Below are 1,137,008 nucleotides of genomic sequence, written 5' to 3'. Positions count from 1 at the left end.
TGCATGCTCAAAAAGAGAATCCTTGAGCACATTCGTGCTGTTAAGAATCGGGATCTCACATATGCCACCGCAAAACATCTTTTGGTTTGTCAAAATGGAAACTGGCTAAACGTGAGTTTCTTTGCAATAGACGCTATTGAAACAAATGAGAGACTAGGAGATCAAAAGAAGAAATTACGCCAACTGGAATCGAAATATATCATTCGGATGAAAACGAAACAGCCGAGAGGAATGAATTTCGATGAAGAGTCCTCCTTAAGAATAAACAAGGGAATTGGTTGTGTATACAAATTTATACAATTCAAGCTAGAACCAAAATGATAACAGAAAACATCAGAATGAATAGAGTTGATGTTTTGGGAAGGCGTAACCATCCAAAAATAACTTGAACATTTTTTAAAAATGACTGAAATGTAGATTGTGTCACGGGGATGTACAAACAAGTAACGATTGCACCTGTAAATATTTGTGAAAGGGTAGAAATGCACTGAAAACTGGCTATATGTATATAGAATGTCTGCATTGTGGATTAACTGTGTTTAAACATTGAAACTACATGTCCCAGAATTCATGGGCATGACAAACAGGAAATAACAAAAACAGTTGCTGAAGGTATTACTACTAACCGTGACCAAGGCCGCAAGGCTGAAACACGTCGGTGTGCAGACTGGGCTCTGTTTTGAATAAACCTAAAGAAAACTAAAAGTTCCTGAGCGCTGCGGCGTCTTGATATATATATATATATATACACATATACATACATACATACATAAATACATACATACATACATATATACATATATATATCCATCCTACTGGTGGTCGCCAGTAGGTAGTTATAGTTAGGACCTATTATCCATAGGAAATCCGCAACATTCTTTTGGAATAACTTTGGCGCCGGTTGACGAATCTTGGCGAAATTTTCAAAACTGGTGTGGCACTCCGGTCCGCTCTTATCCTGAAAGACTCTGGGTGTTTCGTCAAGTGGGGACTGAGAAAAAAGGGGGGGCCCAAAACGTGTTTTCCTCATGCAATTTTCCATAGGAACCGTTCATCGCAGCTACAGCCCGAACTGCTGAACGGAATTACATACAATTTGGCAAAGAGGTAGCCCTTGGTTCAGGCTCGTGCCTTTTGCTTAAGTGGTGTAAATTTGTTCAGTAGTTGCAAGAAAATCAAAAGTAAAACCACATATATATCTATGACCGCACGGGATCCGCGCACCCTAAGCACACCATCCCGATCACGCGCTGAATGCTAATTGGCTGTCAAGTGGTTGTCAACATTCGAAACCAGGAAGTGTTGGCAGCCATTTGTGCCTCGAAGAAGCGAGGCTGTAGAAGTCAGTGGAACAAGTGTGCAAAACGTATCAAGGGGACAGGGTAGAAATACCCTGACCCTCTAGACCTGCTTAGGGGGTCACACAAGGACCCCCAGGGCACAAAAACATATATATATTTTAAAAACATTCAAAATGCGCGCAGGGTGTGCGGATCCTGCCATGACAAATAAATAAAACAAAGCGCGGGCCTAGTAATTAGCCCTCGGGGGGGCCAAGTCCCTGGAGAAAAATAATTAATTTATGGGGGGCCGAGGGCCCCCCCCCCAGACCCGGGGACCGCCACACCTCAGGGCTACAAAAGAATTGTTTTGGGGTGGCTCAAAGAACCCCCCCCAGCAAAATACATGGGCAGGCGAGCTCAACGGCACCCCCTGCCCCGGGGACCACCACCCTCGGGGCTTTGTGTATTGTGGGAGGGGGGGCCGCGTGGCCCCCCTCCTGGAGCCGTTGTGGGCCCTGGGGATCGCCACCCCCCAGGGCCGTCTCCTACAGTGTCCCGGGTCCCCACCCCCGGGACACTGTAGTTTGCTATGGCATGTTTTTTCTCTTTCAAAAATTCAAACCAAATTGCTTTTCCACACGGGGAGCTGCATCTTAGCAGCTCTCCATGTTGAAAAGCAATGCCGGCTTCCGCAGGAGTCGGGGAGCCGGTGGGACCCAAGGAGAGGTCAGGCCCCGGGGCATGGGGGCCCCGGGGCCATATGTGGCACGGTAGGGAGGCCACGCAGCCCCCCCTCCACCATTTTTTTTTTTTTTTAATGGAAAGGCTGGCCCCGGGGATGGGGGCCATCAATTGGCCTCAGAAGCGGGGCATGCAGCCCCCCTCGAATTAAATTTAAAAAAAGAAAATGGCCATGCCCCGGGGGATGGGGTCACCGGGGCCAATTATGGCTTTGGGAGGGGGGCCACGCAGGCCCAATCTAAATTTGTATTAAAAAAAATATAGGGGTGAAGTCCTGGGGGATGGGGTCCCCAAGGCCAGTAAAATTGGAAAAGGGGGGCAACATAGCCCCCTTCTTTAAAAAAAAAAACTTTAAAAAAAGACCAGCATCGCGCCAGAGGCCCCGCCCCCTACCAGCATCACTCTGCAAACACTCCAGGGGGCTACCTTGCAGAGAGGTGTTCTGAGGCCACGCCCCTTTTTACACCTCTCTGCAACTGAGCTATGTGGTGCTTACTGGAGGTAGCTGGTGGGCTAGTTGCACCCCAGGGACCCTCAGTATTCAAGGGGAGTTAATCCCCCAACTTATAATGCGCCACGGGCGCGTTTGCACAGTGGTGAAGGGAGGGGGCTGGGCCTGAGTTCTCATGTGTGCAAACACACCCTGTGGCAAAGTTTAAGTTGGGGAATTAATTCCTCTTCAATCCTGACGGTCCCTGGGAGCCAACTAGCCCACCAGTTACCTCCAGTAAGCGCCACGGAGTTGCGTTGCAGAGTGTTGTAAAACTCTGAACACCTCTCTGCAACACAGCTCTCTGGCGCATTCTGGAGGGACCTGGTGGGCTAGTTGGCCCCCAGGGAGCCTCAGGATTGAGGAGGAATGAATTCCCCAACTTAAACCCCGCCACAGGGTGTGTTTGCAGACATGTCACCTCAGGCCACACCCCCTTCCTTCACCACTGCGCTAATGTGCCCCGTGGCGTGTTTTAAGTTGGGGGATTAACTCTCTTTCAATACTGAGGGTCCCTGAGGGCTAACTAGCCCAACAGGTATTTCCAGTATGTGTCAAGGAGCTGTGTTGCAGACAGGTGTTCAGAGGCCACGCACCTTTTTACACCTCTCTGGAATGCAGCTCTATGGCGCTTACTGGAGATACCTAGTGGGCTACTTTGACCCTAGGGACCCTTAGGATTCAAGGGGACTTAATCTCACAACTTAGAACGGCCACAGGGCGCGTTTACACAGTGGTGAAGGGAGGGAACGGGGCCTGAGGTGACGTGTGCAAACACGTCCTGTGCGCGTTTTATGTTGGGGAAATAATTCCCCTTCAATCCTTAGGGACCCTGGGGGCCAACTAGCTCACCCGGTGCTTCCAGTAAGCGCCACTGCGCCCGTTGCAGAGAGGTGGTGCAGGCTGTGCCCCTTTTTACACCTCTCTGCAATGGTGCTTACTGGATGTACGTAATGGGCTACTTTGAACCGAGGGACCCGGAGGATTCAAGGGGAGTTAATCTCCCAACTTAAAATGCCCACAGGGAGTGTTTACAAAGTGGGGAGGGGACGGGGCCTGAGGTGACGAGTGCAAACACGCCCTATGGCGCTTTTTAAGTTGGGGAAATAATTCCCATTCAAACCTGAGGGCTCATGGGGGCAACTAGTCCACTAGGTGCTTCCAGTAAGCGCTACTGGGCTGCGTTGCAGAGAGGTGGCCCAGGCCATGCCTATTTTTTCTGCAACGCAGCCTGTGGTGCTAATTAGAGATACCTGATAGGCTAGTTGCACCCAAGGGACACTCAGGATTCAGGGGGACTTTATCCCCCAAATTAAAACGGCCACAGGGCGTGTTTGCACACTTCAGATCAGCCTCCCCCCCCCCCCCCTCACCAGTGTGCAAACGCATCCTGTGGCACGTTAAGAGGTAGGTTTAATCCCCCTGCCCTATTATATACTAGGGGCTTACAGAGGAGGTCATGCTAATAACAGGGGTACAACCAATGTATAGTCTTCCCTAATGTATGTAGGTGTTTTAACTGTATTCTAAGTGTCTTTTAGCTTAGCAGTGGCTCTAGGACTGGGTATTCAGAGTCAGTTACCACCAGTACCCATCTGAAAAAGTTCAGTACAGGATGATTTTGCAACGAAGCCTCTTTCTCCTCCTCGGTTTGTTCTTTCTGCATGTCTTTCTTCTTCCTGCACTTTTCTTCGTCTTCAAGGACTTCTGTTGCTTCTTTCTGCATTGCTTTTTATTCTTTGTGTGTTTTTTCTTCTTTCTTCACATGTCCTACCTCGATAGGCATAGTTAGAAACTAGCATTTAAAAAAGCTTTGAAATTCACTTAAAAAACCATAGGTTTCAGTTACGTTAAAGTTAGAAATAAGCATTTAAAAAACCTTTGAAATTCACTGGAAAAAAACATAGGTTTCAGGCTTGTTCTAGTTAGGAATTAGCATTTAAAAAACCTTGGAAATTCACTGAAAAAACCATAGGTTTCAGGGCTGTTATAATTAGCTGGACATTTCACTCGTACAAAAGTAAATATATTTTTTTTCACCGGGCAGAAGTAAACAATGCTACAGCAGCCGGTCAAAATCTGTAGTCCTGGTCACCCTACTATTTTATCAACTTCAGCAGCATGAAATACCATGAAGGCACATGTTTGGGATATGAGTCCAATCCATAATAAAATAAATAAAAAATTATCACACACTACAGGGCGCATTAGTACACTGTAAAGAAGTGCTTGTTGCCGGCTGTAGGTGTTGAGAAGGAGCGGATTGAATGATGCGATTGTTCCAAAAACCTTCACTTGTCTAACGTGCAGAGGGACGTGAGCTGTTTCTAACTATTTTATGTTGCAGGTACGTGGGCGGAGGGGCATGAAAATGTTGTTTGTGTGTTAGTGACTGAGCACTGTTACAATGCGCTTCGCGCCCAAGCACTATATAAAAAAGAAATGTCCTGTAATTGTTGCAGAAGGTGCATGAGCGCAGTGGTTTGGACCGTGTAGTTACTGACTTTGAAGAGGTGAAGGTGGAAATGGGGTTCCGAGTGTAGGACAGCATATAAAAATATTTGTGTTGTAGGCACGTGCGTATTTTGTTGTTTCTTAAGCTGAGGTCACGTTTGTAATTTTAAAAAAAAGAATCAGTGTCCAGACGGAATTATTTAAAAGCTGCGCATAAATAACGTGCATTTCTGCGTTGGTGGACTGTTAGAGTTGAGTATTTTTAACAGGGTGAATGACATGTGAATGAACCTAATTGTGTGTGAAGGGCACAATACATCAACTGGGAAACTTTCGAAGATTAGCAGAATAACTACAGTAGTAATTTAAGCTAGTGCATAGAAAGACAACGCTACGCAGCAAAGGATAACAGAGCAGGCAGCTAAAACTGCCATTGAAACGCAAATCTTATACTTCGAAACTTGCTCGGAAAATATGCTAACTATCCATGTTTTGCAACGCCCTTCAAACACTTGCCACATTTTGTAATCGCCCTTAAACAAGCTCTCGGCATTGCTGTGGCAGAGGGGGGGGGGGCGCAACCTTTGAAGTCTGATGTGAGGCACAGACAAATGGTGGTGCGTGATGTGCACGCGGGGGGGCGGCAGCCTTTGAAGTCTGATGCGAGGCACAGACAAATGGTGGTATGACGTGGCTGGCGATGGCGTGCACGCGCATACTCACATGAACTGTACGGGATCCGCAAGTTTGGTAGCGTTTTTGAACTGCCTACTATACTCTCGCCTATCTATCCCTGCAGGATAGAATAGTCGAGACCTAAAACTACGCAATAATCTGCCAGATACTTTCCACAAACTTCTGGAGCGATGGCAACTGGACTTAGGGCCTATCGATGATGATGACTGGCAGGCTGCACTGACGTCTCCTCGTGAGGCAGCCATAACACTCCGTCATAGACTCATTCAACTAAAAATCTTACATAGATCTTACTTGACAGGAATAACCTCGGCAAGGATAGGTTCTGGGACAAATACGCTCTGCCTTTGAGGTTGCCAACAAGACGCAACTTTTTACCATATGTTATGTGAGTGCCCAGAGGTAAGGCCTCTATGGGAGGGGGCCACAGAACACATCTTGGAGGCCCTGGGGAAGGAACATACCCTTACACCTCGGTTTGGTCTCTTGAACATATGGGAGTCAACAGTCATTACAGAAATCAAACAACAATTCATGACACTAGGCTACACTTTGGTCAAGAGCGAGATAGCGAGTAAATGGGGGTGGCGGATAGACCCTCACTCCGCACGTGGGTTAGAGAATATGATAAATGCATGATTGCAGAAAAAGAGGTGTTCAAAGCGAGAGGGTGCCCTAAGAAATTAGATAAAAAGTGGGGCAAGTGGAACGCCCATCAAGGTGATTTATGTGTGTCCCCATTAACAGAATTATAACTGGAACGTACAGAAAGGCGACGTCTAAATGCACCCTGATTGCACTGATTGTATTACCCCGAGGACTGTTATATACAATGAAATATTCCAAATATCTTTCAACTTTATACCTAATTTGTTATTGTTCCATCCAATACAAATATATATATATATATTTATTTTTTTAAAGAAAGAAAATGTAGTTTGCAAACACAAAAACAGTGGCCTTTGGCTGAAGGCAAAAGACGCTTAACAGATGTGTGCAATTACAAGCTTGATGTGGTATGTGAATATCTAATCCTGGTGGAATAATTGATTCTCATCTTAACTGAAAACTTCAAAAGGATAATATTGAAAGCAGGACAAAGAAAAAAATGGGGTTATACAAGGCCAACTTGACATTTAGCAATTATTTGTTTTTCAATCTATTAATAGCATATAAAACATAAGTGGCTAGAAGCAGGCATAAGATAGTAGATGCCACTACCACACTGGTGACAAGAAAATGTTGGAAGTTGGTTTTATGCTTGAGAACGACTCCCTGGATGTATATACTTAAAATGGATCTTTTACTTATCTTATAGGAAATACCTTTCTATGACCCTTTTAGATTTTTAGTGGCTGAATGGAAGTGGACATGAGCACGGGAGGTGGATACAGACTATTGCTGCATCGCTGATACCACACTGAATAACCCTAAATTCTCTGGCATCACAAGAGGTCCTTGATACACTGCAATAAAAACATGCGAGACAAATACTAACAAACATGGACACAACAAAACCTGGACTTGGTGACTGAGGGAGGGGGCTGACCAAGGGCTGACACTAGACTTCAAAAAGTTTGACGCGATGGGGCTGGTTGAAGTATGGTGGGCTACCCAACCCAGAACCTTCCATACTTCTATGTGTCTAACTCGTCCCACCCCGTCTAAACTGGATTACTTTCTGAGCCCTGCGACTCGACAAGATAGGAGCCAAACTACTGAATATATGCCATGGAGTATCTCAGATCATTCCTCTGCAGTTCTAATTTTATGGACACAACTGCCCTGGACTAGCACACGGTGGAGACTGGACCTCTGGGAACTTACAGACTGGGATACACAGAAACATGTCCAAAACGTCACTGAATGGTATCTGAAGGACAATAAGGGCACAGTGAATTCAGGAGGGACCCTATGGGAGATGTATAAAAACAGTGGTTAGGGGACACCTAATAGCACCACTTAAGGGGAAAAAGCAGCAGAGGGAGAGAAAACCACTTGATTTAAAGACCGGAACTCTTAAATGTTAATCACAGTATGTACTAGAACAACAAAAGTTACTTACCTGTAAACTGTGGTTCTCCAGTATTGGTGTCTTTCATAGATTCACATGCTTGAATATTCCCCGTCGTCGAAGTGGGAGTCCCACGGTACATAAAATAGCAGTAACATATGCATGTATCAATGAAAATATCATAAATAAAAAAATATACATACATATAATGTAATGTAATAAATTGTAAATTCTAAAAGTACCATAGAACATAATAGGCCCATTGAAAAGCCTAAGGGAGAAGTCACTTTAGTAGCATATTAGTGTCATTATGTGTTGGTCCACATTCCAGCCAATCAGGCTGTAGCCTCCTCTAGAACCTTCTCCTCTGAAGCCCAAGTCCTCAGATTTTCGTAGCACAAAGTAAGTAAAAGTGCCTGAGGAGAAGAGAGCCTCTGAGGGAAGGATGGGAGGGTCGCATGTGAATCTATGAAAGACAACAATACTGGAGAACCACAGTTTACAGGTAAGTAACTTTTGTTCTTCTCCAGTATTAGGGGTGTCTTTCATAGATTCACATGCTTGAATAAGAGTAGAAAGCAGTAAATCATCACAAGTCATAAAGGTGACATACCAAGCAAATAAGGTAAACATATTAGACAATATGCAATAAAAACCAAAACATTATTAGCAAAAAACCTTTATGACTGGAGGCGGGTAGCAACAAAGGCTCACCTTTATTGGAAAAGATTCCGCAGCACCGCTTGACCTACTGCCGCATCCGCGGCGTCTGTTGATTGCAGGCAGTAGTGCTTAGTAAAAGTATGGCTGCTCGATCAAGTAGCAGCTCTGCAGATCTGTCTTAGGGGTACCCCCGCAAAAAGGGCAGCCGAAGTAGACACCGCTCTAGTTGAATGAGCACGAACTGAAGCAGGAAGGGGCTTCCCAGCCCGTTGGTGGCAAAAGGATATGGTAGAGGATATCCACCTGGTTATGGTCTGTTTGGTAACAGGTTGTCCTTTGCAAGTTGGGCCATACGCCACAAACAATTGATCTGACTTTCTGATATTTGCAGTTCGTTGAATGTAGAATTTGAGACAACGTTTCACATCTAATGAATGTAATGACCGCTCAGCTGGAGTTTGCGGAGCAGGAAAGAAAGTTTTCAGGATTACAGGTTCGTTGAGATGAGTCACTGGGAACCTTCGGGATGAATTTAGGATTAGTTCGCAATGTCACAGCCTCATTGGAGAATTGCAGGAAAGGAGGCTGTATGGTAAACGCCTGGATGTCACTGACACGTCTTGAGGATGTCAAGGCGAGCAAGAGAGCAACTTTCCATGTGAGAAATCTTAGATTTGCAGAGTGGATAGGATCAAATGGAGGTAGAAGTAGTTGAGACAAGACCAAATTTAAGCGCCAAGCAGGCAGAGGGCGACGGATAGGTGGAAACATCCTAAAAAGGCCCTTGTAAAATTGCTTAATGATCCTCGAGGAACATAGAGATGTGGAACCATCATGGCGGAAGCGGGAAATCGCCGCCAAGAACACTTTAAGAGTTGAGTGTGACAGTCCTGATCTTGCCAGGGATAAAAAGAAAGGCAAAATTTGTTCAGGTTTTGCAGTCATTGGGTCCACATCTTTAGTGTGGCACCAGACACAGAAACGCTTCCACTTTAATTGGTAGGTTTTTATGGTGGATGGAGCGCGAGCACGTGCTAACACCTCCCTGCAGTCCTTGTCGATATTTAAACGTGCAAATTCGTTGTACTCAGGTTCCAGGCATGGAGTTGGAGGTATGCCGGATCCGGGTGACAGATTTGTCCCTGCTGCATTGTGAGGAGGTGCGGTAGAGGATGAAGCGGTAACGGGTCGGACTGCGAGAAGAGGAGCAGGTCCGTGAACCATGGACGTCTCGGCCATTTGGGTGCAATCAGGATGATGTGACAAGGTTGGAACCTCATCTTGTGTAACAGGCGAGGGATCAGAGGTAGTGGAGGGAAAGCATAGATGAAGTCGTTCGACCAATTGATCGAAAATGCATTTCCGCTCGACTCTCTGTGGGGATGCCAACTTGGCATTTCCTGTTGGCAGCAGTCGCGAAAAGATCCATCTGCGGCTGGCCCCACCGCCGGAAGATGAACTCTACCGTTGGTTGGTTGAGTTCCCACTCGTGATTGTCCGACGATGCCCGGCTGAGTGAGTCCGCCAGAACATTGGCCACACCCGGCACATGAATGGCTGTGAGATGAATTTGACGTTGAATCGCCCAATCCTATATTTCTTGTGCCAGTTGTGAAAGTAGGAGGGACCTCGTGCCGCCCTGCTTGTTGAGGTAGTGCATGCTGGTGGTGTTGTCCGTCCTCACCAGCAAAGTGTGTCCCTGCACTAACCTCTGGAAGGATTTTAAGGCTAAGAAAATCGCCAAGAGTTCCAGGGGATTGATGTGCCAAGTACATTGGGTCGCTGTCCACTTTCCTTTCACAGACATGCCGTCGAGATGCGCTCCCCATCCCTCGAGAGACGCGTCTGTTGTAAGCGTCAGAGTTGGAGGTTCGTCCTGGAATGAACGGCCCGCAGATATGTTTGGAGGGTGAGCCCACCACTCCAGCGCTTTCTGGATGCGAGGTGTTAGAAGGACCTTGTCCTCGAATGACCCTGCTTGTCTAATTCCTCCTGTAGAGCCCTCATGTGCAATCTGCAATTTGGAATAAGTTGGATGCACGAGGAAGCCATGCCAAGGAATGATTTGAACGTTCGGACAGAAACGTACAGTTTTGATTGGAGGAACCGCACCATCTTCACTATGCCGTCCTGTCTTTCCTGGGAAACGAACACTTTCCCCTGACGAGAATCTAGCGAGGCTCCGAGAAAATCTCGCCTTTGCGATGGATGAAAGTGTGACTTCTGACAATTGATTGAAAGCCCCAAGGTTTGGAAGAGGGAGACGCAGACTTGAGTGTGTTGCTCCGTTAGGTGAAAAGTTTTGGCCTTGATGAGGCAGTCGTCCAGGTACGGGTAAAATTGGACACCTTGGAGACGCAGGAAGGCAGCTACCGGGGCTAAGATCTTGGTAAAGACCCTCGGTGCTGATCGAAGGCCGAATGGTAGGACTTTGAATTGGAAGTGCAGCTGTCCGACTGTGAAACGTAGATACTTCCTGTGTCTGGGGTGGATTGGCACATGGAAATATGCGTCTTGGAGGTCGATCGTTGAAAAGAATTCCCCTGGATTGAGATAATTCAGAATTTGAAGCAGAGTTAACATCTGAAAAGTTTTTGAAATGATAAATTTGTTTAGGGCCCGTAAATCTAAAATTGGACGCCATTCCCCCGACTTTTTCTTGACTAAGAAAAATCGGGAATAAAACCCCTTGCCGCGTTGACCTTGCGGCACGACTTCGATGGCTCCTTTTTTGATCATCAATTTCACCTGGGCCAAAAGTTCTTTGAGATGGGGAGAGGGTGGCCCCGAAGGTGGACGAGTGGGAGGGAATTTTGTGAATTCCAGGGTATGTCCTTTGGAGATAACGTCTAGGACCCATTGGTCGGAGGTGATTTCGAACCATTTGCAAAAGTACTTTGAGATGCGACCTCCAAGATTTACAGTCGGCAGAAGAAAGGAACTGAGACTGTCACTGTTTTTTATTGTTTGAGCCACCTCTATATGTTGATTTTCGTTGATATAGTCTGGTGGTGAACTGACGAGTCTGGGATTGGTAGGAACCCCTCTGTCGATTATCGTTATAGGTGTTGTACGAACGATATTGACTTGATCCTCGAAAAGTAGAGGAACCTCCGCCTCTACCCTGTGCCCCCCGAAAGGGCCGCTTCTTGTACTGGAGGGTAGCTAAAGACTTTGCAGTGTCGGTGTCCTTTTTGATCGCCTCAAGGGCATCATCAACATGTTTGCCAAACAATTCTCCGTTGTACGGCAAGTCCAGGGCTCTTGGCTGTACCTCTGGGCGGAATGTGGTAGATTTCAACCAGCCTTGACGCCTCAAGACTGCAGCCCCAGCCAATTGACGAAAACCCGTTGAGGAAATGTCTAGTGCGCAATCAATGATTTCGGATGAAATCAACTCCCCCTCTTGTATAATGGTCTGCGCTTCTGCACGGATGGCATTAGGTAGTTGGGGAATCAGTGCGGCAACCTCGGACCACATCTGGCGGTCGTAACGGCCCAGAATAGCCAAAGTATTAGCCGCCCTCACCGTAGTAGCCGCCATGGTTGTGAATTTCTTTCCTTTAGAATCCAACTTGTGGCCTTCTTGATCAGGAGACGTGAGTGGTGTAGCAGGATTGCGTGATCTTTTCTGTGCTGCCTGAGTTATAACCGAATCTGCTTGTGGTTGTGACACCAAACAGGCCGGGGAAGACGCCGGAGCCTTGTATTTCCTGTCCAATCTGGGCAAAGCTGCAGGTACAGAATTTGGACGTTCCATTAATTTAAGGCCCTCCTGCCAAATATAATCAACGATTGGTATAGTGTGGGATTGCCTTTGTGATAGGTCCTTAAAATCATACAAGAAGCATTCGCTTTCATGTTGTTTTTTGACCGTGAGATGAAAACGTTTTGCAGCACAGATCATCAAATTGTGGAAATTTGTAATGTCCACTGGAGGCGATGCTAGAGGTGGGGTGGGCGGAGTGGAAGGTGTTTGAGCCCTGTAATTGTCCCACTCATTCATATCGACGTCATTGTCGTCGTCATCAGTATTGTGAGGATCAGGATCCTCGTCGCCAGTGTCAGGACGAGTACCACCCGGTGACGCGGGTGAAACTGGTGCGGGTGCCTGAGGAAGTTGAGGTTAAGGCTGTGGAGGAAGTGGTGGTGCTGGAGAGGCAGGTGTAGAAGGAGGAAACCTGCGGTTATAGTCATCCAGCATGTGCTGTAAGTTCATGACCAGAGATAGAGGTATCTGTGTAATTGGTTCCGAAGACACTGGTTCTGATGCATCAACAGGAAATAATTTGTTCCCACCTTCGACGTTATCCACTACATCACCCTCATCACTATACTCCTGGCATTTAATGTGTAAATCAGATGGACTGGATGCCTGTTGAAATAGTTCTTCCACCTCTGAATCGTTTCCGGATTCTTCCTCACCAGACTGGAACAATTGATCTGGGAGATGAGTTCCACTTCTCACTGGACTCAGTTGGATGAGAGGTACTCTCCTCAAAGAAGAAGCAGTAACCACTGTATAGATGGCAGCTGTTTTCGGCAAAGGTTGATGAGACGTCAATGAGCCCGTTGACGTAAATGTGGCAGTGTTAGAATCAACCTGAGGCGTCTGCGTCGTAGCCATAGAGGTAATCGGCGCTGAAATTGAAGGTTTTTTCTTCGTCGACGAAGATTTCTTGTCCGTCGACGGAGCAGTCGACGAGATTGGAGCCTTGATCGTCGACGATGATGTAGACGTCGACGGGATGACAGCCGTCGACGAAGCCATCGACGATGTTAAGATGGTCGACGGAGGCGCCGTCGATGAGACAACCGTCGACGGGCCCGTCGACGAGCTACTTCTAGAAGGCTTGATCTTAGTCGACGGCGTTCGCGTCGACGAAGGAAGCGTCGACGATTACTTCGTCGTCGACGGTTTCGCTTTGACGGTCGTCGACGAGATCTTCACAATAGAAGTGATGGGTCTCACCTTCTGGGCCGCCGTCGACGAGGTGATCGTCGTCGACGTAGCGCTGGTCGACATAGTACATGTCGTCGTCGACGTAGAGATGACAGTCACTGACTTCGTCGTCGCTGAAGATGTCGACGGACGGGTCGACGAGCGCCAATGCCAGATTTTTTAATGGAAGGCAAGGCTTTGGGCGCAGACGTCAGAGAACCAGGTCCCGTAGACGTGTCCTGAAGCAAATCCTGTGGGGAGACAATCCTGGAGGACTCCAACAGTCTACTCTTCTTCAGAAAAGGAGATGGAACTTCAGTCTCAGACCCACGCTTCTGAGAGGATTTAGAAATAACAGATGATAAACTTTCTACGTCAGAAACCACAGACTCTGAAGTCTTCAACTTCTGTAGCCACAGAAGGAGACGGGCCTCTCTATCCCTCAGAGTCTTGGGAGAGAAAGTGCGGCAGTACTTACAGTTTTTCACCTCGTGGTCTGGGTAGAGACAGTAAATGCATTTACTGTGTGGATCCTCGTGGAAAAGGCGCAGTTTACCACAAGAAGGGCAGGCTTTAAATAAAGACTTCTTATTTGAAGACATTTTCTGATGAAAAAACAGTTAGAGTTGAAGAAAACTGAGCAGAGCTCAGGGAGACTCCCTTCCCACGACGTGCGGTAGAAAATCTGAGGACTTGGGCTTCTGAGGAGAAGGTTCTAGAGGAGGCTACAGCCTGATTGGCTGGAATGTGGACCAACACATAATGACACTAATATGCTACTAAAGTGACTTCTCCCTTAGGCTTTTCAATGGGCCTATTATGTTCTATGGTACTTTTAGAACTTACAATTTATTACATTATATGTATGTATATTTTTTATTTATGATATTTTCATGTATACATGCATATGTTACTGCTATTTTATGTACCGTGGGACTCCCACTTCGACGACGGGGAATATTCAAGCATGTGAATCTATGAAAGACACCCTTAATACTGGAGAACTATACCCTACAGTGAGTGGCCAGGAAGCTAGAACAGCTTAGAGGACGACAGGAGACAGAAATGTTATGATCCTAGAATGCCATACAGGGAAATACCAGGCAGGGTATAAGAAAAGGGGAACAAGGCTGGAAAATGGCTAGCCTGACTGGCCAAGAAGGATGAAAGCCAGAGACTGCTACACATGAGGCATACTGAGAATGGCACTAGAGTAAAGACTATGCAAGAAATTGCCCAAGTCTTTTCACAACACCTAGGGAAATTGTTTACATAGACAGGGAGCAGAGAGATATGGATAACTTTATAAAGAATATCCCTAACACCCCAATAGGCAAATTTGCTAGGAAGAGCCTAGAGAAGGATATACGGGAGGAAGAGATCGTGGAGGCCCTGACCCAGCTCAAGATTAGGAAATCCCCAGGCCCCAACGGCTTACCACCTGAGTTCTTTAAATGAGTACAGGCGTGAGTACTACAACCCCTCGGAGATATGCTTTACGAAGGAAGCTAGACCAAGGGAACTCTCTCCAATTATCTCTGACAAGCCCATGTTGTCCTAATACATTAAAAAAAGAAACCTCCAGACGAATGTGAATCTTATAGACCAATATCCCTCTAAAATGTAGAAACAAAGATCCTGGCCAAGGTTTTAGTGAATCGCCTAATGCAACAGATTGATGGACCCGGCTCAATAAGGCTTTACAAGACCCCACCTTTGGTGATTTTTTGGATGCATGGCACAAAGTGAAAAGTACAGGAGCTGGCGCTACTCCTAACACTGGGTGACGAAAAAGCGTTTTGATTCTCTACAGTGGCTGTACCTCAAGGCATTGCTCCAATGGCTTGGCTTCGACCCATCCATCTTGGCCTGAATACAGCTGATATACTAAAACCCAACTGCCCAGATCTAGGTGAATGGTAATATGATAGAAGGTGGAAATGCAGAGCACGGCTTGTCACTTGTGAGGGTATGTACACTCTCTGAAGTATTTAGATTGGGTAGAGGCACCCGGTAGGGATGACTCTGGTCCCCTCTGCACTATATGCTGGCGATAGAGCCACTTGCTAAATGGTTTTGCTGTGGCACATTAATAAGAGGCCTCCATTGGGATTAGGAGAGGGCAAATATAATATCCCTATACGCAGAAGATATCCGGTTGTATCTTGCAGATCGGGCAAACTCTATCCTTAGACTACTTGAGATATTCAGAGTCCTAAAAACATTTGCTGGGGTCCATATAAACTAGACGAAGTCCATAGCATATCCACTAACAGATTAAGGGCCCGATTTAGACGAGAAGTGATTCCTGAATTTAGGATGAGAGGGGTTGTCAATACCTAGGGATATACGTGCCCACATGCAACTTTTCTATGACCGCAACTTGGGGTGAATACGCTTGCATTTCCAGAGAAATGCAGGGCACTGGTGGAAGCTTCCCATATCAATGCTGGGAGGAGCGTCCCACTATAAAATGATATTCAGAAATGTTTATATGTACAGCAAAATTTGCCATTTGACATATCGGACAATACATTTGCACAGGTCGAGGTAGAGTTTTGGGTGTTACTTTATAAAGATGGTAAAACAGAAACGGCCCTCTCCGCTCGGATTAGAAAACTGCCTGAGTGGAGAATTGCAGTGCCAGACTTGAAACATTTCTACTAGGCATCCCAGCTACTGACAGTTAACATCTCGTCATGTGCCAACCAAGGAGAACCGTCCCCGATGGCGGACCAACAAACTATGAATCCATGGGGATATGTAAGGTTTTTATACAGTAGGGGACGATTTTATAAGCCTCCTGCGATCACTGGCAAAGGTCATTTGGATATGGAGAAAGGAACTCCAAAAAGGGGGATGAGAAGGAAAGCAGATGTTAGAATCACCTCTTAGGGAGGCGGCAGACCTAGCAGGTCTGAGACAAGTAAACAGCTATAGATTCTGGGACCTACTAGGCATGTCCAAACTGGGGGACATACGGCCTGCTGGAGAAATAAGGGACGAGTACTAAATGTCCCGAGCGAATTCCACGATACCTGCATATAAGATCTGTTCTGCGACAAATTATAGGTCTGATCCCAGAGTTAGCAGACAAAAACCTGCATGAATACACAGTTCTGGGTGTCCCAATGACTAAACACCCCGTATCATATCTACTCACTGATTCAAAACTATCAAACCCCAGTACTAGGTTTATGGGACAAGTGGTAAATAGACCTGGAAGGATTAGATGATGTGGCCTAGAAGACCGCTGTGAGATACCGCAGGAAAGTCGCAATTTAAGCCGGTTTCCAACTGATAAAGTTGCAACTGCCTCAGGGCATACTTCATAAGGACCATACTATATCCTGGGCTGGGATACAGCGTAAGCTCACACAGGTAGTTGGGGGTGTGGATTCAATTTACCACTCAACTAGTGATGCTGGGAATATGGGGGGATAAAACCCTGGACCGCTACTCCTACTGTGCAATACAGCACTGGCGCGTCATAATGCGATAAGATACCAACAATTGGGCAATGGACACTTAAAATGGTCTGGTGCCAACAGGCTGAAGAACTGGAATACAAAGCTAGAGAATGCCACTCAAAATGTTTTAAGATTTTGGGCCCCTGACAGGGCATGGAAGAAGAAAGCTAGCATGAGGCCCGAATAGAGAGTCCGACTTAAGAGAATATAGTTTCAGACAGGAGGAGGGAATGAGAAAGGAGACCCTTAACTGGAATATGCTGATGGGCCACAGCAGGAGACTATGGACACTGAAAGGGATGCTGAACCATTGAAGTAGACATAGAGACTAGCAAGATACAGATGAGCACTAACAGCTGTAACATTGGGGGACTGGTTACGTTTGTATGTTAGAATGTTCTTTATGCTGTTTTTTTGGTTGGAAAAGCAATAAAAAGATGGTTATGCAGCTCACATTTTGATTTGCGTCCATTTAAAAAAAAAATTTTTAAATCAGTCATCGGGTTAAAATAGAAAATACAGTGGGAGGAAAAAATAAATAACTGATAGCTAGGTGGGGAAAGGTACCATCGTCCAGAGCCTCTGCAAACCAAACTATGGAGAAAAAAATACCTTTGTCCAGCTCCATAAAATAAGTGTTTCAAGTGGAAATTCAATTAATGTTAAATTGTCTCTCCCTTAATGTTTTACCTTTCCAGGTTGGTTAAATGAATAAGATTTAATTAATCAACCTTTAAACAGTGAAAGTCAAGAAAAGGGAATGCATCTTTTACACATTTTTGGCATATGTCATATTTAGCCAGCTACCCTTTGGTTCTCTTCCTTAACTGGGATAAATGAACTACTAATTATGCTGCACTGCTTGCTGAGTAGGGATTTATTTCCATCTGCTTTAAATTCGCATGACCTCAATGTAATGTTAATTTCTCAACCCAGGTGAAAACAGAATTAAAAAAAAAAACAAGTGGTAGTTCAAAAGGGTATGTAAGCACCGGTCTGAAAAAGTTTATCTACCCTAAAATATTTTATTTAAAACGTTTTACTTGCATCTGTGATGTATATGGAATCCACCATTAGCAAAAAGGGCAGATTCAAATTAATTAGTTCAGGGCTCCGAGTATTTCAACAATACACATACTGAGAGAATATTTTGGGTTGTGTCAATTGCTCTAAATGGGTAAAGTCTACTTCAACAAAGTCACGTGGTATCAAAACCTCAGTGCAGGCGTTCAGTGAGAGGATTCTCTGGCACTACAAACACTTAAACCGCATTAGAAGGCTTAAAATAGATGAGAAAAATTAGACATATAGGCATTATTATCACATCTGAAATCCGATCACAAATGGCAGTGACCCCTGGCAGTGCAAAGCAAAAACCAGACTGGGTTCTCACCGCATATTGAAGGTGGCCAAAATGACCTGCTGCCCCCATCTAGCATCGGTCTTGGGTTAAAGTAGCAATTACTTTTTGTTATGTAATTGATTCTATTGTGAGAAATTGGGCTGTTGGTTAATAGGAGTGAAACACTACTCAAGCAACAGCCACAATCTTTTTCTGAGTGAACCATAGAAAGTCACTAAATTACCTGATGATTAACCTCCTGGCAGCTTGGCACAAAAGCAGTTCGGCTTAACTTTGAGACAACAAGTAAAGCATGTATGCAGCACATAAACAGTAATAAAGTGAAAACATCACAGAAGAAACATCCCTCACTAATTTAGAAACATAGTGTAAAATTTAATAAATTGATACCAACATGACATTTCAATCTGTAGAACAGAGACATGCAACTTCAAAGATTTACGGTGAGTACAGCACATAACAGTACAAATTCTTGCGTTAACTGGTCGTCCCAGATCAGGTGAAAGTCGCGAGTTGAGGCCAACCATGATGGAGCGTGTGTCGGATATAGGGAACAGTTTAATGCCGCTGAAAAAGTTACCTTCTAAAGTCCAGCACAAAGAGTTCTGTTCGAGGTGAAGGAAGCCGTGAAGAGCAAGGAGCGTCGAGGATGGTCGTCACTGTAGCGCGAAGAGCAAGTCAAGCCTCACGGACGATTGTTGCTGGTGATTCGCACTGGTAGTTACTACAGGCTTACAATGTTGTAATGTGGAGTGCAGATTTAGCGTTACACTTCAGCAGTGGCTGCTGCGCAAAGTGTGGGGCTTTGCATTGATGATCGGCACAGGTGGCAAGATCTTGCCGCAAACGTGCCTTGTCGCAAAGAGCCCAAAAGTCAGGATTTCTCTTTTCTTGAGCCAGGAGTGCACTCTGATGCCAGGACCTGAGCTAGCAGATGCAGGGAGGAAACTGAAGTTTGTTATGTCCCCATAGCTCAGAATATGATGTTAGGAACTGTCCAGGACAGTGTCTGGGACACAGTCAGATACTTGGGCAAGGACTGGGGATTAGGTAGAAAACGTAAGCAGAAAGAGGAGTACAGAGCTGCCCAGGATCACACAGGAAGTCAGAGGAGAAAAGCGATCCAAATAGGAAGCCTGCACAAAGAAACAAAATATTTAAGACTCAGACAGCATAGGCATTCAAGAGATGATTTAGCATTCAGAATAACTACACCCAGGATGGACGTACAAGACAGATATATATAACAACATTAACAATGTGAGGGTAAAGCACTCGGGAGCTCCATACAGTGAGATTGAAGGTCAGTACGTTCCTCACCCATAAATACTGTTACAGATACGGACTGCAAATATCCACATAGAGATCATACTTGGAAAGGCAGGGTCTGTGGAACTGATACCTTTGGTAACGTTATAAATGTAACTCAAAGATAATAGTTACAGTAGAGATGAACCACCACCTAGGTGGTCAGCTATGCCCACTGATCCTAGCGATCAAACAGGAACACACAAGGCAGTAACAGCAAGGGAGTAGAACAAAATACACAGCCACAATAGACAAGGGGGTAGCAAGGAGAGAAGGGAAACAAGGACACACTTGGCAGAAAGCAAGTACCAAACATACAAGGACATTAGAAGCAAGACAGCAAACTATGAACTGCAAAGAGATAATGGGAAGAAAAGCAGAAACTGGGACAAAGGAAATACAGGAGAGCTGATTCAATGGTGCATTCATTAGTATCAAATCAGGAAACAAGGAATGACTAAGGATCGGGAGTCAAGGTAGCACTGAAGACTGTGCTAATTCAGGAACAAGGAATGCTATAGCTCAGGAACAGGAATAAAGGTAACACTGAAGGCAGTGCCTATTCAGGTGCAAGAAACAGCTATAGATCCGGAACAGGAATCAAGGAAAGATTCAAGGCAGTGCTAGTTTAGGAACAAGGATAGCTATAGCTCAGGAAGAGGATTTAAGGAAACACTGAAGGGAGTGCTAGTTCAGGAACAAGGATAGTTATAGATCAGGATCAGGGATAAAGGAATCAAGTTAACACTGCAGTTCAGGAACGATGGATAGCTAAAGCCCAGGAATCAAGGTATTTGAAAAGCTCAGAAAACAAGGATAAATTCTCATGGAACACAACTACAATGACCAACATTGGACTGAACGAACCTGGGCTTGAAAGAACTAACAGTAATCACATGCATCAGGTGTTAGCAGGTTAGCAGCAGCCAGCCACAGTTGAGATGAATTCCTCCTCCCATCCTTGGCCTGCAGGGGTGGTGACGAAGCAGTGAGCAGGGAACTCCAGGTAATAGAGTTTCAGGCAGGAACAGGCTGGTTCAAGCACGAGCAGGCTGGATTCCACAAAACCCGACATGGATTGAGAATGCATGGCAATTTTCAAGTAGAGTCAAAATCGCTGGAAGTCAGTATATGCATGCAAGGGAGGGCCTGGAAGCTTATTCGAACACTGGAAAGTTCCACGATTCTGCCCACTGGTGATGGGCAAGAGAGTACATGGAGTGAATCCTGACACAAGAGGTCAGGCAGCTGAACATTGGAATAATTTCAGCCTGGGATGAAGGGAGCAGGTACCGTCTTCCTTATCAGCAAGCAAGGAAGGCCTCAAGTAGCAGGGAAGCCAAGTGTCCCTCTTCTGTAGTAGCACACAGGCACAGGAGTGCATGAAGAGTGGTTCTGAAGGGTCCCCTTCTCATACATGGTGCCCACTTTAAAAGTAGGAGAAGCTTTTGGTGTCTGCCCTGGGCCCAGTCAGTTTGGTGCACAATAGGTTAGTATGATGTCCTTTGTGTTTGAGCTGGGCCAGTGCCTTTGAAATGCAAGTGTGGTAGGAAACAGCTCTGCCCATCAACCCCCCCTCTCCTCCCACCCAATTATCAGGATGGCCCGTCCTGCCAGACCCTCTACTTTGATGCTGTCTGGAAGGAATATGTAGTCCCCTCACTCACCCCGGGTAGTCACTATGAATTCTCCTTCCTTCTCCACCATACTGGTAATTCCAGTCCGTAAGTGTTCTGTTGGGTCTTCCTTGATCCGCTTCTAGTTCCTTTCATCTATGAGGAGTCTCAGGCATTCCTTTCGGTATGCCTCTGTGGTTTGTAGGACGATTCCACCGCCCTTATTTGCCGGATGTTTTGTGATATTGGTGTTGTTGGCCAATTCTCTGTTCGCTTCTTGTTCCATCCTAGTGGTGTTGTGAATGTTTTGATAGTTCTAGAATCCATATTGCTTACTTCCTTCAGAACTGCCTTCTCAAAAGCCAGGAGTTCTACCGGTAGGGTAACTGATGGGGACGTGAAGGTTGATTTCTAATATAAACCAGTATCTCCTCTTTGGTTTTCCATTGTCGTTTTTTTTCCAAAGAATATTTGCAGTTTGATGTTTCGTATAAACTCATTCAGCTCACAGCTGAGTAGAAACTTGTCAAAATTCGGTGAAGGTATAAAGCCTAATTCTTTTTCCAAAACAGTTGTGTTGTTGACAATGTAGTTCCTGACAAGTTAACAACTAAACTGGATGGTTGCTGGTTGTCCGGTAGGCCCATACTCCTCGTGTTCCTCCTCGTGGACTCCAGCAGGTGTGACCATAGTACCTGTGGTCCTCTCTTCATTCTTCCCCTTTGTGTCCCTTTTCCTCGTCCTAAAAAAGGAACTGATGATCCTGATTGATCCGGTTGAGGGGCTGACTCCCAGTAGGTATATGGTTGTGGTTGGTAATGTGGGGGGCCATAAAAGAAAGGAGGATCAGGGAACGGTGGTGGTTGGTATGGTTGCCATCCAGAACCCTGTCCTCCTCTATTCCTCATCCTTCCTCTGTGACTGGGGCGGCTCCTTGTGTTATTTCTATGGCCAACACTATTGTCAGAGTTATGGGAGCCTGTGTCAGATCTAGGCCCCAATGATAAATCATGTCACCTAGTGGCAACCCTGGGTGAGTGAGGGGGACTCAAGAAAAGAATTTTCTTTTCTTTGGACAGGGGTCTTGTTTTTTCGCGCATTCAGCGTAATCGCCATTCCCTTGGTTAGGTTTTTGGGATCTGACATTTACAGTTTTTTTGTGAACAACATGTACATTGGAGGGTGAACCGAACCAGTACCTCCATCTCCCGTTTTTGTAATTGTCTGGAAGGAATACACAAAGGACAGCTGTCAATTACACCTAGTCATGTGACCCAGTCAAAAGGCTGCAGGCATCAAATGGTTAAAACACGAAAATGCCAACTTTCTAGAAATTACATTTTCAGAATTGTGACTTAAAATCCAACTTTACCATTACAGAGGGTTTCAAATTACAGTTCCTCAGACATCAAACAGGACATTCTAACCTGCTCCCGATCAAAGGTGAGCATTTATTAAATGCAATTAAGTACCACATTGTTATCCTATGACTGGGGTAGGCCTTGCAGCAGTGAAAAACAAATTTACAAGTTCTTCACTACAGGTCATGTAAATGAAAAAAGTGCATAACAACCTTTTTTAAATACACTCACCCTGCATTATGGACGGTTTAGGGCCTAGAGGTGACATAGGATTTAAAATGAAGTTTTAGGCCTGGCATAAGGTTTATTTTCGCAGGTCGAAGTGGCAGTGTAGAATGGAGCACACAGGCTGCAATAACAGGCCTGAGACATGTTTAAAAAGCTACCTAAGCGGGTGGCTCAATCAGTGCTGCAGCCCACTAGTGGCATTTAATTTACAAGCCCTGGGTACACCTTCTACAAATTATTATGGACTTACAAGTAAATGAAATGTACCCAATTAAGTGTAAGCTAATTTCACCAGGTTTTAAGGGTTGCACAAACGAACAGTGCAGGGAAATACATTGCATGCCTAAAGCCACATTTTTCACCCTGCATTTTTTTTACAACGCATATGTTTAACAACGTATGTCCTTACCATGCGTTGTTTATAGAAACAATGCTTTTGTGGAGACCCCCACACCTTTGTCCTTACCTTAAATGCACAGTAAAGGCGTAGTAAAGACATGTGTTGTAAAAACATACACGTGGTAAAAACATGCATGCTACATAATGTGTGGTAAAGGCAAAATGTGGTAAAAACATTGTTGTAAAGTCAGTTTCCTGTTTTAAGGAGAAAACGCAAACATATTAGCACTGGTTAGAAGTAGGAAAGTGCACAGCATTCTAAAAGCCAACAAAAACGGGTTCAGGAGGGTGAAGGCAAAAAGTATGGGGAGGACCCAGCAGAGGGCCAAGTTCAACATCCATCATGAGGGGAAAAAAGAGTAAAGAAACAGCAACTGAAGGAGCTGCCTAGTGATGAATGTCAAGATCAACAATGTGTTCTTACCTGAAGCCCGCACTGTTTGATTCGCAGAGACATTATGGACCAACTTCCCAGTACCCTACCATATAACCTGTGCGTAGATTCTAACACTAGGAAGATGCAGTAGGGTTCAAGGAGATAGTCCTGGAAATGGATGCATTAATGATCTTAGTTGTTGACCTGCAAGGCAACAAGAAAGCACTATTACGGCTTCTGCCTATTAAACTACAGACCTTTTTCCCTCCCACACTATGGAAAGTTTTTGCTTGTATTGCTGTTAAGTGTCCTACCTGCGATCAACTGTTTGTTTGCAAAGCATCCGTTGATGTGGGTGAGGGGTATCAGCTGTTCTGTCAGTAGTCCTCTTGTAATGTATGTAGACTGCAGCAGTGAGAACAAAACTATAAACAGATTGAAAGAAGAAACAATAACTAACTTGTTTTATACAGGGCTTTGAGTTTTCCTTCTTCCAAATCCCTATAGCTATTTTCACTTATACTTGCACATATGCCATAGTTCCTACAATATTGATTCGCTGGTGAAAACTTCTTTGCAGATATCTAGAAAACAGTGAAGACTAATGTCTTTGCAAACTCTTAAAACACTAAGAAGATATTGCTGATAGTTAACATTCCCATGACTTTGTATGTCTATATATGTCAACAGTCAGGAAACATCTAACCTATGATCCCTTAACTATAGTCATTGTTGCATCACAAAGTTCTTTTAAGAATTCCCAAAAATGTTCCTTAAAAAAAAAATCATATCGTAGCTCTTACTTGCGTTGCGCACCACAAAGTCTTCTCATGTTGTTTTTTCCATAAGATTACGCTTTGAGCAAAGCGTCAGTGGAACGCAGCTGTTGCCTCAGATACGTAACCCGGAGCGTCGTGGAAACAGGCAAGCGTCCTTGGATACATGTGTGCGTCCTCTGAAGATCCGGGCGGCTAAGCACCTTCTGGAAATCGGTGTGACATTATATACTCATGCCATACCCAATATGTCTGCTGCTATGTCACAACGTCTTGCCATGACGTCCCACGCAAGCGCGCAAATGTTTTGCTCTGCTCACATCATCAGACGAAGAGAACAGAAAAGCATGGCCTCTAACAAGTGGCGCTCACAAAAATACTTGAACTGGGGGAACCAAGTGCTTGTTCTAGGAAACGACTCTTGGCTGTATATATCGCTCAGTCCCATAAAATGCCATTTGCTATTTACAGTCTGTATCTGCTTGCATATGATAACGTACCATTGGCCATATCGACATTGTGCCTTTGATTCAATCATTAAATCACAATCGTCACACCACAACATTACACTTATAGATTTGGCAGGGCTGATTCCACGGGGTAGGGACGGGTTTTTATGAAATTAAGGTCCCTCCCGTTATGCATGACAAGTAACAAGCGGAGGGATGTAGGGCGCCATAGGGGAATCATGACTGAGTTTAAAGAAACACCTGCATTTGAAAGGGAGGTCCTAAATGTGTTCAACCACGCATCTCCAGTGCAAGTAAATTAGTGTCTTGCTATTTGATTAACAGCCCCAGAGAATTTTAAATTGGAGGAACATGTCAGAAAGCTGGTGCTTCATGAACCAGGTGGGTCTTCCAAGCAGCAATGGGTCTCAGCCTCAGCCAAAAAACAAAGGGTACCCACAGCATTGCTGGAAACAAAAAACACTGGCATTCCACCCAGGGGTCATACTCCTCAATCTGCTCTGGACATGCAACACCTCCCAAACACCCTGACCAAAACCCAGCCCCCAAAATCTCCTTCTCGTTCATAGCAGCACCACTTGGTCTTAGCAACAGCCGAACAACCGAGTCAATCTTAGCCTAGCAAATAAGATTGACATAATCACAACAAAGAGCCAGAGAGTGAAAGACACACTGCAGCTTACTAAAGTAACACCAACATAATCCATGAAACCAGAGAGTATTGTAAGAGGAGGGGATACACACAATCACATAGACAGATATGATATATATTAAGTTTAAATCTTCCTTAGTAGTAGCAAAAAAGAAAAACAAACCATCAGAGAAAGTAGCCAAGAAAGTGAAGCCAAGTAGAAAGCAGAAAACACAACCCCCCCCCCCCTTATAATCGCCCCTTCAGTAATACCAAATAGTCTCTAGGAAAGATGAAAAGTATTTGCAAAGATTTTCTAGTGCGACAGATCTAATAGCACACTGTTTGCAACTCCTAAAAACTATATATAGCTACTAGTTGGCTGCTGCTTGTTTAGGACATTTCTCAGAACCTCATCCACCTCTCAGAGCAAATTAGAGAATCTGAAATTAAACAATAGCCCACCACAGAGGACTATTATTAAGCATTCTTGAATTGAAATACAATACAAAGGCATAGTGAGACTGGCAGACGATAATCAGTCGCTAGTAATTCCAATGCTGAAACACATGATGGAGGCACGACGACATGTCAGCTCCTAATAGTGGATCCCAAAGATATAGATATCTCTCTCTCACACACACACACACACACACACACACACACACACACGCACACACACACGCACACACACACACACACACACTTACACTTGATCTATTGTTACGGACATTGCTTTCTTTGGATATTTTAAGTTAGCTGAAAATGTTTGTGCTTGCATTTCCTGGAAATTACATGCTAAGCAATATGTGCCTTATTTTGATTTACGTAAGAAAAACTAAATATTTTAAAAAGGATGGAGATGGAAGGTATGGAAAGGGCTTGAGGGGTAAAATGAAAGGTGGCACAACAGCACTTCCACAAATCCCAATTTGTATAACACTTCATCCTTAGATCATGGAATAACTATGTGACTTATACTTGCTGGCTTCACTGCGGAATGAGCAATCCTACTTTCCCTCACATTGCAGAATCCGTTTTTTCTGGGAAATATTGTTACATTTTGCCTTTGAAAATATATTTTTTGCTCAAATTCGTTTTTGGGTGTAAATGTTGCAAAATATTATGTGAATGTTTAAATCTTTTTTGGGGGGGGGGGAGAACAAATGTTGACAAATGTGCAGTTTTAAAACTCCCTTCCTAGTGCAACAAATTGCTTCTTTAATTATTGACCCCTGGTAGCTAAGATGTTTGCCAAGAAAGGCTTCTGGCGGGAGCATTGCAGTTTCCTGAAATGGACATTTGGATGGGTTTACATTGGCTAGCCTCCAGCCTTTGTCATTCCTGGATTGACTTCATACAGTGCCATCTGGTGGTTTAGCACTGAGGCTAGGACTCAGTCACTTCTTGGTTGGCTCTATATTATTCTTCCTAGTGGCTTAGAACTACCTCCAAAGTATAGGATTAAGTCACATATGCGATGACTGTATATAGTATTAGACTGGCACCATTATTGCCATATCTAATCTATACGCTTCCATTACTGCTTGCATGACCATTGGCATAATCACAGCACCACCACTCGTACACTTACTTAACCCCCTGTGTGTGTCGGACGGCCGAGAGCCATCCGATGCCACAGTGCTAGTGAGCGTTGGATGGCTCCTGGGTGTCTGCACACATGGCACTTGAGGTACTGGGTTTTTAAGAACCGGCACAGAACCGGTAACCCAGCGGTGTCAGGGTACACCCAGAGACCTCGGGTTCTTCCTGATCCAGACCACAGAAACTCAGAGTCTTCTAGGTGAAGTCAAAGATTTGTTTATTGGCTGCAACCAAGGTAACAAGTGTCCTAGAAGTACAACACGGGGAAGTATATTCTCAGGAGACTGCTCGAATTTACAAAGTCAGGCTTCTCTCTTTATACAGAATATTCAGCTTCAGGCAAACATTCTTCGAATTTGTAGTATGTCATTTACAGTTATTGGTTTACAAAAGAAAAAAAAGAGTCATGATGACATGTACATATTTCACGTCGTGCTGCCCATAACAAATCACCCGACAAGGCCCAACATTTCATCAGATATCAGTGGACCCCCAATAAAAACAGGCACCTCCCCATCATAAAGTAAGTGAAGCAAAAGAGTAGAGACAGATGTGTGCAAGATACGGCAGGTGTGCGCGCTGAAATGGTTTTATGGCTTGTTGAGCCTTGATGCTATCTTGCTCGGCCACTGGGAGGGGAACTGACCTAACGAGTTCGGCCTGGGGCAATGGTTCCAACTTGCACAGGTCATGGAAAAGTCGATTAAGGAGTATGTGTCCTTGTGGAATTGAATTCAACTGGATTAAGGCCTATGTAAAGGGCAACACATAAATGGAAGCCAAGGGTTCCGAACGCAAATGACGATTTCGAGGTGAAATCGTCACTCGAATATGCTGAAAATATATGTACATGATGTACTCATCATTCTCGGTCTTTTGATACCAAATTCGTCATGTTTCGACGAAGTTTTAATTCTCGAGTCCAGAACGATTACACGAATCCGGATTTTTAGAACCACAATCCCTCCTTTTGCCCTTACATAGGCAATTAATTTATCCTCATGTTAGTCTGAGTCCAGATCTATATTCCTAAAGTCATTGAGATGTTGCTGTAACATCATTCTAGTACTTAGTTCATCTCTTGACACAGGTTTCCTTACACATGATGTAACACAGAGGCTACATATTGCAGGAGCACACTGTATGCATAGACAGAACAGGAAAAGAATGGCTAAGACCATCCCAATGACCATTAGAATTTTCCATCCCCAGGCTGATATCAGTTCCCAGACCCATCCCATCAATGACCAATCTCCTTTATCCACATGAATAGATTCGGAAATCTTATGTAGTTTGGAGATGGCCTGGTACACTATTGGAGCGTTATCAGGGATGAATATACAGCAACTAGATTGGATCAATCTGCATACTCCACCTCGGTCTGCAAGGATGACATCTAAAGCGACCCTGTTCTGAAGGGTCATAAGTCGATCCGACTGGAGCTCAGCAGTCAGGTTACTAAGGGCACCAGCAGTTTCAATCACGGTGGACTCAACTACCCTTGTCAATTGCCTTATGTTCCTGCTGTTAGCCATGGAACCCCAGAACGGCAGAAAACCCTTTGCAAAGTCCCCAAATTCTTGACCTGCAGTGTCTTCTTCACTCAAAACACCTCTAACTATCCTTGTCCGGTGGTAGTCTGCCGCTGCTGTGTAGGTGGGAGGCAACAGGAAGGAAACAAAACATGAGCCCGAAAAGTCAGGGGGCAACCATGTATAGGCTCTATCATGGCAGATGAAATAGGTACCCTTAGCTGCTAAAAACGCAGGGGAGGTCTGAGATCCAAAAACATATGTTTCAGCACAGACACTCTTCCCTAACTGAGCCCTGGGATTCGTGCCATTACCTTGCAGACATAGATGACCCTGATGGGGTACAATCCAAATCTGGGACGACCTCTTAGCTTGCTGTTTCTCACTTAAGGTAGCTCCATATCCAGTCATGTTCCATCCTATGTATAATAGTGTCTCATCTCTAGGGATAGTCTCATAAGAAATACCTTCCTTAATCATGTCAACTATACCTTTGACTAGAGCACTTTTTCTAGGATTGTCTGTTACAGAACGTAGGGGGTAGATTTCGTGTGCATATATGAACATGGTCCTATATGCCCATACAGAACCATTGTGACTAAATGGCAGGACTAAATAGGGGATACCTTTGTCCGTTGTGTGAGGCATAAGACCGCACACCCAACAGTTAGTTGTGTTTATTACAAGTTGGTGCTGGTGTAATAACTGAACAAAGGAGTTATTAACGAACTCCAATCTCCTATTTGATTCGTGGTCAGGCAGAGGGTGGAAAGAATGAGAGGAAATAGTAGGGGGAGGTATAGGTGATGCAGTGGGCGCAAATGTTACATGGAAAGAGAATAAAACATAACTTATCAAAAAGATCATTACGCTGAATAGCATAAAAATACACAATATTATAAAACTTTTCTTTGTCATCGTTTTACACAGTCTGTGCTTAAAGTTCATTGGTTTGGCAGGTCTCTCCACATCGGGAAACTCCATCCTCTCTAAAGTGCTGCCCGCGGTGGGAGGTTGCCTCTGCTAAGGGATGCTTCCGTCAGTCTAGGGCAACTCCCTTGGACCAACCAGAACTACCGACCTAACGTCGTTAGCTGCACCCCAAAGACTTTAATCAACCGCGGCCCTAGCAGCGGAACCCGGATGGCGGTTCGAAAAACAAAAAATGAGCAAGTTTCTTAGATGGGAGAGCTGCACTTTCAAAAATAGTACTTGGGGGAAAAAAAATATCTTTTTATTTGTCCATGGATCTTAGTCTCAAATTGCAAAAGAAATTATTTTATTAGTTCGTTTTTCTCGGTCTCAAATTATACCGTCGTTTCCCAGGTATTGTCTGATCTGGGAACAAAAGGTCAGGCTCTGTAATGTTCACTCGCTTGGATGGTGGCACAGCCTTGTTCAAAATGTTTTCGTTTTCTTGTTCAGTGTCAGTTTCTTTTACATGTGAATCATTAAAAGGGACAGTATTTGGCACGGCATCAGGTTCTGGGTCAGCGACACCCTCCTGAACCCACTGGTCATAGGGCAGAGGTAAGGGTACCCTTTTACAGTGGACTCCGTGGATCCAGGCCTTCTTCCCTTCCACTCGAACTGCCGATCTGGTAGAGAGAAGGACGAGGTATGGTCCCGTCCACCTGGGCTGGTCGTTTTTAGTCCTTTGGAAATTCTTTATCAACACCCAGGATCCAGGGTTTATGGGGTGTCCTGGAGTATCAGAGGCCGGAGGCAGGGAGTCATAGTACCTGTTGATGCAAAACACGCAATTTAGCCGTCAATTCATACAGGTAATCAAGCAAAATAGGGTGTTCTAGCTCGCTGAACTTCGTGGGCCTAGGCACTCCCCATATGTTGGCTGGCCGGCCAAAGACAATTTCATAAGGGCTGAGTTTCACTCGCGAATGCACAGTCATTCTGGTGCATAGGAGTGCTAAGGGTAGAGCGTCAGGCCATTTAAGACCTGTGCTCGCTTGGATCTTGGCCAATTTAAGTTTAAGCGTGCCATTGTAACATTCTACTAATCCAGCTGATTGGGGGTGATTTGCAGCGTGGAACTTTTGCCTAATGCCTAGCCCTTCACACACTCTCTTCATCACACGACCCACAAATTCACTTCCGTTATCAGACCAGACCATTCTAGGCATTCCAAACCTGGGGAAGTACTCTTTCACAAGGGCTTTTGCTGTGGACAAGGCAGTATTGTCTTTCAGGGGATATGCTTCTACCCATTTTGAGAAAGCACAAACAACAACGAGCACGTATTTTAAGTTGTTGCACCTCTCCATGTGTATGAAATCTAGCTGCAAAACCTCGAACGGATACGTAGGAGGTGCAAAATGACCAGCTGGAGTTGGGGTTCCCCTACCAGGATTGTGCTTCAGACATACCATGCAATTCTTGACAACATTCTGTGCACACTTGGGAATCCCTGAATTCTTCCACACTGGGGCCAACAACTCGCAAATCCCTTTCACGCTGATATGAGCCATTCCATGAGCCATTGTAACCACTTGCAAGCACATATGCATCGGGTAACAACCATCTCTGATGCTCTGTCAATTCAATCCAACAACCATTTGCATCCATTCTACCTGTACTCTCTCTCCACGTGCTCAACTCTTTCTCTGTGGCCTCAGCTTGGATGGACTTCACACTCTCTATTGTGTCCTCACATATTCCAACATCACCCGTCCATCTTTCAGGGCCTGCAACATACATTCGGCTCATCACATTCTTTGCTGTCTTTCGCGATCTCATCAGCGAATGCATTTCCACGACCAATATCAGTCACTTTCTTGTGAGCACTGCATTTCACAATCGCCATTTGCAAGGGCAAGGTCAGTGATTCAAGAAGCTCATTTACCAACTGACCATGCTGAATCTTAGCTCCATGCGAAGTCAGGAACCCACGTTCTCTCCACAATCGTCCAAAACTGTGAGCCACTCCAAACGCATACTGACTATCAGTGTAGATAGTCACTTTCATTCCTTTAGACAATACACATGCTCTCGTGAGTGCAACTAATTCTGCAGCTTGAGCTGAACCATGTGGTACTCGTGCAGTTTCAACAACTGTGCGCAAAGTCGTGACAGCATATGCTGCAGTCACGTTACCATTTGAGAGCTTGAAGCATGAACCATCCACCCATAATGTACCATCACATTCAGCAAGAGGAGTGTCAAATAAATCTACTCTCCCTTTTGTCTCTTCCTCTGTTGTGAGAAAACAATTGTGCTGTTCTAAAGCATCTGATTCCTCTGCAATTGGCAACAGCGTAGCTAGATTTAAGGTACTGCACCTTTTTATGTGCACATGGCTCGCTAGCAGTGTCAATTCGTAACTGGACAATCGAGCACTAGTTAAGTGCTGTGTCTTGGTTCTATTTAACAATGTGTCTACTGCATGTGGGACCATCACGATTAGTGTATTATTCATTACTAGACCAGCAGACTGTCGAATAGAGACAGCTGCTGCTGCTGTGGCTCTTAAACAACTTGGCAATGCTTTAGCTACCAGATCCAAAGTTGACGAAAAATAGGCGCATGGGCGCTGCCTACCTCCAAATAACTGAGTCAACACAGACAATGCACAGCCCTTCTCGTGGACATACAATGTGAAAGGCTTACTGTAATTGGGGGTACCTAACACAGGAGCCGAACATAATGCTGTGCGTAATTCGAGAAAACTTTTCTGACACTCTTCAGACGAAGGAATGGGATCGGGTGTACCTTTACACGTTAATGCCACCAAGGGTTTGGCCAATAACGAAAAATTTGGAATCCACTGTCTACAGTACGATGTAATGCCCAAGAAAGCACGCACTTCTCTCTGAGTTCTTGGCACACTCAATTTCGCTATTGCCTGAATTCTTTCTGGGGTCAGTTTCCTTCCCTCCTTCGATAAGAGGTGACCTAGGTAGGTCACTTCTTGTCAGCAATACTGCAGTTTGGAAAGTGACACCTTGTGATGCAGATCACACAGATGACGCAATAATGTCAACGTGGCCTTTTTACAAATTTTCTTAGTATCTGCAGCAATGAGCAAATCATCCACATATTGTACAAGAGTAGCACCTTTAGGTAAAATAATCGTATCAAGCTGTGTTTTTAGCGCTTGACTGTATATTGATGGACTTTCACAGTAGCCCTGAGGAGCGCGTTTAAAGCGGAAACTTCGACCTCCTAAACTGAAGGAAAAAATATCCCTGCTCTCCTCAGCAATTGGGATACTGAAGAAAGCATTCTTCAGGTCAATCACCGAAAACCAAGAGGCAGAGGCTGGAATCATAGTCAATAATGTGGTAATGTCGGGTACAACTGGAAATTGTGGCACAACAATTTTATTCACTTCTCTAAGGTCAATCACGAATCTGTACACGGGTGGCTTAGAAGGGTCAGTTCGTTTTAAAACAGGCAGAACAGGACTATTGCAAACATTGCCTCGTGTTTCTTCAATGACATCCTTTTCAATTAATTCGTAAACGCTCCCTTGCAAAGCTTTTTCACCCTCACTAGAAATTTTGTATTGGGGAATTCGTGGCATTTTAACGTTGGCTTTCAATGTTACAACATATGGTGAAATTTCTAAAAGACCTACATCATTAGGACCAGTGGCCCAAAGAATATCTGGGAGAAACGACAATTCTGCAGGAATTTTATCCCTCGACAAATACATGGGAGAAACCACTTTCTTACCTAAAGTGAGTTGTACTCCTGACGGAGAACAGTACAAAGTCGCATACAATCTTTTTAACAAATCCAATCCTAGCAAGTTTTCACCACAACCTGTTGTCAGAATGAGGGGTGCTTCGAATTCGCAAGGACCAACAGAAAGAGACAAAGGGTCAGAAATCGGATTTCTAACTGGGGCGCCAGAAAAACCTACAGAAACGTTCATTTCGCCAGACAAAGGTGCGCCAGGGAGTTTGGAGTGCATAATAGAACTCTTTGTAGCACTAGTATCCAACAGAAAAGGTTCTGACACACCTGATGTAATCACCTCAACGTAAGGTCCACTCTGATCTACTGGAACTGAAACAACTCCCTCTCTTTGTCTATGGCTGTCCTAGCAATCATTATTCTCCAAATACTCATCTTCTGTATAGTAATCATCAACGTAGTATTGAGCTGTCCTGTCAGATACGTTATTTTGCTGATCAAACCTGTTCATAGAGTTTTGTGGTGGAAAGGGACGTGCGTTCTGAGGGGCGTTTCCACGCCCTCTACCTCTAGGTGCTTGCTGACTGCCACGACCCTTCACACCAGAAACTCCATTTGCACGTTGTAATAGAATAGGACAATTATACTTGAAATGACCTTCTTGTCTGCAATATGAACACTGGTTGGGGCCTACAGGTACACGTGGCTGAGTGTACTCGACTCTTTGCGAGTTCCTCTGATACTGTTGAGGCTGCTGGAAATTATTCTGGTAGTGATTCTGGCTACCATTATTCTGATTACCACCACCACGTGGCGGATAGGCTTGCTGTAGCAGAACCTTCGTTTTTAGTTCTTTAGTTTTCTTTTCTACTCTATCTTTCTCGTCCTTGTCTCTATTTTCGTAATATTGTGCAGTAGCCAATATCTGGGCTGAAGATGAGACTGCCCAAGAACTTTCTGAATCCTTTAATTTTTTACACAATTCTGGAAGCAGATTGTGCACGAACTTATCGACAAACAATCTCTGACCACCTTCTGTGGTCATATCTTGACCGCTGTGGTCAACAAATGTTTCTTCAAACCTGGTGAAGAAATCTGAAACAGTTTCTTCTTTCTTTTGCTTGCATGCAGATAACTTATCCCAATTTACACGTATTGCAGGCATTATCGTTTTCATGTAATCTACTATTTTACCAGGGAGTTCTGCTATCAAAGGCTCAGGCTTAGCACCACCAAGTTGTCGGGCATCTGCAGCAGTAATATTAGCCCATGAGTCACCTAATTCCTGATCATGATCTATATGACGAATTTTACCCCATAAAGGCTGTGGAACAACATCGCAAATAGCATATCAATATCGGCTAAATTCATTATACATGACCCAGCAGTTTGCGACAACTCTTTGTAATACCCTGCAGGATTTTTACGCGGATCAGGTAATGTTTGTTTGAGTGCTAAAACTTCAGCTCGCTTCCATGGGACATGTACCCATACACGCTGGAAATGTGGCAGGATAGGTGGGACAGCAGTCGTGTCACCCTCTCTCCATTGTGGGGGAACTTCTCTCATAGGGTATTGTCGCGCCTTTTTCCTACTAGATGTACTAGGCTCAGATTGTGACCCAGAACTGCTCCCCTTACCGCGATATGATAACATTTCAACTGCTTTCTCCACATCTGGACCTACAATCATACCCTCTCCGAACTTAAACCGTACACGACACATCTCTTGTGGGATGCCTTCCAGATCATTGTCTTCTAAATCCTCACAAAGAAAAACACACATATGTTCGAAAACATCTGTGTCGCTGCTTCCCATTGATGGAAGACTTCCATGACAGACTGTACATCATATTTTACAGTGTCCATGACCCATTTCCGTGCTAAACTATTCAGTGAATCTCTCTTAATAATCAGGCAGTCGACTTCGCAACTGTCTTCTTCCCATGTTAGGGGTCATAGTAGGCGACCCGAAAAGAGGTAAAAGAAGGTTAGTAACAGTGCTGGCCATTTTCTGCCGAATGGAAGGTGAAACTGAAGGAAGAACAGATGGAAAAACGGGGTGAGATAAGGCAGGGGCAGAGATAGCAGAAGAGGTATCAGGGGAAATAGAAGGAGCACTAGGCAAAATCGTAGAGGGAGCATTAGGAGAAGTAGAAGGTACATTAGGCGAAATCGTAGAAAACACAGGTGAAGCAAGTGTGGTTGGTGGGCCTGGAGCAGGCTGCACCATAGGGACAGGAGTCAGCTGGAGAACAGCTGGAGGGTGCTGTGGAAGAACAGGAGGCGTAGTTTGCGCAACTAAAGGTTGCGGGGGTGCCGTGGCATTTTGCGCATAGGGGGGTGGCGAATTTAATAAATGCGACATTAATGGGTCTTTTTCACGCTCTTTTGCTGCCTCTTGCTGAAGAGACGGCAAAACTGGATAACATTTATCTATTGCCATTTTACGTTGCCTGTGCAACTGCTCAATCATCTGCTCTTCTTCATTGTCTTTAAACTGTATAGCAGCTTTCATTACTGAGAGTCCCTCTTCTCTCTTATTTTTCTTAGCTAATTTGATTTCTTTTTGTTTGGCTTCTTTACGCCATAAGCGGAAAGAGTCAAACATTGCCAGCCGGGCTTTCTTTTTAAAGAGTTTAACTTCAAGGTTATCTAGGATTTCGGTATCAAAGCTACCATATTGGGGCCATTTTAAAACACCATCTTTCCTGGTGCATTTAATCCATACTTCGTTGTAGGTGATGGGGCCTACCCCATGTTTCACATATAGCTCGTAAGTTGGAGTTCCAACTGGAGGAACCGGACATGAGTCCTCCAATCGGGAGTCCCTATTATTATAACCAAGACAAAACAAATTTCCAAGTCTAAGACTAGGCATCTTCGCTCTCTAGTCTAGTTCCAAACTTCAAAGGATTATCGATTACGATATTTCTCGTGAATACACGAGTCCTTCGGTTTTGGTGCTTGCAAGTACCAACAAATTATCCCAAAGGATACCCAAGACTAAGACCAACTAAGGACTGGGAGACGCTCCACTTATACTTAACTGAAATATCGATGACGTCACCAGAAGACTCGTCTTAGTGTTTCGCTCTACCAAACTTCAAGGGTCCAAATCAGGGCGATAGCCAGGGCAGCAGTCCTTGTAGCCGTCGGGAAGCGGGGAACCTCGCAGCAAAGACCTTCGGACCACGTCGACATGCAGGGGTCGATGAGGTGGTTTGCCGTCCTCCGGAATTCTCACACGAAGCTCCTCACGATCCTCTGGCTGACTGGTACCACTGGAATCGCCCCAAACGTTGGGCGCCAGCTGAGGTACTGGGTTTTTAAGAACCGGCACAGAACCGGTAACCCAGCGGTGTCAGGGTACACCCAGAGACCTCGGGTTCTTCCTGATCCAGACCACAGAAACTCAGAGTCTTCTAGGTGAAGTCAAAGATTTGTTTATTGGCTGCAACCAAGGTAACAAGTGTCCTAGAAGTACAACACGGGGAAGTATATTCTCAGGAGACTGCTCGAATTTACAAAGTCAGGCTTCTCTCTTTATACAGAATATTCAGCTTCAGGCAAACATTCTTCGAATTTGTAGTATGTCATTTACAGTTATTGGTTTACAAAAGAAAAAAAAGAGTCATGATGACATGTACATATTTCACGTCGTGCTGCCCATAACAAATCACCCGGCAAGGCCCAACATTTCATCAGATATCAGTGGACCCCCAATAAAAACTGGCACCTCCCCATCATAAAGTAAGTGAAGCAAAAGAGTAGAGACAGATGTGAGCAAGATACGGCAGGTGTGTGCGCTGAAATGGTTTTATGGCTTGTTGAGCCTTGATGCTATCTTGCTCGGCCACTGGGAGGGGAACTGACCTAACGAGTTCGGCCTGGGGCAATGGTTCCAACTTGCACAGGTCATGGAAAAGTCGATTAAGGAGTATGTGTCCTTGTGGAATTGAATTCAACTGGATTAAGGCCTATGTAAAGGGCAACACATAAATGGAAGCCAAGGGTTCAGAACGCAAATGACGATTTCGAGGTGAAATCGTCACTCGAATATGCTGAAAATATATGTACATGATGTACTCATCATTCTCGGTCTTTTGATACCAAATTCGTCATGTTTCGACGAAGTTTTAATTCTCGAGTCCAGAACGATTACACGAATCCGGATTTTCAGAACCACACACTTTAATTCCTTCTGGTGCGGGCACCAGAGGGATTTCTTTCAGCCCTTAACAGCCTTGGGAGCTGGGAAAGGGCTTCCACAGCTCACAAGGCTGTTTGGCTTGTTTCAGAAAAATGAAAATCAGCGTGCACGTCGCGCTGACGTAATTTCTCTGAAACTGAAATGAGCCAATAGGCAGCAAAAGTGAAATGAGCCTAAGTGCTCAGGGGGCTATCCTAGCACTCGAGCACGTAGGCAGACAGGAGAGGTATCGTTTGAAAAGGGAGAATCTCCCCTTGCAAATGGTATTCCGCTCTAGTATTCCTGCGTGGGCATCGCCGCAGGAGGGTCATCCCCAAGCAGGGATACACCCACTGGACACCAGGAAGGGGGGGGGGGGGAGCGGCCCCTTGGGCAAAGGCCTTTGCTCCCCTAAACTTGTTTCAGGCATATTCAGTCTTTATGCCCCACCCAGGGGGCAAGTGGGGCTAACAGCTCGCAATCTGCCCACGGGGGGGGACAGAAAGCACACTAGGCAACAGGGATTTATTTTGTAAGCACATTCAGGGGTAGGACTGCCCGAAATGGGCTTGCCAATGTCCCCCATAAAATTCCACAGTCTTTATACCCCGCTGGGGTGTAGAGAGGGGCAAGCAATAGCCCCCAATCTGGCCCCCCCCCCACACCAGAAAGCGCAGTAGGCACCAGTGATTAATTACGAGAGCAATTTTAGGGGTGGGGGCTCATTCTGGGTAGGAAAACGTTGGGGGATACACGCAAGCCACACATCTTTGCATTTCTGACTTCCAAATGTAAGACAATTTGTAAACAGAAGAAAAAAGAAAGTCTCATTCACATGCTTGTATGAGCTCCCATAAATTTGAATTTTCTAATAACCACCGCTTCTAAACGCTATAATTGGTTCCCCTTCAGAAATACATAGGTTTCATTGGTACCTATTTTTCACTCTTTACATTTTACAAAATTGCTATATGCCCGGTACAAAATGAAAAAACAGTTCAAGGCGCAGCTCAGTTATTGGGTTCCTCAGGTTCTTGGTGAACCTACAAGTCCTATATATCCCCACAATCAGAAAGGTTCAATGGATGAAACGGTATATTGCTTTAAAAAAAATCTGTCATACTTAGAAGAACTTACAGGTGAAAACGTTGGCCCTAATGGCTGGGTTTTTTTAAACTCAATTTCAATATTTTTTATTTCCAACTGTTAGTTTCTATTAAATAAAACCTTGAAGGATCTACACAAATGACCCCTTGCTGAATTCAGAAATGTGTCTACTTTTCGGAAATGTATAGCTTTCCAGGATACATTATTGCTTTCACACCTATTTCTACCACTAACTGGAAGGAGGTTGAAAGTACATAAAATAGCAAAAATAGGCTATGTCCCAGTGAAAGGTCAAAACTGTGTAGAAAACTTTGGTTTTCTGACAAAAGTCTGCCTGTCCCTGAAAGTTGAGAAGATGATGATTTCAGCACCACAAACCCTTTGTTGATGCTAATTGCAGGGGAAAAACAGGCGCTTTCTTCTGCAGCACTTTTTTCCCCCGATTTAAAAAAAAAATGTCTTTTGGCTAATTTCTGGGTCCCCTCCAGGGGAATCCACAAACGCTGGGTATCTTTAGAATCCTCAAGGTGCTGGTAAAAAGGACACAAATTTGACGTGGATACCTTATGTGGATAAAAAGTTACAGGGGCCTAAGCGCAAACTTCCCCAAATAGCCAGAAAAAGGCTTAGCACAGGTGTGGAGAAAAGGTCTAGCAGCGAAAGGGTTAAACAACTGTTAACATAACAGATTCCAGAACTATTAATGACATATGGTATGATACACTGCATAACAGGTTGCGAGAACTTTATATTACAGACTCCATGGCAAACTTCTTTGTTGGATGTTAGGAAAGGATTGGTACTGCGGGAAAGAATGTGGGTATGGATGTGAACGTTGGGGGGTATTTTGGGGGAGACGGTTGGCCAGGATCAGCGGTTGAACTGGGAGTAAGCTGGCACCACTATCGATTGAACATATTTTATTACCATAATACACATGCTGTGAGCCCATTCTTAACAATGGTGACGAGGATGGGATGAAGAGCAGTGTAGACCGAGGTTAAAGGTAATAGCGGTGGTGCTGTTGCTCATCCTTGAGTCTTGTGATCGCTCTCCGTGACATGTAGAATTAAGAAGCTACTATTGTTCGAAGCGTTGTGTAGCCAGTGTGGAGAAGGTGCAGGAGCCAGCAGTGGCAGATGATTGGAGGCAGGGCAGAGGAGGAGTTGGGCAGCGCCCTAGAGGTGTGACACAGCTGGATGGATGAGTTGAAGCCGTGGTGTAGCAACGTGGGAGAAGCTGCAGCCGGAGACCAGCCATTGTCATATTCGTTGTTTCTGGGAAATGTGTATCCTTGCGTGCAGTCGGAGACCAACGCTTGTAGTATGCGCTGTTGCCTAGCAACTGGTAGCTTTGCACACTGCAACAGAGAATTAGTGAGTGCAAGCTAGTGATTGGTGGTGATGCGGCGGTCTGGTTGCCGCTATCATCACCAGGTGATTATTTCACCAGAATCTGTTTCCCTTAGGCATCAGTCAGCAAACAAGGTATTCCGCCTAATTTAAAGTTCATAGGAGAATGTTTCAGTCAGATGCTGCAAGGGAAGCCACAATTATTCAGGCTGAGCCGGTGCGGTGATCACCACACCAAGATTACTGATGCATTATTACATAGAAGCTGCGAGGCAAGCCATAGTTATTCAGTCCGATGCTGCAAGGCAAGCCATAATTATGCAGTCTGAACCTGTGCTGTTCCGATGATCAATACACCATTCTTTTATTACATCATAATTATTTTTTTTTCTGGGGAGAAAATGTACTGTTGTCCGGTGATCGTTACACCATTTCTTTAACAACTTTATCCAGAAGTATACTGCATCATCCGGATGACTGGCACATTATTCCTTTAATGCTTACTGTTACATTGTTGTCCTTATTTTTCCAGAAGTTCATGTTCCACACTTGTGATTCTTATTTAAATTGCATTGTTGAGTGAGCACTTTGGAAACATAGCTAGGATACAACTGCCATAGCTAGCATACAACTGCCACTGGTTTTTCTTGCTGATCTTGGAGAACCGCCTACACAATGGAAGCGGTAGCTTGATTTATTTAACACCTTAGGAGCTAGTAAACAAACCTCCCCAGTGCTGCGCTGTCCATTATCCAGTGCTGAACTGGACATCCAGCGGTCGCACGCAGCACTGGGGAGGTAGTGCCCGTGACGACCGTTGGCCGACGGCAGCACCTAAAGGGTTAAAGCTTATGCGGAGGATCTGGAAGATGGTGACTGTACTCCAGAAAGACAACTGTCTTTACTAAGGCACAGATTGGGCGTTATAGGACTAAGGTTGTTCAAGAATTCACCTTCTTTAGAGAAGATGGGGAATGTGGATGTCTACCAATGTGCTGTTAAGCAGCTGCATGAGAGGTATGGTAGAAAGATTAACGTAGTAATGGAGCAATATACGTTTTATTCTAGAGAACAGAAAGAAGAAACAATTGATCAGTACATGGCCGCTTTGCTGGTTGTTAGCTGTGACGTGTGCATTTGAGCGGATAATGCATGATCATGTTCTAAGAGATCAATTATTGATGAAAAACAAACCCAAGAAAATTCAGGAGAAACTATAGTCGCTGGGGGAATTGTCATTAAAAGGCGGCAGTTAAGGTTGCAAGAAGTATTGCAGTAACAGAAAAATATATACATGTGGTGAGATGGGAGAACAAGAATGATGGAGTTGTATGCACTGTTGGTAGTAAAAAAAAAGATAAAGGGAAAAGTTGGGATGTGATGCATGCGAGTGGATTGAATAAGAGTGGATCGAATAACAGTTTTAAAGGAATGTTATAATACAGGTGTGGGTCCAGTAATCATCTGGCTAATTCTATAACATCTCCAGTGGTAAACAAGGTGTGTAGTACTTGATAGAAAAAAGGGACATTTTAGTCTGGTATGTAAGAGTATCAGGGGAAGTTAATTATGTTGCCAAGGATGCTGCTGATGATAGGCCTAGAATGAAAGGTGCAGTTTATGGCATCCAAAATGAGGAGGGTGAGTAAATGGGAGTACGGATGTCCCATAGTTTGCTGAATATCAATGGTGTGTAGGCTGAAGCCATGGAGGATTCATGTGCATGGTACACAATAATGAGCAAGAAACTCTGAGAAGTTGGGGACTGAAAGGGAACTGGCTGCTACGAGTGTAAACCCCTGTAGTTATTCTGGCATAGAATTCTGATGGTGGGGGTTATGAAAGTTGATTTGGAATTTGGTACGAGGAAATGTTCTGGAGAAGTTTATGTGGGGGGAGAAAGGTGACCTGATCCTAGGTTGACCTCACATCATGGCGCTTGATATGAAAGTGGATCATAGTGCAAATCCACATGTGTATTCTGAGAGTGATGAACAAAATATATCCAAAGAGATTAACATGGATTAACAAGGTTGAAAGAAGAATTTCCCAAGTGTGTTTGGATGAAAAGGTTGTGCCTGTAAAGTCAAACATTGAGAAATGTGCCTTTAAATCATAGAATGAAATTGAAGGGCATTCTGCACGATTTCAAAAAGAGAAAAATGTAATTTAACCTATTGAGAGCTCAGACTTGCCATCTCCTGTCGTGATTTCACTCAAACCCAATGGGGATTAAAGACTATAACGTTTTTGTAGGTAGCTACTAGAATAAACAATGAATCTCTGAATACGTACCACTATAATGCATTGATTTGCAATCTTATTCATTCACGGCATACCACCATAACAGAAACCATTGCTGCTACAACAGAACTTTTAAACAAAAGGGGAGCCTATTTTGAGAAGCAGTAACGAGTTATTGAAGGAGTGAAAACAAGGACTTCATTGAGGTGGTGTGGAAGTGGCAACGCAATGGGACTATGAACAATATAGGAAGGACCTCAAATGTGAAAATGGTAAAGAATTGGATTTTCAATACGATTAACTACCTACATTCAGTAGGAACTTTACCAAAGACACTGAGGAAGCAGCATGTAAACGCCACAAAACAAGCGTTGGCTGAAAATATCTTATATTCAAGAATATTTCATTTGTAATTGGAATTCATACAAGTGAATACTTGTGGTGTTGAAAAACTTGTTGTAAAAGTTCTGTTGTAGCAGCAATAGTTCTTGTTGCGTCGGTATGCCGTGAAATAAATGTGATTGCAAATCAATGCATTATTTTGGTATGTATTCAGTGGTTAATTATTTCTCCTAAGTAGCTCCCTCAAAAAATGTTATATTTCTGATTTATCGACTTGGTTGGGCACCAGTCCAGTAGGTGAGCCTGCGCAGGGCCGCCAACATCCTTGCCCAAAATTTGCTAATACTATTGAGATTTAAGACTGTGTGCGGACTTAAGAAATCTTAATGAGGGCATTTGGGTGGATGTGTTTCTGCAAATCCGCAGGAATTAGTATAATTCATTGGCTAGGCTAAAGTATTCATAACAATTGATCTGGCCTGTGCCTATCACCAAATTCAATTGGAATAGGACTCAAGGTATTGCATGGCATTTATAAAACCAGACAGAATGTTCAAGTATTTGGTCTGGCAAGCGCTTCTGCTTTCTTCCAGGGGGAAATGTCTATGATCTTATGGAGGACAGCAAGAGCAAAGGTATTTCAGGGTGACATCTTAATATTTGGGAAGGACTAAAACAAGCATGATGGGAACTTGAGAAAAATGTTATATGCTCATATGCAAAACTGTGTACCTGTAAAGGAAGAGAAATGTGATTTTAGGAAACAGCAGGTGGAATACCTGGGATATGTTATATCAGAGAAAGATATTGGTACAAAAAGTAGCCATGCAGAAGTCTTCGATCATTGCTCTGGAACCCAAATGTAAGAACCCTTGATGTCCTTCCTAGGACAGACAATTTTATTTTTGATTTGTGGAGAACTTTGAAACCAAGGTAGAGAATCTACTGTCATTATTGAAAAATAAATGTTGCATTTTGTTGGGGAGTCAGAAACAAACTGAGGTGTTTGGTGCGATCAAGAACAAAGTATTATGTGCATCATGTTTGAAATCACTTGTGATGGGGTGGACTGCATAATATCAGTGGATGTCAGTGGATGCCAGTACATATGATGTTGGTGCAGTGCTATCGCAAAGCAAGAATGGTACTCAGAGGGTTCTGCATATACATCATGTACTTTGACACAAGCAGAACAGAATTACTCAGTAACAGAAATTGACCTACTGGCTACCACATGGGCTGTACAATGGTACAGAATGTACGTATGGGGAAGAACATTTAAATCTGTACGGACCATAAACCCTTGGTAAATATTTTGCGGCTGGGGTGTGGGCTCACTACATGGTTATCACACTTAGCTTAAAAATTGCAAGTGTACCATTATAATATTGTGTGTGTGCCAGGCAAGGATAGTTGTGTTGCAGATGGGTTTACCATTGGAAACACACAATAGTTGTGAAATGGATGAGTGTGATGTAGCGTTCACTTATGAGGATGTAATGTGAGGGAAGGGTAGAAGGTGGAAAATAGTCTTGCGTTGTCTGAAGTTAAATGGATGCAGGAGATGAAGGATGTGGTATTGGTGGCTATAAGAAATTTGATTTTGAGAGAATGGCCACTGGAGCCTCAATAGCAAGGTGAATGTAGTAAGTTAGTGAAAGTAAAGGAGGATATATCCGTTTGTAATGATGTTATTTTGAAAGGAGATAATATTGTACCTCCTATTGGGATACAAGAGAGTATTGCTGTGAGAAGCTGGCCTGGTATATGATGTCCACTAATGTAAGTGGGCACCTTGCACCAGTCGAGACAACTGTGATTTAAGAGGTCTCAGACCATCTTAGAAAGCTATCCAAGTGGTAGCTGAGGAGAGCAGCCTTCAGGCTTAGTCTTGAAAGAGTGTAAAGCAGCTTGTTTTACCAGAATGTAATCTTATAGTATAGGTTAAATGAAAAGAGAACCACACAGTAGTTCTAAAAATATGTACTTATTATATAACACTATCTAGTACATTACAGCATCTCCCACAGAGATAGACACAAAGCACACAATACTTTAGCATCGAAATCATAGAAAAAAACACTAATACACAGCGGGCGCGGGGGGATGGGAACCAACCATATACTAAGAAAGAGTTATAAGAAACACGACTCTAGTCAGGACAATGTCGAGAGGATGTAGAACTGCTGGGACCCCAATGAACCACCCACAGTGAGTAAATCGGGACCCCACGGAGTGTGTTCCTTACAAGTATATATGCAAGTCGCGGTTGGAATTTTAAAGATTAGAGAGTCTTCCCAGGGGACCCTGAAGAAACCCAGTGGAAGACTGAAGGTTGGAGAGCCACCCCACCCATGGATACCAAAGTACCCCACTTACCTATCCCAGGGAAGCCGGGTGCATAGGTATGAAGTGGTGTTGGAAAACGCAGTCGAACCTAAGGGAGGACTTCAGGAAAGTGCTGCTGCTGGAAGATGAGAAAGTGTCTGTAGGAATCCAAACGTCGATTCGTGTTAAAGAGTACCTGAAAGCAGAGGTGACAGTCTGAGTCAAAGGAGAGTGACCAGAGGCTCAGTAGACAAATTTCCGCCAATGTCGGGTGCTCAGGATAATGGACGGTGAACCGAACTCTGCAGCTGCGAGATCCAGGCGACACTCAGGATGAGCAGGAGTCGGATATGAGCTGTCCCACGAAGTAAGTCGGGTGCTATGGGGTCGGTGTCCGGCGAGAGCACCAACAAGCCGTGGCAAAGGCCACCCACGCAGGAGGTCAAAAAAGCATACTGTACAGACAAGCAAGGTCCAGGAGACTCACTACAGGCAGGGGAGTCAGGGCAGGCCCGAGCAATCAGAGGAGTCCAAGGAAATCAAAGGAGACCCACAAATAAACCCACAGGCCAACGGCACAGGAGTCGCGAGAGGATCTTGAGCAGCTCACCAAAAAAGGCAGGCCACGATGAACGCGATTGCGGTGTGGCCGAAGATTCTAGTCACAAGAGGTGCTCTGGATTGGGGGTACTTGGAGCCCTAAGATCTTCTTGCAAAGATGTCAACAAGCCTTTTCAACTGCTAAGGTGACGCAGTACCCAGGGGTTTAGTTATTGCAACTGCCACTCGAGTTGCTGGCCTCAAACTTTCTAAGAGGGGGAGCAGGCCCCGGGCTGAGGAAAACCACCCCCTGAATTGCAGAGCCCACGGAGTGCGGATGAGCTTGGGATCTGCAGACCGGTCGCCTCGTTGCGGTGCCTGCAAATGCAGGGAAGTGACTGTCACTCCAAGGGAGATTACTTCGGGTGTCCTTGATGCTTCACAGGCCTTGGAAAGTTCCTGGAGGATGCACAGGCACAGACGATGCAGCAGACTAGAAGGGAGATAAAGTCAGGCCCAAACAAAGTCCAGCGTGCCCAGACGGTAGAAGTTCAGTGGTTTCAATTCTGAATCTTGTCCACAACTAATCCAAGGTCCTACAGCCAGGTTAGCCCTAAGTACCCATGGGAGAGGGTTGGAAAGATTCAGGGGACCCTCCCAGGGGAGTGTCCGGACGGGGGGGGGGGGGGAGGTTACTCCCATGTCCTTTGTCCAGTTTCGCACCAGAGCAGGAGTCAACAGCTCCCAGGACTGGTTTGAACTGGACTATGCACAGGGACACCAAATGTGCCCCTCATGCAGATTTTTAGGCGCTTGCAAGTGCACCCACCCAGTCCTAATGCATTAAATCCTGTTGGGAAGGTGATCACACCTCCCTGTGACAGGATGCCTATTGTCCTGCCCTCCCCTGCTTGAGTTTGGCTAGGCAGCAGGGGGGCAGAAATGGGTCTCTGGACGGCAGCAACAATGTTGTGCTGTCCGGAGCTAGAAGGCTGGTACCAGGAACACAGAGCCCCACAAAGGGATTGCCTGGTGTGTGGAATCATACCTCCCACACCAGTTATAAAACACTGTGGCAGCAGTTTTTGAAATGGTCATTACGCTGTCAAGTAATGCCCCTCGATATTAGTATATGGCTGCTTCACTCAACCCGGAAGATTGGACTCAGTAGGCTGCAGGGGTGTCCTGTTCATGCAGGGGCACCCTCTCACTTAGAACCAAGCATCCTGCCCTCAGGATTGTAAAAGCCTGCTACAGGGGTGACTTATCGGTTTTAAGTGCAGTGACCCTTAGATATAGTAAACCTATATCTTTAGTAAGTGGTGCATGCACCAACTTACACAGGCTGCAAAGGCAGGCATGTAGTTCCATTTTGCATGGCCTCTCATGAGTGATATAATACATGCTGCAGCCCATGGGGTTCCTTTGGGGTATCTGTTACCCGGGTACATGGGCACCATATACTACGGACTGACCAGGGTACCCCAGTATCCAATCTGGCGTGTACCTAGGTGCAGATCACAACAGTATAGGGAGAAAGCAGATACACTGGGGTCCTGATTAGCAGGATCCCAGTCAGACTAGTCAAAAACCAGCTTGGCACCAGGTAAAAAGTGGGGGTACACATGCAGAAGGATCCTACCTTCTTACAATTGTCAAATTGTGACATGAAAGCCATGGAGGGATGTTGAGCACAAGACGAAAAATCAAAGAAATGTTTTGGTGGCCAGGTCTGGATGGCATGGTGATGGATGGGTGGGGGGTGTAGTGCATGTAGGTCAAGTGATCAACTGATTAACTGATTAAACCTGTAGTGGTACCTTTACAAACTGTACAATAGCCAGATCGTGGCAGAAATCGGCTATTGATTTCATGGGGCCTTTTGCACATTACCGTCCAAGGAGGCATATGCCATTGTACTCTGACTACAATTCCAAATGGGCGGATGTACGCAAGGGTGGCAATGTTACTGCAGAGGTAGTTATCGATTTCCTGGAAGATGTTTTTTCTAGAGATATTCCAGAAACACTGGTTTCCGATAACTGTGTGCTGCTTATGTCAAGTAAGATGCAGTCTTTTTTTTAAAAGGTGTAACTTCAACCATGTGAGGGTGACTTTATATCATCCAGAAGGAAATGGCGAGGTTGAGCTTTTCAATAGAGTCATTAAGGAAGATATTTAATTGGCATTAAAGTCTAGGTTACCCTTTGAAGAAGGCTCTTAAAAGTAAATTGTTATCATACAGAATTACCCTTCATTCAGTGACTGGAAGAGTGCCATGATAATTGTTAAGGGGAAAGAAAATCTTCCTCAAAACTTGCACCATGTTGGTTGAGGAATAAGAAGGAAGTAAGAGGAAGGTGAGGTTGACCTAGAGATGAGGGAAAAAAGTGGAAGGTTATCAGGCGCAGTTTACGAACAGGATTAACAGTAGGAAAACACCAGATATATCTATTGTTCAGCATGCATGTGTGAGGAAACCTGGCTTTATGGAGAACGGTGTATCTCGTAGACTTGATCCGTTGAGGATTGTGATGGTTTTTGGAGGTGCTGTTAAACTCTAGGATGGAGATGTGGTATTTGCATCATGCGAGTTTATGCAATGGCGTTGGTACAGGGAGTGAACATAAGTGTGGTGCGCATGATGCTGTGAGTGGTTACTTGATAGGGAAAGAGGTGTGTCCAAGGTTTGAACTTAGTTCCAGAGAGTGTGAGATGATTGAGGATGGAGTTTAAGGAGATCCAAAGGTAAATGTGTGTCGGAGTGCAAGGGAGAAAAAGTTAGAGTCATCTTAAAGATTTCATGGTAGGATGAAGTTTCCATTCCTTGTTCATATTCACCTTGATTACTATAATATTCATATTCACTCCTATTTTAATATTGTACATGTATACCTTTTTCTGTCTTTTTCTCCATTTAATTTGCATTCCATTGTACTTTTGTTGTTTTTAGGTTGCGCCAGCCTAGGCAGTGTGCATGCAATGTCTGGAAGATCTGCTGTAATCACTATACGGAATGCAATCCTGCCTGCTGCTTGGGATTGGTTCACTCCTGTGTCCATCTTGCTTGCTGACTTCTCATTGGTAGGTGCTCCCTATACATCACTTCAATAGCACCGCCCAACTACAGTTTACTTATGCTGTGAGAGTTTATATAATATTTTGGGGACTACTACTTTTTTTCTGTTTATGTTACACTTTGGGAGCTTATTTCTCGTACTGTGTGCTGCTCTTTATTTAATCATTACAACGCCCGCTTCACGGGCTGTCCGCGCATAACTTTGATCTACACAGGCACCACGCTTCATTACCGCACCCATGTATATACACATAAATATATATATACACATAAATACACACATATATATATATATACATACACATACACACAGTGAGAAAGGCCAAGCTGTCCGAAACGCGCCGGTGCGACAGACTGGCTCTGTATCAGTAATAAAAGATAACATTGCAAGATTCCAGAGTGCAGCGTCCTTTGTGTGTTGGAATTGAATTGGCCATTGGTTCGGCCCAATGCTTGCACCCGCTGCTGCACGTCCAACAGGCCGCTTTTGCAAAAAATACTCTTTACGGGACAATATCTGCCTAGGAAAATCATAGCATGTTCTTTCCGGCGATCCTTTACTGGCATTTGTACACATTCCCACACAAACATACATACATACATACTCACATAGATACACACAAATACAACTGCTTACTCACAAGTCCTCGCTGAATTCACTGGTAGACATTTGGCATCTGCTGTTGCTTCTCTTCTCCTGCAGTTTTTGTATTATAACGGGTATTGATGGATTGACCATTTGTGGGTTCAGGCCAAAAGCAGCACTCGCTATCTGTTCTTCGAGCTGATATGCAAGCTTAATTCCAGCACAAGGGCCCATTTTGAAAGCTGTAAAGGGACTTGAAGAGAACATGGGAAAACGTAACTGGTAAGGCTGCATCTAAATGACAGCTCATGTTCTGGCCCTATGTTCTTCCCTTTGTACTGATGGAGTCTGTCAATCAATGAGAAGATGGGTACCGGAATGACTTTTCCATTAATATGGAAAATGGTGGCTGCCTTCGCTACAAGATACCAGCTTTTTGATATTGTGATTGATTCAAAGTCTGTGCACGTGAACCGTGTAAATATGCATTCTGATATTAAAAGACAACAACAAGAGGAGAAATCAGTTGTTCTTGTCTGCTAACTACCTCTGGAGATTTTGGCATCACGCACTTTAAACTGTACAACCGATCAAACTTTATTTACTATTCATGTTTAGGTTTCGATATTTGATATAATGCAGACACGATCCGAGGAGTGGTAGAGAGCATTATAGAGATTATTCTCATTTGCTGCAAGAGTATCTCAAACACTGTGTGGGTCTGTGGTGATGTAGGTCCAGTTCAGCTCCGATCACAGAAACCAGGATGTGATAGATGTGTGAGGTGGCAGTTAGGAAAATACAACGGTTGTAATAAAATATGACACTACACATATGTATTTTGCATAAATTGGCACAGTTTAACTATTTCGAGCACAGGCGTAAGAAGGTTTGCAGTGGTTAAAAAGATTTACAGTTAATCTTAGGATTATTTTTGGCTTCTCCCGAAACTAGAATTAGAATCCAAGTTCTTGAGGTAAAGTGTCAGTATCCAACCTCTTGCTTGCATCATGAACTGTGGAGGTATAAGGCTGGATTAAACAAAGGGCACAAAACTGCCTCATAGTTAGACTGCCATTGATTGTTTGCTAAAAGGGCACTAAGATTTCCATCGTATCCACTTTGTGACCAATCACCAACTCGTCACCTCTTCTCCTTTGTAGTGAAAACAAGTATTTGCAATGTAATAGGTCTCACATTTGCAACAGTTTGAGCTATTGTCATTGTAAATAACAAGGCCGTTTATTTATGGGTTCTGGAAACCTGCAAGTGGTGCATAAACACGGATTTTGTACTTCTAGTCCTTGTTTACGAGAAGCAAGGCTAGAAGTAACTGCGCCTCTATTACCACCAGCCTTGCCTCTCCTAACCAAGGATTATAAGTACAAAGTGTGCGTTCACGCACTACTTGCAGGTTTTTAAAACACATAAATAAAAGGCAGTCATTTACAATGACAATAGCTAAAACTCTTGCAAATGCAAGATCTATTGCATTGCCAATGCTCGTTTTTGTTAGGGGGGGTGTGGGATGTTATGAATGGAATGGTACTGTGGTGAGGAATGTGGGCCTGAAATGTGAACATTGGGGGTTTCTTTGGTAGAAAGTTGGCTGGGAGCAGTTGTTGAACTGGGAGAAAGCTGGCACAGCTCTTTACCGACTGAACGTATTTTAGGACAAAGTAATTTACCTCAATCCACATGCTGTGAACCTGTTCTTAACACACTTAAAATGTGCGAAACTGCACAATTAACAGCATGGCAATTTGTACCTCAATTTGCAAGTCAAGTATCTCCATGTTGTTAATATGCGACAGACTAGCATGGTACCAGCCTGCAAAGCACTTCAGCATCCCACCAGGGTAGAATGCGCTATATAAATGCAGATACAATATAAAACAACACAATAAAAACGTTCCAAATGGTGTGATGCATCCCTATAACTGAACACACACAACAGTTCTAACCTCCATTTATAAGGAACTGCCTAACTAATTTGGATGAAATGTCTATTGCTAACTGCATGACTTAATCACTAAAAGTGGGCTTGCTAAGAGTAGCACTATATATCCACAAAGCATTTCAGCACCTCGTCGGGGGTAGTACACATTTTGTTAATACCCATACCATAAGAGGATCGAAATGGTGTCTGCTTTTGTTCAATTAAACATTGCTAGCAGGCGACGAGGGCTAAAACTGTAAGCTATCTCGAAGGCACTAAAGAAATGGAGTAACCTACGCATGTGAGAAAACTATTTTATGTACTACTTCATTTCAGTGATTCTACAAATTGGTTGTAACACTGAGTGACAACAATTACACAGTTTTCTTCTATTGGTCTGGGTGCTGCTGTAGGTTTTTGGAAAAGCTCAAATATGCCCAACATCCACCTGTAAAACCTGCCTACAAGAAGCAGCCGTCTTTAAAATAGGGATTTGAAAGTAAGCCCGAGCACAGCAATACCTGTTCCACAGTTTATTGTGGTTGAAGAACTAGAGAACAGTATGCACAGCTCTTCACCAAGGTAATCCCTTTAAAGAAAAAGAACCACATCAAAGTAACTGATTACGATGGTGCTACTGGAGAGAAGCAAAAATCTAATAATTGAAATTCTCAACGTTATTAAGGGTATCAATGTTGTTTTCCAAGGTCAATACAGCTCACAACTTTTTTTTATAAGTCTTTTATGACCATGATGTTTGGATTCACAACATAGCTCAAACAACAATTAGCTGCCTCACTCTGACCTCCACAGAAGTCACTGATGACTCTCATTAGAATAGAGTCTAGGAATACCACCTTACCTTCTAAGGCCCCTCGCCAGACCAGTAGCTGCCAATCTCATTCTTATTTACAAACTCTTTCCTGCATACATTGGCATTTTTTTGCCTTCTTGTACTGCTTATCTGGCTTTTGTCACTCTGCGGCAAGGGTAAGGCCTGAGACTGTTGACAATTCCTGCTCCTGCAAGGAGTCATCTATTCGCACTACCCAACCACCCTTCCAGTAGCCATGTATGCTCATATTTAGAAATATTTGTGAAACTAGGTTAGAATGTGCCTTTTACTATAGAATCTGATGAGGTCAGAATACCATTACTGCATAGGAGAATTTTGAAATTAGAAGTCGGGTGAACAGTCTTAAAATGCAGTTGTCAGACTGATTTGATGAATTCAAAACACTTAAAGAGGACTTCCGGTAATGTGTGAAGAACCTTAAAAATATCTAAAGGGTGGTCAAAATCCAAAAGGACAGCAAGAAGAAATACTGAATGTACGAAGGTGGAATCTGACTATATGGTTACCCAACTTTTTTCCTGGTGTTTTGCTGGTTTTCCACTTAGCTGGCCTGGGACCCTGCTATTCAGGGCCCCAGACTATCTGCTTTCTCTATAAAAATGGACTCCATGTACTTTAGGTACATACCAGATTGGTTACTGGGTCACTCTTGTGAGCCCCTGTACAGTGTACCGTAGATAACCAGGGCATAGGTGTACCCTAGGCCTACCAGGGGCTGCAGCATGTATTGTGTCACCCCTGGTTTGCCTTCCAAACTGACACCACAGGTCTGTTCACACAGCCTGGGTAAGGTGGTGTAATCACCGCTTACTTAGATATAGTATACCTATATCTACCTTTACATATAGACACATATACACTTATAAGCCACTCCTATGGTAGGCCTCGACAATCCTGGAGGCAGAGTGCTTGGTTTTATGTGAGAGGGTTCCCTAGCTTAAGCTGAGCCCCTCTGCAGCTTTCGGAACCATCTCCTTATAGCTGCTCTATGATATAGCCATACCATATACTCTTAAGTGCATTATAATCCTCGCGCTTAATGCTAACTTATGCTGCTGCCACAGACACGAGTCTGACCTCCTGTTGCTGGACGAAACTCCGGCAGGGGAGGCCTGGAAAATAGGTTTCCTGTCCAGGGAGGTGCTGGCACCTCCCCAGACAGGGGTTTTGTGTATTGGAGAAGGGAGGGCTGCATTCAGTGAATGCATCTAGACACTGCCTGGGGTACACAATGTGCTCCATGCATAGCCTGGTTCAAACCAGTTGCTGGGGAACTCCAGCCCCAGCTCTGGCACGAAACTGGACAAAGGGAAAGGGGTGTAAATACCTCCTTCTCAGGTCCCCCCATAGGAGAGACCTTGTCAGGTAATCCAGCCCCCATCCTTAGTATAAGTATAGGAGCTGTGTCCCCAGGACTTCAGATTTTCCTGGAACGAAAATTTGATACAGAACTCTTGGACCTTCGACATTCTATTCTGACTAGAAGACGGAAGACATCTCCCTTGTGGTTAAGGAGTGACCACCCTGTGCAAGCAGGCACCATCAGCAACTTTGCCGGTCTGCAGTTTCAAGGCTCCCGTCGGAACCCGAAGACTCTGGGACTCAAGAACTGGACTTCCAGACTTCTCTGACCCCGATCCACATCCACAGCAACGCTGAGACCCGTGGCGGACACGAGAGACGTGGGACCGGACATCTTGGACATCCTGCATTCTGCACCTGCACTCCTTTCCTGAAGCCTCAGTAAGTTGTGCATTGGGGTACGAGAAGCCCCAGCCCCGAGCATCATTTGAACCAAAGCTCAGGCCCCCACACTCCAAGAGTGTCCCGTGGGCCCCGCCTTTACATTTGTGCTCGACGCGTCTTCCCGGTTCCTTGCCCGTTGGCTAGTTAGCTCTCTGAAGACGCCATCTTGAATCTAACTTGCGATCCTGGTTTCTCCAGACAGTGTAGAGGAACGTCTGGAGACACCGACGGTCAGAGCGGTGCTCCTCTATACCTGAGCTGCAGCCAGGTGGGGTGAAGCGCCATCCCCACAACGAAGGAGTACTTTCTGTGCTGTAACTCCAGTTCTGTAGAAGGGGTATCTCTGTTATAGTCATAATCTAGTGAATAGTCCCGCCCATGTGCGTGGACCCCGGAGCAATCAAAAATAATCTCTTAAGGTGTCAAAAAATGCAGAACTGCACAGACACCTAAGAGAGAATTTAAAGACAGATAATGCAGCCTATATCCACAGGCTACACTGTCCAGTACTTCAACTAGAAATTCCACCAAAAAATCCACAAACAGCAAAGCCTGTCCAGATTTTCCTTGCTTTAACAGCAAAAACCCCTCTGGAATGATAGAGAGGAAGACATTGACAGACAAGCCCCATAGGCTGCCATTATGTGGCTCAAAACAGGATACTGTGCCTTTAAGAGAACTTTCTAGAACTTCACAGTATCCCAGAATGCACTGCAGGTCCCTTTTACTTTCAGTTCTTTTTGACGGCGTAACACGCCCGACCTGTAGCATTCCTTACATGAATATCTCTTTCCACCTGGGAGGAGGGCGGGCGCTTACGACTATAACAGAGATACCCCTACTACAGAACTGGAGTTACAGGACACAAACTACTCCTTCTGTAGTAGGGGATCTCTGTGTATAGTCATAATCTAGTGAATAGAATGGCAAGCCCATCCCCACACCAAAGTGGCGGTGGAGAAAAGAGAAAATAACACCACTACTGTGCGAACAGATTTCGCAGCGAAGCCTGCCCAACCTGAGCGTCTGCTCTGGCATCAGTGTCCAGGCAGTAATGCTTAGCAAAGGTATGGACCGACTTCCAAGTGGCCGCCTTGCAGATTTCTGCAATTGGAACATTACGGAGCAAAGCAGTCGTGGCAGCTTTGCCCCTGGTGGAATGAGCCTTAGGTTTACCCCCTAAGGTCTTACCAGCTTTTTGGTAACACAACTGTATACAGGACACAATCCACCTAGAAATGGACTGTTTAGAGGTAGCAAGACCTGTCCTGATTGATCCATAATTGATAAACAATTGGTCTGACCTACGAATATCCTTGGTTTTATCCAGATAAAATTTCAACACTCTCCTGACATCTAGGGAATGTAAGGACCTTTCCGCTGGAGAGGAAGGATTCTGAAAAAACGTAGGTAAAGTTATGGTCTGGTTAACATGAAAGTCAGCTATAACTTTAGGAAGAAATTTAGGGTGAGTACGCATAACAACCTTAGCAGCATGAAATACAGTATAAGGTTCTTGGCAACACAACGCCTGAATCTCACTCACCCTGTGGGCCGATGTAATGGCCACGAGGAACGCCGCCTTCCAGGATAGGTGCTGCAACGAAGCCTTATGAATAGGTTCAAAAGGCTCCTTCATCAATCTGGACAGCACCACATTCAATTCCCATGAAGGCGAAGGAAGCCGGACAGGAGGGAACACTTTCTTCAAGCCTTCCAAGAAGTCTTTGATCACAGGGATCTGAAAGAAGGAAGTCTGTGAAGGGCATTTCCTGTAGGCAGTCAAAGCAGCCAGATGAACCTTAATGGAATGAACATTAAGGCCAGACTGCGCCAGATGTAGAAGATATGGAAGGATGACATCCTCCTTACATGTCGTCGGGTCATAGTACTTGGACTTGTACCAGATGCAAAACCTCTTCCACTTGTAAGCATAAGAAGTCCTAGTGGAAGGTCGCTTAGCCTCCTTCAGTATGTCCATGCAATCTTCTGGGAGATTCAGATGGCCATATTGCACTATCTCAGGAGCCATGCCGCCAAACTCAAAGACGAGAGGTTGGGGTGCAACATCTGCCCCCCGAACTTCGGGAGAAGGTCCGGCCTGCACGGCAGCCGCATGTGAGGAAGGAGGGACCGGTGAAGCAGGTCCGTGAACCACCACTGTCTGGGCCATTCCGGGGCAATCAGTATCATCCGCGCCCTGGACTGGGACAGCTTGATGAGCACCGTCGGAATCAGGGGAATGGGTGGAAAAGCGTATAGAAAGCTGTTCGACCGGTTGATCCATAACGCATTCCCCAGCGTCCCCGGCTGGTAGTACCTGGAGGCGAAGTCTCGGCATTTGCTGTTTTAGGCGGTGGCGAACAGATCTACGTCTGGAGTCCACCACCTTGCGAAGACTTCTCCTAGTACTTTGTCGTTTATGACCCATTCGTGGTTTTCCTGAATCAGCCTGCTCAGTGCGTCTGCTTGAGCATTCTGCACACCTGGTAGATGGGTAGCCGTTATAGTCAGTCCTCTGGCTAGAAGCCAGTGCCAGATCGCCTGCGCCTCCTGCGACAGAGTGCGCGATCTCGACCCCCCTGCTCGTTGAGATAATACATCGTGGTCGTATTGTCCGTCTGAACAAGCAAAGAGTCGGTCCGGAACGACGGATGAAAGGCCTTCAGTGCCAAGTGAACAGCTCTGAGTTCCAGGAAATTGATGTGGTACGTGGACTCCGTCGGGGACCACGTCCCTTGAATCTGTAGGTCTCCGGAGTGCGCCCCCCCAGCCGTGGAGCGACGCATACGTCACGATAGTCTGCGTGGGAATGTCCTTGTGGAAGGGAACCCCTCTCAGGAGATTCTCCGCCGAACACCACCACCTCAGAGACTGAAGAGCATGCAGAGACAGTTGTATCCTGTTGTTCCAAGACCCTTTCCTCGGATCCCACTGATCCTCCAAGCACTCCTGCAATGGTCTCATGTGCAGCCGTGCGTGTGGCGTGAGGAAGATACAAGAGGCCATCGATCCCAGTAGAGAAGACACCGTCCTCACTGTTGTAGATGGAGCGGTCATAAAAACCTGCGCCTTCCGAAGGAGTGATAATCGTTGCTCCTCCGAAGGAGACACGCTTGCTGACAGCGTATTGATGGAGGCTCCCAAGTACTGGATGCCCTGGACCGGAGTCGGGACAGACTTGGACATGTTGATGTGCAACCCCAGCTTGTTCAAGAGAACGCACGTCTTCTGGAAGTGCGCTTGAGCTTCCGAGAAGGAGGAGGCCTTGATCAACCAATCGTCCAGGTCCGGGAAGACAAACACCTTGTTCTTCCTTAGGTGTGCGGCTACCACTGCCATGCACTTCGAGAATGTTCTGGGCGCAGACTTCAGTCCGAATGGCAGTACTGTGTACTGATAATGATTGGAGCCGACTTGGAATCGCAGGAACTTCCTGTGCTTGTGTGCAATGGGGACATGGAAGTATGCATCCTGTAAGTCTATGGCACACAGCCAGTCTCCCCGTTGTAGCTGAGGATAAATCTGATGCAACGACAGCATGCGAAACTTCTCTCTGCGAATCCACTTGTTTGCTTGTCGCAAATCCAGAATGGGCCTGAACTTGTTCTTGTCCTTTTTGCGAACCAGGAAGAACCGGGAGTACAGACCTCTTCCTCTTTGAGACAGAGGTACGTCTTCTATCGCCCTTTTTCTTAACAGGATATCGGCCTCCGCCTGGAGCTCGCGCAGCTGAAACTGCGAGCTGACCGGAGGAATTGATGGAGGCGGGCTGGTGAACCGAAGACTGTATCCATTGCAAACAATATTCAGCACCCACTTGTCCAGAGTAATTTTTCTCCACTCTGCCAGAAAAAAATCAAACGCTTCCCCCCACCGGAGTGGGTAACGGATGTAGGGGAAGTAACCACTCAGGGCCTAGACTCAGCTGGGCCCTTGTTCGCCGTAGAGGACTGCTGACCTCCTCTACCCTTCGGGCGCTTCTGGAAGGGCATCCGGAACTGCTGATGTTTTTGCTGCTGCTGTCCCGAAGCCTGTCCTTGCCCTCTGCCCTGCGCCCCAAACCGTCTATGGAACGGGCGATAGGCTCTTTTCTTTGGGCTTCTCCAAGCCCACAGCCGTCAGAGTCTCGGCCTCCGCCTTCATGCGGGCCATCTCATCATCTGCATGTTTCCCGAACAGGGTCTTCCCGAGAAGGGCAGATTAGCCACTCGCTGCTGGGCCTCCGGCTTGAGTGATGTGAGCCTGAGCCAGGCATGACGTCGCTGGTTGATCCCATGACAATACCCATGGGCCGCCAAAAGAGAACCATCAGCGGCCGCGCCGATGACCTGGTTCGAGACCAGCATCCCTTCCTTCTGGATCTCCAGGAAATCTTCCCTCCTATCACGTGGCAGGAGTTCCGCGAACTGCTGGAGGGATTCCCACAGGGCACGATCATAACGCCCTAGCAGAGCCGTATCGCTAGCGGCCTTCATGGACGTAGAGGCCGTCCCACAGGCCTTCCTGCCATTTGAGTCAATCCATCGGCTCTCCTTATCCGGAGGCACGGTAGAAGACGGAGAGGTAGAATGTTGTTTTCTGGCCGCCGTCACTATAACGGAGTCCAGAACAGGGTCAATCCTCAGAAAAGCCGGGTCCGAATCCGGAGCCCTGTAATTCTTTAGAAGACGGGACGGCTTTCGTCGTTGCAGGCGTAAGGAACAGCTCCTCCGCTGGCTCTACCAATCCTGGCACGAGCGGTAGTAGAGGGCGAGACAAATGCTTCTTGTGAAGTGTCTCAAAAATCACGGACATCGTAGGTGTAGGAGCCGTCACCGTGATTCCCAATTTTGCAGCACCCCTCAAGAGAACATCCTGGAACGTGCTGATGTCATCCACAGGAGACACCCTCGTCCCCGGGGAGTCGGATAAGGTCGGGGAGAAGGACCTGGTTCTGGAAGAGTCCGTGCGGGACCGTGATCCGCGCCTCCTGTTGCTCCGTCTTGACCTCGTAGAGGACCTGTGACGACTGCGCGACCTCCCTCTCCGTCCGGCGGGATCGCGACTTTCTTGGCTTCGGTCGCCCTGCCGGTTTCACCGGGACGGGAGACTTTGGCATGGATGGAGCCCTCGGCTGAGGGGTCCCCTTAGGAGGAGTAGGAAATCGTGGCAACGAACCGTTCCTCAGAGGAACCGGAGGAGGCTTGTCAGCCGGCAACTGGGGTTGCGGTTGAGGCTGTGGAGGAGGCGGGAGTGGAAGCGAGGTGGGTTTCCGCGGAGGAAGTCCTCTCGGTAACGGAGGAGGAGGAGGCGGAGTAAATGTCTTTCGGCCTAGCAGGGTATACACAACAGAGTACACGAGCCCGATGAACCGCCCTCCTTACAAGGCTGGGACTTTGGAGATTCTTCCATAGGCACTTGACGCCTGCCAGACTGACTCCTGGTGCCAGAACTCCTTCCGCGCCTTCCCGGCGTCGAATAACGGCGACCAGACGGCGAGCACCGATCCCTCGACGGCGAATGCCTTCACCTCCACGGCGACCTTCTACGCCTCCACGGCGACCTTCTACGATTCGACGTCAAGGATCCCCTCGACGACGACCTTCTCCTCTTCGCCGACGGCGAGCGCCGACGCCGGGCCTCTCGACGTCGAATACTCAACGACGACGCCGACGAAGACATAGTCACTGGAGACTTCGACGGCGGCCTGTTCAGGTCCCTCGACGCCGAAAGTCGACGTCGCCTCGACCCAGAGCCCTGGGGAGACGGGGAACAGACTGCCGTCATCCCTCTCGACGTCGTGGTCGGTGCAATCGACGCCGACGGAGAATGGGGTCGTTTGCTGGTCTTCCTGCCCCTGGAGAGCCCCCCAGAGGCCTCAGCATGGGCAGATGAAGCTCCTCCGGACCCACCTTGTGCCTTCCGTCTTCAAGGCCCTGAAGCCTGATCTTCATCCTATCCCTCAGGGTCCTGCTAGAGAAACCCTGGCAGATGTCACACTCCTCTGGGACATGGGATGAAGGAAGGCAGATGATACACACCTCGTGTGGGTCAGACTTGGCCTTCTTCCTGGAACACTCAGGGCATTTGTCGAATAATGCAGGCATATTCGACAATTAATAGTGCACCCAAAGACAAACAGGAAGAAACAGCAAAGTACTTCAAGAAAAGCACTCAAATAACTTTGAAAAAGTGAAAAATATCACCAATAAACCCTTGAAAAGGGAGAGCTCAATGCTCCAGGGTCCTGCTTGCAGGAGCCGGAAAAAAGAATTGAAAGTAAAAGGGACCTGCAGTGCATTCTGGGGATACTGTGAAGTTCTGGAAAGTTCTCTTAAAGGCACAGTATCCTGTTTTGAGCCACATAATGGCAGCCTATGGGGCTCGTCTGTCCATGTCTTCCTCTCTATCATGCCAGAGGGGTTTTTGCTGTTAAAGCAAGGAAAATCTGGACAGGCTTTGCTGTTTGTGGATTTTTTGGTGGAATTTCTAGTTGAAGCACTGGACAGTGTAGCCTGTGGATATAGGCTGCATTATCTGTCTTTAAATTCTCTCTTAGGTGTCTGTGCAGTTCTGCATTTTTTTACACCTTAAGAGATTCTTTTTGATTGCTCCGGGGTACACGCACATGGGCGGGACTAGTCACTAGATTATGACTATACACAGAGATCCCCTACTACAGAATGGTCTTGTGGTGGAGTATATTACCTTATATCTGCAGGTGATATTTTTTTCAACTTTTTTTCACATTACATAGCAGTAGCAATTAACCATCTGGTCCTGAGGAATGCATTGGCATATTAGCCATCAATGCTGAAACATGTCGACCATTATTGCTTACAGATATTCTGTTAAATCTGTTTCTGCACACAATTTTTAGATTTGGGAGAGCTGATAAAAACATTAAAATTTGCAATTTATACAGCTCTACCCAATTTTAATTCACTTACACTTTTTGCACTGCTTATTCAGTAACCACCATCATTAAGATTCTGCACCATCCACTTAACCACACTATGGCGATATCACAGCCTAGAAAACATCTATAGGCTGTGAACTCTATCTCCTGGGCAAGGAGAGCCTATATGATGTCAAGGGCGGTACAGAACGGCTACTGATGGGAAACATTTTACCCATGCTTTTGAGCCTGAGTTCACTTAGCATTTGTCACACACAGGTGCATGGTTTGGGCTCTCTCACCACAATTAACAACTGGTTACTAATTTAATCTTTGTTTGTCATATCGTGGTCGTAGTTTTGTTCAGTTGAGCGTCACATTTGTTTGACCCCCTAGATATAATTTGTTTTATGTGCTCCAGGCTTGCTCCAGCTTCCCTAAAAAGGAGAAGCGCCACAGACCTTGCTGGTCTGCAACAGAGCCAATCTCGACATCCTGCGTGGGTTGCTGTTGCCAAGGCTTGTTGGGTCCAATCTGAATACTGACACCGCAGTCACCTAGATTCTTTGTGGGACAGCTCGAATCCGGCGCCTGGTCATCGTCGATGCCTCCTGGACCTCGTGGCTGAAGAGATAAACTCACCTTCTTCACCTTCAAGCACGCAACATCGCCTGGTTCCTTCCTGGTCACTGGCTAGTGACCCAGACTCTGTCCCCTCTGCTTTCAGGTTCGTCACATCACCGATCCACCCTTGGATCCACCCTGACACTTTTCCTCTGGTCGCCTGCAGCCCTTCTTAGCAGATCTCCATAGAAAACGACGACGAAACCCGACACCAAAAGGCACCCGGCTTCCCTGGGTGAGGTAACACAAGTACTCCGGTGCTCCCGTGGGTCTTGACTCTTGAAGTGTCCTAGTCTAAAGGGGTTTTGTCGTAGTCCAACCGGACGTGCCCTTAAACAGTAACTTTGTAACTTCTTCGTTTCCCATAAGTCAATGGTAACTCGCGACTGTGTTTAGAGACTGCATGCGTCTCCCGTGGGCCTCCTACTTCCTAACCTTTGGTTGTTTAGTGTAGCCCCAGCGATTCTACAGGCCCTAGGCCTGCTTTCTAACTCTCATGTGGTACTTATACCACTTTCTTAGTATATGGTTTGTGAGGCCCCTAAGGCATTACTATATATTGTGTAACTTATCGTATGCTAATTGAGTAACATGTGATGTACTTTTACCTCTGACCTCATAAAGAGTGCAGAGGGGTTGTGTTTAGAATAAATACATATATATTTGATATATACCTTGTGTGGAGTCCTTTCATTTGGTATTCAAGGGATTATAACTTCTTAAAACAGCTAGCTTTACATGCTCTCTGAAGTCTTAGCCTATTGACTGCTGGTCCATGCTACCACTAGGATAGCTTTCTATAAGGTTCACTTTACAACTACCATCAATAAGGGTTGATTAGAATGGTGCAAGGTGCCCACTAGAACTAGTGCACATCATATGCCAGGCTAACTTCTCACACTGAACACTTGCAGGAAGACTTGGATCAGAAGACCATGGGCTAAAAGCCCCTTGTTCTTTTTCCATATTGAAAGAAGATGTGATGCCTAGTGCCGAGGCCACACTCCATAACACTAACACAGGAACAAAATGCAAAAAAACCTTTCAACTATAAAAAGAAATATGATACTTCAACAAGCAAAACATGAAATTCATTGTATGAATCAACAGTACAGGTAGATAACACTGAATTTAAAAAAAGGTGAAGAGGATCGGATTTATCTCATGCATTGGGAGCAGGAATTTACAAATAATGCTAAGCAGCCAAGAGCACAGGAAGATAGGAGAGGGGCAAATGCCTTGAGCCTCAAACCCAATCATGGAAGTGGCCATATGAACTGCTAATACATAATCACTCGGGCAGTGATTGGCAACATCATGGGAAATTATACTGACCTATACCCGATGGCCAAAAGGAATTCCAATAAGTTACACATAGGACGCTCTAACTTATTAAGATTTAGATTCTGGTAAATGGTTTCTCCCACAGAGTCAAGACTTCACTGAAATAAATGCCTTCTCATGAAATATACTTTTAAGTTTAACTGACAGGCCCTTGACTTTTAGAACAGCACTTTTCAAAGGCTATAAATAACAATACTTACAACAGCACTAATCACAAACAGTAATAAGCAACCATCTACCTTGGAATCAAAACTGTGATATAAAGAATTAGAACACCCCTAATTTCACAGGAAAAGCTCTTTGAGGTACTCCTTTCAAGGTCAAGTATGATCAATTAAGCCACTAGCAATTTTGTTACCTAAAATGAGGAGTCTAAACGATGTAGGTAGGTCCTAACAGTTTCACAACAAGCATAATATATATATATATATATATATATATATATATATATATATATATATATATACATACATACATACAAAATAAAGCAAGCATTCTTCCAACTTTATGTGTAATTGAATAGAGGACTGCACATTCTTGAAATTGATCCTTACCTACCTGGACAGGACACACCTGAGAAAAAGCACAGCACATATACATGGTTTTGCTCTTCGCTCAGATAAAACATGTTACACGACTTTCTGTGAAACACAAAGCTCAAGAGTGCCCACACTGAACATTGGTCCTTTGAAAAGAGGATAGGTTTTTTATGCTTTACACAGTTGGAATACATTATCAAATGCTGTTAAAATGACTGGAAATTATTTTACATATTTATAAAACGTCAATTATTGATAATGGGCAAACAATAACTTATTTGACAGGGAATGCATTAGGATGTTTGAAAAATAAACGAGGAACTGGAAAGTGTTCATGTAGATCTACTGATAAGCATCTTCAGATTGTAATAAAGTACACCAACCAATTCATGAATTTTCTCAATAAATAAGGTGAACACAATTCTATCAAATGAGCATGGTAAGTAAATGATCGGCCTCGCTCAGAGCCTTTCCCAGGTACTGGGAATTTTGTTTAGCTCTTTTATAGAAAAGTCCAAAAAGTGTTCAAACTGAAGCATAACGTATGTACAACTGCTACCTCGCTAAATGCCTGTCAGCTCCAGGACCTTGTCCTCCTGCCAACTTCTGCAGACGAAAGGTGTAGGAAGCTGGCTCTGTATATACTATATCAAAGTAAGGTATAGTGTGCACAGAGTCCAGTGGATCCCCAAAGGCTTACAAAGGTAAAAGTAGATAATACCTTACTCACTATTTGTGGTAGTATCAGAGAGTACTGTTAAGCATTTGTTGTACACACTCAGGCAAAACATGATGTCACACACTCAAAGACTGAACTTCGACCAATTGTTTTGTATACAAATATTTTTTTGTTGCATTTTATTTTTAGAACCAAGCCAGACTTTGTACAGGTAAGTAAAATAGTACTTTTCTGGTTGAATGCAGTTACAGGTAGTTCAAATGTTCAGAAACTGTTGAAATTACTTTTCAGTTACTTTGTGATTACAAGTGTGATATGCCTAGATATCACACTGGGACATTTCCTAGATAAAAGTTAAGTCAGTCCATTTTTGTAAACACAGTTTCTTGCATTTTCATTCAATTCATACTAATTCTAACTTTTTTCACAGAGACACAGTCAAAGCAATCTTATGGGAGGAAATGAAGTTATTGGTTTTAACGCAAGTAATTGGTTGTGGGAGTTGGGTCAAGGATGCAATCAAAGAACACCCCTCAGCGGCACTATGCAGAATGCGGAGGCCCAATGTTATCAAATGGGGATAGGGGGCCTCTGGTTGGTGGCTTCTCAGGGGCATGCCACTTGGATGTGGAAACAAAAATCCTAGAGTTTAGCTCAGGGCAAAGAGGGATCCAAGATAGCACACAAAGTGCACCCACAGAGGTACTGGGGCGGCCAGGTGCAGGGTGCTAATTTTGTTAAAGAGCATTCTATGGGACAGTCGGCTACTCTGAAGTAGAACTTGGGCATATTGACTGCCTGCATATGGCCAACCATCTCATTTCTTTCCTGAAGAAGGAAACACTTCTAATAAGAGAGTCCTGTCAAACCTCAGTACTTCATGTAGAATGGAAGTCAATTTTATTTAGAAACCTTGTGTTGAGCGCAATGGACTTATAAAGATGGTGAGGATGTACCTTTGGCTTAGATGGTGCCAGAAACTTGTGTTTTTAGGTGCATTATTTAAGTATTATTTTAATCTGCCCAGTAAACATGGCTTTTTCTTTTTTTTAGTAAGGGGCTCATTGGACAGTCAAGTTATAGAGCATCATCTTCTACATAATACTGATTATTTGTTTTGAGAACCCCATTCCTTCCTGGAGTAATCCCAGAGTGATTGCCATCATCACTAAGTGCCTAAAGGAAGTTCACTCCCTTTGCTTTCCACTGTGGAGTTAAATACTATGGTAGCACTGACACCCCAGCAGTACCATGCCCATTCAGAGGAAATCCCACTTGATAAAATTATATTTGAATACAAAATGAAAAAAAGAGCACCATTGTATTGATGTGCTATTTTAGGTATGATGAACCTAGCCAAAAGGCAGCAAAGTCTCCAGTAAATGATGAGCTTCTTGAAGTCAATCCTCAAAACTCAAACATTTATAGCTTCATTTGACAGCTACCAAGCAAAGTGGGGGAAAAAGAAAAAGCTACATACCTTCAACTACAGTTCAGGTGTATGAGCTAGCAGTGGGTCGAGCAGTATTGTGTAACCGTTGTAATTAAGACCAGTCTTATTACCACTTCTTTTATCACGTTTAATGCTGTTACTGCTATGGTAGTGGGTACTGTAGCATAGGAATTTATGAAAGACAAAATGTTGGACTTACGCCAACTTCGGTATGCACCCACCTCTAGTCTTCGATTTCTTTATAATCTTTAATGTTTACTTAAAAAATGTAACATAAAAAACTTGCCAACAGTGAAAATATTTAGGACAAACTTAAAAACATTAAAAGTTCATTAAATTATCCAAGTGTGTACTTACAACTTGTGGTGCAATATTAACATTAGACTGTCCAAACGTTTTAGGAAGGAGCTGCTTTCCAATTGCATTTGCCGTAGACGAATGAACAGTTACTAACGATATCCCTAAAATAAAGAATTTTATAAATAATTACCATAAGCTTTTCAACAGTAAAACGTCTGCAAAGTTAAATGCCACATTTTTATGACTCTAAAAATTATGATCTCCTTTACCAAGACAGTTCAAGAGTTAATTGCCACAGTTTAGATTTCCATTATAATAACCTCACCTAGTTTTAACTGCTTCTATGACCAACCCTTTAGCAGGAAATACAAAACGTTATTTTTTATGTTGGTCAGAGGCAGGTTTCGTGATTGCCAAATTTCATTTAATCACCAAAATGAGTAGTAATGAGAAATACTGCGAAGACCTTCTTGAAGGCCACACCATGTCGTTCCTTTCTATGGGTGTATGATGCACGGCTATGATGCATCATTCTACTGTCATATTATTAGCGGTGTATTTATTCTATTTTAGAATCTATAGGTATTTTCCTTTGAATTCTTATTGGGATCCCCTGGGCCCTGATGTACTATGGAAGCTCTGTCTGCTGTTCTTCAAAAAATACTTAAATTTCATATTGTTTGTTCGAGTGTTTTTGGACACTACGCTTCATCTCTGCCATTTCACATTTTACTGTGCAGCATTTGTGGTATAATGTTTCTTAAATAGTCATACTGTAGTGCACTGACTGAGAAGCATCCATTTTTCTATTATATATTTTTATTAGTTTTCAATTAACATCAGGCAAATAACATAGCATTAAAATACCCTGTATAAGACGCTGCCAATTCTCTTGCCGTCTTGTCCCAGTGTCAGCGTCAAAGTCGCTCAAAGACTGCAATGGCATCTACTACAAACTTAGAAGCATCCATGTACTGCAATGGAGTTGTATGGACCCAATATACGTTTCCCTCAGACTTCCCTAAAAGTAGCCACCTATGTTTACTATTACAAATTTCTGGCAGTGTTTCATTGAAAACACTATTTTTTGTGACGTGGGCCAGCAGCAGTGTGAGGGAGGAATGACTTACTGAAGATACCATGCTTGAAAGATGCAGGCCAGCTGTAAATGTTATTATGCAGCGGTGCTGCGGAATTTTATATAAATCGCTGCACCTTCAGTGCAAATCCCACTGGACTGTGAGGGGGGGGTGCCCTCGTTAAAGAGGACTACAATATTATTAGGACGCCTCAATCATATTACACAAGAAGATTTATCCCACAATCCAGCATAGCTGAAGGTGCCTAAATAACCTCTAGCAGCCTGTAAACAAATTCCTCCCCTGCTAGCCCTCCCCTTCGTCCCCTCCCGTCTCCTCCCCTGCCTTCTAACCCCACTCCATTTCAGTCCATTATGTGTTAAAACAATGAAGAATTTTAAAAGGCTGCCTGTTCACAAGAAATTTGCTGCACAATCAGTCTCCATTCACTTTTACATGAAGGAAAACAATTTGAGTTTTTACAGATTTCCAAGACTTGCTTAAAATGAAATTTTATCAGAAGCAAATTTCTTGGCACCTGGAGCAAAATAAAACACTGTCATGTTTAGCTAGGTCGAACTTTCACTATCTTGGTTAGAGCTAAACATTTTTAATCCAAAAATAAAACCCTTCCTCCAGTTCCTTTCCCATTACAGATTTCAGTGACAAACAGTAAAACTGTATTTCTCCTCAGAATCCTCTGGTCAAACATCCCTTCTGTTTAGAAAGTGTGAGCTCAGGGTGTGTCTGCAAAACTGCTGATACTTGCCAGCTGCACAACAACCAGCATTGGCATAGCCAACAGGTCTTGCCTTTGGAGCCTTATAAGTATTTAACCATGCAGCACATTATCCTGGGTGCCTGCTCACATTAATGGCAACCACACAAAGTGGCAATATCAAATAATGAGAGCTTGGGTTCACTGTTACTAAGAGGCAAGAAAGACAAAGCGTGTAGACGCCTTGTCGGGTAGTAAGCGCTATGTAATTCCAGTATAAAACAATAATCAACAAATACACTTTGGATAGCTTTGTTGGTCGTACAACTTTTCAGTTTGTGTTAAAGAACACAAAACGTTGGAATGTGCATGCATTAGGTTTGGAATTACATACTGATGTGTAGTGATATTCTCCAGTTTTAACTTTATTTTGCCAGCTATCCTTTAATGGTATGAAACTACCTCTGGGGTGTGGCAGTCTCCGAACTTGAGACATCAGGTGATCGTCTTCCCAAAATGTGCGGTGGTAAACTGGGACATACCTTCGCCCAAGGTCACACATGGGGTCAGTGTAAATGACTAAGCTTGTGAACTGCTACAGCGTCAGGCCCTCCCATGCCCCCCTCTCAGTGGGACTACAGAAAAACAAACAAGAAAAAAATACATTACGAAACTCACCCACTCCCAAACAAACAAACTGACGCCTATTCCCAGCAATGCTAGGAGAGAGGGTGTGGCATAACACCCAAAGCTGCCGACTTTGAAACGGAGGAACCGGATTGGAGTCTTGGCTTTGGCTCTCCATGTGCCCAACAAAATGAAGAACTGTTATTAAAGATCAATGCTCTCCTCAAGTGTTGTAGTCAAACAAAACAAGCACGGCAAAGCACCGTAATCCTTTCATCAAGCCGGCGCACGGAGTAAAAAAATGAACACTTGTCACTACAATCAAAAAAAACACGAGCTGGGTAGGCAAAAAAAAAGTGCTTACAGAGTATCACAAATAACAGAAAGAGCACATGCAACAGGGGCAGTGCTCATGGGAGGTTACAAAAGTCCAAAAGGAGGGACTACCAAGTGCATTCACCAAACAAAAGCCAGCATTTACGAAGGACAGTAAGAGAAACCAATGAAAAAGATGGGCAGTGCCCAAAACCCATACTGTAGATACAGCATGTCTCGAAGAGAGAGCGTGCATGTGCAGTCTAGTTCAGACCTAAAAAGGATTGGAATGCTAATGAAAAAGGGTTTCACATGCAATTCAAAAACAGGGGTGAACCCAAACACATAAAACTATTAAATAACTACTTGAACAACAAGTGCTAAAAAAAAATGTCCTCACTTCAGAAGCTCAATCCCACTAAAACAGAATTCAAACTATTCAGCAAAATTAACAAGAAGCTGCTAGTCCAAACCTGGTTTATCAACAAACCTGGAAGGATTTATATGCCACCCAATAAGAGGTCATTCGGATTCACCTGTTACACCACCCTCAAGGAACGCATTGCCAAGCTTATGCCTAAACTGAGGAAATTCTAAAAAAATTATAGGAATGCGCTTTTACTAAATGTTCTACACTGCAAAATAAAGCAATAGAGCCTTGTGCTCGTGGCCCGTCTGTTCCCATGGATTTTTACGTTGTCTTACCTTTTCCGCTTTCTTTTTCGGATTCTTAGCCTTTTTCTCAGCGTGGATTTTTTCGGAGTCCCCCTCTAGGACCTCGACATCCGATCCCTTGTGCGTTGACTCCGCTGGTCCTCCTTGTTCCTCGGTGTCGCCGGAGAAACTCATGTCCCTTAGAGAGGTTTTCTTTGCTGTCTGCGACATAGTGGCGTAGTGGGCCTGCCTTTGACTTCGACCTGTTCTTAAGAGTTTTCGGTAGGAACGCTGCGCAGGCCTCTCAGTCCTTGTCCTGGTGGTCTTAGGGCATGCAGAGGTTGCAGATGTCGTGTGGGTCTCTTTGTGCGTACTTGTGGTGGCACTTGGGACAGAACTTGAAGGGGGTATTCTCTATCGCCCCTACTTCGCAATTTGTGGACCAGCGTGGTTCTCTGGTTCTGCCTCTCTCACGGCGTTGATGATCATTGACAACTTATCAGTGATGTCGATTATCGAGGTTCTTCTTCGATCGGCTTCTTTTTCTAAACTTTTCGGGAAAATGAAAAAAATCTTCCGAGCTTCCCATCTTGCTTCCAGACCCAACGATGGAAAAAAGAATCTGTTGATGGCCACCACGTACGTCGACCTCCAGGATACTGTGACGTCACACAGGGGACGCACCTGGCACCAAATGGTGATCGACAGCGACAAAAACCAGAGAAAAAATAAAGACAATTCTGGACCCAACCACTAGATGGAGGAATGATGTACAGCATGTGAATCCAGAAAAGTATTCACACTGCAAAACATTCACAAACTTAGTAAATATCTAAAGATGTTTTTAGCATGTAAAAGATATACACAGAAGTGGCTGTAAGAGGCTCTCACAGTAAAGGTTAGCTCTACTAGACCCATTACCTTTCGGACTTCCTAGTTTTCAGGAAAACAAATTTGTCTTATCTAGAACTGGAATATGACCATGTACAAATTAGGTTGAGTCAAGTCTTTGTATCGTAGGGTGAAACCATCAGATTTAGCTGAAGGGGTACACGGGTGAAGAGGCATCTGATAGAGATGCAAAGTAACAATTGTTTAAGTCATAAGGTGTGTGTGCGTGTTTGTAGCTTCTTTGCTTCAGCGTGGAAAAAACACTCTAGTATCAAAGTCAAATGTTTGCGAAGACTGACTTTCAAAATTCAAGAACAAAACTTGGACTAGCATCGCCTGGTCATCCTCGCAGCACAGGAAGCTGGTCCATAAGGTTATCTCTCCAATTTAGTATGACTCAAAGAAATGAATTGCTAACCACCATGCTACTCGAATGGAAAACTCAACCTCATGGAAAAATATCCCAGAACAGCGGAAACAAAGTGCCAAAGACTTATTTGCTCTTCTAAATGTATGCTTGGCTCCAACGTTCCTCATCAGTCAGAAATGCTAAAAATATTCCGGTCATGTCCAACTTCGGCAACTAAACCTGCTCGGACTGATTTTCCTACTATGCTGCAATAATACCTAGCCCTTCATCCTGTGACATGTTCAACAAGTAATTACCCTGTTGCTCTGTGGGATTCGGAGTACTGTATAAATGCTCTAGATAAGGACAGGTGCACCTCTTGAAAAATCATAAGTCAAATGAGCGCAATCTTCTGATGATGCAGCTCCTAAGCTGATAATGCCTAGTCAATCAAGACCGGAGACTAGATAACTTTGTAGAACCTTCTAGCCCTTACAACGGTGCTGCCAAGATCAGATTGGGAGAAGGAGTAGAGACAGCAACAGATTTAAAATAATGGGCACATGTTAAAGATGCCTGAACTACAGGGTTGGAGCACATTTTTAGACCAAAAGACAAAGCAGGAGTTTCCCTGATTTCGACTAAACATGGAGGGAAATATTTCCTAAATGTAGCCACTCACAGTACAGTGTTAATGTCGATCTTCGCTGCAGTCACCACTCTGATAGCATCTCTAAATCACAAAATGCTTTGCACTGGTATCTGAAGGGCAAATTAATTCTACTTCAAGTAGAAAAATGCTTGCCCATTAAAGTGAGACACTGCGAGTGACAGTGAGCACATAACTTTATGAGGAAGATTACTGGTAGTTAAACAAGATTCATGGGCAGTGCATTTTCCGCTAGGTTGGGCAAGCAGGGATGATGATGTGCTGATGGAACTTCCATTATGTTAAGTAGCAGAATTCTCCAGCGACCCAATTTTTCAACAACAAAAACTCTAAACATCATCCCATGCAGAAGTCTCCACTCTTAACAGTTTTTTACTGCACTCCTTTCCAGAAGAGTAAGCGCTGGTGAAGGATGCTTCACTGATGCTTTATACCACAAAGGAAATAGCCGGATAGAGAGAGCGAGAGAGAGGATTATTTTTGTCCATAACTCTTACTCCCAGGTCAATTTACATACATTCAAAATTGCGTGATGTTCTGCAAAAAGGTGCTCAGTGAGTCATTTTAGCCTTGAGACACCAAATAGTAGGTCCTCTACAGGATGCACGCACACCCACCAAAGTGGCTTTCCTCATCATCTGGGGGTGCTTCACACAGGGTGGGGTGTGCAAGGGAAACAGTCGGAACACCATGGTTTGAACCACGAGCGTTCTGACTATGCAAGCTATACCATGCATGCCATAACCACGTATATGCGTGGTTAAGGCAGTGCACGGTCTAGCTGCAGGAAGACGCTGCGGTGAAGTTAGTGGGGCCGGTTTTTTAAGGGCTGGGAGAGGGTCGGGTATGGGTAGTGGAATGGGTTGGGGTAGTTTAAGGGACAGCGCAGGGTTGTCGGGGTAGTGTTAGGGTGCAGGGTATTAGGCCTCAGGGCAGTGGGAGGGGAATGGGAAGTTGGGTTCGTTTTTAGGGCGGTGGGTCAGGATAGGTTTTAGGGGAGTAGAAGGGGTACTTAAAGGGACAGCGCAGGGGCGGGGGGCAGGTAGTGTAGGGTTTTAGACCTTAGGGCAGTGGGAGGGGGATGGGTAGTTGGGGTAGTTTTTAGGGAAGGGAGGGGGGCGGGTAGGTTTTAGGGCAGTGGAAGGGGCTGGGGTAGTTTAAGGGACAGCTCAGGGGAGAGGGGGTAGGGGTAGTGTAAGCTATGATGCAGGGTTTTAGGCATTAGGGCAGTGGTAGGGAAATGGGTAGGTGGGTTAGAAGCATGCGTGGTAAAACGATTTGTGCTTCTATCAGACAACCTGTGTGCAATACCGAGCAGGCTCCATAAGGAGCACTTTTTCAATATCTTTTAAAGGTACAGAAATCTAAGGGTCTTTTTTAGGGGTACTTTTTGATCTTTTGTGGTATAATTCGTTTTAGTTGAGGTGAAATTAACGGACATGAAAACTATCTGTGGTAAGCCACAGTAGTAGTTTATTATTAACTTTTTGCACTAACCACAGTAAGAATAAAAAAAAGAAACGGGTACTTGCTGGCAACAATCATTACATAAATCCATAGTTATTTAATCTTGGTCAACATGGTTCTTGCCTGGCTACTCTTAGGGCCCAATGGTATTCATCAGGACCTTGTAAAATATGTATTATTCCGGATCTACATAATTATTATTTGCCATTTGTAACGCATGCAGCTACCCATCGGGTTTCCCAGCGCTAAGCACTACAGAGGCATAGCTAAACGACACAATCAGACCAGACATCTATTTAGGACTAAAAGGTATGGACCACATTTATAGGCGTGCATTCATTCTCGTTGTGCGGGTAAGGGGCAAATGAAACCTTAGGTATGTGTTTTTTTGTTTGGACTCTATCCAAGGTAGGTCAGGGCTCCATGGAGTACAAGGACCTGTGTACCCCTCAGTCAAATTTGCGCCTTAACGTCACACCTTTAATTGATGGCTTACTGTCGCCCCACTTCCACCACAAGCTTTGAAACAGGCTTTGAAGTAACATTTATCCAACTGGCCTAAGGCAATGTTACTGTTCTTTTCTCCATTGCAGTTATGTCTTTCACACACACACATATGTTTAGATAGGTGATGAAAGTTACATGCTCAACATAACTATTTCTAACTAGATAAAATGTATAATTCTGCCATGCTTCTAAGGTTGCAGCCCATAAATGGACATGTGTCCGTCCAAACACAGAAATACAATATTTAAGAGGTATATTTGCAATTAACACCAAGCTGTGTACCATATATAAAATAAAATTCAAGCTCCTACCACCAGTAATTGTCAATCACTTATGTTCCAAGAATATGCTAAAATCACAGAAATGACACCATCATTCATTCACAAATAAAGAGCCTCTTCAAATGCTACCAACAGTGACCTGTTGAGTATATGGGTGGACGACTGCAACTAGCGCTGATCTCAATGAGAGTGCCAATATTTATTTTCAAGGGTATCTAATGTTTTTTGGCAGCCAAAGCGCTGTACCACAGAGCCATTGGGAAACCTGTTCTCCACCCAAATCGAGTGTGTTCAAGTTGAACTGCTTTTGTCACAAAAGCTTTTGTCACTTTAGTGCACGTGTGATTTCACAAGGAAACAAATTTGTAGTGTGGATTACAGTGGCTCGAGGGGCCAACTAAGAGCTATTTTCAAACCCGGCAATACTGGTATGCGAGAAAAGGCCTGTGAAGGTCAGGAGTCGTCCGTGGACACTAGCAACATACTACTACTTGATGAAATTAATTTACAAAAGGGACCAGTAAGCTACACGAATCAAAAATATAAACAAAACCAGAACATAGTCAAACACGTCAGAAGGAGGTCAAATTAAAACTGTGGGAGCAAACACACCCAACTTTCCACTACTTCTGCAATACACATGAAATGTATTATCACTGTAGTGCGAATTGTTAATTGTGTGGAGTTGAGCCAGGGCCCGTCTTTAGCATGGGCGAGCTGGGCCCAGGGCATGGAGCTGTGTGCGCTGAGGTTATGTCAACAGCATCGCCCTCATCTTACTACAGCCTTGTCCCTGCCTGTTGGTTTCTGTACGATTTGCCAGTTTAAAGTGGTTTTAGTCCTTCATTATCACACGGCGGGCGATGTTGTTAACGACCCTTTAATCCCCTTCCTTGCCCTCCCTTCACCATCGACCCCTATTGGCACACATCAACAAAACCATCATTTGCGTATGGCAGCTACGCGATCGGTCATTTAGGTGTGCTAGGGGAGGTCCGGGGGTGTCTGTGTTCAGGGACCAGCCCATGCCCATTCAGGTTCTGAGCAGTGAGCACAAAAGGGACCTCCCTTGCTGCGTCATTTAATGTACTACCACCAGCCAGGGCTCCACATTTCTCTCCGCCCACGGCGCTATTTTAGCAAAGGCCGTGAACACACATTCATTTATACGAATTGAGAAATCAGTAATTTCCCAGGCTTGAAGCAGTTAAGTATAGATTACGGAAAGCCAACGTTCCCAAACATAGGTGATCCTATACTGCCATCTAGTGGTTTAGCATGATATATTTACATTTTCAAAGAACTAAAGTGCTGTTACTCGAGGTGAGGATGCCTCTGGCCGGACCGAGTACTTCGCTAGATGCGTAGCTGATGAACAGTCGGGCATCCTGTGAAAAATGATTGAATATAAGGTTCAATGCGAGGACTAAGCATCATCTATCCTCCCTTCAGATCTCAGCAGAATTTCTCATTTGTACTTTTCTAACTTTAACAAAAAGCAAAGGAAAACCATAAACACAGCCCACCAATTCGGTATCTGCCCTTATAAACCTCGCTGTAGACTTCTCTCTTTATTTCTTCGCTCCTACGCGGATAAACTAGGTCACTGCATAGAGTGCTATGTTTGACTCGGTATTTAGATTGTTCTACTGTTACTTGTTCTTGTGGAGCAGATTTGGTGAGAGTCTCTTCACCCTCCCTCCACCGCCTGACAGCGGGTCAGCCAAACCGGGCGATTCGTTCAAAACTCACACCTTTACCCAACACCCTCCTAGCCCCCAATGCGGAATAACGCGTGTTCAATTATTCAGTTGGAGTCGCTTGCAATACAAAACTCGATTAATACATACAGTCAAACGACATGTAAGGGATGCCACAAGCAAGCGAGCGAGGTTTCGCTCCTCTTTCTGTTCTGACACCCACGTCGCAGAGAGAAGGGCAAGGGTGGACACCAGTACTGTTCCAAGGGGATCTCTGCTTGTGCATCACATCATGACCGTGGTCCCAAGCAAACATACCACCACTAGACACCAGGGAGATATTTTTACAGGGTGTGTATGTAAGTGATTGCAGAGGTGGTAGGGTTGAGAAATACCCCCTCCCCCCAGTCCAGGTTTTTTTTTTATTTTGCCCCCTGGTACGTTTATTTTGCCCGCTAAAAGGCGGGAGGGATTTGACATCAGGGGCAAATATACAAATAAACTAGCACTGGCAATGCCAATAGGCCAAGCTTATAAATATACTGTCAAGCCAGACCTAAAAACCATGCAGATTATTCACTGCCTTCCTCCCCATCTGTGCTGCCAACAGATAAACACATAAATTATGAAGTTATCTAAGACACAATTGTAGCATTACAATGTAATTAATGTGTGTGCTCCTGAAAATTCAACCTCAGACTTCTGAATAAATAAACAAAATGATCACAGCTGCGTGGAGGGCAAGCAATTTTTTTGTGAAAATAACATAACGTGTGCCAAATCAGAACATGTATTCCTGGTTCCAAACATGTGGGCGGATCCAAAAACCCTCTCCTGGTGGTTCTTACATAATTGCATGGCAACAGCTGTGCAGTCAAGCCAGAACATAAGTCAGTTCTTAGCTTTGCATCTATGCACAGAGGGAGCCAAAATATTTAATTTCGGCCTATTTGGCTGGTCAAGATTGTTCTCATCATGTCATATTAATACAATTTAAAAAATGCTTCTTTTAATGTGTTACAAATGTTTATAATTTGAAAACCGAATTGGCACATACTTTACATATGAAAGAACACGACTAATGAAAGAGAACGAAGTGTCCTGAATCTTGGTATCAGCTACAATGTAACCACACTCTTATGTTAATAGTTGGAGCAAAATACTACCCACTGTCCCCTTAGTTCAACCCATTACACAGACTAGCCCACTGAAACTTCTTGCCCTACTTGAAATCCCACAGTTGACCATATTCAGAGAATGGAAACAAACCTTCCATATGCCTTCAACAGGTACACAGCAAATGAGAGAGAAGGGTGCAGCTTTCTATCCAATAGAAAGTGTGCTTAGTTAAATGAGCAAAAATAGGCATAATTTGAACTTCTCAGTTTAACGTGATGCAAATCTATCCATGGCAAATCCTCCTTTCGGCTTTCCTTCAAAAGGCCAGATGTGGAGTGTAGACCTTGTCAGTGGTTAGTAGGGCGCAAGTCCTGTGGTCTGTGGTTGGGCCTAAACTCCCTTCCACCAAAGGCATAAAACCATGAAAGTAGGTGCTGCTGCCCTCTGAAACGGTTACGTATCTATAAGAGTAATTTGTAGCTTGAAGAAATTTCTGGATTCACATGCTGTGCATTATTCCACTATATAGTGTTTGAGTTCAGAATGCTCTTTTCTAGTCCTTTGATGTCCTGTCCATCCATTTGTGATGTCAGGAGCGCTCACCCCTCCATTCCCCAAGTCCTTTCGCGTGGTCACCATCTTTACATTCTTTTTTTAGCCATTGGTCCTGGAAGCATAGCATGGAATGCAGAAGGTGTTAGAAGGTGTTTCAAGCTTGCATCAAGGATCATCATGCATACGCTAAGAAACCTCAAGGGCATCTAGAGAGTGCTGAAATCAGGGAAAGAGATTTTCCACTGAGAACAAAACGACTTTATGGAAGATTACAGTCACAAGAAACCAAACAAAAGGGGTTGGAAAACTAACATTGCGGATGGAGCATATCCCCATTAGATTCTGGCCCAATAGCCACCAATAGTACAAACAGAAGGACAGACATAAGGAATGCAAACTTTGTCTGTTGAAGAGCCACAGCTAGGATGAATGCGACCGATTCCACCCCAAGACCCTTTAGACGAGGAAAAAGCTGAGGTGGGCTCACTATGCTATGAAAATTGCAGCAGAAAACATTTCGGAAACACCGTTGTATGTCAAGAGACTAAGAGAACCTTGAGGAAATACTAGGAAGAGAGCTCTGAGGTCAAAGAGGTTGCAGACATTAAAAGACAGACAAAGAAGCATCAGATAAAACATGGTCGCAGTGAGGTGAGACAAAGCTACCACAACACCAAAGAGAAAGGTGACTGAAGGCAAGCATAAGCACAGCACTGTAATCATAAGCAGAGGTCCAAGGACATCAATGGCATCAAAAGCTCAGACCAGCATGAACTCCAAAAGAGTATTGGGAGGACGAGAGGGACATAAAGGCTCAAAAACAAAAGGCTTTGGCAACACAGAGGAAGACGTCAGCACTCATTTTCAAACAAGAGCACTGGACACCATGAAGGAAAAACAGACTTGAAGCCGAAATGGAGGCCCTCTTGAAAAGAAGGAGTCTGATGACTCTCTTAAAGGAAACTGCAACCCACTAAAGCCAGAGAGAGAAAAAAACAGGAGTTGGAGCTGGAACATCCAATGGCACCTGAGCTCCAGGAGGAAGAGGAAATCTCATATGAGGAAGGGGACCCCGAAGAAGCTGCTAAATTCTTGGATGATATAACTATGCTGTACCTCAGGACCATGCGATGAGGCACTGGTTTTTAATAAACTTTCCTCTTGCAAAAATACCGCAGCTTGATGCGTCCATTTAAACATACTCTAGGTTCATCGTCTGTTTGGCTGAAGAGCTTATAAACATTAATAGGCATGGCGGCGACAAAGCTCTGGACTTCTGGGTGAAATCTTTAGTCAGAAGTGTCAGCAAAGAACTACCCCAAACTATTTAGTGGTTGTGTCTGTGAGGTCAATGGAGAACTAGAGTCGTTGAAAATACGTTTGTTTCCTCCTGCTCAATACCCCTGCCTTCCTTTGAGGCTCCAAAGGTGGTTGGTGCAGATTCTTTATCTCTTCCCAATGTAGGGAACCATAGTTGTGAAAATGCAGATGAGCCAATGTGTAGCAGCCTTCTCTACTTTTTTGCCTAATGCCTCAGTTTCTTAGCTTTCCTTATCAGGAGTTGGGCACCACAGGAATCTTACATGAGAGGGATGCATAGGAGCTGGCTGAAATGTTCTTTATACCCATGCATTACCGCTACTGCTCCAGTCGTGGCCACTGTCTTGAAAGTATCAGTTCCACGCTGCAGCAGGGTGTCACATTTTTGATTTGGTCTCCACTAGGAAACAGAAGTCTTTTTCCTCTAACTGTACCACATTATAAATGACCTGCCCTCTTCAGGACAGACTTGTATGAATGCCAATCATTCAGTGCAGATGCATATAAAGATTACTCACTCCACTGGTGGAGAACAAATCCAGTAGTTCTTCCAAACAGTCATTCGCTTTATTTCTGTACGTGTCCTGTGACCCAGAAGGTCTATGCGGACGAAAAGAGGATAATGTCAACACATCAGAAGTACACATTGAGCAGGATGCTGCTCTTCTGCACCTTCACATTTACTGTCACCTTTGAAGGGTAACTTTCACACACTTACAACAAAGTTGTGGCAGATCGTCTAGAGGCGAGCGTTACCACTATCGAACACCAGGTGCAGTGAACTTGTCCAAGCATGCCGAAAAACAAGGATGATTAGACTGCTGCTAAGAGACCACCTTAGAACTGGGAGCAATTGTATGAGGCTTATATAGCATCAGTGTTGCGTAAATGACAGGCCAGGGGCTCTGTGCACTAAGCAGACTTTGCCGTGGGAGCCACAAAAGGAGAATAGACTGGCAGCGGAGCTACAAATGGTAATATCCCATTTGTGAGGACAGGGAGCAGTGAGGGTTGGTGCACGCGTAGATCTCTTGCTGTTACCACTGTGACAAATAAAACAATTAAAGATTAAGGGGCCAGACACTGAACCTACAGAATAAACTTTGAGGTGCTGCCTTCCCGGGGGCAGATTTACCTTGCGCTACCTTAACGGGCGGCATCAATTCTAATAGGGAGGGAAACTGTATGGCCCTTTGCTTGAGAACCATTAGTGGCTGTAGACTACATCAAGAAAAAACTGAGCTGGGGGTACATTACCAGCCGTGTAATCCCAAGTAGAGAGACACACTAAGGAAGAAAGCCTCCTCCTACAATACAATGAATGACACACAGGAGCCTCAAACTCCATGACGGCCTACTGGCCGGCATAACAGTGGCAAGAGAGCATTCAGGCAGCAATTACTCTGAAATACAACAGAGAGAACTAGTAAGAGAATGGGCCTACCAACCCAAAACTGCAGCACAGTCTTAAATCCTGATGGTACACAAGAACTTAAGAACTATACCAGATACACGGGAAGCCAGATACATCAATCCAGACACTAGATCCAAAGATGACTAACCCAAAAAGAAGCAGCCAGCCCAACCCCCTTTCGTCCCCCTCCCCAACTAATCAAAGAAGATTTGAGGTCTGGTCTTTAATATATGTAAGGAAAGCTGACTATCACAATGACAGAACTACAGGTAAGAACAGAAAAGCAGAGCACGTTGCCAGACCTGTCCAAGGACATCAAAGTCATAGGGGACAAAATGAGCAGCAATGAAGATTCAATCAAAGGTAATGTAAACCAATACATAAAAAACTCAAGACTTTCTGAACATTGGTGCGGGAAACTAGAAATAAACGTGAAGATCTAGAGGTTAGACCACGAAGAGATTGCATCTACATTGAAAATGCCAGGTAATCCCTTGGAAGGTATGAGCATAGTTGACTTCTGTGTACGTCTCTTTAAAAATGTGCCAGGTAAGGTGGTTCAAGAGATCAACATTGTACATACACATACATTAGGATCTCTTCACCCAGGATTAGTTCGAAAGATATATTTACAAAAATGAGTTAATGTGAAACTAAAGTGGAAATCCTCAGGGCAGTGCGTCAACATGAAAGTTCAAGAGGTGTCCAACTCACTTCTACCAGGACATTTCTCAGCCCCCCTTCCCCCAGAAAGATGTAAAGCTGTCAAAAATCACGGTTGAACTCAAAAATTAGAAATACAGATCAGATATAGATGGGTGTACCCATTTACTGCAGATGTTGGCGATTCTTGGTGCATGTGTGGGGGGGGGCAGTAGGGGGGAGGGGAGTTGGGGATAGCTGATACAGGTTAGTGGAGTACCGGGGATGCATCTAACATACATTATTTTACCAAAGGAAATTCTATGTTTCTAAGCATATGTTTAGGTTGCTGTTGAGGAGCAGGTGAAAGGTATTGAGTGGGGTGGGGGCGAAAGGTAATGGCTGGACGGAGGGGCAATCTGAACATCCCACTGAGGAGGATGCACAGGACCCCTACCTACTATCAGAAAATTTGAAACACCAAGCCACATGCCAAGATTTCAATACTGCCTTAAAGAAGACCCCAGGACTAAGCTAATATAACAGAATGGTAGGGGTCTCAACTCCCAGATTAAAAGACATGGTGTGGCAAGCGATAACGAAGGAACAACCATAAATAGTATACATTTAGGAATCGCACATGGTCTAAAACAAAAAACAAAAAAAGTTTAGCGGCACAGAAGATCATATCCCACACAATTCCGTGCAATGGCCATGGATAGGAAGGTCTGTAGTGTCCAAAACAATATGGCACATGAGAAGGGAGAAAATCACATTTTAGACAAACTGAACACCATCAGGGTTACAATAATGGTGGTGTAATGCACACCAAACACCCAGTAGAAACCCAATCTCGTTGAAACCAAAACAACAATTTGCAATAAAGCTTACAAAGAGATGCTGTGCGTGGGGGCCTTCAATCTCATCTAAAATCCCAAGCTTGAGAGACACCCAATTACTATATAAAATGGAGGTCGGATGTTTTAGTCCCCCAGAACATACATTTCGGATCTGGGACTAAATAACATTTGGCTTGAAATGCACGAAGAAAGAATTCTCATTTTTCTTCGACAGCCACAGATCAAGTTTTAGGATCGATTTGGCAAGGAGTACGATTACACAACTACACCAAATAGACAAAATAGAGATAGGCCTCAAAGCTGTGACAAATTATGCACACATAATATGGGACTTCACTTCGGGGGAAACATGCAGACAAAATCATGGAGGATTGACCCATCCGCCCTGAATGATATCTTAAATGAATAGGTGAAAAAGGACCAAACACAAGATTGCTATAAATTCAACCAACCAGTAACAGTCCCCTTCGTATTATCTGGAATACCTTTAAGGTGGCGATTAGGGCATGGTAATATCAAACTGAACACACCAGCTCCACTGTTGGGCCCGCAGAAAAACTAAACTGGATGAAGATCTAAAAGCTAAATAACTGAAGTACAGGGAAAAGGGACAAAAATGATGACAAGTTACTGGTGGATAGATTGTGCCACTCTAATGACCACACCAGAACACAAAACATGAGATTGCATAAAGGCTACGTACCGAAAAGCCTAAATGGGACTCTTTACAGACGTCCTATAGAGACCTGAATTGTAGCCAAAACCCGGATATCAACATTTCTGGAAACCATACACTGACTTGGCCCGCCCTTACACAGAAGACAAGAGAGAGGAAGATGTCAGAAGAAGGGGTAAAAAATCATAGTAAATATTCCCAAATAAAGCACCTGGTCCAGCTGAACTCACAAATATATTTTATAAAAGAGTTCACTCACTGCTTGCCCCACATTTAATCTACTGACTTCATGGAAAGGAAGGTATAATTTTAGTACTTTGAGCAAGGAAACCAAACGAGCAATGTGTATTTCTCAATGTGTATTTCAAGATTTAAATGAAGGCCCTGGCCAACAGAATGAAGGGTTGCATGCCTTACCTTGTGGACCCTGACCAATCCATGTTCATAAGAAATAGTCAGACATTTGGTACAACACTGAGAAATCCATTAGGAGGTCCAGTCTTAGTGGGAGCAGTAGAAAGTATTGGGACAGGTGAAGGGGAGCGGAGGGGTGTTTGTGTGTGTTTTCAAAACATAAAACCCCTCCAGCATGTGTTGTAATTAACGGGGATAAAGCTAAGATTTTTTTTGCCTCTTTCGAGGTACGTGACTGGGCTGACCTCTATCCTCACTCCTTTTTAAACTCGTAATCGAACCTCTAACTCAACGGATCAGACATACTCCAGAGGTTTGAGGTATGGATTTCGATATATATCTTTTCGCCAACAATATAGTTTGAGCTAGAGGAGCCCCAAAAAACTGACCCGTGCAGTAGTTTCAATCATACAACGATATGAAGTATCCAGCGTCTGCATTAATTTAGCTAAATCAGAAATATAAAGGGTATTAAAATTAGCCAACAAGTCTGAAGCAGAATCAAAGTCTGGTCATCACGTTAATAGGCAAAGAGGCATAAAAAACAAAGGCATTTGTATAGCTTCAACTCTACAAGATTGCTACATTGTTATCTAACAGAATGTTATAAATAAAAGCAAGCACTACCTTCATAATGCAGTCCCTCGTTCACCTCCTTGATGGGCAGGATGGCAGCAGTGAAAATAAATATCCTTCCGAGACTGCAATACCTTTTTTTTTTTAACCCCAGTCCCTCCACATTTTAATTCTTAGACAACATTTAGGGTAACTAAAAGATGCTTATAACTATTTCATCGGACAAAACTACTAATTTCAAGTAGATTGATACAGAATAGGGGAAAGTCTGTGTAGGGTTGGGCAAGTCTGACATCGAAAGTATTACATACAGCTCAACTCAGTAATGTTTTAGAGTGGTCTCTCCAAGAAACTAAAAATGTTGGACGTTAATGGAACGGGGACACTGCTATGTAGACCCAGTTATGAGGTGATGCTGCTCCCTAGACAAGCTAGGCGAGCAGGATCTTCCAGATTGAACATAAATTGGACCATCTATTGAGGTATGGGACACACTTACCAAGACAGCAGCAGTGGTGGTGAACTAGTCTTCAAAATAAAGTAATTGAGATAGAAGACACTAGTATCCCCAACCTCCGGATGTTACAGCGACTTTCCCCATCACTTTTGTGAACACCCAAAGGGTGTTGGCGAGGCCAAAGGATAACATAGCAAACAAATTCCCCTCGGCCGACCTTAAACTGCAGGTAACATACGTGGGACTTCGGGACATGTATATGAAAATACACCTCCTGCTGATGCAAGAATACCATCTAGTTCCATAAATCCAGAGCAGCCAAGATCTGCACATACTGAATTTGTCCTTCCGCAGAAAGGCGTTTAGAGGTCAAAGGTCCTTTCTTGGCTGGAGGCCTCCATCCTTTTTGGTACAATGAAATAGCAAGCATAACAAACCTCTGACCTTTGCGAATCCAGAACCTGCCTGAAAGCACCTTTGGAGAGGAACACTCGCTCCTCCTGTAACAGAATGGAGAAGTGCTCCTCAAAGTCGGTCAGATGTGGGAGAAAGTTTGGCGTAGCAAAAAGGCGTAGGGCAGGGACAACCCATGCCGAACAATTTGTATGACCTATTCGTCGGATGGGATAGATGGTCACCTTGGAAGGAAATACTGAAAACTGCACCCAAAAGGATGGGTGTGCACCGCGAAGGGACAACTAAAGCAGCTTAATGAATATTGCTGTAGTGGGTAAAGGACTGGGAGGACAGGGACCCTTGCTTGGGGTCAGACTTCGGAATCTGCACCAGATCCTCTTTCGGCACCGGTGGTGCTAGTACTGGTATTGAATGGGAGCAGCCTGGCATAGATCCTGGAGTTGGAGTAAACCTATGTACCAGGGATGGTGCGGGACTCGGAGAAAACCGTAACAGATCCAATGGAGCCTGGAAGGGCTTTGCTGGCGTAAATCCAGCTAGATGCCCCGCCGTTTCCTTGGGGCCCTAAGGCATGCCAGCGGTAGTAGCATGCACACAGAGAATCTATAGCATTGCGTTTTTGAAGCCCTTGATTTGTTGCAGCGCTGCAGATGGCCCAAGAAACTCTGCTCACACCGGGATCAGTTGGGGTATTGGCTCTACGTCCGTGGAACCTTTGGGGACAAACTTACAACATGGGTGTCCACAAAAGACAGTTTGGGATCCACACCAGAAGGAGTGGAAAGAAAGGAACTGATATCAGCATATGTAGCTCCACTCTGTTAATTTCGGGGTGGTACAAAGTCAGCCTGGAGCAGCACGGCAACACCTGTAGTATGAGGGCATTGCTGGATAAAGTTTCCCGATCCAGTCTCTTGCCTGGGCAGTATTCTAAGGTGAGAAATCTGCGGCTAGAAGTAACTATCATAATAATATTTACCTGGTATCAGAGCCCTTGTAAATGTTGAACACGTGTTTCTGAACTGTGATAAGTGTTTGGGGGGGGGGGGGAGGGGTTGGTTTGAGGGATTAGTGGTACTTTTGATGGTCTTGTTTAGAAATCGAAATATACTGCAAAGAGATATTTAGCCATATGTCCAAGTTGGAAGGGTTCCCAGTTATTATGACTAGACTACTCATGATATTGTGCCTCAAGTCATTGCAATGGGAAGGCCTTACAATACGAGACTGGCCAGTTCGATCAAAAATGCTCCTGGCAGCAAACCTGGAAATTGCGGAAAATTGTATGAAATAATTTGAGATCACGCAGTGGTCACGAAGCCTAAGGACACTCAAGGCCATGGAAATGAGAACACATAAGCTATGGTCCTGTACGGCCCAACAACGCTACCATTACCAATACAAGACACCTTGCAGGAAGTCACTGACCTGTTGGATCTCCACACGTGAGAAGCATGTGCCTTGGGCATATTTAAATACAGGAAGCACTATAAAGTAGGCACACGATTTGCGGGGTTGGTGCTTTTCTTCGCCTAGCACACACCTGAGACAAAAGCCCCTGTTGTAAGGTTTCCACACTAATTTCTGCTCTTTCCCTGCTGCTGGGGTGTAACTGCTTATGACTTTCAATTGTTCTTCAGAAACCACACAGGTGGTGTACCATATTAACTGCACACATAGTTTAAAACCTCAACAAGGGTGTATGTCGCCCCCACACAGTTAATGCATTTCTTGAAAGAATAAAATGTTGCTGTCACGTGGCAAATAACAGCATGTGAGACTCAGATTCTGGGGATAGTCATGTGCAAAATAGTTTACCTAAATAACATTTCACATACTTGTATATCCATGTAATTGCTACGTTGAACATATTTCACATACTTGACATAACCACCGGTAAGAAATTGTCACATTGTTTTCCATATGTTAGCTGTGATGTTAAAGGTCCTAATTCCAAAGCTTATTTTAACAGGCTTCATAAATCATCCCTTTATGAAGCGCTATTTAAGTAATACTTCTACATAGTTTTTCACTCAATGGCGGCAATGAATTTGCCTACCATGACCATTCATATTATAGCTTTTTACAATACTTCAATTCAGCAGGATATTCAATTGTATAACAAACTTAAATATTCACAGTGCTACATCTTCCCTTCAAAATGTGAAAAAATGAAAGCCTTTGACACACCAAACATCCATCTCTACACCTATTTCTTACCTTTTCCAGGACTCAAGTTTTGGTCTATAAACACCTTGAGTTCGCCATTTGCTTCAATTAGTCCACCCTATTGGAGAGAATAAGCATGTTCGAAAATGTAACGGTTTGCAACATTGTGGTTCAAAAATAAACAGCACATCATGGCTTCCCCTGGCACAAAACAAACAACAAGTACTTCCACCCTAAAGTTAAAACTGTTGAGCATCATCAACGCACATAAGATGTGAACGAAATAGCAAAGAAGTTTGTGAGAAACTCAGCACAAGAAACAGAGGACAGTAAATATAGCTTGGAAAGGTCTCAGTGAATTACTGCTCTACAACAGGAAAATACACAATACTCTGGAGACAAAACTATCCAACTGCAGCTTGTTTTGAGCCACGGCTTCCCTCGAGATGTGCTGGAAATGACAACAGGAAAAACCAGACAAGACCATGAGTAGACCAGCCGCTATAATGCTTTGTACAGCTTCACAAGGCATGAGTAGTAGGAGTACAAGGCATGAGTATAAAACACATTCCAGGCTGCATTTTATAGGTCACTTGATATATTGATACCATTTATTTTTCTTTCATATTAATTTGCTATGTTAATTAGTGTTTAATGATGCTAATGTCTTTTTGTCCAGCTAAGTAAACGCGAGCTCAAGTTAAATTTACACCTAGCACACAAAATAAACACAATACAAAGGCCACAATGTGAATGTCTAGAGGGAGAAGAGAAAGAAAAAACAAAAGGGATGACAAGTCAAGACTAAAGAGAAAGCAAGGAAGACAAAATGATAAACAGGGTTTACACATAATGCAATGTATACACAACAGCTAGCATTTCTTAGATCTTAGCAAGTCTGCGTGCACCAGCTGATTGACACACATCAATCCGTCCCCACTTTAAATCCACACGCTAAGCAGGAACTGCAATGGTATAACTGTAATTAAGGTGGCAGAAAGATGGTGAAAGTAAGGCCTGCTGCACACAAGGGTGGAAGTATAAAAGGAAAGCATAAGGCGCTTACACAGCAACTTTTCACAAACGATTGTTAGTAATCAAGATCAAAAACTAAATAAGCACTGCGTGCCTATATGTACGAGGGACTCAGATTCAGATAACTTCTTCCTCCAGATGACGAACAATAATAAAGGATCTAAGCCACATACCTCCGACTTCATATCACACATCACTTCGGAGCAATTCCTAACATTGGCGTGACACCGCATGCCGGATAGGTGATCTTGTAGGCTCTTAACACTACTGGGTTCTCAGGCTTCCCAGACAACATCTCTAAACAACTGGCTCTAAGTGACCAATATAAGCGGTCCGCAAGTTTGATAGCAAAAAAAAAAAAAATGCATTAGCAAAACTAATAGGTCTGACCTACATTTAGAGTAATGACCAAAATATTAATAATGCAAGCTGCAGTGGAAAAAAATGTTTTCTGCATGCAATGCAATCATGAGAAACATTTTAAAAAGTGTGAAAATTGGAGGAGCTACGCCAGCAACCAAGATGGCCGCGTAAGCTCCCGGCTCCGCCGACCTCCGCCAGCAGCTCGAATATCCTGCCTTTACTCCTGAACTCACGCCAGACTCTCGTGTTCGTGAAGTTTTTCTGCTTCTACTGGTGCAATCCCGAGTTTTCTACCTTATCGGCTGACGACGATACGCCGTGTTTCCATTTTCTGCCTAACAACGTGTGGAGGCCGGGGACTCGATTTCTAGCCTACCCGGGTCGGAATTGATCAACATCGGCCACGAGACCTGGAATGAGCCCGGTCTTCCGAAGTGTGCCGTGAATTGTTGATTTTTGGTGACGGACCTGTTAACGGACTACACCGTGGACACACCAGCGCGCTACACCGGCTGCAGTGGTCGGGGTCTGGTGCCCGGAGACCTTGATACCCTCTCGGGGTCGACGGGCTGGGGCCCTCGCCAACGGCGAAGGTGTATACTGCACGACGAGGAGCGCCCACTGCTAGACATCGGATTTGCGTGGCCTGTTACCCCGGAGTAGCCGGCCTCCGGGGTGCAAGTCCGGCTCTTACGCCTATTGAGAGGGGATGGGGCGGACGGAAGGCATGCCATCGCTGCAGGCCGTCATGGCCGCTATTGGGGCGCTCCATTCGCACACTATCGCTGTGTTCCGGACACTGATTGTGAAAGTGGACGGTATCCTGGGACCAGAGGATGATTCTTCGTTCAGCTCCCAGCTAGCTACGGTACCATCGGTGCATTGCACGCCTGAGATAGAGGTCCCCGTGCAGATCCCATATTTAATGAGCTTTGGCGGTTCCCAATTAACAACAAGCCAGCCCGTGCTTATCGCCAGCGTTTCCTGCCCGATTCTGCAGACGCCTATTACGTCTATAGCCGGTCTTCAGTGCTGTGACAAGTTCCTCAGTGACTGTTGGAGATACTCGCTGTTCTTGGACACCTTTCCTTGTTCGATTGGTGGACTTTGTGAACTTTTATCCTGTTTTTGATCCTGCAGCACCGACATGAACTTTTGTGAACGCTTCGCCTTTTCCATCAAGATGGCGGCTCGAGTGAGAACGACTCTTATGAAAGACCGTACTGGCCAGGGCTGAACCGCACTGGCCAGGGCTGAACTTGATCGCTTGGACTTGATACAATAGCTTTATGCAAGGTTGGGGTTGTGCCTCTACTGTGACGGGAGTTGGGTGGTTTTTGACTACACTCCCCCGACCGGTTTGTATATTTTACAGCATATTGGTTTTCCTACGTTTCGGGGTGGTCGCTATTGGCGGGGGGTACGGGAGACCGGGAGTGTGTTCGCTTTCTCCTCCTCCACTTTATCATTTTCCCTTCCTTTAGGGTAGTTCTGGGGCGACAGGCACGCTGCTAGTGGGGTTAGGCCGTAGCCATTACAGGGGTGCAGGGTGGGGGGGTTAGTGGAGGTTTTTTTTATTTTACCTTTGGTTTTTTTCTATGGCCCCTTTGCTTTCTCCTTTTTCCTTTCTACGAGAGGTGAGCTGTATATTCTCCACGGATCCTTTATTGTCCGGGTGTCCAAACTGGCTTTAATTATCCTGTATCATTGAGGACGGGGTCTCGCGGGTGGGATGGTTTTGGATCGTACCATAGACTGTCTCTTCCCCTATCTCCAATATCCGTAATCGCGATACGCTATGTGTTCCTTTTATTGATATTTTGTCTGTATTGCTCCCCCGCCTGTCCCTGCTCCGCATTTTACTGTCCGACACCTGATATTTGTACTGCCTCCTCTTGTCTTACTATTAAATAAAAAAATATTTTTTAAAAAAAAGTGTGAAAATTCTGGGTACTTTAGAGATATAAAATAGTCACCTTGCAAGAGAGAGAAGAGAGAGAAAAAAAACAAGAAAACCCAGCTATATGAACCAGGCAATAGAATGAGACGAGAAAGAAATATTCCTCTGGATGGGAGCCACAGAACGCTCTATGTATATCTTAAGTACTTGTTAACAATAGGTCTACAAACATCTATGCTGAAGAGTCGGAAAAAAAAAAAAAAAAGATCTGTTAATCATTTTCTCCAAATTAGAGGAGACTCCCATTCTGAAAACCGTGTACCAAATTCAGAGTGAGGCAAAAGACAAAACCCAGGACTAAAAATCCATTAAATCACCCTAAAAAACGAATTTAGCCAAAATAAAAACACCTACAAGGTTCTCCACCTAGGTCAGTGGTAATATTTTTCAGGTGCAGAGAGACCAGATTAAAATGTTGGTTGGGCATGGAGTTAAAATGGCGCCATAATTGTAGGCACATCTCTGCCCATGCCTACACAAAATCCTAAACTTACTACCATTTTGCTATTCACTGAAGGCACTTAACTCATTTCGGTATTCTCAGAAGTTAGGAGTCCTAACTTAAGGACTTCTGAATGCCTTCTGTGAATACCGAAAGTCTTAAAGTTAAGATTTTTCTCAGTTTAGGAGTCCTACAGTTAGGAGTCATAACTTTACTACTCCTAAACTGAGAAAAATCCTAACTTTAAGACTTTCAGTATTCACAGAAGGTATTTAGGGGTCCTAAAGTTAGGAGTCCTAACTTCTGTGAATGCCAAAATGAGTAAGTGCCTTCTGTGAATACCAAAATGGTAGTAAGTTTAGGCTTTTGTCTTAAGCTAGTTCTGTGAATTTAGCCCATTGTATGGAACTACCCCAGATCCCCTGCAGCGTGTAAAGTAGTGGGAGTGCCAGCCCTGACAAAAAAAGACACTTTGGGGTATTCCAGAGCAAGCTGCTTTGGGGTGTAGTCATGACGACCTCTGAGCCTCGTGCAGAGAGATTTCGGGGGTGAGGTGCATTGGGGGTGGGTCTAGCGCTATGTGGGTAAGTCTAACTCATTTGTTTGCCACTGCAGGGGTGTTCTAGCGAGGGGGGGGTAACATTGTGGTACTGTATGGCACGGTGAAGCCTTTCAACCAGATGGAGGTAAAAATTAACCCCTCCAAGTTCCAGTTCTCGCTAGAGGTTGAGTGGGAGAGTGAAATTAGGCACTTAGACATTGTATGTGTTCTAATGTTGAGGGTTCAGATTATGCAAATTTATTTGGGGGTATGGAGAAGTATATAACACCAAACATGAAGTGGCCTATGTTCCTATGTTGACAGTCCCCAACATACGGTCCTAACTCGCAGGTACATGAAGGTACATATGTCGAGTTGGCCGCCTGCAAATCCCTTAAGCCATAACGGGAGATTTACTAAAGTTCTAAAACTTCTGAGGCCCTAAAAATCCCTCAAAAGGATTAGTGGTGCTCTCCCTGTTGCACAACTCCAGTAGTCCCATTGGTCTATTAGAGAAAAAGCACTTGATTTATTAAAAAAAAAAAAAAAAAAAAAAAGACGGGCCACACTTGAAGAGAAAGTGATTTCCATGATAATTTCACTCCCCCGACAATAAGCGGGGAGTAGTGGTGACACTATAGTCAAGCACCTTTGAGGCTCAGTTAAGGTGATAGTAATTGATTGAAAGGGAAGAATCATTGCTCGAGTCAAAGTGGGAGATCACACTTTCACAATAGTCTGTGAATGTGCCCAATGAGGTTCAAGTATTATTTCTAAGGTTGGCATTGCCTTTGATTTTACAGTCCCTGGAAAAGGATTTAATAATAGGTGGGGACTTCAATGTTGTGATCTCTACTGGGCAGACTGATCAGCCTTGATTATGGAACACACGGAGCTTCTGACTTCTAGGTTGAGAATATTGGACAGGTCTTCCAAGATTACTATGACGAACTGTACTCTGCCCAGATCGTTGAGAATGGAGTAGCCAAAAGGTACTTCTAGGACCTAAATCTCACGTGCCTTACCCAGGCTACTCTGCTAGACAAACCTACTGGGATGGAGACGGTGATCTCAGCCATCTCAAAATTACATTCCTGTAAAGCACATGGAGCTGATGGTTTTATAGGAATGTCACCAAAATAGTGCCTATCCTCGTTCGCCTACAACTCCTTTGGCGACTTTAGCACGCTGGCTGAATTTATGAAAGAGGCTTCCATTATAGTACTGCTAAAACCTGGCAAAAACAGGACTTCAAGTTTGTCCTTTTGACCAATCTCTCAACTTAATATAGATATAAAACTCTTCATGGGGATCCGGACTGGGAGGCTGGAGCCACACATGCAGGTTCTAGTTGATCCAGATCAATCCGGATTCATCCCCGCTAGGGATACCTCAGACGATATACTTAACATAAGCTCCAAAGTGTATATTTAATTGACAGCAAAGAAAAACAATTTAATCCCACCAGCTGACACAGAAATAGTATTCAACAGCGTGCACTGGCCATTCCTTTGGAGAACTTTGGAATCTTATAGTTTTGTTTTCAGGTTCATGACTTGGATGGCTAGCGGGTACTGAATCTCAGCTGTCAGGGTATAAGTCAATAGAGAAGCATCAGACTTATTAAACAGTCAGAGAGGGTTTCATCAGGGTTGTCAGTTGTCACCTTTTTTATTTGCTCTCTATATGAAGCCGTTAGCAAGCAATATCAGGGCCTTGGGAGATGTTGGGAGGGAATCTATATGGGAGGGGAAGAACACAAGATTTGGATGTATGCAGAGGATGTCCTGTTGGTGGGGACTCTTGATACTCTTGTTGCCAATCTGGGAGAAAAATCAATAGATTTGGACTAGCTTTGGGATTTAAAATCAACCTAACAGAATTATCAAATCCTTAATTTAACGTTCCCAGGTGATCAGAAACACTCATTTTTCACTGACCTCGGGAGATCAATACATTATTTTCTTAGGTGTTAAATTATTTCCAACCCTAGACGATATGCAAGGGTGACCTATGAGTCCCTCTCAGGCTCCCTCAAGGCAGACCTTCAGAATTGGCATACAGACAGCTAGTCATGGCTTGAGAGAATTTCAGAGGAAAATGACAGCCGTGGAAAGGCTTTTATATTTAGCACAGATACTCCCTTTTCAGCCTCCAAGGGAAATGCTGAAAGAAATTAATACAAATTAAATAATTTTGTATGGTGAGATAAGAAACCGAGACAATCGGCCAAGACATAGTTTAAATGGTAGAGGATAGAGTGGTGGGTCTCAAGCAAGTGCACAGTTACTTCCATGCAGCCGAACTAAGATACATGGTACACTGGAGTAGAGAAGAAAGGGAAAAATCTTGGTACTTCATGGACCATCAGACAGTTGGAGATCGGATCTGAAAGATTCCTTGGATATTCTGAAAGCATAAACCCTGGGTGTTTGGAGTGGGTGTACTTCTCCACCCATGACTAGGGCCATCTTGGAACTTGGCAGTGACAGTAAAACACCTTTCAACGTATCCTTCACCTCCAATACCATCAATAGGCAACCTGGATTATTCCGCAGGGTTGGATCACAGGCACCTTTTGAAGAGGCATAATATGAGCTGCAAAAGAATAGCAGATCCGTTTGATACTGATGGCCTTAGATCTTTTGAGAAAATCAAGAAAGGCTGTAAAATAAAGGAACTAGAACGCTTACATCACTTGCAAATACAGCACTGGGTCACGCAGCAGGAGATGAAAGATTGCTTTTCGAGATACACGATTCCATACAAGAGACAGCTCCCGTCTAAGACCACTGGCAAACATCATCTAACCAAAGCTAAAGGTTCCTTATGCGGGTCAAACACTACACCAAAACAGGGGGGCGTGGCCATACCAGCCAAGATGGCGGACGTCTCTCGGTGAGGCTCTGGCTGCCGGCCGGCGATCGCAGCCCTCACTGCCCCTTACCTGTGCCCTCCCATGTCCTGAAGGCGATCAACTGAGTCCGCAGGCGGCTGGGGCCACTCCTGGGTGACCGGCGCCTTGACACACGGCGCGGCGCAGCCAGACGCGCTCCGCCCGAGTCCTCTGCGAGCTGCCTCCTCAAAATGGAGGACCCGCGGCGGAGTACCGCGCACCTCTGACGACTCTGGTGACCAGTCCTCGCTGGCTTTGGAGAAGCCGCCGTGCCTCCGGTGGGGTTTGACTGCCCGCTCCCAACAGCCAAGCTGTCGACGTAGCCCCCGCGGTGCCGCGACGAGGCGCTACAACAGCGCGGAGGGATCCCCCCTCTGAGCCGGCCCGATCGCCAGGTGGGGGCGCCCGATCTGCGGCCCACATACACGCGAGGCCTACGCCCGGGCCTCGACTCGGCGCCACATGGGAGATTGAGCTGCAATATCGGATACCGCCGGGAGAGCGGAGAAGTCCGGTAGGCGCCACGCACGCTGGACGGGTGTTCGGTGCCGCGGAAGACACGCACCCTCCATTCCCCAAGTGAGACGGCGATGAAGGCCTGAGCCCGGCGGCCCTGGGACAATCAGTAGGCCGCGGAGCAGGAGACCGGGCTGGGGGAAGACTGGTGGTTACTGCTGTGGCCCCCGCGACGCCCGCATGGCACAGGGCACTGGAGGTTGGAAACACTGTCAGCGACGACCTGGGAGACACGCTTGCAAGGAAGCTGCAGCACACGTAGGCGCCAAGACCATTGGCCCCCCTCGGAGAGGGAGAGTCCGCGGGGGTACGAGACTTACTGTGCGGCACGGATACAGAGCTGTCACCTGGCACTGGGGCCCTGCTGCCACGGTGCCAGAGTCTCACGGGGTGATCCTGCCGGGGGGAGATTGAAGACGCGGGCGCAGGTGCGGCGCACGAGGTGAGAGCACCCACGGAGACACCCAGGGCGCAAACAGAGGGCTCTGACAATCGATAACGCCCGCATCCCCCCCGCGCACGGCTGGTGAGATCCCGACAGCTACTGACGTTCGGCGTGGACTGCAGTCAGGAGGGGTGCCTGGCCGCCTCAGGCCCGGATCCCAACCGCAAAACTCGCCGCCAACCCAGTTGTGGCTGCGAGTCCGGTCCCCTCGCGGGACGAAACCGACAAGCCGCCGCCGCGGCTCTTCCTAACGAGGAGACGGTAGTAGACTACAGGAGACCGCCGGCGAGGCGCGATGCGAGGTCGTTCCCCCAGCATCGGTCGCCCGCAGAAGACGCCCTCCCAGGTCCCAGCCGTCACGAAGCCACGGGACGACCCCACCAGAGAAGAACTATGTCCAGGAAATTGGACCAGGTCTTAGCAGCCATAGAACACTCCAGAGTGGCGATGGAACAAAAGTTTGACAGCCTGGCCACAGACCTCAATCTCCTACGGGATGACCATAGGAAACTTGCTGACAAGGTGCACCAGAGCGCGGCGACGATACAAACCATGGAGCCACAAATCCAACAACATCACCAGACCCTTAAAGACCTCCAGGTCCAGATCCAGACGCTAGAGCATAAGGCAGATGATTTGGAAGGGCGCTCCCGTTGGAGCAACATCCGCATCATGAACTTACCGGAGGGAGTGGAGGGAGCAGACCCGGTCAAGTACATTACAGACTGGATTACAACATTCACGCCCGTCGCGGATCTGACTCCCCACTTCTCCAACGAACAGGCGCATCGAGTGCCAGCGAGAAGATCAAAACCGGGCCTCCCTCCCAGACCCTTCTTACTGAAACTGCTGCACTTTCAGGATCAAGATACCATTCTCCGTGCAACTAGGGTGCAAGTGGAAGACAAACAAGTAATGCTGTTCCCCGATTATTCCCAGGCAGTACAGAGACAGAGAGCCACTTTCCAGGTAGTTAAGCGCACCTTGCGCCAACAGTATGTCCAATATGCCCTTCTGTTTCCGGCCCCTTTTAGGATTATCCACGATGGGAACACACACTTTTTTTCCGACCCGAAAGCAGCGGATGCCTGGATTGAACAACATCTCCCCCGTCGATCCAACACCTCACCCACTCGTAACGGCCCAGCGATGCGCAGCGGGAGACGTCGGCCCCGCAAAATCACCCTGACACAGCTGGAGGTGAGGTCCAGGCCATCCGGAACAGGCTTCCCGGACTTAACTGAAATCATTGCTGAGTGCAAGAAGGCGCTACGGGCGGTGGCTGCCCTGGACGCCGAGAGGAGAGGGTCTGATGCAGAGGGTGCCCCAATCTCTTCAGCTCGGAGGACGAGTGCAGCGACGCACCTGCGTCCCGGGAGGGCTCTGTGTCGCCACCCCATAGTGACTCCCCAGACAGCTGACACCTTGCTGTGATGCAGCGCCGGATAACACGGGACAAACAACGAGGGAGACGAGATCCAGCACCGGAACACGAACTGCAACGGAACTACTATGCCTGCTATGGGCCATGGCACGGTGCCTGCTGGTCGCGCCGCGGAGCTCACGATGACCTGTGACACCTTTCCCCAGCAGCCGTGCGGTCCAGAGGTTCCACCAAACGAGGACACAGTACTGCTGAACGGCGGCGCCCGGAGGAATGCCCCTCCACAAACCCACGATTCTGAACTAGAGTTATCATGCAAACCAGTTTGGACGTGTTGCTTCGCGCAACGGGTCCCTCTTGTTGGGAAAGTTTCCCGCAGTTACAGTTTTTTGTTCCCTTTTACTCCCTTCCTTCTCTATTTATCCCCGAGCGAGCGGGGGCGGTCGGTGGGCGCGTTGTGAGCCCCTTTTTGGGGGTGGGGGGGATGGAGGGGTGGACACACCTGGGGGTGGGACTTGGACCACACGGACTCCACATGACACAAACTATCCAACTCGGATTATAAGTTCCTTACGCTTAACGTCAGGGGCATGCACACGGCCAGTAAACGGTATTCGATCTACGCCTATATCAAACAGCAAGAAGCTCAGGTGGCCCTCCTACAGGAGACACACTTGTCAGCACAGGAAGCGGACCGATTGCGTAAAATATGGCGAGGCAGATCTGCGCCACTGGGTACTCCGCATTCCCCAGAGGTACGCTCATATGGATAAGACCGGGGGTACCCTTCAAGGAACACACCAGGATCATTGACCAAGAGGGGTGCAACGCCATTCTTGTAGGCCAACTTGAGGACCAGCCACTACTTATAGGTTGTGTGTACGCCCCCAACACTGACCAAGAACAATATTGGGACACCCTCACTGGTATTTTGGCCCGCCACACTGGAATACCATGGCTCCTGGGGGGAGGGGGGGGGGGGGGATTACAATTGTGCTCTAGACCTGCACCTGGATAGGTCACATCCCCCGCCACTCCACTCGCCAGCCCACAGACAAACAGCACGTTTCCGCCGGTGGATTGACCACTGGTCCCTAGTGGACGCATGGAGAGCGTTAAACCCAATCGAGCGGCTGTACTCCTTCCATTCCGTCCCACATGACCTTCGAGTGAGGCTAGACAGGTTCCTGTGCACCGCAGACCTGATACCCAAGATAAGACATGCAGATTATATATGGGGCGCGTCCTATCAGATCATGACGCGCACACTGCGATCCTGCGCTGGCGTCCACCTCACCCCCCGGTCCCAACATGGAAACTACCCCAGGAGTGCCTTACTGACCAGGCCTTCCGCCATGCCCACAGCGCATATATCAGGGAACACTTCCAACACAATGCAGGCTTGGCCTCTTCCAGAGCCGTTGAGTGGGATGCATACAAAGTCAGCGCCAGGGGACATTGCATTCAGCAGGTGGTGGGGGTGCGGCGCACTCTAGAGCGAGCACTGGACGAGGCAGAGAGAGCGCTGGCGGATCTCTCCCAGGGCATGGATCAGGGAAGGGCTACCCTAGCGCAACTCTCGGCGGCGAAACACACGCGCAGAGGCCATGAGGGACTTACGCAAATACAACTTCCGCGCCTATGCGACTCGTACGCACAGAGAGGGTAACAGAACGGGCGCACTCTTAGCTTGGCTGCTTAAACAGGATACAACGGCCCACCCCATCACCGAACTTATGGACTCACAAGGTCACCTTCACCACTCCCAACTAGACATTTTACGTATATTCCACGAATATTACGCCATGATATATCGCGCCCCGACACAGACGTCCCCACACGATTTGCCTCAGTTCCTAAGGCCAACACACATGCCGGTAATATCTCAGGCAGACAGGAAAGACTTAGACGGGAAAATCACACCCTCCGATATCAAACACGCCATAAATTCGTTAGCTAAGAAAAAGGCGCCCGGTATGGACGGCTTCCCCCTGGAATACCTCAAAACATTCGCGGCCGAAATAACTACTCACCTGGCGTCCACATATGAGGAAGCCTTATCCACGAGTGTACTGCCGGCCTCGTTCCGCGAATCGCTGATTGTGACGTTCCCAAAGCCGCACAGGGACCCCACACTGCCAGCCTCATATAGACCGATCAAATTACTCAACGCGCACTGTAAGCTCCTGGGGAAAATACTAGCCGACCGCTATAGCCAAATCCTTCCGACACTGGTACATCCCGACCAGTGTGGATTCGTGCCCCGACGCAACACCTCCCATAACTTACGCCGACTGTTTCATATACAATACGAAGTCTGACCGATTCCCACGCGCGGCCTGCCTGATCTTCGATCTGGAAAAGGCGTGTGACACTGACTTGGCCTCACCTATTCGCAGTCCTACGGGGAAACCCAGATAGGCCCCACGCTGCTGGCTTACACCCAACTCCTGTACAGGGATCTTGCCTCCCAAATAAAAGTCGGGAAACTGATATCTGCCTCGTTTCCGGTGGAGAGAGGGACTAGACAGGGGTGCCCTCTCCCCCCTTTTGTTCGCGCTGGTGGTGGAGCCCCTGGCCATTAGGCTGCGTTGGGAAGGGGAAGTGTGGAGCATCCCAATAGCGGACACGACCCACCGTGTCTCTCTATATGCAGACGACCTGCTAGTTTATGTCCGCGATGTGACGGGGGATCTCACTTCGCTCTGGCACGCTCAGCGAGAGTTCGGTGACATGTCGGGTCTACAAGTGAATTGGGGCAAGTCCACTATCTACCCACTCAGCCTGGACCTGGCACCCCATGATTTGCAGGTTGGCGCACACACCCTGAGATGGAGTACAGTGGCTCTCAGATACCTGGGGGTGAGATTGTACCACTCCCCGGAGGACCTTTATGAGGGGAATCACCGGAACGTACTGGCGGGCCTTCGGTTGGTTTCTGGAAAACGCTCCCCCTGGCGCCTATAGGGCGAGTAGCCATCTCTAAAATGATAATGGTACCCAGACTCCTGTATCATTTCACAAACCTACCAGTCGTTCCGCCTCAGTCCTTCTTCCGCGAACTGGACACGCTCCTCACAACACTGATCTGGGGGGACGGACGACACAGAGTTGCTCTACGCACCCTGCAGTTACCCACAGTAAGCGGTGGCCTAGGCGCCCTGTCGTTCGAATCATATTTCCTGGCCGCGCAACTCCAGTGGCTGTCTCACTGGACGGCCGATAGACATATGGGAGAGACAATCACCGATAGTAGAGGGGTACCTCTGCCTGCCATCCGAAGACTACTAATGCCAGCCTCCAGACCAGTCCGTACTCACCCGTTGCAGGTTGCTATAGCCCGCAAATGCATGTTGCGCATCCATATTTATTTATTTGTTGAGTTTATATAGCGCGACAGCTACCCGAAAGGGTTTCCCGGCGCTAGGATAATGCCGCTAACAACAGGTGGGAGGCTGCTCAGCTATTGATTAAAGAGCCAGGTCTTGACGGCCCTTCGAAAGCGAAAGTGACAGACCTCTGCACGAATATCAAGAGGGAGGGAGTTCCAAAGCCTTGGTCCCAGGACAGCGAAGGATCTGCCGCCCATTCTAGAAAGCCTGAACCTGGGGACAGTGAAAAGAATTTGGGAGGAGGAGCGGAGAGAGCAAGGAGGGGAATAACAGTCCACCAAGGTTTGCAGGTAACTGGGGGCCAACTTTCTCCTGATCTTGTGCATATAGCGGAGTGCCTTAAACTTCACTTGTCTGTCCACCCTCAGCCAGTGCAACTCGCGTAGGTGACCAGATATGCGATCAGTTCTGCGGCAGCCGCTGAGCAAGCGTGCTGCAGCATTTTGCACGAGTTGGAGTCGTCGAGTGACCGCCTTGGTCACTCCCAGGTAGAGTATGTTACCGTAATCCAACCGGGAGGTGACCAAGGCGTTCACCACAGACTTCTGAGTGTCACTGGGCAGCATCCATAGGATCTTCTTCAGCCAACGTATGATGGTAAAACAGGTAGAAGAGACCCTATTAGCTTGACAGTGCATCGACAGGTCCCGGTCGATGATCACTCCCAGGTTTCGTACATGCTCCACCGGAGGGGGGAGCCGGCCTAGTTCTAGGGGCCAATGTCTAGGAGTCCAAAGGTCAGGTTTGTGACCAAGGACAAGGACCTCCGTCTTCCCACCATTCAGCCTGAGAAGATGTTGGTTCATCCACTTTGCAATTTCCCCAAGTCCCGACTGAAGGAGGGAAGTAGAGGTCTCGCCTGGGTTAGAAAGAGAGAAGACAACCTGCGAGTCATCGGCGTACGTGTACAAGGTCAGTCCGGCGCTATCTGCAATATGGGCCAGGGGGGTGACGTAAAGATTAAAGAGTAGGGGACTAAGGATAGAACCCTGAGGGACACCGTGGGGTTGGGAATAGATGTTAGAGGTAGCGGTGCAAGAGAAAATGTGAAAAGTGCGATCAGAAAGAAAGGAGGCCAGCCAGTCTAGGGCTAGACCTTCAATGCCCATTGTAGCCAAGGATTCCATAAGAATTTTGTGCGAGATATTACTCGACCTCAGCGCAGCGTTCGATACTATCAGCACGACTGTTTCCTCTTTATCAAGTAGGGAGGGAAGATTTTCCGTAACACCGAGGAGTGTCGTTTATGTCGAAAAGCCAGGATGAAATCCTGACTGTGAGGGATGCAGTAACTCATTAGTGATGACAAACTGGGTTAGATAGTGGTGGATGTGTCGCTCTAGAATTTGAGAATGCTGGCAGTAAGGAAATAGGGCGATAGTTGGAAAGGTCCTCAGGGTCCGCTGTGGGCTTCTTCAGTAATGGCGTGACCATGGCATGCTTCCAACTAGCCAGAACAGTGGCGGTCTTAAGGGAAAGATTTAAGGTAGTGCAAATGGCAGAGAGCTGGGAGGACTCCAGGGAACGGAGCACTGGAATGGGCAGCGGGTCAACGGGGGAGCCAGATTTTACTTTGCCTAGTAGTTCTTGAAAGGCTCCAGGCTGCAGATCGGGCCAGGCCTGTAAGGGAGCAGTGGTAAGGACCGGACGACGATTTGCGCCGCAAGCAATGGTGGACGATGCTAGTTGACCATTACCACTGTTTAAAGTAGAAATATCCTGGTGGATCCTGTCCACTTTGTTAATAAAGAATTGGGCGATGTCGTCACATTTCCTACTGGTTAAAGGGGGAGGCTTTGCTGTCGAGAGGGAGCCAGCAAGGCTTTTGACCAGGCCAAACAAGACTTTAGATTTGTCAATGGCGTCCATTATTGTTTTGGTGACGAAATTGGCCCTGGTCAATGCACAAGCTTTGTGGTAATTTTTTTGCGCTGTTTTATAAATGAGTGCTGCTGGAGCAGAGTAATCTTTGCGCCAGATGCGCTCAAGCTTTTTGCAGTAAGACTTGTCCAATTTCAGTGCCTCTGTGTACCAGGGGGTAGGAGTCTTGTGAGCTGCGACCTTTTTAAGGGAGGCAGGAAGGCAAATGTCAATGGCATTTTGAAGCCAGGAGTTCACCGTTTCCGCCGCTGTTTCAACTTCCAGCAAGGCCATTAGGTCTGTGGGGAAGTGGGCGGCAAGAACTTTATTGAGATAAGTGGTGTCTAATTTTTTCCAGTCCCTCCTGCTAACTACATAAGGGCTCTTGTGCCGACGTAGGACATCCGCAAAAATGACCTTGAAACTGACTTGGTAATGGTGCGACCAAAGAACAGGCAGAGCAGGGGGACAGTGTATATGTGACAGATTGGAAAAGATCGGGTCAAGTAGATGACCACCTTTATGCGTAGAGCCGTGGTTGTGCAATATGATATTCATTGCTCCATAGGCTGTCCAAACGACGACCATTATACTCCCCACTACTCCCTTTGGTGGGCTTCCCCCGGAAGGAGGGCTACCACACCGAGAGGGACTTGCGGATGTGGGCTGACAGTGCGGTGTCCGAGGTGGAGGCCTTGTTCCTCAAGGGACAACTGAAGTCCTTTGAGCAGATGGTCAAGTGGTACGGCCTTCCACAGGGACAATTCTTAACACATAGGCAAATAATAGACAGTAGCCGAGCTTGCTGGGACCTACGTGAGGGAGAACCCCCCACACATCCCGTACTGCACACGATATTGCAGATGGGGACCGGTAGACACCTAGTCACGTGGCACTACAAGGCCATCCGGGAACTCGTCGAAGTTCCCCTGGACAGATTGCGCCAATCCTGGGAGGACGACATAGGGCAGGTCTTCATGACTCGGAGTGGACACGAGCACTAGAATATCCCAAAAAAGTCTCTCGAAACGCCTGCTTTAAAAATATACAGTTCAACATCCTGCATCGTGCTTATCATCCCAGACAAGTTGAGTAAATTTTACCCAGAAACAGAATTCAGATGCCCCTGTTGCCACACATTGAATGCGGACTTTAAACACATGTTTTGGGACTGTCATTCCCTGCAATTATATTGGAGTAGGGTGCACCACACACTACAAGCGTTAGAATAATGACAACATATTGCCACCTGGGAGGCACGCGCCCTGGGCGTTTATAAGAAGAAATCCGAAAAGCTGCAATGGCGATTTGCATCCTTCGCTATTCTTCAGGCCAAACGCTCCATTGCCATGCATTGGAGAGCGCCCACGGGTCCACCAGAGGCGGCCTGGATGGGGGCAGTGAACAAGTGGGGGGCAGCGGAAGAAGAGATCTTGAGAGACGAGGAGGTAAAAGGAACACGCAAACACCCAATCTCTATGGAATGGGCGCACCTGCTGATACAATTTAAACACGAGACCACAGCACAGGATGTCCCGGGGCCAACGCAGTCCCAGCCCTCGCAGCCCACTTAGAGGCCCCAGCCCGCAGGCTCCTCCGCCGCATTTATCACCACCTGTCATGATGGGAGGGTCCTCCTTGGCCCCCTCCCCTGCTCTCCTTCTTCCCCGGTCTTGCTCCCCCACCCCCTCCGCCCTGCTCGCCCCTTGGTGACGCGCGGCACCGGCTCTTGACGGCGGTCGTCTAACTAATGCGTCATCGGTGTGTGCTTCGGCGCTCCTCGCCCCCCCCGGCGCTCGTGGCTTAGGCCCCCTCCTTATCCCGCTTTTCCCCTGGAGGTATCCCCTCCTGTGATTCCCAGTTCAGTTTTAGTCAGTAGGTTGAAGTCCGACATCTCCACAGACATGTTACTGCTTGTACTCATCAAATGGGATTGTACGCCAACAGAAGGGATAGATTCATCCGTCCCCTCCACCTCATCACCCAAGTGCTCAGGTACACTCGGTCATGACACCCTGGGACGGGACAATCCATTAACAAACCCAGGGGACATGCTATGCAATCGCGGTGCTCATGGGACTGGACTTGATCCGTTGTCATTGAATCACGTTTGCAATTGCTATGTACTGCTAGCACATATGTGGTTTGCCTTGTGACTTGGCTTATGAATGCAAAACCCTAATAAAAAGATTTAAACAAAAAAAAACACTACACCAAAACAGGAAGTCAAAAGAGCAGGGAGATGGAACTCGGAAGGCCGCTGACAAACAGAATTGAATGAAATTTACCATGCATCCAAAATGTATGGGGCCAGTTCAGCAGTCAGAGAAACATTAATCAAAGTTAACAGCTACTGGTACTACACCCCTCGCAGAATACAGAAGTCAGGCACTTGCATGAAAGAGAATGTTGGAGGACGTGCAGGAACCCGGGTTCTCTCCGGCACTGCCCCATACTTGAATGATTTGTGGGCTAATTCAACAGCTAATATTGATTCAAAGCTTGACAGATACCTTCTTAGACTCCCAGCATACACTGTCTTAGGCTCTACTGAAAGACAAAGCCACTGAAGTTTCTGAGGGGGCAGTCATATGCTGCTAAACACACTATTCTTGGCCTGCTTTATCGAAATAGGGGATGCGCTGGACATGGAAAAGGTCTCAATCTCCATATCAGGAAAGGGTGACTAATTTGCAGGTGGCCCAAGGCCATGATGGTCTTTACTGGTGCCACGATTTAAAGAAGTCACAAGTCCTGAAAATGTTTGAGTACTTCGTCGCAAGGATTCAGCTTGAATTTGGAGTAGTGCTTGTGTGTTCAGGAGCAAAGTGACCACAAAATAGGACTGCTTGCTGCATGGGGAATAAACGTTTGCGATGTTTGAATATTCAGCTGCGTTTTGTAACTCGTTGATCCCGCTGGATTCACAGTTCTAATATACGGATGCTACTTGTCCTACCAGCAGCAGAACGAAGGCGGGTGGATGAGTGTCTGTTCATAGTCAATAAACAAATGGAATCCTAAAAATGTTTGTTTACAGTTCACTGGGTCCTCATTCATACAAGTTCAAAAAGTGGCAAACGATATTGGTTAAAGTCGTAGTTTAATAAACGGAGAACAGCACCCACAGTTAGATCAAGGGTACCTAAACTTCAAGGGTCGACATCTCTAAAGAACAAATAAATAAAACAAACTAATGTCTGTTTTACACCAGACTATATGAGCTTTAAAACGTAAATATTACAAGTGGGCAGATCATAACTGTACAATCAAAGGCATAAGTTAATAATTGCTTCGCCAATATTACAAAAAGAACACTAAACCATAAATTATACAGAATGCTTTTTCTGCACCCAGAGCAGTCCTATTTATCAGATTTGCCATATATGTCCCTATTGTACCATCTCTCAGTAAAACACATTACCGGATAACACTGTATGGTGCAAGACAAGACTACTTTGCAAAGGAAACCAAACAAATAAAAGCAATGTGGTTTTCTTGCTCCCGCTCTTTGCTCGATTATGCAACATCTGGCCCTGAATAAACTTAATGGCCAATGAAAGACTCGAACCAATAAAATGTTGGAATATTCTGTTAAATACAGTAAAAGAAGGAGGAGGAGCTTCGCGGGCATCCAAGATGGTCGTGTGAGCACAGAGCTCCCCAGACCCGCGCCGCCCTTCACGGATATCCTGAATACATCCTGATTTTAAGGACGGGCTTTTGTTCGCACATCCTCGCTGATCTTCTTATACTTAGAAAAATCGAAATCGGACGCTGGGGTCCACTTTTACATCGCTGCTACTTTTTTGCGGCCCACCCCGAAGCAGACCGGGGGCTCAGTTGCTTGGCAGGCCGGGGAGTAGTTGAACAACAACGGCTGAGGGGGGTCTCCCTCTGGTCGACCCCCTCTTGACTTTCGGTTTCGTTTTCTACTCCCGGCTCGGATTGACGGAAGCGCAGCCCTGATCCGCCTTCGGCTGGCCTGGTGTCTCTCTGCTGTTTAGTTCTGGCCCTGTTGAGTGCCCAAACTCCAACTTTCTCGGTGCCTATGTACATCTGATCTGGTCTTGTTGTCTGTCTGGCCACTCCACGACTGGTCATTTTTACCAGGTCGCGAGGACCCCTTCGGGGTCCCTTCTCCAATATGGCCACCAGACCTGCTCCCGAGAGGCGCAAGATCAACATTATGGACCACTATTCGCAGATCAAGGGGTCCCCTGGCGGTTCTGGTCGCACTTTAGATGATCCTAAGACTGTCTCTTCAGCGCCTTCGGAAATATCCTTGCAGGACGTCATGGGCGCCATTACCAACATGCAGGCCTCTATGGGACAGCAGTACGAGGCCCTTGCCTCTAAGATCGACACGGGCCCGTCAACATCACGCTGATTAGAGCGGATCTGGCGAAGGCCAATGAGCGGGTCAAGTCACTGGATTTGAAGACTTCTAGTCTCACTACGGATGTCACGGAGGCCCAGACTGAGATTGGTAATCTGCGTTCCTCACACGACCTGATGGCTCGTCGTCTCGAGGATTACGAAAACAGAGCCCGCCGCAATAACGTACGTCTTATTGGTGTCCCGGAGAATCCCGAGATGCTGGCGGTTGACCTTTTGGTGGAGGATCTGGTTACGAATTATCTTGCTCCCGCCGGACTTACCAAATTCTTTGCTGTTGAACACGCTCATCGAGTCCCTGGCGGGAAGGCGAAGTCGGGTACTCCCCCGAGACCCATTATTGCCAGGTTATTCCACTTTAGGGATCGAGATGCTATTCTTCAGGCCTCTCGGGATAAGGGCCCCGTGAAATTCGAAAATGCCTCTGTTTCTTTTTATCCTGACTTTTCACCGCTTGTTCAGAGACAAAGACTTGGATTTCAGGGTGTGAAGAGACGATTGCGGGACTTGGGCCTCAAGTACGCCATGTTGTTCCCGACCAGGCTTCGGATTGAATATGGAGAGGTACATTTTTCTTTGATCGCCCGGAAAATGTTAGTGACTGGCTTGACTCCCTGCCTAGAAGAGACGAACGTACTCTGCACCCCGGAGGCGCCGACGGGGGCACGCCAGAGTGAAGGTTGCCCCGTGGATCCTGGCGCCTGAACTTTTCTACTTTTTCGGCGGAGTCTGGGCTTTGGTCTTCTTTTTTAAGCCTAGATTAGCCTGGGGGTGGCGGGGGGCAAATGGGGACTCTTCCTCCTCCTGGGTTCTTTGCGTAGCTTAGTTTAATAATGGGGCGACAGGCACACTGCAAGTTAGGGTGGCTTATGAGTCGTACGCAGGGGTGCAGGGTGGGGGGTGTTGTAACATGTTCAAGTTGGGGGTGGGGGTGTATGTGTTTCCTTTTATTCACGAGGCATCGTATAGTTTTCTTCCTTTGCTCTGATCATTGGGCCCAGTGTGGGTGTTGCTCTGCCTACTTCTCGGGGATGGGGGTGGCGAGTTGAGACTGCTATCCTGGAATGTCAATGGATTGGGTGACAGAATTAAGCGTGGGATTGTGTTGCGGTTCCTTAGGCGTCATTCTCCCGACATTGTTCTCCTACAGGAGACGCATCGAATAGTGTCAGGCTATGAACAGGCGCGGATATCGTCTGGTGGCCCACGCTGGGTTTACTTCTGGTTCCAGGGGGGCCAGTATTCTTATCCGGTCCTCTCTCCCTTTCGAAGTTGATGAAGTAAGGCTTGATGACAGGGGGCGCTATGCGGCGCTCACTGGTAGATGGGAGGGGGTAGACATTGTCCATACTCTCAGTGTATGTCCCCCCGGGCCTACAGACCTTGACCTACGCCGATCTCTGCAGGGTCCTTTTGGAACTTCCTGAGGGCCTTATGATCATGGGTGGGGATTTTAATTCGGTTGTCTCCGGCACCTCTGATCGCCATCCTCCCAGGGATTTGCCCAGGGCTAAAATGTGGCTGAGTGATTTGCTTGACACCTTCGGGCTGGTAGACGGCTGGAGATTACTGCACCCCACACAACTACAGTACACTTTCCACTCTGGGGCACATGGTAGTCTTTCAAGATTGGATTACTTCTTAATGCCATCGGTCCAATCCATTAGAGAGATTCGTCAGCTCCCTAGGGGTATTTCCGATCACTCCCCCTTGTGGCTTAGTTATGAGGTCGGGGCCCTATCAACCCCTGGTACTTCCGCAATCCTAAAACCCGCTCTGAACTTGTGAAAGCTATTGAACATTATTTTGATGAAAATGTGGGGTCTGTTTCTTCTGCTGTTTCATTGTGGGAGGCTTTCAAGACAGTTGTACGTGGGCAGTCCCTGTCCTTGATTGCCGCTGCTAAGAAGGCTGCAAATGTGGAGGTGGTGCGATTGGAATCTGAGATAACCGCACTTGAGGACGATCTTCAGACAAGCGTCTCCAGTGTAAAGTTGCATTCCCTTGCCCTGAAACAAGCTGATTACAGGGCTCTTGTGACTGATGCGGCGAGAATGATGTACAGCAGGGGTCTCCAAACCGGTCCTGGAGGGCCGGATCCATGCCAGATTTTTGGGATATCCCCATTGAGATACATGTCGTTATTTTAAAAATCTGGCATGGATCCGGCCCTCCAGGACCGGTTTGGAGACCCCTGATGTACAGGGAGCAGCAGGGCAGACTGTATGATGTGGGAGACAAGGCGGGTAAATTGCTTGCGTGGTTGGACAAGAAAGAGAGAGTGAATCGTGTTGTTCCCGAGATTGAACGACCTGATGGAGAGTGTGTTACTGACCAAGTTGGGATCGTTCAGTGTTTCGCGGACCACTTTAGGACTGTGTACACCTCGGTTTGTGGTAGGGATGAGGAGGACTCTCGTTTGCTGTTGCGGGATATCGCTTTGCCTTGCCTTTCTGACGCTGACAGAGACCTCATGGATGCTCCGCTCACAGTGGACGAAGTCGCTGTGGCTATTCGTTCCCTCCGTTCCGGTAAGGCGATGGGCCCCAATGGTTTGCCCATTGAATTGTACAAGCTGCGACCCGACAAAATGGCGCCCTACTTAAGGGACATGTTCCTTGAGGCTTTGGAGTCTGGTTCCCTCCCCTCAGACCAACGACTTGCTACCATCGTAGTTATCCATAAGGAGGGTAAGCCGCGGGATTGATGTACTTCGTACAGACCCATTTCTTTGCTCAATGCCGAACCTAAAATTTTGGCTAAATTATTGGCTAATCGCTTGATTACTGTGATCGGGGACTTGATCCATCCAGATCAATCCGGTTTTATCCCGCACCGCAATACTGCTCTGAATCGTCGCAGACTCCATGGAGTTCTCGCGAGAGCCTGGACGCTCACTGAACCGGCCATTTTGGCTTCCCTTGACGCTACCATGGCCTTCGACACCATCGAGTGGCCTTATCTTTGGGCGGCCCTCTCGAAGTTCGGGTTTGGGCCAGGATTCATTGCCTGGGTAAAACTTCTTTACGAGATGCCCCTGGCTCAGGTGGTAGTCAATGGGAAAGTGTCTTGCGTTTTTACGCTTGGGCGTGGTACCCGGCAGGGCTGTCCGCTGTCTCCATTGCTTTTCGCTCTCCCTCTGGAACCTCTGGCGGAGTGGCTCCGTTGGGAGCCTTCTATTCGGGGTATCCGATGGACTCCCGACTTTGAGGATCGAGTCTCGCTATATGCGGATGACATCCTTCTCTATCTCACCTCCCCTCGGAAGTCCCTGAATGTACTTTTTGACGTTCTGACCTCCTTCGGAAAGAACTCGGGTCTCATTATTAATTGGACTAAATCCTGCATCTACGTTTTGGCGGGAGATCTCCCTCCACTGCCTCGTAGATTTCCGATTCAAGTAACTGAGACCGGTTTTAAGTACCTGGGGATCTACGTTTCCCTGGACCCTTCTAGGCGATATGAGCGTAATTTGCTACCCCCCCTTCAGCGGCTCAAACTGGATGTTGCGCGCTGGCGTAGGTTGCCGTTATCGCCCCTCGGTAGAGCGGCGCTTTTTAAAATGTCGCTGCCTCGTTTTTTATACGCACTTCAGAACTCCTTTGACCTGATCGCCTCTGGCTATTTTCATGAAGTGGAGAGCCTGCAGAGACAACTGGTCTGGGATGGGCGTGCCCGTATCGCTCTTTCTAAACTCACGCTTCCGTGGTATGATGGCAGTATTGCCCTCCCGGACATCAGGCGTTATTACTGGGCATCTCAGTTGAGTGCGATTAACCATGCGACCTACGCACCGGGCCCTACCCCGGCTTTCTCCATGGATAAATTTCTTTTGCCAGGGGGGACCTTTAACAGAGCGTTGTACTCCGGGGGACTCCATGGAACACTGACTGGTCCCACCAGAATTGCTGTGAGGGTGTGGCGGGATGCGAATGCGGCATTGGGTTGGTGTGGCAGATTTACTCGGGCTACCCCTTTGTATGATTCTGAATGTTTGGGGCATCTTTGGAGGACGAAAGGCTTCGATAAATGGGATATGATTGGTATAAGCAAGGTGGGTGATCTGTGGTCGAAAGGTACCGTCAAGTCCTTCGACGTATTGAAAGTGGAGTACGAGCTTGGTGACACGGAATTCTTCAGGTATGCCCAGGTCTGTCACGCTCTATTATCTGTGTTTGCTGCAGGTGATGATATTCCTGAATCCTCCCCCATGGAGGACCGCATTCTAGATGGCCATGTGCCCGACAGCACGATTTCATTGATCTACAAGAAACTGATCAATACTAGAGCTGACTTGCTGGTGCGCCTTAGGGCCTCGTGGTGCGCTGACGGACTAGAACTGGATGACGAGGACTGGCAATCTGCTTTGTCCTCGCCCAAGGAAGTCGCTATTACTGCTCGCCTGAGGTTCGACCAGCTTAAGATACTCCATCGAGTGTATGTTACCGTGCCTGGTTCGAATGGGCTATTCCCTGGATGGGTTGTGTAAGCGTGGCTGTGGAATGTCTGGCACCTTCCTCCACATATTGGGGGAATGCCCGGAGGTGGTTGAGTTTTGGTCCCGATTACATGTTGTGATGGAGAATGTCACAGGTGTGTCGCTGCTGCCCGAGGCCAGGCGTTGTCTGTTGAATGTTTGGGAGCCCAATGACTACAGCACTGCACAGATCGCATGGGCGACCCTTGGAAATATGGTCGCAAAACGAGACATTGCTCAGCTTTGGGGATCACACAGACCGCCCACCATTTCCAAGTGGAAGGAGAACATGGACTGGTGCATGTTCCGGGAGAAAACTGTGTACCTTTCCTGGGGCCAGCCCAGGAAATGGGGTAGGATCTGGTCCCAATGGAACGCTTATCGTGGGAATATATGTACTCCCCCACAGGATGTAAACCCTGATGTTTTTACGTCCCCCCTAATTGGCATCCAGCTTTCCTTTATCGTCAATATTTTTGCTTGTTTCCTAGTCCGCCCCTTTTACCCCATGCTAATTGATTGCACTACATGTATCTAACTCTGGAGCTCTGCCTGCATGGACTCATGATCATGTAACACTATTTTTGCCTTGTGAGTTTTGGTTTTTTCTTTGTATGTTTGTTCATTTAATAAAAAATGTTTTAAAAAATACAGTAAAAGAAAAACTATATATATATATATATATATATATATATATATATATATATATATATATATATATATATATATATATATATATATATATATATATATATATATATATATATATATATATATATAACTGAAGTATACAGTTTTTTTAACATTTTATTGGCATTTAATGCACTTAACATACATCTCAAGCATCAAATATTTGTTCCATAATATACATTACATTATTTCCACATCTTTTCATTTTGAGATCCGTTCAGGTTAAATTATTCATCAGGTTCCTCAATTCTAACTTGCAACTCCCTCCACCCCCTCCCCCAAACAAGTTGCTAAGTGTCAACTTTATGTGTTAGCGGGGTGCGCTGCTCCTTCACCCTTCCTTGTTGTGCTTACTGTGGACTATGTGTGGTAGGTGGGCAGTGGTGAGGGAAAGCAGGGCCTGAGGCTGTCTCAGCCCTCGCCACTGCGCAGGGCAGTGACCCTGCTCGTATCTCTGGCGTTCCTATTTCATTTTCCCTGTTCTGTGGCGGAAAATCTGGCTGGTCATCTGCCATATCCTCTAGGTCTGGTGTTTGTAGATCATTCACTAGAATCCCCCAGGCCCTCGCGGTTTCTAGTTTCCCCAGGCCTCTGTTCGTGGCGCGCAGTAAGACTATGCACTGCAGCTGCCCATTTCTCCGTTTCCCTTCTCCAGCTCCCTATTTGGGGGGGCCTTCTGGACTTCCAATTCTTTGTGATTTCCCTTTCCGCCAGTACAAACGCTAAGTCTTGGAATCTCCCAGTGGTCTTCGTCTTGGCTGTGTGTGGGAACCAGTGAAGTATGCAGCGGCTCAGTGTGTGCTCAATTACCCTGTATATGACGCTCTCAACAATCGTTAACACTTTACCCCCAGAATTCCCTTACGTCTGGGCTATCCCACAGCATGTGCAGAATGTGGGCATGCCGCTTCCTCCGTTTGGAAGTAGCGCTCCATGGGTCTGTGAACATCGGGTCGGATAGCTCTGTAGATGCAAGACACTGTTTTAATCCTATCTAGAGACAGGTCTACGTATCTACAGCAGTCCAGTGCTCTAGGCTCAGTCGCCCCTGTCCTCCAGTGTTTACAGAATGCCGCAGTAACAGCTCTGTGTAGTAGAAAATGTCCCGGTGGGAGGTTGAATTCCTCTCGTAGATCCTCAAATGGAGTCATTTGGGTTTCCCTAAAGAGATCTCCAACTACTTTCAGCTCTGCTTCTTCCAGTCATCTAGCCCAGCCCAGTTACCCCCATGCGGTAGCTGGCGGAGCATATCAATGGGTATGTCTGGAGAGTAGGGGACCCTGCAGTTCAATCTCTGGAGCCATCTCACCCAGCACCTTGTAATCACAGTCTCTTTGACCGTCTTTTCATGGGCCTCTGTCTCAGCCACGTCAGTATTTTCGTTAGGACTCGGGTTTCTGGTGCAAAGGGTGATTGCACCCTTTCTGGGTCTCTGCTGTTTGCCAACCATCTCACGAACCACTGCAGCTGTGCTGCCAGGTAGTAGGCTTCAAGGTCAGGGACCACCAGCCCTCCTGTGGCTGTAGAGCACTCTAGCGTCCGTAGTGCCACTCGTTTGCGTCCCGTCCCCCATAGAAAAGTTATGATCTGCGAGTTTAGGTCACGGAATGTCACACATGGGACCCAAATCGGGAGCGCCCCAAATATGTATAGCAGACGGGGCAGCGCCACCATCTTCAGGAGAGCCACCCTGCCCACCACCGACAGTGGAAGGGATCCCCAAAAGTCCATGGAAGCACGGAGAACGCGTATGCCCCTTCCCAGGTTACCCTCCATCAGGTCCGCCGTGGCATGGTATACCGTCACTCCTAGGTATTCTAGGCATGTGGGTTCCCATCTCAAGGTTCCATGGTTTTCTGGAGGTCGCCCAGCAGGCATCACAGGGAACACCTTAGACTTCTGTCAACATACTTGCAGTCCCGAGTGTGTTCCAAATTCTTCTAGCATACCCCTGCCCCCTGGATATCTCCACCCATGTTTTGCAAAAAGAGAAGCACGTCATCCGCATAGAGTGCTATGGGATGATATATGCCATTGATGGGCAGCCCCGCATAGTCCCGCCCTGTTCTGGCCCTACACGCCAACGGTTCCATGGTCAGTGCAAATAAAATAGGGGCGAGAGGGCATCCCTGTTGTATCCCTCTTTCTACTCTCATGCTCTGGGAGATTACTTTCCCCGTCTGCACCCTAGCCCTGGGGTCCATGTACAGGAGTTTTACCCATTCTATGAATCCCGCCCCTAGGATCATTGCTGCCAAAACTCTATAGAGGTATTGCATTCGAGGCTGTCGAATGCTTTTTCGATGTCCACTGCAAATATTGCAGCTTTGTCTTTGGCATAGTCCTCAGCCCTCATTATGGCCATGAGGCGCCTGATGTAATGGCAGTATTTCTTTGTGGTATGAATCCCGTTTGATCTGCATGCACTAGTTGGGGCATGTAGGGGAGCAGCCTATTTGCTATAATTTTTCTTAATATTTTATAGTCCATGTTCAACATGGACAGTGGTCTATATGCAGTTTTATCATGGGGCGGTTTTCCAGGCTTAAGGACTGGGATTATTAGGGCTTCCCAAGTGGTATCGGACAGGTGGCGCTGCTCTCTCGCCGTCGGGTATAATACAACAAGCTTAGGGGCCAGCTCTTCAGTATAGGTCATGTAGAACTCTGCCGGGAGTCCGTCTGTCCACGGTGTTTTGTTACCCGCCATCTGCTTAATGGCTAGTCTCACCTTCTCGCAGGGAAACATCCGCCCCCAATTACTCTGCGTCCCCAGGCTCCAACTGAGGGAGTTCCAGCTCATCCAGGTAAACTCCTAATGAACTGAAGTATACAGTTTGGTGCAGAGAACAAAAAGAACAAAATAAAGTATTCTTTAAGCTACTCAGGTTCCTCCAGCAGTAGTAGTTATTTTTTTTAAATCCACTCTATGCCACTTGCCTTGCTTAAAAGCTCAGGACTGCTCACACTCACAGCAGAGGAGGCAGACTATAATAGGCACAGGGAAAGCAAATGAGGCACAAGGAAATCAAATTAACCCAATTCAGCATTAAATAAATTGAGAAGGAGATACAATGGAATTGTGTCATAAAGACAGTTATTTTCCAAATCAAATCTGTGCAGTGTTAATACTTTATTGGAACGAGAAAAGACAATTCTAGTTCACTATATGTTAAACTAGCAGTGAAGCGGGTCTGCTGATAAGAGATGCCAATAAGTAACAATGCTGCTAGCGAAAAAAATAATTGGAACACACATGTTTTCATTAAAAACGGAAACCAAAACAAAATAGTAGCTATATGATAACCATACAATTCGCTACAACACATTTCACTGGACTATGCCACACAAGTATGGTCACAATTTAACAAACACGTTTTTAAATTGTGTTTGCCACCACATTTGCCCTTTCTAAACACCCTAGTGTTTAATTTAGCAATTTAATGAAGCTGAAGTATAGTCACCCCTGCCGCATTGCAAATCTTAGCTGGCAGATTACACAACGATCACAGCATCGGAGTGACTCACTAAGAAGCATTTACAACAAGGGGTGGTGAGGGACAGAGTCTCTGAAGTAAGCAGAATACTCTCACCCAGTCAAGAGATCAGGGCTAGATCCAACACCGTTTTTTAGCTCATTGCACCATCCCAGTTTCAGAACCTGGCTGTATGCAAATTAGTCTGTTCCTGTCCCAGTGCATGATGGGAACAGGGCAAACCAAACTACAAAAGCCAATTCTTACACTCGGAAGGAAACAAGCTTCCGGGGACCGGTTTCTGGCATTTCAGCCGTCTTCGGCCCGGCTTGCTTGAATCCTGATGGTGCAATGAGCAAGGGACTCATGTCTGAGTATACCCTTCCACGCTTAGGGTGGACAAAATAATTTACAACAAGGGGTGGTGAGGGACAGAGTCTCTGAAGTAAGCAGAATACTCTCACCCAGTCAAGAGATCAGGGCTAGATCCAACACCGTTTTTTAGCTCATTGCACCATCCCAGTTTCAGAACCTGGCTGCATGCAAATTAGTCTGTTCCTGTCCCAGTGCATGATGGGAACAGGGCAAACCAAACTACAAAAGCCAATTCTTACACTGGGAAGGAAACAAGCTTCCGGGGACCGGTTTCTGGCATTTCAGCCGTCTTCGGCCCGGCTGGCTTGAATCCTGATGGTGCAATGAGCAAGGGACTCATGTCTGAGTATACCCTTCCACGCTTAGGGTGGACAAAATAATTTACAACAAGGGGTGGTGAGGGACAGAGTCTCTGAAGTAAGCAGAATACTCTCACCCAGTCAAGAGATCAGGGCTAGATCCAACACCGTTTTTTAGCTCATTGCACCATCCCAGTTTCAGAACCTGGCTGTATGCAAATTAGTCTGTTCCTGTCCCAGTGCATGATGGGAACAGGGCAAACCAAACTACAAAAGCCAATTCTTACACTGGGAAGGAAACAAGCTTCCGGGGACCGGTTTCTGGCATTTCAGCCGTCTTCGGCCCGGCTTGCTTGAATCCTGATGGTGCAATGAGCAACACATTTCACTGGACTATGCCACACAAGTATGGTCACAATTTAACAAACACGTTTTTAAACCAAAACAAAATAGTAGCTATATGATAACCATACAATTCGCAACAACACATTTCACTGGACTATGCCACACAAGTATGGTCACAATTTAACAAACACGTTTTTAAATTGTGTTTGCCACCACATTTGCCCTTTCTAAACACCCTAGTGTTTAATTTAGCAATTTAATGAAGCTGAAGTATAGTCACCCCTGCCGCATTGCAAATCTTAGCTGGCAGATTACACAACGATCACAGCATCGGACTGACTCCCTAAGAAGCATGGCAGCAAATGAATGAACAGGCCGAGAATGAAAGATTTCCTAGCTATCGTAACAGAAATTTAAATTCTATTAAGGACTTGGAGGCGAGGATTATGCTTGATCTTTCTCCACTTTTAATAGCAGCGGCAAATTTAGCTTGAGAAACAAACTACATTTCCCATAAAACACGGACTAGTGGAGAGAAAAAAAACGTCCAACAGTCCCAAAATGCTGCAAGTCCAATCTGAGGCCAACACTCTCCAACTCAGTCCTTTTCCTCTGTCACCAACTCCTCCTTCGTTGTGCGAGTCACGCCACAACTCTGTTCTTAAGACTCCAATTTGCCATTGTCCATTCCTGAAAAAAGGTAATATTAATTTGAACTCTACCAGGTTCGTAAGACCATTAAGTTGTTAGACATAGCATACCTGCAAAAAATACAGTAGGTAACCAACAATCCGTAAGCAGTAACAATGTAGCTTTCACATGAATGCAAAATTGCTATACCGTAGCCAGCACAGTAGCCATGCATTTAAGGTTGCATAACCATTCATTTAAGAAGCGTTGTATCATGGACAGTAAGTCAAAACTACTACGGACTAGTCACGCAGAGGGTTTTCAGGATGCATAATCCGCTGGTGGGATAATCCTTGCCTCCGCGTCCTTAATAGAATTGAAACATGCTGTTACGATATCTAGGGAATTTTTCATTTTTTGTCAGGACAGGAGGAAAGGATTATTCTAGTTCAAAGCTTACTTACCACTAGCCGAGCCATACCCAGCACCAGCCTTAAATAAAACCACTTAAAAGTAGAGTCTGAAGACCAGTCAGCCCCGTTCATGATGTCTTCCAAACGAGCCCCAAGAGGAAAAAGCTTTAGAAGCCATTGCTCCACGTGCAGAATGCACCCCCAAAACCTTAAACTCTATTCCCGCTGCCTGCATCATCCAACGCATCCAGCGGGCTATGGTTGGAGAAGAAACCGCTTGTGTGGTTTCCGGAGGGTGATTAAATCTGGTGTTCCCCCTTATGAAATTTACTCATAGGCTTTGAGACACTCCACTACACACAACTTCGGTGATTCTGAAAAGCTGGGTATTCAATGACCCAGGTATTAGACTTTGTATGTCTAGTCACCATAAAGGCTACCCCTGAGGGAGAGAAAGATCTTCCCGTGATGTCAAGGGCTCGAACATCCAACACCCTCCTGCAAGACACCAAGCTTCGCAGATAACTTCTTCCTTTAAAGGAGCAGATTAGGTTGCCATGAGAGAAACAGATTTAGAACCCTATTAACATCCTTAAGGGCGGAGTACCATGGTTCCGGAGGTAGTGATAGCCTGATGCCCCGTAAAAGTCTGCACACGAAAGGAAGTTCCCCGATCGGAACCCCTTCTACCAGAACATGTCCCGCCGAGATGGCTATGTGAAAGGTATTGATAGAGTGATACGCCATACTGTTCTGAGCAGGGTCAGTCAAAAAAGTTAAAACTTGCACAACATCGGTGCCCAAGGGATCAAGGTTCCTTCGCATACACCAACGATACCACTTCTTCCAAGCTGATCTATAACGTTTGATTGTACCTTCAGATCATGCCTTAGACAGGAGGTCCTCAGGTTGCGCCGAAAGGCCTGGGATCTACCATCGTAATCCTCTAAGCCATGAGCTGAAGTGACCCTGCAAGGACCATCTGATGTGGATTCCGATCTGGACTGAGGAGGAGAGCTGAAAACAGGGGGAGTGGGATTGGAGAATCCCAAGAAAGTTCGAGAAGAACCGGAAACCAAACTTGAGCCCTCCAAATCGGGGTGAACAACACCACCTCTGCCTATTGGCGTCAGAGCTGGGCCGGAGCTCTTGTGATCATCGCAAACGGGGGAAACGTGTAGCCCTCCTCTGTGTCAGTCCTGTCTCCAGCTGAAAAATCTGGGAAGCTGGTGGTCCAACCTGGAGGCATAGAGATCCATAAAGAAAGGGCCCCATTTCTCTTGAAGACAGGTAAATGTCCAAGGCTGGAGTTTCAAAAGACGAATCTCTAAAGTGGCGAGACTTAATGGGTCACCGTGTTCTCCTGCCCTGGAAGGTATTCTCCTGTGACCAATATCCAAATGGTACAGGCAGAACTGCCAAAACCCGATTGCTAGGACCGACAGACCTTTGCACCGAGTACCGCCCAGATGATTTAAGTAACGGACGGCCGAAACATTGTCCATTTTCAAGAGGGCACCTGACTGCACTCGGTCTTGTGTCCAGCAGCGCACTGCAAATGAGCCCACCACTAGCTCAAGGGAGTTGATATGCAAACATTTCTCCTGAGGGGACCAAGAGCCACCAGTTGAAAATTCTCCGCAGCGAGCACATCAGCCTGATCTGCTGGCGTCGGGCTCATCAGGAGGTCTGGGGCGAAGCCAAAAATAGCTTTGCTGTTTCAGGCTTCCAAAAGGAGGAGCCACCAATGGATCTCAACGCAGGCGTGCTCTCAAAAGGTTACCATTTGGGAGTCCATCTGGTGTCACCTTGAGGAGCTGAAGAGCACGTTAGTGCAAAGGGCCCGGAAAAACAAAACCGCCTATATGGATGAGGACAGCAGGCCCACCAAGCGGGCAATCTCAGACACCCTCTGCTTGAAAAATGTATGCTCAAGCTCATGCTTGAATATAACACCTTCCTCGAAGGAAGACTAAAGGTAGCATGTAACAAACCCCAAGAACACCGCTTTCTGGGATGGGGCCAGGAAGGATTTCTTCTTGTTGATAACAAAGCAGAGGTTTTCCAGCAAGGAAATTTCCAACTTCAAGTGCGCCGACAACTGACTGGGATCCTGCCCCAACAGGAGCATATCGTCTAAGTAGACAATCGGGCCTATCCCTTGGGCCAGAGATGTTCCACGATCGGTTGGATAACTTTTGTGAAGCACCATGGGCCCGAAGAGAAGCTGAAAGGAAATATTTGGGATTTTAACACACCTGTTCTCGCCATATGAACTGGAGGCAACGCCTGTGGGGCGGAATTATGGGAATAGCTAGGTAAGCATCCTTCAAGTCAAGGCCAAACAGCCAGTCCCCTAAGCACAAGACATCTCGAAGTAGATGGATTCCCTCTATCCTTAAGTGACGATAGATCAACCACTCTTTGAATTTGGCATAAATTGATAACCTTTGTCCCCCATCCAATTGGACTACCTGAAAAAGGTTGCTTACAAAGCACTGAAGATGAAAAGTAGTGGAGCAGATAGCTCCTTTTTCGATCAGCGATGTCACCCCTGCATCCACCAGGGCCACCTCGACTTGTGAGAACTGCTGAGGCCTGGGCCTTGTACCCCAATAGGGACACAAAAAAAAACTATGTGGAAACATCAAACTGTTTGCAATACCAATGCATCGGTTGTAATGGAGGGCCAATTGTGTGATCCTGGTACTGCCCACGTCTGGAGCCTGGCCCTCTTTGGGCGTTCTGGGAGTGTCCCCTGCGCAGCATGCCCCACGGAAAACCCGTGAGAAAAAGGACTTTAATAGATGACTGGGCTTTTTCAAGGGAGGTGAAGTTACTACCAAACTTCCCCAATTCCTTGGTAAAAGGCTCCCCAAACACGCCACCTTGCGCCACTGCCCCTGACTACATCAGGTCCCCTGGATTTGGGACCACCGTTATCAGAAAAGAGCGCCTCCGCTCTGTGGATAGGGCACGATTTGCATTGCCCATAAAGGCAAACGCTTGCTGCGCCCATCGTGAGCGAACCTGGGAAATAATAAGTTGTCCTGAGGCTTTGGCGTCCTCTGCCATATTCAGTATCCTGGGCCAAGATCATCTAGGAGCTTATCCTGGCACGCCCGCTAAGATCGGTCAAAATCTTTTTGGCATTCGATATTATCTTAGCTAAGAAGGTAGTCGTTCTAGGGTCAACTCTACCTTGCCCTCCAAGGATAGGTGTGGGCATTCAGTCTTGAGGCAGTTTCGGGCATCCTTACTCAGCCGGGTTTTGATCTGTCCTGCCGCATTCGGAGCTACTTTAGGGGAAGGAGACCACTATGCTGACCGCGGGTGTATGAGCTCTTCCGGGTCCAGCATATCGGAACCATCATCCTGCAGCGTAACCTCAGAGGTCGGAAGGGTGCTACTGTCGCGAAGGGCCAGGTTCTTCGCCGGTGTCCCTTTGGGTATCGTCATCTGGGGGGGTGTACTGGCCTGTTAGCCCCAACAGCCTCCCCAGATCCCAAGGCCGGTGGGGCCGGATTCAAAAATGCCTCCCTGACTTGTTTGAAAGCGTTATAATCCACCTCCTCCTCCTGGGAGCGTTTAACCGGGGGTGGGCTCCCCTGCATTTGGCTTGGGGGGTGGGGGTGGGTATAGGCGAGTCGACTCTGGGCACCTAAGTCTGGTCCCATTTAGAACACTCATGCACAATCTACTTAGCTAAGCGCTGCTCCATGGGAACCTTTTCCTCAGCAGCATGCTATATGGAAGTACCCACCACAGCGTATAACTCATCATCCCACGGGAGGGCATCTAGAGGATCTTCCCCATAAAATTAATCGTCCTCTCCCTCCATGGCAACGTGTGATCACACCTTAGAGGAATACTGAAAGAAGGTTTTCTGCTATAATCACAGGTACCAACTATCTGGGTATAGGTCAGTTGACCTCTACACAGCACAGAGCAAGACCACCTGCAGTGCTATGAAAACGCTGTACAGTGTGGCAGGTGCTGGAATTAGGAGGCTAAGCGCTAGGCTTTGCCGATATAGGGTTGGAGCCCAGCAATTCAATAAACAGCAGAGGCTCCCATTCAGGGGGGTCACAGCCCAGGGGACACCACTCACCTGGCTTCAATCAAAACGAATATTAATGTCAGGGTGTTACAGCCCCTGGGAGCATGTCACCTACCAGGCTTCAGTGCCTGCAAACAGTGATACAGACTCAAGTGGGGAGTCAGTCACCACTACAATATCGGCCTTTCAGGCATCAGGTAGACTTTGCACCAGGCTGAGAAGCGTACATAGACCTCAGGACCAGGGCATCACTCTCCAGGGATGAGCAGAGGCTGAGGCAGAGCATGATTTTGGGATTCCAGTCAGAGGAATTCCAAAATCGCGCTCAGAACCACAGTGCAAGGGCGCTCCAACAGCACACCTTAGTGGTGGGAGGACCCCACCGCACTCTGCTCCTGCCTGGAACTCACTCTAGGTCAGGTAGGCGCAGAGCATTCTCACAACAGTAAAGAATAATACAGCACAGTAAAACACAATTACTTAAGAGCAAACAGACAATAAAAAGACAGGAGAAGGCGAATGGAACGTATCTGGGCTGCGAGCAGCAGCGAAGAAAGAGGAGTTGGAAAAGGACTAAGTTAGAGAGTGCTGGCCACTGATTGGACCTGCAGCATTTTGGGACTGTTAGCGTTTTTTTGTTCCTACCATTCCCAGTGTTTCATTGGAAATATAGTTTGTTTCTCAAGTTAAAATGGCTGCTATAAGTGGGAGCCCCTTGGGGAGAGACGCAAAGAAAGGAGCCGTGGTGAGTTCACTGGGGAGGTACCGGGAGCGGACTTTGGGAGCTGAGGATTGCTGAGTGGAGACCGGGTCGCCGGCTGCCTGAGCCCAGTGCTCCGCGGGGGGAGTGGCTGGTGGGTACCGATGGACGACATCTTGCAGAGGGGCGCCCCCTCCCCCCCCCCCCCACGGTGGCGATATACCGGAGCCACGCGGGACGCAGGGAGAGACCCGGAGACCGGCATTATCAGCCATAGATCATGACCAGAGGCGGGAGTGGCGGCGGAGCCTCGAAACAAGGGACTATCGATAAATTCACTGGCCTGGGTGGAGGCACCGGAGCCTCGGGAGGCCACCAGGTCCAGGGGCCGGACAATGCAGCTCTCCTGGCAGCGATCACTCAATCTAGGGACATGTTGGATGCCAAAATAGGAGCCGTTGGGGCCGATGTCACTCTACTGCGCCAAGACTTGCGAAATGCGGTGGCCCGTATTACCGAAGCAGAAACCCGGATCACGGGAGTGGAAGACGACATGGCGATATTAAAGAAAAAAGTAGCCAGTATGGAAGGGATACAGAAGGGCCTGGCGCTTCGAGCAAAGGACGCCGAAGGGCGGGCTCGACGCAACAATCTAAGATTAGTTGACTTTCCGGAAGACTGCGAAAAGGGCGACATGGAGGCCTTTCTCACTGGGTGGCTCCCACCGGAATCCCTCTCTCGCTGCTTTGTCATTGAACGGGCACATAGAGCGCTTACACAAAAGCCGCCGGTTGGCGAGCGCCCACGGTCGGTGATAGCCAAGCTACTCAATTACCATGACCGAGACACTATTCTGAGACAAGCCCGATTGAAAGAGCCCCATATGTGCGACAATCAGCGGATCCTGATATTCCCGGACTATACGAGGTTGGTGCAGCAACAGCAGCGATCCTTCACAGCGGCCAAAACTCGCCTGAGAAACCTCAAAATCCAATATGCCTTACTTTATCCAGCTCGTCTGCGGGTGGTCTACCAGTCACGTACTCTGTTCTTCAATTTTCCTGCAGAAGTGTTCACCTGGACTGATGAGACAATACGAATTAGACCGCATACCCCGCCGGCACGAGACTCTGATTCATCCTCCTCAACGGCGCCGCCAAAACCCCCCAGACGTTCACGAAGTAGAAGTAACTGGAGGTCCCGCTCGTCGAAACGATCTCCCGCTAAGGGGGGGAAGTCCGGAGGAGACCGAGTCTCCAGACACCCAGAAAGTGGATCCGTGAGGGGCGAAGGGGCACAAGTTACCTGTTTGGATTTTATATTACAACGCTGACAAGGTGAGCGGACATAGAAAGCCTAGCTGGAGACGATGAATGCGCTTCAGACGCACCGAAATATTGTGTGGCAGACTATGGACCTACAGACACGGGATGCGGGTTGGGTGGGGAGGGACGGACTAAAAGGCGGACACGTGCCACAAGTTAGAGGAAGCTCGATCTTCTAAAGGTTAAGTTGGGGAATTTGGGGTAGTTGGTGGGGCTCCGTTGGGGTAGACGGTCTCGGGTCTCCCGTTGGGGGCTAGAGATGTCCTATGCCGCGACAGGTACTTCAATGTTACTGGGGTATGGGGAGGGGGGAGGTCGGGGGGTTGAGGAAGAATTGAAGAAATGTATGCTAAGTTGGGTGTTTTGGAGGGGAGGAAGGGGGTGAACTGAAGGTTAAGGGAGGGGGGGGGGGGGGTTACTTTGCACATGGCTGTCCCGAATGATACTGTTGGTGTGTCCGTGCCCACTACGCCCATTGCGAACACTGCTGTTGCACCTGCGCCTAGATGGGGGCTGAAAATTCTGAGCGGGGACCCTTTGGGGCCTCAATGAAAGTGATGAGTTGGAATGTGCGGGGAGTGCTCGATAAAATTAAAAGAGGCGCAGTATTACGGCTGGGGAAAAGAGAGAAGGTGGACGTACTACTGCTGCAAGAGACACACTTACTGGGCAACAAAGCACTTAGCCTACAGAGATACGGGTACGATCAGGTCTATCACGCAGGGTTTGTGAGGGGGTCTCGGGGAGTAGCTATCTTGATACACCGCAGATTGTCCTATACCCACACGAAACAATGGGATGACCCGCAGGGTGGATATGTATTCATACAAGGGATGATAGGCACGGAGTCATTAATAATCGGGAGTGTATATGCCCCACCCCCCCCCCTACAGTGGGCACTGATTGAGAAACTGTTTACAGTATGGGCTGAGAGTCCGGAGGGATTGGCAGTGATTGGAGGGGATTGGAATGTTATGCAATGCCGCTTGATCGTTTCAGGCCCGGGGGTGACCCCATTGTAGACACTCCAACCAAACTGAATGACATGGTACAGGGCATGGGCTGGGTGGACACATGGCGCTACCTTCACGCACATGAACAAGAGTATTCCTATGTCTCAGCGGTTCGCAAATCGTTTGAGACTGGACTATATTTTTGTCCCCACTGCCGTTGTGAGGAGGGTTACCTCGGCGTCTATTCTACCGCGTGGACTGTCGGATCACTCTCCAGTTGTGATAGAATTCACCCTAGACAAGGGGAGACAGCCATTTCGATGGCGCCTCTCCGCTTGGAACTTACAACAAGAAGCCTACCAACGTCATATGGAGGTGGCTATTGCTCACTACTGGGAGGAGAACTTAGGCACCGTGTCTGATGTATGGACAGTTTGGGAGGCCCTGAAGCCCACGCTTCGTGGAGTGGATATAGCCTGGTGTGCAGCAGCGCGCCGGAAACGGAAAGAGGAGCTAGTAAAGGCCGCAGCGACTGTGGAGTTTTTGGAGACTCAATGCGGGGCTGCGAGTCATCAGGAGGGGGTAGGGCAGTTGCTTCTGGCGCAGCAATCATATGCGTCCCTACTGTTGGAGGAGGCTCGGCAAGTCTGGGTGGCAACAAGGAGCAGAATTTATCAGTGGGGTGATAAGTCCAGTACAATGCTCCACAGGCTCTGCCAGAGCACGTCTCGGGCGCAAGCATTACCGGGTCTTATTGATGATACTGGGGCCTCGATCTCAGCCCCGAAGGAGCTGGCAGCTAGCTTCCCCCGCTACTTTGCGGCCCAATATGCACCGCTGGAATACCTTCCTGCGCTGGACGTTGATAAATTCATAACTGACCTTCCACCCCGCGCGCTCCCTGATGACATACGGGAACGTCGCGAGGCTCCGCTATCGGCTGAGGAACTGGGCACAGCCCTGGGGGAGCTCAACACCGGGAAGGCCCCGGGCCCTAATGGGTTTCCAAGCGAGTTCTTCAAAAGATACCACCTCCAATTAGGACTACATTACAAGGCTGCCCTGGAGTCGGCGAGAGAGGATGGCCTCCTGCCAGCGGACTGGAGGCATGCAGAAATTGTGGTGTTCTGCAAACCTGGAAGGCCCCCAGACCGACACGAGTCCTATCGACCGATTTCCCTTTTAAACATCGAGGCCAAAATATTGGCCAAGGTGCTTGCAAATAGACTACTCCCGTATATCACGGAACTGATCCACCCAGATCAGGCGGGATTTATGCCCCAAAGAGCGACGAGCACAATATCAGACGCGCACACGTGGCAGTGGAGGCGATGGGTAAGACTGGGGATCAGGCGGCACTGCTACTGGCGGATATCGACAAGGCCTTTGATTCCCTGAGTTGGACATATTTATTCGCGCTCCTTCCACGTCTCAATCTGGGGCCCCAGTTCATGTCCTATATACGGCTGCTATACACTGACCCGACAGCCTCGGTGAGGGTGGCAGGAGAGACATCGGTAGCCTTCCCAATAGGGCGGGGCACCAGACAGGGGTGCCCCCTCTCGCCATACTTATTTGCTCTTGCTGTGGAGCAGTTCGCCGCATGGCTCCGGATAGATGCGCAGCTGCGGTGCTTTGAGTGGGAGGCAGGACCTTCGGACAGGATCGCATTATATGCGGACGATGTTCTGTTCTTCCTTACAAATGTGAATCGGTCCGGGCCACGGGTCCTAGAGATCATGAGAATTTTTGGAGAAGTATCAGGATTATATCTAAACCCACAGAAGTCCACGCTCTGGATGCTGGGTGACCGTACCTGGATTGGGACGTGGGCCTCGCCACTACAAATAGCGACTGGGGGCCTCATGTACCTGGGGGTGTTTTTGACGGTCTCCCCGGCAATTGCTTGGGAAAGCAATATCGTCCCAGTGTGGGATAAAGTACAACAAGAGATGAAATGCTGGTCCCGTATGCCCCTTAATATATACGGCAGGTCAGCTATATTTAAGATGGTTGCACTCCCCCGCATGCTATACCAGCTACAGAATCACCCATAACCGATCCCATCGCAGTGGTTCCGACAGGTAAACTCCGCTCTAAGCCAATTTTTGTGGGCAGGAGGAGCGGCGAGCGTGGCCCTCCGTACCTGTTTTTTGTCCACATATTGTGGGGGATTGGTGACGTCAGATATATTGTCCTATTACCAAGCATCCCACCTCGTAGTCTTGAATGAATGGTGGTACGGCGACAGGGGAGACCCGGCATACGCCCTGGAGAGGTACCTGATGGACCCGGATACATTGCACACCATTTTGTACTCGGCAAGGCTGAGAAAGGGCTGCCTAGAGCAACCCAGGTGGTCTTTCAGCTCTGGCGACAATCACTGCGTCGTATGGGATGGTGGGGGAGACTGACGAGGGAGACCCCACTCTGGCAAAATGGGCAGCTGCCGTCATTGGCACTGCTGCAGGGCTTCCGAGGTTGGGACTCAATTGGAGTTTCTGCATTGGGCCATGTCCTGAAGGGCACCACACTTAAATCCTTTCAAGAACTTAGCGAAGAATTCAGTATGCACCGCACCCAGTTCTTTAGATATCTACAGTTACGACATGCCCTTACACCCACACTGGCGAAATTGAATACCTTGCCCGAATTCAGCCCGATGGAGGCGAAGGTGTTTATGGGGGACCTAGGGGAAAAGAAAATATCCCGGATATACCAGATACTAGTTACACACTGCTTTTCCGACCTACAGTAACTACGAGATCACTGGGTGAGAGATGTGGGGGAGCTCGACGAAGAGGATTGGCGAGAAGCTCTTGAATCCCCCAGGGGGGGCGGCTATAGCCACGCGCCTAATACAGTTTAAGCATTTACACCGTGCCCATTATACTAGAGAGAGATTGTGGAGGGCAGGCTTGATTGAGTCTCCAGCGTGCCTGAGATGTGGTCACAACATGGGGGATTTCATGCATACAGTATGGGGCTGTAGTGGCCTAGTGGGATTTTGGACCGGGGTGTGGAACTGTCTGTCGGAGGTGCTGGGGTGGGATCTCCCACGTACCCCAAAATTGGGCCTACTTCATGTTCTGGAAGGGGTGGGAGGCAACATCTACAAGAGACACCTACTCCTGTTGGGCCTTACAGTAGCTAAGAGGGATGTGGCTCAGGCATGGAAAGACCCCAGAGCTCCCAAAGTGGTTGGGTGGAAATAGACCTCGACTATTGTATGGGACTGAAACGGCCAGAGTTCGAAGCCAGAGGCTGCCCCAAGAAGCATTACAAAATATGGAAAAGATGGGCGGACTACAGGGGCCTGTGGCTGGAACCTCCGGCACAAGTGGGGGATGCGGAGGGGCAGATGTGATGGAAACATTGGGGCGAGGAGGTACGCACTGTTTGATACATCAACAATTTATGCAGTATCGGAGAGACGCTGTGCAGGGGGTGGGGAGGGAGGGGTCGGGGTGGTTGGGAAAGGGGGGTGGAGGGTTTTGAGGGTATGTTTTCTAATGTTAAATTGAATCGCTGATTATGATGTACTGTACTTGCAGCAGTTCCTCCAGAGCACGGAGTGCTGCGTCTTCTATGCGATCTTTTCAATAAAAAGAGTTGTTAAAAAAAAAATGGCTGCAATCATTAAAAGTGGAGAAAGATCAAACCTAATCCTCGCCTCCGGTCCTGAAATAGGATTACTAAAGATGGTCAGATCCAGGCGCTAGGCATTCAAAGGGAAAAGGTAAAGAAAAGGTACAGACTGAATCAAAAGAGAAAATTAACATGAAGGAGGAATCAGATTTCCCAAGCGAGGTAAGAATTGAGGCCTGGATTAAAAGTGGCTATGTCCTAGCTTCCTATGAAACCAGTGTGGCACCGGTAAGAGAAATGTTATTGATGCTAGGGTCCACAGCGTGATTGGGTATTGAGGGAATAGAGGATTGGGAGCGGCGTCCTGCTGTTGCGACTAATGACAATGTAAATAAATATAAGACATTCAATCCACATTGCATTTACAGAGCTCAAAAATACATGAATATTTTTCCATGGCAAAGGAGCATTGGTATTGATGCTTGGTCATTAAATTCTTAAAGTGACTTGTGTATTACAAGTTCCCAAATACATGACATCTCCAAGATATCAAGCAGTTTACTTATGGATTTAAGAGGACTTGTTATCCCTTACATGAATGGACTTCAGCCCAGAGAGGAGATACTAAGTGAACTTTGTTGGCCAGTTTTAAAAATATTTAAAGAAATGTTTTAATGCAACTTGCTTCGTATGCAGTCTTATTCAACAAATTAAAATTTCAAGCAAATTCGAGTTAGGATTAAAGATGAGAGAAGCATAAAAAACGTCGGAACAGGCTGCAACCTGCTTTTTCCATCATCCTGATCAGAGCTGTTGGGAAGATGTCATAGCCATAGCCTAATGCTTGCATAAATTTAGCTTTGACCAGATCAAATAATGGCTTTGGGGATGACCTAGTTAAAGTATTAGCTAGTTTTAATAGAGCATATGTCAGACTGCTTGATTTAGTCTTCATTTCTTATTTTTGCTTTGTAAACAATCTGATCCCGCGATAATGATCCAGAAGCCCAAATATTTGTAAGAATCTTACAGATTCATTCTTTTGTGGTTTACATACAATCCACATCTTTGGCTTTTCCCGCTCCCAAAGTGACGATTTGGGTGCAGGCAGTTTCGAGGAACATCAATGCATATGGTATGGTAACCATCTCGAGTTTGGTCGAAGACCACTGAATCATCCACGTACATTAATAGCTAGGTCGTACTTCCTTTGATTTTTGGGGGGCAGGCTATTGTGTTACACAGATTTATGTTGTTATCAAAATAAAAGTTAATAAGCATTGGCATAGCCAATAGGTTTTGTCTAGGCGAGATCAATAGGCTCTATTATTTTTTTTAGCCATGTTGTACAGCAGCGTAGTTGCTGTAGAAAATTTCTGAAAGTACAAATACAGCGATTTGCTGTGGCTAGCAATGGGCGTGTAATCGTTATTTTATTTATTTTTTACTTTCAGCCTTGCTGCACAGAGCCCATGCTGCTGTGCAACATTCAAAGCCAATACAGCTGGCACAGGCAATACCTATTGACTTTTCCAATGCTTATTAAAGTTGTATGTGTAATAGATTATTGTTGTCATGGGCAAGCGTAAGCAGGCTGTAGGTAAGGAGGGTGTCACTGCTAATCCCCAACCTGGCTCAACCTTACTCATTTTTGGTTTGAGCGGTTAGTGTAGTTACAAAGGAGATTAATTAGCAGACAGACATCTTTCTCTAGATATAGGGGAGAGACTTTGTCTTGTTTCATCAAGTCTGGACACTACTTGGCCTGGCTCCCCTGTGGCAGTCTCTGAAAGGTGCTGGAGTCCAAAGCTATCGGCTATGCCAAGCTCCACCCCAACAACGTTAGTGGTCAGGGAGCCAGCTGGGGAAGTCAGAGACAATTTTTGCAAACCCTTTGCAAGGAAGAGGAAAATAAATAGGACCCAAACCTGACAACAAAAATTAGAACCCACTGTCCGTTCCTCTATTAATCTAAAGTCTGGATCCAGCTCTGCCGAGGGGGACGTGGCATCCATCGCTCACTCAGGAGTAGAAGGGGATGGGCCTAATAAATCTTTATATAGTGCCTTGGCCCAAGTTAAAGTGATAGTGACTTCAGTGTTTGCTCCACTTGTGGAGAAAAGTTGTCTAGACCATACCTCTGCATGCGACAGAGGATGCAATTTTGCTAAACGTTTGAGCCGAGGATTTCTGAGTGAAGGTCTTGTGCAGCCCTTCAGATAAATTCTATTTCAATGTCCTGATACTTACAAAAGCATTTCTTGTTCCTATAGTTCTTATTGGGACTGTTCATACCAAGTTAACTTGTAATGTTATCTTCAAGCATCATTTCTCTTTTCTGTGAGCGTTTTTATTTGCTGCAGAGCGAAGTGAAATGAGAACTGGTTCAAATTCTGATGTGATGCCCAAGGACCCACCGTTAACCAGTTTGACAGAAATGGAGAGCACCAGCTTTATAATCTTAAACCAAGTGAATCTAAGTCCGACATCATATACTTGGACAAATGAAGGCTTGGGTTTCTTCTACTTTAAACTGCGTCTATTGCCTCAGTATTCCTCAAAATATACAAGAATATCGCTATTATTTAGAATTGTCAGAACTACACTGTGGATAGCTAAACACACAGCACTACTGATTCCAAAGGGTCGTACAACTTGCCCATTTCTATTGAGTTGTAAAATAAAACATCTCAATTAGAGTTCCCAATTTATTATCTGTAAACTTTCAATGCTAATGGTTTGATGCCTTCCTGTTATCCCTCCTTGGTGTACCTGTGAAGTCATTGTTCCTCTGTGCTGCAGCTGTTTATTGACGACCACCAGGTGAAGCTTCGTAATCCACAGTAATTCACAATAAATTACTCAAGGGGCAACATGCCTAAGAAATGTCATTGGAGATGGTTATTCCACCATTACAGCAATGCTTCCTCTCAGTATTCTAAGATTCCATATCCTTTTTTTCCCTTTTAAAGAAGCCTTTGTTAGCTTAGGTGCTTGAGTTACTCTTAGTTGAGAGAAGAGCCATGATGTGTTGAACTTGTAGTAGGTAGTGCGATTTCGTTGAGAACAGATGGAAAGAATGCCAAAAATCAGCAGTGCAATACTTAAACCTCATTTCTCTTCTAAGCTGCATACATATGGACACTCTTTAATGGTGTGCGTTGGTGGTGGCATTACAGCAAATAGGGTATATCATTCGGCTGGGCACTCCTCACTTACTGTAGGACACTTATATGGTCCTGACCGTCAATAGTCAGACTTTTCTTATCCATGAATACTGTTTGTTGCTTGGCCAAGAAAGCCTTTACCCGAGATTACAGATACTTATTTGACATTCACATTTGTATGGAATGGAGCCAGTTAGAGGTCAGATTAGAATTTCGAGATACTATTGCGCAATCACGAACGTGTCTAGTGAGTCGGCTACATGCTGTAGTGATTTCCACCAGATGTCGAATGCAAGTAACAGTGTCGGCTTCAACACAGTAGTTAATACATTGTTACTATATTTCGCAGAACTCGTGAGTCTTATGTGGCAGGTTGTTTTACAAACCACATTTCTTTTAATAGAATTGACAACAGTAGGAGATGGAACTTTAACGATTATAAGCACCTGATACAATCATTGCTTCTTTTTGTACTCATCACCAAACACAGCTTCTACGTTGTGATTCTGGCCACTTACTGACGTAATTGTATGCATCAAAAGAGTTGTGCCTGCAACCCTCCCCATCTGTGAGCCTTCAGCGACCGCATCCTCCGAGGTCCTTGTTGTTATTGTACTGGTTAGCTACAGCAGTGCGGTCATTAAGTTGTGAGCTGCTCTTCTCAAAATATGGCTTTTTAAAAACAAAAAATACCCCCGTTGGTTTACCAGGATGGTGTATATGATGTGTGTGTGTGTATATATATATATATATTCACTGAAAAAACCATAGGTTATAGACCATATATAGTTAGGAATTAGCATTTACAAAACCTTGAAAATTCACTGAAAAAACCATAGGTTATAGACCATATATAGTTAGGAATTAGCATTTAAAAAACCTTATTTTACTCACACAAAACCATTGAAATTCCATATATAGTTAGTTGCACTAACTATATATTGCGCACCCGCAATCCACTGCTGATCATGTCACATATTACATCATTCATTACATGGTCAGTGACATCACTGATGACATCACTGATGACATCTCAAATGACATCACTGATGACATCACTGATGACAACATCCAGTGACTATGTTTCTGTAAAGTTAAAATATGTCTTACATATTGAAGAATGAGTGGATGTATAAGTGTCTGGACGAAGGATTTAGTAGGTGCATGACTGAATGTATGAGTGAGTGATTAAATGTGTCTCACTGAGTGCATGGGTTAGTGACTAAACTGTCTTAATTTGTGCATCATTATGTCTGTTGTTCTGTAAACTGCTGCATGTGTTGATCAGTAGCTATATGAGTAACTATATGGGTTATTGATTGATTGCCCAAGTATTTGCATGGGAGACTGAGTGTGTGTGTGGCTGGATGGGAGGTGTGTGACTCTGTACAGATCAATGTGTACTTGTATCAATGATTGTATAAGAGAGTAAGTATGTGTTAGTATATGGTTGAAAACGTAAGGTGCTCTATGTTTAACTGTATAGAGTAGAAAATGGAAGTGTGATTGATTCTTTACAGGACTGACTAGGTGTGTGAGTAACTCCATGGATGAGTGGCAGAGTGTGAGTGTCTGTATAGGTGTATGAGTGCATATGATTGTGTTGTAAACATGAGTGATTGTATGTATGAATGATTGTATGGGTGAATGAGTGAATGTGTGTGTAGACGTAGGAATCAGTGAGTACGTATGTAGTAACTAGTATTGGTGTGTCAATGGTTTCAAAAATTATACTCTGTTTTTAACACTGGGTGAAACAGAGGTTATATTAAAATGTGAAGAGATGCATTGTATTGTCACATGAATAATATCATCAGTGATGTGGTCATTGATGTCAAATGAGATGTCATCAGTGATGTCATCAGTGATGTCATTTGAGATGTCATCAGTGATGTCATCAGTGATGTCACTGACCATGTCATGAATGATGTAATATGTGACATGATCAGCAGTGGATTGCGGGTGCGCAATATATAGTTAGTGCAACTAACTATATATGGAATTTCAATGGTTTTGTGTGAGTAAAATAAGGTTTTTTAAATGCTAATTCCTAACTATATATGGTCTATAACCTATGGTTTTTTCAGTGAATTTTCAAGGTTTTGTAAATGCTAATTCCTAACTATATATGGTCTATAACCTATGGTTTTTTCAGTGAATTTCAATGGTTTTTTAATAGCAAATATCATAAGCTGTCGAATGTCAAGTACGTGGTAAGTGAAAACATTTTCGTGTTTATGCACACTGATCTGCTTTGAATGGTGCCCCCCCCCCCTCATTTCTATTAGGAGTACTCTCTCTTTGCAGATAGTGAAAGGTAGTTAACGCAGGCCTTTGCCCCCGTTGTAATCCGTCGTGCCTGCTTCTCTCTCCATTTGATTGATTGTTATCCAAGTATTTACTGTTTTAGAATTAGTTCTCTTTGGTTCATTCTCTATTTACAAACAAACACAGAGTCGCAATACTCTGTTTAGTCTTTGCAGATAACGAAAAATCGTGTAAAAAAAAGAAAAGGAATCGAGCAAAATCAGTAGGCCACTAATGGGATCTCTTTTTGACCTCGCTAAAATAGAAACATTAGGAACAACCCCTCATGACAAATACAAAACTAGTGAGATGAACTGAACTCCACACAATGATGGCTGCAAAACAGCTCGGCTCCGCCACCCACCCCGCCCAAAATAACGATAAAGAGCGGCTGCCATGATTGGTTGCGGAATGGCCACGACGGAGCTACGAAATGATGCTGCTCTCATGCTAACCCCAGCTTCAGTCTGAAACATCCAGAAACACTGTAGACTACCAATTCGATCAGTTCCGGTAGCGCCCCAATGTAACCCGGTAGAGAAGAACTAGCCCTCCCCTCTTTGACTGATGGTTCTTGTTGCCTGTCCCTTCTGTTGTCATTTAACAGAACTATTTAGCCTGCTGAAAGGGGTTGTGTTCCGACCGCTGGTTGGTGGAGACATTTTGACTATATTCTGGACCTGCGTTGTCGCGTAATGCGTCATATGACGCGCCGCGTTAGCGCATCCGGAAGTCATCCGGGGAGCGCAGCGCGTAACGTAAGCATAACAAGTCATGTGACTTGTTAATAAAACTTTTCATTGGTTCATTTTACTTTTCTTATTGTAATGATGAAAGGCTTGGTCATATGACCTAAAAATTACGCTTTTCATTACTTCCGAACATTATTTTTTCTTAAATATATGTTATAATGTTCCAGACTAATGTACTTTCCCGGAAATTTTACAACTGTCCTGCAAGTAAAATATATTCTTTTTTCGAGAAAAAGAGCGTTTCTTCGTCCCATGATGGAGCCGTTGAGCAAAAGAGGGTCGACCTGCTGTCTTAGTCGCCGATACGCCTGAATATGAGATTCTTATCGATCACTTTATGTTGCAGGAATAGAAAACACAACAGCCCTTGACCATTTATCTTTACTGCGTTCCTTCGTATTATACCTTTTACCCTTCATGTAATTGGTCTGCTTTATTTCACTTGCCTTTTAATGATTCTAAAACAGTGACTATTATTACAAACTTTACCAATGTATATACTACTACCATGTTTTCTTTTAAAAACCTTTATTGTGAAAATTTCATTATACAAATACGAGCCTATAACCACGTGGGCCGGCCACGGAGCAAACTGTAATCGTATGTGATGAGTAGACATTTACACTGTAGAGGAACGTAACGGGCGGGCCATTAGGTTGCAAGAACTAAGGTGTCTAACAGTTACGGAATCGGTGGACGTACATTTTATAATTAAAATACGACAGGGCCAGTTACAATAAAATTATCTAGATATACATTTGCGGGCAAGTACCATGGGTGACGTTAATTCGAACTTTCAACAGTACAGTAATCAATAACACATCAGAACTTAATATCAATAGGGATGTCGAAATATTCAATCAATTCTCGTCCCCGCCCGCCATGTGCTTCAAAACTGCATACGTATCTCGTGATTTCAAGGTTCTGCAACCAGTACACAACAAGGAGTTACGAGTCCCATTTATTCCGGCGCCATTTTGGGCGAGGACGGGCAGGTCCAGGATATAGTCAAAATGTCTCTACCAACCATCGACTATGATGATGTTCATATGCTGTATTTATTAGAGTAACACTCATCTGTCCACATGAAATTAATTTGCCACAATCTAAACATGTCATTTTAATCTTTCCAAAGTTCTTCTAAAAATTTGGGACCGTTTCCCTTGCCTCTGAAGCTCTCAGTGCCACTTCTTTGATGAATGTACTAGCAGGTCAGGGGTTCTCCTCCAAATCTCTCTTTTATGCAGCACTATAATTAATTGGTGCCACCTCTCCATATGACGATGCATGGTATACAACTATATTTTTTTTCGGTTCCTCTGGAGAGTTCATCGTGGCAGATGAAGCGTGTAACGTACCGGGCATTTACCTTTTTTTGCATGTACAGGAAAGGAAAAAAAAATCGAGCGTCCGAGTTCTAATGTGTCCCAGGGCCATTTTAGTGGAGGACATGATACAGCGATAATGCCCTGGATAAGGACACTTCCTTCGGGCACCCCACGCCGTCTTTCGGCGCAGCATTGTAGGATGGCCACACCAGTGCGGCAACTTGCTAGACACCACCTCGGTGCCATCCGGATCTCGGCGCCCCACTGCAGATGAACTGCCTCCACATGGAGAAGCGGGAGAGGCTCGTTTGCGCCGCCTCCCCCCCCCCCTTCGGGCACCCCACGCCGACTTTCGGCGCAGCATTGTAGGATGGCCACACCAGTGCGGCAACTTGCTGGACACCACCTCGGTGCCAACCGAATCTCAGCGCCTTGTGTTGTCTTCCATTCCGAAAATATTGTTGGCAGCATTTTGAAAGGAAAGACAAACAGCCGTTTGTGGCCCTCACTACACCGTTCTCCTAGTGAGTCTCACATTGTTACATTTAGGAAGAATGTTGAAGAGTAGTATGTTGAAAATCTGAAGCCATTGTTATACAAACTCTCAACCAGCCTTGGATGGAAAAATCCTGAAGAATGTACAAACTGAAAACCAGTTTTTCTCTGTATAGCATCAGCAGCAACGCTTGAGTCAGCTTTGTGTGAAGCCGCCATTTTGATTCAATCAATAGCGTCCCCCTGCACACATTCAGGGACCTGGTCGTGTCTTCAGGTCAAACGGATTGTGGGACAAGATGCACAAAGGCAAAGGAAAAAAGTTCCGCCGGACCCCGGGAGGTGGCCGCCTATGTCATGGGCGATCTTAGGCCACACCAGGGCAATAGTGAAGCTGCAGCAGGTGCAAATAAGCTTCAGACAGTGTTACAAGCGCTGCTCAGAACTCTCAACTATGACACCACCTCGGTGCCATCCGGATCTTGGCGCCTTGTGCTGGTTCCGGCCTATTCACACATCGGTCCGCTACTGACGCCACCTCACAGGCCAACGGGGCACCCCACGCCGACTTTCGGCGCAGCATTGTAGGATGGCCACACCAGTGCGGCAAATTGCTGGACACCACCTCGGTGCCATCCAGATCTCGGCGCGTTGTGCTGCCTTCGGCCTATTCGCCACAAGTGCGCACGCAACTCAGCTGCATAGCGAGTGAAACACCAAGGGGCGCCCCACTGCAGCCGAGGAACCTCCATCTTGGGGGCGACGCACAGCATCACATTGCTTTCCAATGCAGTCAGATCCTCAAACAGCCCCCACTGACTGACGCGAACTCACAGGCCAACGGGGCGCCCCACGCCGACTTTCGGCGCAGCATTGTAGGATGGCCACACCAGTGCGGCAAGTTGCTGGACACCACCTCGGTGCCATCCGGATCTTGGCGCGTTGTGCTGCCTTTGGCCCCATTCGCACATCAGTCCGCTACTGACGCCATCTCACAGGCTAATGGGGCGCCCCACGCCGACTTTCAGCATTGTAGGATGACCACACCAGTACAGCAACTTGCTAGACATCACCTCGGTGCCATCCGGATCTCGGCGCCCCACTGCAGATGAAGTGCCTCTCAACTATGAAACCACCACTGTGACATCCGGATCTTGGCGCGTTGTGCTGCCTTCGGCCTATTCGCACATCGGTCCGCTACTGACGCCATCTCACAGGCTAATGGGGCGACCCACGCCGAGTTTCAGCATTGTAGGATGACCACACCAGTGCAGCAACTTGCTAGACATCACCTCGGTGCCATCCGAATCTTGGCATCTCAACGCCTAGTGGTATCTTCCATACAGAAAATATTGTTACGCTACCTTTGGCCCCATTCGCACATCAGTCCGCAACTTAGACATCACCTCGGTGCCATCCGGATCTTGGCATCTCAGCGCCTTGTGGTGTCAGTCAGAAAATATTGTTGCGCTGCCTTTGGCCCCATTCGCACATCAGTCCGCTACTGACACCATCTCACAGGCCAACAGGGCGCCCCACGCCGACTTTCAGCATTGTAGGATGGCCACACCAGTGCGGCAACTTACTAGACACCACCTCGGTGCCATCCGGATCTTGGCGCGTTGTGCTGCCTTCGGCCTATTCGCACATCGGTCCGCTACTGACGCAAACTCACAGGCCAACGGGGCGCCCCACGCCGACTTTCAACATTGTAGGATGGCCACACCAGTGCTGCAACTTGCTGGACACCACCTCGGTGCCATCCGGATCTTGGCGCGCTGTGTTGCCTTCGGCCTATTCGCACATCGGTCCGCTACTGACGCCGCCTCACGTGCCAACGTATTTTCTCCGCATTTTATACCCTATGCCGCATAACAGGTCATGTGACTTGTTTATAAAACTTTTCATTGGTTCATTTTACTTTTGGTTTCCTAATGATGGAAGGCTTGATCATATGACCTAAAAACAACACTTTTCATTGGATGAAAACTTTTTTTTTTTCCAAACGATGAAAGCCCCACCTTGTTTCTGGATGTTTCAGACTGAAGCTGGCGTCAGCATGAGAGCACCACCATCTCGTAGCTCCGTCGTAGTCATTCCGCGAGCAATCATGGCAGCCGCTCCCCACCAGAAGCCTGCAGGAGTCGGGGCCCCCAAAACTTTTGATGAATTCTCAAGGCGGAGGGGACGCTTTCGAGAATGGGGTCCAAGACCTAGCAGACAAGCGTCCGATTTCCAAGGTGTCCCAGGGCCATTTCAGTGGACCAGGCCCAAAAAGGAAAGAGCCTGCCGCCATTTTGAGAGTCCTGTGACAGCCGCCTATCGCTGCACCGCAAGAGTGGGCGCAACTCAGCTGAATTGCGGCTTTTGACACAGTGGACCAAAAACGGACGGAATGGCAACTGAAACGGTAAAGGGGCGCCCCACTACAACAGATGACACTCCACCTGGAGAGGCCCGTTCACGCCGCCTCCCCCGGGGCGCCCCACGCCGTTATTCGGAGCAGCATTGTAGAATACCAAAACCAGTGCGGCAACTTACTGGACATCACCTTGGTGCCATCGTTCTGCTGCCTTGGAACTATTCGCACAACAGTTTGCTACTGATGACCCGCCCCACGCCGGAAATCTGGACGTTGTGCTGCGTTGGGACTATTCGCACAGCCGACCGCTACTTCGTTGTTTTTCCCTAAAAATGTTTATATGTTATTACTATTTTTGTTTTCTTGTATATATTTATAAATTATTAAAGTTTTATAATCTTACTACTTTGTCGGAGTGCTATATATTTTTAATGTGACACATAATTGTAAAAACTTTGATGTACAAAGAGTCATCCCTGGAATCTTCCGCTTCACGCTCGGTCCCCTCCCCAATCACAATACAGGATGGTTTTCAGATAATAGCAACGCTTCTGCTGTGACGGATCTCATCGAGTGTGGGCCTTGATCTACTATAACTCCTTTGAAGAGGGGTGAATCTTTACAGCTGTGGCCATAAACTACATCTGCAGGGCTAGCTGATACCCTAGGACCAGCCTGGACAATCGGACACAGAGGAAAAGGAGTGTCAGAGGGTGCAGTAGTGAATAGGGCGAAAGGGAGGTGTCGGGCGGGCACAGGGTGTGATTCTCAGGAAAGAGCAGCGCAGATGGGGGGAGGTTTATTACCCATGCATAAGACAGAGAGCGGGGGTGACCACTGCCTGGGGGAGATGCTTGCGAGGGTGGGGAGCCATGCTAAGGATCGACAGCGTGCACAGAGTGGGTCTGGTCAAGGCATCTAAAATGGCTGCCGTGCACGACAAAAGTGTGGCATTTGAAAAAAGACAAGATGGCGCAGACAATGTTTTTCAACACTTCCTGATTTCCTTCGAATCGAACGTTAACAGACGTTGGGGCATATTACCAAAGTTAAGCGATATTTATCCCTAACGATGCATTGCAAAGATTTTTTTACCGTCAGAAATTATCGCAGATAAACCTTGCTATTATCAAAGTTTATCGCAAATACGATAAAAACCGACCGCAATGCATTAATATCGCTGAAAACTCAGCGATATTCATGCATTACCGAGCTAATCCTCTTAGCCATGTTATCCACCTCCCATAGGATAACATGGCTAAGAACTGCTCAGGGCGAATATTTCCAAAAGTTGATAATAGGAGATAGCGATGTTAGCGACTGTTTCCAGTCGCTAACATCTTGGCATGCCCACTTTGCATGTCATTAGTGATAAATATCACTCACATGCAAAGTGGGGCCCAAGATGGTCGCTATCTCCTACTAGCCGTCGCTAACTGGTGTTAGCAACAGCTAGGTAATACAGATATAATTTTATCTCCGCGAAGCGGAGCGCTGTTACAGATATATATCTTGTTTTTGAACGTTAATTTCTCAAAATGCACTGAAGCACATATATTGAGACCTAGCAAAGGCACATCGGGCTACCAGTCCCTAATATTTTACCAAGTTTCGTGCAAATCCATTCAGCCGTTCGATTATTATTATTATTTATTTTTTTTGCCCCGCGGGGCCCTTTTAAAACCTCCACATCAAACCTAGGGGATCAGCGAGGATCTACTATGCCCCCTTATGGTCATTTGCCCCTTCGCTTTGGCCTCCTCTTGTCTCTCGATCCTACCGAGAGACAAGATGGCGGCCGCTACGGACTGTTTGGAATGTTTACAGACACCGGAGAGCCAATCAGCTTCGCTTCGCAAAGCTCCGTAACGCGAAAAGTACGCGAAGCGGTGCGCTGTTACAGATATATATCTTTTTTTGAACGTTAATTTCTGAAAATCCACTGAAGCACATATATTGAGACCTAGCAAAGGCACATCGGGCTACCAGTCCCTACAATTTTGCCAAGTTTCGTGCAAATCCATTCAGCCGTAAGATTATTATTATAATTTTTTTTTTTTTGCCCCGCGGGGCCCTTTTAAAACCTCCACATCAAACCTAGGGGGTCAGCGAGGATCTACTATTCCCCCTTATGGTCATTTGCCCCTTCGCTTTGGCCTCCTCTTGTCTCTCGATCCTACCGAGAGACAAGATGGCGGCCACTACGGACTGTTTGCGGCCACTACGGACTGTTTGGAATGTTGACAGACGCCGGAGAACCAATCAGCTTCGCTTCACAAAGCTCCGTTGCGCGAAAAGTACGCGTCCTAGGCCGCTGCCCGGTCCGCGCTTACAGATATATATCTTTTTTTAAACGTTAATTTCTCAAAATCCACTGGAGCACATATATTGAGACCTACAAAAGGCACATCGGGCTACCAGTCCCTACAATTTTGCCAAGTTTCGTGCAAATCCATTCAGCCGTTCGGGCTAAAAGTGAGGCCAACCGCCCTATGGAAATTAACATGGGAAAAACGCGTTTTGGGACCCCCCTTTTTTCTCGGCCCCCCCTTGACGAACCCCCCCCAAATTTTCAAAGGCTGCTCAGACACAAAATGTGCCATTTTCCTGAAAATTTCAGCCAATTCCGTCCACAAACGGCAAAGTTATTAGACATAGAATTTTCAAAAATCCCATAGAGAAAAAATCCTAACTATATATACCTACTGGCGACCGCCAGTAGGTAATATATATATATATATATATATATATATATATATATATATATATATATATATATATATATATATATATATATGTGTGTGTGTGTGTGTGTGTGTGTGTTTGTTTTTCTAGACACTTTCTAATGACAGACTCGAAGAAAGCCCCCCCTCTTGCTGCTCACCGGGGTTTTCACGGGAACATTCTGTATTTCATCTGCATTGCACACCAAAGGTTTAACCATTCGGTTGTTGTGGCACGGTCCGTCTTGAGTCATTTTTTTAATCCTTCATAGAGGTAACGAACAAGTTACTTACCTTCGGTAACGATATATCTGTAAGAAACAGTAGTTAGTATTAGATTCCTTACCTTAGAATATCCCCAGGCGTCAGTCTGGATCCGGAAACTTTTGCGTAGCAGTACCCCTGCGCGTCGGTAGGCGTCGTCTGCAGGCGTCCCCTGCGGCTCCGCGTCGTCGGCGTCGTGCGCCGTGATGACGTCGCTGGAGTATATAGACGCCGCCTCCGCGCGCTGACGTCAGTTCTTTGCACACAGCTTTTCCGCGCCAGAACACGCAGAGCCATGTGAGAACTAACACTGGTGCCATTTGAAACTAGGGCCCTGAAAGGGATGTCCTTAACCCTAGGTATCAGTTCGCAGAACGGGGAGGATGGGCGGGGCGGTAAGGAATCTAATACTAACTACTGTTTCTTACAGATATATCGTTACCGAAGGTAAGTAACTTGTTCATCTGAAAGAAACAGGTTAGTATTAGATTCCTTACCTTAGAATAGATACCCCAGCAATACCAACCCCGGAGGTGGGTCTGCGAACCAATACAACCTACACCAGAAAGTCCTGGAGGACCGAACGGCCAAAGAAGCCGTCCCTCCGGACTTGACTGTCCAGGCAGTAGTGCCTCGCAAAGGTGTGCAGCGAGGCCCACGTAGCCGCCTGGCAAATGTCCTGCAAGGGGACTCCCCGGCCCAGGGCAGTAGAAGCCGCCGTAGCCCGAGTGGAATGGGCCCTCAGCCCAACAGGAGGCTCCTTCCGAGCCAAAGAGTAGCATGCTTTGATGCACAGGACGACCCACCGAGAGATGGTTCGTTTCTGTACCGCCCTTCCCTTCTTCTCACCCACGTAGCCAACAAACAGTTGGTCATCCACCCGGAACTGGCGTGTGCGATCCATGTAAAATGAAAGCGCACGTTTTGGGTCCAGACGATGGAGCCGCTCTTCATCCTTTGAAGGATGCGGAGGCGGGAAGAAGGAGGGCAAGGTGATGGACTGCCCAATGTGAAAAGCAGAGACTACCTTGGGCAGGAAAGAAGGTCTAGTCCGAAGAACCACCTTGTCAGGATGAACAGACAGGAAAGGAGGTTTAACAGAAAGAGCCTGGAGCTCACTCACTCTCCTGGCAGAGGTGATGGCAACCAGGAAGGCCGTCTTTAAAGTGAGAAGACGGAGAGGACAGGAATGAAGGGGCTCAAAGGGAGCACACATCAGGAATGTCAGAACCAGGTTCAAGTCCCACTGAGGCATCACGAACGGAGCAGGTGGATACATGTGCGTGATGCCCTTCAAGAATCTTAACACAATAGGGGACTTGAATAAAGATGGCTGATCAGGTAGCCTCAAGAAGGCGGAAAGGGCAGAAAGATAGCCCTTGATAGTGCCCAGAGCAGAGCCCTGCTGGGCAAGGGAAAGAAGGAAGAGGAGAACCTCAGACAGAGGGGCAGAAAGGGGATCCACAGCCTTTGCTGTGCACCATGCCACAAATCTGTTCCACCGGCAGGCGTATACCGACTTTGTGGAGGGACGCCTGGCTGCCAGAATTACATCACAGACTTCAGGAGGCAAGTCAAATGGCCTCAACTGTCGCCGCTCAATCTCCAAGCATGGAGGTGGAGACTGGACAGGTTCGGGTGGAGGACCGTCCCCTGCTGCTGCGACAGAAGGTCCTCCTGAAGGGGCAGGCGGATCGAGAGACCGACTGTCATGCTGAGTAGCTCGGGATACCAGTATCTTCGAGCCCAGTCCGGAGCCACAAGGATAACTTGGGCCCGGTCGCGCCTGATCTTCTTCAGCACTCTGGGCAGAAGTGGTATAGGCGGAAAGGCGTACAACAGACCGCAACTCCACTCGCGCCGAAAGGCGTCGCCGAGCGAGTGCCGTCTTGGAAACTCCAACGCGCAGAACTGATGACACTGCGCGTTCTCTTCTGTGGCGAATAGATCTAACCAAGGCTCTCCCCATTGCTGAAAGAGGCCTCTCGCCACGTCCGAGTTCAGACGCCATTCGTGATCCACCGAGCACCGACGGCTGAGTTCGTCCGCCCTGGCGTTCAGAGAACCTGCCAGGTGTTGAACCGTCAGAGTCACGCCCTGACGTTCCAGCCATTGCCAGAGACGCAGAGCCTCCTGGCAAAGGGTCCACGACCCCACACCGCCCTGTTTGTTGCAGTACCACATGGCGGTGGTGTTGTCCGTGAACACCTGCACTACACTCCCGTTGACAAAGGGGAGGAATGCCTTCAGTGCTAGGCGAATCGCCCGCAGCTCCAACAGGTTGATATGGAGCCGGGATTCCGCCGGAGACCAGATGCCTCTGATCTCCGCCTCTCCCAAGTGGCCACCCCAGCCCTGGAGGGACGCGTCCGTCACAACCACGTGCTCCGGTTGGGGAAGGGAGAGGGATCTGCCTCTGACCCAATCGCGGTCCGTAAGCCACCACTGCAACTGTCTCGCAGTGCCCTCCGAGATCAGGACATGGTCGGATAGGTTGCCCTGATGCTGGGCCCACTGAAACTTCAGGTCCCACTGCAGAGCCCGCATCCGCCACCTGGCGTGATGCACCAGTAGGATGCAGGAGGCCATCAGCCCCAGAAGCCGCAGCGTCAACCTGACCGAAACCCGGGATAACGGCTGAAAGATGGGAATCAGAGCCTGAATATCCCGGACCCGCCGTTCCGGAGGATAAACCCGAAACTGCGCCGAGTCGAGAACCGCTCCGATGAAAAGGAGCTTTTGAGAGGGACACAGGTGTGATTTCGGCACATTGATGGAAAACCCCAGCTCGTGCAGGAGGTCTGCCGTCATCTGAAGGTGTCGGACGACTGTTTGGGGCGAGCCCGCCTTCAACAACCAGTCGTCGAGGTAGGGGAAGACTGAAACCCCTAACCGGCGCAGATGAGCTGCGACCACCGCCAACACTTTCGTGAACACCCGTGGGGCGCTGGTAAGGCCGAATGGGAGCACGATAAACTGAAAGTGCTCCTGGCCTACCGTGAACCGCAGGTAACGCCGGTGGGCCGACAGGACGGGGATGTGAAAATACGCATCCTGCAAGTCCAACGCTACCATCCAGTCTTGTGCGTCTAGAGCAGCCAAGACCTGAGCCAAAGTCAACATCTTGAACTTCTCCTTCCGGAGGAAGCCGTTGACGTTCCGTAGGTCCAAGATAGGACGCAGGCCTCCTTTGTCCTTCTTGGGCACCAGAAAGTAGTGGGAGTAGCAACCACACCCTACTTCTGGCCCAGGAACGCGCTCGATGGCCCCCTTGGCCAAGAGGGCCGTAACTTCCTCCTGCAGAAGTGCCAAGTGGTCCCCCGACACACGGTGGTTCTGCGGTGGCATGGCTGGAGGAGTGGACTCGAAGGGGAGGGAGTAGCCCCTTCGGACGAGCTGCAGCACCCACCTGTCCGATGTAATCGCGCGCCAGCGGGAGTGGTGATGGCGAACCCTGCCACCCACTGGCGTCACGTGAGCCCGAAAGCTCGGACTAGGAAGGCTTGGATGCAGCAGCGGGGGGAGGTGTGGACTGACCTTGCCGCTGCCCTCTACCGCCACCACGGCGGAAACCACGGCCGCCACCGCGCTGGGGAGCGTTCTGCGGCGCGTGGCTGGCAGCACGTGTGGGACCGCCCCTTCCTTGGCCACGAAAGGGGCGAAACGAACCAGTCTGCTGGCGCTGGGTCGAAAGACCCAAGGACTTGGCCGTGACCCTCGAGTCCTTGAAGCGCTCCAGCGCGTGGTCCGCCTTGTCACCAAACAGGCGACTGCCATCAAATGGCATGTCCATGAGGGCATTCTGTACGTCCGGTGAGAAGTTGGCAGATCTCAGCCAAGCATGGCGCCGAATCGCCACAGTCGTGGACATAGCCCGTCCCAGCGAGTCGGTCGTGTCAAGACCACACCGGATCGAGTACCTCGCCGCATCCCGGCCCTCAACCAAGGCCTGGTTGAGTTTGTCCCGCACATCCTGCGGGCACTGCGGCAAACACTCCGCGACCGTATCCCACAGGGAGTGGGTGTAGCGGCCCAAGAGGCATGCGGTATTACAAGACCGCAGTCCAGCGCTCAAAGAGGAAAAGACCTTTTTCCCAAATTGGTCATACCGCTTTGACTCCCGATCGGGCGGGGCCGATGGAAAAGCGGACTGCGAAGTGGAGGCCTGGATCACCAGACTCTCCGGGGAGGGATGGGTGGAGAGGAAGGCAGGGTCGTCCGAGCACGGACGGTGACGCCTGGCAACGTTCCGGTCAACCGGTGCACCGGAAGCGGGCCTAGACCAGGTGCCCAAAAGGACATCCGTCAGAGCCTCATTAAATGGCAGCAGAGGCTCCTGAGGGCATGACTGCGGTTTAAACACTTCCGTCAGAATGTTTGGCTTGACCTTAGCGACGGGGAGCTCAAGGCCCAAGGTCTTGGCAGCCCTCAGCAGGACCACCGAATAGGCAGCTCCCGCCTCAGACGCCACAGGGGTCGGGGAGACAAACCCAGGGTTGGGCGACTCGTCCAGACCACTGGCATCACCCAGGTCACCTACCCAGTCCACATCATACTGGCAGGCACGGGATAAAGGGTCCTCAGACCCCTCCCAACCCTCTCCATACTCGTCCTCATCGCCGTATTCGGGGTCGACGATATAGACGTCGGGGTCAATGGGCCCCATCGGCGCCGGATCCGGCGTCGGACGACGCCGGTCCGACTCCGTGTCAGGAGTCAGAGGGGGGATGGGGGTGGCGCCTCGCGGCGCCGGCGCCGGGGACCCGACGCCGGCCGGAACCGACGGCGGAGTCACTGCGCCGCGCGGAGGCGGTACCACGGGCTGGCCCAAAGGAACCGACGCCGGAGAGGCCGGTAGACCAGCCGGCGACAAACCTGAGGGGCCCAGCGGCGCCGGAGCCACCGGCGGCGTCGAGGCAGGAGCACCCGAACCGCTCGGGCCCCCAGACGGGACCGACGGGCCCGCAGGCGCCGTAGGCCCCGCCGGAGGAGACCTCGCCCTCATAGCCATGAGGAATGTCTCAATCTCCTCGCGCGACGCGCCTTCCCCAGGGTGGGTCAGACGGCGTCGGCGACCCACGGGTGGGGCCACCCGAACCCCCGGCCGCATCACGCGGGCGTCGGGGGGAGTCGGGGGTGCGATGACGACGCCCCGACCTCTTACGCTTACCTGACGACCCGGAGGAATGGTGGCGACTCCCGGAGCGCTCATGGCGGCTCCGCGATCGTTCCCTCGACCGCTCCCTCGACCTCCGACCGGACCGGGACCGCTCTCGACGCGGGGCCGACACTCGGAGCTCGAGAAGCTTGCGGGACCGCTCCCGCCTAGCTTTACCAGTCAAGGCCCGACAGTCGACGCAGGACTCCACGTCGTGGTCCGCGCCCAGACACCGGAGGCAGAGTCGATGGTGGTCGGTGACCGACATCATGCGGTCGCAATTGTCGCAACTCTTGAAACCGGGCATCCTACCGGCACTGTAGAAGATTTATTCACAAAAAACTTGGTCAAAAGACCGGAGTACTGCTCTTCGGATCTGCGCTAACTGGCGCGGAAAAAAGAAGAACTGACGTCAGCGCGCGGAGGCGGCGTCTATATACTCCAGCGACGTCATCACGGCGCACGACGCCGACGACGCGGAGCCGCAGGGGACGCCTGCAGACGACGCCTACCGACGCGCAGGGGTACTGCTACGCAAAAGTTTCCGGATCCAGACTGGCGCCTGGGGATATTCTAAGGTAAGGAATCTAATACTAACCTGTTTCTTTCAGATCTGTAACTTTACCTTTTGAGTCGCTTTGGTGTTAATGTGATTCTCCACCTTTGCCTAATTGAGGTGTTTGACATTATATGGAGAATACGGGTGATCTGTTGGAGGTGGGAAGGCTTGTTTAGAGGTGACAGGCCTAACTAGTAAGCAGTGGAATGCTGTGCAGGGTGTTTATAGAGAGGGTGATGTTGTAAAGATGTTTTTGCAGGTTGGGATGCTCTTTGGTTGTGACGAAGGTCTCGTCTGCAAAAGGAAGCGTGTTGTATATCAGTTGTGTGTTTGTTGTGAATGCTTCCAGCGGCGTAAGGCTGAATTTCCCATTATTGGGTCTGGAACATTCGGGCCCTGAGATTATTGCAGAATCTGAATTTTGTGCCCATAAGGGTCATTTCAGTCCTCCTTTCTGCACTAGCATTGGCATAGCTAATAGGTCTAGCCTTTGGGACTTTATAAGTGTTTAGCCATGCAACAGTTGATGTTGTTGCATCAAGGATATTGTGCTGCATAACTAAATACTTAAAAGCGAGACCTATTATCTATGCCAATGCTTATTATGGTAGAGGCTAGGTCTCTTCCCAAGCAGATTAATGAGGTACATTGGTATACTAGAGATTGTAGGGCAATTAGGCAGATCCTGATGCCCGCTATCAAAAGTGAGATTAGAGCCTCAATTTAGAAAGCATGGGACTCCTATAAGGCCATTATAGTAAAGCTTAAGCGTGAGCATTGAATTGCATTTTGGTATACTCCTGCTTGCAGCAAAGGGGAAAGACCATCATTCTTTCTGGCAAACGTTGGCCAACAGGGGCCCGAGAACTTTTGCCCCTTTATCTTGTAATATATCAGTCACTGTATGCGTCAATCAGTTAAGTGTCTTCTTATAGCAGAGAAGACTGGAGATCAATATCAGCAAAACCAAGTATTTGGTCTTAAACCCCTACCATACCGCTCAGTCGCACCCAGTCTTTCATGGTTTTACCCTAGAGAAGGTTCATACCTTTGATTATCTGGGCTTTAACCTTAAAGAGTGTTTTGGGTAGTCTTCCCAAATCCAGAAGAGTAAACTTAGACTGGACCATTTTACAGGCGGCCTTCAGGGCTCAAGCTTTCGTCTTTTTACTTCAGCATTGCAGAGCTATAACCTGCAGGCACTAAGGGGGTCGTTATACGATGGAGAACTCTTGGGGCAAGAGAACTTAATGGCATGAAAAAGGTGGAGAATGGTTTCCTAAGAGTCCTCGCTAACCTGCTGGTTAGTACCCCCCCTTGTCCCTCTGCAGTTAGACCTGGGTATTAGATCTCTTGTACATAGGTTAAGACTCAGACCCTTGATGCACTGGAGGAGGATATGGTCATCCCCGAGCTGGTGCCCTACAGGATGGACTTCGATTACATTTCGAAGCGTCGTGAGGTTGTCAAGATCCCCTGGCTAGATTAAACTAAACGTAGCCTAATTGAGATTGGCTGTAAGGTCTTTTGGGTACATCTGGAAACTGCTGGTAGGGTGTCGAAGTCCATGCTAAAAGTGATGTATTGGAGACACAGAGGAAGGGCTATATCGGCTAGGGAGTGTGGACTCCCTGACCACAGTTTTCTTAAAGTTTATGGATGCTTACTTTCTGGAAAAGTATATGGAGCCCCTGGCTCCTATAACATACATTAAATTTCAGTTTGAGACCCTGCCACTTTGGACATTTACGCGTTCCCTCACCGAGTCGGAGATGAGTTGTCCCTTTTTCCCTGTCATAAAGGAAACCACAGAGCATGTTTTGTTTCTTGCCCACAGTATCACGCACATAGGAAGGCTTGGCTTTAGCCGTTGCGTCGCAACTTGGGGGTCAGGGATCATAGATCTGCACTAAGAATTTTAAGATCAAATACAGCTCACCTAATAGTTTTTGCCATCTCCCGGTTTCTACTACATATGTGGAGGCGCTGAAAAACTGGTATCCTCCCCAGCTATAGATTAGATTAAGGGACTTGTATTTTTCATACTTTATCATGGTTACGTGCAACTGTGCAACGTTATATGAATGATATAATTTGATTCTATTAGGGACCTAGATCACTGCTTCTATGCATGGTTTTATTTATTTTAGTTATATCCTGATTAAGTGAAGCCGACTTGCTGGTATTGTAGGAATAATATGCTTTCCAAGTGGGACTGCATAGTTTTTAGTAACATTCATGGTTTTATAAATTAATTGTATTCTCCTTTATTATTAGGTTTGATTGGCTCCCATTTCTGTTATTGCCTTGATTTGTTTTAGGGCTTTTTAAATGTTTTAAGATGCTTTCAATGTTTTATATGTGTATTATGACTTGTGCTTTTATGGCTAATGGCCGAAATAAAGATATTGATTGGCTGACTGACTGACACAGGGTTGTGTGCACAGTCAACACTCTTCCTTTTTCATAGCTACGCTTTCTAAAAACAGAAAAAAGAACTGGTGGTGTTACTGTCACTAATTTTACAGCAGTCAAATATTGGTGAAGTTGGCTCCTTTGCTTATGACCATAAAGAAACATAATGAATCCTCCACAGCTGAAGCGATGTACTACAATAATTATTGAATATGCACTGTTGACAATCCCGGTCCATATCCTTGCTTACTGACTCTTTAAATGCCATGCAATTACATCGCTAAATTAAGCAAACAAGCTCTGGCAAAGCCAATAGGACCAGCGCTGGTATGCCTGCAATGCTTTTATTTCTTTTTTGCAAACATATGTATTTGACAATGAAGGTGTCCATTTAAAGATTTGAAATGGGCCCGACAGGGAGCGAGATGGATGTGGAGGAAGGAGGGAGGTTGACATTGAACTGAGGTGGGGGGTGGGGAGGGTAGAGTAGTGGTTTGGGGGGGAAGGGGTGGGGGCTGTTCTTTCGCTTTTTTTTTTTCCTTTTGATTTCTCCATTATGGGATTGCACGCATTAGCCCATTTATTACTCTGAGCTTCTACTGGTGTTGATGGATTCATTTGCCTTTGCCTCTTGAATTTTCGTAACTTCAAAGGATGTAATGGCTCTATTGGTCCACGTATGATTTTTTGTGTGGCAATTCTTCAATAAAAACGATGTAATACTAAAGATTTAAAATGGTGAGCGGGTTTGCAAACACAAAAGCAAGTAAAAAAGGAACCATCGCAAGAATAAATAGAAGATTAAAAAAATACATAGATAAATTAATAAATGCAGAAATTGGCCTACCAGCCCAAACACTGAAATGGTCTAGGTGTTGGGTAAATGTCCTTATATGCAAAACCAAAATGACAACACTAAGAGTGAAGAGAGCTAGCTGCGGATGTGGGCTGCACCACTGCCCCATGCTGTAGGTTGCGGTGGATGGAAGCAAAATATGAATGGCACCCGAAGGGACCAATGGATGAAGAAGGTTGTCTGAAGGATCCATCATCCCTACACCTAGGTCTGTATTTGTATCATCTTTTTTATAAGCAAAAGAACAAACAAAGCCGGCAAAGCCAGACATAAAAACATTTCATATCCAATGACTCAATTTACCAATTGCAGGCTAACTAATCTGTGAGATTATCTAAATTAGCCCACCCAAGTCCATGAAACTGTAAAGATGTGCTCCACCCTCAAGCAAGCCACAGAACACGCACACGTGCAACCCCAAGCAGTTAAATTGAACAAATTGCGACTGGAACAAATTGCGACTGGCCCCACTAATCAACAAATTCACCTGCCACAGAGGACCTTCTTCGAAGTTAATGCACAGCATAATCACACCAAACATGAGAAAAGAGTGTCACCTCCCATCTAAAGACAAAGGTCCTCCATTTACATTAAACTTTGTGTATCTTTGCTTTCATCAACAATCAACCACAACTTGCTCTCATCTCTTTAGTCAAGCAGAGTGGTATCAGAAGAAAGGCACTTGAGTGGTACATATAATTTCTAGAAAACAGTAATCTCAATGTTGTGCTCAATTCCCATCGCCCTAGTCTGCAATTGTGCAGATTACCACTCTGGTTGCTCTTCTCCCTGAACCTTGTCAATAAAGATCAGAGGCGCAACTAGAGTCAAATTTCGGGGGGGGGGGGGGCTAAGAAAAAATTTCGGGGGGGCTGAATCTTTAGGCAATCGGCAGAGTCGAGCTGCAGGGGCTCTTAGAAGCGGTGAAACAACAACAAAGCCCCATTAATATGCACAATGTCTTTTAAAGACCTGTAAAGTGCTCGGGTGCGGCTGTGTGTGTGCCCGGGAGCCGTCTGAGCCCAGGCTGCCACACACGACGGGGGGGGGGCTGAAGCCCTTTGAGGCCAATGGGTGCTGCGCGCCTGACAAAGATGCAACATCCAAGCAACTTCCAAAGCTTCAATTACATAATTCCTCAGCACTGGACATCACAAGTATGTCGATGACTATGCTACACTTAAAACAACACTATGGGCATGGGCAAAATCAACGAGTCTGAACAGCATTGTAAAACATTAAGGAGCAGACGGGCCACAAATAGTGCTTTAATGCATTCAAAACAGAACATGTTCTTAAATGTAACAAACGCTTAACTCCAAGCTCCATCTTACTAATATTGCCTACCTACCTCCTGCAAGCATTCATCACCGCCCCTCCAAAGCTGGTGCCTAGATAATGTAAAACGAGTGAGATCTCGAACTGTGTATGATCTAAATGCAAGTTGAACATCAGTCCAGTAGTCAGTCTGACAAGTAGTCTTCCGCTATCTAGAAGTGCTTAGATTGTGGTTAGTCAGAGGGAGTGGAGCACCCTTCACTTATCTCTACGCTTAAAGGATTGTAACAGTCTCAGTGGCCATCTAAAACAAACAACAAAGCTATTTACAAAGGGCAACCAATCAAAGCCATCTGTAATTTTCCAAGGCTCAAGGAATATTACAACCTTGCACTAGTTACTGATCAAGAACATTATGCAACTGCAGCACTGTGCCCTATCACAAGGGACTGCATGAAAGGAAGGATTGCCTCATCAAGGTCTTTGCCCCATGTAGGCTGGCCAAGGTTGAATAAGTTGAGACTCCTAAATGCTGTCCCTCAAGTCTTACAAAAGGAGGTGGTGATGGACGGAGCATCAGAACCAATCAAATACTCACACCAGTCAAAAGATCTGGGTTTGATCCATCACCGTTCTTTAGCCCACTCTGCCACCCCAGTTCAGACATGGCTATATGCAAATCAGTCTGACCCTGTGCCTCATGGGAACAGTCCAGCCCGAACTGCCAAGCCATGCCTTCCCTGGACCGGAAACAAGCTTCAGAGGACGGGTTTCTGGCATTCCAGCCGTCTTCAGCCCGGTTTGCTTGAATCCAGTGGCAAAGTGAGCAAGGGACTCACGTCTGAGCATACCCTGCCACACTTATGGTGGCCAAAGCGGTACAAAAGGGGGTGGTGATTCAAGCAAGCCGGGCTGAAGACGGCTGGAATGCCAGAAACCGGTCCTCGGAAGCTTGTTTCCGGGTCAGGGAAGACATGGCTTGGCAGTTCGGGCTGGACTGTTCCCATGAGGCACAGGGTCAGACTGATTTGCATATAGCCATGTCTGAACTGGGGTGGCAGAGTGGGCTAAAGAACGGTGATGGATTAAACTCAGATCTTTTGACTGGGTGCGAGTGTTTGATTGATTCAGATGCTCCGTCCGTCACCACCCCCTTTTGTACAGCTTTTGGCCGCCGTAAGTGTGGCAGGGTATGCTCAGACGTGAGTCCCTTGCTCACTTTGCCACTGATTCAAGCCAGCCGGGCTGAAGACGGCTGGAATGCCAGAAACCGGTCCTCGGAAGCTTGTTTCCGGTCCAGGGAAGACATGGCTTGGCAGTTCGGGCTGGACTGTTCCCATGAGGCACAGGGGGTCAGACTGATTTGCATATAGCCATGTCTGAACTGGGGTGGCAGAGTGGGCTAAAGAACGGTGATGGATTAAACCCAGATCTTTTGACTGGGTGTGAGTGTTTGATTGATTCAGATGCTCCGTCCATCACCACCCCCTTTTGTACCATCCCTCAAGTCTTGGCACCTGTTGCCAGTGTCCAAATGGACTTCAACAACCTCTGAAAAAGTAGGACATCAGAAAATAGTGGACTACCACACCTTCAGAGGGCCAGGACCAACCACCTAAGTCAATCTGCCCAATGCATAACTACGCTGGCAAGAAAACTAAATTGGTCCCGCTCAAAGCTTTTTACAGCTTGAAAAACATTCTGCAAACGCTAGAAGCAAGCCTACCAGACTCGAGAGTAATCTTTCTGGATAAAGCATGCAGCATTGTTCCTTCTGGAGGATTCTCAGCTAGCAACAAACAAAAAAAAAGGGAGAAAAAAATTGAGTACATTCCAACAAATAAATCTCGATTAAGCAAAAGTGCAAAGCCTGATTGTTTACCACTCAGAGCTTTTCATATCAAAAACAGCTTCAGTAGGTCCTCATCAAACAGCTACCTTGCTTTGAGAGGGCTACCTCAGACACAGTCTGCAACCCTCCCCCACTGAGGGATTTAAAAATTATTTCTGCGACTAAGGCAGATGGCAAAGTCTTTGACAGAGATTAACTCGCTTGGCGTATCAAACCCATGCTACGTCACTTCTGGCCTGAAATTTCACCAAAGTCCCAGTAACAGGACTTGCTATTGAAGCTTTACCTTTTCTTGGCACATTTTCTCTCAAGTTTTTAACATAAACATATATAGGATTCATAATATTGGACGTTTTGTGCTGGTATTATTTCTTTTATTAACTTTTACTCAATTTTTTAAAAGTGGAATGTACTTTTTATCCTATTTTTGACTTTTTAGCGGTTTTGGTACTTTTAGATGCTTTACACGTTCTCCAAGTTAAGCCTGTCTGCTCTGTGCCACATCTACCAGGGGCTGAGCTCAGGTTTAAATTATTGAAACCTTTGACTGGACCAAACAGGTCGGTGATTTTATTACTTGTGGTGAAAGCATGTACCCCAATTAATTACTCCATATATTACACAAAAACAATTCATTTTTTAAACAAGATGCCAAAATAGGTAGAAGGGGCGGGTGCTGCGGTGGTCATCTTCGTCATAATAGTTGAAACTATGCTTCTAATCATATGAATGATAGTTCCCTTAGACGCGGCACATTTTGAAGAAGTGTTTCAAATCTGCAGGAACTAAAGGCTGTGCTAGTTAAGTGTGTCAGTACAAAGGTTATCTTTAAGACAGCATCTTACATACTAAAAAGGATTCAAGAAGCAAGGATGATTGATTCCTCGAACATGAATGAATAAGCCACGAGAGAAATAATCTACTATTATAAAGACATGTTCACAGTCTATACCAAAACTTATTACATTATCAGTTACATATTGCTGCACAGTAGCGGAGGAAAAGATGGCTAAGATCCATTTCAAAATCAGACCATGCGTCTGCCATGACAACTCAGTATCACTTAAACTACCTGACGTAGAAGGTGCCTGTATCATTTAATTATTTTCTTCACAGACGAAAAATATGCAGAATATTCAGACCAAACATATGAACACCTCTGCTTCAATAAGAGACAAGAAGAAAATTGCAAAGATAACTTTTCACTCTCAAACAAAGAGCAGTTTAACTTTCATTAAAAAGAGAGCTCCATATCACCAAACCATGCCCAAGCTTTGGAGGCGGACATCATAATAGCATAAGTGGTCTCTGTGACTGCTAAACTTAACCAGGGGAATTCACCAGGCCGGGACAGCTTCACAAATGCTTATTATAAAATGTTTTGCCCACTTCTGGCCCCGATATGGACACAGCTTTACAAAGATTTCACAAAGACAGGCACTCTCGCTCCATCCATGCGCAAGGCAGTAATAACTATCAGCCTGGAAACAATCCCACACACTGTTCCACATGCCAGCCTATATCATTCTTGAAAGTAGATGTGGAGATCTTTACAGGGACCCCTAGCCTAAAGTCTTGGCCCATATTGGCACATGAGTGTAAGGTTTAATGGACTCAGACCAGACTGGTTTTATCCCCAAAAGGGGTTGTAGCAATAATACTAAAAGCATATCACACATACTAAATAAAGTGAAAAGCGAGCAGCACCCTACATTCCGATTGTCGATTGACACCAAGAAGGTGTTTGACTGGGGCAGCTGGCCATTCCTGGCAAGAGTTTTAGAGAAGGTGAGACTGGGACCTAGAATCGGAGCATAGATAAGGAGTGGCTTCACCGCTCCTACTGCTTTAGTGAGTGTGAATGGTCACCTTTCACACTAGTTCACGGTGAATAGAAGAAAGAGGTAGGGGTGCCTTCTGCCCCCACTCCTGTTTGCACTTGATATGAAGCCATTAACTTAGAAAATACTACTGTACCAGAGTATACGGGTAGTGCAGTTTGGGACTCAGCAATATAAATTGACCGTATATGCGGATGACATGATGGTGATGCAGTGCCTCCCAGAAACAAAGGGAAATACTCGCACAGGCGTTTCTGCTCCTATGGACACAACACATACCCTTCCTGGGGAAAAAAATCGGCCCTACCACAGATAAGATTGCCTCAGTAAACTAGCACGAGCTGCTTACAGCTGCCCGCGTTGCTATTCAGAGCTTGCAGATGGGGGGGGGGACAAATGTGGCTGGGCCATATAGAAACGGTTAAGATGACCCTACTTCCCAATAATCTCAACGTAATGCAAACAATCCCTCTGTCCCCACACACAGGATCAACAGAAATTGCAGCGGTTCATCGATCAGTTCATCAGGGAGGGTAGGAAACCCTGCATAGCAAAACGCACAAAATGTCAGACAAGAGTGGAGGCCTTTGAATCCCCAACCTACCACTCTACTATGTGGCAGCGCAACTTCACTACGTGGCAGAACGCTCTCACCAACCACTGAGAGGCACTTGTGCATTGTGGATCAGGCTGACGCTGGATTACGTATTTGGAAGGTCCCCTGGCTAGCAAGATGATCCGGGTGCATACCCTGGTAATCACAGCAATCACCGAAGTATGGGACAAGGTTGCGACTACTAAAGGGACAGACGACAAAGCCATCATCTGTGGCCCCAATATTAAGTAATTCGGATTTTGCTCTGTCAGTGGCTGGATCAGATAACCTAATCTGGCAACAGGCCACAGGCTACACAGTGGGGGGCTTTCCAAAATGGCTAGGGAATTGCATCTTTTGAGCAGATACAACATGACTACGACAGACCTGAAAAAGGAAAGCTTATATTTATTACTGATACAACACTGGGTCACACACCCTATGATAATCACTGTTTGAAAAGTGGCTCATTACACAACAGGACGACAAACGGGTCCTATCTGACATCTAAAAACTAGTAAGAAACCAGAGCAGCATGGTGCATTGGAGGAAATTAAATATGAAAACACGGCGCAACAGCAAACATCAGTACAGAGCGCCACATAGCTATACATAGTGAAAGAGCAGTGCAGGCCAAAAACTTGTGCTGATGAGAAAGAGGTGAAGACTTTACTTCAGAATAGAGTGAATGACGTGTAAGGTCGAAGCTAAAGGATAAATCATGTTTAGCAAGCCTGAAGGAATTTCTGGCCTTACCCCAAAGGCACACCAGCGCCTAGTCTGTTTTTTCAATAGATTGGAAAAATTATTACACAACAGGAGCAGGAAAATACATTAGCCAAGAACACATGGAATCGGATAAGAGGTCTTAGAAGCACAATGACAATTCGCACACACAAATACGTATGCATTCAACACAAAAACACATGCATTCAAAAGTAGATGAATACAGTTTGTTAAGCATTGTTAAAACTGCAATAAAGGATCTGTCGAGAATTAGGTTAAAGTTAAGGGTCATTGATGACTTCCTGATTTTTCATCACCTATGTGCACCAATGTGTAACCGCCTAGTAATTCATGCTTTAAACTGTTGTAATAACCAATCTGCTAGCCGTGTATTAACAATAGCTGCCTGTGAAGCAGCAAATTGAGACCCACTGTTTACTCGTGGGAAAATGGTCAACCTCCCTGCCGCGACAGTAAAGAGCTGTTCTTACAATTCCAAGAGAAGTCAGTCTTTTGGTTCATTTTTTTAAGTTGGGCTATGCTCCTGTATATCCAAGGAATGTCAAACCAGAGTTGCTCCCATTGTTTCAGGGAGATGTCCTCTGTGGAGTCCAGGTGTGTAAGAAAATGCCCTCTTTTTGCATTGTTGTCCCCATTTTTGGTTAAACTGCTGATGTACTTTGACTGGGTGTGCCCTAGGTTCCTGCCAAACAGGTACCCATGGCCTAAATTGTTTTCCTAAACTACATTGAGACAAAACACAATTGGCACTCTTTGGCCACATGGCAGTCCCTTGTAAATGGTACCACAGGTACCAAAGGCACTGTGAGCAGGGAAGGCCTCTAAGGGCTGCAGCACTTACTGTGTCACCCTTAATGGTGGGGGGGGGAGGGGGGGGGGGGTCTGTGTGTGTCCGCCCAACCACCCGAACCCACCCACCACAGGCAGCGTGTTTTAGAGCAGAACAAAGTGAAGAATCAACATGGCACCGGTGTGCCATACCTACAACCCACTGCCCTGGCATAGGTCAGCCACTCCTCTAGCTGGGTGCTCTATACCAGTGGTGAGGGTGCAGGTGCCGTGTACCCCTACAATGTCTAAGCCAATTCTTAGACATTGTAAGTGCAGTAATGCCATTAAGAGTATACCGTGCTGGGAGTTTGTCATTACAAACTCCCCAGCACCATAATGACTTTACTGAAAACTGGGAAGTTTGGTATCAAATTTCTCAGCACATTAAACCAATGAAAATGCACTCAGAGTGCATCTTAGAGATGCCCCCTGAAAAACGACCGGACTCTAGTCTCCTGGCCGAGTGGCCGCTCGCCAACTGCCACCACCAGACATGTTTCTGGACCCCTAGGTCGAGAGCCTGCTGCTCTCGGGGTCTGAAACAATGCACATCCTGTGACGAGGTGCCAAGCCTACTCCCCCAGGATGGGCAGGGTCCAAAAAGGATAAGCTTCAAAGGACTGCCGCCTCTGTGAGCCATCCCAGCCCTTTGCTGCTTCTAGCAACTGGCTCACACTGGTTCTGACCCCCACTTTGGGCGGGAAAACCAAAGGGAGGTGTGGCCACCTTTACCAACCCCACCCCTAAGGTGAGGGAGGCAAGTGAAGCACAACTCTCAGTCCTCACCATCTTGCAGATGTGGGGACCTAGCCAACCAGAGAGGTATATGCGCCCCTCCCACTGGAGGGTGGCATAATAGGGGGTGTACACACCACAAGGAAGGAACCCATTGGTCCAAACCTTTACTTACCTGTAACGCCCCTAAATCTTGCATTATGGGGCAACCCCGAAGCTTGCCTCCTCAGATAAGAACCGATCAGAAGAAGAAAGACCTTAGAAGCTGTGCTGAAAGTATGACGAGGAGGACGCCCACTGACTTGGCCTCAGCCCTACCGGTCTGTCCTCACCCCGAACCTGCTCTAGCAAAATCCTGGTGTGCCCTGCAGCTAGCAGCCTCAAGAACTCAAAGGAACTGCCCTGCATTCCAAACCCAAGACTTTGTCTCCCGTGAGCACCGGATTTGCGCACCAACAGACTCTGGCCTCAGCCAAAATCGCGAGTCTGCACCACTCTGCACCCGACGCCTAGGTTCGAGTGCCCAAAACCACGCGGACGTCTCCCTGAGATCTGGCTATCACACTGACCTGCCTCGCATCTCCTAGCGAAGCCTGCAGCCACTTCTGGAGGATCCCCCCCGACCACCACCGGAGCTGGTAAGGAAACCCAACACCTAAAGGCACCCCTGCACCAGACGTCCCACTGCCTTGGATGGCCCAACCGACTGTGTCCCAGCATCCCCAGGCATCCCAACTAACCTCTCCAACCGGTGCTTGCCTCCAGAAGATCTTAGTCCCCGAGCCTGCAGTCCTTGTTACAACCAGAGAGTCCCCTTTGAAATCAACAGGGCACCCGATGCCAAAACAGCACCTTTCAGCCAGCTGCCGCTGCAGGTGTACTTTGGGTGCCAACTCGGGTCCCCCATTGCCCTGAGCCTAACACCAGGAGCTTTGCTCCCACAACCTTCTGGCAGGGTCGTGAGAAGCCATTAACCATAGGCCCCCAGCCCCCTTTTGATAACATTGGGCTCAGCACTCTGCACCCAGCTGCCCAAGTGCTGCTGAGGGTGCTTTGAGAGTGCATCCTCGACCCTGGGGGGAACCCTGGTTCTAACCCCAGAATACCAACTCTCACAAACTTGTACTTACGTGCAAACCGATAACTTCATTTCCTCCCATAGGACTGCATGGACTGTTTTCCTAGAAAATTCTTCCAAGTGTTGAGTTGCTTTGTATGAAACACTGAAAAGCTGCAAATGTACAAAAACTGATTTACTTACCTTTTCTCTAGGAAATGTCCAAGTGTGATATCTAGGCATATCACATTGAATAGAAAAAGTAACTTAAAAAGTAATCTAAAAAGTAACGTACAAAGTAATCTGTAAATTAACTGAAAAGTCATTTAGAAATAATTACTTACCTGTGATTCAACCGACTTCATTTGAATCTGCATTCAACTGTAAAACATTGCATAAGATTTTGCAAAGTATTATTTTACTGACCTGAACTAGGCATGGCTTGGTTCTAGAAATAAAATAATATTTTTTATACAAACAAATTGGTCAGAGTTCAGAGTGTGTGACATCATTTGCTGCCTGAGTGTGTACAACAAATGCTTAACAGTACTCTTTGATAAAGCCTTACTGCTCGCCAACACTACCAAAATAGAGAGTAAGATGCCATCTACTTTTACCTCTGCCTACCTTTGGGGTTCCACTGGACTGTGCACACTATACCTCATTTTGGTGTAGTATATACAGCGCCAGCTTCCTACAACATGCCACTGTGTTTGATAGGTGTGTGGTTTAATAGGGGTAGTGTGTTGCAGCACGTGGTATGTGCAGGAGATCAAGTCATGTGTGCAATCTAACAAGCTCCTCAGTATCTCGAAATGATGGAGTTGCCGTGTTGCCCCCTGTGTGTTGGATGGTTGAAGCAGCCAGTGTCTCAGTTGATAATATTGCAAACGGGAGGTGTCCAGAAGGTGGAAGTCCCCTTTGCATTGGTCAAAAGGTTTTAAACTTTTCCCCCTCAAAAGGGCCTTGGATCGCACAGCACTCTCACTCTCTCCAAGCGGGGATCGACCGCTGTTGTAAGGCAGGGGGAAAATCCGTGTTGTGGGCCAAGTGAGTTATTAGAGGGAGGAAAGGTTTGAGACCCCCTTGAAGTCGCTATCCTGTCCCATATTACCAGAACGGTCTTAGTGGACGTGGCAATGTAAGTACTGCGGGGTCTAAGATGCTTCGGGAGCCAGGCCAGTTCCCAAAGAGGGCAAAATGCCACTGAATGGTCCATGTGGAACCAGTCCTTTTCGCTTTCGCGAACGGCCCACTCGGAGACATAACAGAGGTGTGATGCCAAATGGTACTCCATAGGATGAAGTCATGCACCCCCCCCCCCCCCCCCCCCCGGTGTCTAGGAGGCATAAGAATCTTGCTAGAAAACCGCAGATGTTTCCCATACAAGATAAAGGTGTTTATGTTGCATTCAGAGTATTGTAAGCATGCTACTCACCCATGAGGGTCTCAAGACGCTGGGAGGACGTGGGGGTTAGAAGATCCATTTAGAAGAAGAGCAAAGTCTTGAGGGTCTTCCTGAAGGTGTTCAGGGAGGGGGCATGTCTGATGTCTTCCGGTAGCTCGTTCCACGCCTTGGCTGCAATGTGGGAGAAGGATCTTCCGCCTGCTCTGGCTCTGTGGATGCGCGGGATTTCGGCCAGTGCGAGGTTGGCAGATTGGAGGTTTCTTTTGGGTACGTGGAAGTTGATCCTGTCGTTGAGGTAATTGGGTCCGTTGTTGTGTAGGCATGAGTGAGGATCTTAAAGGTGACTCTTTCCTGCACGGGGAGCCAGTGGAGTCCACGTAGGTGTTGGCTGATGTGTTTGTGCCGCGGGATGCAGAGGATGAGTCGGACGGCTGTGTTCTGTATTGTTGGGAGTTTGTGGAGTAGGGACCTGTTGATGCCGGCGTAGAGTGTGTTTCCGTAGTCCAGTCTGCTGGTGATGAGTGCGTGGGTGACCGTCTTCCTTGATTCCGGAGATCCACTTTAAAGTCTGGAGGCGAAGGATAGCCAAGACGTCTTAAGTGGCTTCCACCTCCACAGCTCCTCCCAGATGGGCCTTCTATATTCCAACTAGTTGGCCTGGGTCCATGTTGACACAGATGGAGCTAGGTTCAAGCTTAGATAGAGAGAGCAGGGCCCATTGGAAAGGGGCGAGGGATTGCAAACTGGCCAGGTCTTGCTGAGGAATTGTTAAATTCAATGCTTAGACTTGGCCATGTTGATTTTAAACCCAGAGCCTATAAAAAGACTGGAGAATATTTACTAGGATAGGGAGAGAAGTTTCAGGCCTGGCCAGGGTAAGCAGAAGATCAACTTCAAACAGAGCAACCTTATGGTCCAGGCCGACAAAATGAATGCCTACATCTTCAGCCCAGCATATAGCCATCACCAATGGTTTGACCACAAGGGCAAAGAGCAGGGGGGAAAGCGGGCAGCCCTGTGCGGTGCCCCTTGCCAGGTGTATGGATTAGGAGAGCAGGCCGTTGATCAGAATCTGCGCGTGGAGGAGGTATAAGATGCCATTCTCCGAGAGGTCATGCCAGGCCCTAGACCAATTTGCTGCAGGACTGCACATAAGAAGGCCCAACTTACACGATTGAAAGCCTTTTCCGCATCTAGGCAAAGGCGGAGAGCTGAAATGTCCCGGCACTAAACCTTCTCGACCAAGTGGGCTATTTGGCCAATACTGTGTGCACCCTGGCGATGCTGGAAAAAGCCAACCTGGTCTGGGTCAATCAGGCTGGGGAGTTACGGGTCAAGGTGGTTCACCAAGATCTCGGTGTAGATGTTGGCATCCATGTGTAGCAAAGCAATGGGACGATAAATTACGCATGAAGAGAGATCCATGTCAGGTTTAGGGATGAGCACTATTTCGGCAGCAGCTATAGTAGGGATAAGGCCTTTGACTTAAGAAAAGAGTTAAAAAACTGTAACAGATGGTCCTGAAATCGAGTTAGAAACATACGATAAAACGAAACTGGAAGGACATTCGGTCCTGGGGTTTTGCCCCCTGGGAGATCGAGGACGGCATGCTGCAGTTCAGCCACAGTGATCAGGGCATCTATGAGCTGCATATGTTGAGAGTCAAGTGGTGACCACGGGAAAGAGTCTAAAAAAGAATGAATGTCATACCAGGAAGAGCTTTCACCCTCATAAAGGGCAGCTTAGAAAAGGTGAAACACCTGTTGCTTATCTTACTCAGAGAATGCCCATGTACCATCTGAGAGTTTAATTTTGGATATGTAAAGTAAGTATACTTGTAAAGTAAGTATACTTGTAAAGCGCACTGTTACTCCATCTCGGAGTATCCTGGCGCTGTATACCGCTGGGAAACCCGTCCTGGCTTTCCCTGTGAGATGGTCTCTACTGGGCACCTCCGGGGTGAAGCCAGGCATCCCCGGCGTTGATGGGGCCGTTGTGGAGATTAAGCAAGCTATTGCCCAGAGTTGCAGAGTGGGACCCATGGTTAGCGTAGGCACCTCGGCGAGAATTATCGAGTCCGCGGACATTGACCCAAGACCCTGCCGCGTCGGGAATTGAACCCTGGTCCCGGGCCGATCTCTGCTTCAGGGTCTGCTGCTTCTAACCAGTGAGCCACACTTATGTGGGCCCGTGCAGTCTGTTGTCAGGGCCAGCGAGCAAGCACAGAGCCCACCTTATGACACCCCCCCACCTGTAGCCTTGTAGTATCTCTGCTTTAAAGCGAGCAAGGATCTTACTGCTTTGTTCGTCTGGGGTTGCCACAGAGCAGGGCCAGTTACCATTTGTAGCACCTAGAAGAGACCAAATGATCCAGCCGCTCCTGAGCTTCAATGTCCTTAGGCATGCCAGACTCTACAAGTCTAGTTTCTCGTGTATGGGCAATAGTAATAGATGTGATGACACCCTTTATTGTCGCCTTAAAGGCGTCCCAAAGAGTATAGGGCAGGGTCTCTGGAAGAGTATTCAACTTGAAATAAGCTGAGTTCTCTCTCCGAATCTCGGCCAGGTCAGCAAGGTCTTGCAGCAGGTGACAGGTGGTCGCCAACAAGGGCAGGACCGCGATGATTGCCCCCGACACCATAATACCATTTCCATGCGAGTGTGGTCAGAGAGGGAGATGTCAGAAATGCAGACAGTCTCTAGGCCTCGCAGCAGTGAATGTGAGAGGAAAAAATAGTCAATGTGAGAATAGGAGTGGTGAATATATGAGTAGAAGGAATAGTCATGTGGGCCAGGAAACCTATAGCGCCAGGGATCCGTGAGGCCCATGCCCGTAAAGTGACTCTTTAAAGCAGCCGACATCGCGCCCGTGCCCTGGAAAGAGGCAACACTGCGGTCCAACACTGGGTGCCACACCAAGTTGAAGTCACCTCCCCCCCTCCCAATCAAGCCGTCCCTTTCCTGTCTTACCTGTTCTTGCAGTCTGGTCCTAAGGTACGCATCTTGTGATTGATTAGGTGGGTAAGAGATTCAGTGCCTCGCTGAACAATGAGTTTAAGAAAATGGCCCTCCCATCCCGGACCATCCGCAGCACTTTAGAGCAGAAGCCTGCTTTGCACAAAACTGCAACTTCAGCCGTTTTAGTGGTAGAGGATGCCCAATATCGGGTCGGGTACACTGAATGAGCCATTTGGTGCGTGTCGGACTGCAAAAGGGGGGGGGGGGGGGGGTCTCCTTAAGGAAAATCACATCAGAGTCTTGTATAGTGAGACCACGCCAAATTTGGCGTCTCTTGTTCAGAGAGTTGAGGGCCTGAACGTTTAGGGAGAGGAATTTAATATGGGATGTGTCAACCATGGCCTGGGCTAAGGGAACCAGCTAGTGTGAAGGGATGGATTTTGGTTTCTCTTAATTATGTGCATCGCTTAAACTTAAAAATGTACACATTAAACTTAGCAGGATGTATGCGAGCGGGGGGGGGCAGATCGTCCCAGGTGCGCGAGAAAAGGGGCATACTTTCATATCCGAGAGTACATGCCTATTGGCTACAGGTGGTAGCGAAGATGAGGGAGGTGACAGCATTGGTAATAGAGTTATCAACCCAGTTGTGTCCGCTTGGTATCATTAAAAGACCAAAAGGAGGAAAAATGAGCTGGAGGCTCATACAGTTAACTTTAGAATTGGCTAAAAGGGGGGTGGCCATTGGGTGGTTGGGTATAAGGGCCCCTTCCATCGCACTGTGGTACAGGGATGTAGAAGAGTGGGCCATTGGTGAAGTACATATGAAACTTAATCGTAGGGATGACAAATTGCAGGAGACATAGAAATCTGGGCTACATTACTGGAGAACATGCATGCATGTCAGGGCTGGAATGATGAACACAGTACGCAATCACAGGACATGGATTCCTCTAACACTCAAAGGAACGACCTGGGGCAGGGAGCGTGGGGATCTAGGAGAGGAGGAACTACGAAGTCCTCCAGAAACTGAGAATAGCCGGCAAGAATTGCTACATGTTCAGTGACGAGCTAAGACTCAATTGGAGGCACTATCAGGAAGCCCTGGGGTGGAGACTGAATGGAGAGAGAAGTAAGACTGATTTCCTTGTATTGCATCATTAATAATGCTCTAACTGTAGAGTCGCTGTACTATTTCATGTTACGGATATTGTTCATATTGTACTGCTCATTGGCAGAGAAACATATGTATATGCATGTCATTAATGCGATCATTTGTAATGCCCCAGAATGGGCAAACTGCTGACCAATGACTAATAAAAAAATGTAATAATAATAATATATATTTAAAAACCCTTAGAAATTCACTGAAAAAAACTTAAGGTTAAAGTAAAGTTAGTTAGGTGTAATAAAAAGATCTGTTTTTGTAAAAAAAAAAAAAAAAAAAAAACACTTTTTTAAAAATCGAAATTCTGGAAAAAACAAAGTTGTAATTAAAAATATAGTTCGGTGAATGTCAGTGACAACATTAACGCTAGGAACTAATAAAAAACGAATTCACCAGTTATAGTTGGCATAGCCAACTATAACCTGCACCCCCGCCATGCACTGCTTATGACCTCAAATATTACATCACTAGTGACATGTTCTATGACATCATTGATGACATCACAGAGTACATCATCCAATGAGTGTGCTAGTTTGTTTTATAGTTTACGTGTAGTACTGTATTACCTTTCTACCTAATTTTCTATAGCCTGGGTCCAGGTACTGGGAGTAATGTTAACAAAACGATTGAGCTTTCAATGAATCAAAGATGTGTAGAGGTATTGAACACGTTATAAATCTTAGTATTGATGAGTAACTCTGTGTGCAGACGACAACTAACTACTTCTGTCCAGTATGTTCCACAAACTTTTTTGGGCTCTGCAGAAAAAGTTTCCAACAGGGCAAAGATTCAATGTAGTAGGTACTAAGTATTGTAAGCAGCCTTGAGTTAAAAGGCAGAATCGCTTCAGCATGACAATTTCTACATAACACAAAAGACTTGCGCACCAGGTACTAGCCGTTATACATGTGCTTGTTTTGCTTCAGGAGATGAGCCATCTGTAACGTTTTCACCATAGTATGAAGGCTGTTGGTATGATGTTTAGCACCTTCAGACCTTGGTTATTTTAGGCAAATAGTGTATTTTTTTGGTACAAATTTTGCGTAGAAATAACACCGTTCTTAGTAGATACTTTTTAATACTCTGAGGTGTATTTCTCATGAGAGTTTTTACTGTTTGCAAACAGCGTGGTAGAGAGTAAACTATCAATGGAGTTAACTGATTACAGTACCCACTTTTCTACTCATATTCACTTCATTTGTCAATGTAGGTTTGCTGACTGTGAGACATTTGATGCAGGTGAAGGCTGTCCCTAGTAGGTTATTAATTTTGGAAGAAACAGAGTATTGTGAGGGAATTGGCTTTCTCTGAACACTTGTATAAAGACTTAACACCCTGTGCAAAGAGGGTTTCCCAAATAACTGGGGTTGATTGTTAATGTGAAATTATATATCTATATCTCCCTGTGAGGCCGAAACGTGTAGGTGACGTAGACATGCTCTGAGAAAAATAAAGGAGCAAATAATGGATTACCGAGTGTGACGTATTCTATTGTTTGAAAAAAATATAGATCTCCGGCATAGAGTAACACATAAATTATGCAAAAAAGAAGCTGAGAACTCTGGATAGTTCTCACGTTTAGGTGGAAAGCAGCTCCTGTATGGAGCACTCAACGCCAGTGACACTCTAAATTTGCTCATCTCAAATGTCTGCTTTTCTATCAAATTCTGTACGCATAAGATCCTATGCTTAAAGACTGATAGAAATGCAGACATTTGAGGTGAGCAAATTTTTTGTCACTGGGGTTAAGAGTGCTCTATACAGTACCTGCTTTCCACCTAAACGAGAACTACCCAGAGTTCTCTGCTTCATATATATATATATATATATATATATATATATATATATATATATATATATATATATATATATATATATATTTATATTTAGCCACCAATTCGTTCACAAGAAGGTGCACACTTTCCACGGTCGGTGCCAGACAGTAGGGATGAACGTATCCCCACAAATAATCATTCACCAAAAAGAATCAATGTCCGCACTCGTCCAGTTGCTTTAGTTGGGTTTTATTAAAGACTCACGAATAGCCCCCTTCACCAGGTGAAGGGGGCTATTCGTGAGTCTCTTTAATAAAACCCAACTAAAGCAACTGGACGAGGGCGGACATTAATTCTTTTTGGTGAATGATATATATATATATATATATATTCACTGAAAAAACCATAGGTTAGAGACCATATATAGTTAGCTGGACATTTTATTGACATAAAACCAATGAAATTCCATATATAGTTAGTTGCACTAACTATATATCGCGCACCCGCAATCCACTGCTGATGATGTCACATATTACATCATTCATGACATGGTCAGTGACATCACTGATGACATCTCAAATGACATCACTGATGACATCACTGATGACATCTCAAATGACATCACTGATGACATCATGACACACCAATACCAGTTACTACATACGCACTCACTGATTCCTACGTCTACACACACATTCACTCATTCACCCATACAATCACTCATACATACAGTCACTCATTATTACAACACTATCATATGCACTCATACACCTAGTCAGTCCTGTGAAGAATCAATCACACTTCGATTTCCTCATCTATACAGTTAAACACAGAACACCATACTTTTTCACACATATACTAACACATACTTACTCTCTTATACAATCACTGATACAAGTACACATTGATATGCACAGAGTCACACACCTCCCAGCCAGCCACACACACACTCAGTCTTCCATACATCCACTCATTCTTCAATATGTAAAACATATTTAAACTTTACAAAAACACACAGACACTAGAGGATGTCATCAGTGATGTCATTTGAGATGTCATCAGTGATGTCATCAGTGATGTCATTTGAGATGTCATCAGTGATGTCATCAGTGATGTCACTGACCATGTCATGAATGATGTAATATGTGACATCATCAGCAGTGGATTGCGGGTGCGCGATATATAGTTAGTGCAACTAACTATATATGGAATTTCATTGGTTTTATGTCAATAAAATGTCCAGCTAACTATATATGGTCTCTAACCTATGGTTTTTTCAGTGAATTTTCAAGGTTTTGTAAATGCAAATTCCTAACTATATATGGTCTATAACCTATGGTTTTTTCAGTGAATTTCATTGGTTTTTTAAAAGCTAATATCTATAGCTGTAAAATATATTCTTTATTACGTGATGTATCACGTAGCCACGTGAGACGCCTCATGACGCGTCGCATAACCATGACGTATCGGCTCTGCAGCGCAAATAAAACCCGTAACGTAAGCGTGCCGGAGCACGCTTACAGATATATATATATTTTTTAACCTTAATTAGACAAAATCCACACGTGCACATATCTTGAGGCCTTGCAAAGGCACATCAAACAAACAGTCCCTACAATTTTGCCAAGTTTGCTGGAAATCTATTCCCTTCATTTTTTTTAATTGTTTCTCTTGGTTTTCCCCTTGTTACGCTTACCGGGGCGCTACCCGGTACGCGAACCGGACGCTCCAAAAAGACAAGATGGTGGACTCCCGTTACGCTGCCGGTTAGCTGCCCGGTTCGCGTACCGGGAAGCGCCTCTACCACGAAAAATCGCGGGGGACTTTAATATCCCCCTCATCAATCCTAGGGGGTCAGGAGGGGTTTACCTTGCCCCCTTTCCTTCATTTCCCCCTTCTTTTTTCACCACATCTTGTCTCTCGAACCTACCGAGAGACAAGATGGCGGCCGCTCCGGACTGTTTACAATGTTGACAGCTGCGCTGCCGGTTAGCTGCCCGGTGAGCTGCCCGGTGAGCTGCCCGGTGAGCTGCCCGGTGAGCTGCCTGGTGAGCTGCCCGGTTCGCGTACCGGGACGCGCCTCTACGGCGTAAAATCGCAAAAAAAAATTATTTTTTATTTTTTGCCCCGCGGGGCACTTTAATATCCCCCTCATCAATCCTAGGGGGTCAGGAGTGGTCTACCTTGCCCCCTTTCCTTCATTTCCCCCTTCGTTTTTCACCACATCTTGTCTCTCAATCGTACCGAGAGACAAGATGGCGGCCGCTCCGGACTGTTTAGAATGTTGACAGACACCGGAGAGCCAATCAGCTTCGCTTCGCGAAGTTCCGTTACGCGTCAGGTACGCGAACCGGGGCGCTAACCGGAGCGCTGTCACAGATATATATATTTTTTTAAACGTTAATTTCTCAAAATCCACTGGAGCACATATATTGAGACATAGCAAAGGCACGTCGGGCAAACCATATCTACAATTTTGCCAAGTTTCATGTAAATCTATTCAGCCGTTCGAGCTAAAAGTGAGTCCAACCGCCCTATGGAAAAATGAATGGGAAAAACGCGTTTTGGGACCCCCCTTTTTTCTCGGCCCCCCCTTGACGAAACCCCCCCAAATTTTCAGGGGCTGCTCAGAAACAAAATGTGCCATTTTCCTGAAAATTTCAGCCAATTCCGTCCACAAACGCCAAAGTTATTAGACATAGAATTTTCAGAAATCCCATAGAGAAAAAATCCTAACTATATATACCCACTGGCTATCGCCAGTAGGTAATATACATATATAAACATATATAATCTGCATATCTATATAAATATAAATGCATGCATACATATACATATATGCATGCTATTTACATGAAAGTTTTAAAAACACTAATAAAAGCAAAGCTAAAAAGCCACCTCATTACAAACAGAATGGCTTTAACTTAAACGAGGGCGAGATCTATTGCATTTTCAATGCTTGTTTACTTTGGTTCTATCAAGAAGGCATTCAGATGTGTCACACATTTGCCATAAATTCTGAATGTTAGCACTCTAGTTGCTCATTAGATCACTGTAGTAAAGCTAGTGCTCACCAGGGAAGTCTGCTGCTAATCATGGTTTGCATCCATTTTCCCGCATTTTTTATCCCGCAGACTTTCAGTCCGCATACCATTATCCCGCAAGGTCATTGACCTCGCATACCATTATCCCGCATTTTTGCAAAACGCATGTGCATTTATCGCGCATGCCTTTACAAAGAATTACGTTTTAAAGGCATGTATGGTAAATGCATTTGCGTTGTGAAAACCACGATGACGAGAGAGGTAAGTGGGTTTGTGTTAATTTTTTCGTGGGTTAGTGATTGTGTAGTGTAGTGTAGTGTAGTGTAGTGTTGTGTAGTGTAGTATAGTGTTGTGTTAGTGTAGAGTTGTGGTGGTTGTTTAGTGTAGGGTCATGCTGGGGGTAGTGTTTTAGGGTTTAGGGTAGTGTTGTAGTGTTTGTGTAGTGTAGGGTCATGCTGGGGGTAGTGTTTTAGGGTTTAGGGTTGTGTTGTAGTGTTTGCGTAGTGTAGGGTCATGCTGGGGCTAGTGTTTTAGGGTTTAGGGTAGTGTTGTAGTGTTTGCGTAGTGTAGGGTCATGCTGGGCGTAGTGTTTTAGGGTTTAGGATAGTGTTGTAGTGTTTGCGTAGTGTAGGGTCATGCTGGGGGTAGTGTTTTAGGGTTTTGGGTAGTGTTGTAGTGTTTGCGTAGTGTAGGGTCATGCTGGGGTGTAGTATTTTAGGGTTTAGGGTAGTGTTGTAGTGTTTGCGTAGTGTAGGGTCATGCTGGGGGTAGTGTTTTAGGGTTTTGGGTAGTGTTGTAGTGTTTGCGTAGTGTAGGGTCATGCTGGAGTGTAGTGTTTTAGGGTTTTGGGTAGTGTTGTAGTGTTTGCGTAGTGTAGGGTCATGCTGGGGTGTAGTGTTTTAGGGTTTTGGGTAGTGTTGTAGTGTTTGCGTAGTGTAGGGTCATGCTGGGGGTAGTGTTTTAGGGTTTTGGGTAGTGTTGTAGTGTTTGCGTAGTGTAGGGTCATGCTGGGGGTAGTGTTTTAGGGTTTTGGGTAGTGTTGTAATGTTTGCGTAGTGTAGGGTCATGATGGGAGTAGTGTTTTAGGGTAGTGTTGTAGTGTTTGCGTAGTGTAGGGTCATGCTGGGGGTAGTGTTTTAGGGTTTAGGGTAGTGTTGTAGTGTTTGCGTAGTGTAGGGTCATGCTGGGGGTAGTGTTTTAGGGTTTAGGGTAGTGTTGTACTGTTTGCGTAGTGTAGGGTCATGCTGGGGGTAGTGTTTTAGGGTTTAGGGTAGTTTAGTTGTTTAGTGTATGCTAAAGGCATATTCGCTCTAAAAGTTTTCGTTATTTTAATTTGCGGCCTAATAGTACATGCGGGATTTTTTTTGCGGACTGATGGTATGCGGGATTTCGTCATATATTCGCTAATCATACTTTCTATGGCAAAATGAACCCCCTCATTTTGTTCCTTTTTAAATTAAATGTTTTAAGAGTTACCACTTTATTCCAATCAAGATGGCTTCAGGTGTGCCATACCTTTGTAATAAGTAGGACTGTTAGCACTCTAGTTGTTCTTTAGAACACTCTGGGACATTCTGTCATTGGGCTATAGTTGGGCTACATCTGGCTGATATTTGGGCTACATTTGTTTTTTTTGTCTCTGGTGGCCATCTTTGGGCTACATTGGGCTACATTGGGCTACATTTGGGCTCCAACATATATATAGCCCAATGTAGCCCAATATATATTTTTCAAAGTTAATTTTCGTAAAAACCACTGGAGCCTATATCTTGAGACATAGCAAAGGCACATCGGGCTACCAGTCCCTACAATTTTGCCAAGTTTGGTGTAAATCCATTCAGCCGTTCAGGCTAAAAGTGAGGCCAACCGCCCTATGGAAAATTGCATGGGAAAAACACGTTTTGGGACCCCCCTTTTTTCTCGGCCCCCCCCTTGACGAAACCCCCCCAAATTTCAGGGGCTGCTCAGAAACAAAATGTTCCATTTTCCTGAAAATTTCTGCCAATTCTGTCCTCAAACGCCAAAGTTTTTCGACATAGAATTTCAAAAATCCCATAGAGAAAAAATCCTAACTATATATATATATATATATATATCTACTGGCGATAGCCAGTAGGTTGGAGATATATATATATATATATATCTACTGGCGATAGCCAGTAGGTTGGAGATATATATATATATATATATATATATATATATATATAACCTACTGGCGATAGCCAGTAGGTATATATAGTTAGGATTTTTTCTCTATGGGATTTTTGAAATTCTATGTCTAATAACTTTGGCGTTTGTGGACGGAATTGGCTGAAATTTTCAGGAAAATGGCACATTTTGTTTCTGAGCAGCCCTTGAAAATTTGGGGGGGGGTTCGTCAAGGGGGGGCCGAGAAAAAAGGGGGGTCCCAAAACGTGTTTTTAACATTGAGTTTTCCATAGGGCGGTTGGCCTCACTTTTAGCCCGAACGGCTGAATGGATTTGCACGAAACTTGGCAAAATTGTAGGGACTGGTAGCCCGATGTGCCTTTTGTAGGTCTCAATATATGTGCTTCAGTGGATTTTGAGAAATTAACGTTCAAAAAAAGATATATATCTGTAACAGCGGACCGGGCAGCGCTCCAGTTCGCGTACTTTTCGCGCAACGGAGCTTTGTGAAGCGAAGCTGATTGGTTCTCCGGCGTCTGTAAACATTCCAAACAGTCCGTAGCGGCCGCCATCTTGTCTCTCGGTAGGATCGAGAGACAAGAGGAGGCCAAAGCGAAGGGGCAAATGACCATAAGGGGGCATAGTAGATCCTCGCTGACCCCCTAGGTTTGATGTGGAGGTTTTAAAAGGGCCCCGCGAGGCAAAAAAAAAAAATTATAATAATAAAACGGCTGAATGGATTTGCACGAAACTTGGCAAAATTGTAGGGACTGGTAGTCCGATGTGCCTTTGCTAGGTCTCAATATATGTGCTCCAGTGGATTTTGAGAAATTAACGTTCAAAAAAAGATATATATCTGTAACAGCGCTCCGCTTCGCGGAGATAAAATTATATCTGTATTACCTAGCTGTTGCTAACACCAGTTAGCGACGGCTAGTAGGAGATAGCGACCATCTTGGGCCCCACTTTGCATGTGAGTGATATTTATCACTAATGACATGCAAAGTGGGCATGCCAAGATGTTAGCGACTGGAAACAGTCGCTAACATCGCTATCTCCTATTATCAACTTTTGGAAATATTCGCGATAAGCGCGAATATCTCCAAAAGCTAGCACCTGCCCTGAGCAGTTCTAAGGCATGTTATCCAATGGGAGGTGGATAACATGGCTAAGAGCATTAGCTCGGTAATGCATGAATATCGCTGACTTTTCAGCGATATTAATGCATTGCGGTCGTTTTTTATCGTATTTGCGATAAACCTTGATAATAGCAAGGTTTATCTGCGATAATTTCTGACGATGCTTAGCGGTAAAAAAATCGTTGCTAAGCATCGTTAGGGATAAATATCGCTTAACTTTGGTAATATGCCCCAACGTCTGTTAACGTTCGATTCGAAGGAAATCAGGAAGTGTTGAAAAACATTGTCTGCGCCATCTTGCCTTTTTTCAAATGCCACACTTTTGTCGTGCACGGCAGTCATTTTAGATGCCTTGACCAGACCCACTCTGTGCACGCTGTCGATCCTTAGCATGACTCCCCACCCTCGCAAGCATCTCCCCCAGGCAGTGGTCACCCCCGCTCTCTGTCTTATGCATGGGTAATAAACCACCCCCCATCTGCGCTGCTCTTCCCTGAGAATCACACCCTGTGCCCGCCCGACACCTCCCTTTCGCCCTATTCACTACCGCACCCTCTGACACTCCTTTTCCTCTGTGTCCGATTGTCCAGGCCGGTCCTAGGGTATCAGCTAGCCCTGCAGATGTAGTTTATGGCCCCAGCTGTAAAGAATCACCCCTCTTCAAAGGAGTTATAGTAGATCAAGGCCCACACTCGATGAGATCCGTCACAGCAGACGCGTTCCTATTATCTGAAAACCATCCTGTATTGTGATTGGGGAGGGGACCGAGCCTGAAGCGGAAGATTCCAGGGATGACTCTTTGTACATCAAAGTTTTTACAATTATGTGTCACATTAAAAATATATAGCACTCCAACAAAGTAGTAAGATTATAAAACTTTAATAACTTATAAATATATACAAGAAAACAAAAACAGTAATAACATATAAACATTTTTAGGGAAAAACAACGAAGTAGCGGTCGGCTGTGCGAATAGTCCCAACGCAGCACAACGTCCAGATTTCTGGCGTGGGGGGTGGGTCATCAGTAGCAAACTGTTGTGCGAATAGTTCCAAGGCAGCAGAACGATGGCACCAAGGTGATGTCCAGTAAGTTGCCGCACTGGTTTTGGTATCCTACAATGCTGCTCCGAATAACGGCGTGGGGCGCCCCGGGGGAGGCGGCGTGAACGGGCCTCTCCAGGTGGAGTGTCATCTGTTGTACTGGGGCGCCCCTTTACCGTTTCAGTTGCCATTCCGTCCGTTTTTGGTCCACTGTGTCAAAAGCCGCAATTCAGCTGAGTTGCGCCCACTCTTGCGGTGCAGCGATAGGCGGCTGTCACAGGACTCTCAAAATGGCGGCAGGCTCTTTCCTTTTTGGGCCTGGTCCACTGAAATGGCCCTGGGACACCTTGGAAATCGGACGCTTGTCTGCTAGGTCTTGGACCCCATTCTCGAAAGCGTCCCCTCCGCCTTGAGGATTTATCAAAAGTTTTGGGGGCCCCCGACTCCTGTAGGCTTCTGGTGGGGAGCGGTTGCCATGATTGCTCGCGGAATGAGCGCGACGGAGCTACGAGATGGTGGTGCTCTCATGCTGAAGCCAGCTTCAGTCTGAAACATCCAGAAACAAGGTGGGGCTTTCATCGTTTGGGAAAAAAAAAAGTTTTCATCCAATGAAAAGTGTTGTTTTTAGGTCATATGATCAAGCCTTCCATCATTAGGAAACCAAAAGTAAAATGAACCAATGAAAAGTTTTATAAACAAGTCACATGACCTGTTATGCGGCATAGGGTATAAAATGCGGAGGAAAATACGTTGGCACGTGAGGCGGCGTCAGTAGCGGACCGATGTGCGAATAGGCCGAAGGCAATACAACGCGCCAAGATCCGGATGGCACCGAGGTGGTGTCCAGCAAGTTGCAGCACTGGTGTGGCCATCCTACAATGCTGAAAGTCGGCGTGGGGCGCCCCGTTGGCCTGTGAGTTTGCGTCAGTAGCGGACCGATGTGCGAATAGGCCGAAGGCAGCACAACGCGCCAAGATCCGGATGGCACCGAGGTGGTGTCTAGCAAGTTGTGGCACTGGTGTGGCCATCCTACAATGGTAAAAGTCGGCGTGGGGCGCCCTGTTGGCCTGTGAGATGGTGTCAGTAGCGGACTGATGTGCGAATGGGGCCAAAGGCAGCGCAACAATATTTTCTGACTGACACCACAAGGCGCTGAGATGCCAAGATCCGGATGGCACCGAGGTGATGTCTAGCAAGTTGCTGTACTGGTGTGGCCATCCTACAATGGTAAAAGTCGGCGTGGGGCGCCCTGTTGGCTTGTGAGATGGTGTCAGTTGCAGACCGATGTGCGAATGGGGCCAAAGGCAGCGCAACAATATTTTCTGTATGGAAGATACCACTAGGCGTTGAGATGCCAAGATCCGGATGGCACCGAGGTGATGTCTAGCAAGTTGCTGTACTGGTGTGGTCATCCTACAATGCTGAAACTCGGCGTGGGGCGCCCTATTAGCCTGTGAGATGGCGTCAGTAGCGGACCGATGTGTGAATGGGACAAAGGTAGCGCAAGAATATTTTCTGAATAGAAGACACCACAAGGCGCTGAGATGCCAAGATCCGGATGGCACCGAGGTGGTGTCTAGTAAGGTGCACTGGTGTGGTCATCCTACAATGCTGAAACTCGGCGTGGGGCGCCCCATTAGTCTGTGAGATGGCGTCAGTAGCAGACCGATGTGCGAATAGGCCGAAGGCCGCACAACGCGCCAAGATCCGGATGTCACCGTGGTGGTTTCATAGTTGAGAGGCACTTCATCTGCAGTGGGGCGCCGAGATCCGGATGGCACCGAGGTGATGTCTAGCAAGTTGCTGTACTGGTGTGGTCATCCAACAATGCTGAAACTCGGCGTGGGGCGCCCCATTAGCCTGTGAGATGGCGTCAGTAGCGGACCGATGTGCGAATAGGTCGAAGGCAGCACAACGCGCCAAGATCCGGATGTCACCGTGGTGGTTTCATAGTTGAGAGGCACTTCATCTGCAGTGGGGCGCCGAGATCCGGATGGCACCGAGGTGATGTCTAGCAAGTTGCTGTACTGGTGTGGTCATCCTACAATGCTGAAACTCGGCGTGGGGCGCCCCATTAGCCTGTGAGATGGCGTCAGTAGCGGACCGATGTGCGAATGGGGCCAAAGGCAGCGCAACAATATTTTCTGAAGAGAAGACACCAAAAGGCGCTGAGATTCCAAGATCCGGATGGCACCGAGGTGGTGTCTAGCAAGCTATGCAGTTGAGTTGTGTGCGCACTTGCGGCGAATAGGTCGAAGGCAGCATAACAATGTTTTCTGAATAGAAGACACCACAAGGCGTTGAGATTCGGTTACCACCGAGGTGATGTCTAGCAAGTTGCCGCACTGGTGTGGCCATCCTACAATACTGCTCCGAATAACGGCGTGGGGTGCCCGAAGGGGGGGGGGGGGGGGGGGGGGGAGGCGGCGTGAACGGGCCTTCCTAGGTGGAGGCTCGTCTGCTGTAGTGGGGCGCCCCTTTACCGTTTCAGTTGCCATTCAGCTGAGTTTCGGCTGCTCTTGATGCTACAGCGACAGGCGGCTGCAACAGGACTCTCAAAATGGCGGCCTGTTCTTTGGATTTGGGCCTGGTCCACTAAAATGGCCCTGGGACACCTTAGAACTCGGACGCTCGATTTTTTTTTCCTTTCCTGTACATGCAAAAAAAGGTAAATGCCCGGTACGTTACACGCTTCATCTGCCACGATGAACTCTCCAGAGGAACCGAAAAAAAGTATAGTTATGGTAACTATACCATGCATCGTCATATGGAGAGGTGGCACCAATTAATTATAGTGCTGCATAAAAGAGAGATTTGGAGGAGAACCCCTGACCTGCTAGTACATTCATCAAAGAAGTGGCACTGACAGCATCAGAGGCAAGGGAAACGGTCCCAAATATTTAGAAGAACTTTGGAAAGATTAAAATGACATGTTTAGATTGTGGCAAATTAATTTCATGTGAACAGATGAGTGTTACTCTAATAAATACAGCATATGAACATCATCATAGTCGATGGTTGGTAGAGACATTTTGACTATATCCTGGACCTGCCCGTCCTCGCCCAAAATGGCGCCGGAATAAATGGGACTCGTAACTCCTTGTTGTGTACTGGTTGCAGAACCTTGAAATCACGAGATACGTATGCAGTTTTGAAGCACATGGCGGACGGGGACGAGAATTGATTGAATATTTCGACATCCCTATTGATATTAAGTTCTGATGTGTTATTGATTACTGTACTATTGAAAGTTCGAATTAACGTCACCCATGGTACTTGCCCGCAAATGTATATCTAGATAATTTTATTGTAACTGGCCCTGTCGTATTTTAATTATAAAATGTACGTCCACCGATTCCGTAACTGTTAGACACCTTAGTTCTTGCAACCTAATGGCCCGCCCGTTACGTTCCTCTACAGTGTAAATGTCTACTCATCATATACGATTACAGTTTGCTCCGTGGCCGGCCCACGTGGTTATAGGCTCGTATTTGTATAATGAAATTTTCACAATAAAGGTTTTTAAAAGAAAACATGGTAGTAGTATATACATTGGTAAAGTTTTTAATAATAGTCACTGTTTTAGAATCATTAAAAGGCAAGTGAAATAAAGCAGACCAATTACATGAAGGGTAAAAGGTAGAATACGAAGGAACGCAGTAAAGATAAATGGTCAAGGGCTGTTGTGTTTTCTATTCCTGCAACATAAAGTGATCGATAAGAATCTCATATTCAGGCGTATCGGCGACTAAGACAGCAGGTCGACCCTCTTTTGCTCAACGGCTCCGTCATGGGACGAAGAAACGCTCTTTTTCTCGAAAAAAAGAATATATTTTACTTGCAGGACAGTTGTAAATTTTCCGGGAAAGTACATTAGCCTGGAACATTATAACATATATTTAAGAAAAAATAATGTTCGGAAGTAATAAAAAGCGTAATTTTTAGGTCATATGACCAAGCCTTTCATCATTAGAATAAGAAAAGTAAAATGAACCAATGAAAAGTTTTATTAACAAGTCACATGACTTGTTATGCTTACGTTACGCGCCCCGGATGACTTCCGGATGCGCTAACGCGGCGCGTCATATGACGCATTACGCGACAACGCAGGTCCAGAATATAGTCAAAATGTCTCCACCAACCAGCGGTCGGAACACAACCCCTTTCAGCAGGCTAAATAGTTCTGTTAAATGACAACAGAAGGGACAGGCAACAAGAAACATCAGTCAAAGAGGGGAGGGCTAGTTCTTCTCTACCGGGTTACATTGGGGCGCTACCGGAACTGATCGAATTGGTAGTCTACAGTGTTTCTGGATGTTTCAGACTGAAGCTGGGGTTAGCATGAGAGCAGTACCATTTCGTAGCTCCGTCGTGGCCATTCCGCAACCAATCATGGCAGCCGCTCTTTATCGTTATTTTGGGCGGGGTGGGTGGCGGAGCCGAGCTGTTTTGCAGCCATCATTGTGTGGAGTTCAGTTCATTTCACTAGTTTTGTATTTGTCATGAGGGGTTGTTCCTAATGTTTCTATTTTAGCGAGGTCAAAAAGAGATCCCGTTAGTGGCCTACTGATTTTGCTCGATTCCTTTTCTTTTTTACACGATTTTTCGTTATCTGCAAAGACTAAACAGAGTATTGCGACTCTGTGTTTGTTTGTAAATAGAGAATGAACCAAAGAGAACCAATTCTAAAACAGTAAATACTTGGATAACAATCAATCAAATGGAGAGAGAAGCAGGCACGACGTATTACAACGGGGGCAAAGGCCTGCGTTAACTACCCTTCACTATGTGCAAAGAGAGAGTACTCCTAATAGAAATGAGGGGGGGGGGCACCATTCAAAGCAGATCAGTGTGCATAAACACGAAAATGTTTTCACTTACCACGTACTTGACATTCGACAGCTTATGATATTTGCTATTAAAAAACCATTGAAATTCACTGAAAAAACCATAGGTTATAGACCATATATAGTTAGGAATTAGCATTTAAAAAACCTTATTTTACTCACACAAAACCATTGAAATTCCATATATAGTTAGTTGCACTAACTATATATCGCGCACCTGCAATCCACTGCTGCTGATGTCACATATTACATCATTCATGACACGGTCAGTGACATCACTGATGACATCACTGATGACATCTCAAATGACATCACTGATGACATCACTGATGACATCACTGATGACATCTCATTTGACATCAATGACCACATCACTGATGATATCATTCATGTGACAATACAATGCATCTCCTCACATTTTAATATAACCTCTGTTTCACCCAGTGTTAAATACAGAGTATAATTTTTGAAACCATTGACACACCAATACTAGTTACTACATATGTACTCACTGATTCCTACGTCTACACACACATTCACTCATTCACCCATACAATCATTCATACATACAATCACTCATCTTTACAACACTATCATATGGCCCTGGCCAATTGGTGCCTGTAAGGTTAGAAGGTAGACGCTGTGTCTAAGGACTGCGCGATTCTGCGCTAACGCGCTTATTTTAAAACTGCTAGCTTAACGTAGCATTTATTTTGTGTTATTTGTGATTTTAATACAAATACTTTCTGTCTGCCTTAGCGTTTATTCTGGCCCCTCACTTGCACTTAAAATATTATCTTGCACCGCCGTTTGGCGGGCCCGGTTCTGGGGTGGTGAGGGAGCGCCATACTGGTGTAACCAGCGAAGCCTGACGCCGCCATATTGGTGCGGGTCGTGGCGCCTGGGTTTCTGTACTTCCGCCGGCCTACTTAAGGCGGAACCTGCCGGACGATCTTCCCTGGCCAATTGGTGCCTGTAAGGTTAGAAGGTAGACGCTGTGTCTAAGGACTGCGCGATTCTGCGCTAACGCGCTTATTTTAAAACTGCTAGCTTAACGTAGCATTTATTTTGTGTTATTTGTGATTTTAATACAAATACTTTCTGTCTGCCTTAGCGTTTATTCTGGCCCCTCACTTGCACTTAAAATATTATCTTGCACCGCCGTTTGGCGGGCCCGGTTCTGGGGTGGTGAGGGAGCGCCATACTGGTGTAACCAGCGAAGCCTGACGCCGCCATATTGGTGCGGGTCGTGGCGCCTGGGTTTCTGTACTTCCGCCGGCCTACTTAAAGCTCCACTTTTTTAACGCGCAGCGGTGACGCGCAAGGTGGCGCCTTCCCTGCGCCTGAGTCGTGCCAGAGTCCTGCCCGTCTGCGCCCGTCAGCGTTCCGGCAGCAGACGGGGCAGGACGGCTGGCAGGCTTGCTTGGTTGCCAGGTTTTGTACTACTGGTTTTAATAATGTGCTATTCTTATTCGTTTGAGACCCTTTTCGATCTTCGTCCTCCGTTAGGGCGATGCCACTCGGTTTTTCCGGGCCACCGGGCTTTTAGAAAAGGCTGTCAGGTATGTGGCTGGCGAGCCCCTTTATATAAGAGACCTATTCATCCTCTTCCAGAGACTACCATTACTTGTTTACTTCTCAACACGCGCTCTTTAGGTGGCCACGCCTTAGACATATGGAACTTGCTTGCGAATTCTGATATATCTTGCCTTTATCTTACCGAGACATGGCTGAGTGACTCCTCTGCTCCAGACTTAGCAAACGCCATCCCACCTAATTATACCATCTATAGGAGAGACAGATTATCTGGCCGTGGGGGCGGTGTAGCGATTATAGTTAACAACCAGCTGCACTGTACTACCTTTCCGGTAGATAATATTCAGAACACTGAGGCACTAGGTTTCACTCTGCATCTGTCTCCTCAGTATGCTTGTACTGGCATTCTGGCATATCGCGCCCCTGGTCCTTTAGGTTCCTTTGTGGATGAGTTACAGGCTGCCCTATCGGTTCCATGCCTTAAATCTAAACATTGCCTACTGTTGGGCGATTTAAATATACACATGGACGAGGTTGCTAATCCCGACACGTTAAAACTCATGGAGGTTACTGGAACATTAGGATTCACTCCATTTATCCATGATGCAACACACAATAAGGGCCACATTTTGGACCAAGTTTTTTCTACGGTTCCTATCAATGTACTTGTTCCTCAGCCTGTACTTTGGTCGGACCATTCTCTAATCACTTTTAGTCTTTCTAGTATTTCTCCTGCTAGATTAAACCCTGTGACATGTACTAAGCGTGTGTCCAGACCTTTTCATCTATTATCTAGTGATGCGTTACTTCAGGCTTTGGCACATTCGCCTTGCACTTTGTCCGGTAGTGTAGAAGTTGACCTACCCCTTTACACGGAGTGGCTCACAACTATACTGGCGGATCTGGTGCCTGAGAAAGTCGTCAGGCCTGGAAATAAACGTGCTTCTGCTCCTTGGTTCTCATCCAAGCTTAAAGCAATTCGTCAAAGTTGCAAGAGAGCAGAAAGAATCTGGAGAAAAGACTATAACCCTCGTGAGAGAGAAAAATTTAAAGACCTGACTAGATCTTACCATAAGATGATTTGGAGCGAGAAAAAAAACCTACTTTGAACGTCGGATTGATGACTCGGATAACTCCTGTAAGGAGATTTTTAATATTGTTAGAGACTTCACCTCTCCGCCCTTGGCCAATTCTACTCAGGGTCATTCCAAATCTTGGCTGAATGAATTAGCTCATTATTTTGTTGACAAAATAATTACCATTCAAGCCGACCTTGCAACTTATTCTAAACAGTCTCGGGTGGTTGATCCGGATGCTGTTTTTTCTGTGAATCCCACTCTTTGGGAATTTCCGCAGTTAAGCCTTGCCGCTTCATTAGACTACTTGACAGGCTTGAAATCGGGCTCCCCTCTAGATCCTTGCCCGGTCTCTTGTCTTAATAAAATAGCTTTTGTGCTAAATAGTCCTATTAACTCCATTCTAAATTCCTCATTTTCTTCTGGCATTGTTCCACAGGCTTGGAAGAGTGCTCTTATTCTTCCATTAATTAAAAAACCAACTTTGGATCCCATCATACACGCCAACTATAGGCCTATTTCTCTCCTCCCTGCTCTGGCAAAGGTGGCGGAAAGGCATGTGCACCGATCCATCTCAGATTTTATTGAGAATAACAACATGTTGCACAGTACTCAATCCGGGTTTCGTGCGAATTACAGCACAGAAACCGCTTTACTGGAAGTCACCACCGCCATTAGAGAGGTCTTAGACTCGGGAGGTAAGGCCATGTTGGTCATGTTAGACTTGTCGGCGGCGTTTGACACCGTTCCCCATGACACTCTCCTAATTCGACTCTGGGATTGTGGTCTTAGGGGGACGGTGTGGACCTGGCTTAAGTCATTTCTAGCCAACCGCCGGCAAACGATCTGGGCGCCACCTCACTCCGCAGCTATGTCAGTCCTGGAAGTGGGGGTCCCTCAGGGGTCTATTCTTAGCCCCCTGCTTTTCAACATCTTTATGGCCCCCCTTGCAGAGGTTGCGGAGTCGTTTGGCGCTCAGATCGTGTCTTACGCTGATGACACCCAGCTCTTGTTCACTCAGAACAAGAATGAGATGTTTGATGGGACACGTATCAGAGGCTGTTTAGAAGCAGTCTTTGACTGGTTCAGGAGACACGGCCTGAAATGCAACTCCGATAAATCGGAGCTGCTTTTTTTCGGGTGTGTCTCTGAACCAAATTGGAAAAGTTGGTGGCCCCAGGATCTTTTCCCTCCTACCAATGCTAGTACCAAGGTTAAAAATCTTGGTATCATTGTAGACAATGAGTTGACTTTTGGACCTCAAATAGCCAGTCTTGCAGGGAAATGCTTCGGTATCCTGAGGATGCTCAGGAAATTTCTTCCTTTGATTTCCGTGAACCATCGCAGGGTTATCGTCCAAGCATTGGTAGGGTCTCGCTTGGACTATGTAAATGCCCTTTATTTAGGTCTTCCTAAATATTTGGTAAGGAGACTTCAGGTTGCGCAAAATTCAGCTGCACGGGCCATCTACGGTCTTCCTAGACGAGCGAGTACTTCCAACCTGCTTAAGGAATTGCACTGGCTCCCTATAGCCAAAAGGGTGCTGTTCAAGAGCCTGACTCTAACCTATAAGGCTCTTCACGACCTAGGCCCCAGGTATATTAGAAAACGGCTTGCTCTGTACAAACCGAGCAGAGCTCTTCGCTCTGCCTCCCTGTTCAAAATGTGCGTTCCATCCATCAAACGCACTCGACAAGGGGGGCGTTCGTTTCACTACCTAGCACCACGTGCCTGGAATGAATTGCCTTTCGATCTTAGACAGGCCTCTAGTCTGATGTCGTTTAGAAAGGCATTAAAAACCTGGCTTTTTAGTTATGAATTGTGAAGTTTTTTAATCCCAGTTATGTTTTTTTTCCAATAAAGGTCCTCTTCGCCAAAGCGCCGGGACACTCCTTTGTGAGTAGCCGTTGCGCTATAGAAGAGCCAAATTAACATAACATAACATAACATATGCACTCATACACCTATACAGACACTCACACTCTGCCACTCATCCATGGAGTTACTCACACACCTAGTCAGTCCTGTAAAGAATCAATCACACTTCCATTTTCTTGTCTATACAGTTAAACATAGAGCACCTTACATTTTCAAACATATACTAACACATACTTACCTTGTTATACAATCATTGATATAAGTACACATTGATCTGCACAGAGTCACACACCTCCCAGCCAGCCACACACACACTCAGTCAGTCTCCCATACAAATACTTGGACAATCAATCAGTAACCCATATAGTTAATCATATAGCTACTGATCAACACATGCAGCAGTTTACAGAACAACAGACATAATGATGCACAAATTAAGACACTTTAGTCACTAACCCATGCACTCAGTGAGACACATTTAATCACTCACTCATACATTCAGTCATGCACCTACTAAATCCTTTGTCCAGACACTTATACTTCCACTCATTCTTCAATATGTAAGACACATTTTAACTTTACAGAAACATACAGTCACTGGATGTTGTCATCAGTGATGTCATTTGAGATGTCATCAGTGATGTCATCAGTGATGTCACTGACCATGTCATGAATGATGTAATATGTGACATCATCAGCAGTGGATTGCAGGTGCGCGATATATAGTTAGTGCAACTAACTATATATGGAATTTCAATGGTTTTGTGTGAGTAAAATAAGGTTTTTTAAATGCTAATTCCTAACTATATATGGTCTATAACCTATGGTTTTTTCAGTGAATATATATATACACACACATACATACACACACACACATCCCCCACAAACATCCTCAAAACAGTTAGTAAATGCTACCCTCAGGTGCTACATTGTATTAGATAATAAAACCCATCTGAAATACTAAGATAACATGACCCTTTCCCTCTACCACCCAAAACAAGGTTGTTGGCAGCCTATTTTGGTGCAATACTAAGATATTTAAGTGTGTAATTTTTACATCATAACATCTACATCATTTATGATCATTGTATCACTTAGTTCAGTGCTTCCCAAACTTTAAGAATCACAACCCAATTATTAGAACTAGTTTTGTGACCCCCCCCTAGCTTTATTGGACAGTAGTGCACTGTCATTTACACACATCACATTTTCCATTGAAATAGCCACTTAATTTGCATATAAGGTTTTACTGATAAAGCTATATTGCACACAAATGATGTGATGAAATCGTGTTTTAGTGAATATTTATTACTTGTGCATCACCTTAAGTGAAGTGTCTTGGTTTGTTTTCATCACACTTCAGAATTGAAAAAATGCTTCATTTTTTGGGCTTTCAAACAGCTGAATGTGTAAAATTAATTTACATATACAAACATTTTTTCAGATGTTACAAAAAGATGACAACCTACAGCCTTTGCTTTCGCATACCTTTTACCCCAGAAAGGATGATTCACTTTATTATAAACACCAATCCAAGTGTTAAACATAAGCAGCAATTTGTCAGAAAACATTTCCTGACATTTGGCCTCGGTCTTTGAAGGTCAACACAAACTGGACAATATAAATGCAGCATGTAAAGGCATCTTTATTTATTGCTCTGACTTTCGCAAACCAGAGTTTGGGAAACACTGGTTTGGTATATTGCCAATAGTAAGCAACCGAGTCGTTCTTTCAAATAAAGTGATAGTCTTGACTACTGTTGTAAGTCCGCCAAGCTAATAAAATTGAAAAACTAGAATTGTGGAGCATTGGCAATACGTGTATATAACACTCAGGCTCCGAAGAAAATGTGGCCTACGACCTAGGAACTTTCAACAAGCATATGAGATAGTTGATCCAAGCACTGATTTTAATGACCTAGCATACCGACAGCACTTTAGGGCCCATTATTTGGTAAATGAACTACATTTATTTTATGTACCTTTCCACGCTGGGCACTTTTTTCCTACCATGGCACACCAACATTTAAACATGTCTTTCTGAACATACAATATGCAGTGTTATGAATTCTAATATAGCCTTAGGGCCAGTCATAGCATGTTCTACTGGCCATTAAAGGCCCGCTCCAGCGTTAAAGGCCAGAACCAAAAGCAAGGGCCTTTAAGAAGGGAGCGGGCCTTAAATGGCTGGTAGTGCCCGATACGGAGGGATCTAAGGCTATTAGAACATTCTACCCCTAGAGGGCAAAATGTTCTAATTAGTAAAAACAAACACCCCTTGGAGCCCAAGTGGGTTTAAGTCCTCTCGGACTTCCAGAGGCCTTGGTTCACAGCAACAGCTGTGAACAAGGTCAAACACTGGAATGTTGGAGCTTCGGCCTTCTACCAGTCATTAGAAGCCAGGAGCACTCCATTGTTTTCAATGAAGCTCCCAACATTCCAATGTTCTAATATAGCCTTAGAGCCTGACCTAGCCGAATCTACCAGCCATTAAAGGCCCGCTCCAGCGTTAAAGGCCCAAACAAGGGAGCAGGCCTTTAATGGCCGGTAGAGCCTGCTAGGACGGCTCTAAGGCTATTAGAACATTTGCAGCTAGAGGGCAGTGTGTTCTAATTACTAAAAACAAAGGCTTCTCGGAGCCAGTATTAAAAACTTGGCTCTTCAGCAAAATTCCAATCTAACTTTTCACTCAGCTTCTCTTACTCCAGCCTCTCCAGCCCAACTCACTCTTTTCTATAGCGCTGGGACGCCCCTGGGTAGCCAACGCGCTTTACAAATCATCAATTCAATTCAATTCAATTCAATTCAGAGGGGGATAAATCCCCTCGAGCTCCAAGAGGCCTTTGTTCACAGCAGTAGCGGTGAACAAAAAGAACATTGAAATAGTGCTCTGTGTGGGCTTCTACCGGCCCGTAGAACTCCATTGTATTCAATGAAGTGCTCCACATTCCAATGCTGTCCTAATACATGATGGTATGAAACACACATTGTGAATGTAAAAGTGTATACATGCCATGATAACAGTCACAAGATAACATAAAGGTACCTTGGCAAGTGTTCTGATCAAATGCTCAGGACTCCAGCCAAGGCTCATTTAAGTAGCTCTCATTCCTAAACAATAAATTGAAGACTGAGCAGATAATTAACATACCACAGATAAATCTCCAAGTTAATTGACTGACTTGATCTCATTCCTTTTTTATGCTTATTCCCTGTTTTTCCAGGCGGAAGTTAAAAAGTATTACCTCGAGAAAAAAAAAAAGGGTAGGTAACCACTTAACATGGCAAATATTGATCAAGAAAGAAAAACTCCGAAAATTGATAGAGCTCAGATTCCTATAACCCCATAGACTTACAGAATTTATTAGATTTCACAAGTCCAGAAAAAGGTTATAAAAAACAGTACGTTAGCATGAAAATTAAAGACTGACCAAAGTTAAAACATCTAATATTAAGATTGAGAAAAATATATTTTACTCCTCAAATACAAATAAAGTGTTAATTCTGTTAAATGCTTGAAAACTGTGTCATGGCCCAGGAACAGATGGCTTTTCAATTACACGGCACATGGCTTTGTAAGATTATCCAAGGCCATAGCCATAGCCTCACAACAAATGCGAGCAAAGTCAGATGGTTCCGGAATTTACAACAATTGTGAGGACTAGTAACATGAAGACCAGAACGTGGGTAGGCAACTAAAGACAGTATATTAGCACTTGTCAATATAAAGATTACACCTAGGGTAAACATTGCCATCTCATTTTTGTTTTTTAAAAACCAGATCCAAGCTAAATTAATTACATGAATAACAATTATCAGGTCTGATAAAGGTTTATTTGTAAGTGATCTTAAGGACAAAATATTTCGAATGGTATTATACACAATAGACACAATGACAATACTTAAACATCAATATCCTGGAGAATTGCTACTAAAAAAGTAGTCACAATCAATTTTTATCCCAGACCAAATCGTGAATATATATTTAATACCCACATTACACTTTTTTCCCCTTATGCTTTGAAATGTTTCAGCCTATGTTAATTTTAGAAGAATAAAACAAAAAAACACACCCATTCCCAAACAGCACATTATTTCTCAGCAGGCAGAGGTAACAAGATTGCTTCTCTACTTTGCTAAAAAAAAATTTACTTGAAAGCCCTCTCTGCAGCAATTTGCTTAATTCCATCTCTGCTACTGCTTTGGAGAGGTAGACAAAGTCTAAGGGCCTGATCATGACTTCAGCGGTCCATTGGATGTTGCGTGTCAGTTCGTGGAACGACTGACTGGCAGTCCACCCACCGCATTACAACTTTGGACGTTGGACCGCCACATGACTGCTGCACCCGCCAGGGATCCGTGAGCCTGCGGCGGCTGTGCAGCGCAGTTAGAGGCTGCAATATGTTGGCGATGTTGCTGTGGCACCGCTGAGCATATTACGAGTTGCCTCACTCATCTTTTTCATGGTGGTGAGACCTCCATGAAAAGGGCATCCGTGAGGCAACAAAGGGGGCCCATACCCCCTTGTGCCTCTGCGCATGGGGGTGCATGCAGGGGTGGCGGCACATGTTGGACTCACCCTATAATTTTGCACCCCCGATTCCTGCACGGGAAGTTAAGCACATCATGGTGCATTTCTTCCTGGACAGGAAAGTACTGCGGTGGTCCCACAGCAGAGCCTTTCTACGGCTTTCCTATGATCCTTAGAGGCACCGCCGTGGGACCGCCACAGCACGTCCACCCACCAAGGATTACAGTCGCAATCAGGAGGGTGTTGGGAGGACCACCAACGTCGTAATCAGGCCCAAGGCACTTTTATTGGATCAAATAAACAGTGTTGAAACAAAAATCGATACAAATAAAGGCATATATGGATTCCCCTGTATTAAGTAGTGTAACTCGAGTCTATAGGAATACTATGCTCACATACCAGCTTCTTACAATTACTGACATTGGTAGGCAATGAACAGAATCGAAATCTTAAAGTACTATAATCAACCCTAAGTATCATCATACTGAACCAACCACCATTTGCTCACCAAATGTGTGTATTCCAGCTAGGTTTCAGGACATTAGTCTACTGTATCAAAAAATGAATCAGACAATGGTTGTTAATACAAACTATGTCAGGGCTATGCTCCAGAAAATGTGCTGTAAATGGTGCAAAAAAAACCAATGTGGTCATGCCATAAAATCAAACGAAACGCTAAGATGCTGCTTTATTTAATTTTAATTCCAGATAAAAAGTACGATCATTTTGACAAGAAACAAATTGTAAATGTTTAAAATAAATGTCGGTTTTCGGACAGTACGCCTTCACCAAACAAACCCTGTAGCATCTACAAAGATGCCAAAAAACTAACCATTGGTGAAGGCATGTAATGACGGAATTGTGAAACATGCATTGTTTCACATGCCTAAGTGTGGCTATCAACTAAAATTTATTTGAGTACGAGTTCCAAAAAAGGTAAAGAGCCCAGCAGTGGCAAAGCATAGCCTCCTACGTTCCAAAGGACACGTGGCTTTTAGTGCATTGACCGTTATTATGTGCCTACATTTTATGCTCTCAGGCAAGCCCATTAAGTGATACCAGATAAAGGGGGGTCGAGACTGAAATAGTATTGCACACTAACTACACAACAAGGAAAATGTGTCACCTGTCCATTAAAAGCACTGTCAAATAAAGTGGACAAAAAAGTGCATTCCTCTTTCTTACGGTCTTTAAAACCCATGACATTCCGGAAACAACAGCATCAAATTCTCACAACCTATTTCTATGCAATGTTTTATAAACTGTTTTCATATTAAAGCAAAAGTGAACTGTTTTCAAAGGACAAAATGTATTATATTGTACTGAGGGGTCTCACAAAAACACAGGGAAGCCAAACCTAGAACATTAGTATCTAGCTACAAGGGTTAACCAGATCCCAAGTACAGTGACTGCTGATACTAAGAGTATCATCCTTAATTACCCTCCATCCTCTACAAATCAAAAATTCTTACTTTATTCAGCGTTTCCTTTTCAACCCTAAATACTGTACTCCAGTTTATTGGTAACACTCCATGTCATTAACAGGACAGGGCTAACGCCTACACCTAAGATGGCTGTGCCACACAACCACCAAATATCAAGTAATGAAAAACAGGACATGGAGTATTGCTGGACAGATTCCCTGCGTCATCTTTCCCATGAGTCATGTAAGAAAACTTTCATTAACACTAAGTTGATAAAGATCAGGACGTATGTATGCTCAGAAAATCCCCAGAGATTAATCTAATCAGCGTAGCTGGTAAAACTTTTCCCAGATCCTCGGAGGTTGTAAGCACCGACTATAAATATTAAAAGTGAAACTGTAAGGATTCTCTACTGCCTTGCCTACTAGGTACAGAGTCTAAAACTGAAGGTGGAACGTACAAAAGCCTATTCAGCTCCGCGGAGTAGCTTGGTCTGATAGTCCAGTGTTAGATCGTGGTTGGTGGTGCTAAAAGGGAAAGTTAGATATAGTACAATATGGCGAATAGACACAAACTGAAATGCCAAGTCAATTAGTATGTGAAGAAAAAGACCACTTAAATACAAGAAAATTGTGCAGTATCAAAAAATTAGGTAGCAAGACTCTGCATTAACCCTTCAAAGGTTAAGCAACAAAAAGGACTTAAGAAGGCTCCATGTTTTGCAATTGTCAGACCAGTCTGGGCACTGCTCTGTAGTTCAGTTGAACATTCATCACAGAAAAAAAAGTTACATGTTCGCCTATTCAAGTTAACTATCATGGACAGCTTAAGAGCAGATGTTGAAGATCATCAACAGTGATGTGCCACGAGGTTTCCGTGGGGATTAGAGAGTAAAACAGAGGTTAAAACATACCATTGATTGGGGAGGGTCACTAGTAATAATCTTCACAAACTCTATATTTGGAACCCCGCTCAGAGGAAATGCTGCCCTACCTCGAGAAACATTTGTCATCGCAAAATCAACTCCCGCTTGAACGCCAACTAAACCATAAACAAAATACCATTAGAGGACACTAGGGTTCGTTCGATTTTAAAGTGCTCTCAGGGTACCAAGACAGACTGCTATAAAGCTACCTGCCCAAGTCAAAAATTGAATTGTCTCTTTCAGTGGCCGAATAAAATACACGGTTCGCCAACCGACCAGCTCACAAAATAGATCATGGCTGTTACATTGGAAATGCTGGCCATGGTTAAAACATTCCAAAGTAATGGGAAAAGAAGACCTAATTGTTCTTCTTGCTACGGTTTTGGATTTCTCAAGCTTTGAAATAACGCATCTCATCTCAAGTCCAGTTAGCGATGTGCATCATGGGAACAGTCTAGACACTCACCATGACCCGTCTATGTCAAAATAGAGAGGACAGGCTTCCAGGTTATACAAAATGTGCATGTCAAGGCATGATGGGCCAAGAGGAAGAATGAAGACCTCAGTTCAATGCCAAGAGCTCATAAGCCTGTAGGTCCAAGAGCTAGTCTGTTGCTGGAAAACCACGGAGAGTTATTTTTAAAGCTATGCCTCAACATCTGCAGAAGGACTCGAATTTGGTGAGCCCTGAACTTAGTTGCATGAGAACTACTAGCACTCAATTGCATCTTAAAGATAAAGTGGTCAAACAGGAACTGAAATATGCCAGTATTCCTTTACTTTGTGTTTGACTTAATTAATAAAAAGTCACACTAAAACACCAGCTAGGCACGATCTTTGGAAGAGTGTCCACATACTTGTGATGTATATTTTTGAACGTGGAGCAAAGGAACAAAATGTTCTCAAGTTGTGATTTGACTGTAAAATGCGAATATCTTCAGCTGTGGCAGGCAATTACAAACTCAACAACCATGCATTAAATCCTAGCCACATCTGGTTTTGAATCTGCATGCAACAAATCAATGAAACAAAGAAACAAGGGACGATGCTTAAGTGAAAGGAACTGGCATGGGCTAGTATTCCAAAAGATCCGTGGAGGTTGTATTTCATGGGAGGGGAAATTGTGGTTAGGTGAGATAATGGGTTCTCTATTAAACAGATTTAATTCTCGGTATGTAGGCATATGCAAAACATTTACATTAAAAAACTGTTTAAAAGTAACTTGCCACTAGATAAACCAGAGTGCTGTGCATTTTTTTTGGCATTTTTTGAGCGATAGGTCTTAATATATAAATGCTGTTCCCTGAGCAAATGAATAATTTAAAGTCTTGAGAGTATTTTAAAGATTCGCCAAATGATTTTACACAAACGTTTAAAAGAAAGGGTGGAAAATGTGAAAAATATTAAGTTGTAAGTACCAATGTGACATTTCAACATGCAACTACTGAAATGTGGAATTACCCAAATCAAACATGTGTTTACTCACAGCCTATGTATTGCGCAACAACTCTTACTGCTGAACTGTTTGTTTGGCATAACAGGCTTCTTTCAATAACTGATACCTCACATATTCAACGTATTCATTATTTTAACATTAGCTTGAAATGCCTGATGACTATTTTAGTCAAACCTTATACCTAATCAGTATACTACGAAGCATCCTAATTTTAATGCGGTGTTCAAAATAATAGCTTACAAATATGGTGCAGACAGGGACCTGTGTGCAAGCCTCTCCATTTGTGTTTTGATTAAAACACAAACTACATTGGTGGCCCCAACTTGCCATTTCAGGGACTGTCTTTCCCAAGCCTTAACGGAAATGCTAAAAGATGGTACTGTTACTGAAGCACAAGGTTCTGAATGCACTGAAAGACATAGCATTATATTTAAATTGGATGTGCATTAAATGAGATTGAAGAATAAACAGGAGTGAAGAAGAAACAGGAGTGAAGAAGAAACAGGAGTGAAGAGGTAACCGGGGATTTTGTGGAGACATGCAATACAAATTACATCAAATTTATGAGATGAACAGAAGGTACAAAATATAATTTGTTTACAACTTCTGCTACTTGGCGTTCCCATACTCCACAAAATGTAAATTTGCTAATCCTAAAATTCATCAGGCCAAAAAATCCCTTGAGCTCTAAATTTCTTTTTGCTCTTCAGTGTATCTATCAAGTAAAAAACGTGGAGCCTTGTCCTTCTGCACACTTGCTATTCTAATGTTGGTGTCACATGCTTTTGCGATGCCACAATGCTGACATATACAACTAAAGTTTAGGAAGAACCACGAATAGAGAGGGGGGTGCACCTTATTTGAATGTTAGAAAAGTCATCATGACAAGTCAGCTTCTAGTCTACGCAGAAACTTAAAACACATGACAGCACATATATTCTGGACACTTCAAAATGTTAGTAGGTAACGAAGTAACAATTGTGCTATACAAATGCTATTAACATTGATATTAAAATCGTATTAGTCTATTTGGATATACTACAATAAGTTGATAATATACCTGTTAGGCATGTACCTTTCTCGAACCAAACTTACATACCGAACAAGTTGTTTGTAAACCATCTTAACAGTAAGTACAGGCACGGTTTGAATCGGAATAAAAGAAAATAAAGTTGACGATACAACTATGGTCACGCGATTTTCACTTTCTACGTTACTTTTTCCATTTGAGTTGACAAACGGTGATAACATGAAGAGAACTGGTAGGTGACCCATGGGAGGACAGCAGGCGCAGCATCACAATATTGCAATGCATACTCATTTGTGGAATGTTTCCAGAAGAAAACACGAATATGACTGCACTTACGTCTTTTGCCATGTTACTGGGTTCTTGAAATCCGTGCTACTGAAGATCAATCACTGACGGGGCAAAATTCGGTGATCTAGGAAATAAAAATCAGACAATTGACAGCAATTAAACACCTGTGTATTCGAGGACTTCAAAACACAATAGTGACGGGGACGTTTTAATGTTGCGAGCATGCGGTGTGCTCATAACGTGGAAGGCTCACGGTCGACCCACCCGCACCACTAGGCCTGGGAAGCAGAAATCAGAGAGAGCCTCTTGTTTATCCTTGCGCTGAAGGCGAGCGGGGAGCAAGTTGCTGCGAAGGGGGCAATTTGGCAGCCAAACTGGTTGAGGGGGTAATGAAACTCCCACCGCTGAGTGAGTGGGTCGGGCCTCCAGGAACAGTGAACACTTCACACAGGTTCAGCAGGTTGCCAAACTCAAAGAAGCAGCGCGGGGCCTACACGGACGGACAGTCGGTGCCCTGTCGCCACGGGGTCAGCCGGTCGGGGGAGCGGGAGCACCGGGCCCGGGGCTCCGCAGCCCCGCCTGTCACTGCGCGAGGACAGGCTCAGCGACGCCGCCTCCAAGAGGAAGCAGAGGGCACTGGGGGATAAGCCGCCAGGCCGCGAGGAGGGGACTGCAGCGGGAGCACGGGGCGGGGGTGGCGCACCAGGCTCGGGGGGGACACAACCAGGGGGTGTCGGGGCTCAAGGACCGCCTCGCAAAGCCCGAGGCAGGGAGGCAGAATTGACGAGCAGGAGTTGGGACTGTGCAGAGTTAACACCGGTGACTTTAGAGCCCAAACAATGTCGCCATCGATGAGCGATCACAGCCCGGACCCTGGGGAGACCCCGGCAGCAAAGACACAAACCCTCTCTACGTGTAGTCCGCTCCGCAGGGCGGCCCCGGTCACCGAAACAAAAACAATCGGATCGGGCAGCCATTTTACCTCCTCCCCCTCACACACACCCGCGCCCCGTCTGGCACCGCAACCCTTGCTACCTGCACCCAGAGACAGGCAGGTAGGAGCGGCCACCCTCGGAATCACCCGCCCCCGTGCACCGCTGGGAACCTGCGCCCGGATACCGGCCCGTCACACGGACTAAGGTTGGGCAACATTTGGGGTCAAGAGCAGCTGTCCAGGAGGTTCAGCTCGCAGGGCTCGCTTAAAACGGTGACAGGTGAAGCCGCCTCCAATGCATTCGCCCCGAACGGATCCCAGTATTTTTGCAACACTGGCTGTCAGCCTTACCATGCCAGTTCACCTACGAAAAGATTGCACCGCCCTCTACCATCACACCCTATGCCTATGACAGGAAGGGTACACCGACCTGCACCCTTCGATCACTTGCACATGCAAATGCTATATTCCCATGCCAAGGCACCCCACCTACGTAGGAAATGCTCCTATAGCGAACTGTTTCTGGAGGGCTCCCCAGGAAGCCTGCAGCGCCACCTCCCCCAGAAGTCACAGGACGCGGCAACAGGCCACCAAACATCTGCTGCCACCGACCCCCTCCCCGTTTCAGCTCCCCAGGGCTGACAGCTGTGCCAGGAGTGTGGGCAGCCCCACCCACCCCTGCAGTCAGACCCAAGAAGACGTGGCCCATTCAACAGTAGACCAAGAACGATCATTATTAACTATCCATTCACATACACACAGAGGGCCTGCGCCCCAACATAAATCCACAGTATAACAAGTATACAAGAAGTTCCGACCCATGGCACATTCTGAACCTATCTCCTTTCCTGTGGATCCTCCGGACCCCAGCAATTGATAGATCTATCTGCTCCAGTGTAACGCGCAAACACACAACCCCTTTTGTCAACAGCAGGGAGCACTCACCCCGCGGTGCACTCAGCTGGCGGTGGTGCGGAGGCTGCTGTCCACCATGGTGGGCCGGTGTTCGGGCACCTGTTATCTCCAGGCAGCGGGGACACGGTGCCCTGTCAGTAAAAGTAGGTGTGTGCCTCGCTCCGGGCCCCGTCTCCCGCGCGCGAAGCCCCAGCTCTCAGTCCTTCTGCGGCTTCCTCCCAGACTCTCCTTCTGGCAGCCGCAGTCAACTGCAAGAAACCGAGCTTGGCGGCGTCTGGTCAGCCCGCCCCCGATTGGCTGGGCTCGCTGCGACATCGGAGCGCGCCGGCCCCCGAACCCACGCCCCATTTGTTGTGATATGCGCGCGCCGCCGCGGAAAAGGAACTGAGGGAGCCCGGGGTGAGCTGACAGCACTGGGCGAATGCAGCGGCCATCTGAAAGTGGTGTTATTCAAGGGAAACAATCGGTGATCTCCGACTGGATACCCCGAGACATCATAACTGGGGCAAGAATTATTCTTTAGCTGCAATTGCACCTCGATAATATGGTTAAACGATGCAGTAGAAATAAATTCCAAAAACCCTATCAAATTATTTTTCTACAGGTTTCACTGCAGGACAGCAGAATGTGACGACACAATACGGACAACTCAAGTTCAAAGTTGTACATGCGTCCATAAACGCCCATCACACACACTGCTTAATTTGTTTCAAAATATACAATACTTTTTTAGAAGCACGCTGCTGAATGCCCGGGTTGCGAATACCAAGTTTGCTCAGTTTTGATTACGCCTCATAACTCTTTCTTCTACTACCCTACACTTCATATCTCTTGATCTGGCTTTCGCAGCTTATTTTTTCTTCCTCTGTTCTTTCTTTAACATTATTTTGCTATCTTTCTCAATCTTCATTATTTTACTTTCTCGGAGTAGAACCACCAATATGAAAAAATAAGCCTTGTAGGATTTGTATGACAAGACAGGAAAGTTCCTATTTTCCCTAATTTCATTGTTTGAGTAGCAGCCGAAATGTGTAAAAATAAAAAAAGACAGTTCCGTTGATGCTTTGAAGACATAGTAAAAGGGAAACAAGTTGTAATGGACCAATAATCACTGAACAATTCATATAGCCAACCTGCAACCGAGCACCTAATCCTCTTTTCTTGCAGCTTGCAATCAAGATAAGTATTCTCCATCATAGTTCAGTTCAGTTCAGTTAGCTTTATTCGATTTTGTTTAAAAACCATAAAAGCGTCAACAATACATAGATAAACACCATAAGGTTACATAAAACATCAAACATTTCATTACAAAAATAGTAAAACAGAATTAAATAGGTATATCGAATCAGCTAATCAATATACATAAATATACATAAATTACATTTTCAATAATCAACTTTAGAACAAGGGCATTAAACAAGCTGCAGTGACATCCTCTTAGTGATGGGTTTTTTAGTATACAATTTTTAAAACAAAAGTTGAAAACCAGTAAGGACTAAGAGATTAAATGGCTATTGGTGTAACTAAATATACCGGGGGCTCGGGTAAAAATCGTGCAAATCCCAAGTTTGAATGGTGCCATCTCTCTCCTTAGGGGGGCGAAATCGTAAGTAAGGGACGATATTACTGTTCTTGAATTCGACTAGCACCAGGTCCCCAGCGATGTCCTTGGGCAGCGAGCCCAACCACCCCACCCTCCTGATACCCAAAATGCCACCATCCAGCCCGGGCGGCAGAGGTCTATTTTTCCGCAACCAGGCGATGGCCTTGTCTAGCAGGTCCTGCCGTGACTCGTGTGTTCACTTGGTGATGGCAGGAACCCCAGAGAGGATAGACACGTATGGGGCAGCCTGTGGAGGCAAGTGGATACATGGCATTCTTGCCAGGGCTGGACGAACCACCATATGAGTTAGTGACGGGGGTTTTGAAGTTACTTTGTGCTCTATAGAAATTGGTATACAAGGGGGCCGTAGTTGATGTTCGCCATTTTTACAGGTATTAGACTTGTACTTTTCAGGGACAGTGACAGTGGGAGGGTTTGTGCAGGCGGATACATCCAATTTGTTATTCGGAAGAGGATACTTTTTTATTGCTTCCTCGATGCTATTCAGCCTATCCCCCAACTCATTTATTTTTAGGACCAAAGGCGAAATAACAGTTAACAAGAGTTGCTCAATTTGAGACAGTAAAGTCATTTGGGGAGGCAAGACAGGGTCATCTTGCTTGGCCGCGGCCATGTCCAGCGCTGATGTAATTAAATTGGAGGGAGATAATGTTGGGCCACTGCACGGATGTTGTATATTTGCATTATTCGCAGTGACAATGTCGCTGTCGTGTTTCCCTCTAATGGTGTGATCCAGGGATGAGGCGTTTACTTGTTTCTGATATTTTAATATAGGTGATGATGAGTCCCGTGAGAAGTCATTAGAGATAACACAATTAGGGCTCACAGTAGGGGAGGTTATAACAACATCTGGTGCGTACTTTGTGCCACACAGGGCGTTGAGCTCCTCCCAGATGGACATAGTGTCTATGTCAATGAATGAAACGCCGATATAGTCAATATAAGAATTAAAGCATCACAATACCTCCTCCCGTGGTGGATCAAGTGGGGTGGCCTGTCCCGTCCTCCTCGGGTCCTCTGAGGGCCACAGAGGGCCCGCCCTTTGCCCGGGCTTCGCCCGGCGTCCCGCGGAGCGGAGCGGAGCGCTGCTTTAAAGGCGCCTCCTGGCGCTATCCCGGTGTCAGAGGGCAGCGCCGCCGCTGAGGCTACCGGGAGATGTAGTCCCGGGGCGGCGGCGCTGTAAATACCAACAGCGTGACTCCTGGCGGTGGCGGCTGCAGTGGGGGGGCCTCCTCTCCTCCCCCCTCCGAGTTATGCAATGTCCCCGCGCTCCGCCGAGCGGAGCGCTGCTTTAAAGGCGCCTCCTGGCGCTATCCCGGTGTCAGAGGGCAGCGCCGCCGCTGAGGCTACCGGGAGATGTAGTCCCGGGGCGGCGGCGCTGTAAATACCAACAGCGTGACTCCTGGCGGTGGCGGCTGCAGTGGGGGGGCCTCCTCTCCTCCCCCCTCCGAGTTATGCAATGTCTCCATCATAGTTATCTTTAGATTATTGTTATGGTAAAGGTTCTTTGTTTAATAATGTTGTTTATTGTATTTGTTATTGGCTTGGGACTCACTGTCACACTTATGCAGCTCGCTTTTGTTAGACATAAGAACATTTAATACACTTCTTACAATTCAAATTGTGATTTCCCATTATTTCAGGATGGAATGGATCCTACATTTAAGAGATGCCTTCCTCCAAGCAGATTCTATTGTCTATCTAGACCTGTAAGATTTCTATTTACCAATTTCTATACAAAAGGATCACAAAAAGTACTTCCAATTATAATGGAATCATGAAGCCTATCAGTTCATCTGCCTCACCTCTGGACTAGCTTCAGCAACTTGGTGTTTCCCAAAGCTTTCAGAACCAGTATTTTTATTGCTCGGGCTCATGATATCAAACTTGAAGTCTACCTAGACGGCATTTCTATCATGACACAGAACAAATACAGTAACTACCCTTCATCATCATTTGGCCTTCTTCAATAGTTAGGTTTTATTATTAATTGGGAAAATATTTTTTGTTTCCATCCATGACAACAGAATTCTTGGATTTTCTAGGGAATTGACAAAAATCAGTTTTACTTCTCCCACAATCATAAGTGGTAGCAATTCAAAACAAAAATCATTCTGTGTTCTACACACATATGTGATTTCTCTCAGAATATAAGGCTGACTAGCAGGTCTGTTTTCATCCTCAATTCAGGTGATTTTGACAGGTCCCTTTCATTATCGGGTCTTATAAAAAAATTAAAATTAGTCATCTCCGAAAAAGCCCTTCTAACACAAATGAAGTTTCTTTGGTGCAAGAATCTGTTCTAGAAATCCAGTGTTGGCTAGATCATTAGGACGTCTAGAACAGAAAATCCGACAACTGAAATGATACAACAATTACTTAGAGGGAACCAAAACCACACAGCTCGTGGAATAGTGCCTCTACTATGCAAAGTGAGGCGCATAAAATAGTAGAGTCTCTCTAGTCATCTTGCTGGGAGAATAGCCAGGTTTTGAGTTGATTGCCCAATCAGGATTCATTCCCTTTCATCTTTAAGGGGGTGGGGGAGCATAAAAGACTTGTTGCACACAGGCAAGTTGGTTATAGAATTTGTCCAGGGCTTATTGTTCTACTGTAACTTGTTTCTTATTTGCTATGTCTCCAAAGTACCTTAGCTACTATTCAATTAATGCAAGGAAAGTAGGCATAATGCTCGCCTGTGTGTCTTTAATAAAATCAAGACTTTACTTTATTAATAGCTTGGAAAATCTACATTGGGTGCCAGTGCCAACCGCCAGCAAAAAATTAAGGATATTCGGCTAAGTGGGTGTAGGAAGCATCCATGCCCACTATTCTTACTAAGGAGGGCAAATCAGTGTTTTACTCTAACATGTAGCTTTTTAATATTTTCTCCATCACAATATATCCAGTATTTCACTGCCTATATACAACCACAGTTGTTCAGAGCACACCTAGAATGCAACGTAGTTCATAAACTCCAACACATTAAAAAAATCTTATGTACGAAAAAATATACATACCAGTACCCACCACCCCAATAAAGCATGCCAATAGTTACTGTTCTTCTAGGATTCATCTTTTGCCAACATTTTTTGAAGATATTGTATAAAAAATAAAACAACCCCTACACTACATTGTTTTAAAGCTACTGCAAGTCACAGAGTTCCGTGCCAAATAAGTAAAGCTCAAGGCTAAAGAATGTATTCCTTTGAGGTTAGTGAAATTCGAAGTAACATGCAAATGCACTACATGTATGGCTGGGAGCAATTTTTGTTAGTCAACCCACCTCACCTAATTTGTTGAATAATTTCTCCACCCAAACTTCTTTCATAGATGCTAAGAAAGGCCAATTTCACTATTTGACACCTTCAGTCCATACCAGGTATTTTTGCTTAGAGCACTTTTCATGCTAAGATGTTGAGCCAAATGTAGAGTTTAAAATGTAAACCAAAAATCAGAATACAACATGATAATAGCTTAAAAAAAAGAAAAAGCTGTCTGGACGAGGTCACAGGCCACTCTGCTGTCATCCAACCGAAGTAATTTCCAACAAAAATATCTCCCTCCACTAGAGTAAAAAGTTGGGAAATGCCACAAAAAACAAAACGAAACCACTTCAAAATACAGTGACTAAATAAATATATATATATATATATATATATACATCGCAAATTGCCCTTTGCATCGAAAGAGCACACGACAATGCTCTGCCATCCGGCCTGAGTATGCAGCATGCCTCCATCCTTCGCGTTAAAATTCTCCTGCCGACGCGTTTCAAGGCCATACGGCCCCTTCTTCTTGGGCTTAAACATCACCACTGAAACCTGCATTGGATCGTTAACAGCTTTATTTGTTCACATGCCGCCTCCCATGGGCGTGTTGTTGGTTACACCCTCCCATGGTGCATTCTGGGGCATGTTGTCCTCAATGCAGATAAAATCATTGCCTTTAAGTAAGTTCAGTAAGTGCGTTTAAAATTAATTGTCCGTTATGACTCTTAAGTGAGCCGCGATATGAAGAGCATGCTCAATCAGCATTTTGAGCATTGTGCCACTGCAGTCACGAACAGTTCAGACCGCACAGCCTCCCCCAGCCGATGACCTCCGTCTTCATCTGCTGGCGATGGTGCTTCTTTCCACGGCCGGGCCGCCGTGTGTTGATATACATCGCAAATTGCCCTTTGCATCGAAAGAGCACACGACAATGCTCTGCCATCCGGCCTGAGTATGCAGCATGCCTCCATCCTTCGCGTTAAAATTCTCCTGCCGACGCGTTTCAAGGCCATACGGCCCCTTCTTCTTGGGCTTAAACATCACCACTGAAACCTGCATTGGATCGTTAACAGCTTTATTTGTTCACATGCCGCCTCCCATGGGCGTGTTGTTGGTTACACCCTCCCATGGTGCATTCTGGGGCATGTTGTCCTCAATGCAGATAAAATCATTGCCTTTAAGTAAGTTCAGTAAGTGCGTTTAAAATTAATTGTCCGTTATGACTCTTAAGTGAGCCGCAATATGAAGAGCATGCTCAATCAGCATTTTGAGCATTGTGCCACTGCAGTCACGAACAGTTCAGACCGCACAGCCTCCCCCAGCCGATGACCTCCGTCTTCATCTGCTGGCGATGGTGCTTCTTTCCACGGCCGGGCCGCCGTGTGTTGATATACATCGCAAATTGCCCTTTGCATCGAAAGAGCACACGACAATGCTCTGCCATCCGGCCTGAGTATGCAGCATGCCTCCATCCTTCGCGTTAAAATTCTCCTGCCGACGCGTTTCAAGGCCATACGGCCCCTTCTTCTTGGGCTTAAACATCACCACTGAAACCTGCATTGGATCGTTAACAGCTTTATTTGTTCACATGCCGCCTCCCATGGGCGTGTTGTTGGTTACACCCTCCCATGGTGCATTCTGGGGCATGTTGTCCTCAATGCAGATAAAATCATTGCCTTTAAGTAAGTTCAGTAAGTGCGTTTAAAATTAATTGTCCGTTATGACTCTTAAGTGAGCCGCGATATGAAGAGCATGCTCAATCAGCATTTTGAGCATTGTGCCACTGCAGTCACGAACAGTTCAGACCGCACAGCCTCCCCCAGCCGATGACCTCCGTCTTCATCTGCTGGCGATGGTGCTTCTTTCCACGGCCGGGCCGCCGTGTGTTGATATACATCGCAAATTGCCCTTTGCATCGAAAGAGCACACGACAATGCTCTGCCATCCGGCCTGAGTATGCAGCATGCCTCCATCCTTCGCGTTAAAATTCTCCTGCCGACGCGTTTCAAGGCCATACGGCCCCTTCTTCTTGGGCTTAAACATCACCACTGAAACCTGCATTGGATCGTTAACAGCTTTATTTGTTCACATGCCGCCTCCCATGGGCGTGTTGTTGGTTACACCCTCCCATGGTGCATTCTGGGGCATGTTGTCCTCAATGCAGATAAAATCATTGCCTTTAAGTAAGTTCAGTAAGTGCGTTTAAAATTAATTGTCCGTTATGACTCTTAAGTGAGCCGCGATATGAAGAGCATGCTCAATCAGCATTTTGAGCATTGTGCCACTGCAGTCACGAACAGTTCAGACCGCACAGCCTCCCCCAGCCGATGACCTCCGTCTTCATCTGCTGGCGATGGTGCTTCTTTCCACGGCCGGGCCGCCGTGTGTTGATATACATCGCAAATTGCCCTTTGCATCGAAAGAGCACACGACAATGCTCTGCCATCCGGCCTGAGTATGCTGCATGCCTCCATCCTTCGCGTTAAAATTCTCCTGCCGACGCGTTTCAAGGCCATACGGCCCCTTCTTCTTGGGCTTAAACATCACCACTGAAACCTGCATTGGATCGTTAACAGCTTTATTTGTTCACATGCCGCCTCCCATGGGCGTGTTGTTGGTTACACCCTCCCATGGTGCATTCTGGGGCATGTTGTCCTCAATGCAGATAAAATCATTGCCTTTAAGTAAGTTCAGTAAGTGCGTTTAAAATTAATTGTCCGTTATGACTCTTAAGTGAGCCGCGATATGAAGAGCATGCTCAATCAGCATTTTGAGCATTGTGCCACTGCAGTCACGAACAGTTCAGACCGCACAGCCTCCCCCAGCCGATGACCTCCGTCTTCATCTGCTGGCGATGGTGCTTCTTTCCACGGCCGGGCCGCCGTGTGTTGATATACATCGCAAATTGCCCTTTGCATCGAAAGAGCACACGACAATGCTCTGCCATCCGGCCTGAGTATGCAGCATGCCTCCATCCTTCGCGTTAAAATTCTCCTGCCGACGCGTTTCAAGGCCATACGGCCCCTTCTTCTTGGGCTTAAACATCACCACTGAAACCTGCATTGGATCGTTAACAGCTTTATTTGTTCACATGCCGCCTCCCATGGGCGTGTTGTTGGTTACACCCTCCCATGGTGCATTCTGGGGCATGTTGTCCTCAATGCAGATAAAATCATTGCCTTTAAGTAAGTTCAGTAAGTGCGTTTAAAATTAATTGTCCGTTATGACTCTTAAGTGAGCCGCGATATGAAGAGCATGCTCAATCAGCATTTTGAGCATTGTGCCACTGCAGTCACGAACAGTTCAGACCGCACAGCCTCCCCCAGCCGATGACCTCCGTCTTCATCTGCTGGCGATGGTGCTTCTTTCCACGGCCGGGCCGCCGTGTGTTGATATACATCGCAAATTGCCCTTTGCATCGAAAGAGCACACGACAATGCTCTGCCATCCGGCCTGAGTATGCAGCATGTTGTCCTCAATGCAGATAAAATCATTGCCTTTAAGTAAGTTCAGTAAGTGCGTTTAAAATTAATTGTCCGTTATGACTCTTAAGTGAGCCGCGATATGAAGAGCATGCTCAATCAGCATTTTGAGCATTGTGCCACTGCAGTCACGAACAGTTCAGACCGCACAGCCTCCCCCAGCCGATGACCTCCGTCTTCATCTGCTGCGAACAAATAAAGCTGTTAACGATCCAATGCAGGTTTCAGTGGTGATGTTTAAGCCCAAGAAGAAGGGGCCGTATGGCCTTGAAACGCGTCGGCAGGAGAATTTTAACGCGAAGGATGGAGGCATGCTGCATACTCAGGCCGGATGGCAGAGCATTGTCGTGTGCTCTTTCGATGCAAAGGGCAATTTGCGATGTATATCAACACACGGCGGCCCGGCCGTGGAAAGAAGCACCATCGCCAGCAGATGAAGACGGAGGTCATCGGCTGGGGGAGGCTGTGCGGTCTGAACTGTTCGTGACTGCAGTGGCACAATGCTCAAAATGCTGATTGAGCATGCTCTTCATATCGCGGCTCACTTAAGAGTCATAACGGACAATTAATTTTAAACGCACTTACTGAACTTACTTAAAGGCAATGATTTTATCTGCATTGAGGACAACATGCCCCAGAATGCACCATGGGAGGGTGTAACCAACAACACGCCCATGGGAGGCGGCATGTGAACAAATAAAGCTGTTAACGATCCAATGCAGGTTTCAGTGGTGATGTTTAAGCCCAAGAAGAAGGGGCCGTATGGCCTTGAAACGCGTCGGCAGGAGAATTTTAACGCGAAGGATGGAGGCATGCTGCATACTCAGGCCGGATGGCAGAGCATTGTCGTGTGCTCTTTCGATGCAAAGGGCAATTTGCGATGTATATCAACACACGGCGGCCCGGCCGTGGAAAGAAGCACCATCGCCAGCAGATGAAGACGGAGGTCATCGGCTGGGGGAGGCTGTGCGGTCTGAACTGTTCGTGACTGCAGTGGCACAATGCTCAAAATGCTGATTGAGCATGCTCTTCATATCGCGGCTCACTTAAGAGTCATAACGGACAATTAATTTTAAACGCACTTACTGAACTTACTTAAAGGCAATGATTTTATCTGCATTGAGGACAACATGCCCCAGAATGCACCATGGGAGGGTGTAACCAACAACACGCCCATGGGAGGCGGCATGTGAACAAATAAAGCTGTTAACGATCCAATGCAGGTTTCAGTGGTGATGTTTAAGCCCAAGAAGAAGGGGCCGTATGGCCTTGAAACGCGTCGGCAGGAGAATTTTAACGCGAAGGATGGAGGCATGCTGCATACTCAGGCCGGATGGCAGAGCATTGTCGTGTGCTCTTTCGATGCAAAGGGCAATTTGCGATGTGTATATATATATATATATATATATATATATATATATATATATATATATATATATATACACACACACTCTTTTTGAGAAGGGATCGATGTTTACAAATTATTGCTGTGCTGATATTTTTGTAATCGTTTTTAGGGCTCGCCTGCTGATGCGCTTCAGCGCATAGCTGGCGAAGCTCTATAGGGGCTTATCCAGTGTTTATCCACCACTGGCGATTCACTGGCGATTCCTTCAAGTGCATGTGCTTTTTAGGTCATTGCGCTTGCGCAAGCCCTAAAAAGCGCGTGCACAATGCCACCAGCCGCCTGCCTGCCTGCCTCGCATTACCACATCAAAGGCAGCCCTCCGAGCGCATTTCTCACCCCCTAATTATTCACGGCCGGCCGGCAGGCACATCAAAGGCTGCTGCTGCCGTGACTCGCATTTCTCCTCCCTCCTCCCCTATCACTGCCCAGGCCGGCCGTACTTTCTCTTTACAAGGGCGCCCATTCCTGAATCACTTGAAATCTCTCCACATTATTTGCATTTTGTTAATTAAAAAAATTAACTACAACACAGCGTTGCACATTTTTCTCGACTTCGGAAGGATGAGTCCCAATCTCATTTGTACAAAGTGTTGTAATGGGATTATTGGAGAGTTAGAGAAACGTGCTCACAAGTTACATTTTTATGCAAATCATCTGAGTAAATAAACAATAGCATGGTGCCGTTTGCGTCCTTGACTTGATCTGGTTTTTATTTTTATTTTGCTATTATTCTCACAAAGGCTAAGAAGGTCTGCCTACTTTAGTATTAAGTGCTATACGTCGCATAAGCAACAGCTAACCATTCACTCACCCACGCAACGCCACTCACACACGCAACGCCACTCACACACGCAACGCCACACACACACGCAACGCCACACACACACGCAACGCCACACACACACGCAACGCCACACACACACGCAACGCCACACACACACGCAACGCCACACACACACGCAACGCCACACACACACACACACGCAACGCCACACACGCAACGCCACACACACGCAACGCCACACACACATGCAACGCCACTCACACATGCAACGCCACTCACACACGCAACGCCACTCACACATGCAACGCCACTCACACACGCAACGCCACTCAACCACGCAACGCCACTCACCCACGCAACGCCACTCACCCACGCAACGCCACTCACCCACGCAACGCCACTCACCCACGCAACGCCACTCACACACGCAACGCCACTCACACACGCAACGCCACACACACACGCAACGCCACTCACACACGCAACGCCACACACACACGCAACGCCACACACACACGCAACGCCACACACACACGCAACGCCACACACACACGCAACGCCACACACACACGCAACGCCACACACACACGCAACGCCACACACACATGCAACGCCACTCACACATGCAACGCCACTCAACCACGCAACGCCACTCAACCACGCAACGCCACTCAACCACGCAACGCCACTCAACCACGCAACGCCACTCACCCACGCAACGCCACTCACCCACGCAACGCCACTCACCCACGCAACGCCACTCACCCACGCAACGCCACTCACCCACGCAACGCCACTCAGCCACGCAACGCCACTCACACACGCAACGCCACTCACACACGCAACGCCACTCACACACGCAACGCCACTCACACACGCAACGCCACACACACACGCAACGCCACACACACACGCAACGCCACACACACACGCAACGCCACACACACACGCAACGCCACACACACGCAACGCCACACACACGCAACGCCACTCACACGCAACGCCACTCACACACGCAACGCCACTCACACACGCAACGCCACTCACACACGCAACGCCACTCACACACGCAACGCCACTCACACACGCAACGCCACTCACACACGCAACGCCACTCACACATGCAACGCCACTCAACCACGCAACGCCACTCAACCACGCAACGCCACTCACCCACGCAACGCCACTCACCCACGCAACGCCACTCACCCACGCAACGCCACTCACCCACGCAACGCCACTCACCCACGCAACGCCACTCACCCACGCAACGCCACTCAGCCACGCAACGCCACTCAGCCACGCAACGCCACTCAGCCACGCAACGCCACTCAGCCACGCAACGCCACTCAGCCACGCAACGCCACTCAGCAACGCAACGCCACTCAGCCACGCAACGCCACTCAGCCACGCAACGCCACTCAGCCACGCAACGCCACTCAGCCACGCAACGCCACTCAGCCACGCAACGCCACTCAGCCACGCAACGCCACTCAGCCACGCAACGCCACTCAGCCACGCAACGCCACTCAGCCACGCAACGCCACTCAGCCACGCAACGCCACTCAGCCACGCAACGCCACTCAGCCACGCAACGCCACTCAGCCACGCAACGCCACTCAGCCACGCAACGCCACTCAGCCACGCAACGCCACTCAGCCACGCAACGCCACACACACACGCAACGTCACACACACACGCAACGTCACACACACACGCAACGCCACACACACACGCAACGCCACTCACCCACGCAACGCCACTCACCCACGCAACGCCACTCACCCACGCAACGCCACTCACCCACGCAACGCCACTCACCCACGCAACGCCACTCACCCACGCAACGCCACTCACCCACGCAACGCCACTCACCCACGCAACGCCACTCACCCACGCAACGCCACTCACCCACGCAACGCCACTCACCCACGCAACGCCACTCACCCACGCAACGCCACTCAGCCACGCAACGCCACTCAGCCACGCAACGCCACTCAGCCACGCAACGCCACTCAGCCACGCAACGCCACTCAGCCACGCAACGCCACTCAGCCACGCAACGCCACTCAGCCACGCAACGCCACTCAGCCACGCAACGCCACTCAGCCACGCAACGCCACTCAGCCACGCAACGCCACTCACACACGCAACGCCACACACACACGCAACGCCACTCACACACGCAACGCCACTCACCCACGCAACGCCACTCACCCACGCAACGCCACTCACCCACGCAACGCCACTCATCCACGCAACGCCACTCATCCACGCAACGCCACTCATCCACGCAACGCCACTCATCCATTTGCAAAACGAAAAATGTGAAACTCTTCTATTGCGAGACCTATTGCATTTTCAATGCTTGTTATCTTTTTGGGATCATAGCTATTTTGTAAAGCTTCACCACATAAATTAAATAAACAGAATCTTTTGGGTTTTTGTAAAAACAAATTAGTGCACTTCAGTAAGAGACTGCTGCACAGCGAAAAATGTCTATGCTTACAAATCCAGCTCATTTCAACGTACTATTGCTTCTGTCGAGGCAGGACTGCCGTTCATAGCATGAGAAACTAAAATAGTGTTTAGGCACCACCATACCTCAATAGTTGTGTGGAGCGAGGGTCTGCAGACATTAAGAACTAGATGCTCTAGTACAGGCAGGAGTATATTTTTTATTATCACAAAGGGTAATGCGAGAGAAAACGGATCTATTTGCATTCTCCCAGACAATATCCCATGCACAAAAGAGCAACTAGGCAAAAAGGAAGAAGAGAAGGAAGAAAAAAACACTTGAAGGTCCTACTAAGACATCCAGAGATTGGCAAAAACAGGGGCAATTGAGATAGTAATACTCGATTAAAACCCTGTTTCTGTTTTAATTCATGTCCATGATACCCTATAAATAAAAAGGAATTCTCCTTGGGTATAACAAGAGGTATTTTTTGTATCTTTTACTAATATGGATCCCTGCATTATCCAGAGAAATACTTTATATAAGATATCCAGTTTTTTTTCAGTCCACCCTGGTGGTACTACCCTACTAGGGTGTGGATAGGCGCCAATGATGAAGCATGCCACTATTATGTGTGTGAGGCGTCTATTCCAAAATCTTAATATTTCTTAGTATTACCTTCAAGTATTTTTCCTCCTTCTCTTGTTCCTCTTCACCTAGTTGCCCTTTTGTGTGAGGAGTATATTTTTACACTGCTTCTCGCACAGCGACTGTATTGAGAAAGTCATGCATCATTTTCTCCCAGTTATCGGTAGACATCTGCTTGTTCTGTGCTGTAAGTGAAAGACCTAATTATTTTGAGACTGCAATTCTTTTATAACAAATGGTTACAAATAGGTAGTGAAATAATGTTCCCCTTGTAAGCACTTTTTGACGTCACAGGCACCTTTACTTGAAAACAAATATATAGGAATTAATAAAGAACTGCTTACCTGTTTCTTATGTTTTTACTGCATCCTACTACAAAAAAAGCAAGCATTGAAACATATCAATACATGCAAAGATGGGTATATCCATGTGACTTGTGTTCTTATATGTTTGGAAGTGTGCCATGCAGCTATAATACACATCAGGACCCATTTTTTTTTAGGGGCTTCAGAATACAAGTTCTTGAATATGCAATGAACACAATAGTAAGTGTAAGTGATCATAAATAGCTGGGCAATGTTGGCCGAATGCGAGATTGCTATTCTGTGGGGAGAAAGGTCGCACCCAGCCAAATTTGCCTGGCTCCGAAGCCTAGCCTACTGCAGCTTACAATCTGAGATATATGCCACACTTCAACCCCCCACTTCCCGGCCCCGGGACATCTGGTGTGTTTATCTCACCCACCTACAGAAAACACTCCTTGCCTCTCGGGCTGATTCCACCCCAGTTGCTTCCCCGAATGGTGAGTGAATTCTGGGACAGCAGTCACTGTTTGTCCGCCACGTCCCGTATCACGCTGCTGTATCCTAGCAAGCACGGCAAGGTTTCAATATATTCACCTTATGCATTGTATGTCCATTTTGCTATATTAAGTAATTGCCCCATGCAAGGGAACCCGTATTTTTGTGTCCTTTGTTTTACATTTGTTTTTTGTTAGTAGGTGATTGTTCTCCTAATGGTTGCATTGATTATCATATGTTGATTAGATATGTCACTTCTGTTTCACAAGCCAATATTGCTTTGTCAGATGTATATAATGTTTTTTTTGTATATGCATAGTATGTCCTATTTGTATTAAATAAAATGTAATTAAAAAAAATAAAATAACGAAATAAATAGCTGGGCACCTTCTGTTTTAGTCGGTACAAGCATACTCATGGTTATGCATGTCATGATGAGTAAAAGCTAGCATCAGATAAAGGGGGGCGCTAATGAGGAGGACGGAACTCTGAAGGGAAACACTAGTGAAAGAAGTCTTAGTTCACCTCTTGTTTAGGGAGCATAGTTCACCTGGCGGACTTTGATAGGCTGTACAACATTCAACACATTTCAAGTGAAGAACTTCAAAAACTCAACAGCTGTCCATCTATGTGCATTAAAGTATTTTAAAATCAATATTCCTCTACATTCCTGTGACAACTTCCATCCTTGTTATTGATCTCAACCTCCCAGGTTGCAAGTCATGATAAGATCAACACACTTAGTGTTGGTCACCAGGCATTAACTACGACCCACGAAAGGGAGGGATATGTCCCCAGCCCCCTCACATTTCAAGTTCAGAAACTGCACCAGAAAAGACCTTGCATGGAGGATTGGTAATTATGACTTGAGGCCATTATTTTTTTTTAACAAACCTGCTGTCCAGAGGTGTCTTTTATGAATTCGGAAGTACCGGCGCTTTAAATGAGCAAAATCCTTCCGTGGCTCAGACTCGGCAGTAATTAAAACATGACCTTTAAACTGGTCCGATCAGTCCTTATAGTCATGTACTTAGCTTTAGAAAAGAATACTAATCAATTTCTGAACAATGACTGTGAAAAACTGGTAACGTAATCCATGTCTAAGATGTAGTTCTTGTGAACATTTCATTTATTTAATGCTGCATTCCTTAAAAGTGCTTGCTTTTTCCAGGGTGTTGTGTTCTGTACTTTTTTTCATACCTCTACGCATCTGTGTGAGTTCAGGTTGTGGGGGGTGTTTATAATGAACCATGATTCAGACCTCTGGAGTTGAGACTGAAGGCAATACACGTTTCTCACAGTGCATGTCAGTGGGTCTTAAAGGTGTTCAGAACAGATGTTCATCCAGTCCTTGGACTCTGCACGGCGCACCGAGCAACAGTCAGGTGTGACAATTGTAAATGTAATTCTATGTGATCTGAGAGTTAAAGGAAGCAAACATATAATTAAGAAGTCCTTAATACCTGGAAATGGACATGCATTCTAAAGTAAATCGGCCCTGGTGTAGGATTCAAGACTTTGGAAAATAATGTGTCTGATGTTTCCCTATCAAACTAAAAGGAAATAGTAAAAGTAAAACCTGCCGTTAAAGAAGGGTTCCCCACTTAGGGTGACCAACTGGCATGGGTGCAAATTCAGGACGCTGAGTTTTCAAAATTCAGGACAAAAGGTACATTTTACAGAAACATCAGAGGAGGTCGCACAATAGTATACAAGTAAGTAAATAAATAAATAGACACCAGAGTTCAACTGACATGTTTATAGTGGCATAATAATTGCAGGCTGGCAAAGAACACAAAAGTCTTTGCCATTAGCCCTGTCGTCTATTTCAAAATGTAGTACACCGGGAACCACTTAGCATGGCTCTGTTTCAGCTGCACTTAAGTTGAACTTAGTTTGTTCTTTATTCATCCTTCTGAACACTGGACAGAATTTTACAATGTTATTGTCAAGTATGTTAGCAAGAACACTTCTGATAAGCGCGTCTCAGAAAGCTATGGATTCCACCATAGTTGCAAGGTGTTATCCCCACATGGCATTGTAACCCCCCCCCCCTTTAATCTATTGTAATAAACCAGTGGACCCTGTTATTCCATCGTATTAATAAGTTAACATATGATTTAATGAGGAGGGGGACCAACTTTGGCGTCCTGCTGCCATCACGCTGAAGGGCGCGAGTGCACACTTAACAAAAAAAGAAATTGAAAGCTAGAACACGCTACTATTTCATACCCACAAAAGTCTATATGAGGGTTAGTAGCTGTGCATGTGACTGAGACCCCAGTTCTAATCCGACCTCCCCACTTCCAAATATTTTGTCAGCATGTACCTCAGGTCCAACATTACCTCAAATTTGGAGAGCATACGAATAGGCCGAGCACTCGTAACAAGAGCTATGCAACAAAATGTTACGGCATGGCATTCACAGAATAATAGAATTTAACAGTAATGGTGTAAGAATTACACAAACAGCTGGCCTGCCAGAAGCAGAAAATCTATTTGCGTTTCAGGACTTTGAGCAAACGTTTTGCTCGGAGATTTGTTTGAATTTGCATTTTTGTATAGTCTCTTATTGCCGTCCTTCGGGGTACATTATTGGATCCTCCTACCTGCTACAAAAGTAAAGAAGCAAACAAAACATGCACTGGAGAGGCTATAAAAACAAGTACCGACTCAATGACCTCTCCACTTAATAACGTAACCCGAAATGCAATAAAGTGTTTTACGTCTGCACCAGACTTGCTAAGAAAGAACCTCAAGCTCACGTAAAAGCAGGCTTTCTACTTGGTAGGGAGACTCCCTCCATTTAGACCAATAAAGTGTTCTGTCTCAATTTGTGTTTACTTTCTCCATCCAGAGCGAAGCGTGTAATCAAACGGCAAATCTTCAGGGTATCGTGGCCATCCGAGAAACTGCCATTCCTCTCGTCCGGAAACGCTCTCTTCTGAAATGGCCGACCCGTTACCCTACCCGGGGGAAACGTTAGTCCTCTGTCTACTTCTTACGCAGCTGCAAAAACTACGACGCAAGATACGGCAGAACGCTCTTCGACTCTTGCGCTGCAGAGGGTGTTATGTATAATTAGATGGGATTAAGGGGTTAAAGGCAGTATTTAAGGTCCTTCTGCGCGCCATATTTTAAAACATTGTTTGCAGTGTTTTAATTTAGCAATGACAGCGGCTTCTGTTGCCCCGAGGGTGCCGCTTAGGACAACAACTATGCTGGATATAAATGAAGCGAAATCTGCCTTCCTTCGATTTGGTTGCTTCTCATCTCAAGCGCATTTTTTCTCAAACTGCCTTTAGGAGTTCCGCATCAGTTTTGTCAGCCTTGAGCTCCTGACAAATAGAACGGAACAGCCAATCCGCGTTCGTCCAAGGGCATGAAGTGTAGACCGAGCTGTCACGCTATAGACCCCACGCCACAGGATGGAGATGTCAGTAATGTTTAGATCATACTTCCGCCTGTCAACTTGAGGCGGCGCTCTGGATCGTTTCAAACGAAGAAAGGCGATTGGATGGTTTCCTCTTGATTTATTCTACTTCTAGACGGATGTTGAGGTTATTATCTAAGGACAAGCTCCAACGGGTAGCTCGTAGGATACTGGTAGCTCCCTAAGTTTTTTTCTTTTTTAGATTTTTATATAGCACGTACTCGACCCGAAGGTATTGGTGCGCTTTGCATGAGCAACGGTCACTTTGCACATTCAGGCTCCTATAAACAAATACAATCGCATAGTTCTGAAGTGAAAATGAAAGCCCGGCATGTAGTCACAGTTTGCAAGTATGCTTTGTTATTTATATTCTGCAATAGTGCGAGGATGGATGTGTGAAGTCAAGCATAGGTTTTGGAATGGAAGCGCACCTGTTAAAACTTTCACAAAACTTTACAGCCACCCCGAGGAAGCACAGATATTTTGGCACAAAGTTCTGTCTACTTTTTTTTTTTTTTTTAGCAGATGGGGTTTTGCATCAAAAATTGCGGGTGGTTGCATGGCAATGCCCACTTACAACCCTAGCTGCAAAGTAGCACATAACTCTACTTTGGTTTAGGTTAGGCCACTTTCCAATGCAAATCAGCATTAGTATTGGAAAGTAAATCCCTGCGCAACTCTTTCCTTGTGTTTTTTTTGTTGAAGTTTTATGTAACACGAACTCGACCCGATGGTAACAGAAGGCTTTACGTGAGCACCAGTTGCATTACAGATGGCCAAATTCATCTTTTTTGTTTGTGTCACTTTTTGCGCATATTGTGTGAGCCTGTCGTATACTGTGCACAGCCAATGCCTTTTTTTTTCTTCATTGACCTATATATGCACAATGCTTTTTCTCCCACAGTGGGATCACTTAGGTCTATAAACACACAAGTCTCTTGTCCCTAGTGCATCAACCAGTTATACACACAGATTTCTGAAGAAATCATTTTAAACAACTAAGTGTGCTTACCAGAACAATGCATTTCAATGACTAGTAAATCTTTCATTTATTTTTCACTTTAAGTATCTGCATTATATTTCACATGCAGTTATGGCCAACGTTTAGGGCCACTGGTTCTACGTGGCAGAGAGTACCAAACTGTGTGGCTGGGTAAACTAAATTATGCAGCATTATAAGGAAACTTAGGTGGCATAATGGTTAAATGTTTTAATGATATTACATATTTTGACATTTTTAGAAATATTAGCACTGGGAAAGTTGCACATCATTTGTACTAGTTTAACAGCTAAATACCAGAATAAGCAACTGAAAGGTTGACCGGTAAGCTTGCAAAGGGGTTTCCACTATTCTGCTAACCGCGTTGCTGCAGTTTTAGTAACTTTTCAACCATTTGAGCTAGAATACATTTTTTTATAAACTCTGAAGATTACCCATCAGATGATGGATTATGTGACTACTCCAGCAGCCACAGAATCTCTTCATTCAAGTTGCCCTGCTTATAGTGAACTACTCGACATCATATTAGTAAAAGTCAAAAGCGGGCCCACACACACCGTGTATAAAAGATTAGCCAAACACAGGATACTATTACTTGTCGAGTGGTTATGCTCATTCTGATTTGAAACAAAGTCACTGATCCAGTGGGTTACCAGCAACAGGTAATCTAACACCACATACTCACCTGGGCCCATAAATTCATTCACAATACACTGGCAAAAACCGCTGGGGTCATGTTTTTGTAATTCTCTAGATTAGTTATCTTTAGTCCCTAACTAATCAATATTACATATTGAAAATGATCACAGAGTCGGGATGTCTCAATTTTTTTTTATCTTAGATCAACTTCATGTGAACAACTTACACAGTACAGAACAAACTCCGTCTCTCACAGGAAGGAAGATTCAAATTATCAATCAAGATACATTCATCTTTGCAATGACACTGCATGAAAGGGAGAGGATAGAGAAAAAAGCACACAAGCGCATACACAGATATAATTACCAAGTATGGTGTGGAAACCAACTCCTAGGCCTAGGAGTTTGAAAGGGTCCCCCAGGAAAGGTCTGGCGCACAAAGACTTCAGGACAGGAATTTAGGACAGTACAGATGACCTCTCTATCACCGATGCTTGCATAGCACACCTCTCTGAAACTCTTCCTCCTCGAGATTCTTCCGCTAGCTTCTAAATTAATTTGCTTAGGATAATTGGTTCAGTAGTTCGATTCTTCTTCAGCATCACTTGTCACTCCAACAGCATCCCGGTCTGGACTACAGCATCTCCGTCTCCAGTCTCACTAAGAACTACCTCAATTATACCTTTCTGTATGTTTGTACCACCCATTAATCTTTCAAATTTATGAAACTCCTAACTGATTGGACAGGCAAGGGGAGGTGATCATCACACCATACTTATTTCCCATTATTTTCTTTCAGTTCTTTGTTTAAGATCTCACCCCTTATGTTTTATACATCAGTCTTTATTCCGACCAGTATTCACAATGTAATTGTCACATATTAGAGAAAAAACAGTAGTTCTCATGCATTTCAGTGGACTGTCGTTCTGCTTCCCATGAAAGTAACCATTTGCAGCTTTGGCCGATGTTCAAGTTGACATTGCGTCTTCCAGTTTGGATTCACTGCAGATGTGCGATAGAACAAGAGGGAATAGACTGTGGTTCGGAACTTTAGGCCCATAACAAGCACTATTGAAAGAGTCAAAAAGACAAATGTTAAAATAAAAAATAAATGGTTTCACTGTATACCACCTATCTCTACTCTAATCCCATTTACTCATTATTATTCTTACCGCATTAGCATTAGTATAATAGCTACGTTTAGTTTTTCAGCAAGCAGGTGGCAAGCATGTGAGTTTGAAGCGGCCATTTTGTTAGCTACTGCGCAAATGCAGAAAGTTTCCCTCCACGCAAAGATACGTCATACTACGTAAATGCAGTAGACGCATGCGCACTAAAGAATTTTGGTTAGCGGCCATTTTTAGACTATACTCGGGTTACTGGTTAGTAAAACACATAGGCAAGCTAAATCTTATACTTAAATGTTGTGTAATGCATGTCATTTCACAATACAAGTTTAAAACAGGGTTAGTGGTTACAGGAGAAGATTGCATTTAAGCAAGTCTCTTTTTCACGAGTCCTTGCTCCATCAACCCCTCTCTGATGGCATTTTAAAGCCATCACAACATTTTCCCATCCCTCATCAGATGCCAACTTGCATGTTTCAATTTCTTTTCTTTTACCACTCCTCTTCTCATCTTTGTTCTTTAATCCTTTCATTTGCTCATATAACTTGCCTTTCATTTCCTCCAACTGAATTTCTTCATAATTTCTATTATTTGCCTTTCCATTTATTTCATATCTTCTCGTCATTCTATTAGTACAACACTTACACCATATTATTATCGATAACACTATTATTGCTATTCCTACTATAGGGAATACTACTTTTCCTAAGAAACTTTTCCCTATATTTGAAAACCAACTACCTTCTGAAGATATACTTTTTGTTAGTTTTCCCCATACATTATCAACTTCTAGTGGTTTCAGTTCTTCTTGCATTTTTGTAATATTCTTCATAAATCCTTTTAATTCCAGTACTTTTATCTGGAATATAAGTCAGACTCCGCCCTCTTTAGCTAATAGTATATCAAGCGCAAGTCGATTTTGCTAATCCATAGACCTAATCGCAACCATTTCTGTATTAATCTTCAAGAAGCTTTCAGCAGTATCAGTCGATAGACGATCAAGTACTGTTGACAATTTACAGATTCTATAAGAATTTAGTACAAATCCCACTGAAGGTATCAATGCACTGAATATGTCACCTATTATTTCTGAAAAACGTGCTCTCTTTCTACGTATTAGTTCATTAGCATTTTCATTGCTTCCAGTGATTCTTTTTACATGGTAGATCTTTGGAGAAATAATTCCAAAATAGCAACTCCCATACCACCTGGCAGGCAGCTTATAATATGGCTTGTTCCCACACAAGTAGTAAACTCCAGGAATGTTACTTCGTATGTCCTCGGGATCGATTGATGTATAAAGGGTTCCACCTCTTGATCTACCACTGCCTGATATACCGTTAAGGCACAGGTCATTAGGAGGATCAAGCGAGGGAGGGAAAGCTAGGGAACAGCAAGGAGGGAGATCTGTAACGATAAAGCAAAAAATACATTTAGCACACTCCCTGTAACTAACATATATGTCTTTATCGTGCCCCTCTTCCCTACCTGTAAAACAAAGGAACATGGACCCTTTACTCTACTCTGGATGTGGAGTTGTTGTACCCTAGCGATGCGTGGAACAATGACGTAAACTGCAAAGGGAGAGACAGTAGACCATGTATTGTTACCACTGAGATGGTTGGAGATCAGCATAGGAATAACATTAGATCATTGCACTATATACCTTTAGTCGTTCCTCTTTCGCATTAATGAACCCCTAGTATATGGCATCCAAAGGGTGGTAAACACAATCCTCACATCAGATTGTCAGTGTCCGTAAATAACTCATGAGAGATCAAAATAAGAGTGTTCAACCAAATAATAGTACCTGTAATCGTTCCGCGTTCTGCGGTAGTTAACTGGTACCTGAGGATGAGGATCAGTTGCAATGTTTCAAGCACAGCGGTACTATCCGAACCGTCCTCTGCATGTACTCTGGTCTCAGAGTTCACCAACAGAGGACCCAGTGCTAAATGACAGCCGACAATGCCGCCCGATAACTAAAGATTCGTGATCCTGTCAAAACGTCCTCCGCACGAGCGCAGACTTGCAGCTCAGCCAACGGAGGACACAAGAGAAGTAGGAAACAAAATAGCCAGCCTCAACTGACTCCAGAAACGTCCTCCGCACGAGCGCAGACTTGCAGCTCAGCCAACGGAGGACTCAAGGTAAGTAGGAAGCAAAATAGCCAGCCTTAACTGACTCCCGTAACGTCCTCCACACGAGCGCAGACCTGCAGCTCAGCCAACGGAGGACACATGCAATCAAGATCGAGAATTCCAAAACCGCCGCACTTCATGCGGCAACCTTCTTAGCAGGGCAAGATCCGGGATCGAATAAGCTTGTTTACCTCAGCCGAGGTACCATGAAGCAGCGCCAAGAATCAAGGAAATCAGCAGGAAGAATATCCGACGTTCTTCCTGGTTGCTCATGTGATTAAATGGGCGGTCCGGATCGGTACAATAAGGCGCTAAGGTTTCTGGGAGTCGTAGTCCCGGACCCAACACAAGCTTTTTTTACCTTTTCTGGGCATTCTAGAATGATGTGTGTTGCGCTCACAGTTGAACCATGACAGTACATCCCCCTTTAGGGAGAGCGCAACAAAGGCCCAGGCTTCAAAGGATACTTCCTATGGAAAGAGGCCACCAGTCTAGGGGCATGTACCCCCGATGCAGGCTCCCAAGAGTCCTCCTCCGTACCATACCCCTTCCAAGCCACCAGATACCACAAGCGGCGACCTCTCCACCTGGAATCTCTGATGCCACCCACCTCATATTCCAACACCTCATCGAGCACAAGAGGCGACGGCTTCCTCCGCATGGTAGAACAGAAGGGCTTCAGTAATGAGACATGGAATACAGGGTGTATGCGCATGTGGGACGGCAGTTTCAAACGCATGTTAACAGGGTTGATGCGTCGCTCGATCACATAAGGACCGATGAATTTCGGATGGAACATACTATGCTTCCGAAATCTCACATTCCTCGTAGACAACCAGACCGAGTCACCCACACGATACAAAGGACCAGGCCTCCTGTGTTTGTCCGCCGATGCTTTGTATACAGTCTTGGCCTGCAGCAGGCATCTCCGTGCTTCCATCAGAGTGTCCTTGATGTGTTCCACCCTTCTTGCCACTTCAGGAATGTTCTCATCACTCATGGGATGAAGAAAAGGAAGGAACCTTGGATGATGGCCGTAATTACCGTAGAACGGAGACACCTTAGTAGACCCATGTGTGGCGTTATTGTATGCGATCTCCGCCACCCACAGGCAATCCACCCATTCATCCTTACTGCTGTCAACATAACAACGCAGATACTGCTTTAGTGTCTGGTTCAGACGCTCGGTCTGACCATCCGTTTGCGGGTGGAAACTGGTAGACAACGCCGAAGTGACATGCAATGAGGAACACCATGCCTTCCAGAACTGGGCAGTAAATTGTGACCCCCTGTCCGAAACGATAACGCTGGGCAATCCATGCAGTCGGACCACATGTCATCAGTAATTTTGCCAGCTGGCCAGCAGTAGGTATTTGTTTGCAGGCGATGAAATGACCCATCTTGGTGAGATAATCCACCACCACCAAGATAGCCGTCTGCCCCTGGTCCACAGGCAGGCCAACCACAAAATCCAAATAAATACTCTCCCAAGGCCTAGAAGGAGTAGGAAGAGGGCGCAGCAACCCCTGAGGTTTCTGATGATCCGTCTTCATGGCAGCGCATGTCCCACAAGTCAAAACCCATGCCTGCACATCTTTCCAAAGAGAAGGCCACCAAAACTGTCTGAGGAGCAAATTGATGGTCTTATCCACCCCGAAGTGACCAGCACTGGGTGACTCATGACACCATAGGAAAGCCTGCTTCCTCAGCCTAGGAGTAGGTACCAGCAAACGGCGGTTATTGAGAGGGAAACCATCCTTCAGCCGCCATTCCCTATGGCTCCGCAACCAAGTCCTCCATGAGAAGGAACGTACCCCCTTCAAAACACCCTGAAGAAAAGCCCCAGGCTGGATCGCTCCCACAACATATAATGGGTCGATAATCGCACGGCTCGGTGGAGGAGACGTGGACTCAGTAGAGGACTGACGGGATAAAGCATCAGCTTTCCTGTTTTCCACACCAGGACGGTAAGTGATAACAAACTGGAACCCAGAAAAGAAGAGCATCCACCTGAGCTGGCGGGGAGTTAGATGTTTTACTGCGGTCATAAATTGCAGGTTTCTGTGGTCCGTGAAGACCGTAACCACATGCCGAGCCCCCATCAGGAAATGCCTCCACTCAGTGAAGGCTTCTTTAATCGCCAGCAGCTCCTTCTCTGCGATATGATAGTTCAGCTCAGCCTCGTTGAGTTTACGAGAGAAAAAAGCCACCGGATGCATCTGCCCCGTGGAGAGATACCTTTGTGACAACACAGCTCCCACAGCCGCCTCCAACGCATCTGCCTCCACGATGTAAGGTCTCAGGATCGGGATGAGACAAGATCGGTGCCGATACGAAAGCCTTTTTTAATGCCTCGAATGCAGCCTGAGCCTCAATAACCCATTCAAACCTATATGATTTTTTCAGCAGACGCGTGATGGGCACCACCGTCTTGGAGAATTGGACTATGAGGCACCGATAAAAGTTAGCAAAACCAAGAAAGCTTTGCACGTCCTTAATGTTCTTGGGAGGAGGCCAATCCTGAACCGTCTTAATCTTACGTACTGCCATCTCTTGACCGGACGGGCTCAGCATGACTCCCAGGAACTCGACCGTAGTCACATGAAAGTCACACTTGCTCAGCTTGCAGAACAAGTGGTTTTCCTGAAGGATCCGGAGTACGGATGCTACATGCCGAACGTGCTCCTCTTCCGTCTTGGAATACACAAGGATGTCGTCAATGTATACAATGACGTACAGATCCCGAATTTCCCTGAGTACGTAATTGAGAAAGTATTGGAAGGCCGCAGGGGCATTGCAGAGCCCGAACGGCATGACTAGATATTCGTACAAACCGTACCTGGTTTTAAATGCCGTCTTCCACTCGTCCCCCTTTCTCATTCTTACCAAGTGATAGGCCCCCTTCAGATCAAGTTTAGTGTATATCCGGGCGTTCTTAACCTGTTCCAGGAGTACACTAATGAGGGGTAAGGGATACCTATTCCTTACCGTGACAGCGTTCAGGGCTCTAAAGTCCACACAAGCCCTGAGCTCTCCGTTGGCTTTTGGTATAAAAAAGAGAGGCGAGGCGGCTGGAGATTTCGAGGGACGGATGAAGCCCAATCCTAGTAAGGTGTCAAGATATTCTCTCAGGTGGAGATTCTCTGGCTCAGTCAAGGCGTATAGCCTTCCTATGAGAATCACCGCACCTGGAATTAGGTCAATTTGACAATCGTATGACTTATGCGGGGGGAGCACTTCTGATTGAACACTGTCAAACACCCTTGCGTACTCTAGATACTCGTCTGGTAACTGCACCTCTTTTTCAGCTGCCGTGGCTATTCTTAGTCCACACGCCAATGCTCTGGCAGGATTCACGATGTCTGTGTCGCAGTGTTTATTACAGTACCTGGAGTTCATGGTCACCGTCTTGGTGATCCAATTGATGCATGGGTTGTGCTTCTGTAGCCATGGTAGCCCCAAAATGATCCCATATTGTGGTGCCTTGATGATGTTAAATGTAATCGTCTCTTGATGTAGGGGCCCATACCGCATCAGGGTCTCTACTGTATGATATCCAATGGGTCCAGTCACTAGTCTTCTCCCATTAACCGCATAGACCTCCTCCGGTACATCTTTTGGGATTAATCCAATACCTAATCTTTTGGCCCTATCCCAGTCCATGAAGAAGCCGGTGGCACCTGAATCCACCATCGCATCCACAGATATCCATTCCTCTTGTAACAACAAACTAACCTTGATGTACAAATGTCGTTGTTCAGCAAGACCCTGGTAACATAGAGAAGGGATATTTGCAGGACTCCAGGTATCCCCTTCCTGATTCTTGGAGTCATCTAGTTTTCCGACACCTGATCAACAGCGGCCGTGACCACCTTGCTGGCCCGAAACCTATTGAATTTGGGTTTTACGGGACACTCCCTCACAAAGTGACTTCTCTTGCCACAATACAAGCAAAGCCCCTGTTTGCGACGTGTCTCTTTCTCCTGACTGGTCAACGCCGCCCTTACTGCTCCTATGTCCATAGGTTCGGGCCTTGATGCTTGGTGTGTGTCCGAAGACCCAGATCCAAAAGAAGGCATATGCTTCTCCTTCTTGTTATCTCCCCTACGCTCAGACATACGGTGATCAAGGCGCAAAACCAGGTTAATCAGATCCTCGCATGTAGCGGGTTGAGGATCGATCTGGGCAATAACATCTTTTAATTCGTCCCTTAATCCCTGGTGAAATAACGCAGCCTGCTTGGCCTCCGGCCATTTAGTCTCCACTACAAGACGTCTAAATGAATTAAGATACACCAGCAACTCCTTGTTGCCTTGTCTCAACTCCAACAGTTCCTTATCTGCAGTATAGGAATCGGCCCTTCTATCGAACACCTTAATAAATTCTTCTCTAAAAGAGTCCCAATCATGAAGAAGGGGATTGTTCCTATTCACTAGAGGAACCGCCCATTGTGCAGCATCTCCTGCGAGATACGAAATGAGAAAAGCAACTCTAGCCTGATTGGTCGGGAAAGACTTAGGCTTACAAGAAAAGTGTAATAACACTTGGGTCAAGAATACCTGTACCGTGCCGGAATCCCCATGATACCTCTCTGGGGTTGCTAAGGGAATGGAGACTGGTAATTCAACCACCATGGCTCCAGCTGGCGTAGCTGCCGCTCCCTTGTTAAACGGGTTCCTTTGGATTCCATCCAACCTAGCTCTAAGATCAGCCGTTTCCTGACGGGACGTGGTCAATTCAGTCTGTAGCGTGGCCAGTGCTTCCAAGACATCCTCTAAGGTGGCCATTTCCTACACCAACCGGCCTGGAGGACAATAAACCTTGGGTCGGATATTCTGTTACTTCGTATGTTCTCGGGATCGATTGATGTATAAAAGGTTCCACCTCTTGATCTACCACTGCCTGATATACCGTTAAGGCACAGGTCATTAGGAGGATCAAGCGAGGGAGGGAAAGGTAGGGAACAGCAAGGAGGGAGATCTGTAACGATAAAGCACAAAGATCAATACGTTTAACACACTCCCTGTAACTAACATCTATGTCTTTATCGTGCTCCTCTTCCCTACCTGTAAAACAAAAGAACATGGACCCTTTACTCTACTCTGGATGTGGAGTTGTTGTACCCTAGCGATGCGTGGAACAATGACGTTAACTGCAAAGGGAGAGACAGTAGACCATGTATTGTTACCACTGAGATGGTTGGAGATCAGCATAGGAATAACATTAGATCATTGCACTATATACCTTTCGTCGTTGCTCTTTCGCATTAATGAACCCCTAGTATATGGCATCCAAAGGGTGGTAAACACAATCCCCACATCGGATTGTCAGTGTCCGTAAATAACTCATGAGAGATCAAAATAAGAGTGTTCAACCAAATAATAGTACCTGTAATCGTTCCGCGTTCTGCGGTAGTTAACTGGTACCCGAGGATGAGGATAAGTTGCAATGTTTCAAGCACAGCGGTACTATCCGAACCGTCCTCTGCATGTACTCTGGTCTCAGAGTTCACCAACAGAGGACCCAGTGCTAAATGACAACCGACAATGCCGCCCGATAACTAAAGATTCGTGATACTGTCAAAACGTCCTCCGCACGAGCGCAGACTTGCAGCTCAGCCAACGGAGGACACAAGAGAAGTAGGAAACAAAATAGCCAGCCTCAACTGACTCCAGAAATGTCCTCCGCACGAGCGCAGACTTGCAGCTCAGCCAACGGAGGACTCAAGGTAAGTAGGAAGCAAAATAGCCAGCCTTAACTGACTCCCGTAACTTCCTCCGCACGAGCGCAGACCTGCAGCTCAGCCAACGGAGGACACATGCAATCAAGATCGAGAATTCCAAAACCGCCGCACTTCATGCGGCAACCTTCTTAGCAGGGCAAGATCCGGGATCGAATAAGCTTGTTTACCTCAGCCGAGGTAACATGAAGCAGCGCCAAGAACCAAGGAAATCAGCAGGAAGAATATCCGACGTTCTTCCTGGTTGCTCATGTGATTATATGGGCGGTCCAGATCCGTACAATAAGGCGCTAAGGTTTGTGGGAGTCGTAGTCCCGGACCCAACACAAGCTTTTTTTACCTTTTCTGGGCATTCTAGAATGATGTGTGTTGCGCTCACAGTTGAACCATGACAAGGAAAGACTGTATCAGTTCCCCCTTTTAATCCCCAACCTCCCAAAATTAGGATGTTATGTTCACATTCACTGGAACCAATAAATACGTTATTATAATCTGTCTTTAATCTATGGAGGCATATTTTCCCTGTCTTCACAAAATCTAGAGCCATCGCAGCATGTTCTTTGCCGGCTGTATAATTTCCTTTTTTTCTGCCCATGATGGGATATGATCTTTCTGTTCAGCAGCTTTTCTTTGGAAATCTTGCCTCCTTTCCTCAACTAAATTCAAAAACACTTTCTCTTCTTCACGTAATGAACATGTTAGATTATCTTTATGTGCCTTTTCTATATCTGGTGACTTCATTGTTAGGAAAAATTTGCCCATAAACTGTGCATCTAAACCAGTTTTCACTGGATTCATAGTCTGTCGAACAGGAATTTCTGTAAACACTACATCTATATTAGAAAAATAATACTGTAATTTCCCTATTCTATAAAATAAACTTGACAGTACGCTACAAGATATACCATATGTTAAAGGCAAATTATGCTATATCACTCCTTCAGTTAATGAAGTAGGTAATTTCATACAAACATAACAATCACTAATCTCCATTGTGTCTACATACTAAAATAATAACTTTGTGAATACATTTAAAGAGGTATCATTGTCAGTTAATCTGTGATGTAAATCTATCTCATCTGATGCTTCTAATTTTACTCTATCTCCTTTCATGTTAGCTGTTTTCTCATTAATGTTAGTGTCATTCTTTGTATCTGTTATTAACAAATAAGGGACTGCTATTGTTAAACATAACCAAACTAATATTACTAGCAACAGACTACATATACAAATTCTACAACATCTTTTTATACAATTTCTTTTTGGTCTTTCTGTAACTCTGGTTTCATCCATTTTGATTCAAGGAGATTTCTCTTCTTTCTTTTAATTTGGAATCAGGTTGTTTTAAGTACTTCAAGGAGGTCTCACTCCCCTTCGTCAATTTCCTCAATATTTACTTCTTCAGATTATTCATGTATGTCAAGATTCTCAAACTCTTCAAGGATCACATAGGTCCACTCAGGTCCTTTGAACTTATTATTTAATACTTTCAATCTTGGACTTCTATTCATTTTTTTAGCAATTGACTGTTCACCCTGAGTTTGACTTGTAACTTTGTTTACTTGTTCTGGGTCTTCATTTATTGTTTTTAAACACTATTTTAACCTTTTGACCCCACTTGGCCAATTGTCACCTTTTCTGACCCTTTTGGCGTGCACTGCACTTTCACTTTCTTGGTCTCTTTCAGGAGCCCTTTTATTTTCGTTACGTTGTGGCACAACCTGATTTTCTTCGTTTTCTGAGTCCCTCTCTACATTTCCTTGTTCAGGACTTTGTCTGTGTGGCTTTTTCGGCCTGAACACGTTCTTCTGTTTCTACCTGTTCCTGTTCGGGTATTCTGTCATATTGTTCTTTTTCTTCTTCTTCCCGAACTTGTTCTTCTATTCCTAACTGGTCCTGTTCAGGTCTTATTGCACCCATGTCTTTTGCTGCCTGAACCTATTCTTCTACACCTGTCTGTCCCTGCTCAGGTCTTTCGATTTCTTTACTTGCCCGAGTATGTTCTTCTGTCCCTATCTGGTCCTCACTATTCTCCTGTTCTTCTAATTTAGCTCTACTCCGTGTTTTGATGAAGACTTCAGGTATGTCAACTATTGGTACCCAATCCTCCTGACTTGTGCTCAGTTGTTCGTTGTCAAAGTCTCTAAAGTCTTTTGATCCAGGATTTTCGACTGTACAACCTTCAGCAGCTTCAACTGTTTACGTCAGTTGTGGTCTTTCCTCATCAGGGGCTGGCACCCTTTTTGTATGACTAGCATGTACCCAGTTTGGCAAACCTGCACACTTCACTGCTGTGGTAGTGACCAGTATGACTTGTCGTGGCTCATCCCACCTTGGTGCTAGGCACGACTCTCTGGTGTGGTCCTTTATCACCACCCAATCTCCAGGATTCAAATCATGAGCTTGATCCGGTTGCCTGGTCACTGCGTCTTCTCCAGCCTGGTGAGAGATAGAACACACTAGGTCAGCCAATCCTTTGCAATAATCCATAACCAGATCATCAGTTATACTCCATAATCTATGTCCTGGTATAAACGCCTGTCTCATTGCTCTTCCCATGATAAGTTCATGGGGACTCATTCCAGTGTTCCTGTCAGGAATACTTCTGAGTCCCATCAGAACAAGAGGCAATGCATCTGGCCAACTCATTGAAGTGGATGTACACATCTTTGCCAACCTTGACTTTATTGTGCAATTCAATTGTTCCACTACTCCAGAAGCCTCTGGGCGGTATGCACAGTGCAGTTTTTGTTCAATCTTGATTGCTTCACAGATTATTCTAATTATTTCATTGTTAAAGTGAGTTTCTCTGTCTGATTCCACCAGAGTTACTGGAAAACCGAATCTAGGAATGAGCTCCCTCAACAATAACCTGGCAACAGTTATGCTGTTGTTTCTTTTTGTAGGGTATGACTCCACCCACCGTGAAAACAAACAAACAATCACAAGGACGTACCTCAACCCGCTGAATGGTGGTAGTGCTTTAAAATCTAGCTGTAACCTCACAAATGGTCCTTCTGCTTTTCTAAATTTCCCCCAACTAACCACTGTGTTTCTTCCTGGGTGTATCTGCTGATAGGTTAAACATCTCTGGCAAAGACTCTTTGCAACTGCCCTAAATCTTGCATTGTACCAATCTTGTCTGAATAGTCGAATCATTGCATCCCTGTCAACATGTGTCTCCATGGTACATTCTTGCCATTTGTGAGAGCAAACAATCTGGCATAGCTGGTCTGCCATGATGGTACACCCACACACCATCTGCTTCTCTTTGTTCACAACCCTGTTTTATTATCCAGTTTTCCTTTTCACTTTCTTCCAATTCTTCCTGCAACTGTTTCACCTCCTCCTATGTTTCAAAAACTGAAAATGACATAAGGTGGCAGCTGATTCCACCAGTCTTCGTTTTTCTGTTTATGGACATGTGATTTCTAGCACAGTATTGAGCAACCTGGTCAGAGTAACGATTACCAGCTGTCACTTTATCATTTCCTGACAGGTGAGCAGCACACTGACCACTGCTATTTCTTTTGGCAATTTTATTGCTTCTAATAATTCTTTCACAAATTTTCCATTTCTAATAGTGGATCATGAGGAGGTCATGTATCCCCTTTGCGACCATAATTGGCCAAAATCATGCACAACCACGTAACCATATTGGCTATCAGTAAATATGGTCACTCTCCAATTTTTCCCAATTTTTCAAGCTTTGATTAAAGCAATCAATTCGGCTACTTGTGCAGATTTTACTCCAGGAAAACAAGATGTCTCTTTAACCCCAGTTAATTTGCATACAGCATAGGCTGCACTCAGTCCACCTTCCTCAAGCCTCAGACAGGAACCATCAACAAATAATTTGTGTTCTGGTTCTTTCAGTGGTTCTTCTTGTATGTCAGGATCTGGTTTGGTGCACATTTCAGTAACATCTAAGCAGTCATGTTCTACATCATCTTTTACTTCTTCACAGCTAGGATCTGGTAATAGTGTAGCTGGGTTAATCATTGTACATCTAATCACTGTCACATTTTCTGCTCCTAGAATTATTTTTTCATACTTAGTCATCTGACAATGGGTAAGATGCTGTGTTGGAGTTCTTGTTAACAAAATCTCTACTGAATGTGGAACATATACTTTCACTGGATGTCCCATCACAATTGACTCACTCTGTTCTATGCTCATACAAGCAGCGGCAACTGCTTTTAAGCAGCCTGGTAATACTGAAGCCACAGGATCCAAAGTAGCTGAAAAATAGGCTACTGGACGTCGGCTTAATCCACGTCTCTGTGTTAAGACTGATAGTGCACAACCTTCTCGCTCACAACAGAACAGTGCAAACTCTTTTGAATAATCTGGCATTCCTAGGGCTGGGGCGTCACATTAACAGCTTCGTAATTTCACAAACTCTTCTACGCTTTCATCATCCCAAACTATTGGATCTTTCGCTCTTTTCCGTGTCATTTGGAGAATTTAACAATCCACTGTCTACAGTATCCTACCACTCCTAGAAACATTCTGATTTCTCTCTGTGTTTGGGTTAGTTGCATTTGTCAGAAAGAATTTATCTGATTCTTTCTGTGGTCACTTTCCTGACCCCCCTTTCTATTTGCTGTCCCAAATATTTAACTCCTCGTTGGCAAAATTGTTACTTTTCTGGAGATACCTTGTGTCCTCCGTCAGCCAAATGATTTAATAGTGCAATTGAATCAGTGACACAATAAATCTCTGCACTTTGATGCCATGAGCAGGTCATCAATGTACTGCACTAAGACTGAATTTCGAGGCATAACTAACTTTACTAGACACTTTTTCAAAATCTGAATAAAAATAGATGGACTTTCAGTATACCCTTGAGGAACACGATTCCATGCTAAAATTTGATCCTCAAACTTAAAAGCAAAAAGATACTGGCTATCAGGGTGCAAAGGAATCGACAAAAATGCTTGACACAAATCAATTACAGTAAACCAGCCAGCATTCCAAGGTATCAGATAAAAAATCACAGCTGGATTTGGCACCACTGGACAACATGGTACTACAGTTTTATTGATTTTCCTTAAATCTTGCACTATCCTGTGCTTCCCACTAGGCTTTTTGAGACCTATTATAGGCAAGTTACAAGGACTGCTCATTATTTCTTTTAGAATGCCTTGCTTAATCATTCGATCAATTTCAGAAGCTACTCCTGCTTTAACTTCTGGACTCATTTTGTAATATCAGGTGTTTCGATAAACTGCACCTTCTTTCATGGTCACTTTCACTGGGTCTACATTCGCCATTAGACCTATTTCTTTTCCAGTGAAATCCCATACTTCTGGATTTACTGTAGTCTTCAACTCTTCTGGTAAGTCATTTTTTGTCATTAATGAATATATCTCGTCAACTTCAGTACCTTGCATAGCTAGCATTATTTTATAAACCATATCTTCGTCAAGGGTTTGGAAAGCAACACCATTCGGTGTGCAATAAATTGTGCAATTCATTTTGCACAAACGGTCTCTGCCTAACAAATTCACTGGACTTGAATTGCATACTACAAACGTATGCATATCTTTGAAGGTTCCAATTTGTACCTCCATAGGCTTTTTAATTGGGATTCTGGTCTGCTGGCTGGTAACTCCAACCACTTGGATTGAGTCTCCAAAGAGGGATAGGAATACCTGCATTGATTAACTCATTGTTTCCAACTTGGCTAGATTCTTGGGGCGTTAGCTGTATCACGTTGGAGCACCTGTGGAGAAAGAAAGAGAAAGACAGAGATAAGTGACAAGAACGTTCATGAACTCAGTTTTAAGTTAAAACAAATTTGAGTCTGAAGTTAACTTACCTTGATAAATGTGGAAAATATCAGCACAACTGCATACGCTGACAACAGGAATAGAGAGCAGTTGGAAATCTAAAAAAAGAAGTACAGTAGAAAACGGAATTAGTAAAATTACAAGAGAAGGTGTACAGAGAAAATAAGCTAAATAATAAGTAAGTCAGGAAACCTCATATAAATACTTACAGAGTAGCCCTAGGTAGTTGAGCATTCAAATGTAACATTAAAATTAAATGTATTCACAGTTAGCAGGAAGAATTCCAAGAAGACAGCAAAAGGCACCCAGGATAGCTGAGCAGGAGAGCAGATAGAAAGTGAGTAGTGGGAGTAAAAATAAGGATAGAGGCAGGACAGAGGAGAGGAAGGATTAATACATTGTGCCATTGTGAATTACAGGAAGAAACTATAACAGAGAAGTTCAGTCATATCCGAAGCCTTTACCAGACAGAAGAGAGGGCAAGACTCTTGGCAGAAATGGTAGGTGAGAATTAGGGAGAGTAATAAGAAAGAGTAGAGAGGGAGCGAGAGATATAAAGTTAAGGTTATTGTAATCTTTCCCACAGGTTCCAAGCCAGTGAAGGTCTGCAGGTCGGACTGACGAGCGGAGCCGTCCATGAGGATCTCTTCTTTGTTGTTTATTATTTTATACAATTTCCCCTTCCCCCAGAGGTAATAGGTTGGAGTCTTATATTTAATGAGCTCTAAGTTATTGCCTTTGGTGGATTCGGAAGACAGCATCTCTGTTCCCGTGCAGTTACTACGAGTATCCTTTTTAAGATCTGACAATGGTTGAACTACAGCAACAGGGACAAACAAACATGTAGTGTACATGATTGTGCAACAGAACTAGTGTACAGTGCATCCAGTATTTACTTAGTTCTGCAAAACTCACCTACAACAGTCAGGTATTATACCGCATCTGTCCTGGTGTATAAGTGAGATTCCTCCTTCTGGTTCAGCTGTGTTCTTCAATGGGGCCCCACGTTGCCGGCGCCAATTGTAGAAGTGAGATTCCTGTCAGTCTCATTGGTGCAGTGACACCCCTTTTCTACAGGTTCAGTAAATGAGGATCGACACTGGAGTGGATAAAACACAAGTTTATTATATCTCATGAGGTGGCTCTGCGATACAGACACTACAAGTGCCTGAGAGGGAACAAACTAGAACAGTCTGAAACCTGCCTTTTATACATTTTGGGTACCATAGGATTTCACCAAAAAACCCTTTGCCATGGTTACATCACACTTTGCATAACCCTCTTGCGGCATTTTTACTTAAAGCTTACACAACCCCTTACACAACACCTTACGCAACCCCTTACACAATGCTTACATGCTGAACTGTGGAATCCTGATAAACCCCTACCCACGTCACTTTCATAAATAGGCAAGGGAGGTTACAGGCATTGGTGGGCAAACAGATTAGACATCTGTGCACTTTGTCAGGGCAGGACTCCTTACTGTGGCACGCGAGCATTATCAGTACAACCAGCTTTCAGTGAACACGTAACTTCTGACTTTATGAAAGTCCCCACAGAAACACAAAATGAGGATGATAGGCAAAATGGTGGAGAGCAGAGGCTAATTTAACAAAATACAATTTTTACCGTTTAACAGTCCCTCCTTTTAGCGTCTGCTAAATACATTTTGCCCAATTAAGAGTTTATTTGAAACATATATCTATAAAAACCTTTGCGAATACAGAATATATGAAGAATAAAAAACCAAATCAAAGTTATACTGCAACAGTTGAAGGTGCTCTATCTGCATTGTTCAAGCTTTCTGTATCTATGTTCATAAATTCATCTATTTGTTGCTGAAGCATAAGCTGCTTATTAGCATCATGAATATCCACTTTCTTAGGGATACAGGACATGCATAAAGAAGTACAGAGGGGGCATATAATAGGCATACATTGAATACAAAGGCAACATCCTAGAATAGCGCCTATTATACCGGCTGCGATAACAAGTAATTTCCATCCCCACGACATAACAATGCTCCAGAACCAACTAGACCAGATCCATGTTCCAGTGTCCTGGTGTATCTCGGCCGCTATCTTATGTCATTGGAAAATGGCCTAATAAATGGAAGGTGCGTTGTCTGGTATATAAACACAGCAACTGGCACCGACAATTCAGCATGCACCTCCATGATCTGCAAGAATAACATCTAGAACCATATGGTTCTGAAAACTGCTAGTCTTGCCGGCTGGAGTTCCTCAGTGATGTTACCTAGAGCTGTCGTAGTCTGATTAACTACTGCCTCAACTACTCTAGTGAGTCTTCGTATGTTCCTACTATTTAGAGGTGGACCAACGAAGAAAAACATACCCAAGTTCACGTCAACATATTCTTGCAATGAGGTGTCAGTCTGATCCACTGCCTCAATATCTATCATTCTCTTGGTTTGAGCTAATAAAGGATTGAGGGGAGATAGTCCAGTCTTATGATAAGAAGCTGGAGCTAAATAGACGGAGGGGAGGAGGAAAGATACATAACATATCCCTGACTATCCTGGAGGTAGATAGCAATAACCCTTATTCCCACAAATAAAATATGTATTATGGGATGCGAGAAAACTACTAAGAGTCGGACCTGTTATAGTCAATACAGTGTTACAATCACTATTACCTACAAAAATGGGACCAAAACTTTTTACACATTGGGGAGCTTGTGTGTCTGTTACTGTTATAAAAGGGAATCCTTTCTCTAGTTTGGTCTGTATCCTTGCAAAGACATATCTTGTGGCAGAGGTACCTCTAGCATATTCCTCAGATTCCCATTCCGATCCCTTTGCTTGCGGATTACCATCATCGTCTGGATAACATACAATATTCCATTTTTTATTTAGACCCCCTACATCAGCACTAGAAACACCCCTAACTTTTGCAGCCCACAAAAGTGCAAACCAAGCACGACAAGGACCATTTTGGGAGAGCGGGATGAGAGGAGTTCCCCCTGCACCCTGGTGTGCAGGTAACAATCCTCAAACCCACCAATTAGAAATATTAGCAATGCTATGAGTGTAATGTAACATTTGAATACATGAATTATTCTTGTAGGAGAGTCTATGCCTTTCATCTAACGGTGACAGTGTAAAATGGTAATGTTCAGACGGTGTGGGTATTGGAGGTACAAGCGTAAGCACAGGATATTTCACATGTAACAAGCATTTGCAATGCAATAGGTCTCGCATTAATTAAGTTTGAGCTATTGGCTTTGCTAAATATTGCAACACCAATTGCAACAAAAGTCTATAAATTGTAGGCCAAAAAAATGTGTATTTATTTTTGTAGCAATGGTGGCATGCTGCGCTTTAGATGAATATGTTTAAAAGTAAAGTGCGCCATACTGCGATTGCTACAATAGTTAATTTTGGATGTGCTAACAATTGATGTGTGCACTCATGGCTGGTGGTGTGTGTGCCTGTAGAAATTGTGCACTGATTGCTGGTGGTGTGTGTGTGTGCGCCTGGTGAAAGCGTGCACTGAAGGCTGGTGGTGTGTATGTGCCTGGTGAAAGCGTGCACTGACGGCTGGTGGTGTTTGTGCCCGGTGAAAACGTGCACTGACGGCAGGTGGTGTTTGTGCCCGGTGAAAACGTGCACTGACGGCAGGTGGTGTTTGCGCCCGGTGAAGCGTGCACTGACGATTAATGGTGTTGGTGCCTGGTAAAAGTGTGCACTGACGGTGTGGTTGTGTGTGTGTTTTTGTGTGTGTGGTTGTGTGTGTGGTTGTGTGTGTGGTTGTGTGTGTGGTTGTTTGTGTGGTTGTGTGTGTGATTGTGTGTTTGGTTGTGTGTGGTTGTGGGTGGTTGTGTGTGTTGTGTGTGTGCTTGTGGTTGTGTGTGGTTGTGTGTGTGTGTGGTTGTGTATGTGGTTGTGTGTGTGGTTGTGTGTATGTGTGGTTGTGTGTGTGTGTGTGGTTGTGTGTGTGTGGTTGTGTGTGTTTGGTTGGGTGTGGTTGTGTGTTCTCCACAATGACACATTTCCCTAAAGAAGCACCAGGAGTGGGTGCTGCCGCTTACCAGCACACATAACCCTCTCAAACGACAGTCTGGCCTAGGCGGAGGCCTCCAGGAGAGAGACAATATTTGTGTCTAAAAAAGTCAAGTCTTAAAATACACAGAAAAAAATGGAGAACTTGTACCACTAAATAATGTACTCCCACTGTGCCTGATCGCTATATGTCTACATAATTAAATGTGTGCAGTACATTCCTTTACAAATCACTTTTGAGATGCGCTCTTCCAATTGGTTTAATTGAAGCTGACCTGTCCGCTGGCCCCTTTAGATTGAGGTCACTTTCAAGTTAGCCCCAGATGTTCAACAGCAGGAAGATGGCGGGAGTGTGTTAAAGCTAACTGAAGGTTGTCATCCATTACAACCTGCAGAACTTACAATGGGGTATAATAGTACACCGGGAAAAGGGGGCAGGGGCGAGCCCCCCAGAATCACCATGTCCCTAGGTAGTAGATCGACACAAAATACCAGCCTAGTAGGAATCAGGGTCTCACAATGGGAATAAAATTACCATGATTGTAAAGATATGTTGCCTAAAAAGTCAGCAGTGGCGGAAATCGTAATGCATTTCCTTAAAAGAAAATGATGTCCTTTAGCCTTCTCCACTATAGACAGAGGAAGTGGAATGATGCGAGTCCTATGCCACAGCGTTTACCACATAATTATGGATTTCACACATTCATAATCTGCTGCATAATTTGCAGACTTTACCAAAACATTGTTTCTAGCTCAGACGGATCAAAAGTTACAAAAAATGCAGCGACGTGTTCCGGCACAGTGGGATGCAAGGCCCTTGCCAAAGTGGACTGGTCACCTTTCAATTGCCTATGTTGCATTTGACTGTTAATACTGTTACTGATGAGGTGGAACCCTTGCCTAGACAGTTTTAACATGTGTAAAAAAGACAAAATGCAGTAATGCTGTTACAAAATGCACCGCTTTACAATGCATAATTTGTCCTTTCTTGCTGAATAATGTAGTTAACCCTAATGCAAAATGTGATACTCTCCTGTAGCATAATTCCAGTGGCTCTGACTACTAGACTGCATTGTATAGCGACAGCATTCATGCATGTAATTTATGCATCAATAAAATGCATCCAGTCTGCAACGAAAACAAGAGAGTGAGAGTGTGTGTTTTTTCATTTTGTACTTGGCCGTACACCTGCTTATGCACAGTTTTGCACCAGAGCATTTGAAAAATGGTGCAGCTGCGAATCGCATAATTTGCACGGCCCATTTATGTCACAAGCAAATTGACCACTGGCAAGAATGAGTAATTATGGCCAGGCTTAAGCATAACGTTCACATGGGGTGCATTACTGAAATTCACCTGAATGTTTGCGAACTGAACTCAGATTATTTTTTCTTGTAAAGCAAAGTGATTTAAAGGAAATTCTATATGCTAGTAATCAGCACCGAGATCTTTTACGAGGAGAAAGGTTAAACGTCCATTTGTATTGCAATCATGCTGAGTTTATTTTTTTCTTTTGAGAAATCTGGATGGATTAGATATAAAGCACACCTGCCAACTGGTTCCGAGCCATGCGTGACACCTGGAGTCACTTCTGGCCTGTACCTGTGTGTGGTGTAAACTCGCCCTCGCGAAGGATTACAAATGTTGGTATATGTGAAGGCAGATCAAGTGTTGTTGGAAGCACACTGGGCTGGTCAAAGAAGTGCCTGACAAATGTATATTCCGGCTCTGCATACCAGAGCATATACAATAAAAAAATATATATATAATGCAGATTTATATAGCGTAACTCGAACCGAAGGTATTGGAGCGGTTTACATGAGCACCAGTTACTTTACACAAGGACACATTATTTTTTAGTAAACACGGGGAGATTAAATGATTTGTCCAGAATCCTAGCATGTAGAGCCGACGCCGAGACTCGAACCCGGTTCCCCAGCTCCAAAGTCGTCAGCTCTAGCCGAACAGGAAACGAATAAGGAACAGTCTCAAAAGAATAACAAGAATGTTAAAAGCACGTGTTGGAGGCTGCTAATAGTATGGGGTTGTGGGGGGTTTGGGGGGGTTAAAGCAGACCACCCACCGTCACCTGCAGCCCAGCCCACCTGGAGAGTGCCATAGAGGGAGAATGGTGAGTGCGCCAATGAGGTGTGGAGTGAGAGGGCGTGGCACAGAGCATCGCTGTTTAAGTGGGTTAAGTTGGGAGTTGCATTAAATAATCTGCTTCTAAGGACCCTGCAATAGTGTCACTTTCACGGAGTAAGTGCTTCAATGTAGTGTGCGTCACCTGCCTACAAACGGTGTGAGAGACGAGTGATTAACGCGGGAGTCGGTAGTGCAGTATTTCTGGGATGCACTGCCAGATTCCACAAAGGGTTGAGGCTAATGTGGAGAGCAGGAAGTACAATTGCGGAAATGCGGTGGTAGAGAGTGCAAACCGGTGTTAGAGGTCGTAAGTGAGTGGTGGGAAAGTTAAAGAAAGAAAGAAAAAGTAGCTCATAAGAAAAAGCATTTGCAAATCTACTTCATTCGTCTGTGCTATGTTCCATTCACCCTAGCAACCCAGAACGATGAAAAAAACTAGGCGAGGGATGAGGGAGGGTGTCCAAACATTTGGAGATGTCTATCGGTCTCGGTTTTGCCACGGAGAGCGAGACCTGGTGACCTGGGGTGGAAAGTGGGGAGGAGTTGAATGGGAGGTGCTGACCTTGAGATGGGGCTGAGTGCAGGGTGGGGGCTATGCTCTGCAGTATTTGGAGGGGTGTGTGCGGTGGGAGAGATTGTTTGTAGTGTTGAAGAATGGGGATACGGTAGGCATGGTTTTAATGAAAGATAAAATGATGCAATGTATAGTATGACCAGAAACACCTAAATGGTGCTTTTATGAGTGCGGTCTCAATAGTGCAGGATGTTGAACGTGACAGAGGGCTGTATCATGCCATACGTCATAATCACAGCAAATGTATGAGACCTGATTATATTTTTATGAAGCTTACACGAGGCATGGTGTCCTATTGGAAACTACCACAATGAACAGCCGGGAATGAGCAGAGCTTCGGGAGTTTGTGAACTTCGGCGCCCTAGAGGCAGAGAAACGCATGCTACAGCCGCCACCTCTGCAGTCCCTCGGGAGAGTTGGAAGCATCGGTGGTAGTCCCCGCTTTGCAGGGCTGCCATTAATTGAAACTAAGAAGGGCAAATAAAGTCATGCAGCCGCCATTCCCTGTTATCCACATGTAAAACAAGCATTGAAAGAGACACGGCTGCGCGGCCATGAAAGCACGGCCGTGAGACACGCTCTGTGGAGGGGGAGGGGCGAGCATTTAAAAGGCAGATGGCGGCTGTGAATGCTCGCGTTCATAGATAAAAAAACAAGAGCTTAAGAGAAATGACAAGACCAGATTTACTTCGTGATGAGGTGTAATTAAAACTATACATGACTTCTGGATTTGCTCAACTGTAGCATAGCCATGCGGGTGAGGAAAGAAGATGACGAACTGAAGCGCAGCGTCCCTTAAATGGGCACCGTGCTGTTAAAATAAAAGTCGTGTGGCCGTGTCACGGCGGGGGAGGGGCGGAGGAGCGAGAGGAAAGACAGATGGTGCATGGCGCAGGATCGATTAAAGCTGACGTGAAGGAGCAAAGGAGCCAGATGGCAGCTGGGGAAGCGGCTTCCTTTGAAGTCTGATGCCGAGGCATGGTGTGGGATGTGGCTGGTGATGTGCACGCGCCTGGCTCACATGAACTGTACCCGATCCGCAGCAGTTTGGGTAGACTTTTGAGAGCCTTACTATAATCTCGACAAACAAGCATTGCTAAAGCAATGCTGTAGGTCGAGACCTAAAAACCAGGCTATAGCACAAATTCCTATAACACTAATTAAACTTGCTGCTAAACAAATGGACATCCGTTTTCGTTTCTTCTCTCTCAACGTGAGATGTTGAATATCCTGGTGTTCTTCCTCCATATTTAGCAACCAAAAGTCAACAATGTTCTTAACTGTATTGTCTCGCAAAAAAACGCTGCACAAAAATTTTTCTTTTTCAAAAATGGTCTATAGTTTATGTTCAATGCATGTATCAGTCAATGGAGAATTTCAGAGAATAAAGCACATATTTGAATCAAACAACACTTGTTCACCTCAACAGAGTCCAAACTAAAAAATAAAAATCTTTGAAGGCTTGCAGTTTAATAATAGCAAAATAAAAAAGAAAATCAATATGACAAGTACTCAAGAAAAATCGTCCACAAGTTCATCCCCTATAGCCTCAAGGGTCGTTAGATAATTTGCCTCTTTCAATGGATGCAATTCAGGTCCCCTATAAAATCCTGTTGGGGAGAAGTCAGGGAACTGAAGCTCTGGGCCGAGACAAACAATAGTTATCTTACTTCTGACCCGATTCCTTGGCCAAGAAGTGGAAAGTTCTGACTCTACTTCCAGTCCTGGGCAACGTAGATTGATAAACACTTGAATAGTGTCAGGGGTTTTCTGCACCAAAACCCTTTGAATACTCTCCATTCAAATACTGTGGGACGGATTATTTTAACACTAATCAATTCATAGTTCAAAAGTTTGGGTTCTTCCACAGATTCAGGATATCCACACCACAAACCGCACCGAACCTAGTTCGGCCGCTTCTGCAGAACAGAGTCACCTGCCAAGTAGGCCCCCTAACCGGACCAGACTCTCTGCACGCTCTTCTCAAAGTCTTCGTTCAGTGGGTAACACGAGGTCTCAGATTGTACCTCTCTCTTCCAACTATTGTTGGATCAGTAAAAAGTTATTCTTCAGGTGTGGAAAAGTAATGATCCTTCTTTTCTTTGTTGCTGAGAATAATGTGTGCAATCCCTGTGTTCTCATATTCTGGAATCTGAGTCATATCAGCTGGTATTTTCTTGCAGTGTGAGCCTCGGATCCAATCCCTTCTGTTCGTAACCCGGACTTCTGTTCGTGTTGCCAAGAGGACCTGTTCAGGCCCTTTCCAACGAGGTTCCAAGTTCTTTGAACGCTGAAAGTTCTTCGTTACAACCCAATCACCGGGTTGTAACGAGTGCCTAGGACCTTCAGAATTGTCAGGAAGTGAGTCTTGCACCTGTTAGTGTATCAAAGAGAGATTGCCTGTAAGTTCTTTCATATAATCTAACAAAATAGGGTACTCAAGTTCTCTCATTTTCTTAGGACGTGGGGGACCCCATACATTCATTGGCCTCCCAAACACCACCTCGTAGGGCCGGACTTGCTATGTGCCACTGCTCGTGTGGACATGAGGGCTAATGGCAAAGCATCAGGCCATTTAAGCCCTGTCGAGGCCTGCACCTTAGATAACTTAAGTTTCAAAGTCTCATTATAGCGTTCCACCAAACCGGCAGATTGTGGATGATTAGCAGCATGACATTTCTGACGTATGCCCAAACTTTCAGTAATCAATTTAATAACATGTGCAATAAATTGAAGTCCATATATCACTCCATAAACTTTTACAAATTCCAAACCTAGGGAAATTCTCTTTCAAAAGGCTCTTAGCTGTGGTGAGTGTAGTATTATCTTTTGTAGGATATGCCTCCCACCCACTTACTAAAGGCACATACTATAACCAAGGCATACATAGGTTTATTGCACCTTCCCAATTCAATGAAATCCATCTGCAGGACTTCAAATGGCGCACTAGGTGGAGAGAACCCTCTTTTTGGGGAAACCACTCCCTTCCCCGGATTGTGCTGCAGACAAATTATGTAGTGTTTGACATGGTGTTCAGCTGTGTTTCTTATATCTGGATGCTCCCATACTTGCTCTAACTGTTTTGCTATACTTTTTGCACTAACACGTGCTAGGCCATGTGCCAATGTAACAAACAGTAGTACATAAGAACTGGGTAATTTCCACCTGTCCCCATCGGGCCCTCTTCTCCAACAATTTTCACTGTCCAATATTCCTGTCTTTTCCCATTGTTATTTTTCCTCATTTGTTGCCATCTGTTGAATCCCTCTAATCTCCTTGTTTACATTGTATATTTTTTCTGCAGAGGAATACATCACATACATTTTCCCTTGTTGGCTATGTGCTGTTTCTTTTACAGTACTGTCTGCAAAAGCACTGCCTCTTCCCACATCATCTACTACTTTCTTGTATGCACTACACTTAACAATAGCCACCTGCTTTGGTAGCGTTAATGCAGTTAATACATTTTGAATTAATTCTCCATGTTGGATTCTTGTTCCTTGTGGCGTCAGGAACCCCCTTTCCTGCCACAAGTGTCCGAAGTTATGTGCAACTTCAAAGGCATACTGACTGTCTGTATAGATATTCACCGACAGTCCTTGGCTAAGCTCACAAGCACTCAGGAGTGCAATAAGTTCAGCAGCTTTTGCAGACTTATAGGGGATTCGATTTGTCTCCACAATTGTGTGCAGCATAGTGATAGCGTAAGCTGCAGTCGTAGTGCCATCAGGTAACTTAAAACAGGACCCATCTACATACAATTCGCCCTGGGCATCAGACAGAGGAGTATCGGTAAGGTCCACTCGACCTTTAGTTTGTTCTTCAGTGGTGAAAATACAATCATGTATATCACTAGGCTGTTCAGAAGGCAATGGCAACAAAGTGGCTGGATTTAGGGTCAAACACCGTTTAAGAGTAATATGTGGTGCTAACAGAGTGAGTTCATACCCAGTAAGACGAGCACTCGTCAAATGCTGTGTCTTAGTTTGATTCAATGATACATCAACTGAATGGAATGGGGGACAAAAACAGTCAATTTGTGGTCCAGTACAAGTCCTGATGATTGTCTGATCAAAATGGCAGTTGCTGCAACAGCTTTCAGGCAACCAGGGAGTGTCCTGGCCACAGGGTCCAGAACTGCAGTAAAGTATGCACATGGGCGTTGTTTGTCCCCATGTGGCTGTGTTAGGACAGACAACGCCCAACCTTTTTGTTTGTGTACATAAAGAGAAAATGGTTTTGTATAATCAGGTGTTCCTAACACAAGAGCAGACCATAACGCTGCTCCCAGTTGCTGATATGCATCCTGACACTCAAAGGACCAGGGCAAAGGAAATGGGGTATGTTTTATTGTAAGGGCAAGGAGAGATTTAATAATGAGTGAAAAATTAGGGATCCAATGACGACAATAGGACGACATGCCAATCAATGCCCTAACATCCTTTTTTAGGTCTCGCCTCTCAATGCGCATGCGCATTGAGCAGAGCGAGACTATAGCGACTTAAACAGACTTTACCCAACTAGTATCCCAACTGGCGATTTGGTGCTGTGCCCGTGCGCTTTTAGGTCAATGCGCAAGCGCATTGACCTAAAATGCGCGTGCACATCATCAAATCGCCATCTGTTCCCCAGCAGCACTCCTCCCACACCTTTGAAGGGAAGCTTAGCTTCACTTTAAAGGCCCCTGCTGCTTCACACCCTCATCGCCCCCTCCCCTGCCCGCCGTGTCACATTTCTCCTCCCCCCTCCCCTTCTCTGCCTTCCCTCCGTCTTGTTATTTATTATAATTTGGCACGCTGTATCTTATTGTGAGTCCCTCAGCTCTCCCACTTTGAGTGCACTGTTTATTCAATTTGGCACGTTTTTTCTTTATGTCGTTGGTAACACATTCAGTTTTTAAGTGAGAAAAAATAGGCAGTATTGGTACACTGTTATACGGGCGCTATTACTCGCTTCCAGGCACTCGGTATCGGACTTTTTTCCAAATGCAGGGAAAACAGACGCATACAACAAGCGGTTCGTTCCTCTCTTACCCGGTGCCTCGCAGTCGTTTCTTTCTTCCTGTTCAACAGGCGCTCCTCCCCCCTCCCCTTCTCTGCCTTCCCTCCGTCTTGTTATTTATTTCTTTATGTCGTTGGTAACACATTCAGTTTTTAAGTGAGAGAAAATAGGCAGTGTTGGTACACTGTTATACGGGGCGCTATTACTCGCTTCCAGGCACTCAGTATCGGACTTTTTTCCAAATGCAGGCAAAACAGATGCATACAACAAGCGGTTCGTTCCTCTCTTACCCGGTGCCTCGCAGTCGTTTCTGTCTTCCTGTTCTCCAGGCGCTCCTCCCCCCTCCCCTTCTCTGCCTTCCCTCCGTCTTGTTATTTATTATAATTTGGCACGCTGTATCTTATTGTGAGTCCCTCAGCTTTCCCACTGCGAGTGCACTTTTCTTTGAAGCGAGGGATGCATTACGTCGACTTTTGGGAATTCCAAAGCAAACAAATTGATCCATTTTGATAAACTTTATTGGCATTCCAAACCACAGCCTTATTTTTTTTATTGCATGCCTTGCATCAAAGGGCACCGCCTGCCTCCAGTTCTACACGCATGACTCAGTGCAGGTATGTTTAGGGTGCCCGGATAGCAACACGCCAAGGGGCCAACGTTGTCGCAGCCCTGGCCTTTCCTTTTTAGGTGGCATCATTACAAGGTTCGTTATTTCGTATGGTTTCCTTTCAACCAAGGAAAGACTACATCTCCCAGAATGCGCTGATATGTTAGATGGCATTTGCATACAGGAAGCATGCTGTCAAGGTGACATAGAGGCACCCTATGGATTGTTCTTGATAAGTCTTTTTTCTCCTTTTCCGTGCCCCCATTTATTTTTTGGCTCGGTGTTTCCCATACCTTCCACATCGTGTTCCGATTTTATTTTACTTTCTCTTTCACTAGTGTCCGCACTGTCTTTACTCTCTTGTGTACCTCTCTTTACTTCTCTCCTTTGCACCTGTCCCTACATCCTTATTCTCACTCTCCAGTTCTCTTTTTGCCTATCTCTCACTATTCCTCTTTCTCTCTCTCTTCCCTTTCTCTCAGTCTCCTTTCTTTTGTTGTTCTCACTTTCTTGCATTGCTTTCTTCCCCACTGTTATAGGTGTCACATTTGCGAAAGTTAAAACTATTGGCATTGTAAATGACAAAGCTATTAATTTACATATTTTAAAAAAGAACACATAAATTAAAAAAAAGTCATTTATAAGACCAATAACTCAAACTTTCCTAATGCGAGACCTATTGCATGTCCAATGCTTGTCTTTTGAGGAATAGGTGTGTGTATGATAGCCTGAATTCTGTCTTTAGTCAGCATCCTTCCCTCCTTCGACAAGACGTGACCTACATAGGTCAAAACTGCAACTTATTTTTCAATACTTTGTGGCCCAATTTCCCAAAGTGAGTAAAAAAGAACAAGGTAGCCTCAATACAAAGTTCAGTGGTGTCGGCTGCTATCTGCAGATCATCCACATATTGTAACAATGAAGTGCCTGGGGGTAACTGCAAGGTATCAAGTTGAAGTTTAAGGGCCTGACTATATATACTCAGACTTTCTGTATACCCCTGAGGAGCACGATAGAATTGGAATGACCCCCCTTTAATAGAGAAACCAAACAAATACCTGCTAGAGGGTGCAATAGGGATGGAAAAGAACGCATTCTTAAGGTCAATTACTGAAAAAACACAAGTCGTGGCTGGAATCATTGTCAATAAATTAGTAATATCTGGAACTACAGGAAACTGTGGCACTACTATTTTATTGATTTCACACAAATCAATTACAAAACGATAAACTTTTTCTTTATCTTCAGAGATGGAACATTGCTATCAGTCTCTTCCACTACCTCTTTTACAATAAGATCCTCTATAATCTGAACTACGGCGCTTTTGCCTTCCTGGGATGTTTTATACTGAGGTATGCGGGGCAAGACAGCATTCTTTTTTTTTTTTTTTTTTTTTTTCGTAAGACCTTTATTTACAGAAAGCAAATTACACAGCCTGAGCCTACAACCCTGAGGCCGGCTCGCCATTGACGATGTTTATCCAATAAGCAATAAGTTAGCCATGTAAAGCAGTGCGAAAATTTCAGGCCGAGCCGCCTTGTATGCCCTCCGTAGGACTCTTGGCAAACAGTCGATATGAGTCTTACATTTTGTCATTTTAGAAACAGGAAAGTTCAACATACCCCAACTTAAGACCTTGCATTGTTCTCATACACAACCTATACAGTGAGTGGAACAGTATTCCGGCATTTCCCCAGTGCAGCCTCCATCCCACTCCAACCACACACTAAACATCACACACATCAGTATAACTATAGGACGATCTAATCCTCCTCATCTTCCTGCAATGAGTTTAGGTAGTCTGATAAGAAACACCATACGTCCTTTGGTCTCGATTTCGCTGGTAATTCCTCCTCATACGTTTGCAGTTTATCTCGGCAGACGGACATATCATGCAGCCACACTTTTGTAGTCGGTACCCTACGGCTGTGCCAACATTGCGCCACCTGTCTTTTCGCTAACAACAGGGCGATTGCACAGAATTTGCGCTTCAGTGCTCTGAATTGGGGTATAATACCTAGCAAACAGACCTGTGGCGTGCACTGTACCTCATCTTCTAACATGATCGTGAGTTTGGCAATAACCCCTTCCCAGTAACCCGCTACTCTTTCGCAAATCCAGGCCAGATGCACAAAATCCGCACCCTCCCTGCCACAACGCTTGCATTTGTCTTCCTCCTGCAACCCAAATTTACGCAGTTTCGTCGGTGTGTAGTAGGCCTGGTGAATGAACTTGAAATGAATAATTCTCAGATTCCCGTTTGGTGTCAGTATCTGCGTCAGCGCGCAGGAGCTGTGCCATTCCTCATCTGTTAGTGGAGTATCTAGTAGCGCATCCCACCGCCCCTTAGCCTTAAGTGTGTGGCCTGCTATTTCTGATTGTGCAGCAGTGTACAGTCTGGACACCAAGTGTGACAGATCCCTTGTAGTGATCAGCATTTGAAGAGGTGCCAGGCTCTCCGGTTCCGCAGGGAAGGACGGGTAATATTCCCTCAATGCCCTTGTTAACCTATAGTATGTGAATCTAAACATAGGAGTCTGGTTTTGGATATAACTCAATTGGCCTATGTCCATAAATGTGCCTCCCTGAAACACGTCACCCATCTTGTCAATCCCAGCTCTAGTCAACAAAGACATCCCCACTTTTTCGTTAGTGACTGACAGCGCCTGATGATATTGCAATGGCATGTCCGGTGCATATAACGGGGTTTTGCGAGCCAACTGCCCTAGCTTGTTCCATGCTTTAATCGTGGTGTCTACAGTGTTGATATCCTTTGCATGTAGTGGTGGTCTGGTGTGCGACAATATCGCGGACAGGGGGACAGGATGGGCATCTCCCTCCTCAATAGCCGCGTGAGTGAGATAGGGGACCTCATGGTACCAGTATGCTGCATACTGTGCCTGGGCACAGAGGTAATATAGTAGGAAATCAGGCACCCCGAAGCCGCCCTGCGCAATCGGGAGCGTCAGTGTCTGCAGATCAATACGAGCTTGTTTACCCGCCCATATCAGTGTTAGTACCAGGGACTTTATACGGCGGAAGACCTCTCACGTTGGCGTGATGGGTATGTTATTAAAAAGATATAGTAACTTGGGTAAAACGTTCATTTTGACGATCGCTATTCGATCAGCTAGCGATAGAGGTAAGTGGATCCACCGACGGATCTTTTCGTCCAGTTTGGAAAGTACCACCCCATAGTTAGCTCGCATGACTTCGTCCGGATCTCTGTGAAACATGACACCCAGGTAGCGAATCGGATCCTGCTGCCACTCTAGCGGGTAATCAACCTCAAAGGGATTTGTGGCGTCAGTGAGAGGTATGAGTGAGGATTTGGACCAATTAATCGCTAACCCCGAGTGTCCTCCAAATCGGATGTACTCTCTAAGTAGCGGGTTTAGATGCACCTCTGGATCGCGAACGTACAGCAGCATATCGTCTGCGTAGCGCGATATGTGTAGTGGCCTAGCCACAAATTGCAACGCTGATTCCTTGTAATTTTGTCGCACTATGCACGCTAGTGGCTCTAACGCCAGCGCAAAGAGCAGGGGTGATAGGGGGCAGCCCTGCCTCGTTCCCCGCCCAATGTCAAACGGAGCTGAGACATAGCCATTGACCCGGACCCTCGCACATGGTTGAGTATATAGCAAGGAAATCCACTGGACAAACCTTTTAGGGAAACCCATCCTATTGAGGACAGCTAGCATATAACGCCATTCAATAGAATCGAATGCCTTCGCGGCGTCAAGCATCACAGCCACCGCCCTAACCGAGGGCTTCAGGTAGTGCGCCAACGCAAATAGGGATCTTGTATTATGCGAGGTGGATCTGGTGGGTACAAACCCCGCTTGGTCCGGAAGGACCAGTCGAGTCATCAAAGGGGACAGCCTAACAGCCAGCAATTTAGCAAGTATCTTCGAGTCTACGTTGATCAGGGACAGAGGTCTGTAGGAATCGCAGTGTTCCGGATCCTTGGATGGTTTTAGGAGTGCAATGACCATTGCTTCCCTTAGTGTGGGGGGAGCAGCGATTTCTCAAAGGATGTACCATACATGTCCACTAGATAGGGGGCGATGATATCTACAAACTTCTTATAGAATTCGGATGTGTACCCATCAGGGCCCGGTGCTTTTCCATTTGGGAGTGAAGCGATCACCTCAGTGACCTCTTCCACCGTTATTGGCCGCGCCAAATATTCCCTATGGGCGTCCGATAGCCAGCCAATCGCCACATCATGCAAGTAATCATATGTTTCTTCCTCGGTCGCTATTGGTTGAGATTGATATAGAGTGCTATAGGAGTCCACAAAACTTTTCAATATGTCAGTGGAATGTGTTTGTAATACCCCCTCCCTAGAGTTAACTCGGAGTATCGCTGATTGTCCCCGTCCCTCACATATTTTCCGCGCCAGTACACTCCCTGGTCTACCCCCCTCTCCAAAGGCTCTAGCCACATGCTTGCGATTTAAGTATTTAATTTCTGATGTTAAAAAGTCAGCATGTTCGGTGTGTAAGTCGCGTAACTTGGGCAACAACAATAGGTCCTGCGTTGTTTCGTACTGCAGTTCCAAGTCCCTCATTTGACTTTCGCAGCGGCGAATCTGGCCCCTGAGGTCCTTAAGTACTCCTATGGTAGTGCCAATGCAGACACCTCTAATCGTGGCCTTAAAGGCTTCCCAGAGGAGACATGGGTCCTCAGTAGTCTGAGAGTTAGTAGCGAAGTAGTCTTTGATCGCCTTTGTCAAGGTGTCAACATATATTGGGTCTGCGAGGGCCTGGGAGTTAAAACGCCATTGAAATGGGGGGGGTGCGTAATGTGGAATGTCCATCTGCAACAGGACCGGGTTGTGGTCCGATAATGTGCGTGGCAGCACTTGTAACTTACGAACCCACAGAGCCACGTCTTTGGATCCCAGCCAGTAGTCCAGTCTGGACCAGCTATTGTGAGATGCGGTGATGTGTGTAGCGCCAGGCGCGTCAGTGTGTTGTAGTCTCCAGAGATCTGCTAAGGCCAGATCCTCCATCATGTGACCCACCATCAGTCTTGATTGTTTGTGTTGTTCTACTGACTGTGAGGAGCGATCCAGCCCATCCCGTAATGTCACGTTCCAGTCCCCCCCGCATAACATGTGTGTGTTAGTATGTTTCTGCATGTGTCCCCAAACTTCCCGATAAAATTCCGGCGCGTCAGTATTTGGGCCATATACATTAAGGAGTGTGATATGTTGTCCTCTTAGTGTACCTGTCACCAGCACATACCTGCCAGCAGGGTCCTGTGTTACATGCTTTTCCTCAAAGTTGATCCCTTTCTTAATCAAAATAAGCACCCCCCGGGAGTAAGATGAGTATGATGCCCTGTAGGACGCCCCCGCCCATCTCGACCCCAATGTGGCGTGAGTGTGCGGTGCGAGGTGTGATTCCTGCAGGAATGCTATATCAATGTTCCATCTGGTAAGGCTAGTGAATACCTGTCTAATTTTCTGAGGGCGAGAGAACCCGCGTATGTTCCAAGGAAGAACGTTCAGGCCAATTCTGTGTTCACTTCCAGAACCTGGTGTCCGTAAATAATGCCATACCACTTATACCTGCACACTCAAGGGTCATACCTGGAACCCATCCACATCCAGCACTCTTATCATAAGTTGTAATGACAATCCCTCTCCGTGGTAAATCCAATAATGTGTACATTTGTAATGCCTTCGGTCTTTGTAAACAGTCAAACATCCCCCCTCCCCAAGTCCCACCCACTCCAGCATCCCCAACCTGCCGAAGCCATACCCCTTCAGAGCACAAATCCCTCAACCACATAACCCTCAACTCAGTGCTCACACTAAGAACTTGTATTGGGTATTACCCTCATGGAGGACCGCCAGGAGCACAACCCTTCACCCGGCGGACGGGTGCAGGCGATACTAGAAAAAACTTGAACATATTCGCAATATATGTGTCCATCAATCCACAGTCCCCACTTCCCCATTACCCCTCCTCACATGAGTGCAATCAGTAGCGCAGTCATATAGGAAATGCAACCTCACCCTACATTAATCAGGCGCATATGGTAGGAGCTAGGCCCAGATTAGTCGGTCTTCAGTCTGTCCCGCACATAGCCACCCCCCGGCACACGCTGCCGGGAAAACAGCGGCGGGCAGGGATGATCTCACCTCTGTTAGTTTCTACATCTCAACTGGACATGTATCGCAGTATTCAATTGTACGCCGCCTCCTTCTCCACCTCACTCCAGATCAGTGGGTCTATGAGCACACCCACGTGAAAAGGTCCTGACCTACCGCCCATAGAAGCAGCAATAGTTACAGTCTAACGTGGCTGCGTGAGTAGTTATCCGGTGGGGAGGGCGCAGCAGCAAGGGCCAATCATGGATATCTGTTACAGTTCAGGCCAGGAGTGTATTACAGCCCTCGCCATCCCCACTTCTCCCCACCTTTTCAATGCCCAATGTCGAATCAAAGCGCCAATATCTCACCTCTAGGAGTCTCGCATCGGTCGGTGCTGCTCAGTATAGCCGGGGATGGCCATGTAGCAGCCCATTGTAGCCAACTGCGCATCAACACTCACCGCTGTACAATGAGGTATAACACCAGTTGCATCATTCCAAGTCTCTGTTCTGATCATTCTGGGACTCTGCCCGCGCCTCCCGCTGTATTTTCTTAACAAAATCAAGGGCCGCTTTGGGTGTCGCCAGCACGGTCGTCTGCTCCTTCCACATCACTCGAAGTCGGGCAGGATATAACATAGAATAGCCAATGTTCAACTCTCGCAGCTTAGCCTTCACTGCAGTGTATTCCTTACGTGCCTGTTGAACAGCGACCGTGTGATCAGGGTAAAACTCCAGAGTGTTGCCTTGATGGGTGATTTTGCCCTTCTCCCTTGCGAGCCTGAGGATCGTGTCCCTGTCCCGGTAATTGAGGATCCGCGCCACTATCGGCCTAGGCGTAGCACCAGGCGGTGGTTTGGGGCCCAAAGTCCTATGGGCTCTTTCGACAATGAAGATCTGCGACAGGGCCTCCACACCAAAGATATCCTTACATAGACCCTCGACGCAATGCTCCATCCGCCCCGTGTTGGTCGATTCTGGCAGGCCCGTGATTCGCACGTTATTGCGCCTCGAGCGCCCTTCCAAATCCTCCTCCTTCGCTTTTATTACCTCCAAAATTCGTTCCATTCCCGCGCATTTAGTGGTGGACGTTCGCGCTTCATCTTCAACTGCCGATATTCTCGTTTCCGCTTCATCCAAACGTTCTCCATGTTTTTCTTGTCGAGCAGCCATGCCATCCATCCTGCATGTGAGATTATCAAGCTTACCATTTATATCTTGCAGATTCGATTGAATTGCCATCAGAATCTTCTCTATGTTGTTAGTTGACGGTGATTCTGAAGATCCGCCGGCCTCCGCCATATCCTCTGCAGGCTTTGTCGCCTTCCTGTTGTCAAAGGAAAGTTTTGGTTGCTGCTTATCTGGCTTCCCCATTGTGGTGGCCGGTGAAGGCACTTTCCGCAATGTGGGTCCAGATCAGAGGCGGATCCTCCATATGGGCGTATGGGCGCCGCCCCACTGCTTTCTCGCCGTGCGAGAAGGCAGAAACAAATAGTAGAGAACTACCATTTGTTTCTGGCTTCTCGCACGGCGAGAAAGGAAGTTCCTGCTTTTTTTCAGTGGGAGGGGTTACTCGAGGGCAGGGGGGAGTGGTTTTCCCCACTGTTGTTAATACTGTCTGTTTGGAAGCCTGAGAGGCTGTCCAAACAGACAGTATTAACTGTATTCATAACAGCGGGGAAAGCCGCTCCCCCCTGCCCTCGGGTAACCCCTCCCACTCTCCCTGTTCTATGTATGCTTCAGCATACAGAGAAATCACGTGGTGTTGAGGCAGCCGGCCGAACCAATCACAGCGCTGTGCTGTGGTGGAGCCGGAGGGGAGGGAGGCTGCCTGGCTTCCTGCATGACGAGTCTGATGACGAATTCAAGAACAGGACGGCGGCGGGGGTCGGAGCTAACTTGAAGGCGGGAAGCAGGAAGGTAAGTAGTTAAGTTTATTAACCCACTTTGTTAGAGCAAATATGTCTTCCTTTCCTGCCCTTTGATGCTCACTTTCCCTCCGTGTCTTGTATGGCTTTGTGTTTGTGCTGCACTCGGCAGTTCCTGTGTTTGCGGCACTCCTATCTCTTTTCCGGCCGCGGTCCTCAGGGATGACCAGTGGGAATAGATACTGTCATCATCACGCCCCGCCACTTTCAAATGTCACCAGCCGCGACTGGTCCAGATGCCCTCGTTACTCTGACCGTCGTCGCCGTGTTTCCTCAGCAGCGGCACCCAGCAGCTGCACGTGGTGTTAACTCCTCGTTTGATACGGCCACCGCCAGTGGTCACTCGCCAGGGCGTGCAGGATATGGGTGGGATGTGGTCAGTTTACGCCAGCAGCCTCCAGAAGTAAGGCGGATGGACACGCCCGTGTCTGCAGGGGGGCACCACCGCAACAATCCAGGCAGACGGAACGCTACCTCTGTCGTGTGATCACCCGCTTCTAATGTCCCCCGGCAGCACCGGAACTCTCTCCCCGGTTAGCCAGTTGGGCGGCGCCAGGTCGCCAGTGGCAGGCCGTCCCCAGTCCCACTCGCTACGCAATGGTATTCCCAGCCGTCTCTCTCGCCAATCCGATGGCCAGCGAGCACCGCACAGCCGATTTCGCGTTCACTGGCGCGAGTCTGAAGTGCCCGCCATCTCAGCAATAGGCGCCGCCATATTGTCAGGCACTTGGGCAGGGTGTTGACGGACTCAGCCTGTGCTGTTCATGGGCGAGAGCAGCGCAAATCATTCACTCTGGGCCAGGCAGCAGGAGCTTACCCCCGGGCTGTGTGTGCTGGGTTATCCGGGCAGTCCTCCGCCGAATCCGCCGTTTTTGCGCAGGGTCCGCTATCTGCCGCCGGCCATCTTGTCAGGCAGTCCGGCTCTCGCCGCGATTATCACGGCATTTCTCTGCAATGCGGGGGCAGAGACCGCAACTGTCCAGATCCGCTAATGCCCCTCATCTTCCCCCACATGTAGCGGGTCGCGAAATGTGGGTTGGTGGGGTTACAGCGACAATGGATCACATCGTGTGTGATCGCCCGGCGGAGCTGCAGCTCAGGCAGCCATTCCGCTGTGCGCCCCCTAGCCCCTCTCAAGACAGCATTCTGAATATGCACCGGTTGAATAGACAATAAACCTATGTCCGTATCGCCCTCCGCCCACACCGAAGGCGGGACAGTGGATAATGCATGTGAGACTTCATCAATAACATACTGCCTATTACGTATCGGCTTACCAAACGTAACATATACACCATCCGGTGAACAATAGGTGCGTGCATGGAAATGTTTGAGTAAGTCGAGACCTAGCCGATTATGAGGAAAATTTGGTGCAAGAAGGAACGGTGAATGGACAGTAAACAGTCTAATAGTAAGATCCAAGGGTTGGAACACAGGACTAAGAATAGGCTTTCCAGCAAAGCCTATGGACAGGTTATTATGGCCAGACGAGGGAGTCCCAGGGATTAGTTCTATAAAAAGCGCACTTCGTGTAGCCCCAATATCCACCAGAAACTTCTACATGGTCCCCAATATTTCAGCAGTAACATATGGGCCTGTCTGATCTATCGGTATGGAAACCAATCCTTCCTCTCGTCCTACGCTGTCCTAGTTAAACTGCATACCCGTGGCATCGGATGGACTGAAATCATCTGCATAATAGGCTTTCATCTGGGAAGGATGAAGAGGTGTGGCGCCGCGGCCAGGGCGACTGACGTTGGAATCTGGGGACCACGGTTCGATCCCCGGCTCCGGCGGCAGGTTAGCCCAGCACCATGTGACTCTGGGCAATAGCTCGCTTAATCTTTCCGACGGCCCCCCAGCGCCTAGAGACCCTTACGGGTGATTGTGCGCTTTACAAATGTGGACTTTTACTTTACTTTACTTTGTTAAAATAATTCTGTCTATTACTAGGATCAGGACGCTGTTGAGGGCCCCTTGTCACTCCCCGTCCCATACCTCTACCTTGTTCTTGAAGCAATGGGCATCCTGATTACAATATGCACATTGATTCTGTTCAACTGTCAGAGAGTCTTGATTATTCCTCCTTGGTAGGTCAGCTCTAAATACTCCACAACCTCTACCTTTCTGTGGCCCATAAACCTGTTGCAACAACATTTTAGTTTTCAATTCCTTATTTTTACCTTTTTTCTTTTCTTTTTCATCATTTACTTGATTCTCATAATACTGGGCCATGTCCAAAATCTTGGCGGGGTAGAGGAAGCCCACGTACTTTCAGCTACTCGTAATTTTTGTGAAATCTCAGGTAACAAGTTGGCTACAAATTTGTCTATAAATAAATGTTGACCTGTATCAGAAGTTGTATCTTGACCACTATAATCATGAAATGTCGTTTTAAACTTTGTGAAAAAGTCAGGGACCGACTCATCTTTCCTTTGTTTGCAAGCTACCAATTTCGCCCATGATATTTTCTTTGGTGACACTATGTCTTTCAAATAAGTAATAATGTGACCCGGTAAATCTAATATAAGCTGTGGTGGTTTCTGCCCTCCTTACCTATCAATATCTGCCGCTTGTAATTGGGCCCAAGTACCGCCAAAGGCCTCATGGTCCTGTTTGCGGACCATACGCCAAAGGTCAGAGGGCAATATCAATCAAAAAACATATCAATATCAACTAAAGTCACAACACAAGAAGTTACGGCAGCATTCAATTCATCATAAAATGCACTTAGGTTTTTACTAGAATTTTTAAGGGTCAATACGTCCGATCGCTTCCAAGGGGAACAAATCCATTGGAACCGGAACCCAGCCGCGTTAACACCCTGACCATCACCTACGGCTGCTTGAAACACAGGGGTTGGTTCTCGCATAGGGAAAGCTTTAGTCGAAGCCGACATGAGCCTCTTAAGTTTTCTTTTCTGAGTAAATATATCTTCCACCTCTACTTTTAAGGGAGCAGCGGTCAGCGCACTTTCATTTGTCCGTTTACATATACTAATTAATTCACGAGGAGCTTCCTCATTCATATTAGCCCTCCAGTCCTCTATTAGTTCATTAGCCATTTCCCCTACAACAAACTGTGGGTCATTTGTGGGTATTGTGTCAAAGTCATGAAAACGTCAACCAATTGTATATCATCTTCCCTAACCAATAATTCCACTTTGTCATCTTCCATAAGGATAGATCTATGACGTTGTTTAGAAGTTGCAGGTGTACAAACTACAGAGGCAGCAGGCAACGGAGGATACATTTGAGCTACTGGAGGTAACTGGGGAGGCGCCGTCAGGGCTGCATTATTTACGACAGGATTCTGCGCATAAGGAGGCGGGCTGATCTGCAAAGCATTTCTTCTAATTCTGAACCCTCCTCCTTCTCTAAACCCTTAAATACTGTTTCTTCGCATATGCTTTCTGCAATTGAAGTTTAAATCGTCTCTCATCACTCTCTACACTTTCTTCTTGCATTTTTAATTGTAGTTCTTTAATCTTCTGTACAATAGTCTCCTCTTCAGCTTTCTTCCTATCCTTTTCTTCTTTAATCTTTTTCAGTTTAATATATTTTTACCATAATCCTAAAGCATCAAACATATTCTGCCTACTTTTCTTTTTAAAAAGTTGTTCTTCTATATATTTCTATTTATTTGGATCAAAGGTCCCATATAGTGGCCACTGTAAACTACTATCTGACTTTGTATATTTGTTCCATAATGTACTAAACAGTATGGAAGAAATACCATATTTAATGTATATTTCATAATTCGGAGTGCCTTCTAAAGTCGCTGGCTGTCTTTCTTCCAGGAGATTTCTTATGTTGCAACAACAACATAGTGCACGAAGAGTGCTCAAAACAGGCATGTTTACCAAATACTTCTCAAAAATAGCGTTAAGAGACTCTTATACCAAAACCTAAAGATCAGAAAAAATTCTCACATTACCTGACCCAAAAGGAAAACCAATTCGATCCTACCTGATCGCAGTACTCCATCTCCCACCTGCCCATCCTCGGATCAATAGATCACCTCCAAAATGCCAACCGAAGAGCCCCAGTTGAGACACACAGCCGCCACAAAGGCCAGTTCAATAAGCTGAAAATTACCTTGGCCGCGAGAGCAAGTGTCAGTCTGCGGGGCACCCCTTTGTGTTTCTGTCCAGTCAAAATGACCTCCTTCTGGGCCAGCTGTGTTCTTCAATGGGGCCCCACATTGCTGGCGCCAATTGTAGAAGTGAGAATCCTGTCAGTTTCACTGGTGCAGGGACACCTCTTGACTTCGGGTTCAGTAAATGAGGATCGACACTGGAGTGGAATAAAATACAAGTTTATTATATCTCATGAGATGGCTCCGTCATACAGACACTACAAGTGCCTGAGAGGGAACAAACTAGAACAGTCTGAGACGTGCCTTTTATACATTTTAGGTTCCATAGGATTTCATCAAAAACCTCTGTCATGGTTACATTACACTTTGCATAACCCTCTTATGGCATTTTTACATGACGCTTACACAACACCTTAGGCAACCCCTTACACAATGCTTACATGCTGAACTGTGGAATCCTGATAAACCCCTACCCAACGTCACTTTCATAGATAGGCAAGGGAGGTTACAGGCGTTGGTGGGCTAACAGATTAGACATCTGTGCACTTTGGCCCTTCGGCAGGACAGGACTCCTTACTGTGCCACGCAAGCATTATCAGTAAAACCAGCTTTCAGTGAACAAGTGACTTCTTACTTTATGAAAGTCCTAGCAGAAACACAAAATAGGGCTGATAGGCAAAATGGCTGAGAGCAGATGCTAATTGAACAAAATCCAATTTTTACAGTTTAACAGTGGGCTATGAGCCTTGGGTACATACGCCAATCCAACCAATTGAGTAAAGGTTGTGGCGTTAGAGTATGAAAGAGTTATGCTTTATAAAGCAAAGACAAGCACACAGTGCATGAGCAATCATGAGCAAAGGGGCAAACTTTTTCAAAATCGTGAAAATTAGTCATCTGTATCAGGGTTCCAACAGAGGGCAGAGATCACTGTCGCGCTCCTGAGTGCAATTGCAAACAAATGAAATGTGTATGTGAAACAAAAATTAAGAATTATGCCAAGCTTCAAACACACTGTGTCGGGGTCCCAACAGAGGGCAGAGATAACTGTTGCACTCCTGAGCACAATTACAAACAAGGGAAATGTGTAAATTGAACGATAATTGAAAATTATGTCAAGCTCCAAAACACTGGAGAGATGGAGCGTGCACATAACAATATGTGCTTAATTGGAGCAGTGTGTGGCTGGTCTGCGGGAGCGGGGAGCGGACTGGGGACGCTTGGTTAATAGACATGCCCCTTAAAAATTTGATAAACACAGTGCGACATAAGTGCAAAGAGGTACCTAGGAACACACAGCAGGACTACTCGTGGCCGGTATGCGGTGGACTCTAACATGCATATAGTCGCTTTAAAGCCTCTGAAAAATAGTCAAACAGTACGTCATTCGCGCAAGGAGGGCCCTAGCACACGCAAATGGCAGCCTGATGGCTGCCAGTAAGTACTTACTGCTCAACTCGAGCATGGAAGTGATGTGTATATGTCCGTAAGACAGGAGGGGACACTGCTGGCCGATATCGCGCTTAAGTAGTAAGCTTGAGCTTCAGCCTGGAAACTGCTTCCTGGATGTAGTTCCAGGCATACTGGGAGTTGTAGTTTACTGCAGTAAGAACTGGCGAAACAGGGGGTTGGAGCCCGCTAGAGTGAAGACGACAAAAACGGAGGTGAACAACAAATTTAGCTGCGTTTAAGCATGCTGGGAATAGTAATTAAATAAAGTTAAGACTATGTAAGCAAAAGTCTGTCACAAATAGTTGATGACAATTCTAATGAAAAATGATTAGTGAAGATAATTAAGAATTCAGGCGACTATATGGCACTTCGGCTAGACGCGGGTGATGAGTGTAACAATTAGACATGTGTCCAAATGGTGCATATGTAAAGACTATGTATTTAGACAAGCGTCACAGTGGCGCCCTGTGTAGTAAAGGGACGTTTGCCTTAATCATCTACAATCAGGTGGTGAACCAGTAGTAACTCAATGGAGTGCTATTGTCGTTGGTGTCTTGTGTCCCCTCAAGAATAAGAGGAAAGGTGGTATGGGTCATAGAAAACTGGCTCATGCAACAGAAGCTGTGTCTGTCATAGGTGCAATGTGGCACCAAGAAGTCACATCAAAGTATGCGGAACAAACTGGAAACTGGAATGACTAGGTCAATGACAGACAAGGTATATCATCATTTAACCCATATTTCCATGTGCCTAGTCTGAACACCCATCATTGTTCGATGCACAGCAATTTTTTTGTGAGGTTAGGTGTTGTTGCATTGAGGTTGGGTTTGTCAAGCACTGTCCACCTGAGTGTGTGTGCCTGGTGATTCATTTCTAAGAAATGTTTGGTGAGTTTGGTTGTTTGTTTGGTGCATCTAATAGTGCTCTTGTGTTCCAGGATGCGTGTGCGTACTTTACGCGTGGTCATACCCACGTATCTTAAGCCTCAAGGACAAGTGATGGCATATATCACCCTCTCACTATTACAATTGGTGTGGTGTTAGAGTTCCCAAGGTATCCCTGTGCCAATGTCAATGGTCTTATTAAATGTTGTTTGTGCGCAAACAGCGTACGTCCCACACGGGAAGTGTCCCTGGAAAGGTGAAAGATCCCACAAGATGTTCTGTCTGTGGGGAACCACTGGTGGAGGTCAGGTGTGTAGCAAACTGTCTCTTACGTTGCGTCCTTGTTTAAATGCAAATAAGGGTTTTTCCAAAGTAAGTTGACCTTTGTTCAGAATGTTCCAGTAGCCACACCTTTGTGTTGGGCTAGGCAGCTTCATGTAACGGGAGATGGCTCCTGCCATATTGGAAGTGGACAGAATGGTGCATCCTGGCATGCCCAGATGCCACACTTGGCAGGAAGTGGTCATCAGGTGGGAGGGAACCTGGTAGCCCATTTGCTACCAAACTCATCCTGCCATTACGGCATTTTCTGAGCATACGTAGGGCACCCCTGGCACCCTAAACTCCGATCTTGAATGGTTTGGAAGAAAGACATAAGAACGATGGCCCTACTACACCGCGGAACTGGCGAAGAGAGGCTGCACCACCGTGGACTGCACCTGCTCCATCTGGTGGCTAGCAAAGGAGATTGACTCTGTCTACTGAGTCCTGCTCAAAGAGAAACTTTTTCCAAAGCCCAGCCAAAGCAAAGAGACTTTAAGGGCCAGCTTACTGGCCTCCTGTTCGGAGCACAGGAACATAACAGCTGAAGAAGCCTACTGGGGCAAGTTGGTAGCCCAAATTCTTCTAACCGCCACTGTGCAGCATTAGGGACGAGGACCTGACCCACAAAGTTGCACTTGATCCCTCTTGGGTGGTGCTGATGTCCGTCTCCCCTCCCTCGCTCCTGAGGCTGCAGAGGCCCTGGAGAAGCCCTTCACCCTTGACGAAGTCCGGGAGGATATCCCCCTCCTTCATTCCGGTAAGACACCTGGCCCGGATGGGTTTTCACAGGAGTACTACGCCACCTTCCGAGATATCCTAGCCCCTCAACTGTTGGGCCTGTTCCAACAGGTGGTGGACACTGGCTCCATTCCCCCCGAATCGGATATGGCCACGATCGTGGTCATCCCCAAGGCCCAACCGCCTTCCACGAACTGTGCAGACTTTCGTCCCATCTCTCTGATCAACAATGAAATTAAACTCTTCGCCACGATGCTGGCCCAGAGGCTCAAACTCCACCTACAATGCGGCTTTATGCCGGCCAGAGGCACTCGCCACTGTATCCGCCGCCTTCACCACGCCTTAGCCCACCGTGCCCGCCTAACCCCATACTTGGCCCTCCTCTTCCTAGATTTCGAGAAGGCCTTTGACACGGTGGGGTGGGCATACTTACAGGACGTGCTGGAGGCGATGGGCTTCGGACCGATGTTCTGCCGATACATTGGGGTCTTTTATGCCCACCCTAGGGCTCGAGTGCTGGTCAACGGGGCGCTCTCGGAGGCATTCCCGATCTGTAGGAGTACGCACCAAGGGTGTCCCCTCTCCCCACTCCTATTCGCGTTAGCAATGGAGCCACTGGCGACGCTCATCCGACAGGACCCCCTCGTCCAGGGCTGGGCCTGGAACGAAAGCCATGTAGACAAAATAGCTCTCTACGCTGACGACGTGCTCCTGTACCTCGCGGACCTGGCGACCTCGGGCCTCAAATGCCTGCACATCCTCATGGAATTCGAGAGGGTCTCCGGCCTTCGCCTCAACGCGGCCAAGTCCACCCTGCTTCCGTTGCATCCTTCCTGTGACTGTTATGACTGGCAGTCGACCATCCCCCTCAGACATCATTCGGTGAAGTACCTGGGGATATGGGTGGCCCTCCTGCCGGAGCTGGAATGGGCAATGAACATTACCCCCCTGGTGACTCGGATGAGGTCGGACCTTAAAAGATGGCAAACCCTCCCCCTCAACCACCTGGGGCGTAGCGGGTTGTTTAAAATAATGGTCCTCCCCCGCTTCCTGTATGTCATGCAAAACGTCTCCAATCCCCTCTCCCACTCCTGGTTCCGCGAACTCGACGGGGCCCTGTCCCGATTCCTTTGGGGCGGCGGACGGCCGCGGGTCTCCCTAGCACAGAGTCGCATTCCCTCCTTCGACGGAGGCTTGGGGGTGACTTATCTCTACCTCTACTACCTCGCTACCAAGCTGATAGCTATACACGACTGGTACGCGGGTGGCTGGTCCGACCCAGCATACCGCGTGGAACTGGAGGATGTGGACTTCTCTCGGATCCAGGCGTTCCTGTACGGTAGCCCGGTGCCCCAAACGATGGCACCCATCACCAGGGCGGTCCTCCTGGCCTGGCGCGCTGCCCTGCGTCACACGGGGTGGAACCATAAACTTACCCGTCAGACGGCACTCTGGCATGGCACTTGGCTCCGAGAGGTGTCGTCCTTGGCCGGGTTTCGTCGATGGGACCTCATTGGGGTGTCGGTCCTTGGAGATGTCTGGGTGGGGCACCATATCCGTGCATTTGCCGACCTGCAACAGCGCCATGCCCTCCCCCATGCCCAACACTATCGATACCTACAGCTGCGCCATGCCCTCCACGTGCACCTCCCCTCACCGACTACCCTCCCAGAGTTTAGCCCGCTGGAGGCACAGCTGATGATGGGGAATCTGGGTAGGGGGGGCGTCTACCGCATATATCGCTCCCTTGTAAATAACAGTCCTGCGTCCTTGGACCAGCTTCGCACCCGGTGGGAGGGATGGGTGGGCCCCTTGGAAGAGGCAGACTGGAGGGATGCCCTGATGGCTCCACGCACTTTTACCACGTCCTCCAAACTGCGCCTAGTCCAGACATATTTTCTACATGCGGCTTACCTCACCCCGGAGCGCATCTTCCGCGCCCGCCTGCGTCCTTCCCCGGATTGCCCGAGATGTGGCTTCTCCCCTGCTGACTTCTACCACATGACATGGCTGTGCCCGATATTGGAGAGGTTCTGGAGGGGGGCGGAGCGGGAACTCACACAGACCCTGGGTTGGGAGGTGCCCCATGACCCATTGCGACTACTGCTGGGGATCTTTGACGGCCTGAATGGGTCAAGGATGGATAAACGTCTACTGGGAACGGCGGTGGCTGTGGCTAAGCGGGATATAGCCCGCCAATGGTCCCGACCTGATGCTCCCACGGTGGGCGGGTGGAGGAGGGGGGTTGACTGGTGTGGCACCCAGGAGGAGGCCTTGATCGAATCCAGAGGTTGCCCAGAGATGTTCCTCAAAATATGGGGGAAATGGTTCAACGTGACTCCGCTTTAGGTCCAGGGGTAATGAATGTCCCACGGTGCACTACCACTGTCGCACAAGATGAATTGCTGGACTGGAGTGGACTGATCCCATCTGTACGTGTCGATGCTTATGTACCATTGTCTTTATTGCTTTGCGAGCTGCCCATAATGGATTTCTTGCTGTTTTCTATGCCTAATAAAGTTGATTATCAAAAAAAAAAAGTTGCACTCGAGTTCGCTGAATCTGGGAGTGTCGTTGGAGTACAGCTAGGACCTCCAGAGGATGAGTTATTGACCCAGGATTGATTGGCCTGTGACCAGGCAACATGTAGTCCAGTGGTGACTGGACTTCTGCAAACACTGGCAGGACTTTCAGGGAAGTTGAGCCTGTGACCAGAATCACCTCACCCACTTCATGGACTGACTTGTAGTTGCAGCAAAACCCCTGCCGACATCATAGCATCCACAACATCCTTTGAACATCTTCAGCATCCTTTATCCTTTGCATCAGGACCACTTCCACTGGAAGCCCTGCAAATAATAAAAGTTCCTGGAATGGACTGAAGACTGCTACACCTGCTGATCCCTTCTGATTGGCTCTCCACAGGAGGTGGTCACCTAAAGTGACTGCAAGTGACTGCACTACAACTAGCCCACACTTTTTGGTAAATGTTTGTTTGCAGTTGAGTGAAATGCTTCATTTTAATATACCTTTTAAATTCTATATTTATGGAACCGTCCGGTAGATCTTTTTCTATGTGGTATCTAAAAATACATAAAAATAGTCTATTTTTTATAAATTGTTGTTGAATTTCTTTGATGTCTTGTCGATTTCTTCTTCAATTGTGTTGGTGCTGTTTAAATGATTTACACATGTTCCTTTGTGTAAACCTTGCTGTTCAGATCCACAGCTACCCAGGGTTGACTGAAGGTTAGCCAAATGAAACATGTGGGTCCTAAAAGGGTTGGTAAGTGTATTACACTGTGAGCTTGCACAACCACACCATATAATACACCCGATTTCCTACAAACAATTATGCAGAATTTTCACTTCCTCTCTCAGCATACTCATCTTTTTTGACTTCTAGTGTTTTGGTGACTGGCAAATGGTCGAGGCTATCTTTACAAGATTTGAATATTGGTTGCATCATAATTCCCTGATGTTTGTTACTTTCCCCAGCCCTGAGGAAGTCAGTTGGAATTTAAATATCCAGCGATGAAACACTTGTTGGCTAGCTTATGGAGACGTTTTGCATCAAGGATATGGCTAGCTTATGGAGAAGATTTACATCAAGGATATGAGGATTGTGTTTTGTGAATAAAGTACACAGAAGATCATCCCTACAAGATTGGAATTTTTTGTGATTGAGTGCTCAGGAATCAATTTGTCAATTTGGATTTCTTGTGCACTGTGGTGGATGAACCGTTCATGCCCCTGCATTAAGAACATACAATGATGAACATGAATGGTTTGTTCAAACCAATCAAGTGGTTATTTCAAGCATTCTAGCCATCACCTTTTTGTTTTCCTCAGTCTGATGCCCCGTACCAGTGCTCTTTGTCCCATTTAAAGTAAGCTATGTCTCACGATTAAGGCCTAAATCGGGCAACAAAAGGACTGGGGTTGCCAGTGGTCCCATTTAGAGGAGGCCTTGCCTGGGAGTTTGGGTTAACTCATCCTATGGCTGCAATTCAAGAAAGATTAGCATATGGATGTTCTCTGTCCAGGGTTGTATGATGGGCAAAAAAAAGAGATTGATTGGAATACACCCCAAGTAATTACCACTGACTGAGACTAATGCACAAGTTACTTACCTTTGGTACCGATATATCTGTGAGAAACATTAGTTAGTTAGATTCCTTACCTTAGAATAACCCCCAGGTGTCAGACTGGATCTGGAAAGTTTTCGTCAGCAGTACCCCTGTGCGTTGGTAGGCGTCGTCTGCGGCTCTGCTGTCCCAGATACTATTACTTTAATTGAGAGAATACAGAAGCATTCTGGGTCTTGGTATGAGACTATTGATATTGCCGATGCTTTCTTTTCTATACCAATAGCCCCTGAATCCCAAGAGCAATTCTTATTCTCATGGAATGGTAGACAACCAACATTTAGAAGTCTTCCTATGGGGTACTTACACATCCCTACTACCTGTCACCGGCTGGTGGCAGAGCATTTAGATGAGGTACCAGTTATTCATGGGGTACAGCTTTGCCATTACATTGATGACGTGACGCAAGAGCTGGTGCAGATTCAGCTGGAAAGGATTGTGGAGCATTTGCAGAGCAAACGGTAGGAGATAAATCCCACCAAATTACAAGGACCCTCCCAAAGTATGAAGTTTTTGGGTATTCAGTGGCATCAGGGACACAGAAAGGTGGTGCCCCAGTTGAAATGAAAGATCAAATAATTTGCTGTGCCACAAAATAGGAAGGAAGCCCAAAGGTTCATTGGATTTTTTGGTTTTTGGAGACAGCACATCCCTCACTTGAGTCAGGTTTTGGCCTCTTTGTACAAAGTTACACAAAAGAAAAATGCATTTGAATGGGGAGAACAACAACAAATTGCATTTGAACTAGCAAAAGAGGCTATACAGCGCGCTTTGGATTTGTGGCCAGTGCAGGAGGGGAATGTTGAGCTGAATGTGACCGTGTAAGGACTGTATGTTAATTGGAGTTTGTGGCAAGAGCAAGGAAAAACGAGGGTGCCTTTAGGATTTTGGACAAAAAAGTTGCCAGATGCTGGAGAGCGATACACTCCCCTTGAAAAACAGTTGCTTGCATGTTATTGGGCTCTGGTGGATACTGAGCAATTGACCCTAGGGCACAATGTGATTTTGAGACCTGAGATCCCTATAATGCAATGGGTGATGAGTTCCCCCAAGACTCATAGAATAGGACATGCGCAAGAGGCCAGCATAATCAAATGGAAGCGGTACATACAGGATAGGGCCCGAGTAGGTTCCAAAGGCACTGCGGTGTTGCATGAGCAGGTGGCGCAAGCCCCAATGGGAGATACAGAGGTGTTGCATGATATACCTGAGATACAGGAGTCTCCGGTGAAATGGGGTAAGCCATTTGACGAATTGTCCTTAGAGGACAGGAAGCATGTGTGGTTTACTGATGGTTCAGCCAGGTATGTAGGGGCTAATAGGCACTGGAAGGCGGTGTCATACAATCCTGCTACCAAGAAATTGTTGACCAATACTGGAGAGGGAAAGAGTAGCCAGTTCGCAGAACTATATGCTGTGTATCAAGCTTTGAAACAAGAATTGCCAGGAAAATGTCATATATACACTGACTCGTGGTCCACTGCCAATGGGTTAGCCACTTGGCTTCCCACGTGGCATGCTCATAACTGGATGATATATTCAAAAGAAGTGTGGGGTTTGGAACTGTGGAAAGAGATCTAGACTATGTTGCCACAAAGCAGAGTTACTGTGTATCATGTAGATGCTCACTGTTCCACCAACTCACTCGACCGCTGGTTTAATTCCCTCACAGATAAAAAAAGCTATGATTTCGGAGGCCGAGGTGGCAACGCAAGATTCTGACCTGGTTGGGAATGCGAAATGGGAACATCAGAAGTGCGGACACTTTGGAGAAAAGATTACTAGCTGGTGGGTAGAGAATAGAGGGCTACACATTCCCCTAGATCTGATTAAAACTGTGGTCTTACAATGTCCTGTTTGTCAGCATACCCAACATAGACCAGTCCCACAGATAGTGAGAGGCCAGTTAGGCAGAGGAAAATTACCAGCACAGATCTGGGAGATTGATTACATTGGGCCTCTGCTAACTAGTCAAGGATGTCAATATGTGTGCACGACTGTAGACACGTACTCTGGATATTTGATAGCTTTTCCATGTAAATGTGCTACTCAGTTGAACACATAGAAAACGTTGGAATTGCTGATTTTGTCTTATGGAATCGAAAATGCCTAGCATTGTAACGGTAAGTTTCAGTTCTATTAAGGACACGGAGGCGAGGATTATCCCTCCCAGGCCTTCGGTGGAAGCAGATCCCTCCCCGTTCTGCAGTAAGTAGTCAGTTATCCTCTACTGTATGGTGGTAGCGTGTTCTGTTCTCACAGTCTTCCTTTTTTCTGCTGGTGCACATAGGGTTTCTTATCCTTGCACGGCTGACGCTTTGTGTATCTTTTCTTGCTAGGAAATGATGGTGTGAAACAAGGCCAGTGATACTATGGCGTGACTCGCGCGAAGAAAGAGGAAGTAGACACAGGGAGGACGTCCTTTCTAGCCTGCATGGAGATGGAGGAAGGACTATGTTGTGGACTGCCTGACTTGCTGTCATGGGACTTGTAGTTTACTGAGAAAAATTTTGTTGTTGTAATTTCAGCCCTTTTACCTTTGTTTAGGGTTTTGGGCTCATGTTATTGCTTTTTTGGCTGCTGTGTGTTGTGGTGAATAAAACCGCGAAGAAGGAAAAAGCATAATCTGAAGCCTCCGGTCCTGACATAGAATTCCATTACAGATTCAAAGTGACAATGTGTCTCATTTCAAAGGTAAATTGGTGCAGGATTATTGTGTACAACACAACATTGAGTGGGTATTTCATATTCCGTATTACCTGCAGGCTGCGGGTCTGATTGAGCGCAAGAATGGATTGTTGAAAGAACAATTGAGAAAGTTGTCTGATGGTCACTGAAAAGTTGGAGACATCATTAAAATCCAGATTCCCCAGAGCACTTTGCCTTGATTGCCCTTCGATCTGGATTGCCTCTAAAGGGCATTCAAGTGCTGGGAGGGGTCATTGATGCAGACTATCAAGGTGAAATCAAGGTCATCCTACTGAATAGCGGAGATGCTGATTTCATAATACAACCTGGAGACAGAGTAGCTCAAATAATGAGCATGCCAGTACACAGAGGGATAGTCAAGAAGGGGCTGCCCCATCCCTTCTCACCGTGCGTCGGGAAGGAGGGTTGGCTCTACTGACAAGAATCCAGGAGCCAAAGTCTGGGTAGAATCTCCAAATGGTCGCCCCGAACAGGCAGAGGTTAATGCAACAGGAAAGGACAACGTCCTGTTAGTCAAGCGACCAGGGCAGGAAAAATGGGAACATGGGCCTGCTGATAAATGTTACTTGCGAGAATGCATAATACCTGTTTGTTCTCAGTTCTTTTAGATCACAGCACGGCGTGTCTGTGTTCTGCTTGCGTTCACTGGAGTGTGTTTGGTCGTGTTTGAGTGGGGCCAAGAGGGACCGGTGCCCCTTACTCCAAATTGGCCAGCTGATTGCGCAAATCAGCAGCACTGTGACTCGGCCTGACAATGTGTGGTCCAATCTTGGACAGACAGTCCTCAACAGGTCGTACTTTTGCATGACAAACATGAAAAGCTCCATGGATATTTTTTCCACGTGCCTCGTAGCTATACCTACCCCTGTCGATGTGCTGTTGTAGACATTCAATGTCACGAATGCAGACAAGGCAGTGGAGGAACATGATGTGAGAACTCACTTGTCACCTTATGAGTTTTGCCGATTCTGTCCAGAAACCACTGATGGTACTTGGAAAAATCTAACACAAGTGATAACGTTCAACATCTCTGAAGGCGACATTTGCAATAATTTGAGTTGTGACCCCATTACCATTGGTAAATGTGCTCAAATATGGCTTGAAGGAACAGACTGAAAGATAACATGGGAACAACACATTTTGTGCAAAAATCAAAATGAAAGTACATGCAAAAATATGCAAAACAACATGATGTGCAAAAATGTAGTATCTGCTGCCAGTCATTTCAGGAATGTTAAATTGCCTGGAGGGTGGTTGTTCTCATGTGGTAATGTTACATATACGTATATACTAGTCAATATCACAGGTGGACTGTGTGCCTTTACTAGATTAGGCCTTATGATGTTCCCATTAGATCCATCATCACATATTCGGAATAACAGAGAAGCTATTCAACTCAGTGAACATTGTTATTCTGAAATTCATTCATTATCTAAGTCTGAATATATTAGTTCAGCTGCTTCAATAGAAGGAATTCCAGGCCTAACCATTTATAATTCTAGGGCTGTAAGTGAATTAGCATGTTTGATGGTGAAAAATATTAATCATACATCAGTTGCTTTAGCAGAATTGTTATTAGATGTGCGAGGGGCAAGAAAAGCTATCTTACAGAACAAAGCCGCAATTGATTATTTACTCTTAAAACATGATTGTGGATGTTCAGACTTTGAGGGAATGTGTTGCTTTAATCTTTCAGATCATTCTAAGTCAAATAAATCCCACACTGACGCTTTGCACAAGTTAGCTAAAGAGGTCAAGCAGGATATAGAAAAAGGGTGGTGGGATTGGTTCTCTGGGTGGTTGCCGGATTTTGGTAAACTTCGCTCTGTCCTAGGTGGGATAGCATTAGCAATATGTATCTTGATATCATTATGTTGCTGTATCCAGTGTGTGCCTAATTCTATGCTTCGACCTAAAGCAGTTGATCTTAGACCGATATGTTATGAAAGCCAATGGCCAAAGGGTGGAATGTACTGCTATTAAGAATGATATATTGACCATTGGCTCCATTTGGCATAATTGACTCCATCTTGTGTAACAGACTCCATTTTCTGTGCTCGCACGTAGCTGCAATGTGGGGAGGGCATGTTTTTGCTCTTCACTTGTTTTTCGCTCCTCACCGCTCAGAGTAAACTGGAACATGTTTTGTGGGATGCGTGCTTGGTACCTTTCAGGGAATGTGCAGAATGTACAGCTCTGTCTCTGAGTCAAAATACAGGAGCCTGGCCAGCTTCTGTCTTGACCTTAACACCGACCAGTACGGTCAGCTCGTTTTTTTTCCAACAGAAGAAAGGGGGCGAGGTTTCTAGAACTTTCACCTCACGTTGAGTAAAGGTATTAAAGCTGGAAGTCTACGGAAGGGCGGGTAGAAGCTCATTCACAGAGTAGACGTAATGCTGTGAAATAGATGGAACTTGGGTCCCGATCAAACTCCTTCCTGGACTGTCGAAGTGCTTCTCCAGCTTGAGTTGGCAAGGATGTTGCATGATCGATCGCTGAGGTGTTGATTGGCTCCTGAGGCGAAAAGCCGGGAGCAGGGTTTTATAATTTTTAAAGCATTTGTGATCTAATACTGTGTCTTTTAACTGTTACCCTCACCTACCTGCATCTTTGGCTTCCCAGAAACAGCGCTTCTCGCTGCAACGACTCCCTTCCTTCAGCCGCCATTCCCGAGGGCGAGGCGAGACACGCCCCCTCGGCTGGCCACGCCCCCCCGCCAAACCTACAAATAGAGCGCGCCAATTCTAGGCGCTGCATTGTTGATTGGCTCCTGAGGCGAAAAGCCGGGAGCAGGGTTTTATAATTTTTAAAGCATTTGTGATCTAATACTGTGTCTTTTAACTGTTACCCTCACCTACCTGCATCTTTGGCTTCCCAGAAACAGCGCTTCTCGCTGCAACGACTCCCTTCCTTCAGCCGCCATTCCCGAGGGCGAGGCGAGACACGCCCCCTCGGCTGGCCACACCCCCCCAACCTTCCCACCCACTGGCATAAAGTATGTGTCTTGGCAGGAAGCGCAGCGGACGAGCGCAGCGGGCGCGACTTTTGCGCGCCGAAGGCGCGCCTAAGGCAAGCCCGTCTGCGCCCGTCCGCGGCCGGACGGGGCTAGGGGCACAACTCCATGCCAATCCTTTATTCTACTCTTCCAAGGATCTTATTGCCCTTCAAGGTAAATGGCCACTTCCAGATCCCACCCGCAGACTGATCTCCTCTTTAGGCCTTACCTCCTCTTCCTCCATAGGCCCTCATCCCCCGCTACATGCTCCCTTGTCACCCTGCCCCCTTCCTCCCGACCTCCCCCCCCGTTCGCCGGCATTGTCTGTTTTTCTACTCAATACCAGGTCAGCGGTCAAGCACCACCATGAGCTGTTCGTCTTACTCGACTCTGAGAAACCTGACCTACTGCTCCTGACCGAAACTTGGTACTGTGACACTTCCCTCCCCGTTCTCCTGGCCACCTTACCCCCCTCCTATGTGGCCCTCCGAGCTGACCGGCCGGCGGGAAAGGCAGGCGGTGGGGTTGCCCTGATTGCTCGGTCGGAGCTGAACTTCCAATCACTTCCCTCACCCCCCATTCCCCCTGCTGATTTCCTGGTGGCCCGCTCTCTTTCATTTTCCCCCCCCATCACCTGCCTATTAATGTACCGGCCTCCCCAGCCCTCGCCTGCATTTTTGCCGGCCTTTCAAGACCTATTGGCCAACTTAGCGGTCAACTACGCCTCGGTCCTGGTGCTAGGGGACTTCAATTACTGGCCCTCTGACCCACACGAGTGCTCAGCCTCAAGAGAGTTTACAGACTGCCTCTTAACCCTTAATTTCGCGTCGCACATATCCGTTCCCACTCACTCCCATGGGCACACATTGGACCAGGTCTGGTCACTCAACCTCCCCGTGGCCTCGGCCACTGTCTCGCCGTGCCCTTGGTCCGACCATGCCCTCATTTCCTTCTCTATTCCCCGCAACATGATGCTTAAAACTCCGCATGCCAAAAACACCTGGGCACGGAACTGGAATAGATTGGATTACCCCTCCTTGACCTCCATGCTCCGCTACTCTACTCCTACTCTTACTGGCTTAACATCTACCTCTCAAGCCACGGCCATTAACACCTGGCTGGCGGATGGCTGCGACTCGGTGGCGCCCCTACGCCGCATCTCCATCCGCCGACCAAAGGACTCCAATAGATGGTTCAATGACCACCTAAAAGATCTCAAACTGAGCGCCCGACAGGCAGAAAGGAAATGGAGGAAAAATTACGATCCCCTATTAAAAACCCACTTCTTATCAGCACTGGACAAATATAAAACAGCAATCCTGGCTGCTAAGTCCACCTACTTTTCGTCCAAAATTACTTCTGCCGAAAACAAACCCAGGGAAATCTTCGGGATAGTGAATGACCTGGCATTCTCTGACCGAACCTCGACCAATATCCCTCCCTCCCAACCTCTCTGCGACCAGCTCAACACCTATTTTTTAGATAAAATAGCAACCATCAAGCTTAATATCCCCCCACCCTCCTCTGCCTTCGTCGATCCCGCCCCTCCTTCCCTCCCCTACACTCTTACCTCTATCCCCCCCCTCACGCAGGACTCTTTTCTGGAGATACTCCCTAAAGTGAAGTCGGGATCTCCCGCGGACGTCTGCCCAGCACGAGTCCTGCAGCAAATCTACTCCAGCTGCCCTGACCCCCCCATTGCCTTCCTCAACAGTTCCCTGGCTCAGGGTGTAGTGCCCTACTCGCTTAAGGCAGCTACCATAGTGCCCATCCTGAAGAAATCTGGCGCTGACTCCTCTATCTCGGCCAACTATCGCCCCATCTCCCTGCTACCCTTCCTGGGCAAGGTGATGGAACGCCATGTTACCGCGGTGCTCAGCGCCCATGTCGAGACAAATGGGGGACTGGCTTCTCGCCAAGCCGGGTTTCGTCCCAGGCATTCGACCGAGTCAGTCGTGGTCTCAGTCTTGGACAAACTCAGAAAGGGTATGGACGAAAACAAACACCAGGCACTGGTCCTCCTTGATCTTTCCGCCGCCTTTGACACGGTGGACCACACCATCCTACTCACCCGTGTCAAGGCGGCCGGCATCGGGGGATCAGCTCTGATCTGGCTCTCCTCCTTTCTGAGGGAACGCACTCAGGCGGTCCGGTTAGGCGACTTCACGGCCACTCCCCTCCCTGTCACTTGCGGTGTTCCCCAGGGATCCTCGCTCTCCCCCTTACTTTTCAACCTTTATATCTTTCCTCTCATTTTTGCACTACAGCAGCTGGAGGTCACCGTCTTTAACTACGCGGATGACCTCCAGCTCATCTTTGATCTGTCCCTTTCTCCTCTCTCGGTCTCCAATTTCCAGTCAACTATGACATTCATCAGGGACTGGATGAACCACAACCACCTCAAGTTGAACCCGGATAAAACCGAGTTGGTTCTCACTGGTGGTTCATCCAGTCCCTGGAACTCTCGCTTCTGGCCCTCTTCTCTTGGCTCTGCACCGACCCCCTCCACCACGGTCAAAACACTTGGTGTCAAAATAAACAGCCAACTCACTCTTCATTCACAAATCAGCTTTGTGGTGTCCTCCTGCTTCCTTTCTCTCCGCACTATCCGCACTGTCTCCCGCTTCTTTTCTCCCCAGGCACTTAAGATCATTATGGCCGCACTCGTGATATCAAAATTGGACTACGCTAACGCTCTTTATCACGGTATCCCCGCTTACAGTTTGCGTAGACTCCAGACCGTCCAGAATCAAGCAGCCCGGCTTGTGTACGGCCTCCCTCGTTACCACCACTCCACCCCCCTTCTCAGGGAGCTTCACTGGCTCCCCATAAAGGAACGGGCCCTATTCAAGATCGGGTGCATGGTCTTCCAGGCCCGCCAGGGCTCTGCCCCTGCCTTCATCTCCTCATTAATCAAGTCCTATGTACCTACTAGACAACTTCGGTCTTCCTCCAGGGCCCTCCTCCAGATCCCTCGCTTCACTCGCAAAAAGTGGGGCGGGGCTAATTTCTCCACCCTAGCTCCAACCTTCTGGAACTCACTTCCTGACCACCTCCGCTTTGCCACTCAGTACCTCCCCTTTCGCAGAGATCTGAAAACGTTCCTTTTCAGCCAGGCTTTCCCCACTTAGACTTCCTTATACATCCCTTTCATCTCTCCCTGGTCTTTTTTTCTTTTTTCACCTCAGTTGCCGATCCCCCTAGCGCCAAGAAACCGCAAGGTGGACGCTGCGCTCTACAAGTATTTTAAATTAGAATTAAATTAGAAATTAGGTGTTCCTTACTTTATGTACATAATTTCTAAGTTTCTTTGCTCTTTGCTACATGTACATATTCTGCATTTTATTCTGGTTTTGCACTTGAATTACTTAATATTTGGGAGTCTGCATTAACTGATATATTTTGCCTTCCTTTCTAAAATATTGAATTAATAAACGTGTGTGTCACTTTAAATGCGCCTCAATTTGTCTTCTTGCCTCGCCTTAAAAGAGTGCTGGGTTTTGTAGTATCGCCTCGTCTTTTGGGAGTGCTGTTTAACTGGTGTTGTTTAAAGGTGCAGTAGTGCATTTGTCTCCTCTTGGGAGTGCAGGGTCTAGATGTGTCCTATTGTGTCAAAATTACAATCACTACAGTATCTCTCAGGGTACTCTGCCATACAGGAGTCTGTGTGAGGGTGGGGTTTCCAATACCATCTATTCATCTGGAGTCTCTTTCTAACACCAGTACTAGACTCTGGAGTCATAAGTGCTAGTTCCATTGGGATGGAGCTCTTATAAAGATAATACGCTGATTTGACCCCCATACTTTATAAAGCACCTTCAGCTTCAAAACCTTCATGACCAGCATCTCAGAGTATCCCACAATCTTAGTTGTAAACATTAATGGACTTATTAAAGGCTAGCCAATGTCTCCTGAGGCTCACCACATCCCTAGTTATCGGAGCTCTTTTGTTAAGACACTCGGGTAGTCAGAGGTCACAGTACAGCACTGTTATTTGTGAGAGTTACTTTTTTTTGATCACTTGTTCGCTGGGGATGCAATACTGTTACAGTGAAACTGAATGACCAAGTACTCCCTGTTTTAGCACTTGACTCTCTCGGGCTAACGACATAGGCAGTCAAACCATACTTCAAAAAGTGGCTTGGGGTTAGAAACGTCAAAAACAGGTTAAACCTTTTTTACAGAACAGTCAATAACTTCAATGTCGAGGTAGTTCTTTACTTTATAGAAGACAACAGACTTTATTATTCTGCAGGTGAGTAAAATACTGGCCACATTAAACATAGATCACCAAAGTAACTAGCAGTGCTTAGCAACTTCTGGATCAGTCACAACATCACAAGCGTTTGTTGCTCCCTGTCACTTGGTGCTAATTTTGAGATAACATTGAGCCCTATGGCCAATGTGACCTATGGATGGAAATTTGGAGTAACTCAGGTGCGGTCAAAATAATCTGGATTGTTTGGTTTAATGAATTGGTGAGAGAAGCTGTTATGTTCCATTTAGGTACCCTAATATAGGCTTAGGTAGTCACATAACCCTTCACCTATAGTCTCCCTACCATTACACTACATAACGGTTCTTAATACTGACCTTTTACCTAGTTACGGTAATGTCCAGCAATGACATGGGATTTCTCCGAAAAGATTAAGCCTCATTAATTATGCATGAGGATTCTTGGAATCACAGCAGGCCTACTATCTCTTGCATAATAACTATGTATAAGGGTCATTCCTTCTGTTATCCCAGTCCGACATAACACAGCAAGGTATATCCCCAGAGGGTACCACTTTGGGTATATATACACACAATCTCTTGCTGAGATAGTCAGAGGAGAAAAGGACTTCCATGCCGACACACTGACGCAAGATGTTGAGGCTCCTGCACGCAGACACTCCAGCTGGCAGTGGTGTTCATCTCGAGACCAAGACGGGATCCCACAGTCTCTCACTTCAGGTAATGGGGTTGACTTTATCCTAGAGGGATTCTTGGCTTTACACCCACATACATGCTAGGTACATCCAGGTACATCTAGTTAGGGACGCATCATAGGAGTATGCATTTTAATGTCATGTATTTTATATACTTGCCTGTATTTGTTTTTTTTAGCACAACAGTAGAAATCTACCATCCTTTTACTCTGTTAGTTCTTATAATCATTTATATCTGTTACTGTCCAATAGTTGTTTCAGCACACCTATTTTACACTAGAATGACGCTGGTTCAATAAATGCTTATTGAGAAACGTCCCCACTGTTTATTCTGTGCCTCTTTCTGAGACGACCTGAGCACAAGTGACTGAGCAAAAAGTAGTACACTGTTTACACGATCCTGAGGGATCGGGGTTGTCATGTTCGATAGTTGCCAAAAACTATTGTCTCCTTGGTAAGAGGGGTTTCTAGTGGCACTGTGAGCTAGCTGGTATATAGGCTGACATATCCAGGTGTCCAGAATCAGTTGGACTCCAATTCTACAGTATATGTTGTCTAAACGCGCAGATCCTATATAAGTTTGTAGGAACTACACAACATGGCGCCACCAATGTTGGTTTGGTACTTTTTTAACAGTAAAATCTGAGTAGTTCAGTCGTGCTATTCTCAGAGACCCCTACTCACATTTTCTCAGAGACGTCTGGAGTGGGAAGGGAATTATCCGCCACAGATGAGTAGGCTAAATTCCAATTTATTAGCTGTAGGTTTATCAAGCTTGAAGGACAGACAGTTCCTATTTTGCATAGAACCTTATCTCAGTTTCCTTGAAACTCTTCCTTGAGATTCTTTTTCAACAAAGACAGAAGATGTCACTGTGCCAGCACAGCGCGTTTTAGTACTGGAAGAAGAAGTGGAAATTAACATTTCAGAAAATGTTAGAACTGCCTTTACCTTAAGACTAGTGGACTATGGGGTGTCAGCTTGAGATGGGACAGTAACTTTTGTGATTGAGGCGCACAAGTCCTATAGAACAGAGGTATTGTATTCAAGGGTTACATTCACAAAAGCAGATGCACAATCAAATACATTTAATTTGTACACTGAAGATGAAACATCAGAGGAATACTGTCCTTAGGAGGACATGGAAATTCCGCTCACATACCAGGAGCACATAAACTGGTTTAAAGGTGCCCTCCCCATGCAAGAAATTAAGCAAGACTAGGTCCGCTCAGAAGAGATGGGGCCACTTGGCCTGTCCTTGTGGCTTACACACCGCATCCAGACACTGACACAATGCCAGTAGCAGACTTACGTACACTTCACAAAGAAATAATAAAACTCTACGGGAACATGACACAGTTCGTGAAGAGAACACTCACACTTCAGCCAACAAGAGCTACATAAACAAATCAAGTTCAGGGTTCAACAATTAAAATTACTCTACAAACGCTATACGCAGTTATGGGTAGAATGCCCACTCTGGACAGATGAGCAAATGCCATTCTGGATAGCTCAGAAAATAACACAGCTAGAGGCAGTATTTCCGCACACAAGCCCTCAAGAAAACCACAGAATGCTAACAATCTGCTTACCAATGGGGATAGCTCCCCAGATAGAGGATTGTACCACTTGGAATACAGTTTTTGCTGCCATATATACCAGAACTCATGGTATCCCATCATTAGCAGTAATACCAGACATATTGAGACAAATACAAACTGAGTATGAGCAGAACCTGCTCTGAATTTAGGAATGAAATTACAAGGTAATTTTGCCCAGGTATCAGCTACAATATTAGCTAATATAAAAGGGGAGGCAGCAGCAGTGGCAATACACCATCGCCTAAGGGATTTCACTCCTTTACAACAGGAATGTGAATTACCTAAAATTATCACAAGCACCTATGCTGGATTAGGTAGAGATAGTTTGGGAGCTAGAGCAACAAAACCTCAACTCATGGGTGGTCCTGAGAAGGATAACACAAAGCAGTCACTTGATTCTTCTAAGAAGAAATGGGATAAGAACAATAAAAACAAAAAGATTAGAGAAAATAGATCTCAATCCAGGAGTGGGTCTCCTTAACAGGAGCCCTCCGAAAGGAGATACAATCTCAGGAATAGAGATAACATTAAAAAACCTGACAGGTATCAGGATACTGATCTACTTTCCTCTCGTTCCTTTCAGGGTTCACCAACAAACTTCTAAAGAGAAGGACAGTCAGAACACAGACAAAAAGAGCATACGAAGTCCAGAGCACGCCACACGCTTCAAGCTACACTTCTAAAAAAAGAAGACAAGCCACAATCTAAACCTCAATTTAAAAAGAAGAAGGTAATAGGCCTCAAAGTTAGGCATGCCCAAAATAAGTTAGGCATGCCCAAAATTCTGAGGACTCAGCTACTTAACGGGGAATGGGGTCTGACGATGCTAGACAGCGCAGCAGAAGTAACAATAACTCGCCAGAACCTGATGGAATTTTTGGTGACAGTGGAGTTGAAGGAGCACAACATGGTGGAAACACCTGATACGAGGGTAAGTGTGCCACATAGGTTACATGAAATAACACTCCAAATGGAGGGGGACAAACCCAGAAAAGTTAAAGGTCTCTTTTGGGAGAACTTGACTTACGGCTATGACATACTTTTAACTGAACAAGATTGACCGCCTGAAATTGTTATGGATTGCCCAAATGGAGAAACGGTAATTTTACCATCTTTTTCCGACCATATTCCAATTTACTTAAAATATACATACGCGCGGGAGTGGGTGGTAGCCCTTGCTCAAGCACTTTATCGCAGCCATGTAGGGTGGGATGCTGAGTCACCTCACCATAAAATCCCAGTAAAAACCAGTCCAACTCCACAGAGACAGTACCCAATAAAACAAGAAGCAAAAAAACAGGTCAGGGAGATCTTAGATCAACTTGAATACCTGGGTGTAATTGAACCTTGCACCTCTGCAATGAATAATTCTTTGTTTCCTGTAATGAAACCAGACAATTCATACCGCCTAGTTTTAGACTATAGACATTTCTACACATGCACTAAAACATTTGCAATACAGAATGCACACAGTGTTGCGTTAATGAATAACATTGTGCGGAAAAAAATCAAAACAACAATAGATATCTCAAATGGATTCTTCTGCCAAAATACAGGTATCTTCCAGCATTATCGGCGTAAAGTTCTCAGCGTCAATTTTGTTGACTCCCCCAAAGGTGTAAGAATAGCCCTAGGTTGTTCAGTGCTAGGGTAACAGAATTACTGCAGAATTTGGATGAAGAGGCATTGTCCCATGTAGATGATATTTATCTGACGGATGATGAATCACAGGATCACTTGACCAGGGTGAGCACCATCATTTTGGGGTTTACCTCTGAGGGCTACAAATTCTACTTTAAAAACCAAAAATAGCCCATCTCAATGTCCTATTTTTAGGATACGAGTTATCAAGTGAAGGAAAAAGCCTGGCAGCTAACTTTTTAGAAAAGTGTGCACTGCTCCAACCTCCTAAATCTTTCAAAAACTTACAATCCATATTGGGATTTTTAAACTTTTGCAGAACATACATTTTGGATTATGCAGAAAGAGTACAACCTTTCTACGACTTAATAAGACCCGATTTCTCAGCTAGGCATTGGACACAGGAACACACAGATATCCTTTGTTTCCTACAAGCGAACATGGTAGCTGCAAAACACTTGCAGACACGCGTAAACGTACGCAATCTGGTGATCCAAGTTATAGCGAGTCAATCTGGGTACACTTACCTAACCTTCAATGAAGGCAAAACAGTACCCGTAGCATACAAATGACATTTGAACACAAACTCTGAAATGCACTTTGCTTCTACAGAGAAAATCCTGGCAGCAGTACAGACTGCTGCAGTGAGAGAAAGAGCACTGGCTCAGGGGAAACAAATAATTGTCGTGACTCCAGTACCAGCCTTAGAGGCTGCTACAAAGGTAAGCCTTCCTAATGCTAAAACCTTACATCCAAGATGGATACAATGGGCTAATTCTCTCACTGCAACAGTTGTAGAATACAGATAAGACCCAAGGCTAAAAACACAAGCATTCCTGCAATATGAACAAGAATATCCTCTCCCAAATGAAATAATGCCTCTAGATCAGTTTGAATACATTATTTACACTGACCGATCTGCTCAGTCGGCCATAGGAAGTAAACAGCAATACAGCGCTGCTTGTGCAATTGTAAAAGGTCGTATGCGGGAAGGCAAGTTCCATCCCAGCGATATGAAGACACAGTCTGTAGGAGATTGCACAGCTCAGCTGGCAGAATATAAATCCCTATTACTGGCACTAATAAATACTGATCGAGAATTCCCCATACTCATAGTGTGCGATTCTTTTTACTGTGTCCAGTCATACAACAAATATCTTCACTACAGGGGTCAAAATGGGTTTAAAGACTCAAAAGGTGGCAGAATTAAGCATAAAATGCTATGGGAAAAGGTAGCCGGGGTTAAAAACTGAACTACCAAGAGTTCACGTGCTACACACGCTGAGTCATCAAGGTGATGGCGTTCATGTTGAAGGAAATTCATAGGTTGATGAAGCTGCAAAGGGGGCAGTACGTACTGCTTCAGTAGCTGCAATCACATGTTCAAAAACGAGAATAGACGGACAGATAATGGTAGCTGTCATAGGGTCACGCAAAAACAGTACAGCCTTACCAAAAGGTTTTTCACTCAAATACTCCTACAAGTCAGATGCAAACAACATTCTGTATGCTCAGATTCCCGGAGTGGGGGATAGAGTAATACCAAACATGGATCGCAAATTAGGTTTAATAATAGCTGGACACGAGGGTCTAGGTTCTGCATACGCAGGGATAATAGCGACAGTTTCATTATTGAAACAGCGCTATTGGTGACCTGGTTTAACAAAACAGACAAAGAATTTTGTCTTAAAATGTGACATCTGTCAGCAGGCGAAGGGTACCACAGTGGCACGTCCAGCGCAGACACCTTTAATAATATCAGACTGACTACTAGCATGTGTCTATCTGGACCACTGAAGCCCGCTACATTCGGATTGGGGCTTACAAGTAGATCTTGGTGGCAGTGGATTCATGCTCGAGATTCCTATGGGTATGGCCTCAGCACTCGGCTGCCGCTGGAACTGTTATAAAAGATTTGCGAGTCTTTATAGGGAAATATGTAGTTGTCAAAATACATTCTGACCATTGTCCTGCGTTTAGCTCTAGGGCTTACAAGGAAGCCATGGAAGGTTTGAGTGTATCATTTCGGTACTCCTCGCCATACCATCCAGAGGGTAATTTGGTAGTGCTGAGGAAAAACCGGACTTAAAGCAGTCTTTAACAGCGAGAGTATTAGGTTTGGGTGGTAGTTGTGGGTTACCAGCACTCTTGGGGGCAGACTGTACCAGCACTAGCACCCACTCACTTGCGAGGGTCCCGTGGACGTCGCTGCTTTCCCCCGCTGCCGCTACAGTCAACGAGGTCGCCGAGTGGGGAGTGTGGAGGAACTACAGTATCCAGCATCCCTTGCTGGATCTGGGACGCTGCCTACTTCCATCTACTTCCGCGCCTGGGGGCGCATAAAACTAAGCTGCTCCTCGGGTGGAGCGGGGTTACCAGCACTCTTGGGGGCAGACTGTACCAGCACTAGCACCCACTCACTTGCGGGGGTCCCGTGGACGTTGCTGCTTTCCCCTGCTGCCGCTGCAGTCAACGCGGTCGCCGAGTGGGGAGTGTGGAGGAACTACAGTATCCAGCATCCCTTGCTGGATCCGGGACGCCGCCTGCTTCCACCTGCTTCGGCGCCTGGAGGCGCATAAAACTAAGCTGCTCCTCCGGTGGAGCAGGGTTACCAGCACTCTTGGGGGCAGACTGTACCAGCACTAGCACCCACTCACTTGCAGGGGTCCCGTGGACGTCGCTGCTTTCCCCCACTGCCGCTGCAGTCAACGCGGTCGCCGAGTGGGGAGTGTGGAGGAACTACAGTATCCAGCATCCCTTGCTGCATCCGGAACGCCGCCTGCTTCCATCTACTTCCGCGCCTGGAGGCGCATAAAACTAAGCTGCTCCTTCCGCGTCGCGGGACGCGCGCGGGCAAGCAGGGCTAAGCCGGGCAAAGGGCGGGCCGTCTGTGGCCGTCCGGGGCCGGCCGAGGCTGGGCTGGGCCACGACCATAACATCGGGACTCTTGGGACTGGACTATGGACTTTGATACTGCCCTGCGGTTAGTGACTGTAATATTTCAACTGTTCATTGTTCCTAAATTGTGAGTTCAAACTCTTGATATTTGCCACATATTAGATTATGGGCACGCGTAAGGGAACAGGGGTTCAAGGGGTGGTAGGCACCATTGATGCCTTCTTCAGTAGAGCAGAATCAGCCCTGATAAAGGAGATTGAACATACCTAAATGAGACTCTCCATTGAAATACGTAGGTCCTCCATGGGACCTAACTTATCAGGGCCTGTCCTGACAGACACCATAGACATCTTATCTGACAATTCTAATAGCCCTAGCTTAACTAAGGAATTCATAGCACCTCCACAACCATTAGAACCATCAGTAGTGATATTAGAGATGCCACCCCCACCTTATATTGAGGACACGACTCCAATAACAACATTGTTGGACCTGGCCCTCTTGGCAGGGTCATCCCTAAACTTTTTGCCTTCCTCCAATACTCTCTCTGACCTGTTTTTGTTGGTTTAATGACTCTGGGCACTTTACCACTGCTGACCAGTGCTAAAGTGCATATGCTCTCCCTGTGTAAAGTGTATCTGTGATTGATGTCCATAATTGGTTCATTGGATTTACTGTCAGTCCCCAGTAAAGTGCACCAGGAGTGCCAGGGCTTGTAAATACCAATACTGCTAGTGGGCCTGCAGCGCTGGTTGCGCCACCCACAGAAGCAGCCTTAAAATGTGTCTAGGGTCTGCCACTGCAGAACCTACGGGCAGTCTGGTACTGTCATGCTGGCTGGGCAAGTGCACACACTTGCCAGCCCCTAAACCTTCCCGTAACTTCATATTAGTAACCCCTATGGTAGGCCTAAGGGCAGGGTACATTGTAAGTGTAAGGTAGGACATGCTCTGATGTGTGTGGCATGTCCTAATAGTGAATTACTGCCAAATTCGTTTTTCACTATTGTAAAGCTACCTGTTCCCTTTAGGCCAGATGGGCTGCTGGAATTATTACACTCTATAATCCCAGCAGGCTCAGGGAACATGGTAGAAATTAATGTTTAGTATGCCTGAACTCAGAATAATAAAATACTTCTTTTAGTAAAGTTTATTTTAATATCCAGTGTTTGCAAATGCTACTATTAGAAAGTTAGCCTTTGCTTGCCTAACCATTTCAGCCCGCCTCTGCTTGGATGTGTATCTGACTGTCTGGGTTATGTGAGTGACACGGCTGGGGGATGACAGGTGGTGAATGGAAGGATTACCCCTTAGTGGGAGGTGGGAGTTTCCCTGGACTATGCATCAGGCTGTGCTCTGCCACCACAATGCTGGCTCCGCCCCCCTGGGGAGCGACTGATGACTCAGCCTGCACCTGGCCCAGGAAGGGCGAAGCCTGTCAACAAAGTACTCCTGGCTGCCCCTGTCCCCACAATGCTGGCTCCGCCCCCCTGGGGAGCGTCTGATGTGCCTGCCCTCACACTGAAATCAGAAGCCAGAAGTACCCCCAACAAGTGCTCAGAGGCTGAGAGCAGTTATGCAAAGGCCCCCCTGGCCTGTAAGAACAAAAGAAACTGTGTATAAAAGTAGGAGCCCTGCTCCTTGTAAATCAGAATCCTGTTTTACCACAAAGGACCTCTACCCGACTAGAAGGAGAAGAGACGCTGGAAGGACTGGCCTGCTGCTTGCCTTGCTGAGAAAGGAGAGGAGAAGACTTACTGAGGAAAGACTTTGCTGCTTTGTGCTTTAAACATTCTCCAAGGGCTTGATTGAGCTTGCCCCCTGACCTGGACCCCAGGACTAGTGGGTCCTTGGTGCTTTTGCTCGTCTTGACATTCGAGCCGTGTGTGCATCCTGCTGGAGCCAGACTGCGCCCCTCATCGCCCCTCCTAGGGCTGTGGCACTCGGGAGCTTGCCAGCCTTTGTCCTGTGAGAGCCTCGCTCCGACCGGAGTCGCTCTCTGCCCCCAGGCTTGGCTTCCTGCTCCTCTGCCCCTTGCCTGTTACTGGAGTGCCCTGAGACGCTCTCCCCCCTCCCGCCGAAATTCCCTCTGTGGATTGTGATCCACGCCGGGTCTACAGCTGCACAGTCCGTGCCCTGTGACCCCGCTTTGCAATTCCCGAGGTTCATCAGGCCGCGCCGCCCTCGCTGAGGAGACCCCCGCACCGTCGTGCCAAGGGTCGCAGGCCGCGCCTGCCTGACTGTACACGCCCGCTGGCGTCAAGATCCAAGAGTGCCCTCACGTCGGAGTCGCACAATCCTGTGCCGACTCTCATCTAAGTGAGGGGAGAAGTGTTCGTCTAATCCATTACCGAGCTCGGGGCCCGCAACTCCTGCTTTCCCCGTCATCGAGCCGCTTCCTGATTGAAAGCCGAGAAGTCTCCGTGTGCCCGGAGCCCCCACGGGTGAGTGAGATCTGTGTGCTCTGTCAGCACTCCCCGTCAGGGACTCCGAGCTTCCTCCTACCTTCCGTGCTGTCCCCCGAGTCCTCCCGCACCGCTGGGCCGGCCCGCAGCTGACTCTGTCCTCAAGCTGAGAGGAAGAGCCGGGCCCGGCACAGGCGTGCTCACGCCCGATGCGTGAGCCGCGGTAGGGGTATCGTCAGTTTCACGGAGGAGAGCCAGGGAGGCGCTGCAAGGCACGCCGAAGGCCCGGGGTGGGTCTGAGCTCCGCTGACTTCAAGGAGAGACTTCCATTAGGGTGAAAGAACACGGAGAGAACACTGAGAGAAACCTTTAAGTTAAGAAATCCATAACAGAAGCAAATTTAACAAAGAAATCTCCAGTTGAACTGAAACTAAGAAAGTTTGCCTATTTACAATCTGTGGTGCTACAAAAACGTTATTTGGTCTTGTGATAAGTCTGCTAAGATACATATATATATTTTTACATAAAGAAGCGTATTTTTTTATATATTGACAGCCTGGTGTCCATTTGTGGGGGGGGATTGGTACATGTTACTGTGTGTGTGATTACAAATGCTTAACTAAATAACGCCTGAAGAATAGCCTTGGCTGCTCACGCCACGCACCTAGAGGGTGAGCAAGGGTAATTCTAAGGGGTCATCCTTTGCCCTGACTTAGAGGAGAGGGTCCCTGCTTGTCACAAGTGCATACTTGCGCCAACCAGAGACCCCCAATTCTAACATTGGACGCAGCGGTGAGGATTTGCGAATTTGCATTTGTGGTTGACATACAGTGAATTGCTGATCACCACATAGTGAGAGCAGACCTATAACGCAGCCACAGATTTCCATTTCTGTTTTATAATTTTGCTGGGAGATCTCCATGTGTTTTTGAAACGTCATGCCTGGTTCAGTGAAGATGCAAGAGGCAGCAACCAGATGCCTGTCGCCAGAGGAGTTGGCAGACAGGGCAGCAACCAGGGCACATGAAATGGAGATGGCGAGATTAAAGGGACAAATGGAAATGGAGAAACTGAAATTGGCAATGGAGGCGCAAAAACGCCAAAGAACTCACTACTTGAGGATGAGAGAACTTGATTTAGAGCTTGAAGCCAGGAGGGCTTCAGCCCAACATCCAGAGATTTGTGTAGCTGGCGGATTGAGCTTTGCTGAGTGGGAGGTGGAGCCCAGCTCAGCTGGTGGCAGCAACATTCAGGTATCTAGTGCTGACAGCATAGCGCGCGCACCTAGAGATATGGCACCTGACTTGGAGGGGGTTAACTTACACCAGGAGGTTCAAGGGCATGAGGTAGCTCCAGTAGTGCGCAGCGTCCCTGAAGGGAATAGGGTGGCTGGCGTAGGAGTTCATGGTCCTAGTGGTGGGAGGGATTCCCCCATGGTTGAGGTCCTGGTGGGTGAGTGTGAAGACCACCCAGAAGAGTGTGGGTTGTGTGACAGAGACAGTCGGCTACTGTCTGGCCAGTCTTAGAAGAATGGTGTGGAGTATGTGTGTGAGGCACTGGATGGTGAGGTGAAGGATAGTTTGGTTAACCCTGCTAGGGGGCTGTGTAATCCAATTGTGGGAGAGCATATTTTAAGTCCCAGTTTTCCAGAGCTATGCCAACACCTGTTTGATAGTGAGTTCTCTGACCCCAGGGAACTCACATTGGAGGCAGACCTTGTGGTGGATTCCAGAGGGTTGAGAGAGGCATTGGGGTGTGATCCTGTGGGGAGTGGCTCAGGTATCTTCCAGCCCAGAGTGGTGGAAGTGGCGCAGAGTAGCCCAGCTAGGTCCTGTAGTAGTGAGAGGGGTGTAGGGCCTCACGTCCTGTCCTTAAGGGGAAGGAGTGAGAATGGGTTTTGTCCCGGTAGTGCCCAACCTCAGTCTCAGAGCCTGGATGGTTCTTTAAGGGAACACCAGGTGGGGAGCCTAGGCTGTCCGGATGAGTCACCCTCTGAGGGGGATCCCCCAGTGGCTAGAGAACGTGGAGGATCTGTAAACAGAGCTCCAGTAGTTCTGGTGTCTGGCAGTACCGCTCCAGTTGGGAGGGTGCAGAGGTCCAGAAAGAGGGGCGAGAGGGGGAAAGAGTCCCCAGTGGAAGAACCAGTGGGTCAGGGGCCAGCCAGCAGGGCTGCGTCCCCAGTGAATGACCACGAGGACACCACTTCTGTCCTGGGGGTTCTTCCCACACTGTCAAAGGGACAGGGGTTGGGAGATCTGCGCCAGGCAGACTGTCGCACGGCACATGAGCTATGTGCCACCCTCAGGGGGGGCATGCGTGCTCCCCGGGAAGTCCTGGTGCGCCAGGCAAGGGTTTAACTGCAGGGTTGGGTCCCTGAGTTGGAGAGTCAGGATCAGGTGTTGTCTGACCTGGAGGGTGGGACCACTGTAATCAGTGTCCTGGCCCATGTCACTTCTAGGGGTACCACTCCAGTTGGGAGTGGGCAGTACTCTGGAAGGGGGTGCAGAGGAAGGGAGTCCTTGCCTCTGACTCTGGTGCAGTTTGAGGGTTTAGACCCTAGGATAGCGGGCCAGGTGCAGGGTGTCCCCCCTGACCTGGTGCCCCAGTTGCAGGATAGCACCCCTGAACAGGCGGGCCAATTGTGCAGGTCACCTGCCACAGGAGCCCTGACAATTCTGGAAGGGGGTACCCCTCCAGGTGGGAGGGTACAGAGCCCCAAGGAGGAGGAGCGGGTGTGGGAGAGCCCACCCCAGTCTTTGTTCCAGCCGCCAGGTACAGGCCTGGGGCTGGTGGATCAGTGCCAGGATGTCATACCTGACCCGACAGGAGGGAGAGTGGACAAAGGGTGCCAAGCACCTGGGGCTACTGCCCCCCGCTCTCTGAGGCCACAGAGGTTTGGGAGCCCTGAGAGGCAAGAGGCCTGGGTCTCAGCCCGGACTACTGTCAGTGGCCACTGGGAATTGATGTTGGTCTGTTGGGACACACCTGTGAGCAAGTTAAGGTTAGAGGCTGCACAGGTGGTGTCCACAGAGGACGAAAAAGGGTGCCCCATGGATTAGCGGGGTGGACCCTGAGAGTATGGACAGAGGATTTGAAATAGGTTCAGATTGGCATAGAACTGGAATGTGCCCCTGCTGTTGCGGGCCAGGTCCACGTTCTATCGCCCTAAGCAGGGAAGCCCATCACAGTGGTGATTGGTCTACCCTGCATTTTGGCTGGAAGGGGGTTGTGTTGGACCTGGCCCTCTTGGCAGGGTCATCCCTAAACTTTTTGCCTTCCTCCAATACTCTCCCTGACCTGTTTTTGTTGGTTTAATGACTCTGGACACTTTACCACTGCTGACCAGTGCTAAAGTGCATATGCTCTCCCTGTGTAAAGTGTATCTGTGATTGATGTCCATAATTGGTTCATTGGATTTACTGTCAGTCCCCAGTAAAGTGCACCAGGAGTGCCAGGGCTTGTAAATACCAATACTGCTAGTGGGCCTGCAGCACTGGTTGCGCCACCCACAGAAGCAGCCTTAAAATATGTCTAGGGTCTGCCACTGCAGAACCTGCGTGCAGTCTGGTACTGTCATGCTGGCTGGGCAAGTGCACACACTTGCCAGCCCCTAAACCTTCCCTTAACTTCATATTAGTCACCCCTATGGTAGGCCTAAGGGCAGGGTGCATTGTAAGTGTAAGGTAGGACATGCTCTGATGTGTGTGGCATGTCCTAATAGTGAATTACTGCCAAATTCGTTTTTCACTATTGTAAGGCTACCTGTTCCCTTTAGGCCAGATGGGCTGCTGGAATTATTACACTCTATAATCCCAGCAGGCTCAGGGAACATGGTAGAAATTAATGTTTAGTATGCCTGAACTCAGAATAATAAAATACTTCTTTTAGTAAAGTTTATTTTAATATCCTGTGTTTGCAAATGCTACTTTTAGAAAGTTAGCCTTTGCTTGCCTAACCATTTCAGCCCGCCTCTGCTTGGATGTGTATCTGACTGTCTGGGTTATGTGAGTGACAGGGCTGGGGGATGACAGGTGGTGAATGGAAGGATTACCCCTTAGTGGGAGGTGGGAGTTTCCCTGGACTAGCAATCAGGCTGTGCTCTGCCACCACAATGCTGGCTCCGCCCCCCTGGGGAGCGACTGATAACTCAGCCTGCACCTGGCCCAGGAAGGGCGAAGCCTGTCAACAAAGTACTCCTGGCTGCCCCTGTCCCCACAATGCTGGCTCCGCCCCCCTGGGGAGCGTCTGATGTGCCTGCCCTCACACTGAAAGCAGAAGCCAGAAGTACCCCCAACAAGTGCTCAGAGGCTGAGAGCAGTTATGCAAAGGCCCCCCCTGGCCTGTAAGAACAAAAGAAACTGTGTATAAAAGTAGGAGCCCTGCTCCTTGTAAATCAGAATCCTGTTTTACCACAAAGGACCTCTACCCGACTAGAAGGAGAAGAGACGCTGGAAGGACTGGCCTGCTGCTTGCCTTGCTGAGAAAGGAGAGGAGAAGACTTACTGAGGAAAGACTTTGCTGCTTTGTGCTTTAAACATTCTCCAAGGGCTTGATTGAGCTTGCCCCCTGACCTGGACCCCAGGACTAGTGGGTCCTTGGTGCTTTTGCTCGTCTTGACATTCGAGCCGTGTGTGCATCCTGCTGGAGCCAGACTGCGCCCCTCATCGCCCCTCCTAGGGCTGTGGCACTCGGGAGCTTGCCAGCCTTTGTCCTGTGAGAGCCTCGCTCCGACCGGAGTCGCTCTCTGCCCCCAGGCTTGGCATCCTGCTCCTCTGCCCCTTGCCTGTTACTGGAGTGCCCTGAGACGCTCTCCCCCCTCCCACCGGAATTCCCTCTGTGGATTGTGATCCACGCCGGGTCTACAGCTGCACAGTCTGTGCCCTGTGACCCCGTTTTGCAATTCCCGAGGTTCATCAGGCTGCGCCGCCCCCGCTGAGGAGACCCCCGCACCGTCGTGCCAAGGGTCGCGGGCCGCGCCTGCCTGACTGTACACGCCCGCTGGCGTCAAGATCCAATAGCGCCCCCACGTCGGAGTCGCACAAGCCTGTGCCGACTCTCATCTAAGTGAGGGAAGAAGTGTTCGTCTAATCCATTACCGGGCTCGGGGCCCGCAACTCCTGCTTTCCCCGTCATCGAGCCGCTTCCTGATTGAAAGCCGAGAAGTCTCCGTGTGCCCGGAGCCCCCACGGGTGAGTGAGAGCTGTGTGCTCCGACAGCACTCCCCGTCAGGGACTCCGAGCTTCCTCCTACCTTCCGCGCTGTCCCCCGAGTACTCCCGCACCGCTGGGCCGGCCCGCAGCTGACTCTGTCCTCAAGCCGAGAGGAAGAGCCGGGCCCGGCACAGGCGTGCTCACACCCGATGCGTGAGCCGCGGTAGGGGTATCGTCAGTTTCACGGAGGAGAGCCAGGGAGGCGCTGCAAGGCACGCCGAAGGCCCGGGGTGGGTCTGAGCTTCGCTGACTTCAAGGAGAGACTTCCATTAGGGTGAAAGAACATGGAGAGAACACTGAGAGAAACCTTTAAGTTAAGAAATCCATAACAGAAGCAAATTTAATAAAGAAATCTCCAGTTGAACTGAAACTAAGAAAGTTTGCCTATTTACAATCTGTGGTGCTACAAAAACGTTATTTGGTCTTGTGATAAGTCTGCTAAGATACATATATATATTTTTACATAAAGAAGCATATTTTTTATATATTCACAGCCTGGTGTCCATTTGTGGGGGGGATTCGTACATGTTACTGTGTGTGTGATTACAAATGCTTAACTAAATAACGCCTGAAGAATAGCCTTGGCTGCTCACGCCACGCACCTAGAGGGTGAGCAAGGGTAATTCTAAGGGGTCATCCTTTGCCCTGACTTAGAGGAGAGGGTCCCTGCTCGTCACAAGTGCATACTTGCGCCAACCAGAGACCCCCAATTCTAACAAACATCATCAATATTGCCCCCACCGCTGGTTACGGCTAGAATCACTAGGCAATCTCAGCATTAAACTGGGGTTGACACTGACCTAGTATCAACTAGAAAAAGGAAAGCAGGGGGTGCCCCATTAACAACACAGCATACACGTAAAGCATCTAAAACAAAGGTGAATGTCCCTAGTAGAAAAAACCCAATTATAGAAGCAATACCTGACACGACTTTCTCTAATCTAACTACATCAAATATTACTACTGGACCCCCTCAAGAAGCCCTTGATGACATCAATATATCACAAATAGAGGGGAGGTTAAGTGTACTATTACAGCCTTTACTAGATAAATTATTAGTTATTAACACGCGTTTGACTGTAATAGAGCAACTCCTCTCACCTACTCTGAACATAAATCAAAAATCAACTAGTGGATTGACACCACGAAATGCCCCAGAACAATGTAACCAGAATGAGGCTAATATAACCACTAAGGAAAGGAATAATCAGAATGAAATGTTGCAACAAGACTCACACATAAATAAAGTAACTGTCCAACAAGCAGAGGGTGAGCCATCAGGGGCCGGGACAAACCATGGAAGCACTAAAGGAATGGTGGTGCAAAAGCGGAGGATCCCTGATCCCGACTTAGGTCATAAAAGGGGATACTTCAGTTTGCCACCGGAATCAACACCATATACAGTGGTGCTCGCGAATGTCCCACCGCTTATGCCTAAATCCGAAACGCACTGGTCGTCCCTAAAGAACAGAGCATTGCACCTATTAAATGTTAGGACTGGACTAGGCAACCATCTATTCCGAGATTTCAAAATGGTCCGTTGAGTCCCCTGGATAGGCAAATAAGGGCCTAAGGGGTGACTGTATAGTACTTAATTTTTCTTCCCCCAATTTAGTTAGAACTATTTTAGAGAGAGCAGGAACCACAGATATGAATAGGGAAGGGGTTCTTATTCTCCCTCTGGGTTTTTTCTATCGCAGTCCCCAGTGTGAACTAAGAGATAGGCATGACCCCAAGAGCAACCAAAATATGCCCCGAAATTAGGTGTGCAAAAACAACAATTGATGGACAGAATGCAGAACAATGTCATACATTCACCCCAGTCCAGAGATCTGGGCCTAAATCCATCGTTTTTTTGCACTCCACACCACCCCAGGTCAGACATGGCCATATGCAAATCAGCCTTGACCCTGGGCCTCATGGGAACAGTCCAGCCCGAACTGCCAAGCCATGTCTTTCTGGACCGGAATCAAGCATCCAAGGACCGGTTTCTGGCTATCAGCCGTCATCAGCCTGGATAGCTTGACTCCAGTGGTGTGGAGAGCATGGGACTCACGTCTGAGCATACCCATCCCACTCGGGGTGACAAATGCAAAAACAACAATTGATGGACAGAATGCAGAACAATGTCATACATTCACCCTAGTACAGAGATCTGGGCCTAAATCCATCGTTTTTTTGCACTCCACACCACCCCAGGTCAGACATGGCCATATGCAAATCAGCCTTGACCCTGTGCCTCATGGGAACAGTCCGAAATGAGGTGTGGCACACATATAATTAGGCTTTCCTGTTTTCAGTTTTTATTTTTGGTAAATTCTGGTGGTTTTTTTCAGTGTTTTCAAGTGATTTCAAGACCTTAAAAAAACCGTTGTCATCAGTGGTTACACATTTTCGCACCACTAAAAACAACAGAAAAGGTGTTTTCCCGGTGTTTATGAAACGTTTTGCTTTTATTATTGCTTGCTTTCTGCACTGATAGAACATGGTATATAGACAGTGTACATATCGTGTATATGAGGTCCAAATAGATTTTTGCAAATTAAACTTATTCTAGTACACCATACAAGACTTCTTTAGTGAGTCTTTAGTCATGTGCGCTCGCTCTTTCCTTCCCATGTAAACTTCTGTGAAAAGGCCCTCTCAACAATGGCCCTTGGGACAGACAACGTCAAAAGAGCCAGTACACAATTTGTTAACTCTAGCCACTGACATAGCTTTCCGTGCCAATACTAGTGCACTTAAAGATTGCGATTCTCAGGGGAGGTTCTGCAACATTTGCATTGAGCTGGGCGCTTATACCCTCAGTTATTGAAGCGGTCAAAAATGAAGCAGCACTTTTAAAACTACGGAGGAAATTCCCCTTTACTGAAGGGATCTAGAAGTTGTACAGAGTACCACAGTGAGATTTCATTGACTTCAAATGCCATTGGTGGTGAAGGGACATTTCTATGCCTCATTGCAAGCCATTTCTCATACATCACTATATCTTGCATTGAATGTTTAAAGCCTGAGGTGTTGGCAATTCACCTACTATCAATACTGGCCCACTAGAATATGGGGGCTGCTGTATTAAGGGTTTTTACCCAGACTCTGTGGGTAAATGTGATGACACATATTAGGAAAGATTCTTATGAAACCAGCCATTTTACCTATCAATTAAAGAATCAAATGCAGCCAAAATATCAAATATGATTTTGATATTTCCTGATTCTCTACAGTTTATAAAAAAATTATATGAGACTTCTAAACCCTGCATCTTCAGACCAAAGACCACAAAACTGAAAAAAGAAAAAGGAAGAAGAAACAATATTTTAGTGAAATCCCTAAACATCAAAACTCAAGCAGCCTTTCTTACTGCTAGCTTGTATAACAAAGTTACATTGTATTGGCCGCTTCAGGATGAAAAAAAATACTATTTCACTCTCTTTTTCCTTCCTTTGAATGGCATTTAGTTTGTGGTTGTGCAGGTGTTTTTTCAGTGTTTATATGTTTTCACTGGTGAGGGTTATTTCTCTTTCAGTGGGGTTTTTATCAGTTAATATAGGTTTAAACCTAAAACCCCACAGCCTACATATAATATTCCAACGTACAATCGGTTTGAACAAGCGTTCTCAAACCTGGATGACCAAGATTGACTGAAAAATAATAAGGTGGGCACAAAACTTCAGGAGGCAAGCACAATAGGGGAATACCCAGCACTTACACAAATAAAATCAGCAAAGGGGATAGTAGTACATAACCATACTCCCTCATTTATAGTAACACAAGGGAATGTACACCCCATGCTGACAAATGTTGAGTTAGTCACAGATAAAGGGGACAGGAGAAAGTCACCTACTCTAAAACCACCCACTAGTAAATCCGACCTGACAATTCTTAGTTGGAATGTTGCCGGGTTAGAGTCAAGACTGTCAGACCCACACTGGGTACAGTTATTGAGTGGCAAAGATATTATTATGTTTCAGAAGACATGGGCCACAGATAATTTGCATATAGAGGGTTACCACTGTTTTAGTGTAACAGACCCAAGCCTGACTTTGGTCGCGCAGTAGGCGGCCTATTTATTGGGATTAAAATATCCGCTGGTGGCACCATCAGGGACTTACCAACCATGAACCCGAATGTACATTTTAAATTGTTCCTTCGCCGCATTGTGTCCCAAATTGATTTCCTCGCTTCCCCGGTCCACCACTGACTCTGTCAGCTTGTTGTGGAGGGAAGATTATTAGTAGAGCACACCGGAAGTAACTGCGACTTCCTCCGTGCACCTTGTACCAATTAGACAGGCCCTCAGTAGTTAAAGAGCCCGGCGGGCCGGGAGCGCAGCGGACGAGCGCAGCGGGCACGCCCTCAGCACGCCTAAGACAAGCCCGTCTGCGCCCGTCCGCGCCAGACCGCTGCCAGACCGCTGCCAGACTGTTGCAAGGCCCCCTCCATGCGATGAGAACCTTAAATGGCCATTACTAGATATTCTCGCTCACAGCTACTTTCCCTGAACACCCCCATTAACTCTATTAACAGAGAAGTCCTCTCTCCATACGTTCCTCTGCCCTCTCCCAGCCACCTTAAGTGTTTATATGGAAATGTGCATTCTCTCCCTAAGCATGCCCTCGAAATATGGGCCCTACTGGATCAAGAATCACCAGATCTCTTTTTCATCACAGAGACCTGGCTCCAAGAAACGTCTTGCCCAGATTTAGCCACTGCTATACCTATGGGATACATTATTTTAAGATTAGATAGGATGGCAAAAAGAGGAGGAGGTACGGCAATAATTTACAAATCATTTATAAAACTTCTGCCCATTGACGCACAGATCACTGAATGGGGTGAATTTCTTATCTTTTCCCTAGGCCTAAACGACAGTGAATCCTGGAAAGGAGCGCTCATCTACAGACCACCAGAAAATAAAACCCATTTTGCGACCCATCTAGTGGAAATTCTGGCTCCTCACGTCTTAGCATGTAAAAACTTCCTCTTAATAGGTGATTTTAACTATCACATAGAACGGCAGCAAGACCCTCATACCTCTGAATTAATGGACAACATCAAGGCAATGGACCTAACACTATTAGAAACAGGTCCGACCCACAAGGCCGGCCACACCTTAGACTTCCTATGCACCAACTCTCAGGCAGTTCAAATTATGGAACTCTACCCAATCCTATGGTCTGACCATATGATCATAAAATTTGACATTCGAGTCACTGTGTCTAAACCTATCCACTCTAAGAAGGTAAAAATGAGCAGGCCCTGGAATAAAATTAACTCAGACTCCTTTGCTAACGTCTTTACGCCTCCCCCCATAAGCCTCAACTCTGACCCAGATAAGGTGGTCAAGGATCTAGATAAAGCAATCATTATAGCACTGGATCACATTGCCCCTATACAGAAAATAAAATGCCCAAATACAAGATCCCCTTGGTTTACACCAGCCCTTAAATTAATGAAACAGGCCATGAGATACACTGAACGGAAATGGAGGAAAACGAAAGAGCCTCTGGATAAACAGCTCTACAAGGCGGCACATAAAGGATATATGAGCCATATAGCTACAGCAAAGAAAGCTTACCTAGGCACCAGAATAGAACTAGCTGGGAACTCACATAAAGAACTCTATTCTATAGTAAAGGAATTTTCTAATACTTCCTCCTGCCAACCACCTACCATCGAGTCCCAAGAATGGGTCGATAGGCTCTCCACTTATTTTAAAGATAAAATTGACATAATTCATAAGGCCTTTCCTAAAGAGACTGAACCTCTTAACATCAAGGATAATTATACATGTCCACCTAATCTGCCTACTTTGGAAGCTATATCCTTGCCTAAACCCCTTCTTAAATTCCACGTAGTAACGGTGGGAGAAGTCACAGATAAATTAAAGAAAATAAAATCTGGTTCCCCTGGTGATCCCGCATCTGCCCATACCCTGACTAAAGTAGCCCCTGCCATGATGACTGAAATAACGGCAATCTTTAATTTATCAATAGCCCAAGCCATCTTTCCTATGTCCTGGAAAGAAGCAACAGTAAGACCCATCCTAAAAAAGAACAATGCTGACCCTGAGCAACCAGTAAATTACCGGCCTATCTCCCTCTTGCCACTCTTAGGCAAAATAATGGAATCATTAATTAACACCCAATGAACCAAACATCTAGAGGACAACATGCTACTGGACACCACCCAATCGGGCTTTAGAGCTTGCCACAGCACCGAGACCGCTCTCCTGGAGGTTGTGGATAACATCCGGCTGTCCCTGGACGCCAAGCAATCAGCCATCCCGATTTTACTTGACCTGACGGCTGCCTTCGACACCATCTCTCATAACATCCTCCTAAAGCGGCTAGCTGAGATTGGTGTCGTGGGTCAAGCACTCAGATGGATTCAGAGCTATCTGACAGGGAGGCGGTCTAAGGTCAAAATAGGCCCTTTCTCGTCATCTTACGTGGACAATGACAAAGGTGTCCCGCAGGGTTCGATCCTAAGCCCTACTTTATTTAATATATATCTATCGCCTCTAGCTAAAGTAATCAAAGCACATGGCTTTGAGACGGTATCCTACGCCGACGATACCCAAATCCTGATAACTCTAGGACCAAACCACCTTGATGCCAAAGCAAGATTCCAACAGTGCATGATCTCCATTCAAGAATGGATGACGACCAACTACCTAATGCTAAATGCCGCAAAAACAGAAATTCTGCTATTCGGCAAGGCAAATAAAATCTGGACAGAAGAATGGTGGCCATCATCTCTAGGCCCCTGCCCAGCTCCAAAAAACTCAGCAAGGAATTTGGACGTCATTATTGATGACAAACTTACCCTGTCTCAACACGTGAACAAAGTGGTTCACACCAGCATTGGGCTAATGAGAAGCCTGAGAAAAACCTTCAAGTGGATCCCACCCACTTCTCGGAAACCCCTTATTCAGGGCCTTATAATCAGTTGCCTTGATTATGGAAACGCACTTTTGGCTGAAGTGAACGAAGGTCTCCTAACCAAACTCCAGACCTTGCAAAACTCTGCTGCAAGGCTAATTCTTGACCTCCCTCCCCGCACCCCTTCAGCTCCGTGCCTTAAGACTCTCCACTGGCTTCCAATAAGAAAACGAATCAAATTTAAGATCTGCTGCCTGGTGCATAAGTCCATCAATGGACAGGGACCAAAGTACCTTCAGAGAAAGCTCCAGGGCTACTGCCTTGAAAGGACTCTACGTTCATCAAATAAACATTTTTTGAAAGTCCCAAAGGTCAGGACTGTTAGAAACGGGGACAGAAGTTTTTCCAAAATAGTCCCCACCATCTGGAATTCTCTGCCACTATCTATTAGAATTGACCCTAATCACAAAACCTTCCGCAAGAATCTTAAAACCTGGCTCTTTTAATTCCGTTAGCTGCCACCTGTCTTTCTTCTTTAGTTTCAGCAAGCGCTCTGAGACCGAACGGTGACATAAGCGCTATACAAAAATAAATACATAAACATAAACATAAACATACAGGTCCTAGAATACAAGAGACAGACTCGGATGTATTTAATACATTTTTATAATAATGATTTTTACTCAGTCCCAAATAAGAATTTGATAGAGCTCTTCAATGTTTTATTAAACTTGAAACAAAACATAGTTACAGAGGAGGAGATAGGGATCCTCATCGGGGGGATTTTAACGCGAAAATCCGAAAGAACCATCGGACCGAGGAAAAATCTCAATTTGACCAAGCTGAGCGAAGGGGTTTAGAACTAGATAACCTGTTAACTAAGCACATTCTCAGTAATGCATTGGAAGCAGGACATACCCCCAGTAGTCATTATGTTCCTACCTTTAGAGGTAGAGACTGTTCCTCGACCATTGATTTTATTTTTATGTCCCCTCGTCTAATAGACCTTATAACAATGACTAAAGTTCTGGAAACATCATTCGGAGACCACAACCCCCTTATAGTTGTCTTACGCTTAGGCCCCAGCACTGTATATGTTAATTTTCATGGAGCAAGAGACATCACCCCTTCAGGAGATGGCTTACGACTGAAATGGATGGGAGTTGATAGTGGCGCCATATTAGAAGCTGTGAAAAAGGAACATTCCCACCTGATTAATTCCTGCCTATCCCCTGATGAGAACGGTTTAAGGATAATTACGGATTTTGTTAAATTATGCTCTGTCATAAAAACCTGCCTGTCAGTCCCTTTACCTAAGATAGAGAAAGATCCAAGGTGGTTTGACTCCGCCTGCTAGACAGCGAATAGGGCATTGCGCAGGGCTTTAAGCACAAAACCTAGATGCACAGCAGAGGTACAGGTAGCAAGGAAAATTTATAAATCTAAAATTGCTGAGCGGAAAGCCGCATTATTGACGGAGCAGTGGGAGGCACTGGTCGGAAGTGCAACCCAGAAGAGCAGTGACCCCTTCTGGTCCGCCCTCAGAAAAATGCGAGATATGGGTAAACAACTAACTACAATCAGCTGGACCATAACTAGTAGTGCCTGGGAGGCCCATTTTTCCAAAATATATGCCACCCCAATTGAGGAAACAATAAGTTTTGTCCCTGGGAAACTGTGCTGTTTGAAGATTGGCCTCTAGGAGGTAGAAGAAGCCATCAGACAGAGCCTTGGAAACAAGGCCCCTGGTCCTGATGGACTCTCAATAGATGTTTCCAAGTGGAGCCCGGACTTATGGGCACCGATTTTACTCCATGTTTTTAATAGTTTGCCCCTAGTGCCCATGCCTAATACTTGGTCCACTAGCACTATCATCCCAATATTTAAAAAGGGTGATAGGTCAGATCCGATTAATTATAGACCAATCTTGCTCCTAGACAATACTTTAAAGATCCTGGGGCGAGTTCTCTATAATAGGGTGTTGGAGTGGACGGAAGACTGTGGATTGCTGGACCCCTGTCAGATGGGAATTAGAAGCAGGGTGGGCACGGTGGAGCAATGTTTAAACTTGAAACTAGAGATTGACAAGTATAACATTGCTCAATCGTCCCCGATTTATCTTGCATTCATGGATCTTTCATCCGCATTCAACCTAGTTAATAGATCTAAACTCTGGTCCACTCTCTTGGACTATGGACTAGATGAGGCCCTTGTAAACTTTTTGGCTTATCTTCACACTGACCTTAAAGCGCAAGTCAGAATTGGGATGGGCGGGGAAGTCTCTGGGGCTATCAAAGTAGGAAGAGGGGTTAGACAGGGGTGCGTTCTAGCACCCCTGCGTTTTATTATTTATATTAATGGGCTAACCAATTCTCTAAAACAGGTGACTCCAGAGGTCCCAATAATTAAGGGGCAACCGTTACCGGTTCTTTTATACGCAGATGATGCGGTCCTTATGGGCCTCACCCCAAATGCATTATGCCTACTTGTCAAAACGTTTGTACAATATATGGAGGCATTAGATCTGCGTGTGAATTTAAAAAAATCTTTTATAATGCCATGTGGCCCAGGGAAACGGAAGCTCAATACCATATATGTGGGGACTGACAAGCTAGACTCTGTGAGCACATTCCCATATTTGGGGATGGTTTTTGCTGCGAACGGCTCGTGGAGTGGGCACTTGGCCCACGCCACGGGCAAGTTCTAAAAAGCCATCAATTCCATCTTGAGCTTACCCCGCCCAAAGAAAATAGGTGCCACCAAGCTATTTTAAATTTTTTTAAACTACAGTGCGTACCAGTAGCCACATATGGGGCAGAGGTTTGGGGTCTGGGAAAAACCCCTAGTATCCTTCGAGAAGAAAATCGCTTTTGTAGAAAGATTTTGGGTGCCCCAATCTCATCCTCCGAGTTCATTTGTCACAAGGAACTAAACTTGCCCTATATATGTGATTTTATCAGGACTAGACCAGCTTTACTCTGGCTTAGGATCTGGAAGAACAATTCGGCTGCCTTAACGCAGGATATCATAAATGACTGTTTTGGCTGCGAAAAAGGATTAGCAATCCCCTGGCTTGCGGGAGTCTCTAAGTCCCTGTGTGCCGTGGGCAGGGGAGACCTTTTTTCTGGTCCGTCCAGAAAAGAGCTCAAAAACAAACACGAGTTAAAACATGCACTATACGCACTTTATAATTCTGAAAGAATGGGAAAGGAATTACTTAAAACATCAGTTGTGACTTATATGGGTAATGAATTGATTAGGCAACCACTTCCATTATATCTTACTCTCCCCATGACCAACTGGGAAAGATCGCTGCAGTTTCGCCTAAGGGCTGGTACTGTAAACATTTTACTGTGTTTTCCTCTGGGTTTTTATCAGGCATCATAGCTTAAACCCTGCCCTTGTGACGGAATAAGCACACAAAATGATTTGCATTTCCTATTTTTTTGTAAATTTTATTTAAAATACATTAAATGATTTTATTCACCATATTTTGGAAAACGAAGACCCTTTCCTTAGGAGATTCCTATCTAATGTTGCTTTCTCTGGACACTGATGAATTGGTTTTTCGTACCAGTACTCTTTTGAAACTGATAACGCGCGCCCGTAAAACGATGGAAAATCCGTGAAAACTAGATATATGAGAGCTGTAACAACTCTAAATTTTGTTTACTGTAAATAGATTTGTGAAAAGATTATGGACTGTTTTGTTGTACATGTTGCTTTTATGAATTTTATGAAATTCGAATAAAGGTCTTTTTGATTGATTTGATTTGGGTCAATCACCTATATAGGGCACAGCGTGCCCTCAACAAAATGCCAAGTGGTTTTCTAGGGGGTGCCACTCCGTATGAGGTCCTATTTCGGATGAGAATGTGGGTACCTGGTCTAGATTGTGAAGGCACAGTGGCGGATGAAAATCTATTTGACATCAATAAACGTTTGGCTGTTTTATAGGCTCTGAATGAAATCCAGAGCACTACAAAGCAACGTGCAGGTCAAACACACCGCCACTGGGGGAGTAAAATTAGTCACAGCAAGACCTGCCTGGATCCCAAAAGTCGGGGATCTGGTCAGAGAAAAGATCGAGGACATAAAATTATTTGGGCCATCTTACAAAAAGCCTGTACCTATCCTGGCTGTCGAAGGAACAAGACAGTACTTCTTCCGCATCTTGCCGGCAAATAAGAGATTTGCCTCCATTGATCTGATCAAACCACGCTATGTGGTCGATACTTAATAGTAGGCCTCGTGGGCTCCTTGGTAGCCAATGCTCTCTTCTCGCTACCATTAAGGAAGTACAGACAGAAAGACTCACCATTCCAACAGTCACCAATTCAAAGTAATTCCAACAATGAAATGGAACTTGTTCCTCGGGAAACAGAACTTCAAAACACAGATGAAAGACAAATATCAAATCGGCCAAACACCGAAGTCTACATCAATATGCCTCAACAAGAGCCATCAACCAGTTCTACAGAGCCTGCCGAGCTACCAAAGATTGATCGAACTGCATCGGGCTACTTCATCGATTTTGATACCTTCTCTCTTGATCAGAGTGAACCGGAGACAACGCCAGCCCCAGTTTCCCATAAACAACAAATTAGTGAATTCTACACTTTACTGAAAAATACTTACTTAGTATCACCTTGGCTCCAGCTCTGGATAATATCTGGAATATTGTTTTTTCTGTTCTGGATTAGCCTAGTAACTGTCTTTTGCTTACTTGTGAATGGAAAATGTCTCCCAGAACACCCTGCAGTATCAAATGTGAACTTGGTCCTGAAACCTCATACATCATCTCATCGTGAACAAAGAGACTTGTTTTCCGTGAACAATACAGCTCTTCCAATTCCTGATGGTATAGTTTGAGACAAGGTTGATTATGATGTATTTGGCTCTAGTGAACTTTTGAAAACACCACATTTGTTTAAAATTTCTCTAAATGTTATTATTACCGCCTATACATTTTCTGACAATTGGGATTTTGAAACAGTCTATAATATGTTGTCCGACTTTGAAAAATCTGCTGCATTTTCAAGCAATGAAATGTTAGAAGACACATCTGACTTTGATAATATGTACTGTTGTCATCATTATGGGCATCACTTTTTACACAAATCGAGTATCCCACCAATGGGAACATTGCCCAACATGGCTGAAAGTTAGTTCAAAAACTTTGGCACAGACATTTTCATATTTTTCAGGGTTTAACACTTTTGACCCAAATTACTATAAGGTTGCACCTACACCTGCACAGAAAAATATGCTGACTAACACCAAACAGATTTATTCTGCATCCTTTATTGCCCAACTGTCTGGACAGGGTTTCGACTTATGGAAGGACACAACACACACAAAATCGGTTTGGGGTTCTAAGGAATGGCAAGTTCAGGGAACAGAAGCACTATTTAGAGCGTGCCTCATTCCGCAACAAATTATATTTCTGAATGAAACAGTGCAACAGACTTCCTGTCTTGGACTAGCCAAGAACAATGATATGAACACACCTCAGATTCCCACACCTTCACACATCATGTGAAGGGGATACAATAGATGACATCATGCAGTACAATACATCAGGCCCCAATTTTGAAGAGATGGTTAGTTTGGCCCACAGACAAAAATAGATTTCAATCAAGATGCAGGGGTACAACCGAAGGGTTTAGTATCCATAGGCCAGACCTGCAATATGTACAACAAGAACATCCGGGGGTAGTGACATCATATAGTATTGGGAAGTTGTGCCTCGATTAGCTAAAAACCTTGACACTGTCCAGGTGAAACAGCACTTATCCTTATTCTCAGATGAGGTGAATCTAAGGAATTTTTTACTAAGGGCCAGATGTACGACCCTTTCATTTAGCGCCTCGCAATTTGCGACACATTGCGAGTCGCAAATTGCAAGTCGCTAAATGAAATGTACAACAGTGTGTTTACACTGTTTTGCGATTCCCGAAGGGGTCGCAAATTGCGAGGCTCATTAATATTAATGAGTCTCTCGCAATTTGCGAGCCCATTGTGAATGCCAGCCCTCTCAGGGATGGTGGCCTGCTGGTCTCAGCAGACCACCATGTCTGGGAATGCTTTTAAATAAAGCAGCTTTTTTTTTTAAAGTGCAGCCCGTTTTCCTTAAAGGAAAATGCATTTGTTTTAAAAATTAAACGTTTTAGTTTAATCTCTTAAGTGCCGGCAGTGGTCCCTGGGACCACTGCCTGCCCTTAAAAAAGGAGAAGGGGTGAAATAGATAGAATCAACCTAGAAAAAACTTTAGCTTTAGTTGACAATGGGCTGACTACATTAACATCCAGGATGTATTCACTGGGCAACATTGTATGTTCTGCCATTGATACACTAGAACAGGACTTGTCCATTCTACAACATGGGCAATCTCAACTATGTTCTATTATGCTATTAAGCTGAATGCTGCAATCATTGCGCCCTGGTTATGTGCCTTGGCGTTTTTCAACAGTAAGTCTCTATTTTCAGCGTTCAAACTAACTGAATAACAGATTACGATGGCACAAAGAGGAGCAAAATATACAATGCTGCGTATTGAAAAACTTGACAAGTTACCTTTTACTGTGGCAGAGTCACCATCCACAGAATGGTTAATTCATGGCCATATAACACTACCGGTCACTACTTTCCAGTTTCAATATTGCCTAGAACGACAGCAGGCAGGCAGATATGAAGCGATAGGTAGGGAATTCATCAAGTAATGTTGGGAATTGCCGTACAGATTTCGATGTAGGAATGGGGACACAGAAGTGCTTCTTAGCGGTACCAACTGCGAGAATTCCTTAAGTGGGTCTCTCATATGCCAGGATATCATGCTTCAAGGGCATGTAATGGTTCTGTGGCAAACTTATCCTGCCACATGAGAGGTTCCCCAGCTACTGTGATTAATCAGGTGTTCAAGTTACTTTCAAATGGGAGTTACTTGATGCTGAATGATCAAGGTTGTTGTGGGATGCTCCAGGGCATTGCATATATTGTCACTGTAAGCTCCAGGGTTACTTGCTCTATGCAAGTATTGTTTCCACTGACCCACACAAAATCAGAGAGGCACAGTTATGGGCTTCATTGAATGTTTCCTTTATACAGTTTGATACTCTGAGCCAAATCAAAGCCGTGGTTTTACAGCAAGCCGTACCCTTAACCTCCGCCCAAGAAACGTATGATCGTCAGGTTGCAAGGTCCTCGGCTGAGATACAGGCACTGATACGAACAAACTGCCCGTTCCATTTCACAGAAATGGTACAACGTGTCTTTAACATGTCTGATATGATGGGTATTTTCCACCTATTTAAGACCATAGGTTCTCGACTGTTAGGCACTTTTCAGACAATCCTCTAAGTTGTTCCCAACTTTATACACTCTGTATTCGGAAGCATTTTTAGAGGGTTTCCGCTGATCCTCTTTCTAATAGCAGGCATCCTGATTGTCCTTTTTCTGCTACGCAATGGATGTCCCAGTCACCAAAGGAGATGGAACGCATGCTCTTGGATACCGTGATTGCATGGTAATCCATCTGCGCACACCTCGTCTTAGAGAACTGAGCGAGTCTCGGTTCTTGTAATTTAGACCAGTCTGAATCGACTGTATTCTTCCTGTCCTCCGATGCATTTTCTGCGGACAAGAATGCATGTTATCGATGTCTAACACCTCCAACAATTGCATCACCGGACATTGATGTATTACTGGACCTGATTACAGCCCATGTTCTGTAGTGTATTCCAGTGTTGATGTCTGCATTCTTAGAGCCACCACGGGATGCTTCAGCGCCTGTTGGGAAGGATACTGGCTCCTCAACAAACACTCAGGCCTCGGATGACACTAGTAAATCCCCAGCAACGGCTTTGGTGAATGCGGAGGAACATCTGTGCTCGATTGACCTGATCTACGAGGTGTTGCAGGGAACGTCATCTGTCATTGCAAGCAACAGTGATGTTGCGTCTCCCAGCCAGGACGCAAACATTTGGCTCATCGTGTGCAGTGAAAATTCGGTCTTTTTTTTTCAAAACAACCAAATTTCTAATTTTAAACAATAGACACAATTTCTAAACCGCATGGCTTTCAGTTTCTCATTGTTCAGACTATATATATGAACTTAGTTGAAACAGACTTCTATTCCATGCACAATTTGTTTTTTATTAGCATTTTTTAGAAATGTTACTTTTCAAGTATTATTTTTAATTGAATTATTAATAGTTGCATAGCACGTTTAGCGGTACATAGAATTTTTAGTCGGATGAGGAGTGGGTGTTATTTTTCATATAGGTACACTAATATAGGCTCAGGTAGTCACCTAACCCTTCACTTATATTCTTCCTACCATTACACTACGTAACGGTTCTTAGTACTGACCTTTTACCTAGTTACAGTAATGTCCAGAGATGACATGGGGTTTTCTCCGAAAAGCTTAAGCCTCATTCATTATGCATGAGGATTCTTGGAATCACAGCAGGATAGCAGGCCTCCCATCTCTTTCATAATAACTATGTATAAGGGTCCTTCTTTCCGTCATCCCAGTCCGACATGACACAGCAAGGTATATCCCCAGGGGTTACCACTTTGGGTATATATACACCATCTCTTGCTGAGATAGTCAGAGGAGGAAAGGAATTCCATGCTGATACACTGACGCGAAACGCTGAGGCTCCTGCATGCAGACACTCCAGCTCGCAGTGGTCTGATATTCCTTGCGGATGTTCATCTCGAGACCAAGATGGGGTCTCACAGTCTCTCACTTCTGGTAATGGGGTTGACTTTATCCTAGAGGAATTTGTGTCTTTACACTCGCGTACATGCTAGGAACATCCAGGTACATCTAGTTAGGGATGCATCGTAGGAGTACACATTTTACTGTCATGTATTTTATATACTTGCCTGTATTCTTTGTTTTAGCATGATGGTAGAGATCTACCATTCTTTTACTCTGTTAGTTCTTATAATCATTTATATTGGTTACTGTCTAATGGTTGTTTCATAATACCTATTTTACACTAGAATGACGCTGGTTCAATAAATGCTTATTGAGAAACATCCACACTATTTATTCTGGGAAACTCTCTGAGACGAAGTGAGCACGAGTGACTGAGCGAAAAGTAGTGCACTGTTTCCATGGCCCTGAGGGATCAGGGTTGTCATGTTCGATAGTTGCCAAAAACTATTCTCTCCTTGGTAAGAGGGGTTTCTAGTGGCACTGTGAGCTAGCTGGTATACAGGCTGACATATCCGGTAGGGGTGTCCAGAATCAGTCTGAATCCAATCCTATAGTATATGTTGTCTAAACGCGCTGATCCTATATAGGTTTGTAGGAACTACACGACAAAGCCAGACAAAACAAAACATTGTTACGATATTTGCAACTGATATTTTTCTGCACTCCAAATCCTTTACAATGATTAGGGATAACTATGAAATTCAACTATCATGATCCTCTATGAATAAAATAAATGGAATACATTCTAGTCTTTCCATTCTCTATATTTTCTCTTAGCAGATAGGCAGAAATGCATTTGTAGAAATATTTACATAATTGTAAATTTTAATTCTTTGTGGCTTTAGTGAGCACTAGGAGGAGGAAGTACAGAGAGCTCCAGTGTTGCCTGTTAGAGTGGGTGGTGTGGCTGTCTGGAAGTACACGCATCAATGCAACAGGGCGCTGTGAATGGGACTATCTAAAGGAAAAAGATGGTGAGTGTAACATTAATCGAGGCCTGTGCATTTACGCGACACCAGCGCTGTCTTGGGAGCAGATGATGGGAGAGCAGCATGAAAGGTTTTCTTAATGGTGTGGGTTATTACACATGCTGTGAAATCACCCTCAGTGGGACAATACTGGGTTCTCACAGGCTGCTGAAGTGAACAGTGTAATCATGCAGTCTTACGAAGGTTAGCAATAACATACACCCTTTCAGAGTTCTTTCGATTGGGAAGCAGGCACAAAGGTGCTAGGTGCAAGAACTGCTAGAAAAAGCCAGAAAGCACCATGAAATTCCTGCAGGGTATCAGCACTGGCCTACTAGTCATCAAAGAATAAAATAAATTGCGTGCTCTCAGTCTCTTGGCTCCTACTTTCATCTTTGAGTATGATTGAGTGCGCCATATGCCCAGATCAGGACATTTTTGGAAATACTGGTTCCTAGGTACATTGCATCTTGAAAGCAGTAATTTTCATCTGTATGAAGAAAGCACCAAGAATGTTGATACATGCAGGCTCCATCTCGTTGTTAATATGTTATTTTGGTTCCAGACCTTCCAGCACACCAGACCAGTGCATTATGGGAGATTATTCTTACAAATGTCGATGAACATTGTTATGATCTAGAAACTTCTATGCAATAATTTCCTTGGCTTTCCAGGTTTGAATGGGCAAATGTCTATGCCCTCCAGCTGGCCACAGACATAGTGTCCTGATAGATAACTGGAGCAGATTAACTATACTCTAAACATGCAGGTTGCGATTTCAGCTCCAGCAAATAAACTACCATTTTAAGTCTACCACGGCCAATACTATTTGTACACATTTAGATGGGGGAATTTTAACTGAATATCTGAATACGTAGCTCAACAGCTGAATGTCTGTATAAAAAGTGATATCAAGGGTAGGAACGGATTGATACTGATGAAGATAGCCGCTCCAACTTGAAGCTCCACGGGTGGTCAGGAAAGAAGCAAGTCTGTGCCAATTTTCTGTGCCAAGCCAGCACTGCAAATGTGAAATTATAGGATGGCAACATGTGCAGCTTAAATATTTGTCTTTTCAGACTTTAAACGTGACTTGCTCTTGCGTAACCTTTCTTCACAAAAAGACACCTCTGTCTCCTCCGCCAATCACCATTTCCCCCCCCACCGATGCTCATTTCGTGAGCGTTGCGGGAGCTGGATTAGCTCTTTCCCTTTAAATATGACATTTTTACATTACATTTTTACCTTCAATCTGCAGCATATTTTGTTCCGCTATTTTCACATTTTTTCCAAAAATACACTATTTTACTTCGGAAAAAATCTGGTTAGATAAATGTTTGAATTCCTTATCCTTGCTGATATATGGAAATGACACTTTCTTAAGTAGAAAACCGTATGTACTTAAGGCAATCCTTTGACTTTTTAAAGGATTTTGCAGCTGCATAACTCGCAAGTTATGTCTCATTTATGGACAAACTGAGAAAATCAAAATTAATTTCTAAGTGTTCTATTCATACCTATAACACGCCTGTATCACGCAATAATTGTGATTATTTTACCGACATAATAGGCGATCCAAGCAGGTCTAGAATAGAAGGACTTGTTTTATTTTAGCAAATCCTTAATTCTTCTTCATCTTAGTTCCTTGAGGGTGAAAACTCTGCAAATCCTCCTGGACCAAGAACGAAAGCGTTTAAAATAGAACCTCCTTCTCCAGTAAAAACACCTCCACTTGTATCCATGGAGCTATTGCTAGAGGAAATCCGAGCATTGCGTCCTTACATGGAAGAAACCAACACAAAGTTACAAAGCCTTGACTACAAATGGTCACAAACAAAGGAAAAAATACTGGAGGTACACCAGCAGGTATGTATCCTACAAGACGTTACACCTAAAGTTAAACCCTTCTAATCAGAAATCTCCATTCTCCAAAAATAAGTTGCGAGGACTTGGAAAACAGGAATTGAAGAAATAACCTGCAAATATATTGCATAAGGGAAGGTACAGAAGGTTGTGACCCAATCGTGTTTTTTCCAATCATGTCGATCTATTCTCCTAGATTTACTAGAATAGTCCTGACTCAATATTCAGCGAGCACATAGCCTGGGATACAGACCAATTATTGAACCAGTAAGCCTAGGGAGGTTATTCTATACTTTCAAGACACAGATGTGTTTAAAATCATATCAGCGACCAAAGTTTAGAGATGAATATCTTGGTCAAGTAATATTCTGTATTTTTCACAAGACTTTGCCAACGGTAGTACTGATGGATGGAAAGAATTCTTAAGCATAAGAACACTTCGTTTCATCAATGCAAGATTTGGCCTTTTTCATCCTTGCCTTTTCAAGGAAACATATACTTACACAACAATTACATATAAAGATCCAGCAAAACTAAGGTGTTTCCTGAAGGACTGTAAAACAGAAGAATTTGAAGTTTACAGATCCACCGAGCACTAACTTTTGTTTCATTTGTCTATCTTCTTCAACATGTTTTTCTTAAATATTTAACTTTCAATTTTTGCACAGTTCACAAAAGTAATGTTTGGTTTGTTTACAAACTATTTTTATAATGATTTTTCTTATAAGCTGCCATTATCCTTAAAATATTTTCATATTGTCTTTACAGATTCCTTTTATTTTCTGCATATGTTGCTGTGCACCTTTTTAACTCTTATTCATCAAAGTCTCTCCCAAATCCCTCCCTCTAAGCCTAGGTGTCTCATCTTCATTATGTGGCCTAAACACCCTAATCTTTTTGTCTTGTATGTAGGTTTGTTTTATTTTTCTCCTTGTTTACCCAGACCTATATTTGCTCTTGGTATGCCATATTTTCCTACTTTATTTCTTATATACTTCTTTTTCTGTTCCTTCCCTCTAGTCTCTAATTCTTTTTTCTTTTTAGTATAGTTGTAGAACTCTTTCCTAATGTACTCTTCTTCTCAATATTCCTATATTTGGTTACCTTTGTAATATGCTCAGTTTGATTGATAACCATTGTCTTTTTTTTTTTTCACAACAAATTTTATTGGTTGATTAGGCAAAGCAAAACCGTGGCTCTCCACAGCCGGAGATCACCACCACACATCATGACATATATCAGTATAATTGCATAGCTCAATCAATGCCAGAGAAAAAAAAATGGAAACCTCCCGCCCCTACCGCCTCCCCTTCACCCCCGCCACCCAACATCCCTTCAACCCACCCCTTATCCCTCCCTAACCCTGTGCACGTGATCACAATTAGCTGTCAGTGGTCTATCGTACTGTGCTTTATGCGACGCAACGCCTTAGGCCCGAGGGTCCTCCTCCATCCGTACATCATCCTCTTGGTCCACCGGGGGGTCCAGATGTAATCCCCTATACGCCGCCCACCGTTTCCAGATTTTATAATGTTTACGGGGGCATCCTCTGGCCTCAAATACCGGGCGCTCCAACCCCATGAAGTAGTCCAGACCCGCCTTCCAAACACACAGCGGGGGGGCTCTCACTCCGTTCCACGCCCTTGCCAGGTCTCTCTTTGCAACAATCAATCCGAGGAGCAGCAGGTGGCGCTTGTAAATATTTCCCCCTATACCTTCCATCACATGTAGAAGCCCTAGGCGGGGGGTGCGTGGCAGATCCCATCCCAGCACCTCCGACAAACATTCCCAAACACCATTCCAGAATCTATTCAGGCCAGAACAAGACCATACGGTATGCAGCAGCGTACCCCTCTCAACTCCACAGCGCAGACTTTCTGGAGACACGATCAGACCCGCCTTCCACAATCGATCCCTGGTATAGTAGGCCCTGTGTATGTATTTAAACTGAATAAGCCTGAGTCTTATTGCTATAGCCGTCCCTCTCGGGGACTCTAGCGCCTCCCTCCAATCATCCTCGTCTAATGGTCCAACGTCCTTCTCCCAAGCCGCCTTCAGGGGAAGCAGGGAGGAAGAGCAGTGTGTCACTAGCGTCTGGCAGATTCTGGACACTTTCTTATCGCCGAGATCACCCATGAAGACCTTTGCTTCTAACGGGCTGAATTCCGGCAGCGACTCCAATCCTACAATGCTGGGTTCCAGTGCATGGCGAAGTTGCAGGTAGCGAAAGAATTGGGTCTTGGGCATTTGGAACTCCGTACTGAGCTCCTGGAACGACTTGAGGGTGACCCCGGTCAGCACCTGTCCCAGTGACGAGATCCCGACTGCGTCCCATCCACCAAATCCCTTCAGCGAGGCCAACTCAGGGAGCCTCCCGTTGTTCCATAACGGAGTCTCTGCTGTCAATCTGCCCCACCAACCCATACGACGCAGCGCCTGCCGCCAGACCACAAATATCACTCGTGCGGTACACAGCAGCCCTCGCCGCAACTTGGCTGAGTAGAGGATCGTGTGCGATGTATTGTCACCCATCTGCGCTCGCTCAAGGGCGTATGCCGGGTCTCCTCTGTCCCCATACCACCATTCGTTGAGTACCAGCAGGTGAGAGGCCTGATAATAAGATAACGGATCTGACGTAGCCAGGCCACCACAATATGTGGACAGGAAGCACGTCCGCAAAGCCACCCTAGTCGCTCCTTCGGCCCAGAGAAAACGGCTCAGGATAGAGTTAACTTGGCGAAACCACTGGGGCACAATGAGGTGAGGGTGATTCTGTAACTGATACAAGAGGCGCGGGAGCGCGACCATCTTGAAGATCGCAGACCTACCAAAGATGGTAAGAGGCATTCGAGACCAAGTTTTTATATCCGACTGGACTTTCTCCCACACCGGTACCACGTTGCGTTCCCACGCGACATCCGCAGACTCGGTGAGGAACACTCCCAAGTATTTCAGTCCCCCGGCCGCCACCTGCAGGGTTGCAGCCCATGGGTCCGTCACTACCCCACCTCCCAACACCCACAGAGCGGACTTACGCGGGTTCAGGCAGAGGCCCGACACTTCCCTGAAAATACGCATGATTTCTAATACTCGGGGGCCCGATCTGCGCAGATCCGTTAGAAAGAAGAGGACTTCGTCCGCATACAATGCAATTCTGTCTGTAAGGCCTCCACCCCATTCAAAGCCTCGCATTTGCGCGTCTATTCGAACCCAAGAGGCCAAAGGCTCCATTGCCAACTCAAATAGATATGGGGAGAGCGGACATCCCTGTCTGGTGCCACGGCCTATCCGGAACTTCTCGGACACTGCCCCGGAGACCCGCACGGACGCCGTGATATCCGTATAGAGCAGTCTGACGTATGAGATAAACACCGGGCCCAAGTTCAGGCGCGGCAGGAGCGCAAACAGGTAATTCCACCCGACCGAGTCAAAGGCTCTGTCGATATCTGCTAGCAATAGGGCCGCTTGTTCTTCCTTGACCCTCATAGCATCCATTGCCGCCTGTGCCCGCCTGACATTATGCCTTGTTGCCCTACGTGGCATGAAGCCTGCCTGATCCGGGTGGACCAGATCTGTCACGTACGGAAGGAGTCGGTTCGCCAGGGCCTTAGCCAGCAGCTTGGCCTCGATATTTAGTAAGGAGATCGGTCGATAGGAATCTGGCCTGTCAGGGGGCCTGCCGGGCTTTGGAAAGACCACCACTTCGGCGTGTCGCCAGTCAGTCTACCCTGTGCTCGCGCCTCCTCCAGCGCGGCACGGTAGTGGGACCCCAACTGGAGATGGAACGTTTTATAGAATTCGCATGGGAATCCACTTGGTCCAGGCGCCTTCCCCGTGTTAAGTTGTCCCAGTGCGTCGCCCAGTTCCTCCGCCGTCAGGGGAAGATCTAGTGCTTTCCTGGTGTCATCCGAGACTGCCCTCGGCGGCAAGTCACCTATGAATCTATCAATCTCATCCGCCGAGAGGCGGTCCCGCGGTGCGTATTGCTCCCCATAATACTTGGCGAAACTCGTTGCCAGTTCCGCCCCACCCCTATACCTCATAGAACTCTGAAGTATCTGTTGCGGCATGGGTAACCTCGGGCCCAAAACAGAGCGCCCAAGGCCAACCATACCAATGGATCCCGACTCTCCCTGCAACAATAGGACCCCCCCCCCCCCAACAACTCCCACGAACGTAGGAGGCAAGTAGCCCCTAACCAAGAGCACCCCGAACCCCTCCCCACACCCCACACTCAATATCAAATATGCATAAAGACCATATCTATAGGTGCATCATTCAATCATCTAAACAGATCAATATAAAGGCAGAGTCCCACTCCCTTTGGAGCCCGCAGCATCCACAGTTGAACATACGGCTGCAACGTATCTTATCAGCCCTTTCCAGACTGGTCGGAGTCGCCTGGCGCATTCGCAGGAGACCCACTTCTCGAAGCAGATCGTTTCCTAGATCGAGATCTTCTGTTCCTTTTGGCCCGGGCCGGTTGGCCCTCCCGTTCGTGCGATGAGTCTCTCGAGCGTCCCGGGTTCAGTCCAGGTTGAGCATGGGGCCTGACGCTGACTGTTTCATCGGTCCATTTGAAGACCTCCTCCGGCGTGTCAAAAAAGTGGGTACGGGATTGAAAAACCACCCGGAGGCGCGCCGGATAGAGCAAGGAGTATTGGATTTTTAGACCTCGAAGCTTCGCCTTGGCAGCGATGAAGGAGTGCCGCTGCTGTTGTACGAGTCTGGTATAGTCAGGGAAAATCATGATCTTCTGATTCTCAAAGTGAAGGGAGTCTTTGGCCCTGGCTTCCCGCAGTATCGTGTCCTTGTCATGGAAGTTCAGAATTCTAGCGATCACCGGTCGGGGCCTCTCTCCCGCCGGCGGCTTCTGCGTCAGGGCCCTATGGGCGCGTTCTATCACGAAGCAGCGGGACAGGACATCCGGGGGGAGCCAACTCTCCAGCCACTGGGACAGAAATTGTTCCATGTGCCCCTTCTCGCAACCCTCCGGAAAGCCCACAAAGCGAAGGTTATTTCTGTGCGCCCGCCCTTCTGCATCCTCCACCCGGAGCGCCAGACCCCGTTGAATGTTTTCCATCGCCGCCATTTTCCGCTTCAGGGTCCCCACATCATCCTCCACCACCGAGATCCGGGATTCCGTCTGCGTTATCCGTGCTACTGCGTTGCGCAGGTCTTGGCGCAATAGGGTCACGTCCGCCCCAACTGCCCCAATCTTGGCATCCAGCATGTCTCTAGACTGGGTAATGGCCGCCATGAGCGCTGCGTTGTCAGGACCCGACCCCTGACCACCAGTCGCCCCGGAACCTCCACTCGGGCCTGTAAATTTGTCGATGGGTCCCTGCTTGGCAGGCCCACCCCCCCCTCGGGTCATGGTCCTGCACAATCTGGGGCTCCCGCCTCTGTATCAGGCACAGGTCTCACAGCGATGAGTCTCGCGTCACCAATGTCTACCACCACAGCAATCCAAGCCAGTCGTCCGCGCCACTTCCACTCTTGCCGACCTCCTCCGTCCTCAACTGGGGGGGGGGCCTCCACTCAGGTATGATCCTACGGTGTAATGCACATAGCACAGGTATACCGCTCCCAAATGGCCCGGCCGCCCCCAGGCAGATGGCACGGGCCTGTACGCAGCACTGGTCCGGGCTCAACCTATGCACGTGGTTCCAGCCTCAACTGTCTTCTGCCAAGGCACCCACAACCGGAGGTCCCTCACCCCTCGATGCGACACCCCAGGGCAGTCAACTGAGGCTCTCCAATGGCTCCCGCACCTCCACTGTCCAGTCGGGTCACTCCTCCGCCACCATGTACTCAGGGCCCCCCTGTAATATGTTGTGCGCACTCCTCTCCACTCTCTCGCACCCTGGGCAAACTCTTTCTCTGGATATCAGGCACGGAGAGGCTTCCAGCCAGGAGACCAGACAAGTCCATAAACCCCCCCGGGCCAGCGTGCGCAGGGTCTCCCTTCAGAGAGCCCTCTCCACAAGTAGGCCTGCTGCCGCCCGGCCCCTGACGCAGTCGCGCTGTACCTTCGGCTGAGGGGAGCCGCCAAACTCGAGTCCCCGGCTTCTGGAGTGCGGCGTAGGCCACAAGTCCCTTACAGCGCTCCAGTGACACCGGCGCACACTCCACCACCGCGGGGCTCTGCTGCGCCTCAGGTCGTTGCACCTCTGACGTCTGTGACCCGGATCTGCGGGTCCCGCCGTCCCGCCAGCCAGCCGCCTCTAGGAGCTTCCGGCCTGGGATCGCCGAAATCGAGGCCCCGGCTGCCCACGATGTAGGTAGGCCCCGGGATGCCGCCGCCTCTCTCTTCACCACCAAGACATCGGGAAACCATTGTCGTTTTAATATGTCATTAAGTGTTATATCTTGGAATGTCAAATAATTAGCTCACTCATTAAGATTCAGTAAGTATTCTCATTTACTCAAACTGTGAGGAAATGGGGTGTATTATATGGTGTGGTTGTCTGACCTCACAGTGTTATACACCTATCAACCCCTTTAGGACAAGTAGGTTTTGTTTGTCAAATCTTCAGCTTAATCCTGGGTAGCTTTGGATCTGAGCAGCAAGGCTGACAGAAAGGAACATGTGAAAAACATTTAAACACCACCACAACAATTGATGAAGAAATTGACAGGACACCAAGGAACTCAAATACCAATTTATAAAAATAGACTGTATTTTTAGACAACACAACAAAAAAGATCCACCGGAGGGTTTTAGAAGTCAATGATTTACAAGGTATAGCAAATCAAAGCATTTCATTCAACACGCAAAAAAGCATTGGCAAATTCAACAAATTTGACACTTCAAAACCTTTTCATTAAAATGTTTGAGCTAGTTGTAATGCAGTAGATTAGTTACTTGAGGCAACCAACTCTGCCATGGAGCCAGTCAGGGGGACCAGTAGGGCCTGCGTAAACTGTTACCTCCTCAGCAGAAGCAGTCTTCTAGCAGTTCCAGTCACTTTATCAGTGCTCATTGGATTCCTACTGAAGCGGTCCTGCTGCTGAGGATACAGGATACTTGAGGATGCTCAAGGATGTGACGTGGTCATCAGGAATCTTCTTCCAGGGACTCCTTGGTACACTAATGAGGTGAGGGGGTCCTGGACACAGGGTTAGACGTCCCATGAGGTCCTCTCTTGTCTGACCGAAGTCCAGGCACCATTGGTCTACCAGTCATCCAGTGTTGCGGTCTCAGCCAAATCCTTCTCCAGGCTGCAGCATGCTATCTGGGTGACCAAGCTGCACTTCGACGGCTCTACCGGATCCAGCAAACTCTGATGCAATTTCTGAGCTTCGGGTCTTGGTCCCTGGTGCTGCACAAGAGTGAGGTGCGAATATCCGGGGATCCGGGCTACCAATTGCCCTTAGCCGGCATTTTCAGCTGTTGTGGCCCCTTTGCTGCCAATAGGTCAGTGAGTTGACCCTTGGAGTCTCTTAGCCTTGGCTGGGCTCAGGAGTGGACTTCTCTCTGAAGAGGACACAGCAGGCACAGTCTCTCTCTTTGCTAGCCAGCAGGTGCCGTCCACTTTGGTGCAGCCTCTCTTTGCTGGGAACATGGTGCAGCAGGGAAGCCCTTATTCGCTCCTTCTTACAGTCCAGTTGAGATGTGAGTTCAGGGAGCCATGGATGATCCTTTTATGCCTGAAAATGCTCTCAGGGTATGATGCTGTTGGTAGCCGTTGGGCTACCGGGTTCTCTCGCAGCCAATGACCACTTCTTTCAAAGTGAGGCATCTGGCTATCTCAAGATACACCATTCTGCCCACTTCCACCAAAGCCCGACCCGTCTCTCAGCGTCCTGAGATCCCTAGCCCAACCCAGAAGTGTGGCTACCAAGGGGGCTACACGTATCTTAAAAAACGGTTTGGCAACTGGTTTCCCCTCTCCTGTCCCCAGTGCCAGCCTGTCTGACTGGCAAGTGTTTCCCATTTTTTCTTCAAATGTGACATCTCGTTTGAAGCTCGCCTTTTGGGGCAACACTAATTTGTCTTCCTGCAGGAAGGAGATAACACCTCCTCGCAGTGCAGGCCCCTAGTGTATCCTTTCCTGGGAGTCGTTAGCAGTTCTCCCCAGGTGGGCAGAAAGCTGTCTCAGAGGCAGGACCCCTAGTGCAGCCAGAAGGGGCGTGGGGTATTAAAGGCAACAAAGTGACATCTTTTTCAAAGTTGCACACTACAACTTGCTTAATTAATTTTGACTTGATAATCAAATCAAAATCCATTTTGGTCACACTGTTTCAGAGTTACCACAGTGTAACTCTGTACTCACCAGTTGTGTGAGCCAAGACAATAAATCAATCAAGTAGTACTTGTAAATCGCAACTATTCGGGGGGGTTGAATGTTTTGCCATTGTGCAACATTCCTTCCATCAATTGTTGTTTTTGCATTTGTCACCCCGAGCAGGACGGGTATGCTCAGACGTGAGTCCCGTGCTCTCCATGCCACTGGAATCAAGCTATCCTGGCTGATGAAGGCTGATAGCCAGAAACCGGTCGTAGGATGCTTGATTCCGGTCCAGGGAAGACATGGCTTGGCAGTTCCGACTGGACTGCTCCCATGAGGCACAGGGTCAAGACTGATTTGCATATGACCCTGTCAGAACTGGGGTGGTGTGGTGATCAAAATAACGATGGATTAAACCCAGATCTGTGACTGGGGGTGAATGTTTTGCCATTGTGCAACATTCCGTCCATCAATTGTGGTTTTTGCTTTGCGTAAAAGAGCAGAGAATATTGAATGTTAAGAGCTGACGTTTCACCGCCAAAATGGAGCTCCGCTGTTGTTGCACCCCAATGGTGTAATCAGAGAAGAACATCACCTTTGTATGGGCAACTTGGACTCCTTTCAGTTTCTGGGTTTCCCTTAAGATAGTGTCTTTATCCAGATAGTGAAGCAACTTAAGGATGAATGGATAAGGATTTGCACCTGGGGCAGGCTTCCGAAAGGGGACCCGATGAGCACTCTCGATCGAGAAAAGGGGGGGAAAGTGAAGCCTCTGGCAGTAAGCCCTTCAGCCATTGTTCAATGAACTCCACAGCAATCTGTCCCTCCTACCCCTCCGGAAGACGTATCAGGCAGACATTATTTTGGCGGGAGCAACCCTCCGCATCTTCCACCCTGCCTTCCAGGTGGCGAAGCATAGAATCATAGTCCTTCATTTGTTGAACCATGTTAGTCGTAACGGGTTGAGTCATAGCCATCGTTAGTTCGACAGTGGTGACGCGTTCAGACAGTTTTCGATGGTCTGCATGTAAGTGACATTATCAATTTTAGCCTCCATAGATAATCTGGAGCGTTAAACAGCTTGGAGAATAGCCTCAAACCTGTCCTCCGGTGTTGATTTTTGTGGTGACTCCCATCCATCCGTCTCCCCCACTGAGGAGCCCTCATGTCATGCGCCCCGTGCATCCCATCTCCGGTACTTCCAGCCAACAATCTTGTCCACTCAGCTATGTGCTGGTTTCTTGTGTCCCCTCGCACTCCATGGAGAAGTGTGAAGATGATCACCAGAATGGTAATTCCTACAGACATAGTACCCCCAACCATATAATGTGTGGCCTCTCTTTTGAGGGTGCCCCTCCTAGAACCTCACACATATGCTGGCGCAAGGGGGAAAGAAGGAAGGCAGCGGGGGAGGAAGAAAGAAAGTTTAGCTTCATAAATGTCAGCCGTGGCACATACCGCACTGCTCCAGGGGGCACCCACCCACTTCTGTCTCCTCGATGTGGGCAATATGATGGTCAATTATGTCGGGTGAGGAGGTCATCCAGTGTCGCAAGTTTGGTGTTTCCAGGCTACTCCTAGCTAGTACAGAAAAGTTGCGTGCAGTCACGGGTCAGTGACATGGGACAGTAAGATCTCCATGAAACACAGGAACTGTCCCGACGGTCCACCCCACGGTATCAATGACACCTCATAGGTCCTTGTCGCATTGAGTTCCAGCGGCCCATAAGGCACGTATGCAGCCCCCAAGCAGCGCTACTGGGAGGGAAGTGTCCGTAGTTTGTCTTCACTTTTGGCCGCACCCAGGATCAGAGGAGGAGGTCACCTCAACTCCGACAGCAGAATGCTCCAGACGGATGCCACCGAACTCTCCGCAACCAGGAACAGCGGCCCCGCAGTGAGCCCTGGCACCCTCGGTCTGCCTCCTCATTCCCAGTCAGTGGCGCAGCAGTTCACAGGGCCTGGGCCAATCTCATTTCGCCGCACGTCACAGTTCGGTTGACCGCTGTACTCTACTGTCTCCATCAGCCGCCTCCGTGCAGCTCGGCCTCATCATCCAGTTTATACGGCTGCCCCCCGTGCATGAGTTACCGACGGGAGGCCGGACTCCACCACCCCGAACTTCCACTGCAGCCACCAGGTATGTTTGTAGTTGTCGCAGAGCTGTCAGTCCACACCTCTGTTCATCCTCTTTTGTAGAATCTGGCCCGCAGTCCACCTTGCGCGTTGTGTACACCTCCCGCCGGTCTTCAGTATCATCCAGGGAGACCCTGGCTCTGATCCGATGCCCCCCAGCTCACGGGCGGCGGGCCATAGGCGATGTAAATTGCGGATTAGATGGGCGGTTTGCAGAGCGATGTTATGGCATGTCCACCACCTTGCTTTTGCAACCAGTCTTGTCATCGCTGATGGTGCAGGTGATTGACTCCTTGTGTACAATGGCAATGCCTCCTCCGAGCCTGATGTTTCATCTAGTAGCTGCAGAGAGTGGCCATGTCAGAGGCTGATGTGGGGGAGAGCCTGGTCTCCGTGATGAAGGTCACTTTGAGGGTGGAGATGGTGTCCCAGGTTACGTTGGCATGTTTGCAGGGAACGAAAGGCAACGGAGTTGTCCTAGTGGGGTGTCAGTGTCCTGAAATGACTTGATTCTGGTTGGTGTGGTCGAGGTGGGTAAAGGTAAACGTGCACTGGAATCAGGTGAAAGGTACTGCTGGGGAGTGTGATGATACAAGGCACCAGTTGTTTTTGCGTCCAGGGTACAATTTACCGAGTTCTACAGGGGGGTATCTGTGCGTAGTGCCAGGGTTCCTGGCACTGGGCATGGTCCAGGTGCAGACGAGGCACAGACGGGCTTGCCTTCGGTGTGGCAGTGGTGCGCCCACTGCGTACAGCCACGCAGCAGTGTCCATAAGTAGGCCTGGGAGGTCAGGAGTTGTCTCGGAGGAGGGAGGGTTGCTGCTGAGTCAGCAGAAAAATCGGCCCAATAGAAAAAGAATGCGGCTCAATAACAGTGGTAAAGCATGGTAAAAAAAGACCTACCAAATTTACACTTGGTTACCCAGGAGCTGCTGAAATACCTGTAAAATAGCAGGTCCTTAAAAAACTGAGTACAGAAATACAAACAATAGTGGTGGCAGGGATGAGGCTTGAACAGCGGTTCAAGTAGGGCTAGAGGACCTGGACTGGAACCTCTACGCTACAGGGAAGCAGTGAGGAAGCGACGTGCAGGACTAGGAGAGGTCGAGGGACTTTCTACAGTAAAAAGGTTGACAGACTTTCCACAGTAAAAACAACAATTTAGCGTTTCTACTGTCAAAACATGTAGAATTATTGTTTTGCCAGTGCAATATGCTGCACCCTGCCTTTAGGGCTCGATAGGCCAGCTATAGGGGTGACTTACACATAGTGGAGGGGTCAGGGTACTGAGGTCTGTTTGGCAGGCATCAGTGCATTCAGAGTAAAAAAAAAACAGTAGCATCAGTTAAAAAAAACCTGGGGTACCCATACAAAAAGAGGCATTCTCTTACACAAACTTAATGCTGATTGTGCACTTATGCCAGAGTCACATCTCACAGAATCTGAGTCTCTGCAACTTTAAAGAGATTTGGTAGATGAAATGTCCTTTTATCCAGGGAATGATAAAAAAAAGTGACATCATAGCTGTATGTAATAAGCCTCTCGATATATAATTGAGTTTTCAAGATGCAAAATCTGAAGGAACATGGTTGCCTAACTGATTCATTATTGATGACATTCCAAATTCCATTTTTAAAATATATGGTCCAACTCACACAAACTCATTTTGGGTATACTATTACCCTACAGCTCATGGATTTTCCACGAAGATAAACTTATACTGGCAGGTAACTGTAATCAAACCGTTGATCCTCTTATTGGCAGATGTTCCATACAACTGAGATTTCAAGATACAAAATCTGAAGGAACATGGTTGTCCCCCTGAATAATTATTGATGGTATTCCAATTTCCATTTTTAATAGTTATGGTTCAACTCACAGAGATTTATTTTTGGCTTAGTATTACCCTAGAGCTGAATAATTTGACCTGAAGATAACCTTATACTGGCAGGTGACTAATCAAATTGTTGATCCTTTTATAGACAGATGCTCCAATTCCCAAGTTTATCCTTTGAACAAAAAAAATCACAAAAGCTTTTTGTCAGTGCAACCAAACATAGAGCTTTAGTAGATGCTAGGAGTGTAGTGTAGCTCCTATCATCCCAATAGGCTCTGCACATTGGAATAATACCTACAGCAGTAAAGGCCTAGACCAGACGTTAACTAGGTCTACTACTGTCGATACTAGACTTAAAGTTTTGGGTTTGCCAGCTTAGCTCAGAGTTCACTAGAAACTTTCTCGAATGTTCAAGGAGGACTTAACTTCCCTGATTAGACAAGAAGGGATTTAGTTTCTGACAACCATAGAACATGACAACTTTGCTCTCCCCTAATCAAGAGTAAATCTCGAGAGTCGTGTGAACAAAAGGCAATTTATTTTACTCAGTCAGTACGTGCATTCTTAGTCTCATCAGAATGTAGAGAAAAGGAAGAGACGGGCGTGTTCAATAAAAAGGTGGTATTTATTGATCAGTCTCTTTTCTCATACAAGAGAAATGGATCGATATTATTGCAATACTTATAGTTAAGTAAAGTGCATACATAAAAGCAATAGTATAAAGTAATACTGTAAAAACATTGATATGGTTTCTAAGCCATATGATGTTTTAAAATGAATAAAATATATTACATACACATATACATTTGACTAAACGTACTCAACTGGTGTTTCTAGATACGCCTACCCTGTGTACCTGACCTAAGCCTAATACGTGGGCGGGAATAGAAAGTTACAGTTTAAGTTAAGTTTGTTTTTGCCAAGTGGATAACTAAAGAATTCTCTGTGAGGGGTTATTCAGTTCTGTACCTGGAAGTTAGGATGAATGAGGAATGGTATCTCTTTCTCTGGTCTCGATATTCCAGGCTGCCTGCGAGGGCTACCCAGAAACGCCGGGGCTGGATTCTCTGCAGGAGAAAGCAGCTTCTCTCAGCGCGTCAGGAAGGCGGGGCTGCGCCAGCGGGGTCTGCTCTGCTCTTCGCTTCGGCAAGTATGGCTGCTCCGTCTCGTCACCACGCGTGTGTTTGCATAGGGCAAGATCGGTAATATTTATACCTTTAAGGTGCCGAGATTGACGTAAGGATGGACATAGATACGTCAATAAGGATGTCATACGACTTGCTCGTTAGCACATTCTTTTGCTGAAGTTCTCGGTGAAATCAAAACAATGGCCGCAGGGTTTTGCCCAGGTTGTCATAGGTTTGATTTGTTATGAGAACTCCGTATGCCTTATCAGGGGCTGGAGGAATATCGCTTGTCTAATTAGATCGCAAGCGTTATGACCTAATCAGATAACACGTTCCTGTGCCGTAGTGTGACTGCGTCAGATAACGGTATCTGCATCATGGGGGTTTTCCTTGCCTCATGGGCTGACTGCTAGTTAACATGTTAGTTAGTTTAACCAGAATAGGGTCAGGAATAGGGGGATCGGTTCAGAACCTATAGGAATACATCACACCCACTCCACGCTAACTATGGTCATATTTACTAATCTATGCATAGTATAACATAGTACAACATACTATAGAGTATAGTGTATACCTTACCACCCCAAAATACATAAATGCATTTTGAAATTTACAAATATACGCAAAAATTGCAGTCATATGTATTGTATGCACTCAAGCTGTAGAATAATGCCAAAGTAATCGCATTTGTATACATTATTGCTTATTTGGTATATGAGAATTACACATGAAATGGCTTCTTAATACAGAAAAAGTGTCGAGACCATTCCATCACAGAATAAAATATATGTGAACATACCAGCGGGCAGCTAAAGTCTATAAAGTATCTAAAAATAGAAATCTTAGTTCTTTAGGAATAGTTTCTTACTTTAAGCAGAAGATAGTGTCCCGAAAAATTGTAATAATTAATTTGGGGCTGCTAAAAAATTGCTGTCCGTGAACTGGAGGAAACATTTGTTCATGTGACTTTATTTTTAAAGTTGAAGGCCGAATTCAGGGAACGCCGTGTGCAAGCTTGCTCAAAAGTCTCTATTTCTGCTCTGGAGAGAACATCATATCATTTAGGCTTTCGAAAAAACTGTCAACAGCTTCCTGGGAAAGTCCCACTAACTCGGAAATAGGTGTAATCATGCATTCATGCGCATGATTGTCTCCATTGACATTCTGATTCGCATTGCTGACAGAAGGTCGTACCTGATCGATGCTGCTTTCATCTTGAACTTCACTACCCATCAATCGTAGTGGTGAAGCTTCCACGAATGCCGTCATCAGGATTGGTAGCCTTTGAGGGCAGCACAAAGCATGAACCTTGATCGGGCTCAACAATGTTTCTGCATCCATTGGCGCATCCAATTGTAGCGTCAGACAGGTGTCTAACACGCATTCTTCTCCGCATAGCAGACACCTTAATACAGGTAAAACACATCTTTGCCACATTGTTCGAAATGATAGAAACCAAGTCATGTTCAGGTCTCTAAGCCGGGAGAGTCCCAGGATTTTTGTTATCCGGTCCCGGTATCCAATGGCTAGGATTGTTTCTTCCATTGTCGCGAGAGTTTGGTCTGTGACATGGGTTGCCATAACGAAAAATAAGGACTAAGAATAGGATTCCTGCAATTAGTCCCAAGATCAGGGGAAGTCCGCCAAAAATCGAATGGACGAAATCTGGAAAAATACCCAGTATGGCTTTGATTGGTGTTAATGCCATCGAAAATACTGTCTTAAATACCTTTGAGACCCCATTGGTATCAGAAATATTTAAGATTTCGTTTAGAATTTCCGCGAAATGTATGGGGGAATTAGTTGATAACAATGAATGTATCTCTGCAGTCGTCCTTGCGACTTGTAGATCATATGTTTCTTTTGATGACGTGAGCCTTGTAGGCGTCTGAAGAAGCACTGTTTTCATTCTGCTTAAAGTATCTATTCGAATAGAAGTAATTTTCAAATTGGGCCATGCCCTTGCCTCCCTGTCTGGAAAGGCGCTGGGGAACAATGAGCGTCCACAGCACTTGACCTTCGCAGTCGTAGTTACTAGATAAGGAGTCCCGGGCATAAGACTACAACATCTGCGGTCCACAATTAGAATGTAACTCCCATTATAGAGTCTTTGAAAGAATGGTTCTATTTCTGTTGCAGGTGCGCCTTGCTGGTGACATGAAAGGTTGTATGAATTCCCTTCACAGGCTCCATGCAAACTAATTCCGTTACACAGAAGCGTGCCGCTTAGTGACATCGCACAATTGTTGCCACTAAGAAACACTTTCTGTCCTTTATTACTGACACATACATGTGAATAGGGCAGGTTCCAAGTTGTTTTTATGTACCCCTTTCCCAATTTCTCGTACATGCCAGCCTGTATATATTTTTGGCAGTATTGAAACCTGAAGGTTGAGATTGGAATATTTATTATCCCATGTATTATCCATTCACTGACAGGTCGTTCTGACATTGTCACTGGTAATCTTTCTAGTTTTTCAATGCTCAAGATTGTATAATCAGCACCCTTTTGGAATAGTGACGTTGTGTTGATTAAACGCCAAGGCACATAGCCTGAACGCAGGTTTTGTAACGTCCAGCCAAGCTGTACAATAGAACGCAATTGTGACTGACCGTGTTGTAATAACAGTAAGTCCTGCGATAATATGTCGATTGCTGAAGACACAATGCTGTCCAAAGAAAAAATTCTGGAGGACAGTCATTAACCCATTGTCCACTACAGAAAGTGATTTTTCCAAATTAATACGGTCAATTTCCCGTATTCTCTCTGCTGTTTCAATTTGAGTAACCTTCCAGGCCTCATTGTATGCTGCATATACAGAGGCTGCTATGAAACGCTTTTGACGCTGTTTGCGTGGTCCCATTATGAAATCACGCAAGTCAGCACCATCAGTAAGTAAAGTTAGGTGTTGCTTAATTTCAGGCAGTGTGGAAGTTTGTAGCCATTGAAGGCATAATTTGCCCACACTGTAGGTTGTTATTATCCCTGGGTGATGTCTTTGGGGATATCTAGGGTCTGGCCTGGTCATTTTGAACCCCTGTGTTTTATTCAGGAATCTGTCTTGACAGTTATTTGTATCTGTGGGCCAGATCAACCACTGTTTCCAATCAGGATGTGTTCTGTTTTGGTTTAATATAATATTTACGTCTATCTCTTCATCTGTAGAAGTGTTTCTAAACATCGTTGGCTTTGGAATAGACGGTTTATTTAAATCTTTGATTTTGGCTAGGCCAAGACAGGTGGTTTGTTGAACAGTGTCATTTAAAAATATAATTTGTTCTGGGATCATGCAGGCTCTAAACAAAGCTTCTATACCCTGCACTTGCCAATCTTTTGTACCCCAAACACTTTTCAATTCAACATTTTTGTCCCAATAATCAAATCCAAAAGTATTCATTTGTTCGAAATATCAATTTTGTGTTTGTTATCATGGTCTTAGTTCCTGTCTTGTTCGACAATTTAAAATAAAATGTTTCAGCATTACTTGTGTTAAAACCTGAAAAATATGAATATTTGTCGTAAACGGTTCTTGAGCTCCCTTTTGGAGGTGTTGCACAATGTTCCCATTGATTATAATTTAAAACATTTCTAGGTTGTGCAGATTTATGTAGAAAATGGTTACCATAGTGGTTATAACAGTACATACTATCATAATTTGTAGAACCCTGCAAATAATCATGTTTGGTAAATTTAGCAGACATTACTAAGTCAGACATCATATTATTAATGCTTTCGAAGTCCCAATCATCAGCAAATGAGTTTGGTTTTACAAAGTCACTCAAGGAGATCTTAATTTGGTGTGGATATTTCAGGATTTCGACCGGACCATAAATTTCATAGTCAGTGTTGTCCCATGCTACCCCACCAGGTATAGGATTGGCTGTGAAGTTGGCTGAAGAAAGTTCTCTTTTCTCGACGTGTGAAGATGTGTGTGGTTTGAGGATCAAGTTGATTTTCTGACTTGCTGTGTCCATTTTAGCATATTTTCCCTCAATGAAGCGTCCCAAAGTAAGTACCATGATGAGCCAAAGTATGAGGATAAATGCACCAAAACCCACCCAAAATTCAATCCATGGGGAAATCAGATATGTTTCTTTCAGATGTTTCAAAAGTTCCTTAGCTTTGTCTTTAAAGGTTTTTGATGATGGCTGTGTCTTTGATTCACTGAAGCCTTCAGAGGAATCATCGAAGTTTATGAAGTAGCCGGATGCAGTTCTGTCAATTGTTCCAATTGCTTCAGGATTTCTGTTTCTTGCATTTTCACTTGGTACTTCATTATAGATTGGTGTGTCTCTGCTAAATGTTTTTATTTGGGTTTTCAGAGGTCTGAGTTCTATTGCATTGTTGCATAGTCCTTGTTGTTCTTCTGTAGGCGTTTCGAATGTGATGAGCCTCTTTGTTAGGACCTCTGTACTGGTAGCAAACCTTGGTGTTCTGCTACTTATTGGGAGTCCACTTGGCCTACTGTTTGTTATCGGCCACATGATTGTGGTTTTACCAGGTCGATGGATACAACTCGGTTCTCCTTTTTACCAGCAAGTGGCGGTAGTACAACTGATCTTGTCCCGTTGACAGACAAGACAGGAACTGCTTTTCTGTAAGAAGGCCCAAATTCCTTCTTTACCGCGATCTTCTCCCTGACTAGATCCCCGACTTTTGGATTCCAGACAGGTCTTGCTGGGACAGTGGTTCTTCAGTGGTTGTTGGCTGTTTCAACTTTATGTTGCTCAGGTCTTTTCTAGTTTTGTTTAAGTCCTGCAAAATAGCCAAACGGTCTTTGATATCAAAGCTTTTTTCTTTTACCACTGAAGTCTGACTGTCAAGGTCAGAGATAATCATCCTAGTTCCGAATAATAATTCGTACGGACTGAATCCCTTCAGAGAATTTCTTGGCAAGTTATTGAGACTACGTTGGACACTTATTAGATGTTTGACCCACCCAGCTCCCGAACCAAATATCCTTTCCGTTATAGATTGCTTTATGCCTTGGTTTTTTCTTTACACCATCCCGTACCCTCAGGAAGGAAGTGAGAAGATTCCCGCTGGGCTATGCTCATTTGGCCATGATTCCCCTCAGGCTTGAGGGCTAGAGTGAAAGCAATGGTCAAACGTAGCACGCTCTTAGCGTATATGCCATTTAGACTCGCAAATCTTTGTATAACAGTCCAGACGTCAGCCGAGTGCTGAGGATCTACATTATAAGTGGAAACTAGCCTGTATATGTTAATCGCAAGCCTTGCTCTTTACTGGTGATTTTTTCTGGAGTAGAACGACGAGGTATTAAACTGGTTCTCTCCCCACTGCGATTTCTGTTGCAGTTTGGGCAGTTTTTTACAAACATGGTATGATGCAGGCTCATGCCTGGCCACCAGTACCGTGATTGTAATTCTTCCAGAGAATCTTTTAGTTTGTGGTGTCTTAGACCCTCGCCCATATGTGCGTCTGCGATTAACAAGTTTCTCCTGTCCATGTTTGGAATCACTCTATCCCCCACTCCAGGGATTCGAGCAAAAGGGACGGAGTTTGCATCGATTATGTATGTATAATTGAGTGGATAGTTGATCGGTAACGCTGAGCAGTCGCCTTTTGAGGACGTTTTCACCGCCAGCACTGTTTCACCGTCAATGTATTTTAATGTACGCTTTTTTCGAACTACGGGAGCCGATTTAGTGGCTGCCGCTGTGGCTGTTTCAGCCAATGAATTCCCTGCAACGTGAACGCCATCACGCTGATGACTCAGTGAATGTGTCACGTGAGTCTTTGGTAGTTCTTTTTGTAAAAGAGCTATTTGTTCCCAGAGCAGTTTTTGCTTTATTGGTGCATCTGTGTCATCTTTGTAACCGTTTTGAATCCATGTCTGCAAATCCTTGTTATATGATTTGACGCAGTAATATGAATCTGACACTATAAGTGTCGGGAATTCGCGATCCGCATTATCTAGCGCCATTTTCAATGCTATTATTTCAGTCTGTTGTTCTGAATTAGTTTCAACTGAGTGTGTTTTTGTTAATAGAGGTCTTAGTTTACCTCCGCGCCACACTTCTTTTGTAATCTCACATGTGGGGTTGTATGCTTGTTCTCCCCAAACGGAGGGTTGAGCATGTCCGTCTGTATAGATTACACAGGCGTAATGTTCTAGAGGCAGAATTTCGGTCGGCAGAGGACATTCAAATTCATATTGGAGAAATTCTTGTTTTTAAGTTGGGATCAAATTCGTATGCTACGTCTGTTGCAGCAAGAGAGTTAGCCCATTGTATCCATCTTGGATGGAGCGCTTTAGCATTTGGAATGCTTGCTTTTGTTACAGCCTCTAAGGCTGGTATCGGTGTCACGATTATTATTCGTTTACCTTGTGCCAGGGCTCGTTCTTTTGCTATAGCTGTCTGTGTTGCAGTTAGAATTTTTTCCGTAGGGCTAAATTTCATTTCAGCCTTAGTGTACAAGTGTGATTTGAATGCAATTGGTACCTTTTCTCCCTCATTAGAGGTCAGGTATGTGAATCCGCATCTCCCTGGGATGACTCGAATCACAAGATTGCGTGTATCATCACGTGTTTCTAATTTTGTTTTAATTAGCATGTCTGTTTGTAAGGATCTCAAAATTTCTGTGTGTATTTGAGTCCAATTGCATCTTTTAAAATCTGGTTTTATTAGATCATAAAGGGGTTTGACCCTTTCTGCGTAATTTGCAATGTATGTTCTTCCGAAATTTAGGAAGCCTAGAATCGACTGCAGGTTTTTTAGTGTTCTAGGTGCTTGGATTACGGCACATTTCTCTAGGAAATTGTCAGCCAGGCTTTTGCCTTCACTTGATAATTCATATCCTAAGAACAGGACTGTCAGATGGGCAATTCTGGATTTTTTAAAGTTGAATTTGTAACCCTCTGCTGCGAACCCAAGTATTATGGTGTTCACTCTCTTCAAGTGAGTCTCCAAGTCATCATCTGTTAAGTAAATGTCATCGACATAAGATAATGCTTCATCATCATATATTTGTAGCAATTCTGTTACTCTCGCTGAGAATACTCCCGGGCTGTTCTTGTACCCCTGGGCTAACCGACAGAATTGTTTTTGAGTGCCATTTATTGAGAATGCAGTTAAATATCTGCTCTCTGGTGCTATGTTTTGACAAAATAATCCATTAGAGATGTCTAATGTTGTTTTGTATTTTTTGCGCACTATGTTAGTTTTGCACTGCAAAAGTTTTGCAACATGTGTTTAGGTGTCGGTAATCCAAAACTAGACGATATGAATTGTCTGGTTTGGAGACCGGAAACAAAGGGTTGTTAATTTGTGAGGTGCAAGTTTCAATCACCCCCTGGTATTCTAGCTGATCTAGTATTTCATTTACCTGTTTTTTAGCTTCTTGCTTAATTGGGTACTGCCTTTGTGCAGTTGGTTGTGATTTTAACTGGATTTTGTGAGGAGGAGAGTCCTCATCCCATCCTACGTGATTTTTATATAAAGCAGGAGCTAGAGCCACTGCCCATTTTCTGGCAAGTGTGTATTTTTTATGAATTGGAATTTGATTTGAGAAGGCTGGCATAATTATTTCTTCGCCATGAGGGCACTCCCTGACAAACTCTGGTGGCCAGTCTTTTTCAGCTAGAAGGATATCATAGCCCTTGGAGAGATTATCCCAAAATAGTCCCCTTATTTTCCTAGTCTTATCTCCCTCTATACGCAATGTTATTTCGTATATTTTGTGGGGTTTGCTAACTCTGGTGTCCGCAGTTTCCACTTGAAGATATTCATTCGTGTCCACTGTCTCCAGATGATTCATAAGGACTTTGCGAGCTATGCTCACTTCTGCTGCACTGTCTAGCATTGTCTGAGCCCATTCTCCGTTTTTCAGTTGTGTCCTCAGAATTCTCGGCATTGTTAACTATTTTAATGCTGGCTACCTTCTTTTTTGGAAATTGTAATTTCTTTTTTAGCTGAGCAGGTTCCTTGTCTTTGGACTTGGTGTGCTCTTCTCTTTGTTCTGATCGTCCTCTTCTTTCCGATTTCTGCGAGGAAGTCTGAAAAGATTGAGAGGGACGTGTATCAATGTCTTGATATCTATCAGGCTTTTTTATATTATCCCTATTTCTAAGGTTATATCTTTTCCCAGAGGGGTCACTCTGGGGTGACCTGTGTCTTTGGTTCGGATATTTTTCTCTTCGCCTAGGAGACCTTCCTCGGGACTGGAATTTCTTTTCTTTAGGATTGGATTGTTTGTTTCCATCCTAGTTCTTTTTTGGTGAATTATTATTACAAAATATTTTTTCTGGACTTTCAGTCAGTTGCGGTTTTACTGGTATTTCACCTAAACTATCTCTACCTAGTTCCTCATAGGATTTTTCTATGATTCTTGCAATTTCAGCTGGTTGTTCTGCTATATCTGTCTCTTTTAACCTCTGGCGGATCGCCACGTTTGCTGCTTCACCTTTTATGTTGGCTAATAATATAGCCGAGACCTGCTTGAAGTCTTTCAGTAATTTCATACCAAGAGTTAAAGCGGGTTCTGGACCATATTCATCTTGAATTTGTTTTAGCACATCTGGTATTACCGAAATGGATGGAACACCGTGCGTTTTTGTGTAGATGGAAGCAAAGACTGTACCCCAAGTGTCACAGTCCTCAATGTGTGGTGCGATTCCCATTGGAAGACAGATAGTCAGAATCCTGTGTTTTTCTAATGGGGTGGTGTCAGGAAACACCGCCTCTATTTGGGTGATTTTCTGTGCCAACCAGAATGGTATTTGTTCCCGTTTAGCCGGTACTTTACCTAGGCAGGATTGGATGTTCTGTGGTGTAATTTTATTTGTGTTCCCCTGGTGAGGGGTCAGCAGTGGAAGTTTAATCGCTGGCTGGATTGTTGAAGTCCGCATCACATACTGTACTAATTGTCTATGAATTTTTATTAATTGTTTCAGCTGTGTCAACAGCTCTGCCGTAGACATCCCTTCGATGTCTGGATGTGGTGTGTATCCGGCTAGGACCGGCCACGTTGCTCCTGGTCTACCTAAAGGACCGAGCCTGGTGATGTGATTGTTATGTTTTAGGGCGCCATTAAATAAGAGCAAATGCTCTTGAAATTTAAGTGGTACTTCCACCTCCTCGAAAGGAGTGTACATTTCAGGAGGTTCCTCTATTTTGTAATAGTGGAAGTACTTTGTTACAGCATTTGCTGCTGGAAAATGTATCCATGAATAATATACCTCTGTCTGCCGATATTCGTGTGCCTCAATTACGAATATGACTGTGCCACCTCTAGGTGTCAGTCCATTTTCTATAAGTTTTAGAGTTATAGATCTCCTTTTGATGACCTAGATGAGTATTATATCCTCGTCTGCTGCTTGCATGGTAGCATCAGCTGCTGCGAGTTCAGTTGCTAATCTAACTGCCTCTCTTTCATCCTCATTGTCTGACATTTTTCTGTCCAAAAGGTTATTTTGTTTGTTTGCAGATCAGGTTTCTTATGGAACAAAGATTAGATGCACAATATTTTGGAACAGTGTATCCTTCAACGTTGACTATACCAAGAACCATACATAGGAGTTCCCTCCTGCGAGGTCTGGCGGATATAACCTTTCACCCACTCCAGACGTCTTTGGAGTATTGTGGGAAAAGGGGTCTGAGTGAGAAAGCACGACTGAGTTACTCTAAATGTCTTACGTTAGTTTTATCGCCCTTTCCAAACGCGTTGGGCGCCATGTAGTGTAGCTCCTATCATCCCAATAGGCTCTGCGCATTGGAATAATACCTACAGCAGTAAAGGCCTAGACCAGACGTTAACTAGGTCTACTACTGTCGAAACTAGACTTAAAGTTTTGGGTTTGCCAGCTTAGCTCAGAGTTCACTAGAAACTTTCTCGAATGTTCAAGGAGGACTTAACTTCCCTGATTAGACAAGAAGGGATTTAGTTTCTGACAACCATAGAACATGACAACTTTGCTCTCCCCTAATCAAGAGTAAATCTCGAGAGTCGTGTGAACAAAAGGCAATTTATTTTACTCAGTCAGTACGTGCATTCTTAGTCTCATCAGAATGTAGAGAAAAGGAAGAGACGGGCGTGTTCAATAAAAAGGTGGTATTTATTGATCAGTCTCTTTTCTCATACAAGAGAAATGGATCGATATTATTGCAATACTTATAGTTAAGTAAAGTGCATACATAAAAGCAATAGTATAAAGTAATACTGTAAAAACATTGATATGGTTTCTAAGCCATATGATGTTTTAAAATGAATAAAATATATTACATACACATATACATTTGACTAAACGTACTCAACTGGTGTTTCTAGATACGCCTACCCCGTGTACCTGACCTAAGCCTAATACGTGGGCGGGAATAGAAAGTTACAGTTTAAGTTAAGTTTGTTTTTGCCAAGTGGATAACTAAAGAATTCTCTGTGAGGGGTTATTCAGTTCTGTACCTGGAAGTTAGGATGAATGAGGAATGGTATCTCTTTCTCTGGTCTCGATATTCCAGGCTGCCTGCGACGGCTACCCAGAAACGCCGGGGCTGGATTCTCGGCAGGAGAAAGCAGCTTCTCTCAGCGCGTCAGGAAGGCGGGGCTGCGCCAGCGGGGTCTGCTCTGCTCTTCGCTTCGGCAAGTATGGCTGCTCCGTCTCGTCACCACGCGTGTGTTTGCATAGGGCAAGATCGGTAATATTTATACCTTTAAGGTGCCGAGATTGACGTAAGGATGGACATAGATACGTCAATAAGGATGTCATACGACTTGCTCGTTAGCACATTCTTTTGCTGAAGTTCTCGGTGAAATCAAAACAATGGCCGCAGGGTTTTGCCCAGGTTGTCATAGGTTTGATTTGTTATGAGAACTCCGTATGCCTTATCAGGGGCTGGAGGAATATCGCTTGTCTAATTAGATCGCAAGCGTTATGACCTAATCAGATAACACGTTCCTGTGCCGTAGTGTGACTGCGTCAGATAACGGTATCTGCATCATGGGGGTTTTCCTTGCCTCATGGGCTGACTGCTAGTTAACATGTTAGTTAGTTTAACCAGAATAGGGTCAGGAATAGGGGGATCGGTTCAGAACCTATAGGAATACATCACAGGAGGCTGTGTAACCTCACATTAAGAGAGTTTACCTACTTTTCTCCGGTCCATCACATTCAGTCAAGAATAGACCATATTTACATTTCTTACAATTTGCCTAAAAATTTGAATTTTGTGGAAGTCATTTCAATCCTGATTATTGATCACACACCTGTTATTATACACATTGATTTTCTACTGAAACCTAATGAACCAAAACAAGGGAGATTTAAAACACATTATTAGAGACTTAATTTATTTATTCCTTCACTTTTTTTTGGGGATAAACAATTTTATTGATTTTAGGCAAAGGTAAACAGACCAGCAGTACAGTACATTTCAGCAGTGACAAAAAGCACCACATTTGCTTGGACACCAAACCATGATAGTACACGACTCCAGGGGGTCCGATGTGATACATATGGAAAATCGAGGCATGTTCATCTAGTCTATCTGACCCAGGAATTTGTCCCAAACCGTACGATGTTTATTCGGACATCCCCGGGCTTCGTATAAGGGTTTCTCTCGTGTTGCACATCAGTCCACTCCCTTGCGCCACTTTGCAACACTAGGTGGAGTGGGAAGCTTCCAGTTAGCATCTATATCTCGCTTGGCTACGATCATAGCCGTGTTAAAGAACAGTTTATTGTTCCTGGACCCGTCCAAGTTGTCCGTAATCCCCAGGAGCGTGTGTAGCGGCTTGCGTGGAACCTCCCAATCCAAGGCCTCTGTGAGGTCCTGCTCCATGCATTCCCAGTCCCGCTCTAGGAGGGGACAGGTCCAGACCATTTGGAAGAAGTCTGCTTGATCGTGGTCGCAGCACGCGCACGATGCAGTGGGGCTCAAGCTAGCGTTGTGGAGGCGGGCGGGAGTTAAATATGCTGTGGCAAATAGTATAGTTGGATCAGACGGAGCCTAGCTGAGGCAGTGATCGACCTGGGCGCCATCAGCGTGTCCCTCCAATCTTCTTCCTCAAGTGGTCCCACCCAACCCTCCCATTGGCCTCTAAGCTGATCTAGTGTAGTTGGGGAATTGTTGGTGAGAGAACGATAGATACGCAAGATGCCCCCCTTCCCAGAGTCCCTGTCATGATTTGCGCCTCTGGAGGACTGTATTCCAGTATTGTTGCGTCTTCTGATAGGTGTGAGTGGAGGCCGTGGTGCAGCTGCAGATATCTATAGAGTTGTGATGGGTGTAGGAAGGGTCTGGCCTGCAGATCTTGAAAGGTGCGTATGTGCTCACCGGTCCACACGTCCCCAAGTTGGGAAATCCCAATAAGATCCCAAGCCCGGAATCCTTTCAGTGCGCTAACCTTCCCAAGCCACATGCCTTGCCAGAGTGGTGTGTATTGGGTCAGTCTGTCTGTCCAGTGGGAGTGGCGCAGGGATGCCGGCCAGGCCAGGAGAACAGCTTGAGTCACCATAGGTAAAGTTCTGGGCATAGGCCCCCGTACATCATGGTTTGGATGTTAGGTGGACCCAATTCACTTATCTCGAGTCTGTATGCCGGATCGGTCCACCCCGTTAAACCAGTCATGTAAGGTGAGTAGGCAGGTCTCCAGGTAGTATAAGTATAGGTTGGTCATTCCCATGCCCCCGTCAAAGGGCAGGATTCGGCAGCGGGCCAAGGCTATGCAGAGTCTGGGACCGCCCCAGAGGAATTTAGTGGTGAGGCTTACAGTTCCCTGAACCAAGCCCGTGGAAAGTGAAAGGGGGTGTTTTGAATGACGTATAGGAATCTGGGGAGAATCATAATTTTAAACTTTAAACAGAGCGACCCTCCCCAGGGGATTCAGCGGTAGCGTCTCCCACTTGCGGATGTCCTCCTTAGCTCTCTTCATTAGCGGGGTTATGTTGAGAGACCAAGCGAGATCAGGGAGCAATGTGACCCAGATCCCCAAATTAACAACGCCAATAGTTTTAACTTTCGCAAATGTGATACCTATAGCATTTGTAATGCAATATGTGTTGTATTTACGTGACTTAGATGTATTGATATTACAAATAACAATGGCTTTTAATTTTTTTTTTATTAATACTCAAGTAAAAGTTATTGTAATTTATAATGGCAATAGCTTAAACTTTTGTAAATAACTTGTGAAGATTATGTTCAGTGTATTTTATTGTGACAAAAATCTAAGCACAGAAGTGAAATATTTACTTTTTTTGTGACATTTGTAATAAAGCTTGAAACATTGAGAGAACCTATTTGAACCAGTTGTTGTTGAATGGTTGCACAGAGTGATGTTGTGGTGGCGCCGAGTGATGTTGTGGTGGCGACGAGTGATGCTGTGGCGTTTAGTGATGTTGTGGTGGTGACAAGTGATGCTGTGGCGTTTACTGATGCTGTGGTAGTGCAGAGAGATGTTGTGGTCCCCCTGAGTGATGCTGTGGTGGTGCTGAATGATGCTGTGGTGATGCGATAGACAGACAGAGTGGGGGCGATAGACAGACAGAGTGAGGGCGATAGACAGACAGAGTGAGGGCGATAGACAGACAGAGTGAGGGCGATAGACAGACAGAGTGAGGGCAATAGACAGACAGAGTGAGGGCGATAGACAGACAGAGTGAGGGCGATAGACAGACAGAGTGAGGGCGATAGACAGAGTGAGGGCGATAGACAGACAGATAGAGGGCAATAGACAGACAGATAGAGGGCAATAGACAGATAGATAGAGGGCGATAGATAGATATAGGGCGCTAGTTAGATAGAGGGCGATAGAGAGATAGAAAAAATTTGTCACTGTCTGCATTTTACCCCCAAGCCCGTAAGGATAAGTTACTTACCTGTAATCCTAGTTCTCTTCCAGGGGTATCCTCATCAAAGTCATAAGCACTGAATATTCCCGCCCATGTGCGGGACCCCGGAAACAATATAAAAATATATATGTAAAAAACACATATATCTCGCTCCACATATATGTATGTACATATATCATTTTTCTCATACCAATGCAGCTCCATAACTGAGGCTAGGAACAATGTAAGCACATATACACACAATGCAATTAGTAAGGAAGCAAAATAAAAACACATTAGGTCAAATAACCTTTGAATTTGTGTTTTAATGAGTAGACTACTCATAAATCCTGAAAATTGCTTGCAAATAGACATTGTTAGCCCTCAGACTGCATTGCAAAACAATAGCATAGAAAATGAAACCATTTTCAACAAAAACTGGCACTGTGCCTTTAAGGCAGCCATGACCCCAGGCTTCCCATCATGCCTCAGGGGTGACAGTTAGGTCAGTTGTTCTTTGCATAACCCTGAAGACAGGGTTCAACCACAAGATTGAAATAGTACAAAATCTCATTTACCTGGGGAGGCGGGTGGGTTGCTTATGACTTTGATGAGGATACTCCTGGAAGAGAACTAGGATTACAGGTAAGTAACTTATCCTTCTCTTCCAGGGATTCCTCATCAATAGTCATAAGCACTGAATAGAATTGCAAGCCCAACAACCACCTGCAGGTAAATGAGAAGTATATGACCCAACCAAGTCATGACAGCCAAATAATTCAGCTGTTAAACAGATTCCTCAGTGAGGCCTGGCCCACCTGGGTATCTGCTCTAGTGTCAGAATCAAGACAGTAATGTCTGGTAAATGTATGGACAGACCTCCAGGTCGCCGCTTTACAAATCTCAGACATGGGCACATCATGTAGATAAGCCGTAGTGGCCGCTCTACCTCTGGTGGAATGTGCTTTAGGAGTAAACCCCAGAGGTTTTTGCGCCAATTGGTAAGCAAGCTTGATACACGAAACGATCCACCTGGAAATGGAACGTTTCGATGCTGCATGGCCAGTTCTGATCGAACCATAGTTAATAAACAATTGATCAGAATGTCGAATAGACTTGGACCTGTCCAGATAGAACTTTAAAACCCTTTTCAGGTCCAAAGAGTGTAACGCCCTCTCAGCTGGAGTAGAGGGATTAGGAAAGAAAGTTGGTAAAGAGATAGACTGATTGACATGAAAATCTGACACCACTTTCGGCAGGAAGGAAGGGTGCGTTCTGAGCACCACTCTGTTCAAATGAAAGACTGTATACGGTTCTTTAGTACACAGGGCCTGAATTTCGCTCACCCTACGGGCTGACGTAATCGCTACCAAAAAAGCCGCTTTCCAGGAGATATGCTGCAAAGTAGCTTTATGAATGGGCTCAAAAGGTGGGCCCATCAACTTTGATAGTACTAAGTTCAGCTCCCAGGGAGGAGAAGGAGGCCGTACAGGAGGGTACACCTTTTTCAGACCTTGCAGGAAATCTTTTACTGCTGGCAACTGAAAAAAGGGGGTTTGTGAAGGTGATCGCCTATAAGCAGTTATAGCGGCTAAATGCACCTTAATGGAGTTAAACTTCAAACCTGCTTTAGCAAGATAAATAAGTATGGAAGAACTGCCTCTTCCTGACTCTTCACCGGATTATGACCATTCTGCACGCACCACATATAGAACCTCTTCCACTTGCATGCGTAAGAATGTCTCGTGGAAGGACGTCGTGCTTCTCTCAGAATGGACATGCAGTCTTGTGACAGTCCTTGATGGCCGTACTGAATGACCTCAGGAGCCATGCTGCCAAGTTCAGTGACGGAAGGTTGGGATGGTGAATCCTCCCGTTCATCTTCGATAACAGGTCCGGCCTGCACGGAAGCCTCTTGTGAGGAGACACTGACAGGTGAAGGAGGTCCGTGTACCACCATTGTCTCGGCCAGTCGGGGGCAATCAGGATCATTGTTGTGCACGAGTGATTCAGCTTGCTCACCACCTTCGGGATCAGAGGAAGGGGTGGAAAGGCGTACACAAATTCCCCTGACCAATCGATCAAAAGAGCATTCCCCCTCGTTCCTGGTCGATAGAACCTCGAGGCGAAGCTTGGGCATTTGCTGTTTACGTCGTCCGCGAAGAGATCTATGGAAGGACGACCCCAAGCCTGGAAAACGTCGTCTAGTACTTCGTCGCTGAGAACCCAGTCTTCTCTGTCCTCGAAGTGCCGACTTAGTGCATCCGCCCTCACGTTCTGCTCTCCTGGGAGGTGGACTGCTTGAACAGACAACTTGCGAGCCAGAAGCTAATGCCAGATGCCCTGAGCTTCCAGTGACAGAGTCCTTGAGCGGGTTCCTCCCTGCTTGTTTAAATAGTACATAGTGGTGGTGTTGTCCGTTTGTACTAGCACCATCTCTGTCTGAATCGAGGGAAGGAACGCTTTGAGAGCAAGGTGGACTGCTCTCAACTCCAGCAAGTTGATGTGGTAGGTGCTTTCTTTTGACGACCACAGACCCTGCACCTGAAGAGGGCCCATGTGCGCCCCCCAGCCTTGCAATGATGCGTCTGTGATGATCGTTTGCGCAGGAGGAGATTGATGGAAGAGAACTCCCACTTGCATGTTTTCCTTCTTCGTCCACCACGGAATGGAAGCTCGTGCTACCTCTGACAGAGTGATCTGATCGTCCCATCGATCTGATTGCTGGTCCCATTTGTCCTCCAGATCCTGCTGAAGAGGACGCATCCGAAGTCTGGCGTTCGGTACCAAGAATATGCAGTAAGCCATCGACCCCAAGAGGGAGGCTATCTTTCGCACTTTCTGAGTTCTGTTGCGAAGAACTTGCTGGCACTTGAGCGCTATTGAAAACTGTCTCTCCTCCGAAGGAAACACTTTTCCTACCTCGGAGTCTAGCAGAGATCCTAGGAAGTGAATCTTCTGAATGGGATGGGAGACCGACTTCTTGTAGTTGACATGCAGGCCTAGACGTTGACAAAGTTCTATGCATGTCTGGAATTGACTCCGTACATTGTCTGGAGTTGGACCTTTCAACAGCCAATCGTCTAAGTATGGGTATACGAAGACTCCCCTGCGGCGCAGAGCTGCCGCCACCACTGCGACACACTTTGTGAACACTCTGGGGGCCGACTTCAACCCAAAAGGAAGGACTTTGAACTGGTAGTGAGAGGTCCCCACCCGGAACCGAAGGAATCTTCTGTGATCTGGTCGTATCGGGACATGAAAATATGCGTCTTGAAGGTCCACCGAACACATCCAATCCCCCTTCCTGAGATGTGGATATATTTGATGGAGCGCCAACATGCGGAATTTTTCTTTTCGTACATGTAGATGGAGTGTTCTCAAGTCCAGAATAGGTCTGTATTCTGCCTTCTGGCCCTTTTTTCTGACCAGAAAATACCTCGAGTATCCTCCCTTCCCCCTTTGAGCCACCGGAACCCTCTCGATGGCTGATTTCTCGAGGAGTGTCGCTACTTCTTTCTTCAACATTTGTAGCTGGTGGCTTGACGTTGACATCGGAGGAACTGGAGGAGGTAGACGGTGGAAACGAAGACAGTACCCATTCTGCAGCGTAGACAACACCCATTGATCTTTTGTAATGGCCTGCCACTCTGTCCTGTGATGCGCAATGCTTCCCCCCACTGGAGTGGGCAACGGCGCTGGGGGAAGTGAAGACTCATTGCTTCTGCTGAGACTTATTGAAGTTGTTGCCTTGGCGCTGATTCCCATTTCCTTTGGAATTGCGTTTGCCTTTGTACTGCGATTTCTGTTGGCCTTGTTGGTTCTGGCCCTTCTGCCATTGAGGGGTTTGAACCCTCTGCTTCGAAGTTCCCTTGTTGTCCGAACGGAACTTCTTCCTGAATTCTTTTTTCTTTTCAAGCCCCACGGCTTTGAGGGTGTCCAACTCAGGCTTCATACGCTGCATCTCCTCATCAGCACTCGCACCAAATAGAGACTTGCCCGAAAAAGGAAGGTTTAGAATCCTGGCTTGAGCCTCGGGTTTTAATGCCGTAAGGCGCAACCATGAGGATCTCCTCGCTGTGATTCCATGCGCATAACCATGCGCAGCCAGCGTTGCCCCATCTGCCGCCGCTCCTATAATCTGATTGGAGACTTGACTGCCCTCCATCAGAACCTCCTCAAAGTCCTTTCTATCTTCCTGAGGAAGTTTCTCAGAAAATCTCTGTAGTGAGTCCCACAGAGATCTATCATACCTGCCGAGCAGCGCTCCCGCATTGGAGACTTTGAGGAAAGAAGCGGAGGTGTTACAGACTCTTCTCCCCCAGGAATCTTGCACCTTGCTGTCCTTATCCGGAGGCACCGTGGATGAGGAAGCTATCGCATTGGATTTTCTAGCCGCCGCAATGATTACTGAAGAAGGCGGGTCACATTTCAGGAACAGAGGATCCTCATCAGGAGGACGATACTTCTTGAGAATCCTTGCTGGGACGGACTTCACTGTTGCCGGCGTCAGGAAGACTTCATTTACTGGGTCCATTATACCCGGGACCATCGGCAATAAGGGTTTGGGTGTCGTTCTGTGCTGTAGGGTTTCAAATATGACTGTCGTCTTGATCTGTGGAGCAGTCATAGGCACTCCTAGCTTTAGGGCTCCCCTGCCCAAGATATCCTGGAATGAAAAAATATCCTCAGTTGGAGATATCCTTGAGCGTGGACTGTTTGTCAAGGTCGGAGAGTAATCCCTGTGAGAGCGGGTCCTCGAAGAACTTGAAGAGCTACGGGTCCTCCTGGACCTAGATCTTCTACTTGAGCGCGTTCTAGAGTGCGATCGGTCTCTACGACGAGATCCTCTCTTACTTGAGTGCCGAGAACATGACCGTTCCTTACGGCAATGAGCTTGGTCTCGATATGCTTTCAGCCGATCAGCTGTCTCCTTGTCCTTGGCCCAGTGGTGAAGAGGTCTATACCACCGTGGGGACAGACGAACAGGAGGAGATTTGTGTGCGGAATCCTTCACTGGTGAACGTGATCTTGGAGGTTGATCCGCTTGAGCCTGTTGCGATCTTGCAGGGGACTTGGATCTCTCCCTATCCGAAACACTGTTTCTTCCATCCGAGGATCCGCCACTGCGAGATGCTGAGGAAGATGAGGATAGGCTCACTATAGGTCTAGAGGAAGACCTGGAACGAGATCTCTCCTCTGTGACCCTCCTTCTCTTGGCCGGAGGCTCCTGTAGTGGAGATTGTCCCACCTCCGCAGCTGATGCAGATCCTGGAGAACCTAACTGAGACCTCAATAATTGAGACTGGTCCAATGGTTCATCCTCCTTTTCCTGCAGAACCTGCTGCAGAGGCGACCTCTCCTGTGATCTTGCGGGAGAGATGTTCAGGAGCTGCGAAACACTCCGTTCTCTGGATCTCCGCTGATCCATCGACGGTGGCTGTATCGACGCCGAGCGCCGAGCAGGTAGGCGCTCCCTCGACGTCGACCGTGGTTTCCTCGATGCCGACCTTGGGTGACGATGAATGTCCTTCAGCATAGAGCCCCTCGCCGTCGAAGGTTGTCTACTCGACGACGACTGAGGCTGCTTCGACGCCGATCGCCGGTGCTCTGTCGGCGACGGGGTGTGCCTTGAGGCCGAATGTGACGGAGGCTGCCTCGACGTCGAACGCCATTGATCGGGCGTCGACGTGGGCTGCTTCGACGTCGATCGACTATGTGTCGATAGAGGCTCCCTCGACGTCGAACGACCATGACTAGTCGTCGGCGGAGGATGGCCCGACGCCGAACGCCGGTGGCCAGGCATCGACGGAGAATGCCTCGACGTCAGAGCATGACGATGCTGCTTCGACGTCAGGTGGCTCGCCGTCGAACTCTTCCGCTTCGACGGTGACCTATCCCTCGACGCTGTCTGTAGCGGAGGTACCTTCGATGTTGATGCTGAAGACATCTTCTTCGTCGCCGTCGACTGCTTCTCCAACGCCGATCTCGACGCCGAATGTGAACCAGTCGGGGCTTCTTTCGACGTCGACCGCGTCTTCCGACTTTTCTGCTTCTTGGGAGATCTTCCTCTCTCAGAAAGCCCATAAACACGAATTCTCTCACGTTCTTTCAGAGTTCTGGATGATAAAACCTGGCAGTGTTCACAGGTTTTCGATGAGTGAGAGTCTGGTAGGCACAGGATACACACTGAATGAGTGTCAGTCTTGGCCATCTTCCTTCCACATGAAGGGCACTTGTCAAAGAGTGAAGGCATCTCTGACAGAAAAATTACCTTTTTTTAAGCCTAAAAAAGGTAGAAGTAACACCCTAAGTCAAAAAGACGTCGAGTGAAAGCAAAAAATTGTAGATAACAAGAATATTTTTTGACAAAAAGTCAAAAAGAAAGGGAGCGGTTTCACCAGGGTCCTGACTGAAGGAGCCGGAAAGAACAACTGACCTAACTGTCACCCCTGAGGCATGATGGGAAGCCTGGGGTCATGGCTGCCTTAAAGGCACGGTGCCAGTTTTTGTTGAAAATTGTTTCATTTTCTATGCTATTGTTTTGCAATGCAGCCTGAGGGCTAACAATGTCTATTTGCAAGCAATTTTAAGGATTTATGAGTAGTCTACTCATTAAAACACAAAGTTCAAAGGTTATTTGACCTAATGTGTTTTTATTTTGCTTCCTTACTAATTGCATTGTATGTATATGTGCTTACATTGTTCTTAGCCTCAGTTATGGAGCTGCATTGGTATGAGAAAAATGATATATGTACATACATATATGTGGAGCGAGATATATGTGTTTTTTACATATATATTTTTATATTGTTTCCGGGGTCCCGCACATGGGCGGGAATATTCAGTGCTTATGACTTTGATGAGGATCCCCTGGAAGAGAATCTTAAAAAACGTGGGAAGTGCTATTTTAATGCAGGACTCCATTGTACTCTATATTTTGCCCCTTTCAGTTGTATAAAAGTCCACTTGTGACATCACTTCCTACCATGAAATAGCACCACAGCGATGTCACAGAACAGCCTATTAAATGGGAAGAGAAGTAAGGCATGCCATCAGGATACTAAATCATATATATATTTGTTAATAATGCCGCAAATAATGGTACAAATAAAACTCAAATTTAAAAGACATCTTAGATATACACACATTAGGAAACTGGAAAAGAGATACCCTAGACAGCCTGGCATAGTTGCTCCGGAAGGGCAAGAGTAGCAGCAGATCGCTCCTGTTCACCAGCCAATATTATATCCCTGTAATCTTAATATTGTGAAGATAACACTCATTTTGGGGGAGTTTCACTTTAAGAGACTGTAACATTCATATGGTGTATGATTAACTAAAACTGAAGCAAGGCTCGTGCTTCAGCGTTATATCCGGTATAAGTAATACGTGGTTTAAATAGTGCCACTTAACTTGGGCTTGGGGTCGGATGGAATGAATGAGTGCCGCAGACTGCTAGGCGGGCGCGTGGCCATGTCATGCAGTTCTTATTATGTGCTGGTCTATTTTCAGCCTCTGCTTTAAAAACGTGCATCCAATTGCCGGTGGGAAGCACAGATCGGGTCCGATAAGCAAAGCAGGTGGATGCCAACACTTACCATATCTCCCTTCAGCTGAATCCGTGTTACAGCCTCACTCTAACATTTCTTTAAAATAAAGAGAGGATTTTTGACTGGCTGCAGAAATTCTTGGCCATGAAACTGACGTCAATACTTTCCTGTTTATCATAGCCACAGACGGTACCACTGGCTGAAACCTAAGCGTATCCTGATGATTTGATCTAGGCCGGCTGGGAAAATGTATGGCGATGTGTGGGCAGGAAGAGCAATGGGCTGCGAAGGCTCATGGAGCGGAGCAGCTGGTTAGAGGTACCGGCATGGAGGGGTGCGGACAGAGACATGTGGGCAGAAACAGGGAAAGGGAATTCTGTGGCCAGGGAACGGTATGGGCTCGGAGAGCTGTGCACTGGTAGAAGGGCTGACAGATAACTGCGGGTTGGGAACAGGCTGGGAGACCTGCTGGCAGGAAGATGTGGTGCAGGCTTCGCCGTGAAATGGATGAAAAAAAACCAAGCCTGTTACATATTGCTGGTATTGGTAACTAACATACACTGCTTGCATTAAAGATGCCACCCCCCCTTCCCCCTTCGCTTCTTACACTCGAAATCCCTCCCCTTCCTTATTCTACATCGAAACCAGGTTCTCCCTAGATTCCATCTGTTTATTTATTTATTTAATGCGAGTTTGCTCCATCAGCCTTACCGCGCTATAGGTCTCCTCATCAATAAATGGCTCATACCAAAGAGCGCCCCCAGAACTCCTGCTTCCTTCCAAGGTCCCCAAGTAGTCCTCTCCTACCCTCCCACCAAGCCCCCTCACCTTCACCATCTTAATCATGTTCTTGACGATCTGCAGGTCCCCCTGGTGGTTCTGCCCAATTTCAGCAATGTAAATGTAAATGTACAGGAATTTATATAGCGCAAATCACCAAGCGGTTTCTAAGCGCTTGCTTAGGGAACCCGTCCTGGTATTCCCCTGTGAGATAACCCTGGAAGGGTATCCGCAAGGTGAAAGCCAGGCATCCCGCCACGAGGGGCCGTTGTGGAGATTAAGCAAGCTATTGCCCAGAGTCGCAGAGTGTGAACCCGTGAATCGAGTAGGCACCGGAGCGAGAATTGTCGAGTCCATGGATATTTTTGGACTCAAGACCCCGCCGAGCCGGGAATTGAACCCTGGTCCCGGGCTGACGTCTGCATCCAGGTCTGCCTCCTCTAACCAGTGAGCCACACTTCTCCTATGATGAAGCAGGGGTGGTCGCCGCAGATGGCACGGCCCGGGCACAGCTGGAACTCCAGAGGCTACAGTAGCCGTGAGTCCCGGGCGTGACTGCCAGCCAAGGATCTACCACGGAGGAGAGCAGAGGCCCACGGGGCAACCTGGCAAGGGACAAAGCTGCGTAATCGCTCTGCAGCCAATCAAGTGCCGGTCGGCTGCAGTACAGCCAATGGCAAGGTTAGGAAGAAAGAGGGGGCGGGCAGACCGAGTCGAGGGCGTGACTCACTGTATGAGGAGGAAGAGAAAAGCAGCTGGCCGTGAAACCGAAACCGTGGTTGGAGCGCACGAGACGCCGTCGCCGTGCGCGTGCACGTTGGCTGTCCCTGCGCAAGCTGTGATGAGGAGAAGACACGCCGAGCCTGCTGCCGCCGAGAGTGACCCGCTGCGGAGGGAGAGCGACATGCAAGAAGAGCCCGGTGAGTGAGGGGGGAGTGGGGGGGGGAGGGGATGTGTGTGTGTGTAAGCGCGAGGCGGCGGCGGGGGGCCGGGGGTTCTCTATGTATGTGTGTGTGTGCATGTGTGTATGCACGGCGGCGGGGGGGGGGGTCTGTATGTGTGCGTGTGTGTCTGCTTACAAGGAGCCATGGGAGACAGGAAGCGCGCGCGACCTGATCCGTTTACGCGCGCGTGCACATCTCTTGTCTCCGGTCTCCCTTGGCTCCTAGTAAGCAGAACTGATTGCAATAGAGTCTTGCAGCGACGATCGCTCCGCAATCCGTTCGCAGGTGCGAGACCTAATAGGAATAGGCCTAATGGGTATTATGGACTGCCAGTTGAAGCAGTCTCTGGTTAAGTGTAAAGGGACTAGAACTGATTTGTTAGGGTAGAGTCGCAACCCCGAAGCCCGCCCAAAGGGATGCAGCGCCCGGGGACAGTGGGGACCAGATTGGGCCAGCTCCGCGAGGAAAAGTAAGACGTTGTCTGATTACAAGGCAATTTTGTCTTCTCCCGAGTTGGTCCACATCCAGCTCTGAATTCGGTCATCCAACCGAATGAGGCTCGCTAGGGGTTCCATCGCTAAAGCGAAAAGAAGAGGGCAGAGGGGGCACCCCTGCCTCGTTCCCCTTCTAATAGGCAATGCCTCCAACAGTACCCCATTGACGAGTACTCACGCTTGAGGACGAGAGTAAAGGACCCTCAGCAGGCTGCAAAATCGCAGACCGAAACCCATCTCGACCAGCGTGTCATCCAGGTACCGCCAGTCCACCGAGTCGAAGGCCTTTTCGAAGTCAATGAGAAGTAATACCAGGTAGGGAGTTAGCAACTGCCAGCTTTCCAGGGCTAGGTGGAGACGTCTTTTTCGCCCTAAGTGGGATGGGTATGCCCAGACGTGGGTTCCTTGCTCACTGGGCCACACTGGATTCAAGCAAGCCTGGCTGATGAAGGGTGACATACCTTGAAACAGGTCCCAGGAAGCTTGTTTCTGGTCCAGGGAGGATCTGGCTTGGCAGTTCGGTCTGGACTGTTCCCATGAGGCACGGATCAAGACTGATTTGCATATAGCTGGGTCCAAACTGGGGTGGCGTAGTAGGCAAAAGAATGATGGATTCAACTCGGATCTCTTGACTGGGGGAGAATGTTTGATTTATTCAGCATTCTGTCCATCATTTGTTGCACCGGCATGAATCCACATTGGTCGGGTGGATTAAGTCGGTGAGGTAGGGCCTCAACGGTTGGGCGAGAACTGCAGCGAATATTTTAACCTCTGTATTTATGAGTGAGATAGGGCGGTAGTCGGTACACTTGGACGAAGGCGATTGTGTTTTGGGGAGAACAACAATGGTAGCGACATCTGTTTCAGGGGGAAGGAGCCCTTTTCGAGGGCTTCTGCGAATAAATCAGCGGATTGGGGCGAGAATCTCACGATAGGCAGTGGAGTACTCCTGTGGGAGACCGTCGGGCCTGGGGTTTTACCCGGGGAGGTGCGTGTGATGGTAAAATTGATCTCTTTACGGGTAATGGGGAGGACTAGATCCGCTGAAGCAGCAGCGCTGAGGCGAGCGAGGCAAAGGTAACTCGAGCTGAGCAGGTCTGAGAGGGAGGAGCAGGGCACTGCGCGGAGCATAGCTCACAATAATACAAGGCAAAGGTCTGGGCCACTGCCAGTGGGGAGTATGGGCAAAGCCGCCCAGGTCCCTAATCTACGGAATTATACAATTACCCATGGGATATGTAGCTAGCCTATGTAGGATTTTCCCGTTCTTATCCCCCCAGCCATACACCCTTGCTATAGAGGATCTCCACAAGAGCTTGGCAGCATCTAAGGAGAATTGTCTGATTTAGCCTCTCAGGTGCATACTTTGCCTCTCTTGAATCTCATCACAATCTTCAGGGGGGCTCTGCTCGAGGACAAGCGCCTGAGCCTCTTGCAGGGTGATCTGGTTAGTCTGAGTCGGACGCTTAAGCTTCAAGTGACCCTTGGCAATGCCACGGATGATGACTTTGCATGACTTCTATAGGGTACCAGGGAAGGAAACACAGCCCGTGTTTGTGAGGAAGTACTGTTGAAACTCCTCCCTAATCGCCTCTCTAAACTCCACGTCCTGGAGGAACCATGCGTTCATCCTCCAAGTTGGGCAATGCGAACTAGGGGGATCCCCAGTGCATAGAAGAACAGGTGAATGGTCCGAGATGCCCCTAGGGAGGATGGTGATATCTCGGATCATTTGGCAATCAATAGGGGGGACAAATATGATGTTTATACGTGTGTGGGTGCGGTGTGCAGATGGCGTGTGGGTAAATTGCCTAGTCTGGGGATGCCAAATTCTCCAAGTGTCGCACAGACCCAGGGAGTCCGCCCAGTTCGTCAATTGTTTGGCGTGCGTGGCCCTTAAAGCACAGGGTGAGCATGCAGTGTCAAGGTGGGGAATTAGAACTGCGTTGAAGTCACCTCCGACTATTGTCACACCCAAAAGTAGAGACGAAATGAGGTCAGTGAGTGTGTTCCAGTGTCTTTGTGAGCACCAATGGAGGTGAGTATACAGAGATTAGGTTGAGTGGGTTTCCTCCTAACAGTCCACTTAGAGCTACAATACTGCCCTGGGGGTCGCTAGAGGCCTTTGCACAAAGGGACGATTGCGGCGCAAGAGGATCACTACCCAGTGAGTCCCGGGTAAAACCTGAGTGTCAGACTCTATCGTAACTGTATCTCGCTAGGAAGGGGCAATGGTTTCCCATGAGGTGGGTCTCTTGGAGTAGGAGAATGTCGGATGCCTATCGCTGGGCGTAGCGTAAGACTGCCATTCGTATGACCCTTTCGAGGAGTCCACTGACATTGCAAGATAGTACACAAAGGGAAGATCCGGTACTGCTCGTGTCTGTCATGGTGGGTGCAGGTGGGATCGAAAGTCCGCGGTGCCCTGGTTGGCTGCTGGAATACTGGAGTCTGGTTTGAGAGTAGGACAGCAAATGTGCCTGTGGGTCGTAAACAGTACATGAGACTGATGCAGTGTACCTTAGGAGTGCTGGCCTAGTAACATGAGAAAACAACAACAACAGCGGGACACAAGTCCCAACCCCCCTCCCTTCTCCCTCCCTCTACCCTATACTTCAGGAACAGAAGCATCTGTCGTCCCAATCAGGTCAAAATACGTAACCAAACTAAAACGTTCGGGTTGGATTGCAGGGAGGACCCCTCCTTACATAAGGATACTTAGTGTGTCATCAGAGAGACCAGTTGGTCATAGTACGCACCTTGCCAAGGTGCGTTTGGTGGAGAAGTGATGAAAATACAGTACTGATTAGTTGCAGGAGGGATCAGGATCAGTAGAGGCATTGTAAGCACCTCAGGAGTGTGGTTTCTCGGTCCAATGCGGTTTGCAAAGTTGGGTTGTCACGGGGAGTGAGAGGTGCCCAAGGGTATCCAGCCTACAGGATGTGGTCCAGAGCCAGCGGGCGGGTCCGAACTGGATCAGCAAGCCCCACACCTCGGTGGAGCACTCCACCAACATCAAACCTATCTGTGATACTAACAGGTGTTTCTTTTTAATTTTTTCTATTAAGTAGTTTATTGTGCTTTAACAAGGACAAGATCAGCTCCAACCACGAGCTGTACAATAATTTGCAGACACATTCCAGTTATTATGGCAACACATTGACTGTTATTCTGATTAAACTTACAGTTCTTAGTGCAACAGGGTTATAGGGTAGCAATATAACACATCTTAAAAGTCATGTGTATCTCCCACTCACACGCCGTGGGAAAGGCATGCTGCCCATCATGGAACATGAAGTAACCCACATAACCAGTTTCCAGTGCCTTATCATGCAAACACTGATTTAACACGTGTCCTACCATTCTGTGCATAATGTATCAAAGGCACTACATTGCAGAGGGGGACTCGTTCACGTCTGCCCTTCACCTACAGACTCCCCATTCTCTCTATTTTTATTGGCCCTGTATGTATTGTACAATGCCCAGAAATTCTTAGGTCTATTGTGGGGGGGCGGGGCAGAAGGTCACTATAACTTTCCGTTTGCGTAGAGCAATATAACATGTCTGAAGCCCATTGAGTCAACGTAGGAAGCAGCCCTCTTGACCAACACACTCCCACCCTACGCTTTGCCATCAATAGCCCCATATCAACTAATCTTCCCATTCCCTTAGGTAAAGGCTTTGAGTAGCCCAAGAGCGCCTGGGCCGGGTCCGGTGTGAGTGCATGACCCGTTATCTCTGCCAATTCCGTGAACACCTGTCCCCAAAATTTGGCCACACCGGGGCATAGCCAAGCTAGATGAATAAAGTCTGCCACTTATTCGCTGCAGCGCCTGCATCTCAAGTTCACTCGCAGTACATACCTGCAGAGTCTTTCTGGGGTGTAATAGACTCTATTGATATATTTAAAATGTATCAAACGGTGCCTGCCATTTAGGGAAACTCGTTTCGTATTAAGGCAGCAGTATAACCACATATCATCAAATACCTTGTCCAAGTCACCCTGCCAGGCCAAGCGAGCTTTAGTATAATGATTCTCCCTGTATGACATAGCATGCTTGTAGATCTTAGAAACCATTCCTAACGGGGCTTGCGTTTTGATTACTAGGGTTAGTGCAGTCACTTCCAGCGGCTCAGTCAAATCAGACCCCAGTAACTGTAGTAGTGCATGGCGGGTCCTGTAATACAGGAATTTGGTGAGGAGTGAGGGCACAGTGCCCTCTACAGCCACAGAGTCCCAATCCTTCACAGTGGAGTCCTCAAATAGTTCTCCGATAGTGTTGACCCCAATGGAGCCGAGCGCGTGAACCACGACCCCATCTCTGCATGTCGGCAGCCAGTGGCACCACTCCAAGGGCGCCAGGGGTGAATATAGAATTGCCCCAGTTTGCAACTTTAGTAGGTAATGCCAGGCAAGCATTATTTTAGGCAATTATACCCCTGACGAAGGGTCAAAGCCAAAAATGCATTGGGTAATTGAAGAGATTCACATAAGAAAATCGTGATTTATAAATGTGGAATCAATAAGAAATAAAAATTCATGGAGTAATGAATTTCATGTAAATAAATTTCATGACTGAGAAACATCACTTGTTGCAAGTAACTTTGAATCACCAGCTTTTCTGAACATTCAAATAACGTTCATTGAGTACGAATTGAGGGACGCCCCTCTATTGCATAGGATAGCGCTATCTGCTTATTCGACATCCTCGCTCTCAGGGGGATTAACCCAATCGCACCACCTAGCATTTTACAGAAGTGTGAACATAACAACCAATAATGAGTGCGTGTGACTATTACAACATTGAGGCATGAGTCGTCGACACTAACGGGTCTTTCAGTTCCACAGCATGACATTGTGTGATATGTGCTCAAAACTCGTAGGCAGCATTGTCCCCTCTGTCTCTCTCTCGAGCGTTAACCTTCCCAGGGTCCTCAAATCGTTGGGCTGCGGGAGAGGTCAGAGTCGGTAGCCACCAAGTCCAAGGTGCCCAGGGGAGGCGCTCTCGGGAGGAGTTTCCAACAGATTCAGTCCTCTGCCGAGGTTGGCAGCCCGAAGGACTGGCAGTGGCGTAACGAACCCTGAGGGGGCCCCCCTGCAAAGTACATGGAAGGGGCCCCTCATTCTCCACGCCAGTGAAGAGCTCTCAGGCCAGCGACCCGCCATACTGCAGGGGCTCACCCCAGCCATAAAAAAAGGATCTGGTTCCTCCATTGGTCACATCCGCTCTTTCATCAGGTGATTTACATACATCAGTAAATACTGCTGCGCCCTCCAGCAAAGTTACATAACACTGCTTCCAGCCGCCCACCAAACACATCCTCCTACTTAATGACCCACCTTCAAGCGAAGCCCGCTAAGTTAACCACCTACAAACACAGACCACGGCTGTCATGCCTGCTACTAATGCATCCATTACACTCTTCTCTCGCCCCTACGAAACCCGCAGTTATACTTTTCCACCCGCCTTTAAAACCACCCCTCGGATGTCACTGCGAACCCGTAACCGCCACCCACTGCTCCGCTGTCCACCACCGACAGAAAGACTGATGGCCGGTCCCCATGTAACCGCTGCCTACCAGTAAAGACAGAGCCTTTCAGCTGCTGCCCTCCACAATGCCACTGTGGAAGTTTAAAACATGTTAAACAATCTCTTCAACTGACCACCCCAAAACAGTTCTTCCTGCTAGCCTCTACGGCATCAAAGCCGTTCCTGCTACTTTTCATCCTCTGCATGATGCACACACTAATATTAAATGTACAAAGGGTCCGATTTTTGTTTTCTCACACCAACATTAATTAACACTATGTACCCCACTAAACCATACCTCCTGTTGGAGGCAAACCTGATCCCATGTGTAGCACCAGTCAGCAAGTAGCCCAAGGGCAAACACCAGAGAGAATGCATGATTCATGTCATTAAACCTATAGTGACAACATAGCATTTCCCCACTCACTGTCAGGCCAGCGAAGTCTGCAACCGCACAGTAGCCATCAATACCAGTGACCTCTAAAGCGTATTTCCACTTCCTTTCAATGGCAGCTCCTGATACATGTACCTATGACTTCGGGGCGGCATCTACCACAGACCACAGCATTCTTTGTCTCCCTAAGACTAACCAAATGCTGTCCCACAGAGCCCGTCCGAGGGACAAACAGTCGTGGAGGAGTGTCCGATGGCCGGATCCAGGCCCGGGTCACGGCCCAGCCGGCGCTGCCATGTGGTCCGCAGATAGCCCAGGGATCGGGGTCAGTGTCGCTGCGGCAGTAGTATCTCTTTCCAGACCCAAGCCGGCCCGCAGGTCTGGTTATCACGCACCCCCAGCTGGATTGCGCCTTCTTGGTTCGGCTGCAGAGGACCGGCCACTGCGAAGGAGCGTCCTGATGCCAAGTCCGGCCCCCTGGCCCGGCTCACGGCCCAGCAGATACTGCCATTTTGGCAGTGGGTGGCCTGGGGATTGGGGGTAATGTCGCCGCCGCAGTGGTGGTCTCTGCTGCAGTTCCGTGGCACCGGCAGATAGGCAGGATGTTATCCAGGCACTAGCGACAGGCAAAGGGGCATAGATGGTCAATGATGGCGCTAGATGCTGGAGCGGATGAAGGAGGGGTAAGGAGCACTCTTAGAATGCGACTGCCATCTTGAAGCTCCAAGCCAGGCCCCCACTTTACTTCTTTTTAATGATTTTTTTCATGACAATTCTACGGAAGCTATTGCTTTTCACGTTATATGGGATTCTTTTAAGGCAACTGCTAGAGTAATGAGCTACTTACCTTTGGTAATCTCTGGTACAGACTCTATCTATGAAATTAACAAAAAGGGAGGTAGAGTAAACGAAGTAGGATTCTTACTCCACAATCTAACATGTATAAACAAAAGGAATCCTACCAAAGGAGAAGTGTTACCCAAAGGATATGGGAGCACTTAGTGTCTTTTAAAATACCCCTCACACATCAAAAGGCCCCTTGGTGTCATGCTTCATCATCGGGGTCTTCGCACCCCTCTAACGGGATGCGGCGTGCTACGACCTACGACTACGCGGGAGCACTGATAAATGGCTATGTGTGGTGTGTGTGGTGCAAGTGATAAAGCAAAATAATGTGAGTGGTGGTGGGTAGTGACTGGTTTAAAAAGTACCTGGCTCGTAGGTGAAAGAAAAATTTATTCAGGACCTCGGGCTGGCACTATTAAAAGAACTGAAGTGCGAGGTAACTTCTATCTTGTTAATGGACAGTACCTCTTGTGTGCGTCGACATGTTTCGGAGCAAACGCTCCTTCTTCAGGACGGGAGCACAACTTCCCCACCTTACTCACGTTTTACTAATTAGTAACTCAAAAATTCAACTTGGTTTAATAACAAAAAGTGAAAATTTAAGTGAAAAAAAGGCTATAATGTGCCTACAGCGGTTTTTGCTCAGGAAACATGCAATTGCATGACCTGAAAAAGAAAAAGAAAAAAGGAAAAATGAAATGGTCTCCCAAATAGTGGGTAGTTCTACAAGTGCAGTCACCTGGAACCAACCATATAGCACAATTTGCCCTGTAAAAGAAAAAGACTTACACAACATACACTACATGGAACACACAAGACTGTTTGTATTATGATATCAGGGAAATGTGGGTCATACTTAGTAGATGTGGTTTTGCTTGCTTTCATGAGCTCTCAGGGGCGTCTGGGGGTAATTGCTAATTTTTGCAATCTGAGTGGAAAGATAAAAAGGAGCAAGTACAAATAAATAAAGGAGTTGGCCAATTCTTACTCACTTGTTCTGGAAGAGAAGTGCAATTGCCCTGCCATATATACTCACAGGACGTAGACGAGTATTCACCGCCTTCCCCACACGCAGCTCCGCTCGAATGGTGATGCGTGCTTGCTGTGGGCGGTATTTATACCATGTAGTCCTAATTAAGCTAGCCCTAATTGCCACGGGAGCGGATGTGATAAACCGTCCAAATATGGACTTTCCGCTTGCCCAATTACCGGTTTTCTGGTCCCTCGCACCAGGACCAAATCAATTCCTTGTAAGGGGAGGTCCCGTACATAACCGGGCGTTGCCGTTTAGTATCTTGGCTTAGCGCGTGCTCAGTTTAATCTAGCAACAACGCGCAAGGTCGGCAAAAAGACAACGGTTGGCCGCGCATGGGCGTATGGATGTGGGAAGATCCCCTACACGGCCGGGCGTTGTCGTTAAGTATCTTGGTCACGCGCGTGCGCAGTTTGTTCTAGCAGCACTGCGCAAGCTCGCCAAGGAGACATAGGTCGGCCGCGCATGCGCGGTCGTATGGATGAGACGCCTAGGTCTACTGTTTTCAGAATTGAGTAATCTATGAAAACCATGGCCCCTGATTTTATTTTCGGTCAAATACATGTTTAAATTAACAAAGAGAGTCTTCTAGTTAATTAAAATAAGTTGATATTAAATAGTGAGGGAGTATAATATTTACAGAATTCAGGCCTTTATATTAAGCAAAGAAAGATACCTTCTGATTGTGACAAATAGTTCCCATAGGGCATTGTTGTGGGAGATTGAGGGTTGTGCATCTCCAATGGTAGATGATAATATTACCCCATGTGTATGGGTACCCAGCCATCATTCAGAATAGGACATATTTTAGGACCTTTTCAGTTATTGTGTTGCCTTTAATTGGATAATTGTGACCACGGGACATCATCATTAAGTCCATGAATGTGTGTGCCCAGGCGGAACACCCATCTTTGTTCCTTTTGGAACAAACCGTTTTCAGACGGTAGTGATTCGATGACTGTCCACCTTAGGTCATTGACACAATGCTGTTCTTTCAAGTAATGTGTGGCCATCTTTGTGGTGCTTTTTTTACACCGGACATTCTTTTTGTGTTTGCTTAGTCTCGTTTTCACTGCTCTGGTGGTCATCCCCACGTATTCCAACCCGCAAGGACAGGTTATTATGTAGACCACGTTTTTGGTGTTACAGTTAGTGAAACGTCGTTGCTCCCAGGTAGTGCCGTTTCTGAATGTAAGAGTCTTGCTCTTTTGTGTCAAGTGACAACTGCTACAATTGCCACAAGGAAAATGGCCTTGGATCCCGACTGGGTTTGTCCTTGTATCCGTACTCATTTTTGGTCTGGTATGCACCAGGATGTCCTTTAGGTTCCGTCCTCTACGATGTGCCTGCATTGGTTTCTCCAGTTGCAGGGTGCCACAATTCAGAATGGACCAGTGTTTATTTATAATTTTATACACTTCATTGGACACCGTGCTATAGGTGGTGACACAAATTGGTCTTTTCTTATCTTTACTAGTCTCACATTCTCTTTCTTCTAAGAGAGCTTCCCTATGGTTGTTTCTAGCCCTCTTCATGGCTTTATTGATTGTCTTTTCTGGATACTGTCTTTGCAGCAGTTTTTTCTTGAGGTCACAAGCCTGTGACCTATACTCAGTCAATTCGGTGCAGTTACGCCTCAATCTTAGAAATTGGCCATATGGCAAGTTTTCTCGTAAATGTCTAGGATGAAAGCTGTCATATCTTAAAAGACAGTTCCTCGCAGTAGGTTTGAAATGTGTGGTGCTTTTCAATTTACCACCCTCTGTATAGACATTTAGGTCCAGAAAGACCATGGACTGGTCTGAAACTGTGCAGGTGAATTTTAGAAAGGCATTTTGATTGTTCAACCACTTTAGGAAATCCATCGCTGATCTGTGATCCCCATTCCAGATGACGAAAACGTCATCTATATACCTTTTCCAGGTGTTAATTTGACTCCTATACGGGTTATCTGAATGTAGTATCTTACTTGTCTCCAGGTGGTGGACGTATAACCCTGCCAGGCTAGGAGCAAAAGTACTGCCCATGCTGGTACCATGGCTTTGCAAATAGAGGGTCTGTTTATACTGGAAAAAGTTCTGTTGTAGTGCCAACGAGATACATTCAAGAACCACTCCTCTCGGTGTTTGGTATTTCCAGGGAGTGGTGAATAATACCTCTTCGATGATTTGGAGTGTCTCGTCATGAGGCAAACTCGTGTACAGACTCTCCACGTCTAAACTCATCAGGAGTTGTGTGGAGGGGTCAAAATCTCTGTTGTCCAACAGTTGTAGGACTGATTTAGCGTCTTTTAAATAAGTCGATGTGGACTGGACCAACGGGCGTAAAAAGGCATCCGCAAACTTAGAGAGGGGTTCCAAAATAGAACCGATCCCTGACACAATCGGTCTTCCCGGTGGATTGGTCAAGTTTTTATGGATCTTCGGGATGCAGTAAAAATAAGGGGTGCGTGGTGTGGGTTGTTTCAAGAACTCAGCCTCCTTTCTGCTCAACCAATCATGTGCAAGCCCCTCTTCGATCATACCTCCTATCCTCGTGCGGAGTCTCTCTGTAGGGTCATCCTGCAAGACTGTGTAGTTTCGTCTATCAGATAGCAGTCTCAGACACTCTGTGTCATATGCCTCTGTTGTCTTGACCACAATGGCCCCACCCTTGTCCGCAGGTTTTATGATTATTTCGTCATTGCCAGCTAGTTCTCTTATGGCTTGTTGCTCCTGTTTGGTGGTATTATGGAAAACCTTAGTAGTTGGGCACTATTTGTCACAATCAGAAGGTATCTTTCTTTGCTTAATATAAAGGCCTGAATTCTGTAAATATTATACTCCCTCACTATTTAATATCAACTTATTTTAATTAACTAGAAGACTCTCTTTGTTAATTTAAACATGTATTTGACCGAAAATAAAATCAGGGGCCATGGTTTTCATAGATTACTCAATTCTGAGAACAGTAGACCTAGGCGTCTCATCCATACGACCGCGCATGCGCGGCCGACCTATGTCTCCTTGGCGAGCTTGCGCAGTGCTGCTAGAACAAACTGCGCGCGCGCGTGACCAAGATACTTAACGACAACGCCCGGCCGTGTAGGGGATCTTCCCACATCCATACGCCCATGCGCGGCCAACCGTTGTCTTTTTGCCGACCTTGCGCGTTGTTGCTAGATTAAACTGAGCACGCGCTAAGCCAAGATACTAAACGGCAACGCCCGGTTATGTACGGGACCTCCCCTTACAAGGAATTGATTTGGTCCTGGTGCGAGGGACCAGAAAACCGGTAATTGGGCAAGCGGAAAGTCCATATTTGGACGGTTTATCACATCCGCTCCCGTGGCAATTAGGGCTAGCTTAATTAGGACTACATGGTATAAATACCGCCCACAGCAAGCACGCATCACCATTCGAGCGGAGCTGCGTGTGGGGAAGGCGGTGAATACTCGTCTACGTCCTGTGAGTATATATGGCAGGGCAATTGCACTTCTCTTCCAGAACAAGTGAGTAAGAATTGGCCAACTCCTTTATTTATTTGTACTTGCTCCTTTTTATCTTTCCACTCAGATTGCAAAAATTAGCAATTACCCCCAGACGCCCCTGAGAGCTCATGAAAGCAAGCAAAACCACATCTACTAAGTATGACCCACATTTCCCTGATATCATAATACAAACAGTCTTGTGTGTTCCATGTAGTGTATGTTGTGTAAGTCTTTTTCTTTTACAGGGCAAATTGTGCTATATGGTTGGTTCCAGGTGACTGCACTTGTAGAACTACCCACTATTTGGGAGACCATTTCATTTTTCCTTTTTTCTTTTTCTTTTTCAGGTCATGCAATTGCATGTTTCCTGAGCAAAAACCGCTGTAGGCACATTATAGCCTTTTTTTCACTTAAATTTTCACTTTTTGTTATTAAACCAAGTTGAATTTTTGAGTTACTAATTAGTAAAACGTGAGTAAGGTGGGGAAGTTGTGCTCCCGTTCTGAAGAAGGAGCGTTTGCTCCGAAACATGTTGACGCACACAAGAGGTACTGTCCATCAACAAGACAGAAGTTACCTCGCACTTCACTTCTTTTAATAGTGCCAGCCCGAGGTCCTGAATACATTTTTCTTTCACCTACGAGCCAGGTACTTTTTAAACCAGTCACTACCCACCACCACTCACATTATTTTGCTTTATCACTTGCACCACACACACCACACATAGCCATTTATCAGTGCTCCCGCGTAGTTGTAGGTCGTAGCACGCCGCATCCCGTTAGAGGGGTGCGAAGACCCCGATGATGAAGCATGACACCAAGGGGCCTTTTGGTGTGTGAGGGGTATTTTAAAAGACACTAAGTGCTCCCATATCCTTTGGGTAACAGACTCTATCTAGCCACAGATTCCTTACCTTACAATATACCCCAGGCGTCAGACAGGATCTTGAAAATCTTGTGCCATACCCCTGAGTGCTAGTAGGTGGGGGAGATCGGCTCAGTTTCGGTGTCGTCCACACTGGAAGTGACGTGCGTGATGCCTAAATAGGCACTACCTCAGTGTGCTGACATCAGTTTCTTTACATAACTCTTTCTGCACTGGAAGCTCTGCGACACGTCAGAAGACTGACTGGCAAAAGTACAGAAACTAAGGACCTATAGGGACCATTTTAGGTAGGAAGACTGGTTTGCAAAAACAAGGAGGCTGGGACGGTCGGTAAGGAATCTGGGGCTACATGGAGTCTCTACCAGATAAAGCGTTACCATAGGTAGGTAACTTGTTCATCTGATAGAGACTTCTAGCCGCACATTCCTGACCTTAGAATAGATACCAAAGCAATACCTCCACAGAGTTGGGTCTGCAACCTGGTTCACACCAAAAGTCCTGGAAGACTGATCGGGCAAAGTGCCTGTCACAATAGACCAGGCTGCCAAGGAAGAAGTGTTCAGTGAACATGTGCAAGGATGCCCACGTACCAGCCTGACAGATGACAAAGACCGGGGTTCCGCGAGCTAACAAAGTGACCACATCTTTTGCTCGGGTGAAATGAGCTTGCAAGCCCTCAGGGGGTTGCTTCTTGGCCAGTGAGTAGCAGTTGTTAATGTAAACTATAATCCATCTGGAAATGGTCCTTTTGTGCACTGCTTTCCCCTTCTTGGCTCCAGTGCACCCAACAAAGAGCTGATTGTCCAACTGGTGTTTTTTTGTGCGATCAATGTAGACTGACAACGCTCTTTTTATGTCCCAGTGGTGGTGTCTCTCCTCCTCCTTGGAGAGGTGAGGCACAGCAAACAAGGTAGGGTGAGGCAGACAGAGAATGTAGGCAGCCTGATGCTTTGGAAAATGTGGAAAGCTGTCACCACCTTCGTCAACAAGGAGGAACGTTTGCAGACAGTTTGTTTTGGTGTATGGAGGGTTAACAGAAAGTGCCTGAGCTCGTTGACTTTTCTGGTCAATGTGATGGCCACCAAGAAGGCTGCCTTAATTATGAAAAGTCTTAGGGGGCAACTATGTATGGATTCAAAGGGGGAACACATTAAGAAAGTTTACTCCAAACTAAGGTTCCAGTTGGGCATAACAAAATGTCTGGGGGGTTGGGGGGAGGGGGGTGGGGCAGATGCTGAAGACCTTTCAGAATATGTGTCACAACAGGTGACTAGAACAGGGAGGGTTGATCTGGCAACCACAAAGAAAATTCAAGATGCCCGAAAGATACCCCTTAACTGTGCCCAGAGCAAGGCCTTGAAGGGCTTGAAGGGCTGATAAAACAAACATCAATACTTCGGAAAAGGGTAGGGAAAGAGGGTCACATTCTTTTCAGTGCACCAAGCCACAAAGTTGTCCCAAGGGCAGACGTATACAGGCTTTGTGGAAGAACGCTTGGCTGCCAAGATGACATCACAGACTTCGGAAGTTTTAAGCCACTCAATCTGCAAGCATGAAGGACGAGGTTGCGCATGTCTGGGTGCGGAACCCTACAGGTTTCTGCAACAGGGACCCTCCTGAAGGGGCAGTCTGATCGGAGGACTGATGGTCAAGCTCAGGAGTTCTGTATTCCATACTCTCCATGGCTAATATGGAGTCTCAATGATGACTAGAGCCCAGTCTGTCATGATCTTCTTCACAATTCCGGGCAGGAGTGGTATCGGCAGATAGGTGTACAGGAGGCCTGAGCCCCACTTGAGACAAAATGAGTCTCCAAGCAAGAGCCGCCTTGGACACGCCAAAGCGCAGAAGTTTTAAACACTGAGTGCTCTTGACAGTGGCAAATAGATTTAACCAAGGTTCTCCGCAGTGGTGGAAGAGACCTTACATCACCTCTGGATGTAGACCCCATTAGTGGTCCGCGAGGCATCGATGGCTGAGTTTGTCTGCCCCGGTGTCAGGGACCTCACCAGGTGCTGCATGACTAGGAAAATGTTCTGACATTCCAGCAATATCCAGAGGTGCACAGCCTCCTGACACAGGGTCTACAACTCCAAACCGCCCTGTTTATTGCAGTACCACCAGGCAAAAGTGTTGTCTTTGAACACCTGAACAAGCCTTCCTTAGATAGAAGAGAGGAAAGCCTTAAATGCTAAACAAATTGCTCTTAAATACAACAAGTTGTGGTGGAGCTGAGACTCCAGCAGAGATCAGAGTCCTCTGATCTCCCCCTCTCCCCGGTGGCTGCCCCAACCCTGGAGTGACATATCCGTCATCACTGTGAGACTAGGAGGGGAAGGGAGAGGTTACCAAATTACGGGTTGTTAGGTATCACTACAGGTCTTTTACAGTTCCCTTCAATATCTGGACCAGGTCAAGAGATTGCCCTAATGCTGCGTCCACTTGGACTTCAGGTCCCACTGCAGGGCCAGCATATGCCAGCAGGCAAACTTTACCTGCAAGATGCAGGAGGCCAGAAGACCCAGCAGCCTCAGAGTTAGTCTCACCGAAATCCAGGATAGAGGCTGACACATCAGAATCATAACCTGAATATCCTGGACTCTTTGCTTCAGAATGGCACTGTGTTCAGAATCGCTTCGATGAAAGGAAGCGTCTGAGAGGGGGTCAGGTGTGACTTCTACACGTTGATAGTGAACCCCAGCGAATGCAGGCGGTCCACCATATTCTGGAGGTGGTTGACGACCCTTGAGGCGAGCCCGCCTAAAGAACATGTTACTTACCTTAGGTAATGATAGATCTGTAAGAAACATTAGTTAGTGATAGATTCCTGACCTTAGAATTACCCCCAAGCGTCAAACTGGACAGACTGGATTCGTAAAGTTTTAGTCAGCAATAACCCTGCTCGTCGGTAGGCGTTGTTGTTCGGCATTGCGTACGTCGCTGGCGTTGTAGTCTCCGAGATGAAGTTGCTGGAGCTACTTAGACGCCCCCTGACATCAGTTCTGTACACGACTTTCTGCACCAGGAACGCAGAGCCATGCAAGATACTGACCACTGGTGTATTGAAACTAGGGCCATAAAAGGGATGACCTTAAACCTAGAAATCAGTTCGCAGAATGGGGAGGATGGGTGGGGCGGTAAGGAATCTATCACTAACTAATGTTTCTCACAGATATAATGTTACCGAAGGTAAGTAACTTGTTCATCTGAAAGAAACACGTTAGTGAGAGATTCCTTACCTTAGAATAGATATCCCAGCAATACCAACCCCGGTGGTGGGTCTGCGAACTAAGATCACACCAGAAAGTCACGGAGAACAGAACAGCCAAAGAAGCTGTTTGTCTGGACTGGACTGTCAAGGCAATAATGCTTGGTAAAACTGTGCAGCGAGGCCCACGTGGCTGCCTGACAGATGTCTTGCAGGGGGACACCATGTCCCAATGCAGTAGTAGCTGCCGTCGCCCTGGTAGAATGGGCGCAACCGCACCTTTTTAGCTAGAGAATAACAGGCTTTGATACACAAAACGACCCAGCGGGAGATAGTCCTCTTGTGTACAGCCCGAACTTTTTTTGAGCCTACGTAGTCAACAAAGAGCTGGTCATCCACCTGGAACTGTTGTGTGCGATTCAGGTAAAATGAGAGCGAACGTTTTGGGTCCAGACGGTAGACACCCTCTTCCTCTCTGGAAGGGTGCGGAGGCGGAAAGGAAGTGGGCAAGGTGATAGTTTGCCCGATGTGGAAGGCAGTAACAACCTTCAACAAGAAGGAAGGACGAGTGCAAAGCACAACCTTGTCCGGATGAACAGACAGAAGAGGAGGCTTTCAGGAAATAGCCTGGAGCTCACTCACGTGCCTATCGGAGGTGATGGCAACCAGGAAAGCAGTCTTCAAAGTCAATAAACGAAGAGGACAGTTGTGAAGCGGCTCAAAAGAAGCGCACATCAGATAATATAGAACCAGATTCAAGTTCCAAGGCGGCATTACAAACGGAATAGGAGGGAAAAGGTGAGTAATGCCATTGAGACATCTATTAACAACAGGGGACTTGAAAAGAGAGGGCTGATCAGGGAGCCTGAGAAAGGCTCAAATCGCAGAAATCACTCTAGCCCTTAATAGTGCCCAGAGCAGAGCCCTGCTGGGCCAGAGAAAGAAGGAACAAAAGGACTTCTGAAAGCGGGGCAGAAAGGGGATCTAGAGTCTTTGCTGTGAACCATGCCACAAATTTGTTCCACCTGCAAGCGTATATCGATTTAGTGGAGGGACGTCTGGCTGCCAGAATGATATCACAGTCTTCAGAAGGCAAGTCAAATTAAATCAGCTGTCGCCGCTCAATCTCCATGCATGTAGGTGGAGGCTGCACAGGTTCGGGTGGAGGATCGTGCCCTGCTGATGCGACAGAAGATCCTCCTGAAGAGGCAGACGGATCGGGGGATCCAAGCTCATACTGAGTAACTCGGGATACCAAACTCTTCGAGCACAGTACGGGGCCACAAGAATGACTTGGGCCCGGTAGTGCTTGATCTTCTTCAGCAGTCTAGGTAGAAGTGGTATAGGCGAAAAAGCGTACAACAGACTGCAACTCCACTTGTGATGAAATGCGTTGCTGAGCGAATGCCGCCTTGGAAATTCCAACGCGCAGAACTGATGACTTTGCGTGTTCTCTTCGGTGGTCAATAGATCGAACCAAGGCTCTCCCCACTGTTGAAAGAGACCTTGCACCACCTGCGAGTGAAGACGCCATTCGTGATCCATCATGCACCTGCGGCTGAGTTTGTCCGCCCTGGCGTTCAAAGAACCTGCCAAGTGTTGAACCATCAAGGAAATGCCTTGACGTTCCAGCCATGTCCAGAGACTCAGAGCCTCCTGACAGAGTCCACGACCCCACCCCGCCTTGCTTGTTGCAGTACCACATGGCGGCGTTGTTGTCTGTGAACACCTGCACTACACTCGGAGCTCCAGACGGTTGATATGGAGCCTGGACTCTGCCGGAGACCAGAGGCCTCTGATCTCCGCCTCTCCCATGTGGCCACCCCATCCCAGGAGGGACGCATCAGTCACCACTGTGTGATTCAGTTGGGGAAGGGAGAGGGATCTGCTGCTGACCCAATGATGATTTGTGAGCCACCACTGCAAATGTTGCACAGTGCGCTCCGAGATCTGGACATAGTCGAACAGGTTCCCTTGATGCTGCGCCCACTGGAACTATAAATCACACTGCAGAGACCGCCTATGCCATATTGCATGATTGGTCAGCAGGACGCAGGAGGCCATGAGGCCCAGCAGCCTCAAGGTCATCCTGAGGGGCATGTCCATCAGAGTGCTCTGGACATCCCCGGAAAAGCCAGTTGTCCTCAGCCAGGCGTGGTGGCATAGCGAACTGTGGTGGAAATCGCTCTGCCCAGCGAGTCGGCGGTATCAAGGCCACAATGAATTGTGAACTTGGCTGCGTCTCTCCCCTCAGCAATAGCTTGTGAGAGCACCGTCCAGGCCTCCTCTGGACACTGAGGCAGCACCTGCGCAACTGTATCCCACACAGAGTGGGAATAACGGCCCAAGAGGCATGCAGTGTTCACAGACCGCAGCCATGAACTGGCGGAAGTGAAAATTTTCTTCCCAAACTGCTCCAGTTTTTTGGATTCCCTGTCCGGTGGTGCGGAAGGGAATGCGCTTGGGGATGCAGAAGCTTGGGAAACCAAGCTCTCAGGGGTAGGGTGTTGGGAAAGGAAAATGGGTTGGCCAGGCGATGGCGTCGGGCCATGTTCCTATCCACAGGAGCCCCTGTGTTGGGCCTGGACCAGGGGCCCAAAAGGATGTCTGAAAGTGCATCGTTGAACGGCAACAGCGGCTCCGTAGAGGAAGACGCCGGCCGAAGCACTTCTGTCAGGAGGTTAGTCCTGACGGCCACCGTAGGGAGCTCGAGGAGGAGAGCCTCGGCTGCCTTACGCAACACCACAGAATATGTTCCACCCTCCTCCGTAGCCATGGTAGAAGGAGACAGTGCATCAGGTTCTGGAGTAAAATTCAGCTCACCTGCGTCCTCCAAATCCTCTTCCCAGTCCGGTTCTAACTCGCATTGGGCTGCGAGAGGGTCTGAAGACCCCTCCCAGTCCTCCCCAACCTGCCGGGCAGGCGGGAAAGAGGGAGGCGGATGGAGAAAGGGATAGAAATTCCCCTTCGGTGTCAAGCGACACCGGTCCGGCACCGTCTCCACGTAGGGGTGGAAGCCAGGGACGGCGTCGGCCAGGACAACGTCGGTGCGGTCGATGTCGGTGGAGGTCGTATGAGGCCACCTGACATCGGCTGGGATCCATGCATGGATCCCATGGGGGTCTCGTGGCATCGAGACCGGAGTCATCGACGACGTCGAGGCCAGAGCCGGGGACGAAGAGGAGCAAGTACCCCCAGTCGGGCCCGCGGGCCCGAAGGAGTGTCGGCAGGGCCCGAGGGGCCATTGCTGACAAAGTCCTGCAGCTAGGCCGGAGTCGCCGACGGACCCGGGAAGGGCGGGTAGGCTATCGGCAACTGGGGGTGGCACCACCCGCACCCTCAGCCATGTGGCGCGTGCAAGTTAGGGAAAGGCGAAGAGCGACGACGTTTCTTCGACTTTTTGTGCTTCCACTTACCTGACTCAGAGTGCGAAGACTTTGTACAATGATGGTGGCGGTGGCTCTGCGACTGGTTCCTCGACCTCCCACGGGACCAGGACCTTGAACTGCGCGAAGCCGACTCCCGGGCCTCTAGCAACTTTCTGGACTGCTCCCGCAAAGTTTCTGGAGGCATGGCCCGGCATTCGAGGCATGACTCAGAGTCACCAGGAGTCAAAGACTCAAAAAACAGAGACAAAAAGTCCCAAAAATAACTCAGTCAAAAATTTACTGGGGGTACCGCTCTCTCTGGATCTGCGCTTGCTGGTGCGGAAAATGAAAGAACGGTCGTCTGGGCGCGTGGGCGCGTCTAAGTAGCTCCAGCGACGTCATCTCGGCGACTATGACGCCAGCGACGTACACAGAGCCGCATGACGCCGCCTACCGAAGAGCAAGGGTAATGATGATGAAAACTTTCCGGATCCAGTCTGTCCAGTCTGACTCCTGGGGGTAATTCTAAAGTAAGGAATCTATCACTAACGTGTTTCTTTCACATACAGCCAGTCGTCAAAGTAGGGGAACCCTTGACCTCTGCTGATGGGTTGCAACCACTGACACCGCTTTTGTAAGCACCTGAGGGGCACTGGTAAGGCCAAAGAGAAGCACTGTGAAATGAAAGTGCTCCTAGCCCACCGTGAACCGCAGGTAACATCTGTGGGCTGGCAGGATGGGTACATGAAAATATGCCCTGTACGCTCTGCAACAAGAGACTATCAGTCCCAGAATTTCCAGTAGACAAGGAGGGGGCAGAAGGAGGAGGCCTTTGTGTCCAGTAGCACTATAAACTGCTTCTCAGACACCCACTGCACGGGACGTCCTGCACACTCTGCAACAAGGGACTACCTGTTCCAGAATTCCCAGAGGACACGGAGGAGGCTGCGGCATCCAGCAGTGCTATAAAGAGTTTTTCACAAGCTCGCTCCACGGGTCGCCTTGCACACTCTGCAACGAGTGACTAGCAGTCCCAGAATTCCCAGAAGACAAGGAGGGGACGGAAGGAAGAGGCCCCAGTGTCCAGCAGCGTATAAGGCGCTTCTCATACACCTGCTATGAAGGACGCCTTGCACGCTGTGCAACAGGAAAGTACCAGTCTCAGAATTCCCAGAGGACAAGGAGAGGACCCCGGTGTCAAGCAATGCTATAAAGGGCTTCTCATTCACCTGCTGCACGGGATGCCCTGCCCGCTCTGCAACAAGTGACTACCAGTCCCAGAATTCCCAGAGGACAAAGAGGGGGTGGAAGGAAGAGGCCCGGTGTCCAGCAGCATTAGGAAGAACTTCCCATACAACCACCGCACGGGACGCTCTGCAACAAGAGCCTACCAATCCCAGAATTCCAAGATGACAAGGAGACAGCCATGGCTTCCAGCAGTACCATAAAGCGTTTCTCCTGCGCCCACTGAGCAGAATGCCTTGTACACTCTGCAACAAGGGATTACCAGTTCCAGAATTTCCAGAGGACAAGGAGGGAGCGGAAGTAGCCGGCCCAGCAACCAGCAGCACTAGCTATAAAGCACTTCTCATACACCCTCTGCGGGGGACACCCTGGGCGCTCTGCAACAAGTGAAAATCAGTCCGAGAATTCCCAGAGGACTAGGATGGGGCAGAAGAGGGAGGCGCGGTGTGCAGCAGCGCTATAAACTGCTTCTCAGACACCCGCTGCATGGGACGTCCTGCACGCTCTGCAACAAGGGACTACCGGTCCCTGAATTCCCAGAGGACATGAAGGGGAAGGAAGGAGGAGGTCCCAGTGTCCAGCAGCGCTTCTCACACACATGCTGTGAATTACGCCCGGCACGCTGTGCAACAGGAAATTACCAGCCTCAGAATTCCCAGAAGACAAGGAGGGGACCCCGGAATCAAGCAGTGCTATAAAGGGCTTCTCATTCACCTGATGCACGGGATGCACTGCACTCTCTGCAACAAGTGACTACCAGTCCCAGAATTCCTAGTGGACAAGGAGGGGGCAGAAGAGGGAGGCACGGTGTACAGCAGGACTATAAAGCATTTCTAATACACCCACTAAGCAGAATGCCTTATACTCTCTGCAACAAGGGACTACCAGTCCCGTAATTCCCAGAGAACAAGGGCAAGGCCCTGGCGTCCAGCAGTGCTATAAAGCGTTTCTCATATGCCTGATGAGCGGGATGCCTTGCCCACTCTGCAACAAGGGACTACCAGTCCTAGAATTTCCATAGGACAAGGAGGGAGTGGAAGGAGAATGCCTGGCATCCAGCAATGCTATAAAACTTTTCTCATACATTTGCAGCATGGTGGCTGGCCTCTCTTCACCAGTTATCACCGGGAACAGGCTAGGCCACACCCAAAGAGTTTGACGTTTGGGACTCTTGGGCCTGTTTGGCAGTAAGATTTTTCTATTCATACGGCATGTAGATAAATGGGATGGAGCCTTTGCGAGACAAACAATTAATAACTGTTTTAAAGTAATCGCGCGAACACGGTCATATGGATTCAGGGTTTGTAATGGCCGCATTTGCTCACTGGCGGCCGACAAACTTTTAAACAAAATAGTGCTTCAAATAGAATTGATTATATATTGGTAGATCTGTGTCTATGGGGCAATGTAATTAGCATGGAGGTGACAGAAAAATCGGATAGTGGCCATAACGCTTTATATCTCACCTTGACAGGCATTGTCAAGTTTGGCTGTTGCCCAGAGAGACATTTCTTAGCTAAGGAATTATGGTACTCGAATAATAGGTGATCTGTTAAATGGGCTCAAGTGGAGAGACACCCAGAAATGCTAGATAAAATCCAAAGAGCACTGACTGAAGCCACAGAACAAATCATTGTTTTACGCAATAGCAGTAAGGCTGCTTATGATCTGCTTAATATACACACAACCATATTCTCTTTTTTGGGAGAGACATTTCAGAGAAATGTAAGATCAACGGCAAAAAAAAAATACAAGTAGTACTTGATATAATATAGAAAGCAAAATAGCTAAATCTAATTTATTTGAGGCAATAAAAAGCAAATGGCAGACTAATATAAGAGAAGCAAGAAGAACATATAAACTGATATTGGCAGTGGCCAGGAGGGAGTAGGATGATAACAATTGGGAGGATCTACTTATAATGGCGAAGATTAGAAATAGTAAAGAGTTTTGACACATAGCACTTAACACAATTGATCTTTATATCCAGCCAGAAGCCTGGCTCAACCACTTTGCTATACTATGTAAATACCCCAAGGTCACCAGTGAAGGTGAGGAAGCTTGGGGCACACCAATAGACATCTACGCTGAGGCCCACTTGAGATAGAATCCCAAAACACATCACAAGCAATCAGAAGTATAATGCCAGGGAAAGCACAGGGACAAATGGGATACTAGGAGAGGTATCCGTAAGAGATCTCAATAAATGGACAACCTATACAAACCTACTAACAAATGTCATCCTAAGGGGCACACCTACACCAAGTTCTGGTGTGGAAATTGTTCCAATACATAGAAAGGGGACCGGAGCATCACCTCTAATTGTAGACCGATCAGCCTGGTCAACAGCTTCCAAAATGTTTTCTGCCAGCAGGTACTTGATAAAGACACCAATGGATGGATGATGGAAACAGCCTTTCTACTCTACAAATCACGGAAGGTATTAGCACAACAGACCGGATATTCAGATTGTCCTTGTACTGGAAAATTGTAGTTTTAAATAAGGGCCACTTGTATTACGCCTTTGAGGACCTAAAATTCGTTTCTGACCTAGTGCCTAGGTATAAATGTTGGATTGTTCTATAGAGAATAAGGATCCCTAGCAGCATTCAATCAATATTAATCCTCTCCCAAAATGGGAAATATGCGCAGGTGCGCTGGGTGGTCAGGGCGACTCACCACCGCCATCAAAATAGGAGTGAGGAAAGAATATGTCCTTGCTTGACACTATTTTGCTTGTAGTTGAACTATGAAACTGCACACTTGGACGAAAGTGAAAATGATTCCACAATCCTGGCTGGCTAGAAAGTCCCCATACTACGTTTTGCATTTAACACATTGTTGGGTTTTAGAAACCGCCAAAGGTTTGCAAATTTTCATTGACCAATTCATTGACTTTTGTAGAGTGCGTGGATTGGAGGTGAATCCCTCAAAGACTAAATAGCACAGTCAATCTGCACAAATCATGTAGGGAGAAGATATCCATAGGACGTGAAAGCCTCGAAAGGGTCAGAAATTTCGACTATCTGCTGATTAAACTGACGGATAGTATGTCCTGGATAAAAACACATCAGTAACAGTTGACTAAAACTCCAGGACAAAATCTCTGAAATACGGAGAGATTTTAAATTAGCAAAGCTAGATCAGTGACTCCTGCTCTTAATATCTATTATGTCAAAGCCATGTGTGGTACACCAAAAGGGGCTGAACTGTGGGGCACATCGCAGTTCGGTGTCTTGACAACTCTTCAAAACACATTTCTGCACTCCTAGGTCAACCTCCCTCAAATTTCTCCCCTGCTCTTTGGTGACACTGCCCATCCAAAATACCAGGCAACTATATGCAAAATTCAGATTTGGCACCTTTTCCGGTAACTGGTTTTATGTCAAGCTGGCAGACACTAGATAACCAGATCAGCGCTTTTCCGGTTTGTAACAAAAACATTGAAACAATGTCTCACTAAATGTTTTTTTCCCTTTTCACCTCTACTTTCCTTTTTCCTTCTCTACTTTTCTTAATTAATCTATGATTATGCATTATTTAAAAAATTGCAATATTCTAATCATTATGATTGTTGTACTGTATTAATATAATTACTACAGCTCAAACTCGCTTATTTCAAACAATAAAAAAACCTCTTATTTTAAAATAGAATAAAAGTGATATTGAGCATGAAACAGGATTGATTTTACATGTTGCAACTAATTCTTAATTTTTTTTTAACAACATCAACAGGAGCAAATAAACCATTCAGGAAGTAACCATCACAAAATACTGCACGCTGGTGAACGTCTGTATATTAACTGCAAATTAATTCTGATACCCTGGCTAGCCTTCATCACAACAAGCACAAAAGAGCTTTAGATGAGTGTGAGCAACCAATAATTTTCGTAAGTATTCCTGGAAAAACTAAAACTTTTATAAACACAAATCAGATTCACACTGACTCAATTGATTAACTTTATTTTATATTAAATGGTGTTCTAAATTAAACATAGATTGGCAATGTATGACACATCAATATAATGGTGTCACCAGAAGGCACCACCCACCACCTTCCAAATATCTTTGAGCAGTATCATCTTTTCGTACTTTCTTGAAATAAATTATTACTTGCTATCTCTTTGCACAACAAACTATGGAGTAACATTTAGTGAGTTATGGATGAAGTTCTTGGGTGGCGAGTGAAATCCATTTGATGTGCTTTCCTTGACTTTTGAGAGTATGTGCTATTCAGACCATAACTTAACATTTATAAAACTGAAAGACAGTGCAGAAACATAATTTCTTAAATATTTTTGGAGAAAATACTTAATTTTATTACGTTTTCCTTGATGACTGTACCACTACAATCGACCGTGTTACAGAAGGTTCAATTTGCAGTTTGACTAGTATTCCAACGAAGACCCTTGGAATGTTACAACAGGGAGTACACTAAAATCGACGTGATGACAGAATGCCATACTTATGAAAAGGGTTACTTCTTCAGAGGAAAAAAAACTATTTACAAACTGAAGCAGCACTGACGCACAAGCAGTCAGTACACTGTAGTGTTGCATCACTTCATAGGGTAACAAAGAAAAAAGACAAAATAATTAAAAAGAGAACACATTAAGTGTCAATTTAAACTTGAAGAAACCCAAACTTCAATGACAATCAAAGGTCTCAATTTGTTTCACATTGTTGAAAAAACACAAAAGGCACAAATATGACCAGGATGTATTGTTGGATACTAGCATATCATATAGTGCCCCTATATAATTAAGGAAACTGTTCTGCTGCAAACCATGAGAATGACAGTGCGCAGCCTTATCACTGCTTACAACGACTGTGGCTTGCGTACCAATGAAAATGTGTTTTAAGACTGATATCAGGACAGACGACAGACTATTAACCCACCAGTTCCGTTATTTCATAACGGAACAAATCATTTTAATAAAAATGTCTAAGCGAACCATTAAAAACTAATGTAAACAAATAAATGCCATTCTTAAAAATCATCCGCAAAGGAAAATAAACTTCAATAAAAAGGCACATTGAGTAAACGTATTAAAGGCTATTTTTTAGAACGAGATTTTGTTTAAAAAATAAACTGTGCTGTACCTATCCATTCACTGGATAACAAACGAGAACTTTAGAATTAATACAGTACTTTTTTTGGCCCAAGCAAAAATGAAGCAAATTGATTTTGCACATTTTTTCAGGTTTAGCTGCTCGCGTTTTCGCCCCGTTTTGGGCAAAACATTTTCTCTTTGACGTTTTGGACTGTGCAAAACAGCGCATGAATACCCATGTTCCTGAACAGACCCACTGCTATTAAGATTTCATAAACTAAACCCAAACAGAGCATTTACTGAAAGACATAGAACATAGCTGTCACCAAGTTTTCACACACGTAATGCAAACCTCGCATGAATCAAAAAGCTGTGCAAACCTTGAGTCAACAATTTTAAAGTAATGCTTCCCTTTGCCAGCTTAAGGCCTACAACCAAGTGCACGTTTGGAGGGAAACGGGAGCACATTTTTTTGTCATGAAACTGTATAGTGCCAACTGGATCCACCACACAGCTTTCGTGAAGGCAGTCTGCTTTCTATGGTAGCCTCTGAAGGGAGCTTGATCGTTTATCCGGTCTTGGCACACATTTCATAATGGCTGCTCTCCACAGTGCCGGGGCAAGCAAGAGGCTTAACGTAGTCACGCTCAAAATGAGGAGGTAGACCTGAAATGACAAAAGCATATGTAAACACGTTCATTTGGTTTATAAGGCAGTGCAGGGTTAAGATAAACTAACTTTTTTTTTTAAATACGGCTATATATCTGTACCAAAAGTTAAAAGTGGAAGACATTGTAAAAAAAAAAAAAAAGCTTCTTTATCGATATTGGAGATTCCACAACATTTTGGGCTGACAGTTCCTCACACAACCCTCGACCAATTGGGCTGGGTTACTGTTCAAGTAAGTGCCAGACAATACCTCTCAGGATTGGCAGAGGAGTTACAAGTGGATAGATAAATCCCATGTCCCTAATGTTGCTTCAAAGAAATGTTTCTGATGATGGGCTCAGGGAATAGGTCATCCTTTTCTGGAAGATCTTCTCTGGTAAGTAATCTAGTGCATTAAATGTTTTCAGAAGGTAACGATCCTGAAAAGATACAGGTTCCACAGCTGAAATTCCTATGGGGGGGGGGGGGAGGAGGGTGATGATAGCAGCTTGATTTTGGTATCAAACCACTAAAATAAAGTACTGGCGAATCAAGTAATGGCACCCGGCACACTGATAAAATAGATAAATATGTTTTCTCCCACAATATAAAGGTTTTCCCCTCTTGCGTCTACAGAAAGCTGGGGAGTGATATTCTCAACTCCTGTTCAAGGAGTCTCGGCATCAACAGAGACAGTTTTATTTTGTGCTTAAGAGGATACCCTTGCTGAGAGCTGCTTCTTTAAAGATGTTCACAAGGAAAATACATACATGCCTGATTCATTTTTTTTTTTTTAAACATTTTATTATTTTGATAATCAGCACCAACTCAATTACAGTATTGCAGCATTACATCGAGCACCCGACGCGGCGGCGCCCCCACGTCATCACCATCTAGGGGTGTGGGTTCCAAAGAGCCAGTAGTAGGTCTCCTCGAACTACTTTTTAATTATTTTCACCCCATGCCTCTGAATGGGCATGGGGTGCCCCCCCATACATTTTCTAACTTCCGCGGGAACCTCTGTGCTTCATATACCGTGGTTCCAGCCGAATGCACCAGTCCAGGCCTGTCCTCCACAACGTTACTGTCGATAGTTCTTTGCTGCCCATAAACGGGCAATGTCTCTTCTTGCCACTGCAAGTGCCACACCGCAAAATAATCTAGTGTACTAAGACTCAACTTGATCCCACGGATTTTCAATGTACCTAACCTCCCACCAACCTAGACTGTTTTCTTCCAGAACTTCAGAAATACATTGACCCACATGGTGTCAGTAGTCCTGTACCCTAGGGCATTCCCACAGGGTGTGTAATAGTGTCCCACGTTGCCTGCAGCCCTTTATACACGTGTTGGTGTCCTTCTTCCCCATTCTATACAATATGGTCCTTGTGCAGTACACTGGATGTAATATTTTGAGTTGCACTTGTCAAAAGCCTGATTTAATGGCTACCTCTCTCGGGTAGGCCTCTCCCCAGTCCTCATCCTCCATCCTTCCCAAGATGCATTGTCATTTGGAGCGTTGTTTATCGAGAGGTGACTGGCTGTGAGTTTGTAAAGTTTTTTACATCAGGGAGATTGCATGTTTATGAAAGGGGCCAAAAGCACCTGGTACTTGAGTGGGGATTCCTCTCCCACTTCCTGCAGTTCCTGCCTATAGCGGGCCAAGGCATGTTTCGTCTGTGCATGTCGATAACGCTGATGGTCAGCTAAGTCATATTCTGCCTGTAGCTCCTCAAAGAAGTGGAAGCCTTATTAGATCCCATCGCCTCCTGCCCTCCAGAGTATTTGGGTCTGCCAGGGCATCTGATTCCCACAAGGGGATTCGAAGTGTCAGCTGCCCACCTCAAAGCCTTTCACCTTGTAGCCGTTTTACTGTGGTGTATCACCGACTCAGCTTGTGATGGTTAGTGCGGGGCAAGAGCCCTGCAGTATAACCTATGGAGATGTCCTCCCGCACCCTCTCGCTTCTGTCTGCCAACAACAACGGCTCCTGTAATGATCAGAAGACCCAGTCGTGAAGCTGCCCCGCCCATTATAGAGTTGAAGGTGGGGAAGAGTCAGCCACCCGCTTATTGATTTCTCGTTGGTGTTTGCAGGGTGATGCATGGTGTCCCGTTTGTGCCACAGCAGTTTCTACCTAACGCGTCGACTGCCCTGAAGAATCCCACCAGGACTCTGTATAGTGAGTTTTGGAGCATATGCTATCATTTTATATAGTGCTGCTCTACCCATCAGGGACAGCAGGAGTTTCCTTCAGTGTCCCACATCTTATTTAGTCATTGAGGAGCCACCAATTTGTGCCTGTTAATGCCTATCTCAGAGTATTTCTCAAATGTGTTAACTATCTCCAGCGCCCTTGGTATGGAGGTGTGTGGATCTGCCGGGTATAACAAAATGTTGTCTGCGTAAAGGAAGATGGTGTACTCCCATACATCATCCCAATGTAGGCCCTTGATCTACGTGTCCACCGTCACCCAGCACACCAGTGTCTCAATTGCCAATGCGAACAACAAAAGGGAAAGCAGGCACAACTGTCTCGTTCCTCTACCCAGTCGGAATTCCCTTCGATGTCACTCCGTTGACCCTGACAGCTGCCACCGGGTCCGTGTATAACCTATGCATCCAAGAGGATAATCCCAGCCTGAAGCCAAACTTATCCAGGACCAGCCATAGGTAGACTCATTTACTGAGTCAAATACCTTTTGGAATATAGTGTTATCAAGACCCCTGGTTCATGCATGGTCTGTAGTTACGCTAGACATCCGAATAACCTTAGTAGATTGTGTCTAGTGGAGCGGTGAGGCATAAAGCCAGACTGATCCGGCGCAATGAGCTGCCTATCACCCATAGCAATCGATTTGTCAGCACTTTGGCTAACACCATCACTCTGTATTAAGCAGCGCAATAAACTTGTATGAGGCAGAGTGCTTGGCTGGTTTACATTCTTTGTGGATGAGTACTACAGTGGCAGTCCTCAGATCCCTTGGGAGAGTCCCTTTACTCTTGGCATCATAAAAAATAAGTCTCAGAGGTTCCCCTATATGTCAGCCTAAGCTGTAAAAAAGTTCCAGGGGGTAGCAGTTTGGACAAGGAGCCTTACCCCTAGCTTGCCACAATGCATCCTGTATTACTCTTTGCAGCCTGCACGTCTTGGTGCAGAGACAACCGAAGAATCGACATGGTACACATCCCTGTGTGTCATGCCTACCAGCACTACATGTGGTATAGGTAAGTCAACCCTATGGCAGGCTTTAAAGCCCTAAGGCAGGGTGCACTATACCCATGTGAGGGCATATCTGTGAGAGTGGATGTGTCACCAGTGACATCAGAGTTTACCCTGAGATTACCAATGCACAGGGAAGCCATAACGAGTGCAAGGGCTGGACACTCATGATTACGAGTTCCCCAACTACCTGATGGCTTCACTGTACCCCAAGGTGTTTGGTACCAAATACCTCATCCCAATAAACCCACACTGATGCAAGTGCTAGATTTATTAATAAATGCAAACAGAGGTATGTTAGATGTGTCCCCTGAAAACCTACCGATTACTAGTGTGTTGACTGACTGGTCTCGGCCTGCCAGCCACCATAGACAGGTTTCTGGCCTCCCGAGGTGACAGCCTTCGCTCTCGGAGGTCAGGAACAAAGCCTGCTCTGGGCAGAGTTGTTCACACCTACTCCATGCAGGATGGGCATTCCAGTGTTCGAAGCTTCAAAGGCCCTGCCGCCTTTGTTATGCCACCCCGGGCCTCTCCAGATAGCGGAGGTGCCCAGCCCCCTGTCCTGACCCCACTTTTTGGCGGCAAGACAGGTGGGAAAATTAGTACGTTTAGGACGGGCCAGCTGATGTGGACCTCACTTATTGAATTCCTTCATGTTGTTTTGGATGAAATTAGCCTTATAGGGTCAGGGTTATGCCCACTTCCCACAGAAAGGTTCATATAGAGGGGGTAGACACTCTAAAGGAAGGTGGCACATTGGCTTCTACCTGTCATTCCCTGTAAACGCCCCTAAATTGAGTATTTAGATGGCACTCCACAACCCAAGAACTCAGATTAGATGGATCAACAGAAGAAAGATGAAGAAGTCATTGCCTGGTGAAAACTGTAGCAGAAATTTGGCGCGAAACCCTGCTGTCCTCAGCCCTCTCTCGACAATTGTGACAGAGTGACTTGTCTTGCGAGCTGGAGAACTACCAAAGCCTTGGGTAGCCTGCCAGCACATCACAAACCACAGAGAAGAGGAATTACTCCCCTGCAGTTCGTACACACAGACAAGTAGAGCCAGTCCACCGCCTTGTAGCTCCCCAGCCCGACTGATGCAACACATGACCAGGAGAAGGTTCTCATGCTCTGGAAGGTCAGATCTGTCACCCATCGAGTGTGAAGACTCAAAGACCAACCGGAGCCGTGTAGCACAAACCCCCAGGGTACCGGACACCCTGCATCAAACGCAAACAGCGATAGTCCAGTCACCAGGACCAAGCAGCCATTGAGCAATGTAAGCATCACTGAGACCCACTGTAAGAGTGGCCCAGCAGCTTTGATTTTGCCCCTGGTAGCTGTTTGTCCATGATCGCGAGGTGCATCTTTGCCCACCCAGCCTAGCAGACCTACCCACTCTGCACACAAGCCTCCTGGCCCAGGTCCCGACGAACCGGCTGTGCCTCCATGCTTCAAGACCGCTTGTGATCTAAACCTCCATTTGGGAGCGCTAGCCATGCCCACAAGTCCCCCGGTGCAGCCTCTTTTCAGGTGGCCTACTCTTCTCCATAGCGCAGCAGCTACTAGCCTCACCAGCACCATTATCCCGGTAGAACCTTGGCGATTCATGACGAACTGCTGGTAGTTCTTAAAACCTTGGCCCACTACTATGTTGGTCCCAGAAGTTGAACCCCTGAAACCGACTGCACCTACGCATCTTTGACTTTTCTTCCCATACGACTGCATTGTGCGTAAAAAGCGCACAGCACAGGTTTGAATGTTTACTTACCAGTGAATATGTTTATCGAAAACTGTACTAACTATGAAACGAAGTTCTTGAGTTTGAAATATATATAAAAAGAAGTGTAATTATTCTAAATTGGTTTCAAATTTATTCTTTAAATGTGTGTCTCATGTATTTTCTCTGTGAGTACAACAAATGCTTATCATTACCCTCCGAGTGGTATGGCTCACTGGTTAGAGGCAGCAGACCTGGAAGCAGAGGTCGGCCGGGGACCAGGGTTTGATTCCCGACGCGGCAGGGTCTTGGGCCATGGTCAGCGGACTCGATAATTCTCGCCTCGGTGCCTACTCCAACCATGGGTCCCACTCAGCAACTCTGGGCAATAGCTTGCTTAATCTCTACTAACGGCCCCATCAGCGCCGGGGATGCTTGTCTTCACCTTGGAGATGCCCAGGAGGGACCATCTCACAGGGAAAGCCAGGATGGGTTCCCCAGCGGTATACAGCGCCGGGACGCCCCTTTGCTGGGGCAGCTGTGCGCTTTACAAGTATATGACATTTAACATTTAACATAAGCCCAACTGTTCGCCCACACTACCACAAAATAGAGCATTAATATTAACTTCTTTAGCCTCTGTAAACCAATTGGGGACCCACTGGACTCTCTGCACAGTGTAGTTCTTTTTAGTACACTATAGTCAGCTTCCTACAATCTGGATCCGAAAGCTTCTTTCCAAAGGACAGCACCACTTTTAACAGGTCTGACATTTCAGCAACAAGGGAAACAAACAGCAAGACAGTATTTTTTTGGTTCTAGTACCAGATCGCGGAAAAATTTCAATAATGAGCAAAACCATTTTCTCCTCATGTATCAGACCTAACGGTTCCTTTGTCTTAAAAATGAAGTTATTTCGTAAAAGCAAGAAAATGCCCTACTTCAGACAGAAGTGTGAAAAGGAGATGTTCCTTTGGTTTATAGCACGAGGTAAAAGAATAATAAAGATTGCCCGGGAGTGTGACAAGACAGCTTTATGGTTATGTATATTTATTTAGGAGTTTTATGTTGCACTATATGTGACATTTCGGTTACTTCAAAACACTGGGGTGTTGGAACAGTGCCCATCTGAAATAATCATTAGCAGAGACAATGAGGCCTGGAAATCTTGAGCGGGCCCCTCTTTAATCCGCCAATGGGTCACATCACCACACTCCTGGAGAGACGAGGAGAACCTGTCAGACAGGAAGATTATTGCGGCACCCTCACCCCTGCTAGTGACCAAAATAGAGGCTAGGGACACTGGAGGCAAAAACACCAGATACCTGCGAAACAGATAGTGGCCCCAGGGACCTCCTCCTCGTGCCCCCAACAACACACTGGTGTCTGACGGCCCTGCCCCTGAGATTGAGAGGCCAGGACACACATGATCAGGTGAGGCTTGGGAACCTCTAGGGGGCCCCCTTCCTACACAATCCACTAGCAGGCTGTGTCAAAGCTCTACGGGGGACATGGAGAGACTGCCAGGAATGGGGGAGGCACTAGACTTAAGACGCCCTACCTTTCAACCCTCACTAGTCGGCAAAGACTAAACTTCAAGACACCTGTGGGGTCACTGCCTTCAGCACAGGGGAGGCTGCCACATGCAAGGGTGAACTCCTGGGTGGAGGCGGCCCAGCACCTACTGACGATTACCGGAGAGCAGCGGCGGATGCCTACCTCGCCTGGGGCAGAGGCATTAAACAGTTGCCACATAGAAGCCCTCACCGAACCACCTTCTCTACTGCTATTCCGGAACCTACAGCTACCTGGCAGGGTAGCCAGATTACGCGGCACCAACTCCTGGTCACTTCCATGGACAGGACTTGAGGAACAGACCCCCACCTAGCCCAGCGTGCCACACAGTCTCCCTCAACTGCAGTGCTTTGTACTGGACGATCATCGCAAGCTTCCAGACAGGGTCACAGAGGGTGTAAAGACACTCGCCAAACTGTAACCGCAATCCACTGCTAACCACCGGGCAATACTAGACCTCAACGACAGAGTGAAAATACTCGAGGATGGAGCGGCGGACGCAAAGGGCCTCTCCCGTAGACGTAATCTCCGGATCCTTGGACTCTCAGAGGGAGTGGAGGGCCCAGACCCTCTGACCATCTTAGAGACGTGGCTCAAATCATTTGTTCCCCTCTTGAGCCTCATGCCCTTCTTGCTGAAATGGGATCATAGGGTGCCAGCACGCAGACCTGTCCCTGAGGCGGTGTCACACCTGATGCTGGTTAAACTTCTACACTTTAATGATCAAGACACCATTCTTAATACGGCCAGGCAGGCGGGACCACTGTAGTTTGAAAATGCCTCTATAATGTTCCCAGACTACATTCAAGTGGTGCAACGCCAATGTAGAAAATATGGGATGTCCCACGTTTACAGGTCGACAGGGCCTGTTATCCAATAGGACAATTCTGTATCTATGGGGATCAAGGAAGGTCTAGTATGGATTTGGCAGCCAACTACCTCTGATATTTAAGGGGCTGTTTGAACACAAGGTGTCTCAAACTGTTAAGTAAACTATAGAAAACATAGAACACTTTTTGTATATATATAAATATATAAAGGGTGACACTCTTATAAGCTAATACCAACACACAGTGAATTGAATTCTGGTAGAAAAAAGTACAAATTTATTTTCATAATACACGTTGAAGCATGTCATAATATTAAAAACAATAATAAAACAGTAAGCACAATGTTATACACATAAGATTAAACACATACAAACATTTGAGGTACATAACATCAAGAATCGAAGATTCAGGTCAATGTGCCTTCCTTCTAGAGGTAAAGTGGAGGATCCATCAGATGGGAGTCCAATGTTCCCTACTATTTCCAGTTCACTTTAGGATCCTAGCAAACAGCAAATCTCTCTTTTTGACGGACCCACAAGCCGCTTGAGACTGGGTCACTGAACAACACAGCAAGACACCAACACCAGTGGGGGGGGGGGAGGGGGAGGGGGAAGACTCCTCTCGCCTTCAAGAGACACCGGAGATGCAACAGAACAAGCCGGCCCTCCCCTTCGAGGCCCCCAACCGCCAGCCCTGAAACAAACCATTGAAGACCGGTGCAGGGTCCTGAGGGCGGCGGCATCCCTGGAATACTGCAGGGGGGATAGGCCCACACATTTCCTTAGACCATGACTGAGGGTTCACGGGAAGGTTCACAGACCCGGCCTTTGGTGACAATGCAGACGGCTGACAACCTTTTGTGACTCATGCCATAGCATTCACCACCTTGTAACCGAGTTTCCACCCCCCTCGTCCTCAAATTTATACTGTGGAGCCCCGCTTTGGCAGCTGGGCCACCCCGTGTTAGAAGTGCTGCTGCTACACTAGGGGGTAACAGGAGTGAGAAAACCCATACATTTCACCACAATGTTACTGGGCATCACACGACCACAGGGTGTCAACTTTGGTCTGATTTGTGCTCCCGCATCCAACTCCAATGTGCTGCCACCACCCCATTGTTACACCAAAGTTTAGATGCTACAGTTTGGCTACGAGCGCCTTGGGATGAGCATCCCTCGGTGTGCCCCCGGCGCCAACCGTCCATACCTCACCCTCCATATCATGGCCTCCCCACTAAAACAAGTTTACCCTGAACGTGCGTGGCATGCATATGGCCAGGAAATTATACTCCATTTACTCTTACCTTAAGCAGCAGAATTCACAAATTATCTTTCTCCAAGAAACTCATATCACAACTACAGACCTGCAGCACACACGCAGGAAATGGCAGGGGACCATAGCGGCCACAACCTACTCCCCTTATTCCGGTAGAGCCCTTATATGGATCTGGCTGGGCGTCCCCCATCAAGTACTCGGCACAATCATAGATATGGAGGCCGATACGCCCTGGAGGATGCCCATCTTTTTTTAAAAAATCTTTTTATTGAAGAGAAACAAGAGGAAACATTACAAATATCAGGTGCCATACAATAGAATAGATTACAACCGTATGTAGGTGAAGAGGCCAATGCAGAGAAATCAATACACAGGAGTGTGAGACGTCAACGTCGACAAGCATATGGAAAAGGAGAGACAGAATAATCAACAACCTCGGTAAGCATCAGTCTGCAGGACCCGCCCACCCACGATTCAGGATATTTAAGACCAGAGTAGACACCCAGATAAGAGAGAAAATTCGATTCAGGATAGACAACCCGCCTCTCGTAAAAGGGAAAAAAAAAAGGGGGAAAAAAAGGCCATAGAACTAAACTAAGACAAAATAACCCCCCCCCCTCAAACCCCCCACCCTGCACCCCTGCAATGGCTACGGCCTAACCCCACTAGCAGCGTGCTTGTCGCCCAAGAACTAAACCTAAAAGAAGGAAAAGAGTGGAGGAGGAGATATCAAACAGGCCCCCGGTCTCCCTTACCCCCCGCGAGAAGCAACCCACCCCTAAATATAATCAAGATAATTTAAAGCTACAATTACAAGCCAACCGGGGGAGTTTGTAAAAACCACCCGACTTCCACATCATTATAGGTTACAAGTCCCGTAGCAAATGAAGCCATTTTATCAAACCCAGACAGTCGAATTCAACCCTGGCCACTCCGATTTTACATGCGAGCCCTCTCCGCTTGAACCGCCATTTCAATAGAAGTATCCAAATGTTCCAAAAAGTGAAAGTCAGTACCGTAGGATCGAAACCAGGATATTAGTACTCGAAGTCCACAAGTCCGACGGAGAGAACTGTCCACCAAAGAGAAGACACAAGAAAATGATTGAGCCAACTGGACGGAAAAGGATAATGAGTCACTCCGATAGTCACTGAGGAACTTATTATGGAGTATAAGATCGTCTATGTCCATCTTGGGCGGTATCGGTCGTGCGCATGATGAGCTTATGGTAGTCCCAGGCTCGCTAGCTGGTATTTGGGAGCCGACAGAAAACACCAAATTTGGCTTCCGCACGGGGCCCTCAGTCTCAGGCTTAACCTGCTCCGCGGGTAACACAGCTTGTTTCAAACCTATCGAGGGGTCGTAGTCCGTTCTCAGGCAGATATTGTCAACTGTTACGACCATTTTCTGGAATATGGCGGTGACCTGCGAGTGGAGCGCCCCAATAGCGGCCATTACGCTCCGCAGCGACGGCGTATATTCCAACCGCTCCATCCCCTCTCGCAAAGCGACAGATCAGGTCTTGAACCCCGGAGGTCGACTACTCCGGGGTATCAGGCACAGGAGGGGCCGATGGCAACAGCGGGCGCTCTCGATTTCGTGATATCGACACCTTCGCCGCCGGCGAAGATCCAAGCCCGTCGACCCCGGGAGCCTAGCAGAGCCTCCGGGCAACGGACCCCCGACCACAGCGACCGGCGTGACACGCCGCTGTATCTTCGGAATCAACCGACCACAGTCTCGCCATCCAAGTCAGTCAGGATATTCTCCACTTCGGGAGACCGGACGGCGCCCAAGTCCCGCGGCCGATGTTGTTCAACTCCAACCCGGATGGGTTAGAAATCGAGGCCCCGGCTTCAACGCTGGGTTAGGCCGAGAATAAAAACACGGCATATCTTCATCATTCGAGAAGATGGAAATCTCGAGATTGCACCTTTAGATTCAGGAACACCTCAGTCACCCGGCAGTCCGGTGCAAATTCAGGATAAATACCAGGATTTACGAGCTACTGGCAGAGGTCGGCGGAGCCGGGAGCTTACGCGGCCATCTTGGTTGCTAGCGTAGCTCCTCCCCCGAGGATGGACATCTTGATGGTGCATGCATTCTCATCTACGACCACAACATAGACTAAAAGGCGTTCTGAACCAAGCTCAGAGACATTGGTGCATAGGACGCACACACTGCGGGTATTAGGTGGTGACTACAATTGCGTCCTCAGTACATAGCTTGATGGCTCACATCCTCCACTTTCCTCCGCACACAGAGTCCAAAAACTACTCTAACTGGGCTTGCTAATGGGCCATTGTAGACGCTTGGAGGGTGTTCTATCCCCACACCTGCATCTAATCCTTATACTCAACACCACAAAAACTGCAGGTTTGCTTCGACCGAGTCAACTCCACCACAGACACGTTAGAACATGCAGACTACCTAGAGCGGGTGGTTTCAATCACATCTTGCACATAGTAAACTTGGCATGGAACACGCTGGTCCCTCCGGTGCCCATGTGGTGCCTCTCGTGGGAACACCTGGAAAAAATAGCACATTAAGCAGTATTTTACAGAAAACCAGACCACAGCGACATTAGGGCGATGGAATGGGATGCGTGCAAGGTAGTTACCATGAGAATCTGTTTGCACGAGGAGGCGGGGATATGCAGGGTGCTGGAGAGAGAGGCCTGTGAGGCAGAAACACACATACCCACACTGGAGACCACCGCAACCTCTCACCTGTCCGAAGCCAAAACTAAACTCTGCGCCCTGGTGGAGCATCTGCACTGCTTCAACCTTAATGCCTATATAGCGTAGTTACACAGAGAGGGCGATAAGTCCTGCAGGCTCCTGGCCTGGCTCCCTAGACAGTAGGACCGGGCAGACCCAATCCTGGAAATATCCTCCCCCATCGGGGTACCCTGCACACACAGGGAGATATCCTGACTGCGTTTCACACCAAGGGCGCAAAAAATACACTGGCCCAATGCAAGCCAGATTTAATTAGGACAAACTAATTTTTAGGCCCTACTCGCCCTTTCTGGTGAGTTGGAAGAGAAACTGACTTTTGACCTCTGTCTCTGAAACCACTCAAGGTCACCACAGCCCGTAAGTGCCTGGCGAGAGCCCAGCGCCTTACATGACACATCCCTGTGTGCCTTGGCCTTCCCTCTGCAAGGCCTCCCACTCTTCCGCGGCTACTATTCCTTTGCCAGGATGCGGGCATGGCACAAGCACTTCCTATTCACAATTGGTGACCTATTTGCAGCTGGCTGCCTTCTATCCCTATGACAACTCCTTCGAAACTACACTTTCCCCAGAGGACAGTTCTTGCTCTATCAACAATTATGCCACTCTTGCCACAACCTTTGGTCCATAACTGAGGAAGAACCCCTAACACCCCCTATCGAACACACCCTCTTATGAATGGGTGCCGGGAGACACTTAATAACATGGAATTACAGGGCTATATGGGAAAACACTGGGGCCCTCCTCAAGAACTTGAGGGGCAGGTGGGAGGATGACTTTGGCCGGACAATACACAACAAAGAATGGGAACAGGCACTAGAATTCCCTCAATAGGCATCTAGGAAAGCTCTCTTCGAAGCCATCCAAGTCTACATTTTACACCGCGCCTACCTGACACTTGAGTAGCTCAATCGGTTCCTTCCCACTGCGCAATTGTGCTGCCCACGCTGTTGCTATACGTCTGCTGATCTGCGACACAGTTGTGGTCCTGCCCTGACCTTTCTATTTACTGGCACGCAATCCATAAGGCGATAGTGGAAGTGACTGAACTCCCTGACCTAGAATTGTGCACACTTGGTGTCTTCAAACGCAGGAAACAACTCAAAGTGTGAGTGTGATTTGCTGGCTTAGCACTCCTGTTGGGCAAGAGAATAGTAACTTTACACTGGAGAGCTACACAAGCTCCCCTGGTCTCTGCCTGGCAGGGAGTTTTGCGAAAATAGGACAGGGCAGAGGGAGAGGCCCTACACATGAAAAGGCTCACCACCTCCGTAAAAACAACAACCTGTCCCCATAGACCCCGTGAGATGTCCTTTGTTATTCATATAATCAGCCTGCATCTACTCCTTCCCACTCACTAGCTCCTCCAGTCAACCTGCCTGCCCGTCGCCCCCTCCCTCACCCTGCTAGGAGACTAGATCCCAAGGTTGGTTGCACCAATCTGCGACTGAAAGTCAGGCATCACAGAACCACAATGGACTCGCACATTTTGCAAGGTACCTAGCTACCCCGTCCGGACCCTCAACGCGACGCCACCCCGAACCTCACATAAAACAAGTCCAGGCAGGCGCAGACGTGAATGCTGAACTCTGGCCCCCTCAATCCCCCACCTTCATGTTAATACCTTTTCAAAACTTTTCCATGGCCTCTGCCACAACACTCTTTGTCTAACCTCATGCTTTACTGGGAGAAATTAATAACATTTTGGGCAATCTGAGAGGCAGGCTACACACAGCCCACTTTGCTGGTCACCTATAACTGTGGCATTGAGACGGATGCCACACCTTATCACTTCTTCCTTACGCATACTCCTTACAAATATGTGCATGCCTTGATGTTTAAAATTGTCTTGTTTACACAATTGCTATTGTACTACTGTCTATGATCTCAACAGAAAACCCAATAAAAAATTGTAAACAAGAAAACCTGAACAAATATACGCATGCTTGCGATGCACGTACCAATGAAATGATGAGGAAAACAGGTGGTTTGTGTCAGACACGTAAAACCTAAGCTGGAACCTAAAGTGGCATATTGGTTGTCTACCTGCGGAAAAGCTGTCTGGCATAGGGTAAAGGTTACCTGGTATGTTCAGGAGGAACATAAAAAGCAATAATGTAAATTCATTGAATAACACATACTGTAAAAAATGTAAAACAATGGCTTATGCCTGGGGCCCTAAAGTAACGGTGTCCACTACAGGTCCGATTGATGCCAGGTTTTCTGGAAAAACACTGCATATGTAAAGGAGTTTGTTTATATTAATTTTATGATTATCAGAAAAAACAGCATCCAGCTCTCCCAGACTTATGGTACCTTGCCCTAGACGAACCTATGCTAAAGGCACAAGTACCAGCTTCAGACCTCACCAGTGATAATCTCCAAAGTTCTTGACAGAGAACTAAAGATCTAAAAAACAGAACCGTTCCCATTGGGGGGAGCCTTGTCTTAAAATGCCAATTTCCTTTTCATAGTAATGAAGTCTTAATTGTCATAAGAGCACCAGATATATAAATACAGAATTCAGACAAAGCTTGCTAAAGATCAGAAACCATCAGTTTTTCAGGTATTGTTGAAGACCAGTGCAACCGACCCACTGCACATCATCAGGGTTTAAGGTCTAAAACATAATTTGACTTCAATCAACGGAATCAATTTGATGCTATAAAAAGGCTAGAAGGTTTCAAGAGTATTTTAACCTTATACTCTACAGTGAAAAACAAATTTTATTGCCTCTTTTTGCCATTTTATGTATGCATTGTCAATGGGCTTTCAGAATGTATGTGGGAAGCTTTCTTTTTCAAGGCACTTAGAAGACGGTCTAGCCATTTGATGGATTGTGATGGAAAACACTTTAAAAAGTTAAATGTCCTAATATATCTCACCTCTCTTGAGATGATTCCTAATCTTCTTGCTCTGCTTCCCAGGACAAAGGAAAACTCGCTGACTTGGGCAAGCCCAGCAGAGACGATCCACTTGATGTACTGGCTACTTTTTGGCAGAAATATAGTAAGAACGACTACTGCCAAAACAAACTGAAAAAGAAAATATATTAGTCGCTATCAAATATGTTTTTGCTATTCTTCTGTATTATCAAGCTTACAAAAGAAATATGCAAATGCAAACACATGCAAGCGATCCTTTAAGGACTTCACAACTATAGTCAGAACCCCGACACAACTCAAGACCAGCATGGGTCGCTCAGCACCACCTACAGCGATAACTATCAAAAATAATCAGTGAGAGACGTTAAATACAAATTACAGTTTAGACAAAAAAGTAGCAAGACACTCTATTTGAATCTCACATCAACAACGAATAAGGCCATTCACAAGCAACAACATAGCTACTATGACCATAATAAACAGACATTGTTGCTAACCTTTTTACTTTGCCACTGTTTTTGCAGATGTGGTTCAGCATTGGCAAGAAGAAGGAATGCTTGTTTGAATATGCAAAACAAAATTGCCAAAAACAAAAAAAGCTGCCACCGCGAGGTGACACGTACGTGTCCATCACCACCCACGAGTATGTGTAATGATGTAGCAGCCATTTTTAGGGCTCGGGCTCTGCGTACACTGCGCAGCAGTGTCGCACAGCTCAGAGTCCTATTCCGGGCGATTTGAAAATGAACCTTAAAATTCCACACGCTCTTGCGTGTGGATTTCCAAGGTCCATTTTCATTGGCCTTGGCGTGCGTGCTGTTTTTAAACAGAACACGCAATAGGCCATAGGCGGTCGGGTAGCTCCGCCTATGGCCTATTGGTGTCTGTTACGCGCACCAGAGGCCATGTGTTTTAAATTATCGCGATAATTCAAAACATATGCTCGCAGTGGCGCGCACAAGCGCACCACTCACAAGCTTTTTTTTTTGTTTTGCTTTCTAAAATGGAGCCAGCTGGAGATGTGTATTCAACCCGCCCCCCACGTTTCGCTACGCCACTGGGCCAGCTCCTTTGTTCTCAAGGGTTTTTGTGCATCCGTGTGTGTGTGTAAGTGTGTATTTGTGTCTGCTGTCGCCTATGTGCGCTTTTGCATGAGCATCCACGTGATTGTCACTACCTGAACCCGTGTGTATGCGCGCCTCTATGTGTTTGTGACTCATGTGCCCATGTGCGTTTTTATTATTGCGTTAACCCCTATGTGTGTGGGTCTCAAGTCTTTGTATATGCGTGTGACTGTTTGCATCCATGTGTGTGTTTGTGACTGCGTGACCCATGAGTGTGCCTGCACGTCTTTGTATGTTTGTGACTGCATGCGCCTGTGTGTTTGTGATTGCGTGACCCATGAGTGTGCCTGCACGTCTTTGTATGTTTGTGACTGCATGCGCCTATGTGTGTTTGTGATTGCGTGAACCCATGAGTGTGCCTGCACGTCTTTGTATGTTTGTGACTGCATGCGCCTGTGTGTGTTTGTGACTACGTGAACCCATGCGTGTGTATTTTTGTGGCTGCGTGTGCGCCTCCTCGAGTCTCGAGTATGCCTGTGCTTGTCTATGCCTACTTGGTCCCAGCCCCTTGAAACAGACGGAAGACAAAGACTCCTGGCCTGCCTCGGCTCCGCCGCCATTTTATCAGCGCGGCCTATTGTCCTGCTGCCTCTCGTGTTCCGCGGTGGATGAATCCCAGCGGCCCAGTTTTTTTGCAGCGATAAGGAAAGAGGGGAGGGGCTTTATCCTAACTATGGTGCTTGCGAGGAAAGAGGCAATGTGTGGGTAAGCGGTGAAGGGGGCCGAATATTCTAACGAGCCGTTTCCCTCCATTCCCTCTGCCCTACCCGCAGGCTCCCTCCGCCTCCACTGTGATGGATCTGGGCTGTAGTATCGCGCGCAGCTGTGGGTTCCTGGCACACGGTCACACTCTCCACAGAGCGCAGAGCCGTGATGTTAACGGAGCAGTCACTATAGTTCTATGTACACTCCACTACACCGAGGAGCCATGGTTGGACATACATTTAAAGGGCGCTGTACCTGCGCACCTACTACATGCAGTTAAAACGAAATACAAACGGAATTATTCCTGAGCCGTTGTAATGAGTCTCTCAGCCCATTAGTGCTTTACCTGGTGTTAGATAAATGAGCACTCGACGTTTAGGTAGATGGGCGGCTAAGTGGATGACTTGGTGAGTGAGTACCTGAAAGGTTGAATGTGTGTGTATGAGACTGGGGGATGGTCGTGATATTAGCTAGAGGGATGGATGGTGAGAGGTATAGATGAATCGGCTGGATTGTGTATGGATGTATAGCTGGATGTGCGAGTGCTTACATAAAATGAGTGCATGAATGTGTGGTGGTCCAAGAGTGATTTGGCTGGATGGATCAATGAGTGGGTGGATGCATCCGTGAGTATATGGCTGGATGGATAAATGCAGATGTGCTGAATGAATGAATGGAGGAGCATGCACGAGTTATTGGAGGGACGAGTGGATTGATATGTGAGAAGAATGATGAAGAGACAGAAGGGGAGAGAGACATCACCATCTCTTCGTTTTGTTGTGTAACGCTGGGGTTAAACCCTCCACAGTGGACACTGCAAACGTACCACAAGGTTACCGACTAGATTTCATCTGCATTGGTTGAAGAGTGCAGTTGCGATAACATTTGCATTTATACATTTTTAATATTGTTACAACGTCAAGCTTCCATGTCTTATGCTTATGTGTGTGCCTGTTTTTGAGGAAAGGGAGTAGGTGAATCTGCTGAACAAAGCTGTCACTTCATAATTTTGTTTTAAAATATCGGTATTGAACGTATATATAACACCGCATTTAACCGCCCTAGAAAACATGCACTGATTACATCACATGGAGACAGAACCGGTGCATGTAAAGGCAAGGAGTAATTCTGGTCCATGAACTGCTGAAACCTCAATAAATATTGACCCGTGTTGGTGGTTTCATATTTGCAGAAAAGTACGGAATTTCACTGGAAGGTCTAGGCAAAGTCAGGATAAAGCGTGAATGAAATCACATTTTCTAAACCAATAATAAGGCTTACAGAATTCCAAACAACTATCGAATGCATTTATTTGACGCAATAATATACAGTGTACCTGAAATACGTTATGCTCCAGAGCTATCTTACCATTACTATTATTCCCTAAGATTTAGCTGGTGTACAAAGATCTCTGCAGCAGGTGCCTTAACCCCATAACACGGCAACCAATTAAGCTGAACAGATTTACTGCCACATTTTTCCTTGTTGCCAATTTCTTTGTGGCAGGGTTTAAAAGAAATAAATGTATACGGTGAGGCCCAGATTTTGCTTCTAGGTTGCATCACTATTTTGGCACAACCCCAATGCAAAATATCTAATTTGTTATTGTAATGCACTCAAAAATACTTATGATAGACCTGCTAAACATATGTGCAGTCTTGAGATCGGATGTCACTTCCTGTGAGGTTATGTGTTGTGATGCCACATCCTGTGATGCTATGTGTGATGTCACACACCATGATGATGCCTTCATGTGATGTCACATGCAGTGATGTCACTTCCTGTGATGTCACACCCATTTAGCGTAACATGGTGAGTCCATCCACTTCCTTCCTTTTTCTTTAGGAATTGAGCCTTGGCTCTGGTTTAGATAAGAATCTGGAGCTGTACAGGTGAGGGTGTTCTGTTGAATGTGTTTTTAGGGCTCGGGCTCTACATACACTGCGCAGCAGATTCTGGGCGATTTGAAAATGTACCTTGAAATTCCACACGCTCGTGCGTGTGGATTTCCAAGGTCCATTTCCATTGGCCTTCGCGTGCGTGCTGTTTTTACATGCCACGATTAAACTGGTTCAGGAGTCTAAAGGGATGCGTTTACAGGGAACCACAAAACACGAAATTACGTAAGTTTTTCTATTCTTTTTAATAGAACAGCATACTCGCCAAAACCAGCCCTCAAATACGAGGATTATAAAACAAATGTTGCGTATATCACTGATCGATATTATCATGCAGACTTTTAGAGTTTCGTTTTCGTGCCCCCGGGTAACACGCAAGGTAGAGAGACGCGTGGCTCACTGCAGGCCGTGAATTGTCTGTCACCGGTGACAGTATTTCCGACAATATCGTACATGCACCTTAGACTGAAAGCCACTGCGGATTGCCCCCTGATAGAAACAAGTGATATACTTGCCAGCAGCTAGCGCCAAGCCTACAGAACTATCGGAGCAGCTGTAGTGCCGCGGCACCCCTCCCCCCCCAGCAACCATCACCTCAAATTAAGCCCTATACCAGACCGATCCCTGCCAGAGAGACAAAAAAATACGCCTGTACCAACCCACTTCCTTGAAAAATAAGGCTTGGTGAGAGGAAAAGAACAAATCAACGATGAAAAATCACAAACCAGTCCTGCGTCTGTACACGACAGAGAACAGCCAAAAGTTTATTTGTTTTAGCAAAAAACATACATTACCAGACAGATGACTCAGTCCAACCTCAACAGCCAGTGACAAATAAAAGCGCAAATTGCAGACACAACTCTGGCCCGCCAAAGTGGCATTATATAGGCCGAGAGCGACTGTAGCCGAGACAAATTAACCTCTTCCCGCCACTAGTGAGAGCCTTCCTAAGACCCGCCACCCAGTGAGAGCTAAGACCCGCCCCTCCTGTCACTCAGTGAGAGCCTTCCTAAGACAAGCCCCTCCTGTCACTCAGTGAGAGCCTTCCTAAGACCCGCCTCCTCACCTGTTCCCTCTCCACAGCCATGGTTAAGAGCCCGAACCTGTCAACTCTCTAGTTCCCTCGCTCGCATCCCACCTTCAAGCTTAGCCCACAGGCCCACCCCTCAGCCCCTGCTCTCACTTCTTCGCTTACCCAGCATGCCCTGGGAACTCTTTCATAGCAGCATATAGAAGACAAGACAGGCCTGCATACAGCACGCACCAACAATATCGCTGACAGTTCAATCAGTCCCAGGCCAGGGGTGTTTGTCCTATCCTATCTCATGGTTGGGCACATTGCATGCTGATACTTGTGGTCCTACATTGCTGATGATGATGATGACATAAAAACGGACACAGCAGCTTTTCCTTACACACTGCAGCCAATCTAGCAGGATTGCCGCTCGTTGACCCCGGTGATTCTGATTATACAGCCAGTGCATTGTGGTACATGTAGTCCAATTCTGGCAATGAGTGAAAAAGGCCTAAGCTGAGTAACCCAGAGTGTCCGCCTCCCCCTTTCCGTTCATCCTCAATTAAACACTCTCCATGACCAAGCAAGTCAACGCCGTCTCATCCTCCTGCTTCAACACCCTCAGCAAGATCTACAGGTGGATCCCCCCCGAAACAAGAAGAACAGTCACCCAGGCCCTCGTCAGAGGCAGGCTGGACTACGGAAATGCCCTCTACGCAGGAGCCTCGGCCAAACTACTAAAACGTCTACAATGCATACAGAACGCCTCTGCTCGCCTAATCCTCGACATCCCTCGCCGCAGCCACATCACACCCCACCTGAGAGACCAGCACTAGCTTCCCATCAACAAGAGGATAACCTTCAAGCTCCTCAACCACGCTCACAAAGCACTCCATGACGCCAGACCAGTATGCCTCAACAGCCGACTCACCTTCTACACCCCGAACCACCAGCTAAGCTCCGCCGACCTCGCCCTCGCCACCGTCCCCCGCATCCGGAGAGCGACACCGGAGGCAGATCGTTCTCCCACCTCGCCGCCAAGACCTGGAACACCCTCCCCATCCTCCTACGGGCGACCCAGGATCTACTAACCTTCAGGAGGTTCCTCAAGACCTGGCTTTTGGAGCAGTTGCAGTACCCCTCCCCTCCCCCCGCGCGCCTTGAGACCCTCACGGGTGAGTAGTGCGCTTTACAAATTTATTGATTGATTGAGTGAGTAAAGCATGTTAGGGGGAGTGAGTCTGAGCAGGGGCCTAGCTATTAGTGATGCAGCCGGTGCAGTGGCACCGGGACCCAGAGGGGCAGCATAGACTTAGCCTGTGCACACAGGCACTGCCGATGCAGTACATACCAATCACAATGCTCATGCAGCATTGTGATTAGCTCACGGGAACCTGGGTGCTTCTAGGCTGCTTCCTGTTCCTGTGCAGGCGGGAGGAGGAGCGACACGACCAGGAGGCGCAACAAGGAGTACGCAGCAAGCCATTAAGTAATTTTAAAAAAGGTATTTAACCTTCTCCCCAGCCATCCCTCCAACCCCGATCGATGCTGGACGCCGCTGGTGGTGGCGTCCTGTTTGCAACTATATTTTAATATATTTTTACCTGCCTATACATTTAGACAAATCATTTTGCTTATTTAATACAAGGCTGATTTTAGTGCTAGCAATATATTTTTAGGTCTAATGTAAACCACCCAGAATTTCCTGTTATCTATTAGGCTCTTACAATTGAATGGCAGTAAGCTATAATGTTTGGCTGTTTGCTATGCATTTGCAGTTCCCTTTTTAGGGCTCGGCTCTGCGTACACAGCGCAGCAGTGTCGCGCAGCGAGAGTCCTATTCCGGGCGATTTGAAAATGGACCTTGAAATTCCACATGCTCATGCGTGTGGATTTCCAAGTTCCATTTTGATTGGCCTTCGCGTGTGTGCTGTTTTTAAACAGAACACGCAATAGGACATAGGCGGTCGCGTAGCTCCGCCTATGGCTTATCGGTGTCTGTTACGCGCACCATCAGACGGGAGACTTCCGATGTTTGAAGCGAAAAATGGCTTTATTTAAGTTAATGAGAGTAATACATTGTTACCATTGATTTTTAAATGTTGGCATGTATGATATATGTTGGGCACAGCTTGAACCTAAAATATGAGACCCCTCTCTCACCCTACAGGCTGCAACTCTGAGCACAAACCACACAAAGTGCAGGCCCTCCTGAATGTGTCCCTTCGATGAGAAATTGTCCTGGGACACAATTGCATCATTGGACTGGGTCCAGCCTGGATCCAGCTCATTAATATCTGCTGCCCCCCCCCCCCTGTAATCCAGCACCGAAAGTGTGCATTTTATAAATTGTATATATTACTAAAATGTATGTGGGTGGCTGAAGTTTTTCAGGGAAAATCTGATGTCCCTAGAACAAGGACACTTATGTTTTTGGAAAGTTTGCAGCAGTTCCTAAAGCGGTATCAGACTAATCATGATAACATTAGGGGATGACAAGACTGCGTTTACCAATCATGTGGCATTCCAGCAGTGTTTTTTATGCACATGACATAGTCAATGCTTGGAGAAAGACAACTGTTTCCAGCATACATTCTGATTACAGCATGAGAAACTTGTTAAGTGCGCTTGTCCGTTTACATAGACAGTGAACGGAACTAGTATATATTTGTTGTAGCAATAACCTACCTATTCGATGTTGTGATTATTTGTTTTGCAGTAAAATTAGGTGACGGGCTTTATATCTAGAGAGGACTGGTCTTAACCATTTATTGAAAACATTAATAATCTGCTTCTCTTGCCTATCATGAGGGTAAAATGTTTGTTATGGATTTCAAAATTAGGTCATGCACTGTGGAAAATGTCTGATTGGATTGTAAACTGCCATAAGATGTTAATTGAAACTATACTGAAATAGTGACTGGTGTTGGTCCCTTGTTTTCTTACTCATAATTTTTATCTTGATCTACTTGACTACGTCATGAACTGGTAAGGTAGCTACTAGTGCTAATGGACATTGTACCAACAAACTTCTTACCAAGAACAGAGGTTTCAACTTACATGGGCTAATTTCCCTCTCATTCCTCTGATGTGTGTAAGTGTGCAGGGCTAGCAGTGTGTAAGTGTGCAGGGTGAGCAGTGTGTGGGTGTCCAGCGTGAGCAGTGTGTGATTGTGCAGGGTGAGCAGTGTGAGAGTGTGTAGGGAGAGCAGTGTGTGAGGGTGTAGGGAGAGCAGTGTGTGAGGGTGTAGGGTGAGCAGTGTGTGAGGGTGTAGGGTGAGCAGTGTGTGAGTGTGTAGGGTGAGCAGTGTGTGAGTGTGTAGGGTGAGCAGTGTGTGAGTGTGTATGATGAGCAGTGTGTGAGTGTGCAGGGAGAGCAGCGTGTGAGTGTGCAGGGTGAGCAGTGTGTGAGTGTGCAGGGTGAGCAGTGTGTGAGCGTGCAGGGTGACCAGTGTGTGAGTATGCAGGGTTAACAGTGTGTGAGTATGCAGGGTTAACAGTGTGTGAGTGTGCAGGGTGAACAGTGTGTGAGTGTGCAGGGTGAACAGTGTGTGAGCGTGCAGGGTGAACAGTGTGTGAGCGTGCAGGGTGAACATTGTGTGAGCGTGTAGGGTGAACATTGTGTGAGCGTGTAGGGTGAGCAGTGTGTGAGTGTGCAGGGTGAGCAGTGTGTGAGTGTGCAGGGTGAGCAGTGTGTGAGTGTGCAGGGTGAGCAGTGTGTGAGTGTGCAGGGTGAGCAGTGTGTGAGTGTGCAGGGTGAGCAGTGTGTGAGTGTGCAGGGTGAGCAGTGTGTGAGCATGCAGGGTGACCAGTGTGTGAGAAAGCAGGGTTAACAGTGTGTAAGCGTGCAGGGTGAACATTGTTAGAGCGTGCAGGGTGAACATTGTGTGAGCGTGCAGGGTGAACATTGTGTGAGCGTGCAGGGTGAACATTGTGTGAGCGTGTAGGGTGAGCATTGAGTGAGTGTGTAGGGTGAACATTGTGTGAGTGTGTAGGGTGAGCAGTGTGTGAGTGTGTAGGGTGAGCAGTGTGTGAGGGTGTAGGGTGAGCAGTGTGTGAGTGTGTAGGGGCAGTGTGTGAGTGTGCAGGGTATGAAAACTCTTAAGTCCACCACACACACACACACACACACACATAACATCACACACATAACATCACACACATAACACCACACACCACACACAACACCACACACACCCACCACCGCACACACAACACCACACACATACACCACCACACACACAACACCACACACACACACACTCGCCACCACACACTCACCATCACTCACCACCACACACGCAACCACACACACACACACACACAACCATACCGTCAGTGCACGCTTTCACCAGACACAGACACCACCAGCCGTCAGTGCACGCTTTCACCGGGCACAAACACCAACAGCCGTCAGTGCATGCTTCCACCAGGCACACACCACCAGACGTCAGTGCACGCTTTTACCAAACACACACACACCACCAGCCATCAGTGCACACTTTCACCAGGCACACACACCACCAGACGTCAGTGCACGCTTTCACCAGCCACTCACACCACCAGCCGTCTGCACGCTTTCAACAGGCACACACACCACCAGCCGTCAGTGCACGCTTCCACCAGGCACACACACCTCCAGCCGGCATTGCATGCTTCCACCAGGTACACACACCACCAGCCATCAGTGCACAATTTCTACAGGCACACACACCACCAGCCATCAGTGCACACATCAATTGTTAACGCATCCACACTTAACTATTGTAGAAATCGCAGTAGGGTGCACTTTACTTTTAAACATATTCATCTAAAGGGCAGTATGCCACCATTGCTACAATTCCAATCCAACACACATAATTCCACTACACACCACGTGCATACACTCCATAACACATGGCTAAAAGACATTGCCATTTACAATGCCATTAGCTCTAACTCAAATAAATCCAAGACCTATTGCATTTCCAATGCTTGTTTTCTTAAAAAACAAGTGTATTAAAGAAAAACACGAGAAGCCCAGTAGAAAACTGAAGCCGTTAACCCTCCAAAAAATAAAAAACAAGCTCTTAAAAAAAAGAATGAAATAGTGAGGTTCAAGGAGCAAGGACGAGGGGTGGGGGCAGCAGAACCATTTGCTTACCTTTGGTAATACTCTTTATGGTAGAGACTATCTACAACAGATTCTTTACCCTTTGAATATTTTTCCAGGCATCATACTGGATCCACAAATTCGCCAGCAGTACCCCTGCGCACGGGCCGATGGGGCAGGCAGCTACGTGTCACCGTCATTTTGTGCCAGAATTTACATGCGCAGGTCTATATAGGTGCCATCCATGCACACTGACAACCATTTGTTTCTGACTCATTCGTGCCCACAGACGGGGAGCCTAAAACAGATTAGTTGTGACCAGCGTCCAGAAATCTAACTTGGGACCTTTTTATGTGGAAAAGAGCCCAGTTCACAGAAAGGGGAGAACGGTAGGGTAAGTGAGAAATCTGCGGTTACCGAGAGTCCCTACCAGAAAGAGCGTTACAGAAGGCAAGTAACTTGCTCTTCTGACAGAGACTGCTAACCGCAGATTCCCCACCTTTTGAATAGATAGCAAAGCGGTACCTCCAGGGAGGCAACTGTGAACTGGCGCCAACCACAAATTCCTGCAGGACTGAACATCCCAGCCTATTTCGACAGATCTGGCTGTCCAGGAAGTAATGCTTTGTGAACGTTTGGAGTGATGCCCACGTAGCCACTGGCAAATAACTAGGACAGGAACTCTACAATCAGATCTTAATGCAGAGTATGATGCAGCGAGAGATGCTTCTCTTCTGTACTGCCTTGCTTTTCTTTGCCGCAGTGAATCCAATAAAGAGCTGATTAACCAATAGGTGTTCTCTGGTACAATTTATATGAAAGCTGAAATCCCTTTTTGGATCCAGCTGATATAATCTCTCCTTCTGCTTAGAGGGGTGAGGTGGACCAAAGAATGTTGGGAGGGTAATAGTTTGCTCGAAATGCTACTTTTGAAAAAAACGAGCACACGTTCTAAGAACCAAATTGTAGAAATTGGTATTAGAGGGTTAGCAGAGCGGGCCTGTAGCTCACTAACCTTCTATGCCGAGGTGATGGCCACCAAAAGACTGTCTTGAGGGTAAGCAACCAGAGACGACAGCTGTGCATAGTTTCGAAGAGAGAACAAATGAAAAAAGTCGAAACTAGGAGGGCTTGGCCAGAACGCTCAAGTTGGCAGTCAGACTGATGGAGCTCTGCACCCGCTACCTATCCTGCAGCCCTGTTTTTGGAGGGAGCCCTGCTTGTGCCTGTGAGACCGGGATTTGCTGCAGAGCCGGGAGCGGAGTGGCCCGAGCAGTGATAGACCAAGCGGAGGCAAGAGGCGGCCTGCCGGCGGCCCTGTAGGATTGGCACATTGGAGCTCGTGGGTACGTACCTACAGAGGGGCGAGGTCACTGGACAGGAGTGATCGCCTGGCTGAGGTGCGGCCCTGCGACTTTTCCCCGGCCGGGACCGTGGGAGGCTGCTGGTGTGCCCGCAGATCTAGGCGGCACCTGACGGAGCGTCTGGTGATGCTGCAGCAGGCTGAGACACGAGGGGCTGGCTGGGGTAGGTTGCACGCTATGGCTTCCTATTTGGAGGCCAAACCACCTGAAGGGACCCATGGGGGGGGCACCCCTGAGACTTCCTGGGCAGGGTTGCATGGGGTATGGAGCGCCCCTTCTCCTTCCTGCTGCTATACTGGGACATGTAGAACTCCGCTCACTGCGCCATGACTGCGAGGTTTGCCTGAGGCTTTTTGCAGGGGCTCTCGGAGTTCGTGGTCCCCTCCCGAGGCCTGAGGCATGGCAGGGCATGCTGTGGAAGACTGGGGCATGTGGCCAGACTACTGCGCCTCCGTGGGGAGACATATGAAACTGCAGGTGCAGCCTTGGGTTGGTGAAGAGACCACAGACAACTCCCCTCCCCTCGAGGGTACCGCACTCCGGGGGTGGAGCACCACCGAGGGCAGGCCCCTATCACTAAGACAGTGGCTGGGGCTTTAGTGCGAGTTTCAGATGGTTGTTGCCACTTTGAGGCAAAGAGGTGGTCTGGCGAGCCCAAGCTGCAGTGACCTCCTGACCAATATCCCATTGCCTTGAACTGGCCAAAGATTAACTGCCTCACTCTAAACAGGGCACCTTGGAGAAGTTTATGCAGGTCGGCATGAAGACTCAGAGTGACGCACCAGAGAGGTGTCTGACCCTCCTCGAGCCCGACACCCAGATTATCCAGGCTGCTATCGCTCAATCCTGCGATGCTCTGGAGGTGAAAATTGGGGCGGTGGGCAAGGATGTTACGCTGCTCAGGCAAGACTTGCACACGGTGGTGGACAGGATAAAGGCAGCCAAGGTCCACGTCTCCAAAGTGGATGACTAAGTCAATAAAATGCAGTGAACAATCACGCGATTGGTCACTACGGCTAAATGGTTGGCAGCTCAGGTGGAGGATGCGGAAGGATGAGCAAGGAAGAACAACCTTCGGTTTGTGGGATTTCCAGAGTGCTGGAACGGGTGCTTCACCGAAAAATGCTTGGATCAAGGGCTGAGATCCCTTTAAAATAGCATTTAATTTCAGAGTTGAGGGTAAGAGAGAGCAAAAAGAATTGGTTTCAGACGGACTGTGTGGTGGCTCATAGACCATTGTGGGATCTGGCAGTGCATGTATAGGGACCCGACCTGGATGGTCCTGGAAATATGGGATAGGCTCACAGTGGGGAGAGGCCCAACCACTCCCCCCAAGCCCCCCAACACCCGGATAGCAAGCAACCCCGATTTAACATCAGCCCTCTTTCCAAGCTCTTTTCTAGGCTGTGAGAAAGGAGATTGCAGGACCCTTCAACACCTGCTCTAGGGACAAATAATTAACCTTTTTGAGCAATGAAAGGCTGACTTCAATATACCAGACATGCTGCAACACCAATACATCCAACTGCACTGCTGGGCCCTCAAGGGTCACTTGACCCCTAACACCCTTCGAAATTTTGGTCTGCAAATTTGAAGGGTCCAGGGGCCTTATCTCCAAGATGTATAGAGTCTTGCAACAGCCCCCCTGCTTCCTAGTCATCCATACCAACCAAAATGGGAACCTGATAGTATTCAGGGCATTTTGGAAAAGCAGTGGAAAATATATGGCACAAGAACCCCAAGATTCATAGAAGCATTCCCCAGCAGGAAACTGTAGATCAGATTATGCTACAATGGTGCTATCCCCTTGTGCGCCTACACTCTATTTTTCTAACAACTTCAGCTACATGTTGGAGATGCCGCACACAGGTTGGTGAATTCCAGCACAAATGGTGGTCCGGCTCCCTCATCACCATTTTTTAGAAAGAAAATTTGGGACACATTAAAAACATTCTAGAGTACCTGATCCCGTTCAGACTATTGCACATTCATTTTAGGAATACGCCCTGTAACACTTGATGCGATGACCCATGCTGATTTGTATCTTGTACATCATGTAACGAGAGCAGTGCAGCAGATCATCGCTTTAGCTTGAAGTCCTGCGTTGCCCCTCCAATATCGACATGGTTCATTTTGGCACAAATTGCCAATGTTCATCTATCCCATAAACTTGCTCTTAAAATAAATGTACATGCCTCTGGCAGTCCCTAGTTGACTACTTGTTACAGACCGAGTACCTCTGTTTCCTCCCACCTAGGTTTCGGCCCTCCATTTGTTTGATTATTGGCTAGTGCTGTAGCATGGAGGCCCCCTCTGGCCTTGCTGGACTGTGGCGCTTGGGACATCCTCGCTCCCAAATCCACACTCATACTGCCACCCACTCTCTGATATACCCTTGCTGCTTTCTTTGCGGCACATCTAAAAAAAATTCAGATTTTACTTTATTTCCCACTTTATGTAATGTTAGGCCTGTTAGTTCTCATACTAGGATGTCGCTGGGCAGAGTTATGCAGTTTCCTGTTACACCCACCTCTCTCCTGTAAGGGATTTTAGGTGTTGAATATTGGACATGGCACCCCGTTTTCAATACACGAGTTGCAATGAATGGGTTTTCTTGACCTCTTCCTTGCCGAACATGCCACTAAACCCATTTGCTCTCTTCCTTGTTACACTCCCTTACCACCTGCTTGCTGCTGCTTTCTATCCATATTGTGATTACTCTGCCTACTATCTAAGATTCAGCTTTGACACGTGATGTCAGCAATGTTATTGCTTAACCCTGTAATGGTTGATAAAAATGTAATAAAATGGGGGGGGGGGGCGTGGCTTGGACGACTATCACAACAGTGGAACCTACAACTCCCTGCATGTAGATTACAAATTACATGATTTATTTGGGAATACTTTGCTCTCAATACGGGCTCGGTATTGTCTGCAGTGATGCTTTGGGAAGCCTTTACGCCTGCACTTTGTGGGGCTGACATTAGCTACTGTGCCGAGGAATGGCATAGTAAAAAGTGAAATTTAGCAGATCTTGAGACACAGATACAAGCCCTAGAGGAACGTGGGCGTCGAGCAGGTGGAGGCGGCAAGGAGATAGCAAGTTCTGACACAGCAGCAGTATCAACAGTTGATTTTGGATGAGGCCAAACTTACCTGAAGGGTGGCACAGAGCACCCTATATCAATGGGGCGATAAATCGCGTGGCATGCTTCATAGACTGTGCGAGGCCACATGCCGACCAATTGCTCTTCTACTTATCTGAGATAGGCGAGGTACTTTACTTGTAGACCCACAGTAGATAACTCATAGTTTTGCAACGTACGTTCGTACCGTGTACGCCCGACCGGAGACAAGGACCCTCACGCAAGTGGTAGCTTTTGTAGATGTGCTGCCCCTTAGAACTTTATCAGATGCAGCACATGCTTACCTCGATGAGGCGCTCTCGGAATCCGAGATTACATTAGCCTTATCAGGGCTCTGATCGGGCAAAGCCCCGGGCCCAAACAGGCTGCCAGCCAATTAGTCAAAGTATTCACGTCTCAATTGGGGAGCCGCTTCCTGGAGGTGATCCACGCTGCCTGGGCTGCGGCGATGCTAACACCCCTGATTGGCACTACACAGAAATCGTGGTCTTCCCCAAGCCAGGCATCCCACCGGATAAACACTCCTCCTACTGTCCGATATCCCTCCTGAACATGGAGCAAATCTCCTTGGTAAGGCCCTCCATTATATTCCAGACTTGATTAACCTGGATCAAGCCGGCTTAATGCATGGTCCTGCCATACGCCATTACATCTGGGGGATTTGGAACACCCTTACCCAGGTAGGTCATCTGGTGTGGCCAGCAGAGGTCTTCCTCGCTGATCAGGATAGGGCATTTGATTCCATTAGTTGGGACTATTTGTTCGCTCTGCTTCAGAGACTAAATTTCGGTCCCAAGTTCCTTTCTCACATTCACCTGTTATATATACTGACTTGACGGCATCTGCGTGAGAGGCAGCTTTCACATCAGAGAAATTTCCTGTTCAGCGGGGGACATGACAGGGGTCCCCCTTTCCTCATTGTTGTTTGCGCTGACGGTAGAGCCCCTGGTGGTATGGGTCAGGATGAACGCTCATGTTTGGGGTTTCGACTGGATCCCGAAGTGCTCCGACCGAATAGCCTTAAATGCAGAAGATATTTTATTTTTTATGACAAATCACAGGACTGTGTCTCATTCAACGTATGCAGATCTTTGGCGAAACATTGGGCCTTTACATGAATGATTTGAAATCCGTGGCCCTTCCCTTAACCGCATGCGAGCGGTGCATATTTACCGCGGTGCGCTGCATTTCGCTAAAACCCGCGTTACATGACGAGCTCAGCTCGTCATGAGTGTACGAGAGGTGTACCTCATGACGAGCTGAGCTCGTCATGAGCGTCGAAGGGGTTAATAAGGGGGTACACAGGACGTACTGCCTGGGCACCGGGACTGCGATCGGTAGAGGTTGCCATTAAATGCCTGGGGGTGAATTTATCACCAGACACACAGTGATCATGGTGCAAAGCCATCGAACCATTGGCGGAGCTTGTGAAGGAGGAGGTGAGAATATGGTCACTTCTGCTATATTTAAGATGATCACCCTGCCCTGACTTCTGCCACACTACAACATTATCCTTATACCATCCCCAGAGGCTGGTTCTGACAGATCAACTACATCCTTTCAGTGTTCCTGTGGAATGGAGGCACTCCTGCATTGCTCTCATCAGATGCTTTCAGTCTACCTACACTAGGGGCATTGCGGCTGCGGACGTTTACTCTTACTATGCCGCCTCACAATTAATGATCATTAAAGAATGGTGGTACGATTTCCATGGTGATCCGGCATACGTGCCTGAAAAATGGCTATAGGCGCTACCCCTACTTGATTAACTATATGGGGCGGCAGTGATGAGTTCTCTTCCCCTGGTGACAGGGGTAGTTGTGAATATCTGGCATAGCTCCCTGTGGTGCATGGAATGGTGGGGTATGCGGACAGAGTGGACACCGCTATGGCATGGACAGCAGCTACAACAGGTAGCCTGGGTGGAGAGATTCAGGAAATGGGATACTTTACATATTTCCACTCAAGGAGATGTACTGAATAGCATGGTCTTGAAGTCGTTTCAAGAGCTATAGCTGGAATACCAATTACGTTGCAGCCAATTTCATTTTTATATGCAGCTTCGATATGCCCTTAACCCCTACATCAGACACCTTTATTCACTCCCAGAGTTCAATCCACTCCTTTTAGGTGATTTTAGGTCACATAAGATCACCAAGCTATATCGCTCCCTGGTCTTGCATAGCACAAACACACTCTCTGCCCTTAAAAGTGCATGGGAGGTGGGCATCAACATTCTAAATGATGATGACTGATCTGATGCGCTATGGGCAGCTCGAGAAGCAGCCATTTTGGCCCGTCTCCGGTTTATCCAACTTTAAAAACCTTTGCAGGGCTTACTACCCGAGATACCACTTATGGCATATGATGCTGATAGGCTCTCCCTTTTGTCTCCACTGCTGTACGGAGGATGGCACTTTCCTCCACACAGTATTGGGCTGTACATTCAAGACTCACTTTTGGTGGGGGATGACCTCCTGTCTTAGAGAGGTTCTCTCCTGGACCCAAAACGGATTCTATTACACATTACAGATGGACTTAGTGATAAAAGACACAAACGCACACTTCTATTCCTAGGCTTAACATTGACAAAGAGGAATAGTGCCAAATCCTGTATGATGGAACACGCCCTTTCTCTAGCAGTGTGGGAAGCAGGGTCTAGACCATTGTAGGCACTTGAAGTTGCGGTGTACCAGGCGAGGGGATGCCCCCAAAACATACCACAATCTGGTAGAGATGGGCAGACTATAGGGGTATCGACACGCGTTACTTGCTCCCAAGTACCACAATCACATCGCACACATTTAGATCTCTTCAAAACTTGTGAAATAATGTCTTCTTCACATATTGTTCATGTTTACGTCTTTTTAATTTTCGTTATTCTGTTAATTGTTTCATCATTAACATTTCATTTTTTTATGTTGATTTCAAAACTTTTCAATCTGCCCAATGCATTTCAAGCACAAAAATGCCCTTCCTCAGGGGACTTCGTTCTGTAAAAGTATAACAATATGTCGGTACATTCATGTGTATCTACAGGCTTGTATTCACAAAATAATTCAACACAATGATTTAAATTCACCTCCAAACATTTCCATTACGTGCTATCTCAATAATACACCTTATAACCCTTGCTGTTGTTAACTGTATATCCGGGCTACTTCCCAATGTCCTTCATGCTGTGCTAATATAGCTGTACTTACATGTGTGTATATAAACTTCACTCGCCGTTCTCCATAAATATGACTTCGTAACTGTAACCAATAACAAAGGTACCTAGTCACTCAAAACGGTCTCATAACGGTAGTTAGAGCCATTCAAATCTCTCCCTGTAACTCCTCTTACCGGGTAGCTTATAAGCGAACGCCCATGGCGGTTTCTCTTTTCCTCCGTCTTAGTGCGATGTTAAGCGTGCGTCGCTCTAGCCTACTTCTACTCTATCACCGCTCGTCCGAGCACGTGATCGATGTGTGAATGACTAAACTAGAAAACGGACTTCACTACAAGTGATCGTGTGTCAGCCATATTGTGTTAGACTTGAGTACGTCGGGAGAGGTGCCTCCGTAATTGAATATGGGTGAACACCCTCATTGTAAACAATCAGTAAATACATGGATAAATTTGACAGAAACACATTAAATAACCATTTTTACACGTAACTGTCAACTACTCCAAATTTACCCTGTTCATTAAAACAAACATCTACATGTCATCCAATCACATCAAAATATGTCAAAATGTTGGACACTTATAAATTTAAATGAAGCAACTGAGTTCCATCCTCTCATTTAACCCTTTCGGGTGCAACGTGCAAAGAAAATTCATCCAAAATGTTTCTCTTTTTAAGAGTTCAGTGTTATTGTCTGTACCAGGTCGAATTGCCACCTGTTCTAGTATACAAAATTTTAATTGTGCCGGATTGCATTGTATCTCCCATGCTCAGTGGGAGCATCACATGAGCACCAACCACATTGTGCAAAATTGAAGAAAATATAAGAGTATTGATCAAACCGAGTGCGGAGCCATACCCATTGTGGTGGTTATATCAGACTATAGGGGTATCATAAGAACCTGATTGTTCCCATTACTCATTTATTGAAGAAGAATTTTGATACTTTGTGAATTCTGGAAGTAAACAAAGGGAGCAAACCTGAACTCTAATTTCTGGACAATCCTGGATTTGACTGGTGGGAGATGGGGTGGGTAAAGTGGAACTTTCTGTGCAAGTTTTATGTTATTGTTTATGATAATTTTGTAATCTCTATTTTTCTTATGTACATCTGCCCATGTGCCGCATCAATAAAACCCCCAAAAATTCATGAACAATTTAGGTGGGATTGTATAACATTCATAACCTCACAGTCAGGGTACACAAGATCGCTTAGGTGGTCATTCCTGACACAACATGGGAGACAAAGAAACCAAAGCGAGCTTAAAACAAGGCAAGCAGTCCCACCCAATCATGATTCTCCCATTAAAAACAAAAATGACATCAATGCTACAATCAAGGCTAAAGCGCCGGGACACTCAATTGAGTAGCCGTGTGCTATAGAAGAGCACTTTATAACATGACATAACAATGGAGATGATTCTCAAGAAATAAGCAGAAGTTCAACATGTGGCTAAATCCACAAAGGTTGTACGGACGTTATACAGAATTAAATCTGTGCCCTCTGAACAGAAATTAATCAAACAAATCAACAGCAGGATAACAGAAGCTGAAAATAGGATTAACAATTTTGTGGATTCTGAAATCAAATTCAATAAAGCTATCTCATCCCTTAATTTCACTACTCAATCTCTCGAGCACATAGAGTGCCGACAAGAAAGTTCCCTAACCAAACTGCCCCCCGCCCAATTGTAGGCAAATATCTTCACTATCAACATGTTGAAAACATATTAACATTCATAAGGAAACACAATCACATACAATGGAAGGGTAGCAAGGTTTTCATTTCACAAGACTACTCTAAGTCTGCGGTAGAGAGAAGGAAAGACTTCATCACCTTGTGACCAAGCCTGAAGGCAACAATCTCTCAAATCTTCACCGAACATAATGCCCTCACAAAATTCCTGGATCACAAAGCTAAATCGGAGATGGACACTTCATCACACAAGGCGGCATCCTCAGCAGACAAGCACTAACTCAATACTGTGTGCAAAATTGCTGAAGTCTGATTACCTACTGCCTCATGCTGAAATGTTCCAACCAACAGTATTTACTTTTGCTTTCTTCCTGTCGCTGTTTTCCAAAAGCTTATGTCCACCAAGAAGGAACTTTGATGCCCTGCCTGATTAATATTGGTGTTTAAGTACCTAAAAATGTAAAGTATTCTAGCCAACACACACTGTATGCAATTGCCTCAATATAGCAGATGCAAAATTAGCTACTTCAATATCCCAACTGCTGAAGGAAAAAATAAGGTATGAATATTTACATACAAAACGAAAAGTGAAAGTAATTGGTAAATGTATGCCTTTATATGGTATGCTGTCCAGTCTTAAGGTTTCTCAGGTTATTTAATAACAAATGTTCAATTTCTCAGGTTGCTTCTTTTACAACCACTAATGTTATGGTTAGCGAAGTATAGCTAGGAGATCCTCCCCTATCGGCCACTCACGTTGCTTAATGTAAACTTTGTAATATCTTCACTTATTTGAAATGCAAGCGAATCACTCCTAGTCATTCTGTTCTAAGCTATAACTGTTGTATGATGTGAAGTTCGGAACCTTATTTTGATAATAGAAGTTTTAATTTTTTTCTGTTTTGCTCGTGACCACCTGTTCCCCTGGGGGAGTGTTTTCTCCTCTCGCCATTCCTGTTGTACACTTTGAGGGGTGGGTAATGAATATGCTACTTACCAGTATGCATCTGTTCTTGGCATGTAGGGCTGCTGACATTCATATCTATAGCATAGATCGCCACCTAGTGTTGGGTCCGGATGATTGCACATTGTTGTCCTGGAAGAGTCTTCGAAGTATCACGAGATAGGTGGCTCCTCCCCTGGACTACAGTGCGCATGGGCATCGACTCCATCCCCAGATTGTTTTTAGCCATTGTGGCAAAGATGGAGTGTAATAGTGTAAGCGATGGCCATGCTAAGAGTAAGTGTTAAAAAGTCTGCAGCCGTGGAGGAGGGCGGGCGATATGAATGTCAGCAGCCCTACATGCCAAGAACAGATGCATACTGGTAAGTAGCATATTCAGTTCGAGGCATGTGGGCTGCTGAATTCATATCTATAGCATAGAATATATAGCAGTCCCTCCATTAACGGCGGCCGCCTGTGCCAGCTGCAGAAGTCTGAAAAAGCGTTTTAACAGCCTGCCCTACAGCTGCCTGCTGCTTGGAGTGCACATGTACACAGTAATGTTTAGTAAATGTGTGTGGTGTAGACCATGTGGCTGCTCTACAAATATCTTCCAAAGGGATATTACCAAGGAAGGCCATAGAGGCCCCCAACTTGCGGGTGGAGTGGGCTCTTGGAGGGACCGTTAAAGTGCGCTTAGCCTTGTGATAGCAAATCTGAATGCACTTAACGATCCACCTGGCTATACCTGCTTTGGAAATGGGGTTGCCTTTGTGCTGGGCTGAGAAGGCAACAAAGAGTTGTTGTGTTTTCCTAAAGTCTTTGGTCCTATCGATGTAGTACATCAAGGCTCGTTTGACATCAAGAGTGTGGAGCATTCTTTCTGCAACTGTTTCTGGGTTTTGAAAGAATGCGGGCAGTTCAATGGTCTGATTGACATGGAACTGCGAAACCACTTTAGGAAGAAATTTAGGGTTAGTGCGCAGCACCACCCTGTTGGAGTGGATTTGAATGAATGGCTCTTGTACAGTGAGCGCCTGTAGCTCACTAACACGTCGCAGAGACGTAATGGCAATGAGAAAAGCCACTTTCCATGTCAAGAACTGAATCTCACATGAATGTAGAGGCTCAAAAGGTGGGCCCATTAACCTGGTGAGGACCACATTGAGGTTCCATACAGGAGTTGGCGGGGTCCTGGGAGGGATGACCCGCTTCAGGCCTTCTAGGAAGGCTTTAATGGCAGGCACTCTGAAGACGGAGAGATGCTGCCTGTTCTGGAGATAAGCCGCTATGGCGGATAAGTGTATCCTGATGGAAGCGTATGCTAGATTGCATTTGTAAAGATGTAACAAATAGCAGATGATGTTGGGAGTGGATGCATCTAGCGGGTTGATGTTGTGTGTAGCACAGTAAATGACAAACCGCTTCCATTTCGCTGCATAGCAGGCTCTGGTGGTGGGCTTTCTTGCCTCCCGTATGATATCCATGCATTCAGGAGGCAAGTCAAGGTAGCCAAACTCAGACTTCAGGAGCCAGATCGCCAGGTTGAGCTGTTGCGGATCTGGAAGCTGAATGTCGCCATGGCTCTGCGTCAAAAGCTTGGGCGTGAGGTGTAGCCTTTGATGCGGTACCACGGAGAGTTCCAGAAACGTGGTGTACCATGGCTGGCGTGCCCACGTTGGAGCAACCAGGATGAGAGTCATCGAGTGTTGCTTTAGCTTTCTTGCCACCAGCGGTATGAGAGGTGCTGGGGGAAAAGCGTACGCAAATCTGCCTGACCAGTTCATCCATATCGCATTGCCTTGCGACCGTGGGTGAGGGAACCTGGCGGCAAAGCTTTGGCATTTTGCATTTTCCCTTGTGGCGAACAGGTCTATCTGTGGATGACCCCACTTCTGGAAGTACGGGCGGAGTACTGATGGATGTATCTCCCACTCGTGCATCTGGTGGCTGTACCTGCTGAGCAGGTCCGCCATCTGATTGTCCGTGCCTGGGAGGTGTTCCGTCATGAGGAAGATGTTCCTCTGAATGGCCCACTTCCACATGCTCTGAGCCAGATGAGACAACTGTGGAGAGTGCGTACCTCCTTGCTTCTGGATGTAGTACATGGCCGTCATGTTGTCCGTCCGGATCAACACGACCTTGTTGCACAGATGTACTTTGAATGCTTTTAGTGCAATGAAGATTGCCATCAGTTCTAGGTAGTTGATGTGCATCTTCTTTTGCTGTATTGTCCATAGTCCTTGCACTGTGTAGTGGAGTACATGAGCTCCCCATCCCTGGAGAGACGCGTCCGCCGTCAGGATGATCTGTGGGACAGGCTCTTGGAACGGTCGCAAAGGTTGTGTGGATTCCACCAATGCAGAGAGTTGTTTGCCCGACCGGTGACCAACACTAGGTCTTTCAACTGTCCCTGAGCCTGATTCCACTGATGCGCTAAGCATTCCTGGAGCGGACGCATATGTAACCTCGCGTGCGGGACTATGAAAATGCAGGAGGCCATCATGCCTATCAACTGCATGAACACTCTCGCAGGAAGCGAGTGTTGCGGTTGGAACTGTTGGATTAGCGACTGGATGTTGTTGATCCGCGCTGAAGTTGGCTGAGCCGTGGCTGCCAGAGTATTGAATGTTGCACCTAGATATTGCCGCACATGGGCTGGCTGAAGGTGCGACTTTGGATAGTTCAGGGAGAACCCCAGACTGTGAAGAAGGTGAATGGTGTGGGACATGTCGGCGGCGCACTGCTGGGCCGACTTTACCTGAACCAGCCAGTCGTCCAGATAAGGGTAGACATGGATGTGTTGTCTCCTGAGGTGCGCCGCCACTGTCACTAGACATTTGGTGAACACTCTGGGGGCCGTGGTCACTCCGAAAGGAAGGACCTTGAATTGATAATGCCGATTTCGAATGGTGAATCTGAGGTATTTTTTGTGTGATGGATGGAGTGGAATGTGGAAGTAAGCATCCTTGAGGTCCAAGGTTGCGAGGAAGTCTCCCTGATTGAGGAGCGGAAGAACCTGCTGCAGCGTTAGCATGTGGAAGTGTTCTGAGAGAATGTACTGGTTTAGGGGCCTGAGGTCCAGAATAGGCCTGAGGGACCCGTCCTTCTTTGGGATTAAGAAGTACAGGGAGTACACCCCTGTGCCTTCCTCCTCCACTGGCACGAGCTCTATAGCGCCCTTTTGCAGCATGACGAGGTCCTCCTGCTGCAATAAGTGCAAATGCTCTGTGGACATAGGACCGTGTTTTGGTGGTATGTTGGGTGGAGTGGATGTGAGCTCCAAACAATAACCGTACTGGATAAGTTTCCTGACCCACCTGTCTGTGGTGATGGATGTCCAGACTGGCAGGAACTGCTGGAGTCTCCCCCCCGACAGGTGTGGAATGGTCGGGGGCAGTGACAGGACGTCACTGTTTGTTGGAGGCAGAGGAACGGGAGTTGTTGTTGCCCTTGCCTCTGCCCTTGGCGTTGTTGCCCCGATAACCTCCTCTATTTTGTTTGGGGTAAGAGGATTGCGCCCCACCTTTATTGAATTGTGTTTGCTGGGACATTTGGCCTCTGGAAACACCCCTATTGCCTGAGCGACGAAAAGTGCTCCCCCGAAACTGTTGGGATTGGAGAGCTCCCATGGACTTGGCAGTTTCGGTATCCTTTTTTATTTTTTCCAAAGTGGTATCCACCTCAGGACCAAATAATCTGTCAGGGTTAACTGGCTGGTTGAGGATGGTAGTTTGGATCTCAGGCTTAAATCCAGATATCCTGAGCCATGCTTGTCGTCTTACCATCACACTGGTGTTAATTGCCCTGGCTGCAGTATCCGCAACGTCCAGTGCACACTTAATTGAAGCGTTGGAGATGAGCTTCCCTTCCTGGATAAGCATCTCCGCAGCCTCCTTATATTGGTCTGGGAGATGTTGCAACAGGGTCTCTAGTGTGTCGTAGTGTACCCTGTCGTAGCGTGCCAAGAGCGCCTGCGTGTTAGAGATACGCCAGATATTGGCCGCCTGAGCTGCTACTCTCTTTCCCGATGCTTCTAGCACTTTGGACTCTTTGTCCGGGGGAGGAGCTTCACCAGTGGTTTGCGAATTCGCCCTCTTGCGGGCATTAGAAACGACCAGAGAATCCAATGGCAACTGGCCCTTGATGTAGGTGGGATCGCCAGATGCCGGACGGTATTTTTTTCCAATTCTAGGGTTGACCACCCTTGCCCGTGTGGACTCTTTGAAAATGTCCGCAGCATGTTTGAGGACCCCTTTCAGCATTGGGAGGGTTTTCACAGTCTTTTCAGCTGTTGAAAAAGTGTCAAAGAGGAAGTCCACCTCCACAGGGTCAGCGTGGAGTTCAACGTCGTGGTTCTTAGCCGCCCTTTCAATCAAGGCATTGAATGCCGCAGAATCCTCAGTGGGAGACGTTTTGATATTGTATATCTGAGGGTCGAGGGCGGGTTGCTGATCCCCCTGGTCACCTGTGTCCACCCATGCCTCCTGTTGTGCATCAGGATCTGTGTGGGCCGGGAAGCTGTATTCCTCATCTTGATCCCTAGCATCCTCGGCATCGGAATAAGTTGGCGAGGGCGTGGCAACTCTTTGAGTCCGAGGAGTCAGCGGTTCGACCAAGACCGGTGAATCAGAAGCAGGCCTTTTGCGCTTCAAAGGAATGGTATACGACTCCAAAGGCGTCGTCGCCGTAATTTTCCGCTTGTAAAGCGTAAGCTTCCCAGTGTCGGCATCGATGAAACGTTCCGACTGTTCCTCGAGTAATGGTGGTCGATGCGTCAAGCCCCCAGCCGGGAGAGTAGGCGTCGAGCCAACAGCACTGTGCGTTTTCGCTTCGGGCGCCGCCCGTGGTGCGAAGGCCTTCGGTGCCACCTTCGGCGGCAATGTGAAGAGGAGTGGCGTCGATGACTTGGAGGTGGGGACCGACTGCTTCGGTGCGGAAGGTGTTTTGGGGTCTTCAGCTGAGGTCTTGTCCCTGATACGCTTGAGGGAGTCCGAGACCTGCTTTGTGAAGGAAGCGGACGGCTTCGCCGATACGACACACGACCTCGGTCCAGCAAAGTGGGAAGACTCGAGCGTCGATGACTTGGGCTGGTCGGTCCGAGGCTTGACCGTGTTGGTTTCCTGGGCAATTGCTTTAGGGGCACCAGCCTTTGGCTCGATGCCCTTGCTGGTCTTCGGCTCGACGCCCTTTGCGGCCCTCGGCTCCGCGCCCTTGCTCGGCTCCGGCTCGACGCCCGACCCGGACTTCGGCTCGACGCCCTTGCTTGACCGCCTTCTTGGGCTTTTGTTCGACGCCTTTAGTCTGCTTCGGCAGGACGGATTTCACCGACTTTGCCGGTTCGACAGGCTTCTTCGGCTTGGGCTGTCCCGACACCTCGGAAGACGAGGGTGTCGACGGTGGAGCAGAAGGTTTCGGTTTCGAATGCGCCTGAACCACTTTAGGTAGTGCGGACACCGAAGGTTTCACTTTCGGTTTCGTTTTCTGTAATGGCGGCTCCGTCGAAGTGTCCGTAGCCGGGCCGGGAGGCGGGGCCGTGGATTTTGGTAGAAGGTCTTGGGTAAGGCCGATAGGCGATCCCTCGACCTGAGCCTTTGTAAGTGTTCGAACGGGGCATAGCTCGTCCTCTGAGCTATCTTCCATGGCCCCATAGGCCCCATCGTCGTCTCCTACCTCGTCGACGACTTCTTGTACGGGTAGGTCTTCGACATCCACTTGATAGTCGTAGTCGACTTCTTCCGCTGGAGGTGAAATCTGCAGCTGAACGTCGTGTTCGTCTGCTTCCTCGCTGTCGAAGATGTCCACCGGTGCCGGGGCCGACTGTCGGGCCTCCATGCGCGCCACGCGCCGAAGCCGAATCGTTTTCTTCGAACGAAATCTGGAACAAGCCATACAGTTGGCTTCATCGTGGTCCGGCGATAGGCACTTATTGCACACCGGGTGGACGTCGATGTGTGGGTACTTCGATCCGCACACGGGACACTTCTTGAACGGGCTCCGTTCCATGTCGCGTCGTCGAGGGTCTTGCTGCGTCGACTGGGCCTCGAGCTCCAAAGAGTCACGCGACTCCCTGGATGTCAAACTCGGAAGGCGAGTCCGAACAGAACCGGTCACCGAACGCAAACAATACCGAAGATAAGAGACAAAAAGGCCTTTTGGCCTCGAGAATATTGTCGATTCCGAACTGGAGGGAACGAAGGTACATCCGAACCCAATGGCGGAAAAAACAATCTGGGGATGGAGTCGATGCCCATGCGCACTGTGGTCCAGGGGAGGAGCCACCTATCTCGTTATACTTCGAAGACTCTTCCAGGGCAACAATGTGCAATCATCCGGACCCAACACTAGGCGGCGATCTATGCTATAGATATGAATTCAGCAGCCCACATGCCTCGAACGGTTGATATATGGGAGGGTTTGTTTGATTTATTCTTGAGTTGCTACGGTTTGCCTTTACTATTACTATTATTTGTCTACATTTTCTAAAGAAGCCCTACCTCTTAGGAGTGAGCATTCCACCCACAAGGGTTATAACAGAACTCAATTGTTAGTACACCAATGCAATACAGGGTACAATATGTGGATCTGCATTTATATCAGTCACACCACAACCTCTTATCAAGCATTATTAAATAAATCACACTATACACTTAACTTTCTCCCTCTCACTTACAAACAACACTTCAACGTTATAAAACCCAATATGTGCCTTAAAGGAGCTATGAAACACCTAGACCCACACTTATGGCAAACTCTAAGCAGAACATAAAGATATCACTAAAAGTAAAAGGGATCAATTATCCTCTTAAAAAAGGAAAATCATTCACTACTTATACAAATTAGGAGGGGACATCCTGCTACTCCAAAATACCAAGATTGACTCCACACATAGCGCATCATTCAGACGTATACAATTTAGTGACATAGCATGCTTCCCCCACAGTTGGGAAGAAAAATGGCGTACTAACTTTGATCTCTAATAAGTCAAATATAGATTTGGTGTTCAATCTTTCTGATAAACATGGGAGATGGATTATCTCAAAACTTAGCAAAGACAATAATGTCTTCTTTGTGGACAATGTCTATGCACCTGCTGCTGATGACCCAACCTTCAGAATGATCTTTCGACCGAGCCAAAAGCAATCCCGGATACTGTCACTATCATTTTTGCAGGTGATTTAATATCCCAGTGCACCTAACACTAGATAGTAAGTGTTGTGTTTGTTGTACAGTTAATTAGAACCTTTACAAAAATTGTCTGTCTCCTATAAACAGTAAAACATCAATTTAAAAGGCGGATAGCCACAATTAAGAACACACATTAAAATTACAGAAGAGATCCACTCCCCCGGCCTTGGTGACCCATAGTCCAGTTTCTTCATTTTTTATTTGCGGAGATTTAGCAGCGATTCATGAGGTAGAATTACCCCCCTGGCCAGAGTCTTGGCTACAGAGTGAAGGCAGGCGAATAGGTGAAAGTTTAAAGTGCATAGTGCAGCCTCAGCATTAATTGCTTAGTACAAAAATGTCCGATGTTAGCCTGTTGATGCTTGTCCTTGAGGCTTGGATGTGCAAAAGTGCTTAGTGCTTGATGTGCAAAGCGCTGTTACGGCTATTACGCAATGGGTTAACTGGCCGGCTCCATCCCGGTTCCAGTGCAACTTCTCCGATGATCTGGCCGTATCCGTTTTAGTCGGAGATCAGCAGCAGTTAAACATTTTACCAGGCAGCAGCTTAGTTGAATATCTTCACCAGAGAAGCTTGCGAGCACCGCTCGACTACACAACCGTATTTGTTTCTTGTTAAAGATAGGTCTAAGTAGTGACCAGTGCTCCTGCATCAGTTCCCGGCATATGGTTATGATGTGGACTATGTCCTACTTTCCTTCCCCGCAGAGACGGCAAATTGCTGGCTTTGGAGGGCGTAACCATAGGGGCAGATGGTATGCAGATGGCAATAAGGCCAGCCGGAGTTTCAGAAACTACTCTTTGCTGGTTTTGGAGAAGTTAGAAAGGAGGTATGCTTGAGGAATCGCTTTACTGTAGGACTGTACAGTGAGACAGCAATGTGTGCGTTCTGTCAAGACCGCTTTGTCCTGTATGATAGATTCATTTTTGATAATGTTGTTTACAATTATTTTAAGCTTGCCATGGGCCCTGACGATGCCCAGAGTTGCCGTAACCCCAGCTGGTCCAGTGCAGTATCCAAGAAGTGTCTAGCTGGGCAGGTTTCTGAGGCTTCTAGTTCTCTCCACAAGTAGGAATTAAACATTTGTGGCTGCCCTTTTTAGGGCTCGCGAAGCGAAAAGCCCTTTTGAGGGGGGTTTGAAAATGGACCTGCAAATTTCTCACTCTCGTGCGTGTGAGTTTCCATTTGCGGCCTACTAATGGCCTTTCACTGCTTGCTGTTCTGTAAAATAGACACCAATAGGCCAGAGGCGGGCACATAGCTCTGCCCCTGGCCTATTGGTGTCTATTTACGTGCATTTCCTGACATGCTTTAAATTATCGTGGCCAGACATGGGCAGCGATAATTGGAAGCATATGTGCGCGCGCGCACCACTTGTTTCCCCTCGCTCTCTCTGCTCTGGGAATGTCTGTGCCGCCTCTCCCTCCCTTCGCTCGCTCTCTCTCCCTCTCTCTCTTCATGCCTTTTACCGAGTCCCTCCCACCACCCTCCAGGAAAATAGAAACGGTTGCATCAGGTCTGGAGCACGTCTGCTGGTCCGAGGCTTGTAACTGAAATGCTTCCCACATACTGTGCTAATAAACACTCGTTTTTTTTGGATCCATTTCACGGCTGCTCCGCTGGAATGCGCCATCGCTGTCCTCCATTCGGAAGCTTCTCTCATTACAAAGGTAAATGGTTCCGGACCTCTCTAGAATTGCACGCAAGTTAAAACTGTGCATGCCCTTAATATTGGTGTATAAATATGTGCACAAACTTATGTTAACGCAGAGGGATTTCCAGTTAAACCAAACAAACAAACTAATTATTCGGCATGGGCAGGGCAGGGGCAAGCCACTCTGCCGATCTGCGAGAGCGCTTGATTCATCCACGGAACAGCACACATCGCTGCCTCCCTCTGCCTGCCTCTAAGCTCTAGGTTTCATTGTCTGGCAGGACGGGGCTTGCCAGCAGGTAATGGAACCCTCTGCTCTGCGAGAGCGCTGGATTCATTCCCGGATCATACAGCGCTGCCTCTCACTGCCTGTCCTCTAAGCGCTAGGTTTCACTCTGGCAGGACGAGGCCTGTCACTCCGCTGATGGAACCCCTTGCTTGCTCTGCGAGAGCGCTGGATTCATCCACGGAGCGCACAGCGCTGCCTCCCTCTGCCCCGCCTCTAAGCGCTAGGTTTCAACCTTGCAGGACGGGGACATGCCACTCTGCAGATGAAACCCAGAGATGATGTTCGCTTCTGGTGAGGTAGGCCTCCATCTTCGATGGCGATCTGTTGTAATCACTGGCACTGCCCCCAAGTCTACATCGGGTATCTGAATGTAGTCTCCCCGTGCCTAACAAAATTAATGCGTCCTTGTGTAACGTAACTGGCACTCATGTAAAGCGCTGCAATACCTTCGGGTCAAGTTCCCGCTACATAAAACTGCAAAAAAAATGTTGCAAACATTGGCGAGAATACTTAAGACAAGCACCTGACCCAGGGCATATCTGATATCGGAGATGCAGTCAACACACCTCTTCCGTGAGCCCAGAAAATGAGGACATAGCTGAATCCTCGTCAGGGGTACTAAGCGCTATATCATGCAATTACGAAATAGCAGGATAATCCTGGAACCCTCGACCGCATGTGTCAGCGGGGGCCCATCCTGATCTTAAATCTGAAGTCTGACGGCGTCACAGCTCCCTGCTGCAGCGCCCAGTGTCTAACAGTACCGCGGCAGCAACGAAGCGCTGTAAATGACCAGACGGAAGAAACGCTCTAGCCTTTAAATCCTGTGCAAATAAAATAAGCAATCTGTCAGAGGGCAGGGGGGGGGCGGTAAAACATGCCTAGCGCCTTGAAGGAGCGCATTAGCGACGATGATGTTTTCAGGACTGAGCCAAAGGCTGTGTTCATAGGTTATTCCTGCAGTGATCACATGGTTTCAGATCTTAGCGCCTGGCTGGTAAACAGAGAGGACACAGATCTAATCACTCATTCTGTCCCTGGAGCATGCGCACTGCATACCAACCAGCAGCAGCCGAGGCACCGGGGGAAGGGAGGCATGACGTGCCCAATAATGGCTGATGGCCAAAGGCTGTACATGTATACTTGTAATGCACAAGGACACGCCAAGTTTTTGCACTGAGACTCAGGCAGAACGATTCAGTGCACAAGTAAGATTACTGATGCATGCTGGATCTTGTAGTATGCTGCACCCCGTATCAGAAAGACATTTTTTTAAAAATAAAATTATTAGCACTGGTAGAAAGGATATTGTTGTCTTTCTGGAGCGGCACTATAACGTTCGTGTCTGAGCACATGGTTCTAAGCACATACTGGTGGTGTGCTGAATATTTACAGTGCATGATGACTGATTTGCAGAGTTGGTTTACTACACTGTTCCGGCCATTTCTCTCTTTCATGCCATTGATAGAACTAGATTATTTTAGAAACGAGTCACGTTCCTTACAATGTGGTAATTGGCATATTATTGGGTTTACAGCTGCCCCTGAAGAAGGGTGGAATAATCCGAAATGCATTGGTAATTACACACAAGTCATGATTTGCCATTCTGTTAATACCTTTTGGAATGAATTCAAAGTCAATAATAATGCGAATCAACATTGTTGGAATATTATGCACTGACAAGGGTATAAACAAGCATTTGCAATGCAATAAGTCTCGCATTTAGGCAAGTTTAAGCTATTGGCACTGTAAATGACAATGTCTTTTATTTTAGAACATAAAGGGATTGTCATTTACAATGCTAATAGCTTAAACTCGTTTTTTTTGTTATGAGGAATAGATGAAAGCTATCACACAGACGGGAAAATGCACAGCATGAGGTTTACTAACCAAACAAACGTGGAGAATGCGAACGCACAGCATGAGGTTTAATATGCCCCATAGTGTGAACAGGTCCTTGGGTCCTTGAAAACCTCGAGAGTGTTTCACTTACGCTGTTCTTCCTACTAACATATTCATTGTTATGGTGATGATGACTCATTTCAGGAAATATTAAATTGAAAGTCTGATTTTGTTATACATATTTGTAATGCAATTGCATAATGTTTTTTTTACAGAGTCTGGTTCACAAACTGTTTTGGGCACCATAGTTGGGCTAAGTTTCATATTGTAATTCATGAAACTGGATTTTGTTAATTTTACAATGGCAGAAAATAAGCCAGCATGGTGGATTTTCCACAGTCATAATTTACTGGTCAGAGCATGGAACAAAGTTGTTCTCTGGGGTGGGTCAAGGTTTGTGTAATATATAATACACATACACAATACATAATATAAAGTATAATACACATGCTTACTCCATCGCTACATACAGACCTGCCATTCCCTAACACATACAGTACGCAAAACAGCAAACATATCCAGCTAAATATAAACAGTGCCAAATTCTCTAACTCGAACTAATGCGAGACCTGTTGCATTGCAAATGCTTGTTTGATTTTGGTTTTAACGAAAACTCCTTTTCAGGCCAGCTCTAGTCTTTGCATCCCGCATTCAAGCCTCATTTGCACCGGAGATGTATATCCAGGCAACCTGTGTATTATTCTCAGGCCTCTTGCAATGGTGCCGTTCAATGTTTCCGCGTCTCTCCCTCTCATGGCAGGTGATTGAGGGAATTAGTTTAGCCTGTATCACCTTGGTCAAAGGGAGAAAGCTTGGTCCAGCGGTCATATTTTTCAGATTTCTTAATGCCACTGCTGTCGTTAGTCCCCTCTTTTTTATTACTTCACATTGTGCTTTGTAGTTGCCTTTGTTGTCCATCATAACCCCCAGGTATTTGTAGTCTTGTACGACTTCCCATTCGACTTTTGCCAGGTCCCAGTTGTACTTTGTTTTTGTTTTCCGGTAATTTACACACATGACGTTAGTTTTTTCTTGATTAATGCTTAGTCTGTTGGTCTCAGAGTATTGAGATGTGATGTCAAGCAAGCGTTGTAGTCCTATAGGTGTCAGGCTGATGATTACCAAGTCATCTGCATATAGGAGATTGGATAGCTGACGGCCTCCTAGCTTCAGGGCATGCGAGTTACTTCCATTGAGTTGGACTGAAAGCTCGGCCATGAAGAGATTAAAAAGTATAGGGGCAAGTACACAGCCTTGTTTTAATCCTGAAGTTGTGTTTATCTTTTTCGTTAGATGGTCTCCTGCCCCCAACTTTACTTGTACCCAGGTGTTACTATGCAAAAGAATTAGTTGTTTTAGGATAAATGGTGGGACACCTAGCCTTTTTAGTTTTTGCCACAGAATATTTCTATTTGTATGGTCAAACGCCGAGCTGTAATTGATGAAGCAGATGTACAGGGGCTGTTTAATTACAAGTGCAGCCTCTACCATTAGTGAAAGTGCGGAGATGTTCGTGGCAGTGCCCATGTCTCTGCAGAAACCGGTTTGATTGTAAGGTATTGCTTTAATTTCTGTGGCCCATGTTGTTATTTCTTGGAGGAGTACACTGGCATAATATTAGGCTTCATTGTCCAGAAGAGCTACCAACCGTTAGCTCTTTGAGTCACTCCTGTTGCCTTTTTTGTAGATGGGAGAAATTATCGAGCCCCTCCACGATGATGGTACTGTTGACGTTTGCAGAATTGTGTTGAAGATCGGTTTTAGAACTGAAGCCCAAAATTCTGGATCTTGTTTATATAGTATGGGTGGGATCCCGTTTGGGCCAGGAGCTCCCTCACATCTGCCTTTCAAGATTCTTTTAGGAACTTGTGTGTTCGTGATAGTGAAGTCCGTGTCCCAGTTCTGCATTGGAGTTTAACTTGGGTGATTGAGATTCCAGGGTGGATGCAGGGTTAATTAAGCCAATTTGCGGAGTCTGTTCTTTATTAAAGTGTGATTCAAGGTAAGTTATTAAAGCTTCTTCTGTGACGTTGGAGTTGATGCAATGGCCTTGCGGGTTAGACAGAGCGTTAATCTTCTTCCAAAATTGTGCGCTATTGTTATTTTTAATGTCATGCAGGAGTCTGACCCAAAGAGATTCTTCAGCTTCCTTTTTATTTAGCAAGATTAGTTTTTTGCGGGTGGCTTTTAGCTGCCTCAGTTCTTGCAGTGCCTTAGGGTTTTTCTTCAGCCTCCGTAGTGTGTAGTTTATCAGTGCTTTTAGCTTTTTTAGTTCCACATTATGCCATAGGTTGGAGCCTGACCGTTGGTTTTGGGGGCAAGTTGTTCTATTTCGAGAGCGTCCCTTTGTGTCTCTGTAGCTGTTCCGTAGGGCTTTTGTAAATGCCTCCCAGCCTCCTATTGTATCCAAGAGTTGTTTCACAAAGGAAAGGAGGCCTTTGGGATCATTGGTGCTGCATTTTACTCTTTTCTCATTAATGGTGAATTCTGAACAGAGTGTATTTGCTGGGGGCAGTTTGCATGCTGATGGCTCGCCTACCATGATTTCCTGGGGTAAGTGATCGCTAAAATCCATGTTCCCAATGTGATAGTCTTTTACTTTTGAGAACATGCAGCGAGAGCAGAAAGTATAGTCAATTGTGGACCTTGTTTTTGCGTTGTTAAATGTTGCTATCTGTGGGCGATCTCCGGGAAATCTACTGTTTAATGCGCGGGAGCCCAGTTGCTCTAAGAACGCCAATAGATTTTTCGAAGTTTTTGTGGGTCTTTCATCTGTGTTGTTATCTTGAGGCATTCCCTCCCAAGCAAATGGAGCCTCTTCTGAATAGATGTCATCAGCCTTTTAACCGAGATGTTTAGATTAAAGTCCCTTGTGATTATCCAGCTGTTTGCTTTCTCTTCTGTTATTAATTCACCAGTTCTTCCTTCAATTGTTGACTCCCTCTGATTTTATCGCGTGGGTGCAGAGAGAGGTTTACGAGTATTATATACTCTTTCTTTATCTTCCCCTGTAAGGTAATTCGAATTACTTGCATTGTATTGGGTGGAGCTAAGTTATATGGCAATGATTCTGCTGCATAAATGCTACTTATGGAGCTGTATGTCACTAGGCCTCCCTTATTGTGACCAAATATATCGATCTAACCAAAGCCATAAGACCTTAACCCCTTCCATGCTTATGACGGAACGGTTCCGTCATCAGCGTCGGTGCTCCGGTGCTGATGACGGAACATTTCCGTCATGAGCCAATACGATTTTAAACCCTTCAGCACTGCAGCGAAATTCGCGCAGCACTGAAGAGGTTAAAGCACCTCTGCTCTAGACACAATCTAAATAACACTTGGAGAACACAAAATGCAGATGGACGGGATTATACCTTCTACTCAACCTTGCATAACTCGTACTCCCAACTCCTGAATAGATTACTTACTAATATCAGGACACTCCATTAGAAGGGTTGACCAAACGACAATTGAACCGAGAGTGATCTCCGATCATTCATGCATCACTCTGTCAATAACGGACACTTTACCGGACATAAAACACATTGTAGAATTAATGACGAAATACTTAAAACACCAACATAATGTGCGAATTATTGAAAACTCCCTTGAAAACACAGAAAATGACTCCTCTGACCTCACTAGATGGGAGGCACTTAAGGCCCGTTAAGAGATGGGATTATTAAAATTAGATTTAATACGAGCAAAGAGGGTAAAAGCAAACTATGAAGCCAGAGAAACAAATTAGTGAATTAGAGAAGGGCCATACCACCTCTAAAGACAAACATATACTAAATGAGATTGTCAAGAAAAAGTATGAATAAAACAAATTTCTAAACACTAGAGCAAGTAATAGACTATGCGAAGCGAACCAAGCGGGCAAAACTCTAACAGCATACTTAAAACAGATTACAAAGATACTCCATAAACGCAATTAAAGACATCATAGGGCTTGTCCACACTAACCCGAATAAAATCGCTATCTTCAAAGATTTTTACCAGCAACTTTATACAAACAACACTTCCATTGGTCACAAGAAATGTGGCGTATACTTGGACAAAGACAACTTACCCAAACTAACAGAAGGAGATCAAAATGATTAATGGCCAGATAACAAAAGAGGAAATAGCAAGCGCTAACAGAAAGCTCAAAATAGGTAGGGCACCTGGCCCGGATGGGTATGCAGCACTGGAATGATCCCACCCTTATTAAAACTTTGCACCCTACTTTGCCAATACTGGACAAATCACAGGCACCCCACGGAGGCTATATTAAATGTGATCCCCAGAGAAGGGAAAGACACTAAGTTTTCAAAAAACTACAGACCAATCTCATTACTCAACCTATACTGCAAAATCTATGCCATGATACTTTCCACCAGGTGCCAAAAATACATATCTAAACTCATCCAACCTTCACAAGTTAGATTTCTAAAGAACAGAATTTCTAGCTAAAAAACAAGATTACTCTGCAACGTTATTGATTAAGTCAAACTATGAATCAACTCTACAGTAGCGATCACACTAGATAAAGAGGATTGGCACTACTTAAATTCGGTCCTTGAGAAGTTTCACTTATTTGAATTTTTTATACGAATGGTAATGGCACTTTACCACAATACGGTAGCTAGAGTTAGAGCCAGGGGTACTATTTCTAACACATTTTGCTAAAGCAATGAGCCACACATGGCTGTACCCTCTCGCCTCCCCTCTTCCTCCTAGCACTAGAACTATTTCTCTATCACTTAAGGGAAAATGCAAGGATATCCGGAATATGGTTCAGTAACACCACAAAAAACAAATACCTGCCTGTGTAGATGATATTTTAATTAGCACCAAAGATGCCACGCTGTAATGACTTAGATCCAGGAATTCACAGAGGTTTCAGGCTATACATTTAATAAAGCAAAAACAAGGAGATGATGGACCGAGATGATGGACGGAGCGCTGAAACTTTTCAGACAACCCCAGTCAAAGATCTGGGTTGAATCCATCATCATTCTTTAGTTCACTTCGCCACTTCAGTCCAGACCCAGCTATATGCAAATCAGTCTTGACCCTGTGCCTCATGGGAACAGTCAAGCCGGGACTGCCAAGCCAGGTCCTCTCTGAACCGGAAACAAGCATACTGGGACAGGTTTCTTGGTAACATCCTTCATCAGCCAGGCTAGCTTGAATCTGATCTGAGATGGGGGGGTGAGTGTCTGAAAAGTTTCAGTGCTCCGTCCATCATCTCCTTGTGTTTTGTTCACCCTAAGTTGGCAGGGTATGCCCAGATGTGAGTCCCTTGCTCACTTTGCCACTGGATTCAAGCTAGCCTGGTTGATGAGGGGTGTTAACCCAAAACGGATTCCAGGATGCTTGTTTCCGGTCCAGGGAAGACATGGCTTGGCAGTTCGGGCTGGAATGTTCCCATGAGGGCACAGGGTCAAGACGGATTTGCATATAGCAGCGTCTGAACTGAGGTGGCGAAGTGTGCTAAAGAACGATGATAGATTCAACCCAGATCTGAGACTGGGGGAGAGTGTCTGAAAAGTTTCAGCGCTCCGTCCATCATTTATTTATAAAGTTTTATATAGTGCGAACAAGATCCCGAAGGATATCACAGCGCTTTACAAAAGGATGGAAGGAAGGTAATAAATGCAATAATTGACATAAAAAAAGCATAATAAACATGAATAATTACAGTACAAAGGGGTCAAAGGAGAAAAATACAACAACTAATACATATCGGGCTAAGAAGGGGGCAAACGATGAGGAACAGAAGAGTGGCATCAAATGAAGGTCTAACGGTTGTTGGATCAGAGACTTCGAGCGTATGATCATAACCCATTTAAGATAAGCACTTGTTCATTAGGAATCTTTTGACTTCCAGTCTGAAAGCAGCCGCGGAGGAGATTCTGCGTACTTCGGGTGGAAGAGAGTTCCAGATCTTCGGGGTAGCGCCGGAGAAGGCTCGTGGGCAGGTTTTCCTTTTGCTATAGATTTGTGGTTTCAGGAGGAAAGAGTTTGCACTTCTTGAGGGTCTACCGCCCCCAGATAGTTAATGTTTTTGCGCTAAGTAACTGGGGGTTTTGAAACGTAGGGCTTTGTGCACCAGACAAGCTATCTTTATCTGAAGTCGAGCTTTGTAAGGCAACCATTTAAGGGATTTTAGGACTGGGGATATGTGCGAGTTTCTTTTGGTACCTGTAACCAGCCTAGCTGCAGCATTCAGAGAAGCCCTTTGAGGAGCCAAGGTATATTTCGGGAGTCCACAGAGCGTAGTGCTGCCATGGTCAAGTCTCGGCAACACAAGCGCTTGGACCACCTGCTTGAGATCAGATTGTGGAAGGAATGGTTTGATATTTCTGAGTGTCCTCAACAAGTGATTAGCTCCCTTACACACATTGCCGATATGAGTCTTCATGTTCAGATGCATTTCCATGGTGATTCCAAGAGATTTGGCTGAGTCTATAATGAGTGGGGAGCAGTTGAAGGCAGTGAGGTGATTCCACCATAGGTCTGGCTTGGGGATGGGAATTCAGTTTTGGAGGTGTTGAGCAGGAGGTGGTTCTCGGTTAACCAGTTTTGAGTAGACGTTAGGATAGAGTTGAGTGAGATGATGTTGTCTGGGAGGAGAGTTTCAAATAGAGTCGTGTATCGTCGGCATACATGTGGAAGAGAATGTTTGTGGAATTTAGTGCATTAGCTAAAGGTTCCAAAAACAGATTGAAAACTATGGGAGATAGGGCGGACCCTTGGGGGACCCCCATGAGTACTGGAAAGGGCTGGGAGGGAGTGAAGTTCACCTTGACTCGTCGTGATCTGTGGTGGTGGAACGACAAGAACCATTGTAGCACCTGACCGGAGATGCACATTCTGTTCTTCAGAATGGATATGATGTTATCGTGATTGACCGTGTTGAAAGCGGAGGAAAGGTCAAGGAAGATTAAGAAGCAGGATTAATTTTGAATCATCTCCTTGTGTTTGCTTTATACGCTTAATAAAGACAAGTCCATGGTTAAAGTTCTCAATAACATTGGTAATGAAGAAATTCCAGGTAAATCGTGCCTCGCTTGGCAAACAGATTTCATTAAATACTTATGGATAGAATTCTCCAACTGTCTCATTACCACATTGAAACACAACGAAGAGTCCAAACTCAAGAAGATCAGCAAGCTTCTTGATGAATGGTCTCCAAAATTCCTTATGTGGTGGGGAAGAGTCAAATCCCTCAAAATGATTATCACCCCTTTAGTTAACTATCTAATCAGTATGCTTCCTATGATAATCTCTGGCAAATGCTTTGCCACAATAGACAATACCTTCAACAATTTCCTATGGCAAGACAAAAAACCAAGAATATGAGTCACAAAACGTAGATAAAGGTGGTATAGGCCTCCCTAAATTTAGGAACTACCAAAAGGCACATCTTGTTCAAACAAGGAACTAATTGATTCCATGATGAGCTAGACTACCTACCAGTCTGGGTGAATTGAGAGAAATCATTACTAGATAGCAAACCCATTTACGCATGCCTAACAATGGACATCTATTACCTCCCGACTCTAAGTAGATCATGAATAACACTAAAAAGGCTAGTCTAAGTATGGACTACCACTTCAGAATACAGATCCGCAACTCCAACCCGTCATCCATCTGGTTCAACCCCCGAAATTAAAATTGATGGATATTTGGTAATGTGCCCGATTGGTCTGAGAAAGGAATTAACCTGGTTAAACACTTATTTGACAGTACTGTCCCACTGCTCTTCTCAAATCTGCAATCACAACTTATGTTGGATAACCTCGACTTCTACAAATTCCTAGGGCTCAAGATTCAACTATCAAAAAATCCAGTGTTAAAGAATGAACCTTCACTAGCTTGATGAACCTGCACTACCTAGCCTTCTCAATAAGTTGGGCAAGGTTGGCCATATGGAATACAAATCACTCTTACCAAAATCGTCCAAAGCTCATTCGCGAAATGAGCAAAAATGATAGGTAGAATCATCTAAAAGTTCTATAAAATTTGATTTGAAACATATCTACAAATCCCCATTCACTAATAAGATATTTCCAAGGCTTTCTCAAACTAAGTACATGCTCATTCGCAGGTCCTACTGGACCACCAAAACATTACATTAACTTATCCTCAGACAAGTACTTACCTGCTGGAATTGTGGTGTTCATGGAGGTAACCTGGTGCACATGCTCTTTTATTGCCCCACATTGCAAAGTTACTGGGATAATGGTACTATCAGTACAACAGGCTCTGTGTTTTTGACCTGACGAGATTGAAATAACAGACACTTTACAGTACCTTTTTATGTTTGTACTATGTTTATGTTATGTGTTGATAATTGATGGTGAATGTGTTTGTTAACATTGTGTCATCTCTTCACAAAGTCACTTAGCTTGTCATTACTATAAACAGTCATATATGAGACTATTTCTATTTGCGTTACCAACATAACTCACTGTAGATTTGTGGAGCTCAAACAGAATTTGCAAACTAAAAGAATATTTACAAACTACATGAGTCCAGAACCAGTGAAAATTTTTCAATGGAGTCAAAAACAAACTCTGTTCTAGAAGTGTGAAATACATGAGTTTATAGCCTGCCTAGTCAAAAGTAATTTTTTGAAAACCTTCATATTATAACAAGAATCAGGCAACAACACTACAGTTCACAGGCGATGGATGATTTCCAAGTAACCCCTCGAAAACTATTGCTCCCCAGATATCCTGTGGTTAAGACTTTACACAGAGCCCTTTGGTTGTAGCATCAACTATATCAATGAGCTTCCCTCTACCTGCTTCAAATGCCGTAGAATTCGATACAGACGCTACTGCAGCACCTCGGCTGAAATCTCCCATATCTTTTTATTTCCACTGTCCACGCATGTATACAACTTTACATTCAGGTGGGGGGCGTGGCTAGCAACATGGCCGAGTGAGTCGCACTCTGCGCCAGCTCCGGCTAGCCGAATAAATCCGACATCGATAATTTAATACACCGACCACAAGCAAGCCTCAATCGGTGGCGAAACTCTTCCTGACCCCAACAGCTGCACTCACCACCTTCTCTGGGCCGATAGAACGAAGGGAGCCTTCAGGGGGACAACTTTGATCGCGCTCGGAGCTGGGGCCAGATTCAAGATGGCGGCGGCCGCGATGAACTCCCGGGTGTTCCGGAGCCTGAAGCCGGAGACCGCCTGAGGGGCTGTGCAGCCAGGCTCCCGTGGCGCAGATCACCGCGGACGCAGGGAGCGTCCCCAGAGTCCTTCCCCGAGGTGCTGAGACCCGCACGGGCCCCGCAGAGCTGCGGATTGAGGAAGACACGGGTGAGACCTTCCCTGTCCCCCTCCCCCGTGCGACGCTGGACCCAGGAAGACACGGCGCTCCAGATCTGAGCCCCCGAGACACTCTGGGAAGTGCGGGGTCACAGCGGTGCGGTCACAGCTGCCCACACGGGGTGGAGGGGAGACCCAGCTTCTAGACACTCGGGGGTGCGGCACACGCACGGCGGGAGGCGGCGGATCCGAGTATTGCCCTACTACCGGGGGACGAAGGCAGAACTGGAGAGTCACTTGGTCGAGCCTCACAACGCCATTGGGACACCCAGCGCCGAGGGTCACGCTGAGGACTGGGGCTGATCAGGGGGCTGCCTAGAAACGGCGTGCACTACCACTGAGACCCCAGTGACTGAATACTTCATCAGCTACGCGCCATTCCGGAGCCGGGATTTCCTCCCCACTGCCCGGCCTCACTGGAAGCAGCGACAGTGCCACAGCCTCTGCCCGAGTGGGGAAAATAGTCATCGCGGCCTGAGGCCCTCGCCTACTGAACCAACGCCCCGCAACTGGTGTTGCTCCTCCTCGTGCTTCCGGCCGGGCAGGGGGTGCGACAACACGGTGGAGGGAAAAAGTGGTCTTCGGACAGCTGCACGGTCCTCGGACTCTGCGACCCCCCCCCCCCCTGCGGCAGAGAAGTCAGTCCGCCATGGGGAAGAAGGAGGTGGCCGCGAAGACCCAGAAACAAGGCCCCATAGACAAGTTCGCGGTGGCAGCAGCCTGGTGGCGCAGAGGCAATAGGCTCGAGCGCGGACACAGCTCTCCTGATGAATGCCATACAGGCTTCCAGAACAGATATCCAGGCGTCAAGAGCGGCCCTTGAGGTAAAGATAGGTGAAGTAGGGGTGGAGGTCAACCTACTGAGGCAGGACTTCAGAAATCTTACAGAGAGGGTCACCACGGCGGAGACAAGACTGAGAGAGGCGGAGGATGTCATACACAGACTCCGGAAGGACGTCAAGGACCTACAGGCTGCACACAAACAGCTCCTTTGGAAGGTGGACGATGCAGAAAATAGGGCACGACGGAACAACCTCCGTTTTGTAGGATTCAGGGAAGGGATCGAAGGGGCTAATATGGCAGACTTTCTACGCACGTGGCCGACCAAGACCCTACCTCAGGTGCCCTTCTCCAACTGCTTCATAATTGAAAGGGCACACAGAGCGCTAATGGCCAAACCGTTGGTTGGGGGACGGCCGAGACCGATCATCGCGAGGTTCTTGAACTTTGCTGATAGAGATCTGATCCTAAGAGAAGCCAGGAAACTGGGTGAGATTAGATTTGAGAACTCACAAATAATGATTTTCCCTGACTACAGCCAGGAGGTACAGAAGGCGAGATGTTCCTTTGATACGGTTAAAGCTCAACTTAGAGATCTGAAGATACAATACATGCTCCTCTTCCCAGCAAAACTAAAGGTCATATATAAGGACAAGACGTATTTCTTCCTACACCCAGATGATGCATGGCAGTGGCTGGAGGAACGTCAGCCCCTTTGTAGACGAGAGGGGACCGAGGTACTGCGGAGAGGACAGACCTGGTAACTGGACACCTATGGGAGAGAGTGCAGCCACGGCGGAGGAATAGACCGCAAGGACTGAGGAAGACGCAAACGACACCGTATCCATCCCAGAGTGGGTCCCCTGGGAGACAACGGGACTCTAGCTCATCGCGGCTCGACGGCCCAGTGGGATCTAGATTCAACGCCCTTGCCGTAGAGGATCATACAGAGATGGAGAATGAAACGGGAGGTGACACATTCGGAGTGGAGGAAGGGGAGGACCACTCGCTTCACCCGCTGGCGTTGGCCATTCAAGAATTAGAGAATGGACCTAACACGGACAGACCCCGACGACTGGTGAGACTGCCTCCCGCATCACTTGAGCAGTCAGAAAGGTGGATGGACGAGATATCGGCAAGACAGCATGGAAGCACGCAAGTGACTCACACGTCCCCTATTTTTGTTTACTACTGTATTCTCTTTTAAGTGTGTTTTTCTTTTCCTATCTTCTTCCTATAGAGAACTTTTACACAACATTGTGGACTTGGGAATACGTGGCCATTAGAGCTCCTGTGTGACTAACAAGTTCTACAGGGGAGGGAGTTACCGGGGAGGGCGACAGACCTTTTCCTGCCAATACGGCCTATCGAGCAAGGAGGTAGGTGGTGGGCCTGATGGGGGAGGAAGGTGGGGTGGGGGGAGCGAGGTAGAGTTGGGGCAAGTTGTTGAGCTGGATTCAGCAGGTTGGGGACAACACAAGGGGGGAGGGTGAGGGTGTTGGGGGGAGTTGGGGGGGGGGGGAGAGGGACACTCCACATGAGTGACACATTCATTTGCCAGGCGGACACACGTGCGGTGCGACACACTCCACCACGACCAGTCAGAAGCTACCAAATGCTACATAGCACACCATGTCGGACGCTAACTTATGTCCCGCGCCGAGCGCCTTCGCAGGAGGCCCAGGGTCTTACACTTATCCACTACCAATATGATTATGGGGAACCATGAGGGAGAAGCAGACTGGGGGGGGGGGCATTAAGGTGATGACCTGGAATTTAAACGGCCTGGGCTGCAAGATCAAACGAGGCTTGGTAAACAATTATATCAAAAGGTCTGGGGCGGATGTGGTACTCCTTCAGGAAACACACCTACAGGGTACTAGATGCGCCTTCCTGGCAAGAGGGCAGTACAAGGTTCTGGCACATGCGGGATTTACCTCGAGCTCAAGGGGAGTGACACAGGCCTGGACCGACAGACAGGGCACCTATGTGGGAGTGCGTGGGACATGGAGAAGAAGGGAATACACACTTATATCAGCCTATGCTCCACCTAAACTGCAGGCAGACACTATGAAGGGGGCGTCAGACATCATTCTCAATACATCGGACACGATCCAAATCCTTGGGGGGGACTTTAATGATGTAATGAGTACCACTGCAGATCGGACAGGTGAGCGACATAGACCCCAAACTATGACCCGACTAGCTAAATCCATGGAGACACTAGGCCTTCTAGATGTGTGGCGCTGGCTACACCCGGACACACAGGCGTTCTCCTTCTTCTCCAGAGCGCACAAAGTCTATTCCCGCCTGGACTATATCTTCACGGCGCGACAGGCATTATAGGTGTCGGACTCGGTGGAATACTATGCTCGAGGGGTATCTGACCACTCGCCTCTGGCGATTCAGATTGGTAGGCGGAGGAGGGGTGGCCCCGCGATCCTTCGACTCTCGGCATGGGATCTAAAAAACCCAGACATCATGAAGGGTCTCCGAGCCGACGTAATGGTGTTCTTGGCGGAAAACGTGGGGTCTGTGGACTCGCGGGTAGTCTTGTGGGAACACTCAAAGCAGAGCTTCATGATAGGGCTCACTGTAGACTGGCGGAGGTTAGAAGGAAGAGTCAGGTAGAGATCCAGACGCTAGAAACACAAATACTGCAACTGGAGCAAGAGCATCTACTCACGAAAGATTTAGGAACACAACGACGCCTTGCGGATACCCTGGCCTAATACAGACAACTGGTGACGGGGGAGGCCAGGACGCAAGCACTGGCTACCCTGCACCGCATATATGATGTGGGTGATAAATCAGGGAGACTATTGGCCTGGCTCAGTAGGAAAGAGAGAGATAATCGTTGGGTCGAGAGAATAAGGGTGGGCCCTGCCGCTTGGGCCTGCACCAATGATAAGATAGCTGACGCGTTTGCCGATTGTTATGAAAATGTATACAAGGCCCGTGATTTAGGCCCCAAAGCGGTGGCATTGCACTATATGGCATCCATCAACCTCCCGGCGCTCGAGGAAACTGACCGTGCGGATCTGGAGTCTGACGTCACGGAGGAGGAAGTTCGGGTGGCTTTGACCAAACTTCGCGCAGGAAAGGCCGCGGGCCCCAATGGTTTCCCCGCAGAGCTCTTCAAGAAGATGGCTGACCTCCTGACCCGACACTTACAGGGCCTGTTCCGGGATGCTGAGGAGGAGGGACAGTTCCCTCCGGATATCAGACAGGCCACGATTGTCCCGATTCACAAATCGGGGAAACTGACGGAGGACTGTGCTTCCTACCGCCCCATTTCCTTGCTGAATGTGGAAGCCAAGATCTATGCCACCATATTGGCTCTCCGCATGAGAAGGGTCATCCCAGGCTTGATCCATATGGACCAGACAGGGTTCATTCCCGAAAGAGCAACCAGATATAATTAACGAAGGACACATAATTGGCTACATGTGGTAGAAGGCAGAACGGAGCCGCATTGGTTCCTGTCCCTGGACGCAGAAAAGGCGTTCGATGCTGTCCATTGGCCCTTCTTAGAGGGAGTACTAGAACAAATGGGCTTTGGACCCAAATACAGAAAAAAATTAGTCTACTCTATGCAGGCCCTGGTGCCCGTGTAAGGGTCAATGGGGCGATGTCGAGGACTTTTCCTATACAGCGAAGAACCCGACAGGGATGCCCCCTGTCGCCCCTGCTGTTCGCCTTGATGATCGAGGTGATGGCCTCCGCGGTCAGACAAAACAAGAGGATCACGGGGTTCCGCATAGGACAAGCAGACACGCGGGATGAAAAATATTCCTTATACGCCGATGACGTCCTACTTTATGTCACGCAACCGGACAACACAATACCGGCGCTGTTTGACGAACTGGCTAGGTATGGCGCGAGGTCAGGATACCAGATTAACTGGCACAAATCGACGCTCTATGATCCACAAGGGCGTAAACACTAGCCCCAATTGCCGCAAAATTTACAGACGACTGAAGAAGGATTTCAATACCTGGGGATATTTGTCACCACTGACAGAGTCGTCTCATATGACCGAAACATTACCCGTGTTATTCGTGATTTCAAATCCGACACTAGTAGATGGCAGTCACTCCCCTGACAATACTTGGTAGTGCAGCTATGTTCAAAATGATCTCACTCCCAAAATTCCTCTATGTCTTCCAAAACGAATACTTCCCAGTGCCACCCAAGACTTTTCGGGACATACATGCGGAGCTCCGGTCCTACCTATGGTTGAGGAAGCACCCCAGAGTCGCACTAGCAACTCTGCAGAGACACCAATATGATGGGGGGATCTCACTCCCTGACCTGGAAACCTACTACTGGGCGGAGCACCTGGCCCCAATTAATGATTGGTTGCACGCACCTGTCACTCACCCCACATATGCCATGGAAAGATACCGCATGGGTGCACACTCAAGCATACACTACGTATATGGTGGGAAGGGTCGGGCCAGACTATTGCCAGCCACTAAAATTACGCTGGGGGCATGGAACAGAGCCACGAATGTCACTGGGTGGGCTCGTAGAGCTACGAAGCAAACCCCACTATGGGAGTGCTCCTGGCTCAAAGAACTTAGCAAGCTGAGAGGGTTCCAGGGATGGGACGACATCGGCATCTCTACCCTAGGGGATGTAGTCAAAAATGGAGCGTTAAATCTTTTACCTCCCTACAGACTGAATTTGGGCTACACCGCTCTCAGTTTTTTAAATATATACAACTGAGACATGTATGGCGGGCGGAGGGGGCCCTGCGAGAGCCGCTCCCCGAATACACGCCACTGGAGGGCCTACTATTACAGGAAAGGATCCCCGAAAAGGCGGTCTCCCTGACTTACAAAACTATTATGAACAATAGACCGAATACACTAGCGGGCCTTCGAAACAAGTGGGGGAGATGGATGAGGTAGATTGGGGGGGGTTCTGATGCACCCTAGAGAAGTAGCAATTAAGTCACGCTTACGCCTAATCCAGTTTAAGATCCTACACAGAGCGTATTATGACAGAGTGAGGCTCTATAAAATGGGGAGGGTGTCGGACCCCAGCTGCCTGCGTTGCGGACATGAGAGCAGGAATTTCCTACATATAATATGGTCATGCCCAAATATCCAGGCTTATTGGGGTGCGATCAATGCGGAATTAAGTGAGATATTGGAGATAGACATACCAATAGACCCGAAGCTCGTCCTGTTGGGAATGACCAATGACATAGACTTGGCCCGCCCATTGTTAATCTTCCTAGTGCTGGCCTTAGTAGTGGCTAAGAGAGACATAGCCATGAAATGGGGGGTGCCTGACACGCCCCAGCTTGAGGAATGGAGGAGGGGACTGGACACCTACATGGTAGCAGAAAGGGTCACATACAAAGCGAGAGGTTGTCCGAAGAAATTTCGTAAAGTATGGAGTAAATGGAGACGTTATCATGGCTTAGACGGGGGTCTCTGAAGGGGCCAAAGCATACACAAGTTGGCTGGCTAGGGTGGGGAAAGTTATGCGAAGTCATGAAAGTGGGTGGGAATTACAGGGTGAACTGCTATGGAAGAACATTTGAACTATGATACTGGGACTTTGCATCTAGACGGAAGTGGAGGGGATGTAGGGTTGGGGGCACGGGGTTATTGCCTGATGATGACATGCATGTTCTATGTCTTGCCTTGTGGAAAAACAATAAAAACGTTTAAAAAAAACAACTTTACATTCAGGTGTATCTGGGGAGTTGAGAAGATGTTGCTGGTGACTGGAAGCATCCGAAGTAGTTCATAGGTGTGTTTTCCAAAGTGCATTGGGCACCTGATGGTATCGTTTGATGTAAGTGCACTGGACACTCCCAGCCTGTGGTAAACACTGGGAACATCCGAACGTAATTTTCAGCAACAATATGTTTTAAAGGCATCTGGAATAATAAGACCTTATTTGTCTAGCGCCTTCCATTAGTTCTATGTTATATTTTCAAGTTATAGGTATATAAGTTAGGGTCCTGGTGGAAAACACAATCTATAGCTATTCCAAATTCACCAAGTGGGTGAGTCAACCATCCATGTTTTACGACAGATACTTCCATTCTGGGAGGGGGGGGGGGAACATGTGCTGCTTATCTAGTTCAATTTTCTCTAGTGTTAAATATACAACACTACATCCACTTTTTGACTACATCGTCATGGCTGAAACGCTAACATCCGGCAGCCCTATGCCGTTTCAGTGTTCGTCCTGGAACATCAATGTTCTCTTAGGTACGATCAAGTTTGGTGCAATATTTAAAAGGGCAAAGAACATTGGCACAGACGTCCTGATGCTCCAGGAACACACACCTTATGGGTAGGCAATGCAACTTAGTAGCCCGAATGAGCTATCAGAATGTATGCCACTTTGGCTTTGTGTATGGCTCCAGGAGAGTCAGCATAATGCAAAAGAAGCATTTTCCTCTACAGGTTACACATACACAGACTGACCGACGGGGCCTATATGTGATGGTGTTGGGCACCATTCTCTGACTTCCACCTGACACCATTACATGACCATGTCCCCTTCTCCATTGCCACATCAAATTATTTTCTTTGTTCTTTAGGTTCGGTCATCCTAGCCCCCTTAAAAAGTTTAGAGAACCACAAAGACAGGAAATCGTGCAATACTTTTACTAAAAAAGGCTCAGTGCCTTTCCTACTGCATGATGGGAGGCCTTTAAAACCATGGTTCGTGGAATGATCATTAGCATTCTTTCCTAAATTACGCTTCAAAACCTTGACAAAATGGACACTCTGAAGATTTTATACAGTGCTAGCAAAGTACCTTAAATGAGCCCACTGATGCAAACTTTCAAGAACTCAAATTTATGAAACTGCAACATGATCAATCAATGCTTGGAGCAGCAAAGTTGATTCAGTGTGCCTTGCAGAGCCAATTTCATGAACATGGCTGGCAAGTTATTACACTGGGTCTATTATTGAGATTAAAGTGATGGATATATAATAGGAATCAAAAATGATTTTGGTACGGCAGTAACTCAGCCTGATGAGCAATGCCAGGTATTTGCACATTTTTATCAATAACTCTATCTATGGCTTCCACAGGACTGAGCAGCAGAACTCCTTTTTTGGAACTTATTAGCAGCTCTCCTCTTAACACGCCTTTTCCATTCCGACTGTGCTAAACTTGACAATGAAACTACTACTAACAAGCTCTCAAAGGCTATCACCCAGATCAAAACACAGAAAACCCTGGGCCCGAATAGCTTTCCTGGCGAATTAGTTAAAAATATGTTTGTCTTTACGCGCAGAACCATTGCACCAACATTTCAGTCTTTTGACAGACACGGGGCTTATCCCAGGGAATCTATGCTATTCCACCATCATTGTATTACTAAAGCCCAATCATGGAGAGTCCCTCTTGAAGACCTACCTTGCTTCTCAATAGCGAACCCGCAATATTAGATCAAATCCTCACCAATCGCCTTGTGACGGTAATTGACAAGCTGGTTGGGCAACATCAAAGCAATTTTATACCTCACAGCGTCACAACGTAAGAAGGGTAAATAATGCTATCACACTTTCCCACAGGCTTGATTATCTCCTGCCATTGTTCCTGGTGGATTTAAAAAAAAGTTTTTGATAGGTTTCGCTGAAACTACTCATTCTTTCTCATAAAACCTAAATCTTGGATCAAACTTTCTGGCATACGTTAAGTTTGTATACACTAGTGTTACTAGGGAAGTAGATTAATGGCTCTCTTTCTATCCCCATCAAGGTACAGAGGGGCACTTGTCAGGGATGTCCCCTATCTCCCCGAAATTTTGCATTAACCATTGAGCACCTGGTGGATTGGCTTCACTAAGACACAGCAATAGAGACAATGCCTGAATTGGAAGACAACGTTTCTCAGTATATAGTACATTTTCTTATACACCTCTCTCACCCAATGGTTTTGCGTTCAAAGGCAGAACAGAGCCTAAATGAGTTTAGTTCACAATCTTGGCTCAGATTCAAATGGGATAAATCCTGTGAGTTGCCTTTAATCCCCGGAGACGGAGTTAAGTTCAAATAGTTTAGCATTCCTTTAAATATTTATATATGCATATATATCACTCTCTTCGACGACAGCCTTCCCAGGAAAATAGTGAGCATGGTTGAGCGTCTAAATTGTGATTTGGACTATTGGAACCGACTCCATCCCCTCCTTCTGGGCAGGGTTGTAATTATCAAAATGGCAGCACTACCTAGATTACCACACACATTGCGAAATTACCCTGCCTCTTTTCACGTTCATTCTTTGACCCATTGTGTGCGCGAGATGGCCGAGAGCCGTCACGCATCACGGTGGGCGTGGGCGGAGGACCGCCCAAACCCCGCCCACTCTCTATTTCCCCAGCAATGTGGCGGAATTTGTGCCGCGGTCAAGGGGTTAATAATCTTACTGCTGAACGTGGACGGATGACATGGGTAGATATGTAGCAGTGTCAGGGCGGTGGGAGGGAACAACGTTGACCCTAGTATCTGTATATTTCCTGCCGGAGCTGCAGGCAATTGCATTTCGAGACTTCAGTAGTAAATTGTTGGAGTTCCCGGTAGGTGGGCTGGTGCTGGCGGGAGACTAACTTGGTGGTGTGTGGGAGGCGGGATCCCTGCCCCCCAAGGGATCTGGGACCTGCACAGCAGACATTGTCCACCTTTCTGGATGTTATTGGATTGGCAGAAACATGGAGTCCGTCACCCAGTAGATACCCAATTCACATTTTACTCCCGGGCGCACAACAGTTTATCCCGGATCGACTTTATCCTTATGCCAGCAGATCAGGTGGGTGAGGTCACAGAGATTAGACACATGGTGCGGGGCATATCTGACCACTCTCCAATATGGGTACAGATAGGTAGAAACCAGACAGGTAGAATAGTGCCCATTAGTCCGTGGCACCTGCGTAACTCTAAAATACGGAAGGATATCACCCTATCGATTGAGTGCTATTTTCGTGAAAATGAGGGGTCTGTGAGGTCGGCGTGCATGCTCTGGGGGGCATTCAAAACAGTGGTTCGAGGTCAGGCAATCTCACAGATAGGGGGGGGGAAAGGAAAAAGAAGCAGAGTTAACACAACTAGAGGATGAAATCTTAGCACTTGAGGGGAAGCTTCCGAGAGATGGGGGTGGGGGGTGAGTGTGGTACACAAACTTACTCTCAAGAAGGAAGAATAAAAAGTGTGGCAACAGACAGAGCTAGAGTAATGTTGAGCAACAAGCTAGGTCGGGTGTATGAGTTGGGGGACAAAGTGGGCAAGCTGCTGGCGTGGCTGGACCGCCGTGAGCCTACTAGTCGCTTGGTAAAGGAAATAAAGACTGTTGAGGGAACAATGCTCACTGACCTGCAAATTATTGTAGACTAATTTGACAGATATTATTAAAGGATATATGAATCCCAATCTGCCTACTCGATAGAGGAGCAGCAAGCTCTGTTAACTGATATCCGGCTGCCGACGCTACAAGAGGCTGACAGAACATTTCTAGACAGTGAACTCACGTCTTATGAAATACTGCGGGCCGTTAGGGACCCACACTCCGGTAAGGCCATGGGTCCGGAAGGTCTCCCAATAGAGCTGTACAAGCTGAAGCCCGATTGAATAGCTCCGTACCTCTGGTATATGTATAATGAAAGTGGAGAAGCCGGCGGCTCCCACTGGACGAGCGGATTGCCACAGTGGTCATCATATGCAAGGAAGGTAGGCATAGGGAGCAGTGTTCATCGTACAGACCCATCTCATTATTGAATGCCGAGGCTAAGATCCTGGCCAAATTGGCCACAAGGTTGGGTGGAGTGATCGCCGATCTGGTCCATCCGGACCAGTCTGGATTCATGCCTCAAAGAAACACGCCCTCAATCTACGTAAACTCCATGGTTTGTTAGGGAGAGTGGCAAGTCTTAGGAAGGATGTAGTGATGATGTCAGTGGACGCCCCAATGGCGTATGCCACAACCGAGTTGCCCTACCTCTTCGCAGTGTTGGAAAAAATGGGTTTCGGTTTGGGATTTATTAGATGAGTGAGGCTGCTGTATTCTGAACCACTAGCCCAGGTGGCTGTGAACAACAGGAGGTCGGCGACCTTTTCTCTTGGACGGGGGAACGAGACAGGGCTGCCCCCTGTCCCCCTTGCTTTTCGCCCTGTCACTCGAGCCCCTGGCAAGCTGGGATACGTTGGGACCCGGTCGTTAGGGGGTTGCGATGGTCGATGGAGTGTGAAGATCGTATCTTCTTATATGCCGATGATGTTCTCTTATATCTGGCATCCCCGCAGGCCTCGATTTATAGTGTAATGGATATCTTTACAACCTTTGGTTGATACTGCGGCTACGCTATTAAGTGGACGAAATCGGTGATATATGTGCTTGGGGAGGTGTTCTCACATCTGCCCAGGGGATGTAGAATAACAAAGGCTGTAGACGGATTTAAGTATCTTGGTATTTATATCACTGCAGATCCCCGGTTGTATAACAAACGCAATCTCTTGCCGCCTCTGCTGTAGACTCCGCAGTGATGTGGGGCACTGGAGGTCCCTTCCGCTGTCCCTGCTTGGCAGGGCAGCCCTAATTAAGATGATGTCCTTGCCCCGCTTTCTTTACATCTGGCAAAACGTGACTGCCCCTGTCCCGCCACCTATTTTGTGGATATAGAGAGAGAGTAGAGAGCTCTCCTGTGGTCAGGGGAAACGCCGCGAATAGCCCGTACCAAATTGGTGAGGGGTTGGTACGATGGTGTAATTGGACTTCCAGACATCAAGAGATAATCCTGGGCGGCGCAATTGGCAGCTATTAACTAGGGTATGTATCGTTCGCCAACAGACCGTGGGTATCGAATGGATAGATGGCTTTTGCCGGGGGGCTCATACATCAAAGCGTTATACTCCAGACCTACTGGATTGAATCTTACAGGACCTACGGCACATTTGGTCACTGTCTGGCACTCAGTACGCAAAAGTCTAGGATGTGATAACAAACTAACAAGGGCCACCCCTCTGTGGGACTCGCATCTGTTAGGCACCCTTGGAAACTCCAAGGGCTTTGTCAAGTGGGACCTTATTGGTATATCCAGAGTGAGCGATCTATGGGAGGGGGGGGAAAGTGGTAAACTTTCCCATGTTACAATGTGAATATGAGCTGGCAGGATAGGAAATATTTAGTATTATCAGGTGAGGCATGCCCTCAACGCATATATCTCGCCAGGGGAAACCCTCCCAGAGGCCACTCCGCTTGACGACACGCTCCTGGATGGCTATCTGCCCAATAGATCAATATCACTCACCTATCGTAAACTAATCAACCATATAGCTGATCCCCTTATACAAATCCGTGAGAAGTGGGTGGCTGACTTGCTAGAGCTGGACGATGAGGACTGGACTGAGGCGCTTGCCTCTCCAAGGGAAGTAGCAATTTCATCCAGACTCAAACATGTACAATTAAAAATTCTGCATCGAGTATATTATTCTAGAACAGCCTTGGCCTGAATGGGATACGGTGAAGACTCGAACTGCTGGAGAGCCTGTGGCAGAGAGGGTACATTCCTACATATTCTGTGGGAATGTAACAGCATTCGTAAATACTGGACGAGTATGTTGGTGTGTATGATGGAGGTCATGGGTCTAGAACTGGGCTTGGATGCCAAGATGTGTTTGCTTAACATATGGGGGCAGACCGATTTAAACAGCAAAGAAAGATTATGGGTGACCCTGGGGTGCATGGTAGCGAGAATGTGGGGGGCGCGTGAGGTCCCTGACTTACCATCGTGGAAACGAGACATTGATTGGTGTATGTTTAGAGAAAAAACAACGAATATTGCTAGAGGGTGCACGTGGAAATGGTCCGGGGTGTGGTCTAAATGGAATGCGTATTGTGGAGACATTTGCACACCCCCTTCTCTAGCTGGCCCCCTCACTCCTGATGATCAAGAGCTAATGGAGTAAGATAACTTGCATCTAATGGAAATGTACGATTACACTACTTTCTGACCTGGTATTATGTACAGTTATGTAAGTATTGCATATCCAACAGCCTGTGTTTCTGTAATCACACCATTTTTCTTTAATAAAAAGAGTTAAAAAAAAAAATCTAACTGCTACTCCGAATTCCTTTTTTTGTTGCACAACGTGCCCTACCCCAGGTGTCTATGCCAAAATGTTCAGAAGCTTGACAGTGAAAGGCCTCCTCTCTTACTACTGGGCTGCCAAATTCCTTGTACTCAATAAATGGGTATTTGATACCAATGGGGACCTGGCTTACAGAACCAAGCTTTTGGGCACTGGCGATATACACCCACATATATACATATATATATATATATATTCACTGAAAAAACCATAGGTTATACACCATATATAGTTAGGAATTAGCATTTAAAAACCTTATTTTACTCACACAAAACCAATGAAATTCCATATATAGTTAGTTGTACTAACTATATATCGCGCACCCGCAATCCACTGCTGATCATGTCACATATTACATCATTCATGACATGGTCAGTGACATCACTGATGACATCTCAAATGACATCACTGATGACATCTCAAATGACATCACTGATGACATCACTGATGACATCTCAAATGACATCACTGATAACATCTCAAATGACATCACTGATGACATCTCATTTGACATTACTGATCACATCACTGATGACATCATTCATGTGATAATACAATTAACCTCTTCAGACTCTAATATAACCTTAGATACACTCAGTGTAAACAGACACTCACAGACTGTCACTCATCCATGGAGTTACTCACACACCTAGTCAGTCATGCAAAAATCAATCATACCTCCATTTTCTCAACTATACAGTTATACACACCTTACTTATTCAAACATATACTAAAACATATTTACTCTCTTATACAATCCCTGATACAAGTTCACAATGATCCATACAGCCACTCACACATTCACTGGCTCTTATGCACAGTTATTTATATATGTCAACTCTCACATGTACTGTGTTTTACATATGTACTTACTTTGACATGTAACACTGAGATATCCATTCACTCACCAATACACTCATGCACACAGTCAACCGCCCATACAGCTGTTTCCACATGCACTTTTGAACCCATACATCTAGTGAATCAACTGCTTACACATCTATGCACAGAGTCATACACCTCCCAGCCACCCACACACACACTCAGACGCCCATACAAATACTTGGGCAACCAATCAATAACCCATATAGTTACTCATATAGCTACTGATCAACACATGCAGCAGTTTACAGAACAACAGACATAATGATGCACAAATTAAGACAGTTTAGTCACTAACCCATGCACTCAGTGAGACACATTTAATCACTCACTCATACAGTCAGTCATGCACCTACTAAATCCTTCATCCAGACACTTATACATCCACTCAAGACATATTTTAACTTTACAGAAAAATACAGTCACTGGATGTTGTCATCAGTGATGTCATCAGTGATGTCATTTGAGATGTCATCAGTGATGTCATCAGTGATGTCATTTGAGATGTCATCAGTGATGTCATCAGTGATGTCACTGACCATGTCATGAATGATGTAATATGTGACATGATCAGCAGTGGATTGCGGGTGCGCGATATATAGTTAGTACAACTAACTATATATGGAATTTCATTGGTTTTGTGTGAGTAAAATAAGGTTTTTTAAATGCTAATTCCTAACTATATATGGTGTATAACCTATGGTTTTTTCAGTGAATTTTCAAGGTTTTGTAAATGCTAATTCCTAACTATATATGGTCTATAACCTATGGTTTTTTCAGTGAATTTCATTGGTTTTTTAAAAGCTAATATCTATAGCTGTAAAATGTATTCTTCTTTAAATCCAAAAATATATTTTATGTTTATTAATAATTTTTTTTAAATATTTTTTTTGTTTCGCTCCCGGTTCGCGAACCGGGAAGCTTTCCGTTAGCTCAATTTGATGCCGCGACCCGGTCCGCGAACCGGTAAACGTTCCGTTAGCGCAACTGCCACGTTAGAAATCATTATCGTGACGCGTCGCGGAAGCGTGACGTATCACGTTGTCGTGTAATGCGTCTTATGACGCGCCGCGTTAGCGCACCCGGAAGTGCTCCTGGGCGCGGACCGAGGCGCGAAACGCAGCTCCCCGGAAGCGATCCGCGGCGCGAAAGCGCGACGTATCGCGTTACCGCGTAATGCGTCTTATGACGTACCGCGTTAGCGCACCCGGAAGTGCTCCGGGGCGCGGACCAAGGCGCGAAGCGCAGCGACCCGGAAGCTATCCGGGGCGCGTTCCGCAGCGCGTAACATAAGCGTGAGAGGTCATGTGACTTGTTAATAACACTTTTCATTGGTTCATTTCACTTTTGGTTTCATAATGTTGTTAGGCTTGGTCATGTGACCTAAAAATAACACTTTTCATTGGTTTAGAACTATTTTTTTTTCTCAAATAATGAAAACCCCTCCTTCTTTTTACCTCATTCTTACTTTCTATTTCCAGAGAGCAAGACCTATTTTTCACAATGGCTTCTGTAATAGCTGCAGCTGGTGCTTCTCAGCAACCACCACCACCACCACCACCAAAAGGACCACCACCAACACTGGACTTTGGTAGAGAGGAAGATAATGAGGACGAAGAGGAGGAGGAGGAGGAAGAGCAAGTAAGGCAGTTCCTGCCAGAAACACCAAGGCAGAGCCATATTAAAGAGCACTACATATGGCAATTCTTTAAAATTCCACCTGGACAAAAGAAGGTCAACGCACCCCAGGTGTCTTGTTTGATTTGCAAAAATATACTTTCTCGTGGCAACCCCAACAAGAAATACAGCTTTGGCAATCATACAATGATTCGCCACATGGAGCGATGGCATCCTAATAATCTTTCCCAAGCACAAGTAAGGGATCTTGCTGCCAACCACCCAGATGTCATCCCCAGCACCAACAGGGGACAAAGCTCATTCGCCGGACCAGAAGGCCGAGAAATAATCCCCAATATTCAAGCTCCTTTTGCACACTACAAAATAGTTTGTATATATTGTGGAGGAACTATTGCTTATGGAGAGAAGAGTATTACTTTGATTAACCGAGCTGGAGAAAATCATAAATGCTACAAGATGAGAAAACAATGAATCCTTTTTATTTTTTTTTGCTCCTGTTGAGACATGTTCTAACCCTGCTTTTTTGTTATTTCCCCCTTACAAAACCCAAAAAAAACACAAAATAGATTTCAAAAATCAAAAAAAAAATCAAAAAATTGTTCAGAAAATTCATTAAAAAAAAGAAAAAGAATAAAAAAAAGTTCTTTTCAGAACTACCTTCCATTTATAACAAAATTGCCAAAATGTTTATACCCTGTCTTTCTTTTCTCCGCATAGTACGCTCCTCCGACCGCTTCCCGGTACGCGTACCGGGCGCTACCCACGCAAAAAAACCTAAATTTTTTTTTTGTTTTTTTTGCCCCGCTGGGCCCTTTTAAAGCCTCCACATTAAACCTAGGGGGCCAGGGAGGATCTAGTATGCCCCCTTATGGTTATTTCCCCCTTTGTTTTGGCCTCCTCTTGTCTCTCAATCCTACCGAGAGACAAGATGGCGGCGCTCCGGACTGTTTAGAATGTTGACAGACACCGGAGAGCCAATCAGCTTCGCTACGCGAAGTTCCGTTACGCGTAATGTCCGCGAACCGGAGCGCTGCCCGGTCCGCTGTTACAGATATATATCTTTTTTTAAACGTTAATTTCTCAAAATCCACTGGAGCACATATATTGAGACCTACAAAAGGCACATCGGGCTACCAGTCCCTACAATTTTGCCAAGTTTCGTGCAAATCCATTCAGCCGTTCGGGCTAAAAGTGAGGCCAACCGCCCTATGGAAAACTCAATGTTAAAAACACGTTTTGGGACCCCCCTTTTTTCTCGACCCCCCTGGACGAACCCCCCCCAAATTTCCAGGGGCTGCTCAGAAACAAAATGTTCCATTTTCCTGAAAATTTCAGCCAATTCCGTCCACAAACGCCAAAGTTATTAGACATAGAATTTTCAAAAATCCCATAGGGAAAAAATCCTAACTATATATACCTACTGGCGACCGCCAGTAGGTAATATATATACATATATATATATATATATATATATATATATATATATATATATACACATACATACATACATACATACATATATATATATATATATATATATATATATATATATATATATATGACTCCCTTTAGAGACCTCCCCCTCAGTGACCAGAACTGGCCTAAAACCATGGTTCGACACCATGAAGCAGATAAATTGGCAGGAGCAGCTACTAGCGAAACCCATTTGTTGCGAGGAACAGAGCTCTCTAAGGTCAAGGGACTGCTGATTTCAAGGTCTGGGATAGGAAGGGCATATCAACTTTAGATAGCAGTACTTATGCTTTATACCCTTAAGTCTTTCATAGAATTACAAGAAAGCTTTAGTCTAATTCACAACCAATTCTACAATTTATTTTACAATTCTGACATGCCTTACTCCCCTGTTTACAGCAATTCCCAACTACCATTTAAAGGAGGGTCGGCGCAGTTGGAGATCCATCAGTGAAGGTTGTGGGCTACCGTGTTGGCGTCTGTCGTTGTTGGCATGGTGGTTGTGCTGAGGAGGTCGACGAGACTTTCTTCTGTGGCCTTGTTCCAGCCACCAGCACGGGCAATGATTGGGGTGATGAATGGTGGGTGTGGTGAAGGTAAGATGTACGCAGCGGTGGTCGGTCCAGAGGAGCTTGGAGTTGTGGCTGTAGGTGATGTTCCCGCTGGAGAAAACTGTGTCGAGCGTGTGTCCGGCTGTGTGGGTTGGTGCAGTCACTGGCTGCATGAGTCCGATGTTGGTGAGGTTCTTCAGTAGGGAGGTGTTATACTGGTCACTGAGGTTGTCTAGGTGGAAGTTGAGGTCCCTGAGTAGAATGTACTCAGTGGATGCAAGAGCCTCGGGTGCTATGAGGTCTACAATGGTGTCGGTGAATGGCGGGCAGGGGCCAGGGGCCTATAGACTGTGCCTCAGAGGGAGGTCTTGGGGTTGGTCTGGATCTGGAAATGGAGATCTTTCATAGTTGTCACGGGGTCGTTAGAGTGCGCGGTCAGTCGGAGGGTTTGCAGACGATGGCGATGCCTCCTCCTGGATGGTCGGTGACGTCCTTCGGAGTGATTTTGCAGCGTTTGGGGATGACAATTGTGATGTTCGATCGAGAACTGGGGTTAGTACAGGTGTCTGTGAGGAAGGCGATGTCGGGAGAGGTGGCGTTGAGGAGGTCCCAGATTTCTGAGGCGTGTTTGTGGAGGGATTGCACATCAAGGAGGATGCAGTTGAGCCAGTCGGTGCGTTGTTGGTCGGCTGGGCGGTGAGAGGAACCGGCATGATGGCGTGGATGCAGATGTGGTTGCAGTTCCGGCAGGCGAAAAGTCCATGGGTCTTCTTCAGTGACGCTAGGTGGCAGGCGGCGTGGCATCCAGGGTTGAGGGCGAGGAACGTGATGGCGTTGTAGCGGTGGAAGGTCCGAGAACCAGGGTCCCTGGCACTGGGCACGGTCTAGGCACAAACGGGCACAGACAGGCTTGCCTATGGCATGCAACGGCTGCCATGAAGTAGTGCTGCGGGAGGAGGGGGAGGGACAGACGGGAGGCAGGAAAATGCAGGAAGGGACACTGGTGAGGGGTGGGGCCGCGGGGATCGCAGCAGCAGGGGCGAAGGAGAAAACAGAAGGAAAAAGGAAAGAAAAAGCAAAGCCAAAACGCAGAGGGCAAGAAGAGATAAACAGAGGGAGAGTAATGCAGAAAGTGACAGAAAAAGCAAAAAGAGACAGAAAGGCACAAATAAAAAGAGAGACAGAAAAGCAGAAAGAGAGACAGAAAAGCAGAAAGAGAGACAGAAAAAGCAGAAAGAGAGACAGAAAAAGCAGAGAGAGAGACAGGGCAGTCAAGCAGTGATGCTCTACCACTGGACCACAAGGGATGAGGCGCAGGCAGGAGGCTACGGGTGGAAAAGGCCTCGAATTCCTGACCTCCAGGTCAGCAGCAGCAAGAGGGACAGCAGTAGCTACCAGACGAAGCTGCGCTGTGAAAAGAGTGAGGCCACTAAAAGGTTTAATCTGGTCGCAAATCCATTTAATACTAATATTTTGCGAACATAGACATGGCGATCTGATTCACAGCCATTTGCAAGGATTCACAGAAGGAATCATGCCTCATCAATATCCAAGAGCCAGGGCTTACAGAAATTAGTGAGAAGGTCCTTTATGTGCTGTGCCAAATTAATACAGACACTGCAGCACAAACAAAAAGGTACACTAACAAAAAGGTTCAGGTCACATCTCAGCCAATTTCCCAAAACAGCATCTGAGATGGAACCAGAATCTTAAGACATCAAACTCTTAACTCCAACTGAAAACTTTTAATTTGTGTCCAGTCATTGCCTTACTAATTAATTAATTAATTATGTGCTTATATAGCGCTGGAATCACTCCCGAAGGGGTACCTCCGCGCTTCGACCGCTGCGAAACCCTTCCTGGCTTCCCTGAGAGATGGTCCCTTAATGGGTATCTCCAGGGTGAGACCAGGCATCCCCGGCGGTCTGGTGGGGCCGTTAGTGAAGATGAGGCAAGCTAGTGCCCAGAGTTGCCGAGTGTGATCGCTGATCAGAGTGGGCACCGAGGCGAGAGAATTATCGAGTCCGCTGACCCTGGTCCAGAAACCTGCCGCGTCGGGAATCGAACCCTGGTCCCGGGCCGTCCTCTGCTCTCGGGTCTGCCGCCTCTAACCAGTGAGCCACACTACTCCACACCAGTGAGCCACACTACTCCACTAATAAAGCATCAAACAAAATAAATACATACATTAATGTTTACCAGTGTCCATGCCCCGAACATAAGCCCTGTAAATGTACTACAACCCGCTTTATCAGTGCACCCAAGAAAATACATCCTTTCATGCTGCTGTTTCTCAAACATAAAATGTCAAACGCTGTTAATTTAGCATGACGGGGCACCAAGTCCATATTCTTTGTCACAATGGATTATTTGTACAGTCAAAAAACTTTAAAATGAACCCCAAATTATTCACAATGAAAGGCATTCACCAGGCTAATAAACATAACCTAAGATATATCCTTCTTTGCAAACAATCATGCTAGTCAGAATTGTTTATACTCTACATTTGTTTTGCTGCAGTTTCTTTTCTATTAACCCTGTCCCATTTTTTCTGTTTTTAAGGAAGTCTGACCCCAACCTTTTCATTCCCGCTCCTCGTTTAAAATTACCTTTTTACTTCCGCCCCTTTTAAGGTCCCTGAGGTTTTCTCTCCTCCTGTCTACCCAATTTTCTTTGTACTGTTTAGCTCTCTCTTCCGTTCTGCTTCCCCTCATTGTCTATTACCTTTTCTTCTTTTTGTGCCCTGTATCACCTTCCTTCTGCTCCATCCTTTCTGGGTCACAGCAGACATTGAAAAAAAAGATTCCCGCAACCAGTATAATTTTTACCCCGTTACCACTTCCCCATTTTTAGGTCGAGCCTAGATCGCGCTTGTGCAGTCACTTAGCGACCTTTTGTATATGCTTTGTGGAGTTCCAACTCCGCCCATTGCTTGCCTTTGCTTTTCATTTGTCTATGTCAGTGTCCTTCAAAAATTCTTGCTTGTGGTCAGTCCTGCCTCTTTGTCTTTCTTTTTTCTCTTCTGTTCCACCCATGTAGCAGGGGCTAAATACTGTCTCATTACGCTATTACCTGTGTTTAACTTCAGTACCATAGCTGCTTACATTTCAATATAGTATTCCTCCCTTACACCCCCTCTTAATGTCACAGTTATGTTAGTGCTGCCTCCTGCTCCGTTGTTTTTTTTATTTTTAGCCTTTTTGCAATTTATGATGTCGACCGTCAGTGGGATTTGTTTGGTAGGATATTTGTTTGGTTTGGTGCTTCCTTTTGAGAGGAATTGGGCTTGTTGAAGTCTTGTTTTTAGGGAGCCCATGTTGCAGCGGAACATTTTCACTAACAGCTATGATATGATTGTGCATTACCTCAACACACTAGTATTTGAACTTTACTCCACCTAAGGCTTTTCTTTATATAAATTGTCATGTAAATATTTTTATTTTGCATAGGGAAATACACGCAGCTCTCTTTTCTTTCTGAACTATTCCCCAAAATCGCATTTGTTTGTTGGGGGCGTGGGAAGCGTGGGATCCGAAAATTTACGGTTTATATGAGGCATGTGTAAACCGCACTGTCCACAGTGATATTGGGTGGTCTAGCGTAATGGCACTGTCATTCAGTTGCACTTCCTGTTTTTACAACTTTTTTACTCTCACTACTTTCTTCTTCCAGGTCACTTTTCAAACCACTTCTGGGCTACTCTTGTCCTTGTTGAGCTGCTGTTGCTGGCAAGATGGTAAGGGTTCATGCATTTCCACCAAACCATTCTTTTTAGTGGAGATTGTGACTCTGTTTGTCATATTTTTTTGACAGCTGTTCAGTAATACAGGTTTAGCAATTCGAAACATTTATGAGGTGCACAATTTTTAAACTCAAATTCATTTGTAGCAGCATTTTCCTGTCAGTGGACTATCTAAGAGGCTTACATCCTGCAGCGTGTAAGTGCTGATATCGAACGAATGATGAAGCGTAAACACGTGTAAGGTAAATATGTAAAGTCCGTACTTTTCACGAATTTCCACGGCAGAAGCGCAGAGCCATGAAGTTGACTGACAGTTGTGTGCTTATACAACTAGGGCCCTGAAGGGAAACAGCCCTGACAGCAGTAATTGATCCGCAATGCGGGGAAGATGGGTGGGTCCTAAGAAATCTGCAGCTAGATCATGTCTCTACCAGATAAGGCATTACCAAAGGTAAGTAACTTGTCCATCTGATAGAAACATCTAGCCGCAGATTCCTTACCTGTGAACAGATATCCAAGCAATACCATTACTGGAGGAGGGACTGCAGAAAAGTTTAGACCAGGAAGTCCTATAGATCCGAACGGCTAAAGAGGCCCTCCCTACGGACTGGATTGTCCAGGCAATAATGCTTTTCAAACGTGTGCAGGGATGCCAACGTATTCACCTGGCAGATGTCAGAACCCCACGCTGGAGAGCCGTGGTGGCTGCCTTACCCCTGGTGGAATGAGATCTAAGTCCTTCAGGAGGCTGTTTCTTTGCCAAAGCCTAACAGATTTGAATGCAGAGGATAACCCATCGGGAGATGGTCCTCTTCTGCACAGCACGTCCCTTCTTTGCTCCAATGTCCCACACAAAGAGTTGGTTGTCCACCCGAATCTCTTTAGTGCGGTTAAGATAGAACACTATCGATCTTTTTGAGTCCAGACAGTGAAGACGTTCTTCTTCCTTAGAAGGATGGGGCGGAGCATAGAAGTTTGGCAAGGTGACAAACTGGCCTAGATGGAAAGGTGTCACCACCTTAGGCAAAAAAGCACTACCTTGTCTGTAAAGAAGGTCAGGTAAGGAGGCTGAGAAGATAATGTCTACAACTCCCTCACCCTCATGGCAGGTGCACATATTAGAAAAGTGAGGACCAAATTAAGGTCCCACTGCGGCATGACAAAAAGGGAACGAGGAACCAAATGCATAAGCCCCTTCAGAAATCTAGGTACAATAGGAGACTTGAATAGTGACGGTTGATTTGGCAAACCTAGAAATGCAGAAAGAGACGAAAGATAACCCTGCAGAGTGCCCAGAGCAGTGCCCTGCTGGGCAAGAGTTAGAATGAAAAGGGGGATGCCGGATAGGGAGGCGGACAGAGGGTCAATAAATCGCTCTGTACAATATTTACAAATGTTTTGCCATCGGCAGGCGTAAAGCGATTTAGTGGAGGGCCGCCAGAATAACTCTGCATACTTCGGAAGGAAGGGCAAATGCTCCCAACTGTCGTTGCTTAATCTCCACGCAAGGAGGCTGAGGGTTGACAGGTTCGGGTGGAGGACCCTCTCCTGCTGCTGCGACAGAAAATCCTCCAGAAGGGGCAGCCGGATCAGAGGATTGATGCTCATTTGCAGAAGCTTGGGACACCAGACTCTCAGTGCCCAGCCCGGAGCCACAAGAATTACTTTTGCCTGGTCGCTCCTGATCTTCTTGAACTCTATCAACAGGAGTGGTATGGGCGTAAAGGCGTAAAGGCATAAAGGAGGTCTGAGTTCCACTCGAGACTAAAAGAGTCATTGAGCAAGAGCAGCTTTGGAAACTTCAACGTGCAATACTGCTGACATTGCGCATTCTCGGCGGAGGCGAACAGATCTAACCAAGGCTCTCCCCACTGCTGAAAGAGACTTTGCGCCACCTCGGGTTGCTGACGTTACTTGTGATCCGCTACAGACCGATGGCGGAGTTCGTCTGCCCTGTCGCTAAGGAAACCACCCCTCCCAGATGGCCGCCCAATTCTAGGAGTGACGCATCTGTCACTACTGTGAGAACTGGTTGGGGAAGGAAGAGGGCTCAACCAGTGACCCGTTCGTGGTTTGTCAGCCACCACTACAGATCTTGTTCAGTTCCCTCTCAGATCTGGACCAGGTAGGTGAGTTTCCCCCAAAGCTGTGCCCACTGGAACTTCAGGTCCCACTGCAGAGCCCGAATGTGCCATCTGGCATGATCCGCAAGCAGGGTTCATGAGGCCCAGCAACCTCAAAGACAATCTCACTGAAATCCGGGCGAGAGGTTGAAACATCAGTATCATAGCCTGAATATCCTAGACTCGCCATTCATGAGCATAGTCCCGAAATTGCACCGTATCCAGAATGGCTCCAATGAAAGGGAGTGTCTGAGAAGGAGTCAGGTGTGACTTGGGCATGTTGATACTGAACCCCAGCGAGTGCAAGCGGTTCACCGTAGTCTCGAGGTGGGAGATGACTGCCTTGGACGAGCCCGCCTTCAAAAGCCAGAAGTCAAGATAGGGGAAGACTGGACCCCTGATCTTTGCAGATGAGCTGTGACCACCGCCATCACCTTAGTGAACATCTGAGGGGCACTGGTGAGGCTGACGGGGAGCATGCTGAACTGAAAGGGCTTACGGCCCACCATATACCACAGGTAGCGGCGATGGGTATGCAGGACGGGAATATGGAAATAAAATTCCTGCAAGTCCAATGCAACCATCCAGTCTCCCAGGTCCAGGGAAGACAGAACCTGAGCAAGAATGAGCATCTTGAGTTGAGGGTTCTGAGGTCGAGGATAGCAAAATGGCCTCCGTCCTTTTTGGGGTCCAGAGAGCAGCAGGAATAGCACCTATTCCTCTCAATGGCTCACTTGGCCATGAGGGTCGTAACTTCATCTTGAAGCAAAGCAAGGTGATCCTCCATCAGCCGATCGTATGTAGGAGGCATGGAGAGAGAGGTAGTTTCGAAGGGGAGGGAGTAGCCCCTTTGGACTATCTGTAGAACCCACCTCTCTGAGGTGATGTCCTGCCAGTGGTGGCGTATCCTGCCACCAACCGGACGATAGGGATGGCGTGGCTGGACGCCCCTTGCATAGTCGCACAAGGCGGACGCAGGCCGGGATGATGCAGAGAGGCCCAGGGACTTGGCTGTAGCCCATGACTTCTTGAAGCGCTCTAGCGCCACGTCCACCCTACCTCCGAAGAGATGAGAGCCATCAAAGGGCATGTCCATTTGATTGGCTTGGACATCCCCAGAGAAGCCAGACGTTTTCAACCAGGCGTGGCGCCGAACAGGCACAGTCGAGGAAATTGCTCTGTCCAGCAAGTCTGTTGTGTCAAGGCCACAGCGGATTGTAAACTTTGTTGCATCTCATTTGTCTACAACAGCTTGGGAGAGAACAGCCCAGGCCTCCTCCAGGACTTGTGGCAGCAATTGAGCAACCGTCTCCGACAGAGAATAGGTGTTACGGCCAAGAGGCATGCAATATTTACTGACCGCAATTCTAGGTCGGTGGAAGAAACTAATTTCTTTCCAAAGCTGTCCAGCCACTTGGATTGTTTATCCGGAGGTGTGGAAAGGAAACCGCATTGAGAAGGTGAAGCCTGGACCACCAAGCTTTGGGGGCTGGGGTGGGCAGTGAGGAAAACTGGGTCGCCCAGTGCAGGGCGATGGTGGCAGGCAATCGTTCTATTCACAGGAGCCCCTGTGTTGGGTTTGGAAAAGGTGCCCAGAAGAACATCCATTTAGTCCTTGTTAAAAGGCAGCAAGGGTTCCAATGAGGTGACACCAGGCTGCAGGACCTCCGGCAAGACATTCGTCTTGACCGTCACTGTAGGAAGCTGCAGGTCCAGGACCTATGCAGCCCTGCGCACCACCATAGCAAACGACGCCCCCTCCGCAGTGGCCAGGTTAGGGGTAGACCGCATGCCAGAAACTGGGGAGGTGTTCAGGCCACTGGCATCACCCAGTTCCTCATACCAGTCCATGTCCTGAGGCTCTGGGATTTCTAAGGGCTCCTGCTCCCCCTCCCAATCCTCTTCATCCAACCCTAAACCTTCAGAAAGGGGCTGGTTAGATAGTATATAGACATATGGCTCTGTCGGCGCCGGCCTCAGTGGACCCCACATCGGCTCCGTATAGTCTGAAAAGAGGATTGGGGGAGGCACCACCGGGATGCGCCGGAGACCTCGGCGTCAGACGCGGCACCGGGGGGTAGGGGGGGGCTCCGGGGGTGTGCTGTGGAGGTGCGACCAGCACTGGTCTGGACCCGACCCGGGAATATGTCTGACAGGAGGCCATGGCGCAAGAGCTGGAGGCGCAGGACCCACTGGATATCCTACACCTAGGCCTGCGGGGCCCGAAGACGCAACAGCAGGGTCAGGCTGCCCAAACACAGCGCAGATGACATCATAACATTCCTTACTTGGGCGGGTCGCTCCTGTCCCTGGAACGGGAGGGAGAAGTGGAGTTGACCCAGGTGCCCGCTCCGCAGAATGAGTCATAGAACGCTGAGGCTCCTCCATCTTGCCGTGTGGCGGACGGGGCGAAGTCGAAGCATGCTTAGACTTCTAGTGCTTCTTGTGGTGCCTCTTACCTGATGACTTCAACGAAGAGGACTTCGGGCCCCCGGAGCGATGCTCAGACCTTCCTCTCGACCGAGACCGAAAGCGATAATAAGATCAACGAAGCATCCTCCCCGGTGCGTGCTGGGCCTCGAGAAGCTTCAGGGACTACTCCCTCAAAGCCTTCGATGCCAAGGCGTGGCAATTGGAGTACAACATTGTGTTGTGGTCGCGCTCCAGGCACCAGAGACACACGAGGTGGGAGTCCGTTACGGACATGGCGCGGTGACAAGCACCGCACGTCTTGAACCCCAAAGTCTTCTGCTGGACATCCTAATACCCCAAAAGGAGTTTACAAAAGGTCGAGAAACTCTGTAAAAGAGTGACAGGGGGTAGCTTCCTTCAACAGATCAGCGCTGGCTGGTCCGGAAAGAAAAGAACTGACATCAGCGCACCGGAGTGGCAGTTGTATTGACGACACGGACATCACAATGATGAGGAACACGACGGCTACGGTGTCAAGCACAGACGATTGACGCCACCTACCGGCACACAGAGGTACTGTTATCAAAATTCTCCCGGATCAAGCCTGACGCCTGGAAGTTCAGAGGTAAGGAATCTGCAGCTAGATATCTCTATCAGATATGTTTATGGGCTATTTTATAAGTTGTTGTCATTCCATCATTGTTCATGTTTATATATTAAGCAGTTTTATGTCTTTTGTATACATGTTTGAATTGTATTTTTTGCCCTATACATGTCAATTTCAGCCCTGACGAAGCTTTAATTGTAATTGAAACTAAAAGCGTTGGCTTGATAGTGCTGAAATTGGATAACAGAAGAAAAAGAATAAACATCATATTTTGTAATATATATATTAAGTGCTTTCTGGACTATACATTTTTTACTGGACACCTTTCCATTTGCTATCATCCCTAAAATCTGGGTGAAAGTGGTATCGAACAACGGCAGGTACCATATGAGCAGTTCACGGGACTACATTCCCGTTTTGCACTTTGTTTGAGGTGCAATCTCTTCAGTCCGCCGTTGTTCCAATTGTTTGTTTTAGATAGGGCTGGCTTCTTGCTTAGTATTTCTTGGTTATCACCATAATTGCTGCATGTCTGTCATCACTAGTAAAAGGAAAAAATGCCTACCTATTTTTTTGTCACAATAAAAGGCAAAGCTATCCACACAGTTCCACACCACACAATTAAACTCCACATATTTCCAATCCAAATCACATTATTCGACAACAAATCACATAATTCAACTCAACAACACAATTACACAACACACCACATACATCCAGTCCTACCACAGAATTCCACACATTGCCAGAAAATTCAACAGCACACCACATTATAAAACTCCACTACATACCACTCCACAACACAAAATACCATTCCACATAATTCCACTCCATAACAAACAATCCCACAGCACATAATTCAAGTACAATCAATAACACATAATTACTAGCCACATAATTTCACTACACAAATTCACTCCATGGAATTCCAATCCAACCCACTTCATTCCACTACACACCACATACATACACTCCATAACATATGTAGGTAGCTTAATACCGGTCGGTAACTGCAGAAAATCTGTAAATTTCCAGTTACCGACCGGTATTTTGCTTTTTCTAATGTAGGTGGCTGGATTTAAGGATTCGGTAAATTACCGAATCGGTAATTTAAGGAATCGGTAAATTACCGAATCCTTAAATCCTAAATAGGGAGCACTGAAGTGAGTGCATTTTTGATTTAAGGATTCGTTATTTAACCACCAACTACAAGTGGGTGGAAAATATCGAATACCTTTAAAAAAGCAATTTTGTGCTTTTTTAAAAGTGCCATGTGGCAGACATACATGCCCTTAGGGCATGTATGTGCGCCACATGTGCACTCATGCACGATTCAGGGGTGCATCAGGGAGTCAATGTGACACCCTGCCACCTTTAAAAATGCTCCCCCTATTACAGATTCCGTTTTTACCGATTCAGTATTTACCGATTCGGTAATAGTGAATGGCTTCCCATTCATTCCTATGGGCCCCAGGCCCATAGGAATGAATGGGAATTACCGAATCAGTAAATACTGAATCAGTAATAACAAATATTACCGATAAGGTAAAATTTGCCGATTTTTTTACCTACATTCAATTTACCAATTACTAAATACCGAATCTGTAAAATTCAGTATTTAGGAATCAGTAAAATTAAATTACCTACATATGGCCCATTGTCATTTACAACGCCATTAGCTCTAAGTCAAGCAAATGCGAGACCTATTGCATTTCCAGTGCTTGTTTTATTAGCAACTATTTATTTTTGCAATTTTTTTAATTTTAGTAATTGCAAACGTTTTCATAAATATACCAAATCTGAGATTCCAACCCAGGTCCACTATAGTTTTTTTCCATGAAAATCCTCACAAGTTTGGGTTTGTCAGGCTGGTGTTCTCCATTTTGGGAATGTGTCAAAATAAGTTAAAGCAATGCACATACTTTTTCTGGTAGGAAATATTTTTGGGTATAGCGGTCTTTCCACTGGCACAAATGGGTTTGCTTTTTGGCAAGAAGGGTTTACTAGCTGGTACAGTTTACCATACTCTCTGGCATAACAAATGGACATTTTTATCATACTCTTGTGAATACATTTTGATTACGTAGTCCATGTATAATCTATGTGTTTAACGCAAAAAAATAATATACTAAGTAAATACATGATCGGTCTTTACATCTCGGCCTTAATTCTGTTCCAATTCCAGCCCTCATGTCATTTGTAATCTCTTTCCATTTTCTTCAATAATATTTTTTGCCAACTTCATTAAGTTTTGGTGCAGGGAAAACATCAGCGCAAATACAACAATGTTTATTAAAGAAGTAACTTCTAGGACAGGTGCTTTATGCTTTATGACGTAACTATCTTAAAATCCTTTTTTTTTTAAATGTAAAAAGTAAAACATAAAAAAGGTACCTTCATTATAACCACGGATAATGTCAGGAACATCAACACAGTGAGCTCGTAGATGACAAAGGTTGGAAATACGTGAAGTCCTAAAGAGAAATAAAAGTAACTATTTAGAAAAAAGAGGAAGGAGCGTCAGAGTGTACACCTTGATGACTCGAAATGTTACGAATTCCATGATTATATAATGCTGCTAATTATCAGATGAACTGAACAAAAACCCAATATTGTACCCCCTGCCAAGATGGATCACAGGTTTTTACATCAGGAATCATTACATTTCATCAACATAGGAAGTTACTGCATCAACAGTAGTTTTTAATCGCAATTTTAGAGGTAAGTTTTAAACATTTCCTGTATTATAATTAAATTATATATATTCATATATACACACACATGTTAAGTATGTTTATAATATATTGCAAGGTGGCGGTTGCTACTGTATAGTTAGGTCAAACTTCCACTAGGAAGAGCATTTTCTGTTTTGTTAATAACTTTGGTGCGGTTTGATGAATTTTCACAAAGCTGTCCAAAAAAAAGACTATCCACTTCAACTCCTTCCTGAATAGTTTCGAGGTGATTCGTGAAGCAGGGCCCGAGCAAAAAGAGGGGTTCCCAAATGCTTGTCCCCCATGCAACTTCCATGGGGGAAATTAGATCGTGATGCAGAAAAGGGGCTGAACAGAATTACACCAAACTGTACAGAAAGATATATCTTGACCCTGAAGGGGTGATTTTTATAATTTGGTGTGAATTTGTTTAGCAGTTTTTGAGAAATTAAGGTTCGAAATGTACAAATGTCTAGTGCAGATGGACTACTGTGAGACCAGCAGATCGAATGATGAAATTTGATTGGCAGCCAAAAACATCAACAACGATTTTTGGCAGCCATTTCACGACTCAGAGACTCAGTCGCCATGATCTGTAAAACAAAACACAAAAAAATACATAATTCCGGGTTGGGCCACAGGGCATGGGGGGGGCCATTAACTAGTATATTTAGTGCTAGATGGGTGATCCTCCCCCCCCTTCCGAGCTAAGTATTGGTCCGGGAACGCCGTCCCCAAGGGCCTAATCAAAGACTTTTTAGAAAATTAATATATTGGGGGTCGGGGAGTATGTGCCCCCCTTTTGCGAGCTAGTTAGTGGCCCCAGGGAACTCATCTCCACCAGGCCACTGCAAGGGTGAATACTCCCACGTCGAATGGGAGCAGAAACGCTGATGCCAGACGTAAGTAGAGATTTACTTCCCTGACCGCAAAAGTGCAGACATATAAAAGTGCATTACTCTTGCCCCGAGAGCAGAAGTGAAGACAACTTCCACAGGGCAGAGCCACATTCACTGTTGCTGGCTCCCACTGGCACCCAGGATGGGTGGTGGCTTGGGAGCTCACCCTGCTGCCTCCAACAAAAAGCTTAGTTGTGAGTATCCTCGTTGGGACTGGGGCATTCACCAAATAGGTGAAAAAACCACGTGAGGTCGTAAAAACACAGGACAGTGGCTTAGCCACTCATAAAATATTCACTTCTCTAAAGAGCAGCACCCCATAATGCCCTGCAAGGGTTTTATAAATGCATTTTTACTTAGTTATGGTTCCCAAAGTAGACGCAGAGGCACCACCAACAATTTATTTAAATGTTGTGGGGGACTGCACGGAGAGTAGCAGCTCCCCAGAAACAGGTTAAACAAACTTGCAGTAAGACTGCTGGGTACGTTTTTTTTAATGTATTTTTAAAAAAATTGTATGTATTGAAAAGTGACTCGGATTCAGACAGAATATATATATAACAGTCACATCACCAGGTCCCACATCTCCTGTACATGACGGCAACATGTGAAAGGAGTAGTTTCTTACCTGTAACTCCAGTTCTGTAGTAGGGGTATCTCTGTTATAGTCATAATCTAGTGAATAGTCCCGCCCATGTGCGTGGACCCTGGAGCAATCAAAAATAATCTCTTAAGCTGTCTTTATTGCAGTCCTGCAAAGACACTTAAGAGAAAATTAAAGACAATAATGCAGCCTGTACCTACAAGGCTACACTGTCCAGTAATTCAACTAGAAATGCCAAGGATATAACACCAATAACACATTTAAGACAATCTGTCAAGTTTCACCATAGAGAAACTTTCCTTCCCTCACCAAATCCTTGAAATGATAGAGAGGAAGGTAAGGACAGACAAGCCTCCATAGGCTGCCATTATGTGTCTGGAAAAGGGATACCGTGCCTTTAAGGAACTCTCTAGAGACCCTCGGAAACCCAGCATGCACAGCCCCTTCCTTTTACTTTCAGTTCTTTTTGAAGGTGCATAAAGCAAGGCCTGTAGCATACATCACAGTACCATTTTCTCCACCGGCGAGGAGGGCGGGCGCTTATGACTATAACAGAGATACCCCTACTACAGAACTGGAGTTACAGGTAAGAAACTACTCCTTCTGTAGTAGGGGATCTCTGTGTATAGTCAATCTAGTGAATAGAATGGCAAGTCCATCCAAAAACAACCCGGCGGTGGAGGAGAAAAATAGAAAACACCACTATTGTGCGAACAAATTCCGCAGCGAAGCCTGCCCAACCTGAGCATCTGCTCTGGCATCAGAGTCCAGAGAGTAATGCTTAGCAAAGGTATGGACCGACTTCCAAGTGGCAGCCCTGCAGATATCTGCAATGGGAACATAACGTAGCAAAGCCGTTGTCGCTGCTTTGCCCCTGGTGGAATGAGCCTTAAGTTTACCCCCCTAAGGTCTTGTTAGCTTTCTGATAACAGAGCTGGATACATGACACAATCCACCTAGAGACGGACTTTTTCGAAGTAGCCAGACCAGTTCTAACCGACCCATAGTTGACAAACAATTGGTCGGATCTACGAATATCCTTGGTCTTATCCAGATAGAATTTCAACACCCTTCTGACATCCAGGGAATGAAGAGACCATTCCGCTGGAGTGGAAAGGTTCTGGAAAAAAATTGGTAAAGTTATAGTCTGATTAACATGAAAATCAGAAATACACTTGGGAAGGAACTTAGGGTGAGTACGCATAACAACCTTAGCAGCATGAAATACAGTATAAGGTTCCTGGCAACACAATACCTGAATTTCACTCGCCCTGCGGGCCGATGCAATGGCCACGAGGAACGCCGCCTTCCAAGACAGGTGCTGCAGTGAAGCCTTATGAATAGGCTCGAAAGGTTCCTTCATCAGCCTGGACAGCACCAAATTTGGTTCCCATGAAGGTGAGGGGAGTCGAACAGGAGGGAACAACATCTTCAACCCTTCCAAAAAAATCTTTAATCACAGGAATCTGGATGAAGGATGTCAGCGAAGGGCATTTTCTTTAAGCAGTCAATGCAGCCAGATGAACCTTAATGGAATGGAAATCAAGGCCAGACTGAGCTAGATGCAGAAGGTATGGAAGGATAACATCCTCCTTGCAGGTCGTCGGATCATAGTTCTTAGACGTGCACCAGATACAGAATCTCTTCCATTTGTAAGTATAAGAGGTCCTAGAAGACAGCCTCTTAGCCTCCTTCAATATGTCCATGCAATCCTCACGAAAATTCAAGAGGCCATATTGCACTATCTCAGGAGCCATGCCGCCAAACTCAACGATGAGAGGTTGGGGTGCACCATCTGCCCCCTGAACTTCGTGAGAAGGTCCGGCCGACACGGCAGCCGCCGATGAGGCAGGATCGACTGGTGAAGCAGGTCCGTGAACCACCACTGCCTGGGCCATTCCGGCGCAATGAGGATCATCCGCGCCCAGGATTGGGCCAGCTTGATGAGCACCGTGTGAATAGGGGAATGGGTGGAAAAGCGTACAGAAAACTGTTGGACCAGCTGATCCATAACGCGTTCCCCAGAGTCCCCGCCTGGTAATACCTCGAGGCGAAGTCGCGGCATTTGCTGTTTTCGGTGGTGGCGAACAGATCCCCTTCTGGAGTGCCCAACATGGCGAAGATGCCGTCGAGCACCTCGTCGTTTATGACCCACTCATGGTTTTCGTGAAGCAACCTGCTGAGGGCGTCCGCCTGAACATTCTGCACACCTGGCAGATGAGTTGCCGTTATCGTCAGTCCTCTGGCTAACAGCCAGTGCCAGATCGCCTGCGCTTCCTGTGACAGTGTGCGCGATCTCGAGCCCCCCTGCTTGTTGAGGTAATACATCGTGGTCGTATTGTCCGTCTGCACAAGCAAGGAGTTGGTCTGGAAGGACGGAAGAAAGGCCTTCCGTGCCAAGTGAACAGCTCTGAGTTCCAGGAAATTGATGTGATACGTGGACTCTGTCGGAGACCACGTTCCATGGATCTGTAGAGGGTCTGAATGCGCTCCCCAGCCCAGGAGAGATGCATCCGTAATGACAGTCTGAGTCGGGATGGCCTTATGGAAAGGAACCCCTATGAGGATATTCTCTGCCGAGCACCACCATCTCAGGGACTGTTGAGCGTGAAGAGACAACTGAATCCGGTCGTCCCAACACCTTTTCCTCTGGCCCCACTGGTCCTCCAAACATTCCTGTAGCAGCCTCATGTGTAGGCGCGCGTGCGGAGTGAGGAAGATACAAGAGGCCATCGATCCCAGTAGAGAAGACACCATCCTCACTGTTGTAGATGGAGCAGCTATGAGAGCCTGAGCCTTCCGAAGGATGGATAAGCGTCTCTCCTCCGAAGGAGACACGCTTGCCGACAGCGTATTGATGGAGGCTCCCAAGTACTGCAGGCACTGTAACGGAATCGGGACAGACTTGGACCGATTTATGTGCAACCCCAGACGGTTCAGCAGGACGGCCGTCCTGTTGAAGTGCAATTGCGCTTCCTGGAAGGTGGAGGCTTTGATCAACCAATCGTCCAGGTAGGGGTAGACAAACACCTTGTTCTTTCTCAGGTGCGCTGCTACCACAGCCATCCATTTCGAAAAAGTCCTGGGTGCAGACTTCAGTCCAAACGGTAGTACGGTGTACTGATAGTGATTGGTGCCGACGAGGAAGCGCAAGAACTTCCGATGTTTCCGTGAAATGGGCACCTGGAGGTACGCATCCTGCAGGTCTATAGCGCACAGCTAGTCTCCTCTTTGCAGCTTAGGATAAATCTGGCGCAAAGACAGCAACCATCTGTTTGCTCAACGCAAAACCAGAATGGGCCTGAACCCGTTCTGGTCCTTCTCTCGCACCCGAAAGCACCGTGAGTACAGGCCCTCACTTAGAGACCGAGGGACGACTTATCACCCTTCTTCTTAAGAGGGTAACGGCCTCTGTTCGGAACTCGCGCAGCTGGAACTGCGAGCGAAGCGGTGCAACTGCTGGAGGAGGGCTGGTAAACGAAGACTGTCTTAGACCTGGCCGGCCTTTGTTCGCCGAGGAGCATCAAGCTCTGCCGCGTATGCGCACAATATACTTGTGAATTATTAAATGGCGGCCTGGGACCACAGACAAATACTGGGAGGAAAAACGCCGCTAGAAAGGGCGGAAGGCCTTAAGCCGTTCTCCACGCTTCCCCAAACCTACAGCCTTCAAAAGTCTCTGATTCAGACTTCATGCAGACCACTTACTACCCTCATGGCAGCCCAAGGGTTGCCAAAAGAACGGGAGAGTAGAAGCACACTGCTGTGCCGCAGGCTGCAGAGATGTCAGACGAATACAAGTATGGCAACGTAGGACAAACCCATGGCAATACCTGGGGGCCGCCAGGAGAGCAAACTCCGCTCCAACACCTGAGGCTAAGATCTGAAACTGTGTATCAACAAAGAGAGAGGTAGGGAGATTTCAAAGACACTCTCTTAGTCCCCGGATAAATTCTCAAATAACAAAAAAAGAGAGAGGTCTGAACTGGTCAAGCCCACGGCTACCAGAAACGTGGAGCAAAAAGATAAGCGAGATATTATTGATCACAGTCACTCTAGTTGAGTGGGATCACAGTCACTCTATTTGAGTAGGAAAGCCCTCACACACCGACCTAGTCAGTGTCATGCTTCATCATCGGGCCCCACCGAAGAGACCGAGTGTCTCTTCGGTGTGCTGCGACGCCAGAAAGACTGCGGAGCTGGTTGTGTGGGGAGGATGTGTTGTGAAGATTCTCAAATTGAAAGTGACTAACAGGGTATCAAAAAAACTTTAATAAGTGATCCCTAAGACACGTGTAAGTGGTATATGTGTCTGAATTTAATAGCCAAGGTTATTAGGATCTAGTTTAAATTCAGCTAAATACCACAAATTTATTAAAATCAGTCAACATGTTTCTGCCTTCAATGTGGTATATATTCACCATGGCATTCTTCAGGACTATAACCCCGGCGGTATGGACACTCTAATAGTCCACCCTGACCTGGGGGCGTGAAAGTGAAAAGGAAAAGTGAAAAAAGTGCTTAAAATGGGAGAGCAATTTGCTCAATCCAAAAAACCCCAAAATTAGGGGTGTATCAGCACCTGTAGGAAAAGATATACAGACAAACACATAAAGACATACATACAATTAGTATATGCCAGCGTAGACTTATCGTAGTGCTCCTAAGATGGTGGCAAACCTTTGTGTGCACACAATAATAGATAACTTATGCACCATCCAAGTAGCCCTTTGGGAATAATCGTATTTGCTAGGAGGTGAAGTGCTAGAGGTGGTTTAAAAACTACTATTGTAGTGAAGGAGATAAAAACGCGATGTGAACTCTCCATGAGAAGGGATCAATTTGACCAAATGGTCAGTGACCCCCACAAGATGGTGGAATATGGAGAACATCTCACTTTAAAAATGGGCGCTACTTGCACCATGGGTCTCGGGAGGGGGGTTGGAGCGCGATTGGCACATCCTAAGAAAAAGTACAGAGTCGAAATGTCAGCATAACCCATACAACACACAGGCACTTAGCTTTGTTAGTCGTAGTAATCGTTCCGCTGTGGATGTAGACTCACGCCCTCAGCGCTCACAGCCCGCTTTTAAACCTGTTGCGACCCTCTAGACCGGACCCCGACGATGGGAAGCGGGGCCGGTGAATGCGTATAAGAGCGCTTTGTTTACGCGCTCGATTCCGGGTTTGGGCGTGCCTCGCTGTTCTCGCGATGGGCGTGTCTCAGTGGAAGCGAGGCTTGGGGCGCACACGCCCACTAAGGCGGATGTGCGTTACTGATCGGACCGAGGCTTGAATTAAGGAGCCTATCCCTACGCTAAGCCTCAGGGAGGTGTGTACACGCTGATAGTTGTTATGACGACCAAGGGAAAACATTGTCTCTCGGAAAAGGGAGCGAGGGATTAGCTATTTCGGTCGGCAAGATTTACTTTGCAATCAGGAACTTGGAACTGCTATAAACCAGTGGGTTCATAAATAGGGAAGGACAGTGTGAAAGAGCACATAAAGGATTGTGATTTTGTACACATAGATTGAACTGTGGACTGGGATGTTAAAGTACACAGAGTTTTTTCTGAAAAATAAATCGAATATTGCATGTTTTTAAACAGATCAGTTCTGTGTAGTATTTGACAGCCAGCTGGAGTTTAAGAGTTCATGTTAGGACTGTGTTCCAGGGGATATCGTCGTTGAGCCCATTGACATTTGTCCCCAGACGGTATACCCAACGCTGTTCCTTTTCGAACAGTCTATTTTGTATATTCCTTGCACCATCAATTGCTTCAATGACAGTCCACGTCATGTCATTAGTGGTATGGTTCTTTTCTAGGAAATGGCGGCTCAGCTTAGTGGTTACTTTCTTGCACCTTATGTTACTCCGGTGTTCGCAGATCCTTTGTTTCACTTTTCTAGTGGTCATGCCAACGTACCGAAGGTTACAGGAACATGTGATCAGATAGACCACATTGCATGAGTTGCAATTAGTATGAACACGTTGCGTCCACACTTTCCCTTCTTCCAATGTCAATGTTTTTGTAGGTTGTGTTAAATGGCAAACACTACAATCCGAGCAGGGATAATGCCCGGTGATTTTAGGGAGTCCCCACGATGTTGTTACTGATGGTGTGATATTCAGTGGATTCTCTTTTGGGCGTGTGTGGACCAGCGTATCTTTTAGACTGCGTCCCTTTTTAAAGGAAAAAAGGGGGTTTTTCCCAATCCTTTTTAAAGGTTCTTACAATACTCCAGTGTTTATTTATACTCTTTTTCATGGTGTTGGAGAGGCTGCTGTATGTCGTGACACAGGTGAGTGGAATCTGATCTGAATTATTAGTTCTTTCTTCAAGGAGAGCTTCCCTTGGCTGATTTTTAGCTCTTTTGAATCCCTTGCTTAGTGTGGAGTTAGGATAGCCTCTATTTCTCAATTTTTCGGTCAGATCAGCTGATTGACTTTTGAAGTCTGTGGTTGTGCTGCAATTCCTCCGCAGCCTGAGAAATTGCCCGTAAGGTAGATTTTCTTTTAACGGGCGCGGGTGAAAGCTGTTAAATTGCAGTAGATTGTTTTTTGCAGTAGGTTTATTGTAGGTTTTTGTAGCCAGTGTCGTTCCGCTGATTGAAATAACCACATCTAAGAATACGATTTCTTTTCTGTTTGTGGTGTTGGTAAATCTTAGGTTAGGGTCTAAGGTATTGATCCATGAAAGGAAATCTTTCAAGTCATTATCACTACCATTCCAAATGAGTAGGATGTCGTCAATGTAGCGTTTCCACAGAAGCATTGACGAAGAAAAGTTAGCAGTTGGTGGTAGGATATGTTTAGCCTCAAAATCTGCCACATACAGCCCCGCCACGCTCGGCGCGAAGGTGCTGCCCATGGATGTCCCAGAGCATTGTAGGTACAGTTTGTTTTTAAATGAGAAAAATTTTTCTTTTAGTGCTATAGTGGCACAATCGATGATGAATTTTTTTGGGGTCTGGAATTCCCAGTCGGTTGAGTCTAGGGCCTTTTTAAGGACCTCGATTGTGTCATCCTGCGGAATGCTAGTATAGAGGCTTTCCACGTCTAGTGTTACAAGGGTAATAGAGTTTTCAGGAAAGTTTATTTCTGTCAGAAGTCGTAACAGGCTCTTGGTGTCCTTAAGGTAGGTCGGTGTAGACTGGACTAATGGTTTCAAAAAATAATCACAAAATTGTGATAGCGGTTCCAGAAGTGACCCTATGCCAGAGACGATTGGGCGTCCAGGTGGGGGGAGTTTGTTTTTATGCATTTTCGGCAGAGTGTAGAAGTAGGGTATTATACTACTTGTGTTATTCAAAAATGCAGCTTCATTCTTGGAAATCTGGTCTTGGTCCTCTGCTTGTTTTACCATAGAGCTAATTCTTTTAGCAAGATCTGGGGTTGGGTCCAATGCCAGTGGTGTGTAATTTCTAACGTCACTGAGTAGATTTTTGCAGGTGGTCTCATACGCAGTTGTGTCTTGGATGACGATCCCTCCGCCCTTGTCCGCGGGTTTTATGGTTATGGAGGTGTCGTTTTTTAATTGTTGCAATGCCTCAAATTCAGCAGTATTGAAATTCCCGAATGTTTTCGGGTTCTGGCAATGTTCTAGGTCCTTAAATACCGCTTGCTCAAAAGCAGTTATGGCAGTTATACCGGCAGCCATAACTGCTTTTGAGCAAGCGGTATTTAAGGACCTAGAACATTGCCAGAACCCGAAAACATTCGGGAATTTCAATACTGCTGAATTTGAGGCATTGCAACAATTAAAAAACGACACCTCCATAACCATAAAACCCGCGGACAAGGGCGGAGGGATCGTCATCCAAGACACAACTGCGTATGAGACCACCTGCAAAAATCTACTCAGTGACGTTAGAAATTACACACCACTGGCATTGGACCCAACCCCAGATCTTGCTAAAAGAATTAGCTCTATGGTAAAACAAGCAGAGGACCAAGACCAGATTTCCAAGAATGAAGCTGCATTTTTGAATAACACAAGTAGTATAATACCCTACTTCTACACTCTGCCGAAAATGCATAAAAACAAACTCCCCCCACCTGGACGCCCAATCGTCTCTGGCATAGGGTCACTTCTGGAACCGCTATCACAATTTTGTGATTATTTTTTGAAACCATTAGTCCAGTCTACACCGACCTACCTTAAGGACACCAAGAGCCTGTTACGACTTCTGACAGAAATAAACTTTCCTGAAAACTCTATTACCCTTGTAACACTAGACGTGGAAAGCCTCTATACTAGCATTCCGCAGGATGACACAATCGAGGTCCTTAAAAAGGCCCTAGACTCAACCGACTGGGAATTCCAGACCCCAAAAAAATTCATCATCGATTGTGCCACTATAGCACTAAAAGAAAATTTTTTCTCATTTAAAAACAAACTGTACCTACAATGCTCTGGGACATCCATGGGCAGCACCTTCGCGCCGAGCGTGGCGGGGCTGTATGTGGCAGATTTTGAGGCTAAACATATCCTACCACCAACTGCTAACTTTTCTTCGTCAATGCTTCTGTGGAAACGCTACATTGACGACATCCTACTCATTTGGAATGGTAGTGATAATGACTTGAAAGATTTCCTTTCATGGATCAATACCTTAGACCCTAACCTAAGATTTACCAACACCACAAACAGAAAAGAAATCGTATTCTTAGATGTGGTTATTTCAATCAGCGGAACGACACTGGCTACAAAAACCTACAATAAACCTACTGCAAAAAACAATCTACTGCAATTTAACAGCTTTCACCCGCGCCCGTTAAAAGAAAATCTACCTTACGGGCAATTTCTCAGGCTGCGGAGGAATTGCAGCACAACCACAGACTTCAAAAGTCAATCAGCTGATCTGACCGAAAAATTGAGAAATAGAGGCTATCCTAACTCCACACTAAGCAAGGGATTCAAAAGAGCTAAAAATCAGCCAAGGGAAGCTCTCCTTGAAGAAAGAACTAATAATTCAGATCAGATTCCACTCACCTGTGTCACGACATACAGCAGCCTCTCCAACACCATGAAAAAGAGTATAAATAAACACTGGAGTATTGTAAGAACCTTTAAAAAGGATTGGGAAAAACCCCTTTTTTCCTTTAAAAAGGGACGCAGTCTAAAAGATACGCTGGTCCACACACGCCCAAAAGAGAATCCACTGAATATCACACCATCAGTAACAACATCGTGGGGACTCCCTAAAATCACCGGGCATTATCCCTGCTCGGATTGTAGTGTTTGCCATTTAACACAACCTACAAAAACATTGACATTGGAAGAAGGGAAAGTGTGGACGCAACGTGTTCATACTAATTGCAACTCATGCAATGTGGTCTATCTGATCACATGTTCCTGTAACCTTCGGTACGTTGGCATGACCACTAGAAAAGTGAAACAAAGGATCTGCGAACACCGGAGTAACATAAGGTGCAAGAAAGTAACCACTAAGCTGAGCCGCCATTTCCTAGAAAAGAACCATACCACTAATGACATGACGTGGACTGTCATTGAAGCAATTGATGGTGCAAGGAATATACAAAATAGACTGTTCGAAAAGGAACAGCGTTGGGTATACCGTCTGGGGACAAATGTCAATGGGCTCAACGACGATATCCCCTGGAACACAGTCCTAACATGAACTCTTAAACTCCAGCTGGCTGTCAAATACTACACAGAACTGATCTGTTTAAAAACATGCAATATTCGATTTATTTTTCAGAAAAAACTCTGTGTACTTTAACATCCCAGTCCACAGTTCAATCTATGTGTACAAAATCACAATCCTTTATGTGCTCTTTCACACTGTCCTTCCCTATTTATGAACCCACTGGTTTATAGCAGTTCCAAGTTCCTGATTGCAAAGTAAATCTTGCCGACCGAAATAGCTAATCCCTCGCTCCCTTTTCCGAGAGACAATGTTTTCCCTTGGTCGTCATAACAACTATCAGCGTGTACACACCTCCCTGAGGCTTAGCGTAGGGATAGGCTCCTTAATTCAAGCCTCGGTCCGATCAGTAACGCACATCCGCCTTAGTGGGCGTGTGCGCCCCAAGCCTCGCTTCCACTGAGACACGCCCATCGCGAGAACAGCGAGGCACGCCCAAACCCGGAATCGAGCGCGTAAACAAAGCGCTCTTATACGCATTCACCGGCCCCGCTTCCCATCGTCGGGGTCCGGTCTAGAGGGTCGCAACAGGTTTAAAAGCGGGCTGTGAGCGCTGAGGGCGTGAGTCTACATCCACAGCGGAACGATTACTACGACTAACAAAGCTAAGTGCCTGTGTGTTGTATGGGTTATGCTGACATTTCGACTCTGTACTTTTTCTTAGGATGTGCCAATCGCGCTCCAACCCCCCTCCCGAGACCCATGGTGCAAGTAGCGCCCATTTTTAAAGTGAGATGTTCTCCATATTCCACCATCTTGTGGGGGTCACTGACCATTTGGTCAAATTGATCCCTTCTCATGGAGAGTTCACATCGCGTTTTTATCTCCTTCACTACAATAGTAGTTTTTAAACCACCTCTAGCACTTCACCTCCTAGCAAATACGATTATTCCCAAAGGGCTACTTGGATGGTGCATAAGTTATCTATTATTGTGTGCACACAAAGGTTTGCCACCATCTTAGGAGCACTACGATAAGTCTACGCTGGCATATACTAATTGTATGTATGTCTTTATGTGTTTGTCTGTATATCTTTTCCTACAGGTGCTGATACACCCCTAATTTTGGTTTTTTTTGGATTGAGCAAATTGCTCTCCCATTTTAAGCACTTTTTTCACTTTTCCTTTTCACTTTCACGCCCCCAGGTCAGGGTGGACTATTAGAGTGTCCATACCGCCGGGGTTATAGTCCTGAAGAATGCCATGGTGAATATATACCACATTGAAGGCAGAAACATGTTGACTGATTTTAATAAATTTGTGGTATTTAGCTGAATTTAAACTAGATCCTAATAACCTTGGCTATTAAATTCAGACACATATACCACTTACACGTGTCTTAGGGATCACTTATTAAAGTTTTTTTGATACCCTGTTAGTCACTTTCAATTTGAGAATCTTCACAACACATCCTCCCCACACAACCAGCTCCGCAGTCTTTCTGGCGTCGCAGCACACCGAAGAGACACTCGGTCTCTTCGGTGGGGCCCGATGATGAAGCATGACACTGACTAGGTCGGTGTGTGAGGGCTTTCCTACTCAAATAGAGTGACTGTGATCCCACTCAACTAGAGTGACTGTGACCAATAATATCTCGCTTATCTTTTTGCTCCTCGTTTCTGGTAGCCGTGGGCTTGACCAGTTCAGACCTCTCTCTTTTTTTTTTTTTTTTTTTGTTATTTAAGATCTGAAACTATCAGGCTCTTTAGACTATCTCTTGTAAGGCTTCCCTCCTGTCTCTCGGCAGGGGAACCACAAATCGGTGAAGAAACACCCCCACACAGGGATCTTACCACAACGGCCCAGCAACAACGGGCCACAGCATGCTGTCTGCATGCCGTCCCCCTGTGACCAAGTCAGGAGTATGTTCAAAGCCAGAACCTCCTGGCAGGTGGTAGTGGACGAAAGTTAAGTACCGCCAACCAGTGAACAACCCGCTAGGAGGGAAATTTATACGAGTAGGAGAGCACCTCCCCGTACTCATGGAAGATGCATCCCTGGCATCAAGGCACCGGGGTTCGCAGACTAAGGGGCCAAAGGTCCCTGAGGCAGTGGGTGGGAGAGGGACCAGAGAGAAGCACGCGAATACTCAAAATTAAGCAAAAGGACCAACGTCCCTCGCTTACAAGTGGTAAGTAGCCACAGACTCCCCAACAGAAGGGTTCCTCAACACTGATCAACTGCTCGGCGTCGAGAGTGGACGTTGCCGGGAACACAAAGTCCCCTCCTACGATGAGAGGCTCACCACGGAGCGAGGCCTGGAACAAGACCCAGGCGTCAAGCGCCTGCAATGATTCAGCGGCGGTAACCCATGACGTCGACCTCACTACGACATCACCATCACTACGACATTGACCAACACCCCGACATCAAAACGTCACTACGGTGTCAAACCCTCTTCACTTCGACATCAAGCAGCACTGTACCGAGACGCCGAGCCATCCATAACCGTGACGTCTGGACCTAACGGAAGACAGCGGAGCCCAAGCGACCAACGCCCCAAAATGAGCATCACTGCTCCTCGACGTCGAGCATCACTGCTCCTCGACGTCGAGCATGACTGCACCTCGACGTCGAGGCACTCCTTGACGTCGAGGCCCTCCATGACGTCGAGACCCTCCATGACGTCGAGGCACTCCATGACGTCGAGGCACTCCATGACGTCGAGGCACTCCATGACGTCGAGGCACTCCATGACGTCGAGGCACTCCATGACGTCGAGGCACTCCATGACGTCGACGTTGAACCTCACGACGACGTCGATCATCCTCACAACGTCGAGATCCTCCAGGTCTACTCCTAGACTCCTGGGTTGACGGAGAGTATACCTGCTCTCGACGTCGCCGTCCTCGACGCTGACCGGAACCGCGTCATAGATCAGACGCGCTCCTACTGGGGAGAACCCCCAGAGGTCACAGCATGGGACTCGGTAGAGGACCTACCCTCTCCTTACCCTGAGGCTGAAGATGCCTTCAAACTCCCCTGCTCCAAACCTGGGAGCCGAAGCCTCCTGGAAAAGAAGGTACAGAGAAGACAGGTGTCAAAAGACACAGGCAAGCACAGAATACAAACCCTGTGAGCTTCAGCTTTGGTCTTTAATTCAACTGCAGGCAAAGCACTTGTCAGATAGAAATAGTATAAAGACAAGAAATTCTGCCAAAAAAACACAGCAGAATGTAGAGAAAGGCCAAAGATGTCGAGTGAAGCTGCAAAAATCTAGAAATATTACAACAATTGAATAAAAAAAGCTCAAAAATGAAGAGCTAATGCTCAAGGGTCCTGCTAGCAGGAGCCGGAAAAAAGAACTGAAAGTAAAAGGAAGGGGCTGTGCATGATGGGATAGCGAGGGTCTCTAGAGAGTTCCTTAAAGGCACGGTATCCCTTTTCCAGACACATAATGGCAGCCTATGGAGGCTTGTCTGTCCTTACCTTCCTCTCTATCATTTCAAGGATTTGGTGAGGGGAGGAAAGTTTCTCTATGATGAAACTTGACAGATTGTGTTAAATGTGTTATTGGTGTTATATCCTTGGCATTTCTAGTTAAAGTACTGGACAGTGTAGCCTTGTAGGTACAGGCTGCATTATTGTCTTTAATTTTCTCGTAAGTGTTTATGCAGGACTGCAATAAAGACAGCTTAAGAGATTATTTTTGATTGCTCTGGTGTCCACGCACATGGGCGGGACTATTCACTAGATTATGACTATACACAGAGATCCCCTACTACAGAAGTTACAGTTATACATTGGCTATATCCACATTATCTATTCCTTCTTCTAAAGAGCTCCGTTGTTCATCTGACGAGGACACTAAGTATGCAGTCATAGAGCCCCATGTATACTTAGGCCTGGAAGGTCTCTATAGTTTCTCTGCATGCAGTTCCAGTTCGGACCTGCAATACACCATCATGTCTGACAGCCTAAGCAGTACCCTTGCGCGCTGGTCGACTCTGTCTGAAGTCGTATGACGTTGAGATAGTCATCGTGACGTCCGTGTCGTCCATATAGGAACCACCTTGGCATGCTGACGTCAGTACTTTTTGTGACTTTCCATGCAAGAAGAGCAGAGATGCCACCCAGATGACTGACTGGGGTGTGTTTAAACAACTAGGGCCCTGAAAGGGTACAGTCCTGACATAAATAACTGATCAGCAGTGAGGGGGGGAGGGGTGGGTCTGTAAGGAATCTGCGACTAGGTCATGTCTCTTACAGATAAGGCATTACCGAAGGTAAGTAACTCGTCCATCTGACAGAGATGTCTAGTTGCACATTTCTTACCTGTGAACAGATACCCAAGCAATACAATCCTAGGAGGAGGGTCTGCAGAAAAGTTCAAACCAGAAAGTCCTGAAGGACCAAACGGCCAAAAAGGTCCTCTCTACATACCTGATTATCCCGGCAATAACGCTTGGCAAACGTGTGCAAGGATACTCACATGGCCGCCTTGCAGATGTCAGGAACCGGGACACCACGTTGGACAGCCCTAGTGGCTGCATTAGCTCTGGTGGAATGAGCTCCGAGGTCTTCAGGAGGCTGCTTCTTTGGCAGAGTGTAATCAATCTTAATCCAGAGGATAACCCATCATAAGATGGTCCTCTTCTGTACAGCATATCCCTTCTTTGCTCCAACGTACCCCACAAAGAGTTGGTCATCCATCCGGAACTCTTTAGTTTGGTCAAGGTAGAATGATAATGCTCTTTCTGGGTCCAGACGGTTGAGAAATTCCACTTCCTTAGAAGGATGCGGAGGACCATAGAAGGTGGGCAAGGTGACAGATTGCCCTTGGTGGAAAGGTGTCCAACTTTAGGCAAAAAAGAAGCTCTAGTGAGGAGCATTACCTTGTCTGGAAAGATGGTCAGGTAAGGAGACTGATAGGAGAGAGCCTGCAGCTCACTCACCCTCCTGGCAGAAGTTATTGCCACTAAAGAGGCTGTCTTGATGGTGAGCAGACGGAGGGAGCAATTGTGCAGCGGCTTGAATGGTGCACACATTAGATATGTGAGGACAAAATTAAGGTCCCACTGGGGCATGATGAACAGAGAAGGGGGAAACAAATTTGTAAGCCCCCTTCAGAAATCTATGTACAATAGGGGACTTTAATAGTGACGACTGGTCTAGCAACAGTAGAAAAGCAGATAGGGCCGAAAGGTAGCCCTTCAGAGTGCACAGAGCAGAGTCCTGCTGGGCAAGAGACAAGATGAAAAGGAGAATGTCAGAAAGGGAGGCAGACAAAAGGTCAATAGACCGCCCTGTACAATATTTATAAACTTTTTACCATCGGCAGGCGTATATCGGCATAGTGCAGGGACGCCTGGCTGCCAGAATAACAAGGCAAACTTTGGGAGGAAGGTCAAAATGCTATCAACTGTGTCCGCTCAATCTCCTCGCAAGGATACAGAGGGTAGACAGGTTCAGGTGGAGGACACTCCTCTGCTACTACGACAGAAGATCCTCCCGAAGGGGCAGCTTGATCAGGGATCAATGCTCATTTGCAGGAGCTCGGGATACTAAACTCTCCATGCCCAGTCCCAAGCCACAAGAATGACTTGTGCCTGGTCGCTCTTGATCTTCTTGAGTACTCTGGACAGGAGGGGTATGGGCGGAAAAGAGGCCAGAGCGCCATTCGAGACGAAAAGCATCGCAGAGTGAGAGCCGCCTTGGAAACTCCAATGCGCAAAACTGCTGAGATTGCACGTTCTCGATGGAAGCGAACAGATCTAACCAAGGTTCCACCCACCGATGAACGAGTCTTTGCGTCACCTCCGAATGGAGATGCCACTCATTATCCACTAGGCACGGACGGCTGACTTTGTCCGCCCTGGCGTTCGGGGAACCGGCCAGGTGTTGAACCACCAGGGATATGCCCTGCTGTTCCAGCCAAGTCCAGAGGAGCAGAGCCTCCTGATAGAGGATCCCTGACCCAACCCCACCCTGTTTGTTGCAGTACCACATGACAGTGTTGTTGTCCATGAACACCTGAACTAGCCTTCCATGCATTGATGGTAAAAAGGTTTTCAGTGCCAACTGGATTGCCTGAAGCTCCAACTGGTTGATGTGGAACCCGAATTCTGCAGTAGATCAGAGTCTCTGATCTCCACCTCCCCCAGATGACCGCCCCATCCCACTACTGTGAGATCTGGTTGAGGGAGGGAAAGGGGTCTGCCTCTGACCCAATTGCTGTTTGTCAACCCCCACTGCAGATCTTTCGCAGTTCCCTCCAAAATCTGGAACAGGTCAGTGAAATTTCCCCAATGCTGCGCCCATTGGGACTTCAGATCCAACTGCAGAGTCCGCATGTGCCATCTGGCATGATTCACCAACAGGATGCAGGAGGACATGAGGCCCAGCAGCCTCGGAGTCAGTATCACCGAAACCCAGGACAGAGGATGAAACATTGGTATCATAGCCTGAATATCCTGGACTAGCCGCTCTGGAGAATAGGCACGAAACGGCATTTTGTCCAGAACGGCTGTGATGAAAGGGAGCATCTGAGAGGGAGTCAGGTGTGACCTCAGCATGCAGATAGTGAACCCCAGGGAATGTAGGAGGTTCGTCCGCATCTGGAGGTGGGAGACGACTGTATGGGGCGAGGAAAAGTTACTTACCTTCGGTAAAGCCTTATCTGGTAGAGACATGATCTAGCCACAGAGTCCTTACTTGTGAACTTCCAGGTGTCAGGTTGGATCCAGAAGATTTTCTAAGCAGTACCCTTGTGCGCCGGTCGCTCTGCCTGACGTCGTATGACGTTGAGTTAGTCATCGTGACGTCCGTGTCGTCTATATAGGAACCACCTTGGCATGCTGACGCCAGTACTTTTTGTGACTTTCCATGCAAGAAGAGCAGAGATGCCACCCAGATGACGGACTGTGGTGTGTTTAAACAACTAGGGCCCTGAAAGGGTACAGTCCTGACATAAATAACTGATCCGCAGTTAGGGGAGGAGGGGTGGGTCTGTAAGGAATCTGCGACTAGGTCATGTCTCTAACAGATAAGGCATTACCGAAGGTAAGTAACTCGTCCATCTGACAGAGATGTCTAGTTGCACATTTCTTACCTGTGAACAGATACCCAAGCAATACCATCCTAGGAGGAGGGTGTGCAGAAAAGTTCAAACCAGAAAGTCCTGAAGCACCAAACGGCCAAAAAGGTCCTCTCTACAGACCTGATTATCCCGGCAATAACGCTTGGCAAACGTGTGCAAGGATACTCACATGGCCGCCTTGCAGATGTCAGGAACCGGGACACCACGTTGGACAGCCCTAGTGGCTGCATTAGCTCTGGTGGAATGAGCTCCGAGGTCTTCAGGAGGCTACTTCTTTGGCAGAGTGTAACCAATCTTAATCCAGAGGATAACCCATCATAAGATGGTCCTCTTCTGTACAGCATATCCCTTCTTTCCTCCAACGTACCCCACAAAGAGTTTGTCATCTATCCGGAACTCTTTAGTTTGGTCAAGGTAGAATGATAATGCTCTTTCTGGGTCCAGACGGTTGAGAAATTCCACTTCCTTAGAAGGATGCGGAGGACCATAGAAGGTGGGCAAGGTGACTGATTGCCCTTGGTGGAAAGGTGTCCAACTTTAGGCAAAAAAGAAGCTCTATTGAGGAGCATTACCTTGTCTGGAAAGATGGTCAGGTAAGGAGACTGATAGGAGAGCGCCTGCAGCTCACTCACCCTCCTGGCAGAAGTTATTGCCACTAAAGAGGCTGTCTTGATGGTGAGCAGCCGGAGGGAGCAATTGTGCAGCGGCTTGAATGGTGCACACATTAGATATGTGAGGACAAAATTAAGGTCCCACTGGGGCATGATGAACAGAGAAGGGGGAAACAAATTTGTAAGCCCCCTTCAGAAATCTATGTACAATAGGGGACTTTAATAGTGACGACTGGTCTAGCAACAGTAGAAAAGCAGATAGGGCCGAAAGGTAGCCCTTCAGAGTGCACAGAGCAGACTCCTGCTGGGCAAGAGACAAGATGAAAAGGAGAATGTCAGAAAGGGAGGCAGACAAAAGGTCAATAGACCGCCCTGTACAATATTTATAAACTTTTTACCATCGGCAGGCGTATATCGGCATAGTGCAGGGACGCCTGGCTGCCAGAATAACAAGGCAAACTTTGGGAGGAAGGTCAAAATGCTATCAACTGTGTCCGCTCAATCTCCTCGCAAGGATACAGAGGGTAGACAGGTTCAGGTGGAGGACACTCCTCTGCTACTACGACAGAATATCCTCCCAAAGGGGCAGCTTGATCAGGGATCAATGCTTATTTGCAGGAGCTCGGGATACTAAACTCTCCATGCCCAGTCCCAAGCCACAAGAATGACTTGTGCCTGGTCGCTCCTGATCTTCCTGAGTACTCTGGACAGGAGGGGTATGGGCGGAAAAGAGGCCAGAGCGCCATTCGAGACGAAAAGCATCGCCGAGTGAGAGCCGCCTTGGAAACTCCAATGCGCAAAACTGCTGACATTGCACGTTCTCGATGGAAGCGAACAGATCTAACCAAGGTTCCACCCACCGATGAACGAGTCTTTGCGTCACCTCCGAATGGAGATGCCACTCATTATCCACTAGGAACGGACGGCTGACTTTGTCCGCCCTGGCGTTCAGGGAACCGGCCAGGTGAACACCTGAACTAGCCTTCCATTCATTGATTGCCTGAAGCTCCAACTGGTTGATGTGGAACCGGAATTCTGCAGTAGATCAGAGTCTCTGATCTCCGCCTCCCCCAGATTACCGCCCCATCCCAGATGTGACGTATCTGTCACTACTGTGAGATCTGGTTGAGGAAGGGAAAGGGGTCTGCCTCTGACCCAATTGCTGTTTGTCAACCCCCACTGCAGATCTTTCGCAGTTCCCTCCAAAATCTGGAACAGGTCAGTGAGATTTCCCCAATGCTGGGCCCATTGAAACTTCAGATCCAACTGCAGATTCCGCATGTGCCATCTGGCATGATTCACCAACAGGATGCAGGAGGACATGAGGCCCAGCAGCCTCGGAGTCAGTATCACCGAAACCCAGGACAGAGGATGAAACATTGGTATCATAGCCTGAATATCCTGGACTAGCCGCTCTGGAGAATAGGCACGAAACGGCATTTTGTCCAGAACGGCTCTGATGAAAGGGAGCATCTGAGAGGGAGTCAGGTGTGACCTCAGCATGCAGATAGTGAACCCAAGGGAATGCAGGAGGTTCGTCCGCATCTGGAGGTGGGAGACGACTGTATGGGGCGAGCCCGCCTTCAATAACTAGTCATCTAAATAGAGTGAGACTGGACCCCCTAATCTGCGCAGATGAGCTGCGACCACCGCCACCAGCTTGGTGAACACCCAAGGTGCAGTGGTGAGGTCAAAGAGTGGCACAGTAAATTGAAAGTGCTCGTGGCCTACCATAAACCGCAGGTAGCGACGTACGGCAGACAGGACGGGATATGTAAACGCTGCTATCCAATCTCCCGGGTCCAGATCAGACAGGACCTGAGCACGAGTGAGTATCTTAAACTTCTCTTTTCTGAGGAAGTACTTGAGGGCTCTAAGATTGAGAATAGGACAATGGCCTCCATTCTTTTTGGGGACCAGAAAATAGCAGGAATAGCAACCTCAGCCTATTTCTAGTCCGGGAACAGTCTTTATAGCTCTCTTGGCCAAGAGAGTCTTGACTTCCTCTCGAAACAAAGCAAGGTAATCCTCTGTCAGACGATTCTAAGTTGGAGGCATGGAGGGACAGGTAGTCTCGAAGGGGAGGGAGTAACCCCTTTGGACTATTTGCAAAATCCACCCATCCGAGGTGATGTCCTGCCAGTGGTGGAGGCGATGGCGTACCCTGCCACCAACTGGACATCCATGATCTGGGAGGATCGGACTAGGAAGGTTTGGAGGCGGGAGAGGAGATTGTGGCCTATCCTGACTTCTAGCTGCCCGACCCATAGGATTAATGCGAACCATGCCCACCACCACACAGAGGTTGCTGAAATTGCACTGTCCACTGGCTAGGATAGGGCTGTCGCAGTTGGAAACCCCTTCTTTAGCCACAAAAGGAGCAAAAGGCGCAAGCAGGATGGGATAATACAGAGAGGCCCAAGGACTTGGCTGTAGCCTGTGACTCTTTGAAGCGCTCTAATGCTGCGTCAGCCCCATCTACAAAGAGACAAGTGCCATCAAAGGGCATGTTCATCTGGTTTGCTTTGACAACCCCCGAGAAGCCAGACGTTCTCAACTAGGCATTGTGTCTGACTGCCACTGTCTAGGAAATCGCTCTGCCCAGAAAGTCTGTTGGGTCAAGGCCACAGCGTATAATAAACATTGCTGCTTCCCTCCTGTCTACAACAGCTTGGGAGAGGACAGCCTGGGCCTCCTCTGGGACTTGTGGCAGAACTTGTGCAACGGTCTCCCATAGGGAATGGCATTAACAGCCCAATAGGCATGCACTGTTTACTGACCACAATGCTAGGCTGGTGGAAGAACAATTTTACTTTCTGAAGCAATCCAACCTCTTGGATTCCCCATCCGGGAGTGCGGATGGGAACACACCATGGGAAGCAGAGGCTTGGACCACCAAGCTCTCAGGGGTTGGGTGAGAGGTGAGGAAAGCTGGGTCACCCAGTGCAGGGCGGAGGTGGCAGATGATTGTTCTATTCACAGGATCTCCAGTGCTGGGTTTGGACGAGGTCTCCAGAAGAACATTGGTCAAGGCCTCATTAAATTGCAGAAAGGGTTCCAAGGTGGAGAAACCAGGCTGCAGGACCTCGGTCAAGACATTGACTGCCACACTAGGAAGCTGCCAGTCCAAGACCTCAGCAGCTCTACACACCACCATGGCGAAGGAAGCTCCCTCCTCCGGTTAGGGGGAAAGCATGCCAGGCTCGGGAGAGGTGTCCAAACCACTGGCATCACCCAGTTCCTCATACCAGTCCATTTCTTCTGTGTAAGGTAAAACTTCTAAGGGGTTCGGCATCCCCTCCCAATCTTCCTCCGTACTAGCCCTTCTGAATAAGACTCAGGATACGACATAGAGCCCAAAGGCTCCTTCGGCAGCACTCTCGGCATTGGTGGACTGCGGACCGGCTCCCCGTCATTGGGGATTACAGAGGGGCTGGCACCGCCGGTGGGTGCCGCAACGTCGAAGTCTCGGCGCCAGACGTATCATCGGGAGAGGTCGGATGGGTGCGACCTGCGCCACGGAACGGATCCATGAGGAGTCTTGGGGGCCGGCACCGAACCCAGAGTAGCTCCTTTCGCTGAGCCTGCGGGGTCTGAAGGCGCGCCGGGAGGGTCAGGCAGCCTAAATATGACACATAAGGCATCATAAAACTCTTAACTGGGTGGGGGTCGCTCCCGGCTTTGGAAATGGAGGGAAAGGTGGAGCCGACCCAGGCACCTGCTCCATGTAGTAGGGCCTTAAACGCAGAGACTCCTCCAGCTCATCAGGTGATGGACGGGGCGAAGTCGAAGCTGCTTTGACTTTGTGTGTTTCTTATGGTGCTTCTTACCTGAACCCTTCAAAGATTTCGAACGGGAGGATGAAGACTTGGATCCCAAGAGCAGTGCTCGGACCTTCCTCTCGACTGAGACCAGGGCCCGGAGCGCAATCAGCTTTAGGGACTGCTCCCTTAAAGCTTTTAGCGCCATGGCCAAGCAGTCAGAGCACTACTTCGGGTCGTGGTCACGCTCCAGGCACCAAAGGTACTCGAGGTGAGGAGCTGTAACTGACATGGTGCGGTAACAGGAGGCATACGGTTTGAACCCCAACGTCTTTTTGGACATACTACACACCAAGAAAAAGTCGACAAAAAGTAAAAAAAATAAGTCTGTCAAAAAATTACAGGGGGTAGCTCACTTTGACGGATCTACGCTGACTGGCGTGGAAAGAAAAAAACGGACGTCAGCGCACAGAGGTGGCACCTATAAGGAAAGCATGGATGTAACTACGACAAACTCAATGCTATACGACGTCACGCGGAATCGACTGACACCAATTACTGGGGCGCATGGGTATTGCTAAGAAAAATCTTCCAGATCCAGCTGACGCGTTGAAGTTCATAGGTAAGGAATCTGCAACTATATGTCTCTATCAGATGGGGACAGTGTCTCAGCAAATGTGTGACAAATGATACCAATACGTTTGAGCTACATAACCTAAGCACTCACGTGACCAGACAGGGATGGCACTGTGCACTACAGTCAGGTTAAAGTGTGTTGGCTATTAGTTAAAGTCTCCTTCACATGTCACCTTATTGATGCCAGCTAGTCCCATGTTCACAGCAGACCCAGTGAAAATGAAGTGATCTTTATTTAAGAATAACCTCTGATCACAACAGAAGTAAAAAATAAATGGTGTGTCAAAAAGCGAATATGCTAGATATTCACCGTGAACAGATGTGCTACCTTACATTATGGCACATCCTTTTAAAAGTCATAACTTCTTCGAAACAAATTTTTTACTCCAGATGACAACATTAAAATCAGTTACAAAGCTATTTTCGGTTTATGATTTATTACATTTTTAGAATCATTCGCACGATCTGGCTGCTTTTTTAAAATTCAAACTCCCAAACCAGTTTCACAAATGGACTTACACGCTAATGAGAAAACACAATCTGGTCTACAAAGTAGCATAATATATTTTCAAAACAGAAACATTTTTAAATCAGGGGAACAGCCCCTCCTTATGGTCGTTCGGCAAGAACTTGAAAACCTGGCTGTTTTCATCTTAAAACTCTTGTTCTGGAGCGGCACTACTTCTACGGTCAGGCAGTTTTTAGCTTTTATAGTGCCAAGACGCCCTCGGGCATTCGAGCGCTCTACAAGTTACCTAATCAAATGAAATCAAATCAAGTGAATACAATTAATTTAGAAATATTTTCAGTCTTTACAAAAAAACTGCCAGTCATTAATTTTGTTATCAGATTTTCAGCGTACCATACTTTTTTGTTCTAGTTACTTTGAAGAACACCATTCATGCAAAGCTTCACAATGAACAAGATACAAATTACTAATTAATTCCTAGCTTTCAATTCAGGAAAATGTATCTTACCAATAGATGCAAAAAAAATGATGGCGAGAAAGTCGCGAATTGGTTCAATACAAGACATAATTTCTTCAGTAACCATATGACCCTGAGAAGAGATCAGTGCCCCAGCTAAGAAGCACCCCAGCTCCATTGAAACATCCAACAACTCTGTGATCTGTAACCGAACAAAGATAATCAGTGTTAGTTGCAGCAAGTAATAAAGCTAACAATACTTTACTTATTTCCAGTAAAGACTATAAAATTATTCTCATGTGACGAAACAGAACATATTTCACTAGCAGTACAATTTCTTTTATTGCAAAGATAGTTTACAGCAAGAGATCAAAAACATATATAAAAGCAACAAATGGGCAACACCTGACATTTAAAGAAATAATTGTATAAGAATCTTGAATCCCTTAAGGGACTTAAATACATTTTTTATAAAAGCTACTTAACTTGACATTGTCTTTTTTTGGTTTATATTGTTTTAATAGTCGAGACTTAAACAATTAAGTTTAGATCAGGTATCAGAAGAATAAAGCGTTGACTTTCACTGACAATTCACCAAGCCACAAACCATGTTAACCTATAACATATTTATCATGAAACGTCACTTAAAGCTATCACATAATGAAATACACAGTGGCTCTTGTAGAGACTGAAGGTGGAAGAGCAGGGGACAGCAGTGAGACCAAGAAAGATGTTACCAAGAGAACTATTCACCTGAGGTCTAATCCAGCACTAAAAAAGCTTTTCCCACAACCCTTCCCCAAATTGTAAGACGGCCCAGCCATAAGTTATTCTAAAACAATACCCACACGTCACAATCAAAGATGTGACATTTTGAAGATCTGTTAGCCTCAAAAGATTCTATTGCCCCCAAACACCCTTATAAGGATCGATCCGCCCTCCTCCAACAATGCACTAAAGGTTCACTCTCAGTTTAAAAGAAAATCCAGCAGACACCTCACAACACTCAGCCCACATCTCCATCACCTCACAAGGGTCTCAGTACAAACAGCAGCAAAGCAAAGTGTGTGATTACTCTCCAATGTCACTTATTTTTGCATAATGGTGTTTCTAACAATCTTCTTGCTAATGTCAAGATTGACATCACAGTTTCTCCAGAATGGGAGTAATCCCCCTTCAGTCTCAAGAGTTATACACTTACACACCACTCTTTGATTTTTTCACCTCCAGGAAGCTCCAATAGTGCGCCTATTTCTCCACTGCAAAAAGAACAATTTATGGACAGAATGCAGAACAATGTCATACATTCACCCCAAAGCAGAGATCTGGGCCTAAATCCTTTGTTTTTTTGCTCACCATGCGATTCCAGTTTGGACCCAGCCATATGCAAATCAGTCTTGACCCTGCGCCCAATGGGAACAGTCCAGCCTGAACTGCCAGACCAGGTCCTCCCTGGACTGGAAACAAGCATCCTAGGACCGGTTTCGGGCTTTCAGCCCTCATCAGCCGGGATAGCTTGACTCCAGTGGCATGGAGAGCACGGGACCCACATCTGGGCATACCCGTCCCACTCGGGGTGACAAATGCAAAAAGAACAATTTATGGACAGAATGCAGAACAATATCATACATTCACCCCAGTGCAGAGATCTGGGCCTAAATCCATCGTTTTTTGCTCACCATCCATCATTTGTTTGCGTAGCACTTTTCACCCTAAGTGGGATGGGTATGCCCAGACGTGGGTCCCTTGCTCACTGTGCCACTGGATTCAAGCTAGCCTGGCAGATGAAAAATAATACCCAGAAACCGGTCCCAGGATGCTCATTTCCAGTCCAGGGAGGACCTGGCTTGGCAGTTCGGTCTGGACTGTTCCCATGAGGCACAGGGTCAAGAATGATTTGCATATGGCTGGGTCTAAACTGAGGTGGCATGGTGAGCAAAAGAACAATGGATTTAACCCAATTCTCTTGACTGGGGGTGAATGTATGATTTATTCAGCATTCCGTCCATCATTTGTTTGCGTATTTCTCCACTGCAGCAGTAAGTATGCCCACCTCAGAGGTTGGGACTGGAACCCCAAGTTCAGTGCATCTATTAGGACTGTCCAGAATTGCAAACCAAGGGTCTAATGTTAACAGACCCTTAATTGTACAGTCATGAAAATGTTCACGTCTTAGAGCATCACCTTGATGTGTCGCCCTTGACCCTCCAACATGCTAGAACTGGAATATGAACCTAAACTTTATTCTAGCTCTTCAACAGTACGGTGCAAAATTGCATTCAACAATAGCTTCTCGAGTCACCCTATTCACATGAGGAGGCCTCTCAAAGACTTTGGCAGATTTCAGATCAGCAAAGGTCTTTTTTGTTTTACAATAGGTTTATGCTTTCACACTTTAGTTAATGGAAGATGGATGTTAGATAAGAGGTTAGTTCAAAGAGTCTGAGGCAATACTTCGATGTGTGTGCCAAACTCAAAAAACACTCCTCAAAACTGTACAAAAGACCCCAAAACAGCTTGTCGAAACTGTACAATGTCCCTAGTCATGGAGATGGGTGAGTACACCAGGGTGCACCATGTCCTAGGGTTGAATAGGGGTTATCGAAAACAGCTCAGGTGACCAGTGGAGACTCGGAACTGGTACCAGCAAAGTTCAGTGTTATAAGTGAAGATTTGGCACATGATGATGGTCAAACAAGTTAGAAGGCTAAATATTGAAATTGGTCAGTTGCCATTAACAGTTTAGTGTTGGCAGACAATCACAGGTCTATCATCAGGTGCTATATGCTAATTATCCTTGAAGCAGGCACCATAAACTTAGCACATGGTCTCCAAGCATGCCACATGTAATTTTGCAACACAGCACACACTCAGGTCTAGGTTAAAGAGCTAAGTTATTGACAACTGAGGAGATTTAAAAAGAGGACCCAGGGTTACAGGTAACAATATCTTTACTCACAGTAAGTGGGCTGTACCCCCTCCACAGTGGATGGGGCTACCCTTTGTAACTACCCTAGACTAACAAACCTTTGTGTATTGATGGTGGAGCACAAATCACATGCACACTGAAGAACAGATATTCGTTCAGCTCAACCAATGCACTGCAATTCAATAATAAATAATTTTAAGAACATATATTTATTTTGTTTTAGATAACCAAATATATACTCAAAATGACAATATCACATTCCTACACAGCTTATGTGTAATACTTCAGCAGGGCACGACAATGATTTTCTATTTCATAAATACATTCTTACTTTCAAGGTTAATCAAGTCATTACCACTTTCAGGAATGCTCATTATTTGATCATTCACCCTAGCTACCTTGTCTGCTTTCCCTCTCTCGCGTGTTAGGCTTTTCTCTTCAAGACTGTAGTGGATTCGTCATCTACTACATTTTTTCTTGAATTTGTGTGTTCAGCCTCTACTCTCAGATACCATCTTTTTTGCCTTCATGCACCACCTCCCCTGCCGACCCTCTCCGTTTTGTCTGTTTTTTTGGTTGTCCATTGCCTAGCAATGTCTCTTTATGCTACCATGAGCACCAGTACAGAGAATAAGAGCTTGGCTTTGGGCAGAACCACTTCATTAGGGAGTCTTAGTAGTACAAACCAGAGTGTCATCGGTATTTCGTTCTCAAGAACAAGGAATATTTTGGCTATTACCTCCCTCCAGTATATTTACATCGGTCTACATCTAAATATTATACACAGGGAAGAACTCTTACATGTCACATTTTATGCAAGTCAGTTCCATTCTGTGCAAACCAGCTTCTATTGTAGAATGATCCATGCAATATTCTGCTCTGAATCAGTCTCTATCTTGCTTTTACTGCTTCTTTTCTTGGATGCCTTAGTTTAGCATCCCAATCTGCACCCTGTAGTGGTCCTAGTCCCCTTTCCCAGGTCTCCCTCAATTTCGTCAGACTGTCCAATTTATTATTGGCGAGGGTTTTACATATAGACTCTTAACCCCCAACCCATTCAATGCTTTCAGTAGTACCTAGTGGAGTTGCTTCTGGTATTCTAGCCCATTTGTGGATTCTGCTACAAGGGTGTGCCTAAGGTGAATGTGCTTATATATCTAGGTCTGTGTCGGCTCATTTCTGAATGTTTTAATAGCATTTTTGTCTAATATGTCTCCCCTGCTAGACAACCCAATGATACTGTTGAAAACCCTTCAGTTTAAGCTGTTACTTCAGGAAGATCCCCGTCCATAACTGGCCTCCCTCAGAATCTTTCTTTTCCAACCAGGCTAGTTGAGGCCATCCCTTGGGACATACCGCTAATAATTCTTTACTTGGCATTGGAAGGTCCAATAGTAAGCTGTCATGTCAGGTAGAGCTATCTCCTTGGCATAGACAGATAGACTGATATATAGTGCCTTTAAGGCTATCCTTTGGGTTCCTTCATCCCATAGCAACAAGTGCAATTCCGTCACTATTCTTCGGGAGGAGGATTCCAGTATTGTGACCTGTGTGTTCTACATCATATAGAGCAAATTTGGAAGGCTAATCATTTTAAAAGTATTTCCATTATGATCAGTGGTAAAGTGCACCATCCCCGTACATCAGTTTATAATACTGTGACAAATTTCTTACTGTTCCTTTCCATAAAAAGAGTTTCATTCTGCTTAATGTTTATCAGAGGCTATTTTATCTCTCACCTCAATTATAAATGAAACCAGAGACTTTATAATCAACTGATACTTCTCAGAGTATACTTTGTCATCCTATGATAACCCACTGACCGCTTTCGAGGCATGTCAGTATTGAATGACTTAAAATGTTCAAAGACCGTGCTCTGCAACAATTAAAGGAAAAGTGTTGGTTTATATGCAGAGAGTGGTGTTCACCTCACTTCAGTCCATGCATAATTTTATCAGGGAAGATGTTTTTTTTGTTGGGAGTTGAGAAATGGGAGTGTTTCAGATTCCTGCAAAGCTTGCATGGCCCACAGTAGCACAAGCCATTACTAGATGCCCCTCCTGACCGCTTGAACTCCATTTATTGAAAGTGAATGGCACAATGGGAAACATGTCTAGAGCATAGCAGATAACAGAGAGGGTGGGGTTTCAAAATATACATTTACATATGCATTTTTTGATAATTCAATCATTTTTGCCTCCTTTTTAGGTGGTAAATAATCGGTCGATGCCGAATTATGATAGTGACTATCCCAGCTCCGATTGTCCTATTGTTTGCCCTAGAAGAAGCAGGTGAAGTACATGTACTGTAGTAACACAGGTCATTACAGTACATCCCTTCTGAGTCAGACCCACTTGATTTTCTTTTATTGAAGTGTATGGAACAATGTGAAAAAGAACTAAATGTTGGCAGATCACAGAGAGAGTGTGGCTCAATACGTACATTTACATAATCCCTTTTGCTAGTTTGATGAGTTTGCTTCCATTACACACACTAAATAAATCTGCAAATGCTGAACCGTGATAGCCATTATCACACCTCCAATTGAATCTCCTTTATGTTTTAGAAAAAGTAGGTGAATACACCCTAATGTTTATGCATTATCAGTCAATGATACTTAGAAATTGCCTTTATATCATACAGATTTACATCTAATGCAATGCTGTTGGAAGCGTAAAGAAAATGATGTACTACGGAGTGGTCAGAGTAGAAAAGCTCCTGGGTCTAGAAGCTATGTGTACATTTCCAGAAAATGCCTGGAGAGGCTTTCAAAAGTGAACGCTACATGGGGAAAGCAAAGGATGAAGGTTGCTCACCCATTCTATTCATTAGCAAAGGGGGCTGTAATGTCTTTCGATGTAAATGTTGTTTTCCATTTTGTGTTGATAACATCAGCTCCATAAAAAAGCTAAAGCTGTCTATAGCCAGACCTACAGAGGACAGAAAAGGAATGGTTTCCTACCTGTAATCTCAGTTCTCTCTCTCTCAGTGGAATCTCCATTGAAATCATAAGCACTGAATAGTCGCGCCCATGTGCGGGAACCCTAGAGTAGTTCTTTCAAAGTCACATGCATTTCACCTGACTTCGGAAAGGCCAGGAGACATATGCGACACAAATGTTAAACTATGCTGTCTTAAAACAGGCTATATTGCCCATCTTAATGTATTACTTTACAAACTAGAAGGAACAAGCATTCGCAAAACAGATAGGTTTCGCCTATGCCAGAGCTATTGGCTTTGCCAATGTGTTTTAGACATGTTGTACAGAAGTGTGGCTGCTGTTCAGCATGGAAAAACGTTAGTGGTGTAGAGGAGATTGGCATAGAGTTGAGTAGAGTGGAGTTAAGTGGTGCAGAGTGAAGTAGAGTGGAGTGGAGTGTCGTGGAGTGTTATGTACTGGAGTGTCATGGATTAGAGTGTTGTAGAGTGGAGGGGCATAGTGGGGAGGGGTGCACAGTGGAATAAAGTGCTATAGAGCAGTTCCCTACAGCAGTGTGGTAGAGCAGAAAGGAGGAGATTAGAATGGCGTAGAGTCAGAGTGGGGTATAGTGGAGTAGTTGTAATGGAGTGGTGTAGCTTCGTACAGTGAAGTGGTGAAGAGTGGAATTGCATTCAGTGGATCACAGACCCTAGAGTGAAGTGGCGCAGAGTGGGGTGGTGTTGTAGAGTGTAGTGGAGTGTCATGTCGTAGAGTGGTGTGAATTAGCATAGAGTGGAATGTCGCAGAGTGGAATGTTGCAGAGTGGAATTCTGCAGAGTGGAATTCTGAAGAGTGGAATGTCGCTGAGTAGAGGGGCATAGAGCGGAGGAGCATACAGTGGTGTAGAGTGGAGTGGTGTAGGGTGGAGTGGCGTAGTGTGAAGTATGCATGGTGTGGTAACGTACTGCCATTACAGACAACACATTTTTAATTGAGGTGGCCATTACATTTGCACACAGGTTCTACTGATAAAACTATATAGAGCCCAAACGATAATGTGTGGAAATGGCATCACCTAATGTACTGATTTGTTTTGATCATATTAAAATATTTGTTTCCACCACACTTCCAGATTACAAACACATGTGCTTCATTTGTGCTTTCCTAATTCTGATATATTCTGAAATATTTGCAAGGTTCATTTACAGACATTTAAATTTTGTTGTGTGCTAGAAAAAAAACACCTTTTCTTTCCCAGTACCTGGCATGAGTGTCACATAAATCCTCTACCTTTCCGTCAGAGAAAAAAAAGGAAACTTCAAACTCCCTCCGAAGACAGAGCCTGACATTTGACCCCTCTCTTTGAAACCACAGCAAATGTTACAAGATAAGAATAACATTTAAAGGCCTGTTTACAGAAAGGAGTATTTGTGGAAGAATATAAGGAGTGATGGTGAACAAGCTTTGGTCCACAGGAGGGACAAAGACATGCTGGACAGCCTAAAACAAATAGAGCCATTAAACAGAAAGCCAGAAAAGTGAGTAACAAACCACAAAGCCAACGGTAAGGAATGGGAAGAATGCATTCCCCAGGACGCTTTCAGAATCCCCACAAGAAGCCCCTAAAAGCCACTTAAGTAAGATGAAAAGTGATCTTTTAAAAACGTCCTTTACAAACTCATTTTACTTCTTTTCAAAGTAAGAGATAGGATAATATACAGCAATGTAGCTGCATAGGCTGCAGCATTACAAACAATGAGAATAGGACACTGCGCCCTTAAGGGCCTCTTGACCTCCAGTGTCCCAACATGCTGCCCTGCCGGTGGCAGTTTACTTATTTCTTTTTGACAAACAAATTAGCAGCATAGAATTATTTATACTTTTATCTCTTTCCTCAGGGAGGAGGGAAGGTTGCTTATGATTTCAATAGAGATTCCCCGGAGAGAGAACTAGGAATAACTGTAAAAAACATTCCTTCTCTTTTAGCGGATCGCCAGGGATAATCATAAGAACTGAACAGATTAGCAAACTCATCTCCAAGGATTTTGCGAGGGAGGAGATAAAAAAGAAACAGTACAATCAGGTAAATACATTCCTCAGAGAGGTTTATCCTACTTGAGCATCAGCTTTAGCATCCGAATGAAGACAATATTGTCTTGCAAAAGCGTGAACTATTCTCCAAGTTGCAGCTTTGCAAATCTAATTAAGTGGGATGTTTCTGAGTAAAAAAGAAGTTGCTGTCTCGCCCCTGGTGGAATGGGTTCTAGGTCTACCAGGCAAGGTTCTGTTATGAAGGAGACAATTCATCTAGACAGGTATTGCTAAGTGGTGGCAAATACAGTCCGTAAATGACCATAGTTTACAAAAAGTTGTTTTGACTTTCCTAAAGACTTTATTCTATCAAGACAGAACTTCAGAAACCTCCTAACTTCAAAAGTATGGAGAGATATCTCAGCAGGATAAGAAGCATTCTGAATTTCTTTTGGTAATATAATCGTTTGATTGCCTTGGATATCCAAGAGTACTTTGGGAAGGAATTTGGCATGGGTCCTCATCACTACTCTTGCTATTGAATTCTGTGTATGGTTCATGTGAACATTGGGCCTGTATTTTATTAATTCTGTGAGCAGAAGTGATGACCATCAAGGAGGAAACTTTCCATGATAAGTGTTTGAGAGATGGTTTATGAATGGATTCAAAGAGAAGACCCATAAGGTGAGAAAGGACAATATTCAACTCCCATGGAGGAGAGGGTCTATCTTTTTTAATGCCTTCAAGAATGCCTTAACTACAGGCATTCTGAAAGAGGACGTTTTTGGTAAGCTGTGGTTGCTGTGAAATAATAGAGGTTAATTGCAATTTTGCTTTAGCCAGATAGAGACGGTATGGAAGAACAGCCTCTTCCTGAAAAGTAAGAGGACTGAAATTGTTCTTAGAATACCAGATGCAGAATCCCTTCCACTTGAAAGAATAGGTTCTAGTCAGTGGATGGTCATTTGGCTTCCCTCAGCACATCCAGGTATTGCTGAGGAAGGTTGAGATGACCGTATTGTATGAGTTCAAGAGCAATGCCGCCAAGTTCAGTAAGTGAAGGTTGAGTTATTAAATCTGGACTCCATACTTCTGAAGAAGATCCTGTATGCATGGCACCGTCCATTGTGGACCCTCTGAGAGATGAAGGTGATTCATGAACCGGTATTGTTGGGGGCATTCTGGAGCAATGAGAATCATTCTGGCCTTCAAGTGTGAGAGCTTTATGATCACATTTGGCAGGAGGGGTATTGGAGGAATGGTGTAAAGAAATCTGCCTGACCAGTCGATCCATAGGGCATTCCCCAGTGTGCCTGGTTGGTAGAACCTTGAGAGTGAAGCTTGGGCATATCTTGTTTCATCCGTCTACTAAAAGATCTATTTGGGGAAATCACCAATTGGAAAAGATTCGTTTAGTACCCATCCATGATTTTCTTGAATGATTCTGCTTGGAGTGTCTGCTTGAGCATTCTGGGTTCCCGGTAGACAGGCCACTGTAGTTTTCAGATTCCTGGCTAGGAGCCACTTCCAGATTGCTTCTCTTTCCAGGGACAAATATCTAGGCTGCTTTCCTCTGTGCTTGTTCAGTTAATGCATGGTTGTTGTATACAAGGAGAAGGTTGGTCTTGATTGATGGGAGAAAAGCCTTCAAGGCTAGATGAACAGTGATCAGCTCTAGCAGGTTGATGTGGTAAGTATGTTCCTTCAGAGACCTTATGCCTTGTAGTTGGAGATGGTCCATGTATGCACCCAAACCTGTTAGGAAAGCATGCATCACTATGGTCTTGGTTGCAACACCGTGGTGAAAATCCATTCCTCAGAGTGGCACCACCATTTGAGTGATTGTTTCATGTGAGTGGTTAGTATCACTCTGTCTTCCCATCTTTTTGAGAGCTGATCCCATTGGTCTTCCAGACATTGTTGGAGGGGCCACATGTAGTGGCGTGCATATTGGAACAGAAAGATGCATTACACCATTGAACCCAGGAGGGGGAAAGACTAACCTTGCTGCTGGATGCATTGTTTTCTTCAGACTGCAACATTTCTAAAGGATAGATAATCGTCTCTCCTCCGAAGAAAATACTTGTGTGTACTGTATCTAGAACTGTACCCAGGCAGTGCAGGGATTGAATAGGATTTGAGATAGATTTTTCATCATTCACTAGTAGACCCAGTCAATTGAGTCATGACGGTCGGATGATAATGTTGATTTGCTTGCCGATAGGATGATTATAGGGTGGGCAGCTACAACCGCCATACATTTGGAGAAAGTTTGCGCTGTAGACTTTAGTCGAAAAGGAGGGACCTTATATTGGTAGTGGTCTTTTCCTACAATGAACCTCAGTAATTTTCGATGATTCTTGGCTAGCAAGAGGTGAAAACAGGCATCTTGTAGGTCTATCAAGCATAATCTATCCCCCTGAACGAGTGGAGGGTAGATCTGATGAAGAGCCAACATCCTAAATATTTCTTTGCAAACCCTAGCATCTAGCAAAAGCATAATTCCTGAAATTACAAGACACAGTATGCAAACTTACTATAATCTTGTTTTTGTTTGAATCTGTTTTTATTGTGTTTCGGATTTTACAACAAGAGAACACAGTAAACATCTGCAGTATGGCGTATGCTGCTTGCATAATGTAAACCATACACCCACTTGTTTGCTTTCTCGATGTCAAATGGTTCTGGGCTTGTATTTGGGCCCTTTCTTTTTCAACAGAAAGTAACGTAAATAAATTCCTATTCCTTTCAGGTGAGAAAGTACCTTTTCCACCTCGTGTTTCTGTAAGAGGACAGAAACATCTTGTTGCTGTTTTCCTGGTGGAATAGGGAAGGTTTCTTTGGTGGAACAGATGGTGGTGGACACTTGAATCTGAGACATTGTCCATGTTCTACAATATTCAGAACCCATTTGTCAGTGGTTCTTCTTTGACATTCTTGCAGGAAAGATGCTATGCTTTCCCCTCCCGGAGTGGATAAAGGAAGAGAGGGAAAATTTGACTCATTGTTTGCCTCTGATAGTTGGTTTGCTGGTGTGACCAGATGGTTTCTGACCTCCTCTACCTCTTGACTGACATCTGTGATATGGAGGTCTGTGTGGCTGTTGAGGCTGCTGTTATTGATGCCCCGGAATTTATTGAGGAGTTTAAACCCTCTGGTGGTAGTACCGGCGGTCAGAAGGTCTATAGGAAGGTCTTCTATAATCCCTTTTTTCCTCCAGTCCAACAGCTCTAAAGGTGTCTATGATTCCTGGGTCTCCATCAGCCTAGTAGCCAAGTGGCCCCGGGTCACGCCACTCCCAGGTTCCATGTGTCCACTGGAGGGGCCTGGGTTTGACCTCATGGTCCCAAGTTCAAATACTGGCGGGGTAGTCAGTCTTTCTGAGGTCGATCAAATGAATACAATAGAGTTGGGCAAGGTTCTCTAAAGACGGTCCTGGAGGGCCGGATCCATGCCCGATTTTTAAGATAACTGCATTTATCAGAATGGGGAAATGCCAAAAATCTGGCATGGATCCAGCCCTCCAGGACCGACATTGGATAACCCTGGAGTAGTGTAACAATAAACATCTGTTATTTAGAGCCTTTGGGTGATACGTGTGTTTTACAAATACACGGTTCCATCTTCACATGAGACATTTCAGCATCATCATGAGACCTAAACAATGTATTCCCTGAAAAAGGGAGATTCAAAATACAGTGCTATGCTACTGGTTTTAGCCCTGTAAGTCTGAGTCACGATGAGCTACAGAGAGCTTGGGCATGACAATATCCATGAGCTGCAAGTATCAAAGTATCAACTGCAGCACTGATGATTTGATTTGACACCATCAAACTCTTGTTGATGATCTCCTGGAAGTCTTGTTGTCTGTCTCTTGGTAGATCCTCTATGAATTGTTGGACGGAATCCCAAAGAGATCTGTCAATATCATCTCAGAACAGCAGCCGCGCTGGATGCTTTCATTTTGGCAGTGGAAGTACTGCATACCTTTCTTCCCAAGGAGTTCTGCTTTTTACTCTCCTTGTAAGGAGAAACAGTGGATGAAGGGGCTGTAGCATGTAAGTTATGGCCACAGAGAGGGATCCTGACCCAGAGGGTTGCATTTCTTCTGAAGGCGGAATGGGACAGCCTAAACAGAAGCTGGTGTCAGAAATAAATCCACACGAGGCTCCAACAAACTGGGTAACAACGGAAGCAGTGGTCTAGAAGTGGACCTTTGATGGGGCATTTTGAAGATTACCCATGTGGTGGTGGTAGTTGGCATGCCCATATTTAACTTCTTGATTCCTCTGATGAGAACCTCCTGGAAAGTACTAATATCATTGATAGGAGATATTTTCGGTGGAGGAAAATAAAAGAGTAGGTGATTACAGACCTGAAAATAAATTAGTTTGATTAGACTATGATGCTCTGGATCCCGAGGAAGAATATCTTTTTAGTCGTGAGTGTGAACGTCTGGAACAATGATGGCGAGATCTTGATCGTGACCTAGTCCTATAGTTGTGAGGTCTGGTGTGACCTGAGCATCTCGGGGGAAATGTCATTAGCATATGAAACTGCGGTGGCTGTGAAGGAGTGGTTGGGTGATTTGGAGGCACAAGTACCACTGGAACGGCTGGTTGTGGAGAATGCGTCATAGGAGGAGGAGCTGGAGAGGGAAATCCCGTTGAAACCTGAGGAGGCGAATCGGGTATGGTGACTGGAGACGTTGGTCTGGACGGCAAGTAGGCTCCCAAATACTTGGTGTCAGACTCTCATGAAAGCTTGCGATCTAGCATGCCTGAAAGTCACTCTGCCATCTTACTTAAGGAGGTTGACTGATGTCGAAGTTCTTGACGTTGTATGGAATCTCAACGTCGAGGAACCGCTCGATGTCATAGGTGCTTTCCTCCTCGATGTCGTGTTCTCTGTCTGTAGACCCAGCCCTTGACGGAAAGCTAGTATGTGATGTACTTCTTCTCGGCATCGATGTCCTCGACATCGAACTGGAGCATTGTTTTTCACCAGATTGTGTCTTTTTGGATCTTCCTCTGCGAGAATCCTCAGAGCATGACTTAGGGGTGCTGGTAGAGGGAGCAGTCTCGCCTCGCCCCTCAGAAGTCTCTCCAGGAAAGGGATCTTTTCTTCTGCGATGCACCACTTGGCCATGGAGGTGAATTTGTTCTCTTTCCCAATAAGTGTTCCTTAAGTGGGTCCTGCAGTGGCGACACTTCATGGGGTCATGAAAGAACAGCAAACAAAGGATACAAATCCTTTGCAGGTCTGTTGTTGCCATTTTTCTGCCACATTCTGGGCAGATCGCAAAAAGAGATGGCATTTTGTGAAACATTTAGCTATATTCCATTCAGGAAAGTATCAAAAAATACTTTACGCCCTAAAGGAGATCAAGTGAATAAACTTTGGAAAAGCTACAGATGAAAAGGTTTGGTGAAAAAAATGTAAAAAGTCAGAGTTGCACTCCAGGATTTTATCGGCAGGACACTGGAGGTCAAAAGACCCTTAAAGGCGCAGTGTCCTATTCTCATTGTTTTCAATGCTGCAGCTTACACAGCTGCATTGCTATAAATTATCCTACCTATTACTTTAAAAAAAGTAAAAAGCCCTTGAAAAGGATTTTTTAATTTTTTACCTTAAGTGGCTTTTAGGGGTTTGACCCCTTTTCAGGTCTCACCTACGCAGCGCGCAAGCGCTGCATAGGGGACCTTTAGCACTCACTCAACTTTTGCCTAAACGCGTGCATATTTTCCATTTGTTTGTATTGCAACTCCTGCACGTTTGGCGTTTCCCTTGCGGGAGCGCGCAGCGGTGCCATCTATTTTTAATTATATCGATCGCGCTTTCAAAACAGATAGCGCTGCTGCTCGCTCCCGAAAGGGAAACGCCAAACGTGCACGAGTGGCAAAACAACCCAATGCAAAATATGCACGTGTTTAAGCAAAAGTAAACGCTGTGGGTGTCTGATCCCTGTTACCATGCAGAGACTTCTTGTTGTTTCTAATATTCGCCTCTTTCTGCTCTCCCATGTGCCCCCTTCGAGATCCTCCTCTCCTTCTGCATTCTGCCAGCACTCTCCTACCTAATAGTCGTCCACCACCACGTCCACCCCACCACCTCCATGTCTACCACCACCACCATGTCCACCACCACCACGCCCACCACCATGTTAACCACCACAACCACCACCACCACGTCCACCACCACCACCACCACGTCTACCAACACCACCACGTCTACCAACACCACCACGTCTACCAACACCACCACATCCACCACCACTACTACACCACGTCGCTCACCACCACCACCACATCCACCACCACCATACGACCGTACCACCACATCCACCACCACGTCCACCACCACCATGTCCACCACCACCACCTTGTCCACCACCACCACCTTGTCCACCACCACCACCTTGTCCTCCACCACCACCGCCACGCCCACCACCACGTCCACCACCACCACCTTGTCCACCACCACGTCCACCACCACCACCTTGTCCACCACCATGTCTACCACTACGTCCACCACGTCCCCCACCACATCTACCACCACCACGTCCCCCACCACATCCCCCAAGTCCATGTCCACCACCACATTGACCAAGTCCACCACCACGTCCACCAGCACCATGTCCAGCACCACCACCATGTCCAGTACCACCACGTCCACCACTTCCACCACCCCCACTATGTCCACCACCACATCTACCACACCACCACCATGTCCACCACCACGTCCACAACCACCACGTCAACCACCAAGATTTTGTCCACCACGTCCACCACCAAAGGTGAGACCTATTGGCTATGCCAATGCTTGTTCATGCTACTTTTTAAAGTAATGCATTACGCTTGGAAATACAGCCTGTTTTAAGATTGCAAAATGTTACATTTGTGTCACAAATGTCTTCTGGCCTTTCCAAAGTAAGGTAAAGCAGAGGTGACTGAAAGAACTGCTTCAGGGTCCCAACACGTGAGCAGACCTATTCATTGCTTATGGTTATCAATAGAGATCCCTTGAGAGAGAAGCACCGCTTTCCAGTCAGTGCAAGGAATTTATTCTCTTATTTATGAAAAGTGCACCTGAAATCAGTGCCAAAAGAAAAAGCATACCCTCGATAAATAATGACGATATGACACCCCCCACAAGCTACTCCAGATTCGAGTCAATGCAGCCTTTCAATATACAAATGGGGCTGATGCCTCAAATTCCAAGTACAAATATAATATAGCTTTCTGAATATTACCAGTTCCATTGCATTTATTAACCTGCACATTGTTCATTAGCTTCTATAAAAACTTTCTGGGTTAAAAAGATTTATTTTAGCTGTTGTCTTCAGCACTCCATGCTCATTCTATAAGCTTCCTCAGCTCATGCCACTGGCTCCTAACTCAGATATTTTCCTTCACAGTGTTAAAACAAAGGTAAACTGATGCTTTCAGTGGATTCTGAAGGAATGTAACCCAACCCAATGCTCAAGGATATGTAGTTGCAGGCAAGTGTATTTATTCTTCTGTCTGTAACACACAAAACAGACAGTTACCCATTCACAGTGATGGCTCAATAAAGGAAGGAAATTCTGGCTCTTACAAATTACTCCAAAGCCTGTGGTCGGATTACACACATGTCACCAGTACCGGGAAATGCTACCTAGCTCTGGAGCACAAATAGCATTTGCACAAATAGTGCAAAATACCATTTTGCACAGCTCTGTTGGTGCAAATATCATTGTTTTCCAGTGCCTGTTGATGCATACATTGCTAGCACTGAGTCAAGCCATGAAATCCAGCGCACCCAGGCTATAGTATTGAGCTATCAATGTTTTGGAAGTGTCTGAGTAGAAGCCTTGCATATCTATAGCAAAATGATGCAGCAAAAGGGGTTTATTAACCACTTAAATACATTTTTGACACAACTTTCGAGTACAAATTTTGCACAAAAGTCATATACTGAATCTGAATCATTTGCTGATAGTATTAAGCTCATTTTAAAACAGAAACAAAAAGCTCTTCTTTTATCTAACTCAATAAACACTAACACAACATTTAGAATTTGTTACAATACAGAACAAGAAGGTTAAATAAATGATCAATATCATCCCGAACATTAAAGTGGAATTGATTCCTGATGCCATTTTATCATCAGGAAACACTGTGAGGAATAGGAGGACAGACCAGTAAAACAAGGAAAATAAGCATTTGCAATGCAATAGGTCTCACATTTGTTAAAGTTAGAGCTGGTGGCATTGAAAATGACAATGTTTTTTACTTTCGTTTTTGTATTTGAAGTTGAGTAATGATATCTGTAGAGCGTTATTCCCATTGGTATAAAAAAGTAGAAGTAATAAACATTGTCATTTTTAACGCTAAAAGCTCTAACTTTAACAAATGTGAGACCTATTGCATTGCAAATGCTTCTTTATCTAGCCATGTTGCAGAGTGCAGTACCATATGTAGCCAAAAGAGGTCCCATGGGACCTCTTTTGGCCACATATGGTACTGCACCCTGCAAATGCAATATGGCTAGGTAAAGAAGCAACAGACGTGTTCCATCCACGGAAGTATGACAGAACGGTGATGAGGCACAGGGCCCTTATTGTACCTTTTTTGTATAGTATTGGTCTTTACTTGTTTCCTTAGAGATCCAGGAAAGCCTTACACACAATAATAAGCATTCTCGGTACTCGTGATTGTAATTTCCTTTCCAAACCATGAATTGATAGGTTGGGTCACATTCTCTACTTTTAATTGATTGAATATGGCAATTGAATTATAAACTCAGGAGGATGAAAGGCTAATATCAAAGTCCTGCAAGCAGGGCCTTAAACAGCTAAGATAGGTTGATCAGACATTCAACACATCACTTAATGACATGAAGATACCAGAGGAGAAAGCGCTCGGTGGTAAAAGATTTGAATCAAGAGAAACTTTTCGTACCTATAAGGCTATGGGGTTCCCACTGGCGCCGCTCTGTATTGCGGCCCTGGTCCATGCGTTTCTCGCCCCTCAGGCTGCCAAAGTGCTTCATGGAATAGAGGGTAGCCAATGCCTTGGTGGCAGATGGGCATACCCAAACTTGGCGACCTGGAGCAAGAAGTCCAAAACAAAGTTGTGGGTCACACGTTAACGTGTCTGACGAACTTGACCGATATGGAGAAATTACCTCTCAAATCTAGCAAAAAAGACGCTTAAAGTTATGGACGCAGAGGTGTGTGAGCTGTCACAATCAGCATTCACAGCAAATTCAGATAAATGAAATAACTGCGCTGAATGTCACCGCTCTGTTAACAGAATCACCCCAAAACACTTCCAAGTCCAGTTAGTAGGGAGATGGAGAATGGATAAAAAAATAGTTGTATTCTGACAAAAAGGAGGTTTATCTTGATGCAGATGCTTGCCAGCAGCTTATTCCATACACCGATGGTGCAGCAGTAACATCCACAAAAACTCGAACAAGTGTACGAATTTCACTTTGTGGTGCTTCTCCGAGTGAGTCAGGGAGTGTGTTGTGCAAACGTCCTCACTCACAGCCTGCATGCTTTCAAGTGCACTTTAGTCGTCGGTCACTAGGGCAGAATAGAGCCGGACAGAGCCAAATGGGTGAAGTTAGAGTATGCGCAGATAAGCAGCCTCTTAAGAAACATGATTTTATGTTAAAAAAAAACATTGAGTTGGGAGACTTGCGCATAAGATGCGCAGCTGCCATGATTTAATGTAAAAAAAACAAAACATGAATTGGGTGAGATGCGCACAAGAAGACACGCAGTGCCATGATTTAAGGTAAAAAAAAAAGAAAAAACTAGTTGGCCAAGCTGCGGGCCCGTTCCACGAGCGGTGTATGTGGCCCCATTGTAAAATTAACAGCATGCATTGTGCGCTGCAAATACAAACAAAAAGTGGCCGCTATTGCTAAAGCTGGCGTCCCGCAAGTGCTGTTTACATTATTTAAACTAAGAGTTCTCCCGAAGGGCTAATGTAAGCTATATAGAGTGAGAACACACGAAAAAAGGCCAGTCCTTATGGGAGGTTACAAAAGGAGACAAAGAGGTACTAAGGAGGGACTACTAAGCCTATTCACGAATCAAAAGCAACCATTTCGAAAGGACAGTAACAGGAGCCAATTGAAAAGATGGGCGGAACATGGGCGGAGCTTCAAGTCCATACCCGAAGACAGCACAAACACTGCCAAGGCGAGACCGAAAAACCTGCTAGTCTCCTTCCAGAAATCATGATAATGATAGCAAAAGCTGTCAATTGAAAATATTGATGGGCACTCCGGAGCAAAAAAAAAACCCAACTATTTGCTGGCAACACAACCCCAAATGTTAAATGCATTTCGGCCATCGTTTTGACGACAGGAAAAAAAGACTGTCCAAACATTATATTTCTTACCACGAATGTAGTATCAATTCTGACATGGTCTAAAATGGTGTCAAAGCCAGAACCAGCTGTGCCTCTTTTGAGGGTAGTATAGGTAGTGTCAGTAGTAAAACGGTATAACTGTGGTATCAAGCTTATCACCCAGCAGAGTGGTAATGTCAGTAAAGAGGTAATTTACTACCAGCAGTTTTTCTTCTGAGACAAGACCATTACCCTGTTAAGGGACCCGGTCTAGCGGTTGAAAGATAGTGCATCGGAACTACCTAAATATTAGCTCTTAGAGAAACCAAGAATACAAAGTACTATGTGGAAAAATTGTAATTTTAGTCCTTTAACCTTTGAGTTCTAGGCCAAATAAATAAACGGATTCTTCACCCCAATCTTTCTGGGAGCTGGAACAGGACAAAAATGCACTCTTGGCGGAAACAAAGTGCTGGCTTGTTCTACTCAGAAACATACAATCGTACCGTATCTGTTCGCTGTAAATATGCAGGAAAAAGGGTCTAGAGAAGGTTATTCTCTCATACCTGAAATACCATTCGAGTTTAAAGGTACAGTTTGAACATGTAGAGTGATGTGTGGCACAATCATTTTACAGCAATCAGCAGAGCATCACAAAATTCAAATTTTAATCATTCAGGCATCAAGTACACAGGCTAAGGATACATATAGAGCTTAACTTAAGAACTGAATTGGAAAACAGCTATTGATTGGTAGTTTGAGAAGAAAATGTATTAAAAGTAAACTTAAGGCCAAATATCTATTGAGAAATTCCTATAACATAGCAGCCAGTATGCCACTCTTCTACAAGATTCAAAATGAGAATCTGTGGTAAAGCTTCAGAAACTCAATAGCTGGATCCTATTTTGCGAGCAAAATATTAAAGGTTTAACCAACCTTAATGCAAGGGAGGCACAATTCTTGCTTCTAAAGACTCACTGAAAATTCTGAGGAGTCATCTTGTCTGTACCTGCCTCATAACAATCAGACTGGTTATTGTTATCTGCATTTGAAAATAAACAAACCATAATGCACAAACCCCATAATTACAAACCGAAAATGAAGTCAAGTGAAACTAGTTTAAGAAGAAAAAAAGAAAAAAAGATTTAAACTATCTAAATTTGTCGATAATTTTGAGACAGCAACAGGTACCAATTTGCCCTGCATGTTTCCCTCTGCAGCAGTGACATTGTAATCCAGTAAACTCCTACCTTGTAAATGTATCTGAGCAATTCCTTGGTTGAGAGATGCATGCTTTGACAGAGGAGGCGGAAGCAGCATGGAAAGTCTACTAAACTTCTTTCCGCCGATAGTGTCCCTGAACAGCTCCAAGATCGGAAAGGTTAAGGCTGCAGAAGAAACCATGGCGTCTTCTGAAGCAGCAGCCACACCAGCAGAAGCCTCAACGGTTGGCGCAGGTTGACCGGTAAGCAGGTGCAACACTGGGAGGCAAATAAATGCCAAAGATGAAGAGCCCCCACTGTGTGTCCCTGGTGTGATGCCCCCTCCGGTTGTACCTCACCGTCCAGGGAGAGAAGCACTTCTACAGTTGCAGGAGACTGCAACCCTTGGAAGAGCCATCAGAATTGATCGGGCAAACCATGTGAACATAATTTCTGCTGTCAGCCGTGAGTCGAACTGAGCAGTCAAGTGGGAACATTTAGCCGAATCTTCAGTCTTCAGTTTGCTACAAACTCAACAGGGATCCTTTCAAATCTTCCACACGTGGAAGAAGTAAAAAAAACCATAATAGGAAAAAATGGAAGGGAGGAGAGAGCACAGCGCAGTGATTTCAGACTGCCGCCATCGTTTTTCACCAGGATCTTTGTGCTGTCTAAGCTGCCCTGAACTCCATCCACACCCACTGCTCTATTTTTACATTAGGACTGCATGGAAACACTCACTTTCAGTATGGAGGAAAAAAAAATCTGGAACTTTATATTGTAATGTGGCATTTTACTCTGGCTTACAATTATTGTTACATCATTATTTTAGGGTAGAAAAACTAGCAAAAATATCTAGCCAGACATACTCTTTTATATGAAGAAAAGGATGACCATGGATGTCTGTTAACGCTTTCTTAAAATTGGTCGAAAGCTTTTTTGGTTTCTTCTTTCCCCTGATTAAATGAGTTCTTTCCACTTACCTTTTACTAGTGTGTTCTTCTTGAACCTTAGCAGTTTATAGATCTTCCTAACAAATACGATTGCAAGAACACTGTGAACCCTTCAATCACCCTCCCAGTCAATAGTGCTGAACATAGGGAAGACTATGGTCAAAACTCACAGCGAAGAGGGGGGAAGATGGATAGAAGGGAAGTCACACAAGAGGCATCGTCAGATTGTAGTCACATAGCCTGCCTTGTTACAAAGAGACTCTTGGGTGTTCAGTCATTTAGGACTAGGCTGTCCTGTTTTAGGTTTAAACCTAAAATAACTGATAAAACCACACCAAAAGGATAATAGCCCCCACCAGTTTAAACATATAAACATGGAAAAAACACCTTCGCAACCACAAACTAAATGCCATTCAAAGAAAGGAAAAGGTGAGTGGAAGAGTCATTTTTATTTCTTCCTGAAAGGGCCAATGCAATGTAACTTTGTTATACAAGGCAGCAGCAAGAAAGACTGGTCTAACATTATTTGGCTTGAATTTTGTTATTTAAAGATGTCACTAAAATATTGTTTCCTCTTCCTTTTTCAGTTTTGTGATCCTTGGTCTAAAGAAGCACGGGTTAGAAGCATGTTCTAGGTCTTATTTTATTATTTTATAAACTGTAGCGAATCAGGAAAAATCTAAATGGTATTTGATATTTTGGCTACGTTTGATTCTTTTACTGATAGATAGAATGGCTGGTTTCATAAGAAGCTTTCCCAATATGTAGCATTACATTTACCAACAGACAGAGAATGGGTAAAACCCTTTGATACATCAGCCCCTTTTCTAGCAAGTCAGTATTGATTGTAAGTGAATTGCCAAACACCCCAAGCTTTAAAATTAAATGCAGGGTGTAGTGACAGGTATATGTGAAAAGAGTGCCATCACCAAACATCTGAGATAGTGGTGAAAACGTGACACCAGACGTTTGGAAAACAAGGAACACAGTGTCACTTGGAATGCTGCTGCAAACACTTCTTACCAAGTTCAACAAAGATTTGAGTGATATTGTTTGTATTTGCAGTAATTCAGCTACGTATACGAAAACATTGTATGATGACCTGTCAAAATAGATACCTGAACTGAAGTGCTTCCAAGTAAGAGATCCATGCAATTGCTAGATGGTATGCTGAAAGCATCTTTACAATCTGCAGAGTAAACGAAGAATTTTAATGACTTTTTAGTCCATTATGGTGAACTGTTTTGTTATGCGCGGGAACTAAAATGCTAACATTTCTCATTTTGTGCTTTGTGTGGCCTCGAAGAGAGTCATCCCAATTGTGTTATTTAGCGGGTGGTTCGCAGGCCTAGAGGCAGTGAATGCTACATTATCCATGTGGGGACCATTTACAGCATTTTTGCTTAGTGATAATGCCCAAGGCAAGAAATGTGAGGATCTTTGAAAAAAGTACACACTACTGCATTCTTAGATTTTTACGGGAAAACATGAGTGCTGTAGAGGACATAATCAAAAGTTAGAGTCTGAAAACACCCTTGTCTACCAAGCGTTCAGTGTAATTGGTGTAGATGTTTCACATCTCCTTGAGAGTAGGCTGGGTGACACTTTTAGTGACTTTGGCACCGCAACATGTTCCATGTTAGAGTTCTTGCCACTTTGTAAGCAAAGAAATGTTGAGGAGCAATTCAAGAAATTTTATTTTACAGTGCGTGAGAAATGGCTTTCAATGATGCATAGAAATATCCCTTCACCAACCATGGCATTTGAAGTCAATGAAGCCTCACTGAGGTAATCTTGCAAAGTTCTAGATCCCTTCTGTAAAGGGGAATTTTCTCCGGACTTTGAAAAATACTGCTCTATTTTTGACTGCTTCAATAACTGAGGGCACATGCACCCATTTCAACACATAAGTTGCAGAACCTGTCCCAGGGAATCGCTACCTTCAGGTGCACCAGTATTGGCATGGAAAGCTATGTCAGTGGCCAGAGATAGCAAATTGTGTACTGTCTGTTTTGGCATTGCCCGTCTCAAGTGCCAATGTTGACAGGGCCTTTTCACCTAGTGAGACTGGTCTTGTTCCAATTCCCCATACACAGTTGTTAAAGCTGTTGGTTCTGGCCCTCAGCCCTGGAGACTGGGTCATTTGCTTACGAGGTCTCAAAGTTCCCCTCTCAAGAGTCTAGACAGGTCCTCCTAAGTTTTGTGGTGTCTACTAGACATTTAATAAGGCTCGGTGTAGATTACAAAACATCCCAGATCAGTATGTTAGTGCTCAGTTCAATATAGTCCCCTTTGATTCAGTCTCATTTGTCTATTTCGGCAGCTGTCGGAGAACTGCAGCTCACGTCTATTTTCTGTCATGTTTCTGGGAGAAGACGTGCCAGCTATAGGCTTGGCCCACTTTGTGGGTGGACTGCAAGAAAATACAGCAATGGGCCAATGCCCCACACCCTCTCAGATGGGTGCAGGCACTGGACATCCACATAAGCTCAATTAAGGAGTAAAGCCTGCTTCTGGGTCTCAGTGAGTTGCAGCAGATAGTTTGCCATGGGGCTGCGGGGTCAGAGTAACACAATGGTAGCAGCGGGCAGTCTTCAAATGCAGTATCAGAGTTCATCTCAGGCACAGTTCTTGGCTGTGGTGGTACAATGTGACTTGGGCACAATTCCTAAATTGAGGCGCCAAAATCTGCCATGGCACAACTTTGGTCACAGCAATGACATCCGCTTCAGCACAACCTGGGTCACAGCACCAACAACCACTTTCTGTGATGCCTGCTTGGAAACATGATCTCGGAAAGAATGGTCCCCACACGCCCAGGGCTTGCAGATCGATCACAATCTTCGGTCTCCTGGAAGACCCTTACCCGCCATAATCAGGGTTCTCTGGCACCGTCAGTGCAGTCACATCTCCTGCAGGGTGGCCAGGTTCCTGCCCTCTCTCAGCAGGCATGCTGGCTTCTAGGCACTCAGGTCAGAGAAACAGGCTCTTCTAGCAAGGCAAGACTTCAGGTGATATCCCCATACCTCTTGGAAGCTGGCTATCAGACAGACACCAGCTCTGGTCGCATAGCAGTCCCCACAGTACTCTGCATTCCCGTTCCTTGGTCAAAGAGAACTTGCAAATGGAACAAGCAGGACAGCGGTTTCCACTTTTATACATGCAAGGTAGGCAGAAAACATTAATTTACTGTCTTCACTTTCAGAACCAGTAAGGGGGTGGTTCTTCTTTCACGTGGTGTGTCTAGGCTAGTCTTCAAACTCACCCTGGGTGTAGATTGATTCTCCTCACAGCAGGGTAGTCTCCAAACTTCGATTCCCAAAACAGTCACATAGATGTGTGAGTTTTCAACACCTGTCTAATAACAGCCACACTGAACAGTGATTAGGAAAGAGACAAAGGGCTGGCCTCATCCAAAAAGGTTATTTTCGCCTTGAATAACAGACTGGAGTCCGACCTTTCACCCCCACCATCTACCAAATGTCAGTGCTACAGGAAGACTAATCAGCTCCTCTCAGAAAAAGGACCAATTGAATATGTAAAGGAGCTTCGTCACCTCTGTCCCCACTTCTGCGTCTTGGTCTCCTCCCTCCAGCTTCAGGAATGTCAGCAATACACTTATACTGTCTTGGAAAACGACCTCATCTTCATCATGTACACAGGAATAGGAAAGGTGCCTCCAAAATTTGATACACAGTCCTCTATTCCCCAGGTTCACTTGTACACACAATGCATGTACCACACAGACCACACACATTAACAAAACACAACATACACTTGGGATATCAGCTCTAGGATATGGGTTACCCATAGAAGTGAAACTTAACACGAGTGGGCCAGTAGACCTCCTCTCCAGTGACACAAATTCAAAAGTCTGATTACAACTATGGATTCACAAAAAAGTATAGTATACTGCCACCACTGCACATGCTAAATCCATGACAAGAACAGCACTCCGCTGTCAGTAAAACAAGGGCATGTCTGGAGCACTCCCTCTAACATCACAAGACTGGGGTAGGACATGACTTGGCAAGGGACAGGCCTGGATTAATGTGAAGACCAGGACACCAGATACTTACAGTCGGGCACTTAGGGAAGGGGGCCACAAGTATACACAATGCTGGGGATTTTCCAGTCCCAACAACAACATAGAAGGTGAGGCAGACTTACTGAACATAGGTGCAAGGGGGAGTTCAAGAATCCAACAGTAATTTCACAATCCAGACAAACTGATATTATTCTCCCTAATTGATCACTAACATGTGGTGTCCGAAGACAGCCCTAAAAGAGGTCAAAACGTTAAATGGATGCAGGGAAATTCTTTCAAGACTCCCAAAGATGTGTGGAAATATTTGGAATTAACACAACAAAAGAAGCTGCAAGACCAGCAAAAAACATCCGAGAAATAAGACTGTCTCAGCCTGATAGCCACGAATACAGGTGAAGAGCAGAGTCCAAGTGCAGGCTTCTTCTCATAAACAGTGAGCAAAGCCAAGCACCTGTCCACACTGTACGTGTGCCTAGAGACCACAGGTGGCTGAAATCCTGAAGAAAATTCTGGAATCCTTCAGTGCTTGTATCAGGGTATCCTCGACTGTAGATCCTCGAATCCGACGGTAGCCTTTATAAATGTAATTGTTACTTTTGGGGTGTCCATAGGGATTGGCTGTGCTGGTGATTGTGTTACAACTGAGCACCATGCATGTGGTGCTCACAATCCTGGGTGGAATGGCTCCTGTCACACTAGTGTGGACAACATCCTGCATGGCAATATCATGGGCAAGTAGTGGAAGGGGCAGCCAATAATGTCCAGGACCGGTGGTGGATGCGAGTGGGGGCAAGCACCTATTGCAAGCCGAAACAGGATGATTTCTGCATGTTTTGATTTAAAAGCAAGTAGGTTACTCTTTTCTTCCTCACTTCACATGCATTACTGTACCAGGAGCTACATATAAGATATGAATTCCCCTCCAGATTATGTTAGGTGGAGTTTTACTCATTTGATAACCTACTCGTGAAGAATTAAGACATAACCAGGGGACAAACCACTTTCCTCCATGATGAACTGCAATGGTTTAAAAATTTGGTACCATCTTCGAAAGAAGATCATCAAGACTCTGGTTACTCGCCCTAAGATACCATGGATGTTTCGCTACATTGAGCCAGGGTTATTAAGATCATCAATATTTATTTACAACACTTTTTCAGGTACTACAAGAGAGTAAATGAGTGGATCGTTGGTACTCTAATTGTATCCTCAATATTAATTACACAAGGCTGTTGTACACAATTCACAAATATATATTCAAGGTAGCTAGCCCAAGACTTCAGGAGGGACTTTCAGGTGGTCAGACTGATATTTTTCAATTGCTGCAAGCTCTATATCCCAGAGTCCTAGTTATGTAGTAGGCTCTAAACAGCCACCTAGAGCATTCGGCATGATTTGGAATTACATTGAAAATGTCCTGTTACCGCACTTCGTCTTCCACAGAAACACAGATCGCATTCAATACTTTGAATTCCCAATATGGCTGGTGGGATTTAAGATTAGATGGCAGTATGGAGTTTTATAATAAAGATGTTTTTAACTGAACAATAATCTATTTAACTTGTTTAAGCCAGCGGTTCTTCTTTTCTTGTGGTTCGGGAACCCATGGGAGTAGGCAAAGCCTCCAAGCATACTCAGGGAGTCGGAGACTGCTTAGAAAATTAAATACTGTTACCACATTAATAAAAAGTATATAAACAAAAAAGCAAAATTAAAAATCGAAAATTTACAAACGTTCCACGACTGTTATGGAATTTGAAATTGGAGGCTAAACATTTTATGCTTGATTAGGATGGCTGCCACCGATAGCCCAGAGTTGGCGGCCCCACCGCCATCCTAAGCAAGTTTCCCACCCCACGCGACATTAGGATGGCGAGCGGTTTGCTGGCGGTCAGAAAGACCGACTGCCATGCATCCTATGGGCTCCTTGAGCCCGCCGGTGTGTCGAAGGGGAATCATATCCCTTCAACGGTGGCGGTGCCTACCAGGCACCGCCGTAGGGATTATGATGAGGTATCCAGTAATGACTCAATTGGGGTCTCTGGATTCCAGTAATGATTCAGTGGGTTTTCCCGGGTTCCAGTAATAATTAAGTGGGGGTCCAGAGAAGTCAAATTTTAAGAACCACTGCCCTAAGCCAATCTTAAGACTGACTTTGCTGTCTAAGGACCTCAAACCTTTTAGAACATGGTACAGTAGATTCAACTGTATCCTCCACTTAAGTTGCATTAACCTCCACATACACTTTTGTTTGCAGGCCCACTGAATAATATATTCGTTCGTGGAATGTACGGTTACAGCTGTTCACTCTAATGGCACGCGACATTAGGATGGCGGGCGGTTTGCTGGCGGTCGGAAAGACCGACTGCCATGCATCCTATGGGCTCCTTGAGCCTGCCGGTGTGTCGAAAGGGAATCATATCCTTTCAACGGTGGTGGTGCCTACCAGGCACCGCTGTAGGGATTATGATGTCCCTTTCTGCCCGCCTTTTCATGGAGGTTAACCCCGCCTTGAAAGGGCTGTCAGAAGGGGAACTTTGTGGGCTCATAGAGGGCCTGCTTTCTCCCCTGGCCCTCAGACATGGGCCCTGGGGGGCACCTATGGTGCACCCCTATACATCCCTGCACCATGTGGCAGGCACTGCATGGTGCCTCCACGTAGTGCAGGGATATGTGAATTGACCCCATTTTGTCTTAAAAAGTTTGCTGCAGCCAGCAGTACCCACTCCAATGCAAAATATAGGCAGTGTGACCGCTGTGGTGGTGCTCCCATTGTAATGCCTATGTCAGGACCACCAACAGCCTGTTAGGCGGTAGCCGTTTCGAAAGTCCGCCCACCATCCTAATCAGCCCCTAGGTTAGTATCCTCAGATTGATTCGTGGGAGCAGTGCAAGACAAACAGAATATAGCATATCTGGTGAAAGGCCTCAATTTCGTTTAGAAAAGCTCCATCCTTCAAATAAAATAAAAATGTTGGTTTTTCTATGTACTGATGAAATGACCAATAAACAGATTGAGAAAAAAAAATAACATTTTGATTTTTAATATTTGTTTACAAATAAAATAAATATAAATAAAATATTTCAACTTTGTGTATTTGATGAATGCTTCTTTATTTTTTGTGCATTGTTTTGCGGTTCAAATCATCCAAAAAGCATAGGCCTGGGTCTGAGGTATCCAGTAATGACTCAATTGGGGTCTCTGGATTCCAGTAATGATTCAGTGCGTTTTCCCGGGTTCCAGTAATAATTAAGTGGGGGTCCAGAGAAGTCAAATGTTAAGAACCACTGCCCTAAGCCAATCTTAAGACTGACTTTGCAGTCTAAGGACCTCAAACCTTTTAGAACATGATTCAACTGTATCCTCCACTTAAGTTGGATTAACCTCCACATACACTTTTGTTTGCAGGCCCACTGAATAATATATTCGTTCGTGGAATGTACTGTTACAGCTGTGCACTCTAATGGCTGACAGTCGAAACTACTTTGTATCTAATTACCATATTACTATTCATTACAAGTTTCAGAGTCATGCGCCTAATACCGGCTAGAAGACAACTTGGACTGTACAAAATTCTTACGACATCGTCTTTTAGAAGTAGCATCCTGAGTAAATCCCCGATGCTCCTCTTGGGGGATTCTTATTTACTGATGTTGTTAATGCCATTGAGATGTCTCTGAATAATAAATAGCTCACCTTCTTTCAACAGAATATTTATGTGGTTAATCGAAGTAATGTGACCGATGATACCCGTTTTTAGGTCTCGCGTGCGAATGCAGCGCAGCTGCTTCGCTAGCGAGACTCTATAGTCGTCGCTTTCCTTAGCGAAGGGAGACAGGAGGTGGCACGCGCGGACAGGAGATGTGCACTCCCGTTCGCGCGCACATCTCCTGTCCCGGAAGCTAGCAGCGAGCGCATCGCGCACTTTCACTTTCCCTCTCCCCGTCGGGTTATTTGCTCAGAGCATTGCTGTAGATAGTTTGAAATGCTGTGGGAGTTTCGAAGGTGGCCCTTGTTTTTCATCTTTCACAGTTCTTCATTCTGCTGAGTTGAACCAGATGTCTGAGATGCAGCTAATTTCATGACCTCATCTCCAGACAATACCCATTAGGAACATATATGTAAACACTCGCAACGTTTTAAATTATAAATTGTCGGAGTCGGTCGCCGCAGCTGAAACGGTAGGCATTTGATGTTCAAGTTTCCGATCACCGCACCCCCGGCCCAAGTACCCTCGCTTTTCAAATTTTGAGAAATGTGTACATTTTTTAACTGTGCGATGCAATCCCATTCTGACACAGGAGGAGCCCTTAGGCTTGCAAATTACTACCAGATTGCAGGGGTGGGTGGGGCGATGATTTGAAGAATGATGCTTTCCATTTGCATAGGATTCTTTGTCTGGTTTGTTTGAATATTTGTTTGCTATGTTGCTTTTGGTACACCCACCACCACACCGACAGTTAAAGATAATGATGTGCTTTAAAACAAGAAGAATGCATTTATACATAACCTTTCTTGTACTTTTTCTTTGCTCTTTTGGCAACTGTTAATAGGCACAATTGCCACTTACCCTAAACCTTACTGTAATTTTACCTAAACGTGTTACTGTGTCACATAAGCTCAAAGTAATGAAAATAAATAATTTTGTGTTTGAAGTTATTTTTAGTTAGACCATCAATGCTTATTGATTAGAGAAGACCTGTCACGTTCTCAACTTTTAGATCGATTGCAGTGAGTGTATGGTCATTCTGATGACGTGCAGGGACGTTGATGTAATCAGAATAACACGCCTTAGTGACACGTCTCAGCAGAGGCTGCATTAGGGAAGTGGCTAGCCAATCAGAATGCCTACTTCGAGCAAAAAAAGCATACTTGTGCTGCCGGATTTCGTTTGAGAGGTGAATTTCTACTATGTGTTTTCGAAAGACATGGGGTGTTTCCCCCCCGCACCATTCGTGTACCCGCACTCCTGTTGTCCGTGCCTTCTCACCCCCTCCCCCAGTCTGCACTCCAGTTGTCCCAGACATTACTACCGTAATTTTGGTTGCAATGTGACACGCATTTTGCCTGTTATTACAGACCACCGATGCAGTGATAACGCCATGCCACCTTCTATTATAGGCAAAATTCCAGTCTCCCTAAACGGGCCGAGTCGTCACTTCCACAAGTGCACTGTGTGAAGAGGTTAGCACTCCAGTGCACTTAGCACTCTCCTGTGCACATTTGTCTTTGACTAATCGGCCGATTCCTTTTAACTTCACCTCCTGGAATGGTGCTAGAGCACACGCCATAGAGTCGAAATGCAGAATGGTCCTCTACTGCAATTTATAATAGGAGGACACCTCACTAGCTTAAAGTGAGTAATTGCAACAATTTTTACACAAACCTCACAATATCGGAAGTGCAAACCACATAACCAGTGTAATCAAGCATTTGCAATGCCATAGTTCTCTCATTTACGGGAGTTTGAGCTAATGGCATTGTAAATGATAATGCCTTTTATTTATATTTTAAAAACCAAAACATAAATAAAAGGCAAAGTCATTTACAATGCCAATAGCTCCAACTTGCGTAAATGCGAGACCTATTGCATTGCAAATGCTTGTTAAATTTTGCTTGAGTCAATGCAAGCGCTGTACGCGCAAAATCTCTTGTGAACAAAAACAAAAAGCTTAAAGCGTACTGAGAGCCCACCCCATACCTACCATTGGTAGGCTTTCACGCCACTCTTTTCCTAGCTTTTCACTGGTAAACCCTATTGCTTCCACTTTCTCTTCAGTTCTTCCTGTCTTCCTTAGAGCTTGGACCAGGTACAGTTCCAGGTCTGCAGCCAGTGTCCTTCCACTGGCTGCATGCTTGCAGAGTTTTTTTATTTTTAATTTTTAACTAGCACTCCATAAGAGGGTGTGTGCTTGCAGGCCCTGCCCTCTCTAGCCCTCCCAGTCTCTCATACCCCCCTCCTCCGTCCTGGTTGCCTGACCTTGTCCCTCCCACTTCCTCCCGTTTCGTCGTTGTTTGCCTTTTCCCTGCAGCCCCCTCAGACTTCCTTCTTTCTTGCCACCTACCCAACCCTTCCCCCCCCCTGGCATTTTATCACCTTTCAGGTGTGATTTTCCTATTAAATTGCTGTTTTCAATAGTGCTGAATGTGGCGTCAGGGTGTGGGGGAAAATGTGTGTCTTTTGGGCCCTATATGTTATGGGTGACATGCAGACAGATCGTTTTGGGGGAACACGAAAGGCAGTTACCTACCCCATTCCTTAAACAAGCGTCCACTTCGGTGCTTCGACCATTAAGCTGAGCTCCATGTGCTTTCTCCGGCCCTCCAATCTGCCCTCGACCCCCAATGCTCCCCATCTTCCTCCACTCCTAGTCTCCTTATACACCTGCCACTGCCCATTCACTAACCCCGGCTCTCTGAGCTGCAACAAAAGGGGGCACTCAAATAAAGCGTGTCACCTTTTCAGTAGTTATTTTTCAGCCTGGCCTGACTTTAGATTGATGAGCAGTGCAACACGAGGCAAGCAGAAAGTATGGATATTTTCTTAGAAGAGGATTTGCTAGTGCCCTGGTCGTGAAATCTGATGGCTAAATTATCTTAAAAGTGGATGCTCCTTTTGGTGAAGTTTACCATGCCCCTTTAGTGTTCGCTGATGACAACTGCTGTTGCACCCACATGGTCAAATCCTGGAAGGGCCAAGTAACCATTTCTCCTTCAGAAATCGACACAATAGGTATTTATACATTGGGTAATATAAACACATGTTAAACACAGTGCTTAGAAACGGTAAAGGTGGAGGAATTGAGCACTACATATAAACACACCAAACACAAGGAGATGATGGACGGAGCGCGGAAACTTTTCAGACACTCACCCCCGGTCACAGATCTGGGTTGAATCCATCATCGTTCTTTAGCTCACTTTGCCACCTCAGTTCACACCCAGCTATATGCAAATCAGTCTTGACCCTGTGCCTCATGGGAACAGTCCAGCCCGAAATGCCAAGCCAGGTCTTCCCTGAACCAGAAACAAGCATCCTGGGACCGGTTTCAGGGTAACACCACTCATCAGCCAGGCTAGCTTGAATCCAGTGGCATAGTGAGCAAGGGACCCACATCTGGGCATCCCTGCCAACTTAGGGCAAACAAAGCAAACACAAGGAGATGATGGTAGGAGCACTGAAACTTTTCAGACGCTCACCCCCAGTCACAGATCTGGGTTGAATCCATCATTGTTCTTTAGCTCACTTCGCCACCTCAGTTCAGACCCAGCTATATGCAAATCAGTCTTGACCCTGTGGCTCATAGGAACAGTCCAGCCCGAACTGCTAAGCCAGGCCTGCCCTGAACCAGAAACCAGCATCCTGGGACCAGTTCGGGCTGGACTGTTCCCATGAGGCACAGGGTCAAGACTGATTTGCATTTGTCAATGTCTAAACTAGGGTGGCATGGTGAGCAAAAGAATGATGGATTTAACCCAGATCATTTGACTGGGGGTGAATGTTTTGATTTGTTCTGCATTCCGTTCATCAATTGTGTGTCTGTTGCTTCCTCACCGTAAGTGCACCGGGTATGCCCCAGACGTGGGTCCTGGGCTCACTGTGCCACTGGATTCAAGCTATCCTGGCTGAAGAGGGGTGAAACCCCGAAACCGGCACTAGGATGTTTTTTCCGGTACAGGGAGGACCTGGCTTGGCAGTTTGGGCTGGACTGTTCCCATGAGGAACAGGGTCAAAACTGATTTGCATATGACCAGGTCTAAACTGCGGTGGCATGGTGAGCAAAAGAATGATGGATTTAACCCAGATCATTTGACTGGGAGTGAATGTTTTGATTAGTTCTGCATTCCGTCCATCAATTGTGTCTCTTTTGCTACAAATTAACACAGTAGGCTCAAATCCAGAGAAGTTGCACTATACATAATGATAAATAATAATACAATATTACCGTAGGATCGGAAGAGCACCATGCTAATTTCGGCTCCCCCCACTGAATACATTATGCAATTCTGGACAACCCATTTTTTTCCCAGCACCAAGTTCCTTTAGCTGGCAAAATTGGTAGTGCTTGGATAGTGCTAAAAGCTGATATTGGGTGCTACATAATAATTGCACATTTACATTTACTAAAGAGAGACTGTGGGCAGCTGAACGTTTTAGAAAACAGGCACAACTTTGCTTTCTAGCTCTAAAGACTTTATTAGATAACGGGTAGCCATAAGCAAGGTCACACGAATTATATTCCACTGGAGCGTTTCATTGAGTAATTATGGATTTATTGCACATGCACACAAACATCCTGTCATACAATTTGCAGATTTCAACAAAAAACTGCTTCTAGCTCAATCGATTCAACTTGTAACATGTCTAAAAACATTGCTAACACTAATTAATCTACGATAGGCGAAACCTATCGGTTTAGTCAATGCTTGTAGTGCATAGCACATAGATGACAATTTATGTCAAAACCTTGAAGGGAAAATTATGCTCAGGCACAAAATGATTATAAGCTCAAAATCGACAAATATAATGGACGCTATGTGCAAGAAGGGCCTATTGATGCAATAATCTAAGCAATCAAGTAAAAGGGACGTTGTTTTTTCCAGGGGGAAGATGGCGGCCGGCTGTTGAGACCGGTCGGGAGCTCCGTGCCTGAGCTTCATATGCTGTTACGTGTTAAGGATGCTTGCAAAATCTGAAAAATCACAGACGCTGACTTTTGTGATCCCTCTGCGATACCAGTGATGGACTGATATGGAGGGGGTAGTGCGAGCCTGGAAAAGTCGTTTTGCAGTTACTGAGGGCTTTGAGGGCCGTCGGCGCTAACGGACGTGGCGGGCATAGTGAACGCGGCGAAGTCAGTAGCGGAGTCCGCTTCCTTTTCTAGAGACAGCGAAAAAAAAAAGTGAGCCTGACGCTTACCTGCTGTGCCGTGTGTGCTTCGCGTGTGCTTCGTGTTGTCAGATGCTGACCCCGCTTAGCGCTCAAGATTTCCATTCACCCTCCGCCAGCAGGACAGAGAGCTCCGGTGAGAGGAGCCCTCCCATCGGCGGTTCGGAGCTCGATTTAGAGTTCCCAGCTGGCCCAGACATTGGAAAGTGGGAGGCGGCGCTGCGTGCTCGTCGAGTCTGCAGGAAAGCGGTGAGCCGATTCTCCTTCCGTGCTGGAGGTAAGGTGGGGACTGTGGGGACTGTTGAAGCGCTTAGAAACTGGACATTTTGTTCAGTGAAGCTCTTAGATTCTGAGACTTGCCCCTGTTCTTCAATTGAAAATTCAGTTTGGGGGGGGTTACATAAAAAATACAACTTAATCAGCTCGAATGATTTATCCCAGCTGACTTTCCAGCCAGGAGCCCGTGGGAGTAAAATATTACTACAACCCCTTCAGTTACAATTACAACCACAAGCACAATTGCAGCACATTACTTCAGGGAGATTGGCTGGAACAAAAGTGGAGGGACAAAAGGAAAGCACAATCTGCACCACCGCACCTCCAGTAATCTCAGAGCTGGCAACACAGGCTATACAGGCAAGAGTTCTTTTCAGCAATAATCCCTCAGGTGCAGACAAAATTGAATCCGTAGGCGCTGACGTTTCTGATTTGGACACTAAAACTGAGCCTTATCTTGATTTGTGCCAACAGGAGAAGTCCTCCTATTGTTTAAGGAATAGGCTTTTTCTTAAAAAATCAGCTCCCCCTGCTCTCAAACAACCGGTAATCCCGCGAATCACAAAGAGAGTTTCGCGTAAGGCTCTTAAATCAGATAAAGGGGTACCAATAAACAAGAAAGAATCTTTGGAGGTTAGGCAGGAACTAGCGGAAAGAAGGAAAAAATCTGTAATAAAAATTACACCTTCTCTGAGGACTTATTTTAAAGTGCAGGATAAACCTCAAGACAGAGCACATTTTGTACCTGTTATGGAAAAGTCTGCCTCACCAGAAGTACCAATGTTACCTCAGCCACTAGTGGGGGATATAAGTGATCCAGGAATTTTTTTGTCTGAGTTCTCAATGAGGGAAATAGGAAGTCAGGATCTTGAGGAATCACAGAAGATAGATCAACCTCAAAATCAAACTACTAGTCAAAACCAGTCTCTCATTACGACTACTCCTCTAGGCTCCCTTGGAAATAAACCCGTCTCGGTCCCTGGCTGTTCCACTACGCCGAATACTCCAGAGCAAGAGAATGCTACAAATTCCGTATCGCCCGACGTCATCACTTTGGATATATTTAATACTAACTCCAACCTTGAAGTTAACCCTAACTCTAACTCGAACTCGAACAAACCTGATAATTCTGCTAATGTTGCTAATGTTGCTGGAAATCTCTGCGAGTCTAGCGGTAGTAGTATGGAGATACTTATGGAAAAAATGTTCACAGAGATGACATCCAGATTTAGGATATCAGAAGTTAACCAAACCAAACTCCATGAAAGGTTTGAATCTCTGGACTCAAAGCTACTGGCACTAAACGAGAGAGTCTCTACAGTAGAAACTGTAGCTGTGGGTCTAACAAAGAGGGTGGAAGCATCTGAAAAAAATATAAGAGATTTAAAAGCAAAGGACAAAAGTATGGAGGAAAAACTGGAATCCTTGGAGAACCAGTCTAGGAGGTCAAACTTGAGATTTCTTAATGTGCCAGAAGGCAGAGAAGGGCCAGACGTAAAGAAATTCATCATCTCCCTACTAGAGGAATACTTTCCGTGGTGTAAATCTTCAGACCTAGAAAATGATATTCAGCGGGCTCACCGTGACCCTTTTGGGAAACCGAAAGAAAGAAAGAACCCTAGGAAGATTCTGGTGAATTTTAAATCATACAACATCAAAGAAAGGATTCTGAGTGAGGCTCTAAAAACAGGAACATTCAACAGAGATGACTGGTCTTTCAGAATTAGATCTGACATTGCAAAGGTGACACAAGACAGGCAGTGGGAGTTGGGTCAAAAAATGCCTGAATTAAAATCACTGGGGGCAACAGTTCAAATGAAGTTCCCGGCCTCACTTAGAATAATGTGGAGAAATAAGATGCACAATATAAGAGATCCTCTAGAGGTTGATAACTTGATAACATCAATGCGGGACCAGATTCAAATACAATCTCAAGCCCACCCCTAGGCACAAAGCTAAACACACTTGCTGCGGGAGATCACACTTATAATGATTCTATGAAATTTAACTGTTCAATTAAGATATATTTGCATCCTTATCTAGTCTTTCTCCTTTTCGGGCACGGAGCTCAAAGAGGGCCATAATTAAGGCCCAAAGGAAAGGGAGGCTTCCCCAGGGAGGGTGTGTGTCTCCCCGTCCCTCCTTTTTTCTTTTCTTTTTCACATTTTTTAGTGTATACTCACGAACACGTTTGGCTTTCAGCCAGCTTAAAAGGGGAGGAAGGAGTGGGGGGGGAGCACATGGGGTGTGGGAGCAAATTAGGGAAAAAAACAAAAAATGTCCTCATCGCAAAATGGAGAAGAATATCGGGAACCAGATGATCAATAAAAAGGGCCATAAACTTTACAGAGGGGGATGGAAAAAAACCTGAAGAATATAAAAATAATTACCTGGAATGTTAATGGGTTAAGAGTCAAGAGCAGAAGAAGGAAAATCTTTGAATACCTAAAACTCGTCGATAGCGAAATACTAATCCTACAAGAAACTCATCTAATGAAAAAAGAATGGGAAGAGATCATTAAAACTCTTTATTGGGTTGAAGATTACGTCTGTACTGATCAACAATGCGCCTCAAAGGGGGTTGTTATTCTTATAAAAAAGTCCCTGAAAGCTAAAATATTATCCACCGAGACAGACCCTAAGGGGAGATGGGCCTTGGCCAAGATAACTTTTTTCAACAATACCTTTATTTTAGCCGGATATTACGGCCCTAACATAGACGACCCCACCCCGTTACAATCTTTATACTCTCACTTAATCGCGGTAAATTTTCCTGTGATCTTAGGAGGTGATTTTAATATAATCTTAAATCCAAACACAGATCGGATACCAAAAGGGAAACAAAACACCTTGCCCAAAATGAGAGAATGGCTGACAATATACAAAAGAGAGTTAAATCTCATTGATGTATGGGACCAAAGGGGCTCTAAACAGGATAGATTTACCTTTAATAATAAAAAACTGAGAACACAATCAAGAATTGACTACTTCTTAATAGATCAAGGCCTGGTAGAAAATACTTATAAACTAACTTGCCTCCCCGCCCATCTCTCAGACCATTCGGCTGTGCAAATGATATTAAAAATAAATGATGTTAAATCTATATCAAGATGGACGTTAGACCGCTCGATCCTCCTGGATATTACAATAATTGATTTACTCATACAAGAGACAGATCAGTATTTTCATGATAATACAGGGAGTGCTTCACCCCAAATGATCTGGGATGCATATAAGGCTGTAATCAGGGGTAAGATTTGTAGCCTGGCAACACATAAATCAAGAGAGGCAAAAAAAGAGATCCAGAAATTGGAAGAAAACATAAAAAATTTGGATAGACAGATTTTGTTAGATACTTCCTCACCGAGATGTCAAGAATTAATGAGGGAAAGGCTCAACCAGAAGGAAAAATTACTATCACTATTGGAAGGGAAAATTAGGGAGAGATGGGAATGTAGTAAACTTGCCAACTACGAGTATGGAGAGGGTTGTGGAAAGATGCTCGCATGGAAACTCAAATCAGACCAAGTTAGAAATAAAATAAATTACATCCACCCAACAGACAATTCTCAAAATGGATTTGAAGAGAAAATAATAAAAGAAGAATTCTCGGCTTTCTTTACTAGACTCTACACCGAGGACTGCAACCCAAAAATGGAAGAAATAACTAACTTCCTGCAAACACAAAATATGCCAGTTCTAACCCCAGAGGAAAAAATAACTTTAAATGGTGAAATAAAATCAGAGGAAGTTGCCCAAGCGATTAAAGAGCTAAAGAGAGGAAAAGCAGCAGGGCCTGATGCCCTCCCCAACGAATTCTATTTAAAGTTAAAAGATATACTTGTCCCCCATCTAACATCACTAGTCAACCAAATTTTCATAAATAATGCTAAAATCCCGGAGTCATGGAATGACGCCATCATCTCCATCATATTAAAACCAGGAAAAAATCCAAAGCAATGCGAATCTTACCGCCCAATATCCATCTTGAATTGTGATTACAAGATTTTTACTCAAATTCTGGCAAAAAGGTTAGGGAAAATAGCGGGGACCTTAATAAATCCTAACCAGAAAGGCTTTATGGCAGGAAGGCACTTACAAGACCTCACTCACGAGTTAATCGCAGCAATCGACATCTCTATAACAGAAAAGATTCCTCTATCAATAATTACAATAGACGCTGCTAAAGCTTTTGATAGAGTAAATTGGTCCTATCTAAATGAAGTACTACAGAAATTCAATCTAGGGGAAAACATCGTAAAAGCAGTAGCCAATATTTATAATTCACCCAGAGCTAAAATATTAATTAATGGTCACCTTACTAACAACATCCTGATAGGTAGAGGTACACGCCAGGGCTGCCCACTCTCCCCTCTACTTTTTAACTTTTATATTGAGCCGATTGCAGAACACCTTAGGAACCTCCCTTTAATCTCCCCATTTTCTTACCAAGGGTGGCACAAGAAAGTCGCATTATATGCGGACGATCTCATGATCTTTACCGCAGACTTAAAAGAGGCTCTTAAACCAACAGAAGAGACCTTGTTGAATTTCGGTAGGATATCTGGTTACCAGATAAATCAAACAAAAACTGAAACCATAAGCTGGAATGAAAACTTTGTATCCCCCTTTAGTAAAGACAAAATAAGATACCTGGGTATTGAACTGGTAAAGGAGATTGATAAAATTACACAAATAAATCTACATAGGGTAGAGGTTGAAGTTAAAAAATTACTAAATGTCTGGAGAGCTTTGCCCTTAACATTCCTGGGGAAATCAAATATCATAAAAATGGCAATTCTCCCAAAATTCACCTTTATTTTTAACGCTATCCCGCTTGAGTTCAATAGAGATAAGATAAAAAAGATCCAGGGAGACTTATCCAGCTTCATATGGTCATCTAAAAAACCAAGGATTGCATGGCGTAAATTAAGAAGATCAAAAGAGCAAGGAGGAATAGCAAGCCCAGACCTCCTAGAATATTGCAGAGCCTTCCAATTCAAAAGTAGTAGGGTATTGTTGGGTCCATATGAAAACTACCCACTATACTTATGTGTATTAACAAACAACACTAGCCACTTTCTATACAAATTCGGTCACCCTAAGTTCTTCAAAAAAATTAAACTAAAGGTCCTGAAATCTGCCGCAAGAGTATGGTACTGTATTAGATCTACGCTGGATATCCCCTTTTACAGTGAAAAGGCCCCGATCTGGGATTCTCATACTACACCAGATTGCCTCAAGGATAGTTTAGCAACATCGCTAAGATCAGCAGGAATAAAGGATTGGGGTCAACTTCTGTTTCAGAATAACTTGCTTGACTGGGATATATTATCTCAGAGCACAAACTTCACTCTTTCTAAATTTAAATACTACCAACTACAGAGTTGGAGTAAGTCTCTCAAAGAAACTAGAAAAGGTAATACTACCCTTGAGATGAAGATGTGGACGTCTAAATCATTTTTGAAAGAAACTTCCTACTGGTATTGGGCCTTAATCTCGGCCGGGGAAGAAGACTTCCGAATCCCAGAAGACATCTGGGGAAAAGATCTGCCGACGCTGGATATAAGTAACATATGGCAAGTATCTATGAACATGTGCTGGTCAATTGTAACATCTGCTGCTCTTAAAAGAAACCATTTGCTCACTGTACACAGAGCCTACTGGACCCCAAAAAGATTATCCAAATTTAACGGGGCCACAGTGAAGAACTGCCCAAAGTGCGGTGTGCAGAGGGCTGACGATCTACATATGTTTTGGCGGTGTCCCAGCCTGGATGTCTTTTGGAATGAAGTGGGTAGTACCTTAGACGGGGTATTTGGAAGACAACTCTCTGTAAGTATGGACTTAGTTATTTTTGGGATCTCCAGAACAATTGCGGGAAGGCCTCTTACTAAAGCCCAAGAGAAGTTACTTTTCATCCTGATTCTCTTGGCAAGGAGGGAGATCTGTGTAAAATGGATTACTCCGGTTGCCCCTACTCATAATGAATGGTTGGCCTCAATTTTGAGAGTGTTTAATTTAGACAAAAATAAGAGGTATACCTCAAAAAAATACAGATTCTGGGACCTGTGGGAAGAATACCATAAGTATTGAACTAAAGGGTGTGTTAATAAATTGTCTATTTGAAACCTGAAGGCATTACTCCTGGCTCTCCAAAGCACCTCCTCTGTTTACGGTCCAATGATTACGCTATCGCAACAATGATGAGAAAGGCTTATAAGAGTAGCAATAATGGCTAGCTCAACCCACTATGACCAACTATGCCTCCTCCCTATAAGTTTGTGGACGTAAGGGGCTTCCTTTCTCAAGGGTGTCACGAATATCGAGAAGGATCCCTGAAAACTCCTGACTTTTAAATGTTGCGTAATGAGGACTAAATTTAAAAAAAAAAAAATCAAGTAAAAGGGAAAATGTCCAACTGGCTCAGGGACATAAACTGGTCCAGCACCCCCTACTCAAAATAAGCACAATTAAACATAGAATACTATAATATATTGCAGTATTTATGTAGTGCTTATCACCCCCCTATGTGGGCATCTGAAGCGCTTGCCTACACGAGTAGCACAGTACCCCATGTAGAGAGTGTAGTTGGAAGGACATTGTTTTTGTTTTTTGATCCTGTGTGGAAAGTGTTCCACGTCGTGCGTAATAACCATCAAGGTGCGTTATCGTGTTATGGGATGCAGCGCGCTGGAGTAAGAAGTGTAAGAGAGAGGCATGCAAGTTATCATGCTGGGAACATTGAACAGAGCTGCAGGTCCCTATATGATATCTCATATAATAGTGTGCTCATCTGGTTACTGGACTGGGTTGTCAATCTGAGATTTTGTATATAGTTGTGGTACTGAGCTGGCATGGATGGACGGGGGTAGGGGGGAGAGAATAGAGAGAATAAGTGGAGAGATCTGTTGGGATAGACATTTTTATCATCATACCATATCTGATTGTCTATGTGAGATGTTTAGAAATGGTCCGCTTGTTTAGATAATTGGGATCTGCAGTGAATGGACTATATATTTAAATCCTCCAAAATTGTCAAGTGATGAGGGACAGATCTTTTCAGTAAATCCCTGCCTGTTCATTTGGTGATGCTTTCTATGCCAACTGTGTGCAGTAAGATCCTCTGAGACTGTCTCCTCTCCAATCATCTAAATGAACACGTGTACCAGGCTAGGTTTTACTATGGTCAAGGGCTACACATAAGGGGTGTGGCCAAGACATGGATACTCTAGGTTTCAGATAAGCTCAAGATTAGGCCTCAATCCAGGTCTGGAGTGCCCATGTTGCATGAAAGTTCACCACCTCTTAAAGACCATCTACTGTATCCATGGGTCATGTCACTGGCACTAGAAAGCTGTGGGTGCGGCAGGGCCAATTAGATGCAATATGTGTCACCCTGAACATCTTTCCCTCCGGGTGGCCGAGAGGTTCTAGGTGTAAGGGAAACAGACACTAGTGCAAAATCATTCTTTTATGGTTCAATATTGTGCTGAACTGTGCAAAGCAATTATGTCTAGTAATCCTACCATCATCTGTATTATTCATGAATCACTACATCAGACCGTTTCATGCAGAAAAAAGTCAGTAGTGTAGTATGGCACCCTGCTGCGCTGAGATACACCTTCCGGGGTGATTTATGCGTATTATAAATTATGTTAATATAACATTACAATCATCATCCAATATAGTTTAGTCTTCAGACAGCATTCTGTGCTACTGATGATCAAATACTGCTTCATCTCTCCGACAAAGACCAGGGGAGATGATCTGTCACCTTCAAAATTCATGTCGCGTCCATGTTAAAGCAAAATCTAGAATATTGCCTCACTCTAATTGACATTTAGTAAACATGTACTTCTGAGAGGATTTTGCAATCTGCTGTTGTTTCAATGTCTTTCTTATCACGTGCTGCTGTGACGAGTCCAAGTTTCCCCGGTGTTACTCAAACCGGGAATCAATTTGCCACTTTATGGCCACCAAAACCACGCACACAGCACAAATTATCAGTCAATGTTTTGGATTACTTTCTTCACATGTTTAGCGTTTTGGTACAATTCTATTATTTGCCAATGGGCTCATACACCCTTGGGAGGCAGACAGTGTTTCACTTGGGGTAAAAGTGGAAATGTATGGTAGTTTACTTTTGATGTGAAGCTCACAGGGCATTATAGGTAAGAAAACATGGTGGGATCGACCCAACCTAATCCAACCTGGATTCTCCTGGGCCTCTAGGTTTCAGAAATACCCATGGTTGGAAGAGTTCTCTGGCTGTCACCTGACTCAGAGCCCGAAAATAGATGAAATCTGGATTTCTTTGGGCATAGTTGGACTCACTCTTTCGCTCATTCTTCACATTTAAGGGCAGAAGATGGCAACTTAAAATAGGTATTGAGGGAACCTGGTCAGTTTGGCCAGACGCCTATCCAGACAGTGTTATGACAGCAAGTATTTATAGAACGCAGCTTGCACCAACAAAGTGGCTTTAAAGACTTTGCAAAAAGGAAGATTCATTGAAAAGTTGTTCTAAAGCGCCATAATTGTGCTTGTACAGGTAAGTAATGTCTGTTGTAATACAGGGGAAAACAACACTAAAACAATCGACCCACCAGAACATAAAACCAATCAACAAACAGCCCAAAATCACAGTTCAAATACTGACCTATCAAACCAGTCCGCCTGGCACCTTCAGATTGCTCTTTAGCCCTTTTAACCGTGCCTAGATGGGGAATATTGCAGAAATACGTTGCTAAGAAAGACGGGCCTTGCACTAAAGAAGGCCCTTTCAAAATTGGTTAAGCATTTTACATTTTATTCCTTTCTTTATGGGAAGCCAGAGGGGCTGGTCGCAACTGGAAGACGGTTTGAGCTTTCTTAGAAGTTAGACGCAGATGTAGTCTCGATGGCATTGCTATAATCTGTGCGCGAAAAAAATTATAAAGTTGGTGGCTTTGAGCCTGACAGGTAAAGGATAAGAAAGAAAGTATACAGGAAAGTTGTCTGAGATAAGAAAAGCAATACTTGTATATTTTCACAATGTAAGCATCTACGCCAAGATAGGAACTCTTGAAAGTACAGAGATTCAGGGGACGGGTGTCCACTGCAGTGGGCCACAGCCCAGGATGTCACAGAGGAGACAGTAATTTATTCAAGAGAATCTCGGATTTGGCCAGTATGGTAAACTTCAGCCATTCACCATCTAACTGAAGTATACCTTACCGTCCTAGTCAACGAACCAAGACTCCAAAAACCTAGTTGACTCCCTGCTGATTTGTCCATCATGGATAAGTGGAAAATTGGACTGTTTTTAACCTCGTGAGCTCCCCCTCTATCCTTCACTGCATGCCAAATTATAATGTGTTGCTTATATCCTCATGCACCGTTATTTCCTGCTATGCAATGTACGACTATTTATAATGTTTGGCTTTTATCTGTATGCATCCCTCTGTCATGCTATATTATGCACCTATGTATGTAAAGCGCTCTGATACCCACAGGTCTGGATAGCGCTATATAAACCTTATAAAAAAAATAAATACAAAAAAACAAAGTGATGGCGGAATGCTTGAATTAATCTTAGCAACTAGTAGTTACTCAGGCCACATCCCAGTCCATCCTTGTTTTGCACAGCATGCCGCCTGAGTATGGCCCAGCCATTTGCAAATCAGCCTTGACCCTACTTCAGAAGGAACAGTCCAGCCCAAACTGCCAGGCCAGGTCCTCCCTGAATTGGAACATAAGCAACCCACAACCAGTTCACCTTGATTGGGGCGTTTCAGTTGGGTTTAGCTTGTTTCTAGTGGCACACTGAGAATTGAACCCATGTCTGGGTATGCCTTTCACACTTAGGGCACTGCAATGAAGCACACAAACAAGTGATGGGTGAAATGCTGGGATTAATCTCATCCACTGGTAATTACTCAGGGCTGCAACCCAGTCCATCAATATTTTGCACACCATGACACCTCAGTTTGGATCCAGCCATATACAAATCCGCCCTCACCCTGGTACCATTGGGAAAATCTGTCACGTCAAGAGATGTTGTAGTTCACAAACATCAACAGAAAATATAAGCCTACAACAGGAGATGCAATAAAATGAGATAATCCTGATTTCCTAAGTCTGTGAGACAATCGCAAAGTGAACCAAAATTTTCTACCATTTGTATTGCTGTGTGAACCAGGGGTGGTCCTGTCGCCTTGACTTTGGGTCGGTCCGATCCAGCTACCTGCCGAACCCAGCTGCCTCTGCAGCACTTTTCCGGCTAGTTGGTGGGTCTTTGGGTAGTTCATCGCAATGGTCTCTGGTGAGGTGGGCCCCCTTTGATCGGCGCTTAAATCGGCTGTCCTGGCTTCCTTCTGCTCCACCTGTCTCCACCCATGGGCTGCTCACGTCTTTCAGGTCCTGTGTTCCAGTTAGCGACTGTGATCTTGTCCCCCCAGGTCCCTCACCGGACGGGTAGTTGGCGCTGGTCAGGGCCCGGGCTCGGAACCTCAACGAATCACGTCCGCCATCAAGCCCCGTCAAGCCAAGCCCCAGGGAGTAACCATGTGCCATGGAGCGATCTCACGTTGCACTGACTAAACCCTGTTGATTTTGTGGCATATCCGCCCGTCTATTATAAATAATCCATCTCAGGAAAGCTTGTTATGACTTTTATTTCCTCTAGATAGTAGTTTGATCGTCTTCTCGGCACTCCACCAGGGCCGTTGCTAAACCTAAAGGTAGTCTTGAGTACCTCATTAAAACATTCAACAGGTAGTAGCAATGGGTGGTGTGTACAATGGGCAGGGACTTAATCAAACAGAGCTTATGAGCAACACTTGCTCAGAATTCCTTGTTGATGGGCGCACACTAGAATGATACATGCACCTCCCACCTCCTTTAGTACCTACCAGTCTTTCAGAACAAAAATGAAAGCAGGGTGCACATGAAGCTGCTTTAGGTTCTGCTGACTGTGAGAAGTTGGCCTGATATGCAGTGCTCACTATTCTAGTGATCACTATGTATCAGTCCAAACAACCCTTATTGATGATTGGTTGTAAGTCAACCTTATAGACCAGCTATCCTAGTAGCATGGATATGAGCAGTCTAAGGCTAAGACTCTAGAGGGCGTGTTAAGCCAGCTGTTTTACCATCACATTACCCCTTGAACACCAAGTGAAAGGACACCACACAAGTTGTTATGAAAAGAAACAGATATTTATTTATAACAAGACTACCCTGAACTCTTTATGAGTCAGGGAGCTAAGCACATAACAAAACTCTTAAGAAAATACTTTAAGTCGCACAATTTACACAAATGCCCTAGGGGCACGAAAAACCATATACACAGTAAGTGGAATGCGAACTTGCTAGCAGGTAAGTAATACTTTTCTAGACTCAGGAATCGCTAGGCCTACAATTCTAAACACTGGGATTAGATGCAGGAGGCCTGTGGACGTCGTGTGCAGAGTGGGAACTCCCACGCGTAAGGCGGGAAAAAGTCTATGGAGGCTAGCAGTTGCAAAGTTACTGTTCTTGGGCGAACCCGACTAGGTGGGTCGAAAACAAGAGTGGATCCGAACACTCAGGGTGTTGGACTATGCTGGAGCACCGGAGTACTCAGGTTACCTAGCCCAGGGGCTGCGGCTGCATAGGGTTGAAGTTGCGTCGGAAACCCTCGTTGAAGATCCAGGAGCCTGAAGAAAGAAGTTGCTGGCAGGCGACCAGTGAAGAAGTTCGTGGTGATCCAAGCCTGGCTCAGGGAAGAAGAAAGAGCTGAAAGCAGAGGGGACCAAGTTCTGAATCACTAGCCAGTGATTAGATGGGCACCAGGGTGGCACCGGACGGAGTCACCTCGACCAGGTGAGTGGGCGCTGCTGGGCTCTGCAGTCTCTCGGACCAGGAGGCGTTGTCGGCGACCAGGATGGAGGTGCGAGCTGTCCCACGAAGGTCTCTGCTGTCGACGTCGCTGGACCCAGGATTGGGGCAACAAGTCTTGGCAAATGCAAGGCCCACGCGGTGGACCTAAAATGGCGTCTTGAGTGGACCAGGAGGGTCCAGGGTGCTTCTCTGAAGGAGGGAAGCAAGGGCTAGTCTGGAGCAACCAGACCAGCAGTGGTTGTCGTCGTGGAGCGTCGTGAGAGGGCCACTAGCCAACGGGCAAGCGACCTGGACAACGTGGTTGGCAGCAAAGAGCAGAAGGGCCCCACGCAGATCTCGTGGATGCAGGGGGGCTGAACTTCGGTGCTGGAGCTGCTCAGGGTCGGGGCTTCTCTTACCCCAAAGCACTCAGTCGAGGGTCACTCGGTGGTCGTGCTGGACAAGCGTCGTGCAGTTCTGAAGATGGCCGGTCCCTTGAGGTCTCGTCGCACCCACGGATCACAGCTGGGCTGATGATGTAGGTTGAGGTCAGAGGTGCCAGGGAAGCCGGTTCTCGTCGTGCTGGAGCAGTCTTGATCCGAAGGAGAGACTGGCAACAAACCGCGATACTTGGTTGGTGCCTGCTGCTGCAGGGTGACTACTCCTTAGTCACAAGGGAGAATCTTGGGAAGAAGTCTTGAGTTCCTTTCGTGGAAAGTAGTTTCAGGATTCAAAGATGATCTGCTTTGGAAGGGGGCCAGTCCCTACCTTTATCCTGAAAAAGGGGGCTGGCACGCGACTAAGTCCTGCCCTATGGGTGTGACCAGGAGGGGGGTGGTTACACCCCTCTCCTTTGGCGGGCTTTCCCCAGGCCAGGGGCTGGAGTGCCCCTGGAACTGGTTTCAGCCGGCCTATGCACAGTGAGCACCGGGGTGCCACTTGCAGTCACCTTCCTCTAAAGCCCTGCCTACCTAGGATACACAAAATCCTGTCTGGGACGGTGCTGGCACCGCCCCTGGCAGGAAACCCTTTGTCCTTGCCTCCTGGGCTGGGAGGACTCCCAGCAGCAGGAGGGCAGACTTGTGTCTCGGTGGCAGCATCCATTTTGTGGATGCTAAGGCTCTGTCTGACTTTAACCGGGGTTACAGGTTACATACATGTCGTGTCCCTCTAGAAGGGTGGAATGCTAACCCCGTCGCCAGAATTGGCGAGGGGTTAGTATTCCAATTCGTATGACACCTTACTCGACATGTTTTGATAAAGCGATACCAGAGTTGGCATATAACCGCGAGGATTATAATGCACTTAAGAGTATATGGTATGCGATATCATGGAAACGGCTAAGGGATGGATCCCGAAAGCCGCAGACAGGCTCAGCTCATGCCAGAGCACTATCTCACACGATTCCAAGGCAGAGATCTACTTGTGACCCTAGACATAGAGTCCTTGTATAGCAACATACCTCAGAAAGAAGCCATTGAAGCTACCTTATGGTTTATTGACTTACATCAAATCCCTTGCTGCAAGACATTCATTGAAGAATGCCTAACGATGGTTTTAAAGGAAAACTTCTTTGAATTTGGAAGTGACCTTTTCTTGCAAACCAAAGGTGTAAGCATGGGCGCTTCAATGGCGCCCTCGATAGCCAATATCTACATGATTTATTTCGAGAGCAAATTCATTCAAAATGAAATAGCACCTTTCTTCGAGTCTGTTTCCCATTGGTCCCGGTACATAGATGACATCTTTTTTGTATGGACCGATGGGGAACAGACTCTGAAGGAATTCCTCCTCTGGCTGAACCTCACTGATAATAACTTACACTTTACTGCACATATAGATGAGTCAAAAGTTGAATTTCTGGACATCTATATACAGAACAACGGTGGCTCCCTTGAGGTCAATCTATATTCTAAACCCACTGCTCGAAACACACTTTTGCACTTTAGCAGTTACCACCCGCGGTGTCAGAAAGACAGTATACCGTTCTCTCAATTTTTGAGAGTCAGACGGAACTGCACAAATATTAAAGATTTTGACATCCAAGCAGTAAAAATGAAAGAGAAATTCATACAAAGAGGCTATCCGCATCGCTTAGTAAGGACAGCCTATAAAAGAGCTCGCTTTTATGACCGAGACACTCTGTTGAACTCCCAGAAACAAAAAAGTGATCCCAAATTAGTGTGCGTAACGAAACACTCTACGATGGACTCTACAATTAGACATATATTTAATTCCAATTGGCATCTATTAAATTCCTCAGACGACCAAGTGACAATCCAGAAACCTATGTATGCACATAGACGCAATCGGAATCTGAAGGATCAGATAGTTCATTCCCGTCATAAATTTGAGACACAGAGCACCACCTTTGTCCAGAAGTCAATAAATGGAACTAATGCAGTGAGAGGTACCTCACGGTGCGGATCTTGTCACTCATGTGACAGCATTATAACTGGTGACAGCATGCAGTTCAATGGAATAACCATTCAGGCTAAGGAACTATGGACATGTAATACGAAAAACGTGATATACCTGATCGTATGCCCCTGTAATTTGGGCTATGTCGGTGAAACATCACGAATGATCAAAACAAGACTTACAGAACATAGGTCTGCAGTGAAGACAAAACGACTGGCAGCCCCGCTTGTCAGTCACTTTGTTGAGTACAAACATAAACCGGAGGATATTAAATGGCGCGTCTTAGAGAAAATAAATTTACCAGATAACCAAGGTGGCATTCAGATTCGAAAGAAACGTGAGGTCTTCTGGATCTTTACCCTTGGGACGTTTAACCGGGGTTTGAACCAAGATTTACCCTGGGAGAACGCTATAATTTAAATTGTTTTCAAGTAGTTTTGCCCATAACCTCATTTCAAATGTTTATAACTGAACATTTAACTGTTGGTCAAGGGTTCGGGATATTTACGCCTTAAAGTCTGAGACCCGCCCTCTCCAATCTTGAAACTGAACTGCGAATTAGGCAATGTTCTTTTAAATTTTTAAGACCGCCCCCTATCTTGGGATCATATTTAAGGGAATAGAAGAAGGACTTCTTATTCTCGTTCACTTAATCGCTTGAAGCCCTGACGGAAGGAGACGTGCCGAATCCCGCTACCTCGTACACGGTAAGAGCCGACCCGACTCTGTGTTAGACCTGCTTCCTTGCAAGTCAGCGGGATCTATTCTTAACTAGAAGCCGTTGTAGCAAGGCAACACCTCTGGGTTGTTCTAGCGTTTTGTTAACGAGATAATATTTACGCTAGACAATATTCTCTCCTTTGTTATATCATCCCCAGAGTTTTGGACCATTTCTACATTGTAACCGGTACCGAGCCTACGTAATGGACACCTGCACGGGTTCAACGTGCGACGATAGGACTCTGAACCGGGAGTAAACACACGGACGTCTCCGTTTCCGCTTATCAGTCCGGACTAAATCAGCAAGGTAAACAAAAACGCCAAGGGAATAGGGTAAAAGTTTTAGAAGTACCTGGATTGATCGCTGACCAACCACAACGGGATAAATAATAAATAACTTCTACTCTTCCCTTTTCCCTACTCTAGATAAGTGAAATAATTAATATTTCTAAACTCCGACCGAATCTTCGAGTGAGACGCGGGGTAGGACGGAGTTGAACCACGTCCCTACGCACCGCAGCTCCCGACGGACACAGAGGCGTTTATTCGTTCTGTGTTATTTACATCACCTAAGGCGGTCGTTTAAGGTAATTTATGAAAGAATAGGAAATGTTAGGAGTAAACATGGTTTGAGACTAATAAATAACATGAATAACAAAATAAATAGAGTAAGTCTATGCTTATCGTATCTATACAGGAACCTTTCCTTTTGTGAACGAATGTATAAGTAACGGATTTGCCTACGGCTACAGAACCTGAGTCGCGGCATCTTTTTACGCTGAAGACTCGTTAAATTTCAAAACTATACAGAGGAGGGAGTAAGAAGTTTGCAGTGAATACTGCTATACCAGGTAAAACAAACAACAAAGATATATCTGTCAAAGAAAATAAGGGTTAAGTTTGAGAAACGGTTTAGCTTAAGAAAACTTAAATATGTATCAAAAACCATCCAAATCCTAAAATGATGTACATCTTCACTAAACAGATATCACATACCGTCTTCATCTAACGAAGAGAAGGTGCCTCACTCCCTACTCCAGTTTTCCTGAATAGCTGCAACTAAATTGATGGTGAATATATACTGTGAATTGCTTGATTATTTAATTAATGCATTTTGAACAGACTAGGAAGACAAGTTCCACAATGTTCTTTGATCCTGACTATGAAGTACAAACCCCAAATGTTTAGATAAACATATGTAAATAACGATACTCCTACCTCGCCATATACCTGAAACTCCCCCTTTCTCTTCTAGAATCTTGAAGCAATAGGCTATCCCATCTAGTCATTCCAGTACTTTGACATAGGGGGATATAAAGGAATACAGTTACCGGTTACAAAATAAATACGCTCAGTTGGTTTCTACGATTCTGCAGTATCATATATATGTAAACACAAGTCTGGCTAAGGAAATGAATTTTGATTTCATAATTATAAATGGACTGTTATGTATTGTTGTAATGTAGTGGTCATTCTTGGTTATTAATAAGAAGAATTGTTTACTGTAACCTAGAAAGTGTGGCCAAATATTTATCTAAATACTGTTTTATTTTATCTAGAAGAAAAAAAGTGGCTGCATATTGTATAAAGTCCTGATGAAGACAAGTGATTGTCGAAACGCGTTGACACAGCCCAAGTTCAACACAACTTTAGAAAAACATCTCTAAAAACTGAATCTTAACTGTTTTTGTCTTTTTTGATTTTGATTCTGATTTTATCATTTTTACTATGGAATTGTTATTCAATATCGATGCATCAAATTTATAACACCATACTCCATGTAGATTCAAGTCATACTTATCAATTCATCTTTTTATCATGTTTTAAATGAATTAGAAATTAAAAATATATTTTTGATATCATAACAGTCTGTTGTATCTATTGTTCTTTTTATATATTCATCCTAATGTGTTCATACGAATATTTGGTTTCCAAATATTCTGCGATTTAGCCAGTTCTGTGTTAGCCTAAGTCTGCCTGGGTGTGTTTTTTCAAAACTGCTTTGGAAGGGGGCCAGTCCCTACCTTTATCCTGAAAAAGGGGGCTGGCACGCGACTAAGTCCTGCCCTATGGGTGTGACCAGGAGGGGGGTGGTTACACCCCTCTCCTTTGGCGGGCTTTCCCCAGGCCAGGGGCTGGAGTGCCCCTGGAACTGGTTTCAGCCGGCCTATGCACAGTGAGCACCGGGGTGCCACTTGCAGTCACCTTCCTCTAAAGCCCTGCCTACCTAGGATACACAAAATCCTGTCTGGGACGGTGCTGGCACCGCCCCTGGCAGGAAACCCTTTGTCCTTGCCTCCTGGGCTGGGAGGACTCCCAGCAGCAGGAGGGCAGACTTGTGTCTCGGTGGCAGCATCCATTTTGTGGATGCTAAGGCTCTGTCTGACTTTAACCGGGGTTACAGGTTACATACATGTCGTGTCCCTCTAGAAGGGTGGAATGCTAACCCCGTCGCCAGAATTGGCGAGGGGTTAGTATTCCAATTCGTATGACACCTTACTCGACATGTTTTGATAAAGCGATACCAGAGTTGGCATATAACCGCGAGGATTATAATGCACTTAAGAGTATATGGTATGCGATATCATGGAAACGGCTAAGGGATGGATCCCGAAAGCCGCAGACAGGCTCAGCTCATGCCAGAGCACTATCTCACACGATTCCAAGCACTCTGACTTCAGGATTGTCAAGGCCTGCCATAGGAGTGACTGATAGGAGATCTGGGTGTCCATTTTTAGGGTTAGATATAGGAATACTATATCTAAAGCAAAGGGTGTTTACACCACCTTGCCCCAGCTGTCGTGCAGCCAGTTGTGTCAGATTTGGATGGCCAGCCAGGGGTGGCATAATACATGCTGCAGCCCCTGGTAGGCCCTGGGTACACCTATGCCCTGGGTACCTAAGGTACACTGTACAGGGACTGATAAGGTGACTCAGTATCCAATTAGATATGTACCTAAGGTACATGGAATCCATTTTACAGAGAGAGCAGTGGGCCTGGGGTCCTGTATAGCAGGGCCCCAGGTCAACTAAGTCAGAAAACCAGCAAAACACCAGGCAAAAAGTTGGGGGCAACCATAGTCAGGGATCTACCTTCCTACACTGACTACTTATTGTTGGAGACCGAAGCTGACAATGGAAGAGTGCCCAAAGCTTACAGATCTTTTGGTTTTTTCAAATGACTGGTGCAGTGAGAAGGAAGGGAACCTATTTAAATCAATAATCTAAAATCTCCTTCACCTACAAGCTAGCACTAGCATTCTTGCAACATACAGAAATAAATCTCACAAAAGGCAATAACCATGCTGAGCAGTCAATATTAACAGAGAGATAATAATACAGAAAGGCATCCACACATGCTAGATTCTAAAAAGCGGGATTTAAAAAACACCATCATCTATATGCAAGAGCATGCGTCTAGGCTGGGAAGGTCAGAAGAACCAGGACTAGATGCTGACACACACCCACTTAGCAGAATTCTAGAAGCATAAAAAGCAAATTGATCCCTGAAGTTATGAAAGAAGGGCTAGGAATAATATGACTAAATTTAACGCAGAAACCGGTCCCAAGAGTCTGAAACTTTACAAATGGCAGATTTGAGAGGGACTGCAGATCCCTTTTAAAAAGACACATGTTAAAATCACTTTCATGGAGGCAAACATCAGCTTTTTTAAAGATTCTGTCAAGCGGCCTATTCTGTGGCATCTACAATGAGCCCAAGGTTTCTTTCTGGAGATGAAGGTGGAAGGTGCTAGTGAGAGACTGAGAGAAAACGTTCAAATGTCAGTTCAATACAGGGAGAAAAGAATATGATGCATAATAGACAGCACTTATTTAAAAATATACATTATCCTGACCACATGTAAGATTAGAAAGGACAACTGTCTTTTTAGAGGGAGTGTTAGACTTGGCATCTTTTGGTGTGTTTCCCCTGTCTTTTTGCTTTCTGACCTCCCGGTTTTGACTTTGTTCTTGCTGGTTTAGTGTCTCTGTGCACTTTCTCACTGCTGTTCAGTGTTGAAGTGCAAGTGCTCCTGTTGTAAATTGTTATTATGGATTGGTGTTTCCATGATTGGCATATTTGATTTACTGGTAAGCCCCTAGTAAAGTGCACTGAAGGTGCCAGGGCCTGTAAATCAAATTCTACTAGTGGGCCTGCAGCACTGATTGTGCCACCCACATGAGTAGCCCTGAAAAGGTAACTCAGGCCTGCCATTGCAGAGCCTGTGTGCAGTCTGGTGCTGCCATGTCGACTTGGTAAGTGCACCCACTTGCCAGGCCCTAACCTTCCCATTTCTTACATGTGGGTCACTCTTAAGGTAGGTCTAAGGTACTGCTGTGGGCAAGGTGCAGTGTATGTGAAAGGTGGGACTTGCCCTGAATGTGTGTATGGCATGTCCTGATAGTGATACTGCCAATTTCGTTTTTTCACTATTGCAAGGCTACCTGTTCCCACAGGATAGAATGGGGAGTTTGCATATAACATCTTATAAACATAACTACCCCTGGGAATAAGGTAGGAAAATAAAGTTAATTATGCCTGAACTCAGAATGTTAAAGTGCATCTTTTATTGAAGGTGATTTTTACATTCTGTGTTTGAAAATAACACCTTTAGAAAGTAGGTATGTTCTTGCTTAGCCATCCAGTGTGCCTCTGCTAAGATGTGTATTGACTGTCTGGCTTTGGAGTGACAGTGGCTCCAGAGAGTCTGGATAAGTCAGGGCCAGGCTGAATAGACCTAGGCTGCATTTAGAGTAGGGAGAGGAGATTTCCTTGCACCTGAATGGGCCTGGTCTGCTGTCACCACCTCCTGCTGGGAAGCTGGGCCAGACAAGACAGAACTGGTTTGGACTAAGCACAGACACTCTCTACCTGCCTGAGAGAACAATGGGATTCTGAGTATAAATGTTGGGGCCCAAAACGTTAGAACTCTCTGTAATCAAGGCACCTGCCAAGAAGAAGAGCTGGAGCTGCCAGGAGGAGTACTGCCCCTTTGCTGTGTTGTTGCTTTGTTGGGTTAGCCTGCAGCTGCTAATTCTGCCTTGGGCAGTGAAAGGACTGGACTGAACTTTCTTTAATTGTGCTGAGTATCTCCAAGGGCTTGAAGTAGAGCTTGCCTCCTGTTCTGTAGTCTCAGGGACTGCAAAGACTACACCAACCTCTGGGTACTGCTTCTGGAACTGCTGTTTCATTTGCCACAGAGAAGGGAAATGCAACCGACTCCGTTGCTGGCTCTGTGTCCTGACGGCACCGCAGAAGGCACCGTCCACATCTCGCACCGCAACCCTGGTCTCACCGCCGCCACCGTCACCGAGCTGCTGCTTGCACTGTGACCTGTGGGCACTGTGCACCGCCTCGCTTCACTTCACTTCGCTATCTTGATCTCACCAACGTCATCGCTGCTGGCTTCGACACCCGTGACCGCATTGTGGCTGGGAGCACCGCTCGTGAGTTTCACCATGCACTGCCCTGTCCCACACAGCAGTCTGGGTCGACCGACGCCAGCTGCCGCTAACTGACTCTGTTCCTTGCACCGTAACCTGCCTGCACCGCACCGAGCACCGCCTCATCCTGCACCGTAAGCCTTTGGTCTCATCGATGCCGTCTGGATGATCGTTACTGAGCAACTGCCTGCACCACATTGAGAGGGCACCGCACCATGCACCGCTTCCATTTTGCAACGCAACCATGACGGTTGCCACGACTGTCTCACACCAACATGTCAGCCGCAACGAGAAAGGTACTGTTACCGAATCTGTCCATGCTTTCACTGGCCTGCTCCGATGTGGTTGACTGGAACTGCTAGACTCTGCTGCTTTCAGCATCGCGGTAGCCCCGGACGAAGCTACTGACTCTGACGAACTCTGTTTTTGAGGTATTTCTGCAATTTTAAGGATATCTTGCAAAGTATATATTTTTAATGTACGGTATGTTGGATTTTTATCGTTTTGATCTTGTTTTGGATATATACAAATATTGGGTATTTTTCTAAACTGGTGTGGTGTCCATTTGTGTGCTTTCACTGTATTACTGTTGGTTATGTGCAAGTGCTTCACACACTACTTCTGAGATAAGCCTGATTGCTCGTGCCACGCTACCAAGGGAGTAAGCAGGGGTTATTTTAGGAGTGTAACTCCCTTAACCTGACTAGGAAGAAGGGTCCCTACTTGGACAAAGGTGCTAACCCTTGCCAACTAGAGCCCCTATTTCTAACAGTGAGAAAAAAGCTAGAAGAAGTGGGGGATGAGGGTCAGGACACAAGCAAGCAGTAAAAATCTCAAGACAATGTAAGAGGCTGGGTATCAATTTGAATTTCTAAATTAAAAACTGTCACGCTGCCAGATCGCGTGCACCACTGAAGATGACCGCCCCGCACCGCGCATGAGCAAGGAAGCCAGGCAGCAGTCAAAAGCCTGACTTCCCCTGTGAGCGGCGCTTCGAGCTCTAGTGTGTGGACCTTTCGCGTCGCGTCACTTCCGCCCAAGCCACTTTCACTCTCTGTCTCATCAGAGATCTCTCCGTGCCGGTACTGTTCTTCGTGGGATCAAGACCGGCTCTACTTTTACAGAGCCCTCATTATTGTTTCCTTGCTGTTGTCCTTGGTATCCCCGCTCAGTCACCTGATCCCGGATCCTCCTGCCAAACGTCTCCGCCAACTCGCCTGCTCGGCGGATTCGTAGTCTCCCTGTGTTGGTACTCCTGGAGTGCTTGAAGAGCTGGTAAAGGCGCCTGGCGCTACTTTTCTATTCATTCTACTTATACCTAACAGTAGTGTGAGTGGTGTTCATATGTTTCAGAATCTACCAGCAGATAAGCGCCTATTTAAGAATGTGACATCCTTCCCTGCCCTAATAGTTCACGTTGGGGTAAGTCCTCTACTACTAAGGCCAATTCACACGGATTTTGTTAGGCACACCTTGTATATATTCTTGTCTTTGCCATTTAGGTTGCTAAAGGTCGCAAGTGTTGAGATCCAGTCTTTTAATTTCACCTGGGAGTACATTTTGTAACCAGAAAGATAGAAGACTTCAAGAACTTCCTTAGGTAAATACGGTCAATACTTGGGAACTGGTTGTGTTATACTTGTTTTTGCTTGTTATCTGTTGACCGTCCCCCTTTCTTACAGCACCTGTGTTCGACCTGCTGGAGCATCCTGTCCACGGAATCTTTTCCCTTCCTTTCCTTGTTTTGTTCCCTCCTTTCCCTCTTTATCACCATTGTGTTATATGGTTTGATAGACGCAGTGGTGTAGGAGGGCGGGGTTGGGCCTATCTTCGGTTCCTGGGACTCCTGCGGAAACAACTCGTGGATCCTTACAAAAACACTATGATAACTTTCAAGAGAAGCTCTGCTTAAACACCTTGCACTAAAAGATTTCCACAGGACAAATGTGGTAAAACATACAATTCCCGATATTTTTCACCAGAAACTCAATGACCTTTCACAGATGAATAATAACAAACATTATTTCACCCAACTCACTGGAACTTTTTTATTGATTCAGGAAGTATTCAAAGGCTAAATCAGTCCTGTCAAATGGTAGACTTGCAGGCTACAGCCATCACTGAAGCAAGTATTCATTCCACTGATTCTTCAGGACTTCCTCCCTATTTCCTATCATGGGTCTACTTTGGCCATGTTTTTTTTTTAATTTACTTGTTCATATACAAAATCCTAAATTTCATTATTCAGATCCCCTTGTGACTTACTGTTGGGATGGAAAAGTCCCTCGCATGATAATGATGATGATGGACAGACTGCTGAACAATGCAAACATTCCCCCCAGTGAATAGATCATGGTTTAATCCTTGTTTTTATGCTCACCATGCTACCCTAGTTTGGACTTAGTCATATCCAAACCAGTCTTGACCCCGCTCCTCAGTGGAACAGTCCAACCCGAACTTCCAAGCTAGGTCCTCCCTGGACCGGAACAAGCTTCCTGGGACCAATTCCTGGGTATCAGCCCCTCATCAGCGAGGCTAGCTTGAATACAGTAGCACCGTGAGCACAAGATCTGCGTCTGGGCATACCCTTCCCAATAAGGGCGCAAAAGCAAAAAGAACAGACAATGGACAGAATGCTGAACAATGCAAACATTAACCCCCAGTCTGTTTGCATTGTTCAGCATTCCGTCCATCGTTTGTTACTTTTGCTTTTGTCCTTGGACACTACCATCTGCCTAGCTAGGCTGAACTTTACCTTCTCAGACATTTTTCTATGAAATTTCATTCAAGTCAGAATGTAATCGGAGACTGGGCCAATCCACTTCTTGTATCTGGACTGCGCTTCATCGCGGTTGACCATAGCTTTCGATCGAGATCTTGCACGACTAGATGTCAGCAATTGGTGCTTTAATATTTTAGGCACTAGATTCCACTACCATCTTTACATATTCATAACTCTGGTTGTAATGACTGCATTCTTTTCATTTTGGAGTTATATAATGTAATACATTTTACTCTATGTTTCTAAATTAGTTGTGGATTTTTCTTGTGTTGTGTTTTCACTTTATTACTGGTTAAGAACAGCACACATACTTTACTCATAGCTTTAAAGTTAAGCCTGACTGCTTTTGTGCCAAGCTACCAGAGGGTAAAGCACAGGTTAATTTAGAGATTTTTTTGTGGTTCACTCTGACCAGGATTTTGGCTGTTGCTTGAGAAGGAATCACATCTCCCTCAACCAACAACCCCATTTCTCATTTTTTTCATAAAGGCGAGTATTTGACTGGACAATCATTTATTACTGCTACTGTGGATAATTTGAGTTGAGTCTGTGTTCACCCCCCGTCTACCCTGCTCCCGAGAAGCCTTAGATTGCTCGATCTGAGCCACCACTGAGAGTCAAGTGATGAAGGAGTGCTTAACCTAGCCTCACAAAATAATTTAAACCATACTAAACCTGCAAGTTTAGTAAGTTGAATAACCTACTCGATCATGTACTTGACCCATAAACTGAACTCATTAAGTCACCTAGGCAAACATTTTGTTTTGCAGAGCCACCTTTTTCTTCATTATCACATGAGAGCAACTTCCAATGTGAGAGTTCAGCATTCCTGCTGTCCAAAAAAAACAATTGGGTTTAATTGAGTAGACTAAACGTTTGTCCCATGCATAATAAGAATATAGCCCTCATATAGGGTACACATGACCTACGACCTGCCTCTTTGTTCACTAATAGCATTGCCATCAGGACAGGGGAAGGAATGTTTCTCAGTTCATCTTTTAATAAATGTATTACTAAAGCATGAGGTGGTGGTGTACTGTCATTTACAGACCGTTCATTTTCAACAAAAAAGCAGTTTTACTTACACAACTATTTAGTGTATAAACAATCTGTAGAAATTGGGTTTCAGCAAACATTTCTCATTTGCACATCACCAAGTAAAGTTTTCTTCACAGACAATTACAAAACAAAGGCTTTCATAATTATTGACATTTATTTTGAAATGTTTGTACAGTTCACGTTTTAGCGATTTAAATGCATGTTAGAATAAAACATGCATCCTACAGCCCTTCATTTCACACTTTTTATGCAGCACCGTTGTCAGGAAGTTCCCTTTAGAAAATCCTTCCAAATTTAGTCAGTGAAAGAAAAGTAATTGTTGGGGTAAACTGACTTTTGGGCTCAGTCTCTGAACACAGAATAAATGTGACAAGATAACAACAAGATGTAAAGGCATCTTTAATGCTCCTACACTTCCCTGAGTGAACAGAACACCTGTTGTTTGTCAGCTCGCCAGAGGGTTTGAGTAGGACATAAATATAGCTCGCCCTGATCAAATCATACTCACCACAGCGAGTGGGCGAATAGATTTGTCAAGGCCTATAAGCCCAGTGACTCAGGACCCATAGTAGATCGGGCCATGGAATATCAAGAGTAAAAGGCCTCAACACACACAGTTGGTACCAGTAACCCCTGCTTGCCCCAAGGTCCTCTGAACGGGGTTCTGACACTTACTAAAATAAAATGTTTTGTTTAGAGGACCTTCAGAATGGGCATGCTTCTAACAAAAGTTCAAAAACCATTAAATTAGCAGTCCATTAGAATCATTTTTATACAGGTTTTCCAAAAAAAGCAAAACTATATCTCAAACTTTCTTATATTGCCCTCAACACGTTATGTGTTTTGTTCTTTTATTCCAATCACCATATTGAACAGAGCACATAGAAAAGCAAAGACTGCTAATCTTACCGTTAACATAAGAAAGATGAAAGCCGATATTCCCAAAATAAGGATTTCCTTATTTCCTTTGCTCTCCATGTGCAGCTTACGATAGTATGGCCCTATGAGATAGGTCTTCATAGCGAGACAGATAACCAAAGCAGCCGCCAAAGAGAATACAATTTGGCCTATGAGTGCCATTATTCGCAGGACTTCCAAGCCAACACTAGAAAAGATAAAAAATTATTATTACTTAACCTTCTTTCCTATTTCCAGCTGCTTTAATTTCTCTATTTAAAACATCTTCCCTCTATTAAGCAAGTTTATCAAAGGTAATGGTATTGTTAAGCAATCTTTTATTTTCCCAGATTACCGACTCGTCTGCAAAGTCATCGCATCTGACACTCTTTCCTAAGTAGTTCACATATTCACCATTTCGGGCAGCTTTTGGCAGACCCACAGCTAGGACACCACTAGACAATAGGCAAAGAAGTGCAAAAAACATTTTAATAAGTAGGCAACACGCCTTCTCCATCTATGAACCAAGGATCTGGATTGATATGCACATGTCCTCCAAAACATCCCAACCCTGCTCCAAGTTAGTAAAGTGGTCCAATCACACCTCTTTAACATGAAAAAATGTCAGTAAACTTTTGCTCTTAGAAATTAGCATCCAAATTGCATCCCGGTTCCCCAACTTTGAGGGTGACCGCTCTAGCCGTCACTAGTAATGTTTTCTTTAATATCAAGGGTAGAGTGTAGGTAACCTTACAGTATATTATATCAACTACATGCAACCAGGGCCTGTAAATTAATAGTTCCTAGTGGGCCTGCAGCACTTATTGTGCCACCCACTTAAGTAGCTCTTTAAACAGGTTTCAGGCCTGACATTGAAGCTTGTGTGTGCAGTTTTAAACTGCCCAAACCTTCCTTTTTAATACACATAAGTCACCGCTAGCGAAGGCCCTGAACAGCCCAGACGGGAGGGTGCAGGGTATTTAAAAACTGGGACACATACTTCTCAGCTTTACAAGTCCTGGTAGTGAAAAACTCTGAAAAACCGACCTCTCTCAAAAGATAACATTGTGTTATGTTATTACATTTAATAAGAGATCATTGCAATTGGGAGCAAGCAGACAAGTCGTGTTGATGTCTGAGGAGTTGTAATTTAAAATCTTCTTTAATGGTAAAGTCCAATTAAAAATCACAATTCTGAAAATACCACACTTGAAAACCTGTCCCAACTATTACTGGTGCCTGCATAAACGTCCTAGGTTCACATAATTAGGCGTAGCTGGCAGTTGGTCTTTGTGTATTGCTCCCAGACAGTGAGACAAAGTGAAGATAGGTGTTGGCAGGATGGGCCACTCTGAGTTAACGAGGGGGATGAGCTGTCACCTACCAAACTTGCACATCACAATCCAATCCAATCCAATCAGAAATTTGTATAGCGCGCTACTCACCCAGAGGGTCTCAAGGCGCTTAAGGGGGAGGGGTTCGCTATTGATCGAACAGCCAGGTTTTGAGTTGTTTTCTAAAGGAGAGGTGGTCCTGGGTAAGACGGAGGTGGGTGGGGAGGGAGTTCCCGGTCTTTGCCGCCAGGTAGGAGAAGGATCTTCCTCCCATGGTGGCTCTTCGGGTGCGTGGAATCGTGGCGAGGGCTTGATTGGATGATCGCAGTTGGCGGGTGGGAGTGTAAAAGGTTAGGCGATTGTTGAGGTATTTGGGTCCTAGGTCGTGGAGGGCCTTGTGTGCGTGGGTGAGGAGACGGAACGTGATTCTCTTGCTGACAGGGAGCCAGTGAAGGTCTCTTAGGTGTTCGGATATGTGGCTTTGTCGAGGTATGTCCAGGATGAGTCGAGCGGAGGCGTTCTGGATGCGTTGAAGTCTTTTCTGCAGTTTGGCTGTGGTTCCGGTGTAGAGGGTGTTACCGTAGTCCAGTCGGCTGGTGACAAGTGCTTGGGTGACCGTCTTCCTTGTTTCGATGGGAATCCATCTGAAGATCTTTCGGAGCATGCGTAGGATGTTAAAACATGATCATGAGACGGCGTTGACTTGTCTGGTCATCGAGAGGGAGGAGTCTAGGATGAAGCCCAGGTTGCGAGCATGGTCCGTTGGTTTGGGTGCGCTGCCGGGGGCCACCAGGAGTCGTCCCAGGCAGAGGGGGATGATCCTAGGATGAGGACTTCTGTCTTGTCTGAGTTCAGTTTTAGGCGGCTGTTCTTCATCCACTTGGCTACTTCTTTCATCCCTTCGTGTAGGTAGGTTCTGGCGGTGGTTGGGTCTTTGGTGAGGGAGAGGATTAGCTGAGTGTCGTCCGTGTAGGAGATGATGTTTAGGTTGTGTTGGTGTGCGATGGATGCGAGGGGGCTCATGTAGACGTTGAAGAGGGTGGGGCTGAGTGATGAACCTTGTGGTACGCCGCAGATGACTTCGGTGGCCTCTGATCTGAAGGGGGGGAGGCGGACTCTCTGGGTTCTTCCGGCAAGGAACGAGATGATCCAATCCAATGCCTTATCTTGTATCCCGACGTTTCTGAGGCGTTGTACTAGGGTGCGGTGGCAAACCGTGTCGAACGCTGCGGAGAGGTCCAGGAGGATGAGGGCCGCTGTTTCCCCGTTGTCGAGTAGGGTTCTGATGTCGTCTGTGGCTGCGATGAGGGCGGTCTCGGTGCTGTGGTTGGCTCGGAAGCCGGACTGTGAAGGGTCAAGGGAACCGTTAGACTCAAGGAAGGCGGTGAGCTGCTTGTTGACGGTCTTCTCTATGACTTTGGCAGGGAATGGGAGGAGCGAGATGGGGCGGTAGTTCTTAAGTTCGGTGGGGTCTGCTGAAGGTTTCTTCAGAAGGGCGCTGAGTTCGGCATGCTTCCAGCCCTCCGGGAAGGTAGCGGTGTTGAAGGAGCAGTTGATGATGTCCCGGAGTTGGGGTGCGATGGCGGAGTCGGCCTTGTTGAAGATGTGATGGGGGCATGGGTCGGTAGGTAATCCGGAGTGGATGGAGTTCATCATGGGGATGGTGTCTTCGGTGCTGATCGGGGTCCAGGCGCGGAGGGTGGCGGTGGGGGGTTTCGGTTCAGTGGTAGGGGCAGTGGTCTGGTCGCCGAAGCTGTTGTGTATGTCTGCGATCTTGCTGTGAAAGAACGAGGCGAGAGAGTCGCAGAGGTCTTGAGAGGAAGTGATGTCGTTGTTGCCGGCGCTGGGATTGGTGAGCTCTTTGACGATGCTAAAGGGTTCCTTGCTGTTGTGGGCGTTGTTGTCTAGTCGATCCTTAAATGCTGACATCTTGGTGGTGCGGATCAGCTGGTGGTGTTTGCAGTTGGCGTTCTTGAGGGCGGTCATGTTGTCTGTGGTTGGGTTTCTTCGCCAGGCTTCCTCGAGGGTGCGGCAGTTCTTTTTGGAGTTCTTGAGGTCGTCGTTGAACCAGGAGGCTTTTTTGCTTCCTGGCTTGTTGGGATTGTTTTTCAGGGGTGCTAGGTCGTCAGCACAGTGGGTGATCCACTGTGCGAGATTGATGGCTGCTTCATTTGGGTCTGTTGAACTGGCGGGAGCGTTTTGATTCAGTGAAGTGGTGAGCTGGTCGGCGGTAATTTTGTTCCAGCTTCTGCGGGGGACCTGTTGCGGGAAGTGGGGAGTTGTGTTCTTTCTGAAGCTGAAGTGGACGCAGCTGTGGTCTGTCCAGTGGAGTCCGGTGGAGTGGCTGAAGGAGATGTGCTTGCTGGAGGAGAAGATTGGGTAGAGCGTGTGTCCGGCGTAGTGGGTGGGGGTGTTCACCAGTTGTTTGAGTCCGAGATTGGCGAGGTTGTCCAGCAGGGTGGTGGTGTTGTTGTCGTTGTAATTCTCCAGGTGGAAGTTGAGGTCCCCTAGGAGAATGTAGTCAACGGAGGGGAGGGCGTGTGGGCTGACAAAGTCAGTGATGTCTTCGCTGAATTGTGTGCGGGGTCCTGGGGGTCTGTAAATGAGGGTGCCTCTCAGTGTGGTCTTGGGGTCAGTGTGTATCTGGAAGTGAAGGTGTTCGGTTGCTGTGAGGGTGTCGTCGGAACTGGTCGAGATGCGGATGGTGTTCTTGTGGACGATTGCGATGCCTCCTCCTGTTTGGTTGATGCGGTCCCTTCGGATGATCTTGTATCCGTCCGGGATGGCTATGGCGATGTCGGGCGCTGATGAGGCGTTCATCCAGGTTTCCGTGAGAAAGGCGACGTCCGGAGTTATGGTGTCGAGTAGGTTCCATAGTTCAATGGCGTGTCTGTGGACCGAACGGGTGTTGAGCAGGATGCACTTCAGGTGGTTGTTGTTGGAGCTCTGTTTGGCGTGTGTGGTTGTAGTGTGGGTCCTGATGCAGCAGAACTTGCAGGCTTGGCAGGTGAAGGGTCCATGGGTGCGTCCTGGGGCGGCTCGGTGGCAATCGGGGAGTCGGCCGGTGTTGAGTACAGTGAGGGTAGCGGCGGCGTATGTTTTGCGGGAGGGATGGCCTCTGCGGGAGCCAGGGGGTCTAGCGCTGGGCGCGGTCCAGGCGTGGACGGGCCCAGACGGGCTTACCTTTGGTGCGCCTTCGGCGCGCATAGGGCACGGCACGCCCGCTGCGCGTGAACGCTGCGCGTTTGCCACTCTGTCATAAGTGGAAAGTGGAGGGGGCGGAGCGAGGGAGGAGCAGCTGCGAGGCGGGAGCGGGGTGGCGAGGTCCGGGGATGCTGGAGGGAACGGGGGTGGGGCCGCGGGGGAGCAGCGACAGGGAGCGGGGAGGTTTAAGAAGCACAACAAATGGCACCAAAACAATGCAGGCGAGATTGGGGGCACAATCTGGCACAAATACAGGTTAATAAACAATATCGATACGATACCAGGCACAATTGCAGGCGAGATCGGGGGCACAAGTAAGGCACACCAAGGAGCGAGTGGAGCGACCGGTTCTGACCAGGTCAGGACGGTCACAGCTCTTCACCTCGCGGGACTTCCCTTATGTTTACCAGTGGGAGGGAGGCTGGAGCGTGGTGGCGAGGTCCGGGGAGGCTGAAGGGAAAGGGGGTGGGGCCGCGGGGGAGCAGCGGCAGGGAGCGGGGAGGTTTAAGAAGCACAACAAATGGCACCAAAACAATGCAGGCGAGATCGGGGGCACAATCTGGCACAAATACAGGTTAATAAACAATATCGATACGATAACAGGCACAATTGCAGGCGAGATCGGGGGCACAAGTAAGGCTCACCAAGGAGCGAGTGGAGCGACCGGTTCTGACCAGGTCAGGACGGCCACAGCTCTTCACCTCGCGGGACTTCCCTTATGTTTACCAGTGGAAGGGAGGAGCAGCTGGGAGGCGGGAGCGGGGTGGCGAGGTCCGGGGATGCTGGAGGGAACGGGGGTGGGGCCGCGGGGGAGCAGCGGCAGGGAGCGGGGAGGGTTAAGAAGCACAACAAATGGCACCAAAACAATGCAGGCGAGATCGGGGCACAATCTGGCACAAATACAGGTTAATAAACAATATCGATATGATACCAGGCACAATTGCAGGCGAGATCGGGGGCACAAGTAAGGCACACCAAGGAGCGAGGGGAGTGACCGGTTCTGACCAGGTCAGGACGGTCACAAAGGCCCTGTCTGACCACTCTCTCAAAAGACTTGTCACTAATCTCTTGTGTCCCAGACAAGCTGTGGCCAGGTGAGGGAGGAAGGTGATGCCAGACACCTTGGGAGGAGGGGGAGGGAAGTATCTAGAAACGTCTCCTACTTCAAAGTGGGTACCACGTATAAATATTGGACATCAGGCCCCTGCTATTCAGTACACATCTGGATGTGTGGAGAAAAGGGACTGCTGAGGTGCTTTGCCACTGTGCTGCCCTCCTGCCTGAGTGAGAAGGACTGGACCTTCATCTTGAACCCAGAACCCCCAGAGTGACTTTGAGGGCTAGTTGTCTGGCCTCCTGATTAGAAGCCCCAGGGACAGAGCAGTCTTCCCCCATCTTGAACCCAGCATCTGGACTCTGCCAGCTGTGAGTCATGCACTCCCAAGTGGTGTTACACCAGTCTTGGACCCTTGGAAGTGGGTCTGAAAGTGCTCTGCCAGCCCAACTGTGTTGCCAAGAGAATTGACGATTTGCTTCTCAAAAACTCTGCACCGGAGCCACTGCGCGGCACATTGCATCACCAAACTCCACATCTGGACCGCTGTGTGATGCATCCCCGTCCCAGGACTTTGCATCACCGCCTGCACCTTCCAGGAACTGCTGCTGCAAGATACATCCTCGTGCAGGCATTCGTATTGCAGTCCTTCGATGACTAATCATTTTTTTATACAGGTTACGGCATAAAACTAACTCTCGTTCTTACCCTGAGGGGAGATACACACACTAAATAGTCTTCCTTGCCATGAGAGGAGGGAAAGGAGAGAAAACACTTGAATAATAATGAAGCCCTAAATCCGACCCTATAGGCAGGCCGCAGACATTTTAAGATAAGGACAGTTCACTCAAAAACTACCGGTTACAGTGTGGGCTTCCCAATCCCTACTCACAAGTGGTGCATACCTCGCTTGTTATCGCACCATTTCACTAGTGGACAGCGAGGTCAAGGTGTTGGGCAAGGTCTGGTTTGATCGCTTGTCTACGTGGGCTCCTGATAAGAACATCCTCTCTGAAGCCATGTATGGGTTTAGGGCAGGGCACCGTGGCTCAGACGCTGTACCTTTTTATGTTGACTGCTAAATACACCAAGGGGCGGGATAGAGGGGTCCGTTTGCCCTTCATGGTCCTAAGCTCAGCCGTTGACAGAGTCAACAGAGCTAAGCTCTGGGCGGCGCTTGGGTCTATGGGGGGACAAACTGGCCCTGTTCTCCTTCTTACATACGCTACACGATGGGCTCTTGGCTTCGATTAGATATGGGTCGGAGGAGGATTGTACAATGCCCCTGGAGTTGAAAAGAGGGGTGCGTAAGGGCTGTATCCTAGCCCCTTTCTTTTCACTCTTTACATTAAGGGGCTGGACACGGCCCTGCTAGACCCAGGTGTGGATGTCCCGACGTAGGCGGTTGTCGTCTGCCTGTTCTTCTATATGAGCGTTACGCCGTCCTCATGTCTTGAACAGCAAAGGGCCTGCAGCGACCGTTAGATCTTTTTTTAGACATCTACATGGATGGGCTTGATTTTACTACTACCTTAAATCTCACGTTATGGTGGTGGGCCCCACGAACACCAGATCCAAAAAATATGTGGTGAAGGGCCACCCCATTTAAAGGGTTAAACATTGTCCGTATTTAGGGATCCTTTTGGCTTCCAGATTCTCTTGGCAACTCCTACTGAAGAAAAATACCATGAGGTTTAAACCAGCTATAAATGGGTTTGGTCTTTTGGCAAGGCACATGAGTGGTACCAACATATGTATTTATTTATAAAGTTGAGGCGATGCTTAAAGTTTTTAAGGCCAAGTGGGGAGAGGAGGTGGCCTAAAGGCTAGGATGGTCGACCTCAACTCTGGGGAACTGGGTTCGAGTCTCAGCTGAACATCCTGTGATTCTGGGCAAATCACTTAATCTCCCCTTGCCTAATAAAAATGAATGTGTCCTCATGTAATGCAACTGGAGCTATGTAATGCGCTCTGATACCCAAGTCGGGTCAAGTTTGCGCTATATAAAACAGATCAAAATAATTAAATTAAATAAAAAAATAAGTGTGTCTCGAGGAAAGTTATGGCTGTATCTGGGGCTAAGTGTCTTGCCCTCTGCTTTAGGTCGCAGAAAATGCTTTTTTGAGATTTTTTCTTAAGGTACAAGTGAGCAGGGATCTGGGTATATAGCTGATTTGATTGCCCTGCACTCCCTGTTATTTTTGTTGTCAGTTTGGTTGAAAGAGAATTTGTCTCTTAACAGGCTTATAATTCGCGACTGTACGGCTCTGGATGGCATGCTGAACCTTCCATGGTTAGCTTACATCAGGCGAACTTTTAATTCACTGGGCCGACTTGAGTTGTTTATTGACCCAGAAAGTATCGTTGGAAAGGATATCACATGGCTTTATCAGGCATCTTATGAAAGAGCGGCTGTGGAATGAGAGGCAGTGGCTCTTAATTAACGCTCTTATGTGTCATTTTATCATCATTAAAATTGTACTTGGTAGGAAGCCCTATTTGTGGCTAGAGATGTCTAATTATCAAAAAAGGCTTCTGACATATTTTGGGTTTAACATGTTTTATCAACTTCTGCTACCTAAGGGGTCCTGGTGCAAAGTTTCAGATCGTCTGCCTAGCCACTGTAATGATCTCTCCCTCAATTACTCTCTCCATATTGTAATGATATGCCCTAGATTCAACCATCTGCTTTTTAAATGTATTCGCCCACTCCTCCTACAAATGAATTTTAATCAAGTGAGGCCGGCCCATCTCTTTCTGCAAATGTTAATATCACCTACTATTTGTTTTTATCTGTCTCGTTTTTTATCTGGGGTTATTAATGGGAGGTGATTGTTCGTATCTGTTCTCCTTTTTAAATATGTGGCTTTTTTTCCTTTTTACTTGGTCTTAATGATTTGATTCTTTCAGACTGTTTTGTAGCTCTGTTATCGCCTTTAGTTATTTTTTATTAGTAATGGAGATATGTCAGTGCTAGTGATATCTATGTCATGTATTTTATGCATTTCATATGTATACTTTTGAGATTTGTGATAACAATCGTATAAAGTTTTTTACTTTTACAGTGGTGCATACCACTGATGAGAACCCCGGAACACATTACAAAAGAATAAGTGAAAGGCTCCATTTTTTCTAGTGCTGTCAAATACCAGGCTGCCCATAGCCAAGGCCCCCTGCTTTTGATTCCATCCTCGTTCCTGTTTCTTCCTCCACCCTACACTTCCTGGATCTTTATCTCACTCATGCAGTTTATTCTTCATCCGTGCTTTCTACCTTTGTTTCTGGTTTCTTGACTCTCTCTTCCTTCGACCTACTTCCTCTCTTTTCTCTGTTTCTTTTGATGGAGCGAGTTTCAGAATAATATTTTGTTCTGGCTCGCAAAGTTGAACTTCCATAATAAATAACCGTATTAATTGATTTGTGGTGAATTATTAACCAACCTAGATTAAAATGCATTTACATGACACGAGGGATTAATACATGTGCTCTTTGTTGCATTTACAAGTGCGTGGAAAATAATAAATTAACCTTGCCTATTGTCTTTGTTAGTATTAAATGCGGCTGTTTAATTAATGGCATGTGCTTATTTGTGTGCTTATGTTATGTCTTTTCGTCTTTTATGTGGCATAAGTTTGTGGAGAATTTTGTGGCTTGTGCTTAAGCTAGGTAACATAAATTAACGAGTTAATAATTAGCAAAGGGGGTGGGTAACAGAATGGGTCTCAATTCTCTAATTAATTGATGTCTTGTGTTTGTTTAAATAATAGTTTCTGAGTGAGGCCTAAAGAGTAAACACAAAAGGTGGTGATGCCCAGTCCTGTCCAGAGGGAGCAAGAGTTCTGCATGGAAACTTTTCCACGTTGAAAAATATTTGCAAGCTCGAATGAACAATGTTTTACGTGCTCTTGGTGAGATTGACCCAAGGACAGGAAGAGGCAAAGTTTGACAAGCTAAGGAAGTTACGGCCTGTAACTTATAAAATGTTTTTTTTTGAGGAAGCTGCGTGACTTGAGAAATGAGAGACAATGGACTCTAAGAAAGCCCGTTCTAAGCTTGGAGAAAGATGATGACAGTATATGAGCTGACATCAGTCAGCCAATAAGGACACTGGATGGCAGAAAGAAATATACTTTTAGTGAGATTAGCTAGGCAGAAAAGGTATCAAAATTGCCCCCATGGGCAGGAGGGCGCTTCTCGCTTTCCGATTCCAGAAGGGCGTGTCGTGCTGATGGACTTCTGGCGCACGTAAGGATAACAGGCTTAAATGACTTTTTCCTTTTAGGTGAAGCGAGTTTTAGACAGGGAAATAGACTTAGGGAATGGAAAACTGTTATTATGCTTTAACTCATTTATGCTGATTTGCTATGAAGATGTCCGATCAATAAATCATTTTTCTTAATTGATGCTGCTTAAATTGCTAATTAATAAAGATTCTTAATAAAATGCTCATGCTTGAAAAATAAAGTTTAATAAAATTAGATTTTTGAAACGACAAGCTGGTCTTTTTTATTCATGGGCTAGTTACCAATAGCTGATCCATTTGCCTAAGTGACTTAATTAATATGATTTATGCATAAAACCATGGTAAGTTTTAGTAAACTGCAGTTGTATATAAATGTGTAAAAAGTTTGTGTATAGGTTCTGATTAATTAGGTCACATGATTCAGTCGCCCAAAAATTGTCTCGGTTGTTAATGGGCCTTGTGAGAGATTTATGATTAATGGAGAGTACTATGGTGTTGGGTAGCGTTGGTGAGAGTTTTTCTATAGGGGCGCTGGATCAGTTCCTTGGTAGCAGAGTTACGGTTGCTATGGTAACTGTCATGCTACATGGTAATTACATAGGATCAATGTTTAACATATGTTGAGTTTGTTCAGTTGTTATATGTAGTCAAAAGGTTTTTTCCAGCAGTGTGAACATTCCTAGTTGTGTGCCGGCAAGAGTAGTGTAACAGGTGAAGTTGCACTGTGCATTTGTTCTGTTTCAAAATAGTGGTATTATCATTTATCACTAGTGTTGTGGTCGTACAGCACAAGTTTAAGGATTCTAGGTGTGTAAGGTAAAATGCATAGTGAGGATTGTCTATGAAATTCTAGCTTTGAGTATAAGGACTTTGTGCCTGTTTTAAAACTCACTGTGAAAAGAGTAGTAGATTTTATCTATGCTTGAGTGAAGGGTAAGGAAGCGTTGTCTATCTTACTGGCGAATGAGGTTTTCTTTGGTTGGTTAAAGTCCTGCCAAGATTCATGTATACATGGTTAGGGATCTTTTCCGTTTGAATGTGCGTAAATGATTTAGTAATATTCGATCGAGTCAAACTTTGAATTGTCACTTTATGTGCATTCAGAGGGAAAACAAGTTCATTATTACCTGTTAGAAGGGTAGAGTAAGGCTACTTACTTTATCAATGAATTTAAATATTCTGTGAGAATAGCGTCGTCTATTCCACGTAAAAGAATATCTGAGTGACTGAAAAAGCTATCACTTTATTTTAGCGAAACAGCCAAGTGGTTTGTTTTTCTGGAGTTACTAATTGATTTTCATTGAAAAGGTTTGTTAAAATAGTGCTGTGAAAACATTTTGTGAAGGAGGGGTGAGCTCAAGGAGTGGGAGACGAGAAGCTGCAGCGGCAGTATACGTCACAGGGTCCGCGCTGTGATTGGCTAGCATACGTCACAGTAAGCGCACTGATTGGTTCACGTGACTAAGACGAGCTGACAGCTGATTGGTTCATCCTGAAAGCAGTAATTTTATTGGTTGAGCAAGGTGGTGACGTAGCTTAACCTGATTGGCTTGTTAGTGTGTTTCGTGCACGGATTGATTGGTTTTGTGGAACAACCAGGAAACATTTACGATCTATTCTAAAGTAAGCGGAATCGTTTTAAAACATGGATTATTATTATATTAAAGAGAAAAAGAAGCTTTCTTGGTTTCAGAAATTGAAAAATAAATTGAAACCTCACAAGAAAATTGAAACGCGAGGTGGAAGATTACTTCATAAGTACAAGACACCCGCAGCCTATATGCAAGGTGAATATGGTTATCATACTTGCCTTTGGATTGAGAATTGGATGGAATATACCAAGAATGATGGTGTTTTAGCATGGCCGGAAGATGGATCGTTTAACATTAAAGTTATGAAAAACATATGAGACAAAATGAGGACTCTTGATCCAAGGCCTAGACCTACACAATTTGAGGCTTTAGCTGAATGGGAGGATGAGATGTTTGAATTGGAACGAGAGAATAAAGGCATAACAAGAGGTACCAGATTAGACATAAATAGGGAAACTCATGAAGATAGAATGTGACGATGGAGACGTGGCGCATGTGATGGTTTGTATCCAGCAAGAACTGGTGAAATAATTAGTCAGAATAAAGCCCAAAAGAAAAATAATAATGCTGAACAAAGTGAATTAGAAGATGCAGTTTTAGAAGAGATTTATAGTACAAAACCGAAAAAGCCTCCTCCTTATCAACCAGCTTGTACATGGTCTTCCCCGATGGTTCCTTCAGGAACTTCTCCTAGTGCTCCTCCTAGAGAAATCGTTGATGAGGTATCACCCAGATTAAATCCAAATAATGCAAAAACTCCTGAAAGAGTAGAAACAAGATCTAATTCCAGTATGTCTGCTGAAAATAGAAATTATGCTGAAACCCCAGTTCACAGAAATGATACCTCAAGAAATGTAATGAGAACAGAAAGATGTGAGGAAATTCCAAATACTTCAGAATATTTCCGATCAAAAGATGAATTAATACAGCAGTTAACTAAAAGCATGGAAGCAGTAACGGTACCAGTAACGATTGGACCTGTTCAACCAGTATTTGATCAAAGAGAAATTAGACACTCAGCTTTAACTATTCCATTAAATGCAGAAATTCAGAAAGTGGCTGAAAACTTTTATTCAGATTTATCAGAAATTCACCGAGAGAAAACAATGATGCCTGACTTAACTTTTAATCAAAGCTTCCCAAATAAAACTCCATCTGGTGCAGAATCTGATTCTGGTACTCCGGAAAAGAGCATAAATAAAATAAATTTAACACAATCCCCACAGAGCTCAGAATTTAAATTACTTGATGATGCAAAACTGAAAGCAGATTTGGAGGAATTAATTATTGGTACAATTGGACCTGACAATTTAAAGCAATATCAGGATGATGAATTATTGTTTATTTGCAAAAGCATACAATGGAAAACGAAAACAAAGTATGATCAATTAGAAGAATTAGCTGCTGAATTGGAAATTGATTTGAGTAGACAGAAAAATTTGGGAAAAAGTTACAGAGTGGATTTCTCTGAAAAAGACAGAGAGCATGAATACTGGAAGAATTATTCACATAAAAGAATTAATTGTGTTCCTAAAAAGATTAGGTGAATTAAGTAAGTGGAGAGTGAAATGGACAAAGAAAAGAGAGGAAGAAAGGAGAGAAAGAGGAGAGATAGCTGGTCAGTTTCCAATGAGAGAAATTGCTGGTGGTGGCTATGTGCATGTTCCTTGGTCAAGACAGGACATTTGACTGTTTACAAATGATTTTCCTCGGCTGAGAGAAAAACCTGTGGAATGGTATCGACAGGTAGATAGATTTGTTAAGGTCTGAAAAGTTCTGTGGATTGATCTTGATGGTTTCTTTGACATTGTTGTCCCGTCAGATCTTTGGACAGAATGTAAAATTTCTATGGATTGGCCCAAAGAAGAACCTCTCCGAGATAGAGTAACAGGTGCTCCTTCAGCAGATGTTATGAATCTGTATGATAAGGTAATTTTCTGGTTGAAAAATAAGATTCCCCCAAAAGAAGTTGATTGGGTTAAAATTGATAGAACAAATCAAGAGCCTAAAGAATCAGTACATTCATTCTATGAAAGATTACTGCTAGTATTTAAACAATACAGTGGTTATGAAAAATTGAGTGAGAAGGACATGAGCCATTTAATTTACAGGTTTGTTTATGGCTTAAGACCTGAAATTGGTGAAATGATTAGATCTGGAATAGTTGGTTGGCAATCACTTTCGGTTGATATTTTGAGAAAAGCAAAATATTGCAGTGATGAAATAGACGCAAAACAAAAGAAGCTGAAGGAAAAGGCAATGTGGGCACAGGTAAAGGTAGCTGAACAGCAAATAGCAACCCTAAAAAACAAAAATGTTCAACAGAATCAAGGTAAATTTAAGGGTAATTTTAATAAGCAAAAATGGATGGAAAATATTGAAGAATTAAAGCAGAAACTCCCATGTTTTAATTGCGGCGAAATTGGACACTGGAAGTGCGAATGTAAAAATCCGCCCAGAAATTTTAAAAATGCATTATTAAATCCGCAGATGCAGAATGAGATAAATCTGCAGCAACAGCTACAGCGACAGGTAGTGAATCAGCAGAGTCAGATTCCACAACCGCCACTTCCAAATTGTGTAAATGTGCAGAGGTACAATACAGAAACGGGATTCTGCGGAGGTGAACAGGTAAACAGATCACCACGAGTGAATGTGTCAAATGTTTCACAACAGTATTTGTTGAATGAAAATGCAGGGAGTGATTCTGATGATTACTTATGACGGTGCCTGAGAGAGGAGGAAGAGTGTGTACTTGGAGCCACTCTTGAGGTAGATCAGTCTGGTCCATTTGTAAATGGGAAGGTGAATGATGTAGAAATCATTTTTCTTGTGGACACTGGTGCTACCCGTTCTACTGTTAGATCAGTGGAAATAGAAAACCTACCTCTCTCGGGTGATAAGATTCAAGTAGTTGGAGTAGCTAATCAGCAAATTAAAACAGATTTAACAGAACCAGTAAAAGTTGAAATTGGCAAATGTAAAGATAAACACAGATTTGTAGTCTGTAACAGTAGTCCTGTAAACTTGTTAGGAAGGGACATATTGTGCAAGATGAATTGCAAAATATATTGCTCACCGGATGGTATAGAGCTTCAAACTCAAGAAGAAGATAGGCTTTATCAATTAACAATGTTAATGGTTGAAGCAGAGGAAAGTAAATTATTTCCTGCATTTGATAAACACAATCTTCCTGAAGAATTAAAAGAGACAGTCAATGCTAAAATTTGGGATTTAACTGGAAGTGAGATGGGTTTGATGAAAAATGTAGACCCAGTTAAAATTACAGTAAGACAAGGAGTAGATTTTCCAAACATTCATCAGTATAAAATGAAGGCAGAAACTATTGAAGGTGTTATACCTGTAATTGACAAATTCATTAAACAAGGTGTTCTAAAAGAAATTGAGAGTAGCCCATGTAATTCACCGATTATGGATATCAAAAAGCCAAACAGAACTTTCAGGATTGTTCAAGACCTGAGAAAGGTTAATCAGATAGTTGTTCCTTGTTGCCCAGTTGTTCCAAACCCAGCGGTAATTCTTTATCAGATTCAGCATGATGCAGAATGGTATACAGTCATAGACCTTTGCAATGCATTCTGTACTGTTCCATTGCATCCAGAAAGCCAGCAAATTTTTGCGTTCAGGTTCCAGGACGGTATCTTAGCATGGTGTCGTATCCCACAGGGGTATACAGAGAGTCCATCTATTTTTAATCAGTTGCTAAAGAAATCCTTGAAGAATCTAGACTTACCTGGAAAATTGACATTAGTGCAATACATAGATGACCTCCTTGTGGCTGCAAAAACAAGAGATAACTGTGTGACAGATACCATTACTCTTTTAAATCATTTGGCAGATGAAGGACAAAGTGTCTCCGGCAAAATTACAGTTTTGCAAACAAGAAGTAAAATACCTTGGTCACAGAATTGCGAAAGGAATCAGGCAAGTGACAACAGAGAGAATTAAAATGATTCAGGGAATGCAGCCTCCAAAAACACAGAGACAGGTCAGAATGTCTCTTGGAATGGTTGGTTATTGTCGTCAATGGATTAGTGGATTTTCAGTCATTGCAAAACCACTGCAGAGACTGACAAAATCAGACATAAAAGACCTGATTATCTTAACAGAAACTGAGCTAGAAGCTTTTGAACAGCTAAAAAGAGGTCTGTGTGAAGCACCTGCTTTAGGTATGCCAGATTATGAAAAGGAGTTTGAGCTGTATTGCAGTGAAAGAGAAGGATGTGCATTGTCAGTACTAATTCAAAGACATGAAAAACTGAGAAAGCCAATAGCTTATTTCTCAGCAGTTCTTGATCCTGTTGCAAAAGCATTACCAGGCTGCTTAAAAGCAGTAGCTGCAACAAGTGTAAGCCTTGAACAGAGGGAGGGAATAATAATGGGATACCCTGTAAAAGTATATGTACCCCATTCAGTTGAAATTCTCCTTACCAGAAGCAAAACTCAGCGTTTGACAAGTATCAGGTTAACTAAATATGAGAAAATTATTCTGGGATCAGATAATGTCTCGATTGCGAGGTGTGTGAATTTAAATCCTTCCACATTATTGCCTGATGGTACTGTAACAGAAATCAGAAATGAGAATGACATTGATCATGAGTGCTTGGATGTTTTAGAATACTGTACTAAACCCAGACAAGACATTAAAGATGTCCCGTTAGCTGAATCAGATTTTGTTTATTTTGTTGATGGTTCATGCTTGAGAACAGATGAAGGTGTTTTGAGAGCAGCATATTCTGTCTGCACAGTTGCAGATGTAGTTGAAGCCTCTTGTCTCGAAGGAATTCGTTCAGCTCAAGTAGCAGAATTGATTGCTTTGATTCGTGCATGTGAAAGAGGTCAAAACTTAAAAGTTACCATAGTGACTGATAGTCAGTATGGATATGGTGTAGGCCATGACTATGGCCAGCTCTGGTCTCAAAGAGGTTATTTAACTTCTGCAGGAAATCCAATAAGAAACGCTGATTTGATTAAAAGGTTAATTGATGGGATTCAGCTACCAGAGAAAATTGCTGTCGTGAAATGTACAGCACATAAAAAGGGAGAGGATTATATCACAAAGGGAAATGCTTATGCAGACGAGATAGCATGGTTCTGTGCGAAAAATAATATGTCAATCAATCGGGAGAAAAACAATGAACATGTTTTGAACTCACTTATGCTAACATCTGTAGTTGAGACATGGCAAGGAGTAAAAGATTTACAAGATGAGGCAGATGGTTAAAAGCAGGTTGCAGACAGCGGGAGGAAGATGAAATTTGGGTTTACAAAGATGACAGACCAGTTATGCCAGATAGCATGATTGCTGACATGGCTAGGATGTATCATGGTCAAGGACACATTGGAAGAGACTCTATGATTAGATTGTTTAGGCAAACATGGTACAATCCAAAGTTCAGACTAATTGCAGAATCTTTTTGTCAGAGATGCTTGATCTGCCGGCAGATCAACCCAAACAGAAAAACAGTTGTGAGCAGGGGAACCATAGGACGGGAGGGTGGTCCTTTTACCAGATTGCAAATGGATTTCATTGACATGCCACGCCACAATGGATTAAGATACGTCCTAGTGATTATCTGTCTGTTTTCGAGATGGGTAGAAGCGTTCCCAACACGTCACAATGACTCAGTTACTGTGGCTTAATTGCTTTTAAGAGAAATCATACCAAGGTACGGTTTTCCAGTGACGGTCGAGACTGATCGTGGAACACATTTTGAAAACAGATTGTTACAAATGGTTTGTGAAGCACTGAATATTAAGCAAAAGTTGCATTGTGCATACAGACCAGAAGCATCAGGAGTTGTTGAGCAAGTGAATGGCACAATCAAAAATAGACTAGCTAAAATGTGTCTAGCTACAGGAATGAAGTGGACAGATGCACTACCACTTGTTTTGATGTCACTGAGAAGTACTCCAGATAAAAAGACAGGTTTAAGCCCTCATGAGATTCTCATGGGCAGAGTCATGAGACAAGCTTTTGTACCAGTTGGCAAAATAATGAGCATTAAAAACCTCTCTGACGTCGTGACTTCTGTGTTCTATCAGGTGGTAACTGAAGTGTTAACAAGAGAAAAGGAGCAAGCTCATGATCTGTTACCAGGTGACTGGGTGAGGACAAAAGTTAATCGGAGAAGAAACTGCCTAGTACCCAGATGGCAAAAGGCAAGACAGGTGATACTTGTTACAACTAATGCTGTAAAGTGCAAGGGATTGAAGAGGTGGATTCATGCAAGTCACACCATTCGTGTACCTCCACCTGAAAATCCTGACGAAGGTGACACCACAGCTGATTCAGATTCTGAAGAAGAACCTGAAAAAGATCCAGATACAGAAAATCGACAGGAAAGTCGACATCTGGAAGATTCAAATGCGAATGAGGCATTGAATGAAGAAATTGTGATACAAGTCTCTGAAGATGATGAAGATGTTCTAGAAAAAGAAGCAGAAAGAGTCTGATCAAGTAGAGAATCAAGATCAAGAAAGTATTGGAAAGCAGATTGGAAGCTCTAAAAGCAGGAACGAAAATTCTGAAACTGGGACGTTGGAAGTGATTGAAGAAGAAGAAGAAGATGAAATTCCGAGTACCAGCTATAAGGATGATGTTCCTAACAGAGTGAAACTGCCGAGTAAAGAAGAACCAACATTTAAATTTGAAATCTCAGATACTGAATCAGATGAAAGTGATGAAGATTCCGAAATAAGAAATTTTAGAAAAAGAGCTTGGAGAGCAGAGCGCAATCAATCTGAACCAAAGAAGAAAATATTGAGAAAAGGAGATAATTGGCCAGCTCCAATTGAAAAAGAAGGTCTAAAGTTCAAATTAGTAAACAGATCAAAAGAGCAGGTGAATGAAATCTCAAGTCAGAAAGGAGATTCTGATAAGAAAATTCAAACAGGAAGGAAAATAGAAGTGATTAGCAGTAGAGCAAAGAGAGTAGTGAAACCTAATCAGAAGTACAAGTCCCCTGAGTGGACATACATAATCATCCCACCTGTGGTGGAGGTGAATAGTAGTAGTCAGGAAGATTTGGATGATACCAGTGACATTGATTGATTTTGTTTTTGTTCTTGGCATAAGGCTGAATAAAATGTGTTAGGTGACACAAGGTCGAAGAAATTGTGTTAGCTGAAAAAAAAAACATTGATGTAAGACGTAAGGTCGAAGAAAAGCTGTTAGAAAGTAGGGTTTTAAAAAAAAAAAAAGTAAAAACAGGGGTGTGTGTATATTTAGAAATTTTTGATTTTTGTTTTTTTTGTAAGGCTCTTGTTCTGAGTAAAAGATGCCTTATGTTAACAATAATTCAAGGTGTTCCATCTTAAGGAGATGTTGCAAAATGCCTTCTATTTGTGTGATTTTAATAGTTTTGGTCTGGTTAATTTTAGCTGTCATTTTTCCTTTTGGCATTGACAAAGAAGAGTACAAGACTAACATGACAAGTAAAGCTGTGGCAAAACGAGATAACAATGGAGTTGTAGATAAGTCTAACAGAGTTATTGAGCACAAACCAGAGATCCACCAAGATAGATCTGTTGGTGATTTTTCTAGTAATACTTTTTCAAGACTCTTATCTGAATATGTTAAAGTAATGGATGTTAAGGATTGCTACATTTGTGTAAAATTACCTGCTTCTGTTTCTGAGGGGGTCACATATAATATACTTCCCCTTACTTATGTAATAACCTGTAGTGTTATAGCTAGTCTGTTTTATCAAACAGGTCGTTTGGAGTACTATTATTCAAATTACGACGAAATTTTTGCTAACTTAAAGGTTGACAAGAGCTTGAATAAACATAAACATGCTAAACAGATGAGGGAATTTTTCATTGTAACTAATGAACTCACTTATGAGTATGCTTTTAGAAACAATTTGACTTGTAAATTGAGAGCGAATGAAAAATCTTTCTTAAACCTTGTTGAAGAGAGAAGGGCGATTTATAAAAGAAATGAAATGCTGAAACAAACCAAGTCTAAATTTTGGCAAATTGAGGATGAAAAGCTAAATGGTAGAAATGAAAATGTTGCTATTCACATAGATAAACCTGTTAGTGGTAAGCTTTGTATTCGAAGAGACAACACTTTATTTGACAATTATTTTGTGGGTGCCAGTCAATGCGAAGACACTTATCAGATCTTGGGTGGATGGGGATTTAAAGGTGGTAAAGATCCAATTTTTCCTGGAATTTATTTTGTGTGTGGAGATAAAGCCTATTATAATCTCCCAGATCACTGGTATGCCACATGCTATATCGGTTTAGTTTTTCCAAAGATTTTTCATGTAGATAGAAATACAAAAGGTTCATTTGAAATTAGCAATCATCTGAGTAGATTCAAAAGGGAAAGTTTTTCAGAAATTTGGGGAGATATTTTTGGTGCAGTAATACCTTTCGTGGGTATAACCCTGAATGCAGTGAAAATCAGAAAAATGTCTACAATTGTTGACAGACTGTCTACTGATACTGCTAGTGGATTCCAATTAGTTGACACTGAACTTATTGCCATGAGATCTATGGTTATGCAGAACCGTCTTGCTTTAGATATTCTGTTAGCAAAAGAGGGAGGAGTTTGTGGAATCTTACATGTCCAGCATTGCTGTACATACATTCCAGATAAGAGTCAGAATATTGAAATGTATATAAAAAACATTACAGAGTTACATTCAGAAATTGTACCCTTAGAAGATGAAGATTTTTCAGAACGCCTGAGCAAAAGATTTGCAGCAATCAAAACCTGGTTCCAAGAGATTGGTAGTTCAATTTTAGGCAAAATACTGTGTCCTTTATTAGCTATAGTTTTTGTGATATTTCTGCTAAAAATTAGTTGCATGTTACACAAGAGAAAGAAGTATCTTAGGGAAAAGGAGAGGGTTTACAAGCTCAGAAAAGAACAGGAGAAGGAGATTGAATTAGAAGAGTTTTGTAGGTTACAATATGAGAGTTACAAACAAACAGCAGAATCGAAAGTTTAGAAATACTAATACTGAGATTATCAAAAACATGTTCAAGGGTTAAAATTTTGCTACATTTTTGGGTGTAGTTTGGTGATTTTGAAATCACCAGATGAGGGAGTTGATGGAGCGAGTTACAGAATAAAATTTTGTTCTGGCTCGCAAAGTTCAACTTCCATAATAAATAACCGTATTAATTGATTTGTGGTGAATTATTAACGAACCTAGATTAAAATGCATTTACATGACACGAGGGATTAATACATGTGCTCTTTGTTGCATTTACAAGTGCGTGGAAAATAATAAGTTAACCTTGCCTATTGTCTTTGTTAGTATTAAATGCGGCTGTTTAATTAATGGCATGTGCTTATTTGTGTGCTTATGTTATGTCTTTTCGTCTTTTATGTGGCATAAGTTTGTGGAGAATTTTGTGGCTTGTGCTTAAGCTAGGTAACATAAATTAACGGGTTAATAATTAGCAAAGGGGGTGGGTAACAGAATGGGTCTCAATTATCTAATTAATTGATGTCTTGTGTTTGTTTAAATAATAGTTTCTGAGTGAGGCCTAAAGAGTAAACCGAAAAGGTGGTGATGCCCAGTCCTGTCCAGAGAGAGCAAGAGTTCTGCATGGAAACTTTTTCACGTTGAAAAATATTTGCAAGCTCGAATGAACAATGTTTTATGTGCTCTTGGTGAGATTGACCCAATGACAGGAAGAGGCAAAGTTTGACAAGCTAAGGAAGTTACGGCCTGTAACTTATAAAATGTTTCTTTTTGAGGAAGCTGCGTGACTTGAGAAATGAGAGACAATGGACTCTAAGAAAGCCCGTTCTAGGCTTGGAGAAAGATGATGACAGCATATGAGCTGACATCAGTCAGCCAATAAGGACACTGGATGGCAGAAAGAAATATACTTTTAGTGAGATTAGCTAGGCAGAAAAGGTATAAAAATTGCCCCCATGTGCAGGAGGGCGCTTCTCGCTTTCCGATTTCAGAAGGGCGTGTCGTGCTGATGGACTGCTAGCGCACGTAAGGATAACAGGCTTAAATGACTTTATCCTTTTAGGTGAAGCGAGTTTTAGACAGGGAAATAGACTTAGGGAATGGAAAACTGTTATTATGCTTTAACTAATTTATGCTGATTTGCTTTGAATATGCCAGATCAATAAATCATTTTTCTTAATTGATGCTGCTTAAATTGCTAATAAAGATTCTTAATAAAATGCTCATTCTTGAAAAACAAAGTTTAATAAAATTTGATTTTTGAAACGACAAGCTGGTCTTGTTTATTCATGGTCTAGTTACCAATAGCTGATCCATTTGCCTAAGTGACTTAATTAATATGATTTATGCATAAAACCATGGTAAGTTATAGTAAACTGCAGTTGTATATAAATGTGTAAAAAGTTTGTGTATAGGTTCTGATTAATTAGGTCACATGATTCAGTCACCCAAAAATTGTCTCAGTTGTTAATGGGCCTTGTGAGAGATTTATGATTAATGGTGAGTATTATGGTGTTGGGTAGCGTTGGTGAGACAGTTTTTCTATAGGGGCGCTGGATCACTTTCTTGCCCCAAGACAGGGGTCTGATGATGTAAAATGCATGTAGGCTCCTACATTTAAGAGTGCTGGACCTCATTACCTGCAGCCACCTGCGCAAATTAAGACTTGATTGTTTCACAGTGAAGTCTTGCAAAGGTTTAGAGACATTAAACTCAGGAGTGAACATGCAGGGGACCTAAAAAAGCTTTTCCAGGATTTGTTGGGCTAAAGAAAGGAAAATAAGTCCTTTTCATAAGCCTCGGCCTTTTCAGGCCTGCCTGCAGTTTTTGTAGAGCCTGGAACAAAAACTTGATAGCTAGAGCACTGGATGGGTCTTCTATTATTGTCAGGTGCCGGAAGCACCGGATTCACAATATACAACAAAACATGTGCTCTAGGGAAAGATAAAAATCAGCAGCTTTAGTCGCGGATGTAGAGTGGTATCGTCATGTAAAGTGCTTCTTTTTTTCAACAACAATTGAAAGCTGCCTCGTTAATTATATAGTCAGACATGTTTGATTTAAATGGAAAAAAACCTACACACATTTTCTTATTGGCACTCGAGGCCCTATGACTGGTTCATAATATTCCCTTCCTGCGAACCTGCACATTTTGTAATGCCGCCATATTATGGTGGTTTCGCACACCGTTTGAGGAATCAGACATCCCAAAAAGCACTCAAGGCTGGAGACTGTCCACTAAACACTATTTCAGGACACAAGCAGAGGCGTAAACACTATCTTTTATCCACTCATGTGCCTTTCCATCAATTCTATGTTAAGGCGGTTAGTGAAACACCACAGAGAGATTCAGTGTATTTTCAAAGCCTGAAATGGAGAGTTACAGACAATTAAGTGAAAATACGTTGCTGTTATTCTTTTTCATCATAATAATAATTAAACAGGATGTGAACAAACTTTTTATTCCACTTAATATTCACTAGGTTTACTATGTTTACTTCCCATTATGAGCTCTAGAACTCAGACAGTTCAAGATACCCCTGAAGCCACAGGTACACGTGGTTGTTCAGTAACTTTTATCTAATCTTTTCGTTGTCATTTTTCTTTGCAGCTAATACACTTGAGAACATATCTATGCCCACACCTTTAACTGCAGAGCCTGCTGTGGTCTTTACCTGGAGTAGGAGCTGCCTCCTGCTTGATTGAGTGTCGGCATGACTGCAATAAACAAACTCAGCTGAACATCCTGCATGACCAGCATTCCCATCAACACGCTGCTGTAATCAATATCGCCTGTTAAGAGACAAAAAACAAAGCTGATAGACAAGAGCATAATGAGACCAGGTTTACTTTCACATCATAAGGGCTGCGGGAGGACCGTGGTGGAAATGCAGGCAAAAAAAATAAATGTCTTGCAGAGGAGAGTCCCTAAGCCCTCAGACTCTATTCCAAGCTTCTCGTCTTATTTCAAAGGACTTTATTAATTTAACCATACACAACACATAAAATGCCTATACTTGGTATTGTGACAACCAAAAACAAGGTGGGGAAAAAAAAACTGGGTCTCAGTCCAGCACTTGACATTTCAATATTTCAATAACATTTTTATTTCGGCCTTACAAAACACCCCCCACATTCAGTAAATAACAGTAAACTTGGGGTGGGCGGAATTTGCGTAATCGCATTACGCAGATCTCAGCGAAACGGTAAAAAATACCTGCGAACACGCGGAATTGCCTGTCCGCAATGCTTTTTTACTGTTCGCAATTGCTGTTTGAGTGCTCGGGGGGAAATATCTCACAAACACGCATTTGAGAACGCGAACAAGCAAAAAGTTTTGCAAAGTTGCGGAAAGCAGAATTTTGGGCAATTTTGCGTTGTCCGCGGAACGCAAAATTACCCAAATTCCGCGAGCGGAACGGAATTTGCTGCCCAGGCCTACAGTAAACACCTTTGCTTTCAAATAACGTCTACAAGCAACTAACAGTGTAGCCCCTTCAGTCAGTGAAGTGTGGGGTCACCCCTCTTCAGCCACTACTGGTTTGGAGTGGCTATTACTTTATGTACCAGCCCGCTTGGAGCATAGGGCAGTTATACATTTTGCATCGATGATTAGTCAACAATAACTGTCCGTCATTAGTAAAAGTAACTTGCATCTACAATGGCCAGGGAGTCTATGGAATGACACAGCGTCCATCTCAGATGAGGACATTTAACGGTTCATGTTTTTAAAGGAAAGTCAATATTAGATCAACATGCACATTCCCAAAGCTGCTGCCATAGTAGCCAGCATGTGGACAAGGTGCTAGCAGCGGTGTCCTCACTGGATGTTCATTAAGTAAATCAGTGCAATCACCACAACAAAAAGACTACATAAGCAGTGGAAGATCACTGCGAAAAACACCAACTCTTTCTGTGAGGGTGACTTTTGTTCCAATTTTTTTTTTCCTGAGATGTAAATCCTTTTGAACTGCACCACGCTATCAAACAACAGCACTAAATAGAACGCCGCTAAATGTAAAATGAAAAATTCTTGTTAATTTTCTTACACCTCTCTTCTTAACTCGTGTCTCCTAAGGCAGTATGACAATTGCGTAAGCTGTAATTTACCATTTACTGTACTGTATAAAATCTCTTTCTAAGGTTTAAAGCTGTTGGGGTTTAACCTTTCATACAAGGGACTACAACATGGAGGAGTATTCCTCAGTACCGCTGACCGAATACTTCACTTATAGACCCCAGAGGAAAGTTCGGATTGTCAACCATTGCTGTTATGCAGGATGGCACCCGCTACCAACGACGCAATATGACCCAGAACTACAACAATGGTCAGGCATACCATGGTCCACCTCAATTGCCTCGCCCATGGCACTACCCTTTCAATCCTCAAGGTCCACCTCAGTTCTATTCAATGACTAACCCCCCTTTTTTAGGCAGAGGCTGGGGCAGAGGAAGAGGGCGCAGAAGAGGGGGACAGAAGGGTGCCAGTGGCAGGACCAACAACCTCCCATGGTAGAGACACGGAGCGCCACCAGAAGGAAGAGAGCTTAGTGGTCAACCTCTCCGAGAGAACTCTCTCCCCGACTGAGACCATGGTCTTAGAAAAAGGCTTAAGCTTCGTCCCCACCCCCTCTCCTGACGAATTCAAGGAAACTTGTGAACTCAAACAATTCTTCAGGAAGGTGCGCCTCAAGGCTTTTTTCCATGATAGACCTGACATTGAATCAGATGATACAGGTCTGCGCAACCCTTCGACGTTTACCCCCACAACAACATGGTTCCCCCAGAGATACTAGCCTTTGAGGGGGCTGTAATGAAGGACCTGAAAAACAAACCTGCTTCCTCTACTTACCACAACTTGAGTAAAATTGAGAGAGAGGCTATCCAGTCGCTCGCCAATGGCCCCACAATTACCATAAAACAGGCAGACAAAGGGGGCGCCATTGTGATACAATCTACAAAGGACTATGAATGCGAGTGTGAGCGCCAACTTTCCAACACCGCACACTATGCTCCTCTTACTACTGACCCCACACCGAGACTCGCGTCCCAGATCATGTCTCGGGTCACGGAAGGCGAATCGAACGGGTGGATAAGCAAAAATGAGGCTTCCTTCCTGGTATCTGATAACCCTAGGATACCATACTTCTACACCTTACCGAAAATCCACAAGGGCACCTCACCAGTCCCCGGTAGGCCCATCGTATCGGGGATTGGGTTGTTACTCGAACCCTTGTCCAAATTCGTTGACAAGGTCCTACAACCCCTAGTGAAAAAAATACCTTCCTTTCTCCAAGACACTAGAGACGTCCTACGCCTGATCAACAACATCAATGGGAGGGACGGGGTGGACCTCCTCATCACCCTTGATGTTAAGGCATTGTATACGAACATCCCTCAACAAGCTACCCTAGAGGCAGTAGAAGTGGCCCTACGAAAAGAGGATTGGTCCTCTCCTACTCCCATTCCCTTTATCATGGACTGCGCATCTCTGGCCCTCACTGAAAATTTAATTTCTTCGAATACAAGGCCCAGATTAACCACCAAGTACAGGGAACCTCGATGGGGAGTACATTTGCCCCTAGTGTGGCCTGTATTTACATGGCCACCTTCGAGGAGACCTGCATTTGGGGTGATGACAACCCCTACAAAGATAACCTCTCCCTGTGGCGCAGGTATATCGATGATATCCTGATACTGTGGAAGGGCGATCTCAACACCTGTCAAGCATTTTGTGAGTGGATCAACACACTTAATCCCTTTATCAAATTTACGAGTAACATTTCAGACTCTAACATCCCCTTCCTCGACTTACGGATTTGGTTATCTGAATATGGTCTTACTACCAATCTCCATAGGAAGGAGACGGACAGGAACAGTCTCCTACTGTATGACAGCCATCACCCTAAATCCCTCAGGGATAACCTTCCGTTTGGACAGTTCCTCCGTATCCGGAGAAATTGCTCCACCTTGGAGGATTACAAAAAAGAAGCCAAACACCTCCAAAACAAACTTCAGGAGAGAGGGTACCCACAGAGGCAAGTCCAAAATTCTTACAAAAGGGCTATGAACAACCCACGAGAGACGCTCCTCTAAACCAAAACCAAGGAACAATCCGAAACCATTACTTGTGTGACCTCCTTCAGCAAATTTTCTACACACATAAAAAAGACCATTAACAAGCACTGGGGCACTGTTAACTCCTGTGACATATCCATTCCCCGTCCTAGGTTCGCCTTCAAGGGCACCACCAACCTTAAAGATCAGCTCATACACACGAGACCCAGGGTCAGAGAATTAGGCACACAAAGAACCCTGTGGGACCTCTCTCCCATGATCACACACCAGGCACTCTTTAGAATTGAACAGAGCTGGGTCCACCGACTGGCCACAGACAGTACTGGTCTCAACGATTCCATACCGTGGGGCTGCTTGTCCATGACTTAACTCAGACACCCCACTACCCTCCTGGGTGGGTGCAATCTTGTATTTCTGTATCTTTGCTTCACTATAATGCCTCGTGGTTTGGACCTGCATCCCCCTTTGAGGCCCTACCTTCCTTGATTGTCATCTACACGGGGCTCCTAGCCCTTAGAACCGCCTACTTCACAGTCCACTACACTTCTAGTGTAGCCCTATAGGGGTTCTCTGAGGTCCTTGCCTCTCTCTTTTTGACATCTCTTTTTGAATTTTTTTTACGGTTTTTGGCATTAAGGACAATGTCTACCTTCCTTGCCGGAGTCCATCCTGGCTGTATATACTCTGCCTTTGTTGCAATTGACAACTCCAGGCTACCCATTATACACATTGCCCTTGGGTTTCCCTGAATACATTACAAAATGGCCGACTCTTTTGCGTACCCTCCCTGGACCGTTTCTGAAAGCCGTTTCTGAAAGCTACCGCGCATGTGCGATTTTCCCAGACGGTACCCCTGTCATGTGACGGGGGCTGTGAGACTTGCTCTGGGAGCGTTCATAAGATGGAAGCCGCCATTGAGACAATGCTCTGGTCTCTCCTCCCCCCGACGTGCGGGTAGGTTCTCCAGGCAAGTCCGGACTGCGGACAGGTAAGCTTCTGACAGACTCCGCTATTCGGAGGCCCTGGTTGGACAATTGCACAGTCCGCCTTTATCATGCTGAGGTTGGTTTATCTCGTGGGTTTGCATACATTCTCGGCGTTGGTGCAATCAGGACACCTTGACGGCCATGGGTGCGTCGTCAGCCTTTACGTGTTCTGTGTGGCCGCGCTGCTGCCTCACTCTGCCCATCCACCTCGGGCGGACGGTGGCACCGCTGTCCGCGAGTTCACGTGGGGCGCTTCGGCTCATCTTTCCGGTCTTCGCGTGGGAGACTGAACTGCGCCCCCCCTCCGGGGATGCGTGACTTCATGCTCGCTGATTCCCCACCCCGGGTTGACTTAGTGCCTTCTGGTAAGCCCACGGCAAGTCATCGGCAACTGACTTTTAACCATTAACCCACTCCTGTCTCTCTCCTCCTCCCCACTTAGGTACCTTTACCTTTAGGTATCAACCACATCAGGAGACGACCGTTGAAGCCATTCTCATGACTAAGTAGGGTGAGATTTGCAGTTTATTTATATGTCTTTTTTTACAGTTGTAGCCTCTGGTGAACCCTGATTCAGTCACTATACCTGGCCCGTATTTACTCCCACTTTGGATTAATTGCATTGCCTTGACCAGAGTTAATTACGAGGCATTTGCACTACCGATAACAGTAATTACACAATTTTCTCACCCCCTCCCCTTTTTGCTATGAATGAGGAAGTAACCTTTGGTGGTGACCTAGATATATTACAGTACGCACTGTGGACATTAAGCTGTACCTTTTTTCGCCCTCTCTTAGGTCCCACTTAGAGACCGCAGGACCATCTGGCCTGCCTCGATTTAACCAAGTGGAAGGTAGTAATCCCTCCCTTCCCTTGCTGTGTAGCACGCACCCCTTGCATTTTTAGGTCCTGACGAATTGCTCTTCTGAGCATGAAACATGTTGACCTTCAGGTAGATTAAGACACTGCTGGATCATAGCACTAGCGTGTCACATTCTGCTCCCTTTTTTAATAAATTTGTGAACCACACCATTAAAATTTCCCGTGGATTTACTAACTTTTTTCAACATTCCCACCTTCACACACACGTCTACACTTTCCCTAAAACCCTCATACCCACATGCACCAACTGGCAGGAACAAAAGATCTCTGGTAAAGAGCCCCTTTATGGGAGCCCGTCAAACATTACAGTGCCAGTTTGACGAGGAGCAAAACCCAAATGATGAAGCATGACACCTAGCTTGCTGGGTGTGTGAGGGTTTTAGTTCCGGAAGGGGAATTCCCCCCCCCTCCTTTGTGCCCCCCACTCCTTGTTGGGCCTGGTTACGTCCTCTTTCTTCCCCTTTCCCACTCCCCAGGGAACAGCGTAAATCCTTTGTTGTTATAGTTCCAGGGCCACTAAGCTGGACCCCATTAAATATCGCCCTTCTGAAACCCCTTGATTGTTTATTATTGTTATGCAGGATGGAAATGTTGACATCAATTGTTCACGGGGTAGATGTCATTCAGTGGCTTGAGAATATTTGGTTCAAAATGTTTAAATGTCCCCAAAACCTCTGCAATGTCTATGGGATAGCCAAAGCAAGTTTCCTAATAGGACAGTAGTGTTCTTGTTTTAAAACATACCAAAGCTTAAGTCTATATCACTCAGCCATTCTACAGCCATTTCAGTTGGGATGCCAATATGAATCATTTGATTAAGGGGTGAAAAGTGACACTGCCAGCAAGTCGCAACCAGTTCTTCTACTGCGTTCTGGTAGGTGCAGTTTATAGTGTTTTTGAATTACTCACAAGTAGAAGAGTGTTTATCATCAGTAACCAACATTGGCTGCGAGGTAATGACTCCAAAGTAGATTACTCAATGTAATAAGGGGTACATCCAAAAAATATGTAAGAGGCAATGAAGATAAATATAGGGCTTCCTGATCATTAAGAGGCACATATGCCCCTCTGTCCTTAAAAAAGACGACTGAGGGGCTACTGATAGCAATTGTACTTCTTAATCAAATAATTTAATTAAGAAGCTACTTGAGTCAACACATATAGGCTGATAGCCAACCACTATGGTACATCTATAATTAGACTAACTGGTGCTAATCAACACTTATTTTAACTGTCCTACAGTTGTCTAAATCAAACCAAATAACTAGCACTAGGCACAAGGACATCGTATGGCAAAAAATACACACACAATCTGAATGTCCAAATTGACAAAATTGCTAAAACAATTATAATTACCAGCTTGGCATTCTCAAGACCGTGGAAAATGTGGACTGTATGGGACCAGATGTTTTGCTCACACATTAGCTAAGACAATGTCCTGACAAATGGAACCATTTGTAAAATGCACATCTTTTACTTATAATCAGTGGCTCTACCATGTATATTTAAATGATGATGTTCATGAGAAAATGGTACATACCATCCTTATCACCCCGCGAGCTGCTGCCAAGAAATCTGGATACAAGAGGTGTACTAGATAATGACAAACAGGCAGAAATGAAGACACTTTGCTTTGGTCTTATTTGCAAGAAATGTCCCCAGAGCAAGCCGAAAGCAATCATTAGCAGAGTCATGAAGCAAGGTCCTTGCACAGATATTCTCCAGACCTGAGGGTTAAAAAAACAATTTTCTAATGATATTTGTGTCTTTCATTACCCATTACTCCATGAAATTTCAATTTCTAGTACAAGTTTTGCACAGTCTTAGTTTTGAATGTCCCTACTTTATTTGTTGTCTAATATCAAACACAAGAAGCTTTTTTGCCTCAATACAATAAGTAACATACAGAAATGTAATTTAACAGCAAATATCCAGCATGCTCATTCTCCACAGAGCCACATTTTAGACATCCTCACTATCCTACCCTCAGTGGTGGCTAAGGAATGTGCAAAACTTTAAACTTTGTCTGGTATCGGCACTAAGTGGGGAAGGTCACGCTGGATCAGTAGACCGACATTCATTTTTCAAATCCCTCCTAAAAAGACCTTAATTTACATACCTTTAAGTACAGACAGAAATGTAATACCCCTACCAGAAGAGATAAGATTGGGGGGAATGTATGCAGCTTTCCATGATGCAAAACATCAAAGAAAAAATACTTTTGTAATGATAGTTCACATTTTAAACAAGCAATTGCCTTAACGTACTGTCAAAGAAAGAGTTGAGGGTTTTGTTAAATTTTCTAATGCTCTCTGACGTGGGAATCATATAATGGTTACTTCTCTATTTTTTAAATATATTTTTATTAAGTTTTCTTTACTGTAATATATCATAAAAGCCTACCTATCTTAAGTGAGGAACCACACGGGAAATTCAGATGGTGCATATTTGTTTTTGGACATAGCAATTTGCCAGTAGAAACAGAAATCACAAAGAACTTATCATAATCTGGCCTGCCTCACAGTTCTAATCCTGTTTCCGTGACTGTCCAGGATCTTGGCCATTTTCACATAGTCCAAAGCAGTCCCGTCACCATCCCCAGATTTTATTATTTACATAGACAGACCTTGTCTTCATACGTCACTCTTTCCGACCCATATACAAGCGCCTGCCAGTTTGTCTTTCCCATTTCAAAGACACCAACAGGGAAACCCTTTCCCTTGCAAGGTCATGCTTTGCTAAAATCAGTTCTAGTATGTGGAATGTGAGTTTGCTTCTTGGTACATCTACGTCATTCAGGATCCCCAGCAATACAAATGGGGCAGGGAAGGGACTTCACATTTTAGAATTTGCCCCAGTTCTTGTAATATGCCTGTATTCCCGAATCCTCCTGCCGCCCATATTGTGAGAAGAAAGGTGAATTTACATCTGGATCAGGCGCTGTCTTACTTTTATCACAACTTCCCCAGGATGCATCAGTGCTACTTCGCAGTCTCTATCTTCCAATACTTCTAATACTACTTTCTATTTAGTCCTCAATTTCTGTAGCCCATCCGGCATATTATTCAGGGTCCTATAGGTGGAAGGGATGGTCCCTTTTCCTTGCTCATCTAGCAGCACTCAGCATTCTAGTGTGGTGATCTCAGGGTTATCGGAAAAGTCTAGCTCTCTGCCTGGAAGATGCGTCTATGCTGGGTGTACTTATACATCAATCTTGCTCAGGCTGTATTCATTCTGCAGGCTAGAGAATAATTTCACATTGTCCCCCTCATGCCTGTAACATCACCCTGGAGATACCAACGATGTCCCATGCCTTAAACGCTTGCTTATGGATTTCCTACAGCATAGTCCCTTCCAATAGTGGTGTTTTCACAGTAATCTTACTCTTCCACCCTAAACACAGAGTAGCTCTATCCCAGGCCCGTAATAAAGTCTGGGCGGTTGACAGTAGCTCTTTCTTCCCTTGCCACCATACGTGTAGTGCATGTGTGAGGGTGTTGTCATCCATCCTCCCTTTGTAACTGAAGGGTCATCTCTGGGTGACAAAATTTAATCAGTGATAGGTAAACTGCGTGCGGCCCAATAACAGGCTCCAATACCTGGGAGACCAATTCCACCATAGTATGTGGATCTAGTGGGTATTTTCATTGCTATACTCAGGATTTATTTTACTTATAAAGTTTTATATAGCGCAAACTTGATCCCGAAGGATATCAGAGGGCTTTACAATTTGAGGGAAAGGAAGGTAACAGTTCAGTACGAGTCAAATGGGGAATCTACATAGGCATTGAATCAAATAGTGCACACATAACAGACCGTTTACAAACCTGGGGTAAGCGAAGAATGAGCTAGTGGATGAAACATAATGACATAAGGGGAGCAAATACAATAATAATATACAAGATTAACAACCAATACTGTAGTATGTTCGATGCGATTAGAGCTGAAAGTCGCCCCTCGGGTTAAGGTAAGAACTTATTCATGAGGAATCTTTTTGCTTCCAGTTTGAAAGCAACCTTGGAAGAGATTCTACGAATTTCCGGTGGGAGAGAGTTCCACATTTTGGGTTTCAAGAGGAGGGAATTAGAGCTCCTCGTCAGTCTACCCCCTCCGGATAGTTCTAGCTTTTGCGCAAGGTAGTTGGGGATTTTGAAGTGGAGGGCTTTGTGCGATAGGCAGGCAATCTTTAGTTGAATTCTAGCTTCGTAGGGCAGTCAGTTTAGAGATTTTAAGACCGGGGAGAATTGAGCATTTCGCTTGGTGCCGTAATCAATCCGGCCGCCGCGTTCAACGAAGCCTTTAGAGGGGCCAAAGTGTATTTGGCGAGGCCACATAGCGTAGCACTGCCATAGCAAAACAAGCGCATGGACCACTTGCTTGAAATCTGCTGGAAGTAGGAAAGGTTAGAGATTGCTGAGTGTTCTCAGAAGGTGGTTAGCTCCCTTGCACACATTGCTAATATGAGTCTTCATATTCAGATGCTTGTCCAGGGTGATTCCTAAAGATTTAGCTGAGTCAATAATGCGGGGGGGGGGGCAGTTGAAGGTGGTGAGTTGGTTCAACCAGAGGTCGATTTTAGGAGTGTGTTTCGAGGGAGAAATGACAATGCCTCTCCCCCCATACTAGTCTGTAGTTCCTAGTGTATCCAGGTAAAGATTGCCTCTGGTATCGTGTAGTGCATATCCTATATTAGGTATTATAGCTGCGGCAGAGTAACCATTTTGTAGATTGCCACCATCATCATAACTGTGAGCTGGAGGGATCACGAACAGCCCAGGAACTGCCTGGAAATGGGCCAGTATCTGCTCTATATTTCCTGTGAAAAACAAGTTTGCTTCCGTGTTACATGTATCCTGAGGCATCCAAAACCTACTTCAGAGTCTTTCATTCCGGGGGGGGGAGTTGTCCAGTTAGGAACAGACCACTAATTTTGTATAGTATAAACTTTTCCCAGTTATTTGTATACCCCCTATGTCATGGATAGTTGTCTGGGGGTAGTCGTAAATTAGCAGAATAGTCATTGGCAATAGATCAATGGCAGCACAGAGGGTCCCTTCATCGACTGGAGGGTCTCATCGACGTTGAGGAGATAGCTGATGTCGACAGTGGCGCCATCAACGCTGGCGACATCAATAATACCTTTGTGGACGAGGAAGATGTACTTGTCGTTCTAGTCACTGGAGTCACTGACGCCTTTATAGTCCCCGGAATGGAAGTAGACGCTTGTGTCAATGATTTTGTCGTGTCAGCTGACGACGGGATGATTTTCGGCGACTGATCCATTGACGGATGGATTTTCTTCCCTGGATGCTTCTTAAAAGGAGTCGCAGGTACCGATGAGGAGGAAGAATGAGCTTTTTGTGAGAGAACTAATGTTACGCAGGCGCTCTACTCACAGATCTATCAGCCCCAGAATCCTTGCTGTGAGAGCTCCCTCTCTTGGAGTCCTTTTCATGGGAGGTTGAGCCCTCACTTTTACGCTTCTTCCCAGAGGAGGAATGAATCCTTTCTCTAGGTCAAGTGCCACCAGTGACCCCCATCTCTGACTTCATGTGGGTTATCTCATCATCTGCATGAGATGCAAACTGTGTAATACCTGAGAAGGGAAGAATTATAAGACACTGTTTTGTATCAGGTTTTAAGCAACACACTTCTTCTCAGAGTCAAACCATGGTAGTAGCCACAAGCAGCTAGTTCAGAAGAATCAGCCACAGAACTAAGGAACTGATTAAAGGCTAGCCTAAAACCATTTAGCACTTCTAGGGAGTCTGGTCTGTGTTTTTTTGGGGGAAATTTTCACAAAACATTTTGAGTGAATCCTAAAGTGCTCTGTTGTACCTGCCCAATAAGGCCACAGAGCTAGGACTTTTCAATCCCATTGCTGAAGTACTGCACATCCTTTTACTTCCTGAAGTCAGTAGATTGCTCTGTTCATTTCGAGCAATGGTAGGGGACGGTTTTGTGGTCTGGTGTTTCTTGGCTACCGACACCCTTACAGAGTCCGGTGGAGGGGCCACCGGCAGGAAAAGAGGGACTTGATCAGGAACCCTATACTTCTTTAAAAGCCTAGTAGGAAAAGATTTGTCTGAAGCAGGCATTATAAATATTTGCATTACTGGTTCAAGCAGACTTGCATCGCTGCTTCAAACAGACCAGGTACCCAAAGGAGAAGAGGTCTTTCGAAGGACAGATGGTGGAATGTCTTAAATATTACCACTGACCTCACAGGTGGAGGAAGAATCAGAATATTTACTTTGATGTTTCTCCTACTAGAACCTCACTGAGGGACCGCTTCACAAATGGCCTCTGCACTCGTGGCAGAAGCCCTGCAGGTGTGTGTGTGAGTGTGAGTGTGTGTGTGAGAGAGATATTATAAAAGTAGCACATATTCACCTCAAGCACTTGATCATACTAATAGTTCTATCATTTATTAAATCACCACATTCACCCTTGTGAGTACAGTAGCCACATTGTTTAGTTTGCTTGCTAATGCATATTTTGTTATAAGAAATGTGTTACTTACCTGTAACGGCAGTTATCCATTATTGGTATCTTTCATAGATTCACATGCATGAATCATTCCCAGTCGTCAGGGTGGGAGTCCCCGGTATATAAAAGAGTAAGGTCATAAAGACATATACATAGTAATAGGCCAGAGGCCTCATTAGTAACATATCCATGTCCTTTTATAAAAAGGACCAAACTGTGGCCAAGAGCCAATCAGATATCACCACCCTCTAGAACCTTCCTGGAAGGAGCCCTAGTCCCTCAGATTTTCGTAAGCACAGTGCTAAGTAGTACCTACTGAGAGAACCAAGGTGAGCCCTTCCAGGGGAGGTGGGTGGGTTGCATGTGAACCTATGAAAGATACCAATACTGGATAACTGCAGTTACAGGTAAGTAACGCATTTCTTATCCAGTATTATAGGTATCTTTCATAGATTCACATGCCTGAATCAGAGTAGCAAGCAATACCCAGCACATTTAGTAGAGAACAACCTGTAAAATCACATGATAATAGAATATCAAACATGAAATACAGTTAGCGAAATGTGCAAGAAGGTAATAGGATGGAGGGATGAAAGGAAGAAGGCTCACCTCTAGAGAAATAGATGGCGTAGCACCGCTTGACCCACCGCTGCATCCTTCATCAGCTCTGAATCCAAGCAATAGTGCTTGGGGAAGGTATGAGGCGTCTTCCATGTTGCCACTCTGCATATGTCAATGAGGGGTAACCCAGCGAAGAGCGCCATCGAGGTGGAGACCGCTCTAGTGGAGTGGGCCTGGACTTTAGAATGCAGAGTATGTCCTGCCTGCTGGTGGCAGAAAGTAATGGCTGCCGAGGTCCACCTTGAGATGGACTGCTTTGTCAATGGAAGACCTTTCCTGGGCCTGCTAAAGGCAATAAACAGTTGGTTGGATTTTCGAAATTGTTCTGTTCTATGGATGTAGAACTTCGGACATCTCTTGAGGCCTAATGAATGGAGAGACCTTTCTGCTGCGGTGCTTGGATTCGGGAAGAAGGACCGCAGAACTATAGGCTCATTCAGGTGAAAGTTGGATGGAACCTTTGGTATGAATTTAGGATTAGTTCTTAAGATAACTCTGTCATGTTTGAACTGTAAGAAAGGATCTTCAATGGAGAATGCTTGGAGCTCACTCACTCTTCTTGCTGATGTGAGCGCTAGTAAGAGAGCTGCCTTCCATGATAGATATTTGAAGTCAGCTTTGTGTATTGGCTCAAACGGGTGCTTCATTAACTGAGCCAGTACGATGTTGAGCTGCCAGGTGGGTGGCAAAGCCCTCACTGGAGGGAATGTCCTGAACAATCCTTTCAGAAACTGCTTGATCAGTCTATTGGACCAGAGAGAAACACCAGACGCAGAACGCCTATACCGAGATATAGCCGCCAGGTAAACTTTTATCGAGGCGTGGGCCAACCCTGAGTGAGCCAAATGAAGCAGATAAGGAAGAATCAGTGCCGGCGAAGATTCAAATGGGTGTATCCTGTTTGCCTTACACCATATACAGAATATGTTCCACTTCAGGGACTACGTCTTGTTGGTACTGTCAGCCCGGGCCCGGGCCAAGACTACCCTGCATTCTTGAGGAATGTCTACGTTCTGGAACTCTCTGTACTCAGGAGCCAAGCCGATAATTTGAGAGATTGAGGATCCGGATGTTGGACTTGCCCGTTGTTCATTATCAGGAGAGTCGGGCTTGGCCTGAACGGAATTGGCGGTTCCAATGAACAGAGGTGAAGTCCGTAACCCAGTGTTGGCGTGGCTATCAGGATTAGGGTGCAATGCTCCGTCTTCATTTTCCTGAGAACTCTGGGAATCAGGGGAAATGGAGGAAATGCGTAAGCGAAAACATTGCACCATGCGATGGAAAATTTATTCCCGAGAGACCCCTTCTGGGGATGCCAGCTTGTGTAGTATTGGCATTTTGCGTTGAGTTGCGTTGCAAACAGATCCAGGTGAGGCTTGCCCCAACGGGAGAATACGGAGTTGAGAAGATGTTGATCCAGCTCCCACTCGTGGCAGATGGAGCGTTGCCTGCTTAGAGAGTCCGCCAGGGTTTTGTCTACCCCTGGGACATACTCTGTCCGTAAAGAGATATTGTTTCGAAGCAGCCACTTCCAAATACATTGAGATACTAGCGACAGCATCAGAGATCGAGTTCCCCCTTGTTGTTCAGATAGTGCATTGTGGTGGTGTTGTCCGTTCTCACAAGCACTGGGGAATCCTTGATCCGAGGCAGGAATGCTCTTAGTGCCAGGTAGACTGCCCTCAATTCGAGAAGGTTGATATGCATCTGCTTCTCTGTCTGAGACCATAGTCCATTGATCTGGAGCTCTTGCAGATATGCACCCCATCCCTCCAATGAAGCATCTGTGGTGATCACATGTGGAGAGATTGGAAGCAGGAATGGAAGGACCTGGTCTAGATTTTGAGGTTGAAGCCACCAGTCTAGGGCCTGCACAATGAATGGAGTGATCCGGATTAGATAGTCGAAGGATCCTGCACACTGGATCCACTGGGTGATTAGTGCCTCCTGCAGCGGCCGCATACGAAGACGGCAGTGTGGGATCAGCAGGATGTTGGAGGACATCATCCCCAATAATGACTTGTACAGTCGCACCGTGATGGTCTTCTTGGCCTGAATCCGGGTTGCTAGAGACCTGAGTTTGAGCTGACGTTCCTGTGAAGGAAAGGCTTTTTCCTGATCCGTATCCAGGACTGCCCCCAAGAAAGTGAGGCGTTGGGAAGGCTGAAGGACAGACTTTTCTTGGTTGAGAGTGAGTCCCAGGTTTTCGAAAAGTTGCAGACAGGCGTCTGAGGACCTGCTCACGCCTGCGAAAGTAGGTGCCTTGACGAGCCAGTCGTCCAAGTAGGGGAAGACTTGGTGATGGTGTTGGCGCAGATATGCTGCCACCGGAAACAGACACTTTGTAAAAATGCGAGGAGCGGATTTCAGTCCGAAGGGCAGCATCCTGAATTGGTAGTGTCTGCCCGCCACCGCAAACCTGAGGAATTGTCTGTGGTTTTTGTGGATCGGTATGTGGAAATAGGTGTCCTGGAGGTCTAAAGACACCATGAAGTCCTTTGAATCGAGGAGATGCAGCACCTCCGGAATGGACACCATTCGGAACGACTGTTTCTTGAGGTATCCGTTCAGGTCTCGTAAGTCCAATATAGGTCTCCCTTTTTTCTCCTTCTTCCTTATTAGGAAGAATCGGGAATAGAATCCTTTGCCTTTCTGATCCCGAGGCACTTTTTCTATAGCTCTTTTGTGGAGCATTATAGAGAGTTCTTTTTGTAGGAGATGTAGATTCTTGTGGTTCATTGGACGTGGAGGATTCGAAGGAGGAGTCTCCACAAACTCCAATGAATGTCCAAACTGGACTAGCTGAAGGACCCAGCGATCTGTTGTAATCTGCTGCCAATTGTGGAGGAAAAATGAGATTTTTCCTCCAATTGCGTAAGGTGGAGAAGAAATGGAGGCCTGCGGTAGAAAAAGGTCATTGCCTTCTGGCTGTGTCTTTCTTCCCTCCGCGTCCACGAAAGGAAGATTTGTTGTATGATGATTGATTTTAATGCTGCTGCCTTGGTTTGTACTGGGGTTTGAACTGCTGGTTTGAGTTGTACGATGATTTATACCCCTGATAGCCACCTCGTGAAGGTTGTCCTCTTCCTCTGGAGCCCCGAAAGGAAGTATTTCTGAACTGAAGAGTACCCAGATCTTTCGCGGTCTCAGTATCCTTTTTAATACCTTGCAGCATGTCGTCTATGTCTTTCCCAAACAGCAGCTGGCCATCGAACGGCATGTCCAATATCTTGGCCTGCACTTCCGGTCGGAAAGATGTGGCCTTGAGCCACCCGTGGCGCCTTAGGACCGCAGCCCCTGCCAATTGTCTGAATCCTGTGGAGGCGATATCCATTCCTACGTCGATTATTTCAGAGGCTGAACGTTCGCCTTCCAGAAGGATCTTTTTTGCTTCCTCTTTTTGGTCCTCTGGGATAGTACCCAAATATGGAGCAATATCCGCCCACATTTGGCGGTTGTAGCGCCCTAACAGGGCTAAGGAATTAGCCGCTCGAACAGTGAGGGCCGACATGGATGAAAACCTTTTGCCAATGTTATCCAGTTTACAACCCTCTTTATCTGGTGGCGCAGTCAACGCCGCCGATGGATTATTAGATTTACGCTGCGCAGCTTGGGTAATGACAGAGTCTGGTTTTGTGTCCTGTAAGGCATGCAGGAGCTGTGGCAGGAGCCTTATACTTTTTGTCGAGCCTGGGTATGACTGGAGGCAAAGATGAAGGATTCTTCATTATTTTCACCCAATGATCCCAAATATACTCAATAATGGGAATGGATCTCACAGCTTTTTAAAACGGCTCTTTAAAGTCATACAGGAAACACTCCAGAGGTTGCGTGGTCATTTCGATTTTGAATCTTGAAGCAGCCCTTTCTAAGATGTTGTGGAACCCTCTGATGTCTTCCGGAGGCGAGTCTGCCTGTGCTTGGTCAGGGGAAGCCGGAGCTGGAATAACATATTCATTCCATTCGTCTTCCTGCAATTCTTGTTGCTCGCCCTCATCTTGTGCTCCTCCTTCCTCTTCTTCATCATCAGAAGACTGTACAGAAGTCAAATAAGCAGTCTCCGGTTGAATGACCAGTGGAGGCGGCCTAGGGCGAGATGGAGGGGTAGGTATCACAACTGGCGGTTGCGGCACTATCGGAGGAGGCGGATTGGAAGGAAACCGCTGCTTATAATCCGCAATGAGAAATTGTAAATCCGTCACTATGGATGCTGGAAGACACACCATAGGTGGAGTAGAGTGATATTCCTCCTGGAAATCCATTCCTTCCTGATCCAGATCTTCACATTCTGAAGTTTCATGGATTTTAATGTTAAGTTCTGATGGATTGGTAGCATTCTGAAACAGTGAGCCATCCTCAGAATCCTCCGTGTCCAACAATTGAGCCGGCGGCAGTGGCTGGACTCTACTTGGTGAGGTCAATTCTGGCGTCAAAGTACGCTTAGTTATCCTGAAGTGTGTATACGAGTACTTCAAGGAAGGCGATCCTGTCGTTGGTGAGCCCGTCGACGGTATGGTCGTCGACGGGGGGAACGTTGACGGTTATAGCCGGCATTGACGGCGGCGTCCTCGTCGACGAAGGAACTGTCGACGGCAGCGTCGTCGACGGTGTTTTGTTCGTCGACGGCAGTGTCGACGCTGGAGACGTCGTCGATGGTCCCGTCGACGGCTTCATTTTCGTCGACGCTGGTGTCGACGTCGATGGTCTCGTCGACGATGGAACTGTCGACGGAGGTTTCACTGACGTCGACGAGGATTTCGTCGACGATGAAGAAGGTCTCATCGACGTCGATGGGGCTTTAATCATCGAAGATGATTTTTGTTTCGTCGACGAGGGAGCACTCGTCGACGAAGGCTTCGTCGTCGATTTTTTGATTATTATAACAGACGGAATGGACCTACCCGTCGAGGCTGAAGTAGTCGTCGACGTTGAAGAGAATGACGATGCCAGTGATGTGGAGATTGTAGTCGTCAACGTTGTTACAGTCACCACAGAGGATGTCCTGACAGGCTTTTTAAAGGTAGTATCCTGAAGAGAAACATTCTCAGCCCTGGCCTGTCAACGAACCTCTGAAGACTTGGGCGTCTTCTTCTGAGGTGGCTCCAAAGATGGTCCTGGGGATGACGTTCTAGGCCTTTTCGGAGAGGAATGAGTACTTTTGATGGAACACTCACTCTCCCCTGAAGAGACAACCCGGTCCTTGTCTTTAAGTCTCTGGAGTCAGAGCAGCAGGCGTCCCTCTCTGTCCTTCAGAGTTTTTGTCGAAAAAGTGCGGCAGACCTTGCAATCCTTTGCAGAGTGGTCAGGGTAGAGACAGTAAAGGCAGTCTTCATGCCTGTCATCCACATGAAGCCTTTTTTTCCCCACAATAGGCACAAGATCTAAAGAGACCCTTTTTAGGAGTGTCAGCCATGATCAACTGAAAAAACTCCTCACAGAGAACAAATTCTGAGTGAAAAATATTGAAAAAGGTAAAGAATACCAGAAAAGCTGAGCAGAGCTCAGAGGAGACTCCCTTAGCACGACGTGCGGTAAAAAATCTGAGGGACTAGGGCTCCTTCCAGGAAGGTTCTAGAGGGTGGTGATATCTGATTGGCTCTTGGCCAAAGTTTGGTCCTTTTTACAAAAGGTCATGGATATGTTACTAATGAGAGGCCTCTGGCCTATTACTATGTATATGTCTTTATGACATTACTCTTTTATATACCGGGGACTCCCACCCCGACGACGGGGATTGATTCAGGCATGTGAATCTATGAAAGATACCTATAATACTGGATAAGTTTGGGTTCACACACCTGAAATCACAAAACCAATAACAACTAATAGGGGTCATCATTCATTTTTAAAAGCAGAACAAGCAATTCGAAATTACCTTTCTCAGTCGATCAGGGGAAAACTCCAGACCAACAAGGAAAAGGGTGAAAAATACACCAAACTCTCCTAGAGTCTCAACCTGTACAATGGACTAAAAAGCAGATAACAGTTAATTGCCCTATCCAGTAACTGTTGCTATTTTCTTCAAATTGTTTTTCACACAGCATCAGTTTGGGAGCTTTTCTTTAAAAAAACAAAAACCTGTTCAATTGGGATATATATATTTATATATATATATATATATATACACACACACACACACACACACTGATGTGGGAGGGTACACCCCCTTAGCTACAATAAAATCAAGTTTTCAATATTAATTGTTCTGCCAAAATAGTGCACCAAAATACAGACTATCACAAGATCGTGAGGAACTTACCAGGGGAAGGTATATATTTACTTTTCTTAATACGTACATACATATATGTATATACATATATGTATATATATATATATATATATATATATATGTATATATATATATATATATATATATATATATATATATATATATACACACACATATATATATATATATATATATATATATATATATTAATGTCAAGGTATGCAGATGTGGTGGTATGAACCGTAAATATATGCTAAACTATAATCTTACCTTCTCTACATTCTGACATGGACAGGGACAGTAGGACATGAAGACATTGGCACTCAGTATTGAGACATATATCCCACACTTAGGATTCAATTTTTTTCATATTAAGACATATCTATCAATCACTTAGTCCTCATAAAACCCTAAAAGTAGATGAATTAAATATCATCTGACAAATAACACACAAATTTCACTTTTTCATTATTTATTAAACAAAAAAGTGACAGTTGCACAAAATAACCTAGAGTTGTCATCAAGCATAATACACCTCAAATCTACATATAGGATGGGCAAAATTTCCAGATAAATGTGTTAATTACTATTTTGTTCATTTTCATGGACAAATAAAAAGTGTAACTTTTGGGGCTAAGTTTGCAGGCCAGCAAGTGGTTTTACTGTAGGGGAAGATTGCTAAAAAAAATGTATATTTATGGTATTTTTCTGCAAGTAATATTTACCAAATGATTAAAGGGGAGTCTTTTTTTCACATGGAATGTTCTATTATCTCCTTAACTTTAAATAATTTGTTTAAGCTCCTAAAGATTGGTACATTGTCTTCTTTATTAAAATAGTACAGACATTATTTACAAGGTTAGAAAAACTTCATATTAATAATAAATATGTATAGAAGTATTTAGGAGTTGTAAAAACTTGTGACTGGTAGAATAAAACGCTAGTTATCATTACTTCATTAAGTTATCTGTAGTTTATTAAAGCAAATTAGTTTTCGAAAACTCGCTGCAATGGGATCCACAGCTGCGGAAACAAAATACATGGAAAAGCAAACCGAAAATGGCAAAAAAATGTTATTGATTATTTTCAAGGAGCATATATTGCTAGTTGGATTCCAGCAGTCACTATGTTTTTGCAGTGAACATTCGGACATTACAGGAAAAAAGGAAATAAAGGGGCGGGGAGCAAGTTTTATGTTCATCAAGTACCTAAGGATTCAGCAGATGAAGCATTCTTCTTAAGGTTCTCATATCTCTCTATACACAAAATTAAAAAGAGGGATAAAGAAATACAAATTCTGCAAATAGAATTAACCTTTGCTAAAATGATGGGGGGGGCTCGGGGATCCTCACAGACATAATTCTAGGCACCGTTTCCAGGGAGGTGTCTATCAGAGGGACCCCAGTTTTAGTTCTCCTCACCTACCTCTCACCTGCTTCCCTAAATGTCCCTCTACTTTTACTTTTCCACTCTCCTTGTAACTCCAATCTCCGGCCAGTAGCTCTGCAGAGCATCGTCGCCAGGCATGCCTATTTTAACAAAAATTGGGTTATTTTGGCCCACTTGAATTTATACATTTTAGTCAGGGGTTGCTGTTTTTAAGCTTGTTAGACCACCAAACACATGCATTTTGAGCTTCTTTAAAAGCCAGTCTCTAGGCATCTGCCCGGAAAGAGGTAAGCTGTTGGGTAAGGAGCACCCAAGACGTTAATGCATAGGGAATCTGAAACATCTTGGCTAATCATTGATCCTGAGTATGTAAAGCGGGGGGGGGGGGGCGGATCTTCGAATTTACTACTCTGTAGATTCACTGACATTAGTACCTAGAGCGTTTAACACCGGCAGCACTCATAGAAAAAAGAAAGGCAGTGGTGGATACCATCATGGAACAAGGCTCTAAAAAACAAAAAGATGTTGTTTTTGATCTTTGCACTTACTTCAGAACTGCATAAATCAAAGTAAATTGATTTTGGGTAAAAGAATCAAATCAAATCAAAAATTCTTTATTCGGTTATTAAAGCAGAATAACCATAAAAGTACATATAAAATCACATTGAATTAGTAAATTCATTATAAGCACCATTGTAAATACATAAACACTTTATCATAATACCAAAAGATTTCTACATAATTCCAGGAACAATTCAGCATAATTTCATGAACGATACATTGTAATTCAGAGTACCATCGTTTTTCGTAATTTAAAAGAATTTTTTAAAAACGAGGAAATAAATACGACAGTTAAAATATTGTCCAGTTTCTGTACAGCTAGAAAGGCAGGGCGACAGCGATTTACATCCATAATCTTCAATAGGGGGATGACCAATTTTATTCTAGGCTTGATATAAAATTTACAAAAAAAAAGAATGTGCATGTCTGATTGCTCTGACAGGTTGTCACAGGGACATGTGATCAGGTGTTTTGACCAATCATTCGTGTCTGGGAAACTAAATAACCAAAACAATAAATTAAACCTGAAACGAGTTAATAAAAACCTCTCGTAATTGCTCATCTGAAGTTTGACGTATGGCTGCAATTTATTAGAAATAACAATTTGTGCATGTGCCAATACAGTCTTCTTTTTCAATTCTGTTTGCGCTCTGCATTCATGTAAGTATCCCATACACTTTTCTTTCAGAGCTTTCCTTGAGATATTGCATAAAGAGGTTGGGTCATTTAAATAATATATGGTTCCCAGATCCTCGAAAAATTTCTTCACGTATGACAACCAAAACATTTTATTCTTCTTTTCTAGGCCTAACACATTGTTCAAAATCAGACGATTTAGGCCACATTCGTCAGTTGTCCAAACTCTATACCATAATAGTATCGGGGCAGTTCTTAAAATATGTACAAGATATGGTTCCCCAAGTTCTGTGTGGCAAGAGTACGTGGATACACTTCTCGGAACACCCAGAAGGTACTTCATAAAAAGATTTTCTACAACCTGTAGACGTGTCACATTGGCATGCCCCCACAAGCCCGCACCATAGGTCACTATTGCTAAACAAGTGGCCTTATATACAGTTAGCATTTCCCCTATAGGCTTCCTTCCAATTTTATGGCTAATATTTTTTAACGCCATTATGGCTTTACAATACAGCAATTTTCTTGTCTTGATTGTAATGTTCCAGTTGCCAGTGTGATCAAACAAAACTCCTAAATAGGAGAAAGTCGAAGTAAAATCAACTGGGGTCGTACCAATAAAAACTGCTTTCCTCTTTTTATTTGTGCCACCACCACAAATCATAGTAAAAGTTTTTGAGCAATTTATCTTTAAGTTTAATCCACTCATAAAATTTGCAAAGGAGGTAACCAGGGCTTGCATGGCCAATGGAGTTCGAGCCATCAGGACAGCATCATCGGCATACAATAATGCGGGCACTGGTCTATCTCCTACCATTGGCAAGTCCCTACATTCCTTTAAAAGAGTTTTCTCCACGTCGTTTATATAAAGTGTGAAGAGGAGTGGGGCTAGCACGCAGCCTTGTCGTACGCCCCTGCCTATACCAAAAGAATCCGTGCATTCACCGTTTTTTCCAAATCTAATTCTCGCAGATGCGTCCTGATACAATTCCCTTAAAAAGTTTATAATTGATATGTCTACCCCCATATTGCTCAGAACCATCCAAAGTTTATGGTGTGAGACACAGTCGAAAGCAGATGTAACCTATAAAAAGTTAAAAATATACGACCCTCTTTGGCCTTTATATATTTCTCTGTTAAAATGTGTAGGTTCAAACACTGGTCAATTGTACTAAGCCCTTTACGGGACCCGTATTGTAGATCGCAGATTATATTGTTTTCATCCGCCCATATTTGAAGCCTGTTTAAAATGACCTTTCCAAAGACTTTAATAGTGCTGTCAAGAAGTGAAATAGGACGATAGCATTGACAGCTAAGTCTGTCTCCTTTTTTAAATATTGGAACTATCAGTGACTCGCGCCACGATTGCAGGGGACCATTCTGAAAAGCAAAATTAAAAACTCTAGCCAGGATTGGGGTCCATAGATCAATATCATTTTTATATAGATCTACCGGGACCCCGTCAGGGCCTGGTGCTTTGCCCCCCGAACTTGCCTTGATACTAGCGCTGACTTCTTCTATAGAGAAATCAACATGTGCCTGGGTATTGTGTAAAATGGGTTCTTCAGTATTAGGAGTTACAGAAAGTGAGCGATCTCCTAGCGAGCATTCAGCAGAATATAAAATTCCGAAATGCTTCACCCACTCCGGTGCGGATATTGCTACCTCTATTGTGGGAGTACCATTATAATTAGAGAAGGGGGAGTTTACAACTTTCCAGAATGCTGCTGAATCTCGACTTAACGAGGCCTCACACAGAGCATCCCAAGTTGCATGTTTTATAGTATCTTTCCTCTTTCTTAGCGCCGGTTTATAAATGTATCTGCATTCCCTAATTAACGCCCTGTCTTTGTCTGGCGCGTGTAATGCATGTTTTAGATTTGAATATGCTTTCGTACACACTGAATCGAACCAGCTTACTCGGGGTTTTATGGGGCCTTTAGTTTCAACCCAGAGAAGTTTTTTAATTTGTGTGACGATTAAAAAAAAATTATTTACAACAGCGCCTTCCTCGATATTTACATCAGTGCATGCCTTAAACTGTGGCCACGTACTCTTCACTAGTTTTTTGAGAAAGTCCTGAGGGACTATGTTTGACCATTTTAAGGCATAACCATTTTTCCTGGACATGGTGATGTTATCCAATTGTACGTCAGGAGTACCTAACAGACGTAGAGTGCTAAGAGTACTTTGCAGTCCAATTGTAAGAGGATAATGGTCGCTCAGTGAGTTATCAAGCGTACTACAAGACTGTATCATTCCCCCATGTCTCACAGTCATGATTATATAATCAATCGTTGTTGTAGCCCCTCTACCACAGAAAGTGGGGACAAATGGACATTCTGAGGTGACCAATCTATTTACAAACCCCATATCGGATCCGAACATAATTTCGCTTATATGATCTCCACACTTAGGGGCCGATTATGATTGCGGTTTTTCCGCATCCTCCGGGCCGGCGGAAGCCACCGCCGGCCCAGAGGATGCGGAAAAACCGCAGCGGACCTACCAAAGACCCACCGCCACATTAGGATGGCTGGTGGGTCCTGGTTACCGTCCGCAGCCTTTCCGCCGCGGTTGGCTTACAACCGCGGCGGAAAAGCTCTAATATGGTGGCGGTGTTTCTCAGACACCGTCCACCATATTAGGAAGGGCTTGAAAAGATGTGGAACTTCACTGCGGGGGACCGTTGCGGGCCCCCTTGGTGAAGGGGGGGTGGGGGGTGCACATGGGGGGTACCTATGGTACCCCCCTGCATTTGTATGCAGAAATCGGCAGGCACCGCGCGGTGCCTGCCGCTTTCTGCATACAAATGCAATGTATGCATTTTTAACATTGCGGCGCGTGCAGCTTGAAGCTGCACCCGCCGCAATGTTAAAGATAGAGGATGTGACCGCCACCCTGGCGGTCACATCCTAATCTGCACGGGGGGAACGCCGCTGCCCATGCGGACGTTCCCCCCTACTCTATGGTGGCGGACGGACTCAGGTCCGTCCACCATCATAATGTGCCCCATAGTGTGTTCAAAGTGGGACAAAAAAGTATCTTTGTCAAGCACAACACCACAGGTACCTTTTTCCGCTCTTGCACATAGGGAGCAATTAAAATCTCCTGCCCAAATTACACAGACATCTCTAGATCTTCGGGTCAGCATCGCTTTTATATGCCTTCCTAGTCGTTTAAAAGTATTGTCCATTTCCTCCAACTGGACATTGTTATAAAAATTTACTAAAACCAAGGAAAAATCAGAATCAATGGAAATATGGAGAATATGATAAAACCTATCATTAGAAACAACATTAATTTTAGTGTATGACAACATGTTTGATACGTATGTGCATAATCCCCCTTTTGCCCTTCCATGGGGTGAACGAATTGCTGGAGAAAAATAGGTCCTAAAGCCGTTAACATGATCTGGTTCTATAGACCAGCTTTCTTGTAAACAAATAACATCCTGAGCATTCACAAGATTAATCCAGTTTTAGTTTTCCAGCTTAGACCTTAGACCAGCTATGTTCCAGCTCACCAGTGCCAATGTTTCCTTCTTCTTTGAACTGGCTAACATAACCGGGGTGACCTCAGGTTCCAATGTAATCTCTCGGGATATATCTATTTCTAAACTTCTAGATAAACTAGACATACTGGAGGATTGCTCTTTTCTTATGGGATCTGTGAATCCTTCATTATCCTTACTCTCTATCGCAATTAATTCACTCATGTCAGAGGCAGGACCTATATTGATTGGATTTATGAATGGTCCAGATTTTTGAGTGATTATAATATCAGGGAGTCAGTCAATGTCCTCCATTCCTTGTAAAGCATCAAAGTGAATAAATGTTGGGACATTAAACGTGACAGCCTGTCTATCCCAATCCTCTACTTGCCGATAGGGGTTTGATCTAAGTACCCTACAGTTCATTGATGGGTAGAAATAAGACAGATCCCGGGTTTGAACCCCAGCAGTCCCTCCAAGTGGATTCTACCCACAGATGTGTCTGAAAATACGTCTATCTCTGAAATGTATGATTATACAATCCCCATGTGGATCTTTATATGTATGTCCAATCCAGGCCACTCTACGCACATTTATAATTTCTGCACGTAGATGTCCTGGAAGCGGTCTATATGTATTTAACCAGTGTACCACCTTATTATTTAAAATTGCAAAGGATTCCTCTCTATTATTCTGTAGTTCGGGGACGCCCGTCAATACCACAGTATAAGGCATTGACTCTGGTGTTAAGTCTATGCGTGGGTGTCTAGCCCTCAGGATGTCGATACTCTTTTTTTGGTGAGCCTTTTGCAGGGTTTAACCCTGTTTTATCTGTTAGAGCCTCCCTTTCCACCGTTTTATTGGGGACTTTGTTAGATGCCTGCGCTCTATTATCTAGGGCTAGAGGTTGCTGTTTTGGACGCTTCCCCCCTTCTTTTGCTGTGTTAGATGTTTTTTGGGGAGGTTTAGGGACAGTGCTAGCTATGGTAGGGTTTTCAGCAGGGGTTGCTACGTCCACGTTCAAATCCCTCATATTGAGCTGTTTCAGCATATCCGAATTGCCCAGAGCCAAGTTTTCTAGGGACTCTATTTTATTTGTAAGAGTTTTAGTTCTTTCCAGCAGTGGTAAGATTAAGGATCTCAGCATCTGCTCGAAATAAATCATAAAACCTACGGGGTTAGGTGGTAACGTTTCCGGATCAACCGTGGCACTATCAGTGCCACTATTGATCTCAGACATAGTTGGATAACCCTTGCTCACTTCCCCATGTTGTCCCTGAGCGGCAAAGGTTAATTTTTGCTGTTTAAATCTATCTTTACCCATTCCCCTGGTTGGCTTTTCAGTAAGATTAGTTTTTCCCTGGATACTTTTCTGGCCCCTCTCTCTTTGAGGAGGGCTCTCATTGCGGAGTTTAGCCGATATGTTGGAATTCGTCAATGAGGAGGCTCCCGAGCCCTCTAGATTAATAACGTCGTCAATTATAATAGAGGACTCCACCGATGTAAGGGGTGGTTGTAATGAGGGTGTTGATGACAACCTAGTAGCTGAGGGGGAGGTTAGCGAAGGTGTACATGGTATTTGAGGGGTAAAATGGGTATCTGCGGGTCTAGGGAACGCTGCAAAGGAATCCATGAGCATTGAGTCTGAGATATTTGCTAGTGTTACAGAGGTATTAGTAGTTAGAGAAGGTAAACACATGTTAGGGGGCAGCGAGAGCCGTCTCTCAGTTCTCTCAATGGCAGTGACGACCACCCCTATAGTCTTCTGCAACATCCTGTCTATTGCAGTTAGGGTTGGCAAAGGGGTGGTGGTGCATTGTTTCCGTCTTGAAGTGGAACGCGTAGTCATAGGAGTGTTTTTGACCATATTTTACAGGATAACGCGCACAAAATAAATGTACCTTAAGTGCCCAGCGTACATCCAAGTCACTCCTGCGTTTGTATACTGGGACCAAGGGACAGGGCCCAGCCCAGCTACGATCTGCCGCGGACGGCCACAGACGGCCCGCCCTTTGCCCGGGTTTAGCCCGGCGCGTCCCGCTACGCGTAGAGAGTGCTGGTCTTTTGTGCGCTTCCTGGCGCGTAGGTGGGCGTGTGCGGCCGGTCAGCTCCCGCTATGCTTTATGGGAGGCGTAGTCCCCCCGCTCTGCGGCCGCAGGTGTTTCCAAGTTGCGGCGGCGGGGGGACTAAGGATGGCAGGTAAGACTCTATCCCTGCTCAAGGACGAGCATAGCCCAGGAGAAGGGTTCAGCAGGTCGGCAGAGTTCCCCCAAGCAGCGGCAGGAACTCTCAACTGCAGCGGCGTCTCCCGTGATACCAGAGGTCACAGGTGTGTGTAATTGAAGCAGCGTCTCCCGCTCCACTGCGAGAGCGCTGGTCTTTTGTGCGCCTCCTGGCGCCTAGGTGGGCGTGTGCGGCCGGTCAGCTCCCGCTATGCTTTATGGGAGGTGTAGTCCCCCCGCTCTGTGGCCGCAGGTGTTTCCAAGTTGCGGCAGCGGGGGGGGACTAAAGATGGCAGGTAAGACTCTCTCCCTGCTCAAGGACGAGCACAGCCCAGGAGAAGGGTACAGCAGGTCGGCAGAGTTCCCCCAAGCAGCGGCAGGAACTCTCAACTGCAGCGGCGTCTCCCGTGATACCAGAGGGCACATGTGTGTGTAATTGAAGCAGCCACTCCCCAAAAGAATCATACTAAAGCTAAATCAAAACAATTATATTTAATAAGTTCTCAACTAAAAAATGCCAATGTAGAAACCACGGGCTGCGCACAGCTGCTTCCAGAGCCTCATTCCCTAGCATTCATACATTCTGTGCTGCTGCTAGGGGCATTATGGTCGCCTGCATTTCAAACACTCACATTTCAACAACAAGCAGTAATGAGTGTGTGTTAGTGAAGTACAGTTCAAACACATAGGTTTTGAGCGATCCAAACGTGGACCATGAATCAAATAACAAATGCACTATGAATTGAGAGAACATTTTGTACTCGAGCACTAGACTTGCAGTCTGGCAAGGATAATGTGTCCAACAAATGCTTCTTGTTTTTTTTTTTGTCAAATCTGTTTATTGGCATTTGAAATTTTCACACAATACAGTATGAGTTTCGATCAGTACGGCGCAACAGCCTGAGCATGTCAATGGTTCATTCAGATGCCTAGTAACATAACAGTTAGGAGCCACAGTATCGCAGAAACTAAAGATAATCGCCCAGAGCTGGCTATAACTCGGAGTGCCTGAGCAGGCAATGTCCAGATTAGTCCATAACTGTCTTTGCGTTGAGCCCTGTATAGTAGCAGGGTTCTGGGTTGATCCCCCCCCAGGCTGGATCTACTTACAGAAATGATGTTTATGCAACAACTGTGAATGAACAAAACCAACAGCAGCAAAACCACAGGCACATATTCATGCCGACCCCCCCTCCCGCCCCCCACCCCACAGCCCCCCGCCGCGAACTCGCGCACCCCCGACCACAGCTGCTCCTATACTCAAACAAATGCTTCTTGTTGTCAAAAGCTGTGTCTGGAAGATGGGACCAAGCAAGTAAAGAACATTAATGCACCCTTCCTCTGTGACAGTAGGGAACAGTCATTGACTGGCCTTGTGTTGTTAGTGTTTGCTCATCATAATTGGTATGGCGCTTGGTACATCACACAACGATAGAGGAAAAATGGCCTGCTTGATGCAGTACAATAAGGCAGGGACAGTATTAAAATCCCACCCTGGGATGACACCCTTCCTTCACTCATCCGCTCCGTGCTCAAGATGATCTTTATGACAACATGTAGTGTGGCTGTGCAGTACAACAAATACTGGTGACTGAGAAATTGTACCAGGTCTCAGACAGGTATTATTTTGCATGTTATGGTTTTGTATTGTATTTGCATTTATATAGCGCTTACTACCCCTGATGAGGCATTGACGAGCTTTTTCGGCAAGTAGCATGCTACTCCGGAACCTAGGAAGGATTAGTGGTGAATTAGAATATAGTGAAATATAAAAGAAATTTGAGTGGTGGATATGTTAGTCAGTTATCTGATTGAGAGGGATATCGGAGGGATAGAAGAGGGAAAGAGGTTTGCATTTATATAGCGCTTGCTACCCCATATGAGGTGTTGAAGCACTTTTTTGGCGAGTAGCGAAGGGATGTCAGTGATCAGAGCCTCATAATATTTGTATCGGAATAATCATACAGACTTTATACTATGTAAAAACTCAATACAACTGTTACAAACTGTGAATAGTAAGATAACTATTTAGTTTAGGAAGTTAAAGATAAGACGGGTAGGCTTTTTATCTTAAAGATGACTGTTAAGTTACAGTTCTAAAAGATATTTGGGAGTATGAAAGTAATTGGACTAGGTTGTTAAAAGCTATACATTTTGATCTCAGTCAAAACTGCATCTGGTAAATAGTACAAGCCAAAAGTATTACAAGACTTAGCAAGTGATAAATGAAAGGAAGACAGATGAAAACTCTTCAAAGTCTTTTCTTGCCTACATAATCCCTAAGTAAACAGTATTGTAATTAAGATCCAGTAAGATGGAGAGGTCTCGATTTAAAAGAAATAAAATCTTTTATATTGGTAATACCCCCAAATAATCTTTAAAGTGTCTTCACTGTTACACCTGCATCTATACTGAATATATTGTTTTTGAACTATTTGTTGCATTTAGGTATAATGTTAAATCAAGTGCAAATCAAGCAGAAATCAAAGGTTGAAAATGAGTTTTAATGTCAAGCTTATGTACTCTTATTGTCCGCTCTGATAAAAACACTGTTGGGTAGACTACATGCACAAACAATCTTTGTGTAGGGGTGACTTACTGCAGAATTTACCAGAATAAATCACAACTGCTCCTGAAAAAATATAACTGTCAATAAATCCCTATGTATTTTTTAAGTTGGGTGTGTCTTCTAAACAAACTAATATATATTTATAAGATCAAGCATGTTTTAGACATTTTAAAGAGTTGTAGAGTTTTCTTACAAATCACACAATTTTCAATACCTTGAATATCAGTGAAAAAAGATTTAATGGGGATTGAAATGTTCACACACTGGGTAACAGTTTTTCACCGCTCTTTCCACTGCTTGAATTGAACTTCTTTTTACTCAAGGGAATTTATCTGGCACAGATGCTGAGAATTTCAACACTCCTTGTCCTAAACCTCAAGACGAACTAGGGAAATTAAGTATACGATAAAGTAGTAAAGTGGTCTGCGTTAGAAGAACTTTGAATATATGCTCTCTGCCTGTGAATAAAGCAAGAGAACCTCACCCCAGGACATCTAGGAAACTGAGGGGAACAAAGTTAATCAAGTAATTTATTATATGCAATAGGAATGTTTTAATCTCTGTTCCTCTCAGCTATGAAGGTGTGCACATAGATATGAGCAGTTAGAAAAAGTACAAAAAAGCCACTGAAGAAATTCAAAGCAGAGAACATTTTCTCCAAGTACACTGGTCTTACCTTTATACTGTTTAACCCAGATGGACCCAATAATACCCCACAGATGACATATCCAAACATGGTGGGTAGTCCAATCATTGTGCATAGCCAACCACAAGGCAGAGACAGCATTCCAATTGTAACAATATCCTAAAAGAGAAGAAACATTACTTTAGCTAAAAATTGTCTAATTGTTTATTTATATAGCACATGCAATGTAGTTGCAGTATTTGTGGCACTATCTTCATATGCATGCAAATAGTTTCACACTTATTGGTTTCCAAGACAATTAAAGAAAACACCATCACTGTCTCTCCACCTATAGTCATTAAAACAGTACCCTTGGATTCTTCAAAGTAGGAATATAAGGTTCATACAACATTTTCAAAATGTCCAACCTTGTCAAATTTTAATATGGTAGCTCTGCGACAATTCTTCAAAACAAAAAGATTATGTAAGGGCATATGGCCACCTGTGTCCAGTTCAATAAGGCGATTCAAAAAGGGGGTGGTGATGGACAGAGTATCTGAATTAAGCAGAACACTCCAACCCAGTCAAAAGATCAGGGCTTGATCCATCACCGTTTTTTAGCTCACTGCACCATCCCAGTTCAGAACCTGGCTACATGCAAATTAGTCTGTCCCTGGCCCAGTGCATCATGGGAACAGGGCAGACCAAACTACCAAGCCAATTCTTTACGGGAAAGGAAACAAGCTTCCGGGGACCGGTTTCTGGCATTGCAGCCGTCTTCGGCCCGGCTTGCTTGAATCCTGATGGTGCAGTGAGCAAGGGACTCATGTCTGAGCATACCCTTCCACTCCTATAGTGGCCAAAACGATTCAAAAAGGGGGTGGTGATGGACAGAGTATCTGAATTAAGCAGAACACTCCTACCCAGTCAAAAGATCAGGGCTTGATCCATCATCGTTTTTTAGCTCACTGCACCATCCCAGTTCAGAACCTGGCTACATGCAAATTAGTCGGTCCCTGGCCCAGTGCATCATGGGAACAGGGCAGACCAAACTACCAAGCCAATTCTTTACGGGAAAGGAAACAAGCTTCCGGGGACCGGTTTCTGGCATTGCAGCCGTCTTCGGCCCGGCTTGCTTGAATCCTGATGGTGCAGTGAGCAAGGGACCCATGTCTGAGCATACCCTTCCACTCCTATAGTGGCCAAAACGATACAAAAAGGGGCTGGTGATGGACAGAGTATCTGAATTAAGCAGAACACTCCTACCCAGTCAAAAGATCAGGGCTTGATCCATCGCCGTTTTTTAGCTCACTGCACCATCCCAGTTCAGAACCTGGCTACATGCAAATTAGTCTGTCCCTGGCCCAGTGCATCATGGGAACAGGGCAGACCAAACTACCAAGCCAATTCTTTACTGGAAAGGAAACAAGCTTCCGGGGACCGGTTTCTGGCATTGCAGCCGTCTTCGGCCCGGCTTGCTTGAATCCTGATGGTGCAGTGAGCAAGGGACTCATGTCTGAGCATACCCTTCCACTCCTATAGTGGCCAAAACGATTCAAAAAGGGGGTGGTGATGGACAGAGTATCTGAATTAAGCAGAACACTCCTACCCAGTCAAAAGATCAGGGCTTGATCCATCACCGTTTATTAGCTCACTGCACCATCCCAGTTCAGAACCTGGCTACATGCAAATTAGTCGGTCACTGGCCCAGTGCATCATGGGAACAGGGCAGACCAAACTACCAAGCCAATTCTTTACTGGAAAAGAAACAAGCTTCCGGGGACCAGTTTCTGGCATTGCAGCCATCTTCGGCCCGGCTTGCTTGAATCCTGATGGTGCAGTTGACCCTAGGGGGACCGGACAGTGGGCGGACCTGCCTGAGAGACTGCAGACTACAGTCGAGGGGATTCAGTACCTCGGTGTCTATGTGACACTGGACAAAAGCAGGTCGTATAAACGGAATGTAGAAAGGATACTAGAAAACTTCATAGCAGACGCTAATCGGTGGCGGCAGCTCCCTCTCACTATCTTAGGACGAGCGGCCATGTATAAAATGATAACACTACCAAGATTCTTGTACGCACTCCAAAATGAATATTACTCTCTGCCGCGAAAAGTGTTTGGGAGAATAAACGCGGAGCTGCGAACCTTCCTCTGGCTCGGCAAACAACCGAGAATTGCATTGTGTACCTTACAACGCCATCAATATAGCGGAGGGATATCACTTCCGAACCTGGAGGCTTACTATTGGGCAGAGCATTTAGCCCCAATTAATGATTTGCTTCATGTCCCGGCAGACCACCCCACATACGCCCTCGAGAGGCACACCATGGCCGCCAGACCTTATACGCCCTACTTATACGGGGGTAAGGGGAGGGAGAGACTCCTACCAGCCACTAGGCTTACCCTCGAGATATGGAACAGAGCGACAAGATGCACTGGCTGGGAGAAAAAACCTTCCCGCCAGACCCCGCTGTGGCAATGTACCTGGCTGACAGAGCTGAACAAATTGAGAGGCTTCCAAAGATGGGACGACATAGGGATTTCAACCCTAGGGGACGTGATGGCTAAGGGGGAATTGAAGCCCTTCCAGGCATTAAGGAAAGACTTTGGGTTGCACCATACACAATATTTTAAATATGTACAACTGCGTCATGCTTGGTGAGCGGAAAAGATTCAGACGGATGCGCTTTTGGAATATGCGCCACTCGAGGGCCGCCTGCTCCAGGAACGAATCCCGGAAAGGGCAGTATCGCTCACATATAGAACATTGATGAATAACACGACAGACGACTTGGGTACCCTCAGGAGGAAATGGGAAAATGGAGGATGTTGACTGGGACACGGTACTGATGCATCCTAGAGAAGTGGCTATTAAGTCCAGGCTAAGGCTCATCCAATACAATGTTCTGCATAGGACGTATTTTGACAGGGTGCGACTACATAAAATGGGGAGGATTGGCGACACGAGATGCCTGAGATGCGGAGGTGTGGGGGGAGACTTCTATCACATCATCTGGTCCTGCCCTACGATCCAGACCTACTGGGGGAGGTGATAAGTGAGCTGAGTGAGGTCCTTGAGATCCCCTTACAGATGGATCCTAAGTTGGTGCTCCTAGGGGTGACAAATGATGTCGATCTCGCCAGTCCCCTGCTGATCTTCCTGGTCTTGGCCCTAGTTATAGCTAAGAGAGACGTGGCCAGATACTGGGGAGCGGAGGCGCCGCCAAAGCTAGACGAATGGAGAAGAGGGTTAGATATCTATATGGCAGCGGAAAGAGTTACATACAAGGCGAGGGGTTGTCCCAAGAAATTTGGTAAGGTTTGGGGTAAACGGAGACGCTACCATGGATTAGATGGGGGGCTCTGACATAGGTCATAAGGGGCGGCAGGGTAGGTCGGAACAGAGACAGCGAATAAGGGAATGTGGGGACATGAGGATTTGATGTGGCGCAGAAACATACAGATAGAAGCTAGGTTGCTTGACAGGGTTGGGATGTATGACACGATGCTGAATGGGTGGGGAGTGGATGGGATGGGAGTGATGGACGAATATGATGTGATATCAATGCTGGTGTATGATAAAATGTAAATAAAAATGTTTAAAAAAAAAACATCAGATACAAGACAATGTAGATTGTGACACGTGAATAACAGATGTGGCAGAGTGAATAATCTGGTCAAAGTAACCACACTTCTTTGCACCCAGATGAATCGTCATACTGATTACATTTCTGTACTTATTGATCCTTAACCTTATCTAGTGAACGGACCTCACTCACGAAATGGTGAGAGCTGAATGAAAACTTGATTTGTTCCTATGGCATACCTTTCAGTGAATGGCCCATAACAGGGCCATAAACTGCAGAAAGTGGAAAGAAGTACGGGTCAGTTAGTGGAAGTGCACGCACAGGTGTTCACAAGTGGGAAGAATCGAAGATTAGGGGTAAGTGTTGGAAACTGGGTTACTGGTTGAGGGAGGTGAAAACCTACTGAAGCAGCAACTCCAATTCTTGTCGGTGAAACATAAGAAAACCCCAAATTAACCTGTGCTTATCTCTCTGGTAGCTTGGCACAGTCAGACTTAACTTAGAGGCAAGGTGTAAAGTATTTATGCAGCACTTAACAGCAATAGAGTGCAAACATAAGAAAAATCACACACCACACCAATTTTGAAAAATATTAATTAGAATAGATTAGATTATTTGAGATAAAAAGTACAAAAATACTTTTAGTAAAAGAGGAGATATGCAATTTAAAAGATTGAAATGAAAACAGTGCTTACAAGCACAAAGCGCTAATTGTGCAGGCCGACCAGGCTTGAGCGCGGGCCGGATACAGGGACCCAGTTAGTTCCGCTGAACAAAGTATCTTAAATCCTGGTTTGTAGAGCGGTGCAAGATCACATGTCGAGGATACATTGAGCAGGGTCAGTTCCGAGTAGCTGCGGGTTGGAAAAAACAGAGTCCTGCGTTGTCAACTAGGATGCCGCTGATGAGGGACTTGCATCAAAGATACGCTGTCCCACAGCATGTTCTGAAGAAGCATAGGGGTTGTGGGGCGGAGTCCTGCGTCATTGTTGAGTACGCAATTGACGGAGGGCTTGATATGTGAAGGCCTGCGTCAGAGATGCATTGTGCAGCTGCGGTTCTGAGGAGACTGCGGGCTGTGATGCAAGATCCAGCATCGGGGATGTGTCACACTGCAGCTGTTACGGTGCACCAGTGAGGAAATGCATTGCGCTGCAACAGTTATGCTCTCAGGAGCACAGGTGGATTGGCAGAGCACCTTCAGGCCCAGGTCCAAGGGTCCTGGGATGGCACCGCTTGTGGGCTAGGACTCACAGCAAGTGGAGTTCAGGTGCTGGGGTCAAGCTGATTGGAACTTTTTTTGTCCATGAGGCTCTGATCAGGAGGCAAGTTAACTAGCCCTTGGAGTCACTCTGGTGGTCCTGGGATCAAGATGCAGGTCCAGTCGTTTCCTCAGGCAGCAGGGTAGCAGAATAGCAGTCCTTCTTGTAGAGCAGCACAGCAGTCAGTCTGAGTCTTCCACAGGTCCAGAGATGTGCTGAACAGTTGGGTCTAAGGGTCCAATATTTATACCTGGTGCCCACTTTGAAGTAGGAGAACGTTCTAGATGTTTCTCCCCAGAGGGATGTTACACAGGTTACAGGTGCCAAATGGTTAGGACAAGAAAATGGCAACTCTTGAAGTCTATGTGATGTCAATGAGAATCTCTTAGTGACAAAGATCCTCGTTATGTGTCCATATTTCTGACACATAATTTTTACCTTCACATCATATTCGTAACCATATTAAGTATTGTATTCATCTATAAATCTTACTAAACCTACCTCAAAATTATAGTGGTTAGGATGTTGCAGTGGATGCAATTTTATTGTCACTAGAAATGCAAACAATGTAATACCTGAAGAAAACATGTATGCACACTTCGTTTGCAGCACTATACAAATGTAATTAATTCTAAAGCAGCGTAACATATGCTAGTGAACAACGTGACAATTGTTTCGTTAAGCAATCTATATATATATTTGTATATTACCCTTATGAAATGACGATCAGCATGTGTCATGGTTGAATCACGAGGCTTTGTGAGTATATACTGGTTGTTTTGAGAGTCGATAAGCATGCTGAGCCCCATGTCCTCCTCCACTTCATGCTTTGAGGCATTTCTTTTAATGTTCGGTACATTCTCTTCTACCCTCAGAACTGCCTCAACATTAACACCTTCGACCTGACAAAGAAAATCATAAAATAAGCACAGTTTAAAACAAAATTGCACTATTAAAGGAAATCTATTGACAACGCACATCGGTTTCTGCATATATTCCACACAAAAAAGAAATGATTGACTAGAGACTTGCCTCTAGGTATACAGTTGCTAAATTGGGCTAAGCAGAATAACTACTATTGCTCGTTTTTTTCCAGACTGATGGTGTAAGGATCAAAGTACCATTCAACATACTTGCCAAAGATTAGTTAATCTTTGTAACATTCACTGAGCTCCTTCTTTTGAATGGCAGATCACTTTGTAGATTCCACCAAAATAATTTTAATAGGTTTCGTTTCATGAAAGCAGCACAATATCTATATTAAGAATACACATAAAAAGCATTGCGTAAAAAAGATTTTGGATAATGCAGAATACAGATGTACTAATTATGTCATGGTCATCAAGTGTGTACAATTTCAATTTTAAATATTACTTACTTTTCGTGTATAATATATTGTGTGGGATATACATTTACACCGGAAACACGTGCTGGTGGGATCTAGATCACCAATAGTCAACCCAGGGACGATTTAGGACTCTTTATGTGATGGGTATAGTTTGTTTTTAAGTCTCTCACGAAGTAAGCTCCCTTGGATAATGCATAATGTTACATTTAGAAGGCCAAGTGAACCATCTAACAAGTTGCGTGGTTATTATATTAGCATACAGGCTAATCTGCTTTCATGTTTTTTAGGAAACAGATAGAGCAATGAGAGCCGTTGGCTTGCAATAGGTCTTTTGCAATGCAATGTTTTTAGGAGCCCCAGAACATATCCTGGGTAGAATGTAGAAAATGTGCAAGTACATAGTTAAGGTGGTAGCCAGTGTGGCTACCGGGACCATATCTCTGGGATGCTTAAGAAGCTACAAGAGTGATGCGTCCAGAGAAGGTTTAATGTCATGCCTCAACCACAGTTTTCAAAATATTGCAGTAAGCTTTAAGCAATGGAGAGGTAGGTTAAGAGCGGTCAGAAGGGAATAGGTTAGTAGGGATCTTAAGGTCTAAAGAGTACAATGTGAGAAAAAATGTTGCAGGTAGATGGAGCAAGTTTATGAAATGTTTAACTGAAGGAAATTAGAAAAGCTATGGATTTCACTTCTTTCAATTTGAAGACTTTGTTCCAATATGTTTAGTCTAGGAGTATGCATGATTGCACCTGGATACCAAGATGTTAGGCATTCTGCAAGCACCCTTTCTCGGACTTTAATAGCCATGTATGGCCCTAGCAATTCTCACAGTGTAAAAAGCTGTTGATGCAGGTAATCACAACTATTAGTCGGTGATTAACACATTGAATCCGCTTACTTCCATAATTATGCTTTACATTAATAAAGTGCATTTCTCTCTCCTTAATGGCGTGGTGTAAAATGTAGCCCAATGCAGACAGGGACTATTAATTCTTAACACAGCTGTCTATGGATTACTACACATTTATTTACCTAAGAAAGGAAATGAGGTGAGCTGTGTATTGTTTGCAATGGGTAGATCCAAAACGCTGAGGCTGTTTAAAGTGCACTGAAGACACTGATATGATATATATATTTGTATGCACAACTGGTAATTGCGCACCTGGTTAATACAGATATTGCAGTGTATTTTATTATAATTGTATTTGTATCTCGCTTTCTACCCAGGACGGTGCTCTAAAACACTACGCCGGGCAGAAGCCTGCTCAAGACAATAAAGATTAGTGTTTAGTCCAGGATTATTAGTTATTGTTGGTTATAGGGATTAATCATGTGCATAATTACAGCCGCCTTGTGTACCAACACAGATATAAACAATGGATTTAATCACAGTCAATGAAAGCACCCTTCACTTTTTTGAGATACAATAACGGGCAGTCACAGAATTTTGGGGTGCACCACGAATTTTGAAATACACAATTTTCTCCTACTACGACAGGGTACAGATTACAACTGCCCTTAGAAGACTTAAAAATGGCACTCAGAGTGCGCATATCTATTTATCATTTATTGACTGTAAAAGCATTTCAAAAGAAATGCCGTAATTAAGGACATTGACTGAACATAAGACAAAGGCATCATATAGGGTGGTTACTGTACACCAAATAGTTACCAGAAAGAGGGGGGGGGGGAAATCAAGCGTGTTGTTGATAGACAACTAACTGACAAGGCAGACTTTTTACAAACATTCCCAAGTGTAGTATGATACACAGGCAGTAATTAACACATTTCCAAAGACTGTGGGTAGGGTTTGTTGGTTTGTGCTAGGTGTAACTGCGAAGTTGCATCTTGCTACATGTTAAAAAATACCAAATAAGTAAAATATTACAAGATGGCCTCGTCCCCTAATATGGCAGGGTTGTGAGACTTATAATCCTTACCAACAATATAACCCACACTCCAAGATGCACCCTTCACAACTGCAGTGGTGTTTTGCGAAGAATTAGGAACAATGAGAAAACCAAACCAAGTGAGTGTCTGTGTGTCATACCGTGACAGGTGGTTAAGGCGTGAAAGTCCCATGACAAAATGTATCTTGCTGTACAACCCCAGCCCACCTGCCACACCTGAAGAAACTGTAATCCTAGAGATACACATGAGTCAGGGGTTCAACTTGAAGTTGAGGACTTCAAACTTGGACATTTTTGTGATTACTCACGAATTGCTCAAACACCTGAGGTAAACCAAATGCCCGGTTTTCAGGCTGCACAAACAGATGTAAACTATATACATAGCATGACGGAAGAATGCACACACAGTAAGCACAGTCTGCTCAACTTGTTTCCTATCAGTTTGAGTAGAACTGGGCTGGAGCCTGGTGGAGCATATTTCCCAGTGCAATCTACCAAGATGACTTCTCTACACTTTCATCGATTTATGAGCATATCACAGGGCTACGTTATAACATTAGTAGGAAAATGTGCCAAGGTGCGTGAAAGAAGGACTATTGTCCATTCACTTTTTATTGCTTATGGTTGGCAGCAATCATATTTCTAGGTAACATACTTTGCTTTTGTTGGTCAATGATGATATAGGATGCCGAATGGGGCAGAAAGGCTGTGCACAAGAAAGGGAATTAAGTTAGACTATTGAACTATACTCGGTACACATTATGGTCTGTTTAGTGCTCACAAACATACTTTAGTATGCACTAGTTTTCCGCTGGTACATATATGCAAAATAAATCATAGACAATTGGCTAATTCACAAGCATGTGTGTTTGCATAAAATGAACTGTGCCTTCAGCAGGACTCTGTTGGCAGCTAGGCCTGTTAGATTATAGCCTTCAGCTTCATCTTCTGTGTCAATTCTCCTCCCATGCATAGATACACCATTGTGTATCTCCAATTTGCTATAGAATTTGTGGTGTAGCGGGATAACAACTTGTGCAGATAGATAAGGCAGTGTCCAACAGCTTGGATAACCATACAGATTTGTGTGAATGTAACCACTCTTCAAGAAGCCAGTGAAGTTCTTGAAGGCATGCCGTGTATGGTCTGATTGTCTTGGATCTCAGATCTATTTGACTGCTCTTTCTTGGGCCGTCTCTTGATTTGAAAAGCTTCACTTTAGTCAAGTTTATGCACAAGACTGGAGAGGAGCTCGTCACGTGGTCAGAGCTGAAGAATGGAGGATTGTCCTTGAGCGACAGAGTTGCAAGAGGGCCCTCTTGTTGTGAGGTGTCTGTTGGGGTCTGACTTTGTACCGGTTCTCATTGTTTGCCTTTTGTTTGTGATGGATAGTTCGGTAGTTAAGAGAGAGGCACAATTGGGCACAGAAAGTGATTCTGGTGTTGAGTACTGGAAGGCAATTTTTCTTCCATGAATCTTGAATTTGTAGAATATATAGACATCAATAGTTGTTTAGGCGACCAGCATTCACATTGCAGTGGGCAAGACTGCCAATAAGAAGCGGATCATGTCACTCTTGTAGGGTGTTACTTATTAGCATTAAATATATTGCAGTGCTACAGGTTACCAATATATGGTCATCACATCAGCACTCGTAATGTGGTGCTAATAACATAACTGAAATATTTTGCAGTGAAAGATTTCTCATACCTACTGGATAGAAAATAAATACTTGTGAACTTCCAATCGGCAGACATGGAAAAAGGACTTATCAGACAGTGAATTGATGTGTGCTAAGAACATGCATTAAAAAATGCTTCTGTTGCTACTGTTAAATACTACATGGCAGGTCACATTAGCAACAAGAGGTGCTATTCACAGTCAAGTAATGCCCAGCAGTGGAAATGAATGCTAATTTAATACATAGCCTGTAGTAGATCAGACCACTAGTTCAGTTCATAACCTACTGTGGCATTGATTACTAACAGGGATGATAATGTGAGCAATAATGAGTGGTGTACTAACAATGAATATCAATTTTGGCTTTCAACGAATGGTGAAAATCATGATGCTGCAATTTTAAACTAAGACCACATACTTTGTTTAGAAAATAGAGGATGTGAAATTACCACAGTGTTCTAAATGGTTTACGTTTCGTATGGGGAAATAATAGGAAACTGGTGTTACGAAACAGAATTCTACAGGCAATTGCTGACCACAAAGCTTTTTCGAGGGAAAAAACGTTCCCAGTCTTCACCTGGCAAAATTTTTCCTCGGAGAAACCTGGGGGCAGTACAGTTACATGCAGAATACACACATATATCATTATCATATAATTATCACATTACTTGTAAAACCGATGCAGGAAGAAACTCCCTTTTCTGTCCTTTTTTTATATACCTCAGAATTGGGGGTTAAATATTGTGGAGTAGCACAGAACTCTAATAGGGTGCCGATCAATTAAGTAATGCCTTGGCTGCTACCAACAACACAATGCAATGGCACCGGTTTCTAAACAGGAATGATAAAGTAATCCCCCCCAAAAGGATTTAGAAACAACTGCTTTAGTAAAAGAGTAATTAAATATATGATGTTGCTTTCCAAATAAAACCTCATATCAAGATGTGCAGATACAACAGACGTGTGGTTTAGAAGGCCTAAGTAAAGAGGTGTGCCACACAAAGATACTAACACGATTAGTGCGTTTAAGTCCCAAAACATGTATTCTCAGCATCTCACCCATTGCCAAATCCAAATAACAGACGCTGACCTAAAAACAAGCAGTCTAAAAATGATACATTCGGGCTGGACTGTTACCATGAGGCACAGGGTCAAGACTGATTTGCATATGGCCATGTCTGAACTGGGGTGGTGTGGTGAGCAAAATAACAATGGATTAAACCCAGATCTGTGACTGGGGAAGAATGCTTTGCCATTGTGCAACATTCCGTCCATCATCTTGTGTGTTTTGCTGTTCACCCTATGTGGGAAGGGTATGCCCAGACGTGGGTCCCGTGCTCACTAAGCCACTGGAGTCCAGAAACCGGTCCTAGGATGCTTGATTCCGGTACAGGGAAGACATGGCTTGGCAGTTCGGGCTGGACTGTTCCCATGAGGCACAGGGTCAAGACTGATTCTGAACTGGGGTGGCTTGAAGAGCAAAATAACGATGGATTAAACCCAGATTTGTGACTGGGGGTGAATGTTTTGCCATTGTGCAACATTCCGTCCATCTTTGCTGTACATACGTTATATACAGATCAACTACTAAAGAAATACTTCAAATAACTAAGATGCTTTCTCACTCTACACCTTCCCTTACCAACAACATCCTGACAGCCATTGTTAAAGTCACTTGCTTGGCTGTTCACATATTCTTTTCTACACAGACCAATGTATGTTTTGTAGGAGTGTGGTACACCACCCGGACTCTTGTACCAAATCCTTCCATCATCAATCTTTATAGTGTCTTGGAACATTTAAAAAAAATATTTTGCCTTTGTGAGTTTTGACTATTGCTTACACCTAATGGACGCTTCATTTTCACCCAGTCTCCAACACAGAATCAATGTCCCTCACAAAGTTGCTATTATCAAAATACTGATGTCTTCACCTGCATCTCTTTCTTTCTCCATTCACCCAGCCCACTGAACTAACCCCCTTTTCCCCCAACCCATCCTCTTTAAGAGTTCAAAGGGCGATTTCACATTGGAGAAATGGGGAGGAATATGATGTTATTTGCTCCCAGCAAGGCTATCTTCCAATCCTAACGGTTTACCCCGTCCAATTCTATGCTCTCTTTCAAGGTCTTGCTTATACTTTGTACTGGTCCATTGGTTTTGGGAAGGTAGTCAAACTCTTCTTATGCTGAACCCCACAAACTTTAGGATACATTTCCATTTCAACCGAACAGAACTGAAGTCCATTGTCAGAGAAAACAGTTAGGAATACTCTTTCTCTTACACAGCTCTTCCGAAAACCTAATTATACCTGCAAACAAGGTATCTTGCACATACCCACCTTGAGTTGAGATCCATTAACAGAATTAAGTAAGGTGTATCATCTTCTCCTGTTAATGGTCAAACTATATCAATAGTTACCTAATTCCATAGAAAGTTTTGAAGAGTTCTACACACCATGGAGGTATCTGTCTAGCACACAAAACCTTGTTGCTATTGTTGCACTCCTTGCACCATCTCACCATATGTTTCACTTCCAAGTCTACCCATGGCCACCAAAGGGTTGAGCACATTCTTTCTTCAGTCTTAGCTATCTTCATGTGCGCCAATGATTTCCCTTGTAAACCTTACGGAGGTACAAACCTTGTTCCTCTTAACAAAACCACCTAATCAGCTGATAATTCTCCTTTAACCATGACAATGTCTTGCTTACCTCCACAAACTTCCCAGGTAGCATCAGCTCTATCACTTCTGAAAACGGAGGGCTTGATTAAGAGTTTGGTAGACAGGGTTACTTCATCACAAACATGACGGCTATCCTGTCTGCCAAATTACAAATCCATTATACCATATGAATCTTGTAATACAGCGGACGAGATATTGGTCATGTTTGTGACGGAGTATCCCAGCAGCCAAACTCTTAATCCGGTCCAGAATTATTTTTCCATTTCCAACTTCCAGTCATCCTCTGCTATCGTGCACATACACAGACACACACATTCACACTCATGTCCTCTTCACCAAAATCATCCTGAACTTCACTATTCTCATCATTCACCACTAAAAAGGACAAACTGCCTGAAAATACTTCACACCTGAAATCAAATCAAATTCCTGAAGAGCAATTAACAATCTCCTCATTCCTGAAGAGAGGGAATCTAACCCCTTTCTCATGGAGACTTCTAACCAGACTTCTAACCAGGGTTTATGGACTGAACATACCATAAATATACCTCACACTAAGTTTTGAAACTTCCTCAAGGCCCAACGAACAGCCAGAGGTCCCCTCTTGATGATAGAGTAGTTCAGTTCCAGTCCTCTTGCATATTGTGAAGAAAAGGCAATCAACTGATTTACACCACTTCTCTTTTTCAATAGAACTGCAATTACACCCTTAATGCTTGCATTGGTTACGATAAATGGTTTATCTGCTGGTGCAAATGCCTGCAAGCTCAGTCTATTCTTTAGATCTTCCTTCAGCTCATAAATTTCTCTTTAACGCTCCTCGTTCCAAAAATAAATCCAACTATTTACTCAGCAAGCTCCTTAGGTGGACCGATGTATCTGCATATCTCATCATGAACTTGCTGTAGTAACCTACCATACCTATAATAGACACAAGTTAATCTTTAGTGTAAAGCTCTTTTACCTCAGAAATTGCATCCACTAATTCTTGGGTGAGACACCTATTCCAGATATATGATGTCCCAAATAGTTTACATCACACATACCAAACTTGCATTTATCTCTTCTTACGGTAAGGCTTGCCATCATCAACGTATACAAAACTAAACGCACCACTGCATCATGTCCCTCCCTGGTGCCGCTAAAAATCAAAAGATATTGATAAAAAAGGTCTTTAACTATTCCACCAAAATTTATGTCATCACTCTCAGGAAAACTGAAGTAGTGGATATCAAACCAAAAGGCATTCTCTTGAACCTATGTGCTACCATTGGAATGATGAAAGCTGTCAAGTCTTGGAGCAGCTTACCAATTAAACTTGGTGATAAGCTGAAGTCAGATTAAGCGATATGAAATACTTTGCTCCGGCTAAGGCTGTCACTATCTCATCTCAGTTTGGAAGTGGGAACTTATCTCCTGCCACCTCCCTGGTGAGAGCTCTAAGGACAACATATAAGTGAATTTCGCTATTGGCTTTTTAGCAACAACTATTGGTGCCAATCATTTTGTTGCTTCAACAGATTCTATCACTCACATGTCAATGGGGCGTTCTAGTCTTGTGCACTTACAGGCACAAGGCTTACCTTCGCAACAACAGGCACTGTTTTTTTTTCAATCTTATTCTAGATTGAATACTGTTAACCCCCTAGTTCATTGCAAAAAAAGAAAACAATTCAAATGTTTTCTCTAAAGGTTTCACCTTTTGTTCAATTTCCAGGATTTGCATCCGAGGATTAATATTAGGATTAAATGTGACAATCTAAGCAAATCTAACCTAATAATCTTTGATGAGGCCACCCTATCAAATTGTATCCTTTGTTAGAAACATACAATTTAGCAATCAAATAGCTCCTTCCAAGCTCCAGACAAGCGTTAAAGTAACCCAACATATTTAGGTGAGTTACCCCAGTAACCTACAGGACACACATCCATTTTACCTAGTTTTATTTTGCCCTTGAAATTCTCCTCAAATATGGTTTTAACAAGTATGGGCAAATGTGAACAGGAATCAAATCTTATTGTAATATCTATGTTATCTATCTTTACTGTATTACTTAAGTGATCTTTGTCTGAATCACTAACTTGGTATACGACCTCATGTGAAATCACCTTCCCAACGTTGCTCTTTTTTTATCTTGCTTCTACAACACTTGTTGAAGTGTTCTTTTTTCACAAAACCGATTACATTTGTAAGGCAGGACAAACATTCATGCAGGCTTCATGAATTTGTTTGCACACACAAAGAATGCACTGCCCAAATTACTTTTGTTTTTCTTAGCATCAGACACAAGGTTTAACTTCTCATACTACTTCATCCACTTTGCCTTGGTGAGATTATTTTTGTTTATAGCAACACTCAGTTCTTTCACATGCCTTATTGTGTATTCTACTCTTTATACTATTGTTATCACCTCCTCTAGTGGAGATTCACCTTTTAGCCAAAGGTCGTCCATTGCTTTAATGCTATCACACTTGAGGGCCAATTGGCACCTTATCCTCTCCTCTGTTGCCCCACTAACCTTACAGTTTGAGGTTCTTTCCCTCAGACTGTTAATATAGTATACTACCATCTCATTTTCTCCTTGTTCCCTTAAGCCAAAGAGGTAGTGTTCCATGACTGAATTGACACAGATCGTGTCACTATCTTGAGAATACATTGTTGCTTTTCACCTCCTAAACAGTGCATGAGAAGAGAATACTTGCACTCAGCACTGAGATTAGTTGCACGTACCCTAGCATAGTTTACAAAAATAAATCTCCACTTTCTGTATTTTACTACTGGATCAGGGCTGTTTAAGAAAAATGGTGGTGGAGCTACATTGTGCAGTCTAGAAACCAAATGATGTATTACTGCATTCACCAACAGCAGCAGTACATGACACACAGTGCTCCTAGCTGTCCCTACAATTTCAATCTGTGCTGAACCTGCAAAACCAATATATTATATTGTTTTCATTTTTTAAATATTAATAAAACACCATTGCACTTGCTGTAAATAGCAAGAATAAAATGTACACACTGGTCAACTTCAAGTGGATGATGAGGTACCAGACACAGTAAGAAAGAAGCAACAAATTCACAAAAGAAATTACTTTCCCCGCAATGCACAGCCAAAAAACGCTCTTGACGGCAGCCGAAATGTGTCGGTTGAGGTGGGTTCGTTCAAAAAGTTTTTTCACTCTACGCATTTGAGGGTGGAACCATTAAGAGTGTTCAACGTCTGAGACGTGATCACCTGATCACGCTTCAGTGAGGCAAGGCATCGAGGAGACGGGAAGCGTTCTATCAACGACACCATTACACTCCAAGGTAAATAGGGAAGTGATTTCCCTTGAACTTGAGTCAAGTAGTTTGTCATGTTTCACATCAAATAACGTTTTTAATCTGGGCACACCCATCACTTCTTGCAGGCAAACACGCGATTGTGAACAACACATTACCGAGCGGATTACACTAACATGCGAGCAGCTTTACGCATATTTTTGGACAACGCTACTACAAGATGTGGCATCTTTGATTAAGGTACATGACCATGCTGAACGCTCCACTTGCATATCGTAAAAACAAAACGAGTAGCATATCCTAACTATTGATATATTTTTTCGATAGGCGGGATTGAACCTTCAACAGTAGTTGTATAATTGGGCGCGGGGTCCAGTTGAAATCAATGTGAGTATGGACATTTGGTTCTCCCCACTCACTCTCACTTACTGGGTGACATTGTTGAATCTTATACACAGGGCACCCTCGCATGTGCAAAACACCCCAATCAATTTCATGTACATGTAAATATAAACCTATACATTGAATGTTTTCTAATTTACAGTGCCTTTGGAAATGAACAGACAGAGAACAACCTCGATGAGCCTTCGATGAGATTTAATTTATTGTGATAACAATTTGAAATATATGCGACTGTTTGTTACCCCTGAAGAAGGGTCGAGATAGATCCGAAATGCATTGGGTATTTAGGTGTTTGTAAATGTTATGATAACACCTCATGTCCTCATTATCTGTTGTTTATGATAGAATGCAACAGTGCAATTTAACACGGATATTTTTGTTCTGATTTATCGTATGTTTGAAATATGAATTGAAGTGATTTCAAAAACAAATATACATTTGAAATTTCCATGGTTTAATGCGTATTTTTAGTTTTGTTACTATGTGAATACAGTAGAATACAAGTTTTTTTTATCCTTGAATCTTACCTTTGAGTTTTGTGAAACCTTAGGGACAAGGGTTGAGCATCTCACAGACCAGGTCACACTTGGCCTCGACAGTGCTTTTCAGTTAAGGGGGTGGGGCACTCCCTCAGTGAGGTTGCTCGCCAACAGATTGATTACTACAGAGTAAGAAACAAATTTATGTAATACTTGGTGTGCTAGTCTACTCTTACAGGCTTCTGAAACCCACCATAACATAGGTCTCCAAAGACATTTTGTGCACTTCTCTTACTAGCTGACAGGTGGTCCTCTTATCTCTTTACTCAAGTGAACCTCAGCTCTTTCTTTGTTCAAGTAACCTATCAATCAATCAGGTGGATTGTAAGCGCGCTACTCACCCATGAGGGTCTCAAGGCGCTGGGGGCGGGGGTCCGCAGATCTGCTTAGCCGAAGAGCCAGGTCTTAAGGGTCTTCCTGAAGGTTGTCAGGGAGGGGGCACGCCTGATGTCTGCCGGTAGCTCGTTCCAGGTCTTGGCTGCAATGTGGGAGAAGGATCTTCTGCCTGCTCTGGCTCTGTGGATGCGCGGGGTTTCCGCCAGAGAGAGGTTAGTTCATCTGAGGTTTCTTTTGGGTAGGTGAAAGTTGATTCTGTCGTGAAGTTATTTTGGCCCGTTGTTGTGTAAGGATTTGTAGGCGAGGGTGAGGATCTTGTAGGTGATTTTTTCTACACGGGGAGCCAGTGTTGTCTCCGTAGGTGCTGGCTGATGTGTTCGTGCCGGGGATGTCTAGGACGAGTCTAGCGGCGGCGTTCTGTATTGTCTGGAGTCTGTCGAGTAGGGACTTGTTGATGCTGACGTAGAGTGCGTTTCCATAGTCCAGTCTGCTGGTGATGAGTGCGTAGGTGACCGGCTTTCTTGACTCAGGGGAGATCCGTTTGAAGGTCATGCGGAGGATGCAGAGTGTGTTGAAGCAGCTGGAGGTGACGGTGTTGACCTGTCGGTTCATGGTGAGTGATGAGTCGAGTACTATGCTGTGGTTCTTAGTGTGGTCTGTGGGGGTAGGTAGGCTTTTGAGGGTGGTCGGCCACCAGGTGCTGTCCTATGCCGAGGGGGTGGTTCCAAGAACGAGGACTTAAGTCTTCTCAGCATTGAGCTTCAGGCAGCTGTTGGTTATCCAGACTGAGACGTCTTGCATTTCTTTCTGGAAATTGAGTTAGGCATTGGTGGGGTCTTTGGTGAGGGAGAGGATGAGCTGGGTGTCGTCGGCGTAGGATATGATGTTGAGGCAGTGTTGTCGGACGATGGCAGCGAGGGGGGCCATGTAGATGTTGAAGAGGATCCGGCTCATAGACGACCCCGGTGGGACTCCGTAGGTGAATTTTGTGGGATCGGAGAGGAAGAATGGCAGTCTGATCCTTTGGCTTCTTCCGGTGAGGAACAATCAGATCCAGTCTAGGGCTGTTCCTTGTATGCTGGCGTCGTGTAGCCTAGCGACTAGTGTGCAGTGGGAGACGTTGTTGAAGGCCGCTGATAGGTCAAGTAGGATGAGTGCTGCGGAGTGGCCTTGGTCCAGGAGGGTGCGGATGTCGTCTGTGGCGGCGAGTAAGGCGGTCTCGGTGCTGTGGTTGCTTGGGAATCTGGATTGGGACGAGTCAAGGATGGCGTACTCTTTGATGAATCGTGTCAATTCCCTGTTGACTGTTTTCTCTGCAACTTTGGCTGCGAAGGGGAGGAGCGAGATAGGCCGGTAGTTTGGAGGGGTCCGCTGTGAGATTCTCGAGCAGGGGCCTGACCTCTGTGCATTTCCAGTTGTCTGAGAAGGTGCCGGTTTTGAAGGTGGTGTTGATGGTGCGGTGTAGTTTGGGTGCGATGGCGGACGCGGCTCTGTTGTAGATGTGAGGAGGCAGGGGTCAGTGGGGGCCCCCGAATGGATGCCTTTCATGGTCCAGGCGGTGTCTTCGGTCGTGATCGGTGTCCAGTTGGAGATGGTGGGATGGCTGGTGTCTCTAGGGGGCGGGGATCCGGCTGTGGCGTCTGGTGGATAATCGATTAAGTTGTCGTGGAGGTTTTTGATCTTGAGGTGGAAGCAGGTTCCAAGTTTGTCGCAGAGGTCTTGGGATGGGGTGATGTCTGTGGCTCCGCAGCATGGGTTGGTAGATTCCTGAATGACACTGAAGAGTTCCTTGGAGTTGGTAGAGTTGCGAGGATTTTGTTGTGGATAAAATTCCTCTTGGTGGTTCTAATTTGGTTGTGGTAGTCCGTCATGTATGTGGAGTAGTTTTAGGTTGTCTTGGTGTTTCTCTCGTTCTTCTCTAGGCATCTGCGGGTGCGCCTGGCTTCTTGCAGATCGGTGGTGAACCAGGCGGCTTTCCTGGGGTGCTGTTTGCCAGGGTTGCGTAGCAGGGCGAGCTCGTCTGCGCAGTTGGAGAGCCAAGTGTGGAGTCCTCTGGCTGCGCTGTTTGCGTCGGATGCCCAGGTGTGGTCGTCTAGGGTGAGGGTGGAGTTAAGTTGCTAGTCGGTAACCTTGCTCCAGTTCCTTCGTTGTGGGCGTGGGGCTGGTTTGGGTGCCTTGAGTTTTTTGACGGCGAAGTGTACGCAGTGGTGGTTGGTCCATGGCGGTTGAGTTGTGTGGCTGAAGTGAATGTTGTTTCCAGCGCCGAAGATGGGGTCAAGGGTGTGTCCTTCTCTGTGGGTTGGTGTGGTGACGAGTTGTTTAAGTCCGATGTCGGCAAGGTTTCACGGAGGGTGGTGGATTGCTGGTCCTTGGGGTTGTTGAGGTGAAAGTTTGGGTCTCCAATAAGTGTGTAGTTGATTGAGGCGATGGCGTGGGGTGGGATGAAATCGGTGATGGTGGTTGCGAAGGGTGTCCGGGGGGCGGGTGGCCTGTAGACAAGAGTCCCTCGGATTGTGGCGTTGGGGCTGGTCTGGTCTGGATCTGGAAGTGCAGGTGTTCGGCAGTGAGGAAGGTTTTGCTGGGGGTGGTGAGGCGGAGGGTGCTCTTGTGGGCAATGGCGAGGGCCCCTCCTGGGTGATTTGGGTGGTACTTCCTCTGCATCTTGTATCTGTCCGAGATTGCGTTGTTGATGTCAGGGGCGGAGGAGGCGTTGGTCCAAGTTTCCGTGAAGAAGGCGATGTCGGCGTGAGAGAGAGTCGAGTAGGTTCCAGATTTCCATGGCGTGTTTGTGTACGGAGCGCACATTGAGGAGGATGCCTCTTAGGGTGTCGCCGATGCCGGCGTCAGGGGTGTTGGAGGCCGGGGTGGTGATGAAGGTCTGGAGGCAGGAGAACTGGCCATGGGTCGTGTTCGGCGAGGCCTGTTGGCAGTCTCAGAGTCTTCCGAGGTTGAGTGCGAGGAGGGTGGTAGTGTTGTAGCGGCGGATGGTCGGAGATCCCAGGTTCCTGGCGCTGGACGGGCACAGACGGGCTGGCCTTAGGCGTGCCAGCGGCGCGCTCGCATCTCGGCCGCCATTAAGTAGGGGAGGGACATGCAGATGGGAGGCAGGGGCGGTCAGGGGGCAGAGGTTTCGGCGAGAATGGGGGGGGGGGCTAAAAGCAGGCAGCGCAACAAGAAAAACGGATGGGCACAGGCACAAAGCGAGTCAAACAGAATGGGCACCAGGCAGGGGAAACAATTAAAATATATCACCACAGCAAGAGGGCACAATGCAAGGGGAAAAAAAGAATGAAAACAATACCAGCACAAACAAGGGGCAAAATGCAGCAACGGGCACCAGCAAGGTGCATGAGGCACCGTGCGGTCTAGAACTCTGCCTGGGTGAGACTAGAGGAAGAGAACGGCACAGCGGAGCTGCTGGGGAAGAGTAGATCTCAGACTTCACTGCTCGATATTGAGCTGTTAACTGCTTCCCTTGTTCCACACGAAAACAACAACATGATTACTATTTTTAAGCATTCATTCTGAGGATTTCACCCATCAACATTTCCAGGTGACTGCCTCTCATTCAAATAAAAACATTCTAATATTTCCATCACTGGGATCTTGAAATTGAGAGGAGCATTGTTAAATTAAGTGGTTATTTCAGATGCAAAGCTTTTTGATCATGTCAAAACAATTTGACTTGGATTCTTGCAGAAATATGCATCCAAAGTAAATCACATGGAGAATGTGTGATGTCCAGTTTTTTCCATTCAGTAATCAGTCTACCTTTATCCTACTACTTTCAACGTGAAAGTGAGGCCCATGTGGCATTTGCTGAAGTAGTATTTATAGCCTCATGCCTAATGATTACTAAAGCTTGCATGGGCTGCACAAATTGCACAAGGTAGAGATTTCAAAACATTGACTTGTTGAACGGATAAGGGCTTATAAGTTCAGTAGCTTCCTGGATCCAGCTAGCATGGGAAAAGTACCCCTGAAAAGGGCCCAGATCACAAACATCAAATGGTACAATTAGCAGCCTATTGCTGAAAGACACATTTTTGTCAAACCACAAAACATTACATAATCACAAACAGAATGAAAACAGCTATTGCCCATTTAGTGTTGTAAAGTATGAGGTATTTGATAACATGGGCCTCAGATTTGCCTGCTCACAATACAGCCCAACACAGGAGGCAGAATATGTAAGCAAGAAAAAAGAAAAGCTGAAGGTGTGTTCCCTATTTCTTCACTTACTGATTTGTTGTCGTCAAAGGCATGTTCTTCAATTTCCTTCTCCAGCCGATCAGCTGCCTTTCTGACATCTTCAAGGATCTCATCAAGGATGGAGAGGCTTTTGTTCTGATGCTGCATGTTCTTGAGAGCATTCACCTGATGTTTCTCTGCTGCAAGGAGCTCTACATACTCCTGCTCCTCCTGTAAAACATCAATAAAATAAACAGAAATCAAGCAGGTTTAACAAAGGAATGACTTGACTTAGCTTACTATTTTAAATGTCACATTAACAGTAGGATTGTTAAACCAATATGGAATACTAGCCTTGTTTGTCTCCTTGGTCAAAGACTACTATTACATGTCAGATACAGCTATAAAAAAAGCTTTATGGTTGGGATAAGGAAACATCTAGAGAGTTCTGTTCCCTGCTCTCACCACACACCTTCCGGTATTTACACTGCGGCTGGACAGTTTCATGACCTTCTGCACTTGACACCACAAGATCCGCAAAGCAACTTCTGATAAAAAACAACATAACATGGACTGGCCATCTACAGTAAGGTCTTTCTCTTTTTTTAACCATTCACACCTTGCACAAGACCAAAGGCCACCGCTAGTCTGAACATTACTTTACTACAGACAGATACTACCACAGTGAATGGGCCATTGGCAAGGCCATTTACATCAACTTCTCCCTGCATGGACCATGAAATCAAGTGCCCCTAACTCTATACTGTGTTTTGTGTACTGAGATGCAAAAGCATCTAGAACACAATCTGCAAATCACTATCAAGCATCCTTCTGGAGATTAAGCCCTGGCTTAGCCATCTCATTACATGTTGTCATACTCGTTTTCTGTTTTCCTGGACTCATATTAGACAGCCTAATTCTTTCTGGGCGCTGCAGTTTTGGTCTGCTTCCATTGAACAAATTGGACTAACACCTGAGAGCAACGCTCTTTAAAGATAAAAGCCTTGGATGGAAAATAGGATGTCAGTTTGTAAGTATTTCACTTCCTCAAAGCCAAAGTCTAGCCCAAGATATCTTCAAAATCAATCAGTGGATCATAATAACTGCCTGGAAAAGGTACTCAACACTGATACTATTCACTCTTAAATCAGAGGCTGACAACATCTATATATCAATGTATTTGTTTTATATAATCCTGCACAACATTTTATCGAGATCAACAACTAATCACGAAAACTTCTGTTGGAATAGTACAATAAAAAAGTGAATTCAATGGCCATGTAGATTGGAAACGGCACAAAGAATTGTGCTTCAAACAACTATTTAAATGAACTGCCAATCAGATGGTGGAGGCAGCACCCATGGAGTTAGAACTTACCTCATAGAAAATGCAAACCCAAAGTTAGGTCTTAAGGTGTTTACACTTCCTTCAGGATCTCCAAAGAGGAAAAAATCTCCAAGGTAAGTTGGAGGGAGTTGTCCTCTTGCAATAAAGTATTTCTCGAGAATTCAAGAAAAGAAAGTGGTTACTTCTTCCTTTAATGCCACTGACTTGTATTCAGTTAATAGCCTTTTAGGAATTAAGGGAATCCAATTAGGTACTGCTATTGGCTATAGATGAGGAATACCATATGGAAACGTCTTCTGTTAGGACAAAGACACTATTAGAACTACAGTAAAGGATTTTCGAATACTGGCTCTAACAGTGTCCTATTCCATTATTCCTAGCTGAAGTATTCAGCCGACCGGCATGCTTTGAACAGGCTCAATTATTTTAAAGGGAATACTTTGTACGCCCAGGACTTTCAGTCACGAGCATCAAGGAAGCGCAGATAGCAGAGCCTGGGACAGGAAGTGGCTCACTTCGCAGCAGACCATCAGCTCAATCCCAGGATCCAACTAGCAGATTTTTACCTGCACTGACTTTTATATATGCTATAGGAGCTGAAATTAACGTGGCTGCTGGCACCAGGCTTGCCCTCCAATTGATCCTTGTTAAAGGATTTAAAGTGTACTCATTCCAGTTACAGGGCCTTGAAAGTGTCCTGTATTGTTATTTTTCAATACTACCTCTCCAAGTTAGGAGTGGGTAATTTGCAAACCTGCTACCTTCCTTAAATGTGAAAGCCATTTCCCAGGCTCCCTCTCTGGTCTCGAACCCTGATGTCATGCTACCTGTGGTCACAATGGCAGGCACAGAAAGTACCACTGAAATAGGATTGGACAGACATCTGAATTGATTGTCGCTGTCACAGTGGTGTGCGATCTGCCAGAGGTTACCTAGAGTCACCAAAGCAGCTGGGCGAGCCAGGATTGGTTTTGGTCAGATAAATGCACTCAGCCCAACAGTTCAGTGCCAGCATGTATTAGCTCTAGAAGTCACGCAAGTAACGGATGGAGTGATCAAACGAACCATAGGTGATATAACGAGCATTCACAGTTGGGGCGTGGCTTGACAACATGGCCACGTAGACGTGCTCTGAGAGAGCTCCGATCGGCGGAGACACCGGGCCTGAGACTTTCCTGTTCCCTGCTGGGGAAGGGACGACAGGTTGCGGCCACCAGAAAAGAAAAGGTGATCCTGTGAAGAGTGCAGAGCTGAGGATTGATCAGACGTCTGCTGTGGAGCAGACCCGGGCCGGTGTTTGGGCTCTCGACATCACCCACAACCACCAAAGGTCTGGAAATCTAGTTGGGCCCCCACTGAGACGGCGCTGCTGTTTATTGTCCCCCGCGGGGACTGGATCGCCCTGGGAACAGCTGAGTGACGGTGGGCTATTGAAGGTGAGAGCAGCTACAGAGGCCTCGGGTGAGTCTTGTCGGCCCCTGACTGGGGACCCTCTTCCCAGTTTTCTGGGGGGTGACCGGGACGTGGCGGATCAGCAGCACGGAAGCACCGCTGCAGAAGGACAAGAGGTGGCCTAGCTGCAGGAACTGATGAGACAGTGGTTCTGTTATGAAAGACAGCAGCTAGGGTGAAAGAACCCCAAGAGCAGGAAGGTGGCCCGAGTCCCCGGAATTGCTGTGAAAAGAGCAGGGAAGATCTGTGTGGGGTTACCCCCGGGAGCATTTGCTAAGGAACCACGGATGTCAGATTGGATCTGATAGGCAAAGAGTCGGAGGTCTGGCAAAGTGGGGTGACTCTGATCCAAATCTGCGCAGCCCGGACTGAGACTGACAACCTATATGAAATAGGGCTGAGAAGAGATCCCCACACGTATGAGGGAGCTGCATTCTTGGTAGGATCGCGGACGCTGCAGGGAGCCACTTTTGGTATTCTCCCGACAGGAATTGGCATATAGGGCGTACCCCAATATCATTAACTGGGCAGTATGGGGATAGAAAAACAACTGAAATCACAATCCAATAAAATATTGAATTATGCCCAGCCTATATCCCATGGTCCTGAAGATAACAACGAAAACCAAGCAATGGACAAGGGAACACTGGAGAGAGCTGCAGAGGATGCACTGACATTGATGGATGTTATACGTGCCATTCAGTCAACTTGGGATGAGACGATTAAAAAACTTGATGCTGTGGCCATAGATGTTATTCTCCTGAGATATGACCTTAGGAAAGTTTCGGACAGAGTGACGGACACAGAAAAAGATACGGACGCATTAAAACAAGAAGTGAAGAACCTCAGTGCCACAGTGGTAGCAATGAAGTGTCAGGTGATCAAACTCGCGGCAGAAGACAGTTCCTCTTCGAGGGACATTCCATAACAGGGTATCCGGATTACACACAACGGGTTCAGGAACAGAGGAAGACCTGCATTGCAATTAAAAGGTGGTTTCGAGACTTAAACTTAAAATATAGCCTTATGTTCAGGAAGTTTAGGGAGGTGTTTCTTATAGGGATCACTAGATGCATGTATAGTTCCATACTACTGGCCATGGGAGGGGGGAGGGGGGAGGACGGGGGAATGTTTAGCTCCTAAAAGTTGGTTTGGTTGTTGGGGAATATTTGAGGTCACGATAGATCACGCCATGACACACAGATTTTGGAGTACATCAGACAGAGTCACTGATGGGGGAGGGACATACGTCGGACACTTAACACTACATCATCATGACTGTACAAACGTTAAAGTTTCTTAGCTGGAATGTCCGAGGGCTGGCAGCCCTAGACAAACGTCGTAAAATACATGCCTTCCTGAAAAGATATCAAATAGCAATTACGGTACTACAAGAAACACACATATGGGGGAACACAATAGCGTGCCTACGTAAAAGGTGGAGGGGAGTGATTTGTGTCACATCATAGTCTGGTTTTGCACATGTTTTGCAATGTGTTGGAAAGGGACCGGGGGTTCTGGACCCTGATGGGCGATATGTAATCCTGTAGGGAAGGTGGGAAGGTAGAGAACTCTGCATTATTATGCCCCCAATTTGGATTGCCCCGACTTTTACCCAGCTGTCTTGAAAGCGGCGACGCCTTACATGGGTGCTAAGATCCTCCTTTTTGGAGATTTCAATTGTGTATTTGATGGCAAATTAGATAGGGAGCCCCATAAATAGCACACTAAACCCCATATGGTGAACTTCCTCACAGGTATATTTCAGGGTATGCAGTTGAGAGATGACTGGAGAGCGCGCAACCCCGCTAAAAGACAGTTCTCTTGCTTTACCCCCGCAGCCAACACCTTTTCCCGATTGACCATTGTTGCCTCTCGGCTGGCCTTTCGAACACAACAGACGCCATTTCCTATCTATCACGTCATTTGTCTGACAATGCGCCGTTATTGCTGACTTTGTCTAGCAGATCGGGGTGACAGTCCATTCCGCCATTCCGCTTTGGCGATTCCAAGCGGAGGCCCTTACCGACCCCCCATATGTACAGAAGGTGGCAGAGGTCCTCCCACATTATTTTCATGAAAACTGGTGATCCAAGACCACTAGTTCCACTGAATGGGAGGCTATGGAAGTCGTTATTACGGTGGTCTGCATGAGGACTACATAAGGGGTCCAAAACCAACTCAATGCCAACATGGATACCTTGGAAGCACGATTAAAGACCTTAGAGAGCACGCTATAATAAGACTCCAACTGATATGGCCGAGTGGACGCAGATTAAAGGGAAGTTACTTGAGGCTTGGTAGCGATTGGGGAAGCATAAATGTACCACTTACAGGCAAAGATTTATATGGGGGGGGACAGGTCAGGAGCGCTCTTGGCCCGATTGATTCGTAAAGAGACAGAACAGGTACCTGTGCTACAACTTCGCAATTATAAGGGGGAAGTGGTGCATACGCTAGCCACGATTATCAAAGAATTAGCGACTCACTTGCAACATACATGCATGACGGCCACCCCAATTCGAAAACAGGCACTGCAGGACTATCTTGATACAATAACCCTGCCTACCCTTGGGGAGGCAGATGCTGAAGCCTTAGGGGAGCCACTTACTAGGGAGGAAGTCCTAACAGTAATTAAGAAGTTGAGGTCGGTAAAATGTCCTGGAAGCGACGGCCTCCCAACTGAGCTTTATAAAACGTTTGCACCTCAGCTGGTGGATCATCTCCTTGAAGTGTTTAATGAGGCTCTCGCTCGGGTATAATACCATGATGTAAGCACTAGTATCTATGGTTCTTAAGCCAGACAGGGATCCCTTGTCCCCGGGCTCCTATAGGCCCATATCTCTTTAGAATATTGATGAGAAAATATTGAGTGGAGTGCTGGCAGCACGAATCCTGCCATACATGACTCGACTGGTCCACCCTGACCAGGTCGGGTTTGTCCCTGGTCGGAACACCACACATAATTTACGATAGCTTGCACATGTCGGGCATGCGCCGACCTTACAGAAAACGGACTGGGCCCAGGCCTTCGACTCTGTTGAATGGTATTACATATGGGCGTCACTTGCTAAAATTGGATTGGGAGAAAAATATTTGAGTTGGTTGAAAGCACTTTAGATTTCTGCCATTATGCCGGATGGGACGTGCTGCCCTAGTAAAAATGGTGGTCCTTCTGCGGTGCTTATATGTTACGCAGAACTCTCTCTACCGCATATCATGGGCGTACTTCCACCAATTGAACAGTCTGTTGGTTGAGCTAATATGGGGGACCAAAATGGGAAAGGGTAAAATTGAATACATTACAGAGAACGTGGGAGCAGGGAGGACTGGAGGTCCCTAGGTTGGACTTCAAATGTATGGCAACCCAGCTTCAACATGCTGTGCAGTGGCTTGATGAGATTGACAACTGGGAGAAGCGGCTATTGATAGGTACTCACCAGGGGAGTCCTCTCTCGGATCTCCTTATCTGAGGAACACTGGTGCCCGAACAGCTCCCCTATATTGTTAGGCATGTGGCCTCCACCTGGGAATCCGCAATTAAGGTCATGGTGCGAAGAGCGCTCAATGCCCCCGAGGCCCAGCTGTGGGCAGTAGTACCTTTCAAGCAAATATGCCAGACTATGTCCATTACTAGAAGGGTGGAGGGAGGCTGCTGTATAATGGGGGGATCTGTAGTTGGGACAGCGGTTTCTTACCAGGGAAGAGGTGGAATCAACGTATGAGCTGGGCAGAGGTTAGTACCTTGAATATGCAAAGATTTCGGCGGTGGCAAGGGAGCTGTGACCGATGTTCCCAGAGGAACCGCCCATAACCGCCACTCTTCAATACCTTGTGACCTTGGCAGGAGGTTGTAGGCTGGTATCTCATATCTATAGGGCGCTATGGGGGATCTTGATGCACGCCCGCTACTGTTCCAAACCAAATGGGATGCAGCATTAGAGGAACACCTAACAGACTCCGATTGGAAAAGAGTGCATGAAGGGGTTAAACAGATCAGCTCTAATACCAAATTTAAACTCGCCCAATTTAATATTGTCCATCAGACCTATCTGACTCCATGAGTACTTCAGAAAATATACCCAGATGGGTCTGCCCGTTGCCCCAAGTGCGGTTATAATTCCTACATATACTATGGGAATGCCCGGAGCTGCGACTCTTGTGGGGGTCGATACTGGAGCGCTTGAAGCAAGTAACTGGGTGGACGCTGCCCCAATCCATCAGGGAGATACTTTTGAGTCTTCTCCCCAGCCCTAAAGGGAAAAAGCTTACACGTAGATTCCTCCAACTGGGGATTGTGCTGGCCAAGAGAAGGATAGAGATTAACTGAATGGGTTCGCAACCTCCCAGGTTGAAAATTGGGCCAAAGATTTAAGGGAATGGGCGACAGCAGAACTAATTCGAATGAAGCATGTCAGGTGAGATGAGAAGTTAGAAGAGGATGCGAGAGATTGGTATGTCTTGATTTCAGAAGTCCCCATGGGGGAGGCGCCCACCACGCAAATGTCGGAGAGACCACAAGCTGACCAAGAAGGATGTGGAGTAGAGGTACAACGGGAGGGCAATCTCAGCTTGAGAACAATGTAGTACACCGGTTATGAGATGTAGTCAGGCAAGTGATACATGGCAGAGACGGAGAATTTATACATATGTGACCCATGGGGGGGTTTAACTTGAAGAGTTTATTGTTACAGTTTGTTTATTGAGAATCTTCTATCCGAACCCAAACACAGTACAATGAGTATTAGCGTAGATCTCAGCTGTGAACATACTATTTTCTGGACAGGATTGTATCATTTCTTTTAACGTTTACCATTCAATTGATATTATTTTACATATGTGAAAACTGTTATGTCTACATTGTATTGTGAGTCTGAATGATTGCACTGAACTGTGATTCTGCTATAACTGTGCTGTTTTTGTTATTCGGGACGATTTAAACTCTCAATAAAAATTTTCAACAAACAAAACGAGTATTCACAGTTTCACTGTATGGCCATGTGTACTTTCAGGTATAAAGCCTAATCTGTGAGACAAACATATGCTACTGGCAGATTCAACGAGATACCCACACCAGCTGGAGGAAGGAGGAGCCATGTGCCTGTCCAGCACTGCAATGTAGCACCCCTTGGCAGCCTGCTGTAGGAGTCCCTGCTTGCCTGCAGGGGGCTGGGTGGATAGGGCAGTCGCACAGGCATCAAGTATAAAGCCTGCTTCGTAACAACAGAAAGGAAGGGTGGCCTGAGGTGCAGACTGAAAGAGATGCAGGGGGGATGCAGTGGACACCCCATGATAAGGTCATTCTGAACTGCTGCGGAAATGCACTGGGTAAAGGAGGGCAACAGCATGGTGCATAGGTGCGGGCCGCCAGACGGCATCTAAAACTAGCATCACCTAACCCCATCCAGTCTGGTCAGACCACTACGGGGCGTCAGTTTGCAGGCTGTTTGCTATGATGGGTAGAGAGGGAGCTCGAGGAGGTTCTCCACAAAAGGCAGAACCTAGAGTCAGGCTCGGAGTTAAAATCCTCAGGACAGGTGTGGAATGAAGACACAGAACTGGGTCACTAGGGTCCTAGGACCGGCTGGCCCGCGCCCTCGAAGCCCCCGGGGAGAGCAATCGGATAGCAAAAGGGTCCCTAGTACCTTGTCCCTACCAATCTGGAATCCAGAGGAAAGCCACCAGCCTTTCTTGGAATCATGCACATCAAGTGACAGAGGAGGCAATCTGAGCGACCACATTCAACCTCCTGCACCCCGGGCCGGGTCTCCAAAGACAAGCGAGGCCTCACGGAACTACCTGGGAAAGCCCAGCCATCTGGATGACCCTGTCTTATGCTTTCCTTTGGCATGTTCGACCAGATGTCCGGGCTTGGAAGTCAGCCATCTGGTCACACCATGTCATACGAAAAGGATTCTGAGGGACTCCTTGGGCCAGATTGTCAGAGCCCGAGCTGGGCCTCAGGCCCTAGGCTGTGGGTGGCTTCAAGGAGCTCTGACCTGGAGCCCAGACGCACGTTTTCACCTTGACTAAGTAGAGGAGCTGCCCACCGGCCTGTGGGACTTCGTACTGGGCACTTTGACACAAAGCAAGCTGGAAAACTGAGTCCTTGGCCAAACGGAGTTCCGACCCGGGACCAGGTCAGAGTCTCTTAACCCGACTAAGCAGGAAAGCCCTCCTGATGGCTGAGGGACCCCATCACGGGCACAGGCTGGAAAAGGAAGGCCAGGTGCTTCCACCACTGGGCTAACCGGAGCTCTGAGCCAAGATCTAAACAGAGTTTCTTAAGTTGGCCAAGCAGGCAAGAGCTACCAGAGACTGCAGAACCCCACCCTTGGGTCTAAGTGACGCGATGGGCTGGAGAATGGAACCCAGGGACAGGGCCTTCTATTCTACTCCAAGCAGCTATTGCACTTGGGCCCATTCACAGCTTCTTAATCCGGCTATGCCGGTTAGCCCTTTGGTGCTAGGGGGACCCTGTCCTGGGCATTTTGCTGCACAGGGTGCTGGAAAATTGTGCCCAAGGATAAAGGGCTTCCACCCTCAGGCAAGTTAGAGCTCTTACCCGGGGTAAGGTCAGAGCTTCTTAACCAGGCCAAGCAGGGGAGACCTTCCCAGGCCTGCAGGACCCGGTCCTGGGCTCTTTTTGACAAGGCAAGTCAGAGAAGGGGCCTCAAGCCCAGGGCTTGCTCCCAGGGCCTGTTAATCGCTGCCCTGTGGAGCCCCATTCTGCAGGCTTCGTAACTCTTAGGCCCTGACCATGGTCTGACCAGAACAGTGACCGGAGGTCTGGTCAGAGCTTAACCCTGGCCGTCTAGAAAAACAATCTCATGGGCACTCTGGGGCTCAGGAACCCCAAGGTCCCAGGAGTCCTCATCCGTGCCCACCAGAGCTCTGACACAGAACCCAGTCAGGTCTTTTCAGACCAGCAATGCAGGGGAGCCCTAACCAAATGGGTCCCAATGGAGCTCAGGCCTAGGGCCCTTAGGCCATAGGAATCAGAGCTGCCAGATGGACAGCAAATCACCCACATCATTGCCTAGTAACACAGAGAAGTTCACTAGCCATTCCTGTAATCTGTGCACACCAAGTCAGAGCGGGACAACTGAACAAACCCATACAACCTTCTGTAGCCCTGACTGGGCTTGAAGTTTCAACTGAGCCCTCATTGGGTCTTTCAGGGCAGCTTGGAGTTCTGAACACTGAGTCACACCCGGAATTGAAATGTTTTGCTTATTTATTTTAAATACAAAACGTAAAGCCACCAGTGACATTGGCATGACACATTTTGCACCACCCATGTGAGTGTGGTAAATGTCTCAGGCGTAATTTCACAAACCATAATTACAACTAAGCCTACCCTTAGATTTTAGCAGAAAGGGCCTAAAGGCTTAGTTTTCAGGGTCGTGATGAAAGCAGTCTACTTAAGCCTAAATGGATATTATACAAACTGAAACAAGAAGTTTAGCACTACTTTACCCTCTAGATAACAGCACTAGAACAGTGTTTTGTAGAAAACGCTTGACTTGGTGGTTCCCCATAATCCAAATACAGAAACAACTTTTCTCCTATTTGCTCTACAGAAAATAGAGAACCTTTTATAGAGTCCAGGGACCATGTCGTTCAGCTCTTACCTTTATTGCAGCTTCTCGTAAAGCCTCCAGCCTCTGTTTGCTGCTTTCCTTCATGTTCACAACATCTTTGTAGTTGCCTTGCAAGGCCCTTTGGAGCCCATGGACTGCTTGAAATACAGAGTTTTCGCTTTCATTAAGCTCTTTTTGGAAGATCTCGAAAGTGTGCACCTGGAAAAGCTTCTCTTCATCCGAGAGACTGGAGTCCTTCTCCACCGCTTTGATGGCACTCTTTAACTTATTGAGGACCACGTTCTTATGGTGAAGAAGTGTAGAGAGTTTCCTGCAGTTGCCAAAGAGCCATTGTTTTCGCTGTGTGACCGCTGCACCTTTGCCCTGGTGCAGTTTGATTGCATGCTTCGCTACGCTGTTATGTTCTGCACCTCTCACTGCCTGGAAAGGTAGCAGGCAGGACATGAGCCACAGCAAGCAAACATCGCAGGGTGCCCTCATTGTGTGTTTTTGTCCACAGTGCAACCAGACATGAACATTCAGACACAGTCACAATGCCTCCAGCACACACTGTTTGCATCTTCAGAGTACAGTTCAACTTCTGAAACAAAAATAAAAAGTAATAAGGTAAGGTGACCAATTTGAGAAACAATATTTACAAAGCACAGTCCGCCAATGCCTGGCCTTTTTTAACTGATCATATAATTCAGTAGCACTGCAGTGAATGACAAGCACAGCAACACAAATAATGATCCACTGTTATAGGTTTGGCATAATCCTGCTTGCAGCACCTGCATGGAATTGTTCAAGGGCATAAGAATAAGGAATAAAGGCCCTTGATGCTCTATGAGCAACTGCAGGCTTTTGAAGTATGCAATTTGTGGTGTTTAGTTGCTACACCATGCTAATGTAGAATCTACATTTTTTTATTAAATTCCATTTAAAAAGAAGTCCTATCTTTCTACAAACCATTTGAGCTAGGCATTCATCTTAAATAGTTTATTTGTGTGTCCACCACTCCATTGCTTAACTGACATAAATCAATGTACAGAAGGATTCAGCGGTTCTTACTAAGCAAGCAATCTTTTAGTTCCAGAGGAAGGCGGAATGCGAAATACTGTGTTGGAAATATACATTTGTGTACTTCGGTGAGAAATGGAAAATATTTCAAGGAGACAGGGTTTTCATCTCATAGTGATATCCCCAGATTCATTTGCACATCTTTAGCATTGGCCACAGTTTAATTTACATCACAGTTTAATTTACATACGGTTCATGAAAAGTATACAATAACTGAAAAATCTCATTTCAAGGAGAGGCCATTGTTGGCTTCAATTTGCAGGTAATAGCTTGAACAAACTCTCACTTTTACTGACAGTTTTTTTTTTAACAAAGCAAAATGTATTTTGTATTGTACATTCGTAGCTGCACAATTAGTTATTTTTCTTATCTTTATTTTAGACAGCCAAACACTATAGTTTTTTATTTCACTTACTGTTTGTATTAAACATTTCTGTTGAAAAACGCAACACAGTATTCGCCCCAAAATAAACATGTAAATTAAAAGAAATAGTGGGTAACAGGAGTACTGCTGTCCTGATTTGTCATGCATGGTGGCATTTGCAAACAAACCACTGGTTTATTATGTAATCCGAACTCATCAATGGCTGCATATAACCTTATTACTCATGTTACCTATTATGCATTCCATCTTGAAACTACATCAGTAATGCAAGTTAAAATAATATACTTAGCAAATGAAGTGTCAAGCTTGGAAAGGAAAAAAAAACGGTGAATAAATGCAGTTTTCTTGCCGACATAACTTTGTTCTCCGCAATGTCTTAGGAGGGTTCATTTGCTGCAGTGGCGGCTCCTCCGCTAAGAAGTAGGACCAATCACAAGGCTGCATTGCAGCGTTGTGATTTGCTTAGGGAAACCTGGGTGCTTCCTGGGTGCTCTGTTTCTGTGCCGAGAGAGACAACGGTGGAGAGATGCGGCGAGGTGTACGTTTAATTTTTTTCTTTACCCCCTCACCCCCACCTTGCCTCCCCGATCTTTGCCAGCCACCCCTGGTGTGCTGTTGTGAAAACACTTTCAGTTGAGGAACCTTTTAATTTATAACAATGACCGCAAATTAGGGTGAAACTTTGCCATTCTTATGATTAAAAGAGGAGCCTCGCCCCTATAAAGAATGGTTGTGAACAGGTAATAAACAATACCACTTCAATCCTGGGCTATTTTTTTTTTAGGTTTCATAGATCCAAAATGGTTCTTATTTAGAAGGTCCAATATTAATTTTATTCTTCGTTTATATTTAAAGAAACTCCACAAGAGTGCTGGTAAATCTAATGGATGCTAAAAAATATTAGCAAAGCCAGTAGCTGGGCCTTTTATAGCCTATACCTATTGACTTTACTAACGCATATTTTTTTTCCATTGCAGCATTTATTCTTTTATCTATGGAATAAACTACACTGGCTGCACCAAGAAAGCTGACTCACTTTGTGCTTTTACTTCTAAGTAATGTCGTCTGAGAGACTGCTCTGATATCTTTCGAAAAAACGTAAAAAACACGAGGCGATTACGACAAAACATTGGCCAATATCATACAAACCTCGCATAAAAAAGGAAATGGGAGTGGTCGGTGAGGGCACATGAAAAAAAGGTGGGAAAGGGAGGACACACTTGTTCCATCTAGATGATGAGCTCTGACACAGCTGTGGTACAGGTAACATGTCATGCTGTAACCACATGCAGAGAATGGAGCTACCTGGATACAAGTGTAGGCAGATTCATACAAAGTTGACCGTGTGTTGTTGATGCGCCTGCCCTAAAAAAGAATACTGGTAACTTAAAGAGAATCAATACCACCTGGGTCAATTTTGTGCTATAAAAAAACGTTCAAAATAAATACATAAATAACACATCCCAGAAGCATCACATACATCGACTCAAAATTATTAGAATGCTAAGTTATTTTGAAATAAGTTTAGCTTAACATCTAACTTTGCTACAGCAGTCAAGAGGTCAACCAATGCACATCCTGCACTGGACCTCAGCTGCCCAACATAGGTTCAGAAAGGCCTAATCCATGGCAGATTTTTAGCCTATCAACATACAATACATTAATCTAAAGAAAACCCCTTAGATGGTCGTGGATTGTAAGAAATGTTGGCAAGTGCCCAGCCCATCTACTACCGCAGGATCCTTTGAGATGAAGGTCGTGCGTGTATAATAATGTCTTATCCTTGCACTAGACTGGATAACATTACATATTTGTTAACCTTCATGTACCAGACACCTGTGAGGTGAATAAAATCTCCCTTACTGCAGCCTGGGGTCCGTGTCTTCTTTGTGCAAGAATTGAAGATTTGGTGTTTATATATATATATATATATATATATATATATATATATATATATATATATATATACACACACACATATATATATATATATATATATATACACACACATACATATACACACATATACACACATACCTTCTTGGCTTTTTTTTTTAAATGCATACAATGACATGGAATAGTGATTCCTTGGAAACCTTCTCAATCGTGGCTTAAAATATCTTAGTACTAAGCAAGTGACAGCAAAGTACAACTACTTTTTGACACTTTACATGTGTAATAGGTCCAATAAGAACCTGCTCGCCGCTTGTCAGTGAACCATGCTTCCTACAGTACAGGGAGATGAAGTTCATGAGTGACCTGCCATTCACTCAGGAGTATGCCAAGCAAAATAGCAATTCAACAGTTTTCAGGCTACACTGTTTCCATTATTTACTCAAAAGGTTTCACACACATTACTTAAAATGTACAGTGCCAAGCAAGGCTCCCTGGAGGGCGGTTTAGGGTGTAGACAGAGGCGTGAGATACCTAGTACATGATCTAGGGTGCCAAAGGTGAGCACAAGATTGTGAAGAGTCTGGTCTTGGAAGGGTATACAATCACTGCTGTGAAGAGTGAATGCAGGTGCATGGGAGCAGGCAGAGAGTTGACAGCAGCGCATTGAGGAACGGTGAGTAACTGTAATGTATTGAAAGCAGCAATAACTATGAGCTATATGTTTTTTTTACAACCTGTAGGAAATTGGATTGTTAGATTATGCAGTAGAGATGCCTCAGACTTGATATGACTTGTGGTTAGCTCCCACACGATCAAAACAAGTGCACGCGCATACAAGTTAAAGCAGGTGTCTGTGAATTCTGCATGTACCCTTAGTAGCAAGGCACAAGTAGCAAGCCCTTCTATAAAGAAAAGTGTCTGAAAAGTAGCAGTAACACACTAATACATTACAGTAAACAAATGAACAAGATATAAATTCCAAATTAGTTAAAAAATGGAACGACACAAAAACAAAGTAAATCTGTGGTGGGGACAATGAGACATAAAAACATTAATTGGGGTTCTTTTGCAACAAATAAATAGCAAAAATCCAATCCGAACACTCATTGAGTTGTCCAATGCGAGTAATGTTGTAAACACAAGTGTTAACGTTGTCCACTTTTAATCCAGAGACTTCAGTTCGGGTCACACGAAATCCAGTTAATTTACAGCCAATGTTCAATCCAAATTCTTAATGTAGCCAATGTTCAATTTAATCCAATCCACGTAATCAACGTATATTCATTCAGCATTTATAACTTGATACAGCCAACATGTGTTTCGTCGTTCGGTAATTCATACCTCTACTTCTTTAGGGCTGTGGTATTCTTGATAGCTGGAGGAGTCTATTCCATCTGTTCCATAGATCCTGTGTAGTTCTTATATAAAGTGGTAACAGTATAGGGTCTGTAACTATTCTCAAAAGCCAATTGAGTATATTCCATCCGTACATCGGTTTGGTGTAGTCGATATATAAAGTAGTAGCACTGTGTGGTAGAAAAGCAGTGTAAGGATCAAGGAGAGTATTCCCAGTATATCAATGGTGTGGACTCTTTTGCAGCAAAGAAAACCATAGGAAGTACTCATTTACGGGAGATAGTAATAACTTTCCAAGACTGCCACTGGGTGGTAGACAGAGTTTTTGGCAAAGAAACAACTCCCTTCCCTGCCCCCCCCCAAAAAAAAAACTGTTTTATTCACTTGCAGCAGAACATTTACTTGTTTTAAAGGTACTTGTTGAGTATATACTCAGATCGTAAGGACTGCAGCGTCTTCTCTGTCACTCTAAAGTTTCCCAAACTTCCAGAAAATACTTGTTGAACGCTATCCTAAATGCTCAAGTGAGGACAAAGCGTTCCCCAAAGTCCTTCCAGGCTACGGCCAAAAGTACAGTAACCACTGGTAATGTTGGTTTTCCACTAGGCGGATGCAGCTTATTTTGCCTCTTCTATTCCACATGTTGTCATCACACCAGAGGAAGTTCAAGACCAGGCAAGCTCCTTCAGGAACAGAGCTGGACGATCCTTCGTGCGTTTGTCAGCAAGAGGAAGCAAGTGTCACATTTTTCAGCCCTTGTCCAAGCACCCAAATAATCTTCCAAGCAGGTAGTCTCCTAATGATTTCTTAGTCCCAAGCAGAACTATGCCTCATGACTCGAGACAGCAGATTGTAGAATGTCACCTGAATAGTAATTGGCAAGTTTCTCTAAACAAACTATATACGAATCCCTAAACATTCTTTTCCTCTACTTTAGAGAACTATGAACCGGAGCTAATTTGCTGCCCACATAATGCCTCAATGTTTTTTTTTCTTAGATTTGCAAGAGGACACATCATGGCATTTTCCAGGTTCCTCCCTGTTACTCTAATACCTCCTCTAAAAGTCAAGCTCCTCTGCCTCTTTTAAGATCTAAACAAGCCCTGTCTTCCCCTTCCTAGGGAGAATGACTCCTATCTGTACATGGAAGGCCAGTGTTGCAGTTTCATTTTGGCCAACAGTTGCAAAAACATAAGGGCAGTGACAGGCAAGATGGCCACTACTGGCAATGTGTTTTGAATAGTGCCAAACGTTCATCTTTAGAGCCTTGCCAAGACGAAAGGGAGACTTATCTGAGCAGGGCTGCGATCAGGAGACTGGACAGCAGGAAGCCATTTGTTCTGGAAAGGCCTATGATCAGAGATGTGAAAAAACTGACTCCTACATGTGAACTGCAGGGGAGTCAACCAGAGGTAGGAGTTTAATTTTAAAAAGCGCACAGTCGAGAAATAGCAACCTTATAAAAGCAACAACGCAATATATACATAATTCCATGATGATTATTTCTATTTTTAATAATTAGTTATAGGCCGTGAGAATGCCTTTGCCATCGTTTCCTAACCTAAAAGTGAGAAATAAAAAGTCCTATGAAACTATGCGAGTTTAAAGAAGGCAGTTTTATTTATAATGCCACTTAGTTCATGACTGCCTTCAAGTTTAACCTATGAGCACTTCAAAGCGGACTTACAGAAATGTCAACTATACCAATTAAATAGTGAAAATGGTTACAGTTTTAGGAAAAGGCATATGGAGTGAGGAAGCCTGTGACATTTTCACTGCCTAGGTGTCGGAAGCGCCAACTACCCCGAACCAGAACGGATAAAACTATCTAAGGAAAAAGTGCGAAAATATGAAATATCTGATACCCGATTTCTTAGGGTCTAAAAAAAAAAGTTTTTTTAAAAAGCACCCTAAAACCCGACGCAATGAAGTGGTAGTCTAAGATCGCATTTTAAGAATGGTCCCCTTCAATAACAGAAAACACGGGGTTGACAATTGGCACCTGGTCTTGGACTAATGGTAAGATCTTCACATTAAGGCTCGGAGTTAATATCAAAAACCAGATGAATGCGAAACAGACATAACAGAATGAGGGAAGCAGGAAATCCTAGTTTTATGTTTACCAAGTGCGGTGAACGGTAACGATAGGGGTGGGGTAAAGGCTAGAAATACAAGCTAAAACAATGCCCTTAGCAAATAATGTCACAGGGTTGGAACGAAGAATCAATACATGCAGTTTTCCTGTTGCAGTGGTTATGGCTTGATTACCTAGACATAAAAAAATTGTTCTTAAAAAAGAATCTAGGTACGTTTCTTTGCCACCTGCATCGACTTCCACAAGGCTTAATTCGAATAAATGCGGCAAAGATGAAGTTCCACTGTCTTTTACAGACAACAGAACAGTTTGCATCTAATTTTTGACAGTTAGAAGCATTAACATTTAAGTTACGAAACAGATTTTATCTTATATTCTAATGCAAGGTGCCGCTGTTTGTCAAGGAGATAGATTACATTTCTCCATTGCCCAGAGTTCAGCACTTAAACAACATGAAGAGATATAATAAGTTAAGAGGAGTTGTAGATAGCCCTGAAGAACAAGTTACTTACCTTCAGAAATGCTCCTTTTTGGTAAAGACTCTATACTATAACTAGCAGCATAGTCTTCAACTTCTGAATATTCCCCAGGCATCAGATTGGATCCAGAAACTTTTTACACAGTACCTCTGTGTGCTGAAAGGTGGTGCCCTGAGGCTCTGCACAGACGCCGTTCCGCTCCGGAAGAGACACGTGGGACCTATAAAGGCAAAACTTCTGCGCACTGACATCAGTTGCGTTCATGACTGTCCACACCTCCAGATGTGGAGCCCCAAGAACTTATCAGTATGCACATTCCTAGACTTTGGTTCTAATTAATAGGTAGAGTCCATTCACAGAACAGAGAGAAGGGGAGGGTCAGTAAGGAATCTGTGGCTAGAGTATCTGCCTGAAAGAGCGTTACCAAATGCAAGTAACTTGTTCTTCTGAGAATTCTAGGCACATCCTGCACCAAAGCTGTGGATTGACTCATACCTGAAAGTCTTGCAGACCCGAACGGGCAATGTGCCCACCCAGGCGAACTTGGCTGTCCAGTCAGTAGTGCTTTGTGACCGTATGGAGAGACCCACGTTGCTTCCTCGGAATGTCTAGGAAAAGGACTCCGTATGCTAACGCAGTGGTAACAGCTTTGGCCCTAATGAAGTAAGCTCCCAAGACTTCCATAGGCTGCTTCTTTGCCAATGCATGTTTTCACAAAGACAAGGGAACCCGAAAGGTATGCCATAGGGACCTTGGGCAGTATCAATTTACAAAAAACAGTGGTCCCTACATGTGGACAAGATAACATACAAAAATCATTAATCATACACCTGGTAAGTAGTATGTCTTTTGTCCACCCGGACAAGAACATTTATTTTAAATGTTCTGGTTGATAAAGTGAATTTTAAGAACCAAAAAAGATAACAAGTGGGCACAGCCAATCAACAATCAAGACAAAACAACAAAGAAATGGCCAAAAGGGCAAAGCGAAAATCTGTCTGTATACTTGTGGTCAGTGCTACAGACTCAATCTCTTAAACATGGTAAGTTTTTGCACAGCCGTGCCGTGCACCTTTTTACTCCAGTAAAGCCCACAAAGAGCTGATCATCCACCTAGTGCTCTTTGGTGCGATCTATGCAGAAACTGAGCTCCCTTTTGGGATCCAAGCAGTGGAGTTTGTCCTACTCTGTAGCTAGGTGAGGCGGAGCATATTAAGCAGACAAGGCGATGGTTTGACTGACGTGGAAAGGTGCCACAACTTTTGGTAGAAAGGAGGTTCTACTTCGCAGAACCATCTTATTGGGGAAGAGAGTGGAATGTGGTGGATGAACACTGGGAGCCCGAACCCATGTTGTGCAGAGGTGATGGCAATCAGGAACACAGTTTCAATTGTAAGAAGCCACAAAGGACAGCTCTAATAAGGACAATATTGAGATGCCATTGGGGCATCACAAAGGGAGAAGGGGAAACATGTATTGTAGCCCTTTCAGAAATAGCAGCATAACTGGTGATTTAAACAAAGAGGGCTGATCAGGTAACCGTATGAAAGCAGAGAGGCCAGAGAGATATCTCTTAACTGTGCTCAGAACAAAGCCTTGCCGAGCGAGAGACAGATCAAATAATAAAACATAAGACAGTTTGACCTGGAGGGAGTCAACCTGGCGAGTGCGGAACCAAACCAAGTATTTGTGCCAACCGGTGTATATAGTTTTCGTCAATGGGCGTCTGGCAGCCAGGATGATATCAACCATCTTGAGGGAAGGACAAAGGTGTTAAGCTGTTGCCTCTCAATCTCCAAGCATGAAGGTGGAGGTTGCAAAAGCTTGGATGCAGGACCCTGCACTGTTGCTGGGACATCAAGTCCTCCAGGATGGTAGCCTTATTGGAGTACATATACTCAAGCCCTGGAGGTCTGGATACTAAATTCCCTATGCCCGATCCAGAGTCACTAGGATGACTTGGGCCTGGTCTGTCCTGATCTTTTTGAGAACTTAGGGTACGAGTGGTTTCAGCGGTAAAACATATAAGAGTCATGAGTTTCACATGAGCTGGTACGTGTCTCAGAGCAAGGGAGGCCTTGAAAATTCCTATGTACATAAGTATTGACATTGTGAGTTCTCTGCGTTGATGAATAGATCTACCCCAGGCTCTCCTCATATGTGGAAGAAACCTTGCGCCACCTCTGGGCGTAGCTACCACTTCAACCGCCCTGGTGATTCACCAACAGGAAAATACCATGGTGGTTAAGCCATTGTCAGAGGGACAAGACCTCCTGGCACAGGGTCCATGACCCCACCCGCCCTGTTAGTTCCAGTACCACAAGATGGTGGTGTTTCTGTGAGCACCTGTACCAGCCTCCACTGGATAGATGGCAGGAAGGCTTCCAGCACCAAGCAGATGGCCCTCAGCTCCAGAACAGTGATATGCAGCTGGGACTCCACAGGAGACCAGTGGCCTCTGATCTCCACATCTCCCAGGTTGCCACCGCAGCCCAGAAATGAAGCATCAGTCACCACTGGGAGATTTGGCTGGAGAAGGGAGAGAGGTCTGCTGCTGACTCAATTGTGGTCCAGTAGCCACCGATACAGATCTTTCACAGTCTCCTCTGAAATCTTAATGTAGTCGGAGAGGTTCCCTTGATATTGGGCCCAATGGAACTATAGATCCACTGCAGAGCCCGCATATGCCTCCTTGCGTGCTCAACCAGCAGGATACCATCAGTTCTAGCTGCCTCAGAGTCGGCCTCACTGAAATCTAGGACCAAAGCAGGAAGATCAAATAAGATCATAGCCTGAATGTCTTGGACTCTTTCCCCGGCGATAAGCACAAAACTGAACTGTATCCAGAATGGCTCATATGAAGAGGAGCATATGAAAAGGAATCCGGTGTGACTTCGGTATGTTTGCAGTGAACCCCAAGGATGACTGGAAGTGAGCCGTTGACTGGAGGTGGTTGACGACTGTCTTGGGTGAGCCCACATTTAACAGTCAGTCGTCGAGGTAAGGGAGGTATGGCGCCCCTAACCTCTGAAAATGTGCTCTGCCATCACTTTCATGAACACAAGGGGCAGTGTTCAGACGAAGAAAAAAAAAAGCACAGCAAACTGAAAATGCTCCCCTCTCACCAAGCATCGCAGGTAGCGCCGATAGGCCAGTAGGACAGGTATATGGAAATAGGCATCCTGCAGATCCAATGTCAACATCCAATCTCCAGGGCCATGAGCAGACAAGACCTGGGCCAGTTGAGCATTTTGAAATTCTCCTTTTGGAGGAAGGTATTGAGAGGGCGCAGTTCTTAATACAGCCAAATACCTCTGTCCTTCTTGGGCACCAGAAAGTAGAGGAATAACAACTTTGCCCTACTTCTGACACGGGCACCCTCTCAGCAACCCCTCTGACCAAAACAGTCTGCACTTCCTGTCGCAAAATGGAGATGGTTCTCTGTCCGTTGCTGGGGTGACGGTGGGAGGTGTGGTAGGGAAGAGAGGAAGGGGAAGGCATAACTTTTGCTGACAATTTGACCAATGTGTTCTCTTGCCAACCCAGACAGAATCGGTGGTTTGTACCTCCCACTGAGTGGCTGTAACCATGTAAAGTGACACCAAGGAGGTTTGGCAGGTGATGCTGTTATGGGAGGTGTAGCAGGCTGAGAGGCACAATGACCTTAGCTGCTAGGGCAGTGGGCACCACAGTCTCTTCCACAAAACTGCAGAGTTCCCTGCTAGAGAAGGACAGGCTGGCGGTAAGGCATGCCATGAAAGGAACGCTGAATGTGCTGCTGGTGAGGCTGGGTAGAAAGAGAGCAAGAGGTAGCACTATTCTCCTTGAAATATTCAGAGGCAGAATTTGCCTTGTCCTGGAACACGCGAGCCTCATCGAATGGTGTTTCCATGAGGGAGGACTGGAAATCGCCAGTAAAGTCAGTTGATCGTAGCCATGCATGGCGACAAATGACAACACTGGTGCCAATAACCAGTCAGACGGAGTCATGGTAGCCAAGCCTCAACAAATTATGAACTTTGCCACATCACGATCATCCTTAATTTCGTGTGACAGAACAGGGCGAAGATCTTCAGGAATACATACGAGAACTTGCACCATAGAGTCCCAGAGAGCATGAGTGGTGTGACCCAGCAAAGATGAGGAATTAATTGACTACAGGGTCAAACTGGCAGACGAGAGGAGGAGTTATCCAAATGTCTCCTCTCGCTTGGATTCCGGTCAGGGGGAGTGGCAGGCAAATTGTTGGGGTTGGTTCAGCTGGTGGAGGACTACACCACGAGGTTCTCGGAAGGGTGACAAAAAGGCCAGGTTGCGTGGAGCAGGGCGAAGGCATCTGGAAATTTGCCGGTTAACAGAAGGACCGGTAAAAGGCTTAGCACAAGCCCCCAGCAGGGTATCTGTCAAGGTTTCACTAAAAAGTATGAGAGGCTAAGAAGCAGTCTGGCCAGGTTGCAGGACTTCTGTCAGTTTGTTGATGTTGTTTTTACCTCCATAATAGGGGTGGGGGGATGCCCTATCCATAACCATGTCATAGGATGCAGATTCTTCCGTAGCCAGGCCAAATGGGGTGAATCTGGGGAAGTGCCCAGCAGAATAGCGTCTTGCAAGTCCTCATACCAATTGTAATTGGCATAAGGCTAAGCAAACTCATCAACTTGGTCATAATTGTTATCAGAGTGTTTTAAAAAGGGAATGTAAAGAGTGCAGCTTTCCTGGTGGTAAGGAGTGTGCAGAAATTTCAGCCAAATACGGTTGCATAGTCAGGTAAATTCAGACAGGTGTTGGTTGAGTCTGCATCAAATAAGACAATCCGGACACCTCTTTGCATTGCCCATCACGGCACTTCCATAATGGAAAGGGGAGAGCACGGAGAATCATGGCGCCACCTTTTGGCGTGCAGAGGTACTAAAAAAGGGTTCTCAAGGAGCTGGAGTCTGATGCCTGGGTAACATACAAATAGTGAGGAATCTACGGCTAGAAGTCTGCATCAGAAATGGCACCTTTTTAGCCACTTTTGAGCACTGTGCCATACATAACTAAAGACTACATAACTTGTTACCCTAATTACTAGTTTGACAGTTCATTCCAATGTTTGCCTTTGAGTGTCTTAACTTTTGGGGATACAGGTGTTGATGCTAGAGGGTAAGGAGGATACAATCATTGGGCACAGTTCACATGTAGATTTACTTAACAGAAACATACTAATTTCTCTGATATTAGCCACATGGTTGTTTAAGCAATTTAGTTTGTAGATGTTTATTGAAAACAAGGTAGCTCTGATGAACCCTTATTGATTTGGATGGGTAAATGGGGAATTTCAAAACTTGTGCCCAACTTCTTGTCTGCCCTCGGTGTAGAGACTCGGCTGATTGACATTATTGTGGCTGGCGTGTAGCCAGTACCAAGTATTTGCAAGTAGTGTGGGCCCTTGTTCTAGATTGCTTTGTGCTTGGAACTTTAGATTTGATCCTGACTTCCAATATGCAGCCAATTGATGTTTTAAGGTAGAACCGAGGAGGTAGGTCTTATCCAATTAAAAGTGCCTCCTTTTTTTTTACTCACAAGTTGACAGCCTTCATCAATAACCATGCGTAGAACACATTACTGAACACCAGCATGGCCATAATTAAGGAGCAGGTCAGTTCCATGTGATCCTCAGTTTGAAGAAGTGGTTAAGCTTCAACAAGAAAATTCAGTTGGATCTTCACTCCTTTTTTTTTTTATAACGTTCATATCGGTGTGACTGATAGATGAGAGTCTAAAAGTACTTGTGGTCTGAAATACTTTCTGTTCTGGAAACCCCAGAGCTGAAGGCCAGGTGAACAGAAATGCTGGTCGTAGGTACCATCAAGGAGCAGACCTTCTGTTTTATTATTATTAAAGTACAGGGCATTTTCCAACATCCAATTGGAGATGTAGTTTAAATGCTCCGATGTCTGTTTGGTTTATAGTTTAATTTTCCAAGTGAATTTGAACCTGCGTTCTGCTCTAGTTGCTTTTTAAATTGCAGAATTTGTTGTTCAATTGAAAGCGCCAATCAGTAAATATATGTCACCAGTGGTAATGACAAGGAACAGTGCTGTTGTCTTTTGTCCAACTTGGTGGATTCTAACTTGATTGGCTCTGGGTATATATGAATGCATGAATCCAGTTCAACACAGCTTTTTCAGTAGGATATTATGGCCCACTATTCCTTATATTGTGTTACGTTACAAGAAAAGGGAAGCAGTTGGATGACCTTGCTTAGGGTGAGGCAAAAGTTTTCTCAGATATTTTCTCTTTAGGTTACCACCCCTGTAATGAGTCGGAATCCTGAAGGGAGATTGTGGAGAATATGGAGTTGGTACACATATTTTCAAAGTTGTTTTATGACCACACATTCAAGGAATTTAGTTGAGTAGAAGCTATATGCTTTTAGTTGAGTTAAACCTTAATGTTGTTTATTTGTTTGTCTCCGGGGGTGGGGGGGAGGGGGCATTTACAGACTGCTTTAAGCAATCAATCACGGACTCATTGAGTTGGGATTTCATTTAAACCCACTTCAGATAGTGGAATGAAATACCAAAATACTTGGAAACACACAAATAATTGAGAGGTGCACACACTGGAGCCCTTAAAAATGATCCCATTTAAGTTCTACAATTCAAGACTCAGTTCAGCAAGTGCTTGATGAATACGAGGCTGCAACTATGATGTGGTGTTTTATTCAGATGAATAGGATAATTATTGGATTAGTAGCAGATTCTGAGACACCCCACACTTTGTAAGCTAAATATGAATATTTTTAAGTTTTGAAGGGGAAGGAATTTGATCCTGCAAATTCTATTCTAAGCCTTGGTGGTTTTTGGATGTAAACCTATGCATGTGTTGTGTAAGTTTTATTTCCTTCACTGGTCAAAAGATAATGGGCAATGTTAAATGCCACCTAATGCCACCTAAGATCTGTACATTAGTGTGGAGCCATCAAAAGGAGTTGAGGATAACATTACATTCAAATACTACAGAGCAAGGGATGGCTAATAAAGACTACCCACAATCACCAAAGACATCCAAAGACAAGGTGTTCAGAAGTGGGTTATGGCATATCTAAAGGCAATACCCCCTATAAAATTATCCTTATACTGGGGTTTACTAGTGACTTATAAAGTAGGACCTTTTGAGTCTAACAAGGGAGCCACTGAAGAGAGAGGTGTAGCAAGCATAAGGATTTTAAACAGCTCAACGGTTGGAGAGGTGTAGATAAAACCCCCATTACCATTTATCAATAAACCATGGTTCATGCTTGGGCATTTGGCATTGTTAAGTGTTTAAGACCAATTAGCTGCACACCATCGAATGTAATTACATTTTCAATGTAGAGCTTTAACACAATGTGTGACATAATGAGCGCATACAACTTTTATAAAATACAATTTAGTTCTTGAAGGGAGATCCTATCTTTTATGATGGCGCGAACGTGCCAGACCTCCTGGACCCCTGGCTGGGATCCTGGAGGCGAATGGCACCTTATCGGGACTTCCAGGGAAACCCAGCCATCTGGTTGCCCCATTGGGAAGCATTGGGTGCGACCAGATGGCCGAATGGAAAAGTGTGACCAGATGGCCGGGACCGACATGACGCCAATCTGAATGCCCAGAGCCTCCGCGGGAGGGCTCCCGCCTGCCCTTCCAGGGCTCCGAGGCCGCAGGGCTCTGAGGCTCTGAGGCTCCAGGGCTCCGGGGCTCCAGGGCTCGGGGGCTCGGGGGCTCCAGGGCTCGGGGGCTGCAGGGCTCGGGGGCTGCAGGGCTCCGGGGTTGCGGGGCCCGGGACCCATGGAGCCCGTCCAGAGTACTTTGCCACGCTGCGGGCCGGGGGAGGGAGCCCCGGACGCCTGGGAGGTGTTGCCCGGAAACACAGCACCATCTGGTCCCCGGCAGGGAACCGCCCGCCTGGGAGGGTGTCCAGGCATACCCTTGCCCCTAGTAATTCGGAGGAAAATTACCCCCCTTTCTTGTAATCCGTGCACTCAAGGTGACAGAGGGGACCCAGGGCGCAAACATGCCCGACCTCCTGGAGGCCTGCCTGGGATCCGGGAGGTGAATGGCACCTCATCGGGACTTCCAGGGAAGCCCGGCCATCTGGTCGCCCCATAGGAAAGCATTGGGCGCGACCAGATGGCCGAGGGGAGAGGGGCGACCAGATGGCCGGGACGGAAATGACGCCAATCTTCCTGCCCGAGCCTCCGCGGGAGGGCTCCAGCCTCCCCTTGCAGGGCTCAGAGGCTGCAGGGCTCCGGGGGCTCCGGGGCTCCGGGGGCTGCAGGGCTCCGGGGGCTGCTGGGCTCCGGGGGCTGCAGGGCTCCGGGGGCTGCAGGGCTCCGGGGCTCCAATCAGGCCGGGGAGATCAGGGAGTCTGCCCAGGCACGAGGGACCCCTGTCCCGGGCACACGGACCCTCAGGACGCGCCCCCGTTTTCCACGATTTTTTTTCCAAAATTCTGCGTAGTGTGCATAGTGGCACTACGCAAACTACGCCCAGCCCTAATGTTCAGTCCATCTGGTGAGGTAGGTCTCCTGAAGCAACCCCATAACTTGCCTCACTTTGCAATGATTATTTAATCCGCTTATCTTCCATGTGACAGCATTGATGCTCATTTATTTTTTTCTGTATGCAAATCCATGTCTTTGTATCTGTAATTGTGCATCTCAGTGTTACTCTTATAAGCACCGTCCTGTAAACATTTGTAGACAACTGCAAAATATAGTGTCAACCCCCTCCCAGATGTATCTCCTACAGACCCAGGATACATCAATCCCTCCCCATAGGACCCAACTTAACAATAACATACTGAATAACATAATTGGTAGTTAAACCATCAATGTGGAAACCGTCTGTAACATATGTACTTGAGCGCCATCTCGCCACACCCCCAATACCTGACCCTGTGCTCGAGTTTCATTGAATAAAGAAGAAAGAAAGGCGTCTTATTAGATGTATAGGATACCTATCTAAGTATATAGCAAAGCCAGTACTTTATCTAACTTGCATAACGGCCCATGGGTCTAATAGTGCATGACAAAGACCAAGGAGAAGTTCCACCTATCAGTTTCGATTTAAGCGGATTGACAAATTCAGCAGGTTTTTGAAGGTTTGGGAAGAAATATTGCTTACCCTGCCACTTCAACCTCAGCCACGTCGGGTACTGCATAGCATAATGGATGTCCATTTGTAGGCTTTTTTTTCTGTTGCAAATTCATGGCATGCTTCTTTTACAGCCTGCTTCAAGTTCAGATACAGTGCTGTATGATCTGCCTGCTGCATAGTGTCTGCTTTTCTCTAGCCATTTTGAGTGCTGAGTCTCTAACTTGAAATTCAGGAGTAGGACAATTATAGGATGCAGCTGGGACTTTGAGGTGGTTTTTGTGCCAATCCTCGTGTGCCTGTTACGCCACAAAGAGTGGTGAAAAGCAATCTTTACCAAACGCTGAAGCAATAGTGACTCTACAAAGCATTCCATCTGGCCTGTAGCGATTCTTATTTACTGCAGAGAAGTGTCAATTTTTTTGCAGTGTCTGCAATCTTGCTGCATGTGTAGCTCGTTTGTGTTCTTTGTCCAAAACATGTCTCTCGGACACATCGACTCTAGCTGCCTCTTTATTCACATGGTTCTTAAATTGGTCAAATCTTCCAGCCCTAGCCAGTAAGCCTATTTTTGCATTAATAGATTTTATGCTTTGCTGCACCTAAGGAGTGCTTTTTCTTCTTTGTTGGGCTTGGGGTGTTTTTCTATGGCCAACGACTAATTTGCCTTGCTAATTGCAGTGTGTGCCCATTTTGTAAAGATTAACATTCACTTGCTTTCAGAGCATGCGTAGGACCTTGTGTCTTTTATGGATGGGAATCACTGTTTTTTTGTACATCTGACCATTCCACAATCTTTTGAGAATTTAAATCATGTTTGTCTGCTCATTAGGCTTCTCTTGATCTGTGTCGCATCAGGGCTACACCTGCATTAACTATTAGACATTTCATAACTCGCACACCATCTTGAGTGTCTTGTGAGGGATAGCTGCAGTGGCATTACCACTGTGATATTTGCTCAACCGTCTACAGGATAAATGTTAAGCATCAAACCAATGTGCGGACACTCAAGGGTCCCTGCAGCAGAGAGCACTCCCAATTTTTCACCTTACCCATGCTCTCGGGCCTTAATGCACCACTCCTGAAGAGCTGTACTATACAAGTTATTTTTCTTTGGGTTGCGCCTCTCAGTTTGCCCCAATTAGGCTATGCTGTAACCCCAAGCCACAATCTATAGAGCTCTTACTTTTCACCTCCGTGTCAACAGTTTCTCAACTTCTGCCACTCGCACAGCTCGCAGCCAGCATCCACCTCCCTCGTCACTCGCTTGTTCTTTGTTTGTCTTTTGGCCAAGCTGTGGCAACTTCTCCTATCGGGTGAACTACTCGGCCATCCACAGCGGGTTTCGGGTTAGCGAGTCTCGGCTGAGCGCACTACTGTCACTTCTTGGTGTCAGCAAACACACAACCCCCAACAGCGCTGTGGTCAGGCATGCTCCTGCATCAACCTCTACTTTACATGCCTTTTGTCAATGGCACCTACTGCTGGGTTTTTGATGCCGATTGTGCAATCAGGGTCATTTCACATCTTCATCGTCACATGGCTGGCAGTGCGGAGCCCGAAGGAGCAGGGCTATTTTGTTTTATTATGGCTCAGGTGTCAAGAGCCTCACGGATACCCAGCTATCTTAGGTGCTGCTCTATTTTGCCCCTGAATGATTTTAAGTTCTTGTTTAGAAACTATTGCTTCCAATAAATGGCACTCAATACAGGGAAATAATCTAAAGTGAAAAGGTTAAAAATTACAAAGAATTACACTTTTTTGAATTTTGAAGATTCTTGATCCTAGGTTTACATAACTTTTGATTCACGATTACCATAACAAAGATTTTGATGGCTTGGCTTTTGTTCGGCTCTCCTTGTGAATTTGCTAGCTTGCTCACCTATAGCTGGATTAAAAACCTGAATGACAGCTTAACAGACAAATGGATGGAGAGAGTAGCCCCAAAGTCTCTAGAAGTATGTACTTTTAGGTATCAACTTTATATCATACGAGGCCATGAAAACAGCTATGGTGATTACTAGGCCATAACTAAAAAAAAACCTTTGTAGGCAGGTAGGGAGGGTCATAATTACATGCGTGTAATAGCAGGTATACCAGAAATGTTTTAATGGTAAGGTGTGGCAATAATGACAAGAAACCATAAACCGTTCAGAGCTGGTTATGGTGCTGATGATTAACCGAATAAGTATAGACCTATGAATAATCTCAGAATGCTGCGGGCATATGTCGTATGAGAATGCTGAAGAGCTGGAGTCATCAGTTAGTGTGACCTAATCTAACTTTATTTATATGTAATAAGACATGAAAGATCTCTCCATATGCTGGTGAGGTGACCAGAAAATAGAAAAGACAATTACTTGGAGTGTTCACAGATGTCAAGAAAAGAGTGATTTGGTAGTCTTTTTGCTGCCCTTGAAAAGTGCAATTCTAGTACAATACGTTGTTGAAAAAAACTATTTGAGATACTGAAAACTAACATCAGGAAAGTTATTTTGGACAGGGACTACAGTAAATTAGGGTGCCTCAGTTTCAGCAGCAGTGACTAGCATCAGTTCCAGCCGAAGTAGGTGCACTATCACAAACGCTGCATCTTAAGCCTACTATCACTTATTTTAAAACCCAATACCTATGTTCATGCAAGCTGCATGGGAAACCGGTGAATCTTGTGTTACAACATCACTTAACATGTACACTCCAAATATAAGGAAGGCATAGGAAACTTAAAAATAAAACAATGTGATGCAAAGAGAAGTATTAGGCTATTCACAGTTAAAGTTCATGGTGCTGGTTACTTCTACACAGAACTAAAATAATGTGGATCTATAGACTACAGAATAAACAGAGAAAATGTGTTGTAATAAAGTGAAAAATACTAGTCAAGCTAATTTTCAAGCTGACAAATATCGTGGGATTAATAAAACAGCTAATGGGAGTTATAAAATACAGTTCTATTTCATATTAACACAATGTAGTTCAAATGGATAGAAAATTGATCATAGATAAGGTTTCTCACACCTGCACACTGGAATAGTGAGTTCATCCAATGAAGGTTTAGCACATTAATGATACAGATGCAAACACAAATAAGATAGCAGATTAGCACCACACTGACTAACAAATCGAGCCACCTACCAATATACAATTCCAAAAAAGATATGTTTTTACTAAACAATTGCACCTGACGAATCTGACAAAAAAGACCAATAAAGTTGAAAAAACATGTTCAAAAGGGACTAAAAGGTGCAGGCAAATAACATCCTAAGATCCATCACAAATCCATGTTCAAATTCAAACAGATCACATTTACTCTGGTTTTTTTTTTTAACAACACACATAAAAGTAAATCATTTCTCATAAAATCTTCTGGTCTCATTTGAGCCTTTTCTTCCTTTTTTCCTTAAATTAATCATTTATCTTCAAGCCCATTTTATTAACAATTCACATTGATGAGCCAACAACAATCTCTCATATCTATCCAACACATGGTCTACTTACTTCTTCAAAATACTACATTCACTGGTAGCACTCTCTCTTCCTTATGATTTTTATATTTTTTCCAATTATTACATTAATTACTTCTAAATTAACATCTGGGTGCACACGTGAAGTGTTCTGACATGTGGCACTCAATTAACCAAAAGTGTCAGTGGATATCTATTCTCAATGCTTAGCTGAATGTCGCAGTTTCTTTAGTTCATATGAGAGATTATTACATTTTTTTTGTTTATTACACTTTTATCATATTTGCTGGAACTGGCCTTTTCTGCAGGGTTATTCCCAAACATTTTCCCTTCTTCTTCCTATTTTTGTCTGACCTGTTTTTGTTGGCTTTAGGACTGACAGTGCATGAGCTCCCTGTCTAAATTGCATTAGTGATTGGTTTATACATAATTGGCATATACGATTCACTAATAAGTCCCTAGTAAAGAGCACCAGGGGTGCTCAAGGCCTGTAAATCAAATGCTACTAGTGGTTCTGCAGCACTGATTTTGCCACCAACATGAGTAACCCTGCAAACCTGTCACAGACCTGCCATTGCAGTGTCTGTGTGTACAGTTTTATACTGCCATTTCGACCAAACCTTCCCTTTAAGTACATTCAAGTCACCCCTAAGGTGGGCCCAGGGAGGAAGCCTAATGGGCAGGGTGCAGTTTATTTAAAAGGTAGGACATGTACTGGTGTGTTTTTCATGTCCTAATAGTGAAATACTGCTAATTTTGTTAATCACTATTGCAAGGACTATCTCTCCCATAGTGAAACATGGGGATTGCCTTGAAATATCTTTTAAATGTAATTTCCCATTGAGAGCTGATGGAGAGTTGGAGTTTGGGGTCTCTGAACTCACAATTTAAAAATACATCTTTAAAGTGAAGTTGGTTTTTAAATTGAGTGTTTGGAAATGCAACTTTTAGAAAGTGGGCATTTTCTTACCATTATGTGCCTCTGTTTGTCTGTAGAATCCACATCTTGGTTGGCTGACAGTTGGGCTCTTATGCGTTCATTCTAGACAGTCACACAAAGGGAGCTTATATGTGCCTTGCAAATCCTGATGGGCCATCACCAGGCTGATGGGCCTTCTTGAGCTAGAGTTGGGGGGAGGAGTTGTCACAGACACACCCCTATAGCGGGTCTGTAGCCAAGCCAGGGAAAGGCACGGTCTTGTATACTACAAAGACTTTCCTTTGAAGTTTGCATACTTTACAGGCAGAAAGGACCTCTGACACTCTCAGATCAGAACATTTCTCGACTGAGGACATTCTGCTAGGAAGAAGATCTGGATGCTGTAGGAAGGACTGCCACTCTACCTGTTGCTTTGTTGTGCTGACCTACTGCTTGCTACTTCTGCCATGGGAATGAAAGGACTGAATTTGCTTTCTCTATCCTGCCTCCAAGGGGTTGCATGTGCTTGCCTCCTGTTAAACAGTCTCAGGGCCATCAAAGAGTTCACCTACCTGTGCCTGTGCTCTTCTCCTGAGAGTCCTGACTTGCCAAGTGGTGTCAAATCCAGTCCCTGGGTCCTTGGAAGTAGAATCTGGTGAACTGGAGGAGAAAATCCATGCACTGATTCCCAGCGTCTGTTTTTACTGACACATCACTACAAACTTCAATGCATTGCGGCAGCCAGCACCGGAGCGTGGTTCTCGATCGGCACATCAACCACGGCTTTCCCAGCAGGCGCTAACTTTCCATCGCAGCGTGTCAGAAGAACCGCCGCATGCATGCGTTCCGAGGACTGCATCAACGAAGTCTGTTACGCACTGCTCCAACTTCGACGCAGCACCTGCTTCATCACAATGGAATGGGCATAGCATGTCTGGATTATCAATGTATCGTCCCTGGGCGCCGATTTCTTCATCAATGTTGTCCAGCAGTAAGGAACCGATTCTGCGTGTCCGGAATCGACGCATCACCTCCCCCCGACAGTAAGGAACAGACGCAGCACCTACCCTACGTAGCAGTAAGGAATGGACACATCACCTCCCCTGGCAGTAAGGAACCAACGCATCAGCTCCCATGGGAGTAAAGAACGGATGCATTGCTTTGCTTTTCCGGTGCCTCGCCTCCCTTGCGCCTTGCACCGTCTTTTGATTTAGACGCTTCCAAGGTACTTTGTGCTAAAAGAAAGACAGCCATAGATTTCTATGGATGGAACTGATTTAACCTTTGAAAAGTGATATCTTTACTTGTGTATTTTGGATTTTTGTTGTTTTGGTCTTGTTTTATTCAGGTAAATATTGGCTATTTTCTAACCTGGTGTAGACTCATTTTTTAGTGATTTCACTTTGTGACTCTGTGTGTATGTATAAATGCTTTACACATTGCCTTTGAGATAAGCCTGACTGCTCGTGCCAAGTGGGTAGCTGAGTAATCCCTGTACCTGGACTAGAGTAAGGGTCCCTACTTGGACAGGGTGCAAACCACTGCCAACAAAAGATCCCATTTCTAACAATGTTGTTTAACATCTTTTGGGGGAAAAATTTACAAAGTTTCTCAAAAAGTTCTTTGAGGTGGACTTGTTTTTTTCAAAATTGATACATTTATTTATATATAAAAAATAGTATAATATCATACAACCTTCTTTTGTCATATTAAGTTGTTCACAAAACAATGTATTTCGCCCAGTCCATGCACTCCATCACTGGAGTTTACAAATGTTTGTAGCAATTGTAAGAACCAATGAACAAAAGAACTGAAAGTTTGAGTTTATAAATGAATAATCATCACCCAAATGCTACTCACATTCTTGTGGAAATTAGACGTAATGTGGTCAGAATCCCAACGTGAATTATCACCAAGTCCCATAGCAGACAGTGACCGATTATCTCTAACAACATCAATCTATGAAAAAGAATACACCAAGGTATCTAAAAGTCTTAAATGTGCATACATAAATGTATTGTCAATCAAACAGAACTCAAGTGATAATATTTTTAATCTGTTGGAGGAATAGAACCGCAGGTAACAAGAAAACGGTCCCATATTTGACATGATTAATGTTAGTGAAGTATGATCTGACCCCCGAAAAAAGTCTTGCACTGATCGTTATCTTACCTACCCTTTGCCTCTGGAGTCTTACTGGTTTGTCTGGTGTTTTCAAATTGCACCACTGTTCCCGTTTTTGGTGCAAGCAACCTCCCAGTGATCTAATTTGCACCAATGAAAGTACGGCTGTCATCCGATATCCAAGACGGATATTCAAAACTTCAGTTATGGGGAGCATTCTGCTTCATCTGATAGTTTCGATTAAGCATACCTTAATGTAGTAATTTTTGTTTGTGCCTGCTGTATGGTTTCTAGGAATACACCCAACCTTATTCAGCTTTCTGCAAATGTGTAAGATAATGATACATGTTTGCCTTTTAACAGTGTACTGAGCACATTTTACTTACATTAATTGCCTCAAATATAATAGTGCTTTATTGTTATGTGTTGCGTGTAATTGTCTTCCGCCAGCAGGTTACAGATATTATCACTCTAGTTAAGTTTGATTATCAGGATGTTTGCGTAGGCACATTTAAGAAGTTTTAGATATCTTGGGATATGCTTCTTCATAGACTGACATTGGCAACTTGTGGTCATTGGCTATGAACCTTTTGTTATTACTTACACTGGGATTGTGGCCACTTTGCTTCTAATATCCACAAGTGTATGAGTATCATTCGCTGGACTGTTATAAAATGCCAATTAACAATGTTATTGTTTATTGGCATGGCCAATTGCTACAGAAATTATTAAGCTCCACTGATGAAGTGCATAGACTGTCAGAAACACATTGAGATTGAAGAACAATTTAACATTCCAAAAATAGGAGCGTATGAAATAATATTTTGAATATACAAAGCAACAAATGAGTTTTGAATAAACCTAATAGCCATTTTGAAACGTTTGTGAATCGTTTCCCCCCCAAAAGATATCAGCATGATAAAATGTGTGATAAAATAAAAGAATCTAATAATATTACTCAAATAAATTATAGAAAATGTGCCGTTCTGTGGGGGACTGTATAAGGCATTTTTAGATAGATATCCACTGACACATTATTCACTTACTGCTTCATCCGAGTGTTCAGTTATCTGTTGAAGATGCCCCCAAACTCACCTGATGATGCTTGGGTTACTGTCCTATTAACAACGACCCTTGTAGGAATGATGTCTTCCAGACAATTAGTAGCATCCCTGCAGTGGTTGAGCATATACAGTGCTAAGAGTGATTAACTATGTGGCCTTTGAACGAAAGCAAAGTTCAAAATGTTTCAACAGGGGCTCTAGTTGTTAGGGCGGGTGTAGTGTTAGTGTATAGCATAATTAGTCCTTTGTCAATGTTCATGATGTGAACCTCACACTCACATTCTGTTAATGACAAGCTGTGTCTCGTGTATTGTTTACTTTTATCCATGTTATTGTTTGACTTCAGCTCATGCCCCACATTCCTTCTCCATGGTATCTACAACCGTGCACCCAGAGGCGACTTGGATTACCTGGAGATCAGACCTGCGGGAAGTGGGCTCGAGCATCTGGACAAGAAAAAACTGCTTACTGGTGATATTTACATTGTAACATATTTGGCGACGAGCAATTAACTTGCAGGAGCGCACGGTTAACTTTTCAACATATTGCTGTCATCCGGCTCTTCTTATAAAGCCTGAAGAACTTCCCTGCTCACAGTTCCACTGCTTTGACTGTAGTGCTAGAGGCACTCTTGTGGTCTAACACCCTGTGATGACCTTTGACTACCATTATTTTAACTGACTTTGGTGTGCTATTTTAACCCAGCCTGAATGTACGATGTCCTGCATATGCCTTGCTTCTCTTAAAAGTATTTTTCTTTTAATCTTGCTGTCTTTCAGTGGGAGCTGTCAGGGAGTACAACCGCCTTGCCAAGAACAGAACATGTGGGATGCGCATTTGAAAGCATGAGAGGGAGAGAGAGGTGTAGAATGTACTTTTTGGTCTCGAAGTGCAGTGATGCACAAATGTGCTCGGTGTTGTACATTGAGAGATGAAGTATGTGATGCTATAGGACATTGAGAGATGAAGTATGTGCATCTATAAGCAGTGTGTTCACAAATGTGCATTGTGTTGTACATTGGTAGAATTATGAAGTTCTTACTATTGGCTTTGACATGGCCTCGTGTCATCCTGAATTCTCACGTTGCCTTGCCTGAGCTTTATCTGCGTGCACAGCAGCGCTTGCAAGTTGTTTGGGTTATTCACGTTCAAGGATTGTTTTGTGAGAGATTATCTAATATACCCGGAAGGCTTTGTGAGCTTCATCAAGATAAAGGCTGGAACATGCTAGATTGGAGAAGGGAACGTGGGAACTCTCTCCAGACAGGGAATGCTTGCTTGGAAGCTGATCAGTTCTGGTAAAATTCCTCTGGCGCAGGGGAGGTCTCTCTCGAACCTTCTAGTGTGTTATGAGATGATAAAGCTGAGGGTTGTTGACTTAGAAACCGGGAGTTTGGAATCCGAACAGGGATGGACGCGTCTACTACAGAGCGTGGAACCCTGGTTGCTGAGGCTCTCATCCCCGGCTGTTTAATTCCCCCAGTCAGGAGTGGGCTAAGATGCAGTGTTTGCACCAGGTGAAGTATTGAGTTTTGACTAGTGCCATTGTGATGCGTGGTTCCAGTGGCTGTGGTCATTTGAGGTGCTTGAGCTTTGATTATTGCCATTGCGATGTTTGGCCAGTGGCTCTGATCATTTGAGGTGCTTTCTTTGTGATGTGATGTGTGAGTGAGTGAGTTGAGGTGCACGTCCAAACCCAGATCTATTGACTGGGTGTGAGTGTTTGATTGGTTTAGATGCTCCGTCCATCACCACCCCCTTTTGTACCGCTTTGGTCGCCATAAGTGTGGCAGGGTATGCTCAGACGTGAGTCCCTTGCTCACTTTGCCACTGGATTCAAGCAAGCCGGGCTGAAGACGGCTGGAATGCCAGAAACCGGTCCTCGGAAGCTTGTTTCCGGTCCAGGGAAGGCATGGCTTGGCAGTTCGGGCTGGACTGTTCCCATGAGGCACAGGGTCAGACTGATTTGCATATAGTCATGTCTGAACTGGGGTGGCAGAGTGGGCTAAAGAACGGTGATGGATCAAACCAAGATCTTTTGAATGGGTGTGAGTGTTTGATTGGTTCAGATGTTCCGTCCATCACCACCCCCTTTTGTACCTCTTGCAGGACGTCCGGCATATTATATTTTCTTGATTATTATCCCATATTATTTGCTGCTTGTTTATTCATGGCATTACTCATGCATTTAACTGCTACATTAATCAAGTGTGCTATTATTGCTTGCAAATAAACATATATATCTCTTTGTGCATTTGAATTTTGTGCATTTGGCATCTGGGAAAGCCTTTTTGTTAGAGAGCATTGTGTAAAATTGTTGTAATACTTTATTTGATAACATTTTTATCATAAAAGTTGATACAATTTCATTATAAAAGAATAAAGTTCATATTATTCCTATATCATAATACAGGAGGGATAAAAATGTGTTAAAATACAAAGTCAATATATACATTAAAAAGGCCGTTAGGACATATAGTGCAGTGATATCTTTACATAATCAGCCAGATTACTTAGTCTTAATTTACTAGCTCGTTTTCGACTGAATACGCTTTGAACGTATCTGCCAGGTTCTCCCCAAATACTTTGCTACTCCACAGATGACCATCATAGATGTTGTGTCCGTGCTCAAAATTCGGAGGGCCATCATACAGTGCCTCACTCCTAGTTCCCTGCATACAGGTTTCAGCCATCTTTTCCTGACCCCCGTATAGCCGCTGCAAGCAAACAGAAAGTGTGCTAAGGACTCGGTGGGGTTTGCACATCCTGGACAAGTAGCTTGGTGGGACAAGGGGGATTTCCAACATTTAGTAAATTCATTCAAAGGAAGTGTCCCATACCTCAACTTTAGATAAAGAGTTCTGTCTCTAGGTATTTTAATGAAATCTAAAAAGAGTTCCAGCTTCTTCTCCGGTTTGTGTTTTAGAAACTGATCAGTTAGAGTGCCCCACCTAGTGTCTTTTAGATCCTTGTCTTGTGTAAAATAAAACTCCAAGCCTTATTCTAAAAGAGAGAGTCCTTGCATTTTGTCAAATAAAACCCTCTTATAAAGGTGTTGTTTGTTTTGTCTTTATGTCTCCTGCTTCGCCCTGTGGGTTTGAGCTACCGTGTGGAAGATTCTGAATTATCTGAGGGGCAAAAGCAAGACATTTGACCTCACGCCGTCCCATCTATAACTTCAGCTGAGCCTTGGGACTCTGCATCTGGAAGCGAGTTCATTTATATAAGGGAAAATATTTCTTAACTTTCCGCACTCTTCATTCGAGCGTTAGAGGGCTCTTTCAGAACCCGGTGCATGCGCGCCGCTAACCGCACTTCTTCGCATGCGCATTACTCGTTTCAGCCGTTTTTCGAGATGATCATTGTGTACTTACGTGGTGCCCCTATGTATAGTATACGGCTGCTTCACTGACAACCCAGGAGAATAGACTCCGTAGGCTGCAGGGGCACCCTCTCACTTAGAACCAAGCACCCTGCCTTCAGGATTGCCAAAGCCTGCTATAGGGGTGACTTATAGGTTTTAAGTGGAGTGACTCTAGATATAGGAAACCTATATCTTTAGTAAGTGGTGCTAGCACCAACTTAAACAGGCTGCAATTGCAGGCCTGCAGTTACATTTTGAATGGTCTCTTGTGGGTGGCATAATACATGCTTCAGCCCATGGGAGACCTCTGGGGTACCTATGCCCTGGGTACATGGGTACCATATTCTAGGGACTGTTAAGGGTACCCCAGTATCCAACCTGGAATTGTACCTAGGTTCTAACAACAATTTAGGGAGAAAGCAGATAGACTGGGGTCTTGATAAGCAGGATCCCAGTCAGACTAGTCAAAAACCAGCACCAGGCAAAAAGTGGAGGTAACCATGCAGTAGAATCCTACCTTCCTACAATCACACCGCGTGGAGAAGGTGAGAGCTGGAATTATTATTTGAAAACTGTCACTAGAGTAAAGAATACGTTTACGGAGCAACCTAGTGTACTGCTAGAAAGATTCAATTTTAATAGAGGGAAACAGACCCCAGAGGAAACAATTGAGGAGTATATATCTGCACCTAGAATTCTTGCTGCAAAATGCAATTTTGGAACAAAGTTGGATGTATCCATCAGAGATCAATTCGGGTTTGGCTGCAATTCAAGAAAAATACAGGAACACCTATTTTCCTTCCGAGACCCCTCCTTAAGTGAAGTACTAGACATGGCTAAAGCTATAGAACCTTCCATTATGTCAAGTAAATGCATTTCAGCAAACCTCATTGTACAACCTTTCAGGACTGTGAAAGTGACAGATTCAATTAAAATATTATCTTACAGGGCTAAAAGTAACAAGTTTGCATAAAAAAGGAACAAACCGTTTTGTTACATATGTGTTTCAAAAACACATCTTACCAATTATGCTGCATGTCCAGCTGTTGGAAAAAGATGCACTAAGTGCCACAAAATGGGTCATTTTCAGGAGGTCTGCAGCAGTGTGGGAGATACCTCTGGTACTGGCTCTGTGGACATAGCCTCTGTTACAGAGGACTGTCCACAGGATTTGTAGAGGGCTGTGCTTATGCTTGATCGAGACGCAGTTTATGTGAATTCTGTGAAAGGGCCTATATTTTATTGTTACAGTGGTTCTGTTAGGCTTGCAGGCCTTGAAAAATCCACTCGACCCTGCTGGCGAGTAAACTTAAGCTGGAATAAACAGGTGTTCTGTTTCTTCAGAAAGTTAATGAGCAATTAAAACACCTTTAAATCTGCTCATTGCAAATAACAGTGGGCTGCTACCTTATACTTTAGATATGTATTTATTAAAAGTGATTGTTTTTAGATCTTGCTAGGCAGTGCGCATGCGCTGTCTCTCCGAGACATCTAGTAATCCCTATAGCATGGGGAATCCCGCCTGCTGCTTGCCTCTCTTGCAATTGGCTTATTTAGCGTTGCTGCGATTTTCCGGCCTTCCTATTGGTTTCTGGTCCGATGCATCACTTCCGTTTTCATTGGAAGCAGCACCGACCAACTACAGTTCTATTGCGCTGTAGGGCTTTGTTACTTTTGTTTTGAGACTACTTGGGCTTACTGGGCATACCAGCACTTTGCCAGGGTGCCCGATTCATGAGCTGTGGTGATTTCGGGCACCCGTTTCATAAGCTGTGGCGATTTAAAAAAACAGATGCATGCTGCCACTGATCGTTGTATTATTTGACGCAGAGTGTTGCCCATGGTGCTATAATGAGGCACATTGCATGCCTCGCTAGTTGACTGCTACGCACCCACACTCCCGACTCTCTTCACTACATACAGAATTGCGCACTAACGCGAGTCACTGCTGAAGCAGAGAGAGACTGCTTGGCTGCACAGTTCCTAGAGTGCAGGACACGGAATGCAGCTCAGAGAGCCCTCCGTGCTGACATAAGTATAGGTATGCAGCGGGTAAATGTCAAATAATTTAAGGCACTTGTACAGCAACGCCCGTGTGGCGGCGCTCAGTGGGACAGTCTCTGGGCAATAACCCAAGTGAGCCTGAGTGAGTGTGGAGCAATCAGATGCAGGACTCAGGGAGCAAAAAGACTGCAGAGAGGGGTCTCAACAAACAAGTACCTTCTGGCACCACTCTGAGACCTTGGAGATTGTCACTTGTCGGGACCTGAAACGGGCTACAGAGAGACGCTTATACTCTGCAAGGATAATTTTTACATCAAGGCGATGTGCAGGGAAAAGTTTTGTTTACGTCTTGATGGGGTTGACCAGCTCGGGTAAGTGTGAACCCCGCCCGTCACCAGAGTAATAAATAATCACTTAATGCGGCCCGGGCAATGAATAAAGGTGCTCGCCCCTTCACAGTCCATGAGTAATGTGCTCGTCTGCTCTGCGCTCCATCGCGGCCGGCTTGGTCCCGTAAGATGAGGGTTGGTCCAGTCCTTGCAGGATCACACTATTGATTTTAAATTTGACCACGGTGGCGCGAACGGAACTACCATTTGCCCCACAGTGACTTTGCTGCATGGCCCCCGCTGCGCCGCAGTATGCTATCTTGTCGAATGGTACAAAAGGGGGTGGTGATGGACGGAGCATCTGAACCAAACACTCACACCCAGTCAAAAGATCTGGGCTTGATCCATCACCGTTCTTTAGCCCACTCTGCCACCCCAGTTCAGACATGACTATATGGGTATGCTCAGACGTGAGTCCCAGGCTCTCCACACCACTGGAGTCAAGCTATCCAGGCTGAATGAAGGCTGATAGCCAGAAACCGGTCCTTGGATGCTTGATTCCGGTCTGGGAAAGACATGGCTTGGTAGTTCGGACTGGACTGTTCCCATGAGGCACAGGGTCAGAGCTGATTTGCATATAGCCAGTGTCTAACCCAGGGTGGTGTGGAGTGCAAAAAAATGATGGATTTAGGCCCAGTTCCTTGTACTGGGGTGAATGTATGACATTGTTCTACATTCTGTCCATCAACTGTGTTTTTTGCAATCTTGTCGAATGGGCACAGCTCATTTGAACCACTTCATCTTTGTGTTAGGCATGGATTTTTCACAATCCTCATAAATTCCGTGATGTCACATTGATGATGCTACACACACTCGGAAAATTGTTCCAGCACCAGTGATTTTGCACGCTGACCTTCAATAGTGCTGGTGTGGGTTTCAGAGCAAACCTATGGACACCAACACTTTTTACTATTCAAATTAAGCACTGGGTGCTTATAACATGAACATTAGGAAGAGTTTGCCTGATTCTTTCTGCATCCTGTGATTCAAGGCACATCAGTGAATCTCTTTGTGCCTACAAAAATGAATGTACCTTGTGTAATGTAACTGGTGCTCATGCAAAGCGCTCAAATAACCTCGGGTTGCCTTTGCGCAATATAAAACCGCAAAAAAGGATGTTCTCTGTCATTGTGTGTTAATTCGATCAAAGAGCAAGAATTTACTTGCATGGCCAAAGAAATGAGCGCAGTACATTCACGAACAGGTCCGGGAGCAGCTAATAGCTCACAGGGCCAAACATGGAGGGCAGGAGCGCTAATCGCTTTTAAAAGACCTTCTCCGTGGGACACGTGACCTTCTCCGTGGGACACCTGGTCATCCTCCGCGTGCAACCAATTCTATTTACATTCTCCTACAGCCTGCTCGGGCTGTTTCACCTCGTGCTTTCTGCACACCAGGTGCTCGGGTTTGACGCACACATTGCTGTGACACCGAGATTAATTGCAATAATAAAATTAAGGAGGAACCAAAAGCACTGGGCTTGGGTGAACTGCTCCCTACTTGGTTTCCAACGGGGCGTTATCACTTCATGTTAAGCCCCGAGCGTAGGAGGAGGGAAATTGGCGCCCTTGCTGATGGTAGTGAATTAAATGGGGCGGGGGTAGTGCCTTTTGTATTCACTAATCAGCACCTGGCTGAGCCCCTGGACTGGGCACTGAACACAAACATCCCGGATGTCCCACAGCTCACCTAAATCACCGATAGCTAAGCTGCCTCCGGCTGATGGTGTTTTTTTTATGTGTGCCAGCACACAGGGGTGTTGGGAGGACAAGGGAGGGGGCTAAAGGGGTGTTAAATTGTGGGCGTATGATAATGTAGGACTAAAACCACTTTAAATAAGCATTTGCAATGCAATAGGTCTCGTATTTTAGAAAAAATGACCTTTTGGTATTGTAACTGACAATGCCTTTTATTATAGCAGGTTTTTAAACATATAAAAAGGCATTGTCATTTACAATGCCAATAGCTGAAAATCTTTCAATTGCATTGCAAATGCTTGTTCCACATGATGTGAGAGACATTCCTGGCCAAGCCCTGATGACAATGCATGTAATGAACTAAGAGGCAAGTTTGCAGTCAAGTGTATCTTATATGTGGCTAGATTTGCATTCTATATGGAGCTATGTTTAGTCTATTAAATCAAATCAAAGTGTTTTCTGTACAGCAGACGTGCTGAACTTGCGTATTTAAAGGTGCTCTCATATGTGATAAAGAAGAAAATGGCATCTCAGTGAATTAAAATACTTGCCCAGGATCACATCATTTGAAACCAGTTTATGGGTCAAGAGCATTATAATTAGGTCGAGTAGATTATTTAAGTCAGTAGACCTGCAGGTCTAGTAAAAGATTTTGGATTTTTTGAGCACTGGCTTGAAATGATGGCAGATTCAGGGGCACCAATCACAATACATTATATGCTCAACTCCGGGCTAAACTAAAACCATTACACAAACCTGATGAGTTTCCTAAAGCTTATGGTGAGCAGGATATCGAAATGGTTGTTTTTTGTGGAAAATGGGAGGTGTTTAGGTAGAGAAATGTACACAAAAATATACATCGCTAAAAGGAGATACACTTATTCTAGGTTGGCAAGATTTAGAAAAGTTGGGGTTGATGCTTGTGCCTGGTTCATCCAATCCAGTAAGGGAGTGTGGTGTGCAAATAGCTTCAATAGAATGCTCTGAGTGTAGCATGTCATCAGAAATGATGTGCACTTTTCAAGTAGCTTTCACCAATAAAATTGGCACGATTCACAACTTTGAACATAAGATAACGTTTTTTTAAACGCTATTCCCATTTTACACATGGTTAGGTCTGTGCCTTTGTCAGTAAAATATGTTAAGATTTTACTTGAGAAACAAGTTGAAGAATAGGTGATTATACAGACTGCTTCTTCAGAGTGGGTCGGTCCCATTGTTGTAGTTTGCAAGAAGAACAGGGACATAAAAATGTGCGCAGATTTACGCCCACTCAATAAAAACCTAGTAATTGACTGCTAACCTTTGCCCAAAATTAATGATTTACTCTCAAACATCAGTGGAGCTAAATTTTTCTGTTCATTAGATCTTCGCTCCGCTTATCATCAGATTCTCCTCGCTGCAGATTTGCAAGACCTCACAATCTTTGTCACTCCTTTTGGAGCCTACAAATTCCTGAGGTTGTAATTTGGTCTTTCATCTGCAGCGAGCCTGTTTCAGAAGTTGATGGACATCATTTTGACTGATATCCCAAGTACCAAAGCTTATAAGGACACCAACGTTTTTATATTTTCAAAAACAGTAGATGAACATAGCATTTTACAAAAAATGTTGGAGATTTTCAGAGATGTAGGCATCACATTTAAGCCTGAGAAACGTAATTTACTCAAGACTGAGTTAGATTATTTAGGTCATCATATACCTGACACCAGTGCTTTAAATGGGCCGGTACTCACCAGTAGTACAGGCACTTCTCATTAGCCAGAGAGAGTACCGGTACCATAATAGACGGGACTGCAGACTCCGGTAATGTCTCTCCTATAGCCCAGGGTAGATGCCGCTCTGTTTCCCAGGCGCTTGTAAGGGCGCCAAGCCTCTTGCAGAGTCGCTGCTGGAGATTCCAGCAGCGCCCATGTGAATGGCCTGAGACTGGAGGGGTCTAAGAGAGCGAGACTTACGTCACGCTGTGATTAACAGGACAGGGTCTACACTGGCCCTTCCCTGTCGATCACATGTGCAACGACTATTCAACTGAAAGTGCTTTAGCCTCACCCCCGCCCCTCTCAATCAGGTGTGTAAATGGGTTAAGAAAGACAGTCCGTAATCCAGTCGTATTTAGGTTAATGATGGCGCTGACTATACTAAAGCGAGTGGCAGCCCAAGAAAATCCTCTGCCTTCGCCAAAGCCGGTTTCCTTTGCATCTTTTTGTTCAGGACAGGAGCTGCTTCTCTTTGTGAGCCCCTCCAACATTAATCACTGTATTTACAAGATACCAGTGACTGACCTGAGTACTGGCTCTATGGGTGTGAAGGTAGCCCTGCCCACAGGGCAATGAATTACAGGAAACGCTGCAGCACTCTAGGATTGAGCTACATGACAACTGGCAATGACTTTGGTTGGGGATAAAGATGAGGTGAACATAGCAGAGGTGGGATGAATGTAAAGAAGTGAGGTGACAGGTGAAGTTAGGAGAGCCACTTATTTTCTGATAAAAATACCAGATATTTATTGAGTTCTGTATTCATAAATCGTCTTAGAAAGGGTATTTTTTTTAAAACACACTTTTCTGTAAAGTCAGAACTCTGGTGCCACATACACTGACACACATACAGACAGACGAACACACAAACACAGACACACATCCATACACACAGACACACACAGACGGACAGACACACACACACACCCAGACACATGCACACCCACACACTGACACACATATAGACACACACACACTGACACACATACAGACACACACACACACTGACACACACAAACACAGACACACACCCATACACACAGACGGACAGACACACACCCAGACACATGCACACCCAGACACACACACACACAGACAGACACACATACATACATACAGACACACACCCATACACAGACAGACACACACAGACAGACACACAGACACACACACACAGATTCATGCACACCCAGACACACACCCTCCCAGACAGACGCACACACACGCGCACACACCACACATGCACACACACAAACACACACACTGTAGAACAAAATACTGGCCAGATGGCAAACTTAGGGGATGAGTACAGCATGGAGGGGAGAACAGGAGACAAGTAGGGAAAAAACAGTGAGGTAATTGAAGACTTGTGGCAAGAGTAAGCAAAAGGTGGGAGGAAGTGCCCCACCTGCCACACGCTCTTGCCCTGGACTCAGAGGCACACCTCCACGGACACACATTAATATTCTTCTGGTTCTATTAGCCCTTTACCTTCGCCCCCCCCCCCCATTTTAAGTTATTTTCTTTCTCTTTAGTTTCATCCACCAACACCTCGCAATGTTGGCGAGTCCTTTCCTTTTATTTTGTCCCGACCTCAATTTCCTCCTGGTTCCGTTTGGATGTCAAGGCAGTTTTACCTGTGACATGCCAGTTACATAGTTGTGAATATTATATTAGTTACTGATACCCAACTAATTCGCAACATTCTAGATATGACCATACAATGGGGGATACACTATATATTGGCTTACGGGAGTTTACCTGGGGAAGGCGCGCAATTGCACGAACATGCCGCCTCACACCACATCTCATCCCCATACCCCAAGCTATACTGCCAATAACACTGTACAACATCACAGTCTCAGAACTACACATCCCTTCTCATATATCCTATCAGTTTTGCTGCAAGAACCGTGATATGTGTTCAATGACCCATTATGTATCATTACTATACTGTATTGTCGTTATGGAGCTATGCAGATTATGTGTACCATTTCCTCTTACATAATGTATGATTGTATACCGAAAATGAATATTGGAAAACTAATAAAACATATTCAAACAAAAAAAAAGGTGGGAGGAAGTGGAGCAGAACAAGGTAGATAAGCTTAGAGGCTGGGTAAAGATGAGAGTCGAATGGAGAGGACACGCCTATGTAAAGGCATGGAATCAGGAAGAGCCTGGTCGCAGGGAAAAGGGCAGTGGCATTTTTGAAATGTGCTGGTACACAGTACCTGTGAGTACCAGCCTATCTTATTTTTATTCCTGTTAGTACCGGCACTTCTCTACTGCTGAGGAGAGTACCAATACTCATGAAGTATAGGCTCACTGGCTGCTAGTGCCGGTGAGCACTAGGCTGTCATGGTTGGAACCTATTTGACAGCGACGGTGCTTCTATAGTCCTGAGCAGAGCCGCTTTTGAACTATTCAGCGTGGGCTCATTTGCATGATGTCCCTGTGTTCACCATCACACTGTATTGACAGTGAAGGGCCCATTTAGGGCCTGTGCTGTTATTCACATTCCCACTATTGTGTGCATTTGGGCAAACACAGGTAAGGAGGCAGCACAAGGAGAGCGGCAATTTAGAAAGTCATGGGAGGTAAGGATTTTAAAATGGTTTTAATCCCACCTGAGACTTTTTGTGAGAGTTTGCTTAGGTCTGTGTGCTTGCCGACTTGTGTGTGCCTGTTTTTCTGTGAGAGAAAAGTGAGGGAAAGAATCAGGACACTCAGGAGATTTTAGAGGGGGGGGGGGTGTGGTGAGAGAGAGAGAGAGAGAGAGAGAGAATAGTATTGTGCCAAACAACAACAAATAACAGTATGGCATGAAAAAGCAGCAAATATTACAAAACAAGGAACTGCTCACATACCATGCTGTTTGGATTTCATTTTGTGTAATGAGTTAACCCGTTTCGTTTACATAAACATATTTTTCATGTGTTTAGATAGTGGTTGCAACTGGTACAGAATTCATTATGTATCATCATATGTTGCTCTTAGCCCCCGCCCCTAGCCCCGCCCACGTGCCACACCTCTAGCTCATAATAATGAGTACCTGCACTTATTTGTTTCCATTTAAAGCACTGTCTGACACTCGTATACACCGGACGTTTTTGTTGGTACAAGCCTTACACCATGTTACTCCTCCCAAGGATAAGGATACCTTGAAATCTTTTCTAGGAATGAGCGAATACTATTCCAAATTCATACAAGACTATGCTATGATTGTAGAACCTCTTAGAAAATTGTTGCAAAAAATGAACAATTTGTTTGGGACGATACAGCTGACGTGATATTTACATGGTATCAGCGGGGTGTGTTAGCTTGATTTCTACTTTTAGTTTTTCGTATACGGGCTTCGTGAAACATTAATTTGGATCAACACAATGCATCCCAATCATTTCCCAAAAAAGACAGTCCGAAACAGCCTTAAAATTGATATTTAGAACAGCTTAGAGTTGCACTCACACCACCTTCTTAGTACTGGAACGACATGTACCTCATCACTCGTAAGAATTGTGAGGCGGGGAGAAAGCCATATGGGCAGGGCTTTAAGTGGGCCGGGTCTGTCCGGGTCTGAGCACCGGCAGTTATTTTTATGGGGCCTCGAAACGGGTCTCTTTCGGGCTCTATTTTCGGTCCGTTTTTTTTTTTTCTTGGACTTCAGTTAAAGCATGCACATCGATGTGCACAGCTCAATGCTGGTATCCTCGGGGAGCAGTGTCACTACAGTATCAAAACCCGAGTGTGTCCTTCTCAAATAATGCACGGCAGTCCAAGGTAACTGCCGGATTTCTGCCTACATGACAAGCCTTCTGCTTCACAAAAATCAAAGGGGGTGCTGAAACAATACAGCAGGAACATTTTGTGACAGGAATGGAGGAGGATTGCACTTCCAACGTTGCCCCATGCCGGGTCACGTGACCCTAGGGCTCACAGTTTTGTATTCAGGGTGAAGATAGGTCACGGAGAACAATGGCGCAGCCAGTATTTTCGGGTGAAGACAGCACTGCTTTCAGCCAAACGCAGAGCCATCACACGAGCAACCCAGAAGAGACTATCTATAGCGCCCACACGTTTACGCCTTGCTCATGACTGCCTGAGCACTTTTTAACATGCTTGACTGTGAAATCTACCCCCACGAGAGCAGCCAGACCAGGTTATTTAAATAACAGTTGTGACTGCCAGCCAAATCAATTCATTAAACGTGGAAAGATAAACGGCTGAGTCGCTGTCCAGAGATTTGACCATGTGACCTGGAGGTTAACCCCAGATCTCTCCACAGTACATTCACCCCACTGCATTATCTTGTAGTCTACATTTTATGTCTTATGTTCCGGTGTTATGTTGCTGCTTGCGGTATATGCCCTAACTACTACTAAACTCAGGGCTTTTAGTGGGCCGGGTCTGTCTGGGACTGAGCACTGGCAGTTATTTTTTGGGGGCCTCCAAACGAGTCTCTATTGGGCTCTATTTTCGGGCCTCGCAGAGATAGTCCGTTTTCTTTTCTTTTTTTTTTCTTGGACTTCAGTGAGAGCATGCACATCGATGTGCGCATGCTAATTTTGCTCACTACTGAGTAGTGGAGGTCAAGGCATGACATCATGCCAGGTGAACCGCGTTGAAAGAGGATTCTGTGGCATGTTTTGAAGGGGGTGGTGGCTTCGTTAAAACTCAACCCTGTGAAGTCGCGTTGCCTTCTGGGAGCAGTGCTTCTAGTACACTCAGCCTCATGTGAAGCCACCCTATACAGGAGGTGTCTGCTTGGGCATTTCCCAGGATGACGACACCGGTCTTGGGGAGGGTGTATGGCGTTATCCATACATAGCCATGCTGTAATAAGGAGGGGAGAGAGCGAGCCTGAGTAGGGTATTCCAAATCTGATGACCCTCTGAGGAGTCCTAGAGCTGACGGATTGTAGAGCAGGGGGTACAGCTACACTAGTTACCTTTATTTAGACCACGCCCCTACTTGGATAGGCCACACCCCTTTAAGAGGTTTGCCCCGCCCCTTTTAGAGCACCCCCAGTTTTTTTTCCCCACTTAAAGCCCTGCATATGGGGGTGGGGGGGGGGGGGGTGATCTTGACCGTACCCCTTTACTCAGAAATGTTTCCGATGTCCCCATGGGTGCTCACAAACACAACCTCACACATCTTTTACCTGGACTGGTCTGGAGCTTGGCTGCTCTTGCTTGTAACTGCTGCCCGGTTCGCCGTCACCCTCATCCCTGTGCGGACCAGGATACCTTCCATCAGTTGTATGGATGTGCTAGCACTATTGCGTGTCTGTCATACACGGAAACGCTTCCGCTTTCGTTTCCCATTCAAGCACGCTCAGTCTTTCGGGGGTTTGTAGTTCCCAATAGGTTCTTCAAAGCCCTTTCACAAGTTGGTGCCACATTTCAACTCCTGTCATACGAATGGGCGGGACGCATACCGATGAGCTGCCCTACACGTAACCCAGCGACCACCTTGATAACGTCTCATTGGTTCTGACCTGACGTACGGCCTGCTCAAGCCAATAGGAATGATAGGTTGGATTATACTTGGGCGGGGCCAAGTTAGTAACGGTGGCCATGTCTTGGTCAGGCACAGCTTTGCTAGTTGAGTAACATTTACAAAGAAGTCATTAAGGAGAGTAGAACTTGAAGAGGTGGCTGTAGAAAAGGTAAACCGTAGAAAAGGTAAACGGATGCAGCCCGCAGTTTACTTAATACTTATTGAAACTCAAGAGTTATAATCCCGTTTATGAAGTAAAATCTATGAGTATGTTAGATTTCTAACACATTCTGTAAATCTCGTGCTCCCAATGTACAAGAATATTATTGTTTGTCATTTGCCATACCATTCCTCGAAAGTAACTTACTATACATGTAAGAAAAATGTAACATATTTATTAATCTCAAACACAAAACTCACTTTCCGCTATCGCGGGGAACGCACAATTACCTAAGAATGTTAGCACTTTCAAAATGGCTGCGAAGTTTCAGAGTACTGATTACGATACAGACCACAAGTTCAACGATGCCTTGCTTCTCCCGTCACCTTGCGTTTGGGAGGCGTGGTAACCCATGTACGCTGGAGCCGGGCAGCGGCAGCAGCGCCACTACAGAGAGTGTAGACTTTCTTCCTGGAGGCCGGTGTTTTTTTGCGCGTGCGCAGTGCTAGCGCAAGCGCAGCCAAGTTGGGGAATCGCGGGCGATAGAATGGTAGGTGAATAAATCCCCTACTATCTTCGGGTGCTGTCACTGGACTTAGGCAACCGTGCTAACGTTTTGACTGTAGCCGCCTCGCCTCTGGGCGCATGGCCATGGGGGAGGGTGGCTGTCATAGGGTCTGTGTTACAGCAGAGTCATGGGCTGGGACCCCTGTAATCCTCCTGGCTGGGAAGGTCACTGTGGGAGGAGGGTGGCGAGGGAGGTTGGTATTTTCAGAGCTGAACCTCGTACCTTTTCCTTTTTAGGAATTTGGCAGGTTGTGCTGCCGCAGCCTTCTCTCCACTGCACTCATTGCAGATTCCTACCCACGTCTTCAAGAGAAAGTAGATCCTTAAAAAGAGAGAGGACAGGGTGAACAATTCCCTTCCCCAGTATATGTACACACTCAATGAATTTACGATCGACCGCTGGAAGTTTCTAATCCCACCCACCTGATGTAGAAATCAACAGGGCAGAGTTTTACGGTCAGCTGTTGGTCACAAGAGCTTGGGTGGGGGCTTGTGCATGTCTAATGTCACCCCCTCGGTGACTAAGAAGACATACTTAGGTGTGGTTGACGTATTTTTGTCTTGCATTAATGTTGTCTTGGGTGTGTCTTGTTAGCAGAGACATTTAGCTCCGTGTTTTGTGAGGACAGTATCTCCATTTCTCGGGAACTGACTGACCCCTACAGACATCAGGCGTACCGACCACTCGCTTTCACTCTCATCAGATCTCTCTACTGGGGAAGCAGAGACGAAATGGGCACTGGGAGATCGTCACCTTCGTTTGAGTAGCCGCGAGGGAATGGAGATAGTGGGAAGAGGTATGCGAGAATTTAACTTACCTTATTTTAACATAGGACTTCCCCTCTAAGTAGAGAAACGGTTGGATTCTTCCCTCCAATCTGCGAGCTGTTTCTTTCAAATTAAACATATGCCCTGTTGATCTAGTTAGTATTCTTAAAGCTATGCTTTGTTCTGTTGTCATGCATCGTGGTCCACATCACTTGACATGGGTCCAGTCAGGGGAGTCAAACTGACTGAATGTGGATAGATCAGAATTGTGGTGATATCTATTTTTTTCATAGCGCAGCATATACAGCTTACAAAGCTTCTCCGCGAATTTGATTGTGTCGTGGCGGTTTGTCCCAGTTAAGAGTTATTCCATATCTAAAATTAACCGATGGCTCCATGTCACAGGTAAACAACATTTCTACTCCCTTACTATTATAAATTGACTCACTGAGTTGTGGGAGCTAAACACTTTGGTTAGTCTAAACTATGACTATAACTAGAGACTGAATTTTAAAAGCAAAGTGGTATTCTGGTGACATGACGTCCTCTTTTAACTTCTTTTCTGGGTAGTCTTATATTCTAACCTTAGACAGTACCTGTACTTGTATGTTCCTGTCCACGTTCTTCTTTTCATACTTTGATGTTTCTTCTCTAGAGCCATATTCATAAAACTCATGGTTGTCACAATTTATTGATTTGTTATTTATGTTCTTGTTGGTGCAATCCGTACTTTTTTTCTGTTTCTTTATGGGTTATTCCCGTAGATGTCTATATGGGGGCGAGGGAGCTGGGTGATGCAACCTGCCTGTCTTTTCATATCAGAATATGCATTGCTAATGGGCGATGCTGGGAGTTGTTGAATCCCATGAATGCGTTACTTTGCCTGCTGTCTATTGTGTAGTGATCTAGCATTTTTTTTCTCATACAGTGTTCCCTTTCTGAGGTGGCAACTTGGGATGCTGCTTGTTGACTCTGGTTAACTCTGGTAGGACTAGTTACATGATATCCTGTTGGTGTGGACATGTTAGTTAAGGAAATGTGCAGCGTAATGGACATGGACAGAAGAAGGATATTTTGGTTGCATTCATGTGTGCTCAAAATGACAGGTCATCCACCATCCGTCATCACTCTTTGATTCATGACACTGGTTATAGCCATCATGGGCCCCAAGCTGCTTGGCCAAGGCAGTGTGATGCTCACCTGCTTGCTGCATACAAGTACAAACATTCTGTTTTGCGTGGGTTGCATCCACTAATTTACCCCAATGCCGGCATTCATGTAAATTTGGAGTCTCTGGCTAGGGCGATCTGTTGGGTTTTAAGATGTTTTGTGTTGTAAGCATAATTGTAGCTTGTTAGCTGAAAGGAGTGAATGAAAGACACTAGCAGAGTCACGCAAACATTGAAAAGATGAGGAGATAAGGGCAAGTTCGTTGGGAGGTTACTTGGCTTGTAAGTCTAGAACAGTGTGCTGTGGAATGGTGAAAACTGAGTTATGTAGGAGACTCAAGATTCCTTGTTCTTCTCATTCTTATTAGCTCAATGTTTTCCCATTTTGGTATTAATGTATGTTTTTTGCTCCTAAATGTTTGGAAATTAACTTTCCTGGGGTTTGGCTGTTTGTGTGCCTGCGTTTTGGATGCAGATTATGTGTGAAGTTCATAGGTTTTTCACAATATGGCATTTTTGGAGATGGGTCTAAAGTTTCAGTAGCTGAGTTATTTTCTTTTTTAACAGTGACGTTACCACTGTATTTCTGAACATCTGTGGTTCCATTTTCATATGTAGGAATGAAGTGAAAATAGGGAAGAAATGCTCATATGGTAGGTAACGAAATTGCTTATTATTTTTTTGTGAAATTTTCAACATGGAACAAGGGTTGATATTGACTTAATGCAAATTTATAGTTCTTGAAATTCAGTATGAAGCAAAGTTGTTTTTGGTTGTGTGTGTGTGGTTGGCTTGTGTGTGTCTTGGCCATAATGCTGTTGAGGATAATTAGATGTGTAGCTCGAATCAACATTTTGGCGTAGATCTTGGTGTAGACCACAGGTTTTAGTGATGAAGTGTTTGTCTCGTTACATAGAGTCTGGGAAGGAGGTATTGTCTTGTTTCAAGCGTTGTAGTTTTTTCTGTTTTGTCCGAGATATTTGGTACTCCTGCAAGTGGTTGGTTCTTTTGAGTTGGCAAGAGATTGCTTAAAGTTCTTGTGGGAGTAGAAAAGCTTCTTGCATCTGCCATATTATCAAATGCTTTTTAAAGCAAGTTGTGTATGGTTTTTTTTTGGGTTTCACGGTGAAGGACATCAGTGGGTTTGAAAGAGATTCAGTTTTGAACAGAATGAGGCTGGGGTTGTCAGGGCAGTTGCATAGAGCACCAATATCTATATCTTGGTTTAGTGGTTGTGTCAGGATTTTGTGGGTGTTAAGCTGGCTCTTTTGGTTTTATTACTGTGAAAAGAATTCCTGAGTGAATCTTCTGAAGAAAGCGGCAGGGTAGGGGACAGGTTTGACTGATTGGAAATAGGGTACTTGACCTGAAGATGACAGATTATTGTATGTCACCTTGAGCCATTGGGTTATATGACTTCATGTTCTAGTGTAAGATTGCTAAGTTTACAGTCTGTAAATATGTTGTTGGTTTCTGGGAGATACCGAAGCAGATGTTGAAATATCCATGGATTGTGATGTGTGAGTGATCAAGGGAGATGATTGCTGTTGCATTTCCCTGAGTATGTCAAGTGTACAGCTGTATTTTGATAGTTAACGTATTAGAATGAAGAAGGTAGTAATGTGAGCAGTAAAAGTGGAGCTAATTGTAATATGTTGTGCGTTTTGTTGATGTGAGCCTCCCTTAGTGACTTTATATACTGGACACTCTTGGCAGAATCCACTGATCAGGTGATAGTAATACCACGCACATAACCCAATAAAGCAGAATCTCAAACACAGGTACCCTGTGCAGCTAATACATCAGTTCCATTTGGAAATAACTCGTAAGATATTTCTTTCCTGCATACTACTGCACTGTTTCATCTTGTCTTTATTTTCTAACATAACTAGCTTAACTGTCACAATGAGCAGCAAAGCGAACATTCGAAAACACGTTGTTTAACCTCGTTTTGCCTTAACATGTGTTATAATGTCTCACATGCTTTCAAGATGTAGCTTGGAGAAAGAAATATGGCCTACACAGTTGTGTGGCAACGTTACGTCTTGCCAAGGAAAAAGAAAAATAGATCTTCAAAGGCAATGTCAACAGAAACACGTTTTGATTACAAATGATAGTTTAGATAAATATGGCGATATTATTTTGCTTGCGAATGCGACTTGGAACCACAATAGTTTTTTGGGCCTTTCTGGTACCTTAGTGGAGACTGCTCTCTTCACTAAATTAAAAGACCACATTATACATGAAGAAGCTAGCCAGTCTTCCCTCTTTTGAACCACTAATTTGGAGCCCTATGGAACACTCAAACAGAAAACACAGTATCCTGAATGCTTGCATCTGTCTGCCCAGAGAAGCAGCACAGAACACCTGCTAAGAAGTAACTGATCTTCTGCCACAGTGTTCATGCTAGCTTGACATCCACCTAAAGCACTACGTAGAATGGGAGGCTTCCTCCTCTATCCATGCAGTGGGCTAGAACTATAGCAGTTTGTCACTGGGTCTGATTCATTCTGGCATACTATGTTCATCGGTTGAACTGCTCTTGCTCTAAGTACTTACATTTAGACTTTGAAAGAGAAACATGACAGGCAAAGGTTATTTGGAGTACCAGTTAGTTTGGTAAATGCTATGATTACGTTCGGTAATCCCCATTACTCTTAGTCCTACTCGTCCTCGACCCAGTCATCACTCATGAGGTATTCCACAGACAGGAAACAAAACAGGAAACGCTTTTAGGCTCCACCCCCCCTCCTGCCAGGTGCTATATCAGACCTAACCACCAGAAGAACATCCTGACACACCAAGCAACAAAGGCCTGGACAGGGAGGGAGGGTGGGAAGTATGACTGGGTCGAGGACGAGTAGGACTAAGAGTAATGGGGATTACCGAACGTAATCATAGCATTACCTCTACGTCCCTTGTCCTCGACCCAGTCATCACTCATGAGGCATACCAAAGCAACGCCCAAACAGGCCTTTGGCAACCCAAACACAGCAAAACACAGACCAGACACAAAGGAGTGCAGCAAGTGAAAAAGTTTAATACACAGACAGAACTTAGAGCGGAGGGGGAACCCCCACAGCTTGCAACACCCCACGACCAAAATTGGTCCGGTCAGACAGGGCACAATTCAACCGGTAGTGCCGCACAAACGTGGACTCGGAGGCCCAGGTCGCAGCACGACAAATCTCATCAAGAGACACACCATGGTAAGCAGCCCAGGAGGCAGACACGCCCCAGTGGAACATGCCTGAATACCCGCCGGACAAGGCAAATCAGCACCACGATAGGCAAGAGTGATGACAGCCTAAATCCAGCGACCCAAGGTGAGCCTGGAAGCCTTACCCTTACCAGCCAAACCAAAGGTGACAAAGAGAGAATCAGAAGAGCGAAATTCCTCAGAACGAGCCACATAAATGGACAAGGCACGCCTCAGGTCCAAAGAATGAAGCAACAGCTCAGAAGGAGAAGAAGGAAAAGGACACAAAGAAGGAAGAACCAGCTTCTGAGAGGAATGGAAACGGGAGCGGACTTTGGGGACAAAACCAGGATCCAAAGAGAGCACCACAGCGTCATCCAGAAAACGCAAAAACGGGGGGGAACAACGCAAGGCCGTAAGCTCCCCCAACCGCTTCGCAGAAGTGATGGCCACCAGAAAAGCCACTTTGTAGGACAGAAACTTAAGGTCCACAGTCTCCAAAGGCTCAAAGGGGGAACACCCAACACCAAAGAGAGATCCCAAGGCGGCACCAGAGAACGAACAGAAGGGGTAGAAAGAGAAAAACTACGAAACAGACGAGAAACCAATAGGCCATCCGAAGAAAGAAAAGAATCCGGGTCCCGAAAGGCCCGGATAGCAGCCCACTGGCCCCGCAAGGTAGACACAGCAAAGCGCTTCTGAAAGCCGTCCAGAAAAAATTGAAGGACAGAAGACACAGGGCAAGAGGTAGGAGACAAACCAGAAGAGGAACACCACCCCGAGAAGGAAGCCCAATGCTTCGAGTAGGAAGACAAAGTAGACGGCCTACGAGAGGCCTGCATCACAGAAATGATGTGGTCGGGCAGACCACGGACCCCAAGAGACAACCGTTCAACCTCCAGACCGCCAAGGAGAGGGGAACCAGAAGAGGGGACGGGGACCTCAGAGGAGAGGGGTAGCGGGGCAGAAGCCAAGGAGGGCCCACCGCCAAACCCAGCAGCAGAGGAAACCAGGACCTCCTTGGCCAGTGTGGACGAACAGCCACCACCTGAGCCCCCTCCCGCTGAACCTGCAGCAAGAAGGCAGAAATCAGAGGAAAGGGAGGAAAGGCATAAAGAAGCCAAGGAGGCCACCGGAGAGACAAGGCATCCTCCCCCCAGGCGCCCACCTCCGGAGACCTGGAGCAGAACAGGGGAACCAGGGCATTGGACCGGGAGGCGAACAAGTCCAGACCCGGAGTCCCGAACCTCAGGCCAAGCAAGCGAAATGTCCGGGGAGCCAGGCACAGGGACAGAGACAAAGGAAACCTCCGGCTCAATGAATCCGCCACCACGTTGTCCACACTCCGAATATGCTGAGCAGACAGGGCCAGAAGATTCTCCTCCGCCCAGTCCGAAATGGAGCAGGCCACCAGATTCAGGGAAGAACTGCACGTCCCCCCTTGATGATTGATATAGGCCACAGACACGGTGTTGTCCGATCTCACCAGGACATGGCAACCCCGCAGATGAAGGTGAAAAAACCGGAGCGCCCGCTCCACCGCAGACAACTCCCTCCAGTTGGACGACCTGCGAGACTCCAACGAGCCTGAACAGCCCAATGGTCCCGAATTGCCCCCCAGCCGGAAGCGCTAGCATCCGTGGTCACAACCAGAGGAGGAGGCAGACGGAACAACATCCCCACGGAAAGGTGGAAAGGATCCAGCCACCACTGAAGAGCAGACATAATGTCCAGAGTCACGGGCACAGGAACCGCATAATCCAGGACAGGAAAGTGGACCCACCGCTGCACATGCCACAGCAGAGGGCGCAGATGAACCTGGGCCCAGGGTACGGTGAAGACAGACGCAGCCATGTGGCCCTGAACCTCCAGGCTCTGAAGGAGGGGAGCCGAGGACTGCGACAACAACTTCCTCAGCAAAGACTGAAGGCGACAAATCCGGGCCTCCGGCAGGAACACCTTGCCCAACACAGAATCGAACACAGCTCCGATGAAGGTCCTCCGAGTGGCAGGCTCCCGGTGGCACTTCGGCAAGTTGATCAAGAACCCGCATTCCCTGAGTGTAGACATGGTCAAGAGAAGGTGGCGAGACATGATCTCTAGGGACGGAGCCTCAACCATCCAGTCGTCGAGATACGGGAACACCGACACCTCCAGGAGATGGAGATGGGCCACCAAGGGAGCCACCACCTTGGTGAACACCCTGGGGGCGGACCGAAGACCAAAAGGAAGGACGCAGAACTGCCAGTGCTGGCCCTCCAGGCAGAAGCGCAGGAAACGCTGATCCCTCACAGCCACCGGGACGTGCAGGTACGCATCCTGGAGGTCCAGTGTGGAGAACACCCAACTGGACTGGATCAGCGGGATAATCCTCTGGAGAGTCTCCATCTTGAACGGGATCTTCCTCACGAACAAGTTCGGACCCCGAAGGTTGATGGCCACCCGGAAGCCCCCGTGATCTTCGGCACCACAAAGATGATGGAGTAGACGCCCAACCCCCTCTCCGCCAATGGAACAGGGACAATAGCAAGCTTGCTGACCAAAGAACGAACCCCGTCCGACAAAGCCAGACGGCGGGAGGCATCCGGAGGAGAAGGGGTCACCACCACCCCGGAGGGGGGGACAGGAACTCGATCCGGTAGCCCCTCGACAAGACATCCAGCACCCATCTGTCGGAGGTCGTCAGGCGCCAAGCAGGAAGGAACTGGCGAAGCCTCCCACCAACCAGACGCGGACCACCAGCGAGAATGTCCCCTAGGCTGGCATAGTCAGGAACGCTGCGGACCAGACCCGGCACCCCTCTGGGACTTCTTCTGAAATTAACGGGGAAAAGACCGGCCAGTGCCACGCTGACTCCGAAACGAGGACTGCTGGAATGTGGAAGGCTGGCGGAAAGACCTGGCACCAGAGAAGGAGGAACCCCTACGGGGCGGAAGATCACGAAAGGACAAAGAATGCTTGCGCTCCTTGAAGACCTTGTGCAGTTTCTCCTCCAGCGAGTCACCAAACAGACGGGCACCAGTGAAAGGCAGCCTCAAAGCCATGGAACGCTGGGCCGCGTCCGTTTTCCAATCTCTCAGCAACAGATTACGACGGGCAGCCACAGAGGAACCACAGGACATAGCAGAAGCCCTCACAGAATCAAAGGCGATGTCCGACAGGAATTCCGCCTGGCGCTCCATAGACTCGAGCAACTCCGGACAACTGGCACCGTCTTGCATTACAGAAAACAGGGACTTGAAATCGGTCAGCAAAGACTGGGCAACATAGGCCCCATAAATCCCAGAACGTATAGCCAGGTGTGAGGCGGCATAAGACTTCTTCAGGGCAGAATCCACCTTTTTGTCCACGCCGTCCTTCAGAATGTTATCATCTGCCATAGAAGGACGACCCAGAAGACTGGCCACAACAGAGTCCGCAGTAACGGAATCAGGTAAAGTTTCCGCCATATCCTGCAAGGGATAAAGCTTGGACATAAACCTTGGCATGGAAATATGATCAGGGTCCTTCCACTTCTTCAGCAGGACATCAGAGACAAAGGGATGAACCAGCAAGGAAGAGGCAACAGGCTTCCTAAACTGCTGCAAGAGCGAATCCCGAGAGGTACTGGGCGCAGAATCAACAGGAATCCCCATGTTAACCTGCACATGGGAAAGGACGTCAGGCAAGAGATCCCTGGAAATGTACTTGCCCTGAAGCTCAACTGCAGATAGAGAAGACTCATCAGACTCAGCAGAGGAGGAAATGTCAGAATAAAGAGCAGCAGAACCAGAGAGACCAGCAGCACCCTTCTTGGACGCCTCCATAGTGGAAAGAGTCTCCAATATAAGGCGCTTTATCCGGTCATCATCACCCTCCCTAGCACGCTTCACAGGAGGCGAGGAGGAGACCCCACTGGAATCAGGGGAAGAGGGAGGCACAGGGGAGGAATGCTTCCTCTTACGATGGTGCTTGCCCATAGTAACACACCAAACACACCAAGCAGCAGCAAGGAATGAGCACTAGGAAGGAAAAAACACTACCTCCCAAAAGGAACATATATACAAGGAGGGCACACCCCAATTAACCCCCCATAGGCAGGACAGGCACCAAGACAGGTGAGAAAAAACACCCAGGGAGGCAAGCCCCCCGCCGCCCCCCCCCCCCCAGCCAATCACAAACGGGTCCGATGAGAAAGGGGAGGGGAGGGGCAGGCAAAACGAAACCGCGGCCAAACAGCTGCCGTGGGAGACAGAACTGAAAAAAAAACGCTGTAGGGAGAAAGAGTCACTCACCCAGGCCGTCGGCAGCGAAAGAAGACCGACCCCTCCGACGTCCGCGGTGATCAAGAACCCGCGTCCTCAGAAAAGAACATCAAGGACCGGAGTGCCCGGATCCCACCCGGGCGTCCGGCCCGACAACGGCAAAGCAGTGAACTCCCCCGCGCGTGCGCAAATGCTCCCTGCGCATGCGCGGACAAACAGAGCAGCCGGGCTTCCACACGGAACAGCAGAGGAAGCCCGGCGAAGGGATAGAGTCGACTCTGGACCCCCAGAGAGGGGGCAGGAGTACCGCGAACCCCCCCCCCCCCAGCGAGAGAGGCACACCGGAGGAGACACCTGGGCCCCCACACACAGAGGGGGCCAGGCGCGAAGCGGGACATCAGACGGGGAGCAGCGTGTCACTGCCACACGAGCACACAGCCCCCACCTGCAAGCTGACAGACAGAAAGCATGCCAACACCAGAAAGGAACCCCTCGCATAGCAGGAGACCTCAGGGGAACAGCAGCAGGAACAGCAGGGCAACAGCAAACCAGGAAGACCCGAGAAGCCAAGCAGCCCAGATCACCTGAGCCCAGGAGGAGACAGGGAAGCCCAGCAGCCCCACTCCAAGCGATCCCACGACGGTCCATGGGATCCCCCCAGAGCCCAGCAGAGGAGGATCCACAGGACAAAGATGCAGGTAAGTGCTCGGCACTCACCCCAGCGTCTCCCATCAAGTAATCCACCGACAGGAAACAAAACAGGATATGCTTCTGGTGGTTAGGTCTGATATAGCACCTGGCAGGAGGGGGGGGGGGTGGAGCCTAAAAGCGTTTCCTGTTTTTTTTCCTGTCTGTGGAATACCTCATGAGTGATGACTGGGTCGAGGACGAGGGACGTAGAGGTAATGTTAAGGCCTTTTAACTTAATCTAGTAACAACTTATTTACAGAACTACCAAACTACAGACTGCTAGCAACTTGCTATACAAGAATAAATAGTAATTCTTTCAGAACAAGCCTTCAACCTCCACTGCCTGCTCTACAGAGTGCATTGCTATTGTTGCCTTTAGCTTCTATTAAAGCCCAATTACATTTATTAAATCAACGTAAATTCCATTATGTTACCTATCATGCTTGTTCTGTCCAAACACTCCGGAGTTGCATGAGGTTAATTAACTTAAATGCTAATTTAATTTGAAATTAAAAGAATATTCATGGTGCAGATGCATACCTGCATCAATAGAAACTATTTGGATCAGTGAGTAAATCGCTCTCCTTTCAGGGGGATTGCTGTAGGAAATGAACAAAGGCCCTTACGTATTCCTCGTATTTGGTTTCATCCAATATGTGTATGTTGTGACGTAGCACGATGCAAATGAGTGCTTGCCTATGAAGACAATTATGTTTTTTGACAGACTAATCAAGTGAATACCACATTTTTATTCTATTGCATTCCTTGGTGCATGTGTTGGACAAAGATGGCAAGCATAGACCATGTCGACCAAACTTTCTACTGATCACAGGCAAGCATTGTGTTTTAGTCCATGATAGTTCTTAGCTTATTTTAAAACCTTTTGTTATGAGTCTCCAACACACTAGAATAGTTGAACACAGAAATTGCAGGCTCGGGGAATTGCACTCATTGGCCAATTGAACTGCTGACAGGGAAGGATGGGGAGGAATTTATGGCAAAATTCACAGGAAGCAGAAGGCACTTGGCATCAGAATTGTATTTGGTGCAAATGAGTAATTATTAAGCGCACACTCCAAAAAGCACATTGGTACTAATAAATAAATCCTGCTGTTAAAACACTCTGAACAAAAAGAAAGTACACTAGCAAACCGGAGCAGCAAAAGACATGACCACAAGTTTCAATCTTTAGTACATTGTTGGGTGAATATTTGTGGAAGCAACCAGGCTGAAAAAGGTGACAGACGGAAGCAGTCTCCCTCCTAGTTTCACACAGAGCCTGTTTAGCTCTGTCAGGTATTGGATATGTACAAAGCAGCCTATGAGTTGATGGAAATTTGGTCTCTGCCTTCTAATGTTATGTTACCTTGTGCATTATCTGCATTTATTCTTAATACATCTCTTTTAGATTTTCCAATTTTTCAAACATTATACTTAGTGATAACTTTGAACTGGGGGCATCTGAAAAAACAAGGATTCACAGTGCATGCATAGTAAATATGCAGAGATCATTTGCTTTTCCTATCTGTACCTTTTTTTAAGTAATTATCTAAACGCGTATCTAATTTCATACTGGTATGAAATTGCCTAAGGCAAGCCCGTCTTCGCCCGTCTTCGCCAAGTCATCGCCTCTCGCCAGTCCCCCTGGCCGGACTCCACTAGCACCCCTTCACTATGACAGGGAACAACTACTTGCCTGTAACCTCGGACGGCCCTGTGCCCACTTAACAGGTACGCTTGGGCAAACATGCCTCCAATGTAATAGCTGTCATTTTACTACTGTCCCCCCCTACCGCATCCGACAACTCCAGAACCCACATATAACTACCCCTATTAAGGTCCTCCATCTCAATGTGAGGTCACTCACCAAACACTATCCTGAAGTTAATACCCTCTTACTGGATGAAAACCCAGACATCCTGTTCCTCTGTGAAACCTGGTTATGTGATGGCATTTCTGTCATACCTAATCTTACGCTTCCAGATGAATATCTTATGCTAAATGTGAATAGAGATGGGAGAGGTGGAGGTATTGCGGTAATTTACAGGAAAACGTACATATGCACATTCACCAAAGAAGAACTTTCCAACTGCGAATGTGCTTACTTCAAAATCACTATTAACCCTAACTTCACTATGTCAGGTCTCTACATATATCGCCCACCAGGACCTACCTCAAAATTCATTGAAGCTCTTCTTGAGACAGCAAACGCTTTAGCGACTAAAACTGCAAACTTTACCATATTAGGTGACCTCAACCTTCATTTTGATTTACCTAATGACCCCACGATTAAAAATCTTCTTGCTGACCTCTCCGCCCTGCAACTCAACTCCCTTATCCACACCTCTACGCATCTAGCTGGTCACACCTTAGACCCAATATTCACAAACATCGAAGAGGCTAAAACTGAGTTGCCCCTACCAAAGGGATGGACTGATCACCACCTCATTAATTTGACTATCCTAATCAATAAAACTACGAACAAAAACGCACCAGTCCAACGGCTAAAAAGACCATGGCATAAACTTTCCGCTAGCGATCTTCAGGCCACCCTTGGGGAATTCCATCATGCGACTAACTCAGACATTGACTCAACCTATAGCAGTTTCCATAGCTGGATCACGGGAGGATTGGATACTCTTATTCCGGCAAAATGGACGAAAGGACGTAGCACACCGACTAATCCTTGGTATAATGACATCCTTAAAACCATGCGTAAAGACTGTAAAAGAGCTGAGCGTCTCTGGAGAAGAGAATACAACATCGAAGACAAAAATAACTATCTAGCTAAACAAAAAATGTACCACAAAGCCATCCGTGGTGCACGAACCACCTTCTATGCTGATAAAATCAACTCAAGCCCCACTCCCGCCAAAGAAGTCTTTAAGCTTGTCCAAGAACTACAGAGCTGCAAATCCCCCTCCCCCAATATCTCCTCTGCACAACAATGTGAGGAGCTCGCCACGTTCTTTGTTGACAAAGTACAAAAGATCTACAGCTCCTTCCCACAACACTCCCCTAACCTTGCTAATTGCACCAACCTCCTCCCCAACTGCACTATTATGACCCACATTCCAGCAATATCCTTTGACAACCTCAGTAAACTGTGTCGTAAAATCAAAACTGGCTCCCCGTCAGACCCCATGCTTCCAGCCCAATTTTTGGAGTCACTTGACTTTCTCCTACCTTCCATGGCCTCTGTTCTAAATCTCTCTTTCTCATCAGCTATAGTACCTTCTACATGGAAGCAAGCATGGGTTTCACCTATCATCAAGAAACCCTCCCTAGATCCTTCCAAACCGGAAAATTTCCGTCCGATCTCGCTGCTTCCATGGCTGTCTAAACTCGCTGAAGCCCATGTTAACAGCGTTTTGTCCCAACACATGGTCCAGAATAACATCTTGGACCCATCTCAAAATGGGTTCAGACCAGGCCATAGTACGGAGTCTGCTCTCCTGGCCACTACGGAGTACCTCCGAACGGTCCTAGATGCCGGTCAAAGCGCTGCGCTGATTCTTCTCGATCTCAGCGCGGCCTTTGACACGGTGTCCCATGACATCCTTCTTGATCGTCTGGAGACTTCCGGAGTATCCGGCCTGGCTCTAAGGTGGTTCCATTCTTTCCTTAAAGACAGATCCTTCCGGGTCTCAGCACCCCCTTTTCTATCAAAATCGCATCCTATTGCACAGGGAGTTCCGCAGGGCTCTGCGTAGAGCCCATCTCTTTTTAATCTATATGTGCAACCTCTCGCAACAGTGGCCAAAGAGTGGGGTCTGACGCTGGTGTCGTACGCCGACGACACACAGCTGGCCATTACTCTGACGGAAGGCCCGTCCATCTCGGCTTCCAGATTAAAAAATGGTCTCTCCGCAGTAGCTCAATGGTTGACGGACAACTGTTTACAGCTTAATGCTGGTAAAACAGAAGTGCTACTCCTTGGTAAAAACACCAGCCATTGGAATGAACACTGGTGGCCGTCTTCCTTAGGCACCATACCACCTCCCAAATCCCTAGTTAAAAATCTAGGAGTGTGGATGGATGCCTCACTTAACTATCAGACCCACACCAAAAAAGTCGCTGGCACGTGCATCGGTTTGCTGAGGAATCTCAGACACATACTAGGTTTTTTTGATACCAAAGTCCGCCAGCTTATCATCCAAGCAACCATCCTCTCGTGCTTGGACTACGCCAATGTTCTCCTCTTGGGCGCTAACAAAGGAGAGATAGCACGGCTGCAACGTGTACAAAACTCCGCGGCAAGAGCCCTGGTCGGCCTTCCTCGTAGATGCTCGGCCAGAGCTACTATCCGCAAACTACATTGGCTACCTGTCGACTCCAGAATTAGATTCAAAACCCTCATCATGACTTTTAAAATCCTTAAACTTGACAGTCCTGCATTGCTGCGACCGCTTCTCACCCCTTATGTTCCATCACGCAATCTGCGATCTTCTAACCAACATCTTCTATGCGTCCCTCGCACAAAACTCTGCCGCATGGGCGGCCGCTCCTTTAGGGTTTTGGGAGCCAAGCTATGGAACGATCTACCTCTTAATATTCGCTCTGTACGGGAATTTATATAGCGCAAATCACCGAGCGGTTTCTAAGCGCTTGCTTAGGGAACCCGTCCTGGTATTCCCCTGTGAGATAACCCCGGCAGGGTATCCGCAAGGTGAAAGCCAGGCATCCCGCCGCGAGGGGCCGTTGTGGAGATTAAGCAAGCTATTGCCCAGAGTCGCAGAGTGTGAACCCGTGAATCGAGTAGGCACCGGAGCGAGAATTGTCGAGTCCATGGACATTTTAGGACTCAAGACCCCGCTGAGCCGGGAATTGAACCCTGGTCCCGGGCTGACCTCTGCTTCCAGGTCTGCCTCCTCTAACCAGTGAGCCACACTTCTCCTCCAGCTCTATAGAAAGCTTATCCACTTTCCGAAAAGCTATTAAAACCTACTTATTTCCCTCCCTTTAACTCCCTCACCTTTGCGCCTATAGGTTAGGGCTGTGACTTCTTCAGCGCCGGGACGCCTCATTGCTGGGGCAGCTGTTTTGCGCTTTACCAAATAAAGAATAGAATAGAATCCCACATATAGTGTTTTTGCTGTACAAGTCAGAGGTGTGTCTTGTGTTCTTAATATTCCTCCCAGCTCCCCCAAATCCCTCCGTATTTAAGGGGGCAATCTCTGGATTCACAAATAGAGAGTTACAGCATGCAACATCTATTTATGACATATCTCCACTGATCTAAGCTGGGAGATATTTCCTGCAATTCTGAGCAATGCCATGCTTTTTAGGTCGAGCTTAGAGCTGCGCATGCGTAGCATGCGCTGTCTAGCTCAGGACCTATTGCTTTTAGTTTCGGGGGAATCTGAGACAGCATTCGGCCACGCGCCTCTGCTGTCTCAGATTTGTCCGTGTGAGCGCGCTTCGCGCTTTTGTATCCGGCTGCCCGTCCCACAGACGCAGGCACGCCCACAGAAGCAGGCACGCCCACAGACGCAGGCAGGCAGGCAGACAGACAGACAGACAGACACACACACCCCCTCTCTCCACCACCACTGACGGGCTCACGCGCACACACACACACATATCCCCCCTCCACTCACCGTGCTCTTTTGTCGCGTCGCTGTGCTCCTTTTCTCCGGCGCATCTCCACACGCGGGGCACTTCTCTGTATTTTCACTCTACTGCAGGGCTCTCCCTCCATGATGGGAGCCCCGCATCAACGAGCAACACCGGCCTCTTCCGGCCGCGTCACAGGCCCCGCCCATGTCACGGGCAAGGATGCCTGACTTCCTGGTTTAGCCCCCTCTGGCAACATTGCTTCTTCAGCATGTTAATGATACCCATCTGTGTGGCCTCACCTCGGTCTTTTTAAAATTGTCTTCTGATTCTGTGAGATTTGCAATGTTACAAAGTAGAATATCTCCCGACCCGGACAGTTCTTTTTGCTATGGTGAGTGGTTTCAGTGTGTTGAAGCATTCATTTTTATGCTGTCTGGGTATTGGCGTACATGTGTAACAGTTGTTCCCGTACGGATGTTTTTCCAGTGGGAAAAAAACATACATAATGCCTATCATGTTCTAGAGGCCGAATGTGTACTGCCATTCTATCCAGCCTCCTCAACATTTCGTATGGTGGGGCCCAGGTTTAATTTGACGACTTGTTGTTATTGTCATGTTATCCCCGCATGTTTGTCTGTGCAAAGCGCAGATCCGTATTTGTATGTGCGCTTCCGCAGCAGAAGTTTGCTGCAGGTTGCACTCAACGCGTGCTTCTCATTTTGAAGGTCGTTCTGTTAAAATCTGATCGGTATTTGGAGAGCGGTTTCTGGAAAGCTTGCTATTTTTGCTGTTTCATAAAGGAAGCTTGCAGTGTCAGTAGCAACATTAGAAAAAAACCCATTAATAGGGCAGAACATTTTTAGCCCTCCAGCCCCCCTCCAGCCCCCCTCCCCCCTCCCCGCCATCGAAGAGCTTGATGGAGGGACCCTTGTGGGTCCCCTGTATCGCTGTTTGCATTCTAGCCTCGCAGGTTAATTTCCTTGCTTGGCAAACTCATTACAAATAAGGTAAACAGCACAGGTTCTTATATTATAGGTTAAACATTCCGCCCCCTCTTCTGTCTGCTGTCCAAACAGACGCGTTGTTTCAAGTGCTCTGGGGTCAACCCTTCAGCCGCTGGCTTGACTGCAAACACCATAGATACGCATTAATCTGTATGTCAGCGGACTGGATGCATCTTTCTTGCTCCAAAGGAATGCATGAAAGGCTCTTCCGCATCTCCCTCTCAGGGTCGAATGTCCGACTTTACAACACATGTCATGTAATGCAAGGATTTACACCGTTGTATCTTTCATACTCCTTTGTTATTGCCAAGGATGTCCTTTCATGATAGAATCTTCCTGAGCCAACACATCAACTTTTTCTTTCAATCCCTTGCGATCCATATTGATGACTTTAGCTGGATTTTATTTTTAATTGGGAAAGTAGTTGCCTCTTTGTTGAGGACTCACAGGGGACGGACCAGGAAAAAATAAGTTGCATTCGATTTCCCAAAACCTTTTCTAATACTTCTGTCCTGTTGAAGTGTGAAGTGTAGTTCGCACTGTGGGAGTGCACGTGGCACAATGTTTTCTACAACTCAAGATTGTCCAGTGAAAGGACACAGCGAGGCAAAAATGCTCTCTGCTCAGAGTTGGCCATCAGAGCTGCAGGAATGGACAGAGGCAGCACCTTCAGGAAAGAAAAGTGCTTAGGAAAATACCAATATCAGTCCATCGGGAAGTGGAGCTGCTCAACTTGTTTTGTATTCTTTGAGTCCGTTGTCCACTTCTGCCGCAAACTATGCTTCTGCATCCTCTGTTGTTCTCGTGTCTGTTTCCGCGCGTGCGCATCTGTCTGTATGTGTACGCTTGGTTGCACGTGTATTTTATTTGTTATTTCACAACCCAGTGTTCAAATCATCCCTTCACACGTTTGCTCCCATTTAGAGTGCACAATTTAACCCCAATTCACACGCAATCGCATTCGTACGTTTATCACTTGATCTGTGAATGTGATAGTCTGCGGAAGCTACTGTTAAGCGGCCAGGTGCAGGCAGAACAGGATCATAATATGTTCCCAGTCCCATTTCCAACTTGCTGTGACAAGTCACACTTTTAGTCGAAATGTAGGGAAACCACACAACGGGGCTAGTTATTGCCATTATAAATTACAATAACTTTTATTTAAGTATTAATTCTTAAAAAAATTAAAGCCATTTTTATTTGTAATATCAATACATCTAAGTCACGTAAATACAACACATATTGCATTACAAATGCTATAGGTGTCACATTTGCGAAAGATAAAACTATTGGCATTGTAAATGACAAAGCTATTAATTTCGCTATTTTCAAAACCAACACATAAATAAAAAATGTGTCATTTACAGTACCAGTAGCTCAAACTTTCCTAATGCGAGACCTATTGCATCGGAAGTGTTTGTTCATTGTGTGTCCAAGTCTCTGAAGGGTTTTCTCTGCCCGAGTAAAGCCATCCGCATCAAGTATGTTAAAAAATGGGGGGCATTTTACCACCAGTCGGAATGCAATTTTACCACCTGTTGGAATGTTAAGCCATTCCCTTCCAAAAAGGCCTGAGTACAGGGCAGGAGTAAATGATGTGGCGGAAAATTCTCACAGCCGTCTGGCATCTGAGACACTCCTGTGGAGACTCTAGAGTATGGCTAGGTTAAGTATATTCGACAGAGGTATTAAAACTGGATATGTTGAAATCTAACTGAGGTAGATGCCTATCTGGGGTCATGAGCCTAAATGTCCACTCTTCATCATCCTGGTAACCAATGGCACGTTCCCAAACCTCTGAGCTTCAGCAAAGTATCTTGGGAGTTGATAACTAAGGTTTCCCCAATAGGAGACCTTGGGTGTGGTCAGTTTTGCTTCAAGGGGGCTACATTTGGGAAAGTCTTCTAATGTTGTCAGGTATGGGGTAATAGCATGATGGGGATGGAAGTTTCTATAAAGTTGGGAGTGTAAAAGGCTGAATTCTTCCAGGATTGTTGAGAAGGGTCTAAGGGTACCGGCGAGACCACACATCGCCCAGGATCAAGATTATCAATCTATCCCACCCCCTAAAACATACTAGTGCAGTGGCATTGGACAAAGTAGTGTTAGTCTTTATAGGAGTTTGACCTGTTATCCTACCAGACCATCCAATTTGACGATTTGAGGACTTCTACGCATCCATCACCGTGGGCTCTGTAGCTGAACTCACCTATGCAGAGTATAACCAGTCATTAGTGATGCTTTGATAAGCAGCTTTTTAGTAGGTATTACGGACTATCATGGCGAGACTGCCATCTTAAGTGAATTCATAGCGCTTAGCCAGTGAGACTCGAGGTGGCATCACTTTCACAGGAAGGACTGAAGAATGGCAGTCAGCATGTGGATAAATCTACGTAGGAGGAGAAAAGGGTAGTTCTCTCGTATAAAGAGCTTTTTGGAAAGAGCTATGCTGTGTCCAATGTTGTGTGTCTTTGCATATGTTATCTAGTGAGGGTAGAATATTGTTAGCACATGCTAACTCCTCTAGAATGTAAGGTAGATACCTAACTACCCGATTCTCCATGTGTTAACAAGCATTCCGGTGCTCTTGCCACAAGGCTTATAGTCACACTTTTGTGCCAAATTCTGTCAATGTCTGCATCACAACAGGTTGCTCAGGTAAATGAGGACGTCGTCTTTGTTGAGCGAAGCTTTTTCTACCAGAACTGGGAACATCTAAACCCATTTACTCGTTTTTTTCTATCGAATAACTCTAGCCAAGGGTTCTATTGCAATAACCGATAATAGCAGGGAGTGCAGACACCCCTGTCTCCATCCATTTCAAATGGGAAATGCTGTGACAGCTCCTCTCAAGTCCACACCCTGGCCGTGAGTCCACAGCAGAGGAAACATTTCTAGGCTAGGAAAGGTGATCCGAAGCCCAAATAATGCAGGAGGTAGCCCCATGAAATACTGTTGATCGCTTTTTCGAAGTCTATCAACAGTAATGCCTGGGGCTCATCTAGCCTTGTCAAATTGTTATACCTTTGGTGACACCTCTGTTGTCTGGTGGCTCGAATAGACATGAAACTTCAGGTAATTGCTTGGGCGAGATGAGTCGCAAATGTTTTGGCCAGCATTTTTGATTCAGAGTTGATCAATGAGATTGAACAAAATGATATACATAGGTCTGGGAGTCAGTATGGTTAAAATTGTTACTATGTGTGCTTTGTTTATCTCTGGGGGGAAGCTTCCACACGTTTTGGCATCAATAAATATTTTTGGGACTGTTTGTTCCAAGAAAGGCATTTATAAATTCATCTGGAACGCAGTTTGGGCCCTGTGTTTTACCAGAGTTCAGTTGTTGAACTGCTTCCGTTATCTCTTCACTGCCTACAGGGTTATCTAATTGTGTGCTCTCAATTTCTGGGGGCATCCACATCCAGACTTGGGCCAAGTAGGAGGGCAGCTTGTGGAGTGGCTTCAGAGGGTGAGTGATAGAGAGCGAATATGTTTGCAGTGTCTAGCAGATGTTTATCAATAGTCCATGTTCACATCTGATCTGAGTAATATGCATCGCTTTGTTCTCTCAATACAGTAGCCAGTGCATCTGTTTACTGGTTTTGTCACCCTAGTTGTAGAGTCTGTCATGCTGCAAGACATTGTTTTGTGGGTTGAGTCCATTCTGATCTGTCTATGCTGCAATTGTACTTGGATGAGGGTATGAAAATAAGGTTCTGTGGCATTGGCCCTGTAGTTCTATTCTGCTGTATGTACTGCATCTTGTAGGCCAGCAAGAGTGCAAAGATATTCCCATTTTTGGTGAGATATGGCACTGATCATTTGGCCCCAAGTGAATGCCTTGTTTGCCTCTCAAAGTGTCGTAGGCGACTCCACCATTCCTTTGTTGATGTCAAAGTCTTTTGTTGTGGCTTCTGTTAGGTTATTCCTGACCTCTTATTTCTTGAGCCAACAAGGACACATGTGCCAACTAGGCATAGAGGACATTGGCAGTCTCTAAACATGCTGTTCAGTAGCAGTGTGGTCCTAGAGGCCCCTGCCATATAAATTGACTCTCCTAAAATGGGATAGGACAACTGTGGGTACCAATAAAAGATTGACGTGGGAAAGGATCTGTGTGTTACAGAGAAAAATGTATATTCTCCCTCCCGTGGGTGGTAGTGATGCCTCTTGTCACTAAGACCAATTAATTCAGCTAGGGGAGTTGTCTGGGGTGTTGTCTCGAGGGATGTACCTGATCCATCCCTCCAATGATGGTGCTTCAATGAAGGCAGTGCCATTCATTGATAGAAAGGTCTTCGACAGTGGAGGTGATGCATTTACATAGCATAGTGTAAGTGGTGCACAATAATGTGTGCCTGCCACTGTAGTATATTGACCATGCTGGACTTTCCATGTGTGGGTTATGGTTAGTGAGAGATGTTTTTGTATTAAGATCGCCACCCCCGCATATCGCTGTGCAAAGGCCGCCATTTCTATGAGGTATCTGCAGAAGTCCCCCTCAGATATGTTTCTTGAATCATTAATATGTCTGCCCTATAATCCTTAGCAGCTTTCAGAACCACCCATTCTTGTTCAGCAGGCTGGTACCTTCCATACGATGCATCATATTAGAGTCTGAGAGTGTGATGAGGTGCCATCTGCCATAGTAGATTACAATGTGTGGGTCTACGGCTGAGCTTACATGTTTGGAGATCTGTTGCCTAAACCATGTAACCAAGTAAACTGTGGAACTTCTTTACCCAACCTACCCCATACTTTGTAATTTGAAAGATCTGTCAAACATAAACGGCAACTATGTATGGTGGAGTGGGGCGCAGGCCAAGGCCTGCTGCTCATTCCCCCTTTTTCCTAAAACCTCCTAAAGAAAACTAACGGATAAACTTCAAAGGTAAAGAACATACAAAGTTTCCCAATCCAGACTTTAGTCCATGCTGTCAAAGGTCCACTGCGTGATATCCCCATATAGCGTGTCAGTCTGTCTTGTCCGTTATCCACAGAGATTTGTAATTTGGTTAAGCAATGCATGTTCTGGTTTCATTGTCCATAACAAAAAGAGAGCAGGTCTTTTCAGGTATCACCAATATACCTGTAATCCCTTCTAGGTGGTTATTCTAGGTAAACATACTGACTAGGAACTAATAAGGTTTTGTAAAAGAACCCTCACTCACCTACTTCGTAGGTGACATGCTTCAACATTGGGCTTCCACCCTGGTCACCGAATGTTTCCAGGGTGTGCTACGATGCCTGAATACAGCGAAGCTGGTTTGTTTTGGTTCGAGGGTGAAGTGGTGATGGTGAGTGAATGGTGCTAGAGTGCAGTGGTTAAAATTGGCTGAAAACTCCCAGTCACTTCGACTTAAATTTTAATCACGGGAGTATCAGTCACTATTAAAATAGTGGAGGATATGTGAAGTAGATTAATTTGATCCTACTTATCCTCAAACGATCTAAATGTTTAAGCCATATTACTTTGTACCTCTCAGGGTCAGAATGTCTTTCATCAGGACCAAAAAGCTGACATGCACGCTAAGGCATGCAGCAACTGTGTGAGCAGATCGTACTTACAACCCACTGAAAATCCACGGTATTATTAATTCTTCTTTCACGGTGGTAGCCTTTTGCCACCTTGGATCGGCTGCAGGGGTGGACCCTTTAATTACTCTTTCTTCAAGGTATCTCACCCTCCGTGATGCCTGATCTGCCGTGGTCGTCCTGCATCTTATTTCATTGACTCCAATGGGTACTGTGTTCAACTTGTTTCTCGTTTTCCATGGGGATGTGTTTAACACAAGACATTCATGTTCCATTTCATATGTGACTTTGTCTTCGGATGATTGGGGGGGGGAATGTCTTAACTGTTGGCTCCATCATCTTGCGGATCGCTAAGACTGTTCTCAGGAGCCATCTTTCCCACAGGCAGCACATCTTCTTTCTCAGTACGCTGTGCATGGTCTCTGCCTCTTCCAGTCCAACAATGCTCCCCTTGATTAGTTGTTGTTGCCCTATGTCGCGTGGCCTCGCTTAACTTTCTGGAATTCTGAGGGTCCCAGCCGAGGTTGTTCCTCCACCTACTCTCACGCTGGCTGTGGAGTTTCAAAAAAAGAATGTGCGGACCTGGAAGAGTACCTTCAATTTGACAGGGTGGATACACCGCCAATCGCTTGCCCTCAACTTCTTTTTAACTTCTTTATATGATTTGTGGGGCAATTGGGCATATTAAGTATAACCATGGAAGATACATATTTGCTGAAAGATGTAAAGAACTTCTCTTTCAGTCTTGCACCATTGAGAATGTCATCCCTGTCTCTTTAATTAAAGAGTCGAGGAGGGGCACTCAGAGGCAGCCTCCGAGTTATTGCGTGAAGGGCACACTGAATGATAAAACATTGAGACCTTTCCCATCAGGGACCTACTCATAGATCCGCATCACTAGGTATCATGGTATGTCTCCAGTGCCCTGGTCTCTGAAAATCTGATGAAGCATAGGTTGTTACTATGCGATCGCCCCTCAGCATCTTCTGCTCTCATTTCCAGGGAGCGCATCACCTCTATCAACCTTTCTACTTTGCCCTGCATGTGTTTGACAGAGTCCTTAGTCACCAGGAGTCTAGATTCAACTGATGTAATTCTTTCAGCTACCTGCAGTAGATCTTGTTGTAGTAAAAACACATCTATTCTTATTTCTCCAATTTTAGTTAAAAAAATGTCTCTAGGGTATTGACTGGTTTAGAGTATCTGCTCTGTGATTTGCGGGCTCTCAAGCGCTTCACACGGCACAGCACCCTCTTGGTATGTTGCTGCTTAGGGTGCAGTCCAAGGGGTCACACATGCAAATGACCTGGACCATTTTGGAGTAAAATGTGTGTGCTTTCAGAGAGGATTGAGTTCAAGTTCAGGCTGTCTCTGAGAGAAGGCCCCAGTACAGAACCCATGCAACTGGTATCGCAGTGTCCTGATCAGCCAGCCCCCGGATCACTTGACCTGTTATCTCCTATGAGTCGGGGTGGCACAACCAGTCACATTCCCCCAACAGGCAGAGAAGTAGCACAAGTCTTGTTGGGCTTCGATGCGGGGGACCCAAAGGCTCGAGCTGCATCATCCCAAGTGATGGCGAGGTGACTCTGCAGTTAGGTTTGTGTCAAGGCTGATGTCAGGATCAAATGTAGGATGTACCTCTTGCTGCTGTGGTGTAGGCTATTGAACCGGGGTATGTAGGCAACAGTTCTGGTATTGAGTACCCAGAAGATTAAGTGTACCCCCAAACTGCACCAGCAGGGCCAAACAGGCAACCCAGCCGAGGACAGCCAGGCGATGTCGCCCTGTGGCTCCAACCGGCGTCACAGAATGATCTATACCATAGCCCACCACCACTTCACCTCTTCACAAAGCCAGGCAATGGTAGGTCCACACAGAAGACACAGAAGGCCTGCTCTGGGGCTGTGCACTGTTGCCCTTATCGTGGAGGTCTCCACCGAGTGTGGCAGGATACCTCCAACCCATCCCTGTGGTACCCCAGGACAGAGAAACACAATCCGTCTCCGGGAGGGCACCAAGCCAGAAGGTGCCACCCCATAGATCTGTCTGGGCTCACCTCCAGTGTCACAGGATCCCTGGCCGCCCATCGCCTTCATTGTTAGGTCTCCAGGTGCGTGCAAGTTGCTGATGTCCCCTCGCAGTGAGATCTCTGCAGGGCCAGGGCTCTGTTGTTTCTCAGGCCTCCAGGGTCCACCACCAGCATTTCAGGCCAGTTTACACACCTTTGTGCAATCTTCCATTGGCACTACACCACAGCTGAGTCCTGATCTCCGCATGACAGCGGCACCCGAGGCCCGGTGACTCTTTCTTTCTTAACATTCTCTTTGGTATTGCGTGGCTTGAGGTGTTCCTTCACTCTCGAAGCCACGCTGGCTGAACCTGGTCAGATATGTTGTCTTCTGCCCCGTCCCCCATATTCACCCCCCCCCCATACAGACACCACGAGAATCAATTGAAATTTCTCACCACTGGGGACTTACCAGGAGCATTTTTCTCTGCGGAAGCACCATGAGTAGACAGAGGCTTGCTCCAACTTTACTAAAATGCACTCCAGACCTACATGAATTCAATCTGAATCACGAATACACAAGGAGAAAGGACAATTTGAAAAGATAGAAAAATAATTGATGCAAGGCTTTCTTCGCATTAAACAGATTTCGGTAGGGGCAACTTTCGTATTCCGGTATTCAAAAGAAAATATAACATTAATGTTCTTTTGACTATTATTATAAGCTAGATTTTATTGTCACTTTGTTTGAAAGCAAGCTAAAACTTGGTTTACAATCATCTTTCTCAGCTAATCCTTACATTTCTTATAGTATGTAAGCGTACATTCAATCTTCAAATATGACAGTGATTTATTTTTATGCTGATATTGTCTGCAGAGAGAATATTCAAATAATGTGTTGAAGAAATCATCCTACTTCTAACAGACTGTAGAGAAACAAAAGAAATGTCACAGTATTCAAGGAGGTGAGTTAACAACGCTAAAAATTCAGTAAAGTTCACACAAAAAGTGAAGAAAGTCCAGTCTTTAACTGGTAATTCCCATTTCAGCCATGTTCATTCCATAGCATAAACAGCGTCCCAAGGAAAAGACAGTCATTGGTGAAAGTACACCCTCATGCCAGACTCTTAAGACCAGTAGTAGTAACAAGAGAAGAGCAAAACGTGGCTCCAAAACCTCCAGCGTTTCCAAGACCCCAGGAGCAGGTTTGGGAAGAGATTTGATTCACTCCACCGTCTCCTTATATACTGAAGATTCAAAATGAGCGCTTCCACAAATTCTCACTAGATGAGATTTCCAAACACATCAATACACTAGGTAATATTGGGAAGAGGAGTTGGCCTAACGGCTAGGGTGGTCGACCTCGAATCTGCGGACCTGGGTTTGAGTCTCGGCAATGATGCTGAACATCCTGTGATTCTGGGCAAATCACTTAATCTCCCTGTGCCTAACAAAAATGAATGTGTCCTCATGTAACACTACTGGTGCTATGTAAAGCACTCTGATACCCGATTACAGTCAAGTTTGCGCTATATGAAACTCTGTAAAAAATTAATAAAAATAAATATTTCCACACATTATCTTGTGTGCAATAAAACTGTATGCCTGTGCAAATGTAATCGTCATTTCAATTGAAAATGTGTTCTCTGTAATGGCAGTGTGCTACCACTCCATGCATACTCCACACTACGCCACTCCACTGTACACAACTCCACTCTAGAACACTGTACTCCACTCCTTTTTGTGACAATCCACTCGACAACATGCCACTTCACTTCACAACACGCCACACCACTCCAATGTACGACATGCCCCTCCACTCGCCTCCACACTACTCCCCTTCACTCTATGCCACATTATGACACACCACTCTACACTATAGTACGCCATACCACTTTACTCCCCTCCCATCCACTGCACTTACCCCACTCCAATCTACCCCACTCAAGTCTATTCCACTCCATCCCAGTCTACTCCACTCCAGTCTACCCCACACCCCTGCAGTCTACCCCACTACAGTCTAACCCACGTCACTAAATTTTAGCTGTGCTGAACAGCAGCCACACTGGTGTACAACATGGCTGAAACACATTGCCCAAACCAATAGCTCTCGCATAGGTGAGATCTATTGGCTTTTCCAGTGCCTCTGCTTTTTCTCTGCTCGCTGTCCTCTGTGAGGTTTTTTTCCCCCACTTTGTGTTGCCTACTGGAGCTTTATGTACTCGATTAGCTAAAGAGACGGTGCAGTTGTTCTTGCTTTGAGATAACACCAGTTTATGTTGTTTCCAGCTGTCCTCCTTTCATCCTCTGTGCTTGTTAAGAATAAAGGGATACAGATCTATTGTCACTTGCGGATGCAAAACGTTTTGAAAAATCTGTTTTTGGTGAGCTGGGTTGGGATGGAATTGCATAACTAATGTCACTGCATATGAGGAAAAAATGTTTCTGGTGGTCGAACATAAGGGAAGTGCCTCAAAGCTTTATTTTGAATATTTTTAGTGATTCTGTGCTAACCTCTTGTAAGTGTAAACTATTGCATGCTCGTAGTATGATCCTGCTAAAGGGAAATAGACAGAATCAAATATGGAAAGATAGTTTAGAAAATCCGATATGAGCAACTGGAGTATTTAAAATGTTTTGAAAACTATGGAGTGTCTCTTAACCCCAGCTCCTCAAACCCCAGATCATTATCCAACTATTTTATCGAACTCGTGCCACCAAAGTCATTGTCTCGGAGGCCTTAATTTGTAATCGTCCTTTCTAGAAAGAATATATATGAGCTGTGTGAAAGGGCAGTGGAATTGATGACCACTACTTTTGCAGCATAACTGTAAATCCTTATCCTGACTGTCCAAATGTCCGACATTGTTTAGTTAGAACATGTCCTTCTTGATACATGCCCCATCTGCGCCGCACACTTGCACAGATTCCCTGCGGACTTGCCACATGATTATTCTTCCCCACTGTGGGAGTAGAGAACGTTTTCTATGTATGTCTATTTAATTTATTTAGAGCATTACTGATTAGCAGTGACTTAAGTTGGGTGATTAGTAACTCCCTATTTTATACATTTACTTTATGATAATTATTATATACTTGGCTAGATGCAACAGAACTCCATCCAATACTTTCCATGATAGCAATTTGGGAATAATGCAGAAAAATATTGGTGCTACAAATTGATAGGGTTAATCATGATGAATAATAATCAAATTATGGATAATCCAATTGGTGGCAGACCTCTGACCCTTGCCCACAAATATTAGAAGTCCTTTTTGCTGACTTTGACACGCTAGCCACTCGTATATAATAATTGTCATTTGTATGTTGTTTATTTGTTATGTATGGCTATCCTGGAGAGCCTCTACATTTTATTCCAGTTTCCAAATGTCATAACTTACTGCTATGACGTAGCAACATTTGATAACAAAAGTCATTATCCACTGTTGCTACATCATTAAGGCGTTCCAGTGCAGGCATGCATGGCTCTGAGAGTAAGTATTTTCTTTTACCTTTTGGACAGCGATACATAACAGAGGCCATGTTATATATGGCACTCCCATTACTCCTCTCCCCCTGCGTAGCAGCTGAAAGGAGGGGCAGTGATTTTGGGGGCCAAACAACATAAAATTATAAATGGGTAAAAAGTGAATTAAGAGAATGTTTTTCACCCTTGGGATTCTGAGTGTCAACATAGACAAGAGCTTCACTCTTGTTGTCTTCTTGATGTCACTCAGAACGCCTCTATGAAAAACATCCCTGTAATTCACGGTTGCCAATCTATAATTCTATATGTTCGGTATTGGCTGTATTCTCAATTAAGGGCAGTTAATTTTTTAAATAATTCTATTTAACATATACTCTGCTCCGGGACCTCCCAGAATGCCCCTCCCTCAGTAGATTGTTTTCTGCTGTAGTTGTGTAATTCACTGACCTAGATCAAAATAAATAAAATGACTTTATGGCTTTTTTAAAGGTAGACTAACAAAGGTTGCTTTCAGGAAAGTTAGAAACCTTAGTATATGGAAATTTATTCTAGCAGAACGTTTGCCAATATTGTTAACTTTATCCAGAAACTAATCTGAAGACACCAACGTGTTCTCCAGAGCCAGCCTTTACATAGGTCCCCAAGTGCACTGTTCCGCTCTTTACTTGAGAATCGGGAAGTGTGTTTTTTGATGTTTGACTATTGACCACAAGTGTCATGCCGGCATGTCTTCGCTTGTGTTTTGAATTCCCAGTAGCTGTCCTGAACAAATAGTTTTGTTGTCAGAAGGCGCAAGTCACTAGCAAAAGTCTATAGAATGAAAACTCTGGTTAAGGTGTGGCTTACCCAGCAGAAGTTTGCAGAACTGATGTGAGCTACCAGTTGGTATTAATTTAGCCTTTTTTGGGGCACAGCTGAACTTACTGGGTTGTAGTTGGTCCCTAGTGAGCATAAATATGTGCAACTGAAACTACTATAACTCTCATTACTATCTGCAGGTAAGGGGAAGCTTCAGAATCATGGGCAGGTGGGACGTGGTTCTTTTGCAGATGAGTCCCACACCAAGAGGAACAGAATGGTCGTTACAAATGGAGAGTGAGCTTCTCATTAAACAGATGCTTTTTCGGCTTCCTTCGGATATGAAGACAATGGACCAAGCCCAGTCTATGGTACAGGCTTGGTGTATAACCCCAAGAAAGCTAGTTTCCTTATTGCACGTCATAATTTCCTGTCTGGTAATATCATAACTGCATATGTTTCATCAGTGTCTTCACTTGATGAGTATTTACAGCTGGTAGGTTGGAGTATTTTTTTTTAACTGCCTTTAGACATTTTACCAACTTTCAAGAGGGTACATGTCTAAAAGTGTAACCAGTGACATTCTGCCAGAGTGATCTAGTATTATACCTTTGAGTAAGCCAATGGTTTTCAAGACAGTCTCTTCATTGGAGACAGGTGGGTACCGAGGGTGATGGTGGGCAGGCATTGACATTGATCTGGTTCGATGTGGTGTACGTTTTTATGGTGGTTCGAAGTTTATTTAGTTGGGTATTGTTAGATTTTCACAGATGATGACAGGCTAGTTGTATCTACTTGAGGCCCTAAGACACAAAGAAGTTATCGCTGTTAGTGAGAGGCTGAAGCATTTTGAATTGCAGTGAGGTGCGCATTGAATCCCTACAGATAATCTTGTAGATTTAGCCTTGGATCCAGACTCCATTGGCACTGATGGTGATAAGAATGAATTTGGTCTTAGTGGGTTTCATTTTCAAGTAGATGGACATCCAAAATTGGGTGAGAGTGAGGCAGATCTCAAGTTGGTGTTGTACTTGTATAAGGGACCTTTCTAGCGACGTGGGAGTCAAATGTCTGATGATGGATGTAAAATCATTGATTCATTGGTTGTCCTGTAGCAACCAGATGCTCCATACAGAGAGAATGGAAAGCGCAGGTGGGAGGAGCTAAACAATTCTAGAAATTACTGCCCTAAATTATTCACAGTGGTTGTGATGTGGTTCCTCCAGGATTTACATCTCTGGTTTGTTCTCTGGATTATCAACGTCTCCAATGGAATCATCACATTCAAGTTACAGTCAATTTCGGATTTACACAAGCCCTTTAAGTTCAAGGCATGTATTAATCTAATTTAAAAGAAGAATTCTCTCAAATGATAGTTTCATTAATGTTCTATGAAGTTAATATACTCCACTTATTTTGTGTAACAGGCAGCTCAGCTTTTTCGTGCATTCATCTAGTCACTATAAGAAAATATGGTCAAACGCAATATATTTTTTAAACGGTTTTCAAATATTTAAGTTTTGAATTGCACACCTATTTTGCCAAGTTTAATCCACTGTTTGCTTGCAGTATTCATATGTCTTTCGTGGCTAATTTGTTTTTTTACAATCAGTCGCTATCGGCCTTTTACGGTTTTATTTTAGTATAATTTCCACTGCATTGAATGAAAAAACCAAAATGCTTGTTACGTTGACAATATTCTTAAACCCCTAATAATGATACTTTACTCTGAGTTGCAATAAAAGAAAGCGTGATCTGCTCGGCAGTAACAGACTTTTTTTTCGTAATTAACAAAAATGCATTAGTGCTTGTAAACACGTTTTATATTTGTACATTGTTGAGTAGTGTGTGCCATATTTGGGATCTGCAATGACTTACTTGTGCTTTTAAATGAATCTTAGGAGCTTGTCCCTGTAACCTGTATCTGCACTAAGTGTTCTGTTTTTGCGATTACATTTCTAGGTGCCTAAATGTATTTTGCTTCATCTTTTTATCCTATTTGTTTGCTGCTTTTTAAAGTGTAAGATAATTGTACATATAGGTTGCTGTCATTTCAGTTTTGCGGAAAAAGTGGCCTTTTTAACTGCAGAAGAACAAGCCTTTGTCTTCCTGTAATGCTGAAGTGAGCTGTGTTATGGCACCGAAAAGCTAATTCCCTGTAAAATCTAGGCATTAATGATAGAATGCGGAACTCATCTTCTGGATTAGCTTCATTGGCTTTCCTGCTTCTTTTGCATCCCAAAGCATAAGCTTAAATCGTCACAGAAGGACAAGGTCCGCCAGTTTATGGCATTTACCCAGGCTGGCGAAAGGACTTCTATTTACTGCTTAATGCAAAATGAGTGGAAACTAGAATTGGCAACAGACAACTACTTCCAGAACCCAGACTTTTACTACAAAGAATCCATGAAAAACTCAGTAGACAGGAAGAAATTAGAACACTTGTATAATCGGTACAAAGGTAAGAACCCCTTTCTTACACTATCTAATTTGAATGATGTCTCTTAAGTACATTTGGCCATGCTTAGTTTTTAATGTAAATGTGTGTGGTTATGTCTGGATTAGCTTGAAATTGCATTGCTGCCGATACACCATATCGTTTTATCGCACCTTATTATATAAAGAATACTAGATAACAAAATGAATGGAACTTCTCAAAACAAAGAACATAAGATAGTAAAATAAGTGATTTGCATTGAACATCCCACTCAGCTTGGTCAACTAAAATGGAGTTGTGACAGGTGCAGCAGAATGGTATTTCACTATGCATATTTTTTTGTGTTTGCTATTCTTAAATTTTTGTTAGAAACATTTGCATGCATCAGAGATTTGCCTAGTGTTTGTATATAAGAAGTGCCTTGCCATTCTGGAACGAGCGTTGCCCTTCCTAAAACTAATATTGCTGATAACTTCTGTATCCTATGTAGAATATGTAGAATAATCCAAAATCGGAAAGATACTTCTGACCTCCTGAAGTCTTTAGAATAGTATTGCACAGTGTGTACACCCTCTTTTTGAAGTATTGTTCAGTTGTAGAAGTGTGAAAGCTCACCTCTGAGAGGAGCGCGAAAGGTAAAAATAAAAATTAGTAAATCTGGATATTGGATGTTTTTACCTGCCCTTTTGTGAAGGCTCTGGATAGACCATTGCATCATATAAGTTTAAGAATAGGGGGAGTGATTCTGTTTAGGGGCTTAAAAGGCTGGAATCAAGTATGCGTTTTTTCTAGTGGGTGCCTCTCAGATCTTTGAACCTGGAGGTCTCCTACTCATTCATATATGAAATACAAGGACATTTTGACACCAACTTCACTCGTTGCACTTTGTGAATCTTGAGATGGAAAAACAATAGATTGATGATTAAAAAATAGTACAAAGCAATTCATGTTCATTGATTGAATAGACTTAGAGGGATGAGTAGGAGACCTCCAGGTTAAAAAATCGGAGAATTTATGGTCTGCGAGGCACCCACTAGAGGAAACGTACCATTGCAGCTCTGTATATGTTTCCATTTGTTTTTATTGGAAGCGAGATTTTTGTTAGTTTGCATTTTAAAAATGCTCCATTTTTGTTTATTTTAATAGTGCATTTTTTAAACGCAAGCTAACAAAAATCTAATTTCCAATAAATTCAAATGGAAACATATGCTTAACTCTTTATAATTGCATTGAGGGTGCAGCACCTTCTATGGCTAATAGGGGTCCTTTTACAACTCCACAGGGACACCTGGTAACCGCCTATAGTACTTCACCCTTTCCTTCCTTCAAGAATTTTATTTTATTACTTATGCTACTACTGGGATATTTGTTGGCAAAAAATAAATATCAAAGAAACATTTTTTGCAACACCAATAGCTCAAACTTTCAGTAATGTGAGACCTATTGCATTGCAAATGGTTGTTGTATTTTGTCCCCAGGTTTTAGATTTTTGTATTTTGTCCATAAGTTTTCGATTTTGTTTAAAATGTTGGTGTCCTGCAGGTTCCAGTTCGATATTCTAAGCTGCCAATTTAGTTCCTTTTAAATACATTTTATTGCAGGGTTCAACCAGCAAGGGGTAATTCACTGGTACATGAGCCCTCTTTGATTTAAAATTAAACTCACTTAAGAGACTCTCTGCTACCTACACCCACACTCTTATCAGACAGTCCTACGATCTAGACCAGTTTTCTATCAGCAGACAACTATTCCACAATGTTGGATAAAGGGCCATTGCACTTTTAACTTTTTAGGTTTGTTTGTGCTAGTGTGGTCTCCTGCATCTGTTTCCTTTGATTGCTTCAGGTGTGTAGGAGACACTAAATATCTAGGGGGACAGGGACAGCCTTGACGACTCTCCATTGAACTTATACAAAGTGCCCATGGTCTGGAGTTGTAGGCTCCGATAAACAGTTACAATCACATAGTTTTAAATTCAAAAGGGGGAATAATGATAAAGGTGGGCATATAGTCACAGTGTGCTTTCTTGTTTTTTTAATTCTCCAAAGTAATTAGAAAATATGTGAAAAAACATGATCTTTGCATCATAATGCACCAAGCAAACAAGGGTTGGAGGGTAAAAATTGAAGAATAAATAAAATGTTCTTAGTGACATTCCTAAACCTCAAAATGCAGATAGAGTATTCTGAAACCGTTTATGTAGCAATAGCTTCAAAAAGGTCAAATTGCTAATAATAATCAATGGTTGCACTAGATTGAGGACCTGTATGCAGTTTGAAGCTACCCACGATGGAGCATGGGTCTGATACATCAACCATGTCTGTCCAGGTCAAAGATTTTACCTTCTGACTTTTGTCCTTTAAGTCCCAATCTTCAGAGGAGTAGATTTCTAAAGGCTCCTATGGCCTCAGTGGAGGCACATACAGACTCGCAGGTTTTCAGGCAGAGGCAAACTGCAGAATCCAATTCAGGACCAGTTGCCACTTGTCAGCTGGGTAATTGCATGCAAGGTGTCTTGTTGTTTGTTGTATCCCTGCAGCTTGAACAGGTGGGTTGTGTTATGACCCTTTAAATCTTCTTCTTTCTACTGGGTACAAGAGGGCACTGGTCCAGTCCTTCTTAGTTTCGTTCAGGTTGCAGATAGCAGACCCAGCCCTTTTCTGTTTTTCCTCAGGTACACATGTCCTCTGAAGAGGATGACTGGAGGTGTCACATTTATGCCTCGCACAAGCGAGTGGGTTGGAATGACTCATGGGCATGCTCTAAACAGGTTACAAGTCCCTGCGACCAAATATATTCAATGTGGGCAATTCCAAAATGTCATAAGTCTTCAATCACATTCAATTTTAGAGCTAAGGCTGAGTGGGGAGCATATCATAATAATACTCCCACAGTTAAAATTCAGTTTAAGGCAGCCACTGTACCCCCCCCCCCCAATAAACCCAGAGACAGAAGTCTGTTAGGACAAAAGCAGGGGGATGCAGCAACTTTGAAGTGCTCCCCAAGTGTTATACCTAAAACCCAGAGACCGAATTCTGGTAAGACAAAAACAAGGACTTCAAGTGACCAAACAGTGGATACACGATAATTGTCTTGGCGTCCTGTTTTTGCCCTGCCCTTTGAGTGCGCCTTCAGTGGTAATACGTAAAACCGAGCTGATCTGTCTAGCAGGATTTCGCGCTAAAGCATTATTTGACAATATAATGTTAAAACGATGCTCACCGCCCTCACTCTGCATAATCTTTGAGATTCAGGGGAGTCACCTCTGCTCATTTTGTCCGATCATGTCAGTCACAGCTGACCTGTTGTGTACGTCACACCTATTCAAATGCTAATCACTGGCTGGGGGAAGTTAGAGAGCTAATGCAAATTAGCCTACAGGAACTTTAGGTAGGCAAAAGGTAACTTTCTTAAAGTTACTCTTCCTTAAGATTTGTTAAAAATATGACTACCATTGATTTAGGTTTATAATAATCATTAAAAACAGTTGTCTAATTATTTTTCCAGCTAGTCCTCTTTGTGTGATACAGTATTGGGATATTCATCTGTATTCTGATTTTCTACATTGAACAGCTAGATCTCCCTCAGTGAAAAATAGCTTTTGGGTGCTAGTCCCTATAAAGACTTATTAACATTACATTTGTACATGTCTTACTTTTAAACACCATGCATCCTTCCTTTTAGGCAAAACAACCTACATAGTAGTGACTGATTAAATATGAAAAGGGTGGTTTTAATCAGTCAAAGGGGTTTATTTTGACTAGGCGAATTTCAGTTTTCATACTGCTACAGTGAAGCTACAGTGGAAGGCCCAAAGCCAAGTTTTACACTGTCTCTGTGCTGGATGGATCAGTGGGTGCTGTAGTTTATTATTACTAATCAATAAAGGGTTCTGGCCCTTAATCAGTAAGGCTGGACCAATCTATAATCAATACAACAAAACAACTGCCAATACTGATAAATATTTACCGCTTCACTACTAGCAATTTCACGTCACACTCCTAGTGAATGAAAAAAATCATTAATTAATTGATGTTTTTTTTGGTACTGTTTTTTTTTTTTTTGAAGACCTTTATTGGCATCATTAGGATACACATGCATGGGCCTACAACCAATCCGGCCGGCCACAATTCAAAGACGATCAAAAGTCAAAATAAGCGATACAAGGCCAGTTGGCAGGCGGACAGACATAATTAAACAGTGCTAGAAATGGGATAAGTGACAATAACGGCCCAATATCCGGATCAGTGAGGTCAATTTTATAATAATGGGGCAAGGCTCATGGCTGAGTCACAAATACGGGAAAATCAATAAACAGGAATACACCCATGCCAAAACAAAAGGAGGGGGGGGGTGGGGGGGGGAGGAGGATGTAAGGACGCGAATCACCCGTAGCACAAAACAAACGCAAAACATATTTGAGAAGCATACAAGTGCTACCAATATCTCATGTCCCCCACCCAATAACACACTAGCAAAGGCAAGGGGAGCGGATAAACTGTACTGACAAAACCACTTCTCTCAATACGAGCCTGGGAAAAAGGGGGGGAGGGAAGGGGGGGGAAAGGGGAAGGGGAAAGGGAAAGGGGGAAAAGAGGGGGGAAAACAGAGGGGAGGAAACCAAGAAGGGACAAAAGAGGGGAAAGAAAAGAGGAAAAACAAACGAAGAAAAATAAAAGGAGAAACACAATCGTGCAAGATGGGCGCCACCCCGGGCCAGGCAACCCGCGGCCAATAGTACAGAAGAAAGTGGAAGCTGGCGAGAGAAGGGCGTGGCATTCGCGACGAAGCATCGAAACCAAGAAAAGTGACATAGCAACAGACCACGACCCATTCATGCCTGAGAAGCGAGGACAGAAGCGGCACCGCTATAAAGGGATAGAAAAGGGCCATAGAACCAAAAGAAAACCTCTGAAAGACCCCGCCCACCCGTCCCACCCCGCACCCCTGCAGAAGGCTACGGCCTACCCTCCAAACAGCGTGCCTGTCGCCCTAATCCGAAACCCGAAATATAGTTAAGAAAGAAAGTAAGAAGGAGACAAAAAGAGGAGGAAAGGAAATATGAAACAAAAAAACAAAAAAAAAAATGTGAGGGAGGAGCCAGAGGATATGAACAAACACATACGGCTACGACCCTCCCCCAACCAACAAATGAATAAGTATCAAATCAGTACTACACCTTCACATACAGCAAAAACCCACAGGGAGGGGGAGGAGGAAGAAATTGTAACATTTCCCCGTGACGGGAGTACAAGCATCAGTGCAACGGGCGGGTAAACCAGCAAACGATCATGTCGTGCAACTCACCCCCAACCCTTCCTAACCACAAAACCAACCCAATAAAGGATAATGTGGAGCGGACCACCCAGCACAAAAGAATCGTAATGTTGTCCAGAATCACGGCAGTGAGATAAATCAGGGAGAGCCTTCGTACGGAGGGAATACAGAAAGTCAATAATGCAAGTCAATTGTAGCAGCAACGACAGGGCAGGCAAAGGCAAGCCGGAGTCCAGGTGTGCAGGTCGACAACACAAAGGTTCCCCTCCAGGACAAAAGTTCGAATCCAATGAAGCGGGAGCAAACGGCGGCCCACCAGAAGTCCCAGGTGCCCGGGAAGGAGCAGATGTCCGCGTCGTGTGGAAGCCCTCGAAATCCAGGCGGTGAGAAAGCAGAGGGTCAAAAGTCACCGGCCCATCAAGCGGCCGAAGAACAACAGCAGCAACTCCTGGCGCAGCCGAAGGGGGCGAAGCAATGGCGGCATCAGGACAAGAGGGGTGCATGAAAGAGCGGCGGCCCAAAATGGTGGCGACCCGCATGGAGTCGGTAGAGGCACCGGGGGCCAAGACAGCGTACAATGACATCAAGGCATCCAGGACATCTCCGGGCGTGGGCGCTCGGGTACACACCCAGGCCTCCGCACAATCCGGCCGGTAAGGAGCGTCGGCGCAGAGCGGAGCACCCCCAGCGTTATCGGTAGCCATCTTGTGAGTTTCGCCGCCCCACACTCCACCGTGGGCCCCCAAACAGTCCCTAAATGTAGGACTTTACAGATCTCCGGAGGCTCCCAACAAGCGCCAGATGGGGGAGGGGGTCCCCTCCGAACAGAGGCAGGCCCCACTATCGAGAGCCAGGCGCGGGGTTCCGGGCCGCCGGACAGGATAAAGGCGAAGGGACCCCTTCACACAGTCAGCCCCCAACACATCTCGTCCCCCTCCAGCCGCACGGTCCAGTTATCGGGGCCGGTTCAGGATCTCCGGGGCACACGCACAACGGTTCTCACCAGTGGCTCACTCTCGCGGCCGGGGCCGGCAATCTCTTCTCCGCCGGTCGGGTCCCGCAGGCGAGGTCCCGGTCTCGAGCGCCCGGAGGCCCAATTCTCACCGAGGGCACAGCTGCGGATCCACTGCACACAGGATCCTCCGGACCAGACGGTGAGTAAGAGTGGGTCTTTAGATTTCAAATTCTGTATTGAAGTTTCGTCACAGTGCAGGATATAGTACAGGATAGTCGAGGTTAGCTGGAGGGCCGACGGAGCCGAGCTAAAAGGCGGCCATTGCGTTCTCGAGCTAGGCTCCTCCCTTTTGTACTGTTAATACTAAAGTTTTGTATCTTTTTTTCAAAAAGAACCCGTTCATGTTATTATTTTCATGAACATTTTAGACGTTTTTCAGACCACAAAGCACAATACAAATATGTAACATAAACGTTTACATTTTCAAATAAGACATTACATTTCCTGATTTAAAGCATTTTACAAAAATGAGCAAGCTCAAATTCCATCAAACACTAGAAAGGAAAAAAGAAGGGAGAAGTGAAAGAACTCAGGGGATAGGTTAAAAGGTGCACCAAAGTAGTAATCTAGGATGCAACACAGACCCAGGGAGAGATTTGGCCAAACAGTTTGGTATTCAGGTCATAGGAAAATTAATTTCATTAGTTAATATGAAACTTTTTGGACCGGATACTCAAAATTTGTCAAAAGTACTTATTTCGACATAAACAGTCAACGCGTTTCAAACCCGTTTCTATTTTAGGGTTATCCTCAGGACCTGGAAAGTGAGCTAAAACAAAAGATAAAGAACAGATGCATGTGTTAACATCAATTCGACTTTGCAAGCACTCCCACATACTTCAATTTTTTTTTCTAGGCCTGGAAAGAAAGCACGTTTGCACTTCAAAGACCCTTCTTTGAGTAAGACATGGGCCCACTAAACACAGACACGCAATGAATATATTGCTGCAAATAGACTGCCGCTCTCTCGCCCAACTGCAGATTGTCGCTCTCTCGCCCAACTGCAGACTGCCGCTCTCTCGCCCAACTGCAAACTGCAATTGTATACGCAATTCTATCATGTTTTCAGTTAATATTTATTGCTAATCTTTAATAGAATAGTCATTAAAATATGATTGGATTTGTTTTTAAAGTGCTTTCGCGAGACGCTCGCAGGAGCCGGATGCACAATCCCCTGCGTAGAGTCCAAGGGGTCTGTACTTTCGGTTCGCCTCTCGCGAAGTACTATCTTCACAGTAGCTATTCCTTATACGACAACTCTATAAATCTAGGGGGACAGCAGGCCTTTCTGGTGCCCCCTTCTATAGCTACTTTACTTCACACAACTGCTCCAATTTTTCATAGTAAACAGTAATGTTGGCCATTTCAATTCTAACATTCCAACAGCCAACCGATCAGAGCACTCCCTCTAGCGAGACTCCTGGCAGCCTCTTGCTACTGTGAGAACGTAATGGGTGACGGAAAAATTGCCTTCTTGACCAATCTCAGGGCTCCATTTTTGATCTTGCGTTTTCATGGGTTGCCCGCGGGACTTTCGCAAGCCCAATTGCCAAAATATAAAATTATCTTTGACCCTTAATCTCTCAAGCTACTGAACAGATGTGCATCAAATTACAAAAAGCACAATATGAGGACCAAAATCTATCTTCTTGTGAAATTTGGTGATATTCCTTTCAGCAGTATTTCTTATAACCTGTGTTAAAGAAGTCAATCAATCAAATTGCATTTGTAAAGCGCAGCACTGTCACCCCTAGGGTATCTGGGCGTGGTGTCTCCTTCGAAGAGCTAGGTCTTGAGTCTTTCTGAAGCCTTCCACCACGTAGGGTGTACGGAGCTGGAGGGGAAAGTCGTTCCAGGTCATTGCAGCAATGTAGGAGAAGGAGCAGCCACTTGTGCATCTGCGACAGATGCATGGGGTGTGTGAGAGGGCAAGTTAAAAGGAGCGCAGATGTCTAGCAGGTTAGTGGTTGTTGATTGTTGAAGTAGGCAGGTTCTAGGTCATTTACGGCTTTGTAGGTGTGCGTTAACTGGAATCTCTTCTGGATGGGGAGCCAGTGGAGGTTTCTCTGGGGTGGGGGGGTGGGGGTTGTGGTTCGTTTGGGGAGGTCCAGGATGGGTCTGGCTGCTGTGTTCTGTATGGTCTGGAGTCCTCTGAGGATCTGGTTGGAGAACCCGGCAAAGAGTGCGTTGGCGTAGTCGAGGCGGCCGATGACGAGGGCCTGATTGGCAGTCATTCTGTTGTTGGTTGGGATCCATCTGAAGAGCATGCAAAGTGAATGTGTGGAACCAGGAGGAGACCACTGCGTTGACTTGTCATTTCATGGTCAGTTGGCTGTAGAGGATGATGCCGAGCTTGGGTGCATGGTCGATCGGTGTGGGTATGAGTTCTGCGGCCACCAGCTGTGGTCCAATGCGAAGGTGTTCTTGCCGAAGATCAGTACTTCCGTTTTGTCGGAGATGAGTTAGATGCAGTTGTCTCTCATCCATTTGGCTACATTGGTCAACGTTGCAGAAGTCAATTTGGGCGTTTGAGGAGTCCTCGTGAGCATAGGGATCAGTTGGGTGTCGTCTGTTTAGGAGATTATGTTGTCTGTGTGATCTGACGTAGTCTGTGAGGGAGTCATGTAGATGTTATGACCAGTATGAACAGTAATAATGCTGAGTTACTCAGCCACACACAAATATAATTCTGTACCATCACTCCCTTTGCGTGGAGGGTTAGTTAAACGGCAAACCGATCATCCCTCTACTTTTGTTCCTTTCCCCGCAGATCCTGGTCCATTTTTGTGGGCAACCTCCCCCATCATAAACTGCCCTCTCCGCCTGCATACACCAATCCATAACTGCCTCCCAGTCTCGGAATCTGGCCCCGGATAGTCCTTTCCATGTCCATGTTACTCTTAGCCACCATACACCCCGGGTTCTTTACTTTTTTTATAGATTCCTGGCCCATCTACAGGATGCTTTCAGAGTGTTGTAGACGGTATGCATTAGGGTCTGATGGTATCTTGTATGAAGGACACCCCTTGTTTCACATTGCTGATAAAGACTTTATTTCCAACCTTTACACTTTTCCTCCTATTTTGCCCTGTTATAGTAAATTATTCTTTAGCAATATCCACCTCGACCAAGGAGCTGCAAAACAGCAATTCATATGTCAATGATGTTTTTAATATACGCTATTTTACAAGCATTTTAGGTATGCTAGTACAATTCGGTTTTAAATTCTGTAAAAAGATTAATGGGTTGGGGTGAAGCAAAAAATATATGACCATCATGCAACCCAGGTGGGCGCGAATTGGGGCTATGTGATTGCACTGTACTTAATGTTGGCTTGAGTTTGCCTTTTATTTGAGTCTTGTTACTAGGACTATGGGATGCAAGCTTTTACAGGAGGAACATGGTTTACATGTATGTACACAAACTGTGCGAATATATTATGGGATGCTGCTTGATTTGATATGATATCTAATAAGATTACACACCAAAAAAAGTACCCTAACACCCAAAAAACAAAAAAATATTATTTCTATACACATCGAAGCTGCTAACAATGTTGCAATATTCACATATATGATTACACGAGTATCTCAAAAATGCATCCCTCATGTTGTTAAGGCAAGTTGAAGTGGCTTTCTCACCCCTCCCCCAAATCCTTTGATTACATTTACGTACTTTTAAGAGTCAACAGGAGCATCAGTACCCTTATAGTTGCATTCATAATTACATCTCTTTTGTTAGGGCAGTGTAAGTTGCTTTAGCTCTAATTGTTAACATATCAGTATTTTGACAGTGAAGGTTCTGGAGCAAGTTCATGCATTGGTACAGGCCAGAACCAGGATTCGAAAATATCTTATTTGATGTATTATAAACGTATTTTGGAAACATTTGTACGGTATAATTAATCACTACCAAAATCCATAAGATTCAAGTTTTTAGATTAAACAAACATTTTAAAATTGCAAATAAATGCAAAGCAGATTGATCTTTTGTGCAGATGAAACACAACTGTTAATGTACTATAAATCTGACATAAACTTGACATGTTTTGCACAAACAGCTATGTTTTTAATTAATTTCCAATACCCCCAAAGGCAAGCCTAGACTGGAATTTTCCAAGTAGTAGCTGGTAAACAAAGGAGACATCAGAAGGATGAGCTGTAATCCTGAGACCAGGTACATGCTATCTCTGTTTCAAGGTTACTCTGCCCGTGCCCGCCACTCTCGGGGTGGGAGCAGGCCTATTCTAACAAGAAAAGTATGTAATGACAAAACAGACTATTTATTAGTGCAGCGAAGCTCAACCTTGGAGAAATAGAAAAAATACATTGAGACTGCTTTCTGCTGAGGCAAATAAAATGAGACGGAAGCTTAGTTTCGGTCATAGTACAAAATGGCGGCTGAATGCAAAATGGTGCCGCAAATGCTAACTTAAATCGTACAATGCAAGGGGAAGTCAACCAAAATACATTGTCCATTCCAACAGAAAACAACTACTGCCAATGATGCAACAGGCCCCTTCCCGATCTGCAATGATGACTTCTAACTCCATCCTGTTTTGTAAAGCAGCAACCCTCGTAGCCTGAAGCTCGGCTGTAATATTTGTCAGTATTCCAGCTGTGGTAATAATGACCCCTTCTACACCCTGGATACAAAACCCAGCTGTGGTGTTAACTACTGACACCAGCATCACCGCATCCTTAGTAATATTGCATACCTGAAAGGATCGGAAATATTCAGTGGCATTGAACCCCTGGAAATCTAACATTTCATTTCAAAGCCATGTTTCATTCTTTACCTTCTCATATATATTCATACTAGCTGATTGGGACAATGTGTCCAGGGTCCCTTTTCCTCCTGACCCCATAGAAGTTAATCCTTGGTTGAAGCGTATTTATTGTACCACTGTGCGAGAGTCAGCAGATGTCCTATTCATAGCAGAGGAATGAAAGTGATAATGCACAATAGTAAACCGTTCAACCCACCCCTCGCAGCTCTCCAGATAGGATAATGGCATCAACAGCAGAGTATCACGCTTAAGTGTAACTGAGGGAGTAGACAACATATCCAACAATTAGTAACATTAGACGTATCATGGGCTTGATGGAGCATTTGCAAAAACTCATTGTCTACATATGTTTTGCGATGTTCTCCCATATGGTGAGCCAAAGTAACAAACGTGTTCAGGGAGAAGAGGCGTTGTACCAATCAGGGAATGTACTGGGTATTTCTCCTCCAGGAACCATGCTACCCCAAGTGCTGTTGTTAAGACAATCACTATGATCACTACAAAAACTATTTTACTCTTTGTGGACCAAGCAGACCAACTAGATCCATCCCGCCCTAAACGCGGTGCCGCAAATTGCTGCTCCTCATCCTCGATGGGGCAGCCATACAGATACATTGTGGATCCAAGGGGGAAAATAATGCAAGGAAACTAAGGGCAAAAAGCAAATGTTTCCAGCGACCGTTAAAGCCTCGCTGGCAGACTCCTATTGTTCATCATTGATGGCGCTGTTGAGCACCGGTGGTGGATCTGTCAAACCAGCTCTTGAAGAAATCCCTCTATAAGGTACCCCCCCCCCCTCCCCCTCCCCCTCCCCCTCCAGGGGAGCACGTTCGGTCTATCCTGTCCAGTATCCGAACAATGCACCAATCTCATCTCTCCCTATGCTACTGTTGCCTGACTTATCAAGTCAATCCCTGCTAATCCTACTTTTCCTTTGGTGCACTGTTTCTCCGTCTGGGGCGCAAATTGTACTTAACTGCTCCAGGCACAGAGGGGTCAGGAAAAAGGGACTCGGAGGGGTCAGACACAGAGGGGCCAATGGACTGGGACTCGAGCACAGACGGGCTAGTAGAACGGGGCACCTGAATGGCCCTGACCTCAGGGGACACTGCTTTATTCAACACTGCATCATTCCTGTGTTTGGGTCCACGTCAGTTGTGCATCCGAAAAGGGGACAAAGCGGGGCACCTGTTACCTCTCCGAATTCCCACTGCTGTCAAAGAGCCACTGGTCGTAAGGCAAAGGAAGAGCTACTTTTCGACAGTGCTGGCAATGGATCCAATTCTTTCGGCCAGCAACCTTGACTGCTGTGCGGGTGGCAAGGAATACTTGAACTGGCCCCTTCCAACTCGACTCCAAAGCCTTCTTCCTCTGGAAGTTATGCGTCAAGATGTAGTCCCCAGGCCGAATGTTATGTCCGGCCCCTCAGGTGCTGGAAAAGTGTGTCCTGAATCTGTTGGTGAATAGAATGCAGACTTTTAGTTAACTCATACAAATAAACCGCTAACAGAGGATATTCAATCTCAGAAAATGTTCGAGGATGCAGGACGCCCCAGACATTTGCCCGGCACCCGAACACGACCTCGTAGGATGACAACCCTGTTCTAGAGTGAGCAGTTGTTCGTGTAGACAAGAGTGCTAATGGTAAAGCATCTGGCCACTGCAAACCTGTGCTCTCCTGAATCTTTGCCAATTTCAATTTGAGAGTACCATTGTACCTCTCAACTAGACCTGCTGACTGGGGGTGATTTGCAGCATGAAACATTTGTTTGATGTGGAGTCCTTCACAAACCATCTGTATGACTCTCGCATTAAAGGGGCTTCCATTGTCACTCCCAATCAAACGGGGAAGCCGAAACGAAGAAAGAACTTTTTCATGAGTACCTTTGCAGTTGCTATGGCTGTATTTTGTTTAGTGGGGTAAGCCTCAACCCATTTACTGAATGCGCAAACTATCACAAACACATATTTCAAATTGTTGACTCGATCCATTTATATGTAATCTAATTGGAGGACCTTAAAAGGGAAAGTAGGGGGTGCAAAATTGCCAGGTGGTGTAGGGGTACCCTTCCCAGGATTGTGCATCATTCACACCATACAATATTTGACTAGATGGGCGGACATCTTTGGGATATTGTCATTGTACCATACAGTGTGCCATAGTGACTACAGGGAGGACATATGCATCTGGTAACATCCACCTCAGTTTCCCTGACTTATCCGTCCAACACCCTTCTTCATCCAAACGTGTCTCGCTCTGAATGTACTTGACATTTGCCAACGTATCCTCAAACATAGCAACCTCGGGCATCCACCTAGCTCGACCTGCTACAAGCATCCTTTTCATCTTTGTTCGGGCTGTCTCCATAGCTGTCTGATCTGCAAATGCATTCCCTCTACCCACATCATCAGTAATTGCCCTGTGGGCACTACACTTCACTATAGCTAATTTCTTGGGGAGTGTCAGAGCCGACAACATCCTATGTATAAGAGGGCCATGCTGTGTTTTCATCCCATGGGAAGTGAGAAACCCCCTCTCTGCCCAAAATCGCTCAAAATTATGGGCCGCTCCAAATGCGTACTAGCTGTCAGTATAAACATTGAAAGCCAGTCCTTGGCTCAACTCACAGACTCGTATAAGGGCAATTAGTTCCGCTGCTTGGGCCAACTGATAAGGAACTCGTGACGTCTCAACTACAGTGTGCAGTGTTGTGATCGCTTATGCAGCAGTTGTAGTGCCATCTGGTAACTTAAAACAAGAGCCATCAACATACAGTTATCCGTGGGGTTCAGATAAAGGAACATGCAGGTCTACCCGTCCCTTCATTTCTTTCCCCGTCCAAAAAAATGCAATCATGTATATCAATTTCTTCACTCTCAGAAGGGAGGGGTAGCAACGTGACTGGGTTTAGAGTGGCACATCTTTTATTAGTAACATGTGGTGCAAAAAGGGTCCATTCATAACCGGTCAGACGTGCACTGGTGAGGTGCTGTGTCTTGGTCTTGTTCAAAAGTGTATCCACAGCATGGGGCACCATGACTATGAGGTCGGTATCAAGTATGAGCCCAGCCAATTGCCTTATAGAGATGGCCACTGCAGCGACTGCTCTTAGCCAGCTTGGGAGGTCTCCTGCGACATGGTCAAGAAGAGTAGAAAAATAAGCACACTGCTGTTGCTTACCTCCAAATGACTGTGTTAAGACAGAGCACAACCGGCCGTCTCGTGTACGTACAGAATGAACGGCTTCATGTAATTAGGCGTATCAAGCCCAAGTGCAGAGCAAAGCGCAACTTTCAATTGCTCAAACGACTGCTGACATTCAGGCGTCCAAGGCAGGGGTTCATGCACATCTTTAGTGGTTAGCCGAGCCGGGGTTTTGTTAGTAATGAATAATTAGGAATCCAATGCCGACAGTAGGAAGTGATGCCAATAAAATCACGCACATCCCTCCGAGTTATAGGGAAAGGTATTTTAACAATGATGCTGATGCGCTCAGGGGTCAATCTCATACCTTCCTTCGACAGTAGGTGACCTAAATAGATGACCTGTCGACAATATTGAAATTTAGAAAGGGACACTTTGTCTTTGGTGAGCCAAATGCAGCAACAACATAACCGTACTGTCTTTGCATCCCTTTACAGTGTCAGACTCAATAAGGATATCATCCACATATTGAATCAATCCATTACCTGAGGGAAGCGTGAGGGAGTCCAATTGGGCTTTCAAGGCTTGGCTATATATGCTAGGGCTCTCAGTATATAGCCCTGAGCAGCTCAACAGAATCTAAAGCTACTGCCAGCTAGGGTAAAACCGAACAAGTGCCTGCTGTCGGGATGGATCGGGATGCTAAATAATACGTTCTTCAGATCAGTGACAGAAAAGAATTTAGCAGAGGAAGGAATAGTCGTCAGAAGGGCAGTAATGTCAGGGACCAACGGAAACCGAGGAACCACTATTTTAATAACTGGCGCATGTCAATCACAAAATGATGAACATATGGGTGGTCATCAGAGGAGCCTGAAGGTGCCCTCATAAGAATGGTCAGAATAGGGCTATTACACACATTTGCAGTATTCTCTTCAACAACCCCCGTCTCAATCAGATCCTGTATAATCTGCAGCAAAGCTCGCTCCCCTGCTTGTAGTATGTTATACTGGGGAATACGAGGCAGAATGACATTGTCTTTAACTTTAATGGAAACCGGGGGAATTTGCAATAGTCCTACATCCATGTCGCCTGTTGCCCACAACGTGGGCGGCACATCCTTAAATTCAGCAGGGAGGGGTGCATCTTTGGATAGACACTGCTTTGTGTTGGCCACATTCTGACCCATTGTCATGTAAAGACGTTCTGGAGAACAATAAATTGTTGCATGCAACTTCTTTAACAAATCTAAGCCCATTCATTTTTTTCCACAATTTAATGTTAATAAGAACTGTAAATCCACAGTAAAAGGACCTATAGTCCATGTAAGAGGCTTGAAAATGGGGCTTACAACCGGTTCACCAGAAAAGTCTACTGAAACATTATTATGGCCAGACAGAGCTACCCCGGGACTTGTGAACAGGAGTTAGAGCTTTGCATAGCACCAGTATCCACCAAAAATTCCTTAGTCGAGCCATGCAAATCTGCAGTAAAGTAAGGTTCACACTGATCTGCTGGTATCTGAACTGGTCCCTCACCTGGTCCCTGGCTGTCCTAGCTGTGAGACATCCCTGTCGCCTCATTCATTTCATAGTCATCGTGGTAATACGGTTTGGCCCTAGGGTCGTCAAAGTAGTTCTGGTCAGCGTGATCCTTTGATGTCCCAGCAGCCTGAACCCTGTCCTGTCCACCGTCTCCACGACCCCGTACACGAGATCCCTGTCCCATTGGGACTGCCACTTTTTGCCAAAGCACCGGACACTGGCTGCTCCATTGCCCCATCTCTTTATAGTACCCACACTGATTTGGTTCTTTTGGCGTAGTGTTCCTGCTAGTACGCGGAAGCTGTCGGTCCGGACCACTACGTCCTCTTCCATTCCCTTGAGAAATCTCTTTAAATAACACCTTCTTCTTCAATTCTTTGTGCTTGTTCTCCACTTTCTCCTTCTCCTCATTCTCCCTATGTTCATAATACTGTGCCATACTTAATATTACAGAAGGGGAGGAGGTAGTCCAAGTGCTCTCTGAAGCCTGCAACCGGGTCGCTATCTCGGGAAGCAGATTAGTAACAAATCTGTTAACGAACAATCTGACACCTCCCTCCAACGACAAGTCCTGTCTGCTAAAATCCCAAAACACACCTTCAAATCAAGTGAAAAAATCAGACACACTTTCATCTTTCTTTTGTCGACATGCCGTTAACTTGTCCCAATCTACCCTTCGTGGTGGAATAAGAGAGAGAATAATTCTGCCAGGCAAAGCTAGTATCTCGGCCTTAGGCTGCTCACCAGGCTTCCTCTCCTGGTCCCATGCTTTAATCTGATCCCCAGTACCACCCAACTCTGCAACGTGGTCCTGTGTGTGTACCTGCCTCCAAATATCAACGGGTACCTGTAAACCAAAGAACATTTTAATATCTTCAAGTGTCATCACTGTTGATGAAGTAACCTCCGTCAATTCCTTATAATACGCGGTAGGATTCTTCCTAGGGTCAGGTAACTGAGTCTTAAGGGCCCAAACCTTACTCCTTTTCCATGGGGTATAAACCCGTTTTTCTTGGGAACGGGCCTCGACACTCAGCCTAACAACAGTATTTTGCTGATCTCGCAACTCCGGTAGTTCGAGATGGTATATGGTATGGATCTACCTCATCGTAAACTGGGATACTGTCTTCGGGCTCTTCTCAAACAGCCTACCACGATAAGTGACTAACGTTGCAACATGACCAAAAACCTCACCAGGTGCCATACCAGCAGTGTACACATTGTCCCTAATAACATGAATAATCTGGGGTGCTACATTATAGAAACACTGTTAACACAGTCCAACCAAAGTAGCCGACATGTGCTTTAGGGCATGCTGCTACACAAAAGGCTCATAATCTTTCATCACACTCCACACAACATCCGCACTGTAACTGGGGTGACAAGCCCACTAAGCAGCCTGATTGGCTACTACCTCCTTCTCTTCCTCGCCCACATCCGATCGTATCAATATCCCCCCTAGTCGCTCCCTAGCTGTCGTCCAGTCTCCATCTCCCAATCCATGTACAGTCGTTCCAATACTCAGTACCGTCAGGGAATGAAGAGGTGGTAACAAAGGGAACAGGCACCAATGTCCCCAATGGCTGTGTCATAGATGTAAGAGTTGGATGGAGAGATGACGCAGCAATAGGGTAAAAGGAAGACTCTCGGGCATTGCAGGCGCAGAAAGCAAAGCAAAGAAAGGACAGACGGCGCGGTGGCCAAAGCAGGTGGGTCAACAGCAGAGGAAACAAACAGCAGAAGTAGAAGAGTCGGGCAATTGAGGCTGTGGGATGGCAGGATATTTTTTCTGCAGGGCGTATGGGGTTGGAGGTTGAGTATCTAACAATTACTCCACAAATTTTTCATTTTCTTCTCGAGCAACATAAGACTTTTCACATGGCAATCAAAACTTCCTTTCAACAAACACTATTCCCTTCTCAGTTTTCTCCCTAGCATACGCTACAGCTTTCTGAGTCACCATCTGCATTTTTCCCTTCGGGGCCTCTTTCTCCGTTTTCATTCATCTATTTTTAGCTTCCTTTTGCCATGTTCTTAGGGAATCAAACATTGACTGCCTACTTCTTTTCACAAACAATTTATCCTGCAGAAAATTAATTTTCTGTTCATCTAAAGTGTCTGTCAACGGCAATTTCAACTCTGCATTGTCCCTCGTATATTTGTGCCATAACGTACTAAACATAATAGAGCCACGGCCATGCTTGACATACATATCAAGATTTTAGGGTGCATTCTGGTGGCGCTGGTTGGCTTTCCTCGAATCGACCATCAGTAGAACCACAACGATAGCCTAGACAAAACAATTTGCTTAAACATAGCATCTTTCACATAGAAGCAAATTCACTATTGATGCCGAGCTGATATTTGCAAATATCTTACCAAAATTGGTCCTCGGACCTCATCAAATACAAACCAAAGCGGTACCATGTTCACAAGGAACTCCAACAAATTCAAGCGATTGTCCAAAAACAATACTCAGACCGCACCAAACACCAACCAAAAAGGCGCCATAGCCACAAAGAAGCAAAGCAAACTCACCTGTTGCACACAGGCCAAACAAATGTATTCTCCATTGCCGACTCTTCGACCAAACTGTCCGATCCAAGGGTTTCGCCGTTCAGGACCCCATCCGGGATGACCACTGGGTGAGGCTCCGCCCCGTCAGACAGACTGGGCAGCTGCAAGTACCAGCTCTCTTGTGCAGAGATCCCCGGTCCAGCTGTCTGGCCCGACGTGGCCCTGCCCTCCTCACCCGTCTGTGGGCGAGGAAGGGCCACACTCGATGGGGTCTCTGTTCAGGCGCCAACTGAAGGAAGTGACCCGAATCAGGTCACCCTGGTCACTCACGACCACATCTCAGTATTCCAAACAAATGAAGAGTCAGACAGACAGTTGAGAATACAAACCAAAAGTATTTATTAGTCATACACTTGAGTGGCAGTCTGACCAGCCTCCTTGGATTGTTGCAGAGGGACTGACCCCTGTCAACATGCTAATACGTAATATACATTTCCAATACCCTCAAAGACACGCCCAGATTGGAATTTTCCAGTTAGTAGCTGGTGAACAAAGGAGACACAGAAGGATGAGCTGTAACCCTAAGACTGGGTGCATGTTATCTCCGTTTCAAGGTTACTCTGCCCGTACCCGCCACTCTCTGGGTGGGGGCAGGTCTATTCTAACGAGAAAGGTTTGTAATGACAAAACAGTCTATTCATTAGTGCAGCGAAGCTCAACTTGGAGAAAAAGAAACAAACGCATCGAGACTGCGTTCTGCTGAGGGAAACAGAATGAGACAGAAGCTTAGTTTCGGTCATAGTACAGAATGGTAGCTGAATGCGAAATGGTGCCGCAAATGCTAACTTAAATCGTACAATGCAAAGGGAAGTCAACCAAAATACATTGTCCATTCCACCAATTGCTTAGAAAGTTGGCTTGAGCCAGTTATAATGGCAGGTTAAGAGTTTCGAAAAATTAGGTATGATTATGGCGTCCAGGCTTGCCTGATTACGTTTAAAATTTCTTAACAGCCCATCTTCTGTATATTCTACATTAAACTGAGGATGTGATTAGCTTAGACAAAACTCTGTTTGAAGGCATGGATGTTCGAAGCCCTCTGAAGGAGCATTTAGGTGGCCTGTGATCAGGAGTTAGGCCTTCTCTGTACCTAACACAGCTGACTAGTGAATGCAGGTAATTTCGTTATTGGAGAGAGCTGGGGGACTAAGCTGTAGACTAACACCAAAGGGCAACCTTTTTACAGTTTGCAAAACATGTACCACTATAAATTCTGCATTATTTCAATACGGAGTCATGTGATAAGTACATGCAGAAATGGATAAGAGTGTTTGCAAGAGGAGTGGGGACCTATTTGAGTATAGATTGTTTTGGAATGTTTAAGAAGCCAAGACAGTGTTGAGGTCCTGGCTGACCACTCCAATTGCTATCAGAAGCTGAGAACTGCTGCAAAGGTTACTTGGGACATTTTGCCAGATAATCTCCCTGAGAATAATACTTTGCGTTTTTGAGTGGAAGCAGGCACATTTAAACACTTTATTACGTGCCTATGACCAATGTCTTAGGAGTTGACTTGGGAATTCAAAAGAAATTTAGTAATCGAGATGACGAATGCCCCAAAACTAAACCGGAATGCTCAGCCTTTTTTAACTTGATTATAGGCACACCAATATCACAGTGTTGGTATGTATTTATTTTACAGGCCTGTCAAGCATCACGCATCAGGTGTCACGCTAGCACATTTCGGTGTGGTGTTCCGCATCACCGCACTGAAATGCGTTGTCACGCATAATGCATGTGTCTCACACCGGCTACTAAAGTGCTGGCTGTTAAAACTGTTTAGAATGGCAGCGCGCCGTGCCCCTATGCTCTCAAAGACTTGCAGTTGATTAATTAAGGCTGTTCGCAGGGACCGTGACTCACAATCATACAATGTATCACCTTGGATCCCCGCATCTTGAGACCAGTGCTTGGGGGGCGCGGTGACATCACATCCTGCTGCCCCGGAAGATTGTAAATGAAAGTGCCAGCTGCCTAGTGTTTTGCGCGGCTCCAAAATGTTCAAATATGGAGCTTGCAGCGTCACGCTGTCTCCAGCAAGCACTGTTCGCACCGGCGCCGACGTGCGCTATCAGCCGTTAATTTACTTAACCCCCTCAATTCAATAATGCCAGACCTGAGGGAGCCTGAGAGGAGTGAGTGACCCCCCACCCGGTTGCAGCGGCCGCCAGGATAGAGTCTGCGTGGCACTGTGGACGGCGGGTCCCGCCCGGGGCTCACTGGCCTGCCAGCCTGGAGGGTGACAATAATTGAGGCGGCCGACAAACCCAAATTACCGGCGGGCGCAGTGGCTTGCGGCCTAAGTGAGCCTGCAGCCACTGCTTAACAGAGAGACGGCCGCTGCTCCGCGTATCAAGCAACTGTTAGAGCTCCACTGTGCCCACGGCGCTACACTCCTCCGGACTCTGCGAATACTGTCCCAAGTAAGTGACACCAGCCTATGTGATTTACAATGGCAGCACGTGGTCCGGCAGCTGCAGCCTGCAGTCAGTGCTGGCCTGTGTTGATACTAAGGTCACAGGTGACACTGCTGGATTTTTTCAATTTCGAATATTCTGCTGGCCTGAGCCCCCAGTTGCTAATTATATATTTGTGATCGATTTCTTGCAGTACACCATACAGAATGTTTGTAAACACTGCAAAGAGCTTCAGTTTCACCCCACACTGCTTGCTTGATGTATGAACTACCTACTAACCACTTCAGCTGGTATCAGGGGAGATATGCTACGAATAACATTTGCTAGACTGTAGTAACCACGAAACAGTCATCGTGTTGGTATAATGTGTGTGGGATGTGAAGTGCCCTGACACCCTAGATTGGTATGAGCAGAACTATAAAGCAAATGAACTATTTCTTAGAGAGGGACCGAAAGATGTTAGAGTGCTTTAGGAATTAAATAGATGATAAAATGCTACACGATTGTGTTGGGCCATATATGATAGACTAAGAGCATTACAGTAGAAATTACAGCAGTCACCAATATTGAGTAACAGCAAAGCCATAGCTCAATTGCAGCAGTTTTAAGATCTTCTTAGTTTCTCGTTGCTCAAATGTGTGTAATTTCGGATATTTATATATGCTTCCCTGGTCTTCATTGCTTGATTTTGCTTGCGCGAAAGTGTCACTCATAGTCATTGAAATGTCACTCATAATTACACTGATATATGAAAATGTCACACTTAGGCAATCTGAAACCTTGGCAGCTATGATTTTATGAGGATCATAACACTTTCCTATTGTGGCTGGTACCTAGAAATAGAACTATAAAACAATAACTTTGTTGGTGTTAGTACCGGCAAAGAAGCCATTTGGTATTAAACAGCTCATTAAGCATCCACCCACAATCAGCCAAGGGAGAAAGGTCAGAGGTTGAGGGCTTGCATATCGCCACGTATTAGAAAGAGAAATGTGTTTATTTAACTGGCAGCTACTTGCTTATGCTCTCCCTTTTCCACCTGACTTGTAACTACCATGATCGCTTTTTCATACATATTCTGTATGATTAGTAATGTCTGTTATTTTTACAATTCATCATTACTTAGATGAAGGCATTACGAATGTCCGTTCACCGAAAGCAGTCAACATATATTAATGCACTACTATATTTTTATGGCATGCTGCCTGAAGCATTGTGGTAACCCTGGAGCTGTTTTATTTTTGACCCATAATTGCAACAGAAAAAACCCTGAAAATATAAAATGGAGACGTTGCAATCATTTTGCAAATTTTGTTGTTCTTGATGTATTGAAATAAATGGCTTCTCCCCTGGGTTATACAGCAAATCAGAGCTTTGAAATTTGTGAAAGCTGGGCCTGAGCATGTGTTGCAGCATGTTTTGGTGAGTTGTACAAGTCCACATTGATAGCTCCAGCATTAGTAATCCTTGTCCCAGAGCCTCTTCTTGGGACAAGGAGTGTCTTCAGGATGTCTGGCGAACAGGTAGGCAGGGTGGACTGCGTTAGGGGCACCCGTGGGATCATATGTGAGTACGTATAATATCGGAAAGCATAGTAATAAGGCTTTGACATTTTTTCTTCAGATAAAAATGAAGCACAATTATTCTAATGTTCTTGCTGTGTTCCCCAAGTTTTCTACTCCATTATCCATGCAAGTCATTAAGTCCTACACCTCAAAGCACATTTTCTGATTGCGTCAATGTGCCGCATTTCATTATAGTGTTTGAGCTTGGCTTTCATATACCAGTGTCTTCTGTTCTAGTCACAGGACATGGATTTCGCAAGCTCATTTAGAACAGTTTCCACCGAACGGTTTTCCATACTTTTCGTAGTCGCACTCTTATCCTTTAGTCGGTCTTTTCAGAAGGCTTCCCTGTGGGTCATACAAGCTGCCCATTGATCTTCAACTTCGTTGGCGGCCCTTGAAGGCTGCTGGGTGGCAGACTGACTGGGATGAAAAAAACTCTTGCATCTCTTTGGGCTGTCTGTGTGTATATTTCCTTTCAGCAACATGGACCTTGATTATTATCAGTGGAAAACTACCATGCTTTTTTCTCCCCTATGGCTATATACATGTTCAGTCTAATCCAAAGAAATGGGGGGATCTGTTGCAAAAAGAGTGCATTCCTCCTGACAGAAATGCCTTGAGAAGCTAACCCGATTTGAGTCCAGTCAAGATTGAAACTTCATCTCTTCACTTTTGTCCCAAATGTCCCATTCTTTAAGCCGCCATACCAAGTGAGCTTCTGGGACCAGACCCTCCGCAGTGGAAAATCATTTGGGGCAGGATTCAGTATTTTCTGTGACTGGGTCCCTCATTATCACTATCTCTGTGTGTGTCGAGTTCTGGTTTGCTGATTATTGCCACCCTCACCTCAGGTCATGCTTTGACAGTGGCATCGCTGCTTATGCTGACATTGCTGCCGACATCGGAGAGAGTTGGACACCAGAGCACATTGATTTTGAATCCTAGTGTGTTGAATAGCCTAGGTCTGTCAACATGTGCTCTGATTATTTGCCAGCAATTCGGTGCTGTAATGCTCCTCATCTGAATCTTGTTTTGGCCCATTTCCATTTCACCTGTCCTCTGGAATGGAGCCACTTTGATGCCCTCAAAAGAAGCGTTCTTTTAGTAGCCCTTCAATCCCTCCCCCCCCCCCCCAAGTGTGATATTTTAAATTAACTCATTGTAGTTGTTTACTATCATGGCACTACGAGTGTAGAAGTGAACACACTTAACTGGCTGTTACTGTTGTGAAATATCATAGTGAGTTCTTCACTTGTTAAAATAACTGTGAGCATTTCTTTAATTGAAAGGATTGCCTCTTATGAATATAAGTTGTCCCCTGTGTACTTAATGGATAAGTGAGGGTCATAACTTTCCAAGTGATGTGTTTTTGATTGATTGATTACATACATTCCTGTGTTAGGTTATCTCTCAGCTTTTCTTGAAAATAACTTGATCTTGGGTTCATCACAGTCTGGTTTGCATCCATGGCCCAGCATGTGGGCTTTGGTCTCAGTCATGGATGGTCTTAGGATAATCTTAGATGCAGGCAGAATATCCCTTCCCTTCCATACAGTGTCATATGAAATCCGCTTTTCATGTCTCCACCATTTTAGCAATGCCAACTCGCCCTGTCATTGATAGGGGACGTTTAGACCAGATTGGAATTAGTTCCTCCAGCCAGTCCATAGCCCTCCCAAAGCTGCACCACCACAACTCCTCGATGTTCCTACATATCACTACATCTAGGTATTTAACTGAACCCATATCCCACTGTAATGGGGAATCCGTGGCAAAAGGGGTCTTCTTTTCTGCGAGTGGAAAGAGTATATATTTTGACCAGTTCACCTGGATTCCAGAGATGCAGCTAAAACGGACCACCTCCTGAATCAGAGGATTCAAGTTGGTCACTAATGTATTGGTCATTAATGTATTCGTTGACATAATCAGCATAGAGGTATATAAGTAGACCCTGGGACAAGGGTTCCATGGCGATGGCAAAAAGTATGGGTGAATGTGGGCAGCCCTGCTGCGTCCCTCTAGCCACTGGGAAGGGGTCTGATAATAGGCCATTGAGGCGTATCTGTGCAGTAGGTAATGTGTATAATAAACGTATTTGCGCTATGTAACGGGCTCAGTCCAAGCCTCTGGAATAAGGGGAATAGATAAGTCCATTTTAGAGAATCAAAGGCTTTAGTCGCATCTAGGAGTGCGACTGCTGCGGATATGTCTGGGTGTAAATAGTGCATAGCTGCAAATAACGTACGGAGATGGTGAGCCGTTGGCCTGCCGGGGATAAAGCCGGATTGATCCAGTCTGACTATTACAGACAGCAGTAGTTGGAGGCAGTTAGCCAGTAGTTTGGCAAATATTTTATTATCCCTGTTTATTAATGAGTGACCGGTATGAATCGCATTGGTCTGCCTGTTTACCGGGCTTAACTAGTGTGATTATGACTGCTTCTCACAAGGAGGGGGGACGGGCTCCTGAATCCATAGAGTCTCAATACATGTCTAGTAACTTGGGCGAGAGAAGTTGGGAAAAGTCTTTATAAAAGCGGACAGGCAGGCCATCGAGGCCAGGGGCCTTATCAGGAGTGCTAGACCCGCAATTGCTTGGTGCACTTCTTCTATCGTGATTGGGCAGTTCAAAAATTCCCTATGCACATCAGATAGCCAAACCAGCTACAGCGACTAGATACTCCTGGAGATCCGCTCTATCCACCGTGGGAGTGGTGGAGTATAGCTGTTCATAAAAAGGGACCATAGTCAGCAAGAGATGAATGTCATTGGCCCGCGGAGTCTGAAAGGGCGGGGATACAAGTAGAAGCATGCAGTTTCTAGAGGAGGCGAGCTAGGGTTCTGCCTAGCCCGTCTCTTTCCCCATAATTTCAGGCCTGGGTGTGTTTTGCAAATGGCTTCTTCCTGAAAAGTAGACATTTTTCCCAGATACTGGCCAGCGTGTGCGGATAGTCCGTATGGAAGAAGTCTGATTTGAAGGCTGTAATATCATTTTCTAGTTTTGACAGCGCGCCCAAATGGATTTTAATATACTGTGCTGTTTAGCTATGCAGACGTCATGTATGAGAGATTTAAATGTGTCCCATAACACGGAGAGAGAGTCTACTGATCCTGTGTTTAGCTCGAAATATTCACATATAGCTGCAAGTATTTCTGCTCTGAAGGCGGTATCGTTTAAGGCACCTGTAGGTTGGCGCCGCGTAAAGGCGCGCAGTTGGGGGCTGTATGGTCAGCAACACCGGGGCATGATCTGAGAGTGTATGTGAGAGATGTGTGACCGATTGTGCCATTGTTGTACGTCTTTGGTAGCTAACCAGTAATCTATCCTGGACCAAGTTTTATGTTGTAGAGATAAGCAGGTGCCCTCCCGGTTGCCCCTGTGTGTTGCCAGCCAGATGTCAACTAGATGATTATCCGTGATGATTGCATGTTAAGTGGATGCTGCTGCTGGGTGTGGGTGCTCGTGCAACCCCGCCTATCCACCATGTCATCTCGTGGGACATTAACATTTTCACCCCAAATCACTGTCCGAGAGCCTGTAACAGTGATCTAGTGCCATACCTTGGAGAAAAACTCAGTGTCTTCTACATTTGGTCCATAAACCGTGGCCAGTGCTATGTGGTGGTTGTGCAATGTGCCTGTTAATATAGTATATCTGCCCTCAGTATCGCTGATACATTGGGACTTTTTCCAGGCAATGCCTTTGCGTATGAGGATACAGATCCCTCTTGCGTAGTTGGAATGGGTAGAGGTGGACGTCATCCCCCACACCTGTGTCAGCAGGTTAAGGAGACCCTCCCTAGATAAATGTGTTTCTTGAAGTACACGTATGTCTATGTGGTGTCTGATCAAATATGCATGTACAAGCCGAACCTTCCTGCCGTCGTTTAGCCCGCGTATATTCCAATTGAGAAACTTAACCGTGGCCATTTATTTCAGCGCTGGGGAGTTGAAAGGATACCTCTACGCCAGTGAGATCGTGCTCTAATATATATGGATGTTACATAGAAAACCGATCTGAAATGAGAGCAATGTCTAGGCATCTACCTGTAAATATAGGCCAACCACAATTAACAAGCTTATCTACCCCCTCCCACCCCAACAAATTAGCAACAGTAGAAACAAAATCCCCCCTTCCACATCAACCCCCCAATCAGGTTGTGATACCCCCCATCCCAACAACTTTATCTGGGAATAATCCCTTGGGAACATGGCGCCACTGAACTAACTACCCACCGCGAAGGCTGTGCGACCGGGTTTGTGTATATTGGGGCATCTCAATTATGTCAAACAAGAGACGTGGGCACTGTCCTGGGAAAAATCGAGAGCCCAGAGGGACGCACCCGCCCGAGACGATGCATCCAAAAGCCTAGATGTATTCAGCATGGGCTACGTAGAGCTAAGCAGTCATTAAGGCGACATAGCTGTGACATTATGCTAGCTATTTTTTTTATCGCGTTCTAGTGGATTCAGAACTTAGGTACTAGTCATTGTCACTCAAACGTGTTTCCGAGGATTGTGGTGAGCCCGCCAGGGATCTTGCTGGTTTTATTTTCTGCTTGGCGTACTTGAGGGCCTGTGTTGTCTGTTTAATAATGAGTCTTGCCATCGTGCGTAATCTTGAGCTTGGCTGGATAGAGGAGGGCATATTGCACACCCGCCTGCTGTAGTTGGCGCTTAGCAGGTAGAAAGTCCCTCCGGGCAGCCTGTACTGCCACCGTAAAATCAGGATAAAAGGACAGTTTATCACCTCTGTACTGGATCTGACCCCTTTCCCTGGCCAGCCTAAGTACTGTGTCGCGGTCCTTAAAGTTCAGCAGGCGCGCCACGATGGGCCACTGGGGTGCACAGAGGGGAGCCTGGGGCCAAGGGATCAGTGGGCCCTCCTACGATGAAGACCACCAGTGACAGGTCATTACCAAAGAGATCCTTGAGCATGGAGTCCACAAAAATCCTCCGTTTTGGGGATCGCCATGCTCTCTGGCTTCCCCACGATGCAGACGTTGTTTCGTCGTGAACGGGCTTCGAGGGCTTCATTCTTGAGCTTAATAAGTTCCAGGACCTTGTCCATACGCAGAAGTTGTTTCTTTGTTACTGCCTGAATGTCGTCGATGTCTGAAATTCGAGTTTCCAGCTGGTCTATTCGGATATCATGCTCATCCACTCTTCCTTTAACCTTGTCGAGGCTCGATGTGAGTAGGTCCAGCTTAGCGTCAATATTCTTGAGGCTTATTTTGACATCCAGGAGTATTTCTTTCAAGTCCAGATCTTGTTCATCCAAATCCTCTGCACGGTCAGGCACTGTTCGACTGCCCTCTGTATGATCCGCCTGTCTGGCACTTAGTTTTCTCTCGAAGGAGACTTTGGTTTGCCGCCCTTCATGCTTGCCCATGGCAATAGTGCTGGAGGTCTGAAGCCGGTGTTGTACTGATGCAGGTGTGGCGCACAGGTCGGCCCAAGGATGCCAATCTGCCAGGCCCGGTGTCACTCCACAGCCCCACCATACTGAAGCGTGCACCTTAGATTATGTCTGTTGTGCCAGCCAGAATAGTGGACTTCACGAGATCTCGCGCCACCAGTACAGTCCCATCCACGCCTCCACTTCTGCTGCGCAAGTGCCAATTTCAATAAAGATGTTGTCTCTGTAACATTTCCTGCTCACTTTTTCTTTCTTCGCAATTTTACTTGTTGCTCTATTTAGATGTAATTGCTGTTAAGTCGTACTTCCTGAGGTAGACAGCGGCCTATGACACGCCACGATTGTGGGCTTGTTTTTGGTCTCTGGTTGAACTCTTACAGCTACCTTTTTCCACACTTCACTTTATCTGCTGTTTCTAGTTAGTTAATTAATTTGTTGCGTCGGTCTTGGCTGCATGTCTGCTTTTTAGGTCTCGTAGGCGTTAGCCGCGCGAAGCGTGGTCTCGCCAGAGACCCTATTGTCAGCGAGTCTTCGTTCCAGGAGAGGAGACAGGAGCTGGCCGCGCGCTCGGAATTGAGCGGGCCACGCACACGTGAACGCGCTCGCTGTGGCCAGCTCCTGTCTCCTCTCATGGAAAGCTCCAACACCACACCGCATGCGCATACACAGAGACACACACACGAGCGCCCACGCACGCACACATACATACAGAGAACACCTCCCACCCCCGCCGTCGCACACATACACACGCGCACACACAGACACATGCACGCACACATGCCCCTCACACCCCCACTCACCCCCACTCACCAGGTTCTTCTTGCGTGTCCCTCGGCAGCCAGCGGGTCATTCTGGGCAACAGGCGGGGGCCTCGGAGCTCTCCACGAGAACGGGAGCCCCGCTAGCTCTCCACGAGAACGGGAGCCCCGCTAGCTGAGACGCAAATCTTCCGGCGGGCACAGGAGCACGGCGGGGTAGGCTTCCGTCTGCTTCCTGTATTTGTTCTGCCCCGCCCCAACAAAGGTTGCCTGGGTTCCTGTTGAAGCCGGGCTGCGGCGGTGAGTTTGCTTGTTGTTTGTTTCTTGTTTTCCTTTCCTGTATGCAAATGTGACAGAAAAATAAAACGTGTACAATGGATATGCTGTGGTGCACTTCGACTTTGGTATTTCTATGTTTTCGTCTTTGAAGGTGGGGTCCAAGGGAGGGCCGCTGCCCCAGATAACCAGTACTCTCTTACTGATGTAAGACCACGAGGAAAGCAGATTTCAGATCTGGCTCACAAACCGTGGTGACGTGAGGGACAAGACGTTTGAGGGGTTCCCTCTGAGGCAGACCGGCGGCCCCCAGTGCTGGATGCAGGTTATTTCTATACGACACATCTTTGTGGTGGCCATCATGCTGGCTGCTTTGGTGTGGTACTGCTTGCTTGTTCCACAGAGATGACTTTCGGTGGTTGCGTAGAGCGTAAGTGTAGCTGTCTGGGTGATGAGACAAAATGATTGTGGTTATTGAAAAGAAATGATATCTTTGACTGAGAAATACCATGTTAATCAGAACATTATTTCCTGTATTTTTTATTCTCATGATTTGTGGCTGAGATGTTGGTCAGCTATGATGAGCCTATGCTTAGTTGCAAGGCTAAATTAAATAAAGGATTGCAATATAATGATTGTCATGGGCGCGGATTGGGAGTAATTGAGGAAAAGTCCAAACACCAACTGCAGCTCGCGGGTATTTCACCATGCTGTTGACTGGGCAGGTAGGGTAAACTGCAAACTTAGCCTACTAATTTTTCAGCCCTTTGCATGCTGTGTTTTGTAACTGGTGGTGTGTAAATGAACCGTTCTGGGTCCATGGAAAGGGGTGTCGGTTTTTTGCATTACGAACGTTTAGCCAGTATCCCCAAATGGCCGTGTTTGTTACCAAAAAGACATTACATTGCGAGTCGTGGTATGCAGTCTTTCATGCCCTCCGATGTTATGTAGAATTAAACACAGGTTAAACTGATCCCCCTCTTATGGAAAGCAAGGAAGAAATTGCTTTATAATTTAAACACTTTTTTTTGCTAATTAATAGTGCGTTATTCAGCTGCAGGGTTAGTGATTCTCCCTTCGTTTCACTCTTTATTTTTGTTAGAATGCTGCTTTAAAAAAAAAAACCAATCTTGACACTTTATAATTCTCCCCGTTTATAGATATGGCCTAGAGCCGCCTTAATTGTTTTAGAAGTCTCAAGTCATCTAGAATTTATATAAAATAAGCCTGCATATGTGCGTATAAATAGGGGATGTTGGTGTGCCCTCTTTATCCATTGTTCTGTTCAACTGTCATTGACATTTTGCGTCCGTGCACCACAGCATTACTGGGATAATAGGTCAGCGGCTCAACCTACTTCAGCCATTGGAGGGCATAAATGGAGAGCTAGATTTGGACCCATCTCAGCACTGTGCACCAGGAGGACCCAGCCCATTTAAAGCCCTGCGCAAACATATACGTTAAAAGTATATAGTGAATTGAATGGAGGACCCTGTTCTTCGAGAGAGTAGGGTGACCAGCAGTCTCAGATTTCCCAGGACAGTCCTGGTTTTCAGAGGACTGTCCCAGCTTTTGGATTATTTTCTTCACTTTAATTACATACCCAAGTTTTTTAGAAAATTGCCAGCTCATTCTTCAAAGCAGCAATGAAGCGTATGCTCTCCTAACTGTGCGTCTGAAGGGAAAAAGGCACCCAAATTCCTGCACTCTCTACCACACTGCTTTTAAGAACAGCATACTCTTGCACACACTCTCACTGCTCACCAATTCAAAGTTTGCTAAAAATGTTATGCAACGCATTGTCATACACAATGCCAGTAACTCAAACTTTAATGCTGCGAGACCTATTGCATTGTAAATGCTTGTTAGCTTTTCTTAAAGTACCCTCTTATGTATTCAGATTTTCAAATTTCTGAAGCTGGACTTAGCAGCTGTTTGACCCGACTTACTGCTTTTCCATTTTTTTAAGTCATTGTTCTGGCTTGAATTTACGGATAATTTATCCTGTGAAATATTGTTGGGAGTAAAGTTTTGATCAGTATGCAACCTTTCTTCCAAGTCTTTCCAGCCTGCGGGCATTTTGCCACATGCGCTGAATAACAAAAAAGACCGCAGAGGTAGGTTGTGGCAAATTGCTCATCAGGGTGGGAGCAAGCAACTGGGGCACCCACCGTAAATACAAAATAACACTGGGCAATCACAGCGGGCAAATATCTGCCTCTAGAGTGCATTGTTGGTTGCCCTGTCGTAAAATATCTGCATATATCTTTTGTTCATGTCTAACACCATTCTTTGTTGTTGGACCATATGTGCTTTTATCAAGGAGTGTGCTACCCCTTTTTCTACTACTTGAAGTTAGGATGAAGAGAATATCCCATGTTGTTGCCCTTTGTGCCACTTCTTTTTTGTTGGTTCCTTGCATGCTCTTAATGTAGGTCTTTTTTTGTTTCTTCATATACATTTCTATTGTTTTTCTTCTCTGCCACTCCATAAAAGCATCCTCTTACCTTTGTTCCTTTCTTCTTAGTAGGATGATCTTTTCTTGTTCCCTTTATAAACAATTATGTTGTTGTCTCTTACCGAATGAGTGACAGACTTGTTGTATTAGCTTGTCTTCAACAAATAACACTTGCCATGCTGTATATCTTCTAGATTCCGGGAACATTCAGTTTCTCAACAGCCCTTGTTCATGGATCTCAATAGCTAATTCTCATATTCGTACCATATTATTCCCCTTCAGACTCTGTCTGTACCCCTGAGCAGGGATTAGATATTTTTTCCTGCTTACCGTCATCTGCTTTTGTGCCAGTTCTCTTACCTCCCTTTGCTCTTGACTGTCTCATTGGATATATCCTTCTATTGGAGTTTGTTGTGCTACACCATTTCTCTTGTAAGCTTTGGGATTGCTGTTAAGCCTCTGTGCTTTTTTAAGATTGTCCAATGTATTGGCGGGCACATTTTTACTGTAGTTCTATGTGGATGTTTTCCCCTTTTCTGCCTTTCAGCAGGCCTTAAAAGAATTCCTACCTTCTACTACCTCTGAAGCTATAATTGTGGTTCTTGCAAAACACAGTTGTGATTCACCAGGCTGCTCCTCTGATCACTCTTTATAAATGCTTAACCTGGATTGTATGGTCTTGGGCAAAGTAATGACTAAACATATTCTGCTGATATTAACGGATCTCGTGCATCCAGAATAGACTTGTTTCATGCCTGGCAGAAGTACTTCTACATGTCCTTGATTGTGTTTCTGAGACTTTCTTGGAATCAACAGTGGTTTCCATTGATATGGAGAAAGCCTTCGACACTATCAGTTGGGATGAACTTTTCCTGTTTTAGGACTGTGGGAGTGAGAGTACTGCGTGGATAAGGCTCTTGTACTTGTGCAACATAACACCCATCAGAACACACAGCATCATAACTAAGTAACCATTGGTCAGTGGGCCAAGACACCCATCAGGTCCTATTAATGTTTAGCCTTGAAATTGAACCACTTGCAAGCCACATGAGATGATTGAGCATGCCTCACAGTATAAGCTACGTATAAGTATTATTTCCTGCGAGCATAGCAAACCCCATGTTCTCAACTGTTCATGTAAGACGTCAGCAGCAATCCTAAGAATTACATTTCTATTCCAGTAACTTGCGGTATAGGAATGTAATTCAGTACATTGACATGCCATGCTGCTCCATGGCTAACATAGGTGAAAGGGCTGGCGGCATCCTTTTAAGAAAAGTAGGTTCAGTGTCCTTCCACCCACGTGACTCTTGGGAGCCAGTGTGCTCGTATTGCTGCCATATTTTTGTGAAATATACTCCATGATCACACGACTTAATAACCACCGCTCTGACTGTCCTAGAAATGTTGAAAAGTTTACCAGTTCTTTCTTACGGGACATTTTTAATTTTCATTGCATCAAGAATGACACAGTCGTGTTAGTGGGCAATGTTTATTATTAGTTTGGATCATCTTTTGTTTTCAGTGGACCCCCAAATTAATAAACTAAGTGCATTTGATCCATGCAGTGAAGAAAACTAAGGAATAAATATTTCTTACGTGCATCTTGGGGGCCTGTTCAGGAAACTGAATCCAGAAAAGCTTATGCCTGTTCTGCATTACTTTTTATTTATCTAGTCCACATTTTGTATAACTCTCCTCTACCCAAATCAGCTGCCAATATACTTTATAAAGTACATTGGGGACATTACTGATTTTTTTGAGTTCTTTTTGCCATCTAATCTCTTAAGCTATAACATTTAAAAGAAGTGGGACGGGGTGGGGGCTCTTCACCAGAAACACACTGGGTGGCAAGCATGTGTGATCTGAATTTTCTCCTATTCAAGTCTGACAATCTCTCTCTGACCACCAGAGATTTGTAAAGCTGAAGATCAGCAGATTGGCGTCTTCAACTGGCTGTATTTGAAAATGATGCTTGCGAGCTTGAATTTAATTATAACTTCTTTAGGTTGCCAAAGCAGACTTGTATCCATGCATGATATGGCAAGTTCCTGGACAACCGAACAAAAGTCTTAGATTGCAGGGTTTTTCATTTTTTTTACAGCAGAGAAGAATCGATCTTGGGGTTTTTAATATTGTGTGCTCGTTATGAGAACACTTGAAGAAGGTGGAGCTAGCCATGTGAGGAGAGATTTAACCTCTGAGATGAGGGTTGGGGTGAAGTCATCAGTGTGGACAGGTAGCCAAGAGTGGTCAAATTTGATTTCAAAATGGTCATGGAAAAGGATGAATTCACTCTTGTTGGCGTTTAAGAAAATTGTTCAACATCCAGTTGTGAAGGTTAGATAGGCAATATTTTAGCTGTTTTTTTCTTTGTTTTTCTTTCTGGAAAACAATCACCTTCAAAATTATAGCACTCTCAGACTTCTAAATGGAGGTATGCTGGTACATAGTCTGCTAGTGGTCAATCGACTGGTTTAGGTGAATTTGTTAATTTTTACTGTTTGGACCTGGTATTTTCTTTTCTTTGCTGTCTACTTGGTTTACTATTTGCTAGGATAACTATTTCGTCTTTGGATAAACCACTTGCTTGATACACACTTTGAATTTGGAGGCAGTCCTACTGGCTGTCTGCTAACACATGTACACTAACCATTTGTTGATGGACCTTTAGAAGGCGGGGCGAAACTCTAGCTGAAAACTTGTGTGAAACCCACGAAGTTCTGACTTTGTGGAAGTTCCCAACAGTGTATCTTAGTCATTACAACCGTTTAAGGTTCTTGAATCTATGTGTCCACTCTTAAAACAGATTAACTAGGGCCTAGGCTGTATTTTTATTATTTTTCGAAGGGGCACGATCCTCTGAAGTTAGCTCCATTGTACAATTTTTTCCCCATATCCTGTTTTACCATCAGTTTCTCCCCCTTTCCTTCACTTACACAAACCCAAAATTCTACCAGACAGACATTTCCATTTTAGTTAGTGCAGGTCAGCCAAGTGATCTTAAAACTGTAAACCAGGATTTCCATTTTGTAGGCGCAGTTCTAACTAGTACTCCTTTCATAAGCATTGAAATGTGTTTAGGAGAAACAGGCGGAAAAAGGGGAAACTATTGTCCATGTGATATCATTTTTTTTACTCCCTACTGTCTGAGGCAGTCTTATTCTTCTATTGTGACATGATGAGGCATATCCACAAATTGCATTTTTCGTCATAAAGGACACAAAACAACCAGTTTGCTGCTTTGGCAACATCATTGCTTCAGTTGAGGGTGGGTGCTCACCACCTACAAAAATTGATCACTGGGCATCACCCTTAAATTATTGAAATCTCTTTTGAAATTGCTTTAACTTGTTTTCATCGGTTTACATTCATTTGTTTGTAGCGTTTTTATTACAAAATCACATGATAAAAAAACGACAGTATTAAGCTACTTAAATCTACTCTTATCAGCAAAACTATCTGATGGATACACTTGATACGTGCTACAACGTTTTTAGTTTAAATGCAGATAGTTTTTTTAATATATATATATATATATATACACATCCATAGCATTGAACACACCTGCAATGACGTTTATGTTGTGACATATGATTTTGTTTTTTACTTTTCAGCAGATGTATTGACAAGATTTATTTTTCTCCATTTTTAAACAGATCCTCACGATGATAATAAAATAGGTATAGATGGAATTCAGCAGTTTTGCGACGATTTAAACCTAGACCCAGCCAGTATAAGTGTCTTGGTAATAGCATGGAAATTCAGGGCAGCCACGCAATGTGAATTTAGTAAAAAGGAATTTGTGGACGGCATGACGGAACTTGGGTGAGTACCTTAACAGGGTTTAATATGTTTCCTTAAACTGAATAGCGTGAAAGTAACATCCAATCAATGTGCTTATAGTGCGACCTATGGCAGCATTTGTTAACATAGAAAATCATGTTCTTGACTTCATTGCACAATTTCATTTGAAATTGTGTGTTCTTTACTGGAAACACATACTGGTGATGCTGTAGCAGGCCCATCCCATGAATATATGAGTGTAGTTTCATTCACTCTTTTTATATAACACAATATTTCAATAGTTAGATTTTTTCGATATCGTATAGTTCGACAGCTGTTGACTATAAAAACGGGGGCTAGACCATGCCTTTTGACAATCAAACCTCCTGAGACATGACTGAATTGTTCCAAACAATCTTTATTGAAATATGCAAAAAGATATAAATAACCAGTGAGTAAAATTAGCATATTTTTAAACGATTTGTAGTCATATGGGTTAAATCACATGGGGAGCAAAGGCGCGTCTAGTGGCTGCTGCTACCTTTAAATTAGGGGTGGGCGATATAGTCTGCTCCCCCGGCGCGTTTGGCAGAATTTTGGCCACTCAGTGTTATGCTTGTAACGCAGTGTTTCAGACACATTCCGCCAACTGCCGTTTGGTAGATTTTTTCTGTCTCACGTGGCTCAAAAACAGTAAGTTGACGAGTGTAAGCGAGATTTGACATCCTCTACCTCGATTTTCAGTTGCTAGGAGGGCATATGGTGAGGTTTCTTCAATGTGGGCAGTCGCAATCTTTCGCGGTCTGAAAGCTGCCACTCGAGTAGAAAATCTGCTTGAGCGGTGGTTAAATCAACTCAAGAAGCTACGCGCTCTGGCGAGCCGAATAGAGCAGCTTGTGCTGATTATTTTAGCACGGAGCCAGCTTCCAACTTTAACTCACCAAGGATCAAATGTATAATGTGGTACTTCCACAGTGCATTGTTCCCACGGTGCTAAAAGGCTACTGGAGTTAGTAGAGCTTGCAGACTTCTGAGAGGGCTAGATGCTTTGTCGCTAGCAGTGAGCACGCAGTCCCAAAGGCAGATCATGGAGTCGGGAGAGGGCCCTGCTACCTCTGGTTATTCCATATTCCCCCAGGGTTCTTTGGTACCCTGAATAATTTATCCCCTGGCCGCAGCAGGCTAGCGACAAAGCATGCAGATTCGGCAATAGCAGACACTTGTGGACTTTCGCAGTATGCTTGAGTATTCTGAGGCCAGGATAGGAGTGAGAGACAAACCCCATTGTGAAACTGCCACCATCAAAGTTTGAGGGTGCTGATCAGACTTTAGGCATGGCCAAGGGGAAGCAACAAGAGGGTAAACCTTCTCCAACCCCTTCGAGTTTTTGGATCCACTCCTCTATGTAAGCTTGTCCCTGAGAGATTGGGTATACTTGTCCCATTGAAACCCACTCACAGAACTAGAAAATGATCTGGAAATTCACTCGTACATGAAGGAGACAAGCTGCGTGCTGGGACATTTGCAGTGGAACTCTGAACAGTTGTAAGAGCATCTCTGCTTCTGTTACTGTGAAAGCAGCATGGTGAGCAAAAAGAAGAAAGGTACATGGTAGCAGCTCTTAAAACAGATGGGCCCACATCTTTTAAGGGATACAAGTGGCAAGAATCAGGACTAAGGAGAAGAGTCGCTCATAGGAGTTGAGCAGACCCTGTTAAAAATTCATAACTGCTATTTCCTCTAGTTGTAAAATTGAGAAAATTGTTGCAACTGTCAGTACAAAGGATACTATGCTGGAGAGTCTCACTGAAAGACTTGTTGGTTTTAGAATCCACTTGGTGTCCTGAAAACATGTGACTTTAAGGGGCTCCTGCCTGGCAGAAGTGGAGTAATTCAATAGCTGCATAGTAAACAGTGTGGTAGAGCTGGACACAAGAGAGGAAACGTTAAAAACGCTTTCTGCTGAGCCCAAACTGAGGGGTTTGAGTGTCCTCTCTGTGATCCCTGCAGATCCCTTTCAAGCCAAGATGTATGTGGTAGTTTGGGGGTCTTTTGGATGGAAATAAGTATGCAGAGTGTCCCCTGATTTTCAGGTTCTAAGGAACCCCCGTGAAGGGACCAAGAAAGCATACGTGCCCAAGATGGGAAAATGAAGTGATTCTAAAAAAAAACAAGTCCATGTTCTTGGAATGACTGGTATGTACAAGCTGGACCTTGGGGAGAGGCCTGCTCTGCCCTGGTTGACTCCACCCCATCCGAGGAGGGGGGGGGGGCAATGAAAAGGAAATCTAAAAATAGCATGCATACTGTCGAATGTAAAAAGTTTTGTAACAGTCTCTGTACAATTTACTGCCCCTACGGTATTCTACTGTATCACACGTTTTAGAAAAGTCTGCATGGGAATAACGACATAAAACATAGAATAATGTCAAGAACGAGCACAATCGATTAGTAAAATGAGAGGAGCAACAGTGATGAACGTATGCGCTTGAAAAGCATCGGTAATCACAAATTAGGGACCGATTTAAGAAAAAAGTTTCAGCATACAAGTGCAATTAAGTATCAAAACGTGTGCGATAACAGAGCTAAGACAGCAAGCAGGAAGTGGGATAAGGGAGGGGGGTGGCAAATGGTGAGCACTTTCGCGGCCGCTGTGATGTTTAGTGGCCGCGCTGCTCACTGAGAACATCAAAGCGGCCGCGAAAGTCCTCCCAAAGGCTGCAGGCTGACAAATGGTGCGCACGCCCGGTGCACATGCACTGTGCCCAATCCGCCTGCAAACTTTGGGAGCATTTTTGAAAGCCCTTACTTAACTCTCACAGATGAACGCATGCGTATTGGCACAGCGAGACCTAAAAACTGAACTGAGGAACAGGTTTTTTAGGTGCGTGGTCTGAAAAAAGGAAGTATTCAATAGAGAAAACATTCTACTGTTCCTGTATTAAGGACAAACTCAAGAGGAAAAAGGCTGTTTTCAATAGAAAGAACTGGACTTATTGGGGTTGCAGACTATGTTCCATTTCCCAGCTAAGCTTAAATATTTCCAACTGGGTAAACCATATGTATTCACCCAGGAGGATGCTGATTTTCTTAAAAGGGTCGAGGAGTAGAGATGCTGGTTGATGTTAGAGATTTAATTTCTTAGTTGCATTTGTAGTCTGTATAGGAGATGCACTTAAGGGATGGGGTTTCTGTTCTTCGGTGTAGGCAGATGACAATATATCCCACGGTTAAGTGGTCCTCAAAAGTTGTTTTTTTTGTCCATTCTTATTCCTTCATGTTGCTTTTGTGTGTGGCCTTTCCCCCTTTGAGTTCACTTATAATGTGGTGGTTTTACCACCTGTTAATTGTTAACAAAAATTACAAATTGTGTGAAAGTTGTTAAGTTTGATGTGTAACTGAGTGTGATGAGGGGAGTGTCGGACAGGGCTTTTGAGTTTTGTTGTGCTATTTTATGCCCTTTAAGTTTTCTTTGAAGTTCGTAAAAATAATTTACTCCTAATAGAACTCCCAACAAAAGGGATTTTTGCAGTTTGGTGCACACAGCCCATCCTATAAAAATTATTGTAGCATGTTTTTTCTGTGCACCTCTTTGTGCTTTCCTGAGAAGGTCTAGACTATGCTACAAGAGTTATTGGACCTCTACACCTTCCTTAACATTTGAAATGGCCCCTTATTGATATGGCCATTTCTTCTAGGGATTACAGTCACAATGCCACATTGAAAGCAACACATTGTGAAACTGCATATCTGGACATCATGAAATGGTCCCATAATATGGCAGTGTGCTCCTTGATTTAAGTAACCAACTTCAGTCACAGTGAAAGTATCCAGTAATGCATCTGCACTGCTTTACATCTTACCAGCTTTGTGCTGAAGCTAACCATTCAGTGCCTTGTGCTCACATTAGCCTTCTCAAACATTGATAGATTATCTTGCGAGTCATGAAGATCACATACTTTCAACCCCCTTCTCCCTGTGTTACTGGTGCAATGTGGACATTGCAGTTCACAGTTGCATTGCACAGTTGGTACGATGCAAATGAGAACTTTGCATTCACAAAGCAGTTAGCTTTTTTGCCATACTGTTTTTTCACATTAAAGTCTTTGCTGATCTGTCTACAGTGAAACAGTGGTATATGAATGATTATAATAACTGTTAGTCTTGACTTTTTCAGCAGGGTTACCCCCGGGCTTTTTGGCCTCCTGTTTTTGACCCTGCTTTGTTGGATTTAGGACTCTGGGCACGTTACCACTGCTATTCAGTGCTAACGTGCATGTGCTCTCCTGGTAGATTATGTAAATGGATTAGTGATTCCATATTTGGCTTATTTGATTTAATACTAAGTCCCTTGTATAGTGCAATGTGTGTGTCCAGGGCCTGTAAACCAAATGCTGCTAGTGGGCCTGCAGCACTGCACAAGCAGCATTTCCAAGGGGGTCTCTGACCTGTCACTGCTGTGACTGCCATGTCGACCTGCAAGTGCACCCTCTTTCCAGGCCCTAACCTTCCCTTTTATCACATGAGTCACCCCTAAGGTAGGACCAAGGTACCCCTATGGGCAGGGTGCAGTCTAGGTGAAAGGTAGGAAATGTACTGATAGTGAAATACAGCGTAATTCGTTTTTCACTATTGAAAGGTTATCTTCCCTATAGGATAGAATGGGGGGATACTTTGTAACATCTTAAAAGTGTAACTTTTCATTGGGACAAGATCGAGAAATGGAGTTTAGTATGCCTAAACTCAGAATGTAAAAATGCATCTTTTAGTAAAGGTGATTTTTATACTGTGTGGTTGAAAATGCTACTTTTACAAAGTAGGCATTTTCTTGCTTAACCATCCTGTGTGCCTCTGCTGGATTGTGGATTGCCTTTCTGGCTTTGGAGTGACAGAGGCTGGGGATGTGCATTCATTGTAGACACCCACTGGGGGTGGGGGAGGGGTTGAGGTATGTTTTGCCTCTCCTGAATGAGTCCGGGCTGGGCTGAATAAGACCTGGGCTGCATTTAGAGTATTGGAAGGAGATTTCTTTGCACCTGAATAGGGCTGGTCTGCCTTACACAATGCTGTCTCCACTTCCTGCCAGGAAGCTAAACCAGAGAGGGCTGAACTGGTATGGAATAGCACAGACACTCTGCCACAAGAGAACAAAGGAAAAGACTGTTTAAATATTGGGGCCCAGACCCCAGAACCTTAGATTACTGCTGAACTAAGGAACCTGCTAGGAAGAAGAGCTGGAAAACTGTATGGAGGAACTGCCACTTTGCTGCGTGCTGTGCTGTGTTGGCCTGCTGCTTGCTGCTTCTGTCTTGGGCAGGGAAAGGACTAGATTGTATTTTCAGCATCCTCCTATTAGAGTTTTCTCCAAGGGCTTGAAGTAGAGATTGCCTCCTGTTGGAAGTCTCTGGGATATAAAAGACTTCAGAGAACTCTTTTGAACTCAGAAAGCTGCCAAGAAGCAGAGCTGGAGAAGCTGTGAGCGGAACTACTACTTTGCTGTGTGCTTTTCTGTGTTGGCCTGCAGTAGCTGCTTCTGTCTTGGGCAGAGAAAGGACTGAACTTTCTTCAACTTCTTTGTTTGAGTTTCTCCAGGGGCTTGAGGTAGAGCTTGCCCCCTGTTCAAGATGTCTCAGGAACAGTAAATACTTCAAGTACATCTGCTACCAGCACTGGGAACTGTGAGTTTTGTGCTGCAACAGAAGAAAAAGTAACCTGATGCCGCCACCGTCGCCGCTGGCTTTGTGTCCTTAAGGCACTGCAGAGGGTCCGTTCGCACCACATCCCTGGTCTCACTGATGACGACTATGTTCGACTCTGCCACCGAGCCTCTACTTGCAGTGCGACCTGTGGGCACCGTACTTCACCTCGCTGCACAACGTGGCACTGGTATCCCCGAAGACGCCACTGCACGCTGCTGCTTGCTCCGTGGTTTGAGGGCACTGCTCATAAGTTACTCGACGCACCGCCCTCATCCTGCACCATAGTCTTGGTCTACAGACGCCATTGACTCCGGTTCGCCAGCCGACGACAGGGCTCCCGCAAGGACGACGACGCTGCTTGTACCATGACCTGCCATCACCGCGATGAGCACCGCATCACTTCGCACCATAGCCCTGGTCTCACCGACGGCGCTGTACTACCATTACTGAGCCACTGCTTGCTCCGCTGTACTTCACACGCAACCCTGATGCCGGCCGACTTTAAACACAAGGAGTGCGATCTGCAACACTTGTGACTTCAAGGGCGTGACGACTCCAGCACCGACCTCCGAAACCGACTCCTGCCGATGCCAGCTATTCAAAGCTCAACGAGAGGTCTCTGATGCCCTTCATTTCTAAAGGTACTGTTTTACGGGTCTTCCTGACACCGTAGCTGGCCTAAGACGCCACGGTCAGCCAGAACTGTTTGGATTTGTTGTTCACAACTCCGAGATAGCCCTGTACGAAACTAACCACTTCAAGGAACTGTATTTTAAGTCCATTTTTGATTACTGATATTCCTGAAAACTGTATGGTGGATTTGTTTGATCGTTTTTGGTCTTGGTTACACAGATAAAATATTGGTTATTTTTCTAAAACTGGTGTAGTGTCCTTTTGTAGTGTTTTCACTGTATTACTGTTGGTTATGTGGAAATGCTTCACACACTGTTTCTGAGATAAGCCAGGCTGCTCGTGCCAAGCTACCAAGGGGGTGAGCAGGGGTCATTCAGTAGTGTATCCCCCTTATCCTGACTAGGAAGAAAGGTCCCTACTTGGACAGGGTAACAACCTGCCAACGAGAGACACCCATTTATAACAATACCGTACCATTTTCTGCTGGATAGATATCATCAAGTAGCAAAAATTAACAAGTTTGCCTACATTTGGCAGATGTTCACGTACATCACATTCTGAAAATACAATTTACTTATACCAGGTTGCATGTGCTATTAGACTGAGACAGTTCACAGTTTAATTGTAGTTTAGTTAGCCTCTATTAGGCTTTGTGATTTTTAAAAAGCTTGAACATGACATTCTTTAAGTTTAAGGGATAATGAATTAAGAGAAGACAGTCATTAGCATCAGAGATATAAATACACATGTGCATTCTGCAGTTTTTACTCCAGTGGCGGCTATTAAATTTTAAAATTGGGTGCTTCTTAAATACTCACCTAGTGTTTTGCAACAAACACCAGCAGGAATGGCAACAGATTTCCTAAAGGAGAAGTTGAAACACATCGAGACAAATTATGCTTTTTTGCCAGTAGATCAGAGAACATTTGATGAATTTTTCTAATTCTTTAGGGTCTGTCGAGCAGGCATATTCTCTCTCTAATAGAGGTTTGTGGGTGCAAGATCTCTTCTTTCTCCTGTCCCATACTTTCCAGACCGTTGTCTCCCTGGAACTCATCCCCGCCCCCACTCGATGAATATTTTATATTTACTTAATTCAGCGTTTTACCCACATTTGTCTGAGATGTGGTGGGTGTTCCCGATTGTTAAAATAGTCTCAGGATGGGAGTTGCCATGTTTCCTTTAATTTGTTATGTGTAACTTACCACTTTCTTTTGTTTCCCCATAGTAGTAAATTGTCACTTGTATAATATAACTGAAAATCTACTTGAAAACTTAAACAGCTATACAGATCCTATAGCAGCTTAAAGAGATGAAGCGTTTTCAGACATCAGATATATCCTCAAGGTTACACCGAGCTTAAAAATTCTTGCCTTAGATAGCAAAGTAAAGAACCGGAATAATAATGTAATGAAAAGCTATTTGCATAAACCATGCTCCCCCACGAGGCTTTATGGTCACTATAACAATCAGAATGTACCTTCTCAGACCAAGGAAATGAAGCTGTAACATCAGCAATTTTTTTCCTGAAAGCAAAATGAATAATCACTCAACTTTCATCTTAAATTATTTTGGATATACTGAATTTGACCCAGCCTGTCACCCAGTATGCTATTTTAAAGCTTTATATACCAAGTCAAATGGCCATGTACATACATACGTGTTTGCCTACACACTAGTTCACATGCTTTACTTTATGTGCCCATTTAATACATCATCCCTCAAACCCTCCCAAAAAATATGTCTAGGTTCACTGTTGCATGGCCATGTACGCCCTCGTATTTCCATGTGCTGCTGTCATATTCCTGGCATGTATGAACAGTAAAGAGTTGGCTCTAATCAGTTAGGCTGAGCACCTATAACACTAGACCAGAAAGAAGTGCCTAAACTGATATAAAAAATTTTTAAACAACAAATTTACTCTACAAGGGAGAAAAACTCATTTCAACCTGAGATGTTGCTAATCGATAGCGATTTATTCATCAAATTCGAAATGATTATTTGACAAAAATCTTTTACATTTTATATACAAATACTATACCATTATTCAAAAAACATTCAACTTGTCAGACATATCACAATCATTCGACATCAGACATACATATGTACACAAAACTGGTAAATAAAGATTTTGGAAAATTGCCGGGGGGGGGGAAACAACTTTTTGTGACGGGAAGGGGAGAGTGAAAGGAAAAAAGAGAGAAACAAAGGTTGCTCAAACAGTAAACATCTGTGATATACTATATATATATATATATATATATATATATATATATATATATATATATATATATATATATATATTCACTGAAAAAACCATAGGTTATAGACCATATATAGTTAGGAATTAGCATTTACAAAACCTTGAAAATTCACTGAAAAAACCATAGGTTATAGACCATATATAGTTAGGAATTAGCATTTAAAAAACCTTATTTTACTCACACAAAACCATTGAAATTCCATATATAGTTAGTTGCACTAACTATATATCGCGCACCCGCAATCCACTGCTGATCATGTCACATATTACATCATTCATGACATGGTCAGTGACATCACTGATGACATCACTGATGACATCTCAAATGACATCACTGATGACATCACTGATGACATCTCAAATGACATCACTGATGAGATCACTGATGACATCATCCAGTGACTGTGTGTTTCTGTAAAGTTTAAATATGTTTTACATATTGAAGAATGAGTAGATGTATAAGTGTCTGGACGAAGGATTTAGTAGGTGCATGACTGAATGTATGAGTGAGTGATTAAATGTGTCTCACTGAGTGCATGGGTTAGTGACTAAACTGTCTTAATTTGTGCATCATTATGTCTGTTGTTCTGTAAACTGCTGCATGTGTTGATCAGTAGCTATATGATTAACTATATGGGTTATTGATTGATTGTCCAAGTATTTGTATAGGAGACTGAGTGTGTGTGTGGCTGGCTGGGAGGTGTGTGACTCTGTGCCGATCAATGTGTACTTGTATCAATGATTGTATAAGAAAGTAAGTATGTGTTAGTGTATGTTTGAAAATGTAAGGTGCTCTATGTTTAACTGTATAGACAAGAAAATGGAAGTGTGATTGATTCTTTACAGGACTGACTAGGTGTGTGAGTAACTCCATGGATGAGTGGCAGAGTGTAAGTGTCTGTATAGGTGTATGAGTGCATATGATAGTGTTGTAAAGATGAGTGATTGTATGTATGAATGATTGTATGGGTGAATGAGTGAATGTGTGTGTAGACGTAGGAATCAGTGAGTACGTATGTAGTAACTAGTATTGGTGTGTCAATGGTTTCAAAAATTATACTCTGTATTTAACACTGGGTGAAACAGAGGTTATATTAAAACGTGAGGAGATGCATTGTATTGTCACATGAATGATATCATCAGTGATGTGGTCATTGATGTCATTTGAGATGTCATCAGTGATGTCATCAGTGATGTCACTGACCATGTCATGAATGATGTAATATGTGACATGATCAGCAGTGGATTGCGGGTGCGCGATATATAGTTAGTGCAACTAACTATATATGGAATTTCAATGGTTTTGTGTGAGTAAAATAAGGTTTTTTAAATGCTAATTCCTAACTATATATGGTCTATAACCTATGGTTTTTTCAGTGAATTTTCAAGGTTTTGTAAATGCTAATTCCTAACTATATATGGTCTATAACCTATGGTTTTTTCAGTGAATTTCAATGGTTTTTTAATAGCAAATATCATAAGCTGTCGAATGTCAAGTACGTGGTAAGTAAAAACATTTTCGTGTTTATGCACACTGATCTGCTTTGAATACTGCCCCCCACCCCTCATTTCTATTAGGAGTACTCTCTCTTTGCAGATAGTGAAGGGTAGTTAACGCAGCCCTTTGCCCCCTTTGTAATACGTCGTGCCTGCTTCTCTCTCCATTTGATTGATTGTTCTCTTTGGTTCATTCTCTATTTACAAACAAGCACAGAGTCGCAATACTCTGTTTAGTCTTTGCAGATAGCGAAAAATCGTGTAAAAAAACAAAAGGAATCGAGCAAAATCAGTAGGCCACTAATGGGATCTCTTTTTGACCTCGCTAAAATAGAAACATTAGGAACAACCTGTTGAAAATAGCAATGCGTATGTACATAAGCGGCGTTCATTTGTGTTCACAGTACCCCTTGTTGATTGTTTCAATCGAGCATTGAATTGTTCGAAGTTAATTCTCTTAAGGATCTTCTCTACCTGCAAACGAGGAAGAATAGGAATATTCTCTCTCCCTTTGCAGATAGTGAAGGGTAGGTAACGCAAGCCTTTAACACGTCGTACCTATTTCATTCCTCATTGATTGATTGATTGTCCGAACATTGACTGTTTGGGAATTAGTTCTTTTTGGAGGTATTCCCTGTTTGCAAATAAACGTAGGAAAATCTTTGCAAGTAGTGAAAGGGTACGTAATGCGGACCTTTCTCCCCCGTTGTAATCTGTCATGCCTATCTACTCCCCACTGATTGATGCACCTTTTTCACCCGGACCATTTACTAGAGATACGTCATCTGGCCCGACCAGAGAGCACCCCTAGTGAAAAGGACATATGCAATAATAACGAAGTGATCACTGTATCCTGTTAACAGAAACTTTACCATGAAACAACCTGGAAAGAAAAAAATAGGAAAACGAAAATCAGTAGGCCACTGATGAACATGAACTTTTATTAAACAACAAACAAAGAAACGATAACATAACGTAATGATAAAACCTATTAATGTCCTAGAAACAAGAAAACGTTAAAGTATGCCAGTGGTGAGAGACCAGAAAAACAGTCCGAGAAACCAAATCACCCCTCGCTGTCCCAACTCATGCACTCTGAAAGTTCAAAGTTTTGAGGAGTGCTTGTAACATTGTCTGAAGCCTATTTGCAATTGCTTCATCTTCACTATTCTTAAAGTAAGTGGGGGCTGTTGTGATGCGGTGCCACCCTGAACCGCTTGACGGAGGCCCCCGAGGGACGGTGTCATGTCGCGGACTCGGAGGGGGCGCTTGGCTCCGGCCCCCTCCCCAAGTCGTGTTGCCCTGGTGTGGCCTGAGATCGCCCCCGACATAGGTGGCCGGCTCCCGGGGTCAAGCGGAACTTTTTTCCTTTTGGTGACTCTTCCATTCTTCACCTTGTCCCACAATCCGTTTCACCTAAAGACACGCTGTAGTGGGGCACCCCTTTTCCGTTTCATTTGCCATTCAGCCCGCTTTTGCTACACTGTGCCTCTTCCGCTATTCAGCTGTTTACCGCCCGCTCTTTCGACTACAGCGTCTCGCTCACCATGTACTTGAGTTGCTCCCGCTCTTGCGGTGCAGCGATAGGCGGCTGCCACAGGACTCTCAAAATGGCGGCCATCTCTTCAGATTTGGGCGTGGTCCACTAAAATGGGCCTGCGACACCTTGGAACTCGGACGCTTGTCTGCTAGAGCTTGGGCTCCATTCTCGAAAGCGTCCCCTCATCCTTGAAGATTCTACAAAAGTCTTGGGGGCCCCCGACTCCCGCAGGCTTCTGGTGGGGAGCGCCTAGCATGATTGCTCGTGGAATGGCCACGACGGAGCTACGAAATGGTGGTGCTCTCATGCTAACGCCAGCTTCAGTCTGAAACATCCAGAAACACTGTAGACTACCAATTCGATCAGTTCCGGTAGCGCTCCAACGTGACCCGGTAGAGAAGAACTTGCCCTCCCCTCTTTGACTGATGGTTCTTGTTGCCTGTCCCTTCTGTTGTCATTTAACAGAACTATTTAGCCTGCTGAAAGGGGTTGTGTGCCGTCCGCTGGTTGGTGGAGACATTTTGACTATATTCTGGACCTGCGTTGTCGCGTAATGCGTCATATGACGTGCCGCGTTAGAAAGTTTAATAAATTATTAAACACAATAAACAATCCTTAAAAAATAAAAAAAAATAAAAAATAATCAACAAAACCAACAATCAATTAACAACAGTATTTGAAAAGTCTATCATTCATTTTTCATTGCAGTACGCTGCCCAGAAAGCTTCCCGGTTCCCGGACCGGGCGCTACCCACGCAAAAAAACAAAAAAAAAATTTTTTTTTTTTTTGCCCCGCGGGGCCGTTTTAAAGCCTCCACATTAAACCTAGGGGGTCAGGGAGGATCTACTATGCCCCCTTATGGTTATTTGCCCCTTTGTTTTGGCCTCCTCTTGTCTCTCGATCCTACCGAGAGACAAGATGGCGGCCGCTACGGACTTTTTGGAATGTTGACAGACGCCAGAGAACCAATCAGCTTCGCTTCACAAAGCTCCGTTGCGCGAAAAGTACGCGTCCTGGAGCGCTGCCCAGAGCGCGCTTACAGATATATATCTTTTTTTAAACGTTAATTTCTCAAAATCCACTGGAGCACATATATTGAGACCTACAAAAGGCACATCGGGCTACCAGTCCCTACAATTTTGCCAAGTTTCGTGCAAATCCATTCAGCCGTTCGGGCTAAAAGTGAGGCCAACCGCCCTATGGAAATTAACATGGGAAAAACGCGTTTTGGGACCCCCCTTTTTTCTCGGCCCCCCCTTGACGAACCCCCCCAAAATTTTCAGGGGCTGCTCAGAAACAAAATGTGCCATTTTCCTGAAAATTTCAGCCAATTCCGTCCACAAACGCCAAAGTTATTAGACATAGAATTTTCAAAAATCCCATAGAGAAAAAATCCTAACTATATATACCTACTGGCGACCGCCAGTAGGTAATATATATACAGTTGGAAATGAATCTCAATCAACTTGATTGATGGAACACACTGTATATACATAAATTAAAACACTGGGTTTCTCAATTTTTTAAATGTAATGCGAGCAACACTTTGTACAAAGGCCTACGCGTTTCGAGTCCCAATAGGTAGTTGGGTGGGGGACTCTCATCAGGGCCAAAGAAGTATGTAGGAAAGTTCAAACGGGCGGAATCCAGAGTTTTGGCCTGCAGTGAGGAAGCACCTTCGCTCAGTTGAAGGGCGTCACGAATGTTTTGGTCAAAATTCTTCCATCAAGTGATTGACTCCTAGTGACAAAGGTTTCCTGGGCGCCCGTCCTGGCGTCTCCGAAGCACTAATCCTTCGCGCATGCGCCGGGTGGATTCCGCCCGTTTGAACTTTCCTACATAGCAGTGGAGAACATCTTTTTCTCCGTATCTGTGGGTCCGCTTGGACATAGCGAGTGTGACAACGCCCATTCAAAGGTAGAGCGCCACGGGTTGCGCCTCAATATTAGACACATCTCTACACCCTTCAAGTGGCCTTGGAGACCAGCGGGATACTTCTTTGGCCCTGATGAGAGTCCCCCACCCAACTACCTATTGGGACTCGAAACGCGTAGGCCTTTGTACAAAGTGTTGCTCGCATTACATTTAAAAAATTGAGAAACCCAGTGTTTTAATTTATGTATATACAGTGTGTTCCATCAATCAAGTTGATTGAGATTCATTTCCAAGTGTATATATATATATATATATATATATATATATATATAGTATATCACAGATGTTTACTGTTTGAGCAACCTTTGTTTCTCTCTTTTTTCCTTTCACTCTCCCCTTCCCGTCACAAAAAGTTGTTTTCCCCCCCCCGGCAATTTTCCAAAATCTTTATTTACCAGTTTTGTGTACATATGTATGTCTGATGTCGAATGATTGTGATATGTCTGACAAGTTGAATGTTTTTTGAATAATGGTGTAGTATTTGTATATAAAATGTAAAAAATTTTTGTCAAATAATCATTTCGAATTTGATGAATAAATCGCTATCGATTAGCAACATCTCAGGTTGAAATGAGTTTTTCTCCCTCTAGAGTAAATTTGTTGTTCAAATTTTTTTTATATCAGTTTAGGCACTTCTTTCTGGTCTAGTGTCATATTCCTGGCAAGCATTATGCACTGCATTTGATTATCCCATACCCTTATGGCTGGGTACCAGTGCCATATGAAAGTAACAGCTTTATTACGCCTGTGATCAGTCTGATAAACCTACCTACTCATATCATATGCCAGCAACAACTTCCTATGGCCAGTGCATGTACCCCCAATATTCTCTTGTACCGTCTTTATATGACAAAAACACCATGCTATGTTCTTCTACAGTATTGCATGCAAAGTGCAATGCACATAGACAAATACAGCCTCACATGCCAATGTAACATCTACCACTACAAGTCTGAAAAAGCTTTATCTGCTTACCTCAGCCTCACAAGTACAGCATCACCCATGGACCTACACACTTGTACCTCCACATAGGATCTCTTGTACTTTCATTGACTCTTGTCTTCTTAGTGTGGTACGATTTGGGATTTGGGGGTCTATGGATCCCAATCAAAGTCCGCCATCTTGTGCCTCATGAAGCCTGCTAATTTTCAGGTATCTTTTGTGTCCCAACAGGCATTTTCAGTCAAGCCAATGGATAGTGGTGTAAGGCTCGAAGAGTAAATAAAGGGGAAAGCAGTTTGAGTCTCCTCTTCCACCTAGCAACACGCAGATTCTCTGTAAATACATTTTGTATTTATTCTGTATCGTTAATGTAGCGCACACTGACTTTGGTATGGCTGAGCAGCACATTCTGTAGTCCTGAGATTACTTTCCCACCGATTCAGAGGTGTCTGGCGCACACCAAAGTGCTTGTGGAGATGTGCAATTAGTGGAGTAAAAGAGTGTTTCTCTTTAAAATCAGTGTGCCAGACATAGTGAGTTACTGGTTCGAAGCTTCAGGCCTGAGGACTGTTACTGCTTGCTTAGGTGTCTTCTCATTCATTTTGCATGACCTTTTTGTGACGGATATCTCGAGTAACTAGGAAAGCTTGGCTGTTGGGCTGTTAATTAGTTTGATTTTGACGAACATGCAGAAGAAAAATTGGGCCAACATATCACACCAACCAGCCTCCACTGTACAACCGCTAGCTATACAGTGTCCTTTTTGTATGGAACAATTCGATTTGTTTTTTATAAAAACAAAGAAGATGCCCTTAAAGTGCAATACAATCATGTTCCCTTACATCTCTACGAAGAGAATTAGCTAAACGTTTTTTAATTGGAAACAGACACAAATTGGATGATCCGAATTGCCAGCTATATGTATGAAAATTTGTAAGAACAGTCTTTACAACATCTCTAACAAGGACACTTGAAGAGAGAACCACCTAAATCTGGTTGTACAATTTCAGACAGGTTACACATCTCCTGTCTGAATTTGTGTGTAAATGTGGGACCCTGCTAGCTGTTCCCATAACAAGTAGTCTACGGATAAAGAAAGGAATACTCCCCAGAGGACTGCTCTGCAACCAGGGCTAGTGTTTGCCTGGCAGCAGTCTCCCAAAGGTGGGGGGAAATTACCTCCGGTTTTTCTGATGGAGTTGTATGCCTGTCCTGAAGCTCCGAGAAGCCTGCCTGCTACAAGAGGGAAGGAGCCTTCCAACTCTGCAGAATGAAAGACGGTCAAAGAAGGAGCAAGGACCAATCCCTTCCCGGTGTCTGTGGAGTACCATGAATAGAGGAATGCTGGAGAGAGAACTGTTGGGGCCCACGTGTCAAAGGCCCCTAAGTCTCTCAATGCCAATTCCTGGTGGAACCGCTACTGTAATTGTAGAGGTCCAGTCGGGGCAGTGATTGTTTGTCTGGATATGCCTGTGCATGACTGCATCTGCGCAAGTTGTGATCGACCTGTCTGTGACATCATCTGCCCACATCGTGACTGGCCTGTGCATGGCCGCAACAACAAGGTACTATCAGACCATGTAGGACTAATAGCAGAAGACTATGGCTGGCCAATACCTCGCAGCATCTGTGTGACCCCATATGGGAGCTGCAGCAGACAAGCAACCAACCTTATGACCAGACTGAGGGTGACTGCGGTCACAAAAACTCCACCAATCCCTATCGAGGCTTCTTCAGGGACCTGCTGGCATAAGTGTGTGCCCAACATCGAGGCACTGAAGCCAGGAACACCTGATGTTAGTCTGGTCCGGACCACGCTTCACAAAGCACCTACACTGAACTAGACTTGGAGAAAGCGCACCGTTGTGTGTTGCCCAAACTCCTGAGGCGGAAAAGACGAAGATCTGCCACTCAGCCAGAGTATGCAGACATACTTTAGGGTCAAGACAGGCAAGGTTGACCTGTGAAGACCGAATCTAATCGAGAAGTTGTAGGAGACTGAAATGAAACTGTTTGCACATACTATTTTGGGGTGACTAATCTGCACCTGAGCTATATTCATGCTACTTCTTAATTCTCCTTGGGGAGGGTGTGGGGGGGACGCCCACAACCAAAGAGAGAGCTAGGAAGAGGTGGGAGGGAGTGGGAGAATGTGCAACATCAACCCAGATAGCACCTAAAGACACTGAATTGTTTTTTGTGAATACTAGTGTTGAATTGCCTTTTAGTGTGTAATAGAGTACTTAGCTTCTTGTAAAGTTAAGCAATGTCCTGGAATTCTCCCAATTTATTGTTGAGCTCTAAGCTCGAGCACCACCCACACTAACTCTCTGAGAAGCCTAAGACTTCTTGCCATCCCTGCCGCTGAGAGTCAAGTGCGGAAAAGGTTGTACTCTGTAGCTGCCGGCACAGGTAAGAGTGGTGGGGCAGGGCTGGGTAGGGTAGGGTGACGGTCGGCTAAGTAGAGATACGATGGGAGGAGTAAAATTCAGTTAATAAAATCGCTTAGCTTGCAGTTGTCGCATCAGGGATGTGAGGAGCACAAGGTAAGTGGTTTTTTTTTTAATGTCATTTTTTTTCCCTCTCTATGTCGACCTACCTGACCCCTGCCACACTGCTCTTACCTGTGCAGGCTGCCAATGGTTGTACTTGGCCTAGTTTGCAGAGCCATAATAGGATGGACCTCTGGACATCAGAGGCAAATTTCTTTAGCCCTGATGGTTGAGGCCCAGTAGTCTCTGCTTGCCCTGTAGCCCCCTAAACGGGTCTGACAAGCTCTCTTCCCTTCTCTCGCTTCCTTCCCCTCTCTCACTCCTGCATTGTTTCACGTCTCTTGCTTGTTGGGAACCTTAAACCTCAAAGCATGAATACTGGAGCTTTTTAGGTCGAGCTAGAGTGCGCATGCGAAGCATGCGTCTAGCTCGACAACTATTGTTTTCAGTCTCCTGGGAATCTGAGACCGTGTTCGGCCACGCGCTTCTGCTGTCTCCGATTTGTCCTCGTGAGCGCGCTTTTGCTGCTGGCTGCTTGCTGTGTGTGCGCTGTTTTGCTAGAAAGTGGCGTCATGCTATGCTAGGCAGACAGACACTCGCGTACACACCCCCTCCCCCCCACCAACCAGTCATCGGGCTCTTTTAACACACACACACACGCATACATACACATGCATACACACACACGCGCGCACACACAGACACACACACGCGCACACATCCCCCTCACACCCCACTCACCAGGTTCTTCTTGCGTGTCCCTCGGCAGCCAGTGGGTCATTCTGGTTAACAAGTGGGGGCCGCGGGGCTCTCCACGAGCACGGGCGCCCCGCTAGCTTAGACGGAAATCTTCCGGCGGGCACAGTAGCGCGGGGTAGGCTCCCGTCTGCTTCCTGTATTTGTCAGGCCCCGCCCCCGTCCCAACAAAGGTTGCCTGGCTTCCTGTTGAAGCCGGGCTGAGGCGGTGAGTTTGCTTGTTTATTTTAGCAAATAGTGCATTTTGCTGCACAATATGTACTGAAATACCATGAATTCAGGTTGAGGAATTAACACAATATTCCACTATTTGTATGGCGTAGTAAGAAAACCCGATCTTCTAGATATGTTTTCGCTTCCCTAAAAAATAAAAGAAAATTGTGCACTTTACAAAAATTGTTCCCCCCCCCCCCCAAAATTAATCCAATCTAAAATACGTAGTTGATGTAAGGAGCATATAAAATGTATTTTCATAAACCCGTCATTCCTCATACCATCTTTCTACACTATTATATTACATTGTTTTTATGCTGCCGCTTCCAAGCAAACCTCACAATCTGTCCTCCGCGCCCAAACTTGCATGGGTTTTCCAGGTGCTATTATGGAACTGTTGTAGAAGTTACTTCGATGTTACAAGTTCGGAGAGCGGACCAGTTACAGAATAAGGCTTCAGACCCTACAGTGAGAGCTCAAATATCCGCTGTAAATATACATTTGGAAATGCAATGATACTGTCCCCGGACATCAGCTTTTCAGTTTGTGAAAATACACAATTTATTATCAAATACCATCTTTTTATTTAGCAAAAGTAAACGAAATTTTGCAAACAAAAAACAACGCTTAGTTTCCATTATAAAAACACTGTTTGTTCTGACTACGCACATCTTTGCATTCCTGTGTGAAAACACAGATAAGAAGCTTGAGAAGGGCTCCTGGTTTATTGTATCAGGCCAGTGGCAGGAGAACCTACGGCTGTAAATCCTTTGCAGTTTTGTTGCCTCCAAGCAGCAGGTCATGAATCAACAGCCTTGATGTGCATTTGCTGTAAAGCACTGACCTTACGAGGCAGGGTTGGTTTCCGCGATTCCTAGTCACCGGGCAATCAGCGCATGCTCTTTGGGGACAGGGGGTTTCTAACATGTTAATCAAGCCTTGAACATGCCATGCCCACTTCTCATAAGGTAGTCACTCTCACATGCACTAGGTTCACTTTATCTGCAGGAACGGATACAGTGGCTTGTGAAAGTTATGCTTAGGATTTACTGGTGAACAGTTTTTTATATGTAAAATAATGCAGCTCACAAAGTGATAAACACTATTGGTTAGAATCGATGGGACAGCTAGGTTTGCTCTGGCAAACCACTGCAATTTCCCTTACTGAAAACATCAACAGCTGCTATTGTTTTCAAAGGTGCTCAAAATGTCTAAAATCGCCCTCACTCTGTCTGTCGCCCTCACTCTGTCTGTCGCCCTCTCTATCGCATTCACTCTCTCTATCGCATTCACTCTTATCTATCCATCGCATCACCACAGCATCACTCGGGGGCACCACAACATCACAATGCGCTACCACAGCATCACTGAACGCCACAGCAACACTGAACGCCGCCACAGCATCAATCTGTGCAACCATTCAACAACAACTGGTTCAAATATGTTCTCTCAATGTTTCAAGCTTTATTACAAATGGCACAAAAAAGTGTTAATATTTCATTGCTGTTCTAGGATTTTCGTCACAATAAAATACACTGAACATAATCTTCACAAAAGTTATTTACAAAAAGTTTAAGCTATTGCCATTATAAATGACAATAACTTTTATTTAAGTATTAATGATTTAAAAAAATTAAAAGCCATTGTTATTTGTAATATCAATACATCTAAGTCACGTAAATACAAAACATGTTGCATTACAAATGCTATAGGTGTCACATTTGCGAAAGTTATAACTATTGGCATTGTAAATGACAAAGCTATAAATTGAGCTATTTTCAAAAATAACACATAAATAAAAAAATTGTCATTTACACGACCAATAGCTCAAAATTTCCTAATGCGAGACCTATTGCATTGCAAATGCTTGTTTTTTTAAAAGTTTAACAGTGATGTGTCTATTATGTAAACATTTACTGCAAGAAATATAAAATGTTTATAACACTACACCAATAAACTTTAAACTCTTGAAAACCTGTCCGAAGGGCATGCAAGGATACAACTGAACGGGAGCATGTGGTGTCCGTTTCTGTGAAAAACGGATTACTATTGTAGACTTTAAATGCTATTGGAAATGATAAAGATCGCAGGTCACCTGACCAATAATTTTCACCACTCACTTACTAGGCCCATATTTTCCAATTTATCATATACATTAATCGGGTGACCTAACAACTCTTCTACCAGCAACCCTGATTCCTTCCTATTTATTTCTATTGTACCCGACTTACCAATCCACCGTTACGGGTACCTATGATCCACAATGGATCAGGGAGCTAGCTGTAAAAGAAAAGCAGGCAAAATACAAATACCGACTATATTTCTCTTACTTCATCAAATAACCACAGACTACTGGGAAGTTTTAAAAGTTTATCTTAGAAATCAGTTTCTGAGTGTATACAATTTACAACGAGAAGGCAATCTATAATCAGAATAATGAAGAGCACGTAACCATATGAAAGAAAAACTAAGGCAAACATTTATGAGTCTATAGGAAAATTATAACAATGCGATCTACTAAATAGCTTTTAGAAAATGGATCACAAACTAGACGTTTACTGTTTAGAAAAATACTGCAAGGTAAGGATTGGAAATCCTTTACATCTATAGGAGGGGAAAATTGGAACACGCTATAGTTCTAGCATTATTACGTTAAATCAGGTTTCAGGAGGAAATTATATACCACAGTTATGATTCATAAACAGAATGGAGAGAATGTGTTCTAAAAGGTAGGGAAACATAGGAACATGCTAGGAAAAATATACTGTGTGACTTTTATAGTAGGTTGCGGAAAGCATGGAAATTAACGTATGCAAAGAAATGTCTTTATTAAAGCAAAGACAGAAATATAGAAGGTGCAGTATAGAATTTTTGCACTATATTTACCTAGAAAGGTGTGCAGACCAACACTGACCACGGATCAGTCAAGGACAGGAAATACCCCAAGGAAGGACAGTCATCTATGGGACCGCAGGTGCAGATTGGACACCCCAGGACAGGACAGGAAAACCAGATTAGGATCAGGACAGGACCACCAAGGCACGACCAGCACCCGCAGTTCGGAAGCAACGCCTGCGCTCCACCCTCTCTGCAGCTATCAGTCAGAACCCCGATTGGGTTAGCGAACTCCCCAGCAAAGTGCTCCGCCAGCACTTAAGGTTTAGTAAAACCTTAGAGTCTATGGTTAAATACGGACAGAGTGCTCCGCAGCGCTCTGTATTCCGTCACCTATTGAGTGCGTTGGGTCAGTGACAGGTCAGCTATTCGGACAAGTCGGACAATTTCTCCAGCTAAACCTAGGCTAGTTATACTGTTTTCGGGTCAGTGTACCACCCCCCAAATGTTGCAAATGTCAGAATCCCCAATTTCGATTGGTTCCCAAGTAGGATAGGTCAACACACCAATCAGAACAAACTTCTACAAGCTCGTATTTGCATTTTATGGAACCGCCTAGTGAATTTGGGGTTCCCATGACCTATTCTACAGAATACAATAGCAGAATATACAATTGTTGCGAATGCAGTACAAATTCTGTTTCTCCGGCTGGGTGAAGGTGCATCTTCCCAGGCACATCTTGGCAGAGACCTTCAGTTGGCATTTTGTCAATGCCACAGCTAGAGTTCGGTCATGCGCAGACTATCCTCTTAATATGGAGTCTTGAGCCTTGCATCAGACCCTCAATACCGCGGTACATGAAAAGTAAGCGAAAACAAATTAAAACATAGAAATAAATGATTTCACCATATACCATGAAAGCTACTTTATACTTCTCAAATCAGAAAAATATACTATTGCATTATAGTTAGTGCAACAGACGATGACACGAGAGCATCTGCACAAGCTTCACCACGTTATGACACTGACAGCCATTTTTTAGATGCAAGCACGCATGCGCACATTTTCCCACCAGAACTTCAACTACGTCACGTCACGTGAGTGTGACTAACGCATGCGCAGAAGCAAACCCTCAAGCGGCGGCCATATTAAGGACACGAGTTATTCGTATTAGTGAACACATAGGCAAGCATCACTAAGATACATGCATATCCAAAATAAAGGAAATTAGTAAAACATATGGGTCGTATTACAGGATTATAAGTTATTCGAGGTACATGATTTAAGCAAGTCGCGTAATATGCGAAAACTTGCTTCATCAATCCCCTCTTTGATGATATTTACTATCATCACAAACTAATGGAACCAGATGCCAACTTCTCTCACACTTTGTGCATTTCGATTTCTTCCATCAGACGATTCAATTTCTCTTTCACATCTTTATTAGGGTGAGAATTTTTCACCCTTTTGTAAATCTGATTATTCAAGTCTTCCAATTCAAGTTCATCCACACTCCGTTTCACACCTCTTTTATTCACAGCGTATTTCTTTGTGTGTTTGTGGCATTTGCAACAGACAAATATGAGAAATATGATGAAACCTATCACTCCAATTGCCATCAGTACCTTAAATAATAAACCTTTACCTAAATTAGCAAACCAATGACCTACAGTGGAGAGACCATCAATAAGTCTCTTCCAGGCACTATCAACCTCCAGTGGTTTGAGTTCCTTTTCCAAATTAGTAATGTTCTTTACGTACTTTTTGATTTGTACACTTTTGTCCGGTATGTCAGTGCAACAATGTTGCGCTTTCAACATCCGGCAGACTCCGCCCTCTTTTGCTAATAAGGTGTCAAGCGCAAGTCTGTTCTGCAAAACCATTGATCTGATCGCAACCATTTCGGTATTGACCAGCAGGAATCCATGAGCTGTGTCAGTAGACAACACATCCACTATTGTGGATAATTTGCAAATTCTGTGTGTGTTCAGAACCACTCCCACTCCAGGTATCAGTGCACTAAAATACTACCCATTATTTCACGTACGCTTTCTCTTTTACTACGCACTAAGCCATTAGTGTTTTCATTGCTTCCAGCAATTTCCTTCACATGGTATATTTTCGGGAAGACAATGCCAAAGTAGCAGCTTCCATACCAGTGATCCGGCAATTTGAAATAAGCCTTGTTTCCACATATATAATAAATTCCGGGAAACACAGGTTCTGACCCATTTTTGAAACCCCAACCTCCAATTACCTTGTAATTATGCTCACATTGACTGGAACCAATGAAAATGTTATTATAATACAGGGGTGGGGGAATCATATCGCCCGACGCCCGAACCATGTAGATTTTTATAATGGGCAAGAAGATTTAATGTCTATTTTGTCCTACGGACAAGAAGACATTAAATCACTAAACACGGGTCTTTGCCCTCCAGCTCCCTGGCTCTGTGATCTAGAAGCGCGATGCCGCTGCCCCAGAAGTGGAGCTGCGGGGCTGACACAGAGATAGACAGAGAAATGCACTGTCTCTGCAGCTGCTGGCAGGTAGAGGCCAGTGTGCACAGGAGCAGATGGACGGGCACAGGGCCCCAAGAGTGGAGTGGGACTGGAGACATAGACCAGGCCCGTTAGAGGGGCCCGGGAGGCAGCAGACACAAGCCCCCAGTGCACTGGAATACAGTGGCTGGGTAGAGACAGACCCCCGAGAGAGAAGGACCAGGCCCGAGGCTGCCTAGAGGACAGACGCTGTCTTGTGTACTTAGGATGGTGTGAGTAAGAAGAGGCTGTCTGCCGGGGGCTGCGGGAGAAAGAGGCTTGCCACGGGGGCAGAGATAGAGACAGGCTCACAGTAGTTATGATCGGAGCATGGGCAGGCTGCTCAGAGGCGAAGGCCTGGAAGAAATTATCCGAGGGTCAGAACCGGGTGCAGAGAGAGGCAGCTCAGGGAATTACAGACCAGACGGGCTCGGCAGAGAGCAGCCTGTGAACGGGATAGGTGTGCCTCCCTGTCTGGGCGGCCTCAGGGAGGGGCTGACCCTGGGGAGGGAGAAAGGGGCAGCCACCAGAGGAGGAGAACCAGCAGCGTGGGACAGGAGAGAGACACCGAGGCAGCCGCTCTGCAGTGCTTAATTTGTAAAATTTGAAGGGTAGGTGCTCAAATCTTTGTCGGAGGCACACCTACTTGTCTTTGGCTCCAGTGTATGTAAGTGTGCGTGGTTCTATCTATATGTCTTTGAGCGAGTGTCTGCCTGTTGTGTCTTTGTGTGTGCACGAGTATTTAGGTTTGGGTGGGAATTTTTAGGGCCGTGTATAGAAGCATTTGTGTCTGGGGTGTGGGCATCTATGTATCTGGGTGTCTGCCTGTATGAGTGTGTTATGCATGTCCAGGTTAATGTTTGCATGCGTGTTCCAGTTGCGACTAATGAATTCTCATGAAGTGCCTTTCTGTTGTAAAAAAAACAAAAAAACCTGCGTGCTTCTTGGTCCAGATGTTCCCGTGTCAAGAGGAGGGCGCGGAGGTCGACCCTTTCCCTCCCACATGGTTCTTCCATTCCTTTCATTCCCAGAGACCCTGCACCTTCCTTGCGTGCCTCTATTTCTCTCTGAATAGGTGTCTCCACGGCCTGTTCTTTGAACGACCAGCTCCCGGCACTCAGCTGCCTAGAGAGGGCTGGCAAGTGCCTTAGGGAGCATGAAGGATATTTCGTGCAGCACGGGATTAAAACCTCAGCTCTTGAGTATGAGTGGCGTATCTCTAAGAAGTGAAGGAAGTCCTATTGGCAGACAGTGTCTCCGGACGAGTAGCTGTTGAACACTTGAGTTCAACAGTAACACTGTGCCACTGGCAAGTCCCGTAGCAATAGCTAAGCATGGAAATTACTATACATCAATTACGTGCAACAGCGTGTGTAGACTCGGCCCTGCTAATTAGGTGCCGGTGTTAAGCACCAGCACAAATTAAGCACTGTTGCTCTGGCCCTGCCACTGAGCAGAGAGAAGAGGCTGCAGTTAAGAGACTTCCAGGGATGCAGCTGTGGAGCAGATACATTACCAGTGTTAGGATCACCCTAGACCTGCAGTATGTCATGCGGCTGTAGCAGTGGGGGCATAGGCCACACCTCCTTTCACAGACCATCTTCACTTGGCACCGACCCGCCCTCTATGACCCTCCACTTGCACCCCAATCTTGCGATCTCCCCTTATCCTCGGGGGATTGGCCTGTCCCCCGTTTAACTACCCTTCCCTTTTACAAGCCCTAACCAAAGAACCAACTCCAGCCCCTACCTGAAACCAGTCTCTGGTACCAACTACCCCACTCAGTTTCAAAGACTGTGCTATAAATCCAGCGATAACAGGGGCCTTCCCTAGCACTAACTTCTTCAAACGTCTCACAGTAGAATTCCTCGCTTTTTGAAAGATGCTTTCCAGTCTGCCTCTCTTCTCCTGCAATTTGTGCAAGGGCTTGTTGGATCTGTTCTTCCCAGAACAGAATGTAATCATGCTTAAAATGATTATACCCTCAGTTATGTACAGTCTTTGTGCGTCTTTCTCTAACCTGTGTATCCCTGATTCAGGCAGGATGAGCCCTTAATGCGCCTGTCTTTTGGGTGGAGAGAGTAGGTCTTCCCCTACTCTCTGTACACACCTCATATGCTAACCCCTCTCTAGGAGTCGGGGAAATGATCCCCTCCCCCTTGTCTCTCTGTACACATCACATTCACCTTAGTGCAGGGACGCAAGCTTTGTGTCTGTCCCATTGACCCCTCTGATCCGGAGGTTGCAGGGAGAATGGTTCCACCTGCTCAGAGCGCGCTCCATATTCCCACTTCTGGGTGCAGGGGGTGGACAGTCCCTTACCTCATATCTCTCATAAATTTCTCCTTTGCGCAGGTTGTTGGTTGTCCGCTTTTACCTGTCTCTAATTGTATTGGCTCTGTTCTCCAGTTCTCTATACTCATTCACTTTATTTACACCCCTTGCTTGTGGTATCACATGTAGTTTCAGATGTGAAATGTAAGTATGTTGTTGCCCCCTCCCCCCCCCCCCCCCCCCCCCATAAAGGATGAATTCTGCGTTTGGGGAATGCTGTTGGAGTCTTTTACGTTTTCAGCTTTTTTTTTAATGTGGAATTACAGTGATGTCAGGAGGGACAACACACACAAATAAGAGGGAGTTGATATGTGGTTTATGCTTTTAATCCTTCCATAGTTGCTAGATTAAGAATTAATTCCCATCATGGTTGTAATGTATATATTCTTCCGATTATGTGCAAGTAGGCAGTTTATGCTCTTGGCTGCTTTTCCCTCCTGCAGAAGTTACCTTATTGGCTCCAGCACCCTGTGCGCTGGAGTAGCAGACTTCAGCTCTCTTTTCTGTGATCATCGGTGAGTTCTCCGTCCAGTATGCTTGCCTACTTCCTCATCTGTGGACATGTGCACAGTGCAGACTGCCCAGCTGTAAATTATTTATGTACATTGCTCCCTCTGTGACTAGTTTAGAGGAAATTCTTGCTCCTGGGCCGTGTTTCGGAGGGGGAGGGGGATTGCTTGCTTCCTGACCTTGTGTTTTAGAGGAGGAATACAGTGGCAGATCAGCCTGTTTTAGAGGGCTGCCGAAACTGTCTTATTGGCCTTGTTTGACTGTAGGTATGTTGGCTTGTAGGCCTGAGTTATTTGGGTGTGAATGGGGTGCTGACTTGTGGCATGGTTTGGGAGGGAGGTTGGATGCTGATGCTGGCTTCTGCGTCTGGTTTAGGGAGTAAAGGCTCAACTTTGTTGCAGGGTTGGAGACTCCTGGGCCTTGTCAATAGACTGGAGACTCTTGTGCGTGCTCTAGAGGTGGCTGAAGACCCCTAGTTGTGCTCTAGAGGGCTCTGGCTCGAGGGACAAAATTAGGGAGGCCCTGGTGCATATGCTCAGCTTAGGAGTTGAATGGCCATGGGGTGCTGGTTTCTGAGCCCAGTTTAAGTCGAGAGCGTGTTGGTTCTTGAGCCCAGTTTAAAGGTGGCGGGCCGATTCCTGGTCTAAATATTAAAGGAGAGGCTGCTGGTTCCTGGAGAAAATGTATCCATCATTAATTCTGCCCTCACATAAAGCGGACTGTGATATCATCCTGCGTATATGGCGAGCAGTGGGAAAAGTACGTATTTTCCCATAAACTAGACAGTTGTTTCTCGGTCAGCCCTTATAATTGATTTATGGAGTAGGTGGGACAAGTGGATTTTACAGGACATGTAGATCTCAGTACCATTTTGTCCCTTGGCCAAGTAGATTATTCAAAAAATTCCACACCCCTGATAATAACTAGTCTTCTCGCGGTGAAGACAGAGTTTCCCTTTTCTTTCGAAATCCAGTAACAAAGCAGGACCACTCCCACCATTTGAGGTGCTTTCCATGTTTTCAGCTTATTTAGGAGTTCTTTGTCTTTTATCATTTGCCTTTCTTTGGAAACTCTCCCTTCTTTTCTCTGCCATGTTTAAAAACATTTTTTCTTGTTCATGTAATGAACAGGTCAAGTTATCTCTGTGTGCTTCATTTAAGTCTATGGTACCTATTGTCAGGAAGTATTCTCCCATATAACGTGTAACGTCACTTTTAGTATGTACAGGATTCAGATTTCCACGTATGGGAAGTTCAGAAAATATCACGTCAGAGTTAGAGTAGTAGTACTGCAACGGTCCTCCATTGTAAAACAAGCTAGCTAAAATGCTACAGGAAATTCCATAGGTCAAAGGTAGGTGATGATAAGTCACGCCTTCAGCTACAGAAGTAGGTAGCTTCATGCAGACATAGCAGTCTACTATTTCCATAGTTTCTACATAGTGCACTAAAAGATTAGCGACTACATTTAACTGTGTCTGGTTTTTAACTCCATGATAGTGTAGTCCTTCCTCATCTGATGCTTCTGAGTCTCGTTTTGTTTGTCTGAGTGCTTTTTCACGTCTTTCTACACTTTGTGTTGTCAGTTCTTCAGTGTCAGGGGTCACAGTCTGTGTAGGGTCAACATTAGTATTTTTGCTCATCATATAAGGAATGAAAACTGTTAGTCCTATCCAAATTATTAACACTATAGCTATGCTACATATACATACTCTGCAGCATGTTTTGCAACAACTGCGTCTAGGCCTTCCATTCACATTTGAATCCGACATTTTCGTTCAGAAGAAGATTTCTCAACCCCTCTTTGTAACTTTGCACAGGTAGCTTACCCTGCACAACTTCAGGTTGGTTCGTCTTCCTCGGCAGAATAATCAGCTGTCTGTTCTTCGTCACTTTCGTCAGTTATATCAAGATCTTCAAATTCCTCCAACACTAAGTATGTCCATTCAGGATCTTGGTATTTTTCGTTCAGTCTTTTTATTCGGTCACTCCTCCTTTGTGAACTTTCTCCAACTTGCTCTGTAATACGAGGATTTTTCCTTCTTTCTGCAAGTTTCTCCTCTACTGTTTTTATTCTCAGTCTCAGTCTCCTAATATATCTTGGTTCGATATGTTTCTTTTTCTTGAGTCTTTTAGTTGGCACTGTGATTTGGCTTTCTTCTAATGCTCTTTTGTTTTCGTTTGTTTGTGGCACTTCTGCTTTTGTTTCTTCCCTTCCTGTCTTACTAGTTCCAGGTCTTATTTCTATTTCTTCCGCCTGGTTACTAAGCTGGCCTTGTTCAGGTGTATTCTGATTTTGACTTTCGAGCGTCTCTGTTTCTGTGTCCTGAACACGTTCTTCTAGTTCTATCTGATCCTGTTCAAGCGCTTCGATCCCTTGATTTTCTTCTGCTTGAACCTTTTCACTAATTCTTGTCTGTCCCTTTTCAATTTCAGGGGTTTGTGGAGGTGTGTCGATCACTTGCTCTGTCCCTGTCTGTCCTTCTTCTTCCTCAGACTTGACGTGAATCTCAATAATCTGAGGATCTTCGCCTGTGCCTATCTCTTCCTCTCTATCCCACTCTCTATCTGCATAGGTTTGACTTCTTGTTCTGATTGGGTCATTAGTCAGGTCGATTATGGGTATCCAATCATCTTGACTGGTGCTCGGTTATTCGACATCAGCTACTTCAGGACCAACTTCTGCAGACCCCTCAGCTGGACAACTTTCAGCGTCAGTTTTCTCGTCTGGAATCACCTTCTGTGTATGGCTGGCATGGATCCACTTTGGAACGCCGGCACACTTCACCGCTGTCGTGGTCACCAGTATTATTTGGCGTTGTTTTCCCCACCTCGGTGCAAGGCAACTCGAACGAGTATGTTTCTTGAGTCTAACCCAGTCGCCAGGAACCAATTTGTGGACTGGAGTTGTTGGATTTGCGACGGCGTCTTCCCCAATCTGGCGAGAGATAGAACGCACTTGGTCACCCAGTTGCTTGCAGTACTCAAGTACCTAATCATCAGAAATGTTTAGCAGTTTATGTCCTGGTGCCCATGCTTGTCTCATCACTCTTCCCATCAGGATCTCATGAGGGCTCAGGCCTGTTTTTCGATCTGGAATACTTCTAAGTCCCATCAGAACAAGAGGTAAAACATTTATCCAGTTCATGCCTGTAGAGTCACACATTTTTCCTAACCTTGATTTTATAGTGCCATTTATTTGCTCCACCACTCCAGAAGCCTCTGGACGATATGCACAGTGCAATTTTTGTGTGATCTTAAATGCCTTACAGAGCTGATCGATTACCTCATTCTGAAAATGTTTTCCTCTATCTGATTTAATTGTGACTGGAAACCCGAACCTGGGTATTAATTCACGTAGTAACAATTTAGCTACAGTTATGGCGTCATTCTTTTTAGCAGGGTAGGCTTCCACCCACTTTGAGAACAGACAGACAGTGACAAGGACATATCTCATTCCCTCACAGCGAGGCAGTGTGATAAAGTCAATCTGTATTCTTACAAAGGGACCTCTTGATTTTCCAATTTTTCCCAATTCGACTACTGTCGTTTTCCCAGCGTTAAACTCCTGACATGTTAAGCACCTCTGGCAGAGTGACTATGCTACCTTCCTGAACTTCGGATTGTACCATGTTTGTTGGAAAACCAGAACCATGGCATCCCTACCAGTGTGTGAATCTCCATGTATCAGTCTGGCCATAGAAGCAAACAGACGTCTAGGCAACACAGGCATACCATTTGGGCCCACAATGACACCATCCTCACTTCTCGGTCGACAACCAAGTTTCTTCCATTTTTCGTTCTCTTTTTCTGGCACCGCATGCTGCCAATCTCTCAACTCTTCACAGGTAGGCACCTCTTCAAACACCATAAGTTGGCAGCTGTTTCCAGGTCCCCCCAGTTTAATATTTACAGACATGCGATTTCTGGCACAATGTTGAGCCACTTCATCAGCAAATCGGTTTCCCAAAGTTATAGGGTCAATGCCAGATTTATGAGCAGCACATTTGACCACTGCCAATTCTTTTGGTAATTGGATTGCTTCCAGTAAATCTTGTACGACTTTCCCATTTCTGATGGGAGTACCTGAAGAAGTCAAAAACTCACTCTGTAGCCACAATTTGCCGAAGTCATGCACAACTCCATAACAGTACTGACTGTCAGTATATACTGTTATTCTTTTGTTTTTCCCAATTTTACAGGCTCTTATCAATGCAATCAATTCGGCTACTTGTGCAGACTTTACTCTATATAAACAGGAAGCTTCTTTAATTTCGTTTATAGAGACTACAGCATAAGCAGCACTTAGGCCTACAAGTTCGTGTCTCATACATGAGCCATCCACGAACAGCTCCTCATCTTCTACAGGCAAAGGTATTTCTTTAATGTCTGGCCGTGGTTTAGTACTGAATTCTGTCAGATCTATGCAGTCATGTTCGTCCTCTCCCTCGGCTTCCATAATCATTGAGTCAGGGAGCAGGGTAGCTGGGTTCAGGATATTACACCGAGTAATGACCACATTCGCAGCACCCACGAGAATCCTCTCGTATTTAGTCAGCCGACTCGGGGTGAGATACTGGGTCTTAGTTCTGGTCAATAAAATCACAACTGCATGGGGAACATACACAGTTACAGGATGTCCCATTACAATAGATTCACTCTGTTCTAGACTCGTGCAAGTTGCAGCTACTGCTTTCAGACATCCGGGTAATCCAGCAGCCACTGGATCTAAAGTGGCAGAAAAATATGCCACTGGTTGTCTAGTCAACCCATGCTCCTGAGTTAGGACTGACAGTGCACAATTATCTCGTGTATCACAAAATAGTGCAAATTCTTTAGAATAGTCAGGCATCCCTAAAGCAGGTGATGTACACAGACATTCTCGTAATTTAGTGAATGCTGTCATGCCCTCATCATCCCATTCCACTGGGTCCTTTGCTCGTTTCTTTGTCATTTTTATCAAAGGTTTTGCCAGGACTGCAAATCCCACAATCCATTGCCTGCAGTAACCTACCACTCCAAGGAACATTCTGATTTCTTTCTGAGTTCGGGGTAACTGCATGTTCCGAATTATTCTGACTCTCTCAGAGGTGACTTTTCTGATGCCTTTTTCTATCTGGTGCCCCAGATATTTCACTGACTTTGTACAGAACTGCAATTTGTCAGGGGACACTTTATGTCCTTTTTCACCTAGGTGATTCAGTAAAGCAATGGTGTCAACAACACAATCTCTATGACTTTTAGACGCCACCAAAAGGTCATCTATATTTTGCACCAAAACAGATTTTCCTGGTAACACTAAAGATTCTAGGCACTTTTTGAGAATCTGATTAAAGATAGAGGGACTTTCGGTGTACCCTTGAGGGACCCGATTCCAAACGTACACGTGACTGTCGAAAGCAAATGAGAAAAGAAATTTGCTATCTGGATGCAATGGGATCGAAAAGAATGCATGACATAGGTCTATCACGGTAAACCACTCAGCATCCCAGGGAATCTGATATAGGATCACTGCTGGGTTCGGAACAATAGGACAACAAGGAACCACTATTTTGTTTACCTTTCTCAGGTCCTGCATTACCCTGTACTTGCCACTAAGTTTCTTAATTCCAATTATGGGTGAGTTACACGGACTACTCATCACTTCTTGTATGATGTTTGCTTCTAGCAGTCTTTTTATTTCAATGGCAACTCCTGCTCTCACTTCTGCACTCATTTTGTATGGCTTGGTATTAGGATAAACTGCATTTTCTTTCATGGCTATTTGTATTGGGTCTACATTTGCCATTAATCCTACATCCTTTCCTGTAAAGTCCCATACTTCTGGTTTCACTGTCTTTTGGAGTTCTTCAGGTAAGTCCTGTATAGTCATTTGTTTAATTTCTGAGTCTGGTCTAATTAACATTAATTTGTATATGCCATCCTCGTCTGGGGTTTGAATTTCGACGCCTTTTGGTGTGCAAAAGATGGTGCAGTTCATTTTGCACAACAAATCACGTCCCAGGAAGTTTACTGGACAGGTATCACAAACTACAAATCTATGCATTTCTTTGAAATTCCCTATTGTGATCTCCATGGGCTCAGTAACTGGGGTACTAATCAACTGATTAGATACACCCACTACTTGGATTGCTTCTCCCGAGAGGGGTAGGTTTGGAACGTCCGCTGTTCTCACAGTAGAACGGGTAGCACCAGTGTCCAATAGAAAGGTGACATCATTTCCATCAACCTTTCCTTCAATGTATGGCCTTGACTGGTCTACCGGCAAGGAGGCGCCAAGAACACACTCCTTGTCCTCCCCTCTCAGGCCCTGTCAGTATTGGTCGTCACAGAAAAAGGTATCATTCAACAAAAACTGCGAAGTTGTTGCATTTCTATTCTCATTGCCTCCCCAGATCTCTGTCATCACCCTGTGGTGATTTTCCTTTATAATTTGGTTTTGGCGCTCGGGGCAATTGACTTGCCTTTACCTGCTGCTGAGTCTTTCTTGGTTTTTCATTCTGCGTCTGTGGAGTTAAATCAGGGGTTTGGGTATTATCATGCTGTAAATATGGACACTCGTCTCTCCAGTGCCCGATTTCTCCGCACTGGTGGCAGGGAAATTTCTTTTTAGCTTCCTCTCTGCTCATTTTTACCTTGGGCTTCCCTCCACCCCAGAGCCTTGATTTTTGGTTTTCTTGTTCATTTTATTCATTTGCTTTTCCTGTTGTTCTGCTAGCTTCACTTGTGCCCACATAACCTTCTCCTTTAGGGCCTTTCGCTTATCTGCCATCTCGTCCTCACAGTACTTTGCATACCGTAAGAGCTCATCCATTTTCTTAGACTGCCAACAAATCTTATTGTCTTTGATCCACTGGCAAATTTCGGGTCTTAAACCGTTTACAAACCTGTAAATGAAGTGGGTCATGTCCTTCATCTCAATGTTATCTATTCCACTGTAAGTTTTGAACACCTGTAACAGTCTCTCATAAAAGGAGTGCACAGACTCATCCCTTTCCTGTGTGGTCCTATCTATTTTGGTCCAATCAGTTTCCTTTGCAGGCACCTTCTTTTTCAGATGTAACATGACCTGGTCATATTTTCTCATTACCTCATCCGAGGGAGCACCCGTTACAGGGTCCCTATCATACTCTTTGTTGGGCCAATCAATGGCAACCTTGCATTCGGTCCATAAATCCACAGGAACCACAATGTCGAAAAACCCATCCAGGTCTTTCCACAAGCACTTTAGCACCTTTACAAACCTTTCCACCTGCCTGTACCAGTCCCCAGGCTTTTCTCGTAATTTTGGAAAGTCATTGGTAAAGGACACAATATCCTGTCTGGACCATGGAACGTGCACGTATTTTCCACCTGGCACTTCACGCATAGGGTATAACTGCTCAGGTTTGTCAGCTTCCTTTAGAACGAACTCAGAAGTCGTCTGTTTAGATCTGGCCTAATCTTTCTTCTTTGCCCATCTGGCTTTCCACTTTTCTACGTCTCCCCATTTTTGCAATACTGTCAATAATTCTTTAACCTGCGCCTTTTTTCCTGACACATTCATATTTTCCAGATCTTTGTCTGAAAAATCAGCTCTATAGGGTTTCTGCAGTGGTTTTGATTTTGAAATATCGATTCCCATACTAGCTGCATTGTCTGTTAATTTTTCATGGAGCACTCTGGTGTTTCGGGTAAAACTTTTGCCGATAAACAGAAACTCTTCTTCAGAATAGGTATTTAATCTGTCTAAACCTACATTTCCTGCCATTAGCTCTTCCATTTCTATTCTTAGCTTGAAAATATCTAAAGGTTTCGACTGAGGAGTTTGTTTTTCTAACTCTCGACTCCATCTTTAAATCTCTTCAGGAGTCACCAAGGTGACACTCTTGGTACCCGAAGTCGATTCCATTTGAATCTCCCTCGTGTTGAAAGGATTGTGTCTTTTCTGTAACCTTTTTCCTGCACCCCTAATGGGCAGATCCATTAGCGAGACCTCGGACTCACATTCACTGGTCTGGTCATCCACAATTAAGGGCTCTGGCCTTGGCTGTGCTACAACTGGAGTAATAACTGGAGTCTTCGGACTTCCCTGTCTATCCCCATACAGCGGGACGACTGGTCCAATAGTTACCGGGATTGTCAAGGATTCAGGACTTGTATTTAACTGGGAGATCTTCTGAATTATCTCGGCTCTCTGCTTAGCTAGAGCCTCTCGTTCCCTGTCCTCCAGTATCCTGTCTAAAGAATTGTCATGTAATACCTGCGGGGTCAAAGTTGGGGCATAACTCGGGGCAGTGGGATGTGTCTCACTTGGTCCTTCACCGTAATTAGGTTTTGGGAACAGACTTCCGGTGCCTAGGGATCTTGGTTCCTCCTCAGACGGGGGTCTTGAGAACGGAATTCCTGACGTTGAAGGCCTTGCCTCACCCTCGTAGGGAGGTCTAGAGCAGAAGTCTCTTTCTCTCAAATATCTTGACTCCCCACTAAATGGTGCTCTTTGACAGATATCTCTAGCACCTAGAGATCCTAGCCCTTCATTATACGGAGGTATTTGACAACTCTCTCCTACACTTACTGATCTGGCCTCTTCTCGGAGAGGAGGTCTCCGAGAATTATCCCCTTCACTAGAGGGTCGGTGTCCTTCATTATAAGGAGGCGGACTTCTCATAAACATGTCATCCAATAATTCATCATCCGACTCCCCAACGGGCACCCAATGTTTGCATTTTTCTGTTCTCTTCTCTCCTGCAGGAGGACCACCCATCGGCATCATTGGAAACAGCCCTTCTACGATCATATTCTGTCTCCACTGTTTCATCTTTTTATCTCTGGTCTCTTGCTTTAACTTCGGATAAAATGTGGTTAACCCTTTATCCATTCGGGGCTTGTCCCTCTCAAAAGCTTCGATCTCCCATTCCTCTAAAGCTTCGTACTGCGTTAATCTAGGTCTGGGATGTAAGTCATTCATTCGGGTTCTCAAATTAAATAGAATTCTGCCATTGAATGTACCCTCTAACGGAAAAGCCCAAATTCCGTCATCCTTGGTGTATTCCGCCCAGTTTTCCAACCATACACACGAGTGGTACCCTTTATCAAACATCATGAAAGATGCAGGAGTATTAGGTGGCGGAATGACAACACCTTCTCTGGTTTTAATCGGCTTGTCCTTTTTAAAATAATTCTTTACTTTGTTTACAAGGGATAGTTTCCTCTTATTTCCGTACATAATGTCGGTTTTATGCCCTTTCCACTGATCGTTCTCAAACCCTAAATGTCGTGGATCAGGTCTAGTATGCGGTCTATACGAGTGCCACATACGATTTCTGCTAGTGACTTTGTTTACAAATTACTTCCAATCCAAGTGCGTTTTTTAATTTCGTGCTGCCAATGAAGTGCACGGTTTCAAATAATCTCGACCAATGGGTGCGCGACCTTTCGCCAGACTGGTTCTCACGCTTCGGCACTCACCCCTCCTTTACAATTCCAGCTCCGCTACACACCCGCTGCGTCTACCAATCCCAGCGCGGCACAGAGTGACGTCAGAGCAGCTCTGCAACTGAATCCCTCCCTCACAAGGTAACGGAAATTTAATTTCTCTCTAAAAGTGCAAGTGCTTTGTTATTTTACAAACAAATACACATTCGCCACTGTACCCAAGTGTCTAGACAGCAAAGCTTTGTTTCACTGCAAGTAAACTACTTCCATTTACTTTTCACTCACTACGGATAGATCTCTTCTGCCTACCCTTCACTCAAGCATTAGGGAACCTGCTACTTCTTTTGACTTATCCACTTCTTTCCGGGATATATACTAAGTCTAAAGTTTCACCAGCGAACCCCTCTGCTATCACCCAAGCTCTGACGAACCTGCTACTCCTTCCGATGTGACCCTTACTAGGTTTTTCTCACAATAGAAGTTTTGCCAGTGATCTCGTCGCTATCATTTATTCAAACATACATTCAGAGAAAAAAACCCTAGTTAGTGCTTCCAATTCTGCCTAACCTGCACTAACTTTCCTTAGGCCAGTGACCTCAACGCGAAGTGGATTCTCTTCACCACTCGCTATTCAATTCCCCGGGGATTCTCAACAAACATAAAAACACTTTACTAACGAGTGAGTTAATACATATATCAGTATAATAATAAGAAAACCAATTTAAAATATTTCATAATTTTTCAAAGCAAACATTTCACATGATTGATCAATTCACAAACACTGTTTACCCTTGTAGCAGCAATAAAATGTTATCATAAAATTTTAGCAGCATCCAACCTATCTAACTTAACTAGTCCTACCTAACTTTAACTAGTCCCTAACCATAGCTCTGCTACCAGAAAATTACTGATAGAGATCGCAGGTCACCCGGCCAATAATTTTCACCATTCACTTACTAGGCCCATATTTTCCAATTTATCATGTACATTAATTGGGTGACCTAACAACTCTTCTACCAGCAACCCTGGTTCCTTCCTATTTATTTCTATTGTACCCGACTTACCAATCCACCGTTACGGGTACCTATGATCCACAATGGATCAGGGAGCTAGCTGTAAAAGAAAAGCAGGCAAAATACAAATACCGACTTTATTTCTCTTACTTCATCAAATAACCACAGACTACTGGGAAGTTTTAAAAGTTTATCTTAGAAATCAGTTTCTGAGTGTATACAATTTACAACGAGAAGGCAATCTATAATCAGAATAACGAAGAGCACGTAACCATATGAAAGAAAAACTAAGGCAAACATTTATGAGTCTATAGGAAAATTATAACAATGCGATCTACTAAATAGCTTTTAGAAAATGGATCACGAACTAGACGTTTACTGTTTAGAAAAATACTGCAAGGTAAGGATTGGAAATCCTATACCTCTATAGGAGGGGAAAATTGGAACACGCTATAGTTCTAGCATTATTACGTTAAATCAGGTTTCAGGAGGAAATTATATACCACAGTTATGATTCATAAACAGAATGGAGAGAATGTGTTCTAAAAGGTAGGGAAACATAGGAAAATGCTAAGGAAAAATATACTGTGTGACTTTTATAGTAGGTTGCGGAAAGCATGGAAATTAACGTATGCAAAGAAATGTCTTTATTAAAGCAAAGACACAAATATAGAAGGTGCAGTATAGAATTTTCGCACTATATTTACCTAGAAAGGTGTGCAGACCAACCCTGGCCACGGATCAGTCAAGGACAGGAAATACCCCAAGGAAGGACAGTCATCTATGGGACCGCAGGTGCAGATTGGACACCCCAGGACAGGACAGGAAAACCAGATTAGGATCAGGACAGGACCACCAAGGCACGACCAGCACCCGCAGTTCGGAAGCAACGCCTGCGCTCCACCCTCTCTGCAGCTATCAGTCAGAACCCCGATTGGGTTAGCGAACTCCCCAGCAAAGTGCTCCGCCAGCACTTAAGGTTTAGTAAAACCTTAGAGTCTATGGTTAAATACGGACAGAGTGCTCCGCAGCGCTCTGTATTCCGTCACCTATTGAGTGCGTTGGGTCAGTGACAGGTCAGCTATTCGGACAAGTCGGACAATTTCTCCAGCTAAACCTAGGCTAGTTATACTGTTTTCGGGTCAGTGTACCACCCCCCAAATGTTGCAAATGTCTGAATCCCCAATTTCGATTGGTTCCCAAGTAGGATAGGTCAACACACCAATCAGAACAAACTTCTACAAGCTCGTATTTGCATTTTATGGAACCGCCTAGTGAATTTGGGGTTCCCATGACCTATTCTACAGAATACAATAGCAGAATATACAATTGTTGCGAATGCAGTACAAATTCTGTTTCTCCGGCTGGGTGAAGGTGCATCTTCCCAGGCACATCTTGGCAGAGACCTTCAGTTGGCATTTTGTCAATGCCACAGCTAGAGTTCGGTCATGCGCAGACTATCCTCTTAATATGGAGTCTTGAGCCTTGCATCAGACCCTCAATACCGCGTTACATGAAAAGTAAGCGAAAACAAATTAAAACATAGAAATAAATGATTTCACCATATACCATGAAAGCTACTTTATACTTCTCAAATCAGAAAAATATACTATTGCATTATAGTTAGTGCAACAGACGATGACACGAGAGCATCTGCACAAGCTTCACCACGTTATGACACTGACAGCCATTTTTTAGATGCAAGCACGCATGCGCACATTTTCCCACCAGAACTGCAACTACGTCACGTCACGTGAGTGTGACTAACGCATGCGCAGAAGCAAACCCTCAAGCGGCGGCCATATTAAGGACACGAGTTATTCGTATTAGTGAACACATAGGCAAGCATCACTAAGATACATGCATATCCAAAATAAAGGAAATTAGTAAAACATATGGGTCGTATTACAGGATTATAAGTTATTCGAGGTTCATGATTTAAGCAAGTCGCGTAATATGCGAAAACTTGCTTCATCAGAAACATAATATGATGTATTCTTTTCACAAAGCTAAACAACCTTGTCCCCAGGTCTAAGAAATAGAATAGCCTGTTAAAGGGCCTTACTTGGCATTAGCACTTTTACATCTTCTATTGCTGTGGTATTCTAAATCTTTTTTACCGGTTGGTCTTACAGGAATGAAATAGAAAAAGTAACCTTTTTGCCCAAAAAACAATAACATTTGAATTGCAATGGTCAATAGATAATTGGCAAGTTGTACCCAGCACATATTCCTTGTCCACAGATGTTACCACTCAAAATTCATTTAATTCCAGCTTACTGATGTTTCACTGGACAAAGCAAACACACACCTGATGAATTTAAATTCCCGGGATTCGCTAAGAAGCTAAGATTTGGGGGGAAGGCAGCAAAATAAATAAATTGATTGTGCCTGAGGACAATTTTTCTGTTTTTAACTGCATTTCCGACAAGTGTGTGGTTTATTTGTACAGTTCCAGGCAGGCAACACCATATTAATACATTTAAAAAGGAGGAGGTAATTGTATCATCCCTCTAAATTACCACAAGAGTATTGGCAGTGACCAATTCAGCATGATTCACCTGGTTACTGCCTAGCTGGAAACATAATTGCTTTGCCGATACTGTATGCAGGCAAATAGGAATATCTCACTTATGGGAGTTAAACAACCCACTAGTAGATGAGACTTGCACAGTGGATGAAAACAAGCATCATTTTGTTGTCAACATATGGAAAAGCAAAATGAGTAAACTTTGTGTCCAGGTGCCCATAATTTCATTCAAGGGGAATGCCGGCCAAAAGAGTTTGTCAAGGATCTTTGCACTGATAATCATGGTACTCGCACCTGCTGGACATGTCAAGGGAGAACTTCACCAATAACTCATGTAGCATGGGGAGTGGCTGAGACAGCCACAAGCACATATGCTGAACTTAGATCCATGGCTCCTGAAGTCTTTGAGTTAAACACCTCAAAGATGGCACAGCGAAGGTGAAGCTGTGGATGTTGCACGAAAGCTCACACATTGAGGTGTTCTGCAGCGAAATGGAAACCATTTGTTTCATAGTGTCAGAAAAATGACAGGCACAGACACCTGATGAGAGATTTATTAATTTACTAAATAACAATTTTAAGCTGTACTTCAGTCACAGTATGTTGACAGCCATTCTGGCATACTGGTACTTGAGAACAGATCACTCTTTTCAATCGCAGTAATGCATGCTTATTGGATCCCTATATCCACCATACTGACTGCTATCTCAAATATAGAATCCAAACACTGTATTAAATAGGTTATTTTTCAACTAATGCATAACATTATTCTAAAACATCTAACATGGAAAGCGGATTTCTTATTAGCAGTTACCACCTTACATAGGAGTCCTGACTAAAGTCACCTGGAGTTAGATCATTTCTGATATTCACTTTAATTAAACTATTCAGTTGCTGGTTTTCTTTCAGAATCCCACAACAGCAGGGAGTGCTACACAGATACTTGATTTTAAAAGGGCAATAATGTATTACATTGAAGCAATTAAGAGAGTGTACTGGACACAACATTCTTTATCACATTTAATGGGGACGTCTGTAAACAAATTTGGGATTCCCAAATGGATTTTGAAAACTATTCAAATTTGATACTCTTTAGCTAAAAGCCTTTACAAGCAAAACCAAAGGCACATGTGAAAGAAAAATGCTACATAATCTTTCCTAGGAAATTTTATCAATGGACATCTTTGGTGCTGTTACATGGTCGTTCATGCATACTTCCACAAATAACATTACTCAGTAAGAAATTCTGTCTCGCCAGGAAGTGATGTTCAGCGGGAGACAGCTTAGGTATTTATTTGCAACTAATAATTTCTCAAACCTCTGTTTAAAATGAATTTTGTTGCAGAACTGATTCACACCATCTGATGTGACTCTAGAACAGGTTCACGAAGAATAGACTCACAAGGTGAATGAACCTACTTACCCACCTGTAACAATAGTTTTGAAGCCTAAAGCGATTCTAAATTCACATGCAATCCACCCTCTGCTGGCAAACTATGACCAGGCCATAATTCTGAAAAGTAACAGACAGGACAGTATCATTAGGGAAAACATTCACATATAGTGGTCATGTATTGGGTATTGATGGCCTAAAGGATCAATGCCCCCCAAAAAAGAAAAAGTTTAGTTTTACAAAAGACATGTCTATGCCCAGTTACTAGCATTTAAATCTAGAATAGCCTCAAGCTACTAAACTGTTGTTCAAGGTAAATAACTAGTGACAAAGGTAAAAGACATGTTGAACAGTACAGTGCAGACTCTACTGGAGACCTCTAAAGATCAGACACCAGTAAGAGGTCTTTGACAGTAGGCAGGGTACTGCAGTAAAGACCGTTGGTATTAGTAAGGTAGCTGACCAGTGCCCTGCAGGTTACGAAAGGGTTCCTACAGGCATGTGTCTGTGTACCAAGTGATAAAAACATTTAGTCTTTTCAAAATAGATTACCTGTTCACTACAAACCCAGTCAGTACCTTACCTTCGAAATGTACAGATACCTTCTTGAAATCAGAATCTGGTCATGTTTACCCTTTTGTCGATCAGGTCGGAGCCAAATCCCTGCAGCAAATTGAAAATCACAAGTGTTGCAAATGGATACTCACTCCAGCTTATTCCTTAAGTTAACCTTTGTGCCAGGTAAATTACTGGATTTGAAAAGTTTCAAGACTTTCTTCATCACTCAGTGCTAGTTGGCCCCATTCCAATCAGTGTTCACACAGTTCACAATCACTTGTACATTTAAAGTGAGTAGGGTCTGTTGATGCCAGTTCCTTTTAGCCATGCTTCCACAGATCTGTAATCTGGGGTTGTTGAGAAATCGTTCACCAATTTTTTGACATTTGTCAATATTTGGTTATTTTTCTGGGATGTCTCCCTGATACAGGCAGTGTAATGCCGCAGCATAATCTCACAGCACCTCGACACCTTCACAGGTGAAGCAGCCACGCTTTACAAATCCTAATTGATTGATTGAGAATGCTCTACTTATCCGCAACCAATATGGTAGTGGAACCACATTGCGAATATTATGGGGTCTATGGTGTCTGGGTCCTCAGCACAAAGGAAATTTGATGATATTTCCCTTTCCATGAATCCCAAAGCAGTCAGGGACAGGAATACAAAATGAGTGATGGCTACCCAAATTGTTCGAGGTCTCCCTTTAGACACCCATCTGGAGCCCACTCCTGATCTTATACCAAATTGCCTTAACCGTCACAAGATGGACAAAAAAGATCATAGACTTTTTCCTTTTGGGCATTGTGCTAAGTGCAGAAGAGCTAAAGAAATATCTTACCCCTCTTCATGATTTCCTCTTCAAAGTAGACTCCAGTGCTGAAGCCGGTTTCATTCCCTAAAAGGAGTTCATGGAGGCCATATTAGCAATCTTTGCTCAAAGCACAGACTGTACATCTTTGGTCATTAAAGCGGCAGTTGCAGCAGATCTGATTCACATCCTATTCAAATGTCTTGAGGTACATTCACTATTGAGGATGATTACCGCAAAGGAGATTACGTTGTTCTTGCACTGAATGCTAACACACAACTGATTGTGGATCTTCAAGATCTTAGTTGCTTGGATACCTCTCTTGATAATTTGTAGTCACCGGAAGGTCTCCCTACAGCAGATCGCTTGCAGCTTTCTGTTGTGATTCACAAAGCGGCGGGGACACCGTTGATGGGGGTTCAGGTTGCTATGACAAAAACATCTCTCTTTCTGGAAATTTTAACAAGAAAGTGGGCCTTTGAGGGTTTAGTTGCTTTTGAAGAGCCCCTTATGAATCAGTTGTCAGGCGCAAAGGAGATATCTCATTGTTCAGCAGTTTCCAGAATTCACTCATGAAGAGCAAAGTGAAATCTACAGTAGTAAATAAAAGCTTCTAAATTTCCCAAAATGTTGGACATGACTATTGATGCCTGATGCATTTTCTAGTGAAAAGTCCCATAATCCACTTGAAAATATGGGGCATGTCAGTGTGGTCATGTCGGCCTCTTCTACAGTGAATTAGGTTTGACTCCTCCATCACAAGACACATACTGGTGACAGATTAACTTAATTTCTTTCTTGAAAGCAGGGAAGAACACAGATCTATAGGGTTGTTCAGATAATCCAATTTGGATAGCAGTCCTGGTCTTCTGCAGGTACTCCTCCTTCATTTCCAATCTCCATCTTGTTCCACCCTCTCACACCTCTTGAAGAGGCAGATTCTCTCCTTATTAGCCATGGGTTTTGAGGACATCGTTTCTTTGGACTATAGGGATCAACAATGTTTCTGATTCCCCAAAAAAGGCAGAGGTATTAGGCCTATTCTGAAGCTTTGGTGATTGAACACCTTTCTAAGAAAAGATAAATACAAGATCATGATCCTCTTAAACATTTTTGTTGGCCTACAGCCTCAAGACTGTCCTGTGTCTCTGAATTTACAGTACGCTTATTTTCATATTCCAATAATTCCCTATCACAGTCCGTATCTGCGGTTTATAGTCCGCAATTAACTTTTGCAGTTGAAAGTACTTCCTTTTGGACTAACTTCTGTCCCACAAGTTTTCTCAATGATTCTTGCTGTGGTTTCAGTAGAACGCACATTCACTCCAAGGGATCTCTTTGTGCTAAGGAGAAACATCACAGATGTTTTTCTTACCCATTTCTATAGAACTCATTTTATTGACCACTGAAGATTTGAACCTACCAGGATTTGATCATATGACCATGGAGTTAGGCACAGATGCCAGCAGTGGATACATTTGTATCATGGAGCATGCTGGTGATCCAGAAAATCTAGCACAAGATGAAGAACAAAGCTCCCTTTAGATCTTTTTCCCAATGCTATTTTATTACTTTGGTATGAGTAGCCCCAGAAATAGATAAGTCTCTACCTTATTTCTTTAAAAGACTTCTCTTATCTTCCTCTCAAAGTTTCGTACAGAGCTTTCTCTCTAACACAAAAGCCTCTCACATAGATCTCTTTTGCTGTGCCTATATACACCTGAGTGTTTTAATTTGTCTTCTAAAATATCTACCCTCCACAAATTGTCAGCAAGGGGTATTCCTGTATTATGCCTTGGAAAAGAAAGAACATTGCTATCAAAATTGATTCCTATTGAGGCTTCACAAGACTTCTCCTACTCCTTTACTATCCCCAAATGATTTAAAGCCATCTTTCATTACTTCTTTTTGGCATGATTTGCTGGTTCCCAGACGGAAAACCAGAGGGCATTTTTTGATGGGTTAAGTTTTGATGGGTCTTTAGCAGGTCCAGGGGATGCCCACTCCTGTTACCTTCTCTTCATACACTACCTGATGATACCTAGAAGACTATCTGCCCTTCTCAGTCCTATTTGAAAAGTGCCAAATGTCTTGCCTTCTGAGTAATATTTTTTGTTGATATCTAGCCATTCCCTTTTCATTGTTAATCTTGTTTTGCTACCATAATCCTTGCTGGGAGACTACATGAAGCAGTCACTACGTCTCCACAGAAAAATATGTTTCTGCTATTCAGGAGCTTCCCTTGGATCATTTTCATACTGTGATCATGCCTTTTAGGACATTTATTTAAGTGAACGATGTTTTCCTCTTTTACTACTTTATTCCTTTGAGGAATCTGAATCTCTCGATCACATTGTTTCCCACCAAGCACTGTGACAGTTGACATTGGAGACTTTGAGGTGAAGACTGGAACACAGTTTACATCTCTTCTTGCTACTTAGAAAGTGGAGGCAGGCATACTTTTCTGCATGAAAGGAAACTCCGCACATTTATCTTCCAATGAATGTTCAATTTATGGTGCTTTCCTGCATCACCTTTCTACCACGGGATACAGTCGAAAATGCCAGAAGATCCAATTGTGGAATGGTAACGGGGAGGGATTTGCAGTCAATGCTTTCCTGGTAACTGGTTTGGAAAGCTCCTTGATACAGTTTTACCATCTGGTAATTTGTTGAAGCTGTACTGAAGGCAAGAAGCATTCTCAGACCGGTGTTAGCCATAATCGACACTAAAGTGTGCAATACTTTATGCCTTCATAGTGAAGCTTATTTCCTTAAGGACAAGCTGTAAGATAGTCTCACAATAGCCAAAAGCAGCAGTTAGCAGCAGGCCTGCTTCTGAGTAGTGTGATATTTTTATGAAAATGTTGCACTCCACACACTCAGTTTCTTCATTTTAAAGTATATCTAGTGGGGGCGTGGCCAGGATGGCGGCGTGGTAGGACGCAGACATCGGAGCTCCTGTACGTAATTATCTTTGAATAGCCTGTCAGAGGTCCGGAGACAGTGGGATTCGGCGGCGGAGGGGCCCCCGACTCCGTTCCCGTCCTCGGTGGCTGTGGCAATCTGCCGCAGACACACTCCTGTAGCACCGAACTCGGCGGCCTGGCCGGGACGCCTGCAGCAGAGAGGAAGCCTCGAGATAGGGGCGACCTGAGTCGGGGCCCACCGAGGCCAGCATCCGCTCGGCAGCGGGACAGAGAAAGGAGTACCCACCCGTCGCGCACAAAGTCAGCGCTCCCGGCCTCACTCTTACCTGGAGCCGTTTTTGTTTGGTGGAGGACCGCTGCCGCAGCCCCCGCGTGGGCCCTGGACCACAATGGGTGACGCTTAGGCCCCACTGGTACTGGGCTGTGGCGGGCGGTGATCGAGACGAGGCCTCCCCTCTCCCGCCTCACCTGCGGCTCCTAAAGACCTCAGACGCTATTGCCCGCCTGCCCAATCGGCCCTGCGTCCACCGACAAGGCCTGAGAGACTGCTCGACCGGAGCTGTCAGCGGTTGGGCCGGCGCTCTAGCACTGGCCCCGGCCTACTATTCAGCTACGCCTCCTGGGCTCTGCCTTGACCTGCTGCACTGTGGGTCAGCCTCTCCTCAGTGGTGCGGTGCCTGCGGGACTCCTTATACTGGGCCTGGACCCGGCGTCCTGGGGTTGGGCGACGCAGGCCACAATTGACTGCAGAATCTTGGACCACAGAGTTGCCGCACATGAGGGAGATTGGCGAAATCAGCGGACTGGGGCCCAGCGGTGGAGGTAGGCCCCTGCTGTGTGTGACTGAGAAGGCCCTTGCTGGCGGAACATTGGGGGAGCCTCTGGAGGCGCGCCATTGACTTAGATACCGGGGACCCTGCATCTTGGTCTGGCAAGCCCTCCCCCTCCCTCTCTGGTGACCTATTGGGGTGGTTTTTGCTGCCTGTTGCATGTTGCTCCTTCCATATATAGACTGGCCCAGCACTAGGAGCCCTCCACGCCCTGCAATGGTGAGTGCAGCTGGAGGACATTCTTGCCTCGAGTAAGCGACGGACTGTGGAGGCTGACTGTGGCAGTGGTTTTACTGGACGCATCAAGTGGGGAGTGCGCTTGCTACCGTGGTTGTCTTCGACTCCCCGCGCTGCCTGCTCCCTGGAGAGGCACAAGTTCGGCTAGCCTCCTCCCACCAGCCAAGTGGACTTCACGCCGGGTGCGATAGACCCTGAGGTGACGTGGCTGCGCGCCCCCCGGGTTGCGAGGAGCGCTCCCTCTTTGATTGCACACGCAAACACCTTGGTCGCCGGAGGGGCAGAGGCTGCCAGCTCTAACCCACACCGCAACTGAAAGTGGTACCTGGAGCTTCTCCTTCTCTGAACTCCACGGGGCAACTGTATTCCGACACAGGCTCTCCATCGGAGCCCCCACGACTATGTCCTCGGCCCGGACGAGGATGCAGAAAACACTGCAGGACATCTTTGGGAGAGCTCAGTCCATCCATGATATTACGACTGCATCCCCTTCAATGGCGACTACACGGCCCACCCCTAGCGCCGGAGATGAGCCTATCACTAAGGCGTTCCTGGAATCGCTCTTCAACACTCTTAGGGCTGATATACAAACGGTGAAGACGGAGCTGACGGCTGAGATGCGGAAGATCTGCCAAGATGTGGATAACGTGGGGGAACGGGTCGCAACTCTGGAGAATAAGAGTAACACTACCACGACGGAGGTGGCCATTCTTCAGCAGGAGATTATACGGCTACAAGATCAGCAACTGGACGTCCGGACACACTTAAAAGACCTCGAAAACAGATCACGCTGGCATAACATCCGGGTCCGGAAGGGTGGGTGGGTCGGCAGGGCCTCTTCTGCCACATCTTGGCAGCCACACCTGACACAGAAATCACCCTAGACAGAGCGCACAGAGTCGGCCCGCCACGCACGCCCACCACCCCTCCTGCGGATATACTAGTATGTTTGCAAGATTTCAAAACCAAAGAGGCCATCCTTACGAAAGCAAGAGCCCTCCACCCTACCTCCTATCAAGGACGTTCTCCTGTACTTTACCAGGACCTGGCCTTGATCACCCTGCAGCGCCGCAGGCAATTCTGCCCAGTGACGGAACATCTCAGACAGCACAACATCTCGTAATACTGGGGGCACCCGTTCCGCCTTATATTTCGCTTCGATGGTAAACTCCACCAAATGCGCTCCCTTATGGAATACTGTCGACTGCTGGGCCTGGCGGTGCCCGAGGAGGAGGAGGGCGACCGCCAAAGCACCAGTCCGGGGCCTGAGACTACACTTTCGGGGTGGCAGCGCCAGGGCAGACAATGGCGGATCCGGAAACCAAATAAAGTGGACATAGCAAAGGGCAGCAGGATGCTTTTGCCTCCTCAACCGACGCCCTGGCCGGAACGAACTCCACCACCGAGTGAGAAGCTGACACCTATTTGTCCCTGCCTACGCCTCTCTGATTTCTGGCGGGGGTAGCTGGTCCTCTCCCCTTGGTTACATCACGAGCCCCCACTCGATGACTTCCCGCCTTCCCCGGGTGGGCGGACTATGTTCCTTGAAAGTTGGTTCTTTCCACGTTTTTGATCCCCTTGTTTTTGACTAGGATGTTCCCTTTGATGGGACCTTTTTTTTTTTTTGTTTAATGTTGGGTTTGGGTTTGCTCATCCACCTCCCCCGGATACCCTTTGAGAATTGTCGTTTTCGACACCACTGGTCAGCCCACGCTTACTTCGATGCCTATGAACCTTTTGCTGTTCCCCATAGCCAACTTCACGCATCGCATCCTGTCCGGATCCCAGTTCTTTGATGGCACACACTCCCTTCAAATCCTTACTCTTTAACGTGATGGGCTTGAACAACCCGATCAAACGCAGAGCTATTCTCCCCACCTAGAACACTCTAAGGCTGACATATGTTTACTCCAGGAGACCCACCTTCTCTCCAAGGATGACCACAGAATGAAGTCTAAAGCATTCCCCACACAACTGTTTTCCCCTAGCACCTGAAAATCAGCAGGTGTGGCCATCCTAGTTTTCCGTTCCTTCCCTGGGAGGGTCCTGCAGAAGCAAGCGGAGATCAGGGGTCGCCTACACACAAACCAGTTCATGCTAGGAGAGATAACTTTTGTTATAAGATCTATATATGCACCCAACGAAGGACAGACTAAGTTCCTCCTCACGATTTTACAGGAAGCAGCCACAGCTCCGGACAGACACTTACTGCTGGGGGGACCTCAACATTGGCTTTGACAATGAGCTAGATCGTTCCTGTCAGAGGACGAACCAAGCGGGCATACTCATGCCTTCGGGACACACTTTACTTCAGGATCTGGGACTGTCCGACCTCTGGCGTCTCTTCCACCCACGCTCTCGCAGTTGCACTTTCTATTCAGGAGCCCACAAAACCTACGCGCGCCTAGACTCTTTCCTTAGCTCCTCCTTCTTTCAGGCACGCAACCGTTACTGATATTTTGACAGCCTCCCTCTCGGATCACTCCCCAGTGCTAGCCAGTTTCCACCTCCCATGCTCACCGCTTCCTCTCAGACACTGGCGCCTGCGCGACACAATGCTACACCTCCCACCAGTGATTACTCAAATTCAGAAAGCCATTACAGATTATAACCCCCTCAATGCCAACTCCGACACCTCCGTGGCAACTCAGGGAGCAGCATTAAAGGCAGTCCTCAGGGGGAATTTATAGCGATTTCTTCAGCCCACAATCAGGATAGGGAACGCAAGAGGGTGGTACTCACTTAGAGAGTTTCGGAACTCTAGCAACTGCACCAGAGGACGGGCGCTTCTCGAGCGTGGCGCCAACTCTGTATAGAAATGATGCAACTCGCAGCCTTATATCAAGATAAGGCTGAATACGCAGCCCTCCGGCTTCGACACTCCTACTACACAGGGGGAGACAGGTGCGGCCGCCTTCTCGCCAACAAGCTGCGTGAGGCCAGACAGCGACAGGGGTCCAGACCGCGGAGGGCGAGCCTGTAACTGACGACGCAACCACAGCTCAAATCTTTCGAGCCTTCTATGCGGACCTTTATACCGAGGACCCTCGAGTTATTCAACGCAGTGCTGAGTACATAGCTGCTGCTGGCATGCCCTCCCTGTCCCAAGCGTAGGCTGACTACCTAGACAGAGCCATACAGTTAGAGAAAGTCATTTCTGCAATCTCCCGTCTTAAGGTGGGCAAATCACCCGGCCCAGACGGCTACACGGCCGCCTTTTGTAAGACCACCTGCAACCAACTGGCCCCCATCCTAACACGATTGTTCAACACTTTCGAACATAACTCGAGCGATTCCAGGAGAGATGTTGGAGGCGGCGGTAGTAGTCATCCCAAAACCAGGAAAGGGCAGGACAGTATGTAGTACATATAGACCTATTTCTTTGCTCCACATAGATATTAAACTTTACACCAGCATCTTAGCAACCCGACTGGCGCCCTACATGGCACAACTGGTCGAGCCTGACCTGGCCGGTTTTATCCCACAAAGGCAGACTAGTGACAACACTAAGCGCATATTACATCCGATAGAAAAGGCGTCCCGCACCCAGGGCGAGTATATGCTCCTGGCCGTTGACGCGGAAAAGGCCTTTGACAGGGTGCACTGGCCTTATCTGGAGATGGTTCTGATGGCCTTTGGCTTTGGCGAGAAACTCCGCACCCGGATCTTAAACTGCTACCGATCGCCCATCGCGACGGTCAGCATCAGCGGCCACACGTCTTCTCGGTTTCCTCTTGGGAGGGGCACCAGACAGGGGTGCCCCCTGTCGCCCCTCCTCTTTGTACTCTACATGGAGCCCTTAGCACTCAGGATTCGCCGACATCCTCTAATAGCTGGAATTAAGTTTGGGGGGGGGGGGATACCCACCCCATAAGCCTCTACGCTGACGACATCCTGTTATCCCTCTCGGACCTGATCACATCTGTGAGTTCCCTTTTCATTGAACTGCACAGCTTTGCTCAGGGATCGGGCTTTAAAATCAACATGGACAAATCCCTGGCCCTTAATCTCTCCCTCGCTCCACATACTCTCACTCATCGACAGCAGCGATCCCAAACTTAGGAATCCAGCTCGCTCCCACCATCCAAGCCACCTCTGACATTAACTACTCCGATCTTCGCACTCTCATTAGGAAGGAATTAAACAGGTGGAAACATTGCACAATATCCTGGCTGGGTAGGATAACGGCTACTAAAATGACTATACTCCCTCAAATTTTATATATGTTCCAGACTCTTCCCCTCCGTCCCCCGCTAGATTGGATCCAGCAGACTCAGGCGGACCTATCGCACTTCATTTGGCACGGCCGTAAGCCGCGATTCTGTCACCAGGTTGCAGTCCTGCCGCCAGAGGAGGGAGGAGTGGGGGTGCCCGATCTTCAGTTATACTACCATGCTGCTCAGCTTAGGTACCTCGTGGAATGGCAGTGTCTGGAATCAGAAAAGCACTGGCTGTTTCAGGACCAGGTAGTAGCGGGCAGACCACTACAGGGAGTTCCCTTTCTCCACAAACATCACCGACCGGCTAATCTTTATGCTTCACATATCACGGGCACCATTTTGGAATCCTGGACCGCACCAGCGCTCACACACAACTAACCACCTTCCCTTCACCCCTCACACCACTATTAGACAACCAGGAGTTTCAACCTGGCACAGAGGCCCGGGCCTTTCAAGCCTGGCGCTCTTCCCCGTGCAGGTCCCTGGGCCACCTCTTCGATTTAGATGGTATTATCCCATTTCCGCAGCTTAGGGAACATTATGGTCTCCCAGAAACGGAATGTCTGCCATACCTCCAGGTTAGACACTGGGCACTACAACCACAAATTAAACCGCAGGCGCAAAATCTTCTGTCTCCCTATGAAAATAGGCTGATAACACGCACCTTTGACAAAACAATCATCTCTGACCTCTATAAGATGCTCCTAGCCCCTACCACTCACACATATAATGCAGGTCGCGCTCGCTGCGAGAGATCTAGGGAGATCCATGGGCCACAAGGAATGGGAGGGCATTTATCTTAGGTCACGACACTCTGCATACCATATGGGCCTCACAGAGACCTTAACCAAGATTGCTACCTATTGGTACTACACACCGGAGCGTCTGCATCGCTTTGATCCACGGTGGAGCGACTTATGCTGGAGGGAGTGTGGGGAGAGGGGTACACTGGAACATGTCCTGTGAAGCTGCACCCGCATACAGCCATATTGGTCCCAAGTCCTTGACGAAATGGCCCTGCACTTAGAAACCCAGCTCCCTCGTTTCCCCTCCTACATTCTTCTGGGCTTACCTAACCCATTAACGTACCCACTTAAGTCCCGGAGGGGTCGGTTGATAGCGATTGCCCTAGGAGCGTCCTTACAGAACATCCTGATCCACTGGAGCTCTACACAACTCCCCACACACTCATGGCTGGCTTCAGAGACTCTGGGCGGTGTTGGGTATGGAGAAGCTCGCGCTCACATTGGCCGGTAGGGGGTCGGAGTTCCCTGAGTTGTGACGGCCCTTCCTGACCCTCCTGGTGTCCGAGTTCCGAGAGTTGACATGCCCCAGATACCTCTGACTACTTCATCTTCCAGATACGCAGATAGCAAGTGACAATCCCACGAAACGTCGCAAACGACGCTGCTGATCAATCTGCTGTCTTTCCCATATTCCTCCCCTTTCCCCCTTTTTTTTTTACGAGGGACGGGTGGGGCGGGTGGGGGCAGGGGTGGAAGGTCCGTTTGGGAATGTTCTTTATTTGTGTTCTTTTCTATTGACTCTATCGGCCCGCTCCATGCTTATTGAGGTTATGTTGTCCACTGCAACCTTGTTGTCTCTTTTGCATTCTGATAGAGGAGCAGAGGGTCTTGCCCTTTATGTTGTTTGAAAATTATTAAAAAGAATTCAACTATAACGTATATTTAGGATTTCTACTTTAATCAAGAGATCATTTTCTCTGTCTGGGGAAAAAATGTGGTGTAACCGCCAGTGCTTCCGACTTTGGAGCTGGGGGAACTAGTTTCTAGTCTGGCGTTGGCTCAACATCTTGTGATTTGGGGAAAATCACATAATCTCCCCATTGCCTACAAAAAACAAGCATTTGCAATGCAATAGGTCTCGCATTATTAATGTTTGAGCTTTTGGTGTTGCATTATTTAGCAATGCCAAGAGCTCAAACTTTGAGCTACGGGCATTGTAAATGACAAACCTTTTATCTATGTGTTGCTTTTGAAATTTAAAAGGCATTGTCATTTATAATGCCAAAAGCTTAAAATTGCGCAAATGCGAGACCCACTGCATGTTTGTATCCGTTGCCCCCACAGACGTTTCTACACACAATCGTCCATACTCTGGGTCCGGTCTATAGACAGCCATCTCCGAAAGATTCCTCTGTGTATGCAAACACAATACACCTAAATAGCAGCCATCAAGAACTGCCTTATAGGTGAAACCGCCCCAGCTGCAGTCCCTTTCAGACCAGACCCCTCCCGCCCCCTTTTGGAAAGTTTCCACAGACACGGATCCCCTGTAGACTAGTTTACTGACAGCCTCCACCACCATGGGACTCTTTCTACACACAAATAAGATTGCCCTCCCCTACAGGTAAGCTGACACGTGATTTTCTGTACAAACCACCCTCGTCTAAAGGTTAGTTTAAAATGCCCGCCTTAAGATGAGATTGCAGGACTTGCTCCACCAAACACTGATTGACACAGCACCATCCACTGTAAACCATTGAAAAGACCACTGTCCTGCTTTACAGACCCGCCTGCCTACAGTCCTCTCCTATAGACCAAGTTACAAACAGTCCCTCCGTAAATAACAACACACAGAAACCCCACCTCTCCTTTTTAGGTCCGTCTATAGATAGTCCTGCCTTACAGATTATTCCACAGGTCACCTATACTCACAGATCTGTTTACTGACTGCCTTCCTCCGCAGACCAGTCTACAAGCAGCTTCCATCTGTGCCTTTTGTTTCCCGGGCCTCAGACCCTCGATATCTGAACAGCTGATGAAGCTTATTAAGTCATTAATTGTGCTCGATGCTGACTCTCGCTCTCCCCTGCAGCTGTCACTCTTCCCTCTCCAGCTATGCATTGCCCGCCCCCCTCGCCTGATATGCCTTCACGGAGCCATGCATAGCAAGGGATGTCGCTCAGCCACCTCTAGCCCTTCTCTCCCACCCCACCTCACCTCCACTATCAACATCTGTGCATCCATTTCACTCACCTCCACCCTCCCTCCACCAAACAACTGTTTTCAGCCATCGGTCACCTTTAGCTAGTGCCCCTCCCTCTACCGTCCTTAACCAACTCCCTTCCCGCCCCCACCTCTCCCTCCCAGACCCTGATAGGAAACAGATATCTCACCAGCTCGGCGCAGTCAGTAACAGGCAAGTGGGAGGCTGCAAGCCTGAGCCCTGGGGTTGGTACAGCCCCACTGAGCCAACCCCCGGATTCACACATTTTGTGACAGGTTAAATATTCATATCAATCCACCGACGTGGATTGATCCTTGCACTTCCCGGCCTCTAGAGAGCACTGGGCATATCTGCACATCAAGCGTGGTGATGTCTGCACTTTCCGGCCTCTAGAGAGCATTTGGCATGTCTGCACCTTACGGGGTGATGTCTGCACTTTCCAAACCCAGGTGGTGACGTGCACTATTCACCTTGACCCAGGGCGGGTATGCGTTTGCCCACTTTCAGAGTTGTGCTCCCCTGCGCCTCCATGCAGGGAGGTGTTTGCGCTTTCCTACCTCCCGAAAGCGTTCTGCACTTCCACACCTACGAAGAGCGTATTGCACCTCTGTACTTCCACACAGGGTGGAGCCTGCACTCCCCCACCTCTAATGAACATTGTGTATATCTGCACCACCAGTCAGGGTGCTACATGCACCCCCTCGCTGAGTGATGCCTGCCTCTAAGCCTCCTCGCAGGCGAGCGCAGGCACTTTTCCACCCGCAGAAAGCAAGGCGCACTTCTGCACTCCCAAGGATGTAGCGCTTGCACTTTAACACCTCGAGGCCAAGCGCTGCCTGTAGCGTCCTCTCTGTTAAAGGTAACCATATCCGCGCTGCCTGTAACCCGACCCTCGCAGCCAGAGGGTGACCTGGGCGTGGTGCTGGGAGTTCCTCAGTGTTACGGATGATGTGAAAGTCATTTAACAGGCACCACAAACCAGTGTTTCCAAACTGCTAGACGAATGTACTACTTACACTTTCACATCCCAATAAAGCGAGGCGCCCCTCTGCACCTCCAGAGAGGGTAGCTTCTTCACGTCTCCACTTCCCTAGTCGGATGTAGCGCTTGCACTTTCACACCTCTAGGCCAAGCGCTGCCTGCAGCTTCCTCTCTGTTTAAGGTAACAATATCCGCGCTGCCCGTAACCCGACCATCGCAGCTCAGCGCCGAAGGGTGACCTGGGCGAGGTGCTGGGAGTTTCGACTTTCGACCATCATTGTCCTCCACATTCATTTACTGGAGTAACAGTCTGAACGTGTTGTGGAAAACATATTTCCCGTGCCTTCTGGACTGTGGCGAATTGTCTCATAGAATCACGTCTAATAATAGTTGGGTCTGTTACAAGTGGCATTCGTTCGAAAACGGGCAGATTGCAGAACAGAAACAATATCCAGCGCCCCCTTTGCAGAAATCCGCGGTGACTCACCTGTGTCGGACGGTCCCAGAGGAGGGCTGTGAGTCCCACCGAGCCCAGGAAGAGGAGAGCAATCAAAGGGCTAGGAAGGGAAACTGAAAGTGCGCGGCACAGTAGCTGCTCGTGCACACACGCTGACGCACTGAGCATGCGTGCTGCCACCTTGCCTGGGACATGGGCGGGGTTGGAGTGCGCGGCAGTACGGGTCTCCCGTGAGCTGAGGGGGCCCGCATGGAGCGCACCCCGCAGAGAGAAGTCCCACTGAAGCCCACCCCGGCGCCGATGCGGTCAGTGGGGCTAAGTTGGAGTGAGGGGGGATCTCTGTGCGCTCGTGTGTGTGTGTGCGGAGGGGGGGTGTCTCTGTATGTGTATGTGCGCTTGTGTATGTGTATGTGTGTGCGTGTGTGTGTGTGTCTCTGTGTGCGCATGCGTGTTTGAAAGCAGGGGGGTGTGTGGCTGTGTGGTACAGCTTTCCAGGAGAGGAGACAGGAGCTGGGCACAGCGAGCGCATTCACGTGGGCGTGGCCCGCTCAATTCCGACTCTTGAAGAAGTGCGTGGCCAGCTCCTGTCTCCTCTCCTGGAAAGCAGAGTCGCTGACAATAGGTTCTCTGGCGAGACCGCGCTTCGCGCGGTTAACCCCACGAGACCTAACAATAGGTTCTCTGGTGTTAACGCCACGAGACCTAATGAAGGTGCCCTTGTAACTGGTGCTCATGTAAAGCATTCAAATACCTCTGGTGCGAGTTCGCGTTATTTAAAACTGCAAAAAATAAGTCTCACTTTAGTTTAGAGAGTAAACTCCACTCTTTTTCATCAGTCAAGGCTTACATTTGTTAGAGGTTTTTCGAACCAGAAGATATGCAAGCAGTCTGGGGGTTGGGGACTTCTTCCAGCCTGTCCAGGCACACAAACCTGCAGAGCTTATATTGCATTCTGGATGTTAGCTTTTATTGTTTCATTCTTTAACCTGTCGTACAATATTAGATTCTAATAAATTTTTTGCAAAAATGACTAACTGCTTTTTGGCATGTTTCATTTCATAGTACGGGTTCTGCTTCTACTCTTTTTGTCTGCATTGAACATCAAGACACTTAGGATTTAAGCAGGTTTTGGGAAGGGTGATGATATGGCCTTATAGTATATTGAATAAAGTACCCCCTGCTTGTATATAAGAAGGATATTGAAAATAATCTCGGAATTCCATGATTTAATAAAGGATCTCTGCCTTCTGCCTCTTTCCTCTCTATGGTCATGGAACCCTTCGGTCTATATCCTTATAGCAGAGGGTTTTTGATCTCATATATCTCTGCTCAGAGAGACATAAATTCACAGTATCAGCAGCACATCGATTTTTATATGCCACATGTATTTTGAAATCCCGGCTTATTACATAATTTCCAGATTCAGACCTCATGTTCATTTGGGATAGCCACTAAAAAGACGCCTTTTTGAATTCAGACAACTGGTCTGCTAGTGTTTGCCTGATTCCTTCTGTGAAATGTTAATAAGCTATAGAAAGGTGAATGTAAGGTAAAACCATATATTCATCAATGAAATATCTGCTCTGCTTTAGTCATTGAGTTCTCTCCATTCATAGCAATCCACCACAACTCTGGTAAAGTTGCACCACGGATCTGAAGTTACAAAGGAATCGTTTGTAGAGGGACACAGAATGAGACTCCGAGAGGGGTGGGAATAGGGTGCATGCATGAGCGATTGACATCACCAAGTAGATCTGTGGCCGCATTACTCAAAGTGCCCCAGGGGGCACAACAGGCGTTTGCAGCTACTTTGCGCACCCAGGGGCACTTTGGTATTACAGAAGGGGCCTCAGACCCTTGTGCGGCTCCTTCTGTAACGCTGATGGTGCTGGCGCACATAAAGAGCAAGCTTTATCTTCAGGGGGCGTTTCCTCATTTGCATGGGGGCATCCACCCACGTCCTATTACAGATGCAGATGCAGAGGCAAAGAAGCTCTCCGGAGGCGCACTGACAGTGTGCCACCTAAAAGGTGGTGCTCTATCGGTGCTCCCCCTGAAAGCAGCCCTCTGGAGAGGGAGAAGGGGATCCCATGGACGCTCAGACAACCTCTTTAAAAGTGCAGCCGGTCTGCTGCCTGCACTGTGAAAAGACAGATCGGCTTCAAAGCAGCCGCTCCATTTTTCACATAAATGCGCTGCTTCCGGGGCAGTGCGAGTTCATGGCTGCCCTGGGGCAGTACATCCATCATAATACAGCGCGCATTTTCCTTTATCGCGCTGGGCGCACCTTTTAAAAGGTGTGCCCAGCGCAATTAAGGAAAACGCGCCGCATGTATAATGCGGCCCCTGGAGGTCAGTCTCATATACTGGCTTAATACTGCTGCTGTAACATGGAGTATAAGCATGAAAATCTAGTTTTCTTCTCAGTGAGTAGTGGTTTCCTTTGGTCACTGGCTAATATACTGAATATGTCCAGTAACTATTGATATACTGCAGACATTCCTACTGTCTGTGATGAAAACGCAGTACAGTGGTGCTCTCAATTTTCACTTGAAACAGTGTTGTTCGCAAGATAAAATAACTTAACAGGCACATGTCCTCTCTTGAACCGTCTGACCTCACAGTAGAAAACACAGCCTTAATTAAAGGTTTTTTTTTGTTTTTTTTAAAAAAGTGGCCTAATCCTGTTTTTACTCTAAATAGTGGTTAAGAGCCATCTTCAAAAAAGTGGCATAGAATGTGGTCATTATGATTAATGACATCTGTTGTTGTTCAAATGTGCAATATACTACCAGTGTGCGGATGCACATCACATATATGCTTTTAATGAGTCTGCTTTGACTCCATCAGTCATGAATCTGCAGATTCAGGAGCCCTGCTATTGAGATGATCTTAGTTGACATTTGTTCCTTTTTAATTGAACTGTTGTGTGACTCAGGTTTGTAGTGAACTGGTGTTAAGTTATTTAGTTCCTTTTTTCAAATGTGCGTGCATGTATGTGCTGGTGTTCATGAAGCACGGTCATAGCTCTGAAGCAACACAGTTCCTTGGCTTGAGTCCGGAGAGAGATTTTTTGAGATCCTCCTAATAAAGCGGTAAAAGAAGAAGGGTTAAGGTTTTTCTGTTTTGGACTGTAGTAGGTGGCGAGTGCTGAGAACTTCCTTGATGATGGATGAGGCATTCCTTGAAGGGAACTCTTTTCTGAAATGCTGGACGGATCGTGCACAGATCTAGTTTAGGAAGGATTAATTTGTGCGGCATTTTATTTGCTTTTTTTTAATTTCTCCATTTTCAGCCTGGACAATTTTGCTCCTTCCAGTGAGTTCACCTGCAGATTTTTTGGGAACAAATTCCTCCTCGCCTTTGGTGTACCGACTGCCTTCTTTTTCAGTTTAGGGACCCCCCCCCCTTTTAATCTGTAGAGTAAGTCGGTCTTGGATGTACCATAATGGAATTTTAAGAATGCCTGCTATCCAAGCAACTCTGATGGTTTGCTGGAGACGCTGAATGAAGTAATTTGTGACACCTTAAATAATAGAATGCCACCAAACCAAAACCTCATCTGGAAGTTTCAAACCCCAAAATATCTGGTGTATGTATACCTTAATAGAGATTATATTTGTAACTAGACCGGCTGAACGGGCCTGGAGAAATTCTTAACCCACTTGTGCGAAAAGAGTTTGTAAAATCAGTCCAAATAAATAGTTGTTTGAAAGGTCTCGAATAAGCAGAATTGTGCTGTCTCGATTGAAAAACTCAATCAGTCTGATAACTCCTCTTTCTCTGTGTTATATCATGTAGACATTTAGCAAACTGTGTCTCTTCTCACATCGATTTCATAGTTAACTAGTTTCCTATTTCTCTTAAAAGTTCAAAATCTATAACACTTTAGGGACATGTTCTCTTCTGACGGATCGTGCACTTATCCATTCCCAGAAAAATGGTTGGAGCCTTCCTGCTTATCTTAATTTAGCTCAGATTATGTTGTTCTAGCCTCCATTTCAAACAGCCGAATTTTCTCCCCAGTGGATCCCTGCCCTGTAGTAGTTCCATTTATCACTGGGGCTTGCATTAGGAGCTATGTGGCACAGCTATGTAATTCTAGCGTATTATCTGAGGTGGTACTTCATTCGTTTTAGGGAGGGGTGGTTTGTCCACTCCTGAAAGCCTGTCCTTGGCCCTAGTGGCATCCATAACTAACTACCAAACGATTGCGACATGAAACAGAAAATCTCTCTCTGGGGTGTGTCATGGTTGAAATTCTTGATTTAGTGGGGCTGTGACAGGACTGCTCATTTTGGATCTCTACACTGCATTTAGCATGGTGGACCCACACCGATCCTTATGCTTTGGAAATATGTGCCTACTGTGTCCCACATATCAAGATTGAATGCTCTGAGAGGTGTGCCTGCCGATATCTGGCTTCTAAGCTTCAGAAAAGTCTCCCATCTCAGTTTGTGAGATTTCGAAAATGGCCTGGTCCTGCTCTAAAAACTTTTTTTTTTTTTGTTAAGGTGTTTAAATTGTATTTTAGGGTATATTTCTGTTGTTATTGATTCTTGTCTTCTTGCCATGGAGCCTTTTATGCAGGAAACATATAATGAAATGGGTATTCTTGAGTGGACTGTACTGAAAATGATTGCCGCTAGGAGAGGTCAAGAGCTGAATGAGTGTTGACACGCCAATATTTTATTTTTAGGTCTTGCCTAGGCGGCGCTTGCGCAGTTTCATTGAGACATGCTGGATTCAGGATATGGTATGAAGCTCTGCCCACTTTCCACCCATATTTTTAATTGGCTCCTGCCCCTGTCCTTTGTAAATGGTGGTTTTTCATTTGTTTTATAGGCTTTGTAGTCCCTCCATAGTACCGCCTTGTCTCTTCTTATAACCTCCAATGAGAACACCTCATGTCACATGTGTTGTTACTCCCTAGGTTTTAATTGCAGCCTCAGAGCACTATTTTCTTAAAAGGCTTCAGGCGGGACACACGTTGGTCCTAAGGAAGGCTGGAGTGGTTACTTTACTCACTAGCACATCTCACATTTATATGAGACCTTTACAAATTTCCCTTCATCAGCTCCATACAGAGTACAAGCTAATCAGGATTTAATATAATAATTCTTTTGTCACATATCAAAGCTACTAATTTGTATATGGACATGGCTATTTGAATGTCCTCGTAGTTCTGTCTTGCATGCAATTCATTATGGGTAGGGTGGATATACCATATCTTTTGCAGGGTGCAGTATCATATGTGGCCAAGAAAGGCCCCATGGTACTGAACCCTGCTTGCTACATGGCTAGGTAGAAAAAACATTGGCATTTATAATGCCAAAAACTCCAACTTTGCAGGGTGCTGTACTATGTGTCCAAAATAGGTCCCAAAGGACCTATTTTGCCAACATATGGTACTGCACCCTGCAACATGGCTAGGTAAAAAACATTGCCATTTATAATGCCAATAACTCAAACAAATGCAAGACCGTTTGCATTTCCAATACACTAGGTCTTGCATTTGTTAAAGTTGGAGCTGTTGGCTTTGAAAATGACAATATTTTTTATTTTTGCTTTTTCATACCATTGGCAATAGTGGTATGCAAATATAATAAATCCACTGCAAATAAAAAAAACAAAAGTAAAAAACATTGTTATTTTCAAACCCAACAGCTCTAACTTCAATGAATGCGTGACCCATTGCATTCTAAATGCTTGATTTAAATTTGTCTGGCATCCATCCAGCTCTCTGCATGTTGACCTGTTCCACGATCCACGTGTGCTTCTATGTCCGTTGTCAATAACTGCTCGTATGGCTGCCTATCGGTGTATGAGTTGCTATGTCTTCTTTGTCTGGGTGCCTGTGGAGGTGTGAAAAGGGTGTTTGTATACCCTTTGGTTACGTTTTTAAAAGTACCTGTAAATGTTTTTTGTGCGCATTGGGTGCCTATTTTTGAGTTGCCCTGTGTGTTGTGTCGCCTATTTCTCTGGGTGTCTGTCTGCTTCTGTTGTCTATACTCTGTGCAGAAGCTAAACCTGTTGACTTTTTCAGTGCTTGTTGTATCGTATTGCAGTTGAAGGTTAGGTGGGTGATAGATTGCTGGGATGCTAAGTTGTCTGGCTGGAAGTTGGCTTTCTTAAGCAGTGGCAATCTCCCATGTTTTGTGAATGCCATGACCACTCCTATGAGTGAGTCGTTTACGGTGTGGGGAAATAGTGTGAGTAGTTCTCCGGTGAGGCATTTCAGGATGATCGAGGGGAAGATATCTTGGTTTGCAGTTACCTCGAGAGCAGAGATGGCTGCATTTGAGAGCTTCTTAAAGCTGGGCTATTTTACCATTTTCTCTGGTGATTTGCTTTGTGCTGTCTTGTTGACATTGACAGCAAACAAGGCTTTAATGGCGTTGCGTTTGTTTTCCTAGTGGGTTACAGATGTGTCTGGCATGTGGTTGATGAGGTATGATGGCTTAACCTGAGTGCTCCATTCTCAGGTTTGCCGGGTGGTGAAAAGATTGCACAGCATATCGTTTAAGCTATTTCAAAGAAATACGTCAGTTGGAAAAAAGGCAGCTACTTCTCACAATTTTGCCATTTTTAAAAGATTTGTTTTCTCCAAGTAATGGGTGGGGTAAAGTCTGTCACAAAAATGTCACTATTGTGCATTCTCTTATTCAACAGGTGCGACAGCACGGAAAAGCTGAAGTCGGTATTGCCAAGATTAGAACAAGAACTAAAGGATGCACTAAAGTTCAAAGACTTCTATCAGTTTACATTTAATTTTGCAAAAAATCCTGGACAGAAAGGTTTAGGTGAGTAAAAAGCATACAACTAAACCTACTGGTGGTATTGTCTCAAGTTTCGAGTGATTATGGAGGTATGGCTGCTGTATTTGGAAGCAAATAAATGAAAATAGCAAAATGACAACATATCTCCACAGTTGTCTTATCGTTTTTCTATATTTAAGAGCTAAAACCAAGACTCAGAATACACAATGAATCCGATTAGAATGAAGACTGATTTTTACTTGTCTCCTAAAAGTCATAAGGTCTCTTGTTTCACTCTTATTGTGGTCACTGAACAGGGTTCTTAGAGCTTGGTACAGAGATTGGTAAATGAGGAAGTAGTAGTAGTAGTAGTGGTAGTAGTAAATGAGCAGGTAATGTGCTTCAATGATGTTCATTTGTTTTTAGATTCCTTTAGTGGTTGTGTGGTGCTGCACCACTTTGTACCTTGCCACTGCCTCTGGTGGGAACCATCTCTGTTTCATTAGACGCGTTAGAGACTACGTTTTCCATATTCTAAAACAGGGGCACCATTGTTTTTATTCTTTTTTGACATAGCTATATTTAAAATTATAATTTTTAGCATCAGTTACATGATTATTTTTGTGACATGAGAGCGAAGATGCCCCGATCTAGTCCTGTGGTTTAAGTAACAGAAAATCACTCTAGCCCCATTGTGTGGCTGCTGTTCTTGCAAAAGCATATTTTTGAGGATATTTGATTACTTAATTCCAGGAAGCTTTGACTTTAATGGCCATATTTAAATTGGCTTTGGGCATCTGTAAATGATTTGTGCGTGCTTCCTCGAGTACACTTTAGTTTGTGTCACTGTTTGGCCCTTGATGGTGTCCCTCCTAAGTGACTTCTAAGGATGATAGGCACCACACCCCCAACTTTCTCTCCCTCTCCTTACATTGTGCGACATTACATACGCAATTAAAGTCATTTTTCGACTATCAAAGTGTTTTACTATTGATTATATGTAATTTAATTTATATGCATTATGTCCACTCTAAGATGGCCTCTGTCAAAATTACTTTATACCCTTATTACTATAATTGTGCTGCTGCTGATGAAGTACTTAGTGGCTCCCTGTGCTCCCGGCTATTAGTTGTCTTTTTTTATGCATATATAATTTATTGCAATTATGTCAATGCCACAAGGCAGTGGAAGTAGCAGAGGACCTACTTGCCATCCTTTTTCCATCACCCGGAGGATATTCTGGAGCTGAGCATGTGAGTCTAGCCACGCCTCGAGCACCCAGGTCTTTAGTTTCTTGAGGAACTCGAGAAGAGAGGAGGAAGCTCTGCTGTGAAGCAGGAGAGATTTAGTAGAAGGCCCGACCTTCTGATCTAGTTCTGTGTATGCATGAGCTGTGTGAGAGTAGAAGTCTGACTGAGCGGAGTTGTCTGGAAGGTTTATGAAAGGAGATACAGCGATTGAAGTAGGCAGGGCTAGTGCTACGTAGTTCTTTGAAGGTGAGGGCGAGCCTGTGCACTCGTGTATAGGGAGCCAGTGGAGCTCCATGTGGTGCAGCATGATGTGCATGGGAGGTTAAGGGTGAATCTGGCTGCTGAGTTCGGGATGTTTTTTATTCTTCAAATGGCTTGGTGATCACAAGGGCATGTGTGACGGTTTTGCTGGTGTTGCTTGGGATCCATTTGAAGATTTTCCTCAACATATTCAAGGTGTGGTAGTGGGAGGCTGTGACGACATTGATTTGCATGGTCATGCCCCATTTCCTGCTGTTGATAATCGAGACGGTCTTGGTATGGGTGCTTGGTTGGCTATGTATGTCTTAGTTCGACCGGCCACCAGGAGTCCCCTGGCGAGGTGTTTTTCCGAAGATCACAACTTCAGTCTTGTCGGTGTTGAGTTTGCGACAGTTATTTTTCATCTTGTTGGTGAATCCATTCATGCAGGCAGTGAACTTGTTCCGAGACTTGGGAGTCTTTTCCAAGAAAGAGAGTACGAGTTGCGTGCCATCGATTTATGAGTGGACATTAATGCTGTGTCCGCAGAGAATGCTGGTGAAGTGGATCATATAAGCATTGAACATGGTTGAGCGGAGAGACCAGCCTCCTTATACAGGTCACATTGTGCCTTAGAGGTGCTATTACTTTGGCTTCCTTTCCAATGTAAAGGTATAGCAAACAGTATGTGAACATCCTCAAAAGGGCATGGGTTGATCCACAGAGTGATGGACAACCCACTGAGCCAATGCCTGAGGGGCTCACCCTGACAAGCCAGTGGCCAAAGAAATAGAAAAAAGATCCCCTTTTTCCATAATTTCTTATGCTATTGTGTAGTGTACTTTGTGAGAGCTTGTAGTTAGACCTCTATGCATCCTGAAACTTACTCTCTCCTTGTGTGATATCTGAAAAATAAGTAGCTACAGACTCGAGACTGAGATTCTTAATCCAGATTAAGAATAGATACTTGAACAAACTTTATCCTAATGTTTATAAATATATACTTGTAAACCTAATTCATCCCTAGACACAGGACTCAACATTAAGCCTGCAATGAAAGCTCACGAGTTGCTTCCTGATGAATTCTAGATCAAATTGAAAGAAGTAATCATTATGCTTACTGGGATAAAAGTCTGTACTATCTCCAGGGTCTGACATTTCACCATGCTCCCATTAATTCTTCAGAACTTACTTGGAAATGTTTTCTATTTTCTTCCCGTCTGCAATGGTTTACGTTCGCTTTGGCACTCAGTCCATTTTTGTAGGTTTGGACTGTGAGGATTTTCTAAGATCTAAAATTGGGATTTTCTTAATTTTCTTTCTTCAGATATTCCAATTCATTTTTTCATGTGAAGATCAGGTATGTATTTTTGATGGTACTTCTTTTTTTCTTTGCTAATCTGCATTCAAATCTGTTTGATTAGTACTTAATTTATTTTTCACTTATTTCTGACCATATTTTATTTTGTTTAAATAAAAATTGTTTGTTTCATTTTAATGTTTCTTTTTAAGTCTTCTTTTGATTCTGACGTCGTTCTATCAAAATCAGATCCCAAAACGCTCACTAATGTTTTTTTCTGGAGAGAGGCAGCTATCATTACTAAAATTTACTGAAGGATTCCAGAGCTCTGTTGCGGTTTGGCCAGTTGGTCTGCATTCCTCAAGCCACTGTGGCTATTTGTGCTATTGAGGGCTTTAGAGTACCACCCCATCAGCTCTGTGCCAAATCTCCTTTCACTTTATAAATGTAAAGGAACAATCTCACCAGATTGATTACATGTATAGTGTGCTGGTAGGAGGAAAAGGGCTCCTTCATCCTGCAGCGTAAAAAAGTTGTGTGTGACAGGCGATCATAGTCTCTTTCACTTTTCACTGGCATAATATGTAGATGATGCCACGCATGCCTCCGGCATTGCTTCTAAATCGGCTTTATAGGACTTTGTCCATCATGCTTTACAGACCCTATCAAAAGCCATAAAAGAGTGAGGCATAGATCGATTGCCCTCCTTTAACCCTATTCTGACTTCTGTTTGTGCAGATTCATAGCTTGAGAGATGTACAGGCTTATGGATATGGGTGGCGCAAGTGGAAACGCTACATGTTCCTCATTTTCCAGTTGTTCCCTATTGCTTCCCAGGAGCTCGCCAAATTAAAGCCAGATCCGAGCTTCCTGCAGCACTTCTGGCGTGTGTGTGTGTGTGTGTGTACACACTTGTGCTTGTGTGATTTTATGAGTACATGTATGTATGAGAGTGGTTTAGGCGGTGGGGGATAGTAGGAAGGCTTTGTGGGTTTTAACGTGGCCTAGAGGTATCCACAATAAACGTACTGTGGGCTTTGCATTCATAGTGATATTATACCATCCCATGCTTTCTACACTATGATCTCTGACATACTATGGGCATTTTGGGTGAAATTCTCCCTAGTCCAGACATCATAGGTGCCCATCCTTGACATCATCCTGTGGCCGTTTCTTGGCAACATTGAGGCTATTAAACTAAAAAAAAGCACACTTATAGTCATATGTGTGTGTGTGTATGTGTGTTAATAGTGTTTTAGCATGTCATCCTCTGGTGAGTGAGTGTTCTCGTTCTTTAAGAAGATCTCTTTTGGCAGCTACGCAACACGCTACACACACATACATGACTATAAGTGTGCTCTGTGCTTTCTCTTTTTATTGACCAGACGTACTTGTTAGTGAGTTTATTGTTAGACAGGGAGTAGCTCATATCTGGTTGGGCCTCTCCCGCTAGATCCTTTGTGTGTGAATGTAACATTGAGACAATTCCCTGTATAACATTAGCCCATCTATGACTTAATTGAAGCATTTAAAAAAAATATTCTGGTCGTGTCCAGCATAATAATGACCCAGCTTTGACATTATGTGGCCATCCAAATTGGCAGCCTCTGATCGGCTTGATAGTACCACAACCTTGATACAGTGTGCCCCTTCTTGGCGGGGACATGATGATCTATTGCATAACACTGACAATTCCTGACTCATCACTGGTATTTGTTTAAGATAAGTAGATATGAAAGTCAGACTATGGCTTTGTGTAACAGTAGAACATTGATGTGAGAAAATATACACCTCCTTATGATTCTATGGTTTTACATTGAAATATAAATCTGCCTTTCATTTAACACACCAGGTTAGATTTATTTACTTTTAAGTCGTTGTCAGGGCTACCAAGTGAAGGTCGGATATGTCTGAAAATATATGCTGTAATTTGTGAAATTCTGACTCCTTTTTTCCCCCCAAAATTTCCTCTGGATGATTGAGAGAGGGACAGCTTTCCCCAAACTCTTCTAGTAGAATCTGAGCTGGCTGCCCACTTAGTCAAATTTTACGGCATGCATTTAATTACATTGCACCGCTTCCAGAGTTCACCAGACATCACTGAAATGTATACCCTTTGATCAGGGACTTGCTCCTTGTTGTTTTTCTTCTAGGTCCTAATGTCAGAGCCACTTTAGTTAACTGTTTTCTATTACAGTACATTTATTTTTCATGTGTCTACTCCAAAAACCTCGTCATATTGCTATACATAATTTTCTGATCTTAGTCTGAATATTTCTAAAATGTTCCTTTGTGTGAATTTTGGTTTTGCTGTCCTGCTAAGCATTTGAACTTTCAGATTTCTGTTACTCTGTTAAGGTTTACCGTGTGTAATATGATATCAATGTACACAATATTACGGTTATTTCCATCTGTAATACATTCATTTTTAAAGATTGTTCTTCTGCCTGTGCCTATTTAACGACCGTTGTTTCATTCACGAAACACATTTGCTAGCAGACATAATGGTCCTAAACTTCGTTCAGATTGCTTGACGCAAATGCCCAGTGAGTTGAGTCATGTCAACTCAAATGTAATAGGCGAAGGTTTATCTTTACTTAAAAAGATTGAAATGAAGAAAAGAATTGCTTTATTTAGATGAGCGTGGCAACTAGTTTTGGCTAAGCACTTTTTCATGCAGCTTAGTTTCTAAAAGGTACAAATACCTTACGTAGAGGTCAACGCCATACTGTGGTTAAACCTTTGACAATCTGAGTAGTTGATAAACTGTTGTACCCTATTTTCTTCAAATGATTGTCCCTTCGCTGGTGGCTACTACAAAAGAGTAGAACCTTGCTTAGTATAGATACATGGTGAACGTCACCCATGCAAATGGTCATTACTTAAGCTCCTTTGAGGAAAAGGAATTAGACAAGTGATAAAAAAGATGCAGCCTAGTTCAGTTGTCCAAAGTAAATAATCTAATTTTCTCTTCCAGGGGATCCTCATCAAAGTCATAAGCACTGAATATTCCCGCCCACGTGCGGGGACCCCGGAAATAATTTAAAATTATATATGTAAATCACATAAATAGCTCCACATATATGTATGCACATATAAAAAAAATTCTCACACCAATGCAGCCCCAAAATGGAGGCTAAACAATGTAAATACTCATACATACACTGCAATTAGCAAGGAAACAAAAAACACATTAGGTCAAATAGCCCTTGAACTTTGTGTTTTAATGAGCAAAAATACTCATAAATCCTGAAAATTGCTAATAAATAGACATTGTTAGCCACAGGCTGCATTGAACAGCAATAGCATAGAAAATGAAACCATTTTCAACAAAAACTGGCACCGTTCCTTAATGGCAGCCATGACCCCTGGCTTCCCATCATGCCTCAGGGGTGACAGTTAGGTCAGTTGTTCTCTCCGGCTCCTCCAGTCAGGACCCTGGTTCAACAGCTCCCTTTCTTTTTGACTTTCTGTCAAAAAATACTTGAGATTTTCTACAATTTTTACATTCACTCGACGTCTTTTTGGCATAGAGTGTTAGTGCTGCCTTTTTTTGACTCTTAAAAAAGGAATTTTTCTGTCAAAAATGCCTCCTGTGGGAAGAAGAAGGCCAAGACTGACACACATCCTGTGTGTATCCTCTGCCTCCCTGACTCTCATTCTGCAAGTTCTTGTGAACACTGCAAGACTTTATCCAGGAGAACTCTCAAAGATAGGGAGAGAATTCGTATTAATGGTCTCTCTGAGAGAGGTAGGTCTCCTAAGAGGCAGAAGAGGCGCAGGACGCGATCGACGTCGAGAGAAGTCCCGACTTGTTCTCCTTTGGCATCGGGATCGGCGTCGAAGAGGCTGTCGACGGCGGCGAAGACAAGGCTTCCTTCGACGACGAAGACTTCAGCGTCGAGAGGCAAGGTACCTCCACCGCCGTCGACGGGGCGTGCAGCGTCGAGAGAAAGCTTTCCGTTGGAGCATAGGAGCTCGGCGTCGAGACAGCCGGCGTTGAAGCATCATCACCAATCTTCGACGTTGAAGTTCCTCCGTCGACGCCCAGTCATTGGCGTTCGACGTCGAGGCACCCTCCGTCGGCGTCTGGCCAGCGACGCTCGACGTCGAGGCATCCTCCGTCGGCGCCTAGTCACTGGCGATCGCGTCGAGAAGGTCTCCGTCGCCGTCACGCCATCAGCGGTCGACGTCGAGAAGATCCCCGTTGACGTCACAGCATCGACGTCGAAGCAGCCTTCGTCGTCGCCTGGTCCACGGTGCTCGACGTCTAAGGTCCCCGTCGGTGTCACAGCAGCGTGGGTTGACGTCAAAACATCTGTCTTCGAGGCAAGTCTCTCCTTCAAGATCCCAGGGGAGGTCTCCTTCGGGGCAAACTACTCAGGAGAGAGTTAGTCAACCCGCGGATCGGTCTCAGTCCTTAGCACCACAGCAGATCGGTTTCAGCTGGGGAGATGGAACATTCTCCAGTGCATATGAGTCCTCCGGCTAAGAGGAAGAGAGTGTCAGACGAGCGTGCTTCTAGGAGTCGCACAAGGTCTACTTCCGGGCACCCTCCTAGGGATGAGACTATCATCATTCTCTTCGGGCTCCCGGTCTTCTCATCGCGGAAGATCTTCAGATTGCATCTACACCTCGGATGGTGAGAAGTCCAGACATTCTCCTGCACGTTCGCAGCATGGGCAAACAGATCGGCCTCCTCCGGCACGTTCGCCAGTGAGAGAGAGCACCCAGAAGTCTCCTTCTATCAGGCTCTCTCCGAGATGGTGTAGGCCTCTGCATCACAGAGCTCCAGACAAGGAAACAGCAGCCAGGTTGCAAGCTCATCGGGAGAAGCAAGTCTCACGACCCAGAGAGCGATCGCGCTCCAGAGTACGATCCAGTAGGCGAAGATCGAGGTCTAGGAGCAGGAGACGGGCTCGCAGATCGCCAACTACTTCTTCATCTCCGACCCGTTCCCATAGGGATTATTCTCCGACTCTGATGGACAGTCCTCCATCAAGAATATCCCCTATAGATGACATTTTTACTTTTCAAGACTTTTTGGGCAGGGGTGCTTTGAAACTGGGAGTGCCCATGACTACTCCACAGGTTAAGACTTCTGTGATCTTTGAGTCCTTGCATCACAGATCGGCACCCAAGCCTCTGCTGCCTTTGGTACCCGGAATTATAGATCCCGTGAATGAGGTCTTCCTTACTCCAGCGACTATAAAGGCCACCCCAGCAAGGATTCTTAAAAAGTATCGCTCGCCAGAGGAGGATCCACTTTTCCTCAGGTCCGACCCACCACCAGACTCTGTGATCATAGCGGCGGCGAAAAAATCCAGTGCTGTAGCTTCCTCATCCACAGTGCCTCCGGATAAGGAAAGTAAATTGCAAGATTTGTGGGGAAAAAGAGTCTGCAACACCTCAGCCTCTTTTCTCAAGGTCTCTAATGCAGAAGCCCTTCTGGGGAGGTATGATAGATCCCTGTGGGATTCTCTCCAAAGATTTATTGAGAAACTCCCTCAAGAGGACGGCAAAGATTTTGAGGAGATTTTTTTGGAGGGCAGCCAGGTCTCCAATCAGATCATAGGCGCCGCGGCGGATGGGGCTACCCTTGCAGCGCATGGCTATGCGCATGGAGGGTAAACAACGTTTACCACGAAGTTTTGACAACGCGGTACCTTTACCACGCGGCCGTTACAACGCAAGTCGTTACCACGACTTGCGCTGGAGGGCGCTGTGGGATAAGGAATTTAATAAATTTATATTCCAACACCTTCCCCAGTATCCACGGGGACTGGTGTTGGAATATAAAATTATAAAAACCCTAAATCCGCGCCCTCCAACGCAAGTCGTGGTAACGACTTGCGTTGTAGCGGCCGCGTGCTAAAGGTATGCGTTGTTACAACCCGCGTTGTAACAACGTACATCCGCATGGAGTAACGGCGCGAAGATCTTCATGGTTGCGCCTGACAGCCGTAAAACCTGAGGCTCAGGCTAGAATTTTGAACCTTCCCTTTTCGGGAACATCACTATTTGGAGCAAGTACTGATGAAGAAATGCAACGCATGAAGTCAGAGTTGGACACTCTTAAGGCTATAGGGCTTGAAAAGAAGAAAGAATTTTGGAAGAGGTACCGCTCCTACAACAAGGGCCCTTCCAAACAGAGGGTTCAAACCCCTCACTGGCAGAAGGGTCAGGACCAACAAGGGCAACAGAAGTCCCAATTCAGAGGCAAGCGTAATTCCAGAGGAGGTGGAAGTCAACGCCAGGGCAACAGTTCCAATAAGTCCCAGCCAAAGCAATGAGTACTTCCTTCCCCCAGCGCCGTTGACCACTCCAGTGGGGGACAGCATTGCACATCATATCAGAGTGGGAAAGCATTACTCAAGACAGATGGGTGTTGACTACACTTCAGAATGGGTAATGTCTTCATTTCACACACCTGCCTCCACCCACCAAGGCCAACCTTACATCATCAACTCATCCTTTTGAAAAAGGAAGTATCGATACTTCTCAAAAAATCAGCCATCGAGAGGGTTCCAATCGCTCAAAGGGGGAAAGGAGTGTACTCCCGATATTTCTTGGTCAGAAAAAAGGGGCAAAAGGCAGAATTCAGGCCCATTCTGGACTTAAGAACGCTCAACCTGCATATCAAAAAAGAAAAGTTCTGCATATTGGCACTTCACCAAATATATCCGAATCTCAGGAGGGGATATTGGATGTGTTCGATGGACCTCCAAGATGCCTACTTCCATGTCCCGGTGCACCACAAGCACAGAAGATTCCTGCGGTTCCAGGTGGGGAACTCTCACTACCAATTCAAGGTCCTGCCCTTCGGGTTGAAGTCAGCTCCCCAGGTGTTAACGAAATGTGTTGCAGTAGTAGCGGCCGCTCTATGCCGCAGGGGAGTCTTTGTGTACCCGTATATGGACGATTGGTTACTGAAAGGTCCTTCCCCGGACGTGGTAAGGAACCAATTCCAAACCTGCATCCAGCTCTGTCACCGGTTGGGGTTGCATGTCAACTTCAGCAAATCAGTCTTGCAGCCCACCCAGAAGATTCACTTCCTAGGAGCTCTTCTAGACTGCGAGGTAGAAAAAGTGTTTCCTTCGGAGGAGAGACAGTGTTCTATAACTCAAAAGTGTCAGCTGGTACTCCGCCACAAGGTTCAGAAAGTGCGAAAGATTGCCTCCCTGCTAGGTTCGATGGCTTCATGCATCTTTCTAGTCCCGAATGCCAGGCTTCGGATGCGTCCTCTTCAGCAGGATCTGGAGGACAAGTGGGACCAACAGTCAGCTCACTGGGACGATCGGATTACTCTTTCAGAAACGACTCGAGCTTCCATTCCATGGTGGACAAAGAAGCAGAACATGCAGGTGGGGATTCTGTTTCATCAACGTCCTCCTGCACAGACCTTGATCACCGATGCTTCTCTACAAGGCTGGGGGGCACACATGGGTCATCTCCAAGTGCAAGGTTTTTGGTCTCCCAAGGAATGTACATATCACATCAACATGCTGGAGTTGAGAGCAGTTCACCTGGCTCTCAAGGCGTTCCTTCCCTCGCTTCGGGAAACATCAATATTAGTACAAACGGACAACACCACCACGATGTACTACTTAAACAAGCAGGGGGGGAAGGCGCTCACGAACTCTGTCACTGGAAGCCCAGCGCATCTGGCATTGGCTTCTGGCTCACAAATTGTCATGGCGGTCCACCTCCCAGGAGAACAGAATGTGAGGGCGGACACGCTGAGTCGTCATTTCTAAGAGAGAGAGGACTGGGTTCAAAACAACGAGATGCTCAAAGGCATTTTTCAGTCTTGGGGTCGTCCCACATTAGATCTGTTCTCGGACGACGAAAACACCAAATGCCTAGACTTCGCCTTGCGGTTTTACTGTCCAGGAACAAGAGGGAATGCCCTTTTGATAGACTGGTCAGGGGAATTTGTGTACGCCTTTCCACCCCTTCCACTGATCCCGAAGGTGGTGAGCAGGCTGACACACTCGTGCACAACGATGATCCTCATTGCTCCCGACTGGCCGAGACAATTGTGGTTCACGGACCTGCTTCATCTGTCAGTGGCTTTTCACAAGAGACTGCCATGCAGGCCGGACCTGTTATCCAAAATGAACGGGAGGATTCATCATCCCAACCTTCCGAACTGAGCTTGACAGCATGGCACCTGAGGTCATACAATACGGCCATCTAGGATTGTCGCAGGACTGCATGTCCATCCTGAAGAAAGCGAGACGATCTTCCACGAGACATTCTTATGCCTGTAAATGGAAGCGCTTCTATTTGTGGTGCATGCAAAATGGTCATCATCCTATTGAGGGTCAGGAAGAAGTCGTTCTTCCTTATTTGTTATATCTGGCGAAAGCAGGTTTAAAGTTCAATTCTATTAAGGTGCATTTAGTGGCTATAACAGCGAATAGACGTGCACCTGCACAACCTTCTTTTTTCCAACTGCCAGCTGTAAAAGACTTTCTGCAAGGGTTGAAAAAAGTGTACCCTCCAGTGCGTCCTTCCCCACCCTGGGAGCTGAACCTGGTTCTGTCAAATTAATGGGTCCTCCTTTCGAGCCCATTCATAAAGCTACTTTGCAGCATATTTCCTGGAAAGCTGCTTTTTTGGTAGCAATCACGTCAGCTCGTAGGGTGAGCGAAATTCAGGCTCTCTGCTCCAAGGAACCTTATACAGTGTTCCACTTGAATAGAGTAGTTCTCAGGACACATCCGTCTTTTCTACCCATGGTGGTGTCAGATTTTCATGTAAATCAGACCATCTCTCTGCCCACCTTCTTCCTTAATCCCTCTACTCCAGCTGAGAGGGCTTTGCATTCTTTGGACCCGAAAAGGGTTTTAAAATTTTATCTAGATAGGTCCAAGTCTGTTCGTAAGTCTGATCAACTATTTGTCAACTATGGTTCGATCAGAACAGGTTTTGCAGCTTCGAAACATTCTATTTCAAGATGGATAGTTTCGTGTATCAAGCTGTCCTATCAATTGGCTCAGAAACCCCTGGGGTTTTCTCCCAAGGCACATTCCACCAGGGGTAGAGCGGCGACAGCAGCTTTTCTCCATAATGTGCCCATTTCGGAGATCTGAAAGGCGGCGACCTGGAGGTCCGTCCATACATTTACCAGACATTACTGTCTTGATTCTGACACTAGAGCAGGTACCCAGGTAGGCCAGGCCTCCTTGCGGAATCTGTTTAGCAGCTGAGTTCTCGGCTGCTACATATGTTGGGTCATGTATTTCTCATTTACCTGCAGGTGGTGTTTGGGCTTGCTATTCTATTCAGTGCTTATGACTATTGATGAGGATCCCCTGGAAGAGAAGGATAAGTTACTTACCTATAATCCTAGTTCTCTTCCAGGGGTATCCTCATCAAAGTCATAAGCACACCCACCTGCCTCCCCAGGTAAATGAGATTTGTCTGTTTCTATGGCTTATGGTTGAGCCCTGACTTGACGGTTATGTAAAGAACATCTGACCTAACTGTCACCCCTGAGGCATGATGGGAAGCTAATGGTCATGGCTGCCTTAAAGGCACAGTGCCAGTTTTTGTTGAAAATAGTTTCATTTTCTATGCTATTGCTGTTCAATGCAGCCTGTGGCTACCAATGTCTATTTATTAGCAATTTTCAGGATTTATGAGTATTTTTGCTCATTAAAACACAAAGTTCAAGGGCTATTTCACCTAATGTGTTTTTTTGTTTCCTTGCTAATTGCTGTGTATGTATGAGTATTTACATTGTTTAGCCTCTATTTTGGGGCTGCATTGGTGTGAGAAAAAATGATATATGTGCATGCATATATGTGGAGCTATTTATATGTGATTTACATATATAATTTTATATTATTTCCGGGGTCCCCGCATGTGGGCGGGAATATTCAGTGCTTAGGACTTTGATGAGGATACCCCTGGAAGAGAACTAGGATTACATGAAGTAATTTATCCTTATCAATTTTACTAAAGTGCAGTATTACCAAATCGGTGTAGGTTTAGTGACTAAAACCAATTAAAACTCCTGCATTCCATAAGATTTGAGCATTACCAGTATTTGGATACACACATGCTCTACCCCAATAATTCCAACTTCCGTCTAGAATCCCCCACCATCTTTGTCATCTTCAGCTATGCTTTGAAAGTAGTTTTGGTGTTCAAAGTGTGTACCAATTTGTATTCCTGATTCTGTGTGGCCGCTTCATTGGTAGATATTCAAGGTCTGATTCAGTGTTCTAGACATACGCCTTTTTGGGGAGAGACCATACATGGCAGTTTCTAGAATTACTGCTGAGAAGCTTTCCAAGACTACGCGCATGCGTAGTGTTACACATGTATAGATGGAACTATTTTGCAGTACGTATGTAAAAATAATGCAAGGGCATTTGGACTGTAGAATCTTTTCTTTAATATCTCTGCAGGAAAACGATGTTTCTTCTTGAAGAAGCTCCTGCCATTACACCGACACCAATCATTTTTGTGGCAGCCCCACCCTGGATAGAAACTTACTCCTGCCATTGACTGGAAGGAACCTTCACTTGTATTCGGGGAATTAATTTGCAAGCTTAATGCTTGTGACTGCCCACAACTTTCAAATTAGTGGGCGCTAACCAACTTGAGAAAACATCCCTGTCCTGGAGTGCCAACAAATAGTGTAATATTATGCACGAGCAATTACCTTTACGAGTATAAATTCACTTTCTGTTTGAACCAAACATGGGTTAAAACGTATGACTAAAGGTATGTGTGAATTTCAATGTGAATGCAGAAATTATAGTTATGATATTGCTGAGCAGGTTTCGCGGTGGCGACTAAAATTATATTTAAAAGTGCCTAACATACTTGTACAGAATGCCAGATGTATAATGCAAAAAATAAATATTAATCCGCCATGTACACAACACCGTTTTTTATTTTTTTATTTGAAATGCTCTGTCTGAAACATTTCTTTGCTTTTTTTCAGATTTAGAAATGGCAGTTGCATATTGGAATTTAGTTTTGTCGGGGAGGTTTAAATTTTTAGATCTCTGGAATACGTTTTTATTGGTAAGTAAAAATGTAATTTGTTTTGAACTAAGACCTACATTGTACAGTTATGCTGCCTTACAGGTTTGTCCCTGGCTACTGCCAGTGCTTGAAAGCTGTAGGGGTGAGGACTCGGGCAAGTGTATAATGGAATGCAAATTGTACTAAGGATTTAAATCACCAGGCAGATGTGGAGATTTGCCGTTTAGTTTGTTGTTTTATTTCGTTTTCACCTGCCTTGTTTCAGCTAGGGCAAAAATAATTTGAGGGCGCTGTCTGCCACTTTTCTGTTCTGGTTAGGGGAATTGAAGATATAAATATGTCCGTGTTTGTCACATTCTGTACATTTCATGAATTGTTGATGTAATGGTTTCTTTTGTAATTGACTTGGATTTATCGTCCCACTGATTAGTAAAGCGAGTATGGTCTTGTCATATCAGATGTGTAACCCGAGAAAACTTATCACTGACCAGTGAGTAAAGGCACTGGCAGTCTATTTCAGTGTATCACGTTTTTAAAATATCAATGTTGATGATGTTTAGTTTTGACCTGCCCACACCAGTCTAAACCAGTTTTTAGGTCTCTCTAGAGCCAGCGCGCATGCGCTGGTCTGCGAGACATTAAGTAACTGGCTTTTAAAAGTGCTACTAAAGGCAGCCACCAGCTTACTGTTACACGCGATCTCTTTCACGCGCGCGTCCTCAAACACTCCAGTTCGCGCCCGCACTTCACCTTCGCTTTTTTTTGCTGTTGCAGCGCGTGCATCAGTAGACCAATGCTTATTTTTATTTTGAGGCTTATTCTAATCTGAAAAGTGTATATAAATGTAGAGCGCTAACATGCATGCTTCGCTTATACATACACTTATTTAGAATAATACTTGAATAATGCCCTTTTTGTTGCATTAAAACAATTACTCAGCGTATCTAGGATTCCAGTGGACAGTACATCAAAACTTCCCAGTTGGATATGGGCGCATTAGCAGGCAACACTCACATCAGCTTCTAGTATATCAATGCCCTTGCCCTCTTTCCATGTTCATTGTGTGAGTTTTGGCGGGTGCTTTGGTTGTGTGCACTCGCACCGGCATGAGCTGTGTGCGTGCGCAGAAAGCGCTGGGACAACGCCTCTCACCCAGCCATGGATGATTATGATCTGTACGGAGTGGAGGACGATGACTTCGAGAGCCAGTTCGCTTCGGAGCTGGAGGCTCTGGCAGAGCTAGAGGGTGAGCAGAGGAGGGTAGTTTGCTGGAAGCATGGTGACTTCGCTGTGTTGCCATCAAAGTGGCATACAGTGACGTAAGCAGTCCCGATGCATCAGAGTAGGCAGAATGATAACACATCATTAATCTATTGCCCTCACTGCTGCAAAGTGGCCTCAGGTCATTATGCCACCTTCTACTACCATTACCTTAGCATAGTGTTGATATACATCGCCATATTACGTGAAGTCTTTGCATGGTACGGCACACACTTGATTCTATTGTAAACAACATGAACATGTCTAAGATGCCTGGGTCTGACACTGCTAGCGCACGAAAAAGAACATAAACACAAATATATAATCTTATAGCAGGTGGACATTAACGAATGCCATGCTGACATTCTTATCCTGACTTTGTTTTCTAGCTACCTTAAAAAGGAAGCATATCCATATATAGGTTATACGTGCTGCATTCGTTATTTATATGCTTTAAAAAAAATAGTAATAGAATCTTGCATCCATAATTTAGATGTTATTCTACTATGTTGATGTATTGTTTTCTATGTTGAGGTCACTGTACCATCTGGAATGTCACCATGCCCTTTCTACTGCATGAATACATCATTGTTTCGTATGAAGAGAATTCAATGTCCTTAGCTCTGTGCTGATGTCATCATGTATTAGGGTAATGCCAGCCCGAATTTGCTGTTCTTGGAAAGACTATGCTCATAGAGTAAGGCCTTGTACTGACAAGATTTTGTGAGCCAAGGTTTGCAGATGTAGTGCCATATTAAGGACCGCTTCCAGCAAGGATTTGCTGTATTTTTTGATTTGGTAGATGTCTGGTATGTTAAAGCATTTGTTTGACTTCGACTCTTCCTCGGACAAAATACTTGATTTTTATGTTGTTGCCTGGATCCCTATGCTTACCATCTCATTATATACAAACGCCGCCATGTCTCCTCCGAGTCGTCGGTGCACCAACTTGGGTATGTAACGTGGCATCAGTTTTTGGTGATGGGATCACTGGCGTCCAGGTTTTCCTCGTAGGCCAGTTCCTTGATGAATTGGCTAATTTTGATGAAAGTGTTATCGTTTCTAGGTATGGCTTGATTGCGTAGCTATCGTGTGACCTTATGTGATAACAGAACATGAACTTTCAAAAGTTCTACTGAGAGGCACTTGGGCTCCACCCACATGTTGGTTACCTTGGTATCATTTGATTGAGAAGAAGTTTTATGCTGCCGGTGAAAAAGAGAGCTTGTATTGCACTTTTTGCCTTGTGGGAAAGTTTATGCTCAGGACAGCAGTATGGAGGACATTACATTATGGTGGCAAGCAAATTATGAAGGCTGTAGGCCTGATCTGTTTATTATGAAAAGTTATAATAAAGACAGTAAACCTGATGTATTTATTGTGAAAAGCATATGTTAAAATCAACATCCATTTAGGAGGGGATTGTTATTATTCTGTATTAAAGTTTGCCGAAAGATATTTTGTTACATGGAATCTCACAGATCACCATATCAGGTAAGAGTTTTGGGCTTGGTTATACCCTCTGACAAAGTGTTGGGTTAAATGATTTGCACTGTGATATTCGTTGTTTTTGCCCTCTTAGGAGAGATAGTATTTTGCTTTGTCTACATTAATTTTGTATAGATTTGTAGTTTTATAAATGTATGTCTCATGGATAGATACCTTGTGGGAAAGCCTACGCTCAATACTGTAGGCCAGAATTGATTTTGGTGACAAACCAATGATAAAGGCTACAAGCTTGAATGGTTCACTGGGAAGAGTTATGTTCGATACTATTGGTCTGATCTATCCATTCTGAAAAGTTATGGCAAAGGCAGGACGCGTAACTATTGTATTCTGAAGAGCGGTTGTTTAAGCCAATAGACTTTTAATGACGGGTTTTATCACAGTCTGCTACTGGCTGTTGACAGGTATTTTGTAAACTCTAAACAAAGGGGAGAAGAAGGATTAATGGTTTGCCACTCGTCCTCCAAGATATTCCAGGAAACATACAGAAATATAGGAAACCTAAATATTTGCCTGAAAGTCACACAACTTTCATCCCCCTGACCTGGCACTCAACCTTCACCTCCGTGGCACTAGCCCTTCACCCCCCTGGCCTGGCAGCTACCCCTCACCCCTGGCACTCATACTTCCCCTCCCTGGCACTCACCCTTGACCATCCTGACTCTTGAGTCTCATCTCCCTGGCACTCACTCCTCACCACTCTGGCACTCACCCTTCACCTCTCTGGCACTCACTCTTCACCACCATGGCCTCAGTCACCCTTGTCCCTCCTGGCTTTCACTCCTCACCTCCCTGCCACTCACCCTTGACCCTCCTGGCACTAGCCCGGTTTCCCCCAAGAACAAAAATAACAAGCACTGGCATAGCCAATAGGTCTCGCCTTTGAAACTTTATAAGTGTTTAGCCACGCAACAGTTGATGTTGACTAGAGGTTTACACCTGAATGTTGGCTTCAGTGATGTGTATCAAAAGGTTACCCAGCACCCCGGCCCCACTAATTAGGATTCTCTTATCAGCCCACTCTCCTTCCTCTACCTGTAGCTAATCTGCCAGAAATCCAACTTGCCTATTTAGGCCCTGTAAGGCTTGTGGTAAGATAAGGCTATTTTCTGTGTCCCCTCACAAAGAGGGTCTGTATTATTTATACTCTAATCCCTAACCTAAGGACTTTTTCTACCAAAACATTAAAAGACAGAAAAACAAGGCTTCTTTTATGGCTTTAAAGAGAAAAACTTCTGAAAATCCAGTATCTGGAGAGGAAGGATCACTAAATCCAGAGGCCTTGAAGAAAGAAGGACATGGTAAGGAGTTGGGTGGGAGCCACCTAAGAAAGTATCAAAAGGGACAGAAATAAGACTTGCTTACTGGAGTCCGGAACAGGAGAAGTCTGGTCATACAACAACTCCAGGCTCAACTAAACAAAACAAATCAACGTCAGAACCTTCCACTCCTTTTTAAGCAGCCTTAGCCTCTGCCGATGTATAATAGTCTGCCTCAGATCCTCCTAACAGATCATACCCATCAACGGCACTGTCAACACTGCTATGATGTCTCCGTCGATGACAACTTCTACCACGGTGTCAACTGCATCTTCAACATCAAGATTGATTCCCAGTCGTTGAGCCCGTCCGGACGATAAGTCGGTACCATCGTCAACTGCACCAGCTATACCTATGCCAACCTTGGCTCATAACCTTGAAGCTCCTATAGCCTTGTTACAATCCTTCACATTATGCTTAAGGATTATTATAAGAGATTTCTAGAAAAGGAAACTACAGCCCAACAGCAGCAACAAACACTGATGTCTCCAGCTGCCATTTCGCACGTTCTTCTGGGATAAGGACACAGGAAAAGAGCCCAGCTGCACAGCAAAGAGACATTCCACAACCCAGACGTTTGGAACCAAGTACTTTTCACAATGATGTCGATCAGGGCAACAACTATGAAGAACCTGAAAAATGTGAAATACCTAATGATAAGGCTACAAATGCGGGAAGTGAATGGGATGACTATATTTCACCAGTATCGCCTACCTCCCAAAGCCTCCAACGGCCAATTCGCCACCAGATAATATTGGGGTCTTCCAGGCCCTCTTAGAAGGTACTGCTAAAAGGCTTTATCTGCTACTATATGTTCAGCAAGCAGACTGTTTCCTATACGATTTCGAAGAAACCACAAGGAAATCTGTGAGAGCTTTACCTATTGTGGAGTATATTTAGGCAGAAGGCTTTAAAGTCATGAAAAATCCTGCTACAGTGGCACCTGTATTACCTAAGCTTGACAAAAATATAAGGCCCCAGACAACTCCCAAGCTTGTCTAATAGGTCACTCGAAGCCAGATTCGATGGTTATACAGGCGGCGCAACGTTGGCCAAAAAACCCAGTAACACCATGTTTAGCTCCTCCTTTCTGACAAGGATGGGAAAAGGCTAGATAACATCAGAAAGCATTTTTCTGCTATGGCAGCTATGACTATACAGGTGTCCAATGCATTAGCCATTATGGGCAGGTATGACCGTCGGATATGGTCATATTTGATGCCATTTATTGACTCTCTGCCGGAGGACAAAAAAAAGTGTGAAATCTATCCTTCAGGGGGGAGAGAAGACATCCATAGAGATGATCAGTACAGCAATGGATGTAGCATTGACTGGGTTCAGACAAATGACCAGAGCAGCAGTTTTAAGAAGTCGAGGCTAGTTGAAGGCGACATCTTTTAGACCTGAAGTACAATCGGAAATGTTGGATATGCCATATAAGGGAGAAGCTCTTTTTGGGAAGCATATTGATGATACACATCAATCTGTAAAAGCTGATCTGGAAACAGCAAGCTCACTAGGTGTCCTCCAACAACGCCGGTTTCAGTCATTTCGTAGGGGGGCTAGGGGTACAAGTCAATATTCCTTCAGAGAGGTCTATTAGCCTCACAGATATTAGCCATCAGTTCCCTCAGGAATATCGACCTCCGCTATTGACGGCTTTCTCCAGACAACCCAGTAGGAGGAAATCGGCTTCTACAGAGAGGGGATATGAGTCCTCCAGAAGACAGTGACAAAGTAATGACACCGTTCGCCTCTCATCAGGTAGCTCCCTTGAAAGTAAGAGACAATCAACAATTTTACAAAAACTGGAGATCCATCGCTTTGGACTGTATAGTGTTGAACATTATCCAGCATGCTCACGCCCTAGAATTTACTCCGAAACCTCCTCGCAATCCACCTTGCAGGAGGTCACATCTGTCTGTTAAAAGAGGAAATAAAGTTGCTCAAGGAAGCAATTGAAGAGTTCCCACAAGCTCACAGAAACACAGGTTTCTACTCCCACTTCTTTCTACTGAAGACGGAAAATTGAGACGAGTTTTAGAACCAAGACCGCTCAACAAGTACCTCAAAAAGCTATCGCTTAAAATGGTTAAGCTGTAGGATATCATTCAGCTTACCAACCCAGGGCATCATATGGTACCGTTAGATCTACAAGATGCCTTCTTCCATGCTCCTATCCATGTTAGGCACAGGAGGTATCTCAGATTTGAGACGGTCAGCTGTCACTACCAATTCAAAGTCATCCCTTTTGGATTGAAATCCACCCCAAGAATTTTCATCAACTGCATGGCACCAGTAGCAGCCTGCCTGAGGAGAAATAGATATCAGATATTCCCATACCTGGATGACTAGCTAATAAAAGGAACTTAATACCAGGCTTCAGTAAGTTCTACAAAAGTAGGTCTTCAAAATAAACATAAAAATTTAGGCCTCAAAATAAATGGGGAAACATCATGCCTTATTCAGAACACATCAATTGCGTTCCTGGGGGCGCTTAACGGCACAAGACTGTAAAAGGCCTTTCCCACAAAAGAAAGTGTTACCAATGTGATAAGGCTAGCGTCTCCGTATCAAGAAAAAAATTCACATTGGTCAAGCAGTGTAAATCGTTCCTAGGAAGGATTACTTTTTGCATTCCACTGATCCCCAAATATCGTCTGTTCATCAGACCACTACAGGAACAATTAGACAAGCAAGGGAAACGGGAGATAGGGTCATTCGACGATGTCATCAGCATAACATTAGAAATGGTAAAGGCTATGGTGAATGATAAAAAACATTTCCCTGGATCTAACGTTTCTCAACGAGCCACCAAATGATGTCACGACAACAGATGCGTCCATGGAGGATTGGGAAGTACATATCCAAGATTTAGAAGTGAGTGGCAAGTGGTCAACCACGGAGAAAAAGAGGCACATACATTTCATAGAACTGAGAGATGTGGCCCTGGGGCTCCGTGCTTTCTTGGCAAAAATAAAAGAATAGGTGGTAATGGTCCGAATGGACAACACAACCACAATATATATATATATATATATATATATATATATATATATATATATATATTTTTTTTTTAAACAAGCAAGCAGGAACAAGATCACATTTACTGTTCAAGGAAGTAGAAGATATTTGGAATTGAGTTTTACACCACTATGTTTCCATGAAAGCGGAGCATGTGCAAGGCAAGAAAAACAGTGGTCAGTGATTCAAGCAGATCTTTGAGTCTGCCACAAATGGGAGATGTCACAAACCCCACTTTCGAAAATGTTTAACAAATGGTGAAAATCGACCTTAGACTGTTTGCTACCTCACTCAATTGGAAATGCCAACACTATAGATGGGAAATGCGTTCCAGATTGTTTATACAAGACTTTTTGTGCATGTCTTTCCTCCTCTGCCCTCACAGATTCTAAAAAAAATTGAAGAACCGTGTCAAATTATCCTAACAATTCCCGCATGGCCAAGACAATTTTGGTACATCTAACTTATCCTTCTATCTGAACAGCAACACATTCCATTCAAACCAGTTCCAGGTTTAGAAAAATGGCCAGGTTATGTGCGCCCAAATTCGGAATCACTCAATTTTGAGGCCTGGCTCCTGTACCCAGTGAGTTCCATCAGCTGGATATCTCTCAGCAATGTAGAGACATACTAGCAAGAGCTGAATCCACAAATAGATCATATAAGGCAAAATGGCTAAAATGTTGCTGTTGGTGCTCTTCAAATAGTTATCAGCCTTTTCCTCAACATCAGCACAGGTATTACCATACCTACTCATCTTAGCTCGCTCTGATCTATCACATAGTTCAATTAAAGTTCATGTTGCAGCAATATCAAGTTTTGGAGATCCTGGAACCAAAAGTCTTTATGGACAGACAGGCTCGTGAAATAATTTTTAAAAGGGCTATTTAAATCTTACCCTCCCATTAAAAAACAAATTATTTTTTTTAATTGCATGGCAGCTGAAGACAGTCTGGGCACAATTGGTGTGATGGCCTTTTAAACCTATATACAAGACGGGCATCAAATATCTTTCATGGAAGACCTCTCTTCTCATAGCCCTTACATTGGCTAGAAGAAATAGCAAAATACTGGTCTTTAGAAGACAATGCTTGCAATTTGAAAAGGACAGGTTTGTTTTACAAATGAACCCTCATTTCATACCTAAGGTCCCCACAGATTTCACCTTAACAAACCTTTTGTCTTAAAGACCTAAATTTAGAATCCCTCAAACAAAGCAGAAATAGCGCTTCATTTCTTGGATGTTAAAAGGCACTTGAAATTTTATATAAAAAACAAAACACAACTTTCAGAAAATCTTATAAACTTATGGTCGCCTTTGCACCTTCAAGAAAGGGACAAGCCGTGTCATTAGATAGTACAGCAAGATGGGCATCAGCTGCCATAGCTTTTTGCCATGAAAAAGCAGGAAGACCACTGCAGCTAACATACGTCCTAATTCAACTAGAAGTGTAGCACCCTCTACACCTCTTTTTGCCGGGGTATCGTTACCTGACCTATTCAGGGCAGCCACATGGACTAACAGACATACCTTTACTAGCCACTACTGTCTAGATTCAACTACTAATGTAAGATGCAACAATGGGTCAATGTTAGACATCAGAAATGGGGGTGCTTGTTGACTAGGGTATTCATCTAAGCAAACTACAACCCACCACTCTAGTCAGGGAAAGTAAGTTACACACCAAAGATAACCTGTGCCACACCCTGGTAGCTTGGCACAGATCAGTTAGGCTTATCCCCAGAGGCATTGTGTAAAGTGTTTGCCCAACACACTCACACCAGTTACACAATGAATACACCACAAAAGAGACTCTACACAGGATTATATATAGTATATTGTACATGAAACAGAGACCAAAACGACATAATCATAAACTGTGCATACTACAGCAATCCTGAGTCAGAACTCATTATCCTGACAAAGCAAGAATTAAAGAAGAAAGAAATGCAGCAGCTTGGTTAAAGCGAGTAAACACGTAAGTTACCATAGTACCAGAGAATCATCATAGCCCTCGAAGTAACACTATAAACATATAGGGAAAGTATCTTCCAGTGCAGGAATACTACTGACCCAGCGCACCAGCACTTCCATTATACGTTATATGGTGCTTACTGTAACTTCTGTGAATTCATTTTATCAAAAGCACGGGGGCCTTTATTGAGGATCCATCTTCTGGTAACTTTTAGGCCAAGTACCCCACTATACCAAGTAAGACTCAACTGCCCCCAAAGTCTTCTGCATAGGATCATGCAAGGAACTGTGGGATTCACACGGGAGACCTCATGGGGTCCCTCCGCTATCCGCGTATGAAATGTAGATGGCTACTGGCGCATTGTGTAGCCGCCAAGACCATTCAAGTTTGTCAAAGACAATCCTTCGATATGCCTCCAGCTGAGAAGATGGAGTAGTTTACTTTGAAACGCGTAGGACGTTGTGTCTGAAATAAACTGCACCACGAACAGAGGCCACGGCTCCTGTGTTGTTCTTTTTCCACGACTGAAGGGAGGAACACACTGGTTAAGTGTGTGTGTATATATATATATATATATATATATATATATATATATATATATATATATATATCCACGAAACCCTCCAGAAAGAAGGCAGAGGCCACAGTAGGGGAACAGCTTGAAGGTTTATTTGTAACAAAGTTAGGCACAACGGGCGTATGCATTTCGGCTATGTAGCCTCTTCAGCGCCCAGCATAGTTCAGGAGGAAAGTCATGTGCCACAAGGTTGTTGAAAGTGCAACAGCTGAAGTAGATGTTGATCGCTCCGCCCATCACGATGAAAAAAATCCACCATTCACAGCACCTTAGTGGTAAGGTGAACTGCATATCCCAGCATGCAGTAATCTGCCAAGATAGGGCGGCCAAGTGGTTGCGCGAACTGCAGAGTGACACAGGACCAATTCTCTCATGTTAGCCGTGCCCACAGGAACAAACAGCCTCCTCGAGTCCCCAACTGCACAACCTTCGCTCACAGGAATCTTCTTTGCGGGGGTAAGTCCGGCAGTGCGTCTCTCCCAGCGCAGAGTTAATAACTCTGTCACCGCTGTGTTTCATCCTGATTGCAATGGTGGGCCAGATCCGTTCAATAACTTGAAGCAAGAGTAGTTTCCGCCGAGGCAAAAACGGGAGCCAGTGTTGATCAGGCCAACTTGCGTGCAGGGGCCTCTGTAACATACATATATATATATATATATATATATATCCTACTGGCAGTCGCCAGTAGGTATATATAGTTAGGATTTTTTTGAATAGGGATTTCTGAAAATTCTATGTTGAATAACTTTGGCGTTGATGGACGGAATTGGCTGAAATTTTCAGGAAAATGGCACATTTTGTTTCTGAGCGTCCCCTGAAAGTTTGGGGGGGTTTCGTCAAGCGGGGGCCGAGAAAAAAGGGGGGTCCCAAAACGTGTTTTTAACATTGAGTTTTCCATAGGGCGGTTGGATTCACTTTTAGCTCGAACGGCTGAATGGATTTCCACAAAACTTGGCAAAATTGTAGGGACTGGTAGCCCGATGTGCCTTTGCTATGTCTCAAGATATATGCTCCAGTGGTTTTTACGAAAATTAACTTTGAAAAATATATATTGGGCTATATATATGTTAGAGCCCAAATGTAGCCCAATGTAGCCCAAAGATGGCCACCAGAGACAAAAAAAACAAATGTAGCCCAAATATCAGCCAGATGTAGCCCAACATATAGCCCAATGACAGAATGTCCCAGAGTGTTCTAAAGAACAACTAGAACGCTAACAGTCTTACTTATGACAAAAGTATGGCACACCTGAAGTCATCTTGATTGGAATAAAGTGGTAACACTTAATACATTTAATTTGAAAAGGAACAAAATGAGGGGTTTCATTTTGCCATAGAAATGTTATATATATATATATATATATATATATATATATATATATATATATATATATATATATATATATATATATATATATATATATATATATATATATATATATATATATATATATATATATATAACCTACTGGCGGTCGCCAGTAGGTATATATAGTTAGGATTTTTTTGAATAGGGATGTCTGAAAATTCTATGTTGAATAACTTTGGCGTTGATGGACTGAATTGGCTGAAATTTTCAGGAAAATGGCACATTTTGTTTCTGAGCGTCCCCTGAAAGGTTGGGGGGGGTTTCGTCAAGCGGGGGCCGAGAAAAAAGGGGGGTCCCAAAACGTGTTTTTAACATTGAGTTTTCCATAGGGCGGTTGGACTCACTTTTAGCTCGAACGGCTGAATGGATTTCTATGAAACTTGGCAAAATTGTAGAGACTGTTTGCCCGATGTGCCTTTGCTAGGTCTCAAGATATGTGCTCCAGTGGATTTTGAGAAATTAACGTCTAAAAAAATATATATATCTGTGACAGCGTCCCGGTTGTTGTGTTGTGTGGGTGATGTAAGTACCAACATGTAGGTACCAATGAAGAGTCTAAAATTCAATGTACACCGTCTCCTCTGTAGATATTTTGTATGTTCTAATATGGGTTATTTAAATGTAAATGTGTGGAAAAGCACTTCATGCTTTAAAGCAATTGTATTTTTGAAGTGATTGTTCTTTCCTCTTAGTCCTCCTCTTTGTTTTTTTCCCCACACTCTTCTTCAGCATGATAGTTGATAAATTCGTTCCCTCAAAAAATTTATATACATAAAAAAATTATATTAAATACATATAAAATATATTTTTCCTTTAAAAGAAGAATACATTTTACAGCTTTTGATATTTGCTATTAAAAAACCATTGAAATTCACTGAAAAAACCATAGGTTATAGAACATATATAGTTAGGAGTTAGCATTTACAAAACCTTGAAAATTCACTGAAAAAAACCATAGGTTATAGACCATATATAGTTAGGAATTAGCATTTACAGAACCTTATTTTACTCACACAAAACCATTGAAATTCGCATATATAGTTAGTTGCACTAACTATATATCGCGCACCCGCAATCCACTGCTGATCATGTCACATATTACATCATTCATGACATGGTCAGTGACATCACTGATGACATCACTGATGACATCTCAAATGACATCACTGATGACAACATCCAGTGACTGTATGTTTCTGTAAAGTTAAAATATGTCTTACATATTGAAGAATGAGTGGATGTATAAGTGTCTGGAGGAAGGATTTAGTAGGTGCATGACTGACTGTATGAGAGTGATTAAATGTGTCTCACTGAGTGCATGGGTTAGTGACTAAACTGTCTTAATTTGTGCATCATTATGTCTGTTGTTCTGTAAACTGCTGCATGTGTTGATCAGTAGCTATATGAGTAACTATATGGGTTATTGATTGGTTGCCCAAGTATTTGTATGGGAGACTGAGTGTGTGTGTGGGTGGCTGGGAGGTGTATGACTCTGTGCATAGATGTGTGAGCAGTTGATTCACTAGATGTATGGGTTCAAAAGTGCATGTGGAAACAGCTGTATGGGCGGTTGACTGTGTGCATGAGTGTATTGGTGAGTGAATGGATATCTCAGTGCTACATGTCAAAGTAAGTACATATGTAAAACACAGTACATGTGAGAGTTGACATATATAAATAACTGTGCATAAGAGCCAGTGAATGTGTGAGTGGCTGTATGGATCATTGTGAACTTGTATCAGGGATTGTATAAGAGAGTAAATATGTGTTAGTATATGTTTGAATAAGTAAGGTGTGTATAACTGTCTAGTTGAGTAAATGGAGGTGTGATTGATTCTTTGCATGACTGACTAGGTGTGTGAGTAACCCCATGGATGAGTGACAGTCTGTGAGTGTCTGTTTACACTGAGTGTATCTAAGGTTATATTAGAGTCTGAAGAGGTTCATCGTATTATCACATGAATGATGTCATCAGTGATGTCATCAGTGATGTCATCAGTGATGTCATTTGAGATGTCATCAGTGATGTCATCAGTGATGTCACTGACCATGTCATGAATGATGTAATATGTGACATGATCAGCAGTGGATTGCGGGTGCGCGATATATAGTTAGTGCAACTAACTATATATGCGAATTTCAATGGTTTTGTGTGAGTAAAATAAGGTTTTGTAAATGCTAATTCCTAACTATATATGGTCTATAACCTATGGTTTTTTCAGTGAATATATATATATATATATATATATATATATATATATATATATATATATATATATATATATATATATATATATATATATAATATATATATATAAATATATATACATATATAGCGAAAAACTTTGCAGAAAAACAGGCATTTGCAGTGAGCAGATTTTGAGTGTCACTGGTGTTGTAGGGTACTCTATACTATAGAAGCTGCTCTCCACCTAAAGTTGGGACTACCTAGAGTTCTCTCCCTTTTTGCATAATTTATGCAACACTCTAAGCCTGATGTTTTTAAGCCCCAACGGGGTTTATTTTAGCCGTCTTCTGCTTAAAATCTCCTTACCATGGGACTCCCACCTCAACGACAGGGACATTTCAAGCATGTGAATCTATGAAAGATATCAATACTGGAGAACCTCAGTGTACAGGTAAGTAACTTGCTTTTTTGTCCTGTGGGAAACGTGTATTTTACAGATAACTGCTTCTTGTAACTGTGATTCTATGTCAGGACCGGAGGCGAGGATTATGCCTTCTTTCTTCACTTTATTCTCAATAGCAGTCATTATTCAAAACGTGAACATCTACTACATTTCCCATGAAGACTTGGGAAATAAGTAGAAAATAAAGTCCAATGGGGAAACAGCCCCACAACCTCCAATCAGGAGGCATAGTGTCCAAACATAGTCCCTCTTCAATGCCCTTCTCCCTCTTTCTTAGCTGCTGCGCAGCCGAGATAAGTACTTTTTTTTCTGTCTGCTTTTTACCTTGTGAAAGTGTTTACACTCACTGTAGTGCTTATTTTCATGTTATTTCTCTCGCTAGCGCGTGTTCTTCTGTGAGGCGGCTTCCCTGCAGTCTGCCTAGTTTCTGTTTTCAGCGGAGGTGTTTTGTCTGGCCGCGGGAACGCTCTGCACTCCTACGCTGCCAAGACTGGTACGGCTCCTGCAGTTTAGACCTCCCACTGCTAGTGGGTGCTGGGGGGCACAGCGGGACCATGGCTCTAGAGTTACAGCTTCCTCGCAGAGGAGGACTGACTGTGCGTCGTAGGTCTGTAGCCTTGCTGCCGGAGGACTACGCCCCAGCAGGGTCTGTGCAGCCGATCGGACGGCTCCCAGCCATTACGGCCTATCGCGCTTGCTTTGCCTGACGCTCTGCTGCAGAGTCTGTAATTGAGTATTGTGGTCAGTATCCTTGTTAGGCCTCAGAGGCCTGTCGGCACGCACTCCCAGGCTGGCCCCCTACCAACTGAGCACCAGGGTGAAGTGCCCCAGAGTTTAGAGCCACCTAAAAGCAAGGAACTTGCAAGAAAATATTGTGGCTGACACCCAGCCCCCCTTAGTGAACCCTCCCAGGTACTCTTTGACTTTACCCCCATATTGTCTCCTTGTTGCACCCACACCACATTACTGGGTAATGGATTTTGAGGAGGATCCCCAGGGGATGAAGGACCCACTGTTGGCCCTTCCATGGGATGATGTCTTCTACTATGCGGTGGAGGCATCTATTTACAGGGCAGTGTCAGAAACCATGGCTCCCTTAGAGGAGCGTCTGTCCCGCCAGTTGGCCCAGGCCTGCGCAAAGATATTGGGGTCCCTCACAACACCTAACCCTCTTGAGAGCCCAGGGGCACCCCACCCCCGGCGGTGCAAGATCCAATTCCGGAGAAGCCTTGCCATGACACCGGAGTGGACCTGAACACCTTTGACAAGTTAAAGCCGGCCTCTCTGGCCAGTCAGCCTCCTCCCTTGCCCCTTGGGGATGATGGGGTTCCACCTCCTGATGCTTCTGCTCCAAACCATCCGGACAAGATGCAGACGATGAGCCCGGCCCTTCTAGAGTATGGCTTCCCTCCCAGGCCTCTCAGGGTGCTCAGAGTACTCCCTTGGATAGGCTTGACCCTGATGAGATCATCCACCCTCGGTCTTCAAAATGAGCCCCAGCCAAGAAGGTTGCAAACTATGTTGCAGGCCACATTCTGAGACTTCTGGAGGAGTCCCGTAACTGCCTCCGGGCTGAGTGGCCACGTCCCTCGCTGGAGGGGAAAGTGGCCCTCACTCTAGAAATTGACACGTGCATGGTCACCTTCCTCCAGAAGTTCATAAATTACCCCGGGTCCTCACAAAAATTCTGGATATGGCCGAAGAGGCCAAACTCACGGGTTCCCTGATCTCTCAAGAAACACTTTCGGGGTGGGAACAAAGGGCAATCAAATTATGCACCGAGCGTCTCTGCTCCCTTCTCATCAAGGTAGACCCCAAACTGGGGGATCTGGCAGACTCAGAACTGAGTGCCATTGCTCAGGGAGAGCATTTACCTCCCTAGATAAAGCCTGGGCTACTATTAAAAAGTGTTCCCCTCTCCTGTTTTCCAAGGGGCCGGTCGAGGTAGGGGCTGCTTGACCGGCTGCCCCAATCAATACCCTCCTAGAGGGTAAGGCTTCCGGCAAGGCCAGTTTCAAGATCAGTCCCGATTTGAGAACTTCTACCCTACGAGAGGTCTACGTGGCAGAGGCAGAGTATCCCGGGGAGCCTCAGTCTCCTCCAATCCTGTGGAGTGTTCTCACTTCTTCCTGTTTAAGGGTATGGGGGCGACAGGCACATTTTTTCCAGACCTGGGCTTCCATCTCAGGGGATACTTGGGTCCTTCAAACGATACAAGGGTTTCACATAAGAGTTTTTCGGTGAACCCTCCCAAGCGGTCAACCCTCCCATTCAGTTCCCAAGTCGGGAGGCCGACCTTGTGGACGAGGAGGTCGCCTCTCTCCTCTCCAAAGGCGCAGTTTCTCTTGCAACCCCCCATCCCCAGGGGATCATCAGCAATCTCTTCCTGGGTGACAAGATCCACGGAGGTCAGCGGGCAGTGATCAACCTCCACAAGTTCAATAAGTGGCTGGTTTACCGCTACTTCAAAATTGAGGGTATTCATCTCCTACGGGATGTCCTTCGACCCCTGGACTAGATGGTACGTCTGGACCTCAAGGACGCCTACCCAGTCATTCCACTTTTCCCACCTCACAGACGGTTCCCTCAGTTCATGTGGCGGCAACAGACGTTTGAGTACACAACACTGCATTTTGGTCTCTCCTCAACACCATAGTTCTTCACCAAGGTCCTCAAAGCGGTGGTGGAGGAACCTGAGGGCCTGGAGAATACATATGATAGTGTATCTGGAAGATCTTCTCTTGATGGGTCAGTGCCATCACCAACTGTCCCGCCACCTCCAAATGGCGGTGGATCTCCTTCAGAGCCTGGGGTTCGTGGTGAACGAGAAAAAGTCGGTCTTGACTCCGGCTCAGAGATTCTTTCCTGGGCTTCGTCATAGACTCAACCTCATTCACTCTAAGTCTGCCCTCCAGATAAGTGTCGACGATTCGGCATGAGTTGAGACGTACTCTCGCCAAACAATAGGTTTCCCTCAGACAGCTGGCCTGGGAATTCTCAATTCAGGCCATTTTTACAGGTCCTTTTCACTATCGGGCAATGCAACATCTGAAGTTCGCATATCTGCACAGGGGTTTTCCCTACTCTCAAAGAGTGTTACTATCAGAAGAAGCTCGAGAAGAGATCCAATGTTGGTTAGCCCACATGGGCTCCTGGAACGGTCAAGCAATCTTCAGTTCTCTGCCCCTGATCTGGTCATAGAATCCGATGCCATCAGGGCAGGCAGGGGTGCTAGATGCGGCACCTTCTCCACTGGAGAATTGTGGTCTCCAAAGAACAGAGGTTGCATATCAACTGTTTGGAACTACTGGCAGACTCCTTTGCAGTCTCTTGCTGGACGAATGATTCCATCCAGGCCTGTGTCCTCTTCAATATGGACAAAATCTTGGTGGTCTGTTATATCAATCATTTAGGTGGCACTCTCTCCAAAGCGCTCTCGGACCTTGTTGCCAGCTTTTGGCAGTATTGCCCAGAGCGCCAGATATCGGTCACAGTGGAGAACCAGGTAGCCGATTTCCAGTCCCTCAATTTCCGGGACTGCAGTCTTTGGAGGCTTGACCCAGAAGTCTTTGCGCTCCTGCGCAACCGATGGGGGCCTTGCTCGGTGGATCGGTTTGCCTCAAGACTAGACCATCAGCTTCCCCATTTCTTCAGTGAAGACCGGACCCACAGGCAGTGGCCACGGATGCCTCTCTCCAGGGCAGGAGCCGGAAGAAGGGTTACAAATTCCCTCCCAATGATCACAAGGATCTCCGCCCAGTTCAGGAGACAGGGAGCAGAAGTGGTTCTGATCAATCCCATTCGAAGTTTGATTTCCAGTTCTTCTAGAACTTTCCTGGGATTCTCCAATCCCACTCCCCCGGATTCCAACTCTCCTCCTGAATCCCATTGATTCAGGAGTGCTCTTTGTGTCTCATGGCGTGGAGGGTACAGGGGATAATGGGAGGTCCTGGGTCTTTGGCAAAAGGCTGAAATCTTCATGTGCAAGGCCTGAGCTGACAGCACAGTCGAGAAATATAGGTCTGCATTGAGTAGGTGGACCCGTTGGTGTTTACAACGGAGTCTTAATCCTGTGGATGCAGATGTAGTGCACATTCTTAATTTTCTAGCACACTTGGCCTTTAGTGGTTTAGTTTACAGATCGGTGAATACCTTTCGGTCGGCTATTTCAGCCGGCCAGGTTCCGCTCAATGATGTGGCGGTTGGGGAGCACTCCCTCGTGTGCCGTTTGTTGCGGGGAATCAGACTCTCGCTTCTACCAGAGCCCTGCTATTCAGCTCATTGGGATGTGAACCAGGTGCTTAACCTATTCCTCTCCTGTAACCTAGTCCTCTCCTGGCAACCTAACTGTTTCCTTTCAAGGAAGGAACTTTCTGCCAAGCTAGCTATGTTGCTCTGCCTCATCTCTTGCCGTCGCATCTCTGACATGAGGGCACCAGACATTACAGGCAGGATCTTCTCTCCCAACAGTCTTGTTCACACTCCACAGACGAACGAAGTGTCATACAAGAGTTATAACTTGACCAGGAATTTCTGTAATCTCCAAAGCTGTGTGTTTTCCAATGCCTGAAGGCATATGAGGAAGTTACCGAAGAGTTTCGTCCCCCAGGGGAGCGTCAGCTCCTCATTGCCCTGTGTAAGCTATTTAAGGCGGTTTCCTCCCCGACCATCACTAGATGGGTAAGGTGGGTAATACAGGAAGGAGGGATTGACCTTCGGATTTATGGGGCCCATTCGGTACGAGGTGCAATGGCCTCTAAGGCAACAGACTTAGGTGCCCTTTTAGAGGAGAATGGTCTTAGGACTTCAAGTCGGTGCTGGATATGGATCACCTCATGGTGAGCAAGCTTTAAACAAGCATAATCCTCACCTCCGTTCCTGACATAGAATAAAAAATGTCCTAGCTATCGTGACGGAAAGTTTCAATTCTGTGAAGGACTCGGAGGCGAGGATTATCCCACCATGTGTATTTTCTATGAAGATTTCCCCCTCCCCGTAAAGAGTAAGTAATACAACTTGTTGGATTTGAGATTGTCTTGATATATATGACTGAATATCCTGCACTCTGACTGCTTACCCTGCTGTTCTTCCGCAGGTGATAGTGGTTACCATGCTACGTGGTGAATTTTCCTTTGTCATTGTAGGGACTGACGCGAATAAACAGGACTCATCAAGCTGATCCAACGGCTGACTTCGCGTAACGAAAGAAGGAGAAGGGGCATTGAAGAGGGACTATGTTTGGACATTATTCATACCGATTGGATGTTGTGGGACTGCTTCTCCATTGGACGTTATTTTCTACTTCTTTCCCAAGTGTTCATGGGAAATGTAGTTGATGATCACGTTTTGAATAATGGCTGCTATTGAGAATAAAGTGACGAAGAAGGCATGATCCTCGCCCAGAGTCCTTAATAGAATTGAAACTTTCCATTACGATAGCTAAGGAATTTTGTATTATCCTCATGTTCACTTTTCTGTAGGCAATTTACAGATTAAGCTGCAGTTTGTTGCAGGATATGTGGTGCTCATGAAATATGAGGGAGTTGCATTGAATTTCCCTTAACCAGTAAACCGTAAACTAGGCCCATTTTAGACCACAGACCCCTTCACAAAGTCTAATTTCGGGTTGGGTTCTGGCAAGTACACGCTCCACATTGAATGTGTTCTCTGTTGGTATCCACTCAGCCTTAAGAATGTTGTGGAATCCAGTCAATTTAAGAATTTGTTTAAAGACATTCCTTTTAAATAACTTACTAAACAATCAATCTAATATAGTAACTCCGGTAAAAGCACACAGATATACACAGCGCACTGAAAATGACTCTCTTCTTCGCCTAATTACTTAATTAAACAAAATCAGTTGGTGCCTCTGCATTGAAAGGAATTTGCCATTAGCGCTTGTTTAGACACTCCTTTGCAGATAGTATTTCTTCTAGAGGAAAGATTCCAGAGTGTCTAGTTCTTGTGTCGTTGTTGTTTTACCTGGAATAACTTTGCATGCATTTCTCTGTGCTGTCTACGCTTCGTGGTTAACTGCATTGCAGTAATTCCTTAGGCTTAGCAAGAATCAGGCTTTTACAGTTGTACATAAAAAGGTCAGGAGGGAGCCTTGATTGTTATTGGAAAACTGGTCACTTTGCTTCAGTTTCGCGTTGTAGTTGTAAAGCCCTTATTATAAACATGAGGCCTTAGAAGCCAATCTAGCTTTCAGTGTGTCTACCACCAAGTTTTTAGGTTGAGCCTAGACGGCACGTGTGCTGTCTCTTGACATGCTCTATTTATTCGATGGACCTTACAGCCTGCCTCCAGCCTCTGATTGTTTTTTCTCAGTGTCCTTTAAAAACGTGGCTTCAAATTGGATAATGGTTCCTGCTTGCCCCACCTTTTTTCTCAGTTGTTGACTCCCATGAATCGCCCCCAAGACTTGTCCTCTTCCACTTGTGCTATTGTATGTCCAGTCTTTGGAACTTTTTTTTTTATACATAGGGAGGCACCCGATTCACAGTTGCCGCATTTCAGTGTATGCCAGATGATTGTCAGAGAGTTGCTGCTTTTAGGGAGGCCGTTCTGCATTCTGTATCAAAACCGCACTGTGGGGGGAGAGTCCCTTGCCCCTCTGAGCTTTTTATAAACAGAAGGTTCCGCAGTCATATTAGGAGCCGGTGCAGTGCTCCTCGGGAGTCGGGCAGAGCTGGCCCACATAACTCCTTTCACAGCCCAAACAATGAGCTTTAAGAAACAGGACTGTAATACATTAGTAAACTGACAATGCAGTTGCAGTTACTGCACCAGCTCTTTATTAAATAAACACCGCCTGCGCTGTACTTGTCTGCCCTGCAGATACTTGTACAAGGCTCTCATCACTAAGCGAAGAGTGTCAGCCATAGACTTGGGAGACATGGCCAGCACACACATTCCAGCTGCACGACGAGGTGCTGGAGCCCCCAAGCCCTCCTCTTCTCCACTTCCCATCAGCTCCCTCCTTCCACTCGCCACCCTCATTTACTCTGCTCTCTATCCAGTTCATAATCAAAACTATCCACCCTTCTCTACTGCTGTTTGTGTCCTGTGTAGTGCATTCTTTCTGCGGGGCTTCACCTTCTACTCTTTCCACCTATCTGCCCTCTTTCTTTCTTGCTCTCATTTGCTTTTCTGTCCAGATTCCCCTCTAAGCTAAGAACCTTCTTTTAGTCTGTCAGTCGACCCCTGCCTCCCACTGCCGCCTTCTCCTCTAACTTTTTACAAGTTCTTTTTCTTTGTAGGTACTTAAATAGTGTTCCCTTTAAAGGGAATACCAGGTAAACTTATATTTTCGTGAAAAAGCCGAATTATATTTCACAGAAAGCAAAATGTTGCTATACTTCAAGGAGTGAAAGAATTAGCATAATGACTGAGTAAATGTGTACAATAACAAACTTTGCATAATGAAGCTTATATTGGGATGATTTTGCACAGTTGCAATATTATTTGGGTAGTTTTAATTGAACACCCTTCGCACATAAAAATTACAACACAAGGGCAGTCTAAAAACAATGCCCTGGAGCGGCAGTTGAAGATTTTCTATAACACACACTGTACTTAAGGCCTTATCTAATGTGGCCTAACGGCTAAAGGGTCGACTTCGAAGCTGGGGAACCGGATTAAAGTCTTGTCAGGGACGCTCAACATCCTGTGATTCTGGGCAAACCACTTAATCGCCCCCCTGCCAAACAAAATGAATGTGTCCGTCTGTAACTCAACTGGTGCTCATGTAAAGCAATCTGATACCTTCAGGTCGAATTTGCGCTATATAAAATAAAAAAAATAAAAAATTGATGTTGGTTTCAATGATTGTAATTTTTTTAATACTTTTTTTTAAATAAAATCTTTTCATTCAAAGATAAAATATGAAACTAACTACAAAAAACAATACTTTACATTAATCTAGACTTCAAAAAAGCACATTACACAATACAATTACATATATAGGCGCTAGGCAGTGTTACAAAAGAGACTCATCATCGCTCCATATTTAAAGCAGCTAAATATCTTTGTTGTCCACCACTAGGGAGGGAGGGAGGAGAACAGGAGTGCATAACAGACCTCTACTTTCGTTCTAAGGGCCCCATATTCTGGTGCATTTTTGTGGGCAACCTCTACTTTCATAACCCCCCCTCTCAGCTTGCATGCACCAGTCGATGTCTGACTCCCAATCCTTATAGCTAAACTGTACATCACCCCTCCATGTTCTAGCTATATTGCGTTTCGCCACATACAGCCCAGGGTAACCCAGATCTTCTTGGTCCATGACAAGTCAGTGGCATCCAAGATATTAAGGAGACAGCCTGGGGGAGTCGGCTACAGTTGAAGTACAGACATGTGACATACCAGCGACAACTTTTTTCCGAAGGACAGGGCAATGTCACCATTGGTGTATATAGGTACCATCCTAGCCAACCCCACGGGGGCAGGCAGGAGAACCTTTCACACCCATCTTTACCAGTACAGACCTGGTATAATACTTCCGGTGCAGCAATTTAGGCTGTATGAGTCTGAATCGTGATCGGAAAGCTACTTCGCGTGGGGTTGTTAATGCCTCTCATCAGTCATCATCGTCCAGATCTCCCACATCGTCAGCCCACTTAACACACAATTTCTCCTGGGCGTCTGGAGTATAATGGAGGATTTACCGGTAAGTCAATGAGCTGGCTTTCTCCCGGAGATAATCATCCAACAATCTATCCTCCAGAGGCGAGTAGACCGGCACATCCGAGTCCTCAGGGAGAATTTTATACAAAGCGTTCCAGGCCTGGAGGTAGCGGAAGGTTTCTCGTTCATGCAATTGGTAGTCCCTTTGTAGATCAGAAAAAGGAATCACCCTTCCCCTCGCCTACATATCCCCGACTGTGGAGAGACCGATCAAGTCTCCTTTATCAAATCCAGATTGCGTGGAAAGCAGACCCAGGCGGCCTGTTTCCAATAGAGGAGTGACTTGTGTTATTTTATCTTTCCACCCCAGAGCCCGCATTGCTTTGTGCCATAAATTTACCGTGGATGACGTAGGAGTGGACCTAGGTGTGTATCGTGAATCTCCGTAGAATGCCCTGAGAAGTGTCAGGCAGCATATTGTGTCGGTCCATTCTGTAAGTGGGGTCCAAAATGGGTCGATGGACCCATCGGTTTAAAACAACTAGTTGCTAGGCCCAATAGTAAGACCTGATGTTGGGTAAGGCCATACCACCTTCGTACCAGCACTTCGTCAATTTTGTGCGGGCAATAGGAGGGCACTCGGGTCCCAGAGCAGTGCCCTGACTTCCGAGTCAATTAATTGGAAATATTGCGGCGAAACTGGATATGCCGCATTCTGTAGGGCATACAAAAACCCAGGAGGACCATCATTTTGTAGATGGCTGCTCTACCTAACAATGTAAGGGGTAATGTTTTCCAATGACGTATTTCTGCCCTGAGGCGAAGCAGAAGGGGCAGTAAGGTACGCTCATAAAAGACAGAGGAATGCGGTGTAATATACGGGTCCCAGAGCAGTGCCCTGACTTCCGAGTCAATTAATTGGAAATATTGCGGCGAAACTGGATATGCCGCATTCTGTAGGGCATACAAAAACCCAGGAGGACCATCATTTTGTAGATGGCTGCTCTACCTAACAATGTAAGGGGTAATGTTTTCCAATGACGTATTTCTGCCCTGAGGCGAAGCAGAAGGGGCAGTAAGGTACGCTCATAAAAGACAGAGGAATGCGGTGTAATATACATTCCTAAATATTGAAAGCCGTCTGTCACTATGCGGACCTCACAATCCGCCGGTAGAGCCGGAGGTACCCCACTCAACACCTATATCAAGGATTTGTCCCAGTTAATGGTGTATCCGGAATATTTTTGGAATAACGCAAAGATATGAAGGACATGCCAAAGTGAAAAGGGGGGTTTGGCCAGGTACAGCAGAATATCGTTGGCGTAAAGGGAAATCTTGTCAGACCACTCAGGCTCCAACTAAGGACCCTAATAAGTGGGTACCCCCTTATCCAAATCGCCTGGGGTTCCGAGTCTAGGGCAAAAAGCAGAGGCGAGAGCGGGCAACCCTGTCTCGTACCCCTCCCCAAAGCAAAGGACGCAGAACGCGCTCCATTTACTGAAATTCTAGCCAGGGTTTTAGAGTAAAGCGGACGCACCCAAGACAAGAATCGGCTTCCGAATCCATATCGCTCAAGTGCAGCGAAAAGATGCGATTGTACTTTAGAATGCCATTGACTTCATCTGAGCAAGCCGCATCTGGAACATTTGCACTTTGAAAAAAATGGTTTCAGCTACATTCAGAATGTGTGTTCACTCAGGCAAGTAAACACATGCTAAACATAACAATGAATACTTCTGGAGTGGGGCTACGAAAGTCATTTGTTTAAGTGACTTGCCCAGAATCAAAGGATATTGCAGCTTTACCCTGCTTGTTTTTTATTTTGATAAAAAGGTACATCGTTATATCGCTTATTGCAGTGTAAAATCATTAGAAAAGAATACATAAAAATAAGCGTTGATTTTGTGGTGCTCCCTTCTAAGTATTTCACATTGATAGAGACACTTGAAATAAAGGTTCATTTTGTCACTGTGTAAAATGTTATGCCTTGGCTGCCCAAATACCAGAAAGATGATCAGCACTGCGGTGTAAACTCAGTGAGGTTTAGATGAGCATGGATTTATATTTGCGGAGATGTCTATTTAGGTCTAGTGTGACAAAGCAGCTTGTCTCAGTCTTCTTTGCTAGCGGAAACCAAATGTCAAAATATCACATAGCTTGGGACACTTTTGGTGAAACTAGCATTGGCATAACCAATACATTTGGCTTTGATGTGCTAATGCATGCAAATAGCTTTTGTGCGTGCCAGTGTTTGCACTTAAAAGTCAGACCAATTTAGCTTTGCTAGTGCTTGCTTTAATATTGACGTTCTTGAACGCTGTTTCTCAGTTACTTTGAATTAAGTAATCCTGCAACAACGTTTTAAAGTACTGTGCTTTATCCATGTTATCAAAATGTAGACTTTTTAGACATCTTGATCTTATTTCTGCAACATTCTACCGGATGTCTCTAGTGCTCAGTGAGTCCATGTCTAGTGTTGGAAGCGAGCATAGCCCTAATATAAATACACTTCTTCCAACCAAAAGTTTCTTTGGGGGTTGCATTAGGCACAATGTTTGTGACCTGGGAGTCTGGATTTTTGGCACTTTACAAATTGAATTGACACATTCTTTCTTACTTACTTTTCTTTGGATGGCATATCAGTTTGAGTGCACATAAATAAATAGATGATTATCTCTTTATACTGAAAAGGACCACATCCTTTCAGTGTGGTTTTACCATTATCTTTGCTCTACATTGAATCCCGGAATGCCTGTGTGCATTAGAGTTTCAGCCTTTTGTCCTAGTGTCTCAGAGACTTTGCTTTCTGTATTATACAACTCTGGGTTTGTGCCTCGGTAGACAACAATCAGGCAAAAACGATGAAGATGTTGAAGTACCCAAAAGCCCCATCAGACTAAGTTAACTGGATTGTCCATGCACAGAAACATTGTGGTTTCAGTTTGCCAAATAACTCGTCCAAAATAAAACCTGCAGTATACGTTTAACATGTCTTTCAGCTCCAATGGTTGGTATACATTGGCTCATAGTATCAAGTGAGTAAACTTGGAGTTAAGTTTGAAGTTCTGCCTCATCTCTTCAAATGTTGATGTCTTGCTATGTGGTATCTCAGTGATGCATTTCATCTCTTATTTAGAATGGACTGCAGTGAACATTGCTGTCCGTTCCAGTTTAGTCAGTTGGAGCTTGACGGGCTGATTACCTTGGAACTTTGTGCTGCCTACTTTGTTTTTCCTCACTGCTTACGAGTGTGGCGTAGTTGGAAGTATTTGTAGAACTGGATTTATGAAGTGTGTATTCAGCCTGTAACTCTTGGAAGGATTTCATATGTGGCCCTGCCAAGACATCACCCAGTTTGGAGATGCAGATGAGGTCCCAGCGGCTGAGCCCTTCTAATGTAATTGTTTTCAGGAGCCATGTGCCGTGCCATAGGGGGGTTTCCTGCATGGGTGTGCGGTCCCACTGGATCCATCTAAAAGTCGACCGCCTTCAGAGGACTGGCACACAAGTGAGCTTTGGGAGTGTTTTAGGAAGAGGGTTGCCAGTTTGCAGTCATTTGATGTGTTGACTGCCGTGTATGGGCACCTCAAGCCTAAAAGCTGGGGTCATTCCCGCCCCTAAACAGCCAGTTGTTAACTACATGAATCTGGGATGCCCAGTAATAGAGGCATGGGTCTGCCATACCATATACCTTCCTCATAAGTGAACTGGAAACCTATCCTAGGGGTTTTATTCTCCCACAGAAAGGCTTGTATCTGTGCCAGAAGACTTTCAAACCAGGATCTTGGGATAAGGAGGGTTACGTTTTGAAGGGTATGTAGGAGTCGGGTGAGGATCATCATTTTAAAGAGATACTCACCCAAATTCATTAAGGGGTAGGCTTTTCTATCTGGCCATGTCCTGCTTAGTATGGATCAATAAAAGGTTTCGGTTGAGGCATGCCATGTCCCGCTTAGCATGGATCAATAAAAGGATATGGTGGAGGCTCCAGCTAAATGTATAACACCTCCCCCCCCCAGGTATTGGACGCTAAGGTGACGGATCGGAATGAGTGATTGCCAGTCAAACGTCGTTTTGTTGACCCTTAGAGGGACTTGAAGCGACTTGGTCCAGTGGACACTGAGTCCTGAGGCTTCACCATACAGACGTAGTATTTGGAGGAGGCAGGTCCTGATGTATGTGGGCAACTCATGAAGAAGAAGATGCCATCACCCTATAGTACAATGCGATCCTCAAAGCCTCCTTGCCAACAGCATCCCCAGAGTTGTGCATCCCATCTGATCCTTGTTGCTAGGGGTGAACTGAAGTGAGGAGAGTGGGCAGCCCTGTTTGGTTCCCTGACCAATCGGGAATTTCGGTTAGCGGGTACCATTGACCCTTACTTGACCGCGAGGCAGGGTATAAAGCACTTTGACGAAGGAGATAATGAGGGATCTGCATCCCAGTTGATAAAGGACTTGAAACAAAAATATCAAGGGTAGGGAAACCAAGGCTTTCTAAACGTAGAGAAGCAGGAGTGCTTTGGTTTCAGAAAGTGTCGAATGATGGGCAAAGCAGCATGGACACTAAAAATACAATGACGATTGCTGTGGAATGGTATACTGTGGCATTGGTCAGGATGAATAAGCGTGGTAATCACTGGGAGAAGGCTATTTGCCAGGCAGTTTCCAGTGCCTCGCTGTTGCCAACTTGTCAACGATCAGCCCCAGGTCTATGAATCTAGTGTCAGCTGTTTGGGTTGTAGGTTTAGGGACCAAGCCTAACATACACCTGGGTAATTCTCCTATGTCTGCGCGTCCTGCTATGCGTTCTAGATCTTGGGTGATCTTGCCCCAAAAATTTACTATCCTTGCCCCGTCTTTACTCAACTTGTTAATCTTTCTCTTTTGACTGGATGAGTCCCCACTGAGTGGAGACAGGCCCTAGTACTTCCTTTTCTCAAGAAACCAAAAGCAGACCCCACACCCTGTCCAACTATAAAGCAATTTCTCTCCCACCTGATCGGCCTAAATTTATCTAAGCATAAGTTAGGTCTCTCCTATCTTCCCAGGTGAAAGACTTCTCATGACCCCCCCATCAGTCCAGTTTCAGACTCTGATATATAACCGAATATCTTCTCGTTGGTGTCTCAGACTACCTGCGCATATGCCTCGACTCGGGTAGTGCCTCTGTTTTAATTCTGCTTGATCTTTCTGTGGCTTTCGACATGGTCTCCTACAAGATTCTCTCCTTCTGCCTCATAGACGTGAACATGGGATGCTGTGTCTTAGATTGTTATGCATTCATTCTGACAGTCTCCAGCAGGACATATGCCACTGTTTAAATACAGTTTTAGAAAGATCTCAAGCAATGTCCCACAATGTATCAATCTCAGCACAACCTTGTTCACTCTTTATATGACACCACTTGCTAACCTCATTCCTTTGGCCTTACTTGCTTTTTTTACTTTGACCATACCCAACTCATTCTGAGATTGGATTGTGACCTGACCCTACTCCAGACTAATGTCAAGCATTGTATGTCTGCCAGGACTCCATTGATACATTTCAACTCACTTAGGGTTTACTCATCCTAGATCACAAATTTGTTTTTCTTTTTTATCTCACCCTTCGGAATCTTTCTTGTTTGCCAGAAAAGCTTGCCTCTCCGTTACCTCCTATCCCTGCTGCGAGGGATCTAGGTATTGATCTCTCTTTTCAAAAACTGTCTCCCTAGGTGTCCTTCTTCTAAAAAACCTAAAGAAGGCTCTCCCATGCTTACCTCTGCATCCTACAGTGGTCAGCCTTCAAAGTCCTATATCTCCCAGATCTCACTGACCTATTCAACTCCTTCAAAGTCACTTATAAAGATGATGTCTTACCATTGTTCTTCATCAAAGCTCTCTAAGGGGACCCTCTGTTACCCCCTACTTAGTATTGTCAGGGTCTCCCTGACCTAAGGCAATTTCTCTGATGCACTCAAGACAGGTTAGATTCTGCCACTCCTAAAGAGTCGTGACCTATACCCTGATGACCTTTTCACCTCCCAGCCCATTACTCACCTACAATTCATTAGCAACATCACTGAAAACGCAGTCTGTGTTCAACTCCACGAACACATCAGTGCAAACTATCTCCTGCACGACTACCAGTCTGGCTTCTGATCATGCTGCAGCAAAGAGACCGATGTGCTTTTTTACCAGAAATGAAGATGGCCCCTGCCTCCTGTTATTACTGGAGCTCTCTGCTGCCTTTGACACAGTCTGTCATTCCTCCCTCCTACGCACCCAGTCTTGAATGGAATTCACTGGCTGTGTCCTTCACTGGTCTGCCTCCTACCTTTCCAGGTTACTCCAGTTTGTTCACATGGGCACGTTCAGGGCACAAAAGATCCCTATCACTTGCTAAGTCCCCCAGGGTTCCATACTGTATCCTGTCCTCTTCAACTTTTACGTAGAGCCGCTTTGTGCTCTACTCACAGATAAAGGCAAAATTCAGCTGTATGCTGATGACACACAACTCTACTTTTAAGGCACCTCTGCTTCAGGCATCCAACACTGCATGAATATCATCCAGGCCTGGATGTCCAGCGCCTACCTGCTTCTTCATCCTGACTAAGAAAAATTACTGTAATTAGCCAAGAAAAACAAATATGACACAGTACATACCAGTCTCAATGACCCGAATCTTGTCAGCTTTGCACTCGATCTTTCACTGAATGCCTAGTCACTTGGATTCACCCTGGACACCAACCTCACCCTCAAGAAACACAAAAAACAAACACACCAGATAAAAGCTCTATTTTCTAAAGAAAACCAAACTATTTCTTCCAGAAATTGAATTCCGACCACTGTTCAAGCCCTCATTCTCCTGTATCTGGAAGGTTGGATTCCCCTACACCACAACCTCCAAGACTCCACACTGGCAGGTCTTAGGGTCAGCCTACGTATGGCAGTACGTTTTATCCGGGCCATGAAGAAATATGATCACATCACTCCCAACCTTTTGAAACTCAATTGGCTCCCATTGCCAGTGCACACTATATTCAAAGCCAGATTCTTTATTTACAAAGCCATCTTGAATAGTTCCCACATTTATTTTTCAGGCAAGCTCACCATCTCTAGCATTTCTGAGCACACCTGTAGTTGGGACACTATCAGACTGCAGGCTAAGAAGTGTAAAAAACAGAAACACAGGGCTTTTCCATCTATGCACCCAGTGTCAGAAACAGCACAACTGCCCAAATGCTGGTCGAATTTAGGAAAGAGTTGAAGAGTCCTCTCTTTAAAGAGCACTACATCACAATGCATTCACCATCCACAACCCAACTTGCTATTATTTCTATTAGTCGTTTACTTTATGCTTTTCTTTGACCATGTACAGCGTTCTGCTGCCTTTTGGCTAGGTTTGCACTATAGAAATACGATTAGGGATCGAGCTGCACTCTATAAATTATTTCGCCTATTAAACAACTGCACAGTCGCTCTGCAGTCGTATGGAATTGTTCCAAAGGTTTATAAAAAATGGAAAATGTTGTTTTATGTATCAAATGCATGTTTCACAAACCAAATTTCATATAGGTGTAATTTATTTTTCTTCCTGGAGTTGAAAGTAAGCTCTGTCCTTAGTTGATTTGGTTACTGACAATGGTACTGCTGCTTTGCGGTACCTTTGCACATGGGCTTGGTCCAAATGGCAGCTGAAATGTTATGATGCAACTCCGGTTTGAAATGATGAATAACTGTGGGAATCGGATGCCTTGTTCTGAAATATTTACTGTGTGTTTGTCATTTAGGAGCATCATAAAAGGTCAATTCCTAAAGACACGTGGAATCTTCTTTTAGACTTCGGAAATATAATTGCAGATGATATGTCCAACTATGATGAAGAAGGTAATGTGCAACTTCATTAACGGGTAAATAATGAAATATGATTTAATTAAGCGGTCATTGTACTATTCAGTATTTTACCTTGCTCAACTATGGGTTATCTGTCCAATAATGCTTTAGTTTGCCAAGCGTTGTTGAAGGGGGCTTTCTTTTTTATTGCAATTGCCTTTATCTTTCTGTTTAAGTACAGTCTGTAGAATATGCTACTTGACTTAATGAGCAGTTTCCATCTCGGACCCCATAAAGTCTGTATGTGGTGCCTGGTGTTGAGGCACTACTCAAGGTAGTGCGAGAAGTACATCCTCATGCACCCCAAAACGATAATTATGGTCCGTGGCGAGTTTGGGGCTTGATGCCAGTCATGATTCAGGTGTCCCACCGAAAACATGCTCCTTTACTTTGTCATGGTCTTCTGAGGAAGAAAAAAGGATGCCCTTTAAGAAGCGGAAGTATTAAGAATAATCACCTTGATTTTGCTTGAAGTCAGTAGGTAAGTCCCCTCGGCACACTATTCTCCCTGCGTAGTCACCTTTGGAACTGGACTGGGAGATATTAACCCATCCAAGGAAATTCTCACTGTGGCACCGGCGCCAGAGGCTTCACCAATCACTTTTCTGCCAAAAAACCTCATCTGTAGTTTTCACTTCTGGGGCTTATCCAGCCCTCTTTCTCAATGTTGTGATAACGATGTTCCTTCCGACATGCATCGGTGCCTGTTAGGGTACCATGGGCCCTTTCTGGGCTCTGTTTTGGTTCTCACTGGTGGTTCCTCCCTTGGCACCATACATACTCCTGTTATCACAGGATCGCATCTGGTGCTCAAACTCTCCAGATGATCATGTACAAACACCAGTGCCTCCTACAGAGCAGCCTATTATAAAGTCAAAAGCTACCATGATGAGGTCCAGGGGAAGGCCCAGAGGATAGTGGAGGAAGAAAGCTACAGGTAAGAACAGCAAGACACCACCTCACTCCAATGCTTTTGGCAGATGATGGCCAATATTTTCAGTGTTGATTCGAATCCTCTTCATACGCTGGAGATGGTATAGCACAATACAAACAGGAGCATTGAAGCATGCAACATTCTGCCATCCGTCTCTTCCAACATAGCAGACTTCTTTGTTTTGCAGAATGCAAGTGGACTCAACAGGTCCCATGAATTAGAGTGTCCCTCATGGCTGGCCTCCCTGGAGGTGGCTTCTTTTCACTCTGGCCTCAAGAAGGCAGCTGAGGTGCTGCAACTTGCCCCTTCATACTGTGGGACACAGAACATCCCGACTGAAGTCCTGCAGCTGTCCATATCATTGTTCGAATCTATGTTGCCCTTTAGTAAGGCATTCTGAAACAAGTAAAGACTCCCTTGTAGAACCCTCCATCAACCCTGGGTAAGACTGCCTGATAGCAAGCGGATACAGGTCAGCACACGGCTAACCAGCCTTTTTGTCAGCCCATTCATCTACGGAGAGCGTAGTTGTATAGAGTTTGCTCTTTACTAAACAGAATCCTTGCATGTTCCCTGCAGCACCACCCAACACATAATTTGAGAATGTCTAGATACGGTTGCCTTTGTGGCCAGGGACTCATCAGTGACATTAAAAAACAGCACTCTGGCAATGTGGGCTCAAAAAGGCGCACTGGTGTGTGATTAATTCAAATTCAATTTCCTCTAACATTCTACTTTTGTGGCCCCACTGCCAAGAAGCCACCTCAACACAAGTTCAAAACAACAAATGAAAAGGAACTTTACATTTTATGAAAGATAATCTATTCCTAAAATTTACAGATGATGATCGATTTCTCAAGTAATAGATCAAAAAGTCATAATGCAGTCATCCTGGAGTCTTGTGAGTTTCTATGAACCCACTTTTATTCAACAAATGTGAACTTGACAAAAGCAATCTTCATCACATGTAAAATTGACAGGAACAGACCATTCAGCCTCAGGCGCGGATTAGATGGACATTTGTACCAGGGAGCAGAAGTGAAGAAGACATGATAGTAACAAGAGACATAGTCTAGTGGTACGAGACTGTATCCATGAGAATTTATGGAACAATAACGGGACACAACAGCAGGTGAAATACAACATTGAGATATGGATCAACCCTGATGAAGTCCCAAAGGGACGAAACTTGTTGGCTGGGCTAAATGGACTGCTCCTGTCAATTTTGCATGTGTTGAAGACTGCTTCTTTCAAGTTTGCATTTTTTTAATACAAGCGAAGTCGAAGAAACTAGCAAGACTCCCGAATGACCGCATCATTACTTTTTGATCTATTACTTGAGAAATACATAATCATCTGTGAATTTTTGAACAGATTATCTTTCATAAAATTTAACACTCCTCATTTGTTGTTTTCTTCAGTGACATTACTGACCAATGTATGAGCCCTGTCAACCAGATTCTCTGGTTAATGTGTGGTCTACACGTACATATGTGATTTCAGCAGGATGCGTCCCTTTGAAGATCAGGTTGACGTGCCTTAGAGAGATTTTAGGTAGGCAGGGCAACAGATCAGTCTTTGGGTTTGAAGTTACCTACCAGAGATATAAATGGTTTTGAAAGTTTTGTGGTTTCTTTTTAACAAAAAAATATTTTTATTGTGGCAGTTGCATGTAAAAACACATAATACAGTCACATCCGTGATCAGGTGAGCAAAAACGAAGAGCATAGGGTAAGTGAGAATGAAATACACAGCCTTTCGGTCCACAACCCTGAGGGCGGACGGCGACACTCTTTCATAACACAGTGCAGGGTAGATGTCGGTGATCACGATGGACACCAAGAAAGCAATCAAACCACTTGTTTTGTTGGAACAGAAACAATACCAAACGAAACAATATAAATCCGCAGAGCTCGTCAGGGAGATCAATAAGCCATCTGACTGGTCTAGCACTAATCGGTCATAGCGATTCGTACCTGGTCCTTCGAGATATAACACTCTAAAAGAAAGAACCCCTGCATAGGAGACAGACATTAAACAGTCCTGGTAGGGACAAGTCACAGACCCCTCAGCCCATACACAGCGTCTCAGGAACCTCCTCTGGACATAGCCAGTTCCGCCGTTGGAGAGTCGCACAGTTCACCCCGGTAAGTGTTCCAGTGTCCCCACTTCCTGTCCCACACCTTGGGGCAGCCCCTCGTTTTATACACGGTCTTCTCTGCTATCATACATTGGTCCACTGCGGCCACCCAGCCCACCACCAGTGGTCTTTCCGGGGAGCCCCAACTCATTGCTATGGACCTTTTAACTAGCAGAAACCCCAGCGAGGCCCATTGTAGCTCCGGAGCAGTGAGGTTATTAGGGCCCCAGATGTTAAGGATACATTCTCTAGGTGACAGGGGTAGGGGCTTGCCCAGGGATCGGCTCATCTTAGACCGGGCGTTCATCCAGAAAGGCTGTATGACAGGGCACTCCCATAGGACATGGTAGAAGGTTCCAGGGAGCCCGCAGCTACGGAGGCACAGGGCGTCTGGTCTCCGGCCTATCCTAGCCAATGTGAGGACCGATATGTACGCTCTGTGTAGTACTTTTAGTTGTATCAGCCGGAACCTATGGCATATGGCTGACTCTCTTTGAGACATCAGTGCCGATCTCCAGTCCTCGTCGTCCAGGGGACCCAGGTCCGCCTCCCACTTAGCCCTCAGCGGCAAGAAGGAATCAGGGAGATTGTTGCAAAGTTTACGGTAAGTTGGGGAGATGACCTTTTCAGGAAGAGGTTCTGACAGGAGCCTATCCTCCAGAGGGGAGGTGGCGGGTATAGAGGCGAAGTCCGGAAATGCGTCCCGCAGGGCATGTGTAATTTGAAGGTATCTAAAGAACTCAGTGGGTGCCAGGTCGTATTTATCTTGTAGGTCGGCAAAGGTCAGTAGCCTGTTTTTGTGAACCAGGTCTCCGACCTCCGAGATCCCAATCGCATCCCATCTGTCGAAGCCCTGGGAGAAGCAGAGGGAACCCAGTCGTTGAGCGGACCAGAGAGGCTAGGCCTTGGTCAGTTTGTCAGCCCACCCTAGCTTTTTGTTGGCTGCGTGCCAAATCTGCACTGTGTGGGCCATAGGCCCAATGTATCGTGTTTTGGTGGGTTTACTATACAGGGCTCCCAGGTAGCCCTCCCGTCCGCTCTCTATCCAGAAGAAAGGCCGGGTTAAGCGGGGAACCATGTAGCCAATGATTGATCACCACAAGTTGGGAGGCCCAGTAGTAGAGGCGGAGATTGGGGATGGCTATTCCCCCATCGTACCAACCTTGAAACAACTTACAGAGAGCTATCCTAGCGGCACCGCCATCCCGAAGCAATCCCCGGACCTCGCTCTCCACCGTCGTGAAGTACGAATCAGGTACGGAAAAAGGCAGTTCTGAAGGACGTATAAGAAGCGGGGAAGCGCAAGCACTTTAAATAATGCCGCCTTACCCAGGAGGGAGAGCGGAAGCGATCGCCAATAATCAACGTCGCTACGCAATCTGCGCAGTGGGCCCAGCAGGTTGAGGTCGTAGAATTGCGTAGAGTCTGGAGTAATGAAAATACCTAGATAGGTAAAACCGTCTGAGGCCAGCGTAATGGAAAAGCCCCGAGGCAAGCGAGGCGGCGAGCCATGTAGCATGTACAGCACCGACTTGGACCAATTTATGGCATAGCCGGAGTATTTACCGAAGTTAGTGAGGACGTGGAACAGGCTATTGATGGAGGACTGCGGGGACAATACGTAAATCAGGATGTCGTCAGCGTAGAGGGAGATTTTATACACAGTCTAGTCACTCCAGCGCAGACCTCGGATTGAGGCATCGGTACGAACCCAGTGAGCCAGCGGCTCCAGGGTAAGGGCGAACAACAGGGGAGAGAGAGGGCAACACTGCCTGGTGCCCCGGTGGAGAGGAAATTTCCTAGACGTGAAGTTATTAACTCAGACCTGACCAAAGAGGTCCGTGTAGAGGAGGCGTACCCAAGCAATAAAGGTGGGTCCAAAGCGGCGAAGGACCTCGAACAGGTAGGACCATTCAATTGAGTCGAATGCCATAGGTGCATCCAGGGACAATATAGCAGCGTCTTGAGAGAGGGAGGGCTGTCGGCTCAGCATGTTATGGACCCTACGGAGGTTCAGCGCTGTGTTCCGGCCCGGCAGGAAACCGGACTGGTCATCGTGTATCAGTGAAGGGCGTACCAAGAGAAGACGAGACGCCAGCAGTTTAGCCAGAACCTTGGCTCCCGTGCTGATCAGGGAGATCGGCCGATAGGAGCTACAGGCAGTGGGAGGTTTGGTAGGTTTTAGAATGACAGCAATGGAAGCCAACCTTTGGTCGAGGGGAAGCACTCCCCTTTCCAGGCTCTCCACAAACATATTCAGGAGATGGGGGACGATGTCGGGGGCATTCCCCTTCAGAAATTCGATCAGTACTCCATCCGGACCCATGGCCTTTCCGGAGTTTACAGCGAAGAGCGCCGAGGTGAGCTCCTCAACGGATAGGTCTGCGTCCAAGGCGAGGCGATCAGATTCAGAAATGACCGGGAGACTCATCTCCTCCAGCAGTTGTCTGGATTCATCGGAGGAGTAGATGTTGCCGGCGGTGTATAACTTTTCGTAGTGAGTGGCGAACACCTCGGCAATGTCTTGGGGGTCAACCACCACCGACCCATCCGGGTCGGCTATAGAAGGTACCCATCTCGTCGCCTGGTCGCGTCGCTCCAACCATGCGAGCATCTTACCTGCACAGTCTCCGAGTTCGTAGACTCGATGGCGTGTGTGAAGCAGTCGTGCTTGTGCCCGTTCTTGGGCCAGTGCTCTATAAATCAGCTGTTGGGTACGGAGACGCGCAGCGGTGGAGTCCGTGGGTGCAGTACTGTGGGATACCTCAAGGTCAATGAGGTCAGTTTCGGCCTTCGAGACGAGCTCAGCCTGTTTGCGCAGATGCTTCGCCTTTAGGGCTAGTGCTTCACCCTTCACCACCGCTATGTAGGCCTCCCAAAGTGTAACCGCCGAGTCTACTGAGCCGACGTTCTCGTCGAAGTAATGTTCCGTGCATTTCCTCAACGCTTCTCTAATGTCGGGGATCTGTAGGAGCCAGGGATTAATAATGATTGGTCCCCTCACTATCTGACAGTTATATGGTAAGTCCACCATAAGTGGGGAGTGGTCGGATATACCTCGTGGGAGGTGTCGTGGGCGGATAAAGTGGCCATTGTCGGCGTTGGGGCAAAAGAAATAATCAATTCTTGACATGCTGTTGTGGGCGTTGGAGTAGTGAGTGAAGGAGGGCGTGTCAGGAAAGTGAAAGCGCCAAATGTCAGCCAGTCCCAGGGCCCGGGCAAAGTCAGCTAGTTCAGAGGTCTGACGGTGTGAACTTCTCTTGGGTCTGCGATCCAGATCGTCACACATGGTGGCGTTCAAGTCCCCTCCCATGATTAGGGTATCCGGGGGTAGGGGTCACCAATTGAGCACCCAGATCTTTAAGAGAGTCGCGTACCAAGGTCAGTGGAAGATATACTGAGACGATATTTAGCGGGTGTCCCTCCCAGGTGGCCTCCACCACTGCAAAGCGACCTAAAGGGTCCGCCCAACAACGTGAATGGGTGAGTGCAAGAGATTTCCTAACTAATATCCCGGTGCCCCGGGACCCAGTTGTGAACCCTGCGTGTATCAAAAGCCTGTACCCTCCCCTCTGCATTGCCTGGCAGGTGTTGCCAATCAGGTGGGTCTCCTGCAACAGGACTATGTCGGGGGAATGGCGTCTAAGGAACTGGAGGACCACACTACGTTTTATTTTGTGACCCAGTCCATTAACGTTCCAGGTGAGGGCCGTAAGGGAGCTAGAAAGTTGACGAGTCATGGTTGTAAGGGTGAGAAATCAAGATAATAGGTCACCTAAACAGGAGCCCCACGGGACAGCCAAAGTCCGGGTTCATACCAAGCTGTAAGATAGGTGAAACATTTGGGCCCCAGGGGCCAAACAGCTGCCCAGAGGCGGGACCCTGCAGCAGAGTACCTCGGGTGAGCGAGAAAGCAAGATAAAGGACCAGTCTGCTGGAAGCTAAGGGAGAAGTTAACAATGGTTGGTGGCCATCGGAAGCTATGCGGAACACAAAAATAAACATCATAACAACAACAACAAAGTTGACCCAACACCCCCCACCCCTCACCCCTTCCCCCCCACCCTGCTTCCCTGCCCGCGGATTCAGAACTATCCACACCCCAACTCGGCAGAGTGCCTGTCGCCCTCCCACTCATTTTGGGGTTAGCAAGTGAGCCGGCAGCGCCGTGCATCCGACTGAAAGGCAGTACTGATGTAAAACACTAATAGGGACATGTCATACAATTTACGTCACAATCACAAATTAGAAAGTTACTTGTGAGGTAGCCGGTGCGGCCCAGACTCGGCCGGGAGAGTAGATCTCAGGAACCGGTGCAGTGCATAAAGAGGAGGCCCGCCCCCCCCGGGTCTTCCAGCAAATCACCAGACCCCCAGACAGCAAGGGGTCAGATATTGTTCAGCCAGGCCTTCGTGGCGGAGACATGTCATTCCGCGTCCTCGGTCCCGTGAGGAGGTCCTGACTCTCCGGCGGGGGGTCTTCTCTCGTGGGGTCGTCTGGTACTGTACGGCGGCGTGGAGAGCCACCAACTCTACTCCAGCCCTCCAGCCATTCCCACACTTCCTCCGGCGAGAAGAAGAACCAGGTCTTCCCATCGCGTTCTACACACAGTTTCTCCGGAAACAGCATGGAATATTTGACCCCCCTTGTCTCGCAGTGCTTTTTTTACCTCCAGAAACCTGCGTCTCCTTGCCTACACCCTAACCTTGAAATCCGGAAACATAGAGATGCGAGCATTGTCCAGAAGAAGGGGTGGTCATGATCGGGCGGCCTGTAGGATTGCATCTCGGTCTCTAAAGTTAAAGACCCTCGCGATGATGGGATGAGGGGGGCACCCGGCTTAGGTGCGCCGCCCGGGACCCTATGCGCTCTTTCGATAGAGAAGTAGTTTGAAAGGTTTTTCGGCTGAAGGTGAGTCGTGACCAAGGATTCCACAAATAGGTCAGCCGAGGGCGCCTCCATTCGTTCCGGAACTCCCAAGATGCGAATGTTGTTTCGTCTCGCCCTCCCTTCGTAATCGTCGAGTTGCTCACCCATCTGTTTCTGTTGTTTTTGAAGCTGGGCGACCTGCTGTTGAAGAGTGGAGGTGTCATCAATCAAAGCCGCCGTCTTGACCTCTACATCTCGGACCTTGGAGTCCATTTTACGCAGGTCAGCGCGCAAGAGGGTCACCTCAATGTTCACTGAGTCGATGCGGGTTTCCAAAGAGGAGCGAACCCCAGCGATAGCCTCCATTACATCTTCGAGGGTGAGTGTTTTTGACCCCTGGGTAGGGGAAGCGAGCTTCGGGTCACTCGAGGGGGCCGCGTCCTTATCGACCTTAGCAGCCAAGGAGTTCCTAGTGATCTGCCTCTGAGTAGGGCCATGCGACCCCTTGCCGGACGCCATCCCCACCGAGCAGTGGGACCTCGAGTCCAGGAGGACACAACAGAGTCAATGATGGAGGTGGAGGTCGGCACCCCACCACGGCGACGGAGCGGGCCAGGAGCACCCCATAGCGCGTTCCCGGGACCAATCAATCCAGCACCCGCAGCGATCCCCAATCGTGGGCACAGAGTCTCTGGTCGCCTCCCTGGCGATGGATCCGCGACTGCGTCTGAGTCGGCCCCGGTATGTCAGCGGAGCCCGTGGGGCGACTCCCAGAAGAACCGGGTCCACGGCGCGGCTATTGTGTTCCACTGGGGGCCCGCGTCGGCAAGCTGCAGGCGGAACTCAAAGAGAAGGGAGTCCCCTCACGCCGTTGAAGGCCAGCGCCGGGTACCTGTGGGCAAAGTGGAGGTCCGCCTCCAATTCAGGACCAGCAAGGTGGAGGAGCAGGTGCGTTGTGTAGACCGGTGGATCGGCGCACTCCCAGGGTCGTGAGTCCCAATCACCGCATCCGATGAACTCAGCAATGGCAGGGCCAGTCTAGGTGAGTAGTTCCGGCGCCGGAACAACAAGAACCGGGGGACACAGGGCTCCCAGGGTCTGCTCCCGGGGCTCCAGGCAGTCGCAGCGCACCGGGTATCGGCTGATTGGCCTCACCCTCCCCCAGGCCTCCGGTCGTGCGCCCAGATGAGGGGACCGCCTCAGGGTCGGGACGACGTCGTGCAGAAAGAATCTACCGCTCTCTTCCAAGGAGCCAGGCGATTGGGCAGGGACCGTGTGCAGTCCGCCCTAGCAGCAGGAGAGCCGAGCGTGTAGGGGTCCGTTCGCGGCAGGCCTCAAGGCCGGGGAGTCTCGTAGCTCACTCCCCGACCGGAAGTGACTCGCACTGCGGCCCTCTCCTCAGGCCGGAGGCCGCTCCAAAGGGCGCCCGAGGGGCCCGTCGGGCCGCCACAGGCTGTCAGTAGGGCCAGCGAGGGGTACAGAGCAGTGCGGAAAGCCCCCGCTGATCGGGTCCAGCCGCTCCCGGCATGCAGAGCCTAGGGGGTCCGCCGGAGCTCCGGGACGGCCGTCTTCTTGCGTGACCAGGGGGGCTCAGCTCTCCCTCGGCACATCGGTCATCAAGAAGCCCCGGTCGGGCCACCACTTAGCCACAACGGGCGCAATCGGTTGTATATGAGATTCCCTCAGGCAGGAGAGGGAATCTCGATCCCTGGACGGATCGGTGTATCGGATCGTCGGAGACAGCTGGGAGTCGCTCTAACTAGCGACCATTCCTGCCGGTTGTCTGCCACGCCCCCGTTTTGTGGTTTATATAGGTGTTTTACCCTCTGCCAACGTCAGCCATCCCAATCAGCTGAATAATAAACTCAGCTGCGTTGACGGTGTAGGAGCAGAGGGAAGGGGTCGCAAAAACCCAGGAACCCTCATCCTCCTTGTCCTCTTCTGTGTCACATCAAAAACCTCTATAGCTTCGCCTTTAAGTAGCATGTACTGGGCTTGGGAAGATTGGGTTCCTTCTGTTAGGCTTGGAAGTTCACAACATCAGACCAATGGGTCCTCCAAACAGAAAGCAGGTATGCCCTACCCTTACTGCAGGCTTCCCCAGCTCTTTTTCCTCTGTCCCTTCAGACAGAAGACAATGCAGGAGGTGCAGCCCTGCTTCGGAAAGGAGTAGTGGAGTTAGTTCTAGAACTGGAAATTGGACAGTGGTGTTATACTCCTTACATCCTGGTCCCCAAGAAAGATGGTGGTATTCGTCCGATCTTAGACCTCACAATATTGACCTTGTCCTTCACAAGGCTCAAGTTTGATTGGCAATAGATTTTTTGTAAGACTTGGGTATCTCATGTCACAAACTTTTATAACAACCACCCATTTCTTAATGTACAGGGTTGGGGATACACCAGTTAATAGCCCATCTTAAAAAGCCCGTCTCCTTATACACAACAGTACAACAACCCACACCAACATGTGATGAAAAAATGTGAGCCAGTGCGATAGCACCTCACGGGCGCACCACCAATGGGACCCCTGGTAGGTACTCACCAGGACGGCCCTATTATCATCATTGGTGCTATCGTGCTTAAAGGAAAAGTGTCCAAACAAAAGTAACTGTGTTAACAGTGATGAGTGCAGTGGGAACGATACAGACAACACAAACAAATAGTGAAGTAACACCACATATATAACATAAAAACGCATACAGCACGAACAGACAACTTTATTCTTGTTCTTGTATGCTGTTTGCCAACATTAAAAAAGTGAATGTGGCTACTCCTTATAGAGCCACTTTCTACTTGCCAACATGTTTCATTGCCTTAGTATTTTTCAGGCAATTTCTTCAGGGCATATATTTTTTTCGCCACTGCTTTGGACACCAGGGTTGTGGGTACCTCTATCAGCAGAAATTTCTCCTACCAGCCGAGAGGTGCTTAAAAACAGGATCCAGTGAACTCCATTCGTGAGTTTACGTGGTACCTCCTTCCGTGATATATCACGCTATGAGGAGTTTCGCCGGCTTTCTCATCCCTCGGCTGGTAGGAGAAATATCTGTGTTTAAGTGGTAATTACTGATCTGAAAGAAGTGGCGTTTCCATGTTTGCTATGTTTATTTAGAATGGTAGTGATATGTCCTGCGTGGGAGAGTTGTTGGAAGTTCCCAGATCCAGTCTGGCACCTGCGGATATCAACAAGTTAGTAATCAGATAGATAATCTTGTCTTCCAGAAATATCATTATCAAAGTTAAGTAACATTTTCCTTTGGTTTATTTTGCATGATAACTTCAAAATGAATCTTTACTGCCTATCAAAAGTAATTATGTTTTAGCTGAATAGTCATATTATACTTACTCCAAGGCTTTTACATTGAGAAGTATGAATGCTACACACTAAAAATCTGAACTTTTCTGAGGAAGAGCATAACATGCTCTTCCAAGCAACGTCTGCCTAAGCGTAGTAGCAATATAACCACAAAGATACAGTAAGCCAGTGTCATCTAATCTGTGCTTTGCTCTACATGCTGTAACAGGTATGATTATATTTAGTTTCCTTCTCTGGCTTTCTACTTGCATTTGGTCTATTTTGTGTTTTCATCAGAGCCACACTGGAAACAAAAATTAGCACTGGCAAAAATGTACAAACCAAACTCGAGCTGCAAGAGCCCGCCACTAGAATGGACCCATGGGGAGTTCATGGTTGGGGCCTGGCATCCCATCCATCTCTGAAAGCATCCATCCAGCCTGCAGCCCACCGACAGAGAGCCAGAATGACCAGCCAATTCGTAGTTTGGATTTTATTTTGAGGAGCCTGTTCTACATCATTTTTTTAAGATGGTGTGGGAACAAAGATCCATGACTGCCTGTGCAGATATAGCATAATTGCACTGCCATTTTCTCTGTCTCTACAAACTCTTCTGTCTTTTTTTCCTAGCAGCTGCAGGTGATAGGACACCTAATCCGGAGGTACCCCTCAAACTGCTGCTTATGAGACATCTTTAGGTGTTCTGTGAAATTGAGCAAACCTATATTGCTTTCCCCATTTCGTAGTCTTGTGGCAACATTTAAAGGTTTCAGGTTGTAGAAGCTGCACCACCTACTGGCCTCCTTACGTAAATTAATTCCAGTGATTGGGACATCCACCCTCTGTTCATATTTCTCACGGACCTGACTGATGAATATACGTGGTCTGCTGTCTGAGCAGGCAAGTTGAGGTTATACCACTAGTATACACATTGGCAGTGCTAATCATAATGCATTCGGTGAAAAGGGTACTCTTCTTAAAAACCTTTCTGAGGAGGTTAATGGTTCTACAACCTGGGTTGTTGGATGTTTGAGCTAAAATAGTTCATTGCTGCTAATTGGGAGTTGGCTGCTGTCCAATTATCTGAACTTGGCTCTATAAGCTGGAGCACCCTACGGACCCGTGTGGCCCCGACTGCTTTGGTGATTCTAGATCATGTAGTTGCCTGTTTCATTGGTGTTCGGATTCAGCCTGATGGCATTTCTAAAGCTCTGCTACCTGGCCTGCGTCTGATCGTATCTTTGTAGAAACTCTCTGTCAGGCCAACAATTTAAAAGAGACCGCTATATTATCCATAACTTTCTCTACCTCTTCCCAAAGGTTGGAGAAAGAGTCTCCAGGGCCAACCGTTAGAAGTGCAGGTGAGTTAAAGGGTGACTCTCTGGGCTCTACCTTTTACTGTTTTTTGTTACCCTGCTTTGCATGAAGAGGTCCAGCACACAGTAGTTGTCCTGTGCTGACACCTTCTCTTCCCCCCCCCCCCCCCCCTTCCCTCTCCCAATCCGAGTATGGATCCACTGACATGGAACCTGTAGTTCCCCCAGGTCGGGAGATATCCTCACCTTAAGCAAGTATCACCACATAATCCTCAACTGGGCGATAGGTTTATCTTCAGTCCCTCTTACTCCTCTCCGTTAACTACAGGGTTCTTCGCTTTTCAAGCTTTGGTTGCATTATTTATCGTTACCACTGTGTTTTCCTTTGCTAAAGACAAGTACTGTCTTTGTTAATTAGGATCGTGATCTCTAATGCTTCTGAAACCGCTATCAAATAATTTTAGTTTTGGCAGCAGTACTGTGACTCAATATACAGTGCACTGTTAGCAATTAGGAGGCAACTGCATATGCTCCATGCTTGCCAGTATGCTGAATCATTTAATTATTCTTCTAACTGCAGTTCCTATCATCCATATCCACAGGAAGTGACATCACTAGTTTCCTTCCAAAACAGTCTTTAAACGACGAAGCCACAAATGAGACTTCATTTCCCATCACCATCTGCACAGAAAGGCATCACTTCCTACCTTATTCCTATTTCAGTCAACTCTTAAGGGTGTAGTGTCACCTGGGTGCCTTTAGCAAAGGGCTGACACAGACAAGTGCATTGCCTGTTTGGACCTGTTCGGTCCAGAGAGGGTCTTGGACCAGAACCCTAGCTCCAGTAAATCTTGCAAGGTACGATAAAATCCTGTGCATGATCCAGTACCCTATTATGCCAATCCCCACAAATACATACAGATGTAGATGACCCAGACCCTAACCTAGCTTTCACACAATTCCTGGACCCAACCTCGTATACATTTTACTAACTACCACACACACTCAAAATAAAGTACATATATTCCACTTCTGTAGTATGGGATCTATGTGTATAGTCATAATCTAGTGAATAGTCCCGCCCATGTGCGTGGACCCCGGAGCAATCAAAAATAATCTCTTAAAGTGTCGAAAAATGCAGAACTGCACAGACACTTAAGAGAGAATTAAAGACAGATAATGCAGCCTATATCCACAGGCTACACTGTCCAGTACTTCAACTAGAAATTCCACCAAAAATCCACAAACCGCAAAGCCTGTCCAGATTTCCCTTGCTTTAACAGCAAAACCCCTCTGGAATGATAGAGAGGAAGACATGGACAGACAAGCCCCATAGGCTGCCATTATGTGGCTCAGAACAGGATACTGTGCCTTTAAGAGAACTTTCCAGAACTTCACAGTATCCCAGAATGCACTGCAGGTCCCTTTTACTTTCAGTTCTTTTTTCCGGCTCCTGCAAGCAGGACCCTGGAGCATTGAGCTCTCCCTTTTCAAGGGTTTCTTGGTGATTTTTTCACTTTTTTCAATATTTGAGTACTTTTCTGAAGTACCTTGCGGCTTTGCTTCCTGGTGTGTGTTTTGGGGCACTCTTTCAGGTCATTATACCTGCATTATTCGACAAATGCCCTGAGTGCTCCAGGAAGAAGGCCAAGTCGGACCCACACGAGGTGTGTATCATCTGCCTTCCTTCATCTCATGTCCCAGAGGAGTGTGACATCTGCCAGGGTTTCTCTGGCAGGACCCTGAGGGATAGGATGAAGATCAGGCTTCAGGGCCTCGAAGACAGAAGACTGAAGGCACAAGGTGGGTCTGGAGGGGCTTCCTCTGCCCATGCTGAGGCCTCTGGGGGGCTCCCCAGGGGCAGGAAGACCAGCAAACGTACCCATTCTCCGCCTGCGTCGATTGCACCGACGGCGTTGAGAGGGATGACTGCAGTCTGTTCCCCGTCTCCCCAGGGCTCTGGGTCGAAGCGACGTCGACGCTCGGCGTCGAGGGAACTGAACAGACCGTCGTCGAGGTCTCCGGTGACGATTTCGTCGTCGTCAGCGCCGTTGTCGAGGACTCGACGTCGAGAGGTGGACCGGCGTCGGCGCTCGCCGACACCGCCGTTTGCTGTCGTCGAAGAGGAGAAGGTCGTCGAAGAGGAGAAGGTCGTCGTCGAGGGGATCCTTGATGTCGAGGAGGAGATCGCCGTCGAGGCACGGGAGGTCGCCGTCTAGGCTTAGGAGATCGCCGTCGCGGCTTAGGAGATCGCCGTCGAGGCGTAGGAGGTCGCCGTCGAGGCGCAGAAGGTCGCTGTGTAGGCGAAGGCATCCGACATCGAAGAAAGGGCGCTCACCTTCGAGGAGAAGAATGCCCGACGTCGAGGGGCAGACGCTCGCCATCGGGTCGCCGTTCTTCGATGGCGAGAAGGCGCAGAAGGAGTTTTGGCGCCATGAGTCAGTCTGGCAGGCGTCAAGTGCCTTTGGGAGACTCTCCAAAGTCCCAGCCTAGTAAGGAGGGCGGGTCACCGGGCTCGGTGTACTCTGTTGTGTATACCCCTGCTAGGCCGAAGACAGTTACGCCTCCTCCTCCTCCGTTACCGAGAGGACTTCCTCCGCGGGCTCCCACCCCGCCTCCACTTCCACCACTTCCGCCGCCTCCTCCACCTCAGCCTCATCCTCAACCTCCGCTGCTGGCTGACAAGCCTCCTCCGAGGACTATTTCATTACCACGATATCCGACTCCTCCCAAGGGGACCCCTCGGCCGAGGGCCCCAGCCAAGCCAAAGTCACCCGCCCGGTGGAACCGGCAGGGCGACCAAAGCCAAGGAGGTTGCGAACCCGCTCCAGACGGAGGGGGAGATCGCGCAGTCGTCACAGATCCTCCACGAGGTCAAGACGGTGCCACAGGAGGCGCGGATCACGGTCCCGCACGGACTTTTCCGGGACCAGGTCCTACTCCCCGACTTTGTCGGACTCCCCGGGGACGAGAGTGTCTCCTGTGGACGACATCCGCACGTTCCAGGATGTCCTCCTGAAGGGTGTAGCGAAATTGGGAATCACGGTGACGGCTCCAACACCTACGACGTCCGTGATCTTTGAGACGCTTCTTAAGAAGCATTTGTCTCGCCCTTTACTACCGCTCGTACCAGGATTGGTAGATCCTGCGGAGGAGCGGTTCCTCACGCCTGCAGTGACGAGAGCCGCTCCATCCCGACTTCTTAAGAAGTACAGGGCCCCGGGTTCCGACCTGGCTTTTCTGCGGACAGACCCCATTCCGGACTCCGTTATAGTGACGGCAGCCAGGAAACAAGACTCTAACTGTACGTCTTCTACCGTGCCTCCTGATAAGGAGAGCCGATGGATCGACTCAGCTGGCAGGAAGGCCCGTGGGATGGCATCTACGGCCATGAAGGCCTCTAGCGATGAAGCGGTATGATCGTGCCCTGTGGGAATCCCTCCAGCAGTTCACGGAACTCCTGCCACGAGATAAGAAGGAGGATTTCCTGGAGATCCAGAAGCGAGGGATGCTGGTTTCGAACCAGGTCATCAGCGCGGCTGCTGATGTCTCTCTTTTGGCGGCCCATGGGTATTGTCATGGGATCAACCAGCGACGCCATGCTTGGCTCAGGCTCACATCACTCAAGCCGGAGGCCCAGCAGCGAGTGGCCAATCTGCCCTTCTCGGGGGGGAAAACCCTGTTCGGCAAGCATGCGGACGATGAGATGGCCCGCATGAAAGCAGAGGCCGAGACTCTGACCGCTGTGGGCTTGGAGAAGCCCAAAGAAAAGAAAGCCTACCGCCCGTTCCATAGACTGTTCGGGGCACAGGGCAGAGGGCGAGGGCAGGCTTCGGGACAGCAGCAGCAACAACAGCAGCAGTCCCGGAGGCCCTTCCAGAAGCGCCAGAAGGGTAGAGGAGGTCGGCAGTCCTCTACAGCGAACAAGGGCACGGCCGGGTCTCGACCCTGAGCGGTTACTTCCCCTACATCAGTTACCCGCTCCGGTGGGGGGAAGCGTTCAATTTTTTCTGGCAGAGAGGAGAAAAATTACTCAGGACAACTGGGTGCTGAATATTGTTTGCAATGGATACAGTCTTCGATTCACCAGCCCGCCTCCATCAATTCCACCCGTCAGCTCGCAGTTTCAACTGCGCGAGTTCCAGGCGGAGGCAGATATCCTGTTAAGGAAAAGGGCGATAGAAGATGTACCTCTGTCTCAAAGAGGAAGAGGTCTGTACTCCCGGTTCTTCCTGGTTCGCAAGAAGGACAAGAACGAGTTCAGGCCCAATCTGGATTTGCGACAAGCAAACAAGTGGATTCGCAGAGAGAAGTTTTGCATGCTGTCGTTGCATCAGATTTATCCTCAGCTGCAACAGGGAAGACTGGCTGTGTGCTATAGACCTACAGGATGCGTAGTTCCATGTGCCCATTGCACACGAACACAGGAAGTTCCTGCGATTCCAAGTCGGCGCCAATCATTATCAGTACACAGTACTGCCATTCGGGCTGAAGTCTGCGCCCATAACATTCTCGAAGTGCATGGCAGTGGTAGCTGCACACCTAAGGAAGAACAAGGTGTTTGTCTCCCCGTACCTGGACGATTGGTTGATCAAGGCCTCCTCCTTCTCGGAAGCTCAAGCGCACTTCCGGAAGACGTGCGTTCTCTTGAACAAGCTGGGGTTGCACATCAACATGTCCAAGTCTGTCTCGACTCCGGTCCAGTGCATACAGTACTTGGGAGCCTCCATCAATACGCTGTCGGCAAGCGTGTCTCCTTCGGAGGATAGACGATTATCACTCCTTCGGAAGGCTCAGGCTCTTATGACCGCTCCATCTACAACAGTGAGGACGTTGTCTTCTCTACTGGGGTCAATGGCCTCTTGTATCTTCCTCACACCACACGCACGGCTGCACATGAGACCATTGCAGGAGTGCTTGGAGGATCAGTGGGATCAGAGGAAAGGATCTTGGGACGACAAGATACGACTGTCTCTGCATGCTCTTCAGTCTCTGAAGTGGTGGTATTCAGCGGAGAATCTCCTCAGAGGGGTTCCCTTCCACAAGGACATTCCCACGCGGGCTATCGTGACGGATGCGTCTCTCCACGGCTGGGGGGGGCGCACTCCGGAGACTTACAGATTCAAGGGGCGTGGTCCCCAGCGGAGTCCACGTACCACATCAATTTCCTGGAACTCAGAGCTGTTCACTTGGCACTGAAGGCCTTTCATCCGTCCTTCCGGACCAACTCTTTGCTTGTTCAGACGGACAATACGACCACGATGTATTACCTCAACAAGCAGTGGGGGGTCGAGATCGCGCACTCTGGCGCAGGCTTCTGGCCAGAGGACTGACGTTAACGGCCACCCATCTACCGGGTGTGCAGAATGTTCAGGCAAACGCACTGAGCAGACTGATTCAGGAAAACCACGAATGGGTCATAAACTACGAAGTACTAGGAGAAGTCTTCGCAAGGTGGGGGACTCCAGACGTAGATCTGTTCGCCACCACTGAAAACAGCAAATGCCGAGACTTCGCCTCCAGGTACTACCAGCCGGGGACGCTGGGGAATGCGTTATGGATCAACTGGTCGAACAGCTTTCTGTACGCTTTTCCACCCATTCCCCTGATTCCGGCGGTGCTCCTCAAACTGTCCCAGTCCAGGGCGCAAATGATCCTGATTGCCCCGGAATGGCCCAGACAGTGGTGGTTCACGGACCTGCTTCACCGGTCTCTCCTTCCTCACATACGGCTGCCGTGCAGGCCGGACCTTCTCACGAAGTTCGGGGGGCAGATGTTGCACCCCAACCTCTCGTCTTTGAGTTTGGCGGCATGGCTCCTGAGATAGTGCAATATGGCCATCTGAATCTACCAGAAGATTGCAAGGACATACTGAAGGAGGCTAAGCGACCTTCCACTAGGACTTCTTATGCTTACAAGTGGAAGAGGTTTTGCATCTGGTGCAAGTCCAAGAACTATGACCCAACGACATGTAAGGAAGATGTCATCCTTCCGTATCTTCTACATCTGGCGCAGTCTGGCCTTAATGTCCATTCCATTAAGGTTCATCTGGCTGTGGTGACTGCCTACAGGAAATGCCCTTCACAGACTTCCTTCTTTCAGATCCCTGTGATCAAAGATTTTTTGGAAGGCTTGAAGAAAGTGTTCCCTCCTGTCCGGCTTCCTTCGCCTTCATGGGAATTGAATGTGGTGCTGTCCAGATTGATGAAGGAGCTTTTTGAACCTATTCACAAGGCTTCGTTGCAGCACCTGTCCTGGAAGGCGGCGTTCCTCGTGGCCATTACATCGGCCCGCAGGGTGAGTGAAATTCAGGCATTGTGTTGCAAAGAACCTTATACTGTATTTCATGCTGCTAAGGTTGTTATGCGTACTCACCCTAAATTCCTTCCAAAGGTTATATCTGATTTCCATGTTAACCAGACCATAACTTTACCTAAGTTTTTTCAGAATCCTTCCTCTCCAGCGGAAAGGTCCCTGCATTCCCTGGATGTCAGAAGGGTGTTAAAATTTTATCTGGATAAAACCAAGGATATTCGTAGGTCAGACCAATTGTTTATCAATTATGGATCAGTCAGGACGGGTCTTGCTACCTCTAAACAGTCCATCTCTAGGTGGATTGTGTCCTGTATACAATTGTGTTACCAAAAAGCTGGTAAGACCTTAGGAGGCAAACCTAAGGCTCATTCCACCAGGGGCAAAGCTGCCATGACTGCTTTGCTCCGTAACGTTCCAATTGCAGAAATCTGCAAGGCGGCCACTTGGAAGTCGGTCCATACCTTTGCTAAGCATTACTGCCTGCGAAATCTGTTCGCACAGTAGTGGTGTTATTTCTCTTTTCTCCACCGCCGCTTTGGTGTGGGGATGGGCTTGCCATTCTATTCACTAGATTATGACTATACACAGAGATCCCCTACTACAGAAGGAGTAGTTTCTGTCCTGTAACTCCAGTTCTGTAGTAGGGGTATCTCTGTTATAGTCATAAGCGCCCGCCCTCCTCCCCGGTGGAGAGAGATATTCATGTAAGGGATGCTACAGGTCTGGTGTGTTACGCCTTCAAAAAGAACTGAAAGTAAAAGGGACCTGCAGTGCATTCTGGGATACTGTGAAGTTTTGGAAAGTTCTCTTAAAGGCACAGTATCCTGTTCTGAGCCACATATGGCAGCCTATGGGGATTGTCTGTCCAGGTTCTTCTCTCTATCATTCCTGAGGGATTTTGCTGTTAAAGCAAGGGAAATCTGGACAGGCTTTGCTGTTTGTGGATTTTTGGTGGAATTTCTAGTTGAAGTACTGGACAGTGTAGCCTGTGGATATAGGCTGCATTATCTGTCTTTAATTCTCTCTTAAGTGTCTGTGCAGTTCTGCATTTTTCGACACCGTAAGAGATTATTTTTGATTGCTCCGGGGTCCACGCACATGGGCGGGACAGGGCGACTGACGCTGGAATCTGGGGACCACGGTTCAATCCCCGGCTCCGGCGGCAGGTTAGCCCAGCACCATGTGACTCTGGGCAATAGCTCGCTTAATCTTCCCGACGGCCCCCCAGCGCCTAGAGACCCTTACGGGTGATTGTGCGCTTTACAAATGTGGACTTTACTTTACTTTACTAGATTATGACTATAACAGAGATACCCCTACTACAGAACTGGAGTTACATGACAGAAACTACTCCTTCCTGCTCACACTGCAGTACCCCTCACACAAGACATCACAGACCTCATCACCTGTCACAACCTTGACACCCTCTTCGCCACAGAAACATGGTTAACAACCACTTATTTGCATATCCTAGGCAACGTTCTTCCCACAGGCTACAGCATCCATTGTGCAGAGCGAGTACATAAGGGAGGAGACCTCACTGCCTTCCATAAGTCCAATGATTTTGGACATTTCGTTGGATCTTAGGACGGTGGATCCATTTGGGGTATTGAGCGGACATCAAACCGAAAAAGACATTTGTGTTATTTCCATCTGTGAATTTGGGTTATTTTCTGTGCTACAGTGTGTTATACCCTCACCGTTGCTTCTTTTGAATACTGCCTTCCATAAGTCCTCCACGTCCTGCACTCATCAAGCATGTACACTCAACTTCTGACATGCCATTTTCCACTCTCTGCAACTCTGGACAAAGCTTTGTATCTCATCTACAGGCCTCCTGGGCAGAACAAGGTCTTCACTGATGAAGTCTCAGATCCCTTCGACATACCGATACCACTCTCTTGGATGACTTAACATCCCAGACAGCACAGCCTCAAAAGAAACAAAAGACTCCCTCTTTAGCCTCATGATACAGTCAGGGTGGTACAGCATGTTCCACAACCAATATACCCCAAAGGCCACATCCTGGACCTTGTCGTCTCAACATCAGCAATCCTTTGCAAACGACCCATAACCCTGGACTGATCACTTTGCCATCTCCCTGCTCAGTGTCCTACAAGTAAACCAAGGTCAACACAAAAAAGAAGACCAAACCTTCGGATCTTTCAAAGGCGTTGACATAGATTAACCAATGCTTGAACTCATTTCATCCAATCTACTCCATGTCCAATGCAAACACCCTTCTAAACAATTCAGCAATTTTTCGGAAAGCCATGCGCACATCCAGACCCTAATCACAGCATGCAAGTGCATGCCAAAATGTGCTGCACCCTGGTACTCTGAAGACCTTGCTGACAAACTATTCATACACAGACAGGAAAGAACATGGAAGCATAACAAATCTCTCGAGGACCCCTTGATACTGAAGTCCTACATACAGTTCAATATGCAGACAGCTGGTCACATCAGCCAAATCAAAGTACTATACTAGCACCGTTAATGGAGCCCCCGACAGAAGCAGAACACTGTTCAAATAATCAAACATGGCATTAGCCACCACCAGACCCACTTGTTCCTTCCTCCACAGAAAAGTACACCGCCGTCAGTATGTTAAGTGAAAAAATGCAGAAGGTCCGACAGCATTTCGACAATTCAAAGTCTGCTTCATATCTTAACCACCTTTTCTGTTAGAATCCAGCAATGATCAGTCTTGAAAGCCCTATCTCTCCCAGATCATGCTCACATACACAACTCCCTCAAAGCCATTTATGAAGATGTTCCCTTACCATCATCCTTTATCTAAGCTCTCTCTGGGGATGATTTCTTACCCACACTTACTACTGTCAGTGCTTCCCTCACTCAAGGCATCTCACCTACCATTCATCTGCAAGATCATTTAAAAAGCAATGTATGCTTCACTCCAAGGGCACATCAGTACTAAACATCTCCTGTACGAGAAACAGTCTGGCTTCAGATCAAGCTGCAACATGGATAGTGCCACCTTGCACATCGTACACCATGCCCTCTTGAACATAGATGACGACGACCCCTGCCTCTTGATATTGCTAGACCTCTCAGCTGGCTTTAACACCGTCAACCATCCAATCCTCATACGTACCCTGAAGTCTCAAATGGGACTCACAGGCAATGTCGTTTACAGCTTTTCTCCTGCCTTTCCAACAGACACCAGTTTGTTCACAAGGGCGCCATCTGGGCGCAACATATCTTTATCACCTGTACTGCCCCTCAGGGTTCAATACTATCTTTTATGTTACACCTTTACAATGAGCCGCTTGGGGATCTACTCACAGATAACCACATCAAGATTCACCAATATCTTATCTGCTTCAGATATCCAATGCCTCAGACACTACTTGTACTTCATTCAGCGGGCATGTGAAGCTCACCCCAACCAAGACCGAAATCATGTGTTTGCCAAGAACTGCAAGCAAAATACACTACAACCCTGGCTCAATTACATTAACCCTGATGGCTTCAAATCCTGACTTTCACAGAATGCCAAGTCACTTGGACTCACCCAGGACACCAACTTCACCCTCAAGGAACACATAGCCAAAACAACACAAACACAGCCTGACACAGCTAACTCTTCTGAAGAAAATCAAACAATTTCTTCCAGAAAGAGATTACAGAACTGCTGTTTAAGCCCTCTTGCTGTCCCATCTGGAAGGTGGTAGTGCCCCTACATGTCCTCCCAGACTTCATACTGGCATCCTTTTGGGGCATCCTACACACCGCAGCACTTCAGATACTGCTCGAAATCCATTGACTCCGCTTGTTGGCCTACACCTATTCAAAACCATCTGCATCATTTAGAAAGCAATCACAACCAACAACATGCTTATTTAGCAGACACATTCACCATCTCTGCATACCTGCAGTCAGGGCGCCATCAGGCTGCATACAGGAAGTGTGAAAGAAATGTAAAAAAAAAAAAGAGAGAGCAGGTCTTTTCCACATCTGAAAAGCATCCCCATATCCATCAGGACCATCCCAACATTGCCTCCAATTTAAGAAATAGTTGAAGACTGCACTTTTACGAACACTCCATCACAATACATTAACCATTCAGAGCTTCCTCTCCTTACCTGTTGACTTTATGCTAGCCTTGGACTATGTACAGCGATCTGCTGCCGTTTAGATTGGTTTGCGCTGCAAAAATACCATATACATATATACATAGGTATTGTGTTTTATTTCTCTATTTCAGGAGTTTTTAGGTGTTCAAGATCATCTAGTGATTGCAGGTGAATTGTAGTGTTCATAGGCATGGGGCCCTGGCCGATCACTGTATTGTGTTGAGTTGCCATTTATATCACGCATAATAATGTGTGTGTGAGTTTTTTCACCATTTGACTTTAAATATATTTAGATCTTTTTTAGATATGAATCATCTGCTTGTGCTCACAGACCTGAATGGATAGTCCACCCTTTTGATGCAGCTGTGATGACTGTTGTACTGAACTTGGACTCCTTTGGGCTAGAGTAGAGGAGGATTGGGAGGCCCACTTGCAGTCGCAGACCGAGTACCCAGAATCCTAGTTACTCTTTAGTGAGGAAGGACATCACTTTGACCTTTGACAGTGTTTGGTTGTCCCTGCAACTGCCAGAATCAGGGACTGTGGAAAGCTGGACATGGTTTAAAATTAAGTTCTTTTTTAATTAACATTTTCTGGCGCGTCAACCCACTTTAATATTTGAGAGTTTCCTGTACAAACTACAAGACAATACATTTAGACTTAAAAATTCTGTTCAGACCTATATTTTGTTACCAAAGGGTGTGGTTAAATCAATACACTGTTTACGTCATGCATTAAAGCTCCTTTTCTATGTATGCTCCTTCTGGCTGTTTCACGGTTTCTATTGTGCACACTCTTCAACCCAAGTGGTGTAGCGTTGGGAAACTACTTGTTCAGATGTTTAAATGTAGATCAAGGGCCCATTACGAGACCCATATGCGTACGTCCTGTGCAAGCACATCTAATTTTCCTTACATCAATACTTAACACCCACCCCCGCAGTTACCCTCTCCTCCCCCATTATTGTGGAATAGAATTGAGCATTTCCTTTGCGGGTCCCAGCCTCGTTCCACTTTCAAATTTATTGCAGTTTTAGACTCTCTACACTCTTATTACTTCGACTTGTGTAGCTTATTTGATAGTACTCTGGATTGAAGCTGTGCAGGCCATGCAACCAGCCATTTTAAGCAGCTGAGCCTCCACATCTACTGTGTGAGGAATAGTCCTCCATTACACAACTTCCACTTCCCTGCTAGCATCAGTGTAAAATCCAGAGCAAGGGCAACCCAGTTTTGCAGGAGACTTTGAGCGTAGTCAGAATAGAAGTTAATAGTTGAGTACAGTTGGGTGTATACTACCTGTCCTGTGAGTGAGGCAGCTAGGTTATTGGTCTAGTTTAGAAGTAGAGTCAAGGGTCTCCTTTATAGCCTGCTGCTATCTGGCCTAGTGGCTAGCATCAATATTTTCCTCTCCCCAACATCTCACTCTGCTGCTCCACTGCGAGGAGAAAAGATAGCCTACTTCACCCTCCACTGCGGTATCAGCACCATCTTTCATCAACTCTGCTTTGCACTGCCATCATCTCGTGGCAAGGCCTTCACCAAGGCTTGCCGAGTAAAGTGGCGTGTCCCCTCATCCTCTTCTCAGCTGGTTCCAGTCTCCGTACGAAAGTCAGCCCAGGTGGCCACAGAACACATTGGCACTGGTTAAGCAGCCCCCACCAACCATTGGATGTTTCCTGCTCTTTTGTGCATGCAGTCAGGGTCCAGCACCATCACTCATTTTCAATGCTTGGTGGGACATCCACCTGCCATCTTGTATTTGACAGAAGTACAGGGGTTACCGTCCCTTCTTTAAACACCAATGTAGCATTTCAGCCACCTCACAAGGGTCTTGCTTAATAGCCAACCACTTTCGCTCTTAGAAATTGCTGCTGCTTCTGGTAAAGAGGACAATAACACATTGATGGATGAGAATTATTTGTCATAGCTTGTATGTAGTTCTCAGCCTTTTTTATACAGAATGTACATTAATTAAAGTTTATGAATTAATCTAATCCGAGAATTGCGTTTCCTTGACTGTGACTTTGTAAAAATATATGTGCAGTTTTAATTTAAAGGTTTATAAACCTGTTACAATGTTTAACAGGAATCAAAGAGTAATTCAACAGATTTTTTATGCATATTAGTTATCACAAATTCCTCAACATATACAGGCTGGATTTATTTACAGGCCATCCAGGTGTCCGCTGAAAGTCAACATAAAAGAGGCATCACCCATCCAGTAATCAACCTTTAAATTTTCTGCTCCAGAAGGTAATAATGGCAACGGATTTAAAACCTTTCCCATATTGAATTTTACCTCTTACAACATGGGTCACCCCAGCTGCACAGTTTGTTTCTTAGGAGCCCAATTGTCCCATCAAAGATTAACACCTTCAATGCTACAGGAGATTTTCCTCCTTTGCTGCATTCCCAGATTTACCATTGTTCATGACGAGCTCAGCTCGTCATAAGCACACGACCAGTGTACTGCATGACGAGCTGAGCTCGTCATGAGCATCGAAGGGGTTAAGGAACGCGCCCACATTCATCTCAATACACTGACATAATTCCTCCCTGTAACCAGAGGAATACCTCTGCTGTACCCAGTTCCCCTAGCGTCACCCTGTTACTTAACCATACACATCTGTAAAAAGTTGGCAAACCCTTCTAACAAGCATACAACTTAACTATCAGATGGATGAATGGTTAACGCTAACTACAAAAATAATCATCCCTCGGCCAGCCCCCTTGAATAGCTCAATCTTTTTATTTTATCTGTAGGATGTCACACACTTGGGGTGTATTGGGATTGTAAATCCCCCACGGGTATGATTCTCTTTCTTGAAAACAAGATAGGATAAACACTTATTTAGACAAGTGAGAAACACTACATTGTTGTCCCCTATAAATGTAATCCAACAGTCAACCTGGCCATCTGATGTGGTTTAAAAGTTTCGGTGTACCGTTAATTCCCCTAAGTGGCGATTATTCAATGTATCCAAGAACAAGTTAATTGAGATCATTTGTTTGTATCGCGTTCAATTATGCCACACAATCCTAGTCGGTAGACATTTTATCTTCCGATAAGAGTTTATAGTCATAAGACCCCCTTCACACAACCTGGAAATTATGATATTGTGTAAACTTAAAACACATAGATATATTATATGTGATATAAGAACATTTTGTTTGATTACTCTTCACTGAGAGTGCATACTTAAGACAACCTGGCAGGCTTCCCCATGCACATTTAGAAAGAACATGTCCAACTTAGAGCACGTGGACCCTCCTAATGGTGCTCGTCCTAACTCTTATCATCCCATTGTCTTCTGACTATAGTTATTACAAAGATTAAGACAATGAAGCTCCAGTTCTTACACGTGTTTAATGACTTCGGGAAAATTGTCAGATTGTGTTCTTTCTGTATTTCTGTTTTGTGTGCTGCCATTAAATACTGCATCATCACTTGGGGTTGAATGTTGTCCTGCAGCAAGGAAAATGACGCTAGAAAAAATATTGAAAAGTAAATGAAGTATGGGAAAGAGCAATGCAGAAGCAAGTTTATGACTATGTGGAACTGAAGAAACCTAATTGGACGTGTAAGGGACACCTGACATTTTTTTAACCCTATGCTGACTGTCATGCGGCAAGACCGTGATTTAATAGCATCGTACAGGGTGGAACGTTGGATGTTTGACTCAAAGCTCAAGTGTTGCAGAAAGTCTGCTATGAGTATTAGCATTGCTTAATTTGAGCCAGTAGTTGCAGGTGAACGCCACAATGCTCATTCCTTAGGATCAGGACTTATTTTTCATCATCAGACTTTGACCCAAAACAAGAGAGAGAGAGTGGCAGACATGGAGGAAGAAAGAGAAAGTTGGAGGAACCATGACAAAGGGAGAAAGTCGAGATGAAAAAGAGCCTGTAAAAGGGATATAAATGGGCAAGGAACATATGGGCATGGATAAAAGAGGCATGGGAGGGAGCCAATACTAGATAACATTGTTATATGGCAACTCTGACACCCAGCACCACAGGCAGGAGGCTCTTAAGGAATACTTTGGGCATCAGCTCTTATTCTTTTACAAATGAAACACTGGGCAGAAGCAGGCATCTGGTGGATTACTGTGGTTTGTATGGTGAGAAGTAGAAATTATGTTGTGGGGCTGCACAAAAAAGTGGTCTAAGTTGGCAAGTAGAAATCTATCCAAATAGATAAATGGACCTAAGATGAGAGCAAGAAATATGGATTCCCAGAATGCTTAAGGACTTTGTGGTGTGTTAAAGTAAACAAACTTATACATATTTATATATGCAATATATTATTCCTTCTTGACATTCTTCATTGTATTGCTCATTCACATCCCACGTTCGGGTTAATTGTAAAAGGAAGAAAAGAGTGGCATCCAGTATAGAGTTTTATGAGTTTTGTCTGATGTTGCTGGATGATGATGAACATTTTGAATGTTAGCAGTTATCCTTTTACTGTTGTGCCATGGCTGTTTCTCGTAATTGCCCAATAATGTAATTGTTTTGTTTACACTTAGGTGACCATTTTTGTTGCACATTGCTAATTTTACCTCTAAAACTTGCTCCAAGCATATTGAAACTAGGGCTGGTGTCATGGTAATACTCCTTCGCAAATAGCCTCCAATTTGTGTGTGTCAGGTTTTTTGGATTACCCTTGTGTAAAGCATTGGTAGTTGAAGCAACTTAAAATCCAAAACTAGATGAATGAGTGTATCATTGGTCTGTAATTATTCACCCCTAATTTATTTTGCTGTAGTTTATTCAGCAGTATGCACTAGATCCTTCTTACCACTGTTGATCCTAGGCGATCTGTGTTACTTTAGTACATAAGTGTTAATAATGTTGTGTTTGTAATACAATACTTTCCTTATTTGTATACCTACTCAAACTCATGCTAAAAATACTTGTTTGTAATTTTGAATATCTTTTTCACTTTTCAGGAGCATGGCCTGTTCTTATAGATGATTTTGTGGAATATGCTCGACCGTTAATTTCTGGAGGAAAGCGTAAAATGTTTTAAAAATACATTTTAAACTGGACTATGCTTTCAATATGAACTGCTTCAGGGAACGAAGACATTGTTGGCCAATACTTGAGCACTCAGCGTCAGCGGTTGCAACAGTGATGGGGCTTAGTCGTTGACCGAAATGAGAGTCCCATTTTTGTTCAGCTTATGGAAAATAATGGCTAAAAGATGGACATTGCAAGACAGTACTCACAAAATGGCTCTGGCTGTTTGTAGGATGTTGGCTTCAACTATTGTATTGGTTGTCTCATAGAGAATGTAGATTTTGCATGATTTTATACTTTGGAGAGGAGTGGTGAGATACCATTTTATTCGCAAGAAAGAAAGATTTGACAGCACAGCATGCCATTCAGTTTATGGCTTGAGGTAAAACACCAGCAGTTAAATAACAACTGTATTATATTGTACTTACAAAAAGAAAACAGTATTTGTGGTCTAAATTAAATCCTTAAATGAAGCAGTTGTATGTTATATTTTTGGTTTAACTGCACTAAAAATATTTCCAAAACATTGGTGCTCTTATTTAAATGCAACGTTTACATGTCTAATAGCTTTCTAGACTGTTTCTGCAATATAGGTATTAAAAATAACACCCTTAAATTAAGTGAGCATAAATATATTTGGTCCTAGAAAACCACATATCAAAAACTTTCACTACAATGACTGGAAGATCTATAATCCTTATGCTTTCACATTTGGGAGCTAGTACAGCCTTTAAGGACATTATGTTCATTTTTATCATACTAAAATAAAGTTGTTACAGAGGAAACTCCCATACCAGTAAATACATATACACTCTCTACATATGTGTGTGTTTTAGGTTGAAAGATATGTCTGGTCAAATATATAGATCCAGTGTCTAGTCTCTCACTTATTTGGAGGCAAAGGAACTTTGTTTGGGGTGTGGCAAATGCACATGTTGACCATGTCCTTGCGCAGCCCATCACAGATATTCCCTCACACACACAAACGGATGCACAAATCCTCTAGTACATACACACAAACACCTAGACAAACATCCACACTCCAACATACTGTAATGTAGTTCCTATATTCCTAATAGGCTCGCCGCATTGGAATAATATATCCTATAGATATGACGTAGGATTTAGGTGAGTAGGTCTCGATCGGGTATACTGCACTTAAGTGTGAGTGCCAGCTAGCTCAGAGGTCACTAGACACTTTCTCGAATACACAAGAAGGGATTAGTTTCTGACAACCGCATAAACATTCTAATTATATCTCTAATTATAGAAATTATAACTCTGTTTCAGTCTATTGCCAAAACTAAAAATAAGCCCATCTCTGATAAACAGAAACCCGACCAACACAGTACAAACATCCACTAGAAGGACAACATTTAGAAAAAGGTGAGAATAGCTAGATGACACCTCACGGGCGCACCACCAATGGGACCCCTGGTTGGTACTCACCAGGTCGGCCCTGTTCTCATCATCGATGTCAAATAGCTTAACGTAAACGTGTCCAAGACCCAAAGTAAAGAAATAAACAGTGAATGGTTCAGTGTACACACCACATATATGTGACACGGACTAACAACGTTCAACATATAACACACACAAAACTGCGCAACAAGATACAACTCTTTCTTTATTTATATTTTCTTGTTGCATTGCAGTTAACATGTAATATAAAAGGGGGAGTTATGAATACTACCTATCGTCTCATACTCAGCCCGCAGCCGACATGTTTCATTGCCTTAGGTATTATATCAGGCAATTTCTTCAGGGCAAACGTACATTAAAGATGTCACTGCCAGCAATACTGTGCTTTAAAATGCTAGAGACATCGTTAGCTTTCATACCATTACCAATCTGGCTCTGTGAAAACTCTTAGACCCACTTCCAATCGGTAAGTGTGGTCTTGCCTCCCTTCTATGTTCGCTAGTGGAGGGACTTCAAACGGCGTTTCCTCAACACCGGAGCTCCTCATGTCGGCTGCAGACTGAGTATGAGACGATAGGTAGTATTCATAACTCCCCCTTTTATATTACATGTTAACTGCAATGCAACAAGAAAATATAAATAAAGAAAGAGTTGTATCTTGTTGCGCAGTTTTGTGTGTGTTATATGTTGAACGTTGTTAGTCCGTGTCACATATATGTTGTGTGTACACTGCACCATTCACTGTTTATTTCTTTACTTTGGGTCTTGGACACGTTTATGTTAAGCTATTTGACACCGATGATGAGAACAGGGCCGACCTGGTGAGTACCAACCAGGGGTCCCATTGGTGGTGCGCCCGTGAGGTGTCATCTAGCTATTCTCACCTTTTTCTAAATGTTGTCCTTCTAGTGGATGTTTGTACTGTGTTGGTCGGGTTTCTGTTTATCAGAGATGGGCTTATTTTTAGTTTTGGCAATAGACTGAAACAGAGTTATAATTTCTATAATTAGAGATATAATTAGAATGCTCTTTTGACAATCTAGAACTGTTTACAGTCCCACATTTGTCTGTGTTGCCTTGAGGACTGGGTCAATTTTTGATTATCGTTTGACTGAGTGGAGGGCGATCCAGTCCTTTTAGTCCCTCTTGACTCCTATTGTTCGAATATAACCGCATAAACATGACAACTTTGTTTCCCAAGAATAAGAATATATCTCTGAGTCGTGGAAACAATAGATAACTAGTTCACTCAGTCAATCGTGCATGCTTCTTTTCTACAGAGTTGCAGAGAAATAGAGAGACAGGCGTTTTCAATAAAAGGTTTATTGAACAGTCTTCTTTCTCATGCAAGAGAGGTGAACTGCTACAATCATTAGACAGAATGCAAAGAATAATGCGTACAGCGAGGACAGTATTATGGAATAATACTGTAAGAGCATTGTATGGTTTCTAAGCCATATGAAAATACATACATAAATAACATAGACTAAAATACTCAACGGGTGCTCCTAAAACACGCCTACCCCAATGTACCTAACCTAAGTCTAGTACGAGGGAGGAAGTAAGTATGGTCTTTTGCATAGGTTTAGTTTTGCCAAGAATCTACCAAAGGTTTCTCTAGGTTCTAATCAGCTCCATACCTTGTTAGAATGAAGGAGGTCTGGTATCTCTTTCTCCGGACTCGATTTCCTAACACCCCGCATCTGGAGTCGGAAACACTGGAGCTGGGTTCTTGGCAGAGAAGGGCAGCTTCCTTATCAGTGCGTCAACTGGAGAGTCGGCTTCCTTCGGCACTTGCTGTAGTGAGCTGCGTCGGGCAAGTAGGTCGTCGAACTTCTCCGAACCACTGTGCTTTGCAATAGCAAGTGAAGGAATATTTATACCTTGAAGGTGTTTAGGAATGCCATGTTTGCCGTAAAGTCGGGCATATGAACTTCATGAATGAACCCCTGGGGAATAGTTGTTCATTGTAAAGTAACTGAGTTCTTGGAGAAATCAATATTCAAGCAAGGGGAAGTCCCTAACTGATTAAGCTGGTTTTCCAAGAAATCGTTGTGACGTTTGGTGAACGGATGGAAGTAGCCATGCCTGTATTTGGGTAGCATGGGCTTTGCCTAAATAAGGGCTTGATTTCTATGCCTATATAAGGGCAACGTGAATTGTACCTATATAAGAGCATGAATCGGGAAAATCCATTTGGAATCTAAAACGCCATACAACACCCACTGCACTTTCTTATGTACGACTTCTACTTGGTTCTAAACCCGTTAAACATATCTAAACATGATGTGTTAGAAACCCACCCAAAACACATAAAAATGCAATGGTACTGGTTGTACACGAAAACAGCATTTGTGCTGTACGCATTTAAAGCAATGTTTCATTCTAAGCATATATGTTGACATTTGTAAATGCTGTCTGAATGAATCATGAAAATACATTTATAAAATGGCTCGTAAATACAGACTAAAAAAGCCAAAACCATTACATGTCAGATTTACATAAACTGTTTGAATGTGGACAAGGTCAAATATTGTCTCTGGAAGTTTTCAAAGAATTCTAGTTCACTATAAATAGTTCTACTTTAAGCAGATTACTTTGTGCCAAAAAATGAAAGATAGAGATTTGGAAAAAAGAAAAAGTTAATTATAGAAAAAAGAGTCCCAAAGTTGGAACTTTGTTTTTAAAAATGAAGGTCGAATTCAGAGTCTCTCAGAACACTGTGTGCAAAATCAAAAGTCAGTGTTATTGTTTGGAGAAAATCTCAAATCTTATAAGTCTGTAAAGAATTTGTCTATTATTGTAGGTGAGAGTTGGATTACCTCCTTAAGAAGATCAACCGCACATAGATGTGAAGCGTCGCCGTCAGCATTAATCGCATTAGCAATGTTCGTAATGGATGGTACCTTTGTGCCTGTTTCCTCTCGTACCTCACCGTCCGCATTTTGCGTATGTGAGATCTCAAGGAATGCCGTCATCAGAATTGGTAGCCGCTGAGGACAACGCAGTGCATGTGCCGTTACTGGTTCAAGCAAAGTATCAACATCCGTTGGCGTGACTGATGGGAGTGTGAGACAGGGGTCTAACACGCATTCTTCTCCACATAGCAGGCAGCGTAGAACAGGTAACATGCAATCTTGCCAAATTGGTCTGAATGGCAGAAACCATGTGGTATTTATTTCTCTTAAACAAGTTAATCCCAAAATTTGGACGATGCGCTCATGACACTTCATCGCCAGTAGAGTGGTCTCCACGGTGATCTGGGTGTTGCTTGTGGATTGACTTTCCTTATCAGAGCGGTAGGAGCAAAAATTGTATCCCTGCAGCGAGTCCCAAAATGAGAGGCAATCCGCCAAATACAGAGTGCACAAAATTTGGGAATATTCCTAGGACTGCTTCAAAGGGTGCTAACTTTCCCGAAAAAACTGTCTTAAGTACATGTACAATACCATATCGCAGCGGTAGGAGCAAAAATAGTATCCCTGCAGCAAGTCCCAAAATGAGAGGCAATCCGCCAAACACAGAGTGCACAAAGTTTGGAAATATTCTTAGGACTGCTTCAAAGGGTGCTAACTTTCCCGAAAAAACTGTCTTAAGTACATGTACAATACCACCCGTATCAGACATGTTTAAGATAAGACTTAACATTTCCGAGAAATGTACAGGGCAATTTGTAGTTAAGAGGGCATGTATCTCTGCAGAAGTCCTTGCGACTTGCAGGTCATAGCTCTCTTTGGCCGAGGTCAGTGGCACAGTTTTCTGTAAAAGAATGGATTTCATTCTGCTTAAAGTATCAATTCGTATAGAAGAGATGTTCAGTGAAGGCCATAAAGGTGAATCCCCGTCTGCCATGGTTTTAGGAACCAATACTTGCATACAAGAAGTGACCCTGGCTGACACAGTTACGAGATAGGGTAAACCTGGCAACATGCCACAGCAGCTGTGAACGTTCGACATGAGGTAACTTCCATGAGAAAACTGCCCAACAATTGGATCAATCACTGCAGCTGGTGAACCTTGCAGGTGGCAGGATAAGTTGGCAGAGGAACCATCGCAGGCCCGTATAAATTAATACCCTGACAAAGGAGAGATCTGCTTAGTGCGTTTTCACAATTTTTACCAAAAACTCCTTTCCCCCCACTCCAACATCTGTGTGTGTATGGTAATTCCAAGGATGTCTTGATGTATTCTTTACTCAACATTTCATATGTGCCTACTGGTATATGTTTTAGGCAATACTGAAAATTGAAAATTGTAACAGGCAGAGTGATTGTTCCATGTATAATCCATTCTGTGGCTGGCTTTTCAGCGACAGTTATTCAATGCTCAGCACCGTATAGTCTGCTCCTCTCTGTGCCAGTTTGATCTGTTTATCATTGAGATTGAATTTTGAAAACAGTGACGTAGTATTGATTAAACGCCAAGGCACAGAGACTGAATGTAGGTTTTGTAACGTCCAGCCTAATAGCATGATAGAACATAATTGCGACTGACCATGTTGCAACATGACCAAGTCCTGTTCCGTGATGTCTATGGCAGAGGACACTATGCTGTCCAAGAATATATGCTGGACGACAGAGTTGTTAACCCATTGTCAACTACAGAGAGAGTTTTCTCTAAGTTAATACAATCAATTTCTCGTATTCTTTCTGCAGTCTCTGCTTGCATAATCTTCCATGCTTCATAATAAGAAGCATAGATACCGGCATATATAAAACATTTATGACGCGTTTTTCTTGGTCCTAGCAAGAATTCCCCAAGATCAGCGCCATCTTTAACCCCTTCTACGCTCATGACGAGCTCAGCTCGTCATGAGTTACACCTCTCGTACGCTCATGACGAGCTGAGCTCGTCATGTAACGCGGACTTCCGCAAAAGTCAGCGCACAGCGGGAAAACCGCTAGCGCGCAAGGTGTTAAGTAAAGATAAGTTTTGTTTTATATCCTTGAGTGTAGATCTATGTAACCATTCAAGGCACAGTTTCCCTTCACTGTATGTTGTTACTATTCCTGGATGCTGTCTCTGAACATATCTTGGATCTGGCCTAGTGAATTTGAACCCTTGTGTTTTATTCAGGAATCTGTATTGACAGTTGTTTGTGTCTGTAGGCCAGATAACCATTTTTTTCCAATCTGGATCTGTTCTGTTGTGATGCAAAATAGTATGTACGTCGACCTCCCCCTCTGAAGTGTTATCACTAACAGGTGTAGGTGTATGTATGGACGGATTGTTTAGGTCTTTTATCTTGGCTGGACAGTGTCATTCAAAAACATAATTTGCTCTGGGATGATGCAGGCTCTAAATAAAGCTTCTATCTCCTGCACTTGCCAATCTTTTCTGCCCCAGACCGTTTTTGTCTCGATGTTGACTTTCCAAAAGTCGAAACCTAGTGAAGACAGCGGAGCATAAAAGGCTGCAGAATAAATTTGCTTGGTATTTGTCAACATACCTTTCATTCCTGTCTTATTGACATTTTTAAAGTAAAATGATTCTGGATTGGAAACATTAAAACCCGAAAAGTATGGAAATTTTCCCAAAAATGTTTTTCGAGCTACCCTTTGGTGGCTTAGGACAATGTTCCTATTGGTTATACAGAAAAGGGGGTGGTGATGAACAGAGTGCCTGAATTAAGCAGACCACTCTTACCCAGTCCAAAGATCAGGGCTTGATCCATCACCGTTTTTTAGCTCACTGCACCATCCCAGCTCAGAACTTGGCTATATGCAAATTAGTCTGTTCCTGTCCCAGTGCATGATGGGAACAGGGCAAACCAAACTACCAAGCCAATTCTTATACTGGGAAGGAAACAAGCTTCCGGGGACCGGTTTCTGCCATTTCAGGCGTCTTCGGCCCGGCTTGCTTGAATCCTGATGGTGCAATGAGCAAGGGACTCACATCTGAGTATACCCTTCCACGCTTATGGTGGACAAAATGATTCAGAAAAGGGGGTGGTGATGAACAGAGTGCCTGAATTAAGCAGACCACTCTTACCCAGTCCAAAGATCAGGGCTTGATCCATCACCGTTTTTTAGCTCACTGCACCATCCCAGCTCAGAACTTGGCTATATGCAAATTAGTCTGTTCCTGTCCCAGTGCAGGATTCAAGCAAGCCGGGCCGAAGAGGCTGAAATGCCAGAAACCGGTCCCCGGTAGCTTGTCTCCTTTCTGGTGAAGAATTGGCTTGGTAGTTTGGTCTGCCCTGTTCCCATGATGCACTGGGCCAGGGACAGACTAATTTGCATATAGCCAGGTTCTGAGCTGGGATGGGGCAGTGAGATAAATAACGGTGATGGATCAAGCCCTGATCTTTGGACTGGGTAAGAGTGGTCTGCTTAATTCAGACACTCTGTTCATCACCACCCCCTTTTCTGTATCGTTTTTGGCCACTATAGGTGTGGCAGGGTATACTCAGACATGAGTCCCTTTCTCACTGCTCCATCAGGATTCAAGCAAGCCGGGCCGAAGAGGCTGAAATGCCAGAAACCGGTCCCCGGTAGCTTGTCTCCTTTCTGGTGAAGAATTGGCTTGGTAGTTTGGTCTGCCCTGTTCCCATGATGCACTGGGCCAGGGACAGACTAATTTGCATATAGCCAGGTTCTGAGCTGGGATGGGGCAGTGAGATAAATAACGGTGATGGATCAAGCCCTGATCTTTGGACTGGGTAAGAGTGGTCTGCTTAATTCAGACACTCTGTTCATCACCACCCCCTTTTCTGTATCGTTTTTGGCCACTATAGGTGTGGCAGGGTATACTCAGACATGAGTCCCTTTCTCACTGCTCCATCAGGATTCAAGCAAGCCGGGCCGAAGAGGCTGAAATGCCAGAAACCGGTCCCCGGTAGCTTGTCTCCTTTCTGGTGAAGAATTGGCTTGGTAGTTTGGTCTGCCCTGTTCCCATGATGCACTGGGCCAGGGACAGACTAATTTGCATATAGCCAGGTTCTGAGCTGGGATGGGGCAGTGAGATAAATAACGGTGATGGATCAAGCCCTGATCTTTGGACTGGGTAAGAGTGGTCTGCTTAATTCAGACACTCTGTTCATCACCACCCCCTTTTCTGTATCGTTTTTGGCCACTATAGGTGTGGCAGGGTATACTCAGACATGAGTCCCTTTCTCACTGCTCCATCAGGATTCAAGCAAGCCGGGCCGAAGAGGCTGAAATGCCAGAAACCGGTCCCCGGTAGCTTGTCTCCTTTCTGGTGAAGAATTGGCTTGGTAGTTTGGTCTGCCCTGTTCCCATGATGCACTGGGCCAGGGACAGACTAATTTGCATATAGCCAGGTTCTGAGCTGGGATGGGGCAGTGAGATAAATAACGGTGATGGATCAAGCCCTGATCTTTGGACTGGGTAAGAGTGGTCTGCTTAATTCAGACACTCTGTTCATCACCACCCCCTTTTCTGTATCGTTTTTGGCCACTATAGGTGTGGCAGGGTATACTCAGACATGAGTCCCTTTCTCACTGCTCCATCAGGATTCAAGCAAGCCGGGCCGAAGAGGCTGAAATGCCAGAAACCGGTCCCCGGTAGCTTGTCTCCTTTCTGGTGAAGAATTGGCTTGGTAGTTTGGTCTGCCCTGTTCCCATGATGCACTGGGCCAGGGACAGACTAATTTGCATATAGCCAGGTTCTGAGCTGGGATGGGGCAGTGAGATAAATAACGGTGATGGATCAAGCCCTGATCTTTGGACTGGGTAAGAGTGGTCTGCTTAATTCAGACACTCTGTTCATCACCACCCCCTTTTCTGTATCGTTTTTGGCCACTATAGGTGTGGCAGGGTATACTCAGACATGAGTCCCTTTCTCACTGCTCCATCAGGATTCAAGCAAGCCGGGCCGAAGAGGCTGAAATGCCAGAAACCGGTCCCCGGTAGCTTGTCTCCTTTCTGGTGAAGAATTGGCTTGGTAGTTTGGTCTGCCCTGTTCCCATGATGCACTGGGCCAGGGACAGACTAATTTGCATATAGCCAGGTTCTGAGCTGGGATGGGGCAGTGAGATAAATAACGGTGATGGATCAAGCCCTGATCTTTGGACTGGGTAAGAGTGGTCTGCTTAATTCAGACACTCTGTTCATCACCACCCCCTTTTCTGTATCGTTTTTGGCCACTATAGGTGTGGCAGGGTATACTCAGACATGAGTCCCTTTCTCACTGCTCCATCAGGATTCAAGCAAGCCGGGCCGAAGAGGCTGAAATGCCAGAAACCGGTCCCCGGTAGCTTGTCTCCTTTCTGGTGAAGAATTGGCTTGGTAGTTTGGTCTGCCCTGTTCCCATGATGCACTGGGCCAGGGACAGACTAATTTGCATATAGCCAGGTTCTGAGCTGGGATGGGGCAGTGAGATACATAACGGTGATGGATCAAGCCCTGATCTTTGGACTGGGTAAGAGTGGTCTGCTTAATTCAGACACTCTGTTCATCACCACCCCCTTTTCTGTATCGTTTTTGGCCACTATAGGTGTGGCAGGGTATACTCAGACATGAGTCCCTTTCTCACTGCTCCATCAGGATTCAAGCAAGCCGGGCCGAAGAGGCTGAAATGCCAGAAACCGGTCCCCGGTAGCTTGTCTCCTTTCTGGTGAAGAATTGGCTTGGTAGTTTGGTCTGCCCTGTTCCCATGATGCACTGGGCCAGGGACAGACTAATTTGCATATAGCCAGGTTCTGAGCTGGGATGGGGCAGTGAGATAAATAACGGTGATGGATCAAGCCCTGATCTTTGGACTGGGTAAGAGTGGTCTGCTTAATTCAGACACTCTGTTCATCACCACCCCCTTTTCTGTATCGTTTTTGGCCACTATAGGTGTGGCAGGGTATACTCAGACATGAGTCCCTTTCTCACTGCTCCATCAGGATTCAAGCAAGCCGGGCCGAAAAGGCTGAAATGCCAGAAACCGGTCCCCGGTAGCTTGTCTCCTTTCTGGTGAAGAATTGGCTTGGTAGTTTGGTCTGCCCTGTTCCCATGATGCACTGGGCCAGGGACAGACTAATTTGCATATAGCCAGGTTCTGAGCTGGGATGGGGCAGTGAGATAAATAACGGTGATGGATCAAGCCCTGATCTTTGGACTGGGTAAGAGTGGTCTGCTTAATTCAGACACTCTGTTCATCACCACCCCCTTTTCTGTATCGTTTTTGGCCACTATAGGTGTGGCAGGGTATACTCAGACATGAGTCCCTTTCTCACTGCTCCATCAGGATTCAAGCAAGCCGGGCCGAAGAGGCTGAAATGCCAGAAACCGGTCCCCGGTAGCTTGTCTCCTTTCTGGTGAAGAATTGGCTTGGTAGTTTGGTCTGCCCTGTTCCCATGATGCACTGGGCCAGGGACAGACTAATTTGCATATAGCCAGGTTCTGAGCTGGGATGGGGCAGTGAGATAAATAACGGTGATGGATCAAGCCCTGATCTTTGGACTGGGTAAGAGTGGTCTGCTTAATTCAGACACTCTGTTCATCACCACCCCCTTTTCTGTATCGTTTTTGGCCACTATAGGTGTGGCAGGGTATACTCAGACATGAGTCCCTTTCTCACTGCTCCATCAGGATTCAAGCAAGCCGGGCCGAAGAGGCTGAAATGCCAGAAACCGGTCCCCGGTAGCTTGTCTCCTTTCTGGTGAAGAATTGGCTTGGTAGTTTGGTCTGCCCTGTTCCCATGATGCACTGGGCCAGGGACAGACTAATTTGCATATAGCCAGGTTCTGAGCTGGGATGGGGCAGTGAGATAAATAACGGTGATGGATCAAGCCCTGATCTTTGGACTGGGTAAGAGTGGTCTGCTTAATTCAGACACTCTGTTCATCACCACCCCCTTTTCTGTATCGTTTTTGGCCACTATAGGTGTGGCAGGGTATACTCAGACATGAGTCCCTTTCTCACTGCTCCATCAGGATTCAAGCAAGCCGGGCCGAAGAGGCTGAAATGCCAGAAACCGGTCCCCGGTAGCTTGTCTCCTTTCTGGTGAAGAATTGGCTTGGTAGTTTGGTCTGCCCTGTTCCCATGATGCACTGGGCCAGGGACAGACTAATTTGCATATAGCCAGGTTCTGAGCTGGGATGGGGCAGTGAGATAAATAACGGTGATGGATCAAGCCCTGATCTTTGGACTGGGTAAGAGTGGTCTGCTTAATTCAGACACTCTGTTCATCACCACCCCCTTTTCTGTATCGTTTTTGGCCACTATAGGTGTGGCAGGGTATACTCAGACATGAGTCCCTTTCTCACTGCTCCATCAGGATTCAAGCAAGCCGGGCCGAAGAGGCTGAAATGCCAGAAACCGGTCCCCGGTAGCTTGTCTCCTTTCTGGTGAAGAATTGGCTTGGTAGTTTGGTCTGCCCTGTTCCCATGATGCACTGGGCCAGGGACAGACTAATTTGCATATAGCCAGGTTCTGAGCTGGGATGGGGCAGTGAGATAAATAACGGTGATGGATCAAGCCCTGATCTTTGGACTGGGTAAGAGTGGTCTGCTTAATTCAGACACTCTGTTCATCACCACCCCTTTTTCTGTATCCCTATTGGTTATACATCGGTACATTTCTAAGATTTGCAGATTTGTGCAAGATATGAGGACCATAGTGATAATAACCAAAATTTGTTCATAATCCAATTAACCTTCTAAATATTCATGATTTGTAAACTTTGCAGACATTGCTAAGTCTGACATCATATTATTAACAGTCTTGAAGTCCCAATCATCAGAAAAGGTACTAGATGAAACAGTCATTCAAGGAAATCTTGAACTGGTGTGGAATCTTCAACAGCTCTGCCGGGCCAAAAATGTCATAATCAGTTCTGTCCCAAGTTATATCACCAGGTATAGGAATGGCGGTGATGTTGACTGATGACAAGTCTCTTTGTTCACAATGAGATGATTTGTGTGGCTTGAGGAGTAAGTTGATATTCTTACTTGCTGTGTTCATTTTAACATATCTTCCATTTATCAGCATTCCCAAAGTTATTACCAGAGTCAACCAAAATAGAAGAAAAAGCACACCTAACACAATCAAAAGTGCAATCCATGGTGAAATCAGGTAAGTCTTTTCCAGGTGATGAAAAAGGTTTCTTGCTTGTTCTTTGAAAGTTCTTTTTACTGGCGTTGTTTCAGGTTCGCTTGAATCCTCAGAAAAAAGTTAATGAAATACCGAGAGGCCGAGAGGCAGTTCTGTCAATTGTAGGGATTGCATCAGGATTCGTTGAAATCGCTGGAACCTCACGATCACTTGTTACATTTGTGTATTCAGATGATACTGCATTGTAGACAGGCATTTCTTGACGAACTGTTATTTGAGTCTCAAGAGGTATAAGTTCCATAGCTTTATTGTATATTCCTTCATTTTGCACTGCAGATTCTTCAAGGGTGATGAGTCTCTCAGTTTGAACCTCTTGGATAGTAGCCCGATTAGGGCGTCTGCTACATTGGAGTAGTCACTTGGCCTACTGCTTATGATCGGCCACATGATGTGGTTTAATCAAGTCGATGGACACAAAACTGTTCTCCTTTTCACCAGCAAGGGGCGGCAGTAATACTGTTCTTGATCCATGGGTTGTTAGGACAGGTACTGGTTGTCTGTAAGAAGGCCCAAATTCTTTCTTGTCCGCGATCTTCTCTCTGACTAGATCCCCAAGCTTAGGAATCCAGACAGGCCTTGCTGGGACAGTCGGTTTTTCTTCAGTGGTTGGTGGCTTCAGGAATACATTACTTTGTTTCGTTCTTATTTAATTTAAGTCCTGCAAAACAGCCAAACTGTCTTTGATATCAAAGGGTTTTTGGTGTACCATTGAAGTCTGACAATCGAGATCCGATATTACCATTTTGGTCCCAAAAAGGACTCCATATGGAGTGATACCCCTTAGAGAACTTCTTGGCAGATTATAAAGACTACATTGGACATTTATTAGATGTTTGACCCACCCATCACCCGAGCCCTAATACCTTAACTGTTATAGATTGCTTTTTGTCCCGTTTTTTTCTCTCCACTGCAGTTTCCCTCAGGATGGAATAGACTAGAGTACCGCAATGCAACACCCAATTTGGCCATGGCCTCCTTGTAAGCTCGAGAGCTAAACGCAGGACCCTGGTCAGAATGTAGCGTGCCGACTGCGTATGTGCCGATAAAGACTCACAAATCTTTTATAATAATTCGAGCTTCAGCCGAGCGCTGAGGCTACATCCAAATGATTCTTGAACACGAATCCACTGCGGCCATGATATATTTATAGTTACCATCCCTCTGTAAGAGACCGCAGTGGTCCAGGTAAACGCAAGCTAATGGTTTATCTAAGATTAACAGGGGCGTCTGCGTAGGATGTTTCACTGTAGAGACTTTCATCTTTTGGCAGATTTCACATTCCAAAACATAGTTTCTGGTTTGTTTCCTCATGCGTGGCCACCAGTATCTCTGTTTTAAAAATGACACTGTGGCGGAAACACCCGCGTGTGCAGAGGCAAGCCCTTCATGTGCTGCTAAGATTAGTCCTAATCTATGTTCCATGTTTGGTATTACTCTATCCCCCATTCCAGGGATTCAAGCAAATGGAACATTGTTGGCATCAGTTATATACAAGTATTTGAGTGGAAACCCTTTAGGTAATGTTTTACCACTGTCTTTGCTTGAAGCATTTACAGCTTGCATTATTTTGCTGTCAATTTTTGTTTTTGTACGAGTGATTGCAGCTACGGAAGCAGTTTGTACAGCTGCCTTCGCGGCCTCATCAGCCAATGAATTCCCTGCAACGTGAACGCCATCACGTTGATGACTCAGTGTATGTATCACGTAAGTGTTTTGTAGTTCCTGTCGTAACTCAACTACTTGGTCCCGAAGCAATTTATGATTGATTGTGCCACCTTTTGCATCTTTGAAACCGTTTTGAATCCAGTTCTGCTAGTATTCATTGTAAGATTGAACAAAATAATACGAATCGCACAGTATGAGTGTGGGGAATTCGCGGTCCGTATTCTCAGGCAGCATCTTGAATGCTTGTAGTTCAGCTCGCTGAGCGGTACAATCTCCTAAAGATTGTGTTTTTGTGACCATTGGTCGGAATTTGCCATCACGCCAACGACCTTTAACGATCACACACGCCGCACTATAGGCTTGTTCCCCCCCCCCCCCAGCGGGTTGAGCTGATCCATCAGTATAAATTATACATTCATACTGCTCTAGAGGCAGAATTTCAGTAGGCAGAGGACATTCTTGTTCATATTGTAGAAATGCTTGTGTTTTCAAGTAAGGATCAAAAACGTATTCAACGTCTCTTTCAGCAAGAGAATTAACCCATTGTATCCATCTTGGATGTAAAGCTTTAGCATTCGTAATGATCGCTTTTGTCACTGCTTCTAAGGCAGGTAGAGGTGTAATGACCATAATTAGTTTGCCCTGTGCGAGGGCTCTCTCTTTTGCTACTGCAGTTTGAACTGCTGTCAGAATTTTTTCTGTAGAAGTGAATTTCATTTCCTGCTTGTGTGTACATGTGTGATTTGTATGCTATTGGTACTTTTTCACCTTTGTTAAAAGTTAAGAACGTGAATCTGCATTGTCCTGGAATTATTCGGATCACTAAGTTGCGTACATTTACGCATGTTTCCAAATGTTTTATTGCTAACATGTCTGTTTGCAGTGAACGCAACATTTCTGTGTGTTTTTGAGTCCAATTTACGGTTTTAAAATCCGGTTTGATTTATTCTTAGAGAGGTTTAACCATTTCTGCATAGTTTAGCATGTATGTTCTTCCAAAATTCACGAAACCTAGAATCTACTACATTTTTCAGTGTTTTTGGAGGTTGGAGCAGCTTAATTTCTCTAGAAAGTTGGCTGCCAGGCTTTTACCTTAACTTGATAATTCATATCCCAGAAAAAGGACGTTGAGGTGGGCGATTCTAGATTTTTAAAAATTGAATTTGTACCCTTCTGAGGCGAATCCAAGTATAATGGTGTTCACCCTGTTCAAGTGCCTATACAAGTCATCGTCTGTTAGCTAGATGTCATCTATATATGATAGTGCTCCATCATCATATGTTTGCAGTAATTCTGTTACCCTTGCTGAAAATAACCCAGGACTATTGTTGAATCTGTGAGGGAGACAACAGAATTGATGGTGTGTCCCCATAATTGAGAAAGTGGTCAAATACCTACCTTCTAGTGCAATGTTTTGACAGAAAAAAACGTTAGAAATATCTAATGTGATTTTATATTTTTTACGCATAATATTATTCATTAATGCTGCACTGTGTGCATTTTGTACTGCAAAAGTTTTGCAACAAGAGTTTAAATGTCTGTAATCCAATACTAGACGATATGTATTGTCTGGTTTGCAGACAGGAAACAAAGGATTTTTGATTGATGAGGTGCATGTTTCAATCACCCCTTGGTATTCATTTTGATCTAATATCTCCCTGACCTGTTTTTTAGCTTCTTGCTTAACTGGATACTGCCTTTGTGCAGTCGGTTGATTTTTTTCGCTGGATTTTATGGTGAGGAGAATCCTCATCCCATCCTACATGATTTTTATATAATGCAGGAGCCTGGGCCACTGCCCATTTCCTGGCATAGGTATATTTTAAATGAATTAGAATGTGATTGAAGAAGGCTGGCATAATGATGTCTTTTCCATGTGGGCACTCCCTGACAAATTGTGGTGGCCAGTCTTGTTCAGCTAGAAGAATGTCATAACCCTTTGAAAGTCGCTCCCAAAAGAGTGCTCTCACTTTTCTTGGTATGTCCCCCTCCATCCGGAGTGTTATTTCATATAACTTATGTGGATAACTAACCCTGGTATCTGCAGTTTCAACTTGAATGAATTCATTCAAGTCCACTGTCTCCAGATGATTCTTCAAGTTCTTGCAAGCTATGGTGACTTCTGCTGCACTGTCCAACATTGTCTGAGCCCATTCCCCGTTCTTGAGTTGTGTCCTCAAGATCCTCTGCATGTCTGATTTTTAGACTTGCTACTTTCTTCTTGGTGAATTGAGGTTTCTTGTTTTTCAGAACGTGTTGATCGTCCTTGGACTTCACGCGTTCTTCCTTGTTTTCTGACCGTCCTCTTTTTTCGGATTTCTGTGACGAAGTCTGAAAGGTACGAGAGGAATGTGTATCAGTATCTTGATATCTATCAGGTTTTCTCAAATTATCCCTATTCCTGAGGTTATACCTCCTTTCAGAGAGCTCCTTTTGAGGAGACCTACCTCTGGATTGAGAATGCTTCTTATTAGAAGTTTATTTGCTATTTTCCTACTTCTTTTTAATATAAGTAGGAGTGTTTTTTATTAAAGACCTTTTCAGGACCTTCAGACAGTTGGGATTTAACTGGTTTCCCACCCAAACTGTCTCTGCCTAATTCTTCTTAGGATGTTTCAATTATTCCGGCCAGTTCTTGCAGTTGCTCAGTTACATCAAATTCCTTTACTTTTGGCAGATCTCCACTTATGCTGCTTCACCTTTAATATTAGCTAATATTATTGTTGAGACCTTTTTGAAATCTTTCAGTAATTTCATACCTAGATTTAAAGCAGGCTCTGCCCCGTATTCATTTTGAATCTGTTTCAAGACGTCTGGTATTACCGCCAAAGACGTAACACCATGTATTTTAGTGTAAATTGCAGCATAGACTGTACCCCAAGTGACGCAGTCCTCCAGATGTGGTGCGATCCCCATTGGTAAGCAGATTGGTAAAATTCTGTGTTTCTCATGAGGGGTAGTATTAGGAAATACTGCCTCGATTTGAGTAATTTTTTGAGCTGTCCAGAATGGAAACTGTTTCTGTTCTGCGGGTAATTTACCAACGACCGAATGTAGAGTCTGTGGTGTAATTGTATTTGTGTGTGCTCCCTTGGTGAGGGGAGTGTTGTGGAATCATGATTGCCATTTGGACTGTAAGAGTCCGCATGACATATTGAACCAATTGTCTATAGATTTTGATTAGCTCTTTTAGTTGAGCTCGTAGTTCCGCATCTGTCATTATATTAGTTTCAGGATGTGATGTATAGCTGCCTCTGAAACACTTTTAAACAGAATTATAACACAGAACCATCACCTAGGCTGTTCGCTATACACGTGGCCCACTAAATCCATGAAATATAGATGGGAAAAAACTGTAATCAAACTCCAGTAAAAAAAAATTATATACATCTTCTTTAGATTTTACAAACCCAAGTAATGTCTGGCAAATACCCCTTCTTCCCAACCTTTTTAAGCTATTTTATTTTCCGCAAAATTCAAGAATTCATTAAACATAATTTACTGACCCACAGCAAGCAGGGTTTCCGTAGTACACAGCTGATGGTTGTCTCAGTTCTAGTTGATTTGAGCAGGATAATGGATGCCTGAGGTCCAAAGGCTCTTGTTATCCTTGACCATTTGGCTGCATTTGAGAAAATAGACCACAATATTCTGCTGTCCAGACTAAATGTTATTGGAATTGGAGGGACAGCCCTAGCATGCTTAACATAATATATGAGCAACCGACAGCAGTTGACGTGTGCGGTGCCTATATAGGCACCACACCAGTGGGCTGACCTCCGTTCTTTTCTTTCCACTCCAGTCAGTGCTGATCCAGAGAGAGCTACCTCCAGTCATTTTTTTGACTGACTTTTCTTTGATGTTTTGACAGGATTCTTTTTCTTGAGCTCGTCTTGGTGTTGTAGAGTTGTCCCCCAAGAAACCACTGGGGTTTGAGAACTGTGGATCCTGTCACAGACAGATGTCTGACAGACCACCGTCTTGTTTGCCTGTGGTGCTTTGAGCTGCACCACAGCTCCCAATACTTGTGAGGACTGCCGTTCTCTGAATCCCAAGGCGCTGATGGAGTGTTCCTTGAAGCTCCTGCTGTCTTACCTTCCGAGTTCCTTGGTTGCAGTCAAGATGGGTGTCTTGGCTTAGGTGCTTCAGCCAGGATTCATCCCTCAGAACACCTTCTCCCTTTTAATGCAGCACTCATTGATGTCCTGCTTGGGGCCTGGGCCAAACCCTGCACATGGCACCTGTGCACAGAACAATTGCCTGCTGCCACTACCCACTCCTGGGCACCTGGCTTTCATCACCCAGCACCTCACCCTAGAGAGCCTAGACGTCCAGGTCTTCACCTCCAAAGTTAAACCTACCGCATTCCCAACCACGCCGCCTGATGGGGAACACATGAGTCTCGGCATCTTTGCCAAGTGGATGTTCCCTTCCGCCAGCCTTGCACTTTGATTGGTGAGCATCACCTGCCTTTTGGGCTGATACACCCACGCAGTTTAGGATTCAGTTTTGCAGGTGCCGCTTATCGTCACAGACTATTGCAGAAGGCTGAGATGCAGCAAAGTTCACTATTTGGTGCAGACTGGGTACGACTGACTAGCTAGGCAGAGCGATCGTTGTCAGTGGCACTTAGAATCTACTCCTGGTTGAGATCAGCGGGCTTTTCGGGGTATGTCCAGGCCTCCCTTATGGACTTACCCTTCAGTGGCACCCATCTCTTTGAAACAAGACAGGATCAGCTCTTGAGGGTTTTAAATACAGCCTAGCCACTGCAAGGTCCCTGGGCCTCTCCATGGCCCCATGCAACCCCATTCTACCTTTCGCTCCTTCCCTGGCTATGGTAGGGACTACCAACCACATCCATTCCCAAACGGCCAATAAATTCCCCATTCCTTTCATGCCCAGGAAGCGCAGTTCCCACAAGCCTAGTCTGGCAACCAGCCAGAGGTTTACCCAGTTCGCCACTGCCCCTGGCAGCGGCAGCCTCCAAACCACTTTAGTTTGCCCTCATACCATCACAGTTACCCAGTTGGTGATAATAGCTAGCATCACCTGCTCCACTGGCAGTCCATAACATTGGACAAGTGGGTACTTTATATGGTTCAATGGGATTATTACTGACATTGTAATACGTCGGTTGGAAACACGGTCCATAGAGCTGTATTGTTCGCCTTTGACAAACTCGGAGTCTCCGTAAGGGCCGGTTTGAATCAATTCGGACAGACGGAACGGTTACCTTTCCATTGTAGTCGGTCTTCCGGATAAGTTTCAGAGTCGGTCGAAAACGTAGGTTTTGACACGGTTTAGGAGAATCCGACTGCCATACGGAGCCTTTCTAACCGACATCGTAATGAGGCCCAAAGCACGTAATGTCTAACAGAGCACTCATCAGCATATGGCCGCAGTCGGGCTCGCAAAATAATGTATTTCATTGCCCAAAAGGGGTGAGGGAACAAGAGAAGGGCAGGTGAAGGGGCAGCACTGGTGGCAGGCAGGTATTTGAATAGGTATTAAACGGCACGCGAGCGAGTTATGAAAACACATGCACTCTGATTAAAAGTAGTTCCCTAAATCTGAGCAGTGGAAGGACACAAGTCAGCCAATTAAAAGAATGGTAAAGAGGATATGCTCCAGGGGAGGCACAAATACAAGCAGAGGAAGAAAAGCCATTGAGTAAGACGCAAGCAAATAAGAGTGGCATTAAAGACAGCCAAAGTTAAACAGTGTGCAGACTCATTGTAAGTTTTTGGTTTGGCCCAAGAGAGGCGTTCGTCTACAGACAACAAAGAGCAGTCTGTTAGGTGAGTCCTAAAAATGAAAAAACCTAAATATGAGTAAAAAGAATTAGTAAATATGCTTTCTCTTTCATTTTAGTGAGTATGAATCAATTTTGAATGTTTTTCACCCTACAGAAGCAATAGGAACTCGCAAAAATGTGTTGTCCATTATCTATTAATAAATACACTAAAGGAATGGAGTGCATGTAAATTATTGTAACTCTGTGACCTTAGAGTTTGAAGCTATTTGAACCTATACCCGATGGACCAGGTCTACTGTACTGCGAGGATGCAGATACGCTGGTCTTACAATTGAGCAATTGCCTAAATGTATTTATTGGTGGGTTACAGTGCTCACTGTTTTGTTAAAGAAGCAGCCCATTGCTGATACCATTTTAGCACTTGTTCCTATACTTGTTACACACCTATACTTGCCTTCTGTCTCTACACTCAGGATGCAGATCAGATATATAAAACTTTGCAAATAAATAAATATACACGTGGTTAAAAAATCCCCACTGATTTGTTTATGCACCGAAAAAGGAGAGGAATTGTTGTGTTGCATTGCCACCGCTTTCCAAAGAAACAAAAAAGGCGGGGGTGGGAACAGTGGTGTGATTAAAAAAATATATATATTACAAGAGGTCATCTCGTTTGTGTAGTGAGCAACTGCCGCTAGTATGGCACTCTAAATGTCTGTAATAATTACTGGCTGACTTGAATGTTTGGCTAGAGAGTTTTTATTTTAGTTTGACCTATATGGGAAGAGTAGGGTGAGGTTGTGACACATGTTCTAGTCATGTTGTGGTATACATTTCCCTACTAGTATGTATGGTCATATGTGAGTTTTGACAGATCATGCTTCAAACATACCTGAATTGTTGACTCCTTTCGAAGGGCTTACATTGTGTTTTAATGTGGTCCAGTAGTTTTGAGGCTGGTAGGTGTAGTCTTGACTGTTTATATTAGCCAAATGATGAGCCTAAAAAAACTCGAAGAGTCCTGTTTTAACAGCCTTCTGGAAAGTTAAGTAGTTTTGTAGTTTCCGTTTCTGGAAAGCTAGAAGTCTCTTTTTGCTCGATTAGACTCAAAATGATTGACCTTCATGTAAGTTTTTATTGAAACGTTGCGCAGTAGGTCATATGGCCATGTTGTCTCTCTTCCAGAAGAAGAACATGTAAAACCAGACTAAGGTTGGCATAAAGAAGCAGGAGGAGTCACTCAGCTTGACAAAGGGGCCCAGCTCATGAAATCTAGTAAACGTTCATGTAAGGGGAAGTGATTGAATAACCTTAGCAGCTTAAGAATGTTGCCTCAAGAGTAGTGAAATTGAGGTAACCAAAAGAGGGATGTGTGGATTGCCTGACGTAATCTTAGCTACTGACAGTAAATCTGGGCCACACTCCAACTCCTCGTTTAATTTAGCCCACCATACCACTTCAGACCAGACTCAGCCTAAAGCAAAGCAGCCTTGTTCCTCCTCCTCCAGTAGGAACAGGCCAGCCCAAATTTCCAGGCCATGTCTAGTCTAGATGGATACATAAGCAATACCATACCAGTTTCAGTTTATTTCAAATATATATACAAAAAGAATGACTATCTTTGGGATTATAAAACAGTAGGCAAACAATGGTCCCTAGTTCAGTGAGTAAAACAAACAATAATTAGAGCCAAATGGCAATTTAATGCAAAATATACAATGCAAAATGAAGAATTGGGTGCAAGTTAAAAACGTTCTCAATGCTATCTTAAATGTGATACATGTTCTAAAGGTGATCAATGTGCGCTATCCAGTAAATAAGAATAGCACAGGCTGTTAAATTCAATGTGTAATGGTTTGGGGCTGCACCTAAGTCTACAACGTTTCGATCCTATAGCAAATGTAAGATCTTCATCAGAAAAGAAAAAAAAATGAATGAGCCCAATGAAGATCTGAAAGACGACATAAATCGAAATCAGAATCAAGTGATTTATTGTAAGAGCGCACAATGTGTGTGTTACAATTACTCTATTTAGGGCCCAACACTGATTCGGATCGATTTCAGATGTCTCATGGACATCTGACCTTTTTGACATCAGAATTAGATATTATTCCTTGTAGAAGGGCAAATACCGCAAGCTTTCTTTCAATCTCTGAATTTGTAAGCTTAGTTCATGCATGACTAGAATTTGGGTGTATAATAGTTTTCAAACAGGACTGCATCTTATTCAAATTTGGCTAAAGCTTTGCACAAGAAAACTAGCTTTAATTTTGTGAAGGCTTGTCTTTTAGGTACAACACAGATTTCAAAATGACACTTGTTTTTTCCTTGTAAAAGTGTCAGTTCTTATCTCTGTCGTCTGCCTCAGTAAACTAAGAAATGTTACTTGTTTTCTATATTCACTTTGCTTTGCAGTAGCAGTTCACCACACATAGATGGAATGAATTGCCTCCGCCTCTGTCCTGCGAGTGGACACAAAAACTGGCAGAAAAATGTCTTTGCCCAGATTAACTTCATACAACATCTTGTAAAACAAAAAATATGTATCCACCAAAGAAGGCTTTCGGTAACCCCACCCACCTACTCAACACAATGGTTGCAAGAAAATTGCTTTGGCAAACCCATCAAATGGTGCCTTTTTCGATAGCTGAAAAGGCACAGGAATAGTTTGTGGAATTATCAATAACAGGGGAAGATTAGATTAAGCCAGAATACCTTGCCCATGATCACAAACTTAGGCTTCTGATCCAGGCCCAGAACTCGACATTTTCTATGTCCTCTAGTAGTCAATAGAATCATTAACTAGTTGACTCCCCTCCCTGAATATAAATCGTGGATGAGCTCTCAAGAGAGTCAATATAATGTTGTATCAAGGCACTAGAACATAAAGGAAACTCAGTAGTGATTTCAAGTTTATCACTGGCCGCCAAATTGAGGGCGAAGTAAATAATTATATACTAGAGTTAATAATACATACATGCACCTTTGAGAGTGAAAGTATTGGCCATCTAGGAATGCAAATATAACATAAATGTAAGGTATGATACAGTAAAATATAGGAAGGCACAAATAGGGTGCATACAATTATAAAAAACCCTGGAAATTATATAGATTAGCCATTATACTAGAGTTTAAAAAAAACTTGATTAAAAAATCAGCTAACTCAAATAGGAAGTTATTTAGGACCCTGGTGGGAGGCACAGCAGACCTTAGTTTTAACTCCAATATCTTCCATATTTTTTTAGGACAAGGTCTAGAGATCTAGGCTAGAAATAATTCAATCATACATTTGATAAAGTAGACTATTGGTGCTAAAATGCCAGAAATAACATCCAGATGGTGAGCACCCGGAGCATCAGTCAGAATATCGGTGGTATTAAATATAGAAGACAGAATATTGTGAGTATATTTATATGGAGGTAAGTAATATCATTGTAAATTATATTGTTTTTATGATTAGTTTAATGTTATTGAAATTTGAAATGCCATTGTCTTAATATTGGTTTTGCTGCCATTTTTTAAAAATTATATTGATTGTTGATTTTTAAGAATTATAATTGTATTAATTTCCATGTTTTTAATATCAGGGACTTGGGAATAAATTGGGGTTTAGGGGGGCAGTATTTCATATTATTTTATTTAATTATTATTTAATTGTATTAGATAACTATTTTGTCTAAATTGAACAAATTGCACATTTTTATTAATTTAGTTATGTAATATGTTCTTTTTTCGGGATATATGGGGTAGTACTGTAAATATTATTTGTTTTAAATTGGAGTATATATATATATATATTTTTTAAAGCGTTTCCTTGTATAAACCAAAATATCAAATTACACTTTATTCATTATTGTATTTATATGCTTAGGAAGTTTTTTAATGTCACGCTGGTAAATATTGGGATTTAGGGTGGGATAGAGGGTGGGTATCAGTTTAAATTAGTAAGCATAGATTTATGGTATAATTGATTATTGTAATTAATATTGTCTAAGCATTTTTTTAAGTTGCATTTTATATGAAAACATTATTTTTTTTGTTTCAAATTTGTGAAACTTGAATTTTATAATTTTGATTTGTTGAATGTTTTGTAATTAAAGTTTATAAACATTTTAGATTTGTTTTATTCTTTATAAAGTATGTAACACATTTAAATTCACATTTGTTTATTTTTTATAGTTTTGTTTTAAACAATTTTAATGTTAAATATATTTGAATATTACTGGACAGGTTAATTAAATGTTGTTTAAAATATTTATTTAAAAAACAGTTAAACTATATTTATGGATAGTAACATAATTTACATTTTAATTAATGTTTTAGTTATATTGCTTTATATTTCATATTTTTTGTACGCAAAATTGCATGCTGTATATATACATTTGTTTTTAAATTTTTACTTGAAAAGTTATACATTGTTTATTATCATTTTGTTTTGTAAAGAAATATGAGTTTTGTACTAAAAATTATTATTCTTTCAATTTGTTGAGCACTCTTTTAACTGTGTGCTTTTTTTAATAAAAATGTTTAGTACATTTTTTTTTACAATAATTGTTGTTCAATTTTTAAGAATGTTTTGTGTGGGTTATGCTGGATTGGAAGTACGTAGTATGTTTGGATTTAAATTCTTTCCCCCATGGGGTATAAAGTGCAGTTGCAATAGTACAGCTGTACCCCCTTAATGTTTCACTCCTCCCTAAGTAGCTTAGTTTGGAATGTAAATAGTCAATCTAAACCTATTAAATTTACCAGTTTCTCCAAAATGTATTAGGCTGGAATGTTGATAGTAAATTAGGATCCCATTAGGTGTAAAACTTGTCACATTGGGTTTTCTGTTGGGGTGTAAATATTTTTTTATATTGTGGGTTTGATGGTCATATATTTTGTAAAATAGTTTACATTTTTTAATGTATAATATAGTTAATTGTATTTGGCATGTGGTTATTTTTTAACCATTTTATATGTATTAACAGTTGAAGAAATGTACACATCTAACAGTATTAAGATTTATTTTATTGTTAATAAGGAATAATTTATAGTTAATGTAAATTATTTTCTCTGAAGTACTGTTTATTCTTGTTATACATTTTTATAGTTTATATATATATTTGTATAACACTTCACACTGAAAGAAGTAAATGTATATATTCTTAATATAATTTTAACATATATTTTACAAGTACTCATTTTTGATCACTTATGCATCATTGATACATTTTTACTTTTTGACATTTTTATGCATAGCATTTCTTAACATGTTTTTACATTGGTTTACAGTTTGTACACATTAGTATTGACACACCTTTTATAACAATTTCACATTCCATTATTTCACAAGAAGAAGAATCCATATTAATACAATTGACAATTTTACTGCATCTTTTACAGTAAAAAAATGCATTTTTATGCTTGTTTTATACAATAGCTGTTTTTTTCTTGTAGTCCAAAATGTAATCCAAAAATGTTTTATTTATTTCAATAAATTGATATGGATGCTTAGTATATTTGTTGATTTTATTAAGACACCATTTTGTTTTTATTTCGTACATGGGATTTTTGTTTTTTGTTTTAGTTCTGATCTGGTGCTGTCTCAATTGGAGGGGATTACGAATCTCATTGGTAACTAAGACTTGTTAATTTGTATCTCTATACCTTAATGTTATTGTTAGTATTTAGTGTTTGTACAAGTTGCGTAGTTTGGTTTGTTGGGTTTTTGAAGTAGCTATTGGTATTTAGTGAAATGTATTTAACTTTATAATAGGTAATGTTTTTAGAATGGCAATATGTGTTAGGTTAATTTGTGTAGCTAGGGTGATTTTGAATAGTACTAGGTTAATTTGTGTACATATGTTTTTCATATTTCCATACTGATATGTAGTTTATGGTGTTTTTATGTTTAATATGTGTTTAATTTTGGTGATATGTACGTTGGTTAATTGTTTTAGATAATATTATTTGGGGTGATGATGGATTTCTCAGATTCTTTTTTTCATGCACAGAAAAACACATCTTTAAAGGTGGTTTATTTTGGATGTCTTTTATTGTTAAACTATTTTAAAGAGAGTTTTTAATATCCTGTTATTTCATTTTTGTGCAATTTTTTAATTTATATTTTCAGGATTTTTAACTGAAGATACACCTGCATAAAAGTAAATATTTTATAGCGTTTCATTTTATATGTATTGTTTTTGGAAAATATTTTAATTGTTTTGGTCTTCTTTTGTAGATTTATATTATAGTGATGGAGTATTTAAGTTGCCTTATCGCTCGAAAATCCGAAGTTTTATTTCTAATTTATGTTTTTATGGGTGATATTGGTTTTGTATTAAATGATTTGTTACGTGCAATGTGATTAATTTGTGTTGATAGATGATTTTGTTTGGTTGAGTAATGTTTGTTTTATTTGCTCACAAAAAATGTGATTAATGCATTATTGTATGCTTTGTAGGTGTTGTGTAGGACTATGTAGTAGTGTATAGCCTATGGATTCTAGCCAGTCTATGGGCAGTAATTCTTTATACAGGTTTACCTTTTTAGAAAGGATTTCATGAATCTATGTGATTTGTTTGGTTACTCTTGGTTTTAAGGTTTGTGATAGGGATTGTGGTATTCGGGTATGGTAACTATTCTTTTTGGAGTATTTCTAAAAACTGTGATAAGCTTCAGCGATGTCTGCCTGGTTAGTATTAGAAAGATTTGTGCCATCCTTCTGCTCCATTGTTCGACTTGGATTTTTTATTTAGGTTTCTTTCATATACATTTCACCAGTTGATGTGGAACCTGACTTGGTGTCTGTTTCAGAGAAATGCTGGTGGCCAAACCAGGTGTCTTAAAAGTAATATAGTTTTGGGGTTAATTTATCCTTGTTGTTTTTTCTATAATGCTACTGCAAATAACTGTTTAATTTGGAGTTTGATCGAGCTGTTTGCAGAGTATCAAATGCTTATGGTGAATTTCTTAAGTGCTGCCATATGGTTCTATTATAGTGAAATTAACACCCTTTTAGTTGTGTGTTTGTGTACTTTTTTGATATTATGTGTATCAAAGCAAACTAAAAATTATTTTATTGAGTGCATAATTTCTCCTTTACTGTGTTAATCAGTTCTAAGCATGTGTTTGTTTATTGGGCAGTAAAGCAAATAACAGTGTTTTAAGGTTGAGCCTGGCAGTGCATGCACTGTCTCTTCAAGACATGCTATATTCACTCTGTGGACTTACAGCCCACCCATGGGCTTGGTATTTTCTGGCTTCGTTGTCACTCTCCTATTCTTTCTTCCCATTTGTTTATAGCATGCATTTGTCATGCCTCATTCAGTGTTTATCCCTCCCAAAGAGCAGGGACCAAGTACAACATCACTTCACTAGTTACCATTAGAGCATGTGTTTTTCGAGCTACTTTTTGTTAAGTTGAAAAGGAATGAATAGGTGTGGTCCTTTCTGTTTTTCTTTCCTTGTAGATGTGGAGCGCCTTTCGCCTATGAACACGGCGGCCGCTTTTATGTATCTCAATCGCAGGCATATCAGGAGGCTGTGTGCATGTACATTTATTTCAGCTTGTGGCCGCTTCAAGGTTGCCATGCTTCATGTTTCAGCATGGCACCGCAAGATAATTAATGTATGTTTGTCTATATGTATTATTAATAGGTGTGTGTTATATTTTTCAAATGTGCGTATATATGTATAATTGTTTACATTTCGTTTGATATTGTGGTATGTCATTATTTTTAATGTGTGTAATCATAAATATAGGCGTGTCCATGTTGTAGATTCCTACACTTATTACCACAATATTATAAACTTTCGATGTTTTTTTTAATCAATATTGTGACTTTCAATCATGTATTTTACTTAGGCTGAATGTATTTTTGATATTATGGTCAACGATATTGTGGTGTTGATAGTTGTATGGCAATATTTGTGTTGTCAATATTGCATAGTACAATCTTTCTAGGCATATCTTTCCAAGAAACCGTACCCCCATTGGAGGCTAGAACTACACACATTATATTACCAGATCCTTTAGTTTGGGCGCTGTTTCTGCACAAATAATACCATCTTGCTTTTGGGTGAACATTTCCAGGCAGGAATGGTTGCCTGTTGACAAATCTTTGAAAAGGGACGGAACATATATCCATAGAATGAGTGTACCAATGTCCCGATCTGATCAACAATTCTATTAAAACTCTACTAAAAGTGCACCACAAGCAACAACCTCAGAAAAGTTCCAGCTCGGTCTCATTCGTGCCAGTGATTCTGGCGTGGTACCCATTGCCTGGAAACTTACCATATTGCCAGTTTGTTACTACAATTGGTCAATAAGGGAATTCAGGATGTATAGGGAAAAAGTGTCTGACAACTTGTATCAATTTCCACTGATATGTCTGCTGATGGTTTAATTTCTGGTGCCATCATGCACAGCCTACCTCCTTTCGACTTGTCTAACTTCCAATCATTCGGCCCTAGATGGGAGAAGGGACACAGAAAGTTTGAGAACTTGCTGCTGGCCACTTGCATGAAGAATACCAATGAGAAGGCCTCAGATCATCTCATTATTGTGGTTGAAGTTGAAGATCCTTTTGTCACTTATCTCCAGAAAAGTTAACTTACAGAGAACGGATGAAATGCCTGAGAGAAACGTTTGATTCCCGGTGCAACATTGGTTTTCAAAATGATCTGCCAAAGTCCTAAGGATTACATGTGTGATTTTGCAACAGATATACAAAAGTAAGTTATCCACTATGATTTCCACAAGTTCAGCAATTTAGAGGTGACATAACAACAACTTTGAGGGCTGCTGCTTTTTGGAGATTTTGTACAAAATTGTTAACGGAACCTCGGTCCCTTCCTAAACTTCAACAGATGACCCTAACTAATGTCTCAGCAATAACACATACTGCCATCATAGAGGCAGAGAACACTGCACAATTTCTTCAGATGTTCACCACAGTAAAGGACGAAGATGAAATGATTGCACTATCTCAGCTGTGGGAATGATGCTATCACTGCTCTTGCATTCTCACGTACCTTGGTCCACAATCGCGAGGTGGAACAAGAACTGCTGTTTGCTGGATCAGGATATCCAAACATTGATTCAACTCGGCAAGCAACGTCCTTAGTTGCAGTCCTGAAGAGACACTCAGACAAGATATGTATATACTTTAATATTCACGCCCCAAATACATTGATTGAGAGAGATATTAACAGTACTACAAATCATTGATAAGATCTGTCATTTAATTTGTGCCTGAACTCACTGTACAGCCATGGTATGTTACATCTTTTTTCCACACATCTAGGCTATACTGCTACACAATTTAATTTTTAGAATAGTGCCAACAACAGATTTTTTCTGAAGGTAATCATTTACAGTGATGATATTCTCAAGTTTGGTTATCTTAACATAGCACTTACTACAATATGCACATGCTTGGAAATGTACCCTGCAACCCAGATCAGTTTGAAATGGGACAAGACAGAGCTCACACTCGAGGGGGGCGTGGCTAGCCAGCCAGCATGGCGGACGCGAGTTGCTAGCGTTCAGGCCGATACCCCCTGTTTATCCCGGGATTTCTCCTACTGAGGGGCCATCTGTGCCCACACTGTGCAGGACCGGTGTGGCGAAGCGGAGAGGTGCCTGTGCAGCCTGGTGGTTTGCCACTTGTTGAGCGCTGAAGGGGGGCCGTGGCCCTGGAGAGCAGCGAGGCCCAGGCGGGGAAGGCGCGCAAAGTGCCCCGCGCGGTAATGGCTGCCGCCGAAGCCTGAGGCTGCATCCTTGGTGTGGCACACAACACGGGACTGCTGGAGGCGCGCCGGGGGCCAGGCCCTGTATCGCCCCCGCAGAGGTACAGAGTCCCGGAGTAGATGTGTATGCGACGGGCACCTCAGCCCGCTGTGCACTGGAGACCCGGGCTGATAGGCGCAGTCTGTGGGCATTGCGGTGAGGAGTGAGGCCCGGGCGAGGCGCGGGCCTGCAGAATAAGTGAGACACAAGCGGAGGCGGCCTGGTCGGCACCTGGGGAGACTTGCTGCTGAGGCTGACAGGAGAGACGGGCGTCCGCAGAACATTACTGCAGATTGCGGGTACCTGCACGTCAGGAACGGGATACGGTGCAAAGCAGATAGTCGTCCATTGCTAGCAAGTAACTTGGATGAAGTGCAGCGACCTCGGAGAACGTGGACAAACCTATGAGCAGTAACCTAGCGTGAAGGAGACTGGGAGGCGTGCGCCTGGTGTGCCCTGAGAAAGCGGAGGTTGGCTGGGAGCTGACTGGGAATGTTTGCTGTAGTGACCTGGGACACTGAAGACTGGTGAAGCAGTGAGTGGGCGCCATCTTAGGGGCTGCGCCATTTTGAATGGAACAGAGACCTGTGTGGGGCGCCCCTAGTATAAGAGACTAACCCGGGTGCAGGTGGCGCCCTTGGAGATAGGTGGTGAGACACTTGTAGGACACCGAGAAGCGGGGACCTGAGAGGTGCTGGGCCCCTGCGGAGCAACAGGGGAGCCCAGGGACAGTTGATTATCAGCCAGACGGTGTGCTACTAGGAGAGTGGTGCCTGTGGAACACAGACCAGTGGCATCACCACGGATGGGAAGGCCAGAGCAATACCGGGTGCAGCTTCAAAGAGACTGCAGCGCGTGGCACAGGTACTACAGGGAGGCAGTGCCCAATGACCCAGCACCCTCCAGTGAGACAGGTGGGCCCCTACCCGGTGTTCTTGGTGGGGCCGAGCTGCGCCTGTGCTAACCACCTCGGACACTAATAGTGAACAACACGAGAGGTCCCGCCAAGGAGTACACTAGAGCCGCAGGGGCGACAGTGCGGCACCCCCGGGCCAGTGAGGAGGAGCGAGGGGACCCCTGCACCGCGGAGGGGGAGCAGATTGCACGTTGAAGCCCGCAGGTGAAGCCCCCGGTACCTGTGGCTGGCGCAATGTGGGTGATTTTCCTCCAGATTACAGGGACAGGCTGTTCTGGCCGCAGAATTCACGACATCGCCCACAAAGAGGATTGCCCACTGAATGCTTTGCTAGCAGAGTGGCACAACAAACTTTTTCCTGACGACATGCGGGGGTCCTAGTTCAGTAACCTGCTGCTGGTGGAGCTCCCACAAACTGCGGGCTGCTTGTGAATGCTAACGGCACGACAGCTTGCGATGAGCCAGCTGCGGGACAAGACGCGACAGGCATGTGCGGGAAGCCTGGACCCCCCCCCCCCACAAGCGCGCCACGGGGGAGACATGGAACCACGGGCCGCGGCCCTCACGGCCAAGATGGACACTGTGCTTGCAGCAATTGAAAGGAATGGCACCACCTTGGAACTGACCAACGAGTCACTGGAAACACGGATTAACAAGTTCACATCAGATTTCCCCCTCCTCCACGCAGATCAACGTAAGCTGGCCGAGAAGGTTGCGGTACATGGCTAAGCAATCCAAGAGCTTCAACCCATCACCCAGAGTCACACTGCAGCACTACAAGACATGATTGACCGGGTCCATGCGCTTGAAGACCGAATAGAAGACGCGGAAGGGCGTTCTCGCCTCAATAATATTTGCATGGTGGGACTTCCGGAGGGAGAGTAGGGCAGAAACCCAGAGCAGTACGTTGAGCGCTGGCTGCACGATCTCCTGCCCCAGGGGGGCGCTATCGCAGCAGTTCGTCGTGGAGAGAGCGCACAGAGTGCCGGCACAGAAGCCCAGGCCAGGAGCCAGGCCCCGCCCGTTCCTCTTCAAACTCCTTAATTACCTGGATAGGGACATGGTGCTGCACGAAACACGGAAGTCAGGTGATCTGACTCTGGGACGCAATCGAGCCATGTTCTTCTCGGACTATACCGCTACTGTGCAACAGTGCAGAAGCAACTACATGGCGATGAAGCGTCAACTTAGGGAGCCGGAGATACCTTACTCATTGCTGTTTCCGGCCCGGCTGAGAGTGGTCACGAAAGTAGGGACCCGTTTTTTCGACTCCCCGGCAGAAGTGTGGAACTAGCTGGAGGAGTCGGGGCTGTGTGCAGGAATGCGACCTCCGGGTTCGGATACCAACAGTCTGACAGAGAGAAGACCCCGAGAACGTAGGCTGCGAGGGAAGCACCAATCTGCAAGGCCAGGCTCAGTAGCGCCCAGTCTGGAGAAAATCAGGATGGAACGTCGGGAAGCTCTAGAAGTGGTGGCATCTCTTGGGACTGTACATAGCAGCGACCGCATGGAGGCATACAAACGCGGTGCTCCGGGAACCAGTGGCTCCTCATCTCCGTCCACCGTAATTTCGGAGGACTCAAACCTGCCAGTAGTGACTCCACAGACTGCTGACCAGATTGTGATATTATGACGTGGTGCTGAGTTCTGACATGGTCAACTTACGCAAGTAGAGATTTTTTTTTCTTTTCTATCTCTACACACATGTCGTTAAGCTGCGCTGCACACTAGGGGTGCCATCAGGGTCTAATGGGGGCGCATGCGCAACACCAGGGAACAGTCAGCCGCGCGTGGGCGGGGTGTGCGCCGCTTGGTGCTGAGTTCACCTACAATCACGGGCACTCTACTGTGACCCACACCGGACCTGCGCACTAGTCTTGATCAGGACACATTGATGCACCTCCAGTATACACAGGAGTCATGGGAGGGGGAATAGTGTAGACAAGTCATAGTCACCGCACGCACCTCACCAGGCACTACACTGGGATAGCTCACAATTAACTTTTGTTTCTGAGGTTTGGACCGATGCCCCTCCGGGGATACGCCCCATTTATTATACTGTTTGCAGTCGTTATGTTCTTTACATTGCAGCCCACTGACATGCTCTCCTCCGACAATGGCACTGACCCCTGGTGCGGCCCCAATCCGCAACTGATCACCCAGATTAACAATGACACGCTCTAACATCGCGACCTGGAATATACGTGGCATGCACACGCCATCGAAGAGTTACTCTATCTTTTCCTACCTACAGCTTTACTCAGTGGGTATCTCCCTTTTGCTGGAAACACACATGACCCAGACGGAGCTTGACAGGCTTCGCGGGCGTTGGAGAGGGTGAATATATGGCACTACCTTTTCAGCGCAGAGTACACTGATCTGGGTACGAGCAGGCACTCCCTTCATCTATGAAGAGGTGGTGGTTGATCGGGAGGGCAGGTACCCCCTTGTACGGGAGAAATTGAATGGTCAGAGAGCAGAAAAAACAATAAGCATTTTGAAACAAAAATTCTGCTCCTGGAACATAAATGGCCTTGGTGCGAAAACCTCTGACATAGGATTATTGATGTATCTCCAACAATTTGACATAATCCTACTACAAGAAACCTGGTTGGAAGAGCCTTTCCACTTACAAGGTTTCAAATCATACCATCTCCCTGTGACCAGAAGCTCAAAATGTGGGCATCCGAAAGGCGGTCTCACAACCTATGATTCAATCAAATCCATAGCATCGGTCTAGGAGCTTACAAGCATAAACACCGCAACAAACGGAATAAAAACAATACAGATAGAAATATCAAGCTGTAGAAACAGAGAACCCTTAATACTTGTTAACTCCTACATTTACCCCCACAACAAAAAAATCGGCGCAAATTTTCTGGTAGCTGAATTGACACAACTCATCACTGATAAACCATCTTCAAATTATATCGTCTCAGGGGACTTTAACATGTCCCTCACAGGGGGAATTGACCTGGACAGTCCTGCAGCAGATTGTCATGCAGCATGGGGTATCTCATGCCAGGAAGACTGTAGATGGGGCAAGCCATCTAAAATCTCGAGGGATCTTTTGATCGAGTTGATGAACCTGTCTTTGGTTGCATTATACAGGCGTTTTGCGGGAGACCGCCCACAAGCTGCCACTTTCCACACTGCCCTATCTAATACTGCAATAGACTATACTTTCACTTCTCTATTGCTCTTCAGTCTAATAAAAGGGTTTAGGTTTGGAACGCCGGATTACAGCGACATATACCCCAAGAGTTTACACTTGAAGCTCACGGAACAGCAACCACTTATCCAATGGAGGATCCAAACTCAACGATAACAGCAAACCACCGGCGAATCAAATGCAAAATGCGTGATCCAGAACAACTTCAGGCCCTTGCGAAAAAAAGATGGGAGGAAAGTAAGCAGCTGAGCACGAACCATTTAATGGCATGGGAGAACTTCATGGAAAGCTTCGACCCAATTAAATCCCAAAATAAGTCAACAAAAGGAACAGAAAGATCAAAGAATGACGGGGTCGCCTCATGTAAGCAGGCTAGTAACGAAAGAATTTACTTCTCACGACATCAGGATACCGAACTAAGGGAGCTAAATACCAATATCAACCGGGCACTGCGCAGTCTCCGTATTTACGGCCCAGTTGATAACATCCAGTCAGAATTAAGGAGGCTTAAGGCACGCAGGAAAAAAATCATTTGGCTCGCCAAAAAAGAAAGTGCCGAATCAATATGGGCTAAACTGTTATACGACGCAAAAAACAACAGCGCACGGTTTTGGCAGACCGTCAGAATCTTAGAGAACCCATCAGCTCCAGGAATTAACTCCTACATACCTGAGGACATTTGGGCAAAGCACCTATTGAGACACTTTAATACAGAAGTCGGCGAAATCGCGGAAGTCTCATTGGTGTGCCAAAGCGACCAACAGCTCTTCAGATTTGAAAGACCGGACTTTCCCATCTTCTTTACAACCAAGCAGCTCGCGGGTAGAATTATGAGAAGTCTGAAAGACGGAGCTCCTGGGCCTAACGGCCTACCGCCAATCATATATAAGCAGCACCCGAACTACTGGGTTGAAGCACTATTATCCCTCTATAACAACATCCTGGAACTTGAGAGAATTCCCAACTCCTGGAAAGGATCAATCATCTCACCGATCCACAAAAAGGGCGCCATGACCGACCCAAAAAACGACATGCTCATCGCTTTAATTGACATTGAAGCCAAATACTACGCAGGGCTTTTACTAAATGAACTCACAGTTTGGGCTCAGGGAAAAGCCCTAATTTCCATCAACCAAACTGGTTTTCAGGAAGGCCTGGGGACCACAACAAACATTCTCGCTCTTTCTCTCTTGATAGACGCACCAAAAACATCAACAAGCTGCTATTCGTCTGCTTTATTAATTACAAAGCTTCTTTTAACAGCGTCGATAGGGGGATACTTTGGGCCAAACTTGCAAGGTGGGAATTCCCACAAATCTCCTAAACCAGCTAATTATGCTCCACTCTGAAACGTGGATCCAGATTAAAGTTGGAGCGGTAGACACACTGTCTAGGAGAATACCAACCACCAAAGGGCTGAAGCAGGGCTGCATCTTGGCCCCAACCCTGTTCAACCTTTTTGTTTCAAACCTCTCCTCCGAGCTTGACAAGTGCAACCATCACGGCCCGAACCTGGGGGCCTAACCCTATCGAACCTCCTGTACGCAGATGACCTGCTACTAATCACCCGTACTCCAATCAGCCTCCAGCATCTGATAAACACCACAAGTATCTTCGCCGAAAAGAACGGGCTGAGTATAAACCTGGAAAAATCCAAAGTTATGGGCCTATGGGATTTCTGCTCATCTCAAAAATGTTTCAAGGCCCTGGTAAATAAATCAGTAAAGATTGCATCTCTTGTAGAAGACAAAGCTGCCCTAAGTAGGAGGGCCCACGGCTGGTTTGTAATTCAGAGTTACTTGTCGACAAAGCCCCAATCATACTTAGGAACAGGTTCTTCGAGATTTACTAAAGAAAGGTTCCTGCGTCTGAGGCTGGGAATTTTACCAGCAAAGCACCATCTCCCACCGTGGAAACGAACAGACACTTCAAACTGTTGTAGATTGTGCGGAGACCTCAATGAAGACGTAACACACCACCTATGCATCTGCAATGGCTTGGGAGCAGAAATAACGCCGCTTTTAAAGCCGCTCCTGATCACAAGCCAGGTTCGATCGTGCAGGGAGGCGGTAAAAGCTTGTTTTGAGGGCAGCAACATCCGCCTTGCCTGCAGCCTTGTCCGGTTTATGAGTGAAGCAAACGCAAAGTTAACCCTGGAAGGAACACAACATACTGGTCTTCAGAACACGCCAATCGGTTTATGAGACGAGTACAACTACATCGACCATCAGGACTTTGTCTGGCAACTCTGTTTACTTCCACGGTCCCTACGCTTTCCAGTAGCCATCCTGGGCTGGCTGCCAGTTCATCGACTTAAAAATGTACATATACATTTCTTCACGGGCGCAACGACCCAGGAGAGCAAGCGTTTTGATGAACTATACTCCCGCACCGGCAGAATTTGGTTCTCAGCCGCCCAGTATCATTCCAAAATATCTTCAAGACCCCAGTTTTTAAAATTCATTTTAAAGGACAAGGGACCACACAGGCGCCCCCATAGACTAGCACTCCGACAAATGTTGTACTTCACCTCATTTGACCCCCTGCAGTGGCTGTCTCGCACATTAGTTTTTATCCCCCCGCAATTTTATGGAATCACTACACATTTGCAATTTCTTTTAGCATTATTTAATGAAGCTGTTTTCTGAATACATGTTTTACTTGTTTGCAAAGGTTTTAATTAATCATGCAATAAAGCAATTATTATTATGAGGAATGGTGAGATGTTACCGGGATCGTTGTGTGTCCCTAATGTAGACCAGCCGTCCTTTCTAACACAGCTGACGCAGGTCTTGAACCCCTATGCTGGGTTCCCTTGGTTGCTGGGCAGGGATTTTAATATGGTGCTGAACGTGTATTTGGACAGATCTTTTCACCCTCACCGCGCAACAACAGCGGTGTCCAACGCGCAGGTGCTTAGGGACTGGCTCTATAATTGGGCGCTACAAGACTTGTGTCGCATCCTCCACCCGACTGAAAGAATCTACTCCTATTATTCAGCAGTCCACGATTTGCATGTTCGGTTAGACAGGATGGTTGGTTCCCAGTCTTTGCTCCCGCTTATTGCACAATCGGAATACCTGGGACTGACACACTCTGATCATAGCCCCCTGTGGTTCCAGATCAGCTGGGAGGTAGACAGTCCACCTGTGCCCACATGGCGACTCCAACTGCTATTTTAACATATTTCGATATTAATGAAGGGTTGGCGAGCAACGCATTAGCTTTCATTACGGCACCTCTAAGCTGTGGAACCTGCTGCCATCTGAAATCAGGAATGCCAGCTCTTTCTTGAGCTTTAAAAAAAATCTGAAAACTTGGCTATTCCAGTGACGGGGCTGGTGGGGGTTCTGCTCATGGTTCTAGCGCCGAGACACCATTTTGGTATTTGTGCGCTTTATAAATATCATTATCATTATTATCATCATCAGTTGAATGGGACGCACACAAAGTGGCTGTCAGGGGACACTGCCTGGGAGCCACGTGGAATATACGTAGGAAGCTATCGGCCTCTCTTGTGCGCTTAGAAGCCGAGCTATTACAATATGAGCGTGAAGGTGAAGGGGGGGTCAAACATTCATATCGGCTGGAGGATCTCCGCGCCCAGCACGTAGAACTTCTGGAAAGCCTGCGATGCCACAATTATGTGGCGCACACGGCCCGAACACACGCCAGGGCAGATAAAGCGGGCCGCCTACTGGCCTGGTTACTACAGCAGGAGGGATATCGTGCCCCATCGCACGGCGGAAGGGACGCTGGTGTATATGTAGCACGAGATCCACCGCACCCTCACTGATCACTACGAGCACTTGTACAGAGCCATAGGAATTGGCCCCAGGCGTCTTCTGGAGGGGTTCTTGGACTCTATCCAACTGCCCACAGTCTCAGAGGAACATAAGGAGACACTTAATGAGCCTCTCTCCTTAGAGGAAATTGGGGAGGCGATCATGTCAACGGCGTCTGGGAAGACGCCAGGACCGGACGGCTTACCTGCTGAGTACTACAAAGCATACCGTGAGTCCCTGGCACCATTACTTCATGCGTTATACAACACGGCGGTAGAGGAGGGGTTGTTACCCCTTTCAATGCTGGAGGCATACCTGGTCTTCCTTGCCAAAACCAGACAGGGACCCCACAGCTTTAGGATCATATAGACCCCTGGCGATTCTTAATGTAGATTACAAAATCCTCGCAAAGGTACTGGCGGAGCGGTTGGCGCTGGTGGTCCCCCGCTTAGTCCATGCTGACCTGAATGGGTTTGGCCCCGCAAGGTGCACATCGTTGAACCTACGGAGGTACTTTAGGGTGGCAGCCGAAGCCACACATGAGTCGCCCAGGGCGGAATGTCTCATCCTCGACCTAGAGAAGGCATTTGATTACTTAGAATGGGGCTACCTGTCGGCGGTGCTACTGCGATATGAGTTGGACATAGGGTTCCTCCAAAGCGTCGACCTACAATACAAAAAACCCACAGTCCGAGTGCAACTAGGCCCCTATGTCTTCTATGCTATACCAGTGGGCCGAGGCACCAGACAGGGGTGCCCCATGTCCCCGTTACTGTTTGCACTGGCAATTGAACCCCTAGCCATTGCTATATGTGCGACTCTGGGGGATGGTATACTGTTGGGGGAAATGGTCCATCAGGTGTCACTCTACTCTGATGCCCTGTTGGTGTATGTGAGAGACGTAGAGCACATTCCTGGACAGCTGGCCCAACTGCTGCAGACCTTCGCCACCATCTCTGGGCTCCGAGTGAATACGGGTAAATCCTGTCTTTACGCTTTTGGAGAGGGGAACACTGACCCGGGATATTTTCTTGGTGGTACACGGGTCCAAAGGAGGGAGGGTACCTTCCGATACCTGGGGATACAGATCTACCGCCAACCAGCTGATCTGTTTGATGAGAACCTGGGGAGGGCAGTCACGGCGCTCAAATCGACGGTGCGCTTCTGGAGCACACTTCCACTGACGACCACAGGCAGGGTGGCGCTCGCCAAAATGGTCATGCTCCTTCGTGTCCTGTACTACTTCGTTAATTTGCCTCTATTTATTCCGGGTGCCTTTTTTAACATGCTCAATAGGATGTTACGGGACTTTATCTGGGGCACCACTCCGCATTGGCTGACACTAGCAAAGTTATATCTACCGACGGATGAGGGAGGCCTGGCTGCTCCTTGTTTCGAACACTACTACCTTGCTACTCAGCTGAAAAGGGTTGCCTTGCGGGATGGCAGATAGGGGTCGGGATGATACGGCCACAATACTGCCGCCGTACTCGCTAGAGCGCATAACCAGACTCTTTCACCCTGTCGCTACTGTGTCGTGGCCGACTCCGCTCTTCTTAGCTGTGGCATACAAATGCTATCGGAGGGCTCTATGTCTCACCCAAAATATCGACCCTCATGCGCCCTCAATACCCTTGGAGGGTTCCCCTAGTGGTGGAGGAGTGCTTACGGCTCCTATGCTTGTGGAATGGTGGTAGGCTGATATTCGCACACATGGATATTTATACCGGGATGGTGAGCTCATACCATACGAGACCCTGGTGGCAGAGGAGGGGCTCCCACCTGGGTGGTTTTTAGCGCATCACTCCCTGATAGAGGTGTTGACTGCCAAATGGAGGGACGTGACCACGGAGCCCAGTCAGCATCTAACCATGCAATATCTGCACGTCATGGGGAGAATGAAATGAAAGGAAGGGGTCCTCAGACTCAGAACAAAGAAATTTACAAAAGTTATTCAATTTTTTCAAATTAATTCAAAAAAGCAAAGCTATTGAATGCAAAAAGAATTTAATTCAAAATTGCATATATATCCTGTTCAATGGATTGGAATTTATATAACATTCAACATATTTTGATATATGTGTGTGCCCACATTCACAACGGGGAGGGGTGAAGTGAAGGGAGTGTCGGGGATAGGTTAGAGGTGATCTGAATCATTCAGTGACAAGTTTAATTCGTATTCCGAAAAATATATACAAGTGGTCCCTTAGAGTGAAGGCCACATCATAAGGCTCACAAAGAGTCCAAATTATCACTGGCAAAACAAGCCTAACTCCGTTAAAGCGTTGAATGTCTAGATTAGGCCCGGAGTTGGTCAATAGTTGTGTAGTCGTCTACGTTTCGACCCAAATAAACAGTAGGATTCTTTTCCTTACGAAAGGGTCTTCATCAGGACAAAGAAGTTGTGGGTGGGCAAACTCCTAAAGAACAATTAGAAAACCAATTAGAAACACATCCAACCAGTTTTGAATTCAAAGGAGGATGGAACAAACTTATCAGTTAAAAGACAGTTAAAAGACCGTGTGATCTGTCTGTGTCTGAATCCATATTGTTAGGTTAAACATTGGACAAGAGACTAATTCTCACCTATCGTTAGGGGCGAGAGGAATTTGATCAACTACAGAGTTGATTCTCTTGGTCCGGAATGGAGGTTCGTTGCCGCGGATAAACAGATTGGGTCTACGGCTCTGTTTGATGTCAGCTATTACAAATGAGAAATACACAGTATAAAGAAGTTGTTGAGTCATCCGATTTTTTGGGGGTACAAACAACTTTTAGGCCAATAGAAACATATGGGAACATTCAGAGAAATGCCACATTGTAGTTTACCTATTGGTCTCTATGGGTTGGAGTCTCAACCGGTTTTTACAAAGTTTCCTATCGTTAGGATTGGTTTCAAGCAGCTGATAACCTAAGTTGGTGCTTCAATAATTCGCACTATTTCATGTAGGTGAACTACCAATTTTGAGAGAGAAACCTGAGTATGTAAAAAGAAACAATTATAAAATAAAAACATGGTGATATTGGAAAACGGATGTCAGTTACCTCTATTAAAGAAGTCATTAACAAAAAACTCAAGAGTAACCTTTGTGGCTTACCACTAATTATTATACAGTTAAATTCGGCAGTGGAAATAGATTTGCCATAGGGTTAGTTATTCCAGTGTGTCATATTCAAAGGTTATTTCTTGAAACGAGTCAGCGAAAACCTAATAAAAGTGGGAAAACAGATTATTCATTTCTGTTCAATACATGAATAGTCATTGAAAAGTGACTGGCTAAGAATAATCCTAATTATACCAGTTAACGCTTCTGATTGAAGGGTGGGAGCATCAAGCAGATTGAAAAATAGTGGGTAATGCCTGAAAATTAAAAGAAAGAAAAACGTCCATTTCAAATATTGTTAAGCTACCGTTCTTGACCTTAAATTCAGGAGAACCTATTAAATGTTCCAATTACCTCCAGTGAATGACGGCTATTAATGAGGGAAGACTGGATCCTATACAATGTTCGCAGCCTCCTGTTGGTGAATAAAACAAACACCCAGGAGCTCAGAATAGTATTCAAAATTTTTGGCAATTCATATTGCGCGAGGGGCTGACAGTATTTACCTTAGGACGTCTCGAGGACCGTCCGAAATTCGATCAGAGGATTTTCAATATTCAGTTTACCACTGCCCGGTTGTAATTCGCGTACCGACTAAGCCTCCGGTTGCTCTCTCTCGAAGCTGCCGCTTTCGAGCCAACACTTCCTGGTTGCTTTCAAGAGGGCGGGGCCTCGTGTAATAGGAATAGACAAAAGACTCTACCTGTTTAGAAGCTCGTGATCCAGGTTGGTGTCGAGTAGTTTGAACTAGACTTTGCAATCCGAGTGGATTACCCTATGTACATTTATCGTGGCATAGTTGAATCTTATCACCAATTAACAAATAAAAAATAATAAAAATAAATTTAAATTTAAAAATGAAACTCAGGCTCATCAAAAAAAGGGGGGCATACAAGTCATCAAACATTATTTACTACATTTCTTAAAATATCCCGGCGTTCAATGTAATATAGCTTAAATAAGCGATTTATCATTCCATTTGTACATACAATGAGTGCACTTGTCTCACAGGATAGTGAAAACTCATGGATACAGTACTTCATGAAAGTAAATTGTTGCACACGAGAAAAGATTTCACCAAAGTTGTACTACATGTTCTCGAATTCCTATACATTTAAGTAGCCGCTAGTGTGGAAACCAGAGTGCACTTATCTCGTAGGATAGTGAAAACTCCAACATTATACATATGTTAGTCCTGAAGGAGAAAGGGAATTTTGCAACTCTCAGTATCATAATTTAGAAAGAAAAAGAGACTCAACATGCGAAACTAAAGATTCGCTAATTGCGCAAAGCTGTTTTCAGATTCGTTAAGGCCCTCGGCTACAGAGTTGAAAATATGCATCCACTTGAGCTCCCTGATATTAAGGATATTGGAAAGATCTCCCAAGCACTTGACAGTCGTGAAGCCCCGGTACAAGTACCAACCTCATTCATAATCCTCTTACTTAAGATTGCAATGATGAGAAATTATTTCATATTTCAAAATGTGTTTTACCTACAAACGAAGGGCGTGGCAATGGGGGCATCCTTTGCCCCGGACCTGGCCATTTTGTTTATGGCCTTTTATGAAAAGACTTTCGTTATCTGTGATCAAAATCCCGTTCGACACCATATACAACTTTGGGTGTGTTACATCGATGATGTGCTGTTAATCTGGAAGGGGAATAACAACGAACTTGAACTTTTTCACTCATGGCTAAATCAACGTTCTCCTGACATTCAATTTACAATACATTCCAGCAAAAAGAATATTGATTTTCTAGACATTACGCTAGTGGCAGAGGGAGGCACACTACATACCACCTTGTTTAGAAAACCAACAGAAAGGAATTCCCTGTTGCAGTACTCCAGCCACCATCCCAGGAGTCTTCGAGATAATTTGCCCTATGGACAGTTCCTTTGTGTCCGAAGGAACTGCAGTAAAAAAGAAGACTATATGCTACAATCGGAGATTTTGATGGAACGTCTAATAGAGAGAGGCTACCCTAAACGTCTCATCAAACGCTCTAGAAAGAGAGCTTGGTTTTGCCACCGTGAAACACTCCTTGAACCATCTGCACGGAACAGTCAATCAGAAGAACGCATGATTTGCGTGACTACCTTCTCGACGAAGAGCAATTCCATTAAGAAGGTCATAAATAAACACTGGAGCCTCATTGCCAAAGATTTGGATATTACACACGTACCGTTGCATGCGTTTAAAAAGGCCAGGAATGTTAAAGACTATGTAGTTTCATCGTTTTTAGAATGTCCACCTGAACCTACCATAGCATCATGCTGGCAACAACCACGGATTGTTGGACATTATAGATGTGGCAAATGTAAAGCCTGCCCCTCGACTATTCAATCTAAAGACTTCGTTTTGAAAAACCATCGACACACGCATAAATACCACACGAACTGCAACACTAAAAATGTGATCTATGGAATAATCTGTCCATGTGATCTCATATATGTAGGTCAGACTCAGCAGTGCGTTAAGGCACGTTTCCTCTCCCATTGCAGCAGAATCAGATGCAAGGTACCGGGGGAACCTCTAGTTGAACACTGTACAAAACACGACCATTTGCCTGAGTCACTTAAATGGGTAATTTTGGAACATGTTACACTGGGCCCAAGAGGTGGAGATCTTTCAAATATCCTTAATATCAGGGAGCTCAAGTGGATGCATATTTTCAACTCTGTAGCCGAGGGCCTTAACGAATCTGTAAACAGCTTTGCGCAATTAGCGAATCTTTAGTTTCGCATGTTGAGTCTCTTTTTCTTTCTAAATTATGATACTGAGAGTTGCAAAATTCCCTTTCTCCTTCAGGACTAACATATGTATAATGTTGGAGTTTTCACTATCCTACGAGATAAGTGCACTCTGGTCTCCACACTAGCGGCTACTTAAATGTATAGGAATTCGAGAACATGTAGTACAACTTTGGTGAAATCTTTTCTCGTGTGCAACAATTTACTTTCATGCTGTATCCATGAGTTTTCACTATCCTGTGAGACAAGTGCACTCATTGTATGTACAAATGGAATGATAAATCGCTTATTTACGCTATATTACATTGAACGCCGGGATATTTTAAGAAATGTAGTAAATAATGTTTGATGACTTGTATGCCCCCCTTTTTTTGATGAGCCTGAGTTTCATTTTTAAATTTAAATTTATTTTTATTATTTTTTATTTGTTAATTGGTGATAAGATTCAACTATGCCACGATAAATGTACATAGGGTAATCCACTCGGATTGCAAAGTCTAGTTCAAACTACTCGACACCAACCTGGATCACGAGCTTCTAAACAGGTAGAGTCTTTTGTCTATTCCTATTACACGAGGCCCCGCCCTCTTGAAAGCAACCAGGAAGTGTTGGCTCGAAAGCGGCAGCTTCGAGAGAGAGCAACCGGAGGCTTAGTCGGTACGCGAATTACAACCGGGCAGTGGTAAACTGAATATTGAAAATCCTCTGATCGAATTTCGGACGGTCCTCGAGACGTCCTAAGGTAAATACTGTCAGCCCCTTGCGCAATATGAATTGCCAAAAATTTTGAATACTATTCTGAGCCCCTGGGTGTTTGTTTTATTCACCAACAGGAGGCTGCGAACATTGTATAGGATCCAGTCTTTCCTCATTAATAGCCGTCATTCACTGGAGGTAATTGGAACATTTAATAGGTTCTCCTGAATTTAAGGTCAAGAACGGTAGCTTAACAATATTTGAAATGGACGTTTTTCTTTCTTTTAATTTCCAGGCATAACCCACTATTTTTCAATCTGCTTGATGCTCCCACCCTTCAATCAGAAGCGTTAACTGGTATAATTAGGGTTATTCTTAGCCAGTCACTTTTCAATGACTATTCATGTATTGAACAGAAATGAATAATCTGTTTTCCCACTTTTATTAGGTTTTCGCTGACTCGTTTCAAGAAATAACCTTTGAATATGACACACTGGAATAACTAACCCTATGGCCAATCTATTTCCACTGCCGAATTTAACTGTATAATAATTAGTGGTAAGCCACAAAGGTTACTCTTGAGTTTTTTGTTAATGACTTCTTTAATAGAGGTAACTGACATCCGTTTTCCAATATCACCATGTTTTTATTTTATAATTGTTTCTTTTTACATACTCGGGTTTCTCTCTCAAAATTGGTAGTTCACCTACATGAAATAGTGCGAATTATTGAAGCACCAACTTAGGTTATCAGCTGCTTGAAACCAATCCTAACGATAGGAAACTTTGTAAAAACCGGTTGAGACTCCAACCCATAGAGACCAATAGGTAAACTACAATGTGGCATTTCTCTGAATGTTCCGATATGTTTCTATTGGCCTAAAAGTTGTTTGTACCCCCAAAAAATCGGATGACTCAACAACTTCTTTATACTGTGTATTTCTCATTTGTAATAGCTGACATCAAACAGAGCTGTAGACCCAATCTGTTTATCCGCGGCAACGAACCTCCATTCCGGACCAAGAGAATCAACTCTGTAGTTGATCAAATTCCTCTCGCCCCTAACGATAGGTGAGAATTAGTCTCTTGTCCAATGTTTAACCTAACAATATGGATTCAGACACAGACAGACAACACGGTCTTTTAACTGTCTTTTAACTGATAAGTTTGTTCCATCCTCCTTTGAATTCAAAACTGGTTGGATGTGTTTCTAATTGGTTTTCTAATTGTTCTTTAGGAGTTTGCCCACCCACAACTTCTTTGTCCTGATGAAGACCCTTTCGTAAGGAAAAGAATCCTACTGTTTATTTGGGTCGAAACGTAGACAACTACACAACTATTGACCAACTCCGGGCCTAATCTAGACATTCAACGCTTTAACGGAGTTAAGCTTGTTTTGTCAGTGATAATTTGGACTCTTTGTGAGCCTTATGATGTGGCCTTCACTCTAAGGGACCACTTGTGTATATTTTTCGCAATACGAATTAAACTTCTCACTGAATGATTCAGATCACCTCTAACCTATCCCCGACACTCCCTTCACTTCACCCCTCCCCGTTGTGAATGTGGACACACACATATATCAAAATATGTTGAATGTTATATAAATTCCAATCCATTGAACAGGATATATATGCAATTTTGAATTAAATTCTTTTTGCATTCAATAGCTTTGCTTTTTTGAATTAATTTGAAAAAATGGAATAACATTTGTAAATTTCTTTGTTCTGAGTCTGAGGACCCCTTCCTTTCATTTCAATTGCTACCCAGGTCCTCTTTGACTGTATTGGGTCTAACCCTGTTTTTTCATAAACTTCGTCATGGGGAGAGGCAGACACCTGGTCCGCTGGTTTATGGCATCGATGCGGGCGCATGCGGCTTTCAGTTTAGATCCACTCTGCCGCAAATGGGAACTAGACCTGGGGCGGCCACTGGTGGATAAGGAGTAAGAAAGGATACTTAAAAGTTCTGTGCGTATCCCGAGAAACATGCGGTTCCGCCAAATCCAGCTGTTCATCGTCCATTGGGCTTACCTCACACCTGAGCTAATTAACAGGTATTTTCATTGTAACAATGCCCTGTGCCCTAGGTGTCACAAGCTGGGGGCGGGATTTTTGCACATGCTATGGAATTGCCCTAAGTTGGGTATATACTTGCACACAATTAGTGGGCTGCTACAGGGTTGCACAGGTCGCACCATACCCTTTGATTTGCCCGAGTACATATTACATCACTTCAGGAGGACCCCTAAGGACAAGGTAACGTCCCGTTTACTGGATCTGGGGCTAGTGGTTGCAAAACTCCTCCTCACAAAGAGGTGGAAGGCACAGGACCAGCCACATACAAGGGCATGGAGTTCCTCATTTCAGGCATGGGCTAGGGCAGAGGAGATTGCCATTCGAAGGGAGGAAACACTGGGGCTATGGAAGAAGCCTATAGTGACTCACTGGGAGCAGATGCTTTGTGCGTTTCTGTAAATGGAAAGGGAGAGACATGGGAGACACATGGAGGGAGCAGATAACGACCACGCAGGCGGAGACACGCAATAGCCCGATACACTGACGTGATAGTCCGGTAATACTTTACTCTTGCTTTAGTCCTGGCACAAGTGCAATCACACCAATGCGGTCATGGCTGCGGAGTGCATAAGGGGCCCCAGGGGCGGGATATGGGGGATGGGGAGAGGGAGTTAAGTATGTATACACAGTTGCCAAGGAGGGGTCCTTGTTTCTGGCATTCATGGACCTCTCCTATGGAATTGCCCTAAGTTGGGTATATACTTGCACACAATTAGTGGGCTGCTACAGGGTTGCACAGGTCGCACCATACCCTTTGATTTGCCCGAGTACATATTACATCACTTCAGGAGGACCCCTAAGGACAAGGTAACGTCCCGTTTACTGGATCTGGGGCTAGTGGTTGCAAAACTCCTCCTCACAAAGAGGTGGAAGGCACAGGACCAGCCACATACAAGGGCATGGAGTTCCTCATTTCAGGCATGGGCTAGGGCAGAGGAGATTGCCATTCGAAGGGAGGAAACACTGGGGCTATGGAAGAAGCCTATAGTGACTCACTGGGAGCAGATGCTTTGTGCGTTTCTGTAAATGGAAAGGGAGAGACATGGGAGACACATGGAGGGAGCAGATAACGACCACGCAGGCGGAGACACGCAATAGCCCGATACACTGACGTGATAGTCCGGTAATACTTTACTCTTGCTTTAGTCCTGGCACAAGTGCAATCACACCAATGCGGTCATGGCTGCGGAGTGCATAAGGGGCCCCAGGGGCGGGATATGGGGGATGGGGAGAGGGAGTTAAGTATGTATACACAGTTGCCAAGGAGGGGTCCTTGTTTCTGGCATTCATGGACCTCTCCTCGGCTTTCGATCTAGTAAATAGGGCAAAACTGTGGGCTGTTTTATTGGAGATGGGGGTTGAAAATTCACTTGTGAACTTTATAGCCTCCCTACATCAGGAACTCTTTGCTAAAGTATGAGTTACAAAAGAGGGCAGGTGTACTACCCACTTCAACTCAGAGAGAGGAGTGCGGCAGGGCTGCATCCTGGCCCCCCTCCTTTTTACTATCTATATAAATGGCCTTGGAAAACACTTGGAAGGTGTGTGTGGGGGGCGGGGGGGGGAATGTACCGCGTGTAGGAGAGATCAGAATACCTGCTCTCCTATACGCGGACGATGCAGTCCTGATAGCACGCACGGGGTGGGCCTTCAACGCCTGTTTGGTGCATTTATGGATCAGTTGGACCTCAAAATTAACACCAAAAAGTCCCATATGATGGTGGTGACCCACAGTAGAAGGAAGGATAAATCTATTTCTCTGTATTGTAAGGGGGAGGTAGTGACCAGAGTCGCACACTTTCCCTATCTGGGTGTGACTTTTGACGAGAAAGGCACCTGGGGCCCCCAGATTAAGTTAAAGAAGCTGGCCATGGCAAGAGCTGCTTCAGCCCTTATGGGGTTTGCTAGCAGGATGGGAGCGAGGCCCATGGAGGCTATTTTAAAGATATACAATGCTAAGTGCATATCCATAGCTATGTATGGTGCGCCTCTATGGGGGTATTTGTCGCATGAAACCCTTCAAAGGGCAGAAAACAAGTTTTTAAGACAACTCCTTTCCGTCCCCCAATCTACCCCCAATTGATTCACGGGGAGTTGGGTATAGATTATGTAACAGATAAGCTCAGATTGGCTCCCCTAATATGTTGAAAACATGGCTAAACAAAGAATTAACACTTAATCACGCCATCCTGGAGGACCTCATGTCTCTTGACCTCAGGAAGAGAATCCCTTGGCTGGAGTATGTGAGACAGACTTTTGAACAGCTTGGTCGTCCAAGCTTATTCTATTCGCCATCCTCTATTCGAACGGAGGACATTGCCTGGGTTAAAAAACACTTGTTGGGGAAATATGAGATTGGCTCGGGAGGAATTAGAATTAACAAAAACAACAGTTAGATTACACTATATGCTGTTATCCTTTCCTTCCCTGGAGCCCTACCTCGCTTTCGTAACCAAACCCTTCCATAGACATTTGTTAATTAAACTTAGATTTAATTTAATTCCATACGTGCTGGGTTGTTTTCAGTCTTGGAGCTTACCGGAAAAGGGACCGCCATGTAAATGCGATGAATTCTCCACTCAGGATACTATGCACTTTATGATATTTTGCACTCTTTTTAAGGAACCGAGGATTAAATATTTGTTACAGATTTTAAAAGAAGCAGGGTTTACCCAAGTAAGGCCAGCTTTGGTGTACCTACAGTCCCTTGGCAGTATTCGTACTACATATTTTGTGGCTAGTTTTCTAGTGGCAGCATATAGAATTAAAACAAGGACTTTGCCTGCCACTGTGGTAGCACAAGTTTAGGAAACAATGTGTAGCATGATCAGATAAAATCATTTGCTTTGCCTATTTTGCACACTTTGTATACAATGACCGTTTTATGAACTATACATTATGAAATTTGGTTGTTTTAAATCGCATATATGTTGTTGTTTTATGGCTTTTATGAATTTAAAACAAATCGAATAAAGTGTATTTTGACTTGACTTGACTTTGACTTGTATGTATACATGGGTTTATGCTGCCACTGTTATCGTTCCTTTGTGTTATAAGTAAACCGTCTGTTTCCGATCGAGGTGAATGGGCAACAATGGACCGCACAAGCTACCAGAAGGTTAACACACTGCTTTTATATTGTAACCTCAGAGACTGCATCATGACTATCGTACCGCAGTAAAGCTGGCTCCTGCGTGAGCACTCCTCGTTACAGTAACGTTCGAATGCATGCGAATCCTATGTTGCCGCACACTTACGTGTTGGTGAGCAACCCTATGTATGTTTGTAAGCTTATACGAGAGATGCCTGTTATGGCTAAGTGTGAACTTAAATGAATAAGAACAGATTTGAAAAAAAAAAAGACGGAACTCACATTCTTTTATCCATGTTTTCTCCAGCCAAGGAATGTGGCCAGTTCCTGATAAGGTAGCCGGATGGTAAAACTCTTGCATGCATGCTGATTTCCAGGATACAAGTTAGCATCTATCACATCAGATCAGAAAATCTGTACTGTGGAAGCTGATTTGATTATATTTTAAGGCAATTAGTTTGCACTTTTCAATTCTCTTAAATTCTATTACTGAACACGAAGCCCTATTTTCCTTATTAGCACATTTTGCTTCCTATAGGAACAATATTTATTTCTCTTTCGATAACCTCCCATAATTACCAAATTTCCTGTTTTTTTTCCACTTGGGACAAACAAATATTGGGCAATAGAATAGCCTTCCATGCAGTGTTGGAAATTAAGGGGGGAGGGGGAGGGGGGTCGTCCCACCAGATTCCAGTTCAGGTATTTCTGGGCCCAGGGAAACATGTTGAATTCAGGTCACAAAAATCCCCATTTCACTGAGGGCGAGTTGTCAGTCATGGTGGATGAAATCATAAGAGTAGAACCACAATTGTTTGGAGCCCAAGTCCAAAATACACCCCTATTGCAGATAAGGCAAAAGTTAGCTAGAATAGTCAACAGAGTAAATGCTGTAGCTATCAACCTGCATGCACAGGAGGAAATTAGGAAGAGGTGAAACGACCTGCGGGGGAGGGTGCATTCCCTGGATTACAAGCATCACCTGAAGGCCAACAGGCGTGGTGGTGGTTCTCCCAGGCCCCCCTTACAATCCATGCCCTGGGAGGAGAAGGTCTTGCAGATCCTACATACTGACGGCTTGACAGGAATACCTGGTGGAGTGGAGTCTGATGAGTTTCACTTTACAAACTCTCACTAAACATCAATGTCCTATTTGTTTCTAAGTCCGCTATTTTTAATGTGTTTTACACATATTTTCATAACATAGGAACCCAAACTATCAGTTTCAGATTACTTAGATTTTTTTGTGAATGTATTGTGTTGCGCCTAGGATTACAGGTGTCATTTATCATTACAAGTCACATGATGGTATGGTGCCTGTAATTGTTACAACACCAAATAACCCATTACCCATTTCTGTGTCATATTGTAAGTGTCGGACCCATTTCCACTGCATATTTTCTACAGGCATGCTCCACTAACCAGCGTGCAAGTGTTGGTAAGTTGTTTGTCTTTGAAATGTCTACAACTGCCATGATGCCCTGTTTCTGTTTTCTCAAAAGAATATTGCTGTGTCATATTGCTCATTCTCTCTTGCAGCTGTGGTTTCTGTTCGAGGGCGTCGAGGTTCCGCCCCCTTTACATTCACGGTCCAAAGGAAAGCTTTGAACCAATGCTAAAACTGTTTCTTTAAATAAAAATAAAAAACATGTACACACAGTTTATACACATTTAATTATTTTGCTGGGAGCCGCTCACCTTATTCGTTGTTGCTATGATGACAGTGACATGACTCTTTCCCTAAATATGCTCATCTGGGCGGGCCAGAAGTCTAGAATATTTGCCGGGCTGACCATCTCACAGCCTTGAGGCCTTTGAGGTCATCAGCTCGGCAAAGACACTGCATCCACGGCCAGTCTCCACCCCCTGATGACGTGAGTGTCACGCCTATGCCCGCCCAAATGAGACACAGCACACAGAGCTCGGGTAAGGGTAACTTGCTTTATTCACTGCCAGGAAGCTACTGGCTTACAGGCTACTTGCTCCTCCTTATCCTGTCTTGTCCACTTCCTGTTCCTTGCTGCCTGACCTGTCTGGAAGGTCAGGCATAACGACGTGACATCTCCCCCTTTTGTACAAAAGAACTGATACTACATTTCTTCGACGAGTCGCCGTGGTTTCCTCACCAGGCGTCTGGGGCGAGTCTCTCTCTCTGGTGTTTGGCTGCGTCGCTCGGGACTGATAGTCATTCTTGGACGGTGATGGTGTTGAATCTCGGCGTGATCTCTTGGACTAGCAGAGTCACTCGAGGTGTGTCCTGAGGAAGATTCCTGCCTGTTCACCGGATGATGTCTTTTGAAGTGAGATATATTTCTCGTTATCTGCTTGTGATCGGCTTTGGCAGTAATCATGGTTCCTTTCCTCTTGTAAACTTGTAAAGGAAGATTCAGATATCGGCTGTCTGCTTTCGTTCGCCGGTCTCCTCTCACTATGACCCAGTCACCTTCACGGATATCATTGTCTTTGGCGTGTCGGCGATTGTCTGCATATGTTTTCATTTTCTGTTTCTTTCTTCTGTCAATATCAACAAGTGTTTCGTGGTCAACGGTCACGGTCTTTGAGTGAGGCGTGGTGCTTGTCATGGGCACTCTTGTCCTCGGTGTCCTTCCCAGCATTAGTGTGGCCGGGCACTGGTTTGTGGTGTTGTGAGGAGTGGTCCGGTAGGCTCTCAGTACTTCGTTCAAGGTTTGTTGGACATCTCGACGTGTTATTTCTGCTTGTTGAATGGCTCTCTTTAGTGTACCCATGAACCGCTCCACCATGCCATTGGCTTGTGGCCACAGTGGAGTTATCTTGTGATGTTTGAAGTCAAAATGCTTCGCGAATTCTGCGAACTCATGGCCGTTGAACGGAGGCCCGTTATCGGATTTGACTCTTGCTGGAACACCCCATGCTGCAAAGATGTCGTCCAGTACTGGGATGACGGCTGTTGCTCTGGTGGACGCTATCATGTGTGCAAACGGGAATCTGGAATATTCATCCATGACAACCATGATGTACTGTCCTGATTGGAGTGGTCCAAAGAAGTCAACTGCTACCTGCTTCCACACCTCATCTGGCAGTTCAGACATTTGGAGAGGTGCTGGGGGTTCTTCACGGCTCACTAGTTGGCACGTCATACAGTCTTTTAGTGTTGTTTCCACCATGGAGTCGAGAGAGGGGAACCAAACTCGTTCTCTCAGAGTCTTCTTTGTGGCGTTCAGGCCCCTGTGGCCTTCATGTGCTAGGTTGATGATGCCTTGGCGCAGGCTGTGAGGAATCACGATCCTTCCCCCTCGCAAAAGAAGTCCATTGTCGCTGATGGATAATTCTTCATGGACACGATGAAAGGCGGTGAGGTCGTGCAAAGGAGGGTCTGAACCAGGTGCAGTGTTCAATGCTTGCCGCCAGGAGTTGTTGCGAACGTGGGTCATGACTGTTTGAATCAGCGGATCAGAGGCGGATGCATTCTGGATGGACTCCACGGGGACTGCCGGTGGACACGCAGCGTCAATGACGAAGTGAATGTAGTCATCCGCCAGAGATTCAGGTTTCGTAACAATCGGCAAAGGATGCCGAGACATATAGTCCGCGGGGTTTTCAGCTTTGCCTGGTTTGTGGACAATCGTGTACACATAATCTTGAAGTCTCAGACCCCATCGTTCGATGCGAGGTGGCATCTTGGCGTTGGGATTGCCGAAGATTGTGAGCAGGGCTTGATGATCAGTAATGATGGTAAAATGTTTTCCATACACAAACAGGTGAAAGTGTTCGCACGCCCACACTACAGCTAGGCTTTCCTTCTCCGGCTGGGAATACGCCCTTTCCGTGTCCGTGAGGCTACGGCTCGCGTAGGCGACTATGTGTCGCTGGTCAGAGTGTTCACGATATTGGGCTAGAATGGCGCCTAAACCCACCGGACTGGCGTCGACAGTGATTTCAGTTCTTTTACTTGTATCAAAGTATGCCAGGTTGATGGCAGACCCAACGGCTTGCTTGATTTCTGTGAAGGCTTTGGAGCACGCTCGTGACCACTCAAAGGGTTGTCCTTGACGAGTCAGTTCTCGGAGTGGGTAGCTGATGGTGGCGTAGTCACGAATGTATCGTGAGCAGTAACTTGCCATCCCCAGGAATGAGCGAAGATCGCTGACGTCCTGTGGCGTTGGAGTGTCAGCTAGCGCGGCTACCTTGTCGGGGTCAGGCGTCATGCCTTCACTGGAGAAAGTATGTCCATAGAATTTGAGAGTGTTTTTGTGAAATTCGCACTTGTTCGCGTTTAGGGTCAGGTTGGCCTGCAGCAGTGCGTGGCACACTCTGTCCAGTGCGGTGTCATGTTCGACTTGATCTTTCCCAAAGACTAGCAAGTCGTCGCTGTAGTTGAAGGAATTTGGGATCCCTTGTATGACCTTCCTGATGGTTTCTTGGAAAATTTCAGCAGCAGATGAAATGCCGAAATTCAGGCGCTTGTATCGGAATAGTCCTTGGTGCGTGGTGAACGTCGTGATGTAACGTGACTGTTCATGGAGCTCCAGTTGGTGGTAACCTTTATTCAGGTCAAGTTTGGAGAATATCGTGGCTCCGTTCAGTTTTGTGATCATATCACTGATGTGTGGCCCTGGGTGGCGCTCGCGTTCGATGGCAGTGTTGGGCGCTCTCATGTCCACACATAGCCGGACTTTGTTGTCCTGTCCTTTCTTCGGGACCACCACCACCGGTGATACCCATGGGGTGGGTCCAGACGTGCGTTCTATTATGTCAGATTGTAGCAGGTCTTGTAGTTCATCATCAACGGCTTGTTGCAGGTGGAACGGCACTTTCCTGTGATGCTGGGCAACGGGTGTGACGTTCTCATTGATGTGAAGCTTTACTTTGAAGTGAGTCAGTTTGCCCAGTCCTTTGAACAGTTTCGGGAACTTTGCCACGATGTCAGGGGCATCTTCCGTCATGTACAGCAGTTCCACCAGCTTCAGTCGTTCTGCCGTTGGCAGACTGAGCAAACAGTCCGCGAAGTCGGGCCCTTCCACGACGTGAACATATGCTGGAATTTTTCTGTTCTTGAAGGTCAGTGTGGTATGGAATCGGCCAAGGCAAGGCAAAGGTTTTCGACACATCCACGTGAAGATGCGAACTGCCGCTGGCTCTAATTTGGGTCGATTCTTCATTTTCTGGTACTCCAGTGCACATATATAATTCAACGAGGCACCCGAATCCAGGACAAACTTCGCTGGATGCTCTCCTATCAGGATGTCTAGCTTCGGGTATCGTTTGAGTCTGTCCGGGTCGGCCACCATGCATATATATTCGTCACTGTCCTGCATCGTTGTAGATGAGGCAAACACCCTGCAGACGTATTCATCACTGTCTTGTGACACCGTGGTGAGTGCCGATGAGCTGTTGGATGAGGAACGGTGGGTCTGACGTGATCTCGTTGAGTGATGACGAGAGCGAGGCGTGCTTGTGGATCGGCTGTGTCGTTGGTGGGAGTATGTCGAGTGGGTGCTGGAGCCTGAGGAGTCTGATGAGTGACTTCCTTTTCTTGTCACGGCTCGGGCATGGTGCCGAGTGCTAGCTCGTGGAGTGGGTGACCTTCGGGTAGATTGTCTGGCTTGGCAGGCTATTTCAAAATGATTGTCCTTACCGCACCGGTGACATCGTTGACCAATGGCCGGGCATTGCCCTGAGTGGGGGTAATCTTGGCCACATCGGTAGCAGGCTGGTGCCGGCTTAGTATGTTTTGTTTGTCGTGAATCACGTGAGTCTCGCCGGGGTGATGATCTCCTGGGGCTGCGGTGATGCTTGCTTGTTCTATGTGCACTTGATCTTGGGCGGATACTTGTGCGCGATTGTAATCGAAAGGCTTGCTCTTTGTGGTCTTTGTCTTTGTGTTCAGGCTTGTGTGTTTCCATCCTCTTTGCGTGATCTTCTGCCTGGTCGTTAATCCTTGTAAGTTCTTCAATTTGTTCTAGGGTGTAGGGTTTCTTGAGAAGGCGTCTGCGTAGTGATTCTGAACGGCATCCATCTATGATGCGGAGCCGTAGCGCGTCTTCCGTCTTGAAATTTTCGAAATCACAGTGGCGCGTCATCCTCTTGATGCGTGTGATGAAGTCGCCCATGCACTCCCCCTTTTCTTGGGACGCTAAATTGAACACATAGCGCTCGTAATCAACATTGCGTTTGTGGAGGAATCGCCGATCAAGAGCCGTCTTCACTTCATCATACGTGGCCGTGGTGATATTGGGCATTTCTTTGATTATTTGTGCTATTTCTTGGCCAGCAAGATTCCGCAGCGCAACCAGTTTGCGCTTGGAGTCCTGTACGAGGGACCCCTCCATGTAATCTTCAAAGTCCTCACTCCAGGTTTTCCAGGCAGGTCCCATGGTGTTTCCAGGCGTCAGCACCAGTGGTTGCGGTTGTCGCATGAATGGTGCTCCTATGGACGCAACTTGAGGCACCGTCGTCATGTTGGTTTGCGAGGGTGCGCCTCCAGTTGAGGACGTGCTTTGAGCATCAGTGTCCGACATGGTTAGCCTGTGGTCTGTTACAGTATCTTGTAATCCCTTTGCTGAGTGAGGGTAGTCTTTGCTTGTTTCTGCTCTCTTTGTGGCACCTTGTATGGATTATAGTCTTCTTTTGTTGTTAGTGACAGTCTTTGAGCTGGTTATAGTTCTTATTAGGCCTGAGCGTGAGGTGAAAAGGCGAGGTTTCTACTTATTGTCTTATTTATTGTCCTTGCCTGACTCTAAGATGGCCGCCGTAATGGACGCGTGGGTTTACTGGGGGCTGGCGCCTGACTTAAAGATGGCCGCCATTGTTCTCCGGCCCCGGCAGCCTCTCACACGTGTGCAGGCCGCGCTTGCACTTCTGGAGCGGCCGCAGACGCTGCGGGACTCACCCTCGTGGTCCTCCTGCCTCGCGGTGATGGAGCGCTCGCGCTCACCTTGCTTCCGCTCTGCAGGCTCCTCGCGTCCCTTGGCGGGGGTGGAGCATTCGCGCCTGCTTCTGCTGCTCTGCTCGCTCTTGCCTCCGGTTACTCTGCTGGGCTCCTCGCTTCTCCTGCGGTGGGTCGCCGTCGCGCGAGCACTTTCTTGTGTGCTCTCCTTCACTCCGCTCTATTGGTGAGCCAGGATGGCGCTGTCGGCGTCGGTCCGTTTCGCGCCTTTTCTCGTGGCGTTTCTGGAGTTGCCGGCTGGTCGTTTGGGGCCGTTTCTTGGCTGGGCTGCGCGACGCTGTGTGTGGGGATCGACTTATCCCACCCTCGTCGCCATTGTCACGCCTATGCCCGCCCAAATGAGACACAGCACACAGAGCTCGGGTAAGGGTAACTTGCTTTATTCACTGCCAGGAAGCTACTGGCTTACAGGCTACTTGCTCCTCCTTATCCTGTCTTGTCCACTTCCTGTTCCTTGCTGCCTGACCTGTCTGGAAGGTCAGGCATAACGACGTGACAGTGAGGGTAAAGTTAGCCCTTGGTGTTGAATTCTCAAGCCCTGTGGCGCTACACCGCCAAATGTGCTCTGGCTCTGTGAGTATTCAGTATGTACCTTTGGACAAGCGCTTAAAGACCTCTGGGTGATAAGGCGCTATACAAATCTAAATATATCAAAATAAAAATAAGTCCATCCGGGATCGGGCCATTTGGTCGTTGCAATTATTGGAGGCGTGTTAAAATTTATGCCAGATTCGTTGCTTGGTTAATTATTACCTCCTTCATACTGTTTGGAGGGTTTTGAAAGACAGCAGCTATTGGACTATCTATGTGGGGTTTGCAGAGACACGTGAAAAGTTCCTATGTTGAACTCTACAAACAAAATAAGGGCAGTGAGCCTATGACATAAATAAATCACTTGATAAATATTTGTGACTGTCCAAACAGCAGAACAATTTATAGCACTGTTCCACTCTCTAATCAGCTAAGAGTTAAGATGGGAGGCTGGAGACGGTTTGTATACTGGAAACATTTTCCTCATTAAGCCGATGCTCAAGGTTTCACCTGCAGATACCTTCAGCCGCTTTACATTGAGACACATCATGTAAGCAAAATAATTGTGCTGCACTTAATTCCAAGCAGCAGGATATCAGATGACGTTCGTCTGATGGGGCAATGCAACGAGTAAACTGCGTTTATTTCTAGCTGTTGCTCAGCCTTTTTTTTTTTTGTCAAATGCAAATGCAGTCCTCGGACGTTTGTGGCCTGGAACGTAATATCAACAGCCGTTATTCTAAGTGGACACATGTTAATGTCACTTATCTATTTTCTTGTAGCCTGCAGCCAGTATTTGTTAATAGCCTTAAAGGGCGGGCCTGTAAGCTGTGCCCTTCAGAGTCCCAGCAATATGTGTATTGGCTTGCTTGTACCTGGGTGATGCAACGTTTTGGATTTTATTTAGCATTTGAGCAAGTGTATGTCCCATTGTTTTTCACTCCCTCTGACTATGACCTTGCAATAATATCAGATTGAAAAGAAAACTTAAATTGTTTCCCCCAGCTGGGGATGATTGGATATTTATGAGGCTTCTATAAAGACGTTTGATTTGTGTAGTTTATGTTCTTTATTGATTTTTAAAATAGATTACTTTTGTTTTCTCAGAGAACAGCATGGTAATGAACAGTCAACATGCATGCTTTCACTGTACACTATTGTCTAACTCCACTCAGTGTGTATGCTGCAGGTTTTGGGCATGCTGTGTGTTTACATGCCCTACTTGTTCAGCATATTGTGACCAGTATTTGCTTGTAGAGGATTTTATAGAGTATATGTTGTGGCAATGCTATTTGTGCTCAGAATAATATTGGTTTATTTACTTTGCACACACAAACACGCTGTATTCGGTATATTTGCATGTGACCTGTGCATGTGTACAGTACTTATACATATAATTAATGTACAGTTATTTTGATTCAGTGTCTGTACGTTTAATAGGGTTTGTACGGTCTGTGTAGCATACTGTACATGCATATTGTGTTTGTCTAGTTTTATGTGCACATTATCCGTGCACTGTAGTGTGAATACATGTCGATGTTGTTAATATTTTTTAAGTGCATATTGTATATGTGGCTAGAATATAGTGTAAGCATACTTCAGCAGGCTGCATCATTTTATCTCATTTTTGTTAAATAACATTTTCAGAGTAAATGGCGACTAGCTTCCCAAAAAATGCCATGCCCCCCTAACGTGACCCCTCCTTCCCCCACCCCCAGCCAAGCCCAGCCGCACCACTCTCAAACTTCACCAGCTGCCACTGCTCTCTTGTCTAACATATTTCAACATATGGTAAAGTGTCATTTAGTGATCAATCCTTATTAAGTGCTCTCTTCTGAAAATGGTTTGTGTTGTTTTCTAAATGTAGTCCTGTTCTCAGCCAATAGAATTGATGCCATGACTTTTACAACTCAAACTGTGCCGAGATGATTTGTTAGCTATGTAAGTTACTATGCTGAAAACAAGGGGTACTTGCAAAAATTGACTTTTCACTGTTCACGTGACGACTAGTGCCTAACATCGATCCAAGTTGTGGAAATGTCTGCTTTTAAGTAAGCCAGGCCATGGAATTGACAATTACACATTTCACCTCCCCACCATGTTTGGCTGAATGGTTGTGAGCTGTTTATGTATGCTTTCTAATCACTTCATGAACATTTCAGGGCATCTTAATACCCGTTTATTTGAAGTTGGACTGTTTGAAATTGCTAAAAGTTTGGGTAATATGTGCCATACCACTGCAATACCACTAAAAGCTATCTTCACAATAATCAATTTCTAATTTGTTTTCTAGGTATCTACATTGTTTGCCTCAAAAGATTTGAATGTACAATACACACTATTGCTAATAAAAATGTTCTCAGTTTGGGGCGAGGCCTGACAAGATGGGCGAGTACACACTACTACCTGAGCTCGTGTGAGCATGAATAGAATGTAGCAGCATCCTGAAGTGCGTTAGCATCAAATCGCCTGCATTAAATCTCAGTGAACGGATGCTTTCTCCCTGCGGCTGTTGAAAATTGAAAGAGACCACCAGGAGTGTGTAATTGGCTCCTGCAAAATAGTGGTCTAGCAGGACGGGCTGAGGGAAGAGGCCTCTGGAACGTGCTTTGGAAAGAGTGACCCGGGGTTGAAAGAACTGCCGGGGAGACGGACCCCGCCTATGCGGGTGAGCTGCTGCGTAAAGCTGCCTGACCGATGGACTGTCGCTTCAGGGGAGCCGCTGTGAGCCATGGTCCCTCCGGGAAGTGTGAAACTGTGAAAAAACCTCTAAACTAACCCACTTAATTTAGCTACTGGCTAGAAGCTCTCATAAAAGGACATATCCCTAAAAAAGAAAGTACATTCCTACAAACTGGTTAATTCATACAAAAGTGTTTTATTGTTTATAAAAATCCATATTTTTAATATATTTCTTTATCTTTTTTATATATGCCTTTTTTCCATTTATATTTGTTTTGTCACAATTAAATAAATATACATGTATTTACAATTTTATTGTAGACATTGGCTTAAAACACAATTTAAACAATTCTTTATGACCCCACAAAAGCACCCCTCTTGGAAGTGCGACCCAGAGATGAGTGGGCCAGAGTGGCGAAGCAGACAGCGGCGGTGTGGCAACACTGAGTGCCCCACTATCCTGAGAGACCTGGGTTCTGAAAGGAGTCGAGGGTCCTACCTGAAGGCCCCTTGTGAGAAGTTAGCCTGGCACATGATGTCCACTAGTTCTAGTGGGCACCTTGCACCAGTCTAATCGACCCGTATTGATCGTGGTTGTAAAGTCAACCTTATAGAAAGCTATCCTAGTGGTAGCATGAACCAGCATTTTTCAGGCTAAGGCTTCAGTAGGCGAGTTAAGCAAGTTGTTTTACCAATTATAATCCCTTGAGTACCAAATGAAAGGACACCGCACAAGGTATATATCAAATATATATATCTATCTATATATATATATATATATATATATATATATATATATATATATTCACTGAAAAAACCATAGGTTTCACACCAGTTATAGTTAGGTGGAAATTTTACTCTCATAAAACCATTGAAATTCCCACCTTCTAGTTAGTTGGACTCACTATAACTTGCGCGTGCAATGCACTGCTGATGATGTCACATATTACATCACTCATGACATGGTCAGTGACATCACTCATGACATCACTGATGACATCTCAAATGACATCACTGATGACAACATCCTTGTGACAAAGTGGCAGACCTATCAGCATAAAATAACCTTTGACACACACATTCAAAAATAGAAACTAAAATTTTCTTAAAAAAGGAGAAACCAATACCAATTACAACAACTTATTAGGTAATTCCAACATCTACATACACATCCACTCATTCACCAACAGTTCTATATAGTCACTCATGCATGTACTTACTCATCATATGTACTCATACACCTATACATCCTGTTACACACTAATACTCATCCATATAGTTACTCACACACAAATTCACACATGCAAATAAACTATCAAAAACACATTTACTTGATTATACTGCTATATACACACCACTACATATACTTCTACAGAAACTGAAACATATTTACTCTCTTAAACAATCAATTATAAAAACACATACTCACTAACCCACCCATACACACAATCATCCACCCATACAGTCTTGCACACATGCTGTCTTCAAAATACATACAAATAGTGAGTCACTCATTCATGCATCTGTGCTCTAAGTAATATCCCCCACCGAACCATACAGACACTGATACTGATACTCAAAAAAACAACTAATAACCCATATACACACTCATGTAGCTACTCACCAACCCATGCAGCCACTTATACACAAAGTGAGACACAGATGCAGATATTTAAATATTTAAACATTACTCGCTAATATATGTATTCACTAAGATACATTTAATAAGTCAGTTAACCAATCAATTTTACACAAAAAAACATCCATTTAGACATTTATTTACCCATTTATTCTTCCATCAACCTTTAGATATACATATATAAAAATATTTATTTTTCAGAAAGATACACATTCACTGGATGATGTCATCAGTGATGTCATTTGAGATGTCATCAGTGATGTCATGAGTGATGTCACTGACCATGTCATGAGTGATGTAATATGTGATGTCATCAGCAGTGCATTGCACGCGCAAGTTATAGTGAGTCCAACTAACTATAAAGTGGGAATTTCAATGGTTTTATGCGAGTAAAATTTCCACCTAACTATAACTGGTGTGAAACCTATGTTTTTTTCAGTGAATTTAATAGGTTTTTTAAATGCTAATTCCTAACTATAACTGGTGTGAAACCTATGGTTTTTTCAGTGAATATATATATATATATATATATATATATATATATAAAATTTCTATGGCAAAATAAAACCACTCGTTTTGTTCCTTTTCAAATTAAATGTATTAAGTGTTACCACTTTATTCCAATCAAGATGACTTCAGGTGTGCCATACTTTTGTCATAAGTAAGACTGTTAGCGCTCTAGTTGTTCTTTAGAAGACTCTGGGACATTCTGTCATTGGGCTATAGTTGGGCTACATCTGGCTGATATTTGGGCTCTTTTGTCTCTGGTGGCCATCTTGGGAGACTGCATATCAGAATTATTTTAATGAAATATAAGAGGATTTGAGAAGTCACTCAAAATGTGCCCTAATTTTTCTTTCGATTCAGAAAAGGGGGTGTTGATGAACAGAGTGCCTGAATTAAGCAGACCACTCTTACCCAGTCCAAAGATCAGGGCTTGATCCATCACCGTTTTTTAGCTCACTGCACCATCCCAGCTCAGAACTTGGCTATATGCAAATTAGTCTGTTCCTGTCCCAGTGCATGATGGGAACAGGGCAAACCAAACTACCAAGCCAATTCTTATACTGGGAAGGAAACAAACTTCCGGGGACCGGTTTCTGCCATTTCAGGCGTCGTCGGCCCGGCTTGCTTGAATCCTGATGGTGCAATGAGCAAGGGACTCACATCTGAGTATACCCTTCCACGCTTATGGTGGACAAAATGATTCAGAAAAGGGGGTGGTGATGAACAGAGTGCCTGAATTAAGCAGACCACTCTTACCCAGTTCAAAGATCAGGGCTTGATCCATCACCGTTTTTTAGCTCACTGCACCATCCCAGCTCAGAACTTGGCTATATGCAAATTAGTCTGTTCCTGTCCCAGTGCATGATGGGAACAGGGCAAACCAAACTACCAAGCCAATTCTTATACTGGGAAGGAAACAAGCTTCCGGGGACCGGTTTCTGCCATTTCAGGCGTTGTCGGTCCGGCTTGCTTGAATCCTGATGGTGCAATGAGCAAGGGACTCACATCTGAGTATACCCTTCCACGCTTATGGTGGACAAAATGATTCAGAAAAGGGGGTGGTGTTGAACAGAGTGCCTGAATTAAGCAGACCACTCTTACCCAGTCCAAAGATCAGGGCTTGATCCATCGCCGTTTTTTAGCTCACTGCACCATCCCAGCTCAGAACTTGGCTATATGCAAATTAGTCTGTTCCTGTCCCAGTGCATGATGGGAACAGGGCAAACCAAACTACCAAGCCAATTCTTATACTGGGAAGGAAACAAGCTTCCGGGGACCGGTTTCTGCCATTTCAGGCGTCGTCGGCCCGGCTTGCTTGAATCCTGATGGTGCAATGAGCAAGGGACTCACATCTGAGTATACCCTTCCACGCTTATGGTGGACAAAATGATTCAGAAAAGGGGGTGGTGATGAACAGAGTGCCTGAATTAAGCAGACCACTCTTACCCAGTCCAAAGATCAGGGCTTGATCCATCACCGTTTTTTAGCTCACTGCACCATCCCAGCTCAGAACTTGGCTATATGCAAATTAGTCTGTTCCTGTCCCAGTGCATGATGGGAACAGGGCAAACCAAACTACCAAGCCAATTCTTATACTGGGAAGGAAACAAGCTTCCGGGGACCGGTTTCTGCCATTTCAGGCGTCGTCGGCCCGGCTTGCTTGAATCCTGATGGTGCAATGAGCAAGGGACTCACATCTGAGTATACCCTTCCACGCTTATGGTGGACAAAATGATTCAGAAAAGGGGGTGGTGATGAACAGAGTGCCTGAATTAAGCAGACCACTCTTACCCAGTCCAAAGATCAGGGCTTGATCCATCACCGTTTTTTAGCTCACTGCACCATCCCAGCTCAGAACTTGGCTATATGCAAATTAGTCTGTTCCTGTCCCAGTGCATGATGGGAACAGGGCAAACCAAACTACCAAGCCAATTCTTATACTGGGAAGGAAACAAGCTTCCGGGGACCGGTTTCTGCCATTTCAGGCGTCGTCGGCCCGGCTTGCTTGAATCCTGATGGTGCAATGAGCAAGGGACTCACATCTGAGTATACCCTTCCACGCTTATGGTGGACAAAATGATTCAGAAAAGGGGGTGGTGATGAACAGAGTGCCTGAATTAAGCAGACCACTCTTACCCAGTCCAAAGATCAGGGCTTGATCCATCACCGTTTTTTAGCTCACTGCACCATCCCAGCTCAGAACTTGGCTATATGCAAATTAGTCTGTTCCTGTCCCAGTGCATGTTGGGAACTACCAAGCCAATTCTTATACTGGGAGCCCGGTTCTGAGCTGGGATGGGGCAGTGAGCTAAATAACGGTGATGGATCAAGCCCTGATCTTTGGACTGGGTAAGAGTGGTCTGCTTAATTCAGACACTCTGTTCATCACCACCCCCTTTTCTGAATCATTTTGTCTACCATAAGCGTGGAAGGGTATACTCAGACATGAGTCCCTTGATCACTGCTCCATCAGGATTCAAGCAAGCCGGGCCGACGACGCCTGGAATGGCAGAAACCGGTCCCCGGAAGCTTGTCTCCTTTCTGGTGAAGAATTGGCTTGGTAGTTTGGTCTGCCCTGTTCCCATGATGCACTGGGCCAGGGACAGACTAATTTGCATATAGCCAGGTTCTGAGCTGGGATGGGGCAGTGAGCTAAATAACGGTGATGGATCAAGCCCTGATCTTTGGACTGGGTAAGAGTGGTCTGCTTAATTCAGACACTCTGTTCATCACCACCCCCTTTTCTGAATCTAATTTTTCTTTCTTCAGCACTAATCATAATTTCTATGGCAAAATGAACCCCCTCATTTTGTTCCTTTGCAAATTAAATGTTTTAAGTGTTAACACTTTATTCCAATCAAGATGACTTCAGGTATGCCATACTTTTGTCATAAGTAAGACTGTTAGCGCTCTAGTTGTTCTTTAGAACACTCTGGGACATTCTGTCATTGGGCTATAGTTGGGCTACATCTGGCTGATATTTGGGCTACATTTGTTTTTTTTGTCTCTGGTGGCCATCTTTGGGCTACATTGGGCTACATTGGGCTACATTTGGGCTCTAACATATATATAGCCCAATGTAGCCCAATATATTTTTTTTCAAAGTTAATTTTCGTAAAAACCACTGGAGCATATATCTTGAGACATAGCAAAGGCACATCGGGGTACCAGTCCCTACAATTTTGCCAAGTTTGGTGGAAATCCATTCAGCCGTTCGGGCTAAAAGTGAGTCCAACCGCCCTATGGAAATTAACATGGGGAAAACACGTTTTGGGACCCCCCTTTTATCTCGCCCCCGCTTGATGGATCCCCCCGAAACTTTCAGGGAAGGAGCGGAGCGCAGCGAGGCAAAGTTAAGGAAAATTACAGGCAGATCCCTCATTCGGTGCCAAAGTTATTCCCAATAGAATGTTGCGGATTTCCTATGGAAAACGATCCTAACTATAACTACCTACTGGCGACCGCCAGTAGGTAATATATATATATATATATATATATATATATATATATATATATATATATATATATATATATATAATCTAAACACAACCCCTCTGCACTCTTTATGAGGTCAAAGGTCAAAATACAATACAAGTCACACAGTTAATATACGATAAGTTGCACAGTATACTTTATTCCCTAGGGACCTCTCAAACCATATACTTAGAAAGTGGTATAAGTACCACAAGAGAATTAGAAAGCAGGCCTAGGGCCTGTGGAATCGCAGGGGCTACACTAATCGACCAAAGGTTAGGAAGTAGGGGGCCCACTGGAGCCGCATGGAGTGTCTAAACAAAGGCGTGGGTTACCATTGACTTTCTATGGAGTTCGTAAAATTTACAAATATACAATTTAAGGACACTTCGGATGGACTAGAATGGAACCCTTTTAAACTAGGACACTCGAGAGTCAAGACCCACGGGAGCACTGGAGTACTCGTGTTACTTCACCTAGGGAAGCCAGGTGCATAGGTGTCTTTTCGTGTCTGGTTTCGTCGTCGTTTTCTATGGAGAGCTGCAAAGAAGTGCTGCATGCGACCAGAGTAAAAGTGTCCGGGTGGATCCAAGGGTGGATCGAAGATCTGAAGAAACTGAAAGCAGAAGGGACAGAGTCTGGGTCACTAGCCAGTGACCAGCAAGGAACGAGGAAGGAATCAGGCGATGTCTGGTGATTTCAGGTGAAGTAGTAGAACTTGTCTCTTCAGCCACGAGGTCCAGGAGGCATCGACGATGACCAGGCGCTGGATTTGAGCTGTCCCACAATGGATCTAGATGACTGCGGTGTCGGTATCCAGATTGGACCCAACAAGCATTGGCAACCACAACCCACGCAGGATGTAAAGATTGGCTCTGTTGCAAACCAGCAAGGTCTGTGGCGCTTCTCCTTTTCAGGGAAGCTGGAGCAAGCCTGGAGCAACCAGGAAAGTAAGTTAAATTCAAAGAAATTCTTCAGGGGGCTCACTAGCCAACGGACTAGGAACCGGGAAGATGCGTCAAGCTAAAATGCAAAAGCAGGGGCCACGGAAAACCCGCAGAGTGTGGGGGCCTGGGCTTCAGTGCAAATGGTGCTTGGGGCTGGGGCTTCAAGTACCCCAAAGCACCACTATGAGATACCTCGTTGAAGGAGTCCAGCGTGCAAAATGCAGGATGTCCAGGAGTTCCGGTCCCACGTCTCTCGTGTCCGCCACGGGTCTCAGTTTTGCTGTGGATGTGGGTCAGGGTCAGAGAAGTCTGGAAGTCCAGTTCCTGCGTCACAGATTCTTCAGGATCCAGCGGGAGGCTCGAAAATGTAGACTGGCAAAGTTGCTGTTGGTGCCTGTTTGAACAGGGTGGTCACTCCTTGACCACAAGGGAGATATCTTCCGTCTTCCAGTCAGAATGGAACATCGTAGGTCCAGGATATGTCTTCTAAAAATTCATCCAGGGTAATCTAAAGTCCTAGGGACACAGCTCCTATACTTACACTAAGGATGGGGACTGGACTACCTGGCTAGGTCCCTCCTATGGGTGGACCTGAAAAGGGGGTGGTTACACCCCTTTCCCTTTGTCCAGTTTTGCGCCAGAGCTGAGGCTGTGTGCCACAGCAACCGGATTGAACTGGGCTATGCATGGAGCACCTTGTGTGCCCTAGGCAGTGTCTAGAAGCATTCACTGAATGAAGCCCTCCCTGCCCCAATACACAAAACCCCTGTCTGGGGGGGTGCCAGCACCTCCCTGGACAGAAAACCTATTGTCCAGGCCTTCCCTGCCAGAGTTTCGTCTAGCAGCAGGAGGTCAGACTCGTGTCTGTGGCAGCAGCATCCATTTTGTGATGCTGAGGCTCGGTTTAACTTTAACCGGGTAAAGCAGTAACTACATGTCTTCTCCCTCTAGAAGGGTGGAATGCTACCCCCACCCCCCGCCAGGACTGGTGGGGGTAGTATTTCAAAGTGTTTGACACCTTACACGACATGTTTTGATAAAGCCAAACCAAAGTTAGCATGAACCGCAAGGATTATAATGCACTTAAGAGTATATGGTATGGCTATATCATATAACAGCTATAAGGAGATGGTTCCGAAAGTTGCAGAGGGGCTCAGCTCATGCTAGGGCACCCTCTCACATAAAACCAAGCACTCTGCCCCCAGGATTGTCGAGGCCTACCATGGGAGTGACTTATAGGTGTATATGTGTCTATATGTAAAGGTAGATATAGGGATACTATATCTAAGTAAGGGGTGATTACACCACCTTACCCAGGCTGTGTGAACAGACCTGTGGTGTCAGTTTTGGAAGGCAAACCAGGGGTGGCACAATACATGCTGCAGCCCCTGGTAGGCCTATAGTGCACCTATGCCCTGGGTACCTATGGTACAGTATACAGGGGCTCACAAGGGGGACCCAGTAACCAATCTCGTATGTACCGAAAGTACATGGTATCAATTTAGAGAGAGAACAGCTGGGATGTGGGTCTGATTAGCAGGCCCACAGCCACACTAAAGTTGAAAAACCAGAGAATCACAGCAAAATGTGTGGGTGACCATTGGAAGCAGACCCTACTCTCCTACACAACCCCCCCCCCCCTCACAAACACAGGGACATTAAACTAACCTTGACCAGTTGAGTCTTCATGTTCTAAGTGAAAATATCCGGAGAGTCCATCTGCATTGGCATAGTCAGTCCCAGGTCTATGTTCCACTGTAAAGTCCATCCCCTGTAGGGAAATGGACCACCTGATCAGTTTGGGATTTTCACCCTTCATCTAGTTTAGCCACAAGAGGGGTTTATGGTCTGTCTGAATCTTGAAGTGAGTACCAAACAAGTATGGCCTCAGCTTCTAAAGGGCCCAAACCACAACAAAGGCCTCCCTCTCATTAGCTGATCAACGTTTCTCTCTAGGGGTCAGCCTTCTGCTAATAAAAGCTACTGGCTGGTCTTGACCATCTTTATTCAGTTGTGAAAGCACAACACCTACCCCAACTCATAAGCATCTGTTTGAACAATGAATTCTTTGGATTAGTCTGGACTTTGCAGAATTGGTGCAGTGCACATGGCCTGCTTCAGGTCATCAAATGCCTTTTGACAGCTGACTGTCCACTGAACTCTCTTTGGCATTTTCTTGGAAGTTAAATCATTAAGGAGTGTCACTATGGAACCATACCCCTTGACAAATTTCCTGTAGTACCCAGTTAGGCCCAAGAAAGCTCTGGCCTGAGTCTGGGTGGTTGGAGCAGTCCAGTCCATTATGGTCTGGATCTTGCTCTGCAATGGTTGAACCTGGCCTCTACTTACAAGGTGGCCCAGGTATACAACCTGACTCTGCCCTTTCTGGCACTTGGTAGCCTTGATAGTTAGGCCTGCATTTTGCAGGGCCTCCAAAACATTCTTCAGGGGGATCAGGTGATCATCCCAAGTGGAGCTAAAGACAGCAATATCATCTAGATAAGCTGCACAGTAGTCATCCAGACGTGAGAGGACTTGGTTCACCAACCTTTGGAATGTGGCAGGTGCATTTTTCAGACCAAAGGGCATCACCACAAACTGATAATGCCAACCAGGGGTTAGAAATGCTGTCTTTGGCTTTGCATCATCAGCTAGTCTAATCTGCCAGTAGCCAGCTGTCAGGTCAAATGTACTCAAAAACTTGGCAGATGCCATTCTGTCAATGAGCTCATCTGCCCTGGGTATTGGATGGGCATCTGTCCGAGTGACAGCATTGAGACCTCTGTAATCCACACAAAATCTCATCCCTCTCTTGCCATCTTGAGTGTGAGGTTTAGGCACCAGGACTACTGGACTGGCCCAAGGGCTCTCTGAGGGCTCAATGACTCCCAAATCCAACATCTTTTGGACCTCTGTCCTGATACAGTCCCTGACATGATCAGGTTTCCTGTAAATCTTACTTTTAACAGGCAGACTGTCCCCAGTGTCCACATCATTAGTGCACCAGGTAGTCTGACTTGGAGTCAGTGAAAATATATGTCTGTAGGACTGTAGAACTTTTCTGCCGTCCTGCTGCTGTTGGTCCTTGAGGCTGACTGCCAAGGCTACACCATCAACTGAACCATCATCAAGGTTCTGAGACAGCAGGTCTGGGAGAGGGTCACTCTCTTCCTCCTGTCCCTCATCAGTAGCCATGAGCAAGCTCATGTCTGCCCTGTCAACATATGGTTTCAATCTGTTGACATGAAGCACCCTGTGGGGGCTACTGGGAGTTCCAAGGTCAACCAAATAGGTCACTTCTCCATTTTGTTCAACAATAGTGTGGGGTCCACTCCACTTGTCTTGGAGAGCTGCTGGGGCCACAGGCTCAAACACCCACACTTTCTGTCCTGGCTGGTAAACAGTCAGTACATCCTTTTGGTCATGCCAGCCCTTTTGCAATTCCTGACTAGCCTCAAGGTTTTTGGATGCCTTTTTCATGTACTCGGCCATCCTGGAGCGGAGACCAAGTACATAGTCCACAATGTCTTGTTTGTGAGGTTTGAGAGGTAGCTCCCATCCCTCCTTCACCAGACAAAGGGGTCCTCTTACAGGATGCCCAAACAGAAGTTCAAAAGGGCTGTAGCCAACCCCCTTCTGTGGGACCTCTCTGTAAGCAAACAAAAGGCAGGGCAGCAGGATGTCCCATCTCCGCCTGAGCTTTTCAGGGAGACCCTTAATCATGCCCTTTAAGGTCTTGTTGAATCTCTCAACTAGACCATTGCACTGTGGATTATAGGGTGTGGTGAACTTGTAGTTCACTCCACACTCCTTCCACATTGCAGTCAGATATCCAGACATAAAGTTTGCACCTCTGTCTGAGACAACCTCCTTCGGAAAGCACACTCTTGAGAAAGCTCCCAGGAGGGCTCTTGCCACAACAGGTGCTGTTGTGGTCCTCAGGGGAATGGCTTCTGGGTATCTGGTGGCATGATCCACTACCACCAGAATAAATCTGTGCCCAGAGGCTGTTTGGGGATCCATTGGTCCAACAATGTCAATCCCTACACGTTCAAAGGGAACCCCCACCACAGGTAGTGGTATAAGGGGGGCCTCTGGGGTGCCACCTGATTTGCCACTGGCTTGGCAGGTGACACAGGAGCGACAAAACTCCTTGGTATCCTCTGACATATGAGGCCAGTGAAAGTGAGGGACAAGCCTGTCCCAAGTCTTGTTCTGGCCAAGATGTCCTGCAAGGGGAATATCACGGGCTAGTGTGAGAAGGAAGCCCCTGAATGCCAAAGGTATGAACAACCTCCTGGTAGCACGAGGCTTGGGGTATCTAGCCTCTGAATACAGGAGCTCTTCATCCCAATAAGTCTTATGGGTCCCACTAGCATTCCCTGCTGCCTCAGCAGCAGCTTGCTGTCTGAGGGGTTCAAGAGAAGGTCAGTCCAACTGCGCCTGCCTCAGATCTTCCCTGGAGGGTCCCCCTGTCCAAGTTTCAAGTTTATTTATTTATAATTTTGGAACTCTAACGAGATCCACATAAAAGATTGACAAAACAAATATATTTACATATAATCATCAATAAAATACAAGAAAGATGTACATATCAAATCAACTAATATATTGCTAAAAAACTTTTAAAAAAGTTAAACAGTTTATAACAAAACATTTCATTGGGAGGGTTGTAAATAGCCTCTCGAAAGGAAGTGGCGGAGAGGATACTCAATTGAAAACAGATTGGTCTCAGCCACTTACGCCTATGTGATAGTAAGGCCGGGCACACAAGCAGCACATGGGTAACATCCTGAACTGGACTATTACAGAGATTGCACATCGCTGGAGAGCCATACCATCTAGACAATAGATTATTCAGGGGGAGTAAATCCTGCCTCAATAAAAACAGAAATCGCCGTACTCCATGAGGGAGATTCCAGGATACATATGCTTGAGCTTTTTTCATTAAACAAGCATCAATGATCGGGGAGGCACCCTTCTTCAGAATACAAGCTTCCCTATCCGTTGTAAAGCTTAAATTCCAAGAAGCCAATTTCAAAATGGACTTCAGCTGAAATGCAGATAGGGAAAAAAGGGTTGATTCATCAAGTTGCAAAAGATCAACCGCAGTTCTAAATTGTTTTACAATTAGCGAGTGTTCTTTAAAAGTTCCTAACAACTCAATTTGAATAAGGTGTCTTAATGTACCCGGTTCCCCCTTAGCAAGGCTAGAGACCCAACGCACAATCCCAGCTAGGCCCTGGACCCAACTACTACGCAGGCCAAATTCCAGCCTAATGGCGGCTGTTGAACATCCTGTATTAACCGTAGTTAGACAGCGCAAGATTTTACCTTCTGTAGAGTTTAAAAAGCCCCAACTTTTTATATCGAGTAGTTCAATGCCATAATGCAATGAAGCTGGGATTTTAGCACGAAAAACCTCTAGTAAAATAGCAAAATGTCTTCTACCTGTAGCTTTGTAAAGAGAGAAGAGACTTTTACCCTGGACGATTGCTTTCCGGGTATTGTTTGCCATATGGGCCTTTTCACTTAAATTACCATCTATAATTTTACCAAGGAAGACATATGATTTTACTACTTCCAATCTCTGTCCACCTACAGTCCAACTGAAGCTGGCAAATTTCAACTTTTTCCTTCCCGTCATGCACATGACTTTACTTTTTGAGATATTTATCTTCAAGTAGTGTTCCTCCGCATAGTCATGAAGTGCCTGCAGACGATTATTTAATCCTTTTGGTGTTAGATCCAGAATTAATATATCGTCTGCATACATCAAACAGACAATCGGTTTACCCCCCCAAGACCGGAGCGATTTCTTCACTTAGGGACAAAGCACGAGGGAGATCAGCTATATAGAGGAAAAATAATAAAGGGGCCAATAAACAGCCTTGTTTTAACCCATTGGCTGTTGGTATTATTCGTGAGAGTCCCCTTTACCCGCCTAACAAAACTCTACACCAGGTATCAGTATGCAATGCTCGGATTAACTCCAAGAGAGTAGATGGCATGCCTAAATTTGATAATTTGCTCCACAGCAAAGATCGGTCTACTTTATCAAATGCTGTGGAGAAGTCTATGAAAGCCCCATAGACTCTCTCTCCTCGGAGCTTGATATATTTTTCTGTTATGACTTGCAATGCCGTCAAATTGTCCATGGTGCCTTGCTTTTGCCTAAAGCCAGTCTGCTCAAGAGGCTAGATTTTTTTCTTCGGACACCCAGTCATTAATTGACTTAAGAAGACATTTTGTAAAAATTTTGCCTATGGCATCCAAAAGGGCAATTAGACGATAATTATGAGGAGCAACGCGGACTCCCTTCTTATATAAGGGAATCAATATGCTCCCCCTCCAAGAGGGAAGAACAGTTTTTCGAGAAAAACAGAAATAAAAAACTGGAAAAAGGATTTTACTCCACATCTCACTATTTTGTTTTATAACTGAGATCGGAAGTTCATCCGGACCCATTGCTCCGGAGGAGCGTAAACCCTTAATAGCCAGTTCAATGTCCTTTTCGGTCGGAGAGCCATATGGGGAACTATTTACATGTGAAATAACAAAATCAGACACCGATCCATTACTTGCATATAAACTCTCGATATACCCAACCCAAGTTTGTTCTTCAATTGGAATTGGCAGAGGTCTGGATCTTACTCCACAGCCCTCCCCAATCAGAGACCAAAATGTTCTAGCTTGACCCTTATGTGCCGCTTCCCGTAGATTAATCCATAAGGAGTCCTCATTCTCTCTTTTCAATTTAGCCTTTAACCTACTCCTCCTTTTTCTTAAAATAATTATTTTGTGGTATCTTTCCAGGGAGTAGGTTAGGTATTGTTCCCTTACTAGTTTATTTATTTCAATATTAAGATACCGAAGGCAGCAAGGAATTATTTTTAACTTTCCTGTAGGGTGAGATTTTTTTGCAGTGGAAATTACCACTTTCATAAAATCAGTGAAACATAATAGTTCAGAACCTTTCCAATGAATCAAATTCTCCACAGCAGCCTCTAGAATACTCACTAAGCCTTTAATAGCTTTAAAGTTCCAATAGCATCTCCCAGACTTGTCTCCAAAATTTACCAATTCACTATTTATAGACCACAAATCCGTCAAAGGGGGATTTATGTTTACGGAAATAGACAGTACCTTGTGGTCACTTAAAACTGTGTTGGAGACCAACAGATCTTTCAGGAGAAAGAAGGAGGAGCTTCCCACAACCACATAGTCAAGGATAGACTCACTGATGTTTGACTTGTGAGTAAAATTTGCTGGAATATCCAAGGGAAGCCTTCCATTTACTATGATGCTATCAACCTCTACCAATTCCTCCAGTAATATTTTCCCTCTCTTATTGGTCTTAATATTACCTGGGAAAAGGGCTTGGGGTATCTGTAGTGAGTCCTCCTTATACTTATTTCTGAATCGCTCTAAACTACAGTTTGAAATTTTGTAGTTAAAGTCCCCTAACAAAATATTATGGGGAGGGAATTCAAGGTCGAGGATGTACTTTATGTGGGAAAAGACCTTCTTAAAGCCATTATTACAATAGATTTTCGCGGATTGCCTATAATAATGTTGGACAATGTTATTGCCTGGAAAAGATTACTTGAATCTAAGTGATGAGCAAAATTCCATCTAATCTTATTGGAAAGCAAACAGGCCACTCCGCCCTTCGCATGGCCTCTCCTAGAAGGGATAGCTCTACCCTCCAACAAGTAATAATCCTTGCCCACATAGAATTTCTCATCACACCAAGTCTCCTGGAGACAAATCACATCAGCTTCATGAGTGCAGGTATAGTAATTTGTCTGGGCTATTTTTTATTCCAGCCGTATTCCACGATATTATTTTTAACTCCGTGTTAAAGATAGGGATGGGGTTTGGAATTTAGCAGAGGTTTGCTTGACAGGATACCGGGCAACCAATTCCATTTAAGACTTTCTTCTACCGAATTCGTTTGGCAGGGGAGGAGATTTTTGTATGTCACATGTCGTACATTTTTTGAGATACATATTTTCAACTCATCAGGTTTTGAGGACCTATCTAAACTGCTTAAAACTGTTGTAGAAAATAAAGGTAAGTTGACAGGTCTTCCATCCTGAGTAGCCACAAAAAAGGGAATAACATCAATCCCCCTACTTTGTAAACCTTCAGACCACTGCAGGATATGATTTACAACGAGTTTAGAATAAAATTTAACCCTTGTTAACTTCCCAACCTCCAATTTCAAAATAGAGACTACATCTATATCGTTAGTTTGAATAAGATTCAAACTATCTATCTCCCGAAAACAGTTGAGAAGTGAAGATCTATTTAGTGTAAGATCCATATCAAACCGTGGGATAAAATCTAAATAGAGAGTGTCTATACTTTCCTTTACAGAAGCAGTCTTTGGCTGAGAAAGATCTACATTTCCCCTATCAGACACATCCCCTAACCCCCCAGAAGTCCCCTCACTTCCAATCATAACAGCAAAAGACTTAACTATGGGGTCAGGGGCCAAGAGCTGGATATTCGAGGGCAAAATCTGCTCAGCGAAAGGAATACTATTAACGGGCCCCCTTGCTTCGACAAACAGAGGATCTTGTTCCAAATTACCATACTCAGTTATATCATGAGATGGAGAAGGCACAAGTTCTTGTAAAAGGTTTTTCCCTGTGGGAGAATCGATGATTTCATCAAAATTAGTTTTCCTCTGTCTTTTGTTTGCAAATCTACGAATTGGTTTCCTCTTTTTTCCTCTAGGCTTTCTATATTTACCTATATTTCCCTTTTTCCCTTCGTTCGCTGAGTCCGAGACAACCTCTTTCTCTTCATCTCTCAGTGGTTTAAATATGGGAAATAATTCTTTATTCATGTTTTTTCCAGACTCGGTCAAAATTTCTATTTCCTGATCGGGATCAGAAATACAATTAGCTGCAGCAGCTGTTGAAGTACCTGCCAGTAAATTCCTTTGAACATCTGCAGATTTCTTTCCATCTGTATTATGGAGATTCCCATCTTGTTCTAATCGAACTAAGTTTAAGACTTGAATAACATTCTCAGGCTTAATCTCAGTCTCTAATCTCTTATCTTTCTTTATTTGCGCATCTACAAAGGATGACTCATGGGGTAAACTAGAAGAAAAACCCTGTTTATTATTTAATAATACCATAAGTATTTTAGTTACTGTTTCTAGTACACAATCTGAGCCGCCAACAAATGTTTCCAATAATAATAAAATAGAGGAAAGCAGATGTTCCAGGGAAGTCAAAGAATCAGATATTGGTTTATCAAGCCTAAATGACGGATTAGGATGAGAGTCAATAATATTAAAAACAGGACTCGTGGAAATATTTGCATGAGACATAGAAAGATCAGAATTATTTGATTTATTAGAGGGGGTACTACTATATAATTGTAACCCCTTGAGAGCTAATACTTTTGGAGTATTTACCTGATCTAAGATCTTATTATGATCATACTCATCGTTGGTATATCTCTTGAGAAGCTCCATATCTATATCAGGGAGGGTAAAGTCGTTACCTAAGGCAACCACCGGGTGAGACGGACCAGGAGAAACAAGTGAGCCTTCCCTTGAGGGTGAAGAAGGGTTGTGCACTAACACCTCAACTGTTTTAAAAGTGACACCAAATGAGGGGACAATATTACCTAAACTTGGTCCCTCCGGATCAAGCTGTAAGGGCGTCTGCAATTTTGATGGGACTTGAGAATTACCCACCCCAGCGATAGGAGTAGTAACAGACTTTTCTCTATTAATCAAGTCGATGGACACATCCTGATTGCAGAGTCCTCTCATAATAAATCCATCCTCCTCTTTACCTTTTTCAGTAGTGTCTACTGGCTTTAAACCCCCAATCATTATCTTGTCCTTTCCCCTTTCCCATAGGCTATATAATTGACATTTTCCCTTTAACTGTATGGCAGGGGTATCCTTATTTCGTAGAGGATTTGATTTAGTCTTAGAGCAGGTCCTACCCACCAATACTCGCCCGAACCGTAATTTTTTTGCAGTCATTTCAAAAGCAAAGAAAGAATGAACACACTCCAAAACAACTCTAAAAGGAATAAAGACCAGTGACTATAAAGAGAGGATTGAATAGCCAACAGACCAAATAACTTTTAGGTGTTCCCTAACCTAAATAAACCACAAAAAGGAGATCACAGACACAGCTTGCTCCAAAATGATTTCTTTAAAACTAGGGGCACAACAAATAAATCGTATCAAAACTAAGTAAGTAGTATAAAGGGATGAGTAGCTTAGAGACGTTGCCCAACCCGGCCTTAATCGGCCTTTGAGGGCCTCAGAGGGCCTGCCCTTTGCCCGGGCTTAGCCCCGCACTTCGACCCACCCGTGGTCCGCGGAAGAGGGCTTGGTTTAGTAGGGGGAATAGGGTGCGGGAAGAGACACCAGCTGCGCTGCGTTTGCTAAGCGCTGGGAATGCTGGGTCTCGCAGTCCCGGCCCCTGCAGGTGATGGTAGTTCGCCCTGAATCGGCTTGCAGTGCACACCCCCGGAGTCCTCTGTGGCAGAGCTTCAGTAAGAGCAGCAAAGTCAAAAGCAGCAGGAAAGGATCCTCACACACAATCGGCTTGCGAGCGGCCCCCGCGGAGCGGGGACCGCGAGCCGTAAGTAGCCTTCGGGGGAACAGGGGGCGGGAAGAGACACCAGCTGTGCTGCGTTTGCTAAGCGCTGGGAATGCTGGGTCTCGCAGTCCCGGCCCCTGCAGCTGATGGTAGTTCGCCCTGAATCGGCTTGCAGTGCACACCCCCGGAGTCCTCTGTGGCAGAGCTTCAGTAAGAGCAGCAAAGTCCCAAAGTCAAAAGCAGCAGGAAAGGATCCTCACACACAATCGGCTTGCAAGTGGCTCCCGCGGAGCGGGGGCCACGAGCCGTAAGTAGCCTGCGGGGAACACGGGGCGGGAAGAGACACCAGCTGCGCTGCGTTTGCTAAGCACTGGGAATGCTGGGTCTCGCAGTCCTGGCCCCTGCAGGTGATGGTAGTTCGCCCTGAATCGGCTTGCAGTGCACACCACTGGAGCCCTCTGTGGCAGAGCTTCAGTAAGAGCAGCAAAGTCCCAAAGTCAAAAGCAGCAGGAAAGGATCCTCACACACAATCGGCTTGCAGCGGCCCCCGCGGAGCGGGGGCCACGAGCCGTAAGTAGCCTGCGGGTGAACAGGGGGCGGGAAGAGACACCAGCTGCGCTGCGTTTGCTAAGCGCTGGGAATGCTGGGTCTCGCAGTCCCGGCCCCTGCAGGTGATGGTAGTTCGCCCTGAATCGGCTTGCAGTGCACACCCCCGGAGTCCTCTGTGGCAGAGCTTCAGTAAGAGCAGCAAAGTCCCAAAGTCAAAAGCAGCAGGAAAGGATCCTCACACACAATCGGCTTGCGAGGGTCCCCCTGTCCCAAGAAGCTCAACCTGATCAGGCTCAAGCTCTTCTAGGACAGTTTCCTCCTGGGTCTCACAATCAGCTTCCTCAGAAGGCTGATCCTCTTCCTGAGGCAAGGGGGAAGGCATGGCCTTAACCCTACTGCTTCTCCTCCTGGTAGGCAACTGGTCCATTGTTCCAGAATCCAGTGCCTGTTCAGTGTTGCAATTTCTGACCTGTGACCTAGTCACAGCAAGGACATGTGCTGATATCCCTAACATTTCTGCATGGGTCCTATACTTCAGTTCAGCCCAAGCTGAAGTCTCCAGGTCATTTCCAAGCAAACATTCTACAGGGAGGTCTGAGCTAACCACGACCTTTTTGAAGCCAGTTTCCCCTTGTGGAAAAGTAAATTTTGCCATGTTCTGTGTCCCTACGTGTCCTCCATCTTATGTTATGTGTGCATGATTAAATATGCATATGTATCCCCCATGTTTGATTAAAGACGCAATTACAGTTGTGTCCATCTTTAGTATGCCAGTTTCCAGTTCTCGTGAAAGCTACGAGTATCAGGCCTATGTAAAGTTACGTTGCCACGTTTCTCAGTGTGCACGTTATTTCATTGTAAAGTCCCCGTTTCTAGGCCTCAAAAGGGCCCGGACACCAGATTCAGCTCCTGTCTTCTGAGTCCTCGCTGAGGAGCGATACAGCCCCCACCTGTATCCTCGACCCTTCACTTACTTCCTGCCTCACAGTGCCCGGCTCAGCCTGGCTCTGCCTCTGAGTCTGCCAAGAGTATGTTATGATTCTAGTTATCAGTCCAGCCCTCCTTCTCTGCATTCCTAAGCTACTGAATCGCATCAATAGTTTCCGTCATTGTCTAGCCTTTACGTCTCCATGTAAGAGAAATACTGCATTTAATGGTCATTTAATATTCTTCATCACGCACTACATGTAGAATAATGCATGCTCCAGTCTTAGAGTCCGTTAGCCTTTACCCCGATAACTTTTGGATTCTATCAACATGTTCTCCAAACATTAGATACTAGATACTGTTTAGGTACATGTCGCCCTGACTCTCCAGACTTCAGTCTCTGCTCCTAGCACAGAGTTCATAGCCCCCAGCTTCTCCTAGTAACACGTCATTGTCAGTTTGCGCGCACCATTAGGTTAGAGGTCCCGGCTCCTTAGGTAGCCCCCTCCATGTTTCCGCCCCATTTATGACATATTCTGTTACGTTTACATCACATGTCTATGTATACGCCCTGTTACACCCATTTTCACCCTTATCTTTCGCGACTGCTATTGACCACACCCACTGCTCCGCCTACTGTAATTCATTGTAATGTAACTGTTTTAGTATATATATTTGTGCACTGTTATTAAATGTTACGCCGATTCTGATCCTGCCCCCGGCAGCGCTGCCATCCTGTTCCCGTGCAGGTTGTCCTGTTCCTGTCCTTTATGCTGTATTAAACCTGCAAACTCCTACTACCTCGAATCTTGACTCTTATTTATTGAGCTATCTGTTATTGCTATGTCCAGTAAAACCTAGATCCGGTATTATTTATTTATATACCACATAATGGCGCCCGAACAGGGACTTGCCCTTTCCCCACGCGCCGGTGAAGCCACGCCGGCCCCCTGACCCTCTGCAGCCGTGACGGAACCATACCGTGCACGTGCAGATATTTCTGCTTCAAGTATCCCTCAGGCCCACGGAGGAGACGGAGGTGGCGGTCCAGCATCCAGACGAGGCGGTGGAGGAACGCGGCGAGTCCCGACCAGAGCCCAAGCCGAGAGTCCAAGGTCCGAGGTATCCGGAGGCCCACCCGTAACAGAAGTCCGAAGTTCGTCCGTCCGGCGTCGAAGCAGTCCAGTCCAGTCCGAGGCCTTCCGTTCTTGCTGCCCGGTGAGTACCATTGCTGGGGTAGTATCTAGACAGGGTCAATCTAATTGACTCTGGTCCGTGGTACACAGACCCAAAACGAAGTGTCCACTTCGGTGGATGCGGGTCCTGGCGTGTCTCTTTATGAGACCGGTAAGTTTCGTACTGTTTTAGCAGTGCATCTAGTTTCTGTTCTAGTCAGTTCTGTTCTCGAGAAAATTCATGTATTCTGTTTTCAGTATTCCAGGTAGTATTCTGTTCGAACTGTTATTTTAAATGTTTTTCATGTATTGTAATGTCGTGGTATGAAAGTGGTGTAGTTATCGTGTTCGTTGTGTATTGTATTGTGTCTAGATTACAGTTCAGTCATGCCTTTATTCTCGAAATTACGTCAGTTAAAAACCAGAAAAGGTCTGCTAGAAGCAGCAGTTCCTGTCCCGCCTAGGGACAGTCCAGGTCATTTTATGTATCAAAAGCATGGCATAAGTGCCATATTATATCTAGATTTATGGGTAGAGTATACCAAACAGTTAGAAGAAAAGTATAGATGGCCCGTATCAGGTACGTGGGATGCCGAGTGCATCATGAGAGTAGAAGAAGCATTATGGAAAAAGAGAGCCAGACAGTCACAGAAAGATGCCATCGAGTTATGGCGTAAAGAATCTCATAAAAGAACCGAAAAAGAAATCAGAAAGTCAGAACTAAGTAGAGAATCCTTAGAACGAGCCCAAGAAAAGGAATTAATCGAGATAGGTGAACGAGTCAAAACCGAACAGTCAGACAGACAGAGGCATGCCCTCATCAAGGGTATGTATCCTCTTCTTGCCGAGGGCTTGCCAAAAGCGACCCCGGAGGCATCCAGTAATTTCCCGCCACCACTAGTTCCGACTAAGCTACGTCACAAACCGACCGCAGCTGATATTTTCATCTCGTCCTATTTGGACGACACAGTCCCAGAATATGCAAATCCTGTTCCGCCAGCTCCTGTAAATAATGTAAATCCTGCTCCTCCAGTCACCGGAGTACCCGCTACGGTACCCCCGGTCCAGCCTACATTATAATTTCCCACTCTGCCAGCACGAAGAGTATCAGTCGATGATTCCAGTTTAGGGGCCGCAGGAGGAGGTCCTCCTGGTACCCCACCACCGCACCAACGTAGAACGTTGGCCGAGTTACATGAATGTGCGTTACAGCGTACGCCCAAATATAAGTCCGTTGCAGACATCCGACGAGCTCTCACTGAATGCCGCTATGATCCAGTTGCAGGTGATGATAGTACAGTAATATATTCCATCCGTGTAAGACGGGTGACCGGGTATTTAGACACCCTACCAGATATGAAAGGAGATCTAGACCGAATATATCGTTTCATCCGTACAGGGGATGATCCAGAAAGTATTGGCGAAGCCATGTCTCAAAGGAAAGCTGAGATCCAGCTCATGATATTAAAGTTTCTGATTAATTGTCTAATAAGAGAACAAGATTCCCCGACTAAAGATCCGGCCGAAATGAAAATCCTGACAAGGTGGAGTGATAATATAGCCGAGGGTAAGCACAAGACTATCAGTAGTATAGAGAGTATGTACAAGAAAATTCGTAAAGAAATACTAAAGTTACACGAACAACGTAAAGCAGCACAAGTAAGCGAGAAAGAAAATGACTCTACCGAAGAGGTAGACGACGAGAACCCCACTAGAATAGCGTATGTAGGAAAATCTAGATTTCCAGATCGCCATTTGCGCCTAGAACACAAGTCAGTTTTACATCATCCAGCACCAGAACAAGGTTCTCTGGAACAAGTATTTCAAGCTACGGATCACATTCTGAAATCACGAATCGGTTACAGTGAGTTAAGTACTATGCATGAACAAGAACTAGCCCGATCAGCAGTCCGATGGATTACTGATTCTACCACTTTTCCAGACGAAATAGTGGCACAAATGTTTCTGAAACTGCCCCCAGCCGAGCAACGACTGGTGGGTATGTATATGATCCAGCACCTCATTACTCTGTATGAGGGTCAACATTCTGATCCAGGTCCGTTACACGATGTCCTGAACGAGTTACTCCAGTATAGATGGAAAGGTTTAGGTACCGATTTAATTAGTGTCATTCTAGAACAGCGCCACAAATATAGAACGTTTTTGAACCCGCATTTTGTTCATGTCTCACCTCCAGAAAGTAAACCGTTTTACATAGACAGACAGAATCCGTTACGAGAAGTACACCCAGTTAGGACAACAGATGGTGAAATGCAACGAGTGTTTGTTTACACTCCGATTACAAAGATGGAACTCTTAGAGATGAAGAAATTAATTCCCTGTCATGACAAAGATCCAGCAGGGTTCCACCGAGAATTAAAAGACATGCTCCGTATGGGAGAATACACGTATCCAGATATAATTAAAATGTTAAAAGTCCTGTTGCCCGCAGGGGTATACGAAAAACTCAAGGAAAAAGATTGGGAGGTGGGAGAGAAAAAGATCGATTGGGCAGTTCTAGAAGCCGAAGATAAGATACGAGTACCAGGTACCGGTCTAGGAGAAAAATGTAAAGAATTACCAGAACTGTTAATACAAGTTTTGCCAAGATTATTAGCCACTAAAAAGGAAGACTGGGATGCAATCTCAGCCTGTAAACAGAAACAAGACGAAGACACTAGTGATTTTTATTCTAGATTTGAGAAATGCTTTAGTATTAACAGTGGCCTCAAGACAAGTAGCGAGTCATACCCTCATCTTTTTGTTACTAAATTAGTCGAGAATTCAAGTCCACAAGTTAAGAATCGAGTTTTGAAAGTCGAAAGTACCTGGCAAGCTAATACCCCGTCCCAGATGTTACAGATGCTTCAATACCACCAGAATAGAATCAGAGAAGAACAAGATCATGAAAGGAAACGTATGAAAGACACGAAAATGAAAGTACTAGTTGCACAATCTATTCCACAAGACAGTCAGAAGAGGGGTACGAATCAAGCCAGTCATCCTGCAGTTCCCGTTAAAGGGACCTGCAATTATTGTAAACAGCCAGGTCATTATATAAACGAGTGTGCAGTTCTGAAACACAATATAGCTACCGGTAAGACTAAAGAAAGACCACGTCCGCCTAGACAAGAACAAGTTTCACAGACTTCTCGGCCACAGAATGCACAACAGACAGTTCCAGCACCGCAGCCTATTGCTGCAACACAGCATGTTACACAGCAGATGTACCAGTATGCACAGTCCGAGTATCCAGAGTATCAGCCATATTCATGAAACAGCCTAGAGAGGGAGGTAGGCTTGCCTCTCATCGAGATACCTGTAGATCAAGAGGGTCCCTATGTTCATAGTCAAGTATTAGGGAAAGACAGAAAGTTTTTGATTGATACAGGGGCAAGTAGGACCACCATCAGTCACGCCGAAGTTCCAGGGGCTCCGCTCTCAGGCTCAAGAAATGTTTCCCTTGGATTTTCAGGAAAGCCTATTGTAAATGAGATATCTCAGCCAGTTACTCTAGAAGTAGGTCCATTGTCCCGCACTACTGATCTGTTACTTACGAAGTCATGTCCAGAAAATTTGTTAGGTATTAAAACACTGAAAGAATTAGGTGCAGTTATTTGCTGTTCCCCAGAGGGAATACGACTGTTCCTACGTGACTTCAAGGGTCACTATGTATTACGAGATTTTGATCCGAGATTGTCTAATGTTCCGCAGCATCTATGGGCACAAGGTCCAACTGATGTTGGCTTCATGCAAATCACACCCCATCGTGTGACTCTCAAGCCAGGTGTAGTGTTACCACGAATCAGACAGTACAGATTGCCACCTGAGGCTGTAGCAGCCTTATCCAAAATTATTGACGAGCTCATCGCTCAAGGAGTAGTTGTAGAAACTAACTCCAATGTATGTAATTCTCCGATCATTCCAGTCATGAAACGTACTGATCCAAATGCACCCCCAGTATATCGATTAGTGATTGACCTTCGAGAACTCAACAAATGTATTATTCCCCAGTACCCAGTTGTCCCAGATATCTCTTCCCTATTGACAGCCATTGATTCTGAAGCCTCATTTTTTTCAGTCATAGACCTCAAGAACGCATTTTTAGTGTCCCCATTCATCCAGACAGCCAGTTTCTTTTCGGTTTTTGTTTAAATGGAAGGAGCTATATGTTCACACGCGCTCCTCAAGGTTTCACAGAAAGTCCTAGTATTTACAGTCAAGCACTTAAGAGACAACTAGACAATATTCACATGCCAACTGACACTGCCCTGCTCCAGTATGTCGATGATCTACTGATCACAGCCCGTTCTGAACGTGCTTGCGAGCGAGCATCCCTTACAGTCTTGTATTTCCTTGCCGAGATGGGGCACAAGGTGTCCCCTTCTAAGCTTCAATTCTGTGTCCAGCAAGTGATCTATTTAGGCCACTTACTGTCCAAGAGGGGTAGGCAGTTGACACCTGACCGTATCCAGTTAATAGCGAGTCTTCCTCAGCCCAAGACCCAGAAGGAGGTACGTGCTTTTATTGGCCTTACTTCTTATTGCAGACAATGGATTCCTCAGTATGCATTTCTAGCCAAGCCACTGATACAGTTAACGACACAGGAGGCAGCCGTATCGACTGTCCTCCCTTGGACATCTGAACATACACTTAGTTTCAATGAATTAAAGAAAGCTCTATGCCAAGCTCCAGTTCTAGCAACACCGAACTACAGTAAGCCTTTTACACTTTTTGTCACTGAACGTGAAGGTACAGCATTATCTGTTCTCACACAAGATCAAGCAGGACAATACAAGCCCTGTGCTTATTTTTCGAGCACATTAGATCCTGTAGTCCAGGCTCTGCCTGCGTGCCTCAAGTCAGTTGCAGCCACAGCACTAGCTATCAGACAAAGTGATTCCATAGTATTAGGACATTCCTTGACAGTACAAGTTCCACACTCCGTGGAAGTTCTTTTAAACCGAACACAGACTCAGCACTTGACAATTGCACGTTTAACAGGTTATGAATTGACACTGTTCCAGCCACACATAGAAATCAGACGCTGCAACGTTCTAAATCCTGCAACACTGTTACCGTCAGTTAATTCAAATCCTGCCACACACGACTGTGTGGAAGTAGTTAACACTACGACAAAGCCAAGACAAGACTTGACAGATATTCCATTACCAGATCCCGACCTGACACTTTATGTGGATGGTTCATGTATGAGAACAAGTACAGGAGAACTAGTAGCCGCGTATGCAGTGACTACTGACACTGAAGTTATTGAAACACATCGTATTGACACCCTGTCTGCTCAAGCAGCAGAGCTAGTTGCTCTGACACAAGCCTGCATACACGCCAAGAACCTGAAAGTTAATGTTTACACAGATTCACGTTACGCATTTGGAGTCGTACACGACTTTGGAGTGCTCTGGCAGGAGAGAGGTTTCATGACTTCTCATGGAACCAAGATTCAGCATGGTCTCCTTATTCAAGCTCTGTTAGATGCCATACACTTACCGACATCTATTGCTATCATGAAATGCAAAGCACATACGAAAGTTACTGACACTATTTCTCAAGGTAATGATCTAGCAGATCGCACAGCCAGGCTTACAGCACAGACGCCAGACATTTCAGTTAATAAGACACCGACATACACTCCAGATCCGACTACCTGTATGACAGTTAAGGACCCTACTCAAGATGTCATAGATATCCAGTTACATGCTACTCCCGAGGAAATCAAGAAATGGTCCGAACAAGGAGGGGTCCAGACAGATCAGGGATGGGTAACGAAGGGTAAAGCCACATGGTTTCTCCCCGACTCTATGGTTCAAGTCATTATCAATACCGCACATAGTCCAGCACATTTAGGAGAAAAAGCTATGTTAGATAGTATCCAGAACATTTGGTTCAACAAGCATTTACGAGCTGCAGCCAAGCAGAAAGTCCGTACCTGTATGATATGTTGTCAGTTTAATCCAGGTAAAAGTGTTCCGGTGGAACAAGGGGGATTCCAGCCCCCTGACCACCCTTTTGAAGTCCTCCAGATGGATTATATTCAGATGGAGCGATGTCGAGGTTTCAAGTATGTCCTCGTAGTTGTATGCGCTTTGTCCAGGTGGACAGAAGCATATCCAGTCCCAGATTACACAGCCGCGACCACTGCCAAGCAGTTGGTTCGTGAATTCTTCCCCCGTTATGGACTCCCTAGGGTCGTATATTCTGACAACGGCCAGCCATTCTCATCTGAGCTCATGAAACATATTTCCCTTTTGTTAGGGTACCAGTGGAAGTTCCATTGTGTACGCCATCCAGAAGCAGCCGGTCTCGTAGAGAGACATAATCAGACCCTGAAAATCCGAATTGCAAAAGTATGTAAAGAGAAAGGTGTGGACTGGCTAGTAGCTCTGCCAGTTGCCCTATTTTATATGCGCATGGTCGCACATTCCAGATCAGGTCTGTCCCCTTATGAGGTCGTATTCGGCCGCCCCCCTAACATGTGGGGTACACCTAGACCTCGAAGTATTACCGATGTTTCAAGTAATATGCTGACAGATTACCTAGCTTCCTTGATGTCTGCCCTCAACTCTTGTCGTTCACAGGTTGCTGCCGCATTTCCAGACAATACCGAGGTGGCACCGCATGAAATCGTTCCCGGATGCATGGTTTTGGTCAGGAACTTTGATCGTTCAAGTCCGCTGGAGCCTCGCTGGAAGGAACCCCGACTGGTCCTCCTGGCCACCCGTACTGCCGTCAAGTTGGAAGGCAGGAAGGGCTGGGTCCACCTGTCACATGTGAAAAGATTTTTTGGACTAAAGCCTGTTTCAAAGAACATTTCCGAGGATCTTAAAGACTGTCAAAGTACTATTCTTAAGGACTGTCCCGCAAAAGACATTGCTACGAACCCTTCCCTGTTAGAGAAAACTCCGCAACAGGAGTATAAGCTTAAACTAAGGTCTAGTAAAATAAGTCAGCCAGTTTGATTGTCTAAGTCCTCCCCTAGGTGAAACGGTTAGACCGGTTTCTGACATGTATATAATAGACCCCCACAGAGAGAGAGTTAGTGAGAACTCTAGAAGTTGCACTATTATTTTATGTTTTCTGCTATATTTCAGCATTATGATTTCCTGCACCAGTTATGCATTTTATTTGTATTTTCCAGTTTCTCATGTAAATAAGTCTGCTAATGTTACAGTAGAGCACACGTTTAGTGATCTGCCTCCTCAGGAACTCTCATATCGTCTTGCTATGCGTAATAACTCCTTTATCCGCATGTTACATTATTCACACCAGATCAGCAATGCCACAAATTATTGGGTGTGTGGTCGACTCCCCCCTTTCCAGACACCGAAGGGAGTTCTGCCACTCTTTCCTTATCCATTTTCACATAATGGTTCGTGTGGAGCATGGTCCCACTTTAACGTCATCCTCAACAGATATGTCTTTTCTGAACAGTACATGTTTCCCAGACAAGCAAGGTCTTCCCCACAGAACAGGGTTAGATATAGAAAATGAAGTTTATAATTTGGGTAATTATTCTTCGAATTTCATGGTCCTGAATGTTCAGTCTGAATCTACTCCAGACTTACCTGCCATGTCGGTATTACCAGTCAAAGGTGAATTATGTGTCCGAAATAATGGTTCCGTACATGTAGGCCATAGTGATTGTACTACTATTGTCAAGTATAGTGACAGTAGGAAATCTATTTTCAAAGCTTCACGTCATTCTTATTTTGTTTGTGGTCAGACCGCATATGTTCGTCTGCCCCTCGATTGGGAGGGAACATGTTACATTGCCTTCCTACTGCCACCAGTTTTCCTAGCCCCACCTGACTATCATAGGAATTCCCACCTAGTACATACTAGACACAAGAGAAATCTCCCGATTGTCGATTATACTGAAACTGCTCTAGAACAATACATAGATATCAATAAAGGTGTCTTCCCCTACTTAGGTACTGTTGTAAATAGTAAACTGATACGTAGATTAACCAGAACACTTGAAGCAGTAGTGATTGAGACTACTTCTGCTCTAGGTAACTTAACCGAAGAACAATCCTTTATGAGAATTGTCGTGCTCCAGAATCGTCTCGTCCTTGACGTCATACTGGCCGATAGGGGCGGGGCATGTAGAGTCATCGGATCTAGTTGCTGCATTTTCATTCCTAATAACGGACCGTCTGTTTATTCAGCTATTACCAGAGTCCATAAAATTGCCCATATGTTACACCAAGATCCAGGCACCTGGACATGGTCCGGTTGGTTCTGGAATATAATTTCCGCCTGGGGATGGAAAGTATTGTCATTTCTGGGTATTGCAGTAGCGATCATATTCAGTTGCTGCCTCTGTTTACAATGTGGCCCTGCGATTTGCGGCATTTGTGCTACATCTTGTGTTCCTAGTCCCAAGTCCCGTCCTAAATCCAGTTCCAAGAAAATTCGAGACGAGCAAATGATACTGTATGAAATGATAGATGGTATCATGAATATTGATGTTTCCTGATGGAAACGTAGTGACAAGGAGGGAATGTGGAAAAGTAAATTTTGCCATGTTCTGTGTCCCTACGTGTCCTCCATCTTATGTTATGTGTGCATGATTAAATATGCATATGTATCCCCCATGTTTGATTAAAGACGCAATTACAGTTGTGTCCATCTTTAGTATGCCAGTTTCCAGTTCTCGTGAAAGCTACGAGTATCAGGCCTATGTAAAGTTACGTTGCCACGTTTCTCAGTGTGCACGTTATTTCATTGTAAAGTCCCCGTTTCTAGGCCTCAAAAGGGCCCGGACACCAGATTCAGCTCCTGTCTTCTGAGTCCTCGCTGAGGAGCGATACAGCCCCCACCTGTATCCTCGACCCTTCACTTACTTCCTGCCTCACAGTGCCCGGCTCAGCCTGGCTCTGCCTCTGAGTCTGCCAAGAGTATGTTATGATTCTAGTTATCAGTCCAGCCCTCCTTCTCTGCATTCCTAAGCTACTGAATCGCATCAATAGTTTCCTTCATTGTCTAGCCTTTACGTCTCCATGTAAGAGAAATACTGCATTTAATGGTCATTTAATATTCTTCATCACGCACTACATGTAGAATAATGCATGCTCCAGTCTTAGAGTCCGTTAGCCTTTACCCCGATAACTTTTGGATTCTATCAACATGTTCTCCAAACATTAGATACTAGATACTGTTTAGGTACATGTCGCCCTGACTCTCCAGACTTCAGTCTCTGCTCCTAGCACAGAGTTCATAGCCCCCAGCTTCTCCTAGTAACACGTCATTGTCAGTTTGCGCGCACCATTAGGTTAGAGGTCCCGGCTCCTTAGGTAGCCCCCTCCATGTTTCCGCCCCATTTATGACATATTCTGTTACGTTTACATCACATGTCTATGTACACGCCCTGTTACACCCATTTTCACCCTTATCTTTCGCGACTGCTATTGACCACACCCACTGCTCCGCCTACTGTAATTCATTGTAATGTAACTGTTTTAGTATATATATTTGTGCACTGTTATTAAATGTTACGCCGATTCTGATCCTGCCCCCGGCAGCGCTGCCATCCTGTTCCCGTGCAGGTTGTCCTGTTCCTGTCCTTTATGCTGTATTAAACCTGCAAACTCCTACTACCTCGAATCTTGACTCTTATTTATTGAGCTATCTGTTATTGCAATGTCCAGTAAAACCTAGATCCGGTATTATTTATTTATATACCACATTGCTAGCATTGGTCACTAGGCAATTTTCACCTAGTATGATCTGTCCAGGGTCCACAAAGCCAGGCGTCACCATTGTGACACTAGCACGTGTCCCTGTAGGCCTGAGCCACTTTGTCATTAATTAAAGGAGTTTGTCTGTACTTGCCCAAGTTATTGGGACTCACAGTAGAGGACAGAATTGTGTCCCCATCACAGATCAAAACAGTTTTAGTTGGTATTCTGACTAGGCCAGAATCCATCTCCGTTCCCAGGGTTAACCCTATTACACCCTTCTGTTGAGAACCACCACTTGGAGCTGAGCTAGGGGGAACAGTTGCCTTAGGGGCAATGGTGGCTGGAGCTGCCTCCTTCTTGGTGCAATCACTGGTCCAGTGAGTATTTACTTTACAAACTTTGCACCATGGTTTCTTTGGGCCCTCTTTCTTTTTAGATTGTTGGGAACCCCCACCATTAGAAGCTTTTTGGGGACCTTGAGAAGACTTCTGGTCTTTTGCTTTCTCCCCACCCTTTTGGATCTTGCTTCTTCTGATCACCAACTTGGTTCTGTACCTTCTGCTTCACCCTGGTTCTGACCCATTTGGGTGCCTTCTTTCCCAATTCTTGGGGTGAAGTCAGATCAGAATCAACCAAGTGCTGATGCAATAACTGGTTTTGACAGTTGTTAAGAATTTGTTCTCTCATAATAAGGTTATACAATCCTGTATAGTCACTTACTTTACTGTCCAGCAACCAGCCTTCCAGAGCCTTAGTAGCACAATCTACAAACATCAGTCCAGTCCTGAGTCTGTGTCTTTTGTGTATCTCTGAACAGCAACCTGTACTACTCAGTGGTTAGGCCAAACCCATCTATCAGAGCACTCTTCAGGACATAATAGTTGTCAGCATCCTCTTCTCATACAGCGAGGAGCTTGTCTCTGCCTTTGTCTGCAAAGGAGAGCCACAAGATTGTTGCCCACTGACTTTGGGGTACCTGTTGTACTTTGCAAGCCTCTCCAAAGCAGTTATCCATTTGTGGATGTCATCCCCAATCTGATAAGGAGGGACAGTCTTGTTCTGGTTTCCATGGTCATGAGACCTTTCCCTATCTCTAGGAATTATGCTGCCACCAGTGGGCTCTAGCCCACACAATTTCGTAACTCTTTCAAGAGCTAGGGTCTCTTTTGCAAGGGCAACTTCTTGCCTCTTGATCCTCAGCTTGACCTCTTTCATTCTTTGTGCTCTCTCCTCTGAGGGGAAGCCATGCTCCTCAGAGCAGAGGCACTGGACCCTACTGAGGAATCAGAATGATCAGAACCACTGGAAAGTGATCTGTGCCTTCTGTTTCCATTATTAGGCCTATTTGGAAGGTTAGAGGGGGGCCTACTATGGCCCTCACCACCTCCAGATAGTCCTGAGTTGACCAGGTCAGGTTAATCAACCTCATCCTGTTCAGCATCCACTTCATCATCAGAGACCACTGGATCCTCCCCAGTATTATTATTGTCCTCTGTTGAGGGATGGCCCCCCTATCAACTACCTTGGTTACCTGGGTCTGATGCATTCTCTACATCATGAGCCACTAAGATATCTACCAGGTGGTTAAAGGTTGGACTCTGTCCTTGTCTCAGTCTTCTGACCACACACAAGCTTCTCAGTTCCTGAAAAGAGAATGTGTCATACTTAGAAGGCAACCTTTGGTTGTCTTCTGGCAGAGGCCCACTAGGCCCTGCTTCCAAGGACATTGCTAGTGAGGTGTGGTGTGTGCACCTACTTACACTACTTATTTTCCTACTAGAACCTCTCGAGGAGTTGTAGTCAGGGTGTGCTAAGCCCTTACCACCTACAACTACTAAGTTCAGTAGAACTTATGTATATATAAGACTTGATTTATATGTACCTACAGGTACCTTGATATGATCTTTCAGATGAAATCTCGAGATTATTTGGTAAAACAATTGCAAGCTCTTATCCCAACCGCTGCACACCAATGTAAGAAGTTAGCCTGGCATATGATGTCCACTAGTTCTAGTGGGCACCTTGCACCAGTCTAATCGACCCTTATTGATGGTGGTTGTACAGTCAACCTTATAGAAAGCTATCCTAGTGGTACCAGCAATCTTCAGGCTAAGACTTCAGTAGGCGAGTTAAGCAAGTTGTTTTTACCAATTATAATCCCTTGAGTACTAAATGAAATGGCACCACACAAGGTATATATCAAATATGTATGTATTTAATATAAACACAACCCCTCTGCACTCTTTATGAGGTCAGAGGTCAAAATACGATACAAGTCACACAGGTAATATACGATAAGTTGCACGGTGTACGTTATGCCCTATGGGCCTCACAAACCATATACTAAGAAAGTGGTATAAGTACCACGAGAGAATTAGAAAGCAGGCCTAGGGCCTGTGGAATCGCTGGGGCTACACTAATCGACCAAAAGTTAGGAAGTAGGAGTCCCACGGGAGCCGCGTGCAGTGTCTAAACACAGGCGCGGGTTACCATTGACTTTCTATGGAGTTCGTAAAAGTTACAAATATACAATTTAAGGACACTTCCGGATGGACTAGAATGGAACCCTTTTAAACTAGGACACTTCGAGAGTCAAGACGCATGGGAGCACCGGAGTACTTGTGTTACCTCACCCAGGGAAGCCATGTGCATAGGTGTTTTTTCATGTCGGGTTTCATCGTCGTTTTCTAATAAGAGCTGCAAAGAAGTGCTGCAGGCAACTAGAGGAAAAGTGTCTGGGTGGATCCAAGGGTGGATCGAAGATCTGAACAACCTGAAAGCAGAAGGGACAGAGTCTGGGTCACTACCCAGTGACCAGGAAGGAACCAGGAAGGAACCAGGAAGGAACCAGGCGATGTTCGGTGATTTCAGGTGAAGTAGTCAAACTTGTCTCTTCAGCCACAAGGTCCAGGAGGCATCGACGATGACCAGGCACTGGATTCGAGCTGTCCCATGATGGATCTAGATGACTGCCATGTCAGTATCCGAATTAGATCCAACAAGCCTTGGCAACTGCAACCCACGCAGGATGTCAAGATTGGCTCTGTTGCAGACCAGCAAGGTCTGTGGCGCTTCTCCTTTTCAGGGAAGCTGAAGCTAGCCTGGAGCAACCAGGAAAGCAAGTTAAATTCAAAGAAAGGTCTTCAGGGGGCTCACTAGCCAACGGATTAGGAACCGGGAAGACGCGTTGAGCTCAAATGCAAAAGCAGGACCCATGGAACACCCGCGGAGTATGGGGGCCTTGGCTTCGGTGCAAATGGTGCTCGGGGCTGGGGCTTCAAGCACCCCAAAGCACAACTTCGAGATTCCTCGTTGATGGAGTGCATCTTGCAAAATGCAGGATGTCCAGGAGTTCTGGTCCCACGTCTCTCGTGTCAGCCATGGGTCTCAGCTTTGCTGTGGATGTGGATTGGGGTCAGAGAAGTCTGGAAGTCTAGTTCCTGTGTCGCAGATTCTTCGGGATCCGGCGGGAGCCTCGAAAATGTAGACCAGCAAAGTTGCTGTTGGTGCCTGTCTGAACAGGGTGGTCACTCCTTGACCACAAGGGAGATATCTTCCGTCTTCCAGTCAGAATGGAACGTCGAAGATCCAGGATATGTCTTTCAAAGATTCGTCCAGGGTAATCTAAAGTCCTAGGGACACAGCTCCTATACTTATACTAAAGATGGGTGCTGGACTACCTGGCTAGGTCCCTCCTATAGGTGGATCTGAAAAGGGCGTAGTTACACCCCTTTCCCTTTGTCCAGTTTCCCGCCAGAGCTGGGGCTGTGTGCCCCAGCAACCGGTTTGAACTGGGCTATGCATGGAGCACCTTGTGTGCCCCAGGCAGTGTCTAGAAGCATTCACTGAATGCAGCCCTCCCTGCGCCAATACACAAAACCCCTGTCTGGGGAGGTGCCAGCACCTCCCTGGACAGGAAACCTATTGTCCAGGCCTCCTCTGCCGGAGTTTCATCCAGCAGCAGGAGGTCAGACTCGTCTCTGTGGCAGCAGCATCCATTTTGTGATGCTGAGGCTCTGTTTAACTTTAACCGGGTAAAGCAGTAACTACATGTCTTCTCCCTCTAGAAGGGTGGAATTCTACCCCCACCGCCAGGACTGGTGGGGCGTAGTATTCCAAAGTGTTTGACACCTTACACGCCATGTTTTGATGAAGCCAAACCAAAGTTAGCATTAACCACGAGGATTATAATGCACTTATGAGTATATGGTATGGCTATATCATAGAACAGCTATAAGGAGATGGTTCCAAAAGCTGCAGAGGGGCTCAGCTCATGCTAGGGCACCCACTCACATAAAACCAAGCACTCTGTCTCCAGGATTGTCGAGGCCTACCATAGGAGTGACTTATAGGTGTATATGTGTCTATATGTAAAGGTAGATATAGGGATACTATATCTAAGTAAGGGGTGGTTACACCATCTTACCCAGGCTGTGTGAACAGACCTGTGGTGTCAGTTTGGAAGGCAATCCAGGGGTGGCACAATACATGCTGCAGCCCCTGGTAGGCCTAAGGTGCACCTATGCCCTGGGTACCTATGGTACACTATACAGGGGCTCACAAGGGTGACCCAGTAACCAATCTGGTATGTACCTAAAGTACATGGTATCAATTTAGAGAGAGAACAGCTGGGCTGTGGGTCTGATTAGCAGACCCACAGCCACACTAAAGTCGAAAAACCAGATAATCACAGCAAAAAGTGGGGGTGACCATAGGAAGCAGACCCTACTCTCCTACACCCCTGGGTTGCATGTTGTGGCCGATGAACCCTGGTGCTGGGGAGGCAGCTTGCCGCAGGCAAGGAGGGACTGAGGGTGCCCTGCGGCTGCTGCTAAGGAGTGATGCTTCGCGTCTGCGGCACCCCAGAAGGTTGCGGCCCGGGGTGTTGTGCGAAGGACATAGACTGCGGACGACGTGGATGCCAAAGAGACCCTTCCTCATGCTTGGACCTGCAGGGGTAGCATAGATTTAAGCGGTGGCTGGGGACTCAAACAGGAGTCCTAAAACTATGCTGTGACCAGGCCTGCGGTGAGGACTACCGGCCAGATCCCTGCTGCGATTCAGGAGACTTGGGATGTGGCAGTGAAGGGTCAGTGGTACCAGGCTGACTGGACTGCAGGACTGAGTCCAACAAAGGAGGAGACAGGTGGGTCGGGGCCTCTGGCAGTTGGACGGTGCAGTGGCTGTAGCAGCGGGAAAGCCCAGAAAGAGAGCTGCTTGGAGGCCTGTGAGAGGCGTGGGTGTCCCGAATTGCTGAGCCCACTGAGCCTGGAATTGAGAGGTGTTCACTGAGAGAGGGGCCTAAACCTGGACGTTGATACCCCGGGAGTGTGGGGACCATTGCTGGAGATTAGTGATTGCTCCCTGGGGTCAAACGGGAACATTTGTGCTCAGCGGCATCCTGGTTGAAGCCCCGGGAAGACACTGAGAGACTGGACAAACTACGTGAGGGGACTGTGCCCACTGGCTAGTAGGAGTCGTAGGCACCAGTGATGTGGAGTTCTCGGGAGGCCCAGCTGCCTGTGGCGGTGCGCGTGACACTCCTAGGGAGCCATCTGGGAGGAAAAACACCCACGCTTCCATGGGGCGAATCAGGCAGATCTCTGGACTGCTTGGCCCATTGGTAGGGATCCACAATGGTGAAGGACAGGGTAAAAAGGGAGGTCCAGAACAACAAACTCCTAAATTACTGGCATCCCCTGCCCCCAGGCCAAAGGAGACCAGTATGGCTGACCTCGCCAAGGAAACATTCTTGGCTGTGGAGTCGGCCTCCTCCTTAGTGTATGTGCTGGCACCGATCAAAACTACCTAGGATGCAATGGTACACAAATTTAACTCTGTGGCCATTGAGGTCAACTTACTGCTCTGTGAGCTGCGTAAAGTATCAGAACGGGTGACCACCACTGAACAAAACGTGGAAGCATTACAAACGGAGGTCCGCTATCTTAGGGAAACTGTCCTTGAGCTCCAGAAATGGGTGGTTAGCCTCATGACTGAGTGAAGGACTCTGAAGAGAGGTCGCATAGGAATATTTTATGGTTTATAGGTTTCCCTGAGAAGGCGGAAGGGCCTTCAGCCAAGTTATTTTTAGAAGACTGGACTGTAACCATCCTGGCCCCCAGAAGACACTAAAAAATGTTAATACTGAGAGAGCGCACAGGGCACTCGTCCCCCCCGCCTAAACCTGGTGCAACACCAAGAGCTATCAGTCCTCTGCTTTTTAATTACTGGGACACTATCCTGCAAGCCTTCTGTACCAGGGGGCCTTTGATGTTTGAGGACCACCCCATTGCAATCTACCCTTACTACGCTCAGGGTGTTCAGGATCAATGGAAAACGTTCCTCGAGGTCAAACAACATCTCCGGGACCTTAATCTCAAGTACAGCGTCCTCTTCCCAGCTAAACTGTGAGTTAAATGTAATGGAAAAGCTTTGTTCTTTTTTTCGGCTGCAGAGGTGAGCGATTGGCTAGATTTCCGTGGACATCCGGGTGCCTGTTTGGTGTCCTCGATGGAGTAATCCTGATGGTATGTGTCAGGCAGGTCCGCCTGCGACTTGAAGTGACCAAACCACTAGAAATCCTGCAACCAATATGAGAGGATCTGAGTCTGCCCTGACTGGGCATTGCAGGCCTCGGAGACGGGGCCAGACTCGGATGGGGCAACCCAAGACCAAGTGATAGATCCAAGCTGGAAATGTTAAGGGTGGGGAAATGCTGCATGGGTGCTGTATAGGGGTTTATTCCTCCACCATGTAGTGAAATGCTGTAGACTGGATACTCACCCCCCCCCATCCCCAAGAGGTTGGTACCTGAGTGGGGAGCTAGAGGGTCTGGCCTTGCACCCCACCGGCTATCCAACTACTAGCGTAGCACCAACATTTGGAGATTGTTATACCACATACCATTAGAAAGATCAGAAACAAAACACAGACTGAGGAATATGGTGATGTGTTTTTTTGTTATCGTCTTTTTGGGATTTGGGTGGGCTATGGGGCGGCACATGCAAATCCGTGCTCTCTCTGGTATCTGGGTGGGAGGGTTGGCAGTACTGCCCAAGGAGAGGGGGGATGTTGGGTTTGACCATAATCCCTGTTCTGGTTTAGGTTGTTTTCTTTGCCTACGTGTCTGACTATCATGTTTGCATTGCTGGAGGAAGCCCATTGGGTGATGGGAATGCAAAAGGTGGGATGAATAGGCTGGAAGGGAGTACAAATGCTCTGTGAGAGGGGGCGTGGCTTGCAGCCACGGAAGATGGCGGCATAGTTTGCGAGCTGCGCTAGCAGGCTGGGATTACCCCTAAAATCCGGGTGCTACAGCGTCCGCTATTCACCGCCATGCACTACGGAAGTGCGAACGAGCCTGGAGGGACCAGGGGCCTCGCCCATGTCAGGATCTAGGCACCTTGGGGCCACAGGACGCTGGTGGTACCGACCGGGAGCCTAAAGGTAAATGAAGCCGCGAGGAAGATAGGACTGGTGAGCGGCCCCTCCCCCATTGGCTTGGCCGTGGTGGCGGTTGTTTGCGCGCAGCTCTAGACGCGCCAGGAGCGTGCCTGAGCCCTCTATATCAGGCCTGGGACCCAACATTCTTTGACAAGCGCTATATTCTGAAGGGGCCCGGACTGCTTCACCGGGACTGCTATACACGCGCTGGTGCACATACCTACAGTGTGCAAGTGAAGCAACAGACTTTTGGTTTTGGACTGCTGATTGGAAACCCCCGGACCGGAGCACAGTAGGTGTAATCGCGGCTCACAGTGAGCGACGAGTCCACCTGATCCTGGTGATAAGTGGGTTGCCCTGAGAAGGTGTTGGAGGGGGGCATCCGTCGTGGTTGCAGGTTCTGGCGAGTCTTCCCGGAGTGCAGGTGCTCTGCTTTGTCCTTGTTCACAGTCCGCCATGGGTCGCAACAGGCCCCTGGGCCAGACTAATCAAATATATAAATACACCTTCACTGTAAACCGGGAGGAAGGCGCGACGGTGGTGGTCAGCAAGACGACCCTGAGGACAACGGCCCGGACCCCTCTCTGAAGGATATCATGAGGGCTATTCGAGATTTCCGTGGTACCCTGGAGTCAAAATTGGACTCCATGACAAAAGAGGTGAATCTCTTACAGGCAGACTTCCGGAAAATGTCAGAACAGGTTTCTGCCGCAGAGACTGGAATTGGGGGCCTTCAGTCAAAGATGAAGAGGTTGGAGGAACAGGTTGCCGCTCTCACAAAGAACCAGGCAGACATCCACTCTCGCCTGGTGGACCAGGAAGGCCAGGCTAGACAAAATAACATTCGCATAGTTGGAGTGCCGGAAGGACTGGAGGGGCCATCGACGGACTGGTTTGTAGAAGATCTGGTCCTAAACCACCTAAAACCTAAACGCCTGTCAAATTTTTTCTCTGTCGAGCGGGCACACAGGGCCCTGGAAGGCAAGCCCAAACCTGGGGCTCCTCCCCGCATGATCATCGCCCGCATCCTGAATTTTAGAGACAGAGATGCCACATTACAGGCGGGGCGCACTCATGGAGACCTTCACTGCGACAACGCCACCATCCGTTTCTTTCCGGATTTCATGCTTCAAATTCAACGACAGCGGCGCTCCTTTGATGGGGTGAAAAAGGCCCTTGGAGACCAGGGCGTGAAATACATGATGCTCTTCCTGGCCAGACTCAAAATCCTGGACAGTGAGAAGGCCTACTTCTTCGATACACCCGCGGATGCCAGTGACTGGCTAGAAGGCTGGCGAACTGTTGGTCGGCAGGTAAGGCAGCCACGCCCGGCACTGAACCGGGGCGATCAAGTCACGGACCTTGATCAGGGGCGAACGACCAGTCGCAGAGAGCAGGGGACGGCTGCGTGACTTTGAGACTACTCCGACACCGTTGTGTCAAGTGGTAGGCCATGAATAAGCTTTGCCTCTGAGTTTGCAAATGTGGTGTGGCGGGCGGCATGGATCCATGGCGGTTGGGTGACAGGGTCCGGTGCTCTCGGCCTGATCCTTGAATGGGGCATTGTATGCGATGTGGACAATCTATGTTTTCTATGGGACTCTTGGGCTGGTGGTTGGATGGGTGCACTACTGTATGTGAGCTACCTCGCCATTTATAGTATGGGGTGTATGATTCAACACTAGTTATGTACCTCTTCCTAATGTCTGCAAGCTCACGTTTCCTCATAAATGTTTTCGTTGTATTACCGGGTCGACAGGCGCTCTGCAAGTTTACTTGATGGGAGGTTTGGGACTCACCTGGCAGGGTGGCAGGGAGGGGGGAGTTGGGGTGTTATGGGGATGTGCTTATGGGTCTCGAGGGAGTTGGGGGGGATGGGGAGTTTGGGGAGTTTGCTCAAGGCCATCATATTCATCACGCACTGGGAGATTGCTCTGGGGGTCACATCTGGGACAGTAGTCCCTCCGAGAAGGTGGACGGGTTTTTGATATGATGAGTGACCCAGCTATGGTAAAGGTTTTGACCTGGAATGTTAATGGGCTGGGCAATAAAATCAAGCGTACATCGATGCTGCAACACATAAAGAGGCACTCCCCGGATATGGTCCTTCTTCAGGAATTGCATCTGAAGGGGAATAGATGTAAAGCCCTTGATTTTTTCAGCTACAAAATGGTCACACACTCGGGGTTCACCTCTGGGTAATGAGGAGTGGGTATCTTAGTACATAATGCCCTGCCTTTTGTTATTTCAGGTACATGGGTGGATGATGTGGGCTGTTTTGCCGCAGTGGTGGGTAGATGGGACGATGCACATTGGTATTCTGCTCTTGTTATATACCCCCTGGCCTTCACTCTCGGTGCTTTCCTAAGCTGAGCACGCTTCTGACAAACCTCCCTGTGGGAATCCTACTTCTTGTTGGTGATACAAATGCTGTTATGTGCCCGGAGGTTGACCGGTCTAATGCCCCAACAGGCAGGCATGGGGAGCGGGGCCTCTCGGACTTTGTCACTGCCATGTGGCTAGGCGACCTGTGGCGGGCGCAGAACCCCTCACTTAGACAATACATGTTCCACTCGGCACACCACGGGTCCTTCTTAAGGATTGACCATTTCTTTACCCGCACGAATCAGATGGGGTAAAATGGGGGAATTTCGCACCACTACACATATGCCTTGAGGTATTTCTGATCAGTCTCCTGTTTGTACCACCCTTAGGGGCCCGATCGTAAACAGAGCCACACAGCATCAGATTTACGATGTTGGTGATAAGGCATTGAAATTATTAGAGTGGTTGGAGCGCCGTGATAGGGAGCGTTTGTGGGTATCTGCAGTAAGAGACGAAGCAGGTACACTATGCTTGTCCAGCACAGACATATCAGAGGCATTTGCGGCTCATTTTGAGAGAGTGTGCTCACTTGTGTGCACTAGAACTTAAGAGTACTGTGCAGATTGCTTAAGGGACTTCGCGCTTCCCACGCTATCTGAAGAGATGCGTGAACGCCTGGAGGCGGACGTCACAGTAGAAGAGCTCCATGGGTAAAGAAATGGCTCAGTAATGCGCTCAACTCCCTGCAGTCGGGTAAAGCCTCTGGTCCCAATGGGCTTTCAATCAAAATTTATAAAAGACAAGCCACGATCGTGACAGCCCCTATGCTCGGGATGCTCAATGAGGCGCGAGAGAGAGGCCATGATCGTGGTGATCCACAAGGCAGGGAAACCTTGTACCAGCCGATCTCTTTGCTCAATGTGGAAGCAAAGGCTCTTGCCAAGGTCCTGGCAGATCGAATACTATCGGTGGTTACAGATTTGGCCCACGTTGACCAATCCGGCTTTATGCCCCGCAAAACCACTCGTCATCACCTTCGGCGTCTCTATGGGGTTCTGTATATGACTGAGGATGTTAGAGACACCCGGACGGCATTGATGGCACTGGATGAATCAAAAGCCTTCAATAGCATACAATGGCCATACTGGTTTATGGTGCTTCAGCGGTTGGGCTTTGGACCGATCTTCTGTAGCTGGGTACGGCTCCTGTACAAACGACGGACAGCTCGGGTGCGGGTTAATGGGCTGTATCTAGGGCCTTTTTCCTGCGGAGGGGGACAAGGCAGGGATGCCATCTGTTCCCTCTCCTCTTCGCCCTGGCGCTGGAGCCCCAGGCCCATTGGATCAGGAGGGACCCTTCGATTTGGGGACTAGCGGCAACAGACGAATGGGAAGAGCGTATATCTCTATACGCCAATTACATCATCCTCTACCTGGCAAGGCCATACCACTCTATTGCCCAAGTAATGCACTTATTGAGTTGTTCGGCAGCTACTCCGGCTATACCAATAATTGGTCGAAGTCTGTGATTTTTTTCCCCTGTCGGGTTCTCCCCCTCGAGACCCATGTAGGTGCTCTTTACCAGTGGTTTCGGAGGTATTCAAATATTTAGGGGTGTACGTAATAGAAAGGAGTTTTTCAAGAGGAATCTCGAGCCCCAGCTGACTCACCTGCAAGCTGACGTGACCCACTGGCGCACTCTCCCGCTCTCGCTCATGGGCATGGCAGCCTTGTTCAAGATGCTCACACTGCCGAGACTACTGTATGTTCTGCAGAACACCCCATATCCGATACCCACAAGTGTATTCAAACGGATCTCACAAGTGGTGCGGACCTTTTTATGGGATGGAAGGTCCTCCAGAATAGCGCTACACAAATTACACAGGGGGGAATATGACAGGGGGTTGGCGGTCCCAGATGTTAAATTATATTACTGGGCTGCACAATTGCAGGTGGTCAATGATTGCGTGTACACAGATAGGGACGAACCGCCTATAGGGTGGACAGACTGGTCATGCCACGGGGCACTTGTGAAACTCTCCTGTATGCCAGTCGACCTCAAAGGTTATGGCCGGAGCACACTAACGTAGTCTTCCACTGGTGGCAGAAGGCGAATCGGTTCCTGGGCTGGGCTGGCAAGCTAACCGGGAGAACTCCACTTTGGCAGGGGGAGCTGTTGAGGGAAGTGACAACGTTGACGGGGTTCAAGTGGTGGCAGCAGATGGGCATTGACTACTTAGGAGATGTCTGGAAGGGGGATGGTATACGTACTTTTGACTATCTTCAGAAGGAGTATAGCTTACATAATTCACAGAGATATCAGTACATACGCCACCAGCATGCCTTGCGCTCCCCTATTCCAAGTGGTACAGTAATCCCGGATTGCTCCCCGATGAAAGATCGTTTGTTACTCGATCCCATTGCAGAGAAACCCACATCCACAATTTACCGTAAATTGATAAACAATATACCTGATCCCTTGGTTGGTCTCAGAGTGGCCTGAGCCCGGGACCTTCGGAGCCTCGACGAGGAAGTTTGGCAAGACGTGCTCCAGGGTCCCAGGCAGATCGCTATCCGTTCTAGGTTTAGGCTTGTGCAGTTTAAAATCCTTCATTGCACATACTATCCTCGCACTCACCTGTATGCATGGGGAAGGTGTTAGTCGGCGCTCTGTGTGAGGGGTTGTCAACAAGAGGGCTCCTTCTTCCATATCCTATGGGAGTGTCTGGTGATCATTTCATTCTGGGCGAAAGTTACGGATACTATGTCTAAGGTAGCGGGGGTGCCGGTCCCGATGGACCCGTAGTGGCTTCTATTGTTGATCAAGGGGGACAATGACTGGTCGAGACATGTGGAGCTTTGACTGGCCATGGCTGTAGGGGTAGGGAAACGGAACATTGCTAGGGTCTGGGGGGTGCGGGCGCCCCCGCTCTGGGAGTATTGGCAGCGTGACCTGGACTGGTGCCAAAGAGCGGAAGAAACGGTATACAAAAGCAGTGGTGTACGAAAAAATGGAAGAAAGTATGGGCGCCCTGGCTCAAATATAGAGAAGCGGGTGCCCTCTTGGCGGAGTGGTCAATTTGTAATGATGAAAGACGCTTGTGTTTCCCCATGTGTAATTCCAAATAACGTCTGAACTGTTCCCCACTGTGCTATTTGAACATGGTATTGCAGTGTATGGTCTTACGAGCACTGTCAATAATAAAAAAAGATTTATGAAAAAAAAAATGCTCTGTGACTCATGGCTTCCTCCGTAACAAAGTTAATCGCCTGGAATGTTCACAGTATAGCTGCATTTGAATTTGCTTAACTAAAATGCTGTAGGGTGGCGGTTGCATGTCTGCAGGAGATGCATGTATGGGGGAATCACTGGCATGTATTGGGAGCAGATGGCGAGGGCAGCTCTATACCACCTTTTTCTTTCACGCTTTGCGTGATAGGCCCTCATGTGGGTGGCTCTGGGGTTCCCTTTCAGTATCTACGTCATGTGGCAGATCCTGAGGGGAGATATATTATTATGCATGGCAAATTGGAGGGAACGGAAATATGTATTCTTGCCGTGTACGCCCTTGACACTGACTGCCCTGCCTTCTTTCTGGGCGTGATGGCGACACCAACCCCTTACTTAGGCGGAGTGATGATAATGGGAGGTGACATTAATTGTGTTCTGGATGAGTCATTGGACAATGAGCTCCCCTGAGCGTATAATAAACCTTGAATGACTGGGGCTTTAAAGGACATCTGACAGGGCATGTAGTTGTGCGATGTATGGAGTGGCCGCTTCCCTACAAAGAGATTGTTTTCATGTCAAACCCCGGCGTCTGGCACTTTCAGCTGACTGAACTATTGTTTCCTCTTTACGGAGCTTTTCTCCTGCGGTGGAAGGGATAACTTATCTACCCAGATACCTTTCAGACCATTTAACTGTCCTGCTGAGTTTTGGGGGAGCCCATGAGCACCCGGCAATACCCCTATGGTCCATGGGAGCGGAGGCATTGTCTGATTTTCCCCCCCTTCGCAGCCACTGTCTCGGATACCTTGTCACTCTACTTCGCAGAAAATTGGGGATGCTTTTTGTGCCGAGCACTCAAATGGGAAGCCATTGAAGTTGTCCTTAGAGGGGTCTGTACTAAAACAACGTACGTGGTACAATGACAGTTGGAACAAGACATAAGAACTCAGGAACTGAAGATGGGAAAGTTGGAAACTGAACTTCCCACAGCCCCCATGTTATTGGGTAGTGGAGGCTTTACTGGAGAACTGGCGTAGATTAGAAAAATTTACATATACTGCATACCGACAGCGCTTGCACATGGAGGGTGTCAGAACAGGGGCTTCCTTGCCCAACTTATAAAACGGAAGGCACCCGTAACACCTGTACTATAGATTCAGGGTGGTAACGGGGACATAGTGTATACGCAGCAGCAATTCTTGAGGTCCTGGCTGAACATCTGGCCGACGTGTATAAGAAACAATTATCCTCACCCCAGGAGGTTATACGGGACATCCTAACTTCTGTGGCACTTCCAAGACTACAACCAAAAGCCGAAGTGGCACTGCGTCCCTCGATCACTAGGGAGGAACTCCTGGTGGCCATTCGGCATCTCAATCTGGCTAAAAGCCCTGTAAATGACTGCCTGCGAGAGGAGTTTTATCAACAGTTTGCTCCTCTGCTGGCGGACTGCGTCAGAGGTCTATAATGAGGCTTAGGGGCCAGATGTACGACCCAAGGAATTTGCGACTCGGTATGTACAACAGTGTCTGCAACACTGATTGCGATTGCCTTATGCATATTCATGAGGCACTCGCAATTTGCGACCCCATTGGGAATGGCTGGCCTGCTAGACTCAGCAGACCTCCAAGTCTGGCTGGGACTGCATTTCAAAAAAGCAGTTTTTTTCTTTTTTTATGCAGCCCGTGTTCCCTAAAGGAAAACTGTATGCATTTAATAAAAGAAAAATTAAACGTTTTTGTTTAATTTTTTAAGGGCAGGTAGTGGTCCCTGGGACCACTGCCTGCCCTTTAAAAATATTTTTGGAGCCAGTCACAAAGGGGAAGGGGTCCCCTGGGGACCTCTTCCCATTTGCGAGTGGTTTACAACCCTTCTGTGACGGATGGTAAACTGCGACTGATGTGCGACCATCGCAAAAGAGTCATACCTGGCATTTGGGGGTGCTATTTGGAAGGGAATGCCCCTTCCTAATAGTGAGTCGCAAAACACTATTTTGCGAGTCGCAAATTTTTACGACTCGCAAAATAGGGTTTATACATGGCCCAGAGGATTTTTGCATGCAAATATCCGTCGTACAGCTGGACCTTAGTCTCTACTGGCCTCCATGCGGAAAGAACCCTTGCTATCTAGTTCTTGCAGGCCGACCTCCTTTTGAATTTGGATGTGAAAATCCTTAGTGGGATCTTGGCAGCCTGCCTCCTTCTGCATATGCTTCACCTTATACACACAGATCAGGCCAGGTTTATCCCGAAGAGTAGCACCACTCAATCTAAGCCGCTTGGTGCATGTCTGGCATGCTCCATGCCTTGTGGAATATGATTATGCCTTGGCACGGCCTGACATAGAGCAGGCGTTCAACTCTGTGGAATGGTCGTATATCTGGCTGGTTTTGCAGTGAGAGGTACCAGCAGTCTGTACACGGGAGCCTATAAAGTACTCACTCTGTGAAAAGACAAAACCAACAGGTCAATGTGCAAATCATCCACGATTGACATATAATACCAGGAGAAGGGAGGAAAGGAAAGGAACCTAAAGGGAAAGAAGAGCCCCAGAGGTCCTGGAAAAAATCCCCATCAGCCCGCTCAATAGCGGAATATCGTCATCTGGGTAGAATGGTTGCCAAAAGCAATGTCCATAATGCCTTTCCTTAGGAGACACCCAAGGCTAGCATAGTCCTGGACTATTGCGTTGACCCTCAACCAACAGAGACACGGACTGAAAAGGGTTAAATTGCAGTGCTCAAAAAAGATGTGAACAAAGGAAAAGAAACAAGGTTCATAATCCAAGTGTTATAAAAATACCTACCTTGATGTCATAAAAAACTTTATTGGGTCTGACCATCAAGGTGGTATGGTTAAAAGCAGAGTGGAAATAGCATGCAAGGAATTGCTATTAATCATGAGTCTAATATGGTCGACATGTTTCAGCCTTGAAAAGGCTTTCTTCAGGACCTATGATATACTACTGCAATAAAGAAAAAATGTGAAGGAACTTACTGGGTAAAGGCCTCAATAAGTGAAACTGTACTCCAAAATTAAGGAGTCACAAGCCTTCTCCTGTATATGAACACAAAAACGACAAACATGATTCTTATTGTCAGCAAGAGGAAAATCTAGGTGTAAAATACACTATAGACTCCTACATATTTCAACTCACCCAAATTGAAGGGAGGAAAAACCTCACCTCACCTGGCACTTGCTCACAGTGAAGGAGGCCACGCACTAGAAAGGAAAGAGGAAAATACAAAAGCATACGTATCATTTAATAAGTTTTTAAAAGATCAACATCAAAAATGGTACTGAAAGGGAGTCCATGAATAGTGATATCACACCCTAACAGAGGAGCCTACAATGGGTAAGGCCTGCCCTCAAACAGGGCCACACACTTTAGTTTGTAAAGGCACGCCAAACCATCAAGCCAAAAGACTGTGCAGCACTGAGTAAAAGACTCTCAGAGTTGTTTATATTCAAAAAGGCCTTCTAAGACAGGACAAACCCATACGTGGTGTCCTGTATATAAGTAAATGGGCAGAGGGTGATAGCAAAATAGCCAGTCAACAATAGTCAGTAGAGGCGCCTACTGCCCCCAGAATATCAACAGGTGTTCAAAAGATCTGCCAAATAGATATCCAAAGAAGTATTTCAAAAAGATACTTCAAAAAGATATTCCAAAAAGGAACAGCAAATGCGACAGGTCCCAGATGCTCACCTCTCCGTCGTTGCCTCGCTCCAAACTGTGAGTCGAGGGGGAGGTGAGGACGTCATGTGCACCACACGAAGAAATATTGAGGCTGCGGACCTGCGAGGGAACGAAGCCCTTTCCCTTGGCGTCCAATCAAAGGCGGAGACACCAAGACGGACTACGTTGCATGAGCTTACAGTCACGAGCTGATGCTCGCTGGCGTACAAGCCCCGCCATTGGTCCATTCGGGGCCAATCAGAACAAAGCGCTTGACTGCTGCATGTCCGGGTTAGACATGTCATGTAATTGGCTCATTCTCGGCCAATGGAGTAGGCTTATCTGTGTAAGTTGAAAATATACACAAGACGCCGCATCCGATCTTCGTGAACGCGGCACAGTGTAATACAAAATGAAGAATGCGCAATGTTTTCCAAAGAATGCAAAATTGACTACTCAACCCAAAATCAAACGGTTATGCCAGACCATAGCACAACACTATCAGCGCTCTGATCAGTGGCCACCACTGTAAGCTGGCTAATGCTGATAGGGTACGCAATGTTATTCAAAAAAGGCAAATTTGACTACTCAACCCAAAATAGATTGGTCATGCCAGACCAAAGCACAACACTGTCAGCGCTCTATTCAGTGGCCACCGCTGAAAGCTGGCTTCTGCTGAAACGGTACCCCCATCCATAGAGTACAAACATTAGATCCATATAGACCAAACACAGAGGGCCATATGTTCTGCAAGGGCAGTTTCTTGTGATCCAACAATGACCCATATGAGTATGGGCCCATGCACCCTGCAATGGAGGCATGGAACAACATTCGGAGATAGTCCATGGAAACCCACGTTGACTTCACATATTACACAATGGCATTGGCAATTGGCCAACAACGAGTACAAAGAGTTCTAAGGTGGAACAGATCGAGGGAAACATGAAAATTCATGAAAGACTGGTACTTGCGGTGTAATTGAAAAAAGAGCCTCAGAGTTGCAACCACGGGATATCATCATTCAACCCCTCCGTGTCGCTCCTTAATTTGTGTACCCACTTTTGTTCCTTTCTCAGTAAAAACTGTGAGATATCTGTTATGTGGTCAGGTATATAAGGTTGTTCAAGGACCACCCACTGTAAGTCATTTGCCGTATGTTTCGCCTGTATGAAATGAGATGTAAGCCGAGTTGCTTGTTTACTGCGTCTGATGGTACTCTTATGTTCCTGGACGCGTAATTTAATTTTTCTCGTTGTCATTCCAATATATCTTAGCATACATGGACATGTAATTTGGTATATGACTCTCTCGCTATTACAATTTGTATGGCGTTTGAGTATCCAAGGTCGAGAGGTGCCTATGTCCACTGATGTGGTCTTCCTGGTCTGGGGACACACCGAACAATTCCCACAGGGATGATGGCCCTGGACTGGTGGCAGATTCCACAGAGTGGACGTAGATTCATCCACCACTCTGCGTGGTCTAGTGTGGACCAGTTCATCCTTCAGATTTGTACCTCTTTTAAATGAAAAAAGAGGAAGGGGAATCCTGTCACCAGAACTGTTCAGGATCTTCCACTTCTGTCTGATGATTTTCTGCAGTTTCGACGAAGAGGTGTTGAATGTTGTAACACAAACCAATTGCCCCAGGGGTGGCTTCTCCACCGGTACCTCCAGCAGGGACTCACGATGATTATTCGAGGCCCGCTTACATGATGTCTTAATCAGACGGCTGGGGTACTGTCGCATCTTCAGTCTTGTGGAGAGGTCCTTGGCCTGTGCTTTAAAATCTCTCACCTCTGAACAATTTCTCCTCACTCTTAAAAACTGTCCAAAGGGGAGATTCTCCCTTAGTGAGCGTGGATGATGACTGTCAAACCTTAAAAGTGAGTTCCGTGCCATCGGTTTTCTATATAGTGAGCTGGCTAGATGACCATCTAGTGGAAAAACCACCAGATCCAAGAATGGCAATCGGTCTCTGCTATGCTCCTGTGTGAACCTCAAAAATGGGTTAAGGCCATTCAGCCAGACGTGGAAAGCTAGTAAAGAATCTTCATCGCCACGCCACACCACCAGGATGTCGTCTATATACCTTTTCCACACCACCAAATGTTGGTGGTGTGGATTGGTGGCACTCAGTACATGCTGGCTTTCAAAATTATGCATGTAGAGATTCGCCAGACTCGGCGCAAACTTGCTGCCCATTGAGGTCCCAGATGTTTGTAGATACAGGGAGTCCTCAAAAGCAAAAAAGTTTTCGGTCATTGCGATCCTGGCCAGTTCAATAATGAAATGGACAGGTGTCACACTAACCGGGGGAGACTCTTCCAAGAGTTCCTTAATAGTTTGTAGGGTCTCCCTCTGGGGTATGCAAGTATACAGTGATTCTACATCAAAGCTCGCTAAGATGTCAGAATCCGTATTGAAGTCTACTCCTGGTAGAAGACGAAGGACATCCTTCGTGTCCTGAAGGTATGACGGCATCTGTTTGACCAAGGGTTGTAAGAAAACGTCTACAAATGATGACAGTGGTTCTAAAAGAGAACCAATGCCAGAGATGATCGGCCGACCAGGAGGTGGTCTGGTTGGTTTATGCACCTTGGGTAGTGTATAGAAATAAGGGACAGTGGGGGATTTTGCCACCAAGTAAGTCGCCTCTTGGGAGGTAATCCAACCTTCTGCGCTCGCCTCCTCTACCAGATGTTTAATCTCATTGGTGATCCTGGCCGTTGGATCAAGGTCAAGTTGTACATAAAACTGAGTGTTGCCTAGTTGCCTCAGACATTCCGTGCGGTATGCTGTGGTGTCCTGGATGACAATGGCCCCACCCTTGTCTGCTGGTTTGATTGTAATACCAGAATCACTAGACAGAGTCTCTAATGCAGATCTCTCTTTCTTAGACAGGTTCTGATAGCCTGTATGACTAGAGAAATCCAAGGTTTTCATGTCATGCAGTACTGCTGCTTCAAATGCTCCAACCTTAGGTGGTACCTGTTGGAGCAAGGGCATGTGGATACTGACAAAAACACCGGTCTGAGGGTTAAATCCACCTTCATGCCCTTGCTCCAACAGGTACAGAACCTGTCTAAGAAAGAGAGATCTGCATTAGAGACTCTGTCTAGTGATTCTGGTATGTACAACTTGACCTTGATCCAACGGCCAGGATCACCAATGAGATTAAACATCTGGTAGAGGAGGCGAGCGCAGAAGGTTGGATTACCTCCCAAGAGGCGACTTACTTGGTGGCAAAATCCCCCACTGTCCCTTATTTCTATACACTACCCAAGGTGCATAAACCAACCAGACCACCTCCTGGTCGGCCGATCATCTCTGGCATTGGTTCTCTTTTAGAACCACTGTCATCATTTGTAGACGTTTTCTTACAACCCTTGGTCAAACAGATGCCGTCATACCTTCAGGACACGAAGGATGTCCTTCGTCTTCTACCAGGAGTAGACTTCAATACGGATTCTGACATCTTAGCGAGCTTTGATGTAGAATCACTGTATACTTGCATACCCCAGAGGGAGACCCTACAAACTATTAAGGAACTCTTGGAAGAGTCTCCCCCGGTTAGTGTGACACCTGTCCATTTCATTATTGAACTGGCCAGGATCGCAATGACCGAAAACTTTTTTGCTTTTGAGGACTCCCTGTATCTACAAACATCTGGGACCTCAATGGGCAGCAAGTTTGCGCCGAGTCTGGCGAATCTCTACATGCATAATTTTGAAAGCCAGCATGTACTGAGTGCCACCAATCCACACCACCAACATTTGGTGGTGTGGAAAAGGTATATAGACGACATCCTGGTGGTGTGGCGTGGCGATGAAGATTCTTTACTAGCTTTCCACGTCTGGCTGAATGGCCTTAACCCATTTTTGAGGTTCACACAGGAGCATAGCAGAGACCGATTGCCATTCTTGGATCTGGTGGTTTTTCCACTAGATGGTCATCTAGCCAGCTCACTATATAGAAAACCGATGGCACGGAACTCACTTTTAAGGTTTGACAGTCATCATCCACGCTCACTAAGGGAGAATCTCCCCTTTGGACAGTTTTTAAGAGTGAGGAGAAATTGTTCAGAGGTGAGAGATTTTAAAGCACAGGCCAAGGACCTCTCCACAAGACTGAAGATGCGACAGTACCCCAGCCGTCTGATTAAGACATCATGTAAGCGGGCCTCGAATAATCATCGTGAGTCCCTGCTGGAGGTACCGGTGGAGAAGCCACCCCTGGGGCAATTGGTTTGTGTTACAACATTCAACACCTCTTCGTCGAAACTGCAGAAAATCATCAGACAGAAGTGGAAGATCCTGAACAGTTCTGGTGACAGGATTCCCCTTCCTCTTTTTTCATTTAAAAGAGGTACAAATCTGAAGGATGAACTGGTCCACACTAGACCACGCAGAGTGGTGGATGAATCTACGTCCACTCTGTGGAATCTGCCACCAGTCCAGGGCCATCATCCCTGTGGGAATTGTTCGGTGTGTCCCCAGACCAGGAAGACCACATCAGTGGACATAGGCACCTCTCGACCTTGGATACTCAAACGCCATACAAATTGTAATAGCGAGAGAGTCATATACCAAATTACATGTCCATGTATGCTAAGATATATTGGAATGACAACGAGAAAAATTAAATTACGCGTCCAGGAACATAAGAGTACCATCAGACGCAGTAAACAAGCAACTCGGCTTACATCTCATTTCATACAGGCGAAACATACGGCAAATGACTTACAGTGGGTGGTCCTTGAACAACCTTATATACCTGACCACATAACAGATATCTCACAGTTTTTACTGAGAAAGGAACAAAAGTGGGTACACAAATTAAGGAGCGACACGGAGGGGTTGAATGATGATATCCCGTGGTTGCAACTCTGAGGCTCTTTTTTCAATTACACCGCAAGTACCAGTCTTTCATGAATTTTCATGTTTCCCTCGATCTGTTCCACCTTAGAACTCTTTGTACTCGTTGTTGGCCAATTGCCAATGCCATTGTGTAGTATGTGAAGTCAACGTGGGTTTCCATGGACTATCTCCGAATGTTGTTCCATGCCTCCATTGCAGGGTGCATGGGCCCATACTCATATGGGTCATTGTTGGATCACAAGAAACTGCCCTTGCAGAACATATGGCCCTCTGTGTTTGGTCTATATGGATCTAATGTTTGTACTCTATGGATGGGGGTACCGTTTCAGCAGAAGCCAGCTTTCAGCGGTGGCCACTGAATAGAGCGCTGACAGTGTTGTGCTTTGGTCTGGCATGACCAATCTATTTTGGGTTGAGTAGTCAAATTTGCCTTTTTTGAATAACATTGCGTACCCTATCAGCATTAGCCAGCTTACAGTGGTGGCCACTGATCAGAGCGCTGATAGTGTTGTGCTATGGTCTGGCATAACCGTTTGATTTTGGGTTGAGTAGTCAATTTTGCATTCTTTGGAAAACATTGCGCATTCTTCATTTTGTATTACACTGTGCCGCGTTCACGAAGATCGGATGCGGCGTCTTGTGTATATTTTCAACTTACACAGATAAGCCTACTCCATTGGCCGAGAATGAGCCAATTACATGACATGTCTAACCCGGACATGCAGCAGTCAAGCGCTTTGTTCTGATTGGCCCCGAATGGACCAATGGCGGGGCTTGTACGCCAGCGAGCATCAGCTCGTGACTGTAAGCTCATGCAACGTAGTCCGTCTTGGTGTCTCCGCCTTTGATTGGACGCCAAGGGAAAGGGCTTCGTTCCCTCGCAGGTCCGCAGCCTCAATATTTCTTCGTGTGGTGCACATGACGTCCTCACCTCCCCCTCGACTCACAGTTTGGAGCGAGGCAACGACGGAGAGGTGAGCATCTGGGACCTGTCGCATTTGCTGTTCCTTTTTGGAATATCTTTTTGAAGTATCTTTTTGAAATACTTCTTTGGATATCTATTTGGCAGATCTTTTGAACACCTGTTGATATTCTGGGGGCAGTAGGCGCCTCTACTGACTATTGTTGACTGGCTATTTTGCTATCACCCTCTGCCCATTTACTTATATACAGGACACCACGTATGGGTTTGTCCTGTCTTAGAAGGCCTTTTTGAATATAAACAACTCTGAGAGTCTTTTACTCAGTGCTGCACAGTCTTTTGGCTTGATGGTTTGGCGTGCCTTTACAAACTAAAGTGTGTGGCCCTGTTTGAGGGCAGGCCTTACCCATTGTAGGCTCCTCTGTTAGGGTGTGATATCACTATTCATGGACTCCCTTTCAGTACCATTTTTGATGTTGATCTTTTAAAAACTTATTAAATGATACGTATGCTTTTGTATTTTCCTCTTTCCTTTCTAGTGCGTGGCCTCCTTCACTGTGAGCAAGTGCCAGGTGAGGTGAGGTTTTTCCTCCCTTCAATTTGGGTGAGTTGAAATATGTAGGAGTCTATAGTGTATTTTACACCTAGATTTTCCTCTTGCTGACAATAAGAATCATGTTTGTCGTTTTTGTGTTCATATACAGGAGAAGGCTTGTGACTCCTTAATTTTGGAGTACAGTTTCACTTATTGAGGCCTTTACCCAGTAAGTTCCTTCACATTTTTTCTTTATTGCAGTAGTATATCATAGGTCCTGAAGAAAGCCTTTTCAAGGCTGAAACATGTCGACCATATTAGACTCATGATTAATAGCAATTCCTTGCATGCTATTTCCACTCTGCTTTTAACCATACCACCTTGATGGTCAGACCCAATAAAGTTTTTTATGACATCAAGGTAGGTATTTTTATAACACTTGGATTATGAACCTTGTTTCTTTTCCTTTGTTCACATCTTTTTTGAGCACTGCAATTTAACCCTTTTCAGTCCGTGTCTCTGTTGGTTGAGGGTCAACGCAATAGTCCAGGACTATGCTAGCCTTGGGTGTCTCCTAAGGAAAGGCATTATGGACATTGCTTTTGGCAACCATTCTACCCAGATGACGATATTCCGCTATTGAGCGGGCTGATGGGGATTTTTTCCAGGACCTCTGGGGCTCTTCTTTCCCTTTAGGTTCCTTTCCTTTCCTCCCTTCTCCTGGTATTATATGTCAATCGTGGATGATTTGCACATTGACCTGTTGGTTTTGTCTTTTCACAGAGTGAGTACTTTATAGGCTCCCGTGTACAGACTGCTGGTACCTCTCGTGTTGTGTATTACTTAGTTGGGGGACAAGGTACCGTTAAGTCTTTAAATACTTCTCCCCTCAGGCCCTCCCCTACCTAGTCTGGTTTGTGGTTTTGCAGTGACTCTGAGTGGGCTCCGGTTTCCTTAAATGGGCCCACCTGCTCTAATGTGGCCCAAATACGGGCTAGGGGATTGGTATCTATTTCATTTGCACTAGTCCGGGGCACCCGTCAGGGCTGCCCTTTATCGTGGTTCATTTTCCCGGCCCACTGGAGCTTCTTGCTGCTGTCTTGATTGGACAGATGGATACATGGGCATAACTCTCGGGGAGACCAAACACGTGGTCTCCCTATACGCCGATGATACGCTGGTGTACCTTTGCCAACCGGCACATTTGGTGCCTATCCTCCCCCAGGTGCTGTAGAAGTTGGGTGATGACTCGGGTCTCCATATTAACCCAGGGAAATCTAAACTGGTCCCACTTGGGAGATTGGCAGTGAGACCGACCGACAGATGAGATGCCTGGGTTGAGGTTCCCATGGGTGACTGAGGGGACTAAATAACTGGGGATCCGACTGGTGACTACGGACTCCTCTTACTTAGATCCCAATGAGAGGTGAGTAGTGGAGGGTACATGTGGCTCCATATGGTTTTGGAGAGACTTCCCTCTGTCCCTTATGGGTTTCTATACGGACTACAACATTCTCTGTATATAGTCTTCAGGCACTATTTCCAGACACTGGATGGGCTGCTGGTGGATCTCCTTAGGGGCTCCAGACGCAAACTTGTAAGCCTAACAACACTACAGAGAGCATGGGGCGTAGGAGGTCTTGAGGTTCCCTGCATGGATCTCTATCACATGGCCTTCCAATGTCAAAATGCGGTCCACTGGTTGGACAATGATGATAACTGGGAGAAGCAACTTCTGACCGGCACGCATGGTGTCCACTCCTTGCTAGAACTTCTGATGCTCGGATCTGGGGATCCCACTTCCTTTCCTTACATTATACAATGGGTGGCTGCTGTATGGGAGTCCGAGATTTAGAGATTGGTATGACACGCATCCTAAACCCTAGACATGCCATTATGAGTTGTAAGATCCTTTTTCTTGCATCGCTGACACCTTGTCGGTGCGGAAATGGAAAGAGGGTAGGTGCCAGCTGATGAGAGATCTCTACAAAAATGGGCGCTTTATAAGGCAGGCGAGGCTGTAGCCTCCTTTGCTTTGGGGGAAGGGCAGTTCCTAAATTAAGAGAAGATCTCAAAGGTCGCACAGGAGGTCTGGCTGCCCTTCCCTGAGGAACTCCCCTGCACCAATGTACTGCAGATGATGCTATATATGGCCCATGGGCAACGATTAGTGTCTCATCTATGCCGGGCCCTCTGAGATGACATTCCATATGGGCATCTACCTGTGCAAACGAAGTGGGATGCTGTAAATAGGAAACCTCTAACAGAGCGGGAGCAGCTGAGACTCCATAAGGGTGTCCTGTCCTGGGTGTAAGCTTCAATACGCGGTTTAAACTCATCAATACGATTTTATACACCAGACACACCTTACCACAAGGACGCTAAACAGGATCTACCCAGCCCGCTTGGGAGCATGCCCCTAATGTGGAGCGACAGATGCTGAATTTCCGCTTATGACACCTGCCTGTCCAACCTTGTCCCCTAATGGGGGACTATACTTGCACACTTGAAAGTAGCTACAGGCTGAGTGGTTACCAGAGAGGTTCGAAACAGTGTTACTGGGGCTACTTCCTGCTCCCAAAAATAAGATGTTGAGTTGAAGATTTGTCCTTTGGGGGATGGTGTTAGCGGAAAAGCATATTGTGAGAAAATGGGCATCTATGCTGTCTGAGTTACTGTAACCGCAGGCCCCAGTTGAGCCTGAGGATGCGAATGAGCAAGAGACTTGAATACCCCCAGAGCACTGATTGATTGATGGATGGTTGATGGTAGGTGGAAAAATAGGGACACCTTAGGATATCTAGGATGCACATAAACATTTCAATCTGGCAGACACACAAGGTTTTTGACACTGAAGAAGGGAGTAGGAAGGGAAGTGGGGGGAATCCTTGGACAGAGCAGAGGGAGAGGATCTCGTTACCGAACGTATAATGTGATTGAAATGGATCCTATTTGCTGTTAATTTTTGCATTCCCAAGTACAGGCAGAGCACTGGGATTCTCCAAGGACATTAGATTAATGTGGTTGTGCTCTACCCCTCCCCCTTCATGTATGTTGTAGGAAAAAGCTGGAGGTGCTGTTTTGCTGCTTTATTGTGATCGTGGAGGGGGGGTAAGTAAATCTGCAGTAATTTCCTGTATTAAAACTGCCTGTCTATTATTCTTAAATGCCAATAAAGTTAGATATATTAAAAAAAATGTTCTCAATAGGTCCAACTGGCAGTGCACATGAGTAGGAATCTGCAACTGAAGAGACCACTCCAGCCCAGGATCAAGCCGTCAGTGAGGTCAACACTCCTGGTAATCTGGACGATGATAGGAGCCTGGTCCATCTGGCTCACACCAACACCTCCCACTCCAGCTGTTATACCTCAGCAAAGCAAAGACTCCCCTTCCTATGTTCCTACCTTTGTGAAACTGATTGTGCCCCCCCCCCCCGGAGTCCTGGGCGATGTCAAGATCACAGCACCAACAACTCCAGCTCACCCAAGAACTAGTCCGATGGGACTCACTGGGCCAAAGGCACAGGGTAGTGGGGATAGGGGTCATGGGAGGGTTTTTGTGGGGCAGCTTATTGAGGCCTCTGGGGTCACCATCAGCCAGATCACTGTCAACTAAGTCTTGGGAGCCTGCCATTAGTCCAAAGACATGATGGGCCAGGTACTCATCGAGCTTCTGTAGATGAAGTAGTTGTAGAGGGTGCTCAATCATCAGATGGAGGCTCAAACCTCAAATTATGGGCTCCCTGACTGGGATGCTGCAGGACATTTACATCCATATGTGCAGAGCTTTCTGAGCACCATCTATCCCTTTCTGTGGTCCTACAATGCATGAGACATCTGCATCTACCACAGCCACAGAAAGGGAAGCCCTGTCACTGGAAGAACCATCTGCAGCCACCCAAGCAACCCAGCTCCTGCGACTGTGGATCACCCACCCCCCCCCCCAGCAGGAGGGGACGTTCACGCATATTACCAGGAGGTGAGGATGGCAGTACCTCTGCCACCCCCAGCAAGAAGTGCTGACACTAATTTCCTCCAATGTGTGCCTGGACATTTTGAACATTGAACTTCAAATAATTTTGGCTCTCCAACTATAGTTTCATTCACCATGACTGACTTGTTCACTTTTTGCTTTGGTTTGGTTATGTTCACCCTCTTTAATTTGATCACATTTAATACAATCCTTTAGCAAACTCAAAAACTCATAGACTGGTGTTATATATCTCAACTGTATCGATGCATTTGTTTTCTTCTGTCATAACTTGACAATGACCAAAATATATAGATTGCGTAAACCTAGCTAATTTGCAAGTAGGTAATGTTTATCTCAAGTTCCCAAACATGACTACCAAAAATGTCATACCAATCATCTACCACTATGTTTAGTCCAATTGACCATTTCGTGTTTGTCAACATTTGCACTAACATATCAATCCATACATTACACTAATACTCAGTGCCTTTTTGCACATTTCCAGTTCAAAACCTAGCCAACATGAAAGAAGGGGGTATTTCTAAAACAATAAGGTAGAATAGGCAAATTATAGTTGACTTGTGTCATCAGCTGGAGCCAGATCTTCTGGCTCAGATAAGGAATCCCACACCAATAACAACAAGAAACTAAAACATGGCCTCACTACATTTCGTAGACACAGGATAATTCCAAGCTACTGTTCCAGTTTCTGGTGGAATGTCACAACCAAGTTTCAGTGGTGGGCAACAAGAAGTATGTCCCACAATGATGTGACACATCAACACCTACATACACTTTACACACAATGAGGTTTTTCCAATTTCATTTACCACATGTAGTTTGAGTAATTGATGGTACACATATTGCTTTAGTGTCAATAAATGACAGAGAACAAGTCCAATGTAATCTTCAAATCTTCCATTCAATCACAGTGCAAGTTGCCTTCATACAAGATATGTACATCAAAAGTCTTTGACTGTCTTTCCCAGGATCAACTAAGGTTTCCTTTGTACTTGGAAACAGCAGCATATACCTGCAGATGTCACAACTCTGCAATGTCCAAATGAAGATGACATGGTGAAAGAACCTAAAACAGATCAAAACAAAGAGATTACCAATCACACTGGACATAATGGCCACATCATGAAGTCAACTTTTGGGGGGCATAGTTTCACAAAACAATCCAAGATAAACAGTGTAACTAAACACAGTAGTATATGTGTCAAAACGTTGATCAACAAACACTTTTGACCTGATTTTCCCTGAACTTGCCTTGCCTACCAAAGTACCACCACATATTTCTCTCATCACCAAATCAATAGTTGGTGTAACAGTGAAAGCTAACATAAACATATACTTATACCCATGAGAAGAAGTTGTCAATGATATCTTGACGTAAGTCAACCGCAATGGATCGCACACAGCTAGCCCCTCCTCCGGATCGCCCCTAAGGATTCTGGTACGTATAGTTCATGAGTGGTTCACCTCAGTAGGTACAAGTGAGTACTTGTTGTTGTGAAGATCTCTAGACCCGAGACATGGCCTGGGTTTCGGGATATCTTCCCTCATCAGTAGAGAACGTATTTGGGGTGGAAAAGAAGTCCGCCAAGGAATCGTCACAGGCCTTGATGCCTAACTGGCACGCAGGTGCGTCATCCAGAAGCTCGTCAGCTTAAAGGCTCAGGGGAGCCCATTTGTAGAATCAACCGCAATGGATCGCACACCGCTAGCCCCTCCTCCGGATTGCCCCTAAGGATTCTGGTACGTATAGTTCATGAGTGGTACACCTCAGTAGGTGCAAGTGAGTACTTGTTGTTGTGAAGATCTCTAGACACAAGACATGGCCCGGGTTTAGGGATATCTTCCCTCATCAGTAGAGAACGTATTTGGGGTGGAAAAGAAGGCCGCCAAGCAACCGTCACAGGCCTTGATGCCTAACCGGCACGCAGGTGCGTCATCCAGAAGCTCGTCAGCCTAAAGGCTCAGGGGAGCCCATTTGTAGAATCAACCGCAATGGATCGCACACCGCTAGCCCCTCCTTCGGATCGCCCCTAAGGATTCTGGTACGTATAGTTCATGAGTGGTTCACATCAGTAGGTGCAAGTGAGTACTTGTTGTTGTGAAGATCTCTAGACCCGAGACATGGCCCGGGTTTCGGGATATCTTCCCTCATCAGTAGAGAACGTTTTTGGGGTGGAAAAGAAGGCCGCCAAGCAACCGTCACTGGCCTTGACGCCTAACCGGCACGCAGGTGCGTCATCCAGAAGCTCGTCAGCTTAAAGCTCAGGGGGGCCCATTTGTAGAATCAACCTCAATGGATCGCACACCACTAGCCCCTCCTCCGGATCGCCCCTAAGGATTCTGGTACGTATAGTTCATGAGTGGTTTACCTCAGTAGGTGCAAGTGAGTACTTGTTGTTGTGAAGATCTCTAGACCCGAGACATGGCCCGGGATTCGGGATATCTTCCCTCATCAGTAGAGAACATATTTGGGGTGGAAAAGAAGGCCGCCAAGCAACCGTCACAGGCCATGATGCCTAACCGGCACGCAGGTTCGTCATCCAGAAGCTCGTCAGCTTAAAGGCTCAGGGGAGCCTATTTGTAGAATCAACCGCAATGGATCGCACACCGCTAGTCCCTCCTCCGGATTGCCCCTAAGGATTCTGGTACGTATAGTTCATGAGTGGTTCACCTCAGTAGGTGCAAGTGAGTACTTGTTGTTGTGAAGATCTCTAGACCCGAGACATGGCCCGGGTTTCGGGATATCTTCCCTCATCAGTAGAGAACGTATTTGGGGTGGAAAAGAAGGCCGCCAAGCAACCGTCACAGGCCTTGATGCCTAACCGGCACGCAGGTGCGTCATCCAGAAGCTCGTCAGCTTAAAGGCTCAGGGGAGCCCATTTGTGGAATCAAGCGCAATGGATCGCACACCGCTAGTCCCTCCTCCGGATCGCCCCTAAGGATTCTGGTACGTATAGTTCATGAGTGGTTCACCTCAGTAGGTGCAAGTGAGTACTTGTTGTTGTGAAGATCTCTAGACCCGAGACAAGGCCCGGGTTTCGGGATATCTTCCCTCATCAGTAGAGAACGTATTTGGGGTGGAAAAGAAGGCCGCCAAGCAACCGTCACAGGCCTTGATGCCTAACCGGCACGCAGGTGCGTCATCCAGAAGCTCGTCAGCTTAAAGGCTCAGGGGAGCCAATTTGTAGAATCAACCGCAATGGACCGCACACCACTAGCCCCTCCTCCGGATCGCCCCTAAGGATTCTGGTACGTATAGTTCATGAGTGGTTCACCTCAGTAGGTGCAAGTGAGTACTTGTTGTTGTGAAGATCTCTAGACTCGAGACATGGCCCGGGTTTGGGATATCTTCCCTCATCAGTAGAGAACGTATTTGGGGTGGAAAAGAAGGCCGCCAAGCAACCGTCACAGGCCTTGATGCCTAACTGGCACACAGGTCCGTCATCCAGAAGCTCGTCTGCTTAAAGGCTCAGGGGAGCCCATTTGTAGAATCAACCGCAATGGATTGCACACCGCTAGCCCCTCCTCCGGATCGCCCCCAAGGATTCTGGTACGTATAGTTCATGAGTGGTTCACCTCAGTAGGTGCAAGTGAGTACTTGTTGTTGTGAAGATCTCTAGACCCGAGACATGGCCCGGGTTTCGAGATATCTTCCCTCATCAGTGGCGGTGTGCGATCCATTGCGGTTGATTCTATCTTGACGTAAGTCAACTACTTCCTCTTCACCACTGTCATCTTCATTTGGCATATCAGGATCCTCACCAGGTGGCCCTTCACGGTCTCCATCCTCTGTGATGTAAGGGATGTTCTGTCAGAGGGCAATATTGTGGAGCATGCAGCAGGCTATTGTGATTTTGCACAACTTATCAGATGAGTAGAGGAGGGCTCCACCAGTTTTGTCCAGAAACAAAATATGGTCATTAGGAGCCCAAAAGGCTGTTCCACTGGCTGCTGGGTTCTTACATTAACCTTATTCAAGTGGACTCCACCTGGCGTTGTTGTATTCCTCAGCGGTGCCAATAACCATGGTCAGTTGGGATAAACTGAATCACCTAGATGGAAGACAAAAAAGGTCCAAATAATGTGACATGATTCCAGATTATGCAACTAGAAGCAGGCCGAACTATATAATGAAAGATTATACTAACCAACAAGCCATTTGAGACATTTTCATGGGTATGGGGCTGTTCCGTAGTAGAAAGGAATCATGGGTAGAGCTGGGGAAATCGACACACACGCTTGTGATGTCCAAATCCTGTAAGCAGACAACTTGCACATTGATTGAATGGAAGTGTTTCAGATTCCGGTTGACCTATTCTCGGGCATGTGATGGCACTAAGGCAATATGTGTGCCATCAATTGCTCCAGCCACATGAGGTAGGCGAACTAAACCATAAAAGTGACCCTTCAAATTGGCTAAACCTGTTGCTGTGGAAACTGGACAAAGCTGTTGATGTGTCTCATCATTGAAGATAGAAGTTCTTGTAGCACACCACTGAAAGTTGGCTGCGACATTCTACCATATACTGCCACAGTGTATTGGAAGTATCCTGTGGCCACAGAATGAAGTACCACCATGAGTGAGACAATTGGTGTAATACAAGTGAGATTTCTGTTGTGAGACAGAAGATCTGCTTCCAGCTGATGACATAAATCTAGTATAGTCTGCCTATTTAATCTGAACTTCTTGGTTATATCCTTTTCTTCCATGGTGGCAAGGTCTGGAAATGGGTGGTACACTTGACGTCTCCTTACTCTCCCAGGGCTCATATGTCTGCATTGAAAAATACATTTGAACATTTGACACCCTTTCCACAGCAACATAATTGGTGATTAACACTACAGTCATGTAGTTCTACTAAATATATCAGGTTTAACTACATATTTTAGTCTAACATGAGCTTTTTGTCATATATTCTTTACAAATTACATGTATAGGCTAATATGAAATGTACATATAAAATTGTAAATAATACATTTAAAATGTGTTATCTACATAATATTTTCCTCTAAAAACACCGTCAATGGAGGTGTAAACAACACTGTGCTAATATCGCTTACCAACTTAGTAACGCAGTACATATAAATGTTTATTTTTAAAACCGAGTGTCCGTAAAAGTTTGAATACGTAAACAAACTAGCCCCCATTTTGACTGGTGGTGATGCACTTAACAGTCAAAAACACACTATTTTACTCTTCTGAAATAGGCGGTGCCTGACCTCACCGATGGGACAGTTTGAATCAGGTGGGCGCGGTGGATGTTCACAGCATAGTGGCCAGTAAACTACGCGAGACACATTCATAGGCTAACTTTGTTGAAAATAACATCCGATGGCCAATGGCTGTGTCCATCTATGCTGACGATCATGTATGCACATGTATACAGTGGCTGGGAAATGTAGGAGAGTAGGGTCTGCTTCCTATGGTTACCCCCACTTTTTGCTGCTGTGTTTCACTGGTTTTTCGACTTTAGTCTGGCTGTGGCCCTGCTAATCAGGACCACAGCCTAGCTGTTCTGTCTCTAAATTGATAAAATGTACTTTAGGTACATACCAGATTGGCTAATGAGTCACCTTTGTGAGTTCCTGTATATGGTACCCTAGGTACCCAGGGCATAGGTACACAAGAGGCCTACCAGGGGCTGAAGCAAGTATTTTGCTACCCCTGGTTAGCCTTCCAAACTGACACCACAGGTCTGCACTTGCAGCCTGGGTAAGGTGGTGTAAGCACCCCTTACTTAGATATAGTATACCAATATCTACCTTTACATATAGACACATAGTAACCTCTAAGTCACTCCTATGGCAGGCCTTAACAATCCTGAAGGCAGAGTGCTTGGTTTTGTGTGAGAGGGTGCCCTAGCATGAGCTGAGCCCCTCTGCAGCTTTAGGAAATATCTCCTTATAGTGGTTCTATAATATAGCCATACCATATACTCTTAAGTGCATTTTAATCCTCGCGGTTAATGCTAACTTTGGTTTGGCTTTATCAAAACATGTCGTGTAAGGTGTCAAACACTTTGGAATACTACCACCCCACCAGTTCTGGTGGCGGGGGTAGCATTCCACCCTTCTAGAGGGAGAAGACATGTACATACTGGTTAACCCAGTTAAAGTTAAACAGAGTCACAGCATCACAAAATGGATGCTGCTGCCACAGACACAAGTCTGCCCTCCTGCTGCTGGACAAAACTCCGGCAGGGGAGTCCTGGACAATAGGTTTCCTGTCCAGGGAGGTGCTGGCACCTCCCCAGACAGGCTTTAGTGTATTGGGACAGGGTGGGTTGCATTCAGTGAATGCTTTTCAGATACTGCCTGGGGCACACAAGGTGCTCCATGCATTTCCCAGTTCAATCCGGTTGCTGGGGCACTCAGCCCCAGCTCTGATGCAAAACTGGACAAAGGGGAAGGGGTGTAACCACCCTCTCCACAGGTCCACCCATAGGTGGGACCTTAGAGTTAGTCCAACCCCTAAACCTACTATAAGAATAGGAACCCAGTCCCTAGGACTTTAGATTACCCTGGACAACTCGGCAACGTATATCTTGGACCTTCGACATTACATATCGACTGGAAGACAGAAGAAATCTCCCTTGTGGTCAAGGAGTGACCACCCTGTTCAAACAGGCACCAAAAGCTTCTTTGCTGGTCTGCATTTTCGAGGCTCCCACCAGATCCTGAAGAATCTGCAAGACAGGACATGGACTTCCAGACATCTCTGAAGCTGACCCGAGATACCAGCAAAGCTGAGACCCGTAGCTGACATGAGAGACGTGGGACCGGAACTCCTGGAAATCCTGTATTTTGCAACTACACCTACTTCCTGAGGTATCCCGAAGTTGTGTATTGAGGTATTTGAAGCCCCTGCTCCGATCACCTTTTGCACCGAAGTACAGAGGCCAGCACAAAACCAGTGACCCGTGAGTCCCCTTTCTTCACCGCAGCTTGAGGCTCCTTCGCGGTTCCTAGTCCGTTGGCTAGTGAGCCCCAACAAAGGCCAATCCTTTGTTTCTTGAGCTTTCCTGGTTGCGCCAGATATGCTCTGACTCCCCTCCACAGGAGGAGTCCCCCAGACCTTGCTGGTCTGAACCGAAGCCAATCTTGTTATCTTGCGTGGGTTGCTGTTGCCAAGGCTTGTTGGGTCCAATCCGGATTCCGACACTGCAGCACTTGACATCCTTTATGGGACAGTTTGAATCCAGCTCCTGGTTATCGTCAACACCTCCTGGTACTCGTGGCTGCAGAGTCAAGCTTCACCTCTTTCACCTGAAAACACCCAAAATTGGTTGGCATCTCCCTATAGGCATCCTGGCCTCTGGCTAGTGACCCAGACTCTGTCCCCTCTGCTTTCAGGTTCTTCACATCTCTGATCCACCCTTAGATCCACCCTGGACACTTGTCCTCTGGTCGCCTGCAGCATTTCTTCGCAGCTCTCCATTGGAATCGACAACGAAACCCGACACCAAAAGACACCTATGCACCCGGCTTCCCTGGGTGAGGTAACATGAGTACTCCGGTGCTCCCATTAGTCCTGACTCTCGAAGTGTCCTAGTTCAAAAGGGTTCCATCATAGTACACCTCTAAGTGCCCTTAATCTTTAAAATTTCAACTTGTTTGTTCTCCATAGAAAGTCAATGGTGATCCGCGGCTGTGTTTAGACACTGCACACGTCCCCCGTGGGCCTCCTGCGTCCCTATCTTGGGTGGTTCCTGGTAGCCCCAGTGGTTCTACAGGCCCTAGGCCTGCTTTCTAACCCTCATGTGGTTCTTATACCACTATTTTAGTGTATGGTTTGTGAGGCCCCCAGGGCATACATATACTGTGACACTTATTGTATGCTAATTAAGTTCCTTGTATTGTACTTTTACCTCTGACCTCATAAAGAGTCCTGAGGGGTTGTGTTTAGATTAAATACATATATATATGATATATACCTTGTGTGGTGTGCTTTCATTTGATCATTCAAGAGATTATAACTGGTAAAACAACTTGCTTAACTCGCCTCTAAGTCTTAGCCTGAAGGCTGCTCTCCACAGCTACCACTAGGATAGCTTTCTATAAAGGTTGACTTTAAACCTACAATCAAAAAGGGTCGTTTGGACTGGTGCAAGGTGCCCACTAGAATAGTGGACGTCATATGCCAGGCCAACTTCTCACATTGGTGTGTAGCGTGTGGGATTACAGCTTGCATTGTTTTACCAGATAATCTTGAGGATATCATTTGAAAAACCACATTAAGGTACCAGTAGGTACATATAAATGAAGCTTAAAATACATAGGTTCTACTGAACTTAGCAGTTGTAGGTATTAAGGGCCTAGCACACCCTGACTACAACTACTAGAGAGGTTTAGTAGGAAACAAAGTAGTGTAGGTAGGTACACACAAACAACACCTCACTAGTCATGGCTTTAAAGGCAGGACCTAGTGGGTCTATGCCAGATGTCAGCCAAGGGCAGACATCTAAGTATGACACATTCACCTTTCAAGAGTTAAGGGGTCATTGTGCCATAAGAAAATTAAAGCAAAGACAAAATCTCACCACTCAACACCTCATAGAAATATTAGTGTTAGATGACTTGGAAAAAGCATCAGATCCTGATACTCTAGGTAATGGCGATGGGGTGCAACCATCAGCAGAAGAGGATTCTAGTGGGGTGCCCCACCAGACCTCTGATGAGGATGATGATGCAGAACAGGTTGATGTCAGTAGACTCAACCTGGGGAATCCAAGTCTACCTGGAAATGAAGAAAGGCCAAAATGGGCCTCCCTTTATCCCCCCACGTAGACCTGGTGGTGTGCCTAGAAGGGAAAGATCACCTTCAGTGGAATCCAACCATTCTGGCTCATCTTTAGGGTCCTCTGCCTCTGCTCATACTGGCAGATTAGACTAGCTGATGATGCAAAGCCAAAAACAGTATTTTCAACCCCTAGTGGGCATTATAAATTTGTGGTGATGCCCTTTGGTCTGAAAAATGCACCTGCCACATTTCAAAGGTTGGTGAATAAAGTCCTCACTGGCCTGGAAGACTACTGTGCAGCTTATCTTGATGATATTGCTGTCTTTAGTTCCACCTGGGAAGATCACCTGATCCACCTGAAAAATGTTTTGGAGGCCCTGCAAAAAGCAGGCCTAACTATCAAGGCTACTAAATGCCAGATAGGGCAGAGAGTCAGGTTGCGTACCTGGGCAGGGCCGGACTGGGAACTGAAAGCTGCCCTGGCAAATTTTGCGAGACCAGCCCCCATCAGGAGTGTTGCGAGCGAGCCTGACCACTACTAAGGGGATTTTGGGGGGTTGCCCCCTAAGAACATTTTGGAAAAAGACAGACCAAAATGGTGCATTTTACAGCACTTTTTTTCATTACATATTTAATTGTATCAACTTTCAGAGCACAGTAAATAGTATATGATGACCTTAAAGAGCACCAGGTTACCCACCCAGTCATATGTACGAATAGACATTCTTACAGAGAGCACCAAAAATAGGCATGAGTAGTTAATCAGAGAGAACAAAGTATAAGTGAGACCAGCCCTCACATGGTGTGTTGCGAGCAAGCGCAGTGAGCAACCACTACTAGGGGGAGTTTGGGGGGTTCTCACCCCAAGAAAAGTTTGGAGACAGAAAGGCCAAAACAATGCATTTTTCAACACATTTTTCATGACATATTAGATTGTATTAATTTTTAAAGGATACTAAACGATTACCTAACTGCATAATGTATTGTCAACTATGTCAGAATCACAAATATTTTTTTTGGGGGGGAATATATCTGATACTGCCCGAAATACAATAAAACAAAAAAAAATATTAGATCCTTGACAGTAAAGGCTATTTTGAATTCCAAAATTCCAAGTTTGAGGAGTGTGAGCCAGGGGCATGAAGCAGGCCTGCTGACCTGCCCGTGTTGGGTGGGGTTATGGTGACAATGGTAACATCAGTACTTCCCACATGATATCGGGCGTTTAAAACTGGTAATTATCCTTCATTTAATTAGTCGCTATTCAAATCTACATGACACGTTCTACCAGATAGCTGCTATTTCGGATAGACAATCAGAATTCAGGCGGTCAGCACCGGATACCATTATCTTGACAAACATTGCCATGAGGCTGTCAGAAACTTCCAAACACCTGGCAATTGTTACCCGAATTTGGCAGTAGATACCGTCGAAAGGCTCAATCAATCAATCAATCAATCAATCAGAGCATTTATATAGCGCACTACTCACCCGGAGGGTCTCAAGGCGCTAGGGGGAGGGTCTGCTACTGCTCGAACAGCCAGGTCTTAAGCTGCTTCCTGAAGGCGAGGTGGTCCTGGGTCAGGCGGAGGTGAGTCGGGAGGTAGTTCCAGGTCTTGGCGGCGAGGTAGGAGAAGGACCTTCCTCCAGTGGTGGCTCTTCGGATGCGGGGGACGGTGGCGAGGGCGTGGCCGGTCGATCGAAGCTGGGGTTTGGGAGCGTAGAAGTTGAGGCGGTTGTTGAGGTATCCTGGGCCTTCGTTGTGTAGGGCTTTGTGTGCGTGGGTGAGGAGGCGGAAGGTGATTCTCTTGTTGACCGGGAGCCAGTGCAGGTCTTTCAGGTGTTTGGAGATGTGGTTGCGACGGGGGATGTCCAGGATGAGTCGTGCTGAGGCGTTCTGGATCCGCTGGAGTCTCTTCTGGAGTTTGGCGGTGGTTCCGGCGTAGAGGGAGTTGCCGTAGTCCAGACGGCTGGTGACGAGGGCCTGGGTGACCGTCTTCCTTGTCTCGGTGGGGATCCACCGGACGATCTTACGTAGCATGCGCAGGATGTTGAAGCATGACGAGGAGACGGCGTTGACTTGTCTGGTCATGGAGAGGGAGGAGTCCAGGATGAAGCCCAGGTTGCGTGCGTGGTCTGTTGGTTTGGGTGCGCTGCCTAGGGCGGGGGGCCACCAGGAGAGGTCCCAGGCGGAGGGTGAAGATCCCAGGATGAGGACTTCCGTCTTGTCCGAGTTCAGTTTCAGGCGGCTGTTCTTCATCCATTCGGCTACCTCTTTCATCCCTTCGTGAAAGTTGGCTCTGGCGGTGGCGGGGTCGTTGGTGAGGGAGAGGATCAGCTGGGTGTCGTCGGCGTAGGAGATGATGTTGAGGTTGTGCTGGCGTGCGATGGCTGCGAGGGGGCTCATGTAGACGTTGAAGAGGGTTGGGCTGAGCGAGGAGCCTTGAGGAACGCCGCAGATGACTTCGGTGGCTTCTGATCTGAACGGGGGGAGGCGGACTCTCTGTGTCCTTCCGGCGAGGAAGGAGATGATCCACTCCAATGCCTTCTCCTGGATTCCGACGTTGCTGAGGCGCTGCACTAGGGTGCGGTGGCAGACAGTGTCGAAGGCCGCGGAGAGGTCTAGGAGGATGAGGGCCGCTGTTTCTCCGTTGTCGAGCATGGCTCGGATGTCATCGGTCACTGCGATCAGGGCGGTCTCGGTGCTGTGGTTGGCCCGGAAGCCAGACTGCGAGAGGTCGAGGGATTCGTTTGTCTCGAGGAAGGCGGCCAGCTGCTTGTTGACGGTCTTCTCAATGACTTTAGCAGAGAACGGGAGCAGCGAGATGGGGCGGTAGTTCTTGAGGTCGGTGGGGTCGGCTGATGGCTTCTTTAGTAGAGCGCTGAGTTCGGCGTGCTTCCAGCTCTCCGGGAAGGTGGCGGTGTCGAAGGAGGTGTTGATGATGTCCCGCAGGTGGGGTGCGATGACAGCGTCGGCCTTGTTGAAGACGTGGTGCGGGCAGGGGTCGGTCGGAGATCCGGAGTGGATGGAGTTCATCGTGCGGACGGTCTCTTTGGTGCTGACCGGGGTCCAGGCGTGGAGGGTGGTGGTGGGGGGCGGTGGTTCGGTCATGGCGTGCGTTGGTTGAGTGCAGAAGCTGTTGTGTATGTCCGCGATCTTGTTGTGGAAGTAGGAGGCGAGGGAGTTGCAGAGGTCTTGCGAAGGGGTGATGTCGTTGATACCGGCGTTGGGGTTGGAGAGCTCTTTTTAACAATGTTGAAGAGTTCCTTGCTATTGTGTGTGTTGTTGTCCAGTCGTTCCTTGAATGCAGTTTTCTTGGTGGCGTGGATCAGTTGGTGGTGTTTTTGGGTGGCGAGCTTGAGGGCAGTCATGTTGTCTGGTGTTGGGTCTCTGCGCCAGGCTTTCTCGAGTGCTCTGCAGTTCTTCTTGGAGCTCTTGAGTTCGTCGTTGAACCATGGGGCTTTCTTGCTGCCGGGTCTGCTCGGCGGGGTCTTCAGAGGGGCCAGGTCGTCTGCGCAGTTGCTGATCCACTTCGTGAGGTTGGTGGCCGCTTGGCTGGGGCTCGTTGTGCTGGTGGGAGGGTTCTTGCTCAGGGAAGTGGCGAGCTGGTCGGCAGTGATCTTGTTCCAGCTTCGGCGTGCAGCCTGTTGCTGGTGATGGTGGATCGTGGTCCTTCTGAAGCTGAAGTGGACGCAGCTGTGGTCCGTCCAGTGGAGTCCGGTGGCGTGGCTGAAGGCGATGTCCTTGCTGGATGAGAAGACCGGGTCGAGTGTGTGTCCGGCGTAGTGGGTGGGGGTGGTCACCAGTTGCTTGAGTCCGAGGTTGGCGAGGTTGTCCAGCAGGGCGGTGGTGTTGTGGTCGTTGTTGTTCTCCAGGTGGAAGTTGAGGTCCCCGAGGAGGATGTAGTCAGCGGAGGGGAGGGCATGCGGGCTGATGAAGTCGGCGATGTCCTCGCTGAATTGAGTGCGTGATCCCGGGGGTCTGTAAATGAGGGTGCCTCTGAGTGTGGTCTTGGGGTTGATGTGGATCTGGAAGTGCAGGTGCTCGGCGGGTGCGAGGGTGTCGTCGGTGTTGGTCGTGATGCGGATGGTGTTCCTGTGGATGATGGTGATGCCTCCTCCAGTCTGGTTGATGCGGTCCCTCCGGATGATTTTGTAGCCGTCTGGGATGGCGATGGCGATGTCGGGCGCTGAGGAGGCGTTCATCCAGGTTTCCGTGAGGAAGGCGACGTCTGGGGCTGCGGTGTCGAGCAGGTTCCAGAGCTCGACGGCGTGTCTGTGGACGGAGCGGGTGTTGATCAGGATGCACTTCAGATGGCTGCTACTGTTGCTCGTCTTGGTCGGGGCCGGTGTAGTGCAGGTCCGGATGCAGGTGAACTTGCAGGAGTGGCAGCAGAAGGGTCCGTGGGTGCGTCTCGGGGTGGCTCGATAGCAACCCGGGGTTCGGCCGGCGTTTAGTGCGTTGAGTTCGGTGGCGTCGTAGGTCCGGCGGGTGGGCTGGTGTCTGCGGGAGACAGGGGTCCTGGCACTGGGCGCGGTCCAGGCGCGGACAGGCGCAGACGGGCTTACCTTTGGCGCACCTTCGGCGCTCATTCGGTGCTCCCGCTGCGCGCGTCCGCTGCGCGGTCGCTCTGGGGGCGTCATAAGAAGGAGCGGGAGGGCGGGTCAGCTGGGTAGCGGGAGCGGGGCGGCCAATGGACAGGAGGGGGGCTGGGTCGACGGAGGTCTGTGGCGGGAAGGGGGACTGGGGCGGCTCAGCGGCAGGGAGCGGCACCCAAGGTAGGGGCGGTGAGCAGAGGGGAGGAGCAGGGGGGAGGAGCAGGGGGTAGTGGAGGCAAGGCAGGCAGAGGCAAAACGAAAAAGGCAACACAGAGGTAGGGCAGCACAGGAGGCAAAGGCTATACACACGACAAAGGCTGACATGGGGAGAAACACAGAGGCGGCACTGGAGTCAAAGGCTGGCCCGGGGAGAACACAGAGGCGGCGCTGGAGTCAGCAACGAGCCAGCTGAGGGGGAAGTCCCACGAGGCGGTAGCGAGGCAGCAGAGCAGCGGGCAGGATCAGCGGAGTGGGGGTGACCTCGCCTGAATCAGGCTCAGCGGTAAGGCTCAAATAAAAACAACACCCTGTCAGATCTCACCATTAAAGAGCAAACCGATACCAAATCAAATGCTTCCTTACAATTAACAAGAAGGGGCTAAAAAAAAAAATCTGATCTTTTAATATACATTTTGGATGTTGCAAAAACATCAGAGGTTTGCTGGATCCTGAAAAAAAAATCCTGAAACACTGAGCAGTACTAACTGGATTTCTGGAAAATTTTACTATGCTCGAGCCTCGTTATCAGAGCCCGAAATACATTCAGAGAAGCTTGCCAACTATTACCTCAACCATGACATGTTTTTAAGCTGCCAAACATTTAAAGAAATTATATAATAGTTTGCAACTTTCCAAATAATATTTATCTGTAATATCTTGCCAGACACTCACAATCGTTGACAGAAGTGATATAACTACTGTAAGGCTGCTGAAGAATTCTTTAATATTTGGAACTAAACGACACATCTCTAAGAAGCGGTTTATTCAGCAGAAAATCGAACGGCTAAGCCAACAGAGCAGAGTCCAAAAATCTGTCACATTCTTAACCCAACCTTGAGAGCAAAACCGTAATATGTAGTATTCAGGACATTCCTAGAAGAACTATTCAAACAGGCCCTGATGTGCAGCAACCGAACAGAACCGGCCTGCGCCCACCTGACTGTGCCTAGCCCATGATGAATCCTGATGATGCCCCTGCACCACCCACCCACCCCAAGTGGACCGTCGTGGACGAGACGACACACTACAGACACCAGGCCTGAGTTACAGACACTCACCTGCGGGTCCGGAAGAGGAGAGCAGAAGAACTAGACTGGGCCTAGGCAAGCTAAACGCAAACGTTTAATTGCACGAGCATTGCCCTCGCCCTCAATGCGCATGACACAATTGGTCACCAGGCAGCCTCAGCCCCGTCCCCACCCTAAAGACAGCGCACAGACGCTGACACAGAGACTTCTGGGTGCTGCGCGCCTGCAGGACACCCTATTAATATATCACTGACCTGCCCCAAAGAAATGCCACATGAATAGTATGCCAATCATGCCAGTTTTGCTTCCCCCCCCCGCAGTAATTGGGGCCGTGACTCCGTGAGTCAGTGACCTTACAGTAAGGTCACTGACTCACGGAGTCACAGCCCGAAAATCGGCCCCTTCTGATAAAACCGGCCCCCATACCATCCGGCCCACCGAGGGATTGCCCGGTGCCCGGAATCACCAGTCCGTGCTGTACCTGGGCCATCTTGTAGGTGGAGGCCAGGTTCAACCATTGCAGAGCAAAATCCAGACCATAATACAGACCATAATGGACTGGGTTGCTCCAACCACCCAGACTCAGGTCAGAGCTTTCTTGGGCCTGACTGAGTACTATAGGAGGTTTGTCAAGGGGTATGGTTCCATAGTGACACCCCTGAATAAACTAAACTTCTAAAAGAATGCCTTATAAAGTTCAGTGGACTGTCAGCTGTCAAAAGGCATTTGATGACCTGAAGCAAGCCAAATGCCCTGCACCAATTCTGCAAAGTCCTGACTACTCCAAAGAATTAACTGTACAAACAGATGCTTCTGAGTTGGGGGTAGGGGCTGTGCTATCACAATTGAATGATGAAGGTCAGGACCAGCCAGTAGCCTTTATTAGCAGGAGGCTGACCCCTAAAGAGAAACGTTGGTCAGCTATTGAGCGGGAGGCCTTTGCTGTGGTTTGGACTCTGAAGATGCTGAGGCCATACTTGTTTGGTACTCACTTCACATTTCAGACAGACCATAAGCCCCTCTTATGGCTAAAACAGATGAAGGGTGAACATCCCAAACTGCTCAGGTGGTCCATTTGCCTACAGGGGATGGACTATACAGTGGAATATAGACATGGGAGCAACCATGCCAATGCAGATGGACTCTCCAGATATTTCCACTTACAACATGAAGACTCAACTGGTCAAGGTTAGTTTAATGTCCCTGCCTTGGGGGGGAGGGGTGTAGGAGAGTAGGGTCTGCTTCCTATGGTTACCCCCACTTTTTGCTGTGTTTCACTGGTTTTTCGACTTTAGTCTGGCTATGGCCCTGCTAATCAGGCCTAGAGCCCAGCTGTTCTCTCTCTAAATTGATACCATGTACTTTAGGTACATATCAGATTGGCTACTGGGTCACCTTTGTGAGTCCCTGTATACGGTACCTTAGGTACCCAGGGCATAGGTACCCCAGAGGCCTACCAGGGGCTGAAGCATGTATTGTGCCACCCCTGGTTAGCCTTCCAACCTGACACCACAGATCTGCACTTGCAGCCTGTGTAAGGTGGTGTAAGCACCCCTTACTTAGATATAGTATACCTATATCTACCTTTACATATAGACACATAGTAACCTATAAGTCCCTCTTATGGCAGGCCTTGACAATCCTGAAGGCAGAGTGCTTGGTTTTGTGTGAGAGGGTGCCCTAGCATGAGCTGAGCCCCTCTGCAGCTTTCGGAAATATCTCCTTATAGCTGTTCTATGATATAGCCATACCATATACTCTTAAGTGCATTATAATCCTTGCGGTTAATGCTAACTTTGGTTTGGCTTTATCAAAACATGTCGTGTAAGGTGTCAAACACTTTGGAATACTACCCCCCCGCCCCCGCCAGTTCTGGCGGCGGGGGTAGCATTCCACCCTTCTAGAGGGAGAAGGCATGTACATACTGGTAAACCCGGTTAAAGTTAAACAGAGCCCCAGCATCACAAATGGCTGCTGCTGCCATAGACACAAGTCTGCCCTCCTGCTGCTGGACGAAACTCCAGAAGGGAAGGCCTGGACAATAGGTTTCCTGCCCAGGGAGGGGCTGGCACCTCCCCAGACAGCCTTTAGTGTATTGGGGCAGTGAGTTTTGTATTCAGTGAATGCTTTTCAGACACTGCCTGGGGCATACAAGGTGCTCCATGCATTTCCCAGTTCAAACCGGTTACTGGGGTACTCAACCCCAGCTCTGGCGCGAAACTGGACCAAGGGGAAGGGGTGTACCCACCCCCTCCCCAGGTCCACCCATAGGTGGGACCTTAGAGTTAGTCCAACCCCTAAACTTACTATAAGAATAGGAACCCAGTCCTTAGGAATTTAGATTACCCTGGACAAAACTCTGCAACATATATCTTGGACCTTCAACATTCCATATCGACTGGAAGACGGAAGAAATCTCCCTTGTGGTCAAGGAGTGACCACCGTGTTCAAACAGGCACTAAAAGCATCTTTGCCGGTCTGCATTTTCGAGGGTCCCGCCAGATCCTGAAGAATCTGCGACACAGGACATGGACTTCCAGACATCTCTGAAGCTGACCCGAGATCCCAGCAAAGCTGAGACCCGTATCTGACACGTGAGACGTGGTACCTGAACTCCTGGACATCCTGCATTTTTGCAACTGCACCTACTTCCCGAGGTATCCCGAAGTTGTACATTGGGGTATTTGAAGCCCCTGCTCCGAGCACCTTTTGCACCGAAGTATAGAGGCCAGTTTTCCACGAGTGACCCGTGAGTCCCCTTTCTTCACCGCAGCTCGAGGCTACTTCGCGGTTCCTAGTCCGTTGGCTAGTGAGCCCCCACGAAGGCAAATCCTTTGTTTCTTGAGCTTTCCTGGTTGCTTCAGACGTTCTCTGACTCCCCTACAAAGGAGGTGGTCCCCAGACCTTGCTGGTCTGAACGGAAGTGTCCTAGTCTAAAAAGGTTCTTTCATAATTCACCTCTAAGTGCCCTTAATCTTTAAAATTGTAACTTGTCCGTTCTCCATAGGAAGTTATTGGTGATCCGCGGCTGTGTTTAGACACTGCAGGCGTCCCCCGTGGGCCTCCTGTGTCCCTACCTTGTTGGTTCCTGGTAGCCCCAGCGGTGGTTCTTATACCACTATTTTTGTATATGGTTTGTGAGGCCTCTAGGGCATAACGTATACTGTGCAACTTATCGTATGCTAATTAAGTTCCTTGTATTGTACTTTTACCTCTGACCTCATAAAGAGTCCAGAGGGGTTGTGTTTAGATCAAATACATATATATTTGATATATACCTTGTGTGGTGTGCTTTCATTTGATCATTCAAGAGATTATAACTGGTAAAACATCTTGCTTAACTCGCCTCTAAGTCTAATAGCTTTCTATAAAGGTTGACTTTAAACCTACCATCAATAAGGGTAGTTTGGAGTGATGCAAGGTACCCACTAGAATAGTGGACATCATATGATAGGCCAACTTCTCACAGGAAATCAGCTAATTTGTCTCCTAACACTGCTGCCATTAAGACCACCGACACACTTTCTGCTGTGTGTTGCCTCTGGGAATAGCGATGCCAGGTCGAGCTGGTTAGAGGGTCCTCTCCCTTTATGGCCAGCTCAATGGCTCACCAGAGGAACAGGTACATGTCTGAAATGTGTATGTCAATCTGTACAAATGTTTTTTCCCATTAACACAGGCTACAATGTCCCTTTGAGTTCAAGAGTGACGTGTAGGTAGCGATGTGAAATATCATATATTTTGTTCCTTACTGAGGACAAATAATGTTGGGGATTTCAAAGTACTTCACAATGTTAACAAACAACATTAGCATGTGTTGTGTGCTTAAAGCCTTAGATTACAATTGGTGTGTATGGAGAGATGTACCCATGTATATGTTTGAATTATATGTGCTACATTGTAAACCAACAGCATGGAAATTAGGAAACATGTGATATAGTCTTCACAACTGTACATAAAAATGTTTCTCTACAAACATCATGGAAATGTTGTTAGCTTTGTGTATGGTTCCAAATATCACTCAGCCAATATCAGGGCTTTCCAAACACTTGTATGGGGGCTACCAGTAGCCCCTTCAGTTAATTAATTAGTTGGGCACAAGGTTATTTTTGCATGTAAAAGCTAAGGGAAAGCTGTGTTCATGTGACATCATGATCATCAGGCTGCAGATAACAGGGCCTGACAATGAGCAGTGCTCAGTCAGGATAATGGGCCAGGCTGGGGCTGAGTCACAGGGACAAACTGAAGGCCTGAGGTACATCTGTCACAAACATATATTCTTGCCAGGTCAAAAATTGAGATGTACTTAAAAAATGCCCCTGAATGCTTTTAAACGGACAACATTAGAAAGGGAGGGTTACCTAACTTCTTTAGTTAACACTTCATTTTATTTTTTCTCCCATTTCAAAGTGCGTCATGTCCAAACTGCAGGCCCCTTACTCACATTGGCCACTATTCAGTGTGCCGTAAGTATTTGTTTAGCCTTCAGTAGTTCTCAATCTTTTGCCCTGATCAGAAGTAGGTCACATCACAGAATATGTAGTAGCCCCCTGGGCTATATGGAGTCACAGGCCTAGATTGATAAGTTTAGCCCATGACATGGAATGAGGGTAGGCAACAGTTCACTACAAAAGTGTGTATTGAGACATTGGTTTTGGTCAGCATGTGACAATATACATGTTGCATGCTAAATTATTTGTTATGCTAGTGTTGTGTTACATCATACAGACAAACAAAGTCACCAAACCATTTATTTTTTCTTTCATTTCTTGTATCCATACAGGTCAATGCCCATCAGAAGTGGGACATATGGAAGGCCATCGCCAGGAAGGTGTGGATCCTGGGGGTCTACAAGTGGCGCAGCATCCATTGTTGCAAAATGTGGGAAGACTTACGACTCTGAACCAGAAAGGCAGCTAAGTCCAGCTCAGGCAGTTCTCCCAACGAGAATATTTGAAGTACCTAGGATTTGTGAATTAGTGTATGTAAGAATGGCTGTGATGTTCTACACATTTTTGACACAGTAAAATCCAGCATATTTAGTGAGACAATGTCACTGAGATAGAACAAACTTCAAATAACAAGTGGTATTTAGGACTGAAATGTGAACATGTGAATTGTTCTGTGCTAAGGTGTATTGGAAATTTTTCAAGGGCTTTGTATTTATTTATGCTTTGTAAGTAATTTGTCAATCCACCCACATATTTGTTTCTGGCTGTCTTCAAAAGCATCGCTATCTACATAGTATGTGATTGATTGCTAAGCTACTTCAGTGCAGAATTCATTTTTTTATTTTTGACAAATAACATACTTATGTGACTTGAAGTAAGTGTTACCATGGTGAAATGGCCAAACTGAGGTAACCAGTTTTCAGTTTATGCTAATATTGGTACAACATTGCAGTATTTCTTGACACATGTATTCATAGTTTATTTAGTGAAAATGGACCATATGCAGATTTTAGGGCCTAGTGAATACACTGTGCAAAGGTAATTTTGGCTGATATCCCTTTTGGTGACATCAGTTCACTATTCTAAACTATAAAAGCCAGCCATTCAGAGGTGTATAACAGTTCCCAGAGCAATGTAATAATGGGTACGAGACCAGATCAGATATGCTATAGGAGCGATCATGGAGAATGACATAACAGACCAAATGGATTCTGGAAATGTTGCCTACATGCATGAGCCTATGCTAATGTAGAACCAACGATTGACAGGTTTGAAGCAGGTGAAATTTGTAAACTTGAGAACTGTTTTGTGATCAAAGTTCATGATCAGGTCTGTTCACATAGATCCAATAACACTATTGTAAATGTCATTTCAGCATCATCAAGGCCATGCGAAGGAGAAGTTGCCAACGTAGACGGGGAAGCAACTGACCACTATGTTTCCGATGCGAATACCACTGACACCAATGGAGACAGTTTCGCAGAGGGTGAGGGCAGTGCAACAGAGGCCACCAGTGGCTTTATATATTCTTCGGAGGCCTCCTCCAGCGAGAACTCCGCTGTGGTGGTGGACCCTACTGCTCCTGTCCCACCTGCATCCTTTTCCGCCACCCAGAGTACCATCTCCACCCTCCCTCTTGCTTCCCCCCCAGTTGGCCACACCTGCACCCCTAAAAGGGTTGGCTTCTCCTTCACTGCATGCACCTCACCTCCTGCCCCGTCCCTCCAGCTGTGCTGAGTGAGGAGGCTATTGCCCTCCTCGGGAACATCTCTGTAGGCCAGACTGCACTACTGAATGCCATCCAGGGGCTTGGCTGCCAAATACATCAAATGGTAGCCTACCTGGAAGGCACTCACAAGGCTATGTCTGACCTACATAGGTCTTTTCAAGGTCTAACCTCACTGACCAGAGCCATCCGACCTTGTGCCCCACCTCCCGCCCCCTATCCAAATTTCCTTTTCCCAGACCTGTCCGCAGCACATTCACACCTTTGCCTACACCCACCCACTCACACAGACTCAAGCAGCATGCACACAAACACAGGTGCACATCCAAACAGATGGACACCTCCAGCACAACCAGAGACACCACACCCACATCTACCAGTGCTATCACAGACACCACACTCACCACCAAACTTGCATGCACCACCACCAGCACAACCAGAGACACTGCACCCACCACCATAGCCACATCCACCACAAACACACCCTGCACTTCCACAGCACACACACCCACTAAACAGAAACACCCACACTCACCCATACAACATACTCCAACAGAGCAATACACACCCAAACGTTCACGACATACCCAACAACCACAGACACTTGCGCCCACAACCGACACAAACACAATAGACACTTCCACCCTCTCTACCTCACAACCCAACTCCCCCCGAACATCCTACACATTTTCCCTGTGAGAGTCTTCTGTTTGCCCTTGCCCACAGCCCTACCTCACCCAAGCCCACCGCTCTCACATGCACACCTATCCCTTCCACCCCCAAGCCATCCCTTTCACATCCCAACCCACCCCTCAAAAGAGAGGAACCACCCCTACTTCCAGCCAATGTAACCTAAAAAAGGCAAAGGCCCCATTCCAAAAGCAAGACCACCCCTCCCAAAGCCACACTCCCCCTCTCAAACCAAACACATCCCCATCCCCACCACCAGGTAACATCTTTTAGGTGCCTGCTCTGCCCACTAGATGCTCCTTCCCAGGGAGGTTCCCCTGGCACTGGAATTAGAGGCAAGCTGAGTGTCACAGCACACCTGTGCGCACGACTTAGTGGCCTAAATATGGACTGGCCTTTGCCTTGTTTGAAACAAGTTGAGAAAGCAATCTTATTGTGAATAAATCACATTTTTCTTTTCAGCAAGTTTGTCCTGGCATCAATTTTCCTTTGCAGTTGTTTGATTCCTAGCGATGTTTTAGTGTAAAATGCGTAATACATATTTTTCTTTAGCATGATGACAGGAACTACTACATCATTTTTAAATGTCTACTATGTTAAGTGCATACACTGGTTCACATGGTATGTGATGGTCATTAGGATTTAGGTGCAGACATTCAATATAGGAGTGGACACTTGCACCAACAAATAGATATTGAGACAATCTTTAAGGATATATTACTACAGGTGTGTTTGTTTCATCTTTATTACTGATAAGTATGTACACATATTCACTGCTCCTTGTAATATTATGTGCAGATTGAAATTGTATTCCATAAAGATCCTGCACTACACAGGGGGAATATTACATGGATGAATATACATGTATAGTGCTTCCAATTTGGTTCTGTGGTTGTTTTTCCAGGTAATCTATGAGGTGAGGGTTACAGCTTGTCTAGTGCAATTTCTACACTATGTTACATTGCACTTATTCCAATGATGTTTGATGCATATGTTTTTGTGACAATTTTTTGTTTTTTTTTACACTCACCTGTATGGTGAGTTTTTGTTTTTTGATTTCGCATTCTTTTTTGTGCAAGTTTCCTTTTTTGGAGGACAGTTGGCACCATATTTATGAACACAATGTGGTTATACATGTATGTTGCTTTGAATTTCTGAAACGTCAACATTAGAGACCTGTGCATTGCATATTGATATGTCATTGATTGTGTGAGTAATTTAATGCAAGATTCCTGAACAAATGTGAACTTCCAAATGAAAAAGGTAACCGGTAATGGGGAAGGTTACCTTCGGTTCCAGCAACGATAGTATTGATTGGCACCTTGATCAGGCAGCAGAGCAGGACGTGTAGGATCAGGTTCATGGCGGTACAGGAAGTGGGAAGGTGAGTAAAGGTGAGTTTGTGCACTATATGCATTCCATTCTGCCACCTCATGTGTGGAGGTTTTCCCACCGCCGTTGGGTTGGCTGAAAGGCACATCGTGATTGGCCAGGTGGACAAACTGGGTGTCCTCCCTCGGATAGCCGCTTTTGGCTATTCTGCAGTCAATGCGGTCAAGATTTCCTGGCGGTGATGGCGGAACTGCTGCGGTCTTTCATCTATACAATAGTCAACATCAAAATAGAGCGGGCGGACCACCAAGACTGTTGGCAGGAAGACCGCCAAAAAAGTGACGGCTTGACCAATTTCACAAAGATCTAAATCAGGCCCTTAGTTTAACATCCTAAGCAGATGTGCACGCACTATAAAAAAATTATATTTATCTGTCTGTATGAGTAATTACACAAATATTGATTTAAATGGCACCTATTTTTTAAATTCATTTATTTATTTTATAGCGCTACTCATCCAAGTGTAGTGTACCAGAGCGCTTTACATCAATCATACGGGCACAATAAATCATACAAGTATGTATATCAATGTACAGGAAATATTACATATAATGAGGGGTATAACGTAGGAATAATATATCATCCATACCTGTAAACATTATATGATAGAAGTGATGGTTGGGAAAACCACAAAGTCAGGATATAAAACATAATGCAGTGATTACGATTATAAGTCCTAACAACACCTTATTTTTTCTCTCCAAATGAACCCTTCTTTGCACTCTTAGAATAACAACCAATTGATGAAAAAACAATAAGGATTAATGGCCCTGACTTACAGTTTGCACGCAGCTCCTTGATACCGGAAAAGAGATCACTGTGCTATATTACAAAGCTTTCAACTTATGAACTGGAAGCAATAAAATGATCTCTGTGTCAAAAGCAGTAGCCCACGTACCTATCTAAATAAAATACAAATCTGTGATATGCATGTTACACACCGTGCTTTGCAGCAGGCACATTAACCCTCTACTACTTTGAGCCAAAACTGTGGATGTACAAAATAAAGAATTCTAACAGAACTGTGTTTATCACTGCCAATTTCTTTGTAGCAGATTTTGTTATGTATACATTCTTAAATTGATTGTCAGACTGCTTTTTTAGCTCCTCCTTTCCTCTGCCGCACCTCGACCCCTCAATTTATGGGCACCCAAAGTAAAAAAAAAATCCTAGCACTGCTGCCATAGAATTATGTAATACAGGGACCTGAAATTACATTTTTAAATTATTTGCTGAATTGTTAACCAGCCACCTATGTTTGGAGACATATAATTCAATAGTAGAAACATACTTGTTGGCAGGAGGCAGTTATGAACTGTGCAAGTACCTGCTATCCTGCTATGCTCCCATCTCTGTAAGATTTATTTTTGTAAATATACATCGGTACTTCACTCTAATGTAAACACTTTAAGGCTTTCACTTACAATTGTCATGGCATGGCATGTTGGTGAAATCTCCAGAACGTGGCATTTTTTTAATACGATACTAGAATAACGTTTGTTTTTACACATGAGCGGTTGTGATCGAAGTAGTGGTATGGTGGTGCATTATGTATAAGGTATGCATGCATATAAACATACCTCATATATTTCTTTCTAAGAAACGGTTGATGTACTTTCATCTCTATTGCAGCTTTTTGGTGTATGGGGCATTTGTTTCTTGAGTGTACACTTCATGCAAATCTAGTTTATGTGTATGAAAAATGTTTACTCTCTCGAGGTCTGCATTCGCTCTAAACAAAGCAAGCCCCTGTATGCATGTTCCCTAATATGCATAAGACGTCATCATGGGCATTGGAGATGTAACAGTCCAGATGGAAATGGACAGCCGGATTCTCGCGGAATCATATACAACATAGGGAATATATAAAGTAACTGCTAGTTGCCTTGAATAACAAGCACGTTTCAAAACGGTGCATCTTTTTTTCCTAGCACAGCCAATAAACAAGCAATAATATATATTCGCATGCTGTCAGCGACATCTGGTGGTTTTTCTAGGAAATGTACCCTGGAAACCAGTATACGTATACAACCCCTCGAAAAAGCCACCCGTTAACATATATAAAACATAAATGTGGCCTAGCATTCCAGTTATACATCCATGTCACTGAAATGCATAATTTTCAAGTGGCTGTTCACATATGACCACGGAAAACGCTGTCACTCAGTGCAAAAAAGCCAATAAATGACCATCATGTTACTGTACTCGATGGAGGGTGAAACAAAATGTTAATGAAACTTGAATAGTCAATTGCGTTCAGAGAGCTGACTGAAAGGACATATAAATATATATATATATATTTATGTATTTACTTCTTTAGATGTATTTATAACTAATAAGACATTTCTCTTTTCCTCTCATTTGGGATATGTACAGCAACTTTTGCACAGTTTCTCTATAACATCTTTGTAATATTGAAACCAGTATATGCAATGTGCACTTTCAAATATTTGACGATAATGAACAGGCATCTGCACAAAGCGCACTGCCCAAACAAAAATATCGTCTATATGTATTTATTGTTACATGAAGTTTAGAAATGGCTTCGCATTTGTGTGTCATATGCGATTAGATTTAACAGACCTATGTCGAGCCATCAGGACAGCCTCCAATTTAAGCATGATATCCGTAGAAATAGTATGTACAGTTTTTGCATGAAATGCGTCTACAATGTTCTTAGAAATCACACATACCTAATGAATCAGTACGGAGAAATAATGTGTGTTTTAATCATTGTAGAAAGCTTTATTGACAAATGTATGAAAAGTATGCTTGTATAGTATTTCTTTCATTGCTGCACTAGTGTCGACAGATCACAGGGTGCGTTACCCCTTTAAATTCTTGTTCCTGTGTAGTGTTGCAATGTGATCAAGACCACAGGACGTGGCCGAAACGCGTCGGGACAGCACTATATGAAATAAAACTTTTTGTTTGGCACCAGCGAATCCGGTGTCTATTTTCACGTTTGTGCAGGACTGCACTTAGATTGTTGTTTTGATATATATATATATATATTCACTGAAAAAACCATAGGTTATAGACCATATATAGTTAGGAATTAGCATTTACAAAACCTTGAAAATTCACTGAAAAAACCATAGGTTAGAGACCATATATAGTTAGCTGGACATTTTATTGACATAAAACCAATGAAATTCCATATATAGTTAGTTGCACTAACTATATATCGCGCACCCGCAATCCACTGCTGATGATGTCACATATTACATCATTCATGACATGGTCAGTGACATCACTGATGACATCACTGATGACATCTCAAATGACATCACTGATGACATCACTGATAACAACATCCAGTGATTTTTTGTTTCTGTAAAGTTTAAATATGTCTTACATATTGAAGAATGAGTGGATGTGTAAGTGTCTGGACGAAGGATTTAGTAGGTGCATGACTGACTGTATGAGTGAGTGATTAAATGTGTCTCACTGAGTGCATGGGTTAGTGACTAAACTGTCTTAATTTGTGCATCATTATGTCTGTTGTTCTGTAAACTGCTGCATGTGTTGATCAGTAGCTATATGACTAACTATATGGGTTATTGATTGATTGCCCAAGTATTTGTATGGGAGACTGAGTGTGTGTGTGGCTAGCTGGGAGGTGTGTGACTCTGTGCAGATCAATGTGTACTTGTATCAATGATTGTATAAGAAGGTAAGTATGTGTTAGTATATGTTTGAAAATGTAAGGTGCTCTATGTTTAACTGTATAGACAAGAAAATGGAAGTGTCATTGATTCTTTACAGGACTGACTAGGTGTGTGAGTAACTCCATGGATGAGTGGCAGACTGTGAGTGTCTGTATAGGTGTATGAGTGCATATGATAGTGTTGTAAAGATGAGTGATTGTATGTATGAATGATTGTATGGGTGAATGAGTGAAGGTGTGTGTAGACGTAGCAATCAGTGAGTGCGTATGTAGTAACTAGTATTGGTGTGTCAATGGTTTCAAAAATTATACTCTGTATTTAACACTGGGTGAAACAGAGGTTATATTAAAATGTGAGGAGATGCATTGTATTGTCACATGAATGATATCATCAGTGATGTGGTCATTGATGTCAAATGAGATGTCATCAGTGATGTCATCAGTGATGTCATTTGAGATGTCATCAGTGATGTCATCAGTGATGTCACTGACCATGTCATGAATGATGTAATATGTGACATCATCAGCAGTGGATTGCGGGTGCGCGATATATAGTTAGTGCAACTAACTATATATGGAATTTCATTGGTTTTATGTCAATAAAATGTCCAGCTAACTATATATGGTCTCTAACCTATGGTTTTTTCAGTGAATTTTCAAGGTTTTGTAAATGCTAATTCCTAACTATATATGGTCTATAACCTATGGTTTTTTCAGTGAATTTTCAAGGTTTTGTAAATGCTAATTCCTAACTATATATGGTCTATAACCTATGGTTTTTTCAGTGAATTTCAATGGTTTTTTAATAGCAAATATCATAAGCTGTCGAATGTCAAGTACGTGGTAAGTAAAAACATTTTCGTGTTTATGCACACTGATCTGCTTTGAATGCTGCCCCCCACCCCTCATTTCTATTAGGAGTACTCTCTCTTTGCAGATAGTGAAGGGTAGTTAACGCAGGCCTTTCCCCCCTTGTAATCCGTCGTGCCTGCTTCTCTCTCCATTTGATTGATTGTTCTCTTTGGTTCATTCTCTATTTACAAACAAGCACAGAGTCGCAATACTCTGTTTAGTCTTTGCAGATAGCGAAAAATCGTGTAAAAAAACAAAAGGAATCGAGCAAAATCAGTAGGCCACTAATGGGATCTCTTTTTGACCTCGCTAAAATAGAAACATTAGGAACAACCTGTTGAAAATAGCAATGTGTATGTACATAAGCGGCGTTCATTTGTGTTCACAGTACCCCTTGTTGATTGTTTGAATCGAGCATTGAATTGTTCGAAGTTGGTTCTCTTAAGGATCTTCTCTGCCTGCAAACGAGGAAGAATAGGAATATTCTCTCTCCCTTTGCAGATAGTGAAGGGTAGGTAACGCAAGCCTTTAACACGTCGTACCTATTTCATTCCTCATTGATTGATTGATTGTCCGAACATTGACTGTTTGGGAATTAGTTCTTTTTGGAGGTATTCCCTGTTTGCAAATAAACGTAGGAAAATCTTTGCAAGTAGTGAAAGTGTAGGTAATGCGGACCTTTCTCCCCCGTTGTAATCTGTCATGCCTATCTACTCCCCACTGATTGATGCACCTGTTTCACCCGGACCATTTACTAGAGATAGGTCATCTGGCCCAACAAGAGAGCACCCCTAGTGAAAAGGACATATGCAATAATAACGAAGTGATCACTGTATCCTGTTAACAGAAACTTTAGCATGAAACAACCTGGAAAGAAAAGAATAGGAAAACGAAAATCAGTAGGCCACTGATGAACTTTTTATTAAATAACAAACAAAGAAACGATAACAATACGTAATGATAAAACCTATTATTGTCCTAGAAACAAGAAACGTTAGAAGTAAGCCCGTAATAAGAAACCTGAAAACATTGCCCCTCACTGCCCCAAAACGTGTCTGTCCCACCGCCTGCCACGGCCAAATAACGGCAAACTGGGAAAGATAGAAGTCAGCAGACATCCGCCCCATTCTAGAAACTTCCAAAGGGCAACAGGTTTTCGGCTACGCCCAGCCGGAAGCAACACATATAAGGCGGGTCCTGCTGCCACGCCTCGGAGATCATCACGTAGGGTGTAGCCGGAGGAGAGGCCGAGGCCGAGGCCAGCGGGACCCGGCCAGGGGGATTGACAACGCTGGACAGTTGCAGGGGGGGGAATGTCCGTGTCCTCGACCCTCCCCTCTCTCTCCCAGTCCGGCCGCGGTGGCCCTTGACAGTTTCAGGTAGTCCCGCCACATTCTCTACCGGTCCGGCCACCAACGGCCGGGGCCGATGGGATCCGGCTGAAGCCGATAAACCAAGGAACCCGTTCATGGGGCCAGAGCAAGGGGCGTCCGGCCGACATCCACCGGAAGCCCGGCCCGAAGACGGACGGGACATTTCTTCTTTCTTCAATAATGGCTTTGACAACACTGGGGGGATGTCTTGCACATGCCTCCGACCCCCCCCCCTCGTCCACATCGCCTGGTCCGGCCATAACAAATCTCAAGCGAGACGCCGTGGGGTGCACTGGGAGGGAGAGACGGTGCGAACAGGCCTCTCCCGCCTCCCCAGTGGAGGCTTCCCACCTGCACCCTCAGCGCTCCAGGCGCCCGGAAAAGGGTTCTTCCACTGTGGCGATGCTGCAACGTCTCGCCCGGCAGGGTGGAGCCCGTCCGCTCATTTGACCCCGCGATCGCCAGTAGCTACCGAACTCTCAAAATGGCGATCGACCTGGCAAGAGCGGGCCCAGCATAAAGAAATGGCCCGGTCACTGGTTGACTCCACCACCGTAGTCCTCCACGACCTTGAAGATTCTAGAGGAGCCGCGGGAGTCTCCGACCCCCGCAGACACCCCCGATGGGGAATGACTGCCATGATCGCCCGTGGAGTGACGAAACTGTATCCGTGGGACGTCGGCGCTCCCATGCTGGCGCCAGCCTCACTTTGAATTACTAGAATCCTGCAAACCTCAGTTCCGGTGAAAGCACACTGTGACCCGGTAGGAAAAATTGTTGCACCCCCTCCCCTTTTTGACTGATAGTTCAAACCACCGATCCTTTCCTTTGCCCTTTTACCAGAACTTTGGACTGCCTCCCCCTCTTTTACATTTTCTAGAGAAAACAAAACATTAACCACTACATTAGCATAGCAGTTGACACCAGAACTGTTTTCAAATTGAAAACCAACAACATCTTCAACAGAATCCTTTTTGTTTCTGCTGTGACCCTGCTACAGCACAGGCATTGTCCCCAGCAGTAATTCTGCAATGCCGGTAAGAATAGCTGTGGTGCCTACTGGACTCACTCACCCCCGCGGCGCCCCACGCCGTTATTTGCTGGGCGGCAACTTACTAGACATCACCTTCGTGCCATCTAGATTTCAGCGCGTTCTGCTGCCTTGGAACTATTCGCACAACAGACTGCTACTGACGACCCACCCCCAGGCAACATCTTCTGAATTTTCATAATTTGAAAGAACTAGTAACATGTCCTCATCAGGAATTTCCTCATGAAAAGTCTGCAATGATGATTCTTGTAACTCTATGGTCTCCAAACATTCGATAAATTCGCCATCAAGAGATTGATCAAAAAAATCATTCAAGTCATCTCCTCCTTGTGAGAATATTTTATTATTGGTGCTGTCAATTTCAATAAATGTATTGGATAATTCAAAAGAAATTGCCACGGTCTCTTCGTTGTTTAAATGTTTTTACTGTTTTTGTTTTGTTGTATATATTTATAAGTTATTAAAGTTTTATAATCCTACTACTTTGTTGGAGTGCTATATATTTTTAATGTGAAACATAAATGTAAAAACTTTGATGTACAAAGAGTCATCCCTGGAATCTTCCGCTTCAGGCTCAGTCCCCTCCCCAATCACAATACAGGATGGTTTTCAGATAGTAGGAACACGTGTGGTGTGACGGATCTCATCGGGTGTGGGCCTTGATCTACTATAACTCCTTTGAAGAGGGGTGATTCTTTACAGCTGGGGCCATAAACTACATCTGCAGGGCTAGCTGATAGCCTGGACAATCGGACACAGAGGAAGAGGAGTGTCAGAGGGTGCGGTAGTGAATAGGGCGAAAGGGAGGTGTCGGGCAGGCACAGAGTGTGATTCTCAGGGAAGAGCAGCGCAGATGGGGAGAGGTTTATTGCCCATGCATAACACAGAGAGCGGGGGTGACCAGTGCCTGGGGAAGATGCTTGCGAGGGGGAGCCATGCTACGAATCGACAGCGTGCAGAGAGTGGGTCTGGTCAAGGCATCTAAAATGGCTGCCGTGCACGACAAAAGTGTGGCATTTCAAAAAAGGCAAGATGGCGCAAACAATGTTTTTCAACACTTCCTCATTTCCTTCGAATCGAACGTTAACAGACGTTGGTGCATATTACCAAAGTTACGCGATATTTATCGCTAACGATGCTTACCAACGAATTTTTTACCGCTAAGCATCGTCAGAAATTATCGAAGATAAACCTTGCTATTATCAAGGTTTATCGCAAATGCGATAAAAAACGACCGCAATGCATTAATATCGCTGAAAACTCAGCGATATTCATGCATTACCGAGCTAATGCTCTTAGCCATGTTATCCACCTCCCATTGGATAACATGGCTAAGAACTGCTCAGGGCAGGTGTTAGTTTTTGGAGATATTCGCGCTTAGCGCGAATATCTCCAAAAGTTGGTAATAGGAGATATATATCTTGCATGTTGTAATGCAAATTATTGTGGTATATGGAACTCATACCATAATCTCTCAGGAAAGCAGAAACTGATCCTTTTGGGACCGCCTGAGAAGGCCTAGGGGGTGAGGGCTACTCTACTTTGCCCCCTTTTCACGTTCCGAACTATTTTATTTTACTCTCTTCTGTAATTACACAAAATAGCAGCGATAAGATGCATCAGAGACACACAGTGAGAGAAAGGAGGCCGGAGATGAAGAAGAGATGTCAAATACACATTGGAGATAATATAGTGGGAGAAGGGAAGTAAATATGAGTAAACTTACCATGTAACATAAAAATGTTGCACTCTATACTATAAGTCTCATTTTATACTACAATCACTTCGCTACAACCTCATAAATTAAAAATAAAAATGAATAATGTCTCAAACAATTTTTGATTTCTAAATATAAATTTATTCTTCTGAATTTTCTAAATTTGAAAGAACTAGTAACATGTCCTCATCAGGAATTTCCTCTTCAATCATCTCATCTGGAATCTCCTCATTAAAAGTCTGCAATGATGATTCTTGTAACTCTATGGTCTCCAAACATTCGATAAATTCGCCATCAACAGATTGATCAAAAAAATCATTCAAGTCATCTCCTCCTTGTGACAATATTTCATTATTGGTGCTGTCAATTTCAATCAATGTAGTGGAATCATTCAAGTCATCTCCTCCTTGTGACAATATTTCATTATTGGTGCTGTCAATTTCAATCAATGTAGTGGACAATTCAAAAGAAATTGCCACGGTCTCTTCATTGTGAGCCATTTTATTTTGAAATTGCTTGCTGTAAATTGCAGAAAAAAATAATCACTTTCATTTATCGTTTTTAGTAATACATAATATAAAACTAACTTTATCAAGTATTTAGTATAACAGAAGGACTGCAAATAAATAACAGAAAACATTTCTCAAATTATCTTCAAGTGTACAACATAGTTCCCCTTACAAATTAACAACTCACCTTTTTAAAAGTAGGAGAAGTGTTAGTACTGTGTAAATCAAACACCAGAAATTCACCACCAAAAATTCCTCACAAATGTACCTCAGACAGTAGTATCACAAAATGGCTGTGGTTTCCTCTCATTTGAGATATATACATAACCAATTAACTTTCATCACACACAAATACAAAACCAAAGTAACATTTTAATTGGTTCTAAATTTCAACACTTTCAAATGTGTTTTCCCCATGCAATTTTCCTTAGGACATTTACATACGTCTACAGCCTGAATGGCTGAATGGAATTACACCAAACTTGGCAAAATGGTACATCAAACCTAAGAGGTCAGGAAGGATCTACTATGCCCCCTTATGGTCATTTGCACCTTCGCTTTGGCCTCCTCTTGTCTCTCGATCCTACCGAGAGACAAGATGGCGGCCGCTACGGACTGTTTGGAATGTTTACAGACGCCGGAGAACCAATCAGCTTCGCAAAGCTCCGTAACGCGAAAAGTACGCGAAGCGGAGCGCTGTTACAGATATATATCTTTTTTTGAACGTTAATTTCTCAAAATCCACTGGAGCACATATATTGAGACCTAGCAAAGGCACATCGGGCTACCAGTCCCTAATATTTTGCCAAGTTTCGTGCAAATCCATTCAGCCGTTCGATTATTATTATTATTTTTTTTTTGCCCCGCGGGGCCCTTTTAAAACCTCCACATCAAACCTAGGGGGTCAGCGAGGATCTACTATGCCCCCTTATGGTCATTTGCCCCTTCGCTTTGGCCTCCTCTTGTCTCTCGATCCTACCGAGAGACAAGATGGCGGCCGCTACGGACTGTTTGGAATGTTCACAGACGCCGGAGAACCAATCAGCTTCGCTTCACAAAGCTCCGTACCGCGAAAAGTCCGCGAACCGGAGCGCTGCCCGGTCCGCTGTTACAGATATATATCTTTTTTTGAACGTTAATTTCTCATAATCCACTGAAGCACATATATTGAGACCTAGCAAAGGCACATCGGGCTACCAGTCCCTACAATTTTGCCAAGTTTCGTGCAAATCCATTCAGCCGTTCGGGCTAAAAGTGAGGCCAACCGCCCTATGGGAAACTCAATGTTAAAAACATGTTTTGGGACCCCCCTTTTTTCTCGGCCCCCCCTTGACGAAACCCCCCCAAATTTTCAGGGGCTGCTCAGAAACAAAATGTTCCATTTTCCTGAAAATTTCAGCCAATTCCGTCCACAAACGCCAAAGTTATTAGACATAGAATTTTCAAAAATCCCATAGAGAAAAAATCCTAACTATATATACCTACTGGCGACCGCCAGTAGGTAGTATATATATATATATATATATATATATATATATATATATATATATATATATATATATATATATATATATATATATATATATATATATATATATATATATATATATACATATTTTCACTGTAAAAAACAAAGGTTATAGGGACATTATAGTTATCTTCAGATTTTACAGGCTCAAAACCACAGAAATCTAGCAGTTATAGTTACCTGAGCTAACTATAACTTTCTCCCCCGTTTACGACCTCACATATTACATCAGTCATGACATGGTCAGTGACATCACTCATGACATCTCAACTTACATCATTGATGACATCATCCAGTGAGTGTTAGTCTTTCGCCAACGTTTCTGACAGTGAAAGATATACACTGAGTCACTGTACAAGTTAAATTACTATTCTTTCTGTACTACAGAGTGTTAGTGTTTCGAAAATGTATCATCTGAACTATAATCCAGTTTTTAAAGCGGGTGTACTGTTTATGAGTGAACTAGCCTCTTTGCTACCACATGTCCCCTGCTGATGTATGTGTATGGAAGTGCTTTACGACAGTCTAAGCTGTTCATTGAGACTTCAATCCACAGTGATGGCTGAGTATAGTTATGTTTTACAACATACTGGGAACTTTGCTTAGACCTCGCTCCTTTGTGATGTATGAGTGTAGAAATAGTTTGCAATAAACTCATCTGTTTACTAAGAACCCTCTCTAGGGTGATGGCTCTGTGTAGTAGTGGTTTGCAATAGACTGACCGCTCTGCTGACACCTTTCTCCGGGATGAATAATATTTGACTAGTATTTTGGGACACAGTGGCCTGTCCACTAAGACCTCTCTACTGGGTGTGTGTTGTAGTGGTTTGTGTAAAACTGATGTCTGCACTAAAACCTCCCTTCCAGGTTGAGGAATGGCGATGCTGTTTACGATAGACTAGCCTATATGGTTAGATGTCTTATATTGTGTATATATGTCAATAGTATTTAGAATAGTAGTTTAGCAGAGACGGGACTATCCACTGACAACTCTCTCCTGGGTGATAAGTGAGTGTAGTAGGTGAGATCTCGGCTGTAAATCTCTCACTAGTCTCCTTTTCTTATTTAAAAAATATATAAATGGTATTTTATGAAGTATATTGAAGTTTACTTTGTTGAATGATGGAATTAGTGATGTCATTTGAGATGGCATCAGTGATGTCACTGTCCATGTTATGAGTGATATATTATGTGATGTCATAAGCAGAACATAGCAAGGGGCGTATGGTATAGGTAGCTCTGGTACCTATAACTGCTGAATTTCTATGGTTTTGTGTTTAAAATCTGAACCCAGCTAGAACATTCCTGTAACATTTGTTTTTTTTCAGTGAATTTCTAAGGCTTTTTTAATTCTATTTCCTATCTATAATGTCTCTTTTACCTTTGTTTTTTTGTTGTTTTGAATTTTATTTTTTTTCTTCATATAAATTACTACAATTTGACCCATCAGTTCAATTTACTAATATACATTTTCATAAGTTTATAAATACATTTTATTTACACATGCATTCTTATTATATATTTTAAAACTACAAATTAAAAAATGTATGTAGGGTGACCTATTTAGTCTGTCTATAAATGCAATGCACCAAGTCTTTGTTTATTTTTTTCATTCATTTTATAGTTTTGCTACTCCCTTTACATAGTTTTGCTAGTCCCTTCTCAACCAAAAGCACACATTCAGTACTAAAACGAGAACACATTTAATACAAACATATGTTACTGCAATTTCTATAAGTCTATCAATACCTGTGTGTGGGTGTGTGAATGGCTGTGTAAGTGGGTGTGGGAGTGCTGTGTGGGTGTTTGAGTGGCTGTGTGGCAGTGGTTTTGTGGGTCTGTGAGTGGGTGTGTGAGTGGCTGTGCATCTAGGAGTGGGTGTGTGAGCAGTCTTGTGGGTATGTGTTTGGGTGTGTGAGTGGCAGTTTGGGTCTGTGAGTGGCTGTGTGAGTGGGTGTGCAAGTGAGTGTATGAGTGGCTGTTTGTGTCTGTGAGTGCCTGTTTGTGTCTGTGAGTGGGTGTGTGAGTTTTGTGGGTGCATGCGCAGCTGTGTGGGTTTGTGAGAGGCTGTGTTAGTGGTTGTGTGGGTCTGCGAGTGGGTGTGTGAGTAGTTTTGTGAGTCTGTGAGTGGCTGTATGGGTGTGTGAGTGGTTGTGTAGGTGTGTAAGTGTTTGTGGGTCTGCGAGTGAGTGCATCTGTTTTTTTAATTGGGGTCTGAATCCACAGATCTGCCACAGAGCACACAGGGAGTCGTGCTGAGTGCCGCGGTGGATCCATGGACCCTCATTCACTAAAAAAACATTTTTGGTCAATTTCTTGTCCATGAGGGGTCCCTCATAGACCCCTCCATCAGTCCCATGGAGGTCATGGTACCTCAACCCTGACCTCCTTCTATGACTTTTACATTTTATTTCCCCCCCTGGTGACTGAGTCCAGAAGCACAAAATGGCAGCTTCAACTTTTCTCTCAGGTTGTAGCCAGCCATCATGCCATTGCTGTTAGAGTACAGATCCGCCATGGTGGATCTATAGTGTATCTGCATCTCTGGATATACATAAATCTTTGTACATTAAAACTCTAAACCGATTTACAACAAATTATAAAAAGCACTCTTTCTGGACCAAGATCTAGCTTTCTACCAAATTTGGTGTAATTCCGTTCAGCAGTTCGGGCTGTAGTCGTATCTAAAATTCCTATGGGAAATTGCAAGGGGAAAACGGATGTATGTTGTTACAACACGATCATTTTGATCCCGGTATATTACATCGCTGTTTTTACAACGCAAGTCGTTACAACGACTTGCGCTGTAGGGCGCTGCACTTAGGAATAGTATGATTTACTATTTCAACTCCAGCCTACGTACAGTAGGGATGGTGTGGAATAGTTAATCACACAATTCATTAGTGTAGAGCGCCCTCCAGTGCAAGTCGTGGTAACAGCAGATATGTAGATGTATTGCAGTGTTTTAACCGCGTTGTTAAGGTCGTTTCCCGGGGAAAACATGTTTTGGGATCTGACCCTTTTGTTAGCCCCTGTTAAATGGATCACCCCCATTTTCCAGAAAGCAGCTGAAGTGAATGACAAACTAGTTTTGAGAAGTTAATGCAGATTCGTCAAATGGTGCCAAAGGTATTAGCAAATAAAAACTCTCTTCCTATGGAAACTAGGTACTAACTGCAACTACCTACTGCCGCCAGTAAGATTATCTATCTATCTATCTATCTATCTATCTATCTATCTATCTATCTATCTATCTATCTATCTATCTATCTATCTATCTATCTATCTATCTATCTATCTATCTATCTATCTATCTATCTATCTATCTATCTATCTATCTATCTATCTATCTATCTATCTATCTATCTGTCTGTCTGTCTGTCTGTCTGTCTGTCTGTCTGTCTGTCTGTCTGTCTCTTTTTTTCACTGAAAAAAACCAAAGGTTATAGTTAGGTGAATCTATCAATGACATTCATGTTTTAAATGTAACAATAAAAAAAGCAGAAATTCGCAAGTTATAGTTTGCAGCACAAATTATAATTTGCGCATCTGCCATACTGCCTATGACCTCACATATGACATCAATCATGACATCATTTATGACATCTCAAATTAAATAATTGATGATATCATCCAAGCTCTTTTTATACACATTGCTCTGTAAATGGGTATACTATTAGAGCTATGAAAGTTAATGCAGAATAGCTCAGAATATTATGAAGCGTCAATACTGCTATCATACATACAACCCCATAGTTAAAGCAAGCTTGTGTTATGTGCATGCTGCCCCCCACCCCTGGCTGATTTCAAACCCGGGATCCTCACCTTTTAGAGGTGGGTGTCCTGGTGCTCACCTAGGCATCCCACCATGCTGTCATTGGGGGCTTCAGTGGAAGCCCTGTGTCCCCAGCCGGCTCCCCACACACAGGTGGAGAAGGGGTTGCTGCCACCAAAGGGAACAGATACTAATGCTGCTCCCAGCAGGCCTGAGCATTATGTTCACCTGTTTACCTGCCTGCTTCAGTGTGGGAAGGCAAACAGATAAAATAAAAAGTCTGCTCCCAGCAGGCTGAAGCATTTTTGAAGCTCCCACACACTGCGAGCAGACTTGGTTTTTGCTCCTGTTTGGCGATAACTTTGAAAATGCTCCGGCTAGCTCATTAAAAACACAGGTTTCCCTTCCCACACAGTTGCAGGCATGAAAGCATCTATGTCCCAGGGGTGGGCTCCCCGAAACATAGCATCTGAGCCGGACCCGGGGGATCAGTCCCTGTGCCCATTAATTTCACAGGGACGTGGTCCTCGCGGCTCCCTCCCTTTAAGGAATCTGCTATGGGAGTCTGCTCCCCAGGGCCTTTACAGGCTCGAATAGGGTGGAGGGTGGTCCTTATCCCCGTTTTACTATATTTTGGCACAGGTTGGGCTCCCTGGGGCTTCTTGATTTTGGCCCCAGGACCCCTAGCACCTGGCAATATTTTGAGGCAGAAGGGAATGAGCATTGTCCCTAATCCCGACCCGATATAGGTCCTCGGGACCCCATCCACCGGGGTTGGGCATTCTTTTGAGGGGGATACGTGCAGCCTTTCTCCCAATTAGGGCACCAGGGACCCTATCCCCGGGGCCCAGCAAAATTGTGATGGGGAAGGGGACCTGCAGCACCTTTCTCCTAGGCTGATTTTGGCCTCTGGGGCATGGCAGCATTTTGCAGGGGGAGGAGGGCACTTGGGGAGAGCCCCAAGGTAGCGTGGCCCCAACCGGTTCCCCGAGAACAGTGGGTGCTGGCATTGCTCCCACCCACTGGGACTAGCTATAATGCTGCTTTCGGTGGGTGAGAGCAATGTTTTCACCTGTTTCCTTGCCTGCTTCAGTGCAGGCAGCTTAAAACTCCTTAGCACACGTTTAGTATTACGATTTCAACAGTATACATGTGTTTCCACCATCCATCAATCATTCAATCATAAAAAAAAAATTCAGTTCCTCTTCATTCAGGGTTGTCGTTGTTGTTATTTTATTTCTGGAGATGTCACAGCCGACACGTGTTTCGTCATTATGGGGATGTAACCCACAACTTTTTCAAGGCTATTCTCCAGGGTATTGTTCTTTTTTTTGCTGAGGTGATAATTCCAACCCTCAAAGGGGTTCTGTTTGGGGACTTCGTACGTGATAGGCGATTTCATCCAAGTTGTAACCGGAGTATCAGTTATCAGTTTAGACAGCTTTTCCGCTGTGATTTTGAAGTTCAAGCCTCCGTCCCCTCTGCCATATCAAATGTGCAGTGTTTGCTTACCCGTGGGGATGGAGGCTTGAACTTCAAAATCACAGCGGAAAAGCTGTCTAAACTGATAACCGATACTCCATAACGACGAAACACGTGTCGGCTGTGACATCTCCAGAAATAAAATAACAACAACGACAACCCTGAATGAAGAGGAACTGAATTTTTTTTTATGATTGAATGATTGATGGATGGTGGAAACACATGTATACTGTTGAAATCGTAATACTAAACGTGTGCTAAAAGGAGTATTAAGCAACTTTGTGGCTCTTGCCGATCTAGAAAAGGGGAGGTGGTTCTCTTGTGACTAAGAATCACAAGGTGAACTTTCCTTTGTGGCGCCGAATCCTAGTCAAGTACCACTAGTCGAGCTCATTCAGTGCAGGCAGGGTAACAGATGAAAAGTCCGCTCACAGTGGGCAGAAGCATTTGTGAAGCTCCCAACCGCTGGGAGTGGACTTGGTGTTTGCTACCACCTGGCGGGAGTTTTAAAAATGCTACTCCCAAACAGAACCCTCCCCATTTTGCAAAATATGGGCCTTGGGGGGTGGGCTCTCCAAGGCCTCTAGATTTCAGCCATGAGGACACCATTCCCTGGGGCCAGTATTATTTTGAGGAGGAGGGGGCATGCCTGGCCCGCTCACAAGGCCAATTTTGGCTTCGAGGACCCCATCCTCCAGTGCCCGACATTGTTATGAGGGGGAGGGAGGGCCGCACAGCCCCTCTCCAGGGTCGATTTTGGGCCCGGGAACTCCATCCCCCAGGGTCCAGCAACCTTTTGAGGGGGGGAGTTGCATGTGTGTCACCGCTGCCCCAGGTGTTTTTGGCCCCAGGGACCCTATTCCCTGGGGCCTCCACTCTTTAAAGGTGGGTGCTCACACAGGGCATTCACCATACTGTCGTTAGGGGCTGCAGCGAAAGCCCCATGTCCCCAGCCGGTTCCTCGCATACAGAGGGAGCTGTCATTGTTCCCGCCTGCATGGAGCAGCAACTAATGCTGCTCCCTGCAGGATAGGATCAATATTTTTATCAGTTTCTTTGCCCTGCAGAGCCGGCCCTGGGGGTGAGCTCCATCTGGCCCTTTCAGGCTCTGGGAGGGCAGACACACGGCCCTCTTCCCATTGAAATGTATTTTTGGCCTCAGGATGGGCTCCTTATGGCATTTTGAGGCTTGGGGAGGGAGTGGCTGTCTGGCCCCCTTCCTATTTGCTGCATATTCTGCAGCGGGGGTGGGCTCCCTAGGGCCTTTAGAGGCTTGGGGAGGGGGGCCGCGCAGCCCCCTCCCCATAAATTATAAGATCAGCCCAGTGTGTGGCATTGCCTGGGCCTCTAATGGGTCAGGGATGGGGGCAACACACTCCCCCTCTCATAAAAATAATTTTTGGCCCGGGGGAGGCTCTCGAGGGCTTATAGTAAAAATAAAAAATTTAAAAATGCAACCTGGCCGCCATTTTGTTTTTTGCTTTGTTTTTCCCAATCCTGCAAGTGTCTCACTGGATCACAGCACTTTTTGCCTGTTTTTTTCTTTTTTTTTTTACCCCAGTGGGGTCTTCTTCATGGGTCCTAGGGGGTCAGGGTATCCCTACCTTGCCCCATATAACCTTTTTTAGGTCGAGCCTAGCGGCAGCACGCATGCACTGCTCGTTCTGTGAGGCATGCAGTAGCAGAGTATGGAATAGTAGCCCGTCCACTCTCCGCCCATATTTTTTATTAGCTTTTGTCAATGTCTTTCGTAAACGCTGGCTTCTGATTCATTCTGAGACTTGTTAGTTGCTCCTTGATACCGCCTTGTCTCCATTTGTTTACCGCCCATGAGGACTGGACTTTTTACTTTGATTGTTATACGTTACCTGTTAATTTAATTTGTGAGCACTACTTTCTTTAATGAGGTACTCTTACTGCTTGGGTGACATGCGCTGCTTCAGCTGGAACCACTTGTTTGATATACTGCTGTAGCAGACATGGCACACTGTCCTGATCTGGTTTTAAAGGGCATTGTAAGGCTGCTTTCACTTAAAATGTAACTAGTGCATAACAATGCACCTTTCTCTAGTCTTTTTCCACTGTGCTGCTTTAATTCGAAATGTAAGGAGTGGCAGAGGTGAGCACTGTGGTTTACCATACTGCATGGCCTTGTGCCTTTATTATTTATTTGTGAATGGTGCTGTTAAAGGGGAAATTGGAAGCCCCTTTAGGGTGTGGTCACCTGTGGTCACAAGCCACAAACTACTCCGCATCAACCCTTCACTGAGTAACAAGGAAGAAAGATATGAGATGACGAAGAACCATGTTTGAAGTGGCACTTTTATTATTAAACCACAAGTATTTCACTAAATGCATATCATTTCATGTAACTAAGCAAAACCATTGAGAAAATCTGACTTCATTCTGTCAGGCATAAATGCTAGATGACAAATGCTCAAACTTTTATAAGACAAGCTGGAATAAGGATCTATTAAAAGACACGTTTACATCAATTAGAGATTCAAGAAGACACAGATTACATTCTATGCAAATATGGTGCCTAGAAACAAGCTTTTCTGAAGAGAATTATCCATGCAGTTTTAACACTTTAAAGAGACCCAAAATGCAAGGGACTAGGGGCCAGATGTAGGTAATTCCTATTTACCGACTCCTAAATACCGACTCATACCGAATCAGTTTTTAAGAGTCGGTAAATAGGAAGGAGGCAGATGTAGGTAAAGAATTACCGATTCTGTAAGAGTCGGTATTTACCGAATCTGTAAATACCGAATTGGTATTTCACATTGATTCCTATGGGCCTTGAAGCCCATAGGAATCAATGTGAAATACCGAATCGGTATTTACAGATTCTGTAAATACCGAATCCTGCAAGGGTGCAGGGGGTGTCACTTTGACACCCTCTAGCACCCCAAGTACAGGCATGTGTGCCATGTGGCACACATACATGCCCTAAGGGCATGTCTGTGTGTCACATGGCACAGGTGTGCATGCACAGATGTGCATGCACACCTGAATTCGGTATTTTACCACCCAATAGGATTGGGTGGTAAAATACCGACTCTTAAGGGCCTGTGGCACTCTTAGGAGTGTCACCTACATATGCATTTACAGAATCGGTATATTTACCGATTCGGTAAAATACCGAAGTGGTAATTTTACCGAATCGGTAAATATACCGATTCTGTAAATTCAGACCCACCTACATCTCAAAAGCCAAATACCGGTCGGTAACGGCCGAAATCGGCCTTTACCGACCGGTATTTGGCGACATACATCTGGCCCCTAGGATCTTTAAAAAGGCACAATTGAAATTAGTTAGGGAATACAGAACACTCTATAAAGTCTAGTGCCTAGAAGCACCTAACTAAGGAGACTAGCCCTGCAAGATCTAATGCTTTAAAGAGACCCTAAATGCAAGGAATTGGGTGTGGATGAAAAATACCAATTGCAGTTCGAGATAAAAAAGAACAAAGAAGTTATCTGTATTGGGAGTTACCACCTGAGAAGAGGCCTGAAAGTCCCAAATCAGATAAACGGCCGGCCGGAGAACTCACGCATGTTATGGTCACAGCAGAAGAGTTCTGGCTTCTGATTGTGGTGTTGGATCCTTTATACCTGAAAAATGCAGAACTGACACTGTTCTGACGCACTTTCTGACGCAGGTGGCTTGACCGCATATCCTAGGGACACGGAAATGGTCAGGTGGTCTGAGCGGGTGGTTTGGCCATGCTCGACCGCAGAACATAAACAATGAACAACTTGTCACGTATATATTTCTAAAAATATATGTGAGAGCGGAGACAGGTGCCACTATTGCAAAGCTACAGCTGCGGTTTCACTTGAGCAAGCTTATCTTTCAAAATAATGTAGCAATGGTACCAACTTGTACCAGCTGGCTGTGTACGTGCGTGCGAGGGTGTCTTGCAATTGTACTGTGGAAAGCTACGGCACTTTCATGGTTGCTCAAGCTACCTCGTTGTTTTCAGCGCAACAGAAATGCATGTTTGAATTCATCAGGGCCAAGTGGATTTTACTATCATGAGGTGGTGGCCTTTGGCTTAGGCCTATATGCAGGGGGTTCAAGGAATGGGTGGGCTGTTACTTACTGACTGTATATGGTGAAATAAAATGGTCAATTTAGCATATTTTCAGATTTTCTCTAGCATGCCTATGTGAGACCTTCATTCTACCAAGGCTGATCAAGATGGCATATTTTTGGGAAATCAGATCCTCCATCAGTGCCGCTTCCACTTTAAGCACGCCTTTAATTGTTTGTGGAATGGCGCCGCTTTTAATCTTTCCTCCACAAACCACCATAGGGTATTTTCATTTCTCCTCTCTAAGGAGCAGCCGTCTTCTCCAAGACTTGGCATCTCCAGACAACCTTATTTTTAAAAGAGTAATTTGTAGAGAGAATCTCTGTGTCTCTCTCCTCTCTACAAAGGAGGGCAAACTAGCAACAAGCATTTGCAATGCAATAGGTCTCACATTTGCGAGAGTTTGAGCTATTGCCATTATAAATGACAAGGTCTTTTATTTATGTCTTTATTTTTAAAACCAATAAATAAAAGACATTGTCATTTACAATGCCAATAGCTTAAACTCTAGCAAATGCATGACCTATTGCATTGTAAATGCTTGTTGTGTAGGGCTAGCAGTAGTGAGCCCTGCCATGACTCTGGGGCAGCTGACCCCAGATATCCTATCCTGCTCAGCTGGGCAGACGCTTGCAGTAACTACTCCAGTGTGTCTCACTCTCAGGGCTAACCAAAACACTAACCACTGTGTTAGATGGCAATGCATATTCTGAAACCACATTAACATTGTAGAATTATCAAGCCATAATGTTGGTAATCTTCAAAAAGGCTGGGAACTCCTCCCAAAACTTATTCAGAGGATAACGTTTCAAAAGAAAGTGAGGAAAAGACGACTTCTCAACATCTTTCCATTAATTCATTAGTAAGTACATGATGATTGGAAGCATGCAAGGGCAAAGATTCCGCGAGCTGATTTTGAGGAAAAAAGTAATTATAAGCCTCTGTCTGAGCAGAAGAAGCAAATCCCAAATTATCACGCACATGCTGCAAGATTTCAGTCATATCGCACCATGAGGCCCTTGAAGTCCTCATCATCACCCTCCAAAGAAGGATCCCTCCTGGACCTGAAACCCAGCCTCCACAGCTGTTGCAAAAATAGCCAGGAGATCTAGGCTTACAGCAACCCCCGAAGATGGCCCAGTCACTGAGGGGACGTCGTCCATATCGCCAGAAGCAGGACTGCAGTGAATGCAGCATGTCAGCATGTCAGCATCAATTCCAAAACCAGCCCAGCACAGGAAACCTTATCCTAATAAAGCAGACTGGTTGCCTAGGCGAAGCTGCTCCCCGGCAACACGCTACCCACCTACCAAGGAACAGGTGGAAGCGCTACAGTAAAGAACGTGGGTCCCATGATAAAAACAGGCAGACACCACACGACTGCCGTTTTCATTTGCCCGAAGTTGTGAATAATGTAGGAGAGCACCGTACCATTGTTTACATCCACGAATGAAAGGGAAAAAGAAAATAAACCAAAAAACATCCCGAGGCCTTCACAGGCTGCCCCGCAAGCACAAGATGCCACTGTGATCACGCATGTCTAACATACGAGCAACAATCAAAAAATATAAAAAAATACCCATAAAGCAGGTCGCAATAAAAAGATATCAAAAGTTCATAAGAAGCAAGCATTTGGTTGCACGGATACAATATGATGTAGAAGAAAGTGGAAGCATGCAAAAGTGAAATCGTCCCATGCGCACACTGTGATGAGTGTGCTGAAAAGCCGCGAGCCTTACACGAGGAGATGTGCATATCGCCTGTCCGGGCGCGTGCATATCTCCTGTCTCCCGACGAAAAACCGACAACAATAGATCTTGCCCAGGCGAGCAGCCCATGCACTGCGTTGCTAGGCGAGACCTAAAAACGGAACACTTTCAATATAGCAGGCATGCACACTGTCCCGTTCTCGTTTTAAAGTGCATTGCAACTTAATATTAATTACTATTAATAAAAAAAAAAATTCAATAATGCATCCCAAAACGTGTCTGCTTGCTTGCAAACTTTTGTGTTTATTTTGGAAAAGTATGTACATGCTTCATAAAGGTATTTATAGGTTTCGTCTAAAAATTGCTCCCAAACACTGCGAGACTAAGATGCTACCCGCCGCCCCGCCTCCCGCCATGTCTCTCCACCTCCACAGATGTTAACCAGCGCATGAGTAAATGCATTTCTAATGCTTGTATTGGAAAGGGTTTAGCATGTTGGAAAGGGAGTTGGTTAATTTGTTTCTCGTCAGGAAGAGAGACGCTACCTGCAGGAGGGAGGGGTCTGAATAGTTACTAGTTGTGTTGTGAAAGGACAGGCATAGCTGTGAAGTTTGCTACAGCTCTCCTGAACTGCATATGGGTCTTGTTTGGGAACATCATACATTCAGGGAGTTGCTGCAAATCACAGGATGGGAAGCTTCCCACCGAGACATGACCCTACTTTATAAGCGCGCGGCAAATAAATGTGGTATTTACAAGCCCACTTACGTATATTTTAGTTCATCCAAAATCAAAATTTACAATGTGGTAGAAAAAAATGATAAATTATGCCATGGTGCATGTTTAATGTAAAAGTTTAAATACAGAAGCAGATACTTTTAGCAAAGGCACAAACGCAACTTTGAATGAAAAGAGTTAAAGTATCTGCTTGCATTTTTAAACTTTCACATTTCACAATGCATTTGTGCACATTAAAACAGAGCAATACTTTTACATTAGATATAAACGCTATCTAGAATGAAAATACTGTAAGAGTTTAGCAAATGAAAGAGAGAGACGTGTTACCAGTGACTTTGTGCAAGGTGCAAGGCAGAGTGTCTTTCTGTTGTTTGCTAAACTATTACAGCCTTTGCATTCTACGTCACGTTTATACCTAATGAAAAAGTATCCGCTTGTTTCTTTAAACTTTCACGTTTATAGGTGCTTTTGTGCGCGTTGAAAGGCTGCGTGTCTCTCTTCTAATTGTTTTTTGGGAATGTGCTCCACAGGGCATCTGACAAGCAAGCCTGTCTTTTCGTCCTTATTTACATTTTTAAATTGCAAACCTTACGTATGTAGGCATAATGTTTACAAAAGTGTGTTTAGTTACATTCACAAGGTTTGCAATTTAAAAATGTAAATAAGACCGAAAAGACACGCAGCTTTTCAGATGCCCCTAAAACACGTTCCTAAAAAAACAATTAGGAGAGAGACACTCAGCCTTTCAACTGGCACCATTCATTTAGCCATTGGGCTACCTGAAATAAATACGATAAATGAAATGCGTTTCCTTAATAGCTACATGTGAGTAGTTTGGGCAGTCCGTAAGGCTTGGCATTGAAACATCGAGTTTGAAATTTGTCTTCATAAGTCAAAGGCCTGTTTCTGTATACTGGTGCGTGCGCTTTTTGGCTGTTGTGTCCTTCAGACGGGTTGGACCAACTTAGCTAATCGGCACTAGGCCTAACACGTGGCCCTAGGAATAAAGGAGTCAGACACGGGAAATAACTTGCTGGCTCTCCGTGCGCCCGTCTCAGAATAGCGTACGTGCGTGCGGAGCCTTTCTTTATTATAGGCAGTCACATGACTTCAAAACTGCACGCCCCTTACGCCAGGGGCGGATCACGGGCCCAGAACATAACATTCCTCCTAAAACAAGAAAAACTCAAAACTAAATTCAAAAACAGCTGCAACCCTGCAGTCTCGATGGATAGTCTATTGTACTAATCTTCATAGACTTCAAATTCACTTTCCAAAACCACTGGCAACAAGTATGACACATTACTGGACATCGTATTCAACACTGATACATAGAACAGTCTTACGTGAGGTAATCGCGTAGTCGACAGGAAGGCGTCGGGTTTCGTCTCAGCCTTTGATCCACGCCCCTCTGGCTTGAACAGTCTATCTCTGGGGCGGAGCTGGTCTCAGGCGCCTCCATGTTGGGCTCCTCCGGATCTGACACCCCCTCCTGGGCCTCCGCGCTGCCTTCCGTCTCCTTGATCACCGCCCTCGGAGTGTTACTCTGGGTGACCTCGAGACTAGGCGTCGGCTCCCTTCCTGGCAAGTCCTGTGCAGTTTCAGTTTCTATTGTCAGAGTTGGTGAATCCGATGCTCTCAAACCCCCATGAAAATGTTTAAAGTGCGACACATTCCTGGTTACAGTCTCTCTTCCTCGGACCACCGTGATGCGGGTTCCTTTCACACCAACCACTCGCCAAGGTCTTCTTTCATAGTTCAAACGGAATTTTCCACTGGTCACTCTGTTACGGAGAAGTACCACATCTCCTCTGCTGAATTGTGTCACCATGGCTCTTCTCTTTTGACTAATTTTAGCAAAAGCAGTCTTTCGTTTGCGGGCAATTGTTTCTTCATTCGCGGGTGCTGGGGCCCATTGGGGATGGTGAGGAATGGAATCAGGTATAATCCGTCCCATCAAAAGATGCGCCGGAGCTATCCCTGTGGTTGAATGTGGGGTTTGTCGGTAGCTGCGGAGAAAAGTGAAAATGGCCATTTCCACGGACTGCCCTTTATCATGAGCAATGCGAATCACTTTATTGAGAGTCCTCATGAAACGTTCCGCTTCCCCATTAGCTTGTGGCCATCGGGGAGTGATGCGTCGATGCCGAATGCCCAGAGATGATAGATAGGTGGCCAATTCCTGTCCTTGAAATGGGGGTCCATTGTCTGTGCGGATTTCACACATAGCCCCATGTGTGGCAATAATCTTCTCTACTTTCGGGATTACACACTCGGCACTGGTGCTGGCTATTATTTCTACTTCCGGATACTTGGAATGGTCATCAATCATGACCAGCGTGTACTTTCCATCCGGAAGACTGCCAAAGTCCATGCTGACCTTCTCCCATGGCTGTTGGGGACGAGGTTCCACGGCAATCGGGGCTTCACGAGGAGCTTCCCCAGTCACCTGACACGCAGCACATGTCCTTACCACCTGCTCCACCATGTCATCCATCAGGGGAAACCACACCTTTGTCCGTAAGCGTGCCTTGGTTTTGACTATCCCTTGGTGACCTACATGCGCTAACTGTATTACTTGATCAGTGAGGGCTGAAGGTATTACCAAGCGATGCCCCCGCAGCAGGCATCCGGCCTCATCCTCATTGAGCTCCTCCCGGACATGATACAGGCTTTCCATTATTTTCTGGGCTTCGGACGTGAGCACCTTCCACCCCTCCTTGGCCCGATTCCAGTTAGTCGTGTGAACAAGTTCTTTGGCCCTCTGAAGGCAGGCGTCCTGTGCTGTGGCACTCACAATGTCACTGAGAGACATGGGACGAGGGCAAGATCGCGCCACCACCCACCTGACATAGGCCTCCGTTTCTTCAGCTTCCTCCATCTCCTCGGCCGTGGCTGGTCTGGGATGACGGGACAGATAGTCTGCCGGGTTCTTAGCTCCGGGCTGATACTCGATTGTACAGTTGTACTCTTGCAGTTGAAGCAGCCACTTCTCTATGCGAGGCGGGGGTTTAGATGAGGTTCCCGCAAACAAAGACAGCAAGGGCTTGTGATCAGTCACCACAGTGAATGGTTTGCCATAGATGTAGAGGTGAAAGTGTCGGCACCCCCAATGAATGGCAATTGCTTCTTTCTCAATCTGCGAGTACCTTTGTTCCGTGTCCGTGAGAGATCTGCTCGCAAAAGCAACAGGCATCCAGTCGATGTCGTCTCTCTTCCTTTGCATGAGAACCGCTCCCAGTCCAGCAGGCCCCGCATCCACAGCAATGAGCGTGAAGTTGCGTGGGTCAAAGAAGGCGAGAGTGGTGTTGTTGGACAGAGACTCTTTGATGTCTCGGAAAGCTTTTTCTTGATCAGGTCCCCAGTGCCAGGGAGTGGAGTCTTTGGTGAGGTCCCGCAAGGGGAGCATGAGATTAGCCAGGTCTCTGATGAACCGACCACAATAGTTGACCATGCCCAGGAAGCTCCGGACTTCAGTGACGGTCCGCGGGGGTGGTGCATCTTTAATGTCTTTTACTTTATCCGGATCCGGGTTGACACCCTCAGCCGAGAAGACGTATCCAAAAAACCCTATCCGGTCCCGCAGGAATTCACACTTTTCTCGGTGGAGCGTTAGTCCTGCGTCTTTGAGTCTTCGAAATACTTGGGCCAGCCTTTGATTGTGCTCCGGGATGGTGCGGGCATGTATCATTATGTCATCACTGACATTTATCACTCCCGGTATACCAGCGATCAGCTCCTGGATGACATTCTGGAATACCTCCGCGGCGCTGGAAATTCCGAAACTGAGGCGAGTGTATCGTCGAAGGCCGATGTGGGTGGAGAAAGTAGTGATGTTGCGCGACTCCATATCCAACACCAACTGGTGATACCCTGATCGCAAGTCCAGCTTGGAGAACCACCGGGCACCTGCCATCTCTCCGATGAGGTCATCTATAGTGGGCGTGATGTGGCGCTCCCGTCTTATGGCAGCATTCGGGAGGCGCATGTCCACGCAGATCCTGACCGCTCCGGGTTGCTTCGGTTTCCGGGTGACCACGATGGGCGAGACCCATGGGGTGGGACCCGACACCTTTTCGATTATGCCCGCCGCTTCCAGTTTGTGGAGTTCCTCTTCCACCAATGGCCGTAGATGGAACGCAATGCGGCGGTGTCGCAGAGCCACCGGCTGTACCGTTGGATCTATGTGCAGATGAATTTCTCGGCCTTTGAACTTGCCAATGCCCTCAAAGAGTTCCGGGTATTCCATGAGGAGATGTTGAACGGATTCCTCATGGACCCCAAAGGCAAATGTCACCACACCCAGGTCTTCAGCCGCTCTGCAACTCAGCAGCATACCTTGGCCTTCTTCTGACACGAAGACGTTGGTTTTGATTGTCTTGTTCCCATGGCGGATCACCGCTTTGAATTTCCCTCGAATCTCGAGAGGGGTGTCTTGCCCATACGCGAAGACGGTGATGGGGGTGGGACGCAGCGCCGGAGGCGTGGTCATGGTCCTGTAGAGGGAAACACTCATGAGGTTTATGGACGCGCCCGTATCCACCACTGCTATTAGATCTTGGTCTGCTACCTGTATGGCGCATTGAGGCAGTGGCCTGGTACGGCGGGCAGCGGTACCGATCATGTGTACCTTGTGCACCGACCGTTCCTCCTCCTCATCGTCATCCATATCACTGTGACTCTGTTCCCCCTCCATTATGGCCTGCACAGCGGGGCGTGGTTTACGGAATTTCTTCGATCGGCACACCTTCTCAAAGTGATTCTGCCTGCCACATCCCGAACACCGCTTGCCCCGTGCTGGGCATTCTGCCATCTGGTGTCGCGGACCTCCACAATAACCACATGACTGTCCCGACGCTCCACCCTGAGTGGGCGGTCTCTTGGGCCACTTAGTGGGCGTGTGCGTCTGTATTTTGTTAACCGGCTCCACTTTGACCGATGCCTGCAAAGCAGCTTCCATGTGCGCAGCCCTAGCTTTGGAGAGTTCTTTCGTGCGGCCAAGAGCTAGGATGTCCATCAGCGGCTTGCCAGACTCCTCTAGAATCCGTTCCCTCAGTTTGGCCGACGCACATCCCTGTATAATTTGTCCCCGAATTTCCTCGGTGGTGTCTTGAAACCCACACGTGAGCGCCAACCTTTTGAGCCTGGTGTGATATGTGTCCAGCGACTCCTCGGGCAACTGGCGCGCTTGTCTGAACACAAATCGTTCATAATCTTGATTGGCCATGGGCTCAAAATGGGCATTGAGGGCATTAATCAGCGTGTGATGAGTTCTGGGGGTTGCCTCCGGGAGGGTCCGAGCAATGGAATGGATGTCCTTGCCGCCGAGATGTAACACCATGGCCCGTTTCTGTTCCTTGTGCGTCTTCGTAGCTTCGAAGAATACTAGGAGTCTATCCACCCACTCCTTCCATTTGGGAGCGAGCGCTGAGGGCGCATCCTCCACCACAAAGGGTTCAATGGGCGGAATCGTCGCCATCCTCCCAGTCGCGCCGGACCAGGCACTTCGCACGACCACCTGATGCGTGGGCTGAAGCGGGGCACCGCCCGGAGCACCGTGCAGATGTGAGCTGTGCGGCAGTAGGGTAGGAGTCACCTACTCGATGTCCATGCACCAGGCCGCTCCTCCCGGCGGTCTGCGCGGGGGTGGGGTACGCCGCACGGCACGAGCACCACGAGCCGAGGAACAGGCTCGCGGCCGCCACACGGGGCAGGAGGCAAGTACCCTCACCCAGCGAGGATTCAGCAGCCACCCTCGTCGCCAATTGTTGTGTCCTTCAGACGGGTTGGACCAACTTAGCTAATCGGCACTAGGCCTAACACGTGGCCCTAGGAATAAAGGAGTCAGACACGGGAAATAACTTGCTGGCTCTCCGTGCGCCCGTCTCAGAATAGCGTACGTGCGTGCGGAGCCTTTCTTTATTATAGGCGGTCACATGACTTCAAAACTGCACGCCCCTTACGCCAGGGGCGGATCACGGGCCCAGAACATAACATTGGCCTCACATCTATTCTCCCTCTATTCTGACTATCTCGATTATGAATTAGGAACACCTATAAAATCGCCTGCCTTCTGCTGCGTGTTTTACCTAATCACTATATGGCATCTTTGATCCACATCCTGTTTAAATAATGCCTTTCAGGGGGCAAGTGCTGGACGCTTTTCTTTTTTTTTTTTTTAGGTCCAGCCAAGCAGCATCGCGCGGGGCATGCTGTATTAGAGTATGCACTGCAAGTCCCACCCCCTCTCTGCCCATATTTGTCATTGGCTTGTGTCATTGTCCTTCCTAAATGCTGGCTTCTGATTCGTAAATTAGCTTGTTAGTCCCTCCTTGGTACCGCCTTGTCAGCATTTGTTACCTCCCATAACGACTGGACCTTTAACTTGGCTTGTTACACGGTCAAAGAAAAACCAAAGGTGTTGATGGACGTAGCGTTGACAATACAAACACTCACCCCCAGTCAACTGATCTGGGATTAATCCATCACCGCCACCCCAGTTCAGACATGGCCATATGCAAATCAGTCTGACCCTGTGCCTCATGGGAACAGTCCAGCCCAAACTGCCAAGCCATGTCTTCCCTGGACCGGAATCAAGCTTCCCAGGACCGGTTTCTGAGCATACCCTGCCAACATTCACCCCCAGTCAACTGATCTGGGTTTAATCCTTCGGTTTTTCTTTGTTCGCCCTAAATTGGCAGGGTATGCTCAGACGTGAGTCCCTTGCTCACTTTGCCACTGGAGTCAAGCAAGCCCGGCTGAAGACGGCTGTAATGCCAGAAACCGGTCCTGGGAAGCTTGAGTCCGGTCCAGGGAAGACATGGCTTGGCAGTTCGGGCTGGACTGTTCCCATGAGGCACAGGGTCAGACTGATTTGCATATGGCCATCTCTGAACTGGGGTGGCGGAGTGAGCTAAAGAACGGTGATGGATTAAACCCAGATCAGTTGACTAGGGGTGAGTGTTTGTATTGTCAACGCTCCGCCCATCATCACCTTTGGTTTTTCTTTGTTCGCCCTAAGTTGGCAGGGTATGCTCAGACTTGAGTCCCTTGCTCACTTTGCCACTGGAGTCAATAGTGGCTGCTTTTCTTATAGAGCACTATGCCACTCTAGCTTGCCTGTTGAGCGCGGCGCCCCCTTTAGGGACACCCCGCTCAGTTGAGAACATTTTTTTTACTTGCATGTTGAACGACGCGCCCGCTTCAGGGACACTGCATTCTATTTCACTATTTAAGAAAAAACTTTAATGAGCGGGGCGCCTGCATCAGGGACACCGCGCTCTGTTTCAATTTTTTAAAACGTTAATAATGAGGGTGGCTCCCGCTTCAGGGACACCGCGCTTTAAAAAAAAACTTTAATACTGAGCGCGGTGCCCACTTCCCGGACAAATGCAAAAAGAACAGTTGATGGACAGAATGCAGAACAAAGTCATACATTCACCCCAGTACAAAGATCTGGGCCTAAATCCATCGTTTTTTTGCTCACCATGCCATCCAAGTTTGGACCCAGCCACAAGCAAATCAGTCTTGACCCTGTTCCCAATGAGAACAGACTAGCCCGAACTGCCAGACCAGGACCTGTTTCGGGCTTTCAGCCCTCATCAGCCAGGATAGCTTGACTCCAGTGACATGGAGAGCACGGGACTCACGTCTGGGCATACCTGTCCCATTCGAGGTGAAAAATGCAAAAAGAACAATTGATGGACAAGGCGCTCTAAAATACATTAGATATCGCTTTTGCAAAAGTTTAAACTATTGGTATTGTGAATAACAATGCTTTTTAATTTTGCCTTCGGATGCGTTAGTACATTCTTTTCCTCATCCATGACTTGTTCACAGCCCTTCCTTGCCTTGCTTACAAATTGAAGAGCTTTTACTGCATTTTAAAAATGTATTTGTGAAAGTAACATGTTTTTCTGTGCTTCTTCGTTATTGAGAAGGCAGCTTGGCTTTCTATTTAATTTCTTATTTAGGTGTGAAGGGTTCCTTTGTTTCAATACTGCGCACAAATCACTTAACGTCTACATGCAAACAACCTCTATGTATGTCAGTTACAGGCATGATAACACAGCACTAGCACAGCATCACCTGAATACCTCCTCCGCTTCACTCAGCACCACCTCCGCATCACTCAGCACCACCCCAGCATCATTCAGCACCACCTCAGTATCACTCAACACCACCTAAGTATCACTAAGCACCACCTCGCACAAGCACACCACTACTTCTGTATCACTCAGTACCACTTCAGCACCAGCGCAGCACCACCCCAAGATCAGCATAGCATCAATGCTGCACCAACTCAGCATTAGCACAGCACCACCTCAGCAGCAACTCATCACCAATGCAGCACCACTTTAGCATTAGCACGGCACTACCTCAGCACCAGCGCAGCCCCAGCTCCACATTACTCAGCACCATTTGAACACCAGCACAGCACCACTTGAACACCAACACCACCTAAGCATCACTTAACAACACCTTAGTATCATTCACCACCACCACAGCATCATTCAGCACCACCACATCATGACTCAGCAGCACCTCCGCATCACTCAGCACCATCTCAGCATCAGCACAGCACCACTTGAGCACCACCACATCACCACCTGAGCATTAGCAGAGCACAATCTCAACATCAGCACAGTACCATCTCAGCATCAGCACAGTACCAACTTATCAGTGCACCACCACCAGTGCAGCACTACCTCAGTTCTAGTGCAGCAACGCCTCAACACCAGCACATCACCATCTCTGCATTAGCACCACACCACCTCCACATCAGTGCACCACCACCAGTGCAGTCCCACCTCAGCACAGCCCCACCTCAGAAGCAATTCAGAATCAATGCAGCATCACTTCAGCATCAGTGAAGCACTACCTCAGCACAGCACCACCTCAGCATCACTTAGCACCACCTTGGAACCAGCTCAGCACCACCTAAGCACCAGTGCAGCTCCGCCACCTCAGCATGACTCATCACCACAGCATCACTGAGCACCACCTCAGCATCACTCAGTCCTACCTCAATATCACTCAGCATTACCTCCGCACCAGCAGACCACCACTTCATCATCACTCAGCATCACCTCAGTTTCATTCAGGATCACCTGAGCATAAACTCTGCCCCAGCTCAACACCACTTTAGCAACACTCCTTACCACCTCAGTCTGCCCTCAGAATCTGGCATCTGTTCATTCTCCCCTAGTGTCCCTCCACTGCTCCTATTGTAATTAAACCTCCACCCTCCCGTTATTTATGTTCCCACATAACATAACAAAACAAACTATAACAAAAAAGCATTAGAACAGGCAGGGCAAAGTTGCCAGCATTGCATGGACAAAAAAACAAGAACACATGTTTTTGTGTTCATTTTGTTTTTAATAGGGTCGTTCAGTTGTACATAATGTGTTCTTGGTTATATATAGGGTGAAAAAAATGCTTATAACACTTTTCTTTAATAACTTTTCAACATGCTGCACAGCATTCACAATGCTCTACAACATAGCTTAAGGACATTGACAAAGCCAATAATTCTGTCTAAACACTTATAAGGTCCCAAAAGGCGAGACCTATTGGCTATGCCAATGCTTGTTTTTTTCTACACAACTTCAGCACAGCAGACTAAGTCCTCGTGTCTGGCTGCCAGCAACATTTTTCACATATTGCTGGCTGCCAATCAGAGCACTCGATCTAGCTGGAGTCTCACTCCAAAGGTGTGAGATGGCCCTAGGGAAATCCAGATCCCTGGGCCAATCAGAATACGCTATTTTTTACGTTGATGCTCCCTTCAAGAGTCTCAGAGACTCTTGTGAGCCCAACTACCAAAATATAAAATTATTTTTCACCCTTAATTTCTCAAAAACTACTGAACGGATTAAAACCAAATCACAAAGAGTTCAATCTGTGGACCAAGACCTAGCTACCTCCTGAACTTGGTGTAATTCCGTTCAGCGGTTTTTGCTGTAGCCCTGTCTTAAAGAAGTCTAAGAAAAATGCATGGGCCTTTTGTGTTTAGGGACCCCTCGTTTGTCTTGGCCCCCACTTGATGGATCAACCCAAAATTTTCCAGGAAGGATCTGAGGTGGATGTACTTTAAAAAAAAAAAAAGGTTTTGTGAAGATCCACCAAACGGGGCCAAAGATATTTGCAAACAAAAACCAATCCATCTTTTGAAAAGCAGGCCTAGCTTTAACTACCTAGTGGCGACTGCCACTAGATAAAGAATGTGTATGTGTGTGTGTGTGTGAGATGAATCTTTGGAAAATTTTCAAAACTAATGGGGCGCTCCGTCCAGCTCTTAAACGTTTCGGAGTGGTTCATCAAGCGGGGGCCGAGAAAAAGGGGGGTCCCGAAAAGTATTTTCTCCAGGTTAATTTTCACAGGAAATTTCGGAATAGGCTACAGCCCGAACTGCTGACAGAATTGCACCAAATTTGGCAAAAAGGTAGCTCTTGGTTCAGAAAGCGACTTTTTTTCAAATGGTGTAAATCTGTTCAGTAGATCTTGAGAAATTCAAAAATAAAAAATATTGATATCTGATCACTGCGGTGGATCCGTGAACCTTCCCGATCTTCATTCTAGTTGGCTGCCAACACTCGAAACCAAAAAGTGTTGGCAGCTATCCTGTGACTCAGTTGAACCGAGTCACGAGAAAAAAAGGCACGCCCCCTTTCTGCACCACTTTGCAAACGCACCTCCTGGCGCGCCATTGGTTGGGGGATGATGTCCCCTTGCCTCCTGAGGATCCTTGGGGGCCAACTAGCCCCCCTGGCACCTCCAGTAAGCCTCACACAGTGGGATTGCTGAGCGGTGGTCTAAGGCCAAGCCCCTTTTTACACCACTCTGCAAACGCACCTCTTGGGGCACTGCTGGTGGGGCGATGAGGTCCTCTTGTGTCCTGAGGACCTCAGGGCTAAAGTGGACTTCATTCTCCGAGCAGCAGTGCACCAGGAGGCGCATTTGTAGAGTGGTGTAAAAAGGGGGCGTGGCCTCAGACCACTCTCAATAATCTAGCTGTGTGGGGCTTACTAGAGATAACAGGAGGGCTATTTGGCCCCAGGGACCCTCAGGAGGCAAGGGGACTACATCCCCCAACCAAGAGCGCACCAGGAGGCGCATTTGCAGAGTGGTGCAGAAAGGGTGCGTGTCCTGTTTCCAACTCTCAGCAATCCTACTGTCTGGGTCTTACTGGAAGTAACAGATAGGCTAGTTGGCCCATAAGGACCCCCCGCAGCGAAGGGAACTTCAATCTACATCCAAGAGTGCATCAGGGAGCGCAATTTCAGAGTGGTGGGCAGAGGGGGCATGGCCTGCTATGTGAACTTACCAGTGCTGCTCAGTGGGACTTACTGGAGGGAATAGGAGGAGTAGTTGGCCCCCAAGAACGTCCTTGGGGGACAGCTACCCCTCCTGTTACCTACAGTAAGCCCCACACATTGGTATTGCTAAGAGTTCTTCGGAGACCACGCCCCCTATTGCCACCACTCTATAAACGTGCCTCCAGGCACACTACAGGTGGGGAGGATGAAGTCCACTTTACTCCTGAGGGACTTTAGTGGGCCAAGAAGCTCTCCTGGTACCTCCTGTAAGTCCTATGCAGCAGAATTCCTAGGCGCTGGTCAGTGGTCCAGCCTCCTTTCTGCACCACCCTGCAAACGTGACTACTATGTTATAGTTATAAATTAGCATTTAAAAACCTTAGAAATTCATTGAAAAAACCATAGGTTTCAGGGACGTTATAGTTAGCAATTAGCATTTAAAAAACCTTAGAAATTCACTGAAAAAAACACAGGTTTCAGGGATGTTATAGTTAGTCTGACATTTCCCTCGTACAAAACCAGAGAAATTCGACCGTTATAGTTAGTTGAGCTAACTATAACTTGATGTCACATATTACATCACTCATGACCTGGTCAGTAACATCACTTATGACATCACCGATGACCTTTCAAAATACATAACTGATAACATTATCCACTTAATATCTGATGCAACTCCTCAGACCCTAATATGACCTTTCATATACACATTCTGAAATACAGACTACCATTCCCGAAACCATAGACACACCAATACCAGTTGGTACATACCCACTCACTGATTCATAGGTCTAAACACATCCACTCACTCACTGATACAGTCACTCATCAATACAGCTTATGATATATGCACCCATACACCCATACAGAATCACTGATTCATAGGTCTAAACACATCCACTCACTCACTGATACAGTCACTCATCAATACAGCTTATGATATATGCACTCATACACCCATACAGACACTCACAAACTGCCACTCATCCACAGAGATACTCGCACACCTAGTCAGTCACCCAAGACTTAATCACAGTGCCATTTACTCACCAATACACACTCCACCTCGCATATTCATACAGATACTAACACATACTTACTCTCTTATATAATCACTGACACAAGCACATAGTCACCCATACAGCCACTCTCACAATCACTCTCACATATAGTCAGGTATATACTCCAAAACTCACATATACTGCCTTTCACATATGTAGTTACTCACACATATACCGCTGAGACATCCATTCATTCTCCAGCACAGCCATACATACACTCACTCATACAGCCCCTCACAGATGCACTGATGAACCCATACACCCACTGAATCACCCACTCACACATCCATGCGGGGAGTTACACCCTCCCACCCACACAGACACTCAGGCAACCATACAGGTACTCAGACAACCAATCATTAACCCAGACAACCAATCATTAACCCATATTGACACTCGCGTAGCTACTCACCATCTCATGCTTCCACTTACAAACCAACTGATAGACTGTTACAGACATTCACGCAGATTAGTCATTCAGCACAAGATCAACCACTGCGACTAAATCAAGAAAAGAGATGAAAAAATTAACTAAGCGAGAGCAATTTGCAGTTAGGGAGAAGAAAAGATAACCATAATTGAAAACTAAAAAAGCCAGTTACTGGACCCAAACGCTATCAAAAAGACCAAAAAAATAAAATAAACAAGTGTTCAAGGAATAAAGCACAAAAGTGCCAACACCTGGTGAAAAGGAGGGCTAGATAAAAAACGAAATTAGATATAAAGGAAGAGTATTTCATATACCAAATAAGGAAAATAGCCAGGAAAATCAATCACCTATAGATGGCAAGTCCACAGCTTGGAAATAAGTGGGCTCCACTAGCTCGTAGTTAAGTTGCTCCGAACCAAAATACAGATGCACCCTCTATAAGTACAAAAAAGGCCAGGGTTAATCACTTATAGCGCCTGCCAAAGTCTGTCTAAAATATACTCAGTATATACTCACATCCGCTATGATTTATTGTGTTTCAGAACTCGTATACATATATATATATATGTCTCTAGATGGAGATCATAATATAGCAGCAACAAATAACCCAGAGTTAATTAACTGGTCCTCAAGTAAAACAAGGCTAGAATTAAACCAAGGTAGTCGTAACAACAAGAGAGGAAGGGAATGGACTCAACGCTCCTACTCCCCTAGCAAGAAATCAAAGAAACAACTAAGGAGCGTCATGCCAAAGACAAAACATGAGCAAGCATGTGATAGTAATCCATGTTCAGGATCACCTGTATGGAAAACCTCTTTAGGTTGTTCAGAAAGCCCTCAATCACCAACCTGGTTGGTGACATGCTTCATCATTGGGCCCCACCAGGAGTGGCCGAATGCCACCCTGGTGTGCTGCAACCCTAGGTTACTGCGGAGCTGTTTTTTTTTATATGTGCAATGTGAATAGAGTGATTTAAAAATATTCAAATTGTGTCAAAAAAAGTTGTATTCGTTTTGTCAATTGGATATGTATAAAAGATTTGTAGGGTAAAGGACCTAAATTAGAAGTCCAGATTTACCCGTTGTGAGGTCAACATGTTCCAGCCTATGTGAAGGTAATTACACAGGCATTCGTCAGGACCAGTGAGAAAAAAGGGTGTAGTGAAGGACCCCGGCGGTATGGACGCGCTAAGGCCCACCCTAACCTGGGATCACTAGTGTTAAAAAGGAAATATCCTATGTAAAAACACTGTATCAAGATTCCGTCGCAATGGAGTGGAACCGAGTTTATTGGGGGCGCTAATTCTACAAGCACCATGGGTCTCCGGAGGGGGGGTCGTGGCAAAAGTGGCACACCGCCCTTGAAGCTAGGCACCCGCTTGGCACCTGCGTATCCCACTACACCCTTAAATAGTGCTTCATGCAAAATAATTTCATACAACTATACATTTTTATCTAAATTCATCTTAACGTAGACATCAAATTCCTTGTTCTAACAGAACTTTGAATAAAACTGACACCTGAAATACTTTGAAAAACGTATTTGTAAAAAAGAAAATGCAAGTCTAGGATTTCTAAAATGCACACGCAAAATAAATGTAATAAAAACAGTTTCCACCGAGCTCTATGAACTTGACAAAAAAAAGAGTAAAATGAGTTCTTAATTGTACCAATCAATTGACACAGGGACTGAAGGACAAATCCTTCTTCCAGAAACCCTTCTCTGAAAAGTCAGTAAAACATCTACAATGCTAAGCCATAATCATGTTAAAGAAATCCGGGGTACACGTTTTTTTAGAAAAATGAGATACGGTTCAATGTTAATGGTCATAGAAAATTGTAGTATAAGCTCATATTGTGGATTTACTAGCCTCTGTTAAGATTGATCCTGGCCTCCCTGCATTTTTCTAAAAATGAGGATTTCAGACTTTTTTTAGAACGAAAATTGCCTAAATCAAGGGAGGAAAAAACGTCTGAATTCCTTATCCTATCGAATACCCCGTTACATATTTCAGTCTGGGGATTTTAATAGCAATGTTCCAGGGCTCAGCGGTCAGAAATAACCATACGATTAAGACTGGCTTCTTGCTTTGACCAGATAAAGTACAAGATGATGGAGCTTAATATGATCCTCCAAATAACATCCCACAGCTCGACATGGCAAATAAAAGCACTTTTAGGGCCGATAGTTTGTTACTTAAAAAGACATTCTCCGCCAATTGCAATCCCTTTAAGTCCGTGTTGCAGAGATCAGGCCCATAGGTAGCAATACCAAATGCACTTGGTTTACAAATTTAGCCGCACAATAATTTACTCGACAACTAAATATGGGATTAGTAAGGTTCAATAAAAAGTTAAAAAATAGATTGATATAAATCAATCTCAACATCACAATATAGAAATATAGAACAAACAGAATTAGTCCAAATCTCCTGAAGAGATTTACCTATATAATAAGAAGCATATGACTAATTAATTTATGATGATACAAGTAATCAGGAAAAATAATTGAACGTTAAATTGCATCAAATGATTCTCAGAAGAAAGCATGACCATGCTATCTCTCCCTACATTACCTTAAAAGGGACTGCCCTAAAATTAGAAACATTAAGTAAGTATGAATTTTAGAAAAGTGTAAGCTGTCACAGTCTTCAGTAGAAGAAATCCAGCCAAGGGACAAGTAGCATGAAGCCACACAAAGCAAAAGCAGAGGTCTGTACCTCATAAAGTCCTAAGATGTCTTGCTGCCCCTCACTACGTTACAGCTTAAGACAATAGTTGCACTCAAGGTAAGTCATGTGCTAATATCCAGTAACTTTCCACGATTCCAACACAAAGTGGTTACTGGCACCACCTTTCCCACATCAATAAGTTGCTATTTCATTTGTCCTTGGCCATGCTTCTCCTCCTCCATGGGAACTCACCTAATTGCTCGTTACCTCGTTTTTCCTTGCCAAGATCCATTTTTTCGTACCTCGCTCTTTAACTAAAACAAACCCTTTTTTTTCTAACTAATAAGGCTTTGTCCACACCTACAATAGAAACAAAAAAATGCAAACAAACACATTCTACATTGAAAGTTAAATATGAATTAGACTTTTAATGTGAGCTTGTACTGAAACAGTTCTTGAGGCCTAAAAATCGTGTCAACTTAAAAGCACCCAGGGTTTAAATACATGCACATTTCTGCAAAACATAGCAAATGCAGTTTCTTAACGAAGGAATAAATTGCAAACGTGTACGAAAATGATGTTATTTCAAAGTACCCCAACATGAATATAATTTCTTGCTACACATATAAATACTTAAACATTAGTCTACACATACACTTTATTTTATTAACTTTACGAAACACATCTAAACTTTAATTTTGTTTACAATATTAATATGTAAATGTTGCAAAGACCTTTATTAGTCACATTTCTATGCACACAATTTATAGGTACCATTAGTTAAATGTGGAGTACTTTAAATATACAACACCCCATCTTTTCTTGGTAACAGTAATGACAGAATATATTCAAGTGCTGACTACACAATGATTATATTGCACTCCTACAGTGTCTTAGGGTGGGATCAAAATTACGCTGCTCCACATACTTTAGGGCCCCCTGCTCACAATCATTTTGAATTGAATTACCCACTTTTCCACTAATTGTAGCCCGCTTGATGCCAAACAAACTTTCAGAAATGAGTTTTGCACAAAAACCGTTGAAATACGTCTTTCTGAGGACTCCAAAAGTCCTCAAGATGCCACTGAGCAAAGAGAGAAAGAGGTGGTGGTAGGCAAAACATGGAACGAGGATTTACATTTAGAAAGAGACAGAGGTGAGTTAAGTTGGGGGCCCGGGTAATTGTCCACGTTGCCCAATACTCTAAAACGTTTCTGCAGCCAGTACAGCATTTTTTTAATTTCAACAAATTCTTGGATTTTTGGTAGAAAGCCTGATCTTGTTTACCATCTCGCATTCACGACTAAGTTACCGTTTCCATAATTTTTTTCCTCAGAAGCAGCTTCTGCCCTAAAAAATTGTCTCCCAAAGCTCCAGCCCACTTTGGATCTGCCTGATGAAAAAACACAGGAATTTCGGGCCTGCCTTTGCATGTTATTTAGCACAAACACTTATCATCTAAGCTCCTTCAAATTACTTTATCTTCACATGCTTGTATTTCAGAATCTCAAGGTGTGTGTAGCGAACAAGATCAGAGGTATAAACTGCAATTGCAATAGAATAGGGAATATTGTGTAGATTTGGGATTAAATTGATATTAAAAGCAAATTCAGCTTAAGGATAGCCACCCAGGAAGGGCATTGTAGCCTCATCCATCAAATAACAAAGGTATGAATTTAAAGACTGGGCCATTCATTCATTCATTCTGTCTGTCTGACTGTCAGTTTGTGCATGCATGTTGTTAGAAAAGTTCTGTGATATCTACAAAGCTGAACATATTATCTTTCAGTATTGTGACGTAAACTATTGGTCCTGATTTGAGACCATTCACTCAGGTAAGCTGTATAGCCTAATGATTTACTATAGAAAAGGCTGCACCTGATGTAGATCACACGCCTCAAAAGAGAATTTTTGGAAACCCTTTCCATGACCACCAAATACACAGTTTAACCTTGATCTTGCAGCTTATTATCAATGAAGTCTAATGTGAATGTACACCAATGGTGAGATGGGGATAGCCTGCAACAGTTCTTTGAGAATTGTGTGGTCAAAAGTGATTTGAGAACAAGGTTCACCGATCTGTATACATTTAGTGATCTCTTTTGGCGTAGGCCACCACCAAAAATATCCTTTTACAAGTGACTTTAAAGAAAAAAAAAAAAGAAAAATCAGAAATGGCCTTATATTTGTCTACTATTGCTCTAAAAATCACTTTTAAGAGTGTGCACAGAGTGCTATTGACAGGCAGCACCCATTCTAGTGGAACAGCTATCCTGGTAACTATTCCAAAGAGTCTTCGAAAGTAAATGACACGAGTTCAGAAAATGTTCTACCAGGTAATAATACCAGTCCTTCTGTTATTTGACTACCTTGACGAAATGTGGTAAAGTAATCATACTCTGCAAAGAATGGTGTCTGCCACAGCTGTTGCCCAATATGTTAATACTTCTGGAGTGCACATAAAATCAAATGTCTTGTAGGAGATCTTGGATGCATGTGGTGCGCTTCAATGTGAATGGCTGAAAGAAAGGGGAAAGAGAAACCACATATGAAGGTGTTTGAGACCCTTTACCAGTTAAGTACTTTGAGCTGTTGTCCCGTGTACTGCAGTATTAGGCTAATTCAGAGCTCACCATTTGGGTGGCAAACCCGCAGGTGATCATTGGTGGCAAACCAGGTGGATTTGAAAGGCCTGGGTCCACAACAGACAGCTTACTGGGCAGTCTTAAAAACAAATGTCAAAAGACTTCACAACTTGGCCGTGGAAATCTCCATGGTTCTCAGTTGTGAGAGAATCTATTGATGAAGAACTCCTAATAATAGACAGTTCTAAAAGGGGCAAGGGTACCCAGAGTAAGCCCACTGAGGGACGTTTCAGCTGTGCTGATGGGCCAGAGAGAAGAATAAAAACTCCATTGGGCTCGCCACGGTTTAGCAGATATCCAACCTACACTTTCACCTGGAAAAGGGTGCATCAGGACAACTGAGGATGCAGTGCGGTATCCTTTGATGCCTGGGAAGCTGATCCTGTATTTGTCACTTAAAACTCAACAGTACTTCCACACTGCCCATGTAGAATGTTAGTAGCATATGAAAAAATAAGGCAGCTTCGAATCTTATAATGATTTATTTCAGACCTTGACTTTTTAAGTTTGTTAAATTCCAAATTCATAGTCTGTAAATTGCAATTCCAGATCACACAATGGGTGCTAGAAGTTCCAGCCCTGCAATGTTACTACCTAGTGGCCCAGTTAAAGTGGCTGGTGGGTTGGCTACCTGAGGCATGGTCGGAAAAGGCTAAATACAAATGCTAGTCCCTAGTCTGGGTAGCCCTACTCGAAGCCATATTAAAAACCTGTAGTTTAAAGTTGTGCGAACCCCAACTTGATGCAAGTTGTCGGATTCTGTTGGTCCAGATACCTCACTAGGATGCATCAAAGGAACTTTATGCACCCAAACTACTATTGTGGTGCCTTTATTGCTTTCTTGAGGTGAGGAACCGAGGTGTCCACAAAGCACTCTGGTCAGCGGCAGGTGATATGTGAAGGTGATTTATTTGCAGGCACCCATTGGCTTGGATTAACAGAACTCAGGAAAAAGACGTAGCCATTGGTCATTTCATGATGCATGTTTCACTGACCAAAGCAGCACGACTACCCTGGGCACTTGAAATGTCTGACCCACCTACCTACCCATGGTCTTTCATGCATTGTTTATACTCGGTGGCGGCAAAAAAACTAGTAGCCCATTTTTATAAGACAATAAGCAAAGGGAATGTGGGGTGGGGCATAGTTAGGACATCCAAGATGGGGTGTGCATTTTGGGAGAGCTCCGTCCCGAGAAGCTCTCAATCCCACATTTGTTCGCCATTCCTTGGCCATCTACCGGCATCCGGAGTTCCTCTTTATAGGGACTGAGTGTAATATAGCCCAGAGTGGTGCTGAGGGATTGAGTTGGGACTGGCAGCCTGAATTGTGAGTGTCTGGGCCTCAGTGGCGTAACGAACCTTAAGGGGAACCCCCTGCAGGGTACGTGAAGGGGCCCCCTCCGGACTCAATCTAGAGCTCCCCAGCAGAAGTGCAGTGCTGATGGGGCCCCCTGGAGGGTGAGGACCCCCCGCACCGCGGGGCTGCAGGGGCCTGTGTTACGCCCCTGCTGGGCCTGCGACAAGTGATGGAGGCCCGACCTGCTTGGACAAACGCTAGCTCCCACCTTCGTCTGTGGACTGCTGCTTCTTCTAGTTGTGCTTTTTTTTGTTGAGGTGCCCTAAAGAAACGGGCCAAAAGAGTGTGGCCCTGAGCAAACCCCATATTATCTTGAATAACTTGTGGCACTGGGGTGGGAAAACACCCTGATGCTATAGAGCAATGCTGCTGAGTACTCCAGAGGATTTTTATCTCAAAACGGTGGTGAGTGGGCGTCTATGATTGCAGCGGCTGAGCCAGGTATCTAATGGGGCTACACTGCATGGTGACGGGACTGGTTGGGGCTTGGCTGGGCTGTCCCGGACTGGCCAGTTTTGTTGGCTGATTTGACCTATAGCCATGCCTGATGGGGACTAAGGGGCTGTGGTGAAAGCGCCGGCCTCGGTCATTGTTCTAGCCGCCCCCACGTGAGGTCCTCGATGTGCACTGCAGGGTGAGAACTGCCTTGCATGAACAATCACTGGTTTACACAACTATGGACTGAGCTTCGAATGAGGTGGTGTTGCCTGGCGCCCACGACCTGAGTGTCACCTGTAGCGCTGCATGGTAATAGATTGCCACAGGCTTTTCTTGTTTGCTAAGGATGCCCCTGCTGACCTTTGTTCATCTGGTCATTTTGCTTGATCTGGTGTTGTGGCACACTTTATCCTGCAGTTTGGGCTCTAGAGGAATATAGAAAATGTGTTATATTGTGGCTGCACAAACCAGCTATGTTGAGGCAGAGTCCCGTTCTGAGAGCGAGGGTGGCGATGACGCCTTTCTGTTGATCTCTCCATCTGCAATGGGCACTTTGATCATTCAGAACCTTTTTTCTGTTCCAGCAAGTCCCATGCTTGTGATACAGCACTCTGGGCCAACCCTCTTACCATTGGTCCTCCGACTGACCTTCTTAGTCGCCTGAAAGGTGATGGGAGTTAACATGTTAATCAATTAGGGTACACAAATCTTACCACCATTCTGTAAAGATACAGAATAACAAACGGGAAACCCAACCTCCTAAAGAAGTTTAGGCATACAAGTATTAAACAGAGAAGTTCAGTTACAGAAATACAAAAGATCAATAATAAGATTTTTTTATATATAAATCTTTTTATTAATGAAAAAACAAGAAAAATCAACGGCAGATGCCTTACATCATGGAATAAGCAACAATTATACAGACATATGGCGAGTATTAAACGGAAATTCCCCAAGGTGAAAGTTGAATCTCAAAATGGAAGTGGCGTGCGGCCGTATAAAATACAATAAATATCAGTCCAACCTTATCGACATTATCCACACGTCCACCCCCCATAGGAACAGGATTTAAAAAATACGGCAATGTCAAGTGGCAGGAAGGTGTAACACGATAGAACAATGGGCAGAACAACGACCGCTACCAGCTCGCAGAAATTAAAAGCAATACATTGTAGAAGATCTCGTAAACACAACCACCCCTAGGACCCGTCCACCCACCAAACAGGAAAACCCCTCAGGAAGGCACCCAATATCAGGATATGCATCGGATTTTGAACATAAAAACGAAAACAAAAACAAAACAATAAACCCATCCCCCCACCCTGCACCCCTGCATATGGCTGTCGCCTAACCCCAACTAGCAGTGTGCCTGTCGCCCCAACTAACTAAATACTAAATATAGAAAATGGGGGAGAGCATTTCCGTACAGGCTTCCGGTCCCCTATCCCCCCTGCCAGTAACAAGCATCCCCTGCGATGAAAACACAATTCTATCTAAAAATACAAAAAAGGCTAATCAGGGGGAGCTGTAATACACCGCCCAACCTCCCGTGAGTCCAACAGTTACAAATCCCGCTTCCATTAAGGCCATAGTATCAAACCCAGTCCATCGATCTCAGCCTTGGCCCTTCCGATCCATCATGCGATCCCCTCCCGGTGGGACCACCGCGTCCACAGGAAAATCAGAGTGCGAAAAGAGTCCAAAAAATTTCAGTCCGAGACAAATCAAAAACGTTAAGTCTTTAAGAACCACATCCGCACAGAAAAGCTCCCTCATTGACGGAAAGTCCCAATGCTGTTTCCTCCACAACCGTGCTGTAACCAGAGAGGGGAAAGATGTTGTTGTAGTCCAAAAAACAGTTACTAACAGGAGTCTGCGGGAAAGGAACGCCAATCGAATGATGTTAAGCGTAATGATACGTTCAAAGCACCAGGTTCACGATCCTCCAATGCACTGACCAAAGGCTTCGATGTCTCTTGTTGCACGGAGTCCTCGTCCCGAATCGAAATGGGCATCGCGGGAATCTTGGCTGGTTGCAGTTCTTGCATTGGAGCAGGGTCCGGTCTCGCAAACTCCGTCTCAGGTAGGCCCGCAATCATTTTGTGAACCAGGGCATCCACATGTGAATGAAGCGACCCAATGGCTGCCAATACTGTCTTCAGTGACGGCTCATGCTCCGTCCGGTCCATCTCAACTCGCTCAGTGCCGACCATATTCACTTCCCCCAGAGAGCCCGGTCTCTCCGGGGGAACGGACAAGAGTGGAACGGACGGCGTCGGAGGGTGACTACTCGTTCTCCGTGGTAGCGGTCCATATTCCGCTTCCACAAGCGAAGACCCAGACCCACCGAAACCCGGCGGCGGCAAACCGGGTCCACGGGACAGGGACCTCCGCCCGCAGCCGCAGTCGTGCCACGACACCTCTCCCTCAATGTTAGGCAATCAGAATGACCGCCGTCAAAATCGGGTAAAAACGACCTCCAATGCGATAGACCGGACCCTGCCTGATTCCCACGGCCGATGTTGTTCAACTACAACCCGGCTGGGCCAGTACTCGAGACCCCGGCTTTCCAGCTGAACTAGACCGCAAACTTTAAATTGATGTAACTCCGTCTACCAAGCCGGTTAAATTCCCGGGATTGCATCCTCGGACTGCACACCGGTTCATCCACACGGAGGTCGGGCGCAAAAACAGGATGTTCGACAGGATCTTTAGGCAGGAGACGGAGGTCGGCGGAGCCGGGAGCCTAAGCAGCCATCTTGTTTGCTAGTGTAGCTCCTTCCCAATAATAAGATTTGATGCACAGAGAAGAGTTTCTCGTTCTTTCTCCTATATATGAGTAAATCTATAATCATCTACGTTGGAGTCCAGATTTAAAAGGATGGCTGCAGCTAAAGAGAATATCAAAGCTCTAGAATTTGGTGAAGGGGAAAAATAAAACAGGGCAGGGAAAATGATTGGAAGGTGTCAGCATTTCAGAAGCTCAGTCAAGAGTCTTCTTGGTCAGGGGAATAAGTGTTAGCCTAAGCCAAACTTAACATAGAATCAAGGGCAAGCATAGAGGTCTAAACCTCTCAAAGTCCAAAGGGAAAAAGAATGCCTAAACTCAGACGGGGTGAACACTTGATATTACACACGAGTCTCATGAACAACACCCCTCTGTTCGCAGCATCAGGGGTTCCATTGTCCTTTCCTAATCTCACGTTGTACGCTGCAACATTTACAAAGTATGCCACACTGGACATGGGAACGACATTGTCCTTGTTGACTCTGGCTATGTTGCAAGAATGCTGAATGAGACCTTTCAGGTACTGCTCTGGCTCTCCGTGTTCTTCATCAAAGTGTTCTTCTCAGGCTTTCTCTCTCTATCGCTAATACAGTATCTTATCTATTCTTCAACTGAGAAAGCATTAGAATTGTACCTGTATGGGAAAGTCATGTAAGCAGAAAATGGAAAACAGTATTTTATGCAGCATGGAAAACTGGCATAGTTAAGGCATCTTTAAAGTATTAACTCAATAGTGTATATTTAATATGTGTGCACATTTAAACACAAATGAATATACGAGTACATTAGATACATCTTATGTGTGGCATACAGTTATATCTTAACTGTGTAAGAATGTCTAAGAACTACATTTGAATGAAATATGTAAAACAGTGCACACATTACATAAATCATTTTATTTCTATAGTGAGTACCTGTCTAATACGTAAGGATGGTTCATTATTCAAGTCTTAAAAGAATTTATCATCTAATATGGTTAATGCACACAGTTGTATGAGTAAAGTCTCTAACCCTTCAGTGAATACGCTTTTAATAATGTCAAGTGTGAAGGAGCGTAAACATTTCCTTTAGAATTTAGCATCACCCTCCTCCAGGATTGGTTCAAACACCTCACGGCATTCAACGTTCAACCAACAATCATTGACTCAGCGAAATCTCTGGGTATAACCCTTGATTGCAACCTCAACATGCATAAACATATTGGCAACGCAACGAAAGGAGCAAATTTCCAGATTAATATTCTAAGGAAACTTAAACCCTTTCTACCAAAAAACGACCTCAAGACGGCAGTTCAAGCTCTAGTTATCCCCAGGATCGAGTACGGAAGTGTCTCTCTTTGCGGCCTCCCCAAAGCTACAACAGCACCACTAAGAGCCACCATCAACGCGGCAGCCAGGCTCATCACGGGCTCAAAAAAAAGGTCCCACATCTCCCCTGACTTAAAAGCCTTGAATTGGCTACCATGGGAAGCCAGAATTCACCTAAAAATAGCCTGCATGACTCACAAAGCCATTCACCATAAAACACCCAGCTATCTCTCTCAGAAACTGTCTATCCCTGGGGGTAAGCAATCCACAAGAAGTGCAGAAAGCCTATTACTGAAGCCACAAAGATTTAATAAGTTGTAAACTTACAAACGCTCCTTCTCAGGGATGGCTCCTAGGATCTGGAACGCACTACCCCCAGAAACCAGACTTACCACATCTACTGCATTGTTCAAAAAGGAAGTAAAGGCGATTCTCATGGAAAAATTCACATGATCATCACCGAAAGATACTATGACTTATATAGGTGCAAACAGACAATCTACATGACACTGATGCTCTCTCGGCCCGCACCTTTCTCTGTATCTTATTTTGGACAACGTAGGATGCAGATTTGATCTACCTCTCTTGTTTGTTGTATGTATGCACACTATGTACACGTATATTTGTATTTGGTATTGTGTTGTATAACTTTCACTGCCTGTAAAGCGCTCTGATATCCGCAATGGTCTGGTTCGCGCTCTATAATACTTTCAAAATAAATAAATACAATAAAATAAACTGCATTTAAAAAGTGACATGCAGACATTTGGTGCTGCAAAATGAAAACATGAGGCTTTGATATTCACAGGCTTTTGTCAGACGCTTTCCACTTAGCAACCCATTGAAAACGTTGCACAAGTAATTCATAGCTTGACGTAAATGTGTTTAGTTGAGATTTATTTTTGCTTTCACTATAGAATGTGATTTTAACTTGCCAAATTTTTCTAGGCGTGTGTATTAGAATATAAATTGTATTAGAATTAACACAACATTTTACAATGTAGAAACACAGAAACAGCTCATGATTTAACTCTTGCTCTGAAAGCTTCAGTTGGCCTCCGAGATAAGCAAAGGATTTTTTTTATATCCCTGTGAAAAAGCAAAGGAATTTTTCTATTTCTCTGTGAAAAAGAAGAACACTTGGCATAATGTACAGCGTGTAACCTCGGAGGCTTATCTGAGTGTGGAAATGTTTGAACAAAGCCTCTGTTAATTCTTTGCTTTAGTGAGATTAGAAAAAACATGTATTTTAAAAGTGCATTACCATTTTATGGTTAAAGTTTCCTGCTTTAATAATAAGTTCTTTTGCAGCTAATGTTACATGTTTAGTTAAAAATAAAATGTTTCTTTAAAGGAAGGTTAGCAGATGATGTTATATTAAATAAGATGCAGAATATGTTGTGGGAAGGATTTTTCATCTGTCTGATGGATGACATATGCAGACTGCAGAGCGGTGGAGGTGTCCTTTTGGAGAATGGTGGGTTTCAGTTGAATCCAGAATAAAACTCACGCCACATGCTTTGTAACATTAATTCTTTATATTAACGCATTCCTAGTTTAGAAGTTTCAGAACTCTTGCAGCCAGATTTTGAGATGAGATGCTGCAGAGGTGATTTAGACTTTGATGCTGAACTGAATGGAGCAGAGCAGATGTGATTTGCAGATGCAGGGAAGGAGAGGGCAGACCTTGATGGAGAGCAGAACGAAGGCAGACGAAGGCAGATTAGATGCTTATTTTGTTCGATTCTGACTTTATTAAAATCCCCAAGCTTCATGATTTGACTAACTGGCTTTACCAAGGCATATTTGCTCTATGCTTTATTTCTCTTTATGGGAGATACTGCAATTATTAATTATTGATTTAGCTTCACGCTAATCTCACTCTTGCTTTAATTGAACTCTTCATGAGTTCTGACGGACATCATTAGTCCCTCATTTTCTTAGAATAGAGATTCTTTCCTTTATGGAATGCGCTGCATGGAATTTATGATATGCTCTGTACTAACTTTAGTTCTCCATTATCAATTCTGCAACCTGATTAATACCTGACTAATGAATGGAGAGTCAGAGAATCTTAAATACTAATTAGAAAATAAATCCCTTTAAAACTACTCACAACTCTCACTATCTAAAATGTTTATTTGCATTTGATTATTTGCCCATGTTTATAAAGGAGCTCTGTTGGTCAAAATACGGTGGCCAAGATCCATCCGCTCGAGTGGAAACAAGGGTAATAGTAATTAAATGTAATGGTGCCACATTTCCTTCAATTTCGAAGAGAGATTATCCTGAGATTTCAGCGTTTTTTAGTGCAACACTTATCTTTAGTCATTAGATCACACAAGAAACATGTGCTAAGTGTACATTTATGTTATGTTATGTATTTGTGACGTGTAAATGTGTAACCAAATTTACCCTGCACTACTGTGTTACATCCATGAAGAAAGAGCAGCCCTAGAGGCTGTTTAAGAAAAACATGAAGTGCTGATGCAGCGGGTAGGCTGCTTGCATGGTTGACAAAACAAGATATGTCGACACTAATAGCCTTGATATGATCACAGCAGGGTCACTTGTTTTATTTTCAACGAGAAATAAAAAAACATATTCCACCAGTACTTTTCTAGCTTTTATGATGGCAGTGACCAGGTGGATGATGATGCAATTGACCCTTTCCTCTCAGAAAAAATATTGTCCCTAATCACTGTTGAACAGAAAGAGGAACTGTCTGGCTCAGATGGGTTCCTATAGGAGTTCTACCAGACCTTCACTGATCAATTAACACCCCTCCTCCCACTTATTGAAGCTTTATGCAACTGCCATTAACAAAGGGAAGCTACCACATTTCCTTCCGGAGGGTCTGGTGGTCTCTATCTTTAAACCTAGTTGTGATCCCATCCTTATGACTCCTTATAGACCCAAGGCAATATTGAATATGGATTACAAAATATTTAGCAAAATTCTTCTCATTTTGATCCATTCTGATCAAAATAGCTTTGTGCCTGGAAGGAACACCTTGTCAAATATGCACATGATCTATAGATTAATGGAGAGTGCCCTCCCATATTCCCCATCTCTGCTTCCCTCGTATTGGACTTGAAAAAAGGTATTTGACATGCTTAACTGGGGATATTTATTTGGGGAACTAGCAAAAAGTTGGAGGATGACTGATATGGTTAACTTGACTGTTATACTCCTCTCTAGATCCCCAGTAAGTGTTGGTGTGAAACCCAGATGATGCCAAGGCAAGGGCTTAGAAACTGGATAGTTTCAAAGAGTTTATCATAAACACCCCACAGCTTTAGTAACAGTCACTATCTAAAGACTTCATCCACTCTCCCCAATACATTCTAGAACCTCAGAGTGACAGGATTCTCTGAGAGAGCATTGCTCAAAGTGACATCATTGGATTATACCACAGTTGGTAAACAAATATTAAAACCATTTGAGATCTGCAGAAGGAAGAGATACGACTGTCCCCGGTCCACTCTATCTTCAGCACTACCTATAGAGCTATTGGTTGCTCTGCTGTGTAGGAAGGGATGTTTTGGTTTCTTTCTTTAAAGTCACAGAATGATAAGTTCACTTCCGGAAGCTTATTGACACCCGCTGTTCTGCTGCATCTCTTTTTGCCATGGACTAAACTTGTTTGCGATTTACCACTGCTGTATGGGTGCCTCCAATGTGATTTTCAACTAAGTAAACATGTTGATACCTATGTCCTGGCAAACCGGCTTCTAGGCTTCTCTAAGGATAAGGGATTTCTCACAGAGCAAGACTTACACCAATGGAGTGATAAGATCTTTCACACTGTTGATGATCTTTTCCAAGAAAGTCACCTTCTGCTTTTTGATGAAATAACACATCAAAATAACCTACATAGAGGGTGGTTTCTAACCTACATTCAAATAGTCCTGGCCTGTGAGTTGCAGTGGTCCACAGCGTTGGTAGAACCGGACACCCATGCATGAACACAGGCGTTCTTCACCATGGGGTGGGCCGCCATCTCATCACCAGGCTATATCGAGCGCTGCGGAATCATAAACATTTACCACTCAATGTGCTCTGAGAAGCTTGGGAAGCTGATTTTAACAAACATTTTTGGTACTGAATGGGATAAGGCCATCACCTACACCTGGCGCTCATCTCAAACAGTGAATTCTTTATTTCACATAAAGCTTACATCACTCCTGAGAAGCTAAATTGTATGTTCTGGGATGCCCAACTGCTTTGTATCCCCCTGTAGTTTCCCCATCAGTGGATATTCAACATATGCTACGGAGGTGCCCATCCTTAACCACATCTTGGCGCTCTATAGTAGACGCTGACATATGGTTACTCAATATAGGGGACTAGAGACCTGGGGCCCAATTACAGAGAGTGCCCCGAGGAGAAACAGACATATGCACCCCTAGGGCACTTTGGAATTACAGAAGGGGCTGCCGATACTTGTGCCACCCTTTTTGTAATACAGATAGCGCTGGCGCATATGTAGTACCAGTTCTATCAGTGAGCGTTCCCTCATATGCTTATGCATCTCTTAAAGGCAGATCTCTGGAAGGGGGGAGAAGGGGGTCCCATGGACCCCTCAGGCATCCCCTTGCAGGTGGATGCATTGACTTACTGCACCCACATGCAGAGGAATCTCTTTCCTCTCTTGAAAGTGCACTCTGAAATACAGAGTGGTTTTGAAGTAGCCACCCCATATTTCACCTAAATGCACTGCCCTCAGGGCAACGTGACTTCGCAGTTGCCCTGAGGTCAGCACATTCACCATAACAGGGCACACTTTTCTTGTTTGCCCTCATTCCACCGGTTTTAAGGTGAGCTGTGGCACAAACAGGGAAAGTGTGCCCACATGGTAATTCGGGACTTCGGAGACCAGCGCACTTCACCTATTTAAGCGCTGTAAAAAGGATTGGGTAATAGTTCGATTTGCTGATCTGGTGCTTGGTAGCTTAACAAAGTCCCACACTTAAATGGAGGGCAGCAGCCCCTCCCTCCTGGGCCCTATGGCAGCACTCCTTGATTTGGTGGGCGACAGCTGGAAGTCTAGCTCTGCAAAGAGAAGAAATGCCCTATCTCAATAGAGTGGTATGTAAGCCTATTAAAACTTCTAGAAACAGGAAAATACAACTTACAACCCCCCCTAAATTCTTAAATGAGGTAACAAAAATGCATTCCATACTGTTATTGTTCTGGCTTTATCATATTGCTTGCTCCTACATTGACGTAATCACCTCTCTCATCACCGAGACCCATGACTGACCTGGGTAGCCGCCATCATATTGATATTGTAAAGGTGCTCCTCTATTCATGGTTTACAATCAAATGTATGCTTTTCTCTATTAACGCTAACGCTGTGTATGTAAATCAAGTAGTATGTTAATTACTTGTATTGTGTTTAGTTGTCCCATATGATGTTTTTCTTTTTACAATGTCTGGATCAGTCCCAATAACAAATACTGAATAACAAATATAAATAACAAGTGTGCCTTTCAGACTTACCAGTTTCTAACTGATGTACTGAAAATTGCACCGATTAATACTTACCACATATATATTGGTTAGCATATTGAACTGTACTTGGCATAATGTTAAAACCAATAAAATATACTAAAAAAAGACAATAGGCACATTGATCCTAGTGAAAATTGGCAGACTCAAGTCAAAATGGAAAGCAACCATAAGGAAAACGGCCTGAGAGGAATCAATTATGTGTATTCTTTCATCAACAATATAATATTATTTACTATTGGAGTATCGCAATTGCTTTACATACTCAACTCTAGAAATTGAGCCAAAAAAACTGCTTCGGATAGCTGCAACTCTACTTTATTCATAATTCCTTTTCTCTTGTTACAAATTCAAGTCTATTATCAGCACATTTTTTAACACAATCATCAACCATTGAAAGATTTATACAATCATTGTATATTGTACACTTTTTCCTCATATATGTTTTCACAACCATATGACAGCCCGCGTCATTTTTTGTATGTTGGAACTGTCTTGCAGGTCATCCACATGTGAATACAATTTACATCCAATCTAGTACCAAAAGGTCTACATACTATTGACCTTAGATTGATGTTTTGTGTAGTAAAACGTTTTCATCTCTTGTAGACTCATTATATATACAAAAGTTGACGCGCTTCGTTCTTTTTGATTTTTGGTATCCTCAAGACTATATAAGGCGAGTGTTACCTGTATGTTTAAAAACAAACCGCCCCTGATCCGACATCCTTCCCATTGTCGGGGGCAAGGCCTGAGTGACTGCAAATGCTTCTGATGTGTCTTGGTGAATATCCGCAAGATCCCAACTAATATTTACCAATATGTTGGTGAAGACTGACGAGGTCAGTTGATCAGTCGTCCAGGGGGGTTTAGTCCTCTTTCCTTAGGTGTTGCAACTTTTAGAGGATGCATCACAGTCTGAGTGCGCTGGCTGTGGTCTCTCTTCCCGAAACCTCTACTGCGGCCATGCATGTCTAAATGGTCACCAGATCTGGAGAAAGATCTATCAGGCAGTAAATGTGAATCTAGACTGCACGATGCATCAAAAAGGTCACTAGCAATGCTAGGTGGAAAGGATTACAAATTAATAATGTACACCCTGCACCTCTTATGCCCTGCAGACTCCACAGACTGTACCCAGGCGTCTTCAACACCTGCTCTAGTTGTAGGAAGGAATATGTCTCGTTTTCCCACATGCTTCTTTTACGCATGCCATGACAACGCGGTCATTACAATGACAGTGTTGTAACAACGTATGCCATTACTCCAAAAGTCGGCACAACGATTTGCTCTATGGGGGGTACGGGTTGTAACAATGCGGTCATTGTAACAACTGCGTTGTAATGGTATGCGGTGTTTCGGTTTTGGGGTAAATTATGTTTACCGTAGGAAGGAGTGGATTTCTTTCACATGACGCTTTACTATATTGTCCTCAAAATATTCTAGTGTGAAGCCATGAACAGAATTACTTCTCTGACGGGTAAGGGTGATCTATTTTCCCTGGTGACATACCAGTTTGCCTTAATATCAGGACCAAAGAATGACAAATAATTATGTAACTTTATTGATTTGTTTTTTTTAATGGGCAAAAAGTGATAACAATGAACTGGCATTATGCTAGAGTCCCTGAACTCTTTATTTGGAAGTCATAGCTGTCAAAGGGGAAAACAGTGGACACTGAAAGAATGGCAGAACTAGATAGAACTGATAGAAGTGCCCCAGCTGCACTGACATAGGACATTGTTCCACAAGAATTAGACTGAAACTGAGGCAATATAGCTGTCCTGAATATTTAAGATTCATCGACTAGACGCTATTTCCTAGAACCACAGCAGTATCACTGTAATTGTACTGACACATCAAACTACACACTACTTGCACCTGAGCTGACCCAGCCAATGCCTGCTCAGACACGGTCAGCTGAGTACAGACTCATCACCACACTGGTTTTACAATAACAAAACATCCTATAGACAACAAAAAATTCATTATTTCAGGTCTTACTGCATGTACCTGTAAAGATTTCCCTAAAAGAAGGCTATCATTGAGTAGAATATGATGCAATATTTGTTATGTTAATTCGCAACTGTTGTGATTCTATGGGCCATATATGTGAATTTCAAATACCTAGAAATTGCTATTTGGGAATCAGAAAACTGTATTATGTAACCACCGATTCTACAAATAAGAAATTCCTATGGATTCGCATTCGCAAATAGGAAATTGTAAATTAGGAAACCGAGCTTTCAGGATGCAGAATGATGATGTTGGACCAGGGAGTTTACAAACCACTGCCAGTGCATCACACCATTCTTGGATAACACCATGGCTACAGAAGATGGGAAAAAGAAGAGGAAGATAACATTCTTTGAGAAGGAGCTGGAGCTCCTTACAGAAGAACTTGTCTCCAATATGGACAAACTGTTTGGGAAGGCCTCCTTCACAGCCCCCAGAGAGCCAAACAACAAGGATCTGGACCAGCATCCTGGAGAAGGTTAACTCCCTAGAAATCACTCAGAGGACCATCCCAGAGATCTGCAAAAGGTAATATGACAGAAGAACTTGCACGAAGGAGAAGGTGGCCAGCAGGATGGCTGAGGGATGTGCATCAAATGGAGGACCCTTAAAACACCCCTCTCCGACTCTCATGCAGACACTCATTGAGGGGACCCTGGAACCGGAGAGTGTGCTGGGAGTAGCTAACATCAACACCTCCAATCCAGCAGGCACCAGCCAGGGTAAGTCATCTTCCCTTTACTTACCTCGCAAAACATAATATTTGCAAATCCATATATCATACATCTCAGCACAAACACATCCACTGAGATGCTTGCCCAACCCTAGCAATGCATCAAGGGAGTTGTAGTACACATCAGTTACTGTCTGTCCTGTGTGCTGATGACTACATCAAACATATATGTACAACATAAATATGTCATAAACACATGAAGTAGAGTCACAACGCATAGTGGGCAAACATTAACCATTTATTTACACAAACTTTTTACATGCATTTCAACAGGTCACAGCCCAGATGTGTAAGGAACTATTGCAGCCAAAGGGGCTACAGACACTGATGTGGTCACTGAGGGCAAAACACCTTCATCCCCTCAGCTCATCACCCCTACTCCAACTGCCAGGAGAGCAGCCATCTCACCACCAGCAGAGTTTGTGGGACAATCACAACTCAGGGACCCCACAACACCAGAGGGAAGGACACACAGACAGTGGAGAGGCCAAACATCAGCAGTCCATACTAATAACGTGTCAGACTTGTCGGAGAGTTCCTCTGTTTATGGTGGATTGAAGAGGCCCATCATCTCTGTCTAGCTCCTGCAGACAAAACAAATACAAACTTTCAGTAGGCATCTGGTACGAATGTCTAGGTCGCTGCAGAAATTTGAGACAGGGCAGGACCGATGGCTAGCAGCAATGGAGGAGGAGCACTGTGTGCAGGGGCAGAGGAACAGTCAGTACCTTCCAAGCTTTTATTCGTGCATCCAATCAATCAACCACTTGGCAGTAACCACAACAATGCTAGCAAGGCAGACTGTAAAATTCATACTGACATGGGGCACTGCTGTCAGGATGTGTCACTTTGGCTAGTGCAAATGGCCACAGCCCTTGAGAATATCCAGACCCACAACCTATGTATCCCCAACATCCTGCCCCCACCTGAGAGCGAAGAGTGTCTAGCCTCTGTGGTACGTCCATTAAGGATGAACGCAGTTCCAGATGCTCAAGCCAATACACTTCTGGGACTGACATGTCAACAGTCCCACAGCCCAGTGTTGCTGAAAAAGGCACCCAACCCCAGAGGGCGAAAGAAGTGAACCACTGTACACTCAGAGGAATGAGTCACCTTACTTTTGTTTGACATTACGTGCTTTTTGTTACTTTTTAACAATGTGACATCCACAAGGATCCAGTTGGTCCTTGAGAGAAACAATGCTGTTGCTACTTGAATGAAGGCTGGTCTCTCAGTTATGCACCAAGCACTACCATCATATGTGATGTCTCATTATTAGATGTTTTTATTACTCTTACCTCAGAAATAGTTGTTGATCATCTCTGTCTGACGTGCACGTCCCTCTGCTGCACATATACCAGCTTTCTTCACCAGCAGTTGTGGCAACTCATCATCAGAGTCAGAATCAGGCTCTAATGTCTTCATTGCAATATTGTGCAGTATGGCACATGTGACAAAGATCTTGCAGCATGTATCTGGTCTGTACAGTAGTGCCCCGACAGTCTTGTGGAGACAGCAAAACCTGGACTTCAGGATCCCAAAGGTCCTCTCTATGATAAAACGCGTTGCATTGTCCTATGTGCCCTATTGTACTGCCTTTCACTTCAGGTACAGTGTGATTATCCAGGGACTTAAGGCATATGAACTTTAATCTTCAGAGCATGAGAAGGAACACCATTAGGTCCCATTACGCTCGCTGTCCTAGCCACTCTATTCAATGAGTCTGCAATTCTCTTACTTAGTAGGAAACTATCGCCAAATTCACCCTGTGACAGTCGGTTTTGTATTCCACTGTGGCGAAACATAAATAAGTAGTGGATGCTGCCTGGGATTCTGGTCACAAGGTCTGTTATCATACAGGCGACATCACACGCTACCTGTACATTGAGTGACATGGATCTTTTTCTGTTCCTGGATATGTATTCAGTTGTTTATGGGGGGCAAATGGCAATATGTGTGCCAGCAACACAGCCAATTACCTTGGGGTACTGTGCTACCAGGGGCGGCTCCTCTATGTGGGTGTAGGATCGTCACCCCACTGCTTTCTCGCAGTGCGAGAAGCAGAAACATAAAATAGTATTTTAAATACCATTTTATGTTTCTGCTTCTCGCACTGCAAGAAAGCAGAAGGCAGGGTTTGGTTGGGGGCGGGTGGGTGGGTGTGTCTGCTGGGGGGCAGGGGAGGAGTGGCTTGTCCACTGTTGTGGGCGCTGACTGTTTGGTCAGCCCCAGGGCCGACCAAAACAGTCATACACACTCTGCATTTTCTCTATGTAGGCTGCATGCAGCCTACATAGAGAAAATGGCCTCACCATAGATACCTGTGGGGTCGGCGTCCCAGCCAGTCACAATGCTGCCATTGCAGCTTTTTGATTGACTTAGGGGAGGGGAGGGAGGCTGCCTGCTGCTGCTGCTTCCATTTGTAGGATGACGCAGACCGACAACACAGGACGGCAAAGGTAAGTTAATTTAACTTTTTTTTCTTATTAATTAAACCTTCCGCCAGTCATATCGGCCACAAATGTGTGTTACCCTATTTGGTTTGTTGCAATAATTGGGGTGTATTGGGGAAGAATATATATTGGTTTACTTTGCTCACCATTATATCCAGAAAACTGTGGAAGAACTAGGAAAAGGCACTTTGTGAGCCCCCCATGCCACTACTATGACACCCTAGTGACTGCCAGAGTTAAGAGTTGTAGGCAACACAATGCCTGCACATGTGGTGTGATTGCGCTGTTTCTGAGTGTTAGGGCCTGTGGCTGAGGTTGTAACTGAGCAATTAAATCAAGTATTACCTGACTACTGAGTCTGTACCTCTCATAAATCTCCTTCTCAGTCCATTCAAACAGGGTGACCATCACCCTGAATATCCTCTCTAGTCTCCTCCTCCTTCTCTGCCTCCGAGCCAAAATCCTCATCCTCCCTGCCAGAACCCACAAAGCTCCCAGTGTGAAAGAGCCTAATGCATGTTGGTGCATTTTTATAGCACCTGATTACCACCTCATCTAAATCAATGGTTATGGCACTTCCTAAATGGCCATTTTGCGACTAGTCGCAATTAGGAAATACGTTGTACATGCGGTTAGCAATCTGGTAATCTCTTTTTTCAATTTCCTATTTTGAGATTTCCAAAATGCAATTTCTACTAGGTAGGAACCCCATTTTGCACCATCGCAAATGCCTTTCGTACATTCCGAAATGGTATTATGCATTTTCTAACACCTCAAAATTGCGAATCGCTAATTAGGAAATGCAAACTGCCTCTGTAAATATGGCCCTAAGTGTTTTATTTGCATGTGTATATACAACATATATTACAAATTATCAACATGTGGCAATACAACTATGCTCTTGTTAGATGTTTAAAGAAACAATAAAGATATCAAAAAGGCAAGGGTGAACGGCCACTGCAGTAGAGTGGCATTAAAGTAGTCTCAGATTTGTATGCTTTTGTGATAGCAGTGAGGTGCTCACTACCTGTTTGCCAGTTTTACCAGCTGGAGCCTTCGACCCTGTGGCAATACTGATTCTGGCGCATCAGTATTTACTCTGATTGGATAGGTGTGCCATCGGTCATACCTCTTGATGAATGTATGATTGCAGAATGTGTCCTCTTCTGCCAAGACTAGATTGTTATATCAACCCAAAGCTAGGGTGTTAAAATACATTTATTAAAACTTCTTCTTACCTAATTGTGAGTGAGTTTTATAGGGGGGATCCCCATCTCACTGGTAAAACACCTGTGACCCTTTATGGGCTACCTTATAGGGCAGAAACATGTCTGCACCTTTAAGGATAATAGAGACATAGGGGCCCGATGTAGGTCGGTCGGTAACGGCCGAAAATCGGTATTTTCGGCCGTTACCGATCGGAATAGAGACAACGGGATGTAGGAGGCCGAAATCCGGCGAAATCGGCGATTTTACCGAATCGGAAAGTCACCGAGTCGGTAGAATCCCGATTCGGAAAAAAGTAGGAATCTGAAAAATCTCCGATTCGGTAGAATACCTAATCGGAGATTTTTCAGATTCCTACTTTTTTCCGAATCGGGATTCTACCGACTCGGTGACTTTCCGATTCGGTAAAATCGCCGATTCGGTATAAATACCGAATCGGTGATAATCCGATTTGATGCGAAAAGCTGAAGAATGAGATGTAGGTAAGCACTGAAATACCGAATTTGCTTCAAATTCGGTATTTCAGAGTCGGAAATTACCATGGATTGGAATCAGGTGGTAACCAGGTGCAACCTATAAAAAAGGACCCAAAATGCAGTTCTACTTGCAACATGGCAGCTTTCTATGTCATAGCAAGACGGCTACGGCTACAGCAGGAAGGAGAGAGGGAATGACTGACACAGGAGCAGGTGTATAGACAGCGGATCACCCTGTGCATGCTGACAGATCCAGAGATCCTACAGAGGTACTGGCTGGAGGCAGAGACCATCAGAGACCTCATTAGGGACCTCCAACCCCTGTTGCAGCACCCCACCCCAAGGGCACACGCAATCCCTGTGCAGGTGCAGGTGCTATGCTGTCTACACCTGCTGGCGTCTGGCAGCTATCAAAGTGTAGTTGCTGTGGCAGGAGGGGTGACCCAGAGCAGCCTGTCAAGGTTCTTCCACAAGTTCCTTGATGCCATGATTCAGAGGATGGACCACTACATTTCCTTCCCTTCCACCCATGCAGAACTGGCACAGACAAAAGCTGAATTCTATCAGATGGCAAGATTCCCCCACATCATTGGCTGCATAGATGGCACACACATTCCGATTTGCCCCCCTGCTGACACGGAATACGTATACCGCAATCGGAAGTCACGGCACACCATAAATGTGCAGGTGATATGCAATGCTAAGTGTGTCATCACTGACCTGGTTGCAAAGTTTCCGGGGAGTACCCACGACTCCTATATCTTCCAGAGTAGCGGAATTTATGCACGGCTGATGGCAGGGGATTTTGGTGAAGGATACCTCCTAGGTAAGACACAGTGTCAGACCCCCATAACCAAAATTGCAGTGTGAAGTACATGTATGCATGTGAGTAATGTCACCCCTTTTCCTTCTAGGCGACAGTGCATATGCCCTACGCTCGTTCATTCTCACCCCCTACCTCAACCCCTCAACACCCAGCCAAAGGAGGTACAACCGTGCCCACAAAAGCACGAGGAATGTAGTGGAAAGGACCTTTGGCATCTGGAAGAGCAGGTTCAGATGTCTGCACAAGAGCGGAGGTGCAAGGCAATATACCCCCATCACCTGCTGCAAGATTATTGCTGTCTGTGCAATGTTGCACAACGTTGCAGTCAGGAAAGGCACTGAGGTTGAGTTATCCGACTACGAGGACCCTGATGATGACAATGCTGTGCCACTACCACAACCTGCTGGAGTCCCTGCACCAACTGACGGCAGATACAGGCGTCAGGAGATAACAGACAACTATTTCTGAGTGAGTACAGATGCACAAACAGGTCAATGTATGTTTTCAGAAATGAAATTTATTAATGTTGCATCAACGTTACTGCACTGATGTGCAACAAAAGAAAAGGTAAACAAGAAGTGGTGAAATGTCCATTGTCCGGGTTGCCTCACCCTCACTGCCAGTCTTATTTTTTGCTGCGCTTAGCAGCCCCACTAGGATGAGCCTCACCCCCTTCTGAATGCCCAGCAGCCTCAGCTGAGCGCCTGCTGCTCCGGCGCGGCTCTGACACTGCGCTGGCCGGGCTGCTGCGGCTGCTGCTGTCCCCAGCCTCGCCCAGGACGGGATTCACAACAGTGTTGGAGATCAGTAGTGTCTCCATGGCGGTGGTAATACGGCCCATGCCCCTAGTGACCTCTGACATGTTCTGTGTGAGGCTGGCCTCCATGTTTGCCCCACGTTGGCATAGCTGGGCGGTCGCAGCTGCAAGGCGGTTGAGTGACCTATTCTGTATACGTGCATCCCTGCGACGACATTGCTCATGGTCATCCATCCTGTTGCAGAGCTGGGTGATGGCAGTGGTCATTCGGCCAATAGATGTTGCAATCTCCTTGTTGCTATCTACAAATGTCTTGAAGCCCTGTGCCATTTCCCCCATCTGCAGGTTGTGCAGGCGCAACTGGCGTTGGCAGGCCATGATGGATTTTGCCTGCATTCTCTGAATCGTCACCATACTGGTCTCCAGCCCTGCGAAGACGCTGCCTCCCTGTGCTTGTATTGGACTGCTAGTTGCACGTGGCCTCCGTGGATTTCTGCTGCCCTGCTGTGTGTGCTGGGGTGACGCTGGTGTCACAGGGTCTTGTGCAGGAGCCTGACCCGCTGCTTCCTCCATGATGATTAATGGAGCTACAATTCTCCTCCTGGCAGGGGATGTTGCAGGTGCAGGGTGGCTCTGTGGTGGTGTGATCTCCGGGGAGAATTGCAATGTGGGCGACTGAGACAGAGACAGTCGGGGGGAGTGTGGATGTGTGAGGGAATGTCCAGTGTCTTCCTCATTGCCCAGGGCACTGGTGTTGTCCTCCTCCTGTGCTGCTACACTGGTGCTTGCCACCGCCACCGCACTGGCTGTTGGTGCTGGAGCTGGTGCTTGGGCTGGTGCTGCTCCCCCGCCTGATGGTGCCCCTAGGTATAAAGAAGCATTTGTCAACTGAGTGCTAATGTGTTCCAGTCACTACTATTAAAGCATTGCACATCTCATTACAAAAACGTCGATGCAGTATTACTGTTATTTTTCTTATGCTTCTGCAGTGGCATTGTTGGGTACTTTTTCTGACTACATTTAGCAAGATGCATTGCTCATGTCTGTTGCTAGCAGTACTGGCCTGGGGTTTGGCTGTGCATTGGGTCTATAGGGGAGGTGTCTGGTATGGTGTGTCAAGTTGCGCATGCTTCTTACCTGTAGCTGTAGCTCGGGATGAGCTATCCAGGTCCCCAATTCCCACGACACTCGCCCTCTCAATAGTGGTCGCCACTAGTTCCTCCAGCTGAGTGAGGGGTGGCGCCCGGTTTGTGCCTCCTCCAGTAAGTCCAGCCTGCTTGTGCAGGTCAGCCAGTTTTCTCTTTGTCACGCCACGGATATCGTAAAACCTCTTCTTGAGGTCGTCTTGGCTCCTGTGGGTGACACCAACAGCGTTGACTTTTTCCCCGATGTCTATCCACAGCTTCCTCTTGGTGCTCTCCGGAACAGTGAGGGACAGCCTTCCATAAAGCTGCCTGTGCACCCTCACCACCTCCTCCACCAACGTTTGCAGCTCCATGGTGCTAAATTTTGTCTTCCTCTTGCGCTCTGCCTTCTGGCTCTCAGTGCTGTTTGCCATGTCTCACAGGGATCCTGCTAACACTGCTGCTCACTGTGTTTGCTCAGCTCAGGCAGCTTTCCAGAAAGTTCTGATGAGTTGCACCTGCCTGGGTTGCCACTCCCTGTGGGGGAGGGTGCTTCCAGCTCATTGGCTGATGTCTTCAGTGTCAGTTAACCTGCTCGACGAATCGGCATTCTCCGATTCGGTATTTTCCGATTCGGAATATACCGAATATGTTCGGTAAATACCGAATCGGTATGTATTATGCGTTCCTTTTGGCCTTTCGGCCCATGGGGCGTATTTCTATTTCCGATTCGGCGTTTACCGAATCGGTAGGATCCGCATTTTTATTTACCGAATCGGACGTGTCCGATCCGGGCTATACCGATTCGGTACTTGGCGAATCGGTACGTATCGACTCACGATACCGATTGCTACCGAATCAGTATTTTTCCGAATAATTTTTTCTACATATCATTTTCCGATTTTGAAATACCGATTCGGTACGGATCGGTATTTTAAAATCGGTAAATGCGTTTTACCTTCATCGGGGCCATAGTACTCAAATCTGTTCTGCAATTTTCAATTTGTAATCCTACCCTGTGTACCATTTATTAAAGGAATTCCCTTGGGTTTAGGAAGAGGTTGTTTGATGTGATAATCTGGCTATCTATATCACCCAGCTACTCTTATTCTGAACTCCCTCACAATGATAGTATCGTCTTGCCAGGGTGGCATAAGGGTGCCTATATTGAGGCATGCCACAAAGGTGTGGCTGAGGCTTCCTCATCCAATGTAATAAGTATTGGCTTTCTTATGTCCGGTAGTTGCAGCCAACTCATTGATCGTTAATATCACCATATTTTTGTGTGGTTCATTGAATTTACATGCCGCTCAATAAGACAGCACAGAAAGGTCTCCTGTCCTACATGCCGGCACCTGTCAAACACTGACTGGTAGATGCAGGAGGAAAGTTGGGGCAATCAAGAAGCAACCCTGACTTCAGAGCCCACCATGTCTATCACTAAAGCTGACACCCTGAATACCTTCAAGAAGGAACAAAACCAGCAGTGATGTTCACAAAAGCCAGATTTGTGTGTGAGGACAGTTGAAGGGAGGCAGGCTATGGTCTTGGTAGACTCAAGAGTGCTAGAGGTAGAAGAAAAAGTAGTCTGCCTTGAGAGTTTGAAGAGGAGCTCTGATTGCCAAATGGGAGACGTAGAAGCCAGACTTGTGACGACCCTAATGAAAGTGGAGGAGCTGTACAACAGGTCCCTGAAACAGGATAGATAAACTTCCCAGAGAGGACCACACTCTCCTAACCCATTTATGGTAAGGATAGTACCTCTAAAAGAGGAGTGAATGCCCTAGTGAAGAGGGAGACGTATGAAGGCCAACCCTGTCAACTGAACCGGATATAATCTGTTTACATGAGACACATCTACGAAGAGGAGAGCAGAACTGGATGAAGGGCAGGGCCTTCCAAGTGTCCCTCTACTCATCCACAGCTACAAATCATAATAGGGTAGCAATATTCACTAAATGGAGATTCCCTCTCATGCAAACAGATTGCAAAATGTATAAGTGGGGAAGATTTGTACTTCTATGGGCCTAGACATGGGATGGACAGCAACTACTGTCTAGTTGTATGCCTTCAAAACAGCTCAAGACATTTTGTGAAACTTGAAGACCATTACAGCTTTTGTACAGGAAGACAGTCTAGTCACCAACGACTTAAACTCAGTATGGGATAATTGTGGTATTTTCCACTGCCGTCCTCCCCCCTCCTTGGCAGCTCGGATTACAATGGAACTGCTCGCGGTGACATCACTTAGAATGTCACCGCGACCAGGGTTCCAAGGCGAGCGCCGTGGAGAGACAGTGAAGCTGTCACCTGTTGTGGCTGGGGTCGTTTTATACCTACGCTTGTCAGAGCAAATAAACTACGGCTTACCTTTCATCCTACTGTGTCTGCCATGAGTTCTTGCCAATTTCACACTGGCGACGAGGGTCCTAGAGGGTGAGCGACCTCAACACGCAAGGAATAGAATTTATTTGAAGACTTCCAAAAAAAAAAAAGAAGAACGGAACGTGTACAGAGAGAAGGTAAACTGATGTGTTGAAGAAGAAAGGGTCACGATCCCAACGCGGTGATTATTCTGAAGTGTATCTGTGCCGCGCCAGTTTGTGTAGTTTAAAGGAAGCAGCTGTCACCTTTCATTAACAGCGAATAGAGAAGCCCAAGTTGCGGATGGTTGGCGGCATAAATCAAGGAGAGCGGCAATCCTAGCTAGCGGTTCATCGTTGTACAAAAGAGGGCTCATCAAGGCGTAGAATATCAGCGGTGAGTCGCGGCGCGCCCCTTTTGTGATGTGGATGAGGAAAAAACTGGCCGGCACGCATCCCAGTGACTGATGACAGACTTGTGATGAACTCTGTCGGGGTCATGGTGCGAGGTAATCGAGGAGGTGAACGGCGTGGGAGCTGCGAAATGTGACTGTATGGTCGAAGCATTTCTTGAGCGAAAGAGAGATGAGGACAGTAGCGTGTGGAAAAATTTACCAGGTACAACTGCGGAGTATCTCCATCTTCTCCGTGTCGAGTGGGCAGAAACTCATCCTTTCCACAAACCCCGTGTTATTTCCTTTCGTGAAGTTGGTTGCATATCATATTGATGCTGGAAGGGACTTCCAAGGGAAACCACTGTTGACTCCTGGACAGGGAGGAAATCGCGTTGTCAGGAAGAAAGAGACTGTATGGTGTCTTTTCAAAACGAATACTTCAGGGCAACCACCAAGTACATCTCACTGTATGGGGTACTGACTCTAGCGCAACAGTGCCACCTAGTGAGTTGGGAGTTTGGTTGCAGCATATGTGAAATTTGTTGGTATTTTACAGAAAGGATAGAACTGTGCTGTACATCTCACCAGGAATTGTACAAACCCACTATGGAACTGTGACCTGGCCCCCATTCAAAATCCCTTTTGTACCCCTAGGAAAATACTTTCCCACTTATTAAGGGTGGGCTTTTGGTAATATATCATCATGCAAAGTGTGACACCACCACCATTTTTTCTGACTAACCCAGGGGAGCCTACAATACAATGGAAAAAGTGGAAGAAAGTGTTTTTGAACTATGCAACGGTGTGTGGCCCAAATCTAGGGTTGGAAAGGAAAGTAGCCCTATTAGCATATTACCTAGGGGCGGAGGGGGAAGAGGTGTTGGATCATCTACCAGAACTGGGGGTACAGGAAGCGAGAGGCCTGAATGAGTTAGAAATCAGTCTTAAGAAATTAGATTTGCATTACCTTCCCAAGACTAGCACAATAATGGAGAGGTACCATTTCGGAAAAAGGGTACAGAAGGAAGGGGAGTCTGTAGAAGATTTTGTGTCTGACCTACGGAAACTTGCAGCGACATGTAAGTTTGGAGGCGCTAATGAAGAAAGGATCAGGGACCAGTTTGTGTTAGCGTGTAGGACAGAGCGCGCACGTGAGGAGTTATGGTTGAAAGATGACCCACCACTGAGGGAAGTCATAATAGTTGCAAAACAGGTAGAACACATGTTGCAGTGCGTCAGTGAAATCAAACAGGACAGTGGTGAAAAAAAAAGCAAAGACAAACCCAAAGTGAGCGAAGTCGTGACTGAATGTGAGGCGGTGTCTGTGGTCAAAGGACAGAAAATTGTAGGGAAAGAGCAGAAAGACAGCAGAATGGGATGGTCGTTCAAGGGTACCTGTTATAGATGCGGAAAACAGGGGCACATGGCCAATGACAAGGAGTGCCCGGCGCTCACATTTACATGCAACAAGTGCGGCAAGAAAGGTCATTTCAGGCAATACTGCAGGAGCGGACAGGGATTTAGCAAACTGAGTAAGGACAGGACAAACGCAGTATGTGACGAAATAGTCGTGCAAGTGGGTGAAGGTCAGATCTGTAACCCCAAAGACACAGTATGTGACGAGATTGTTGTGCAAGTAGGTGAAGGTCAGGTCTGCAGCCCCAAAGACACCATAAAAGTAAAGGGTACTGAAGTAGAGGCATTGTTTGATTCCTGTTCGAAAATAACAATCATCAGTGTGTAGTAATTAGGTCCACGCTTGAAGGTAGTTTTCATGTAGTTTTATTGAGCAGATAAGTTAAGTCAGGTACAAGCTCAATAGGAGACTTAAGGGACCTAGGGGAGACCCCACCAGGAGCTCCTATCCAGGTGCTCAGCCCATCCAAACTGTCACTCTCCAGTCAGAGTACTAACATTCTGACTGCTGCATTTATGAACATTCTAAAGATGGTAGAAATGCATCACATTGAGAATAATAGGATATTACATATCCCCCTTTCTTATATAAAATTTAAAAGTTAGAAACATCATTATAGAAACAGAGAAATGAAATCAAGAAAAGTGAGCACAAGAAAGAAAGAACTAGCGAAAGAGGAATATTCGTCAGGAGTAAATCAACAAGAGGAAAGCAATAAGAGAATTGAAGAAATATGTAAGAATTAGGAATTAAACAAAGTAACTAATAAGAAATCTAGAAATAGGAATAGAAGAATGGAATTAAAATTAGAGACCAAAGAATGGAATTAAATATACAAACCATCTTCCTTTCTTACACAGCAGAAAAGAAAAGAATAGAATAAATATGAAAAGCAACTCCATGCACACTTACTGGCCATAATAGGAATGAATGGAGAATGAAAATTTTGGAAATTATAGAATACAGAAAAGCAGAAAAGAAGAATAAATAGAAAAGAAGATGAGGAACAAAAAAGAAGAAACCTCATCTAAACACCATTAACTTTAAACAAAATACAAATTAGTAATGCAAAGGTAATAGTGTAAGAGAAAAATTAATCAATATACTGTAAAACTGAACATATTTAGCAATAAGTGTATGAAGACACTTATATAGAACTAAACTCAAGCTAAATATGGTAATAATACGAAATCTCATTTGCATAATGCATGAGAATATGATTAGAACTTACAAGTGTTGCAAGTATCAATATACAAAACTGTGAACACACAGCAGAAATGAGTAGAACTTAAAACAAGAAAAGTAAATAAAACATTATACTTTTCTACAAATTGTATGAAAATAAGTACTAAACAAAATTTATATGAAGTCCACGTGAGGACTAATGTAGTGCTGTTAGAAACTAAAGAACAATTGTTCTTGGCAAAACACAGAGAAACAAAATGATCTGTGTATAGACACTACATGTGTCATAGACTGAAAGGAGTTTAATCCTAAATAAACTACAGCTAAACTAAATCCAGTGGAATATGTAATTGGACATCAGAAATGTTCAACAGAAAATTAAAGGGACTGAAAACCCTACTTAAGCACAGTGAAAATAGTAAGGAATACACAGCTGTGCTTTTAAACAAAGGCTGTTCATCAATTAAATCCAGACTCACCAAAGTGCAACGAAATCTAAGTCACCAGTGCAAAGAAATCCAAATCACCGTAAAAACAAAACAACTGCCCAGGAGAACAAAAAGTCATACTGTGAAAAGCACAGATAACAAAGATGAGGGACAAAAAAGGAGGGACTAGTGAATGAGTGTGCGCACCATCCAACACTGAAGATGAATTAGGGTAAGGAGACCAGCTCCAAAACACTATTGAATTGTCCCCAAACAACATCTATATGACTTCTCATCTTAATACTATACAAAAAGGCAGATATAATTGTGAACATTGCTAAAGACACATAACTAACTAAACTGATTTTAGATTAGAAATAAAATACTGTGAAAAGAGATATTACTTTTGATAGGTACTCACTATATTATATAACATGTTAATGTATTATATATACTTAATAAACTTAACTTATCTGCTCAATAAAACTACATGAAAACTACCTTCAAGCGTGGACCTAATTACTACATTATTTTGGCGACGATCTGGAAAAACCTACCTGTGCTGCCTTATGAAGACTGAAATCTACAATGAAGATAAGGTAAAGCACCATTCTTTAAGTACTAACCTACATATTTAAAAGCCTGACACCAAAGACCCCACCAGTGACAAACATCTGTCGCCCTCTGTAAAGTGTCAGGACGTGAGACTTACTTTACGAACTTTAATTGTCAGATAATTCCTGCCTGTTGTAAATCAATTAGCCGATATCCTATCTCACACCAATATCTAAGCACTCTGCAAGTATCTAAAATTCGGATGTCAAAAAGCCAGTCAAAAACCGAACAAAAGGGCAAATTATCGGTGATGTAATTAATTTGACTTTAAAAACGTGTACAAATGGTTGCTTGCTGCCACCTAATGGAGAAATATTTAACCTTTACATGACGTGCAACATCATCTTATATGTGTTCAAAATTTGAAGTGGAAGAGAATCGTTGTGTGACAACTCAATTCGTGCATGAAATTGGGCGCTTCATTTCCCTGTTACTTAGCCAGACATTTGTGACACAAATATAAATGGCATATATCAGCTATTGTTTGTCTTCTTGGGTACAAACGGACTGTAATACCAGTTCAATGAACTTTCTACTATCTAAAGGAGAACACACAGCTTACTTTATCTTGCTGTGGCGTTCGTTTCACAGTCACCGCATCTACACAAGAGTCTCTGAGGATTTTCGTAGTCTACAAAGCTTTTCATCTTGGCCTGATTACACACCTTCCTGAAAGTCAGTTAGATGACGGTTGGTCACAAGCGATCATTCCTCCTTCTCATCTGCCGTCCATTTGATGACGTATGTAGAACACTCCAGGGAATCAGTGAAGCCAGATTCTTCTCGGGTCCTGTGACGCATGTGACATCAACCATTCGAGACACGTTTTCCACGCTTCTCACGCAATTACGACCAAAGTGGCATCCATCTTGTATATGTTTTGGTCGTCATAACAACAACATATTTGGAATATTTACAGTCTACGAGTGAGTTTAAAGACAATTCTTTCGGTGATATACACACCAGTGTATATTTAAATCTTTAAATTTTCTTCAAAAATACTAACTATGGAACTTCACGTAAATAAATAGAAGAGTCTTCACTCATGGAAACTATTGCTTTATACTCGACTGACCAAGGTCCACGCTTGAAGGTAGTTTTCATGTAGTTTTATTGAGCAGATAAGTTAAGTCAGGTACAAGCTCAATAGGAGACTTAAGGGACCTAGGGGAGACCCCACCAGGAGCTCCTATCCAGGTGCTCAGCCCATCCAAACTGTCACTCTCCAGTCAGAGTACTAACATTCTGACTGCTGCATTTATGAACATTCTAAAGATGGTAGAAATGCATCACATTGGGAATAATAGGATATTACACAGTGCCAAGGAATTTTCACGGGTGTCTAATGGGAAGATTAGTTTGAGAAGGATGGATGTAAGGCCCGGGGGTATGCTGGTCGCCCCATCTCTATGAAGGGTTATTTCTGGGACACAGTTGAATACAGGGACAGGACAACAGTGTCCAAGGTCTATGTATCTACAGTCGGAGACAACATCCTGGGCTGGCAGGCACAGAAGGAGTTGGGGGTCTATCGCAATCCAAATAGCAATCCCCAAATCTTGATACAAGAAGTACAAGAGTCAAAGGAAGATTTGGTGACGGAGTTCAAAGAAGTATTTAGTGAAGAACTTGGGTGCTTGAGGAATTACTGCCACAAGATCAAACTGAAGGAAAACGCAAAGCCAGTGGTAGCCAAGGTAAGGAAGCTACCCATTGTCATCCAAGAAGCGGTGAAGGCTGAATTGGAGAAACTGTGCAAGGCAGGAGTCATCGAACCGGTGGAAGCAACAGAGTGGCTTGCGCCTATTGTAGCAGCCCAGAAAAAGGATGGGTCGGTTCGGTTGTGCATCGACCTTAGAGCCTTGAACAAGGAGGTTGTGGTCGACCGGTTTCCACTGCCCAACATCACCCAGATGATGAGCATGCTAGAGGGCGCAAGGGTCTTCTCAACACTTGACCTTACCTCTGCTTATTTTCAGATCAAGCTGCACGAGGAGTCGCAAGAACTCACAGCGTTTGTCACGCCCATGGGCGCATTCAAGTTCAGGAGGATGCCTTTCGGCTTGGTATCGGCTGCAGCCGTGTTCCAGAGAATCATGGGGAACATCTTGAGAGAGATCCCTGGTGTCCTATGTTACCAGGATGATGTACTAGTGTTCGCCAAAGACCATGAGGAACACGACAAGAGGTTGAGACAAGTGCTGTCCAGGCTTAGGTTGCAAGGATTAACTGTGAGAAGAGAAAAGTGTGTGTTTGGCTGCAAAGAATTAAACTTTTTGGGACATAAAGTATCAGCAGAGGGAATCTGTCCGAAAGCAGAGCTCCAGAACACCATTACAAACTTGGTGCCTCCGAAGAGCAAGGACGAAATCAAGTCCTTCATGGGAATGCTGGAATTCTACAGCAAATTCATACGGAACTTTGCAGGAAGGACATTTGCGATGCGACGGCTACTAAAAAAGGACGCAGTGTGCATATGGTGTGACGAGTGCCAAAGAGAGTTTGAGGACGTGAAGAACGCACTCGCAGAAGCACCCAGCCTTAAATCTTTCATACCCAGTTGTGTGACTGTAGTCACCACCGACGCAAGTGCCAAGGGACTAGGGGCGGTCCTCACCCAAGTAGGAACAGGCGGAGAAGAAACGATAGCTTTCGCCTCAAGATCTCTACAGAAGTCAGAGAGCAATTACTCTGTGATCGAAAGAGAGGCCTTGGCGGTGTTCTGGGCTTTGGGCAAATTCAGAGACTTTCTATGGGGAACAAAGTTCATTCTTCGAACGGACCACAAGCCATTGGTGGAGGTTTTCGGCAAGAAGGGCCTGGATGCGATCTCCAGCAGGATCAGACGCTGGGTTGTAAGTCTCCAAGAATACTCATTCCGTGTTGAATATGTCCCTGGAACGCAAAATCTTGCAGCAGTCTGTTTGTCACGACTGGTAAGGGATAATGATGAGAACGAACCGAAGGGAATAGTGGAAGAGGAAATTGAAGACTACCAAGAGGAAAATGTGTGTGCTATAATTCAGAGAGCCATCGGAGAAGAAACGTGGAAAGAAGCACTGAGGTCTGACGAGGTCGTGGATGGTGTGTGCAAAAGAGTAAAAAGCAAATGGAAACCTGAAGATAAGCGGGACAACGCTCTACGGCCATTCTGGATTGTCAAAGATGAGCTGTCTGTGGTCGACAATTGTCTGTTCAGGGGGACAAGGTTGGTACCTCCCACGGCCTTGAGAGAAGATCTGGTGGATATGGCTCATGATGGCCACCTAGGCATCACCAAGACCAAACAAAGATTGAGAGAAGACTACTGGTGGCCGCGCCTGGACCTCGCCATTGAAAGAAAAGTAAGAGACTGCATCCCGTGCAGCATCAGCGACAAAGCGCTGAAACAACTCACGCCTCCAATGGTGTGTAGGCCACCCCCATCAGGACCTTGGGAAGAGTTGGAGTTGGACCGCTGACGGGTGAAGTGCGCACGCCGTACATTCTGGTGCTCATGGATCTGTACTCCAGATGGCCGGAAGTAAAGGTTGTAAGCGAAATTACAACGAAGACCGTCATTGAGCTCCCTCAAGAGTTATTCAGTAGAGAGGGACAACCTAGAAGTCTACTCACGGACAATGGGGTGCAACTGTGTTCGAAAGAAATGGAGGACTTCCTTGAGGAGAGGGGGATCACACACAAACGTTGTGCTTTGTACCACCCGGAGACCAATGGCATGGTCGAGCGCTTCAATAAGACTCTCAAAGAGAGCATTCAGTTGGCCAAAACCAGCGGCATGAACTGGAAGGAAGAAGTATGGAGACGGGTAGAAGCATACAGGTTTACCCCCCACCAAACAACGGGCATCACCCCTTTTGAGTTGCTCCGAGCGAGAATACCCAACACAAAACTGTCGCCTGGCTGGATGGGGTGGCACAAGGGATGGTCAGACCACTCCAAAGAAGTGAAAGGACTAGAGAGACAGAGGGAAGCAGTGGTTGAGAGGAAAGAAAGGTTTGACAGACTCCACTCAACGCATGAGGCAGGGTTTAAAGTCGGAGACGATATTAAGATCAGGACACCTACTGGCAGGGCAAGTTGGTCTGAATACAGTAGGCCCACTAAGATTACTAAATTGTTTAGGAATGCTGTAAAGACCCAGGAAGGAAAGATCTGGAACCTGGGAAGAGTTGTGAGGTATCACCCCCCCGGGCAGGATTCCTGTAGGGAAGGAGGGTGTGTAAACAATTCCGAGAAGAGCAAGGGTTTCCCTCCCAGGGAACAGGGGATGGTCCTTCACCCAGGTGGTAGGACAAGCCGGAGAGTGACCAGACCGCCGAGACATTTAGAGCAATATGTGATGATGTAGCTTTCTGTTGTACACCGGTTTTCTTATGTTTCATTTCTGATGTTTCATTCTGTAGGGAAGGGGGATGTGTGGTATCTTCCACTGCCGTCCTCCCCCCCTCCTTGGCAGCTCGGATTACAATGGAACTGCTTGCGGTGACATCACTTAGAATGTCACCGCGACTAGGGTTCCAAGGCGAGCACCGTGGAGAGACAGTGAAGCTGTCACCTGTTGTGGCTGGGGTCGTTTTATACGTACGCTTGTCAGAGCAAATAAACTACGGCTTACCTTTCATCCTACTGTGTCTGCCATGAGTTCTTGCCAATTTCACAATAATCAATTAGACAAATTCAGGTTTGGAGGGGAAGGGGGCAGTTAGGCATGCTCTCTAAGAAACTCAAGCACACACTGCGGGAGATGGTCTGAGGGATTTGCAGCAGGAACTACATAGGACACCAACTAATAAAATTATTTTTCACACCTACACGAAACGCACTTATGTATTGATTATATATAATGATTAGCTCTGTTTTAATGCCCCTGGTCAAACAGCTGATGTCTGCTTAACATCAGTATCGGATCATGCTCCAGCCATGCTGAAGCTGGCTATGGGATTGCGATGAACTAGGACCTTTAAGTGGTCGTTGCATCGGTCCTTAATCCTGAACCCCATTTTTAAAGAGGAGACAGAGAAACAAATAGATAAGTATTTTGCTACTAATTAGTGGTCAGGATTTGGCACCACCAGGGGTAGTCTGTGGCGCTTTAGGTGGTGGTTCAGGGAAAGTGCGCCACACTTTTTTTTTATAAACCACATTTTATTGCATTTATTGTATTTATACCATACATACAACAATGTTTCAGTCACAAAGTGATGGAGCAAGGTTCTGCACGTAAAGCGACTTGCTTGGACTCAGCCCTCTCGAAATAAACTGTAATACACTAATAAACATGTTTCGTCTTATTAACAATGCAAAACACGAAATTTCTAGTAAGCTGGGAAAGCTTGCATATGTGCTTTTACTAACCGTAACTCGATTAACCTAAAATGGCCGCCGCGGGAACTTTTCAGCACATGCGTCTGTCACACTCGCGTTTCATGACGTATTCTCTCTGCTTGGTGGGAAATTCTTGCTTCTGCGCACTAGGACTAAGATGACTACTCTGTGTGTTAACGTGCTAAAGCTTGCAATGCTGTTTTTACTAAGTTGTTTGTTCTGCTTAATTCCTAACACTGTAGTTAAAATAAAGTAATGGGAATAGAGTAGAGATAAGTGGTATACAGTGCATTCATTTATTCTTTGTTCTAAAACTGTTTCTCTTTGACTTTGCTTTTAGGTCCTGTTCTTACCAATCGAGTGTAATGATGTTCCATCTTGGGTCCTGAAACTGGCCATGCGCCAAACTTACCCGAGTCTACAAGCCATGGCATTGAACTCATGCCAGCTCCTGACTTGCTAGAAGATGTTCCTGGGAAAACGACCTCCTGAACCTCCAAGAGGATGTCAAATTATACATTGTATTAATATTGGAACATTCATTGTTGGGCAGAATAAAAGTGCATGGGAAAATGAAATATTGGGCGGGAACATCGATCTGAATAGTGAAGAGCATGACCTCATGACTGGTATGGTGTGAGGACCTCTCCTCGTCTTTTGACAAATCAAATTGAGGGAATTCACACATTTGCAACATTGGGGGGTGGTACACTGCCCTGGAAAATGGTATATCTAAGGTAGGCTTAGCTAGTTAGATTATCCGACTTGTCCGAATAGCTGACCTGTCACTGACCCAACGCACTCAATAGGCGATCGAGAACAGAGGTGCTGGCGGAGCACTGTGTCAGAAGATTCGGGAGCAGAGGTGCTGGCGGAGCACTCTGTCAGAAGATTCGATAACCCAATCGGGGTTCTGAGAAGGAGATCGATAACCCAATCGGGGTTCCTGAGGGAGAAGATTTGTTAACCCAATCGGGGTCCGACTGTTAGCTGCAGAGTAGGCATGGGCGGATTTTGCGGATCCACGATCCGCGAATTTGCGGATTTGCGGATCCGCGGATTTGCCCTGCTGCAGTGCTGAATGAGTCACTGATTTTAAGCTTCAACTAGTTCCAGCGACCATGTGTGTGTTACTATGCAATCGCCCCGAGGGGCGCAGGGGTCCCTTGGGTGAGCTGTCCATCATAGTGGGTCAATGGCGGGAAGACGGTGCACACTGCGAGTGTGTGGGGGGGGGCTTCCATGCGAGTGCACAATCATGCACAGCCGATTTTCGACGGTAGATTTGGGAAGAAGGCACACATGCCCAGCTTCGACGATGCTCACGATTGTTTTTGGGCTGATGAATGAGTCACTGAATTTCAGCTTCAACTAGTTCCAGCGACCATGTGTGTTACTATACAATCGCCCCGAGGGGCGCAGGGGTCCCTTGGGTGAGCTGTCCATCATAGTGGGTCAATGGCGGGAAGAGGGTGCACACTGCGAGTGTGTGGGGGGGGCTTCCATGCGAGTGCACAATCATGCACAGCCGATTTTCGACAGTAGATTTGGGAAGAAGGCACACATGCCCAGCCTCGACAATGCTCACGATTGTTTTTGGGCTGATGAATGAGTCACTGAATTTCAGCTTCAACTAGTTCCAGCGACCATGTGTGTGTTACTATGCAATCGCCCCGAGGGGCGCAGGGGTCCCTTGGGTGAGCTGTCCATCACAGTGGGTCAATGGCGGGAATACGGTGCACACTGCGAGTGTGTGGGGGGGCTTCCATGCGAGTGCACAATCATGCACAGCCGATTTTCGACTGTAGATTTGGGAAGAAGGCACACATGCCCAGCCTCGACGACGCTCACGATTGTTTTTGGGCTGATGAATGAGTCACTGAATTTCAGCTTCAACTAGTTCCAGCGACCATGTGTGTGTTACTATGCAATCGCCCCGAGGGGCGCAGGGGTCCCTTGGGTGAGCTGTCCATCATAGTGGGTCAATGGCGGGAAGACGGTGCACACTGCGAGTGTGTGGGGGGGGCTTCCATGCGAGTGTATAATCATGCACAGCCGATTTTCGACGGTAGATTTGGGAAGAAGGCACACATGCCCAGCCTCGACGACGCTCACGATTGTTTTTGGGCTGATGAATGAGTCACTGAATTTCAGCTTCAACTAGTTCCAGCGACCATGTGTGTGTTACTATGCAATCGCCCCGAGGGGCGCAGGGGTCCCTTGGGTGAGCTGTCCATCATAGTGGGTCAATGGCGGGAAGACGGTGCACACTGCGAGTGTGTGGGGGGGGGTTCCATGCGAGTGCACAATCATGCACAGCCGATTTTCGACGGTAGATTTGGGAAGAAGGCACACATGCCCAGCCTCGACGACACTCACGATTGTTTTTGGGCTGATGAATGAGTCACTGAATTTCAGCTTCAACTAGTTCCAGCGACCATGTGTGTGTTACTATGCAATCGCCCGAGGGGCGCAGGGGTCCCTTGGGTGAGCTGTCCATCATAGTGGGTCAATGGCGGGAAGACGGTGCACACTGCGAGTGTGTGGGGGGCTTCCATGCGAGTGCACAATCATGCACAGCCGACTTTCGACAGTAGATTTGGGAAGAAGGCACACATGCCCAGCCTCGACGACGCTCACGATTGTTTTTGGGCTGATGAATGAGTTACTGAATTTCAGCTTCAACTAGTTCCAGCGACCATGTGTGTGTTACTATGCAATCGCCCCGAGGGGCGCAGGGGTCCCTTGGGTGAGCTGTCCATCATAGTGGGTCAATGGCGGGAAGACGGTGCACACTGCGAGTGTGTGGGGGGGCTTCCATGCGAGTGCACAATCATGCACAGCCGATTTTCGACTGTAGATTTGGGAAGAAGGCACACATGCCCAGCCTCGACGACGCTCATGATTGTTTTTGGGCTGATGAATGAGTCACTGAATTTCAGCTTCAACTAGTTCCAGTGACCATGTGTGTGTTACTATGCAATCGCCCCGAGGGGCGCAGGGGTCCCTTGGGTGAGCTGTCCATCATAGTGGGTCAATGGCGGGAAGACGGTGCACACTGCGAGTGTGTGGGGGGGGCTTCCATGCGAGTGCACAATCATGCACAGCCGATTTTCGACGGTAGATTTGGGAAGAAGGCACACATGCCCAGCCTCGACGACGCTCACAATTGTTTTTGGGCTGATGAATGAGTCACTGAATTTCAGCTTCAACTAGTTCCAGCGACCATGTGTGTGTTACTATGCAATCGCCCCGAGGGGTGCAGGGGTCCCTTCAGCTCCTGGCCACAGGAACAGCACGAGGATTGCGCTCGTGAAAGTCAAGGATGCAAAGGCCTCTATCCAGCATCTCAGGCACAGCTGATTTTCGACGGTAGATTTGGGAAGAAGGCACACATGCCCAGCCTCGACGACGCTCACGATTGTTTTTGGGCTGATGAATGAGTCACTGAAGTCACAGGAAGGGCCTGTCGTAACTATTTTACGATGGCGCCGGCAAGCTGCCAGTGCCATCCTAAAATAGTTACTAAGTTAGCTTCAACAGGAAGCTCTAATAGATAAAATAAAGCAGGTGCTCGAGCACCTGCTTTATTTTATCTATTAGAGCTTCCTGTTGAAGCTAACTTAGTAACTATTTTAGGATGGCGCTGGCAGCTTGCCGGCGCCATCGTAAAATAGTTACAACAGGCCAGCCAGGCTTCAACTTTTGCCTCCGGAATCTGCCGCTCGCGGATTTGCGAATTCTCGGCAAATTCGCGGGAGTTCGCGGATCGCGAATTTACCGAAAATTCGCAAAATCCGCGGGCGGAAAGGATTTTCCGCCCATGCTTACTGCAGAGAAGGGTGTGACGCAGGCGTTGCACTTTAGCTGGGGGTGCCGGTCCTGATCTGCGATGGTCCTGTCCTGATCCAATTTGGTCCGTACTTATCCTGATTCTGGTCTGCACCTGTTCTATCTCGTTGGCACCTGCACTATCGAGGTCCTATCCTTTTATCCCAGCCCGTGGCCAGGGTTGGTCTTCACACCATTCTAGGTAAATATAAAAGTCGTTAGGGTAAGTCATTGTGCTGTTTCCCTTTTCTTACCCTTCCTATGTTTCAATGCTTAAAGAACGTTTCATGATACTCTCACATCACCTTGCCTTGATATTATTCTTAATTGACCAAGCTCTGATTAATCTAGTATGGACATTGACATTTAAAGAATTATTTAGATAAAGTATTTAAATATTTCCAGAGTCTGTGGGTATTTTAATTAGTGCAAATGTTTATATACTGCCTATTATTCTAACTCCCTTGATCCCTTAGGACTCTAGGTACCGGTGACATGGATTGGTAAGTCAAGGTATAGGTCCTAAAAGTAAATACTACTGGTTTAGAGCGTAGGTTTACCTGTTCAAAGTGTGTAAGTGTTTATGGGCCCAGGTGAGTATGGTAAAATTCTGGGCAGGTGAACTCGTGCTCTATCAAAAGCCAGGTATGAATACAATGCATAATAATTAAGCAATTCTGATGCAGCAATAAAGCCAGTCCATAGTAATTCCACCAGCTGCCCCATATCCCTTTATGTTTATTTGGGCACCCTCTAGTCGCATAAACATTTTCTTCCATTTTTGCACACCAGTCCATTGCCTTGTGCCAGGTATCAATGTAGGGAGAGTTCTCCGAGCTTCAAACCCTGGTAATTTCTCTTTTAACCACTATGATGCCCAAGCCCACCAAGTCACTTCTAGCCCCCCCCCCCCAAGTATTCCATTAGGCCCAGCAGCGCAAGCCGCTGCATGGGGACCCTAGGGAGGTCCAACACAAAGGACAAGAACTGAAACACAGCACCCCAGTAGGCAGCAGTCCCAAGACATGGTCATCCCCCCATCTGGGACATGCAGTTGAGGGGGGATCCTGTGCCTTCCTCAGCTTCAGTGGTGTACAATAGGTGGTATATAGGTATATACAGTGGATTAATCTGAGTATGTCTGATATGGCCTGTTCCCGGGAGCCATGAGGACCTCTAACTGCTCACTATCTTCCATGGGGCCCACCCAGGCCTCCAATCAAGCCCTCCCTAGGGCAAGCAAGTCAGGGGAATTACCAACCAGGCATCGTCAGGAGCCACAGAGTCAACATTGTTTCCTAGGCCAATGACACCCAGCTGATTTTCTCCCTCACCAGCGAGCCCACCACCGCGAGAAACAACTGTCACAACAGAATGAAGACAGTCTTCATCTGGTTGAGAGACAGCTGCCTCAACCTCAACTCAGACAAGACCGAAGTCCTCATCCTGGGGCCCAACACCTCAGCTTGGGATTACTCCTGGTGACCTATGGAGCTAGGAACACCCACACACCCAATGACCATACACAAACCTTCGGCATCATACTAGACTCTTCGCTCATCATGACCACCAGATCAACGCCATCACCTCATCATGCTTCCACATTCTTCCCCTGCTTCGGAAAACCTTCAGATGGATCCCCACAGAGGCCAGGAAGATGGCCACCCACACACTCATCAGCAGCAGACCTGAATACCGCAATGCACTCTATGCAGGCCCCACCCAGAAACTCCTCAGGAAGCTTCAGAACGTGCACAAAGCCTCAGCCAGACTGGTCCTCAACCTCCCCTGCCACAGCCACATCTCCGAACACCTACGAGAACTCCACTGGCTTCCAGTCAGCAAAAGAGTCACCTTCAAGCTCCTCACACACACCTAAAAAGCCTGCGATGATGCCAACCAGCATACCTGAACCACTGCCTCTCATTCCACGCACCCACCAGACACATCCACTCTGCCCAACTAGCCCTTGCCACCGTCCCACAGACCCGCAAGACCAGGACAGGAGGAAGATCCTTCTCCTACCTTGCTCCCAAATCCTGGAATGCCATACCTCTACACCTCAGGCTCTCCACATCTATGCCACAATTCAGGAAGGATCTCAAGACCTGGCTCTTCGAATAAACCAGAGCACCCAGTAGGACCTGCTGGGTGCGCCCGCCCCAGTGCCTTGAGATCCTCACGGGTGAGTAGCCGTGCTTCACAAGCACTTATTGATTGATTTATACATTTAGAATATACCCCCCTGTCTTAATGATCACATGAGTATTTTAACCTCCATGGGGCTGTAGTCCGGCAGCTCCAGGTGTAAGTTTGTGTAACATGTGAGAGCATGCCCAATTTGTAAATTTTTTTAGGATTTGGTCTGATGAAGGTGAAAGACTGCCTTGAGGTCCTGGTAAGAACTGCATGTGAAAGCCCTGCTGCGTGTCCTCCAGTGTGGCGATCCTGATGAGGTTCCATCTACTGAAGCTCTCAAATAAGACGTGCCCCAGCCATCTTCCCCTCCAAAGAGGGGTTTGCTTAGTGAGTTTCCAATCCCACCATGTCCAACTCAGTACTGCCATCCATATCAGCGATGATAGAGTGCTAGTATGGACCGAGGTATCGCAGGACTGTATAGCATGTCCATTATTCTCTTGGAGGGAATGTCAGACAGCTCAACCTGGTAGGCAGGATCCGCCAAACCCCCATGGAGCCAATCATTCAAAACCACCAGCTAGGAGGCCCAGAACAGTAATAGACATATATTTGTTGCAGCCAGTCCCTCATCAAATGTGGATTTATGCATTTACCAAAGTCAACTCGCGGGACTCTGTTTGCCTAAAGGAAAGAATGTATCTTTGTCTGCAATGCTGTAAACCATCAAACTGGGATCATCAGGGGAAAAGTTTTGAAAAATATATAAGAACTGCAGCAGGATCAGCATCTTAAACAGGGCCACCCTTCCTAGGATACTGAAGGGCAGGCTTACCCATTTGTCTAGGTGTCTTCACATCTTGGCAACCTGAGTGGAAAGATTCAAGGACCAGGATAATTGCAGGAGTACAGCTATATGTATTCCCAAGTATTAAAAGCTCAGTCGATGGATGGGAATGTGGGCACCCCATCCCAGCTCTACCATAAAATCATGGGGACCAGCAGGGACTTGCCCCAATTAACCACTTCGATGCGGGGCTAATTCATGAAGCTGAGCTTGTCATGAATCCGCCCACTTAATGGAACGCCCCGCACAGGAGGGGAATTAGACCCGCGTGGGCGTTCTACGGCTGTTATGATGAGCTCAGCCCGTCATGAGCACAGCTCCACTGTGCCTCATGACGAGCTGAGCTCGTCATGAGCCTCGAAGAGGTTAACCTGAAGTCCTGATGCGTGTCAGTACAGGTTCAAGCTGTTTAGGAGCTGTGGCCAGCGGACCCTGGCCAGGAAACGAACAAAAGGATCTTCCACATACAGGGCAATATGGTCCTCCAGGCTACCGGAATCCCCACACCTGGGTGGAGCATCTACCCCATGTCGCCTGGGGCTCTTGGACCAGGGCAACGAGCAAAGGTGAAAATGGGCACCCCAGGCTGTATAGGAAAGGAGTTCGACTTGACTCCATTGACCTGTACCTGCACCCTAGAAGAAGCATAGAGGGCTTTCCTCTCGGAAAGGAGACAGGAACCAATGCCCATCCATTTAGGAACAGTCCATAGGAAGTCCAAATCCAGGGAGTGAAGGCCTTTTCAAAGTCAATAAGGAGGAAAGCACTAGGGCCGGGCAGTAAATGTCGGTGTTCCACTGCAAAGTGAACTCTGCAAATACAGTGTCTTATACTCTGTTGGGGCATGTAGCTGCACTGATCGGAGTGCCCCAGGGATGGTTAACCATAAGAAGTCAGTTGGCAAGGATCTTAGCATACAGTTTGATTTTGCTACAGATTAAACATATTGGATGATAAGAGGCTCAGTCATTGGGGGCTTATCTTGTAAATCACCACTGTTGTGGCCAAATAGAGGCCTTTGGGGGACTGGCCCTTCAGTATGGCTTCAGCGTACATGGCCAACAGCCCAGGCAAGGGGGAGAGAGGTGGAGACATCAATAGTATTCAAACAGGAACCCATTTGGACCCACTGTCCTGCCTGAGTTCATCTGAACTGCCTCCAGTTCATTTAGATTGATAAGGCGATTAGGCTTGCTCTCTCTGCTGCAGATAAAGTGGGTAGCGGCAAGTCCGCTATCAGGGGATTGGAGTATTTTCAAGGTGACCTGTCCCTTTTTGCATATCACCTTTCACAGTACTTTGTGAAGGCATTAGCGATGTCGTAAGTGTATGTTATTCTACAATGAGTCTAACTTGTATTGTGTGAGGCAACCCACTCTACCGCATCATGGAAGTCCAACCAGCTGTTTGCTGTTTCACAAGAGAGTCCTCCGCCGAGGACACCCTTTCTTCTACTTCGACCACACGAGTGGTTGTTTCTGCACATGTCTTTACCAAGCGCCGTACAGTATTTTGAAGCTTCCTTACGGCTCCCTGTGTACGCAACCCCTCAGCTTTTGTTTCACTTCTATGTGCCATGATAGTTTTATAAATCAAACCAAGAGTGACTGAGTCTTCTTCAAAGTCCTCATCCAAGTTAAGTTGGGCTAGAGGAGATTCTCGCTCTTGCTGCGAATTTACACCAGTTTCCCCAATTTTTCTCACAGTGTCCTGAGGTAAAGATTGCCCAAATTCATCCAGATCATCCGGATCGTTGGCATCAGGGATATCCCCCCATTCCCCTAGATTACTGGAACTATCCAAGTCTTGTTCTTTATCTCATACAGTTGTTAGGTCTGACATTGAATAAAATTTACCGTCTGAGACAGCATACTCTGATTCTGCCCCCTTCTCCGTGCACTGCAGGGCAGGGTCACTGTCAAATCCTAGCTGGGAGTTGCCATCCTCCGTGGCCGACATCATCGTAGTTACTATTATTGTGATTGCATTTTCTCCTCTTTCAGGCCCATTTTCATTTCTATCTTGACTGCTATCCAGAGTAGCCGTAAAAGGATCAGAACTTGGGTGTAGCACATTAGAAGGTACTCCAGCGACTTCATCCTCATTTTCTCCTACATATCCCAAATCTGTCTCAGTAGCAGCTTTAGCCTTTACTACACGCTTTTTATCGAAAATTGCAGGGATAGTCTTTTGCTTTAAAGGTGTCTCCAGGTCCAAAGATAGATTTTGACTGTGACTCTGATTTAAATTCTGGCGCTGGAGGGCCCCATGTACAGGTGCTGCAGTCGGACCCTTATGTATACTGGTATTATCAGAAGTGACACTCTCAGCACTGACTACAACCGGCTTAGTAGTAACATTGCCTTTTGTTACTCCTTTCGTTACATTTCCTTTAGTTTTAGGGGCATTGTCAGCAGTATCTGTGCTTGCACTATCCTCTGCAGCACTTCCAACAGGTGTGTCAGCCGCCGCTCCCCCCTTGTTTCTAGCAGTACCCCTTCCCTTCGCCGCCATTCTTACCAGATCTTGTGTCTCTCGTTTTTCACAGGGAGTCCGGGAGCTGCAAAATCTGCTCGTAGACTTTAAGCTGTAGGTTACAAAGTATCTAGTCCCGCTTAATGTCTATATTTATTTTATTATTTTTTTTTTCACTTTCGTTTTTCCTCTCCAGCCCACTCGGCACGGCCAGAGCTCTCCAAACTGCTGAAACAAGGGGTCGTGCTACACGCTGGTGCCGGTGTAGGAAGCGTCCAAAGCACTCAACCTCCGCGTTCAGCCCCGCGTTCAGCCCCGTCTCTCACACCTCCTCCGAGCCGAGTCAATCAGTCGGCAGCACAAGCGCAACGTCCAGCTGCAAGCAATCCTCACTTACGGACTACAGCGCCGACCGAACGCCGATCGCCGGGAAGCCTCCACACGAAAGCCTGTGCAAGCAGACCGCCGCAGCTCCCGAGCAGCTCCCGAGCAGTATGTTTATTGCAGACCCAGGGCAGCCAGCCTTGCCGCGACAGCACACAGGTCCTGACTCGCGGGTAATCACCACTACGGGGAGGTCAGTGGGAGTCCTGGGCAAAGCACCTCACACGGCCACAGTAGTGGCCACCATCTTGCCTCGAAAAGAGAAATCTAAAGTAGACATTGACTGGAAACTCACGGATTTGGAGAACCGTGCACGCCGTAACAATTTACGTGTATTGGGCATAGCGGAAAAAAGAGAAGGGTCAGAACCGCGTAAATTTATTGTACAGATGTTTAAAGAAGCCTTTCCGGAACTGAGTGCATGGAACTGGGAAACCGAAATAATACGAGCACACAGATTCCCGTTCACAATGCGTCAACAAGGAAATGAACGGCAGGCTGAACAGAATTCATATCCCAGGGCAATACTGATATGTGTGAATAATTATCTGTTACGCGAAGCACTCTATGATTTAGCACGTCCTGGGAGAAAAAGGAGCGGTATGGGCTGTGAGTTTTTTGTCCGCCCTGATTTTTGCCCTGCAACTGTAACTGACCGATGGCAATTGCGTAAATTGATGGCTCCTTTACAAGCCAAAGGAGCAAAGGTCTTTTTGCTTAACCCGTCCAAGTTAAAGGTCATTCTCAAAGGACACACTAGGTATTTCACTTCCGCCAGGGCAGCGCAGGATTATCTAACGGGTCTTGGGAAGAGCCCTAAAAAATGAAAGTATATGTTATAGTTACAATGGACACATTGCCCTATGAGTATGTTAGATTTTGCTTACTGTTGATGGGATGTGGGTAGTCACCACGTGGTAATTTGTAGTTCTCTTCTTTTTCGCACTGTTTCCCCTTTCTTCCATGAAACATGCATAAAGTATGCGTAAAGGTTCTGCGTTTATCTCTGAGATATAGACGGATACTTTGTCCTTCTTTTTTCTTCTTTCCTTCTAGCAATGATGAAATTGCATAAGTTGGAAGGAGGTGTATAGCAATGTATTATTGTAAATGTAATAGATATCTCACCAAATGGATGAAAGTATTGAAAATGACATGAATTTATTGTTTAAATAGGATTGGGAGAAAGACAGGTTAACAGATAGTTTGTTTTATATATTTGTATAGGGTATGTTGGAATATCAACTAACAAGAAGAGAGAGAGGGAAAATGGTGTATAAGAGTGTGGAGGGAGGTCATTGGGAGGGGGGGTTGGTCATAGCGCCTCGACATCACTGAGGACATGGTCCTTAAGCCTTATAATGGGTGTGTGGGGTGGGGGGAAGGGGGCAGGGGGTTTTGGGATGGAGTTGGGGGGGCGATGTTGGGGAAGGAGGGGAAAAACATAAAATAATACATGAAAATTGGTCGGGAATGAGTTACTCTGGTAGAAAGATTGTTATTTTTCAATCAATAGATGGAGCTAGTCTAGCTAGATTTGATTTAATTAAATGGCAGGTAGGGGTATTAGGATAGGTACACTGAATGTTAGGGGGCTAAATTCAATAAATAAAAGAAGACGGGTAGCACAGGAATTAAGGGCTCTTTTTTGTGATATAATTTGTCTCCAAGAGACGCATATTGTAGGGTCAAAACGTCGATTGCTCGAAGAGCTGGGATTCAATCTTATTGCTTGTACAAGATATCTGGGCTCATCAAGAGGGGTAGCAATTTTGGGAAAGAAGCATATAGGTAAAACCGGCAGAACTATAGTTGATGATTTAGGCAGATGGGCAATTGCAGAATGTGTCGTAGGCTTGGTTAATCTTACTGTCTGTGTAGTCTATGGAGCAAATCTTGATGAAGCATCAACCTTGAAGCACTTAAATGTCGAGCTAGCTACTTGGCCTACACCGTTGATTCTGTGCGGTGATTTAAATATAAACTTAGCCCCGAACATTCTCTGTAATAAAGATGCAAAGTACAGCGGTCGGAAGCCACGTGTGTTTAGGGCATTGCAGGCGTTAATCATGGCACATGGGCTGGTAGATGCATGGGCTTTTTTAAGGGGAACAGCTCCTGGGTACACATTTTTTTCCTTCCCCCACCGCAAGCTAGTACGTCTGGATTATTTTTTTCTTCCTCAGTTATTGCTTAAATCTGCTATTATTCAAATTTATCCCCGAATCACGTCTGATCACGGACCGGTGGTTCTATCTATAACGGACTTAGTATCTGCTAAAAGACCGAGGCCGTACTCTTTTGATCGTAAGTTATTACTAGAGCAACAATTCACTGACTACATGAAACAGTGGATTGAGACATTTTTTCTTATTAATCGAGGAACAAGTAGTGTGGGCAATGTTTGGGATTGTTTCAAAGCAGCATTCGGGGGTGAGGCCCTGAGCTTTGGATTATACAATCAAAAGCAGCAGGTGATAAAACTCCAAGAACTTTATCAAGAATTAACAAAGGCTGAGGAATCATTAGCGCAGGGTATACGGTTAGGGGCGGATATAAATGATCAGATGACGGCAGTAGCTAGGCTTAAAGCGAAGATAAATCTTAAATGGTCGCAGGAAAGTGCAAAAACTTTCTTTATTAAACAACAAATACAATATGAGTATGGGGAAGCAAGTGGCAGATGTCTAGCCCAGAAATTAAGGTCAAGGGAAGCATCACAGCGGATAGATAATTTACTAGATTTAAGAGGAAACTTAGTAGACAAAGAAACTGGAATATTAGAGTACTTTAGACAATTTTACGAATCATTGTACAAAGGAGATGAATATGACATAAATAGTGCTACTCTACTTATCGGGCGATATTGTATGGCAGATCTATCTGAGGATGAAAGAGAAAGCCTGGAGGCAAGTATAACGGCAGAGGAACTAGAAATGGCAGTCAATGGATTAGCCAGGGGAAAGGCGGCAGGCCCAGATAAGCTCCCTGTGGAAATTTATAAGACCTTTTTCTCTGTTTTAAAAACAGATCTTCTAGAGGCGATGAGAAATTCTCAGAAAGGGGTACCCCCAGGGAGCTGGAGAGAAGCATGCATTGTGGTTTTTCACAAAAAAGGACAACCTGCGAACTTAGCTGGGTCTTACCGCCCTATTTCGCTTCTAAATGCGGACGGAAAAATGTACTCGAAGATTCTTGCGAATATGTTGTCTAAGGTAATTACCAATCTAGTTTCCACTATACAGCATGGCTTTATTCCGCACCGTGGAACGGCGGATCATGTTCGTCGGGTGATCACTTTATTTGATTTTGTTAATGTTACCCAGGAGCCATTATGCTTAATTTTATTGGATGCCGAAAAGGCTTTTGACCGGGTCTCATGGTGCTTTATATGGGATGTAATGAAGCGAAGGGGGTTTGGCCCCGAATTCATAAAATCTGTGCAGACATTGTACTTGCAACCTACGGCCCATATTAGTACCATGGGACTCGTGTCGGACTTAGTACAAATAAAGAGAGGTACCAGGCAGGGCTGCCCCTGTTCTCCTCTTTTATTTTCATTGTACATTGAGCCTTTTTTAAGAATGCTGGAGGCTTGCTCTAGGATTCCACCGGTGGTGATGCAAAACTATCAATTCAAGGTCCTAGCATATGCCGATGACGTGGCAGTTGTCATGACATGCCCCACAGTTGCAAAGGAGGAGATTGAATCTATTGCCGCTAATTTTGGGGCAGTCGCTGGCTATAAATTGAATGCTTCTAAAACCCAGCTACTATGTGCCAACCTGCCTAAGTACTCTGATCCACGGGTGTGGGAGGAAGTCACCTATCTGGGGATTAAACTAAGGGTCTCTTCAACGGCCCTGGTCAAGTCTAATTGGGAGGACTTAACATTAGGGGTGAGGAAACAGTTGGATCAGGCGGAATGTCTCCATCTCTCTTTAGTAGGGCGATGCAGCCTACTAAAAATGATGATTTTGCCACAAGTATTATATTTTTTTCAGGTGTGTTCCTTTAGAAGTTGCTACCACTAGCTTATACAACTCCAGGCTCTTTGTATGCGTTTTATGTGGGCCGGTGGTAAGGCCCGCCGTGCTGGGCGTTTTATGATTTTACCTAGAAATTTAGGTGGTTGGCCAGTACCAGATTTTACTCTTTATTATTATGCCTGCATGCTTCAAGGGATGAATGTTCTGGTAACCGGTGTTGGTCCTCTGAATATGGCAGAGTGCCCGTCAATTTATCAGATGCTACTAGGTGTGAAGGCTAAAAATTGTCTGTTACTACATCAGGAATGGAGCTACTACAAACACACACGGTTTAAGGTACTGCTAGCCGCATATAAAATCTGGCGGACATTAAGGAAAATGTTCGGAATAGGAAAGATTTCTTGGTATACACCCTTGACGTCTCCAATATTTTTGCCAATTGATTTATGGGATAGGGTGGTCTATGTATGGTGGCAAAAAGGATTAAGGTTAGTGGGGAATTTTTTTGGTGATGGATCTCTGAAATCTTTTGACCAACTTCATATACAATATCAGCTACCCAGGGAGAATTTTGCAAAATATTTGCAAATTAGGAACTTCCTATCTCAAAAAGCCAGCAATTTACAAGCTAACCCTCTGATAGAGGATAATACCAAATCTTCAAAAATAGGAGTGCTATATGGCCATTTACTGAATACTAAGGCGAATGATTTACAGCAACAAAATGTTAAATGGGGGAATAAACTTGGGAGGCAGGATATACGGATAGAAATCTCACTGGAGATGGCAATAAATGTCTTCCTTTCGGCAAAATTATCTGCACAGCATTACAAATCCATTTTTAACTTATATTATACGCCTGACAAGATTTCGAAATGGCAGGGTGATACTATTGGGAAATGCTATAGGTGTGGATACATATCTGCAGACGATCTCCATATTTTTTTTGGGTGCCCTCGGTTATCTCTTTTACTTTTACAGATAGAGAATTACCTAACAGCCACTTTAGGGTTTCCCGTTAAACTAAGTGCTACGCAGATAATGCTAGGTGCAGAAATGGGGCCGGGAATATCAGATCTATTACAGCCACATGTAAAACTAAAATTCTTAGTTACAGTGGTATACCGACTCTTATTAGCATCTTGGTGGTTACAGCAGGAACCCCCCTCTTTTGAACTATGAAGAGCGCGTTTTTTTGCTGTTCATAATATGGAGCATAGTCTGTATGCCCTTAAAAGGCATAGGAAAAAGAAGCTTGGTCAACAGATTTGGGGCAAGATCACTAATCATCTAGAATCCACTGTCTGATGGTCTATTTCCGTCAACTCCTTTTTTAGTAGCCCTATATGTATCTGCCTTATTGTATTGTTAATTGCATTTTTTTTTATGTATCCAATGTGAGTAACATATAATCTCTAAAATTAATTTATTTATCTTTTTTTTATATATATGTATCTGGCTCCAGGATTATTGATTTATTGATGAATTGATGTAATGAATGTCAATAGTAACTATGTACTCTGTAAATTATGACTCTTTGACGACTAACTCATGTATTTTGTAAAAAAAATAAAATAAAATGGAAGTCCAACCAGTACAGGAGCTTGCCGGATTTGTCGCCCCACTCTAAGACCAGACTTTGGGATATAATCCAGCATTTGCGGGCCTCATCTAGACACAGCTGCTTGAAGGATGCCCAATTGATCACTACTTGGTGTAGCTCCCTCTTCTCCCCTTCAGAGTCCTGCTCCAGGTGGGTAATGTAGCCCTCTAGCTCTGCCACTTGGTGTAAGACCTAGGGATGGCGTGCTCTGAGATAGTACTGTGTCACTTGTCGCATGCAGTCTTTCCCTGCCACCTATAGGGTACCAGGGGAATCGAGTGAACCTTTGTTCAGCTTGTGAAAGTTATCTTGCTTTTGTGTTAGGCATTCCTGCACCTCTGGGTCCACCAGTCTCCACACATTGACCCTCCAGAGCGGTCAATGGCGGCCTAGACTCCCTCACATGGAGCAGAACGGGACAGTGATCTGAAATTTCCCTGGGTAGTATGTACATGCCTCCCATGCAAATCAGATCTGCGGCGGGTAGTAGAAACAGATCAAAGCGAGATCTAGATTTTGTGGCCCGCCAGGGTGTGGGTGTATTGTTGCCCTAATGGATGCCATGCTCACCATATGGTGCATAGGCCAAGACTGGAGGCCCACATCCCCAGGCATGTCACAGTAGTGGGACCAAAGGTCTTGAGATGTTCTAGGTGGGGGACATTACCATGTTAAAATCCCTCCCAATAAATGTAAGCCCAAGCAACAGCTGTAGCAGCACCGCCTGCATCTTGTCAAGCGTTGACCCTTGCAATTGTGAAGGGATATAGATGCTAATTAGGTTGCAAAACCCAGCCGCAATTGTTCCTCCCACTACTATGTACCTACCGTGGGCATCCCTTTCCATGTGGGGGATTGTCAGTGGCATGCATTTGGGTAGGAGGATGGTAACCACGTTGGTACCCCTAGTGTATCCTATTTTATATGCCGTCTCATAACCGTATTGGATGAAAAGCGGGAAGTTGGTGCCTATGAGTTGAGGTGTGACCAAGGGAGCTGATGGCCCGAGAGATACACCTGAACTTGGAGAGATAGAAGAAAAGAAATGCAAGACTAAAGCGCACTTGACAGACAGATATCATTTTGATGATTTAAGCTTCTTTTCGAAGTTTCAGCTGCCTCGGTCACAGGAATCCGTTTAATTTGACCCTCATATATGAATACTTATTTTGAAAGCACTTCGAAGACTGGTGTTTAGAAATTCTCTTGACTGGCGGACTAGTTGCCCCAATCAGTTGGTTTGTCCTATATACTTTTGCATCCTGATGATGACCCCGTTCGAAATAATTAATGCCCAGGGTCAAAACATTGACAAAGATAACATATGTGGACTGTTTTTCACAAAACTGATGGTGGATATCGCCACTCGCTTTGCGTGTGCTGTTCTCTAACATTCTACTATCCTTATCAGCCACATGTATATATTTCTGTACATAGCACGTATGCACTGTTTGCACTAATAGTCACCATCACTGCTCCGTCACCCTTTTTAGATCACCTTCTGTCTTTTTAGAGCAAAGACAAGTTTTACTCTGCATTGTAATGAACTGAATCAAAAGTTCCTTAAACCAGATAAGTGACAAATGAAATAAATATATAACTTTGGGTTATTTGTGTTAGAGGTGTTTGCATCCCCAGCTTGATAATTTGCCGTGGAAGTCAAAGGCTACAACTCCCCCAGAGGGACCACCTTTTCGTTAAAAAAAAGACTCCATTCCATTCCATTCCAAACTACTTTACTTCAGTCACAAAGACAATAAAAGCACATATCAAAATACACAATAAAATATATACAATTTCTCCATATATATTGCAAAGACTATGTGATCTGCCATCTGAAGACCCCCAAATGTCTGCACTTATTAAGTCATATTTATGATTTTTAGGCAGTTTCAGGTTATAACATTTACATATAGAAATAATAAGGTCTTAACTTAATGCTCCCATTGGACTTGGTTCACCTACTGCGAGGGCAGTGCTTCTCAGGTGGGCATTGGAATACATCAAATATTTAGGGGCAACGTCATACCAAACATTGTTTTTTTTTTAATTAAGTAACCAAACAAATCTTGGCAGTGAGACGATCAGCCAATATTCACAATACATTTACATTGTTATTGTCTTAATCATCAATTGGCTGACAGGATGTCTTTCAAAACACAGCATTAAATCCGATCACGAGAACAGCATAACCCAATACTGTGTGTGTACCCCCCGGTTTGCACCTGTGCTCATGTGCCCGACCCTTGATTTAAAGTCCTCTGTATTGAGTCCATTTCCCCATATTTTATCCCATTTCTTAGGGCAACCCCTACCCTGGAACACCACCTTCTCTGCACTGCAACACCAGTCCAGGTCGTGTTTCCATTTCCCAACTCGCGGCGCCTGGTGCGCCCCATACCAAACATTATTGATCTCTATGAGTGCAACTATTTCCCTTAATTAAAAGGAATTTAAAAAGCTCTAGAGAGTTGTTCGACAATGTTTATATCCGGACAGGTGAAGATTAACACAATAAAGATGAAAATATTGTACATATTTTATGCTCTCTCAACTAAATTAGGAGTAGATTATTTGATCAATCCAAGAGTTATATTTTGGTTCATATATAATCTTGGCTTAGAATCCCACTGTGACTGCTGCAAACAACCTAGACTGAAGGGAGGCATAGCCTTGCAAACCTTTATATGTAATACTCAGCAGCTCAACTTAGAATAATGACATAGTGGTCACAAACAGAATCTGACAAAACATGGGAATTTATGGATCTTGCATTTATTGTCAGACTGTGGTGGGACTTAATTTGGCTGGCCAAAAACAAATGCCACTCTTTGTGTATCGCAGCCCACCAACACACCATCGGCGACCATCTCAGACACATTGGCTAAACTACCACAGAAACTATCAGCCTTATTCATCAACGGGCTGTTTTGCGAGCCCCTAATAGCGATTCATAGCGAATCGCTATTAAGGACTCGCAAAACGGTATTCATGTAGGAATTGCTAAATAAATAGCGATTTCTACACATTCCTTATTTGCGAGTAGCAAATTGCTAATCGCAAATAAGGAATAACTCCCCATTCATTCCTATGGGCCAAAAGGCCCATAGGAATGAATTGGGAGTATGCCTTATTTGCGATTAGCAATTTGCTACTCGCAAATAAGATAGCGATTTAAAGGGTGCCAGGGGTGTCCAAAGGACACCCTGTAGCACCCCTTAAATGCAAATTGAAACTGGTGTTGCGCACACACATGTCCAAAGGACATGTGTGTGTGCAACATGCAACTTAGGAAAATGCTTTTAAAAGCATTTTTCTAAGTTTTTGCTATTTACCGAGAGGTCTGACCTCTCGGTAAATAGCGGCCCGAAATTGCGAATTAGCAATTTAAAAATGGTTGATGAATAGCATTTAAGGAATCTCAAATAGAGATTCCTTAAATGTAATTCCTCGCAATTTAGCGAATTAGCAATTACCGATTTTTGCATTTGGGATGATGAATCCCAAATGCAAAAATTGCGCTCGCAATGGGCCAGATTCTCAGAATCTGGCCCTTTGCGAGCGCAATTCGGCTTGATGAATCAGGCTGTATATCTCAGATCTTTCTCAAGCCCTAAACATGCGGACACACTTTAATAATGATTTCACCCCAGCATTAAAGAGCAGCCTGTGGTATCCAGAGCAATGGAATTAACATTGTATTCCGATTCTGTCATGATGCATGAAAGAATGGGGTAGAATTTCTTTAAGAGATGCAACCAGTGCCACAGACCTGAGATGAGGAACCGGTGGAGCAGGAGCTGTGGATGGAGCTCAACATGAAATAAACGTATAATTATTCTATGATCTACTTCCTGGATGTTCATATACCCTCCATGATACATTTCCACACTGCCTCTTTCAGTTGGGGAAGGCGATTGCAAAGTAATTGCATAGCATTTTCAAGGAAGGGACATCAAATTCTTTACACAAAGCAAAATAGATTTTGATGTTGATGAGGCAAAGCGCCTGCGTATCGGAGCCAACTCAGACATAGGGTTTGCAATCCATGAATGAACCATTTGACATCATAATCCTGAAGCTGGTTGAGTCTAGAGGGTATTATCCATAATTTACACTCTTCTCATGAATTAGATCCTCATTCCTACATAGGCCCATATGTATAAGTGGTCAAATATTTGAGTAGACAGATAAGACCAGGCGTGGGAGACCTTGCAAAAGGATTTTCACAGAAGCTTTGCATGTATTTGGAAACAGGAAGCCCACTATAAACTTCTTTATAACCGCCACTACATGTCTGTGGGGCCCCATCCCCAGTACCAGACAGCAGGACAGGAGGGGATGTGACGGGAGAAGGGATACTATGCATATTTGCTGGGTGTGCCATAAATTTATAACTTCCTGGGAAGAGATAGTGACAGCACTGAAAAAGATACTGGAGTACCCTGTGCCTTTATAGCCAGGGGTTATGGTGCTGGGGCAGAGACTAGATGGGTACATGTACATGTGTAAATGTAATTGAAATAGCAATCGCTTCAATTAGAAGAAGCAAGTACCTTGGTCATTGACTCATGGGATTAAAGATGTTCTAATATCATTGCCTTGGAACGCTTGATCAGTGTTCTTAATAGGGTACATTCTCAGACGGATGGGACACGGAGCTGCTATTTGACTATATGTTCCATGGCATTTTGAATGTTTCTTGCCCTCCTAGATGGAGGGCGATGGGCTTGTTCTTGTACCACAAGCAGCAGGGAGGTTTTGTGGGAGTATACTGGGCCATGGAGGAGGTTAGGGCAGAAATTGGAAACCCCTCTTGTGTAGGTGAGCATCAGCAATTTTAAGAGCAGTTGAAACTAAGGACAGAGGTTGGAAAGTTGGAGGTTCCTTGACTGTTAGGAGGACACTGGAAATGCAACTCTCACACATGAATTGGGTACTCCTTGCTCACAAGGTGCCGTCTGTTAATTATTAATTCATTAAACTGAAAAAATAATCCCAGAGACCAAAATTCCGCCAGCTGAGGCCTGGAACCCAATGGTGCTCCAGATGAATTCCCTCACACTAAAATATTCACTAAGGGCATGTAATGGCCGGACAAAATCAAACTAACCAGGTAGCTACACCTTTATTAGAACTGGGCATGCCTCCATTCTAGATTACATCCTGATAGATATAAAATCCTGGCACAGGGTAATAGATTTTAAGATTGTGCCTCACCATGATAGCGACCACAATGCCCTGATCCTAGAGATGGCTTTGCCACGCCCTGAGAGTGTAAATGGCCTAGAATTTCCAGCTGATGAAAGACTGATCCTTGCCAACTGTAGGGAAAGAGTTTGATGGGAGGACATATGCCAATCACAAGAAAAGCTGTCGTCCTTATATCAAACTACTATTAAAGCAGTTTTACTGTCAAATTAGCTCTAAATTCTGCCATTAAGACCAAGGATAGACCGTTAATGAAAGAGAAAAGGGTGGCCTATAGAAGCAACATGGATGAGGCAAAAAAAGGTTGGGAATGCGACCAGTGGGAAACCCTGAGAAGTTCCAAGAGCACACATGATATGAGGACCTTTTGGAACGTGGTAAACACAGGCAGTTCCGAAGGCAAACAGGCAATTGAACCTAAACTAGGGGCGGACGTGTGGAGGGAACACTTTGAGTCCCTCTACTCGAGGGCAGAGATAGTAGATACTGCAGTAGGCAACAAGCTTATCCCCTCACAGGCTAACTGTTTTGAGGTCCACACGACAACCTCTAAAGTGACAGAAGACACACCTGTGATAACCCTTAAAGAGATTTATGCAGCCCTGAGCAAAGTAGCACCAGCTAAAACTCCTAGGCTTGATAAGATCCCCGGTGACCTCTTTCGCAGTGGACTTACCATCTGGGCACCCTATTTGTGGACCCTGTTTAATGCCATCCTGTTAGGAATGTCGATTCCCTACACCTGGGCAGGAGCGGAACCGTGCCAGTCCACAAAAAGGGCTCACCACTTCTTCCCACTAATTATAGGCCAATAAGTCTCATCAACATTAGTAAAAAAATATTTGCTCGAGTGCTGTTGGGTCGCCTTCAGAGCTGGATGGAGGAGCATAATGTTCTTTGCCTGTTTCAAGCCGGGATCAGAGAAAATATGTCCACATTAGATCAAATTTTCAGGCTCCAATTGTTAAATTTGAAAACTGTGTGCATAGAGAGTGGCAGTCTCTACTAAATATTTGTGGATCTGAACTCTGCTTTCGACCTGGTGCTGAGGGACAAACTGTGGGCAACCCTACTGGACCTGGGAGTTCCAGTGTATTATTGCCAACTTTTGAAACAATTACATGAAGGCAACTTAGCCCAAATTAGGTCCGGTAAACACAGTGAACTTACTATGCCAATACCCGTAGACAGAGGTGTCTGTCAGGGCTGTGTCCTTGCCCCGACTCTTTTCTGCCTTTTGATAAACAGATTAGTTGAAGCTTAAACTGCAGGGAAGTACATAGACGCCCCCATGTTGGAGAACCGTAAAGTACTGGCCATGATGTTTACTGACGACACTCTGTTACTTTCAAAAAGATCAATGGGTCCTTGATAAGTTTGATGCCTTCTGCAAGGAAAGGGGCTTGAGATCAAACTGCAGAAAACAAAATGTAGGGTTTTTAATTCAGGTAATAACACCCGGCAAAATCCGTGTTTGGAAGTTAGACCCCCTGGAGAGGGTGTCTGTTTTTTAGTACCTCGGCATCACGATCACCAAAAAAATGGACTGGGGAGCCCAAATTAAAAAAGCAAGTCTGAAGCTAGCTCAGAAAATGGGGTGTCTGACAAAGGTATTACAAAACTCTTTACTAAAGATTGACAGTAGGGAATAATGAGCTAAATATTGTAAGCCAATACTTTCATTCCATATATGTATAACTAGCATATGCTCAAAGGTGGAGATATAACCCCTGCCCAAGGTTATAACAACAGGTAGATAAAATCTACCATTAAACATAAACACAATTTCCCAACCTGAGCAACTCTAGAAATTATAAGTGTCCATATCAATAAAAAGCCTTTTCAAGTTGGTATGGTATTCTGTGTCTTCTTGTATTTATTCCAAAGTAAATTCTTTATTTCAGTCCAATCACTGGGTACAAATCATCAAATGGTTCTTCAATAATACAGATAGCCAACAGAACTTGCCAACACGTATTTCGTCTAGGCTTTCCAGCCAAAAGACTTCATCGTGGCTAGAGACAAGCAAAAAGTTGTACTGAATTAATATATTTGAACCAAACAGATAATATAACTCGAATAGGAGTGTCCTCCAAAGATATGAAAGAAAAAGAGCGGGGGGGGGGAGTGGAAAAGAAGAAGAAGAAAGAAGGGAACCTACAAGAAAAGATATATAGTGACCCAATGGTCGTGCTCTGAGGATAGAACGTGATGCAAATATATCGCCCATAGGAAGAGAAAAGTGAAAAGATAAAATATATTATATATATAAAGAAAAAAAGAGGGAGAGTATAAATAAATACCTGCACATATTGTGTCTAAAGTACCAGATTCGTGAAAAGAATTTGGTAAGAGGAAAGGTAAAAAGAAACATATAGCTCCTACACCCAAAATTAATAGTGCCATCTAGTCTATACTTAATAAACGTACTAAAAAAGCCTATATGTGGCTTAACAACGAGATATATTTATTTTCTGATGCGAAATAGAGCAAAGTTGAATGAACCCAAAATATCTACAATGAAATTATAACGTTGTTATTACCGGTCTACTGGGAATTCAGTCTCAACATAGTAATCAGACATTGCCTTCAGATAAACAATATACATAATGGTTTAGTTAGATGCAAACCATAATCTCGATAATTATATGGATCTGAAATACTCGAAACCAGGAGTTAATATGTTTCCAAGAAATAGATACCATTAGTATCATCTTATCATATAAGCCATACCAAATGTAATATTTATCGAGTATTAATGGCTGGTATTGCTTTATTAATTACCCAATGAGGATAAAAACTTGATTCAAGGATCTCATCATGACAAATTCCCTCATACCCTATAATTACTCGTACAACAGATAGGAGACTATATTATTGACATAGTTTACAGGGGGGTCAAATTGACCTATTAGTGAAATTCAGCGAGAATTATGTTTGCAGGACATCATTTCTCGTAAATAATCTTGTATATATTGACCTGAATCTGTATTTAAACATTGGAAAAGACATTCAATTAAAAACGAGACAAAATATTGCATGATTCATGTCCCAAAATTATATTATGGACATTACCTCAGCTAGAAAGGAAATCTCCTCTAGTTGATAAAAGTATGATCCTCTTGATCTTCTTGGTCTCGTTATTTAAAACCGAAAAGGAGACCAAAATATTACATTTACATATTAATCCTGTATAGTTAGCCCCATCCAAATGCTACCTTTAATACTTAAGGCTTCTCATATCAAAACAAGAAGTCTATCTTACCGAAAAAAGGTGTCCTGGTATCTTCGATATACGTTTTCCGATCGGCGTCTAGCATCAGCGCCATCTTGGGTTAGGCATTATATACCCCTATCGTATGAAGATATCGAAAGCGGACTTAAATGTATTAGGTGCCGAAAACTCTACAGAATGAATAATAATTCTTCCATAGTTGCAAACATCCCTCTCTTATGAGGAATATATCTTGAATTCATATATAAATAACAAGACTAATATAAACATATATTATAATTCGATTGTCTCACTCACCATAAAAACTTCTAAATATAAAATCTAAACTTAATGAATCCTATAATATATTATTCAGAATTGAGTAAATTCAACTGGATTGTAATAGGGTTACCTATTCACTCTATGTCGAAGATTTAACCAGCTATTCAAAACTTCCGGCTTTTAGACAGGGAAAACGGACTATTGTTTCTGCATACCGCGCCATGTTAAGATGGTAAACCGGCTTAATATAGAGAAACCGATTCTTCTTGGATTTTAATATATTTGGGAATACATGTATATAGTCATATGCAACTTAAGGATAATATTAATCCTAATATCTAGTTTTACCGAAAGGCATAGACTTACATGAATTATATCGCAATATGGTCTCCAGGTATTAGGTCTTAAACGGGCAATCCTAAATATAATATACTTGTCCTCTCTATAACTAATATTACAGATAAGAAAATAAGGTTCAGGAATACATAGGAAAAGAATAAGTAGGAGAAATATATATAATTAAAGTTTAGAAAAAATGTCTATCTGATTGTAATTATTTCAATAATCATCAATTATTAATACACAATCAGTATAATATTTGTTCCATAATATACATAATAGAAATCCTATGTATAGCTTCTATGTGAAATATATTTCATATATCCTATATTGCAATATCCTATATATCCATTTCTCAATCAATATTGAATTAATTATATCACAATTATGTTACATGATCTAATTTCAATTTCTAAATCAACTATATATTCTCATTATCATAATTATATCGTACAATATCTCTATTTCACAAACACATTTCTATCCATTGTGTATTTAATCTTCATACATTTCTGAAATCATCATATATGCAGTGGTAACTTCCTATAGGGTGTATAGCTGAAGATGGAAACAAATTGTTACACCCTAAAGAGTGACTCCACTCATCTATTAACATATATTCATTCTATTGACCCAGAAAGTATTGCATTTCACTATCAATATTAATACCCATCTCAACCGCATGAAGTCTAATTATCCAACGGACCTCTGCCTGCCTAAGCATGAGTTCCCTATTGCCACCTCTCAGATTAATCGGGATACTCTCCAGTCCGAGAAAGGAAAAGGCAAGCTGTGTAGTTTTATAAGGGAAAACTGCGGCATGTACTCCTATAGGGTATCTAGAGTCCATATTCTTAAATGCTCTGAAGTGTTCAGAAATACGTTCTTTCATGCTTCTGATTGTACTACCCACGTAGATTTTTGAAAAATTGCATACAATAATATAGACTACATATTTAGTTGTACAATCTATATGTTGTCTAATTGTGTATATCTTTGATCCATTGTATTGAAAATCCCTCTTTTCTTTGATTGCAAATCTACACATGTTACATTTTGTACATTTAAAAGAACCCAGATTATGACTGTGTGACCATGTGGGATTTAATCCATTAGGTTTAGAATAACTAGGACTAATCATCCCACCGATTGTTTGACCTTGTCTGTATGTTACACTGGGGTATTTTGAAACATACTTTTGTAATTGCACATCCGCAGTTAATAAATGCCAGTGGCGTTTTAAAATGCCAAATATCTTGTGTGACCAAGGATGAAAATTGGTCACTAATCTGACTGGTGATATTGTCATGATCCGACAGGTGTAGTGGGGCTGGGAGGACTAGGTCTCCCAGCATGCACACGAACACGCACCAGGTATTACCTGGAGGTCCGGCGGCTATATAATACCGGCCTCCAGGGGGATCCAGTGCTTGTCACTCTTCTCGCCTGTGAAGCTGTAGGCGGCTCCTTGTGTACTTGCCCGTTTCTTCCTGAGCCTGTCCGCACTGCACGCGGATAGAAGACTCGGAATCCTCGCGTCTCCGACGCCTGCCTGCATCACGCCAACAGAGGACTCGGCACCTTCGCCCTCTTGCGCCTTCCCACACCTTCGTTCCTAAGTAGCGGTCCTTACGCTACTACCTGCTTTTCTACGAGGGGTCCCCGGGCCGCTGAAGGAAGCGCCCTGAGGAACCGCTGCACGCGCCAGCTAGGCGCGCCTCTACCTGCTTGCTACCAGGGGTCCCCGGGCCGCTGAAGGAAGCGCCCAGAGGGAGTTGCCTGCTGCGCTTTGTTTTTGTTCCTTTTCACTTTTGGAGGGGGCTCGTGCCTTGGTTTGGACGCGGTAGGAAACGGGGGAAGCTCAGGATGCCCAGCTCCCCGAGGTCCCGCTCTTACCCAGCTCCACACCTAACAGAGGATATCGTTTATTGATTGTTTTGTTCACCACGGTCCTTGCCGGCCAAAGGGGTGGGTCAACGGTAGGAACTGGGGTGGCTTACGGATACCTTGCTCCCCGAGGTCCAGTTGGTTCCACGCACCCTCTCTGCACTTTGTTCCTGAGCAACAGGGACACAGTACAAGCTCTCAGGAGAAGAACATCGCTATCCCTGAGTGAGTTCCACAATAGGTGGGCAGGTAGGGGGTTGCGGGGAGGTTCTTTCTATTGTAGGCCTAGTGGGACTTACCGGTCTTTTGTGTTGCTTATCCCACCTGCAGGGACTGTCAGAGACGTGCCCCTGAGAAGTATCAGGAAGGTGACGGCAGACAATCCTTTTGAACTTTCCTACGTTCCCTGTTTGCGTTCCCCAGCCCCTCCGGTCCTGCTCTGCTGTAAGGAGTCTATCTCTCCTCCGGTGGGACAGTGTGGGGGAGGGGCTTTGTGAACTAGTCATCGCTCCCGCTGGATCTCGCTCCCAAGGTTAGTGCGCCATTGGGGGACCACGACAGATATTTTGGTTTCTTTCACTTCTTGTGGCTTAAGGGTATTTATCCTATTTAGTGCATATGCCCGTTTCTTTGCCTTTAGTACAACTTTTTTATCATATCCCCTGGCAAGGAATCTTCTGTTTCCATATCTGAGGTAACATTTTTAAAATCTTCATCTTTTGAACAATTCCTGCGGGCCCTATAGAATTCTCCATACGGAATGGAGTTTATCTGGGTTTTTGGATGGGCACTATCTGCATGAAGCAGCGAATTACACGATGTCTCTTTCCTATGCATCCTACTTTTAATTTTTCCATTTTCCACAAATAATTCAACATCAAGGAAAACAATGGATTCTGTACTATAGTTCATGGTGAACTTCATGTTAAAACTGTTGTCATTGAGAAATTCAAAGAATTCTTGTAATTTGAGTACACCTCCTGTTCAAATTAATAGACAGTCGTCTATGTATCTCCCAAAATACATTACATAATCATGCCATGGGGCACCGAACTGGCCCCAGACATGCGCCGCCTCAAACCGCCCCATAAAGAGGCAAGCAAAGGAGGGCGCAAATCTGGAACCCATCGCGGTGCCACACGTTTGCTGGTACCAATCTGCTTTGAATAGAAAAACATTGTGCTCCAGTATCATGCGGGCCATATCTATCAACATGTTTGAGTGGTCAAATAGTTCCACTGGTCTTTTATATAGAAAATGGCGTAAGGATTCAAACCCTGTTCATGAGATATATTAGTATAAAGGGCAACTACATCCAATGTTACCATAATCATAGATTCATCCCACGGCATGTCCATAATGATGTTTAGGATATGCTTGGTGTCCCGTATAGTGGATGGGAGATTTGCTACATATGGCTGCAAGTATGTATCCACAAATTCCGAAATCTTTTCAGTCGGTCCTCCTATACCAGACACTATTGGTCTGCCTGGTGGTCTAATGGCATTTTTATGAATCTTTGGTAAACAATATAAACAAGGGTGACGTGGTCTATCCACTGTTAGATATTTAAACTCATCTTCATTTACTAGACCGGAAGAGAACCATATTTTTTATTGATCATTAATGAGCTTCGTGATTTTAAAGATGGGATTGTTTGGTTATTTCATATAGAATGTCTCATTATTTAATTGGCTCAAGATCTCATTCTCATAGTACTCTTTATCAAGAATAACTATGTTTCTCCCTTTGTCTGCCCTCTTTATTATGATATCATTATTGGATGTCAGTTGTTTTAGTGCTGATTGTTCTCGAGTTGTCAAATTATCTGCATAACTCATGAGTTTATGATCATTCATCCGACTTTCACATTTATCCAAATCAGATTTTATCATTCTATGGAATGTATCAATATTATTACCACTATAGAGTTGAGGTGTCCATTTAGATTTGGGTTTTAAGCCACTATCTATTCTATGATCTGTACTGTATTCTAGATCATGAAGTACTTTATGCATAGTGACTGGGTCCTCTTCAGTCTCGGTAATAGATAACAATAGAGTGGTATCACGTATTTCTTGAATACAGACATCTCTAACAACAATATCAGGAACTTGATTTTTATTCACCCTATGGGAAGTTACCACTGCATATATGATGATGTCAGAAATGTATGAAGATTAAATACACAATGGATAGAAATGTGTTTGTGAAATAGAGATATTGTACGATATAATTATGATAATGAGAATATATAGTTGATTTAGAAATTGAAATAAGATCGTGTAACATAATTGTGATATAATTAATTCATTATTGATTGAGAAATGGAATTATAGGATATTGCAATATAGGATATATGAAATATATTTCATATAGAAGCTATACATAGGATTTCCATTATGTATATTATGGAACAAATATTATACTCATTGTGTATTAATAATTGATGATTATTGAAATAATTACAATCTTTTCTAAACTTTACTTATATATATTTCTCCTACTTATTCTTTTCCTATGTATTCCTGAACCTTACTTTCTTATCTGTAATATTAGTTATAGAGAGGACAAGTATATTATATTTAGGATTGCCCGTTTAAGACCTAATACCTGGAGACCATATTGCGATATAATTCATGTAAGTCTATGCCTTTCGGTAAAACTAGATATTAGGATTAATATTATCCTTAAGTTGCATATGACTATATACATGTATTCCCAAATATATTAAAATCCAAGAAGAATCGGTTTCTCTATATTAAGCCGGTTTACCATCTTAACATGGCGCGGTATGCAGAAACAATAGTCCGTTTTCCCTGTCTAAAAGCCGGAAGTTTTGAATAGCTGGTTAAATCTTCGACATAGAGTGAATAGGTAACCCTATTACAATCCAGTTGAATTTACTCAATTCTGAATAATATTATAGGATTCATTAAGTTTAGATTTTATATTTAGAAGTTTTTATGGTGAGTGAGACAATCGAATTATAATATATGTTTATATTAGTCTTGTTATTTATATATGAATTCAAGATATATTCCTCATAAGAGAGGGATGATTGTAACTATGGACGAATTATTATTCATTTTGTAGAGTTTTCGGCACCTAATACATTTAAGTCCGCTTTCGATAGCTTAATACGATAGGGGTATATAATGCCTAACCCAAGATGGCGCTGATGCTAGACGCCGATCGGAAAATGTATAACGAAGATACCAGGACACCTTTTTTCGGTAAGATAGACTTCTTGTTTTGATGTGAGAAGCCTTAAGTATTAAAGGTAGCATTTGGATGGGGTAACTATACAGGATTAATATGTAAATGTAATATTTTGGTCTCCTTTTAGGTTTTAAATAACGAGACCAAGAAGATCAAGAGGATCATACTTTTATCAACTAGTGGAGATTTCCTTTCTAGTTGAGCTAATGTCCATAATATAATTTTGGGACATGAATCATGCGATATTTTGTTTCGTTTTTAATTGAATGTCTTTTCCAATGTTAGATACAGATTCGGGTCAATATATACAAGATTATTTACAAGAAATGAAGTCCTGCAAGCATGATTCCTGCTGAATTTCACTAATAGGTAAATTTGACCCCCCTGTAAACTATGTCAATAATACTGTCTCCTATCTGTTGTACGAGTAATAATAGGGTATGAGGGAATTTGTCATGATAAGATCCGTGAATCAAGTTTTTATCCTCATTGAGTAATTAATAAAGCAATACCAGCCATTAATACTCGATAAATATTACATTTGGTATGGCTTATATGATAAGATGATACTAATGGTATCTATTTCTTGGAAACATATTTGGCCCGATTCAAAGAACTAACTTAAGACAAAATCCTAAACTTACTACCATTTCGGTATTCACAGAAGGCACTTACTCGTTTTGCTATTCACAGAAGGCACTTACTCATTTCGGTATTCACAGAAGTTAGGAGTCCTAACTTTAGGACTCCTAAATGCCTTCTGTGAATACCGAAAGTCTAAAAATTAGGATTTTTCTCAATTTAGTAGTAGTGAAGTTAGGACTCCTAACTTTAGGACTCCTAAATGCCTTCTGTGAATACCGAAAGTCTTAAAATTAGGATTTTTCTCAATTTCCTTTGTCTCCTCAGTGACCTGGAGACATCGCACTGCCATTACCGAATTCGAGACTGCGCATTGCTGTGTATCAATTAATTGTGCTTTGCTACCTCTGCCTCAATTGATTAGCCCCGCGGTGCCGCCTATCTGCGCTTTGTTAATTATTGATTGCTCATTGCTGCCTGTGCCTGCCTGCCGTTTTTGTGCCTGATTGTACCGTTTACAGTGGTGTTCTGACCGCCATTTGCCCTACCTGTGCCCCAATCTTGTCCTGGTCGCCTTTTGGCTTGCAGCCATTTTGTTGTTGTTGTTGGGACCCCCAGCCCGGCTCTCCGCCCCCGATCCCGCCTCCCAGCTGATCCTCCCTCCCACTGCAAGCATTGAGCCTGTTCCCTCGCTCCAAGCGCTGTGACCGACCTGAGAGCCTCGATGGCGGTTGCTCCCCAGCTGCTCCCTGACCCGGCTTGGTATCGTAGCGCTGCGCACACTGCTACTGCTGCACTCGTCTCTGCTCAGTGACCTGGAGACATCGCACTGCCATTACCGAATTCGAGACTGCGCATTGCTGTGTATCAATTAATTGTGCTTTGCTACCTCTGCCTCAATTGATTAGCCCCGCGGTGCCGCCTATCTGCGCTTTGTTAATTATTGATTGCTCATTGCTGCCTGTGCCTGCCTGCCGTTTTTGTGCCTGATTGTACCGTTTACAGTGGTGTTCTGACCGCCATTTGCCCTACCTGTGCCCCAATCTCGTCCTGGTCGCCTTTTGGCTTGCAGCCATTTTGTTGTTGTTGTTGGGACCCCCAGCCGGACTCTCCGCCCCCGATCCTGCCTCCCAGCTGATCCTCCCTCCCACTGCAAGCATTGAGCCCGTTCCCTCGCTCCAAGCGCTGTGACCGACCTGAGAGCCTCGAAGGTGGTTGCTCCCCAGCTGCTCCCTGACCCGGCTTGGTATCGTAGCGCTGCGCACACTGCTACTGCTGCACTCGTCTCTGCTCAGTGACCTGGAGACATCGCACTGCCATTACCGAATTCGAGACTGTGCATTGCTGTGTATCAATTAATTGTGCTTTGCTACCTCTGCCTCAATTGATTAGCCCCGCGGTGCCGCCTATCTGCGCTTTGTTAATTATTGATTGCTCATTGCTGCCTGTGCCTGCCTGCCGTTTTTGTGCCTGATTGTACCGTTTACAGTGGTGTTCTGACCGCCATTTGCCCTACCTGTGCCCCAATCTTGTCCTGGTCGCCTTTTGGCTTGTAGCCATTTTGTTGTTGTTGTTGGGACCCCCAGCCCGGCTCTCCTCCCCCGATCCCGCCTCCCAGCTGATCCTCCCTCGCCCCTCCCCTTCCACTAGCCACATATGACAGAAGCATTTGCGCGCAGCGTTGACGCGCAGCGGTCGCGCCCCATACGCGCCGAAGGTGCGCCAAAGGTAAGCCCGTCTACGCCCGTCCGCGCCTGGACCGCGCCCAGCGCCAGACCCCCTGGTCCACGCAAACCCAACTCCACCCACATAACGTATGCCGCCGCCACCATTTTAGCCCTTAACCCCGGAAGCACACCGCAATGCTACGAAGCTGGCCCGGGACGTACCCACGGTCCCTTCACCTGACACTCCTGCAAATATACCAGCATCAAGACCCATACCACATCCACTAACCCCAAAAACAGCTCCGACTCTTATCACCTGAAGTGCATCCTGCTAAACACACGCTCGATCCACAGACACGCCACCGAACTCTGGGATCTACTGGACTCCACATCACCGGACATCGCCTTCCTTACTGAAACATGGATAAACGCGTCATCAACACCCGACATCGCCATAGCCATCCCGGACAACTACAAAATCATCCGTAAAGACCGCACCATCCAAACAGGAGGAGGCATCGCCATCGTCCATAAGAACACCATCAAAATCACGACCAACTCCGACGATAACCTCACAACCGCCGAACACCTCCACTTCCAGATCCACACCGACCCTAGGACCACAGTTAGAGGCACCCTCATCTACAGACCTCCAGGAACCCGTAAACAATTCAGCGAAGACATCACGGACTTCATCAGTCCACATGCCCTCGCATTCGAGAACTACATTCTACTAGGAGACCTCAACTTCCACCTGGAAAAGAATAACGACAGCAACACCACCACCCTTCTTGACAACCTGGCCAACCTCGGCCTCAAACAACTTGTTGACACCCCAACCCATGTAGCCGGACATACGCTCGACCCAATCTTCACCTCCAGCAAACATATCTCCTTTGATCACACCACAGCCCTCCATTGGACGGACCACAGTTGTGTTCACTTCAGCTACAAAACCACCTCGACCCACAACCCCCCACAACCTATTCCCCGAAGAAAATGGAACAAAATCACCACCGACCAACTCCTCACATCGCTCAACCAAAACCCACCCGCCCTCTCATCGGACCCAAATGAAGCGGCCATCAAACTCAAACAATGGATCATTCACAGCGCTGACGAATTAGCACCCTTGAAAAACCATCGCACCAGACAAGACAGCAAAAAGGCCCCCTGGTTCAACGATGACCTTAAGAAATCCAAGAAGCTATGCCGTACTCTCGAGAAAACATGGAGAAAAAACCCAACCACCAACAACATGTCCACCCTCAAGGCAGCCACCCGCAAGCACCACCAGCTGATCCGATCCACCAAGAAATCTGCATTCAAGAATCGACTCGACAACAATGCCCATAACAGCAAGGAACTTTTCAACATCGTCAAAGAATTCACCAACCCCACCGCAGCCTCAAACGACATCACTCCCTCCCAAAACCTCTGCGACTCGTTATCCTCCTTCTTCTACAACAAAATTGCAGACATACATAAAAGTTTCGGGAACAGCTCCAACGAACAATACTCTCCACCCCCCTCAGAACCTAAACAGCCCTCTAACAACCTCAGCACCTGGAACCCAATCTCCACTGAAGACACCATCTGCCTGATGAACTCCATCCATTCTGGCTCGCCAACCGACACATGCCCCCACCACATCTTCAACAAAGCTGACTCCATCATCGCACCCCATCTCCGTGATGTCATCAACTGCTCCTTCAACTCTGCTACCTTCCCAGAAAGCTGGAAACACGCCGAAGTCAGCGCCCTCCTGAAGAAACCAACTGCAGACCCCTCCGAACTTAAAAACACCGCCCCATATCCCTCCTCCCATTCCCGGCCAAAGTCATTGAGAAAGCCGTCAATAGCCAACTCGCCGCCTTCCTCGAATCCAACAACTCCCTCGATCCCTCACAGTCCGGCTTTCGAGCCAAACACAGCACCGAAACCGCCCTCATCGCTGCAACAGATGACATCCGAACACTACTGGACAACGGAGAAACAGTGGCCCTCATTCTACTCCACCTCTCCGCCGCCTTCGACACAGTATGCCACAGCACCCTCATACAACGTCTCAACAACATCGGCATACAAGGAAAAGCCCTGGACTGGATCACCTCGTTCCTAGCTTGGAGAACTCAGAAAGTCCGACTTCCCCCGTTCAGATCAGAGGCAACAGAAGTCATCTGCGGTGTACCACAAGGATCATCACTCAGTCCCACCCTCTTCAACGTTTACATGAGTCCACTCGCTTCCATCACGCGTCAACACAACCTTAACATCATCTCCTACGCCGACGACACCCAGCTGATCCTTTCCCTCACCAAAGACTCCAACACCGCCAAAACCAATCTTCACGAAGGCATGAAAGAAGTAGCCGTCTGGATGAAAAACAGCCGCCTAAAACTCAACTCAGACAAAACGGAAGTGCTCATCCTAGGATCATCCCCCTCTGCCTGGGACGACTCATGGTGGCCTGCGGATCTAGGCTCAGCACCCATACCCACAGACCACGCACGTAACCTTGGCTTCATCCTAGACTCCTCACTCTCGATGACCAAACAAGTCAACGCCGTCTCATCATCCTGCTTCAACGTACTTCGTATGCTCAAAAAAATCTTCCATTGGATCCCCACCGAAACAAGAAAGACTGTCACCCACGCGCTGGTTACGAGCCGACTAGACTATGGAAACACCCTCTATGCCGGAATTACAGCCAAATTACAGAAAAAACTCCAACGCATCCAAAACGCATCAGCGAGACTCATTCTGGACATCCCTCGCCAAGATCACATCACCGGCCACCTGAAAGACCTCCACTGGCTTCCCGTCAACAAAAGAATAACATTCTGTCTCCTCACCCACGCACACAAGGCCCTCTACAAACTAGGACCCGAATGCCTCAACACTCGACTATCATTCTACACACCCACCCGCCAACTAAGATCCTCCAATCAAGGCCTCGCCGCAGTTCCTCGTATCCAAAGATCCACCATGGGAGGTAGATCCTTCTCCTACTTGGCGGCCAAGACCTGGAACTCACTCCCCACTCACCTCCGCCTTACACAGAACCACACCCCCTTCAGAAAAGAACTCAAAACCTGGCTATTCGATAAATATTAACCCCCCTCCCCAAGCGCCTTGAGACCCTCTGGGTGAGTAGTGCGCTATATAAATCCTTGAACTTGAACTTGAACTTGTATTTATTTATACTCTCCCTCTTTTTTTCTTTATATATATCTTATATATATATATATATATATATATATATATATATATATATATATATATATATATATATATATATATATATTTTATTCACCAAGTTGCTCCGTTACTGAAGGCACACCATTTAACAGCCGGTGCGAGTTCCAGGGACGGGCTTTCCCTGCTCGTCAATTTCTCACCAAAGAAATAATTACTCGCACTCCACCAGGAATACAATTCTTTTGCAGGTTTATTACGATGCCATTATAGCAACAGCTTCACCAACGCGTTTCACAGCATCCGCTGCTTGATCACGGTTACAAAAGAATTGTATTCCTGGTGGAGTGCGAGTAATTATTTCTTTGGTGAGAATATATATATATATATATTCACTGAAAAAACCATAGGTTATACACCATATATAGTTAGGAATTAGCATTTAAAAAACCTTATTTTACTCACACAAAACCAATGAAATTCCATATATAGTTAGTTGTACTAACTATATATCACGCACCCGCAATCCACTGCTGATGATGTCACATATTACATCATTCATGACATGGTCAGTGACATCACTGATGACATCACTGATGACATCTCAAATGACATCACTGATGACATCACTGATGACATCTCAAATGACATCACTGATGACATCACTGATGACAACATCCAGTGACTGTATTTTTCTGTAAAGTTAAAATATGTCTTACATATTTATGAATGAGTCGATGTATAAGTGTCTGGACGAAGGATTTAGTAGGTGCATGACTGAATGTATGAGTGAGTGATTAAATGTGTCTCACTGAGTGCATGGGTTAGTGACTAAACTGTCTTAATTTGTGCATCATTATGTCTGTTGTTCTGTAAACTGCTGCATGTGTTGATCAGTAGCTATATGAGTAACTATATAGGTTATTGATTGGTTGCACAAGCATTTGTATGGGAGACTGAGTGTGTGTGTGGGTGGCTGGGAAGTGTATGACTCTGTGCATAGATGTATGGATTCAAAAGTGCATGTTGGAAACAGCTGTATGGGCGGTTGACTGTGTGCATGACTGTATTGGTGAGTGAATAGATATCTCAGTGCTACATGTCAAATTAAGTACATATGTAAAATACAGTACATGTGAGAGTTGACATATATAAATAACTGTGCATAAGAGCCAGTGAATGTGTGAGTGGCTGTATGGATCATTGTGAACTTGTATCCAGGATTGTATAAGTGAGTAAATATGTTTTAGTATATGTTTGAATAAGTAAGGTGTGTTTAACTGTATAGTTAAGGAAACGGAGGTGTGATTGATTGTTTGCATGACTGTCTAGGTGTGTGTGTAACTTCATGGATGAGTGACAATCTGTGAGTCTGTGTTTACACTGAGTGTATCTAAGGTTATATTACAGTCTGAAGAGGTTCATCGTATTATCACATGAATGATTTCATCAGTGATGTCATCAGTGATGTCATTTGAGATGTCATCAGTGATGTCATCAGTGATGTCATTTGAGATGTCATCAGTGATGTCATCAGTGATGTCACTGACCATGTCATGAATGATGTAATATGTGACATCATCAGCAGTGGATTGCGGGTGCGTGATATATAGTTAGTACAACTAACTATATATGGAATTTCATTGGTTTTGTGTGAGTAAAATAAGGTTTTTTAAATGCTAATTCCTAACTATATATGGTGTATAACCTATGGTTTTTTCAGTGAATTTCATTGGTTTTTTAATAGCTAATATCAAAACCTTTACAATGTATTATTCTTTAAAAAGAAAAATATTTTTTACATGTTTTTTATACAATTTTTTTTTATTTTTTTTTGTTTCGCTCCCAGTACGCGTACCGGTTAGCTTCCCGTTAGCTCAATCCGGAGGCGCGACCCGGTACGCGAACTGGTAAACGTTCCTTTTGCGCACCTCTCGCGTTACAAAACAACATCGCGACGCTTCGCGTCAGCATGACGTTTCGCGTTCTCGCGTAATACGTCATATTACGTGCTACGTTAGCGTACCCGGAAGCGCACCGGTACGCGAACCGGAAGCGATCCGCGGCGCGGCGCCGACCGCGTAATGTAAACATAGCAGGTCATGTGACTCGGTAATAACACTTTTCATTGGTTCATTTCACTTTTGGTTTCCTAATGATGTAATACAAGGTCATGTGATCTAAAATGGACACTTTTCATTGGTTTAGAACTTTTGTTTTTCCCAAATGATGAAAAACCCTCCTTCTTTCATCACTCTGACTTTCATCTTGGTGAGAGAAAGACCCTTTATTGATACTTTGTGATGGCTTCATTAGTAGCTTCAGCTGGTGCTAGCCCACCACCTCCACCAAATCCAAGAAAGAGAGGACCACCTGCAGAAGTAATTTTGCAAGAAGAGGAAGAACAGGAAGAGGAGGAAGAGGAGGAACAGCATGAGTTTTTGCCAGAGGAGCCCAGGAGGTACAATCGGAAGGAGAATTATATCTGGCAATTCTACAGAATTCCTGAGGGGCAAAAGAAAGTCAATGCACGTTACGTGTTTTGCCGCATATGCGGCGATAGATTGTCAAGGGGCACTGATAAAAAATATAGTTATGGCAATCATACTATGCATCGGCATATGAGTAGGTGGCACCCAAATAATTATAGTGCTGCCCAGCTACGTGACGAACAACAAAATCCCCTCCCAATGGCAAGAAGATCGGTGGTTCCAGAGGTGTCGGGACCAGAGGCGAGGGAGACGATTGCAAACATCCAAATGTTGTTTGGGCACGTAAAGCAAGTGTGCGTGGAATGTGGCACTTTCATCTGCTACAGAGAAAGTAGCATCACTTTGATTTTGCGAGCAATTCAAAATCATATTAATGTTTGTACAAGACGCACCAAAAAAAAAATTCTTTTTTTTTTTTTTTTGCTCCTGTTGAGCCCTTTATAATGGATCGTTTTTGTTTCCCCCCCCCCCCAAAAAAACCAAAAATTTTTTAAAAACGTTCAGAAAATACAAAAAAAGTAAAAAAATGTTCAAAAAATACTAAAAAAAATATAAAACAAGAAAAACATTAAAAAAAAAGTTCTTTTCAGAACTAACTCCCCATTATAAAAAAATTGGTAGAATATTTGGAACTCTGCCAACCTCTATTTCTCTTAGTTCGCTCCCGGAGCGCTACCCGGTACGCGTACCGGAAGCTAACCAAAAAAAATATTTTTTTAAAAAAAGAACAGTAAGTATAAGGTAAGCAAACAGACAGTTATGTTAAAAGAAAGACAGCTCTAGGGAGTAAACTAAGGATACTGTTACCTACAATCCACTGCTGATGATGTGACATATTACATCATTCATGACATGGTCAGTAACATCAACAGCAGTGGATTGTGGGTAACAGTATCCTTAGTTTACTCCCTATAGCTGTCTTTCTTTTAACATAACTGTCTGTTTCCTTCCCTTATAGTTACTGTTCTTTTTTAAAAAACATTTTTTTGATCAGTCATAAACAGTGACATTAATAGAAACAGAGAGAGTGAACAAGAGTGAAGAACTATGGTCCTCCTCAGCCACCCTCAGAAAACCAAGGGGGTCAAGATACATCTACCGTGCCCCCTTCTACCCATTCTGAACATTATTTGCCCTCCATCTTGTATCTTGATTCGACCGAAACACAAAATGGTGGACTGCCATAACGCTGCTGGTTTGCGAACCGGGCAACTTCCCGGGAAGCGGTCCAAAAAAAAAAAAAGTTGGGAAAGTAATTCATAGACACTAAGAGTAATAGAGATGGAGTGAGTGAACAAGACTGAGGAACTATGAGAACAGAGGGACTGAGAAAAAGAGTGGAAGGAGTTGAGTAAATAGGTAATAGAGAAAGGAATGAGGAAAGTAGCAAAGGCAGGAAACTGAGGATTAAAGAAGTGAAGCAGTGGATCTAATAGTAGGTGAATGTGATAGAAATGTAACGAAAAGAGTACAACTATTTACCTTGTAATTGCCGTTAAATTAATCACATTTTATTTCTATACTTTCAATCTGTGAAAGAGAGAACCAACATTTGAAAAAAATTAAAATATGTATTTAAAAATTACAAAAGACAAGGGAAAATATTGAAGGACAAATAGTTTTTCAACAACTTTGACACTGACAGAAGCTTCTGCTTCTCCAGGTCCTCTACACAATCCTAAAGATATACATTTTAAACTAACAGTATCTTGATGCAGATGAAGTGAGGCCTATCTTAAAACATGGTGCATCTTTTGCATTGCTCTTGTTTCAGAAAAGTGTCGCTTCAGTATGCCAATAACATGTCTCCTATCCAGAGATTTGTTTGAGGTGAGGCCTACTCAGAGTTCAAGATGAGATTTACACTTGTTGAAGTGTACAGAGGAGATAATATCTGTGAAAGTCTACTAATGAAGTGAGTCATGTCCACTGCACTCTTCAACAAAGTAGAAACCTCCTATGTTTCCCTGGACAGACCTAAACTTGATCTGCACAATGTGATTCGTAATGATAGGAAACACAGGTGATGTAATTGAAATATGTGCAATTTATTTTGCTCATTTCACAATCACATCACTTGTGTTTCCTTTGCTTAGGTATCTCATTGTGCAGATGTAGTCCAGCATATGAAAGAATACGTAGAAGTGCAGCACTGCATACAATAAATTTAACACTTACAGAAAACTCACCTTCTCCATGCCTCCTACACAGTTCTACATATACATCATAAATGCAAACAGTACAGAATTAATTATACATGTTAAATGGTTTATTTTTGCTGTTCTCAGAATGTATCAAAATTCACTAAAAACAGTGACTTGAAGGTATTCATCATGTAACAGCGGGGAAAAAAAAACACAATCAAAATGATTGTGTTTAAAAAACCCATACAACATCAGAAATTAAAATTCAGAACTCCTTAAAGTTAACTTACTTTCCATGACGTCCAAGGATGTCCTATGAACAGCTTACACTCTTTTGTGCTGTTATTACTTTCAGCCCGCCACTTTCTGAAAGAAAACCTCCATCGTTTTTAAAAACACGTTACATGCAATAAATGACTTCTTGCTCTCTACCACTATTTTCCACAAGGCCAAATCTAGTCAGAGATATTTATAACTCTTGGATTTCTTGTAAGCCAATCCCATCATTTGGCATTTCCGCAACTTTCAGAATTAAAATGTTGAAGATCATTTTCACAATCCTGGAATAGTAATATCTTCCCCTTCTTGCTCAGTCATGTTCTACATTTCCTATGACACTGATACTGCTTAATATGAAGCAGACTTACACTACCTCTATGAGTACTACAATTATTTAATTCTCTACATCACTTTTAATCACAAAGCAATGTAAAACAGTAGACAGCATTGCAGACTTACATTCCCTCTACTCCATGTTTTGATTGGCTGCTTCAATTAGCTTATGAAAAGAAACAGTTTTTCTGAACTCATTTAAAGTGCACATACATCTCCATGATGTCCAATCCTATGATTAGAAGTTATGTCTCTGAACTACACTTATCCTCAAGGCCAAATTGTGTAGGAGCCATTAGAACTTCTTGAAATTCCACAGATCATATCCCGAGATTATTTTCCTAAAATTTTGGTTTTAAAAACACCAGGTAAGAGTTTTTAAGGTCATACGGCAATTTTTTTTTGAAAATTAAAACAGAATCATTGCAGAATGACCAGCCATTTCTAGACTTTAAATAAGCTGTGTAATGTCCTGATGATATTGAAGGGCCGTCATGATATATAATTGCTGTAGTTACAAAAGTCCTTCCTGATATTGACAACTGCGAAGCTACAAATTTTTTTATTAAAGTTGTCAATTTTGTTCCATCAGGCCTACATCGTTGGAACATTAAAATGACGTACTGGCCATATGTTCGTATAAATAATGTGGACATCATTTCAGATTTACATTGGCTACACTCCATGTTGTGATTAGCAGCTTTTACTAGCTTATTAAAGGAGACTGATTTACTGTCTGGCAAAGTTAAATATATAAATCTTTCTGAGTCTACACTAGTAGTACTTGATACCATACAGTTCTCGCAGTCATGCTGCCATTGATAAGAAAGCCCAAACAGCTGATCTACATCTACACCTTCAGCATGTAATACATCAAGCATATACATTAAAAACTCCTGACAATCTTGCTGAATATTTTGAGAGAATTGTGTTTGGCCTGAACATCTATCTAACAGATTTCTAATTTCAGACACACTTTCTATGTTTCTTCTATCAGTGGTACATTTCTCTAACACAGAATTTAACAAACTGCAAAATCTTTGATCAGAATTGACCACAATCTCTTCTTTTACATTTTTTAGAGAAAACAAAACATTAATTACTACATTAGCATAGCAGTTGACACCAGAACTGTTTTCAAACTGAAAACCAACAACATCTTCAACAGAATCCTCTTTGTTTCTGCTTGTAATTTTAGGTTCATTCACTTTTTGTCTTTTTGCTACAACCTCCCCAGTATTGTTCTCATTTCTTCGTTTCCGGCCTACCAGACGTTTCTCAAACAAAGGAAACTGAGGCAAATGTGGCGCATACTCTCTTCTTAACCTATTGTATTCCTTAACACAATCTAGATCTGCACAAATGTTTCTGACATCACACTCAATCAAGTACAATCCCGATAAAGTTCTAACTCGTGACAATGCCACATATGCCATACCCTCCTTGAACACAGAACTGCCAATATTCACCAATGCAGTGTCTACACTTAAACCTTGCGATTTATGAATTGTCACCGCATATGCCAAGCAAACAGGGAACTGCTTACGGCGAACATATAAGTCTTTTACAAGCAAAAATCTAGCAGAACAACGAGCAATTAGCTGTACTTCCTCAATGCCATCAAATTTAATTTTTAAAAATTCAATTCCATCTCTATTTCTGTATTTCACAAAATCAACAACATTACCCATTGATCCATTTACCAGACCTCTTTCAACATGTAAATTCCTTCTTAAAATTATACGGCAGTTCAAGCACACATTCAGAGTCTTTTCAAAACCTGCAGTTTTAGATATACTCTTCTCTAATGAATCCAATTTTGTTTTCAGATTCTCAGACAAAATAATTGTTGATCCCATATGCTCTACTCTATCAATAGCTTCCACTTTCACAATCTCTTGCTTTTCTAAATGCAACATTTTGTTGTTAAATTTGGCACATTCTGCAAGAGTTGGCATCAAACATATTCCAGATTTCTTATCAGTAATTTTCTGAAAAATATTCTCAGGCACAACATCTTGTTCTGGATATAAATTTGACAGTAATCGTGCATGTAAAGCTTCTTTCCCATGCTCGGTCACTTTTCCAATTCTAACATCTTGTAGAATAGTCTTGTAAACTTCATCCTTTGCCTGACGCATATTTTCATGCAGTTCAGCATAATTGAAGTTTAACCATATATTGACGTTGCCAATGCTGCCTAGGCACTTCCTGGTATCTTCATGCGTGAGCATTTTGAACACAGGTTGCCCTTTCACTGGTGTCAGCTGCAGAAGATCTCCGAAAACAATGATGTGTTTGCCACCAAATAACACATCATACTCTGTTTTGAGAACTTCTTGCATCCTCAAATGCACAAAGGCAAGCATGACATTGGAAACCATGCTTACTTCGTCAATGATAAGAAGTTTCATTTTCCTCAAGATTCTTGAAACTTCAAAACAAGCATCTCCAGATAGCTTGTGATATTCTAATTTGTTGTCATGCTCCACTGGCAGCATCAGTAAACGATGTAAAGTAATCCCTTTAATATTATGTGCTGCCAGTCCAGTTGGAGCAGTGACAACACAAGACAGCGATGACTCTGTCCTTTCCTGCAAATAGCATGAAATTGCTTTAATGAGGAAACTTTTTCCAGTTCCCGCTTCTCCACTCACGTACAGTCGGACAGGCTTCAACGACGTACATGAGCACTCTTTCTTATCATGACTTAATCCATGATCAATTTGCATGGTAACTTCGTCATATATTTTCCTCTGCTCAACGTTGAATTGCCTTTCCAACTCTTCTAAGTTAACCGCATCCTCTTGAGCATGTGCCATGGCTCTTTCCACCTCATTCATAGCAGTGGCAGCTTCATTTTCAATAAGAGGTCCTCCTAGTGGATCCTGACTCAATGAAGCAGAACTCTGACTGTCCTGAGAACTGTCTCTGGCAATCTCGGCTGCAATCGTTGCTTCCTGCTCAATTTCCGCATTCAACATTTCTACATATTTGGGAAAAGCAGGACATTCTATGGTCTCCTTGGCGGCATTGAAAGAGTCTTCATAACAGAGGAAATCTCCAAGCAGTTCCTCTTCTGCACGCCAAGGCTTGAAAAGTTGCAAAAGTGCTAAATAGAAAAACTCCTTTTTTTCAGGAGATTCGCCACTCAATTTTCGATGGTTTATCAAGTGGCATTTTCTTTGCTTGACCAGACATCCCTCACTTCCTATTACAGCATACACTCCTTTCTCAGTATCTTCTTTGATGTTCCTCTTGAACATGTAATTTTGCAGAACCTCATACAGACAAACATTCTCTAGGTGACTGCTTCGATTTGGATAATATGTATCCAACATGTTTGTCTTCAAAATGTCGGTACTGTTTGGCTCCTTTTCCGCCAAATACTCAATTTCCCGCACAGGTTTGAGAACTCGATTACGCGTTGCAGCAAGACCAAGACTCGCCCAAACGATACTCCTGGACTTGGCATAGAGACTTGCTGAAGACAACCGGTCAGAACATTCGTACGCTCCGATTTCTCGATGCGACAACATCTTCAGACTGAAACTGTACAACTTCTTGCTGAGGCTCTTTTCATGGGAAATGTCCTCCCACATATCCTTCAATTCTGTCTTCTCTTTTTTGGTGATGTAAGACGTCACATACCGAGCCACAGCCATACAGTTATCAGCCACAAACTGTATATCCATGTTAGCATTCCACATGGACAAAATCACCGGGTTGTAGTCGTTGATGTACTTGGACTCTTCGTTCCTCTTCAAATTGTAAGTGTTTTTAGGTGATTTCTTCATCACATTATGTCGCAGCGAAGACATCAAACTGTTTACTCTTCCTTTAGAAATCACCGGTCGTGGAAAGCCGAAACGACATTTGGTGTAGAACTTGTCTTTCTTTCGGAATTTACGACGGCAGTACTTTCCACATCGATGGCTTTGGAAACGCAGAACTTTTTCTCTTAGGCTTTTCTTCTCCTTTGCGTTTGGAACAGCACACGTAGAATACTGTTGGATGAAACTCATCACTGAGTCTTCTGGATCCGTTCCAAATTTAGGTGCATCCTTGATCCACAGCAACATATGTATATGAGGAGCACCTCTTGCTTGGTACTCCTTTCTCCAGAAGAAATCCAACACCTCTCCAAGAGGTGGATTCTTCTTATTCATGATGAAAGACATCATACCTTCAAATCTATGATTGAAGTACCTACATACATTGACTGGATCCAAAGAGCACAGTTCTCCGGGTGTCTTGAATTCGATGTTTTCTACGTTAGCATTTGCCTCTCGTAGAAATTCAAGTAAGTCTTCCCAGCCATACTCGGCACAGCTCAGAGTGAGGAACCATGTGGGAGTACCTAAGTTCCTCAGCATACATTTTAAATCACCATGACGACGGTACCAGTACTCATTAGTACCACGCTGACACGCCATGAGATTAATCAGGTGAGAATCCAAAATACTATCTTGGACATTCACTTTATCCATAAAATCACTTGCCGAGATGTTTTGCATGTGTATACCACTTTTCAAGATGTGGTTCACTGCATATGACAGTCCAGACAGATCGCTTTCAAACAGGAGATGAAACAAATAAGGAATGCATTGTCGAAACCTAGCATCTCCTGCATACAATCGCAAAGTCCGGTATTCAGAAGCAGGAATTTGATGAGGTCGCTCATCATATCTTCCTCCCTGACCTGTTGGAAAAAGCTGTGGGAAACACCGAGCTTCCAAACTTTCCTCCCAAACACTAATGGGACTCCCTTTGGCTTGTTTCATTTGAAACAACTCAATAGCATTCCCCATGACTTCCTTTGAATGCAAAGGATGAACACTATAATGTTCATATATTTCCTCACTAGTAGAGGGTTCTACTTTCTCAATTTGACCAGCACACAAATCGCTATCCTCTTCCTCACTTACTTCCTCTTCTGCAACATATACATTCTTATAGTATTTATTATTTTTTTTCAAATACAATGTTGCCTTTTTAACTTTCCTAACATCTACTAAATCTTGCCATATTTTCTTATTCTTTGTCGGAACCCCATTAACTAAGATAACCAGAGGTTCCTCTTCCACTTTTTCTACTCCAATTGTGTTAATGTTTTTCTTGAAATCTAGAGGCAAATAAACAACTCTTCCCTTTAATCCTCTCTGTAAATCTGATGGAGGCAATTTCCCTGTCTTTGGCTCCATTCTTACAATAGCCTGAAAGGGATGGATACTTTGAATCAAAATAGATTCATAAGTATTTAAGTCCTTCAATTCAGAAGGAATCTCAACCAATTCCAGATTATTATGAACTGCTCTAGCAGGCATCTGGTTTTGTTTTAATTTGTTACAACAATAAGTACACACACGTTGATCCAATCCCAAATCAAAACAATTTTCTACCATCAAGTATGTTGCAAAATCCTTCCATTCACTATTATTTTCCCTTTCACTTTTTGCATATAAATCCACTAACTTAGTCTGATTCTTATAATAAGTGCGTCTACAACACACAAAAGTGAAATTAGGCCTCTCACTTGATTTCATGTCAAACGTCGCAATTTCCCTCTGGAAATTATCTGTACTGGAAACCTGTACACTATCTTCCAAATGACCCTCTACTTCTTGCTCAATTTCAACATTCTCCTCTTTACTTCCAAAGTAACAAAACTCAATTTCTTCACATATATTCTTCACATCTATTTCAGAACCATGCAAAAGAGCAGCGCATAATTGTTTCAGCATAATTGCTGGACTCTTAGCATAATACAACAGTCTAACTAACTTCCTCACTTTGTTATGATGCACTGCTAGCATCCTGAAATGATGAAAAACACTCTGGCATACTCTCCTGGAAAGACAAGCCAGTGAATGACCATGCAAACCTGTCACTTCTCTCACTCTGCAAGGATCTAATTCTTGCAACAACCTTATTTTCTGCTTCAAACTTTTCTTGTTAAATGTCCGTACAAAATCACAAAGCAAATTGATGGAATCCTGTCGCACACTGCAAATACTACTACACTTCCAGGTGTACACAGGACCCTTAGCACGTCTTCCTAAAACCTCATTACCTAACAACTCTTCTGCCTCTGTTGTCACAAGTTTTTCTTTTTCAACTGGACAACCATCTTTCACTTCATAAGCACGACCACTGATGTCAACTGCATGCACCAAATCATTATCCTGGAAATAACTCTCTTCATTAAAAAATGCCTCACAGCTTGAACTATGTATCCATTCTCCAGAAAAAACTTCACAAAAATTACTACGATTAACTATTCTCTTCCATCTACTATTTCTTTTGAAATCAAAAATTGCCTTGTTTAGCTTCCTAATTCTATTGATTATCAAAATAAATAACTTACGTTTAATTTCAAAAGCCTGATCAATAACTTTCTCAACTTTTTTTTTTCTCCTATAAAAAACTAATTTCTGTTGACCTTTCTTAATATTTTTTAACAAATTGCCAATTATCCTGTTACGGAACATTCGTTTACGAATCTCCGTAAACTGTTGTTTCCTTCTACTATCATGCACAGATTTATCTCTTGCTCTAGCAGTAACATTTTCATTTGTCCTTTTCTTTCCATTTGATTTACTTGTCATGTTATGGATTGAAACATTTTCTGTACTAATATTTTTTTTATTAGAAATATTTCTTATGAAATATTTAGAGCTCTTACCCGGTGCTTTCTTCATGGCTTGAGAAATCTTTTTGTTAGAGGACTGCTGCATTTTTTTTTTCTCCTGCTGTCTTTGACGTTTTGCAGCCTTCATCTCTCTTATTTTTGTAGGCATAGTTGAATCTGAGGAAAAATATAATAAAAATGTTATTAAACATTATTATCAAACAGTAAATCAGTAATAGTGATCAAAAACATAACACACTACTTGACATTTTAAATAGAAGATTTTTTAGTCCTTGCAAATTTACAATACAGAAATAGCAGAAAAGAAATGAGATTTATATTTATGTTACCTATGCTATTTTATATGTGAATCTGATCTAATTTTATGAGCATATTTTAATATTTTATTGAAGACACTACACATAACCTGTTTTTGAAGGTGTCTTTATTTTTAAATTAAACGGTTTACCTTTTTACTTTTTATTGATTATAAAATTTAAAAATAAATGTTTATAATTCCAAATGCTCAAGCAGGTCAGCTTCCCATCCTATATCATATAATTCGGACAAATCTGCATCCTCATCACGCTCTTCTTCATCCTCAGGATTTAAATCATCCAATGGATCAACATCCACTGATGTTTCAATTACAAGTTCAATGATGAGGTCAAAATCAACTGATTGCAGATTGTCGCTCATGTTGAGGTTGTCTTTATCTTTAAAGAAAGACAACAACAATGAGATGTTGCAGAGTAAGAGACAAATCTCACAGATTATAATAGTAAAATTATTTAACAAGAGTAACATTTTGCAGCTATTATTTAGCCATGTCCAGCGATGCTGAGCAGGTGAAGCCTATGTCTAATTTTTCACTGAACAGGACTCATCTGTTCTTAACCTTGGATAAGCCTCAACGACTCTGTGTCCCCTGCACATACTCAAATGTTAAAGTGCAGATTTATATTAAATGGCACATCCCCAGGCATGCACCAGTTAATGTGCACCACTGCTTTACCACCCATGGTGTGCCGCATTTACAATCAGATAGGAGAAAGCTGCTTCAAAACCCTGCGCCTGCTTGAAGCTGGCATAGGTCTTGACGCAGCATTGTATAGATGGGGCACCCCTGATCCTTGCTGGAGCTGCATCGCACTTACGATACAACTCCAGCAATGCGCCACCTTTACGGCACAGATGCGTCACGCATCTGTGCCTTTTTTGCCCCATGCTGCGCCGCATTGTAAATGCAGCACACCATGGGTGGCGGAACAGTGGCGCAGGATGACTGTCACATCCCTGGGGATGCGCCACTCATCATAAATCTATCCCTAAGCTTCTTATCTTGTTACAGATGAACTGCCATATGTATCATCAAAATATTTTACATATTATAAATAGCAAATTTTAAGGAATAAATAGCGATTCTTTACTATTCCTAATCTGCAATGAGCAAATTGCTAATTGCAAATTACCCATTCATTTCCATAGGCTAGGAGGCTCATAGGAATTAATGTTGCAAGTTGTGATTAGCAATTAGCTCATCACAAAATAGGATTTTTTTCAAGCGTGCAGGGGTATCTCAAGAACACCCTGCTGCACCCCTGAAAAAGAAATTTGGGAGCACATGGCACACCTACATGCCCTAATGGCATGTATGGGCGTCATATGGGACCTTTTTTTTTTTTTAAAAAAAAATGCTTTTTGAAAAGAATTCGCAAATTACCACAAACTAGAAGTTGGTGGTAGTTTCCAAATCCTTAATATCATTTTTTACATATTTTTTTTTGATACATTGCATTTAAGGAATCACAAATTTTGAATTATTGACATTTTAAGTAATTTCCACATGTGCACTGTTTTCTAAATATAATTTGAAAATCGTTTTTGGGGAAAAGTAATGGTTTGCAAATTTATGACAAGGACATAATGGTGTATGCTTCTCTATAAGGCATTTCAGTATCTCTAATGTCATTTTTCCCATATTACATTATAAGACCTTTCCCCATGAAGCACATTCCTTGTAAATATACTCCCACCTGTGCATTGCAAATTTAGATTTTGACTGTTTCAGACACATAGCCATGTTGAAAGTGACCCAAAAAAATTGCAAACGTTTTAAAAAAAAACATTCATGTGTCTTAATGACATTTTAAGTCATTTCCCCATGGACAATGTTTTCTAAGTGGCACAAAAGAGGTATACACCTATCATAAATCTGTCCCTAGCATTATAAATGATTAAATCAGTATGACAATAAGATGTGGCCTATCCAGAGGTTTGTTTAAGGTGAGGCCTACTCAGGATTGCAGATTAAAGTTACGCTTGATGAAGAATACAGAGGAGATAATTTATTGTAAAGGCCTACCAATGAAGTAAGTGATTTCTACTTCATTGCACCAGTCATCATAAATGTATCCATAAGCTTCTTATCTTGTTAGACATCAACCGCCATATGTATCATATAACTATTTTGCATTTCCAAAAAAGCGAATTTTAAGGAATAAATAGCGATTCTTTACCATTCTAAATTTGTTTGAGAAAATTGCTAATTGCAAATTACCCATTCATTTCCATGGGCTAGGAGGCTCATATAAATGAAGGTGCAATTTGCGATTAACAATTTGCTCATCACAAATTAGGAATTTATTCCAAAGGTGCAGGGGTGTCTCAAGAACACCCTGCTGCAACCCTGAAAAAGAAATTTTGGGGCATATGGCGAACATAAATTTTAACAACATTCCTTTACCTCAAAAACGATTTTCAAATCATAACTTCAAAACACTACACATGGGAAAATTACTTAAATTGTCCTTAAGACACATAAAAGCGTTTTTTGATTGGCTTTCCTGCATGGTAGGGTCACTTTTAACATGGCTATGTAACATAAACATTCAAAATCAAAATTTTCCATGTACAGGTGGGAGCATATTTACAAGCAATTTGCGCCACAAAGAAAGGTCTGACATTAAAATGGGAAAAACAACATCAGGGACAGTCAATTGCCTTATAAAGAACCATACACCATTATGTCCTTCTCATGAATTTAAAAACAATTCCTTTTTCCCAAAAACGATTTTCAAATCATATTTTCAAAAAACTGCACATGAGAAAATGACTTAAAATGTAATTGAAACACATGAAAGCGTTTTTTGATTGGCTTTCCTGCATGGTTGGTTCTCTTTTATCATGGCTATGTAACACAAACATTTATAATTAAAATTTTCATGCACATGTAAGAGCATATTTACAAGCAATTTGCGCCACAGAGAAAGGTCTTACACTAAAATGAGAAAAATAACATCTTAAACAGTCAATTGCCTTATAAAGAACCATACACCATTATGTCCTTGTCATGATTTTATAAACAATTCCTTTTCCCCAAAAACGATTTTAAAATCATAATTTCTAAACACTGCACATGGGAAAATGACTTAAAATGTCATTAAAACACATGAAAGCGTTTTTTGATTGGCTTTCCTGCATGGTTGATTCACTTTTATCATGGCTATGTAACACAAACATTGATAATTAAATTTTTCATGCACATGTAAGAGCATATTTACAAGCAATTTGCGCCACAGAGAAAGGTCTTACACTAAAATGAGAAAAATAACATCAGGAACAGTCAATTGCCTTATAAAGAACCATACACCATTATATCCTTCTCATGAATTTAAAAACAATTCCTTTTCCACAAAAACGATTTTCAAATCATAATTTCTAAACACTGCACATCAGAAAATGACTTAAAATGTCATTAAAACACATGAAATCATTTTTTGATTGGCTTTCCAGCATAGTTGCGTCACTTTTAACATGGCTATATAACACTAACATTCAGAATCAAAATTTTCCATGCACATGTGAGAGCATATTTACAAGCAATTTGCGCCACATAAATCATAATTTTCTCCTTAAAGCACACTATTCTCTATCTAAAGTAAAGAAATATTTTCTCACCTTAGCAAATACTTTGAGTTTGAAAACAGTCTAAGAAACACACCAATTTGTCTTCAGCAGAGCAAAAGGTATGCACTCCAGAGTCTGCAGCTATCAAAAGCACAGAAATGGTGTAATTCTTCACACATATTTCTCATGTCAACCAATCAAAACTCTTCCCTCACTTTTTTTCAAATGAAAACCCTTCCCCCTCTGCCCTTTCTGCCTATTTTCCATAGCAACCACCTCTTGGAGAAACTCTGGTGTTTGCAAATTCACACAACAATGTTGCAATTGAACTCTGAACTCTCAGTGCACCTGCATATCCAGTGCTTTCTTTCCTTTAATGATTTTTTATTGACCACTCAAAATACATCTTTCAAACAACACATCTGTACACCCTAACTTTCTGTTTTCATCAATTAAAATCCACCAATCACTGTTACTACTTCATGAACACAGAAACTCCACAGTTTTTTTCATTTCAAACTCACATTTTTTCAACTGCCATTTCATTGCCACACTTCATCTGACTGCAGGAGAACCTTCTCTCACCATGTTTTCTGTCTGGATTGTTGGTCATAGTTATATTCACTGGGCTCAAAGGTACGTTGAAAGCAGGAATTTACCTAACCTCAATTTACAAGATGTGGAAATTAAGTGGTTTGGCCACAGAGGATTAAAATGTCACCAATTGATACCATTGGTGAAAACCTTTATGCATTTGCCAAAACCTGACCTGTTAATTGTGCACTGTGGAGGTAATGACTTGGGCACTTTGACTGGTGTAGGTCTGGAAATGCTTTTAAAGGACACCTTTGAGCAATTAATGGCACTTTTTCCTCAGACTGCCTTGGTATATTCAAATATATGCCAAAGACAGAAATGGAGGTGGTCAAACCAATTTTGTCCACAAATTGAGAAGTCGAGGAAGCATGTAAACAAATCTGTTTCAGCTTACATGAGAGACCATGGAATGGGCTCCCTGTACAACAATAACTTGCGTTATTACATGCAAGATATCTACAGAGGAGATGGAGTTCACTTCTCAGATGAGGGCAACAGAGTTTTCACTCTGAATTTAAAAATGTGCATTGGTACCTACTTATAAGTACCAAAATGTACTATAAACCCAAAAGCTCTTCTCAGAGCTACCCTACATCTAATTACTCACAATTATTATTTTACTCTAACTTTTTTCACTAATTTTCAACAAAGTACACTCCCTGGTGCGCTACCCGGTACGCGTACCGGGAGCTAACCTCGCGAAATTTTTTAAAAAAATGTTTTTTTTTCGCACATATGGGCCTCCTCAGCCACCCTCACAAAACCTAGGGGGTCAAGATAAGTCTACCGTGCCCCCTTCTACCTATTCTGAACATTATTTGCCCTCCATCTTGTATCATAATTCGACCGAAACACAAAATGGTGGACTCCCGTTACGCTTAAGGTTCGCGTACCAGGGCGCTCACCGGTTCGCGTACCGGGTCGCTTCCTGGGAAGCGCACCATCAAAAAAGGTGGGAAAGTAGTTCACACAAAAGCCACTTGAGACAATTTCACCAAATATAGATTAGCTCATACTACATACCAATCCCTACCATTTTCACAAATTTGATTGGAATTCCATTTAGCCATTTAGCCTGTAGACCTCTCTAAATACCGTGAGGTAAATTACTTCACAAAACACATCTGAAGTGTTGGAATTGACAACCAATTAAAATGTTACTTTCATTTTCTACTTTTTTTACCTGACATTTGATTGGTTATGTACCCGAATATATATAAAGGAAGAGAAGGAAACACAGCCATTTTGACTACTACTTCCTGGTGTACATTTCATTTGGATTTTCATTAATAACTTCAACTTCTTTTTAAAGGTAAGTTGTTATTTTTAAAACTGAAGTATATTGTGCACTTTAAGTTAATATGGCAAACTTTTTCTGTTAGTTATATACTATCCCTCTGTAGTACTTATAAATTTAGATACACTTTTTTATATTCCTACTTCCACTCTGATACTATACACTGCCCAAAGATAAATTCTCTGATAAAAACTGCCTATCTAAAATTAATCCCAACAGTGCCCTACCTCTACTAATATATATTTTTTTTATGCAAATTTCAGGAAAAATGGAAAGTGAACAAAACATTTCATTTGAAATTGTCCTTCCAGAGTCCAACACAGAAATCATTGATCCAAATGAGATTGAATTTATGGATGAAACATGGGACCAAGAACTACTGCAATGTGTACAAGCAGTAGATAACCTCCTTGCAAATGAGGACATTTTACAACCTCAGAGACTACAATCTATATTCCATGATTATGAAATTTCTGACAATGAAATGTTAGAAAGTTTAATAAATTATGAAACACAATAAAAAAAGTTAAAAAAAAAAAAATTAATCAACAAAACCAACAATCAATTAACATACAGCATTTGAAAAGTCTATCATTCATTTTTTATTGTGATACGCTCCCCAGTACGCTTCCCGGTTCGCGTACCGGGCGCTAACCACGAAAAAAAACAAAAAAAAAATTTTTTTTTTTTTGCTTAGCGGGGCCCCTTTAAAGCCTCCACATCAAACCTAGGGGGTCAGGGAGTATCTACTATGCCCCCTTAAGGTCATTTGCCCCTTCGCTTTTGCCTCCTCTTGTCTCTCGATCCTACCGAGAGACAAGATGGCGGCCGCTCCGGACTGTTTAGAATGTTGACAGACACCGGAGAGCCAATCAACTTCGCTACGCGAAGTTCCGTTACGCGTCAAGTACGCGTACCGGGGCGCTGCCTGGTCCGCGCTTACAGATATATATCTTTTTTTGAACGTTAATTTCTCAAAATCCACTGCAGCACATATATTGAGACCTACAAAAGGCACATCGGGCTACCAGTCCCTACAATTTTGCCAAGTTTCGTGCAAATCCATTCAGCCGTTCGGGCTAAAAGTGAGGCTAACCGCCCTATGGAAAACTCAATGTTAAAAACACGTTTTGGGACCCCCCTTTTTTCTCGGCCCCCCCTGGACGAACCCCCCCAAAATTTTCAGGGGCTCCTCAGAAACAAAATGTTCCATTTTCCAGAAAATTTGAACCAATTCCGTCCACAAACGCCAAAGTTATTAGACATAGAATTTTCAAATATCCCATAGGGAAAAAATCCTAACTATATATACCTACTGGCGACCGCCAGTAGGTAATATATATATATATATATATATATATATATATATATATATATATATTTATCTTTTTACTTTTCTCTTCCTATGGACGATATATTTTTATCACGTTCTATCCTCAGAGCACGACCATTGGGTCACTATATATCTTTTCTTGTAGGTTCCCTTCTTTCTTCTTCTTCTTTTCCCCTTCCCCCCGCCCTTTTTCTTTCATATCTTTGGAGGACACTCCTATTCGAGTTATATTATCTGTTTGGTTCAATTATATTAATTCAGTACAACTTTTTGCTTGTCTCTAGCCCTGACGAAGTCTTTTGGCTGGAAAGCCGAGACGAAACACGTGTTGGCAAGTTCTGTTGGCTATCTGTATTATTGAAGAACCATTTGATGATTTGTACCCAGTGATTGGACTGAAATAAAGAATTTACTTTGGAATAAATAAAAGAAGACACGGAATACCATACCAACTTGAAAAGGCTTTTTATTGATATGGACACTTATAATTTCTAGAGTTGCTCAGGTTGGGAAATTGTGTTTATGTTTAATGGCATATTTTATCTACCTGTTGTTATAACCTTGGGCAGGGGTTATATCTCCACCTTTGAGCATATGCTAGTTATACATATATGGAATGAAAGTATTGGCTTACACTATTTAGCGCATTATTCCCTACTGTCAATCTTTTGTAAAGTGCTTGTTGTTTAGGGTTTGCAGCAATTAGTGTGTACTAAATGGTGTAATATTTGTTAAAATGTGCTCCAGGACAGAAAGAAGCATAGTAGCTGAAGATATGTTTAAAAATCTCAGTGCGGGTATATCAGTTAATAAAGCAGTCACCCAGGGTACATCTAAAACCAATGAAGGCCTCAAAATGAAATTTATGACATTGGAGCACCTTAAAAAAACGGAAATTACAAAATGGTGGGACGGAGCAACCCTAAAAGAATATATGAGACTAGAAAGAATACCCAGGGGTCTCCGTTCAAACATATTTCCCACCTATGACGATCTAGAGGAAGATTTACTCCTCATTTGGGAAAAAGAACTTACAGGGAACTCTATGAGACTTATGAATATACTCATTGAAAATTCAGATAGAAAAGTGTTATATGCTGCTGAACAGGCTGATGCTGTAGAAAAAGAAATAGAGGATCTTAAACTTCCAGAAGTTACCAAGAAGAACTATGGAATCCTGGATGACATCCTGACTAAGTATGAGGATGAAATCAAAGATAAAAAGGCTCGCAAACTAAAGCGAGATGAAAATGACTATCGCAATGGAAGAGTTTTTACCTTTGCTAAAACATTTGACACCTTGGTTAGACAGGATTTGCAACATGGTATCAGTAAGACCTCTCTTATGAGTGGTATAAGTTCAGCATCTTCTAGTAATGTCTCTGCGGTAGCTGAAGATACCAATGCAGAAACCACAACGAATACCCCCGCAGGGAATAATTTTTTACCCGAGGTTCAGAGAATCCGTATAGGAAACAAGGAAAGCAATGTGAAACAAAGAGGAGATCAGAGAGGAAGACAAAGAGAGGATGTAGAGGAAAGGGCAAATCCAGTAACAAGAGACAGAGTGAATAGCCGCTCTTGGAGCAAGAACAAACAGTAAATAATGCTTGTAATGATATTCAATTTGTTAACTTATCATGCTTTACTCTATCTGAAGATATGAATGCTGTATTAAGAAAAGGAATGAGTTTTTGTCCGACAATGTCATATGAGTTAACTACTGTGAAAATAGATCTATATAGATTTATTAGAAATCTTAAACTTAAAATTTTTTTTGCCTTTGACAATGTTGTGAATGAAAATCAAGCACCTGATATTGTTGTTGGAGATGTCTGTATTCAAGAAATACGTGATACCGCTCTATTGTTATCTATTACCGAGAGTGAAGAGGACCCAGTCACTATGCATAAAGTACTTCATGATCTAGAATACAGTACAGATCATAGAATAGATAGTGGCTTAAACCCCAAATCTAAATGGACACCTCAACTCTATAGTGGTAACAATATTGATACATTCCATAGAATGATAAAATCTGATTTGGATAAATGTGAAAGTCGGATGAATGATCATAAACTCATGAGTTATGCAGATAATTTGACAACTCGAGAACAAGCAGCACTAAAACAACAGACATCCAATAATGATATCATAATAAAGAGGGCAGACAAAGGGGGAAACATAGTTATTCTTGATAAAGAGTACTATGAGAATGAGATCTTGAGCCAATTAAATAATGAGACATTCTATATGAAATAACCAAACAATCCCATCTTTAAAATCACGAAGCTCATTAATGATCAATTAAAAATATGGTTCTCTTCCGGTCTAGTAAATGAAGATGAGTTTAAATATCTAACAGTGGATAGACCACGTCACCCTTGTTTATATTGTTTACCAAAGATTCATAAAAATGCCATTAGACCACCAGGCAGACCAATAGTGTCTGGTATAGGAGGACCGACTGAAAAGATTTCGGAATTTGTGGATACATACTTGCAGCCATATGTAGCAAATCTCCCATCCACTATACGGGACACCAAGCATATCCTAAACATCATTATGGACATGCCTTGGGATGAATCTATGATTATGGTAACATTGGATGTAGTTGCCCTTTATACTAATATATCTCATGAACAGGGTTTGAATCCTTACGCCATTTTCTATATAAAAGACCAGTGGAACTATTTGACCACTCAAACTTGTTGATAGATATGGCCCGCATGATACTGGAGCACAATGTTTTTATATTCAAAGCAGATTGGTACCAGCAAACGTGTGGCACCGCGATGGGTTCCAGATTTGCACCGTTCTTTGCTTGCCTCTTTATGGGGCGGTTTGAGGCGGTGCATGTCTGGGGTCAGTCCGGTGCCCCATGGCATGATTATGTAATGTATTTTGGGAGATACATAGACGACTGTCTATTAATTTGGACAGGAGGTGTACTCAAATTACAAGAATTCTTTGAATTTCTCAATGTCAACAGTTTTAACATGAGGTTCACCAAGAACTATAGTACAGAATCCATTGTTTTCCTTGATGTTGAATTATTTGTGGAAAATGGAAAAATTAAAAGTAGGATGCATAGGAAAGAGACATCATGTAATTCGCTGCTTCATGCAGATAGTGCCCATCCAAAAACCCAGATAAACTCCGTTCCTTATGGAGAATTCTATAGGGCCCGCAGGAATTGTTCAGAAGATGAAGACTTTAAAAATGTTACCTCAGATATGGAAAGAAGATTCCTTGCCAGGGGACATGATGAAAAAGTTGTACTAAAGGCAAAGAAACGGGCATATGCACTAAATAGGATAAATACCCTTAAGCCACAAGAAGTGAGAGAAACCAAAATATCACCAGTCAGATTAGTGACCAATTTTCATCCTTGGTCACACAAGATATTTGGCATTTTAATACGCCACTGGCATTTATTAACTGCGGATGTGCAATTACAAAAGTATGTTTCAAAATACCCAAGTGTAACATACAGAAAAGGTCAAACAATCGGTGGGATGATTAGTCCTAGTTATTCTAAACCTAATGGATTAAATCCCACATGGTTACACATTCATAATCTGGGTTCTTTTAAATGTACAAATTGTAACATGTGTAGATTTGCAATCAAAGAAAAGAGGGATTTTCAATACAATGGATCAAAGATATACACAATTAGACAACATATAGATTGTACAACTAAATATGTAGTCTATATTATTGTATGCAATTGTTAAAAAATCTACGTGGGTAGTACAATCAGAAGCATGAAAGAACGTATTTCTGAACACTTCAGAGCATTTAAGAAAATGGACTCTAGATACCCTATAGGAGTACATGCCGCAGTTTGCCCTTATAAAACTAAACAGGTTGCCTTTTCCTTTCACGGACTGGAGAGTATCCCGATTAATCTGAGAGGTGGCAATAGGGAACTCATGCTTAGGCAGGCAGAGGTCCGTTGGATAATTAGACTTCATGCGGTTGAGATGGGTATTAATATTGATAGTGAAATACAATACTTTCTGGGTCAATAGAATGAATATATGTTAATAGATGAGTGGAGTCACTCTTTAGGGTGTAACAATTTGTTTCCATCTTCAGCTATACACCCAATAGGAAGTTACCACTGCATATATGATGATGTCAGAAATGTATGAAGATTAAATACACAATGGATAGAAATGTGTTTGTGAAATAGAGATATTGTACGATATAATTATGATAATGAGAATATATAGTTGATTTAGAAATTGAAATAGGATCGTGTAACATAATTGTGATATAATGAATTCATTATTGATTGAAAAATGGACATATAGGATATTGCAATATAGGATATATGAAATATATTCCATATAGAAGCTATACATAGGATTTCTATTATGTATATTATGGAACAAATATTATACTCGTGTATTAATAATTGATGATTATTGAAATAATTACAATCAGATAGACATCTTTTCTAGACTTTACTTATATATATTTCTTCTAATTATTCTTTTCCTATGTATTCCTGAACCTTACTTTTTTATCTGTAATATTAGTTATAGAGAGGACAAGTATATTATATTTAGGATTGCCCGTTTAAGACCTAATACCTGGAGACCATATCGCGATATAATTCATGTAAGTCTATGCCTTTCGGTAAAACTAGATATTAGGATTAATATTATCCTTAAGTTGCATATGACTATATACATGTATTCCCAAATATATTAAAATCCAAGAAGAATCGGTTTCTCTGTATTAAGACGGTTTACCATCTTAAGATGGCGCGGTATGCAGAAACAATAGTCCGTTTTCCCTGTCTAAAAGCCGGAAGTTTTGAATAGCTGGTTAAATCTTCGACATAGAGTGAATAGGTAACCCTATCACAATCCAGTTGAATTTAATCAATTCTGAATAATATTATCAGATTTATTAAGTTTAGATTTTATATTTAGAAGTTTTTATGGTGAGTGAGACTATCGGATTATAATATATGTTTATATTAGTCTTGTTATTTATATATGAATTCAAGATATATTCCTCATAAGAGAGGGATGATTGTAACTATGGAAGAATTATTATTCATTCTGTAGAGTTTTCGGCACCTAATACATTTAAGTCCGCTTTCGATATCTTAATACGATAGGGGTATATAATGCCTAACCCAAGATGGCGCTGATGCTAGACGCCGATCGGAAAACGTATATTGTTGATACCAGGGCACCTTTTTTTGGTAAGATAGACTTCTCGTTTTGATATGAGAAGCCTTAAGTATTAAAGGTGATACAAAAGGGGATGATGGACGGAGCGTTTGAGCAAATCAAACACTCACCCCCAGTCAACTGATCTGGGTTTAATCCATCACCATTCTTTAGCCCACTCAGCCACCCCAGTTCAGACATGGCTATATGCAAATCAGTCTGACCCTGTGCCTCATGGGAACAGTCCAGCCCGAACTGCCAAGTCATGTCTTCCCTGGACCGGAAACAAGCATCCTGGGACCGGTTTGGGATTCATAATCCTCATCAGCCAGGCTATCTTGAATCCAGTGGCCAAGTGAGCAAGGGACTAACGTCTGAGCATACCCTGCCACACTTAAGGCGAACAAAGCGATACAAAAGGGGATGATGGACGGAGCGTTTGAGCAAATCAAACACTCACCCCCAGTCAACTGATCTGGGTTTAATCCATCACCATTCTTTAGCCCACTCAGCCACCCTAGTTCAGACATGGCTATATGCAAATCAGTTTGACCCTGTGCCTCATGGAAACAGTCCAGCCCGAACTGCCAAGCCATGTCTTCCCTGGACCGGAAACAAGCATCATGGGACCGGTTTCGGATTCATAATCCTCATCAGCCAGGCTATCTTGAATCCAGTGGCCAAGTGAGCATGGGACTCACGTCTGAGCATACCCTGCCACACTTAGGGCGAACAAAGCGATACAAAAGGGGATGATGGACGGAGCGTTTGAGCAAATCAAACACTCACCCCCAGTCAACTGATCTGGGCTTAATCCATCACCATTCTTTAGCCCACTCAGCCACCCCAGTTCAGACATGGCTATATGCAAATCAGTCTGGGCCCGATTCACAGAACTAACTTAAGACAAAATCCTAAACTTACTACTTTTGGTATTCACAGAAGTTAGGATTTTGTCTTAAGTTTGTCTTACGACAGACTTAAGACAGACTTAAGTTAGGATTTTGTCTTAAGTCTGTCTTAAGTCTGTCTTAAGACAAACTTAAGACAAAATCTTAACTTCTGTGAATACCAAAAGTAGTAAGTTTAGAATTTTGTCTTAAGTTAGTTCTGTGAATCGGGCCCTCTGACCCTGTGCCTCATGGGAACAGTCCAGCCCGAACTGCCAAGTCATGTCTTCCCTGGACCGGAAACAAGCATCCTGGGACCGGTTTCGGATTCATAATCCTCATCAGCCAGGCTATCTTGAATCCAGTGGCCAAGTGAGCAAGGGACTCACGTCTAAGCATACCCAGCCACACTTAAGGCGAACAAAGCGATACAAAAGGGGATGATGGACGGAGCGTTTGAGCAAATCAAACACTCACCCCCAGTCAACTGATCTGGGCTTAATCCATCACCATTCTTTAGCCCATTCAGCCACCCCAGTTCAGACATGGCTATATGCAAATCAGTCTGACCCTGTGCCTCATGGAAACAGTCCAGCCCGAACTGCCAAGCCATGTCTTCCCTGGACCTGAAACAAGCATCCTGGGACCGGTTTCGGATTCATAATCCTCCTCAGCCAGGCTATCTTGAATCCAGTGGCCAAGTGAGCAAGGGACTCACGTCTGAGCATACCCTGCCACACTTAGGGCGAACAAAGCCATACAAAAGGGAATGAGGCACAGGGTCAGACTAATTTGCATATAGCCATGTCTGAACTGGGGTGGCAGAGTGGGCTAAAGAACGGTGATGGATTAAACCCAGATCTTTTGACTGGGTGTGAGTGTTTGATTGATTCAGATGCTCCGTCCATCACCACCCTCTTTTGTACTGCTTTTGGCCGCCATAAGTGTGGCAGGGTATGCTCAGACGTGAGTCCCTTGCTCACTTTGCCACTGGATTCAAGCAAGCCGGGCTGAAGACGGCTGGAATGCCAGAAACCGGTCCTCGGAAGCTTGTTTCCGGTCCAGGGAAGACATGGCTTGGCAGTTCGGGCTGGACTGTTCCCATGAGGCACAGGGTCAGACTGATTTGCATATAGCCATGTCTGAACTGGGGTGGCAGAGTGGGCTAAAGAACGGTGATGGATTAAACCCAGATCTTTTGACTGGGTGTGAGTGTTTGATTGATTCAGATGCTCCGCCCATCACCACCCCCTTTTGTACCGCTTTTGGCCACCATAAGTGTGGCAGGGTATGCTCAGACGTGAGTCCCTTGCTCACTTTGCCACTGGATTCAAGCAAGCCGGGCTGAAGACGGCTGGAATGCCAGAAACCGGTTCTCGGAAGCTTGTTTCCGGTCCAGGGAAGACATGGCTTGGCAGTTCGGGCTGGACTGTTCCCATGAGGCACAGGGTCAGACTGATTTGCATATAGCCATGTCTGAACTGGGGTGGCAGAGTGGGCTAAAGAACGGTGATGGATTAAACCCAGATCTTTTGACTGGGTGTGAGTGTTTGATTGATTCAGATGCTCCGTCCATCACCACCCCCTTTTGTACCGCTTAAGTATTAAAGGTAGCATTTGGATGGGGCTAACTATACAGGATTAATAGGTAAATGTAATATTTTGGTCTCCTTTTAGGTTTTAAATAACGAGACCAAGAAGATCAAGAGGATCATACTTTTATCAACTAGAGGAGATTTCCTTTCTAGTTGAGGTAATGTCCATAATATAATTTTGGGACATGAATCATGCAATATTTTGTCTCGTTTTTAATTGAATGTCTTTTCCAATACAGATTCGGGTCACTATATACAAGATTATTTACGAGAAATGACGTCCTGCAAACATGATTCTCGCTGAATTTCACTAATAGGTCAATAATATAGTCTCCTATCTGTTGTACAAGTAATAATAGGGTATGAGGGAATTTGTCATGATGAGATCCCTGAATCAAATTTTTATCCTCATTGGGTAATTAATAATGCAATACCAGCCATTAATACTCGATAAATATTACATTTGCTATGGCTTATATGATAAGATTATACTAATGGTATCTATTTCTTGGAAACATATTACCTCCTGGTTTCGAGTATTTCAGATCCATATAATTATCGAGATTATGGTTTGCATCTGACTAAACCATTATGTATATTGTTTATCCGAAGGCAATCTCTGATTACTATGTTGAGACTGAATTCCCAGTAGACCGGTAATAACAACGTTATAATTTCTTTCTAGATCTTTTGGGTTCATTCAACTTTGTTCTATTTCGCATCAGAAAATAAATATATCTCGTTGGTAAGCCACATATAGGCTTTTTTAGTACGTTTATTAAGGATAGACTAGATGGCACTATTCATTTTGGATGTAGGAGCTATATGTTTCTTTTTACCTTTCCTCTTTCCAAATTCTTTTCACGAATCTGGTACTTTAGACACAATATGTGCAGGTATTTATTTATACTCTCCCTCTGTTTTTTCTTTATATATCTTATATTCATTCAAATTCTTTATTTGTTTATTAAAGCAGAATAACCATAAAAGTACATATAAAATCACATTCAATTAGTAAATTCATTATAAACACCATTGTAAATACATAAACACTTTGTCATAATACCAAAAAGATTTCTGCATAATTCCAGGAACAATTCAGCATAATTTCATGAACAATACATTGTAATTCAGAATACAATCGTTTTCGTAATTTATAAGAATTTTTTTAAAACGAGGAAATAAATACGACAGTTAAAATATTGTCCAGTTTCTTTACAGCTAGAAAGGCAGGGCGACAGCGATTTACATACGTAATCTTCAATAGGGGGATGACCAATTTTCTTCTAGGCTTAATATAAAATTTACAAAAAAAAGAATATGCATGTCTGATTGCTCTGACAAATTGTCACAGGGACATGTGATCAGGTGTTTTGACCAATCATTCGTGTCTGGGAAACTAAATAACCGAAACTTAAACTAAACTAAATAACCGAAACAATAAATTAAATTATATATATAATATATTTTTATCTTTTTACTTTTCTCTTCCTATGGACGATATATTTTTATCACATTCTATCCTCAGAGCACGACCATTGGGTCACTATATATCTTTTCTTGTAGGTTCCCTTCTTTCTTCTTCTTCTTTTCCCCTCCCCCCGCCCTTTTTCTTTCATATCTTTGGAGGACACTCCGATTCTAGTTATATTATCTGTTTGGTTCAATTATATTAATTCAGTACATCTTTTTGCTTGTCTCTAGCCCTGATGAAGTCTTTTGGCTGGAAAGCCTAGACGAAACACATGTTGGCAAGTTCTGTTGGCTATCTGTATTATTGAAGAACCATTTGATGATTTGTACCCAGTGATTGGACTGAAATAAAGAATTTACTTTGGAATAAATAAAAGAAGACATGGAATACCATACCAACTTGAAAAGACTTTTGATTGATATGGACACTTATAATTTCTAGAGTTGCTCAGGTTGGGAAATTGTGTTTATATTACGAAACTCTATTCACAAACCTTTTGACCCAGTAGTTGAAATATACAAAGTGCAAGCTAGAGGTGCTGCCCTATATTGGGCTGAAATTAGGGGCCACTGTGAACATGGCAACATAGCAAATGTTGAGAACACCTTTGCTAGGCAACTATTTGGCCTCCTTCGAAGCTCCCTCCTCACACCTCTCCGTCTGGACCTTGGGGACAGATCAATCGCAGACGTAGCCGCTGTTAGACCTTTTTTATTCTGGCGACGTCTGTGGGCCATCCCACATTTGGTTGAGTACAGGGAAGAACTGAAAGAGGTGTTGAGTATACAAGGGTTGGAGAAACTACCGTGGCTGGCTTTCATCCGGGATACATTTATGGCTATGGGAAGGGGTAATTTGTGGTACAACTCAGAAGTAACCTGTCCTATAGTATCAAGGAAGGACTTGAAAGGGAGCTACTGGGAGAATAAACTGGCCCGCCTCCAGGGGAGTTCTACAGTAGGCAAGCTTACCACAGTGTTTTTAGAAATTAAAGAACAGTACAGATTAGAGCCCGTACTGGATGACATTAAACCGGCTGTTCCGAGGAAGTTATATCTACAGTTTAGGCATGGGTACTCCCACTGCGTGCTTTTACAAATAAATGGGGGGGTTTACAAATGTTGGGTTACCCAGCCTGTAGTAACGCATAAGAGACTGAATACCATGTACTCTTTTTCTGCCCAGGATACAAGAGAGTGAGAAAACGATGGCTGATTTAGCTATGTAGAAATCTGGGAACCAGGCATTGCATGGAGGCTTATAGGATATTGAAATATGATACGTGTCTCACTGTCGCATTTTTGGTAGCAGGCATTTTATTCTCTGTGAGGTGCACTCGCAGAGCTCTCTTGAAGTTGACCCCCATAGATTTTGGCTGATAACTTCGTAACATTTTTACTGGACTCTGAATGTCTTTTTATCTGTATGTAATATTTATGTTTTTTTAATGAGCTCTTTTAACTGTATTAGCAATGTATATTTGGTTTCATGAATAGTGTACATTCAACTAACAAGATGAAAGGTGGTTTCTGGGATAGGGTGTATGTCACGTAAACAATTTACAGTTAATAGGCAAAGGCACTTTTTTTTAAGCTACTGTAATGGAGGGCCAGTGGGCTTCAGCTTGTACTTACGAGGATTACTGTGTGTTTACTTTATGCTCGCTTTCTATATTGCACATGCACTTTAATTAGGTTTTTGGGTTCTGGCCAACCAAAACACACTTTGTTTCCATGTCATATTTATGTGATGAACATGCACTCCAGCGAGATGAATACATTTCCTTTTACTATTTTATCTTTGAATTGCATGAAATGTACTGTATCATACATATTCTTTTATGGTCATATAGGCCAAAATAAAGTTTCAAAAAGAAGAAAGAAAAAAATCGGTTTCAAAAAAAGAAAAAAGCTTTATCACACTATCTGGGACTGTACACACGTTGCGGCATATTGGGCCAAAGTAATGCGCACGATTTCCCAAGCAATAGAAATCTCGATCCTACCGGAGCCAAGGCGCTGTCTGCTGAATGTGTGGGAACCAAATGACTTAAATCACCAACAACACGATTGGGCTATGCTTGGTATGATGATGGCGAAGCGTAATATTGCTACGTTATGGGGGTCGGATGCGCTGCCTACGCTCCAAAAATGGTGTAGAGATATGGATGAAGCGATGGTGGCGGAGAAGGCGGTTTTTATTCATCGTGGATGCCCTCGAAAGTGGGGAAAAGTGTGGGGGGCTTGGAACAAGTTTAGAGGATACATCTGTGATCTGCCGGACATTGATGCAGAGGATGTCTCCCCGTAGTGGGGATGTCCTGACAGGGGTGGAGAGGAAATGGGGTTATATGTATGGATTTGTCTGAATAATATATGGTAGTGACAATGCGTAGTGTTACTCTGTAGCTTTGATGTGTTCACAGCTAATAATGAATCTTGATGTATGTATTTTCACCCTGATTTATACCTTAATAAAAATAATTTAAAAAAAAAAAGTGGCATAGTATGGGTATGTTCAAAATATAAGACCACCTGCTAATTCAATTAGGGCCAGGCCTTATAAAAACATCTTCGGGGGCGGGTCAGCCTCCTCCAGCCACTGATGGCCTGCAGACAGGTCCATGGTGTGTGCAGGCTGGCAAAACCTTTAAATCAGGGTGGAAACCTAGGTCCAGAGAGGTGCAGTAACCTGTGGGGCTGGGAGTCCTGAAGCCCTGCTACATCCCCTAACAGTCCACAGGACCTTATTAAAAAAAAGAGAGAGGTAGTAGTGTTCCCTTACACAGAGATAAGAGATGGAATCGCACATCTAGTGATCGTTTTCAGTCAACAATTCACAGTGTGAGCACGAGGAGTTTTAATCAACACAAAATGTTCTACTGTTATCAGGGTGATATTCTGATCTTTCTGGCACCCACTACCCAAAGAGTACCATTGGTTGCAACAAACAAGTTGTATACACAAATTTATAACAAATAGAAAGACATTTGTAGCACACCCTTATGTTTACAAGAACGGCCAATGTGGGGGCCTTAGATTCATGAAATAAATATTTCATGGACTCATCTCATTCCATACAAATTTTCTTTCTGGTGACCAAGTAAGTTCAACTCAAAAAGCAGAGTCCGCATCAATAAGTGTCTTCAAATGACGTTATTCGTTTATTTTTCTTTTTCTTTTTTCTTTTGATATTCAATCCAGACAAAACTGCCAATCCAGACAAAACTGCCAACACGTGTTTCGTCTACCCATAGACTTTGTCAAGGCATGCGGCGTAATGAAAATGGCTAAAAAGGAGTTCCAAGTGGCTGAGAAGAAACAGATTCCTGAGACTTGTCTTTAGCACGACCGTAAATTTGTAGGCACTCGAATTTTCTGATGGACTGTTAGATATCAGAGAGCAGCGGGATGATTCGAATCGGACCCCCCTAAAAGAGATTTTTCTACCGTATATGCAATGAGATGAGTACATGAAATATTGATTTCATGAATCTAAGGCCCCCACATTGGCTGTTCTTGTAAACATAAGGGTGTGCTACAAATGTCTTTCTATTTGTTATAAGTCCACAGGACCTTGGTAAAGAGGTATGAAAGAAAACAAGGGGGAATCTAGGGCACAGGCTGCAGAACAAAGCACTATCAACCTTAACTTGTAATTGTGGTTTTGTGCAGGAAGGCTCAGCATCGTGATTCTGCAACTACAAAAATATTATGTGCACCCAGAAGGTTTTATTTCACACGATACTTCAGCACTAACATTTAGGAAGGTAACAACATGCCCTTAACTCCAGGGTACCTTTCTGCTAACAAAGGCTTCAGATTCAAGGGCACATAGAAGGAAATTGAAGGAATGTTTGAAAAGGCCTGTTGTTGTAATGGTAATGCTTAAATAAGCTAATGTCAAGTCAAGGACACACAACAAATCCAATGATATGAGTAATCAAGTTAAATGTTCTAAATGGATAAGATCACACAATAGTGTCCAATTTTCATTCTTGTTTTTTATTAGATGTATAAATGTTACTCCTATTCAGAGGAGATCCAACAAAAACCGAAACCAGCCGACACGTGTTTCGTCAATAAGGGTGTTAGCCCAATGACTCTTCAGGGCTGGAAGTGATACAAAGAAAAGTGAGGAAATATTTATAGGAAGCATATTTTTTTTTATCGACGTGGCAGAAACCTGCGAAATAGACTATGCCCTACAGTGCCACATGGCACAAAGACAGTCACATGGCTTACAAAGAAATCGAAGGGATTCTACAAATGTGGTTATTGTGGAATGTGCAAATGGGCCAAACATGCTACTAAGACTTTCAATGGCTTCCACACAGAACGATACTCCAACATAAACTGTGATTCCAGATATGTGGTCTACATCATCCAATGCATGTGCCAGAGTATATATGTGGGCAGCACCATCCGACCACTACGTGAACGCATCAGAGAACACGCACGAGCCATTCTACAACAAGATGCACGCTATCCGATGGCAATACATATGGCCACTTGTGCCTCTCAGGGCACAACTAAGGATTTCAAGTTTTTTGGAATTGATATAGTTGAAGCAAATGTGAGAGGGGGCAACCGAGAATTGAGACTTAGACGTCAGGAAGCAATCTGGATTATGCGTCTGCATTCCGTGAAGTACGGACAGAACACGGATAATGAGCTTCACTTTTTCCTGGGGCCATGAACTACGAATATAATGTTTTCACAACATCATTGTTTACCCGTTTCGGTACTTTCTCTGCATATCTCCACATTAATTAATGTTTATAATCGCATTGTTTTTCTTTTTCCTATTCACATGACTGCTCTCTTCACAAAACTACCCAATTCATTTGTGCTTTGTTTTATCTTTTCATTGTGTATTACTTCTCTTTTCACTCGTTTCTAACATTCTTTACTATTTCTTTACTTTAGTATTTTTCTGTAATTTTGATCCCCTGCCTCGCCCCGACTCCATTACCCATGGTAAATGGAGTCTTTTTTTCATTTTGATAGCGGCGTTTAGCGCTCTAGCCGCTTCGTACACGTGGTAGGCTGGTCCATATAGGACGTCTTAGCGCCAGGCCAGGGTGTTTCCCGTATCCGGTTAATACCTTTGATTCACAGAACGGCATAAACGGTAAGTTTTAGAAGCGCTCTGCTACCCGGCAACGTATACTCATATGCCCGTATCCTTGTGCTTTTGTGCCTTGGAATATTTGCCGGTTCTCTTAAAATTCATTTCTCGTCCTTTTAGCCGCAATACTAACAACGGGCATTACCCGCCTCTTGTCAACCAACACCTTTGGTCTACTTATCTCATCCTAGTGCACAATTTGCACTTCAAGAACTAACTACGGAATAGGAGCGGTCTGGAATTATCACCGCTCCACCGGTGAGTTATTAAACAGCACATTATTTATCTAACAGTTCTGGCACAGCATGCACATACTTGCTGCTCTGCCTACACTAAACCCGTCCCTCATTATATTTTTTATTTTTTCTTTCTCCCACAGACAACGTAACTGTATACAATAGTGCAGGTATTTCTTTTCTTATATCCTTGTCCTTTTTCCTTTTGCTTTTATAAAAAAGAACAATGAATTCGCTTTTAAAAAACCACTGATGCACGCGTTATGTCGCTAATCACCTAAGTATACATGTTTCCTCTCATTGTTTAAACTAAGCCGTGCTGTACAAATGTTTTGCTTAAATTTTGCGACTTCGGACTCATATCTAAGATGCTTTGGGTTAACTTTTTTAGATTAAGGTTATGTGTGGGCATCAGTTAATAGAGACATATCTATGTGGTTAACATTCTATCAATTTTGGAAGTAATTATAACGGGTGCATGAAAATATCCCTGCAGCTGACACAAGCGTACTGCCATGACGCTAGTACACATACGAAGCTTGTTGCTGCTTTAAATGTTTTGCTTTGATTATATGTTTGGTTCTACTAATTAGTGTGACCAGAGAGGTGACTTTTGAAAAATGGAGATATATCTATGTGGTTAACATTCTATCAATTTTGGAAGCAATAATAACGGGTGCATGAAAATATTCCTGTAGCTGACATAAGCGTACTGCCATGACGCTAGTACACATGCGAAGCTTGTTGTTGCTTGAAATGTTTTGCTTTGATTACATGTTTGGTTCTACTAATGAGCACGACCAAAGAGGTGACTTTTGAAAAATATTTCGGAGTATAGGCGATTATTGTTTTTCAAGTGGCTCAACATAACTTACCGGTTCAGTATACTATGAACTGTTGACTCTAGACAGCCATATCACAGAGCACTGGCCTCACAACACTGCACTTTTTAAGCTGTTCCTTCATAGCTTTCGGTTTTCTGTGCTTAGTCGTTCTTCAACATGCAATTGACTCCTAAATGATTAATGTAACCATTACTTCTGTTAGCCATTATGCTTTCTTCAGCGTTCTGATTTTCTTTTTTGGTCCTTCTGGACCTTTATTTCGAATTTTTTAATACACACACCAATTGGTTAGGTCACTTCAAAAATGTTTTCACTATTAGGTGTGTCTTTTAGATGTGCCAGTCACTCTAATATGTTCTGTCACACATCCCTTTTTTTCTTGGTTTCCACAATCACAGGTTTTTCTCTATTCTCAAGACTTCTTGCTTTAAAAATATGCTTCCTATAAATATTTCCTCACTTTTCTTTGTATCACTTCCAGCCCTGAAGAGTCATTGGGCTAACACCCTTATTGACGAAACACGTGTCGGCTGGTTTCGGTTTTTGTTGGATCTCCTCTGAATAGGAGTAACATTTATACATCTAATAAAAAACAAGAATGAAAATGGGACACTATTGTGTGATCTTATCCATTTAGAACATTTAACTTGATTACTCATATCATTGGATTTGTTGTGTGCGCTTGACTTGACATTTACTTTACATAAGGGTAGCTCGTCTAACCCTTGGGTTTCAGAGTTATAGGGTTTTCTCTGAACAAGCTGCACCAAACTACCGTACCTTCTCTACATTTACTCTACCACTACATGTTGTGCGCCATCCCTTCTGAACATTGATAACCCTCCGCGGAATTGTTACTGTATGCTTAAATAAGCTGCCATCTCTCGAAATGGGCCTAAGTAGGCTAGGCCCAGAATCAGACCGTAACACTTGGAACTCTCTCATCCCTGCTCAAACTGAAGCAAAGATGGAATGGGCCCTCGCTATACCCCTGGATTGACGACCGGCCTTGCATTTTGTGTAAATACTGAGGTGCATGCATGGTGGTGCTATGCCAGTGGCATAGGAGAGGCACAAAATAAATGTAGGTGCTTTGGTATAAGCCAATCCAAAATGTAATGTTGAGTCATATAATCAGGTCATATAATGTTAGTGTTGAGGTCATATAATGCTGCAGCCATTTGTGCTAGGT

At 45.2% G+C, this 1,137,008-nt stretch overlaps 3 protein-coding genes across 20 annotated transcripts in view; 1 reads left to right on the top strand and 2 right to left on the bottom strand.

The window, feature by feature from the left end:
• TFDP1 (transcription factor Dp-1) overlaps positions 1-209,922 on the bottom strand; it is a 401,906-nt gene extending 191,984 nt beyond the window's left edge. For 2 of the 10 annotated variants that reach the window (XM_078658069.1, XM_078658075.1), the window contains exons 1-4: positions 191,040-191,275; positions 190,686-190,761; positions 85,132-85,198; positions 65,261-65,364 (exon numbers count right to left, since the gene is read on the bottom strand). In XM_078658069.1, the coding sequence (XP_078514195.1) occupies positions 65,261-65,364; positions 85,132-85,198; positions 190,686-190,697 (183 nt within the window). In that variant the 5' untranslated portion in view covers positions 190,698-190,761; positions 191,040-191,275. Of the gene's footprint in view, positions 1-65,260; positions 65,365-85,131; positions 85,199-190,685; positions 190,762-190,901; positions 191,321-191,541; positions 191,681-192,516; positions 192,840-209,806 lie in introns of those variants that run through there. The other 8 variants (XM_078658073.1, XM_078658068.1, XM_078658071.1 and 5 more) reach the window with 8 other exon arrangements.
• Positions 209,923-362,514: 152,592 nt separating this feature from the next.
• On the bottom strand, positions 362,515-654,441 carry SLC9D1 (solute carrier family 9 member D1). The gene is made up of 13 exons (XM_078658065.1): positions 654,141-654,441; positions 615,833-616,382; positions 605,450-605,629; positions 589,736-589,927; positions 584,225-584,353; positions 572,325-572,417; positions 560,880-561,066; positions 554,068-554,185; positions 531,009-531,204; positions 472,284-472,434; positions 447,766-447,845; positions 378,516-378,665; positions 362,515-364,287 (listed from the first exon to the last, which is right to left on the bottom strand). The coding sequence occupies exons 2-13, from the start codon at positions 616,280-616,282 to the stop codon at positions 364,159-364,161; spliced, it is 2,055 nt and encodes a 684-aa protein (XP_078514191.1). The 5' UTR covers positions 616,283-616,382; positions 654,141-654,441; the 3' UTR covers positions 362,515-364,158.
• Positions 654,442-655,032: 591 nt separating this feature from the next.
• On the top strand, positions 655,033-854,878 carry DCUN1D2 (defective in cullin neddylation 1 domain containing 2). Of its 9 annotated transcripts, XM_078658063.1 has the most exons (8): positions 655,148-655,188; positions 680,262-680,349; positions 685,711-686,130; positions 721,008-721,176; positions 782,343-782,473; positions 796,182-796,264; positions 826,308-826,404; positions 854,336-854,878. In XM_078658063.1, the coding sequence occupies exons 3-8, from the start codon at positions 685,956-685,958 to the stop codon at positions 854,413-854,415; spliced, it is 735 nt and encodes a 244-aa protein (XP_078514189.1). In that variant the 5' UTR covers positions 655,148-655,188; positions 680,262-680,349; positions 685,711-685,955; the 3' UTR covers positions 854,416-854,878. The 9 variants fall into 9 exon arrangements, with proteins under 9 accessions (XP_078514181.1, XP_078514182.1, XP_078514184.1 ...); XM_078658055.1 differs by lacking the exon at positions 680,262-680,349 and having other exon boundaries at positions 655,033-655,188; positions 685,914-686,130; XM_078658056.1 differs by lacking the exon at positions 680,262-680,349 and having other exon boundaries at positions 655,033-655,188; positions 685,914-686,130; positions 826,308-826,427.
• The last annotated feature ends 282,130 nt before the right edge of the window (positions 854,879-1,137,008 follow it).

This window comes from Lissotriton helveticus, chromosome 8 (assembly GCF_964261635.1).
Source record: "Lissotriton helveticus chromosome 8, aLisHel1.1, whole genome shotgun sequence".
NCBI classification, from domain to species: Eukaryota; Metazoa; Chordata; class Amphibia; order Caudata; family Salamandridae; genus Lissotriton; species Lissotriton helveticus.
This window is presented reverse-complemented; position numbering and strand designations above follow the sequence as displayed.

Coding starts and splice junctions, on each gene's coding strand:
- DCUN1D2 (XM_078658055.1), top strand. CDS start 655,051: ATGTACGCTGGAGCCGGGCAGCGGCAGCAGCGCCACTACAGAGAGTGT. Junction 655,189..685,913: donor GAATCGCGGGCGATAGAATG/GTAGGTGAATAA, acceptor TGCATCCCAAAG/CATAAGCTTAAATCGTCACA. Junction 721,177..782,342: donor GACGGCATGACGGAACTTGG/GTGAGTACCTTA, acceptor CTTATTCAACAG/GTGCGACAGCACGGAAAAGC.
- SLC9D1 (XM_078658065.1), bottom strand. CDS start 616,282: ATGAGGGCACCCTGCGATGTTTGCTTGCTGTGGCTCATGTCCTGCCTG. Junction 605,630..615,832: donor TACGAGAAGCTGCAATAAAG/GTAAGAGCTGAA, acceptor GATGTTTTACAG/GAGGAGCAGGAGTATGTAGA. Junction 589,928..605,449: donor CCTTTGACGACAACAAATCA/GTAAGTGAAGAA, acceptor TTTCTTTGTCAG/GTCGAAGGTGTTAATGTTGA.